Source organism: Schistocerca serialis, chromosome 12 (genome assembly GCF_023864345.2).
Source record: "Schistocerca serialis cubense isolate TAMUIC-IGC-003099 chromosome 12, iqSchSeri2.2, whole genome shotgun sequence".
Taxonomy (NCBI): Eukaryota; Metazoa; Arthropoda; class Insecta; order Orthoptera; family Acrididae; genus Schistocerca; species Schistocerca serialis.
The window spans coordinates 2,418,731-3,572,163 of record NC_064649.1 but is presented as its reverse complement, the minus strand read 5'-3'; the positions used below and the strand labels follow the sequence as shown (position 1 = coordinate 3,572,163).

The following is a 1,153,433-nucleotide window of genomic DNA, read 5'->3' as shown; positions in this document are numbered from 1 at the left end:
AATGTTTGGCCCGTTTTAGGAGAAACGAAGAAGATTTTTTGCACCAATTTGTCACCACAGATGAAACTCGGGTGCACTACTATACCCCAGAGACAAAACAACAGTCAAAGCAGTGGAAACATGCTGATTCTGCGCCACCAAAGAAAGCACTTCCTTTGGCAGAAAAGGTCATGGCATCAGTTTTATGGGATGCAAAGGGGATTCTGTTCCTAGATTATACCCCCCCCCCCCCCCCTCGTGGCAAACAATTACTCAAGAATACTATGCTAACCTCCTGGACCAATTGCAACAAAAGATCCACAAAAAAAGGCCAGGTTTAGCAAGGAAGAAAGACATTTTCCATCAAGACAGTGCATGCCCACACACGAGTACTATCGCTATGGCAAAATTAGATGAACTAAGGTACGAATCGTTGCAACACCCGCCTTGTTTACCTGATATGGCTCCTTCAGATGAAGAATTGATAGCCAGAGTTGACAACTATTTTGCAGGCCTGGAGGAAACTTATTTTCGAGATGGGATCAAGGCGCTGGAACATTGGTGGACCAAGTGCATTAATCTATAAGGAGACTACAATGAAAAATTAAAAAAAGTTTCAGTGATGTAAGTATTTTTGTTCTATTCCCTTCGGGGAACTTTTTAAGCCACCCTTATAGAAAAGGTATATTGGCGCGAATGGAGCTACTTTTTTGAAGGTGACTAGTTGTCAAGCAATTGTATTTGTACAGGCATTGGTTTTATAAATAAGTCAGAATAGCCCTCGTACTACTCTTCCATTTACAGCCACATTGGTTGTCTATTTAGTGCATCAGAGGCACTTTGTGCCATTTTTATACTCCTATTTATTTCTCTAGCTTTTCATCCAGCTCATGCATTAAACATGAAAATTCATCTACTGTTACTATAACTTTATTGTTAATCTCTTTCATCATATTTTTTAGTTATATGTTACTGTAGGCTTATTGTTATCAACTTTTGAGCGTATAAAGAGACAGAATGGTTTCGTCAATATTACTTTTGGAAGATGAAATTCCAGTAGTTGTACCCCAGGACGACACAACCCATCTGTTCTGAGGATGGGGTGACGTTTTGGTGGGTTGGGAAAATGCAAATATTGTACAGCAGTGTGTGAAGAAACCGAAAAGTTACGCAACATTTTTCGCAAAAAACTCTGGCATTTACAATGCTGTCGCTACTTTTGCTTTTAGTTGGCGAATGACAAATCGGAAGAATGTAAAAGTAAATGATTCACATTTGAAATGATCTCATTATAGAGATTTTGAAACAAAGAACACTACATTTGTTCCGAAACACATGAAATGTTCCAGTCACAAACCGAGTGAGAGAAAGTCGCAACTTTGGGAACACCACATTTCCTCAAGGTTCAGCTGGCGGAGCCACTCAGCAGCTGGTGTCAAACAGATGCGGCATACTTTTTCGCGGACGTATGCGTCATACGTCATCGTTACGAACTGGAAGTCTCCCGTGCAGCTTCTGACTACTTTTTCTGGCCACAGTCACCTACAAAAGGTTGTTCCTGTAAATTACAAACTTTTGCAGTGAATTACTGATCGAACCGATTGCTCGAGCAAAAATGTAAAGGAATTTTCGTCTGCAAAGCAACTGTACTTCCTGCAGGTAATGTTCTCGTATCCGTCACACTCACTTACATACACTGATGAGCCAAATATTATGCCCACCACGAGTTTAAATGCCACCTGGTGGCCCTGCTGGCTTCTGTCACGGTAAGGAAAGTATTTATTTCGAACAGAGACTAAGGGCGTATCGATCTAGCTACGATTCGTGCCCTGTGGCGAAATACACCTACGTGAATGACATTGACAAGTGGCAGATAGTTACGGTCCGGCACTCGGCAGTGAATGTCTCAGAAATTGCGAAGCTGGTCTGCCGTTCACATGATACTGTTGTGAGCAGTGGTCGAAGGGTGGAAGAACTGCGAATAGGCGGCAAGGTGTCGGTTATCGTGCCTCGTCAAAGGATGCAGAGGTCGGAAATTTGCCCGGTCTGTAAAACGCGAAAGACACCGACGTGCAGCAGATCTGTTGACAGAATATAGTGCCGATGCAGGCACAGATGTTTTGGAGCACACCGTTCGGCACACATTGTCGAACGTGGGCTCTCGAGCAGACGACCCTCCTGCCTCCCATTTTCCTATGTTGATGTCAACTTTATTGCGAAACAGCTGCATCCCTTCAAACGTGTCTTCCCCGAAGACAACAGCATCTGCCAGTAGGATAACTGTCTGTGCCACAAAACAGAATTTTGCTACAGTGGTTTGAGGAGCATGATCGTGAACTCACTCTGATGCCTCAGTCACCATTTCTCCTGATCTGGACCTGCTGGAACACATCTGGGACACTATTTGATGCCAGGTCTACACCAACAAACCACTGGCCAATAATTAACAGGAATTGCACAACCTGTGCATGGAAATCTGGTTCCATGTATTTCCATAAATCTACTGTAGGATTGTCGAACACTGCCAGTCCCCCTCCCCCCAGGCTTTCCCCGCCCCCACTACACGCACACACACACACACGCACACAAAACACAGGTGATGAACTTCATCAACACCAGCAATTTGAAGTTCTCTTTGAGAACTTATCATAGTTAACAAACTTCAGTAGATGCTCTCGAAAGACAAACCTGGTGTGAAGTGCGTCCAGAAGTTTGTCGACAATTGTAACTTCACGAGAGTGACGGTCTCTCTACAGCTGTGTCTGGTGCAGATGATGAAATCCCGTTCATGGTAGCAAGGTAGCAGGCATAAGCAGTCTTGAAGAAATATACTAGCCAATGGAAGCTGATGAATGGACATGGGACTCACTGTAAATTAAAATTATTCAGCGTGTTTACCAATGTCCAGTTCTAAGGCTAAAGTGTCACATTAGCTCGAGACATAGAATGCACATTTTAGGGTGTCATCTTTGTCACTTATCTAGGTGCTCTTTCGTCCAGTGATAATTATATGAGTCAGTGTTATGAGAGTAAGGGTAGAGCCCATTTTGCATACCAAGACATAAAAAAAAAAGATACATTTATTTACAATGAGTGATTACATATGGATCCAATGCAAATCATGACGGAACAGAATATAAACAACATAAAAGGATTTCAAGCAAATATTTGTGAATCTGCAAGAGAAGCAGAAGGTTGTGGTACATATCATCACAAATAACAAGGACCTACACAAACAAGAGACGTATAGTTAAAATTTGTCACACCACGGAGAACAAGTTAAAACATCTGCAGAGGATGATGGATGTTATGCGGTACTCAAGAGAAACTGAAAATAAGACAGCAGCAAACCCCCCCCCCCCCCCCTCCCAGAAGGAAGAAATGAGCGTCAAGGTGACAGGACTACACGTAGACTGACTTTGCCAAGGTGCATATCTGGGGATGGAAGAACAGAAACAGAGATGCGTAATTGCAGGTGCCGAGCCGCAGGATGAGAGCCTCCGTCCCTGATATCCTCCCTGCAGCATTGCCATCTTCCTAACTTGTGTAACATCTTTACCAAATTGTGACATTTCCAGACCATTATTCCTTGCCCGAGGTTTCTGATGCTGCAGTCGTACCCACTGTAAAACATGACACGTCCATCCACCCGTTACTATCTCCGCTGTCCCCGCCACTCGTAAATCCTACAATATCGAAGGCAGGGCAACTTGTAAAACCACCGTCTCGTGTGTGCTACACAGTGTTTTGTATATGTGTGACCACCAGTAAACTGTCCAAGTGCACAAATGGCTGTAGAAGAACTGTTCGTCTCAAGGCACCCGTCACGGTTGCACGATGTAAGGGACTCGAGGACCGACTGCAGCTACATCCCCCGATACTAGCTTCCCTCAACTTTGGAGGCGAGAACTCTTCCTCTGACATTTCCACCCACCCCCCTCTCCCATTGACATTCTTCTGGACTGAATCTCTTGTTACAGTCCTCCCAACTGTTTTCGTTGGTAGAACTTATCTACTCGAGTACTTCCTTTTTACTTTCATCCTCCCTTCTACCAGCCCACCCTCTTACTTTTCCTTGTGGTTCCCCCATTTCCTCTTCCACTTTCCTCCTAGTTTGTAACTGCGCTGCTTATTCAGTTTCTCTCTCTATTAATTCATCTTTACTTCTCTCACTGTCTATCTGTTATCTCTAGACCAAAGCTATGCTCGTCTACATTCTCCGCAATGACTGGTCGATTCGTCTCCACCTGGCATCTCAGTGACCGGCCTCTCCTTTGCTGTTCCTCATTCCTTGGTCAGGAAGGGTCTCACAGTTCCTAGTAGTAGTTCTTTCTACCTTCACGCGTGCCTGTCAGAAGTGCTCGGAATTTCACCATCTGAATAATTCTGCTCTCACAATTTTGACGATTTATTTGCACTGAGAGATGAATTTTCATTAAATTGAGTAAATATGATATTGAATGTGCCGTTGGAATGACATTGTATACAGGTAACTGAGTGTACTAAGTGCAGAAAAAAGATGAGGAAGTTATCTCACAGAAGTTGATACAGGCGGTTAATACAGGGACGTTTGTGGTGGGAATTTCAACAGTCCTTTTTAACATGAAAGATTTACTTTGGCATAGGACAAAAATAGAGGAAGGGCTACAGCATATTAGACAAAATACTGGCAACAGTAACTTCATTCTTCAAGAGCTGCAAGATCACCAAAGATATCTGTACAGATACGAGCTTCATATAGGTAAGGCTTACTGGCCAATGATCATCTTCAGTGTGGATGCATTCACATTCCCTGAACTCTTACGCGATTTGGTAGCTTGGCTACCACAAATGATGAGTACGGTGGGCAGGGGCACTACAAATGTAGTGTGTGGATAGAAAGTTGGAAGTGTGGGTCTCACGGGGAGTGTGCCAGAGATAAGTCCCTGCAGTCACACTATCGTCTGTGTCCTCGGTGGCTCAGTCGGTTAGAGCGTCTGCCATGCAAGTAGGAGGTCCCTGGTTCGAGTCCCGATCGGGGCACACATTTTTCAACTGTCCCCATTTACATTTATCAACACCTGTAAGCAGCGAAAGGTCTAGATTTCATTATAACTTCATTCATTGAGAGCTGCAAGATCACCAATGACATCTGTATAGATATCAGCTTCATATCAATTAACAAATAATCTCAATAGTATTGTGTCTCACTGTTTAGAGGCACAAAACGTGTGGGTGTTTTCACCTCCTTACTAAATGCAAATAAGTAGGAGGCTGAGTTGATAGGAGCTGAAGCAGTCCAGGTTGCAATAATATGCGGTACGGCACACTGTTAGAGAGAAGGATTATTATTCAAGAAATACAGGGTTATTACAAATGATTGAAGCAATTTCACAGCTCTACAATAACTTTATTATTTGAGATATTTTCACAATGCTTTGAACACACATTCAAAAACTCAAAAAGTTTTTTTAGGCATTCACAAATGTTCGATATGTGCCCCTTTAGTGATTCGGCAGACATCAAGCCGATAATCAAGTTCCTCCCACACTCGGCGCAGCATGTCCCCATCAATGAGTTCGAAAGCATCGTTGATGCGAGCTCGCAGTTCTGGCACGTTTCTTGGTAGAGGAGGTTTAAACACTGAATCTTTCACATAACCCCACAGAAAGAAATCACATGGGGTTAAGTCGGGAGAGCGTGGAGGCCATGACATGAATTGCTGATCATGATCTCCACCACTACCGATCCATCGGTTTTCCAATCTCCTGTTTAAGAAATGCCCAACATCATGATGGAAGTGCGGTGGAGCACCATCCTGTTGAAAGATGAAGTCGGCGCTGTCAGTCTCCAGTTGTGGCATGAGCCAATTTTCCAGCATGTCCAGATACACGTGTCCTGTAACGTTTTTTTCGCAGAAGAAAAAGGGGCCGTAAACTTTAAACCGTGAGATTGTGCAAAACACGTTAACTTTTGGTGAATTGCGAATTTGCTGCACGAATGCGTGAGGATTCTCTACCGCCCAGATTCGCACATTGCGTCTGTTCACTTCATCATTAAGAAAAAATGTTGCTTCATCACTGAAAACAAGTTTCGGACTGAACGCATCCTCTTCCATGAGCTGTTGCAACCGCACCGAAAATTCAAAGCGTTTGACTTTGTCATCGGGTGTCAGGGCTTGTAGCAATTGTAAACGGTAAGGCTTCTGCTTTAGCCTTTTCCGTAAGCTTTTCCAAACCGTCGGCTGTGGTACGTTTAGCTCCCTGCTTGCTTTATTCATCGACTTCGCGGGCTACGCGTGAAACTTGCCCTCACGCGTTCAACCGTTTCTTCGCTCACTGCAGGCCGACCCGTTGATTTCCCCTTACAGAGACATCCAGAAGCTTTAAACTGCGCATAACATCCAACAGTTGGTGGATCTTTGTTGAACTTGGTCCTGAAGTGTCGTTGCACTGTTATGACTGACTGATGTGAGTGCATTTCAAGCACGACATACGCTTTCTCGGCTCCTGTCGCCATTTTGTCTCACTGCGCTCTTGAGCACTCTGGCGGCAGAAACCTGAAGTGCAGCTACAGCCGAACAAAACTTTATGAATTTTTCTACATATCTGTAGTGTGTCGTGACCATATGTCAATGAATGGAGCTACAGTGAATTTGTGAAATCGCTTCAATCATTTGTAATAGCCCTGTACATAGTACAATGAAATTACTTATCTTCAGTAGTTAGTAGGACTGCAGCTGCGGCTATGAACTGACAATCTCGTAACATGGAATACCGTGAACTAATACAACATATTCTCAGGGACTACGCCTGATGGGCCCTCCTCAGAGAATCAATGCAAACTTTACACAACTGGCTGAGGGCCGATTATGAAAGTGCGTCTGACTAGGTTGAAATCTAAATAAGAAGTGAACGTGGTGCACTCCAGTTCTGTCGAGCTGCACAGCCCGCTAGAGTGCGCTGTGCTCAGCAGACGATGCACTGCTAACCTTGTGCGAAGGAGGCCGCAGTAACTGCAAAAGTGACCTGTGGGCACAACCTTGAAGCAATTCAGCCGGGGAGTAAGTACTACACGGCTGGGAGCGGTAGGACGACAAAAAGGCCCAAAGAGAATGCGTAGCGTGCAACTTAGTCATCTATGATTTGAACGTTCGTACGAACCATTCAGCCTCGCCGTTCGACTTCGGGTGGAACGGGGCGGAAGTCAGATGGCGAATGTCATTGGCAGCACAAAATGTTTCAAATTCCTTGGAGACAAACTGGGAGCCATTGTCGGAGACAAGCACTTCCGGCAGACCCTCCAGGCAGAAAATCCACTTCAACATTTGAATGGTACTCACCGAGGTAGTGGAAACCGTCGGGACAACCAAGGGGATGTTGCTGTAAGCATTGATAACAATCAACCAGTGGGCGTCCCAGAACAGACTCGCTAAATCAACACAGAGATGCTGCCAAGGTGCATTAGGAGTCAGCCACGCAAAGAACTGTTGGCGGGGAGCAGATTAAAGCTCCGCGCAAGACTGACAAGTTGTGAGCAAATCTTCAATGTTGCGATCAATACCAATCCAGGTGCAATGACGTCGAGCGAGCTGTGTTGTCCACACAATACCCCAGTGACCAACATGAAGAAGGTGGAGAATTTCCAACTGCAAAGAACGAGGTACCACAACAATGGATTGATCATTTTCCGTTCGGAGTAATACAACACCGTGGTGAACTGACAGATTATGGCATTGTGCAAAATAACGCTGAATCAAGGGTCAGGAATTTGTGAAGCAGACGGCGGCCATTGCGTACGGATGTACTGCAAAACTAGGCGTAGAGAAGCGTCGGTGGAGGTCACGGAAGCAATACGTCGGAAGTCAACCGGAAAACCATCGGCAAACTCTGCGTCTTGCGACTCAGCGTAGAGACACGACACTTCAGAGGAGTCAAAGGCGTCGTCCGGACCAATAGGAAGACGAGACAACGTGCTGGCATTGCCATGTTGAGCCGTAGGCCGGTACAAACTTTCATAATTGTAGTCGGACAGAAACACTGCCCAACGTTGCAATTTCTGCGCCGTACCGGCGGGAACGGGCTTGGACAGGTGGAACAACGATGTCAAAGGCTTGTGGTCGGTAGCCAGATAGAACTTTCGACTGTACAAAAAATCGTGGAACTTGGCAACTCCATAGACAATAGCTAGAGCTTCCTTTTCTATCTGAGAGTAGTTTTGTTGCGCCGAATTGAGAAATTTGGAGGTAAATGCGATCGGGTGATTGACCGAATGTACACGGTGTGAGACAACCACACCGATGCTGTGCGAAGACGCATTGACAGCCAAAACCACAGGCCGCGAGGGATCAAAAGGAACCAAACATCGATCACTGAGCAACGCAGATTTGAGCTGGCGGAAAGCAGCGTCACAATCCGGAGACCACACAAAAGGCACATTCTTACGCCGGAGGCAATGCAAAGGCGCTGCTATCTGAGCGGCGTTATGAATGAAGCGAATATAATAAGTAATTTTTCCCAACACAGATTGGAGTTCCTTCAGGTTCGTAGGTGCCGGCAAGTCTCTGATCACACGGAGATGTGACGGGGAGGGATGGATACCCCGTCCATTAATCACATGGCCTAAGTATTCTATCTCAGTCCGAAAAACTTGCAATTGCTCTTGTTACATTTGAGACCAGCCTGTGAAAGGACACTAAACAAAGTTTTCAAGTTCTGCAAATGTTTTTCAGGGGTGCAACCCAACACTACAATATCATCTAGATAATTAGAGCACCCTGGAACCGTAGCACACAATTGCTGCAAATATGACTGAAAAATAGCTGGAGCCGAATCACAACCGAAAGGAAGTCGGCGAAACTTGAACAGTTCCAAGTGAGTGTTTATGACAAAGTAGCGCTGCAACGAGTCATCGAGCGGAATCTGGAAGTACACGTCTCTCAAATCAATCATAGAAAAGTACTTACCTGCACCCATCTTATCAAATATGTTCTCAGAGCGCGGCAAAGGAAAAGTAGCAACAACAGTCTGGGGATTCACTATATACTTAAAATCTGTAGAAATGCGGAGTCAACCATTAGGTTTCTTAACACACACTATCGGTGACGCCCAGGGTGAGGCAGACACGGGTTCCAGGACTCCAACGTCTGTCAAATGCACGAGTTCTGCAACTACTGCGTCGCGTTGCACATGCGGGACCGGGCGAGAGCGCCAGTACACAGGTATAGCATCGTCTCTAACTCCAACATGCGCAGCGAAATTAGAAGCGCAGCCCAAGCCTTCGGAGAAAAGTTCACTAAACGACGCACAAAGGGAGTCAACACTGTCATTATGGTCACTAGCTGAGACGGACAGGACATTGTCTTGCACCGAGAGGCCAAAAAGTTCAAATGCATCCAGCCTGAAAATGTTTGTAGCATCACGTGATTGAACATCGTGGAAAGTCACTGTTCTGGTGGTGGCACCGTACGTAGCCTGTACACTACACACCGAGCAATGAAATTTCTTGTCCTGTGAAAGCAGTTGGCTCGGAAAGCGATCGGTGGTGAGCCAAGCAATGCGTATGTGATTCAATAAAGAAACCGAAGCACCAGTATCTAACTGCAAACGCACAGCACATCCAGCAATGCGGAGACTCACAAATAGTTTGCGTGCACCGCGCTCAATGCGATTGAGACTGTCTGAAGAGGTCTGGCTAGGCACCTGACTGGTGGGAGACGCACGTGGTGTAGGAGCCTGTTCGAATTACGCGAACCTGACAAGTATGTGGGGTGAGAGTTCCGTGTAGAACACATGGCTTGAACGTGACCTGTTTTGTTACAGAAAAAACACTGAGCTCTACAGGAAGGGCACTTGTCCCGGGCATGAGCACTAAAACACTTAGGGCAAGATTTGAGTCTAGGCGCGGTAGTATGGTGAGTAAATTGTTTACGCACCTGCTTGCAGTGCGGCGGAGCCGGCCGTGGCAAAGCGGAGTGCGCGGGCCTGTTGTCAGAAGCACTAAGCACGCACACGCTTGACGTTGCGTCGAACGCGGAATTCGCCCTGTCCGACGTGTCCCGGCGATCCAGCAAATCTAACACTTCTTGCAAAGTAGGGTTCTTACATTTGAGGATCTGTTCCCGGAGGCGATGATCCGTCACATTTTGCGCGATAGTGTCTCTGACCGTTACATCTCCATAGGACAGCCCGCAGACACACTGGAAGTCACAGTCGGACGTAAGCCCTTGCAAGTCTGCAATCCACGAGCGGTTAGTCTGACCAGATTCACACCGCGGGCAAAAAAACTTATAATGCACAGCGACGACATTGACACTGTCCTTGTAATGTGCGTCCAACTTGCGGAGCATGTCGTCATACAACTGTTCTTCCGGGTGGGAGGTGGGGAAGAGTTTCACTGACACGCGATAACAGTTCCACACCAGTGTGGGCAATAAGGAAAGGCAGCCGCGCATTACCTGCAATTTTGCATCCCAACATTCCGTGCCAGGGTTGAAGCGTCGGAATGGCGGTGCTGGTGTTGGTGGTGGGGGTGCCAGCGACGGCGGCGTGTTTGCTTGCACTAGTCCTTGCATCGCTGTGAGCAACTGCGTCATCTGTTGCGTCTGAAATTGTAAAAGCTCAGGCAGCGAAGGTTGTTCTCTTTGCGAAGCCATGGTGCAACAAACGGGAAGCAAGCAAATCCGTGAAGTGGGTAGCAACTACCGTACCGCAGACGAGGGCAAACCAGAAAAGTGAGCAAGCAAGTGTCCGCAGGGCGAAAGCACGTCGCCAACCTAGGCGAAACTCAGGCCCCGCCCCCTTCGCCCCCTCACACACACACACACACACACACACACACACACACACACACAGACACACTCACACACACTTTATTTCTTTATCTGACTCACTCATTTGGTTTTGTTTTCCCACCTGGCTATCTTAAAGTCGGAGTCAACATTCCTCCACATGTAAAAGAGACTTAGAACTTTTGAAAGTGGAAGGACTTATATTACTCATCATGTGTCTCGGGCATACAATTTTATAATATGATACACTGTATCATATTTTACTGTATATTGTAGAATGACAGAGGTATTTATTAATAATTCCTGTTAATTATTTACCGACCCTATTCTGTGTTCTCAAAATAATCTTGGACTGTGTACTACATATTGTTTGAGGTGTAAGCTTTAATGGAATTTTTAAATACCTAGGCTTTACTTGTCTCTCCTGTCTCTTGGGCAGTTTCAGTTTCTGGTAGAAAACAGAGGATCTCTCCAAATTTTGGGTCATAATTGCTGCTGTGGCACGGTGTGTCTTTCGCATCCTCGATATTACTAAATGTGAGCCATTTGTGAGATTTAGGTGAAAATTTAGTATCAGATAATAGTGAGGAACTCTAGCAGACATAACACTTTGCAGAGGATATAAATTTTGTATGTAGTGTACAGCTTGCACTTGGTAAGTCTGAGCTCTTACTGTGTGTTCAGTAACAAACACTGTTGCGTTTCTGTAAATGTGTCTTTGTGAAACTGTAGTTAGTGTGTTTAAATCAGCTGTAATTCCCATTGTGACCTGCATGCTCCACATCCATCCACGTGATTCAACGTGATTTTTATTTTTCGGAGCTTACATTGAAGATACTGTGTTTTAGCACTTCCGAAGCCACACTATCTGAATTGACCGTGAGCAATTATAATTAAGTTTGTCACTGATATGGGCAATATTTTGTCCAGGTGTCTTTGTAGTATTGTATTGACGTTTGTCACAACACTGTAAGCTGTATTAAAAAATGTGGTGACATCTTTGTGTGTGTGTTTAGTAGCTGTAGAAAGTCGTATTCTCAAATCTTGAAGGTACTAATTGCCGACTCTTCATATAATGTGGCATACACAGGCAATCTATTTTTCTCATGCGATTTTTCTTCATATCAGATTTCCTGTCTGACACATTTTGTGTTGTAGACGCCGAGTATACACCGCGCGGACATCGGCAGAGAAGGAAATTCCCCAGCAGCTAATTCCCCGGCAGCTAATTCGTTGCTGACTGCGTCGTATAGCATTCTGAGCAGCCAGGAAACCACATTTTCTTCACATTCGGATACCCCGAGCCCGAGGGAATAGTCCTCGTGAACTCGACTGCAGTGATGCTGATGTATTGGAAGTAAACTACTAACCTAAGACAACACATCCTCATTTTTTTTTTAAGTTTAATATACAATATATGTCACATCACTAAGTTCTTCGTGTGGAATTTTCTTTTTTATGTGATTTAATGATTTGTGCTCGGAGACAACTTTAACATTGTAGTATGCCAGTGTGCATCACGTATATTGGGGAGGGGGTGGAGGTGGGGGGAATGCTAACATCAGCATTATCTCAGTATTCAAACAGTGCATCCATACTGTTTCGCACTTTGACCTTTCATTGAGCTATTAAAATGTAATGTTTCATTTGAGATGTTTTAGTGATATGTGTGTGTTGAATCGTCTTTAAGATTTTAGAGTAAAGACGTATTTGAAACAAACTACTGAACTCAGTGTGCAGACAAGGCATCTACGCATTGTTCAAGTTTAGCATATTGTATGTATTACTTCATTAATTTATTCACATGCAGTTCCCCATATGATATGTGGGCTGAGTCCGCATTTAAGTTGTAGTATGCAGGTGTGTGACCTTACTAACATTCTTCATGTGAATTTTCCAGTGTATATTTGTTAGTGAAATGTGACCTGAGGCAACTTAAATATTTTGATTTTGACTGGTGTATGTGTTTGAAACAAGCTGCTATCCTGTGTTCAAACTATACACCAACTGCTGTCACATGTATTATATGTGCCACCTTACTAAGTTTTAGGGTTAAGATCTTTATAGTAATTTTTTACCACTCATTGATAGCAACAAACTGGATGACGTCCAAGTGTTAAGATTATTGTGTAACGGATTATTTTTCCGAGGTTTATTTGTAGCTTTTAAAGTAGGAACATAGTATTATAAACATGTATCGGGTTAGTTTTTTTTATGACTTGTGTTAATAGTATTGTCATCTTTATTTGCATGCAAAATCATTTTTAAGTCCTTAGATAACTCCAAAAAGCAGATAATACTTGCCAGACACTACATTCACATAGCATTTATTTTCAGCTGTTTTAACTGGTTTTGTTTGCTTGTTTGTCATGGGTGATCTGCGAATAGATAGATCGTGTTGGCTACATATTTCATTGATCGTTTATACTAATTGCTCAGACACTCAAATTTCTCGAGTAGGATTATATGTGTATCGCCACTCGAGTGTAACGTGTTTTATGTTTTTCCTTTCAGCATCCGACTGTAAAAAGAAAACAATTGTATACAGAGGTCTCAGATTATAATTAGGGTCTAATCAGAAAATAATCAAGTACCTCTGTGAATGGAAACATTTCCGTCCCCTTTGTGGTGTGAAGCTAATGTTCAAAAATACTTAACAGTGAATCAGTGCAATGTAATTCACAGATCTGAGTAAATTTGCAGTTCATACTATTTGCTTTTACGCATTTCGTTGGACATCTCCACGGCTTCTTCTGCCTGCAATGGAACAATGAATTATTTTGGCCTCCAGTAACATGGTGTGTCTTGTAAGTGTTACATAACTGTAACTACTAGCTGTAGTATATGTGCCTTCTAATGGAGAAATGGGGTACACTCAAAACAAATGTAGCACTTAAGGACGCATCATTTTCATTTTCCTCAACTCACGCAGGCTCGGTTCACTGCTGGAATCTTATTTTCAGTTCTTCAGGTGGCTGAATACCGTGAAATGGCATCGCTAGATCCTTATTTAAAAGGAAGTTTTTTATTGCCTTTCTGAAAAATGGCACACTTACTGGGTGACGTCTGTAAAGCACTACAGCTCTTAAGAGTTAAAATAACTGGATGGATAGAATTCCTGGTTGAGTGTTGCATAAAACTATACAACACTTACATAGGTCTACAAGCTATTACGGCTTTTGTTTATAAAAGAAAAATTTTCTAAGTTGTAAGACTGCACAACATTCTTCTTCAACTTCTTCTTAAGATCTATGTTTAAAGCTATTTTTGGGTTCTTCTACAGAATTAGTTGTAAATAAGAATGCAATATCTAAATGGATTCCTTCCCTACACTACTGGATGCTAGAATTCAGCCAGTGAAACAAGTGCTTTACAGACATCACCCAGTAAGTGTGCCATTTTTCAGAAAGGCAATAGAAAACTTCCTTTTATATAAGGATGTAGCGATGCCATTTGATGGTATTCAGCCACCTCAAGAACTGAGAATTAAGATTCCAGCAGCGAACCGAGCCTGCGTGAGTTGAGGAAAATGAAAATGATGCGTCCTTACAGTGCTACATTTGTTTTGAGTGTACCCCATTTCTCCATTAGAAGGCACATGTACTGCCATTTCAGTCAACCTGTACCAGTTTGTTACTTGTCACAGTCTGTTACAGCTTCGCTAGTCTCACAAGTGTCGTTTTTCATTTTACTTATCACTTGCATTTTCCTAGGGACTGACTGCATCGACACTTCCATTTTTTCTTTGTCTATTCAGTGTATCATGTAATTTCTGTAGGAACACATTATGTATGTGATTCATTTGACGAATTTATATATCTATCAGCCATTTCAATATTTCAAAATATTGACTCTTATTTTTTGTGTTAGCATTTATATTATTGTATTTACGATATACAATCTTTTGTCTCAGTTATGACTGTGACTGATGACATTTACGTTTTGAGAATTATCTGCTGCTTTGTGAGTAAAAAAAAGTAATCTGTGTATTAGGTGATAACACACGCACATACTTACAAAGGCTGATAGAAGTACAGCACTTTTCAGTTTTGTTTTATGTCATAATTGTATTATTACAACAAATCAATTTACAAACTTGATAACAAATATGCAATGCTTTGGAAAACGTATTTGTTGTTTAACTTTGTGTACTTTTATATTCAAATACAATACATATTTTAAAAGTATGCTAAATTTTGTTTTTAACACAGTTGTAAGTGGTTACACAAATGCAATAATGGAATGTTTTTGTGTTGAAGGTAAGTGCCAGAATAGGTCAAACACCATAAAAAAAGAGAAGCTTTTATAAATCACATACCCAGTAGTGAAGCTGGCAGAGTGCTTCAGGGAAAGTGGAGAATGTAGTGCAAAAGCTTTCCTGGTATTGTTGTGGTAAAACTCACCAACTGTGGGCTGAAAGACTCAGGTGTTTAGAATGAGTGACAAGGCCGAGGATCTGTGTGCTGTTATACTATGCGTCATGAGCAGTGATGTAACTCACTTAATTTTGAGGAATTCTCTAATATTTCTGATGATAAACAGACCTGAATTTATCAGAAATGTAACTGGGCACATAGACTGAAAACCCAACAAAAACCATCTATTTTTTTCAGTTTGAGGCACTATTAAGCGCTCATAGACTTGAAAGCCAAAGTAATTCCATTTAGCTATTTTTAAGTCAGTTATTCAATGAAATGTAATTTTGAACAGGAAGAAATAAATCCGTCCCACTGTCGGTTGTAGATAGAATTGGAAATGCTACTAAAATCCAGTAACGATAGGAAAATCACAGCACATCGTAACTTATTAACTGGTCTAGCTGAAGCTGTATTGGGTAGTGCTTGTCAGAAGAGGTACAGTATCCCAAAACTGATTAGATTGGGTTTGACAAAAGACCCTGTGTTGGGCAACAAGTGCATTCAAAATTCCTTCTGTCTTGCAAAACTCTCGTTTCCTCACTTGAGTTTACTTTCATTATGCGGTTAGTCTATTTAAAATGATCGCTTCATATCGTATTTAGGTGAGTTTTGTATGCAACGGTAATTTCGCAGATGATGATGTGGTTAAAGTGAAACAGAAAGGACTGGAAATGCTACTACAATCCAGTAAGGATAGGAAAATTGCAGCATAACGTATGTTATTACATGGTCTGGCTGAAGCTGAACTACGTATTGCTTGTCCAGGGCGTATACGACCCGGGACAACCGGGAGATCCGGGAAACACCTAGGAATTTTTTCATCCGGGAGAAAACCGGGAAAAACTCGGAAATTGTTTAGAATTCCGGGAAGTTTTCATTGTTGTAGTTTTCAGTTAAATTTTTGTGATTTTGGCTGGTAAGAACCGATACTCTAACAAAGGATATAACTGTATCCCGCTACTACAGAATAATTCTGCAGCAACAAACCATGAATGAGAGAAAAAAAGAAAACAGAAATGAAATTTAAGTTGCAAAGGAAATGCGGCATATACAACAACAAAACACAGTGTTCAGACAAGCATCTGCCAACAGCAAAGTGTGTCAAAGGCTTTAGAAAGACTATGCAATGCTTCATAACAACAGATTGCCTCCGATGAGCGTGACGTGACAACTGTTTGAATTAGATTCGTTTCAGCAGTTATGGGCGGGCTCCTGGGCTCGTGCAGTTGCTTCTGGTTACAGAAGTGTGGCTAGGTGCCAGTATCTAGTGTTGTCCCAGTTTGGAAACATCGTAGATCCGGAGCTGATGCACAGAGCAGTCTGAGTTGCGGCGGGGAGGTGGATCGTCTCCACGTGACCTGTGTTTACGTTCAGTGATTTTGTTGTTTTGTCTACGTTTATTGCTCTCACGTTAAATGGAAACAAAACGGATTTTTGTGCCCGGGAGCTAGCAAATAAATTAAAATACGTTCGCATAATTACGGAAGACTGAAATATGTTATTAGCTTCAGATTTTATTTCCACCTTTCTGACAGTCAAGCATTAATCGCCTCGCAGAACAGTGAAGTTATTTTTGTCAGTTTGCTAAAGAGATTGGGCTTTTATTAAATCTTTTCTGCTGAGGCAGTCAGTTTATTTGAAACAAAGTGTTTAATTTCACAGTGTTGGCTAGTTTCAACAGTTCGCTGCATTTGAAGTGCACGCATGGCATTATGCCATAATAAAGAACCAAACACGAGATAATACAGTACTGGTACTCCGAGAAAACTTGCATCCGAATCTGGACATACTAATGTGCACATTAAGCCGAATTATGCATTTCAGTTTGGTTCACGAGATTCCGATGCTCTTGAAGTATCCTCTGATGTGTTGTTTCTTTTATGTCATAATGTAAGATCTTTTAATGTTTTACACGTAGGAACATCGGGTTTCCTGCACCATCATAGCTGCGCAAGCGCGGTGACGCCTGTTATCTTGCGCTCTCTGGCAAGTGCTGAAACGAAGCTATTTCTAACACGTCGCGGGAAAATGTTGCGATTGGTGTTTTGAAAAGCGTTACATTCAAAGTAAATTTCCGTTTATGCAAGATGAACTACGTGCGGAGAATGTACGATGAATTCCTTAAATCGCAAAGCGTTTGACACTCGTTTAAAAATCAACTCTTTGAGGACGACCATTTAGAAGAATTTCGAGCCCAGAAGATCAGACATTTACATTGTTATTAAAAATTTACTGGCACACTTGTGTGATGTATCTTAAAGTGTAACATGTGCAAAAAAGATCAACATTATATGTGGCAGCTTAGTTTCTCTTCCAGCTTATTAATCTTCTTACATGAATGCTATGTATATTAATTTAAACCATTAATTTTCCTTGTTTGTGTGTTCGCGCTACTTAAGAGTGATCTTGTTTTTGACTGACTGCATCATGTGTCCTATGCTGTTATCAGCTGGTGAGATTACGTGACATGAGCTACGACTGGCTTACAAAAGTGCATCGCAATCTCGATTTCAATGCTTCGGAAAGTGACATGCGGTGTTTGTTGGAATTCAGATTTATACCTTCGTAATACGAAAATATGCAGGTTACGTGTTGCTGCACATCAAAGGTCTTTCAAAACATGTTTCTCCCCCGAGTTTCGTTTTCTAAAGTGTCGGGAAATGTTACGTCGGTGTATAAAACCGTAAACATTCAAAGGATTGATGAGTTTTCCAGTGCCGAAGAAGAGCATACTGTTACTGAATACAGAAAAAGTATATTTTCACCCGGCAGAAAGTGTATTTTTAACCGGGAAATCCAGGAAAACTCCGGGAATTTTTTTTCCTTGTCCATGTATACACCCTGTTGTCAGAAGAGGTACAACATATCAAAACTCATTAGATTGGCTTTGGCAAAAGACCCTGGACCGTAAATGTTGACTCTTCATTCGTCCAAGGAGGCATTTGATTTTATAAACACTGCTTTTATTGTGATGAGGAAATTGATGCTCATTAGGAGAAACTTTGCAGGCTTCCCTATGCAAAGGGAAATATTGTTCATAATGTAATGAAACTTGAATTAAGAGACGCAGTTACTGGGGTTGCCGAAAGGCGAGGTGATGACTCAGCTCACGGAGCATCGGAACATACGTGTGGTGAGGACATTTGTGTTAAAGATGCTGAGTACCACAGGTGTTGTCAGAGTGATTTTTACCAGCCAATCAGGGGTGGAGGAAAACAAGGAAGTCCTGGATCCCCACAGTGACAGATGAAGCAATGGAAATGATTTCTTCCTAAATCGAACAATCACACGAGCATTAGTTTACCTTGCAGGAGTTAAAAGACCAAATCACAAAATGGCTGGAAGGCAGATGTAAGGACCGTAAAAACTCGACTCTTCCGGAAGTATGGCAAAGAAATAATGATTGTTGGCAGACATAAAAAGAGCACAGAAGTGTGTTTCAAAAGTAAAGGCCCTACCGTACTGTAATAGTTTCTATCACAGCAAGCTATCAGATCCATGTGAAGAGTGTGTGAGCACTGCTAGATATATGCTTCTTGAGGACATCCTTTCACAGGTCTACGATACACTGCAATCCTCCGCAATTGGTTCCTGTCAGATGTCCAGTCAGTGATCTCTGAATCATTGCTCCATTTCTTTGAGTCGTTGATTTTGAGAAACAAATGAGGAAGTCTAGATATATGGAAAAAATGTGAGTTGCTTTGTCACATGCAGTGATTTCTACAGTAAGGCTACGGTCATTTCTGTTGTCACTATTGGTTGACCTCAGTACATTCATGTACAAAAGATTTGGATCGAGACTTATTACTGTACAGGATGGGCGTATGGGCAGGCGGTGGGCGTTGTGGAATAATAGGGTAATTTTTAGAGAAATGCCATTTATTGGCTAAAGCATGTTGAACGGGGCTACATAGGCCTAGGGAGGTGAGGGTGAGCCAGCTTATAATTTGGCGAACATTGTACGCGAAGCTACCGAAAGTTGTTGTCTGCAAAACTAAGTCCACAGTGCCGCAGCACCGGGAGAAGCGGGAGATGTTCAATGCTACAGGGCGCGCATCCGACTCGCGGGTGAGGCAAGAATACAAGAGAGCGAGCCCGGCGACGGGCGGCCGGTTATGTTCGACGCACGACGTGGCTTCCTCCGCCCTGATTGGTCAGGACCGAGCAAACCGTGCGGGCGACATGGAACTTTCCAGAGCGTTGCCTGCTAAGCAACACCTGGGGTGGCGTTACCTCGTCAGCACATGAGAGAGGCGCGTGATCGAGGTGCCCTTCCTCGGTGCTGACTTCCTGTTACTAGACCGTCGGACGAAAGAATTTACAGGCAGCTAACACTGCCGACCGTGGCTTGGCCGCAATGGAAAAATGAAGTTACCGTTTGGAGGCTCATATAATAAAGCAAAATCTCCTACAGTCTGGCTCATCCTCTACATTACCGACACTGTTAGTGCAATTGGATTCACAGCTCCAAGGTATGTAAGCATGCCTATTTGAGTCATCCCCAATTGCACGACATGAGCATTCTAACGTGACCAGTGAAGGATTCATTCATTTCATCTTTGGTAACATATGCACTATTGACAGGTTGAATACTTTGCATTCCGTGGGGGGAGTCATGATAGTCACTCCCCATACAACAACTGTGGTGTCTGACAGCAGCATTGATGGGGTAAGAAGACGTTCAGCTTCTGAATTTTTCTCTACAGTTCGTGTACCTCAGCTGATAACCTATCTAAAAACAAATGATGTTGACTTAAACAGTATTATTATAAGGGATCTCAACATTGACGACCCTGAATGCTTAAAGGTTGAGGTTTTCGGGCGCTAAACAGCGTGGTCATCAGCGCTGAATGCTTAAAGGTGTCACTCTCTGGAGGTGAGATTCTGCAGCTTTGTGGAAAGTGAAAGAAATTCACTGACATAATGCCACCCCAAAACAGCAGGGAACCTCCACCTTGTGCACTTGCTGGGCATTGTGTCTAAGGCCTGACCGAGTTGTCTCCAAACACCTTTCCAATTATTGTCTGGATGAAGGCATATGCAATACTCATCGATAAAGAGCAGTCCAGTCGGCATGTTGCAAGGCCCATCTGTACCGTGCTGCATGGTGTCACGGTTGCAGAGATGGACGTCGGGAGTGAAGTTGTGCACAGTTTGAGTCGTAACACGACGGCCTGTGGCTGCACGAAAAGCATTATTCAACATCGTGGCACTGCTGTCAAAGTTCCTCCGAGCCATAATTCGTAGGTAGCGGTCATCTACTGTAGTAGTAGCCCTTGGGCAACCTGAGTGGGGCATGTCGTCGACATTTCCTGTCTCTCTGTATCTCCTCCATGTCCAAACGACATCGCTTTGTTTACTCTGTGACGCCTGGTACACTTCCCATGTTTTGAGAGCCCTTCCTGGCACAAAGTAACAATGTGGACATGATCGAACCATGGTATTAACTGCCCAGGCATGGTAGAAATACAGACAACATGAGCCGTGTACCCCCTCCTGGTGGAATGACTGGGACTGATCAGCTGTTGGACCCCCTCTGTCTAAGAGGCTCTGCCCATGCAGGGTTGTTTACATTTTTGGGTGGGTTTAGTGACATCTCTGAACAGTCAAAGGGACTGTGTCAGTGATACAATATCCACTGTTGACGTCTATCTTCAGTTCTGGGAACTGGGGTGATCCAAAACATTTATTTTTTTTAAATCTGTGTAGCTAAAGTGTCCATACAGCTTACAACTGAAGCGACAAAGTATGTCTGCCTGAAAATGTAGAATCTTGAGGGATGAAATTCAAGAGTATTGATTTTTCAATCACTTTGGAATGGTATGAGCTGGTTGAGGTTGTGGAGGATGGAAAAGACAGGTGTGAGCTTGAATAGGCATGTGACAATGTTTGCTACAAATTTGAAGAGTGCTTCATTACACATTTATACAAATCCAAATACTTATTGGCAAACAAAAGCTGAATTAAGCCAAAATGGATAGTGTTAAAAAAAATAATAAATTTTGGTATTTTATAACATCAGTGAAGAAATGAAACTCATCTCCCCAGTTGCAGAATGGCACCGAAATGGAGAATGGCGGTGAGTAGTATGAACACTTCTCCTCGTTGCTCTTATTGAAATGTTACTTGCTTTGTGTTACCTGTTCATCTGAGATCATGTAGTCACCACATATTAAGCATCAAATCTAGACGTAATTCTCATTCTTTCCAGGTGCGTATCGAACTGTCACGTCCGTTTCAGGCACTGGAAATTGTAAACAGCATTCATAAGTGATCACCAACACTTCTGATATTGTTTAATTTGTTTATTAGCCTATTAGCACCAGAATTAATTTTTTTTCAATTTTTTGTGTATGTTTGATTTTTTATCACTTAAGGCTAATTAAATTAATTAAATGCTCTGTAAGAATAATTATCAAATTTTTAATTTTCAAAATAAATGCCATTGCCATATGGCAACACTAGGAGCTTAGAGGAGCTAATACTCCACATTTTCATAAGCACTCAATTTGTAGGGTGTCCCATTTATCTTGACCACCATAAATAGCTGTTTGTCCAGATGCAAATTACAAAATGTTTCAAGCAAATGTTCTTTAGCTGTCAGGGGGACATCAGTCAGCATGATTGCCTTCATTGTAACTTGGTCTTTTTCCAAAATATGAACAGCGGTATGACTTTTTAAAATGGCACCCTGTATTTTTTATTCGGTAAGTCATTTCTTCTCCTAAAGACCTATTCAGAAATGTGTCATAGTGTGCCATTCGCTGAAACACAACATTATTAATTACATAACACAACATTGACATTCACACTCCCAGTGCATAGTGCAGGTCGTCGGGGTAATGGAACACATCCTCGTGCTGACGTTGACAGAGGACAAATTTAAACATAAGTAGAATGCAGACCTGCCATTGTCAACCATCGTCAGTTGAAGAGTTGTGTGAGTAGAATGTACACCCACGAAGAGTTGTTAGAAAAGCTACTCATCTATAGGGAATGTAAGTTAACAGAACAGTAATTGCGATACTGTTTTCGTATTCCTTTTAAATACTGTTCTGTAGAGTAGGCATACAGTAAAGGCTGTCCTTCCTACAAACTGCATCTACATAACGTTTCGTTTATTGTTGTTGAAGGTAGACGAAATGCTATGCAGGCAGTGAAACTGTACAGAGATCGATATCCTGATAAAAATCCACCTTCCCGTTGGATGTTTTCTCGTCTTGTTGTGACGCTTCAGGTAACGAGAAGTTTCAACCTACTACAACACAGTCATTTCACTCGCACAGACGAAGCTGCCGAAGTTACTGTTCTCGCTTTCGTTGCTATGAATCCACATGTGAGCACACGACAACTTGAACACGAGATTGGCAATCCTAAAACCGATGTACATCGTATTCTTACGCGTCACTGGTTCCATCCTTACCCTGTACACCTACATCAAGAATTGCATGGGAATGATTTCCATGATCGTGTACAGTTCTGTCAGTGGGCACAGCAGCAAATCCTTGCCAACCCGAACTTCTTCTCCAATGTTCTATTTACAGATGAATGCTCCTTCTCAAACAAAGGACAGGTAAATACAAGGAACGTGCATTATTGGCCCAGCGACAACCCACGATGGCTTAGACAGGTGGAATGTCAGCATCAATGGAGAGTTAACATCTGGTGTGGGATGCTTAGTACTACAATTACTGGCCCTTATTTTATCAATGGTAGCCTAAATGGCACAGCGTATGCCAACTTTGTCAGACGAATTCTTCCTCCTCTTCTGGATGAAATGCCACTAAGAACCAGAATGCTTATGTGGTATCAGTACGATGGATGTCCAGCACAGAATGCCTTTTGTGCACGTCGTGTTCTGAACCGAAGGTGTCCTGCCAGATGGATTGGTCGAGGAGGAACAGTTACTTGGGCTACTAGGTCTCCTGATTTAAATATGAACTTTTTTCTTTGGGGATGCGTTAAAGATGTTGTCTATCACGATATTACAACAACTCCAGAGGACATGAAGGAACGTATCGTGCTTGCCTGTAATTTTCTTCAACAGGCAACACTGGAAGCAGTAAGTAATTCTTTCATTCAACGAGTACACCAGTGTAATGGTGTCCAGGTCCACCATTTTGAGCACCTTTGAATGTTCTACTCCTGGGCAATGGTACAGGAGAATCAAAGTCAATTTTGTGTTACTTTTTACTTAGTTTTCATTTGTTTTCGGACAACTCCAGCAAGTGGACGAGTTTGTGATCCTGGGCTCGAAGTCAGTGTTGTGTTATGTAATAATAAATGTGTTTCAGTGAATGGTACACTGTGATACATTTCTGAATAGGTCTTTAGCAGAGGATTTTACAAATCACTTACTGGTGTTAAATATGTCATCTTCTTGATAATTTATGATCTCAGCTGTTAAGGGTCAACGCAGAAGTCAGACTTCCCAATAATGAAAGAATGGGCATCAGTTATGTCACAACCACTTCAATGGCAGAACCTTCACTTTTCCCTGATCCAGCTTCACATTCTGTTCTACCAACCCCTTCCTGTCAAAGACAATGAAATGGAACAATGAGTGAGAAGCAGGATCACCACAGTGGATAAACGGAACATATTTTGACATTGAATCCTATGCTTCATTTCCTAAAGCTGATCATTCAAAATATAAAAGTATGTCTGCTTTGGAGATTTCAGAAGCATTTATTTGACGAGGAGGTAACTGAATATTTACTTGATGCAGCAACACATTATGCCTTATTTATTAACTATCCAGATTCAAATATAACAGGTGATGAGATTAAATGAGTCATTTGGATTTTTTTTATTAATGGGTACAATATTATGCCATGTAAACGACATTGTTGTTGTTGTGGTCTTCAGTCCTGAGACTGGTTTAATGCAGCTCTCTATGCTAATCTACCTGTGCAAGCTTCTTCATCTCCCAGTACCTACATCCTTCTGAATCTGTTTAGTGTATTCATCTCTTGGTCTCCCTCTACGATTTTTACCCTCCACACTGCCCTCCAATACTAAATTGGTGATCCCTTAATGCCTCTGAATATGTCCTACCAACCGATCCCTTCTTCTAGTCAAGTTGTGCCACAAATTTCTCTTCTCCCCAATTCTATTCAATACCTCCTCATTAGTTATGTGATCTACCCATCTAATCTTCAGCATTCTTCTGTAGCACCACATTACATTTAAATCTATACTCGATGTTAACAAATTTCTCTTCTTCGGAAACACTTTCCTTACCATTGCCATTCTACATTTTATATACTCTCTACTTCAACCATCATGAGCTATTTTGCTCCACAAATAGCAAAACTCATTTACTACTTTAAGCATCTCATTTCCTAATCTAATTCCCGCAGCATCACCCGATTTTATTCGACTACATTCCATTATCCTCGTTTTGCTTTTGTTGATGTTCATCTTCTATCCTCCTTTCAAGACACTGTTCATTCCGTTCAGCTGCTCTTCCAGGTCCTTTGCTGTCTCTGACAGAATTACAATGTCATCGACGAACCTCAAGGTTTTTATTTCTTCTCCATGGATTTTAATACCTTCTCTGAATTTTTCTTTAGTTTCTTTTACTACTTGTTCAATATACATGTTGAATAACATCGGGGAGAGGCTACAACCCTGTCTCACTCCCTTCCCAACAACTGCTTCCCTTTCATGCCCCTCGACTCTTATAACTGCCATCTGGTTTCTCTACAAATTGTAAATAGCCTTTCGCTCCCTGTATTTTACCCCTGCCACCTCCAGAATTTTAAAAAGAGTATTCCAATCAACATTGTCAAAAGCTTTCTCTAAGTCTACAAATGCTAGAAACGTAGGTTTGCCTTTCCTTAATCTATTCTCTAAGATAAGTCGTAGGGCCAGTATTGCCTCACGTGTTACAACATTTCTACGGAATCCAAACTGATCTTCCCCGAGGTCAGCTTCTACCACATTTTCCATTCATCTGTAAAGAATTCATGTTAGTATTTTGCATCCGTGACTTATTAAACTGATTGTTCATTAATTTTCACATCTATCAACACCTACTTTCTTTGGGGTTGGAATTATATATATATATATATATATATATATATATATATATATATATATATATAAGTGAATATTAAACTAAAATAAATTATTGTATATATATGTGTGTGTGTGTCTATATATATACAATAATTTATTTTAGTTTAATATTAATATTCACTTAAAGAATATAAACACTTGTCAATCAAGAAAGATTTCAGTTTCCGTATTTCGCCTGTCTCATACATCTTGCTCACCAGATGGTAGAGTTTTGTCAGGGCTGGCCCTCCCAAGGCTATCAGTAGTTCTAATGGAATGTTGTCTACTCCGGGGGCCTTGTTTCGACTTAGATCTTTCAGTGCTCTGTCAAACTCTTCACGCAGTATTGTATCTCCCATTTCATCTTCTACATCCTTTTCCATTTCCATAATATTGTCCTAAAGTACATCGCCCTTGTATAGACCCTCTATATACTCCTTCCACCTTTCTGCTTTCCCTTCTTTGCTTAGAACTGGGTTTTCATCTGAGTTCTTGATATTCATGCAAGTGGTTCTTTTTTCTCCCAAGGTCTTTTTAATTTTCCTGTGGGCAGTATCTATCTTACCCCTAGTGAGAAAAGCCTCTACATAGTTACATTTGTCCTCTAGCCATCCCTGCCTAGCCATTTTGGACTTCCTGTCTGTCTCATTTTTGAGACGTTTGTATTCCTTTTAGCCTTCTTCATTTACTGCATCATTTACTGCATTTTTGTATTTTCTCCTTTCATCAATTAAATTCAATATCTTTCTGTTACCCAAGGATTTCTATTAGCCCTCGTCTTTTTACGTACTTGATCAAAAATGGTTCAAATGGCTCTGAGCACTATGGGACTTATCATGTGAGGTCATCAGTCGCCTAGAACTTAGAACTACTTAAACCTAACTAACCTAAGGACATCACACACATCCATGCCCGAGGCAGGATTCGAACCTGCGACCTAGCGGTCGCGCGTTCCAGACTGTAGCGCCTAGAACCGCTCGACCATCCCGGCCGGCTCGTACTTGATCCTCTGCTGCTTTCACTATTTCATCTCTTAAAGCTACCCATTCTTCTTCTACTGTATTTCTTTTCCTAATGCTCTCCCTGAAACTCTGTACAACCTCTGGATCTTTCAATTTATCCAGGTCCCATCTCCTTAAATTCCCACGTTCGTGCAGTTTCTTCAGTTTTGATCTACAGTTCATAACCAATAGATTTTGGCCCGAGTCCACATCTGCCCCTGGAAATGTCTTACAGTTTAAAACCTGGTTACTAAATCTCTGTCTTACCATTATATAATCGATCTGACACCTTCTAGTATCGCCAGGCTTCTTCCATGTATACAACCTTCTTTTATGATTCTTGAACCTAGTGTTAGCTACGATTAAGTTATGCTCTGTGCAAAATTCTATCAGACGACTTCCTCTTTCATTTCTTATCCCCAATCCATATTCACCTACTATGTTTCCTTCTCTTCCTTTTCCTACTATCTAATTCCAGCCACTCATGACTATTAAATTTTCGTCTCCCTTCACTATCTTAATAATTTCTTTTATCTCGTCATACATTTCTTCAATTTCTTCGTCATCTGCAGAGCTAGTTGGCAAATAACAATACGAATCAAGATAGACGTAACGGAAATTGAATAGCGTATTTGCCCATATTGGTTACGGTAGAGAGATCGATCTTTCGGTCCTGTTTGTATATTTATATACAGGGCTGTTACAAATGATTGAAGCGATTTCATAAATTCACTGTAGCTCCATTCATTGACATATGGCCACGACACACTACAGATACGTAGAAAAACTCAAAAAGTTTTGTTCGGCTGAAGCCGCACTTCAGGTTTCTGCCGTCAGAGCGCTCGAGAGCGCAGTGAGACAAAATGGCGACAGGAGCCGAGAAAGCGTATGTCGTGCTTGAAATGCACTCACATCAGACAGTCATAACAGTGCAACGACACTTCAGGACGAAGTTCAACAAAGATCCACCAACTGCTAACTCCATTCGGCGATGGTATGCGCAGTTTAAAGCTTCTGGATGCCTCTGTAAGGGGAAATCAACGGGTCGGCCTGCAGTGAGCGAAGAAACGGTTGAACGCGTGCGGGCAAGTTTCACGCGTGGCTCATGCCACAACTGGAGACCGACAGCGCCGACTTCATCTTTCAACAGGATGGTGCTCCACCACACTTCAATCATGATGTTCGGCATTTCTTAAACAGGAGATTGGAAAACCGATGGATCGGTCGTGGTGGAGATCATGATCAGCAATTCATGTCATGGCCTCCACGCTCTCCCGACTTAACCCCATGTGATTTCCTTCTGTGGGGTTATATGAAAGATTCAGTGTTTAAACCACCTCTACCAAAAAACGTGCCAGAACTGCGAGCTCACATCAACGATGCTTTCGAACTCATTGATGGGGACATGCTGCGCCGAGTGTGGGAGGAACTTGATTATCGGCTTCATGTCTGCTGAATCACTAAGGGGCACATATCGAACATTTGTGAATGCCTTAAAAAACTTTTTGAGTTTTTGTATGTGTATGCAAAGCATTGTGAAAATATCTCAAAGAATAAAGTTATTGTAGAGCTGTGAAATCGCTTCAATCATTTGTAATAACCCTGTACAGGGTGTTACAAAAAGGTACGGCCTAACTTTCAGGAAACATTCCTCACACACAAAGAAAGAAAAGATGTTATGTGGACATGTGTCCGGAAACGCTTAATTTCCAAGTTGGAGCTCATTTTAGTTTCGTTGGTATGTACTGCTCAATGGAGCACGTTATCATGATTTCATACGGGATACTCTACTTGTGCTGCTAGAACATGTGCCTTTACAAGTACGACACAACATGTGGATCATGGAGCTCCTGCACATTTCAGTCGAAGTGTTCGTACGCTTCTCAACAACAGATTCGGTGACCGATGGATTGGTAGAGGCGGACCAATTCCGTGGCCTCCACGCTCTCCTGACCTCAACCCTCTTGACTTTCATTTATGGGGGCATTTGAAAGCTCTTGTCTACGCAACCCCGGTATCAAATGCAGAGACTCTTCGTGCTCGTATTGTGGACGGCTGTGATACAATACGCCATTCTCCAGGGCTGCATCAGCGCATCACGGATTCAATGCGAAGGAGGGCGGATGCATGTATCCTCGCTAACAGACACTTGGAACATTTCCTGTAACAAAGTGTTTGAAGTCACGCTGGTACGTTCTGTTGCTGTGTGTTTCCATTCCATGATTAATGTGATTTGAAGTGAAGTAATAAAATGAGTTCTAACATGGAAAGTAAGCTTTTCCGGACACTTGTCCACATAACATATTTTCTTTCTTTGTGTGTGAGGAATGTTTCCTGAAAGTTTGGCCATACCTTTTTGTAACACCCTGTATAATATTGCATGAATAAAGGCTGGGCGAGTGTAAAGCTATCGTTAAAAACGCATGCCGTGCGATTTGTTACGATTTGGTCGGTCATAATAATAATAACGTGCTTTTGAATACAATTAAAATATAACGGCAATACCTCTTTAGTGTTATTGGAAATAATGTGTAGTAAATTAATGAGTAAGGTAGCCGATCCTATAAGAAGAGCTAAAATTGGGCATATTGAGGTGTTTTGCTTTATATCGAAAGAACCGATGACACGGCGTCATTTTTTCGTTTACTCTTAGAAAAAAAACAAGTACAGAAGTGCTAATTGTGCGTTGTGAAAAAATATAGGGGCGAGTTTTAAATAACTAAGGTATACGATCAGAGTAACAAAAGGACATTTGTGATACTTGAGTTTCTCCCAGCGTATTTGATAATCAAAATATCCACGGGTGTATTGACGGTCTACAGTGTCCAACGAGCACTCCAAATATCCACGGCTGTACTGCCGGTCTACAGTGTCCAACGGGCACTCAAAATATCCACGGGTGTACTGCTGGTCTACAGTGCCCGTTGGGAACTGTAGACCGGCAGTACACCCGTGGATATTTTGATTAAACGAACATTTAGTTACACGAAATCGCGGATAGCGAAGTGTGGTCATTAAACTGAGTACATCTACGGGGCGGTCATTTCCGGGATAAATCTATACGCATCTCTCGAGGGACGCGGTATTGAGACCTTTTTTTAATTATATCGCGGAGAGCGGGCTCCAATTTATGAAAAGGAGAAAAACGTTAACTTTAACGCGAACTCTTAATAATGGAGGATCGGAAAGAAAAGTGTGTAATTGTCTTACGCCTAACAAACATTCGTGGAGGGCAGTGGCTAAACTAGAAGAGTCAGTTACAAAATACTGTATCATTATCATTGACTGTTGGTGTCGAGCAACCAATTCTGTACATCAAAGGGTTTCGATGGAACTTGGGAGTTAGGCTTCAGACGCTCGCATATACTCCACATCAGAGTGTGAATGAGTGGTGAATGCGAAATAAAACTGTGAACAAATTTACGTTAAATAAAACAGAAGACAGTTTGGTCGAATCTGTTATTATTCCATAAACTTTAACATTTCTTATCGTTGTACGAAGCCTGTATAGACGATCTTTATCACAATTTGTTTCGAAGGGATCTCGTTACGAGTTAAGTTTTGGAGACCTGGTCAAGAGGGGGTAGTTGGTAGATCCTAACTACTGCAGCTGTTCTGGAATCAGGTGCTACCGTGACCGTTGTGTGTTGTCAATGACTCAAGGTTACCATCTCTAATGCTCTAAGATCGACGCGCCTTTCCACTTGGTATAACGGCGACACGCCGACGACAAAGCAAGATGCGGTAGGGGGGGGGGGGGGGCATATGTTCATTTAAGAGATGTTGTTGTTGTTGTGGTGGTCTTCAGTCCTGAGACTGGTTCCTGTGCAAGCTTCTTCATCTCCCAGTACCTACTGCAATCTACATCCTTCTGAATCTGCTTAGTGTATTCATCTCTTGGTCTCCCTGTACGATTTTTACCCTCGACGCTGCCCTCCAATGCTAAATTTGTGATCCCTTGATGCTGTAGTGTTTCCTTTCCTCGGGGTTCTGCCGTGAAAATACAAAATAGAAAATCTGATTGGGTTTTAAATTTTGATGGAATAAGTTACGGATAAGGCGGACTTCGTATTATTGTTTGAGACAGTGCTGTAATTTGACCGTGCATCGCAGACCGGGTCGGCAACACTACACAAAGCGACTGTACGGAAATAGCGTCAGAAACTAGTTGAAATTTACTTTATAATCTTGTTAGAAACACAGTACTAACTACAATATAGTCTTCATGCCTGTCGTCCTAGTTGTCTTGTAGGACGACCCGTCTTTCACTTTTCTCTGTCTGTTGAAAACTTCTTCAAGTTGTCACTGTCAGGATCAATTTACAAATTCGGCGATAACCATTTCGAATCACTATTGAAACAACGTCGTTTCGTAATATAACTTTAATTTCCACCCAAGAGCATATTTAACACAGCGCCGAAAAATACACGTCTTTCGTATGAAGACAAGAGAGAGAGTGTGTGGAATCAATTAGTTGTTAAAAACAAACATATACGCAAAAGTAAAAAAAAAAGATCAAAATTATTTATAAAAATCGTCGCAGGCGCAGTGCTCTTCCGCATGCACGATCGTAAATCATATCTTTGTATTGGCGGAGACGCGATAGTCAAAGTACCATTACAATGCCTCAGAACATGTCCTACCAACCGGTCCCTAGTTCTTGTCAAATTGTGCCACAAACCCCTCCCCAATTCTAGTCAATACCTCCTCATTAGTTATGTGATCTACCCATCTAATCTTCAGCATTCTTCTGTAGCACCACATACGCAAAAGTAAAAAAAAAAGATCAAAATTATTTATAAAAATCGTCGCTGGCGCAGTGCTCTTCCGCATGCACGATCGTAAATCATATCTTTGTATTGGCGGAGACGCGATAGTCAAAGTACCATTACAATGCCTCAGAACATGTCCTACCAACCGGTCCCTAGTTCTTGTCAAATTGTGCCACAAACCCCTCCCCAATTCTAGTCAATACCTCCTCATTAGTTATGTGATCTACCCATCTAATCTTCAGCATTCTTCTGTAGCACCACATTTAGAAAGCTTCTATTCTCTTCTTGTCCAAACTAGTTATCGTCCATGTTTCACTTCCATACATGGCTACACTCCATACAAATGCTTTCAGAAACGACTTCCTGACACTTAAATCTATACTCGATGTTAACAAATTTCTCTTCTTCAGAAACGCTTTCCTTGCCATTGCCAGTTTACATTTTATATCTTCCCTCCTTCGATCATCATCAGTTGTTTTGCTCCCCAAATAGCAAAACTCCTTTACTACTTTAAGTGTCCCATTTCCTAATCTAATTCCCTCAGCATCACCCGATTTAATTCGACTACATTTCATTATCTTCGTTTTGCTTTTGTTGATGTTCATCTTATATCATCCTTCCGTTCAACTGCTCTTCCAAGTCCTTTGCTGTCTCTGACAGAATTACAATGTCATCGGCGAACCTCAAGGTTTTTATTTCTTCTCCATGGATTTTAATACCTACTCCGAATTTTTCTTTTGTTTCCCTTACTGCTTCCTCAATATACCGATTGAATAACATCGGGGAGAGGCTACAACCCTGTCTCACTCCCTTCCCAACCACTGGTTCCCTTTCATGTCCCTCGACTTTTAAAACTGCCATCTGGTTTTTGTACAAGTTGTAAACGGCCTTTTGCTCCCTCTATTTTACCCCTGCCACCTTCAGAATTTGCAAGAGAGTATTCCAGTCAACATTGTCAAAAGGTTTCTCTAAGTGTACAAATGCTAGAATCGTAGGTTTGCCTTTCCTTAATCTTTCTTCTAAGATAAGTTGTAAGGTCAGTATTGCCTCACGTGTTCCAATATTTCTACGGAATTCAAACTGATCTTCCCCGAGGTCGGCTTCTACCAGTTCTTCCATTAGTCTGTAAAGAATTCGTGTTAGTATTTTGCAGCTGTGACTTATTAAACTGATAGTTGGGTAATTTTCACATCTGTCAACACCTGCTTTCATTGGGATTGGATTATTATATTCTTCTTGAAATCTGAGGGTATTTCGCCTGTCTCATACATCTTGCTCACTAGATGGTAGTGTTTTGTCAGGACTGGCTCTCCCAAGGCCGTCAGTGGTTCTAATGGAATGTTGTCTACTCCTGGGGCCTTGTTTCGACTTAGATCTTTCAGTGCTCTGTCAAACTCTTTACGCAGTATCGTATCTCCCATTTCATCCTCTTCTACATCCTCTTCCATTTCCATAATATTGTCCTCAAGCACTTCGCCCTCTATATACTACTTCCACCTTTCAGCTTTCCCGTCTTTGCTTAGAACTGGGTTTCCATCTGAGCTCTTGATATTCATACAAGTGGTTCTCTTTTCTCCAAAGGTCTCTTTAATTTTCCTGTAGGCAGTATCTATCTTACCCCTAGTGAGATAAGCCTCTATATCCTTACATTTGTCCTCTAGCCACCCCTGCTTAGCCATTTTGCACTCCCTGTCCATCTCATTTTTGAGACGTTTGTATTCCTTTTTGCCTGCGTCATTTACTGCATATTTATATTTTCTCCTTTCATCAATTAAATTCAATATTTCTTGTGTTACCCAAGGATTTCTACTAGCCCTTCTTTTTACCTACTTGATCCTCTGCTGCCTCCACTACTTCATCCCTCAGAGATATCCATTCTTCTTCTACTGTATTTCTTTCCCCCATTCCTGTCAATTGCTCCCTTATGCTCTCCCTGAAACTGTGTACAACCTCTGGTTCTTTCAATTTATCCAGGTCCCATCTCCTTAAATTCCCACCTTTGTGCAGTTTCTTCAGTTTAATCTACAGTTCATAACCAATAGATTTTGGTCCGAGTCCACATCTGTCCCGGGAAATGTCTTACAGTTTAAAACCTGGTTCCTAAATCTCTGTCATACCATTATATAATCGATCTGACACCTTCTAGTATCTCCAGGCTTGTTCCATGTATACAACTTTCTTTTATGATTCTTGAGCCAAGTGTTTGCTATGATTAAGTTATGCTCTGTGCAAAATTCTACCAGACAGCTTCCTCTTTCATTTCTTCCCCCCAATCCATATTCACCTACTATGTTTCCTTCTCTTCCTTTTCCTACTATCGAATTCCAGTCTCCCATGACTGTTATATTTTCGTCTCCTTTCACTACCTTAATAATTTCTTTTATCTCATCATACATTTCTTCAATTTCTTCATCATCTGCAGAGGTAGTTGGCATATAGACTTGTACTACTGTAGTAGGCATGAGCTTCGTGTCTATCTTGGCCACAATAATGCGTTCACTATGCTGTTTGTAGTAGCTTACCCGCATTCCTATTTTCCTATTCATTACGAAACCTACTCCTGCATTACCGGTATTTGATTTTGTATTTATAACTCTGTATTCACCTGACCAAAAGTCTTGTTCCTCCTGCCACCGAGCTTCACTAATTCCCACTATATGTAACTTTAACCTATCCATTTCCCTTTTTAAATTTTCTAACCTACCTGCCCGATTAATGGATCTGACATTCCACACTCCGATCCGTAGAACGCCAGTTTTCTTTCTCCTGATAACGATGAATAACAAACATTGTCGGAGTGTTACGGCTCCAAAGCTGTCGAAGTGCAGCCTCGCTGCTTACAGTTCGTTGTTGTCATGCTGGGATCTCAATAATACCATGGCATTCTGTTCCACTTGCATTTCATTCATCTATATATTGTGACATACATTCCTTAGCTGTTGTCTGCTGTCACTGTAGTGAACAACATACAAACTCACAGAGTATTATACAATATTTGCAATTGGATTCGAGAGATCCTTTCAGATAGTATGTTGTTCTTAACAGAACAGAATGTAAAGATAATTTCAGCAGTACTCAAGGGAACACAGCTCGATTATTACTGTTTACACAGTGTATAGATAATCTAGGAGCGATGTCATAAGCTCACTTAGGCTGTTTCCAGAAGACTCTGTTGTCAATGCCAGAAGACTGTAGTAAAATGCTAGTAGACCTGCAAAGGTTTGGAAATTGGTGTAGTTGATACCGAACATAAATAAATGTAATTTATAGTTGCTACTCACCACACAACGGAGATGCTGTCCGCTGAATGGTCAGTGTGACAGACTGCCATCCTCAAGGACCCGGGTTCGATTCCCGGTTTGGTCGGAGATGTTCCCTGCTCAGGGACTGGGTGTTGTGTTGTTTTCATCATCATTTCATCCCCATCTGGCGCGCAGGTCGCCCAGTGTGGTGTCGAATGTAGTAAGACCTGCACCGAGGCGGCCGGACCTGCCCCGGAAGGTTCCTCCCGGCCAATGACGCCAAACGCTCATTTCCATTTCCGTGGAGCTGCTGAGTCACAGATAGGTACAACAAAAAGAGTGACGGAATGTGGGCTTTCAACCGACAAAGACTTTACGGGAGATAGACGAACATCCACACACTCATACAAATACAACTCACACATACACGACCACAGTTTCTGGCAGCTGAAGCCCGACTGTGAGCAGCAACAAGTGACGGGAGAGGCAACCGCGTGGTGTGTGTACGGAGGAGGCTGAAGTGGGGAGGGGGAGGATAGCAGTGTAGGGGTGGCAGACGGTAAGGTGCTGTTTGTAGGAGCGAGCAGGAAGGAGTTGGGTAGCCAGGTGCAGTCGGAAAGTTCGACAGAGGGCAGAAGAGAGGGGGTAGCCGAAAAGGAGAGAAGCATAAAGACTGGGTGTGTTGTGGAACAGAGGGCTCTGTAGCACTGGAATGGGAATAGGGAAGGCGCTAGGTGAGTAAGGAAAATGAATAACAAAGGTTGGGGCCAGGAGGGTTGATGGAACATAAGATATGTTGCAGAGAGAGTTCCCACTGGCAGAATTCAGAAAACCTGGTGGTACAGACTGTTAAGCAGTCATCGAAATCGATGTTACGTTGGGTGGTCCAGCTGTTTGATGCAGACAGGCAACTTGTTGGTTTCATGCCCACGTATAATGCAACACAGTGGTTGCAGGTTCACTTGTAGATCACATGACTGGTTTCAGTTGTAGCCCTGCCTTTGATGAGATAGGTGAAGTTTGTGACTAGACTGGAGTAGGTGTTGGTGGGAGGATGTGTGGGACATGTCTTACATCTAGATCTACTACAGTGATATGAGACAACGGGTTGGGAGTAGGCCTTGTGTAGAGATGGGCAAGGATATTGTATAGGTTCGGTGGGCAGCAGAATACCACTGGGAGGGGTGGGGAGGATAGTGGGTAGGAAATTTCTCATTTCAGGGCACAACGAGAGGTAGTCGAAATCCTGGTGGAGAATTTAATTTAGTCGCGTCCGTCCTGCGTGGTACTGAGTAACGAGGGGAATCCTCCTCTGTGACCTGACAGTGGGACTTCGGGAGATGGTGGGTGATTGGAAAGAAGATAAGGCATGGGAGTTCTGTTTTTGTTCAAAGTTGGGAGGGTAATTACAGTCTGTTAAAGTCTCAGTGGGACCCTCAGTATATTTCGAGATGGACTGCTCGTCACTACAGATGCGACAGCCACGGGTGTCTAGGCTGTTTCGAAGAGACTTCTTGGTATGGAATGGGAGTCAACAGTCGAAGTGAAGGTGTTGTTAGTGAGTGGTTGGTGGGGCTAATATGGACAGAGGTACTGATGTAGACATCTTTGAGGTGGAAGTCAACATTGAGGAAGGTTGATTGTTGGGTTGAGTATGACCGAGTGAAGCGAATGGGGGAGAAGGCATCAAGGTCCTGGAGGAATGTGGACAGGATGTCCTCGCCCTTGAAACAGATCATGAAGATGTCATCAGTGCATGTGAACCAGGTGAAGGGTTTGAGATTTTGGGTGTTTATGATGGATTCCTCTAGGTAGCTCACGAAGAAGTTGACACAGAATGGTGCCACACGGGTGCCCCTAGACATACCTTGGATTTGCTTATAAGTAATGCTTTCAAAAAATTAATTGTGGGTGAGGATATAGCTGGTCATGGGGACTAGGCAGGAGGGTATTGGTTTGGGACACTTTGGGCAGTGGGAAAGGTGGTGTTCAATAGTGGTAAGCAATGGGCATTGTGGATGTTAAACATCTACATCCATACTCTGCAAGCCACCTGACGGTGTGTGGCGGAGGGTACCTTGAGTACCTCTATCGGTTCTCCCTTCTATTCCAGTCTCGTATTGTTCGTGGAAAGAAGGATTGTCGGTATGCCTCTGTGTGGACTCTAATCTCTCTAATTTTATCCTCATGGCCTCTTCGCGAGATATACGTAGGAGGGAGCAATATACTGTTTACTTCCTCGGTGAAGGCATGTTCTCGAAACTTCAACAAAAGCCCGTACCGAGCTACTGAGCGTCTCTCTTGCAGAGTCTTCCACTGGAGTTTATCATCTCCGTGTCGCTTTCGCGATTACTAAATGATCCTGTAACGAAGCGCGCTGCTCTCTGTTGGATCTTCTCTATCTCTTCTATCAACCCTATCTGGTACGGATCCCACACTGCTGAGCAGTATTCAAGCATTGGGCGAACAAGCGTACTGTAACCTACTTCCTTTGTTTTCGGATTGCATTTCCTTAGGATTCTCCCAATGAATCTCAGTCTGGCATCTGCGTTACCGACGATCAACTTTATATAATCATTCCGTTTTGAATCACTCCTAATGCGTACTCCCAGATAATTTATGGAATTAACTGCTTCCAGTTGCTGACCTGCTATATTGTAGCTAAATGATAAGGGATCGTTCTTTCTATGTATTTGTAGCACATTACACTTGTCTACATTGAGATTCAATTGCCATTCCATGCACCATGCGTCAATTCGCTGCAGATCCTCCTGCATTTCAGTACAAATGGTTGAAATGGCTCTGAGCACTATGGGACTCAACTTCTGAGGTCATTAGTCCCCTAGAACTTAGAACTAGTTAAACCTAACTAACCTAAGAACCTCACACACATCCATGCCCGAGGCAGGATTGGAACCTGCGACCGTAGCGGTCTCGCGGTTCCAGACTGCAGCGCCTAGAACCGCAAGGCCTCTTCAGCCGGCATTTCAGTACAATTTTCCATTGTTACAACCTCTCGATATACCACAGCATCATCCGCAAAAAGCCTCAGTGAACTTCCGATGTCATCCAAAAGGTCATTTATGTGTATTGTGAATAGCAACGGTCCAACGACACTCCTTTGCGGCACACCTGAAATCACTCTTACTTCGGAAGACTTCTCTCTATTGAGAATGACATGCTGCGTTCTGTTATCTAGGAACTCTTCAATCCAATCACACAATTGGTCTGATATTCCATATGCTCTTACTTTGTTCATTAAACGACTGTGGGGAACTGTATCGAACGCCTTGTGGAAGTCAAGAAACACGGCATATACCTGGGAACCCGTGTCTATGGCCCTCCAAGTCTCGTGGACGAATAGCGCGAGCTGGGTTTCACACGATCGTCTTTTTTGAAACCCATGCTGATTCCTACAGAGTAGATTTCTAGTCTCCAGAAAAGTTATTATACTCGAACATAATACGTGTTTCAAAATTCTACAACTGATAGACGTTAGAGATATAGGTCTATAGTTCGACGTCCCTTCTTGAAAACGGGGATGACCTGTGCCCTTTTCCAATCCTTTGGAACGCTACGCTCTTCTAGAGACCAACGGTACACCGCTGCAAGAAGGGGGGCAAGTTCCTTCGCGTACTCTGTGTAAAATCGAACTGGTATCCCATCAGGTCCAGCGGCCTTTCCTCTTTTGAGCGATTTTTATCCCTCTGTCGTCTATTTCGATATCTACCATTTTTTCATCTGTGCGGCAATCTGGAGAAGGAACTACAGTGCAGTGTTCCTCTGTGAAACAGCTTTGGAAAATGACATTAGTATTTCTGCCTTAAGTCTGTCATCCTCTGTTTCAGTACCATTTTGGTCACAGAGTGTCTGGACATTTTGTTTTGATACACCTACCGCTTTTGACGTAAGACCAAAATTTCTTAGGATTTTCTGCCAAGTCAGTACCTAGAACATTACTTTCGAATTCATTGAACGCTTCTCGCATATCCCTCGTTACATTACATTTCGCTTCGCGTAATTTTTGTTTGTCTGCAAGGCTTTGGCTATGTTTATGTTTGCTGTGAAGTTCCCTTTGCTTCCGCAGCAGTTTTCTAACTCGGTTGTTGTACCACGGTGGCTCTTTTCCATCTCTTACGATCTTGCTTGGCACATACTCATCTAACGCATATTGTATATTGAACTTTGTCCACTGATCCTCAACACTATCTGTACTCGAGACAAAACTTTTGTGTTGAGCCGTCAGGTACTCTGAAATCTGCTTTTTGTCACTTTTGCTAAACAGAAAAATCTTCCTACCTTTTTTTAATATTTCTATTTACGGCTGAAACCATCGATGCAGTAACCGCTTTATGATCGCTGATTCCCTGTTCTGCGTTAACTGTTTCAAATAGTTCTGGTCTGTTTGTCACCAGAAGGTCTATTATGCTATCGCCACGAGGCGGTTCTCTGTTTAACTGCTCAAGGTAGTTTTCAAATAAAGCACTCAAAAAAATTTCACTGGATTCTTTGTCCCTGCCACTCGTTATGGATGTTTGAGTCTCCCAGTCTATATTAGTATATGTTAGTGTAAAGGGAGGTGGCATCCATTGTGACAAGCAGGGAACCGTGTGGTAAGAAACTGTGGAGAATTGATGGAAGGAAGGGTTGGTATCTTTTATATAGGAGGGTGTCTGCAGGTAATAGCCTGAAAGCATTGGTCTATGAGAGCAGAGATTCAGTGGGGGCATAGTAACCGGCCACAATGGGACGTCCTGGGTGGTCGGATTTATGGATTTTAGGAAGCCTGTAGAGGGTAGGAGTTCGAGGAGTGGTAGAGGTGAGGAGAGAATTGGACTCTGGGGTGAGATTCTTGGATGGACCTAAGGATTTGAAGAGAGGTCACTGTGGCAAGATTTATAGGTGGATGAATCGGACAGCTGACAGAGTCCTTCTGCCAGGAAATCCCTGCAGTTCTCAGTGAGGCCTCCACAGACGATCTATAGTGACGAGCAGTCCCTCTCAAAATACACTGAGAGTCTCACTCAGGCCTTCACAGACTGTAATTACCCTTCCAACTTTGTACAAAAACAGGTCTCCTGTGCCCTAGCTTTCCAGTCACCCACCACCTCCCAAAGTCCCACCATCCAGTCACAGACGAGCATTCCCCTCATGAATCAACTGCCAGGGTTTTGACTACCTCTCATCATGCCACGGAGACATGTGCTACCCACTATCCTTCCCACCCCTTCCGCAGTAGCATTCCTCTGCCCCCTGAACCTACACAATATCTTTGTCCGAGCCTACACAGCCCCTGCTCGCAACCCCTCGTCTCGTGGCTCGTATCCCTGTAACAGAACTAGATGCGAGGTCTGTCCCACATATCCTCCCACCACCAGTACCACCTACACCAATCTGGTCACAAACATCACCTATCCCATCAAAGGCAGGGCTATTTGTGAAACCAGTCATGTGATCTACAAGTTAAGCTGCAAACACTGTGCTTCATTCTATGTGGGCATGACAGCCAATAAGCTGTATGTCCTCATGAATGGCCACTGACAGTCTGGGACCAAGAAACAGCTGGACCACCCTGTTGTTGAGCACACCACCCAACACGACATTCTTCATTTCAATGCTTCACAGCCTGTGCCATCTGGATCCTTCCCACCAACACAAGCTTTTCTGAACTGCAATGGCGGGAACTCTCCCTGCAATACATCCTATGTTCCCGTAACCCTCCTGGCCTCAATCTTCATTAGTCATTGCCCTTACTCATCTAGCCCATTCCCTGCTCCCATACCGGCACTGTACAGTCCTATGTTCCACCACCACACCCTGTGTTTTTACTCCTCTATTTTTCCTCTACTCTCCCTCCCCTGTCCTCGGTCTAGCCTCCTAACTGCCATACCCTCTCTCCACCTCATTTTTGGTCGCTCCCAAAAGCAGCACTTCACGGTCCCCCACCCCTGTCCCCCTATCTCCCCCCACCCTGCCCTCCTCCTTACCCACACCACCTGGTTACCTCTCCCATCATGCAATGCTGCTAGCAGTCTGGCTTCAGCTGCCAATGTGAGTTGCGTTTGTGTGTGTGTGTGTGTATGTTCATCTATTTTTGACAAAGATCTTGTTGGCCGAAAGCTCACTTCTGACAGTCTTTCTGTTGTGCCTGTCTGCGACTCAGATTCTCAGTTATATGGTAACAATTATCCTGTTCATAACACTGTAACATTCCATCCTGGATTTTCCATTGTTTAATAAATGTAATTTATTGCACACAAATAGGTGAAGAGACCCATTACAGTTGTATTATGCTATCAATGTAAACAATCACAACTGTTAAAAAGACCTAGGAATAACTGTCCAGAGTGACCTAAACTGGAATGGCCACATGAAATCGACAGAAAGAAAAGTAGATGCTAGGTTGAGAGGTTGGTCAAGAGAATCTTTTAAGTGTTGTAGAGGAAATAGGATCCAGCTATTCATTAGAAAATGTAAGGCAGTAAATGGAAGAGGCAGTACCTACGCAATTTGATAAAATTGAAATTCAATCCATCTCTCCTACTGAAATTAGGAAAATAACAAATTCACTCAAAAGCTCACATGGAATTGATGGCATTTCCAACACAGTACTAAAACCTTGTTCCCAACAAATGAGTAGGATTCTCAGCCTCATATGTAGTAGCTCACTGAAACAGGACATTTTTCCACATAGACTGAAATAAGTTATTGTTAAACCATTGTATAAAAAAGGGGATAGATCTGATGCTAACAACTACCGCCCAATCTCACTTGTGACAGCTTTATCCAAAGTTCTTGAAAAAGTAATGCATTCGAGAGTAGCATCACATATTTGTAAGAATGAGGTACCAACAAAATGTCAATTTGGTTTTCAGAAAGGCTTTTCAACAGAAAATGTTATATATGCTTTCACTGATCAAATATTAAATGCATTGAATAACTGAACACCAACCATTGGGATATTTTGTGATCTCTAAAAGGCATTTGATTGTATGAATCTCGAAATTCTTCTAGAGAAGCTTAAGTATTGTAGTATGAGTGGGACAGTGCACAAATGGTTTAATTCATACTTAACTGGAAGAATGCAGAAGTTTGAAATTAGCAGTACAGATAGTCTGTAAAAAATTAGCAGAGTCCTTTAACTGGGGAGGTATCAAGAATGGTGTCCCACAGGGTTCAGTCTTGGTTCCTTATTGTTTTTAATATATATTAACGACTTGCCACTCTATATTCATGAAGTTGCAAAGCCAGTTCATGTTGCTGATGATACAAGTATACTAATTACACCCAAGAATCAGCTGAGGAAATTGCAAATAATGTTTTTCAGAAAATTATTAAGTGGTCCTCTGCAAATGGACTCTCACTAAATTTTGAGAAAACACGGTTTATACAATTCTGTACAGTAAATGGCATAACACCATTGATAAATATAGACTATCAACGGAAATCTATTGCTAAGGCAGAATATTCAAAATTTCTGGGTGTGTACATTGATGAGAAATTGAACTGGAAGAACACATCGATGATCTACTGAAATGGTTAGGTTCAGCTACTTATTCTATTAGGGATATTGCAAATTTTGGTGATGAAAGTATCAGTAAATTAGTCTACTATGCCTATTTCCATTCACTGCTTTCGTATTTTGGGGCTATTCATCATTAAGAGAGGAAGTATTCATTGCACAAAAGCATTTAATCAGAATAATTGCTGGAGCCCACCCAAGATCATATTGAAGACATTTATTTAAGGAACTCGGGATACTCGCAGTACCTTCAGAATACATATATTCTCTTATGAAATTTGTTATTAATAACCCATCCCAATTCGAAAATATCAGCAAAGTGCATAACTACAGCACTAGAAGAAAGGATGATATTCAGTATTCTGGATTAAATCTCACTTTGGCACAGAAAGGGGTGAATTATGCTGCCACAAAAATCTTTGGTCATTTGCCAAATAGTATTAAAAGTCTGACGGATAGCCAACCGACATTTAAAAGCAAATTAAAAGAATTTCTGAATGACAAGTCCTTCTACTCAATAGATGAATTCTTAAATATGAAATAGTAACTATTAAAAAATATTTAATTAATTAATTAATTATCTTGTGTAAAAAAACTTATTTTAAAGTGATACATTTCACATCATTTCGAAATGTCGTACTCATGATCTATGGAACAAGGATTTATGAACGTATGTACGTATCTTAAGAAAATATAATTCACAAAAATCTTTGGTCATTTGTCAAATAGTATTAAAAGTCTGACAGATAGCCAACCAACATTTAAAAGCAAATTAAAAGAATTTCTGAATGACAACTCCTTCTACTCAATAGATGAATTCTTAAATATGAAATAGTAACTATTAAAAATATTTAATTAATTAATTAATTATCTTGTGTAAAAACTTATTTTAAAGTGATACATTTCACATCATTTAGAAATGTCGTACTCATGATCTATGGAACAAGGATTTATGAACGTATGTACGTATCTTAAGAAAATATAATTCACAAAAATCTTTGGTCATTTGTCAAATAGTATTAAAAGTCTGACAGATAGCCAACCAACATTTAAAAGCAAATTAAAAGAATTTCTGAATGACAACTCCTTCTACTCAATAGATGAATTCTTAAATATGAAATAGTAACTATTAAAAATATTTAATTAATTAATTAATTATCTTGTGTAAAAAAACTTATTTTAAAGTGATACATTTCACATCATTTCGAAATGTCGTACTCATGATCTATGGAACAAGGATTTATGAACGTATGTACGTATCTTAAGAAAATATAATTCATAAAAATCTTTGGTCATTTGTCAAATAGTATTAAAAGTCTGACGGATAGCCAACCGACATTTAAAAGCAAATTAAAAGAATTTCTGAATGACAAGTCCTTCTACTCAATAGATGAATTCTTAAATATGAAATAGTAACTATTAAAAATATTTAATTAATTAATTAATTATCTTGTGTAAAAACTTATTTTAAAGTGATACATTTCACATCATTTAGAAATGTCGTACTCATGATCTATGGAACAAGGATTTATGAACGTATGTACGTATCTTAAGAAAATATAATTCACAAAAATCTTTGGTCATTTGTCAAATAGTATTAAAAGTCTGACGGATAGCCAACCGACATTTAAAAGCAAATTAAAAGAATTTCTGAATGACAAGTCCTTCTACTCAATAGATGAATTCTTAAATATGAAATAGTAACTATTAAAAATATTTAATTAATTAATTAATTATCTTGTGTAAAAACTTATTTTAAAGTGATACATTTCACATCATTTAGAAATGTCGTACTCATGATCTATGGAACAAGGATTTATGAACGTATGTACGTATCTTAAGAAAATATAATTCACAAAAATCTTTGGTCATTTGTCAAATAGTATTAAAAGTCTGACGGATAGCCAACCGACATTTAAAAGCAAATTAAAAGAATTTCTGAATGACAAGTCCTTCTACTCAATAGATGAATTCTTAAATATGAAATAGTAACTATTAAAAATATTTAATTAATTAATTAATTATCTTGTGTAAAAACTTATTTTAAAGTGATACATTTCACATCATTTAGAAATGTCGTACTCATGATCTATGGAACAAGGATTTATGAACGTATGTACGTATCTTAAGAAAATATAATTCACAAAAATCTTTGGTCATTTGTCAAATAGTATTAAAAGTCTGACGGATAGCCAACCGACATTTAAAAGCAAATTAAAAGAATTTCTGAATGACAAGTCCTTCTACTCAATAGATGAATTCTTAAATATGAAATAGTAACTATTAAAAATATTTAATTAATTAATTAATTATCTTGTGTAAAAACTTATTTTAAAGTGATACATTTCACATCATTTAGAAATGTCGTACTCATGATCTATGGAACAAGGATTTATGAACGTATGTACGTATCTTAAGAAAATATAATTCACAAAAATCTTTGGTCATTTGTCAAATAGTATTAAAAGTCTGACGGATAGCCAACCGACATTTAAAAGCAAATTAAAAGAATTTCTGAATGATAAGTCCTTCTACTCAATAGATGAATTCTTAAATATGAAATAGTAACTATTAAAAATATTTAATTAATTAATTAATTATCTTGTGTAAAAACTTATTTTAAAGTGATACATTTCACATCATTTAGAAATGTCGTACTCATGATCTATGGAACAAGGATTTATGAACGTATGTACGTATCTTAAGAAAATATAATTCACAAAAATCTTTGGTCATTTGTCAAATAGTATTAAAAGTCTGACGGATAGCCAACCGACATTTAAAAGCAAATTAAAAGAATTTCTGAATGACAAGTCCTTCTACTCAATAGATGAATTCTTAAATATGAAATAGTAACTATTAAAAATATTTAATTAATTAATTAATTATCTTGTGTAAAAAAACTTATTTTAAAGTGATACATTTCACATCATTTCGAAATGTCGTACTCATGATCTATGGAACAAGGATTTATGAACGTATGTACGTATCTTAAGAAAATATAATTCATAAAAATCTTTGGTCATTTGTCAAATAGTATTAAAAGTCTGACAGATAGCCAACCAACATTTAAAAGCAAATTAAAAGAATATCTGAATGACAACTCCTTCTACTCAATAGATGAATTCTTAGATATGAAGTAGTAACTATTAAAAAATATTTAATTAATTAATTAATTATCTTGTGTAAAAAAACTTATGTTAAAGTGATACATACCACATCATTACGAAATGTCGTATTCATGATCATTGGAACAAGGATTAATGAATGTATCTTAAGGAAATATAATTAATCCACGTAAGAAGCGAAATACGAAGTAGTCATATCACTGATTCTTCAGCATAATGATCATCAATATGGTAGCCTTACAATGTTGGATCAATGGAGGATAGAGAGAGAGAGAGAGATGTATATATAAAAAAAAATGAGTGTCGCACTCCATCGCGGGATGGTTTGTGTAGTGTCGGCAGACTTGCCAACACTACGCACACTAATTGAAAGAGGCGGCCAAGAAGCACGCGCTAACTCACGAAGGATGGAGTGAGGTCTGAAACAGGATAAGTAATGAATGCTATAAAGAAAAGTACGTAGCTTCTGGAATACTTCACTTTAATCCATCCTTTGTATACATCGTTCTTGATGAGACATGCTTCATACGATACAAGTGAGACTCTATAGTTTCAGACAATATACTGCTAATGGCGCCTTGCTAGGTCGTAGCCATTGACTTAGCTGAAGGCTATTCTAACTATCTGCTCTGCAAATGAGCGAGGCTTCGTCAGTGTGCATCGCAAGCTACGTCGTCCGTACAACTGGGGCGAGTGCTAGTACGTCTCTCTAGACCTGCCGTGTGGTGGCGCTCGGTCTGCGATTACTGACAGTGGCGACACGCGGGTCCGACATGTACTAATGGACCGCGGCCGATTTAAAGCTACCATCTAGCAAGTGTGGTGTCTGGCGGTGACACCACAGTTTGGTTAAAGCGAGAGTGTCATGGAAATGCTCTTCAAAGTGCAGTCGCGGGCACTTCGACGTACAATCTGTGGATAGGATTTGGCAACATATTACGTCGTCCCACATAGTCCAGCGACATGGCAGAGACGAGAAACCGGAATAATAATTATTTTGTTCTCATTAGGCCGTTACAGCTATATAAAATGCCAGATACACAGTGCAGTACAATTCATAATTCAGAAGTACAATACGTTGGCCAGAACGTAACAATTTTATATTACAATTTAAAAATTCCTTTATATTGTAGAATGGGTGGGTAGTTAACTACTCATGGAGTGTTGGTCCGAATGCTTGTTCGGATAGATCTTGTAAAGTTTGTGGAAGTTTAATAATTAGTTTGTGATCCCTGTCTCTTGTTTCTTATATTCTAACAAAGCGCGGTTTCTTTGGGTTTTGCTTCCGGTAACTTCTTTCTGTAAATTGAAACACGGTATATATGTAAGCTTACCCTCATTATATTTTGCTCACGGAACAAAGCTTTAAAGCGAAACTATTTAGAAGAAATATCGGAATGTTGTGAAAAGTGGCAGTTGACCTTAAATAACGAAAAGTGTGAGGTCATCCGCATGAGTGCTAAAAGGAACGCGTTAAACTTCGGTTACACGATAAATCAGTCTAATCTAAAAGCCGTAAATTCAACTAAATACCTAGGTATTACAATTACGAACAATTTAAATTGGAAGGAACACATAGAAAATGTTGTGGGGAAGGCTAACCAAAGACTGCGTTTCATTGGCAGGACACTCAGAAAATGTAACAGACCTACTAAGGAGACTGCCTACACTACGCTTGTCCGTCCACTTTTAGAATACTGTTGCGCAGTGTGGGATCCTTACCAGACAGGACTGACTGAGTACGTCGAAAAAGTTCAAACAAAGGCAGCACGTTTTGTCTTATCGCGAAATATGGGGGAGAGTGTCACAGAAATGATACAGGATTTGGGATGGACATCATTAAAATAAAGGCGTTTTTCGTTGCCACGGAGTCTTCTCACGAAATTCCAATCACCAACTTTCTCCTCCGAATGCGAAAATATTTTGTTGACTCCGACTTGCATAGAGAGGAACGATCACAAAGATAAAATAAGGGAAATCAGAGCTCGTACGGAAAGATATAGGTGTTCCTTCTTTCCGCGCACTATACGAGATTGGAATAATAGAGAATTGTGAAGGTGGTTCGATGAACCCTCTGCCAGGCACTTAAATGTGATTTGCAGAGTATCCATGTAGATGTAGATTTGTGCTTTATATGAAGACCCAGTAATTATGATAATGGATAAAATGCCATGCACACAAGCGTTTCTTCATAGAATAACAATATATGATATTATGCTTCGGAAAAATGAGATGTTCTTATCATACGTATATTTCAGGTACACAGTCCATAAGTTGCTTTAACAAATCTAGACAATTTGTCACTAATAAATTTTATATCCCGATGGCACGATAGTGTATAATCTAAATACACTCCCAAAAGCTTTGTGTAGCGTGGATCAACTGAGGGAAGCTCGTAAAAACAATCTGCCGAGTTTTGCTTTCATTCAGCAGGATCCCATTGCCTCCACAATACGATGAATGCCGGTCACCTGCACATTTAGAATTCACCGATCGCCTGTGGCAAACCCCCTTCCGCTGGAACGGCCAGCTTCTGAGGCGGTAGCACAGTCTGACGTGCCCGCCAAGCGACATTTCTGAATACGATATCGGACGAGTTTCCTAAGGTTGCCGGGAGGTATGAAACGATACGTTGTACGACAGTTTACTTACGTTTCTCGTGGAACGTACAGTTATTTACTGAAGTATGTCGTTTTTCGGTAAACACCAGAATACCAGATTTTTTGGCAGAAAGACGTCGTATGTCCTCCCAACGACGCGAAGTTTTGGTCGCTCTTAATTCGATCCAAATAAGTGAATGTTGAACGTAGTATACTGGCACGGAATATAATACCTACCTTATTTAACGCCGGTATAACACTACCATATTTGTTTGACAAAGAAATATGATCACATATTCGTCAAATTTCTTTGACCAAGATCTTTGACGCGGCGCTTAAAAGGGGCTGTCATATTTTTCGTCAGATTTCAAGATGGCGAACAACAGCTTGTTACTAACGTACCAAATACGCCAAAACATCTGTAGGTGAAGGGAAAACGACATAGATATGATAATAAAACGTCAAAAACTGTTTCCCAACACAGATCAAACTAATTTACGATTTTCGGTACATTTGAGTAACAAACGGAAAGAATCTTCAACATATTCACTTTTAAAACGAAAGTTATTACATTTACAAAAATATTCGTGTATTAGAAAGTCGAGTGATGTGTGGGAATGGACGAATCATTAAAGTACGAAAACAATTTTTGGCTGTCAAGGGAAGTGCCTGTCGTAATAAGAACAGAGAAAACAGAAATATGTGCTTCTCGTGCATGAAATGTCTGTTTATAGTCTCTCGTTTTCAGTGAGTAAGCTGCAGATATACTCATGTTCGTTAATAAAGCACGGAACGTGAAAATGTAACTATTTCGTTAATTAAGTAGAAAAATAATTAAAACGAAACGTTATTTTTACGATACGTGTGGCTCACTGCTTTGTCACCGCCTGGATCGCTAGCGTCGCTCCAGCTGTCAAACTGTAAGAGCTTTCGTACCAGAAAGTGTCGCGACTGCGGCGGCAGAGAGAAATTGGACGGTGGCCAGTCCACCAGGGGGGACGGCGCAAAGGCCGCGGGAGCAAAACAGGCTGTGCGGATGGAGCGACGGGGCCGATGCAGTGACAAATGAGGTACCGTACTGTATCGTGTCTGCGCTCTTAATTTGGGTGAGGCCTGTAAATTCCTGCATAGTTCGAATCTGAAGCCGACTGCGGGCGAAATTAGCTACGTGGCGCCCTGCACCTTCGACCCTTTGAAACTGACAGAGTGGTGTGAGCAGGAGAAGGGGAGTAATTTCACATGAGTACTTGTCTGTGGCATTTATTTGGCCGATACTTCGACTTTGTGATGTGTAACGAATTTGTTTGATAGATCGTGTTTGGCTGTTTGCATCTGAACTGGTTCGTCACACGAATGCAGGCCCTCGGATATTCGTTGTTATTCTGTGATAGTTACTTACGCGTTGTCCTTTGAATAAGCGTTCACCAAAAGTGTTCCCCTAGTTCAAGGAAGAGAGAGCCAGACTGAACCGATTTTTCGTTTATTGAAGAAATACTAACATGCAATTGAACTTGTTACATTTTGGATAAGTGGGAGTGACATTAAGATCGAACTGAATTTCGTGTTTGATCACATTATTTGTTCTCTGGATTAGCTGTCCCTTCAAAAAGACTGAGAAATTACGAAGAAAAATGTATTATCCTTATCTCCAGAAAATTTTGAAGATTGCTCTCATTGAGATGGCACGTTAACGTTTTTTTTTTTTTTTTTTTTTTTGTCATCAGTCTACTGACTGGTTTGATGCGGCCCGCCACGAATTCCTTTCCTGTGCTAACCTCTTCATCTCATAGTAGCACTTGCAACCTACGTCCTCAATTATTTGCTTGACGTATTCCAATCTCTGTCTTCCTCTACAGTTTTTGCCCTCTACAGCTCTCTCTAGTACCATGGAAGTCATTCCCTCATGTCTTAGCAGATGTCCTATCATCCTATCCCTTCTCCTTATCAGTGTTTTCCACATATTTCTTTCCTCTCCGATTCTGCGTAGAACCTCCTCATTCCTTACCTTATCAGTCCACCTAATTTAGTAGACTTCTCTTGGCCAGAAATGCCTTTTTTGCCATAGCGAGTCTGCTTTTGATGTCCTCCTTGCTCCGTCCGTCATTGATTATTTTACTGCCTAGGTAGCAGAATTCCTTAACTTCATTGCCTTCGTGACCATCAATCCTGACGTTAAGTTTCTCGCTGTTCTCATTTCTACTTCTTCTCATTACCTTCGTCTTTCTCCGATTTACTCTCAAACCATACTGTGTACTCATTAGACTGTTCATTCCGTTCAGCAGATCATTTAATTCTTCTTCACTTTCAATCAGAATAGCAATGACATCAGCGAATCGTATCATTGATATCCTTCCACCTTGTATTATAATTCCACTCCTGAACCTTTCTTGTATTTCCATCATTGCGTCCTCGATGTACAGATTGAAGGGTAGGGGTGAAAGGCTACAGCCTTGCCTTACACCCTTCTTAATACGAGCACTTCGTTCTTGATCGTCCACTCTTATTATTCCCTCTTGGTTGTTGTACATATTGTATATGACCCGTCTCTCCCTATAGCTTACCCCTACTTTTTTCAGAATCTCGAACAGCTTGCACCATTTTATATTGTCGAACGCTTTTTCCAGGTCGACAAATCCTATGAAAGTGTCCTGATTTTTCTTTAGCCTTGCTTCCATTATTAGCCGTAACGTCAGAATTGCCTCTCTCGTCCCTTTACTTTTCCTAAAGCCAAACTGATCGTCACCTAGCGCATTCTCAATTTTCTTTTCCATTCTTCTGTATATTATTCTTGTAAGCAGCTTCGATGCATGAGCTGTTAAGATGATTGTGCGATAATTCTCGAACTTGTCAGCTCTTGCCGTCTTCGGAATTGTGTGGATTATGCTTTTCCGAAAGTCAGATGGTATGTCGCCAGACTCATATATTCTACACACCAACGTGAATAGTCGTTTTGTTGTCACTTCCCCCAATGATTTTAGAAATTCTGATGGAATGTTATCTATCCCTTCTGCCTTATTTGACCGTAAGTCCTCCAAAGTTCTTTTAAATTCCGATTCTAATACTGGATCCCCCATCTCTTCCAAAACGACTCCTGTTTCTTCTTCTATCACATCAGACAAATCTTCACCCTCATAGAGGCCTTCAATGTATTCTTTCCACCTATCTGCTCTCTCCTCTGCATTTAACAGTGGAATTCCCGTTGCACTCTTAATGTTACCACCGTTGCTTTTAATGTCACCAAAGGTTGTTTTGACTTTCCTGTATGCTGAGTCTGTCCTTCCGACAATCATATCTTTTTAGATGTCTTCACATTTTTCCTGCAGCCATTTCGTCTTAGCTTCCCTGCACTTCCTATTTATTTCATTCCTCAGCGACTTGTATTTCTGTATTCCTGATTTTCCCGGAACATGTTTGTACTTCCTCCTTTCATCAATCAACTGAAGTATTTCTTCTGTTACGCATGGTTTCTTCGCAGCTAACTTCTTTGTACCTATGTTTTCCTTCCCAACTTCTGTGATGGCCATTTTTAGAGATGTCCATTCCTCTTCAACTGTACTGCCTACTGCGCTATTCCTTATTGCTGTATCTATAGCGTTAGAGAACTTCAAACGTATCTCGTCATTCCTTAGTACTTCCGTATCCCACTTCTTTGCGTATTGATTCTTCCTGACTAATGTCTTGAACTTCAGCCTACTCTTCATCACTACTATATTGTGATCTGAGTCTATATCTGCTCCTGGGTACGCCTTACAGTCCAGTATCTGATTTCGGAATCTCTGTCTGACCATGATGTAATCTAATTGAAATCTTCCCGTATCTCCCGGCCTTTTCCAAGTATACCTCCTCCTCTTGTGATTCTTGAACAGGGTATTCGCTATTACTAGCTGAAACTTGTTACAGAACTCAATTAGTGTTTCTCCTCTTTCATTCCTTGTCCCAAGCCCATATTCTCCTGTAACCTTTTCTTCTACTCCTTCCCCTACCACTGCATTCCAGTCGCCCATGACTATTAGATTTTCGTCCCCCTTTACATACTGCATTACCCTTTCAATATCCTCATACACTTTCTCTATCTGTTCATCTTCAGCTTGCGACGTCGGAATGTATACCTGAAGTATCGTTGTCGGTGTTGGTCTGCTGTCGATTCTGATTAGAACAACCCGGTCACTGAACTGTTCACAGTAACACACCCGCTGCCCTACCTTCCTATTCATAACGAATGCTACACCTGTTATACCATTTTCTTCTGCTGTTGATATTACCCGATACTCATCTGACCAGAAATCCTTGTCTTCCTTCCACTTCACTTCACTGACCCCTACTATATCTAGATTGAGCCTTTGCCTTTCCCTTTGCAGATTTTCTAGTTTCCCTACCACGTTCAAGCTTCTGACATTCCACGCCCCGACTCGTAGAACGTTATCCTTTCGTTGATTATTCAATCTTTTTCTCATGGTAACCTCCCCCTTGGCAGTCCCCTCCCGGAGATCCGAATGGGGGACTATTCCGGAATCTTTTGCCAATGGCGAGATCATCATGACACTTCTTCAATTACAGGCCACATGTCCTGTGGATACACGTTACGTGTCTTTAATGCAGTGGTTTCCATTGCCTTCTGCATCCTCATGTCGTTGATCATTGCTGATTCTTCCGCCTTTAGGGGCAATTTCCCACCCCTAGGACAAGAGAGTGCCCTGAACCTCTATCCGCTCCTCCGCCCTCTTTGACAAGGCCGTTGGCAGAATGAGGCTGACTTCTTATGCCGGAAGTCTTCGGCCGCCAATGCTAAGTGTGTGGTATTAAAAGAATTGTTTTGTGAGTTTTGTCAAAAGTATTCCTTCCGAAGAAATGTGCAGAATGAGTCCAACTATGTATCTTCCCAGTCCGCCACGCCATTCTTTGAAGTAATTTCCTAATTATTTTGTCTACAAGCCAAATCATAACTTAACCGAGTGGCGTAGATGCGTGAATAATTATCTTTTCAACATCGAGGTCATTACTACCATAAAGAAAGGTTATGTCATCTGTATATAGTATTCGACTGGACTAAATAAATGACGGCAAGTCGTTTACCATTATTATGAACAGGAAACGGCCAAGTACATATCGCTGTGTAGCACATATCTTAACTTCTTCTACACTGGGCATTTCTTTTCCAACACAGGCAACTTGCTAACGGTTCTGTAGCTAGGAGAGTAATAGAGTTTAACGCTGTTATCTCTAAAGCTGTAGAAACGAATTTTTTTTAGCATTTCTCTATGCTCCTCACAGTCACAAAAACTGACTCGAGCAAAGTCTTTATCCTCAAATACTCGAAGAAAGTATTTGACTACAAAATTTGTGGCGTCAGCAGTTGACAGATTTTTCTTAACACCATGTTTTGTTTCTTTAATTTTTCTTACATTTTGAAATTAATTGGATAACTATCGGTAAATTTTACATTCCAGCACTTAAGAAAAAACGGAGGCTATCGAAACTGACCTGAAAATGATTTTCTCCTTTTTTATATGCTGTAATTATCCTAAGCAGTAGCTTATTAGAAAAATATCGCTCGGATATATTGTTCTTTATCAATAATTTAAGCGTTACATAATAAAATACGAGTATATTACTTTCTTCAATAGGTTACAAGCCACGACATATACAATGACGGAAAAAAATCGCAACATAAAAAAATAATTTATTATGGTAATGAAATTTGAGAATACATTTGTCTAGGTGACATATTTAAATGATTAACATTGCAAGATCACGAGTTAATGTAAGTGCGACATAAGCGTATGTATATGTGAAATGCTGGTACCCTAATAACTGGCGTGATGGCCAGAATGTTGTCTGGAAACGTGCGTGCATTGTGTTGTAGGCAGGTGCCAGATACCAGTTTGAGCGATGGAGATCCATACCTGTTGCACTCGGTCGGTCTGTACTGGAACGGTTATTACTGGTTGTGGATAATGCTGAAGTTGTCGTCCGATGGTGTCCCAAGTGTGCTGGGTTGGAGACGGATCTGGTAATGGCCGAGACAACATATCTACCTTTTTATAACATGTTGAGTTACAACAACGGTATGTGGGCGAGCGCTATCGTGTTGGAAAACATCCCCTGCAATGCTGTTCATGAGTGGCTGCACAACAGGTCGAACCACTATATTTGCAGTCCTGTTATACGAAACTGCACTCCAGGTGTAGTGCAGCTCCAGTGTGTCTGGCACGCAGATTGGTGGGCTACAAGCCCTCGACTGGCCTTCCCATTACCACCAGTCGACCATCACCGGCACTGTGGCGGAAGCATCTTCCATCAGGAAACAAAAGATACCTACAAAGAGCCCTCCAACAAGCTCTCACTTGACCCCACTGAAGTCGCAAGCGGCGGTGGTTGGTGGTCGATGGAATGTACGCTACAGGGCGTCTGGCTCGGAGCTGTCCTCGAAGTGACCGATTTCTAGCAGTTCGTGGTGCCACTGTGGTGCCAACTGCTGCTCGAATTGCTGCTGCGGAAACAATACGACGCACCAGAGCTACGCGCCGAATACGATGGTCTTTCCTCTCGTTAGTGCCACGTGGCCTTCTTGCGACCGTACATTCTCGTGACCACGGCTGTCAGCAGTCGCTTACAGTGGCTACATATCTGCCAAGTCTTTCTGTATTACTGCAGAAGGAACATCCAGCTTCTCGCAACCCTATTCCACGACCTCGTTCAAACTCGGTGAGGTGGTTGATAATGGCGTCTTTGTCGGGATAAAGGCATTCTTGACTAAAGTGGGCGTCATTTACGACGGCGGCCGAGTTTAGGTTCGTTCTGCGCATCTGATGTCACAAAACACAGTCAGCCAATGAACAGAGAACGACGTTGCCAGATCTCGTCTGCAGTGCAGAGCACGGACGAGTGCCTTCAGTTTTAGAAATGTTCAGTCATAAATAAAGTAATTGAACAAACGCAATGTCTTGAGAGCAGACTCTTTTATAGAAAGTTTGGAAAAAGCATTCTTTATACCAATTGCTTCATATTCTATTAATTAACTAAACCAAACAAGCAATAAGCCTCCTAATTCCGGCGATAGCAAGGAAATGTGTTTGAATCATTCTCACTAACCGCTTTTTCGCAATAAAGAACAGCGGTAATTGTTTATTTCCTATTGTACTTCGACGAAACGTGAGCAATTCATAGTCATACCAACAGTGTTTGTAGGTATTTTGCGTGATATTTTAAAGTGCGCCGTGAGGACTATTAAATGACGAGCTGCGTTAGCGTAATGGTTAAAATGTTTGGCTGTGAAGCGAAAGGTTCTGAGTTCAAACTTTGTTCGGGGCTCAATATTTTCTTTATTTAAAAACAATATTGAAGTGTCTTACTTCATGAATTTTATTCGTTAGAAAGTAATTTCTTGAAATTTCTAGTGGCAACTAAAATCGACCATACGGAAAGTATACGCGATGAACTTTTACCTCTGCAAAGTATTCCAAATTTCGTGCAATGGTTTAGTACATCTTGTGCTGCACAATAACGGCGTTGAACATCGAAACAAAATCAAGTCATTTAAGGGGGAAGGTATCAGTCAAGAAGATGAATAAAAATCAAATTTTTGGGCCAAATAGTTTTTGTGAAATCGAATGATAAAGTGTGTCAAAGCAGTCGAAACACCATGTATATGTCTGCACAGGCGAGCAGTGCAGTGATGAGAAAATCGCGCACAGCGCGGAATGCGGCGAGCACGTCTCTGTAGCAGCGAAAGGGTTAATGCGGCCGTGGTGGCTTTACTACATGAACTGCGCGCTCCCCCCTAAACGTACGTTTGCGAACTATACTGTACTATGGCGCTGCTTCTCTTGGCACGTACAACTGGCAACGCAGCACTCTCCCGCGTCTGGGCGGGCATGCGCGAACCGCCAAGATAAAAGAATTGAACTATAACACCAACTCTCCACCCCCAGTCTCTAAAGGTAACAAACGCTCACGACCGTTACATTGTGTGTTTAAAGAAAACCTGATTTTCATTCTCACAGTGGCCTCACTTGCGCCACGTTTACGTCACTGGCGCGAAATCTGAATAGACGTAATGCTTGTGGTGTAGAAATACGCCTACCAACTTTTGTTTATGTCGTGCAACTCCTTGTCGGTGTGTGATTTTTTTTCCGCCGGTGTACATTTACACTGTCTAACGGCTTCAACCGCTTTACTATCCTTAGGACAGAACGAGGATATTCGTGTATTTGTCGATGATCTACAAACTTAAAAAAAAAAAAGTGATATCAAGTTCGGTAATAGTATTTCTTACTTCTTCCAATATTTCAATAAATTGTTGGAGTAGGTACTAATTTAGTGGATTCGATCATCTTTAACCACACTGTTTATTAGTTTTCATTCAGTTTTGAATGAGACAGCAGAGACAGAAAGCACCAACACGAAAATGGCATGCAACCAGCTAGTCGTCCGTGTGGCGCCGGTTGAATGTGGCGTTATCGTACCACCGCTTCACTCATAACTGGGACTCGCGAGGAGGTTGCTAAAGAATCTATGTAACGACTTCGAAACATTGAACTGTAATGCAGTGAAAGAAGGTATCAAACATCAATTCACCCATAAACGCTGACACGCATAACAGCAATTAATACGATAATGTGACATGACACACACACATCGATGCCCCTTCATCAGTTGAATGCTGCCGACTAAGCTTTAGTACCAAATGCTCAAATGGCTCTGAGCACTATGGGACTTAACATCTGACGTCATCAGTCCCCTAGACTCAGAACTACTTAAACCTAACTAACCTAAGGACACCACACACATCCATGCCCGAGGCAGGATTCGAACCTGCGACCGTAGCAGTGGCGCGGTTCCGGACTGAAGCGCCTAGAACCGCTCGGCCACACCGGCGGGCTTAGTACCGATTGCTTCTCACATCATACGTCCAGAAAGTAAGAGCGTGATAAACCAGGAAACAACTTTTTAGAAATTAGAGAACTGCTGACTGTGTGAGTGTTTGCACCGAAGTGTTTTAGTGTATATGACAACTGTGTTGTATTGTGGCCATCAGAATTCACATTCTCTGCTAATATCCTAAAGAGGGAGTTAAGATATTGGCAGACGAGGTGAATTCTGACGGACATGATACAACACAGTTGTCATACATACTAAAACACTTGGCTGATTCTCCCCTATAATTTAGCGAACACATCACTTGGATGTACACTACCTGACAAAAGGAGCGAAGCACCCGGAAGACGCGATCAGGATGTCAGTGTAAATTCGTACGCGAGCACACCGTTGGCGGGCCTGTAGGTGATTAAAGGTGCAGTTGTCAGTGACAGGAACAGTGGCCATTTACTTTGTTCTGTTTAGTGTTGTTATCGGGCACGGAAGGGTGTAGTATAAAGGGCGCGATTAGCGTCTGCTGTCGAGTGATCATTGTGAAGAAGACGGAAATGTCGTGTAGTGGTGTGAGACGGCGTTATCAACACCTGACACAGTCCGAAAGGAGTCTCTGTTTGGTCGGCTGGTCGAATCGTGCAGTATCCAGCGTTGGGACGTGAGGTGGGCAGGGTACTCGTCTCCGAGCTTCCGGTCGGGGGCAGGACCTGCCGGCGCGTCGCAGCCCCTCCACGTCTGATTAGCAGCGAGACTGGGGAGCTGCCGTCCCGTGACTGGGTGGCGCAGACTGCAGGGTCGGGGTGGTGTCATTACCAGGAAGCGTCAACTGCTGCCCAACGGCGTCGCATTGAGTTCGCTGGATGGCCGTCACAATCACAGCCGACTGGTTCGACGGCAACCTGGCGAGAGGATTCGTTCTCGCAGAGGCACAACGGCACTGCTCGTGGCGCCTGGCGGCCGTAGCTTGAGGTCGCGGCTGACTGACGTCACGAACCTAGCCTACGAGTACAGTGTTTCTTTTGAACAGGATGACGCTCGTCCACACACGTCACATGCCTCTGTGAACTGTCTGAGTGACGCTGAGGAACTATCCCCAGATTTGTCCCCGGTAGATCGTGTGAGGAACCAGCTCGGACATCAACCCTGTCCAAGTGCTAGTATGTGGGGTGTCGAATACTTTTACTATTTGTTGTTGTGGTCTTCAGTCCAAAGACTAGGTTGATGCAGAGTAACTACAACAACCTAATCCTTCTGAATCTGCTTACCGCATTCATCTCTTGGCCTCCCTCTTCTATTTGTACTCCCCACGCTTCCCTCCGTTACTAAACTGGTGATCCCTTGATGCCTCGGAATGTGTCCTATCAACCAATCTTTTCTTCTAGTCAGGTTGTGCCACGAATTTCTTCTCCCCCCAGTTCTACTCAGTACCTCCTCATTAGTTACGTGATCTACCCACCTAATCTTCAGCATTCTTCTGTAGCACCACATTTCGAAAGCTTCTATTCTCTTCTTGTCTAAACAGTTTATCGTCCATGTTTCACTTCCATACATGGATAGATACAAATGCTTTCAGAAAGGACTTCCTGACACTTAAATCTGCACTCTATGTTAACAAATTTCTCTTCTTGAGAAACGCTTTTCTTGCCATTGTCAGTCTACATGTTATATCCTCCCTATTTCGATGACCATAAGTTATTTTGCTTCCCAAATAGCAAAACTCATTTATTAGTTTAAGTGTCTCATTTTGTAATCTAATTCCCTCAGCATGACCTGATTTAATTCGACTACATTCCATTATCCTCCTCTTGCTTTTGTTGATGTTCACCTTATATCATCTCTTCACGACACTGACCATTCCGTCCAATTGCTCTTCTAAGTCCTTTGCTGTTTATTATGTATGTATTTCAAAATTAAAGATCTGTTACCTGAAGTTTTAAAACTGGTCATATATCTTACTATTTTCGTTTGTCATGTTTTTTGTAGTTTTTTGTTTCGTTTTTAAGTGCAACATTTGACACACATGTTTAAAATTACAATAATTTGAGGCTGAAATATAAATAAAATCTGTTGTTTTAAGAATAACGTAAAAAGATGATACGATAGAGGAAAGATTTGTTAGTGCCATCACCAATTGTGATGGGCTGTGAATTCGTCGGAATGGTTTCTTCGAGCTGTTGACCACTAGTCACTACAAAAAAGTTTAGTTAGTTGCAGAGAATTAGCACTGCTAATCTATGCATTAACATTAGGTATTCATCCGTTTACAGCATTGGGTGCTCTCTTGGCTATATTGCCAACACCGTACACTACATTTACGCTAGTATTCGCTATCCTTAACTATTATTTGACTGATATGTATAATTTGTCAGTGCGTTTTGGCACGCTATATCTGATTCATAATTCTAGGTGTTACCTTTCCTGTGACAGCCCGTCTTCGTCCTATTCCTGTTGCTCTTCAGTGTCACTGTGGGTGTGCTCTCCAACCTCAGGAGACTGTTGTTGCGTTGCGTATAGGAGTCTTGTTATGTTGTGTCCGCAGGTACTCTACGTGTGTTGTTTCTGAAACATTGTTTGTTAATGAATCTACTTGTGTCCATTGTTCTTCGCCTCTTATTGGTGTGTGTATATGTACTCTACGTGATAAAGTATCCGGACACCCCCAAAATATGTGCATTGTGCTGCCACCTACTGCGAGGCACTCCATATCAGCGACCTCAGTAGCCATTAGGCATTGTGAGAGGGCATAATGGGGCGTTCCGTGGAAGTCACGGACTTTGAACGTGGTCAGGTGATTGGGTGTCACTTGTGTCATACGTCTGTACGTGAGATTTCCACACTTCTAAACATCCCTCGGTCCACTGTTTCCGATGTGATAGTGAAGTGGAAACACGAAGGGGCACGTATAGCATAAAAGCGTGCAGGCCGACCTCGTCTGTTAACTGACAGAGACCGCCGACAGTTTAAGAGGGTCGTAATGTGTAATAGACAGACATCTATCCAGACCACCACAGAGGAATTCCATACTGCATCAGGGTCCACCTCAAGTACTGCGACAGTTAGGAGGTGAGAAAACTTGAATTTCATGGTCGAGCGGTTGCTCATAAGCCACATATCACGCCGGTTAATTCCAAACGACGCCTCGCTTAGTGTAAGGAGCGTAAACATTGGTCGATTGAACAGTGGAAAACGTTGTGTGAAGTGACGAGTCACGGTACACAAAGTGGCGACCCTATGGCATGGTGTGGGTATGACGAATGCCCCGTGAACGTCATCTGCCAGCGTGTGTACTGCCAACAGTAAAACTCGGAGGCGGTGGTGTTATGGTGTGGTCGTGTTTTCATGGAGGGGTCTTGTACCCCTTGTTGCTTTGCGTAGCACTATCACAGCACAGGCCTACACTGATGTTTTAAGCACCTTCTTTCTTCACATTGCTGAAGAGCTATTGGGGGATGGGGATTGCATCTTTCGACACGATCGAGCACCTGTTCATAATGCTCGGTCTATGGCGGAGTGGTTACACGACAATAACAGTCCTGTAATGGACTGGCCTGCTCAGAGTCCTGACCTGATTCTATAGAACACCTTTGGGATGTTTTGGAACGCCGACTTCGTGCCAGGCCTCTCCGATCGACATCGATACCTCTCCTCAGCGTAGCACTCCGTGAAGAATGGGCTGCCATCCCCCAAGAAACCTTCCAGCACCTGATTGAACGTATGTCTGCGAGAGTGGAAGCTGTCGTGAAGGGTGGGCCAATACCATATTGAATTTCAGCATTACCGATGGAGGGCGCCACGAACTTGTAAGTCATTTTCAGCCAGGTGTCCGGATACTTTTGATCACATAGTGTAAGTCTGTTTCTGTGTAGTCTAAGTGTAGTGTATGTCTCCTCGCGTATTTCCTGCAGAAGAAGACAGTGCGTTCTGGGGAGCCTTCCTTCCTGCGTGTGCTCGCAGGTGTCTGTCCCACTTTAAGTGCGTGGGATGAGGTCCGTGTCCGGTTAAGAGATGTGCCATACCGCGGCTGGGGTCGACGTGTTTCATTCTCAACTGCTCCCTCATGTCAGGGACGAAGACGTGCAGTCTATGTCCCTTATCACTTACATCCCACTCACCTTCCCATTTACTCAAACGCCAACTTTTAATGTGACGTATCGTCTGTATCGGCACAACAGTTACTGTGTATGTAGTCTCTCCATCTTTAACCAGTACCTTGCAGGTGTGTATTTGATCGTGATACCTATGGGGCATATTCCGAGCACCACAAACAGTGCATCCACTGAGGTGGTGCGGAAGGCTCCAGGTAGTCTACGTCTGACTGATGCTTGGTTGGTGACCAGGTTCAGTCTGGGTGCCCACGAGGTAGCTGCGAAGGTGAGTACAGGTAGTCTGTATTATTTCGAATTTAGCCTCACCAGTTTATGTAGTATTTTTTCTGCGTTACCTGTTGTTAGCCTTGTGTGTTCGCGGAAATGCAATTTCGCATCAATGTACGCCAAGATAATGTGTAACATGTGCTCGTTTGATGTTTGTGTCCCGTATTTTGCCGCCCGCAGTGGCCGAGCGGTTCTAGGCGCTTCAGTCTGGAACCGCGTGACCGCTACGGTCGCAGGTTCGAATCCTGCCTCGGACATGGATGTGTGTGATGTGCTTATGTTAGTTAGGTTTAAGTAGTTCTGAGCTCTAGGGGGCTGATGACCTCAGATGTTAAGTCCCATAGTGCTCAGAGCAATTTGTCCCGTATTTTAACTGAATGTTTCCTTTGGAGTAATCCTTTCAGTAGTATGTGTGTTGTTTTGTTTTTGGCTGTCCCGAGTTTGTTGTGGTGACAAGACTGTGTAATTGTTTGTAGTGTTCGACTGCCTTCCTCTTCCAGCTGGGCTCTGCTGGTTGCCGCGACTACAAGCGGTAGTTCACCTACGTAGGCGACAATTCCGCCTCACCTCTCGTCCCATCTAGAAGATATGGGAGGGGTTCGATGGAGCCGCCATCGATCCTTGAGGGCAGCCCTCGGTAATTCTTTTAATTACTTTCCGGCTGTTCATCTGCCATTTGAAAACTCGGTCTTTACAGTAGTCTAAGCAACTGTTGTTGTTCGGTAGCTTCAGATGTTTAACGTTTGACGCATTGCCGGCTGTTCTCCACCGATTCAGAACCTGTGCTCTGAGTGGCTAGAGCAAGGTCATCGGCATATAAGGGGCTCTGCTGCGGGTGCTGTGGGCTGGTCGCTCGTGCATATACCGAACACAACTGGAGCCGGTACACTCCCCCACGGGAGGCCCGTTTCTCTGTAATACCCATCGGCTACGCTGTTCTCGGAAGTCGAAGAAGAACCCGCGATTCTGCAGAAGAGTGACGATGAGTGTAGTTAGGATAAAATGCTTGCCGAGGCTGTACACCGTGGCTAACTGCAGCTCGTGACTGACTCTGCTCAAATACCGCCCCTGTCACCTTACCAGCTTCAAACACATCTTCGATAAAGTCCATGAGATTTAGTAACTGTCTGGTGCAGTTTGATAAAGAATAAAAGAATGTACAGGGTGCCCGGAAATTCTCTTTACAAATATCTAGGACTTGAAGAGGTCACTGAATACATAATATTTGATTTGGAGTCAAAGTCCGGAAACGTACCGTTTCCGTGTTGCAACCATTTCAAAACATGTTGGTAATGCGACCACTTTTACAAGTAATTCATTACGCGTGACCCAGTACATCACTTGTTCTACAATTAGACACATTAGTAACCAAAGAAACAAAAAGAAAACTTTGTCAATTTTCACAAACACCGTTGTCTGCACTACGGCCTCTCTTGATCCATTGTGGATGTAGGACTGCGGCTGGTCAAATATTTAACAAAGAATTTGTAAATAGTTGCAGTCAAGTCTTCGAAGGAAGCACTTGAGAGTTCACGACGTCCAAAAACACATGGCACCACCGTGTCAATATCGATAAGTTTTGAGAGGTGCATATGGGGCCTGAAGATGGCATAAAGAGTAGCCGAAACTGGTAGCGAAAATAAAGTAAAATAACTTCTCAATTTGCAGGGCTCTTTCTTTCTGAAATCTTCCAATTCGAGTGTGCGGCGTCTCCTCGGAGCAGCACTGCTACCCTTCCTAGAAGGCATTGTGTAATTGTGGCGAAAAGGATATGCGATGGAACCGGACTTTGTGGAAAACGGTCTCGATAAACGCGACGAACAGCTCTTCCGTTACCGTGAACTTCGTCAAAGAGAAGGATCGTGTCGCTGTATTCTGCAAATGTGTACTCAGTTATCTTGCTCTAACACTCACAGACACGTGAATGAGGTTCAGAGCAGGCAAGATAGATAGCACAGGTGTCAAATGACATCAGCCATTCCGACATAATCACCCACACCATGACTACGATTTTGCATACCTACCTGGAAAACAGGTTTTCCAACGGCTGTAACACGGAAATGGTATTGTCTATTCATTCCCCTCTACTGGTGCTGTAAGTTTGTAACGGGAACTTCCAAACACCCTGTGTAACGATTCGGGATAATTCAGCAGATATTAAAGTGTGGGGCTTCCTTACAAAAAATTGAGTGAGAAATTAAAATTCGTAAAAGAGGACAAGAAGAGTAATCATTTGCCCCACTAATTCTCTAGAAAGAAAGGAAGGCAAAAATAAAAGACAATATAAAATCAAAAGTAGCCGGTCGGTGTGGCCGAGCGGTTCTAGGCGCTGCATTCTAGAACCGCGCGACCGCTACGGTCGCAGGTTCGAATCCTGCCTCGGGCATGGATGTGTGTGCTGTCCTTAGGTTAGTTAGGTTTAAGTAGTTCTAGGGGACTGATGTTAAGTCCCATAGTGCTCAGAGCCATTTGTACCATTTGTCAGAAATAAAACGTTTATAATCTAAAAGCACCTTGCGGAAGTGGCTACGACAATGTATGAAGGGCTTATTTCAGTAGTGGTACAAGCCCATTTTTGTTCCTTCTAGATACAGAGTCCTAAAGTTAAATGAGCGCTGAAAAATCTGCAGTTGAGATACCACAAATATTCAACTTGAATATTTGAGCGCTTGCAGATTTTTGAGCGCATTAGCTTTAGGACTCTGTATCTCAGAACGAACAAAAATGGACTAGTACCACTATTGAAATAAGCCCATCATATGTAGCTGATGATGGTTGAAGTAGAGAGGATATAAAATGTAGACTGGCAATGGCAAGGAAAGCGTTTCTGAAGAAGAGAAATTTGTTAACATCGAGTATAGATTTAAGTGTCAGGAAGTCGTTTCTGAAAGTATTTGTGTGGAGCGTAGCCATGTATGGAAGTGAAACATGGACGATAACTAGTTTGGACAAGGAGAGAATAGAAGCTCTCGAAATGTGGTGCTGCAGAAGAATGCTGAAGATTAGATGGGTAGATCACATAACTAATGAGGAGGTATTGAACAAGATTTGGGGAGAAGAGAAGTTTGTGGCACAACTTGGCTAGAAGAAGGGATCGGTTGGTAGGGCATGTTCTGGGGCATCAAGCGATCACCAGTTTAGTATTGGAGGGCAGCGTGGAGGATAAAAACCGTAGAGGGAGACCAAGAGATGAACACACTGAACAGATTCAGAAGGATGTACGTTGCAGTAGGTACTGGGAGATGAAGAAGCTTGCACAGGATAGAGTAGCATGGAGAGCTGCATCAAACCAGTCTCAGGACTGAAGACCACAACAACAACACATGTAGCTCTGAGAGATGGTTAAGTCTTAAAAACCATAATATACAGTAAAATATACACTCCTGGAAATGGAAAAAAGAACACATTGACACCGGTGTGTCAGACCCACCATACTTGCTCCGGACACTGCGAGAGGGCTGTACAAGCAATGATCACACGCACGGCACAGCGGACACACCAGGAAACGCGGTGTTGGCCGTCGAATGGCGCTAGCTGCGCAGCATTTGTGCACCGCCGCCGTCAGTGTCAGCCAGTTTGCCGTGGCATACGGAGCTCCATCGCAGTCTTTAACACTGGTAGCATGCCGCGACAGCGTGGACGTGAACCGTATGTGCAGTTGACGGACTTTGAGCGAGGGCGTATAGTGGGCATGCGGGAGGCCGGGTGGACGTACCGCCGAATTGCTCAACACGTGGGGCGTGAGGTCTCCACAGTACATCGATGTTGTCGCCAGTGGTCGGCGGAAGGTGCACGTGCCCGTCGACCTGGGACCGGACCGCAGCGACGCACGGATGCACGCCAAGACCGTAGGATCCTACGCAGTGCCGTAGGGGACCGCACCGCCACTTCCCAGCAAATTAGGGACACTGTTGCTCCTGGGGTATCGGCGAGGACCATTCGCAACCGTCTCCATGAAGCTGGGCTACGGTCCCGCACACCGTTAGGCCGTCTTCCGCTCACGCCCCAACATCGTGCAGCCCGCCTCCAGTGGTGTCGCGACAGGCGTGAATGGAGGGACGAATGGAGACGTGTCGTCTTCAGCGATGAGAGTCGCTTCTGCCTTGGTGCCAATGATGGTCGTATGCGTGTTTGGCGCCGTGCAGGTGAGCGCCACAATCAGGACTGCATACGACCGAGGCACACAGGGCCAACACCCGGCATCATGGTGTGGGGAGCGATCTCCTACACTGGCCGTACACCACTGGTGATCGTCGAGGGGACACTGAATAGTGCACGGTACATCCAAACCGTCATCGAACCCATCGTTCTACCATTCCTAGACCGGCAAGGGAACTTGCTGTTCCAACAGGACAATGCACGTCCGCATGTATCCCGTGCCACCCAACGTGCTCTAGAAGGTGTAAGTCAACTACCCTGGCCAGCAAGATCTCCGGATCTGTCCCCCATTGAGCATGTTTGGGACTGGATGAAGCGTCGTCTCACGCGGTCTGCACGTCCAGCACGAACGCTGGTCCAACTGAGGCGCCAGGCGGAAATGGCATGGCAAGCCGTTCCACAGGACTACATCCAGCATCTCTACGATCGTCTCCATGGGAGAATAGCAGCCTGCATTGCTGCGAAAGGTGGATATACACTGTACTAGTGCCGACATTGTGCATGCTCTGTTGCCTGTGTCTATGTGCCTGTGGTTCTGTCAGTGTGATCATGTGATGTATCTGACCCCAGGAATGTGTCAATAAAGTTTCCCCTTCCTGGGACAGTGAATTCACGGTGTTCTTATTTCAATTTCCAGGAGTGTACAATAACACAACCGTTTACGTTAGCTTGACACATTGATGCTCCACCTTATACAGCGTGTATGGCACAAATGGGGACTTAACAAGTATCTGGGAGCGCTACATACGCGAACAGGGCTAGTTGCGCGAAGTGCTTTTTGACTGTAAACTTTCATTTCTGACAAACCTTTGCATAATGCCGCTACGTTTCATCCACTAATATGACAACTTGGCACGAGGCTCCAAGTCACAATGAACACGTTTTGTAACCAAATTTTTTGAAGACCGGGTGTTGATGGAATAATTTGTCAAAACTAATTGTGGAAAATAAAGAAATATCTATGCGATCTTGGATATAGAGAGTCTATTGCCAATAACAGCTACAAAACGAGAGCCTAGGCAGTCTGTAAGAGCGATATGAAGACTAGATTTGTAACGAATCCGAAACTCGTAACGGTAGATTTGGATATGTATTTCTAAACCATGGTCGTCGCGGGTCACTGTTTTGCATTATAAACCTTATAAGTAACAGTAGTAGAGCCCCGGTTCTCACGATGTCTGCTTCCGGAAAGATAGCGATAAAATGTACAGTCACAGTAAAAAAAATAGGAACACCGAGGAGGGGTTGTGCGACGTAAACGGAAGTTGCTAAGCGTTTGCTAGGTGTCTTTCTACACCTGAAAGATGGTGTCTATTCAGATTTTGCGCCAGTCGTATAAGAGTGCCGCTATGAGGATGGGAATCAGGTTTGCTTTGAATACAGGCTGTGACGTACGTGAGCGTCGGTTACCTTCGGCATTGAACGTGATGTTAGTCAAGAATGCCTTTATGCGACAAAGGCGCCATTGTCGCCACCTCATCGAGTTTGAGGGAGGTCGTGTAATACGGCTACGAGAAGCTGGATGTTCGTTCTGCGATGCTGAAGAAAGATTTGGCAGGAACGTAAGCACTGGTGGCAGCGGATGCCAGTGGAATGTAGGGTCGCAAGAAGACCGGGTTCCTGGCGGCGACGTGGCACTGCCAGAGGGAAGGCCGTCGTGTTCGGCGTGTGGCTCTGGCGCGTCTTACTGCGTCTGCAGCAACAGCTGGCACCACAGTGACACAACGGACTGTTACACATCGGTTACATCTAGGACAGCTCCGTGCCAGACGCCCCGTAGCGTGCGTTCCACTGACCCCCAAACCAGCGGCGTTTGCGCCGTCAGTAGTGTCAAGCGAGAGGGTATCGGAGGGCACGTTGGAGTTGTCTGTTTTCTGGTGACAGCTGGATCTGCCTGAGGGACGGTGGTGGCCGTGTGTTGGTTAGGACCCCAGTTGAGAGCCTGCAACTAGCCTGTCTGCGTGTTAGACACGCTGGGCCGCCGGCACAGGGACCGTGCATCCGAACGTTGAGCGCGCCCAGTTTCTGACGTCATAGCGTGGAAGAGCACGTTCGGGAGTCTTTCCGAACGTGCAGAGCAATATGTGGCATGTCAGATATTCTGGGCGTGCGTCTCAGCGTCGACTAATGAGGTGGCACAACGCCACCTACGTCACACGCACGCCGTCTCCCTTCAGTACAGAATTGTGAGGCGCCATATTGGCATTCATTTCAAGCCCATATGTATATATGCCGTTTCTGAACAGCAGCAAATTGAGAATGACTTGAAAACCCGTTGTTAGTTGTGTGATTCGTTCCAATAAAATAATGAGAAAGATCATATTCGTGGTAAAAGAATTGTTGTAACCTGCGTATTACGAGAGTAGGCTATTTGAAGGCAGCGGCACAATGAAGAACCACCCAAACCGCATTGTTCTTGGTAGAATTTGTTATAATTAAATTTCAATTAGTAACATAATTATCTGCGATTAACGTCCTTAGCAAGGGGTAAGACAATATGGTTTAGCCCAGGCAGGGAGTTGTTGGTTTAACGAAATGAGTAGCGTCTCTGTCCACAAATGAGTTTTTGTTGGGGCGGTGGTTCCCGCCTTAACACTTCAAAATTTTTTCCCCAACATTTGCGTTTTTATTAGGTTCTGATACTTTATTATTAGTTTAATATAAGTATATGTTATAATATTTGATGTTATGTAAATATAAATTCACCATTTTTGAGGGGTGACTTTGTTCGATTGGCTTAATCTACAGGACAGCTTGCGCTACTTGTATAAAGATATTTTGCTCCTTTTTCTTTTACGCTTCGTAATTCACATGTTGCAAAGATTCTGCTACTGGGTAGGAAAAGTGATCAAGCAAGACTGACCTTGGGGTTTTACTAAAATGTGGGAATGATGAAATAATGTTTACCTTATGCGGAGAAGTATTCCAAATTTGTACCGCGCTGTTTATAATGCAACTTTCATAAGCCTGTGTCCTTATTGATTGGACATGGTACTTTCCTTTTCGTGGACGATGGAGGAAATGTGTGTTTTAATAGAGCTAACGTGGGAATTTTAAGCGCGCCCGTTGAGTAAACAGTGTGATTTACGAACTAGAAACATCCCTCAACTGCCGCTGGAGTGCGTTTCCGATAGCGTATTCCACGTTGGGACCCACGTATCGTGTGCACGAGTCGCATCGTTCCTGAGCGTTCAGCAGCACGTTGAACTCGGCACGCTCAACGTTAACGTTCGACAGCACGGTCCGTGTGCCGACGGCTTTACGCTCTGAAGTGTGGTTTCGTATGACAGCTGGACGCACCCTGACTGCAAATTCGTACGGCAGTCTGGTGCTTCGACCTGCTGTGCTCCCTTCATGAACAGCATTTCAGGACTTGTTTTCCGTCAACATAACGCTCGCCTGCATACCGCTTATGTAACAGAAGATGCTGCACCGACTGTGGACGCGTTGCCTCGCCCTTCTCGGTCACCAGACCTGACGTACGGGACATCAAATGGTTCAAATGGCTCTGAGCACTATGGGACTTAACATCTGAGGTCATCAGTCCCCTAGAACTTAGAACTACTTAAACCTAACTAACCTAAGCACATCACATTCACATGCCCGAGGCAGGATTCGAACCTGCGACCGTAGCAGTCGCTCGGTTCCGGACTGAAGCGCCTAGAACCGCTCGGCCACCGCAGCCGCCTACGGGACATCGCCGGCGTCATTGACAGCCAACATTAGCCGCCCCTGTGCTGACCTACCATCCCACAAAATGACATCCGGCACCTGTACAACACATGCTTGTATTCAACGTTCTGGCGATTGCAGCGGTTCCTAATATATCAGAATTTCACATTTGCAATAGCTTATATCGCGCTTTTTGCAGTGTTAATCACTCGAATATGTTACCTCGACAAATGTATAGCTGAAATATCATTACTCTTCGTTAATAAATTTTTGGCGCTGAGATTTTTTCCCCTGTAGTGTATTTTTGAGGGAAGGTGGCCGTGACCCAAATTACACCCCCTTCTCCTCCATCCCCGCTCTCGTGCTGTGGGGCGGTAGGTGTGGGAGCCGCCGCCAGGTGTCTCTGCGGCCGCAGCAACAGGTCTGGCCTGTGTCTGGGATCGATGCCGCCGCCGCCGCCGCCGCCGCCGCAGCTGTGGTTATTTATAGACCAGGGCGGGGCGCGCCCGCCAGACCCGGGAAACCAACCAGCCAACCGTGCGGCCAGGCATCACTCACTCCTGGGCAGCTCTCCGCTCCAACCTGGACCACCGGCCCCACCGCCAACTCAGTCAGCGGGAACGGTCGCCCCGTTTGAAGACGCACTGTCCGCGGCGCTCCGGCGTCGCGGCGCACGGTGCGAATTCTGCAAGTGGCCAGAGCTGCCTAAGTCTGGGTTTCTGATTTCAGTCGTACGGCCGTATTTTCTGTCGTGTCTCATTTCAGAGATGCAGAACACGAGAAGATCCCGACTATCCGGCTCACCGATTATCCGTGCGTAGTTCGGTGGTTTTTGAAAAAATAAAAAGAACTCCATAATATTTTTGCCTCTTTCCCGACCTGCTCACAGCCGGCATTGTTAGGAACGGACGTGGGCTGAAACCTCCTGACAGATGAAAACTGTGTGCCGGAGCGAGACTCGAACTCGGGACCTTTGCCTTTCGCGGGCAAGTGCTCTACCGTCTGAGCTACCCAAGCGCGACTCACGACCCGTCCTCACAGCTTCATTCTGCAAACATCCCCCAGGCTGTGGCTAAGCCATGTCTCTGCAATATCCTTTCTTCCAGGAGTGCTAGTTCTGCAAGGTTCGCAGGAGAGCTTCTGTGAAGTTTGGAAGGTAGGAGACGAGGTGCTGGCAGAATTGAAGCTGTGAGGACGGGTCGTGAGTCGTGCTTGGGTAGCTCAGATGGTAGAGCACGTGCGCGCGAAAGGCAAAGGTCCCGAGTTCGAGTCTCGGTCCGACACACAGTTTTAATCTGCCAGGAGGCTTCACATCAGCGCACACTCCGCTGCAGAGTGAAAATCTCATTCTGAACTTGGTTTGCAGGGGTGGCCGGACATGCCTTCCCCCCTGTCGTCAACCCTTCATCCTCCCCCTCCCCTGCCCCCTTCCTGTGGTGGAACTTGGGTACCCTAAAAGTGTGCGTGTAGTGTTATTCGTGTGAAATATTTCAAAATGTTTGACAATCGTGTACCCGAGGCGGGAACTTGGGTACCAGTACAGCAGTAACCAATTCGGGTGTGACAGACCGCGTAAAACTCGCAGCCAGGCTGTGCAGCACGCCAACCGTCGTCGTTATTCCGGCCGACGTATCTCCCCCTGCCGAGAGGGGCGTGCTAACACGCGTGGCTATCCATACTGCTAAGCGTCAAATATTGTGTTGAAGCGTAAGTTCGTAGCGTTTTTTCACAGTCTGGGGAGTCTGGTAGGTAGCCCAAGTGTTTAAACTCAGAATAGTGGTCCTGGAGCCACTCTGTAGCAATTGTGGACGTGTAGGGTTTCGCATTGTCCTGGTGGAATTGCCCAAGTCCGTCGGAATGCACAGTGGACACGAATAGATGCAGATGATCAGACAGGATGCTTACCTACGTGTCACATGTCAGTCGCATCTAGACCTATCAGGAGTCCCATATCACTTCAACTGCATACGCCCCACACCATCACAGAGCCTCCAATTTCGTTCTATTGGCTCTGAGCACTATGGGACTTAACAGCTGAGGTAATCAGTCCCCTAGTACTTAGAACTACTTAAACCTAACTAACCTAAGGACATCAAACACACACATGCCCGAGGCAGGATTCGACCCTGCCACCGTAGCGGTCGCGCGGTTCCAGACTGAAGCGCCTAGAACCACTCGGCCACATCGGCCGGCGCGCATTTTTATCCAGAAATGAAGTTCCTTCAAGGTTGCTCGATAGAGAGCGGAAAACGTTAAGTCGAATGTTCTCATTTTGAGATAACTGAAGGGCGACATGTTTAATTAACAAAGACCATTCAACAGCCGCGATCGGGTAAAATATTTTTTTTATATATATTTAAGACAACCGGTTTAATAGACTACGCTCTCGTATACAGGTCTTAAAATCTTGTACTGTAAAAGATGTTCATTTTACGCTGACATCCCGCACAAGATGTCAAGTGGACAAAAGTAGTACATTATAAAAAGTTTGTCACCGCTAACATATTTAAAGACATGAAGCACCTAGTGCAAGGGCTATGTCCATATACATATTGCTCACAGTTGCTTATCGCATCATATAAACACTGTACACAATAGCGTAACTGTGACGTCCAGCATATGTAAACAGTTGGGCTGTTGCGTACCGTGTATGTATGATACAATGAGCAATATGTGTATGGACATAGCCTGTCGCACAAGGTGATTTAGCGATGACAAACCGTTTATTATGTGCTATTTTTATCCACTTGACATCTTGTGCACGAGGTCGGCGTAAAAGATTTTAAGAACTGAAGATGACAGCATAGTCTGTTGAAACCCATTGTCTTAAACATAAAAAAATTATGCGATTTTGGCTGTTTTTAACAGTTTGGGAAAGATTAAAATCTGAGGACGCAAGATCTGGTGACTAAGGTGGATACGGAATGACTTCCGTGCTCAACTCCTTTATAGTGTTTTTGTCAGTCTAGCGGTTCTGGGCGCTTCAGTCCGGAACCGCGCTGCTGCTACGGTCGCAGGTTCGAATCCTGCCTCGAGCATGGATGTGTGTGATGTTCTTAGGTTAGTTAGGTTTGAGTAGTTCTAAATCTAGATGACCTCAGATGTTGAGTCCCATAGTGCTCAGAGCCATGTGAACCATTTTTTTCTGTCTGGCAGAATGCGGGCGGTCGTTATCAAAAAAAAAAAAAAAAAAAAAAAAAAAAAAAAAAAAAAAAAAAAAAAAAAAAAAAAAAAAAGGTTCAAATGGCTCTGAGCACTATGGGACTTAACTTCTGAGGCCATCAGTCCCCAGATCTTAGAACTACTTAAACCTAACTAACCTAAGGACATCACACACATCCATGCCCGAGGCAGGATTCGAACCTGCGACCGTAGCGGTCGCGCAGCTCCGGACTGTAGCGCCTAGAACCGCTCGGCCACTCCGGCCGGCGGTCGTTATCGTGGAGTAGCATCCCTTCACGCAGTCTTCTTAATCACTGTACTCGGACTGCGTCTGTAAGACGGCTCAGTTTTTGACAATAGATGTGAGCAAAGATGGTTACGTGCAGGGGAAGCAATTCTTAGTACACCACACTGTCTCCGTTCCACCCGATGCATAGGAAAGGAATGGGGGCTGCTGTTGTCGAACCAAATGATGACGAGCAAGCAGAGACGCACACAGGACCACCCGCTGATTTTTGTCATTTTCAGGTACACCTTTCGGTGCCCATAGACCCGATTTTTCAATCTTCCCCATTGCACGCAAATGTCGGACGACGGTGGAATGGTCGCCGTTCATCAACCTGCCAGTTCTCGAGTGCAGGGACACGGATCATTGTGTATTAATGCGTTTAAACGACCTTCATCAAACACCTACGGTCTTTCTGAATGTGGAGAGTCACTAATATCCAAACGATCATCCTTCAAGCGAGAAAACCATTTTGCTGCCGTGCTCTTTGCAATATCACCGTCCCCACGCACACGTTTCCGGCTGCCTCGGCTGCTGTCACCCCCCCCCCCCCCCCCCCCTACTGAACTCAAGCAGAAGAATAGAAGAATGTGCCGGAAATGTTCCAGTTTCTCCACTCGGCACTCCATTTTCTAGCGCTCGCAGTTACATTCCAAATGACTACAGGTGTATATAAACTCAAATACCAAACGTGAACTACAAATAAAAAATGACAATTGATAAATAAAGCCATAGCAACCGGAATGCCAACATGCAAAAGAACGCTGCGAACTTATGCATCAACCTAATATTTTATTACGATTATAACTAATATCTACGTCAGAATACGAATTTATGGTTGTGAAAGCGTAGACGGCTGAAACATCCGCGAGTGATCCAGACACCGACGCCCATGAGACCGTATCTGAGTCACCAGAAAATGAGAACCGTATTTGGAAAAAAACGGGTGAAAAACGGAAAAAAGCGGGTGAGAATGGGAAAAAAGTGGACAGTTATTTACCGAAAGTGAAATGAAAGTAAGTGTCACTTAATGCATTGCGTTTAAGTCTAATTTCGTAATCAACCTGTCAGTTTCCGGCGAATGATGCAGGAGGGGTTCAAACTTGGCACACGGCATGTTTTGTAAACACGTGTGTACTCTGTAGTGTCCGTGTTTTTTAGGTTATACGTGCAGTCTCGGATCCGCGTTAACTCTGACGATCGCAAGTTTGCTGTGATGGTACCGTATCGTGTTTGATACGTATCGGCATTAATACGACAAAAATATGGTACACGTAACCCTAAAAATATTCAGAACTTACGTAACACGTCGAGACAGCCATCACATTGCAGAATGTGAGCAGGCCAGCGGTTTAAACGGGCGAAACCTCACTAGTGCCGCACACAGCGTTACGTAACGATGCGCGGGCACGTGTATCGGATATTTTACGGCCGTGCACCTACGTTACGCTTACCTGGTTCGCCTCCTGCTGCCACCGTCAAATCAACGTAATCCCGTAATGTTCATCGGGTGTTCACTCAAAGATGGCCACACATGTCTGGCAAAGCGTCACGTACATACATTTTGCCACAAAGTATTTCGCACTCTGGGCATCCGCAGCTGTTAAAAGGCACGAAGTTAAGACAAAGTCCGCTAACACCTGGTAAGATTGTTGTTTTATTGAAACACAACCCGTTTCGCGGCCTAAAACCGAGTGATCACGTTCAACCTAGGCAGTAGAGAGTAATATAAACATCGTCTCAACTTTGTGGATATTAAAATTATTAAAGGCAATATCTAACATATGCTCACAATGTCGAAAGCACGTAGGTGTACCCATCGCTCCTAATCGAGGTATATTACTTCGCGAATACTGTGTACATTACCGTGGCGAAAGATGGCTGAAAAGACGTGATCCATTAATGTTATAAAAACTGCTCGTGGGTAGCTCATCAAGTTATAGAGTTATGTTTTTAAAAAATGCCTGCATCTAAAAGCAGTAAAAGTCCGCCCCTCGTGGTCTCGCGGTAGCGTTCTCGCTTCCCGAGCACGGGGTCCCGGGTTCGATTCCCGGCGGGGTCAGGAATTTTTCCTGCCTCGAGATGACTGGGTGTTATTGTGTCGTCTTCATCATTATCATTCATCCCCATTACGGTCGGAGGAAGGCAATGGCAAACCACCTCCACTAGGACGTTGCCTAGTAAGGCGGCGCGGTTCTCCCGCGTCGCTCCCCTACGCTCTGTAAAGAAGTATGGGAATCATCATCATCAAAAGAAGTAAAAATATTTCCCTATCACTTTCTTAGCCGTTTGTGCGAGCCGCTTCTACCCTCCCTGCCGTCACGCCGGTAAGTCACGTTAGCAGAGACAATAATTGTGGCCGATCGGATCTTTTAAATGCTCGTAGTATTATCTCACTATAAAATATTTTTTCATCTCTTTTTATGAAATCACAGATTTGTCACAATACGTTCGCCAAAATAAAGAAGACAATATTCACTGAATAAAATATCTTGCATTGCGCCTCTCCGTTTAATTATTTTTTCTATAAGGTGAGATTTGAAAAGTGTTAATTGTTGTTGCAGATTGCCTTTAAAAATCGTAATGAAATAACTTCTATACTTTTTAATTGACCACAATAATGAAGTTAATATTCAATATTATTATTTGCCGGCTAAGCTCAGTTATATTGCGTTTGGAATATTACGAATTACAGTTTTAACGTAAGGCGGAGAGAGGCATAGGGTTCGCAGTGGCCTGCGCAGACGTTGTTTAGCATCTGTAGTAGTACTAACTGCAGGAGAAATACTTCACTCTTATATTAGTTAATGCTTTTATTGACTGTATAAAGCAACAGTCTTTACTGTTCAAAAAATATTGTAGCTGCCAAGTCTAAAGTTGGGCCTTAAGTCAAAATTCACTAATAAAATTTCCAGGAATTGTACTGCTCACCTTGTCTGCTGTTGTTGCCGTTCTGGTCTTCAGTCCTGAGACTGGTTTGATGCAACTCTCCATGCTACTCTATCCTGTGCAAGCTTCTTCATCTCCCAGTACCTACTGCAACCTACATCTTTCTGAATCTGTTTAGTGTATTCCTCTCTTCCTCTCCCTCTACGATTTTTACCCTCCGCGCTGCCCTCCAATACTAAATTGGTGATCCCTTGATGGCTCGGAATATGCCCTACCAACCGATCCCTTCTTCTAGTCAAGTTGTGCCACAAACTCCTCTTCTCCCCAATTCTATTCAATACCTCCTCAATAATAATGTGATCTACCCATCTAATCTTCAGCATTCTTCTGTAGCACCACGTTTAGAAAGCTTCTATTCACTTCTTGTCCAAACTATTTATCGTCCACGTTTCAATTCCATACATGGCTACACTCCATACAAATATTTTCAGAAACGACTTCCTGACACTTAAATCTATACTCGATGTTAACAAATTTCTCTTCTTCAGAAACGCTTTCCTTGCAATTGCCAGTCTACATTTTATATCCTCTCTACTTCGACCATCATCAGTTATTTTGTTCCCCAAATAGCAAAACTCATTTACTACTTTAAGCGTCTCATTTCCTAATCTAATTCCCTCAGCATCACCCGACTTAATTCGACTACATTCCATTATTCTCGTTTTGCTTTTGTTGATATTCATCTTATATCGTCCTTTAAAGACACGGTCCAATCTGTTCAGCTGCTCTTCCAGATCCTTTGCTGTCTCTGACAGAATTACAATGTCATCGGCGAACCCCAAAGTTTTTATTTCTTCTCCATGGATTTTAATTTCATCTCCGAATTTTTCTTTTGTTTCCTTTACTGCTTGCTCAATATACAGATTGAACAACATCGGGGATAGGCTACAACTGTGTCTCACTCCCTTCCCAACCACTGGTTCCCTTTCATGGCCCTCGACTCTTATAATTGCCATCTGCTTTCTGTACAAATTGTAAATAGCCTTGCGCTCCTTCTGTTTACCCCTGCCACCTTCCGAATTTGCAAGAGAGTATTCCAGTCAACATTGTAAAAAGCTTTGTCTGAGTCTACAAATGCTAGAAACGTAGGTTTGCCTTTCCTTAATCTATTTTCTAAGATAAGTCGTAGGCTCAGTATTGCCTCACATGTTCCAACATTTCTACGGAATCCAAACTGATCTTCGCCGAGGTCGGCTTCTACCAGTTTTTCCATTCGTCTGTAAAGAATTCGTGTTAGTATTTTGCAGCCGCGGCTTATTAAACTGATAGTTTGGTAATTTTCATATCTGTCAACACCTGCTTTCTTTGGAATTGGAATTATTATATTCTTCTTGAAGTCTGAGGGTATTTCGCCTGTCTCATACATCTTGCTTACAAGATGGTAAAGTTTTGTTAGGCCTGGCTCTCCCAAGGCTGTGAGTAGTTCTAATGGAATGTTGTCTACTCCTGGGGCCTTGTTTCGACTTAGGTCTTTCAGTGCTCTATCAAATTCTTCACGCAGTACCAAATCTCCTATTTCACCTTCATCTACATACTCTGCCATTTCCATAATATTGTCCTCAAGAACATCGCCATAGTATAGACCCTCTACACAGGGTGTTACAAAAAGGTACGCCCAAACTTTCAGGAAACATTCCTCACACATAAAGAAAGAAAATATGTTATGTGGACATGTGTACGGAAACGCTTACTTTCCATGTTAGAGCTCATTTTATTACTTCTCTTCAAATCACATTGATCATGGAATGGAAACACACAGCAACAGAACGTACCAGCGTGACTTCAAACACTTTGTAACAGGAAATGTTCAAAATGTCCTCCGTTAGCGAGGATACGTGCATCCACCCTCTGTCGCATGGAATCCCTAATGCGGTGATGCAGCCGTGGAGAATGGCGTATTGTATCACAGCCGTCCACAATACGAGCACGAAGAGTCTGTACATTTGGTACCGGGGTTGCATAGACAAGAGCTTTCAAATGCCCCCATAAATGAAAGTCAACAGGGTTGAGGTCAGGAGAACGTGGAGGCCATGGAATTGGTCCGCCTCTACCAATCCATCGGTCACCGAATCTGTTGTTGAGAAGCGTACGAACACTTCGACTGAAATGTGCAGGAGCTCCAAACTGCATGAACCACATGTTGTGTCGTACTTGTAAAGGCACATGTTCTAGCAGCACAGGTAGAGTATCCCGTATGAAATCATGATAACGTGCTCCATTGAGCGTAGGAACTACAGTACATACTGACGAAACTAAAATGAGCGCTAACATGGAAATTAAGCGTTTCCGGACACATGTCTACATAACATCTTTTCTTTATTTGTGTGTGACGAATGTTTCCTGAAAGTTTGGCCGTACCTTTTTGTAACACCCACCTTTCTGCTTTCCCTTCTTTGCTTAGAACTGGGTTTCCATCTGAGCTCTTAATATTCATACAAGTGGTTCTCTTTTCTCCAAAGGTCTCTTTAATTTTCCTGTAGGCAGTATCTATCTTACCCCTAGTGATATATGCCTCTACATCATTACATTTGTGTTCTAGCCATTCCTGCTTAGCCATTTTGCACTTCCTGTCGATCTCATTTTTGAGACGTTTGTATTCCTTTTTGCCTGCTTCATGTACTGCATATTTATATTTTCTCCTTTCATCAATTAAATTCAACATTTCTTCTGTTACCCAAGGATTTCTACTAGCCCTTCTTTTTACCTACTTGATCCTCTGCTGCCTTCACTACTTCATCCCTGAGAGATATCCATTCTTCTTCTACTGTATTTCTTTCCCCCATTCTTGTCAATTGTTCTCTTATGCTCTCCCTGAATCTCTGTACAACCTCTGGTTCTTTCAGTTTATCCAGGTCCCATCTCCTTAAATTCCCACCTTTTTGCAGTTTCTTCAGTTTTATTCTACAGTTCGTAAGCAATAGATTGTGGTCAGAGTCTACATCTACCCATGGAAATGTCTTACAATTTAAAACCTGGTTCCTGGATCTCTGTCATACCATTATATAATCTATCTGACACCTTCTAGTGTGGTGTCACCGCCAGACACCACACTTGCTAGGTGGTAGCCTTTAAATCGGCCGCGGTCCGTTAGTATACGTCGGACCAGCGTGTCGCCACTGTCAGTGATTGCAGACCGAGCGCCACCACACGGCAGGTCTAGAGAGACTTACTAGCACTCGCCCCAGTTGTACAGCCGACTTTGCTAGCGAAGCTACACTGACCAATACGCTCTCATTTGCCGAGACGATAGTTAGCATAGCCTTCAGCTACGTCATTTGGTACGACCTAGCAAGGCGCCATAGCATTTGATAATTAATATTGTGAAGCTTGTACAGTAACCAGAGATGTTCACCAATTGTGGATTAAAGTTAAGTATTACAGCAACTGCGTCCGTTTTCTACGTTCTCATTTCCTTGTAATGTTCCAGACCTCACGCCAATCTGCGTGAGCTTAAAAGCGTGCATTTCGGCCTCCTTTAGCAACACTACATTTTGGCGACGAGGATGGGATGGGTCTTCTTCTTTATACTTGCTTAATTTACTTGTGTCATGGCTTCGCCACAATCTCCAGATGTACTGTCCGAATTTTATCGCTTGCAGAATCAGCAGACGCAGGCGTTATTGGATGCCCTTGGACAGCTCGTCCAGGGTCAACGTGCAATGCAAAACGATGCGGCCGCCGCCGCTCCACCGCTCCCGCAGCCACAACACGCAGTTGCACCACCTTTTCGTCCTTTTGATGCGGCACTGGAAAGCTGGACGGAGTGGTCACGTCAATTTGGATTCCATCTCGCCGCCTACAGAATTCAAGGTAACGAGCGGCAGCCTTTTTTGTTAGCATCCGTCGGGGTGCACACGTACCGAGTGATAGTGAAATTATTTCCCCGACGCGACATAGCAACTCTGTCCTACGACGAAATTTTGTCTGCATTAGATTCACATTTCAAAGAATTAGTCAATGTAGTTGCCAAACGGTATACATTCTTTCGTACCAAACGTATGGCCGGTCAAACTAATCGGGAGTGGGTTGCAACTTTGCAAGGCCTTACTAGGGATTGTGCTTTTGAGTGTGAATGTGGACTCCGTTATTCAGATACTATAGTGCGTGATGCAATTGCACAGAACGTTTCTGATGTTCGTATAAGGGAACAGATTTTGAAACTAGTCAGTCCCTCCCTTCAACTAGTGATAGACATATTGGATCGGCAAGACACACTTGACTTTGCTCAGGAATCATTTGCAACTTCGCCAGCCGTGTGTCACGTTAACCGGCCCGCCGGGCGAGCTGCACGGAACAGTAAACAGCCCTCGCGCCCGTCCACGCAGCTGCCGCCATGCCCACCGCTACGTGTGCCACGCCAGCCAGCAAATGCAGTGCTAAAATCACGCCCGCGGTGTGCTACTAGACATTCGCGTGAGAATTGCCCGTCACGCCAAGCTATTTGCTTTTTCTGTAATAGAAAAGGACATGTTCAAAGTGTTTGCCAGAAAAAGCTCAGATCGGACACTAACAACCATTCCAGGCCCTTTGTTTTGCGCCAGAATCGGAGTCGAACCAAGAAAGGCTCGTGAACCTTTGTCCATGGAAATTCATGTAGTTAATTCCACTCCGCCCAGTGCCACTCTCTCTAACAGTGACTGTGTTTGTCCCACAAATAGTGTGCGTCGTCATCGACGAAAATCCCGTCAAGTCGCAAGTGATTTTGTACCAGTGTCAGTTCACGTTGCACGAGACAGTCGCTCTTGTCGTCAGCAGGACAATAAACTTTTTGTAGATTTGGACATTCATGGCAACGTGATCCCATTCCAGCTCGATACCGGAGCTGCAGTTTCATTAATCAATAAAGACACGTACAAACAACTAGGCACACCTCCGTTGCGTGCTGCAAATGTTAAGTTCACTAGCTATTCCGGTCAGAATATCCCTGCGTTAGGACAGTGCAGTCTTCTTGCAACATACAAGGGACAAACAAAACTTGTGTCATTTTACGTCCTTCGTTCTCTTCTGCAGTGAACTTGTTTGGTTTGGATTTGTTTCAGTTGTTTAACTTGTCTATAGTAAATCAGGTCCTACCAGTGAACCAGACTGTGCCTTCAGCCAGTGTTTCTCGTCTATGTGAAGAATTTGCAGACATTTTCGTGCCGGGCCTTGGTTGCGCTAAGAACTATAAAGCACATTTGGAACAGAAAGTCAACACGCAACCGAAATTTTTCAGAGCGCGCAATGTTCTCCGCGCATTGCGTGATGAGGTCGCAAGCACCTTACACGATTTGGAATCACAAGGTGTGATTGAATGTGTGCAGGATTCTCTCTGGGCATCACCCTTAGTAATTTTGCCAAAACCTTCCGGAAAATTGAGACTTTGTGTGGACTTCAAGGCAACGGTGAATCCACAACTGGTGATTGCAACTTTTCCTTTACCCCGCCCGGAAGATCTTTTTGACAAACTGTGCCCGGGTAAATATTTTTCGAAGTTGGACCTAGCAGATGCGTACTTGCAAATACCAGTGGACGACGAATCCCAGCGCGTTTGGTGGTTAACACACATCTTGGTTTGTATCGATTCAAAAGACTGGCATTTGGGTGTGCATCCGCCCCTGCATTGTTTCAGCAATATCTGCAAACTGTTTGTGCGTCGGTCCCTACTGCAACAAACTATCTGGACGACGGAATGCGAACGCGCCTTTCGCCAGTTGAAATCGGCGTTGCTGTCAAATACTTGCCTTACGCCATTCGATCCCCGGAAACCCCTTTTGTTGATGGTAGATGCATCGGATTTCTGGATTGGTGCTGTGCTTGCGCACAAAGATGGGTCACACGATCGCCCTATTGCCTTTGCGTCCAAATTGCTCTCGTCTGCCCAAAGAAATTATTCACAGATCGAGAAAGAAGCATTGGCTCTCGTATTTGGTGTTACAAAGTTTCATGATTTCTCGTATGGTCGTCACTTTACCATCATCACAGACCACAAACCTTTGACATCGCTTTTTCATCCGAACAAGCCTGTACCTCCACGTACAGCGCAGAAATTCATTCGCTGGTCTAGTTTCCTCTCGCAGTACCGCTACGATATCTTGTATCGGTCCACTGCTAAGCACGGAAACGCCGAAGCGTTGTCCCGCTTTCCTGTTGCTGAGGATAGGGCATTCGATTCCTCTGAACTTGCTTGCATGTTCATTGATGCGGAAACCGATGACGTGGTCGAATCGTTTCCGATTGATTTTCGTCGTGTAGCTACAGCCACAGCTGCTGACCCTGTCTGTGCTACCGTTCTGCGTTTTGTTGCTACGCAATGGCCCTTGTCAAAGTCACGGATCGAGGATCCGTTGGTTCGCCGAATATTTGCTCACAAGGAGAGACTTTTTGTTCGACGTGGTGTTTTGCTGTTGCGTTCTGATAATGATCAGTCCAGGGTCGTGGTCCCACGTTCGTTACAGTTCTCTGTCTTGTCCATTATAATTATCCGGGCTGTTATGCCGTGGTCGGTTGACGAATTCTGTGTCGATTCCCAACGTTTCGTCTCCGACTGCGGGAGACAATGGCCCACAATTCATGTCCGCAGAATTTCAGTCCTTCTGCAAGGCCAATGGTATTCAACATCTGACATCCGCGCCGTTTTCGCCTCAGTCAAACGGTGCCGCTGAAAGATTGGTCCGGACTTTCAAGTCACAGATGTTGAAGCTGAAAGAGTCGCATTCTCGGGAGGACGCGTTATTGCTCTTTTTGTCCTCATATCGCTCTCAGCCCCGAGATGGTCGCTCGCCGGCTGAGTTGCTCCACGGTCGTCCTCATCGAACCTTGATGTCTTTGCTGCATCCGCCGCATCTGGTTCCTGTGCAGCGGCAGACGCCTGCTTTTGCTCCAGGCGACGTTGTATACTATCGCAACTATCGCGGTTCACGGTGTTGGCTCGCAGGGCGCATTCTTCGCTGCCTTGGCCGCGCTATGTATTTGGTTTTGGGGGCCTCTGGTGAGGTGCGTCGGCATCTCAATCAGCTGCGCCTCTGTCGTCGCACGGGTTCTGCCGCTCCCCGTCTGCTTTCAGCGACGGTGCCGTCCGGTCAGCGCCCTGGGGACCCATCTACTGGCTCGCCTCATCCCCAGGTGTCACCGACGCTGCCTTCCATGGACCTCGTGCCCGCTCCGGACCAGATGTCGTCTTGGCCCGTCGGCTGTCCCACCCCGATGGAGGTCGAATCTTCGGCCCCTCCTGTCTCTTTACGGGCGCATACACCGCATGTTGGCGAGCACCCTGGACTAGGTTTTCAGGCATTTCCTAGCTCCCCTCGGACCGAATGGCCGGGTGCGGGTGGCACCGCCTCGCCTGTTGTTAGGCTCCCCACCTCGTCGCATACGTCAACATGGGGTCCTCCCCACGGTGGGCGGAAGCCTTATAACACAACCGTTCGCCGATTTGCGGGGGAGGAATGTGGTGTCACTGCCAGACACCACACTTGCTAGGTGGTAGCCTTTAAATCGGCCGCGGTCCGTTAGTATACGTCGGACCCGCGTGTCGCCACTGTCAGTGATTGCAGACCGAGCGCCACCACACGGCAGGTCTAGAGAGACTTACTAGCACTCGCCCCAGTTGTACAGCCGACTTTGCTAGCGAAGCTACACTGACCAATACGCTCTCATTTGCCGAGACGATAGTTAGCGTAGCCTTCAGCTACGTCATTTGCTACGACCTAGCAAGGCGCCATAGCATTTGATAATTAATATTGTGAAGCTTGTACAGTAACGAGAGATGTTCAGCAATTATGGGTTAAAGTTAAGTATTACAGCAACTGCGTCCGTTTTCTATGTTCTCATTTCCTTATAATGTTCCAGACCTCACGCCAATCTGCGTGACCTTAAAAGCGTGCATTTCGGCCTCCTTTAACACCACTACATCTAGTATCTCCAGGGTTCTTCCATGTATACAACCTTCTTTCATGATTCTTGAACCAAGTCTTAGCTATGATTAAGTTATGCTCTGTGCAAAATTCTACCAGGCGGCTTCCTCTTTCATTTCTTCCCCCCAATCCATATTCGCCTACTACGTTTCCTTCTCTCCCTTTTCCTATTATCGAATTCCAGTCACCCATGACTATTAAATTTTCGGCTCCCTTCACTATCTGAATAATTTCTTTTATCTCATCATACATTTCATCAATCTCTTCGTCATCTGCGGAGCTAGTTGGCATATAAACTTGTACTACTGTAGTAGGCGTTGGCTTCGTATCTATCTTTGCCACAATAATGCGTTCACTATGCTGTTGGTAGTAGCTTACCCGCATTCCTATTTTCCTATTCATCACTAAAGTTACTCCTGCATTAGCTCTATTTGATTTTGTATTTATAACCCTGTATTCACCTGACCATAAGTCTTATTCCTCCTGCCACCGAACTTCACTAATTTCCTTATTTAAATTTTCTAACCTACCTGCCCGATTAAGGGATCTGACATTCCACGCTCCGATCCGTAGAACGTCAGTTTTCTTTCTCCTGATAACGACGTCCTCTTGAGTAGTCCCCGCCCGGAGATCCGAATGGGGGACTATTTTACCTCCGGAATATTGTACACAAGAGGACGCCATCATCATTTAACCATACAGCAAAGCTGCATGCCCTCGGGAGAAATTACGGCTGTAGTTTCCCCTTGCTTTCAGCCGTTCGCTGTACCAGCACAGCAAGGCTGTTTTGGTTAATATAACAGGGCCAGATCAGTCAATCATCCAGACTGTTGCCCCTGCAACTACTGAAAAGGCTGCTGCCCCTCTTCAGGAACCACACGTTTGTCTGGCCTCTCAACAGATACCCCTCCGTTGTGGTTGCACCTATGGTACGGCCATCTGTATCGCTGAGGCAAGCAAGCCTCTCCACCAACGGCAAGGTCCATGGTTCATGATTCCATATTAATATAACAAAATCTAAGTCAAGTGAAGTAAAACAAGACATCCTAAGTGATAACAGATGCTTCCACATGTTTAAGAAATTGTTGGCCTCTAAGTAATTAAATAGACAACTGAAACTTCAAATTTGTAAGGTCATGATCAGGCCAGTTGTAATCTATGGATGTGAATCATAGACACTAACGAGTGCTGATGAGCAGCAGTTCACGATATTTGAAAGCAAATTTCTACCGAAGATCTAAGGGGCAATTCAGTATAACTGGGTTCTAGAGATAAAATGAACAGTGAGCAGGAGGAGGAGGAGATTAGTGTTTAACGTCCCGTCAACAACGAGGGCATTTGGACGGAGCACTAGCTCGGCTTTTATTGAAGGATGAGGAAGGAAATCGGCCGTGCCCTTTCAACGGAACTATCCCAGCGTTTGCGCGAAGCGATTTAGGGAAATCAGTGAAAACCTAAATCAGGATGACTGGGCGCAGGTTTGAACCATCGTCCTTCTGAGTGCGAGTCCAGTGAGCTAACCACTGCGCCACTTCACTCGGTAAAATGAACACTGAGCTTGAGCAGCTAACACTAGGAGCTGACACTGCAGGAAAAATAAAAGTAAGAGAATAGCCTCCTGGGCTGGACACGTCCATAGAGTGGACACTGGACAAACAAGTAAAACGGTTTTTGAATGGAGGCCAGCTGGAAGAAGAGAGAGGCCGGCCTTGGTGGCCGAGCGGTTCTAGGCATTTCAGTCCGAAACCGCGCGACTCCTGCGGTCACAGGTTTCAATCCTGCCGCAGGCCACTCAGCAGTTCACATCCCAAGCACCTTACGGCGCAACACCAGCTGCTGATCGCGAGCCTTGAAGCCGATTTCCAAAGCTGGGGCGTCGATCGCCCCTTTGGCCAGCCTGTCGACATGTTCGTTCCCCGGGATGCCAACGTGACTTGGCGTCCAAATAAAAACCACCGAACGACCAGAGCGGGTAAAGGCGGAAACAGACTCCTGAATAGAGGACACCAGAGGAGAAGAGGTATAGCAGCGGTCGATGGCCTGGAGGCTGCTCAGGGAGTCACTGCAGATGACGATGGACGTACCTGAACAGGAACGCATATGTTCAAGAGCGCGCAATATGGCCACCAGCTCTGCAGTAAAAATACTGCAGCCAGCCGGCAAGGAGCGCTGTTCAACATGGGCAGTGTGAGCAAAAGCGTAGGCAGTGCGACCATCAACCAGGGAACCATCAGTGTAGACAGTCTCACAGCCAGAAAAGGAGGCGAGGAGCGCAAGAAAACGGCGACGGAGGGTCACAGGCGGAACCGAGGCCTTGGGTCCCTGTGCCAAGTCCAGACGGACGGACGGCCGGCGCAAACACCAGGGAGGTGTAGGTGCACGGACCCGGAAGGGAGGCAGAAGAGGGAACAACCCCAGTTCCGACAGCAGGGACTGGACGCGGACAGCTATGGAAAGCCCAGACCTAGGTCGCTGTTTGGGCAGATGGAGGACCATGGCAGGGAAAAGCAGGCGACGATTGGGATAGCCCGGCGAGCAATGCACGTGGACAGCATAGTCGGCGAGCAGTCGATGGCGGCGAATCCGCAGCGGGGGAACCCCGGCCTCCACAAGGAGACTATCCACGGGGCTCGTATTAAAAGCGCCAGTTGCAAGCCGAACCCCACAGTGGTGTATGGGGTCTAACAACTTCAACACTGAGGGTGATGCAGACCCATAGGCCAGGCTCCCATAATCAAGCCTGGACTGCACAAGGTCTCTGTATAATCGCAACAGCATGCAGCGATCCGCACTCCAAGAGGTGTGGCTGAGGCAGCGGAGTGTGTTGAGGTGCCGCCAGCACTTTTGCTTCAGCTGAGTAATATGAGGAACCCATGTGAGCCGGGCATCAAAGACGAGTCCTAAGAAGCGGCAAGTGTCCGCCACGTCAAGCAGGTGGCCGTCGAAGTAAAGTTCAGGATGAGGGTGGACCGTCTGACGCCTGCAGAAGTGCATAACTCGAGTCTTGGCTGCAGAGAACTGAAAACCATGAGTCAGAGGCCATGATGCTGCCTTGCGAACGGCTACTTGCAGCCTGCGTTCGGCGACTCCCGTAATAGTGGAGCTAAATGAGATGCAGAAGTCGTTGGCATACAAAGAAGGAGACACCGACGACCCCATGGCTGCAGCCAGACCATTAATGGCCACTAGAAATAAGGAGACGCTCAACACCGAGCCCTGCGGGACCCCATTTTCCTGTATATAAGATGAACTAGAGGCGGCACACACTTGCACCTGGAAAGAGCAGACAATAAAAAGGTTTGAAGAAAAGCCGGGAGCTGACCACGAAGACCCCACTCATGCAACGTAGCAAGGATGTGATGCCTCCATGTGGTGCCATACGCCTTCCGCAGATCAAAAAAGACAGCAACGAGATGCTGACGTCGGGCAATGGCCGTACGGATAGCAGATTCCAGCCGCACCAAATTGTCCGCTGGAGACCGGTCCCGATGGAAGCCACCCTGGGATGGAGCGAGGAGACCGCGCGACTCAAGGACCCAACACAAACACCGCCCCACCATACATTCGAGCAATTTGCACAGAACATTCGTGAGGGTAATGGGACAATAGCTGTCCACCGCCAGCGGGTCCACACCGGGCTTCAAGATGGGGACAATAAGACCCTCTCGCCATTGCGACGGGAACACGCCCTCACTCCAAATGCGGTTAAAGATGGTGAGGATGTGTCTCTAGCAGTCCCTGGAGAGATGCTTCAGCATCTGTGCGTGGATGCAGTCTGGTCTTGGTGCCGTATCAGGGCTGTCGGCGAGGGCAGCGAGCCCTCTCGCTGAAAGGAGCATTGTATTTTTCAGAACGACGCGTGTGGAATGGTAACGGCGTCTGCTCGGCTTGCTCCTTTAGAGAGCGAAAGGCGGGGGGATAAGTTGCATTCACAGAGCACTGAGCAAAGTGCGCAGCAAGGTGTTCAGCAATGGTGGCAGCGTCCGTGCAGACAGCGCCGTCCAAGGAGATCCAAGGGACACCCATAGGGGTCTGGTATCCATAAATCCGCCGGATCCGGGACCACACGAGCGAGGGGGAGACACGGGAGCCCAAGGATGAGACGTACCTCTCCCAGCACTCCTGCTTACGCCGTGCGATAAGGCGACGGGCCAAGGCACGGAGCCTCCTAAAGGCGATGAGGGTCTCTAGAGACGGGTGCCGCCTATGACGCTGGAGAGCCCGCCTATGGTCGCAAATAGCCTCAGCAATCTCCGGCGACCACCAGGGGACAGCCTTCCTCCGAGGGAGTCCAGAAGAGCGGGGGATGGCAGCCTCGGCCGCCGAAATGATTGACGTGGTTAAGACAGGGACCACCTCGTCAATGTCACCCTGTGGGGGAGACTCAATGGTTGCAGCGGAAGTAAAAGCCGGCCAGTCAGCCCTGTGGAGAGCCCAGCGGGGCAGGCGCCCAGAAGAATGACACTGGGGCAGTGACAAATAGATGGGAAAATGGTCACTACCAAACAGGTCAGGATGCACTCTCCAGTGGAGGGATGGGACAAGTCCGGGGCTGCAAAGAGAGAGATCGATGGCAGAGAACGAGCCGTGGGCCACACTGAAATGTGTGGGAGCACCGGTGTTCAAGAGGCTAAGGTCGAGCTGAGGCAACAAATGCTCCACGGTACGACCGCGGTCATCAGAGACAGTCCCACCCCATAGAGGGTTGTGGGCATTGAAATCGCCCAGCAACAAGAAAGGTGGCGGCAATTGGGTTATCAGTGCAGCCAGGACAGGCAGCGCGACATCACCATCCAGTGGAAGGTAAAGACTGCAGACGGTAATAGCCCGCGTCGTCCACACCCTAACAGCGACAGCCTCTAAAGCTGTTTGTAGAGGGACAGACTCGCTGTGAAGAGAGTTAAGAACATAGAGGCAGACGCCACCAGACACCCTTTCATAAGCTGCTCGGTTCCTATAATAACCCCGATAGCCACGGAGGGTGGGGGTTCGCATTGCTGGAAACCAAGTTTCCTGCAGAGCAATGCAAAGGGAAGGATGAAGGCTGATAAGTTGGCGGAGCTCAGCTAGATGGTGGAAGAAACCGCTGCAGTTCCACTGGAGGATGGTATTGGCCATGGATGGGAAAGGCGTGAAGGAACTGGGGAGGCAGATTACACCTCCGGGGCCCCTGCTGCAACTGAGTCACCACCTGTACAACAGCCATCCATTGCGTCCGAGGGACTGGCGAGATCCAGGTCCTCTGCGGACGCCAGAATCTCCACCTCATATTCGGACGCAGAGTGAGAAGGTTGCGGTGGGACAGGTGCCACCACAATGTCAGTATGCTTGGGAGCCTTTTTCTTGGTCTGCTTTGCGCGCTGTGCCTTAGGTGGTTCTGGCTGGGAGGGCCGCACCGGGTCAGTCTCAGGGACTGAAGACGACCGCGACGCACTACGACCAGCGACCGGTGGTTGTTTCAGATACTTGCGGTTGTCTACTGTGCCACTGGTCGGAACTTGTGAGTGGAGGTCCCCAAGGGACCCCTTCCTTGCGAGAGTAGCCGAAGAAGTCTTACGCTTCTCCGGCTGGGAAGGGGGAACTGATGTCCCCGATGGTTGGGGGGGTGTTGCTCCTGAAGTACATGTAGCAGGAGCAACAGTGGGCTTAGTGCCCCCCACCATCAAGGGGGCAGGTGTGGGACTTCGACTCTGAGAGCTGACTGGAGCGGATGGAACTGTAGCAGGAGTGACAGTTGCGGCATAAGAAGCTGTCATGCGCACTGTATGAAGCCAATCATATTTCCGCTTCGCCTCACTGTACGTCAGGCAGTCGAGAGTCTTGATTTCCATGATCTTCCGCTCCTTCTGCAGAATCGGACAGTCTGGCGAGCAAGGTGGATGGTGCGCACCACAGTTCACACAGATTGGAGGCGGGGCACAGGGATGATCAGGATGGGATGGTCGACCGCAATCGCGACAGACGAGGTCGGAAGCACAGCGTGAAGACATATGGCCGAACTTCCAACACTTGAAGCACCACATCGGGGGAGGGATATATGGCTTGACATCACAACGGTACACCATCACCTTGACCTTCTCAGGTAACGTGTCACCCTCGAAGACCAAGATGAAGGAACCGGTGGCAACTTGACGATCCCTCGGACCTCGGTGGACGCGCCGGACGAAATGGACACCTCGGCGCTCCAAATTGGCGCGCAGCTCGTCATCGGACTGTAAAAGGAGATCCCTGTGGAAGATAATGCCCTGGACCATATTCAGACTTTTATGGGGCGTGATAGTGACGGAGACATCCCCCAGCTTAGTACAAGCGAGCAAGGCCCGCGACTGGGCGGAGGATGCCGTTTTTATCAACACCGATCCGGACTGCATCTTGGACAAGCCCTCCACCTCCCCAAATTTGTCCTCTAAATGCTCTACAAAGAATTGAGGCTTCACGGATATAAAAGATTCCCCATCAGCTCTGGTACAGACAAGATATCTGGGCGAATACGTCTCACTTTCATTCAATGCCTTTCGTTCCTCCCATGGTGTGGCGAGGGAGGGGAACGATTTGGGGTTATAAACGTTACCTTTAAAATGGGCCCTCGAACGCTTAGAGACTGCTGGTGGCTGGCCACCAGCAAGAGAAGATGTGCCACGCTTCATTGCGTGTCATCCACCCCGATGCCACCTACTCCGACCAAGGGCTCTCCCCACGGGCGCCACCCAGCCGCAGCAATAGCCACCTGGCAGGATGGCCATTGCCGGGAGTCCTGATGCCCCAGGGAGATGGGCATCTACTCCTTGGCATACGTGGGGAGTTAACGGCGCAGGCATCAGTAGAGCGATCCCTGTGTTGTCAGGGGGCTACAACCGACAGGGTACATGGCGGCCCCACCACAACGGACTGGCGACCGTGCTGGATCTTAGGTGCAAAAATGTCCAAGGTCGTCGTCGCAGTTAAAAGCAACACTGCAGAGTGCAGCGTGGTAATCGCACCCAGGGACGCATCCTCGCCCAAGCGATGGAAAACGAGCGGGACACCATTGCAACGACGAAAAAGCCGGCTAAAGGTCCCAATGCACGACGGATACAGTGCACCATGTAAGGCGCCCTTCCCCAATTGGCTCGCTCTTCGGAATAATTTAGAAAGATGGAGGTCAAACCCGAGAGGGGACCATCACATAAGGCCGAAACATTTGAGACTCCTTTTAGTCGCCTCTTACGACAGGCAGGAATACCGCAGGCCTATTCTAACCCCCGAACCCGCAGGGGGGTGGGGGGGGGGGTTAGTTAGGTTTCAGTAGTTCTAAGTTCTTGGGGACTGATAACCTCAGATGTTGAGTCCGATAGTGCTCAGAGCCATTTGAACCATTTTTGAAGAAGACAGAGAGGAAAACCACGAAAGTGGTGGAAGAAGATTTGATGAAGTCTGTCAAATTTAGAAGATAGGAGAACTGTGCTGGAGGTGGTAGAATAGGGTAGACTTGTTGAAGAGGCTATTAAGACCCATTCTGGGTTGTAACACCATGAGAAGAAGATCCTGTGTGCTACAGATGGTGCACACATTCAAGGAATCCATCCTCTTGAATGTGTGCACCATCTGTAGCTCTTCTGTCTGCTGTTCTGAAAAAGAAACAACATAATTCAAAATCGTTGCAGGTCGTGCGCCTTTTGCGCGGTTACTTTAAATTCATATTTGCCGCGTAATGGCGGCGGCTGCAGCTCGTCAGCGATGGTGCTTGAACAACTGAAAATCACAAATGCTAAAAAGTCTCAATGACTTTGACATGGGAGGGTATTTATAGTACTTAAATAGTTTCAACAAATGCTCTATAATCACGTATTGAAATATTTCGCACATTTACACACACACACACACACACACACACACACACACACACGTGATGGTCAACACTCAGGGATTTGGCAGGAATGATCATTCTAAACAAAAAGTTAACATGGGTTCTAAACCGCATACCTTAAGAGCCATGAACAATTCTTGATCTTCGATACTGTGTAATGAATCTTTTCTACTGCAAGTAGTTTGGTTTCAGTGTTTTGGGAAGTGGTAGTATGGACCAAAACAAGAAGAAAATGTCCGGTAAACATTTGCTCTAAAATGCATACCTTAAAAGTTGTGAGCTCTTGGTCTTTGGAAGTGTTTCAAAGTAGCTAAGATGAACATTTAGACCATAGGTTTACTGGACATTTTTTTTCTTGTTTTGGTCAATACTACCACTTTTCAAAATATGGAAAGAATTACTCAAGCAAATACAGTTCTACCATTAATATCAAAAGCAAATAGGAGAGAGAGCGGAATCTGTGATGTCGGTCTTTTTTTAATAACGAAAAATTAGCATGACCTCAGATATTATAATAATGTAACTCTAAGATACATCTTTTTTATTTTAACATGTAGCTATTCTTTGATGATTATATTAATTACAAGAATCAATTTTTTATAAATACATATTCCGTTTTCAGTACACAATGATTCTTAGCGTTTTGTGAATGTTTGTTAGGAAAAGGTTTACGGTATTGTTTATTATTGATCGTTCGTAAGGGGATGTTCACTTCACCGTGAGCGATGGATGCACCTATGACCTACCAACATCGTGAGCACACAGGGTGTTTCAAAAAGGATGACCTGATTTCAAAACTCTTTATTGATGAATACCTGCTAAAACGTGGGATGGATTGCAAAAGCCGCACAAAGTCTTAACGTTTTAACTGTGGTATTACAAAAAGTCTGAATGTCCGCCAGCAGCAGCAGGAAATACACCTGGACGATAGCTAAAGTAGTCATGAACCTTAAAAAGTGTCTGCTTTTACCGAAGTTACGCCGGGTGTTACCCTGTTCTTCACTTCTTCTATGTCACGAGGTAAAGGCGACATGACCACAGTTTCCTTCACATATCTTCACAAGAAAACATCGCATGAGGTGGTGTCCGGTGATCTTGGAGGCCAAGAATGCAGAGCAGTGTCTCCTGATTCCGCGCGCCCAATCCGGCGTCGAGTCTCCTTTGACGCTGCAGAATTGTTTTTTCGGACAACTCCAGCACGAGTCCGATGACTTCATTTTGCAACAGTGTGGAGCTCCAGCACACTGCCACGACACTCATCAACCACACTCTCTGGACAGGGCGCACAGGACCCTCACACACTGGCCCCGCATTGTTGGCCTCCAGGATTGCCACACATGTGAAGGAAAGCGTGTCCATCTCCCCTTTACCTCGTGACATAGTAGGAGTGAAGAACAGAATAACAGCTGCCGTAACTTCTGTAAGAGCAGATGCATTGTGTAAAGTTTATGAAGAATTTAGCTACAGTCTGGATGTTGTTTGTGGTGCTGCTAATGGTCACACAGGGCATTTGTAATGCCACAGCTAACAACTTTAACATCTTGCTAGTGTTTTGCCATCATGTGTTAGTACGTTTTTATTAATAAATAGCCGGCCGCGGTGGCCGAGCGGTTCTAGGCGCCTCAGTCCGGAACCGCGCGACTGCTACGGTCGCAGGTTCGAATCCTGCCTCGGGCATGGATGTGTGTGATGTCCTTAGGTTAGGTTTAAGTAGTTCTAAGTTCTAGGGGACTGATGACCTGAGATGTTAAGTCCCATAGTGCTCAGAGCCATTTGAACCATTTTTTATTAATAAATATGGAGTTTTGAAGTCGGGTCATTCTATGGAAACGCCGTGTGTTTTAGATATTGCTTTTATTAATTGTAATATCCACGAAGTTGAGACGATGTGTATTACTGATTAGCATTTAGGTTGCATCTGACGATGCGGCTTTAGGTCGTGAAACTGATTGTGTCCCTATAAAAGAACGATTTTACCAGCTGTTGTCGGAATTCTTCTCAACATGAACTACATTCTAGCAGTAAGATAGAGTCAGTTGCACGGTTTACAGCTGATCTGATCACAGTGGACGTAAATACTGTGGCGTAGAAAACTTGAGAGCCAAAGTGACTTTTGCATGACGTGTCACTGAAAAGTAACATAGCCGGATGAAGTTTGACCCGTAACCGCTACAGCACAAGGCACAAGGCGACTGAAAGAAGTACCCAATGAGACGAACAGAAAGCACACTTTTATTGGAAGACAATAGTCGCACCGAGTTCACGGCGATTCGCTGTGGTCCCCTGGACGTGACGAAAGGCGGGGCACGGCCGTCTTTATCATGACGGACGGGTGGGGGGGGGGGGGGGGGGGGAGGGGGGTGGCGCGGCTCACAGCGGCTGTTCGGCCCCCACAGCGCAGACCACGCGTGCTCGACGGGGTGTAAGTCGGGGGAGCGGGCGGCCAGAGACCTATCCTTTCCCCGAGTATTCGCTCGTTCCAAGACTTCCCCCACCTGCCCGATTGGACGCGGCCGCGCACCGTCACCCGTAATCGTGAAAGCAGAGAGGTCTGCACCAGACGGCGAAGGAGTGCAGTCTCTCAATGACGTGAGTGTACCGTGCTCAGAGATTTGCAGGCCAGTCCGGCCATTTGTCATTTGTACCCAGGTAATTAATGTAGAGAGCTTTCCGACGTGATTATGGCCGCACGATGACAACTAACAGACTCTTGACTGCGGAATGGTAGCTCGACCACACGCACGGGACATTGTGTTCCGGCGTAACATGAAGCCTGGAACGACACAGCAGAGGGGGGCTGGGAGGCGGCGTCAGCCAACAGGCAACAGCACGCCGACCGAGACGGCACCACGACAGGAGCGAGTCGAAAGTGCTTGGACACCTTCATAAGTTGGAAGATTAAAGGGAAAATTGAAATGTGATGATGGGAACATAGGTTTGACGTGGGGCCGCAACTTTTGGAGTTAATGTTATTCATGGCCGCCATCTTGAAATCCGCCATTTTGGATTCAAGTCCTTATATGGCAAGGGGGGTGTATGACACATCAAATAACACTCGCTTGAGCTCTGGGATTTAGTGGTGTAATTTCTTTTTGTCTGTCTTGTACAGTTTAGAGGTTATTAATATTCAAATTTGGAAACACATGTTGTACAGTCGTGGACACAACGAGCGAGACCCCTCGCCTTTTCGTTATGCTGATCCGCACAGCTTTAAAGTCTGCTACACAGCATAACGGGCAAGGAGAATAAGTGTTACCAACGTACTATGCACAGGCGTGAAATTGAAAAACCATCCGAACTATGTCACACTGTTTTCAATCATGTGCAAGACTATATTAAAGCTGATTAGTGTGATAAACACAACACGTAAATATGAGATATAAATGAAAGAAGAAAAGCTAATTCGTATGAACTGTACTAATAAAAATGAATTTCAGCTTATCGAGACAACGTAAGTGCTCTAGTAATACAAAGTACCCCAGATCGTTACGAATTAGCATAATAACATGCTCATTCGGCCGCGAAACGGTCTGTGTCAACGTTCAGACCAGTCATACTGTAGTACCGTTGCTGACCTACCATGAAAGTGTGCAAATTTAGCAATGCGTGAAGATTCATAACGAAATTCAGTTAAAAATCATTCAGTGACACAAGTCATTTCAGTTATTGACAGAAGAGGGAAAAGTAGGAGGTAACAAGTATGAAATTCTACGAGAGTTTCGTATTGACATCCACAGGGCGCAGGTACAGAACAAAGGTAGCAATGAAACGTATTGATTTTTTTAAAATTGCTTTACTGATAGTCTAAGAGTGAGACGGCAGAGAAATAGTCCGAAGTTGGTTCGATGAACACTTTGCCAGGCACGTAAGTCTGTATGGCAAAGAAATCCTGTAGATGTAGTCAAGTAGGTGTAACAACGAAATTATGTTGTAATTGCGACATATGAGTTACATTTGATTTGAACATCGAAGTTGTTTGCTGTTTATTTATTTTTTGTTCATTATTTACAGCCATAGACAAACACCTAGGTGCGTTAAATTGATACTGAAATAAAGTGTCATGCATGGACCAATAATAATAAATTCTTAACTACTTGTTGTAGTACAGCAGTATCTGAAAGCGTCTTCAGAAGTGGATATCGCATACGACGTTCCTAGGATGTTTATAAGTGGCTATTGCAGAAGACGTCGAACAAAATTTGAATGTAGCTTCGTAAAAGTCCCGTCATCAAACGATCTGAGTTGCTGACGAATACAGTTTATCCTCCATAGACGGTATATATCATCATTATCATCAATATACATGAGGTGAAAAGGGTTCGTCGGGTGCGGTGGCCGAGCGGCTGTTTTTTTTTTCCATCCTGTTCGTTGTGTTTGGTTGTCGCGGACGTCAGAAGACACCCGTTAAAGTTCGTTTGCTGATCCTTACACTCAGTTTTTTTTATTACAGAGGCCAATCAGCTCTCTGACCGGACACGCTGAGTTACCGTGCCGGCGTTCTAGGCGCTTCAGTCACGAACCGCGCGGCTGCTTCCGTCGCAGGTTAGAATCCTACAACAGGCATGGATGTGTGTGACGTCCTTAAGTCAGGTGGGTTTAAGTAGTTGTAGGTTTAGTGGACTGATGACTTAAACAGTTTGTTCGCATAGTTCATAGAGCCATTTTTTGACCTTTCGCGTAAATTTTCTTTACATAAACCGCCGTATCTTTAGATTGCGTTGACATAGAAGCTCACTTTTTTACACCGCCAAGGGACCATATACCGCAGAAAGTATGATACATTTCCGCTTATTATGTCTACCCGAACTCGAGGTAAACAGGTTTTAAGGGTTGGGTAGACAGATAGACGGTCAAGAAAGTGAGACTAGTAGGGTTCCATTTTTACCGATTTAGGTGATGAAAATAGCTACGACAGTTACTGAAGATGCGGGCCGCATAAATAATTACCCCTGCTCTTTATTCGAAATGTTCTGGTTGCAGTCGATACATCAGCATATTACTCGTAGCTACGCTTTCGATCCAAATCACGTTTACAGGAATGCAAATAAAATCCATTTGCCTATACACGTCGTAATTCAGATCCCAGTATTAATGCCACCGCGTTTTAGAGGTGCGAGCATTCTATTGCTAGCTAGCTTAAGAAACACTTCGGCTAATGAACGTTTTCTAGCTGTGGCGAGTCTAATGGAGGATTCGAAACATCCTAGCGCAGAATTATCCTACTAAATTTATTCGCTGATAATCGTCAAAGCTCTATGCAACAGAAACTGCAGATCATGTTGCCATTTTCATTGCGAAATTGCCGACTTGTTCATATCTGGGGTAATAATAGAGGGCTATTTGCCTGGGTTGTCTACTAGCGCAGTGAAAGGTGTTTGATACTGCAAGGGAGGTCTAGTTTGTTTTCGGTTCTATTTTCGATGCAGGCAGATAGACTATCAGTAAAGCAATTTTAAGAAGTTATCGGGCCCCCAATACGTTTTATTGCTACCTTTATCCTGTACCGGCGCCCTGTGGATGTCAATATGAATTGACTTAAGTGTGGCACTGAATGATTTTTAACTGAATTTCGTTACGAATCTTCACGCTTTGCTAAATTTGCACACTTTCATGGTAGGTCAGCAACGGTACTACAGTATGAGTGGTCTGAACGGTGGCACAGACCGTTTCGCGGCCGAATGCGCATGTTATTTTGCTAATTCGTAACGATCTGGGGTACTTTGTATTGCTAAAACAGTTATGTTATCTCGATAAGCTGAAATTCCTTTTTAGTAGTACAGTTCATACGAAATAGCGTTTCTTCTTTCATTTATATCTCATATTTACGTGTTGTGTTTAACACACTAATCAGCTTTAATATAGTCTTACACATGATTGAAAACAGTGTGACATAGTTCGGATGGTTTTTCAATTTCACACCCGTGCATAGTATGTTGGTAGCATTTCGTCTCCTTGCCTTATTGCTGTGTAGCAGACTTAAAAGCTGTGAGGATCAGCATAACGAAAAGGCGAGGGTTCTCGCTCTCTTTGTCCACGACTGTACGTGTTGCGCATCCCGTGCGATGCACAGCTGGAGTCGGCGCAACCACTCCGACTGCACACGGGGGAGAGAGTGTCTCCTGCAGTTTGGTCGCAGGCGTGTTGTGTGCGTTCCTACAGGTGTCTCAAATCACGGATGCTCTCAGCATACACTATCTGCTTGTCACTATAGATAAAAATGAAGGGGCGTTAAGTCAGCGGATCTGGGCGTCCACTCCACGGGACCACTTCCCTGGCAGTTGTTGCTCCAACCATTCACGGACACCGATGCCATTGTGTGGAGGGGCTCCATCGTGCTGAAACTAAGATGGGGAAAATGCCGTCAGCATTCGGTGTGGAAGGGAACACAAGGTCCTGTAGCAACATCAGATACTGTGGTGCAGTTAAGGTGCTGTAAATGAAAAATGGCCCAGTGATGCGAGTGTCCCATATGCCACGCCACACCATCACCTTCGCTGGACTATGTTCTCGAATTGGGGCAACGCAGTTGGGATTTGCGTCACTCCAGTATCGACAATTAGGTCGATTAACCTCTCCGTTCAAAGTGAAATACGGCTCGTCGCTGAACAGTATGCCCTTGCCAAACGAAGTCTCCAGTTCGTGTTGTTCAGTAGCCCGCAGGCAGAACTCCAAGCGGCGATGGGGGTCATCCTCGTTAAGTGGGTGTTGCATCTGCAGCTTGTAAGGATGCCGCTTACTGGTGTGCGATATCCGGACAACGGTGGTCTGGCTTACTCCACATGCTGGGGCCACACGACGGGTACTTCGTTTAGGAATTTTCACAAACGACGCAACAACTGCAGTTGCAGCTTCCTCATTGGTGACAGTCCTTGTTCGCCCACTACGTGACCTATCGTGAACAGAGCCCGTGTCCCGGAATTTGGTGATCACGCGAGCCACCGTCCGCCCACAACGTTAGATTTTTGCGATTTCGTCTTTCCTTTAGCCTTACGGTACGGTGATCAAGGAGCGCGTGGGTGCTTTAATGCCACTAGGTAGATCTTGGCCGTTACGACTTCGTGGAGGAGTCAATGTGGCCCGCGGGCTAAAAAGTTTGGAGACCCCTGCCTAATCCAATGGGACCGATGACCTCGCTGTTTGGTCCCTACCCCCAAATCAACCGAGCAATCTAGGTTGCCCGACACGAATCCTGTCGAACATTTATGGGACGTTATCGAGAGGTCGGCACGTGGAAAAAAATCCTGCAGCAGCAGCGCTTTCGTAATTACGGACGGCTGGAGAGGCAGTACGACTCACTAGTTCTGCAGGGCACTTGCAACGACGCGTTGAGTCCACGCCACGCCACGTCGCGTCGCTCCTCTACGCCGGGCAGTAGGGGGTGAGATGCGATGTTGGGGGGAGTACCGCGACTCTTGTCACCTCAGTCCAGAACCCGTGGCCGCCATATCTATGTGCGAACAAACAGCCGTCTCACATATACGTCTACGTCTGCAATCTGCGAAGGACTGTGAAATGCATCGCCGAGGGTGCATCACACCGTACCGTTTGTTAGGATCTTCTCCCTTTCCAGTCACGTATGCAGCGCGGGTTCAAATGTCTCTGTGCTTGGTGTAAGTACTCTGATGACCGCTACGGGACAGATGTGTACGTGGTTGCAGTGCATTCCCAGTGCCATCCTTTACGTCCGGTGTTAATCGCCAGCCTCCAGCAGCAGCCGCCGCACACTCGGTGCCCTACTGAGGCGCGGCCGGCCGCCACACACACGGCGGGACGCACCTGGCCGCAGAGTGCGAGCGGTGCCTCAACAACGTGTACTTTTAATATTTTCAACTTTTCTCGGCCCTGTCAGCAACTGTATAAACATTAATTTTAACATAACGGCAGCCTCAGTTGCAATGTTTACCTAGATTTACGTAGGTTTCAGTTGGGATAACCCAACCTTCTTCAGAATAAAAGGAACTACGATTTGCCCATATTGGACTACGTCAAAAACTAAAAACTATAATATAGTAATGCATCGTCATATAACTTATCTGCGAAAAAAAAATACGACGATGTAGTACTATAAAAATGGTTCAAATGGCTCTAAGCACTATGGGGCTAAACTGCTGTGGTCATCAGTCCCCTAGAACTTGGAACTACTTAAACCTAACTAACCTAAGGACATCACACACATCCATGCCCCAGGCAGGATTCGAACCTGCGACCGTAGCGGTCGCGCGGTTCCAGACTGAAGCGCCTAGAACCGCTCGGCCACTCCGGCCGGCCGTAGTACTGTATTACAGTTTTTAATTTTTGACGTTCTCCAATATGGACAAATCGTAGTTCCTTTTATTCTGAAGAAGGTTAGGTTATCCCAACTGAAACATAGGTAAATCTAGGTGAACATTGCAACTGAGGCTGTTGTTAGTTTAAAACAACGTGGACTGCCCGTGGGCCTACACCGCATCTGGCCACAGCGGCACGACGTGCAGTCCGACGCCGCGCCGCCACTGCTCAGCGTCCAACTCCGTCGACCGTACCGCGCGCCAGAGAGATGTTTGGAATTTAATGCAAGACACTGCGCAAAGCGTGCCACTCACAGATTTCATGCCACTTGCTGTGCTCCATTTGATGGGCAAACATTGGCGGCGAAAACTTCTCCCATCACCAGGATTCGAAAGGGCTACCTCCTGTTCGCGAGCCACCACACCCTCGCACAGCCACGTGCTAGTGAGCTGGGTTTTGAGCGAGATAAGCAACTAGAGCAGTCCCCTCACACTGTTAGGTTTACCCGGACACCGTTTTCTAATCACCACAAGTCTCGCAAATAGCTAGCAGCTTTCATCTTTCTGGTTGGTTGTTTGGGGGAAGAGACCAAACAGCGAGGTCATCGGTCTCATCGGATTAGGGAAGGTAGGGGGAAGAAAGTCGGCGGTGCTCTTTCAAAGGAACCATCCCGCCATTTCCCTGGAGCGATTTAGGGAAATCACGGAAAACGTTGATCAGGATTGCCGGACGCGGGATTGAACCGTCGTCCATCTGAATGCGAGTCCAGTGTGCTAGCCACTGCGCCACCTCGCTCTGTCATCTTTCTGGAGCACCGTATAAATTCACATCTGTCACTCAGGATTTGTATGCGCCGATACCCAGCAACTTGTAGGCAATTCTGTACATACAAAAGTGGCCAGGTGCGAGCAGCACGCGCGCACTCAGTGTTCCGTACAAACTTAATTACGTACATACAAACGGTTCATCCATGTCGGGAACAGACAGTCTTGACAATTTTCAAGCGTTACCGACACTGATACCAGCGACATATCGCTCCCAGGCATTCCAAGATGTTCGGCAAGTTTTAATTTCAATAATATAACTGCGACATAAAGTCATGCAAGAGGCAACCGATTATTACAGAGTATAGTAATCAGCAGTTCCCCATTCTGGCTGACTGGTCGCTGTGGTGAAAGTCAGACAGGCTGGTTGTAATACACTCCTGGAAATGGAAAAAAGAACACATTGACACCGGTGTGTCAGACCCACCATACTTGCTCCGGACACTGCGAGAGGGCTGTACAAGCAATGATCACACGCACGGCACAGCGGACACACCAGGAAACGCGGTGTTGGCCGTCGAATGGCGCTAGCTGCGCAGCATTTGTGCACCGCCGCCGTCAGTGTCAGCCAGTTTGCCGTGGCATACGGAGCTCCATCGCAGTCTTTAACACTGGTAGCATGCCGCGACAGCGTGGACGTGAACCGTATGTGCAGTTGACGGACTTTGAGCGAGGGCGTATAGTGGGCATGCGGGAGGCCGGGTGGACGTACCGCCGAATTGCTCAACACGTGGGGCGTGAGGTCTCCACAGTATATCGATGCTGTCGCCAGTGGTCGGCGGAAGGTGCACGTGCCCGTCGACCTGCGACCGGACCGCAGCGACGCACGGATGCACGCCAAGACCGTAGGATCCTACGCAGTGCCGTAGGGGACCGCACCGCCACTTCCCAGCAAATTAGGGACACTGTTGCTCCTGGGGTATCGGCGAGGACCATTCGCAACCGTCTCCATGAAGCTGGGCTACGGTCCCGCACACCGTTAGGCCGTCTTCCGCTCACGCCCCAACATCGTGCAGCCCGCCTCCAGTGGTGTCGCGACAGGCATGAATGGAGGGACGAATGGAGACGTGTCGTCTTCAGCGATGAGAGTCGCTTCTGCCTTGGTGCCAATGATGGTCGTATGCGTGTTTGGCGCCGTGCAGGTGAGCGCCACAATCAGGACTGCACACGACCGAGGCACACAGGGCCAACACCCGGCATCATGGTGTGGGGAGCGATCTCCTACACTGGCCGTACACCACTGGTGATCGTCGAGGGGACACTGAATAGTGCACGGTACATCCAAACCGTCATCGAACCCATCGTTCTACCATTCCTAGACCGGCAAGGGAACTTGCTGTTCCAACAGGACAATGCACGTCCGCATGTATCCCGTGCCACCCAACGTGCTCTAGAAGGTGTAAGTCAACTACCCTGGCCAGCAAGATCTCCGGATCTGTCCCCCATTGAGCATGTTTGGGACTGGATGAAGCGTCGTCTCACGCGGTCTGCACGTCCAGCACGAACGCTGGTCCAACTGAGGCGCCAGGTGGAAATGGCATGGCAAGCCGTTCCACAGGACTACATCCAGCATCTCTACGATCGTCTCCATGGGAGAATAGCAGCCTGCATTGCTGCGAAAGGTGGATATACACTGTACTAGTGCCGACATTGTGCATGCTCTGTTGCCTGTGTCTATGTGCCTGTGGTTCTGTCAGTGTGATCATGTGATGTATCTGACCCTAGGAAAATGTCAATAAAGTTTCCCCTTCCTGGGACAATGAATTCACGGTGTTCTTATTTCAATTTCCAGGAGTGTAGTTTATTCGCCTGCAAGAAGCTCTTCATAGGAGCAGTAGAGAAGGCAGCAGTGGCAAGACGATGTAATGTGGTGTGAGGTACCGATGACAGGTGGTTTGCTCGGGACGGGTACCGCGAGAAAGACCGCCCTAATTGTGCTCCTTCTCGGCGATTGGCTGCTGTGTTCGGTAGGTGCGCGCCAAAATGGTAATCTTATGTTATTAATATCGGACAAACTAATCAGCGTATTTACGTGCATTTCAAATTACAGCATCTCTTAATAGCGTGGTATCATTAAATTATTTCACAAGTATTAATAACAGCAGAATAATCAACAACTGCTAAGCGAAAAGGCAGACGAGGGATTTCGGTGATGTTCGGATGGTGGGTTAAGTAGTTCGGCTGTAAGATCAGAGGTAGTTTTCGCAGCGTCACAGGACACACGTGTTGTCTGCCGCAGTCGGTGTCGAGACTTTATTAGCAGTATATGGTTATATGGATAGTAATTACGGAAAGACGCAGTTTATTATTTTCCTGGAGAACGGGAATTATTTGTGACTCTAAAGTCGACTGCAATTCCGCATTTTTTCTTGTCCTGCCAATAGAAAGCTAATGGCACTCCATATAAACTATCTATACCCGGATCCCGTTCCATCTAGTGCCAGGTCTGGGTCGTTACTATGGAGTTGTGGCAGTGACAGTTTCAGAGGGTGGCAGTGACGCCCCTCCTGTCGCCACCCTGTACCCCCCGGGACAGAAGCAGTTTATGCCAGCTGCCTGCGTCTAGCGTAAACCGTGAAAGAGTGCGGACGTGTCACAAATGTCTGCGAGCCGTGTAACTGCGGCGGGACAGGCGGACCAGCCCGGGATTCACCTTGTGGGATGTGGAAAACCGCCTAAAAACCTCATCTAGGCTGGCCGTAACAGCGGTCCTTCGTCGTTAATCCGCCGGGCAGATTCGATCCTGGGCTGGCGCGCCTACCTGAGACCAGGAAGCAGTGCTTCAGCGCTCTCGGCTAACCTCGCGGGAATATAAACAAACCAATTGGAAATTTATTTATTCACATATCAGTTCCTCGCTAAAAGTTTCTTACAGCCTTGAGGTAACGGACTGGCGACCTAGGGGCTGCTTTTTGCGCAGAGGAGATCAACTACTGTAGAAGACTGCAGGTTGGTGAACATTTATTAGAACTTATGCATTCCACTGAAGGCAGTGGAAACAAATAAGCACTTCGCCCGTACTGAAATCTTAGTACAAATGAGATCAGCGACACGAACCCTGTGGTAACACAGAGGAGGTGTGAAGGACAGAAATTTTCGAGGGAAAGTGTTTATCATACGCACGTATGTAATACATATCCCTGTCCCTCTCTAACTCTCTCTCTCTTTACTTGCCGTATAATCTGCGAAAATTTGTGTCACATACAACTTAAAACGGTATATCTACGTGCAGTAATCGGTCCTGCCTATCTGATTATGGATAAATTCCAAAACTCGTCATATGAGTAGTACAGTCACTCCTTGCTTGACGTCTGACTTTTACCACCCCGGCCGATCGGCCCCAGAGAACTTGGTTCCATTCACCAGACAACAACCGGCCGTAGTGGCCGAGCGGTTCTAGGCGCTTCAGTTTGGGACCGCGCGATTGCTACGGTCGCAGGTTCGAATCCTGCCTCGGGCATGGATGTGTGTGATGTCCTTAGGTTAGTTAGATTTAAGTAGGTCTAAGTTCTAGGGGACTGATGATGTTAACTCCCATAGTGCTCAGAGCCATTTGAACCATTATACCATCACGAACCCGTCAGCCTCAACGCAGAGCTACTGATGGTTTTAATTTCAAGTTAGTCGTCGGTTAGCGAATGACGAAAGAAATTTTTTTTTTTCATGTGATGTAATTACAAATTAACAGTCTCTGGATTTTTCTCCTTTACCTGTACTGTGAAACCATCATTGTACATCAACGCTGCGCGGGATTAGCCGAGCGGTCTATGGCGCTGCAGTCATGGACTGTGCGGCTGGTCCCGACGGAGGTTCGAGTCCTCCCTCGGGCCTGGGTGTGTGTGTTTGTCCTTAGGTTAGTTAAGGTTAAGTAGTGTGTAAGCTTAGGGACTGATGACCTTAGCAGTTAAGTCCCATAAGATTTCACACACATTTGAACATTTGAACATCAACGGGAAGAGCCCAATCGGTTTTGATCAGTGAGTTAGCATGCGTCAAAGTATGTGACGTAAACGGCCATATCTTTTGGTTACGTTGACTAGAAGTTTACATTTATTACACCGTCAAGGACCTAAAGACCTTAATATGTGACCTAAATGTCACTTGATACATTTACCCCTCCTTGAGAAAAAATTTTTGACAATCAGACGGACATGCAGACAGAGAGTTAGACAGCAAATGACATCTTTTTCGCCTGATATAATTACAGATGCACAGTTTTAGAATTTTTTCCTCGGTTCTGCTGTGAAACTTTGGTTCTTGGCAAATTTCATGTATCTAGGCCAATAGAAGTAGCATATAAGTTGTGATGAATTAGTTTGCGAGTGTTAAAATATGTGACGTAAGTGTCTGTATCTTTTGATTTATTGACTTAGGAGTTCAGTACGTGACATAAATTTCTATGTGATACAACAAAATGATGCTATACGGGTTCCGTTATAGACTGAAGCACGGAACGCTGAAAATGGAGCTATTATCTGTTTCCTGCATGTTCACATTATTTTCACTGTTCTCATACACGTAACTGCGTTGGAGAGCACTGAGAAAGAAAGAATCATACAAAGCTTTTACTGCATTTTTTCTTTGTCATCGGTCTTCTGACTGGTTTGATTCTTCTCGCCACAAATTCCTCTCCTGTGTCGACTTCATCATCTCAGCGTAGCACATGCAACCTACGTCCTCAATTACTTGCTGGATGTATTCCGACTCTGTCTTGAGTTTTTGCCCTCTACAGCTCCCTCTAATACCGTGGAAGTCATTCCGTCATGTCTTAACAGATGTCCTATCATCCTGTCCCTTCTCCTTGTCAGTGTTTTCAACATATTCCTTTCCTCTCTGATTATCCGCAGAACCTCTTCATTCCTTACCACCTAATTTTCAACATTCGTCTTTAGCCCCACATCTCAAATGCTTCGATTCTCTTCTGTTCCAGTTTCCCCACAGTCCATGTTTCACTACCATACAATGCTGTACTCCAGACGTACATTCTCAGAAATTTGTTCCTCAAATTGAGGCCGATATTTGATATTAGTAGACTTCTCCTGGCCAGGAATGTCCTTTTTGCTATTGCTAGTCCGCTTTTGATGTCCTCCTTGCTCCGCCCGTCATTGGTTATTTTACTTCCTAGGTATCAGAATCCCGTAACTTCATCTACTTCGTGACCATCAATCCTGATTTTACGTTTCTCGGTGTTCTCATTTCTGCTACTTCTCATTACTTTCGTCTTTCTTCGATTTACTCTCAGTCCATACTCTGTACTCATTAGACTGTTCATTCCATTCAGTAGATCATGTAATTCTTCTTCACTTTCACTCAAGATAGCAATGACATCAGCGAATCGTATCATTGATATCTTTTCACCTTGAATTTTAAGTCCACTCCTGAACCTTTCTTTTATTTCCATCCTTGCTTCAAAAATGGTTCAAATGGCTCTGAGCACTATGGGACTTAACTTCTGAGGTCATCAATCCCCTAGAACTACTTAAACCTAAGTAACCTAAGGACATCACACACATCCATGCGCGAGGCAGGATTCGAACCTACGACCGTAGCGGTCGCGCGGTTCCAGAGTGTAGCGCCTAGAGCCGCTCGGTCACTTCGGCCGGCCATCCTTGCGTCCTCTAAATATAGATTGTACAGTAGGGGCGAAAGGCTACATCCTTGTCTTTCACCCTTTGTAACACGAGCACTTTGTTCTTGGTCGTCCACTTTTATTATTCCCTCTTGGCTCTTGTACATATTGTATATAACCCGTCGGTCCCTATAGCTTAGCTCTACTTTTTCCAGAATTTCGAACATCTTGCATCATTTTACATTGTCGAACGCTTTTTCCAGGTCAACGACTCCTACGAATGTGTCTCGATTTTTCTTCAGTCTTGCTTTCATTATTAACCGCAACGTCAGAATAGTCTCTCTCGTGCCTCTACCTTTCCTAAAGCCAAACTGATCGGCATTAGCAAAACAAAAACAAGGAAGATCCTGTAGAGAGCGCTTCGCGTCTGTACAACAGATAGCTCGACAGCAAAGTGTTCCTGGAAGTGGTAAAGGAAAGATGAAGGGAAAATGTTGTAGGGTTCCGTCGGCAGCTAGATCATTAGAGACACAGCACAAGCTCGAATTAGGGGAGGAGGGTTAAAAACTCGGTCGTGCCCTTTCGAAGGTACCATCCAGGCATTTGCCTGCAGCGATTTCGGGAAATCACGGAAGACCTTAAGCCGGGTTGAACCGTCGTCCTCTCTGGTGCGAGTCCAGTTTGCTGCTGGCCGCTCCCCCGGCTAGAGGAGGACAGCACAGGGCGCCAACCACGAGGGATCCGCCCGCCGACCAGGCTTACACTCACGGCCACCGCGGTCCACTGTTGTCGAACGGGTCCTCCGGGAAGTCGAGATCAGAAATGAAAACCTCCACGAGCCGACCTTTCCAACAGGAAACTTGTTAAACATCGGAACTTTAACAAAACAAAATCCCGAGGCTCAAAGCCGGTTGCACGATCCAGAACGGAGTGAAAACAGGTGCGACAGTGTTGGGTGCTTGCGGAACTCTGGAGGAAAAGCTCTGTCCAAATAAAGCGGCCCGCAGCTGGTCGCGAGGAAAGAGCAAAAATAGAGAGAGGCGTGCAGTCTGACTGGAAGATTGGTAACCTGATGATGGCGTTGAAAAGGCGAGATACGTACCGAAATTTGTGTGTGGAGCACGACACGCAGCGGGGGTGGGGACTGTAAACAGGGAGACAAACGACGACGGCGCGCCGTATATCGAGGCTATGCGCGGCCGCAGGGCCGCCAACTTTACGAGCGCGCCTGGCCTAGCGGGTATCGATCGCTGGCGAGTGGCGGGTCGACCGGCGCCCGCCTGGCGCCTGCGGCGGTGGCGGCGTCTGGGGGCGGCGTCTGGGGGCGGCGCGGCGCCCGCTGCCAACCTGGACACCTGTGGACAGCCTCTTTATATACTTCAAGTGATCCAAAGGAGTTTGCCACTTCATCTAACTGGGGTGAAATTACATTAGGTGTTCCACAAGGTTCGACCGTGGGTCCCCTGCTGTTCTTGATATATGTGAATGACCTCCCATCTTATGTGAAACAAGATGCTGAACTGACACTGTTTGCTGACGATACATGCACAATTATTAATCCAGTAATAGAAAGTCCGATATAAAATTATACAATTAAGGTCTTTGGAAAAGTTATTAATTGGTTTTCTGCGAATGGGCTTGCTCTGAACTTTGAAAAAACACAGTACATCCAATTTTCTGCTGCAAAAAGTATAATTCCTTCAATAAACATAACACATCAAAAGAAGTCAGTAGCCAGGGTAGAGGATACTAAGTTTTTGGGTGTACATATAGATGGGAATCTTAATTGGAAAATTATATTTTGGATCTCCTAAAGCGACTAGGTTCAGCAACTTTTGTAATCAGAATAATTGCCAATTTTGATGATGTAGAAATTAGTAAGCTAACATACTTTGCATGCTTCCACTCTCTGATGTCATACGGAATAATATTCCGGGGCAACTCAACACTTACGCAAAAGGTATTCACTGCTCAAAAGAAAATAGTTAGAATAATGTGTGGGGTTCATAGTCGCACATCTTGTAGGCATCTGTTTAAAAGGTTAGGAATACTTACAGCTGCTTCACAGTACATTTACATAGTAATGAATTTTTTTCTCAACAACATGGACCAGTTTAAAATCAACAGCGACATTCATGATTACAATACCAGAAAACAGAAAGACCTATACTATCCTTCACTTAACCTATCTTTGGCACAGAAAGGGGTAAAATATACTGTTATAAAACTTTTTGATAAATTACCAGATGAAATAAAATGTCTGACAGAAAGCAGTAATAGTTTCAAAAACAAATTGAAACCATACCTCTTTGACAACTCCTTCTATACCATAGATGGATTCTTGAATATGAGTAAATAAACCTATAAATATAATATACGCATTTTGTGCCATTTAAAGGACTAGGGTAAACAATAGAAATATTTAGGTATAACACTATAATGTAAAAAAAACTTCTCTCCTGTGCGCATTTCTTCTGCATTTGACACGTTCCACAACATAACGGTTTTCTGTGCTCTTGATCAATGGAACACGTAACTAACTAACTAACACAACTGATGCACGGTGCAGGGCAGAGGGTGCCTCCTGCCGACGTTACCGGCTCCCTGCCTACATCCACATATACGTGAGATACTCCGCAAACCGCAGTGCGGTGCGTGGCAGAGGGTAATTAACACGATGCCACGTGTCACGGTTTCTCCGCATTCCAATGTCGTGCAGACAGCACAGAAAGCAGGAGTGCTCGAGTGCCTCGGCGCCTGCTGTGGGGGAGACAGGGGCGGATATACGCGGATTTCTTTCCGAAATTTTTAAATTTCTTCCGTACATTCATCGTTTTTAACATTGTTTGGTTTTGTAACACGGTGGTTAAAGTACGTGGGTGGTTTGTCAACTCTCGCAAATTTCTATGAAAGAATGGAACATTTTTGTTGCCCCTTCACGGTTGGTAAGCTTGATTAGTCCAAGGATCACATAAAGAATTTCAATAATCTACAGCTTGCAATTCATTATTGACAACCGTCTAAATTGGTCAGTGTGTCGAATGCGATTGAAAATGGAGTTTCGTGCTGTAATTAAACATTTTCATTTGAAGGGTAGGACTGTCGCAACAAAATTGGTTGAACTTCACGCGTACTCTGCACCATCATTGAAGATCGTTTACTTTTGTATTAATGAATTTAAACGCTGTACGACAAGCACCAAAGACTAGGCGTGCTCCAGCCGTCCAACTGAGGCGACTACGTACGAAACCATTATTAAAATCGACGATATGCTAATGCAAGACCACCGAATAAAAATGTGGGAGATTACCAAGACTGTACGTATCTCAACTGAACGAGTGCACAATATCCCGCACAGAGAACTGGCTATGAAGAAGCTAAGCTGTGTGCGAGGTGGGTGCCGCGACTGCTCACAGTCGACTAAAAGCGTATCCGGCATGACATTTGACACAGTGTCTGATGACGTTTAGCAGCAATCTGCAAGTGTTTTGTCACTGTTGATGAAACCTGCATCCATAATTATGGCAGTCAAAACAGTGGACAAAGGCTGATGAAAAGTGCAACCAAAAAGGCAAAGACCATTTTGTCAGCTGGTAAGGTGATGGCTACTGTTTCTTTTGAGATTCCTCATAGATTACTTGGGAAAAGTCGGAACCATAACTGGACCGTATTATGCTTCGTTGCTGGATCGTCTGAAACTTGGGTTGACTGGAAAAAGACCGAGCTTGGCATTCAAAAAAGTGCTCTTTCACCCAGAAAATGAACCATCTCATACATGAGCGACAACAACGGCCAAAGCGCATGGACTGGACTTTGCACTGCGAGGAGATTAACAAAAGTGTGCACTGAGTGATGCTCTAGCATTGAAAGACAGCCGTGAGCATGCATTCCTGTGGCAATGGGTTGTATAAAGTTAAGTAAATCTTTTGATCATTGTTGTAATATTTCGTATGTTGTACTTCCACTCCAGCTCCTCCAAGAGCAATGAAACAACACACAATTATACTTGGCGATTGTAGTTTCGTGAGGTTGTAATATAACCTGGTATCATTTGACCATGGCACAGAACCGGCTGGTCTGGCCGAGCGGTTCTAAACGCTTCAGTCTGGAACCGCGCGATCGCTACGGTCACAGGTTCGAATCCTGCCTCGGGCATGGATGTGCGTGGTGTCCTTAGGTTATTTGGGTTTAAGTAGTTCTAAGTTTTTGGGGACTGATGACCTCAGATGTTAAGTCCCATAGTGCTCAGAGCCATTTGAACCATTTTTTGAACAATGGCACAGACTGCCGTATGCAGGACGTAGTAATATGGATCACTAGTGTAAAGAAACGACTGAAAGAGCTGGAATGAAATAAGTGGCCATGTCTTGATGGAATCCCGATTCGGTTTCACAGAGAGTATTCTTCAGCATTGGCCCCTTACTTAGCTTGCATTTAGCGTGAATCCATCTCCCAGCGCAAACTCCCTAGTGACTGGAAAAAAGCACAGGTGTCTCCTGTACATAAGAAGGGTAAAAGAACTGACCCGCAAAATTACAGACCAATATCTTTAACACAGGTTTCCTGCAGAATCGTTGATAATATTCTGAGTTTGAATATAATAAATTTCAAGCTCTTTCCTCACGTTATAGACTGCGAACTATGGATGAGGGGCGGCAGGCAGATTCCGCACTCCTGGATTTCCGTAAAGCATTCGACACGGGGCCACACTGCCTATTACTAACGAAGGTACAAGCATACGGAATATGTACACAGGTATGTTAGTGCCTCGAAGGTGTCGTCACTGAGTGACTGTAGCGGGATAGTAGATGACTTAGACAAAAACTTAGACAAAATTTCTAGTTGGTGTGTTGAATGGCAGCTGCCCTAAATGCAGAAAAATGTAAGTTAATGCGGATGAATGAGAAGAACAGACCCGTAATGTTCGAGTGCAGCATTAGTAGGGCCGTGCTTTTGGAGATTGCGACAGTGAAGGCAAACGGTCTACTACGTTTCATTGGAAGAATTGTGGGAAAGGGTGGTTCATTTGTAAAGGAGACCACATACATGGCACTGGTGTGACCTATTCTTGAGTACTGGTAGAGTGTTTGGGATCCGCACCTGGTCCGATTAAAGGAAGACATCAAAGCAGTTCGGATGCAGGCTGTTACCGGTAAGTTCGAACAACATGTACGTTTACAGAGATGCTTTGGGAACTCAAAAGGGAATCCTTGGAGGGAAGGTGACTTTCTCTTCGAGGAAGATTACCGAGAAAGTTTAGAGAACCGGCGTCTGAATCTGACTGCCGAACGATTCTACAGCCGCCAACGAACATTTCGCGTAATGAACGGCGAAGATGAGATAAGAGAGATGAGGGCTCGTTACGGGGCACACGGACAGTCGTTTTTCCCTCACTCCATCACCAAGTAGGACAAGAAAGGAAATGGCTAGTAGTGGTACAGGACATTACTCTGGCTTGCGGAGGATGTATGTGGGTGTAGGTCTAGAGTTCCGATTCAACATTACATTTGAGAGTGCAAAATAATGTTATGTAGGCTCTAGTAGATTGCGTAAACACGTCCCGGATACGGGGCGGGTTCGTGCGCCAGCTGGCGGACGTTTACGCCTACCGCAGAACACAATAATGGTTAAAAGAGCATACTTTAAAATTTACAAAATATGTGTTTTAGGCAGTAACCTACATTAAATAATTACTTTAACCGATTAACATGGTAAAACAAAAAATATTATTGGCTGTTAACAAATGTCTTCGCAAACTTCCGTCTGTCAGCATAATGTAGCCTTCATAGATGTCTGAATCTGAATTAAAGGCCTATTCATCATAAAGACTTTCATTTCCATTGTGCAGGGTCGTATATCAACCGGTTTTGAATTATTTCGGAATAATAACAGTCACGGTTGCAAAGGTATTTAATATAAATGACGCTTTTCATCCATTTCGGGCACCATCAGATTCTCCATAAAAACAAGACACAAATCTGTTGCAAACAAACAGAGGGTCCTATGTTGTAGGACTACGCAGGTAAAATAAAATAAAAGTATTAGAGACTTATACAAAAGTTGCTGGATGTGTAACCCATCCGTCCTAAAAACACATAAAATACGCTAAAGCTTCAAAGAAACTAATAGACACGGTTATTCAAATAAAGGGATATGTAAACAGGGAGCATATGATGCTGCGGTGGATAACGCATATACACTCCTGGAAATTGAAATAAGAACACCGTGAATTCATTGTCCCAGGAAGGGGAAACTTTATTGACACATTCCTGGGGTCAGATACATCACATGATCACACTGACAGAACCACAGGCACATAGACACAGGCAACAGAGCATGCACAATGTCGGCACTAGTACAGTGTATACCCAACTTTCGCAGCAATGCAGGCTGCTATTCTCCCATGGAGACGATCGTAGAGATGCTGGATGTAGTCCTGTGGAACGGCTTGCCATGCCATTTCCACCTGGCGCCTCAGTTGGACCAGCGTTCGTGCTGGACGTGCAGACCGCGTGAGACGACGCTTCATCCAGTCCCAAACATGCTCAATGGGGGACAGATCCGAAGATCTTGCTGGCCAGGGTAGTTGACTTACACCTTCTAGAGCACGTTGGGTGGCACGGGATACATGCGGACCCTGTGTGCCTCGGTCGTATGCAGTCCTGATTGTGGCGCTCACCTGCACGGCGCCAAACACGCATACGACCATCATTGGCACCAAGGCAGAAGCAACTCTCATCGCTGAAGACGACACGTCTCCATTCGTCCCTCCATTCACGCCTGTCGCGACACCACTGGAGGCGGGCTGCACGATGTTGGGACGTGAGCGGAAGACGGCCTAACGGTGTGCGGCACCGTAGCCCAGCATCATGGAGACGGTTGCGAATGGTCCTCGCCGATACCCCAGGAGCAACAGTGTCCCTAATTTGCTGGGAATTGGCGGTGCGGTCCCCTACGGCACTGCGTAGGATCCTACGGTCTTGGCGTGCATCCGTGCGTCGCTGCGGTCCGGTCCCAGGTCGACGGGCACGTGCACCTTCCGCCGACCACTGGCGACAACATCGATGTACTGTGGAGACCTCACGCCCCACGTGTTGAGCAATTCGGCGGTACGTCCACCCGGCCTCCCGCATGCCCACTATACGCCCTCGCTCAAAGTCCGTCAACTGCACATACGGTTCACGTCCACGCTGTCGCGGCATGCTACCAGTGTTAAAGACTGCGATGGAGCTCCGTATGCCACGGCAAACTGGCTGACACTGACGGCGGCGGTGCACAAATGCTGCGCAGCTAGCGCCATTCGACGGCCAACACCGCGGTTCCTGGTGTGTCCGCTGTGCCGTGCGTGTGATCATTGCTTGTACAGCCCTCTCGCAGTGTCCGGAGCAAGTATGGTGGGTCTGACACACCGGTGTCAATGTGTTCTTTTTTCCATTTCCAGGAGTGTATAAGACAATAAGTGTCTGGCGCAGCTGTTACATCGCTTACTGCTGCTACAGTGGCAGGTTATCAAGATTTAAGTGAGTTTGAACCCGGGGACACAGTGTCTCCGAGGTAGCGATGAAGCGGAGATTTTCCCGTAAGACCATTTCACGACTGTACCGTGAATATCAGGAATCCGGTAAAAAATCAAATCTCCGACGTCGGTGCGGCCGGAAAAAGATCCTGCAAGAACGGGACCAACAACAACAGAATCGTTCAGCGTGACAGAAGTGGAACCCTTCCGCAAATTTCTGCAGATTTCAATGCTGTGCCATCAACAACGTCGCGTGCGAACCGTTCAACGAAACATCGTCGATATGGGTTTTCTGTGCCGAAGGTCCACTGATGTGCCCTTGATAACTGCACGACACAAAGCTTTACAGCTCGCCTGGGCCCTTCAACACCGACGCTGGACTGTTGATGACTGAAAACATGTTGCCTGGTCGGACGAGTATCGTTTCAAATTAAACTGGGCGGATGAATACGGTTATGGAGACAAACTCATGAATCCGTGGACCCTGCGACTGTTCAAGCTGGTGGAGGCACTGCAATGCTGCGGGGCGCGTGCAGTTGGAGTGATATGGGGCTCCTGATACGACTAGATACGACTCTGACAGGTGACACGTACGTAAGCATCCTGTCTGACCACCTCCATCCATTCATGTCCATTGTGCATTCCGACGGACTTCGGCAATTGCAGCAGGACAATGTGGCACTCCACACATCCAGAATCGCTACAGAGTGGTTGCTGAGTTTAAACACTTTCGCTGGCCACCAAACTCCACAAACATGAACACTGTTGAGCATATGTGGGTTGCCTTGCAACGTGGAAGAGATCTTCGCCCCCTCGTACTCTTACGGATTTATGGACAGCGCTGCAGGATTCATGGTGTGAATTCCCTCCAGCACTACGTCAGACATAAGTCGAGCCCATGCCACATAGTGTTGTTGTCCTTCTGTGGCTCGCCGGGGCCCTACACGATATGAGGCAGGTGTACCAGTTGCTTTGGCTCCTCATTGTAGTAAGTGGGCCTAGGTGGGCCAGTATATCAACAGGAACGTACAAGAAGGTGGCGGAGAAATTTCAACGATTGTCGCATCTTACGTTAAGCAGATCAGCTGACTCCGCCATAGCAGTAAAAAATAGGGCCACGCTTACAAAGTGAAGGCGGTATCAGCCGCACACAGCACAGAGTATACAAATGCTGTTGTGACAGACCAGGACGCAAAAGACGCCACGGATAGCGCGGCAACAGGTAGGTGTCCACGCGGTGCGCGTGGCCGGCGACTCGGCTACAGTCCACGCCCTCTGTTGCCATCTCCATCAACAGCAGTTGCGTTTTGTCAAATGTATGGTGCACCGCATTACTAACGTACTGCTCAATCAGTGCTCCTCAGAAAAGAATTGGGCAATTTGAAATACATTGCTGAAGGCAAGGCACACAGTCCTGCAGTTGTTGATAAACTACACTGCCGCAAAAAATTAGTGCACCTGGAAAGACGGTGTCGATTCGATGGCGGCGTGCGCTACGTGGGGATAGCGGATTTACTGACACTGGTTTCATCGTCGTTGGCCGGCCAGTGTGGCCGAGCGGTTCTAGGCGCTACAGTCTGGAACCGCGCGACCGCTCCGGTCGCAGGTTCGAATCCTGCCTCGGGCATGGGTGTGTGTGATGTCCTTAGGTTAGTTAGGTTTAAGTCTAGGGGACTGATGACCTCAGATGTTGAGTCCCATAGTGCTCAGAGCCATTTGAACCATTTTTCAGCGTCGTTGTCCAGCAGGTAGGGTAGTGGCAGAGCTACCAGAGCGCCATCTGTTGTCGCGTATGTGAGTAGAAATGCATAAGATGAACGTTTAGGAAAGCAACCTAACGTCAGCCAGGACGCTCAGAAGCAGGAGAGGTTGCGTTTATGTGGTAAGGGACACTGGAGCTACGTGAGCAGCTACGGCAGAATGTTCTGGGAGGACGACCGGACACGGGAGACGCGCGTGATCGCGGGGTATTGCGTGAGACGAGCCGCTGCTGTTGCTGGGAGATTCCTTCGACAGTTGCCTCAGACGCTGGACCTGTGCTACTCTGCCCTCGGGACGGGACTTGGCTGCACAGGGCACATGCATGATTGCTCAACTTAATTCAGTGTGTTGGTGCCTCTTAGGGTTCGACAGTGGTCCTATCCTACCTCGTGTTTCGTCTCAGTTATTTCATCAGAAGTATACGTCCTTTATCCCACCGAGTTCTCTTATCTGCAAATAATTTCCAGCTTGTTTTCCAGCACCAGGACTTCGAGTTGGACGAGCCACCTCATTACTGGATTTACCGTCTAGCTCCCATCCTGATCCGCTCTCAGGAAACTACAGACGCGACGCTGTGTCTACTCTTTAGTGGGGAATGCTCACGGCGAGATGGCTCAGTGTGGTGGAAACGTGTGAAGTATGGAGTCAACCGTACCACGGAGTCGCACTCGTGCTTCCCACAGTCAAGCGAACAAGTTCGAAAAGTGTCAAATTGTGGCACTCCGCGTGACGGGATTGTGCTGTCGGAGAACTGACACAAGTCTGAGATGCTGTGTCAGTTGTGTATCAGGGGTCAGGCGGACATCCTCACACCCGTAGACGACATTCTGGACGTCCACTCAGCAAAGACGGCCACCAGGATGGTCGTATTGTAAGGGCAGCGGTGTTCAGGCAGCACAGCACGCGTCGACACGGACTGTTGCTAAGCAGTGGTCGGCAGTCGTGGCCCGCACACCTCCAGCCCGTCGTTCACCCACGCCACGCCACAGCATCGGCGTGCACGGCACGACCGGTGCCCTCAGGGGGTCGCTTCAGAGATGCAACGCTGCGTCCTGGTCCTCAGCGATGAAGGCAGATTCTGTCTGCAGGCAAGTGGTGGGCGTTAGCGCGTATGACGTGGACCTGGCGAGTGCTGTCCTGTAGCGCTTTCGTCCTACACATGCTGGCCCCATCCCAGGCGTTACGGTTTGGGGTGCGATAAGCTACGACTGCGGTTCAGCTTCGGTGTTTCTGGAGGGGACGCTAACCAGCGCTCGGTACGTGCGGAATGTTGTTGGACCTATTCTTTTGTCGTTCTTGCAACAGGATGGTGATGTGTTGTTCCAACAAGATAATGTTCCCCCACACAGTGCCAGTAAAACCCAACGTGGCCTGCAGCTTCCCTGGTTGTCCAGACTTGTCTGGAACAGAGCACGCCTGGGATGAGAAGTGACTCGTGCGGCTCGTCAACCGACAGCTCCTACAGGGCTGAGTGGACAGGCTGAGCCACCTGTACGATCGACTGGTCGCCAGAGTGAGCGCCCGCGTCGCCGCCCGTGCAGGCCACACCAAGTACTGGTGTGGGTGTTCTAGCATGGCTCGGTCCCTGCTACCTCTGAAGCGCTTGTCCTACTGATCTGTAAATGTAATCATTTAGTGTACTCCATATGCAGTGTTTCAGCAATTAATCTTGAGTGAACTGGAAACATGTAAAAGGGTGTGCTAATTCCCCCCCCCCCCACCCCAGAGGCGCACACAGAGAAGAGACACCAGTAGCTGAGCACAGGGGTCTCCCCGTCTCGCTGCTTTCGAGGTCCAAATCTGGGAGGATACCGTTGACGGTGGACGCGTCTCGTGTTCTGGTTAAGCTTTTGCTAAACCAGGATTTACGTGTTGTTTTCACTACTGTTGATAACCGTCAGCATAATTATATAATGAAAGGCCCCATAAATATTTGTATTACCGTGTGGTGATTGTGAAGTGTCATACATCGGCCAGACGGCAGAATGTTTAAGACCAGTTCACTGAGCACGTGCCACATTAAACGGAATTTCGCGTTTGCTGAGCTTCTTGAAGTCAAGCACGCACCTGTCTCCTCCACTGGAAAACTTGAGGAACTACACCTTTCTCGGAAGGGAGGAAAGGTGAATCTTCTCGAGGAACTGGAAATTGTCATACATAACTGTGTTGTGGAATATTACTGTATCTCATTGCTGCCCTGTCAGAACCCCTCGAAGAGCATTAAAGATAAACACCAGTCCTAATTGTCCAATGTGAATAACTAAATAATTGTTTCAAATGCAGTCATTTCGACATAAAGAGCAAAATGTAAAGTGACCTTTTTCCAAATTACATACAAAAATAACCACTATTTCAGTATACATATAATTCGAAAACGCTGCTTTACTGAAACCGTATGTGTAAAAGCCACCATGTGCATTTTGAATGTGCCAAAAGCATTTAACATTGTTCTTATGTGAGAAACACAATATAAATGTGAAATTAATACTGTAACTAATCGAAAGAAATCGAGCACATGGTCAGGATGTACCAGTAAACTTATGATTATAAAATTACTACAGCAAATAAATAGAACATATAAATAAAGCACGTTAATTGAATCTCCGATATATGTTAGCGCTAAAATTCAGGCACTAGTTGATTTGTTATAAACAAATTTAGAAATTTAATTGTTACCTGTAACATAATTGGTCAGAAAATGCTACATTAATTCGTAACTAAGTTGAAAATAGGTTCACCTTGTTCAGCACTGAGACTGTAAAGTTTTAGCAATGTGTATCTCATATTCTGTTTAACTTCTAATTGTGATTTTACATAAAACTGTAGTTTTCATTGTATGTAATTGTTAACAAAAGTATAAATAGAGGTCGCGCAGGCGCCTCTTGGGGGCACTCGTTTTTAGGCTAGGGTTGCGATCACATGTGTTGCAGGCTCACTCGTTTGTTGACTTTTGTGGCGTGAACTCTGTGTCGTTTGATGTCAACTTTTGTGTACACGTGCTGTAACCGGTACAGTTCACCAGGCTCCGACACCAGACTCCTAGAAATATATTGGTATTAAAACTGCACTGTACTTTGGAATTTATTTGGGAGTCTTCCGCAATCATTTTCATAGGCTGCACAGCGACGAGGCATGAAGCCAGGAATTTTACAAAACCCCGAGAACTAAATGACTCTCAATGTTGGTAGAATTGACGTGGAAACAGCAGCGCATCGACTGCGCATTTCACTCAAAACATTTGCAACGGAGAGGTGGATCAGCTGGACTATCTAATCGACAACGACGCGGTGGTGGAAAACAAACCTCAGTTGATAACAACAAGTCGCTGTGCTATCAGCTGATTAGCAGAAAACAAATATAGTAGAGTACAATGGCACCATCGTTTGGAATGTTGCTGCAATGATACCTTTTATTATATACTGTAGAGCCAAAGAAACTGGTACAGCTCCCTAATACCGTGTAAGGTCCCCACGAGCACGCAGAAGTGCCGCAACACGACTTGGCATCCACTAGACTAAAGATCTAAGGTAGTGCTGGAGGGAACTGACACCATGAATCCTGCAGGGCGTCCATACAGCCGTAAGAGTAAGGCGGCGTGAAGATCCCTTCTGAACAGCACGTTGCAAGGCATCCCAGATAACTCAATAATGCTCATGTCTGTGGAGTTAGGTGGCCAGCGGAAGTGTTTAAACTCAGACGAATGTTCCTGGAGCCACTTTGTAGAAATTCTGCACGTGTGGGGGGTCGCATTGTCCTGCTGGAATTCCCCCAGGTCCGTTGGAATGTAGAATGGACGCGAATGGATTCAGGTGATCAGACAGGATGCTTACGTACGTGTCAGCTGTCAGAGTCGTATCTAGACGTATCAGGGGTCCAATATCATTAGAACTGCACACGCCCCATGCCATTACAGGTCCTCCACCAGCTTCAACAGTCCTCTGCTGACATGTAGCATCCATGGATTCGTGAGGTTTTCTCCGTACTCGTACACGTCCATCCGCTCAATAAAATTTGAAACGGGACTCGTCCGACCAGGCAACATGTTTCCAGTCATCAACAGGTGTCGTTGTTGACGGGCCCCGGCGAGGCGTAAAGCTTTCTGTCATGCAGTCATCAAGGGTACACGAATGGACCCTAGGCTCCGAGAGCCCATATCGACGATTCGTGAAATGGTTTGCATGCTCATACTAGGCCTGTTTTTCGAATAAGTACCGTTTTGAAATTAAAAAAAGACGTGCTAAGATATCTCAATAATTTTATTTTTACATGAAAGCCTCTACCTTAATCTACTTTTCTGCATAATTTTCGTCAATATTGAGGCACTTGTCATAACGTTGTACCAGTTTTTTAATACACTCCTCGTAGAAGTCTGCCGCCTGACTTGTTAACCAGTGCATCACAACTGCTTTGACTTCGTCATCGTCTTGAAGACGCTGACCGCCCAGGTGTTTCTCAAAGTGCAGGAACAGATGGTAGTCACTGGGCGCAACATCGGGGCTGTACGGAGGATGATCTAGAGTTTCCCATCGAAAAGATGTGATGAGACCTTTGGTCTGATTCGCCACATGCGGACGGGCATTGTCTTGCAGCAAAACGATGCCCTTGCTCAACTTCAGTGGACTGTTGCTTTGATTCTGGTGTGACGTAGGCCACCGATGTTTCATCGCCCGTAACAATTTGGCTTAATAAATCATCACCGTCGTTGTGGTACCGCTCGAGGAAAGTCAATGCACTGCCTAAACGTTTGGTTTTGTGCACATACGTCAACATTATCGGTACCCAACGTGAGAACAATTTTCGGTAATTCAAGTGCTCGGTCACAATGCCATACAAAACTCAACGAGAAACATTAGGAAAGTCATCTCGCAAGGAGGAAATCGTAAAGTGTCTGTTTTCTCTCACCTTATTGTCCACTTCCTGTACCAAACTTTCATTAACGACCGAAGGACGCCCACTCTGTTGTTCATCATGCACAATTGTGCGGCCATCTTTAAATGCTCTCACCCACTTTCTTGCCTTTACATCACTCATAATTTCTCCGTAAACTGCACAGAACCCACTATGAATATCGATCGCTTTTAGGCCTTTGGCACTAAGAAATCTTATAACAGCCCGTACTTCACAGTCGACGGGACTCACGATTATCGGAGGCATCTTAAACATTCAATACACAACGTAAATAACGAAGAGTGAGACTGTAATGGCGTCAGTGCGTAGATTAAGGTACAGGCTTTCATGTAAAAATAAAATTAGTGAGATATCTTAGCACGTCTTTTTTAAATTTCAAAACGGTACTTACTTAAAAAACACGCCTCGTACTTTTTGATGAAATCTGTAGGAATTTGCGAAAGTTGCACTAGTGTCACGCTGAACGATTCTCTTCAGTCGTCGTCGGTCCCGCTCTTGCAGGATCCTTTTCCGGCCGCAGCGGTGTCGGAGATTTGATCTTTCACCGGATTCCCGATATTCACGGTGCACTCATGAAATGGTCGCACGGGAAAATCACCGCTTCATCGCTACCTCGGAGGTGCTGTGTCCCATCGCTCGAGCGGCGGCTATAACACCACGCTCAAACTCACTTAAATCTTGATAATCTGCCATTGTAGTAGCAATAACCGATCTAACTGCGCCAGACTTTCCCGCCGTATTCTCCCTGTTTGCATACGTCTGTATTTGAATACGCATGCCTACACCAGTTTCTTTGGCGCTTCGGTGTATGTCGACAGCATTATTTTTTATCTTACTCGTTTTGTTATGAGGGTCTTTTTAATGGCCTCACTTTATCGCAGATGGGTTTACTTTCTATGTTCCATAGTTTATATTTCATTATTCTAGTGACAAAAAAAAATAGGTCTCTAGTTTTCAATCTTTACGACTGCGCCTGGTCCTGATGCTTTGATGTGTGGAGCTGTTGATCTCGAATGCGTATGCTGCGCGTACACTTTAACATTTAGTTATTTTACTCTGCGCGGCCGTTTGGTGACGTGTTTCGATATTTTTCATCTCACTATGTTACCTTTCTCTCCGCTCTATGTAGGGCTACCCTATTGAATGTTTGATTTCACTTGATTGCAATGGTTTGCATATGTGCGACTTAATTTATTCGTATTGTGTAGTTTTTATTTTTTTTATTTCGTAAACTTGCCTCGCGTCCGTCGTGTGCGCCACGTGGACACCCCTTGCCGCACTGCGCTCCGCTCTGTCGTAGCAGTGTTTTGTTTGCGCGCCAGGCGGACATTTATGACCGTGTGCGGCTCATAACCGCGTTATGCTGCTATGGAAGGGTCAGGTGGTACGCTTAACGTAGCATGCGACAATTTCTGAAATTTCTCCACAAACTTCTTATACCTGTACGTTTGCTGGATATGGATGTAAACGTGGACCGCCGTGGCTGCTGCCGCCCCCTGGGCCGGCATTCCGCCGCTGGCTCTCCGGACGCCGCACTCGCTTCGTCGCCGCGTACGCCGATCCCAGCAGCGCCGGGCGTAATTAAATTTTTGTGACGCCCAGATGCCGGCATCCCTTTTGCCGCGGCTGTTTCGCGGGTCGCCTGTAGTCTCCACCGCAGGGGCTCTCTCTCGCGTGAGGCAACATCCTGGCGTTATTGGGACGGTCAGTTCCGGTTTCCGTTACGTGCGCCTTTGTAGCCGTCGAATGCAGCTTTTCTCCGCAATGTAATAAAAATACCACCTTCGGTTTTTTTATGCAGGACGAAATCGTACTATGTCAATTAAAAGTGAGTTCCCGGTATTGTGGTGGTGTGGCAATAAATCCACCTCTGAGAAAAAACAGACGGCGCGGAAGGTTATAATCACCATGTTCAGAAACGAGGGTGTAGTGATAAAAAATAGATGGCGCGGAAGGTTATAATCACCATGTGCAGAAACGAGGCTGTAGTGATAACACTCGAAGGAGATGAGAGAAGAGTATTAGTTGAGAGGGGAATTAGAGAAATTTGTACAGTTCCCTCCATGTTATTCGATTTGTACGTTGAGCACGTAAAATCATATTAGTACCGAGAGATAATACCAACGAGCTACCTGCAATACGACGGACACGCGAAACCAGTATTAGTGAAGCGAATGGAAGATCTGGATTTGTTGGAAGTGTTCTGAGAAGTGGAGTCATCTCTAAAGGAAATCGCACACAAGACGCTCTGCAGCAGCTAATCAAAAGTATCCGGACAACTAGTACTGAGCGCACATTAGCGCAGCGTGTGGGCGGCCTTCGGCTTGATGACGGGCCGAACGCTGCTCGAGATACTTTCAGTCAGGTGCCCGAGTGTCTGCGGGGGCGCGTTCTTCCAGGAGATCCGAAACCAGAGAAGGTAGTGATGTCGAACGCCGGGGTACGGAGCGAAGTTCGAAGTTGTCGTAAAGGCGTTCCACTGGGTAGAGGCTGCCGCTCTGGGCAGGCCAGTGCATTTCAGGAGTGCTGTTGTCCGCAACCCATTGCCGCTAATGCCGCTTTATGACAGCGTGCATTGTCTTGCTGATACAGTCGTCGTCATTAGTCGATTTTACGCAGTACAAAATGTTGTAAGATAATTTCGTATCGGTCTGCATTTACCACTTTCTTAACGAGAATAAGGGACCACGTACTAACCCCGAAAAGGATCCCTATACGGAAACAAAATCTCGTCTGTGCTTCGCTGCTGCGACTACGTTCTCCAGGCGTTGGAGAGACGCAAGCCCTTGCACTGGACTGGCGGAGGATGTAGCTCGGTCCACCAGTCCAAATCACAGTCGTCCGCTGCCTCTCTCTTTACACCACTCCAAGCGTCGCTTAGCATCCACTACAGAAACATATGGCTCCTCCACGACTGTACCCCATTGTTTTCACTCCGTACCTGCGGTCGACGTGCTGTCTGGGCTGCTGGTGGCCCTTTGGGAGTCTCCGCCAATCTCGTGTGACTTTTTACACTCACTTTCTACAATCCTGACGATTCCTGTCTGACAGTTCGTGAAGTCTGCCAGGTCTCGGTTTAGATGCGGTCGTTCCTTCTCGTTTCCACTTCACAGTCACAGGTTAGGGGAAGCAGTGGAAGCGTTGAAATGTCCGCGATGGAGTTTCTACGCAGGTGACATCCAATGACTGGTCGGCTTTGGAAGTCCCCTCTGCCATTTGCTGCTCCTCTACTGAAAACGCAACACTGACCGCGTCTTTTTGTACTGGCGGGGTCCACCTCTGGCGACATGCAGCGATTACGTAGCGGTGTCTGCGTACTTCAGACCACACAGCGTACGTTGCAGAACGTGTAGCAGCAACGACAGCAGCTGTCGAATGAATTGAGACGGGCGCTGTAAGAGGATGGGAAATTGCACACGAAAGCGAAACACGAGTGTTTCGGGAACGTAAATGGAAGGTAAGGCGCAGCTCTCGCGAAGCCCTATTAGGTAACTTTAGGGAAGCTAGCGCGGAGAGCAGCGTCAGAGCAGTTTCCGGACTGGCGTTGACAACACGTCACATCGTTCGGCTGGAGTAGGCGACGTGAGGAAGGCGTACGGGCGCAGTCGCTGTGTGCGCCGGTACAGTGGCACAGAAAAGCTGCGAGGAGCGTTCCATAGGTAATGCAAGATGGTGTTTATCCTGGAAGTAGGTTGGTCTTATTTAGGATTGCAGTACAGCATATTATTCCCCACTCTTGTGGCTACAAAAATCTTTTTCTCAATACAATCTCCGTTGAGTGCGACGCCCTTGCGCCACCTTCGTGGGACGGCCTGTACGTCCGCACTCTGCCCCTCTGCTGGTCGACGTCTGCTGCGTCAGTCGCCTCCCCGTCGCCCGCGTACTGCTTCCCGCGGAGTGCAGCCTGCGTTGGGCCAGGCAGATGGGAGTCGGAAGGTGCGAGATCCGGACAGACGGGGGGGCGGGTGAAGGAGAAGAGACCAGTGGAGACTTGTGACCTCCTCTCCGGTGCACAGGCTTGTGTGACGTGTTGCCTTGTCACTGTAACGTCTGGTTTGTTTCCATCCTCCCGGCGACGAATACGCTGAAGTTGTTGCTTCACTTTCCTGAGGGCGGCACAATACACTTGAGATTCGATCGTTGCACCATAATGGAGGAGAGGGCGTGCAGTAAAGTGGCATAAACTCCGCCGCATTGAACGAAGATTATGTTGAAAAATAGGGTCTTGTAGCCGAGAGAGTGGGGACTAATATGCTGTATTGCAATCCTGAATAATACCGATCTACTACCAGGATAAGCAATGTCTTGCATTGCTTATCGAACGCTCCTCGTAGCTACCGCATCTAACTTTTACTTCGGAGGAGAGGTGATGTGGCGGCACTCCACCGATCGTTGTTTTATTTCCGGTTCGAAGTGACGAACACGAGCTTCATCTCGTGTGACGATGTTCGACAACAAACTGTCACGGTCAGCGTCGTAACGTGCAGGCAGTGCGTACAGCCGCTCCTCCTTCGTTGCTCTTCGTGGTCTTCTGTTAGGCGGCGGGGAACGCAGCGGGCGCACACCTCACAGTACCCCAGCTGGTGGACGAGTGTGTCGGGAGTACCAACAGAGACGCCCACTCGAACAGCGAGCTGTCTGTGGTGCGCCGCTCACCTCGAACGAGACTGTCCGCACGTCCCAACACTGCAGGAGCCGCAGTTCCGTGCGGCCGACCGGCACGCGGGACACGGGACATGTTTGCGCGACCTTGTACTGATGACGACAGACGCCTCGCCCAACGAATCGCCGTCCTTTTGTTCCCTGCCAGGTCTCCGTAGACATTCTGCAAGCGACTACGAAAATCTGCGAGTCTCTGGTTTCCCGCCGAAAGAAACCCAGCGTCCGCTCTGTGTTTGGAACGCACCTCCGCTACAGACTGCGTTTAGCGGCGCCACCTATGGGAACTTCATGAAACTACAGGGGCTGAAGCAGATGTCAGACTCAGATCCATAGGAAGAATCCTAAGGAAATGCAATCCGAAAACAAAGGAAGTAGGTTACAGTACGCTTGTTCGCCCACTGCTTGAATACTGCTCAGTGGTGTGGGATCCGTACCAGATAGGGTTGATAGAAGAGATAGAGAAGATTCAACGGAGAGCAGCGCGCTTCGTTACAGGATCATTTAGTAATCGCGAAAGCGTTACGGAAATGATAGGTAAACTCCAGTGGAAGGCTCTGCAGGAGAGACGCTCAGTAGCTCGGTACGGGCTTTTGTTGAAGTTTCGAGAACATACCTTCACCGAGGAGTCAAGCAGTATATTGGTCCCTCCTACGTATATCTCGCGAAGAGACCATGAGGATAAAATCAGAGAGATTAGAGCCCACACAGAGGCATACCGACAATCCTTCTTTCCACAAACAATACGAGACTGGGATAAAAGGGAGAACCGATAGAGGTACTCAAGGTACCCTCCGCCACACACCGTCAGGTGGCTTGCGGCGTATGGATGTAGATGTAGATGTAGATTCCACCATGTCCCACAGCAAACTCCGCATTTTTTAAACCGAAACTGACCGAGAAAAAAGAAGTGTTACATTACATATTGAACGCCCTTCGTAAAACTTGAAAAGAAGTTCACTCACATTATGTATCTCTGTAGCAGTGTGTGTGTGTGTGTGTGTGTGTGTTAATACGATAGGATATGAAATCCGTTCCGTCACACAGTACACATTTGTCTCGTATGTTATCGCTGTCAGATCTTAGACAGTGACAATTCTTGATGACGTCTGACGTAATTGTCAAGTAGTGCAAAGAATTGACAGGTCAAAGATTCTACATTACCTGTCTTTCCTTATTTCTAATGCGTTCATATACATATAAAATACAGCCTTTTGACAGTCAGTATATTAAGGTACAATGTATGAAGGTATAAAATTTCAAAGTAATCCAACAAACCATGTCAAACTAGACAATTTTAACTGCAAGTTGCAGAAAGACTCCGAACCAAACTTATTCGGCTAAAGCACTGTTGAAATTTTGCCTATACATCTTATTCCCTAACTCTGTTTGTTCATTACGTATGGTGTGGTGTAAGAAGAATGGTGGTGTTCGTATTAATGTCATTAGTAGAATACTAGCACTCTCTTAAGTGATCACTGAATCCTGAGGGATTGGTTTTACTAACATTAATATGTTCGCTGGGTCCCGTTTTGAAGTTTCTCCCTGTTTGTCCAACGTTAAATTTATCACATTCGTATATTTTATATGCAACTGACATGTTATATTTTTCGTTCTTCTCTGTATTCTGTATAACATGTGGTATTACGTTCTTCTCTGTGATGAAGCCAATCTACAGCCTAGTTATTCGAAACAAAGGGCTTAATGACTTGTGTGTAAAACTTTCCAATTTGACGTGATATGTCGCATTATTTTGCAGTTTCATACACACATCAAAAAAAATTTTGCATCACCTCGGTTCCCAGAGTTCCGTAACCTGTACAGAAAATTGGAATAGAGGTCAACATAAACATCACTCCCGCCTTTATTGCTTATCAAAACCACAAATTGCATGTTGTACTACGATATAGCAAGACCTCCACAGGTGGTGGTCCAGGCTGCTGTACATGCCGGTACCTCCAATACCCAGTAGCACGTCCTCCTGCATTGATGCAGGCCTGTATTAGTCCTCGCATACTATCCACAAGTTCATCAAGGCACTTTTGGTCCAGATCGTCAGGCATGTTTGACAAGGTTCATGTCCGAAGAACATGCTGGCCACTCTAGTCGAGTGAAGTTCTTATCCTCAAGGGAGCCATTCACAAGATGTGGGCACGAATCGTCGTCCATGAAGACGAATGCCTCGCCAATACGCTGCCGATACGGTTGCACTACCGTCGGAGGATGGCACTCACGTATCGTGCAGCCGTTACGTCGCCTTTCGTGTCCAGCAGCGGCGTACGTCGGCCCCACGTAATGCCACCCCAAAACAGCGGGAAACCTCGACCTTGCTGCACTCGCTGGATAGTGTGTCTAGGGAGTTCAGCCTGACCGGGTTCCCTCCAAACACGTCTCCGACGATTGTCTGGTTGAAGGCATATGCGACACTCGTCGGTGAAGAGAACGTGATGCCAGTCCTGAGCGGTCTGATCGGCAAGTTGTTTGGCCCATCTGTACCGCGCTGCACGGTGTCGTGGTTGCAAAGATGGACCTCGCCGTGGACGTCGGGAGTGAAGTCGCGCACCATGCAGCCTATTGCGCACAGTTTGAGTCAAACACGACCTCCTGTGGCTGCACGAAAAGCATTATTCAACACGGTGGCGCTGTTGTCAGGGTTCCTCCGAGCCATAATGTACAGGTAGCGGTCATCCGCTGCAGTAGTAGCCCTTGGGGGGCCTGAGCGACGCGTGTCATCGACAGTTCCTGTCTCTCTGTATCTCCTCCGTGTCCGAACAACACCACTTTGGTTCGCTCTGAAACTCCTGGACGCTTTCCTTGTTGAGAGCCATTCTTGGCACAAAGTAACAATGTGGACGCGATCGAACCGCGGCATTGACCGTCTAGCACGGTTGAACTACAAACAACACGAGCCGTGTACCTCCTTCCTGGTGGTATGACTGGAAGTGATCGGCTGTCGGACCCCGTCCGTCTAAAAGGCGCTGCCCATGCAGGGTTGTTTACATCTTTGGGCGGGCGTAGTGACATCTCTGAACAGTCAAAGGAACTGTGTCTGTGGTACAGTATCCACAGTCAATGCCTATCTTCAGGAGTTCTGGGAACCGGGTTAATGCAAAACTCTTTTTGAAGTGTGTAGTTTTAGTAGCGAATCCAGCGACTGCTAAATGTGTATGGTAACTGGGTGTACATCCTAATGTCCTTCATCCCCCCCCTCCCGTGTCTGCCCATCTCCTCCACCTCTTCCCCCTCACCGTCCATGTCCTCCTCTCCTCTCTCTGTCCACCTCCAACCCCGTCCCTCAGCTGTTCCCCCTGTCACTCTCCACTTCTTCCTGTCCCCTATTTCTATATGCATTCCCTCTCCCCACACACTCGGTCGATTTCCTGTCTCCCACTCTCTCTGATCTTGTTTATTGTTATTGCCAACGAATGCTTGAGGAATTGAAGTCGCACAAAATGAATGGTATATGGTTTGTGAGAGAAACCTCTCGAGGTGCTGGATCTGTGAGGATAGAAGCCTCAGCGACAGTATTTCGCATAGTTTTAATTTGTGGCAGGCTAAGATTGCAAAGATTTGATCGATTCAGCTTCTTTTTGTTATTGTAATCGTAATAAAATAAGCCATAAGCAGAGTTTTTTTTAATTAAAAGCGACCCCAAGAAAGAAAAGAAAAGTGTGCACAGTTGTGTACTCAGTTTTTGTTTAAAATTATACTCTGTATATCAGCGCACACTCCGCTGCAGAGTGAAAATCTCATTCTGGAAACATCCCCCAGGCTGTGGCTAAGCCATGTCTCGGCAATATCCTTTCTTGGCGGAATTGAAGCTGTGAGGACGGGGCGTGAGTCGTGCTTGGGTAGCTCAGATGGTAGAGCACTTGCTCGCGAAAGGCAAAGGTTCCGAGTTCGAGTCTCGGTCCGGCACACAGTTTTAATCTGCAAGGAAGTTTCATATCAGCGCACACTCCGCTGCAGAGTGAAAATCTCATTCTGGAAACATCCCCCAGGCTGTGGCTAAGCCATGTCTCCGCAATATCCTTTCTTAGCGGAATTGAAGCTGTGAGGACGGGGCGTGAGTCGTGCTTGGGTAGCTCAGATGGTAGAGCACTTGCTCGCGAAAGGCAAAGGTTCCGAGTTCGAGTCTCGGTCCGGCACACAGTTTTAAACTGCAAGGAAGTTTCATATCAGCGCACACTCCGCTGCAGAGTGAAAATCTCATTCTGGCACATAGAAAATGTTATGCGGAAGGCTAACCATAGATTTCCCCGGCAGGACACTTAGAAAATGTAACAGGTCTACCTACTAAGGAGAGTGCCTACGCTACGTTTGTCCGTCCTCTTTTAGAATACTACTGCGCTGTATGGGATCCTTACCGAATTGAATTGACGGAGTACATCGAGAAACTTCAAGGAAGGGCAGCGCGTTTTGTATTACCACTGACATAATACACGATGTGGGATGGACATTATTAAAATAAAGGCGTTTTTCGTTGCGGAGGAATCTTCTCACGAAATTTCAGTCACCAGCTTTCTCCACCGAAAGCGAAAATATTTTGTTGTCGCCGACCTACATAAGGGGGACTTGATCACCATAATAAAATAAGGGAAATCAGAGCTCGCACGGAAAGATACAGGTGTTCCTTTTTTCCGCGTGGTATACGATTTGGGTTGGGGTTGTTTTCGGGGAGGAGACGAGACAGCGAGGTCTTCGGTCTCATCGGATTAGGGAGGGAAGTCGGCCGTGCTCTTTGAAAGGAACCATCTTGGCATTTGCCTGGAACGATTTAGGGAAACCTAAATGAGGATGGCCGGACGCGGGACTGAACCGTCGTCCTCCCGAATGCGAGTCCAGTGTGCCGGCCACTGCGCCACCTCGCTCGGTGCGGCATACGAGGTTGGAATAATAGAGAATTGTGACGCTGGTTCGAAGAACCCTCTGCTAGGCACTTAAATGTGATTTGCAGAGTATCCATCTAGATGTAGTTGTCCCAATTTTGTTGTGCCTCCTCCCATTTTTAATCTTTTAAAGCAAATGAAGCATCGTACCTCATTGCTACCGCACTTCTTAAAATACTTCTACGAACTAGGGATGGTACCATTCTGGCGTACAACGGGTGTCTGAAGATGAGTGCGAGGAACTGCCGTACGAGTCCCGCACGCTGCGTGCACGCGCACGTACAAACCGTCTGACACGCCACGCCGCACGGCAGCACGCACAATCTGCAGTGCTTCGCCGAGTCTCGTGTCACGTATTTGTTACCAGTTTCTAATTGTAGGCATTGCTGTTAAAATAGTGGCGATCGCTATTCCCAGTGTCTATAATACTCCAGTAGTTCAAAAGAATGGAAGTTTTAGGAATGAACGTTACTCATATTTAAAAATATTTTATTTAAAAACTAAAAATTTCAGCACTGCTGCTGTGGCACGTTAATATGCCACTTTTCTTATCCTGTTATTACTACATATATCTACATCTACGTACATAGTTACTCTGAAATTCACAATTAAGCGCCTGGCAGAGGGTTTATCGAACCCTCTATTTCTGTACCGGTCGACTCTCGAACAGCGCGCTGGAAAAAACGAACACTTAAATATTTCCGTGGGAGCTTTGATTTATTATTTATTACGGTGATCATTTCTCGCTATGTAGGTGGGCGTCGACAAAAAATTTTTACACTCTGTGAAGATAGTTGGTGATTGGGATCTTTGGTGTGACGTCACATACAGTGGAGTGCTGTTAAAATCGCTCGCCGATACTTCATAAAGTTTTAGATTTCCGATACTTTTTTAAAAAGTTTATTGATGTTAATATTTACTGTAAAACTAAGTTATTAGTGGACTTTCATTCATCTCAATCTTTGTTTTTGTGTGATTGGTTCGAGTGGTCTGTTATTCGTGAGTGTGCTTCCGTCGTTCATCGAAGTCGCATCGGTGTGTTTACATTTCGCGACGTGCGGTTGCAGCTGTAGCGGTTCTAAAGGTAAGTGCTGACAAAGTTGTATTCGAATATTAAATTTAGTAGTTTTCAGTCGTTAATCCAAATATTAGCGGTGTGTAGTTGCAGTTGCAGCTGTTGCGGTTCTCAAGTTCTGACAAAGTTGTTTGATTACTGTTACTCGGTTATTAAATTTAGTAGTTTTCAACGGTGTCTCGTACTGTTTCTGGAGAAATGAGGCTTTAATAAACTTTCGGAAACTTAGCCCACTGTATTTTTTTAGAGTTGTGCGTTGAAGTCATTTATGAATTTAGTACAGAGCAGTTGCCAGCTGACGTTTCTTATTGTCTGAAGTGAAATATTTCAGCAAAATTTTCATTCACTGTGTTTAATTTCATCGAGTGTTCCAATCATCGCTTGAATTTTTGGTTTTAGATAAGAAATTGTATGAAGTTTTCGTGGTATTGGTATTAGTTGTGATTTAGTAATATTAATAAAAGTAGATGATGATGGCGTCCTCTTGGGTAAAATATTCCGGAGGTAAAATAGTCCCCCATTCGGATCTCCGGGCGGGGACTACTCAGGAGGATGTCGTTATCAGGAGAAAGAAAACTGGCGTTCTACGGATCGGAGCGTGGAATGTCAGATCCCTTAATCGGGCAGGTAGGTTAGAAAATTTAAAAAGGGAAATGGATAGGTTGAAGTTAGATATAGTGGGAATTAGTGAAGTTCGGTGGCAGGAGGAACAAGACTTCTGGTCAGGTGACTACAGGGTTATAAACACAAAATCAAATAGGGGTAATGCAGGAGTAGGTTTAATAATGAATAGGGAAATAGGAATGCGGGTAAGCTACTACAAACAGCATAGTGAACGCATTATTGTGGCCAAGATAGATACGAAGCCCACACCTACTACAGTAGTACAAGTTTATATGCCAACTAGCTCTGCAGATGACGAAGAAATTGAAGAAATGTATGATGAAATAAAAGAAATTATTCAGATTGTGAAGGGAGACGAAAATTTAATAGTCATGGGTGACTGGAATTCGAGTGTAGGAAAAGGGAGAGAAGGAAACATAGTAGGTGAATATGGATTGGGGGACAGAAATGAAAGAGGAAGCCGCCTGGTAGAATTTTGCACAGAGCACAACATAATCATAACTAACACTTGGTTTAAGAATCATGAAAGAAGGTTGTATACATGGAAGAACCCTGGAGATACTAAAAGGTATCAGATAGATTATATAATGGTAAGACAGAGATTTAGGAACCAGGTTTTAAATTGTAAGACATTTCCAGGGGCAGATGTGGACTCTGACCACAATCTATTGGTTATGACCTGTAGATTAAAACTGAAGAAACTGCAAAAAGGTGGGAATTTAAGGAGATGGGACCTGGATAAACTAAAAGAACCAGAGGTTGTACAGAGATTCAGGGAGAGCATAAGGGAGCAATTGACAGGAATGGGGGAAATAAATACAGTAGAAGAAGAATGGGTAGCTTTGAGGGATGAAGTAGTGAAGGCAGCAGAGGATCAAGTAGGTATAAAGACGAGGGCTAGTAGAAATCCGTGGGTAACACAAGAAATATTGAATTTAATTGATGAAAGGAGAAAATATAAAAATGCAGTAAGTGAAACAGGCAAAAAGGAATACAAACGTCTCAAAAATGAGATCGACAGGAAGTGCAAAATGGCTAAGCAGGGATGGCTAGAGGACAAATGTAAGGATGTAGAGGCCTATCTCACTAGGGGTAAGATAGATACCGCCTACAGGAAAATTAAAGAGACCCTTGGAGATAAGAGAACGACTTGTATGAATATCAAGAGCTCAGATGGAAACCCAGTTCTAAGCAAAGAAGGGAAAGCAGAAAGGTGGAAGGAGTATATAGAGGGTCTATACAAGGGCGATGTACTTGAGGACAATATTATGGAAATGGAAGAGGATGTAGATGAAGATGAAATGGGAGATATGATACTGCGTGAAGAGTTTGACAGAGCACTGAAAGACCTGAGTCGAAACAAGGCCCCAGGAGTAGACAATATTCCATTGGAACTACTGACGGCCGTGGGAGAGCCAGTCCTGACAAATCTCTACCATCTGGTGAGCAAGATGTATGAAACAGGCGAAATACCCTCAGACTTCATGAAGAATATAATAATTCCAATCCCAAAGAAAGCAGGTGTTGACAGATGTGAAAATTACCGAACTATCAGCTTAATAAGTCACAGCTGCAAAATACTAACACGAATTATTTACAGACGAATGGAAAAACTAGTAGAAGCCAACCTCGGGGAAGATCAGTTTGGATTCCGTAGAAACACTGGAACACGTGAGGCAATACTGACCTTACGACTTATCTTAGAAGAAAGATTAAGGAAAGGCAAACCTACGTATCTAGCATTTGTAGACCTAGAGAAAGCTTTTGACAATGTTGACTGGAATACTCTCTTTCAAATTCTAAAGGTGGCAGGGGTAAAATACAGGGAGCGAAAGGCTATTTACAATTTGTACAGAAACCAGATGGCAGTTATAAGAGTCGAGGGACATGAAAGGAAAGCAGTGGTTGGGAAGGGAGTAAGACAGGGTTGTAGCCTCTCCCCGATGTTGTTCAATCTGTATATTGAGCAAGCAGTAAAGGAAACAAAAGAAAAATTCGGAGTAGGTATAAAAATTCATGGAGAAGAAGTAAAAACTTTGAGGTTCGCCGATGACATTGTAATTCTGTCAGAGACAGCAAAGGACTTGGAAGAGCAGTTGAATGGAATGGACAGTGTCTTGAAAGGAGGATATAAGATGAACATCAACAAAAGCAAAACAAGGATAATGGAATGTAGTCTAATTAAGTCGGGTGATGCTGAGGGAATTAGATTAGGAAATGAGGCATTTAAAGTAGTAAAGGAGTTTTGCTATTTGGGGAGCAAAATAACTGATGATGGTCGAAGTAGAGAGGATATAAAATGTAGGCTGGCAATGGCAAGGAAAGCGTTTCTGAAGAAGAGAAATTTGTTAACATCCAGTATAGATTTAAGTGTCAGGAAGTCATTTCTGAAAGTATTCGTATGGAGTGTAGCCATGTATGGAAGTGAAACATGGACGATAAATAGTTTGGACAAGAAGAGAATAGAAGCTTTCGAAATGTGGTGCTACAGAAGAATGATGAAGATTAGATGGGTAGATCACATAACTAATGAGGAAGTATTGAATAGGATTGGGGAGAAGAGAAGTTTGTGGCACAACTTGACCAGAAGAAGGGATCGGTTGGTAGGACATGTTCTGAGGCATCAAGGGATCACCAATTTAGTATTGGAGGGCAGCGTGGAGGGTAAAAATCGTAGAGGGAGACCAAGAGATGAATACACTAAGCAGATTCAGAAGGATGTAGGTTGCAGTAGGTACTGGGAGATGAAAAAGCTTGCACAGGATAGAGTAGCATGGAGAGCTGCATCAAACCAGTCTCAGGACTGAAGAAATGCCAAGAAAGGAAGGAAAATATATTTGCTTAACAAGAGTGATAGGGCACAAATCGCAGAATATCTGAGTGACCACCATCAAACGTTCATTTCTGAGGAAGAGGATGTGGAACAAAAATGGAGAAAATTCAGAAACATCGTCCAGTACGCCTTAGATAAGTTCGTACCGACTAAGGTCCAAAGCGAGGGGAAAGATCCACCGTGGTATAACAATCATGTACGAAAGGTACTACGGAAACAAAGAAAGCTTCATCATAGGTTTAAGAGTAGTCGAATCATAGCTGATAAGGAAAAGCTGAACGAAGCGAAAAAGAGCGTAAAGAGAGCAATGAGAGAAGCATTCAACGAATTCGAACATAAAACATTGGCAAACAATCTAAACAAGAACCCTAAAAAGTTTTGGTCATATGTAAAATCGGTAAGCGGATCTAAATCCCCTATTCAGTCGCTCGTTGACCACGATGGAATCGAAACAGAGGACGACCGAAGAAAGGCAGAAATACTGAATTCAGTGTTCCGAAACTGTTTCACTGCGGAAAATCGTAACACGGTCCCTGACTTCAGACGTCGCACGGACGCCAAAATGGAAAATATTGAAATAAACGATATTGGAATTGAAAAACAACTGCTATCACTTAGTAGCGGAAAAGCATCCGGACCAGACGAGATACCCTTAAGATTCTACAGTGATTATGCTAAAGAACTTGCCCCCTTTCTATCAGCAATTTATCGTAGATCGCTGGAAGAACGTAAAGTACCTAGCGACTGGAAGAAAGCGCAGGTCGTTCCCATTTTCAAGAAGGGTCATAAATCAGATGCGAATAATTATAGGCCTATTTCGCTTACGTCAATCTGTTGTAGAATAATGGAACATGTTTTGTGTTCTCGTATTATGACGTTCTTAGATAATACAAATCTCCTTCATCATAACCAACATGGATTCCGCAAACAGAGATCATGTTAAACTCAGCTCGCCCTATTTGCCCAAGAAATTCACAGTGCCGTAGACACTGGCGAGCAGATTGATGCCGTATTCCTGGACTTCAGGAAGGCATTTGATACGGTTCCGCACTTACGTTTAGTGAAAAAAATACGAGCTTACGGAATATCGGACCAGGTTTGTGATTGGATTCAGGATTTCCTAGAAGAAAGAACACAACATGTCATTCTTAACGGTTCAAAATCTGCAGATGTAGAGGTAATTTCGGGAGTACCGCAGGGAAGCGTGATAGGACCTTTATTGTTTACAATATACATAAATGACTTAGTTGACAACATCGGTAGCTCCGTGAGGCTATTTGCAGATGACACGGTTGTCTACAAGAAAGTAGCAACATCAGAAGACTCGTACGTACTCCAGGAGGACCTGCAGAGGATTAATGCATGGTGCGACAGCTGGCAGCTTTCCCCAAACGTAGATAAATGTAATATAATGCGCATACATAGGGGCAGAAATCCATTCCAGCACGATTATGCCATAGGTGGTAAATCATTGGAAGCGGTAACGACCGTAAAATACTTAGGAGTTACTATCCGGAGCGATCTGAAGTGGAATGATCACATAAAACAAATAGTGGGAAAAGCAGGCGCCAGGTTGAGATTCATAGGAAGAATTCTAAGAAAATGTGACTCATCGACGAAAGAAGTAGCTTACAAAACGCTTGTTCGTCCGATTCTTGAGTATTGCTCATCAGTATGGGACCCTTACCAGGTTGGATTAATAGAAGAGATAGACATGATCCAGCGAAAAGCAGCGCGATTCGTCATGGGGACATTTAGTCAGCGCGAGAGCGTTACGGAGATGCTGAACAAGCTCCAGTGGCGGACACTTCAAGAAAGGCGTTACGCAATACGGAGAGGTTTATTATCGAAATTACGAGAGAGCACATTCCGGGAAGAGATGGGCAACATATTACTACCGCCCACATATATCTCGCGTAATGATCACAACGAAAAGATCCGAGAAATTAGAGCAAATACGGAGACTTACAAGCAGTCGTTCTTTCCACGCACAATTCGTGAATGGAACAGGGAAGGGGGGATCAGATAGTGGTACAATAAGTACCCACCGCCACACACCGTAAGGTGGCTCGCGGAGTATAGATGTAGATGTAGATGTAGACCACAACAACAACAACAATAAAAGTAGTTGTTTTCTTAGCATAGAGCGAAACTCAGGATCACAACTGCCAGTTCTTTAAATAGTTTTGCTGTTGTAATTGAACTTGGGTCACTTAGACGTTTAGTTTTTTCAGTAACTGTTAACATTTTACCATGAGTGAGAAGTGCTGGCTTTGTCGTAGATTTGTCAGTAGCGGTTTACGGTGAGAGATTTGTTCATTCATTGGGGGGGGGGGGGGGGAGGGATGCATTTGGGAAGGCATTGCGAATCCTAGCGAGATCCTCTAGAAATGCAGAATTTATGGCAGAAATAAGTTGGCAGAGGAACAGGAGCATAAGATTTGTGCCCTTGAGGTGCAGTTACAAGACGCAAAGGAGGAACTAGAAAGGTTGAGGAGGCATCTAGGAGGAGACAGTTGTACTTTGCGTATAAGATACAGATTTTACCAAATGTCAGAGTTGAGTGAACATGAGTCTTTGTAGCTTCAGGTGGTGGAAACATGCAGCAGTCCTCAGCAGTTAAGGCTCCTAAGTCAGTTGAAAACTGTAACAGAAAGAAGAAGGTTCCCCTGCTAGGTAGTTCGCACAGTAGAGGTGTGGGCCAGCAGTTGCAGGAAGTGTTGGGGAGTGAGTGCCAGGGCACCAGCATTGTGAAGCCTAATGCAGGGTTGGCTCAGGTGACATAGGGGAGCTATGTAGGAATTTTACGGAGGAGGATCAGGTGGTGGTAGTGGGTGGAGCAGGGAACAGCCTTGATGGGGACGGGGAATATGATGTAGGTGCATTTGGTGCAACTGTTACAGCGTCATGATCGGCTGTTAAGCGCGTTAACACGGGGCTGGGCAGGGCGCTGATGGCAGAGGACGTGGGTCACATCTCTGGGGTGCCAGCTGAGTCTGTCAGTAGATCGGGTTTCACTGGGCATGGCCTGAACCTCAATAGGTATGGCAAGGGGAGGCTGGCAAAACTTATAGGTGACAGCGTAGTTGGCGGTGGTGGGAAAAATTCCTGTAGTAGTTAGTGTTAGAGCTGCACCTTTTTTAGATTGAAGTCAGCTGGTAGGTACCCCTGCTTAACGGGGGGTAGGACGTCAAACGGGCCGTCTTGGAGCAGGAGAGACACCACAGGACATTTTAATTTCCACTGTCTATACTTCTGCGAATAACACGGGGCTGGGCAGGGCGCTGATGGCAGAGGACGTGGGTCACATCTCTGGGGTGCCAGCTGAGTCTGTCAGTAGATCGGGTTTCACTGGGCATGGCCTGAACCTCAATAGGTATGGCAAGGGGAGGCTGGCAAAACTTATAGGTGACAGCGTAGTTGGCGGTGGTGGGAAAAATTCCTGTAGTAGTGTTAGAGCTGCACCTTTTTTAGATTGAAGTCAGCTGGTAGGTACCCCTGCTTAACGGGGGGTAGGACGTCAAACGGGCCGTCTTGGAGCAGGAGAGACACCACAGGACATTTTAATTTCCACTGTCTATACTTCTGCGAATAAATTCATAAAACTTTGTCAGCATGACCAGGAAGGATTCAGGTTTCACAATCATAGCAGTGGAAGTTCAAAAACATAACAAATTTTTTTTTATGTGTGAAAGGTCATAATTTTTTCACTTCTATTGGCTGCGTTTGTTGCTATAGGTACACGTTTCTTCATAAGTAAGAGAGATTCTTCGATGAATTTTGCACAGCATACAAACCATACTTACAGGTGTATGAAACTCTAGAAATCATTTAATTTATGAAAAAATGAATGTGCTGTTATATTTTAAACTTCATGTTTACAAAAAACTCAATTTTTACCACAGTTTTTAATAGATCTGAAAAATTCTAGAGTTTCATACACCTGTAAGTATGGTTTGTATGCTGTGCAAAATTCATTGAAGAATCTCCCTTACTTATGAAGAAAAGTGTACCTATAGCAACAAATGCAGCCAATGGTAAGTGAAAAAAGGTGAAATACAAATGTGAAAAAATAAGTTATTTTCTTATATTTTTGAACTTCCACCACTATAAGTGTAAATACTGAATCCTTTCTGGTCATTCTGACAAAGTTTTATGAATTTATTTTTAAAAGTATAGACAGTGTAAACTAAAATGTCCTGTGGTGTCTCTCCTGCTCCAAGTCGTCCCATTTGACGTCCTACTCCCCCCCCCCCCCTTAAAGAAAGTCTCTCTAACAAAGCAGTCACGTTCAGAGGAGGTCAGGTATCAAAGTAGCCAAAGAATTAGCGTATCTCATCAAAATATAAAAGGCATTAGAGATAAAATTAGTGAACTGCTTATAGATGTTGACTCTGACATTAGTTGTGTATCAGAGGACCACTTAAATAACTTGACAATTCAGAGGCTTCATTTACCAAGATACAGATTAGATGGTTCTTTTTCAAGCAGTTCCTTGCATGGTGGGGGACGATCCATGTTCGTAAAATAAACAGTATTCCATTTGATTCCGTAGACGTATCACAGCACTGCAATGAACAGGGATTTGCATCTGTTGGAGGGACAGTTACATTTAGTGAAACTACACTTTTGATTGTTATTGTTTACAGGTCCACTGACTTCAAAGCATTTCTGCTCAAGCTAGAGGGGATTCTTGATTCACTTTATAGGAAGTACCAAAAATCTGTTATATGTGGTGTCCTCAATATTAAGGATGTTAGAACATCTCCTGAATTCGTATGATCTGATACAGATCGTGTTTTCTTTTTCAACAAGAGTTCAGGGAAACAGTAGCACAGGTGTATATAATATTTTTATTCATTCTTCATTACTAGATGGACATTGTTAGTAAAAGGGTGAATGGCCTTTCAGACCACGATCCACAAATTTTAACACTAAAATGTGTTTGTACTCAAACAAATGTTATATATAGTTACAAATTACGTATAAAAGCTAATACTACGGCAATAGAGTTTTTTAAACCTCGTTAAGGAACAAGAATGGTAGGATGTTAAGAGTGCCAATACCATAAGTGACAAATATAAACCTTTCTTTAACACATTTCTCATGCTCTTTGAAATTTACTTTCCATTAGAACCTTCTAAACAGGGTACTAGCAGTAAAAGGCAGCCTGGGCGGCTGACTAATGGCTAAGAATATCATGTAGAACAAAGAGGGCGTTACATCAAAATGTTAGAGGTAGTCACAACCAAGCTGCAGTAACCCATTACAAACAGTACTGTAAGGTGCTTAAAATGTTATTACGAAGGCAAAGAATATGTGGTACGCAAATAGAATAGCTAATTCACAGGATAAAATTAAAACCATATGGTCAGTTGTCAAGGAAATGTCTGGTCAGCAGCCCAAGGTCCACGATATACAGCCAGTTCGTAATAAAAATATTTCTCTTTCTGATGAAATTAATCTCGGGTGAACAGCCTACCGTGCAAAGGACACAATATTTCGGCAATCGACCTTGTTGCTATCATCAAAAGAAACATATTTCTGTTTCTGATAAGTCAGATATACGTACAGTATTTGACAATCATTTCCTGAGCATTGCTGGTGAATTAAATAAAAACTTTGTTTCCACAGGGAATCGTATAACTCTCTTCGAAAATGTGTTTCCGAGAGTGACTGAAATACTCCTGTGTGATACAGACAAGGGGGAGATTGAGTTAATAATTAAGTCACTGAAGACCAAGGACTCTCATGAGTATGATGGAGTGCCTAGCACAATATTAAAGTACTGTGCTGCACATGTTAGCCCTTTATTTAGCCATATTGGTAATTTTTCATTTAGGAATGATCAGATTCCTGAACGATTAAAGTACTCAGTAGTAAAGCCGCTTTATAAAAAGGGAAAAAGGGATAGTGTAGACAATTTTAGACCCATTTATATGCCATTGGCATTTGCTAAAGTTTCCTAAAAGGCTGTGTATGTAAGGATAACTGATCATTTTATTTCACATAATTTGCTATCAAATGTACAGTTCGGTTTTAGAAGTCGTTCAACAACTGAAAATCACCCATGCGGGTCTGGGGGTAAGAATAGGCCCCAGGTATTCCTGCCTGTCGTAAGAGGCGACTAAAAGGGGTATCTCATGTTTCGGCCTTTATTTAATGGTCCCTTGTAGAGTTTGACCTCCATTTTTCAAAATTTTCCCCAATATCGAACCAACTGGGGAAGAATGCCTTACATGGTGCATGGTGTCCGTCGTGCATTGAGATCTTCATCCCACTTTCTCGTCGTCCCGCCCATTCTCCATCTCTTGGGCGAAGACACCTTCCTGGGTGCGTTTTTCACCATGCACTGTGCAGTGTCACTGTCTGTGCTTCGACGACCGTGCACTTCTTTGTACCTCATATCCAGCATGGTAGCCAGTCCGTTGTGGTGGGGCCGCCATGCGCCCTGTTGGTTGTAGCCCCCTGACCACACACGGATCGCTCTGCTGATGCCTGCGCCGTTAACTCCCCACGTATGCCAAGGAGTAGATGCCCATCTCCCTGGGGCATCGGGACTCTCGGCAGTGGCCATCCTGCCAGGTGGCCCTTGCTGTGGCTGGGTGGCGCCCGTGGGGAGGGCCCTGGTCGGAGTGGGTGGCATCAGGGAGGATGACACGCCATGAAGCGTAGTGCATCATCTCTTGCTGGTGGTCCGCAGCCAGCAGTCTCTAAGAGGTCAAAGTTTAGCTTTAATGCTAAGAAATATGACCCCAAGTCGTTCCCCTCCCTGGCCACACCATGGGAGGAACGCTAGGCTAAGAATGGCGGTGAAGCTTATTCGCCCCGGTACCTCGTATGTACGAGAGTTGATGGGGACTCCTTTGTCTATATGAAGCCTCAGTTTTACGTTGAGCATTTGAAGGACAAGTGTGAGGAGTTGGAGGGCTTGTCCAAAATGCGCTCTGGGTCAGTTTTGATAAAAACAGCATCCTCTGACCAGTCACAGGCATTACTCGCTTGTGGCAAGATGGGGGATGTTTCTGTTACCATCACCCCTCGTAAGAGCTTAAATATGGTCCAGGGTATTACGTTCCACAGGGACCTTCTTTTGCAGTCTGACGACGAGCTACGCGCCAATTTAGAGCGGCGAGGTATTCATTTCGTATGGCGCGTCTTTCGTGGTCCGAGCGATAACCAGGTTGCCATTGGTGCCTTCATCTTGGCCTTCGCGGGTGATACATTGCCCGAGAAGGTCAAGGTGATGGTCTACTACTGTGACGTGAAGCCCTATATCCATCCCCCGATGCGGTGCTTTAAGTGCTGGAAGTTCAGCCATATATCTTCCCGCTATACTTCCAGCCCCACCTGTCAAATTGTGGACGTCCATCGCATCCCAATACTCCATGCGCCCTGCCTCCCATCTGTGTCAACTGCAGAGAGCATCATCCACCTTGCTCGCCAGACTGCAGGATTTTACAGAAAGAGAGGAAAATCATGCAATATAAGACCCCGGACCGACTCACCTACACTGAGGCTAAGAGGAAATTTGAGCACCTACATCCTGTGGCTATGACCTCCTCAAACGCTGCCGCTACGAGGTTTTCGCCCCATCAGTTCCTCGAATTCCTGTCGCTTCTCAGAACCAGAAGACTACACCTGCCCTCTTGATGGTGGGAGGCACTTCCTTCCCTGTTGCTCCCGCACCACCTACTTTGGGAGCAATACCCCTTCCCCCCCCCCTCCCCAACCATTGGGGATTTCAGTCCTATTTCTGAGCTAGAGAAGCGTAAGGCTCCTTTGGCTCCTCTCGCTAGTAAGGGGTCCCTTGGGTCACTCCCTTCCCAGGTTTCTGCTTATGGGAAAGATGACACCCGCCAGAGGCTGAAGAGCCCAAAAGAAGCTGGTCGTAGGGCTTAACGCTCATCCTCAGTCCTGGAGACTGATTCAGTGAAGTCCTCCCACCAGAGAAACCCAAGGAACAGCGTGAGAAATCCAAAAAGAGTTCGGGGCCTGGATCTCGCTGGACCCTCAGACACAATGGATATAGACTGCTCAGGCAAAAAGTCGGTGGAAGCAGGTGACCCTGAGGCGTAAACTGCCTCACTGAATGTTCCATGCCTTTCCAGTCTCACGATGATGTCATCCTCAAGTGGAATTGCGGCGGTTTTTTTTTCCACCGCCTGGCTGAGCTAAGGCAACTGTTAAGCTTTACATTTGCTTTCTGCATTGCCCTCCAGGAAACCGGCTTCCTGACAATGCAGCCCCCTGCCCTCTGTGGCTATAAGGAATATTACAGGAATCATAGCGACTATAATCGAGTGTCAGGTGGAATTTTCGTTTATGTCCTTAGTGAAACTGTGCCCCTTCAAACCCCTCTTGAAGCTGTGACTGTCAGAACACGGACGACACAGGAAATACCTGTCTCAAATGTATATCTTCCTCCAGATGGTGCAGTACCCCTGAATGTATTAGCTGCGCTGATTTATCGACTCCCTAAACCTTTCCTACTTTTGGGAGATTTTAACGCCCATAACTCCTTGTGTGGTGACATCGTGCTTACTAGCCGAGGCAAATACGTCGAAACTTTACTGCCTCAGTTCTACATGTGCCTCTTAAATGCTGGGGCCACCACACATTTCACTGTGGCTCGAGGTAGATACTCGGCCATTGATTTATCAATTTGCAGCTCAGGACTTTTCCCATCTATCTACTGGAGACCACATGACGACCTTTGTGGAAGTGACCACTTCCCCATCTTCCGCAAAGTAAGGCTCAAGGCGGCCTGCCCCATAAGGGCTTTAAACAAGGCGGACTGGGAAACTTTCACCTTTGATGCCACCGTTGACTCTGCCCCACATGGTAACACCGATGTGATGGTTGAGCAGGTGACTACCACAACCATTTCTGCGGCAGAAAACGCGATCCCTCTCCTTTTAGAGTGCCCCTGGCGAAAGACAGTCCCTTGGCGGTCGCCGGAAGTTGCTGAGACAATTAGAGAGCGTCAGCGAGCTCTACAGTGACATAAGCGACACACTTCCCTAGAGCATCAGATAGCCTTTAAGCCATCTGATAGCCCGGCAGAAACCCGTCTGCTGTGGATAGCTATCGTCCCATCAGCCTCACCAACGTTGTTCGTAAGCTGGTGGAATGTATGGTGTGATGGTGATTGTGTTGGGTCCTGGAGTCACGTGGCCTACTGGCTCCATGTCAGGGTGGCTTCTGCCAGGGTCACTCTACCACTGATAATCTGGTGCCCCTTGAGTCTGCCATCTGAACAGCCTTTTCCAGACGCCAACACTTCGTTGTCGTCTTTCCGTCTTTTTGATACACGCAAAGCATATGACACCACCTGGCGACATCATTTCCTTGCCACATTATACGGGGGAGGGGGGGGGGGGAATGTCTGCGAGGCCCTCCCGATTTTTATCCAAAATTTCCTATCGCTCTGTATTTTCCGTGTCCGAGTTGGTGCCTGTCACAGTTCCCCCATATCCAGGAGAATGGGGTCTTGCAGGGCTCTGTATTGAGTGGCCATTAACGGTGTAGCAGTAGCTGAAAGGCCGTCTGTCTCACCCTCTGTGTATGCGGACGGCTTCTGCATTTCGTACTGCTCCACCAGTACTGGTGTTGCAGAGCGCCGCCTACAGGGAGCCATCCCTAAGGCGCAGCCATGGGCTCTCGCCTATGGCTTCCAGTTTTCGTCCGCTAATTCGTGTATCATGCACTTCTGTCGGCGTCGTACCGTTCATCCAGAACTTTACCTTCATGACTATCCACTCACTGTAGTGGAGACAAATCGATTCTTACTACTGGTGTTCGACGCTCGATTGACTTGGCTGCCTCACCTTCGTCAGCTTAAGCGGAAGCGCCGGCAGCACCTCAATGCCCTCCGCTGCCTGAGCAACACCAACTGGGGTGTAGATCGCTCTACGCTGCTGCAGCTCTGCAGAGCCCTTGTTCAATCTGGCCTTGACTATGGGAGTGTGGTTTATGGTTCGGCGGCGCCCTCAGCGTTTGCGTGTACTCGACCCAGTGCACCACTGTGGCGTTTCCCTAGCGACGGGAGCTTTTAGAACGAGTCTGGAGGCTGGAGTCCCTCCATTGCAGATCCGACATGCACAACTGCTCGCCAGTTACGTTGCACACATTCGTAGTTCTTCTGAGCATCCGAATTACCTTTCTCCGCCCTTGGGAGTCCATCTCCCACATTGGCGGCCCAGTCAGGGCTAACGATTGCGGTTCGCGTGTGATCCCTTCTGACTGAACTGGATTCCTTCCCTGTACCACCTCCCATCCAGGTCCGTCCGCATACACCTTTATGGTGTACACCTAGGCCGCAGATTCGTCTGGAACTTCCGCATGACCCTAAGGACTCAGCTACTGTCGCTCTCTGCTGTCACTTCCTCTCGATTCTTGACGTGTTCCGGGCCTCTGTAGTGGTTTCCACCTATGACTCGCTGGCTGATGGTCATGTCGGCTTCGCCTACTTCCACAGAGGCCATTTTGAACAGCATTCCTCGCCCGATGGCTGCAGTGTACTCACTGCCGAGCTGGTGGCCATGTCTCTTGCGCTTCAGTATATCTGTTCATGCCCTTCTCCTGTACACTGACTCCTTGAGCATCTTACAAGCTATCGACCAGTGTTACCCTCGCCATCCTTTGGTAGCGTCCATGCAGGAGTCCATCTATGCGCTGGAGCGGTCCTGTCTTTCAGTGGTGTTTGAGTGGACCCCAGGAAACGTCAGCATCCCAGGCAACGAACTTACCGACAGGCTGGCCAAACAGGTACGCAGAAACGCTTCTGGAGATGGGCATCTCCAAAACTGACCTGCGTTCTCACTTACGCCTTAGGGTTTTCCGGCTTTGGGAGACATAATGGCATAACAATACACACAACAAACTGTGTGTCATTAAGGGGGCTACGAATGTGTGGAAATCTTCCATGTGAGCCTCTCGGCGCAGGGAACCAGCTGTCCGCTGCTGGCTCCACACTGGCCACGGTTTGGCGACCTACGGCTATGCCCTGCGCCTTGACGTACAACCTGAGTGTCGATGTGGCACCCAGTTGACAGTGGCCCATATTCTGATACACTGTCCCACTCTGACTGCCCTCTGACGAAATATTGGGTTACCGAAATCTATACCGCTGATTTTTTTTCTGACAAAGCCTCATCGGCTTATTTAGTTTCACGTTTTATTCGTGAGGGTGAGTTTTATCATTTGATCTAAGTTGTAGCGCATGTCCTTTGTCCTTCTGTGTCCTCCACCTTATTGCTTCTAGGGTGCAGGTTTTAATGTGTTGCAGAGTGTGGCTCAAAAATGGTTCAAATGACTCTGAGCACTATGGAACTTCTGAGGTCATCAGTCCCCTAGAACTTAGAACTACTTAAACCTAACTAACCTAAGGACATCACACACATCCATGCCCGAGGCAGGATTCGAACCTGTGACCGTTGCGATCGCGCGGCTCCAGACTGTAGCGCCTAGAACCGCTCGGGCAACCCGGCCGGCCCAGAGTGGGGCTGCTTCTTTTTTATCATCGTGGTCAGCCAGCCATGGTAATCTGCTTTGTTGTTTTAATCTCTTCATCCCGTTTCTTGTTTTTTTGTGGTTTTCTTGTTCCCTTCTGTCCATTTACAAGTTTGTTGCCCTTCATTGTTCTTGTGATTTTTTCCTTTCATTCCGTTTTGAGTTGTCAGTCTCGTTTGTTTTATTCTCACACTTGCGGCATTGTTTTATTCGGAACAAGGGACTGATGACCTCGTAGTTAGTCTTTTAATCCATCCATTCAACCGACCAACAACTGAAAATGCTATATTCTCTTTTCCCTATGAGGTACTGCATGGATTAAACAAAAGTTTCTAACGCTAGGTATCTTTTTTGATTTAAGGAAGTCGTTTGAGTGTGTAGATCACTAAATATTGCTCCATAAGTTGGAGCATTATACAAGACGGCGAGTAGCTCACAATTGCTTCAGCAGAAGGTCATTTTTCACAGTGTTAAGAATGACTATGATGTGGTGTGTGAGCGGGGCAGGATTAAGTGGGGGGTGCCCCAGGGATCAGTGATGGGGCCACTCGTATTCTTTATTTATATAAATGATACGTCTTGTAGTATTACGGGTAATTCTGAAATGTTTCTGTTTGCTGATGACACTAGTTTGGCAGTAAAGGATGTTGCGTGCAACACTGGCTCTGTTTCAAATAGCGCAGTACATGACATAAGTTCATGCTTTGTAGAAAATAAACAAACGCTAAATCCCAGTAAGACCAAGTTTTTACAGTTTCTAACACACAATTAAAAAAAACCTGACGTTTTAATTTCACATAATGGTTCTATGATTAGTGGAACTGTTCGAATTTCCAGGTGTTCAGATATATAGTAAACTGTCATGGAAAGGCCACATTCAAGATTTTGTTCAAAGGTTTAATGCTGACATTTTTACAATTCTAACAGTATCTGAAGTAAGTAGTTTATTTTGCTTATTTTCATTCGTTTATGACGTACAGTATCACGTTTTGGGGTAACTCTTCCCATTCTCAAAGGATATTTGTGACTTCATTTCGGTCGCACTTCCTTGACTTGTGCAAAAACGTGTGCAGCATAGTGCTCCATCCATTTTCAGTAAACTACCACAAGAATTTAAAACTCATAGCAGTAAACCACGCACTTTAAAATCCAAACTGAAGAGTTTACTCATGGGTCACTCCTATTCTGTCGAGCAGTTCCTTGAAAAATTAAGATGATTGCTGAGTTATAGTGTTGATTGCGTTTACATAAAGTTATGGCTTGTCTTTTTTTGGGTTCATAAACATTTTGTAGTATCTATTATTACTTTTGTGTTGCAATTTCAGGCACTGACACGTTTCATGACCTTGGAGATTTGCCCCTCAATTTGGTCCTATGGAACTAGACGTCTAAAGTAAATAAATAAGTAAATAAATAAAAAATTGAGATTTCGTGAACATATCTCGCTTCAACGATAAACGCGTTTGTTTCAGTGACTGCCATTCATTTCGTACATCATATCCGTCGCTCTCTCCCTCCTCCTTCGTGACTCAACCAAACGATGTGCCCTTCTTCAGACTCCTTGGAAGTCCTCCTTCAGCCAAAATGACGCAGATCTCACACCGCACAGCAATACGTCACGTCAGGGTGGACAAACGTAGTGTAACCAGTCTCTCTAGTAAACTTGTTGCACTTTCTAAGTGTTCTGCCAATAAATCACAGCCTTCGGTTTGCTTTCGACACATTATTACGTATGTGATCATTCCAATGTAAGTTATTCGTAATTGTAATCCCTAAGTATTTAGTTGAGTTTGCAGCCTTTAGATTAATGGAATTCGTCAAGAGTGAAATTTAACTGGTTTCTTTTAGTTCTCATGTGCATGACTTTACACTTTTCATCACTTAGAGTCAATTGCCACTTTTGGCACATCACAGTTATTTTGAAACTTCCTGGCAGATTAAAACTGTGTGCCCGACCGAGACACGAACTCGGGACCTTTGCGTTTCGCGGGCAAGTGCTCTACCTTTCTTTCAGGAGTGCTAGTTTTGCAAGGTTCGCAGGAGAGCTTCTGTAAAGTTTGGAAGGTAGGAGACGAGATACTGGCACAAGAAAAGCTGTGAGTACCGGGCGTGAGTCGTGCTTCGGTAGCTCAGTTGGTAGAGCACTTGCCCGCGGAAGGCAAAGGTCGCGAGTTCGAGTCTCGGTCGGGCACACAGTTTTAATCTGCCAGGAAGCTTCATATCAGCGCACACTCCGCTGCAGAGTGAAAATCTCATTCTGGCACAGTTATTTTGTCTGATTCGTTTTGTAATTGGTTTTGATCATTTGATGACTTTACAAGATGGTAAATACACACACCAAATTAAAGTTTTTTCCTCCTGCAGGTCTGGTGGTTAGATTAGACCTGATGTATTCCTGCCTGTCGTAAGAGGCGACTGAAGGGACTCTTACACGTTTCAGCCTTTATGTGATGGTCCCCTGTAGGGTTTGACCTCAATTTTTCAAAATTTTCTAGAAGAGCGACCCAACTGGGGAAGAGCGCCTTATATGGTGCATAATGTCCATCATGCACTGAGACCTCTCACATCCTCTGCCCACTTGGATCTGCACTTCCACTCATTCTCCAGCTGTTGGGCGGGGTCACCCTCCTGGGTGCGTTTTCCTCCACCCTCTGTGCAGCATCGCTGTCTGCGCTGTCGACGAGAATGGACTTCTCAACCTGATATCCAGCACGGCAGCCAGTCCGTTGTGGTGGGGCGGCCACGTACCCTGTCGGTTGTAGCCCCCTGACCACACAGGGATCGCTCTGCTGATGCCTGCGCCGTTAACTCCCCACATATACCGAGGAGTAGATGCCCATCTCCCTGGGGCATCGGGACTCCCGGCAGTGGCGGCCGTGATACGGGGCCCCTGGTCAGAGTGGGTGACATCAGGGTGGAAGCCATGAAGCGTAATACATCATCTCTTGCTGGTGGTCAACCACCATGGGAGGAACTCCAGGCTAAGGATGGCAGCGAAGCATATTCACCCCAGTACCTCGTATATATGAGAGTTGATGAGGAATCTTTCTTGGCAATGAAACCTCAGTTTTTTGTGGAGCATTTAGAGGACAAGTTTGGTGAGGTGGAGGGTTTGTCCAAAATGCGGTCAGGATCGGTCTCATTCAAAACAGCATCCTCTTCCCAGTCATGGTCACTACTCGCCATTGACAAGCTGGGAGAGGTTTCTGTTTCCATCATGCCCCATAAGAGCTTAAATATGGTCCAGGATATGATATTCCACAGGGACCTTCTTTTGCAGTCAGACGATAAGCTGTGCGGCAATTTAGAGTGGCGAGGTGGACATATCGTTTGGTGTGTCCACCGGGTTCTGAGGGATAATCAGGGTGCCACCGGTGCCTTCATGTGATGTAAAGCCCTATATCCCTCCCAATACAGTGCTTTAAGTTCGGCCATGTGTCTTCCCACTGTTCTTCCAGCCGACCACTACGGTCGCCGGTTCGAATCCTGCCTCGGGCATGGATCTTGTGATGTCCTTAGGTTGGTTAGGTTTAAGTAGTTCTAAGTTCTAGGCGACTGATGACCTCAGCAGTTAAGTCCCATAGTGCTCAGAGCCATTTTTTTTTTTTTTTTTGTTCTTCCAGCGTCATCTGTCGGGATTGCAGAGAGCAACATTGGCCTTGCTCATTAGACTACATGATTCTCCAGAAAGAAAGAGAAATAATGGAACACAAGACCCTGAACCGATTGACCTACACTGAGACAGAGAAAGTATGAGAAGCTACATCCTGTGCATATGACGTCAACCTACGCCGCCGCTACGACAACGGTCCTACTATCTTCCGTTGTGCCGCGTACAGTTAGCCCTCAGAGCAGTCGGACTCCACCTGCCCCCTTGATAGTGGGGGCTCTTCCCGTCCTGTTGCTTCTGCACAAACTACTTCAGGAGCAACACCCTCCCAACCATCAGGGACGTCACTCCCCACTTCTCAGCCGGAGAAGTGTAAGTCTTCTTCGGCTCCTCTCGCCAGGAGGGGATCCGTTGGGCCCCTCCCTTCCCAGGTTCCTACCAGTGGCAAAGCTGACACCTGCCAGTGGCTGAAGCGGCCACAGATAGCTGGTCGTAAGGTTTCACGGTCCTCCTCAGTCCCTGAGACTGAATCAGTGAAACCTTCCCAGCCAGACAAATTTAAGGAGCAGCAACAGAAACCTGAAAAGAAAAAGACCCCCAAGAACCAAGGCACTGAGGTGGCACCATCACCACCACTACCTACAAGCTCTGAGGATGAGGATGAGGTGGAGAGTCTGGCGTCCGCTGAGGATCTAGATCTCGCTGGTGCCTCAGAGACAGTGGACAGGTACTCATCTGGCAGCAGGTGACCCTGAGGCGTAGACTGCCTCATTGAGTGTTGCATGCCTTCCCAGTCTCACGATCACGTCATCCTCCAGTGGAATTTCGGCGGTTTTTTCCACCGCCTTGCTGAGCTACAGCAACTGTTAACTTTACCCTTGCTTTCTGCATTGCCCTCCAGGAAACATGGTTGCCGGCAATGTGGACCCCTGCCCTCCATGGCTATAGGGATATTACAGGAACTGTAGCGACTATAACAGAGTGTCAGGTGGAGTTTGCGTCTATGTTGTGAACTCAGTATGTAGTGAACCTGTGCCCCTTCAAACTTCTCTTGAATTAGTGGCTGTCAGGATAGGCAGGAAATAACTGTGTGCAATGTACATCTTCCTCTAGTTGGTGTAGTATCCCTGAATGTATTAACTGTTCTGATCGATCAACTCCCTAAACCTTTCCTACTTCCCTTGTGGGCTTGCAGAGTCCTTATTGGCCGAGGCAGATATGTCCAAAATTCACTGCCACAACTCGACCTCCGCCTCTTAAATACAGGTGGCCCCCACACATTTCAGTGTGGTACACGGCACATATTCGGCCATTGATCTCTTGGATTGCAGTCTTGGCCTTCTCCCATCTATCCACTGGAGACAACATGACGACCTGTGTGGTAGTGACCACTTCCTCATCTTCCCTGGCGTCGTGTCTGCGGACTCCTACCAGATGGGCTTTAAACAAGGCAGACTGGGAAGGCTTCAGCTCTGCTGTCACCGCTGAATCGCCCCCACATGGTGCCATCGATGTTGCCGTTGAGCAGGTCACTGGAACGTACGTTTCTGCGGCGGAAAACGCGATCCCTCGTTCTTTAGGGTGCCCCTGGCGAAAGACAGCCCCTTGGTGGTCGCCGTAAGTCGCTGACGCAATTAAAGAGCGTCGGTGAGCTCTACAGCGACATAAGCCACACCCTTCCCTAGAGCACCTAATAGGCTACAGGCGGTTCCGTGCCCGCGTTCGCCAGCTTATAAAAATACGGAAACGGGAGAGGTACGAGTCGACGATTGGGTACCATACGTCACCTTCCCAAATCTGGACGCAGATCAGACGTAATTTTCGTTACCAGGCCCGATCAGGTGTCCCTGGCGTTACCATCAGTGGCGTGCTATGTACCGACGCAAACGCGAGTTCTGAACACTTTGCCGAGCACTCTGCTCGAGCCTCTGTGTCGTAGAACTACCCCCAGCCTTTCGCACCCTCAAACAGCGGATGGAAAGGAAAGTTCTCTCGTTTATTACAAGGCACAGTGAACCGTATAACGCTCCATTTCATTCTGCTGCCCAGATCCGGAGAAAACCCGCTTGATGTGGATAGCTACCGGCCCATCAGCCTCACTAACTTTCTATGTAAGTTGTTGGAACGTACGGTGTATCAGCGGTTTGGTTGGGTCGGGTCCTGGAGTCACATGGCCTCCTGGCTCCATGTCAGGGCGGCTTCCACCAGGGTGGCTCTACCATCTTGTGTCCCTCGAGTTCCATCCTTTCTGACATATGTGAAGCATACGACACGACCTCGTGACATCATATCCTCGCCATATTGTATGAATGGGGTCTCCAGGGCCCTCTCGCGATTTTTATCCGAAACTTCCGGTCACTCTGTACTTTGCATGTCCAAGTCGGTGCCTCTCATGGTTTCCCCGTATGCAGGGCTCCGTATTGAGTGTCTCTCCATGGTCCAGCAGCAGTTGTAGGGCCGTTGGTCTTACCTTCTCTGTATGCGGATGATTCCTGCATTTCGTACTGCCCCTCCAGTACTGGTGTTGCTGTGTGGCACCTACAGGGCGCCATTCAAAGGGGATCTATGCCGAATCTCCATTGACGAGTATGACATACTGGACCAACAGTGCCTTGATGAACTTGTGGATAGCATGCCACGACGAATACAGGCATGCATCAGTGCAAGAGGACGTGCTACAGGGTATTAGAGATGCCAGTGTGTACCATCTCTGAAGGTCTCGCTGTGTGGTGATATAACACGCAATGTGTGGTTTTCATGAGCAATGAAACGGGCGGAAATGATGTTTTTCTGTACAGGTTCCGGCACCCTCGGAACCGAGATGATGAAAAACTTTTTTTGATGTGTGTAATTGCATCGTCTGCAAATTATCATTGAGGGCTGCTCAGATTATCTCCTAAGCAGTTTTTCTGGATCAGGGACAGGAGAGGGCCTGTAATACGGCCTTGGGGAGCGCCAGATGTTAGTTCTGTTCTACGCGAAGACTTTCCGTCAATTATTACGAACTGTAACCTTTCTGAAGAGGTTTGGAATTTAGTCACACAACTGAAACGATAGTCCATGGTCACGGAATTTCGTTGGGGGTCTCTTGTGAGGAGCTGTGTAGCAGCAGGACTCCTGGAAGTCTAGGTGTGCGACTCGTGGAGGATACGGCGGACGATGCGCAGCGGCCAGAGGCCAGTTGTCGCCCAAAGCGCTGGGCGACTCCGTCCGTTTGGTCGGAAGCGGAGGCCGGTGAGTGTCTGCCACCTTTCGGCCGCTCAGCCATGACAGAATCGAGACGCGGCCTGCAATCTTTCCCAAACGATCTTACAGAAATTATTCTGTAAAAAAAATTTATTTTTGCTTTATTCGTAGCGTCATATGTCAAGTGCTTGGTGATTTGCCCATCATTTCTTTGACGATCATAGTTACTGATATTTATGTGAAATTAAGAAACTGTGCGAAATTCGGAAAAGTGCGCAATGAAAAATAGAGAACGCTATGACTTTGCGTTTGATGCACATTACACCATATGTTATTGCGTTGGCAATTTAGGTAATCTATTGAATTTTCCTCTAGACTTGGGTAGAGGTATCTATCTGTCACCAGTCTCGAGAAACCTGATCTGATGTAGCACACAAATTTGTGATCGCACCGCACCAGCGATAAAGCACAATCCAGAGCTAATAGAGAACATAATGACTGATACAGGGATTAGTGATCACAAGGTAGTTGCAGCTAGGCTCAATACCGTTTCTTCCAAATCCACCAGAAACAAACGCAAAATAATTTTATTTAAAAAAGCGGATAAAGTGTCAGTACAAGCCTTCCTAAGAGACAATCTCCATTCCTTCCGAACTGACTATGCAAATGTAGACGAGATGTGGCTCAAATTCAAAGATATAGTAGCAACAGCAATTGAGAGATTCATACCTCATAACTTGGTAAGAGATGGAACTGATCCACCATGGTACACAAAACAGGTCCGAACGCCTCCACCGACCTGCAGAGGCCCCGCTGCTTCCGCGGCGCGACGCGTCGCCGCTACCAGTGCCGGGGATGTCAGGTAGCTGACCGTAAGGTTCTGGCAGACTAGTGCATTGCACAGTATATAGTACAGCCAAGGGTAGTGCTAAGCAATAAAAGGAAGTCTTGCCGAGACTGACACATTCAATTCGCTCCGAATGAATTTTCGCCAAAAACTACGTGACAAAGGATGAGGGAGTCTGCTGAAGAACGTATACCGAAGCACTGTGCGCTGCTTTGAGGAGTGCAACTGCAGACTGGCCAGGGAGCGCCGGTTACTTTTGTCCGCATCAGCATGCCGGCTGTGCCTTCACAGTGAGAGCGGAAATGCTTACCTCACTTGTCACACTTCTCGAGAGATCAGGTCAGGTCAGCTGTCCTGCAACAGTCGTCACACCAACGACACAAGGTGACGTAGCTCTCAAGGAGTAATCGCTAAATAATTGTCACTAAAATTCTTCTTGGTTTGTGACCTCATTATGCAAAACTTCCCACGTTTCGGTCGTTGTTGCAAGTGACCTTCTTCGGGGTGTTTTTGTTTACTGCTAAATGAGAAAAGTTTGTTTCTTATATACTTGCAGACATGGCTGTCATACAGTTGTGATAGGCTGTTAAGGATGATCGGGAGGGATGGTAGAAGTTCTTTATTTTTATTTTACCGATCAAAACGTCGGATTTCCACCAATGAAAAGAAATAATAAAAATGCCAATAAAAAACTTCTAACATCCCTCCCCTTCATCCGTAACAGCCTATCAGAATTGGATGACAGCCACGTCTGCAGGTATATAAGAAACAAGGTTTTGTCATTCAGCAGTAAACAAAAATACTCTGAAGGAGGTCACTTGCAACAGTGACCAAAACGTCAGAAGTTTTACATAATGACAACGAGGTCACAAACCCAGAAGAATTTCACTCACTGTCACAATGGCCGCGAATGCTTACGTTTATAATCAGTATATAATTGTTTGATTTCGTTTGTAACAGTTCTTACAGCAGACAATGGCACATGTACACGATAAGTTCCACTGTTCATTGGTTTAATTTGTACTTTACGAACCTATGTTACAGCTGGTGAGTCCCGAATATATTGAAAAGTTTGGGGGCTTATTTCGACCCTTCTGCGTAATTTCCGCTCGTGTTTTGGAAGGCAAGCAACTCTGTCGCAATACGTAAGACTTCCACACCGTCGAGCGCCGACTAACTGACACGTCCCGGGCACAAATACTCCGCCATTCTCTGCCTCGCACTTTGGCGCGCCATACTGACACCACAGCGTCACTGCTGCACAAACTGTGAGCTTGTGAGCAGGCCGCCTCCCCGGAGAGTCTCCCTGTCTGCGCCTGAACCCGCTGCGGGGCGGGTTCCCGAGCGAAGGGCCAGGGTTCGATTCCTGGCTGGGTAGGACATTTGTTCCGGACGAGGCCTTGGCGCTGTGTTTACCTTACGATCGTATCGTCATAATTGAGACTGTTGTCTGGACACGTCCCAAAAGCAAAAAAAAAAAAAAGCCGCACGGTGGCGCCTCCCTCCCGTGACTGTCTGGCAGAGATGGCGGTTGTCGCCGAAACAAACGGTTTTTCGCTGCTTCGGTTCTTTTAACTAGACTGTTAAAACCGCTCAAAATAACCAGTTTCTGAAATAACTGATTTCCTTTTTTTGTCGCTGTTACTCCCTGTAATGAAAGTGGACATAGAGAAAAAGACTGAAAATTTGTAATGAAGGTGATGCAGTAGGAGAACACGATGAATACGAGGCTGAGACTGCATCAGAGGTCGCTCTCACCGACTCCAGCCAGTCGCCAACTGGTGACTCGCCTGCATCGTCTCTTTTGGACGGTATCAGTTTCTCACCCAGAAGTAGCCGTAAAGATAATAGCACAGTTACTTCCCCAAGCCTATGGAACGTCAATAAAATTGTAGAGGTATCAGTGAAGTGTATTTTTTCTTCCAAATATCACTGTGGATGTTTCTTCTCCTTATACGACGTCACATCAATATTCGTGAAAGGTAGTAGGAGTAATCCACTAAATTACAGGCCCATATAATTAACGTCGATATGCTGCAGGATTTTCTAACATACATTGTGTTCGAACATTATGAATTACCTCGAAGAAAACGGTCTGTTGACACAAAGCCAACAAGGATTTAGAAAACACTGTCCTTGTGAAACATAACTAGCTCTTCACTCGCATGATGAGTGTTATTGACAAGATGTCAAGTTGATTACGTACTCGCGACTTCCGGAAGGCTTTTGACACTGTGCCACACAAGCGGCTTGTACTGAAATTGTGTCCTTAAGGAATATCGTCTCAATTATGTGACTGGATTCGTGATTTTCTGTCAGAGGGGTCACAGTTCACAGTAACTGACGGAAAGTCATCGAGTAAAACAGAAGTGATTTCTGGCGTTCCCCAAAGTAGTGTTATAGGCCCTGTGCTGTTCCTTACCTACACAAACGATTTGGGAAACTATGTGAGCAGCCGTCTTGGGTTGTTTGCAGATGACTAGTAAAGTCATCTGAGCTCAAAACAAACTGCGAAACGATTTAGAAAATATAGATGTATGGTGGAAAAATTGGCAATTGATTCTAAATAACGAAAAGTGTGAGGTGATCCACATGAGTGTTAAAAGGAATCTGTTAAACTTCGGTTACAAGATAAGTCAGTCAAATCTAAAGGCCGTAAATCCAACTAATTACCTACGAATTACAAGTACGAACAACTTAAATTGGAAGGAACACACAGAAAATGTTATACGGAATGCTAACCGTACACTGTGTTGGCAGGACACTTAGAAAATGTAACACACCTACTAAGGTGACTGCCTACACTACGCTTGTCCGTCCTCTTTTAGAATAGTGCTGCGCTATATGGGATCCTTACCGAACTGAATTGACAGAGTACATCGAAAAAGTTCAAAGAAGGGCAGCGCATTTTGTATTATCGCAAAATAGGGGAGAGAACGTCACTGGCATAATACACGATTTGGGTTGGACATTATTAAAATATTTGCGGAGGAATCTTCTCACGCAATATCACCAGCTTTCTCCATCGAAAGCGAATATATTTTGTTGACGCCCACCTGCATAGAGAGACATGATCAACATGATAAAATAAGGGAAATCAGAGATCGCACGGAAAGATATAGGTGTTCGTTTTTTCCGCGCGGTATACGATTTGGGTTGGGGTTGTTTTGGGGGAGCAGACGAGACTGCAAGGTCATCGGTCGCATCGGATTAGGGAAGGAAGTCGGCCGGGCTCTTTGAAGGGAACCATCCTGGTATTTGCCTGGAGCGATTTAGGGAAATCACGGAAAACCTAAATCAGGATGGCCGGACGCCGGATTGAACCGTCGTCCTCCCGAATGCGAGTCCAGCGTGATAACCACTGCGACACCTCGCTCGGTGCGTATACGAGGTTGGAATAATAGAGAATTGTGAAGCTGGTTCGAAGAACCCTCTGCCAGGCACTTATATGTGATTTGCAGAGTATCCATCTAGATGTAGTTGTAGATGTCGCAATTTTCTAGTGCCTCCTCCAGTTTTTAATCTTTTAAAGTATCATACTTGATTGATACCGCAATTCTTAAAATACTTTGACGAACTAGGGCGTTCAACAAGTGTCTCAAGGTGACTGCGAGGAACTGCCGTACACGTACACACAAACCTTCTGACACGCCACGCCGCACGGCAACAGGTACAGTATTGCATCTACAGTGCTTTGCCGATTCTCGTGTCACGTATTTCTTTCCAGTTTCTAACTGTAGGCATTGCCATTAAAATAGTGGCCATCGCTTTTCCCATTGTCTACAATACTCAAGTACTTCAAAAGAATGAAAGTTTTACGAATGAACGTATTCATTTTTAAAAATATTTTATTTAAAAACCAAAAATTTCAGCACTGCTGCTGCGGCACATGAACGTGCCACTTTTCTTATCCGATTATTACTACATATGTCTACTATATAAGAAACTATCAGCCGCGATTGCGGGTATGAAACCAACCTTTACCTAGGTTTCAGCCCAAATAATTGAGCCTTCTTCAGAAGATATGCCTGAACCTATAATTTGTTTAAGAGGGCAAGGTCTAGAAATAAAACTAAAACAGCCTGGATAGGCTGAATTTCTAGACAATGCCCTCATAGACAAATTACAGGTTCAGGCATATCTTCTGAAGAAGGCTCAATTATTTGGGCTGAAATTAAGGTGGTTTCATTACCGCAATCGTGGGTGATAGTTTCTTATGTATTAGATTATCACGATTGCTGGCTGTGCTGCAATGTTGAAAGTACAAAAACATATACCTACATCTACGTACATAGTTACTCTGCAATTTCCAATTAAGTGCCTGGCAAAGGGTTTATCGAACCCTCTATTTCTCTACCGTTCCACTCTGGAAAAAACGAACCCTTGGATATTTCCGTGCGAGCTTTGATTTCTCTTGCTTTATTACGGTGATCATTTCTCGCTATGCAGATGGACGCCAACAAAAAAAATTTTACACTCTGGGCAGATAGTTGGTGATTGGTATCTTTGGTGTGACGTCACATACAGTGGACTGCTGTTCAAATCGCTCGCCGATATTTCATGAAGTTTTAGATTTCCGATACTTATTTTAAAGTTTATTGATGCTAATATTTGCTCTAAAACTAGTTTATTAGTGGATTTTCATTCATCTCAATCTTTGTTTTTGTGTTATTGGTTCGAGTGGCCTGTTATTCGTGAGTGTGCTTCCGTCGTTCATCGAAGTCGCATCGGTGTGTTTACATTTCGAGGCGTGCGGTTGCAGCTGTAGCGGTTCTAAAGGTAAGTGCTGACAAAGTTGTATTCGAATATTAAATTTAGTAGTTTTCAGTCGTTCATCCAAATATTAGCGGTGTGTTTACATTTCACGGCGTGCAGTTGCAGCTGTTGCGGTTCTCAAGTTCTGACAAAGTTGTTTGATTACTGTTATTCGCTTATTAAATTTAGTAGTTTTCAACGGTGTCTCGTACTGTTTCTGGGGAAATAAGGGTTTAATAAACTTTCGGAAACTTAGCCCACTGTATTTTTTAGAGTTGTGCGTTGAAGCCGTTCATGAAATTTAGTACAGCAGCTTTCAGCTGACATTTCTTATTGTTTGCAGTGAAATATTTCAGTAAAATTTTCATTCACTGTGTTTAATTTCTTTGAGTGTTCCAATCGTCGCTTGAATTTTTGGTTTTCGATAAGAAATTGTATGAAGTTTTCGTGGTATTGGTATTAGTTGTGGTTTAATGATATTAATAGAAGTAATTGTTTTCTTAGCCTAGAGGAAAATTCAGGATCACTACTGCCAGTTCTTTAAATAGTTTTGCTGTTGTAATTGAACTTGGGTAACGTAGACGTTTAGTTTTTTCAGTAACTGTTAACATTTTACCATCAGTGAGAACTGCTGGCTTTGTCGAAGATTTGTGAGTAGCGGTTTACGGTGAGAGATTTGTTCATTCATTTGTGGGGGAGGGGGGGGGGGGAATGCATTTGGGAAGCCATTGCGAATCCTAGCAAGATCTCATAGAAATGCAGAATTTATAGCAGAAATAAGTTGGCAGAGGAACAGCAGCATAAGATTTGTGCCCTTCAGGTGCAGTTACAAGACGCAAAGGAGGAACTAGAAAGGTTGAAGAGGCAGTTGGTAAGAAGGCAGCTAGGAGGAGACAGCTGTACTTATTTTATCAAATGCCAGAGTTGAGTGGACATCAGTCTGTTGTAGGTTTAGGTGTTGGGAACATGCAGCAGTCCTCAGCAGTTAGGGCTCCTAAGTCAGTTGAAAATTGTAACAGAGTGAAGGAGACTCTGCTGCTAGGTAGTTCACATGGAAGAGGTGTGGGCCAACGGTTGCCGGAGTGAGTACCAGGTCAACAGCATTGTGAAGCCTAGTGCAGTGTTGGCTCAGGTGACTGACAGCATAGGGAAGTTGTGTAGGAAGGAGGATCAGGTAGTGATAGTGGGTGGAGCAGGGAGCAGTCTTGATAGGGACCGGGAGTATGATGTAGGTGGTGACCTGGTGGCACTAATATGCATTTCGTGCAACTGTTTCAGCGTCATGATCGGCCTCACCTTAATGTGGCTGTTAAGCGTGTTACCACGGGGATGGGGAGGGCGCTGATGGCGAAGGCATGGGTCACGTCTCAGTGGTGCCTATCAGTAGATCGATTTTCACTAGGCGTGGCCTGCACCTCAGTAGGTATGGCAAGGGGAGGCTGGCTAAGCTTATAGGTGACAGCGTAGTGGGCAGTGGTGGTAAAAATTCCTGTAGTAGTTGGTGTTAGAGCTGCCCCTTTTTTAGATTGAAGTCAGCTGGTAGGTATACCTGCTTAAAGGAAGTCCCTCTAACCAAGGGCTCACCTTCAGAGGACGGAATGTTTTCCAAGTAGAGAAGGATTTAGCATACTTCATCAAAATATAAGACTTATTAGAGATAAAATTAGTGCTTATAGATGTTGACTCTGACATTATTTGTGTATCGGAGCATCACTTAAATAATTTCATAATTTGACAATTCAGAGGCTTCCTTTAACAGCATACAGATTAGCTGGCTGTTTTTCAAGGAGTTCCTTGTGGAGTGGGGCAGTAGCCAGATTCGTAAAAAAAAAAAAGGAACAACAACAGTATTCCATTTTGAGTCCGTAGACGTACGAGGGCACTGCAATGAACAGGGATTTGAATGTGGTGGAGGAGCAGTTACATTTAGTGAAACTGCACTTCCGATTGTTGTTGTTTATAGGTCCACTGATTTCAGAGCATTTCTGCTCAAGTGAGACAGGGTTCTTGGTTCACTTTATAGGAATTACCAAAAATCATTTATATGTGCTGACCTCAATATTAAGGATATTAGAAAATCACCTGAATTCATATGATCTGATGCACACCGTGTTCTTTTTTTTTTTTTTTTTTTTTTTTTTTTCAACAAGGGTGCAGGGGAACAGTAGCACAGCTGTACATAATATTTATATTCATTCTTCATTACTAGACGGACATGGTTAGTAAAAGAGACAATGGCCTTTCAGACCATGATGCACAAATTTTAACACTAAAAGGTTTTTGTACTCAATCAAATGTTATATATAGTTACAAATTACGTAGGAAACCTAATCCAACGGCAACAGAGTTTTTTAAACCTCGTTAAGGAACAAGAGTGGTAGGATGTTAAGAGTACCAATAACATAGGTGACAAACATAAACCTTTCTTTAACACATTTCTCGTGCTCTATGAAATTTGCTTTCCATTAGAACCTTCTAAACATGGCAGTAGCAGTAAAAGGCAGCGTGGGTGGCCGACTAATGGCTGAGGATATCATGTAGATCAAAGTGGGAATTACATCAAAACGTTAGAAGTAGTCACAATCAAGCTACAGTACCCCATTACAAACAGTACTGTAAGGTTCTTAAAAATGTTATTACGAAGGCAAAGAGTATGTGGTACGCTAGTAGAATAGGTAATTCACAGGATAAAATTAAAGCCATATGGTCAGTTGTGAAGGAAGTGTCTGGTCAGCAGCACAAGGTCGACGATATAAAGTCAGTTCGCAGTAAAAATATTTCAGTTTCTGACGAAATAAATATCGTGTGAACAGACTGGTGTGAGTGTACAAAACACACAATGTTTCGGCAATCGACCTTGTTGCCATCATCAGAAGATTGACATTTCTGTTTCTGATAAGTCACATATACGTACAATATTTGACAATCATTTCCAGACCATTACCGGTGAATTAATAAAAACTTTGTTTCCATAGGGAATCGTATAACTCTCTTCGAAAATGTGTTTCCGAGACTGTCTGAAATACTCCTGTGTGATACAGACAAGGGGGGATTGAGTTAATAATTAAGTCACTGAAGACCAAGGACTCTCATGGGTATGATGGAGTGCCTAGCACAATATTAAAGTACTGTGCTGCACATGTTAGCCCCTTATTTAGCCATATTGTTAATTTTTCATTTAGGAATGATCAGTTTCCTGAACGATTAAAGTACTCAGTAGTAAAGCCGCTTTATAAAAAGGGAGAAAGGGATAGTGTAGACAATTTTAGACCCATTTCTATGCCATTGGCATTTGCTAAAGTTTCCGAAAAGGCTGTGTATGTAAGGATAACTGATCATTTTATTTCACATAATTTGCTATGAAATGTACAGTTCGGTTTTAGAAGTCGTTTAACAACTGCTAGGCTTTGACCTCCATTTTTCAAAATTTTCCCGAAGATCGAGCCAATTACGGAAGAACGCCTTACATGGTGCATTGAGATCTTCATCCCACTTTCTCGTCGTCGCATTGCAGTCCCGCCCATTCTCCATCTCTTGGGCGAAGACACCTTCCTGGGTGCGTTTTCCATCACGCACTGTGCAGTGTCACTGTCTGTGCTTCGATGACCGTGCACTTGTTTGTACCTCATATCCAGCACGGTAGCCAGTCCGTTGTGGTGGGGCCGCCATGTACCCTCTTGGTTGTAGCCCCCTGACAACACAGGGATCGCTCTGCTGATGCCTGCGCCGTTAACTCCCCACGTATGCCCCCTGGGGCATCGAGATTCCCGGCAGTGGCCATCCTGCCAGGTGGCCCTTGCTGTGGCTGGGTGGCGCCCGTGGGGAGGGCCCTGGTCGGAGTGGATGGCATCAGGCCGAATGACATGCAATGGAGGTTAGTGCATCATCCCTTGCTGGTGGTCCACTGTCAGCAGTCTCTAAGAGGGCAAAGTCTGATTTTAATGCTAAGAAATATGACCACAAGTCGTTGCCCTCCCTGGCCACACCATGGAAGGAACGCCAGGCTAAGGATGGGAGTGAAGCTTATTTGCACTGGCACCTCGTATGTACGAGAGTTGATGGGGAATCTTTCACACCCATAAAGCCTCAGTTTTTTGAGGCGCATTTGGAGGGCAAGTTTTGGCAGTTGGAGGGCTTGTCCGAAATGCGCTCTGGGACAATTTTGATAAAAACAGCATCCTCTGCCCAGTCACAGGCAGTACTCGCTTGTGGCAAGATGGGGGATGTTTCTGTTACCATCACCCCTCGTAAGAGCTTAAATATGGTCCAGGGTATTACGTTCCACAGGGACCTTCTTTTGCAGTCTGACGACGAGCTATGCGCCAATTTAGAGCGGCGAGGTATTCATTTCGTATGGCGCGTCCATCGTGGTCTGAGTGATAACCAGGTTGCCATTGGTACCTTCATCTTGGCCTTCGTGGGTGTCACATTGCCCGAGAAGGTCAAGGTGATGGTCTACTACTGTGACGTGAAGCCATATATCCATCCCCCGATGCGGTGCTTTAAGTGCTGGAAGTTCAGCCATATATCTTCCCGCTATACTTCCAGCCCCACCTGTCAAATTGTGGACGTCCATCGCATCCCAATACTCCATGCGCCCTGCCTCCCATCTGTGTCAATTGCTCGCCAGACTGCAGGATTTTACAGAAAGAGAGGAAAATCATGCAATATAAGACCCCAGACCGACTCACCTACACTGAGGCTAAGAGGAAATTTGAGCACCTACATCCTGTGGCTGTGACCTCCTCAAACGCTGCCTCTACGAGAACAGTTTTCGCCCCATCAGTTCCTCGAATTCCTGTCGCTTCTCAGAACCAGAAGACTGCACCTGCCCTCATGATGGTGAGAGGCACTTCCTTCCCCGTTGCTCCCGCACCACCTACTTTGGGAGCAACACCCCTTCCCCCCCCCCCCCCCCCAACCATTGGGGATTTCAGTCCCATTTCTGAGCTAGAGAAGCGTAAGGCTCCTTTGGCTCCTCTCGCTAGGAAGGGGTCGCTTGGGTCACTCCCTTCCCAGGTTTCTGCTTATGGGAAAGGTGACACCCGCCAGAGGATGAAGAGCCCAAAAGAAGCTGGTCGTAGGGCTTAACGCTCATCCTTAGTCCTGGAGACTGATTCAGTGAAGTCCTCCCACCAGAGAAACCCAAGGAACAGCGTGAGAAATCCAAAAAGAGTTCGGGACCTGGATCACGCTGGACCCTCAGACACAATGGATATAGACTGCTCAGGCAAAAAGTCGGTGGAAGCCGGTGACCCTGAGGCGTAAACTGCCTCACTGAATGTTCCATGCCTTTCCAGTCTCACGATGATGTTAGCCGCAAGTGGAATTGCGGCGGTTTTTTTTCCACCGCCTGGCTGAGCTAAGGCAACTGTTAAGCTTTACATTTGCTTTCTGCATTGCCCTCCAGGAAACCGGCTTCCTGGCAATGCAGCCCCCTGCCCTCTGTGGCTATAAGGAATATTACAGGAATCGTAGCGACTATAATCGAGTGTCAGGTGGAATTTTCGTTTATGTCCTTAGTGAAACTGTGCCCCTTCAAACCCCTCTTGAAGCTGTGACTGTCAGAACACGGACGACACAGGAAATACCTGTCTCAAATGTATATCTTCCTCCAGATGGTGCAGTACCCCTGAATGTATTAGCTGCACTGATTTATGGACTCCCTAAACCTTTCCTACTTTTGGGAGATTTTAACGCCCATAACTCCTTGTGTGGTGACATCGTGCTTACTGGCCAAGGCAAATACGTCGAAACTTTACTGCCTCAGTTCTACATGTGCCTCTTAAATGCTGGGGCCACCACACGTTTCACTGAGGCTCGAGGTAGTTACTCGGCCATTGATTTATCAATTTGCAGCTCAGGACTTCTCCCATCTATCCACTGGAGGCCACATGACGACCTTTGTGGTAGTGACCACTTCCCCATCTTCCCCAACGTAAGGCCCAAGGCGGCCTGCCCATATGGGCTTTAAACAAGGCGGACTGGGAAACTTTCACCTTTGATGCCACCGTTGACTCTGCCCCACATGGTAACACCGATGTGATGGTTGAGCAGGTGACTACCACAACCATTTCTGCGGCAGAAAACGCGATCCCTCTCCTTTTAGAGTGCCCCTGGCGAAAGACAGTCCCTTGGCGGTCACCGGAAGTTGCTGAGACAATTACAGAGCGTCAGCGAGCTCTACAGTGACATAAGCGACACACTTCCCTAGAGCATCAGATAGCCTTTAAGCCATCTGATAGCCCGGCAGAAACCCGTCTGCTGTGGATAGCTATCGGCCCATCAGCCTCACCAACGTTGTTCGTAAGCTGGTTGAATGTATGGTGTGATGGTGATTGTGTTGGGTCCTGGAGTCACGTGGGCTTCTGGCTCCATGTCAGGGTGGCTTCTGCCAGGGTCACTCTACCACTGATAATCTGGTGCCCCTTGAGTCTGACATCCGAACAGCCTTTTCCAGACGCCAACACTTCGTTGTCGTCTTTCCGTCTTTTTGATCCACGCAAAGCATATGACACCACCTGGCGACATCATTTCCTTGCCACATTATACGGGGGAGGAGGGGGGGGGAATGTCTGCGAGGCCCACTCCCGATTTTTATCCAAAATTTCCTATCGCTCTGTATTTTCCGTGTCCGAGTTGGTGCCTGTCACAGTTCCCCCATATCCAGGAGAATGGGGTCTTGCAGGGCTCTGTATTGAGTGGCCATTAACGATGTAGCAGTAGCGGACGGCTTCTGCATTTCGTACTGCTCCACCAGTACTGGTGTTGCAGAGCGCCGCCTACAGGGAGCCATCCATAAGGCGCAGCCATGGGCTCTCGCCTATGGCTTCCAGTTTTCGTCCGCTAATTCGTGTATCATGCACTTCTGTCGGCGTCGTACCGTTCATCCAGAACTTTACCTTCATGACTATCCACTCACTGTAGTGGAGACAAATCGATTCTTACTACTGGTGTTCGACGCCCGATTGACTTGGCTGCCTCACCTTCGTCAGCTTAAGCGGAAGCGCCGGCAGCACCTCAATGCCCTCCGCTGCCTGAGCAACACCAGCTGGGGTGGAGATCGCTAAACACTGCTGCAGCTATACAAATCCCTTGTTCAATCTGGCCTTGACTATGGGAGTGTGGTTTATGGTTCGGCGGCGCCCTCAGCGTTTGCGTGTACTCGACCCAGTGCACCACTGTGGCGTTTCCCTAGCGACGGGAGCTTTTAGAACGAGTCTGGAGGCTGGAGTCCCTCCATTGCAGATCCGACATGCACAACTGCTCGCCAGTTACGTTGCACACATTCGTAGTTCTTCTGAGCATCCGAATTACCTTTCTCCGCCCAGTCAGGGCTAACGATTGCGGTTCGCGTGTGATCCCTTCTGACTGAACTGGATTCCTTCCCTGTACCACCTCCCATCCAGGTCCGTCCGCATACACCTTTATGGTGTACACCTAGGCCGCAGATTCGTCTGGAACTTCCGCATGACCCTAAGGACTCAGCTACTGTCGCTCTCTGCTGTCACTTCCTCTCGATTCTTGACGTGTTCCGGGCCTCTGTAGTGGTTTCCACCTATGACTCGCTGGCTGATGGTCATGTCGGCTTCGCCTACTTCCACAGAGGCCATTTTGAACAGCATTCCTCGCCCGATGGCTGCAGTGTACTCACTGCCGAGCTGGTGGCCATGTCTCTTGCGCTTCAGTATATCTGTTCATGCCCTTCTCCTGTACACTGACTCCTTGAGCATCTTACAAGCTATCGACCAGTGTTACCCTCGCCATCCTTTGGTAGCGTCCATGCAGGAGTCCATCTATGCGCTGGAGCGGTCCTGTCTTTCAGTGGTGTTTGAGTGGACCCCAGGAAACGTCAGCATCCCAGGCAACGAACTTACCGACAGGCTGGCCAAACAGGTACGCAGAAACGCTTCTGGAGATGGGCATCTCCAAAACTGACCTGCGTTCTCACTTACGCCTTAGGGTTTTCCGGCTTTGGGAGACATAATGGCATAACAATACACACAACAAACTGTGTGTCATTAAGGGGGCTACGAATGTGTGGAAATCTTCCATGTGAGCCTCTCGGCGCAGGGAACCAGCTGTCCGCTGCTGGCTCCACACTGGCCACGGTTTGGCGACCTACGGCTACGTCCTGCGCCTTGACGTCCAACCTGAGTGTCGATGTGGCACCCGGTTGACAGTGGGCCATATTCTGATACACTGTCCCACTTTGACTGCCCTGTGACGAAATATTGGGTTACCGAAATCTATACCGCTGATTTTTTTCTGACAAAGCCTCATCGGCTTATTTAGTTTCACGTTTTATTCGTGAGGGTGGGTTTTATCATTTGATCTAAGTTGTAGCGCATGTCCTTTGTCCCTCTGTGTCCTCCACCTAGGGTGCAGGTTTTAATGTGTTGCAGAGTGTGGCTCAAAAATGGTTCAAATGACTCTGAGCACTATGGAACTTCCGAGGTCATCAGTCCCCTAGAACTTAGAACTACTTAAACCTAACTAACCTAAGGACATCACACACATCCATGCCCGAGGCAGGATTCGAACCTGCGACCGTTGCGATCGCGCGGCTCCAGACTGTAGCGCCTAGAACCGCTCGGGCAACCCGGCCGGCCCAGAGTGTGGCTTCTCCTTTTTTATCATCGTGGTCAGCCAGCCATGGTAATCTGCTTTGTTGTTTTAATCTCTTCATCCCGTTTCTTGTTTTTTTTTTGTGGTTTTCTTGTTCCCTTCTGTCCATTTACAAGTTTGTTGCCCTTCATCGTTCTTGTGATTTTTTTCCTTTCATTCCGTTTTGAGTTGTCAGTCTCGTTTGTTTTATTCTCACACTTGCGGCATTGTTTTATTCGGAACAAGGGACTGATGACCTCTATTTAGTCTTTTAATCCATTCATTCAACCGACCAACAACGGAAAATGCTATATTCTCTTTTCCCTGTGAGGTATTGCATGGATTAAACAAAAGTTTCTAACGCTAGGTATCTTTTTTGATTTAAGGAAGTCGTTTGAGTGTGTAGATCACTAAATATTGCTCCATAAGTTGGAGCATTTTGCAAGACGGCGAGTAGCTCACAATTGCTTCACCTCTTACTTTAACAACAGACAGCAGAAGGTCATTTTTCACAGTGTTAAGAATGACTATGATGTGGTGTGTGAGCGGGGCAGGATTAAGTGGGGGAGTGCCCCAGGGATCAGTGATGGAGCCACTCGTATTCTTTATTTATATAAATGATACGTCTTGTAGTATTACGGGTAATTCTGAAATGTTTCTGTTTGCTGATGACACTAGTTTGGCAGTAAAGGATGTTGCGTGCAACACTGGCTCTGTTTCAAATAGCGCAGTACATGACATAAGTTCATGCTTTGTAGAAAATAAACAAACGCTAAATCCCAGTAAGACCAAGTTTTTACAGTTTCTAACACACAATTAAAAAAACCTGACGTTTTAATTTCACATAATGGTTCTATGATTAGTGGAACTGTTCGAATTTCCAGGTGTTCAGATAGATAGTAAACTGTCATGGAAAGGCCACATTCAAGATTTTGTTCAAAGGTGTAATGCTGACATTTTTACAATTCTAACAGTATCTGAAGTAAGTAGTTTATTTTGCTTATTTTCATTCGTTTATGACGTACAGTATCACGTTTTGGGGTAACTCTTCCCATTCTCAAAGGATATTTGTGACTTCATTTCGGTCGCACTTCCTTGACTTGTGCAAAAACGTGTGCAGCATAGTGCTCCATCCATTTTCAGTAAACTACCACAAGAATTTAAAACTCATAGCAGTAAACCACGCACTTTAAAATCCAAACTGAAGAGTTTACTCATGGGTCACTCCTATTCTGTCGAGCAGTTCCTTGAAAAATTAAGATGATTGCTGAGTTATAGTGTTGATTGCGTTTACATAAAGTTATGGCTTGTCTTTTTTTGGGTTCATAAACATTTTGTAGTATCTATTATTACTTTTGTGTTGCAATTTCAGGCACTGACACGTTTCATGACCTTGGAGATTTGCTCCTCAATTTGGTCCTATGGAACTAGACGTCTAAAATAAATAAGTAAATAAATAAAAAATTGAGATTTCGTGAACATATCTCGCTTCAACGATAAACGCGTTTGTTTCAGTGACTGCCATTCATTTCGTACATCATATCCGTCGCACTCTCCCTCCTCCTTCGTGACTCAACCAAACGGTCTGCCCTTCTTCAGACTCCTTGGAAGTCCTCCTTCAGCCTAAATGACGCAGATCTCACACCGCACAGCAATACGTCACGTCAGGGTGGACAAACGTAGTGTAACCAGTCTCTCTAGTAAACTTGTTGCACTTTCTAAGTGTTCTGCCACTAAATCACAGCCTTCGGTTTGCTTTCGACACATTATTACGTATGTGATCATTCCAATGTAAGTTATTCGTAATTGTAATCCCTAAGTATTTAGTTGAGTTTGCAGCCTTTAGATTAATGGAATTCGTCAAGAGTGAAATTTAACTGGTTTCTTTTAGTTCTCATGTGCCTGACTTTACACTTTTCATCATTTAGAGTCAATTGCCACTTTTGGCACATCACAGATATTTTGTCTGATTCGTTTTGTAATTGGTTTTGATCATTTGATGACTTTACAAGATGGTAAATACACACATCAAATTAAAGTTTTTTCCCCCTGCGGGTCTGGTAGTTAGAATAGACCTGATGTATTCCTGCCTGTCGTAAGAGGCGACTGAAAGGACTCTTACACGTTTCAGCCTTTATGTGATGGTCCCCTGTAGGGTTTGACCTCCATTCTTCAAAATTTTCTAGAAGAGCGACCCAACTGGGGAAGGGCGCCTTATATGGTGCACAGTGTCCATCATGCGCCGAGACCTCTCACATCCTCCGCCGACGTAGATCTGCACTTCCACTTATTCTCCAGCTGTTGGGCGGGGTCACCCTCCTGGGTGCGTTTTCCTCCACCCTCTGTGCAGCATCGCTGTCTGCGCTGTCGACGAGAATGGACTTCTCAACCTGATATCCAGCACGGCAGCCAGTCCGTTGTGGTGGGGCGGCCACGTACCCTGCTGGTTGTAGCCCCCTGACCACACAGGGATCGCTCTGCTGATGCCTGCGCTGTTAACTCCCCACGTATACCAAGGAGTAGATGCCCGTCACCCTGGGGCATCGGGACTCCCGGCAGTGGCCATCCTGCCAGGTGGCCTTTGCTGCGGCTGAGTGGCGGCCGTGATTCGGGGCCCCTGGTCAGAGTGGGTGACATCAGGGTGGATGACACGCCACGAAGCGTAATACATCATCTCTTGCTGGTGGTCAACCACCATGGGAGGAACTCCAGGCTAAGAATGGCAGCGAAGCATATTCACCCAGTACCTCGTATATGTGAGAGTTGATGAGGAATCTTTCTTGGCAATGAAACCTCAGTTTTTTGTGGAGCATTTAGAGGACAAGTTTGGGGAGGTGGAGGGCTTGTCCAAAATGCGGTCAGGATCGGTCTCATTCAAAACAGCTTCCTCTTCCCAGTCGTGGTCACTACTCGCCATTGACAAGCTGGGGGATGTTTCTGTTTCCATCATGCCCCATAAGAGCTTAAATATGGTCCAGGGTATGATATTCCACAGGGACCTTCTTTTGCAGTCAGACGATGAGCTGCGCGGCAATTTAGAGTGGCGAGGTGTACATTTCGTCTGGCATGTCCACCGGCTTCTGAGGGATAACCAGGGTGCCACTGGTGCCTTCATCTTGGCCTTCGAGGGTTACTTTGCACGAGAAGGTCAAGGTGATGGTCTACTGCTGTGATGTAAAGCCCAATACAGTGCTTTAAGTTCGGCCATGTGTCTTCCCACTGTTCTTCCAGCCGACCGCTATGGTCACAGGTTCGAATCCTGCCTCGGGCATGGATCCATGTGATGTCCTTAGGTTGGTTAGGTTTAAGTAGTTCTAAGTTCTAGGCGACTGATGACCTCAGCAGTTAAGTCGCATAGTGCTCAGAGCCTTTTTTTTCATTTTTATTTTTGGTTCTTCCAGCGTCTGTCGGGATTGCGGAAGTCCTTCTCATCCCAATACTCCCTGTGTCCCGCCTCACATCTGTGTCCACTGCAGAGAGCAACATTGGCCTTGCTCACTAGACTACATGATTCTCCAGAAAGAAGCAGAAATAATGGAACACAAGACCCTGAACCGATTGACCTACACTGAGACAGAGAAAGTATGAGAAGCTACATCCTGTGCATATGACGTCAACCTACGCCGCCGCTACGACAACGGTCCTACTATCTTCCGTTGCGCCGCGTACAGTTAGCCCTCAGAGCAGTCGGACTCCACCTGCCCCCTTGATAGTGGGGGCTCTTCCCGTCCTGTTGCTTCTGCACAAACTACTTCAGGAGCAACACCCTCCCAACCATCAGGGACGTCACTCCCCACTTCTCAGCCGGAGAAGTGTAAGTCTTCTTCGGCTCCTCTCGCCAGGAGGGGATCCGTTGGGCCCCTCCCTTCCCAGGTTCCTACCAGTGGCAAAGCTGACACCTGCCAGTGGCTGAAGCGGCCACAGATAGCTGGTCGTAAGGTTTCACGGTCCTCCTCAGTCCCTGAGACTGAATCAGTGAAACCTTCCCAGCCAGACAAATTTAAGGAGCAGCAACAGAAACCTGAAAAGAAAAAGACCCCCAAGAACCAAGGCACTGAGGTGGCACCATCACCACCACTACCTACAAGCTCTGAGGATGAGGATGAGGTGGAGAGTCTGGCGTCCGCTGAGGATCTAGATCTCGCTGGTGCCTCAGAGACAGTGGACAGGTACTCATCTGGCAGCAGGTGACCCTGAGGCGTAGACTGCCTCATTGAGTGTTGCATGCCTTCCCAGTCTCACGATCACGTCATCCTCCAGTGGAATTTCGGCGGTTTTTTCCACCGCCTTGCTGAGCTACAGCAACTGTTAACTTTACCCTTGCTTTCTGCATTGCCCTCCAGGAAACATGGTTGCCGGCAATGTGGACCCCTGCCCTCCATGGCTATAGGGATATTACAGGAACTGTAGCGACTATAACAGAGTGTCAGGTGGAGTTTGCGTCTATGTTGTGAACTCAGTATGTAGTGAACCTGTGCCCCTTCAAACTTCTCTTGAATTAGTGGCTGTCAGGATAGGCAGGAAATAACTGTGTGCAATGTACATCTTCCTCTAGTTGGTGTAGTATCCCTGAATGTATTAACTGTTCTGATCGATCAACTCCCTAAACCTTTCCTACTTCCCTTGTGGGCTTGCAGAGTCCTTATTGGCCGAGGCAGATATGTCCAAAATTCACTGCCACAACTCGACCTCCGCCTCTTAAATACAGGTGGCCCCCACACATTTCAGTGTGGTACACGGCACATATTCGGCCATTGATCTCTTGGATTGCAGTCTTGGCCTTCTCCCATCTATCCACTGGAGACAACATGACGACCTGTGTGGTAGTGACCACTTCCTCATCTTCCCTGGCGTCGTGTCTGCGGACTCCTACCAGATGGGCTTTAAACAAGGCAGACTGGGAAGGCTTCAGCTCTGCTGTCACCGCTGAATCGCCCCCACATGGTGCCATCGATGTTGCCGTTGAGCAGGTCACTGGAACGTACGTTTCTGCGGCGGAAAACGCGATCCCTCGTTCTTTAGGGTGCCCCTGGCGAAAGACAGCCCCTTGGTGGTCGCCGTAAGTCGCTGACGCAATTAAAGAGCGTCGGTGAGCTCTACAGCGACATAAGCCACACCCTTCCCTAGAGCACCTAATAGGCTACAGGCGGTTCCGTGCCCGCGTTCGCCAGCTTATAAAAATACGGAAACGGGAGAGGTACGAGTCGACGATTGGGTACCATACGTCACCTTCCCAAATCTGGACGCAGATCAGACGTAATTTTCGTTACCAGGCCCGATCAGGTGTCCCTGGCGTTACCATCAGTGGCGTGCTATGTACCGACGCAAACGCGAGTTCTGAACACTTTGCCGAGCACTCTGCTCGAGCCTCTGTGTCGTAGAACTACCCCCAGCCTTTCGCACCCTCAAACAGCGGATGGAAAGGAAAGTTCTCTCGTTTATTACAAGGCACAGTGAACCGTATAACGCTCCATTTCATTCTGCTGCCCAGATCCGGAGAAAACCCGCTTGATGTGGATAGCTACCGGCCCATCAGCCTCACTAACTTTCTATGTAAGTTGTTGGAACGTACGGTGTATCAGCGGTTTGGTTGGGTCGGGTCCTGGAGTCACATGGCCTCCTGGCTCCATGTCAGGGCGGCTTCCACCAGGGTGGCTCTACCATCTTGTGTCCCTCGAGTTCCATCCTTTCTGACATATGTGAAGCATACGACACGACCTCGTGACATCATATCCTCGCCATATTGTATGAATGGGGTCTCCAGGGCCCTCTCGCGATTTTTATCCGAAACTTCCGGTCACTCTGTACTTTGCATGTCCAAGTCGGTGCCTCTCATGGTTTCCCCGTATGCAGGGCTCCGTATTGAGTGTCTCTCCATGGTCCAGCAGCAGTTGTAGGGCCGTTGGTCTTACCTTCTCTGTATGCGGATGATTCCTGCATTTCGTACTGCCCCTCCAGTACTGGTGTTGCTGTGTGGCACCTACAGGGCGCCATTCAAAGGGGATCTATGCCGAATCTCCATTGACGAGTATGACATACTGGACCAACAGTGCCTTGATGAACTTGTGGATAGCATGCCACGACGAATACAGGCATGCATCAGTGCAAGAGGACGTGCTACAGGGTATTAGAGATGCCAGTGTGTACCATCTCTGAAGGTCTCGCTGTGTGGTGATATAACACGCAATGTGTGGTTTTCATGAGCAATGAAACGGGCGGAAATGATGTTTTTCTGTACAGGTTCCGGCACCCTCGGAACCGAGATGATGAAAAACTTTTTTTGATGTGTGTAATTGCATCGTCTGCAAATTATCATTGAGGGCTGCTCAGATTATCTCCTAAGCAGTTTTTCTGGATCAGGGACAGGAGAGGGCCTGTAATACGGCCTTGGGGAGCGCCAGATGTTAGTTCTGTTCTACGCGAAGACTTTCCGTCAATTATTACGAACTGTAACCTTTCTGAAGAGGTTTGGAATTTAGTCACACAACTGAAACGATAGTCCATGGTCACGGAATTTCGTTGGGGGTCTCTTGTGAGGAGCTGTGTAGCAGCAGGACTCCTGGAAGTCTAGGTGTGCGACTCGTGGAGGATACGGCGGACGATGCGCAGCGGCCAGAGGCCAGTTGTCGCCCAAAGCGCTGGGCGACTCCGTCCGTTTGGTCGGAAGCGGAGGCCGGTGAGTGTCTGCCACCTTTCGGCCGCTCAGCCATGACAGAATCGAGACGCGGCCTGCAATCTTTCCCAAACGATCTTACAGAAATTATTCTGTAAAAAAAATTTATTTTTGCTTTATTCGTAGCGTCATATGTCAGGTTCTTGGTGATTTGCCCATCATTTCTTTGACTATGATAGTTACTGATATTTATGTGAAATTAAGAAACTGTGCGAAATTCGGAAAAGTGCGCAATGAAAAATAGAGAACGCTGTGACGTTGCCTTTGGTGCACATTACACCATATGTTATTGCGTTTGCATTTTAGGTAATGTATTGAATTTTCCTCTAGACTTGGGTAGAGGTATCTATCTGTCACCAGTCTCGAGAAACCTGATCTGATGTAGCACACAAATTTGTGATCGCACCGCACCAGCGATAAAGCACAATCCAGAGCTAATAGAGGACATAATGACTGATACAGGGATTAGTGATCACAAGGTCGTTGTAGCTAGGCTCAATACCGTTTCTTCCAAATCCACCAGAAACAAACGCAAAATAATTTTATTTAAAAAAGCGGATAAAGTGTCAGTACAAGCCTTCCTAAGAGACAATCTCCATTCCTTCCGAACTGACTATGCAAATGTAGACGAGATGTGGCCCAAATTCAAAGATATAGTAGCAACAGCAATTGAGAGATTCATACCTCATAAATTGGTAAGAGATGGAACTGATCCACCATGGTACACAAAACAGGTCCGAACGCTGTTGCAGAGGCAACGGAGAAGGCATGCGAAGTTCAGAAGAACGCGAAATCCCGAAGATTGGCTAAAAGTTACAGAAGCGCGAAATTTGGCACGGACTTCAATGCGAGATGCCTTTAATAGGTTCCACAACGAAACATTGTCTCGAAATTTGGTAGAAAATCCGAAGAAATTCTGGTCGTATGTAAAGTACACAAGCGGCAAGACGCAGTCAATACCTTCGCTGCGCAGTGTCGATGGTACTGTTACCGACGACTGTGCCGCTAAAGCGGGGTTATTGAACGCAAGTTTTCCGAAATTCCTTCACCAGGGAAGACGAATGGAATATTCCAGAATTTGAAAAACGAACAGCTGCTAGCATGAGTTTCTTAGAAGTATATACTTTAGGGGTTGCGAAGCAACTCAAATCGCTTGATACGGGCAAGTCTTCAGGTCCAGATTGTATATCGATTAGGTTCCTTTCATATTACGCTAATACAATAGTTCCCTACCTAGCAATCATATACAACCGCTCGCTCACCGATAGATCTGTACCCACAGATTGGAAAATTGCGCAGGTCGCACCAGTGTTTAAGAAGGGTAGTAGTAGGAGTAATCCATCGAACTACAGACCTATATCATTGACGTCAGTTTGCAGTAGGGTTTTGGAGCATATACTGTATTCAAACATAATGAATCGCCTCGAAGGGAACGATCTATTGATATGTAATCAGCACGGTTTCAGAAAACATCGTTCTTTTGCAGCGCAGCTAGCTCTTTATTCGCACGAACTAATGGCCGCTATCGACAGGGGATCTCAAGTTGATTCCGTATTTCTAGATTTCCGGAACGCTTTTGACATCGTTCCTCACAAGCGACTTCTAATCAAGCTGCGGGCCTATGGGGTATCGTCTCAGTTGTGCGACTGGATTCGTGATTTCCTGCCAGGAAGGTCGCAGTTCGTAGTAATAGACGGCAAATCATCGAGTAAAACTGAAGTGATATCAGGTGTTCCCCAGGGAAGCGTCCTGGTACCTCTGCTGTTCCTGATCTATGTAAATGACCTGGGTGACAATCTGAGCAGTTCTCTTAGGTTCTTCGCAGATGATGCTGTAATTTACCCTCTAGTAAGGCCATCCGAAGACCAGTATCAGTTGCAAAGCGATTTAGAAAAGATTGCTGTATGGTGTAGCAGGTGGCAGTTGACGCTAAATAACGAAAAGTGGGAGGTTATCCACACGAGTTCCAAAAGAAATGCGTTGGAATTCGATTACTCGATAAATAGTACAATTCTCAAGGCTGTCAATTCAACTAAGTACCTGGGTGTAAAAATTACGAACAACTTCAGTTGGAAAGACCACATAGATAATATTGTGGGGAAGGCGAGCCAAAGGTTGCGTTTCATTGGCAGGACACTTAGAAGATGCAACAAGCCCACTAAAGAGACACACTACACTCGTTCGTCCTCTGTTAGAATATTACTGCGTGGTGTGGGATCGTTACCAGGTGGGAGTGACGGAGGACATCGAAAGGGTGTAAATAAGGGCAGCTCGTTTTGTATTATCGCGTAATAGGGGAGAGAGTGTGGTAGATATGATAGGCGAGTTGGGATGGAAGTCATTAAAGCAAAGACGTTTTTCGTCGCGGCGAGATCTATTTACGAAATTTCAGTCACCAACTTTCTCTTCCGAATGCGAAAATATTTTGTTGAGCCCAACCTACATAGGTAGGAATGATCATCAATATAAAATAAGAGAAATCAGAGCTCGAACAGAAAGGTTTAGGTGTTCGTTTTTCCCGCGCGCCGTTCGGTATTGGAATGGTAGGGAGATAGTATGATTGTGGTTCGATGAACCCTCTGCCAAGCACTTAAATGTGAATTATAGAGTAATCATGTAGATGTAGATATGTGCACAACATTTCTCATATTTGATAAACGGTTTGAGATATGGAAGGGAGATTTTGGGAAATGGTAGCATGCAAATGCGACAGTTTATTACCGCATCATTATTATGTAAAAGTTCATTATCTACCGTGTTATTTCAATAACTACAGACTTCTTCGGTGAAAAAATGTAATTTTTGAGGGCCAGAGGAAGATGATGAAACGAGAAATGCTACAGGTTTTGGTGCAATATATGTTTTTTGTACCGAGGATGTGCTTTTTCATAAGCTACTGACTTCGCATTTCCCCACTTCCTCACTCAATAAACCACTGTTTCAGAATTTTCTCGCAGTTGTGTCTACACAACATTTTAGTGAGGTGAGACCATGTAACTCTGCTGTGTTTTGGAAAAGAAGCAAATCTTGACATGGCAGCCGCAGACACGTGTATGTCTCACTCAAAATTCGCCACGCATGACGCTTCTCTGAAAGTACAAATGGTTAACAAGCCGGGCTAAAATAAATCGCTGCATTATCGGCGGGATTCTTTTTAGATAATGACGAAAGCAAAGGTGACAGTAGAGCAAATGTGCACGTGGAGGGGCTGCAGTTAATGTTTACAAAAGATCTGAGCTCAGGCTTCTGTTTACGATGGCACCTCCCCCCCCCCCCACCCCCCCACCTCCCTGAACAATGCCCCACCACTGCCGCTTTGCCCAGCCGACTGCCCATCTCGCGGCCACGGCATTTTGCGCGCACTATACGGAATAAATTTGACATCCCCCGTCGATAGCAGGCATTACGTCGTGAGAATAACGAGCAAATTGTGTTTCACAAGAACGATATTTTTTGAATCCTTATTGTCTGGTTGTCAATAAATCAGTTTCTTCGAGATAATTCATAATGTTTGAAGACAGAATATTTTTCAAAATCCTATTGGAAGTGAGCAGTATGGGTCTCTACTTCAGCAGATTACGCATGATTGCTTTGTTGGGTACTGGTGTGAGTTGTGCAACTTTCCAGTTTTTGGGAACCGATCTCCCGACGAGCGAGTGGTTATATGTGATTGTTATTGTGCCAGCAGACTTAGAACGGAATTTTTAAAGAAAGCCACTATAACCGATAGCGAATGAAAACAGAAATATACCGGTTATTGGGAACTAAAATACCGGTGTCTGTTTTAATCGACCTCTCGAGCCCTGAGCTGGCAGAACTTGGGATCGTCAGCTGTCGGCCCGCGCCTAACCCGCCCCCTGCTGCGGATGACCGGCGCCTCACCGATATGCGGCAGGACTTCCACCGACCGCCGCGTCTGCCGCTCCGTTCTCTGGAGAACCACAGACCGCGGGGGAAGGGCCGCGCTCTGCGTGACTCGTCCACGGCGAGAAGTAGCGCTGGGCTGGAATCGCTCGTCCGACGTAGCCTCGCCACAGTCAGCGAAGGCGATCACTCTGCATAAGCGTTCTTAGCTGCGACCTGGGAGGCAGTACGTTATAAGATCTACATCTTTACTCTCCAAGACAAGGTGTGTGGCGGAGGGTACTTTGTCTCTCACAATCACTTCTCCCCCCCCCCCCCCACCTGCCACCACTCCGCCCCCCATTCCAGTTCCAGCTGTGAATGGGTCGCGAGAAGAACGAGAGCTGGTGAGCCTCCGTGTGGGGCAGAATCTTTCTAATTTTATCTTTGTGGTCTTTTCGCGAGGTACTGATAAGAGGAAGCATTAAATTTGTTGACTCTTCTAGGAGAGTACACTCGCGGAATTTTAACAGTGATGCGGAAAGCCTCTCTTGCAGCGTCTGTCGCTCAGTTTTCGCGCTTACTAAGTGAACTTGTAACGAAACGCACCGCTCTTCTTTGGAGATTCTCTGTTTCTCCTGTCATTCCTATCTGGTACGGATCTTGTACTGAACAGCAGTATTAAAGCGCCGGTCGAAAGAGGGTTTTTAGATCTACCTCTTTTGCCGTTGGACTACACTTACCGAGGAGTCTGCCGTCGAGTCTCAGCGTCACGGACCGAGCGAGGTGGTGCAGTGGTCAGCACACTGGACCAGCGCTGGGAAGGACGGCGGTTTCCCGAGACTTCCCCGGCAACGCTTGAGGAAAGTGCCGCGGTGTTTCCTTTGAGAGACCACTGCCGCTTTCCTTCCCCATCGTTCCCTAATCCGAACTTCTACCCCGACTCCGATAACCACGCTCTGGACGGGACGTTAAACACTAACCTCACCCTCCTGCTCTTCCATCCGTCTTATCTGCGGTTACTTTTATGCACACTGAAGAGCCAAAGAAACTGGTACTGCCGTGCGTGTTCAAATACAGAGATACGCTAGCGAGCAGAAGACGGCGCTGCGGTCGGCAACCCCTATATAAGACAACAAGTGTCTGGCGCAGTTGCTAGGTCGGTTACTGCTGCTACAATTGCAGGTTATCGAGAGTTGAGTGAGTTTAAACGTGGTGTTATAGTCGGCGCACGTCGAGGGGGCACAGCATCTGCGAGGTAACGATAAAGCGGGGATTTTCCCATACGACCATCCCACGAGTGTGGCATCCGGTAAAACATCAAATCTCCGACATCGCTGCGGCCGGAGAAAGATCCTGCAAGTACGGGACCAACTACGACTGAAGAGAATCGTTCAAAGTGACGGAAGTGGAAGCCTTCCGCATATTGCTGCAGATTTCAATGCTGGGCCGTCAGCAACGGTCAGCGTGCGAACCATTCAGCGAAACATCATCGATGTGGGCTTTCGGAGCCGAAGCCCCACTAGTGTACCCTGGATGACTGGAAATATGTTACCTGGTCGGACGAGTCTCGTTTCAAATTGTATCGAGCGGATGGGGGTGTACGAGTATGGAAACGACGTCACGAATCCATGGACCCTGCATGTCAGCAGGGGACTGTTCGAGCTGGTGGAGTCTCTGTAGAGGTGTGGGGCGTGTGCAGTTGGAGTGATGTGGGACCCCTGATACGCCTACGTACTGAGCCGGTACGGCTCGCTATTTAATTTTTGTTTTGTTTTTAAGATCACCAGTCTTCCCAGTATTCGCCGCGATGTCAATATCGAGACCGGTTTGGAGTCTCTGGTCCCCACATGTCTTTGGCGGGTTGGCTTTCCGCGCGCCGCGAGGCGACAGAACAAGGAAGGAGGGGGTTTCTGGGGGGATGAGCTGTGGACTGTGCGCGAGGAGCGACGTCGGTGTCGGGGGGCGAGGCCGCTTGGCCGGTGGGCCCTGCTGGAACAGTGGGTCGGGGACGGAACGCCGTGGGTTCGAAGATCCCAGTGTGGAGGGCCGGTGTGGTCCCGATGGCGGTCGTCGTGTGGTCATTCCAGGGCTGAGAATGATTTCTTGGTACTGACCTTGGATTCCGAGCAAGAATTAACGGCAAGTTTGGTGTACGAGGTGAACATAAGAATTATAAAAAGGTGCTCGTTTGTGGCGCGTATATCAGACTTGAGTGGCGTTCGCTTTGCTTCGGTACTGCAGTCTCCAGTTAGAGCGCTGCTTGGGGGGAGAGCGTTGGTATTGGCATTGTCATCTACACTGCTGGCCATTAAAATTGCTACAACAAGAAGAAATGCAGATGATAAACAGGTATTCATTGGACAAATATATTATACTAGAACTGACATGTGATTACATTTTCACGCTATTTCGTTGCATACATCCTGAGAAATCAGTACCCAGAACAACCACCTCTGGCCGTAATAACGGCCTTGATACGCCTGGGAATTGACTCAAACAGAGCTTGGATGGCGTGTACAGGTACAGCTGCCCATGCAGCTTCAACACGATAGCACAGTTCATCATGAGTAGTGACTGGCCTATAGTGACGAGCCAGTTGCTCGGCCGCCATTGACCAGACGTTTTCAAATGGTGAGAGATCTGGAGAATGTGCTGGCCAGGGCAGCAGTCGAACAGTTTCTGTATCCAGAAAGGCCCGTACAAGATCTGCAACAAGCGGTCGTGCATTATCCTGCTGAAATGTAGGGTTTCGCGGGGATCGAATGAAGGATAGAGCCACGGGTCGTAACACATCTGAAATGTAACGTCCACTGTTCGAAGTGCCGTCAGTGCTAACAAGAGGTGACCGAGACGTGTAACCAATGGCACCCCATACCATCACGTCGGGTGATACGCCAGTATGGCGATGACGAATACACGCTTCGAATGTGCGTTCACCGCGATGTCGCTAAACACGGATGCGACCATCATGATGCTGTAAACAGAACCTGGATTCATCCGAAAAAATGACTTTTGCCATTCGTGCACCCAGGTTCCTCGTTAGTACACCATCGCATGTGCTCCTGTCTGCGATGCAACGTCAAGGGTAACCGCAGCCATGGTCTCCGAGCTTGTAGTCCGTGCTGCTGCAAACGTCGTCCAACTGTTCGTCCAGATGGTCGTTGTCCTTCAAACGTCCCCATCTGTTGACTCAGGGATCGAGACGTGTCTTCTCGATCCGTTACAGCCATGCGGATAAAACGCCTATCATCTCAACTGCTAGTGACACGAGGCCATTGGGATCCAGCCCGGCGTTCCGTATTACCCTCCCGAACCCACCGATTGCATATTCTGCTAACAGTCGTTGGATCTCGACCAACGCGAGCAGCAATGTCGCGATACGATAAACCGCAATCGCGATAGGCTACAATCCGACCTTTATCAAAGTCGGAAACGTGATGGTAGGCATTTCTCGTCCTTACACGAGGCATCACAACGACGTTTCTCCAGGCAACGCCGGTCATCTGCTGTTTGTGTATGAGAAATCGGTTGGAAACTTTTCGCATGTCAGCACGCTGTAGGTGTCGCCACCGGCGCCAACCTTGTGTGAATGCTCTGAAAAGCTAATCATTTGCGTATCACAGCACCTTCTTCCTGTCGGTTAAATTTCGCGTCTGTAGCATGTCTTATCCGTGGTGTTGCAATTTTAATGGGCAGTAGTGTACTTAGCTGCTTTAAGGCAAATGACTGTTTGGATCGAAGTTGGATCCGAGTGAGGGACTGAATCATTGCTTGTCTTACTAAGAAACCTAAGAAGGCCCACAGCGTGTTAAACTCTGTTAGCTGAAATCATGACGAGTAATTTGGCACTCTGGTAGTGTCCATGAGTGAACATTTGAGGTACTGTTAAGTGTTTGTAGTAAGGGAAAGATTGGCTGTGGAGCTTTTCAGTCGGGCGGTTATGAATCGAGTTAATTGCAGTCCTCTTTTTATGGTTTTTTTACAGTTCAACTTGTCGTGGTGAAATTGCCGATAGTATTTTCGTAGCTTAGCTTGGGACGTCAGTTTGTGGTTTGGTGTGGCCCTCCCGAATATTTTCTTATTGCCTTTGCTGAGGTTGCCTTGAAACAGTTTTTGATTTGTCTCTTGTCTGCCCCACGGTACTGCTCTTTGGTGCGGTGCGGTGTTCAGTAGTACCGGATCTACTCGCAAGGCCGTTTTAAGATTTGCGAGCCGCATCCATATCAACGAATATCCCAGTGTTGTGGATTGGCAGGAGAGCCAACCCAGGAATACTAGAGGAAGCCGAAAGGCACGCGTTTTAGCTCACGCAGGCTGGCGTGAGGTCTGGAACAGGAAAGGGAAATTAGACTTTAGAAAAACGGACGTAGCTGGTGGAATACTTAACTTTAATCCATTAATGGTGAACGTCGGTCTGACGGTACATGCATCACAAGATCAATAGCAACTGATAATGCCGCCTTGCTAGGTCGTAGCAAATGACGTAGCTGAAGGCTATGCTAAAATGTCTCTGCAAATGAGAGCGTATGTAGGTAGTGAACCATCGCTAGCAAGGTCGGCTGTACATCTGGGGCGAGTGCTAGTAAGTCTCTCTAGACCTGCCGTGTGGCGGCGCTCGTTCTGCAATCATTGATAGTGGCGCCACGTGCGTCCGACGTATACTAACGGACCGCGGCCGATTTAAAGGCTGCCACCTAGCAAGTGTGGTGTCTGGCGGTGACACCACATTCCTCCCCCGCAAATCGGCGTACGGTCGTGTGATAAGGCTTCCGCCCACCGTGGGGAGGACCCCATGTTGACGTATGCGGCGAGGTGGGGAGCCTAGCAACAGGCGAGGCTGTGCCACCCGCACCCTGCCATTGGGTCCGAGGGGATCTAGGAAACGCCTGAAAACCTAGTCCAGGGTGCACGCCAACATGCGGTGTATGCGCCCGTAAAGAGACAGGAGGGGCCGAAGATTCGACCTCCATCGGGCCGGGGTACCCGACGGGCGAAGACGACATATGGTCCGGAGCGGGCAAGAGGTCCATGTCGGAGGACAACGTCACGGGAAGCGATCGGCAGCGCGTGACCCAGGGAGGCGCCAGGCGGTTGCAGCGACGCGTCCACTGTGGGCGCTGCCGGCGGTAGAACAGGCGGCGGCGGCGGTGGCGGCGGCGCGTCGCCATAGGGCAAAATAGAAGGCAGCGTCGGTAACACCTGGGGCTGAGGCGAGCCAGTAGATGGGTCCCCAGGGCGCTGACCGGACGGCACCGTCACTGAAAGCAGACGGCGAGCGGCAGATCCCATGCAACGACAGAGGCGCAGCTGGTTGAGATGCCGACGCACCTCACTAGAGGCCCCCAAAACCAGATACATAGCGCGTCCGAGGCAGCGAAGAATGCGCCCTGCGAGCCAATGCCGTGAAAGGAACCTGATGCGGCGGATGTAGCAAAGACATCAAGGTTCGATGATGACGACCGTGGAGCAACTCAGCCATCGAGAGACCATCTCGGGGCTGAGAGCGGTACGAGGACAAAAAGAGCAATAACGCGTCCTCCCGAAAATGCGACTATTTTAACGTCGTTCAGCGGCACCGTTTGACTGTGGCGAAAACGGCGCGGACGTCAGATGTTGAATACCATTGGCCTTGCAGAATGACTCAAATTCTGCAGAGATTAATTGTGGGCCATTGTCGGAAACAACAGTCTGTGGAAGACCTTCAGTGCAAAAGATAGCAGATAACGCTTGGATGGTGGCAGATGACGACGTAGAAGACATCTGGACAACAAAAGGAAAATTACTGAATGAATCTACCATAACCAACCATCGAGCATTCCAGAATGGACCAGCAAAACCGATGTGCAAGCGTTGCCAAGTGGAAGTGGCTTTTGGCCACGCAAAGAATTTCCGCGGCGGTGCTGATTGTTGTTCGGCACACACCATGCAAGAAGAGCACATATTCGCAATCGCGGCATCGATTCCGAACCAAGTACAGTGCTGACGAGCAAGTTGTTTCGTTCTCACTATACCGCAATGTCCTTGGTGGAGAAGCTGTAAGACAGAGGACTAACGAACGTGGTACCACGACCCTGGACTGATCATTATCAGAACGCAACAGCAAAACACCACGTCGAACAAAAAGTCTCTTCATGTGAGCAAAAAATCGGCGAACCAACTGACAAGGGCCATTGCGTAGCAACAAAACGCAGAACGGTAGCAAGGACAGGGTCAGCAGCTGTGGCTGTAGCTACACGACGAAAATCAATCGGAAACGATTCGACCACGTCATCGGTTTCCGCATCAATGAACATGCAAGCAAGTTCGGAGGAATCGAATGCCCTATCCTCAGCAACAGGCAAACGGGACAACGCATCGGCGTTTCCGTGCTTAGCAGTAGACCGATACAAGATATCGTAGCGGTACTGCAAGAGGAAAATAGACCAGCGAATGAATTTCTGCGCTATACGTGGAGGTACAGGCTTGTTCGGATGAAAAAGCGATGTCAAAGGTTTGTGGTCTGTGATGATGGTAAAGTGACGACCATACGAGAAATCATGAAACTTTGTAACACCAAATACGAGAGCCAATGCTTCTTTCTCGATCTGTGAATAATTTCTTTGGGCAGACGAGAGCAATTTGGACGCAAAGGCAATAGGGCGATCGTGCGATCCATCTTTGTGCGCAAGCACAGCACCAATCCCGAAATCCGATGCATCCACCATCAACAAAAGGGGTTTCTGGGGATCGAATGGCGTAAGGCAAATACTGGAAAGCAACGCCGATTTCAACTGGCGAAAGGCGCGTTCGCATTCCGTCGTCCAGACGAACGGAACACCTTTACGGCGTAAGCGATGAAGCGGAGCTGAAGTGGAAGAGGCGTGCGGCACATAGTTATGATAATAGTTGATTTTTCCCAGCACACCCTGTAGCTGCTTCAAATTCTGCGGCGAAGGCAAGTCTTGAATGGCACGGAGGTGCTCGGGACTGGGATGTGTGCCTTGGACATTGAGTACATGTCCCAGGTAGGGTAAGTCACGAGCAAAAAACACATTTGTCCTTCCACAAGCGAAGACCATTTTGTCGCAAGACCTGAAATAATGTTCTGAGATTGGCTAAATGTTCTTCTTCCGTCTTTCCGGAGATCACAATATCGTCCAGATAGTTTGCTGCAGTAGGGACCGACGCACAAACAGTTTGTAGATATTGCTGAAACAATGCAGGGGCAGATGCACACCCGAATGGCAGTCGTTTGAATCGATACAAACTAACATGCATGTTAACCACGAAAACGCGCTGGGATTCTTCGTCCACCGGTATTTGCAAGTACGCATCTGCTAGGTCCAACTTCGAAAAATATTTACCTGGGCACAGTTAGTCAAAAAGATCTTCCGGGTGGGGTAAAGGAAAAGTTGCAATCACTAGTTGTGGATTCACTGTTGCCTTGAAGTCCACACAAAGTCTCAATTTTCCCAAAGGTTTTGGCAAAACGTTCAATTACACCTTGTGATTCCAAATCGTGTAATGTTTTTGCTACCTCATCACGCAATGCGTGGGGAACTTTGCACGCTCTGAAAAATTTCGGTTGCGCGTTGACTTTCAGTTCCAAATGTGCTTTATAGTTCTTAGCGCAACCAAGGCCCGGTGCAAAAATGTCTGCAAATTCTTCAGAAAGACGAGAAACACTGTCTGAAGGCACAGTCTGGTTCACTGATAAGACCTGATTTACTATAGACAAGTTAAACAACTGAAATAAATCGAATCCAAATAAGTTCACTGCAGAAGAAGAATGAAGGACGTAAAATAACACAAGTTTTGTTTGTCCCTTGTATGTTGCAAGAAGGCTGCACTGTCCTAACACAGGGATTTCTTGACCGGAATAACTACTTAACAAATGCGGCACACAACGGAGGTGTGCCCAGCTATTTGTACGTGTCTTGATTGATCAATGAAACTGCAGCTCCGGTATCGAGTTGGAATGGTATCACTTTGCCGTTAATGTACAAATCTACAAAAAGTTTATTGTCCTGCTGACGACAAGAGTGACTGTCTCGTGCAATGTGAACTGACACTGGTACCGAAGCACTTGCGACTTGACGGGATTTCCGACGATGTCGACGCACACTATTTGTGGGATGAACACAGTCACTGTTAGAGAGAGTGGCACTGAGCGGAGTGGAATGAACTACATGAATTTCCATGGGCGCAGTTTCACGAGCCTGAGTGTCCTTGGTTCGAATTCGGCGTGAGGCAAAGGGCCTGAAATGGTTGTGAGTGTCCGATTTGAGCTTTTTCTGGCAAACACTCTGAACATGTCCTTTTTTATTACACAAAAAGCAAATAGCCTGGCGTGACGGGCAATTCTCATGCGAATGTCTAGTAGCACACCGCGGGCATGATTTTAGCACTGCATTTGCTTGCCTGCGCGGCACACGTGGCTGAGAGCCTGGCGGCAGCTGCGCAGCCGGGCGCGAGGGCTGTTTACTGCTCCGTGCAGCTCGCCCGGCGGACCGGTTAACGTGACACACGGCTGGTGAAGTTTCAAATGATTCCTGAGCAAAGTCAAGTGTGTCCTGCCGATCCAATATGTCTATCACTTGTTGAAGGGATGGATTGACTAGTTTCAAAATCTGTTCCCTTATACGAACATCAAAAACGTTCTGTGCAAGTATCTGAATAAGGGAGTCCACATTAACACGCAAAAGCACAATCCCTAGTAAGGCCTTGCAAGGTTGCAACCCACTCCCGATTAGTCTGACCTGCCGTACGTTTTGTACGAAACAAGGTATACCGTTTGGAAACTACATTGACTGATTCTTTGAAATATGCATGTAATGCAGACAATATTTCGTCGTAGGACAGTCCCCCTACGACGCGTCGGGGAAATAATTTCACTATCACACGGTACGTGGTCACCCCGATGGAGGAAAGGAGAAAATGCTGCCGCTCATTACCTTGAATTGTGTAGGTGGCGAGATGGAATCCAAATTGGCGTGATCACTCCGTCCAGCTTTCCAGTGCAGCATCAAAAGGACGAAAAGTTGGTGCAACTGCGTGTTGTGGCTGTGGTAGCGGTGGAGCGGCGGCTGCCGCATCGTTTTGCATTGCAAGTTGACCCTGGACGAGCTGTCCAAGGGCATCCAGCAAGGCCTGCGTCTGCTGGTTCTGTAAGCGATAAAATTCGGACAGTACATCTGGAGATTGTGGCGAAGCCATGACACAAGTAAATCAGGGCAATATCGATACGAACGCGGATTGGCCTCGTCGCCAAATGTTGTGGATTGTCAGGAGAGCCAACCCCGGAATACTAGAGGAAGCCGAAAGGCACGTGTTTTAGCTCTCGCAGGCTGGCGTGGGGTCTGGAACAGGAAAGGGAAATTAGACTTTAGAAAAACGGACGTAGCTGGTGGAATACTTAACTTTAATCCATTAATGGTGAACGTCAGTCTGACGGTACATGCATCACAAGATCAATAGCAACTGATAATGGCGCCTTGCTAGGTCATAGCAAATGACGTAGCTGAAGGCTATGCTAACTATCGTCTCGGCAAATGAGAGCGTATTTTGTTAGTGAACCATCGCTAGCAAAGTCGGTTGTACAACTGGGGCGAGTGCTAGGAAGTCTCTCTAGACCTGGCGTGTGGCGGCGCTCGGTCTGCAATCACCGATAGTGGCGACACGCGGGTCCGACATATACTAACGGACCGCGGCCGATTTAAAGGCTACTACCTAGCAAGTGTGGTGTCTGGTGGTGACACCACATGCAGTATGCAATTTGTGTGAGTTGGTTGCGCCCTGTTAACGTTTTGTACATTGTGGAAAATCTTTCCCCTGCCGCATGTGATCATGAAGGAGAGCAAGGTGCACAACAGCTCATGACCACGAAGAAATCAAAAGATATGTATTGTATATTTTTTAACGGATGTAACCACTGAGCCTGAGTTGATTTGTGTGCTTTTTATTTATTTTGAAAGGTAAAGATTTACATATCTCGTTAATTATAACATCTATGCTTAATTATTTGTCATAGTTCGATGGGTGTAGTATGCATCACATGTAGGGAGGTTTATGGTATAAAGTGTTTAAAAGGAAAGAAAATATTTTGTGATACGGTGCGCATCGTAGGGGCTACGGGGCTTGAGTGTGCGTTGATAGTAATCAGACTGTATTGCATTTGCCGGCCGGAGTGGCCGAGCAGTTCTAGGTGGTACAGTCTGGAATCGCGCGGCCGCTGCGGTCACAGGTTCGAATCCTGCCTCGAGCATGGATGTGTGTGATGTCCTTAGGTTAGTTAGGTTTAAATAGTTCTGTTCTAGGGGTCTGATGACCACAGCAGTTAAGTCCCTTAGTGCTCAGAGCCATTTTTTTTGTGTTACATTTAAGTTGTTGTTTTAATTAAAATTTTGTGATCAAGATTTTATTGCCTTTAGTGTTCACAGGTGATGTGTAGGAAAATTTTAGTATTGCCATCTGGCGTTAGAATCTTTTATTTAATGTCGCATTATGCAGTTAGTATTTTTTCCTTTGCTTAAAAGGGGATTTTGTGTTTTAAGCGTTGTAAATTGATTCTGAGAGCTGTTCTTTGATCTGTTAAAATAATACTTCAGGAACTTTCATTGCCCGCATCTCGTGGTCGTGCGGTAGCGTTGTCGCTTCCCACGCCCGGGTTCCCGGGTTCGATTCCCGGTGGGGTCAGGGATTTTCTCTGCCTCGTGATGGCTGGGTGTTGTGTGTTGTCCTTAGGTTAGTTAGGTTTAATTAGTTCTAAGTTCTAGGGGACTGATGACCATAGATGTTAAGTCCCATAGTGCTCAGAGCCATTTTTGAACTTTCATTAAGAAACTATACTGAGGGTCTTGCCGTTCAGGATAACGAATGTTCACTTGGTATTTTAAAATCAAGTTAATAAAGTTGTAAAATTTTAAAGGTAAAAAAAGATTTTATTAGAGAAACATGCCTGCCCGTAGTCCCCACAACTTCCACGTATTCAAAGTATTGGCCTTCGGGCGTTGTCTGGTGTTTTCCCAGCTGACACCTGCAGAGCCACGTCAGATACGTCCCTGACAGGTGACACCTGCCTAAGCATCCTGTCTGATCGCATTCGTGTCCATTGTGCATTCCGACGGACTTGGGCAATTCCGGCAGGACAATGCGACAGTCCACACTTCCAGAATTACTACAGAGTGGCTCCAGAAACACTGTTCTGAGTTTAAACACTTCCGCCGGCTATCATACTCACCAGACAAGAGCATTCTTGAGCATATCTGGGGTGCCCTGCAATGTGCTGTTCAGAAGAGATCTACGCGTCCTCGTACTCTTACTGATTTATGGGAGCCCTGCAGGATTCATGGTGTCGGTTCCCTCCAGCACTGCTTCAGACATCAGTCGAGTCCACGCGTCGTATTGCGGTACTTGTGCGTGCTCGCGGGGCCCCTACATAATATTAAGCAGGTGTGCCAGTTGCTTTGTCTCTTCAGTGTGTTTTTCCGCTTTAGATGGCTCCATGGATCGATACTCGCAGTTACTTTACGGATGTGACTGCTTCCAGCGATTGTTCTGGGATGGTGTAGGCACACTTTAATGGATCTCTCTGCTCAGTAGACGCAATAGGTTGAACTTGTTTACGTTGAGTCTCGACTGCCATCTCCTGCCTGAAGCGCCGATCGTCTGTAGGCCTTTGTCCATTTCAATTATTCAAAATGACAGTCACAATCGCATTATTTATTTTGCCGCCAACCGGCTTCAACCCGCGATGGGGTCATCTTCAGGGCAATTTACACTATGCATAGTACCAACCGTGCACAGGCAGGGTGACGACTCCAGCGAGCGACCAAATGGTGTAAATTGCCCTGAAGATGACCCCATCGCGGGTTGAAGCCGGTTGGCGGCAAAATAAATAATGCGATTGTGACTGTCATTTTGAATAATTGATTATAAGTAAATTAATCGCTGTTTATCTCCATACAACTATGTTGTCTAAAAATTCCTCCATTTCGCTACAATTATTTGGTGTCGCGACTCCTCTGTACACAACAGCATCATCCGCGAAAAGCCTCATGGAGTTTCCCGACGCCATCCACTGTGCTATCTACGTATAATGTGAAACGTAATGGTCAAAAAAAAAAAAAAAAAAAAAAAAACACTGAGGGAGCTCGGAAGTTACTTTCACGTGTGAAGACTCCTCTCCGCCGAGACTGACGTACTGTGTTCTCTTTCCCAGGAGTTCAATCATTAGTTAACCCTGGAAATTAAGTGACCAGACTATTTTCCAATTTACAGACGCGGATCGGAAATGAAAGATCGCAGTCATGTACGAAGTCCTCCTTGGTATCCACTGGATTCACTACCGAAACAGGTTCGGAGTGCTCGTGAATCCGCACATACTGCAAAAATATACGTACGAATGTATGTGTGTGTACGAGAGTGTATGTATGTTCCACATTTCCTCGTAAGCCACTGGATCGCTTTGAACCAAACTCTGTACACACATCACTCACTGTCAGGCAAGAAATGCAGTTAGGGTCGGAGTTCATGAGGTATGACGTCATAAACACGGAAAACTGCCGCATTGTGCATGGCATTTAAATTTATTGCTTCTTTTCTACTAACTTTGTACGCAATACATACTGCAGACAGCTTGTACGCATACCGCTTAGGAAAAGGCCGCAACATGCATGCTGTGTTAGTGCCTTCATTCTTTACTAATGCGACACTCCCACAGTGGAGTCAACTTGAGGTAATCCCCGACACGTGGCACCTCGTCTTCTGCACTTACAGACGAAAGCATCTGAGTGGTAGAAAACTCTAGCTTGTTAGAAGAGTCTCAACAAACAAAAGTGCTGCTGTTAACGGAGCAGATGGCTGCAGTGAGAGCAGTGAAAGATCGGGGCTGGTCCAGGACATACGAGCTCTGCGCTGTGAAAATACTGTAGTGCAGAAGTCGACAGAACGAGGAAACCTGTAGCCGGACGAGGCAAGCGGTCTGCGTTAGGAGCCACAGCGGAGTGACCTGTAATCGGAGGGTTGACCAGCTGGCAAAAGAGTCAGTTCCTTACGAGTGGATTCCGATTGCTCGCGAAAATTACTCTTCGCCCAACTGCACGAAAGCTGGTTGAAAATTAGCTCAACAGCCAGCTCGCCTGCGCGTGAGGGCCTAACGTCGGCATCGGACTGTTGGTAGCACTGCTGTCGTCAGTCACTTTCTCAGAGTGCCGTGCTGCGCCGTGCCGTGTGTTCCAGCTGCTGCTGCTGCTGCTGCTGTCCGTACGCGACTAGTGAGTCACAAGTGAATTGTAACGTGGAGCATCTGATAGGTGAAAGAGGCCACAAACTGATCGCTGTTGGAAGAAATAAATTCCAGAAAGACAGAGTAACACAACGTGGAATACCGAGCAGGTGCACAGGGAAAACACGTAAGTCACATATTTACTTAAACGATTCTTCAATCCGTATTCTATTTACTAATGACGTCAGTCGTGACCGTTCAGCCTTCGATAACTTTAACAGACATATAACTTACAATAGGGCAAAGCGGAAGGCTACTACTGAATAATGCGAGACAAGTGTCAAATTCCAGAATGAGATTTTCACTCTGCAGCGGAGTGTGCGCTGATATGAAACTTCCTGGCAGATTAAAACTGTGTGCCCGACCGCACGAGAGCTTCTGTAAAGTTTGGAAGGTAGGAGACGAGGTACTGGCAGAAGTAAAGCTGTGAGTACCGGGCGTGAGTCGTGCTTCGGTAGCTCAGTTGGTAGAGCACTTGCCCGCGAAAGGCAAAGGTCCCGAGTTCGAGTCTCGGTCGGGCACACAGTTTTAATCTGCCAGGAAGTTTCAAGTGTCAAATTAATTCTTAAACAAGTTGCCTCCAATGGACTCCATACTTCTAGTCAAGGTGTTAGCAACAGTAAAAAATGTTTGTCCGGTCAGAAAGTCTGTTTGGCTGCCGTTACCAAAAACGTTAAACGACGTTCATGGTCTTTTGCAGGAAATGACTAATTAAACTGTGAAAAAAGAAGAAAACGCTTTTCATCATCGTCTCTAAAATCGTGTTCCGTTCAACTGAAAGTAATTTAGGACCGCTTTGTGATAATGACAGAATTGTTGTTGACGGTACTTTCGACTGCTGCTACAATTTTTTTATCAGTTATTTTCAACTGACGTTTCAAACACTGATCAATACATACTCTTAGTATATTATTCGTTTGAAATTTTTTGGAACACTGCTCCAGGCAGAACAACGATCTTTATAATATTATAACTCTATTCAGTACATAGAGTCGTCTATTGTTAAACTGCTTAACGTAAAAGCGATCACGACCGTGTGTAGTTATTTTATTTGTTGCCTAACAAAACAGCAGTCACGTACGAAAAATTATTAACTGAAATTGTAAAAGCTTGAGACGATACGAACATTAAGCTTCAACCGTCATCATTGTCTGATTTCGAAGTAGCTGTACACAGATCAGCTACTCGAGTGTGAGCGAGCGTTTCCACCGGTAGAAGGATGCGGGTAGGCGTCGCTTGACGCAAGCCTAGTGGAGGGGAACTGAGCCGTCAGGGCTGTCTTCCGATTATAAACAAACACAGGTGTAGGTAAATAGTTGCTCTAGGCGTCTGGTTTGGCTTTCCCCCTGCTGACGAATTTGGGGTATATTTATTGCAAATTTAATAAGCCTTAAATGTGAAAGTGTTTTGCTGATTGTTTGCAACGAATTTAATAGACTCAGAATGTGGGTTTACGCGCGAAATTTAGGCTTCCTCTGTTATAAAGAACAGTCAGCGTGTAAGTAGCGTGAATAAAAGGACGCCTAGTGCAAGAAGCATGAAGCGCCCTTTGAATGTATCCTGATAGCGCGCACTTTGAATAAGAAAATGCTACTTGACACTGAAATCAATATAAAAGATAGGGTCGCCACCAACTCTAGCCACACGACAAAGAAGAAGTAGCACTGAGTCGGAAAATTACTTAATTTATTAATAAGAAAAACTCACAAAAGAACATTCATTGTAAAGTCATTGATAAAGAATGGGATGTAGTTATTAATATGATCCAGGCATTCTTCCCGTGAATCAAATATTGAGTAAAGTAAATAGGTCGTGAACACCATGCGTAAGTGCAGCCTGCAGCAAGATTCGTGAAAACACGATCTATTCCAGAGCATTTGTTTCAGATAAAAAAAGGGACACTAATCACTACACCTGTGCACATGGAAACGCTATAGGTGGGCCAACAAGGAAAACTACAAGGTAAATGGCGAAGGTAACGGCGACGTAACATCGGTACACAAGATAAGATTGAAGGCAAAATTATTTATTCCTTAAAACATTGATGTAGTGCATCTATAGACTGCTGTTGCGTGCTAACTATGTACAATTGCTTGTGAAATACTATACATTTCATAACAGACTCGCGTGCCCACTCGGTCCGCGGAGACAATTTCTATGGACCGTGGCCAAATTTTAATCACATGAGACAAAGAAAATTCACAAATACACAAAAATTACCAAGATCAGGAAAAGATTGGAAGCATACACACACAGTTGTAGGCACATAAACATTCACACTGAACCGAGGGCACTTCAACATATGCAACTCCTTTGTGCTGCGTTCCTCTCACGGATCAAAGTCAAGACTACATTGGGAATCAAACTGAAAGTCTACAAAAGCCTTGCATTCCCTGCTGCAACCCAGCAAGTAAATCTTTATAAGACGAAATTCGAGACCAAAAGCTAAAAGCTCCCCTCTCTATGTGACAACGCGCCACGCGGTCAGTCCAACTCACCCTTCTTCAACTGGAGCACAGCGGTGTACGCTTCCCGTACCGGCGGCAGACTGCCTCCCGCTTCTCCAGCCTCTTCCACGCTCCGCGTGGACCGGAAAACCCCAGGATGCCATTTCCGCCACCAACCTAACGCAGGTGGATTTCTCTCAAGTAGCGGAAACCTCTTTGCCGACTTGACCACTACGAGAGTTGGCAATGAAAGATGGCTACAGGACCCTTTCAAGCGCTTGTGAGGCATTTCACAGGGCTTTCGGCCCTGTGTCCAGACCCCGCATCCCCATCCAAAGCATTCTGTGGACGCTACCTTTGAAATTCGGACGACCACCTACATTAAAATGGGATCTTAAGTCGCTGAAAATTTGAAGGGGGAGTGTTGCAGTGCTCACTCAGCCTGTGTTCTCCTCCGCGCGCAGTTGACTGGATTCCCAAACTGACTGCAAGCTGTCTATTTCGAAAAGTAAAAGCGGCCGCAGCTGAGCAAGAACAGGGAAAATTTTGGATGTGCGTGCATTCTGTATCAGCCGTTTCTAATAGACAACATGTCGGTATCAAAGCTCCCATATGAAGAATTTTATACCTGCCGGCATGAAGAATGGCGACTGATAGGCGATGTGGAACACGTCGAAACTCCTTCGGTGAAGGCACTAAAGGGATATTTCCAGAATGAGATTTTCACTCTGCAGCGGAGTGTGCGCTGGTATGAAACTTCCTGGCAGATTAAAACTGTGTGCCGGACCGAGACTCGAACTCGGGACCTTTGCCTTTCGCGGGCAAGTGCTCTGCCATCTGCGCTACCCAAGCACGACTCACGCCCCGTCCTCACAGCTTTACTTCTGCCAGTATCTCGTCTCCTAACGTAGGAAATACGAAGCTGCGATGCGGCAGTTGAATTAATTACGTCTCCGGTACCCACAGGAGATTATTTCTCGTTACAGTGAGAACAAGGCGTAAAATATTGCAGGTGACATTAAATTTACGTCGTAAAACAATTTATTTTGACAGTAATTTATGAACTCTTGAACATGACGACAGTAAGCAACTGTAGAATTATGGATACGATGGGACTCATACAGCGAACCAGTTGCACGTCGGAAGTTTATCCAGGTGTCTACGTATGTTTCGACAGATATAAACTCGTCTTCCTCAGAAGAAGTAATAGCACGTTTTACATATTGCATGAAAATGATGCATAAAAATGCTATGGCACAGCCATAAGGCTTACTTAACGATAAACATGATCCATGTAAAATCTAAAGCTACGTGTATCACACACAGAAACAGACAACTCCGAGCTGTTATTCCTTCTTCTGAAGACGACAGGTTCGTATCTGTCGGAACCCAGGTAAAGGTTTGAATAAATTTCTGACGTACAAGTGGTTGGCTATATAATAGCCACTGTATGAAGTAAATTATCTTACGGCTACAAACCTTGTGTGTTGTTACTCTATACCGTTTTAATGTGTGTTTAATATAGGCTGTGTTTCAACATGTATTAATGCCTGTTGAATATTGTAACTGCTTTACTTGTCTTTTCTGGTGAATTGATCGTAAAAACTTAATAATACTTTTATTGCACCCGAAATGCCGTACTAGTACAAAATGCTTATGTATAAAATTCTCGTGTCACAGTGTTAGTTGCCATACTCCTCCGAAACGGCCCTATCGATTCTGATGAAATTTGACATGTATATTCGGTACGTCTGGGAATCGGTCGTAACCTGTTTTTCATACCCTTAACTGATAAGTGTGGTCCACCCAAAAATTGTTTTTCTTATTTTTTGGAAAGAACTTTTTATTTTTTTATGATGTGGCATTAAAAAATACAACCCTAAATTTTCACCCTTCTACCACCAACCCCTTATTTTTTAATAGCGATTTTAGTAATTTACTAATTTTCAACCCCGGTCGATAGCTGATCAATTATCACTTGATCAGTTATCTCCGCCAGGTGTCTACCGGTGACAGCCCTTCACTATTCGATAGATAGGTAATTGAAGAAAACGTACCAAAAGAAACGACTCGAATATCCCTCTTTGAATCGACGTAACTAGACCGAGAAGTTTAGCTAGGTAGCACTCGTCACTCGCCAAACCGACATTTAGTCCTAGCGCACACGCATCGGCTTTTATCGTACTTAAAAATATTGTACTATCTAATTCTTTTAGTGGAGCAAATAGGTTCCTATGCTCTCCTTTGTTCCTCTAAAAGAATTTAATCGTACAATATTTTTACTTACGATAAAAATCGAAGCGTGTGAGCTTGGCCTTATACATAATGCTGGCGAACACGTTTCGACACGAAATTGCCTCTGTCTGTATGCTCGTGGACGAGCCGTGTATCGGCTGCAATTGTTAAATCCGCGCGATATACCGTAGAAACGCCAGAACTAATAGTGGTCGATACTGCCGGAGTTACCCCTAAGCCTTTCCTCACTCCCTACACACTTTTCGGCCATTATTATTGTTTGTGTCACGAGCTCCCGCCAACAACGGCTATTGTGTTACACGCATACATTATTCTTATAGACTAGAGATAATTTATATGGCAAAACAACGTTTGCCGGGTCAGATATAACATATAAAGACTTTCAGAGGCGGAAAGGTGTTCGCCGTGTATAGCTAGTATAATTATAATATTGCTTTGGCCCATAAGTTCAAAAAAACGGTTCAAATGGCTCTGAGCACTATGGGACTTAACAAAATGGCTCTGAGCACTATGGGACTCAACTGCTGAGGTCATTAGTCCCCTAGAACTTAGAACTAGTTAAACCTAACTAACCTAAGGACATCACAAACATCCATGCCCGAGGCAGGATTCGAACCTGCGGCCGTAGCGGTCTCGCGGTTCCAGACTGCAGCGCCAGAACCGCGCGGCCACTTCGGCCGGCATGGGACTTAACATCTGAGGTCATCAGTCACCTAGACTTAGAACTACTTAAACCTAACTAACCTAAGGACATCACACACATCCATGCCCGAGGCAGGATTCTAACCTGCGACCGTAGCAGCAGCGCGGCTCCAGACTGGAGCGCCTAGAACCGCACGGCCACCGCGGCCGGCCCCATAGGTTCACGCCGTTTGTCAGTGTACACGAGAACTGGCAAATGCGGTGAAGTACGATCATTCCACGGTCATTGGACGTTTCCATGCAGTGGGGAAGGTTAAAAAATGGGGCGTATGGGTACCGCACGCTCTAAGCCGAAATCACAAAAATCAGCTGGTGGTGGTTACACGTGCATCTCTGCTTGCTCGTCGTCAGTTGGTTCGTGAACGACACCGACCACTGCTATCCTCTATGTTCACTCGTGACGAGAAACCGCCTCTTTATGCTGATATAAAGTAAAATAAAGGAACGGTTGAGCCCAAACAGAGCCGCAACTCCCCGTACAAACACCTGCGCGCATACACAAAGTATAAAGTTATGCATCTGGTGCGACGGTGTGGTGTGCTACGAATTGCTTCCCTGAGGTGTAACCATCAGTGGAAACATTTGTCAACAACGGAATCTAAGGACAATGGTCAGGACGACTGCGAGGAATGGCCGCCCGCCCGCATTCTGTCGGACTGGCGGAGAGCGCTGTATAGGAGTTGGGTTGGGAAGTCTCTCCGCACCCACCTTATTCACCTTTCCCGCTCTCTATCCATCACCCTTCAAGGAACTGCCTTTCCGGATGCAAATGCGCTCTGAGCAAAGCTAGACCAGTTTTTCACCTCAAATCTACTTGAGTTCTACAGTTGCGGAATCGAAAAGTTACCCCAGCTTTGGCAGACTTATAAATAGTGAGGGAGAATATATTATTGACTAAAGTCTCTGTTGTATGTGTGTGTTGCGTTTATTAAACTTATGTTGTTGTTTTTGGGGAAGAGACCAAACTGCGAGGTCATCGGCCTCGTCGGATTAGGGAAGGACGGGGTAGGTAGTCAGCCGCGCCCTTTCAAAGGCACCATCCCGGCATTTGCATGGAGCGATTTAGGGAAATCACGGAAAACCTAAATCAGGATGGCCGGACATGAGATTGAACCGTCGTCCTCTAGAATACGAGTCCATGTTAAACCTATGGAAGAACGTTCCGAAGTTATGCACCAAACCAATAATAGAAGAAATTAAAAGCTTACCTGCATAACGGACAATGTCGATGATCGACATCTGCGCAAAATACTTCCAAATTAATTCGTTGGCCGTGAATTTCCTGACACTGGCTGCACTGGGTATTGATCTCCTACCCAGTAGTGACACATGAAACTATGGGCCCCACCGGGACTAGAATCCGGATTCCGCCCCCCTTATAGCGAGCTATCGCGGTAACTGCTTCAGCTATTCCTGCGCGCTCAGCGGACCCACGCGAACTTCCGTGTGCTTCACTGTCCACGTCCTTATACCGTAGTGCACTAAAGTCCTCACCCAATGCTCGCAACATTACTTGGATTCGAGAATGGCGGCGACCTCAATGTTCCAACGATGCGGAGAGCCAGAGCGGTGCTAGGTCACGGTGTGGGGAGCCACTATGACGTCATAACGGGCACGTCACGCACGTCCTGCGTCCTCCCTTGCTGCCTCTCGTGTGACAGTGTGTCGGGGGGCCGTGTTCCAACAGCACAACGGTGGCCAGCGCGTCGCACCTGTCGCCATGAAGTGTGGGCGAGACGTCGAGGCACTCGCGTCGCCTGTGCCCAGATGTGTCTGCGACGCGAAGCGAGTGGTACCAGCAGGGGACGCCAACCCCTCCCCCTCCCCCCTTCCCCGTTGCCGGTAGCCAGGATGCAGAGTAAGAGTTTCACAACAGCTGAAAGTGTGGGCCAGGTCGCCCCAGGAGCGGGTGCGAGGGCTCTGCGACGCCCCTCCCAACCGAATCAGTGGATGCGTCCAGGCCAGGAGGAGTGACTGACTGCGACCTATTACTGGCAACTGGGCTCGCACTGTCAGTTTCTTTGCAACCTTGACTCCATTTCGGAAGTTTAATTCTATCAAAAATATGTCAATGAATGCCTGGGCGAAGTTATCGTGCAGTCGTGAGTAGCATGACGCATCTCCTAGTGTGCGTGCTTTTGTATAAAAGCACCCGGATGACATGATAGATTATTAGTAATTCATTTCTGGGGATAATTCGTATTTTGTTTTATTAAAGTTAAATTTGGCCTCGTAAATACACAATTTTCTTTATAAAGTCTTTCTGTGACTCCACTGGCTGACTTAGGAACTAGCGCGGGAATAGGAGTGCTCGAGATTACGTGATCGGCTGCCTGGCTCATCGGCCAATAGCGATTAAGAATGTTCCGCGTTTTTAGAAGTGCTTCATGAGACGGTTCTGCGTACCTGCGAGACTACGGAAACCACCGTACAATGCAGATCAATGCTCAACCGCGCTAAACATATATGTGCTAATATGGAGGAAATGTTGCATTTTATCGGTTCTCGTTTCGTAATTATAAAGCGACTACATTTTCGTACATTTTAGTGTAAGTATGCAATGTTTCGGTCGAGAAGTTTGCAAGTTACCTGCGTGCGAACTTTCTTATCGTACTACAAACTCCGCATCGCGTGTTTCGTGAACATCGCGAGGCAGTACGGCGAGTAGCTGTTTCTAGGAAGCCCCACTGCATGACGTTACGTAGCAACTCGCCGACAGCTGTGGGCCAGTGGCTGCAGACAGCGTTAAAGTCACTCGCGTCGCAGTGGTGAACTTCTGGTGTCGAGAGCTTGTAGTGAAACTCTTTAACTTACGTCAGCGTTTGTTCACATTAAATACGGACTCGACAGGATTTTGGAGGCAATGAACCCTAATTAGTTGAGATCTTCAAGCAAACAACCTTCTGTCCATTGGTTCGGTGACAACGCTAGTTCCGTCAGTGTCAGGTCAAGTCACCACACACTACCGTTTTTCGATCGTGTATCGGAATATGTTGGCAGAAAGTTAAAAAAGACAAATGTCTGTCTTGTGTTGTTTATTCCAAGAAATGTTGGTAGTAGTTACAGACATAATTAAAAGGACCCTGGCGTTTATGAGATTGCCTGCAATGGGTACTCCTAGAAATTTTTAGGTCAGACTGGGCGCAATTGTAATATACGCATTAGACAACACATAAGCTTCCCCGTATCACCTACCTCAGCTCATCTAAAACAATGAAAAGAATTTGCGTATTATATTTAGCAAGACGAAAGCAAATGTTTCAAATGTTTTGGAAGAAATACATATAACAAAGGCATTAAAGAGAGCCCCAGAGGCAACATTGAATAATCAAACTGAACTGCAACGCTACAATATCATATCGAATTTTGACTGAGTTCTCGCCGGGAGCTATTAGGATGATTTTCAAGTTGATTTAGATAGTGTATAACGCTCAGAAACTACTCCTTTGCTAATTTGTGATACTGAGGTACTAATGTAACGCATATTTACTTTATATGACAATAAACTAGGGATTTCCTTAAAGTTATGTAATATGGTTCCCAGGCTTGGGTTGCTTTACTGATAACTATTTCCTCCTTGTAGCTGTTCGTATGTGTGTGGTCCCCCCCCCCCCCCCACCACTCTTCGGCACGTCGGCCTTGCGCCTTCCACTGTACTGCTGGCCCCCACAGGCTGCTTACGCTACATCGGCCTGTTAGCAATACGGGCAAGTACGCCCACCACACGGCATTTTAACTTTCATTTGCACTGGTTTCGTACAGGTGGTGTGTACCAGATCTTATAGAGTCGTACAGAGTGTTATTTGGTAAGCCATTTTCTTGATTTCTTCCATTCTCGACATTTTCGGTTCTATATTAGAGGTCTTTTTTCGATGATATTTCCCGTGTGCCTATAGTACTTTCCCTAGACACTAGCTGATTTTTAAGTATTTTATCCCCGTTCACAGTAGTGTCTTGTTCATTATTGGTTTTTCCCTCGCTTTTTTGCAGGCTTGGCTCATTCAGCAGTCACGATTTGTACATTTTGAAAATTTTATTATATGGTTTGCCTGTTAGCGTGGATAACTCTGCCAAAGCTGGGACTCCGTGATTGTCCACACCTACATTATGGAAACATAACCGCTGCGAGTACTTGTCGTTGTTTTCTGGTGAATGCCAACACTACGGTTTTGTGTTAATACCATTTCATAAATTTGCTACAGTGATTTCTATTCTTGACAAATAATCCTGAAGATGAAACTTCCTGGCGGAATAAAACTGTGTGCCCGACCGAGACTTGAACTCGGGGCCTTTGCCTTTCGTGGGCAAGTGCTCTACCAACTGAGCTACCGAAGCACGACTCACGCCCGGTCCTCACAGCTTTACTTCTGCCAGTACCTCGTCTCCTACCTTCCAAACTTTACAGAAGCCTGGAGATGGGTCTGCACTGACGGCAAACCGGTATTTGCGAATAGAGCACCTTCATATTGCTCTGCGGCTTTTGGAAACACTTCACCGCTCTTGACTTTTTAATTTGTTGTAATTTTATGATAATTTGAGTGTTGAGTGCTGTCGCTGTTGTTCACAGTTTGCAAGCAAGTTCTTCAGAATCCCGAACGCCTGGTGCGGACTTACAGAGCGCTGCTTTCGAGCGCGAGGTGTGCGGCCTGTGCTGGGCAGGTGTTCAGCCGGCTTCAGCTGAGTCTGCGTGAGTGAAAGGTACGGGCGGGAAGAAGTCTACTGAGTGGGATGGACTGAACTGTTAGGCGTGGGGAGTCACAGCACGCCTCGCCGAGGTGTACGTACTGCAGACAGGGTGTGTTGCCAACACTGGCGCCAGGGATCGGGGCTGCGCGTTCCAATCTCAGCTGACCGCCGCCACCACGGCACAGCGAAGAGATTCTCCCTGAGGATTGCTTGCTCTGTATCCTGGAGTAGCAGTGCTGAGTGTGTACGGGAACTGGATGTCTGTCACAGTCTCCTCCTGCCCCCCCTCCCCTCTACCTCTGTCCATCGTCTTCTCCCACTCCACACTCTCTATCCATCTCCTCCTCCCTCATCTCTCTGTTAGTATCCTCCTCCCCCTTCTATATACTGATGTTCTCCCCCTCTATCTGCCCATCTCCTCTGCCCCTCTCTCTGACCGAACCTTCATTGGGAATAGAAGTCAAATGAGTGGGTAAATCAGCTGAAATCGTCTCCGGCTGGTCGATCTGTGAGGATAATAGCTTTGATGTCAGTATTTCACGTGGCTTTAATCTACGAACAGGCAAGACTATAAAGTTAGCCATGTGACTGTACCTGATGATTTCTGCTGGTCACTGCCCTTCCAAAAAGCAAACCAGCTGCGTCTTGTGAGGTAACGGGCGAGTTGTGGCGCCCTGGAAATATTCCAAGTTCGGAGTTGGCCAAAGCGAGAGGGGTCCTGCCGCGTGGCAGGGAGTTCCGTGGGGACGCTGTGTCGGTGAAGGAGAACACACCAGGAGTGCCAAAGATGGCGGACTTTGTGAAACCATCATGGCAGACATTTCACAATTCATATAGAAATTAATAATAGCCAGATGAATCATGATACCTCAAAAACCAACATGTCCATTACCATTATTTGCATGCCCATTCTGATGATGTAATCAGATTTTCAATATCTTTAATAGTTTAAAGTTTAGTATCTGACTGTAAATTATACAAGTAACACCGAGCAACGGATTTCCAAAATATAAACGGCTGATCCGATTTCGTCGATCGATGTGTCTTTGGAAAGCTATTAGTGTAAACCTAAATTGGTATACATTACAGGCATCTAACTTGAATAGTACATGAGTTATTGGAGGTCAAAGTGACAGATTACTATCGATCACGTCAGGCCATAAGTACTCCACAGTTACACAAAAAACGGCAGCAGCATGCTTAAAAATATATTTATTCATCTATGTCTTTGTTTATATTCGATGTATACTATTCATGAAGAAATTGGTTAAATATTTACTGTGTTTTAGAAAGCACAAAGATATTAGGCTATTGGCCTACCTTTCGTTGCTATTGCTTTGATATATGTTTATTTCATTTGTTTATGTATTTAATAATGTGTGGTAGAGCGTGTTTGTGGCCCAGACATGGGAATATTTATTTAATTTCAAGTTATTTAAATGTAAATCCAGTATTTAGAATGTTTCCTTATGTTTATGTGGGTGTGTTGGCTTGAAGACATGGAGCGAGCACCCTAGCCAGGCACAGCGCTCGTGAGTGGGGAGACTGCACGGAAGTGTGGGAAGAGTTCGGGAGTACGGGAGAGGACAAAGGAGAGTCCGGGACAGCGCGGTGCGACGGACAGTCAGTCGGCGGAGAGGCTTGGTCAGTGGAGCAGTGTCCCCCCAGGGGGTCCACAACTCTTTTGTGGACACGTGCGTAGCGAGCACGGGACCCCGAGCTAATGTGGCCCTCCTTCCTTTTCCGGGCTGCATACCTTCCATTCCCTTTCCGCATCCCTCCCCGTCCCCCATCTTCGCCCCCCCCCCTCACCTCTGTCTCTTTCCTTCCTTTCTCCCCCTCTGGGAGTATGGTTTGTGCCTACGTCCGGAGACGGACGCTCGAAACTGTTCCAAATTCCTTGCTCTTACACTTGCCAGTCCTCGTCCTGCCTCTGTCCTTCTCTTTTCCTTCCCTCTTCTCCTTGCCCTTTTCTCCGCTACGGCGTTTGAGACCCCCTCTTCTTTCCTTTCCCTTTCTCTTCTTTCCTCCCTGTGCGTGTCTGAAGGCCGACCCACGCACTTCCATGCGTAGCCGGTGACGGGGTAACGCGTAATTCCCCGCCCCGGGTAGACAGGTAGGACACGTACGTACCCCCTGGTAACGGCCAGGCCCAGGGAGGGGTGATTACCCGAGCTGATACCTTCCGAAAGTGCCGATTGGTCCCTCCGTCCGTTTGTCGGGAGGTGTGACCTGAGGTGTGAACAATCACCTAAGGCGGGTGTGCCCTCGGTGAGGGCCCCCACAAGGGAGGAGCGCGCCATCGGAGACGCCGGTAATCATGGGGGATTCTTCCGCAATGGTTTCCTCACCTTCCACTATGTCTGCTCACAAACGTAAGTTCACCGAGTCTCAGCCACAGACTGTTCTTCCATCGTTGCCACAGTTCCTTGTTGTTTCTCGGTCTGACGAAGGTCACGACTTTTCCACGGTCAACCCTTTCATTATACAGAAAGGTGTCGACGCAGTTGCGGGCCCTGTAAAGTCTTGTTCCAGATTACGGAACGGCACCCTGTTGTTCGAAACACACAGTGCCCTCCAGGCTCAAAAATTGCTGCGTACTTCTCTGCTCCACACCTTCCCTGTCCGGGTGGAACCGCACCGTACCTTAAATTCCTCGCGTGGAGTCGTTTATACGCGCTCCCTCGATGGATTGTCTGACGAAGAAATTCAGCATTACCTGTCTGACCAGGGCGTCACAGCTGTTCATCGGGTTATGAAAAGGGTTGATTCGAACATCATTCCAACCCGCACTGTCTTCTTGACATTTGACAAAGTTCAACTCCCATCAAAAATCAAAGCAGGCTATGAGATAATTTCCGTTCGCCCTTATGTCCCAAACCCTACGCGTTGCTATCGATGTCAGCGGTTCAATCATACCAGCCAGTCCTGTTCCAATCCGGCCAACTGTGTTACTTGTGGCAAGGATGCCCATGAGGGTGCTTGTCCACCTCCATCCCCTCGCTGCATCAACTGTATGGGTGACCACGCTGCCTCCTCTCGAGATTGCCCCGTTTTTAAGGATGAAAAGCTGATCCAGGAAATAAGAGTGAAGGAAAAGGTGTCGACCTTTGCTGCTCGAAAGTTACTCGCCAGTCGACAGCCCACCGTGCCTCAGAAAGGTAAATACAGCGCTGTCCTTGCTTCTCCTCGACCAACAAAGGAGGCGGCCACGCAGACTTGCGACTTCACCTTTAGTACCACGGTCGTCAGATCGGCCAGCGCAAAGATCGCCCGTTCAACCTCACCCCTTTCGCCTGCCCACTCTATGGCTCACCCTTCGTCGGGTTCTGTTAAATCCCGAGCCCAAAAGTCAGACGCGAAGTCTTCGAAAAAAGAGCATTCTCGTGAAGAGTTTTTACGTACCGCAACTTCACAACCATCGGTTCCTCCTTCATCTAAACATCATACTTCTAAGAAGGCTACAAAGAAACACAGTTCCTCTCCTTCTCCGCCAAGGCGTGTCCCATCTACAGCACCACCTGGCGGAAATCGCCCTCGGCCATCTTCTGTGCCGCCGAGGCGCACTGCTGGTGGCCGGTCAACTGGCCGATCGTTGGTGGCAGGAGCTGCTCCTGACCAACCTATGGATCAGGATCTTCTGCCTTCGACTGAATGCAATTCCATGCTGTCGGTCGCAAGCTCTGAGCAGTCGTTGAGTTGACAGCACCCTTGGTCACGTTCCTCCATTTTCTGTTCACCCTATGTCCATTATCCACTGGAATATCCGCGGCATTCGCGCCAATCGGGAGGAATTGTCGATCCTCTTACGATCCTACTCGCCGGTCATCTTCTGTCTTCAGGAAACAAAGCTGCGTCCCCATGACCGCTTTGTTCTCCCTCATTTTCAGTCCGTCCGATATGACCTCCCCTCTGTTGAAGGCACTCCAGCCCATGGAGGACTCATGATTCTGCTCCATGATACTCTCCATTATCACCCAATCCCCTTAAACACTTCCTTCCAAGCTGTTGCCGTCCGTCTTTCCCTTTCTGGATACACGTTCTCTCTTTGTACGGTATACATTCCATCGTCTACACCAATGGCACGAGCTGATCTCCTTCATCTTCTTGATCAGCTTCCACCCCCCTATTTGCTGGTTGGGGACTTCAATGCCCACCACCCGCTTTGGGGATCTCCACATCCTTGTCCACGTGGCTCACTATTGCTAGACGTCTTCCACCAAGCGGATCTAGTCTGCCTCAACACTGGGGTCCCCACATTTTTATCTGCCTCCACGGCAAATTTATCTCATTTGGACCTTGCGGTCGGTACTGTTCCGCTAGCTCGGCGCTTCGAATGGTTCGCCCTTGATGATACACACTCGAGTGACCACTTTCCATGTGTTCTTCGACTGCAGCCTCAACTGCCATATATGCGCCCGCGACGCTGGAAGTTTGCCCAAGCCGATTGGACACTTTTTTCGTCTCTAGCGACATTCGATGACCGTCGCTTTCCCAGCGTCGACGATGAGGTCACACATTTTACCGACGTTATTCTCACAGCTGCGGAACGTTCAATACCACGCACCTCCGACTTGCCCCGGCGCCCTCCAGTTCCTTGGTGGAACGAGGCATGCCGTGACGCAATACGTGAGCGGCGACGTGCTCTTCGCATTTTCCGTCACCATCCAACTTTGGCCAACTGTATCCGATATAAGCAGCTCCGTGCGAGATGCCGTCGCGTCATCCGCGATAGCAAGAAGGCAAGCTGGAAATACTTTATTAGCTCATTTAACACCTTCACTCCCTCCTCGGAAGTTTGGAGTCGGCTTCGACGGTTCTCAGGCGCGCCTAGTTTCTCCCCGGTCTCTGGGCTCACTGTCGCGCATGATACCTTAGTGGACCCCGTCGCAATTTCTAACTCATTGGGTCAGCACTTTGCTGAGATTTCGAGCTCTTCAAATTACCCACCAGCGTTTCTCCCGAAGAAACGTGCAGCAGAAGTGCGACATCTTGCTTTCTCCTCTCACAATCGCGAAAGCTACAATACTGTTTTCTCCATGCGCGAACTCCAACATGCACTCTCTTCTTCTCGCTCCTCCGCCCCAGGACCGGATGGTATCCATGTCCAAATGTTGCTGCATTTATCAACCCATAGCCTGCGTTACCTCCTTCGCCTTTATAATCGAATTTGGACCGACAGTACCTTTCCCAGGCGATGGCGGGAAGCTATTGTCGTTCCCGTTCCGAAACCTGGAAAGGACAAACATCTCCCCTCTAGCTATCGCCCCATTTCTATCACGAGTAGTGTCTGTAAGGTTTTGGAGCGTATGGTGAATTACCGTTTAGCTTGGTGGCTGGAGTCCCGCAGTCTTTTAACACCAGCCCAATGCGGATTCCGAAAGCATCGTTCTGCCGTTGACCATCTTGTTGCTCTCTCCACTTATATCATGAACAATTTTCTCCGGAAACGCCAAACGGTAGCAATATTTTTTGATCTGGAGAGAGCATACGATACCTGTTGGAGGACAGGCATTCTCCGCACACTGTTCTCTTGGGGCTTTCGAGGCCGGCTGCCCCTTTTTCTTCGCGAATTTATGGCAGAGCGCACATTTAGGGTGCGGGTGAACACTACTCTCTCCCGTACTTTCTCCCAAGAAAACGGGGTACCCCAGGGCTCCGTGCTGAGTGTTGTACTGTTTGCCATCGCCATTAATCCAATTATGGATTGTCTCCTTCCTGATGTCTCGGGCTCCCTCTTTGTGGACGATTTTGCGATCTACTACAGCTCTCAACGGACCAGCCTTCTTGAAAGACGTCTTCAAGGATGTCTCGATCGCCTCCACTCGTGGAGCATCGAAACCGGCTTCCGTTTCTCGCCCAGTAAGACCGTTTGTGTAAATTTTTGGCGACGTAAGGAGTTTCTTCCGCCCTCCTTACATCTAGGTCCTGTCAACCTTCCGTTTTCCGACGTCGCTAAATTCTTGGGTCTTCTGTTTGACAGAAAACTGTGCTGGTCCTCCCACGTTTCCTATCTTTCGGCTCGCTGTCTGCGTTCGCTTAACGCCCTCCGTGTCCTGAATGGTACCTCTTGGGGAGCGGACCGAGTGGTCCTTCTCCGCCTCTATCGCGCCTTAGTGCGCTCGAAATTGGATTATGGAAGCATAGTCTACTCCTCTGCTCGGCCGTCTATTCTTCGGCGTCTCGACTCTATCCACCACCGTGGATTACGTTTAGTATCTGGAGCTTTTTACACCAGCCCTGTGGAAAGCCTTTATGCTGAGACTGCTGAACCTCCGCTGTCCAATCGGCGGGCAGTCCTTCTGAGTCGTTATGCTAGCCATCTGTCTTCCATGCCTGCTAATCCAGCGCATGACCTTTTTTTCGACGCCTCCTTTGATGTCGGGTATGCAGGCCGCTCCTCCTCCCTACTACCCCCTGGAGTCCGCTTCCGTCAACTGCTCCATTCTCTTTCCTTCCGCTTTCCTAAAACCTTCTTGACAACTTGGGGTACAGCACCGCCTTGGCTCCGTCCCCGGATCAACTTGCTCAGAGTCCTATGTCAATTTCCCAAGGATGGTACCCCTACACTTGTTTACCGTCGGGCATTTGCTGCTCTATGTGCACAAATGACGGAAGCCACATTTATTTACACCGACGGCTCGAAAACATCGTTAGGTGTAGGGAGTGCCTATATTGTTGGCGACACCCCAAATAACTTTCGGCTTCCCGACCAGTGTTCGGTTTATACTGCGGAGCTTTACGCTGTTCTCCAGGCTGTCCACTACATCCGCCGCCATCAGCGGATACAGTACGTAATCTGCTCAGATTCTCTCAGCTCTCTCCTAAGTCTCCAAGCTGTTTACCCTGTGCACCCTCTGGTCCACCGGATTCAGGACTGTCTGCGCTTGCTCCACCTGGGGGGCGTCTCAGTGGCGTTCCTCTGGCTCCCGGGACACGCTGGTATCTGTGGAAATGAGGCGGCCGATATAGCGGCCAAGGCTGCCGTCTCTCTTCCTCGGCCAGCTATTCAGTCTCTTCCGTTTACCGATCTACGGAGCGTTTTATGTCGCCAAGCTGCTCATTTATGGCATGCGCATTGGTCAACACTTCCCCACAATAAATTGCGGGAAGTGAAAGCCCTTCCTTGCGCTTGGACCTCTTCCTCCCGAACGCGTCGTCGGGAGGAGGTAATTTTAGCTCGACTCCGGATAGGGCACTGTCTTTTTAGTCATCGACATCTTTTAAGCGGTGATCCTCCCCCACTCTGTCCCCACTGCTCTCAGCTGTGGACGGTCAGACACCTTTTAATTGACTGCCCCTATTTTAATCCGTTACGCTCCCGTCTACAGCTATCGCCTGATCTATCGTCGATTTTAGCAGATGACACGCGCTCAGCTGACCGCGTTCTACAGTTTATTAGTGACAGTGAAATGACGTCAGTCATTTGAAGCTTTTTTTTGGGGGACAACCAACCCCTTTCTATAGTGGATTTTTAAGCATTCCTTCTGCCTTTAGTTTCTCAAATTTTATGACTTTGTTCCCATTGCTGCTGATTTTAAATTTCGTTTTTTTCCTGTTTTCTATGTCACGGGCTGGGCGCTAATGACCATAGAAGTTTTGCGCCCTAAAACCACAAACAAAAAAAAAAAAAGTGGAGCAGTGTGCATGTGGTCGCGTAGGACAGAAAGATTTCAGAGTGCCGACCTGCGCTCTTATGTGATTTCCGTGGCTTCTGCAGTGAAGACGCAGTGTGCGTTCAGAAGTGAACATCTTGCGAGCTATGTTGTTGTTCATAACTAATTACGTAAAGTATGAATCTATTGTTTCCCTGTTATTTAAATTATATTTTATTTAATTGCTGGATCATCGACACCAATACGTGTTCTGCAGAAATATACCGCATTCTCAAAAGTACTCCTACTATCGTACTCATCATTTAAGGTCGTTAAGATAGTACCTGCAGACTTTATTTAATTGCAACCTTTCATTTATAAATTTATATGTTACATTCATAATTCGCAATTGCCGAGTGACAGAAACCTTCAACTTTGCGATTCATGTGTGTATTGTTATCGTATACTGTAGACTCAGCAGTATTTGGCCTCTAATGCGGCAACTACGTATCCCAGCCCCTAGACAACGAAACCAGCCAAAACTTTTAATATTGCAGCTCTGAGTGGGAGAGTACGAAGGTGAGGACCGTCACAACACCTCATTTCGTTTATGTTTGAAAGCCCGCAGTCTTTACCTGCGGATGCTCGTAGTTTAGGTACTTGGGCTATCCACATCTCTGAAAAGAATAGCTCGATGTAGTCACAGTCTGCTTCCGTGCCCCACAGCTGATTCGGTGCAAATACCAACCTGTAGCTGTGGTCCTGCAGTCCGTGCATTGGCTAGGATTACGATTTAATAAACTACACAGAAATACAAAATGAAGTTAAATGAATAATTTAATAGAAGGGTTCTATCCTGAAGCGTATAACTTCTGTAGACGACGAAGAAATGTTGAATAATGTTTATTCACGGGAAGTGATCCTACGATATTCACTTAAAATACACACAGAAAATACCCCTATCAAACGCAGTAAAGTTACTTTGAGAGCGTTACCAGCATGGTAGTAAATTCCCCAGACTAAATAATTATCAAACATACGCCGAAACTAAGTCCATTTCGCAAACACAACACACGAAATATTCACCGGCTGAAAACAGTTCACAGTTCAACACGATGATTCACAAAATAACACACCCGAGGCGAAGAATAGTAACCCGTACTCTGTCCTTAGTTCCGTAAATCGAGCGGCAAAAGCCGGAGTCGTGCTCTGGGTCACATTCAGACCTCTCGAAATACAGGGTCCCTTCAGAAGTCAAGAGTCGTCCAGCGTCCAGAAACAACCACCTACACAGCGGAATCGCGCACATCACTCCAGACAAGTGTGACTTCTTCGAGGCCTCGTCTAAAGGTGTCCAGAGCAGCTCCAAGCCTCCACTCGACTCGAGCCGTGTTCCGCCACAGTCCAGCTCTCACTGGCTGAGCGCCGTCCCCACTCAAAATACGCCCATCTCTACCTCTACAGACACCATCTGATTCAACATGACCACTGGCCTGAGCAAACTAATATATTACAACAATATTTAAATTAAAGAAATGTTATACGCATTCGCTTGCATACAGATCGTTTACAAATATAAGTAATAGTTGGTTCATAAATAAATAAATCCTTATTTTTGCGCAAGTGCGCTGTCGTTAAATGACTGCAGTCCATCCCTAAATGTTATTTAAGCAATTATTTATCCCGTCTTCATAGAGGCGTCTTTCGGTTCTCTTTTGAGCTGTGGTGACCACCAAAACCTGCCACTGACCACTTCTCAACTGTCACAGTATTTTGATAGCACTTGAAACCAACATTTAAATAAAGTCACTAGGAAAATAATAAACTATGCATTAAATAAAGACAAAATATCAGGTATCGTGCTCTATTCGTTAGCTGCGTAAATGTGAAGAATACGATGTTCTGGCCAACATTTGCACTACGAAAAACATATAACAGACGTCGTAACTCAATAAATAAAATAGATACATATACTTAGCTTTCAGGAACGATAGCTGCAGTGCAATGATGTCATCAAAGATATTGTATGTTGAAATCGCATGAAGCGATTAAAAGTTGTTGATTCAGCGGTTGATGGTGAAAGTATTTAGTCTCTGCAAATTAAAAACTTTTGTTGTTTTAAAGATGCTGAAATATTGCTGTGTCACTGGATGTGCCTCATTTTTCTGGGATGGCAGACGTAAACAGATTTGCATTACTATTTGACATGAGTTATTGTAGACTGTCAAACAGCCGTAACTTGGCTATATTTATCCGACACTCTGCCACTTCCTGGAGCATACTCAGCACAGAGGCAGTGCGAGCCGTCCAGGTGGCCAGCCAGCCCTGTGTGGGAGGTTCAGCCGCCTCCAGCGACCCGCTCGTTCTGCTCCGCTGCACGTACCTGGCTAGCCGCGGGCGTCCAGCCAGCTCTCCGGGCGGGCACCGCTCCTCAGCCCTCCAGCCTTCATTCGTGCATCACACTCACCTCGTAGTAGTTCCGGGCGGCCGCTTAGCTCGCCTCGACACGCCGAACGTTATAAACACAACTTCCCCGTTTTCTGTTAAAAATGACCGCGAAAAGGAAAAGAAAATCGCACATTTTCGCAGCACAGCTTAGAATGTCCTTTCGCACAGCTGGTTCAACGGAAAGTATTCATTGTACACCGTGTCCGTATCTCGAGTGCTTTAGGCTGCGTGTTATCTGTCACTCAGTGAGTCAGTCAGTTGGTCGAGAAGGCATCCATCCAATCGAACCTTTCTTTGAATTTGTGTGGACTGAAACAAAATATGTTCAGTAAAACCACGAATTCAAAAAAATGAAATAATGGGAATTCACTGTTTTGAGAAAAATTTGTTGGTGTTTTTATCGCGTCCGTCGCAACGCTTGGTGAGGAACGATATTCTTTGGCAAACTGCCTATTGGCTTCTGTCTCGGGTTCTTCGGCCGACGTTCATCTAATGATTTTTCTGACGTTTCGCCAGCACGAGTGGCTGGCATTGCCAAAGCTTCACCCTCCATTGCCGGTGGTGAACTGCAGGCGAGCTCGCGGCCGCAGACTATAATGTATGTACCTGGCGCGCCAACGTCCGAGGGCTTCTCCGTGGTCATTTCCGGTGCGGTTCTCCTCTTGCTACCTGCAGCACGGGAAGCCAGGATCCGTTTACCTTAAGGCTTTCTTGTTTCTTATTGAAGCAGTTAACTTAGCCAAGCAAATGTTGCAAACCCTCTGCTATTCTGCTCTCTACTAATGATTTCGGGGACAGTGTGAATAGCTCTAGACGCTGTCTTTTACCTTCTAGCAAATTCATCACAAGATCAATACGAATAACAAAATGATTTGCACAACACATCTGTATGGTACGAAAAGAGCAAACTGAGCCCGGACAATACAAAGCGTGAGGTCTTCCACATTAGTACTAAAATTAAATTGACTTAAACTTCAGGTACACGACAAGTAAATCAATTTCAAAGGTCCAAGCTGCCAAAGTTGGCCGTCATGTTGCGTGAGGTGTGTGTGTGTGTGTGTGTGTGTGTGTGTGTGTGTGTGTGTGTGTGTGTGTGTGTGTGTGTGTTTTTTTTTTTTTTTCCTTTCGTCATGTAGTCTGTGACCAAACGCTAATGTGTGATGTCTTTTAGTTGTGCCTGTCTGCAACCTAACGTGTGTAACCTTTACGGTAAGTAGCAATCTGTCTTTTTGTTACACTGTTGTACAATTTTAAAGCTTGTCGATTCAAGTAAATATCTACCGGTTGCAACTCCAAATAATGGAACCAGCAAACAGGCAATGTTTTGGGGAAAGCAAACCAAAGGCTCAGATTTCTAGAGAGAAAAATGCAACAGGTCTACTAAAGAGACTGTCTCTACCCTACGTTTGTCCGCCCTTTTGCGGAGTACTGCTGTGCGGTGTGCGATGCGCATTAGATACCACTGGCAGAGGACATCGAAAAAGTTCAAAGAAGGGCAACTCGTTCTTTATTATCACGAAATGGGTGTGGTGTGTGTGTATATATATATATATATAATCTCCTATTAACGTGTGCGTTGTCAAATGGAATGTGAATGTGGGATTTTATTATTTTATTGAATTTATATTTTATTTTTCATTTGATTTTGGTTTCACTGCAAAGATATGCGAAGGCACGGATCGCTCTTAATTTTACTGACACAAAAAATGTAGCGTCGGATCCTGTACAATTATTGAAGTTGCGTAGACGAATCCGTGCTCAGAAACAATCATTTAGGCTATATACACACACAAAAGTATTTTACCATTTTCAATACTTAAGGGTCTACATGTGATTTAATTACGTCTTAGTGCAGGCCATGTCTGTGTCCTATTGAATAAATTGTTAAGTACTTTGACAATGTCAGTTTCCTATAGATGGTGAATGAAAGGAATAACATCGCTGATTTACAGCGTCGCCTGTGGAAAGAACGGGATGATAATTACGATAATCTGAAATTGCCGCTTAACGGCGGCCAGTTGTCGCCGTCCAGCGATGTTCAGCTTGTTTCCGGCGCGGCGTCTGAAATTCTTTTAAAAATAATGGGACAGGCAAACCGGATATGTGGTGCAGGTTACAGTGAAAATTAACAACAGCAATACTTCCGACGTATATTCGAGTTATTGCTCAAATAGTAAAACATGTACGCACCTTATTAAGCAGATTGCGCACCAAGGCGTGCTATCCGAACTAGACAAAGCAAACGAGAGTCTGGCGCTTTTTGTTTCACGCTGATACCAAAAAGAACACACATAATAATAATAATAATAATAATAATAATAATAATAATAATAATAATAATAATAATAAACCCCGTGGAGGCCCGGGAAAAGAATCGGCCTCCGGTATGTTCTGCCAGTCGTAAAAGGCGACGAAAAGAACAAACCACTAATAGGGCTAACCCCCCTTTTAGTGTGATTACTTGGTTCAGGACAGAACTAAAGAAGCCTCGGACAAGCACCGTCATGGTCGGGGACGACGCTTGAACCCTATGCCCGCCCACAATGGAAACGACACTGCTAGCCAAATGGAAAATGATTTAAACCCAAATAGAGGTGTTTTGCAGGATATGCTTCCTGCAACCACCCTAGAAGGAAAACAAAGACAGAGGATGAGATGGTCAGATGAAGTTAACCGACACCTCATGTTCTGTTATTACCAAGCAACAAACCTAGGAACCAACACAACTGGATACAGATCACAAGTATACACAACATTTATTACCAGATACCCAGAATTAAAATTTTTAACAGAACAACGACTATCTGATCAGATCCGTGTAGTAATAAAAAATAACAGGATACCCCAGTCAGAATTAGAAAACATCAAACAACAAGTACGACAAATACTGGAACAAAATTATGTGCAATCAGAAGAAGAAGAAAATACAGTAATGGACTCAAACATCCCAGAGCAAACAAACAAAGAACAAAACGCGTCAATTACACAGTCAGAGGAAAACGAAATCTTAAGACAGCCACCAGAACAAGCACAAATAGAACACGAAGTGACACACATATTAGATATAGACGAGAAATTTCAGCTAACATATATAGAATACAAAGACACAAATACAGACATTAGACCAATCTTGCATAGACCACCAAATAACCCACAAGTCGAAACAACAATAAAAACTATCAACACAATCATACACAACAAAATAAATGAAAATACAACTATGGAAGAGTTACAACTACTGGTTTATGTAGGAGCACTCACTACACTAAATATACACACTAGGCAGAGATCAGAACCAACCAATACACAGAAGAAACCCACAAAACCAGCATGGCAACATAGGCTACAGATCAGAATAGAAAAACTGAGAAAAGACATCGGACAGCTAACACAATTTATAAGAAATGAAATATCAGACAAAAAACGAAAAAGGTTGGGTAAAATCTCACAACAAGAAGCAATAGAGCAATTACATGAAAAGAAGCAGAAATTACAAGCATTGGCCAAACGACTTAGAAGATACAAAAAAGTGAAAATAGAAGGAAACAAAACCAAACATTCAAAACAAACCAAAAGAAATTTTACCAAACAATAGATTACACACACATTAAAATAGACAATCCACCAAACATAACAGACATGGAACACTTCTGGAGCAACATATGGTCAAACCCGGTACAACATAACAGGCATGCACGGTGGATACAAGCAGAAACAGACACATACAAGATGATACCACAAATGCCTGAAGTGATAATTTTGCAACATGAAGTCATCCGAGCAATTAATTCTACGCACAATTGGAAAGCCCCTGGAAATGATGAAATAGCAAATTTCTGGCTAAAGAAGTTCACCTCAACACATTCACATCTAACTAAATTATTTAACAGTTACATTGCAGACCCATACATATTCCCTGATACACTTACACATGGAATAACTTATCTGAAACCTAAAGATCAAGCAGACACAGCAAACCCAGCTAAATATCGCCCCATAACATGCCTACCAACAATCTACAAAATATTAACTTCAGTCATTAAACAGAAATTAATGACACATACAACACAGAACAAAATTATAAATGAAGAACAAAAAGGCTGCTGCAAAGGAGCACGAGGATGTAAAGAGCAACTGATAATAGATGCAGAGGTGACATATCAAGCTAAAACTAAACAAAGGTCGCTACACTATGCATACATTGACTACCAAAAAGCTTTTGATAGTGTACCCCGCTCATGGTTACTACAAATATTGGAAATATACAAAGTAGATCCTAAATTGATACAGTTCTTAAACATAGTAATGAAAAACTGGAAAACCACACTTAATATACAAACAAATTCAGATAATATCACATCACAGCCAATACAGATTCAGCGTGGAATATACCAAGGAGATTCATTAAGTCCTTTCTGGTTCTGCCTTGCTCTGAACCCACTATCCAACATGCTAAATAATACAAATTATGGTTACAATATTACTGGAACATACCCACACAAAATCACACATTTGCTATACATGGATGATCTAAAACTACTGGCAGCAACAAATCAACAACTCAACCAATTACTAAAGATAACAGAAGTATTCCGCAATAATATAAATATGGCTTTTGGAACAGACAAATGTAAGAAAAATAGCATAGTCAAGGGAAAACACACTAAACAAGAAGATTACATATTGGATAACCAGTGACTCCATAGAAGCGATGGAAAAAACAGATGCCTATAAATATCTAGGATACAGACAAAAAATAGGAATAGATAATACAAATATTAAAGAAGAACTAAAAGAAAAATATAGACAAAGACTAACAAAAATACTGAAAACAGAATTGACAGCAAGAAACAAGACAAAAGCTATAAATACTTATGCTATACCAATATTGACCGACTCATTTGGAGTAGTGAAATGGAGTAACACAGACCTAGAAGCACTCAATACACTTACACGATCACAATGCCACAAATATAGAATACATCACATACATTCAGCAACAGAAAGATTCACATTAAGCAGAAAGGAAGGAGGAAGGGGATTTATCGACATAAAAAAGCTACATTATGGACAGGTAGACAATTTAAGAAAATTCTTTCTAGAACGAGCAGAAACAAGCAAAATACACAAGACAATCACTCATATAAATACATCGGCTACACCACTGCAATTTCATAACCACTTCTACAACCCTTTAGATCACATAACATCAACAGATACGAAGAAAGTAAATTGGAAAAAGAAAACACTTCATGGCAAGCACCCGTATCATCTAACACAGCCACACCTCGATCAAGACGCATCCAACACATGGCTAAGAAAAGGCAATATATACAGTGAGACAGAAGGATTCATGATTGCAATACAGGATCAAACAATAAACACCAGGTATTACAGCAAGCATATTATTAAAGATCCCAATACCACAACGGATAAATGCAGACTTTGTAAACAACAAATAGAAACAGATCACATCACAAGCGGATGTACAATACTAGCAAATACAGAATACCCCAGAAGACATGACAATGTCGCAAAAATAATACATCAACAGCTTGCCTTACAACATAAACTTTTAAAACAACACGTTCCTAGATACAAGTATACACCACAAAATGTACTGGAGAATGATGAATACAAATTATACTGGAACAGAACCATTATAACAGATAAAACAACGCCACATAACAAACCTGACATCATACTCACCAATAAAAAGAAGAAATTAACACAGCTAATCGAAATATCCATACCCAATACAACAAATATACAAAAGAAAACAGGAGAAAAAATTGAAAAATACATCCAACTGGCTGAGGAAGTCAAAGACATGTGGCATCAGGATAAAGTTGACATCATACCAATTATACTATCAACTACAGGAGTCATACCACACAATATCCACCAGTACATCAATGCAATACAGCTACATCCAAACATATATATACAACTACAGAAATCCGTAATTATTGATACATGTTCAATTACCCGAAAGTTCCTAAATGCAATATAACACATACCGTACAGTTAAAAGGAAGTGACGCTTGATCAAGGTCCGCGTCAGTCCATTTTTAACCGGACTTAACGTCTGAGAAAGTGAAGATAATAATAATAATAATAATAATAATAATAATAATAATAATAATAATAATACGTTACAGATAAGTTTTTCTTTTAATCGCATTATTCCTTGACTTTCCGTAGAGTTTCTTTTACATACGCCAAGTATAATTGCTTAATATCGTGAAAAAATATTTAATAATTTATAGTTCTCCTAATCTGGACCATGGGACGTCATATAGGAGAGATAGTATCTCAGAGGTGATACGAGAGTTATGGTCGCAATCATTAAAAAAGAGGCATTAGTTGCTGCGGCAAGATCTTTTCACGAAATTTTATTTAAAAAATTTCTTCTCCTAACACTAAAATATTTTGCTGACTCTCGCCTGCGTGGGGTATAACGACCATTGTAATGAAACGAGAGGAATCAGAGGACGCACAGACAGAGTTAGGCGTTTGTTTTTCCCACGCGCTATTCGAGAGTGGAACAGTAGAGAAACAGTGTGATAGTGGTTTTGTCAACCCTTCGCCAAACATTCGGATGCGAGTCGCAGAGTAGTTGTGTGAATGTAGATGTGTAGATGTAGATGGGGCGAAACACTACGACCAGCTGCTTAGCCGTTTGACTACGGCCGGGACGCACTGTGTGTCCCACGATAGGTTAGCAGAGAACCAGTTGAAATTTGATGCGTGTTAATTGCTACGTATCTGTGTCGCACAGGTAAATGGAAGTGTGATAATGGTTATCAGAATTCTTACAATTACAGACAGGACCTGTAGGTTGTGCTGTTCCCAGGTCTCGTTTTTAACCCTCGTCGCCGTATTGTCACGTCGAATCAGTGGGCGCCTGTTGACGCTCGCCACATCATCACAAACAGAGCCCATACTGAGCACCTGTAGTGTGAGTGACAACTCTGGAGAGACGCTCCGTCCACTGCTGTGTGGGAGTGTTTTCTGTACACCTTGAAGGTTTTGCGCAGCCGCCTTCTGAAACTCGGGAGTTCTACATCTACATCTATACTCCGCGAGCCACCTTACGGTGTGTGGCGGAGGGTACTTATTGTACCACTATCTGATCCCCCCTTCCCTGTTCCATTCACGAATTGTGCGTGGGAAGAACGACTGCTTGTAAGTCTCCGTATTTGCTCTAATTTCTCGGATCTTTTCGTTGTGATCATTACGCGAGATATATGTGGGCGGTAGTAATATGTTGCCCATTTCTTCCCGGAATGTGCTCTCTCGTAATTTCGATAATAAACCTCTCCGTATTGCGTAACGCCTTTCTTGAAGTGTCCGCCACTGGAGCTTGTTCAGCATCTCCGTAACGCTCTCGCGCTGACTAAATGTCCCCATGACGAATCGCGCTGCTTTTCGCTGGATCATGTCTCTCTCTTCTATTAATCCAACCTGGTAAGAGTCCCATACTGATGAGCAATACTCAAGAATCGGACGAACAAGCGTTTTGTAAGCTACTTCTTTCGTCGATGAGTCACATTTTCTTAGAATTCTTCCTATGAATCTCAACCTGGCGCCTGCTTTTCCCACTATTTGTTTTATGTGATCATTCCACTTCAGATCGCTCCGGATAGTAACTCCTAAGTATTTTACGGTCGTTACCGCTTCCAATGATTTACCACCTATGGCATAATCGTACTGGAATGGATTTCTGCCCCTATGTATGCGCATTATATTACATTTATCTACGTTTAGGGAAAGCTGCCAGCTGTCGCACCATGCATTAATCCTCTGCAGGTCCTCCTGGAGTACGTACGAGTCTTCTGATGTTGCTACTTTCTTGTAGACAACCGTGTCATCTGCAAATAGCCTCACGGAGCTACCGATGTTGTCAACTAAGTCATTTATGTATATTGTAAACAATAAAGGTCCTATCACGCTTCCCTGCGGTACTCCCGAAATTACCTCTACCTCTGCAGATTTTGAACCGTTAAGAATGACATGTTGTGTTCTTTCTTCTAGGAAATCCTGAATCCAATCACAAACCTGGTCCGATATTCCGTAAGCTCGTATTTTTTTCACTAAACGTAAGTGCGGAACCGTATCAAATGCCTTCCTGAAGTCCAGGAATACGGCTTCAATCTGCTCGCCAGTGTCTACGGCACTGTGAATTTCTTGGGCAAATAGGGCGAGCTGAGTTTCACATGATCTCTGTTTGCGGAATCCATGTTGGTTATGATGAAGGAGATTTGTATTATCTAAGAACGTCATAATACGAGAACACAAAACATGTTCCATTATTCTACAACAGATTGACGTAAGCGAAATAGGCCTATAATTATTCGCATCTGATTTATGACCCTTCTTGAAAATGGGAACGATCTGCGCTTTCTTCCAGTCGCTAGGTACTTTACGTTCTTCCAGCGATCTACGATAAATTGCTGATAGAAAGGGGGCAAGTCCTTTAGCATAATCACTGTAGAATCTTAAGGGTATCTCGTCTGGTCCGGATGCTTTTCCGCTACTAAGTGATAGCAGTTGTTTTTCAATTCCGATATCGTTTATTTCAATATTTTCCATTTTGGCGTCCGTGCGACGGCTGAAGTCAGGGACCGTGTTACGATTTTCCGCAGTGAAACAGTTTCGGAACACTGAATTCAGTATTTCTGCCTTTCTTCGGTCGTCCTCTGTTTCGGTGCCATCGTGGTCAACGAGTGACTGAATAGGGGATTTAGATCCGCTTACCGATTTTACATATGACCAAAACTTTTTAGGGTTCTTGTTTAGATTGTTTGCCAATGCTTTATGTTCGAATTCGTTGAATGCTTCTCTCATTGCTCTCTTTACACTCTTTTTCGCTTCGTTCAGCTTTTCCTTATCAGCTATGATTCGACTACTCTTAAACCTATGATGAAGCTTTCTTTGTTTCCGTAGTACCTTTCGTACATGATTGTTATACCACGGTGGATCTTTCCCCTCGCTTTGGACCTTAGTCGGTACGAACTTATCTAAGGCGTACTGGACGATGTTTCTGAATTTTTTCCATTTTTGTTCCACATCCTCTTCCTCAGAAATGAACGTTTGATGGTGGTCACTCAGATATTCTGCGATTTGTGCCCTATCACTCTTGTTAAGCAAATATATTTTCCTTCCTTTCTTGGCATTTCTTATTACACTTGTAGTCATTGATGCAACCACTGACTTATGATCACTGATACCCTCTTCTACATTCACGGAGTCGAAAAGTTCCGGTCTATTTGTTGCTATGAGGTCTAAAACGTTAGCTTCACGAGTTGGTTCTCTAACTATCTGCTCGAAGTAATTCTCGGACAAGGCAGTCAGGATAATGTCACAAGAGTCTCTGTCCCTGGCTCCAGTTCTGATTGTGTGACTATCCCATTCTATACCTGGTAGATTGAAGTCTCCCCCTATTACAATAGTATGATCACGAAACTTCTTCACGACGTTCTGCAGGTTCTCTCTGAGGCGCTCAACTACTACGGTTGCTGATGCAGGTGGTCTATAGAAGCATCCGACTATCATATCTGACCCACCTTTGATACTTAAATTAACCCAGATTATTTCACATTCGCATTCGCTAATAACTTCACTGGATATTATTGAATTCTTTACTGCTATAAATACTCCTCCACCATTGGCGTTTATCCTATCCTTGCGGTATATATTCCATTCTGTGTCTAGGATTTCGTTACTGTTCACTTCCGATTTTAACCAACTTTCCGTTCCTAATACTATATGCGCACTATTTCCTTCAATAAGAGATACTAATTCAGGAACCTTGCCCTGGATACTCCTGCAGTTTACCAATATTACGTTAACTTTTCCTGTTTTTGGTCTCTGAGGCCGGACGTTCTTTATCAACGATGATAATGTCCTCTCTGGTAAGCCGTCAGGTATTTTATCGTTTCGCCCAAGGGGGGGGGGGGGGGGTCCCTCTAACCTAAAAAACCCCCGTGTGCACGCCACACGTACTCTGCTACCCTAGTAGCTGCTTCCGGTGTGTAGTGCACGCGTGACCTGTCTAGGGGGGCCCTACAGGTCTCCACCCAATAACGGAGGTCGATGAATTTGCAACCATTATAGTCGCAGAGTCGTCTGAGCCTCTGGTTTAGACCCTCCACACGGCTCCAAACCAGAGGACCGCGATCGACTCTGGGCACTATGCTGCAGATATTAAGCTCAGCTTGCACTCCGCGTGCGATGCTGGTTGTCTTCACCAAATCAGCCAGCCGCCGGAAGGAACCAAGGATGGCCTCAGAACCCAAGCGGCAGGCGTCATTCGTTCCGACATGTGCTACTATCTGCAGCCGGTCACACCCAGTGCGTTCGATAGCTGCCGGAAGGGCCTCCTCCACATTACGGACGAGACCCCCCGGCAAGCACACCGAGTGCACACTGGCATTCTTCCCCGACCTACCCGCTATTTTCCTGAGGGGCTCCATAACCCGCCTGTTGGAGCTCCCTATAACTAATAGGCCCGCCCTCTGTGACTGTCGGGACCTTGCCGGAGAATCGGCCACTGGCCCAACAGGCGAGGCATCCTGTGGTGGCTCGGAAACGATGTCATCACCACTAGGAAGCACCCCGTACCTGTTGGAAAGGGGTAAGGCAGCTGCCACGCGGCCAGATCCCACCTTCGCCTTTCGGCCAGGCACGCGCGAGCCCACCACTGTCCGCCATTCACCCTGGAGTGATGGCTGACCGGTAAGATGCTCACTGCCGGAAGACGCAGCGACATCAGGGGTTCCATGTGATTCCAAGGCCACCGAAGTAGGCATAGGTCTCACCACAGTTGCCCCAACGCCACTACGAGCCGACGCCTGAGCCTCGAGCTCGATGAGCCTAACAGACAAAGCCTCCACCTGCCCCCGAAGAGTGGCCAATTCTCCTTGCGTCCGCTCACACCAACCACAGTCCCTACACATGACTATGTTTACCCTACTCTATACGGTGACAAATTCCCAAGATAATCTTCTGATGAGCTACTCTGATAATCAAGAAACACTCACTGAAATACGAGACGCGAAAACTACGCTAGGTTTTCCCAGAAAAACTATTTAAAAGCTAAGCGCAGCAAATAAGTACAAAAACGCTTTATACAAACAGTACTCGCTGCTGCTGGTGCTCTCGCTCTGGCTGTCACAAGACAACTGCTGATTCAAGTGACTAGTGGCTAACGGCCGCGAAACAAACAAAAGACGGTTTTAGGGCGCTTTCTGTTCTAAACGATCAAGAAAACACTAAGAAATCTAACACGAAAACTACGTAAAGTTTTATCAAGAACTGTTAGTTACTATGCAGAGAAGATAAACACAAATAGAATCCCTTCCTTAGTGGAAGGTCGTAAACAAAATGCAAAATAAACGCTTTATACAAACAGTACTCGCTGCTGCTGGTGCTCTCGCTCTGGCTGTCACAAGACAACTGCTGATTCAAGTGACTAGTGGCTAACGGCCGCGAAACAAACAAAAGACGGTTGTAGGGCGCTTTCTGTTCTAAACGATCAAGAAAACACTAAGAAATCTAACACGAAAACTACGTAAAGTTTTATCAAGAACTGTTAGTTACTATGCAGAGAAGATAAACACAAATAGAATCCCTTCCTTAGTGGAAGGTCGTAAACAAAATGCAAAATAAACGCTTTATACAAACAGTACTCGCTGCTGCTGGTGCTCTCGCTCTGGCTGTCACAAGTTAGTTATGGATATCCCTGTATGTTCTACCTCCCAACCCTACACACACACACACACACACACACACACACACACACACACACACACACACACACACACACACACCCGCGCGCGCGCGCGCGCGCGCGCACACACACACACACACACACACGCACGCGCGCATATCCCACCCGAAACCCCCATGGAAAACGAGATGGCGTGAAGTTTATTCCTTTCCTATTGCAAGTCTGATTAAGACATTAATGAAAATAACCGTACTTTAATGTTTTTTTGAAATAAAATTCGTAGTCAAAGGATTAATAGTGTAATGAACCTAACTACGGAACACAGTACGGCAGCGGTTGTTTGTGGCAAGGGGTCGCTAATTCCCTGATAGGTTCCCAGAGGCGCGTGCCATCGGATGGTCGAGCACGGGACACGCAATTCCCGTAAATTGGGCGCCGGAGGCTGTGAGCGCCACAACCTGTGTCCTGTTCTGTTCAGATCAGGCGGGCCTGGTATGCGGGACGTCGCCAGTCCACTGCAGCAGCATTCCGGTCTTGCGGCAGGGACAGCCGGAAGACGCCATCGCCTTCAGGGAAGCCATTAAGCGTGACGGGATGCAGGTGGTCCGTAATAATGTTCACGTAATGCAGAACCGCCACGGCGCCTTCGCATTACCACCACAGGGCCGATGCCAACCCAGGTGAATGTTTCCCACAGGATGATGATATGTTGTTGTTTTGGTATTCAGTCCAGAGACTGGTTTGATGCAGCTCTCAATGCTACTCTATCCTGTGCAAGCCTCTTCATCTCCCAGTACCTACTGCAACCTACATCCTTCTGAATCTGCTTAGTGTATTCATCTCTTGGTCTCCCTCTACGATTTTTACCCTCCACGCTGCCCTCCAATTCTAAATTGGTGATCCCTTGATGCCACAGAATATGTCCTACCAACCGATCCCTTCTTTTACTCAGGTTGTGCCACAAACTTCTCTTCTCCCCAATCCTATTCAATATCTCCTCATTAGTTATGTGATCTACCCATCTAATCTTCGACATTCTTCTGTAGCACCATATTTCGAAAGCTTCTATTCTCTTCTTGTCCAAACTATTTATCGTCCATGTTTCACTTCCATACATGGCTACACTCCATACAAATACTTTCAGAAACGACGTCCTGACACTTAAATCTATACTCGATGTTAACAAATTTCGCTTCTTCAGAAACGCTTTCCTTGCCATTGCCAGTCTACATTTTATATCCTCTCTACTTCGACCATCATCAGTTATTTTGCTCCCTAAATAGCAAAACTCTTTTACTACTTTAAGTGTCTCATTTCCTAACCTATTTCCCTCAGCATCACCCGACTTAATTTGACTACATTCCATTATCCTCGTTTTGCTTTTGTTGATGTTCATCTTATACCCTCATTTCAAGACACTGTCCATTCCGTTCAACTGCTCTTTGCTGTCTCTGACGGAATTACCATGTCATCGGCGAACCCCAAAGTTTTTATTTCTTCTCCATAGATTTTAATACCTACTCCGAATTTTTCTTTTGTTTCCTTTACTGCTTGCTCAATATAAAGACTGAATAACATCGGGGACAGGCTACAACCCTGTCCCACTCCCTTCCCAACCATTGCTTCCATTTCATACCCCTCGACTGCCATCTGGTTTCTGTACAAATTGTAAATAGCCTTTCGCTCCCTGTATTTTACCCCTGCCACCTTCAGAATTTGAGAGTATTCCAGTCAACATTGTCAAAAGCTTTCTCTAAGTCTACAAATGCTAGAAACGTAGGTTTGCCTTTCCTTATCTTGCTTCTAAGATAAGTCGTAGGGTCAGTATTGCCTCACTTGTTCCAATATTTCTACGGAATCCAAACTGATCTTCACTGAGGTCGGCTTCTGCTAGTTTTTCCATTCGTAGGATGATGATAATAAAAAGCAATACAGAGATGCAACTCACTGAGGAACGAAGTAAACACGAAGTGCAGGGAAGCTAAGACGAAATGACTGCATGTAAAATGCGAGGAAATCGTAAAAAAAGGTGACTGTCGGTAAGACTAAGCATATAGAAAAGTCAAAAGAACATTCGGTGAAGCTAAAAGCAAGGGGGGTAACATTAAAAGCGGAACGGGAATTTCACTGTTAAATGCAGGAGGAGAGAGCGGATAGGTGGAAACAGTACATTGAATGGTTATATGAGGGGCAGGATTTGTCTGATGACGTGATACGAGAAGAAACAGGAGTCGATAGGCAAGAGATGGGGTATTTAGTATTAGAATCAGAATTTAAAAGAGCTTTGGAAGACTTAAGATCAGACAATGCAGAAGGGATACATAACGTTCCATGCGAATATCTAAAATCATTGGAGGGGGGGGGGGTACCACAAGCAAAACTATTGTTCACGTTTGTATGTAAAATGTATGAGACTGGCGATATACCGTCAGACTTGCGGAAAAACATCCACACAATTCCGAAGACTGCAAGAGCCGACAAGTGCCAGAATTATGGCACATCCAGTTTAACAGCACATGGTTGCAAAATATTGACAAGAATAATGTACAGAGGAATGGAAAATAAAACTGAGGCTCTGTTTGGTGACGACCAGTTTGGCTTCAGGAAAGGTAAAGGAAAGGCAGCAGGGAGGCTGTTCTGATACTCGAAGTAAGACTGAAGAAAAGCCAAGACATGATCATAGGGTCCGTCCACCTGGAAAAAGCATTCGACAATGTAAAATGCTGCGAAATGTTCGAAATTCTAAGGAGGATAGTGGTAAGATATAGAGAGAGGCGGGTACTATACCATATGTACTACAATCAGGAGTGAATAAAACGATTGACCGACCAAGAACGAAGTGCTCGGATTAAAAGTAAGTAAGACAAGGATGTACTCTTCAGTCACCCCCTACTGTTCAATCTGTACATCGAAGAGCCAGTGAAGAAAATAAAAGAAAGATTCAAAAGTGGAATTAAGAAACAAGGTGAAAGTATATCAGTCATACGTGTGGCTGATAACATTTCTATACTGGGTGAAAGTGAAGAAGAATTACAAGGTCTCCCGAATGAAACGAACAAGCTCATGAGTGCAGAATATGGACTGAGAGCAAATCGAAAAAGATGAAAGTGATGAGAAGTAGCGGAAGTGAGGACTGAGAAAAACTTAACATCAGGACTGAAAGTCACGAAGCAGATGAAGTTAAGGAATCATGCTAATAAGTGTAGAATATGGACTGAGTGCAAATCGAAGAAAGATGAAAGTGATGAGAAGTAGCGGAAGTAGAAACTGCGAGAAATTTAACATCAAGACTGACTGTCACAAAGTAGATGAAATTAAGGAATCATGCTACCTACGCAGCAAAATTACTCGTGCCGGAGCAAAGAGGACATCGAAAGTAGACTAGCACTGCAAAAAAAAGGGGCTTTCCTGGTCAACAAGGGCGTTCCCGGCCAAGAAAATTCTACTACTAGCTAACGTAGGCGTTAATTTGAGAAGGAAATTTCCGAGAATGTGCGTTTGGAGCACAGCATTGTATGGTAGCGAAACGTGGACTGTGGGGAAGCCGGAACAGAAGAGAATCGAAGCATTTGAGACATGCTGCTACAGATGAATGTTGGAAATTAGGTGAGGTAAGGAATGTGGAGTTTCTGATCAGAATCGGCGAGGAAAGAAACATGTGGAAAATACTGACAAGGAGGTGGGATAGGATGATAGAACACGTGTTAAGGTATTATTAAATGACTTTTATCGTGAAAGTCATTTAATGAGGTAGCTGTGGAGGATAAAAACGTAGAGGAAGACAGAGATTGAAATACATCCAGCAAATAATGAGGACGTAGGTTGCAAGTGAAGAGGAATTTGTGGCGCGCCGCTTCAAACCAGTCAGAAGAGTGATTGAAAAAAAAAAGTATTATTATCCGAACCAGCCTCTGTCCGTGCCTGAGAGAACACTTCGAGCAGCCATTTGCCTGGTTGATGGCGTACCCAAACACCACCATGGAGCTGATGTAACAAGGGACGTGATTCATCCAGCCGGGCGCCCGTTACCTTCCCACTGCATTCGACGATTGTGTTTCTACTGCAACCGTAGGTGTCGATATCGTCGGATCAAAATGGGGACAGGTGTAGGGGTCTACCGTTACGGCGCCCCACGACCGCCAGCACGCACGAACCGTGTGCTCAGAAACACTCGTTCCTGCACCAGCGCTGTGCTTTCCCCTCAGGTCTGCCACAGATGGCAGCCTGTCCCGCTTTAGGGTCTCCGACCTGCACCTTCTGTGACGATGCGTGGGCGTCCACAGCACTGTGTACCTCGCACGTGGTCCCACCATCATTCGAGCGCTTTCCACTGGCGACCACGACAGCGGCCGACCTGCCCCGCCGAGTTGCTCCCTCCCAGGCACCGGTTCCGTAACCATCTGTCCTCTGTCAAAGTTGCGTACGTCAGTGTATTCGCCCATTTGGGACCCGTGTCGTCGGTACAGTGGTTCCCCACGAGTCTTATGCAGGCTGCTACAGGTATAAGCGCGGATACTTTTATTAGTGGCTGTGAGGACATTGTGGTGAACTACATTACACCAGTATTTACGTTACTTGCAACCTAATAATTAGAGCTGTTACAAGTCGTATGTTTTTAGGTTGGTTAATACCTCCACATACATGTGACAAGAGAAAGCCATTAATGGTTGTTTACCTCTGGGTAACAGGTCACGTGTGGATGCAAAACGGTTAGTCTACACTGATGATGAGGACGACGATGATGATGATGATGATGATGTTTGCTTTGTGGGGCGCTAAACTGCACGGTCATCAGCGCCCGTACAAAGTCGCAATTTTTCTACAGTCCAATTTTTTCACAGTTCAATTGAGGCACTGTCACGAATGATGATGATGATGATGATGATGATGATGATGACAGCACACCCAGTCTCCGGGCAGAGAAAATCCCCTAGCCGACCGGGAATCGAACCCGGGACGCCGTGATCCAGAGGCAGCAACTCTAGCCACTAGACCACGAGCTGCGGACCGACAGGCGTAGTCCACTTAGAGATGCAGTGCGACCGTGCAGAAAACTTCAGGTCGTGAAGTTTTTGACGTGCCTCGGGGAAGATCGTTCGATGCAGGGAAAGAAAAACCGAAAAACTGATGTGTGTAGACATTAAGGTACCGCATATAAAAGAATCTGAACTTGTATCCAATACATCCCGTGTACAGTCCTTAACGCGTCAAAAGTGTGTCCAGCGGCACCGTGTGGCATCCAGTCTGGTGGTGGGCGGTAGGCGGGACGTTTTCGCTCATCAGTGAATCCAGACGGGGATTTCCCTAATTCCTGTGGGCGTAGCGCTGCCAGTGGTCAGTCGTGGGTAGTCCACGCAGGCACAAGTGTCTTCCAGACGTGACTCAACTGATCGCTTGTTGAGTTGAGTTTTGACCGCTGTCTTAGACGTATAATGAGGGTAGTGGAATGAAAAGAATAACGAAGGAAAAGACCATTGTGGCTTAAGAAGTGGACTCTAAATAAGTTACCAGAACCGCATTGAACAGAAAAGGCAGACATATATAGCCAGGTGATATCAAGGAGAGCAGTTCGATTGCCTTCCTGAATGCGTTTCACTTCTGATTTGCCAGTAAGATACTAAACAGTCCGTGCAGAGACAAAGCCCGCGCTACTTTATGCTATTAAGGCTCGGGAGATTCCACAAACGATCTGAAACTTCTATATTCTGTTCAGAAACACACAGTCAGTAAACCCACGGTCCATACCCCTGAAGCCATCGGAAAGCTACTTACACAGTTCATAGAGATAAGGTAAATATTATGTGGTTTTCGCTAGGAAGTTATTTACTGTTGCAATTCTGTTTATTTAAGATTTTATTATAGGAATTGAGATTTTTGTAAAAGTTATGTTACAAGCGAAACTACAGAAACGTTGTATCATAATCAAAACACCTGTAATGCTCTCATTAGTGTTGACAACTCATGTTCGTCTAGAGATTACATCAACGCACAGGATCCGACACACATGAAGGTATACTTGTTGGTAGTGACTTAATACGTGTGGGAGGGTAGTTGCTGATCTAACTGAGTACTAATGTTGTCTTGCAGTCTCTACACCTGCCAATTGCCTCCGTGGATCGTTGCTAAATGTTCATTTGCCGGATCCGAAAGATTTCTTATGTAAATGTTTTCTGTGCTGGTGCTGGCTTTGTAGTGTATTTTCTTCATGTCCTGTCTTTGACTACGATTCAGCTTGTTAAAGTTTGCAGTCTACCGCAAGCACTTTTCTTACATCTTTGTTTCTGCAACGTTCCATACTTGCATCATACAACTTCGTTTAACCTGAATACTAATTCAACGAAGCGCAAAATTTCACTCTATCGTTATTTCATACTCCGTCATGGCGGAGGAAAACTGGTGACAGATAGTCAAACAGCAGCCACGCATTCCTGCGACGTCACAGTATGAATATTAATGTTAACAGTAACCCGAGACTTCTTGTAGATGATGCAGTTATCTACAACAAAATGTAGTCTGAAAGATACTGCACAAATATTCAGACAGACACTGATAACATTTCAAAGGGTTTAATGATGGCAGCTTGCTTTAAATATTCAGAAACGTTAGATTCTGTACTTCACAAGAGAGAACAACATACTATCGTATCAATATAATATCTGTGAGTCAAAGCTGGAAAGTTCGCTAAGGGTCGATACAAAATGATATCAAAATCATAGCACATGCAGTGTAGTGGGACGAAATTAAACGTCACCCATCCACCAAGTCAGCCCAGTTTGCAGGTGACTATAAGTTTAATTTAGTTTTTGTTTATGTGTTTTCTTATTATTTGTAATAAATGTGAATTATCTAAAAGTTTGTATTTTTTTATGTGTTTCATGTACGGAGAGATCGGCGCAACGAACGGGGACAGCATCTTCGTTGCCGCGACCATAGAGGAAATTGCTGGCCGCTATACGTCGCGGGTCGACAGCCAAGGAGCAACAGAAGATCCTGGAACCGAGTTGTTGCGTCGTGTTTCTAAAAATTAAAAATGAATTTTTATACTCTTTTTTGTACAACAATGACGTCATAATGAGCTTAGTCTTATTGAAATGTTAGTCACTGTCTGTCAACGCTCAAGTTCACATCTGTATGTGTAGGAAGCTAATAAAATAGTGTATGCTACTAAAGTTGAAACACGTTTCTTGAAGATTTATTTATGAAGAGTTATGTGAACGGATTAATAATATATTTGACAAGATTATTGATTCAGACAGCGTTGGCCGAAACTTTGAATCTAAAAGGTTTATTTAATGTGTGATTCTGATATCGATTAGGTCAAGATAACGTGTGTCGATATAATTTTCTGAGGAGAAACAAACGAAATTTAAATTCGAAAAAAGTTACGAAAACCAATTGGCCCAAGTGATGTAATTCTTTGCACACGACTCAACGGATGTTTTCCAGTTTCGTTCAAGAACCATCCTATGACAATTTAAAAAGAATATGAATCATTTTTGAAGTGGGTTGTAACTGACGTAGGTGACGAAGTCTGCACATGGTCATACATATATCAAACGAAAAGCTAATACGTCGTTACACCACAGCAGGTGATATCCAACATATGGCAAGGACTAACTAAAGACGTAGGAATGGAAATACGCTTAACAGAAAGAGAGAAAAATGAAAAAAAAGAACAAAAACACGGAAGATGCAACTTCCAATGGAAAAAATTAGTGAAGAAGGAAATATCAAGAATGCAATTTCGGACAAAATAGAAAATTTGTAAATTTTGTTATTGTGTATCGGACGCAATTAGAACTTGGCAAATACCTGCGAAAGCAAAGAGGATAATGTAGAAGTCATATTGTCTTTTAATTATGACCTGTGTTGTTATCTTCACTCCAGAGACTGGTTTGATGCAGCTCTCCATGCTACTCTATCCTGCGAAAGTCCCATCATCTCCGAGTAACTTCTGCAACCGACATCCTTCTGAATCTGCTTACTGTATTCATCTCTTGGTCTCCCTCTACTTTTCCCTCCAGTACTAAACTGGTGATCCCTTGATGCCTCGGAATGTGTCCAACGAAACTATCCATTCTTTAGTCAGATTTTCTTCCCAATACTATTCAATATCTCCTCATTAGTTACGAGATCTACTCATCTAATCTTCAGCCTTCTGTAGCACCACATTTCGAACGCTTCGATTCTCTTGTTGCCTAAACTGTTTATTGTCCGTGTTTTACCTCCATACATTGCTACACTCCATACAAATACTTTCAGGAAAGACGTCCTGACACTTAAATCTATACTCGATGCTAACAAATTTCTCTTCTTCAGAAACGCTTTTCTTGCCATTCCGGTCTACTTCCACCACCATCAGTAATTTTTCTTCCCAAATAGCAAAACTCAACTACTAGATTAAGTGTATCATTTCCTAATCTGATTCCCTCACCATCATCTGATTTAGCTCGACCACATTCCATATCTTCGTTCTGATTCTGTTGATGTTCATCTTGTATCCTCCTTTCAGGACACTGTCCATTCCGTTCAACTGCTCTTCCAAGTCTTTTGCTGTCTTTGACAGAATTACGATGTCATCGGCAAACCTCAAAGATTTTATTTCTTCTCCCTGGACTTTAATTCCTACTTCAAATTTTTCTTTCGTTTCCTTTACTGCTAGTCAGTGTACATTGAATAACGCCGGCAATAGGCTACAGCCCCGTCTCACTCCCTTCAAAACCACTGCTTCCCTTTCCTGCTCCTGGACTCTTATAACTGCAGTCTGGATCAAAAAATGGTTCAAATGGCTCTGAGCACTATGCGACTTCTGAGGTCATCAGTCCCCTAGAACTTAGAACTAGTTAAACCTAAATAACCTAAGGACATTACACCCATCCATGCCCGAGGCAGGATTCGAACCTGAAACCGTAGCGCTCGCGCGGTTCCAGACTGTAGCGCCTAGAACCGCTCGGCCACTCCAGCCGGAAACTGCAGTCTGGCTTCTGTACAAATTATAAATAGCCTTTCGATCTTTATGTTTTACCCCTGCCACCTTTAAAATTTAAGAGAGAATATTCCAGTCCACATTGTCAAAAGCTTACCCTAAGTCTACAAATGCCATAAACGCAAGTTTGCCTTTCCTTGACCTATCTTCTACGAGATATCGTAGGGGCAGTATTGCCACGCTTGTTCCCACATTCTCCGGACTACTCCAAACTGATCTTCCCGAGGTCGGCTTCTACAAATTTTTCCATTCTTCCATAAGGAATCATGTTAGTATTTTGCAACCGTGACTTATTAAGGTGATAGTTTGGTAATTTTCACACCTGTCACCACTTTCTTTCTTTGGGGTTGGAATTATTATATTCTTCTTGAAGTCTGAGGGTATTTCGCCTGTCTCATACATCTTGCTCACGAGATGGAAGTTTTTTTTTTTAATCATGACTGTCTTTCCCAAGGCTATCAGTAGCTCTAACCGAATGTTGTCTACTCCCGGGGCCTTGTTTTGACTTAAATATTTGAATGCTTTGTCAAATTCTTCACCAGTACCGTAACTCCCATCTGATCTTCATTAACGTCATCTTCCATTTCCATAATATTGTCCTCAAGTACATCACCCTTGTACAGACCCTCTACGTACTCTTTCCACCTTTCTGCTTCCCCTTCTTTGCTTAGAACTGGGTTTCCATCTCAGCTCTTGATATTCATACAGGTGGTTCTCTTTTCTCCAAAGGTCTCTTTAATTTTCCTGTAGGCGGCATCTATTTTACCCTTACATTTGTCCTCTAGTCATTCCTGGTTAACTATTTTGCACTTCCTGTCAATCTCATTTTTTAAACTTTTGTATTCTTTTGTATTCCATTTCGCCTCTTTCACTGACTGCATTTTTATATTTTCTCCTTCCATCAATTCAATTCAATTCTTGTGTTACCCGTGGATTTCTACTACCCCTCTTCTTTTTACCTACTCGATGCTCTGCTGCCTTCACTATTTCGTCTCTCAAATCTACGCATTCTTCTTCTACTATATTTCTTTCCCTTGTTCCTGCTTCCCTAATGCTCCCTCTGAAACACTCTACAATTTCTGGTTCTTTCACCGAGCGGGGTGGCGCAGTGGTTAGCACACTGCACTCGCATTCGGGAGGACGACGGTTCAATCCCGTCTCCAGCCATTCTGATTTAGGTTTTCCGTGATTTCCCTAAATCGTTTCAGGCAAATGCCGCGATGGTTCCTTTGAAAGGGCACGGCCGATTTCGTTCCCAATCCTTCCCTAACCCGAGCTTGCGCTCCGTCTCTAATGACCTCGTTGTCGACGGGACGTGAAACACTAACCACCACCACCACCACCACCACCACCACCACCACCTGGTTCTTTCATTTTATTGTGGCCGCATCTCCATAAATTGATACCTTTTTGCAGTTTCTTCAGTTTTGATCCGCAATTCGCAACCAATAAATTGTGGTCAGGGTCCGCAGATGTTCCCGATTTGAATTCTAGAATACTTGTTGTGTCTTCTGTGATGGAGTGAACGTTTTATTACGATAAGTGGGTTCGACCTGGGTCGTCCTGAGATCTCTACTTGTAATGAGGTATGGATGAACGATTAATCAGAGAGCGACAGTAACAGAGTGAAGTTGTTTGCTGACTGCGGAGAACCGGACGTTTCCTCGGCCCGGGCAGCTTTAAACAGCAGCGGCCTTGTGGGTTACGTAAGGCCATCGACCGGCAGGACAGGAGGCCTCGGCGTGTGGCGTGGCGGGCTGCCGCAGCCGGGCATCGATCCAGGGCTACTCCAGTCCAGGCCGGTCTAGCCGCGCCTCAGACGGCGTCTCGACTCTGCGAGGGGCGAGCGAGGACTGGAGGACTGGGGGACTGAGGGACTGCACCACCAGGGAGCACGCACAGCCAAAGCGGAGAGTGCGAGCGCAACACGAGGGATCTGTCCCACACCGACACTCTAAAGAAAGGAGGAATTATCCGGATAATCACTATATGTGATGTACATTACTGGCCATTAAAATTGCTACACCAAGAAGAAATGCAGATGGTAAACGGGTATTCATTGGACAAACGTATTACACTAGAAATGACATGTGATTACATTTTCACGCAATTTGGGTGCATAGATCATCAGAAATCAGTACCCAGAACAACCACCTCTGGCCGTAATTTTTGATACGCCTGGGCATTGAGTCAGACAGCTTGGATGGCGTGTACAGGTACAGCTGCCCATGCAGCTTCAACACGATACCACAGTTCATCAAGAGTAGTGACTGGCGTATTGTGACGAGCCAGTTGCTCGGCCACCATTCACTAGACGTTTTCAATTGGTGAGAGATCTGGAGAATGTGCTGGCCAGGGCAGCAGTCCAACATTTTCTGTATCCAGAAAGGCCCGTACAGGACCTGCAACATGCGGTCGTGCATTATCCTGCTGAAATGTAGGGTTTCGCAGGGATCGAATGAAGGGTAGAGCCACGAGTCGTAACACATCTGAAATGTAACGTCCACCGTTCAAAGTGCCGTAAATGCGAACAAGAGGTGACCCAGACGTGTAACCGATGGCACCCCATACCATCACGTCGGGTGATACGCGAGTATGGGATGACGAATACACGCTTCCAATGTGTGTTCACCGCTATGTCGCCAAACACGGATGCGACCATCATGATGCTGTAAACAGAACTTGGATTCACCCGAAAACATGACGTTTTGCCATTCGTGCACCCAGGTTCGTCGTCGAGTACACCATCGCAGGCGCTCCTGTATGTGATGCAGCGTCAAGGGTAAACGCAGCCGTGGTCTCCGAGCTGATAGTCCATGCTGCTGCAAACGTCGTCGAACTGTTCGTGCACATGGTTGTAGTCTTGCAAACGTCCCCATCTGTTGACTCAGGGTTCGAGACGTGGCTGCACGATCCGTTACAGCCATGCGGATAAGATGCCTGTCATCTCGACTGCTAGTGATACGAGGCCGTTGGGATCCAGCACGGCGTTCCGTATTACCCTCCTGAACCCATCGGTTCCATATTCTGCTAACAGTCATTGGATCTCGACCGACGCGAGCAGCAATGTCGCGATACGATAAACCGCAATCGCGATAGGTTACAATCCGACCTTTATCAAAGTCGGAAACTTGATGGTACGCATTTCTCCTCCTTACATGAGACATCACAACAAAGTTTCACGAGGCAACGCCGGTCAACTGCTGTTTGTGTAGGAGAAATCGGTTGGAAACTTTCCTCATGTCAGCACGTTGTAGATGTCGCCACCGGCGCCAGCCTTGTGTGAATGCTCTGGAAAGCTAATCATTTGCATAACACAGCATCTTCTTCCTGTCGGTTAAATTTCGCGTCTGTAGCTCGTCATCTTCGTGGTGTAGCAATTTTAATGGCCTAGTAGTTTACATCTGCAGACAAATAAACGACTACAATTTCAGAAAAATTGGATGATTTATTCGAAGCTTGAGGAACTGAGCAAGTCAGTAGCGCGTATATCCGCCTCTGGCCATTCTTCGGCTTGCCATCGATTGATGGAGTTTTTGGATGTCTTCCTGAGGGATGTCGTGCGAGATTATGTCCACCTGGTGCGTTAGACACTCAAAATACCGAGCTGGTTGGAGGGCCTTGCCCATAGTGCCAGAGACATTCTCAACTGGGGAGAGTCCCCGTGACCTTTCTGCCCACGGTAAGGTTTTGCAGGCACGAAGCAGTGAACTCTCAGCGCAGGCCGGTGTGCATCATGTTGCTGAAATATAAGCCCAGGACGGCTGGTCGTGAAGCGGGGCAACGAAATGCTGTGCTGTAAGGTTGCCGCGGAGTGACGACCAAACGGCTCTCGCTACGAAGTGCAGCTCTCCATGTGGCGGCCAGCAGTGACGCTGGTCTCCCACGAATGCCTTTGGCGCCTCCCTACACGCCTTTCCTGATCGTCGGGGCTCAATCCGAAGCGGGGCTCACCGCTGAAGACAGTCCTACTTCAGTTAGTGAGATAACAGGCCGATGTTATTCAATCTGTACATTGAGCAGGCAGTAAAGGGAAGAAAAGAAAAATTTGAAGTGGGAATTAAAGCCTATGGAGGAGAAGTAATTACTTTGAGGATTGCCGATGACACTATAAGTCTGTTCGAGGCAGCAAAGGACTTGGAAGAGCAGTTGAACGGAATGGACAGGAGGATATAAGATGAATATCAACAAGGATAATGGAGCATAGTCGAATTAAATCAGGTGAGGCTGGAAGAATTAGACTACGAAACGAGTCAAAGTAGTGGATGAGTTTTGCTATTTGTGAAGCAAAATGACTCATGATGGCCAAAGTAGAGAACATATAAAACGTAGGCTGGCAGTGGTGTTTCTGAAAAAGAGAGATTTGTGAACATGGAGTACAGATTCAATGGGCGGGAAGTCTCTTCCGAAAGTATTTGCATGGAGTGTAGCGATCTATGGAAGCGAAACATCGACGATAAACAATTTAGACAAGAAGAGAATCGAAGCTTTCGAAATGCGGTACTACAGAAGAGTGCCGAAGATTAGATGGGTAGATATAAGTAATGAGGAGGTATTGAATAGGATTGGGGAGAAGAGGAGTTGGTGGCACAACCTGACCAGAAGAAGTGATCGGTTGGTAGGACACGTCCTGAGGCATCAAGTGATCAGCACTGGAAGGAAGCGTGGGGGGTAAAGATCGTAGAGGGAGACCAAGAGGTGAATACAGTAAGCAGATTCTGAAGGCTGTAGGTTCAAGTAGCTACTCGGAGATTAAGAAACTTGCACAGGATAGAGTAGCATGGAGCGCTGCATCGAACGAGTCTTCGTACTATATAAGACCGGAACAAGAAACCTCGCTGAGGCAGTCGCTGGCGCCCCGTCCTGCTGGACCCACACACGACCGAGCAGTGGAACAAACCAGTCGTGTAATGTGGCGAGGCACGCAGCACTGTCAAAGAAATGTGGGCCTACCGACTGGGTTGCAGAAAATGCAGCCCGGATCATGAGGCGTGTTGGGATGTTTTCGAGTTGTTCTTAAAAATGTGAGAGTTGTTTACTGCAGTGCACGTTTTCCTCCCTCTTGCGCTGCGGCATATTGCATGTTCGTTCGAAAAAACAGACACTTTTTCCGCCTTGGAGGAAGCGTTGTAAAGACATCGAGCATTCGCCCAGAAGCTTGAAGGCGTTTCTGCACACCATTATCACTCACTCCGTTTACAAACGAAAATTTCAATGTATTTAAGTTTAAACCTTTCTTGATACATTTTTATAATGTCGAATATCGCGCTCCAGATGTACGTGACCACGGGTTGTTTTGGCGAACGTTCGACATACGCTGCAGCCTGCACACTCCCTCGCAGTCGTGTTGGTGGTCGTCGTGAGCGAGGTTTATCTATAATGCAGTCAACTGCAAACGGCTTTGCCTTCCACCGTAAAGCTGTTTCTGAAACCTTAGAGTGAAATCATTCTGAATATGTCGCATTGACATTTCTGTACGAGCCGTCCGTGAACCAACATGCTCAGTACGATCCGTTCCTCCGTGGCGCAAGTGGACTCCACTTCGACGTAAATCAGCACCTGCAACAATGAGAAACAGCAATCCGTTATCAGCTCTGTAATAAATAATCGGATTTCATTGTCACTCTATAAAAAACTCCAGTGTCTCACATACCTTTCGACTGGAGAAAGAAATTTTTTGTTTGCTTTCCGTCAATATTCTCTCTTTCTTCTCCTCGAGGTAATGGATAAGCTAGTCCGCACCACCGTATTTTGAGGTTCGGATTTTTTACTTTATCACATCTGGTACACAGACGTGGGCGTGTCTCTCTGCTTTGCGTCAGCTCTGCTGGACAGCTAGCAGGCGGAGACAGCTGAATGTGGGACCGCGCCACGGGCAACATTCCGTATGTGAGCGCCTAAGCGGTAGGAAAGGATACTACACGAGAAAAAGGAAAATAAAAACCTTACATAAAATACGGAACTAAAGGGGAAGAGTTATTTTGCAGTCAGGGGAGTGGTAATGTATTAGGTTGGTGCACAAATTTGTAGCATTTTTGTTTTGCATGTTGGCATTCCGGTTGCTATGGGTTTATTTTACGATTTCCGTTTTTATCTGTAATTGACTGCTACTATCTGAGATTGCATATCGTCATTTTGTGATTTGGAGACAGCGGGCAGAGCTGTTGGTGTTAGAAAATGGAGTGCCAAGTGGAGGAACTGGAACATTTCAGACACAGCCTTCTGTCTGAGGGTCACCAGCGGAGGCGGCCGGCAACGTGTGAGGGGACAGAGCCACCCGACACAGCACGGCGAGAGAACGGCCTTCTCGTTTCGTGAAGCATTGCTTTCACGTTAGTGGCTCTCCACGATTAAGGAATAACTTCGGGGTTGGACGGTGGTCGTCTAGACGCATTAATCCACAATGTTCCACGTTAGTCTACTCAAGTCCTGCCAAATGTGATGAACTGTGACCATTGCACCATCGTGCACATTCGCATGCAGTGATGAATGTTCAAAAATCGCCTTTATGGGTAGCGCCTGTTCTAGGCCAAAATCACGAAACTGAGCGACTGGCTACACGTACATCTATGCTTGTTCGTCATCAATTGGCTGGTGAAGATCGATCATTCCTATCCTGTAACGTTACTGGTGACAGGAAATGGTGTGTCTATGCCATCATAAGGAAGAGAAAGGAATTAAAGTTAAAAGGGAGGTCAGCGTTGGGCGTAATATTGATGGTTCATTGATAGCAAAATCGATTTTCAATCACATAGTGATATCTTCAGTGCTGTGGTGTACAAATTAAACTCATAGGCGCTGGTATCAAGTTATTATCAGTAACCAAAACTGAGAAACGATCGTTTTTCAGTTTTGGTTACTGATAATAACTTGATACCAGCGCCTATGAGTTTAATTTGTACACCACAGCACTGAAGATATCACTATGTGATTGAAAATCGATTTTGCTATCAATAAATCATCAATATTACGCCCAACGCTGACCTCCCTTTTAATTTAAGAGATATGGTCGTTGTGCACACAGGACTCAATGCAGTCGCCAATCAAGAGAAAGGAACGGTTGAGCCCAAACAAAGCAGCAACTCCTCGAACAAAGACCTGCGGGCATCGAGAAAAGTCAGTGTTACACATCTGGTGGAACAGCGGCCGTCTGCTGTACTGTTCTGTAATGTAAACTGCTTCCTCGCGGTGTAACCACATCATTTACTGTCGACAACTGCAGTCCGAGAGTAACGACCAGGAGACTGTGCGAAGCGATGCTAGTCCACAATAACGCACGCACGTATTCTGCTACACTCACAAACAACACTGTACAACGAAATAATCAGCAACCCGCTGCATAAAAGTAATTTAGCTTCTTAACCGGTTTCGGGCACTCAGTGCCCTTCTTGAGAGGCTTATACCTATCACATTATTTGCGAGTGTCAACAATAAGACGCATACAGCAAAGTACCGTGGTCCCGCGGTCCATAGCCCCTGTACAAAAATGGTATACCGTTGTTGACACTCGCAAATAATGCAATTTTTGGTATAATCTTCCGAATAAGGGCACCAAGTGCCCGAAACCGGCCATGAAATTAAATTTCTTATATGCCACTGATTGCTGATTATTTCGTTACATACTACAGTTGCTGAGCATGGATCGAGTACTAAATAATGCTACACAGCAGCTGGGCTGGGAAGTCATTCCGCACCCACCTAATCCACCTGATGTTGCGCTCTCGGATTTTAGCCTTATCAGCTCTCTACGGAACGACTTTCAAGGAACTTCGTTTCCGGACGAAAATGCGCTCCGAAAGTGGCTCTAGGAGTTCTTCGCCTCAAAACCACGCGATTTGTACAGTCGCGGAATCGTAAAGTAATCCCAGCGCTCACACACTGTTGTAAATAGCGAAGGAGAATACATTATTGATGACAAAAGTCTCTTTTCTGTGTATCTGTTGTGTTAATTAAACTTACACAAAAACGCTACGAACTTGCGCGCCAACCTAACATTAGAAGTGGCAGACGGTACAAGGGAGGCGTTGTGCATCACGGAGAGATTTAATGCGGAGACTATGACTGCATTCCGGCAGGAGTCAGCCGACCAACACATTACTTCGTGCCAGAAACGTCTCGCGAAATCACCACGAGGAGAAAACAACAGATGTTATACCGATTTTTGCGGACAGTCGATCTTGCCACACGCCATTCGCAAATGAATCAAGGGGGAGGGGGGGGGGGGGACATGTAGATATCGGTAGCAGAAATGCCCTCCGCCACACACCGGAATTACGCCTGCGTAGTGAAGATCTAAATGTAGGTATAGGTATAGATAACATGTCATCAAACAAAGCAAAGAGCACTGGCTAGAAAATAAAACGTACACGAAAGAAAAGTTTTAGTAGAGAACTTGCGCCCAAGATATTTAAAACCACCTCTGCTGCCGTTCCCTGGATACGTTAAACACCCGTCGTCAGCCTTATATGGAATGTGTTCGACACACACGAGCAAAATTCCAGGCTCTCAGGCGAAAGTGTTTCGTACGCAATTTGCTTTGTAGACTGACTGCACTTCCCCAGTGTCTTGCCAATAAACCCAAGTCTCAGCTGAACCTGTGTGACCGCTCCACTTCTTGTCCCTGCCAAGTGTAACACCCAGGTGCTCGTACGAGCTTACAGACTTACAGTCATGGGATACGAAATTTCCTTTTGAAAAGTCCACAATTTTGCATTTCTGTTCATTTTGCCTCACTCTGAAATGTTATGGAGGTGTGACCGGGTATTTGTGCTGATTTTGTAAGCCGGGATTTTGTTACAGGTATCTCCATCATCAGGAGAAAGTCTGCTAGTATTGATACTGTATCGTAGTTCACTAATGCGCAGCACGGAGGAGGAGCGCACGCCACGCCGGAAATTCGTCGTACTGCTGCCCACGCTGCACACTCCCTGCGAATTCAAAACAGTGACAAAGTTCGTCCCATGTGCCGAACGACTGTAATTTCGATAATTAGAGCGTCTAGCTGACTTCCCTGATGTGTGACTTTTCAGGATGTGATGTGATACCAGCTTGCGTTGGGTTTCGTGTCACTTGGTTGGCGGTAATCGATTGTGGTCGGCATGGAGAAGTTACATAGATGGCTGTTCAGTGGTGTACGCCTGTAATGTATACGCGCCTGCATCGGGCGTCCTCACTGAACTCCGCCCTTGGGGCGCGCACCCCGCACAGGACGGCCGCCTCGCTGGCGAGCGGCACAGACTCCGAAAGCGTCCACCGTACGAAATCCAACTCGCGCTTTTCTCACGTGACATCCTCTGTCACCAATCGAGGCAGTGAGGTAGGTGCAGTATTTCTACGCTATTTATCAAAAGTACGAGGGTATGGGGTATCGAGCGAAATATTTGACTGGACTTTCCTTGGCAGGGAGTACGCGGCGGATTACCTCGCCGCACTGTCCCAATTGTTCGTCTCAGATCCCGCATGCATTCCTGCGGTTTTTAACGCGATGCTTGTCTGTAAGCACTGACAACTGTACGCAAACGCCGCTGCTGTCGGTCGTTAAGTGAAGGCCGTCAGCCACTGCGTTGGCCGTGGTGAGAGGCAGTGCGTGAGATGCGGTACTATCGGCGCGCTCCTGGCACTGTGGACCTCGGAATATTGAATTCCCTAACGATTTCTGAAATGCAACGCCCCGTGCATGTAGCTCCAAGTATGACACTGCGTTCAAAGTGTGTTAATTCGCGTCGTATGGCCATACCCAAGTCGGACGACACCTTTTCACATGAATCACCTGTGCAAGCCTCTCCATCTCGGACTAGCTACTGCAGCCTGCATCCCTCTCAATCTGCTTACTGTGTTCATCCCTTTTTGTCCCTCTACTACGGTTTGCACCCCTCCCCCCCCTCATCCTTCCCGCTTCCTTCAAGTACTGGTTGGTTCAAATGGCTCTGAGCACTATAATACTCAACGTCTGAGGTCATCAGTCCCCTAGAACTTACAACTACTTAAACCTAACTAACCTAAGGACATCACACACATCCACGCCCAAGGCAGGATTCGATCCTGCGACCGTAGCGGCCACGCTGTTCCAAACTGAAGCACCTAGAACCGCAAGGCCACACCGGCCGTCCCTTCCAGTACTAGGTGGCCTTGTTGCCTCAGAACGTGTCCTACCAACCGACCCTTTCTTCTATTCAGGTTGTACCACAAATTTCTCCCCAATCCTATTCAGTACCTCCTTATCAGTAACGTCATCTACCCATCTACTCATGAGGATTATTCTGTAGCACCACATTTCAAAAGCTTCTATTCTCTTCTTGTCTAAATTGTTTATCATCCATGTTTCACTTCCGTACATGGCTACACTCCATACAACCACTTTCAGAAAGAACTTTCTCACACTTAAATCTATACTCGATGCCAGGAAATTTCTCTTTTTCAGAAATGCTTTTCTTGTCATTGCCAGTCTACATTTTCTATCCTACCTACTTCGGGCATCATTAGTTATTTTGCATCCCAGTAGCAAATCTCACCTACTACTTTGTTTCATTTCCTAATCTCTCAACATCACCCGATTTAATTCGACTATATTTCACTATCCGCGTTTTGCTTTTTGTTGATGTTCATCTTATATGCTTCTTTCACTGTCCATTCCGTTCAATTGTTCTTCCAAGTCCTTTGCCGTCTCTGATAGAATTAAAATGTCATCGGCAGACCTCAAAGTTTTTATTTCTTCTCCATGGATTTTAATACCTACTCCGAATTTTTCTTTCGTTTCCTTTACTGCTTGCTCAATATACAGATTGAATAACATCAGGGATAGGCTACAAACCTGTCTCGTTCTCTCCTCAACCACTGCTTCCATTTCGTCCCCTGGACTCTTATAAAATTTGTAAATTTGTGGTAAGACCTTATGGGACCAAGCCGCTTAGGTCATCGGTCCCTAAGCTCGCACACTACTTAATATAACTTAAACTAACCTAGGTTATGGACAACACACACACATACACCGATGCCCGAGATAAATGCCTTCCGCTCCTTGTGTTTTACCCCTGCCACCTTCATAATTTGAAAGAGACCATTCCAGTCAATGTTGTCAAAAGCTTTATCTAAGTCTACACTTCTTATACATCATTTCTTATACATCAGAAATGATGTTTATGTTACTCGGTTTAATTAATCAGTTGTTTGCAATTTCATTGATGTCTTATTTGGACTTCAGTGGTAGTGTGAGTGGTAATGTCCTATATTCTCGTAATCTCCGTGCAGTTATCATGGCAGTCATTAAGTGGCATTTCCATCTGGTGAATGCTTCTGCTGCCCGACGTCCCGCTCCTAAGGTTGCCATAGGCTCAAATTCCAAAAGAAATTTCAGCCCTCGCAGTAGGACGTGCGAAAGTTGTCCGTGCAATGTCACCACTCGAGACTGGAGTGTGGTAGTATTATCAGTCCAAGAAAATCCTGGAAGAGGAGGAAGACGTCTGGTGATCAAAATTTCTCCCAGCAAAGTCCTCATCCTGCTCAGGATCGTGGACTTTCGACCACAGTACAGCCGTCCGATGGGCAAGACGGCGCGATTGGCATTCACATCACCACCTGAAAAAAAAATATCGTAGTTACCGTTTCATATTAAACAACGATGTATTTTTCCAGCCGCGCGGTCTCTGGTGTCCTGTCACTGTTCGCGCAGCTCCTCCCGTCGGAGGTTCGAGTCTTCCCTTGGGCATGGGTGTGTGTGTTGTCCTTAACGTAAGTTAATGGTTCTAAGCACTATGGGACTTAACATCTGAGGTCATCAGTCCCCTAGAACTTAGAACTACTTAAACCTAACCAACCGAAGGACATCACACACATCCATGCCCGAGGCAGGATTCGAACGTGCGACCGTAGCAGCAATGCGGTTCCGGACTGAAGCGCCCAGAACTGCGCGGCCACAACTGCCGGATAGCGTAAGTTAGTTTACCTTACATTAAGTAGTGTGTAAGCTTAGGGACCGATGCCCTCAGCAGTTTGGTCCCATAAGATCTTACCGCAAAAATATATAAAATGTATTTTTCCATACTCTTGTTATACAGCAATAATTAGCGTTCGCGTTTAAGTCACTTGGACTTACTCCTTCATTAAGTTTCACAATTTGAAAAGCTCACTAAATGGCCGACTTCCAACAATAGACTCCATTAGCGTCATTCGGACTTCAGTACACGTCCCTCTAGTCCGATGATTAACACCCGAGTGTGTCTATTTCGTTTCCGCCGTGGCCTACTTGCGAAGTTTAGAGAAAACCAGTGCGTGCCACAGACCGCATAGCTCGTCTATCGCGAGGTGGCGCAGTGGTTGGACACTGGACTCGCATTCGGGAGGACGACGGTTCAATCCCGCGTCCGGCCATCCTCATTTAGGTTTTCCGTCATTTCCCTAAATCACTCCAGGCAAATGCCGGGATGGTTCCTCTGAAAGGGCACGGCCGACCTCCTTCCCCATCCTTCCCTAATCCGATGAGACCGATGACCTCGCTGTCTGGTCTGCTTCCCTACAACAACCATCGTCTCTCGCAGGCACAAATCACAGACTGTCCCTTTCCTTTTCTCTTCTCTAATTACACTGCGTTACGTGACTGTGAGAGAGACGCACCAGTTCTTCTAGACAAAGACTGCACAACCTGGGCTGACAGGCCGAACAGTCGGGCAACTTCGATGACGGGTGCGTCTTCGAGCAGCTAGTTTTTTTTAAATGCGCCGTCACAACACACACGTTCGCTGGTGAAACTCGTCATAAATAATCCATCACACTCTGAGGAGAACAGTGATGTCCACACTTACATTATTAGAGGGAAAAAGAGCTTCGTTATACATTATCAAAGCTGTCAGCGAGTCAGAAAGGGGTTGAATACGCAGAAGGAAAAATTTTTGATCTTTCGCCCAATAATATAAAATGTGTGACAGGTAGATTTTAAATCTAATTTTTAAAATCAGTTTTCCTGGACAATGCCTTCTATTTCGCCGATGAATTGTTGCTTAAAACCAGGCAGCCAAAAGAAACTTTGTTTCTATTTCCGTGAGTAAGACTAAAAAGAGGTGTTCATTAATGCTGTACATACACTGCACAGTGACTCGTTCCACTTCATTTCGATAAAAGATCATCTACGGAACATGTAACTAAGTAACTAAAAGTACACTACTGGCAATTAAAATTGCTACATCACTAAGATGACGTACTACAGACGCGAAATTTAACCTTCAGGAAGAGGAGGAGGAGGAGATTACTGTTTAACGTCCCGTCGACAACGAGGTCATTAGAGACGGAGCGCAAGCTAGGATGAGGGAAGGATGGGGAAGGAAGTCGGCCGTGCCCTTTCAAAGGAACCATCCCGGCATTTGCCTGAAGCGATTTAGGGAAATCACGGAAAACCTAAATCAGGATGGCCGGAGACGGGATTGATAACCTTCAGGAAGAAGATGCTGTGATATGCAAATCATTAGCATTTCAGAGAATTCACACAAGGTTGGCACCGGTGGCGACACCTACAACGTGTTCATACAAGAAAAGTTTCCAACCGATTTCTCATACACAAACAGCAGATGACCGGCGTTGCCTGGTGAAACGTTGTTGTGATGCTTTGTGTAAGGAGGAGAAATGCGTACCATCACGTTTCCGACTTTGATAAAGGTCGGATTGTAGCCTATCGCAATTGTGGTTTATCGGATCGTGACATTGCTGCTCGCGTTGGTCGAGATCCAATGACTGTTAGCAGAATATGGAATCGGTGGCTTCAGGATGGTAATACGGAACGCCGTGCTGGATCCCAACGACCTGGTATCACTAGCACTCGAGATGACAGGCATCTTATCCGCATGGCTGTAACGGATCGTGCAGCCACGTCGCGATCCCTGAGTCAACAGATGGGGACGTTTGCAAGACAACAACCTTCTGCACGAACAGTTCGACGACGTTTGCAGCAGCATGGACTATCAGCTAGGAGACCATGGCTGCGTTTACCCTTGACGCTGCGTCACAGACAGAAGCGCGTGCGATGGTGTACTCAACGACGAACCTGGGTGCACGAATGGCAAAACGTCATTTTTTCGGATGAATCCAGGTTCTGTTTACAGCATCATGATGGTCGCATCCGTGTTTGGCGAAATCGCGGTGAACGCACATTGGAAGCGTGTATTCGTCCTCGCCATACTGGCGTATCATCCGGCGTGATGGTATGGGGTGCCATTGGTTAGACGTCTCAGTCACCTCTTGTTCGCATTGACGGCACTTTGAACAGTGGACGTTACATTTCAGGTGTGTTACGACCCGTGGCTCTACCCTTCATTCGATCCGTGCGAAACCCTACATTTCAGCAGGATAATGCATAACCGCATGTTGCAGGTCCTGTGCGGGCCTTTCTGGATACAGAAAATGTTCGACTACTGCCCTGGCCAGCACATTCTTCAGATCTCTCACCAATTGAAAACGTCTGGTCAACGGTGGCCGAGCAACTGGCTCGTCACAATACGCCAGTCATTACTCTTGATGAACTGTGGCAGCTGTACCTGTACACGCCATCCAAGCTCTGTTTGACTCAATGCCCAGGAGTATCAAGGCCGTTATCACGGCCAGATGTGGTTGTTCTGGGTACTGATTTCTCAGGATCTATGCACCCAAATTGCGTGAAAGTGTAATCACATGTCAGTTCTAGCATAATCTATTTGTCCCGTTTATCATCTGCATTACTTCTTGGTGCAGCAATTTTAATGGCTAGTAGCGTGTGTGTGGCTATGGTCACGTCCAAGAGCGACAGTAAGTTTCTGTGGCACGTCTTGCTTCGCTAGTTGCAGACGAGCGTCAGATACATAGACAGTGCTTCGCTGCCGTGACGTACGTCATTACATGACCGCTGGTGCCGGCTGCACTGCGATCCAAATCTGTGAGCGCGCCCTTCCGAGGTGGCCCCTGAGGTCGGCAGGTGGGGGGTGTGGGGCTCGGGGAGGGCAGAAGTGCCCCCAGCCCCTCGGCTGCCCCAGACAGGGACGGCGCCGCCGCTGCGGACCCGGCTGGCTGGCGCAGCAGTGACGTCACCCCGTGTCGAATCGTTACCCGCGTGACGTCACGAGGCCGGCAGCGCCGCAGTGCGGTGACGTCACTGCCGGGAGCGCAACAGCGGCCAACCTTCACTGTCGCTATCACTATAGTGCACTAGCGCGGCGGGTTGTGGGCTGTAGCGTAGCGTAGTGTAGCGTACTTTAGTGTAGTAGTGTGTAGCTGGCTCTGCCCACACGTTAGGCGACTCTACCTGCGTGAAGTGGGTCGCTCGACACTCTTATCTTACGGGGGGCAGGGAAAGGTCGGGAAGAGGAGGGGTGGAGGAGACAAGAGCGACTAGGAGAGATCTGGGCTGACAAGTTTTTAGCAGTACTAAGAAAAATCGTAACACGCGTTACTAGGTCTCGGGATTCCTATTCCGCGTGATGGCTATCCGACTGCAGTTGAAATAGAGGACACGAACGCCAAACGAGCACGTTACGAACTGTCATGTGATACACATAGATGCGAAACTGCATTTCCACCAACTAACAGACAAAGCAGGAAAAGTACTACAAAAATTGGTGAGGCTAACTTGAACACAGTACAGACGGACATACCACTGTGCGCAGGTAGCACGTGGACATAGCAGACTGAACCTGGTCACCGGCAAAGCATCAGCCAGTGTCCTACAGAGGCTGTGGTGCTCGGAATATACGCCACAGATATCAAGCTGCAAGGCACGGGGAGACCAAGTAAGGCAGGCACAGCAACTGGTGTACCGGTGCAGGAGGCACGTCGCCTTAAGAGTTGGCGTTTGGATGGACGGCAACGTTTGTGGGACGTCGACTGCGCGACCTCCTCTCTGACGTAAGGGAGCGGCTGAAAATGAAACGTACCGATCCCAGGTGCGGTGTGGTACATTTCTTAACAGGACACACACCTTATCCCACGCAGTTGAACTGCGTGAGTCTCAGACACTGACCTACACGCACACGCGGGAGAGAAGGTTCCCAGAACACAGTGTCGTCTTCTGCGGGAAAAACGCGAACAATAGACATACACTATACTTAGACTACACAGAAACAGACGTACATATACACACAGGAATAAGAGGCAAAGAACAATGGGGACAACTAAATGCATTAACAAACAGTATTTTTTTTAAAGAACCAATACCTGAAGAGTATTTGTGGACCCGTCATAAGAGACATGACTATATGAAGGGTACAAGTCCATTTTTGTTCATTTTGAGATACAGAGTCCTAAAGTTAAATGAGCGCTGAAAAATCTGCAGTTTCTTTCTCTTTGTTTGGATAATTAATTTCAGAAGCATTATAGGCAGAAAAGTGGAGATAATCGACTTGTACCACTATTGAAATAAGCCCTTCATATGCACTGCAACAACAGTCTCCAGAGGGTGAACAGTGACAGCGAAAGCAGAGACACTGAAGAGGAACAGGAAGAAGATGGGATGTAGAAGACACATGGAACTATGCATCAGACAAAACATGCTAAAATGCGTTGACAAATTGTACATATGGTTCAAATGGCTCTGAGCACTATGCGACTTAACTTCTGAGGTCATCAGTCGCCTAGAACTTAGAACTAATTAAACCTAACTAACCTAAGGACATCACACACATCCACGCCCGAGGCAGGATTCGAACCTGCGACCGTAGGGGACGCTCGGTTCCAGACTGTAGCGCCTAGAACCGCACGGCCACTCCGGCCGCCAAATTGTACATATCAGTCCAATAATAGTTAATAGCGAATTCTAGAATAAACGTAATGTAAGCTGCTGGCATTATAGCCAAGAAAGAATTGAGTTTAGCAATACCGTTTCTCTACTACCAACTATGAACTATTTTGTTGTGACTGGCAGTGAACAGCCCTAAGAAACAGTTTCGAGGTATTTACCGTTAGTCAGAATTTGTGATGGCAGTAACAAATCAATCGTCTATAGTATCATATTTTTACACTCTTCTTAAAACAACAAAATATTTATATATCAACCTCAAAATATTATTTTTTAAAAAGCAGGCTGTTCTGTGTCAAATAATGTACCTAAAGTAAAAAAAAACATACGAAGAAGATGACAAGCGAAAACTGAATATCTGCATGTTTTAAAATATCAGGTAATAGGTCTTTAAATTTGTAGTAAATAAGTAGCGGACTGCAGTTAGAGTTTGGGCCCCCGTCTCGTCACCAGTGCTTCCTTCCTGCCGTGAAACAGCCGGTCAGGGGGTGGTCTCTGCTGCTGCCAAAATTTTAGTTTTACGGAATTCCATTTCGGCCTTGATCCGTCAAAACCGTCGTTGATAAAAAAAATGTCGTACAATCAAAATCACACGTCTCCAACAACGGGAAACAAGGCTAAAGTATCAGAAAATCTGTGAAAATATTCTTGTAAAGCTGCCAACGACTTGTTACGATTATGTAAGACAGAACAAAAAAAAAAAAAAAGAATCCCACTAAATATACCGCAAAAAGTACTGCAGTATGTTAAGCAAAAGTATAGAAAGCAAACACTGTCTTACATAAAGTGGAATATGAGCATGCTAAAAGTTGGTAAACAGTCGTCTTCTGTGAAACTGCCTGTCAGATTAGAGTTGTATGTGGGCCGGAACTTGAGCCTGGGACTTCAGCGCCTAGAGGCAAGTGCTCCACCAGCTGAGCTACCCATCCTGACAGTACCTCGTCTCCTACCTTCCAAACTTCACACAACATTGCGGTACTGACCGACACTCCAGGAAGCGAGGATACTGCGGAGGGAGACGGCTTGGCCACAGCCTGGGCGATGGTTTCCGGAATGACTTTCCACTTGCTGCCGGTGTCCCCCGCAGCCTTTGTAGCTGCAGTGCGTCAGCCTCCCCAAGGAATGCAGGAGAACTCGTGTGGCACCGGCGGGAGTAGCGGCTAGCTCAGCTGGCAAGCCCATGCCTGCTACAGGCGAAAGTCCCAGCCCCGAGTCCCGCAACGGCAGGCAGTTTTAAGCCGCTGCCAGGCTGCTTCAGATCAGTGCACACACTGCCGCAGAGAGAAAATTCGTTCTCGAATAATCTTGTTTAATTGAACGACGGTAACTATAGTGCGTCCATGTAATACAGCTACCAAAATGCCAGAAAACGACATATGTCTCTAAGAATCCTGATATGTTCTAAAAAAGTGTAAAAGAGTTGCTACGTGTGATTATCTGAAAACGAACGAAACTCATCTAGCTTGAAGGGGAAACCAGGTGGTACTATGGTTGGCCCGCTAGATGGCTCTGCCATAGGTCAAACGGATATCAACTGCGTTTTTTAAAACAGGAACTCCCATTTTCTATTACATATTCGTGTAGTACGTAAAGAAATATGAATGCTTTAGTTGGACCACTTTTTTCGTTTTGTGATAGATGGCGCTGCAATAGTCACAAACGTATTAAGTACGTGGTATCACGTAACATTCCGCCAGTGCAGACTGTATTTGCCTCGCGATACATTACCCGTGTTAAAATGGACCGTTTACCAATTGCGGAAAAGGTAGATATCGTGTTTGTGTGTGGCCATTGTGATCAAAATGCCCAACGGGCGTGTGCTATGTATGCTGCTCGGTATCCTCGACGACACCATCCAAGTGTCCGGACCGTTCGCCGGATGGTTACGTTATTTCAGGAACCAGAAAGTGTTCAGCCACGTGTGAAAAGTCAACCACGACCTGCAACAAGTGATGATGCACAAGTAGGTGTTTTAGCTGCTGTCGGGGCTAATCCGCACACCAGTAACGGACAAATCGGGCGAGAATCTGGAATCTCAAAAACGTCGGTGTTGAGAATGATACATCAACATCGATTGCACCCGTACCATATTTCTATGCACCAGGAATTGCATGGCGACGACTTTGAACGTCGTGTACAGTTCTGCCACTGGCCACAAGAGAAATTACGGGACGATGACAGATTTTTTGCACGCGTTCTATTTAGTGACGAAGCGTCATTCACCAACAGCGGCAACGTAAACCGGCATAATATACACTATTGGGCAACGGAAAATCCACGATGGCTGCGACAAGTGGAACCTCAGCGACGTTGGCGGGTTAATGTATGGTGCGGCATTATGGGAGGAAGGATAATTGGCCCCCATTTTATCGATGGCAATATAAATGGTGCATTGTATGCTGTTTCCTACGTAATGTTCTACCGATGTTACTACAAGTTGTTTCACTGCACGACAGAATGGCGATGTACTTCCAACATGATAAATGTCCGGCACATAGCTCGCGTGCGGTTGAGGCGGTGTTGAATAGCATATTTCATGACAGCTGGATTGGTCGTCGTAGCACCATACCGTGGCCCGCACGTTCACCGGATCTGAAGTCCCCGGATTTCTTTCTGTGGCGAAAGTTGAAGGATATTTGATATCGTGATCCACCGACAACGCCTGACAACATGTGTCAGCGCATTATCAATGCATGTGCGAACATTACGTAAGGCGGAATACTCGCTGTTGAGAGGAATGTCGTTACACGTATTGCCAAATGCACTGAGGTTGACGAACATCATTTTGAGCATTTATTGCATTTTTGTGGTATTTACAGGTAATCTCGCTGTAACAGCATGCGTTCTCAGAAATGATAAGTTCACAAAGGTACATGTATCACATTGGATCAACCGAAATAAAATGTTCAAACGTACCTACGTGCTGTATTTTAATTAAAAAAACCTTCTTCTTACCAACTGTTTTTCTAAAATTGTGAGCCATATGTTTGTGGCTATTACAGCGCCATCTATCACAAAGTGAAAAAGTGGTCCAAGTAAAACATTCATATTCCTTTACATACTACACGAATATGTAATAAAAAATGGGGGTTCCTATTTTAAAAAACGCAGTTGTTATCCATTTGACCTATGGCAGCGTCATGTAGCCGGCCAATCATAGCGCCATCTGGTTTCCCCCTTCAAGCTAGACAAGTTTCGTTCGATGTAGTCTTTTCGTTTGACGCTTATTTCGTGAGACATTTGGCCCGGTCACTATCAATGGACCACCCGATATATATATATATATATATATATATATATATATATATATATATATATATATATATATATATATATGGTGTTACAAAAAGGTACGGCCAAACTTTCAGGAAACATTCCTCACACACAAAGAAAGAAAATATGTTATGTGGACATGTGCCCGGAAACGCTTACTTTCCATGTTAGAGCTCATTTTATTACTTCTCTTCAAATCACATTAATCGTGGAATGGAAACACACAGCAACAGAAGGTACCAGCGTGACTTCAAACACTTTGTTACAGGAAATGTTCAAAATGTCCTTCGTTAGCGAGGATACGTGCATCTTCCCTCCGTCGCATGGGATCCCTGATGCGCTGATGCAGCCCTGGAGAATGGCGTATTGTATCACATCCGTCCACACTACGAGCACGAAGAGTCTCTACATTTGGTACCGGGGTTGCGTAGACAAGAGCTTTCAAATGCTCCCATAAATGAAAGTCAAGAGGGTTGAGGTCAGGAGAGCGTGGAGGCCATGGAATTGGTCCGCCTCTACCAATCCATCGGTCACCGAATCTGTTGTTGAGAAGCGTACGAACACTTCGACTGAAATGTGCAGGAGCTCCATCGTGCATGAACCACATGCTGTGTTGTACTTGTAAAGGCACATGTTCTAGCAGCAAGGCGCTTCAGTCCGGCACCGCGCGACTGCTACGGTCGCAGGTTCGAATCCTGCCGTGGGTATGGATGTGTGTGATATCCTTAGGTTAGTTAGATTTAAGTAGTTCTAAGTTCTAGGGGACTGATGACCTCAGATGTTAAGTCCCATAGTGCTCAGATCCATTTGAACCATTTCTAGCAGCACAGGTAGAGTATCCCGTATGAAATCATGGCGGTGAATCGAGGGAGTACAGTACATACTGACGAAACTAAAATGAGCTCTAACATGGAAATTAAGCGTTTCCGTACACATGTCCACATAACATCTTTTCTTTATTTGTGTGTGAGGAATGTTTCCTGAAAGTTTGTCCGTGCCTTTTTGTTACAATCTGTATATATAAAGGGTGGTCAGAAAATGTGTGAAATGCTTGTAGGGATGTTACAGGGCAGGTTGTACTTAGACATAAATGTTAAGAAATAAATCCGATACGTTGCTCCGTTTCTGAGTTATTTAGCACAGAATTTAGCCAATCGGGGCGTCGCGCGCTCGCATTCAAGCGGCCTGCCAGGGGCGGTGTTGCCCAAGGAGTGCTTTGTCTCGTTAGCTGGAACTTGAATTTACGCGCGCGACTATCCGATTGGCTAACTTCAATGCTAAATAACTCGGAAACGGCGCAACGTATCTTATTTCTTTTGTAACATTCATATCTCAGTACAACCTGCCCTGCAACATCCCTACAAGCGTTTCAGACTTTCTCTGACCATATATATATATATATATATATATATATATATATATATATATATATATATATATGTATGTATGTATATATTGTGTGTGTGCGTGTAATGTTTGAATTTTCTCACGCTGCGAAATTAGAAGGAGCGCTCTGTTTTACTTGGTAAAAACTTTCTTTATTTTCAAACAACCGATTTCGACAGACTTCTGTCATATTCAGGTCCTCAAAAGTTTGTGTTATTAAACGCGCTCATTTTGAGGTGGATCTCACTCGACGTTGTCTACATGACAATTTGGCGTGAGGTTGCGAGGTGCCGGGGCTAGCAGTGTATTTAACACTAAATTCTTCTAGAATCTGCATATGTAAATGATGCTCTTACCCCCTCCCCCTCCCCCTATTCTAACTCCGACTTTTGCTGTTGCTCATGATTTAAAAAGAAACGCGAACTGACTTTAATCGACCCTGCAAGTGGATTAGAAAAGAGTTTGCCACCTGCAATAATTTAATTTGATAAATAAGATAAATAAAGGAAAGTTTCATTAATGTAGTGAGAAATGATAGGGTTGCTCTACCGATTAACAGAATGAAAGTTCTGTCCAAAATAACAAATGATTTATTATGACTAAACTCAAAATAATAAACAAAAACACATGAAACATTTACAATACATCAAATTGGCTCAAATTGGATACTCAAATAAATGCTGTGAAGGTGAAGTTGTCCCTAAACTAGATTGTGACATTTATGACGAAGTGGTATGTGGAGCCAATTCCTTGCAAATCAAATCTTAAGAGAGACACACAGCCAACCCAACATTAATTGCTGCTACATTAGTGAGAACTCAGACAATGAACATCCAAGACAGATCAAAGTTAGAAAAGACAAACAGGCGCGCTCTGCTGAGCTCGGATTATCACCTAGCAAAATTGCCTGCTTTGCCGGTGCTGCGGATGTACATTACCAAGCTGTCTTCTTAACTGCACGGACACGATCTGGCGTACCGGAGGCGATGGCTGGTTGCTTCGACGTCCCGTCGTGGTGATGATTATGTCGCGAGTATAGCCCGAAACAAATTATCCTGGTCTGGTTGTTCCAGACTAAAGACTTCCTAGCAATACAAATGCGCCTCTGAGGGAGACGAAGAAGGCTCGCCACACAATCACTGACGGTACAGTGATTGATTTTAACAAGTGAAGTCACACAGTATTTCCATACAGTCAACTTTACCCAAAACTGCTCAAGACAGACAACATAGGCCGCTTGTACGCAGAACGCTCAAATGCCAACTGTACTCGGAAAGTTACGTTGAAGTCGAAACTTCATCAACTTTGTCAAACAGTTACAATTAAATAAAAGTATATTAGACAGCCAACGGAAGGCAGGCTGTCCAGACCAGCGAGAACACAGAACATTGCCGCGCGCACAACAGTGGCCGTGGTTAAACGTTCCAATCACCAACTCGAAAACTGGAGGAAAATTCCACTCTATTGCCGAAGCACTACCATTCCACCAATGGAGATTCTTGGCGCCAATTTCTGCGCCGATTTTGCTACGTCACGGAGCTATGCCCTGAGCAAGCCAATCGCAGTTACGATTTTTCAGAAAATGCGGGAATTTGCCCGCCAAGACTGCCTGGAAACTCAAGTCATTCCCACGCCTCGCTGGTAGCTCGCCAGAAAGTGTTTTCGCTAAGTTTCTGCGAAGTAACGGAATCTCTAGCCCAGCCGCTCCTTCAGGCCCCTGCGGGCGTGTCTCCGCCGCTATTGTGACAATGTCGGCGTCTGGAGCGCATTCACTCGACTCCCTCACACCCGTCGGCTTAACCCTTTCAAGATCAGCAGAGCCCGCCTGTCACCGGACCACCCGGGTGACGAGAGACGCTGCGTGGGAAGTCCACGTGTGAAGGAATAACAACTTTTCACCGCATGCAATTAGAGAGGAAAATCGAATTACTCAAAGTAAGATAGAAGTATGAGAGGAGGCTTCTGCCTCTTCTCAAGGTTCACCTCAAAATGAACTCGTTTTATAACACAAACTTTTGAGCACTTGAAGACGACAAAAACTGTCGGAATCGATTGTTTGCAAATAAAAATAATATTTGTGACCTTATGTTTAGAAAGTTTTTACCTACTGTATGTATATGTGTGGCGGAGGGGTGAGGTGGGGTCTGAGGGTCCTGCAAGATGCGGACTTGAGGGGGCGGGTCAGTCTGTTAGGCTGACGCATTGAGATGATTTACCTGTACAACTCTGCATTGCGTGCAGCTGATCTTCCAAAATTAACGAATCTAAAGGCCTGTAGAGACAGTGTAGTGTCGACTAAACGATGTAAGGCTGGAGGCGACAAAACGAGAAAAAAATGCTATCCTGTGTTTGCACTATGATTTAACTACAGTTGGATCCAGTGGTCTCATACAAATAACTGGGAGTATGTAGGGATATGGAATTGCTTGGTCGCATAGGCTCAGTCGCAGGCAAAGCATGTGAGGGGCCAGCACTCGTTGATGAGCTATTAGGAAAATAGTAAGTCTAATAAACGAGATTGCTTACAAAACACTCGTCCGAACCATATTGCTAAACTGTGTAAGACTCGTATCACACAGCTGTTTAGTTGGGGATATTGAATGTGAACAGAGAATGGCAAGACCAGTTGTCACAGCTTTCTATTACCTACAGAGGAGAACCACTGACACGCTGAAGAAACTTGGTTGTGAGGCGCTTAGCCGGCCGTGATGACCGAGCGGTTCTAGGCGCTACAGTCTGGAACTGCGCGACCGCTACGGTCACAGGTTCGAATCCTGCGTCGGGCATGGATGTGTGTGGTGTCCTTAGGTTCGTTAGGTTTAAGTAGTTCTAAGTTCTAGGGGACTGATGACCTCAGATGTTAAGTCCCATAGTGCTCAGAGCCATTTGAACCATTTTTTGAGAGGCGCTTACAGATAAACATGTGCTGTGTGGCGGAAGTCTACTCGCAAAGTTTTGACAAGTAATACATTGTCCGTCCACGCCAGTCTGGCAGCCCATGTTCGACGACGACGTACGGAAGCCGCCCACAGTCGGCAGGTGGCAGCACCAGCAGTGGAGAGTACACAAAGCGTGTGGACGGGACGCGGGAAACAACGCAATCGCTGTCGTATAATGCGGAGCGATTTATCTGACGAGCAAAAGGGCATGGCCTTTGGCTTTGGGGTCAAGGGTGGAAGAATTTCCGAAACGGCTAAATTTGAAAACAGTTCGCGTGTCGTCGCTGTTGAAGCATAGCGTGCGTGGCTGTATGGCGCTATCCAGTACCGGGGCTGAGGCAGCTGTGGTTCACCTCGGGCCACAGATTACAGACAGGGTGGACGGCGGCGGCGGCGGCGGCGTGTGCAGGCGACGCCGTCTAGTAATTAACAACAACCACACTCACAACAATCATAACAGAGGTACTATTTGGCAAAAAGCTAAACATTTGTCTGGAACCGTAAGTTTTTCAAAGTTATATTTCGCAAAATAGTTGCTTTTTTTCTCGCTCTTTCTTTCGCTATTCGTCATTGAAGTGGTAAATGTGTAGTTTCCGTGAAGCTGTTAAAACTCAGGTCGTGTAAAATATCTTGGTAACGTGATCAATGCGGCTTTTGTTATTGGAAAGAGAATAAAGGACAGATGAATTTGGAATATGAGACTATTCCGTTATGGATTTTTCTGGAAACCGTGGCTGCGTATTCAGTATAGATGCAGATAACCGTTCAAAATGGTTCAAATGACTCTGAGCACTATGGGACTTAGCTGCTGAGGTCATCAGTCCCCTAGAACTACTTAAACCTAAGTAACTTAAGGACATCACACACATCCATGCCCGAGGCAGGATTCGAATCTGCGACCGCAGCGGTCGCGCGGCTCCAGACTGTAGTGCCTAGAACCGCTCGGCCAGATAACCGTGACCCGTCACCCAAAATGGTTGTGGAGGCTTTTCAGGCTGATGTAGAGGTGGGCCATGCAGAAGCCATACGCTGACTTCGGTGTGTCTGTGGCAGTGTGGGCCGTCCAGCAGCTGCCACCCACCCACCTACCAGCTAACACTGTGATTGCCTGCTTGCCCCAGGTGAACCACTTTGCACACTAACATAACTACTGGGTGTCACTCCAAGTCCACCAGGCACCGAAGCGGCAAAGAAACTGGTACAGGCATGCGTGTTCAAATACAGAGCCGCGCGGGGTTAGCCGAGCGGTCTGGGGCGCTGCAGTCATGGACTGTGCGGCTGGTCCCGGCGGAGGTTCGAGTCCTCCCTCGGGCATGGGTGTGTGTGTTTGTCCCTAGGATAATTTAGGTTAAGTAGTGTGTAAGCTAAGGGGCAGATGACCTTAGCAGTTAAGTCCCATAAGATTTCACACACATTTTTCAAATACAGAGATATGTGAACAGGCAGGATACGGTGCTGCTTGCGACAGCGCCTATATAAGACAACAACTGTCTGGCGCAGATGTTAGATCGGTTACCGTAGTTACAACGGCAGGTTGTCAGCATTTGAGTCTGAACGTGGTGTTTCAGCCGGCGCGCGAGTGATGGGACACAGCATCTCCGAGTAGCGATGAAGTGGGAATTTTCACGAGTGTACCGTGAGGGCTAGTAGAAATCCTTGGGTAACAGAGGAAATATTGAATTTAATTGATGAAAGGAGAAAATATAAAACCACAGTAAATGAAGCAGGCAAAGAGGAATACAAACGTCTCAAAAATGAGATCGACAGGAAGCGCAAAATGGCTAAGCAAGGATGGCTAGAGGACAAATGTAAGGATGTAGAGGCTTATCTCACTAGGGTTAAGATAGATACTGCCTACAGGAAAATTAAACAGACCTTTGGAGATAAGAGAACCACTTGTACGAACATCAGGAGCTCAGATGGCAACCCAGTTCTAAGCAAAGAAGGGAAAGCAGAAAGGTGGAAGGAGTATATAGAGGGTCTACACAAGGGCGATGTACTTGAGGACAATATTATGGAAATGGGAGAGTATGTAGATGAAGATGAAATGGGAGATATGATAATGCGTGAAGATTTGACAGAGCACTGAAAGACCTGAGTGGGAACAAGGCCCCCGGAGTAGACAACATTCCATTGGAACTACTGACGGCCTTGGGAGAGCCAGTCCTGTCAAAACTCTACCATCTGGTGAGCAAGAAGAATATAATAATTCCAATCCCAAAGAAAGCAGGTGTTGACAGATGTGAAAATTACCCAACAATCAGTTTAATAAGCCACAGCTGCAAAATACTAACGCGAATTCTTTATAGATGAATGGAAAAACTAGTAGAAGCCAACCTCGGGGAAGATCAGTTTGGATTCCGTAGAAACACTGGAACACGTGATGCAATACTGACCTTACGACTTATCTTAGAAGAAAGATTAAGGAAAGGCAAACCTACGTTTCTAGCATTTGTAGACTTAAAGAAAGCTTTTGAAAATGTTGACTGGAATACTCTCTTTCAAATTCTAAAGGTGGCAGGGGTAAAATACAGGGAGCGAAAGGCTATTTACAATTTGCACAGAAACCAGATGGCAGTTATAAGAGTCGAGGGGCCCGAACGGGAAGCAGTGGTTGGAAAGGGAGTGAGACAGGGATATAGCCTCTCCCCGATGTTATTCAATCTGTATATTGAGCAAGCAGTAAAGGAAACGAAAGAAAAATTCGGAGTAGGTATTAAAATCCATGGAGAAGAAATAAAAACTTTGAGGTTCGCCGATGACATTGTAATTCTGTCAGACACAGCAAAGGACTTGGAAAAACAGTTGAACGGAATGGACAGTGTCTTGAAAAGAGGGTATAAGATGAACATCAACAAAAGCAAAACTAGGATAATGGAATGTAGTCGAATTAAATTGGGGGATGCTGAGGGAATTAGATTAGGAAATGAGACGCTTAAAGCAGTAAATGAGTTTTGCTATTTGGGGAGCAAAATAACTGATGATGGTCTAAGTAGAGAGGATATAAAATGTAGACTGGCAATGGCAAGGAAAGCGTTTCTGAAGAAGAGAAATTTGTTAACATCGAGTATAGATTTAAGTGTCAGGAAGTCATTTCTGAAAGTATTTGTATGGAGTGTAGCCATGTATGGAAGTGAAACATGGACGATAAATAGTTTGGACAAGAAGAGAATAGAAGCTTTCGAAATGTGGTGCTACAGAAGAATGCTGAAGATTAGATGGGTAGATCACATAACTAATGAGGAAGTATTGAATAGGATTGGGGAGAAGAGAAGTTTGTGGCACAACTTGACCAGAAGAAGGGATCGGTTGGTAGGACATGTTCTGAGGCATCAAGGGATCACCAATTTAGTATTGGGGGGCAGCGTGGAGGGTAAAAATCGTAGAGGGAGACCAAGAGATGAATACACTAAGCAGATTCAGAAGGATGTAGGCTGCAGAAGGTACTGGGAGATGAAGAAGCTTGCACAGGATAGAGTAGCATGGAGAGCTGCATCAAACCAGTCTCAGGACTGAAGACCACAACAACAACAACAACCGTGACTATCTAGAGTCCAGTACAACATCAAACCTCCGACAGCCCTGCGGCCGGAAAAAGATCCTGCAAGAACGGGACCAACAATAACTGAACACAATTGTTCAATGTGAGAGAGTGCAACACTTCAGCAAATTGCTGCAGATTCCAATGCTGGGCCATCAACAAGTGTCGGCGTGCTAACCATTCGACGAAACATCATCGATATGGGCTTTCGCAGGCGAAGGCCCACTCTTGTATCCTCGATGACTGCACGGCACAAAGCCTTACGCTTCGCCTGGGCCCGTCAACACTGACACTGGACTCTTGATGACTGGAAAACAAATTATATCGACTGAATGGACGTATAAGGCTATAGAGACAGCCTCTTGAATGAATGGACCCTGCTATAAGAGGGGTACTGTTCAAGCTGGTGGCCGGCCGCTCTGGCCGAGCGGTTCTAGGCGCTTCAGTCCGGAACCGCGCGACTGCTGCAGCCGCAGGTTCGAATCCTGCCTCGGGCATGGATGTGTGTGATGTCCTTAGGTTAGTTAGGTTTAAGTAGTTCTAAGTTCTAGGGGACTGATGACCTCAGATGTTAAGTCCCATAGTTCTCAGAGCCATTTTTTTTTTCAAACTGGTGGAGGCTCTGTAATGGTGTAGGGCGTGTGCGATTGGTGTGATGTCGGAGCTTGATACTTCTACATACGACTCTGACAGATGACACGTACCTAAGCACCCTCTCTGATCACCTGCACATATTCGTTGTCATTGCACATTCCGACGGACTTTGGCAATTTCAGCAGGACAATGCGAAAGCCCACAAGTCCAGAATTGTCACAGTCTGTCTCCAAGAACAATCTTTTGGGTTTCAACAGTTCCGCTGGCCTCCGAACTCCACAGACATGACGATTATTGAGCATATCTGGGATGCCTTGCAATATGCTGTGCATACACTTACGGATTTATGGACAGCCCTACAGGATTCATGGTGGCATTTCATCCCCAGCACTACTTCAGACATTAGTCGAGTCCGTGCCACGTCGTGTTGCAGCACTTCTGCGCGTTCGCGGGAACCTACACGATATTAGGCAGGTGTACCAGTTTCTAAGGCTCTTTAATGTAGATAACCGTTCTAAAATCGAGAGAAATATTGCGTCTGCTTTTTGCGAAATATACTAGGTACCTCGCTATGATTATCTTTCCATTACAGTGTTCGTGAAAACAATATTACCTGTTTAATTTTTTAGTTCAGTTCTAGATTCTGCTTCACTAACAAAAATAGCACAAAATTTTAATGAATTCCAAATACAGATTTGCTGTGTGACCTGACATTTAATAATAATGTCTGTTTTTAATGATGTAGTTTTCGGCGTAAGTCACACATTATAAAATCTGGAGTAGTTGATTAATTACCGATTTTCAGACTCTGGTTAGAAAGGGCGTAACACAGAAGCGGAGTGTTTCGGCCCTCCTGTACAATCTTTAGATGAGGGAAGTGACTGCGGAAATAAAAGAAAGCTTCGGGACTGCGATCAAAATTCTGGATGAAAAGATGTCGATGGTGAGAATCGCTGGTGACATCTGCTATGCACGGTGAAAGTGAGTGTTTTCATTTCCGCCACACCTTTTTCGATGTTCAGGCAGGCTGAATAGTAGCTGAGAGAGGTTCCGTCCTTACTATCTTAACACCTTTCCTAGTCCGAGAACTTCTCCCTGCGTCTCCCGTTTTCATCCTTCCCTTTTGGTTTCAGCAGATAATAACCGCATCACCCTAGAGGTCACACGTGTTTCTCTTATATTTTCGAACATCTTGCATCACTTTGTTAGCAAACGATTTTTCTAGGTTCAAAAGTCCTGTAAACGATCCTTGATTTTTCTGCAGTCTTGCTCCCAGTTATAAATCGCAACGGCAGAACTGCCTCTCCCGCGCCGTTACCTTACCTGAAGCCAGACTGACCGCCTGCTAACACACGGCCACTTTCCTTTTCCATACGTCTGTAAACCATTCTCGGCAGCAACTTGTAGCTTTTATTTACCTTCGCTATTTTCTGGTTACTGTGGACGATAGTTTTCGGAAACTTTGGTGGTATGTTTCTTGCCCTGTAGATTTAACACAATAACGTAAATAATCGTTTGGGTGGCAGTAATAACAGAAATCCGGAAAGATTGTCGTGTACCCGTCCTGCCTGGTTCTCTCCATTTACCTACTACATGTACATGTACATGTGCATGTGTACTCTGGAAAGTGAAGACTTAGGGTCTGCGGCGGAGGGAACTCTCTGCCCCTTTCAGTTCCAGTCGCCTATTGTTCACGGGGAGAGCGATTGCTGGTAAGGCCATGTGTGGCCTTTAATCTCATTTTACCTTCGCGCTCTTTTCGCGAGATATGCGCGTTGCAGGAAGCAATGTACGGGTTGAGTCTTCTAGCAACGTACGCTCTCGGGAAGTCTCTCATGCAACGCCCGCCACTGGTGCTGGCTGAGAATCTCTGTGACTCTTTCGCCCTCACTAAATGAAGCAGTCACGAAGCGCGCTGCTCTTCTTTGGACCTTCTCTATTTCCTCTGTCAATTCTATCTGGAGCGGGCCTCCAACTGGCAAGCAGTATTCAAGTATTGGTCAAATAAGAGGTTTTGTAATCTGTCTCCTTTTCGGATCTGACCCACCTGCGATTACTTTTATGTGGCCATTCGACTTAGTAACCGGGCTTTCTGCCTATGTACGCGCAGTACGTCACATTTGTTTATGTAGAGGGCCAACTGCCACTCCCTGCACGACCCGCCTGTCCTCTGCATGTCTTCCTGCTCTTCACCACGATTTTCCAGCGTCGCTACTTCCCTGTACACGTCATCATCATCATCATCATCCGCGAAAAGCCTCCTGGAGCATCCCGAAGTTATGCCTTTGGCCTCTGGCATATATTACTAGCTCACCCGACAGACGTTGTCCTGTCCACATTTCAATAATTTTGTTTTGGAAAGTTTTGCTGTCGTACGTCCGACCTTTCTATCTGCACAGTGAGTGTACTAATGTGTGCAAACTTAGCTTACCACTTAGCGCACAAATGGACAAAACATCTGAACTGCCCTCTCAAGCCCAGGGCCTCAGACAGACATTTTAAATAAATATGACCCTGGCCCTGTAAGACAGCTAACATCAGGTGCGGATCGTAACAAAAATCATTAGAAATGCCACTGTCACGTACCTAGAATGCATGAATTAATAAAAGTGAAAGTTTGGTGTCTATTCTAGAAAGACAAAACAGCTTTTCCCTTTTTATTCTACATATAATTTACCAAGTGTTGCTTTCAGGGGTCAAGTGATAACCAACAATCATGTTCAATTACATTTGATGCTCAATAACAAAGTATTTAAGTCTTGGACATATTGAACTAACGATTATTAAAATCGTTCTCTCTATGTATGGAAATTTTTTTATGACAGGAAAGAATGATTGTTTAAAATCCTCATCAGCTCATTTAAATGTACATTGTCGTAGCTGGTTAATGCACTCAGTTGGTGGAGAATAAATTTATTTTCTGAACCAATGAAAAAAAGAAAACTCTCATGTGCTCAATGTGAGGGTAGGTTAGTATCCTAGATTTCGATATTCAATGTCCAAATCGTACGCAAGTTGGCGTGAGCAAAATCTAGACTCAACATTTACTGTGGCCTAATGCGCTATCGTACTTCACCAAGCGGCATCTGCAATGGCATTGTCTCTGTGCTGCATCTGAAACGCTAATTCCCTACTCTGACCTGTACTGAATTCACTCAGTTGCAACTTTCCTGCGTTTTTTAGAACGTTAATCTTTCCCTAGTCGAAATAATGACTACTGCACACCCGCTGCGGGTTGGAGCGACCTGCACAATTTCTTTACCCGCAAAAATTCCTGCAGGAATAATTAACTACCGCTTTGCTATCTGTCGCCACGACACGTGAAGCGTATCGTCCTCACCTTGCAGGAAGCAAACTCTGAACGTCTTCGCTTGTTTCCACACACGTGTGCGGTCCGCCCCGAGACGAGAGGGAGAGAAAGAGAGAGAGAGAGAGAGAGAGAGAGAGAGAGAGAGAGAAATTTTAGGTCTCAGAGTGCTTTTATGTAACGGACATCTTCCCATCGCGTCGCGTCTCCGTCGCCAAGTATGGCTTCAGCCAATCACCGTCTCACTAGAGTTGGATACATTTTTATTTTTATTGCTGGGTTGCAGCCTAGCCCTGTTAATGATGTGCAGCCACTTACCCTCGGTCCCAGCCGTATCTACGTAAAAGGAATAATGTATTGTTCTGGCCTTATCCCTTTCTGCGCTGAAGTTCGCCGTTCTCTTGCTAAAAGGAGTTTTACATCGTTTACCACCTGCTCGGTTCATCTCCGAAATGCGTTTCACTTTAACTAGTTTGTTCATGCCAGTCCATATATTGGTAGATATTGTTTTGTTAGTTTTCGGTACATAAGATTAACTACAATTGCCTTCTGTTGATATAATGTAATTATTATTTTCTGAGGATCGCATACTGTATCGTTCTGTCGTTATGGATAAAGCTCGTGTAAGGTCCGTAAAATCGGGACGCCTTACATTGTAAATTCGCGTAAAGCTACTAGAAATACGGAAACAAAGTAAAAATGAGAAAGAAATGTTTATCTGAATGATTATGGTATATATTAACGGCTGTGGCCGCGGATATGCTGTTTGAGTAGTAGTACATTCAGAAGTGCAACAATGGGAAATTTTATCTTCGGGGCAAACATAGAATAATGATAATAAACGTGAGACGGAAAGCGAAAAGGGGCCTCTTGTGGAAAATGTTGGATTTTGGGTTACTGTAATTTTTACGTTCACCGTTAAATTCCGAACAGTTTGAAAAAAAAATAGATTTTTATCCTTAAATTTGAATAAGTAATGACAGGGTGAATGTATGTCATTGAAACGAGATGTTTTGGGATAATGCGTTTTAATGTTTCACTTTATTGCCATTGTTTATCTGGAAATAACTAAGAAACAATTTCTGCATATAAATTACCCTTGGTGCAGGGTTTTTTTTAAAGTTAACATCACATTTCATGTGGTTAACTCCTTCAGACGTATAGCACCTTGCAATCCACGTAAATTTCAAATCGAATAAATTGGCCCCGCATTGAGAGAAATTAGTGAACCCTGTGGTGCATTCTTTTGGCAAAGTATTTGTTTTTTCCCCTACATTATGGCTGACTGCAAAATTAGCAACATCTACAGGCATTAATGACTCTGATATAAAAAGGGGCCATTTGTCTTGTTGTAATCACAAGATATTCTTCTTGTATACAAAAGTACTCTGAGCTCTTTAGAATTTAGAGATGCTATTTTGCGAAGCGTTGCATGCACATGTGCGATATATTAAAAAAGGGCCTCTGCTGGGGCCAGAGTCATTTCTCCACAACTGCAGGAGGTCTGTTGTCACAAGACCGACGTCAATTGCTTTTAATGATGTTATTGACTCCCGTTGGGTTCGAGCAAGCCTGAAATCGATATAGACATGTACAGAACGAAGCAAATTAATGGAACACACAAAAAACTAAAATAAATGCTTTAGACATCGGACGTTTTTACTTGTACTGAAAATTTTACTTCTCAGACAAGAGTTTCCTTTTCGCTTCCTGTCTCACTTGTGATGATGATAATGTTGTTGTCCAGTAATCATGTTGTGTGGAAGTGTAGAATGATGTGATTTTGTTGCAATCACTGTGAAAGTGGGCATGAAATTGTCACCAACCACATTTGTTGCGCGAATTGAAGTCATCTGATAGCAACTGTTGTACTTCTGGATTTGTGTTGGGAAATGTGCGGAAAATGTTCGTGTTCCAGGAGGCAACGAGCCTAATGGTTCTCGTTGTGCGACGAACGGCGCCAGTTTGACTTTGCCACCTGCGCAGCGAAATCCAGGGGTTGCATTTCTGCATTCGTCTGCACTGTAATCAATTGTCACAGCATAGCGGAATGCGTATTCGAAGCAACATTTGTTCGCCTTCTTGCACGATTATTCAAATTAATACTCCCGCTGTTGGTCTCTACTGACAGATGACGTCTCGTTCCGTGCACATCGTCTTCGTTTGGGTTTTCTCTTTCTGCTGCTGTACGTGCTGGTGAAAGTCGATTCCCGTTCGATTTCATTTCGCTCTTCGCGTTTCTCTGTAGTTCGGTTGGATTGAAAATTCGCGTGGTTTGCAGCACTCCACTTCTGAGGTCATCAGTCCCCTAGAACTTAGAACTACTTAAACCTAACTAACCTAAGGACATCACACACATCCATGCCCGAGGCAGGATTCGAACCTGCGACCGTAGCGGTCTCGCGGTTCCAGACTGTAGCGCCTAGAACCGCTCGGCCACAGCGGCCGGCACTGAGAGTTCTGCGACCTAAGTTGCTCCGTCTTATTGGCAGCGTTGCAGTACGATTAAACTGTGTCGGATCTGTTCAACTGTGGCGACTGCAACGCAGTCTCCGATACGTACAGTCAGAAGTCACCTGAAAATGGAGAACTGATTCACTTTGTTGTTAGTGTATAGCCGTTTGTCACTTCAAAACTCACGGTATTTCGCAGGCAAATCTGTAAATTTATTATTAGAGATAAATTCGTGAAATGACTCGATGAACTAATAACACAATAATTGAAAATAAACGGCTGAATCACGTTTTCGTTACCGCGTAACCGTTTCGCTTGATTCACAATTTGACAATGAGCTCTTCAACTACATTTGCGTACGCAGTAACGAGTTACACCGGAATTGGAATAGAAATAAAACAACTACATTTGTCGAAGAGATTGGGAATCAATACAAAAGTAAAAAGAAATGTACATTTATTTTTAATTAGGCTGGAATGTGTTTTTTTGCTAGATTTTTATCCACATCTCCCAGATTTTGTTCCAGTTGAAAACATTCAGTTGAGATATTTCCATCAAGGGAGCGTAACGAACCAAAAAAGAAAAAAAAAAGAAAAAGAAAAGAAATATGTCGTTCCTATCGTGAGTTACGATCGAGAACGCGTATAAAAATTATAATCTTTTCACTCTGACCTAATATTCCGACTTTTGTTCGTAGCTATCCCGAATTTTTTTCCTGAAAAGTGTTCCAGGACCATAACGAAAAAAACAACAAAAGAACTACGCGTACCCATCTCTCGAATCGTGAGTTACGGGCTTGAGTTCGTAGAAAAATCCCATAGGCAAGTTTTCACGGGTTTCCCAATTTTCCTGGCAACTTTTCGAATGTTTCTTTTCCTAAAGACCTTATTCGGGCTATTACAAACATTTTTCAAAAAAATTGTCAGATCTGTGTAGCCGTTCTCAAATGATGCGCTTACCAGCTTACCAGGGAGCGCCATTTAATTTTGATCCATACAGGTGACAAGTAATGGTCGTGTACCATACCACCTACCTGATGTCACTGTTGCCTCTACAGCCGTTGAGGGGGACACGGCTTGTGTTGTTTGCTGGGAACTGAGCTGCTCGCTCGTTAACACTGCCGGTCAACGAACTGCCTGTCACACACTGACTGGTCGAGGTCCTCTAGGTGGTCAGTAAGTGTTTCTTCGCCTCTTTCCAGTGAGTTGCTTTCAGCTGCTGTGGCTACGTCGTCGCCGCAGCTGAACTTCACAGAAGCAGAGGTGAGTACGGTTATGTCGCTGGTGTAAAAATTAAGTAACAGCGGACGCAGCGGCGGACCCTGTGGCACATCATTCTGTACGGTATGGGATTTACTGGCGGTTTCTCTAATTTTAACTTCAAAAGAGCGGCTTTTAAGCGCGTTTTCCGTTAGTGCTGCGCTGTTTGAGCTCGGAACCGTTTGATTTGCACATTTATCCGTCCGCGTTGTACCCCGCGGCAGACGCCCACCGCACCATCAGACCGCGACCCGCAGAAGCAAAAGCAAACAAGTGTGTGGCAGACACCAAAGCGCTCGAATTAAATAAATATTTATTCGTTCTCGTTTTGCATCTCAAAGTTCGTTTCATTTCCCACAGCACTGGGAAACCGCGCGAGCTCCAGTTTTATGCATTACCTGCTTACGTTTCCACGTACATCTCGCGAAGTGCGCGATAGTGGGTGCTTTCGGCGCCGCGTTGTGAAGTGCCTGCCTACAACTGTCAGTTACGACGTGCCGCGAGGGCAACCCGACGCTACCCTGTGGCCCTGAGAGGCACGCTATGAATCTGGCCAGCTCTAGACCGCTTACAACAAGAAACTGCGCTACGGTCTTGTTCTTCCTATCTTCCCACAATTTCTTCATGCGCTGACTCATGGTCTGCATTTGGCATTATCCTCCGAGGTTGTGGTTTTTGTCACAGGGTAGGAATTTTCGATGTACTGATGTGCCTGAAACTTGCCCTGTCCCGCGTGGTCTCTTGTGTAACATTAGCTCTGCTCAAATCCCATCTTGACTCTTCCAGCCATCCTGTGGAGATTATTCTTAGTTTGGAAATGAAACGGAAAATTTTCTTGATTAGCCGATTCTCATTCATACCGTGAATATGACCGTAAAACTTGAATCTCCTGTTCCTTACTCTGTCTCTGATTGCGTCTGTATTTCTGTACAAATATTTAATTTTCCACTTCATTAAGCTGTTACCTTTGTTGTTTTGTTTTTCAGTATTCCCCTTTGCTTTCCACTTCTTTTTTTCGGTGTAAGGCATTCAGATCCGTACAGTGCTTCCAGTTTAATTACTGTTGGGTTGTGTCTAATTTCTGCGTGGAGCGACGGCAATTTTCGTTATATGCTTTTTGCGTGCATTTGTACGCTGATTCCATTTTCTTTCATTTTCCCCTCACTTCTTGTGTTATCTCACCTGTCTGATTGTGTCTATTCTCCCAGATATTTACATTTTGAAACTCTTTCAATACCTCTGTTGTTTATATATATATATATTCTGTTGTGCTTATGTAAATGCATTCCGTTTTGTTCAAAAATGGTTCATGTGGCTCTGGGCACTATGGGACTTGACATCTAAAGTCATCAGTCCCCTAGAACTTAGAACTACTTAAACCTAACTAACCTAAGGACATCACACACATCCATGCCTGAGGCAGGATTCGAACCTGCGACCGTAGCGGTCACGCGGTTCCAGACTGAAGAGCCTAGAACCGCACGGCCACACCAGCCGGCTTAACTCTTGAACAAATATCACAGAAACCAATCGAAGATAAGAAGCTTATCCGAGAAAATGTCGTACCAGGTACGTAGAAATAGACGAAGCTGGCTTATTTGTCCTGCTAACTTATTAAGCACATTCTTAATTGATTTCTGCTGTTAGCTTCTTTCTTCCTTTACAGATGGTTTGCTCTCTCTTTTCGCTGGTCATAATGCACTTTTTTAGTGTCAGTAATATAATAAAAGCATATTTACCTAGCTAAACAGCAGAAGATTCCACGCCGCTCCTGTTTTCTCAACTCTGAACTCACAAGTTAAGAAATTGTTCCTATCAGCAGACTAACAGCAGGTCACAGGGTACTAATGGTCAAATCTGATACGTGTCCCACACAGATGAACAGTATTCTAGGACGGACCGCACTTTTTTTTTTTTTTTGGTCAATCTCCTTTGTAGACTGAGTGCACTTCGCCTGTCTTTTACCAATAAACCAAAGTCTACCATCTGATTTACCCACAACTCAACCTGTGCGATCATTCATTTTCATGTCCTCACAAACTGTTACACCAAAGTATTTGTACGAATTGACCTATTCCACCTGTGACTCATTGATATTCTAGTCATACGACACGAGATTTTTTCGGTTTGTGAAGAGGACAGTTTTTCTGTGCATTTCAAACCAAGTTGCAAACCTTTGCACCACTTTGAAATCTTATCGAGATCTATTTGTCCAGCTTTAATTTCAGACAGGACTCCATGGTAGATAATTTCTTCACCTGCAAAAACTCTGAAGATATTATTCCCTTCTAGATCGTTAATGTAGAACATGAACAGCAAGGGTCCCAACACTCTTCCCTGGGAGGAAGCCCGAAGTTTGTTTTACATCTGAAGTTGACTCTCCATCCAAGTTACCTAGTTGTCTTCTCCTTACCAGAATAATCCGAAATCCTGTTACAAACTTCAGTTGATACTCCATACAGTCTGACTTTTGACAATAAGCATAGCTGTGGTAGTGCGTCAAATGTTTTTCGGAAATCGAGAAATGCTGCACCTACCACACTACCTTGATTCATGGCTTTCACTAGATCACGTGATAGAAGTTTACCATGGGTTTACCATGATCAATGTTTTCGAAATCTGTGCTGGTTTCGGCATGTAGGAGGTCATTTCGATCAAGATACCTCCTTACTTTATAGTTCAGAATACGTTCTAAGGTTCTACCATAAATCGATGCCACGGGGGTTGGACGGTAGTTTCGGGGACCACTTCTGCTCCCCTTCTTGTAGACAGGCGTGACCCGAGCTCTTCTCAATCTAATGGACTTTTTAACGTTTGTAAGGTAGATTGTAGTTAAAAGAGGCTAACTTGGCCGCATATTCAGCATAGTAGCTGACAGGGATTCCATCGGACCTAGGAGATTTGTTCAATTTTGTCGATTTCAGCTTTTTCTCAACACCACTGACACTCATCTCTATCACTCATCTTTGCAGCGGTGAAATAATTAAATTGGCACAATAGTTTTGGATTTTCCTTTGCAAAGGAACATTTGAAAATGCACTTCAGCACTTGTGCTTGTGTTTGCTACCCTCAGTTTCAAATTCTTTCTTAGACGTGATAGTGGGACACTAACTTTGGTACCACTTACAGCATTACGTAGGACCCGAAGTTCTTTGGCATTGTCCAGATGTCCAGAGATGCTTCGATGACCTTCAGCTACGGCGGTCGCTGAAAGCTACACGCATTGCCCCTTGACAACCAAACTCGTTCCCTTCAGCATCTCTCTGTCTCTAGTATTATACTTTGCTTTGCCTATCAGGTAGTTACAGTTACAGTCCGGCTACTTACTGAGTTGCAGTGTGGGCTGTAATTATCGCATGGCAGCAAAAATTGGCAGATATGCTAACACGTTAATTCGGAACCTATTTACGCCGGAAAAAAAACAGTTGCGGCTGTAGCCACCAGGTGCAAATCTGGCGCTTAACACTGTTTGACGGTATGACATCCACGATGTCGTTTGACAAGCCATAACGTTTATGAACAGTGTGGCTATGTCCGCCCCAGTAGCTGAGTGGTCAGCGTGACGGATTGCCGTCCTCTGGGCCCGGGTTCGATTCCCGGCTGGGTCGGAGATTTTCTCCGCTCAGGGACTGGGTGTTGTGTTGTGTTCATCATCATTTCATCCCCATCCGGCGTGCAGGTCGCCCAATGTGGCGCCGAATGTAATAAGACCTGCGATATGGCGGCCGGACCTGCCCCGCGAGGGGCCTCCCGGCCAATGACGCCACACGCTCATCATCATCATCAGTGTGGCTATCTAGAAGGGAGACCGTGCGGAGTTAGTGAAAGTGTTTTATGTGGACCGCAGCACTGAGAGAGTATCGCCGAGTGAAAGATGTGGGGAGAGGTCCGCTGTCGTTAAAAGGTTCGAAGATGATAATAATGAAATTCGAAAAACGTGGGTGAGCTTGGCGCCCTATTTTACACTGGTACCGGTACAAGATCTAGAGAGACGGTGCACCAACTGAAACCTCGTGATCCGCACCAACGTTTCGAATTTGATCATCGGTTTCTGGCGGCGGTCGAAGTTGATGACATGTAGCGGGGCAATATCCTATTGAGTGACGTGGTACGTTTTACACTACAGAGTACAGTGAACACACAGAGCCACTGAATGTGGGGTGCCACTAACCCGCGTGTTTTCACGCAGAGCCATTGCACTCGCAGTAACCGAGCGAGGTGGCGCAGTGGTAAGACACTGGACTCGCATTCGGGAGGACGACGGTTCAATCCCGCGTCCGGCCATCCTGATTTAGGTTTTCCGTGATTTCCCTAAATCACTCCAGGCAAATGCCGGGATGGTTCCTGTGAAAGGGCACGGCCGACTTCCTTCCCTAATCCGATGAGACCGATGACCACGCTGTCTGGTCTCCTTCCCCAAAACCAACCAACCACTCGCAGTATGTGATTCGGTGGTGTGGATCCATGGATCCGCAAACACCCTCATCCTTGGTCCGTTTTTTTTTTTTTTGTTTTTTTTTTTTTTTTTTTTTTTTTTGTTGAACCGAATATATCTAGAGTACCTTCAGGGCTGCACGTTATCGAGACCACCTCGTGCGCCGTGCGATTCCTGCTTTGGAAAAGCGCAGTGAGACGTGGGTACTTACTGGAAATAAGGAAAACGTGGAAGGTATGACAATTGTAACTTTCTTTTCACACAACCTGCTTATTTAACAATATATAATCAGAATTTTTTTTACAAAATTAATAAATTTGTGAAATGAATAAACTTTTTCAAAAGAAATCAGAGTAAAAACAACATGGCAATAATTACAAGATTAGCGACCAGCAGACCGGCCGTTATCGGGTGAAACAGCGGTGTTTACCACCGAGCTGGACACAGTCCGTCTTATTAAATCCCCTTCTGCAACACGCGAAAACTACATGAGTATCATTGACGACAAGAGTGATTCAATTACTCAGAACAGATGGCGTAACTGGTGGAAACTATGTCGGAAGGTTCGGAGTTAAGATGCGAACCTGTGCTTAAAAATGGTTCAAATGGGTCTAAGTACTAAGACGTAGAACTACTTAAACCTAACTAACCTAAGGACAACACTCACATCCATGTCCGAGGCAGGATTCGAACCTGCGACCGTAGCAGTAGCGCGTTTCCAGACTGAAGCGCCTAGAACCGCTCGGCCACAAGGGCCGGCCAACCTGTGCTTAAAGCTTAAACAGATTGTCATAATTGTTTCCTGATGATAAGGTTTACTTCAAAGCAACCAACCTCTTAATTTCAATCACCAACCGAGGTGCGACTGGATCCCAACCCGTCCCTTTTGACAAACTTATTCTGACTTAAGCCCTGGTGACAGTTGGCTGTTAATATTTCAAAAGTGAAACTGATCGTCAGTTATGAAGACTGCTCTGAAGGAACGTTTTAAAACATTACGTGTGATTACTTATTACAAGAGAACTAACTCGGCGGAACCACAAGATACACTAATAGTGATCCGGACTTCAAAGACAGCAACGCACAGTGTAGTGGTTAATAAAGAAGAAAAATAGATAAGGAAAGAAAAAGGTTGAAAATGTGGGAAGAAATGGTGAATAAAAAGGGGGTTTTAAATTCGTAAATGACCGTGAAAAAGGGAAAGAATGAAATGCAAATCGGACTTCGTATTACAGAAAAGCTATCGGACTTCGTGATTCGGAAAAGCTATTGTTAGGGTGGTCCTTGTGGCGTTTTTGAGCAAAAGTTAAACCAATTTCCACTACAAAAATTATTTGAAAGAGGACCGAGACTAACAAAATGTAACTGACAGGAGGAAATGGCGTAGATAAGAGTTCATCCTTTACCAGGTTAAATGTGTTCTTTCGTGCGGCGTCCAGGTCTTCAAAAATCTCCAACTTCATTTCTGCGTGAAAAGTCTGCTCCAAAATCTTGCAATAAGTGTCATTGTCCAGCAATTTCTAATGTATACAAAAACCGTCTTGATATTAAATGCAATTTATTTTACGTTGCTTCCCTCCTCCAAATGTCATAACAACTTCCACAATATGCCTACAATGAATTAGTTTTTTCGTCTTAATCAGATCACGTCTGCATTAAGCTTCTGCTCTCGAGAGAGAATAAAGAAACGGATAGAAAACAAAAAAGAGTTACTCTCTGCCGTCGAGCGCTCATAGCGCGGCGAAATTCAAAGTCCCGCTACAACAGCTTAGTACAACAGGTTGTTCAGATTGTAACTAATGCAATTGCAATCAAGGAATTGAACCGGTTAACATCTAAATCTAACCACAAGACCCCTGTTGGTTTAACGGGAGCCTGTGCCCTGTGCAATTGTTCCGACTGATTCATCAGAACATTAGTGGTCGGGTATAAACCAGAAAGGAAAGGCAATATAATGGCGGGACAAATTTTTAAACGACAACCAGTGTCTTAGTACGATACTACGTTCTATATTTACGACCAAGGAGCCGACCGAGTAAAACTCCGACGGTCGGGTACAAACCAGGCAATAATTAGGAGTGCAGTGGCACCAGTCACCACGAGGCTTACAGAATGTTACTCCCCTTTGTCGGCAAGCAGTTCCGCGGACCCACGGTGCGTCCCGGCGGGTGCTGAGTGGTGCCGATGAAAGCCAGAGCAGATGACGTAACTGGTGGAAACTGTACGTCGGAAGGTTCGGAGTTAAGATGCGAACCTGTGCATAAAAAATGGTTCAAATGGCTCTAAGCCAGGCCACGAGCGGTCGTCCGACACGAGTGTTGCCAACCAACCGACGTGATTGCGGCCGGCTGTTGGTTGTCGGCGCTGACCCCGGTGAAGCACTCCCGCATCTCTACGCTGCGCAGGCCCTCCTTGCGCAGCTCGTGGCTTCGGCCGCTCGGTCCTCGTGTCCGCCTTTGTCGTGTCGCTACCGCCAATCCCCAAACTTGGTGTCTCCTGTCGGGCCAGCGAAAAGACCTTCTAAGGCACAACCCAAAGACACAAACTCTTACTCATAGATATTAGCAATGGCGCCGCAAGAGGGATAGTCGATACTACCCTTGAGCTAGTGGCGCCAGACAGGTCTACTAATCGGATGGCGCCACGGCTCGCGCAGCTGTATGGAGACCACTGTTTCCGTGCAAGATGGGGCAACACGTCGTGTCGCATTGAGTAGACCTATCCGGTTACTGGGCGTGCACGAACGTGTTAGCTCCACAGGTTTCTCAGATGCGTGGCCTGGAAGATCACGTCATCTGAACAGATGTGACTCGTGGCTCTGGGGATATGTAAGAGAACGCGTTTCCCAGGAACACGTCCGGCCTCTACCTGATCTGGAGGCCAGTAAACTGGAACACGTTGCTCAGATTCCACCGGACATGCTGCCAGCAAGTGCTGATCACGCTGAACGGATGCAACATATCCTCGATATGTCTGGTGCTTACACTGAGCCGGCCGGGGTGGCCGAGCGCTTCGAGGCGCTACAGTGTGGAACCGCGAGACCGCTACGGTCGCACATTCGAATCTTGCCTCGGGCATGGATGTGTGTGATGTCCTTACGTTAGTTAGGTTTAAGTAGTTCTAAGTTCTAGGGGACTGATGACCTTAGAAGTTGAGTCCCAAAGTGCTCAGAGCCAGCTTATACTGAACAACTTGGGTGAGGGACAGTTAATAACAAAAATCAACATTATGCCTTTTCTATCCACGTCCCGTTCCTAATACTTTAAATATGGAAACATTTCCACACGTCTCTCTTGCATTCACAGCGCCAGATTTGCAACCGGTGGGCAAAATTGGAACTAATTTCTTCCAGCGTAAATCGGTTTCGTACTAACGCATTAGCATTTCTACAAAGCTTCGATACGATACGATAATTATAGCCCACACTGGACCTCTGTCAGTAGCTGCAGTTTAATAATTACCACCAGCCGGTGTCATGCAGTATTCCCTGTTTCCTTAGGAGTCTCTTTACAACGAGTGTATACTATGGACGGTCTCTCCCACCATTAATTGATCTCCTGAGCACATATGTCAGGAGCATGGTCAACCATTCTTCTAAACATGAGCCATTTTCGTCTACATGCCAGTCTCCAGAGCTAGATGTTACGGGACCCCTACTGAGATGCGACACTACCGGCTCTTCATTTAATCTGCTAATAATAAAGGCCCTTCTACTTCTTTTGTCACCGTTTATAATTTAGTAATGGGCTCCTTTGGAGAATCGGCAATTCAAGTTGACTGCAGAACGATTCTACTGCGAGTATGGACCACACAGGTAAGATATCCCTTTGGACTCTTTCCTGTGCCGAGAGATGTGCAGTCTTGTTTACAATACCCTGCGGAATCAGAAGAGGAGCTGGTTGCCCCGATAACGGCAACTGGACTGGGAATTAAGGACACTCCCACAGACTTTGGGCATAGACAGAAGATGGTCGACCGGTGCCACCTCAGTTTATAAGTTGATGAAGGCATTTTTGAACCACTAATTTAAGTAACTGTGTTGCGCTAATGTTACTGTGTCTTGGTTATAAAAAACAAAAACTTGCTCGTCTTATATTTTGTCCTCAAAGGAAAGCCCATTAGAAAAAAATGTTTTCACTGCGCAGGCAACCTCCGAGAGTTTGTTGCTTTAGTTATTTTACATCCAGAGAAAATTCTCTCTGCCGGTTTAAAAAATGCTCGTGCGAAAATATGACATTGGAGACAAATACCTATTTCGGCGTGTCTTATAATCTCTACACCTGGATACGTTCTCTGCTAGGCATCGTACGGAGGGTACCCTGTATGTACCACGACTAGGCATTTCCTTCCTGTTCCACTCGCAAACAGAGGTAGGGAGAAACATCTGACTGTATGCCTCCGCATGAGCCCTCATTTCTCGTACATCTTCGCGGTCCTTACGCGCAGTACAATCGTTCTGCAGTCAACTTCAAATGCCGGTTCTCTGCTCCTCGAAAAGAACGTCGCCTTCCCTCCAGGGATTCCCATTTGAGTTCCCAAAGAATCTCAGTAACACTTGCTTCTCGTTCGAACCTAACGGTAACAAATGTAGCAGCCAGTCTCTGAATCGCTTCGATGTCCTTCAATCTGACGTGGTGCAAATCCCAGTAATGGATGGCACTATTGTCCTGTACACGGTCTCCTTTACAGATGAACCACACTCTCTTAGAATTCCCCCAACGAGAAGAAGTCCGCGGTTCGCTTTCCCTGCCGCAGTCCCTACATGCTCATTCCATTTAATTGCATTGCAACTTTAAGGCCCACGCACTTAATACACAAGACTGGGCCAAACAGCTTTGTTTTTCTCACTCATCTGCATTACTTAACAGTTTTGTTCTTTGAGAGCTAGCTGCCATGCATCACACTAACTGGAAATGTTGTCTCAATCGTCTTGTCCGTACATATGTTCCTACAATCACTCGACGACGACAGCAGAGTTCGTCGATTTAAATAATTTTCACCCTGTGTAATAAAACGGTTAGCAGCTAACTTGGGAGATTCAGTTCAGGATGTCATATTACGTCTTTCGTGCTGCAGGCCCAGCTACACAAAAAAGTATTGATGGCAGAGGAACACTCTGGCGGTGGTTGCGTCAGCCCCCTGCCGGGCACTCGAGTGTGACGAACTGCGGAGTAGACAGGAGCGGTCTTGTCCATCTCAGGCGGTGAGCGGCTGTTGACCCGTGTGGAGAGCGAGCGGCCAGCGCGGCCCACATCTGGCAACAACAGCAGCACGGCCTCTCTCTCTCTCTCTCTCTCTCTCTCTCTCTCTCTCTCCAGATATGCTGCGGCCAGCACAGTGGCGCCTCTCGCACAACCCTCCCACCTCCTCCGCGCAGACCGCCAGCCGCGCAGCGCAGATCCTACTGCGATGTGCCCTCTGCCGTGTTGCAGGACGCGCAAGCCCATAGTTCTCCCACCTCAGCAGCGTCCCTAACCAGCAGCCTCTCTCGCCAGCCCTCCCACTGCTTCGATGCAACCGCGCCGCGAAGTCCTCTGCTGCGAGGTCGTAATTCACCGCAGCGTAGCTCTTACCCCTAACGCCTAGATTATTTCCTGGTTCTATTACAATCTCTGTCTTCCCCTGCAGTTTTCACCCTGCATGGCTTCCTCTAGAATCATGGAGGTTGTTCCCTGAAGTCTTCACCCGTGTTCCATCATCCTGTCCTTCCTTTTCCCTTCCTCCACGATTCTGCTGTGACAACCTCTTCATTAACTATTTCATCAGCCCACCTAATTTTCAGCATGCTTCTGTAACACCACATCTCAACCCTACAATTCTCTTCTCTTCCACCTGTAAGGAGTACTGATCTCTGATTCTGTGACCTAGCGATATTGTACTCTTAATTTGCCGCTGCGTTCTGGAATTTTCCGAGTCGAGCCCGCTTTCTCTCTGGAATAGCGCTTCACAATCTGTGTCCCGCAGGAAGTGAATGAGTGCTCCGTGAAAAACTAGTAAGAACGGGGAGTTTTTTTCGATATTTTTTCTTAGTGTTATGATTTCTGTGTTATTAGTTACGATTTAAAGTTGAAGTAATCACACTCAGTTTAAATACTGCGGGGAAATCATACAAGAAAACCATCTGAAAAAATCTGCAAACGAAGATCGCCGTCAAAAAATGACAACTGCATTCAGATTAACACAAAAATTTATAATAAAAAATCAGTTACTAAATTCAGTAAACTTGGGCGTTACAGCTCTGTAATCAAACCTGAATGTCTTTATGGACCAGAAACTATAATTTTAAATAGAAAGAGGGACATTGAAGAAATTCAAAAGAAAGAAAGAAAAATTGTTAGGAAAATATTACCTCCCAAAATTACTGATGGAGAAAATTATAAGCTGAGAGGTAATAAGGAAATGGAAGAATACATGATGACATGAGAAAACGAAGACTTACATTTTATGCGCACACTAAAAGAATGGCACGCACTAGATTGATAAAACAAACGGCAGAATTCTACGAAAACAGAAGTAAGGCTGAAACTGAGCCAATTAAATGGGTCGCTGCTATTAAGGAGGATCTTAAAGTAGGAGATATAACTCACACAGACGTTACAAACAGAAAAACAGTGAGGCAAAAGATATTTGCTTGGAAACTTGGTCAGAGAGTAATTAGAAGGCGGACTGGAAAACCGTGGTCTGATGAAAGGAAGAGACCTCACTCTGAAAGGACGAAACAAATTTGGGCAAAAAGGAAGGCCAACAGTCAATAGCTATATTGTACCGCACGTGGTCCTATTGGGGCTATACCTGAATAGTAATGGATAATACAAGTATTTTCATTTTTTAAATAAGATAGTTTTATTAACCTTCAATATAAACAAGGTGTTCTATCAAAGTATCAGGATTCTCAGTGTTCCGTCAGAGGGACAGTTTGGAAAGCCCTGTTATGAAGGGAGAAATGCCTCGCTTTATAGTACTCCCAGAAAATAACAGACGTCTTTGTCAAATTCGCCCTTGTCCAGCCGTGGATTTTTCAAACAAGGCCAAACACGTACAAAGTTTTCCAGTTTAACCTCACTTTGAAGCAGACGACGTTCGTGTTCGTAGGTATTTTGACAGTAGTGAGAATGACCACAACTGCAGACGAAGCATTCCTGGCTATGACTTTCGCGCTATGTTTGAAGAAGAAGACACTGGCCCAGGGAACAGTTTAAAATGAGAAATATACTCACGAAAACCTGTCAAAGGAAATGTTACACTAGAAACCTAATGATTACCTCTATTTTTGCGGATAGGCAGTGAGGCTTTTAGTACCTTGTTCAGAGTTACTTCGCCCCCCTCGCATTACTTGGTCCCTAACGACAGTCCTTTAAAATACGGCAACGTGTAGATATATATGACGTCTGAGCAAGAACCAGAGAATGTAGATTTTTTTTTTTCATTTCATTTCACTACCGTTTGTATGTTAAGTATAGAATACTGATTCTCTTCTGAACCTCTTCCTGTGGAACATACGGCTGGGAAAGACGTGATACCTCTACCAATTTGGTAATTGCCAGTGCTGTTTTGTTTTTATCCTTGATCACAGTTTCCTCAGTTGGGAAAACTCACGATACAGTTTGGTATATTGTAATAAAAAACGATTTCTTCCTAAAAATGTGCGGCAAAACATCGACACAAACAACATCCGTCATCTTGTCAAATTTTGCTCGATACTTGACAAACACTTTGTAACACCCCACCCGTCACTTATCTGGTTTTGGCGTGTGTTCACCCCAGCTAATTGACTAACAGATCAACACAGAGTGCAAAACTGCCGCAATATCGGATAACACAAAGGCAGTAATAAGGCCCTGTGACTCCTCATTGAACTACGGTGGCAGTGTTGACATTAATTGATTCAGAATTGATCCCTTTTAATTAAAAAGGGGTGCACATTGATGTTATATCCAGCTATTGAACACCAGATAATGTTGAACATAAAATTAATTAAGAAAGTGACTTGGGATTTCAACTGCTTGATTGAAAACAGATGTAGTCGATTAGCACAAATTTATTTTAACTCACGACCTTCGATCATCACATTACATGACTCTCCTAACAGGCAGTGGGAATAAATTGCGTTTACTTGGAGTAAAACGCGATAAATCAAAAGTAATTCCTATCGACTGACCCATGCGTAATGCGAAGTGCGAGAAGAATTCTACAATACACGGCCCATGAAACCCTCGTGGAAACTTTGCCGACGTGATCCAACAAATTAATCAGTGGCCGGAGCGGGCGCAATATCATCGAATGCAGCGTGGCGGGGCGGCGTCGTTGTGCGGACGTCGGCCGGCCTCGTGCTGCTGCAAGGCTGCGCTCGTCTATTCACTCCCAGCTATCTTGCTCAGTACATAGCTGAACGAAAACTTTCTATCTCCAAGCTCTATCGTTCCGTTTGCTAAGTCCTAAACTGCAGAGATACTCACTCTTTCCCAGGCAAGCTGAATAAAGAACGCCACGTCCGCACTCTAGGCAAGCTGAGAACGGAAGACCTCTACGGAGACTTCTCACAGTCCGCTCTTCGCCTCGGTTTCCCCTCCAGCAAAATCACTTACGCCAATTGCAGCGCGAGTCACGTTAATTATGCGTCGCTTCCCAGCGCCGACCAGTGCCTGCTCTGGGAAGTGAACAAATTCCCATGAAATTTCCCTTCCTCTCGACTTCTGCTGTTTAGCTCCCCCCAGGCCACCCATCAAGGTTAGCATCTGCATAAAACACCATTTTTTCCGAAATTCTCCCACGAGAGCACTTCAAATTCCTCGGTCCTACGTTCCCATTGCAGGCCGGCGTATTGCGTTCTGTCGCTCTTTACCTGATTTACTTCAGACTCTGCGTGAATTCAGCGTGAAGTTGCTATAGTCACGAACACGCATATTTTGACCTCTGTTGACCGCTCCAGTGTAGCTTTCTCACATGTTTCACTGAAAACGGGACGATGGACATTTATCAATAGGCGTACTAGTTCTCCGTCTGCTTCCCGGTACACCACCCCCTCACTGTCACTCATCTTAAGGCGGCTGGAGGCCGCGCCGCATTACCGCTTTCTCAGAGTTTGAGCCGCCCTGAGCTGCCTATTGTCGCTTCCCTTCGCCGCTCCCCAGCCGCGCGCCGCAGTCAACTCTGAATACCTGGGATGAACTGGCCTCCAGTAAATCGACGTGTTTCCACATAGTTTTGACGTCACGTGAATTACTTTAAAACCATCACCCGACATTAATTATTCCAATATGTCCATACTATACCCTCTACAAGATGCATTGTGCCTTGACAGTCATTTTTGTTCAGCCCTACTGTTCGCTGAACGTGAGTTAGGTGATCTTCAGTGACTTCATGTAAGGGTCATAGTTCTTGCCGTCTTACAACTTCAAACAGCTCTTTCCACGATCAAATATCTGGCAAACGTGGTAAAGTGTGACAAAGTTTTTGCTGGTGTGCGGGGGCTTACAACTTCAGTGTGCAGAAGAGCCGCCGAGCTTCGGCACGGAGCGGCCGCCCATACACAGACAATGAAGATTCTGCTGGAAAGTGTAATTATGAGTAGAAAAGTGATATCGGGTCGTAGGAGAAAAGTGTTGGAGCGAACAACAATATGGGAATTGTGGGTCCACCTTGATGCAAAACAGTTTCGTTATTTATTTATTTTTTTGTTTATTCATTTATTCCCAACCTAGATTCAGCGAGAAATATTGCCATCATCAGTAGATCTTTAATTATTATTTAACAGACGTCACAACATAGTTTTTAAGACTCCTGTCTCTGTTTCCGGCATAGTTTCTGTGTTTTTCTGTTGCCTTTTCTCTCGGCATAGATCATGTCATCTGCAAGTTTGTTGGACGGCTTGCAGCCACTTTTGTACATACAAAAACAGAACTTTCGCACATCATTTTTGAATTATGAACGGAGTACGAAAGTTTTCTTCTGTGTATAAAAGTAGCTGCAAGCCTTCCAACAAATTTGAAGATGACGTGGTCCATGCAGAGGGAGATGCCATAGAAAAACACAGAAAATATGCCGCATACGGCGCTGCGGTCGGCAATGCCCGTGTAAGACAGATAAGACAGCAAGTGTCTGGCGCAGTTAGTAGCCCGATTACCGCTGCTGTAACGGAAGGTCACCGAGATGTGAGCGAGTCGTGATGCGGTGTTACAGTCGGCGCACGAGTGATAGGAGACAGCATCTCTGGGGTAGCGATGAAGCGGGGATTTTCCCGTATGACCATTTCACCAATGTACAGTGAATATCAGGAATCCGGCACAAGATCAAATATCCGACATAGATGCGGCCGGAAAAAATCCTGCCAGAACGGGACCAACGACGACTGAAGAGAATCGTTCAGCGTGACGGAAGTGCAACCCTTCGGTAAATTGCTGCAGATTTCCGTGCTGGGCCACCGACAAATGTCGGCGTGCGAACCATTCAACGAAACATCAACGATGTGGGCTTTTGGAGCTGAAGGGCCACTCGTGTGCCCTCGATGACTGCACGACACAAGCTTTACGCGTCGCTTGGGCCCGTCAACACTGACTTTGGACTGACTGGAAACATGTTGCCTTGTCGGACGAGTATCGTTTCAAATTGTATCGAGCGGATGGACGTACAGGTATGGAGACAACCTCATGAATCCATGGACGCTGGATGTCAGCAGGGGACTGTTTAAGCTGGTGGAGGCTCTGTAATGGTGTGAGAGGCGTGCAGCTGGAGTGATATGGGACACCTGATGCGTCTAGATACGACTCCGATAGATGACACGTACGTAAGCATCCTGTCTGATCGCTGCATCCATTTGTGCCCACTGTGCATTCCAGCAGGACAGTGCGACACCCCACACGTCCAGAATTGCTGCAGAGTGGCTCCAGTAACACTCTTCTGAGTTTAAACACTTCCGCTGGCCGCCAAACTCCCCAGACATGAACATTATTGAGTATATCTGGGATGCCTTGGGACGTGCTGTTCAGAAGAGATCTCCATCCCCCGTACTAGGGAAATGTGTTACGTACCTAAATGACAAAAAAACAAAATGATTGGGTTTGTAACTGAACAAGTTTAATATCTGAAACACGTAAGAGACGCGTACTCGTATTAGATACACAGACAGGATTGTTTCGAAACGAAGCGTGTTGTTTTTGTAAAGTTCCGATAGCCGCAAAAATTAACGGGAATGAAACGAAAAAGAGGAGCTTTACACAGTCCGTGATCTACATCCATACAGTCTCGTTCTGCAGAAATACAGCACATTGCTAGAAATTTCTATCTGAAACTGGTAGCTCATATTTGCTACCAGTAGAATACTTTCTGTGAGGAATTTCCGTCTTTGCCTGTCCTGTCTGCTAATAATGCGAGCCTTTTACATTGGTAATTTGGGTGAAATGAGCGACTGGCCTCCTCCTTTTCCGGTTTATATTTCCGTCTATATGCTGTTTTTTAGAACTCTTTTTGCGTGGGAAAAGCGGCAACACCTAGGCGATTAAGGATTTCTTTTCCGAAGTTTACGGTTTCATTTTGGTTCACTATTGTGTCAACGCATTAAAATATTTTTGCTTCCCCTGGTATATTCAGTATTCGCAGTTTCATTTTTTTTAAGTAGATCAGTTGTATTAGTAAAGCATTTTCGACTTGTATTACTTGTTCGATGAGCCGTTCCTCTGTCTATACCGCCTCCCACAAGTCGTCACTTAAAAACGATTTCGCTGCGTGCTGATCACTGCCGTATGTCCCGTACCCAAGTTCTGTTCTAGAACATTCGAAAACAATCGTTAACCTTGTAGAATATTCGTAAACATTCACATGTCAATCACAATTTTATCAATTCCGTGTTTCAGTTCAAGATAGTTATAATTGCCGTTAATGTACGAGCGGCGTTCAATAATTAATGAAACAATTTCTTTTCTGAAAGCGGGTTCGGTTTATTCATGTTTCCAATACACCATACTATTCCCCACTCTTTTGGCTAGAAACCCCATTTTACAATGTAATCTCTACTCACTGTAATAGCCTTACGCCAGCTTACCGGCAGGACCTGTGTGTCAGCATGCTACCACCATACTGGTCGACGTCGGAGCCAACGTCTCGCTGCACCAACAACCTCCCCATCGTGAAGTACTGCTTCCCGCGGAGTCCACCCTTCATTGGGCCAAGCAGACGGAAATGGAAAGATGCGAGATCTGGGCTGCAGGCTGGGTGAGGAAGAACAGTGCAGTGAAGTTCTATGAGCTGGTGTCGGGTGCACAGGCAGACTCGTGTGAGGTCTTGCGTTGCTGGAGAAGTTCATTTGAATTTTTGTGGCGGCGAACAGGCTGAAGTCGTTCCTCCAGTTTCCTGAGTTGATGTTGCACTGTGAGGGAGGACGTCAGACAGAATAAACCCTTGTGAGTTCTGGGAGACCGTCACCTTGAGTTTACCGTCTGAGGCTGCGGCTTTGAACCTTTTCTTCGGAGGAGAGGTGGTGTGCCGCCACTCAGTGGACTGCTATTATGCTTTCGGTTCCAAGTCATCAACCTGTGATTCATCACCTGTGACGACGTTCGACAAAAGGTTCTCGCGACCAGCCTCGTAGCGCCCAGGCAGTGCCGCACAGCCGGTCCTTCGTTGCTGTTTGCGGTCTTCTGTTAGGGGGCGAGGAACGCAGCGTGTACTCGCCTCTGAGTGCCCCAACTTGTGGACGAGTGTGTCGCAGTACCAGTTGAGCAGCGAGGGGCTTGACTGCGATGCGTGCATAACTTCAAATGAGAGTGTCCGCACGTTCCAGCGTTTAAGGTGTCAGAGCTGTATGCGGCCGACCGGCAGGCGGGAGACCGGACAGGTGCCACCTTGTTACGATGAAGACGGACGCCTCGCCCAACGACTCACCGTGCTTTTGTTACCTGTCAGTCTACATATTCCTATGAATATCTGCGAGCCTCCGGTCCCCCCCCCCCCCCCCACCAAATAAAGTGAATGTCACCGCACTGCTCGGAAGGCACGTCCGCCGTTAGAGACGGCATTTTGAAGGCTACGTATAGTGACATCTGCCGGAACTCCACGAAACTGTAGGCACTGACGCGGGACTATTGGACGGTGATACACAACAAATTCAGCATTTTCCCGATCGATATGGGCCCACAAAAACTATTGACCTCACTACTGGACGTCTCTGGTAGACCCACACAGCTCAAGACCCGCTTTCCTACGCCCTGCACTGTGTGCTGTGCGCTGCGGCTGCGGGCTCCACCACGAGGCCTTCCCCAGCGTGGCACCGCAGCGCACCGTGGCCTGTGGCCGCACACCAGCTCTGGCCGTCGGAAGAAACGGCGGTGAGCGCGCCGCTCCGCGGGGCGGTCCTCACTAGCGTAGATAAGGCCTGTGTTACACTATCAAATTTCTTTGTCCTATATCTTTGTTAAAGATATTTGATAGTGTAATAGGGACTTTGTCAAATGTCGTCCAATATTTGATCAAATCTAGGGCCTCGCTGTATATTTGATCAAAGAAACCGCTTGTCTTCTGTTCACTGCAATGTGACATGTTACCAAATGGAGCGCTATCATCGCTGCAGCGTTCTGTCGTCTGCAGTGTTTTTATAACCATTGCCGGTAAATACAATTGGTGTGTGCCGACAACTACAAAATTAATAGAGATGTCTGAAGCTGATGAGGCGCTTTACAACGTGAGGCATCCTGAATACAAAAATAGATTAAGAAGATTGGAGACCTGACCTGACCTGACCTAACCTGACCCTCTCCTGTAGCAAGGAATCGGACTGTTACAGTGAGCCTGTCTTCTGCAGATGTAGCAGTTCTTAAGTGAATATTGTGCTTTGTGATATGAGGATACACTTCATTGAGCACATACAGAAATGTATGCTCATCCATTCTTAAGTAATTGATGTACGACTTGACGTCTTCCACTGTAAGCTCACGTAACAAGTTTTGTTGAATGCTTTTATCGTGTCGTCGTAAAACCCAGGGCTTCACCCAGATTAGATTAGTTTTTCGTTCCATACATCCGTGCTGAGGAGATCCTCGTGGATGTGGAACATGTCGATTTTTTAAGCTGAAATAACAATACTAATAGTATGAATAAATACAATACATCACTTGTTTCTATTAAAAATTTCGCCAATGGAGTAGAAGGAGTTGGCCAGTAGTAAGTCTTCCAGGCTCCTTTTAAACTGATCTTTATTTCTAACTAAATTTTTTATGTTTCCTGGCAAATTATTGAAGATGAGTGTTCCTGAGTAGTGGACCCCTTTTTGAACTAAAGTAAGTGCTTTTAAGTCCTTGTGCAGATCATTTTTGTTCCTGGTATTGTATGTATGAACTGAGTTGTTTGTTGGAAAAAGAGATATATTATTTACGACAAATTTCATTAAGAAGTAAATATACTGAGAGGCAGTAGTTAGTATACCCAGTTTTTTGAAGAGGTTTCTGCAGGACGTCCGTGAATTTACTCCACAAATAATACGTATTACACGCTTTTCGACCTTGAAAACTTTTGTTTGACTTCAAGATTTACCCCAAAATATTATCCCGTATGACATTATGGAATGAAAGTATGCAAGCTTTTTCATTTTTATGTTGCCTATGTCACTACTGTGGTCATCTTCAAACCATTGAGTAGGAACCCCTTTCTGTTGTGATTCTCCAACAGAAAGGGGTTCCTACTCAATGGTCTGAAGATGACCACAGTAGTGGTCGAAACCGGTCACCTTGTAAAATAAATCGTGATCAAGACTGTTGTGATTCTCCAACAGAAAGGGGTTCCTACTCAATGGTCTGAAGATGACCACAGTAGTGGTCGAAACCGGTCACCTTGTAAAATAAATCGTGATCAAGACTGTTGTGATTCTCCAACAGAAAGGGGTTCCTACTCAATGGTCTGAAGATGACCACAGTAGTGGTCGAAACCGGTCACCTTGTAAAATAAATCGTGATCAAGACTGTTGTGATTCTCCAACAGAAAGGGGTTCCTACTCAATGGTCTGAAGATGACCACAGTAGTGGTCGAAACCGGTCACCTTGTAAAATAAATCGTGATCAAGACTGTTGTGATTCTCCAACAGAAAGGGGTTCCTACTCAATGGTCTGAAGATGACCACAGTAGTGGTCGAAACCGGTCACCTTGTAAAATAAATCGTGATCAAGACTGTTGTGATTCTCCAACAGAAAGGGGTTCCTACTCAATGGTCTGAAGATGACCACAGTAGTGGTCGAAACCGGTCACCTTGTAAAATAAATCGTGATCAAGACTGTTGTGATTCTCCAACAGAAAGGGGTTCCTACTCAATGGTCTGAAGATGACCACAGTAGTGGTCGAAACCGGTCACCTTGTAAAATAAATCGTGATCAAGACTGTTGTGATTCTCCAACAGAAAGGGGTTCCTACTCAATGGTCTGAAGATGACCACAGTAGTGGTCGAAACCGGTCACTTTGTAAAATAAATCGTGATCAAGACTGTTGTGATTCTCCAACAGAAAGGGATTCCTACTCAATGGTCTGAAGATGACCACAGTAGTGGTCGAAACCGGTCACCTTGTAAAATAAATCGTGATCAAGACTGTTGTGATTCTCCAACAGAAAGGGGTTCCTACTCAATGGTCTGAAGATGACCACAGTAGTGGTCGAAAGCGGTCACCTTGTAAAATAAATCGTGATCAAGACTGTTGTGATTCTCCAACAGAAAGGGGTTCCTACTCAATGGTCTGAAGATGACCACAGTAGTGGTCGAAACCGGTTACCTTGTAAAATAAATCGTGATCAAGACTGTTGTGATTCTCCAACAGAAAGGGGTTCCTACTCAATGGTCTGAAGATGACCACAGTAGTGGTCGAAACTGGTCACCTTGTAAAATAAATCGTGATCAAGACTGTTGTGATTCTCCAACAGAAAGGGGTTCCTACTCAATGGTCTGAAGATGACCACAGTAGTGGTCGAAACCGGTAACCTTGTAAAATAAATCGTGATCAAGACTGTTGTGATTCTCCAACAGAAAGGGGTTCCTACTCAATGGTCTGAAGATGACCACAGTAGTGGTCGAAACCGGTCACCTTGTAAAATAAATCGTGATCAAGACTGTTGTGATTCTCCAACAGAAAGGGGTTCCTACTCAATGGTCTGAAGATGACCACAGTAGTGGTCGAAACCGGTCACCTTGTAAAATAAATCGTGATCAAGACTGTTGTGATTCTCCAACAGAAAGGGGTTCCTACTCAATGGTCTGAAGATGACCACAGTAGTGGTCGAAAGCGGTCACCTTGTAAAATAAATCGTGATCAAGACTGTTGTGATTCTCCAACAAAAAGGGGTTCCTACTCAATGGTCTGAAGATGACCACAGTAGTGGTCGAAACTGGTCACCTTGTAAAATAAATCGTGATCAAGACTGTTGTGATTCTCCAACAGAAAGGGGTTCCTACTCAATGGTCTGAAGATGACCACAGTAGTGGTCGAAAGCGGTCACCTTGTAAAATAAATCGTGATCAAGACTGTTGTGATTCTCCAACAGAAAGGGGTTCCTACTCAATGGTCTGAAGATGACCACAGTAGTGGTCGAAACCGGTCACCTTGTAAAATAAATCGTGATCAAGACTGTTGTGATTCTCCAACAGAAAGGGGTTCCTACTCAATGGTCTGAAGATGACCACAGTAGTGGTCGAAACCGGTCACCTTGTAAAATAAATCGTGATCAAGACTGTTGTGATTCTCCAACAGAAAGGGGTTCCTACTCAATGGTCTGAAGATGACCACAGTAGTGGTCGAAACCGGTCACCTTGTAAAATAAATCGTGATCAAGACTGTTGTGATTCTCCAACAGAAAGGGGTTCCTACTCAATGGTCTGAAGATGACCACAGTAGTGGTCGAAACCGGTCACCTTGTAAAATAAATCGTGATCAAGACTGTTGTGATTCTCCAACAGAAAGGGGTTCCTACTCAATGGTCTGAAGATGACCACAGTAGTGGTCGAAACCGGTCACCTTGTAAAATAAATCGTGATCAAGACTGTTGTGATTCTCCAACAGAAAGGGGTTCCTACTCAATGGTCTGAAGATGACCACAGTAGTGGTCGAAACCAGTCACCTTGTAAAATAAATCGTGATCAAGACTGTTGTGATTCTCCAACAGAAAGGGGTTCCTACTCAATGGTCTGAAGATGACCACAGTAGTGGTCGAAACCGGTCACCTTGTAAAATAAATCGTGATCAAGACTGTTGTGATTCTCCAACAGAAAGGGGTTCCTACTCAATGGTCTGAAGATGACCACAGTAGTGGTCGAAACCGGTCACCTTGTAAAATAAATCGTGATCAAGACTGTTGTGATTCTCCAACAGAAAGGGGTTCCTACTCAATGGTCTGAAGATGACCACAGTAGTGGTCGAAACCGGTCACCTTGTAAAATAAATCGTGATCTAGACTGTTGTGATTCTCCAACAGAAAGGGGTTCCTACTCAATGGTCTGAAGATGACCACAGTAGTGGTCGAAACCGGTCACCTTGTAAAATAAATCGTGATCAAGACTGTTGTGATTCTCCAACAGAAAGGGGTTCCTACTCAATGGTCTGAAGATGACCACAGTAGTGGTCGAAACCGGTCACCTTGTAAAATAAATCGTGATCAAGACTGTTGTGATTCTCCAACAGAAAGGGGTTCCTACTCAATGGTCTGAAGATGACCACAGTAGTGGTCGAAACCGGTCACCTTGTAAAATAAATCGTGATCAAGACTGTTGTGATTCTCCAACAGAAAGGGGTTCCTACTCAATGGTCTGAAGATGACCACAGTAGTGGTCGAAACCGGTCACCTTGTAAAATAAATCGTGATCAAGACTGTTGTGATTCTCCAACAGAAAGGGGTTCCTACTCAATGGTCTGAAGATGACCACAGTAGTGGTCGAAACCGGTCACCTTGTAAAATAAATCGTGATCAAGACTGTTGTGATTCTCCAACAGAAACGGGTTCCTACTCAATGGTCTGAAGATGACCACAGTAGTGGTCGAAACCGGTCACCTTGTAAAATAAATCGTGATCAAGACTGTTTTTAATAGTAATTAAATACAGATTTGTTAAGGCCTTTCTGCAGTTCTGTGGTGTGCTCCTCCCAACTGAATTTATTATCAAGTTGTAATCCCAGGACTTTTAAGACTGTCAACCTCATATGTATGGTTCAATCCCCCCCCCCCCCCCCCCACTTCTTTTCCGCATGTGCACACAATCCAATTGGAGTACGTAGAACTGCGCGGTTAATAACAAGTTGTTGTCAGCCATCTTGAACTTTGACGAAAAATTTGATGACAGTGTAATACCCCTTGTAGCGCTACGTGAAAGATCTTTGTCAAATATATTGGGCGGAATATTGGATCACATCTTTGATCAAATCTTTGACAGAGAAATTTGATAGTGTAATACCGGCCTAAGTTCGGTCGGCGTAGCTGCGTGTGCGTGGCCGATATGCCGAAGCTGCGCCCAGCGAAACCCGTGACCGCGCGACAACCTGCGCCCAGTACGCCTGCAGACGGCACGCCCACTGCGTCACGGCCTGTCCGCAGAGTCCTCGTCCGTCCCGGCGGATCACCGCTCGGTACGACTGTGGCTTTCGTAATATTCGGCTGGTGCGCGTCGTGTTTCTCTGCTGCCGTGCGGTCGATGCGGAAGTGGCGCAGAGTGGAGGCGGACAGCTGCCTGGCCGCTGTCAGGGTTAGCTGCTTGTCTCACAGAGAGCGCCCAGGCAGGCGCAACTGCGGCGTGGCGCCGTTCGAAGCGGAATTCAGCGTGCTGCCGAGCAACGTCTTAAGACCCAAGCTCGTAGGCTGCTCGGCTGAAACCACAACCATGTTAGAGCTCCCGATGACGCTCCCATCAAGGTACCTCACTTTCTGAATTCTCACCTCAAATCTTATTTTTTGGAGCATACTGTGCCTTTTCAAAATGTTCAAATATGTGTGAAATCTTATGGGAACGAACTGCTGAGGTTATCAGTCACTAACCTTACCACGGTACCCGTGGTCTAGGGGTAGCGTCTTTGATTCATAATCAAAACGTCTTCGGTCCCGGGTTCGATCCCCGCCACTGCCTAAATTTTGATAAATAATCAGCATTGCCGGCCGAAGAATTTCGGCATAAGAAGTCAGCCTCATTCTGCCAACGGCCTTGTCAAAGAGGGCGGAGGAGCGGATAGAGGTTCAGGGCACTCTCTTGTCCTAGGGGTGGGAAATTGCCCCTAAAGGCGGAAGAATCAGCAATGATCTACGACATGGGGATGCAGAAGGCAATGGAAACCACTGCATTAAAGACACGTAAGAAGAAGTGTCATGATGATCTCTCCATTGGCAAAAGATTCCGGAATAGTCCCCCATTCGGATCTCCGGGAGGGGACTGCCAAGGGGGAGGTTACCATGAGAAAAAGATTGAATAATCAACGAAAGGATAACGTTCTACGAGTCGGGGCGTGGAATGTCAGAAGCTTGAACGTGGTAGGGAAACTAGAAAATCTGAAAAGGGAAATGCAAAGGCTCAATCTAGATATACTAGGGGTCAGTGAAGTGAAGTGGAAGGAAGACAAGGATTTCTGGTCAGATGAGTATCGGGTAATATCAACAGCAGCAGAAAATGGTATAACAGGTGTAGGGTTCGTTATGAATAGGTAGGGCAGAGGGTGTGTTAATGTGAACAGTTCAGTGACCGGGTTGTTCTAATCAGAATCGACAGCAGACCAACACCGACAACGATAGTTCAGGTATACATGCCGACGTCGCAAGCTGAAGATGAACAGATAGAGAAAGTGTATGAGGATATTGAAAGGGTAATGCAGTATGTAAAGGGGGAAGAAAATCTAATAGTCATGGGCGACTGGAATGCAGTTGTAGGGCAAGGAGTAGAAGAAAAGGTTACAGGAGAATATGGGCTTGGGACAAGGAATGAATGAGGAGAAAGACTAATTGAGTTCTGTAACAAGTTTCAGCTAGTAATAGCGAAATCCCTGTTCAATAATCACAAGAGGAGGAGGTATACTTGGAAAAGGCTGGGAGATACGGGAAGATTTCGATTAGATTACATCATGGTCAGACAGAGATTCCGAAATCAGATACTGGATTGTAAGGCGTACCCAGGAGCAGATATAGACTCAGATCACAATATAGTAGTGATGAAGAGTAGGCTGAAGTTCAAGACATTAGTCAGTAAGAATCAATACGCAAAGAAGTGGAATACGGAAGTACTAAGGAATGACGAGATACGTTTGAAGTTCTCTAACGCTATAGATACAGCAATAAGGAATAGCGCAGTAGGCAGTACAGTTGAAGAGGAATGGACATCTCTAAAAAGGGCCATCACAGAAGTTGGGAACGAAAACATAGGTACAAAGAATTTAGCTGCGAAGAAACCACGCGTAACAGAAGAAATACTTCAGTTGATTGATGAAAGGAGGAAGTACAAACATGTTCCGGGAAAATCAGGAATACAGAAATACAAGTCTCTGAGGAATGAAAAAAATAGGAAGTGCAGGGAAGCTAAGACGAAATGGCTGCAGGAAAAATGTGAAGACATCGAAAAAGATATGATTGTCGGAAGGACAGACTCAGCATACAGGAAAGTCAATACAACCTTTAGTGACATTAAAAGCAACGGTGGTAACATTAAGAGTGCAACGGGAATTCCACTGTTAAATGCAGAGGAGAGAGCAGATAGGTGGAAAGAATACACTGAAGGCCTCTATGAGGGTGAAGATTTGTCTGATGTGATAGAAGAAGAAACAGGAGTCGATTTAGAAGAGATAGGGGATCCAGTATTAGAATCGGAATTTAAAAGAGCTTTGGAGGACATACGGTCAAATAAGCCAGAAGGGATAGATAACATTCCATCAGAATTTCTAAAATCATTGCGGGGAAGTGGCAACAAAACGACTATTCACATTGGTGTGTAGAATATATGAGTCTGGCGACATACCATCTGACTTTCGGAAAAGCATCATCCACACAATTCCGAAGACGGCAAGAGCTGACAAGTGCGAGAATTATCGCACAATCAGCTTAACAGCTCATGCATTGAAGCTGCTTACAAGAATAATATACAGAAGAATGGAAAAGAAAATTGAGAATGCGCTAGGTGACGATCAGTTTGGCTTTGGGAAAAGTAAAGGGACGAGAGAGGCAATTCTGACGTTACGGCTAATGATGGAAGCAAGGCTAAAGAAAAATCAAGACACTTTCATAGGATTTGTCGACCTGGAAAAAGCATTCCACAATATAAAATGGTGCAAGCTGTTCGAGATTCTGAAAAAAGTAGGGGTAAGCTATAGGGAGATACGGGTCATATACAATACGTACAACAACCAAGAGGGAATAATAAGAGTGGACGATCAAGAACGAAGTGCTCGTATTAAGAAGGGTGTAAGACAAGGCTGTAGCCTTTCGCCCCTACTCTTCAATCTGTACATCGAGGAAGCAATGATGGAAATAAAAGAAAGGTTCAGGAGTGGAATTAAAATACAAGATGAAAGGATATCAATGATACGATTCGCTGATGACATTGCTATCCTGAGTGAAAGTGAAGAAGAATTAAATGATCTGCTGAACGGAATGAACAGTCTAATGAGTACACAGTATAGTTTGAGAGTAAATCGGAGAAAGACGAAGGTAATGAGAAGTAGTAGAAATGAGAACAGCGAGAAACTTAACATCAGGATTGATGGTCACGAAGTCAGTGAAGTTAACGAATTCTGCTACCTAGGCAGTAAAATAACCAATGACAGACGGAGCAAGGAAGACATCAAAAGCAGACTCGCTATGGGAAAAAAGGCATTTCTGGCCAAGAGAAGTGTACTAATGTCAAATACCGGCCTTAATTTGAGGAAGAAATTTCTGAGGATGTACGTCTGGAGTACAGTATTGTATGGTAGTGAAACATGGACTGTGGGAAAACCGGAACAGAAGAGAATCGAAGCATTTGAGATGTGGTACTATAGACGAATGTTGAAAATTTGGTGGACTGATAAGGTAAGGAATGAGGAAGTTCTACGCAGAATGGGAGAGGAATGTAATTTGTGGAAAACACTGATAAGGAGAAGGGACGGGATGATAGGACATCTGCTAAGACATGATGGAATGACTTCCATGGTGCTAGAAGGAGCTGTAGAGGGCAAAAACTGTAGAGGAAGACAGAGATTGGAATACGTCAAGCAAATAATTGAGGACATAGGTTGCAAGTGCTACTCTGAGATGAAGAGATTAGCACAGGAAAGGAATTCGTGGGGGGCCGTATCAAACCAGTCAGTAGACTGATGACCAAAAAAAAAAAAAAAAACTTACACACTACTTAACCCAAATTATCCTAGGCACAAACAGACACACCCATGCCCGAGGGAGGACTCGAACCTCCGCCGGGACCAGCCGCACAGGCCATGACTGCAGCGCCTCAGACCGCTCGGCTAATCCTGCGCGGCTGTGTGCCCTTTGAAGGGGTACGTTCCTTAATGTGTAATTTTATACTGCGCATTCTCTTCTACTTGACACTACCGACACTGATACGGACTATCGTAATTCCAAAGAAAAATTGTTTTAATTTGCGATGTTGACGTTCTGCAGTGACACGTAGCGCCAGCAGCGGCTGGAGCGGCTAAGTGCAGCGCACGTATCGTACGTACGTCGAGTATCCCGGCCCATTAGCTAGTATTGCAACGGAACTTGGCTACGTCACGTGTACCATATCCTGATCCATGATTATAGACCATATTTTGTACTACGTATCTTTGACAAGAGCAAGTCCCAAAATTTTTAAATTCCGTGTTTGTTAGTTGCTTTTTATGCTTTCTGTTGCAGTTTCTGAAGATCCACTTACAAATAAATATTCTTTAATTGTGTCAAACAGGAGTAAAATTATGATCACTTCAGATAATAAAAAATGTGAGACAACGTTGCTCGAGTATGTGCCGTGCTTTTGACGAGGAGTTGTCGCATAGTAAAACGCCACATGAGAGACCGCCCCAGTGTCAGACACAACATCCTTATACGTCAAGAAGTGCGAGCACGTAATCGACCGGGGAACGTTGTGGAACATGGTGGTTTTGGTGGTCCAGTGTTACGGTGTAAGCAGAGATAATGTTGGACGGGCGTACAGCAGACCTCCGAATCTTAGAACGCGGCACACTGAGCGGTAAAGGCGAGTACTCGTTCCCTACGGCGGTGCATCCGGCCCTGACTTCACTCTTATGGGTGGCAATGCGCGACCACATCGAACGCACCGCACGGAGTAGTTCTCGGAACGAGAGGATATTCGCCGGACGGACTGGCCCGCCCGTACCTCAAGAAGCATCAAGCACGCGAGGGACGCGCTGGCGAGGCGTGGGCCAGCCTACTCAGGGGCTGCGCGGGCGCCGATGGCCGTCCAGGGGCGGAGGACAGCTGCGCTCGTGCAGGCCTGCTCCGAACGGACCTCGCGGTCAGCGTGGCAGCGCGGCGCAGGGCGCGCACTGCCGTGTGTGCTGGCGTCGCCTCCTGTTAACGACAAAGTCCCGTCTCTTGTTCAAATACCTAAGGAACCAAACTGCTGAGGTCATCGGTCCCTACACGACCACACTACTTAAACTAACTTACGCTAAGGACAACACACACACACACACACACACACACACACACGAGGGAGGGTGAGCCGAGCGGACTTTGACGTGGCGCCTCAAACCGCGCGACCACTCCACGCGCCCACCTTTTGTAACGTCTAGAGGACCATCATAAATAGCGCTGACTTCAGTGGAATTATTCTCCTTAAATAAGTGTGTTTTTCTGTTACCTTCTCCAGTATAACGATGATGATGATGATGATGATGATGATGTCTCGTACTCCGAGGAGCGTAGGTGACGACGATGCGAGAGACCCGCACCGCTGTACTAGGCAAGGTCGTAGCGGAGATGGTTTTCCATTGCGTTCCTCCGTAATGGGGATGAATGATGATGATGATGATGATGAAGACAACACAACACAACAACAGCCAGTCATCTCGAGGCAGAAAAATCGCTGACCCCGCCGGTAATCAAACCTGGGACCCCGGGCGCGGGAAGACCACGAGCTGCGGATATCAGTTGGTCCAAGCTCCACCTTTGTTACTCGACGGTGGCACATCACGTGAAGCTACGCTCAGTCTTAACTTCCGTGCACAATTGCGTCTCGTAGGTGCTGTCCACCTCTGCTCAACACCTGGGCATTCGGAATTACGTCTATGCCCCCGTCTCTGCTGCCTTCAATTTGTATTACGATACTCTACTGACCTAAAGAGCTGACACGAATTCATAAACACGATCGACACTGTTTCGCAAAATATTATGTCCTAATGTTACCGAAATATCAATTTTATAAGTCACCGTTGTAAAACACTAACAGGAAGACGGCCGCGCGCAGCGGACGAGCCGTACGGTTTCCCGTGTCGACCCGAACACGTCGCCTGTGCACGCGGCTGATGCCCTGGACTGGACGCTGGATCGGCGGCCGTGCCAGACAGGGAGTGGTCCAGGGTCGGCGGGTGCAGTGCCTGGAACGCGACCCGCCACACAGGCGGCAGGCGGCAGGCGTGCTGCGACCTGCTGTGTGTCGGGGGGCGACCACACACGCCCACCTGGGCTGAGACGGGGCCAGCGGCGGTGACGGTGGAAGGCGCCGCGGCAGCTGTGCGGTACGCGGCCACCACTGCACCATCTCCCTGGTCCACGTGTTCCCCCGACGGCGGCAGCGGCAGCTTCCAGAAGGACAGCCGCCCCTGTCTCGAGCCCGGCGTCGTCGTTTCAAGTCGATGATTCTCAACTCACATTGTAGTCTTTCACACCATATTCGCTTGCTCCGAACCGGATGCAACACGTGTAGGATGCTACTGGGAGCCACTTTCGCAAATCACAAACCAGCTAATCTCTTCAGAGACATCACGTTTCCGCCAGTGACTGCCACCACTGCAATTTCGGCCTTAGGCCATTACCAAGTGCAGATGATTTGCCTTTAAGCCATGTCTACTTTATACAAGCTGACACATTTATAGGTCGTTGACACTTGCTGTTATATACATCGGCAGCATTATGAATGTATATAGCGGCCGGCCGGAGTGGCCGAGCGGTTCTAGGTGCTACAGTGTGCAACTGCGTGACCGCTACGGTCGCAGGTTCGGATCCTGCCTCGGGCATGGATGTGTGTGATGTCCTTACGTTAGTTAGGTTTAAGTAGTTCTAAGTACTAGTGGACTGATGACCTCAGACGTTAAGTCCCATAGTGGTCAGAGCCATTTGAACCCATTTCACGAATGTATATAACATCAAATGACAAAAACATATAAATGTGTCAGCTTGTATAAAGTAGGCATGGCTTAAAGGCAAAACATCTGCACTTGGTAATGGCCTAAGGCCGAAATTGCAATAGTGGAAATAAAAACTTTAACATGATGTATTCCAAGAAATTTCCCATGACTGTAAATCCCAGTAATGAAACGTTAATTAACAAACCAGCTACTTGCCTATATTAACATACGTAGTCTCAGAAGTACTGTGAAGTGCATGGCAAAGTGTGCTTCCTGATGTGGGAGTTGTTACGGTTTTCTGTGCGCTGCATCAGGGGTGTGGACCGCGCGAAGGGTGACTGCTCGAACGCCTCTGTAGGTGCCGTCATCTTACCTCCGTTCTTGTTAAGAGTGCTAGTGGTACAGAGTTACGGTATATTCGTATGCTAAGCACTTAAAGTTACTTCTAGAAACTCTGTAAGTAAGCTTTAGCGGGGCTAACTGACGTCTGTCTGTCCAAGCTCTGTCTCTGTTCAGCAACACAGCCCGACAGGATCCAAAGAAACCTGTGACCATTCGTGCTGCCCTTCTCTGTAATCGTTCAGTACTCCTCGTCAGCCCGATCTGGTACGGGTCCCGCACATATGAGCAATATTCTACGATGACCCAAACGAGTGTGTTGCAAGCGATCTGCTTTCTAGACTGTCCGTTGTTCCCGGAGTCCTGACAACGAAGCCAAGTCTACCGTCTGATTTACCACCCACTGAGCCTATGTGGTCGTCCCTTTCTGTATCTCCACTGATCCTCACATCGAGCTACATTTCTGTTGACGGATTCCAATTTTCACTCGTTGATATTGCAATAACAGTCTTTTGCGTTTTCTGAAGAGCACAGATCCACATTCCAGAACATTGCAGGCAATTTGTAAATCTCTGCAATAGTTTCTAATCTAATCAACATATGGGTGATTATTTGAACAGCTTTTTCGGGAAGTGCATCGTTACTGATAACAGCATCATATGCGCAGAATCTGAGGCTAATATTAATATTTTCTGCCACCTCATTAGTCAACTCACGCAAATATACGGCCCGGGGTTGACAATTTATGGGTGTATCAAACGAAACAGTCGCACAGGCTGGGTAGGAGGTAAAGCAGGTAGCAGACTCCGGTTCCTATTATACTGGAGAGAATGCAGTCAGATTCGTTAACAGGCACTCGTGCTACCCTCGTAAAATATTCCTCGGTGTGTGGGACCTGCACCATCTAGGACTGACACGACGTATTAACTGTACACAAAGCATTGCAGCCCATTTTGTTTCCTAAATAACAACTTTGTGAAACTTTGAGCTTTGCTGATGACAACGTTAATCTTCAGACACAGCAAAGGACTTGGAAGAGCAGCTGAACGGAATGGACGATATCTTGAGAGGACTATGTAAGATGAACATCAACAAAAGAAAAACGAGGATAAAGCAATGTTGTCGAATCAAATCAGGTGATGCTAAGGGAATTACACTCCTGGAAATTGAAATAAGAACACCGTGAATTCATTGTCCCAGGAAGGGGAAACTTTATTGACACATTCCTGGGGTCAGATACATCACATGATCACACTGACAGAACCACAGGCACATAGACACAGGCAACAGAGCATGCACAATGTCGGCACTAGTACAGTGTATATCCACCTTTCGCAGCAATGCAGGCCGCTATTCTCCCATGGAGACGATCGTAGAGATGCTGGATGTAGTCCTGTGGAACGGCTTGCCATGCCATTTCCACCTGGCGCCTCAGTTGGACCAGCGTTCGTGCTGGACGTGCAGACCGCGTGAGACGACGCTTCATCCAGTCCCAAACATGCTCAATGGGGGACAGATCCGGAGATCTTGCTGGCCAGGGTAGTTGACTTACACCTTCTAGAGCACGTTGGGTGACACGGGATACATGCGGACGTGCATTGTCCTGTTGGAACAGCAAGTTCCCTTGCCGGTCTAGGAATGGTAGAACGATGGGTTCGATGACGGTTTGGATGTACCGTGCACTATTCAGTGTCCCCTCGACGATCACCAGTGGTGTACGGCCAGTGTAGGAGATCGCTCCCCACACCATGATGCCGGGTGTTGGCCCTGTATGCCTCGGTCGTATGCAGTCCTGATTGTGGCGCTCACCTGCACGGCGCCAAACACGCATACGACCATCATTGGCACCAAGGCAGAAGCGACTCTCATCGCTGAAGACGACACGTCTCCATTCGTCCCTCCATTCACGCCTGTCGCGACACCACTGGAGGCGGGCTGCACGATGTTGGGGCGTGAGCGGAAGACGGCCTAACGGTGTGCGGGACCGTAGCCCAGCTTCATGGAGACGGTTGCGAATGGTCCTCGCCGATACCCCAGGAGCAACAGTGTCCCTAATTTGCTGGGAAGTGGCGGTGCGGTCCCCTACGGCACTGCGTAGGATCCTACGGTCTTGGCGTGCATCCGTGCGTCGCTGCGTTCCGGTCCCAGGTCGACGGGCACGTGCACCTTCCGCCGACCACTGGCGACAACATCGATGTACTGTGGAGACCTCACGCCCCACGTGTTGAGCAATTCGGCGGTACGTCCACCCGGCCTCCCGCATGCCCACTATACGCCCTCGCTCAAAGTCCGTCAACTGCACATACGGTTCACGTCCACGCTGTCGCGGCATACTTCCAGTGTTAAAGACTTTTTTTTTTTTTTATTTTTTCACTTGCTGCTCTTTATTTATTTGTTAAAGACTGCGATGGAGCTCCGTATGCCACGGCAAACTGGCTGACACTGACGGCGGCGGTGCACAAATGCTGCGCAGCTAGCGCCATTCGACGGCCAACACCGCGGTTTCTGGTGTGTCCGCTGTGCCGTGCGTGTGATCATTGCTTGTACAGCCCTCTCGCAGTGTCTGGAGCAAGTATGGTGGGTCTGACACACCGGTGTCAATGTGTTCTTTTTTCCATTTCCAGGAGTGTAGATTAGGAAATGAGACACTGAAATTAGTAGATGAGTTAGGTATTTGCGCAGCTCCAAGTAGAGAGAGTATAAAATGTAGGCTCGGAATGGCAAGGAAACCGTATCTGAAGAAGAGAAACTTGTTGACATCGAGTATACATTTGTCATGAACTCTTTTCTGAAAGTTTTTGTATGAAGTGTAGTCATGGATGGAACTGAAAAATGGACGATAAGGAGTTTGGACAAGAACAGAATAGATGCTTTTGAAATGTGGTGCTGCAGAAGAATGTTGAAGATTAGATGGGTAGATCACATAACTGATGAGGAGGTATTGAATAGGATTGGGGAGAAGAGGAGTTTGTGGCACAACTTGACAAGAAGAAGGCATCAGTTGATAGAACACATTCTGAGGCATCAACGGATCGCCAGTTTACTACTGGGGAGAAGCGTGGGCGGTAAAAATCGTAGAGAGACACCAAGAGATGAATATAAGCAGATTCATGTAGGTTGAAGCAGTTACTCGGAGGTGAAGAAGCTTGCACAAGACAGAGAAGCATGGAGAGCTGCATCAAACCAGTCTTCAGGCTGAACACAACAACAGAGCGAAGCATCACCGAGACGCTGAAAATCTTTAAACTTCCAGGCAGATTAAAACTGTGTGCTGGACCGAGACTCGAACTCGGGACCTTTGCCTCTCGCGGGCAAGTGCTCTACCAACAGAGCTACCCAAGCACGACTCACACTCCGTCCTCAAAGCATTACGTGTGGCAGTGTCTCGTCTCCTACCTTCATATCAGCGCACACTCCGCTGCAGAGTGAAAATTTCAGTGCTGAAAATCTCGACCTATTCCACGAAAGCCTACTTACTTGGGAATGTAATTGCATTTCAGTTGTTGAACTCTCTGATGATGTCTCCGGCGTTGGAAGATGAAACGCCAGGCAGAGAACTGTGTCTCGAACCTCGCACGGCCTTTTGTCCATACATAAAATATGAGCAGTAAAGCAAATACGGGCTGCGGAAGTCTGCAGTCTACGATCTACTTGCAAAGTTTCATCAGCCAGTATTGATTGAAGAATCTCTCGGTCCTAGTGCTGCCTCCTTACGATCGCTCCTGCAGCGAACGCTACAGCTAGATTAATTACGGCTCCATCCGTACGCGAACGGGACGGTAGGAGCGACTAATACGTGAAGTACCCCCTGCCGTGCACTTTCCGCTGCCTGCACGGTATAGAGGCAGAGCCTACAGCCGGGGTCTGGGCTGAGCCGAGCCGAGCTGCGCTGAGTCAGCCACTGGCGAGCCTAGACGCCCGCTGGTCGATGGCTGGCAATCGATAGCGCGCCAGGTCGACCGACTTTGCGAGGTCGCAGCAGGAGCACCGCCTTAGCCGCGAACGCTCTCCGGCTGCGGGCGGACGCCACGTCACGGGCCAGCAAGGGCAGCCACAGAGGTCGCCAGTGCCTGCCAGTCTATCGTCGGGCCATAGCCGCTCTTTGAGTACTGGCTGTGCAGAAAGCCACAGTTAGGTTGGTCGCTACTGCTGTGCCAGTTTGTCCAGTCCAGTGTTCTCCTGACCTACACACACTGGAGGTTTTATTTAAATCAGGATCCAGAAACAGCAGCCGCCCGCACTGTTCAGGTGCTCTCCGGAGGCCCGTCAAGTGTGCCGGCAGCCAGAATAGTAGGCCGTACACGTCAGTTCATGTGTGCGTGACATAACTGAAGGAGGGCTCACAAGCTGAGGGAAGGCTGGTGCTTCAGCGGGCAGTAACTGGAATCACGTTCGTGGTAAATGAATCTGCCACCGTTGTAAAATACTTTCATTGACCAAAGTGTTGCACGACAGAGGTCGCTGTGCATTACTACGGTTTCGTGGTCTTAGCCCCATCATCAGGTATATGTGAATTGTAGCAACAGTAGGACTTCATAGCCATGCTGAAACAGATATTAGGCAAATGTGTGCCGTACGCGGACCGTCAAAGAACATCCCAAATTGTTGCTCCAAAGAATCCCAGGTCGTGACTGAAAGTAGTAGTTCTCTGCAATCACAAGTTACGTCGCTATTTGACAGTCCACGTACGGTAGATGTTTGCCCGTACTATTACTAGATTTCACTCACTCCGGATGATGGGGCTAAGACCCCTAAACCGTACTAATGTATAGGAACTTCGCTCATGCAAGACTTCGGTGAATTAAAGTATTCTATCATAGTGGGGGTTTGTTTACAATGACAACAGTTGCGGATGTCCCAGAAATAAATACGTTAATTGTAATTATCGTATTGCTTGGGAATGGTGATAACTAGTCAGCTGGTTGCACAATGGATGCACGAATGTACGACAGGCACTGGGACACGAGGTCATCCTTGCTCCCACTCAGGTGATGGTACTAGTCCTGTTGCCGCGCTGTGTCGTTAGCTGATGGTATCCCTCTCTCCCTCTCCCTCCCTCTCTCCCCCTCTCCCCCACCCCCCACCCCCACCCTCTCTCTCTCTCTCTCTCTCTCTCTCTCTCTCTCTCTCTCTCTCTCTCTCTCTCTCTCTCTCTCTGTCACAGGCTCGCCTCATTGCGTAAGGCTTTTATTTAGCAACACTGTCAAAATCCTAAACAACTACCTTTTTCAATGCGGAGAGCACTGAGATACGCAAGAGGAGAGTCTGTGGGGTCCTGGAAGGCACCGACCTGGATATGGAGCCACGCCGGCTCCAGTACCGCGGCCAAATGCGTGACGTCTTCCGGTTGAGGATCCACGGCGTGAATAGCGCGATCGAGACGGTCCCTCAGATTGTCGACTGAGATTAAATGCGGGGGTGGCCAGGGTGGTATGGTGGACTCACCCTGGTGCTGTACGAGCCACGCACGTATCCTGCGAGCTGTGTGACACGCTGCATTGTCCTGCTGGTAGATGACACCGTGTCGAGGAAAAACAAACTGCATTATGGACGGAGATGGCCCCTCTGGCCTTCCAGAATGTCTAGATGAGCCAGGTAATGCTACGGAAGCCGTTCCTGGCCCTTGACACCACAGTGTGTTTGCTTTGAGACGCTTCACGCCGGGCACGCGAATGGCCATCTACTGACGGAGCATAAAGCGTGATCCTACGAGAAGGCCACGTGCCGCCAGTCAGTGGCGTCCGCCTGCTGCGCTGGCGTGCAGACTGCGGTCGCAGTCGGCGTGGGCGCACCAGCGAGGCGCCAGCCGCGGAGCGACGTCCGCTGAAGGCTCGTTCAGGAGGCACTGCTGGCTGCCCCTCGGTTCATCTGGCCGGTCAGTTACCGAACACCTGCTAGACTACTCGGTCGTTCATCCCCGGCAGATGCAGCCCGCACCACGGCTTACCCGGCGCCAGTTGCGGACACCGCCGTTTCGCCACGCACGGTATACTTAAACCACGGCGGTGCGCGAACGCTTTACATACTTGGTAGGTTCGGAAGTGATTCCACCCTCGGCCCGAAAGGCTAGCCTATGACCGTGCCCTTTAGGAGGTCAGATAAACGGCTCAGTTTCTGCCCTACGACAACGACTGGTTTTCCGTGTCCCCCCCCCCCCCACCCCCCACCCACTACGGCACCTTTGTATGCCCTCCACTGCTAGTGCTGCCACCTGCCATGTGTGAGTGGTTCGTGCATGTTGTCATCGAACGTCGCGTTCATGCGACCGGATCGTGTACGATTTCCCTGTCCGAGCGGTGTGTGCTGCGTGTACAGGCTGAGCACTAGTGAAACCGACAAGCTGCGGGGACGGGTTCCTGGGCGGAAATGGGGCTGGAAGGCCACGTGAGCTCGGGTGTCCGGGAATGCATCGTTGTCTCGGTAGACGGCGCTGACGAACGGAAGTTCCCCTGACCGCGTGTCGTGCGTTCCTCGTGTGTTGCAGGCCGCGTCGTCCTGCACTCAGCCGACACAGTGTTTGTGTGCGATCCAGCAGATCGAAGCGCTCGAGAACCGGCAGGGCTGCACCAAAACAGGTACCCTCACAGACGCTAACCACATCACACAATATTTCAAGCCGTTTTTGGCCGTTTCTCTGATCGTGGTTACTTTCAGACGGACTAGCGTGCAGAGAGACGGCGGATTGCGCATACAGGACCGGGTTCTACAAGTTATTGAGACGAACACTAGTACAAGCTCCAGGCAAATGCCCCAATAACAAGGTGTAAGCGAGAGCATCCTGCATGACAGCCGCTGCTACCCCTGTCCCCTGTCACCTGGAACCAGTGCAAGGATTGTCAGCAGCGGACTCCCCTCTACGGGAAGCATTTTGTCGGTGCTTTTTGCCATAGACCACCACAGTTATGGGATTTCTGTCATCAGTCCTTCTCACCGACGAAACAACCTTTATCGGAACTGGCATCATCAATCTGTATAACCGTTGTATGTGGGCTGCAGACACGGCACGTGGTCAGGGGAAATTTTATTCGTCCGCGCCATCTACTCTGGCAACGGTGCATTTCCGGACATATGTTCATAGGTGCTCTTTTCCTCCATTTCATCTCAGGAATCCGTCCCTGAAATTTGTCGGTTTTATTAGTTTTCACCATGTCTACAACTACGTGATCACTCTGCTATTCACAATGCCTGGCAGAGGGTTCAATGAACCACTTTCGCCGGCCCGAGTGGCAGAGTGGTTCTAGACGCTGCAGTCTGGAGCCGAGCGACCGCTACGTTCGCAGGTTCGAATCCTGCCTCGGCCATGGATGTGTGTGATGTCCTTAGGTTAGTTAGGTTTAAGTAGTACTAAGTTATAGGGGACTGATGACCTCAGAAGTTAAGTCGCATACTGCTCAGAGCCATCTGAACCATTTTTTTGAACTGCCTTCAAGCTGTCTCTCTACCGTTCCACTGCTGAACGGTATGCGGGAAAAACGAGCACTTAAATTTTTCTGTGCGAGTCCTGATTTCCCTTGTTTTATCGTGATGATCATTTCTCCCTATGTAGGTGGCTACCAACAGAATGTTTTCCCAATCGGAGGAGAAAATGGTGATTGAAATTTCATGAGAAGATCCCGTCGCAACGAAAAACGACTTTGTTCTAATGATTGCCACTCCAATTCACGTATCATGTCTGTGACAGTATCTCGCCTATTTCGCCATAATACAAAACGAGCTGCCCTTCCTTGTACTTTGTCGATGTCATCCGTCAGTCCCACCTAATGCGGATCCCACACCGCACAGCAATACTCCAGAATACGGCGGACAAGCGTGGTACAAGCAGTCTCTTTGGCAGACATGTTTCACCTTCTAAGTGTTCTGCCAATGAATCGCAGCCTTTGGTTTGCTCTACCCACAATATTATCTATGTGATCGTTCCAATTTAGGTTATTTGTAATTGTAATCCCTAAGTATTTAGTTGCATTTACAGCCTTCAGATTTGTCTGCCTTATCGCATAATCGAAATTTAGCTGATTTCTTTTAGTATTCATGTGAATAACTTCACACTTTTCCTTATTCAGGGTCAATTGCCACTTTTCGCACCATACAAATATCTTATCTAAATCATTTTGCAATTCGTTTTGATCATCTGATGACTTTACAAGACGCTAAATGACAGAATCGTCTGAAAACAATCTAAGACAGCTACTCAGATTGTCTCCTGTGTCGTTAATGTAGATCAGGAGCAATAGAGGGCGTTTAATACTTCCCTGGGCAACGCCCGATATTACTTCAGTTTTACTCGATGACTTTCCGTCTACTACTACGAACTGTGACCTTTCTGACAGGAAATCACGAATACAGTCGCACAACTGAGGCGATACTCCGTAGGCAGGCAGTTTGGTTAGAAGACGCTTGTAAAGAATGATGTCGAAAGCCTTCTGGAAATCTAAAAATATGGAATCAATTTGACATCCCCTGTCGACAGCACTTATTACTTCATGAGTATAAAGAGCTAGTTGAGTTTCACAAGAATGATATTTTCTGAATCCATGCTCACTATGTGTCAATAATTCGTTTTCTTCGAGGTACTTCATAATGTTCGAATACAGTATTCTTGTATAAACGTTCTGTCAAGTAGGCTCCCATTGCCACCTGTTTCATTGCAAGTTAAACAGCTAACTCGTGTGCTTTATTTGTGCCGCCTGTAAAAATCCCAGTTTATGTCGTCTGTTGGAGTCTGATGGCGACTCTCAGCTGTTAAGTGCTGTGAGCTACCTCTGTGTCCTGAACTGAGCAGCCAGAAGCGACGGGAAGGGCTACCCCTGTCTCGACACGCGCCGCGTGACGTCGCAGGGCAGAAGCTAAACGCTGACCTCGCCGATGCAAGACTCGCGGCTCACCGCGCATCGGGGATTCCACGACAGTTCGGCAGAGTCTGGGCTGAGTCTTCAGTATCGCAGAGAGAATGTCTGCGCGTCCTTCAAACGCCGTGTTTTGTACGACCAGAAACGTGGAGCTCCTATATTACACGCTGAATCGTACGCCATGTTTTCACCAACTCTGAGGATTCGGGCATATTTACCTTGTCGGTAGTTAATCTATTCACGCAACATTTTACAATATTTCTTATGAAATACTTGGTATTGGGTGTACGAAGTGTGCCGTACACTAATTAATGTGTGTAGAGGTACTTAGAATGCCCCTTTTTCATGTAACAGAAATCTGAAAAGTATTATTACACGGCTGTAGAAATGTAGGCTCGGAACTTGCGTGGTAGTTTGCAGTTATTAAATGGAATGAGGTAAGAACTCCGTATCGAAGTCTTCAAATATGGGTGCTGTGCACTAAGAACCTCTGCCTGTTTATTAGTTTTTACCCGTATATAAGTCCTTGGAGAACTGATGTTTATTTTTTAATCGTAATTACGTACTTCGAGAATTGCGGCATTTTTATTTTACAGTGAGGGCAGGGAGTATAGTTTCATACTACGGTCAAATGAATTTTTATTAAAAGGACTCACAGGTTTTGCATATATTTTAGACATCTCGTTTAGAAAATTTTCGATTAACAGTGCATTAGTTACAGAGAAATAAGCATTCTCATATGTGTATGCAAGAAGCAAACAGGAGCCGGCCGGAGTGGCCGAGCGGTTCTAGGCGCTTCGGTCTGGAACCGCGCGACTGCTACGGTCGCAGGTTAGAATCCTGCCTCGGGCATGGATGTGTGTGATGTCCTTAGGTTGGTTAGGTTTAAGTGGTTCTAGGGGACTGATGACCCCAGATGTTAAGTCCCATAGTGCTCAGAGCCACTTGAACTTTTTTTTTTTAAGCAACCAGGATGTTCATTGACTATCGACGTGGAATATTAACAAGCCACAGCAGTGGCATTATTGAAAACGTGATCCTGGTGATTACGTACCTAATATCGGCTTCTCATAGCGTGACATTAACCACTATGGAAACTGAAAGGTTTTATCGCTATAAACCACCCCGAAATTGCACAGTGCATGAAATCAACCCTAGAAGTATGTTCATGTAGGCCTCCTATCCAGAACTAAAATTTAATGTTATTTTTTGTTTATTAGATTAAATTAGTTCTTACCCAGTAGAGAGATCTGAGTAACTAGCCTTCTACACACAAACTTTAAATTCTGTGTATCTTGAAATCACGCTGTTGTTAAAGCTCTTCGTCATTAACACAAAAATAAGACAAAATTTGTTACTTGTTGAGCTGTGGTAGAAACTTTTTTCACTGAAGATTATGTTATTTGTCCAGCTTCTCACAATGACAAATCCACTAGAAAGATATCGTAATTATCACTTGCCCTACCGTATCAATACAGGGTGAATGACCTAAAACATCCAGCGCAGATATTGCGGAAATGGAAAAGTGCTACCGATGTGCGGTTTTCACAGAATGGATTGGTATTCAGGGGCTCGTATTTTTACTCAACAAACCCACTGTAATAGCTCTTAGAAAGTATATTTTTGTGTGGAAACGTACACTTTTTAAACGGAACGTTGGCTACTGACATTAAGAAACTTAACGTAGGATGAATTAAAATGTCAGTGTTGGTTGTTGCAGGTATCTGGCGCGAGTCGTTAGCGATATATCGTATTTTGAGAAGTTTCCACACCGATGCTTGTACAATACATGCGGTAGTACAAACTATAGAACAACAGAAATGCATATTGTGGTTATGTGGATTCTGACCTGTAACGAGACAACTGGCCATCACAGGTCGTGTTCATAATGGCCACCGGCAGCGGCAACACAAGATTCCGGTCTGATGTGGAAACAACTTCTGCAGACCTGCGAGCACTTCAGTGGAAATGTCAGAGCAGGCTGAGCAGTACGTCGTTGCATACCATTGGCTGTAGTTTCTGTTTCCTTGGAGACAGCGTCAGCCACCTTTCTCAACAGAAGAAAATCTACAGGCGTCAAATCCGGGGTCCTGTGCGTGCGATTCAGCGACTTGCAAACAATTCGTGAAGACACACTGTCTTACTTCCTGCACTATGAGCTGGAGAGCCACCATGTCGCTACCACAAGTTCTTCCTAGTGTGCAGAAGAACATTTTTCTAGCATATGTGGGAGATAGTTTTCATAATGGTTTCCATGCAGCTCTTGATGGAGAGAGATGTGACAGGCTCGGAACCTATGTGGACGCCGGATGCGTGGGACGCTTGCCTGACTCGCGCCACTTCCTCGTGGGATTGCGAGGGAGCTGACGTGCGGATCGACTGCAACAGCAGCAAGAACATTAATTTCCCCCTCCTCTGTCGTTAATTGTTTCCTTGTTTTAGGCTTTCTAGATATCACCCTACCACTTTCACGTAACTGGTCGAAGAGGCTGATAAATAGTTGCCGAGTTGGTTGACGTCTATTGGGATATATTGCGGCATACACCGTACAAGAACGAACTGCATCCTTCCTGCATTCTCCACACACCACGAGCATGTCGGCTTTTCCTGCGTTGGTAAATCGCATCGTCCACCCACCACCTGCTGCTTGGACTATCGGACAGTGTCTGACTAGCAAGTCGCGATGCACTCGAGGAACAATCGAGCACGCTGTACGCAAACATAACAGATCGTATGTAGGAACTACGCAGACTGAGTGCCACAAACAAGTGTCGGTGCGAAAACTTGTCACAACACGATATCTCGTAAACTACTCGCAGCAGAACTCTGCAACAAACATCACTGACATTGTAATTTACCCTACTTTTAGTTCGATGATGTCAACAGGCATTGTTCAATTTAAAAAGTGTATGTCTTCACAAAAAATGCACTTTCCAAGTATTATTAGGTAACAGTACAGCCCAAAACTCCCAATCCATTCTGTGAAAATTGCAAATCGGTAGCACTTTCCGGTTCCGCAATAGTTGCGTTCTAAGTTTTAGGTGATTCAGCATGTATAAGAAATGGGGTTGAACATTATTCAGTTTGAGTATGTTGTTGTTGTTGTTGTTGTTGCTGTTGTTGTTGTTGTCTTCAGTCCTGAGACTGGTTTGATGCAGCTCTCCATGCTACTCTATCCTGTGCAAGCTTTTTCATCTCCCAGTACCTACTGCAACCCCCTATTGCCCCTATTGCAGCTGTGACTTATTAAACTGATAGTTCGGTAATTTTCACATCTGTCAACACCTGCTTTCTTTGGGATTGGAATTATTATATTCTTCTTGAAGTCTGAGGGTATTTCGCCTGTTTCATACATCTTGCTCACCAGATGGTAGAGTTTTGTCAGGACTGGCTCTCCCAAGGCCGTCAGTAATGATGTTCAACCCCATTTCTTATACATGCTGAATCACCTAAAACTTAGAACGCAGCTATTGCGGAACTGGAAAGTGCTACCGATGTGCAATTTTCACAGAATGGATTGGGAGTTTTGGGCTGTATTGTTATCTAATAATACTTGGAAAGTGCATTTTTTGTGACGTATGTATGTTTGTGATAATGCCGTATACACACATGACAATAAACGTCCATTACTTCGCCAGTTGCAAAATGCAGCTGCCACGCGGCGCAGAGTGGCCGTGTGTCTTTACTCACACCGCGACTGGCGGAATGATCTCCCATCTGAGAAGAGGGAAGTAGTTCGCGAAGTGACAGCGCCCTCTCGCGGCTGGTACCACAAATGGTGGGTCGATGTTACGCTCGGGCAGTCTCCTAGCGGAGGCGAGAAGTCGGTGCTGCATGGTGACCGTCGTCTAGGCGGGAGTGGGTAGGAACTCAGTGGCCGGCGCGGCTGTCGTGCGGCGCCCTGGGATGCGTGTCGTTGCGTGCCAGACGTGAGCGACACGGCGGGGACACAGTAGTGTCACCTCTGGGCCGCACAGCCGTAATTTGGACAGCACAGCTTAGACGTGTACTTAGTCAAAGCTGGTGGCTACGCCCTCTACTCGATTGCCTTCGTGGCATTGTCTTTCAACAGGGTAACACAAGACGGCACGTTGGCTGTGCTGCCCTAATGCAGCGCGGTACAGGTGCCGTTGTCCAGCACACTGTGCACACGTCCCGCCCGCTGGACACGCGCGGTCGCGGCCTACCGACACACTGGCGCGCCAACACCCTCCAGAAACTGCGACACAGCTGAAGCGGCGTGGGGCGGCGTCTGCCTCGACGCCCACCGAGGTTACAGCTGTCGCTCCTGAAAGAGGTGGCAACTGTGTGCACCCTAAAATATCACATGAAATTTTAATAAATCGCGATATTCGACAACTTTTGCAGTCCATCACCCACTTCCATTTAGTTTATGTACTGACGACCTAGTAAAGAAACGGAAAGATAAAATACAGTTGTGAACTAAAATAGATCCAGCGTACCATTAAATACTGTTACATTCTGATGAATAGATAGTAATACAGGTAACAGAAGATAATTCACAAAGAGAAATATATAGACTGACCCAAAACACTGTACACTACAATTTAACTACACTACCGGCCATTAAAATTGCTACAGCAAGAAGAAATGCAGATGATAAACGGGTATTCATTGGACAAATATATTATACTAGAACTGACACGTGATTACATTTTCACGCAGTTCGGTGCATAGATCCTGAGAAATCAGTACCCAGAACAACCACCTCTGGCCGTAATAACGGCCTTGATACGCCTGGGCATTGAGTCAAACGTAGCTTGGATGGCGTATACAGGTACAGCTGCCCATGCAGCTTCAACACGATACGACAGTTCATCGAGAGTAGTGACTGGCGTATTGTGACAAGCCAGTTCTTCGGCCACCATTGACCATACGTTTTCAATTGGTGTGAGAGCTGGAGAATGCGCTGGCCAGGGCAGCAGTCGAACATTTTCAGTATCCACAAAGGCCCGTACAGGACCTGGAACATGCGGTGATGCATTATCCTGCTGAAATACATGGTTTTGAAGGGATCGAATGAAGGGTAGAGCCAGGGGTCGTAACACATCTGAAATGTAACGTCCACTGTTCAAAGTGCCGTCAATGCGGTGACCGAGACGTGTAACCAATGGCACCCCATACCATCACGCTGGGAGATATGCCAGTATGGCGATGACCAATACACGGTTCCTATGTGCGTTCACCGCGATGTCACCAAACACGGATGCGACCGTCATGATACTGTAAACAGAACCTAGATTCATCCGAAAAAATGAATTTTTGCCATTCGTACACCCAGGTTCGTCGTTGAGTACACCATCGCAGGCGCTCGTGTCTGTGATGCAGCATCAAGGGTAACCGCAGCCGTGGTCTCCGAGGTGATAGTCCGTGCTGCTGCAAACGTCGTCGAACTGTTCGTGCAGATGGTTGTCGTCTTGCAAACGTCCCCATCTGTTGACTCAGGGATCGAGACGTGGCTGCACGATCCGTTACAGCCATGCGGACTGCTACTGATACGAGGCCGTTGGGATCCAGCACGGCGTTCCGCATTACCCTCCTGAACGCACTGATTCCATATTCTGCTAACAGTCATTGGATTTCGACAAACGCGAGCAGCAATGTCGCGATACGATAAACCGCAATCGCGATAGGCTACAATCCGACCTTTATCAATGTCGGAAACGAGATGGTACGCATTTCCCCTCCTTACACGAGACATCGCAACAACGTTTCACCAGGCAACGCCGGTCAACTGCTGTTTGTGTATGAGAAATCGGTTGGAAACTTTCCTCATGTCAGCACGTTGTAGGTGTCGCTACCGGCCTCAACCTTGTGTGAATGCTCTGAAAAGCTAACCATTTGCATATCACAGCAGCTTCTTCCTGTCGGTAAAATTTCGCGTCTGTAGCACGTCATCTTCGTGGTGTAGCAATTTTAATTGCCAGTAGTGTACGTATATCGGCATGTAAGACAAGATAGTAGCTTTCATGAGAAGGAATACAGTCAGATCGAAAATGATAATAATTGAGGAAATTTTACAAGTATCCTATTCTAGTTATCTAGGATCTGTCATCAGTTTTAACTATGACAAGGCCATTGATAAGATAGTTGGTAAATATCAAGCTTTGTTCGGAACAATTCGAAGGAAAATTGGAAGAAAAACAAGAAAAGAAACAAAAACGAAATTCTGTTAAGATTTTGCTGTACCTGTTGTATATGGTTCCGAATCGTGGACAATAACAAAAAAGAAAAATCTCGTATTGTAAGTAGGCTGTTTAGGTTTTCTTATTGGTAACGCCACGTAGCGCTCTGTATGAAAATCACTGGCTGTGCTGTGTGCAGTCTGTGGCTGGTTTGCATTGTTGTCTGCCATTGTAGTGTTGGGCAGCTGGATGTTAACAGTGCATAGCGTTCGGCAGTTGGAGGTGAGCCGCCGGCAGTGGTGGATGTGGGGAGAGAGATGGCGGAGTTTTGAAATTTGCAATACGTTGTGGTGCACCACTTTAATTACATAGATATTAGGATGTGATTATACATTTCCCTTACCTGCATTGTTGTCTTTAGTGTAATATTTTTTTCTGCTTGAGCTATGTCATGTTTAGATATAAGTTATTTCATGTGCTGCTGCTGTTTGCCAGGCATAATGTTACTGAATTTGACTTTGTATTACGCTTTTAAGCCAGTTTACTACTGATTTATTTTACTTGTTTGCTGTACAGTGCCTTATATTAGTTGTAATATTGCAATTGCTTTGCCAATTTGAATTTTTTGTCATTGATGTTGGTGTTAATTGTTTTGTGCTGCTGCATTGCCTCGTCCCTTAGTTTAGCATCTGAGCTCAGTAGATTTAAGTTAGCTTAAGAGGGGGTAGACTATATAAGAGAATGAGTTATGACGAATTGGAAGAAATGCATTGAGAAGCTATAAGAAATTGGTTTGGCCAAAAAAGTAGTGTACAGTGGAGAAAAACTATTTTTGAAAGAGGATATGAACAAAAAATTAGGGTTTAGAGACAACAAGTTTAGGTAGGATTTTCTTGGAAATAAATGATGTAAGATAATGGAAAATAAATAATGATGTAAGAAATATGTGAACATATAAATACAGAAAGCATGCTTGGATAGGATGTTTTGGTGGAAACAAATGTTGAAATAAGACGAAAGATCTATGGAATGAAGTTTTGGGTTGGACTGCAGTACCAAATGTTACACTGAAAACAAACCCTGTCCTTTCCATTGTGTTATCCCCCTATGTGTTTGTGTACTCTTGTATATTTCTGTTTTTCCTGTCTTTATGTGTTTAGCTAATAAGAGTTATGTTGTAGAATTTTTCTAATATTATGTTATTTTCTTTGTAAATATGTTTAGACATTTATTCTGTTTTGTTTTAATGCTCAAGTGTGAAGTTGATGTTTCGAAAGCTATTCTGATCTTTTATGTATGTACTCATGTCATAATTCCTGTAACACTAATGTATATGTTATTTCGATTCTTTTGTAAAGCCTGTACTACAAATGTTATCTGTATTATTATGTTTTCAATCATGTTTTCTGTATCTTTGTAATTGTATTCTCATGTTATAAAATTGTAATTGACACCAGTTCATCAAAAAAAATTAACTTGTAAGTTACATTTCACTGCACACGTTTCTGTTGGTCATAGTATATGGACAATATGTGAGAAGTAGGGACTGTTAGTGTTTGCACGTGTGTTAATAATTCAGCAAGGGACTGGATAACAGCATTGCTGGTTCTAAGAACAATGCCAAAAACTTTGTGAGTGCACAAGTGGTGGTTATGGACTTGCTATATTATCTACGAGACTCTTCAATGGTGATTGTGCACCTGCACAGTCACAACAGATGGCTGCTGGCCATCTCTACAAGGACTACAGTGGGTCTGCATCTTTGATGACCCACCAATACCATTATTTCTACAAGGAATACAGTGGGTCTACACCTTTGCTGACTCACCAGTACCATTATTTCTACAAGGAATACAGTGGGTCTACACCTTTGCTGACTCACCAATACCATACTCTCTACCAGGACTACAGTGGGTCAGCTCTGTGATGACCTACCTACCAATATTCTTCAAAACGTGGAATGACTCTGCTGTGGGTTTGCTCTGTTGTGGCCCATTACCTGTCTGCATGTCAAGAGTCAGCACTGTCTTTCCGTTGGAAGGACAACACTACTTCTTCAAGACTGCATGGAAATCCATTACTTCTGTGTGCATTTTCTTTTACTGCTCAGACTTTGAGAAAAACACTGCAATTTTACTGTGATGAATGATCAGGACTGTCTTTATGGACTGCGAGAAAATTTTAGCTTTTGACCAACATTGTATCAATAAGTGTGTGCATTTGATATCTCTGTTATTGTAATTATGAAAAATTTTAACCATCATTATTGGCCACTGCCCAAAACAATTTGTAAAATTTTTTGTCGGGAGTATGGGGGCTATGTAAGTAGGCTGTTTAGGTTTTCTTATTGGTAACGCCACGTAGCGCTCTGTATGAAAATCACTGGCTGTGCTGTGTGCAGTCTGTGGCTGGTTTGCATTGTTGTCTGCCATTGTAGTGTTGGGCAGCTGGATGTTAACAGTGCATAGCGTTCGGCAGTTGGAGGTGAGCCGCCAGCAGTGGTAGATGTGTGGAGAGAGATGGCGGAGTTTTGAAATTTGCAATACTGGATACCATGAACTGCTATATACATTATGACTTTTGAACACTATTGAGGTAAATACATTGTTTGTTCTCTATTAAAATCTTTCATTTGCTAACTATGCCTATTAGTAGTTAGTGCCTTCCGTAGTTTGAATCTTTTATTTAGCTGGCAGTAGTGGCGCTCGCTGTATTGCTGTAGCTTGAGTAACGAAGATTTTTGTGAGGTAAGTGATTTGAGAAAGGTATAGGTTAATGTTAGTCAGGGCCATTCTTTTGTGGGGATTTTTGAAAGTCAGATTGCGTTGCGCTAAAAATATTGTGTGTCAGTTTAAGCACAGTCATGTATAAATTTTTCTAAGGGGACGTTTCATAGTATATAGGCATCAGAGACGATGTCCATGAGATACGTAAGGTACTGCAGTAAAATGTATAGAGTAAGGAGTGAAACAACAAAATCAGATTTAAAAATGATTTCCGAAATGACAAGATAGGAGAGAATAGAAAGAAGTCGGAGGATTATCTTGATAGAATTTTAGAGAACAGATTGCTAAAAAAAAGTAATGAACTGTCGGGCGATTAGCAGGAGAGAAGGTAAGAGGTGATGGATGGATGGGTGGGTGGCTGGATGGATGAATGGATGAATGGATGAATGGATGAATGAATGAATGAATGAATGAATGATGGAGGCCGGAACACGTGATCTTATCCATGGAAGGGAATGACTATGATACATGTAAACATTGTTCTGAGTATGGTGAAGAGCACATTGTAGCGATATCAAGCAGTTCTGTTCGCAATTCATACGAGTGCGAAGCGAAAGGGAAAGTTGGCACCCGTATGCGCCAGTGGGCGCCCCAGTCTGTCTCGGAGAGTTCTCATAGTGCCTGCGAGCGTGATGGTCGCACTGTCTCGAGTTGTCTCCGTGCAGCCAACAGATCTACATCGACTTTCCTCAAAAGAATCCCGCCAATGGTCACCGTTACCGCTTTTGGGCTGTGCCGACCTGTCACTCTCCTTCAGTATCTGCTCCATAAAGTCTCCGGATGCAGGACGAATTTAAGGAGCCGTCAAAAAGTTGCCGTTCGAGGACGTCGCTGCAGCGTATCTGCAAACCACCGCAACTCCGATGCGGGTCTGTAAGCACCGACGTGTACGCGAGGGATTCGCGAGATATTCGTATCTCTCCGACGTGCATGCGGTAAATGCGGAAACGTCAGCTACGGTGGAGTTATTACCAAATGCCTCCAAACAAACCGTCGTGGTGCTGTTCTCTTCAACAAACACCGTTGGACATCCGTCGGAGGGTGAGGAATGCTGCGGCGCAGCACGTCTGTCGTTAAGTGACCGCGCTGGCTGCTTCACGACGACGCGCCTCCCCGTATCGCCAAAGTCGTAACGCAGGAGCTGCGCCAACTCGCGTGGGAGCCGCGATCTCCCCGCACACGATTACCACGCCCTCGGTCCCAGAACGCCCACAGGGCTCAAACTGACACTTCTTTGTTTTTAAGTGATACCTGTGTTTCACAGAATGATTTTATAAGTTTTATTCATTTGGAATCTACTTTCATTTTACCGAAGAACAGCTCATTTTGCACAACTGATTGTTTTGTTGCAGATTTTACCTTCAACACCCGAAGCTGTCATATTGAACCCTTTAACATAATGTTACAATATTCTTTATTGGTATGCCTTACGAGTATGTCATGCACTCTTCAACTTCAGCTATTTTACTTTGTAATGCAATAATTAACTTCTGTTCCTATTGTTGTGGTATGAAGGGATAACAGTAGATTCAGATTATCTTTGTTCGTCATTCCCTTCCAGAAATTAGTGTTGCAAAGGTGACAGTGAGGCGAAGGTTGAAATGTATCGAACACATTTACGTAAAGTTGAGATACTTTCAGACTCACAAAAAGTTCTACAGAATGAGCAGAAATAGATACCACGAAATTGTCAGATTTTTGAGGTTCGACGAGAAGTCTAAACGCTGTCTACGTTTACAAACTGATGAATTTGCATTCATCTCCGCTCTATGTAGAAAATTTGTAAAGAAACTGCGCCATGTGTTACAAACCCGGATCTGACCTAACTATAGGTGAGCAGCTGTTGCTGAGTATAGACGAAGGTGCTGATCAGCTCTAGGTGTTGATAGCAAAGTGTATTCTCGATGCTTTCCCTTATCTTGTTGTACGTGTGACACCAGCCCAGGATAAAAAGGGTGTCGTATTATGTAGCGATGTGTCTTATGCAGCCATTTGTACCCAAAGGCAGAAACGCCATAACAGACAATTACTTTACCTCCCTGAAACTTACGAAGAAATTGAAATAAAAGTCAACCTCCATCGTAGCAGCAGTAAACAGAGCAAGGAGGCTAACACCACGTGCTGTTGAGTCTTCGAACGCTCCTCTGCATTCGACAGAAATTTTAAAATGTGATGTTTCCTGGACTATCAAGCAAAGAAAGTAAAAAATGTGCTAGCGAGGAATTCGCTTCACCGGAGTGGTACTACGAATATAAATGAGGAAACACTCCAGAAACTGTAGGCTATTACAACAAGACAAATTTTGGGGTTGTCATACTAGACAAAATGGCCAGGCTGTATTCAGTGAGGGCCTCCTCAAGATGATGGCCAGTACACTTCTTCTACGATATTCTTGACCCGATGGTGGTAATACTATCCAGGGCTGTTGCTGGGAAGAGGATAAAGAGAGACATTATATTCGGTAACCTGCTGGGGAACTACGCTCTATGTGAAGAATCGTTCGCCGAGTGGAATTGCAGACGTTCATGAAAAGAATGGAAATGAGGACGAAATAGCACATAAATATCATGAAAGTCGAATCCTTAAATTGTGGAAGCGTAATAAACACTAATGGCAAGTGTGTTGCTTGTAAGAAGATGGTTTGTGGAAAGTGCTCGCAGAAAACTGAATTCAGAAGTGTCAACTGTGTAGAAGTATGAGCTAGCTAAAATTGCTGTAGAAGCGAATAATTGAATTTTTTATCAGTTTAAAAATAAGTAAACCTCCTCAATTGCTCAGTCTTCATCGGGTTTTACGGATTTCAGGGAACTTTATTTTTTGGTAACTGGTATTATTCGTGTTGTGTTGCATCTTACAATTCTGTCTCTTGAATCCAAACAAGTAATAGGTTCAAATGGCTCTGAGCACTATGGGACATCAACATCTGAGGTCATCAGTTCCCTAGAACTTAGAACTACTTAAACCTAACTAACCTAAGGAGATCACACACATCCATGCCTGAGGCAGGATTCGATCCTGCGACCATAGCAGTCACGCGGTTCCGGACTGAAGTGCCTAGAACCGCACGGCCACCGCGGCCGGCCAAGTAATAGGAAATCATTAAAATATAATAATAACGGCATACAATTCTGAAATAATAATTCAGAACACTAATGTTATACAGGCTGTTCGAAAATTCCTGTTACAAACTTCTAGGATTTGCAGAGGGGATTGAGTATATAATATTCTGAACAGGAGCCCGTGTCCTGGAGCGCACCGTTCCCGTGCTGATGTCGTTTGTAAACACGTCTGCCAGGATAGCCATGCTGGGGGATGGTTACGTCGTATCGGCCGATGCCAAATGACGTCCATCCTATCTCTCTGACCTGGTTCGAGTCTCCTTCACGTGTGTGTAAATGTTGGAGAAACATGGTTGAGTACACGCTTGCGGAATACACCGACACGATCCTTCTGTATTTTTGAGCTCACGGTAACAGAAGAGATCGTTCTCCACAACGCCCGACTCCATCGCGTACACCCTTTCCGCCACCATTACGCAACGGGTTCGACAAAGGGTGCCTTCACCATCAGCAGGCGTGGCTCTGGTGCTCCAAACAAACCCGAACTGGAAGAGGCCGTTCCGCTTCACGTTGAAGAGAACCCGCCAACGGGTGCACAACAATTTCTTTGGCTGTTAACGAGTGGAAGTGTAAAACAACTGATGCACTGGGTCACGCCTAATCAGTTACTTCTAAAAGTGGTCGCGTTGCGAACGTGTTTTGAAATGGTTGTAGCACGGAAACGGTACGTTTCCGGACATGGTTCCGATTCAAAGTATTATATACTCACTGCCGTCTACAAATCCTACAAGTCTGTAACGGGAATTTTCGAGCACCGTGTATAGTTGGCGTCAAAATGACTCCACTGGGGTTTAGACAGCGAATGGAAAGGCTGGGTGTGGTGTTGAGAAAGGCCTCGAAGGGCCGGCGGTTCGTTTCGGACGAGGAAGTGCTGCAGCGAGTTGCGGAGTTCTCCACACGGCTGGACTCGGTGTTCTTAGCAGACGGGTGTCTGCAGCCTGGTGCGTCCATAGGGTGACTGCCAAGATGCTCACGGCGAGTTCGCCCGATTGGGATACCGATTTCTGACACTACGGCCTTCCAACGGAAACTTTTTGATCGCCCCTCATACTCAACGGCGCAATGGCGTGCGATTTGGTTTGCAGGCGCATCGCACTCTGCCAGCAGCCTCCCAACGACTGCTGAGGTTCTGTTCGCCTTCGCAGGTTTTACGTCTTTGTCCTCGTGCTCATCCCACTAAATCCGTGGAGTGGCGCGTCCAAGACGTTTAGCACAAATGCTGTAATCAGAAGCTAACTACTTTTTTGAATTCGTCACGCGCCTTCTCTTACGTTTACCGACATTTAAAGAGCGCCGTCAGTAATTACACCGAGTGAAACTAGTCCACATCTTCCTACTGTCCTCCGAGATTGTCCCCTGGCGAAACTTTCTTCCACACGACAGTGTCGTCAGCGAAGATGCGTGGATGAATACCTCTGCAGGATGAATCCGACACGTAGTGGAGTTAACGCTTTCAGACGTTACGAGCGGAAGTCGTGGGAAAAATGAAGCTATGTAATAAATTTTTTTTTTTATGTTGCAGGTAGATTGCGTGTCTGCGCCCCGTCACACATTCAGATCCCCGAGGCACAGGTCACGCAGAAACCGAAATAAAACTGCGCAGCCCATTCGTAACACAGGTAGTCGGGCGGCGGTTCACTTTCTGCATATCTACATCAACATACATACTCCGAAATCCACCATACGGTGCGTGGCGGAGGGTACCTCGTACCACAACTAGCATCTTCTCTCCCTGTTCCATTCCCAAACAGAACGAGGGAAAAATTACTGCCTATTTGCCTCTTTAGGAGCCCTAATCTCTCTTACCTGTGTGGTCTTTCCGCGAAATATAAGTTGGCGTCAGTAAAATTGCACTACAGTCAGCCTCAGTTGCTGGTTCTCTAAATTTCCTCAGTAGCGATTCACGGAAAGAACGCCTCCTTTCCTCCAGAGACTCCCACCCGAGTTCCTGAAGCAGTTCCGTAACACTCGCGTGACGGTCAAACCTACCATTACAAATCTAGCAGCCCGCCTCTGAATTGCTTCTATGTCCTCCCTCAATCCGACCTGATAGGGATCCCAAGAGCTCGAGCAGTACTCAAGAATCAGGCAACCACACTGCGAAAGCAATGCTGTGTCGGTAGAACAGCTCGCTTTCGTGTGGCGCGGTGCTTGGGTGGCGTACCGCTTCCAGTCTGAGCGGCTGTACCGTCGTGAGAGAGCGAGCGATGGAGGTCTGTGGCCACAGCACCAGCGCCGCCGAGAAACGCAGACACCCACCGAGATGCCGAGTGTTGCTGGCGACTTCCGTGCACTGGTGCTGACAGACTCTGCCCGTAAGGGGCTAACCGTTTCACCAGCGTTAGCCGAATTTTTTAAAGTTATATTTTTTATTAGGGATAACTTTTTATTCAAAGAGACTAGAATTTTCTCAGGTACGGGCATTTTATTATTAGTTTTGGACTCGTCAAACTCTACAACGGACGGCCGTGGCTGCACCTATGGTGCGCATCATAATGAGAAGAAAGGAACTACAGTTTCACTTAGCACTATTCACTTAAGTACAAAATACCTACAATTTGTGAGAAGAGCAAGCCGTTAATAAAAGAATACGTTCATGTTATTGTACCACGACTGATGACGCACTGGCAGCCGCCCGGGTGTTTTGCACTGTCTGTCGCGTTTATACTAGAGACCACGCACATGACTTCTGCTCCTGCGGGTTGTGGTGGGTCAGTCGGTAAATAAACTAAACACACTTCGCACGACGGGTAGTGCAACACAGTTTGTTCTCAAAGCAGTTTGTTTTTATTTACTATTCCAAAACACCGTATTATGCCCCACTCTTTCGGCTGCAAAACCTTATTTTTCAACATAATCTCCGTTCAGTGCGACAGCTTACTGGAGGGCGTACATGATGACAACATGTTACCACTCTGCTGGTCGGAGCCGCCAACGTCCTGCCGTATCAACAGTCTCCCTGCCACACACATAGCGCTTCCCGCTGAGTACATCCTTCATCGGGCCAAAGAGATTGTCCTTCGTTGCTCTTCGTTGTCTTCTGTTAGGAGGCCAGGAATATTTAAGCGCCCCAACTGGTGAACGAGTGTGTCGGGAATACCAACAGAACCGTCCAACTGTGGAGTGAGCCTGTTTGACTGAGATCCGTCGAGCACGTCGAATGAGAGTGTCCGCACGTTCCAACGTTCCAGCAGTGGCAGCTGTGTCCGGCTGGCCAGCGCGCGGGAAATCGGACAGGTTTGCGCGACCCTGTTGTGATGATGGCGTACGTCTCGCCCAACGACTCAGCGTGCATTCCTTCACTGCCAGGTCTTCGCAGACGCTCTGCAAGCGCCTACACGGATATCTGCGACGCTCTGCTCTTCCGCCGAAGAAACTCAATGAAGGCTCTCTGCTCGGAACGCTCCAAGGCTACGTATAGAGTCATCACCTATGAGGACATCGTGAAACTACACAGGCTAAATCGGGAGTATTCGACTATGTCCCACAAGAAATTCTGCATTTTTTAATCGAAACTGGCACAGAAGAAAGTGTGTTGAATTATTTATTGAACGGCCCTCGCATTAGCTCGGAACCATACTTTTTACTCAGTAAATACACTTGGCTCTGAAGCAAACTTTCTACCCTGTCGGCAAGAAGGAGGAGACAACGTGTAGAACTCTAATCTAAAAACATTTCGAAAGTTCTTTTCCACGTCTTTTCTCCGAAGAGACAGGATTAGCATTTAGAGGCGCACGTTCAGGCGTAACGTTATTTGTGCCACTGTATTAGCACTGAAGGAGTCTTATTGTAAGAAAGGAAAAACGAGTAATAAAAAATGATGTGAACGTATTCGAAAACCTTCTGGTCTTTCCTTGCTCGTACTGCACTGCGGGAATCCCCTGAGGACGTCACAGCGGGCTGTCCGTAGGAGACACGCGGCCACAGCGCGCGCTGCTAGTCTGTGCCCTCAAATGCACCTGCGGGTGGTGCGTACGTGTAGAAAGGTCCCCGGTGCCTCACTCTCTTTCTGTCAGACAGTGTCCGTATGTGAGGGGCCGTGCTGTGGCGGTCAGGGGGACACGAAGCTGAGCTACAGGGCAGGTCCGGACTGCCGCGGCTCAGGGGGAGGGAGCTGGGCTGTTCTGAGCAGGGCAGAGGCTGGCCGTGTCGTACGCAGTGTGGCCGGTCTGGCCATCTGTGTGTGTGTGTGTGTGTGTGTGTGTGTGTGTGTGTGTGTGGCTGCGCCCCAGTGCTCTGCTGAGCCGAGGTCGCCGGCACCCTCCCCCGCCAGGCAATCAATACATACCGCCGCACACCGCCACGCCGCCTGCTGCCTACCAGGACAGCTGGCCAAGGAGAGCCGAGTGTAGGAGCTGCCGCCACAGGGCAGGTGCACCGCTCAGAAAATGACGACTTAGCTCGTCACAAAACACCGTCACGCGCCCTACTCACAGACCGACCAACCGACCCACACAATTTACGTGCAGCGTACGCACATCCCGAGCAACTTCACTCAGCGATTGCAGCGCCGCCCTGTTCGAATCGCTATTTGCGAATTGTTTCTAGGACATTCATTGGGGTTAGTTTCGAAGAGATGCTGCTGAAGCGAAAACTGTGAATTGCCTTGACTGTTTTGGATGTTACAACGCCAAGAAAAACCGAGAGAAAGCTGTGGGCAAAGAAAGACATTAACTCACGTTCTGTTACTTCAGGAAATGGGAAACGGCCGATTTTCACATTATCTTAGAATGGAGTAAGTATGCTCTTCGGAGCTCTTGAATATACTGAAACAATTTCATAATATGTATCAAACATTTATGACACTATTCATTGTATCAGATTGCCCTACAACGTTTCTACTGTAGGACAGTACATACCTTCTTCAATTCTCTTTTATAAGCCGTTCGCATATTATCTAATTTATGAGTCAGGGTCAGAGCTGTGGCGCCTGGATTGAATTCATTACAGATTTTCAACGAAGATGTGAATGCTGCATTTCTTGCTTTCTCGTCACTATTTCGTTACAACTAATATAACAAAGGCATTTCCTATTCCAATAATGCTGTCGTTTTAAGATGATCACCCTCGGAATCTGTGGTGTTTGCCATTTAGCTGTTGTGACAGTAATTTCCTGCGCACAGACAGCTGGCAACGTCAGTGAGGCAGTTTCTCACAGACCAGTTTCTTGCGGACCACGACCTGTGCCCTCTTAATGATGGCTCCCCTACTCATTTCAGTGCCGGCCACGGTACCTTTTCTGCCATCGATCTTTCTCTTTCTTCTCCCCCTCTCCTCCCTTCATTACACTGGTCGCCACACGACGGCCTTTGTGATAGTGACCATTTCCCGTCGATTATCTCACTCCCTTCCCGCTCCCCGATGGCCAGGTTACCTCGTTGGTCTTTCCACCACGCCGATTGGCCTCTATACACTGCGCAGGTCGAGTTTTCTCCCTCTTTGTCGGGTTGTATTGATGACGTCCTACGTGACGTGTCTGACGCGATTGTTCGCGCTGCTAGCCTTGCTGTCCCGCGCTCATCTGGACAATTTCGTCGTCGGCAAGTCCCGTGGTGGAGTACGGCCATTGCCATTGCCATCCGTGATCGCCGTCGAGCTTTGCAACACTTTAAGAGGCACCCATCTGTAGCCAGCCTTTCTACCTTTAAGAGCCTTCGCGCTAAAGCCCGTTATTTAATCAAACGGAGCAAGCGGATATGTTGGGAACGATTCGTTTCTTCCCTTGGTTCCACTGTCCCTCTGTCACGGGTATGGGCTACACTTCGCTCTCTCCAAGGTTGCCATCGGCAGTCCACCCTCCCAGGCCTTCACCTCCCAGATGGCATTTGTACGGACCCATTAGTTCTCGCAGAACATCTTGCGACCCATTTTGCAGTGGCATCAGCGTCGGCCTCCTATCCGGCTGCTTTCCTTCACCAGAAACAGCGGGCTGAAGCTCTCACCTTATGTTTCACCACTTGTGAGTCAGAATCTTACAACGAACCTTTTACTGAGTGGGAATTTCTTTCTGCTCTATCTTCTTCTCATGATATGGCCCCTAGCCCAGACTCCATTCATAACCAACTGCTTCAACATCTCAGTGCTCCACAACGGCAACATCATCTTCGGGTGTTTAACCGTATCTGCCTCCAGGGTGACTTCCCTTCTCAGTGGAGGGATAGCATTGTGGTTCCTGTCCTTAAGCCTGGTAAGAACCGCCTATTTGTTGACAGCTATCGGCCAATTAGTTTGACCAATGTTGTTTGTAAGTTACTTGAACGGATGGTAGCCCGTCGGCTCAATTGGGTCCTCGAATCTCGGAATCTGTTGTCCCCTTACCAGTGTGGCTTTCGAGAGGGACGGTCTCCAATCGATCATTTACTTCGCTTGGAATCCGCAGTTCGGCAGGCTTTTTCCCAGCGCCGCCATTTGCTTGCAGAGATTTTGATCTTCGCAAGGCCTATGACACGGTCTGGCGCCATCACATCTTACTTGCCCTTCATCATGTCTCTACGTGTTTGTTGCGCAGTATTTGTTTCGCCCGTGACGTCATCGTACCAGAGTCGGGGCCGAGGAGATGTAGAGGGCCTGTGGCGTACGTCACAGCACGTAACACTACAAGTCTTAGAGAGCTGCAGCGACCGTCTCCACCGCTTTAATACCTCGCAGATGCGCGGTGAAATACACTCACGCTGTCGATGACATAGGACGAAGTTAAGGAGGTTATTGGGTACTTTTCTGTTGACATTCTGATTTCCTGCCTGTATGGCGGAAAAGCAACTAATGTGACGTCACAAGTTCGTTGCGGGGGCCCGACGAGTGCAGACGCATCTGCGCGATGGCTGCGGATTAGCTTCGCGCAAAGCATCGAAGCGCGTTTAGCTGAAACATCGATTCTGGTGCGACTGTGGCGGGCTTGCGCAGCGGTACAAGGACCCAACATGAGACTCAAAAATTTTCGTCGCAATGCAAGTTAAAATCGGTACTACGTTGAAAATTACAAAATAATGAAAGCTGTGGTCTCTTTCTTTCGAGTGGTCACTCTCGTGGCTGGCTTGATGCGGCCGCCGCGAATTCCTGTGCTTACATCTTCATCTCAGAGTATCACTTGCTACCAACATCCTCAATTATTTGCTGGATGTATTGCAGCATCTATCTACATCTACAGTTATTACCTTCTAGAGCACCCTCCAGTACCATGGAAGTTGGTCTCTGATATCTTAACACGTGCCCTACCATTCTGTCCCTTCTTCTCAGTGTTTTTCACATATTCCTTTCCTCGCCTATTGTGCAGAGGATCTCCTCATTCCTCACCTTATCAGTCCACCATGTTCTCAACATTCTTCTGTAGCACCGCATCTGAAATGCTTCGATTCTCTTATTGTTTTCCCCTGGTCCGTGACTCACTTCTGTACCGGTTATTTTGCTGCCTAGGTATCAGAATTCCTTAAGTTCGTCCACTTCGTGATCCCCAGTTGTGATATTAAGTTTATCGCTGTTGTCATTTCTTCCACTGCTTTCGATTTCCTTTGATTTACTCTGTCCTATTCTGTACTGATTAGCCTGATCATTCCTCTCAACAGATCCTGTAGTTCTTCATCACTTTCGGTGAGGATGGCATCAGCGAATCTTATCATTAAACTGACTCAACTCTTGAACTTTCTTTTATATCCGTCATTGCTTCTTCAATTATAGATTGAACAACGGGGGTTAAAGACTCCATCCCTGCCTTACACCCTGTATAATCCGAGCAATTCCTTCTTGATCTCTTAGCCTTATTGTTCCCCCTTGGCCCGTGTACAGTACAGTGAATGAAGACTTTTATGATTTAATTTAGCTTGGGTACCCGGCTTCACTCAGGGAGCTGATATGAGATTGTGTCGTAGTGTAGCCATATGAGAGTGTGTGAGTGAGACATTCCTCGATTTTTCCATTCGTTTGTGTACATCTATTATATAACGGGATCAAATATGTGATATTTTGAGATTACTTCAATGAATCTCATTTGTTTTTGTCAGTAAACTCGGGCTATTATTTCGTGTCAGTGCATGGGCGCTTCTCTGTATCTCAGTTGATTGATTTCTGGCCACAAGAAGTTCCATGTGAATGTTATGAAGAGGTCAGATCGTCCATATTTTCTTACGTAGGTCATGGAACCTTAAGTGTATTCGTGCATCTCTCGGACTTCCTACATATGATGAGGGTAAGATTACCATTGCTACAGTGCCATCAATGTTTTCGTCATTTATGACTGCGTCTCAAAGGTGAATGTATTTTTCCGTGCGTAGTTTCTTCTGATTAACTTTTATTTAAAGCATCCGTCCCGCTTCTATACATATCTTCTATACATATCTACCAGGAATTGTTGGAATAAACGGCGAGTGTTGAGAATGTGATTTTATGATTCATTGTCCCTGATCATTAAGCGGCAAGCAAAGAACTCCTTGGAATGGAAGTGACTTTGTTTCTACTCTTATTTCAGGTTGAATTTGTTTCACAATAAAATGATATCCGTCGTCGCAGTGCAGAAGTAGTAGTGGGTATTGGAGGGCATCATATGAACGGTGTGTCTCTGCTATGCCTTGTAGTCCTTCTCTTCTTCGTTGTACAATTATGTCACGGCTTGAGTTTTCATTGTCCACATTTACGATGGCGACTTCGTCTACCTGGCCTGCATTAAATCGACGTTTGTGTTCTCCAGGTGCTGTTCTGTCGGCTCGAATTATAACTTTATAGTCATCAGAAATCATTCGTTCTAGTACTGTTGTTGGCCGCGGTGGCCGAGCGGTTCTAGGCGCTTCAGTCCGGAACCGCGCTGCTGCTACAGTCGCAGGTTCGAATCCTGCCTCGGGCATGCCTGTGTGTGATGTCCTTAGGTTAGTTAGGTTTAATTAGCTCTAAGTGTAGGGGACTGATGACCTCAGATGTTAAGTCCCATAGTGCTCAGAGCCATTTGAACTAGTACTGTTCTAAATACGTGAATCAGTTGATTGTATTCGTGTAATATCCTGTGTAAATCTCGCACTTCTTCCCGTCTCAATCCACTGATATTTGTGCATCTTTGATCTATTTGTATGTCTTCATTTCCGATGAAATACATTTACAGAAATTTATGGTCTTAGTTGGGTAGTGGTAGTAATGATCCCATGTCGTGATAAATGTGCCCTTGGATGAAGAAAACATAATCGATTTCATCTCTGTTAGTGTTATTCGAAGTGACATCGAAAGAAGTCATTTGGAAACAGGCGTTATGCGCTTTTATATATTTTGAAGAAATTGTTTTGATTCTAGACTTTCCCCGGTCATGTAACGTAAAAATTCCTGCGGAGATGCTTCCAGTGGAGGTAATCGAATTTTTTCATTCATGCAACAGAATCCTGGTGTTTCTCTACTAAATTTATTCCCGTTGCGAAATTGGTTCAAATGGTTCAAATGGCTCTGAGCACTATGGGACTTAACATCTATGGTCATCAGTCCCCTAGAACTTAGAACTACTTAAACCTAACTAACCTAAGGACAGCACACAACACCCAGCCATCACGAGGCAGAGAAAATCCCTGACCCCGCCGGGAATCGAACCCGGGCGTGGGAAGCGAGAACGCTACCGCACGACCACGAGATGCGGGCGCGAAATTGGTATATGTTATCCATTTTTCCGATTACAGCGTGTTTACGTTTGTTATATTCTTTGTTCGGGTCGTCGTGCAATGCTTCATTTGTTAGGTTGTACTTTCTTATCCGCGCTTCTCGTAGGTTGGTATTTTCATGGCTGGTTTGAGTTCGCAGTCTTTTATATAAAATTGTTTCGTAATTCTTATGTCGGTTCATTTCGTTGTTCTTCGGTTTCTCTCCTTCTCACTGTGGTTATTCTCATTCGTTGGGACCTTAAACGTGCTTCGCGTTCTTCGTCTGTTTCGTTTTTTTGCTGTTCTTTTCGTTTCCGCCGTTTTGCTTCAGAACTGGCAAGATGTCCTCCTCTTTTATGTTCGGACATACACACTTTTCTCAGTGTATTTTCGATCTTTATTAAGTCATGTATCATTTCACTATTAGTTTTTATTCACTCACAGCATTACTTTTTCGGTTCCTCCCTTCGTCACTGATAAGAAACTGAGGTTCGAATCCACTACGGATCTTGCTTTATACACTCCTATCAATGGGTAGCCCCACCAGGGTCAGAACATACCAAAAAGGCCTCAAATGGTCCACAATGTTGGAGAACATTCCAAAACGTTCGAGTGTGTTCTGGAATGATCCACAATGCTCTGTGATGTTCCCGAACATTTTGAAATCTTACCGAATGTTCCAGACTATTTCCGAACATTCCAGGATATTACTGGACATTCCAGAACATCGCAGATCATCGTAGAACATCCAGACCACTCTGGAATATTGTGGAATGCTCTGGAATACTCTGGAATCTTCTGGAACGTTCTCGAATGTTCTAGAAATTTCTAGAGGGCGGAACTTCAAAAACACGCCCTCCAGATAAAAACTGGAACATTCTTCATGGATTGGGGACAGAGAGTTACGACATGTAATGTTATGTGTGCCTCGCTGCTTCTTTTTTTAACTAATTTGTGCCTGATTGTATTCTGAGAAGCTCAGTAATGTATGTAAATACCGTAAATGTAAATGTGATTCAGAAAGTACTTGAAACGCAGCTGGACAGCAAGAAACTCTTTAGCGCGCAATCCCTGCAACGATAGAGAATCTTTTAGTATGGACTCTAAAAAAAAAAAAAAAAAAAAAAAAAAAATTTATTAAAAAAAGGAAGAGAACTGTTAATCTGTATCTTGTGGAAAGAGGACGTGTTTTTAGGCCGTCGCTCAGAACCTATTGTTACATTTAATGAAAATTGATATTTTAGTGATAAAACCGAGTAAAGTATGTGTAAGAGTTGCCAAAACTTTATGTATACAAATTTTCTGGACGTGAAGAATAGAAATATCTTGTTTTTGGAAAAGGAGGTAAACTTCATTGTCATCGTCGTCTATCAATCGACAGAATTGTAAGTGTGCAAATGTCACTAAAATACAGGAAAATAAATGCATTCTCTATAGTTTTCATTCAATAAGTAACACCCTCTCATAATTTCTTAATTACAGTAATTGGATTATGTTCTTGTACAATGCTATGGTGCTGAACTCCACTGACCAAGTTTGATGCAGCAGGACGTGTAGTTTGAAGGAAGTTTGTGTGCCAAGCAATCTCGTTTCCTGACGAAAAGCAGATTGCTGTTTTATCTTATTTACTTACAACAATGGTCCCTTAGGTATGAAAAGCTACGAAAACTTGGGCTCAAGGCTATCCGCAATACGGCCAAGTAACTAACAAACACAGTTGTATTTTAAACCTTAAAGAACGATAACTTCCTCCAAATTGTAATACGTCACCAACTGGTGCAGAAGCTCATCATTGAAGGAGGCAGCAACCAAAATTAAGGTAACAGTTACGATTAAAGTAAAAATCTCAATCAAAAATCTCTCTCTCCCTCTCTCTCTCTCTGGACACATATATAAGCATATTATAAAAAAAAAAGTCATTTTATACACACCATATCACTCCCCTGATCTTACCGGGACTCGTTCCTGAGTTCTAGCAGCACGCATATTGTACAGATACTTTTATAATACATATTGATTGCCCGTCTTTTCCTATAGGTTACCCCTATTTTTCTCATTATTTCGAACATTTTGCACCATTTCACATTGTTGAGCGCTTTTTGTAGGTCAACAAATCCTATCAACGTGTCGTGATTTTTCTTTACTCCTGCTTCCAATATCAGCTGCGACGTCCGAAACACCACTCTGGTGCCTCTACCTTTCCTAAAGCCAACTTGATCGTCATCTAACAGATCCTCAATTTTCTTTTCCATTTTTGTGTACAGTGTTCTTGTCGGCAAGTTGCAAGCGTGAGCTGTTAAGTTGGTTATGTGATAATTTTCGCACTTGCCGCCTCCTGCAATCTTCGGAATTGCGTGAATGATGTTTTCCCCAAAATGTGATGGTATATCGCCTGTCTCATACATTCTACACATCAACGCGAATGATCGTTCTTCTTTTAACTTCTCCCAACGATTTTTGGAAATCTGATGGAATGTTATCAGTCCCTGCTGCCTTATTTGATCTTACGTCTTCCAAAGCTCTTTTGAATTCTGATACTGGATCCCCTCCCTCTTCTGTTTGTTCTTCTATCACGTCATCAGACAAATTGTCCTCCTCATAGAGTTCTTCAGCTTACTGTTTCCACCTGTCCGTTCTCTCCTCTGCGTTCAGCAGTGAAATTCCCGTTGCACTCTTAATGTTAACACCCCCTGCTTTCAATTTCGCCGAAGGTTGTTTACGCTCTTCTATGTCCGGAGTCAGTCCTTCGGGTCAACCATTTATTTTTCGGTTTCGTCACGTTTGTCATGTATCCATTTCGTCTTAACTTACCTGCACTTCCTGTTTGTCATTCATAAGTGACTAGTGTTAGTATGTTGCTAAATTTCTTCTGTTTGCCACGGTTTCTTCGCAGTTAGCTTCCTTGTGCATATGTTCTTCTTTCCAACTTCAGTGATTGCCATTTCTTCTTTTTTTTTTTTTTTTTTTTTTTTTTTTAAAGATGTCGATTGGCCTGTACTGAGCTGTCCACTGCGTCAGTACGTACAGCCTCGGAGGAACTTGAAGTGTCTCTTGATCCCTTAATACTTCCGTGTCCCGCGTCCTTACGCACTGATTCTTCCTGAGTACTCGCTTAAACCTCATCCCACTCAGTCGTGTGATATGATTCGTAAATGTGTTCTAAATTGTAGAAAACGCATGCCAGAGCAACGATTGTCCCGAAAGCAATACAAAAAGTCTAAAAAGTTCAGCGCCGAGTGAATGCGACGGTGACGGCGACGGCAACGGCAACGGCAGCGTCGGAACGGAAGTGAGGAAACTGGCGCAGAGCTATTACGTAGCTGAGGGGTCGAGCGTACGAGCGCTCGTTCCGATGTCGAGCCGACTGCAGCTGGCCTGGTGCACGGCTGTGGTGCTGCTTCGGTCGGCTGCCTGCTCTATGGAGGACGCCACCGCTGATGGCGGTACTCCACTACAGGTCGTCTGTCGGTGCGTTTCTTCGGCTTCGTGAGCGCACAGGCGCTCCCTACAAGCGACAAGCACCTACTGTGCAGCCATTGTACTAGTATACTGTGTATCCGTATTGAGCAGATTGGTAATTGAATTACAGACAGATACGAAACAGTTACTATGATTTTTATCCTTACGTTTCCACGAAAAATCTACGGCGCGGAATGTGTGTGTGTGTGTGTGTGTGTGTGTGTGTGTGTGTGTGTGTGTGTGTGTATTTTGTATTGCTATTTCAACAGGGGGTAGGGGAAGTGGATGCTTGCAGCCGATAAAACCGCTCTCCAGACAAGGGTTCCCGATTTGACAAACTGTTAATGTATGCCACAGATGAAGATCAATTTCTTTTTCCAAAACATACATTGACGAACAGATTTTTCAAACTTTTTAAATGATTTTGTCCAAGAGTTAAATTTTAATCTCTGACGATGTGAAGATATAATGATGACGACGCTGACGCGGGAAAATGGTCATCGAGATAAAGTGACGAGTACTACAGTGAGGCCCTGTGAACATCAGCTGAGAGAGGTTCGTGTTACTGACAGGAGGCTGGCGGGTGTCGGCGGTCGTCGGTTGCAGCTCCGGCGGAAGAGGATGAGGCAGTGACGGAGGTGTATCCGAGGTGGAATGCGGGTGGAGTACCGCAGCAAAGTGCCTCGATCGGTGATCACTGGGTGGGATGTTGGGGGATTGTTGTATTGGATCCGGAGATGCTGCAAGAAGAGAAAAGGGCGAGCGAAGTGTATGAGGTGGTATACCATGCGAGTTGGGAAAGGCAGGCGAACGTGGAAGGCGAGGCGGAATCAGTGGTTTTACAGCATTTCCAGGGCTTTGTAGCACTCAGGATATTGGCGGATGAGGGATTAATGGGATAATGGCAGGAGGATGGGCAGCCCAGGAGCGGTCTTTTAGTGGCTGTAAGCCGTTTCGGTCTTTGTGCCGGGTGGCAAGGTGGTCTGCACTCCACACCGATTTTATGTCCAGGGTTATTCCCAAATACTTAAACTGTATTACTGACAGTAGTGACTTCGTTGTAGATGCAGAGGTGGAAATCTTGATGCCGGAAAGCGGAGTCGTCCGAACAAAGATCGTGGCCCGCCTTTCCCGTGAATTCCTGCTTGAAGTTGCCACGAGCAGGAGATACAAGTGGCACGTAACGGAAGCACGTCGGGGGGGGGGGGGGGGGGGGGGGGGGGAGTGAGGTACGTAGCCACGTGTGGGCTGAGGCGGAGCCGCTGGTAGAAGAGAGTCCGCAGCGACACAGGGACGCACTGCGCCGGTTCACCACGCTCCGTCTGTGCACCTGTCTCAATAATAAGCACCGCACGAGCACAATGCGCAACAAAATTAAAGGATCACTTTGCGGAGGCCCTGTAAATCCGTCTCACTGCCGCGCATAAGTTGGGAATTTGGCTCAAAGGCGCCCCCAGCCTTCCTCTGTAATGGTGCAAAGCAGTGGCGCCGTGGGGCTCCGTGGCTCTTCAGACTACGATGTGTCGACACGTGCGAAAAAAACAAAAAGCCCGTTGCTCGAAACTTCATGTCAGCTGTAAGGTGGGTTTGTGATGTCATGTTGGCACCAAATTTCACCACAGTTCTACTCAACGCCAGGATGGACGTGTCACACTATACAAACGTCATCACTCCTCCCTCCGACCCGCTTTTTTTTCCTTTTTTTTCTCTTTTTGACGCCTCTGCTACTGATGTCAGAACCGCGACTCCGGCGTTGAAATCACACGATTTTCTTACCGGTGGCCGAGTGACAGATTTCAAACCGTCGATACGAAAAGGCCTCTGCGAGCGGCATAAAGGGCGTCGATGGAACCAGCCCCTTCCCTGGGGCATTGATTCCCAGACATTTATCTTTGGAAAACGGCAGTTGGCAGTACGACGAGCAACAGAATTCCGTTCTTGACAAATCTATCCACTGCTGCCAGCCGTGAGGCTTTCCGCCCTACTCTAAGGACGTCGCGGGGCTACAACCACACTGAACGTCGTCTCAGCCCTTTGAAGTGTGGGGCGAGACCAGTGTTTGCTGTACCATACAGGGTGCAACCAGTAGGGACCACTCAAAGCAATTCGACGAAACTTGAACGTGATCGGAAGCAGAAAAGTGTTTTTACGCTTTCTCATCCCTTCTTTCATACAGGCTGAACATAAGTGCAACCGACAAACTGCAGGTACAAATTCCTGACTGAAAATGTAGGAAAAAATATCCTACGAACATGTGTCCGAAAATGATCCGCAGTCGCGGTAGATGGCGCAGGCGAATGAAAATTCCTCTGACCACGTGCCGTGTTTTCCTCCTGTGACCGACGCAACGTACTCTAAGCAGCAGAGTTGTCCGGTATTCGTGTCGGGAACAAGCGGAGATGGTGTTCGCTTGCGGCCAAGCAGGTGGAAACGGTCGAGAGCCAGAACCTAAGCCTTCACACGTGATGTACGCACATTCCGCCGCCTCTTTGGACATTCGTCTCTCTGAGAGGACCCATGATCTCTGAAACGCCCAAAAAGGGCTTCAAATGTTGTGTGGTGTGGCTCGTGTCTGTGGGGGAACTTGTTTCCGTACAGCCGTGCTGCCCCTACACCGTTTCCACCTGCTTGGCCGCACACAAAACACCATCTCGGCTTCTTCCTGACACGAATACCGAACCACCCTGCTGCTTTACAGTAGGCTGCGTCGGTCACACAGCCTGCAACACACGAGGAACGCCGGGCACGTGGTCAGGGGAACTTTCAGTTGTCAGCGCCATCTACCGTGGCAATCGATTCATTTCCGGACACATGTTTATTGGACTTTTTCCTTCATTTACAGTGAGGAAACCTGCCTTGCAGTTTGTCGGTTGTATTGTTTATTCTGTACATGAAGGGATGTACGTGTATGGGCGGTCCAGATAACGAACCGTTGCAGCGTTAGGAAAATGGTCGTAGAGTATTTCTTTTCGCTAACTCTCGAGTAAGTCAGCGTGCAAGCAGTATGACTGAGAGGAGACCAGGAGATCAGCACTGTGGTCCAGTCAGTAGCTCCGGGTGCGGCGCAATTGTGCTGACGGCGAGGGAGTGTCGGCGCAAGGACTGACCGACGTAACGTTGGGTTGGGTTGTTTTGGGGCAGGAGACCACACAGCGAGGTCATCGGTCTCATCAGATTAAGAAAGGAGGTAGACTGTGCCCTTTCGAAGGAACCATCCCGGCATTTGCCTGGAACTATTTAGGGAAATCACGGAGAACCTAAATCAGGATGGCCGGACACGGGATTGAACCGTCGTCCTCCCGAATACGAGTCTAGTGTGCTAGACTTAACGTAAATGCAGGGCGGCGACAAGAGAGTGGAAACGCGGAAAGACAATGTATTGTCCTGCCTAACTCGGTGCAGGAAAACCGTTGGCATTCAAAACAGCTTCCAGTCGCCTCGGAATGGTCAGGTACAGGTTCCGTGCGGTTTTCAAGGGAATCCCTCCTGCAAAATAGCCGTAAATTCAGTTAACGACGATGCAGGTCGGCAGCGATCACGCGCCCATCGCCGTAAAGTTGAAGACAAAAGATGCTCAACAGCAGTGAGACGCGGCGACTGTGGTGGGGGCAGGCGCGACAGTTCGTCCTCGTGCTCACAAATCCGGTCCTGGACGATGTGAGCTGTGGGAACACGGCGCCCCGACGTCCCGGGCCACTGCGGGACAAACACTGTAGCGTGGGCTGGACCTGATCAGCGAAAGTGGACCCACAGTGCTTGGCGGCAGTGCGAGCTCGCAGAGCACCCGTGGGGCCCGTGGAACACCGCGGTGCGGCCGCCCAAACCGCAACACAACCCGCGGCACGTTTCAGTCTTGGGGCGCAAACTCGGCCACAGAGACGAAGTAGCTTGAAACCAGAATCATCCGACCAACTGGCTTCCTTCCACCTTTCCACATTCGAGTTCTTACGGGTCCGGCACCACACTTTCCTGTCGAAGGACATTCACATCACTGTTGACCGGTTTCGAAAATCCAGCTCCCCCTGCGATTCCCTGCTTCCGGAGCTCCCTACGTGTTGTTTCGGTGCTGACAGTGTTCGCGCGTTTCTGCAGTGACTCTGCAGCTGCCGTCGGCTTACCTTTCCTCGTGACCCCCTTCCCTGGCGGCCTACGACAGTCACTCAGACACACTTCCGTCCGCGTCGTGACTTGGCGGATAATGTTTCGCCGCTTTCCGTAGATCTGCACCTATTCGATATGGTGTCTCAGGAAACAGGTGGGTTATGTTGGTGACGGAAGCACCCACCAATACGAGCACCAACAATCAGTCGACGTTCTAATTCACACAGCTCCGACATAATGCGACCTCTGCCACACAGAACGCTGTTCTCACCGCGACTTCCCCGCCGGAGTTTCGAGTTCTCCCTCCGGCCTGTGTGTGTGTGTGTGTGTGTGTGTGTGTGTGTGTGTGTGTGTGTGTGTGTTGTCTTTAGCGTAAGTCAGTTCAAGTTCGATTAAGTAGTGTGTGAGCTTAGGGACCGATGACCTCAGCAGTTTGGTCCCATAGGATCTTACCACAAATTTCCAATTTTGACCGCGCCTGATACTTGCCACGCATCGACGACTCCGCACAGCCGCCGCACAGCAGCCAGACCTGCGGGCCCGACCAGCGCCAGCGTCTGTACACACCCGTGCACTCCCCACGGTGTTTCTGCCCAACGCCTTGCAAGCCACAGGGACAGCACGGACTCCCGCGACAGTTGGCAAACGTCGGTTGCGAACACAGGGCCTTGCCATTTCTTTAACGCTATTTCTCGCTGTCGTCTTTAAATTTGCTGCCTTTACCGCCTATAAGCACGACAAGAGTACTGTACCAGAACACACAAGAACGTCGAGGCAATGCCAAAACGTTTACGAAAATTGTGGTCACGGTAAAACGTTTATGTGAACCAAAACCTGCATATAGTAATTCGAAAATGTATAAAAGGTTCTAAAAGTATTTCCATTTGAACCAGAGTTCGTCCAGTGTCTCAAGGCAGTGTATGTAGCTGGCTGGACCTTTAGTTTCCTAAACCACGAAAGGTTTCTTGCGACAATGTTGGAAAGGGAGATACAATTCAGATTCTGTCTGAAAAATCCCTGTCTACATCCAACACAATTTTTTTTTTTTTCTTACTTGTACCAAATTGAATATAATCGTAATGTGACAACTCCCAACACTACAATAAGGAGAGGATCGCGTCCCTTCTTTGGTTTCGTTGTCAACACACTATGTACAAATGTACACTACTGGCCATTAAAACTGCTACACCAAGAACAAATGCAGGTGATAAACGGGTATTCATTGGACAAATATATTATACTAGAACTGACATGTGATTACATTTTCAAGGAATTTGGGTGCATAGATCCTGAGAAATCAGTATCCAGGACAACCACCTCTGGCCGTAATAACGGCCTTGATAAGCCTGGGCATTGAGTCAAACGGATGGCTTGTATAGGTACAGCTGCCGATGCAGTTTCAACACGATACCACAGTCCATGAAGAGTAGTGACTGGCGTATTGTGACGAGCCAGTTGCTCGGCCACCATTGACCAGACGTCTTCAATTGGTGAGAGATCTGGAGAATGTGCTGGCCAGGGCAGCAGTCGAACATTTTCTGTATCCAGAAAGGCCCGTACAGGACCTGCAACATGCGATCGTGCATTATCCTGCTGAAATGTAGGGTTTCGCAGGGATCGAATGAAGGGTAGAGCCACGGGTCGTAACACAGCTGTTCAAAGTGCCCTCATTGCGAACAAGAGGTGACCTACACGTGTAACCAATGGCACCCCATACCATCACGCCGGGTGATACGCCAGTATGGCGATGACGAATACACGCTTCCAATGTGCGTTCACCGCGATGTCGCCAAACACGGATGCGACCATCATCATGCTGTAAACAGAACCTGGATTCATCCGAAAAAATGACGTTTTGCCATTGGTGCACCTAGGTTCGTCGTTCAGTACACCATCGCAGGCGCTCCTGTCTCTGATGTAACCGCAGCCGTGGTCTCCGAACTGATAGTCCGTGCTGCTGCAAACGTCGTCGAACTGTTCGTGCAGATAGTTGTTGTCTTGCAAACGTCCCCATCTGTTGACTCAGGGATCGAGACGTGGCTGCACGATCCGTTACAGCCGTGCGGATAAGCTGCCTGTAATCTCGACTGCTAGCGATACGAGGCCGTTGGCATCCAGCACAGCGTTCCGTATTACCCTCCTGAACCCGCCGATTCCATATTCTGCTAACAGTCATTGAATCTCGACCAACGCGAGCAGCAATGTCGCGATACGATAAACCACAATCGCGATAGGCTCAATCCAACCTTTATCAAAGTCGGAAACGTGATGGTACGCATTTCTCCTCCTTACACGAGACATCACAACAACGTTTCACCAGGATACGCCGGTCAACTGCTGTTTGTGTATGAGAAATCACTTGAAAACTCTCGTCATGTCAGCACGTTGTAGGTGGCGGTACCGGCGCCAGCCTTGTGTGAATGCTCTGGAAAGCTAATCATTTGCATATTCAGGATCTTCGTCCTGTCGGTTAAATTTCGCGTCTGTAGCACATCGTTGTGGTGTAGCAGTTTTGCCAGCCGCGGTGGTCTCGCGGTTCTAGGCCCGCAGTCCGGAACCGCGCGACTGCTACGGTCGCAGGTTCGAATCCTGCCTCGGGCATGGATGTGTGTGATGTCCTTAGGTTAGTTAGGTTTAAGTAGTTGTAAGTTCTAGGGGACTGATGACCTCAGATGTTAAGTCCCATAGTGCTCAGAGCCATTTGAACCATTTTGTAGCAGTTTTAATGACAAGTAGTGTAGTTTCTGACGGTCACGTCTTCTCGAAGGACTTCGTGAAACGCTGTGCACACTGCATGATTCGTTAGTTATTTTCTAAATAACAACACAGGAGCACTGGAATATTTCTGTATTAACAATTGTTAGACGAATGCTTCAATGAGGGTACACTTTATGCTATTACATTTGTAGTGGACGTGCAAGCAGGATCTTAGACACAGTAAAGGTCTGTTGTGAAAAGGATCCCTTAGGAGTCAGCGATGGGTCACCATCAGTCGAATTCGTCGTCAGGGCCCCCTGTTTACCCCGAGAGCAGGCTGAGTGCCTCGGACATTCGCCACTGCCCGCTCTCATTTCTGAACTCCGCTGTCACAGGGCGTCAGCGAGTACAGGACAGTCGAATGTGTGTAACGCAGTCGGCTGAGCCTTCGCTTTCCCCTTCGACATTGACCGATCCCGTATTGTACGCTCCGACTGGCAGAATTTTACCCTTTCGCCCGCAAAACTCGTCGCCACGTCGTTCTTAATAATCCCCTCCAAGACATCCGAAAAGGGGATTAATGTAGATCTTTTACTAGTGGCCATATGTCCTGTGGATACACGTTACGTGTCCTTGGATTGGCTTCTACATCTTGGCGCCGTCGATCATCGCCGTTTCTCCAGTTTGCCACCGCAGGGGGGAGAGGAGGGGATTGCCGCGAACCTGTGCCCTTGTCAAAACGAGGCTGCTGACAAGTCTTTGGCCGCCATTTCTCATCATCATTTTTATTCAAAAATACCTGCACTAGGCCACGTGTCGCCGAGCCTCAGTCCTATTCAAATGGAAAACGAAGAAAAGACGAACCACACGTTTCTGATACGCATGGGAATTGAATATGAGTCCTAGACTTCTTCTCTCCCCTGTCCGTGTCCATCTCCTGCTGCCGAATCTCCCCCTCTGTCTGTCCACCACCTCCTCGCCCTCCTCTAACCACACGCTCATTCCCCCTCTCTGTGTCCATTTCCTCCTTTCCGTTTTCTGTGTCCACTTACTCCCACCTCTGTCCCACCAATCTTCGCTTCCCGTCTCTGACTTTCAACCTTGTTTGTTGTTGTTGTTGTTGTTGTTGTTGTTGGCAATTCAGGTTCTGTAGTAGTACTCTAATCATAAAACAAGAAGACACAACTTTCCTGTTTGCTAGCAACATTTCGCTATTACGTATTTTATATATATTTATAAATGACATATATTAAAAAATATACATCATATATGTGTCGAAAGTTTATTACAATAACGTGTAAAAATTTGAAGTGAATTGGTCGATTAATTTTTTAGGTTTTTGGTAAGAATGTATCTCGTCTCTACATTACATATACAGTGTGAGTCACCTAACGTTACCGCTGGATATATTTCGTAAACCACATCAAATACTGACGAACCGATTCCACAGACCGAACGTGAGGAGAGGGGCTAGTGTAATTGTTTAATACAAACCATACAAAAATGCACGGAAGTATGTTTTTTAACACAAACCTACCTTTTTTTAAATAGAACCACGTTAGTTTTGTTAGCACATCTGAACATATAAACCAATACGTAATCAGTGCCGTTTGTTGCATTGTAAAATGTTAATTACATCCGGAGACATTGTAACCTAAAGTTGACGCTTGAAACCTCCGACGTTCAGTTGCGTGTTGTAACAAACACGGGCCACGGTCGGCGAGCAGCATCTGCAGGGACATGTTTACGATGACAACCGTGTTTACGAGTGTGGCTGTAGTGCACTGTTGTGGTTTGGTCTAGTTGTCGCAGTGTCCGCATGTAGCGCTTGCTGCTATTGTTATTCTGCATTCGTCTCCGCACGCAGACCAACTGTAGTACACCGTGTTACCAGACGTCTGTGATAGTGTAGTGTTGTAGGAACTGTGACCATGGTGTATTCGAACTCTGAAAAGGCGGAGATGATACTCATCTATGGCGAGTGTCGACGAAATGCAGCTGAAGCCTGCAGGGTGTATGCAGAACGGTACCCGGACAGAGAGCATCCAACGTGCTGCACATTGCAAAACATCTACCGCCAACTGTATGCAACAGGTATGGTCGTAGCACGCAAACGGGCCCGTAACAGGCCCATCACAGGAGAAGCGGGTGCAGTTGGTGTGTTAGCTGCTGTTGCCATGAACCCACACATGAGTACACGGGACATTGCGAGAGCCGGTGGACTGAGTCAAAGTAGTGACATGCGCATACTGCATCGTCATCGCTTTCACCCGTTTCATGTGTCGCTACATCAGCAATTACATGGTGATGACTTTAATCATCGAGTGCAATTCTGTCAATGGGCGTTAACAGAGAATGCGTTGCAGTTCTACCTGTTTACCGATGAAGCGGGTTTCACAAACCTCGGGGCAGTGAATCTACGGAACATGCATTACTGGTCCGTGGACAATCCTCGCTGGCTCGGACAGGTAGAGCGACAGCGACCGTGGACTGTAAATGTATGGTGCAGAATCATTGGCGACCACCTCACTGGTCATTGCAGGGGCCCAAACAGCTGCAACATACATCGCGTTTCTACAGAATGATCTGCCAACGTTGCTCTAAAATGTCCCACTGGAAACGCGTCGACGTATGTGATATCAGTATGATGGTGCACCTGCACATTCCGCAATTAACACTAGGCTGACCCTTGACAGGATGTTCGACGGGCGTTTCATAGGACGTGGAGGACGCATAAATTGGCCAGCCCGTTCTCCTGATCTTACACCTCTGGACTTCTTTCTGTGGGGTACGTTAAAGCATAATGTGTACCGTGATGTGCCTACAACTCCAGAGGATATGAAACAACGTATTGTGGCAGCCTGCGGCGACATTACACCAGATGTACTGCGGCGTGTACGACATTCATTACGCCAGAGATTGCAATTGTGTGCAGCAAATGATGGTCACCACATTGAACATCTATTGGCCTGACATGTCGGGACACACTCTATTCCACTCCGTAATTGAAAACAGAAACCACGTGTGTACGTGTACCTCACCCCTCATGGTAATGTACATGTGCGTCAGTGAAAAAGACCAATAAAAAGGTGTTAGCATCTGGACGTAATGTGCTGTTCCAGTCTCTTCTGTACCTAAGGTCCATCACCGTTCCCTTTGGATCTCTACGTAATTCGGTGCACTCCGATACACACCACCGAACAGCGGAGGAGTGGTACTCAAGCGTCAACTTAAGGTTACAATATCTCCGGATGTAATTAACATTTTACAATGCAACAAACGGCACTGATTACGTATTTGTTTATATGTTCAGATATGCTAACAAAACTAACGGGGTTCCATTTTTAAAAAAAACGTAGGTTTGTGTTAAAAACATACTTCCGTGCATTTTTTTATGGTTTGTATTAACCAATTACACTAGCTCCTCTCCTCACGTTCGGTCTGTGGAATCGATTCGTCAGTATTTGATGTGGTTTACGAAATATATCCAGCGGTTATGTTAGGTGACTCACCCTGTATATATTTATGTATTACATATACTAAAAATACATAGCGTATGTCTAAATATACGTTAAAATAGAGTGTGATATTTTTAAGAAAATTGGTAAAGAGCTTTTCGAGATTTTTCGTAATAACATTTCCCGTTGATGTAGTACATGTTTCTTTCTATATCAAATACGTTGCAAAAATAGGTACATAAAAATGCGCAGATTCGAATGCAACGTTGCAACAAAAAGTTTCAAAGCAATGGATTAACAACTTTCGGAGATGTACGATTCTGAACGAACAAACACATTCCTTTTTTTATTTATATAGATTTAAGCAGTGACTGGGATCGAAGCCAATATGTTTAGATTAGTAGTAGAAGACGCTGTTTCCTCTTTTAATGAATGTTTATGGAGAACTGCTTGTTAAGTCTTATTTTGCAGAAATACGTTGAACTTAGTGTGTCGTGAAGGCTCAGTATCAACGTGCCTCAGACTCGATTCCCAGTCGCTCCTACTACTTTTGTGTGTGAAGGGGAACGACACACCGGTAACGACGAACAATGCTTGTCATGTCATTTAACATGGAACATGGATAACAGGAATTCCAGTACACGATATTATTCCTAACACTTTTGGCTATAGACACCTATTTTTCAACACTGTCTCCTTCAGTGCGCAGCCTTACGCCACGTTAGTGAGAGCGCCTATATTCCCACATGGCTCAACGCTGCTGGTCGAAGTCAAGGTCTTGCTTCATCCGTAACCTCCCAATCATCCACGTACAGCTCCCAGCGGAGTCCGTTTTCCATTGCGCGAAGCAGGTGGAAGTCAGAAGGTGGGAGGTCCGGCCTGTGGTGTAAATACCTTGGAGTACCTCGACTGGCTGAGTGGGTCAGCACTGCCTAAACTGTCCGAAAAAAGGTGTCGCTTACTTACTGTACACCCGTCATACATTTCCAACCATTTTCTTAAACCTCAACTTTACAAGTACAGGACAGCGCTTGCCACATAATCCGACACTGCATTCAGCGAGTTCACTAAGGGCACTGGCGAATAACACATGCTGTTTCCTCTTTTAATGAATGTTTATGGAAACTGTTGAAATCTTATGTTTGCAGGTTGAACACGATATTTCCTTTAGTGCATTCGTTACGATGTATCCGCCGACGAAGGCCAATGATGAGATCTTAACAGGTTTAAGCTGTCTGTCTGGAAACAATACGAAATTTTTTATGAACACGCTAAGTTTACAATTTCCAATTTAGAAGTTATTGGTTCTTGATTATTACTTAAAAGGGATTTATCTAGGGAAAATGTAAATTTCACTTTCCTAGGATACTAATAGTATATTATTCTAATACTGGTAGGAGCATAAGAGAATGACTGTTATACACACAAAAACTTTCATTTCGTAGCACGCGTAGCAGCTAGTATTTTAACAACATGAGTAACCGCAATCTCACACTGTTTTTCGTTCCAATGTGAGGTGGTGATGTTTCCATATGCGATTTTTCCATACTGAAACTGCTGTTTCGTCTGTGTCTACTGGAATTACATGGAGAGGGTAATTTGGAAATATGCTGCAAAATCTACCTGTTTTCAGAATCTTTCTTTTGAAACCGTTTTATAATCTGCGTTCGTGAAATGTTGAATGCAAACTGCTGATGAAATAGGTGCCGTATTTGGTACCGAGATTTTTCGAGAAATCAGTCGTAAACACGTAGGCTTTTTCTCAGGTCATTAACCGGCAACTCGTGATAACGTACGCCTCCAGTTTTTCCTTTTGACTCCCACGGAGCGGGACACGGCAGTAAGGTATCTGTAAGAAGCAGTGAGTGTATTTCGGATTATTATATATCGCTGAAACGTAGTATCGGCGTACTTTTAGCACAAATATTCAACACAATGAGCAACACAGACAACAGTAGCGCGAATGCTAACAGTTCAGCAGTATTTGGAACGACATATCCTTTCGTTAAAAGGTGGCCGTGATTAGAGGCTAATCTGCAAACACAAAAAATGCAGCACATCATATATTGTATAGTCACTACTGACAGCCTACACGTCCACTTGTAATTCTGACGCTAACTATTCCAGGGTCCAGGAATGCCTGCGGAACTGTCAGTGTGCGGGGTGAAGTACGGGAAAAATTCAAACGCCACCGACACGCCCACGCTCATATTATCTCGCAAAGTGCCGCGGCAGCTGGAGCGCACTGGCGGCCTGTGGGTTACCGAAGTGTTTATTTACTGACAGTAGAGTCTGTGGCGGGAGGCTGAATGTGTTGCGGTGCGGCCGAATCGTCCAGGGGAACCACGTAGTTCGTATCTGGTGGCTATACTCGTAAATTAATGTGCAGAGGTCCCGTGTGGGCTGTGGTTATCGTATGGCAGCCAAACTTGATAGACGTTCTAATGCGTTAATGCGGAACCCATTTCCGCTGGAAAAAAATTAATTCCAATTTTGGCCGTCAGGTGCAAGTTTGGCGCTGTGAATGGAAGAAAGACGTATACAAATGTTTCCATATGTACTGGATTAAGGCTGGGACATGGCCAGAAAAAAAAGTGAGAAAGGAATAATGTCGATATTATTAACCCTCACTTACACAGTTTCTCCAAAATACTGACGAGATACTGTACGGCGCCAGATTTACACCTCGTGGCCGAAATAGGAAATAATCTTTTTTCCAGCGTTAATTGGTTCCGTATTAACACATTAGAACATTTACCGAATTCCGCTCCCGTACGAAAGTTGCAGCACACGTCGGACCTCTGTCAGTATCTGCAGTTCTCTTACAAGCACTCGGTATCCAGTGGAATTTAATTCGTGACGACAGCGAACCAGGGCCTGTGAAGCCTGGCATCTCAGCTCGTGTTTTCCTCGGTTCGTGGAATTTGGGGAGGCGTGGCAAATGCAAGTGTTCGGCGGTGGCTTGACAAAAGCGGAAAGGCGAGAGGCTTCCCACCGGAAAATCTCGCGGGGAGGGGTCGCGCGAGGAAGCTGCTTTGAGTATCTCTTGAGTCAGTGTGCTAGATATATGAGCGAACCACGTCACATCCTGAGAGGTCTGAACACAGCCCACAGGTCGTCGCGAAGACGGAAGCAGAAAAGCGAGGCCGCGGCCACGTTCCCGCGGACAGCGTCGGAATCGAGCTGCATCTGTGCATCCAGGTATCTTTCCGCCGACTGGCGGTTTCATAACAGGGAATACGACGAATGCTGGATTAGAAAATTTAACGGTGCCGTCACGGTACATATATATTCTCTAATGAAATTCGTCGTAAATAATCAGCCACAGTTTGAGAAGAATCGTGATGTACATAGCTACAAGATTAAGGGGAAAAATGACCTTTATTACCCATTGTCAAAGCTTTCAGTGGTTCAGAAAGGAGTTCAATATGCGGCAACAAAAATTTTTGATCATTTACTCAATAACATAAAATGACTGAAGTGCAGCGAAGCAATTTTTGAATCTAAAATAAAATAATTTCTCCTGGACAACTGCTTCTATACCATTGACGAATGTCTATTTAAAAGCCGGCCACGGTGGCCGAGCGGTTCTAGGCGCTTCAGTCCGGAACCGCGCGCCTGCTACGGTCGCAGGTTCGCATCCTGCCTCGGGCATGGATGTATGTGATGTCCTTTGGTTTAAGTAGTTTCTAAGTCTAGGGGACTGATGACCTCAGATGTTGAGTCATTTTTTTCTATTTAAAAACTGGTAGCTAGTAAAAAATAACTGTTTGCTTGCTGCTGTATACTGTCAGACATAGTTGTCAAATTTGGAAACAAAGTAAGTGTCTCTAAAATGAGAAGAATTCTAGAAAAATGGTAAACTGTGTTTAATCCAGTACACTTTTCAGTTACGATACAATTCCAGCGGGGTAGGGGTCCCACACCCACGCGCTAGCAACACCTGCTGCGGGCAGTGTGTCTGACACCGGGCGTCGGGGCGTAGACAGAACCGGAAAATTGGTAGGGCTAAGGCGAAACAGACAGACAGAGACTCTGCATTTAGGAAAAGACGGCAACAGCGTGGCAGCCCAGGAGAAGAACAGGAAACGTTAATTAAACCGAAAATTTAAAAAAATGTCTCGAACGTAGGCAGAAACGACTTACGGGAACAGCGCAGCCGCGGTCAGCGGACCTGTCCTCGAGTCGTTCTGTGCTGCTGGCTGCGAGTGGGATGTGCTGACGATAGTAGTGGCGAGCGCAGGCTTCCTTTTTATGTCGCAGAAATTTCGCCGCTGTCAGGGCTGTGGCAGTTTATTGTATCACACTCCTTAAATCAGTTGTATGAACTGTGCACCTCTCAAATTCCCGGACGAATGCTTTCCGGATTATACGAGGGCTATCCACAAAGTACATTACGTTTTGGAATTAAAAATAAATAAAGTACTGGAAATTTTTTTATTATATACAGATGAAAGCCACACTTAAATACTACTTTTCTACATAGTTGCCATTTAAATTAAGGCACTTATCGTAGCGATGGACGAGCTTGGAAATTCCTTCGTCGTAAAATTCGGACGCCTGGTCCTTCAACCACGTGGTTACCTCTTCTTGAAGCTGTGCGTCGTCATCAAAACGCTGCATAGCCAACCACCTTTTCATTGCTGGGAATAAGTGGAAGTCGCTCGGTGCCAGGTCGGGACTGTACGGCGGATGAGGAAACAACTGCCACTTAAAAGATTCGAGAACTTCACGAGCGGCATTTGCCGTGTGGGCCCGGGCGTTGCCGTGAATCAGCAAGATCTTTGAGCCCAACTTTCCCTTGCGCTTGTTTTGTATTGCTTTTCTGAGGTTGTGCAGAGTTTGGCAATACCTTTGAGAGTTAATTGTAGTGCCTCTTTCCAGGAAATCCACAAAAATCGTATTTGTACCGGGTTACTGATTAACCACGTGGTTGAAGGCGCAGGCGGCCGAATTTTACGACGAAGGAATTTCCAAGCTCGTTCATCGCTACGATAAGTGCCTTAATTTAAGCGGCAACTATGTAGAAAAGTAGCATTTAAGTGTGGCTTTCATCTGTATACAATAAAAAAATTTCCAATACTTTATTTATTTTTAATTCCAAAACGTAATGTACTTTGTCGATAGCCCTCGTATATTTCTCTTATATTAAAATTTATTCAGCATTATGCTAAAGCGTCGTACTAATTGCTGCCGCAAAGAATTGTTGCTGTTATTACTTCAAAATACTTCACATATTTTCGTGCTTCTGCCTCTTCTTTGTTTCGTACTGTCCACGCCTGGAGCGCGTTGTTCCAGCCGGGCCTTGCCTTTCCCTCGCGCCCTGACTCTTAACTTCAGCTCAGTGTTCCCGCGTTTGCTTTCTGTGCCACTGCTTCAGCACACGTTCCTCCAGGTTTTAATTTTGGCTTTTCTTGCTGTCTATTCCTCAACGGAATGCCTTTATGGATATCCTCCTCCCCCCCCCCCCCTACTGCTGTTTCCTCTGCTTCCTGCAGGTCTCTTCCTACTGCGCTGAGCCCCTTCTCGTCGGTTTTCCTGCTGAGGAAGTGGCGGAAGACTCGACTGCTCAACCCTGTGGCAATCATATGGTTAATGTGGGCATAGAAAACAATATTCCTCGTACAGGTGGTGTCTGTGATGTTCTGTACACGAGTTCGTTCTTGTGTCGTCTCATGAGTCCTCACTTTCTTGTCTTATATACACAGACTGAAGCGACCAATGAAAAATTTGTGTCATGGTCGGGATTCGAACCCGTGTCTCCTGTTCACTATGCAGTTCCGCTAACCACTACGCCAGCCTGGCACAACTACGTCGACCACCCTCGCGCTGTCCTTCTCAATCCAGATTACCATTCACACCTCGGCCCACTTGATATTCCCCCTAAACTCCAACAACATCGCAGACTTCCTCCAACTTCATGGGAATAGTACCTCAACATCGATCGAAACAGAGGAACTCCGAGCATACGTGCCTTAATCAAAGGGAACTGTATGGTTTTCAAAAAGAAGAATGACTTTGAGGTGTATTTCCAAGCACGGAACGAACGAACTTATTAACACGCAGCAAAATAAATGATGGCAAAAATAGAGAAGATATCAAATGTAGACTGTTAACAGCAAGAACAACGTTTCTGAAAGAGAGAAATTTGTTGGCAAACGTATATTTATGTGTTACGTAGTCTTATCTCGATTTTAGAGAGAATCCTTGTAGGGAAGTGGAACGTGGATGGTAAGAACTTTGGAAAGTAAGAAAATAGAAGGTTCTGAAACGTGATGCTAGAGAACACTGCTGGAGATTAGATGAGTGGATCGAATAACTAATTAGGTGATGCTAAATCGAACTGGCTGGAGAGTGTGGTGTGGGGAGAAATTTATGGCGCAACTTGACTAAAAGAAGTGACTGCTTGACAGGGCTCTTCCTGAAGCATCTGACAGCTGTCACGATTTGGTTACGGAAAGAATTGCAGGGGTGGGGCAACTGCAGAAGTGATGAGAAGTTTGAAAATGGGTGTGGGCTGTGGTAGTTACGCAGAAATGAGGAAGCTTGCGCGGGATAGAGGGGTGTTGAATTGAAGACCACAGCAGCAGCAACAACAACAACAACAAATGTCTATTGCACAGCATACAGCATACTCCAGTCTGGCAATTGTCAAGTCGCTGGATTCACTCTCGTTGGTTGTAACTTTTTTTACTTTTGTTTAAATTCTGTATTTATTAGCAAGTGGGAATGCTAATCATCAGTATTGAAGATTACTTTTTATAAAGAATAATTATTTCGCGTGGCTCAGTGGCGTGGTGCAGGCCATTCCATAGAATGCCACATCGGCGGCCCGCGTAGTCCTACCCTACGTCTACATCGATGCTCCGCAAGCTGCTGTACGGTACGTGGTGGAGGGTACTCTGTACCACTGCTAATCTTCTTCTTTCCCGCTCCTCTCGCAAACAGAGCGACGCAAAAACTACTGTCTGTATGCCTCCGTATGAGCCGTAATTTCTCGTATCTTATCTTCGTGGTCCTTGCGCGGAATGTATGTTGGTCGCAGTAGACTCATTCGGCAGTCATCTTCAAATGCCGGTTCCCTAAATATTCTCAACATTGTTTCTCGAAAAGAACGTCGCCTTCCCTCCAGGGAAGTTCCCGAAGCATCTCCGTAACACTTGCTTCTTGTTCGAACCTACTGGCAATGCATGTAGCAGCCGGCCTTTGAGCTGCTTCCATGTCTTCCTTCAATCCGACCTGGTAGGGATCCCAAACACTCTAGCAGTACTAAAGAATAGGTCGCACCAGCATCCTATATGCTGCCTCTTTTACAGGTGAGCCATTGTTTCCTAAAATTCTCCCAGTAAAACAAAGTCGAACATTCGCCTTCCCTAGCGCAGTTTTCACATGAGCGTTCCAACATCATTCCCAGATATTTAAATGACTTGACTGTGTCAAGCAGAACACTGGTAACGTTGTATCCAAGCATTACAGATTTGATCTTCCTACTCATCCGCGTTAACTTACATTTATCCACATTTAGGGCTAGCTGCCATTAATCACACAACTGGAACTTGTCCAAGTCGGCTTGTATCTTCCTGGAGTCACTCAACTTCGAGACCTTACCGTACACCACGGCATCATCAGCTAACAACAGCAGATTGTGTCCAGCCTGTCAGCCAAATTATTTATGTATACAGAGAACAACAGCTTTCCCTGGGGCGCACCTGAGACGATACCCTTGTCTCTGATGAACACTCGGCATCGACGACGACATACTGGGTTCTATTACTTAAGAAGCCTTCGAGACGCTCATATGTCTGAGAACTTATTCCATATGCTCGTACCTTCGTTGACACCGTGTCAAATGCTTTCCGGAAATATAGGAATATGGAGTCTGCTTATGGCCCATCATCCAGAGTTCACGGTGTACCGTGTCAGAAAACGGCAAGTTTCGCGCGAGTGGTACTTTCGAAAACCATGCTGATTCGCTCGCATAAGGTTTTCAAGAAAGTTTAATTTACTCGAACTGAGAGTATGTTCAAGGATTCTGCAGCAAACAGAAGTTAGGGATTATGGACCGTAATTTTGCGGGTACGTTATTTTAGCCGTCTTATGTACTGGAGTCACCTGAGCTTTTCTCCAGTCGCCTGGGACTTTGTGCTGGGCGAGAGATTCACGATGAAAGCAAGCCAGGTAAGCGGCTAACGCCGTGGAGTACTCTTTTAAAACCGAACTGGGATTCCATCCGGACCTGGAGATTTATTTGCGTCAAAATCCTTCAGTCGTCTCTCTACATCAGATACGCTTATTACTGTGACGTCCGTACGGGAGTCTGTCCGATGGTCAAATGACGGAACATCTGTACGGGTCTCCTGTGTGGACGATTTCTTGAACGTGAAATTTAAAACTTCAGCTTTCGTTCTGCTGTCTTCAGCTGCCACATCAGACTGGTCCATAAGGACGCTTTCGACCCTATTAGCGATTTTACATTCGACTAGAATTTTCTGAGGTTTCCTGCCAGATCTTTTTGCTAAGGTGTAAGGGTGGTAGTTGTTGTACGCTTCGAGCATAGATCTTTTCACAGACGAACGACTCTCCACTAATCTTCGCCTGTCGTCATTTATGCGTTCCGTTTGCTTCCATGCATTCGCCTACCCCAGTTACACATCCACAGAAGAGGGACCTCCAATCTAATGTGCAATCCGATACAAATATCTCTTCCGGAGGCTCCTCACATCGTTGAGAGGGGAAGGCTGAAGGCTGGGTCAAAACGAGGGCTGAAAAATCTATGGTCCGACCCGGATACGATCAACTGACCTTTTGTTTCCAAGCAAGCGCTTTACCACAACACCAGAAGGTACGTCACTCTTAATAAAAATAACGTAATTTTATTTGTAATTGGTGGTCGTAGAAAAATTAATTACAGATTGATATAGACATGCGAAATGCTTTCTTGTTAAACGAAACAAAATGTATATGAATGTACAAAACTTGAGGACGGAAGTAACTTCCGCATGATGATTTCTGCCAAGTAAAACAGCTCGATGAGACTTGGGCTGTACGTAGAAAGAACGCACTCATGAGCACACGTGAACAGGAAACACCCGCAGTGGCAAACAGGTGGTTCACTCTCGCCTACAATAACAAAGCAGTCCACAGAACAGGCAACATACTCCAGAAACAAGGGCTGCAAATAGCCTACAGGACGGACAAGTCAACACAGAGAAAACTAAGGACAACCAATAGAAGCACAGACAAACACAACACATCTGGTATTTACCAACTAACATGCCAGGATTGCAAAGTAGCTTATATAGGACAGACAAGCAGGAAATTGAATACCAGATACACAGAACACAGAAGAGCGTTAAAAAGTAACAGCTATCATTCTACATTTGCTGAACACGTCATGGACCAGAAACATAACGCAATAAACATCAATACTTATTTGAAAAATTCTCAAATGCAACAACAGCCTCCCACAAAAACTAATAATTGACGAAAATTATCAGATACAAAAAGCCATACAGGAAGGCAAACAAGTGATAAATGAATACACAGCTCTCTTGATCGGCGACTCCACGGAGTGCTGTGTGCGCAACGACCATGTATGTTAAATTAAAGGGAAGGTCAGCGTTGGTCGTAATATTGATGTTTATTAATAGCAGAATCGATCACATAGTGATCATCTCCGGTGCTGTACACATTAAACTCACGCACTGGTATCAAGCTATCAATGACCAAAACTGAGAAGCGATCACAATCAGAATCAATCATTGTGATCGCTTCTCAGTTTTGGTTATTGATAGCTTGATACCAGTGCGTGAGTTTAATGTGTACAGCACCGGAGATGATCACTATGTGATCCTAAATTGTTTCTCCTATTAATAAACATCAATATTACGACCAACGCTGACTTTCCTTTCAATTTAACACAGCTCTCTGCAATGGAACTCTGTTCTCTGCCCTCAAAGAATTATTATACAAGACCAACCTATAGAGCTGTCACCCCCACCCTTCCTCCACACACACACACACACACACACACACACACACACACACACACACACACACACACACACAATATATATATATATTTCAGGCATAGAAATAACAAGTTTTCAAATCGTAATTTCGCTTAAACAATTTATCTACTTTAAGGTATAAGTGGTTGCAGATGACAAACTGTGGAACAAACGGTCACTGTAGAAACACAACACATCAGAAAAACCACACCATATGGTAAAAAGGTATGAATTCGTAATTTATGTGTTTTTTCAAATATCTGTAATTACGATTTAAAAACTAATAGCTACATGTGTACAAACAGTAAAGAACACTCTTTATCTTTAGCAGATGAAAAACAAAAGCTCACTGAAGATGCTGCAACTGCAGAGAAACATGTTTGGGTTAAAAAACAAAACTGTGTTTAGCTAAAGGCGGACCCTATCCAAAAACATACGTATTGTTAAAGCAAACACGGAAAAAAGAGCTTCAACCCCAAGATGATTATAGAAAGAACTGCTACAGGATACTACAGGAGGTAACTGAAAGAAATAGGCAGTGGGGCAAAGAGAAGTGGCGCTTCTGTTCAGTGACGATAATTACAATGAACGTGATTCGTGGTGGTTCCCTGGACGTTGCAGACGATGCGTCGCAGGGGGGGGGGGGGGCTCCGGGGGTCCCCCGCCTGCTGCCCACCACTGGACGGGCTGGAGGCCGTCTCCCCCACAAGTGCTGGGGTGGCGGGCAGGCCAGTCCACTCGGCGAATATCCGCTCGTTCCGAGAGCTGCGCCACCTGCGGTGTTCAGTGCGCTCGCGCACTCTCACTCCTAAAAGTGTCAGGGCCCGAGGCACCCCTGAAAAGACGCACCTGAGGAAAGAGTAGTGTGTCACGGTAACGCTGACCGCCGAGTGTACCGTGCTGAAAGATTTGGCGGTCATACACCGTGCAACATTGTTTCCCCACCCACAACACCTTTACCAACAAAACAGTCATGTTAGACAATCCTAGACATATAGCGAGAGGTGGGAAACATAATGTTCCTAAGAACATTGTCGATATGAAGGGTATGTACAAATACCAGGTGATCAAAAAGTCAGTATAAATTTGAAAACATAATAAACCACGGAATAATGTAGAGAGGTAAAAATTGACACACATGCTTGGAATGACATGGGGTTTTATTAGACGCCAGACGCGTGAAAGACGTATTGCGCGTGTCGTTTGGTGGTGATCGTGTGCTCAGCCGCCACTTTCGTCATGCTTGGCCTCCCAGGTCCCCAGACCTCTGTCCTGCCATTATTGGCTTTGGGGTTATCTGAAGTCGCAAGTGTATCGTGATCGACCGACATCTCTAGGGATGCTGAAGGACAACATCCGACGCCAATGCCTCACCGTAACTCCGGGCATGCTTTGAAGTGCAGTTCACAACATTATTCCTCGACTACAGCTACTGTTGAGGAATGATGGTGGACATATTGAGCATTTCCTGTAAAGAACATCATCTTTGCTTTGTCTTACTTTGTTACGCTAATTATTGCTATTCTGATCAGATGAAGTGCCATCTGTCGGACATTTTTTGATTTTTTGTATTTTTGTGTGTCTAATAAAACCCCATGTCATTCCAAGCATGTGTGTCAATTTGTACCTCTCTATCTACATTATTCCGTGATTTATTCAGTTTTCAAATTTATACTGAGTTTTTGATCACCCGGTAGGTGTGCATTACTTGTCAGTATGTGTATGAGGGCAAACCCACAAGTAGAAAGCTAGCTTATTAAGAGAACTCCGATGTTTAACTGCGAGCCACAACCGATTTAGAAGGCAACATTGCTTATTCTCTGTCCATCTGCATTCTGGTGAGCCGTCCTTCATTGCGTCGAATGACGTCCAGAATCGAGAGATTCTATCTTAAAACGTTTTCTAAACTTAATTAAGCATTCACACACGCTAGTGCACTAATGAACAATTTGGAAGTATGTGTCTCGGTCTGTTTCCTTTCTCACGGTACGGAAGTGCTGCAGGTCCACAGAGGAGAGGCCTGTTCTCATATTTTCCGCTCTACAGAAAATCTGACAAGTACTGATGTCCTTTGAGGGACTGTTATCAGATGAAATTCGTGCTACATTTCGAAAGGTCAGGCCGAAATTCTCCCTGGAACAAACACTGGCAACTAAGTTTCAGTGAATATAAATGTAACACCTAGACACTTCACAAGACATAAGAATACGTTAGCCTTTAGCTAGTGAGTCAGTAACGCAACGCAGATTCGTGGAAGTTAGAATGTGTTAGAATGTCGGATAGGTCGACTTGTAGGCGAAACAGATAGGACACTGAATAAATTCTTAACTGCCAAGATCGCTACCGTCATTTATTCACATAGATGACTGGTTTCGGTAATTGTCGTCTTCGGGTCTGCAAAAAGTGAAACTGAAAATTGTAGGATACAGCTATTAACATAACAGCGCACACAATTTGTTGTGAATGACACTTCGCAATTTTTCAGAAACACAACTTTTATTGAGGTAAGTTCACAAGATAGATGACTGAACAACAAACGAAAAGGTAACAATAACGATGCTAGTAAAAGTCTCCAAATTTAGGCAAACAAAAGTTCACTTCTAATTTTCCACAAAGGTTCGTGGTTACACACACACACACACACACACACACACACACACACACACACACACACAGTAAGAGTCCAATTCAGATACAAAGACGTAATCTTCAGCTGTCGAAGTACACGAGGACGGCATCCGGAGCGAACTGAACTTCAGGGCTGGTTCTAGCTCCTAAATAGCTGTCTCGAGCCAGTCAGGTTTTGGCGTAGTGATACTTCCTGCATGCCGTGGCTCGAGCTCCCCCTGCAGGAAGTAGTGCTCGGAATGTCTGTTTCCACTATCTTGTATGTAAGTAGCAGGTGTTTACCATCGTGCTTTTGGTACGCCTTATCCATAGACAACGCCGTCCTCTGTGGTGTAATATGAGTTGCCGGCGCTCAGGGGCTACCTTGGCTCCGGCATAACGCAATTAGTACAAAAATTACAGTACATGGAATAAAAACATCATTACAGAATCTCCTGCGTGAGTACAGTAAGTGGTGCTGGACAGTGTATGTCGGTGTTGACATCGCGAGCTACTCCACAGGTCGTCATGTCGATGTAAAAATAACAGCAGTGCACACATATTTTACTGCGCCGATTACAGGTGCTCACATTCGTGATCCTTTATAACTGGTTGTTCCTAGCGAAGACATTCTTAGTGATACGTAAGTACATCAGACGGCGCAGTGGCAGTACGAATCGATTCTATCATCTCACATGAGACTAAGGCGTGGATATACTATTTCATATAATTACATATGCCTAATTATTATTAGAACCTACAGCCAGGACAATATTACACATTTAAAAAAAACTGTCTGTAAAATCCGTCTTTCGACGTGTAGGTGAGCTGATGAAATTCCGTGTGATAGAGTAGTACATGACACGTCAAACATTGGAAGAGAATTCACCTTACATCAGGTGACAAGATCACACCTAGACGTCGGATTGGATCTCACCTACACGTTGAATGACAGATTGTCATACAGAAGCGTGTCTAAACAGCGTATTTGTTAACCAACTGTTAAAATTATTGTAGCCCCCATGTTGTCTTCTTCCTGTAATTTTTGCCTCTGTTTCCGAGTAATTCTGGATGCAATAAAATTGATCAAGATGATATCATTAGATAAACACTATGGCACATTGATGATGGCCAAAACCATGCATGATATAATTCCAAATCAACAATTTGTTGTTTTTTTCCATTTGGTTGTACTGTGAAATCTAGATTCTTTCGAAATTTCATGATTCTAGGTCAACGAGACGGACCCCTGTAGGTTTTGACGAGTGAGTTTGTATCAAAATCTGTGGCACATGTGGCCGAAGCTTTTGATTGGATTGACTCAGAAAGCTTCAATGTTTTTCGTCATAAATGGACGTAGAACTAAGTATGTGACAAATTTCAACTCGATGCGTCTACTTCATCTTGAGTAAAACGATTTTCAACAGTGGGACAGACAGAGTGATGGTACTGGAGCTGAGGTGTGAAACCCTAGCATCGTCTCACGTGGGAAACAACTCGTGTTGTCGCCACTCGTAGGAGTGCCACGAACAACGCAATTAAAAATGCTCACCTTTGCGCGTGATGGTGGTCGTGCGTTTGAAGGCCACTTTCGCATGTTTTTATTGAATAACTCGAAAACAACGTTTCCCGACACAAAATTAAACTACTGAAAATTTCCTTCAATGAGGTCCTATTTCTCCCTCTCCCTCTCCCTCTCTCTCTCTCTCTCTCTCTCTCTCTCTCTCTCTCTCTCTCTCTCTCTCTCTCTCTCCCTCTCTCTCCCCCCCCCCTCCCTCCCTCCCTCTCTCTCCCCCCTCCCCACCCTAGGACCAACAGCTCGCGCATCGCCAACGAAGGAAAACTGAAACTGGGGAGCATGGCGTATGCGCTGTAGCTTGGATGGTTTTTATGGTTTTTGTAGGCCAATTCGAGGTAGTTTCCCGAATTGATGGAGCACAAGTATCCTGTACCAAATTGTTCATCTCGGCTTGCCCTGCGCCACTGTGGTACGTTTCAAACAGAAACCCTTTGTATCCTGTGCAGTACGTAGACAACCGTCACCTGGCGGTGGTCTGAAATGAGATGGGAGCAAGGCATCAGGCAGAGCTCCCAGGAGCAAAGCAGCCGCCGGCCTTGGGGGTGTGGCCACGGTGACGGCCGTACTGTGGACGTGGCGAGGTGCGGGCGGGCGGGCTGGGTATGCGAAAACTGACCGAATAAAAAAAAAGTAAAAAAAACGAGACATAAAGGCGGCTTTTCATGTCGCATTGCGAATTTGTTTAAAAACATGACACCATTGGCACGACTAATGTTACCAAACTACTTTTTATACGTACTTAACAACCAGAAAGCAACAGGGTGTGGTGCTTAATTCAGACAGTGTAAGAAAGGTAGAAAATTTTCGAGAAAATCACAAAGAGACACCCAAAGGGTTCAATTTTGGGGGCATTCCTATTCCTTATACAGGGTGTTACAAAAAGGTTTGAGGAAACATTCCTCACACACAAAGAAAGAAAATATGTTATGTGGACATGTGTCCGGAAACGCTTACTTTCCATGTTAGAGCTCATTTTGCTACTTCTCTTCAAATCACATTAATCATGGAATGGAAACACACAGCAACAGAACGTACCAGCGTGACTTCAAACACTTTGCTACAGGAAATGTTCAAAATGTCCTCCGTTAGCGAGGATACATGCATCCACCCTCCGTCGCTGATGCAGCCCTGGAGAATGGCGTATTGTATCACAGCCGTCCACAATACGAGCACGAAGAGTCTCTACATTTGGTACCGGGGTTGCGTAGACAAGAGCTTTCAAATGCCCCCATAAATGAAAGTCAAGAGGGTTGAGGTCAGGAGAGCGTGGAGGCCACGGAATTGGTCCGCCTCTAACAATCCATCGGTCACCGAATCTGTTGTTGAGAAGCGTACGAACACTTCGACTGAAATGTGCAGGAGCTCCATCGTGCACGAACCACATGTTGTGTCGTACTTGTAAAGGCACATGTTCTAGCAGCACAGGTAGAGTGTCCCGTACGAAATCATGATAACGTGCTCCATCGAGCGTAGGTGGAAGAACATGGGGCCCAATCAAGACATCACCAACAATGCCTGCCCAAACGTTGACAGAAACTCTGTGTTGATGACGTGATTGTACAATTGGGTGCGGATTCTCGTCAGCTCACACATGTTGATTGTGAAAATTGACAATTTGATCACGTTGGAATGAAGCATCATCCATAAAGAGAACATTTGCACTGAAATGAGGATTGACGCATTGTTGGATGAACCATTCGCAGAAGTGTACCCGTGGAGGCCAATCAGCTGCTGATAGTGCCTGCACACGCTGTACATGGTACGGAAACAACTGGTTCTCCCGTAGCACTCTCCATACAGTGACGTGGTCAACGTTATCTTGTACAGCAGCAACTTCTCTGACGCCGACATTAGGGTTATCGTCAACTGCACGAAGAATTGCCTCGTCCATTGGAGGTGTCCTCGTCGTTCTAGGTCTTCCCCAGTCGCGAGTCATAGGCTGGAATGTTCCGTGCTCCCTAAGACGCCGATCAATTGCTTCGAACGTCTTCCTGTCGGGACACCTTTGTTCTGGAAATCTGTCTCGATACAAAGGTACCGCGCCACGGCTATTGCCCCGTGCTAATCCGTACATCAAATGGGCATCTGCCAACTCCGCATTTGTAAACATTGCACTGACTGCAAAACCACGTTCGTGATGAACACTAACCTGTTGATGCTACGTACTGATGTGCTTCATGCTAGTACTGTAGAGCAACGAGTCGCATGTCAACACAAGCACCGAAGTCAACATTACCTTCCTTCAATTGGGCCAACTGGCGGTGAATCGAGGAAGTACAGTACATACTGACGAAACTAAAATGAGCTCTAACATGGAAATTAAGCGTTTCCGGACACATGTCCACATAACATCTATTCTTTATTTGTGTGTGAGGAATGTTTCTTGAAAGTTCGGCCGTACCTTTTTGTAACACCCTGTATATGTAAATTACCTTCCAATAAACATTCAACAAACAACACTCATACTTCTTGCAGATTATACTACAATTATAACAAATCCCTTTAGAGAGAAAGCAAGAGAGAACTTGGTAAATGGTATATCCAAAGAATAATTAAGTTGTCCTCTTAAAATCGACTCTCCCTAAATACTGAAAAATAAACACATCCAGTCCCGTACAACATAGTCATACCAACAGGTGACGTAGCACATTAGCAGCAGTCAGTAAGTATGGCAGAATACTCCAAATTTTTGGGTGTAAATATTGTTGAAAACTTGAACTGCATGAAGCATTTTACTAAGCTTCTCAAACAATGAAGTTCACATACTTTTGCTCTTCGTATAATTGCTAATCTTAGAAGGAAACATATTTGGCATATTTCCACTCAATAATGTCTTACGAAATAATTTATTGGGGTAACTCATCACTTAAAAAAAAAAGTATTGATTGCAAAGAAGTGAACAGTAGAAATAATACGTGTTCAGCCACGGACGTCATGTACGTACCTCTGAAAGGAGCTAGGCACCTCAGCTGTGCCCTCACAGTCCCTCATAAATAACCCACCACACTTTGGTAAGAACAGTGATGTACATACCTACAGCTCTAGAGGGAAAAATCTCTCAGTGGCTCACAAAGGTGTTCAATATGCAGCAACAAAAATTTTTGACCATTTGCTCAGTAACAAAAAATTACTGTCAGGTAGCGAAGCAAGGTTTAAATTTAATTAAAAATAATTTCTCCTGAGAAACTTCTGTTCCATTGACGAATTTCCATTTAAAAACTAGTAGCTAGTAAAAACAATTAACTGTAGATGTATGAGTGGGACTAATGCGTTCATTAATGTTAACACTCAGCATGTATATATATCGTGTAAACTGACTCTCTTCACATTACATAGAGAAAAGAAGAATGGTTCAAATGATCTATGGAGCATGTAACTAAGTAACTAACTAACTAACGAGGGGCCTACAGCGAACAACTTTTTCAGATCTGTCATAGATACAATTGAATACAATGGATATCCCAGGTTTCATATAGGGACAAACAGGGAGAGCATTTAAGACTACTTTTTCTGAGAATTGGTCAACAAAGACGGTTAATAGGTTGGACGACGGTTAACAGGTTGGACAAGTGAACTTTTGCAGCACGTCTTTAAGACGAAAGACACACGCTTCCTCCACCATCTATATTTAATATGGAAATTTTCCACATAGTTGACAATCAATAAAAAATGGATCGCTTAGAAAACCTTGAACTATACAAACATTCCCACCTGAATTCTAAAGGTTTCCTGAACGACGATTAGATTCCGTTGAAAAATAGATAAGATTTCAATTATTTAGGATCGTCAGTGAACTAGAAATAACACTGAACCAGTTGCAAAATACTTAAATCTTGACCACGGTTTCGACGGTTTGAAAACCGCCGTCTTCAGATGTTGTACGTATTAACGAGATGTCAACATTGTGTGTGGAAGAAAGTAACAGACAATAAGCAGAATTACAGGAAGTATTTAAAAAGAATTGTTGGTGAAGCACACTCGCGTAGAATCGCATTACCTCCAGCCAATGTCGGAGTCGTTGACTCTCATCGGTTAATCACCATTTAAAATACATTTTTATATAAAAGTCTCTCGAGGGCTTTGTCCTAAAACTTTTTTTAAAATATCACGTTTGACGCTGGGTAAAACAAACTATAGTATGCCACTTGGAAGATTTATATAAAACTGACATTTAAATACATCTCGTGACATGGGATTCTATAGAGCGTAAACATGTCAGGTACAGAGCCAGAGCAGAGGCGCAGGCCTCGAGTCACCTCTGGCAGGGGCCGCTCCTGCGTAGCTGCAGTGGGCAGCGTCAACGTGTGTGGCTTCACCAGTACGTGTTAACAACAGAACTAGCGTATTAACTAAACAGTTAAAAAGAGGGAGAGGAGAGAGTACAAAATTATATGGCGTATATACAACCTGCAGGCTCGAGTGAACAGAGCAAGCCGGCCGGGGTGGCCGAGCGGTTCTAGGCGCTACAGTCTGGAACCGCGTGACCGCTACGGTCGCAGGTTCGAATCCTGCCTCGGGCATGGATATGTGTGATGTCCTTAGTTAGGTTTAATTAGTTCTAAGTTCTTAGAAGTTAAGTCCCATAGTGCTCAGAGCCATTTGAACAGAGCAGACTCTTTACAAAGTGTACTAAATCGCACGAGAAGCACCTGTGCGTGAATACGCAACCGTATAAAGCATGAGCAGCAGATCAAAATAGCTGCAGTGAACACCACCATTGTACCACACCCCCAACATTAGACCCCAGTCATGCTGGAATACCGTAAAAGGACGCACCGTAGCAGAGAAACTGAAAATGTTAAGACAAATGGAAATTGCGAAAAGACAAGGGGAAGTAGGAGGGGGCAGATCATCACTTGTAAAGCATCGCGCAAAGGGAAGTAATCTTCCTGATAAAGCATGCTATACGAGCAAATGCACTGAAGAGGGAATGCTATAAAATAACAAGTAAAATAATAATCGGAACCTCACTATGAAGTGTATATGCCCAAAAATCACGACTCCCACATCAGCTATAGGTAATGTGCTTCTACATTGGTACGCTTTGCTAAAAAATTTTTGTAAACGTAGATTGTAATTTTGTTTATTGTGATGTTACTATCTTTGTTCCACACACAATGTTGTAATCTTGTTAACAGGTACAACACCTTCTGAAGAAGACGGTTTTCAAACCGTCTAAACCATGATAAGTGTTTGATAAGCCTGTATTTTGCAATTGAACCTCTTGTATGCACAGTTTGTGAAGTGTAGCCATGTTCAAAATATGAATAGCATGTGTTACAATATGACGTACACTATCCATAAGTAAGTACTAATGTTGCCAATAAGTGCAGGAGTATATGGCATACTTTCCATATTACATGTTTGCTAGTTAGGATGGATTGGGTTGTTTGGGGGAAGAGACCAAACTGCGAGGTCATCGGTCTCACTGGATTAGGGATGGACGGGGAAGGAAGTCGGTCGTGCCCTTTCGAAGGAACCATCCCAGCGTTTGCCTGGAGCGATTTAGGGAAATCACAGAAAATCGAAATCAGGATGGCTGGACGGGGGATTGAACCGTCGTCCTCCCGAATGCAAGTCCAATGTGCTAACCACTGCGCCACCTCGCTCGGTCTTGCCATATTACATACATTTTTATGTGGTCTCTTCTGGTCACACTTAAATTGCAGTAGTTAAATGTGCACTAGTGTCTCCTGTTGCACTCATGTATTTTACTCATATTCTACACACCGTGTGTCTCGTTTTATTGTCTCGATCTCGAGATTCGCATGCCGTAGGGAGGGGCAATGGGCCAGCCAGCCGACTCTCGGCCGTTGTCGATTTTCCGACTTTGGAGCCGCCAGCGTTCACTCAGGCAGCTCTTCGTTCGGTCTCACGAGGCTGTGTGCACCCTGTTCCAGTCCTCTCATCATGGAGAAACCCTGGCCGTACCAGGAATCTAACCCGGATTCTCCCCACACGCTGACCACTGAGCAATGGAAGCAGACACAGCCTCGATCTACTGTACATGAGCTGGAATGAGATTTTCACTCTGCAGCGGAGTGTGCGCTGATATGAAACTTCCTGGCAGATTAAAACTGTGTGCCGGACCGAGACTCGAACTCGGGACCTTTGCCTTTCGCGGGCAAGTGCTCTACCAACTGAGCTACCGAAGCACGACTCACGCCCGGTACTCACAGCTTTACTTCTGACAGTACCTCGTCTCCTACCTTCCAAACTTTACAGAAGCTCTCCTGCGAACCTGCCAGAAGTAGCCCGCATCTCGTGGTCGTGCGGTAGCGTTCTCGCTTCCCACGCCCGGGTTCCCGGGTTCGATTCCCGGCGGGGTCAGGAATTTTCTCTGCCTCGTGATGGCTGGGTGTTGTGTGCTGTCCTTAGGTTAGTTAGGTTTAAGTAGTTCTAAGTTCTAGGGGACTGATGACCATAGATGTTAAGTCCCATAGTGCTCAGAACCATTTTTTTTTTTTTTTGGCAGAAATAAAGCTGTGAGTACCGGGCGTGAGTCGTGCTTCGGTAGCTCAGTTGGTAGAACACTTGCCCGCGAAAGGGAAAGGCTCCGAGTTCGAGTCTCGGTCGGGCGCACAGTTTTAATCTGCCAGGAAGTTTCTGTACATGAGATGTTTGACTCCCACGTGCTGACGTGCTAAGATGTTAAAATTAACGCAATTGTTAGAATACGTTATCTGCTTACAAGTATTTCGCAGTTAGGTTTTAATTAACTCTTACGTGAGCCATATGCACGACACGCTTTTCACATTTGAAGGCAGTTCGTAAACATGCACACTTCTGCCCGTATGCACCTGACTCACCTCGTGCTGTGTTTATGCGAAGTCGCTTCCAGCTTCTCCAGCTCCGTTTCCAGGCTACTGGAAAGTACAACGAACTGCCACTACACCGTCGGCCCGTGGCGTCACCACCTTTCAATAAATAAAATTCTATACCAGGCTTTTGTTAGCTCTTTTAACCTAAAACTGTATATTGACACTTTCAGTTGAGCCTTATTGCCTGTCGTGGAACCTCCTTTTCGTGTCCTTCGAAAACAAATTTTTGCTGCTAGCGCAGCTACCTGGCTCTGTATGTTTAACCCGTGACTGGTACACCTTAGTCCTGGGCACCCGAGAGAAATTTATTTTTTCCAGCACTCCAATGTTTGCAGCAGCGCTCCTGTGTACTCTCCCAGCATTCAGTTGGCTACCAGCCCACAGCATTGTCGCAGGTGTCTCTTTGCCAGTTTTGTATCTATGAAATCACACAGCTCCCAAGGACCCAGTTGTATCTGCAGTGAAAGTTTTTTCCTTGCAATATTTTGGATTTATTGTATCAGATTTCATAAAAATGAGTGAGGAAGACATTGTCGATACTCAGAACGAACCAGTGGACAGTGATATTGATGATATAAGCGGAAGTGACAACGAAAAAACTAGTGATGATGACAGCAATGAGGGGCAATCTACAGGTAATTATATCTGTAGGGGGAATAGATTCAAATGGTCAACAACAGCCAGCATACGTGGAAGAACCCCACAAAGCAATATCATCTCTCCAATTCATCTTCCTGGAATACGTGGCCCAGCTAGACAGGTAAACAAAAAGACATCTCTAGCATTTTGGTAACTACTTTTCACTGAGGAAATTATTGCAGTGGTAGTACTAGAACCAATGAAAATATTATATCATTGCCACCTGACTCTAAACGAAATTCTTTTTCAAAAGTAACGAACAAAGTGGAAATAAAGACCCTTATGGGTCTTTGTTATTTCTGGGGAGCCTTCAAATCAAACAATGAAGATTTGGATGGTTTATACGCTACAAATGGCACTGGTAGACCAATCTGTAGAGCAACTAGGCCCTTGAAACGTCTATTATTTTTATTGCGTTCTCTTCATTTTGATGATTCAGCAACCCGTGATGCCAGAAAACTCAGAGATAAACTGTACCATATCTGTTGGCTATTGAATTCATTTTTTAAAGCTTGCCAAGAAAACTATTTAATTGGAGAATATGTCACCGTGGACGAAATGCTGCTAGGATTCCGTGGCAGACCTGCCTTCAGGCTGTACATTACTTCCTTGCCAAGGAAATATGGAATAAAAATATTCATCCTGGCTGATGCCAAAATGCATTACTGTTTGAATGAATGTCGAAATTTATAGTGGAAAATCAACTGTAACCACCCCACAGCGTATGCTAATTCCAGCAGCAGTTGTCATGCGGTTGGTTGAACCAATTAGAGGAAGCCACAGAAATGTGACTGGAGACAACTGGTTCTCAAGTGTAGAAATTCGATTTGACTTATATTGGCACTATAAGAAAAAAATGTTGTGTGACGAGGGCCTCCCGTCGGGTAGACCGTTCGCCGGGTGCAGGTCTTTCGATTTGACGCCACTTCAGCGAATTGCTCGTCGATGACGTTGAAATGATGTGGGGGGGAGGGGGGACGGGGGGAGGGGAAGGGGAAGGGGGAGGGGGAGGGGGAGGGCGGAGGGGGAGGGGGGATCGGGTGGAGAAGTGGGGGCGACTGTCGCGTATCCTATCAGACCGACATGGCAGCAAGAAAGGTTCGTTGGTCGGTTGGCCAACGCGCCTACAGCCTACACACGTCCAATTTATTTGTCGGCCAGTCAGTTGGTACGTGTCTGGGGGGGGGGGGGGAGGGGGTGTACCTCAAAGGAGTTAAACCGCCCTGCATAGAGCCAACAGACCGACCGACCAACTAACTGGCAGACTAATCGACCGACCGACCAACCAGCAAACGAACCAACAGATCGACAGACAGACAGACAGACCGACCGACCGACAGACCGACCGACCGACCGACCAACCAACAGGCCGACATTTTACGGCAGCCTGTACATGTCCCTACCGACTGCTCTCAGCGATTACCGTTGTTGTGATTTGTTCATGTTCGTCGAGATGTCGCTAGGTTTTACACGGAGACAAACAAAAACGGCCGTTTAGCTTGGCTCTTTTGGATGTAAGAAGTAAAAAAGAAAAACAGATAAGAATAAAAAAAGCCGAGAGAAAGCTGTGGGCAAAGAAGTGGCTATAGTGAGGAAAGAAATTCACCCACGATCTGTTTCTTCAGCAGTTAGGGGCCAACGATTTTCGTATTTATCTAAGAATGGATGAATCATTCATTTTTGAGCTACTTAATATCATGAAACCGTTCTTAACGAAACAGAATCGGTTCATGAGAGAGGCTATAAGCTGCGACGACAGGTTGTTGGCTACATTACGGTTTCTAGTGGAGAGGACACCAGTGCTGTAGTATCCCCACGATTATTAACTAAAATAATTCCTGAAGTCCGCAGTGTGATTTATAGTTGCCTGAAGAAATGAATCGCCGTAAAGCAAAATAAGTAAAACAACACATTCACGTAAACTTTATTAATTTGTTTATGTATATGGCCTAAAAGATGCCTCTGTTCGTTTAAGAAACTGATTCAAATTCGAAGAAGAAAAACTACACATGGTGCTGAAGCACATTATCTAATAAATATACATAACAAATGAAACATTTAGCAACTGTTATTATTCTAAAAGAATTCCACACTTCTCTCTTCATAGCAGAGGGCTTGGGTGTAGGCTTGACTTTTTTCATTTGTAACAATGAAATATAGTAGTAGTAGTAGTAGTAGTAGTAGTAGTAGTAGAGGGGTTTTGTGGGCGCACGACAGCAAGGTCTTCAGCGCCCGTTCAGTAACATAGTGACGCGGATGTCAAGAAAAAAACTCAGAACAGGAATAGAAAACGGGACATAAAACACGGGTAACAATCGTTGAAAAATATGTGCCCACCCACACCGAAGCGTGGGATGAAGCAGGGTGTCAGCAGTAAAACATGGACAACACAGGAAGAAAATGATAGAGGGAGCTAAAACAATGAAGCAGATGGAAGTGGCTGGCTGGCCGCAAGGAAAAAAGGGGAGGAGTAAGCCACTCTGCAATACACTAAAACCTCCAGCCTAAAAGTTTAGGCCAGAGTCCAGACACATCACAAAACTTTAAAACCCTAGACACACACGTCTCATCGTTAGCTAAACCACAGGGCAGATCCCCAGCAACTTGTGCTTCTGTTGCATCACGGTAATGAAATATATATATTTTATGAATTAACATCCATTGAATATCGATATTTCGGTTCTTAGATTTCATCTCCGGTGAGTATGGAGAAGGTAGGAGGGCTTTTATTCTCTCTATGTGTGGGTGGGGGGAGGGGGTGTCGTCTATCCTGCCAGCCCGACACACCGGCAAGGAAAGTTTGTCGGTCGGTAGGTCAGAACGCCTACACACCTCCAGTTTGTCGGTCGGTTGGTTGCTGAGTGTTTAGGGTCCTTAATTTATAAGTCTGTAATTACAGTTACCACACACACTATGTACATTTTGCGATATGTCATGTTAGTATGGTTTATTAACGAAGCTGTCCTATTTTTTCGATTCTTCACTAGTGCGTATCAGAAAATTTTATGTAAATGTTTTAATATTTTTTAACTTAATTTTTTTAGGATTTCGTAATTGACCGCACCTAATTTGACGTCCATATGTCCATGTTATTAGCTAGTACCGAGTAAATTTTTTGTAACAATCCTCTTGTTCTTTCACACACATTTATGACCACGTCCCAATGGTTTGTACCCGCCTCACACGCGCCTGTGCTGTGGTGTTCACCTCGGAGGTAAGCCGGTTCGAATCCTGGTGTCGCTCCCAGTGTTTGACCGGCAAGGGGATGAGAGGTGGTGGTGGCGGTGGTGCAGAGTTCCTGATCGCCAGTCTTCTGACTCGTGGGTTAAATTCCGAACCTCTCCGCAGTGTCTCGTGAAATGTGCGCATGTGGCACAGCCGGTCGTGCGTGATCTCTCCGCCGGGTGCGGGCGTTAGCTAAGGCTACACGGGAGGTCGTTTTAATGAAACTGTTGTGCGATAAATAACGCGATATGACATGGCTACGCTGTACGGAAATAAACTCGCTCTGTGGAAGGACAGACGCTTTCTCGAGGTCCCACCGCAGACGGATTTCCTTGCGTGAGAAGACGCGACTGTCGGGGGTTGCTCTGCATCCACCTTACTACCCAACCCGACAGTTAACAATGTAATCTGATGTCAGTGAAGCGCTTAGAATGGAGGTTGAAAAGTGCAAATGTTTATAAGATGTTCGCGACACTGATTATAAAAATAGTTATAAGAAACAAGATGCATGGCGTAGTGTGTGTTAAACATTTGTCGGAGATAGATGAGGAAATGGGGAGCAGAAGAAAAAAATCAAATAGGTCGGCATTTGAGGCGTTATTTATTATAATTCGTAAAACAGTATAGCGATAACAACTCCATAAGCGCGTTGATGCTACTTACTTTCATTAAATCCTAAGAGGCTGTTATGATGTACGTTTGACAAGTAATTAGGTGCACAGTGAAAACAATACAGACAGTTTTAAGGTTGTCAGTTACATCTCATTTTGTGTAGAATGTAACCCAATCCCTGAATCTATATGCAGTCATTCCGCCACGGAAGTAACCCATGACTCGAAGTGAAATACACTGCAAAATTTTCTCGTACGTCGATTGCCCCACGATTTCCTGCAGTTCCTCGAGGTGATACACTTTCGAAAGACTACAGTAAGGTGTCTGTCAACTCGAATCCAACCCTTTTCCTGACGAAGTTGTGTAACGAAAAACATGTCACAATTATGGAATCCGCAAACTCAGCTCGAGCGTCAAGTGGACAGCGAGAATGTGCTACTTACATGCCACTACTCCAAACTCGCAAATCCTCAGGTCTGCTGAGCCGATAATTGAAGATTTATTTTTCCGAATGTTAGAATTTTTCTTGGACAGGCTACTGGAAAGATGGTGGAGTAGTAACAATTTTGGCACATTTATAAAAGTGAGCGCTGGCCGCACCATATATTGTCATAAGCTGATAACATCGCAAAACTAAGAGGGGGGTTCTCTAACGTTGTCCAAGCTAGCCGTAATAACCCGACCAATCACAATTACCAGTAAGAAGGTCATGGGCACCGTATTTACTTTTGTGATTCTGCTACTAGGCGTACAATCGTTGATTCTTACTACAGTGTATTTACTTTTCTTACACTACTTTCGATATGATCTGCCTGAAGTGAAGATTGCTTTCTTATTGGTAAACTGCTGTTGTATAACGTGTTGTAGTTCTGGGGTTCCAGCGTTCCATTTGCGTTGTCCTTTGTTTGCCGGTTCCTGTGGATTAATAGGATAGAATACTGCTGTTCGACAACAGCAGACAATGAAACTTCTTGGCAGATTGAAACTGTGTGCCGGGCCGAGACTCGAACTCAGGACCTTTGCCTTTCGAGGGCAGGTGCTATATAGAGCCAGGAAGTTTCATATCAGCGCACACTTCGCTGCAGAGTGAAAATCTCATTCTCGAATAGCAGACGATATTAAGAGACTAATATATAATTTTTCCTAGTGATTGGGAATTTTGTGACAAGGAGACGAGAAGCACTGGAGACCAAAGTAAGCTTATTGGTTTTTTAAAGCATTGCACACGTACGTTCAAGCAATGCTGTATGCTGTCCCTATTTTCAGTGCTGAAGTGAAGAACATAAGGAACAGTCTTCAAGATGACGCAAGCTAAATACAAACTCCGACCACTTCGGGACACTCGATGAAGTTTTCTTTTTGTGTCTTCCGACTGGTTTGATGCGGCCCTCCACGAGTTCCTCTCCTGTGCCAACCTCTTCATCTGAGAGTAGCACTTGCAACCTCTAATACTTGCTGGATGTATTCCAGTTTCTGTCTTCCTTGACAATTTGTTAGCTCTACAGCTCCCTCTAGTACCATAGAAGTCATTCCGTCATCTCTTAACAGATTATGGCCGAGCAGTTCTAGGCGCTTCAGTCTGGAACCGTGCGACCGCTACGGTAGCAGGTTCGAATCCTGCCGCGGGCATGGATGTGTGTGATGTCCTTAGGTTAGTTAGGTTTAAGTAGTTCTAAGTTCTAGGGGACTGATGACCTCAGATGTTAAGTCCCATAGTGCTCAGAGCCATTTCTTAACAGATAACCTACAATCTTGTCCCTTCTCCTTATCAGTGTTTTCCGCATATTCCTTTCCTCTCCGATTCGGCGCAGAACCTCCTCATTCCTTACCTTATCTCGATGAAGTAGGAAGAATCGAACATCTGGGCAACATTTTGAAATTCTGGTGTTTATTGTCGCAATTGTAAACGCTGTGTCTGCATTACCGGGATGGTGCCGCCACCTAACATGTTTCAATCATGGAATCCGCAAACTGGAAGGCGCTCTCGCACTTCCAAATAATATTTACTCTACACGCGGACAGGTGACGTGCGCAGATTTCATCCCAGGGGCGGCAGTGGGCCGGGAATGGCACCCGCTCACCAGCTGCCACTGTCCACCCCCGGTAGCTGAGTGGTCAACGCAAGAGAATGTCAATCATAGGGGCCCGGGTTCGATTCCCGGCAGGGTCGGAGATTTTCTCCGCGCAGGGACTGGTTGTTGTGTTGTCATAATCATCATCATTTCATTCCCATCGACACGCAAGTCGCCGAAGTGGCGTCAAATCCAAAGACGTGGACCCAGCGAACGGTCTACCCGAAGGGAGACCCTAGTCACACGACATTTACATTTTTACCAACTGCCACTTACGTCACTGCAACTCATGTAACAACGCCGACAATGTAAAGAAAATGAATAACAAGAAAAAGAATAATCGACATTACATATCTCACAATTTTGTAGGCAGACTGTGAAATTTACATTTTTCAGAGCATTTTCTATTTCGGCGTACAACGCAGGGCATATCCGGCGTTTGAGAGCAGCCTTTCCAAAGCTGACGCCGTGGCTCCACAGCTCAAGAACTGAAGCGCTGTTTTTTCCGTAGTTTTCAATAAGCAGTACCGATGATGTGATTCCATACTTGGCTCTTGTTTGAGGCCTAGAAGTCAGTCTTTCAGGTAATTACTGAATTGTCATGGTAGTCCCGTTTCTCTCCCAGTTCGCAAATTATTCGTTTCTTTATGCTGTTTTATAATTCTCGCTCCATAAATCAAATCGATGTGTCGCCGATCTGCACCTGCAATAGTTTCAACAACTGCAAGCAGATGCTCGATGGTTTTGATTTCCTTCAAGTATGGTAAAACATGGTTAAAGTGTACGTCCTTGAATGTGGAACCGAGCAATGTAGATATGAATAACAGGTTAAGACATACAGTTAATAGTAAGGGTGCAAAGTATAAATACGACATTTTCTAAAAAAATTGCTCTATTTTTTTCCCAAATTGACGGCGAAGTGTGATTCTGAACTAGAATCACACAGGACCAGAAACTCTACAGACAGTAAATACTTAGTTTTGGCTTAGATTCCACCGACAAACGTTCGTCAGTGGAACGCGGTTGTTTAGATGCGAGGAGCCTTTGTCCCCAGTGGGTGTTTCCTGAACAGTCCGTCCCGTTTGTTTCGCCGGCCGGAGTGGTCGTGCGGTTCTAGGCGCTACAGCCTGGAGCCGAGCGACCGCTACGGTCGCAGGTTCGAATCCTGCCTCGGGCATGGATGTCTGTGATGTCCTTAGGTTAGTTAGGTTTAATTAGTTCTAAGTTCTAGGCGACTGATGACCTCAGAAGTTAAGTCGCGTAAACCTGCCAGGGGTGGGAGGCAGGCCTAGCGTCTCACAGCGGAGCAACGCAGGAAGCGTGCGCCGCCTGTAACTTGACGATCACGGGAGATGCTTGTGAGAAGGCTACTTCCCGATCTAAAGAAAATAAAACAGTGAATATATTGGAAGAGCTGTTCGACACACATCTTTGAAAGTTGCACACATGTTGCACTGATGTCATTGCGACACATTTTCAGAAAAAAGTATCTTTCAAATAGCGAAAAGATTACGACAGCGCTGACGAGTATCCTTTTGTTTGCTTGGGACGCAGGAGGCAGGAGGTCGGTACTTCGCGTCTAACTGCTGCGCCACTGTCTGGGGCGAGGCGGTTTCTCTCCTCCACTCTCCTACAGCAACTTCAGCTCACAGTCCTGCGTTTTGAGCTTTTCGTGCAGAAATTTCAGTTCACCTGCCGTGCCCTTGCCTCTTCGTTGATGGATACTGGTACAGCCGATGAGAATTAGCGTTCGAGGAACACCGACTAGCATTTACCAAGCAAAGGCCACGTAACTCAAGAAAATATCGGGCGTTTGCGAGTCTAGCTTTTTGCATAAAATTTTCAATGCGATAGGTTCCGCAACTGCGATGAATATTTTGAATGATTTCTTGAAGCCTTCAGCTGCCTATTTCTTTATTTGCTGTACGATTGTACAATTTGGGTCTTAGGCCATTTTCAAGTAGTGTATGGATGATTTTTTGGTAACAGATTATGTCATATTATGACAACATGTTTTCCTCATAAATTAGTTCGAGGTGGTCACGCTATTTTAGGTGCTCCTACCAAAAAATCATCCATACAATACTTGAAAATGGTCTAAGGCTGAAATTGTACAATTGTACAGGAAATAAAGAAAATGGCAGCTGAAGGTTTGAAGAAATCATTCCAAAAAATTTGCATAAAAGTTCAAAGTGTCAATTAATCAGGCTTTATTGGCTCCGAATAAATACTAAATGAGTATAAAGTCGATATTTACTGCACACACTACTATCATTGCAAGTATGTTACTGTTCGACTACAAGTCTCCACACGTAAAGCAGCCAGAATTCTGCCAGCCCGTCGCCAGTACGTTCCGCGCTCCACGCCCTACACACTGACCCGCAGCTGTTCGCGGGCTGCCACGAGAAGTCGTTCAGTGGCCTTCTTCAAAAGAAGTGCTCGCGTCCATGTCTTTAACTTAAGCAAATATATGCTAAGCGAACTTACCAAATTACGAAACCAATTTAAATAAAAAAAAGTCCAAATTTCCCGCCGACCTCTGTGGCCGAGCGGTTCTAGGCGCTTCAGTCCCGAACCGCGCTGCTGCTGCGGTCGCAGGTTCGAATCCTGCCTCGGGCATGGATGTGTGTGATGTCCTTGGGTTTGTAACACCATAGCTTAGACACTACATACCTTTTGTTGATTCATTTAGCTTTCTATTTTGTTCGGCACCCCATCGTCGAACTTCTGTAATTAGTGTATGATTAATTCGATACTGTAATGAAGTATAATATCTGTAATGATATGTTTTGTCTTTCTTACATGATCTCTTTGGTTATCTTTGAGGATGAATAATTTTGTTTAAATAATTTTTTTATAGAAATGTAAATATGTGCAAAGGTTCTGTTTTATTTAAAATGTTTGTTTGCTGTTATGTAAACTGCTGACCTTCACTTAGGGTTCTTAGTTATTTTGTATGTAAAAGGTGTTGTGGTTCCCCTCGGGAACGGAACTGTGCAGCGCGCGCAAATTGTGGTTGGCCTAGGTAGAAAAGGTGGAACTAAGAGTCAGTCGGGGACGAGCTACCAAACTATCAACTGCTCATGTAAAAGTTGTGTACTTTGCTGGTTCCGAGAGAGGCTTTTTCTGACACTTTCCAATGCCTCGGATGGATGGATGAAAAGCTGCAATTATTATGAAATTGGTATCTACCATCGCCACCAAGAAATGACAGAGTCCAGCAACTCTACCTGCAAATCCACCTACCAACATGCACTCGCCACCACATTGCGCAATCACTGTAATGGAATACCATAATAATGTCCAGTGAAGGATCAGCTTATTACATGTGTTAGTGTGCTCAAATATAAGGTAATTTATAACTGAATTTATGTACCTACCTTGATTTTTTTCCTTATCATAACACCTCTCACGTTCCTTTCCGTTTGAACTAAAGTGATTACCGAGTGTCCTTATTGAAAGAACATTAAAGCCCAATGGCCGGCCACTGGTGGCCGAGCGGTTCTGGCGTTACAGTCTGGAACCGCGCGACCGCTACGGTCGCAGGTTCGAATCCTGCCTCGGGCATGGATGTGTGTGTTGTCCTTAGGTTAGTTAGGTTTAACTAGTTCTAAGTTCTAGGGGACTTATGACCCCAGCAGTTGAGTCCCATAGTGCTCAGAGCCATTTGAACCATTAAAGCCCAATGTTTTACTAATTAATGCCTCTTGAACATAGTAAAAAGAAAGTTACAGTTAATGTGGCAAGAGAATGAGTTAAAGTAAATGATTCTTGCTGAAAATAATTTTCCTATTAAAAGTGCTTATTAATATGTTGTTGCCAACTTCAAAATTAAAAGTTCTTAAGACTGAGGTTTATAAAGTTTTGCTTAGTAAATGATCACATTGCTGCCTGTTGTAAATCGCAAAAGGTGAGTCATTATCTTACAAATATGTTAATTTTGTGTCTCACTGTAGTAAAAGTGGAAAACTGCAATAGTGGAAAGTTATATACTCATGCTTGCGAAGCACTTGTTTCTTTTGGGTATTGAAAGTGCATATTAGTAGTGTAATAGGATCCACACGTTATCCTTTATGCTCACGATAAATAACAATTAATAGAAAGACCACTATCTATGAAAACAATAATTTTTTTTATTCAAAAGCCAGTGAGAAGTAACCTGTTAGTTAATTCCAATTACCTTTCATTCTAAATAGAATAGTATTTAGTTGAGAGAGACTTAACCTGTGATCAGTTCATAATTTTGCAGTGAACTACTGAAAGGTGGCTACACTGTGCCACTGCGCCAGAGATTGCGCCAAAGAGTACTATTAAGCCGCCTCCACAGTGCGTGTCGAGAGTTCGTAGCAGTCAGTGCTAGTAGAGAGTTCATGGCAGTCAGTGCTAGTAGAGAGCTCTTAGAGGACAGTGTGTGTTAAGAGTTCGTACCGAGATGTGCTAGTGGGCACTGCTTGTCGTGAAGTCGGAGTAAGATGTAATAGTGGAGAGTGTTGTTCCATGTTTTATGCAGTTATTTGATGGGAGAGATAGCAGATGTTATTGTAATGAGTGCATTTCGTCAATATATATGAAGGTAAAAATTACAATGTTCTTTTATTAATTGTGTGTCTGAAATAATGCGTCACTACAGGTTCAGTCAACAAAGCATCTGGCTTGTGTTCTTGTATTAGAGTGAATTCTGTTTTCTTGCGTAATTATAGTTTTTCTAAATTTCTTTTGTCACGTCAGCATAGTGGATATTTAAAAAATTCTTGTCTTGTTGGAAAAGAACCGTGCCAGATGTGGACGTTGAGTCACACCCCCACATACAGAACAGTTACATTTGTGCTTGGATTTTGTAGGTTTTATAGTTGCTGGGGACTTAATTAATTAACTGTGTTTACGAAAATTTTCTTACATTGTTTGTTGCAGTCAGATTGCGTAATAATACTAGTCAGGGCCAGCCGATTACGAGACATTGCGTAATCAGACATACAGCTATCAAAATCATTTTCATTGCATTTAATTAAGCCCCCATGCACGTGGCGACCGCTGCTTCGGATCGTCCCTTGGATTCTTCTGATTGTGAAAATTGTAGACTGTAGTATTGTTGTAGTAATTTGTAGTTTAGTAATTGTGGTCTATTTTGCATGTGTAGATTTGGTAATTGTCATTCTTCTAATGGTATTTTTTTTCTCAGAATTAAATTTGTTGTCTTGTCAACGGTTTGACAATTTAGTGCAATTATTTCAATTGTTCGATTGATCGTGTTTGAGGGAAACATCTAGTGTGAATAGTATTGTTGGAGATAAAGAGTCACGGTGTGTAATTTTCGTACAGTGACGAATCTTTCGTATATTTTGTAAATGATTACGCGATCAATGAAAAAGGCAAAAATGATGAATAGTGAGAATAACGAAATTGTTGACATGGCGAACTCGCCAACAGAGGAAAACAGTATGATGAATAATGTAGTGGAAAACAATTTAATAAGCAGGGAAAATAGTCCGGAAACAGTTCAAAATGTTTCAAAATCGAAAAATTCTCAGATTGCGTGGTTAACGACAGAAGAAATGGAGCAGTTAATGAGTGCAATATTAGATTTGGGATCAGAGTTACGATCTGAATTAAAAACAGTGGGATCTGAATTAAAAACAATTAGAACTGAGATGCAAGCAATGACAACACGGTTTTGCTCAAAAATAGGAACAATTGAAAAAGAAATAGGAACAACTAAAACCGAGATGAAAGCAGTGGGATCACAGTTACGATCTGAATTAGAAACTGATAGGGGAACAATGGAAACTCGGTTACGCTCACGAAGAGGGACAGGTTTCAAAAATACGAATGATGAATCAAAGAAAGAAATTAGAGAAGAAGTACAACCGATTTTAAATTCTCACAATAATAGTTTAATTTCAACAGAAATCAGACAAGAGGAACAGGACAGAGAACGGGAAGAAAGAGATCGCGTGATAGTACAGAAATTTTCAGAGTTAAATTTACAACGTGCACAAGACAAGGAAGAAATAATTGAAAGAATCGAGGAATCCGTACCAAATGACAGAATAAATAACTTAACGCAACAGTGTGAACACTTAACTACCAAATGTGACAATACTGAAACCCGAGTCGCGACACTTACGGAAGACGTAAATAAACAGAAAGAACAATTAGGTGACTTATCGGAAAGAGTTGAGGAAATTTCAGATAAATTGACAAATCTTAGTTTACCTGGGGACAGAGATTCGGATGATACAGCTCCATTACCATTTGCAGAAACCGAAGAATACCAGAACATAAATAAGCATGTTGAAAATCAGGGAAAATTTAATGAACGCGTGAAAAGGGAATTTGAGGCATTACGAAAGCAAGTCAAGCAGATCGAAGGGGAAATTGTAAGAAAAGATAGCAGAAGAAATTTGGAATCACAGGTAGCAGAAGGGTTTGAAGAAAATAATTTGTTTCATTTACGGGATGCAACAAGAGAGCGCCAGGCGCGCGAACTTTACAATAATCGACATTCGGACTGGGACAGACGCGGTAGGTCTTTGTCGCCACGAGGCGAAAACTTTGACTATAAACACTTTTTGACTGTCCGGAAATTTAAGATCTTCCGCAATTCTAAGAATGACATACATCCATGTGCATGGCTAGATCAATTTATGTACGCACTTCCACCAAATTGGCCACTAAGTCACAAACTAGAATTCATGTGTGGATATTTAGAAAACGAACCGGCGACGAGGATGCGCGCACTCATTAGAGATTGCAATAATTTAAATGATTTTTATCATGCATTTCTATCGGCATATTGGTCCGAAAACACACAAGACAGAGTCAAACATAGTCTGATTATGCAGCGTAATTTTAAACAGTCTGAGTTCCGCACGCCGGCAGAGTACTTTGAAGACATGATTCGAAAGAATCAGTTCCTGTCCAACCCTTATAGCCCGACTGAATTAATTCGCATTTGTTTAACTAAGTTGCCACAATCCATAAGACAAATTGCTTTGGCCGGAAGATGTAAAGATGACATTGAGACTTTTAAGACTTTGTTGCAAGAACTGGAGTATGACAACGACGACGGGACCTCTTGTAACTTTTTCAGTAACAGTAATTACAATAGACTTTCAGAGAAAAGTGATAGTGGTCGGAACGGACGTTATAGCGGTAATTTTGAGAATGACAGGCGTAACAGACACGACAATAGATACCAGCCCTATGACAATAACAGACGTTCTAACAGAAATTACACAGACAACTATAACAACGGTAATTCGTATCGGAATGATCAATCATACGGAAACAGTAATCGGTATTATCAAGACAGAAATTATTCAAACAGTAATAGAAATTCTTACTACAGAAACAATCAGGGTAGTAGATACAACAGTAATTCCAGAAGTGACAGTCGAAATTACACAAGGAGTAGTTATGCAGACAGACAGGAAAACAGAAATTTTAATAACAGACACAGCCAAGAATTTGCATCCAACAGACAGGAGGGACCTAATTGGCATCCTCCACGTGACAGAACTTCAGAGAGGCAAGTGCGAATCGTAGAAATTGATCCGCGAAATGACGCGAATACTCAAAGACGTGACGCAAACAATCGACAATGACTTGCAGATTCGGCTTCTGGCAGCAACATAGACGGTTCAGAAAGTAATGACACTACGACTTTACACTACATACGCCTGGAAGACATGAGAGACATTTTGTTAGATGAAAAGGAAAATAATGTAGACGCATTTTTACATCCTGTTATTGAAGTATGTGTGGGTAAGAATAAGTTCACTGCAGTTTTAGATTCTGGGAGCCCATTGAATGTCATTAGTGAATCAGTTTTTCGTATATGTGAAAGAACTATTGCCTGTCCTGTGTTACCTATTTCTAAAACTACAATTCGAGGTGCGATTTCTGGAAAAAGTGTGGAGGTCAGACAACAGACCAATTTAAATTTCATTTGTCAAGGATACGAATTTTCTGCCAATTTTATTATTGTTCCATTACTCAGTACACAAATTATATTAGGTATGGAGTTTCTTAACGCACATAAGGCAATTTTGAACTTTAAAGAAGGAAGTGTAAATTTGACTGTTGCTGGAATGCCGAAATGTTTAAAATTTTTCGAGTGTTTAACAAGATCTGAGTCAGATACAAAATGTTTAAGGTTTCTTACTTCTGATGTTTTCGTTGAGCATTATGACGACAATGTGTTTATTCATGATAATGACAATAGATACAGAGACGCGGTGGATGATATAATTAATGGCGAAGAATTAATTAATGAAAAGGTTAAGAAAGCTGAAGTGCCAGATGACGTTGCAAGAGAAGAGCTGCACCACATTTTGACTTCACATGCTACAGTGTTTAGTCATCACACAGGAACTATACAAGGCTTACAATATTTATTTAAAGTAAAAGAACACACACCATTTCGCGGGAAAACGTACGCTATTCCTTTGGCTTACAGAGACAAGGTTAAGAATGAACTTCAGTACATGTTAGATCAGGGCATTATTGAGCCTGCAGTCAGTCCTTATACTAGCCCATTACACGTTGTTCTTAAAAAGGATGGATCAATTCGTCTGGTTCTGGATTCCAGACAGATAAATAATATCATTATTCCTGAAACTGACCGCCCACAAAATTTAGATGAACTTCTTCAACATTTCCATGGAATTAAAGTTTTGTCCACGATTGACATGCGCGCAAGTTTTTGGCAAATAGAACTCCACCCTGATTGTAGAAAATATACTGCCTTTTTAGCCTTTGGTAACTGTTACCAGTTTCGGAAATTACCGTTTGGACTTACTGTATCTTCAGCAGCATTCATTCGTAGTCTAAATGAAATTTTACCTGTTTATCTTCGTGACAACATTACTTCATATGTTGACGACATTCTTATTGCTAAACGTTCTTGGAGTGAGCACAACAAAATTTTGGATTCATTATTACGTATCTTTGCAAAAGTTGGCATGACAGTGAACTTGGAAAAATCTGAATTTGGTCGTTCACAGGTGAAATTTCTCGGCCACATTATTTCTACAGAAGGTATTCTTCCTGATCCAGAAAAATTAGATGCTATTCGTAATTATGCTGTTCCTACTACAAAACGTGATGTTCGTAGTTTCCTTGGTGTCTGTAATTTTCTTAGACGCTTTGTTAGATTGGACGATTTGGCCACACCTCGTTTATGTGAACTATCCGGAAAGAAATCTAATTGGTGTTGGGATGAGGAAGCTCAGTCAGAATTTGAACAGCTACGTGATGCTTTAGTTGCTGCTCCACTTCTTTCACATCCGGATTTATCAAAAGAATTTTGTTTGGCGACGGACTCATCATACAAGGGCCTAGGTGCACATTTATTTCAAGAGATAGAAGAAAACGGCGTTGTAGTACAGAAGACTATTGCATTTGGAAGTCGTGTTCTTTCTAAATCCGAAAAGAATTATTCGATTACGGAACTTGAAGCTTTGGCTGTTGTTTGGGCTTTTACAAAATTTCGGACATTTTTGTTTGGCAGACATACTAAGGTTTACACCGATCATCGAGCTCTGGAATTTCTTATGTCAACAAAATTAACTCACGGCAGATTGTCACGATGGGCGTTGTACCTACAGGAATTTGACTTTAGTATTGTTTACATACAGGGTTCTTCTAATATTGTTGCCGATGCTTTATCACGTGCACCTATAGGTTTGAAACGAAGTGCTGAAGAGGACTGCAAAGAAAACAATTATTGTTTGATGTATATTCAAGGTGTTGCGTTTGAGAACTTTATTTCGTCTTCGCTCCAGGACATCGCTAAGGAGCAAAATAAGGATCCAATCTGGAAGGACATTAAGGAGAAGCGGAGGAGAAAGGAAAGCGTAGCGATTAGACAGCATTATTTAGTCCGCAATGACATTCTTTTTAAACGAAAATCGGTCGACAACTCCGTTTGGTTAGTTTGTATTCCTGATGAGTGGGTCAATAAATTGATTTGGTATACGCATCTCAGTTATGCACACTTTGGTCCCCGAAAATGCTTTCACAAATTACGAGAAAATTGTTACTTCAGTAATATGGAAAAACGTATTCGATCTGTTCTTGCCAAATGTAAATTATGTCAAATGGCTAAGCCTCCAACGATTTCTCACAGAGCACCGTTGTTTCCCATCATTCCAGCGAAATTAAAGGAGATGGCTGCAGTCGATTTGTTTGGTCCAGTGGTTCGTTCTACTAATGGTTTTGCGTACATTTTCGTAGCAGTGGAACTGACATCAAAATATGTGTGTTTTACACCTTTGCGCAAAGCAACAGCTCGTTCAGTATCCAACGCTTTTATCAAACATTTTCTTAAAGAAGTTGGTCATGTTGACAAGGTTATATCAGATAATGGATCACAGTTTCGCTCTAAAATTTGGCTTCGTACTCTACAGCGTCGTAAAATTAAACCAATTTTCATTTCACTTTTTCACCCTCAATCTAACGCTTCAGAGAGATGGATGAAGGAAATCAATAAATTGTGTCGTCTTTATTGTCATCAGAGTCACAGAACTTGGGATCAGTATCTTCATATTTTTCAAAACATTCTGAATGAACTCCCTAATGATTCAACTTCTTTACCGCCTCTATTGATATTAAAAAATAAAGCACCGACAAATCGCATTTCTGAAATCGTTCCTTTTCCGCCTTCACGGAAACTGCGGCATTCTGAAGTTGTTAACCTGGCTCTACGAAATATTGCGTCTGCGGCTGCAAGAAGAGAGAAATCAGCTAAACGTCCTGGTCGTTTAAAAATCTTGTCAGTTGGTCAAAAGGTATTAATTAAGTCTCATCGTTTGTCTCACAAAGGAAAAGGCTTGTGTCGCAAATTTTTTCTGCTTTATAACGGCCCATACAGAATTCGCAAAATTATTCATGATAACACTGTTGAAGTAGAAACTCTTAAATCACGACGCTCTAAAGGAATACATCATATATCTAACGTAAAAATTTTTGTGGAATAACATACTTTAGAGAAACTAACAGCTACATGTAAACACGCGGAGAGTACAAGGATACCGCGCTGTGTTTTGGCGGCGGCACATACTCAAAGCAACAGTCAAGTCTGCGCGCCGCACAAGGCAGTCGTTGACCGCGAACAATAGCTTCCTACGTCACGCGCCCACAGCTGATCGAGCGCTCAGTGCGAATGCACTGACAGCCGTAAACAAATACACAGTCTAAATTTCTCCGACTAAATTCTGTATAAAGCTATAAGGATTTGTTGAATTGTGTTATTAACATTCAGTATTTTGCAGGATACGGTTGTATAAAGTATTTAAGAACTTCAGGTAAATTCTGTGCGTGTCCGACGTTAAGACGACCTGCTATCGAGAAAATTTCAGGAAGAATGTAATTTCGAAGAAGAAACTAATAAACTAAAAAAGGTAACTGTTAATTGAGTTCATTTTTCAGGTAACATATTTCCACTTAGGTACGTACTTTAGACGTAATTTGCTGCTCGCGATTACGTGATTCATACTTTGTGCTAATTTTATGTTCTATGAATTTACGTGTGAAGCGACGCGCTTGCGCACAATTACTGATTTTGACAATTATTGATTAATGAACAGGGTTGTGACTTGTATATGATTATGCATCGCTTGGCTGCACTGCTATTTCACTGATGTCATATTTTTTAATTATGTGCCTGCTGTGCTTATTTATTTAAATTATAATTGTCACCTGATTAGTTGTGCTGATATGTATGTAAGTTATACTTTGTGATTTATCTGCTTGCGCCTTCATGTTTACTTATTAAGATGACATATGAACATTTATTTGCTTATGCTGATATGATGCTAATGACCTGTTTATTACGTAAGGTATATGTTTACTGCTATGCGTATGGATTGCATATTTATACATTTCTGTTTTGTTGTCATAACTACTCTTCAATTTAGAATATAGCAATGCTGATGTACAGTGTACGAACATAGAGTTTAGGTTACACTGTGGTATTAATTATAGATTGTTCGCTTGGCCTCGTTGTAGGAATTGTGCTGCATCCACTTGTTGACATTCTGTTCTCTACTGGTATATTTACTCGCTATTGCAAGTTTTGCTTACGCTCAGTGCCTTATATTTTTAAGATAAGAAAATTCACTGCTATAATTCGACGAACGACATTAGTGCAAGAAAGTCATAGAAGTCACATGAGCTGAGGTTTCATGGAAGCTATATAATTTATGCTAATAAGAAGGAGGCTGACGACATGACATACCAAAAATAGGTTTAGACCATTGACAATTATTACACTCCATTTTTCGTGAGCAATTGAAATAGGAAGTGACACTTGACACAAGAAATAATCCACATGTTTGCTTCTGCTATGATTCTTGAAGTGGTGTACACACTGTGAAATATTATGATCATTCACACTCCGTAATCGTACTTAATTACTGAGAGCTATTCGAACTAAGTCTGTTAGAGGTCAGGTATGCATTTCTTTTATTTAATGATGGACAAGGAACCAAAATGTATCTTATAATTTATAATGAGTAGAAAATTTGGGTCAGATGGATTACACAGAGGTTGTGTGTGGACACTGTGTCTTCGGATTGTATGGGATGCTGAATTGAAGTTGCATTAGGATTTTATCTGTACTTGTTCGAGGAGACTGACTAGAGGAAAGAGTTGTGTTGGAAGTGAGATGATATTGGCAATAAGGTTTACATTTATCGACGTATTATTGAGGTATAGAGATTATATGAAGTTGATGATTATTGGAGTTTTTGTGGACGAGAGGTAAGGTAAATGATGTTGATGATAAGAGTTATATGTATCGACGTATTGAAGAAGTATTAGTGATGTATTGAGATTGTGTGAAGCTGATGATTATTGGAGTTTTGGTGGATAAGAGGTAAAGTAAGTGAGGAGCATATTTTTTTTGTTGGTCTTATGGAACAAGGAGGATGAAGATACCAGACTAGAACACTAAAATAGAAGGAAGATAGTCTATACACACACTTTGTTAAATCACTAAGCAGTATATACTTTTTTTTGAAGAGAGGAAGTATTTGCATATCTTGGCTCACTGACAGTTGTTCAGCAACAGTACATTTGATCTGGCTTGGCAAACATTGGTCTTGACATGATGACTATGACGTTGACTTAACTATTATTGACTGTTATACATTGCTGCCACTACTACTTGATACACATGATGAACATCAGATTTTGACAGAATTGCATTTACACAGTTAACACTATTCAATTACACAGTAGTACTTAATGTGGATGAAAGATGAGTGAGTGTGTTTTGTGTGTTTTCCTTTCCTAATCCTACCCACCTATTTCCTAAATATTATTTTATTTGTTTGTTGTGGCTTGCACTGACACCCATAAATATTATAGGTTTACTGATATTTGAGTATTTGTAATAGTTAATATGACAATTATCTGACATCATTTGAGTGTTTGTTATGATTTGTATGTTTAGTGTAAAAGCATTTGTATGTGCATTCAAACTATTGTTCATGCCTGAACTATCTGATCAGTGATAGTGAATATTATGGACTGTTACTTGCACTTTTTCTACATGATTGGTGCCACTAGGACATGTTTAATTTCTGCTGATGAACTGTGTGATCAGTGATAGTGAATATTATGGACTGTTACTTGTACTTTTTCTACATAATTGGTGCCACTAGGACATGTTTAATTTCTGCTGATGAACTGTGTGATCAGTGATAGTGAATATTATGGACTGTTACTTGTACTTTTTCTACATAATTGGTGCCACTAGGACATGTTTAATTTCTGCTGATGAACTGTGTGATCAGTGATAGTGAATATTATGGACTGTTACTTGTACTTTTTCTACATAATTGGTGCCACTAGGACATGTTTAATTTCTGCTGATGAACTGTGTGATCAGTGATAGTGAATATTATGGACTGTTACTTGTACTTTTTCTACATAATTGGTGCCACTAGGACATGTTTAATTTCTGCTGATGAACTGTGTGATCAGTGATAGTGAATATTATGGACTGTTACTTGTACTTTTTCTACATGATTGGTGCCACTAGGACATGTTTAATTTCTGCTGATGAACTGTGTGATCAGTGATAGTGAATATTATGGACTGTTACTTGTACTTTTTCTACATAATTGGTGCCACTAGGACATGTTTAATTTGTGCTTATATACTCTGATGAACAGTGTGATCAGTGATAGTGAATATCATGGACCGCTCTCTGGACCTGCTCAACATTGCTAGGTACAACTGATGGACTACTTGTATGGAAATGAAGTCACTTGTTGCTGTCTGCACCTACTCAACATTGCTGGGTGCCACTGTTAGAACTGTTTCTACTGAAATGATGTCACTTGCCGGTGTCTGCACCTACTCAACATAGCTGGGTGCCACTAATGGAACTGCTTCTACTGAAATGAAGTAACTTGTTGGTGTCTGCACCTGCTCAACATTACTGGGTGCTCAGATGAAGCTACTTCTACTGAAATGATGTCACTTGCCGGTGTCTGCACCTACTCAACATAGCTGGGTGCCACTAATGGAACTGCTTCTACTGAAATGAAGTCACTTGTTGGTGTCTGCACCTGCTCAACATTACTGGGTGCTCAGATGAAGCTACTTCTATGGAAATGATGTCACTTGCCGGTGTCTGCACCTACTCAACATTGCTGGGTGCCACTGATGGACTGCTTCTACTGAACTAATGTGTGTACCTCTTCAACTTTACTGGGTGCCACAGATGGAACTGCTTCTACTGAAATGATGTCACTTGTTGGTGTCTGCACCTGCTCAACATTGCTGGGTGCAACTGATGGACTGTTTTTACTGAAATGGTATCACTTGTTGGTGTCTGCACCTGCTCTCAACATTGCTGGGTGCAACTGGTGAACTGCTTTTACTGAAATGAAGTCACTTGTTGGCGTCTGCACCTGCTTAACATTGCTGGGTGCATCTGATGGATTGCTTCTACTGAACTAATGTGACTTGTTGCTGGGTGTACCTGCTAAACTTTACTGGGTGCAACTGATGGACTGCTTTTACTGAAAAGATGTTACCTGTTGGTGTTCTTTTTTGTATAAACTAATCATTGAAAGCATTTTATGTGAACATTTGTATAAACTGATTTTTTGTATATTGTGTAAACTATTATGTAAAGTCACATGTATGAAGAGAAGTTGTATTGCCTACTGTATTTTATATATTAGGTTAGTAAAAGGTCAGTGCAAAGCCAAAATTTTTAACTAATTATGTGATATTTAGGTATTAATATTTTCTTTTATTTTTGTCTGTATTTTTCTGGACGAATTTGGTGGTATTTTCACCACCAATGCTGGCAAAAATACCATCAAATTCTGGCCTGTGGAGGAGGGGCATATGAAAGGTGGCTACACTGTGCCACTGCGCCAGAGATTGCGCCAAAGAGTACTATTAAGCCGCCTTCACAGTGCGTGTCGAGAGTTCGTAGCAGTCAGTGCTAGTAGAGAGTTCATGGCAGTCAGTGCTAGTAGAGAGCTCTTAGAGGACAGTGTGTGTTAAGAGTTCGTACCGAGATGTGCTAGTGGGCACTGCTTGTCGTGAAGTCGGAGTAAGATGTAATAGTGGAGAGTGTTGTTCCATGTTTTATGCAGTTATTTGATGGGAGAGATAGCAGATGTTATTGTAATGAGTGCATTTCGTCAATATATATGAAGGTAAAAATTACAATGTTCTTTTATTAATTGTGTGTCTGAAATAATGCGTCACTACAGGTTCAGTCAACAAAGCATCTGGCTTGTGTTCTTGTATTAGAGTGAATTCTGTTTTCTTGCGTAATTATAGTTTTTCTAAATTTCTTTTGTCACGTCAGCATAGTGGATATTTAAAAAATTCTTGTCTTGTTGGAAAAGAACCGTGCCAGATGTGGACGTTGAGTCACACTCCCACATACAGAACAGTTACATTTGTGCTTGGATTTTGTAGGTTTTATAGTTGCTGGGGACTTAATTAATTAACTGTGTTTACGAAAATTTTCTTACATTGTTTGTTGCAGTCAGATTGCGTAATAATACTAGTCAGGGCCAGCCGATTACGAGACATTGCGTAATCAGACATACAGCTATCAAAATCATTTTCATTGCATTTAATTAAGCCCCCATGCACTACATTTACAATTTTATGTCAGCTAGGAAAATGTGTGAAAAGTAATACTGAACCTATACCCAATTTAAGATTCTACAGTGAATATTAATGGTAATGTTACAAAGACCATTCAGTTTGAATAAGCCCTGAAAGTAATAGTGTGTATTGTTATCTGTTATTTTTATGCCAGTAGTTTGTTCTGATCTGTTAACTCCAACCTTAACCTGAACACACTGTATTCAGGTGCCAGAGTTCATTGCACTCACGTGTGGCAAAGTATTGGTTGTGTTTGTCCGTTGAAGTTACTCATACCTATTTTCTTAAACAAGAATGTTAAGCATTCTCTTGGCTAATTAGGCTGACGACCGTTTTCTTTATTCTTTAGACAGTGTAGCTAGGTAAAATATTATTTGTTACTGTTTGAATATTTACGTAATTCTAACTTTCACTTCCGATAAGCCACCTCCGTTAGGTACAACACGGTCAATATGACAAAATTCCTCTCAGAGGGTAACACTGCTCTGCTTCTTCATACTATAATCACTTGAATAAGAATAATGTCGTTATACGAACTGCCTTCGGCTTTGACGTTATGGTATAGTAGTAGAAGGCGGTAGTGTTACAGGATGATTAGGTTTAAGTAGTTCTGAGTCTAGGGGACTGGTGACCTCAGATGTTAAGTCCCATTGTGGTTAGAGCCATTTGAACCACTTGAACCAAATTACCCCCGGAAGTAGAATGTTAATGCAGTTAATTGCTAACTGTCCTCCTGGCTGCTTTTACACAAAAGCACGTTCACTGGACATAAGTCGCTTGACTTCCGCGACTGCGCGAGACTACCCCCCCCCCCCTCTCTCTCTCTCTCTCTCTCTCTCTCTCTCTCTCTCTCTCTCTCTCTCTCTCTCCCCACAACACACACAACAAATCATAATTAATCAATAATTTTGAAATCATCACTTTTACGTCAGAAAACTATTGCAATGAAAATTTGATATAACAGTTTCATTGAACTCATATATTTGTTCGTAGTTTTTAGATGACATTATAAGTAAATGCATTAAAATCCCTAACTCTGTTTTGTCTTAAAAGAAAAATTCATATGTCGCGATCACCACACTCGACAGTCCGTTCTCAATTCACAAAATACACCCTTGTCTGCTGTTCTAAACCACTATATTGCGCTCCACTTGATCGCTTTCGAACCGCTACATACATACCGGGTGATCAAAAAGTCAGTATAAATTTGAAAACTGAAAAAATCACGGAATAATGTTGATAGAGAGGTAAAAATTGACACACATGCTTGGAATGACATGGGGTTTTATTAGAACCAAAAAATACAAAAGTTCCAAAAAATTACCGACAGATGGCGCTTCATCTGATCAGAATAGCAATAATTAGTATAAGAAAGTAAGACAAAGCAAAGATGATGTTCTTTACAGGAAATGCTCAACATGTCCACCATCATTCCTTAACAATAGTTGTAGTCGAGGAATAATGTTGTGAACAGCACGGTAACGCATGTCCGGAGTTATGGTGAGGCATTGGCGTCGGATGTTGTCTTTCAGCATCCCCAGAGATGTCGGTCGATCACGATACACTTGCGACTTCAGGTAACCCCAAAGCCAATAATCGCACGGACTGAGGTCTGGGGACCTGGGAGGCCAAGCATGACGAAAGTGGCGGCTGAGCACACGATCATCACCAAACGACGCGCACAAGAGATCTTTCACGCGTCTAGCAATATGGGGCTGTTTTTATTTTTTTGTTCTAATAAAACTCCATGTCATTCCAAGCATGTGTGTCAATTTTTACCTCTCTATCTACGTTATACTATGGTTTATTAAGTTTTCAAATTTATACTGACTTTTTGATCACCCGGTACTTGTCCCCCAACGTGGCTACGAACCCACTACTAACGCCAGATTCGCGCCACGTCCGGCTCTTAACGTCCCTCAAAATCAACTCCCTTGTCATCAAAGATGGCCGCCCTATCCACCCTCGAAACGACTGCTTAACTGAAACGAATGTTTGATAAAAATTACGAATACTCTAAAACTAAACACAAAAACATATATGATATAATGAAAAATATGGACATTTTCCGGGCAGTAACAATTTAAAGTCGAATTTTTTGTATCTGCCACCGAATCCTCACAAATGTTCTTGTGGCGTGATTTTGCTTTTCCCGGAGTTTTTTTATACTAAACATAAATAAACAAATAAAAACACATCCTTAATTACTCATTTACCTCTTTAAACTTCGGAATGCTGTCGCTAGTTTCGTCTCTTTGAATTTATTTATTACCAAAAACACAGTTGCTCTCAGCGAATCCCATATTCCGACTTCTCATTAAAAATTGGTACATGTTTTGCTTAATCGGCTATAATTGCTCATTGCAGCTCTAGTAGCAGCATCCGTAGACGCTTTCTTTATATTAATCGGTCAAGGAATTGCCGAGATATTAGCTTTTGAACTTTCGTAAATTTACAATTTTTTAAGACGACAGTAACTTTGAAACTTTAACATATTTTTGTGGCACGTCTAGATAATTTAGTTTCACATATTTCTCTCTCCACGAGTGCCAACTCGCACCTCCGTCTCACTCTTAGTTCTGTTTTTATCAATGTTTCTCTTGCATATAAATTTCTCCAAGCGCGCCAGCACGGCCGTATGCACCCTGCCAAGCGTCCACTCGAGTTCTTCCGACGCCGCGCAGACGCCGGCCGCTCGCCACGGCCCAGTAGCCACGTGCTCTGCTGCGGGAAACTCCAGCCACAGCTTACACGCTAACAAGACGTAGATTATACATCGATGGCACGATGGTTTATTGACTTAGGTTTCGATGTTGAAACATCAATGTTTGACCTCCTGACACCAATATTTTGTAACTGTCGAATATCAGCCAACTTCTCTAACTGAATCATAAGCATCTTTGATATCTACGAAGGTCACTTCGGAATCTTTACTTAGTTGTTTCAGGTAATTGTTGTTGTTGTTGTGGAAGCCATTGGCATCATTGCTAGTTTAAAAGTGGGGGACTTGACAAGTTGTAATTATTGGGTGGGGGTGGGCGTGCAGGTGCGGGTCGCGGCAAAGACAGAAACATGCCGTCTCCCCCTTCCCCCGTCTCGTGCAGAACCAAACCGCGGAGCCTGCTTAACGCGCTGCCCCGTGTGGCGTGGTGCGACGCGAGCGACTGTCCCCTGCAGGCGTCGGGAACGCAGCCCGCACCACAGGGGCGTCATGAAAATTGCAGGCCAATATGAGGCCAGGCGCGCGCCGTCTCCTGAATAATAACGGCGAACGCCGCGCGCGTCTATGTGGGACACGGGGCTACCCAACACCCCAGATCCTCGACGGCACGCGCGCACCGCAGTTCCTTCCTTCCTTCCTCTTTATTCTCACTGCGGCCGCACTCGTGTCCTATTTGGCAAACGGCACCTTCTACATCTACGTATTACAGTTGTGGCAGGGCAGAGGCGACTGTTGCAGCGCGCTAAACTTCTGAGAGAGACACTGGTAGCCATCTTGTCACGGCGTACAGTGGAAACACGCTGCTGGCCTTTTAAACAACAGCACAGTGAGGGCGATATGTGACAAACCCAAAACTGACGTCAAGTGTACGGCTACTATACGCTTCGGTGTGCAGATGACTAGCATTCGTCGCAACGGCTCAAATCAGGCAGTATGTGCGCTGAAGCACCAGAGAAACTGGTGTAGGCATGCGTATTCAAATACAGCGATATCTAAACATGCAGAATACGGCACTGCAGCCGACAACACCTATATAAGACTACAAGTGTCTGGCGCAGTTGATAGATCGGTTACTGCTGCTAGAATGGCAGGTCATAAAGATTTAAGCGAGTTTGAACGTCGTGTTATAGACGGCGCACAAGCGATGGGACACAGCATCTCCGAGGCAGCGATGAAGTGGGGATTTTCCCGTACGACCATTTCACGAGTGTACCGTGTCAGAAATCCGGTACAGCATCAAATCTCTGACATCGCTGCGGCCGGAAAAAGACCCTGCAAGAACGGAACCAACGACGACTGAAGAGAGTCGTTCAGCGTAACAGAGGTGTAACCCTTCTTCAGATTGTGCTGATTTCAATGCTGCGGCATCAGTAAGAGTTAGCGTGCGAACCATTCAACGAAACGTCATCGATATGGGCTTTCAGAGCTGAAGGCGCACTCGTGTACCCTTGACGACGACACAAAGCCTGAGCTCGTCAGCTCCGTTGATGATTGGAAACATATTGCTTGGACGGACGAGTCTCAATTATATCAAGCGGACGGACGTGTACAGTTATGGAAAGAAGCTCATGAATCCATGGACCCTGCATGTCAGCTGGGGACTGTTCAAGCTAGTGAAGGCTCTGTAATGGTGTGGGGTATTTGCAGTTGGCGTGATATGGGACCCATGATACGTCTAGGTACGACTCTGACAGGTGACACGTACGTTAGCATCCTGTCTGATCACCTGCATCCATTCATGTCCACTGTGCCTTCCGACGGAATTGGGCAATTCCAGCAGGACAATGCGACACCCCACACGTCCCGAATTGCTACGGAGTGTCTACAGGAACGCCATTCTGAATTTAAACACTTCCAACGGCCACCGAACTCCACAGACATGAACATTATTGAGCATACTTGGGATGCCTTGCAATGTGCTGTAGCGTGTAGTAGACCTACATTTCGGTTTGAGGTCTGTTGCATGTCGCGTTGATGATGTGGTTTTAAATGCCAACAGCGTATTTCTTCTGTACACCGGGACTAGTTGGTTCCCAGTATGTCTCACTTAAGTAATAAATTATAACGTCATGCCTCACGGGGTACTTTCACAGGATGAACAGCGGTAAAGTAGTAAGTGGTAAACATTCTTCCATCCATCATTTTGTACGAATTGTAAGCTATAAAGAAGTTCGTAAAACTTTGAAATTGTGTGTAAAATTATTGTTCTCAAATACTGGACGGATAACTTCGCGAGTCACTGGCTACGCTTCTTTTTCACCCCCACCGGTTCTTACACGAAATTGTCGCCTGATAATAAGGTATATGAGGTACGACAATAATGTGATTGATGTAAAAAAAAGTTGCTTACCGTTTTAGTCAAGTTTAGTGTTGTCTCCTTCAAAGTAGTTTCCTTCTGATTGCACACACTTTTTCCAGCGCTTCTGCCATTGACGGTAACATTTCTGGAACTCATCTTCTGTAATATCCTCCAAGACCCTCGTCACGGCTTTTTGAACATCTTGTGTTATTTGAAAATGGTGTCCCTTGACCACCGTATTGACTCTTGGAAATAGAAAAAAGTCGGACGGAGCGATATATGGAGAATAAGGTGGCTGTTGTAGTACTGAAATTTGTTTTGAGGTTAAAAATTGTTGTACTGACAGAGCAGTATAGCATGGCGCATTATCGTGATGCAGAATCCAATTATCAGCAATGTTGGCAGAGACACGAAGAACTCTTTTACGAAGTCTTTCTAAAATTTCTTTGTAGTAATATTGGTTAACTCTTTGTCTTCGGTCAGATCGTACGAGTTCTCGCACCCTGTCCAAGTTGACATCCGTCTGTGAGGTTGATGGTCGTCCACTGCGGTCTTCATCTTCAACATTCGTTCTGCCTTCACTAAACATTTTATGCCAACGGAAAACTTAAGCTCTTGACACAACCTCCTCTCCAAAAGCCTTCTGAAGCTTACCGTGAGGTGTCGTCGCGTTTTCGCCCAATTTAACGCAAAAAGAAATGGCATACCGTTTCGCAATATTATGCGGTTCCGTTTCCGTGACGAGAGACACAAACACGTGTTAACGTATTGCAGCACAACTCACGACTGAGCAGTTGCATCGATGTGCCGCTTGGACTAGAAGCAGCGTATAGACCGAGGTCAAAGATATTGTGCCTACGCAAGCTTGCAGGGTTGCCACCTCTTGCAAAGAAAATCAGTCTCATTACTTTATTGTCGAAATTTGGTAAAAATCGGTCTAGTGGTTTAGGAAGAGGAGATAAGCACTCACCCTTCATTCGTCCAGATCCAGTATTTGAGAATGAGAGCACGTAGCGACTCGCAGCAAACTTTATTCACACAAAGGTAATTTCACACTTTTACGAATTTCTTTCTCGCTCACTACAAAATGACGAAAGGAAAAATTTTTATCGCTTCTACTCTTCCCCCGTTCATGCAGTAAAAGTACTCTATGAAGCATGACGTTATAAATTATTGCTTCTTTGCTGCTGACTGTATTCGCCACCCGTTTCATAGGCGGTACGCACGTCTACCACTGAATGCACGGGCAAAATTATATCACTGTACAACCCGCAGTGCAGGAGGTATGGCGTCATAAGCAATGAGATGCGTGAAAATCTGATGCGCCAGGCATAATGTTTAAATTTATTACTTCTCTGCTACTACATCAATTCGCAGCACGTTTTCCAGACGGTATCAACCTACAAAATTCTGTGATTGTACGACGCACAGTTCAGGATACGTGACGTCACAGACACTAAGCAGACGCCAAACGCTGCGTGGACGCACAGCTGAAAACAAACGCCTGCTCAACGCCGTGTCTCCGCGCTAGTTCTGTATGCAGGGTGTTTGGTAATTGTAACACCTCGAAAACTACACAAGGGATCCAAACAATTCACATTCAAAATTTGTTCGTCTCGGAGGGGGCGTTAAATGATAATAAACTCGATCGCCCACCCCACTCCTTTGTGTGTGTGTTTAGGGGGGCGGGGAGCTTTGGAATATTAAATAGGAATCCCCTTTTTTTATTGCAGAATCGGATTCTAGGAGAAAAATACATCAATTTTATCTGAAACATTTTCTTCGTTTGGCGATAGATGTCATCTGTAAGTTTCAAAATGCTGTCCAATGACACTTGAATTAGCCCACCACTTTGACGCTACGAGGGTAGAACAGGCAATTATTTCATAACTTTTAGTGGCAAACCACGTTCCCAACGCGGTATTCCTCCGACAAAACGAGAAGGGGAACTACTCGACGCGCAGCTGTGGCCTTGTAGCAAAATACGAGGGCTGTCCAGAAAGTAAGTTACGATCGGTCGCGAAATGGAAACGACTATGAAAATCCGATAAAGCTTTGCAAAGATGTGTTGGGCAGTGTCTCTAGTATGACTCTAGGTAGAATTATGTCACTCTTTTCGTTCCTGAGCTCTTAGTGAGCGCGTAAAGGTGTTATAGAAAGTAGTCTCTCCCGCCAAGTACGAGGGCCTGGTGAGAATTTTCCCCTGAAGCTATGCAACCAACATTATATAACTGTCGTGTGGTTTCTTCTTCAAGACAGTTCTCAGCCTCATTCTGCAGGAGCGATGAAGATGTTCCTGCATCGTTTCAATTGTAAATGTTTGGTTACCCACAATACAGCCCGTAATTGTCTCCCACTGAGTTTCATCTCTGCTCAGACGAACCGCTGGCTATGAAGACAACATTTTGCCACAGACAACGAGCTTTAGGCCAGCGTAGAGAATTGGAGGAAAGCACTGGCGGCTGCCTTCTATGATGAGGGTATTGGAAAGTTGGTACAACGCTACGACGAATGTCTGAGTCAGAACGGCGACTACGTAGAGAAGTAGCTGAAAGGTGTAGCTAACTGTTACAAATGAAACATTTCTGATTTTCACTGTGATTTTCATTTCGCGATCAATCGTAACTTACTTTCTGGACAGCCCTCGTATGAGACACGACTCACCACAACAGGCAGCGTGGTCCCACTAAAAGATATGAAATAATTGTCTGGCCCACCCTCGCACTGAGGAGGTGGGAGGGTAATTAAAATGTAATTGGATAACATTTCGATTTTCTACCCATCTTGAATTTTCCGATAACAGTCACATCTGTTGCATAACGAAAAAAAATATTCAGTGAAAACTTACGTATTTTTCCGTAGAATACAAATCTGCAATAAAAATGGGGGTTTGCACTTAAAGTATCAAAGTTTCCCCCTCCGCCCCCCCCCCTCCCCCTCAGACAGGGGGGCTAAGTTTGGTGTCATTGGATGTCCCCCTCCGAGACGAACGAATTTTAACTATAAATATTTCGGATACAATGTGTTTTTTTTTCCAGATATTGCAGTGTCTTCAGTTAAGCTGAACACCCTGATTACGGAACGGATTCTTCATCCACAGTTTCGCATCTGAACGTCGGTTGCTTAGGCTGGCGTTATTCCTTCTGTATAGGGGACAAGTGCCTGCGACCCCATGCCGGAATTCTGCAGCTGCAAGACCACTCCCTGTGGAGACTACTGTTTACCAGTCCACACTGTTGATGCTGGCGTTGGTAGAAATGCTGCGGCTGCTATGCGAATGGTGGAATCGATCGGTTCAGCAGTGCCATGCACGATGTAAACGATTCCACGCGACTAGCGCCCGAGAGGATAGAAAAATTTCAAATTTGTGTGAATTTCTAAGGGATGAAACTGCTTAGGTCATCGGTCCCTAGAATTACACTCTACTTAAACTAACTTATGCTAAGAACAACAGACACCCCCATGCCCGACGGAGGACTCGAACCTCCGGCGGGAGGTGCCGCGCGGTCTGTGACATGACGCCTCGAACCGCGGGGCCACTCCGCGCGGCGAGAGGATGTACATGCTGTTCTCACGGCCGTGTGGGAACGGACGGCCAGGTCACACGGCCCCTGGGTTTGTCTCCAGCGAGGCAAGTGGTCTACATTTATCTTTATAAACGGTCCATTATGTAAAGGGTCGACGATTTATGGTTCGTGAAGATTGTGAATATTTTAGCTAATAAGTTTTTCTTTACCACTGAACTACATGCTATGGTTTTTGTTTGTGTTTGATGGGCGACGCAGGAGGAGTCGGCGACAGCGGCGGTGTTCGGCGAGGCCGGTGCGCCGTCGCAGCGGCTGGACGCGTTCGCCTCGTGGTGGACGGCCTCAGGGACGAAGGAGGTGGCCGGCAGTTTCAGATACCTGCTGTGCCGGGTTTTGAGAAATAAAACATGAAATAATGAACTGTAAATTTGATTTGTATAGAATCAGTGTGCATAAGTCTGTACTACGAACTGGAACTGTACAGTCAGAAAAAAAATTGTGACATGTTTTAAAATTTATCTGAAGATTTTGAGTTGAATTTTGTGTAAGTGTATCTACTGGATACCTAGCTGAATTTTCTAAAAGAGTGTGATTAACTTCAAGCTTCATTGTTTGAAGTGCAGTTGAAGCAGTTGCTAACAACAGTTCTTCCAAGTTTAATTTCACGGAAGCTGGCATTTACAAAACTACAATAACGGAGATTGAGTCTGTCTGAATTAACTTGGACTAATAAGAAGTGCATAATCTTTAAATGTACAGGTAGGAAAAGCTTCGGCTGTGCACTTATTTAAATATGTTGAAGTGGACAGTTAAATTTTGGAGCAGATTTTAGTACACTGTAAGAGACCCAACATTGCAGAACCTCTGGTGAATTCGAGTTACGTGAATTTACACGCAAGCCGAGGTGAACGTATTGCTATAGATCTCAGGATCCAAATAGATGCTAGTACCTAGTAATTAGCCCGCCCGGCTAGCCGCGCGGTCTAAGGCGCTGCTTCCGAGCGGGAAGGCGTGCCGGTCCCCGGCACGAATCCGCCCGGCAGATTAGTGTCGAGGTCCGGTGTGCCGGCCAGCCTGTGGATGGTGTTTAGGCGGTTTTCCATCTGCTTCGGCGAATGCGGGCCGGTTCCCCTTATTCCGTCTCAGTTACACTATGTCGGCGATTGCTGCGCAAACACTGTCTCCACGTACGCGTACACCATAATTACTCTACCACGCAATCATTTGGGGTTACACTCGTCTGGTGTGAGGCGTTCCCTGTAGGGAGGGGAGGGAGGTGGTGGTCGTGTGGGGACCGAACAGCACAATAACCGTGGGTTCGGTGTGGGGCGGCGGTGGGGTGGGTGGACTGCTGTCGCCTGTTGAGTGGTTGTGAACCACTGAAGGCTATGGCGGGACGAAGCCTCTCCGTCGTTTCTAGGTCCCCCGTTCAACACACGCACACACGCACACACGCACACACACACACACACACACACACACAAACACACACATACACACACACACATACACACACACACACACACCTACTAATTAAAGAGGGAGTTAGTTATTTCATCGGTTCGGTTACATCTACACATAATTTGAGATTAACTTAAGATACGAAAAGTTATTAAGCTTTGTCGCGAATGCGGCACATTGAGGTATCGGCTGCTGAAGTGGCTGCTGGTGGCGATGGCACCAAGGACTTGGCAACATCACTACGACAGCGAACTCAATTGAAACTAAAGACTGATTTTTCTCGTCACTGTACACTGTGAACTGCCCGCAGTTAATCTCCGAAACGCCAAGAACCTGGCTACACTGACGGACATCTTCGTATGCTGGTGGCTTACGTTCTTAGTAGGTATATCGAGCTTGTATCGCTAGAGGCAGCCACGTTATGTAAACTCACAACGCACTTGTCCTAACGAGGAAGGTTGTGACATTGCAATCACCCAACTAAACTCAGTGACGTTTTTCTCACATTCCATTTCTAACAAGTTATACAGAGAGATATTTTTGTATCCTAGTGTTACCCTAAAAACATACAAAAGCTGAAAATAACTAACTTGTCATGGGCGGGTTTACATTTACGTTCTATCTCCTCCTCTCTCTTTCCTGTTCCTTCCTAATCAAATAATATTCAGTTCAGTTCTTCCAACTTCTTTAACTTACCTCTTCTTAAGTTTCTAAAAGGGCATTTTTATTCGCCATTAACTGTAGCAAACTTTTTCACAATTGTAATTTCGATCCTAAGACGAATACTACGTCCTCTACTGTGGACGAGTATGTCTTAACTTGGACTCACGTCACAGATTACAATCCACCGACGCATACACATGTCATCGCCGTGTGTCAGCCTTACAGTTGTGCGCACACGTCGGTGGATTTTAATGTGTGGCGTCTGCTGAACCACAATGTCGCGCAGTACAGCAGGAGGGAATCGCCTTAAGGTCGAAATTCCACTGCGAGAATGGAAGTTTTATAGAGGCAACGGCGAACAAAAATTTCTTTTTGGAAACTTAAGGTTAGTTAGAGATTATTTGATTAGCAAGGAAACAGGAAAGAGAGAGGATAGGATAGAAGGTGTAAGATCCGACGACCTGTGTTATTCCAGATGCAAAGCCTTGCACAGAAAACCGTTGCCTCTACCTGGCCCCTACCGATTTTTAATCTTAGAGACAGGCTGGCTGTAGCAAAGCAACTCCGAATCAACGTACAGGCGCTTCCTTAAGGCTGCCCGACAATATTTTCTATTCTACTCTGTTTTAATGTAATCTCTCTATTGTTCTATACGTTTGGTTAGTGTATTCCATTTATATATGATTGTAAAGGTATAGGTCTAGGGACCCTATGTAAATATTTTTCCTTTGTTTTATTAATAACACTTGGGAACAAATGTCAATGCACTCAATAATACCTGTATCTCAACACAAATGTTTCAGTATTCAAGGGTGACAAAAATATGAAATCACCAAAAGCACGATACATTACTCACGCCTGGTACAGTGTAAGAAAACTGTTGGCACTCAAAACGGCTTCCAGTCTTCGTGGATTCGATAGATAAAGATCCTGTAAGGTTCCTAGATGTCACTCTAGGCGGGTGTAAAATGAATGTGCGGAACGAAAAAACTGAATGCGACATTGAAGATTTGGCCCTCTCTGATTACCCCCTGAAGCAGCTCTTAAGATCTCTTATGGTGATACCTCCTCCTTCTTGTTCTTTCACATATAAATTACAACATAAACATACATTAATGATTAAGGGAACTAGTAACTATATAATGATAAATGCTGTTTCTCCTTATACATTTATTGTAGATTTAAAGCCCCTTTATATTTTACAATCGTTTATATATCAATGTCCAATGACACAAATGAATTTCCTAACTAATGTCAGTGATCAATTGCCCAAATCTGCGCCTTTTTATGGCAACGCGATCTAATGAAAATAACCCGAGATGCCTGCATCACCTTCGTACCAAACACTAGAAGACACTACTTTCAAAGATGATCTATAGTGATGTGCAACCTCAGTGGAAATAAAATTTACGTGATCACAGTTGTTTAGCTGTATAGCCCTGATAAGCCGAGGCAATTAGCGATATCATTGTATGTACTGCGTCCGGTGCGTCGGAGTGATTGTCCTCGTACATGTCTGCGACGACGGAAGAACTCCAGCCACAAAATAAAAAAAAAACCTCATTCAAACGCTAGGACGGCAGAAGACGGTCGTCTGTCTAGTATAATCTAATACTGTCTTCTCCTCTCTGGCCGGCCGAAGTGGCCGTGCGGTTAAAGGCGCTGCAGTCTGGAACCGCAAGACCGCTACGGTCGCAGGTTCGAATCCTGCCTCGCGCATGGATGTTTGTGATGTCCTTAAGTTAGTTAGGTTTAACTAGTTCTAAGTTCTAGGGGACTAATGATCTCAGCAGTTGAGTCCCATAGTGCTCAGAGCCATTTGAACCATTTTCTCCTCTCTGTGTTCTACGGACGAGAAACGCGAACTCCCAGCTACAAGGACGGAGTTCAGGTAACGTCTCAACGTGAGTATTGGCAGAAGAAGTGCTCTCAGTCACTGAACGCTGCGTACTCAACGACGACTTCCAACGTGGAGGCGAAGTCCAGAATCGTATAAGTTCGCAACAGTACAGTGCCTAACCGTTGTAACTATAAAACCTCCTGAGAGCAAAGACAGCAAGTCTGTCTGTACCAACAAAAGCTGATACTGAGCGACCGTCAAACACGGTCGCTCGAAACGGAAGACGTCTTCTCTGCACCGCTGGCCTCCCTGCAAGGCTCGGCTCCCCTCCCTCGTAACTAGGAAGGCGAATCATATTCTCGAAACCACGGAATATTCTCCCTCTCTACAGGTTCTTCCGAACGCCGACAGGCTATATTTTAGTCTTTTGTCGTCCAGTGCGGAAAGTTTGCGAGGGAATACCTATACTCATACAGTGGTACGCTTCTCAGAGCGAAAATCCTAGGAAATAACCCAGCCTGCGATTTCCGAGGTAACGCTTCCTCGTTCCTCTCTGCTGCGTCCAAGATATTCAGAGTTTCCGAAGCACTATCCAGTTATCCTTCCGGCCCGACTACACCACCGGCCGGCCGCCGCTGTATTGTGCTTCCGCGCTCAGGTGCCCATTCCGCTCGTCTTGGCACTTCCTGTGTGAAGCAGGACCAACACACCAATTCGGGTATCTCCACCCAGGGCTTCAGTTACTCCGGCCGTTTCATTTCCACTGGCGTTCCAACCTTTACTAGTATTGCAATCATTCATTACGCCGTTTTCATAATAAAGACACTCCGTCACCTTTCATGTAATAAGCTTTAACAACTACAGGGCTATTATAAATGATTGAAGCGATTTCATAAATTCACTGTAGCTACATTTATTGACATATGGTCACGACACACTACAGATTCGTAGAAAAACTCATAAAGTTTTGTTCGGCTGAAGCCGCACTTCAGGTTTCTGCCGTCAGAGCGCTCGAGAGCGCAGTGAGACAAAATGGCGACAGGAGCCGAGAAAGCGTATGTCGTGCAGTCATAACAGTGCAACGACACTTCAGGACGAAGTTCAACAAAGATCCACCGACTGCTAACTCCATTCGGCGATGGTATGCGCAGTTTAAAGCTTCTGGATGCCTCTGTAATGGGATATCAACGGGTCGGCCTGCAGTGAGCGAAGAAACGGTTGAACGCGTGCGGGCAAGTTTCACGCGTAGCCCGCGGATGTCGACGAATAAAGCAAGCAGGGAGCTAAACGTACCACAGGATGGTGCTCCACTGCACTTCCATCATGATGTTCGGCATTTCTTAAACAGGAGATTGGAAAACCGATGGATCGGTCGTGGTGGATATCATGATCAGCAATTCATGTCATGGCCTCCACGCTCTCCCGACTTAACCCCATGCGATTTCTTTCTGTGGGGTTATGTGAAAGATTCAGTGTTTAAACCTCCTCTACCAAGAAACGTGCCAGAACTGCGAGCTCGCATCAACGATGCTTTCGAAGTCATTGATGGGGACATGCTGCGCCGAGTGAGGGAGGAACTTGATTATCGGCTTGATGTCTGCCGAATCACTAAAGGGGCACATATCGAACATTTGTGAATGCCTAAAAAAAACTTTTTGAGTTTTTGTATGTGTGTGCAAAACATTGTGAAAATATCTCAAATAATAAAGTTATTGTAGAGCTGTGATATCGCTTCAATCATTTGTAATAACCCTGTATTTACAAGGTGTACGTGACAATGTCAGCCTTCTTTAAATATTCATATGTACGGTATACAACCTATCAAATGATAGCTAATTGCAATTGTAAATCGCGGGAAAGTATGTAGCTGAGTGCTTGTAAGGTGCGAAATTATAGCCACCTTACAAGGTTTTCAAGCGAATCTCACACCACTATTCCTAGGAAGGTGTGTCAAGTTAAAGCGATGATGCCACGGGCGGATAATGACCACGCACCCTCATCTCGAAACGTAGAGCACAAAGACTCGATATGACTGAGAGATACCAGGCAAGATGCGACAGTCCACGTTCGTCTTCCTCGAGGAATCGGCCTGCGTGGACAGGGGGCGGCGCCGCCTCGGAACACAACACCACCACTGGGGAACAGACGCTGGACTGCGAGGTGGAGCTGGTCGGTCAGCCGGGCCGCTCACAGAGAACTCGGCAGTGGCGCGGACTTGCAGAGTACCCACGGCGCCCGTCGATGATTACGCTACTGGAGGCCAAATCATCAGCGAACCGTCCCCGCATTTCAGGCTTGGGACCGTAAACTCGTCCAGAAGACGGAAACAGGGCGAAACAAGACTCATCCGACCAAATGACATTTTTCCGTTGCTCCATAATACAGGTTTCATGGCTTCGATACCACATTTACCCGTTACAAGCATTTGCATCACTGATGAGGGACTTTCGAACTCCAGTTCGCCTCAGAATTCCGTACACGTGTTGTCATGGCACTGACAGAGGCCGCGGGCCTGTACGTATCGTTGCTGCAAGAGAGGCCGTTTTCGACTATCGAAGCTGAACTATCGAGAGTAGGGTCGATGACGAGAGGACTCCGAGTGTTGACGTGGTGGCACGGCTGCTGAGTTGGTTTTGCGTTTGTGTAGAGGCGCCGATGAAACATTCAAATAAATCTCTGATACACGTTATCAACGAGAACCGCGAAAAGACTTTCACTAGCTGTGACATCGTCGCGAATAAAACAGTGACCCGTATATACAGTAAGTTTCCTTTAATTTACGTCTGTGGTCACAATGTACTGCAGCCATACTGGCATGCCCCTATGGCTGCAGTACACTAGGACTTTCTTTTTATGAAACAGATCTGATGGTCATTATAGACCGAGACCGGTAATCTCTTAACAAAAAGTTTCTGACCGCAGACGTAAATTAAAGGAAAGTTATCGCGAAAAGATTCTCATTAATACACTTTTAATAACTTTTCTCATGTCTTCACCATACTTTTATTTTTGAAATGCAGTAGGGAACTGGTGTCGAGTGGAAAGGCACTCAGCCATAATGAATTTATCAACGTTTCTAAAAACACTAATGAATTCATTTTAAAAAAGCAAAAATCCAAGAATAACATTAACAAATTAGCTCCAGAACTGAAAAAAACTAAATTTCAAAAACACAACTGATAGCAAACACCTCAAAACGGCAACAGTATAAAATCACTTCCTTTTAGTGAAGAATATTGAATGAAGTAAAAATACATTTACATTACAAACACCAAAACATATGATCAAATGAATATGTCACAAATATCAACCGTCGACTATTGCTAGTAATTACCAAGACGTGATTGCCTTCGAAGCAGCCAAAACGACTGACAAGTGTGGTTCAAGTTTATGACGATAGGGGCGGCTGCAGAGGCAACGCCACTAGCAATAACTCCTCGCTCTCTGCTAACATAGGACTGTGGTTGCCGCTACCACAGTACTAGAAACATTCGTTAAAAATTTGTACCATGGTACACAGGCATCTTTAACTAAACCGCAGTTAATAACAGATACAACCACCTCTCCTGTAACACAGAGGCAACTCGTTAATTATTTAGGAAAAACTAAACATACTAGAAATGCAGAAACATACGAAAGTTACGCAGGAAACTCTGACTTCACTACTGAGGCATAAAATGTTCCTTTTCTTTTTTTTTTGTTTTTAGTAGATGCAAATAATTTGGTAAACAGCTACAAATTGGTTCAAATGGCTCTGAGCACTACGGGACTTAACATCTGTGGTGATCAGTCCCCTAGAACTTACAACTACTTAAACCTAACTAACCTAAGAACATCCCACACATCCACGCCCGAGGCAGGATTCGAACCTGCGACCGTAGCGGTCACACGCTTCCAGACTGAAGCGCTTAGAAGCGGCCGGCCTAAACAGCTACAGCTTGTAATAGTAGCCACCAGGTGGCTATAGACATGCCTAAGAAATAAGGTGGATAGAGTAAACATTTTTCACTCTCTATAAAGTACAATTCGTAAATCAGAAGAATTACATGTGCATTCAATTCTAGAGTGCCGCAACGCCCAGTGTTTGACCGGTCACGGCTCGCCTGTTGACGGGGGGACCGAGCCGCTCGCGTCCGGCCCCACACGCCTCGGCTCGGCCACGTACTCGCCCCATGTCTGTTGTCCGGATTCCGGTCACCGCTGACGTCTCACCTCGCTTCGCCCCGGCTCGCTGCACTGTACTGTACAAATATCTCTCTCTCTCTCTCTCTCTCTCTCTCTCTCTCTCTCTCTCTCACACACACACACACACACACACACACACACACACACACATTTATTATTTAGCGTATGGCTAATACAGACATATCACGAAATTAAATTACTTATACATATGTACATATTGACACACAAGAAACTTAAGATTGTCTTTATAACTGAATATCCAGCCCTTCAATCCAGTGCACTGCATCTGGAGTTGCTAGCAGGAAGTCCTCTTTGGCGCCGTGATAGGCTCGAATCCTGCATTCACTGACAATGTGGTGAACAGTCTGGTATGGAGCCCCGCAGTCACAGGCTGGATCAGGCAGCTTCTTCCACTTAAAGAGAGCATCCCTGCATCGCCCATGGCTGGTACGGATTCTGTTGAGAGTAGTCCAGGTCTTGCGTGATAAGTCGAATCCACTTGGAAGTTTAGCACCTGAGAAGATGTTATGCAGGTGCACATCTGTCATTGCTTCCCACCGACCTTTCCATTCTTCAAGAGGTTTGAAATTCTTAGCAACCATGTCAGCAGCGTCACACAGAGTTGGATGGCGTGATTTCAGTCTCTTGCGATTTCAAAGTGGCAGGTCGCAATGCACGGGTTGGTTAGAATTCCTGGAGATCTTGTGGAATTCTCTCATAAGGGCAGTACATCTGCGTAGATCAGGAGGCATTATACCGGTTAACAGTGGAAGCCAATAAACTGGAGTAGATCTGATTGCGCCAGATATTATGCGCACTGTCGTATTTAGCTGGCTATCAACAAGCCTTGTGTGATGACTGTTCATCCAAACAGGTACACAATACTCAGCACTTGAGTACATCAAGCCCAGAGCTGAAGTTCGCAGGGTGGTTGCTGAAGATCTCCAGGTAGTTCCGCACAGCTTATGGATGTTGTTTCGAGTCCTCAGCTTTTGAGCTAAGTTAAGAAGGTGTTGTTTGAAGCATAGTGTACGATCCAGGATGACACCAAGATATTTTGGGTTCCAATTATGACGAAGAATTCTGCCTTTGAAACTTACTCCCAGTTTTACGTTCGCCAACCGGTTATTTAGATGGAAGCAACACAGTTCTGTTCTACTCACATTGGGTTCGAGTCTCCAGATTTTGAAGTAATTATCTAATGCAGACAGGTCATTCGCTAGAATCTTTTCTGTTGTCTTCATTTCCTGGTGTTTTACGGCTAGAGCCAGGTCATCGGCATAGCAGTATTTTCTGGACGAAGTATCAGGTAGATCAGATAGATATAGGTTGAACAGTAAGGGTGAGAGAACTGATCCTTGAGGCAATCCGTTGTTCAGCTTCCTCTCCTTACTTATGTTGCTTCCAGTGATTACCTGGAACTTCCCATCACTTAGCATGCTGTTAATCAGTCGAGCCATTGTTCTGCAGGGTATGATGCGGAGAAATTTGTAGATAAGGCCTTCCCTCCACACAGTGTCGAAGGCGGCAGTTAGATCAACAAATGCCACAGATGTTTTCTGCTTCATTTGGTATCCTGACTCTATGAAGGATGTGAGAGACAATACTTGGTCGCAGCAACTACGCCCTGGTCTGAAGCCTGCCTGATCAACTCATTCTGTTATATATTAGCCTTTCAAAAAGCTTGTAGCAGCAGGTGAGTAGGGAAATGGGGCGATACTTTTCTACCTTGTTGCTGGGTTTGCCAGGTTTCAGAACAGATATTATCTTCGCCTTTTTAATCTGATGGAAGTTGAGCAGTCAGCAGGATGTCAGTGAATAATTCTGCCATCCATTTCTTAGCTTTTCCTCCCATATGGATCAGGAATTCTGGATGGATACCATCGAATCCAGGTGCCTTAAGAGGTTTGAGGTCCTTCAGTCCAGAGTCAGTGTCTGAAACTGTGAAGAGATGGGTATACTCAGATGAGGGAGATGCCTTCTTTTTCAGGTCACGAAGCTGTCGTCTGATATGTCTTGTATGTTTCTTGTCAGGAGGTACTCTTGAGGTAGTAATGATGTGGGAAGCAGTTTGGTCTGGTGTTACTTCGGAATTTTTTCTGCATGCTGGTGCACTTCTTCCCAGTTTTCTCAGGAAACTCCATGCTTTCCTGCTCGAGTGGGTAAAGTACATATTTTCGACTGTTTCTGCCCATTTCTGCCTCCGAGACATGTCCAAGCTGGACAAGAGTTCCGTAGCTATCTCTGGGTCACCACTTTGCTGGAAGTGTTGGTACAGTGTTTCACTTTCATCATTCCATCCTGGAACATATTCTTTTCGGTATCCTCTTGGCATACACTTTTTAGCTGTTGCTGTTACTACACCAATGAAGTTATTATGTGATGGAGGTATGCATCGAATGGTCTTATCCAGTTCCGTTGAAAACTTCATCCAGTCAGCTTTCTGGAAATTCCATCGAGCATGCGGAGTTGATCGTATGACAGGAACAGTTCAGCCAGTTTGTATTATTACAGGTCTGTGTTGGCTGTGAGGAAAGGCATCTATCACTTTCCTTGTGGTGTTGATGGGAAAACCAGTTTCGTTGCAGCTAACAAAGCATAAGTCAGAATTTGAATCCTTGTCCCAAGCAGCTGACCTGAAAGTGCCTTCATCTTTGGCATCAAACACTAGATGAAGATTATTCTCTTCGATCCATTCTGCAAGCATGCTCCCATTTTCATCATTTTGAGAGTACTTCCAAAGTTCATGATGACTATTGAAGTCTCCTATGTAAATTGCGGGATGTTCTGCTGTGTGTAGGACAAAATCGGGCCATGTTGTTTTGGGTGGTTTGTAAACATTTGTAATAGTAATGCCGTGCAATTGTATGACAACTGTATGTATATCTGCCTCCACACTTACAGAAATCAGTGAAGCTTCGTTTATGTTGTTACGGACATACGTAGCAATTCCATACACCTCGTGGTAAGTTATCCCAAGTGCAGAATATCCAGGAATTCGACCTCGGCTTCGGAATATTTCTTCGCTGGAAACACGAGTTTCTTGAATGGCGACGACATCGATATTGTTGTCCAGCAAAAATTTTGACAGGTAGTCACACTTTGCCCTGCTAATGCTTTCGGTATTCAGATGAAGGAGTCTGATAGTTGGTCCAATGTTCCTTGTTAATAAGCTCTGAAAAGAACTGTTTCTGCTATTTAGTTGATATGTCATTGCCAGGAGAACCTATGGATAGTCTGGCTGCCTGTAATCACTGTTGCTCAATTAGCACCACCCAGGAGGCACGTGTAGGGTATTTTAAGGTTAAACCTACGGACGTGAGCAACACCACACACACACACACACACACACACACACACACACACACACACACACACACAATGTATTTATCTCTGTCTCTCTGTCTCTCTGTCTCTCTGTCGTTTCCAAGAACGGGTACGTAACACAGCTAAATTCATAAAGCATTTGGAAAGTAAAATGATATTTCAATGCAATCGCGGATAGAAGACGAGTCTCATTTCCAAACAGAAGATATATTTTTCCTTTCATTAATAGGAAACATTAAACAAGTGCTGTCCCTGTAATCTAGAACACAACCATCTTCATAAAGAAAGCATACAAAGAACATTACACATTTACAGACGTAACTTGCCATACTTTTCACTTGTTTGCAACAGAAACAAAATTATAGTTATTGTTGATCAGCAGTAAATCATTAACACGTTCCGGATTTAACTGGTTGCGGCGATTTGTTAGTAACATGCCGGCTTTACTAAAGCATTTTTCATTAGGTGCGCTTGTTGCTGGGATACATAAAATACGTCTTGCAACTGCATCCAGGCCTGGCGGATCTGTTTCATGTCTGATCCACCACTTTAAGATGTCATTATCATCATCTCCAGGGTGCATTAAAATGTAGAGATCTACTTCATCTGCTGCGGATGATCTGCTATTCCTCCATTCCTTGAAACGATCTCTCTTTCTGGGTGGTGATGGCACAGTACTTGAAGGATCTGCGATAATAAACAAAACAGGCAAGTAATACAGAACTGATGTGGAAATCATCGAAAGGTTCCCGTAAAAACGAGGTGTTTTACTTTATTGGGATATTATACGAATTATAACATTCCCCTTTCTCTATAATACACTATACACTAACTATGCAGTTCTAGGCGCTACAGTCTCGGGCATGGGTGTGTGTGATGTCCTTAGGTTAGTTAGGTTTAAGTAGTTCCAAGTTCTAGGAGACTGATGACCTCAGAAGTTAAGTCCCATAGTGCTCAGAGCCATTTGAACCATTTGAACCACTAACTATGCAAAAACGGTTATGTTAACGATTGCATGTTGTACCTGAATAAGTAGCAAACGCTTGTCGCACATTGCTAGGAATTTCCTACTTTTCATTTATTTCAAGCATATTAAGATCGCGGAAAGACGGCCAAAGAAACGTAGCAATTTTATGCCTGGAAGTGATCACAATCTTCTCACAAACAAAAGTGAAGGCTCGATTTTTAATTCTTTTGTACCTCTCGTTAAAAAATACATATCTGTTAGTAGACATCAGTTACGCTAGTTAATTATAAATCTATCGCGTATCATAATGAGACAGTGCATTTAACTGTAATAATTACTCACCTGACAGTCAGTGTCATTGACACTACAAATTTGTTGCAGTTTGTGAAACCAAAGAAAAACTAACTGGATTGTCGGTTCTTTTTCGCCTTCTAATTCATCTGTGGCCTCTTTAAATGGTCTCAGAAAAGGCGCAGTTTTTCCTGCAAGGTCATTATGATATCCTTGGAATCTGTAAGCGGAGTTCTTTTCCGTCAGCAAAGCAGCAACTTCGTTATACTAAGTGTGTAAGGATTCCAGTATAGTGTACAAGCTGTTCCAGCGTGTGCAGACGACGATTTCAAAGACCAGCAGAGGCCACTTTTCTTAATGTGCCTTAAAATGCATTTTGCACAATTTATTGTTGATGCGATGTTCGGGGAATGATTGAACAAGAAGTTATCTTCATTCAAAGTATGGCTAAGTGCTGTGTTTATACAATGAGCAGCACAAGGAATCCTTCCGTGATTTTCCAAAGCCTTTATTACATTGGCACCCTGGTCGGAGACAAAAACAGAACTGTGCAACATGTCCGGCGAAATGTCACAATCAGCTAACCTCTCTTCAATTTGTTTCATAATATTTACTCCCGTCTTCTTAACGTCCGGGAATTTTTTTTTGTAAATAATTGTTCACAAGACACCAATCTGTGTTAATTTAATTTGTTGTAAGCGCCAAATAGTGAAGCTGATTATGTGAATCAGTCCACATATCAACTGTCGCAGCACATGTCTTATTAGTAAGTTCCGCAATAACAGAAGGCATTATACTGTTTCGTATTGCGTCAGCTTGTTCTTTGACATGTCTGCTTATAGTAGAGGGATGTGGAGTGACATCTGCCACGTTAGCTTCTCCATAATGCTCACCTAGATGTATTAATTCTTGGCCTAGGTTTCTGAAACCTTCACCGGAAACAGAATTAAAAGGTCTCATATCTTTAGCACAGATAGCAACACACTTTATTGTAATACTATTTTTTATTACTGCCAGTATTCCTGAAGGAGCTGTATTTTTGTGAGGTTTCTTGCAACTGTGTTTCTTTAAATGAGTGGTTCTCGACTGGAAACAAAATAATGTGGAGCAGTTTATGCCCGATACGTAGCCAGTAGACGCACTGTTTTCGTCTACAACCAACAGAAATGCACTCCATACTTGGCTTTTTATACCTTCCACTTTGTTCAGTGTGTAAACATTGGTTTCAGTGTCTTACCGCACTGGCTTTCTCGTGCTGCATGATTACAGAGAGAGACACGCCTCAAACGAGAAGCCCGTACTGGCTGCAGTCTCACACGGATAATGACACGTGTAATATGTTTGAAGTTACGTGCTACGTTTCCGGTTACGGCTTCTATGCTCGGTCACTAGGACTCTTGTGGGCAGCCTATCCAGTTAAGGTGTGCTCACCCCATCTCGTATTTTGTGCTCGATTACTCGGTCATGCAGAACTCTATTCTATATCCTTAGATTCTAAAGTCAGTTTGAAATAGTGACAGCCACAAGCCCACACACATTAGCAGTAGTAGCAGGCAAAGCCTTCAGAAGTAGCACGTATATATATATATATATATAACTAACAACGGGCAACCAAGATACGGAGTCAAAATGGCCACTACGCGACACCGAGTGACGTGCACTCTAATCGGACGCTCAACGTGATTCCTCACAAAATCCAGCGCCCATTGACAAAGGCTCGCTTACAGAGGGCCGAGAGAAGGATGTAACGAAGACTACTCGCAGTCGGAAATCCACGTGTATGATCCGGCGGACGCCACCGCGTCCAGTACTTGCAAAGGTCAGACCGGACTCCAACCCGGCACCGTAACGGACACAAACTTTACTAGCAGAGGACCACGCCGAATGCTGTGCGTCCTGCGGACGTGGCCTTTAACGAGCCACGTTCACGGCTGCGACCGACACTCGGCCCCGCCTGTCCCCAACACCGCGCCGCCTCACTCGCGCTCCTCGCCGCCCCTGTCACACTCTCCTCTCCTCTCCTCTCCTCTCCTCTCCTCTCCTCTCCTCTCCTCTCCTCTCCTCTCCTCTCCTCTCCTCTCCTCTCCTCTCCTCTCCTCTCCTCTCCTCTCCTCTCCTCTCCTCTCCTCTCCTCTCCTCTCCTCTCCTCTCCTCTCCTCTCCTCTCCTCTCCTCTCCTCTCCTCTCCTCTCCTCTCCTCTCCTCTCCTCTCCTCTCCTCTCCTCTCCTCTCCTCTCCTCTCCTCTCCTCTCCTCTCCTCTCCTCTCCTCTCCTCTCCTCTCCTCTCCTCTCCTCTCCTCTCCTCTCCTCTCCTCTCCTCTCCTCTCTTCTCTTCTCTTCTCTTCTCTTCTCTTCTCTTCTCTTCTCTTCTCTTCTCTTCTCTTCTCTTCTCTTCTCTTCTCTTCTCTTCTCTTCTCTTCTCTTCTCTTCTCTTCTCTTCTCCTCTCCTCTTCTCCAGGTCGCCGCAGCTCTCAACTCCCTTCTCCTCCGACAGAAAGGCTCCGTGCGCTCTTGCGGCCAGAGGGATTCCAAACCCGCGGGAATTACGTGAAATTAAACGCGGGTGCACTGCGGAATTTTTCTACAACCTTACACATTTGGACTTTCCGTCCTTTTCAAAGGCAGTGTTATGTCAGTCACATAAACTGCAGTTTGCACTTGTTTCGTTATCGAGAATGTTGACACGATATAAAGTATCTACTCGTTTTACATGACGGAAAGTGGAAAAGTGTAAGGTTGTTGAAGCCCGCCCGGTTAGCCGAGCCGTCTATCGCACGGCTTTCCGGAGCGGGAAGGAGCGCCTGGTCCCCGCGGCACGAATCCGCCCGGCGGACTTGTGTCGAGGTCCGGCGAGCCGGCCAGCCTGTGGATGGATTTTAGGCGGTTTTCCAGGTGTCCGGACATTTGCCACAGTTTTACCTGCTCCGAAGAGTTGGGTCCCTTGTCCTCCCCTCCCCCCCCCCCCCTCCTCCTCCTCCTCCTCCTCCTCCTCCTCAACGGCCCGCCCAGTTTGCTTTCGAAGTTCCTAACGTGACCATCAGTATGGAAGATATTACAACGAACAAGGGCAGACATCCTGCTCATTACAAAGGTTACGCGTATCTTAAACAGAGGGGAATCTAAAGAAGGTGTTGTTACATGGATGTGTTTACCCCGAAAAGCGGATCATTGCAAGGGAAAGCTGCTTTCGAGGAACGCAGAAGTGTTGAGTGTATTAGAACATCTCTGTGGACCACCTGACGATGCAGTTCTGAAAGTGAGAAGCAAGTGGAAAGGGCGGAGAGAAGGTCTCGAGAAGAAACTACACAGTTATCGGAGATATACGCGAATGAAATGGGAAATCTACATAATACAGTTCGTGACTTTGTTACAGTGATGCCTAATTCAGAATCTATGAAGAGAACTAGCAGTAGCATACAAAACTTGGGGTTTGAAGATTAATTACCAAAAAACAGAATACTTGACTAATGATTCAGATGAGCTATACATTGAAGGAAAGAAAATCAAAAAGATAAACACTTTCTGTTATTTGGGATCCATTTTAGAAATCGAGGGAAAATCAGACTCAGAAATCAATAAAATTAGTAGCGGACGGAGGGTCATTGGGATGCTTAACTCAGTCTTATGGAGCAGGAATGTAATGAGCAGAACTAAAAAATGAATATACAAATCCATATTAGAGAGTGTGGTTCTGTATGGAACAGAGACCTGGACAATTAACATGAAGCACATTAAAAAATTACAAGCTCTAGAGATGGACTTTTGGAGAAGATCGGCAAGAATCTCCAGGAAAGAAAAGATAAGGAACACCGAAGTAATAAGGAGAATGGAAATAAAAGAAAGAATATATGACGTAATGGATAGGAAGAAATTACAGTGGTACGGGCATGTACGACGAATGGAGGAAGCCAGAATACCAAAATTGATACTGGATTGGGAACCGGAGGGGAGAAGAAGAAGAGGACGACCTGTGACCACCTGGTTCCAAAATGTACAGCACACAATGAGGAGAATGGGCGCAGAGGAAGAGGACACGCAAGATCGAAACACCTGGAGAAATATTTTGAGACTATAGTTTAAGAACGTTTATTGTTTGTATTATAATTTCTAAGTAAATTATTATGTTGGAGATAAGCCTCTGTAATGAGGAAAAGCTCAAAATAAAAAATGAAGAGAACCATGCGTCGTCGACGGAGCCAAGAGCGGGAGAACCAACAATAGCCTAAGAACTCTTATGAAATTGATCTTCATGAAGATCTATTAAAAATGGGAGATGGCAGTAGTTTTCTTCTGGAAGGCGATCGATTAGAGGCGAGCATAATGATTTTTAGTGGAAGCAAAGGAAAAGAAATTTTAAAAACATGTGGCCATTTTTTTATGGATGGAACATTTAAGAGATGCAGCAAGCAGTTTGTACAGACCTTCACCAGACACGTAGACTTAGGAGGCCCGATTAAAGAAACAAACATTCTTCCTATTGTATTTGCACTGCTCCCTAATAAGAAGAAAGACACGTATGTTCGTCTGTTTCGTCTGATAAAACAGGCAGTGTCTGAGTGGTGTCCTAAACAGGTAAAGGTGGACTTTGAGGCAGCTGCGATATCGGCCATTCGTCAAGCTTTTCCCACAACTGAAATATATGGATTCAATTTCCATATGAAGAAGAGTTTATGGAGAAGAATTAAAGTTCTCGGTCTAACAGAGGAGTACCGCTAGAACGAGGATTTAAGACTTCACGTCAGCGTGTGTGTAGCGCTGGCAGTTGTAAAACCGGTGGACGTAGCCAATGGATGGATTGAGATTCATGCAGAAGTTCCTGATAACGGAAGGTTCTCTCATTTTCTTGACTACTTTGTGGATAACTGGCTAGAGAATGAGGATATAGCAATAGAAATGTGGGACTGTTACGGAAAAAGGCGCCGAACGACGAATGCTGTTGAAGGGTGGCAAAACAAAATAAATAGTATTATTGGAAACCCTCACCCTAGAATCAACTATTTGGTGGAGTGCTTGAAAAAGGAAGCAGAGCTCACAAACTGCATGTACATGAAATTGGAAATGAATCTTGAAGGTAAGAAGAGGAAGAATAAGTACTTGGAGCTGGACGAAAGGATAGAGAGAATCGTAAAGAATTATGAAGAGACTGGCAACATTAGGCCTTGCTTGAAAACCACTGCCCATATTCAGAAACTGGACTAAAATAAGTTAAAAATAATGTATTAAAAGCTACGAGGACCACTGAGTCCTCGCAGATTACTGAGATAAAATTATTAAAACATTGAAGCAGCATTATCGGAGCTAATATTAAGTTGTAATTGTAAATAGAGTGTACATTAGTTCAGAGTGTTTAGGCTGATTTTACACACGCCAGAATGGTAGATGGTCATTTATCATTTTCACGGTCCAAAGCCTGTGCAAAGTGTGATGCGAATCAGCCTTTAATGTAAAAATTAAAAAGTGTTTGAAGCCTCACAAAAGTATCCCTATTGTTGTCACGTTAAGATAACTTTTTTTCTACCTTCCAATATTATGGCCATACTATTAAATAATTGTGAGTTCTAAAATAATTTTCTGAAGCTTCAGAATCGCTACTATCACCTAATATATCATGGTTTGTTAAACTGATAGTATACGCTTTTGTGAAAGAAAATGGGAACTTAACCTTTGAATTGAACCTAAAATTGACATCCCAAAACTGATCTGATCCTAAGGTTGAGAATTTTGGCACCTCAAATATTTTTTATTTAAGTTTAGCTGCAAACATTTATAGTAGATGTAAACCTACTTACGTACATTTAAATATAGTCCTTTAAAAATTAAAATTTCTTACTAAATTGTTGATTATCTTTAAACAGGTCAGAAAAGCAAGGACCTTACCACTGAAAATTAGTTGTTACTAAAGAACATCAGAATCAAATGTATTAGACCTACTTTTCTTATACATTAGAGACTTTTTGAAAAGATATTTGATCATTTCCACTGTCACTGACAGTGTAATTTCAGTTGCTTTGCAACACCAGGGATATCTACTCCTAAATTATGTTTCCAGCTGTTCTCATTTAGAATTCTGGAATATTTACTTCGTCTTCTTTGGTGAAGGAGTTTCGGAAAATGCATTTACTAACTCCACTTTAGTGGCTCTGTCTACAGTAACATTACCGTCGCTGTCGCGCAGTAAAGGTACTTACTGAGCCTTTCCGCTGGTTTACTTAACATGGGACCAGTATCTCTTTGGATTTTCCGCCACATTCCTAGAGCGAGTTTCGTTGTGGAAGCTATTAAATGCATCTCGCATTGAAATCCGCACCAAATTTCGAGCCTCAGTAAAACTTCACCAATCTTGGAGATTTTGCGTTCGTCTAAATTATACGTGCCTTTTGCGGTGCTCCTGCAACAGCTTTCTGTCGTGTTTTGTGTACCATGGGGGATCAGTTCCGTCTCTTATTAATTATTTTGGTATGAATATCTCGAGTGCTGTTGATACTATTTCTTTGAACTTAAGCCACATATGGTCTTAATTTACATAGTTTGGAAGGATTGGAGACTACCTCTTGGAAAGACGTCACCCGAATGTTTAGCTGCTTTTATAAATAGATATATTTCGCGTTTAGTTTTGGTGAATTTTTTTTTTTTTTACGGAAGTGAGCCTCGCTACGACTTCGTGTTCACTAATCCCTGTATCCGTCGTGATGCTCAGAGTTATTTGTGGCTAAGAGTTCAAGTGTGTTTTCGTAACCATTTTCAAATGGTTCAAATGGCTCTGAGCACTATGGGACTTAACATCTGTGGTCATCAGTCCCCTAGAACTTAGAACTACTTAAACCTAACTAACCTATGGACATCACACACATCCATGCCCGAGGCAGGATTCGAACCTGCGACCGTAGCAGTCGCACGGTTCCGGACTGAGCGCCTAGAACCGCGAGACCACCGCCGCCGGCGTAACCATTTACAATTTGAATGGCCTCGTCAACTAATTGTTAAAAATAATTTTAAAAAAACGTTTAGAACAATTACGGAAGTTGTTTTCTGTTTACAATAGGGTATGAAAATGTATTTTTCTCGGTCCGCAGCTCGTGGTCGTGCGGTAGCGTTCTCGCTTCCCGCGCCCGGGTTCCCGGTTTCGATTCCCGGCGGGGTCAGGGATTTTCTCTGCCTCGTGATGACTGGGAGTTGTGTGATGTCCTTAGGTTAGTTAGGTTTAAGTAGTTCTAACTTCTACGGGACTGATGACCATAGATGTTAAGTCCCACAGTGCTCAGAGCCATTTTATATTTTTGTCAACATGCGGAAGGTAGATTGAAGTGACTGTCAACTATAATTGTATGAGTAGGGTACCTATTTGTGATGAGACTCAAGTTTTCCTTTCTTTGAACTGTTCAGCAAGTGTTTCATGTGAGACAGTGGGTCGGTAAAAGGAGCCAGTTATTAATTTATTCCGGTTGTCGAATATAACCTCTGCCCATAGTAAGTCACAGGAACTATCTGCTTCAAAATCGATTGTGAGCTTACATTATTTTTCCTTAAGTTGTCCTTCTTGTTTCTGTTGTAGTGCAGATAATTACAATTACGGCTTTTCCCTCCAGAACCCAAGATACTTTCTCTGTGACCCTGTGAATACCAGAGCTAAACAATGTAGAAGAACAATATACGTTACAAGCGTAACATTCTGTATTACTTCATTTCCTTATTTGTAACATTTTAAAATTGTAAGTCGACTTTAGATGACATGTCAATCATAGATGTTCTTATCTCTATTTAGTGAACGCACTTTGTCATGTTTTGAACATTGTCCCGCTACACTTCATTAACTAATGTTTTTAGAGAGTAAATTAATATGGAGTACGTTGTTCTTCTTTCCAAACATTCACAAACCCATTTATTGTTTCCCTATTGTCTTTTGGGTATGCAGTTGTACTAATTAAAGTAGGCACAAATGCAGTGATCAGAAAGAAATGACTAGCGTACATTCGCATTCTCGTGTCATCGTGAAAGGAAGCTACCGTATAGACAGAGGAATCTATATTTATACTTGGCAGAACTAATTACATACTGACATAATCGTCGGTATTGCTTTCGTTTCCCAAAAGTTATAAATATTTCGATTTCGGAAAAGAAGCTCTGTATTTGGCCAAGATGTCGAAGAAGAAGGTCCCTTACGTACTGGTTGTATTGAGTAAGATGTGGAGACGGCGGCTTGAAAGCGGACAGAGGTAGTGCGGGGAAGGGCGTCCCTTACCTGAGGGATCGCTACTCGAGCTACCTGGCGAAGGGGAAAGTGTGGCAAATGTCCGGCATTCGTTTTCCATCTGCCTCGGTGAATGCGGGCCGGTTCCCCTTATTCCGCCTCAGTTACACTATTTGGCGATTGCTGCGCAAATACTTTCTGCACGTACGCGTACACCACCATTACTCTACCACGCAAACGTAGCGGTTACACTCGTCTGGTGTGAGACGTTCCCTGGGGGGATCCATCGGGGTCCGAACCGCACAATAACCCTGGAAGAGTGGTTCGGTGTGGGGCGGCGGAGGGGTGAAGTGGACTGCGGTAGTCGTCGTGGGGTTGTGGACCACTGCGGCTGCGGCGGGGACGGAGCCTCTCCGTCGTTTCAATGCTCCCGGTTAACATACAATGTTGTTGAAAAATAAAACTACGGTCAAGACGTAAGAAAAGTAATTAAAGGTGCATCCAAATGCCCACGTCGGCTGAGAGCATTCTCGTGCAAATTACGAGCGTCAACTGTGCTCCGTGCTTTAATTCGTGGAGGAAGCGAGACAGTTCTCGTGTGTACAACGGACGCGGTACGGTGGGCGACTAGCGAAGCAAGGCGCGCGTACACGGCGTGGAAAGGCGTCTGCTCCGACGGGAGAGAGCCTCCAGCTGGACTGGAGCGGAGATGCGAAGCCGAGCAGGCGGCTGTGCTCCGCGGACGCGCCGCTGCTGCTCGCTTCAGGTCGCGCCCTCCGCTCTCCCACCACGCCGTGCAGCTCGCGCCGACGCCTGCGACAGCGCGGGGGTCTCGCACTCCGCCACCTGCAGTACGTGTGTAACCCGACCACCTGCAGTACGTGTGTAACCCGAGCGCCAACACTGTTTTCAGCGGCGAATCGGCAAACCGTAACTCATCGCCGCCTCACTGTCTCCGAATCCTGCAGCGAGGCGGAGACTCTGGAAAACGGGCTGGCCGACAGGACGGCGCTCTTAGTTACCACAGTCCAGTACTGTTTCCTCTTTAAAGTAAAATGCTACCGCAGTTGTAATATTGTTTAGATCGACGGCATTGTCGCTGCACACGACCGACATATTAATGTACTGCTTGCCTCCCCCCCCCCCCCCCTCCCTCTCCTGCAATTATTTTATTAGTGTGTGAAATAGTGTTCATATTCTCCCACACTCATTCAGTGCATTCGCCAAGTTTTGGCCGATTCTGATTTGTCACAAAAGAAGTAAATGACTTCCTTCAGTGGCCAAATTTGCGAACCGCCGTTACACGATGTGCGTGGCGGGTGAAGCTGTCAGGAAAGCGATTTTCTCTGATTGGCCTAGAACTGTAGCCCGCACTACATACGAATCTGACAGCAGATGTCCATGTGGAAGGGGTTTGCCTTGCGTAAATCTCTAACGGAGTTGCATGGGTTTCGCGCGTTAATGTATTGTGAGTAACTCGAGAGAATTTCTCCCTGCGTGCGTACTTATTCTTCACCAACATTAAATATATGAGCGTAATGTTGCAAAGCGATACGAAATGGGACGAGCTTGTAGGGAAGAGCCGGTCGGTGTGGCCGAGAGGTTCTAGGCGCTTCAGTCTGGAACCGCGCTGCTGCTACGGTCGCAGGTTCAAATCCTGCCTCGGGCATGGCTGTGTGTGATGTCCTTAGCTTAGTTAGGTTTAAGTAATTCTAAGTTCTAGGGGACTGATGACCTCAGATGTTAATTCTCATAGTGTCCAGAGCCATTTGAACCAATTTTTGTAGGCAAGATGAATAGTCCACTTCGGCTTATTGGGAGAATTTTAAGGAAGTGTGGTCCATTTCTGAAGGAGACAGCATCTACGACACTAGTGGGACCCATTCTTGAGTGTTGCTCGAATGTTTCGAATCCGCAACACATCAAATTAAAGGAATCTATGGAAGCAATTCAGAGCCGCGCTGCTAGGTTTGTCAGCGGTAGGCTCCAATCATACACACGTTTTACGGAGATTCTTCGTGAACTCAAATGATAATCCGTAGAGGGAAGACAAGATTCTTTCCGAGGAACACTGTTGAGAAAATTTGGAGAACCAGCATTGGAAGTTGACTGCAGAACGATTCTGCTGCTGCCAACATACATTTCGCGTCAGGACCACGAAGATAAGATACGAGAAATTAGGGCTGACACGGAGGCATGTAGACAGTCGTTTTTCGGCTCGCCCTGTTTGCGAGTGGAACACGAAAGGAAATGACAAGTAGTCGTACGGGGTACCCTCCGCCGCGCACCGCACTGTGGGCTGAGCTGTGCCTGAGTAGATGCAGATGCAGATGCAGATATGCTAGTGCTCGTGCAGGATCACAAGAACCGTGCATCCCATGGTCAACTGTACGGGAAGTTTTGCGGTTTACGTTACAGAGGTACCGGTATCGGACTCAGGCGGTGCAGCAGCTGAAACCTCGTCATGGGCGGCAACGTTCTGAATTATGAATAATCGGCGATCACGTCACTATCTGCGCAACTGAGACTGAAGAAGTCTGTTTGTCGTGTTAATAAAAGCAATTGAAAATGGTTCAAATGGCTCAGAGCACTATGGGAGCACTTAACATCTGAGGTCACCAGTCCCCTAGGACTCAGAACTACTTACACCTAACTAGCCTAAGGACATCACACACATCCATATCCGAGGCAGGATTCGAACCTGCGACCGTAGCGGTCGCGCGGTTCCAGACTGAAGCGCCTAGAACCGCTCGGCCACACAAGCCGGCAAACCCATTTCCAAAGGCTACAAGCAGATAAAAGCGTATTATGTAGATACAGGCAGCAGATGACTTCTTTCTATTTTTATTGCCTCTTACACTATGGATGAACTGTTGTGCTGTTTTTAATTTATTACTATAAGTTCCTTGCTATTGTGTTATTTCATAGAAGTAGTAGACAAATCTTTAATCTCTTAAGCCAAATGAAGCATTCTACTTCATTACTGTGTCGCTTCGGAAAAGTACTTTCAGACTAGAGCTGCGTGCCATTGCGCAACACAACGGATGTCCGCCGACGACAGAGAGGAACTACGGTGGTGTGGACCAGGTGGTGTGGACCAGGTGGTGTGGACCAGGTGGTGTGGACCAAGTGGTGTGGACCAGGTCCCGCACTCTGCCCGCACCTCGAGCCACGACGCACGGCACTGCTGCACCGGTTCTTATGCCACGTGCCACTTGCTTGTTCCCGTTGACATAGTCATTAAAACAGCACAGATCACTTTTCTCGTTTACTGAAATAAAGCAATATTTCAAACGAATGCAAATTCTACGGATAAAACTTACTCCTTTTTTAAGAGAGATTAATTTAAAAATGAAAAATTGTAGTGCTGGGTTATGGCTAATTGATACTTCGGTCTTTTTACTCGGTTATTAGTAAAAAACAAAAAAACACCTGTTACAACCGAGACCACACAGATACAGAAAAATTCGGGCTACTCAAAACTAAAACACCGGTATCGGCTTCAACCAGTATCTATATTAATCGGTCGCGACGCATGTGGGGCGAGTTGAGGCGTCCCCCCTCCCCCGCTTTCCCCCACGCGTCTTCTCGTCACAGCCAGCCAGCCAGCCCTGTGGCTCTCTTTGTGTACGCCTCTCAGTGCGACACAGTAGACGGTGTTTCATTTTCTCACTAGGGAGCGGTAGCTAATTTGCCGACCGATCTTCCCTCTTTTTTGATTGACAATCAAACAAATGTGGTACAACTTTTAACGTTTTTTGAACTGTTCAACTTGTTCACTACAATTTTTATGAGCATGCCTGTAATGGGTTACTAGGATGGCTGGCGCACCTGTCTTTTTGGTAAGTGATCAGCGAGCGTCAGATTGCTGTGAATCTGTTTCAGTTTTCCTCTTGTCTCCCGTACTTCTGCTTGACATCACAACACTTTTAACGCTGTTCTCCACGACCGGACGTAGTGTCACGGGTGAGAGTGGGTGGGAGTTTGTATGAATTTCTTGCATTTTCTCCATTTTAACCGCGACCGTTTCTGTTTATTTCGTAAGGCCGCTGACAAACTCCTCCACACACACACACACACACACACACACACACACACACACACTCGCGCGCGCATGCACACACACAGTACTGCAGACATCTACCGGCTACCTGCAAACAAAAAAAAAAGAATAATTGCGTACGTTATGTTATTGTAGGTGATAATTACATTCAAGAGCCAAAGGAACTGGTACACGTGCCTCATACCGCGTAGGGCCCCCGCGAGCACGCAGAAGTGTTCAACACGACGTGGCATGGACTCGACTAATGTCTGGAGCAGTGCTGGACGGAACTGACACCATGAATTCTGCAGGGCTGTCTATAAATCCGTAAGAGTACGAAGGGGTGGAGATCTCTTCTGAACAGCACGCTGTAAGGCGTCCCAGATACGCTTCATAATGTCCACGTCTGGGGAGTTTGGTGGCCAGCGGAAGTGTTTAAACTCAGAAGAGTGTTCGAGGAGTCACTCTGCACCAATTATGGATGTGTGGGGTGTCGCATTGTCCTGCTGGAATTGCCCACGTCCGTGGGAGTGCACAATGCACGTGACTGGATGCAGGTGATCAGACAGGATGCTTACGTGCACGTCACCTGTCAGAGTCGTATCGAGACGTGTTAGGCGTCCCATATCTGTCCAAATGCACGCGCCCCACGCCATTGTAGAGCTTCCACTATCTTGAACAGTCCCGTGCTGACATGCAGGGTCCGTGTGTTGACAAGATTGTCTCCACACCCGTAAACGTTCATCCGCTCCATGTAATTTGAAACGAGACTCGTCCGACCAGGGAAGACGTTTCCAGTCACCAACAAACAGTCCAGTATCTGTGTTGACGGGCCCAGGCGGGGCTTAAAGCTTGGTGCCGTGCAGTCATCGAGGGTACACGAGGGGCCGGGGATGTTTCGTTGAATGGTTCGCACGCTGATACTTGCTGATGGCCCAGCACTGATATCTGCGTAAATGTGCGGAAGGATTGCACTTCTACCACGTTGAAAGTTTCTCTTCAGTCGTCGTTGGTCCCGTTCTTGCAGGATTCTTTTCCGGCAGCAGCGATGTCGAAGACTTGGTGTTTTACCGGATTCCTGATATTCACTGTACGTTTGTGACATAGTCGTACGGGAAATCCCCACTTCACCGCTACCTCATGCGCCGACTGTAGCACGACGTTCAAAGTCAGTTAAGTCACGATAACCTGCCATTGTGGCAGCAGTAACCGATGTAACAACTGCGCCAGACACTTGTTGTCTTATATAGGCTTTGCCGACCGCAGCGCCGTGTTCTGCTCGTTTACATATGTCGGTATTTGAATAGGCGGGCCCACACCAGTTTCTTTGGCGCTTCAGTGTATAGACTTTAACGGCTAGACGTGCTAATGCGAGTCGTCCATGTTGACCTTTGAGACAGCCGCGGTCGGCCAGACAGCCACTGTGTCTGCACGGCATGTGTAGGTGTTGGTAGGTAGGTGTGTGGAGAGCCTGTATACAGAGAGAGTGGTCGTAGGTGAAGTTGTCCGTGATTGGTTGATCAGCTTTGGCGCCATTTTTCTGCCAAACGTCTGTCGCGCTTCCTATGTTCGCTATGCTTTTGAGTTGCATTGAAGTTCAGAGGACTTTTGGAAACGATTAAAAGGTATTTGGATTATTGAGAGACTTGTTATGCGTTGTGCATGCATGTTCGATTTAGTTGTATATCGTTTTTAGTACGTAATTAGCGTTTGCGATCTTAAATACGAGTTGTAATAGTGAAGCGTTTTGTGATGAAGTCGGTAAGCCTACATGTTTGAAACAAACATGTTAGTAATTGTACAGTATTGTTTTTGACATCTGTAATTCCTTCTGCAGACGTTCGTAAACGATGCGAGGTTATGCTGCATTTGGTTGTTCCAATAGAGGCGAAGGTGGATTTCGCGTGTCGGCGTTTCCACGCAATGAAGAAAGACGAAAGCAGCGGCAGTCACAGTCAACAGGGCTGACATAAATCAAACAGGAGCCTCGTGGAAACCAAACAAGTACTCTTATCTATGCGAAGTAAGTCGTTTTTGCTACATATAAAACTGTTGACGCAGGAAAGTTGTAGGCACGTTTTCCTCAGTTGTCGTGGTTGTTGAAACATTATTCGTAGTGAATAATTGTAGGTACTCTCGAAGACAGTTTTTAATAGGTCTACTTACTGTGGGGTGGAAGGGATACTGTAGTTTTCTTGTTATATTTGGTCGTTATTACAGTAGCCTACATTTAACATTATAACATTACCTGATTTTTGAAATCTTTTTCGTTTGTTATCTACGAGAGGTACTCACAATATATATATATATATATATATATATATATATATATATATATATATATATATATATATATATATATATGAAAGAAAGCTGTAAGCAGTTGTTTACTTGAGACATGCAAAAAGTTTGAAAACGTGACAAGGAGTACTCAGACGTCTCAAACTTTTTGCATGTCACAATTAAACAACCGCTTACGACTTTCATTCATCTGACGTAATACAGGTACGTTTAACGTTATGCACTTCCGATACAAAACAAATGCTATACACTATATTTTTTATTTACGTTACTTTCATTGCAATATGTCTAGTAAACGAACTTTAAAGCAGATAAATGCAAGTAACGAATAATTTTTAGAGCCACTGTATCAAATTTTTCTGTGCTGTACATAGTAGGCTACTAGGAGTATTTATAGCTGTAAAGAAAGGCATTTAACGAATGATTTCGCCACGTTGTCTTGTGCTTTTGATTCGCTGAGTGTGTACTCCACTGCCGGCCAGTGTGGCCGAGCGGTTCTAGGCGCTACAGTCCGGCCGCGCGACCTCTACGGTCGGAGGTTCGAATCCTGCCTCGGGCATGGATGTGTGTGATGTCCTTAGGCTAGTTAGATTGAAGTAGTTCTAAGCCATTTGAACCATTTTTGTACTCCACTACTCCAGACCAGACCATTCAGAAGTCCCGCCCGCAGTTTGGCAGAAAAATGGCCGCCGTATCGTCCGGTTGGCCGCTCTCTCCCTATGCAGGCTCTCTAGGGGTGTGTGTGTGTGTGTTCGCGCCCCCTGCCCGCGCCGCGCTGCACGCCTTCTCCCGCCTGCCGCCCCCTGCTGCTGCTGACGCCGCCGCCAGCACCTGTTGACACAGGCAGCGGCCAGCCAGGCGGCAGCACGCGTCCACGCCGACGAGCCCACAGACTATCGCGCCATCTCCAAAAGTGGCGCAAGCCTTTTCTCATTTTCAGACGGCATTTATTAACCGTGGAACCTAAAAGCCCTGCCCACTAAATACCACCGCTCACTATTTTCGTTATCCTGCCTATCATATGAGCACGCTAGAGTAAAGCTTTGTCCCGCTGAGGGCACACGGCACTCACGCTGTGTGTGGCGCCATCCCTGCCAACTGGAAACGGCCCGGCCTCACTTCGGATGCTTCGGGTACCCCACGTCCAGCTGAATCCCTTTTGCTGACGATCACACCTCTCAGAACAGCCAAATTGTGAGGACGCTGCGTGCTAGTTTCACCCGCTGCTCCAACCAGCCCCAGACATGCAGCTGGCCGAGGTTCTGGCGGCTACCCGAGTCCACCCAAAACACAAACGTACGCGTGGTAGGGCGGTACTCGCGAGGGCCAGTCGCCCTCCCTCCCACGGACACCTTGCTCGTAAAATAGCGCAGTTCAGCTAGGAGTTTACAGTTGGATAGCACGCACAATCAAGTTTATGACCGGAAGATCACGTGACCGGAAGTTCGGCCATCTTGGTTATTTAGAGTACAAAAGGAGCATGACAGCCGCAACCGATCAGTCTTCTGTGGGAGTTCAAAGTGTCAACATGGATTGCTCCCAAGTGCTTCACATGCCTCAGCTATTACGGAGGAGGAGACCAACAGACGAATGCTTTGGTTTATGGTTACTACTGCAGAACGACTACAGTCTTGTTTCTGACAATGGCAACGTAAATTACGCCGAAGATGGTACTTTCCTTAGCTCCTGTTACAGGGTCGTTTGCGATAACATTGTGGTAGTTAAAATCTGTGATCGAGGGGACTATCAGGAGCAGCTAGAGAAGGGGTGATCTGTAATGCTGAAGGACGAGATGTGTGGCTCATTTAACTATTATCTGCGTAATAAATTCTCCAACTTCTTCGCGGCAAGACATGGTGTCAAGAAAAAGCTGCCATTTCTTCTACATGGAAACGGCAGTGTGGCAGCATGAGGAATATTGGAACAAATCGTCAACGAAGCACTGGAAACCATTTCGAAGAAATATAAAAACCCTGTGTCTATACCATATAAAGCGAAATTAGGCGATGTTAAATTGAATGTTCTAATGGCAGAGATGTTTGGAATATTGCAGCTGTTAATTGTAGACGATTATTACCTTTCTGAATTAGACATTGTAACGTCTCCTTAGAAAAATTGTAAATGACTGTGCTGATAAACCTCTTGCATTATGTACTCGGCCATTTCTCTCTCTACTTATTCTGATCATCACTAAACTGAGACACATTCTTTTTTTTTTTTTTTTTTTTTTTTTTTGCGCTACGCAATCTCTCTTTCAATAATCTCTACAAAAGAATGCCCCTGACTAACAATAAATTCTTCATGAATCACTTACCTCACAAAAATCTTGTTTACTCGAACTACTGCAATACAGCAAATATTGCCAGATAAATGAAAGATTATAACTACTGAAAGCACTAACTACTGACAGACATAGCAGATGAAAGATTTTGATAGAGAACAAACAATGTATTTACCTTAATAGTGTTAAAAAGTCATTATATATATAATCAGTTCATGACATCCAGTCTTACAAAAATGGTTCAAATGGCTCTGAGCGCTATGGGACTTAACATCTGTGGTCATCAGCCCCCTAGAACTTAGAACTATTTAAACCTAACTAACCTAAGGACATCACACACATCCATGCCCGGGGCAAGATTCGAACCTGAGACCGTGGCAGTCGCGCGGTTCCGGACTGAAGCGCCTAGAACCGCTCGGCCACGGTGTCTTCTCCAGTCTTACAAATTTCCTTTTCCTGAGGGAAACACATCCATAGATTCCGAGACCACCGAGAGAGGCACTGGGCGGCGCTCACGTCAGCCCCGTGACGGTGACGACGTCGGTTTGAGGGGCGCTCGGCACTGCGGCCGTCAGCACCCGCACAAGGTCCACATCTTCTTTCCATTTCCCGTTTCGGCACTTCCCGAAAGATGACGAGATGATGAGGACAACACAGTCCCCTGGCGGACAAAATCCCCGACCCGGCCGGGAATTGAACCCGGGACCTCGTGATCCAGTGGCAGCAGCGCTAGCCACTAGACCTTGAGCTGCCGACTGCCCGTGACACTGTAGGTCTTGCCACTGCCAGCAGCCGTCTACGGCGGGGAGCGAGCAAGTATTTCAGACGCGTTTAATGACTCCTAACTGCTCGTTTAATTGCATGCGAGCTCTCTATAACACAGGAGAAAGGTGAGACCTTCAGCAGGTACATGTTCGTTGGCGTACAGATTTCCCGTGGGTCCAAGACGAAGCTGAGCGGACAAGGCGGCTAGTGTGACGTCACGCATTGGTTGCGCGGCCCGTATTAGAGATGGGCAAAGTCGTTCATCGTTGGCACTCGTTGACTGGTGATCGCTCTTTTTTGGGAACCGTTCATTTTCACTCGTTCACCGTTCATTGTTCTTGGTATATGATTCTTATGAAAAATTGAAAATTAGTAGCATAGGTGACTGAAGATGGTGGCGCGCCGGGGGGGGGGGGGGGGGGGGTCACTTAACTCCCCGCTGGAGTACAGTGTTTTTATTCATAACAGAATTCTCACACACTTGTAATTTTCGTGGTTCTGCAAAACCCCTCGTTTAGCCAACTGTAGCGTTACGTGGCTGATAACAGTGAAACAATATGAGATGGCGCACGAAAAACCGGCCGCGAGTACAGACTGCTCGCCATTTACGCTCGGTTTGTTGACCGCTACGAGCAGAAACATGTAATAATTAGGCAGTCAAGAAATAACAAATAAGGTAATGCGAACAACTTCAGATCGGTAGATGACGATTGGTAAGCGACAATGAGCAGTCTAGTACTCGGGGCCGATTTTTGGAGCGCCACCCTGTAGCACTGAAATGATATTGTATTCTCTTTAAAAAATGTGGCACCATACACTCGATTACGAAGCGCGGGCTTCATTCGGTTGTAGGTCTGTCTGGTTTCCATAATAATGAACACGCTCTTTTACCTTGGATGGAAAAAAACGGAAATTGGCCACTCGACTGTGCCGTGCTGACTTCCTTTGCATGTGTAATAACAAACAATCTTCCCTTTTTACAAGTATTTCTTCTGCTGTTTATAGAAATAGTGAAGTAAGCTGAAACGCTGTTTTGTTACCTGAAAATATGTATGTATGACATACCACATAATTTTAATGTACTTTACGTAATTATAAAATACATTTTAATTGCCGGTCGTGGACGCTGAATAGAATACGAAAAGAACCAGAAGTTCAGAGTTCAAAAAATGTTTGAAACAGATCTAGAATGAGCGAATGAAAGAACAACAACTCGATACTGAACTAAGTATGAGCAGTCGGCAGTGGAACTGCGACCAGTGGCTACGCGAAGGAGGACGAGTCCGGCCGAGCGAGACCGAGACAGGCGGGAACGGGACCGGCCGTTTCCCGTTCCAAGTAGAACGCCGCGATTCAAGTGAACTATTGAAGATCGTTTCTTAGAATTCGTTCCTCGCTCGTTCCGTTCATCTTGGTGAACCGTTCCTTTGGACCCGTTAGTTCTCGAGCGACACGTCTCTAACCCCTATTTCTCTCTGGCCCCGACAAACTCCCGCACTGTGGAGGCCAGCAGCTTCATTAGCTTCGCGTCGGAGAAAGTCTGCTCTTTTGCTCTGACCGAAAAACGTCGTCTGTATACCGTTCTTACGTACAATTCTGCTAATGTGGTCAGCAAGCCTACAAAATAATCGTAATCTATCAGAGTGAGAAGCTGTTTCCTCGTCCTTATTAGAGTAATTAATCACGATACATCATTCTGAAGACCCGTCTACAAACGGACCATTGTGGATTGGCCTTCGTCGTGTTCGTTAGGGAATGGAACACTAATGAAGGTAGGCACATAGAGACAGAGTGTTGAGAACTGCGTTATTCATTTTACCCAAACAGCCCCACTTCTTCAGCATAAGCGGGGAAAACTCCGTTTTATAAGTGAACCTCACAGTGCGCTTCGATATTGTTCACAAGTGTTAAACCCTGCCTAGTCGTCGAATATGGGGCGTCGAGGAAACCTGCTTTCTCAGATCGCTAGACAAATCGTATTAATGAGTTTTAGATTACAATACTTAACTTTGCGTTACACAGGTGTGTCTCAAGCAAAGGGTCACCTACGAAATAAACAAGCTTCTTCAGTATGTACAATTCCTAAGTCGCCGCTACACGAGTGCCTGTTGTCGATCCTGCTGCTCAACTGGCCGCAACCAGTCGGGGGCGGCGCTCGTGTCCTCTTCGCATAGAGGAGAGGCCGCTGCTGTCGCGTTGTCGTCCTGGAAAGGGGTCGGTCAGCGCGCGATTGGCTGACGTCTCCTCACAGCCGGCGCTTGACTTTACTGAGGAAGATCGCAGCAGAAGAACCTGACACGGCCTAACACCCTACAAGATTTTATCAGTTATTATTGGTTTCTCCATCAAGCTTACTGCAGTTAACATTTTTGTAAGCAGTACAGTGTCGGTTAGGTTTATCAATCTCAGATAGAACTGATGTTTTCCGTTAGACTGGGAGTAATTTGTGGCTGTATAGACGTTTATCTAGCTTTCAGGTTTGCAGTCTTTTCTCTGTGGGTTTCTCATTTTCTCTACCACTGTATATATACGATGTTCAACCTTGCTAACAAGTTGGGAGAATAAAGCAGTATTAATAGGAACTTCCGTAACATTGAGTTGTGCTCTGTATAGCTGCCCTTTCGGGGTTTGCTTTTTGGCAGAAACAGACTCGATTTCGTTGTTCCACCAAATTTTCTGAGCTACCCTGTTCTTTTTTTAGCACTGGAAAACAGTTTTTTAACCTATACAGTAATATATTTAGGCACAATATTATTTGATCTCCAAGCGTGCTCAAAAGGGGCTTCTAATCGTGTGCCTATGGACTATCGTCTCAGTTGTCCGACTGGATTCGTGATTTCCTGTCAGAAATGCCACAGTTCGTAGAACTTGACGGAAAGTCATCGAAGAAGTACTGTCTGGCGTTCCCCAAGGAAGTGTTGTAGGCCGTCTGCTGTACCTGTTCTACATAAGATGGTCTACATCTTCAGCCTGTTAGATTGTTTGTAGCTGATGCTGTCATTTACCGTCTTCTAAATTCATCAAATGATTAAAACGAATTGCAACGCGAATTAGACAACATATCTGTGTTACGTGATCTACACATCTAATCTTCAGCATTCTTCTCTACCAATACATTTCAAAAGCATCATTTTATTCTTGTCGAAAATGTTTATCGTCCATGTTTCACATCTATACATGGCTACACGGACGATAAACAGTTTAGAAAAGAAGAGGATAGAAGCTATCGCCCATGTTTCACATCTCTACATGGCTACACCCCCACATCAACCATGGACCTTGCCGTTGGTGGGTGGGGAGGCTTGCGTGCCTCAGCGATACAGATGGCCGTACCGTAGGTGCAACCACAACGGAGGGGTATCTGTTGAGAGGCCAGACAAACACGTGGTTCCTGAAGAGGGGCAGCAGCCTTTTCAGTAGTTGCAGGGGCAACAGTCTGGATGATTGACAGGTCTGGCCTTGTAACATTAATCAAAACGGCCTTGCTGTGCTGGTACTGCGAACGGCTGAAAGCAAGGGGAAACTACAGCCGTAACTTTTCCCGAGGGCATGCAGCGTATGGTTAAATGATGATGGGGTCATCTTGGGTAAAATATTCCGGAGGTGAAATAGTCCCCCATTCCGATCTCCGGGCGGGAACTACTCAGGAGGACGTCGTTATTAGGAGAAAGAAAACTGGCGTCTACGGATCCGAGCGTGGAATGTCAGATCCCTTAATCGGGCAGGTAGGTCAGAAAATTTAAAAAGGGAAATGGATAGGTTAACGTTAGATATAGTGGGAATTAGTGAAGTTCGGTGGCAGGAGGAACAAGACTTTTGGTCAAGTGAATACAGGGTTATAAATACAAAATCAAATAGGGGTAATGCAGGAGTAGATTTAATAATGAATAGGAAAATAGGAATGCGGGTAAGTTACTACAAACAGCATAGTGAACGCATTATTGCGGCCAAGATAGACACGAAGCCAACGCCTACCACACTAGTACAATTTTATATGCCAACTAGCCCCGCAGATGACGAAGAGATTGAAGAAATGTATGATGAGATAAAAGAAATTATTCAGGTAGTCAAGGGAGACGAAAATTTAACAGTCATGGGTGACTGGAATTCAAGAGTAGGAAAAGGGAGAGAAGGAAACGTAGTAGGTGAATACGGAATGGGGGTAAGAAATGAAAGAGGAAGCCGCCAGATAGAATTTTGCACCGAGCATAATTTAATCATAGTTAACACTTGGTTCAAGAATCATAAGAGGAGGTTGTATAGATGGAAGAAGCCTGGAGATACTGGGAGGTATCAGATAGATTATATAATGGTAAGACAGAGATTTAGGAACCAGGTTTTAAATTGTAAGACATTTCCAGGGGCAGATGAGAACCCTGACCACAATCTATTGGTTATGAACTGCAGATTGAAACTGAAGAAACTGCAAAAAAGGGGGAATTTAAGGAGATGGAACCTGGATAAACTGAAAGAACCAAGAGTTGTAGAGAGTTTCAGGAAGAGCGTTAGGGAACGATTGACAGGAATGGGGGAAAGAAATACAGAAGAAAGGAATCGGTAGCTTTGAGGAATGAAATAGTGACGGCGGCAGAGGATCAAGTAGGTAAAAAGACGAGGGCTAGAAGAAATCCTTGGGTAACAGAATGTATTGAATTTAATTGATGAAAGGAGAAAATATAAAAATGCAGTAAATGAAGCAGGCAAAAAGGAATACAAACGTCTCAAAATGAGATTGACAGAAAGTGCAAAATGGCTAAGCATGGATGGCTAGAGGACAAACGTAAAGATGTAGAGGCATATATCACTAGGGGTAAGATAGATACTGCCTACAGGAAAATTAAACAGACCTTTGGAGAAAAGAGAACCACTTGTATGAATATAAAGAGCTCAGATGGAAACCCAGTTTTAAGCAAAGAAGGGAAAGCAGAAAGGTGGAAGGAGTATATAGAGGGTCTGTACAAGGGCGATGTACTTGAGGACAATATTATGGAAATGGAAGAGGATGTAGATGAAGATGAAATGGGAGATACGATACTGCGTGAAGCGTTTGACAGAGCACTGAAAGATATAAGTGGAAACAAAGCCCCGGGAGTAGACAGCACTACTGATAAAAAATGGTTCAAATGGCTCTGAGCAGGGACTTAACGTCTGAGGTCATCAATCTCCTAGAGCTTAGAACTACTTAAACCTAACTAACCTAAGGACATCACATACATCCATGCCCGAGGCAGGATTCGAACCTGCGACCGTAGCGGTCGCGCGGTTCCAGACTGAAGCGTCTAGAACCGCTCGGCCACTCCGGCCGGCACAACTGCTGATAGCCTTGGGAGAGCCTGTCCTGACAAAACTCTACCATCTGGTGAGCAATATGTATGAGACAGGCGAAATACCCTCAGACTTCAATCCCAAAGAAAGCAGGTGTTGATAGGTGTGAAAATTACCGAAATATCATTTTAATTAATCACGGCTGCAAAATACTAACGCTAATTCTTTACAGACGAATGGAAAAACTGGTAAAGCCGACCTCGGGGAAGATCAGTTTGGATTCCATAGAACTGTTGGAACACATGAGACAGTACTGACCCTACGACTTATCTTAGAAGATAGATTAAGGAAAAGCAAACCTACTTTTCTAGCATTTGTAGACGTAGATAAAGCTTTTGACAATGTTGACTGGAATACTCTCTTTCAAATTTTGAAGGTGGCAGGGGTAAAATACAGGGAGCGAAACGCTATTTACAATTTGTACAGAAACAGGATGGCAGTTATAAGAGTGGAGGGGCATGAAAGGGAAGGGAGTGAGACAGGGTTGTAGCCTGTCCCCAATGTTACTGAATCTGTATATTGAGCAAGCAATAAAGGAAACAAAAGAAAATTTTTGAGTAGGAATTAAACTCCATGGAGAAGTAATAAAAAATTTGAGGTTCACCAGTGACATTATAATTCTATCAGAGACAGCAAAGGACCTGGAAGAGCAGTTGAACGGAATAGACAGTGTCTTGAAAGGAGGATATAAGATGGACATCAACAAAACCAAACCGAGGACAATGGAATGTAGAGGAATTAAGTCGGGTGATGCTGAGGGAATTAGATAAGGAAATGAGACACTTAAAGTAGTAAAGGAGTTTTGCTATTTGGAGGGCAAAATAACTGATTTTGGTCGAAGTAGAGAGGATATAAAATGTAGACTGGCAATGGCAAGGAAAGCGTTTCTGAAGAGGATAAAGTTTGATAACTTCGAGTATAGATTTAAGTGTCAGAAAGTCGTTTCTGGAAGTATTTGTATGGAGTGCAGCCATGTATGGAAGTGGAACATGGACGATAAAAAGTTTAGACAAGGAGAAAATGGGAGCTTTCGAAATGTGGTGCTACAGAAGAATGCTGAAGATTAGATGGGTAGATCACATAAGTAATGAGGAGGTACTGAACAGAATTGGGGAGAAGAGAAATTTGTGGCACAACTTGGCTAGAAGAAGGGATCGGTTGATAGGACGTGTTCTGAGGCATCGGGGGGTCACCAATTTAGTATTGGTGGGCAGCGTACAGGGTAAAAATTGTAGAGGGAGACCAAGAGATGAATACACTGAGCAGATTCAGATGGATGTAGGTTGCAGTAGGTACTGGGTGATGAAGAAGCTTGCACAGGATAGAGTAGCATGGAGAGCTGCATCAAACCGGTCTCTGGACTGAGGGCTACAACAGTAACAGCAACAGCTGCTTCGGAAGATGGCCATATAAACATGTACAAGATTTTCCCGTCAATGAAAACACCCGTGAAAGTCTGCAGACTTACAGAAAAAAATTGTTCTTGTTGTTTTTGGTGTCCTGAAGACTGGTCTGACGCAGCTGTCCATGTCAGGCTGTTCGTCTCTCTACTGTAGCCTGCACACAGCTCTTGCTGTCTTCGGTCCTCTGTCTGCCCCTGTAGTCTGTAACTCTGCCCTCCTCTCCAAAACTCGGTCTACCAATCCAATCTTTAGCATTCTTCCATAGCATCACATTTCGAAAGGTTGTATTCTCTTCTTGTCTGAAATGCTCACCATTCAGGTTTCACTTCCTGAGTAATACCTTCAGTCAATACTTCCCAACTTTTAAGTTTATATTGAATGTTCACTAATTCCTCGTATTCCTATAGCCACTCTGCATTTCATATCCTCACTGCTTTGACCATCACCAGCATATTGCTTCAGGTCACCGCGTACAGTTGTTTGGTTCTGGACCGTTAGAGTCACAAGTTACGTTTCTTTCTTGATGTGATATATTGCCAGGTTTCCAAAAAGAAAGTGTGTATTTACTGAGGAAATTAAACCCGAACTTCCATTTCTGAAGCTGGAACAGCAAAGCGAGAAATTGTTTTGAACATTTGTATACACGTGATAACATTAAAAGAATACAGTATTTGTTCGATTAGTAAAGCACGGTAATTTGATGTATTTTTAGTGTGGGTCATACCAAATAAACGCTATGATGAATGCAGTTGTAGTATAAACATAAATCTACTGTGCCGAGAGAGTATTAACCGAAGTTTCCACAATAGTCAATTCATTTGAAGATGTAATTTGAGTCCCATATTGCGATTTTGGAACTCTGGTTATCATAAAATAGATAATCACACGAGAATTTCACTTTCGTGGGACACGGAAAATCTACAGAGATTTTCTAACGCCGCGGAAATCGCAGAAGGCCGTACTCGTCCCTACAACGCGACTTCGCAAATCCTGCTTTCTAACGTCGGTTTCCAACCGATTAAAATCGGACAACAGATTCGGCATGTTGACGCGCAAAACATTTGAAGGCGGAATCTAGCGTTTAATTTTGCCGTTGGCGCTGCTGCCCTATGTTTTACTACACCTCTACGAGTGTGCCGTGTCCCGCCTAGAAATTGCCCGTCAACAATCACGCCGGTGAGGGGAAAAAAGAAAAAGAAAAAGTAACGGAACGTTGGCAGCCGTGCGGTGAGCGGAGCGGAGCGCAGCGCAGCGCCTCTGGCGGCGGCTGCGCGCACTAGCGCGACCTCGAGAGGCCGCCAAGCCGCGGGGCGCAGAGACGAGTCCAGTCTGCAGCGGACGGCGGCCGGCGAAGGTGTGTGGGCGCGCGAGCAAGTCACAGAGTAGCGGATAGGGTTAGGTAGGGCGAGTGCTGAGGGGTAGTCAGGCAGGGAGAGAGTGCGCGCCGGCGATGGAGGGCCCGAGGCTGACCGCGCTGCTGCTGCTGCTGCTGCTGCTGACGCTGGCCGCTGACAGAGCCAGCGCCAAGGGCGAGAAGTCGCTCGAGTACAAGATACGCGACGACCCGGACCTCTCACAGGTAAACACGGCCACACTCTGGCGCACTCCCGCTTCTGTAGCGGCCGGCAGCGTCTCCGTGTGCGCTGTAATTAGGGTAATCGTATGCCTTCACTGACCGCACGAGATCCACCTACATGTATACTCCGCGAACCACAGCACAGTGCATGGCGGACGATACATCTTATGTCACTATTAACATCGAGTTTCGTTCTGACTCCATACGTATGTTCAGCGAGGAAAATGATACCGTACGTCTCTGTGCACATCTTAATGTCTCATCTTTTTCTCACGCTTCCTACGCGAGGTATACGAAGCGGAGCAAAGTTTCGCGTTCTGCTCCAAATGGGCCAACCGGGATCGACCGACCGCCGTGCCATCCTGTGCCAGTGCCGTCATTTGGATGCGGCTCTGCCGGTCGTTGTCGCTGAGCGCTGAGCGCAGCCCCTTCCCGCCAGCAAAAATGTCCCTGGCAGTGCCGGGAATTGAACTCGAAACCTCCGAATGCTAGCCAGGCACGCTGACCACTGAGGTCCGTAGGCGGACCGACATACGCGAAGCTGCCAGCATAATGTTCGCGCGGTCTCCTTCGAATACAACTTCTCTAAATTTAACCAACGGCGTTCCGCGAGATGGTCTTACTTCCAGTAACGTTCTCCGACCACCTCTGCCACACCTCCGTTTTGGGTATACAGCTACCTTGCGGCCTTGTAACCGCTGTGACAGCTACTGGATACGGACTCCATCACTGGAACAGTACTCTAGAATTGCTCGCACTAACATCTTGCACGCATTTTCTTTCACTAACGCATCGCATTTTCCCAGAGTTCATCCGACACATATAACACTTCCAATCTTCAACGTGGATATTCATTTTTCTTGACAGTCTTCTGTCACGCCACTTCTCAGTATTCCGCTAAACAGATGATGTGATATTTAGGGATCTGTGATGTGTACCTAGATTCTTCAAGTAATATCGGTACTGAAACTTTGTAAGTAGGCTCTAAATAATGAATCCATTTTGAGAACCGCTGTCGGATCTCAGTTTTATTATCCAAGAGTGCAACCATGTGTGCGTATATATAACATTACTTCCAATGTCAGGCGTTCACCATTTTCAAATTGCCCTCTGTTTTAACTGACATTCGAACGAATTACGTGGGACTTTTAATTATTTTTTTTTAAGAAAAATGAGACAGCTACATATTCCTGTGTAGTTACATTGCCTTTTCTATTGAATTCCTTGGGTATTAATTGACAGTATCAGAACATTTGACCGTTGTTCGACTTCCTTCAAGGATGTTTGATGGTGCGGGCGACCATGCGTGAGGTGGAGAAAGAGTGAATGTAGTAATGTAAAACTTTTTCCCTCTTGTTATCTAACACTGCTAAGACTGTACGTATTTTTAACGACATTCGTTCCTGCTAATTTTCGTAAGGGCGATCATGACGTCAAGGTTGAGTGCCCTCACCCGATATACACACACACACACACACACGTCTCATCTTCAGTGGTCTGCTGCGTCAGACCCTCTGCGGCAGGTTAATCCAACACGTCGCCTTCTTCTCGTTTCATAGTGGCAGTGCTTGGCAGACTCGGGTCAGTCACACGAGTGGGATACCACAGGGAAAGCGAAATGTGCAAATTATACAGTACAATAAAAATCAGCAACATTCACAAATCAGCAACATTTTTGACGTGTACACTTCTTAGTGGAGGCTCTCTGATAACAAACTGAAGCCCTCGTGATGAAGTCTTTCCGAAGTTTGCATTACCATCGCAAGACGGACTTTATTATCACGTTTTCCAAATACGTCACCATAACTTCCACCTATCAACTTATACGTTTGCTATTTGGTTCAAATGGCTCTGAGCACTATGGGACTCAACTTCTAAGGTCATCAGTCCCCTAGAACTTAGAACTACTTAAACCTAACCAACCTAAGGACATCACACACATCCATGCCCGAGGCAGGATTCGAAGCTGCGACCGTAGCGGTCACGCGGTTCCAGATGTAGCGCCTAGAACCGCACGGCCACCCCGGCCGGCGTTTGCTATTTCCTGGAAGTCTAACTTGGTACGCGTTCGACACACTTGAGCAATATTCTATTACGGGTCGCACCAGTGCTTTGTCAGGAACGCTATTTGTAGACTGTATGTCCCCAGTACTCTACCAGTGAAGCTGTACCTGTACCTATAACCGAACCTGTACGATTGTTCCGTTTCGTATCTCCACAAAGTGTTACACCCAGGTATTTGTGTGAACTGGCCGATTCCAACTGAGACGCGCTCGTGGTATAGTCATAAGGTACTACGCAGTTTGAGTTTTGTGAAATGGACAGTTTTAGATTGCTGAACATTTGAAGCTGTTTGGCATCACTTTCACAATCTCATTCAGAGATGCGTGGATAGTTGCGTACTTCTTTTCTAGTAGTATTCCATTAGAGACAGACACATCATCTGCGTAAACGCCGACGTTGCTATTAGTATTGTTTGCAACGCCATCACCGTGCAGCATGTATAAGAGGGGTCCCAACAGACTTCCCTGAGGCTCGACTGTTGATACTTCTACATCTGTCGACTGCTCTTCATCCAAACTAACTTGTTGTGTCCTCCGTACCAAGAAATCCTCAATTCAGACGCAGTTTTCGTATCCGCGCTGTTATAGGCAGGTATTTTTGAGTTGCCCTGTTCCAGATGAAGATTGTCATCTTTCGGTTGTATCAGGTGGTTTTCATATCCATATGGCATCGATGTCTCAGCTGCTGTCACAGTACTCTACTACAAGTCTGCTCCATTGATGTTGGTGGAGCAATTGTAGGAGTGAAACATTTGCTGTATACCACTGACATAGGTTTAGAATGGTATGAAAAAAGCATGTGTTCCATGTAACATATCTTCTGACCCAACTGTCAACACAGCTGTCAAGTAACCTCATTACGAAATCAACTTTCGTAATTCGACGACTTCACAAATAACTGCTCCAGCAAAAATTTAACACCTACTGTAGCTCCACACCGGAGGAGCAAACGTGTCCAGTATTGTGACAGCAACTGAGACAAAGACGCCACGTGGATATCGAGACCACCTGACGTAACCTGGAGACGTCAATCGCGCCGAAACACGCTTCTCGTGCTAAACAGTACAGTCCAATGCTGCAGCGTCTTCATCTCACGGCATAAAGGAAAAGTTCCAGGCCTTCTGTTTTTACAACGTTGGTTTTTTCTGCACTTTTTTTAGGAACACCACGATTATTGTGTCAGACAAGTGGAACGTATGACTTTATCCTGGATGGAGATAATATCCAGTTTTCTACTGGCACTAAAGTAAGTACTGTAATTCTTGTTTTCTGAACAACTAACTTTCCGACATAATCACAAAGTATTTCGATAAGAATTATGTGCCTCGGTTGCAGACAGTAAGGCGGTGTTCACTGCAACCACTCAAGAAATCAGTCGGTTGATATCATAATTGACACGGGTGGGCCAAACCGGAATTTCGTGTTCAAATAGTGTGAGACTACAGCAAAGTGAACTGTTTCGAAAACGAGCACTCCAATAGCGAGTGACTGAGTTGCTGGCGTCTCCTCTCACGCCTAAAGCAACCCCCGGTGCGCCCCAAGGCACTGTGCTAGGACCGCTGCTGCTGGACACTGTTACTTAGGTTTTCCGAAGCGGCTGGAGCTCTGTATCGGGTAATACTCTGCGATAACAGTTGCCGTAATGTCGAGTTGCACATCGGCGGTCTGTAGGGCTGTAGCAGCTGGGGAAGTGGACCGCGCAAACCTTCTCGCCTTCCGCTTTTCGGACACTTCTGCGAAAAGTTTCCGCGCCGACATTAATGGAGGTTACATCACTCCACTCGTATTTTCATAAGCTCTCGATCGGTATGAAAAAAGTTTATGTTTCCATTTAGCAGAAGCTATATTTCCTTCAATAGCTCGGCTGGTGGAAGACTTAAGAGGATTAGACAAAAGTCAAAATTACAGCCCAATCTGCGTGGTATCATTTGCCGGAAACCGCATTTCGACATCTTGAACCGTTCACGAAATGAATGAATGCGCCTGACGGTGCATGACGGAGAGAGGAAGAAACGGACTTCTTATCTTATTTTGACGATCCGTGCGGGAGATAAGCCGTGGAGGCGCCACGTTCGCGGTGCAGCCTCTCTGGAATAAAGTTTCAAAAGCCAGCCACCGAGAGGTGCTCGCAAGCACGCCGTTTCGTTCAAGTTCCCTCAACATGTCTGTTACACTTTCGTGTTTGTGTGCCGGTTAATCAATTATTTCTACTCTGGACAGTGTTGTGAGGACTGCGACTATTAACAAAAAAAATACGTAATTGTGCGTCAGTCAGAAAGTCTTACTTCATCCACTTTACGCTTCGAAGGTTAACTGCCGTCATCGGATAGAAAGGATCTTTCACATGCTTACCATTGACAGCCGTGCAAAAAACGCTTTGTGGATGAAAGACCACTTTCTGACTGACGCATACTTACACACTTTCATACGGACCGTACCTGCCTGTTACGGTCCTATGATCACGTATCTCAATCCATTCGATTCGTGCTTCCACGCCTGTTTGATGAGGACCCCAAACACTGGAACAGTATTCTAGAGTTGGCCGGCTTCTACGTTGTATCCTTCGCAAAAGCACTGCTCTTTTCCGGGACGCTTTCAACAAATCCAGGTCGCCCATTCGCCTTTCCCAATACTGATTTTTCACGCGATATTCCCGTTTGATATACTATACATTATTGCCTGATGTGCAAAAAAGTGATGGACTGTATAAGTTGTTCACCAATCCTGGCAGACACGTAATTGACGGTCAACAGCCACCCGGCTAAAGGCTACCTCCGAAGTGGTGTTCAGTGAGGAATACAGCAGTAAACTGCTTGTCCTCCTCGTGGGGACAGCAGAGACGAGGTTAGACTAAGTACAGGCGCACACAGGCATCGCTCCTTACGTAAAGAAGCCATAATAAATGGGACAGTGTGAAGCGCCCTCTACCGTGCACCATACAGCGGTTTGCACAGTATGTCTGAAGGTGTAGACGAATTGCAGTTGTATGCTAGAAACGAGAAAGGTAAGGAAAACAGGTAGGTGGAAGCAAGGCGTGAGCAGAATGAAAGAGGTAATGTCTGTTTTCATTAATTTCCTCTTGCACTTACTTTCCTTTCTGTGTCGCCCCCCACTCACTCCGCTACTTGCATTCTGCTGTTGTCCTGCTTTCCGCTTACCCAAACCTCGTTTTCACATCCCTAGTAATCGTATACTTATTTCGAGCAACTAGTACTGTCTAATGGAAACTGTGACTGAATATTACACAAAGTAAACCAGAACACGTGTTATTAAACCTCCACCGAGCGTTCCGGGCACTTTCACTGCCACCCTCAGTGCTCCCCACTTGAAATTTTTGCTTACTGCAGCCGGTCGTCTGCTTTGCCGTTACATCTTAGCTGTCATCTACGCCGTGGCACATTACACTGTCAAAAATAGCACAGTTGCTTTATACTGCATCCGCAGAGTCGCATACTGAATGGTATTAACGTACAAACACCTCGCATTACTGACTGTATTAGCGAAGACGAACTGTCCATAGATTGTGCAAACTGAACTCGAAATCGTCCGTCAGAGTTTTTCCGCGTATTTTGTTACGAGGGGCCCGTCATCTCCAGTAACTCGTCACAAAGCACTCGCATTTCGTTGTTTCCTTGCCCCCATTAATGCCGCCGGACGGTGTGTGGCGGAGGGTGCGTGTGGTGCCAGTGCGAATGACGCGTGGCTGGAACGACTCACGGTAGTCCGAGTTTTTCGTTGCGCTCATTTCCGGAGACGTATGTGGGAGCAAGCAGCAACACGAATCCCCACTGTTCCTGTAACATAATCTCGTAAAAACCTACTCCAAACTGTATTACAATTGAGTTTAGATTTAAATCTAATAATCGGGCAACTTTAATTTACGTAAATCGCATACTGAGCAATTCTTTCTTTGGAGGAAACTTTATAAGAAGAAGTGCGGCCAAGAGATGAAATTATTTGTCTTTAATTTACCGTAATCTGTTTCCATAAAAGTCATGAATAATTAATTGTGCTATTGATTCCGTTCACTTAATCTCTGAAAACAGCTACGGCCCACAGTTAGGTAATTTCAAAGTTTTTTGTAATTGACCACGAAAAGAGGAAAAGTATTCCCTTCGGAAAACATAATCCGGAAATAATATCATACGTCGTAAAATGAATGTGACTGGAATTTCTGCGGAAGTAACAATTTAATTGGAATCAAAACAAAACTGGCGCATATAAAGATCGGGGACAAAACAAAAAGCTTCCGTATTTAAGCATTCTGATTCAGTTAGGTACTTTACTAATAATAAGTCACAGTTGCAAAATACTAACGCGAATTCTTTACAGGCGAATGGAAAAACTGGTAGAAGCCGACCTCGGCGAAGATCAGTTTGGATCCCGCAGAAATGTTGGAACACGTGAGGCAATACTGACCCTACGACTTATCTTAGAAGAAACATTAAGGAAAGGCAAACCTACATTTCTAGCATTTGTAGACTTAGAGAAAGCTTTTGACAATGTTGAGTGGAATACTCTCTTTCAAATTCTGAAGGTGGCAGGGGTAAAATACAGGGAAGGAAAGGCTATTTACAATTTGTACAGAAACCAGACGGCAGTTATAAGAGTCGAGGGGCATGAAAGGGAAGCAGCGGTTGGGAAGGGAGTGAGACAGGGTTGTAGCCTCTCCCCGATGTTATTCAATCTGTATATTGAGCAAGCAGTAAAGGAAACAAAAGAAAAATTCGGAGTAGGTATTAAAGTCCATGGAGAAGAAATAAATACTTTGAGGTTCACCGATGACATTGTAATTCTGGAAAGGACTTGGAAGAGAAGCTGAACGGAATGGACAGTGTCTTGAAAGGAGGGTATAACATGAACATCAACAAAAGCAAAACGAGGATAATGGAATGTAGTCGAATTAAGTCGGGTGATGCTGAGGGAATTAGATTAGGAAATGACACACTTCAAGTAGTAAAGGAGTTTTGCTATTTGGGGAGCAAAATAACTGATGATGGTCGAAGTAGAGAGGATATAAAATGTAGACTGGCAATGGCAAGGAAAGCGTTTCTGAAGAAGAGAAATTTGTTAACATCGAGTATATATTTAAGTGTCAGGAAGTCGTTTCTGAAAGTATTTGTATGGAGTGTAGCCATGTATGGAAGTGGAACATGGACGATAAATAGTTTAGACAAGAAGAGAATAGAAGCTTTCGAAATGTGGTGCTACAGAAGAATGCTGAAGATTAGATGGGTAGATCACATAACTAATGAGGAGGTGTTGAATAGGATTGGGGAGAAGAGGAGTTTGTGGCACAACTTGACTAGAAGAAGGGATCGGTTGGTAGAACATGTTCTGAGGCATCAAGGGATCACCATTTTCGTAATGGAGGGCAGCGTAGAGGGTAAAAATCGTAGAGGGAGACCAAGAGATGAATACACCAAGCAGATTCAGAAGGATGTAGGTTGCAGTAGGTACTGGGAGATGAAGAAGCTTGCAGAGGATAGAGTACATGGAGAGCTGCATCAAACCAGTCTCAGGACTGAAGACCACAACAACAACTTTACTATCGTTTGCACTGAAAGGACGGTTAAATGACGTAATCTCTACACAGAAAATATTTTTAACATCTTTTAAATGTGAAACATCTGTTTCACAGATTCACTTTATGAAGTCATTCAGAGACACGAAGAAGTCTTAAAAGTATATACAACAGTTTAATAATAAGATATTGTCTTGTGTGAAAGAGATTTGTCTATTTTTTTATCTCATTAATGTTTGTAGATGGCTCAAATGGCTCTGAGCACTATGGGACTCAACTGCTGAGGTCATTAGTCCCCTAGAACTTAGAACTAGATAAACCTAACTAACCTAAGGACATCACACACATCCATGCCCGAGGCAGGATTCGAACCTGCGACCGTAGCGGTCTCGCGGTTCCAGACTGCAGCGCCAGAACCGCGCGGCCACTTCGGCCGGCAATGTTTGTAGAGTTCATGAATCGCTTCCTAACATAGATATTCAGAAAAAATGGAAGTTAAATATCACTTCAAACAAACGCACTAGTCACTGTCCTCTGATACACGTGGCTCCTGACACGCGGGACATTCTCTGAGCGCGACTCTGGTGTCACTCTCTCTCTCCCTGACTCTCAACAGCAGACCCCCCCCCTGCCCCTGCCCCACCATGATGAACATCGCCTCCCTTGTAGCGCCTGCCACTGCAGTTGGTTGAACATCTCATACCAGGAGAAGGGGCCCGCTCCTCACTCGGCCTTCTCCATCCCGTCCACCAGCCGCACTTGGCAGAGGTCGCGGGCTGATGAACAAGAGCCACGATGCAGTCGTGCCAGTGTTTTGTAAAACACTTTTTTTTTCGTGGGTTAATACATTTTTGTTTAAGATTCTTCCAGTGAATCTCAACCTGGTATTTACATTTGTCACTACTTCTTTTATGAGGCCGCTGGACGTTTGTTTGGCCCGGATGATTATTCCTAGGCATTTTGCGGTAATTCCTGTTCCCAGTCGTGAATTGCCAGCCAGTACTGTAATCGATCAATAACTGATCTCCTGGCCTGTTGATGGGCATGACGTCACATCAGTTCACGTTCAGGCTCGTTCACCTGCCAGTGTGTGCACGAGCCATCTGTCCTCATGGAGCCGCGCTCGGTAGCCACGCGGTTTGAGGCGCCTTGTCACGGTTCGCGTGCCTCCCCCCGTCGAAGGTTTGAGTCCTCCCTCGTGATGGGTGTGTGTGTGTGTGTTGTCCTTAGGGTAAGTTAGTTCAAGTTAGCTTAAGTAGTGTGTAAGCCTAGGGACCGATAACGTCAGCAATTTTGTCCCATAGGAACTTAACACCAAATTTCCTCATGGAGTTTTCCGCGCTATCCACTAGATGAGATATGTGTGCCTCAAACAGTAACGACCCTGTAACATCACTCCTGGGAGTACGTTTGCAGACGAGAGTTGTTGCCTTCCTCTCAATTTCACTGTTGTGGTGAGATTTTGACAGAAACGAAGGTAACCCGGGTATTAAGCCGAATAAATCGTATTTGTACCACTAATCTCTAACGAGGCACCGGAGATCACGGTTAGCTTGTATTAAATACTCGCAAAAGACGCCAGAACAACATTCGGAACTTTCTTGGTGTTTTTGAGGTCGACCATATACAGATAAGTACAGGCAGTGGACCCTATGTCAAATAACACTGAATAGTTGCATGAGGACCTTAACAGCGTTATATAGCAAGTCAAAGAAAAAGAAAACGTGGACCAATTCTTTTTTGTCTCACAGTTTTTTCGTGAATATTCCATCTTCGTATGTCCAAAGAAATTTGTGTTACAGTGGCACTAACAACCAGTAAACTCACAACTGTTTAAAGAATGAAACTCCCATGTACGAAACAGCTTCAAAATTGTGGTTACTTAACGAATGAGATAATGTGTTAAATATTTTACTTTAAGCACGTAAGCGAGAAAAGGTCGAGAGAAGATTTGAAATTATGTTTAAAGTGTTTTGGAAGTTGCCAACTGCTCTTGTTCTCAAACACTGGGCGAATAAACTGTAGTTTGGGTACTTTTGCGCCTCGTGATCTTCGGTCCTCAAGATGTTTTAAACTTTTAACATAAGGTTAGATTCTTAATGAGCAGATTGTGATGGCATTTTAAATTTCAAAATTCGGTCAGTAATAATATGCAATACTAGCTTACCGTCCCTTGCTTCGCTCGCGTTCGTGTAGTGATAACAACAAAATTATTTTCGTAAACATATGTTAGACCTACTGAAAAGTTAATGTACCAGAGAGTCGTTTATTTTTCTGTGCAGTTCTGATAAAGCCAATCTGTCGTGGTGACTGTTAATTAGCTTTCTGTGATTTCGTTCACAAATTGCAACGCTTTCCAAACTTTTCACGCTAATTAAGCCCATAGAAGCACTTCCGACCAGAAAGCGATTCTCGCAGCTGGAGTGGGAGGTTTCTGTTAATCTCGCCTCTTTAGTTCTTGTGGTGAAATTTCCATACAAACTTTCATCCCCTATCTCACTCTTAAGGGTGGAATTTCGAAAAATCCGTTCGTGAACGATGCTTCAAATGGTTCAAATGGCTCTGAGCACTATGGGACTCAACTACTTAGGTCATAAGTCCCCTAGAACTTAGAACTACTTAAACCTAACTAACCTAAGGACATCACACACACCCATGCCCGAGGCAGGATTCGAACCTGCGACCGTAGCAGTCCTGCGGTTCCGGACTGCAGCGCCAGAACCGCTAGACCACCGCGGCCGGCGAACGATGCTTACAATATAAGATCAACACCCTTCTCGAATCTGAGGTTTCTGTCCCTGGGCTTGGCGATCGGTGAATCCGTCAGGAAACTTCCTTTCACATATAGAGATTGACAACCAGATTTTTGTTGCGCCTGAAAGCCGTCAGATAGGCAGTCTGCAGTTGCCACTAAAAATATTATCTCTGCCACTTTTATTCTGGCACGTACGAGTTGCGTTTGATGTGACACGCGGAAATGTTCTCAATATTTCGTTTCTAACCTTTTTTTTAGCAAATTCTCTTTATAATATTACAACACGAATTGTGCTTTCTACGAGATACAAGTTCCCACGTGAAGTACGCTGTTACGAGTTCTATTATTTTATTACTAAATGCCATTTTAGTGTTGAATTTTCACTTTTACAGTAATAACCTTTGTTTTAGTATCTGAAAGTTTCATATCAAATATTACGAGAAGTCGTAGTAAACATACACTATCTTTTTTTGCACAGAGTTGTAATATATATAAAAACCAGGATCTAGATCCTGGTTTTTATTAAATCTTTTGTCTACACCTACATGATTACTCAGCAGTTCGCACTTAAGTGCCTGGCAGACGGTTCGTCGAAGTACTTTCACGTTATTTCTCTGCCGTTGCACTCCCGAAGAGGGCGAGGAAAAGATGGACATTTTTTTTCTGTGCGAGCGCTGATTTCTTATTTTATTACGATCATTTCTCCTTATGTAGGTGGGCGGCAACAAAATATTTTCGCATTCGCAGGAGAACGTAGGAGACTGAAAATTCGTGGGAAGATCTCGCTGCGACGAAAACCGCCGTTCTTTTAATGATTGCCACCCGAACTCACGTATCACGTCCGTGACACTCTCTCCCCTATTCCGCGATAATACAAAACGAGCTGCCCTTCTTTGAACTTTTTCGATGTCCAATGTGGTATGGATCCCAGATCGTGCAACAGTGCTGAAGAAGAGGACGGACAATCGTAGTACAGGCAGTGTCTTTTAGTAGACCTGTAATGTGTTTAGGCCTTAGATCACAAGTTTCGCGGCACTGAAGACCTATCTTCAGATGACATCCGTATAACTGTGAATCATGGAAGAGTAAAAGATTGTATAAAATATGCTGTAACATCAAGAAATCGAAAAAAAAAAATCTTTTGAAAACATGTGAAATAGAGAAAAATGTACTCGCGTAACTTTCATAAGGACTAAGTAGCCGCCGGCTGGAGTGGCCGTGCGGCTCTAGGCGCTACAGTCTGGAACCGAGCGACAGCTACGGTCGCAGGCTCGAATCCTGCCTCAGGCATGGATGTGTGTGATGTCCTTAGGTTAGTTAGGTTTAAGTAGTTCTAAGTTCTAGGGGACTGATGACCTCAAAAATTAAGTCGCATAGTGCTCAGAGCCATTTGAACTAAGTAGGCCGGAACATGGAACCCAGCATTCGTTACCAGACAGAACCACTAAACCGCTAAACAGCAGTACGTCAATGAATCAAAATGAGCCGGACGTCGGGATCAGAGTACAAAAAGGTCGGCGCAGCCTAAACAAGTTACATCACGCTAGGCGTGAAGATACGTAAAACGTAAGACGAAGATACGTAAAACGCCGTATAAAGGCATGATGTGCGGTGGGGGGGGGGGGGGGGGGAGGGGGGGGGAGAAACAGGCAGCTAAGTGCCGCAATAGCTCCAAAGACGCTGGACAGCGTTTGCCAAGCATGAGGCATGTTAGCGGAAAACGGGAGACACGACTCAAACAAACACGTGCCACAGCTTTCCGCCGTGTCTTTCCCCGGCTCGCTGCGTGTGTTCTGTCGTACGCCGTTGCTTCGTGCTGCTGAGTCGCTGACACTCTGTCCCTCGCTGCCGCCTCCCAGCTGGCGGTGGTCAGCCACGCTACGACGAAGCTCCAGCCTCCAGCCCGGCGGTGCGCGAGCCGCACGACGCCCTTTGGCGCCCTTAGTGCGGCCCTTGCAGGAAGTACGGGGCGCTTGAAACTCCGTGGCCCGCGCACAGAAGCAGCATTGCGAGGGTGTGCACAACGTGTATTATTCGCTTCCAGCCGCGCCGCTTTTGCTGTTTGTGACGATGTCTGCGAAAATGGGTTGTGCTTTCGAAGTAAAGCGCCTGAGATAATTTTTAACGCGACAATGTACAAGCAAAGCGAAGCACCTGAAGGAATATCTGTTGCGTTTAACGGCCTGGAATAGTTCCTTCTGAAGTGTGGAAAACAGCTCAGACAGGGTGACGGAAAATAATTATGTTTTAACTAACCGAGAGGACAAAAGTCAAGGGTTTAGAAAATATCGTTCCTGTGAAACACAACTAGCTGTTTATCTACACGAAGTGTTGAGTGCAGTTGACAAGGAATTTCAGATCGATTCCATATTTCTGAATTTCCGGAAGGCTTTCGACACTGTACAACACAAGCGGCTCGTAGTGAAATTGCGTGCTCATGGAATATCGTCTCAGTTATGTGACTGGATCTGGGATTTCTTGTGAGAGAGGTCACAGTTCGTAGTAACTGACGGAAAGTCATCGAGTAAAACAGAAGTGATTTCAGGCGTTCTCGAAGCTACTGTTATAGGCCCTTTGCTGTTCCTTATCTATGTAAACAATTTGGGAGGTAATCCGAGCAACCGTCTTCGGTTGTGTGCAAATGACGCTGTCATTTATCGACTGATTAAGTCATCAGAAGTTGAAGACAAACTGTAATACGATTTAGAAAAAATATCTGAATAATGCGAAAAGTGGCAGTTGACCATAAATAACGAAAACTTGGAGGTCATCCACATGAGTGCTAAAAGGATCTCGTTAAACTTCTGTTACAAAATTGGAAGGAACACATAGGAAATGTTGTGGGGAAGACTAACCAAAGACTGTCTTTTATTGGCAGGACAGTAAGAAAATGTAACAGACCTACTAAGGAGACTGCCTACACTATGCTTGTCCGTTCTCTTTTAGAATACTGCTGCGCGGTGAGAGATCCTTACCAGATAGGACTGACGGAGTAAATCGAAGAAGTTCAAAGAAAGGCAGCACGTTTTGTATTATCGCGAAATATGGGAGAGTGTGTCACAGAAATGATACAGGTTTTGGGCTGGAAATCATTAAAAGAAATGCGTTTTTCGTTGCGACGGAATCTGTTCACGAAATTACAATCACCAACTTTCTCCTCAGAATGCGACCCGGGTTCGATTCCCGGAGGGGTCAGGGATTTTCTCTGCCTCGTGATGACTGGGTGTTGTGGGATGTCCTTAGGTTAGTTAGGTTTAAGTAGTTCTAAGTTCTAGGGGCTGATAACCATAGATGTTAAGTCCCATGGTGCTCAGAGCCATTTGAACCATTCAGAATGCGAAAATATTTTGTTGAGACCGACTTACATAAGGAAGAACGTTCACCGCGATGAAATAAGAGAAATCAGAGCTCGTACGGAAAGATACAGGTGTTCATTCTTTCTGCGCGCTGTACGAGATTGGAATAATAGAGAATTGTGAAGTTGGTTCGATGAACTCTCTGCCAGGCACTTGAATGTGATTTGCAGAGTATCCATGTAGAGGGGACGCCTCCTAGTATCGTGTCGCACCTGCTTTAGTGCAGCAACTCGACTCAGAGTCGCTGGGAGTCCCTTGCGGAAATACTGCCCGTGCAGCCGTCCGTAATTGCGAAAGTATTGCCGGTGCAGGATTCTGTACACGAACTGACCTCTCCATTACGTCCCATAAATGTTCGATGGGATTCGTGTCGGGCGATGTCAGTGCTCAAACCATTTACTCAAATTGTCTAGAATGTTCTGTGGCCACGTGACATGGGGCAATGTCACCCACAAAAATTCCATCGTTGTTCGCGAACGTGAACTCGATGGGTACCTGTGAATGGTCCCCAAGTAGTCGAACTCCGGGGTAATTATTTTCAGTGAGAGATCCATGTAAACGCAACCCACAACGTACGCAGCCACAACCGACTTGCACTGGACAAGCTGGGTCCACGGCGTCGTGGGGTCTCCGCCACACTCCAACCCTGCCATCAGCTCTCATCGACTGAAATCGGAACTGACCCGACCAGACCACGGTTTTCCAGTCGTCTGGGGTCCAAACGATACGGCCACGAGCCAAGGAGAGGCGCTGCAGGCGATGTCTGTGCCGTTAGCAGAGGCTCTCGCGTCGGTCGCCTGCTGCCACAGCCCACTAACGCCAAATTTCGCCGCGCTGTCCTAACGGATACAATGGTCGTACGTCCCACACTGATTTCTGCAATATTTCGCGCAGTGTTGCTCGTCTGTTAACACTGACAACTCTATGCAGACGCCGTTGCTCTCGGTCATTAATTCACTGCGTTGTCCTAAATTTTCGTATTCTCGGCACACTCGTGAGTCTGTGGACCTCGGAATATTGAATTAACTAACGATTTCCGAAGTGCAATGTCCCATTTGCCTATCTCCAATTACGACTCCGCGTTCAGAGCCTGTTAATTTCCGCCGTAGGGCCATTAATCACGTCGGAAACCTTTTCACACGAGTCACGCGAATACAAACGAGACCTCCGCCAGTGCACTGCCGTTTTGCCGTCTGTATGTGTGCATGTTGCTATCCCACGACCTTGTCAGCTCAGCGCAGCAGGGGATTATTTGGGAAGCGATTTGACAAGAATCCGAAATAAGTGAAACAGACGACGTGAGTGACAAAGAAATATAAGCTTTGTAATAACACTTGAAGGTAAGCGACGATACGACAGGTTTTCTGCTTTCTATTTTTACATGGTTATCTGTTGTGTCTTTATCTTTAGGCGACTGCTCCGAAGAGACGAGATCTTCCTTTACAAATGGACACACAATCGCGGCCACAAAAACATTTATTTTGATTGCAATCAGTTCCGGACAGTTTTTGACCATCCTCGTTGGTAGGCGGTGGGATGGCGTGTGGCAACTCCACTGATGTCACGCCGCCACGACCATTTTTTTGTCATCAGTCTACTGACTGGTTTGATGCGGCCCGCCACGAAATCCTTTCCTGTGCTAAACTCTTCATCTCAGAGTAGCACTTGCAACCTACGTCCTCAATTATTTGCCTGACGTATTCCAATCTCTGTCTTCCTCTACAGTTTTTGCCCTCTACAGCTCCCTCTAGTACCATGGAAGTCATTCCCTCATGTCTTAGCAGATGTCCTATCATCCTGTCCCTTCTCCTTATCAGTGTTTTCCACACATTCCTTTCCTCTCCGATTCTGCGTAGAACCTCCTCATCCCTTACCTTATCAGTCCACCTAATTTTCAACATACGTCTGTAGCACCATATCTCAAATGCTTCGATTCTCTCCTGTTCCGATTTTGCCAGAGTCCATGTTTCACTACCATACAATGCTGTACTCCAGACGTACATCCTCAGAAACTTCTTCCTCAAATTGAGGTCGATATTAGTAGACTTCTCTTGGCCAGGGATGTCGTTTTTGCGAGTTCAAGTCTACTTCTGATGTCCTCCTTGCTCCTTCCGTCATTGGTTAGTTTAGAGCCTAGGTAGCAGAATTCCTTAACTTCAACTACTTCGAGACCATCAATGTTGATAAGTTTCTCGCTGTTCTGATTTCTGCTACTTCTCATTACTTCCGTCTTTCTTCGAGTTACTCTCATTTCATATTTTGTACTCATTAGACTGTTCATTCCGTTCTGCAGAACTTCTAATTCTTCTTCACTTTCATTCAGGATAGCAATGTTATCAGCGAATCGTATCATTGATACCCTCTCACCTTGAATTTTAATTCCACTCCTGAACCTTTCTTTTATTTGCATCATTGCTTGTTCGATGTAGAGATTGAACAGTAGGGGGAAGGACTACATCCTTGTCTTACACCCTTTTTAATCCGAGCACTTTGTTCTTCATGGTCCACTCTTATTATTCCCTCTTCATTAAATCAGATTAGATTAGATTCAGTTTTAGTTCCATAGACTCAAAAAAGGAAATCTTTCTCGTGGGTGTGGAACATGTCAGCAAGTATAATATAATAACATAAAAGATTTAAATGTAGTACTTACTAGCCTGATCATTTGTTAGGAGATCGTCGCAATAGGTGAAAACAATTGCACATATTGTATATTACCCGTCTGCCCCTATAGCATACTCCTATTTTTATCAGAATTTCGAACATCTTGCACCGTTTTACATTCTCGAACGCTTTTTCCCCAGGTCGACAAATCCTATGAAAGTGTCTTGATTTTTCTTTAGTATTGCTTCCATCATCAACCGGAACGTCAGAATTACCTCTCTGGTGCCTTTACCTTTTCTAAGCCTACCATCGTGATGTGACGGTCTGAAGATGTTCAAAAACTGACCGAACTCGGTTACCATCAAAATAAATGTTTTTGCGGTCGAGACCGTTTCTGTCTATTCTTAAAAGTACTTTTAGCCAGACCAGTGTTGTCCACGAGAAATGTTCTCAAAAAGTGTAAAAGATAGTTTTTAACACCTAGAACCGCATTCATGACTCACAATCAGCCGCAAGAATTAGTGTTTCCTGTTCTTTTCGTATTCGGTTCTACGTATTCATGCTAACAATCGTTTCGCCTCGTGAGAAGTCGTATTATTGATAAGAAGATGGAACCGTGCCTAAAGTTAACGACATCCGTCACTCTTTGTTATGAATCAGTTTTTTGCTTACCTTTTATTAATATACAGTACTTTTATTAATGTATAATATCGTTCTTACGTATGATATCAAGTTTTATTCGACGTACCTATAGTTTAACTAGGACCTAAAACTGTAAATAATGTTTACTAACAAGGGAACCTCCCCATCGCACCCCCCTCAGATTTAGTTATAAGTTGGCACAGTGGATAGGCCTTGATAAACTGAACACAGATCAATTGAGAAAACAGGAAGAAGTTGTGTGGAACTGTGAAAAAATAAGCAAAATAAACAAACTGAGTAGTCCATGGACCACATAGGCAACATCATGACAATGTGAGCGCAGGAGCGGCGTGGTCCAGTGGTAACGTGAGCAGCTGCAGAACGAGAAGTCCCTGGTTCAAGTCTTCCCTCGAGTGAATAGTTTACTTTCTTTATTTTTGCATAGTTATTATCTGTCCGTTCGTTCACTGACGTCTCTGTTCACTGTAATAAGTTTAGTGTCTTTGTTTTGCGACCGCATCGCAAAACCGTGCGATTAGTAGACGAAAGGACGTGCCTCTCCAATGGGAACCGAAAACATTTACTCGCAAGGTCATAGGTCAACCGATTCCTCCACAGGAAAACATGTCTGATATATTCTACACTGCTGGAAATGGAAAAAAGAACACATTGACACCGGTGTGTCAGACCCACCATACTTGCTCCGGACACTGCGAGAGGGCTGTACAAGCAATGATCACACGCACGGCACAGCGGACACACCAGGAACCGCGGTGTTGGCCGTCGAATGGCGCTAGCTGCGCAGCATTTGTGCACCGCCGCCGTCAGTGTCAGCCAGTTTGCCGTGGCATACGGAGCTCCATCGCAGTCTTTAACACTGGTAGCATGCCGCGACAGCGTGGACGTGAACCGTATGTGCAGTTGATGGAGTTTGAGCGAGGGCGTATAGTGGGCATGCGGGAGGCCGGGTGGACGTACCGTCGAATTGCTCAACACGTGGGGTGTGAGGTCTCCACAGTACATCGATGTTGTCGCCAGTGGTCGGCGGAAGGTGCACGTGCCCGTCGACCTGGGGCCGGACCGCAGCGACGCACGGATGCGCGCCAAGACCGTAGGATCCTACGCAGTGCCGTAGGGGACCGCACCGTCACTTCCCAGCAAATTAGGGACACTGTTGCTCCTGGGGTATCGGCGAGGACCATTCGCAACCGTCTCCATGAAGCTGGGCCACGGTCCCGCACACCGTTAGGCCGTCTTCCGCTCACACCCCAACATCGTGCAGCCCGCCTCCAGTGGTGTCGCGACAGGCGTGAATGGAGGGACGAATGGAGACGTGCCGTCTTCAGCGATGAGAGTCGCTTCTGCCTTGGTGCCAATGATGGTCGTATGCGTGTTTGGCGCCGTGCAGGTGAGTGCCACAATCAGGACTGCATACGACCGAGGCACACAGGGCCAACACCCGGCATCATGGTGTGGGGAGCGATCTCCTACACTGGCCGTACACCACTGGTGATCGTCGAGGGGACACTGAATAGTGCACGGTACATCCAAACCGTCATCGAACCCATCGTTCTACCATTCCTAGACCGGCAAGGTAACTTGCTGTTCCAACAGGACAATGCACGTCCGCATGTATCCCGTGCCACCCAACGTGCTCTAGACGGTGTAAGTCAACTACCCTGACCAGCAAGATCTCCGGATCTGTCCCCCATTGAGCATGTTTGGGACTGGATGAAGCGTCGTCTCACGCGGTCTGCACGTCCAGCACGAACGCTGGTCCAACTGAGGCGCCAGGTGGAAATGGCATGGCAAGCCGTTCCACAGGACTACATCCAGCATCTCTACGATCGTCTCCATGGGAGAATAGCAGCCTGCATTGCTGCGAAAGGTGGATATACACTGTACTAGTGCCGACATTGTGCATGCTCTGTTGCCTGTGTCTATGTGCCTGTGGTTCTGTCAGTGTGATCATGTGATGTATCTGACCCCAGGAATGTGTCAATAAAGTTTCCCCTTCCTGGGACAATGAATTCACGGTGTTCTTATTTCAATTTCCAGGAGTGTATATGACACTGGTGACGGCATGTGCGTCACATGACAGGAATATGTTGTCGACCCACCTAACTTGTACACTTGGCGAATGGGTACAAAGATTCTTCTACCCTGCCCGATTTAGGTTTTCTTGTGGATGTGATAATCACTCCCAAAAAAGTGATGAAAACATAAGAGTTTGTCAGAATGGACAGTGTCGTGAAAGGAGGATATGAGATGAACATCAGCACAAACTAAACAAAGATGATGAAATGTAGTGGAATTAATTCAGGTGATGCAAATAGATTCGGAAATGAGACACTTAAAGTGGTAGATGAGTTTTGCTGTTAGGGCAGCAAAATAACTGGCGATGGCCGAAGTATAGAGGATATAAAATGTAGATTGCCAATGCCAAGAAAAGCGCTCCTAAAGAAGAGAAATTTGTTAACATCGGTGTAGATCTAAGTGTAAGGAAGTCTTTTCTTAAGGTATTTCTCTGCAGTGTAGCCATAAACACTGCGTAACACATAGGGAGCAGCAGTGTTAAAAAGAAAAAATTAAAATTTTCACTCGATGGGAGATTTGAACTAAGGACCTTTCGTTCCGCAGCTGCTCACGTTACCACGAGACCACAGCGCTCCTGCGTTCCTAATGTCCTTGATACTGCATATCTTCCCATGAACTACTCAGTTTGTATATTTTGCCTATTTTTTCACAGTTCCACACAACTTCTTCCTGTTTTCTCAATTGATCTGTGTTCAGTTTTTCAAGGCCTATCCACTGTGCCAACTTATAACTAAATCTGAGGGGGGTGCGATTTGGAGGTTCTCTTGTAAGTTAATTTTAGGAGGAGTTGTGGAATGAAACAAATGAAGTGTCCAGTACTGAGAAAGGTGTGCTCAGATGGTTTGGGCACACAGTGGATGGACGAGAGGAGACAGGCGAAACAAGAGTACAAGACGAGTGTTGACGGGAGAGGTGGGAGGGGTAGATCTCAGCGAAACTACCTCACTGACTATGAGGCATCTGTGCAGTTGAAGTTTAAAAAATGTGTCCCCCCAAAAGACATTTTACTCGTCGTACCGTCAGTGTTCGGCTGATGTTCGCCGGTCACCGCCCCCCCTGCGGGTTCGGGGGTTAGAATAGGCCCGCGGTATTCCTGCCTGTCGTAAGAGGCGACTCAAAGGAGTCTCCAACGTTTCGGCCTTATGTGATGGTCCCCTCTCGGGTTTGACCTCCATCTTTCTAAATTATTCCGAAGAGCGAGCCATTTGGGGAAGGGCACCTTACGTGGTGCACTGTATCCTTCGTGCAATTAGACCTATAGCCGTCTTTCTCGTCGTTGCAATGGTGTCCCGCTCGTTTTCGATCTCTTGGGCGATTACCACGCTGCACTCTGCAGTGTTTCTTTTAACTGTGACGACGACCTTGGCCATTTTTGCACCTAAGATCCAGCACGGTAGCCAGTCCGTTGTGGTGGGGCCGCCATGTACCCTCTTGGTTGTAGCCCCCTGACAACACAGGGATCGCTCTACTGATGCCTGCGCCGTTCACTCCCCACGTATGCCAAGGAGTAGATGCCCATCTCCCTGGGGCATCAGGACTCCCGGCAATGGCCATCCTGCCAGGTGGCCTTTGCTGTGGCTGGGTGGCGCCCGTGGGGAGGGCCCTTGGTCGGAGTAGGTGGCATCAGGGCGGATGACCCGCAATGAAGCGTGGTACATCATCTCTCGCTGGCGGCCAGCCGCCAGCAGTCTCTAAGCGTTCTCGGGCTCACTTTAATGCTGAAAAGTACAATCCGAAAACGTTCCCCTCTCTGGCCACGCCGTGGGAGGAACGTAAATCTCAGGATGGCAGTAGCACTTATTCGCCCCGATTCTTAGTTTGTACGAGAGCTGATGGGGAGTCTTTTCTCTCAACAAAGCCTCAGTTCTTCGTCGAGCATTTAGAGGACAAGTTTGGGGAGGTGGAGGGCTTGTCAAAAATGCGCTCTGGATCGGTCCTGATCCAAACGGCATCCTCTGCCCAGTCACGACGGTTACTTGCTTGTGACAAGTTGGGGGATGTTGCTGTTACGATCACACCGCATAAGAGTTTAAATATGGTCCAGGGAGTTATTTACCATAAGGACCTTCTTTTGCAGTCTGATGACGAGCTGCGCGCCAACTTAGAGCGCAGAGGTGTACATTTCGTCCGGCGCGTTCATCGGGGTCCGAAGGAAAATCAGATAGCTACCGGTGCCTTCATCTTGGCCTTCGAGGGTGATACGTTACCGGAAAAGGTCAAGGTGATGGTCTACCGATGTGACGTCAGGCCCTATATTCCTCCCCCGATGCGGTGCTTCAAGTGCTGGAAGTTTGGCCATATGTCTTCCCGCTGCACTTCCAGCCTCACATGTCGAGATTGCGGACGCCCGTCTCATCCCGATACTCCATGTGCCCCGCCTCCCATCTGTGTCAACTGCGGGGAGCACCATTCGCCTTGCTCGCCAGACTGCAGCATCTTCCAGAAAGAACGCAAAATCATGGAATATAAGACCCTGGACCGACTGACTTATACTGAGGCCAAGCGGAAATACGACCGATTACATCCCGTGCGAATGACGTCATCCTACGCAGCCGCTACAACACCTGTGCTCGCCCCATCAGTTTCACGACTTGCAGCCAGCTCGATAACCAGTAAGACTCCTCCTGCCCCCTTGCCAGTGGGGGGCTCTACCCACCGGGTTGCTCCTGCGCCACCTACCTCAGGGGCAACACCATCCCCCCCATCAGGGACGTCCGTCCCTGCTTCTAAGCCGGAGAAGTGTCCAACTTCTTCGGCTTCTCACGCTCGCAAGGGGTCCCTCGGGTCCCTCCCTTCCCAGGTTTCTACCAGTGGGAAGGCTGACGACCGCCAGTGGCGTAAGTGCCCGCAATCAGCTGGTCGACGGGCTTCACGATCCTCCTCAGTCCCGGAGACTGAATCGGTGAAGCCCTCCCAGCCAGTTAAACCCAAGGAGCAGCGTGAGAAATCAAAGAAGAAGAGCTCTAAGCCCAAGGAACTCGCGGTGGCAGCCACCCCACCGCCACCTTCCAGCTCTGCGTCTGAGGATGAGGTGGAGATCCTGGCGTCCGCTGAGGACCTAGAACTCGCCGGTCCCTCAGACGCCATGGATAACACTAGCACGGGTGCTCAATCAGAGGCAGCAGGTGACCCAGCGGCGTAATCTGCCTTCCCCATCCCGTCACGCCTTTCTCAGCCATGGACAATACCATCCTCCAGTGGAACTGCAGCGGTTTCTTCCACCATCTTGCTGAGCTCCGCCAACTTATCAGCCTTCGCCCTTTCTTCTGCATTGCTCTCCAGGAAACTTGGTTTCCAGCGATGCGAACCCCCGCCCTCCGTGGCTATCGGGGTTATTACAAGAACCGGGCAGCTTATGAAAGGGTGTCTGGTGGCGTCTGCATATATGTCCTTCACACTCTGCACAGCGAGTCTGTCCCTCTCCAGACGCCTTTAGAGGCTGTCGCTGTACGCGTGTGGACGCCACAGGCTGTTACCGTCTGCAGTCTTTACATTCCACCGGATGGTGATGTCTCGCAGCATGTCCTGGCTGCACTGGTCGCCCAATTGCCGCCACCTTTCTTGCTATTGGGCGACTTCAACGCTCATAACCCTCTGTGGGGTGGGTCAGTGGCAACAGGTCGAGGCGCCATCGTTGAGCATTTATTGTCGCTGCTCGATCTCTCGCTGTTAAATGATGGCGCCTTCACACACTTCAGTGTGGCGCATGGCACCTACTCCGCCATTGACCTTTCAGTCTGTAGCCATAGCCTCTTACCGTCTGTCCAATGGAGTGTGCATGACGACCTGTGTGGTAGTGACCATTTTCCGATCTTTTTGTCACTCCCACAGCGCCACTCTTCTGGGCGCCCTAGCAGATGGGCTATGAATAAGGCTGACTGGGACTTGTTCTCCTCCACTGCCGCTTTTGAGCCTCTCTCTACCGATGACATTGATGCGGTGGTTCAATCGGTCACCACCGGCATCGTTACCGCCGCCGAATCTGCCATTCCCCATTCCTGTGGGTCCCCTCGGCGGAAGGCTGTGCCTTGGTGGTCGCCTGAGATCGCTGAAGCGATTAAAGATCGCCGGCGGGCGCTCCAGCGTCACAAGCGACACCCCTCCCTCGACCACCTTATCGCCTTCAAACGGCTGCGTGCGCGGGCCCGCCTCCTTATCCGCCAAGGCAAGAAGGAGTGCTGGGAGCGGTATGTGTCCACCATTGGCCTCCATGTCACTCCCTCGCAGGTCTGGGCCAAGATTCGACGCGTCTACGGCTATCGGCCACCTGCCAGCGTCCCTGCGCTCTCACTGAATGGAGCAGTTTGTACTGCCTCCGACGTCATTGCCAATCGCTTAGCAGCGCATTTTGCTATGAGTTCCGCTTCTGCAAATTACCCCCAGGCCTTCCGCTCCATTAAAGAGCGGATGGAACGTCGGAGCCTTTCGTTTCGCACCAACCACCCAGAATCTTACAATGCTCCATTTAGTGAGTGGGAATTTCGCAGTGCCCTCGCTGCTTGCCCTGATACCGCTCCTGGGCCAGATGGCATCCACTGTCAGATGCTGAAACACCTTTCAGTGGACTGCCAGCGGCGCCTTCTCGATCTTTACAACCGTCTTTGGGTCGAGGGGGAGTTTCCGTCGCAATGGCGGGAAGGCATTGTCATCCCCGTTTTGAAACCTGGAAAGAACCCTCTGGAGGTGGACAGCTACCGTCCCATTAGCCTCACCAACGTTCTTTGCAAGTTGCTTGAACGGATGGTGAGCCGGCGCTTGCATTGGGTACTGGAGTCTCGGGGCCTTCTGGCTCCGTCTCAGGGTGGGTTCCGTAAAGGCCGCTCCGCCGCCGACAATCTGGTGAGCCTGGAGTCGGCCATCCGTACTGCCTTTTCCCGCCATCAGCACCTGGTCGCTGTCTTTTTCGACATGCGGAAGGCGTACGATACGACGTGGCGTCATCACATTCTTTCTACGCTCCATGGATGGGGTCTTCGGGGTCCTCTGCCGATTTTTATCCGCAATTTTCTGTCGTGTCGTACCTTCCGCGTGCAAGTCGCGGCCTCGTATAGTTCCTCCCACGTCCAGGAGAACGGTGTGCCACAGGGCTCTGTTTTAAGTGTGTGTCTGTTTTTAATAGCCATTAACGGGCTTGCTGCGGCCGTGGGAAATTCTGTCTCCGCTTCCCTGTATGCTGACGACTTCTGCCTTTATTACAGCTCTACTGGCATTGCAGCTGTTGAACGTCAGCTACAGGGCGCTATCCGTAAGGCGCAGTCTTGGGCTGTAGCGCATGGGTTTCAGTTTTCGGCAGCCAAGACCTGCGTTATGCATTTCTGCCGGTGCCGAACAGTCCATCCTGAGCCGCGGCTTTATCTTGCCGACGAACTCCTTGCTGTGGTGGAGACCCACAGGTTTTTGGGGGTGGTTTTCGATGCCCGGTTGACTTGGCTGCCTCATATCCGGCAGCTCAAACAGACGTGTTGGCGGCATCTCAATGCACTGCGATGTTTGAGCCACACCCGCTGGGGAGCCGACCGCTCTACCCTGTTACGGCTCTACCAGGCGTTAATCCAGTCCCGTCTGGATTATGGGTGCCTGGCATATGGCTCAGCATCCCCGTCTGCGTTGCGGATGCTGGACCCTATTCTCCACAGCGGGATACGCCTTGCCACTGGTGCTTTCCGCACCAGCCCTGTGGACAGCTTACTCGTGGAGGCAGGTGTCCCTCCCCTGCGGTTCCGACGCCAACGTTTGCTGGCCACTTATGCTGCCCATGTTCTCAGCTCGCCCGGGCATCCAAATTATCGTCTCCTGTTCCCGCGATCGGTCGTCCATCTGCCAGATCGTCGGCCCCGGTCTGGTTGTACAATAGCGGTCCGCGTCAAAGAGCTTCTCTCTGGGCTTCAGGTTTTCACTGTTCCACCTACTTTCCGGGCTACTTTGCATACACCCCCATGGTGTGTTCGTCGCCCTTGCCTTCGGCTGGACCTGGCACAGGGCCCGAAGGACTCAGTCCCTCCAGAGGCCTTCCGCCGCCGCTTTTATTCTATCCTGGCCACGTATCAGGGCTCTGGTGTTGTCTACACTGACGGTTCGATGGTTGCTGGTCGTGTCGGGTATGCGCTCACTCTAGGGGACCGTTCCGAACAACGTTCCTTGCAGGATGGCTGCAGCGTTTACACTGCTGAATTGGTCGCCATCTTTCGTGCCCTAGAGTATATCCGCTCCTGCTCAGGTGAGTCCTTCGTTATCTGTAGCGATTCCCTGAGCGGTTTACGAGCTCTCGACCAGTGTTTCCCTCGTTCTCGTCTGGTGATGGCTATCCACGAGTCTCTGCATACTCTTGCCTGTTGCGGCCGCTCTGTGGTCTTTGTGTGGACCCCCGGTCATGTCGGTATCTCGGGTAACGAACATGTTGACCGCCTGGCGAAAGAGGCCACCAGCAAGCCATCTCTGGACCTTGGCCTCCCAGAGACTGATTTGCGGGCAGTCTTCCGCCGCAAAATCTTGGCACTATGGGACGATGAATGGCGCGAACTGACAATGTCCAATAAACTCCGTGCTGTCAAGGAGACGACGGCTGTGTGGCGGTCATCCATGCGAGCCAACCGCAGGGACTCTGTCGTCCTTTGTCGGCTCCGCATTGGCCACTCCCGGCTAACACACGGTTATTTACTGCGCCGGGAGGACCCTCCTCTATGTCGCTGTGGGGCAGCTTTGACAGTGGCCCACATTTTGCTGGCCTGCCCCCTTTTAGCTGTGGTCAGGCAGACATTTGCGCTGCCTGCTACGCTCCCTGCCCTTTTAACAGACGACTCCACTATGGCTGACTTAGTTTTACGTTTTATTCGGGCAGGGGGATTTTATCATTTACTCTGAGTGTTTATGTTTTATTTTATTATTTTGTATTGATTCTGGCCTTTGGCCTATGGTTTTACACTGATTTTTTAATGTGTTTCTACGTGGTTGGCCTTTCCCTTTTTCTGTCTATGGTCGGCCAACCACTGTCACACTCTGTGTGGTTTTAGTTCGTTTTGTCTTGTCCTTGTCTCCGTTTCTCTTGTTTTGTATCGTCTGTGATGTCTTCTGTTCCTTGTTTTTATTCTCTGTGGGTGTTCTTTGTCTTTGGAAAAAGGGACCGATGACCATGGCAGTTTGGTCCCTTTAATCCCCCCAAACCAACCAACCAACCAACCGGTCACCGCTGCAGCCAGCCTGTCTGGCAGGTGGTGCTGCGTGCCGCGCATCGCCGGCTCTGAACCGCGTGCGGCGCGGGAGGAAGCGGCGGCGCGTATTGGGGACAGCCGGCCATTAAGGCCGCGCCGCGCCGCGCCGCGCAGCGCCTCGTAGCAGCTACCAGCTACCAGCTACCAGGCACCAGCTGCCAGCCACCACTGCGCACGAGTGAGCGCGTCTCCGCTGCAGTGCGCGCGTGACGTCACTGACGAAATCTCGGCGCTAGTGGTGGCTATGACCGAACGGAAACGCCCGATTCACTCGGATATTCGAAAACAATCGACGCATTCGGTTATAGTTTTGCGCAACGGTTGAGTTAATCAGCCAGTCTGTGGGAGCAACTGAATGAAGACAATCGTCCAGTTGATCGTGTGGTGTCACCGCCAGACACCACACTTGCTAGGTGGTAGCTTAAATCGGCCGCGGTCCATTTAGTACATGTCGGACCCGCGTGTCGCCACTGTGTAATCGCAGACCTAGCGCCACCACCAAGGCAGGTCTCGTGATACGAGAGAGCACTCGCCCCAGTTGTACGAGAACCTAGCTACCGACCAGATGTACGAAGCCTTTCTTTCTCATTAGCCGAGAGACAGAATAGCCATCAGCTAAGTTAATGGCTACGAACTAGCAAGGCGCCATTAGCCATACAGTGATTGTAATTAAAGTCTCCTGTGTATCGTCAAGATCGATGTACCACAATGATATTAAAGATAAGTATTAATACAGCTACGTACTTTTCTTAATAACATTAATTACGTAGCCTGTTCCAGTACTTCACGCCCGTCTGCGTTAGTCTAGCGTGCATTTTCAGCCATCTCAACTTCACGGTGTCGGCCCAGCTACCGACACAACAGATCGGATTACTCATTCATTCTTTTGACTGCAACCAATCTGTGGGAGCAGCGGAATGAAAACGGTCGAGTAAGTCGGCTGTGGTTTTACTTCATATGGTTCAAATGTCTCTGAGCGCTATGGGACTTTACTTCTGAGGTCATCAGTCCCCTAGAACTTAAAACTAATTAAACCTAACCTAACCCAAGGACATCACACACATCCATGCCCGAGGCAGAATTCGAACCTGCGACCGTAGCAGCAGCGCGGTTCCAGACTGAAGCGCCTACAACCGCTCGGCCACAGCGGCCGGCAGTTTTACTTGCCGCTTGGAGTATTACTCAACTATTTTTTCGACTAAAAGCAGTCTATGGGAGCAATTGGAACACTGTTGCAAAAGGCGGCCGGAGTGGCCGAGCGGTTCTAGGCGCTTCAGTCTGCAACCGCGCGACCGCTACGGCCGCAGGTTCGAATCCTGCCTCGGGCATGGATGTGTGTGATGTCCTTAGGTTAGTAGGTTTAATTAGTTCAAAGTTCTAGGCGACTGATGACCTCAGAAGTTAAGTCGCATAGTGCTCAGAGCCATTTGAACCATTTTGAACTATTGCAAAAACAACGAAACAAACACGCCAAAATGTAAACAAACGCAAAATCCCCAAGATTGGCGATCCTTTACAGAAGCTCGAAACTTAGCGCGGAGTTAAATGCGAGACGCCTATAACAGTATCCACAACGAAACTTTGTCTCGAAACCTGGCAGAAAATGGAAAGACATTGTGGTCGTATGTAAAGTATGTTAGCGTCAAAAAACAATGCATGCCTTCTCTGAGCCATAAAAATGGATATACTATCGAAGACCGTGCTGCCAAAGCAGATTTACGAAACACAGCCTTCCGAAATGCCTTCACAAAAGAAGACGAAGTAAATATTCCAGAATTCGAATCGGGAACAGATGCCAACATGAGTAACGTAGAAGTAAATATCCTCGGAGCACTGAGGCAACTCAAATTACTTAATAAAAGCAAGTCTTCTGGTCCAGACTGTATACCAATTAGGTTCCTTTCGGAGTATTCAGATGCATTAGCTCCATACTTAACAATCATACACAATCTTTCGCTCGACGAAATATATGTACCCAAAGACTGGAAAGTTGCACAGGTCACACCAATATTCAAGAAAGGCAGTAGGAGTAATCCAGTAAATTACAGGCCCATACCGTTAATGTCGATATGGAGCAGGATTTTAGAACATATACTGTGTTAGAACATTATGAATTACCTGGAAGGAAACGGTCTATTCACACACTTTCAACACGGGTTTAGAAAACATCGTTCCTGTGAAACACAACTAGGTATTTATTAACATGAAGTGTTGAGTGCTAGTGACAAGGGATTTCAGATCGATTCCGTATTTATGGATTTCCGGAAGGCTTTCGACACTGTACCACACAAGGGGCTCGTAGTGAAATTGCGTGCTTATGGAATATCGTCTCAGTTATGTGACTGGATCTGTGATTTCGTGTCAGAAAGGTCACAGTCCGTAGTAATTGACGGAAAGTCAGCGAGCAAAACGGAAGTGTTTTCTGGCGTTCCCCAAGGTAGTGTTATAGGCCCTTTGCTGTTCATTATCTATGTAAACGATTTAGAAGGCAATCTGAGCAGCCGTCTTCGGTTGTTTGCGGATGACGCTGTCGTTTATCGACTTATAAAGTCATCAGAAGATCAAAACAAACTGCAAAACGATTTAGAAAAATAACCAGCGGAAAGGCTCATTAAGCGACGAGGAGCAGGAGGAGGGGGGGGGGGGAGAGAGACAAGGGGCTCAGCCCTTCGGAGCAGGTAAAATCGTGGCAAATGTCTGCACACCGGTATAACAGGCAATGTCTGGTTTTCATGAGCAATAAATAGGGCGGAAATGCTTTTGATCTGTGTTCCAATTTCCTGTAAAGGTTCCGGAACTCTGTGAACCGAGGTGATGGAAAACTTTTTTTGATATGTGTGTGTAAAGATGATGTGAGTTTGCCGGACTTTGAGGATGTTATTATAACGCTATCTACTCATCGAAGTCTTTTTTTTTTAATTTTTACACTTGGTCCAAATGAGCCAGTGATCTCTTGCAAACATTTTCTCAGAATAAAGTGGTAAATGAATGACATAATAAATGCCGATAATTTGCACAGTCATAGTAAATCTGTTCCAGAATGTCGTGTGAATGAAAACAAAGTATCGGCGGCGAGTTTCGATAAAAGAAGTAGTACATCGTTTTAGAGGTTTCCGATTCACTCAAGGTTTGTTATTGCAACAGTGCGCATGGAGTATATGAAATGATCAGATTTATAACATCAAAAGCAGAAACGGCTCTGGGGAAGCAGGTGTGGAGCCACGTTAGTACGTGGTGCAGCCTCTGCAGGCGGAAATGTAGACGGTGAGTCCGTCATCCGGTCCATCGTACAGGCGGGGAGTGGGGCTGTCCTCGGAGGCGTTGCTCGGCCTGTTCACGTGGTTGCGCGAGAGTCGTTCGCTGACGTACCGCACGAGTCACTTCTCTTCCCGTCGTATCCCACACGTGCTCGACTGAAGACAAATACGGAGATCGTGCTGGGCAGAGAAGTTGCTGCACGTCTTGCGGATCACGTCGAGATTCACTGGCTGTGTGTGCGCCAGCGTTATCCTGTTGGAAGAACTCATCACTTTCTTGCAGGAACGGAAAGAGAGCGGCTCTAGCAACATTTTGCCCGTAGCGAGCGCCGGTCAGCGTCCCCTCCCCCTCCTTAAACGACAGTGGTAGCTTATCGCAGCCCAGAACATGAAGCGTGCGGGGTGCGGCCAGTGTGTGTCGGATGAACGCACGCTACGAGGCACTCGCCGTGTCCACGTTGTAAGCGCAAGCGGCCGTCACTGGTGTGCAGGCAGGATCTGCTTTCATCGCTGAAGACCACGGTGCGCCGTTCCACGTTCCAGGTGATCCTCTGACGTCACGCCGATACAGTGACGTGAGTGGAATGCGGGCTGGAGGTGTGCGTGCCCGCAGTCCCACCGCTGATAGCTGGTCCGCAGCAGTTGGTGTCGACGCGCCTGGGCCCGCAGGCCCTCTTACCTGTGCTGTGGCAGCTGAACGCCGCTGCGCTCACGACACGGCCATCCCAGCGGACGTTTGTGCCGCGTGGGCGTGCCGAAGCCCGTCCACAGCTGGCGTGACCGCCGACACCAGCACCGCTGCACAACAGCCGCAGCGCGTCCTGGTTGTGTGGCAGTTCTCCGAAAGGACTTTCCCACAACTCGGGAGGCCATTCAGAGTCGCTCAGTGTGCTGCAGTGAGCGCGAGGCCGCCTCCGCGCCACGTTTGCCTGCTCGCTTCGCACGTTGGCACCGCACCAGCCTTCCAGCTGCGTGCGTCCCCATTAAAGCTGGCGCCCTGGCAGCCGTGCCACTACGCTCTCTGTTGGCGGACGACTTGAGACCATTGTCAGTGCGTCTAGTATCCCCAGGTGGCATATGCCGTCCTCGCATCAAAATCTTTCCGTGTACTTTTTTTTTTTTTTATTCTGGCAGTGTATTTTGAAGTGGTGGTCGTTCCCTACACATCCTGTCAGTCTGTATCAAATCGGTGAGGGGAGTTTGTACGGTCTTCTTCTTACGTGTAAAGATGCCATAAATGCAGGTTTGCCTTTCTTCAAGAAAAGTCATAGGGTGAGTAATGTCTCGCGTGAACTGCATCAAAATGAGACCAAAAAGGCGGGATCGATTGCTGTGACATCCTGAGGCATAAGTGGTGGGGATGGGGGGGGTGGGGGGGGGGGATGGCGGTGGTACTACACGTGCCGTCCACCGTGCAACCTTCAGTAGTTTGAGGAGTGTGGGTGTGGGTGTGGGGTGGGGTGGGGTGGGGGCCACAGCCTGGATCGGTCGCCACCGATGCCGCGGTCACACGGGATCGATCTCCGGACACGGCGAAGAGTAATTCTGTAGCTGCGGCTGCAGTCCCAATCAGCGGAGCCTCGCTTACCGCTGGCGGGAGGAAGGAAGGAAGCGGGCGGAACAGAACAGAACAGGACAGAACAGGACGGAACTGAACAATGGCGGGATGCCGGGCGCTGCGCTCGGGGAGTGAATGGAGCGCCGCGCTGAATGAGAGTCAAAAGCTGGCAGGCGGGCTGCCGGGCTGTTCCCGTAATGACGGCGAGGGAGCGGGGCAGGCTGCTGGCTGAAGGTGTTCTAAGGGGCCGCAGCGTGGCGCTCCGCGGTTAGTGTCTCCACCCATCCAGTAAATACTGCCTGTCCCTTCACACTAATACCTGGAGCCGAAATTCCGGCGCAGCTCCAGGCTCATATGGGGCTCTGTCCCTAAATGAAGTCGGCCTCTTCCAGACAAATAAATTAAGACCGCCCACTTCTGACTTGGATACTCTCTTCAAAATTATGAGGGTGTTGTTGTTGTCGTTGTTATTGCCGTTGTTGTGGTCTTCAGTCCAGAGACTGATTTGAATGCAGCTCTCCATGCTACTTTATCCTTTCTCCGAATAACTACTCTAACCGACATCCTTCTGAATCTGCTTAGTGTATTCATCTCTTGGTCTCCCTCTACGACTTTTACCCTCCACACTGCCCTCCAATACTAAACTGGCGATCCCTTCATGCCCCAGAACGTGTCCTACCAACCGATCCTTCTTCTAGACAAGTAGTGCCACAAATTCCTCTTCTCCCCAATTCTATTCAGTACCTCCTCATTAGTCACGTGATTTACCCATCTAATCGTCAGCATTCTTCCGTTTCATCACTTCGAAAGCTTCTATTCTTATCTTCTCTAAACTACAGGTTGTCCGAAAAGTCTTTCCCTCATTACATAAATTGATAACTCAGGCTAGAAGTAAAATACAAATATGAAACTGGTGTCTAATTGTTTACAAACTATTAAAGTTTTTTTCACATCAGTAAACTTCGACATGAGCACCCTTGGTAGCACGTAGCACATCTAGGCGATATTCAATCTCCGTCCACACATTAGTAAACATCACTGGAGAGATCGATTCAACGACTGTGGTTATCCGTTGCCGCAGGGTTTCGAGATCTGGTACACGTGTTCGGTAGACCTTGTCCTTGACATAACCCCATAAAAAGAAGTCAGGAGAGCGTGGAGGCCAGACCGTTGGCCCGTCACGACCAATCCATCGCCCAGGATAGGTTATATCGAGATAGGCACGGACGTATATGCTACGTGCTACCAACGGTGCTCATGTGGAAGTTTACTGATGTGTGAAGAAACTTTGATAGTTTCTAAACAATTAGACACCAGTTTCATATTTGAATCTTACTTCTAGCATGAGTTATCAATTTATGTAATCAAGGAAAGACTTTTCGGACACCCTGTATTTATCGTCCATGTCTCACTTCCATACATACCTACACTCCATACAAATACTTTCAGGGAGGACTTCCTGTCACTTAAATCTATACTCGATGTTAATAAACCTCTCTTGTTCAGAAACTCTTTCCTTGCCATAGCCAGTGTACGTTTCATATCTTTCTACATCGGCCATCATCAGTTATTTTTCTTCCCAGATAGCAAAACTCCGTTACTACTTTAAGTGCCTCATTTCCTAATCTAATTCCCTCACCCTCACTTGATTCAATTCGACTACATTCCATTGTCATCGTTTTGCTTTTGTTCGTGTTCATCTTATATCCTGCTTTCAAGACACTGCCCATTGAGAGTAACAGGGGTAAAATACTGAGAGCGAAATGCTATTTACAACTTATAAGGAAAGCGGGTTGCAGCTGTAAGAGGAGCATGAAAGGGAAGCAGTGATTGAGAACTGAGACCAGGCTCTGGCCTATCGCCGACGTTATTCAGTCTGTACACTGAGCAAGCAGTAAATGAAACAAAAGAAAGATTTGGAGGAGGAATTATTCAGGGACACGAAGTAAAAAGTTTGAGGTTTGCCGATGACGTACTAATTCTGTCAGAGACAGCGAGGACTTGGAAGACCAATTGAACGGAATGGACAGTGTCGTGAAAGGAGGATATGAGATGAACATCAGCACAAACTAAACAAAGATGATGAAATGTAGTGGAATTAATTGAGGTGATGCAAATAGATTAGGAAATGAGACACTTAAAGTGGTAGATGAGTTTTGCTGTTAGGGCAGCAAAATAACTGGCGATGGCCGAAGTATAGAGGATATAAAATGTAGATTGCCAATGCCAAGAAAAGCGCTCCTAAAGAAGAGAAATTTGTTAACATCGGTGTAGATCTAAGTGTAAGGAAGTCTTTTCTGAAGGTATTTCTCTGCAGTGTAGCCATAAACACTGCGTAACACATAGGGAGCAGCAATGTTAGAAAGACGCGAAGCAAAGGTAGCAAGAATCGTCATTATATTCATAAAAGCAGATCATTTATTTAGTTTAAATGCGAACATTTGACGGTAGTCTTTACCATGACTGTTATTATATCGAAGGAAACAAGCTTATGTTACCAGTCACTGTTCATTTATATCCACAACCCTTTTCGAAGGTTTAAACCTCCATCATCTTTCAAATTTGTTAGCGCGACACGAGTGAGTGTGTGTGTGTGTGTGTGTGTGTGTGTGTGTGTGTGTGTGTGTGTGACATGTTGCAATTTTAACTTGTGCCACTGTCTCCAGTGCTCACACGCTCCTTTCTCTGTTGTAACGCATCACATGTAAACTGTCATATTTCCGGACACCATCTTTGTTTACAAGATGTGATAGTCTACATGTGATGTGACAGAGAACGGAGCCTGTGACTACTGGAGACAGTGCCACAAGTTACCCCGAAATCGCAACATAACACACTCGGACAGCACACAACTCGTAGGTTTTTGTTTTTTCTTTTTTCTTTTCATCATTCTTCTAACTGGTTTGATGGGGCCCGCCACGAATTCCTTTCCTGTGCTAACCTCTTCATCTCAGAGCAGCACCAGCAAGCTACGCCGCCAATTATTTGCCGGATGTATTCCAATCTCTTTCTTCCTGTACAGTTTTTGCCCCCTACAGTTCCCTCTAGTACCATAGAAGTGATTCCCTGATGTCTTAACAGATGTCCTATCATCCTGTCCCTTCTCCTTGTCAGCGTTTTCCATATATTCCTTTCCTCTCCGATACTGCGCAGAACCTCCTCATTCCCTACCTTATCAGTCCACCTAATTTTCAACATTCGTCTGCAGCACCACATCTCAAATGCTTCGATTCTCTTCTGATCCAGTTTTCCCACAGTCCATGTCTGACTACGATACAATGCTGTGCTCCAAACGTACATTCTAAGAAATATCTTCCTCAAATTTAGGCCTATGTTTGATACTCGTAGACATCTGCTGGACAGGAATGCCCTTTCTGCCAGTGATAGTCTGCTTTTGATGTCCTCCTTACTCCGTCCGTCATTGGTTACTTTGCTGCCTACTACTTCGTGACCATCAGTCTTGATGTAGAGCTTCTTTCTGTTCTCATTTCTGCTACTTGCAATTACTTTCGTCTTTCTTTCATTTACTCTCAGTCCGTATTCTGCGCTCATGAGACTGTTCATTCCATTCAGCACATCATGCACTACTTCTTCACTTTCACTCAAGATAGCAATGTCATCAGCGAATCGTATCATTGAGACACTTTCACCTTGAATTTATCTCGTACTAACACATGTGAAACCACCAGATGATGGAAGTTTAAACCTTGGAAACGCGTTGTGCAGATAAATAAACAGTGACTGGTAACCCATGTAAGAGATACGGACATCCCGTGCGCCGGTAACAAGGGAAAGGTGTTTGTCATCGACTAGAAGTCAGTTCGGGTGTGCCGCGGGGCAGTGTGTTGGGACCCTTTCCCTTAGCAATGTACAGTGAGTAGTACGACGTATAAGGGTTTCGTTTCTACCGTCCGATGCACGGGACCCAAGAAATGAGGGAATCCGCTGATGCTGGTGACATTTGGCCGAAACATGTACGGATGAGGAAATAAAAAACTGTTTGTTAAAGGCAGACTCATTTTCAGAACTTAATTTGTTTGTGTGTGTCTCGGAAACTGGGGGCGGCGTCCATTTGAGCTTAGTTCGTGGACAGAAGATAGGGAGGAATACGCGGGACGCAGTTGGTGCAGCCATTGTGGGTGCGACGTTACCGTAGCAACAGATGCAGCTAGCTGCAGAGGCAGAACGGTAGACTGGTGACCGGCTGTGCTGCAGTAAGTAAAGGTGTCGGGCGGCGCAGAAGCCGCGGCGGGCAGCCACGCGCGTTCCACGGCCGTTATGTTGCGGCCGCGCGCCAGCCAATGGCGGGAAGCCGCGCCCGTGACGTCACGCACAGGTAGTCGTCAAGGTCGCAGCAGCGGTGTTTACGCTGCAGCTCGGGACAGCGACAGCGGCGGCTTAGCAGCCGTGTGCAGTGCGGGCTGGGGAAGGGAGAAACCCGTACCGGATAACCGGTATTATTTCGAACTTCTTTGCTCTCGCTTATGACAGAAATAAAACGTTTTAAAAGACGAGTAGTGTTTATTCTTAAAATTTCTAAAGCTTTAAAACAATGGGTCATTATAAAACGTAAGAAAAGTGGTCTGTGATATTTTAATAGCAACACCTGAAATAAGGACCGGCACAGCGTTGCTCTTACGTTCTCCAAAATAATGTTGAAATGCTTCAAACATATGCTTGCCTTTCTTTACTGTCTGTTCTACCAAAGTCATATAATAATAAAATAAAAGTACGTAACGATCAACAGTATGCATGGATCTTTTTGTTCATTTATTACATTATTAGAGTATTTTTATGTTGTAATCACTGACATCAGTTAAACTCTCTCTTGTTGTACTATACATGGTCTACAAACATCAAAGTTGCTACGCCAAAGTGTGTAGAAGGCGTTACAAGCAGTGTTATCAACTCTAAGAAAAACCCGAGTCGCTAGATTCAATATCAAAAGTTGCTAGAAAGTCGCTAAAACTGATTTTACTAGAGGTATACTGAAATTTTCGTGCTGTGAATGGTGCAATAAGACAGTGGGAGGGGGGGGGGTAATAAAATATTAATAAAAATTGTCTCATACGTGAAACTTCCTGGCAGATTAAAACTGTGTTCCCAACCGAGACTCGAACTCGGGACCTTTGCCTTTCGCGGCCAAGTGCTCTACCATCTGAGCTACCGAAGCACGACTCACGGCCGGTCCTCACAGTTTTACTTCTGCCAGTATCTCGTCTCCTACCTTCCAAACTTTACAGAAGCTCCCCTGCGAACCTTGCAGAACTAGCACTCCTGAAAGAAAGGATACTGCGGAGATATGGCTTAGCCACAGCCTGGGGGATGTTTCCAGAATGAGATTTTCACTCTGCAGCGGAGTGTGCGCTGATATGAAACTTCCTGTGGCTAAGTCATGTCTGCGCAGTATCCTTTCTTTCAGGAGTGCTAGTTCTGCAAGGTTCGCAGGAGAGCTTCTGTAAAGTTTGGAAGGTAGGAGACGAGATACTGGCAGAAGTAAAGCTGTGAGGACGGGGCGTGAGTCGTACTTCGGTAGCTCAGATGGTAGAGCACTTGCCCGCGAAAGGCAAAGGTCCCGAGTTCGAGTCTCTGTCGGGCACACAGTTTTAATCTGCCAGGATGTTTCATATCAGCGCACACTCCGCTGCAGAGTGAAAATCTCATTCTGTCTCATACGTAATTGCTATATTGTCTTAATTAAATGACACATCGCTTGCAACAACAGACATATACAATACACTAACGTTTAATTAAACATGTTATCATAATTGACGCAACACATAAATTGTTGTCTCAATCACAGTAGTCAAATATACTAGAAATATACGACTATATTTGTAACAAAAGAAAGCAAGAACTCAAATTAGGTTACAAAATATATACATACCGGTATGTGAGCTATTCATCGTCTTCACTCAGAAGATAAAATAATTCTTCTGTTTCGTGCTCTGACAGAACTGTAGTTGATGTAGAGGGTTGAACATCGCTCAAAAGATGATGTTGCAGTTCGACTGGTTTTGTCGCAAAAGAGTAACTTGTTCGTTCCAATAAGCTCCAACACGTATGACTGTATGTCAAAAGATGCACAATCTTTATTTTGTTTCTTCAGCTGGTCTCTCAATATGATCAAAGCATTAATTGTCTTTAACGATAATCTGTTACGTTGTTTAGTTTTTATAATGTTCATAGAACTGAATATTCTTTCCACTTCTGCATTTGAATGCGTTAGGCATAGAACAGTCATTGCTAGCTGTGAAATCAAAGAAAAAGGATTCTCCCCCGCGGCATTTTTATACTGCACAACCTCACTCCAAAATCGAACAGTGTCAGTAGCGTTATTCCACCTAATGAAGTTGATATTATGCCATTCTTGCAGAATACCGTCTACGAAACCGCCATTAAAACCCAATTCTTTGGCTACATCCGCTGCAGCATTATTTTTATTCACTTTTAATGTTTCTTCAACATTCAGCATTGACATTTTTTTCAGGATCGTAGCGTTACTTGGCAGTCTTTGTTGCATTTCTTCTATGAGTTTCAGACTAAACTGAACGCATCTCTTCTTCAAATAAACTTTATTTTCTTCAGACAAACTTGATTCAGACAATTTCTGTTCAAACATAAAGCCAAGGTTCGGATTTGCGTACATACATTCGCTTGGAATTCGTGTTGTCAACAAATCAACAGTTGGAAAAACTATGTTTTGTGCGAGTGACTGCATGATAAATACAAGTGTATCTAGTAATTTAGTGGGGTCACTGTCTTCTCCTTCAAAAGCTTTTATTGCTATTTGTACGTCTTTTAAAGCATGTTTAAGGTAAAACATGTAGAGATGATTTGAGTCGTAACAATACATCTTGTACAAAAGATCGGCAGTGTAACAATTGTCTTGAACCATGCCAAGTGAAAAATGTAGCTTTAGTTCTTCCCACTGCTCCAGAATTCTTCCCATTGCTGGTTCATTTGAAAGCCAACGTGTTGCACGGACCTTCAAAAATTTTAGTGGCTGTTTTCCACAATTTATTGTGTCATAAACCTTTTTATATTCCTCTTATCTTTTGGGTGAAATGGAGAACCAATCGTAGGTTTCCCGTACAAGAAACTCTATGTTTCTAGGTATGGTATTCACTGAGGCGTGCGAAACTGCAAGCTGAAGAGAGTGACAAATGCAACGGATCAATACCAAATGCTTCAAACCATATTCTCTCTTGAGTTGTTCGAAAAACCCATTGTTTATTCCAACCATTGCAGAAGCATTATCTGTGCCAATTCCTACCATATTAGCGATTGGAAGTTTGAGATCTTTCAAAGAATTCACAAGAACAGCAGCCAGATTTCTTGCATCTGCAGTTTCTACTAGAGAAAGTTTGAGAAATGCTGATCTAAGGGTTTGGTTGTTTACACTATAGTACCATATAACGATACCTAGCATTTTAGATATTGATACATCTGTGGATTCATCTATCAGTACACTGCATTTTTGGTTACCTATATCTTCAACCAATGATTGTGTAAAATATGGAGCCAAAACTTCAGTTATAGTGTTAGTGCACTTTGTACGATGCAATTGCATGTTTTTAGCGCACTCATCACCGAAAAACACCTTTTGCACAGTATTCCTAAATGATCTACAGCTAAAATAGAACAATGTTCAGCAATAAATAAAGAAAGGGCGCCTTCCGCTCTGCTTGCTATTCTAACTGTAGTTTTCGGTACAATTTTCACAGGTAAGGTGGTTTGTGTTTTTTTAAATCGATTTTTTGTTTATGCTTAATAGTTTTCGGATGCTTTCTAATATCAAACAATTTAGCATAAAACTCTGTTGCACATACTTGACATCTTGCCTTGGATAAGTCTCCAACGACTGGTTTGAGCCACCCATTGAATTGAGGTTCTGCTTCCCACGCATCCCGATATTTTTGAGCGTACTGCTTCTTCTTCTTCTGCGGTAAATCCATTATGTAAGCCACCACAACATAAGTTTCACCAATTTATAATCACTGAAAATACATTAAAACTCAGGCGAACTAGAGGTCATGAAACAATCTACTCACTCGGTAACTCGATATCAGTCCTATTGTTCATTGTTTAAGAAGTAATAATGTCTGAGATACCCCCACCGAATTGTTCTTGCGTTACCACTGTGCATGTGGTAATAATTTGACTGCGAGTTAACATTTCGAAAAATTAGAGGTAGCTGGACAGAAATGTATTTTAATATACTTAATATTACGGTTTTTTTTGTCAATTCGAAAAATAAAGGGAGTTCAAAAGTTGAAGAATTATAGATCGATACGCTATCGACGATTAGATTAGATTAGATTAGTTTTCGTTCCTTAGATCCGTGCTGAGGAGATCCTCGTGGATGTGGAACATCAACGATAACAGGCTAGTGGGTAATGAATAATGAACTGTCGTATAGTCAAGGTTTTCTTACTCTGTAGGCAATTCCCACATTCAGATTTACTAAATGCTGAACAATGCTACATGATCTGCTAAGAACTTAATTGAACTTAGTAAATCTAGAACAAAGTCAGTGTAGTACCCATTCTATAGTTAAAATCTTACTTTTGTTAATGAAAATACTGGCCCAAAGTAGTTTTGATTTGTACTTCAAAAGTCGTCAGTACTCCAAAAGTCGCCAGATAAGTCGCTAAATAATTTTTGTCGCTAAAAAGTTTTTGTTTTTTGCTTTTGTCGCTAAGACGAAGGCAAAAGTCGCCATTTCTAGCGACAAAGTCGCTAAATTGGCAACACTGGTTACAAGGCAACAAGATCGATACATTGATAGTGAAGTCGAACCAAGCTTTGTTTTGGTCGCCATCTTGTTCCTGTTGCATAGTGGTGGTGGTCGTAAGCAATAGAGTTGTGTGTTTATAAGTGTTAGTTTACAAATTAGTAAACGTTGTGCAATAACATGCAGTCAGCCACAGCAGGGGACGCGAATGAATCCGCCACAAGCAGACAGCCGTTTCAGGTGAGCAATGCGATTTGTCATTTTCGCTTTTCTGTGTTACCGGAAGAGCAAGATTTTCGTTAAATAGTTTTGTATTGACATCTTTGCCTCCAGATGTGGTTATGTGCGAAGGAAGTTCCAGTATTAAATAATTTGAGCAAGTTAACAAAATCGGTTGTGTGTGGTACTAGCCCTCTGGAAGTTCTATTCATAAATTTTAACGGTGAAAGTTACTTAGTGGACACCCCCTCCCTTGTACTTTTCTCAGTTTATAAACGATGTATGTAAATAATGTAAATGAAACTATTCGCCACAGACTTACTCACAGTTTGATAAATCAGAATTTACCTTGCATTTTAATTTTTATGACAAAAGATGCGTTAATATTGCAAATTGCGTTAAATAAGACGCTGCAGATGAATCTATTACCACAATCTTTATTTGGCATTGACGTTGGTTGTCTTCGCTAACTCGCAAAAATGTGACGCCTCCAACCTATCCTAGACATCGGGCTACGCTGCAGATCAGTCTGTCACGACAGCCAAGATTTTTGTGTGTGTGTGTGTGTGTGTGTGGGGGGGGGGGGGGGATGGGGACAATACCACACAGTAGCCAATTTTGTCAGTTTCGGTATGTGTAATATATGCGTTATTAAACTGGAAGTTAGGATGGATGCAGATTACGTGTTTTTGACACACATTAACGGCTACACCATCGTAGCCGTCACCTCTGTCTTTGCAATATTAGTTGAGTCGTCTGTAAGTAAACTGGAGAGCGAGCACGGCTCGTGGTGGGGAAGTGGGCCATTCCCCGGAAAACCTCTCACCCGCCGCACAGGTTGACTAACAGCGAGTTTCCCTTCTGTCAGCGGGTCGCAGCCTGGGGCGGTTCAGACACTTGTGTTGACGTGCGTTCCCCCCGTTATATTGCTCAGTAGCGACTGTACTCCGTATTTTATTAACACGCGCAGTGGCTAACGAACACTCTAGGCTGTGTCTGAGTGCTGCGTTGCGAGTCATTAAACGTGCGCTGCTTGTGTTGTGAAACTTTACGAGGGAAGAGCGGGCAGGCACTGCAGTGTAGTGACGTGGTCGTGCACAAGGCAGACTTCTCGTTACTGGGCGGTTCGTAGGAACAAGTCCCTTCTCGCTTAGGAGTTCTGTACCCAATGTACCGGCTGACGGGCCACAGTCTGTCTCCGACAACCTGCTCCTTTAATGCTTTTATATACTGCCGTCAAACCCGGCACTGCTCCGCATTTGCTAAATATGTACGTAATTTTGGATATATGCCCTAATCTCCTACTCCTACACCTCCCCCCCCCCCCCCTCTCTCTCTCTCTCTCTCTCTCTCTCTCTCTCTCTCTCTCTCTCTCTCTCTCTCTCACTCACTCACACACACACACACACACACACACACACACACACACACACACACACACACACACACGCCGTCACTTTGAGTCATTACGACCGAAACCTTTATTGGGAAATAAAATCACTCAAAATGAGTGGGGTAAATCGGTTAACGTAAGGACTTCAGAACACGTCTCTCCAGCTGCTAGTAGCCTCAGTGAAGGTATTTCTCACCGTTTCAATCTGTGAACGGGTAGGAAAGCAAAGTTTCGTGTAAATCAGATTCCATAGTAGTTTTCTAATAACAACTCGAAAGCAATAAATACAACACTCCTCTTTCCTGTTAAACCTGACTACGAAGTAGAAAACAGACCACCACTCAGTCGTGTATTCAAAATCATGTGTGGAAGAAACAATTTGTTTCTTCTTTATCGTCGCCTTGTTCCCACGTCACTTAGGGACGGCGTTGCGCTTCTGGATCCTTCTCCTCCATAGTACTCTATCCATTGCCTCTTCCTTCTTCCATCCTTTCTCCCTTAGGTCCCCGGAAATCTTATCCTTCCACCTCATCTTCGGTCTTGCTCTCCTTCTCGCTCCTTCAATCCTTATATCTTCAACTCTGTTTCCGATATACTCTTCCCCTTTTCTCTGCAAGTGTCCGTACCACCTTAATCTCCTCTCTTGTATCTTTTTCCCATGGGTCCCACTTTCACAAAATTTGTTCGCTCCTCTAACAATTTGTTTAATGGTTTACATGCCCTGATACCTAGTCAAAGTTGACTGCCAGGGAAAAAGGAACGAAACCGCATATGCTCACAGCATAGCATTTTCTTTCTTGCAACCTCTTTTAACAGAAAATCTGTACATGGTTGTTTAAAAAAAATATATAGCATATGTCTGTCTGAATGTTTCTTAGAGCATCGTGTAAAAATGTTAATTAAATCATTTATAGAGCAGCCTTTGCCTGTCGGGACGTGTAGAGTATGGTGCAAAACTGTGAATAAATCAGTTGACTTTTGCAGAATTTGGCTGGTAAAGTTTCTCCTTCACGTCTCCGTATACGAAAGGAAATATCCTGACTCACTGGCTCGTCGTAGCCCAGCCCAAACTGCTCAGGATAGAAACTTCCAATTTGCAGGAGGTCTTGATTTTATACTGTAGGCGTCGTATAAGAAGCGATTTTTTTGAAATTCCACCCCAAAGGAATGAATTAGGGGATAAATAAAAAAAATGGCGTGTGACGAGGGCCTCCCGTCGGGTAGACCGTTCGCCTGGTGCAGATCTTTCGATTTGACGCCACTTCGGCGACTTGCGCGTCGATGGGGATGAAATGATGACGATTAGGACAACACAACACCCAGTCCCTGAGCGGAGAAAATCTCCGACCCAGCCGGGAATCGAACCCGGGCCCTTAGGATTGACAGTCTGCCGCGCTGACCACTCAGCTACCGGGGGCGGACAATTAGGGGATGAATGGTTTTTTGAAAACACGTCGCTGCTCAGGCAGTTTTGAAACTAGAATTATAAAAATTAGTATTTCATTTCTGGGACACAAATAACGGGACATGCGTGTCAGCGTTTTTGGAAATTTAACTCCTGTGGGCGGTGCAATAGTGGCTGATTTTCTGTTTAAGTAAATCAGTATTAAAAGTTACTAAGCATTTTAAAGCAACATCCCCTGTGGGAGTGAAATAGCGGCTGAAAGTTTTTTGTTTAAATAAATCATTATCATTTTAAACAACAACAAATAAGATATACGTGTTTCAGTAGTTTTGAAAATTCAGCCCAAAGGGACTGAAACAGTGTACGGTATGATGAAATGTTTTGTGAAGATTTGACATTAGAAAAACATTTTTAAAGTTAAATGTACGAAATTTTGAATCTGGCTTCGTGGTTAGAAGTAAAAAAATTACTTGTTACAGGCTTTTTTTGGAAATTCAATGCTGAAGGGGGTGAAATAGCGGTTTAGGCCTACTGATTCATAACGTATCATCAGCCGGCCCAAATCGCTGGAAATTTGGAGAGGGTGTCGATCTCACACCGAAGGCGTCGTTTAGAAACGGCTTCTTCGAAACCCTAACGGTAAGGTGGTGAAGCAGGAGACGAAAGGTTATTATCGCAGTTTTGAAGGTAGAACTACGAAACTTGGTATTATTTCGTTTCTCGGTCCAAGAAATTAAACCACTAAGGGGTGCGGGGGGGGGGGGGGGGGGGATGGGTAAAATAATGAGAGAAAGTGTATTTTGAAAATAAATCATTATTAAATAAATACTAAAACATTTTTAAAGATACATCTGAGGAAATAGGTTTTTAATTTGTCAGTTACAAATTTAAAAAATGATGTTCCAGTGTATTTGAAAATTCAACCCCAAGAGGACATGATAGAGGATGAAAATATTTAAGAGAATATGTCATATTAAAACATATTTGAGGGAAAATGTATGAAAACTGGTATTCTAAAGAAATATGTTAGAAGGATGAAAGTTTTTATGGAAATATCACCACAAGAACTGAAAACTCTTGATTAACAAAGACCTCCGACTCCAGCTAGCACAACCGCTTTTTGGTCACATTTACATTCGGAGAAGACAATGCTTTTATGGCCTTAATTAGCGTGAATAGTGTAGAACGTGTTACTCTTTGTGAACAACATTAAAATTAGGTAAAAAAAAATCCCTGCAGAGCGGGGCAAGCAACGTGCGCTAAGCTAATAGAGTGTGTGTGTGTGTGTGTGTGTGTGTGTGTGTGTGTGTGTGTGTGTGTGTGTGTGTGTGAGGGTGTGTGGGTGTGGGGGGGGGGGGTCCAGCCCGTGCAGACCCTAAGCGGAAACTTTGTCTTATTTTCGATTTACACGTTTCTTACACTGCATACGAAACCGAAATAATGCTGGATATATTGTTTTTAATTAATGTTTTCCTAAAAGGCATGAAAAAGAAAGGCTAAAGAAACTTTTGGATTTGCAAATAAATTTCCATGAAGTGATTGAGAGGCGTTCACAAGAACTTCGTGTATAAAATAATTTTTTAAATAATAAAGTTGATGATTTACACGTGCCGGGGCGATATTCATCGTAAAAACGGGTGAAACAGTAATTTTCTCGCCGTCTTGCACACGCCGCTGCTTTACCATTATGTGATTGTTTTAAAATTTATGTACGAAAAGCGTTTACACGCATAAAACGTTATCTCTTATCGCTGTTTGGCAGCAAACCAAGCGAAACGCTGTTGTTGAGGATGGCTGGTGACGTACAGTGGAATGTATTTTGACGCAGCATTCTCAGAATGCGAGTTCTTATCCTACCTCGGGCAGTAAGACCAGTTTCGACGCATTTTGATCAAACTCTGTAACAAAAGATAAAAAAAATAGACACCGCAGGATTGCGTTAGCTGGTTGAGGGTTGCTCGAAGGCCGGAAGAAACTAACAGGGTACGAAGTGCTGTGCGTTTAACTACACTCCACTCGTCGGAAGGTTTCTGCAGAGCGCTCGTGGACGCTCAAAGTACGGTCCTTTCTCGGAAACTGATTTCTTTGCTGTGCCTTTCCGTTTCGTGCCTTTTATGAAAATATTAATAAATATACTGAGCATATTCCGGTTTATTTGCAGTGTAAGTAACTAAGAAGTTGAAAATGAAAAAAAAAGAAAAAAAATCTCATCTGGAGACTCGTCGGATTACCTTTGTGAATCCACGCCTGCTTCAGAGTTACGCCAACATGAATGACTCACTCCTCGCCCTTACCCGTGGCAGAAGTTCTATTTTTTTCTTTTTTCTTTTTTTTTACCGCTTGGCAGCCTGGAGCTCCGACTCCTGTGAGTTTAATTTCTGGGCAGGCCCTGCATACACTGCGCAATGGATTTGAACGGAATGGGTAGACGACCAGCAGGAGCCGTCCCTTTTGCGAGTTGCACGTATTGCTACGCACACAGTTTTCGCGTAATATTTGAGGCGTGATGAACCTTTGCTGTAGTTGTGTGGGAGGTTGGGTTTCACGTAACTGGGGCGGCAGTTCGGTTCGACTGAGGCGACCAGACGTCCCGTATTAGCGGGGACAGTCCGTTTTTCTTCTTCTTCTTCTTCTTCTTCTTCTTCTTCTTATTTTGAGTCTGTCTGTCTTCTGGCAATGCGATCGGCATAAATCGCCGTTGAGTATAGTTCTCAGAGATTCAGCATGTCCTTTTTTGCATCATTTTGATGAAAAATTTATAGATACTTACAAATGAGAAAGGGAAGCGCTGTTCGAATTACGGGTCTACAATATGTACACACAGCCGAAAGCGTGAGGAGACTCGCTTGGAAAAGCAGAATTGCTGTCGACAGTGAAACTCTGTCGGCCTGCGCTGTCTGCTAACAAATCGTAATCGTTCGTGTTTGTTGTGAAGGCCGCCAACGATAGCGAATACGGTAAGCGCGTATGTTAGAGTGCGAGTGAAGGCTTTGGTAGAAGTCGGTATTGTTTTCTGCATCAGTGAAATAACAAAATACAGTGAACATTTATGAACTACATAACCCTTGACATAAATAATAAGTCACCGCGGAAGAAGTAGTGTGTTGTGTATACTGAAAACGGTTCAAATGCCTCTGAGCACTATGGGACTTAACATCTGAGGTCATCAGTCCCTTAGAACTTAGAACTACTTAAACCTAACTTACCTAAGGACATCACACACATCCATGCCCGAGGCAGGATTCGAACCTGCGACCGTAGCGGCCACGCGGGTCCAAACTGAAGCGCTTAGAACCGCACGGCCACACCGACCGGCAATGACGTATGTAGCGAACTGTAAGGACGTAAAAATATTCGCGTAGGTTTAATCCTACTGAGGGGAATAAAGTTAAAATATTTATCTCAAATCTTTGCCTGCAAACTTGAGAAATGGTGGCTAAATTTTTAGCGAGTGCTTCAAAATTAACAAGTTGGAAGAAAAAAAAAAAGATTCGCTCTTTGTGCAGATAATACGAACTGTGATTTTGGTGGTATATCTAAAGACGTTTAAGTCGTAACTTAACTAGGGTTCGGTGTTCTGCTCATAAAATCCACAATACTATCCAGATGGCTTCTGGTGTCCTTCCTGTTGACGTTGAAGGCATTGTTTATATAGTGTTCTTATTTCTGTTTGTGTACTGTAAGAGTTGGAAGTCTTAAAAAATTTTGTAAATTTGTAGACAGTAGTACAAGCAAGCTTTGGGCTATAGCAGAACAAGGTGGCCTGGGCGGCTGTATGGAGTACAGTACAGTACAGTACAGTACAGCTGTGGTACAGTAAGGTACGGGGTGTGCTCGTCCACGTCACTCGCTGCTGGCTGGGCTGTCGCTGATGTGAGGAGAGGCCGCGGTTAGCCGGCTAGGCGAGCGAATACAGGCGCGTTAAGCGCCCCCCTTCCTTCCTTCCCCCTCCCCAGCCGTACTTCACTCACAGCGGCCGCGGCTGCTGCTGCTGCTGTTATTATTTACGGTGCTCGCTAATTACACACAGCCAGGTGACGGACCGCCGGTCCCCTGTCCAAGCAGCCAATTACGTCGAGTGCCCTACCTAGCTCCCCTGTGATCGTACTCCCACGGGCTACGGTGGCGCCAGCAAACCGATCCCTAGCGACGCCGTCGTCGACGGGACGTTAAGCCCTGGCCTCTCACCCTCTGTCTCACACCCTCCCCCTCACACCCACCGCCTCCCGCTGCCCCTCCCCATCCCCCTCCCCCTCCCCTTCCCCTTCCCCTTCCGCCTACAGCCACCACCAACGCGTGACAACTGCGCATGCGCCACATTCCACTCTGTTTCCCTACATCCAATGGGTTGTACCCTTCTTCTAAACTTTTTCCTCTTAATTATAAAAGAAATTTAAAAAAAATAAAAAATGCACCTAACAGTTGATTGTGATTTTCTGCGCCGTTATCTTGCCAACGCTTCATAAAATCCCACGCATGTTGTTTCGTTACGCTACGAAGTCTCCGATTGGCGCCGAAAAAACTATAAGATTTTATTTTAAAAAAAAATAGATGTGACAGTTTGGCAGCTACAAACGTTAAAAGTCACTGGCGCTTGTCAGAAAATTGACGCATTGTTCGCTGCAACTTAGCGAAAGCCGAAGATTCACGTATATTTTCTCGTTCTCAATACTGTACGCCCCATGACCATTTCAGTAATTCCTGTATTAACCCCGTTTACAAGTTCTGATAACGCCGAAGATCTTTGCTCTGGAGCAGAAAAAACATTAAGTATATGGTGCCCTTTACCTTTAATACTTTTACTTACTCTTTCTGCAGCACCATCAGTGTATGCTCGTTATTTTTTGGGTACACGATCATAATAATCGCCCGAATAGATCGCCAAACTGCAATGTAGTCACTGACAGGTCGCTTGATTATGCGAAACAACTTGTTCCCCTTCTGCCAGCAGTTTATAGAAGACCGCTGGGGCAACGCAGGGTACCTAGCGACTGGAAAACAGCGGAGGTCATTCCCGTTTTCAACAAAGATTGTAAAAATAGATGCTCGCAGTTATGGGCATGTATCAGTATGATATTTCATGCCCCAGCATGGATTGGGCAGAGAGACATCCTGCGACACTCAGCTCTCTCTCTGTTCCTCCAGGAGACCCACAGCGCAGTGGACAGCGGCGCTCAGGCTGGTGCCGCCGTCTTCCTGGACTCCAGGCAGGCGTCTGACACCGTCCCGCACCGCCGTTTAGCGAAAGAAAATACCAGGTTAACCAGAATCGGAGCAGACTTGCGACTGGATTCAAGACTCCCCTGCAGATGGAACTCAATACGTCGCTCTTAACGGAATGAAATCGACACACGTAAAACCAATTTCCGGAGTTCCCGAAGAAAGTGCGACAGGACCGTTACTGTTTACAGTGTGTGTAAAATGATCTGGTAGAAGGCGCTGGTAGCTCCTCAAGACTGTTCGCAGACGATGCGGTTGTCTATGAGAAAGCAGCAAAGCCAAGAGACGTATCGATCTGTAGAGCGACCCGCAGAGAATTGGTGAATGGTGCAGGCTCCGGCAGTCGATTCTGAGCGTAAAGAATGTTGACCTATTGCGCGTACTTAGGAAAAGAAATTCACTACTGTACAGGTACACTGTCGGTGACAAATTGCAGGAAAAAGAATCTACAGTACGATATCTAGGAGTAACAATCCAGAGCGGTGGAATGACTACGTAAAACAAATAGTAGGAAAAGCAGGTACCAGACTCAGATTCTTCGGCAGAATGTAAAGGATATGTAGTTCATCGACGAAAGAAGTGGCTTGTAAGGCGCTTGTTCCGCCCGATTCTTGAGTACCGTTCATCTATCTGGGATCTCCTGGTAGGGGAGATGGAGGAGATCCAACGGAGAGCGGCGAGTTTCGTCGCGGGTCCGTGTAGCCGGCGCCACAACGCTACGGAGACGCCAAACTGGGCTGGCAGGCGTTACAAGAGAGTCGGTGTCCATCCCGGATGGATTTACTGTTGACATTTCGAGAAAACGCTGTCCGGTAAGAGTCGGACAATATATCTCTCCATCCATCTCGCGAAATGATCACGGAGAGAAAGGTAGATAAATTAGAGCCAACACAGAGGCTTACGGACAACAATTCGTGCCATACGGCATTCACGCGTGATTAGTGGAACCAGAAGAACCAGGTTTACGGGTTGTTGATGTAGGTCTGATGGCGGAATAAACCGTAGTAGCACCTGGGTAATAACGCGCACCGGCTAGAACTAATTTTCTTTTTGGCGTTTCCGCAAAGAGGGAGACAGCTGAACGTGCAGAGGGCAATAAATACCTTTCCCATCATGTCGATCTCTACTTTTCCTATGCCTAGGCGGGAGAATGACGAGATATTACAATATACCGGGTGATCAAAAAGTCAGTATAAATTTAAAAACTGAATAAATCACGGAATAATGTAGATAGAGAGGTAAAAATTGACACCTTGGAAGGACATCGGGTTTTATTACAACAAAAAAAAATACAAAAGTTCAGAAAATGTGCGACAGATGGCACTTTATCTGATCAGAATAGCAATAATTAGCATAACAAAGTAAGACAAATCAAAGATGATGATCTTTACAGGAAATGCTCAATACGTCCACCATCATTCCTCAACAATAATACAATAGGAATGATGTTGTGAACAGCACTGTAAAGCATGTCGGGAGTTACGGTGAGGCATGGCGTCGGATGTTGTCTTTCAGCATCCCTAGAGATGTCGGTCGATCACGATACACTTGCGACTTCAGGTATCCCCAAAGCCAATAATGGCACGGACTGAGGTCTGGGGACCTGGGAGGCCAAGCATGACGAAAGTGGCGGCTGAGCACACGATCCCCACCAAACGACGCGCGCAAGAGATCTTTCACGCGTCTAGCAATATGGTGTGGAGCGCCATCCTACATAAACATCGTACGTTCCAGCAGGTGTTTATCAGCCAGGCTGGGGATGATGCGATTCTGTAACATATCGGCGTACCTCTCACCCGTCACGGTAGCAGTTTTGCTGTCCATCGCCATCAGTCGGACATTTTGTGACCTTTGTTCTTTTTTGGTTCTAATAAAACCCCATGTCCTTCCAAGCATGCGTGTCAATTTTTACCTCTCTATCTACATTATGGTTTATTGCGTTTTCAAATTTATACTGACCTTTTGATCACCCGGTATTAGAGTGACATCTGTCATGCGTCAGGGCCTAGGTATATACTAATATCATTGATTTTTCAACTTCGAAACACAGAACGGTTCTTTAAAACACATTAAACTTAATGTTTTACCTGGTGACCAGTTTGTGAATATATATGTAAAGAGACTGGATTGATAAGGCCCGCCACGAATTCCTCTCCTGTGCCAACCTCTTCATCTCAGAGTAGCACTTGTAACCTACGTCTTCAATTATTTGCTTAACGTATTCCAATCTCTGTCTTCCTCTACAGTTTTTGCCCTCTACAGCTCCCTCTAGTACCATGGAAGTCATTCACTCTTGTCTTAACAGATGTCCCATCATCCTGTCCCTTCTCCTTGTCAGTGTTTTCCACATATTCCTTTCCTCTCCGATTCTGCGTAGAACCTCCTCATTCTTTACCTTATCAGTCCACCTAATTTTCAACATTCGTCTATAGCACCACATCTCAAATGCTTCGATTCTCTTCTGTTCCGGTTTTCCCACAGTCCACGTTTCACTACCATACAATGCTGTACTCCAGACGTACATCCTCAGAAATTTCTTCCTCAAATTAAGGCCGGTATTTGATATTATTAGACTTCTCTTGGTCAGAAATGCCTTTCTTGCCATAGCGAGTCTGCTTTTGATGTCTTCCTTGCTCCGTCCGTCATTGGTTATTTTACTGCCTAGGTATCAGAATTCCTTAACGTCATTCACTTCGTGACCATCAATCCTGATGTTAAGTTTCTCGCTGTTCTCATTTCTACTACTTCTCATTACCTTCGTCTTTCTCCGATTTACTCTCAAACCATACTGTGTACTCATTAGACTGTTCATTCCGTTCAGCAGATCATTTAATTCTTCTTCACTTTCACTCAGGATAGCAACGTCATCAGCGAATCGTATCATTGATATCCTTTCACCTTGTATTTTAATTTCACTCCTGAACCTTTCTTTTATTTCCATCATTGCTTCCTCGATGTACAGATTGAAGAGTAGGGGCGAAAGGCTACAGCCTTGTCTTACACCCTTCTTAATACGAGCACTTCGTTCTTGATCGTCCACTCTTATTATTCCCTCTTGGTTGTTGTACATATTGTATATGACCCGTCTCTCCGTATAGCTTACCCCTACTTCTTTCAGAATCTCGAACAGCTTGCACCATTTTATATTGTCGAACGCTTTTTCCAGGTCGACAAATCCTATGAAAGTGTCTTGATTTTTCTTTAGCCTTGCTTCCATTATTAGCCGTAACGTCAGAATTGCCTCTCTCATTCCTTTACTTTTCCTAAAACCAAACTGATCGTCACCTAGCGCAATTCTCAATTTTCTTTTCCATTCTTCTGTATAGTATTCTTGTAAGCAGCTTCGATGCATCAGCTGTTAAGCTGATTGTGCGATAATTCTCGCACTTGTCAGCTCTTGCCGTCTTCGGAATTGTGTGGATGATGCTTTTCCGAAAGTCAGATGGTATATCTACAGACTCATATATTCTACACACCAACGTGAATATTCGTTTTGTTGCCACTTCACCCAATGATTTTAGAAATTCTGATGGAATGTTATCTATCCCTTCTGCCTTATTTGACCGTAAGTCCTCCAAAGCTCTTTTAAATTCCGATTCTCTACCATCTGAGCTACCCGAGCACGACTCACGCCCCGTCCTCACAGCTTTACTTCTGCCAGTACCTCGTCTGCTACCTTGCAAACTTTACAGAAGCTCTCCTGCGAACGTTGCCGGTGAAAGGCAAAGGTCCCCAGTTCGAGTCTCGGTCCGGCACACAGTTTTAATCTGCCAGGAAGTTTCTTATACGAACACCTTATCTGCCAAGATCGCAGTTCTTTCTAACTTCAGTTGCCATTTTCAAATCACTCTAGGACAAGCAGCGGCGCTTCAACGATCATGAAACGTGGATATTTTGTCTGAATCGACAATAATGTCACTCACAGTAATGGTAATTGTCGTTAATATGAGTAACACACGTATCACTTAAGACGAATTGTCTACCTTTACCATTACTATCGGTGACATTATTAAGAAAAAGTGTCTGTCTACAGTAGTCGTCGTGACGTCACTGCTTGTACTAGTGTGATTTGAAAACAACTCAAATTTGCCGAACCTACTCATCGTTCTACAAAAATTGCTATCTTGGCAAATAAAGCGATCCTGTAAAATTTCAGCAGCTACGATCAGAGACCGCCCACTACAAGACTCTGTAAGGTAATAGAAATACAGAAAACGATGCCTGTGATAAAGTTATTAACAGATTTTGCACAAAAGTACTTGCTTTAAACACGAAATACAGGCATATTCAGTACATTTATGTACCGTCAAAAATACATCGCCTCCTATTAACACAGTGAAAAAAGGTAGCAATTCCTCAAGTAGAAGGGTGTGCCAGTGATAAAAAGCTTAAAAACAAAGGTGGTAGATATGCTAAAACGTTTGGGTTCTGTTAGTTTCGGTACGGGGTAGTTGCCAGCTGTTAATACATGGAAATGGAAAAGCCATAATATGTTATACATTCACTGATATTAAATAGGACAGTATTCTGCGGTAACTATCAAAGTATTGGCACTAAGGGAAGTAATGAAGATTATGTGTGGGGTTCACTCAAGTGCGTTTTGCAGGCTGGCTGCGTGTTTAGGTGATTTGGAATGGCCTTCTCACCGCACCCTCACTGTGTATCTCGTTCTATGCTGACATCTCTTGCCAACAACCGATTGCAGGTTGAAACTGACGTACAAGGCGTGGAAAAATATGTAGAAACACCAAAAATTCAACACGTTACCGTGCGTGATAACGGTGTAGGGGAACCCGTCGGCATTCAAAACAGCTTGCAGACAGGACGGGTAAATACGGGGATCTTCAACATCGCCCTTCCTGCAGAGTAGTGGTAACTTGAGGTAACCACGCTGGAAGCGGTCCGTGCTCACGCACCCTTCTCTTCAAAGTAGACCCCAAACATCCAACAATATTTAAATACGTCGACTGTGGTGCCCACGGGGGGTGGAACAATTCGTCATCGCGACGGGAGTCCTGCACGATGCGAGCTGTGTGAACAGGCGGCAGTCGCTTCGGAACACAGCATCAGTATCGGGAAACAAGTTTTGTTCGCAATCCCACCGACCTGATCAGCCAAATTCGTCACATAATCCGCGGCACATTGCTGCAGTGCGCGGTATCCGTGGGCCCACGGAAGAGCACGATACGACTGTCCAGATCGTCAGCGAACCCCCGCCTGTTTGTCTCTTGTCAAGTACACTCGGCCAGATGTTGGGAACGGTGAGCAACAAGAGTCATCCGACGAAATGGCTCTCTTCCATTGCAGCATAGTCCAGGCCTGTAACGGGCATCACTGACGAGTGTTCCCGGAATGCCATCCTGCCCTGCTGTTCCCCGCTTACGGGGCTCCCCTCGTGTTCTGCCAGCGTTCGTGAGTGCGATTCTCACTTCCGCAGTGCCTTTTGCAGCATCTGTCCTCCCACTTCGCCACAGCCCTCTTCAACTACCGCTTGTCACGATCGCTCAGCACACACACACACACACTGTCGCCCACGGACGGTTCTCTTCCTCTTTCCCCGCGCGCTGTACGGATCTTCGTTGCGGTGCCTCCTGAGACGCCAAACACCTGGGGCTGCCTCGGCTGCGGAACCACGCACCGTACGAGCGTCAGTTTGCCCGCCTTCGCATTCTCCTGGCTCTGACACGACGCACTCACAAATGCACAGAACGCCGTTCTGACCACGAGTGAGGACATCGAGCTGGTGCAGTTCGTGATGAAACACATCAGGGCCACCTGCAGGCCTGGCTACCACCTGCATTTGTGTACCAGCACACATTCCTAGCTGTGTTTTCGTATTCTATTTCTTCAACTCCTGTGGATATTCTCTGCTCTTACAATTTGTAGCTACTGGTCCTATTGGTATTAATGTTTTTCACCTAATTCAGAGTTGAGTCGCAGAACACAACATTTCTCGACTTAAAATACGACCGAACAGTGCACCATTTGTTACGTTATTTACGTTAGTTAGGCCCCTCGGCCTGGAGCTAAGCTCTGATACGCTTGAGACTGCGAAGCTTTCACAGTGTAATCTGCGCCAGAAATTCTGTAAGCACTTCCGACGTTACCTCAGGGACACCATTCCCGAATGTCTGATTGGAAGAGGGGGAGCAGAAGATGAACTCCATCGCCGGTGGCCTCCCAGGTCTTCACACCTCACACTTTGTGACTTTTATCTGTAGGGGTAACATGAAAGAGCGCTTTTTTAATCCCCCCTATGCCTGACAGTCTGCGACATCGCATTGTTGAAGCTGTGAATTCGATAAAGAGTGGGGAGCTGCTTCGTGTGTGACAGGAAATGAGCCACCGTTTTGATGTCTGTCGGTGCTCACATTGAATGCATAAAAATCTGAACTTGTCTCTTTACGCAAACGTCGGAATTGTGTTTCTATCTTTCGTGGTTTGGAAGCAATAAATGTTTGAAATCTGTTCCTCATTTTGGAATAGCCCTGTATATTCGTACGAGTCGGAAAGTAAGCAGCATTCGAGTGTGTGGTTGTTCCGAGAGCAAAAGTTCTTCGATGTCGCAGAGCCCCTTTTACGAAAATGACGGCTCGTTTCTCTCGTTGCCCTCGACACGTGACTGTAACCGCTTCGGAGTGCCGGTGCTGGACGAGCGACACGTACCAAATGGCTGCCCGCAACTCGTCGACGACGGCAGCTGAGGCGGCCAGAGGAGTGCCGCGTCGTTCTGCACGACGTAATGCAGACGCCTCGGGCAGCTCGTCGTTTGACGGAGGAAAGCAGGGAGTGTGAGTGGCTCAGGTTTCCCTCATTCACGCCATCTGCCGCGTAACTGCTTTATGTTTCGTGTCAAACAAAAAGTGCGCAAATAGTGACTTTCGTCACTTCGAGTCGCTGTCGAGTCCTTCAAGGATCACGTTTTTGGCAGAGTGGCGAAAAAAGCGTTTCCATAATTGGTTCCATGGCACGCAAAACCGCATAAATTTTGAAGGCGCATATTTTGAGAAGTAAGAAAACGAGGTGTATAAAAAGATGCTTCTGCTGCATTGCTTTTTCAAAAAATGTAGCGACAGGGGTGCGGCTGCAGCGACACACCACCTCGCAGGTGACGTCAGCGAGAAGACAGGCCGCGGCGCGCGAGTGGCCCGGTGGCTCGGCTCACCACGCAAAACACGTTCGTGGGCCTGTTGACTCGCAGCCGGTCGTGTACCAACTAGCCACAACTGCACCTTCTGCTATTATCAAGTTGTACTGATTAACAGTACAACAACAAAATTTAAGAAATGTTCAAATGTGAGTGAAATCTTATGGGACTGAACTGCTGAGGTCATCAGTCCCTAAGCTTACACAAGCTAAATTATCCTAAGGACAAACACACACACACCCATGCCCGAGGGAGGACTCGAACCTCCTTCTGGGACCAGCCACACAGTCCATGACTGCAGCGCCTTAGACCAATAGCCGATATAAACAGATATAAATTGTATAACAGCTTTTTTGTAGCGTTTACTTTCTTCTGCTTAACAGTCCTCATTTCATACAAGTAGTCGTGTCTTATTCAACTGATAACCATTTTGGCACGATTTCAATTTTGTTGCACCCCAGTACAGCCGTAACAAATTATAGGTAGACCTATGGACTTCCGATCGTTGTACGATTAACAACAGTAACACTCCACAATACCGGATTCCACTACAAGATGCAATTCTCGCTTTTACCTACACACCTACATAATAGTTACTCTATTGGCCATTAAAATTGCTACACCACGAAGATGACGTGCTACAGACGCGAAATTTAACCGACAGGAAGAAGATGCTGTGATATGCAGATGATTAGCTTTTCAGAGCATTCACACAAGGTTGGCGCCGGTGGCGACACCTACAACGTGCTGACATGAGGAAAGTTTCCAACCGATTTCTCATACATAAACAGTAGTTGACCGGCGTTGCCTGGTGAAACGTTGTTGTGATGCCTCGTGTACGGAGGAGAAATGCGTACCATCACGTTTCCGACTTTGATAAAGGTCGGATTGTAGCCTCTCGCGATTGCGGTTTATCGTATCGCGACATTGCTGCTCGCGTTGGTCGAGATCCAATGACTGTTAGAATATGGAATCGGTGGGTTCAGGAGGGTAATACGGAACGCCGTGCTGGATCCCGACGGCCTCGTATCACTAGCAGTCGAGTTGACAGGCATCTTATCCGCACGGCTGTAACGGATCGTGCAGCCACGTCTTGATCCCCGAGTCAACGGATGGGGACGTTTGCAAGACAACCACCATCTGCACGAACAGTTCGACGACGTTTGCAGGAGCACGGACTATCAGATCGGAGACTATGGCTGCGGTCACCCTTGACGCTGCATCACAGACAGGAGCGCCTGCGATGGTGTACTCAGCGACGAACCTGGGTGCACGAATGGCAAAACGTCACTTTTTCGGATGAATCCACGTTGAGTTCAGCATCATGATGGTCGCATCCGTGTTTGGCGACATCGCGGTGAACGCACATTGGAAGCGTGTATTCGTCATCGCCATACTGGTGTATCACCCGGCGTGATGGTATCGGGTGCCATTGGTTACACGTCTCGGTCACCTGTTGTTCGCATTGAGGGCACTTTGAACAGTGGACGTTAGATTTCAGATGTGTTACGACCCGTGGTTCTACCTTTCATTCGATCCCTGCCAAATCTTACATTTCCGCAGGATAATGCACGACCGCATGTTGCAGGCCCTGTACGGGCTTTTCTGGATACAGAAAATGTTCGACTGCTACTCTGGGCAGCAGATTCTCCAGATCTCTCACCAATTGAAAACGTCTGGTCAATGGTGGCCGAGCAACTGGCTCGTCACAATTCGCCAGTCACTACTCTTGATGAACTGCGGCAGCTGTACCTGTACACGCCATCCAAGCTCTGACTCAATGCCCAGGCGTGTCAAGGCCGTTATTACGGCCAGAGGTGGTTGTTCTGGGTACTGATTTCTCAGGATCTATGCACCCAAATTGCGAGAAAATGTAATCATATGTCAGTTTTAGTATACTATATTTGTCCAATGAATACCCGTTTATCATCTGTATTTCTTCTTGCTGTAGCATTTGTAATGGGCAGTAGTGTAAGAGGTGCAGAAACGTGGTTTGTCTGCTGAGTGTGCGAGCGACTTAGGGGCCGCGGCTTGTCTTTCTCGTGGGCCTCGGGCCTCTGTCTCCGCCGGCCGCGTTCGGGAGATAAGAGCCGGCTGCGTGTTAAGTTATCTGCAGCCGACCACTGCGAGAACCCTCAGCCCTCAGCCTCGCCCTTACACCTTATCTTTACCTTTGCCATTGTCCAGGAACGGCACGGCCCGGGAAGTCTCGGGAGATATGGTGGCCGAGACTGCTACGGCCGCTTCGCCGTCTGCGGTCGAAGTGCGCGGCGGGCGAGTTGTGCAGGCTGTGCTGGTAGGCCGGCCAGGGGTGAGTGGCTGAGGGTGCTGAAGCTGACCACTGCACCAGCCCACTGCCAGCGCCAAACCGTCTCGTTCACACGCGACGCAGCAGGGATGTGAGACACAGTAGCTGCCCGATGACGTCGTCCTTGACTTCAGGATCGCGATCGCCACAGTCCCGCACCGCAGGCTTAGCAACAGAATACGTTCGTACCGAATCTCAGACCAGCTGTGTCACTGGGCACAGCTCAGGAGGTCGTCGCTTCCAGCAGGGGTTTCAGCTGACTGTGAACATAAACTAGTTTACCGTATTGCACATGAATTGACGGAAATACTAGTTATTACATCTTTTCACGATTACGAAATCATTACTGGATGTAGTTACTTACACTCACAGAATAGCACGTAGTAGGCGTACGAGTAAATGAAAACGACCAAATAACAAAGTACTCGCAGGGAACACAGATGCTTTGGTGGTACACCCAGGATGGATGTAGCTTACAAAACACAGTCTACAGAACCATCGTTAACAGATATATATGGAAGATGCAAAGAAGAGCAGCCCATTTCGTACTCGGTTGGTTTATTAAGCGCTAGACCGTTACGGGCATGCTGAAGTAACTCCTCTACCAGAAAGACAAGAGAGGTTTAGTGTTCAGAGTCCGTACTTTGCAACTTGCACGTACGTCCCGCGAAATGACCAACACGAGGAGACTGGAGAAGTTGGATCCTTACCGAGACTCTTGCTAGAGAATCCTTGAACATATTCTCAGTTCCAATATAATAAATTTTATTGATTACACGAAGCTTACGTCCACGAATCGAGGGGGGGGGGGGGGGGGGGCAGAAACTTAAGTCAGCGGAATAGGAGTCAAATTAACGAACAAAATAAACTCTCCCGTTTGCGAGAAAAACTTTTTCCTAGCTAATTTATGTGCCTCTTAGCGAGTAAAAGGTCTGACTGGAGCGTCGGCGTAGTGGCAAGCGTCACTTACAACTACTTAAACCTCACTAAGCTAAGGACATCACACACATCCATGCCCGAGGCAGGATTCGAACCTGCGACCGTAGCAGCATCGCGGTTCCGGACTGAAGCACCTAGAACCGCTCGGCCACAGCGGCCGGACTACCTCTGTCCGCTAAGGGTTACTACACGAATATTTTCCAGTGTATATTGAAATAAGGTTGTCCTTATTCGTCTACTAATTGTATGTCTGGTGAATGAATTACAAACAAAGAAAAAGAAAATTATTTAAAACTGTTTTCGGTTAAATTCCTGTAGTGTATCTTAATTCATAATCACTTGCAAGCGTCATTTTTCGGAAAAGTGATCCGTTATACGTGGATGCGCGCGCGCGCGCGCGCGCGCGCGCGCACACACACACACACACACACACACACACACACACACACACACACACACACACACACACTCTGCACTGACTGACGCACTACTGACTGGAAATGGAGGAAAGAAGGTCGAATGAACACGTGTCCCGAAATGGAAGGGCTGCATGGAACACCACATCGTCCCGGAACGCAGTACAGGGCTGCATCGTGTCCACACCACAACAGACGTTCAGGGTGGCCTTCATGGGAATGCAGAGGATAGGGATGGTAGCGATTGTCATGCAAGACGCACATAACCGCACTTTGGCTCACGCCGTGTTGGCGGGCCACTTGCCTGCAGCTTGTACCGGGTTCGTCCCAGGGTCCTGTCGAACCCAGTCCCCCACATCTGGTGTACGCACAGTCCGCCGCGTCCCTGCAAGTTCGTCTGTCTGAAGGGACCCGTGGTAACACCCACGCCCAAAAAGGGCTTCAGATGTTGTGCGACGTGGTCTGCGTCTGTGAGGGTACGTGTTTTGATTCAGCTGTGCTGCCTCTCGACCGTTTCCATCTTCTTGGCCGTACGCAAACACCACCTCAGCTTGTTCCCGCCACGACTACCTGGCCATTCTGCTGCTTACAGGCGCTGCGTCAATCTCACACTCCGCAACACAAAAAGAAGATAAAGCACATAGACAGAGGATCTTTAATTCCTCAGCGCCATCTACCTTGGCAACGAGGCGTTTCCGGACACGTGGTTATAGCATCATTTATCCTTCGTTTTCAGTCACGAATCCGTCCCTGCAGTTTGTCGGCTTTATTAATGATTACGCTGTGTAATAAATATCACACTTGTTGTTAAATACAGTTGTAATTTCACAACTAATACAACGCCCTTGTACCCCTTAACTTGGTAAGAAACATTCGTGCAGTAACATGCTACGGACATGGGTAGGTAAATGAAAAAATAAAATAAGAATAACAATGGAATTTGGAACACGGGACGCAGAAGTGAGAGGCCGTGATCCTAGCCCCTAAGCTGCGAGCTGGGCTTGAAACGTCCCCTTACAAAAATTAATGAATTACTGTTCTGGTAAACCCCTTACGTTATTTGATTTTCAAACAGCTGAGCAAAACTGAACGTGCACAGACATTTCTCTCTTTACTTATTCCGATCATCACTAAACTGATACACAATATCTTTAGCGCAACGCAATCTGACTTTCAATAATCCCTACAAAAGAATGGCCCTGACTAACAATAACCTATACCTTTCATGAATCACTTACCTCACAAAAATCTTCGTAACTCGAACTACTGCAATACAGCGAGCGCCAATACTGCCCGCTAAATAAAAGATTCAAACTACTGGAAGGCACTAACTACTGATAGGCGTAGTTAGCAAATGAAAGATTTTGATAGAGAACAAACAATGTATTTACCTTAATAATGTTCAAAAGTCATAATATGACATCCAGTCTTACAAATTTACTCTCTCTGATGGACACACGTTCAGATCATCCGCTCTCAAAACTCCGCCATCTCAGTCCCCACACCCACCACTGCTGGCGGCTCACCTCCAACTGCGCAACGCTACGCGCTGTTCACATCCAACTGCCCAACGATACAATAGCGAATATTCCAACAATGCCACCCAGCCACAGACTGCACACAGCACAGCCAGTGATTTTAATACAGAGCGCTACGTGCCGTTACCAATATAAAAACCTAAACAGCCTACCTACAGGCTGACCTTTCTGCCCCCTAAAAGGCACCTAAACGTTATTTAGAGACGGTCCGGTATCTACGGGTAGGCCGAGACACGTGTCGCCTTGTTTTGACCCCTCTCCCACTCAGGGAAGTTTCTGACAAATCGTGTTATGGCACTTGCCGTGCTCTCCTAAGTTTGAATAGTTTCCAAGTTGTGCCACTGTACGAGTGCGCTGCATGAAATGTGAAATTATAATAAATAAACGTCCGGATGACTCTTCGAGTGGTCATTTCTTCCCGAGAGTAAATATCGCCGGTGCACGCTACTGCGACACGTAGGATTATGTCGGGCATAAGCCGCAGAAGAGCACTCAGAGGCCGGTGGTCCGAGTTTGCCGAATGGATCGCCGCGCCTTCCTAATAAGACCTGCCATTTGTTTTGGGGGGTTATTGTGTTGTGGTGCTTGTTATCACTGGTTGTGGAGAGTGTAGCGGGCCTCCATTATGATAAAAGCCGCGCAGCGCGTAATCTGTTTCCGCTAGCGCGTAATCGGATCTGATGGAACGTCTGGTACTCGGCGGGGGGGAGAGGGGAAGGGTGGGGAGAGAGGGGGAGGGGGTAACACCGGCGCGGCGAAAAGGCCGGCCAACTCCTCACGGAAAACGGCAACAAACAGGGGAAACACGCAGGGGATGGAGAGGGGCGGGGGCGGTTGGAACAGTTGTGTAGAGAGAGAGAGAGAGAGAGAGAGAGAGAGAGAGAGAGAGAGAGAGATATTTCTCCGGAGCCACGGGCTCTTCTCGCAGATACGACGAAGGCACGCCAAGAATTTGTGTCCTGTCCAGCTGTGTAGCACAGCGAGCTGCACTCTGTCGTTGTTTTACAGGCCGCAAGAGACTCGTAGTCGAATTTTGTGTCGGTCCTAGGGAACACCAAGACGACGTACTCTCTTTCCGATCCCCACCCATTAAAATTATTTACAGTATTTTTACAAGATTGCCAATGTGTATTTAGTATTCTCTTCACTTAAAACTTACGGGCTGATAGGCCGTGGTCGAAGTATAAAACTCTCTCCCGACGTTTGGTCTCCGACTGCGGGAGGCGTCCTCGGAGGTAAAGCGGCGAACTGAGGTGACAAAAGTCACGGGATAATTCAGTTATCGTGTCGCCCTCCTTGTCCTCGGCGTAGTCCTGCAACTCTACTCGGCACGGACTCGACAAGTCAGTGGAAGTCCCCAGCAGGAATACTGAGTCACGTTGGCCGTATAGCCGTCCACAGTTGTGCACGAACTGACCTCTCTATTATCCCCCATAAATGCTCGACGGGATTCATGTTTGGCGTTACGTGTGCCTGTGTCATTCGCTCGAATTGCCTAGAATGTTCTTAAAACCAGTGGCCCAGTGAAACGGAGGATGTCATGTTCCATCATTGTTCGGGAACATGAAGTCCATGAGTGACTGCAGATGGTCTCCAGGTAGCCGAACATAGCCTCTAGTCAATGATAGGTTTCATTGGACCAGAGGTCCCAGTTCGTTCCATGTAAACACAGCCCACGCCATTATGGAGCCGCCACCAGCTTGGACAGTGCCTTGTTGACACCTTAGGTCCACATGGCTTCGTGAGTTCTGCTCCATACTCGACTCTTATGGGCTGAAATCGGGACCAGGCCCCGGTTTTCCGGTGGTCTAAACAACAACACATGTCGTCACGAGCCCGGTAGAGGCGCTGCAGGCGATGCCGCTGTGTTAGCAGAGGCACTCGCGTCGGCCGTCTGCTGCCACAGCCGTTTAACTCCAAATTTCGCCACACTGACGTAACGGATACGTTCGTTACGTCTCACACTGACTCCTGCACACAGTGTTCCTTCTCTGTTAGCACTGACAACTCTCTGTGGAAACGCCGCTGGTGTCGGTCGTTTAGTGAAGGGCGTCCGCCACTGCTTTGCCCGTGGTGAGAGCTAATGCCTGAAATGTCGTATTCTCACCACTGTCTTGACACTGTGCATCTCGGAATACTGAATTTCCTGACGCTTTCGGAAATGGAATGTCCTATGCCTCGAACTTCCAGCACCATTCGGCTTAATTCCCGTTGTGCGGACATAATGACGTCGGAAGTCTTTCCTTATGAATCAGCTGAGTACAAATGACGTCTCCGCCAGCGCGCTGCCCTTTTATGCCCCGTGTACGCCATACTGTCGCCTACTGCTGTCCCATGACTTTCTTCACTTAAGTGGAATTTCCTAGGTTGTGACGTTTTCTTGTTCACTGCAATTTTTGTGTGCGATTTTAAATTGACGACAATTTGGAGTAATTTAAGCTTTTCAAAACTCCCATTAGTCTTAATTACTGACTTCTTTTCTCGTCGAAATTAAGAAAAATAATCTGAGAAACCAGTGGTCGTGGTACTCTCCGTCTTACCGAAGATTTTTTACTAATTAAACATTTGCCGGCCGGTGTGGCCGAGCGGTTCTGGGCGCTTCAGTCTGGAGCCACCCTACCGCAGGTTCGAATCCTGCCTCGGGCATAGATATGTGTAACGTCCTACCGAAAGCCGCCTGCTCTGGGCGACGCTGGACTCCTGCAACGCTCTCTCGAGTGACTCCGCCACACCGTGACCCAGGGAGTTAACTCTCTGAATGGCGAGCGGACTGCCCGGCTCGTGCATCGGCAGTTCCGCAAACTCCCGGAGAAACCGACTGGAAGGTGCCCACGAATTCCCGTGGCTGAAGCGACATGCACATCAAGTGGCGGCAGTCGTGTGCTCCCCGTATCTCGTCGCGACACGGGGCAGGCAGGCGCACTGAGGTCAGTCACGGGCGGCTCCGTTCGCTCGCTTTGACAGGCAGCCTCTTCCGTGCCGCTGTGCTGGAACACAACGTGCGAACACACGCAGCTGTTACGGTGCCTGTAAAGGTCAATGACGATTCCGAAAGTTGCTGCGTTCTCTGGTGTGATAGCGTGTGTCGCAAGCAGCGAGGTAGAACGAGACTTTACCTCTACTGGCTGTACCGGCCGCTCGAAAATAGCCTGTGGCGATGTCGACGCTGCACTGCCGGGGTGAGTCAGTGTGGGAAGTTTCCGTCGTGCCGGCCGTCGCCGCCGCTCTGCCACTTGCCGCAGTGTGCGGGAACTCACGTCTCGTCTCGGCAAATATCTAGCGCTTCCGATGGTTCATCTGTCCCTAATACAGGGTGTTCAGTAAGGAACTGTGCCGCCCGCCTGGTTACTGGTTAGCCGTCCGGTCTAACGCGCGGCTTTCCGGAGCGGGAAGGAGCGCCTGGTCCCCGCGGCACGGATCCGCCCGGCGGACTTGAGTCGAGGTCCGGTGAGCCGGCCAATCTGTGGATGGCATTTAGGCGGTTTTCCATCTTCCTCAGCTACACTATGTCGGCGACTGCTGCGCAAACAAGTTCTTCACTTACGCGTACACCACCATTACTCTACCACGCAAACATAGGGGTTACACTCGTCTGATGTGAGACGTTCCCTGGGGGGGCCGAACCGCACAATAACCCTGAAAGAGTGGTGGGGCGACGGAGGGGTGAAGTGGACTGCGGTAGTCGTCGTGGGGTTGTGGACCACTGAGGCTGCGGCGGGGACGGAGCCTCTCCGTCGTTTCAATGCCCCCGGTTAACATACGAGTAAATGCTTTTTATTCAGTCTCTGATCACAATATCAATTCTTTAGACGATGAGCGGTTTCAGACCATAACGACCATCTTCAGATCTTTTTTACAGCATGTCCTAAAGTGATAAGGCTACAATGTCATCGTCAAAACATATGAGCACAGCATCGTCACATGGATCTAAAATAAGGTGTAGAATAGGCCACATCGTCCACATAGTGGCTTGAGCCAGTTGCAATAATGACTACGTGGACGATGTGGCCTATTCTGCACCTTATTTTAGATCCATGTGACGATGCTGTGCTCATATGTTTTGACGATGACATTGTAAACTTATCACTTTAGGACATGCTGTAAAAAAGATCTGAAGATGGTCGTTACGGTCTGAAACCGCTCATCGCCTAATGAATTGATATTGTGATCAGAGACTGGAATAAAAAATATTTGACGGTATTGGATCACTGTTTGTGTACGAGATTATGTCGCAGTTGGTGACAATACAAGTAACTATGCAGTTCATAACTTGCCGTATTATAGTCATGGAATTTATAAAAGATGCTCGAAGTGATCCTTTTGAACTTGAAGACACAGTTGCACAAGTTTCTGCACGTTCTCGAAGACGTCGTGCAGAACATATCGGGAGTGATGTTCCGGTTCTGATGTGCCAGTGCAGCTTTGAAGTTGTTGTACGGTGTGCGGATTGCCTTCATAGGCCTCTCCCTCCAACGTACCCGGTAGGAAGTAATCCGGTGGAGCCAGATCGGCTGACGCGGACCTTTATAAAGTTCACCGCCTTGTGGGCGGTATGTGCAGTCGCTCCCTTCTGTTGGATCCAGGCATTCTCAATTTCGTCCAGATTCGGTTCACCTAGGAAGGGCTCCACAATGCAGGTGCAGTACCGTTCTGCATTTATGGTGTCCTGAAAGAAGATCGGCCCAATGACGCTTTTACGAGTCACGGCGCACCAAACACCAACCTTTTGATTATGCAGTGGGGGCACCTTACATTCGTGCGGATTCTCCGTAGTCCACACACGACTGTTCCGGCTATTCACGTAACCGGAGAGGTGGAACCGTGCGTCAGCCGTGGAAAACGTTGCGTCAAGAATCCCCTCAGCATTCTCCTGCGGGAAGGACAGAAACCAGTTGCAAAAGTTCACACGCGCCGGGCGATCGCTGTCCCTCAGTTGTTGCACGACCGACATTTTGTACGGGTACGTGGACAGTGACTTCCGAAGAATGTTGTGAGCGGAACCCACGCACACGCGGGCCTTCTGAGCTGGTCGTCTGGCCTATTTCTTTGGACTCTGCAGCATCGTGTTTTGCTCCTGCGGCCACCTTCTCTTCCGATGTGGCTGTGGAAGCCCTGCCTTATTTTGGAGCATTGCGAACGCTTCCGGCCTTTCCAAACTCGGAGGTGAGGTTCCGTACAGCAGTGCGGTTCGGCACCTTCGCTCCTGGGAAGTTTGCTGCTACGGCTGCTCAGGTAAACTGGTCTCCATTGCGGAACACGTGCTCCACAGGAAACTCTCTTCTCGAATCGTGAGGATGATGACCTGGATCACAATGACGTCACACAAGACGTTGGTCTTCAGTCAAACCGGACCCGCGAACAAATACAAATAGCTGGTCACATATGCCTCGAATATATTGAACAAGGGTAGTTGTTGCATGCCTCTTAGTGGTGTTTGGGGGCACGTGACGCAGTGAGGAAAGACTGTAAGTGCAGGAGAGACGAATGGGCAGTGGTTATAGCGAAGATACGGGACGCAAATGTGGAAATTCACTGATGTAAGTGGTTTTGACAATGGATGCATTATTGTGGCGCTGCATCTGGAAACGAGAATCTCTGAAAAAGGCGGAGCTGGTCGCCCGTTGGCGTACCGCTGACGTGAGCCGCTGTGGAAAGTGGTGGAAGGTCAGTGAAGTAACGACTAGGCCGTATGGTACTGGGCGACTACGTCTCACCACAAAATGTGGATGTATACTTGTACCAGTCGCTGAGCAGGGACACTAAGAATGTAGTGTGTGGACATGCAAGGTGAGAATGTGGGTCTCGCGTGAGGCGTGAGCGAGATAGTCCCTGCAGTCGCGCTATCCTGTGTCCGCGGGGGGCTCAGATGGATAGGCCGTCTGCCATGTAAGCAGAAGATCCCGGGTTCGAGTTCCGGTCGGGGCACACATTTTCACCTGTCCCCGTTGATATTTATGAACGCCCGTCAGCAGCTGAAGGTATTAATATGTAATTCTAATTTCACAAAATGTGGAGGTCGGAGGATCCCCCGCTGTGTAATCCAGGATAGGCGGCAGGCCTGACGACTCAGTACAGTGCTGGTCCAGGCGCCAGTGTTTCGGATCAGACCGTTCACAGGCCGCTGTTGGACGTGGAGCTGCACGCCACGCAGTCCCTACGTGCTCCTGTGTCAGCGCGACGATGTCGTCAGTTATGACTGCAGTGGGCGCAGCGTCACTGAGTTTCCACCGTATGTGGACAGAAACGTGTCGCCTGCCGGATGGATCGCACTTCTTGTTACACCTGGTCGGTGGCCGCACCACGCCACAGATGCAGGCCACTGAGGGCAGGATTATGCTGTGGCATACACTCAGCTGGGCTTCCGTGGTCTCTGTGGTGGTAATCGAAGGCACCATGGCGTCCGTGACGGCGACGACATCTTCCAGCAGCGTAACTGTCCACCTTGCTAGGTCAGAACCGCGCTGCAGTGGTTTGAGCGGCATTACAGTGAACTCCGTTTGATGTCTTGACCGGGAGATATGCCTCATCTGTACCCGTTGGCAACAGCCAGCTGCGTGCCCGTAAACCACCGTCCCTTAATGTCCGGGAATTGCTTGACGTGTGCGTGGACCTCTGGTGCCATGTATTTCTGGAATCCTGTCGAGGATTTGTAGAATCAGTAACAAGCAGATTCTCTGTTTGTGGAAAGTGGAACAACACGCTATTAAACAGGTGCTCATAATGTTATGGCTCAACGGTGTATGTTACAGTCTCTTGAGTAAGATCATAGTCGGGCAAATCAGTAGAAAATGTATTCGACAACAAACTGAAACATATACAAACGTCATGTACGAACAAAAGAAAAATGCAGTTACAGTTAATAATACGTCCAGTCAGCCGCAGCATCGATTATTGCTTGGCATCTCCTAGGCATGTTTACAACAAAATTGTCCGCGTATTCACGTGGAAGACACCTGCAAACGCGCCGAATGTGCGTCGGCAGCTGGTTTAAGAATGAATTTTGCTGGCACGTGACGCAATGTTAGCAATGGCTTTCCCGCAAAAAGGTTAATAATCATTTTTTTTCACTTTTGGAGTCACTTCACCCATTGCGCCTCATTCTTCGAAGTAATCCACTTTTTAACCTTTTACAGCCCAAATTTTATGTTGCATTAGAAAAATAACATAAAACATTATTTTTGACTTAAATTCTACTAACACATGAAACAGGATTTAAGTTTTTTTCAGTTACTTTAATTTTTTCAGTTACTTTAATTTTTTCAGTTACTTTAATTTTTTCAGTTACTTTAATTTTTTCAGTTACTTTAATTTTTTCAGTTACTTTAATTTTTTCAGTTACTTTAATTTTTTCAGTTACTTTAATTTTTTCAGTTACTTTAATTTTTTCAGTTACTTTAATTTTTTCAGTTACTTCAATTTTTTTCTAGTGCGTCCATATGGATCCAGTACTCATTATCGTGTTGGTGGTACCATCTAGCGATGTAGTTTACACACTAGAATGCATTGGTGCCATGTGGAGCCAGTGGGGTTTCGTGAGTGTTGCAGAAATATGTAAAACTTTTAATGGTTCCAAGTGGAGCCATTGGACTGGAAAGGTTAAGCAATTTACAGCGTGTTACGCAATTTCGCGCAAATATATACGGTGACATGACTCATTTTCGGACCTTTGCCATCTCAAAACGCGACGGGTAAGCTGCTCACGTGTCTCTTCTTGTCTATCTCGACCAATAATTTAAAGCAGACTAACGCTTTATGGACGTTGCACGGAGGACAAAGGTTTCCTCTAATGGGCAGTGAAAGAACTAAGGCGGTATCTTCCACCATCTGTGTGTAGCGCCGACGACGCCCTTACTTAACAGGCTGTTTGTTGATCTCTACTATGTCCTTCACACATCAGTTATTTAACGAATCGCCGTCCGCTGTGACCAAGCGGTTCTACGTACTTCAGTCCGGAACTGCGCTGCTGCTGCGGTCGCAGGTTCGATTCCTGCCCCGGGTATGGATGTGTGTGATGTCCTCAGGTTAGTTAGTTTTAAGTGGTTCCGTCTCGGGGAATGATGACCTCAGATGTTAAGTCCCTTGGTGCTTAAAGCTATTTCAACCATTTAACGAATCCCTGGATCTGACAATATTTGTGTTGTTTTTGCTATGGGGAAACGGGCTTCTTTGTCCATTTGTAAGTTTTTTCTCTCTCTCTCTCTCTCTCTCTCTCTCTCTCTCTCTCTCTCTCTCTCTCTCTCTCTCTCTCCCTCTCCCTCTCCCTCTCCCTCTCCCTCTCCCTCTCCCTCTTTCTCTTGTGTGTGTGTGTGTGTGTGTGTGTGTGTGTGTGTGTGTGTGTGTGTGTGTGTGTGTGTGTGTTAGTGAGTGAGTGAGTGAGTGAGTGAGTGTGGTAATTTCCTTGCTGAATGCGACCCTGACCGTGTTGTTTGGTTTACAGGTAAGCGAGAAGCGAGATGGCGGGCGCGTGCTCCTGTGCTAGCAGTCTCGACCTGGTGAGTAGCAGAGCCTACTCTAAGCATGAACGTTACCTTGCTGAGAGAAAGCAGGCTTCTTTCAGAGAAGCGGCAGGGATTCTCAGAAGAAGAAAGAACAGAGCTCCCGGTGAAGCCTCACTCAGACACGTCTGGCAAACCGCAGACGCGCCTGGGCGGGCCTCATCGCTGCGATTGTTGACAAGGCGGAAGCTTGTGCTACGGCCAACCGATTGTGTTCGTACACGAAATGCATTCGCAGTCGCGAGTATCGAAAACCGCGAGCTGCATGGCGGAATGACGACGGTGGAACATTTGCGCCAGACAGGGGCTCGAACGGGGACTCCCCGCTTATCGCAAGCGGTCGCCTTACCGTTAGGCGACCCGAGCACGGCGCACGGCCAGACACGTTCAGCCATGTGTCTGTAGCCTGCAGTCGCGCATTGATTACGTACAGGGGGGGGGGGGGGGCAAATAAGGAGGCCCGGAAAACAGAGTTCCAGGATCACAACAGACGAAAGGAAGTACAGTACTAACCTGCCTGCTGAACGTGAGTACCGTTCAGCTCTTGGCACTTTTGGGCCCTGGTCAGCAAGCTGCTGAAGGCGGATCGGACGCTTGGAATGGCTGCAGGCTCATCCGAAATGCGCTGTTCCAGTTCTTGAGGCCTATGAGGGTTATTGCGATACACCGTAGACTTAAGGATCCCCCACACGAAGTAATCGCCCACTGACAGATCGGGTGACGTGGGTGGCCAGCTATGGGCTGCGACCAGACTCACCTCTGCTAGCAACTCTGTCAGCCGTCAAGACTGTGTAAGTGTGCACCAAGGTTCGCCTCGTCCCTTAATGCTGCCACAAATTCACGTCCAATCGTATCCACTGGTCCGGGCCACTTTCATTCGCCCCACCCCGTGTATTCCCGTACAGGGGAGGCCCTTGAAAGTCGCTTGCCCGTTGTGGGCGGATAAATAAGATGTCGCAGTGCCTGTGGTGTTTCGGATTACGATGCAGTGTTGCATCGGACGTGAATACGTGTCCGAGGGGTAAGCTCGCGTGAAGCGGGAGACGTGGGTTCGAGACCCGGCCAGACACAAATTTTCACTGTCCTCATCCCATTCTACAGCTGATGGTTGTCAATATTCGCTACAGCAAGTCCATTCATGTGTTTCATAACGGCTGTAGTTGCCGCATCGTAATTCCTGATGGCACAACCACTGTAAAGTCGGATTCTGCTCGTATCTGGTGGGTCTCTTCTGCAGAGCCTGAAATGAAAGATTCCGGAACTATTTTGGGCTCAGTACTCGCCTGCCTCCAGCCCTCCCTGCACCCCCCCCCACCCCCCCCCCCCCCGTTTTGGGCACAACTACTTCTAAAATTCGTGAAGCGGAATCGGCTCAAAATTGACACGATCGACAGGTAAGTTAGAACCGAGCACTTTATCATCATCAAATATGTGGTCCGCAATCGCATAATTTGCTTCTTCTTCTTCCGTATCCGGATGCACCAATTAGATCTTCCCTTCCCAGTACCTAGCAACGTAGTTTGCTTTGTCATTGACTTTCAAAATATCATCTTTAGTGCATGTTATACATATATCTGGGCAAATCAATAGGTGGTGCAAGTCCTGTATTGCTCCGCATTCACACCTATCGCTATCACTGTAACCCCATTTAAATAGGTTTGATTTGCACCCAGTTACTCCAGTGCGCAGCCGGTTTAATGACCTCCAAGTTGTAAAAGGTAGTGTAAATCCTGCCGATCCCTCCTCAAGTAGTTCCATTGTGGAGTGTGGCACCATTTCTTCCCAGAGAGACAGCCGCCTTGCGACGGGCTTGGTGGCGAGCTCTTCAGCAGTTTCAATGAAACTCCTGCGGGATTTCAGCCGGACACGTCGTTTTCGGTGCTTATGCATTAGGTGACGAGGATCATTCTTTTGTTTTGATCTTTCCATCTCGGCGGCTACTTGTCTGCGGATTGTGGGTGGTGCTATGCCTATGATGGGATAAATGACGTCTGTGGGAGTTGGTTTGAGGTATTTACAGATAAGCCTTCAATATCGCGGGAAGTTGTCACTAGTGAGGGTCTTGATAACGGCCTTTTTTGAGTCTCTTCGGACAGTTGTTTTGTCATCTTCGGTTTTGGTGCTCCGGTGTTTGCAGGATTGGCCGACTGGGTCGTTTCCAGGGGACGCCCGATTGCTTGTTGTTCGAGTGGTGAACGCAGTCTCCGTGGAGGCTCCTGCAGTGTCCCCCTCGAGGAAAGAAACCGCTACGACCGCCGCCTATGTGGCCGTTGTCAAGTTAACGCTGGTCAGCGGAAGCGCGTCTGCTGTGGCTGCAGAGAACAGAACCTCTCACACCTATTCTGCATTTTCATTATCTGTATTTTTTTTTTCCGTATCGGAACTGGTGGCACTAGGAAGGTTAATAATTAATGAGGCAAAGTAACAAGGCAGCCGAATAAATTTCTCAGATAACTTCAATGACTAAGGATGCTGGTTACTGTAAAATGCCTTTTTGACTCAGTTTGTTTAAAAGTCCCCACTTTCCTTCGAACAATTACATGGATGGTACTTGCCATATAAAGATTGAAGCAAATGCCCTTATGGCGTCAGGAATATCTAATAATGCAATCCCCGAAGATTTGGCGGAAAACGAACTTGGTTTACGTTTCAAAATAGTTGTTGTTCGGGAATTAATTTTAATGCGTACCACGCATAGAACAAAATCGCCCGAAAAATCTGTGCTGAAAGCTGATCACGACTTACGACATGGATGTCGTCGTTGCGTGCGCGCGGCTGTGCGGTGCCCGCTGCTTTCCCAGAAGCACATCGCTGTTTTGAAACCTGCGCGGTAGGCTGTCTTTCGACCCTGGTTGATTCCCAGTAGTATTACCTGAAATTCTTTTCGTGCAACAAGGCTAAAAATGTTAACTCTTTACTAATCCAAGACATTCGACAAACTGGTTTGCCTACTCTGTTGTTATTGCTTGCTGGTTATCTTACTAACCCTTCTGTTCCTTAGACTGCTTTTAACAGTGTTTACTCCGTGGCAGTCGTAGCGGTTTCTTTCCTCGCTTTCTACGAAAGTATGCGTTTGCGGACCCTGTATTTGATGATGGAAAGTGTTCAGCTGTCAGTTACGTATCGTGACGATTACCTGACATTGTGAGCTGTATCGCAGGTCTCCCCCTTGGAAGCAAGATACGGTGGTACGGAATGTGTCCACGTATACGACGTGCCTCAATAAAGTAATGAGACTGATGTGAAAAAAATGCTGCTTACCGTTTTAGTCAAGTCTAGTGTTAGGTAACATTTCTGGAACTCATCTTCTGTAATATCCTCCAAAACCCTCGTCATAGCTTTTTGGACATCCTGTGTTGTTTGAAAATTGTGTTCCTTGACCGCCGTTTTGATTCTTGGAAATAGAAAAAATTCGCACGGAGCGATATCTGGTGAATAAGGTGGCTGTGCTAGTACTGAAATTTGTTTTTAGGTTAAAAATTGCTGTACTGACAGAGCAGTATGGGATGGCGCATTATAGTGATGCAGAATCCAATTATCAGCAATGTTGGCACGGACACGAAGAACTCTTTTACGAAGTCTCTCTAAAATTTCTTTGTAGTAATATTGGTTAACTGTTTGTTCAGGAGGCACCCACTCTTTACGAACAATTCCCTTGGAATCAAAGAAGCACACAAGCATGTATTTCACTTTTGACTTTGACATGCGAGCTTTTTTTGGTCTGGGTGATCCCTTTGAGCACCATTGCGAAATTTCGCGTTTTGTCTCTGGATCGTACTGAAAAAACACTTTCATCACCAGTGATAACACTGCTCAACAATCCTGGATTGATTTCCGTTTGCTCTAACAGATCGGCTGCCACATTTTTCTGTGTTCCTCGCTGTTGTGGTGTGAGATCTTTGGGGACGATTTTTGCGCAAATCTTTCTCATACGAAGATATTCAGTTATTATTAGACGAACCGTTTCTCGATTGATGTTCAGTTCTTCTGCAATCATTTTCACGGATCATCTTCGAGCAGATCGTACGAGTTCACACACCCTGGCCAAGTTGACATCCGTCCGTCAGGTTGATGGTCGTCCACTGCGGTCTTCGTCTTCAATATTCGTTCTGCCTTCACTAAACATTTTATGCCAACGAAAAACTTGAGCTCTTGACGTAACCTCCTCTCCAAAAGCCTTCCGAAGCTTACCGTAAGTTGTCGTCGCGTTTTCACCCAATTTAACGCAAAAAGAAATGGCATAACGTTGCGGAATATTATGCGGTTCCAATTCCGTGACGTGAGACACAAACACGTGTTAACTTATTACAGCACAACTCACGACTTAGCAGTTGCATCGATGTGCCGCTTGGACTAGAAGCAGTTTACAGACCAAGGTCAAAGATATTGTGCCTACGCAAGCCTGCAGGGTTGCCACATCGTGCAAAGAAAATCAGTCTCATTGCTTTATTCTCGCACCTCGTATGTCAGCCACTCGCTGACTGTACTACAAACGGAAGAGACTGCGTTTCTGTACTGGACGGCTAGTGTTCCAAAGAAACCAGAGTAACATCGGGTGCGCCGCTAGCAACCGTAATGGAACCTCTGGCCTTAAAAATAAATAAATCGGTCATCAGAGAGAATTAGCAGGATGTAGCGTTATTCGCCGCGTTGGCGAAGTACCGTCGTTGGACGGTCGTAAGGAAATGCGGATGCGCGTCGATGAAATTTTCGCAACATAGTGCGTGTAACAGATGAAAACAAAAACCGTTGGCATTTGAGACGGTTCGGTGGCGTAGAGTAGTCGGAAGAGTTCCACGAAAGGGCGTTGCGTCTGTTAAAGGGAACGCCGTGCGGGACGCGCTACTGGGTCACGGAGTGAATTCAGAGACGCCAGGTCGTCAGAGGTCGGTGTTGTCCAAGTGGAACAGCGACAGAGGGAAGCTAAATGCGAACCCACGGCAGGAGGCCGACGTAAATGGGGTACGAGGTGATTCGGAAAGAAAGAACGGGCTTTATTACTGAGAAACTGTGAAAGATAGAAACACACTGCACATGTCACTGGTTACAGGAAGGTTCGTAGTTTTCTGTTTGCGCAGACACTATACCGTACACTCGACATGAGTACCGACCGGAGCTCGAGAAACATCGAAACGACAATCCATTTGACTCCACACAGGAATCAGCACGTCACTGTATTGAATGGACAGCTTCAGCAATTCGATTTCTGACCTGTTGAAGAGTGTCTGCCGTAGAGGGGACAAAGAGTCTGTCATTTACGTGTCCCCACAGAAGGAAATTGCAAGGTGTGAGGTCTGGTGACTCGAACAATGAACAAGATCTTGTTGTCCACCGTTTCCAATCCAACGTCTTGGGGTGGCGTTGTTAAGATATGGCCGCACCTCAGGGTGAAGGCGAGGCGCGGCGCAGTCATGCATAAAAGTGGATCACTGGAATCTTCGTGGAGTTCAGGCAACAACCAATTTTGCAGCATGCACTTTGGAGGACGACGGCAAGCTTTTGTGTCCACCAAATTTTTACGTTGAGGCGCTTTACTTTACCCGATGGACGAAACGTCGATTCGTCCGAAAAGATGAGGCTTCCGGAAAAAGGGCCCTCTGCCGTACCGTGGAAAACTGAAATGCAAAATTGGTTGGTTGATTTTGGGAGGGGACGTTGTGTTTTTTATTTATTTATTTTAATTTTTATTTTTTTTTACGTCCGGGGTCGCGTTCCCCGCTTAACTCCCCCTACCCTCGGCAGGTCCTGTTGCTATTCCGGCGTCGCTGTCTCCCTGCAGAGAACGCGCATCGGCCGCGGATAGCCTCGCCGAGGCTCCAGCGCTGCCCGCTGCATCATTAACACGTGCTGTAAACAACAGCGGCCCTGCAACACTCGCCTGCACCACTCTGCAAATTGTAAACATTTTTTTTTATTTGTAGACGCAATCACATTCTTATGACACAGTTCAAATGTTCAAATGTGTGTGAAATCTTATGGGACTTAACTGCTAAGGTCACCAGTCCCTAAGCTTACACACGACTTAACCTAAATTATCCTAAGGACAAACACACACACACCCATGCCCGAGGGAGGACCCGAACCTCCGCCGGGACCAGCCGCACAGTCCGTGACTGTAGCGCCTTAGACCGCTCGGCTAATCCCGCGCGGCATATGACACAGTCATAACCGGTTTCGGCCATACAAAGACCACCTTCGTATTCTAAAGCAACACAAAAGAAAATTTAGAATCTGAAGATGGTCATTGAATGGCCGAAACGGGTTATGATTATTTCATAAGAATGTGATTGCGTCTACAAATAAACAAAAAAATTTTACAAAATAATCAATCACTCACTCCATTGACAAAATGTCGTTTTATCCAAAAACTGTGCAAATTATATTTACCTTTGTCTATTTTTTTACATTAAGAGGGATGTGCTGAGTTGTACCTGTAACGAAGTTCTGTCTCTAGTCACAAATTTGGTCCGATATTCCGTAAGCTCTTCTGCCACACAAGCGGACAGTTTAGGGCATGACGAGGCGGTTCTGCTTCGTACCATCACATATACACGTAATACTGTCGCCGCATTTCCTCGGTAAGTTGAAGAAGCTAACTGTGCGACTAAGCAACGCCCTGGTCCCTGCCGGTGCAGCTTCTTTGCTTACCAGAGTGCCGCCCACGTGGAAGCTGACCTGCTGCACTTCCCCGGCAAGCCGCCACCTCTGCTGCTGCTGCTGCTGCTGCCACGCGCGGCCTGCTCAACACGTGTCGACCGACAACGAACGACTGTCGCACGACGCCTGCAGCTGGGAAAACAGACCACTTATAACCGATACCCGTATTTTAGTTCTGAATAACCGGCATTTTTCGGTATATACTTGGCCTCGGTTATATCGGGTGCGATTGATGTTTTTACTAGTAGAAAAAACCAAAAATCCATTAGCCACAGCAACAGCGCCAAAATTTTTGGTTTTAAATAAATTTTTATTCGACAAATTTCCATTGCTTTTTAATATCGCTTTATAACAGAACATGGGAAAAGCGATCAGTCGTATTTTAATAACAATACCGACAGAAACGAGCAAGAAATGCATGCCACGGAAGCACATACAGCGTCGCTCAGGCAGTACTGTACCTGTCACCACGTGGCGTCGCCTGTTGGATGGTACGCGTGTGCGTGAAGAGCACAAGACTTGCCGCAGCTGGCCTGCGTGCTAGCATCTCGTTGTCATCGGACAACAGTTGGTCACAGAACGACACCGTCCCAGATCTGGAAGTATTTCACGAAGTGTGACACATTGAGGTACAGAGCTCCATTTGCTTTAAAAGATTACAAACGGGCGGAGCCACAGCAGACTTGCGATGTCATAGGGGAGAAAACTTAAAGCTTAACAATTACTTTGTAGTTAACGATAAAAATAGAAAGTAGGTGATCTCGTGCCCCTGTCTGGATAACACCCCTTTATTTGCTTCTGGGCCTTAAAAACGGACAAATTAAGATGAGAAATGAAGTCCAACTTCAGTGTTCACCCTTTCGTGATGCTCAGGAACGTACTGGTATGCTCGTCGATTACAACATGATTTTTGAGCAGAGTTTCAAAAAAGTTAGTCAGTAGGAGAATACTGATGGTTTTTTTTTTGTGATATTCAAGAAGTTACCACTTTTCGAGGAAAGGGGCGAACCGGTGGACCGACTAAGTTTTCTTTTACTTGCCTATTTAACCTAATATTTTGATTCTCTGTACTTTGGAACTGAGGCAATCAAACATTTTCAATCTTCGTTCCGATTTCTATGTTTATTATTGGAAACAACAAGAATAAGAAACCTATAATAGTTACTTTCAGAAACCGGTTTCATTTCCACCTAAACTGCCATTGTAAGAGAACCGATATAACCGAAACGGATTGTTTCAGCGTCCTTAACGAGACCTGCCCTGGCGTGACTCAGTCGCGTAGTTGGGCGCCGAAGCTGACACGCGCGTCACACGTCGCAGGCGTACAGCTGAGACAACCAATAGAGACTGCGCTGTCTTGTAGGGCCAACGAGTGACTGCACAGTGCAGACTGACACCCGTGGCGTCGGCTCATGCTTCGGGCCATCACGTATGGCTGGAACGCCTGCTCTATGCCGCCACACACAACCCTCTTAACACTACAACGCTTCCAGAACAAAGCTTTCCTGATCATTTCACGTGATAGCAGAAACGTCCCAAGCACACACGTACGGAAGCTACTGAACCAACTCCAAGACCTCCTTAATAGATACTATTTTTTGGCTATAAACCTATGTGTATGCTTGTGTAACGGACCACATAATTGGTGGATTGTCTTAGGACGACAGACTTCATATGACAATGCTTATGCTGTCACTACAAATACACAGTGTGTGGCAGTTCCGTTAGGACTGTATTTATGAAAAATAATAGTCATGGATTATTTTCACACAATCTGTATATTTATTGAAAATGGTTTCTCCCTGAATCGATACACAGCTGAAATCGTTTTAAAAGTATTTTGAAACAGTCATTGTAATAATGAAATAATGGAGGCATTAAGAATGATATTGATTAGATTAGCACTTTTGAAGCGTTCTTTGGTATTATAAGTAGTCGAAGGGATAATCAAAGAGGAGAGGATTGAAATGAAAGAGACAATGGCTGCTAAGAAAGAAGAGAATTTCAATAGAGAACACCGTAGAGAGAGGGGGTGGGGGATGGGTGGCCGGTGAGAGGAGCTGCAAGCAGAGGTGGCTGTTGTGGCCGAGTACCTGTCTCCTGAAGACCGAAAGGATTTCAGTTTCCCTCTACCATCTGGTGAGAAAGATGTATGAAACAGGCGAAATACCCTCAGACTTCAAGAACAATATAATAATTCCAATCCCAAAGAAAGCAGGTGTTGACAGATGTGAAAATTACCAATCAATCAGTTTAATAAGGCACAGCTGCAAAATACTAACACGAATTCTTTACAGACGACTGGAAAAACTATTAGAAGCCGACCTCGGGGAAGATCAGTTTGGATTCCGTAGAAATACTGGAACACGTGAGACAATACTGACCTTACGACTTATCTTAGAAGAAAGATTAAGGAAAGGCAAACCTACGTTTCTAGCATCTGTAGACTTAGAGAAAGCTTTTGACAATGTTGACTGGAATATTCTCTTTCAAATTCTGAAGGTGGCAGGGGTAAAATACAGGGAGCGAAAGGCTATTTACAATTTGTACAGAAACCAGATGGCAGTTATAAGAATCGAGGGGCATGAACGGGAAGCAGTTGTTGGGAACGGAGTAAGACAGGGTTGTAGCCTCTCCCCGATGTTATTCAGTCTGTATATTGAGCAAGCAGTAAAGGAAACAAAAGAAAAATTCGGAGTAGCTATTAAAATCCACGGAGAAGAAATAAAAACTTTGAGATTCGCCGATGACATTGTAATTCTGTCAGAGACAGCAAAGGACTTGGAAGAGCAGTTGAATGGAATGGATAGCGTCTTGAAAGGAGGATATAAGATGAACATCAACAACAGCAAAACGAGGATCATGGAATGTAGTCTAATTAAGTTGGGTAATCCTGAGGGAATTAGATTAGGAAATGAGACACTTAAAGTAGTAAAGGAGTTTTGCTATTTGGGGAGCAAAATAACTGATGATGGTCGAAGTAGAGAGGATATAAAATGTAGACTGGCAATGGCTAGGAAAGCTTTTCTGAAGAAGTTTGTTAACATCGAGTGTAGATTTAAGTGTGAGGAAGTCATTTCTGAAAGTATTTTTATGCAGTGTAGCCATGTATGGAAGTGAAACATGGACGATGAATAGTTTAGACAAGAAGAGAATAGAAGCTTTCGAAATGAGGTGCTACAGAAGAATGCTGAAGATTTGATGGGTAGATCACATAACTAATGAGGAGGTATTGAATAGGATTGGGGAGAAGAGGAGTTTGTGGCACAACTTGACTAGAAGAAGGGATCGGTTGGTAGGACATGTCCTGAGGCATCAAGGGATCACCAATTTAGTATTGGAGGGCAGCGTGGAGGGTAAAAATCGTAGAGGGAGACCAAGAGATGAATACACTAAGCAGATTCAGAAGGTTGTAGGTTGCAGTAAGTACTGGGAGATGAAGAAGCTTGCACAGGATAGAGTAGCATGGAGAGCTGCATCAAACCAGTCACAGGACCACAACAATAACAATAATATCTTGAGGATGATTGTCCCAAAGTTGTGTTCCTGATACAGAAAATGATAGAGATCCTGGCGGTAGTGTGTAGTGGTAAAGGGAAGATTCTTACTTCGTTGAGAACGAGTGTTTCTGCTGTGTTTTCTGTTCATACAGTAACGTGAGGGTTGAGGATACATAGAAAACAGTCCAATGATTGGGAAGACGACGCAGGGTACGACAATCTCTGAGCTTATCTGCACGTAGCCATGATAATTGTTCATAAGCAGGAGTGATATGGTCGAAATGTGTACACATTCATAAAGGGTAAGTGAATTATTTTACGAAGAATCACAGAAATCGCCCCACCGGCTCATACAACGTTTAGGCCAAGAGCTCGCTGAAATCTCTCAGAAAACACCAAAATTTACCTTTAGGCGCCACTTAGGGAGAAACAGCAAAGAGAAACGTTTACATTAAGTAGACACGTCTCGAATCCCCACTTTCTTGAAGCTGCAGGCGCTGTATAAACTCTGCCGGGCAGAGCCCAGCGGCGCTTCAGAATTCAAAACCCGAACCATCGCTTCGTTGTCGTGGACGCCACGTCGATCCGATGCGCAGCACTGTGCGTCTGTCACTCCACTCCTGCGTGGACTGGTCTGGATGGATCGCAGCCAAGGTCGCGCGCCGCCGCCGCCGTCGCAGACATACCACCTGTGCTGGGCCGGCTCCCCCCCCCCCCCCCCCCTCACACAGTTCCATGTCCCACCAGCACTCAGTGACTCAGTGTGCCCCGCTCCTCCTCCCCCCCCCCCCCAAAAAAAAAACAGTTGAAGACTCCTCCGCACCACGGACATACATAGTGTGCCATGCCGCCGCGGAAAGCGCGCGCGATGTGAAATGGCAGTAAAATTTACTCCACCATTGGTTTGGTTTCACGTGCATGGATCACTTGTACGATTAATCGTAATGACGCGGAACGAGTCAGTGTTTACTGGTGGTGACACCGTAATGTGAGCGACCGTGGCGACATTGGGTGACCGTGTAAGAGGGTACAGTACGACTTACTTAGAATTTCCATTTGGTGTGATGGGGGAAATTTACTCTAAATCTACAAAAATGTAACCTAATGAAGATCCCGTAACGTTCCAGTACTGAAGTTGTGCTTGACAGTCATGCCGATTAAATGTCTAGGCGATATGAAATGGAATGAGCACTTACGGGCCGTAGTAGGGATGGCAAATGATAGATTTCCGTTTATTGGCAGAATTATAGGGAAGCTATCTCGTCTGTTAAGGAGACAGATGTAGAACGGTCCTCCGACCCATTCGTGAGTAATGGTGGATTGCTTGGCAACCCCACCAGATCGGATTAATGGAGGACATAGAATCAGTTCGAAGGCGGGCTGCTAGATAGGTTACCTGTAGATCCCAACACAAACATGTTTCGCAGATGTTTCGGGAACTGAAATGGGAAACCCTGGAGGGAAGGCGACGTTCCTTTTCAGAAACAATGCTGATAAAATGTAGAGAACCGGCTTTTGAAGCTGACTGCAGAAAGATTCTATTACCGCCAAGACAGATTTCGCGTAAGAACCACGAACATAAGATACGATGGATTACACCTCATACGAGGGCATTAGACAGTCGTTTTTGCCTCACTCTGTTTGCGAGTGAAAGAGGAGAGTTAATGGCTAGTAGTGGTACAGAGCGATGTAGACGGCATTTGGTAGTTACTCGACTCGCTACACCACGCCCCTCTGTTAGACGTGGAACGTGTTCAGTTTGCCTCGCTGCTGTCGCGATGTCGCTTCTCCTTGCTCATACGAGGTGCGACAATAAAGTAATGAGACTGATGTGAAAAAACTGTTCCCTACCGTTTTAGTCAAGTGTTGTCTCCTTCAAAGCAGTTCCCTTGTCATTGTAAACTCTCTTCCTAGCGCTTCTGCCATTGATAGTAACATTTCTGGAACTCATCTTCTGAAATATCCTCCAAGACCCTCGTTACAGCTTTCTGGACATCTTGTGTTGTTTGAAAATGGCGTCCCTTGACCGCCGTTTTTGACCCTTGGAAATAGAAAAAACTCGCACGGAGCGATATCTGGTGAATAAGGTGGTACTGAAATTTGTTTTGAAGTTAAAAATTGCTGCACTGACAGTTATTATTGGACGAACCGTTTGTCTATTGATGCTCAGTTCTTCTGCAATCATTTTCATGGATTATCTTCGATCAGATCGCACGAATTCACGAACCCTGGCCAAGTTGACATACGTCTGTGAGGTGGATGGTCGTTCACTGCGGTCTTCATCTTCAACATTCGTTCTGCCTTCACTAAACATTTTATGCCAACGAAAAACTTGAGCTCTTGACATAACCTCCTCTCCAAAAGCCTTCTGAAGCTTACCGTAAGTTGTCGTCGCGTTTTCACGCAATTTAACGGAACAAGAAGTGGCATACCGTTGCGCAACATTATGCGTTTGTATTTCCGTGACGAGAGACACAAGCACGTGTTAACTTATCACAGCACAACTCACGACTTAGCAGTTGCATCGATGTGCCGCTTGGACTACAAGCAGATTATAGCTCAAGGTCGAAGATATTGTGCCTACGCAAGCCTGCAGGGTTGCGACATCTTCCAAAGAAAGTCAGTCTCATTACTTTATAGTCGCACCTCGTAGACATCGCGAGAAACCGAGGAGGTCGTGCGGTAGCGTTCTCGCTTCCGGCGCCCGGGTTCCCGGGTTCGATTCCCGCCGGGGTCAGGGATTTTCTCTGCCTCGTGATGACTGGGTGTTGTGTGATGTCCTTAGGTTAGTTAGGTTTAAGTAGTTGTAAGTTGTAGGGGACTGATGACCTCAGATGTTAAGTCCCATAGTGCTCAGAGCCATTTGAACCATTTTTTGAACCGAGGAGCAGTCAGTCTGGTAATGGAGGGAGCGGTAGAGGGAGAGTGTCTAATGAGGGTGAGCGGATTCAGACAGACGTGGGCTGCGCTATTATGCAGAGAGTGGCACAGGGTATGGTGGCACGTAGAGCAGCATCGGACCCGTCTCCCGCTATCAAAACGACAACAACGGTGGCGACCCTAAACTCCTCCATCTTCTGGCTCACAGCCACCCCCGGCAGCACCGGCGACGCGATCCCAGCTGGGCTCCCAGGCTCGCAGGCGGACGCTGTGTTAGTTGCGCCACACGGCCAGCTGGTCAGCCGCACACCTGCACAGAGCGTGACTTCCGGCGCTGCCCTATCCCGGCCAGCCGCATTGCTGCTGGCTACGTGTTGGTCGCCCTCTTCCATCTGTGACAATAATTAGCCTCAGGAGCGCTCCACCGCATCGTAATGGCCTCCGGGCTGTACAGCGACACTCAGGGTCGGACGAAGCGTTCTCCCTGGACGACTTCAGCGCTTATTGGTTGGTCTCTGTGCTGTCGCCTCAGATGCGAACACGAGACGAGACTAAGCACAGTCCGCACACAAGCATTTAACCTGTCATTCTTCAAGCATTCCATACGCGAGCAGAAATCAGGACGACAGTACCCTCTGCCATATCGACCGAAATGTAGAGACAGGTACCTAGGACGTCGCCAGTGCAGTGAGAAATTTGCAGTTCAAAGAGAAGGATATTTCGTCGCACCGTAACCAGTGTCAACGCTGCTGGACAGAAGTGATGTCAGTAGAGCTGTCAGGATCGTCTGCTGTATTTTCATTCGTTATCTCCTTTACGCTACTCTCGCCAGTAGGTCTGCAAGTACGATCGGACCAACATAAAAATCAGGAGTGTTAATACAGGGAGTTTCTTACTTACTCCTTGGCGCTACATCCCGTGTAGCGCCCTGGACTCGCGGACGATTTCCGCCCACTCTTCTCTGCTGGTTGCTTTGGCTCTCCATGTTCTAACTCCCATTCTCCTCAATTCGTGCTCCACGTTGTCTAGCCATCTGGTCCTCCGCCCGTCCCTTGTACGGCGCACACCTGGTTTTCCATTGAAAACTTTCTTGAATGTGCTCCTCTCCACCATTCTTTCTACACGTCCCAACCAACGTAGTCTATTACCATCTATTTCTGTCACGATATCTGGTTTGTTGTACAACTCTCTCATCTTGTTATTACTTATGATTCCCCAAAAAACCCTAATGCACTGGCCCGAAGATTTTCCTAAGTATCTTCCATTCCCATCTCTGCAACAACTCTTAATTTTGCGTCACTGTCCAAGCCTCCGAACCATACGTCAGCACAGGTCTCAGTACTCTATGATACACTGTCACCTTGAGATTCCTACCGAGGCTTCTTGTTTTAAATACTTTAATCAGTGCGAACTAGCTCCTGTTACCAGCTCTAATCCTCACCTCTATTTCTTCGCTACATCACTATTCTCAGTTACCAGTGACCCACGATATTTTGAGCTCTCACAGCGTTCAAATTCTTTCCCGTTCAGAACCATGCTTGTTTCTCCTTCACTGTACCTTTTCCTAGATGTTAACATATACTTTGTCTTTGATTGATTAACTGTCAGTCCACTCTCCGCTCCATATCTTCCTAATTTCTCAAGCTTTTCTTCCAGGTCCTGTTTCCTCATCGATAACAAATCAATATCATCTGCACATGCAAGAGCCTACGTCACTCTGTTAAACAGTGTTTCCCAGTATTATTGCTTTCTGTCTTACACATTACCCTCTCCATGACGACGTTAAACAGGATAGTGGAGAGCACATCACCCTGCCGCAGTCCTTGGTTAACTTCAAATGCCTTTCATAAAGTGCTGTCAACCTTAACTTTACATACTGTTCTTCTCAAAGTCATTTGGACGTGTCTTATTAGTTTGTTAGGTACTCCTGCGTCTTGCATTGCCTTCCCTTTTGATACTATCGTAAGCTTATTTGAAATCAATGAATAGCTAGTGGAGATCTATGTTGTAACATTTTTCAAGGCTCTGTCTGATGGTAAAAAATTGGTCTATAGTGGCTCTATTAGTTCTGAAACCACACTGGTAGTCTAGGAGACTACCAGTGTGGTTTCAGAACTAAGAACTTGTACATAGGTACTTAGTCGCCCCTCCCCCCCTTCCCCATCAGTTTTTCTAATACTTTATTTACTATACAGAGCAGTACAATTCCTCTACAATTCGCAAATCAGCTTTATCACGTTTCTTGTGTATAGGGCAGAGTATAGCTGTATTCCACTGTTGCGGCATATTCTCTTTCCGACATATTTCCACTATAATCTCGTGCAAAACGGTTATTAGTTTTTCTTCTCCATGTTTTATCATTTCTGCTGTAATATTGTCTCCTCCTGAAGCTTTATCGTTTTTAATTGTCTTGATACTAGCTTTAACTTCTTCCAGTGTAGCTTCCTCGACAGTTTCCTGGTAATCTTCATATCTGTTTACTTCTTGCTCCACATCATCTACCATAGCGGCATCTATCAATAGTCCAGTAAAATACTCCTCCCATCTGTCTTTTCCTCCAATCAGATTTCCTTCCTTTTCTTTTCAGAAAACTGCTCAGGATTGGAATCGTTTCTTTATATCTTTCACCAGCACATGGAATTTCCTTGTTTCCTGAGCAGTCTTTCTCTCTTCTAATTCATCAATCCACCGTTCCTGTATGCAGTTTCTCTTCCTATTTGAGCACTGAAGTCCCCCATAAGCACCTTAACATGGTGCTTTGCCAACCTTGCTATTTCCTGTTCCAGTTGCAACTTCTGTTGGAGGATACGTACATATGAAGGATATACACTATGTGATCAAAAATATCCGGACACCTCCCAAAATATACGTTTTTCATATTAGGTGCACTGTGCTGCCACCTACTGCCAGGTACTCTATATCAGCGACCTCGGTAGTCATTAGACATCGTGAGACAGCAGAAAAGGGCTCTCCGCGGAACTCACGGACTTCGAACGTGGTCAGATGGTTGGGTGTCACTTATGTCATACGTCTGTACGTGGAATTTGCACACTCCTATACATCCCTACGTCTGTTGTTTCCGATGTGATAGAGTGGAAATGTGAAGGGACTCGTACAGCACAAAAGCGTACAGGCCGACCTCGTCTGTTGACTGACAGACACCGCCGACAGTTGAAGAGGGTCTTTATGTGTAATAGACAGGCATCTATCCAGACCGTCGCACAGGAATTCAATACTGCATCAGGATCCACCTCAAGTACTATGACAGTTAGGAGGGAGGTAAGAAAACTTGAATTTCATGGTCGACCGGCTGCTCATAAGCCACACATCACGCTGGTAAATGCCAAACGACACTTCGCTTGGTGTAAGGAGCGTAAACATTGGACGACTGAACAGTGGAGAAACGTCGTGAGAAGTGACGAACCACGGTACACAATGTGGCGATCCGATGGCAGGGTGTGGGTGTGGCGAATGCCCGGTAAATGTTATCTGGCAGTGTGTGTAGTGCTCGACGGGCTGAAGTGGGACGTGAAATTTATGGAAATCAACTTTGAACTTAGTCGTTTGCCTTTGATTAACACCTCCCCTGAATACCTGTTTGGTCACATTCTGACCAGTGTATGTCTGTAATCAGTAACATTTGAACACGTTACGGCCAATCTTTTTATTTTAATCGGACTATACGACCACTTCGAAAAACATTTACTACTACTGCTAAAAGAGAGTTATGGTCGTCAAAAGGACAAAAAGATATTCTCGAAAATGTAGAACAGGTAAAACAGAATTCAGTTTGAGTATGCAGTAAAACGTGTGTGTTTGGGGGCATCAACTGCCAACTCGACTCAACAGTGCCGGCCGGTGTGGCCGGTTCTAGGCGCTTCAGTCTGGAAACGCGCAGCCGCTACGGTCGGAGGTTTGACTCCTGCCTCGGGCATGGATGTGTGTGATGTCCTTAGGTTAGTTAGGTTTAAGTAGTTCTAAGTTCTAGGGGACTGACGACCCATAGTGATCAGGGTCATTTGAACCAGTTTTGACTCAACAGTTACACACACACACACACACACACACACACACACACACACACACACACACACAGAGAGAGAGAGAGAGAGAGAGAGAGAGAGAGAGAGAGAGAGAGAGAGAGAGAGAGAGAGAGTAATACCTCCCCTAAGTCGGTTAAAGTAATGTTGCCTAGATAGATTATTTGCTCACTGACGGGACGTATTAAAAGAGCTGCAGCGGGAGAGGAAGCGACTTGGAATATTTTTATAATAAGATGTTGCCGAACAAAGTTGCCACTGTAGGTGATTCTGCGCGTATTACCGTTTCTTTTTATGTTGTGTTGAGAACACAGGCGCGCAATTCACTGTTTGATGGTAATATGTTGGCTGATGTGCGACCGAATGAAACTGCTGTACAGTGCAAGAGGAAATACATCGCACTGCACGGCAGCAAAACGATCGGACTTGCAACGTGAGGCAAACGAGACTGCAGGCCGTAAAATGAATGAAGTTATTGACCACACAACAGCACGCGGGTGGCGCGTAGTCGTCACATCACCGTACCAATGCTGCACAGCTGAAAGGCGAGGCTGAAACGTAAATTGGAGTCGCACAAATAATAATCGGTACAGGAGAGATATATGAGATAAATGTAAGCTCACAGTCCACTAAAACTTTCGGTTATTATTAGCAATTGACTTAAGAGTAACAAAGATGGACGGCTCCTTTTAAGACAGAAGATAGGAGAAGAAAGAAAGACGAGCCTGAAGAACTCGGACATCTGTCGTTAGAGAGAGAGAGAGAGAGAGAGAGAGAGAGAGAGAGAGAGAGAGAGAGAGAGAGAGAGATGAATGAAACAACGGCTAAGATACATACGTGATGCTCTCGTAACCGAATAGATAAAAATTAACACGCAGAATTGCTGGGCGAGAGATGCCGCTATGAGGGGAAAAAGAGAAAACGACGCCTTCGGTTTTCGTGTGGTGTGCATATAAAATGACAGAGAGGCTATAAAACAACAAACACTGTAAATGGAATGATTTCAACAGCGTCGAATTAGAATCATGAAATGAGCGTTCCGACAGCGGCATTAAAGACATGTCGCTCCGGATGGAACCTCAGAACTATGCTGATGGTGCGCCGCCTGCCGAGGAGGGAAGGAAGACCAGGGTCTATGGTCTAACGTGTCATCGACATCCAGGTCATTAGAAGCGGGGAAGGAGCTCGGAATGTCTCAATGTTGGGGAAGTGAATTCCCTCTCCCCATTCAAAGGAACCATTCTGGCCTCTGGTTGGAGCGATTTGGGGGGAAATCGCGAAAAACCTAAATCAGACTGTCCGGACGCGGATTTGAACTGTCGTCCTGCCGAATGCGAGTCCAGCGCGCCGACCACCGCCTCAGCCACCTCGCCGTGTGTATCAGTCGGGCATCAGCAGAGCTGGACGAGGTGGGCGCAGGACTCCGAAAGAACTTCAGTAAAATCCCTGTGAGCAGCGGAAGCCGGCTGCTCCGGCTGGTCGCTTCACACACCGTGGTGTCGCTGTACGCCAGTAACGTGACCGACCGGTCACGCACTAGTCAGAAGTGGCGGTTGTACGCGGCAGAGGGTCCCTCCAGTGGTTGGTGTCACACAGCAGGTGCCTGTGCAGCGGCTCGTCACGACGCAGCTGACGGGGGTCGTCCTGAGAGGGCGTGGCGGAGGGTACTCCGTGTACCATTGTTACTGCCCACCCTCTTCTCTTTTCTGTCGCAGTCGCGAATGAACACCCCGTGGGGGCTTCAATTTCTATAATTTTACCTTCACGAACTTTTCGCGAGATATTCGTAGGTCCAAGCAATGTATTGTCTGACTCTTCCACGAATGTACGCTCTCGGGACGTGATGCGGAACGCCTCTCTTGCGTCGCCTGCCACTGCACTTGGCTGAGCATCTCCGAGACTCTTTGGCGCTTACTGAATGAATCTGTGACAGAACGCGCTGCCCTTCTTTGGATTGTCTCTGTTCCCTCTATCACTGCCGTGTGACGCAGAACCTAGACTGACGAGCAGTGTTCAAGTATTGTAAGCCGCCTGCTTGTGGGTGGACTACGTTTCCAGAAGACTCCTCCTGTGAATCTGTCTGGCGCCTCCTATACCTGCGACTAACTGTTTACGTTGTCCTTGCGCTTCAAATCGCTTCGTACGTATACTCCTTGATATTTATGAATGTGACTGCATTCAGGGACTGTTCTGCTGTCTTTTTACAGCAGAACAATGGATCTTTCTGCTGCCGGTGCGCCCGAGCGGCTCTAGGCGCTTCAGTCTGGAACCGCGTGACCGCAACGGTCGCAGGTTCGAATCCTGCCTCGGGCATGGATGTGTGTGATGTCCTTAGGTTAGTTAGGTTTAAGTAGTTCTAAGTCCTAGGGGACTGATGACCTCAGATGTTAAGTCCCATAATGCTCAGAGCCATTTGAACCATTTTTTTTTCTCTCTTGTTAATGATCAGCACGTTACATTTGTTTAAGGGGAATTGGAACGCCCTATCCCTATAATGTTAAATTTAGTGACTTGGCTTCCTGTATTTCTGGAACTTTTACATGACATTAAACTGTATGTTCTGAGTCTACTGAGCTACAATAACAGCAGTTCAGCCACTCCTTTCGGAAATACAATTTTTTAATTATACGGTTAAAATTTGGTGTAATTTTTTGTACGTTATCCTAAATAATTTTAATTATACATAACATTATGTTCTTCTTTCAGTTCAGTACTCAGGATATGTATGTTATTACTCCCTGAAAATTTGAGTACTCTACACGAAGTGATTTCTTAGAATTAGGGAAAAATGCAACAGATAATGTAAATTTTTCAGGAACGGCTTTTAAAGTTTCATAAGACTGTAACTTTATATATGCTTAATTTTTTAGGTTTAGTCACCATACCGTATATCATCCTCTTGATCTTTCTCCAAGTTTTTTCTACTTTCTGGTCTCCTTAGTGGCCAACTGTGCTGCATACTCCGCTTTATCAATGCGAACCTCGTCCATCCGTTCAAGTTCTCTGATGCAGTTCGGTCCAGGATTAATTCCCGTATGCCGTAGCACTTTCACCCTACAATGTTGCCATCATTAAAAGCAATAACATCATCACTGACCCCCACTTTAGTGTCTTCATTCCAACAAAAACATTTTTTGGTAAGCGAGTCCATACAAGATTATTGAACGACTCTTGGCGGCCGGGCGCAGGGGCCTCGCGGCGTAGGGCGGCATGTCCTCCCTTGTGTGTGTGTGTGTGTGTGTGTGTGTGTGTGTGTGTGTGTGTGTGTGTTGTTCTAAGCATAAGGACACATTTGAACATTTTGAGTCTGACCATGGAGACACTTCTTCATTAATGTAGGATTTGCCAGATCTCTGTAAATAGATTTTATGTTATCCGTGACTGCTGCTGAGATGCAATGTTTATGGCTGTGTGAACTGTTTGAGTACTGGGCATTGCGGTAATTGCACCATGAATCTCGTCCAGGAGGGCAAAGGTGGTGTACTGGTTTTTCATCAGTTGACAGTTCTTCCGTTTTGAGAAATGAAAACTTTTTTTACAGCATAAATTGAAGAAGCTACCAAAGCAAGTACATTCGTGTGTAACAAACCTCGTTTCTGAAATACCATGTCTGGAAAATAAGCTGTACGCAGTGTGCTGTCACAGCTTTTTCAACATACCTAATTAAAATATCTAAACATTCAGTAGTATTGTAGTTATTTATTTTACTTATATTTGTTTCATGCTCTGAATTGTTATTTTACGTTTTACATTCAGACGTGTCTTCCACTACCTGAAATAACAATGGTAGAAAAAATTCCAATCACAATAATAATGTGTAAGGAAATGCTTAAAACCTAACGTTAACAAAACATAGAATTCAGCTGGATTTGTATAATTGTAATGGGTGATCTTATAAATAGACCGATTTGTATCAGGCATATTTCAGCACATTGGTAAGCCTTGGCATACAGAATTTATTATTTAGTAGTGACTGCAGCTTGATTGTGTCATTTCTCCTCAAGAGGAGATTGACACTGTAATCACTGAACAGAAGTAGATCTGGAAGTCTTCTCACCAAGTTCTTCCAGCATGGAAAGTAGTGCACGGCCCATAGCCGTAACTGCAGCGTCGAGCCCTTTGGGATCACCAGAGGAGCAGGTTCTTTGCCCTCAGACACGATGCTCTAAACGGTTCTTTCATACTGACCAGGAGGTGGCGCTGAAATCTAGCAATAATACAGATATTTCCTCCTCACTGGGAAAGAAAACCTCTTTCTAATATCTTTTGACCTAATAAGACTTTTCTTGTCAGATTTCGTTAGTGTCACAACGACATTTGGGTTTCAAAGAGAGATACTCGAATTCTCAGTCAAAACTCACCATTACTTTCTTTTAAAACTATGAGTAGGCGGGTGGTTAGTGTGGAAAAAAAGTTTTGAACGTCGTACCCGAGGAGAAGGAAGATCCGGAGATTCTAAAAGGCTCGCCGGCACAGCTGCAGCCGTGGTACATACAGGGGTTTCGATGTCGGAAGAACTTTGTGAGAATACTTTCACATCTACTACTGTTCAGTGATTAGGGGGTCAAACTCCACTTGAGGAACAACACAGTCAAACTAGGTTCACTAGCACATAATCTGTTCTCTTCGCCGAGACTTACGAATATACTGAAATATGCCTGATACAAACCAAGATGCTTAGAGGATAACCCGTTGCAATTTTAAATTCTGCAGAATTTTGTTTTACATTGGCTTCTCCGTGGAGTATATTACACGAAGAAATATCGTTCATTTTATGTGCATGGTGTGAAAAAATAGTATGTCTTAAGCATTTCCTTACAGATTATCATTATTGTAATTATTTTCTATCACAATAATGAGTTAATTGTTATTTACAATTAACAAAAAAATGGTTCAAATGGCTCTGAGCACTATGGGACTCAACTGCTGAGGTCATTAGTCCCCTAGAACTTAGAACTAGTTAAACCTAACTAACGTAAGGACATCACAAACATCCATGCCCGAGGCAGGATTCGAACCTGCGACCGTAGCGGTCTTGCGGTTCCAGACTGCAGCGCCTTTAACCGCACGGCCACTTCGGCCGGCTACAATTAACAGAATACACGTATGTGAAATGGTAAACTAAAAAGAAAAAAATAGCAACTTCATCTACATACATATACCGCAATCCACCATACGGTGCGTGGCGCAGGGTACCACGTACCACAACTATCATCTTCTCTTCCTGTTCCACTCCCAAACACAACGAGGGAAAAATGACTGCCTATATGCCTCTGTACGAGCCCTAATCTCTCTTATCTTTGTGGTCTTTCCGCGAAATGTAAGTTTGCGTCAGTAAAACTGTACTGCAGTCAGCCTCAAATCCTGGTTCTCTAAATTGCCTCAGTAGCGATTCACGAAAAGAACGCCTCCTTTCCTCCAGAGACTCCCACCCGAGTTCCTGAAGCATTTCCGTAACACTCGCGTGATGATCAAACCTACCAGTAACAAATCTAGCAGCCCGCCTCTGAATTGCTTCTATGTCCTCCCTCAATCCGACCTGATAGGGATCCCAAACGCTCGAGCAGTACTCAAGAATAGGTGGTATTAGTGTTTTATAAGCGGTCTCCTTTACATATGAACCACATCGTCCCAAAATTCTACCAATGAACCGAAGACGACTATCCGCCTTCCCCACAACTGCCATTACATGCTTGTCCCACTTCATAACGCTCTGCAATGTTACGCCCAAATATTTAGTCGACACGACGGTGTCAAGCGCTACACCACTAATGGAGTATTCGAACATTACAGGATTATTTTACCTATTCATCTCTATTAATTTACATTTACCTATATTTAGAGTTAGCTGCCGTTCTTTACACCAATCATAAATCCTGTCCAAGTCATCTTGTGTCCTCCTACAGTCACTCAACGACGACACCTTCCCGTACACCACAGCATCATCAGCAAACAGCCGCACATTGCTATCCACCCTATCCAAAAGACCATTTATGTAGATAGAAAACAACAGCGCACCTACCACACTTCCCTGGGGCACTCCAGATGATACCCTCACCTCCGATGACCATCGAGGACAACGAATGTAACACGAACACGTAAAATAACAATTTAGAACATAAAACAAATATAAGTAAAATAAATAAATGGAGATAAAATAGAAGAAATAAAGAAACATTATATTGCAACTTAAATGACGCTGCATAATAAATGTGTCAGGTTACCATTCAGACAGCTGGGTATTCACGTAACCCTCCGCCTTGTTTCAGGTAAGCAGACGCCAGCTACCTTCCGCCCTGGCACACAGAGAGAGTGGCACAGCCGACCCCACCACCCCACCTGGCGGTAAGCGCTTCAGGTCCTCCCCTCTCACATCCCTCACCAGTGACGATTTTTATCTGCCCGGTTCTCGAACATGAACCACGCGTCTTTCAGGAAAAGTAATGTTATTGTAGCTGCATTACTCGGACAGTACACCCCGAACGACATTTTGGATTTCAGAACTCGTGGTAATGACATTTATACATCTGACCACGGAATTTTACGCGCAGTAAATTAAAACCTTTCACCTGGCGGTGTCTTTTGTGACAGCAGTGAAACTGCGTAAGCAACAATATTTGTAAAAGCGAGAATTTACAGAATCAGTCTTGTTGCTAGCAAAAGGCAAATATAGTACAGGGGTCACTTTTTAAATTTTTATAAACCACCAGTAAGTGCTACCATTGGCACTACTATTATTTTATAAGTGGTTATTTTTTAATGGAGGAACAACGACACTTCATAAAACTAAATAAGTAGTTTCTCAACAGTGAGTGTTTGGGGGAAAAATATTATTAAAAATTGAAACTATCACACGAAAATTTTCGTTGCATGACTTTTAGCTGTTTTCCTTAAATGTATAACTCCACAATAATACGTCGAACTTAAACAATTGACAAATTCATTAAACAGACGTAACATACACTAGCACGTCAGCAAACCAAATACGGAGAACGAGAACTCCTTTGAATCAGAGGGCTGCAGGATTTATAAAGAGAATCCATAACAAGTTTGCGTCCCCGTCAGATCGAATATCACTGCTCTCGTTTAGATTAGCAAAGACTATACAATCACAAATGCACATGCGTCTACCAACAATGACAACGGGAAAAAACCAGGAAAAACCGAACAATTTCGGGAAAGACTAAAAAAATGAGACATCAAAAATATCAAAACACCACATAAAACTACTCATAGGTGACCTCATCTGACAGACCGACAGGGAAGAGAAATACAAGGCAACAGTAGGAAATTTTCCTACACACAAACCCACCAGTAACAATGAAGAAAAACTCAACTTCTGCAGGCAATTCAACGTAAATCTAATGTCAGCATTTTTTCAGAAAATCAACAAGAAGAAAGGCTCATATCAACTGGATCATGTGGCAATAACCACAAAAATAAATAAATAAAGAAGACATGAATCTACGGATCAGAAGACTAGGTAAACTATTTTTAACAGAAATCAAAACCAGATTTCAACTTAAAACATTAGACACCAAAAAAAGTCAATGGAAACGACACAAAATTTTTGGCAGAACAGAAACGAATCAATAAACAGTTCGCAAAAAGAAGATGGGAAATTGGGATAAGACCAGAGAAGTAGTGATAGAAACGGTGAAAGAACTAGAATAACCACTAAGAAGGAAACATACATGACGAAGAAACAGACTGCACATTAACAGCTTGGATAAATGGAACTCCTTCCAACGACAAAGACAACTAGCAAAAAATTACAAAAACCTTGTCAACTGCGAGGGACCAGCACGACGACTAATTTTCAGACTGACTCAAAAGGAAATTCCACCTTGAGAGCCACCGTCACTACATCAAACTGAACAAGACATGGTCCAGCTGGATAACTACACAGCGTCACGTGAAGATGGGATATTGGCTGAGTTCTGGAAACGGCGGGAAACTGGGCGGGAAACTGGCTGCTGAAACCATTTGTGAAGGTATTAAAGATGCTGGGCGCAAAAAAGAATACCAGAAACACTGGAAACAAGCCATAATCCATCCGCTGCATAAGAAGGGCGGCACGGCAACCATCTGTTACCGAGGCGTATCTCTATTTGTAGTCACTACAAAATTCTATTCGAAGCTCTACTGAATAAGACAGAAGACCAAGCAGAACACCCAGTAGGTACCAAGTGGGACACAGAAAAACAATAGATAGACCACAGACTAAATTCTTAACTGGAAAACAATCCTCAGGATCAGTACAATGCAGAACCTTAACACAGTCGTTACTTTCGATGATAAAAGAAAGTCAACTCTAACAGCCCACTCCTTTTCTCTTTCGCCAGACATTGGCAGAAACGCCGGAGAGTGCGTAGGCGTCTATAGAATAAATGACTGGGGTAAGGAGTGGACCCTTATCCTATGACAGAGCACAACGGTGTTTAAGCTGTACACAAATTGGTTTTAATGCGGATGTTAAGACAGTTGTTAAGATAACGCATTTCGTCCTGAGTAATCAAAAAACTCTAAACACAACAATATCAAATTTCTTACCAGAAGTTTCTTTACAAAATTATTCTTACTACTACGTCGTGAAATTGGCCAATATTACGACAAATCATCCGATTCCAGTTCTAAGTTCGGTTCTATGTAGGATGACAATCAAGTCTACAGAGGATGGTTAGTTTTTTGTGACAAGCTGGACAAAAGGTTACTCAAGGTTGCTCGAGTTCACAGTAGACGTCTCTGCTCGCAGTATTTACCTTGGCTGCTCTGAGCTGTCGGCTGCATGTCTGCTCTCGTCCTCTGAAATTCCTATAAAAGGGAATCAAAACCTTTGCTACTCCTTTCATCAGAAACTCTCCTATGTTTCTCGTTAGGCGAGAAAACGTGTACTCGTCCCTAGTCTTGAACTACGGCGTAATACAGGCGCATGGCTGGAGCAGCATGCAGACTACAATGCCTTCTCAGTTCTCGCAGCAACTATTTACTATGTGGCTGGTTTCTTTCCTGTGCTACACCTAATATCGAGCAGAATGTCAGCCGCAGTGTACACACAAAATTCCTCCTCTGCGTCGCACAGAGCATTATGAACCCCATTCTGCACTTGACGCCAGTTCAGAGGAGGGTCCCCAAAATTTTCGGTCTCTTCTCTCTCGTAGCAAAACTGTCCCCCACCTTTCGTGCTCCACGTGACGGCTTTTTCCAACTAATAGCAGCATTCCTCTTATTTTGTGAAAACACTCTCTGCCATTCGCAAAAGGTCCTACCATTAAACTGCATCGAAATTTCGGCACTTTACTCCTTCCTAGTTCGTGTCAGCCAGTCGGTCATTATGTGCCAGCTCCAGACGTCTAAAAGTTTCACGTGTACCTCACGAGCATACCACGTGCAGTTCACGAGATCGACTGCGTCACTCGTTTGTTCGTATCCATCTGGAAATTCCCCAGTGCAGTTTTATAAGGATTCTTTCCATACGACTCCGGTGGCCTGCTACTTGCCCTACTGGAAGAGTCACCTGGCCCGTTCGTTGTTTCTCGCTGCCGGTCGCTTTTAAGAGCTTTCCATTGTGCTCTGCCCGTGATGCGCCCAGAATGTCGCCCCTCACATTTGTTTCCCAAACGAAACTTTTCCTCCAGCAGCTTGTTTCACCTCTTGTTCATTGACATGCAGGATATATTTTCGGTGTGTTAATACCGTCGATTGTCATCCCTTTGCATTGCATATTATTCATTTTTACAAGAAAATCTGTTCATTTTCGCCGAAGTATGTTAGGTGACGTATTCATCCTTCCCGTTACGATATATAAAAACTCTGATGTAATGTGTGATATTGACCTTTATTTAATCTGCCTCCTTACACAATGACAAAACAAGCAGACAATTAGTTGAACGAGCATTCTCAAATACAAGTTCAAAGTTAAATTCCAAGGAGAAATTTCTGAACCCTTCAGAATTAACACGGGCTCTCACCGATTCTCTTCAGTCTGGTCATAGTCAAGGTCATATCGGAGTGGGATAAAGAACTACAATAGAAAAACATCTAACGAAACCATCTACTCATAGGACAAGGAAGAGGAAGATTTGAGGCACAATGCCTTCGTATTGTTGATGATTCTACAGTCATTTCTAAGGACAAAACAGTTGCAAATATAATAATAGAAACATTTCACGAAATTGCAGCTAAAGTCGGATTACAAGTATCGTAGAGGAAAATGGAATACATTGAACATAAATACAACAGAGAAAAATATGTGCAAAACACCACACGGAAACATCAAAAAAATAAATTTATTTGCGAGAATGGATACAATCAAATGGGTTAGGCAATACCACAAGTAAAGAAAGATCGAGTAAAATGGAATTAGCATACAAACTCAGTCCAAACTGATACACTGATCCAGGCAAAAATTAAATACTACACAATAGTAATTGAACCGGATGCACTATGGGGATATGAGTGCGTAACACTGAATAAAGAAGAACAAGAAAAATTGAAAAGAAAGAAGAGAAAATATTTAGAAAAATTTTAGTACCACAAAAGAACAAAATCACTGTTGCACGAAGAGAAGAATTGAAGATCTATACAGAAACATAGAAACAATCATAGCCGGCCGTTGTGGACGAGCGGTTCTAGGCGCTTCGGTCCGAAACAGCGATGCTGCTACGGTCGCTGATTCGAATCCTGCCTCGGGCGTGGGTGTGTGTGACGTCCCTAGGTTAGTTCGGTTTAAGTACTTCTAAGTCTAGGGGAATGATGACAGATGTTAAGTCCCATAGTGCTCAGAGCCATTTGAACCATTTTGAAACAACCATAAACACAATGAGAAAGAGAAGATTAACGTTTTACAGTCACATTTACAGAATGAATGACGATAGAGTAAGGAAATAAATTTTTATTTCGTTTCCTAATAAAAAGTCACCACATGATGGCTGGAAGAGACAAGAAGGGCCTTGGGAAAACTTGACGTCACAGAAGACTCCGTGCAAGACAGTGAAAATTTCAGGCTGCTCGTCAGTGCTGTAAAGTTTTCTGTCCAAAAACAAAAACTGTAGCCTAGGAGAGCAGTGTCCATTGAACAGAGGGAGGCAATCAGCCAACGCGTGAAGTAGTTTTGAGAAGATAAGAAGAAAAAGATTGCACCCGAGTATTAGGTTCTAAGCGGTCTTAACCAGTCAAATTCTGTAGTAAAAGAGACAAAAATACGCCGAATGGCTTCGTTCGACTTTTTGGAAATCAGGCACCTCCACAAAAGACGATTGGTTTCCTGAATTTCGCCGAGGTCGTGATGCCGTCAGCACTGAATGTATTGAAGGTCGACCAAAATCAGTTGTTCCGAAAAACACCGATACAGTAAATTGGGCTTTGCATGAAGGTTTAGCGGTTCCCGATGAATTCCTCAAGCTTACACACTAGCTCAAAAGCAGGATATTGTCAAATGTTATATGGAAATGCTAAAGAATTCAATCGAGGAAATTCAGGATTCGTATACAGTATCGTAACAAGAGAGGAATTCATATGGGCCGGAAATAATAGTAGCAGTCAACTGGTTGGGTCTTCCAGTACGCAAGGGAAACAACTGAAGTGGTTCGCTCGCGAGCCACTTAGAAGAAAGCGGCGTGCCTTTGGTTGCACAGCACATGTCGCGACCATTCATTCAGTCGGGAGCTCACACTCTGTAGACGGAATGAGTCATGGCTTCAGCGTCACACATGTTCGCGCGTTGAGTCAGCCGCCGTCTCAAGCTGACAGTGAGTGGCGAGTGAGTAGTTGAATTGAGAGCGAATATTACATTCATTACTATAAATTAAAGCGTAGCTTTGTAATCCACCAAACGAGAGAGCCTTTCGCGATAAGAGTAATTAAGGACAGCATGATTTTCGGCTTCTTATATGACGTAACTTTTGACATACATAAATTTACTTGAAATGAGTATATAAGATGAATATCAACAAAAGCAAAACGAGGATAATGGGGTGTAGTCGAATTAAATCAGGTAATTCTGAGGGAATAAGATTAGGAAATGAGACACTTAAAGTAGCTGATGAGTTTTGCTATTTGAGGAGCAAAATAACTGATGATGGTCGAAGTAGAGAGGATATAAAATGTAGACTGGCAATGGCAAGAAAAGCGTGTCTGAAGAAGAGAAATTTGTTAACATCGAGTATAGATTTAAGTGTCAAAAAGTCGTTTCTGAAAGTATTTGTATGGAGTGTAGCGATGTATGGATGTGAAACATGGTCTATAAATTGTTTATACAAGAAGAAAATAGAATCTTTCGAAATATGGTGCTACAGAAGAATGGTGAAGATCAGATGGGTAGATGACGTAACTAATGAGGAAGTACTGAATAGAATTGGGGAGAAGAGAGATTTGTGGCACATCTTGACTAGAAGAAGGGATCGATTGGTAGGACATGGTAGATATGAGGCATGAGGGATCACCACTTTAGTATTGGAGGGCAGCGTGGAGGGTAAAAATCGTAGAGGGAGACCAAGAGATGAATACACTAAAGAGATTTAGAAGGATGTAGGTTGCAGTGGGTATTAGGAGATGAAGACGCTTGGACAGGGTAGAGTAGCATGGAGAACTTCATCAAACCAGTATCTGGACTGAAGACCACAATAATAACAACAACAAATTTACTTCCAGAATTGAGAACATTGATGAGTCATTTCATGACATGTTAATGTGTTTTTTTGTGATATGATCAGTTAAGCAGAATTACGTTAACTGGTATTTATTGCAATTGTGAATAACGGAGTCCGTATGGGGAAAGGAAGTCTTTTGTGCGGCTCTGATGTGGGTCACATACACGAAGGGGGGAGGGGGGGGGGGAATGAGAACTGTGCACCGGTACAAAGGTGAGGATAATTTGTTTTATCTGTGTTTCTGCAATATGTTGCATGGTAAATTCGTTTAAAGCAATACTGGAACTAGATTGGTCCGAAGCAGGAGAACACCAGATTGTGTGGGTCATAATCTAAAGGTGATTGGCCACTTTGGGATTCGGCGAATGAGAAGAGAGATACTTCACTTGAGCTAGAACAATCGTAGATGGAGTTTACGGAAGTTTCAGAACTTTTTTCTGTGCGAAGTCGAAATTTCGTTCAAAGGACAAAAATTCTGCGTCGCGTATTGTGCAGTCGTAAACGAGAACTTTCCAAGTCCAAACTGCTGATTTGCAAACCATATGATTGAGCATCCCACGTATAAAACATCGTGTTTCATTTTCAGTGTAGGGTCCTGTTGAAAATCTTAAACAGATTACCAAAGCGTGACTGTAAGTATGAATGGATTAGAACAGACTTTGTTGTGTTTCTTGCTTTTATGCTGAGAACTGTATAATACTACTGACAGTGAAGGATATTTTTTTTTATAGAAAATTGACAATCTAATGGAATTAACATTTGATGACTTCCGCTCATCCGGTATTGTAGTCAGTATTTGAATTATTTTGCACCCTACGGCATGCGTCTAGAGCGGCAAAGTTTTTTTTACTGCTTTCTCAGCTAAAAGACACCACTCGCCGCTTTAGACGGCCGTGGTGAGTGCCTTCCGGTGTCAGCAGCGGGCAGAACAGCAGACAGCAAACGGCGCAGGTTGCTTCAGGGGGTCGGCGGACAGTCAATGCCGGTCGGTGTACGGCTACCGTTCTGCTCCGAGTCGCCGATGAAATCGGAAACAGCAACCGGATACTTCGCGCACCATTCATCATAACAGTGGCAGGTCTCCCAGCACGCCAAGCAGCTCATCATTTAACGGCGACAAACACGGAAACTGACGTCTCATTTGCTCGCATTCACCTGATTTGTCGCGTAACGGCTTCGCATTCTTCTCTTACGTCACACGAAGATCGTTCGGACAGTCTGCGGAGCTGCTGATTCCTTGCAAAACCGTGTCTTTGTGACATAGATGTCAAAGTGGAAAACTAAGTAGGGGAAAATTTTTAGAAAAAATGAAATGACTTGAACACCAAAAACAATTTTTTTTTCTTTCAATATGTTCAATACAAAGGCGGTGCTTATATTAGTGAAGGAAACAGTATGGGAAGTTACGCAACTTATATAAGACGGTCCGTTTGTTTGTTTGTAATTCAAACAAATCAATAATTGCAATGCCGGCCGCTGAGGCCGAGCGGTTCTAGGCGCTTCAGTCCGGAACCGCGCTGGTGCTACGGTCGCAGGTTCGTATCCTACCTCGGGCACGGATGTGTGTGATGTCCTTAGGTTAATTAGGTTTAAGTAGTTGTAAGTCTAGGGGATTGATTACCTCAGATGTTAAGTCCCATAGTGCTCAGAGCCATTTGAACCGTTTTAAAGCTGGAGTTTTACAGATTATCGACCTTGATGAGTGTTAGGACAGGCTCTTCTCCATATTATTATTATTATTTTTTAGATGATGCACTTTCCTCTTATTTTAGACGGATGCCACCGCCACGCGCCTTACCCGTAACCGGCAAAGCAGCGGCAGTGGCCATAACTCCTCCCCTTACCACAGCTGGACTCCACCAGTGTGCCGATGTGAGACGCGCTTCCCTGTCATAGCGCGTTGAGACTCCATGCATGTAGAGCTGTTTAGTGCCAGACAAGTAGTTTTTAAATTTCACTGCGCGCCACTTGCAGCACGTTTCAACGGGTCAGTTCGTACAAATGCTTTGGTGTAAAAATTTGTGGGGATCTGAAGTGGATTACATAGCTGAGTCGTAGGTACACCAGGAAGCATACTTCGCATGCTGAGCAAATGGAGGCAGTGTACAAGTGCGATTGGTTACAAAACACTCGTGCGAACCACTAGTCTCAAGTCTGTAGGAGTAGCGGGTAGTAGGTACGGCTACCCTGGGACACTGTGCACAGGAGAAAAGTAACGTGAGGAAAGTAACGAGACGGACAACACGGCGAGCGATCTGGCAACGCTGCGTGTTCATCTTTGCCAGATGCTCAGGCCGACTTTCAGCTCCTTACAGCAATAAGTGGTTTCCGAGAGCGCCGTCGGCGAAGTTGTGTTCTTGTATCTTACGAAAATGGAACAGCGGAATTTAGAGCAACGTTATGCCAACATGTTTCGTGTTAAACTTTGGGAATCTTTGAATCAGACCCTTGAAAAGTTGAAACTGGCCTATGGCGGATATGCCCTATCAAGAGCACAAGCTTTTTGCTGGCGCAAGTCATTTGTGGAAAACCGAGAACACTCTGAGGACGTACCACGCTCAGCGAGACCTGCGGCTTCAAAAACCGACGGAAATATCAAATGTTTGCGTCCTACTGCGAGAGCAGACCGGCATCTAACAATAAGGATGATGGGTGACCTGTTAAACTTACACTTTCACTGGACATCAAATTTTCACCGAAATTTTGCGCATGCAGAAGTTTTGTGCCAAAATGGTGCTGAAGAACCTCACAACAGAGCAGATGGGCAATCGAAGTAACGCGTGCGTTGATCATCTTGAGGGGGCTGCCATTGACCAGGAAAGTTTGACTCGTCTAGCCCCACGTGGCGAGTCCTGCACCTCTGAGTACGATCCTGAGACAAAACGGCAAAAGCGAGCAGCGGCGCACTGGGACACCTCCTCGAACGAAAAAAGCTCGAATGAGTAACTCAAAGATCAAGACGATGCTGATTTGCTTTTCTCACAGTAGAGGTATCGTCGGTAAATAAATTGTTCCCCCAGGAGAGCCTCAGACTGTCGACCAAGCGTTGTACGAAGACGTCCTCGAAAGGCTGAGGAAGGGGGCGAATCTGGTCACATAGCACACTGCAGACAAGTCGACGCTGGATCACGACAGCGCTCTGTGTCACACGGCCGCTTCCTTCACGAAATGCTGGACCTCAAAAGGCATTCCTGTTTTTCCACAGCCCCTTGTTCACCTGATCTGACTTTTTTCCTTTGAAAAAAATCTTAAAAGGACATCACTTTGGGACTCAGGAGAAGATTCGAAAGTATGTGACCGAGTTGTTAAAGGGCCCTACCGTTTGAGGCCTTTCAGCGCCCCTACCAACACTGGTAACGACGACTCCGCTGGTGTACAGCTGCCGAAGGGGGCAGTACTGTTGTTTGGAAAAAAAAAAACTTTGGTAGATAAGAAAATCAGTCGCATTACTTTTCTCACATACCGCGTGTACAGAGAAGGGCAGCACGAATTGTGACGGGTTAGTCTGACACGCAGACGTTGGGAGAACTTCACTGGCAAACTCTTGAAGACCGGAGCACGTTCAGGAAGTTCAAAGAACCAGCATTGACAGAGGTGGGTACTACAGCCTTCTCTGTATCTCTGTTCCTTGCACTAATCGCAGTCCGCACAGAGGAATTTAAGCAATCATTGTCTTCGCGCTTAATATGCGTGTGGAATGGGAATAATCGCTAATAACTGGTACAATGGTAAGTACCCTCTACCATGCACTTCTTTGGCAGTGCTTGACCAGAGTACATGACGTGTCGATGTAGGACGCTGCAGCCTTGTGAAAGACTTGCCCTGCCCGTCGCGTGTCCTGGAGTCGTCCAGTCCCTCCCCCCCTTCCCTGGTGTGTGTGCTTGCCCGCAAGGTGGTGCGACTGCGGATCGGGGTCAGAGTGGCGCGATCAATGCGCTGGCGCCAGCCGGGGTGCCGGCGCCAGTGCTGGCTGCCGGCTGCTGGCGCCAGTCGTCCCGCGGGGCTCCGTCCGCGGACCTAAACCAGCCGGTCGACCTGTCTCGGCTTTCTTAACGCGAGTAGTAGCCCACGGAAACTGAACAACAAACTGCAAAAGTATGAAGGCTTTCACGACCGGATGACATATCTTCTGGTAAACCTTCCGGGATGTAAGGTCGTGGTCCATGAAACTCTTCAGCTCCTAACGTTTCGTCCAGAGCTGCGCTGGACATCTTCAGAGGGGTGTTTCAGAGGAGAAACACCCCTCTGAAGATGTCCAGCGCAGCTCTGGACGAAACGTTAGGAGCTGAAGAGTTTCATGGACCACGACCTTACATCCCGGAAGGTTTACCAGAAGAAACTGCAAAAGCTAACTCCACTTCGTTATCAACTCTTCTCCTCCAGTACCACCACCCGTTGTCTACGGGTAGCGTCTTTGATTAGCACTCGAAACGATCTCGGTCTCGCGTTAGATCCACGCCACTCCTTAAATTTTGAATAAAAATCATCAGCAATGGCGGCCGAAGACGTCCGGCGTAAGAAGCCACCCTCGTGCTGCCAACGGCCTTTCCGAAGAGGGCGGAGGAGCGGACAGAGGTTCAAGGCACTCTTGCACCAGATGTGAGAAACCGCCCCTAAAACGGAAGAATCAGCAATGAATACGAGGCCAGGAGGATGGAGAAGGCAATGAAATCAGTGCATGAAAGACACATAATGTGTGTCCACACGATATGTGGCCTATAATTCAATAGTATCAAGATATCTCCATTGATAAAAGATTCGAACTAGTCCCACAGGAGGGGACTGCCAAGGGGAGGTGACCTTGAAAAAAGCATGAACAACTAACGAAAGGATAACGTTCTAGTATTTGGGGGGTCGGATGCCACAAGCTTGAACGTGATAGGGAAACTAGAAAATCTGAAAAGGGAAATGCCATGGCTTAATCTAGAAATACTGGGCGTCACAGAAGAGAAATGGAAATGAGACAAGCATTTCTGGTCAGAAAAGTATAGGGTAATATTAACAACAGCCGAAAATGTAATAATGGGGGTAGGATTCGCGATGAATAGGAAGATAGGGCAGACAGTGAGTTACTGAACAGTTCAGTAACTAGGTTATTCTCATCAGAATCGACAGCAACCAACACCGACAGTCATCATTCACAAGTAATTACCGACGTCGTAAGCCGATAATGTGGAGGGAGGGAGAGAGAGAGAGAGAGAGAGAGAGAGAGAGAGAGAGAGACGATATTGAACGGGTAATTCAGTACGTTGGTAGATGAAAATGTAGTAGTCATGGCGAATTGGAATGCGGTTGTACGGGAAGGAGTAGAAGAAAGGGTTACTGAGAATGTGGGATTGGGACAAGGAGTGAGAGGAGGAAGACTAATGTAGTTCTGGATTAAATTTCAGCTATTAATAGAGAAAGAACCACAAGAGGAGGTGGTATACTTGGAAAAGGCCTGGACATATAGGAAGATTTTAGTTACTTCACATCATACTCAGGCAGAGAGCCGGCCGGAGTGGCCGTGGGGTTCTAGGCGCTACAGTCTGGAACCGAGCGACCGCTACGGTCGCAGGTATGAATCCTGCCTCGGGCATGGATGTGTGTGATGTCCTTAGGTTAGTTAGCTTTAAGTAGCTCTAAGTTCTAGGGGACTGATGACCTCAGCAGTTAAGTCCCATAGTGCTCAGAGCCATTTGAACCATTTTGAACCGTAATCTGATACTGATGGGACAATATGTCACTTATTAGTTCGGAACAAGCAGTTTCTTGAGAGCGTGGTCTTCGACAGAACTACGGTAATGCGGAAGGCGTCCTACCGGCGACTGAATATCTACATCCCGTTCTCAGAGTAGTGAAACATCGTAGCTTTTTGCACAACTTCGTTGTCTGCAACTCTGTTCGTGGTTAGGGAGGGTTCCGTGCCTCAGTCGCTGAAAACGGAAGCGTTACAGGCTTGTTATTCTGTCTGTCTGTCTGTCTGTCTGTGACGAGTCCTTTTTCTCAGGAAGGCGTAGAAGTATCAAGTTGAAATTTATCACATACTAAGGTCTATGCTCCCTTTGCTGTATAAGAAAATTGCAGTTTCTATGTCAATGCAATCAAGAGATACCGCCATTCACGTCACATATTGTAATATTCACAAACTCACTGATCAGAACGTATAGGGTACTTCCCGTTGATGTACAGTTATGAAATTTGGCAAGAAGCAAGGTTTCACAGACAAATGAAAGACCGAAAACTGTCAATTTGTAATTGTATCGCACGAACAAATTTCTTTTGTCATTTTTTATCCAACGTCAAACTTGAAATTAAAACAATCAGTAAATACGCATTGAAGCTGACTGGGTCGCGATGGTAAAAGTCAAACATCAGCCAAGGAATGACTCTTTTGCTCTCATGATGCGTTTTGGAATCTATCCATGAACAGATATGCAGGAGCGATTACTGCAGGTAGATAGGAGATTTCAAGTTGCAAGTCAGACAGACATCCGCAGACTTCACTTTAGTCAGCCTGATTGCAGAACTACTCGATATTGTAGCAAAGGTCGCCTGCCTGCTGCTTAAGTTTTTGCCACATTTGTGTTACTGAAATAAAAACATTCTAGAAAGTATCGAAGTCCCTGTGACCGTTATCTTGCCAGTATCAGTCTTGATAATGGGGAAAAATGGTCGGGGTTCTCGATTCCGAGAATGGGTGAAGTGTCTGTGTACGTAATCGAGTCTGTACTGGACCCTCGGTGGGCGAGCGGTACTCGTACCTGGACAGTTTTTATGTAGATCATATTTACCTATGAAATAACTATTGCAACATTACAAACAGTATCGAAATGATTTGAGTGTCTATATAGACAGTATTAAGTGATTCTGAGTATGAACTAACAAAATTAAAACTGGCATTACTTCTGGTGGTGATGGTGATGATAAATAATAATAACAGCGCGATATAAAAAAAAAAAACAATTTATAGGTGCAAATAATGGCTCTGAGCACTATGGGACTTAAAATCTATGGTCACCAGTCCCCTAGAACTTAGAACTACTTAACCCTAATTAACCTAAGGACATCACACAACACCCAGTCATCACGAGGCAGAGTTATAGGTGCACAAGATGGATGTTTTGTGATGTGACGAGTTCCGGGGGAAGGAAATTTGAGGGGACTGCGTCAGCTAAAATTACTGTGAAAAAGGGTAAGATCTGGTTACAAAGAACGATGTACAAGGATAACGAGTGCGTAGAGGAACAATGGTAGTCATTATTGTTGCTTTAGCAGACGTGTCATTACCTGTCTTACGAAGCTGGAGCTGTTATTCAGTTCTCTAATACAATGAGGGAGGTTATTCCAGAGTAGGGTTCCCGCTGTCGAGAAAGTCTTTGAGAAAGTGGCTTGAACGATAGAGTGGGACAGAAAGGATTTTGCATTATTGGGAGCGGGTGTTTCTGCTACGTTGTTCAGACAAGAGCGTCAAGGTCGAGGAAAGATACGGGGCACAATTGTACGTTGATAGTGTAGAAATCTCCGCCCTTGTCTGCACGCAGCTAGGATAGCTGTACATATGATGGTGAAATGTGATCAGAGAGTCGAAGACGTCCGTTCGTAACCAGTTCAAGGCGCTGAGAACTTTCCTCAGGAAGATCTTGCAGGATAACATCGCCGTAATCGATAGTTGGAAGTGTTTGCACAAGTATCTTTTTCAGGTCAAGAGAGAACTTTTTACTCCAGTCGCTCGTGATTGTCCTGTAGCGCCACGATTCTAAAGCTTGTGTGCTCTGTTCCTGCGTAAAATACTTAACAGCCACGGTTCCCTACCGTACAAGGCTACACTCCCTACAAATAGGCTACAGTCACAAAAAAAAAACCTGCAAACATTTCAATCTATATTCGGTGTTGAACAAATTTCTCTTTTTCTGAAACGCTATTTATGTCCTCCCAACTTTGGCCACCATCAGTTAAAACCCAAACAGCAAAACTGGTATACTACTTTCAATGTCTCATTTCCTAACCCAGTTACGTCAGCACTGCCTGATGTACTTGAACTATATTCTGTTACCCTGTTTTACTTTTGTTGTTGTTGTTCATTTTGTATCCCCTTTTCGAGGCATTATCCATTCTATTCTAAATTCGCTGTCTGCCAGACTTACACTATCATGGGCAGACCTCAATGTCTTCATTTCTTCTTCATTTTTACCGCCTTTTCCAACATTGTCTCCGATTTGCTATATTACATGACCAATGTACCGATTGAATAATATAGGAGACAAGCTACAACCCTATTTCACTCCCTACTCAACCACTACTTCCCTTTCATGCGTCTCGAGTCTTACAACTGCCATCTGGATCCTGCACATGTTGTAAATAACCTTTCGCTCCGTGAATTTTATTCGTGCTACGTTCAGAATTGCAAAGAGTGTATTCCAGTCGACAGCGTCAAAAGCTTTCTCTAATTGTACAAATTCTATAACCGTAGGGTTACATTTCTTTAACGTAACTTGTGAGGTAGTTCGTAGAGTCAGAATTGCCTCTTGTGTTGACACACCTCTGTGGAATCCAAACTGCTCTTCGCCGATCTGCGCTTCTACCAATTTTATCCATTCGTGTGTAAATAATTCTGGTCAGTATTTTACAACCGTGACTTATTAAACTGAAACTTCGGTAATGTTCACATCTGTCAGCACTTGCCTTCTTTGGAATTGGCAATTATTACATTGTCCTTGAAAGTCTGTGGATATTCCGCCTTCTTCGTACACCTCGCACACCTGATGTCGTGGCTGACTCTCCCAAGGGTCTCAGTAGGCCCTGAAACTACGAGAAAGAACCTTTAAAGTGAAAGAAAAAACTGAACAATAAAAAGCAGTCTGCTCGATGGTGCACAGCTGTGGCAGGGAGGCCTCGTGTTGACGTCACTCCCTCCCTGGCTCGCTACCCGCCGGCTTGTGGAGGGAGGCGCTACCTCAGCAGAGTTCCCAGCCAGCGGAAAGAGTGCGGAATGGTAATTCCGTGGTCGTGCAGTCGAGTCACTAGGGAACTTCCGTTATTTTCAACTTCTTCGTTACTGACTCAGCAAGTGAACGGAAATAATGATCAGCATGTTGCACGGAGTATTTATTAATATCTTCAGAAACGGTATGAAAAGGAGACACAGACGAAAATTTGGGATTGGAAAAAAAAATTCAAAAAGGATAGTACATAGAGCGTCCACAACGGCTGTGCTGGTAAATTTCCAAGAACAGATTGTAATTGAAGCGCACGCCCCGTCGTAGGCTCGAGTCCTCCCTCGGGCATGGGTGTGTGTGTGTCGTCCATAGTGTAAGTGAAAGTTAGGTTAAGTGGTGTGTAAGCCTAGGGACCTATGACCTAAGCAGTTTGGTCCCATAAGATCTTACCACAAATTTACTTCGCCTTCCGCTAGTTTCATTTTTCACCTTGGTGCAAGTGGAAACTGCCAAACTGCGCGATGACAGGGCACTTTTTATGAATGTAAATCAAGTTTGATTTTCTACAGAAACTTTAAAACTATGTACGAGAGCTTCGTGAAAAGTACGTCTCCGAATTTTTTGTGTGAAAATCCTTAAAGCTTTTTAAGTAAAACATCTGCGTATGTGTTCTTCATGTCTGCTTACACTCTAAGACAAAAGAAAGACGCACCGCGAGAGCATTATTCTAATGGGACGGAAATCGGTAGATATGATGTGCATATACAGACAAACAAATGAACGAAATAGGATTAACCCCGCCTGTTCCTCAGACGTAGGTGATGTATTAATCACGTACAATTCATGTTCCTGGGAGATATAGTCTCGCCTTTATCTACTATAATGATGAAGGCTGAAGCAATGAATCAAAATTTCTGTCAGCGCCGGGATTCGAACGTCGTGTCTCCAGCTTTTTAGGCAGGTGCGCTTATCGGTATGCCACTTTATCTACGACAAAGATCAGATTCGGCATGTTTCGGAAACATTATCTGCGTATGATTAATGTACCACCCGGTACAGATAGGAGTAACCCCATTTCGTTCGTTGATAAGTGGCTATTCCAGTACTGGATAACCTGTGCAAGACAGAGAAATGATTACAATTTCAGAAAAATTGAGTAATTTAGTCGAGAGAAAGATGTTCACAAATTCAGCAAAGTGTTGGTCCACCTCTGTCCCTCATGCAGGCTGTTACTCGGCTTGGCACTGACTGATGGCCTTGTTGCATGTCCTCCTGAGAGATATCGTGCCAAATTCTGTCCGGTTGCCGCGTTAAATGGTCAAAATCCCGAGCTGGTCAGAGATCCCTGCCCACAGTGCTACAGACTTGTTCAGTTGCGGAGTGATCCAGCGACCTTATGGCCGAGGTAGTGCGTGAGAAGCACGAAGACAAGCATTAGAAAGTTTCACCGTGGCGGGCGTTGTTTCGCTGAAATGTAAGCCAAGGATGGCCTGCCGTGAAGAGGCGTAGGACATCGTCGACGTACGCCTGCATTTTAAGGGTGCCGGGGATGACCACCAAAGCGGCCCTCGAGGCGCCCCACAGACCAGCACTCGTGGTTGTCGGGTCGTACGGCAGACGGCAGTCAGGCCGGTGTACCACCAGTGCCAGGGGACGTCGCCAGACACCACGTCTTCGGCTTGCAATCTCTTAGACTGGAGCAGAATTGTCTTGAGTGATGATTCCTGCTCCGAACTCAGCCCCGATAAGCAGCAAAGACATGTCTCGAGACGCCCCACACAGCTGTGGGATACCAGCCTGAGTGTCGTCCGCAATACGGGCCGACAACCAGTAGTGGTGGTCTAGGGCGTCATTTCACTACATGGCAGGTCTCCTTTGGTTGTCATCCGCCGCACCTTTACAACACAGCGGTTATTGCTGTAGTCTCCAGCCCGAAGACTGGTTTGATGCAGCTCTCCATGGTACTCTATCCCGTGTGAGCTTCATCATATCCGAATAACTACTGCAGACCACATCCTTCTGAATCTCCTTACTGTATTCACCTCCTGGTCTCCCTCTACGATTTTTATCCTCCACGCTTCCCTCCAGTACTAAAATGTTGACCCTCGATGTCCCAGAAAGTATTCCATTAACCGATCCCTTCTTCTAACCAGGTTGTGTCCCAAATTTCTTTTCTCGCCAGTTGTATTCAGTACCTCGTCATTAGTTACGTGATTTAGTCATCAGATCTTCAGCATTCTTCTGTAACGCCACATATCAAAATCTTCTATTTCGTTCTTGTCTAAATTGTTTATAGTCATTGTTTCACCTCCATAAATGGCTACGCTCCACACAAATACTTCAACAAAAGACTACCTCACACTTAAATCTATTAATAAATTTCTCTTCGTCAGAAACGCTTTTCTCGCCATTGCCAGTCTCCATTTTATATCCTCTCTACTTCGTCCGTCACCAGTTATTTTGCTGCCCTAATATCCTAACTCATCTACTATTTCAAGGGACTCATTTCCTAGTCTAATTCTCTTAATACCACCTGATTTAATTTACCTACATTTCATTCCTTGTTTTGCTTTAGCTCATCTTCCTCTTACATCCCCCTTTCAAGACACTGTCCATTCCGTTCAACTGCTCTTCCGAGTCCTTTGCTGTCTCTGACGGAATTACAATGTTATCAGCAAACCTCAAGGTTTTTGTTTCTTTTCCCCGAACTTTAATACGCTTTTCAATTTTTCTTTGGTTTACTTTGCTGCCTGCTCAAAGTACAGAATGAATAACATCGGCGATAGGCCGCAACCCTCGGTCACTCCCTTCTCAACCACTGCTTCCCTTTGGTGCCCCTCGATTCCTACAGCTGCCATCTGGTTGTAAACAGGCTTTCGCTCCCTGTATTTTATCCTTGCTACCTTTAGATTTTCACCAAGCGTATTCCAGTCAGCATGGTCAAAACCTTTCTCTATGTCTACAGATGCTATAAATGTAAGTTTGTCTTTCCTTAACCTGTCTTCTAAGGTAAGTATTGCCTCGCGTGTTCTACACTTCTCTGGAATCCAAACTAATCTTCCCCAAGGTCGACTTCTATCAGTTTTTCCATTATTTTGTAAAGAATTAGTATTGGAATTTTGCAACTATGCCTTACTAAACTGATAGTTTGGTAGTTTTCACACCTGTCAGCAACTGCTTTCTTTCAAATTGGAATTATTACATTCTTCTTGACGTCTGAGAGTGTCTCGCCTGTACCATATATCTTGCACACCAGGTAGAAATGTTTTGCCGTGGTCGCTCTCCCAAGGCTGTCAGTAGGTATGACGGAATATCGCCTACTCCCGGGCTCTTGTTTCGAGTTAGACCTTTGAGAGCACTGTCACATTCTCTCAGTATCATACCTGCCATCTCATCTTCAACTGCTTCCGCTTCCCTTTCTATAATATTGCTTTCATCTTCCTTGTATAGATCTTCTTTATACTCCTTTCACCTTTCCCTTCTTTGCTTAGGACTGGATTTTCACCTGACGTTTTGACATTCGTAGAAGCCGACCTCGGGGAAGATCAGTTTGGATTCCGTAGAAATACTGGAACACGTGAGGCAATACTGACCTTACGACTTATCTTAGAAGAAAGATTAAGGAAAGGCAAACCTACGTTTCTAGCATTTGTAGACTTAGAGAAAGCTTTTGACAATGTTGACTGGAATACTCTCTCTCAAATTCTAAAGGTGGCAGGGGTAAAATACAGGGAGCGAAAGGCTATTTATAATTTGTACAGAAACCAGTTGGCAGTTATAAAAGTCGAGGGACATGAAAGGGAAGCAGTGGTTGGGAAGGGAGTAAGACAGGGTTGTAGCCTCTGCCCGATGTTGTTCAATCTGTATACTGAGCAAGCAGTAAAGGAAACAAAAGAAAAATTCGGAGTAGGTATTAAAATCCATGGAGAAGAAATAAAAACTCTGAGGTTCGCCGATGACATTGTAATTCTGTGAGACAGCAAAGGACTTGGAAGAGCAGTTGAACGGAATGGATGGTGTCTTGAAGGGAGGATACAAGATGAACATCAACAAAAGCAAAACGAGGATCATGGAATGTAGTCTAATTAAGTCGGGTGATGCTGAGGGAATTAGATTAGGAAATGAAGTACTTAAAGTAGTAAAGGAGTTTTGCTATTTGGGGAGCAAAATAACTGATGATGGTCGAAGTAGAGAGGATATAAAATGTAGACTGGCAATGGCAAGGAAAGCGTTTCTGAAGAAGAGAAATTTGTTAACATCCAGTATTGATTTAAGTGTCAGGAAGTCATTTCTGAAAGTATTCGTATGGAGTGTAGCCATGTATGGAAGTGAAACATGGACTGTAAATAGTTTGGACAAGAAGAGAATGGAAGCTTTCGAAATGTGGTGCTACAGAAGAATGCTGAAGATTAGATGGGTAGATCACATAACTAATGAGGAAGTATTGAATAGGATTAGGGAGAAGAGAAGTTCGTGGCACAACTTGACCAGAAGAAGGGATAGGTTGGTAGGACATGTTCTGAGGCATCAAGGGATCACAAATTTAGCATTGGAGGGCAGCGTGGAGGGTAAAAATCGTAGAGGGGGACCAAGAGATGAATACACTAAGCAGATTCAGAAGGATGTAGGTTGCAGTAGGTAGTGGGAGATGAAGAAGCTTGCACAGGATAGAGTAGGATGGAGAGCTGCATCAAACCAGTGTCAGGACTGAAGACAATAACTACAACAACATTCCTTTTCGCCTGCCTTGTTTCCTGTAGTTCATGAGTTCTCCGTTAGTCAGTTAAATTCATCATCTCTCTTGGGTTATCCAAGGATTTGTACTAAACCTTGTCTTCTTACCTGTTTGAACGTCTCTTAACTTTTCTATTCCACCTCTTGAAGGTACCCTTCCATCTTCTACTGTATACCTTTCCTCTGTTCTAGTCAACTGTTACCTAACGCTCCCTCTGAAACTCTCAGAAACCCCTCGTTCTTTCAACTTATTCAGGTCCCCTCTCCTTATTTTCCTACCCTTTTGCAATTTCTTTAGTTTTTAATCTACAGTTCATAAGCAATGAATTGTGGTGAGAGTCCACATCTGGAAATGTCTTCCAGTTTAAAATCTGGTTCCTAAATCTCTATCTAACAGTTATATAACTAATCTGAAACATTTCGGTTCTCGACGTCTCTTCCCTACGTATACTAACTTTTTTTATGTTATTTAAACCACGTGTTAGCGATGATTATGGTCTGAGGAAAATTCTACCAGGTGGCTTCCTTTTGCATTCCTTTCTCCCAGTTCATACTCACCTTCTCTTCCTTTACCTAGATCCGCATCACAATTAAATTTTCGTCTCCTTTAGCTACCTGGATAATTTTTTTTAATCTCATCATAAACTTCTTCAATCTGTTCATCGGCGGAGCTTGTTGGCATGTATACTTGTACTACAGTGGCAGACGTGGGCTTTGTATCTGTCGTGGCTACGTTAACGCGTTCACCATGCTGTTCATAGCAGGATACCCACATTCCTATTTTCTGGTTCATTATTAAACGGACTGCACTCCTATTTGATTTTGTGTTTATAAGCCCATATTCATCCGACCAGATGTCTTGTTCCTGCTGCCGCCGAACTTGACTAATTCCCACTACGTCCAACTTCAACCTATCCATATCCTTCTTTAAATTTTCCAGCATAGCTGCCTGATTAAGGGATGTAGCATTCCACCCTCCGATCCGTAGAACGCCAGTTTTGTTTCTCCTGATGACAAGATCCTCTTGTGTAGTCCCCGCCCGGAGATCCGAATGGGGGACTATTTTACCTTCGGAATATTTTACTCACGAGGACACATCGTTTAACGATACAATGGACGTACATGCCCTCGGGAAAAGTTACGGCTGTAGTCTCCAGTTCGCAGTACCAGCACAGCAAGGCCGTTTTGTTTAATGTTACAAGGCCAGATCAGTCAATCATCCAGACTGTTGCCCCTGCAACTACTGAAAAGGCTGCTGCCCCTCTTCGGGAACCACACATTTGCCTGGCGTCTCAACAGATACCCCTCCGTTGTGGTTGCACCTACGGTACGGCTGTCTGTATCGCCTCCTCACCAACGGCATGGTCCATGGTTCACGGGGGATAGCCACCGGGCAGTCGTCCGCCATACGACGCCCAGAAGCTATCGTGTGCGGTGCCATTCCTTTTCCCAGCAGGATCCCTTTGGTCTTCATTTGCGGCATCCTTGTAACACAGAGGTTTTGTTGTTGTGGTCTTTTGTCCGAAGAATGGTTTGATGTAGCTCTCCATGCTACTCTTAATCTGTGCAAGCCTTTACACCTTGGGATAACTACTGCAACCTACATTGTTGTGAATGTGCTTTCACGGTACTTGGACGATATTCTACCCCCCCGTTTTGTAGCCCTTCGTGGCAAGCCGTCCTGGGCTCTGTTTTCAGCAAGGTAATTCCCGCCCGCACACAGCGGGACTTTCTGCTGCTTGCCAAACTTTACCTTGGCGAACAGGGTTGCCGGCTCTCTTCCCGGGCCCTACGACCAGCTCGGGATTGTGACGAAGTATCGCTCCAATTGGATAGAATTTGGCGCGATATCTCTCAGGATGATGTCCAAGAATTGTATCAATCAATGCCTAGCCGAGTAACTGCTTGCATAAGTGGCTTTATTGCTTTCGTCAATTTGTGAATTTCAGTTGAATAAACGATCTAATTTTTGTGAAACTGTAATGATTGGTTTCCGATTTCCGTCGCATTTGGATAAATCCTTCGTGGTACGTTATTTTTCTTGTTTTTTTTCTCTCTCTCTCGGAGTGTATTTATTTCTCAATATTGTCATCCTGGGATGGAATACATTTCTCCCAACGAGAGACCAGTTTGTCGATACAATTACTGTAGAGTCTCTCACTTTGTTGAAAGAGCAACCACGTCACCTGCGGTTGCACTACTTCATCAGATTGAAAGTCAAGTCGTCGAGGCTGTTCTTTTAAGGTGTGGAAACAGATGAAAATCGGATGGAGCAAAGTTGGAACTGTGTGGAGGACGAGCGGCGGCGGCGGCAGCGAGGCGTCGGGCTGGTGCAGGCGCCGCGGCGCTGCGTGTGAGGTCCGGCGGTGTCGTGCTGCAGGAGGCGGAGGGAGCTCCGCGTGTGTGGAGGAACCCCATCGAATTCGAAACTCGCGCCGACAGAGTTACGTCACAGACCGCCGAGTTACAAAGTACAATTTGGAGCCCTGCAGCGGCAAAGGGCTGTAACATGTAGATGCCAAGAATAAAGAAGTAGAATTTTAATGACGTTTGTTTTATTTTTAAAGTTTTAAAAGTTTTCACATGAAACAGGAAACGTTCCAAGCACAGAACGTTTGAAGCGTTTACTACCCTTGACAGAAGTCTGCATGGTGCCTGTTGTATTCAGGCGTTCTTAATCGTAAAATTGCAGCGTTTACAACGTGTGCAAAATGCCTAGAAAATCACCTCCCCGTTTTTAGTATGAATATCATCGCAGGTCGTTAAACCCGTCAATTGTGAAATGATAAAATATTGAAATTTTATGTACGAAGCTCTCGTGTACGAGTTACAAAACCTTTGTTGGAAATTTATTTGCTATCCCACATTTCGGTTTGCCTTTCCCTTCCACGCTTTTTATGAAAGTATTAATAAATAAAGTGTACTGGAATAACCACACGCTCCGCAACGGAGGAGAAGAAGAAGAAGAAGAAGAAGAAGAAGAAGAACACGAGACGAGAGGAGGCGGTGAGGAGACGTCGGCCGGCAGCCCGCTGATCAGGACCACTCCGCGCCTGGAGCGGCCTCTGGAAGGGGTGAACGCGAGCGCCGACCGCACACTGCTGGAGTATCGGCACGGCCTGGAAGAAACAGCTGCGAGAACAGTTATCACTGATCCACCAACTGCGTGTGTGTCAAACTTGCATCAAGACGTCTATAGCAACGACTATGATTTACGTTGCATGTCGCCCATCGCTTGCGACAACATTGTGAACACTAGTTAAGTATTGTCACTGTGCTTTATTGAAATAAAACTAATAATTTTATTTGCTTGAATTGTTGTACAGCATTCTGGGAACGCAGCATACTTTAGGCACCCTACACGACACAAGTGGGCAGGTTCCCACATAAAGTATATTGAGCATTATTTCGGTTTATCTGCAATGTAAGTAACGTAAATATTTGGGAGTAAAAAAGCTTTCTGCAACGGGACTGCACTCCACAACCCTCTGATTACCGTTACCTACTCTTACCGTTATTCTAAGCACTGCATACAACTGAAGATCTTGTTTAGGCACTGGTCGACAGCATGTAGGAATTTCACAAAGTGCATTACGCTATGCTGCTATCACAGGCAGCACAGTGTTACATATTTTGTAAGACACCGCCTACAAGTTACGCTAGCATGACTGCATCATTCGTCGCCCGGTTGTATTTTTTCCCCCTTCTACGTGGCTGTTCGTCTATTCCTGTCGGTTTCATATCTGGCCGAGCCTCGCATCCACCGTACATAATGTGAGATGACGAAGCAGCGCCATCTCCTCGGTGAGCTGGCCACCCACGCGGTCGACCGCTGCCGCCCTCTCGTTGCGACGTGGAGAGATGCGCTGGAACTCTCCGCGGCTCCAGGACACGGCGGAACGCCTGCGGTCGCGACGCAGCCTGGCCCACAACGGACCCTGTAATCGGCCGGCCGCTTCTCTTTATTTTATGCGAGCACGCGTTCCAGCGCTTTCGCCCGTCTCCAGCTTGCGTCACACGTATAGATCTTCGTCGGCGTAACTTTTTGTTCAGTGCATACTGAAGGCTGCAGCTGCCCTGTGCAAAATAACATTACGCCCAGCTCTTCTGGATTATCCATTTACGTTTAATTATTTTCCTTATGTTCCAGAGGATTAATTTATTCAGTTTAATCAGTTTGCAGGGACCTCAGCAGTCTTTAACCCACTATCGTCGCCAAAGAAATTGCATAGTGATGGTGGCCTTGTAAGCTGAAAACTGATTAACCAGAATAAATTAATCCTGTGCAAAATAACCAATACTGTGTTTTCCATTTGTACTTGTGTCGTTCTACCAAGAGCCGACAGAAGAACCACTTAACATGTTTCATTACTATTTAGCCACGCTTGCTTTTGTTCTGTAATTTGTGTCTCCATTTTCCGCCGTTCCACGCACAGTACAAGCACTGTACCGTTAACATCTTCCAGACAGTTGTAACTCATATGGGACGATAAATTGCAAGGTTGTTGCTCCATTAGCACTCTTACAGACTATAGCCGTTAGTTTCTGTAGTGCGAAGGTGTACCGGCATTTGTAGCGTCGGCCAGAAAGCCACACCCTAAGTTTTTATGGACGAATTTTTGGGAAAAAAAGTGCGGCTTATATTCGAACCAGTACGATATAACGGAGGTAAGACCAACTATCCATCGCTGTGGTACACCTGTTGCGATTAGCCCTCACTGTGGACATATCGTTTCGTCGCGTACACTTCCGTAACTGTAGACACCAGGCGTACTTTTCGTTACGCAGTGCAGAGTCCAGAATAACGTGTAAAAGTCTAAAGGATCCTGTGTTGTTAAGGACTCGCTAGTTTTGTGCGTACGTGACGGTATATAGCTCGCGGGCTGGGGACGCAGAATCCTTGCTTTCTCCAGTCGCAGCACCGCCAAACTCCTCTCTCCAGAGCTGCGGGATGACGATAATGGCGGCGCTAGAGAGAGAGAGAGAGAGAGAGAGAGAGAGAGAGAGAGAGAGAGAGAGAGATCCCTGGAACAGTCGTTTATAATTGCTGCAGCGATTGGTGGGTGTGGTTGGAGGGGTAGAGGGGGGGGGGGGGGAGTTGGGAGGTAGGGGGCCGCTAAACTCCGCGGCGACTGGAACTCTGCTAACGACGCGCCCGGAGCTCCAGTCCGCCGCCCTGGACTCCAGGCGGGAGCCCCGTGCCGTGTGCAGCAGTGCTGGCAGAGTGCTACCAACTCGCAGGAAGCCGCCGTTCTGGCCCAGTATTGGCCGGCACAGAACGGCAGAGAGAGAGATAGAGAGAGAGAGAGAGACAGAGAGAGAGAGAGAGTGGTGTCGCCAACTACACACCACCCCAACCCAGGACCACTGCGGTATATACCCAGAGGTGAGGCTGACCCTGGCCTACAGCGGACACTGCAGCGAATATTCTGCCGTACAACAGTAGGTTCTGCCGTTCACAGCTCCCCAGGAACGACACAGACCTCCTGTTTAACCGAGCCACCTACTCGTACCTTTTATTGCGGTACTGCATACTCCAAGGAGAACTTGAACGACATAACTTATGCGGAAACTGATCAAAGACGAACACTTGAATTTCTGTTACATTTTAACAAATTTCTCATTTCCAAAAAGTTTTCCTTGCTATAGACAGTCTGGATTCTTTTACCGTCTATAATTCGGGCATCGTCAGTCACTTTCCTGTGGTTGGTCGATTGCTTGATTTGTGTGAGGGGACCCAACAGCGAGGTCATCAGTCCCTCAGGAAGGCAGGAATGGGTTGCAATTGTGGACGAGGCAGTGATCAATTACTGTTGGCTACTTTATTTTTGAATCGCGTACATTTTATTGGGAAACAACTACAAATAAAAGATGACAACAAATTAAGAAGTGTTCCACGGCTGAAGTTCTTAACAACAAATTCAAAACTATTTCTCGGCTGAAGGCCCCAATAGCAATAATTTAATAAGTGCTTCACGGATAGAGGCCTGAATTTTAAAAAATCATCAAATCTGACCAAGCCGAGGGGGAAGGGGAGGGGGGCGCAGATGTTACTCTAATGATCGACCTGGAAAAGTCCCTCAAAACTTCGCAAGCGATGAGACAGGCAGCCAAGAGTTGCATTCACTTCACGAGATGGTAGCTCAGACTAGTGGCAGTTTAAACGCGGGACCAATGAACCTGCCTAACGTCTGATGACCAGTCCAACGATGGAATAACATACCCAAGCCGGAACCGGCATTCAGCACTACGTCTTCGGACTCCGGTGTTTAGAGCATCTGGAACCAGAAAGGAAGAGTACTACCAGAGAAGGCAAAAAAATACACCACATAGCCCACAAATGTAGGAAGCTGTCGAACTACACGCCTTACCGTACAGCAGCGGTATGGCGAGGAAAAGTACACTGCCGTAACATTCACTAAGCTCCAGGGCAGGTAACTGGGGCGTTAGCGGCCACTAGGCACGAAAAAGTACCACTGGTTGAACTTCACGAATAATAACACATAGAATGCAGCAATTAATAATAGGAAGTGGTGGAAGGCTAATTAGGTTCGCCCTCCCCGAACGCTCCACTCGATGCTCTTCGCCTCGGCGACACTGCGAGCAGCAACACGCCAGCAAATCGCGAGACCTCACGATGGTGGAGATTTAACTCCTTGAATTAAGGCCCACTCAATTTAAGCTTCCTGGGTTCGGTTGTGCCCCTCGCGACTACAGCCCCTCCATCGGGCAGTGCACGCGTGCTGCTCGTCCGCCCCCAAACGAACTGCTGACTCGCACGACACTGAAACACCACAATGGTCGCCTCAAGGATAGTATCACCGTTACTAGATATCGATAACCGCCGCTGCTGCCACTAGCGGACAGACAACGCTTGCAAACGGAGTGCCGCCGATGAAGACAAGAAGAAGACGAGAGCCGTAACCATACCAAGTAAACGATGCCAACCTAGCAGCGGCACCAGTGCGAGCCGCAGCACAGCTCAGCCCCGAAGGATGAGGAAAGGAAGTCGGCCTTTCCTTTGAAAGCAATCATCCCGGCATTTCCCTGAAGCGATTTAGGGAAATTACAGAAAACCTAAATAAGGATGGCAGGACGCGGTTTGAACCCTCGTGCAGAGTGTCAAACACTGTGCTGGCTCGCTCTGTGCAAAATTCGTACCCCCTCCGGGACGGAACTGCTGCAGTAACTGCAACTTGTAAGGCTTCGTAAGTAGGCGACTTATCAGAGAATACGCCAAGCGGTTCTTTGAGGAGGGTGAAGTTCCGGGCTTGCTCGTGTTACGGACTTCTGAGCTCGGTATACTTTCCTGTGCAAATAGCAGAACTCATCTACTGATTTTTAGTGTCTCGTTTCGCAATTTAATTCTCATGCCATTTCCTGGTTTAATTAATTTAAACCCTGTTCCCTTAGTTTTACGTGTCTCGGTGCTCTTCTTACGTCATCTCAAGACACTTTGCATTCCGTCGAGCTGCTCCTCGAAGACCTGCCCCGCCTCCGACACAACTAGAGTGTCATCGGCAAACCGGGAAGTCCTCATTTCTTCTCCCCAATAATTCCTTTTCGAAAGTTCTCCACAGCTTCCTCAAGACAGACATGGAATTACATCGGGGGTACGCTAGACACCTGTCTCACTCCCCCGTGAAGCACTGCTCCCCTTCCGTGTTATGGGCTACTTCCAGTCTGGCATCCGCAGAACCTTTCGCTCCCTGTATTTTACCCCTGCTGCCTTCATAATTGTAAAGTGTTTAGGACATTGTGAAGCGCTTTCTATAAAAGTGGATGCGCTATGAAGGTAGCTTTCTCCTTGCTTAACCTGTCTTCTAAGATGGGTATCTCCCGATCGCAGCTCCACCCCTGTCAGATTTAGTGGTAAGACGGCCGAGTGGGTGGTCCGTCAGAAACTGAACACAGATGAAGCATGAAAAAAGGAAGAAGGCGTACTGGACCGTGAAAGAAGAAGGAACATAGAAACAGTAAACGCTGCAACCACGTTATCTGCAAGACCGATCGAATTTGCATAGCCACGGCGTCGTGGTCACGTGCTTATGGTGTGGGGCTCACAAGGGGAAGCTCCGTTTTCAGTCTCCCTCGTGGCCCATATATATATACAGGGTGATCAAAAAGTCAGTATAAATTTGAAAACTGAAAAAAATCACGGAATAATGTAGACAGAAAGGTACAAATTGACACACATGCTTGGAATGACATGGGGTTTTACTAGAAACAAATAATACAGAAGTTCAAAAAATGTCCGACAGATGGCGCTTCATCTGATCAGAATAGCAATAATTAGCATAACAAAGTAAAAGCAAAGACGATGATCTTTACAGGAAATGCTCAATATGTCCACCATCATTCCTCAACAATAGCTGTAGTCGAGGAATAATGTTGTGAACAGCACTGTAAAGCATGTCCGGAGTTATGGTGAGGCACTGGCGCCGGATGTTGTCTTTCAGCATCCCTAGAGATGTCGGTCGATCACGATGCACTTGTGACTTCACGTAACCCCAAAGCCAATAATCGCACGGACTGAGGTATGGGGACCTGGGAGGTCAAGCATGACGAAAGTGGCGGCTGAGCACACGATCATCACCAAACGACGCGCCCAAAAGATCTTTCACTCGTCTAGCAATATGGGGTGCTACTAATAAAACCCCATGTCATTCTAAACATGTGTGTCTATTTTTACCTCTCTATCTACATTATTCCGTGGTTTATTAAGTTTTCAAATTTATACTGACTTTTTGATCACCCAGTATATATTTACACAATTCGTCCGGTCTTTGACGTGCATGTTCGCTGAATTCGAATTTGTGTCTGTGTGGTAGTGTAACGTCTGTGTGCAACAGCGAGGCGTAAGGAAGGGACCTCCCGACGTACTTACATCGTATTTCTTACGCACAAGTACCACATGTTGTCGCCCTTGCGTTCCGTTTTGTAAGTTCTGACTCTTCAGTCCCTTCGTTGTAACATACTTCAGTCTATGCGGCATCTTTCTTTCTTTCACTATTCATCGCATTTACTTGCGACGGCAATGTATTCTTATCACATGAGTCATACGCTGTAACCAATATATAGTATGACAGTTGCCAGTTGGCAAGAACAGAGACGTCAATAACCGGACAGAAAGTTTATAATTTTCTGGAAACAAAATGGGCCACGAGGGACGTTTCAGGTTTGCAGTGCAACCCCGCGACCACGCAAGTACGACGCCGTGCTTCTTACGAGTCACTCGGGGGTTGCGCGTGTTGAGCCTGAGCTTGGACGGTTCGCAGTTCCTGTTTCGCTTCTCTTTTGACAGTTCGGTACACCTCATTCCTGTTGTCATGCCTGATTTGCGTTCAGTTTTTGACGGGCTATCCACAGGGTCATCTTACCACTAAATCTGAGGGAGGGGGGGGGGGGGGGGGGACGCGGAGTTGACCCTGTGACGTAAGTCGCGTAGGGTCGCTGATGCCTAGCGTGTTCCTACATTCAAAGCTGATTCTCTCCTCGGTCGGTTCGTACCATTTTTTTCTGCAAATTATTAGTGTCACTATTGCCAAGAATGGCCGATAGTTAGTATTCACACGTATGTACAGCTGCCTTCCATCGAATTGCATTTGTTGTATTTTTGCGAAACTCGACTGTATTTCGTCTGCTTCACACATCCGTTGTGCACAACGTGCAATATTTTCGTTATCACCGCCTCTCCCGAGTATCGCAAAAATTCTGATGGAATGTCGCCTGCTCGAGGGACCTTGTTTCGGCTTAGGTCCTTCAGTACTTAACTATAAAAAAAATGGAAGGCCTTCAGACTGCTGACTGCCTAGAGAACGGTATCATCGACCATGTATAGGGCAGGCGTGAAGTACAGATGAGGTGGTCGTACTGTATGGCGTTGTGGTTCGCGTTTAGGATGTGATCCTCTCCTTCCGATTACGAACACACGTGCACACCTTATAGCTTTGCGTAGTGCGTACGGTAGAGGAAGACTTCGCAGACGAAGAGTGTATCAGTACGATGACACACCCCGTCATTGAGCGGTATCTCTGAGGCAGTGGTTTCGAGGCAGTTAAATTTCTCAAACGGACTGAACTGCACAGAATCCTGACTTCGATCCGGTGGAACTCCTTTCGGATGAATGACAACTTGGACTGTACTCCACACCCCAGCACCCTGTGTCACCATCTGCTCCGGTTTCGGCTCTTGAGGAAGAACAGCCTGGAATTCCCCCACACACCGACAGACACCCCACTGAAAGTGGAGTTCAAGCCGTCATAAAGGCGACAGGTCGTCACTGCCCATATTAATGGCCACTAATACATTTATTTAATCGATGGCACCATTTCCAGTGATTGTTCAGGAATCGTCTAATGATGCAATGGCTAATCTTTCCAACTGGATGTTTTATTTAGGATAAACTGTGAGCCGGTGCACCATAAATCGATTGTGTGCATTTCCAAACCGTTTTCTAGCGTTGCAACTTATCTGTATACAAAAACGTCATCCACACACAGACTCACCGAGATTCCGATGTTATTCCCTAGGTGGCATAATTTTTTTTATAACACTCCCTCCGGCTACTCCTGAATTTACATTTACGTCTGAAAATTCGGATCTTTTACGAATGACATGCTGTCTTCACTTTTCAGGGATCTGATGATACACTGGACGCTCGTATTTTGTTCGTAAGAACTTATCTGACGCCTTGAGGAAGTCGTGTATTACTTCGTTTCGGATTCAAATGTCTTAGGCGTGTTTTCTCTAGGCACTTTGTGGTTAGCTGACTGATGTAGTGTTTGTATTTGGTAGCAATAGACGTGTGCAAACTTGGAATACAGGGGAGGGTGGCAGACGGCTCAGTTTTGTCCCGTATGGACACCGCAGCGTGTGTTGTCCCGGTGGACGGGGTCGGCCCAGCCCGGCGCAATCGACTGACAGCCACCGTGACACACACACACACACACACACACACACACACACACACACACACACACACACACACACACCAACGTAACCGCGAGGTGGCGGCTGCGTTTCGTCTCCCGTATCCCACCCTCAGCCATCTGTTCCTCCAGCCCTCTACAGAGCTTCTGTGTAATGTCAACCGCCGCGCTCCCCACTCAATTGCAAATTGATGTTTCAGCAACGCTCTCCGTATAACTTTTCAATTGACGCCTTACCTAGGCGGCTATGGTTCACGCGTAAGCAGTAAACAAACCTCCCGTGCACATAAAAACTCCGTTTTACAAAAAGCTGTACGCTGATGCAGAAAGTATGGATTACGTAATTTCTGAAATTTATTAGAAGTGAAGGTTACGTCCAATCCATCCTTTAGTTGCTCAGTAACGATGATAAGCGCATTCATGTCGCATGTGATTATGAGCTGGATGAAACGATTTCTTTTTTTTTTGTTCGAAATGACTTCAGATAAAATTATAAACCGTCCTCCAAAATCTACAAGGCACAAAGCTGCACGTATGTAACATAACGGCCGGCCGGAGTGGCAAAGGGTTCTAGGCGCTACAGTCTGGAACCGCGCGACCGCTACGGCCTCAGGTTCGAATCCTGCCTCGGGCATGGATGTGTGCGATGTCCTTAGGTTAGTTAGGTTTAAGTAGTTCTAAGTTCTAGGGGAGTGATGACCTCAGGAGTTGAGTCCCACAGTGCTCAGAGACTTTTTTTGACATAAAGAGCTCACACAATATGACATCCAAGTTCACAAGTTAGCAGCTCGTCAGTGAGTGTGGGGAGACGTCGAAGTAGATGCAGCGGTGGGCAGAGCTCACCACATTCCACTTGATGCTACAAGCTGTCAAACAAAAGCAGAAGCCGTCGGAAAAATCAGATCCAAGTACTAGATACCTGCCTTTACTCGTATGCAAATAAGAAACAAATTTCAACAAAGTAGCTACAAAAATGACAATGAACAAACTGACATCATCCATTTTGTACAGACGACTGTCAGATGACATATTATCCAGAACCTACAAAGTGGTGAGAGGAATCTTACTGCCCTGAATTTCGTGTGTGCTTGCCAGGGAGGAGAAATGTAGACAAAAAGGAGATCGTTTAAAATCTGCTGCCATCTGTTGAACGCAGTCCAGTAAAACATCCAAATTAATACCAGCGACTGACGTCTCAAACTGGCTTTGTGTTTGGTAGAATATAAGTAGCTTATCTTTTCTAAGAGAGTGAAACAGACAGAATTCTGTGGAAACGTTTCAACGTGGCCAGTGAATTTTGACTAATAGAAATAGACGTGGAATACAGGAAAAATAAATTAATTTGAATGAAATAGACGTTTCTGTATGAATCAATAGAAAATAGTGTATGCAACCTCAGTACTCAGTAATAACTACAAAACAACAAAACAAATTGTTTCTTTTCTTCTCTTTAATTAACTAAAATCATAATTGCAGGACAGATTATAGTAATTTTTTCAGTTTCCCATCATGCTTTAGTTGCTTCAAAATTCGTGGGGATAAGGTCCTTCTTTGCAACTAAATCTAAGGCAGTTTATTTTTTGTCATACGCAATTCGCTTCTTTTACAGTGGCCTGTAATATATCTGTCTGTGTGTGTGTGTGTGTGTGTGTGTGTGTGTGTGTGTGTGTGTGTGTGTGTGTGTGTGCGCGCGCGCGTATGGGGACAGGCAGGGGATTTCATTAATTGTTTACTGAGGTTATGTTTCCTTTTCAATTCGATATTGTTTAAAGGGCTAACATAGTGAGTTATTGCTTATGTAGATTTGGTCTCTAATTACTTCGTTTTTCATTTCAAGGGCTCTTTGGATATGAAAGTTTTCCTGTAATCTCAGGCGTTTTTTTTTTAATGAGGTACTGACCAAAGGTAGAATGGGTGATTTTGATATTTCCAGCTTCTACCTTTGCTGAACAAATGATAAAACATGGACTTGAACCATGCGACATGGAACAAGACATGAATATTACACTACACACTGGAAACGGACACACATGTGCAAGTGAAGTGTTGTAAAAAGTTGGGGCTGCAGGACCACACGCAAGGACCAGCATCGCTGGAAATCGTGAGTGGCACCAAACGATAGTTTGACCTCACAATACTTGTGCTGCAAAAGTTGTTTCTAACCTGAAATGGAAGCGTAAAAAACGAGAAAACTGCTACAAAATGCATTGAAAAGTATATTACACAACACTGAAGACGCTTCATAGATAAAAGAAGCGAAGCGCGTATGGCAGAAAACAAACGGCTACCTTCGATTTATTTGCGTGTGCGTCCATGAGATACAATTACGTTGTAGGTTTTCATGACAGTTGGCTTGCTGGTGTTCGCAGATATCACGCCAGTCAGACGACCTCCCTGTTGCCAGAAATTTCATTTCCTCATACCATTACCATGTTTTCTGCATCTGTTGTTTCCCGTGAAATCATTAATAATTTCTCATAAGCCGCAAGAGACAGCGTATGGCGTATGTCGTCCTTTTCTCTCAACAATTCGAGAACCTACGTTTTTTTTCCTTTTTTTACAGTTAAAGTACCAAGACAGGAACAAATGCTTAATCGTTCTTCGACGTTTTGGCTTTTTGAAATCGAATTTCCAGACGAAAATACTGACATAAGTGTCGATGGTGTAATGGTGCTTTAACATTGGAGGACTGAGAGTATAGTATTGTTTAGAAGTGCTAAACGTGAGGATATCCTTTATGTAGTGGGGCTGTCAGCAGAGGTGCGGGCACGACGGCCTCAAGGCGGACGTTTCCGAACGGCTGTTGTGTCCCCAGGCCTGGTGGTACAGCCCTCGCTGGCTGCCGTCTGGCACAAGCGACGCATCAGCCGTCGCGTGACGTCACGGCGGACGCGCGTGCGTGCTTGCGTGCGTGTGTGCGCGTGTGTCCGGGTCCCGGCCGGCAGCCGCCTGAGAGGCTCCTCTGGACGAGGCCTGCCTCCCTCCCTCCCTCCCGCCCTCCGTCTCCAGCAGGCAGCACACTATAAAGTACACGAATGCTCGGTCCCAGTTACTGAAACGGTCGCGGGGTCGGAACTGCGTCAGTTGTCGAAACGTGGCCGGCCGTGGGCTGCACGCCCCGGCCATTGTGAAATGGTATGTGACGGCTGCGTCCGTGACAGGGCGATCTAATACATTGTGTTCAAAAATAAGGGGCGTCAAGAGCGTCGTTGAAATTTTCTCGGGCTATCAGCCGTCGTTCTGCGGTAGCGTTTCGACGAGTTTCCTACTCGTCATCTTCAGGCAAACAATGAATATGCGGAATTTTTTTCGGGTTATCAGTCGAGTCAAGGCGTCGTTGTGCGACAACAAAAATGGTTCAAATGGCTCTGAGCACTATGGGACGTAACATCTGAGGTCATCAGTCCCCTATAACTTAGTACTACTTAAACCTAACTAAGGACATCACACACATCCCTGCCCGAGACAGGATTCGAACCTGCGACCGTAGCGGTTGCGCGGTTCCACACTAAAGCGCCTAGAACCGCTCGGCCACACTGGCCGACTCTGCGACAACGTTCCGACAAGTTTCCTACTCGTCATCTTCAGACGAAGACTGAATATGACGCGTAGGAAATTGTCGAAACTTTTCCGTAGATCGATGCTGATAACCCGAGAAAACTTCAGCGAGAAGATTCGCCGAAAAAGCCCGCATTCCCTGAAAGAGCGCGCTGGTTACTGGTGAGGGGGGGGGGGGGGCGTCTAGTGTGTGTCTTTTCAGTAGCGGTTATACTGTGCCGATGCCTGTACTGTCTGTAGTCTCAGCTTTGTAATCGGGGATGTCAACACGCTGGGAAGACGTATCCGCGAATTTTATTGGTATTGCTTTTCGGACATACATTGGATTTCTTTTTTCAATGTATTGGGTTTTGGGACCTGCGCATACAGTCATTTCACTAATGTAATGTCAGTTATGACGACAGAAACCCAAGGACAACGCCCAGTCCCTGAGCGGAGAAAGTCTTAAACCCTGCATTTCGTTACCACTGCAATGACATCGCATTCCCTGTCAGCACGTGAAGTCTCATTTGGTTCCTCCCTCCCCTCGTGGTTGCTTCGATTTTTTGTGAGGCCTGCACTATAACATATTTATGAAGAAATGAATTACTACGAACCTCATTGTTAAAGGTCATTTTAACAGAGAAAAGGTTACAAAGTAGTCGTGATGAAACTGAGGTGTGAACTAGATAATAAGTGTCAAGTGAATTGTGTCGTTAACAGTTGTGGCTGTTGTATGTCGCGGGAAATTGAGAGAGAGAGAGGCAGGGATTAATGAAGAGGATGAGAATGTATTACCCCAAAAGAAATTCTAAAATTTACGTAAAGGCAGGTTCAGGATCTCCAATAAGCGCAAAAGTCTAAAAAGCCTAACTTCGTAGTGTTACAGCATTCTGAAGCTAAGTATCCTTTCAGACGAGTGTGTAAGTGTGTGTCGACTGTCGCAGCATTCTCACTGTGTGGGTTACACATCGCGAAAAACCAGTCTGAAAGGGACTACCGGCTCTTTACTTGTACGGGAGCCTGCGTGTAGTTGGCTCGATCCTGCCGTCCAGGGCAGACGCGACGCAGATTCCGTGGGAGATGTCGCGACATCACACACTGGCAGCCAACGTCTGCCATTTCAGTTGCCCCAAACATCACTTCCTGGTACAAGTGCTTCGATCAAAGTTGTCAAGTAGTGCTATTTGCGGGTGTACTAATCATTCCGATTATAGTGTAAACTGTAAAGCAATCACAGTAATTTCATTCATAAGTAGGCTTCTTCAAATGATAATTTATTTTACGTATGTGAATGTGGATGCCGTGTTTGCTTTCACTGTAACGGCTTTTTCTGTCGTTTAGATTTCCTATGAGCCCGCCCAACTTTAAAAACTCTCTGAACGTTGCGAGAATGAAAGATTCGGAGCCGACCAAATATGGCAGAATATGAGCTCAGCATTATCGGGAGGAAGATAAAGAGCGAAGATCCGTTTCGTCAGTCTGGATTACGAAAGCAGCCATCTCACGTAATATGTTTCGCTTCTCGGTTAAAATACTGTGACTGAAAAGTAGGGTACCTGCTGCCTCATTGTACTTTCCTCAGCCACATTAAAAATTTTCCTTAAATTTTTGACATGCGAACATATCCGTGCTTTTTTTTTTTTTTTTTCGTGCAACTCACCTCTTACTCCCACAAGCTGCCTCGCTCACACCAACTAGTTCCTCGCCCCCAGTTGCCCTTCCTCAATCCGTGATTCAGCACAACTCGTTGTCGCTATCTCTTTGTGTCTCTTCGTGTCTCTGTCTGTCATTGTCTCCTGTGTTACAGCCACAGTCCGCTTCGGTGTGTCCTCCTACTGCATTCTTCTCTCGCTGTCCCACTGCTACTATCTCATTCTCTCCTTCCTATTGCTACTGTCTCTTCTCCCTGTCACTATCTCTCTCTTTCTTGTTGTCACTGTCATGTATTGTCTCTCTCATTAGCACTTGCTCTCATCCACTTCCTCTTTTTCTCTATTTCCTCTCCCACTGGCGCTGTCTTCTTCACTCTTTCCCTTGCACTGTTTTGTCACTCTCAACTGTGCTCCACTGCCACTGTGTCCCTCGCTTTCTGTCAAACTGCCATTGTATTCTTCGCTCTTTCCATAACACAACCACAACCACTGTCTACTGTCTTCCATTATTTATTACTTTACCATCTCTTTCTCATTGCCACTATCTTCTTCTCTCTAAGCATAAAAAAGCGCGAATATGTTCGCATGCCAAAATTTTTGGGAGCATCGTTAAAGGTGCTGAGGAATTTAGAATGAGCCAGTTGGCACCCCACTTTACAGTCAGTCTTCTAAGCAGGAGAATATTCGTCTTTTTTTGGTGCTCCAGTAGCATTTTTTCGCGGGTTCCCTGGTGGGGCAGGACAAGCAATTAATAAGAAACGAAATGTGTAGGTCAGTAAAATGTACGTAGTTCACTTATGTGAAATTGAGATAGTTGCAAAACTAATTTTACATCTCAGACAGGATTTTGCGCGAAAAAAAAGGTGCAGTACTAGAACGTCGGCTTCCCATAGGATAATGACTTTACACCATAGTTCTCCGTTAGTTTATAAATGACTTTTTCGCCTCAGGCCGTATTTTTACGCGTACAAGTAAGGTAACTTCGAACTTCTGTATTTCGGAAATGGATATCCGAGTCGTAGGAATATACCGTAGAAGTTATGGCCATTTGCTATGCATAGCCGTCTCTGAATCGGCTGGTGACTGTGAAAATATAATACAAAGAAAGCCTTTTCGTGGGGCTTCCTGAGGACTCGCCCATGAACTAACGGTGGCTCCGTAAGTCCCATCAGGCCCACCGTAGGCCGCATCAAGTCAAGTGCAAAAGGAAACAAGCAATTTGCTTCATTTGCGTGAGCAGGGGAAAGCGTGATTCATACTTCGGCCCTGTAGTATAGGATAGCGACACTAAGACTCTCCTTCTGATCCTTCAAATGGTCTCTAGCCCATCAGCTACCCAAAACATCTGACCCTACATTCCCAGTACCAATAGAACCCGAGGTATGAGCACCGGAAAATTCCGTTTTTATTCGTGGCGTTTTGGAACATTTTAGGTAGCGCATGCTGTCACGTACATACCGATTCAAGACCAGAAAAACGCCTGAAACGCCATCCCGAAGTCGTGTTGTTCACGAAAGCACTTTTAACATTTTCTGTTTAAAACCTCTGAGCGCGCGCACGACAGGAACTAAGAAGCAGTCGTAAAGAGTAGTGCTGCTAACGTTTTGGGCCATGCACCAGGGCGGCGGCGGCTCCCAAGCAGGGTGCAGCGTTAAGCCGGACCGTGCATCCGTGCATCCGAGCGTTGAGCGTGCCCGGTTTCTGACGTCATAGCGTGGAAGAGCACGCTCGGGAGTCTTTCCGAACGTGCAGAGCAATATTTGGGATGTCAGATATTCTGGGCGTGCGTCTCAGCTTTGACCAATGAGGTGGCACAACGTCACCTACGTCACACGCACGCCGTCTCCCTTCAGTACAGAGTTGTGAGACGCCATATTGTCATTCGTTACAAGTCTATACGTATGTATGCCGTTTCTGAGCACCAGTAAACTGAGAATCACTGGAAAACCCGTTGTTAGCTGTGTGATTCGTTACAATAAAATAATGAGAAACATCGTATTCATGGCAAAAGAATTATTGTAATGAGTGTATTATGAGAGTAGGCTATTAGAAGTTAGCGACACACTGAAGATCCACCCAAAACGCATTGTTCGTCGTACAATTTGTTATAATTAAATTTCAATTAATAACATAATTATCTACGATTAACGTTTTTAGCAAGGGGTAACACAATGTTTTTAAGGAGCAGCAGCCTCTTGCTGGTTTAGCGTAATGAGCAACGTCTTTGCCTGGAGACGAATTATTGGTAGGGCAGTGGTTCGCGTCGTCATACTCCTAAACATTTTTTTTCTTAAAATTCGCGTTTTTATTTAGTTCTCACACATTATGATTAGTTTAATATAATTATATGCTGTAATATTTGATGTTATGTAAATATAAGTTCACCTGTTTTTGAGGGGTGACTTTGTTGGATTGGCTTAATCTACAGGACAGCTTGCGCTACTTGTATAAAGATATTCTGCTCCTTTTTCTTTTACGCTTCGTAATTCACATATTGCAAAGATTCTGCTACTGGGTAAGAACAGCGATCAAGTAAGACTGACCTTGGGGTTTCACTAAAGTGTGGGAATGATGAAATAATGTATATCTTATGCGGAGAAGTATTCCAAATTTGTACCGGACTGTTCGTAATGGAACTTTTATAAGCCTGTGTCCTTATTGATTGGACATGGTACTTTCCTTTTCGTGGACGATGGAAGAAATGTGCGTTTTAATAGAGCTAACGTGGGAATTTTACGCGCGCCGCTTGAGTAAACTGTGATTTACGAACTAGAAACATCCCTCAAACTGCCGCTGGAGTGCGTTGCGATCGCGTATACCACGTTGGGGCCCACGTACCGTGTGCACAAGTCGCATCGTGCCTGAGCGTTCAGCAGCACGCTGAACTTGGCACGTTCAACGTTAACGTTCGACAGCACGGTCCGTGTGCCGACGGCTTAAGGTGTGTCCGGAGCCCCCCCCCCCCCCCCCCCCTCCTCCACCATACCCTCAGTGGCGCAGAGACAGCAGCAGCGGCTACCACAGCTGGCTTTTGTGAGTCGCCTTTGTAGAGAGCGGGGCTGCTGGAGTGACCGGCGGCACGGACCACTGGCTCCGACAGGTGTCCTCAGCTGACGTAGGGGGGGGGGGGGGGACGGATGTTGCGCCCAATTGCGTCGGCCATCAGCCAGTTCCGGCACGCTGCGGCGGACGCACGGCCAGAGCGCGCAAGCCGCCGTACTAAATACACCGGCAGCAGGGGCGGCGGAGTTGGTGTTGGCAGCAGTGCCAGAGGTTTCATTCATGTCATTGGACATACGTACATACATACATTCACGTACTTGACAGGCATGTGGTCGGCCGTGGCCTTATACTGGGAACCATCCCGGCATTTACAAGAAGTAATTTAGAAAACCACGGAAAACCTAAATAAGGACGGCCCTGATGAAAATAGGAGCCACCACCTTCCTGAATACAAAGCCAGTCCGTTTACAACAATGTTACCTCATCCAGTCCATCCATTACCCATAGCAAAAGCTGAGTCAGCACCCCTCCATAATTCTTCATTTGTATGGCCATGAATGAGATGTTGAGTACAGAAAGAGAGCAGTTTCTTAGTATTTATATGGCGTGGCTCTGCGGTCTTGTGCAGTAGCTGTGGCAGAACAACACAAGTGCAGACACTGGTCAGGTTGTGTTCAAAATGACCACTGGCAGTACGCCCTTCCAGTCTGGTGTGGAACGACTGCTGGCATTTCAGCAGAGATGTCCGAGCAGGCTGCGGTGACAGGTCGTTGCACATCATTGCCTTGTAGGCAGCGTCTTTCAGCTCCACACACAGGAGGTCTACAGGAGCCAAATTTGGGGAACGGGCCGGCCAAGGTACAAACCACTCCAACGACCTGCAAACAGTTCGTGAAGACGTGCAGAAGTATTTGGTGCAATATGGGCTGGACAGCCATCAAGCTGGTACCACAGGTTCCTCCTAGTCTGCAGAGGAACCTCTTCTAGCATCCGTGGAAGGTGGTCTGTTAGGAGGTTGTGATACTTGTGTGCGTTCAGTGTTCCGCCTATGAAAAACGGGCCTATCAGCTGACTGTTCACTGCCCCACAGCACACGTGTACACTCCGTGGACGCTGGCGTTCCACCTGACGAAGCCAACGTGTATTGTCGACAAACAAATAGTGCATGTTTCGGCGGTGTACCTGGCCATGACTGATAAATGTGGTGTAGTCTCACCACTAAACAAGATACGCGACACATGTGCAGCATCCTCTCTTAATGGCCGTGCACAGACGGAGAGAGATGTGATACGAATGGAACCTATGTCGATGGAGAGAGCTCAGGACACTTGCCTGACTCGAGGGACTGTATCGTTAAAAAGATGGTGCGGCAGCTGACGCACGCATCAACTGCAACAGCAGCAGCAGCAACATTACTTTCTTGTCTCTTCTGTCGTCACTTGTTTCCTTCTGTTACGTCGTCTAGGTGTTATTCTATCACTTGCACGTATCTGGTTGAAGAGGTTGATTAATGACTGCGGAGACGGTTGCTGTCTATTGGGATATCTTGCCGCATATAGCGTAGAAACTGCATTTTCCTACACTCTCCATACACCGTGAGGTGGTCGGCATTTTCTGCGTTACTGAATCCCACCGTTCCCCTACCACCTACTGCTTGGATCCTCACACACAAAGTGACCGACAACTTGCGATGCAGTCAAGGAGCGCACAAGCACGCTGTGAGCAATCATAACAACCTCGTGGCTGGCAACTACGAGGGCTGAATGGCACAAACAAGTGTCGGTGTGGAAACTTTTCAAAATCCAGTACCTGGTAAACGACTCGCACCAGAGCTCTGCAACAAACACCACTGGAATTTTAATTTCCTCTTCTTTTAGTCTGTAAATGCCTGTAGGCATTGTTCAATTTTCAAAGTGTATATTTGCACAAAAAATACACTTCGTAAGGGAACAATACGAGCTCATAACTACCAGTGCATACTGTGAAAACCACACTTCAATAGCTCTTTCCATTTCCGTAAGTTTTGCAGCTCAAGTTTTCCGATGTATGCAATGAAGTTTCCCGTGATTGTATGTTTACGAAAATATACCTAAGACACTGCCTGACTAAAACGGATTTCTGTGAAATCGGTTTATCGTCTTCTCGTTATAAGTAGAACGAAATTTTACAAAGTTACTAGCTATGCGCAAATGGGTAGCAAAGTTCATTTTGTGGAGTAGTATGCACTTACAGAATGAAATTTTCGCTGTGCAGCGGAGTGTGCGCTGATTTTGAAACTTCCTGGCAGATTAAAACTGTCTGAAAATTTTACTTCCGCCAGTACCTCGTCTCCTACCTTTAATCTGCCAGGAAGTTCCAATATCAGCGCACACTCCGCTGCGGAGTGAAAATTTCATTCTGGAAACATCTCCCAGGCTTCCAGTAGTTTCGCAGGAGAACTTTTGTGAAATTTGGAAGGTAGGAGACGAGGTACTAGCGGAAGTAAAATTGTGAGGACGGATCGTGAGTCGTGCTTGGGTAGCTCAGTTGGTAGAGCACTTGCCCGCGAAAGACAAAGGTCCCGAGTTCGAGTCTCGGTCCGTCACAGTTTTAATACTATCCACTTTGCAGTTTTTACTTTACGGTCGATGGTCTCCCATTAACGTTTGAAGATGTAATATAAAACTAGCAACCGCGTGATCACAGGAACTTACATGTTCCTCTGTCTAATCCGTATTTTCCAGAGCGAAAGCATATTTCAATTAAAGTTTACCAGAAAGGAGGACAAACAGTTATGGAAATAATGACTATTAAAACTCATATAAAAAGAGCGTCGCTCGCGTGCCTTCCATGCATTAATCAGTTTTTGGTCACGGCATAAACTTATGATCTCGTGTGTCATGACCAGGTACCACTCCACCACGATAATATTACTGCACTTGGTCTCCCGTTGCCTTTATCGGACATGCGCAGTGACGTTGCAGTCACGTTGTCTGTCTTAATCACTGTGGAAGTCCGGATAGCTTCAAGAGCAAGATGTCTGGACGTGAAAGCATCAGAGCCGGTTCTGATCGGCTTGAAGGGCACACCTGAACAAGCGAGCCTTCCGAAGTGCCCTCGCTCCTAGGCGCTCGCCTAATTAATACCAGAGAAGGACACAATGCTATGAAATAAGATATCAAGTTACTCGACGTTACACCCCATAAAACTACCAGGAACTTGGCGCAATCGTTCATTGCCCCCAGGTTATGGAAACCGAACTACACTGTGTTGTTACTGTCCGCACCACACGTTCATGTTCTACAGATGCCTTTATGAGAATAGCTAACGGAAGACTTTTCTGCTGCCGATTTATATCTTATTACGTGTTCCCCAGTTTGGTGCTACTGGGAAGTTTATCGCACGCCTCACTTCTGGTACTCCTCACCCTGTCACGCTCAAATTCGACCCCTGAACACTTTCTGTTCTTCGCATCATTGCTTCCTCGATGTGCAGATGATTCAGCAGTAGCGGAGAAATACTGCGAGCCGGCGTCGCGCGCTTCTCAACCGTCCGCTCAAGGTGTGTGGAAGACCAGCCTCCCGCCGTATTTGTCTTAGGGTAGCGCAGGTCGTATTCCCAGCCAGCGTGTCCTCCTGGCCCGCTACGCTCACAGTACAGGAGCGGTCGCCTGCTCCGTCGTACGTGTACTACCCGGGTGGGACTCCACCCCACCGGCTTGTTCACGTCCTTCCAGTCCACCTTCGTTGTCGGTCTTCCACTCTTGTTGTGTCCCTATTGTTTCTTGTTGTACATATTGCATACTCTTCGTCATTCCCCATCTACCTACTTTTTCCCTGTCTTTCCGTCTTCCTTTCCATATGTCTCTCTCGTTATTTCTCTATTTATCTGTTATATATTGTGTTCTCATAATTTTCCTCTGATTTGCACAGTAAATTGCTTTTCCTTTGTTTCTCCCTTACTCTCCTAGCACATTTTTCTCTCTCTGTTTCCCTCCTTTCTCTCTCTTTGTGTCTCTATTTACCTGTGTCAGGACATTGTTTTTCTGTACTTTGTACTGATTATCTGACTTCATTGTTTTCCTTTCTCTCTACCTCTCTCACTCTTATTTTCTCGATATGTTTCATTGAGTTTCTTAATCCCCCCACCTCTCTCTCTCTCTCTCTCTCTCTCTCGTCTGTCTAGACCCGCAGTAGCTGGAGTATCTGGCAGAGCCAGACGCCACACACAACGTGTCCAGTAATTACTGTCCGCCTCTTGTTATTCCGCCGTGTCGCCTCTGCGTCCTCTCCGTCTGTGTGGCCGCTCTAATTAAAACTGCAGACCGCCTGACGGCCGCCGGACAAATCGCAGCTCCGCCTCCACCTCCGCCTCTACCCACCCACGCAGCCACCTGCCTTTTGACGTCAACCCCCCTCCAGCCCCCCCGCGGCCCCACTACGCTGTTGACGACTTCCTCCGCCTGCTTTCAAAAGGAAGCCCCATACGGCGGACTCGACATTCTGCCACCGCCTCCAATATCGATGCCTCGCTAAACAGGTGAAAAAACATCTCTGCAAATATCGACCAGCCTGTGTTGAAAGCCACACTCGCGTCTAGTACGGCACGCGCCTTTTACACACGACGGCTCTCAAATAAAAAAAATAACGGTACAAAATATTTACTTATAAAACTGTTTTTTGCAGTTTTACAACCGCCCGAATCGATTCCTGAAAAACGTTTCCCGCCGTGGTCTTGGTACTTCAAAAACTTGGTTTCGGGATAATTCGACAGCTTCGTGAGGCAGTGAAAAATCTATTTCCACAATTTTTTTTCTACATTATAAGGGAACAAGAACAACTCGTTAGCTGATAAAGCAGGGGAATACGGACAGCGAAGCGTTAAGTTGATAAACAGTTTCTGGTATTGCTCAGCAACAATACTTTTTGAATAAACACATCGCCATTTGACTGTATTGTAAGTTGTTTAATTACAATCCAGATTCCGGTCTTTTATGCCATTTTCAAGTAATTGCTAAAAACAAAAACTGCGTTAAGTATACGTAATTATACACATAATCATACACTAATTTACATTCATTGTTTAAGACATTCTACATCTTTTCAAATTTTACGTGGTCTTACTGTCTGCTATTTTTGCTTTTAGCAATCACTTAAAAAATGCCATAAAAGCCAGAAACCTGGGTCGTAATTAAATAAACAATAATACAGTCAAATGGTGTTTATTCATTTAAAAACTTTAAGTCGATGTTTTCCTCCGTCAGACAGTCACCTGCTGCGACGTGTCGTTTCACGCAGCTGCCACTGCCGCGATGAAGAATTGTGCCAAGTTTTTTGTTGTTTGATCGATTTTGCCGGCCGATATGGCCGAGCGCTTATAGGCGCTTCAGTCCGGAATCACGCGGCTGCTACTGTCGCAGGTTCGAATCCTGCCTCGGACATGGATGTGTGTGCTGTCCTTAGGTTAGTTAGGTTTCAGTACTTCCAAGTCTAGGGGACTGATGACCTCAGATGTTAAGTCCCATAGTGCTTAGTCATCGATACCTTGTCGCAAATAAATTGTTCTATATCATTGAGTATTAACTGTTCGTTGATCCTCCAAATCAATAGTCGCGGTATGTGTGTGCCAAAGAAAGGAACAAATTATCATTTCCTTGGAAGTGCTTCACGAACCAACCGCTTTTCACGATCGTGGCTCATCTTAGAGCACCGAAACGGTTGGTGGATGACTGCTTGGTTTCCGGCGCATACGAATATACCGGAGTTTCGTTTCCTGTTCGATGTGCGGATTCACTAAAAATTATTGATTCGTTTTGGAAGCTCGATATTTTCCGAAGTATTACAGGTACAAATATGATTGATGCACGAATAGAACAGTGAAATCACCGAGTTGACGTTTTCCACCCTACAAAGATTTTTTTGAAATAGATTTTCATTGCCTCACGAAGCTGATGAAACGTCCCCAAAGCAAGTTTTTGACGTACCCAGACCACAGCTCTTTCTCTACGACTGTCCCTCTGGTCACACTTCTGGCTTCCAGGTGGTAGTGAAGTTGGTTCTCCCCGTACCTGATGCAGCAACATCCTGTCAGTGGTCTTCACATCGGCGCTGATTATTTTTGTTAGGCGTTTCCTCTGTTCTTCGCCGCAGAGGTACGAAAGCACGGTCCTTAATGCACACACAGACGAAAAAGCCACAAGCCGTACGGTCAAGGTACCTGGGGGGACGAGGGAGCAGAGGCCACATCACCACCACCACTACGGCCAATCCAGCGATGGACTTGTTGGACATTTCGGTAGCGACGAACATCGAGGCTCCAGTGGGGGAGGCGGGTGGTTCCGTTTTGCTGCAAGCTGACATTTTTGGGATCACATACAGTGATAATCAATAATACAGGCGCATGGAAGCTGAAGTAATACTATCGAGTATTAAATTTAAGGTATTCATCAATTTTGTGAGAAGTTAGACTCTGGGCTTGTTAAAGGATATTTTGCGGTACTTTGATGTAACTGTAGGGGCTCTAAATTTTTACTCTGTGCAGTATACTTTACAAGAGTTCGCGTTACACATTGTTAATATTTTTAGTTAAATTTGTCCGTTCCAGTCAGGTATTGCATGTAAATTACTCTATTAACAGTTATACTAGACAGTCCTGCCAGTAGCTGGAAGCAGTTAGGTATATTGCTACAGTATGGTATGAATACCCCCACCCGTCGCTCTCCCCCCCCCCCCCCCCCCCCCCTCGTAACCTTATTTGTTGACGTACCCATCTCTAGCGTAGGCCGAGGTGTGTGGGTTAAGTAGGAAGATGATAACTTGAGTTGCCAAGCCAACGAGTGAGACTACCAAATAAAGCTGTGCTAACAGACTGATCAGTAGCGTAGTCCGATGTCTTATGTTCGCCGCATATTTAACGGACCTTTCGTTAAAAAAATTAAAACTGCAACCTAAATTCAGGTTACATGGGTTATGTACACTCCTGGAAATGGAAAAAAGAACACATTGACACCGGTGTGTCAGACCCACCATATTTGCTCCGGACACTGCGAGAGGGCTGTACAAGCAATGATCACACGCACGGCACAGCGGACACACCAGGAACCGCGGTGTTGGCCGTCGAATGGCGCTAGCTGCGCAGCATTTGTGCACCGCCGCCGTCAGTGTCAGCCAGTTTGCCGTGGCATACGGAGCTCCATCGCAGTCTTTAACACTGGTAGCATGCCGCGACAGCGTGGACGTGAACCGTATGTGCAGTTGACGGACTTTGAGCGAGGGCGTATAGTGGGCATGCGGGAGGCCGGGTGGACGTACCGCCGAATTGCTCAACACGTGGGGCGTGAGGTCTCAACAGTACATCGATGTTGTCGCCAGTGGTCGGCGGAAGGTGCACGTGCCCGTCGACCTGGGACCGGACCGCAGCGACGCACGGATGCACGCCAAGACCGTAGGATCCTACGCAGTGCCGTAGGGGACCGCACCGCCACTTCCCAGCAAATTAGGGACACTGTTGCTCCTGGGGTATCGCCGAGGACCATTCGCAACCGTCTCCATGAAGCTGGGCTACGGTCCTGCACACCGTTAGGCCGTCTTCCGCTCACGCCCCAACATCGTGCAGCCCGCCTCCAGTGGTGTCGCTACAGGCGTGAATGGAGGGACGAATGGAGACGTGTCGTCTTCAGCGATGAGAGTCGCTTCTGCCTTGGTGCCAATGATGGTCGTATGCGTGTTTGGCGCCGTGCAGGTGAGCGCCACAATCAGGACTGCATACGACCGAGGCACACAGGGCCAACACCCGGCATCATGGTGTGGGGAGCGATCTCCTACACTGGCCGTACACCACTGGTGATCGTCGAGGGGACACTGAATAGTGCACGGTACATCCAAACCGTCATCGAACCCATCGTTCTACCATTCCTAGACCGGCAAGGGAACTTGCTGTTCCAACAGGACAATGCACGTCCGCATGTATCCCGTGCCACCCAACGTGCTGTAGAAGGTGTAAGTCAACTACCCTGGCCAGCAAGATCTCCGGATCTGTCCCCCATTGAGCATGTTTGGGACTGGATGAAGCGTCGTCTCACGCGGTCTGCACGTCCAGCACGAACGCTGGTCCAACTGAGGAGCCAGGTGGAAATGGCATGGCAAGCCGTTCCACAGGACTACATCCAGCATCTCTACGATCGTCTCCATGGGAGAATAGCAGCCTGCATTGCTGCGAAAGGTGGATATACACTGTACTAGTGCCGACATTGTGCATGCTCTGTTGCCTGTGTCTATGTGCCTGTGGTTCTGTCAGTGTGATCATGTGACGTATCTGACCCCAGGAATGTGTCAATAAAGTTTCCCCTTCCTGGGACAATGAATTCACGGTGTTCTTATTTCAATTTCCAGGAGTGTATTAAATACTGGACAAGTCTCCGGGCAGTATTTTGGTGCATACTACGAATATATGCCGTATATAAACAGAATCCAATACCTAACTTTCTGACAAATGCGGTACAATGACGACGATTATATCTCGTTCTGCAGTGTGAGTGTAATGGCCACTTTCTTTGCAGGTATCCGCAGTACAATCACTCTCTCCGTTTTGTTACATCCTGTGTTTATTCTTTGTTGATGCCGTGAGTTCAGCCTGTATCTTCCTCCGTGGTCATGGACAGTGCGGTAATAATCAACGTTCTTTTTGACGTACATTACTAGTTAGTAGACGTACTGCCGTGGTGTAGCTAATAAACTCCCTCATGTATTGAACTGATATTTACAAGGAGGGCGATTAATATTCGCCTCGTAGCCCTTTTCCATAGCCCGAAAACTGTGCTTTTATTTCACAAAATAACTCTTGGATATATGTGTATGTTTAAAAAACTAAAAGGTGAAAAGACAATGATGGCAGAACGGTAATGGCATAAAATGCTAAAGATGTTTTGTTTACAAGTATGTCCTTCTGTTCAAACCGCTTTAACTGAGAATCGTTGTTCTTTGCTATAAATTTTGTGTTTGTTTTGAAATCTTTGGACGTTCTACTTGCAGTTGTCTCACTTTCTCTTTTGAATCTGATATTCATGGTATTTTTCTTTATGTCTAGTGTAATTGTACTGGTTATTGACAAACTGTGGAATCTCTGCATGGTTTCGTTTCCTCTTTCTGAGTGAGTTCTCTCTTTTTATCAGTGACTACAATGTTCTTGTCATCAGCAAAGATAATTTTTCGCTGTGGCTAACACCACTTGGTGACTGATATATACGGGCATATCAGATACAGCTTTGGTGCTACCCAGAATAACTCTGATATTAATGTATTGTGGTTACGTCTTGACCCAATTTGCGATTTGTGTTACCACTACTGTTTGTGCTACGTATATTCCGTACCCATCTACATGACTACTCTGCGAATCACACTTAAGTGCCTGGCAGAGGGTTCATCGGACGACCTTCACAATAATTCTGTTATTCCACTCTCGAAGAGCGCGCGGAAAAAACGGACACCTGTATCTTTCCGTGCGAGCTCTAATTTCCCTTTTTTTTTTTCAGATGTTCAAATGTGTGTGTGAATTCCTAAGGTACCAAACTGCTTAGGTCATCGGTCCCTAGACTTACACACTACTTAAACTAGCTTATGTTAAGAACAAAACACACACACACACACACACACACACACACACACACACACACACACACACACACAAAGACCGAGGGAGGACTCGAACCTCCGGCGGGAGCCATATTTTATTACGATGATCGTTTTTCTCTGTGTAGTTTGGCGTCAAAGATATTTCCACATTCGAAGGACGAGGTTGGTGATTCAAATTTCGTGAGAAGATCCCGCCGCTTTTAGTTTAATGAATTCTACCTCAAATTCTGTATCATGTATGTAATACTGTCTCCTCTAATTATGGATAATACAAAACGTGCTGTCCTCCATTGAACTTGCTCGATGAACTCCGTGGATTCTGTCATGTAAGCTGTACCCAGAAGAACGGATAAGCGTACTATAGGCAGCCTCTTTATTAGATCTGTTGCGGCCTGTGTTATGCGAGTAAACGCAGTCTTTGGTTAGCCTTCCCCACAGCATTTCCTGCGTGTTCCTTCCAATTTAAGTTGTTCGTGATTGTAATTCCTAGATGTTTAGTAGACTTTAAGACCTTTAGAATTGGTTGATTTATCGTGTAACTGAAGTTTAACGGATTCCTTTTAGCACTCAATTGGGTGATTTCATATATTTCATTATTTGGAGTCAGTTGCTAATTTTCGTACCGTACAGTATCTAAATCGATTTTCAATTTTTTTTTTGTGTGTAGATTTTACTAGACGATAACGACAGCATCACCTGCAAGCGATATAAGACGGCTGCTCAGGTTGTCTGCTAAATCGCTTATATACACAGGGAACAGGAAAGGACTTATGACACTGCCTTGGAGAATGCGAGAAATCACTTCAGTTTTACTGGATGACTTTGCGTCAGTAACTACCAACTGTGACATGTGAGAGGAAGCCTCGAATCCAGTCGTATAACTGAGACGATATTCCACGAGCACGCAATTTCATTACAAGCCACCTGTTAGCTACGGTGTCAGAAGCCTTCTGGAAACCCAGAAGTACGAAACCAATTTTAAATCGCTTGTCAATGGCGCTCACTTCTTGTGAGTGAAGAGCTACTTGTGTTTCACAAGACCATGATTCCTAAACCCGTGTTGACTGTGTGTCGATAGAGCTTTCTCTTCGAGGTAACTGGTAATGTTGGAATACAGTATATGTTCCAAAATCCTGCTGCATATCGACGTTAATCATATGGGCCTATAGTTTAGTGGATTACTCGTATTATATTTCTTGAATATTGTTACGACACGTGCAACTTCCCAGTCATTAGGTACCGGTCCTGCGTCGCGCGAGCAGCTGTATGTGATTGTTAGGTATGGATCTATTGCGTCAGCATACTCCGAAAGGAACCTAACTGGTCTACAATCTGGACCGCGAGACTTGTTTTTATTGACCTAAATTGCTTCATTACTCCGAAGATACCAATCGTTAGGTACAGCTCCGATTCCTAATGACTGTAGTTTATTGTGGCATGTAATAGCAAGTATGCCTCTAATACATCCGTTCTTGTCAAGAGCAACACTCATAATTTTGCAAATCTATTCTGCACGTCTGCCACTCCAGAATGCAAGTTGTGATGCAGTTAGTGTGTTTTTGTTAAAATGATTGATTGGAAAGAAATAGTTGTTCAGGGGAGTCGGCAGCTCTGTAGTATGTTGCCTGCAACCGAATTTCAATGGCAACATATCAAATACTGACACTCTCTTCTCACTACATGCCCTCATACATGTCACGAAGGAACCTATTGCATATTGTGAACTGCATATACTAAACTTTTTTTCCCGAAGGATATTGACAGTGAATTAACTGATAACCATTCTTAATGTCAACGAAAAGTTAATTAGCAGCTTCACATCGAAGAACAAATGACCGATTACTTATATGCCAAACTTTTAAAAATGTCATTCTTAGTGTGACGTGACGGCCGTTAGCCGTGTTGTTATCAGTCCAGAGACTGGTTTGATGCGGTTCTGCATGCTTCTGTATCCTGTGCAGGCCTCTGCATGCTGCACATTAGTGGAGCACAGAACTACTGCACCTGACAAGTGAGAGCGCTTCGGTCAGTTTTGTCTTGAGGAGTCAGTGCGGGATTGATCCTGCGCGCGCGACTCGGCAGAGGCCACTGACAGCGCGATGCGTTCTCCTCAGTCAGGGCTGTACTCGTCCACTGTAGCTTCAACGCGTATTTCGGCACCCGCCCGCCAAGTGTAATGACATCGTGGCTGAGTAGTAACTACCCCAACCTGCGTCCATATCGAACTACTTACTGCAGTTATCGCTTTGTCGCCCTCTACAGTTTTACCTCCCCCCCCCCCCCCCCACACACACACACCTACACACACACACACACACACACCTACACACACACACACACCTACACACACACACACACACACACACATACACATCTACCTACCCCTGTTATCAAATTCACGATTTCTTCACGGCTCGGGATGTACTTTATGAAGCGACTCTCTCTTTGTGTCAAATTGTGCCATTAATTTCTTTTCTTCTGAATTCCATTCAGTACCACTTCATTAATTACTCGATCCACCCATCTGACGTTGCGGATTCTACTGCACCACTAGATTTCAGAAGATTCTTGTGCGAACGTTTCACTTCGGTACAAACCACATTCCAGGCAGCCACCTTGACGGAAAGGTTCCAAACACATTTATATTAGATTTTAGTAAACTTAGGTTCTTCAGAATTGCCTTTCTTGCTATTGCGTCCGCGCGATGTGCATTCACGTGACAAAACTCGTGGGATAGCGAGATGACGTATGCAGATGGCGGTAGCATCGTGTAAACAAGGTGCAATGGCGGATTTTTTGGTTTTTAGGGCGCACAAGTACAGTGGTCGTTAGCGCCCAGACTAAGTTATGAATGCACCGCGAGGCACAAGGTTAAAACAGCAACTAAAAGGTACAACACTATAAAAGTCACATTAACAGGCAAGGGATTAAAAGAAAACAACATAATCAAATGTCCTTAGACAGGTTTGTCAAGTGGATAAAACGAAGAACGCGGGCTGCTGCTCCTGGGTCATCCGCTAAAATGTCATCCTAAGTACATGGCAGGCCAAGATACTCGGACAGGACGTTAAAATGTGGCGGACCGTCAGCAACTGCCCACACGGGCAGAACGGCGCCGGCGCAGCCGTCAGCGGATGGCGGTGGCTGAACCGGCAGTGTCCAACCCGTAACCGGGCCAAAACGACCTCCTCCCGCCGAGAAGGGCGTGAAGAGGTCGTCCGAGCCGTGGGGAGAGGTTTCGAGGCCCGAGGCTTGTTTTCAGTATGTATCAGCATTTGGGTACAGTTGTCAGTGTTGGCAGACAGGCAACACAGCTGGAAATAAACCGTAGAAATCAATGTGGGACGTACGACGAACGTATTCATTTGGACAGTGCGGCCAAATGTGGCGTTAACAGGCTGTGACGGCGGACAATGGGCGCCAGTGCCAGCGCTGGCTGGCAACACGACGTCGCCCCCACTGTGCCACCTAGGCTCCTCACCTAGACGAGTGAAGAACGGTGATCCCCGACTTCAGTTGATGAGAGCTGATGGTAGGCTTCGAGCGTGGCGCAGACCCCACGAAGCAATGGACGCCACTGTGGAAGCTGGTCGTGGCTTCATTACGGTGCGGTCTGTGTTTACATGGTATTGGCTGGCTGCGTGGTCCAACTAACACGATCATTGACGGAAAATGGTTATGCTCGGCTACTTGGAAACCGTTTGCAGCCATTCAACCGTGGACTTGTTATGGACAGTGTTCCTTGTCATAGCGCACAGTTGCTTGCGATCGGTTTCAAGATCATTCTGGACAATTCGAGCGCATGATTTGGCAACCAAGATCACCCGGCATGAATCCCATCGAACATGTATGGACATAATCGAGATGTCAGTCTCTACACAAACGACTGCACTGGCAACATTTCCGCAGCTGTTGTTGTTGTTGTTGTTGTTGTTGTGGTGATCTTCAGTCCTAGGACTGGTTTGCTGCAACCCTCCATGCTACTCTATCCTGTGCAAGCTCATCACACAGCACCTACTGCAGCCTACATCCTTCTGAATCTGCTTAGTGTATTCATCTCTTGGTCTCCCTCTACGATTTTTCCTCTCGACGCTGCCCTCCAGTACTAAACTGGTGATCCCTCGATGCCTCAGAACATGTGTCCTACCAACCGATCCCTTCTTCTGGTCAAGTTGTGCCACAAACTCCTCTTCTCCTGCGGTAGCGTTCTCGCTTCCCACGCCCGGGTTCCCGGGTTCGATTCCCGGCTGGGTCAGGGATTTTCTCTGCCTCGTGATGACTGGGTGTTGTGTGTTGACCTTAGGTTAGTTAGGTTTAAGTAGTTCTAAGTTCTAGGGGCTGATGACCATAGATGTTAAGTCCCTTAGTGCTCAGAGCCATTTGAACCATTTTTTTCCTCTTCTCCCCACTTCTATTCAATACATCCTCATTAGTTATATGATCTACCCATCTAATCTTCAGCATTCTTCTGTAGCACCACATTTCCAAAGCTATTCTCTTCTTGTCCAAACTATTTATCGTCCATGTTTCACTTCCATACATGGCTACACTCCATACAAGTACTTTCACGACTTCCTGACACTTAAATCTATACTCGATGTTAACAAATTCCTCTTCTTCACAAACGCTTTCCTTGCCATTGCTATCCTCTCTACTTCGACCATCATCAGTTATTCTGCTCCCCCAATACCAAAACTCATTTACTACTTTAAGTGTCTTATTTCCTAATGTAATTCCCTCAGCATCACCCGACTTAATTCGACTACATTCCATTATCGTTTTGCTTTTGTTGATGTTCATCTTATATCCTCCTTTCAAGAGACTGTCCATTCCGTTCAACTGCTCTTCCAAATCCTTTGCCGTCTCTCACAGAATTACAATGTCATCGGCGAAATTCAAAGTTTTTATTTCTTCTCCGTGGATTTTAATACCTACTCCGAACTTTTCTTTTGTTTCCTTTACTGCTTGGTCAATATACAGATTGAATAGCATCGGGGAGAGGCTACAACCCTGTCGCACTCCCTTCCCAACCGCTGCTTCCCTTTCGTGCCCCTCGACTCTTATAACTGCCATCTAGTTTCTGTACAAATTGTAAATAGCGTTTCGCTCCCTGTATTTTATCCGTGCCACCTTCAGAATTTGAAAGGCAGTTATGGACGGCTATAGGGGCAGCATGGTTCAGTATTTCTGCAAGGGACTTGTAATGAGTTGTTGAGTCCATGCAAAGTACACTTGCTCCACTACTCCGTGCGAAAGGAGGTCCCACACTCTGTTAGGAGGTATCTCGTGTCTTACGTCACCTCATTGTATCCTCTCTACTACAGCCATAATCAGTCAGTTTTGCTGCACCAATAGGAAATCCAATCTATTATTTTGTTTTCTTTCTTGTTTATTATTCTGCTACCCAATTGTCTCAGCATCATCTCATTTAATTCGACTTCAATCCGTCCTCTGATAATCTCTCTTCGTGGCATCGTCCATCGCACTCACCCGCTCATGCAAGTCGTCCGGCGCCTGGCTGAAGCGCAGGATGTGCTCGCCAAAACCGTGCAGTCTTAAATCGTGCCCCCTGAGCCGTGTGCTTCCTGGAGGCCCGCTGCTTCCGGCGGCGGCTTCGCTGAGGCGCGCAGGGTCTACAGAGCAGCCCCGGCCCCGGCCTGCCTCATCAGCCTCGTTGGCGCGAGTTGACCCCTGGGGGAGCCGCTCTCCTCTCCTCTCCTCTCCTCGCCTCTAATGGCCGCAATTAGCCGCTGCAGCTGCGGCCGCCCGCGCGCCGGCCCGGGTTCGTCTCCAGGGGCCGGCGACGCACAAAGACGGCTCTGCTCGTACTGGCGGCCTGGCCTGCGTGCAGCGGCGTCTCACAGGGCGGCCCAACTGCTGAAGATGGCACTGCACGGCGGACAAGAAACGCTTTCAGACGTAGTGTCAGCAGCCAGCTCGTGTGGTCAACACTTGAACGACTTTCTAAACTGCTTGTATCTAAATACTTTTATGCCACTTACGGTACTTATCATAACACTATAATTTCCTGCATTCTCCGAACCATCGGATGGTGCGCAGAGAAGGAAGCTTCTCGTTAAGTCTCCCTGCTGCTGCTGCTGCTGCTGCTGCTGGTGTTGTTGCTGCTGCTGCTGTTGCTGTTGTTGTTGCTGCTGCTGCTGCTGCTGCTGTTGTTGTTGTTGTTGTTTCTGCTGCTGCTGTTGCTGCTGTTTCTGCTGCTGCTGTTGTTGTTGTTGTTGTTGTTGTTGTTGCTGCTGCTGTTGTTGCTGTTACTGCTGTTGCTGTTGGTCTTCACTGGTTGATGCAGCTCTCCACGCTGCTTTATCCTCTGCACGACTACTGCGACCTTCATCCACTCCTTCCTGCTTACTGTACTCCACCCCTGCTTTCCATCGACAATTTTAACTCTTTCCCCCTCCCCCCTTCCTTTCGTTACCAAACTGACAAAACCTTCAGTCCTAAAAATGTGCCCTTTCGATCGGGCCCTCCTTTTAACCAAGGTATTCCACGATTTTTTTTCTGCCAAATTAATCAGTGCTACCTCATTTAATTCGTGTCCTTCCATTAACCTTCCATTTATTGTTGACATTCATGTTTATAATATGTTCTGAAGACAATATCAATATTTGTTGCGTTTATCCTGTTTTCATTCATCCGACACAAGGCTACGTAGACGATTAACTTCTGCTTTTGATACTTTCTGAACATTATGGTAATTCTCATCATTACTTCAAATATTTGAACCATGTATATTTTGGAGTAGTATTCTGTCAGTAATTCGTCTTTAAAGTTTCTCTGTCCTCTCGAGCTTATATAGAGTGGTACCTATTTATAACTACGAGTATTTCAAAAAGTAAACAACTCATCGTACTTCTATTTCCACTTAATACATTATTAGTGTCTACCATTTGGTTATTAAGTTACATTTCAACATACGCACCCGCATTTTCCACACAAACCTTGAATCTTTTAGAATCAAAATCCACGGCTTTGCTTAGTATCTCAGCTGTTTTTATTATAGACTGTTATTATCCTTTTTTTTAACTTGTAGACTTGTTTCTTAGGTCAACCCCAAACGAAGAAGTCGCATGACGTCAGATGAGCGCTGCATGCAGGCCATTCTGTCGGTCCCAGGCGGCCAATCGGTCTGACAGGGAAATTGTCATCAGGCCGTTATCTCACCGGAGTTGCTTAGTGGGGCTGAACTCCGTCTTGCGCAAACAGCGCTTCCCTTCCAATTTCCGATCCTTGAATCACAGCTCGTATGTACGTTGGCTGCATCTCCAAGTATGCTGCACTATTCATGACGTCGCGTAGCACAAATGGGCCAATGACACTGACTGATTTCATCCCACACCAGACGTTTACCTTTGGTCTTGCTTGCACTTTTTTTTACCAGTCGTTACATTTGGATCAAAATTTGACCAACAGTGAGAATTGTGACGTTTCACAAAACCTCTGACGTGAAATACCGCTTCATCAGACCGCAGGATATTGTCGTAAACATCGGGATAGTTAGCTCCGCAACGCCGTATAACCTCGCAAAATTCCACTCTCCTCATCGAACAATTGTTGCGCGTTGTGTGGCCTCCAAGGTCAAAAAAATAGCTCAGTTTTTAACGGTGTCATAGACGCGTGACGTGACAACCCCGTTTCCCCAGCAACTTGTCTCGTTGAGTTTGAAGGGCTGTGTTAAAAGATGTGCTGAACAACATACAGATTGGTTGTCGATTTACGTCTTTGACACAACCACTTTTCACCTAATTTCCTATGACGGTTTTCTGCGATCTTTGTTAAGGTTAAGAGTTTCATTCCTACCTCTCTCTTGCCTCCAACATCTCTGCACCTGCGCTGCCGAACTTCATACCTGGTGCCATTTTTTAGTTGTAATTCGATCGACCTTTGAAATCATAAATTGTAATCATCGTATTAATCAACGTTGTTACACACGAGCAAGAACTGATGCTACTTTCTAGGAGAATCAGAATTAAAAATTGACATTTTTGTAAGATTCCTGTACTTGATCGATAAGCATTCAGAGGGATATAAACATATGATACCATTGTGGTGTAATGTTTTTAGTCTTTATTTCAAGATACGCATTTCTTATGGGTGCTTTTAAGCAACCTGTATGTTCTATTTTACTAATTCTGGTATGTATTGCAGACTTGTCTAGTATATTCTGCTGTTAGTTATTTAAACTAACTAAATATTATTATTGTAGTAATGATTACAACGTGTGCAGAAGGTTCTGCGAATGGTGACGGCCCTACGACACTGCCTAGCGGCGGTGAACAGCGTGTTGCGAGTTGTAGAGGCTGGCGCACGAGACGCAGCACGTTTTCAGTCGTTCACTCGGCTAAGATCCACAGTACATGTGCCCGCGCCATCCTCGTCGTCTAATTGCTGACACACACAGTGTGCCACTCAGTTCAGTACGTAACGCTGGCCGCTGCGGGCAGTTCGACACTGGACTCGCATTCGGGAGGACGACGGTTCAATCCCGCGTCCGGCCATCCTGATTTAGGTTTTCCGTGATTTCCCTAAATCGCTTCAGGCAAATGCCGGGATGTTTCCTTTCAAAGGGCACGGCCGACTTCCTTCCCCGTCCTTCCCTAATCCGATGAGACCGATGACCTCGCTGTCTGGTCTCCTTCCCCAAAGCAACCAACCAACTACGGGCAGTGCAGGAGACGTGTGTGTGTCCAGAGCGTTACCACGGTCTCTCCCGTGTTGTAGACACGAGGACAACAGCCGCGGGTTCACTGATCAGTGTAAAAACTAAGTCACCTCAAATCACAGTTTGAACGCCCGGAAATTTACGAGTTCGCCTAGCTCCGCAATCAAACGTACAGCGATCTGACGGTCGCCGTTCCAGACTGTTTCAAACCTCTCGTGCACCAATGCATAGGGCTGTGAAATAGGATTTGAAGTTTCATCTTTACAATTTGTAAGTGGCTCAATCGTTAGGGCCTGGAAACGAAGCGAGTAGCCGCAGTTACCAGACAGAGTTGACCAAGAAAACAAATATTGGCTTTCCAGTAATGGCAGTGTGTGTAGAGTAGTTGCCTATATCTAATATCGGTGCAAATGTGCGAAAAGTCTCACAGTAGCCAAATGAAAATGCGCTGCTGGCCGTGGGGCCAGCCTCTACCTGCACCATGAAGTGCTGAAGCCATTCGCGAACTTCGCCATACTCGCTGAGCTCGCCTTCTCGTCTCGCCAAGCGGCAGTCCGGGACTGTATCGATTAATTCTGAGGGTACTAATTTCAGTGTCCTCATTTTTGCATCATGATACACTTGAAGAGCGGCAATAACAGGGTTTTCTTTTTCTTTCCAGGTAAGATGGTCGACGTGCTACAGAATTTCTCCAGCGCTGGATACTCGGCGGTGAGTAGCGTTCTCTGGTGGCCGTCTGTCGGTTGCTGCTCTGAGGCTAAGCAGACTTTGATGTGAGCCGGCATGTGGTTTACATGTGAGTAATCCCCGGCAGGTTGATACGGCGCACTGCAGTAAAAATCTCTTAACACAGCACCGGCATGGAAGTGGGTCGCTATTTTCTCCACCTCGTCAGGCAGTCGTGAAAAAGCCGCAGGTCACAGGCCGGCGGAATTGCAGATATCCCCCCCCCCCCCCTACAAGTGCGAACCTCCATGGTAATACCGCCTTGGCGCTAGAGCGAGAAGACGAACTTGATCGTGTTCGACTTGATCTCAACGGTAGAAAACGAGGGCGAAGAATGTGTTCCAACTAAAACATTCATATTTCTTTACGTACTACACGAATATGTAATAAAAACTGGGGATTCCTATTTTAAAAAAACACAGTTGATATCCGTTTGACCTATGGCAGCACCATCTAGCGGGTCAACCATAGCGCCATCTGGTTTCCCCCTTCAAGCTAGACGAGTTCCGTTCTTTGTAGTTTTTTCGTTTGATGCTTATTTCGTGACATATTTGACTTGGTCACTATCAATGGACCACCCTTTATATTACCCTAGTCAACTGTGTAACACAGGAATTAGCTTAAAGATTATCGTTCTGGGGTAGCTTATTGAAAATGAATGGAGCCTGCACACATTTCTGCACAGGAGTCAAAAAGGCACTATCCAAATGTTGACCAGCATTCAGTTTTTGAACAAGATGTTGAACATGGGCTTTTCGTGACAACTTACTATGTATTTGAAGATAAAGAAATTTGAACTGTTCACACTCACTAATCATATCCCCATTCTGAGTAATTAAAACGTCAGTTTTAGTTTCATTGTGTGTTGGGAACTGTAAAAACTGAGTCTTACTGTGATTTAACATTAATTTATTTTATACAGGCTATCAATTTATCTCTTAACCCGCGCGGTATATGGTACATCGGCTTTGCTGCACTCAACATCTTTAACTGCCAACCTAACGTCGTCACGAAACGGAAACACTTTGGAATCAACTGTCATATTAGAATACATACCTTTTAAATCCGTCAATGCTGTACTACTTGGATAGGTTACTATTATGTACTTTCGTAGAACCCACAGACGTAACACACCGGGGACATTGTTAAACTTTTTTACACGTTTTAGCCATAAATTTTAATGGGCGTGATTATTTTTTGTACTGGCTCTTATCGTCCCATGCTTCCACCTACACATCCACCCACTGAGGCTTAATGCCAGGCTTTCTATCGGCAACAGTGTGTGACGGATTATCATTTTAGACTTACGACTGAACTGTGAGACATCGTAGCTTCCCGATAGTTTGATTAATATTTCAAAAATTTCAGTTTTGTAGTTATTGCACACTTGAGAAATATTTTTTAAAAATTTATAAAAAGTTTTCCTCCTTTTTATAAAATTCTGTTCTGGAAAACTGAGCAACAGTGGATCACCTGAGGGTGCACCTGTAACGGCAGTGTCCCCAGTGAGGAACTACAGAACAGCTAACCGGCCTCAAGAGTCTTGATTCACCGTGAATCTCGTAAGTTCGCAAGACTTTCCTTAGTAAGAAACGGTTCGAACGTTCTTAAATATTAGCAATACATAAAGCTCCATCACAAACACCCCTAAGTCGCCTATGTGACGTCAGATAGAAAGAATTGCACCCGGCTCCCAAACAACCCCAAACAGGGTCTTCCGGCTAACAATGGCACACGACCAAACGTCAGTTCAGTTCGGGGGTGCTAGAGCAGAGACTTCACACCCTTCGCCCGCCCCCCCCCCCCTCTCTCTCGTCGTAAATAGTGTCAGGGCGCTCTTGTTCCTTCCAGTAGGGATAGGGGCGGTGGACCTGCTTACCTGTTGCGTTAGGGAGGCCTCACGCCACACTTTCTTTGTTTACGTGAACCGTCAGGAGGTACCCAAGGAGGACAAAACTTCCTCCATCTCAGATAATTTCTTAATTATTTGAAAGTGGTGGGATGATACGTGTACTGAAAGCGCGAACATAAATTCCTCTTCCTGAGGTCCATGATGACGTGGCTAGCCGGTTTCAAATTCTTTAAACTGATCGCGAAATGAGCCTAGCAATTTATACGCATTCTGATGTAATAGAAATTTTTCTAAGGTAGACCTGTTCAGGTCTCATTCCTCGATCAGTTCTTAAAATTGTCGTTTGCTATTCATGCTCCGTTTTCCACATTTATCCAAGAACAGAGGCGTGCCAAAGCCTTCTTTCTAAATGATCTGAAGCGGAAGGCCACGAATTCCTCTCCTCTTCGTCTCAGAACAGTACCTGCACCCCATGTGGTCAGTAACTTGATGGATTAGTAATAAAAAAAAGTGTAGATCAGTCTTGACCGCATAAAAGCGCACATTTATTCGTAATTGACAACTTAGGAATAAAAGTCTTTTTATGTGGTCAAGTCCGTACTATGTAATATTGTATTACCAGTTCATTGCGATCGCTGCTGTGCCCAATATTTTTACAAACATTATTTCTCTTATGTATTCTGAACTGTGTTCCTCACAGCTTTTACCCCCTACAATTCCCTCCAGTACCACGGAAGTTATTCGCGTTGTCTTAAGACGTGCGCTGCCATGCTGCACCTTCTTGTCAAGTTTTTCACGTATTCCTATCCTCTCCGATTCTGAGGACAAATTCCTCATTTACCTCTCCACCTAGCTCTCACCATATCTCAATCGTTTCGGTTGTCTCCTCTCCCGGTTGCCGCACAGTCCACGATTCACGTGTGTACAGTTGTCTGTTCCAGACGTACGTTCTCGGGAACTTGGCCCTCAAATGAAGGCCGGTGTTTTACACCAGTACTCTCATTTTACCCCGGCCTGTGCAGTCTGCGTCTTTCATTTGTGAAAGTAGCACAGTTGCTCCACCTTCTCTACAGTGTGATTCGACATTTTGATATCTTTGGTGCCATTGTCATTTCTGCTACTCCTCATTACTTTCGTCTTTCTTCGATTTCCTCTCAATCCACACTGTGTTCTCATTAGACTCTTCATTCAGGTCCTGCAGTCCTTCCCCGCTTTCACTGCTGATGCCGTCTTGTCACTGGAACCCCTTCACCCTGAATTTTAACCCCCCTCCTGAACGCTTCCGGAACGTCGTAACAGAGCAGCGATTGCCGGAGCCAGGGGGGAGGGTCTGTTTATCGGTATATTCAGAGCCGTACACCTTCCGGCTTCCGCTGTAGCGTGGCTCGCGTCAACAAATGCCGTGGCAGCCGACCCACTGATTTACGGCTGTTTTCCACGAGTGTTTGTTTGCCACTCACTGTTTGTAAATCCCATTTCTCCGGCTGGCAGTACTGTTGCGTATGACTAGCCCAGCAGAATGATTGCTGAAATGCGTACGTGTCCGCCGTAATGATGCTGATTCTGTCTTCTACGTGCACTCGCAGATTCGTCACTCATTACTGGTTGTCTTAATCTTGTAAGTAGGTTCTCGAGAGACAATAGCCGTCTCACAGTGAAACAACCTCTCTTCCTTGAAATGTACCTTCGACCATTCGCGATGCCCTTAGTTGTAAACGTTCAGTATGCTCATTGGTTAAAAACAATCTTGGTTGCAATTTTAGTTTTTTTTTATTTTTCTATTTTTCAACGACGCGGTTCGCCTTATTTAGGCATCTTCAGGTTATGCAGATCTTAGTGCCTCTCGCGTCCATCTAGAAAAGATAACCTGAAGATGCCTAAAAAAGGCGAAACGCGTCGTTGAAAAATAAATTTAAAAAAAAAACTAAAATTGCAACCAAGACTGTTTTTAACCAATGCTGTTAAGCACTGGTTTGCTGTATGCCACATATGGATTCAGTATGCTTGTTCGACCTATGTGGCATGGGTTTCACACACTTGACCAATATTCTAAGAATGCTGGAATCTCGTTTCTAGAGAGTTCGAACTTTCGCAGTACTCTGCGAACGTTCCGAAGTCCGTCACCTGCTTTCTCTGCGATTGAGAATATGTGATTCTACAGGCTTATATCCGTGCAAATTGTTACACCCAGCTATGTGCAACATTTGATTCATTTCCAATTTTAACTTATTACTATAGTACTCGCAGGATATTAAGTTTTTCCGTTTTATGAAGAGCACACTTTTCATGTTTCTGATCACTTCAATCAAGCAACATAAGCCCTACTTTGAAATTTTGTTAAAATGAGTCGAAATATTTTTGAAGCTTATTTGAGGTAACTGTATCATTGGCGAAAAGTTGGAGATTACTGTTAATATGGTCGCCCAACTCATTAATATATAGCGTGTTCCGAAACTATTCCATCAGTTTAATGCAGTAGGTAGAGAACATCAAAACACTTGTAGTTACCCTTCCTTAAAGTCAGTACCGCCATTAGACTTTCTTATCTGCAGTGTTACATTTACACGGTCATGATTTCGGCATTACAATGCCATTAACAGGTGTTTTAATGTTATACAGTGCCTGAGATGGCATACTGTCTATTCTAAATACGGCACTATGCCATCTTAGGCACTGTATAACATTAAAACACTTGATAATGGCATTGTAAAGCCGAAATCATGATCGTGTAAATGTAACACCGCAAATAAAAAACAGTCTAAAGGCGGTACTGACTTTAAAGAAATATATTAAGACTGTGCTCCTCCCACATTATGAAAAAAAAATTACATGTAGCTACGGAACGTACGGATCCTGGCGGTGGTTTCTGACGCCAGGTATGATTCCCACAGGGGGCGGTCCAGCGCGCCGACTACAGCAGTGGCCGTCCCAGGAAGTGCTGGGGTGCGAGGCAGCTCGCCCGTACTATTGTAGTAGGCCTACGTCGTCGGACCGTTGACTGTTGTGGCCGTTCCAAGATTCCTGGCACGTCCACAGCGCTAGCAGCGGTGATGACAGTTCTAGCGACGAGGTTTCGTACCCACGCTGCTCTGTACGCCTCCCAGAGGAAGAAATCCGGCCAGGTTGTGGTCAGGTGAGGTGTGTGGCCGGGGCGCAGCCACAGATAAACCTCCACCGATCCGTGGATTGCCGACAGCAGCGCTGAAATGGGCCGGAAGTACACCATCCTCCGTCACTTCTGGCGACACACGTTCCACCAAGATGCGGTATCTCCGTCCGCTGAGGCAGAGTGAAAGAATGTATGTTCCAGTCAACTTAAAGCCGAAAACACCGGCTCACGCATTAATACTGAAACGCCGTTCATCAGCACGAGGCCGAGTACCTCGTGGATCCACATGTGCCGAAACATGCGAATTGTGGATGCTGAAACAGCCATCACGTGTAAACAAAACCTCGTCACTGTATAGGACCTCGGCCGGAAATAGAGGATGCAGGCAGGGCAGTCTGGTGTAAAAACTAGAATGAAGCTCCTGATCACGTAACACCTTCGACGCAAGGCAATGTCTGACGCTAAGGAAGTGAACAGTATGTCGCGTACTTGTATATGGAGTGTTTTCGACGTGTCGTAGGATCTCTTCTCCCATTTCGGGAGTTCACACCGTTGTATTCCTACCTGCATCATGCATATTTGCAGGGAAAGTGTCTGTTGCACGTAGCAGCGGCTGTGTAACCTGCGGCTGGGAAAGCGCTGTCGATACTCCCTAACTGCAGTACGCCCAGTTGCATTCACACACTGGTGTACCAGATGCACGTCAGCCATTTCGGCATACCTAAACAGCTCCGTGTTTACTGTTGTTGTCACAGGTCTGTAACGATTGCGACTGAGTAGGTGTGTCTACTGGGGATGCAGCGTTGCTGCCACAAGACGGTGATGTTTCCTGGCCGACCTCAGAGCCAACCATCCGTACAGAGAGCAGTTTTGAAAGTCGGTACACGTTTCCAGTGAGCGTCACCGACTCAACAGCGCATGTCAACACCTCAAACAAAATCTTCCCTAACATTACACAAACCATATGTTCCTTGTCCAAAAATGTTTGTTTTCATGTTCTCTTACCCACGTACTAATTTGAAGAAATGCTTTCGGAACGCCCTGTATGACATGTACAGCATGCGCAGCAGTTTTGCCAACATCTTTCTGCTGTACGCCTAAAGCCACTTTTTCTGTCGATGACATTGTTTGCGAGGTAAGCACGTTGCGTCCTCCCTACCACGAAATCTCTGGTCGATCGTAATACGGTACCTCCGTTCAATGATCGCCCGACGTCGAAGGACCCTTGCTGTACAAACTCAAATAAAATCATTGCTGAAGAGTGCAGAGATGTACGAACCTCGTGGTGCGTGTACATTCTGCAGATATGGCGCGAAACAACTTGTTTACCTTCCAGCAACAAATAATCTAGTTGTTGTTGTTGTTGTTGTTGTTGTGGTCTTCAGTCCTGAGACTGGTTTGATGCAGCTCTCCATGCTACCCTATCCTGTGCAAGCTTCTTCATCTCCCAGTACCTACTGCAACCTACATCCTTCTGAATCTGCTTAGTGTATTCATCTCTTGGTCTCCCTCTACGATTTTTACCCTCCACGCTGCCCTCCAATACTAAATTGGTGATCCCTTGATGCCTCAGAACATGTCCTACCAACCGATCCCTTCTTCTGGTCAAGTTGTGCCACAAACTCCTCTTCTCCTCAATCCTATTCAGTACCTCCTCATTAGTTACGTGATCTACCCATCTAATCTTCAGCATTCTTCTGTAGCACCACATTTCGAAAGCTTCTATTCTCTTCTTGTCCAAACTATTTATCGTCCATGTTTCACTTCCATACATGGCTACACTCCATACAAATACTTTCAGAAATGACTTCCTGACACTTAAATCAATACTGGATGTTAACAAATTTCTCTTCTTCAGAAACGCTTTCCTTGCCGTTGCCAGCCTACATTTTATATCCTCTCTACTTCGACCATTATCAGTTATTTTGCTCCCCAAATAGCAAAACTCCTTTACTACTTTAAGTGCCTCATTTCCTAATCTAATTCCCTCAGCATCACCCGACTTAATTCGACTACATTCCATTATCGTCGTTTCGCTTTTGTTGATGTTCATCTTATATCCTCCTTTCAACACACTGTCCATTCCGTTCAACTGCTCTTCCAAGTCCTTTGCTGTCTCTGACAGAATTACAATGTCATCGGCGAAATTCAAAGTTTTTATTTCTTCTCCATGGATTTTAATACCTACTCCGAATTTTTCTTTTGTTTCCTTTACTGTTTCTTCAATATACAGATTGAATAACATTGGGGAGAAGCTACAACCCTGCCTCACTCCCTTCCCAGCCACTGCTTCCCTTTCATGCCCCTCGACTCTTATAACTGCCATCTGGTTTCTTTACAAATTGTAAATAGCCTTTCGCTCCCTGTATTTCACCCCTGCCACCTTTAGAATTTGAAAGAGATTATTCCAGTTAACATTGTCAAAAGCTTTCTCTAAGTCTACAAATGCTAGAAACGTAGGTTTGCCTTTTCTTAATCTAGCTTCTAAGATGAGTCGTAGGGTCGGTATTGCCTCACGTGTTCCAACATTTCTACGGAATCCAGTCTGATCTTCCCCGAGGTCGGCTTCTACTAGTTTTTCCATCGTCTGTAAAGAATTCGCATTAGTATTCTGGAGTGTATTATTTAGTGTATATTGAATATTAATGGCCTTTCCTTTGCGATGTTGTGGTCTTCGGTGCGAAGGATGTTTTTATGCAGATCTCCACGCTACTCTGTCCTGTGCAGCCCACATCCGTCCAGCCTGCTTCATCTACTCCTACTGTCCGCACCACCTTAGTCTGCTCTCTTGCATCTTTTTCCCCATGGGTCCCACTTTCAGAGCTCCTCTAACAAATTCATTTCTAATCCTGTCCTTCCTTGTTACCCCACACATCCACCTCAGCATCCTCATTTCCGCCACTTCCATTTTCCTTTACTGTGATTGGCCACGTCTCTGCCCCGTATATCATAGCAGGCCTTACCACCGACTTGTACACTTTCCCTTCCAACCCAATGCTCACCTTATTGTCACACAACACTCCACTCATTTGCCTCCAGTTGCTCCAACCGCAATTTATTCGGTGTTGTACCTCGCTTTCCAGGCCTCCGTCCCTCTGTATGTACGACCCCAGGTATTTAAATTTGCAGACCGATTTCAGCTCATCATCCTGGATCTTGCAAGACCTCACCTGAACATCCTTCAGTGCTAAATATTCTGACTTTGTCCAGCTAATTTTCATCCCTCTTTCTTCTAGTGCCTTCCTCCAATCCTCCAGCTTTTCCTCAAGTCTGTCGATGCTCTGCCCACAAAGAACCACATCATCCGCAAACATCATATTCCACGGCGCTTCCTTCTTCACATCTTTCACCAGCGCATCCATAATCAGGTCAAAGAGGTATGGACTAAGCGCAGACCCTTGATGTAACCTTACTTTTACTGGAAACTCCTTTGTCATGCCCACACTACTTCTCAACTGTGTCATTGCTCCTCTGTACATTTCCTTCACTATTCTCACATACTTCTCTGCCACGCACTGCTCTCTCATGCTTCTCCATATTTCGTCGCTTGGGACTCTGTCATATGCTTTCTCCAAATCAATTAAAGCCATATGTAGCTCCCCGTGTCTCTCCACTATCCGCCTTAAGGCATGTTTTGCATCAGTCGTTCCTCTTCCAGACACGAACCCAAACTGTTCTTCTCACACCACAGTCTCCTTGCGTAATCTTGCTTCTATAACTCTTTCCCAAATTTTCATCGTGTGTGCCATCAGTTTAATACCTCTATAGTTACTGCAGTCCTGCACATCACCTTTCCCCTTAAATATTGGGATCAGTACGCTAGTAACTGAATGTGTAATATTAATGTAATGTAAATCACCTTTTCAGTTTTTTTTCAGTATGTATTTCGTATGGTAGGACCAACCGAGCTTCTAGTCGATATGAAAGCCAAGTTAGACATTGTGATTAGAAGTATACAGAGATTCCCGTGGTATGTGCAATACGCGAGTAGATGAGGCGGATTCGCCAGTAAGGAGAAGGGAGAGTTGTGTTGTCGGCAGAAAGCAGTGATAGGAGAATGGGTGGGCCATGGAGAGCTCAAACGTGGGATGTCACAGTCACCGAGTAACAAACCCACCAGGGACATTGAGGCCTTTTTCGAATGCCGCTCAGGTCGACTGTTCGTGAGGTGGTTGTGAAGTAGAAACTTGAAGGAAGAACTACCGCTCAACCGAGATCAGGCAGACATGACGTACTGACAGACAGGGACCGGTGGTTGTGAAGGACTCGCACGGTATCAGTGTAAGGAATCAGTCGTGAGTTCCAAAGTGCAACCAGCAGTTGAGTTGAGACAGCACGCGCAGGGAGTCGGGAAGAGCTGAGCAGCTCCTCGTGGGCCATGCGTTTCTGTAGTGCTGGACGACGCCGCTGGACAGTGGACGGCTGGAAACTGGCTGGAGTGGTGGACCGACCTATACTGTGGGCCGACCCAGTGGAAGGGTTTGCAGTCAGCGAATACCTGGAGAATATTTGGTGCGGCCGAGTGTAGTGCCAGCAGTGAAGTACGGAGCGGGTGGTGCTTGTTTTTCGTGGGTAGGCCGTGGTTCCCTTATTGAGCTTAAAAGCTGAATGCTGAACGATGTGAACACATTTTACAGTAGTGGGTACTGCATTCCGTGGAGCAATTGTCCGAAGACGGCGGGTTTTTGTGTCAGCGGGACAGTGCATCGTGTCATAGAGCAGAGGCAGTGATCTGTGGACAGTAGCGTTCTTGGCCTGGCCTGGCCTGCCTAGTCCCTTCCTGAACCCTGTCGAAGACATTTGGTGTGAGTGACAGCGTCCTCTTCGCTGCAGACCTTAGCGTCTCACACCGTTAGCGTTCCTGGTTTTGGTTCTTGAGGAAGAAAGGGCTGCCGTTCCCCCACACACATTGGTGTACCCCTGTGAAAGTGTCCAGAGCACAGTTACAGGCGTCATAAAGGCGAAGGGTGGTCACACCCTTTATTAGTGTCCCCTAATAAGTGTCCTTTGGCCACAAACTGTGTGTGACAACTCTTGCTACTGGCAGGTTGGCTACGTTGGCCCACGACGTACAGAGCGCTGTGGAGAAAGGTTCCGCGCTGCCACTGCACTCGACAAAATAGTAGCTTCCGAGGCTGTACGTCTGATATGACTTGTGATGCGATCCGCCTCTAATTCCTCTCCTGCGCCAACCTCGTCATCACTTGGAACCAGCGTCCTCAGTTATTTGCTGGATGCGCATAAAAAGTTCTCGGTTTACTTGCCGCGTCAAATTTGGATAACATCCCAAGCTTTCGATGACTACCTCCGTCATCTTCGTCAGGGACGTTATCCAAATTTGACGCGGCAAGTAAACCGAGAACTTTTTATGCAAGGACTCCGTCGCGAAAGACTTCGCAGTCATATTTGCTGGATGTGTTCCGATCTCGTTCTTCCTCTACACCTCCCTATAGTGGCGTAATGTCTTAGTGTGTATCCTATCATACTGTCCCTTCTCCTGGTCAGTGCTTCCCTCCCATACATCACTTTCGTCGCTGATTCTTCGGAGAACGTCGCCGCACCCTGTTCCTCAGCCTTGCAACGTCACAAGTGCCTCTCCGGTGTGTTTACCACTCGCAAAGCTAGACTGATTGTCATGTGACACATCCTCAATTTTCTTTTCCATTCGTCTGTATATAATTGATTTCAGCATCTCGGATGCACGAGCTGCTCAGGTGATTGTGCGATAATTCTCGCACTTGTCAGCTCTTGGGTTACTCGGAATTATGTGGATAATTTTTTTGCAAACGTCTGAAGGTGTACCGCCAGTCTCACAGATTCTGCACGTCAGCGTGAATAGTCGTCGTGTTGCCACTACCCCCCCCTCTCCCCCCCCCCCCCTCCCACACACACGTGATTATATTGTGCGGCACTCTAATCTTCAAGCCGTCTACTATTAGTCTGTGCAGCGGTTACTCTGGTAAATTCACAGCCAGTTTATGACCCCTTCCACATTTAGACATTTTTCTAGATACAGCTTCTAATGTCCTCGCCTTGGATCGATGTTAATAAGCCCCTGTGTACGCGCGACGTGAATGGAAATGGTTCAAATAGCTCTGAGCACTATGGGACTTAACTGCTGATGTCATCAGTCCCCTAGAACTTAGTACTACTTAAACCTAACTAACCTAAGGACATCACACACATCCATGCCCGAGGCAGGGTTCGAACCTGCGACCGTAGCGGTCGCGCGGTTCCAGACTGTAGCGCCTAGAACCGCTCGGCCACTTCGGCCGGTGTGAATGGAAACTCAGCGACAACGAAGTGAGCAGTGGTGCATGTCGCCGACTGTATGAAACCGCGTCACATCGGCGCACAACGTTACGTATAAAAGCTGCGCGCTGGACACGTCGTGCGTGCTGCGACCAAGTGAAGCGGAGCGAGCCGAGGTGGGGCTGTTAGGGCCAGTCGGAAGTGACGCATCAGCCGGCGATGCGTGCAGCCGGCGGACACACATACACACACATTACAGAAGCAATTGTGGAGCACAATGAATCATTCTGGAAACAATACCTCGACACTGTGGCTTCTACGTTTCCCCGCAACTTCTGTTCGTCCACAGATGCAAAACTACTTGTTATGTCTGGTTTGTATGAGAAATGTAGAGGACGAAACATGAATGACAATTAACACTTGTAATTTCTGATACAAGAATTGTTGCAGAAGAGGGTACTTACATTAAAATTTCGATCGAGAATTTGATTAATAATTCACGTAAATTCGCGGCATAATTTCGCGATAGTTAAAATGATTAGAGTTCGACTAGTCATATGAGTATGCCGCTAACTGGAGTTGTACCTTACGGGTTTCGGTACGATTATTATATCTCACTTTCAAGTACTTATGAGCTTAACTAAGATTGCGGACCGTTAATTTCAGAAGCCTTGTCTCTCGCGAGCACGCCAGAACGCGCCAGATACGACACTTGCGTGACGGCACCTCCCGGCAGATTTCCGTTTGAAACAACTGTCGTGTAAGGCCCTCTAAAGGAAGTCCACCCGTAGACGTTTGCTCATACGTCTTCACTACCACAGGAAAGCAGACTCACCCCCTCTAACACGGCGGTGCTGTCCCTGCTGTCCGCCACTTGTGTTGGCGTCAGCACTGCGTTTGGAATATCTGACGACAACACGTGCAAATATCCATGTAAGGGGTTACAACACACGTATTTCAATGGATCTTTGTCCAGACGATATGTCGGTAACATCGATATTTTGCAGTGATGTGAAAGACAAAATTCAAATTTACTTTCTTTTTAATATTGAAATATTAACAATAGGCTTTTTTTGCTTTGAAGTTGTTAAAGAAATATTGAGTATTTTGAGTTGTGTATTTTCGTAACCTCGTCTGACTCAAAAGTAAGTCTGGAAGAAATGCTTGAAATGTAATACTTGCAGTCTTTTTTGTTTTTGCTGTTCGCTGATTGTTGTATGTTTATATCAGTGATTTCGAAGCGTGAAGGCAAAAGAGGCCTCTCAAAAGTGACCTGTGGAAGCATTTTAAATCAATGTACAATAGATGCGCATTTGTTGTGGGAAGGTACTCAAAGCTGCACTGATAGCACCACAGACTTAAAAGATCACTCAAGTCCCAGCATCCGCAAACTTTTGATCCGGGGCGGACGGCTATACGGTGTCGTTGAGGAAAAATGCGTCAAAATGAAACTCCCATTGTGTTGCTACAGAAAGCAAAGCGGGCCTCTCACTCCCACTGCTAGTCCAACAACTGCTTCCACTTTGTCGGCGAGGAAGCATGGCAGGTGCTGTGAAAAATGTTGCGGTACTTGCAGGAGGAGAAAAATGACAAGTAAATGAAACTATTTTATTTCACATGTGCAAAGATTGTGAACTATTTTATACTGAGGAGAAAGAAGGTTTCATCAGTCTTACAACAGTATTATTAAAATAATGTATATCAAAATTTGGTTTTCCTCATTTTTTTTTAAATTCAGAACAGCCACTCCTCACTGTTAATAATACGTGCAATCATAAGTTATAATTTGAATTTTAAACCTAAATTTTTCGTTCCGATGTATCAAATTAGCGTTTTTTCTTCCGATTAGTTGTTGATATGGATATTTACTACTGCAGTTTTCGATTGTATCGGATATTGACACTTACCTACGGATTACCCATCCGGAATCGGCACCCAGTGGAAGGGAAGACTGCCTACGGAACTCCAACGGGGCAAAGGTAATGAAAGGACGGCTGCGACGCGATTCGCCCTCGTTTCAGCTCAGATTTCTCACGAGTCTCTCGCAATGCCTATCACGTACGGTGTCAGGACGTTAGCACAGCATTACACGCCGGGTGTCGGTGTTCCAGAACGGTAGGAGTACGTACACCCGATCGTGGGCCTTAACGCCAGTACACAAATCGGAATGGTTCGCGACCCGCCACACTCGTGCTCCAGGACCTGGACGCCAGACGTCGGCCGGTACGTTCCAGTCTGCAGCAGGCGCTACGAGTGCCGCGCACAAGTTCCCCCTCGCACGTAATTCTGTCCGCGCAAGCTGTAGCCACACGTAATTCTCTTATCATTGAGCCAAGCGGATGCTGTTTCCCACACTTCATTCAGTTGCTCCACATACGTACTTACTCTTCTCAGTCAGGTTTCGCGTCTCCTGTAACATGTAAAAGTGTTAAATGGTCCACTCAATGGCTAAATAACCTATGTAGCGGGAGGCAGTAGCTGATTTCTCTTTTTTTCCTATCCTTCTTAATTAGGCATCAAATGGCTAGTTCTTGTAAGGGTACTGTAGTAATCGTTTCTACTTCGATGTCTTCCACTAATGCTAAAACAAATATTTAATACTAACGTGAATCAGGTTTTTCCGCTGTAAATTAAGAAAATCTGACTGCAGTAAAATTTTGAACACTACTTTTTGTGTCACTGTAGGCTTGTACCATGGGGAGCAAAGAGAGGATGCTGTTGGCGACCGGTATCCTCTAACTGTAACGCAACTGCACTCGTGTATTAACGGCGTTCCTTACTTATCAGAACAGAAAATTACTTACCTCTTCTATAATAGTCCATGGTAGCCCCACTGCTGGTGAAGTACAAGTCCCGCTATGTACACTGCTCTGGTCGCTACTTGCTGGCTGACTCCGAGCTGACTGCGACTCCCACTGGGCTGCGACTGACGACTCGACTCGGTGACTCACTGGATGACTGACTGGCTGGCCCTGTGGTCCGCGCCGGCGACCTGAATGAATGCTGCTGGTGGAGAGGGTGCTGGCGGCGCGTCTCTCGCCAGTTTGGCCTATCGATCATCTCGCAGCCTCTTTGCCGATCGGAGTGCTGACGACAGCTTCCGCCATCATACTGTCTGTATACTGGCTGTTTCACAATTCATTTTACACACATCTAGAGGCAGCAGAGAAGACTTAGTAGACAAAGTTTCACATAGGAAACCACGACCAAAAACAGTTCGTTTTCATGTTACGAGTAAAACAAGATGTGCAGATTTCACTCCTCTTTACTGTGTTTTTACAATAGTGTATCTGTGCAGTAAGTTTGCAAGAACTCTGTCCAACATGCGTGGTGTATGGTAAATCACTTCTGCCGCAGACATCATCCATCCAACCAGATCTTCCTCCTACTTGACAGGGGTCTCTTAAAATAGACTCTTAATGTGGTCCCACAAGAAAAAGTCCAGAGGGCTTAAATCTGGGGGTCTAGGTGGCCAAGGCTGTGGTCTACATCGACTGATCCACTTGCCCTCGCAGATGATGATGATGATGATGATGATGATGATGATGATGATGATGATGATGATGATGATTTTCGGCTTGTCGGGGCGCTCAACGGCGTGGTTATCAGCGCCCGTACAAATTCCCAATCTTTGCACTGTCCAGTCTCGCCTTTTTCCTGAATGATGATGAAATGATGAGGCCCCTCGGGCGGAGAAAATTCCCGACCCGGCCGGGAATCAAACCTGGGAGTCTGTGATCCAGAGGTAGCAACGCTAGCCAGTAGACCACGAGCTGTGAACTGTCCCCGTAGACTGCCTTCAGATTGTTTCGGACGCGAACTGCAAAATACACTGTCATCATCATGCTGAAACCCCTAATTCGTGCCGTATGTCCAGTGGCATAGCTTCCAAAAACTCCGCCAGCACTTTTTGTGCCCGACACCTGTTAGGTGGAGAGGAAGGATGAAGGGTCCAACAACACGACCTCCACATACAACCGCCCAGGCGTTGATGTCGAAGGTGTGCTGAAATCTGAGTGTACACGTGGCTTTGTAGTGGTTTCCTTGACCCCAGATGTGGCTATTTCGAGCGTTCAAAATACCTTTCCTATTGAAATACGCTTCGCGTGTGAAAAAATTCGCCTTGCAAACTGAGGAAAATCCTGACTCACTGTATGTAAATGTATGCTGTAAATTCCCGGTACTCTCAGGCCAAGATTATCTTTCACGGGTCGCAACATTTCCTTAATCTTCCTGGGTGGCCGGAAGACTGGTCCGATTCCCTGCCGGCTCAGGACTCTGCCGATCTTGCTGGTCGTTGCACCGCAGAATGGTAGCCGCGCGATGTGTTGGTCTTCTTGATCTGTTCGAACAGCGTCCTTTCTTGGTTTCTTCGCCAGAGTAGATCTGATATCACGATCAGAATAACCATTTTTTATGAATCAGGCCAGTCTTCCTTGCGAGGGTGGCAAAAGTTATGTGGGCCAGTCTATAAGAACTGTCGCCGATCGCAGTGTGGAACATCAGCGTCACCTGAAATACAGGTATCATCAGCGGTGGCTGAGCACAGTTTGTTAAATAAACATAAGATTTTATTCGATGAAACAAGACTACTTGCTCACGCTTCTAACTATTGGGACTCTGTCATCAGGGAAGCAGTTGAAATTAGACTCTGTGAAAATAATTTCAACAGAGATTCCGGTTATGCACTTAGCAATGCAGGGAAGCGCGCAGTTGATGAAGAAAGAGCGCAGAGGCAGACTTCTCACATTCCTCGCAAGTTCTCCGCCTGTTGCGATGGACGGCGCTGCAAGCAACGCTGGATAAAGCGCGCAAACAGAATCTATGGACGTAGAGGCCGCCACCTCGGTACGCGCCGGTTTCACCGTGACGTCATCCAGCCAATGAGAAGCCGGCCACTGCTTATAAAAGCGGAAGCCTCACCGGTCCACGACCGTCAGTTTTACCCCTGACGAAGATGACGGAGGTAGTCATCGAAAGCTTGGGATTTTATCCAAATTCGACGCGGCAAGTAAACCGAGAACTTTTTATGCATGAAAATTGTTATTTAACTTATCAGTCACAAGTAAAATTATTCGCATTTGAGGTCTTTCACTTCCCTGTTAGATATAAAGAAATCTGTATTAAGGGATGAAAGTTCCTATGGAAATACAATAAGAACGCAAAAGTCTTGGTTAAGAAAAGTCGTGGACGCCAGCTACCAGAATCGTTTATTGGATAGAAGTACGTTGGGAGTGGGCCGTGCTTTGATGGACGTAATTAGCGCGAAAAGTTTTAGGTGTTGCAATTTGTGAACAGCATAAAAATTCAATTAAAGGGAAACAAAACATCTGTGTAGACCATACAGTGTAGGCGAGCGAAGCAGTGGGCGCTTAGCTAGTTATTGTAATACAACTCACTTCGCCATCGTAGAAACGTTACGAAATACATTTTTTGCGAGTATTATATGGCGCATATTAACTGTGTAAACGCGAACTGTGTGTCCACACACTACCTGGCCCGCGACCCACATCGGAACGGCACGTTCACCCGCCTTCGTTTGCGCAGTCCGCCAGAATTATTGTTGGCCGTATCTGCCATTGTATCAACTACAGAATTAAATGATACGATTAATATGATAACCCCTGTTCTTGTAGCATTAAAAATAGATCTGTTGTGAATCCAGCAAGTTCTTTTGTGGCAGAGGAAGCTATAAAGCAGAGAACGTGTGAGGTAGTTTGAAATACTGGATGGAGGAGCTGGTCTAAGTTGGGCTGTGACAGCGCGCCCTGAGTCGTGCTCGGCCAGCTCAGCTGGTTAGAGCTCTACTTGCCAAAGGCAGTGATCCCAGACTCGAGTCAGTTCTGATCTGCCAAGAAGTATCAAACCATTGTGGGAAGTTCAAGGAATTAGGCTGTTTGACGCTCAAGCTTCACATTCTGAACGCTCACCGTGATTTTCGGCAATGAGGAAAGAGGTGGGTGCTTGTATGAAGACACGAGAGCAATGAACAGGGAGGGCGTGGTACAGGCGCCTGGCTTCTATGGCCCCTGTATGGGGTCTCACCAGGACGTTCAACGGGCACTGCCCTACCAGCGAGGGAGTTGCTTTACATACTCCGAGGCAGTGTTTGTACCTCAGTAAGCCTTTGTTCATATTGAGAACGTACTTTTCATTCCAATTACGTGTCTCGCTAAAAACTGTGAGGAAACTGTGACAATAATGTACGTGATAAAAGAGAAAAGCGTAAGTGAGATAGAGATTCCACCCCCCGACAAAACACGAGGCTTAAACTATTAGCCAGCAAAAAGTAGTGGACAAATACTTTTTCGTCGGCCTGTATAATGTTAAGGAGGAGGGAAGAAAGATTTCACGTTAGGCGAACTACCGACATGGCAGCAAACTGCATGTGGCTCCTGTTTCCCTTTTCGATGGCAGTTGTGAGGGTGCCTCTGGGAGGGAGGGGGGGGGAGAGAGGGAGGGTGAGGCTGTTGTGTTCTGGAACCGTGGCTACCGGTGCTTGTGGGGGTGGCGGCTGCTGAGTCAGGGCGGGAGGGAGGGGGGGGGGTGGCACACCCCACCACGGACTGGAGGTACTCCAACAGGAACTGTAATCCCTTCATTTTCACGACCTAAACTCGTGGTAATTATTTTATTCTTTGTCAGACACAATAGCGAAATTTATTTATGACGGTATCTTCAGAAACTCTAATAGGATCACTAACAGTGGCTGTCGAGATAAAGAACCACCTAGCTATCACAGGTCAGCAGTTATGACTTCATAAACACTCAGATACGTCAGAAACTGCCCCATCGTGCATGAGGTTTTAATACATTTATTCCTTACTACTAAGGCACTCCTACAGTCGAATCAACTTAAGGAAGTCCCTGACACCTCACCTGGCAGCGCTCTCGACAGCTGCAGGCGAAAATAGCAGCCGTCTATAGAGGTAGGTGCGAAGAGGCTTTGCCGCAGACACGTTTACAAAATCGCTCTGTAGACACGCGAAGCAGCTGCCCTCAGCGTACAGGAACTGTCCGGGGAATACGTTTCTTAGTGTGGATACTGCAGGCTACTTATACAGATGTACATCGAAAGGGTGCAAAAAAGGGCAGCTCGTTTTGTATTACCACGTAATAGGGGAGAGAGTGTGGCATATATGATGCGCGAGTTGGGATGGAAGTCATTAAAGCATAAAGCGGCGAAATCTATTTACGAAATTTCAGTCACCAACTTTCTCTTCCGCATGCGAAAATATTTTGTTGAGCCCAGCCTACATAGGTAGGAATGATCATCAAAATAAAATAAGAGAAATCAGAGCTCGAACAGAAAGTTTTAGGTGTTCGTTTTTCCCGCGCGCTGTTCGGGACTGGAATGTCGTATTAAAATACACTATTAGACACACTAAGAGTCGATATTTCTGGCAGAGCCTACTGCTTCGTTCAAGTCAAGATGGTGTACTAAGTAATGAAACAAAGCTGTAGGTCTGCCAGAAATATCGACTCTTAGACAGTGTGTTTAAGAGTGTATTTTAATACGACTGTATGCCATCTAAGGCAATTTATAACACTTAAAACACTTGATAATGGCACTTTGAAGCCGAAAACATCATTGTGTAAGTGTAAACGGAACACTTTAAATAAAGAACAGTTTAATGGCGGTACTGACTTTAAAAGCATTATAACATTCTTCATTGAGTATGGTATATTTTGAAACGACAGACTGTGCATCATAAAATAACATGAAAACAAACAAAAACTTTTTATAAGGTGACAGTGGATAATGAGTTTTCATATTACGGCAGAGTATGTGTCATAAAAAAGGAAAAGCAGGATGTAAAGGTTAAAGCGAACTAGAAGCAGTACTATATGCTTATGTAACAGGGTATACAGTAGAAGCTCTTGTCGAGCATTGGTGGCACTCGTGACATCCTGCAGGCAGCAGGGTATTTGCGCTGGCGATCGTCTGCCTGGCAGCTAAGGAGCGTTTCCGGCGGACGAGCACCCTCAGAGTGCAGGTGGTCACCAGGTAAATTACATCGATGGTTGGTTGGTTGGTTGATTTGGGGGAGGGGACAAGCAGCGAGGTCTTCTGTCCCATCTGATTTGGGAAGGATGGGGAAGCCGGTCGTGCCGTTTCAAAGCAACCTTCCCGGCATTTGCCTGACGCGATGTAAGAAAATGCCGGAAAACCTGAATGAGGCTGGCCGGACGCGGGTTTGAACCGTCGTCCTCCCGAACGTGTCGATTTCTGTGTCGGCGCCACTATCTCCGCGCCCAGTTTTCGTACATCCACCTCGAGCAGAGCGGGCCGGACCTGCCAGCCGCATCCGACTTCACGCCCACGCTCCCATCATACCTAGATACATGTCTAGGAGGAGGAGTAAGGCCACACACAAAGGAAGAGGCCAGTTGGAACCGCTGCAACCGAGTGAAGCTCGTTTTGAACAAGTGTCTGCTCTGTTGTTCCATTCATCAAAGTAACTTGTCTGCAGAACCCCAGATTTTGTGAACATCGGATACTGAAAGATTAACGAATCTAAAGAATCCTGAAGAAACAATGCAGTCTCACAATTACGGCCAACAGATCCACAAGAATCGTGAGTAACGTGTTTTTTGGCGAAGAGCTAAACATTTTCCTGTCACGATATACAGCCATTGGGCAAACACGGCGACAAGTGCGTGCGTGCCTGAACACAAACGCAGACGCTGGAAAAGCCCGCGGGCTGCGCTGCTCTGTCTGGCCGCGAGTGCCACCCGTCCAGCGTCCTCTGTGCGTTCCACGTGTCACTCTCTGCCAGTACAGTGTTCCCAGTGGTCACGCGAGTGTATTTTGTCGGGCCTAAGTGTTCGAACGTGGGCAAATTGATATTATATTTTAACCAAAGTTCAGTCTTGATCACAACACTTACGTCTCAATAACATAGATGACCGGTTTCGGTTATATTTATGTAACCATCTTCAGACCCATGGCTCCCTTGGAGGATGGTAGGCGGAGCTCTCTTCAGCTGCTACGAAGTCATCTGATCAGTTAAAATATAATAATCTATTGATCACTGTATTCCAGAAATGTTTACCAAAATTGTACAAATTGATATTGCTCGTGCGGTGGTGAAGGTGGTGTGGTAGGGGATCTCCATAAGCAGGGAACTGCAGGGCCAGCTGGGATTCCAAAACCACTCGTCGGTGATTCAGATGTTTGCTACAGGAAAGTCTGATGCCAAAGCCGTAAAAGCTGGGCTATGGAAGAATGCTATTTGGTCGGATGCGTCTCGTTTCAGACTGTTCCTAGTTTCTAACTTTTGGACGAGTTAACGTCCCAAGAGTGAAACATGGTGGGGGTTCGTATGACTTGGACAGCCATATTGCGGAATTCCATGCACCCCAAGGCTACTTTGCACGGTCGCACTATTGCGAAGGATCATGTCGACAGTTCTATCTGAACAAGTCCTTACCGTGATGCGATGTTTATTACCCAGTTGTGACGGTGTAAGACTACAGGCTCCCTGTTCACACGACTTGCATCGTCCAGCACTGGTTTCGCGAGCACCAGGCCAGTTTTTCGCAACTCCCCTGTCCATCACATTCAGCAGATGTCACCATTACTACAGACTTTGTGGACTGCTTTCCAAAGGAGAGTGCGTGATCAGCATCCACCTCCATAACCGTTACCTCAGTTTGGCACAATTTTGCAGGAAGAATATTATAAGATTTCCTAGAAAACGATGTACGAGCTGTATTTATCCATTCCGAGGCGACTTGAAACTTAAGAACGCCAACAGGCTTCGTACATCATATTAACCACGATGACGTCCCGTGTTTTCTTCCATATTTCTGTCCAAACCCAGCGTGTTACGACGTGAAGTGCTCATAGCGCAACATTTCGCATAATGGAAGTGCCGCGTTGTCATAATTCTTCCCCCATGCGCCACTGAAGGCCGAATACGTAGTTTCAGCAGTGTGCATACATTTGACAAGACCAACAGCCGGACAGCCTGAATGACTTTCGACGTGCCCACACTGCATTTGCGGAGCATTAAAAGCCGTAGCGACCACATCATTCAGATGTTGCACACAAGCGGTTCCCCTTCTTCAGTCATCAGCCTTCTGATTGGACACGACCCGCCACGAATTCCTCTCCAGTGCCAAACTTTTCATCTCGGAGCAGCTCTTTCACCCTACATTTTCAGTTATATGCCGGATGTGCTCCAATGTCTGTCTTACTCTACAGTTTTTATCCTCTACAGCTCCCTCTAGTAACAAAGAAGTTATTCCCCGATGTGTTAACAGACGTCCTATCATCCTGTCCCGTCTTCCATATTGGGCTATTTTGCTGCCTCTGTAGAGAAATCCTTAACTTCGTCATCTTCAGTCCTGATGTGATGTTAAATTTCTCGCCGTTCTCATTCCTGTTACTTCTCATTATTTTCGCCACTCTTCGATTTACTCCCAATCCATGTTGATTCCATTCAACAGATCCTGTAATTGTGTGTATGATGTTCTTCCGAAAGTCTGATGGTATGTGACCAGACTCATACATGCTATACACCAATGTCGACAGTCATTCACTTCCTCCAATGATTTCAGAAATTGCGATGGAATATTTTCTCTCTCTGGATGACGTCGTAAGCTCCATGAGGCTTTTCGTGGGTCATGCTGTTCTGTACAGGGAAGTCTCATCAACTTATTTCACAAATCAGTCTAATCTTCCGCCGTGTCCTGCAGTACCACGGTTCTCGCCGTACGAGGGAAATATCTCCAGAAGTGACCCAGCTTCTAATTTATAGTACGTGCTAACAAATCCCTCTTTTTAGTAAACGGTTTTCTTGCTGTTGTCAGTCTGCGTTTCATATACTGCGTAGTAAAGCACCTAGGGGGATAGCGCAGCGGCTAACACACTCGACTCGCGTTCCGGAGAACGACGGTTCGAACACGCGTCCAGCCACCCTGGTTTAGATTTTCCGTGATGTCCCTAAATCGCCTAAGTGAAAACGTCCTCTAGGTAGACCGTCGTCAGTTATTTTGCTGACCAAACAGCAGCGCTCTTCTGCGATTAAAGTATCGCTTTGCAGACTCATTCTATAGGCGCCACATGATTTGTTTCGACTGCGTTCCATTACCCTCGTTTTCCTTCTGCTGGTGTACTTTTCAGGACACTATCAATTCCATTCAACTCATATTCCAAATCCTTTGCCGTCACTCACAGAATTACAGTGTCATCGGCAAACATTGAGGTTTTAATTTCTTCTCCTCTAGCTGCTACTGTGTTTACAAATCTCTCCGTGCTTGTTCGATCTGCAGGCAGGACATCATGAGTAGTAGACTGCAACCCTACCTCGCTCCCTTCTCAACCACTGTTTCTCTCTTATGTCCCTCAACTCTTATCACTCCAATCTGGTTTCTTGTCAAGTTACGAGAGACCTTTCGCTCCCTGTGTTGTATCGCTGCTAGCTTCAGACTTTCTAAGAGTGTACTCCAGTCAACACACTGAAAAGCTACGTTGACCGTACGAGTCATCTTACGGGGTAGGTTAAAGAAAGGGGGACCTACTTTTAAAGCACTTGTAGACTTTAAGGACGCTTTTGACAATGTTCACTGGAATACACTATGTGAAATTCTGAAGGTAGCTGAGGTAAAATACAGGGAGCGAAAGGTTATTTACTATTTGACAAGAAACGAAACTGGACTTAGGAGGGAACTCGAAAGAATGGTTTGCACATTATTGCGTCATACCATGTAAGTTTCATTGAATGCTGCACCGCAGTTGAACGTGACGGAACAGTTTCACAAAGTTTCCGTGAAGGACGATCGAATCGTTGTAGCAGTCGTCCAATAAGTTCCTCGAGTTTATTCCTTCTTTGCTCACGGAACCGTTCGAGAACCTCGTCGGTGGAAAATCTGTCTTTCCCCCAAATACTCTTTCAGCTGGATGAGAAGGTTCGAGTGGCTCGGTGGAAGATCGGGACTGTATGCCGTATACTTCGCAGCCTGTCATCAATGATGTAGAAGCAGAGCGTGCGCCGTGCGGAGCGCTGCATTGCCGTGCGGGGAGAACAATGCCTTCCCGCTTAATTTGCGCGCCTCTTGTTCTTCACGGTGACAAACCGTACGCCTTTGTCTGTAGGTGGCAGTGGTAGCGGATCGTGATGTCGGGTTCAGCAGACGATGTCGGGCGGCAGGGTGAGCACTGCCTACTGAGGGTGGGCGTGTGCCGAGCAGCGGCGGCCACCCCCGCCCGCATCAGCCACGTCCGTGCCGCCCCGGTCAATCTGCTGGCGCCGTTTCACTGCTGCTGGACGATCGCTTCCGTATACCGCCAGCATTTCACGGAGAATGTCAGATTTACACGTTTGGCCCAGAAGAATCGTACAGTACAGTGTACTTCAGCTTTGGAGTATGCCTGCAGTTGCCGCGCCATTTCAGTCGCACGCTGTGTGGTGCGCCTGTTATCCGCACCGCTGGCAGAACTGCATCTACAGCAAACCTGGAAGAAGTATGTACTCTGTTCTCAGAATGCTACCCTCTCGAAGCGCAACGGTCTCAGTGTGGGACGTCACATTTAATTTACTTTCTGAAGTTGCTGCGTATCTGAGCCGAAAGACAGGAATGGGAAGCCACGGCTGAGAAGGCAGTGTGAGGGCGTTGTTGTTGCCATTTAGCCTGTACTGTGAGCAACCGCAGAAGGAAACCGAGGAGAAATTTGGAAACGAAATTAGAGTTAAGGCAGGGGAGAAAACTTTCACGTTTGCTGATGACGTAGTAATTCTGCCAGACAGTAAAAAAGCTGGAAGGACTGTCGAACAGAATGGACAATCTTGAAAGGAGGGTGTAAAACGAACGTCAACAAAAGCAAAACAAGACGGGTAATGGAATGAAGTCGTAGTGAGTGTGCCTACTGTGAATGAGGTGGTGAGTATGTTACCTTTCGGTTGATGACTAGTCGTCTGGAGCGTAGCCTTGCACGGAAATGAAGCAGTTCACACAAATACGCGACAGATGGCTTTGAAATGTGATCCTCCAGAAGGATTGTGAAGACTAGATGCACAGATAGCGTAATTAATCAGAAGCGGAGGAACGAATTTATTGGCTTGGTTCAAATGGCCCTGAGCACTATGGGAATTAACTTCTGAGGTCATCAGTCCCCTAGAACTTAGAACTACTTAAACCTAGCTAACCTAAGGACACCACACACACCCATGCCCGAGGCAGGATTCGAACCTGCAACCGTAGCGGTCGCACGGTTCCAGAGTGTAGCGTCTAGAACCGCACGCCCACCCCGGTCGGCACGAATTTATTGCGCAGCTTAAGTAAAACAAGGTGTCGGTTGGTTGGACAAGTGCTCTTGCATCAAGAAATTGTCAGTTTCATGATGGGGAATGTGTGAGCGGTAAAAATTGTACACACACCAGTGGATGAATGTAGTAAGCACATTGAAAAGCAAGAGGCTTGCATAGAGAGGCTTGCATAGAGAGCTGCATCAAACCAGTCTTTGGACTGAAGACCACAACAATAACAACACAGGTACAAACGTGCATAATGTTGGCAAGCGTCTAGACACACCAGATGTGCGGCATGAAGTTGGCGAAGGATCTCGCGGCGAGTAACGGCGTACGGCGTGTGGCAGCCGTACTGTGTTAATCAGGCGCCGTTGAGGTGGGCGGAAACTCAAACCGTCTGCTCTCGGGCCGCAAGCACGCACAAGAGTTCCTTGTTTCATTTCCGCGCGTGCGCGCGATCGCCATAAAACACTCTTATTACTTTCCCCTTCCCCTTCCTCCCTACCGAAGCCTGGGGGGGGGGGGGGGGCGTCGTGCGTTTGAAAACTCGAATTTCACTTTTCGCTCCCCCAGGCGGGCCGTGCGTTTCTGTCTGGCGTTCGTTCCATTGTTCTGGGAATGCCATCTGCGTGTTAGAAAAAGATAAAAGAGCAGTAATGCGGTATTAAAGAGAAACACGGGCGGCGCGCCCCCGCGCGCTCGTGTGTGAGGGGAGCGGAATGTATTACCGCGGGGGCGGTGGGGCCCACGCCGGGGGCTGCGGCGGCGGTAATTTGCGACGTAATGGAAGCAAAACAGCGGCAGGTGTGGCCGCCCCGCCGGAACTGACCCCACGCACCCCTCGGCAGTCGGCAGTCCACCCCCACCCCCGTGTTGCCCTGTCCGGATACAACACGCCGCTCCCCAGCGGGAAGCACAATTAACTGCGCCACAGACTCCGGCGACAAAACTGCGCGGGATGTTCGGCGAGGCTCTGTGACTGTTTTGGTGCAAAGTAAACATAACGTCCGGTGGCTCGCTTGAGAGTAAGAGTGCTGGGGGCCTAATTATCGTTTGAACGTCCGTCCCTATATTTCACAAACCACCTTCTGATGTGTGGCGGGGCTACGTCCGGCAACAATATCTTTTGCCTCCTTGTCCCGTTCGCGAATGGGGCAGAGGATCGGCGATTATCGATAAACTTTCCTTATGTAACGAAAACGTTCTCAACGGCTGTTTATTTCCGTGGTAGTCGGCTTGTCATAGGAAGAACATCTTGAGACCAGTACATACCTCTAGAATTAACAACGTAGGTGAAATACGTTACAGGTATTGTAAGTAGGCTGTTTAGGTTCTTATATTGGTAACGCCACCGCCACCGCCACGTAGCGCTCTGTATGAAAATCACTGGCTGTGCTGTGTGCAGTCTGTGGAAAGGTGTCGTGCATAAACTCACCAGTGACTCATGGATCCAATATGTCGGTGCTAAAAACTAAACTCCGCCCGAACAGGCCATGGAGGCGCAACGGTACCGACCGGCCGCCGTGTCATCCTGAGCCCACAGGCGTCATTGGATGTGAGGATATGGAGGGGCGTGTGGTCAGCACACCGCTCTCCCGGCCGTATGTCAGTTTACGAGACCGGAGCCGCTACTTCTCAATCGAGTAGCTCCTCAGTTTGCCTCACAAGGGCTGAGTGCAGCTCGCTTGCCGACAGTGCTCCGCAGACCGGATGGTCACCCATCCGAGTGCCAGCCCAGCCCGACAGCGCTTGACTTCGCTGATGTGCCGGGAACCGGTGATACCACTCGGCAGGTGCCGGCAGTTATAAAGAGAAGGCTCCACCCAGAGTTCCGCTTGTAAAGCAACGAGTGAGCAGTAACATTCACAAATAGCGGCTGTTCTTACAAAAATCGCATGTTGTACATGCAAACATAACACAGTGTTCCATATAATCTGCAAATATACACGGTGTTACGGGTATAAAAGCAGGTGTTTGTACTGATCACTAAAAACAGTGCAGTGAACAGCGTCACATCAGTGTTTACTTCACGTGCAGACTAATAATTGTAACTGTAAGAAGTAGTAGTAGCAGTATGTTTTTAGATTGGTTAGTACCTCCGAGTACATGTTGAAAGAGCAAGCTATTAGTGCTTATTTCCCCCTGGGCAGCACATCAGGTGTTGAAGTGTGGATGCAAAACAGTCAGTCTATACTGGCAGCCGTGTTCTACTCAGTGCTGCAATTACGACCAGTCAGGAAACATCACGTGGTAAGGGTTGTGAGATGTTTGCGGTAAGACTGTTACATACAGAGACAAAACAACACACTGAAGGAGCACATACTGACTTCTAAATGATCACAATATCTGCACTTACATTCCTAAGAACGTATATTTAAGACACTGAGGAGGCTGTAAGGACTTAAAAGGCCGTTAGTAGCGGCCAGATTATAACAACATTGCCCTCTGCGTGCAGCAGATGGAACTATCACACCGCGTATATCTTTCCAAAGAATGTAATGTAGGTAGCCAGCCGCGTCCAGCTCCACATATCTTTGCTTGGCTCTTTGTATCGCCTGTACTACATTCTTTGGCAACACACACACAATCTAGTAGTTCAATGTAATCCACGCAGAGGGCAGTCTCGTTATATTCTAGCCGCTACTCATGACCTTGTAAGTTTTTTAATGTGCTTCTCAATATTTTAAATGATTTTGGGGACTATATCTAACTCTGTGTTATGTTTGCATATACAGTAAGAGAATTCCGTAACTGTACGGACGCTGTTTGTAGATCTTACTGTTCGTTGGTTGCCCTACCAACCGGATGTGCAACGGTGGGCGGGTGTTCTCTCTTTGTAACTGGTAGCATCTGCGTGTTGCTACCTAGCAGCTGCCGACCGGTACCTCATAGCTCCGCATGTCACCAGTCGGTATGTACTCACTATATTTTGTAACGACCCTTGCTTACGTAATACTTTATAAGGCGAATAGCTGTTGTATTTCGCCTACTTTGTGAATTTCAAAGTTAAGTACTAGTCTCAAGCTGGTCTTCCTATAACTGGTACTGGTTAGCCATTTTTTGTTAAATTACGAAAGGAGATCGCTGTTGTCTGAATTATGACGTCAAAATTTACTTTCGTATTACATTTAAATTTTGATTTTGTCGTGAAAGTCATTTGCGGCGACTTACCTGGGAGGAATTAATGACTGGCTCGTGTTGCAACGTCAGCTCTCGGGATTTCGATAGTAAGCATTTCCGAGACGCGGAAGGCCTCTCTTGCAGCCTCTGCCATTCGAGTTTGTTAAGCATCTCCGTGACGGTCTCGCACCGAGTAAACGACCCCGTGGCGAAACGCGGTGCTGTTGGTTGCATCTTCTCCACGTTGTATTAATACAATTTTATAACGGTCCCATATTGATGAACAATACTCAGGTATCGGTCGAATAACGCCCTTGTAAGCCACTTCCTTCGTGGATGAGTTACATATCCTTAAGATTCTTCTAATAAATTTGTCTGTCATCTGCTTTTCCTACTATTTGTTTTACGTGGTCATTCCAGTTAAGGTCACTATGGAAAGCTATTGCTAGATGTTTTACGGTAGACACCATTTCCATCAATTTTTCTGCAATAGTGTAATGGAATAGCTGCGGATCTCTTCTGATATTCGTGCGCAGTATGTTACTCGTTTGCGATCTGGGTCAGCTGCGCGTTCTCACTACCTCAGGAAGCAGGATCATCCGCGAAGTTCTCGGGAACCATGCCACGTCATGCACGACATCGTTTGTGTATATTTTGAACAGTAACGGCGCTGTCACACTGCGGTTTGTTGTCCAGATTCCCTTTGTTCCTGCGCAAATGTGCTGCACTTCACGGCACAAAACATAGCGACCGTGGAAGATGGCGTGGTCTCCTGACCTTCATTTCTTCCCGCTTCACCATCATATTCTGCGTATCAAGACGTTTCATTCGAGCCCAAACTCGATAGGGTAGAGTCAATTTTACATATTTCCATTTAATCGATATGCAAATCCAATAAGTAAATCGCAAGTGGGCACCGAGATTAAAAACTCGAGGCTGGCATAGACAAACATTCAAGACACGACGGCCGCCGAAGCGTTTGTTCGGCGGAGGCAACCGGCCCGCTGTAAAGTCCGCAGGAGGGTGAGTTAGCTCGCAGCTGTGCTGGTGGCCTGACCACCTACACACCAAAACAGTTTTTGCCAGAGAAGAGGGACATTGGCCTGCACCCGCGCACTGACAACCGGAGTTTCTGTCAGTCGGTCGTGGCGGAGTGCTACAGTGAGTGGCGACTGAGATCAAAAGAACCGACGACAGCCTGTCAGCTTCTCCCCACTAAACGGGGAGAGGGTCAGTCACCCGTTCACCCTCTGTGCCTGGGCCGCGCTGGCATCCGTCTTCGTCAGGGACTGGTTCACTACTCAATGATGTCCACACACACTATAAAAACCGATCTGTGTTTGTGCGTGTGCATTGATGTTTTGCACACCTGCTTCTAAACCAGTGGATCGATTTCAACCAAACTCGGTACAAATGTCCCCTACGGTCAGGCAGCAACCGCAGTGGCGGTAAGAACCACCTACCTCTCATAGTTCAGGAGGTTTGACGTCATGAACACTGAGATACGTGAAAAAATGTCGCACCATTCATACAAATATTTATTTTTTAGTACTAACAGGATACTGCAGTCGAGTCGACTTTTGGAAATGCCTGAAGCCTGTCAGCCGCTTAGACAGCTTTCAACTGCGAAACACAAACGGCTGCGGGCGAAACCGATAGCCGTCTGTAGGGCTTTGAAGTGGCATCGCCATAGAGACGTTCACGAAATCGCGTTTTAGACACGCGAAGCAATTTGCAGTTACAGATTTGTACATTATCCATTATTCTTTATACAACTGTCTCATAATTTCAAAGGCGTTTCCACGAATACGTGAAAAAAACTTTTTCGGTATTACACTAGGAAAAAAGAGTTCATTCTTTATTTTCGTTCCTAAAAGAAAATTGGCGAAATACCTCCCTGCCCCACCGATAGTGCCATGTTTGTCAGGTGGTAATAAATCAAAGGAGAAAGCTACAGTAAGGAAAGGCCTTCCGTGAACTTAAACATAAAAATATGATCCGAACCAAAAGAAACATGAATTCAGATAGCCCTGTCGCACAATTGAACTTGCCTAATCGGAGTTACCGGCGATTTGACAACCTGCCTTCCTTCCATAGTCGAGATATTACACCTGAGAGACACACCAAGACGTTCAATGAAAGCAGTGAAGTGTGGAGAATGAGAGAGAGAGATCATGGCAAGAATTGATCCTCAAAAGTGAGAACTCCAAGCCGCGGGACTTGAGATACGCCAGCAGAAATGCAGACGGCACGCTGAAGCTCGCTGCCTCACTGGTGACAGACGCCCGGTGCTGAATGTGGTCGATGCATTCGCCGCGACTGTAAGGTAAGCAGGTGCTAGCGGCTGTCAGCCGTCCGTCGTGTAGTGCGTACACTGAGTGCGAGGCAGCCGCCTCCTCAAGTTCCAGCGGCCGCGTGCTTTCAGGAGGTGCGGTACGCTTCCGCGGTAGGCGAAGGGGTGCTGCCTGACGTAACTTCGGCCTCGAACTGCTGGAGCGGATCGACCGTTTGAGGTTCGGATTACTGGGCCCGTTCGGAAATCAGTTCTTCGGATGAACTCGTAGACATTTGCTGTGGCAGCGTGCCCTCTAGCCGGGTTCGAAACTGAAGCCTCCGACTGTAAGAAGGTTCGACATCTCGAGTGGTTACAGTATTAACTGAACGGTGGGTGGGGGGAAGTGTTTAGCCCCCTCCAGCCAACAGTCCGCGTGGGAGGCGTGACGTCGGCTCTGCCTGTCACCGAGAGAAAACTACTTTTGATACTCAAACTGATTCATTTAATTAGCGAGCTTTTTAATTACACAGTTAATAGGTTCGTGCTTGGTACAAATAAACTCGTCATCTCGTCATCATATCGAATCTGTAATCGGATTTTCAGTATTAGTTTTATTTCGTTCGCTCTGTTTCTTTTTTCTTTTTTTTTAGCACCAGCAAGGGCAATCGCCACATGCTGTCTCTGTCCACGGAAAGTGTGCGGGTTACACAAAGTAACATCGGGTGTCCCCTAAGGAACCGTGATCAGCCACATAGCGTTCTCAGTACACCTAAGCGATGCGTCACACAGGATCAGCAGCACTATGAGGCTGCTGACGATGACTCTTTGGCGGACGAAGCCATTGTGGTTTGGCGATCGTTATCAGATGCCGAAATATTTGAACAAAATTTCCTCAAGGCGTACTGCGTGACAGCTGTTTTTGAACGCGTGTAAATGCAAGACTACGTGTCTAAGAAAGAGAAAGCACATTCCAAGATTAGCTGTAGTACATCTCGAGTATGTCTCACTGTACAACTATTTAGGTTTAATGCTGGGAAGCGACGTCCGTAATAAAAATACTGGGGAAAATGAGACGAAAATTGGTCGTAGGGTTTCAGTGACGTGCAGTAATACTCAAAACAAAATGCAATAGAAACCATACCGTGCACAATTCCAGCGTCTTGTTCCAATGGCTGGAGTCATTACCACAACAGCAGCCATCGGACAACTCCAGAGACGCGCTCTTCACAGGTCGGTGTATCCCATTCAAAAGTATTAACAGGTCGACGTCACACATTTAAAAGTGTAAGAGAAACTTAAATGTGAGTACCTAGAAGGAAGATATACAGCTCTCGCGAAACCGTGTTGAATAAACTTACAGAACATGTCTTCGAGAAGGACTGAGCGACCATCCCGCTATTAACGTATGATATATTGGCTAGAGATCGTGACATGAATATCAAAGAGTTTAGGCCCTTACACTTTCGCCCCACTCAGTACCTGAACGGGATAGGAAAGAACCAGTAAAGCCCTGATTCTTTAAAGAATCGAATTCCCATGTATGAATAAGTTTGAAACGTTTGATTACTACGCAAAAGAGTTAAATGTTTTACTTTTAACGTGTCAGCGAGGAAAAAGTTTGGGAAAGGTTTGTTGGAAAATAAAGTCCCGGTATTTGCACGCCGTTCGTTACGCTGCCCCCCCCCCCCACTCCCTCCCCCCTCACACACAGTTTCTAGTTGCAATATGTCTTATTGTGTTAAGCGGTTACCATAAGGTTGTACCTGTTAATAAGTAGACTCTGACAGCATTTTAAATTTTCAAATTAACTCAGTAACCAAGCGAAATATTGGAAATGAAATTGTTGTCCTCCTGGTCGCTGTTAGATACGCAATTTGCGACTCGAACTGGGTTGCGGGACAGCGGTCTAGTAATATCTCTCTCCCTAGTCCTAGTGCATTGTAGCTTCTGCCAGGCACTGCACAACAGCTTGCGGAACATGTAATCTCTGTACACATGGATGTAGGTGTAGGTGTTCGGTAAATGACTGTAGTCAGAGGGAATCCAGATACCGAAGTAAATGCGGCTCTTTGAAGTGGAGTGTTACGTTTCGTTTAAAGTGAACCGGCTGGTTCTGAAAAGACGAGTACACTGGTACATGGCTTGTCGATGTTGGTGTTGAAACTTTTGTCATGAGTGGCTGAGAAACGAGTAAGGAATTGAGAAGCAGCGGTGTAGTCCTCCTCCGCTGCTGTATGTCGCGGAACCAATGATCGAAATTAGAAGAAAACCGCAAGTAAAGTACAGCAATGATTAAAATGTCTTTTGACGTTCGTCTCTTCTGTGGAAGTGAAGAAGAATTACACGAGTGGAGCAACGGAATGAACAGCCTGATGGGCACAAGATGCCGACAGTGTACTCCGAGTAAATAGAAGAAAGATGAACCTCTTGAGTATCTGCAGAAGCGAGACTGCCGACGTTACTAGTCAAAGTACACGAAATGAAAGAATTTTTCCACCTTGGACGCAAAATTACGCGTGACGGTCAGAAATAGTAGACTAGCACAGGCAAAGAGGACTCTCCTACCAGAAAGTGAGTTGGCAAGCGTAACAAAAAATTTCTGAGAATGCACGTGCGGAGAACAGCGTTGCATGGCTGTGAATCTTGCGCTCCGGACAAACTGAAGAAGACAGAGAACCGAAACGTTTCACGTGTGCTCCTTTAATATGTTGTTGAAGATTAGGTGACCTGACAAGGAATGAACAGGCGAAGTGCGAAGTTATGGAAAGCGCCGACACGGAGAAGAGACGGACAGGACGATGGGAAATGTCGAGGCATGAGGCATTAACCTCTGCTCCATGATTAGAGCCGTTGGTTTGAAAGAGGGTGTATTATTTTTTGACATATTTCATTAACGATTACAAATATTGTGAAGCAGTAGCTGCTATCCCTAAAGGGTGTCGATTCTTAAGGAAAATCTGGAATTATCAGGGAATTGTTTTTTAGCTGGAAAAATGAGAGAAATCTCGGGGAATTTTATGTTTTTAAAGTAGCAATGGAATTTGTTATTGAGCTTCATAAATCACATATTTTAAAATACTCTATATTTGAAAGTGTGTTGATTGACCATTAGTACACATAAATAAGACACGTCAAAAAACTGTGGTTTAACTGCAGCCGAGAGGGGAGAAAAGTCGTTGTCGTTACTATGAGACGATCACTCCCCCCCCTCTCTCTCTCTCTCTCTCTCTCTCTCTCTCTCTCTCTCTCTCTCTCTCTCTCTCTCTCTCCGGTCACCGTTAATTTCTCAGGTTTTCTTATGACATCATCATCTTCCCCGTATACGGAATACCCACTTTTTTTTAATTTTAGTCCAGCTTTGAGTAGCCATCATGCCCTAGTTCCTTGAGAAGGATTTTGCAGTACTTTGTTGTGTTGACATCACAAACGATTCGTATTACACGGCTTTGGACTCTGAAGACATTACTAATTAGAGTTGTTGAGTTTGGCTAGGCTGAAGCACCCCCTAGATGGTCAATAAATTGCACAATTTTTTCTGAAGCGCTATAATATTGAAGACCTAGTAGTCAGAGTGAGAGGCTAGGAAATAATATTAGGAACATCGAAAACTTGAGAAATATTTTGCGCTGCTCTGGAACATTGTGCCGTCTGTGGGCAGTGTTGACAACATCCTTGCCGATCTTTCGGGTGCTACAGATTGTGAATATCAATGTGTCCACTGTTCGTTTCCTTGTGGTGTTCAAAATGAGTTCAAAATAAGACGAAAGAGCACTATGATTGGAATGCATCGAAATGTATAAATAATTGCCGGGATTGTGGAATGTTAGGTCAGATGTGTTAAAAAGAGAATTGTTCTTGGTGAATAGTACGATGTGTTCCTCAGGAAACACGATGAAGTCCCACGAATGACGATGTTTTAAAAAAATTAACTAATGCAAGATTGTGAATAAAAGTATGTATAGTTATTTGTGTGTATATACTTTACCTACCCGAATATAATAGTTTAATGCTCGTATTATTGCATGACACGAGACGTGTCCGTAACTGTGTCTCAAGTACTTGAAGGTGAAACAGCACTTCTGGATTTAAAGTGTTCTAAAGAATTGCAAGTAGTATGGGTTCGTATCATAATAGATGAACGCTGACTTGGTGGAATTACGTCTCTCGTTTTAGTATTTTGGTTCTTGTTCAAGCGGGCATGGGCATCAGCAGAATTTTACCGCGGGGGTAGGGGTACGCTTACAGTACTCTCAAACATAACTATTTTGAGTGTGAATGAGTTGGTCAGTTTTGAGACTTACCTTGCCACAGTACGTAAATTTTAAAGTTGACACAAAAAATGTTACATACCGGAGAACTGATGGTTATCCACTTAATATTTTTTAGGCGTACTTTACTTCAATAGTCAAAACGACGAACGATTTTACAGCAGTTGCTAAAGGCATAGGTAGTATCGTCTCGCCGCTGTCAGCCTCGTAGTGGTACATTTCGCTAAACGAGAGGCTTAGTGCAATCATCGGAAATCGACGCTGGAGGTGTACAAGAATTTTGTAGTGAATAAAAACACCGCACTCCCTGTTCCAAGGGCGGGGGACGACAAGTGTGTATGTACTTGCCGGCCGGAGTGGCTGAGCGGTTCTAGGCGCTACAGTCTGGAACCGCGCGACCGCTACGGTCGCTGGTTCGAATCCTGCCTCGAGCATGGATGTGTGTGATGTCCTTAGGTTAGTTAGGTTTAAGTAGTTCTAAGTTGTAGGGGACTTATGACCACAGCAGTTAAGTCCCTTAGTGCTCAGAGCTATTTGAATCATTTGTGTATGTACGGGGATGCCTGTCTATGTTGACGACCATTTGTAGTCACGTATCAGATTTTGGACTATCAACAGACAGAAAGTTATGATAATCTTTTGTTTTCCGTTTCTTTTTGCTGAACTTCAATTCTCTGAACAAGTATTCGCGAGTGATCTTTGACGCTCCTCGATCCAATGTTTCGTGCAACTTTTTTTCCGTTGCAACGAAGTCGAACAATTACCACAGCAGCAGCAGCGTGTTTATCGTCCAGTATTCCGAACCACAGCATTACTGGGCAGCCTAGGGAGAACGCCAGTGATATTGCACGGTGTGGCTGTGCAGTATTATTGACCGTCTAGGGACCGTTTAAGCGACGCAACGGCTGTCTATGCAGTGCCGGCTGTATAACATAACACCCTGGGTTGGGTTCCCGGAGACACACAGACAGACAGACAGACAGACAGACACGCAGCGTTGCGGACGGCCGGTTGGGTTCTGCAGCCTTCCAGTCGGGCCCCAGAGGCGGCGGCCCGCTGCTGCGTGACGTCACGCCAGGCAGTCCAGCTGAAGTACTCCCTGCCGACCAGCTGGGCTGGTGCAGCTGTCCGGGAGTTATCTGTTTTGCAGCGTAACGCTTCACAGCCCTCTGCAACGCGCCACGGCTCCCAAAGCACGCAGTAGTTCTGTCTCCATTCACGCGGCAAGTGGTTGGTTGAGGACAGCGCGATAAAAACTCTTTCAGTCATTATCACTAGCTAGCTTATTACTTGGCATTACCCTGTTTTCTCGACGTTCTCTTTTACAGCAAAAGTAGTCAAATATTTCCCCTCCCCCCCCCCCCCCACACACACACACAGAGCGAGCGAGAGAAAGAGAGAGAGAGAGAGAGAGAGAGAGAGAGAGAGAGAGAGAGAGAGAGAGAGAACGACGCACCACGAAGAGTTATCGGAGTGCTACGGAAATCAAGACAAATGATGTAAAGGCAAACAAATGACTGGAATTACGAAAAAAAATGGATAATTTATTCACGAGAAAGAGGTTCGCAAATTGAGGAACTCAGTAGCGCGTTGGCCCACCTCTGGGCCTTATCGTCGTGTCCCGAGAAGGAGTGAAACTGACACGAGTTGGATTCAGGCGTCTTACCTCGATCGGTCTTCTCGAAGAGTAGAAGTAGGCGCGTGGAGCTTCTACAATTCTGACAGCTAGAAGGAGCAAGGTAATGGTAAGGTGCAGGATACGGAGTAGGGTAGAATTCATAAGAGCGCTTACAGTTTGATAACTGAGAATGAAACTTGAAACTTCCTGGCAGATTAAAACTGTATGCCCGACCGAGACTCGAACTCGGGACCTTTGTCTTTCGCGTGCAAGTGCTCTACCAACTGAGCTACCGAAGCACGACTCACGCCCGGTACTCACAGCTTTACTTCTGCCAGTACCTGGTCCCCTACCTTCCAAACTGAGAATCCCTACTGGCACTATCTTGCACTACTTTCTGTCAGTTGAATCTCTTAGTCTGGCCCACTTCTGCCGCAGAATGACACGGAGCTTGCGTTGTTACACTCAGCAGATCTCGACTGACTATAGCGTCCTCCTGACCCCCTGTTTATACTACCCCCGTGCGTCACGGAAAGCTTCTAGAATTTTCTATCCCTCCTCCCTGGGGGCTGACCACGTACTCGGTATATTTCCATCATCGCGTACTTTGATCCCTGTTATGCGTTCGGCTACAGCGTCCAGCTAGTCACGTAACGCTATTCGTCTCCTGGTTGCGCTTCGTCGGCGCTGGCCCGTATCGTCGACAAATACTGTCGCAATTCTTCCGTACCGGAGTGTACGCCTAGCTGCCTCTCCCGCTGAATAAGTCCTAACACATTCAATTTGTACTCGTCGCTGATTGAGATTCGCAACATTATGCAAGCAGTTATCCGTCTTGGCACTGATCGCCGGCCGCTGTGGCCGGGCGGTTCTAGGCGCTTCAGTCCGGAACCACGCGGCTGCTACGGTCGCAGGTTCGAATCCTGCCTCGGGCACGGATGTGTGTGATGTCCTTAGGTTATAAAGGGTTTTCAGAAATTACTGCAACCAGTCGCCTTTTATGTAGATGTATTTTATTTAACCATGACCGGTTTCGAGCTGCCTAGCAACTCATCATCAGATGGTATATACATTTAGTGCTTTTTTGTACCCATTGTGTGGGTGGTTGAGTATCTGTGGCTAGACAGAAACGAGAACAAATAATCGCTACATGTGGTACAGTAACACGAAATATTTACAGCATAATTTATGTTTAACGTATAAGAACAAATAATCACTACATGTGGTACAGTTACACGAAATATTTACAGTTTAATTTACGTTTTGAGGTGTTACTTACAGATAAATCTTTCTGCAGGTATATATATATCTCTTTTAGGACGTATTTTTGAAACCATTGTGTCTTGTTTTTCACAATTTCACAAGTTAAAACTTTCACTAGATGTATATTACTTTTATGAGGCACTGTTGGAAACATATATCTTGTTTTTCGTAAACATCGCTGAACACACTTAGCCACAGATACGAATACAGGATTTACACATTATAAACAAGCCAAAGATTGCAATATAACTACAGTATCAAAGATTTCAAGTTGACCAGAGGCATTATTAGTCATCACACACACTGACAAGAGATTTGTCTTTATTACATAGAAAATAAATGTAAATTAGCTTAAACTAGTAAAATGTTTATTTATAAATTAACTGTGCAATTTTAACAGGTATATAAAAAAAACTAGATTTTTTACATTATATTTCAGTTACATTTAAGATAATTGGTATTGAGAGTATTATGACAGCTAATTTCTTGCTCCTTCCATTGGCTGATCTTGGCATATGATGTCTGGGATGAGAGGTTGATGGTTAACTTGAAATAATAAGTGATGCTGATACTTGAAAGGGTGTGGAAAAGGAGTTGGCGGTGGGGGGGGGGGGGGGTTGGGGGGGGGTGTATAGGAAAAAGGAGAGGGGGGGGGGTGTTGAGAGGGTGATGTGGAGAGAGAAGAGGGGGGGGCATTTTGTTTCTGAATGACTGTTTAGTTTTTTAAGTTCAAAGAATCCTTAAAATTCTGAAAGAAGGAGTTATTCGCCAATTCTGTCTGCTCATTTAAAATGGTATGTGGGGAATTATGTTTGTGGGTAAAAATCTCTAATTGTTCGAGAAGATCCATCTTGAATCCCTTGTCTACAGTGTGTAGGATTTGAAGGTTAGTTTTAATGTCTGTTATGGAATGTTTATTATCTGCTAGATGGGTAGCAAAAGTGGATCTATTTAAGTTGTTTAGGCGAAGTGCATCAGTGTGCTCTTTGTATCGGATCTCAAAATTTCTACCTGTTTGCCCTATGTAGTAGCAGGAGCAGCTGTCACATCTTAATTTATATATACCAGATTTTTGGTAGGGTGTGCTGGCTCTTTTGGTGTTGTGGACTATTTTGTTCTGTATTTTGTTGTTAGTGTGAAACCTTATTTTGACATTATGTGGTTTGAATAGCTTAGCAAGTTTGTATGAGATATTGCCGAGAAACGGCATACAAACGAATTTGGTTTCTTCTGCTACTGAGGTCTGGCTTACTGGTTTTGCTTTGTTAGATATAATGTTTTTATCTAATTTTTCAATTATGCTTGGGTCATAAGCATTGTTTGATGCTATTGTTTTTAATATATTGATTTCATTAATTTTTGCAGTAGGATCAGCTTGAATCTTGTTGATACGGTTAAGTGCTGATTTGAAAAAAGCTAGTTTATGCTGATTTGGGTGGCATGATGTATTGTTTATTATGACATCTGAAGTGGTGGGTTTCCTATATATCTGAAATTTATGTTTGTTGTTGTGTTATGTTTAGGTCAAGAAAATAGATACCTTTTTGGGTTTGGTGTTCTACTGTGAACTGTATTTTGGGGTGAACATTATTAAGTTTACCAGCTAAGGCCTCAATTTCAGTGGCTGTCCCATCATATAATATCAGGGTGTCATCAACATATCGTTTATAATAAATGATTTTGTCTGTTTCTATTGGGTTTGCTTTAAAGAATTTAATTTCGAGATCATTAATGTAGATGTCAGCAAGAAGGCCAGCTAGACTACTGCCCATTGCTAGACCATCATGTTGAATATATATTTTGTTGTTGAAGGTGAAGTAATTGTGGGACAGCACTAATTCAAGTAAATCCATCAGCTCACAGATTTCCATGTCACTTAACTTTTTATGTTGTAATAAGTTATTTTTTATTATTCGAAGTGTGTCTATTATAGGTATGTTTGTGTACAGGTTGATAATATCAAGGGATGCAAAGTTAGCTGCATTGGGAATGGAAATTTCTCTGATACTGTCAATCAAATCATAGGTGTTTTTTATGGAATAATTGGTTGGGAATGTATAATATTTCTTGAGTATTTCATGCAGTTTTTTAGTCACTTTGTACCCTGGGCTATTTATGGAATTCACAATCGGGCGTATCGGGTGTCCATCTTTATGAATTTTAGGTTGTGATCTAAGCTTTGGTGCTGTAGGGTTCATTATAACACATTGTTTGGCTTCAATGGATGTCAGCAGAAAGTTACAATTTTTTAACATGTCTTTTATTTTAGCTTGGTATTTGGGAGTGGGGTCAGATTTCAACTCAGTTATGTTATTATTCTTGAAAAATTCTAGGGTTTTCTTAATGTAATCAGACTCGTACATTATCACGGCTGTGCTGCCTTTGTCAGATTTAACAAGGGCACTACTGTTTGTTAGCTTTTTGTTAATTTGTTTCAGTGTTGCAGATTCATCATGTTTATTACTGTGGAGCCTTTGTGCATCTATGGTTTTCTTTATTATTTTGTTTGCATCATGGGCTAGAGCATTTTGATCATTCTGATCTAGTTTTGATGCTATACATGCTATTTTGGTGTTAGTTATTAGGTCTTTAACACTGTTGTAATCAAGTTTTGTGGCAATATTATGTTTAAGTCCCTTATTTAACAAATTTAATTCTGTGCTATTGAAATTAATGCTTGTTGTGTTAACTAATCTCTCAAAGAATTTATGTTGCACGGGAGGGCATTCATTTGGTGGAATGGGGGATTTTTTGGCAATCAGGAGTGAGAGCTTTTCTTTTTGTTTATGTGCGATTTTCAACATCTCTTTATTCACATTTAGTTGGGTTAGATCTAAGAAATTCGTGATTTGGCTTAGAGTGAGGTAGTTGCTTAACTCTAAGTGCAGCATGTAGATGTCCCTGTTTAACAAGTCTTTTCGTTTGTAATGTGATCATGATGCAAACAAAATAATAAAGAAAACCATAGATGCACAAAGGCTCCACAGTAATAAACATGATGAATCTGCAACACTGAAACAAATTAACAAAAAGCTAACAAACAGTAGTGCCCTTGTTGTTAAATCTGACAAAGGCAGCACAGCCGTGATAATGTACGAGTCTGATTACATTAAGAAAACCCTAGAATTTTTCAAGAATAATAACATAACTGAGTTGAAATCTGACCCCACTCCCAAATACCAAGCTAAAATAAAAGACATGTTAAAAAATTGTAACTTTCTGCTGACATCCATTGAAGCCAAACAATGTGTTATAATGAACCCTACAGCACCAAAGCTTAGATCACAACCTAAAATTCATAAAGATGGACACCCGATACGCCCGATTGTGAATTCCATAAATAGCCCAGGGTACAAAGTGACTAAAAAACTGCATGAAATACTCAAGAAATATTATACATTCCCAACCAATTATTCCATAAAAAACACCTATGATTTGATTGACAGTATCAGAGAAATTTCCATTCCCAATGCAGCTAACTTTGCATCCCTTGATATTATCAACCTGTACACAAACATACCTATAATAGACACACTTCGAATAATAAAAAATAACTTATTACAACATAAAAAGTTAAGTGACATGGAAATCTGTGAGCTGATGGATTTACTTGAATTAGTGCTGTCCCACAATTACTTCACCTTCAACAACAAAATATATATTCAACATGATGGTCTAGCAATGGGCAGTAGTCTAGCTGGCCTTCTTGCTGACATCTACATTAATGATCTCGAAATTAAATTCTTTAAAGCAAACCCAATAGAAACAGACAAAATCATTTATTATAAACGATATGTTGATGACACCCTGATATTATATGATGGGACAGCCACTGAAATTGAGGCCTTAGCTGGTAAACTTAATAATGTTCACCCCAAAATACAGTTCACAGTAGAACACCAAACCCAAAAAGGTATCTATTTTCTTGACCTAAACATAACACAACAACAAACATAAATTTCAGATATATAGGAAACCCACCACTTCAGATGTCATAATAAACAATACATCATGCCACCCAAATCAGCATAAACTAGCTTTTTTCAAATCAGCACTTAACCGTATCAACAAGATTCAAGCTGATCCTACTGCAAAAATTAATGAAATCAATATATTAAAAACAATAGCATCAAACAATGCTTATGACCCAAGTATAATTGAAAAATTAGATAAAAACATTATATCTAACAAAGCAAAACCAGTAAGCCAGACCTCAGTAGCAGAAGAAACCAAATTCGTTTGTATGCCGTTTCTCGGCAATATCTCATACAAACTTGCTAAGCTATTCAAACCACATAATGTCAAAATAAGTTTTCACACTAACAACAAAATACAGAACAAAATAGTCCACAACACCAAAAGAGCCAGCACACCCTACCAAAAATCTGGTATATATAAATTAAGATGTGACAGCTGCTCCTGCTACTACATAGGGCAAACAGGTAGAAATTTTGAGATCCGATACAAAGAGCACACTGATGCACTTCGCCTAAACAACTTAAATAGATCCACTTTTGCTACGCATCTAGCAGATAATAAACATTCCATAACAGACATTAAAACTAACCTTCAAATCCTACACACTGTAGACAAGGGATTCAAGATGGATCTTCTCGAACAATTAGAGATTTTTACCCACAAACATAATTCCCCACATACCATTTTAAATGAGCAGACAGAATTGGCGAATAACTCCTTCTTTCAGAATTTTAAGGGTTCTTTGAACTTAAAAAACTAAACAGTCATTCAGAAACAAAATGCCCCCCCCCCTCTTCTCTCTCCACATCACCCTCTCAACACCCCCCCCCCTCTCCTTTTTCCTATACACCCCCCCCCAACCCCCCCCCCCCCCACCGCCAACTCCTTTTCCACACCCTTTCAAGTATCAGCATCACTTATTATTTCAAGTTAACCATCAACCTCTCATCCCAGACATCATATGCCAAGATCAGCCAATGGAAGGAGCAAGAAATTAGCTGTCATAATACTCTCAATACCAATTATCTTAAATGTAACTGAAATATAATGTAAAAAATCTAGTTTTTTTTATATACCTGTTAAAATTGCACAGTTAATTTATAAATAAACATTTTACTAGTTTAAGCTAATTTACATTTATTTTCTATGTAATAAAGACAAATCTCTTGTCAGTGTGTGTGATGACTAATAATGCCTCTGGTCAACTTGAAATCTTTGATACTGTAGTTATATTGCAATCTTTGGCTTGTTTATAATGTGTAAATCCTGTATTCGTATCTGTGGCTAAGTGTGTTCAGCGATGTTTACGAAAAACAAGATATATGTTTCCAACAGTGCCTCATAAAAGTAATATACATCTAGTGAAAGTTTTAACTTGTGAAATTGTGAAAAACAAGACACAATGGTTTCAAAAATACGTCCTAAAAGAGATATATATATACCTGCAGAAAGATTTATCTGTAAGTAACACCTCAAAACGTAAATTAAACTGTAAATATTTCGTGTAACTGTACCACATGTAGTGATTATTTGTTCTTATACGTTAAACATAAATTATGCTGTAAATATTTCGTGTTACTGTACCACATGTAGCGATTATTTGTTCTCGTTTCTGTCTAGCCACAGATACTCAACCACCCACACAATGGGTACAAAAAAGCACTAAATGTATATACCATCTGATGATGAGTTGCTAGGCAGCTCGAAACCGGTCATGGTTAAATAAAATACATCTACATAAAAGGCGACTGGTTGCAGTAATTTCTGAAAACCTTTTCACACCACAGTCGCAGTGTTCCACATCCACAATGGATAAAAGTCCTTAGGTTAGTTAGGTTTAAGTAGTTCTAAGTTCTAGGGACTCACGACCTCAGATGTTAAGTCCCATAGTGCTCAGAGCCATTTGAACCACTTGGCTCTGACCGACAGATTTGTTGGGTATTCTCCTGAGGTACAGAGTGCCAAATTCTGTCCAATTGACGCGTTGGATTGTCAAAATATCGAACTGGATGGAGGGCCCTGCCCAGAATATTCCAGATGTTCTCGATCTGCGAGAGATACCGCGACCTTGCTGGCCAAGGCACGGTTTGGCAAGCACGAAGAAAAGCAGTAGAAAGTGTCGCCGTGCGAGGGTGGAGATTACCGTGCTGAAATGTAAGCCAGGAGGGGCACAAGTCGAGCCGTAGAGTACCGTGGATGTACCACTGCGTGGCGTAAGGGGCCACGGGTGGCGACCAAAGCGGTCCTGCTGTGCAATGAAGTACTGCAGCAGCCCAGATCGTCACCCCTGGTTGTGGGGCAGGTAAGTCGTGCTGATACCCCACCTTTGCCCAGGGCGTCTTTGCTGTTCGTCAGGGATCAATTCGTAGCGTGCATCATCACCGGAGACAGTTCTAGACGAATCGACGATATTTCAGGCTGCATATCCCGACACCACTGCAAACGGGCCTGTTGCTGTCCAGAGGTCTACGGATGTCGATGCGAGGGGCGCCGTGAGCTCAGCCGCCTACGAGTCCTCCTTGTGGTCACTGTAGCACCAGTTGCACTTCGGATCTATGGTAACGATGAATCTGTGCTTGTGAGTGCCTCTCTGACGATCGCTGGGTCCCCTCGTTCCGTCGTCTCTCTAGGCCGACCGCTTCCATCCTGACAGTGTGGTCGGCCGTGGTTCACCCACGCCTGCCACCATCATCGAACAGTGGCATCGCCCCCATTTAAATGTCGAACGATTCACCGATTACTCCAACCGGCATCTTTGAGCCCAACTTAACGTACTCTCTAAAATGTTCACATCTGCGTATATTGTTCAGGCGCTTGTCGGCGAGGCGTATTAATGTCCAGCAGAGTACACACCTGGTATCGACATGTTCCCTGTATACTATCATTTCCAGGTGTACACTGAAACTGCGCTGCGACGTCACACATTCATCCATAGGTCGGTTAAGTTAACAATTTTGCATTTTCCGGCGATACCTGTACGAACAGTCCGCAGCTCGTGGTCGTGCGGTAGCGTTCTCGCTTCCCCTTCCCGGGTTCGATTCCCGGCGGGGTCAGGGATTTTCTCTGCCTCGTGGTGACTGGGTGTTGTGTGATGTCCTTAGGTTAGTTAGGTTTAAGTAGTTCTAAGTTCTAGGGAACTGATGACCATAGATGTTAAGTCCCATAGTGCTCACAGTCATTTGACCATTTTTTGTATGAATATGAATTTCTGACCAATTTGCATAAGTCCTTAGTGGTGCGTCGTATACTTTCAAAAGTATACGTTTTCTTTGTTGTTGTAATCTGCAGTCCAAAGATTGATTTGATGCACTTCTGCAAACTACATCTATTTGACTTGCATAACATATTGAAGCCTTGGTCTCCCTCTACAACTTTTATCTCCCACGCTTCTCTCCACTAGCTAATTGACGATTCTGTAATGCTTCTAGACGGGTCGTCTTTTGCTAAAGTTGCGCCATAAATTTCTTTTTTCTCCAATTCGGTTCAGTGTCTCCCCATCACTTACTCCATCTGCCAATCTAATCCCAAACATCCTTCTGTAACACCACGTCACAAAGGTTTCTGTTCCCTTTTTGTCTGAACTGTTTATCGTCCACGCTTCACTTCAATATAGTTTTAGACTCGGAACCAATACCTTCAGAAAAGACTTCCTAACAGTTAAATTTACATTAGACGAGCGAACCTGCCAAAACCTCGCTAAATATCTGTGGTAACCCTCTCTCCGTCCATATTCCCTTAATGCCCCCCCCCCTCTCTCTCTCTCTCTCTCTCTCTCTCTCTCTCTCTGTGTGTGTGTGTGTGTGTGTGTGTGTGTGTGTGTGTGTGTGTGTGTCCTCTTACCTTCTTACTTACTGTCTGTGACGTTACGTTTTGCTTACTGTTTTTGCGAACGAAACCTTTATTGAGAACTGAAGTCCTTAAAATGAACTGGTAAACCGGTTGGGTGTCCTGTTGAAACTAAATACGAAAAAGAATACGAAACCGCACAGTTTCACAGCGTAACAGTCTACAGTGTTATCTGTATCGCAGTTGATTTCGATGGGAAACTACGCCATTGTTTTTTAAAGAAATATGTATCGTGTCCATCTGAATGTTTGTTACAGTATTCTATAAAAATTCGAAGTAAATCAGTCAAGACCTTTTCGAGATATTTGCAAACAACGTTAAACAACCACTTGCTTTATATAGCATTGCAGACGTTAGCAAATTCCTCTTTTGTTCCTAGAGTAGAAGAATGAAGAAAATCGAAGATTGGCGGAGTGTAAGTTCCCCTTGTTAGAGATCATTGTTCACACATTAGACCGTTCTTTCCAGTCGACAGCTCCTGCAGTTCCTTCTCACTTTGACTCAGGATGGAGAATCTTATAACTCATGTCCCTTCAGCTTGCACTCCTGAACGTTTTTCCTGTCTTTGTTTGCGTCATTTAGAGACTGAATACGAGGGCGAATGACTGCATCACTGTCTTACACCCTTTCTTTTCTAATCAGCGCACTTCGTTCGTCGTCTTCCATTTTTAGTATTCTCCCTTGTTTGTCGTATGTATTGTACATTACCTGTCTTTCCATACAGCTCGGGCCCCTACGTATCTCTTCCTGAGTATATCGACCGTCTTGCAGCATTTTCGTCTGTCGGACGCCTTTTCTAAGTAAATTGTTCTTAAGTCTTACTTCCACTATCATATGCAACGATACAACTGCCTCTCTGGGGCATATATCCATCATAAAGGCAAATTTATCGTCACCTAACACATCCTCAGTTTTCTCTTTCTGCTCCCATCAGTCCATTAAAACTGCGACATGCAAGGTGATTCCCAAGTGATGATAGAATCATCAAGCGACGGTGCTGGAGTGTATATGTATGAGATTGAGGTACAGGACCCCAGTCTGGAAACGACAGAGTAGGAAGGTACGGGCGAAGGCCTACTCAAGTTCCGCCTCAGCCCCGCGCAGCGCTCAAACTGACATCCCCCAACTTCCGGACCCTGACCGTGGCGTGCAGGATTCACGCTGAATACTCCACAATACCCTCAGGTAATTTCTCCTGTTGATGGATTACTAACGGCCCACTGAACTTGATGTCAGAGAGACCGAAAATCCCGAGTCTGCGGCACAGCAGTAATGAGTTCCATTTACCTGCACAAGTTTCACAAACTGCTGCATTTCAAAACGGCGTCCCCCACCGTCAGTGCAGGCATGGCATCATGCCGTTCAACACCGAAGAGCCAAAGAAGCTGGTACACGTACCTAATATCGTGTAAGGCCCCCGCGAACACGCAGAAGTGCCGCAACACGACGTGACACGGTCTGGAACAATGTCTGAAGAAATGCTGGAGGGAACTGACACCTTGAATCCTGCAGAGCTGTCCATAAATCCGTAAGAGTACGAGGCGGTGGAGATCTCTTCTGAACAGCACGTTGCAAGGCATCCCAGATACGCTCAATAGTTTTCATGTCTCGGGAGTTTGGTGGCCAGCGGAAGTGTTTACGCTCGGAAGAGGATTCCTGGAGCCACTCTGTTGCAATTCTGGACGTGTGTAGGGTATCGCATAGTTCTGCTGGAACTGCCCAAGTCAGTCGGAAAGCACAATGACCATGAATGGATGCAGTTGATCAGACAGGACGCTTACGTACGTGTTTCCTGTCGTAGTCGTATGTAGATGCACCATGGGTTCCATATCACTGCGACTGCACACGCCCCACACCATTACAGACCTAGCTACCGACGACTGCAGCGGGTTGGTCCCGTAAGACCTTACCACAAAGTTCCTACCGTTACAGACCTCCGGCAGCTTGAACAGTCCCCTGCTGACATGCAGGGTCCACGGATACATGAGGTTGTCTCCATACCCTTACATCCGCTCGATACAAATAGGTGCGAGAGTCGTCCGGTCAGGCAACTTGTTTCCAGCCATCAACAGACCAATGTCGGTGTTGACGGGCCCACGCGAGGCGTAAAGCTTTGTGTTGTGCAGTCATCAAGGGTACACAAGTGGATCTTCGGCTCCGAAAGCCCATACCCATGATGTTTCGTTGAATGGTTCACACGCTGACACTTGTTGATGGCCCAGCAACTTCCGGAACGGTTGCACTTCTGTCACGTTCAACGACTCTCCTCAGTCGTCGTCGGTCCTGTTCTTGCAGGATCTTTTTCCGGCCTCAGCGATGTCGGAGATTTGATGTTTTACCGAATTTCTGATATTCACGTTACACTGGTGAAACGGTCGTACTGGAAAACCCGCACTTCGTCGCCACCTCGAGGATGCCGTGTCCCATCGCTCGTACGTCGACTATAGCACCACGTCCAAACTCACTTAAATCTTGATAACCTTCCATTGTAGCAGCAGCAACCTATTTAACAAATGCGCCAGCCACTTGTTGCCTTGTATAGGCGTTTCCGACCGCAGCGCCATATTCTGCCTCTTTGCATATCTGTGTAATGGAATACGCATGCCTTTACCAGTTCCTTTGGCGTTTCAGCGCAATATCCGCGGTGTCGTTTGGACAGCGAGAATTGTTGCCAGGAGATGGTCTCGGCTGTTGTTTCGTACACCGACCTTTCCGATGGCCCCACGAGAAGAAATTAGGTGGGGTGAGATCAGCTGAACACGGGACCTCCTCAGCCCATCCACTTTTCAGGGAATATCTGGTCCAGGTGTTCGCGAAACCTCACAGTGAAGTGCGGTTCTAATCATGCTGGAACCTGTAAGTGGGACAAGTGCCACGAACCTGGGTAGCTCGTCTCTGATAGATGCTGTGCTCGTTTAAGTGGGGGAGGAATGAGAAGCGGGTTGAGATTGTTATCATTGACTATGGTTGCTCACACGTTGGACAATCTATGTCGATGACTCTTCACAGCTGAAGCGCGATCATTCTCACCGACCCAAACATGACTGTCACGATCACGAAGCATTCCATCCTCGGTGAAACAGGCTCGATCCGTCAAAAGCACATTCGCAGGAAAGTGTGAAGCTGCAACAACCATTGAGTGACCACGACGCGAGGTCTGACGTAGGTACGAGTCATAGCGAGCACCTTCTGTGGATGGCTGGGTGTTAGCAGTACTACCCGCAGTGCTCGGCACACACAGTACCCTGCGAGAAATTCTCTTCACGTGCCGATGGCAAGGCGCCTCATCCACTCCAGCAAGCAGTGCGTCTTCTAAGTCGGGCGTCCGTGTAGTTCGTCTTCTCCGTCGGTCGTTGTAATTTGGTGGTAGCTGCCCTGTTCCGCGTCGTCTTTGGAATGGTGTCTCAAACGAGGTGTGAGCCGGATGTCTCCTACGCAGATATTTCGTCATCCACAACCATTCCGCTTCTCTGCTACTTCCCTTTGCTTGCCCTCACAGGAAAATCGTGTCATCGGGTACAACTCCACTCGGTTACGGCTAATCCAACTTGTAAACTCAAGACCGGAGCCTACTACAGTACAGTCGTTGTACAAGAGGATTGTCCAGGGTCCGCAGTTCGTGGTCGTGCGGTAGCGTTCTCGCTTCCCGCGCCCGGGTTCCCGGGTTCGATTCCCGGCGGGGTCAGGGATTTTCTCCGCCTCGTGATGACTGGGTGTTGTGTGATGGCCTTAGGTTAGTTAGGTTTAAGTAGTTCTAAGTTCTAGGGGACTGATGACCATAGATGTTAAGTCCCATAGTGCTCAGAGCCATTTGAACCATTTGATTGGCCATGTGAGCGGAGAACACGCCACCTGCATTGATTGATTTGTCACCCCCATGTCTTAACCTAAATGCTCAACGGTACAGTACAGTACAGTACAAGTATTCCGCTCTCAGAGGTACCAGAACGATTCTCGCTTTTAGCTTACCTGAAATTGATACGTTCATCATTCTCGGGGTCATCATTATCAGTCAGTCACTCACCACATAGTGTGTTTGTTTTTTAACTTGAGACAACTACCTGGAAAACACGTAACTAGTGTTCTGGGTGAAAATTTAATATTAGTCAAATTAATGTTGGTGTCTGTGTTACAACTGGTCAACGCCTAACCACTCCTCCTGCATGGGCAGGGTCAGTTTTGTGTTTTGGAATGGGAACCCTCCATATTTATTGCGTATTCAGTTTCTACTCCAAAAAGTAACTGCAGTTTGCCCAAACCATTGTTTAAGGTTCGTGGCAGATTGCGCTGTAAAGACAAATACCAAGTGTGCCTGATTTTGCAAAAAAAATGGTTCAAATAGGTCTGAGCACTATGGGACTTAACATCTGAGGTCATCAGTCCCCTAGAACTTAGAACTACTTAAACCTAACTAAGGACATCACACACATCCATGCCCGAGGCAGGATTCGAACGTGCGACCGTAGCGGTTGCGCGGTTCAGGAGTGAAGCGCCTAGAACCGCTCGGCCACAGCGGCCGGCCCTGTTTTTGCAGTTAAGAACCGATGACATATTTCTTTCTTCATTTCGTTTACGATGTAAACCATTGCGTTCTAACTGTTGATATTGATATTCAGACTTTACTTGAGTGTTCCAAATGTGATTGTACAGTGCATGTAACACGGGTAGAGGTTGACATTTATGACATGCAAGCTGCTTGTGTGCTCACGTAATTTCCTGCTCCCTAAGGTGTTGACTGTGGAGAACCTCCCGAACCGTCGGGGTGCTCGAGGCCGGTGGCCGCCGTCGAACCCCGCCATCAGGGTAACTGATTTCGGTGTGTGTCTCCATCCGACCGTCCAATTCTCCCGCCGGGCGGCTAGTGATGGAATACAAACCACAACCACTGTAAAGAGGTATTATGTCCGTGAAGCTATAGTGACAGGCGCACCTGCCGTGGATTCTCAGCGAAACCAAGCACACCAGTGGTGAGAGGCAAGGGAATCACCCATATAAAGCATCCCGGTGGAAGCAGGAAACTATTACATTGACGCCGTTGTTCCTGCACGACGTTAAACGTAGTTTTCAACCAGGAAGTGAAACGGCTTGCTGTATTGTACTGTAGAATCAAACCTGCACCACTAAAGCAAATTTCGAACATAAATATTAACCGTTAGAAAACTAGGGTTTACCTTTACATGGTGAATGATATGTAGAATGATAGGCGTCGGAATTGCAAAAAACAAGCACACGTGATATTTGTCGATTTGTTGCCATCTTCTACTGATGAAAAACAATAGTTTGAGTGAACTGTACTATTTTTTGGTGTAGAATCCGGATATGCGATGAAAATGGGGGAGTCCTACTTGAAAATACAAAGTGACCCCGCCCACGCAGGAAGAGTGGTTAGGCGTTGACCAGTTGTAGGGCAGACAGATGTCCCCTTTACTGGAAATAGCTTTCCACCTAGAACACACAATGCGTCGTTTGCCAGATATTTACTTGTCTCGAGTTAAAAAATTACCCTGTATACGCGAGGACTAGTGCGTCGCCGTGAAAGACGACGCCTGCCACGAAGGTAGGCAGGCCGCCCGCACAGCTGCGGCGCGAGGCGGGCAGCCTAACGACGTCCCCTGGGGCGGCCACGTGGACCCGCTCTGGCCACGCCTCTGGTAGGCCACCCCTCAACTGCCGGGCTTCCACCCTATGTGATGCGATAACGCAGTCTGCAGCTAGAGGGTTGTATCGGCAGCTACTCTGCGGGTGAAAGCCCGGCATATCGGCTGCAACAGGCCGGCTACTCCGCCTGTAAGAGACCGATACATCGCCGGTAATAGGCTCACTGCTGCGCGGATTAAAAGCTCGCGCTGATGTGTGTGTGCGCGCGCGCGCCGCTGTTTCTGCGGATATCTTCAGAAAGTAACATTCTGCGTCTCAGTCAAGAGGGCGGTGTCACAACTAGGAATTTCGTGTGTTGCCTTACATGCGATTTATAAGAAGAATTATTACTGCTTTACGTTAATACTGTTAACGCGTCTAGAACAGAATCCCAATACGTTTGCTTAACTTGACAGTGTCCTGGGAACGGTAAGAGAGTTGTCGAGTTGGACAAAGCCTAAACATGGTGACCTCCGTAGTTTCGCTCGCAATCACAGGTACATGCTGCTTTTCTCGTGCAAGTAGCGGCCTTACGCCTGAGTCATTGACGTAACAGGTACGTTAGGCAGCTAGGCAAAGCTCCACAAGACTACACGGTGTGGCGTGTAAGGTGCTCTATCCATTGTAATCTTCGCTCTGTGCTCGCGCAACTTTTTGTGTGTCATAAAGGACACCAACAATATTCGGTATAAAATCAGTGAATGTATGTTTATTTTATTTAGGTTGAGTTCACTGAACAATACTGCCAGCAGCTCAATGCAAATACAAGTAGTGGAAATGACACCATGTAACATATTAAGCTGCTGTTGAGTTTATTATTTACTGTGCGGCCGGTTTCCGTCAAAGACGACTATGCATCACAGATGTTTTGCTAACAGCTAGAGTTACATAAACAAATCAAAGAAAAACTGTCAACAACAAAATGTTTATAAATAATGTTTAGTCGTGCGTAGAGTAGATGCACGACTAAACACTTTGAACCATCAATCTTCTGCGTTCCTCTACAAACTCCTCTCGTGCGGCAGCCTCTTCATCTCAGAGCAGGACTTGCAACCAGCGTCCCCTGTTATTTGCTGGACGCATTCCAATCTCTGTCTTCCTCTAGAGTTTTTGCCCTCTGTAGCTTCCTCTAGTACCATGGAAGTCATTCTCGGATGTCTTGATGTCCTAAAAGACGTCGTATAATCCTGTCCCTTCTCCTTGTCAGTGTGTCAGTGTTTTCAACATTCGTCAGTAGTAGCACATCTCGAATGTTTTAGAATTTCTTCTGTTACGGTTTTCTCACAGTCCATGTTTCACTATCATACAATGCCGTGTTCCCATCGCACATTCTTACAAGGGAACCTCCCCATCGCACCCCCCTCGGATTTAGTTATAAGTTGGCACAGTGGATAGGCCTTGAAAAACTGAACACAGATCAATCGAGAAAACAGGAAGAAGTTGTGTGCAACTATGAAAAAAATAAGCAAAATATACAAACAGAGTAGTCCATGCGCAAGATAGGCAACATCAAGGATAGTGTGAGCTCAGGAGCGCCGTGGTCCTGTGGTTAGCGTGAGCAGCTGCGGAACGAGAGGTCCTTGGTTCAAGTCTTCCCTCGAGTGAAAAGTTTAATTTTTTATTTTCAGACAATTATTATCCGTCCGTCCGTCCGTCCGTCCGATGCGAGGTAACTGCGCCGTAGTATGGGGAAGCTACACCTAAACAAACATCGAAACACACGACGTCAGTCGACTACAGCGCACGGAAGAGAGAGTATTCCTGCTAACGAGGCTCTCTGGCTGGTAGTTGACTGTTCGCTACTTTGGACGAGAGATCATTAAATACGTGAGATGTATTCCGTGGTCATTATGAATCCAGCAAATATAGCTCGCGACTTCAATAACAAGGTCAATGAATATTTTCCGAACTGTAAGAAATCGGAAAGTTCCTTAAGGAATCGGACGATTCTCGAACATTTGTATGATTATTTCCTACATTTGTTGATAAACAGTACGTGTGGTGATGACGATACCTTGCTGATTCCTGCGGGGCTGTATGTACCAGATGATGAGATTATTGACGATCCGTACGAAGAACACGAAGAGGAAATACTGCGACTTCAATCTTATGGTATTTCTTTAGGTTACATGAAGGAAATGCTCCACTACAGGTTACTGTCCAAAGCAATTAAAAGACGCAAATATAGATTATGGAGTGAAGTAACAAATAAATTTAAGAAATTTAAAGGGATGGAGGGAAAAAGCGCAATTGAATATTGCATAGAAGTCGTGGAACGAGGTGGAACCCGAAGACAGAAGTTCAGTGAACGAGAAAACCATGTATACCGACAATTTATTAAAGCCACAAATGAATTAAGTGCAGTGCATGATACAGATCTACAGATTTGGGGATTGCATTACGCTAAACAAATAGGCCTGGATTTCAACGCTTCGTCTCATTGGCTTGTCACGTTCAAAAGAAAATACAAAATTACAAGCAGGAAGATTGCGAATAAACTGGAAGACCTTTTTAGAGTGTTCCAAGACGTTTGTTACAGAAACTAACGTCAGATTCCAACACTATGAAGACGCATATATTATCAACACAGATCAGTCCGGTTTTAACTGTGAAATGAAATCGACCCGCACGTTATAGTCAGTTGGAGAAGGCGACACGGAATGTACTGTAGACCAGCTGCATGCCACTTCACATAGTTATACCATACAATATGCTCTGAACAAAGCAGGATTTCTTTTACCTACATTTTATTTATGTTTGCAGGAAAAAATGGTGTATTTGGACCGCAAGTTCAGCAACAGGTGAGTTGGGAACTTGCGCAAACGCCGAATGTCATTGTGAATTGATGTGCGACAGGAAAAATGGAGAAAAGACTAGTGAAAGACTTTCATGAACGTGTGATTGCTCCTTACGTGGACAAAGATTTTGCCTTACTCCTTGACAGCTATACAGGACAGAAGGATCAGGCATTGTACAATTTTAGTGTGGGAGTAGATGTGATTACCATTCCTCCAGGTTGTACACCTCTTGTGCAACCGTTAGATGTGTTTGGTTTTCGGCAAGTGAAATACTTTGTGAAAAGACTCTATGATTTTGCGAAGCTGCACAGATGCACAGAGCAGTATTGTTTACGTGATCGTGTGTCAATTATCAAAGTTCAGGCACTCACACATAATCAACTTCGCTCTCCAAAATTCCAGGACATGTTCAGATTTGCTTCGACATATGCAGGATTTGACGGTCTACACACGGAAAAATTTGAAAACGTTAAAAACATATGTTTTGACAGAGTACAGGGAAAACTGTGCGACTGTGAAACTGTTGCATTCGTTTGTTGCAGTTTATGTAACAAACTCTTATGTTTTCATCACTTTTTTGGGAGTGATTATCACATCCACAAGAAAACCTAAATCGGGCAAGGTAGAAGAATCTTTTTACCCATTCGCCAAGTGTACAAGTTAGGTGTGCCGACAACATATTCCTGTTATGTGACGCACATGCCGTCACCAGTGTCGTATAGAATACATCAGACGTGTTTTCCTGTGGAGGAATCGGTTAACCTATGACCTTGCGATCAAATGTTTTCGGTTCCGATTGTAGAGACACGCCCTTTCGTCTACTAATCGCACGGTTTTGCGGTGCGGTAGCAAAACACAGACACTAAACTTATTACAGTGAACAGAGACGTCAATGAACAAACGGACAGATCATAACTTTGCGAAAATAAACAAAGTAAACTATTCACTCGAAGGAAGACTTGAACCAAGGACCTCTCGTTCCGCAGCTGCTCACGCTAACCACAGGACCATTGCGCTCCTGAGCTCACACTATCCTTGATGTTGCCTATCTTGCTCATGGGCTACTCTGTCTGTATATTTTGCTTATTTTTTTCATAGTTCCACACAACTTCTTCCTGTTTTCTCGATTGATTTGTGTTCAGTTTTTCAAGGCCTATCCACTGTGCCAACTTATAACTAAATCTGAGGGGGGTGCGATGGGGAGGTTCCCTTGTTAGAAATTTCTTCCTCAAATTAAGGCCTTTGTTGATTTGGTACTAGTAGACTTCTCTAGACCAGGAATGCCCTTTCTGTCAGTGCTAGTCTGCTTTTCACGTCATCCTTGCTTTGTCTGTTGTTTGTTATTTTGCTGCCTAGACAGCAGAATTCATTAACTTCGTCTACTTCGTGATCACCAGTCCTGATAAATTTCTCACTGTTCTCATTTCGGCTGCTTCTCGTTACCTTCGTCTTTATACGATTGACTCTCACTCCACATTCTGCCCTCATCCGACTGTTCAGTCCGTTGAACACATGCTGTAATTCTTCTTCCCTTAGCAGCCATCAGCGAATTTCATTATTGATCTCCTTCCTCCTTAATTTTAATCCTACTCTTGAAACTTTGTTTTATTTGCGTTCTTTCTTCGATATACAGATCGAACAGTTTGGGCGAAAGACGTCATCCCTGTCTTACGCCCTTTTTAATCCGAGCACTTAGTTCTTGAACTCTGACTCTCACTGTTCCCTCTTGGTTGTTCTACATTTTTAACATTACCCGTTTTTCCCTAGAGCTTACCCTTATTATTCTCAGAGTTTCGGACATCTTGTACCATTCTACATTGTGGAACGCTTTTTCGAGGTCGGCAAATCCTGTGAACGTGTCTCGATTTTTCTTTAGTTTCGCTTCCATTATCAACGGCAACGTCAGAACTGCCCCTCTGGTGCCTTTACGTTTCCCAAAGCCAAACTGATCGTCATCTAGCACATCTTCAATTTTATTTTCCATTATTCTGTATATTATTCTTGTCAGCAACTTGGATGCATGAGCTGTTGAGTTGACTGCGCAGTAATTCTTGTACTTGTCGACTCTTGCAATCTTCCGAATTGTGTCAGTGATGTTTTTCCGAACGTCGGTGGTACATCGCCAGTCTCATACATTCTATACACCAGAGTGAATAATCGTTTCGTTGCCACTTGTCCCATAATTTTAGAAATTTCGATGGAATGTTATCTGTCTCTTCTGCCTTATTTCATCTTAAGTCTTCCGATCCTGTTTTAAATTCTGATTCTAATACCGGCTCCTCTATCTCTTCTTTTGTCGACTCCTGTCGCTTCATCAGACAAGGCCTCTTCTTCATAGACGTCCTCCACGTACTCTTTCCGCCTATCCGCTCTCTCCTCTGCGTTTAACTGTGGAATTCCCTTTGCACTCTTAATGTTACCGGCCTTGCTTTTAATTTCACCGAATGTCGCTTCGACTTTCCTTTGTGCCGAGTCCGTCATTCTGATAATCGTTTCCTTTCGATTTCTTCACATTTTTCACGCTGTCATTTCGCCTTTGTTTTGCTGCACTTGGTATTTATTTCGTTGTTAAGAGACTTTGAAATTCTGTATGCTCGAATTTCCCTAAACACTTTTATGCTTCATTGTTTCGTTGATCAACTGAAGTATTCCAATTGTTATCCATGGTTCCTTTGCAGTTGTCTTCCTTGTGCCTACAGTTTCCTGTGGCTGCCATTTTTAGAGGTGCCCATTCCTCTTCAACTGAACTGCCTACAGAGCTATTGCTTATGCCAGTATCTGTAGGCTCACCGGTGTGGCCGAGCGGTTCTAGGCGCTACAGTATGGAACCGCGCGACCACTACGGTCGCAGGTTCGAATTCTGCCTCGGGCATGGATGCGTGTGATGTCCTTAGGTTAGTTACGTTTAAGTGATTCTAAGTTCTAGGGGACTGATGATCTCAGATGTTAAGTCTCGTAGTGCTCAGAGCCATTTGAACCAATTTTTGTAGGCTCAGAGAACTTGAAGCGTATCTCTTCATTGCTTAGTACCTGTGCGCATAGTGATTCTTCCTGACTAATCTCTTAAACTTCCGCCAACTCTTCATAGTTACTAAATTATGATCTGAATCTATATCTGCTCACGGGTATGCTTGCAATCCAGTATCTGATTTCGGAATCGCTGCCAGGATGTAATGTAAGTGAAATCTTCTCGTATTTCCCGGCCTTTCCAAAGTCTACCACCTGCTCTTGCGGTTCCTGACCAGAGGATTTGCTATTACTGACATTTCTTGCAGAACTGGATTATTCTTTCTCCTCTCTCGTTCCTGTTACTTAAGCCCGTATTCTGCCGTAACCCTTTCCTCTACTGGCTTAGCTACAACAGCATTCCAATATCCGATGACTGTTAGATTTTCCTTCCCGTGTACGTACTGAATTACCCTTTCAAATCCTCATATACACTTACTGTCCTTTCGTCTTCTGCTTCTTACGCCGGCATTTATACCTGAACTATCGTTCACGGTGTTAGCTTGCTGTCTATTCTGATGAGAACAACGCTATCACTGAACCGTTCACAGTAACTTACTCTCTGTCCTACCTTTCTATTCATGACGAATCCTGCTCCTCTTATTCCATTTTCTGCTGCTGTTGATATTGCCCTGTACTAGTTTGACCAGGAATCTTTGTCTTATTTCCGTTTCTCGTTACAGACGCCCACTTTATGCAGATTAAGCCATAGCATTTACGTTTTCAGATTTTCTCGCTTTCTTACGACATTCAAACTTCTGACATTCCACGCCCCCCTCCCCCCTTTCACCTCGTAGGACGTTATCTTTCCCTAGGTTACTCGATCTTTCTCTCGAAGTCACGTCTCCCTTGGCTGTTTCCTCCCGGAGATCGAAGTGGGAGACTAGTCTGGAATTTTTTGAAATGGCGAGATGATCATGATACTTTTTTCAGTTCGAGGCCACACGTGCTGTGGATAAACACAGTGGTTTCCACTGCCTTCTGCATCCTCATGCCATTTGTGATCATTGGTAATTCTTCCACTCTTAGGAGCAGTTTCCCACCCCTAGGACAAGAGAGTGCCCTGAACCTCTGTCCGCTCCTCCGCCCTCTTTGACAAGGCCGTTGGCAGAACGAGGGTGACTTCTTATGCCGGAAGTCTTGGCCAGCAATTGCTGATGATTTTCATTCAAAATTTAAGAAGTGACTGGGTTCGAACACGAGCCCGAGGTCCCAATGTTGCTAGTCAGAGACCACGTGTGCCTTATACATACGTTATTTATAAATATTAAATTTTTTAATGTCTGTCTGTACATAACTCTTCCTATTAACAGAAGTCTGTGACTGGATAGTGGTCCTTCACGGAAACCGGTCGCACAATAAAGAATAAATTGGAAAGCAGAATAAAGTGTGACACACTACCATATCTACTATTTATGGAGGCTGTGTAACATAATCAAAATATAAATACTTTGAAGAAAGACTTAATTTTTTTACACTGTCAGTAAAGGTACATTACCTACAGATGATTAGACAAAACAGGAAAAAGAATTCGACAGAGATTGGGATCCAAAGGTGGACATGAGACTGTTTACGCAGTCACACGTAGTACACGAAATTTCGTACACAAACAATCCTATCCAATATAAAATTAAAAAAAAGGACTTTGAATATTTAAGTAACTTAGTGATGCAATATAAAGGGTGTCGACTTCCTACAAGTTGACAAGATTTTGTAGTAAATTGTTTTGGTTCGCTTCGAAGAAGTTGCAGGAAAACAGTGATTTACATCTTCTTTTATTATGACAGTCGGAGAAAGGTTTATCCCTGATGGGGGAAGAAGCTGAAGGATGGTCGGTGCGATTTGGCGTCCTTTTGGCCTGCAAGCTCGGATCACGACTGCTGTTAAGCCATTCGTGTAGCCATCGTTCCCCTGCTGCTCGGTCCCAACGTCGAAAATCAGTGGTTGAAACAAAGTAAAAGGCGAGGAGTTCGACTGCAGTTCAGCGTGGCAGAATATCGGTGACAGGACTCACTGATCGCAGTACTGTAGTCAGTGAAACTGAAGAACTGCGTGACTTGTTGAAGGGTGTCAAGTCTGATGAACACACACTATAGCTGGGAAGCAAACGGAAGACAAATGGCAATAATGAGGAGTAGCAGAAATCACAACAGCAAATAATTTAGCATCAGAATTGGAGACCACAAAGTAGAGTGAACGAATTCTTCTACGAGGGGCGTGCGAAAAGTGATGTAAGCAATTTCTTTTCTCGGCCTCTTTCGATCGACAAACTGCGGGACACCGTACAATGTTCCCACTTCAGTTTCTATAGTTTCATGAAGTTCCGATAGGCGTCGGTGCTATGCGTACAAAATGGAATGTTATGTGGTATCTGTTCTTTCGGACATAACCGAATTTTGATCCTGCAGCCACTATGACGCAAAAGACACAAATAAATTAAACACATTACCTGCCACTGGGCACTGATTTACAACACGATTCGGCACAAATTTTCAACTATCCCCGTTGATACAAACCAATGCCCACTGGCAGATAATGTCATTGTTTTCAGCCTTTGGTCAAAATGTCGTCTGTAACGGAGATGCGTTCCAAGCACACAGCTGTCACTGAGTTTCTTTTGGGGGGAAAACCAGAGCGTGTTAGATTTTCATAGGCGCTTGCAGAATGTCTTCCGAGTTGGGCGATGTGTCTGTCGTCACAGCAACGACGTCGCTCGAACCTGTGCCATCTCCCCGCGTGCCGATCGGCCGCACGCAGCTGCACCTCCTGTCTTGTCGCGGCGTGCTGACATTCGAGGTGATCACAGACAACTCGCTGTTCGCAGTGCCGACACACTCGTTCACCAGCTGGGCTACTCGGAGGTGTGTGTGTGTGTGTGTGTGTGTGTGTGTGTGTGTGTGTGTGTGTGTGTGTGTGCGCCCGCTGGGTTGTAAAGAGCAACGAAGGACCGCCAATGAGGAATTGCTTTTGCGTTAGGGGCTGATCGTGACAAATTTTTGTGCAACATGGGTTCATCACTTGGAACCTGGAACAAACGGCAATCCGTGGGCAGGCGCCAACCGTCTCTCCTCCGAAGACGACGTTGAAAGCCGCACCGTCAGCCGGCCAAGTCATGGCGAACGACTTCTGGGACTCTATTCTGTCTGATGTCCTCCTCCATGGTGAGACGATCATCTCTCAAGTGTACTGCGCCACCCTCAGGAAATTGAAGAAACGGCATCAGCGTCTTGGGCTCCAGAAAAACGCAAACTAATTTCTGCTTCTCCGTCAGAACACAAGGCCTGACAGAAGTCTGTGCACCCGAGAGGTGCTCACAAAACTTCATTGGACTGTTCTTCCTCGTCCACCCTACAGCCCGGATCTCGCACCTTCCGACTTCCATGTGTCTGGCCCGATCAAAGATACACTCAGTGGGAAGCGGTAAGTGGATGATGTGAAGGCTATTGATTCAGCAACACGTTGGCTCTGACGTCGACCAGTAGAGGCCACCCAGTAAGGTAGTGTGGGGCCAGCGCACTGGACGGTGATTATACTGCAAAAAAGAGTGCGGAATAAAATGGTGTATTGCAATTCTGAATAAAACCAACCTGCTTTCAGAAAATGTGTTGCCTTACTTACTGAACGACCCCTCGTACGTTGGGAGCAAAGCGAAGGTCGACAGATTAAGCGAGGAGGAAATGAAAAGCGGACCAGCAGAGGCAAAGAGGACATTGCTGGCCAAGAGAAGTGTGCTGGGCTCAAACATAGGTCTTAATTTGAGGAAGAAAACTTCTCAGAATGTAGCTTTGCAGCACCGCATTGTACGGCGGTGAGTCATGGGCTGTGGGAAACCGGAACAGATGAAAATCGGAGATGAGGTGCTACAGAAGGACCCTGCAAATTAGGTGGGGTGCTAGGATAAGAAATGAAAGGCGTTTCTGCAGGCTCGGCGAGGGTAGGAACATTTTGAAAATAGTGTCAAAATTGAGGGACGGGATGATACGGCATCTTCTAAGACATCAGAGAATAATCTCTGCCGTACAAGAGGGAGGTGTAGCGGGTAAAAACCGTAGAGGGGGAGAGAGGTTGGAACACATCCGACAAGTAACTCAGGACGTGTGTTGCAAGTGCTACTCTGGGATGAAAAGGGTGGCCTGGGAGTGGAATTCGTGGCGGGCCGCATCAAAACAGTCAGAAGAGAGATGATTAAAAAAAATCTCTTGAGTATTGAGGGTGCTATGTCACGTAATATTCTGTTTCCCACCCCCCCCCCCCCCCCCACCAGATCAACTTTGAGTTACGCAATGCGTTTAGCTAAGTAGAATGTTTGAAATCTTCTTATTACTGCGGTATGATGCCTGATTTTTGCTGCTACAGCGCCTGATTATCTATCGTAGATGATCGTGTAGAGTCGATCGCGGTGGCAGTATTACGGGCTCCGTGTTTTGATTTCATAGACAGCTGCTGTCGTGGCGCGAGGAGCCTAGACAAACCTCGTTAGACGGCGGAGTTGTGCGCCGCCTCTGTGGCGCCCTTCGCCATGAAATACGCCGCTCTGGGACCCTGGGGGGAGCCCCCTCGCCCTTTAAGGGCGGCAGCCACCCCTGGAGCAACAAGTCCGCCTCCGCCGCCCCTACGAGTCACGGGGACGGCAGTCTTCCTGCCTCACAAAGTAACGTGGCGCCCGCTGCGTGCGTCCTGGGGGCGCAGTGCTGCGCGGCTGCCCGCCCCCCTCCCACTGTGCTCGCTACACAGCGTGGCACAGCAGGCAGTGTTTCTGCGCCGCGGGTGCGGGTAAAGTTCTTCATAATGAACGCATGGGAACTAGCTTAGCCGTCCGGTGCTTCTCGAGTGTACACTGTGTGGGAAGCACACGTGTTTTGTTGTACACGGTATAACATTTAAACGTGGCATCTAATCCGTCATTGGTGGCGATTAGTTTGCATAGTAATTAGAACAAAATTTGTTCTATAATCATATATTAGGCGCACTAAAATTAATACTGTTGAACAGTCGCTCCTTTTTCTATGCTGTTCTGACTAAGTCTATTTCTCGTGGTGACTGTTAATAGCTTTACTGTGATTTGGTTCACAAATTGCATCACCTAAAAATTGACACTAGTTAAGGCCATAGAAGTATGGTCTTTTTCGAATGTACTTAGGACGAAAAGGCCATTCTGTTAGTTGGAGTCTGAGTTTTTTGTTAGTCAGCCGGCCGGGATGGCCGAGCGGTTCTAGGAGCTACAGTGTGGAAGCGCGCGACCGCTACGGTCGCAGGTCCGAATCCTGCCTCGGGCATGGATGTTTGTGGTGTCCTTAGGTTAGTTAGGTTTAAGTAGTTCTAAGTTCTAGGGGACTGATGACCTCAGAAATTAAGTCCCATAGTGCTCATAGCCATTGGAACCATTTTTTTTTGTTAGTCCTTTTTGAGTTCTTGTGGTGGTATTCCCATATAAACTTTCATCCCTTAATACGTTTTTTTTTTATAAATTTCCAACCGAGAAGTCAAATACAAATTTACGTAGATTTACCTTTAAAAATGCTTCCGTAAAGAAATACTTTCATAAAATGTTTCACCTCCCTTGGGGGTTCAATTGAGAACGCTCGTAGTACGCCTGACTCTGAGATGAAAAGTTTGACACAGGAGAGGAATTCGTGGCGGGCTGCATCAAACCAGTCAGAAGACTGATGACTCAAAAAAAAGCTGTCATTGCGAAATAGAGTGAAACATGTACTTTTTTATTTCAGACTGAGAAGACAAATACGAATTCTCATACATTTAGCCTTACAAATTCTTCAGTAGTTCTTTAATCATCATTTATTGTCAAAAAAACACTTTCACCCAGTATTTCACACGCTTAATGGTTGGATTTCGAAAAATGCTGAAACAAGTAATTTTTTTTTTTATTTCTGACCGAGAAACGAAGCACCAGTCGTAGCTTCAAAATTACGCTAGCTAGCGACATATTTTCAAAAAAACCTTTCATCGCCCGTTTCACTCCCGTAGGACAGATATTTCGAAGACCACCACCTCAAACGTTGCCTACAGTATTGACATCAACAGTCTCTACAAATTTCAAGTTTCTACGCTTAGCGGTTTGTGATGGGCGATGGCGACTCACTGAACCAGTCGGGACACTTTCTCTTCTGTATACCTAGATTTATTTCTGAAGAGGCAAACCAGGAAGCAAAATTCTCAGTAAATAGTGCGCATGTGTGGGTTGCGCGAAGCGCCTAGCTCTTCCAGTTACGCAGTAGAGGAGATAACGCGGCAAGTGGAAAAACACAGCGGCAGGGCTCCACTACTTTCGCAATACTCGGAAGAAGGGAAAGGGAGGCTGCCTTTGGGCCATACCGCTCAGCGGGTTGTCACGGGACCGACACAAGGTTTTCCACGTGACTCGTGTTCTCTACTTTCCATTGTGAGTATCGCAGTAACGGACACTGTGTCTTGCAGGATTTTCTGCCCCCGTTTCGTCTTATGACATTTTCTTTGGTCACCATGTGGTGCGACTTTTTTTGGTTTTTTTAATGCATCTTGGACTTTTGTATTTGGTCAGTTATTAGCTGCAGTGAAATACGCGGTGCAAATTAGACCATACGAGATATGCTTTCCTGCCCAGCCTTCAGCTGTGGAATCGAACATCCCCTTTCGTGTAGTGACCGTTCATGACGGAATCCCACGATCAAAGGTGTGATGTCACCGCCAGACACCACACTTGCTAGGTGGTAGCCTTTAAATCGGCCGCGGTCCATTAGTATACGTAGGACCCGCGTGTCGCCACTGTCAGTGACTGCAGACCGAGCGCCACCACGCGGCAGGTCTAGAGAGACGTCCTAGCACTCGCCCCAGTTGTACAGCCGACTTTGCTAGGAAAGGTTCACTGACAAATACGCTCTCACTTGCCGAGACGATAGTTAGCGTAGCCTTCAGCTACGTCATTTGCTACGACCTAGCAAGGCGCCATTATCAATAGATATTTAACTTGTGATGCCTGTACCGTCAGACCGATGTTCTCCAATTGTGGATTAAAGTTAAGTATTCCAGGAACTACGTTCTTTTCTTTATAGGATAATTACTTTACCTTGTTCCAGACCTCACGCCAATGTGCGTGAGCTTAAAAGCGTGCATTTCAGCCTCCTCTAGCAACACAGTGTTAGCTCTTCTGCCAACACGGTGTTGGCTCTTCTGCCAACACTACAAAAGGTCATTTTGTTTCTTGCGGGGTGCACCACCTACGCTCTGCCCCCCCCCCCCCCCCGCCCTCTCTCTCTCTCTCTCTCTCTCTCTCTCTCTCTCTCTCTCCCTCTCTCTCTCTCTCTCTCTCAGACACACACACACACACACACACACACACACACACACACACACACACACGCGCGCGCGCGCGACACTTTCTGAACTTGCCAACCTGTTTCCTACAAAACACAGAACACAGTTAAGATTGCGAGTGCCGCATCTGAAGTTTCTGCAGTTTGTGCTGTTGACATGGAAACTCTGCTATTGCTGCAGGATTTGTCTTTTCCTAGTGTTAAAACAGTCCGTTTAGAGTGTTTCATTGAAAGCAGGTACACCTTTAAGAGCTGAGACCAAGTGACCAAAAGTATGTGGACACTATCAAGTACAGCGGAATTGGTCACCAGATGTGACGAGAGGCGGACCCGCGAGTATAAAAAGGAGGCGACGAGGGCACTGTGCGGCTCTGTGAGGCGGGGGCAGTGACTCGGAACGTGCGCCAGTCTCTGGAGTGACAAACCCGTGGGGGCCTCCAGTGTTCCTCAGCTGCTGGAGACCAGGCCGCCCTCGCGTAGTGGCGGGCAGGGACCGCCGCCGTTGCGGGGCGCGGCTGTGACGTCAGCAGAGAGGAACCACCCGTGCATTCCTTCGTGGTGCCGGCTGTCCAGGCAACCCACAGTGGCTGTGCGTAGCCAGCTGGGGGTGCAGCGGTAGAGCAGCTCATCGTGAGCGACACGTTTCTGTAGTGAGTGCTGAGCGACGCTTGGGGTGGTGTAAAGAGCCAACACAGAACACAGCATTGCTGGAGACCAATGACTTGACGTGATGGACCACCGTGCACCCCGTGGCAGCGCAGCGGAAGGGCTCTGAGACCGGCGAGCGTCTGCAGGGCGTCACCTGCCGCCGTGTGGAGTGCGGACGAGCTGGCGTCTTACCGCACGGCGTGTTTGCCGCGGTCTGGCTGCGCTCCACTTACTGCGTTTACGAATGCGCTAAATGGCGCAGGATGCGGAGACACTTTACAGCAGTGTCAGGGAGACGGTGACTGACTCTGCCAGCATGGCTGACTGGCACCCCCGTCGTAAAACAGCGTCTCGCAGGTGACGACATTCGTGGAGTGGATTCGCCTGCCCAGAGTCACGGCGTGAGCGCAGAACAACTCCCACGGTAGTCAAACACCCTCCAGTCGACTAGTTTCCGACCTTATTTTATTTCGCAACCAGTGTCAGCGTTTTACTACGCCGTCTTGTGGCTCCTGACCGGCGTGTATGAAAATTCTTCCTCGGTTGTGTTCAAACCACGGGCGAGCAATACTGGTATCAGAAGATTCCTAGTTTCTATGGCTATCACTTCAGCCGTCATGTACTGGTACCAGTGTGGCTGGCCCCTGTTTTGACCAAAACCGAGGTAGAATTTTCATACACGCCGGTCAGGGGCCACAAGATGGCGTAGTAAAACGCTGAAACTGGTTGCCAAATAAAATAAGGCTGGAGGGTGTTTAATCTGACGTCCTGTATCGAACAGTCGAGTCCCGCAACCATCTCTAAAAAGATCGTGATACAGAGAGACACCTCTGATAGCGGTCAGAACGTGGACTTCGCTCCACACGAGTACCTTCTCTGGTCTCGGCTCTCGAGGAAGAGCAGGCTGCCATTCGTCCAGACACACTCAGACACCTCACTGCAAGTGTCCCCCCAGCATAACTGAAGCTGCCATGAAGACGTAAACGCCGGCCGCGGTGGCCGAGCCGTTCTAGGCGCTTCATTCTGGAACCGCGCGACTACTACGGTCGCAGGTTCGAATCCTGTCTCGGGCATGGATGTGTGTGATGTCCTTGGGTTTAAGTAGTTCTAAGTCTATGGAACTGATGACCTCAGATGTTAAGTCCCGTAGTGCTCAGAGCCATTTGAACCAAGACGTAAACTGGACACACCCTCTACTTCTGTTGAGAAGCAGCAGTTCGGATATTTTAGACAGTTTGTTATGAGAGATAAAAAGATTTGCGCGACGACAAAAGTTTTTCTTTTAAGACTTTTGCAAGTAAGTCATCGGTAGTAGGTCTGCATCCCTAAAGAATTGCATCACAATCGATATTAACAAAGTTCGTCTTTTTTCAGGGACGCTTTTCGTCCTATTTGCACTCTGAATTTTTTATGTCCTGTACTTCTCATTTCTCTTCCCGACTAGAAAAAACTCATCGACTGGTTCTGGAGTCACATTTCGTGACGTAATTTCCTCGGCGTGGCCTCGCATTCCATTAGCCTCGTTTCAGTTTTATTGCTGTTCATCTCACAAACCTGTTTTGAGGACCCCCGTCCATTCCGTTGGAGTACTCTTCCGAGTCGCGTGGTGTGTGTGGCGGGTTTGCAGTGCACCAGGGTGCAGAGACGCCGGGTAGACGCGAGTCGGCCGCCACTGCCCGCCGTCGCCGCAGACCGCTGCTCGGTGAGCGCCGCGGCTGCTTACGGCGCAGACGGGCGTCGCCGGGCGAGGCGGGCCGCCGCCATGCGTCCGCCACATCAAACGGCGCCGCCGCCGCCGCCGCCCGCGGGCGCTTATCGCGTCAGTTGGGGGCGGATTCTGCCCCCGACAGGCCTGCCGCCCCCGACTAATTACCTCTCCCCCGCGCTGCTCCTGCACTATGGGCGCGTCTCGCTCTTCTAACCCCCCCCCCCCCCTCACCCCCCCTCTCTCATCTCGTACAAAACTCAGCTGGGCACCGTCTCGAGCATTGCGCCAGCAGACGGCCCGCCTTCTCGTACTCCATTAAAATGTCACGCACAGTTAGTGCCTTCTCAAGGAGACATTAAATAAAGAATTCGGAGGAAGATTATCTAGTCGGTCCCCCGATCTGACAACAGAGATGCGTGTACAAGGTGACACGTGATGGAGTGCCGCTGCACATGCACGCCACTTTCCTGGAGGAGGTACACGGCGCGTGTCGTGTGCAGCCGCAGTTGTAATGTGCTAGCGCTACGGTCTGCTCGATGCGATGTCTCCCGCTGCGGCCGGACCTTACCGTCAGATAGTATTCCTCCACCGTGTAATGCTAATGGGGCGCACGGACGCGCACGAACTCAGCAGCACAGTAACTGAGACTGTTTCTCAGATGCCGGCCGTTGTGGCCGAGCGGTTGTAGGCGCTTCAGTCAGCAAACCGCGCGACTGCTACGGTCGCAGGTTCGAATCCTGCCTCGCGCATGGATGTGTGTGATGTCCTTAGGTTAGTTAGGTTTAAGTAGTTCTAAGTTCTGGGGGACTAATGACCTCAGATGTTAAGTCCCATAGTGCTCAGAGCCATTTTGTTTCTCAGATGAAAAGTTCGAACCTGGCTAAGTCACGTCAGATTGTCATCAGTGTTTAGAATCTGTCCAGCTTATGTAAACAGAAATGATAATTAAATCAAGACCCTACGGTGTCGAGAGGCGTCGATATACATCAACAGGGACAGTTGAAAATGTGTGCCCCGACCGGGACTCGAACCCACCATCTGCTGCTCACATGGCAGACGCTGAGACACCGAGTGCACAGTTGATAGTCCGACTGCAGGGACTCATTAATGTCCACGCACTACATTCGTAGTGCCCCTGCTCATTACTCGCGGCAGGCAATCTTAGCGAGTCATGTAAGAGTTCGGGCAATACGTGTGCATCCGGCACAGAATAGGAAGGCCAATGGCCGGTCAGCCTTAACTTTCGGTGTATGAAGATGGTATCTGTTCTTTCGGACATGTCCGAAAGAACACATACCACCTTCATATATGCAAACAGATGTCCTGCTTTGTCACGTGACGTAACAAGCATCTGCAGCGATACAAACATCGACGTGGCCATTTGCATTCCCGCGCATCATGTTTTCATATATTTTAGTTATGAAAAACTGTTTATAACGTACTGGTTTTTATTCACATGACAACGTAGTGTGAGGTCCAACGTAAAATAAAAAGATTTTTTACGATCTGAACATGACAACAGAGTCTGTCCAAACCGGTAGTTTAAAATAGAGAAATATTTATGCCATCATGGCTGTTACCTGCTTTTAGCAAGTAAAACAGGTCTTTCCTTCGGCCTTCTCAAAATGAGAGATTTCGGTCACGGCAGGTTACGTTGTAGTGCATAGATTGTTTCACCGGAGATGACGACGTGGCACGTCGTTCCCGGTGCTGAAATGCGACTTGAGGAGTGCGTCCGTCAGCGCGGCGAAACGTCTTCTTCACGAACCGTGGGGCACCCCTCCGAATATCAGTGTCGATGGCCTCGGCGTGGTGGGGGGGGTGAGTGGGAAGAGACGGAGCCATCCCACGTGCTTTACGTAACGATAAGCGTCTTGTATCTGGTATAGAATTCAACATTCAGAAATTACTGTGCTGCAAAAAAAAAAAAAAAAAAAAAAAAAAAAAAAAAAAAAAAAAAAAAAAAAAAAAAAAAAAAAAAAAGCAGCTTACATATTTTATGACAAGTTCAATAAAGTAAGATAACAAGTAGCTGCATATTGCTAGAAGGGTGGGAGAGAGAGAGAGAGAGAGAGAGAGAGAGAGAGAGAGCCCCCATGGTACTCACGTGACTTGTCTGGCCGCAGCCACCGTAAAAACGGGGCGTGTGAGGCGCCGGCGCGGGAAGAAGTAGACACGGATGTGGGCATATCTAATGCGGGCAAGCTTTCGTGGTTGGTTGTAACCGTGTAGACTTCCCATTAATCGTGCGGTGTAGGACCACATCGCAATAGTGGATGTTTGGCAGAGCGAGTGAAGGTGTAAGTTTGTTTTTCACAAGCTTTTGGAGCGTCTCTCGAGAGTTCTAGAGGGAACAGGGGTAAGAAGGCAGTATTTTCTAACTAGGTGAGGTGCTCATCCAAAGCTACGTACAACTTCTTCATTGTTCTCTGATACGGTATTGAAATGTAGCTGAGAAGAATAGGGGCAGGTGCGCGCGAAATTCGCAACCAGTTAATATCTGATGGGATACTAAAATTAGTAAGGGCTTGGCAGCAACAATTTCAACTCCCATGTTTGGCGTCCATTGCAACACTGAAGAGAGATGGTCGCTGCTTTCAAGTTTTGATGCCTTTCATTTGGGTAAAACTGGAACTCATCGGAATAGAAATGTTATTTGTAGGAGGACTGGCCCGACGAGATGTCACAACAGACAACACGAACGTTGCCGTGCGGTGCATTCCTGATACCAAGTGTGGAGGCGATCTGCATTGTGCGGCAACTGAAGAAAACTTGACGAGCCGAAATCGGTGAAGAAGCGTTTTACTGGACGACCCGTTTCCACAGAGCTGTACTGTCGGCATCGGACCTCACGCTTATGCTCGCATAAGATCCGACGATAGGAGCTCCGCTCTGCCGAAACAGGTCAGCTAGTAAAACGATTCTTTACCGATTTCGGCTCGTGAAGTTCTCTTCAGTTACCTTACGTTTCCGTGCGTTTGTCTTCTGAAGTAGCTTTGGAAGCGGTACATGGCACTGTGTAGGAACAGGTCAGGGTATACGGGACTCAGTGTGACGGCGGGGGGAAGGCATTCCTAACGTGTTCGTCGTGATTAACGCTCTGCGAATACTTGTGGGAAACGTGTGGAGTCGATCCGGAGACATCTCCGTGCGGCTCATTTTCTTCTTCTGTGCGACTGGGACGTGTCATTAACGTTGCGCCTTCTAAACCTTTCGCCGGCCGGAGTCGCCGTGCGGTTCTGGGCGCTACAGTCTGGAGCCGAGCGACTGCTACGTTCGCAGGTTCGAATCCTGCCTTGGGCATGGATGTTTGTGGTGTCCTTAGGTTAGTTAGGTTTAAGTAGTTCTAAGTTCTAGGGGACTGATGACCTCAGAAGTTAAGTCGCATAGTGCTCAGAGCCATTTTTTTTTGTAAACCTTTCTGTTACGCCTGCTTATATTTCTGAGCTACATCTAACTAGGTCTGTACAATTGTGTTCAAACCACATAGTCTGACCAGTAATGAATATGTTGTACGGCCAAGTTAGTTTCTATATCTGTGTTTTACTTAATCGCGAAACACATAATGGAAGATAGTATTTGGTCAGCTGGAGCACTTCAGTATATACATCATGTATGAAGTTCTGGAAAATGAAGACATGACCGCCAAGCTACAATATGACTTCATTTGTTCGGTGACTCGTTTCGATAACATTCTGCTCTGGGCGACCTGTTCAATAACACGGTTACTGCAGTTCCTCTGTTGTTCTGAATACGATGTCTGAAGGAACAGGCACTGCGGCGAGTAGAGCCGTTACGAAACACGTGAAATGTATTTGCAATTGCGAATACGGCCAACCATCAGTTGTGGATTGGAATGACGACAGTGGAAACTTGTGCCGGACCGGGACTCGAACCCCCATTACCCGCTTATGGCGAGCGGCCGCCTCACCACCTCACTGTCGGACACAAACTTCCGTATGTCGTCCAGAGGAAACTTCGCACCGTGCTTCTGAGCAACACAGGTACTCCAGTATCACAATTATCCGCCGATACCGGGCCAGGCACGTTCGAGTATAATGTGTCACTTGTGCGCGAATATGCGTAATGGACGTACGTCTAGAGGCTGTAGGCGCACGGTTAACGGCATGTGGAGCTTTGGGTGTGGCCGTGAGTCTTGCACGGATAGCCGAATGGTGAGGCTGCCGCTCGCGATAAGCGGGAAATGGGGGCTCGAGTCCTGGTCCGGCACAAGTTTCCACTGTCGTCGTTCCATTCTACAGCTGATGCTTGGCCGTATTCGCAACTGCGAATACATTTAACCAAATTTTAAACATGGCTGAAGGAGCAACTGTTGAAAATCTTCACGGTAAATGATAATAGCCAAACAGGCTACGTACTGATGATATGCCGTGTTCGCATCGACCTTCTCTTCATAATTGTGCTGTACAGATAGAGGTGATATTTTAACTACTGACGACGCCTTTGGCACTGCAGGATGTGATTTTAGTGTATTTTTGCCTCTGATAAAGGTATATTTAGATATACCGAAACCGTGGTGAAGGATTTCAATTCATTTAATGTTAAATAACTTGTTAATTGGTACGTATGTGTGGTAAAATCTTGTCTAAGAACCAGAGTGCATCATGGCTCATGTAGAACATAGAAGACGTAATGAACACCCGATAACGCAAGGAATGGGGAGAACAGGAACAGGGACAGGGAGATAAATTTGTTCCGTGCCGTCTGTTGCATGGATGATCTGTAAGCAAGTGAGCTGCTGCTATTATAACGGTGTTCTGTGAAGACGTCGCCTTTGGTAAGAGGGTACCGAAAACAAAACACCTGCAGTGAAAATAACACGAGGCAGAAACATACTGGCAAGAAAGTAGCCGTACCCTCAGGCCGGCCATGGGTTTCTGAAGCTGTCCTAGCGGCCTGCCGTAATCCGTGCTGACCGCCACCATACCCACTGGTGCATAAACTGAGCTAGGGTAACGGATTTTATAATGTCTATTAATTTCGCTGTGTGGGGTTAATATAAGAAACCCATTTTGGATACGAGATATGAACTGCGGACTTACACTTGGGTTCTCCCGTTTGCAGGTAAGACGAGCTGCCGCCGAGCCCCGCCTCGCTGCTCCACCGCCCGCTGCCAGCAGGACGCACGCAGGTGACAGTGTCGGAGACCGGTCCCACTGAGGACCTCTCCCCTTCTCGCTAATCTGCATTGATGAGCCAAAACATGATCACCACCTGCTTAATAGCTTGTTTGTCCGCCTGTGGAAGACAATACCTCACTGACTCTGCGTATCAGCGATCTGACAGTTTCCGACAGTTTGTTGGTAGGTTTGTGCAGGTATGTGCCATTAGATGTCTACGCACAGGTCATGTAATTCGCGTAAATACAGGACCGCTGATTTGCGTGTGCCTTGTTGGCGTCCGATAGCGACCCAGATGGGTTCTGTAGGATTTACATCAGGCGAATTTGGTCGCCGAGACATCAGCGTGACTTCACTGTAATGCTCCTCAAACCGTTGCAGCACCGTTGTGGCTCCGAGACGCGGACAAGATGGCATCAAGCTTGAAGGGATGCAGGCGGTTCACAGCAGTCAGCGTGTCTCCGATTTCTACCACAGGTCCCCTGCAAACGCACGAGACTGTCTCCCTCTGCATAATACTGCTCCCACCAGGCTGCGACCGTGGCGCGCTGCGCGTTTCAAGTGCCGCTTTTCATCTCGATGACGACCTTTCTGGAGACGACCAGCGAACTGCTGTAGCAAAAATGTGAACCACCCGAAGAGCCGATCGTACCGTGCACACTGCGATCGTAACTGACGATGTCGTTCGGCCAACGTGTAAACACATAGGGGTGGTCTGCTGCGTAGCTCCACGTTCAAAAATGCACGATGTACGATGTGCTCCGGAACACTTTTGCGTCCACTAACATTGTGCTGTTTCCGCAGAGATGCCACGGGTCACCATCTGTCGTGCTTTACAGAGCAGGCAAGTCTCCGAACCCCGCGTTCTGTGGAGAGTCGTGGACGCCCGACCATTTAGCGGCTAGTGGTAGTTTCACTGTAGCTCAGCGTGTTCGGTCAGTGGGTTAGCTGCCCTCTGTAATAAAAAAACTGAGTTAATCGATCAACAACGAACTTAAACGCATGTCTTACGACGTCCGCCCCGACCAGATGCAACGATCAAAAGCGAACAAAATGAGATTAAAAAAAAAGTGGTAGTTTCACTATCCTTCTACCTCTTTCCGTAGATGGTCACGACAGTAGCAGGCGAACATTTGACCAGCTTCGCCGTTTTCGAGAAACTCGTTCACAGGCTCTGCCTAATAGTAATGTGCCCTTTCTCAAACTCGCTTGCCTCGATGTATTTCCCCATTTGCGGCCCATATCTTGGGCAGCTGATGCCCCGTGTGTGTACGTACTGTGGCCGCTTCACGTGCCCGCAACGCCACGGGCCGGCATCCAGCTGGCCGGCCGTAATGCTTGGGGTGATGAGTCCGTGCCGCAAGTACACTACCTGACGCCCACGAGACACTGTCAAAACTCTTGCACGTACACACGGTCGGCGGGTATCTAAATGATTAGCGTTGCAATCGTGTGTGATACGTAGAACGGCCACCAGCGTCTATTACTGCTGTTCATATTTAGTTTCATTAGCAAACTCCGCGTAACGTTTATGCGACTAATTCGCGCCATATCTAACGTTTGTCCAACCAATTCAACAGCAGCAGCAGCAGCTAAAGTTTATTTTTACTAAGAATGAATGTAATAAAAAGGAGTTTACATGCGTCCTGTTAGCTACTAAATAACTTTTCAGAAGGGATTTCATTAAGTAAGTCTATTTAAAACTTCAGAATCATCATGAACAAGTATTAACAATGTCAATGACAAATGACGTAAGCCTCAATAATCGCTGAGTGCCGGATTAACAAATTATTTCAATTCCAAACTTAGATTAACATTAAGTAACTACAGCATATTATTTAGGTGTGCAGAATAATAATAATAATAATTATTATTATTATTTGGAGGATAACGAGGCTTCTTTCACTGACAAGCAAAACATGGAATTATTGCAGACTCGGACTAACACTCACGAGCGTAACACTGCCATTGCGCTCTTGCGCTGTGCTTGCGGTTTTTACCTTTAATTCCATCTTCAAGCGTAGTTGAACCATCTGAATCTCTCCTGGCTATATAGATCAGACCAGGCCTCGAGTGAGGTAACATCTGCCAACACCGACGTGAGGGCACCGTGACACGTCTTCTGTCTCCGAGCTCTCGACCAACACTACTACTTCCACTCTCGCAGGCAGACCTCGTCTCACTACATTGCTTGGAATCGCGCTCCCATGTTTCACCCTCAGATTGTAACTATCGACATGTGAGTGCTTACACAATGCAAAGAATAGCGTCAAGTTGGCTACATTGTTTTATGTAATGGAGAGTTGTCACACTCCTTACAACCGAGGTGAGAAAGGTCATGGAATAGTGATACACACATATACAGATGGCGGTAGCATAGGGTATACGACGTCTAAAAGGCACTGCATCGACGGAGCTGTCACTTGTGCCCAGCTGATTCATGTGAAAAGTTGTACGACGTGAGTATGGACGTATGAGGGGAACTAACAGACCAAGAACGCGGAATGCTGGTTGGAGGTAGACTCACGGGACATTACAATTGGGGGAATCGTTGGGGAATTAAATATTCCGAGATTCACAGTGCCAAGAGTGTGCGGAGAATACCACATTTCAGGCATTACCTGCCTCCGGTGAGAAGAGAGGCAGCGGCCGACCACCTCCACTTAACGACAGAGACCAGTGGCGTTTGTGTACAGTCACCAGTACTAACAGACAACCAGTGCTACGTGAATTTGAAGCTTATGGCAGCAGACCAACGACAGAGAGCCTTTCCTAACAGCACGTCATCGCCTGCAGCGTTTCTGCTCGACTCCCGACCGTATCGGTTGGACCCTGGACAGCTGGAAAACAGTGGCCTGGGCAGAAGAGTCCCGATTTCAGTTGGTAAGAGCTGACGGTAGGGTTCGACTGTGGCGCAGATCCCTCGAAGCCACGGACCCAATTGTCAGCGAGGCACTGTGCAGTCTGGTGGTGGCTCCATGATGGTGCGGGCTGCGTTTACATCGAATTTCTGGGTCCTCTGGTCCAACTGAACCGATCATTGACTGGAAATGGGTGTGTTCGGCTACTTGGCGACCATCTGAACCAGTGGCTGTCTTCAACGATGGAATTTTTGGGAATTTTTGTGGATGATAATGGCCATGTCACAAGGCTACCACTGTTCGCGACTAGTTTGTAGGACATCGTGGCAGGTTCGAAGGAATGGTTGGGCTATGCAGATCGCCCGACATGACTCCATCGAAGATTCATGGGTCAGTTCGTGCACAAACTCCTGCACCGACAACAGTTTCGCAATTGTGGACAGCTGTAGAGGGCAGGAAGGCTCAGTATTTCTGCAAGAGACCTGGAGCGAATTTTTGAATCTGTGCCGAGTCGGGCTGCTGCACTATGCCGGGCAACAGGAGGTCCGACGCTGTATGAAGAGGCGTCCCGAGACTTTGGTCACCTCAGTGTGTAAGGAGGCGTGAACAGCGTCAGGTGCTGAGTGGGAGATACGGAGGCGTCAGAGGTTGTGTTGTACTACCCGACAGACTGTAAGAGGGACGTCATTGAGTGCCTCAATTTGGTCACCTGGTCGATTTGTGCAGTACTGCGATTTGTGGACCATTCGCCTGTCGCGCTGCATTGGCGTGAGCACGGGCGTACTCCTCGTGAAGGTAAAGGCAGTGCTGTCGTGACCATGGACCGTGGACCACTGGGGAATGGCATCGCATTGCGAACTGTGGGCGATTATGGGGCGGCGTGGTCAGAGGTGCCGGCCGTCCAGTGTTTCGAAGAGGCACAGCCGTGTTACTCCTGGGGTGACGGCCGGTGGCGACTGGGGGAGGCGTCATCAAACTTCACTCCGTAAGAGCCAATACTGACATTGTTAGGCGGCACAGGGGCAGCATAGGAACAGGGGAAAGCGGGGGCGGAGGGAGGGGTGTGTGTGTGTGTAAAGTCGACACTCAAAAAGAAATTCAGTTGTTGTCACCAAAGCATGGTTATTGATGGAAGCCAACCAGTGACACATTTTTCATCTACGTATAAGGCAACGCGAAAAATATTTATAAGTAGAAAATAATATAATCCAACTACATGCATTCTTCTGAAGGCTGCATATAGTGAGTTAATTTTCCGTAAGACTGTGGCCAGCGCGTTCGCTACAGGAAGCCGTGTTTGTTTTTCTGATGTGAGGACACGTTTCACAAGCGTCTTCACTTCCCAGTTCCTAAAAGAATACCGACCTGCTGCCTCAGACCGTTCTCAGTGGGACTATTTTATTAGGCCAAATATAAGAGGAAGGAAACCGTTTGAAATAATATGACTTAATTCGCTGGTCATAGCGGCTCAGTTCGAAGCGGGACTGATCACTGAAGGCAATTGTACTCCCGGTGCGATTCCAGACGGAAGGCGCGTCTGAAGACGTCCCAGACAGTGACAGCGTAGCAAGCAACGTGACTGTCCACCGCCATATGAGCCGACAACTAGGCGTCTGGGGTGTCATAAGCCCCTTTGGTAGTCATTCGCGACACCCGTACAGCACAGACGTACGTCGACGATATTCTAAGTGCCATGTTGTTGCCCTTCATGGCAGACCGTCAGGGGCTTATCTGCGCACCTTCAGGCGGCGACAGTCTTCGTGCGTGGCAAACGCTACGTAGACCGGCAGGGGCGCCGGATCTCTCCCCAGTTGGGACCGTTTGGAACATTATGGGAGGGGCGGTCGAACCATCTCAGGATTCTGACGATCTAACGTTGCACTCGGACAGAATTTGGCACGATATCCCTCAGGAGGAAACCCAACAACTCTAGCAATCAGTACCATCCGGATAACTGCTTGGATAAGGGCGTGAGGTGGACCAACGCGCTATTGACTCGCCCAATTTGACTCTTTCTCTCCGTACGAAAACATCGTGGCGGGCCTCAGTTTGACGATCACTGGATTGACTGAATTCTGACGGCACAGCAATAAGTCACGTACGTCCTGCGTCTTGGCGTGTGACCTGTCTCGCGACGGTATTGTTGTGCCGTTCTTCGACGGGACAGTGCTGTCCACGCGTGCCGCTGTCTCCTTGATATTGAGAAACTCCCTTGGCCATCGAGATCCTCACCTCTGTCCCGCATACAACACGAATGATACCACCTCGGACCTCAAATGCGTGCCGGTACCAGTAAACAGGAAATTAGCGACCGGGTACAAAAGTTGTGCACCAGCTGGTGGCCTCACATGCCGACGACACGACGGGCTCGTGGCGGCCTGCCCAACCGAGAGCACACAGCCAGCCAGGCCAAGGTGGTGGTGCGACGTGGCCTCACACTGCACTATTCTCTGTAAATTTGAATCTATTTCGAAATTACTGGAACGACGTCAGATACCCTGTCGAGCCGTGACGTTTCATTTGGTTTCCTGCTGCCCTGTTCAGCGCTTCACTTTTTCGACTGGCAGTGTATTGTTACACCACGGTCGCCGACTCTGGGGTTCTGAGGGCCGCCAGTCAGGCAGTCGGTTGTTGGCTGCGTTGCTGAGCAGTCGTGGAACAGCCTGTGGAGCGCAGGGGGAGAGAGAATTACGCAGGACGGCCAACTGTCAAATGTGATTCGGCAGAGACTAAATTCAGAAGCGACAGTCACCAGCTACCGCTACCGCTGCTGCTGCTGCTGCTGCTGTTGCTTGCTTGCGCGTACGCGAGTATCTGTTGTGTTTGAATAACGGAAGATCTTAGTGAAATTTCACTATTGATACGGGATGGTTAGTTCGTTGTTCAAAAGAGAGCAAGTAATGTGTAGAAACATTTCCGCTACCAGTCACAATAAAAGATTATTTATTCGTCACGCGGCCGTTTTCGGGCTTGTGCCCATCCTCAGGTGTTTATACATTTGTGTACGTGTTTATATTGCAAGAGATCATACTACAGATACAAAAAAAAAAATAAAAGAACTTTCTTCGAATTTATACAGTGATCTCCAGCAGTATAAACATTTACATGAATGTATAAACACCTGAGGATGGGCACAAGCCTGAAACTGATCGTGTGACGAGTAAACAATCTCTTACTGCGACTGGTAGCGGAAAGTTTTGTACACCATACAAAGGAACAGTCACGGAGTTCAACAACATCCACTATGGGTAAGATTCACTTCAAATAAGTAATGCTATCAATTCACACAGCATACACTCAGAAATTATAGATTTTATCGCTCCTTTACAATTTTTAGTGATCAATTTTCTCGCAGAGAAATATTTCTTATAAATGGTAATTTCTGTGAAGATGATTGTAGTAGTCAGAGAAGGAGTTTCATTTTTGCAGAACACTTTCTTAGAGGTCAGTTTTCTTTCAATCACTTCGGAATAACGTACTTGACCAGCATCTCACCACGCAAGTTGTTGACATTTTCTGATTGTCTGTGTCGCGGAGTTGCACTATACGGAACAAAGCGTGTGGTGGTTATAACAGCCACACCCCTTCGCACTGCTCTGTATTGGGTTCTCTTAGCTATTCAGCCTGCTGCTGCATATTTTATGTTCGTCACTTCGAACAGTGCAGAGTTTCGGCCGGTTACATCACACTCAGGACACTGCGTTCAGCATTACATTTCAAAATTAATTATGAGGTCAGTTTAGGCAAACAGATTTGTTTATACACGCAGTGCAGTGTTATATTTCCGTGTGTACTGTTCAATGTTTGGAAATTTCTTGACTCACTTTGCGGACATAATTTCACAGGGTATTTTAGGAGGAACATTTTGGTTATATATTGTTTCAAAATTAGTTTGGTAATTTTATGTAGTACTTTTATCCTGTTAACTTGTGCGCTGGAACTGCTGGTCACGCACTGTGACTTCACGCAGTGTAACACTGCACGGTACAGCAGAAAATTACACAGCATCGCTTATTAGTTTAATTTTCTAATTAAATGGCGTTCGTACAGTTTGAGGTTTGGCGACTCGTTCATCAGACACCGTTTCCTGGTTCCGCTTGGTCCAGTTTCAGCTCACAGAATTAAGACTCTGAGGAGTTAGCACAGCAGGTGCGCTGCCTGCCCTCTGTGCTGTGCTCCAACCGCAGCGTCAAGGGAAATCGGCAACTCGTCTCAGCGCCCAGGAGTTCCCACCATTTTGTTGCTTTTGCCGTTCCCCTGCGTCCGTGCTCCAATTTAGTCTTTATTTCCTAGCGGTGGTGGTAAAACTTGTTCAGACGAACCGCAAGCTGTTTGGCTAAAGGGGAAATGGTGAAGGCCATATCTCCATGTACATTACTACTCTGCCATTCACACTCAAATGGCTGGCAGAGGGTTTTTCGAACCACCTACAGAACGTCTCTTTACCGTTCCACTTTCTTAACGGCGCGTGGGAAAAAATTAACAGTTAAACCTTTCTGGAAAAGCTATGACGGCCACTTCTTCCTGCTTGGGTGGCCGCCAACATATCATCACTCTCACAGGAGAAAGTAACTGATCGATATTTCTTGAAAAGATCTCGCCTTTCTTTTAATGACTGCCACCCAGACTGGCACATCAAGTCCATGACACTCCCTCCGCTGTTTCGTCAGAATACTGGACGAGTTGCCGTTCTTCGACTTTCCCGATGTATTCCGTGAGTCGTGTCTGGTAAGGATCCCATACAGCACTCTCAACAGAGGACGAAGCAGCAGTGTAGGTAGCGAGGTGTGTCTCCTCAGTAGGCCTGTTACGTCTCCTGAGTGTTCTGTCAATAAAACGTGGTGTTTCGTTTGCCTTTCCCAGAAGACTACCGATGTTACCGTTCCAATTTAAGTTATTCCTAATTCTAATTGAAAAGTATTTACTCGAATTGACTGCGTTTAGATTTGTGTGATTTATCCTTTATTTAACGTGTTCCTTTTCGTACTCATACGGATGAACTGACGCTTTTCATTATTCACGGTCACTTACAATTTTTCGCACTGTACAGATAGCTTGTCTAAACCATTTTGCAACTGATTTTGGTGATCCGGCGAGTTGGTTGGACGGCGAATGACAAATCATATGCGAGCAATCCAAGAGGACTGCTCAGATTATCCCGTGACTCGTGTACGTAGATCAGGAACAGCACAGCTCCTGTAACACTTCCTTGGGGAACGCCAGATACTACTTCTGTAATACTCGATGATTTTCCGTCGACTACTACGAACTCTCACCTTTCTGACAGGAAGTCTCGAATCTAGTCGCATAGCTGAAGCCATCCTACATAGGCACGCAGTTTCATCACAAGTCACTTGTGACGAACGGTGTCAAAAGTCTTCTGGAAATCTAGACATGCAGAATCAATTTGAGATCCCCTGCCGATAGCACCCATTACTTTGTGCGAAAAAACCAAGAGCCAGTTGTGTTTCACAAGCATGATATTTTGTGAATCCGCCCTGACTCTTTGTCAATACACCACCACCTCCGAGGTGACACGCTGTGAAGAAGAAATCCGCGGACATACTAAGCCGTGCTGAGCTTAAAACTTTTTTCGGGTGTTTTGTGTGAACGAGTTTGCTTGCCTCGCGTCACAACAGGATGTGTTTTCCATTCTGTGGGAGTACTTACTTATTTAAGCAGATTATGCACGCGGCCTCAACTCGTGAGCTCCAGACAGCTGCAGTTATGCAAGACTTAACACTGCGGCTTTGTTTTGTGTAAGGCTGCAGCCCAGCTGTGTGCGGTTTCCAGTTTCCTGTCGCGTCCTCAGTCACCGTTCGTGACCAAACGGTCAGTACGCCCAGCTGCGCGGTAATACAGTAACTGTTACTTTAAATCACGGGAATTCGGCTCCGCCTATTATGTAGATTTTTCGATTTGCCATGGAGGTTTCGGCATATTTGCGTCGTTATCAGTCAGTACTTTCCATCAGATAAATGAATGACAAACATGTTTTGAGCAATAAATATCGGTACAGAAATTTGACCTACAAAAACTATATATCACTGTTATTATTACTTTATTTTATATAATGTTTGCTTGGGTGGACCCTTTTCTGCGTTATTATATGCTTTATCATGAATCAGGAAATATTTTTGTGCAGTAGATCAGGTAATTGGCAAAAGTAGGCACAGTGAATGAATTATTGAAAGCAAAATAACCTATGAAAATGCTAGATAGGGGGCCATGAGAAGCAGCCTAGGACAGGCAGAAAAAAAGCATCCCTCCTCAAAAGCAGTCTATTGGTATCAAACATCGGCCTAATTCGATAAAGAAATTTCTCACAATTTACACGTGGAGCAAAGCACAGTATGGTAGCGAATCATAGACTTTGCGAAAACGGTAAAAGAAGGGAATCGGAGCTTTAGACATGTGGTGTTACAGCGGGAGCCTGGAAACGAAGCAACCTGATAAGAACTGAGGTTTTAGGGAGAATCGATGAGGTAAGAAATGTGTGGGTAACATTGACAAGAAGAAGGGAAGGAGGTAGTAGGATATGTGTTAAGAGATCAGGGATTAACTTCCACGGTAGTTGAGGGAGCTGCCGAGGGTAAAAACTGTAGTGGAAGGCGGAGATTGGAATACAACACTGGCTGTAGTTGTATATCTGACACGAAGAGGTTGGCACAGGGAGGAACTGGTGACAGGCAGCGGCAAACTAGTCTGGAGGAGACTGGCTCTCGACGAACACACGTGCGAGTACAAATCATTGGAGTGTCAGTGTGGGACATACTCAGTTTTACTGCTAATTACAACCACAAATGAAATAGTTTGGCACCAGGTATGTTCGTACCTGACCGAGAAATATTTAAATGGACAGTCTTGTCCCGAAAATCCATTCTTCCGTTTTTTTTGTGAGGTAAACAAGTCAGTAAGACTCAGGTATGCTGTGACTCATATTGTTTACTGTGAAGGGCAGTGCTGCTGCACAGTATGGGGTCCCTATTATAGCGTCGCTATTCTCATGAGAGTTGTGAAGCTGTAGTCACCGGTGTAGTTGACGTACTAGTAAAATGTTTTCATGACGGTGAAAAACTTTAGTTGCAGATACTTTCCGGTTGCGAAAGGGAGCCGCGGAGTGCAATGTCTACGTAGGCGCAGCGAGGCCTAAATAAGCTCGTGCGACGTGCATTTCGGCAGTAGAGTGGAGGGGTTTTCGCCGCCGTCGGATCAGACAGGCCGTCTGTCAGAGCGGCTATAAGCTAATTTGTTGCTTTATCCCCCCTGCTGCTTACCTGTGGGGATTCCCCTAGCGACTCACCTGACGCGCGACACGGGTCGATAGTCGCGCGACGTCGACTGCCGGCCTCCGGCCCGGAAGTCGGGAGACACGGGACAGGGGGAAGGCTGAGGAGTGGGGCGTTTGTCCGTCCACGTGTGCGGGGGCGCCGCGTGCAGCAAAAGTGTCGCCGTAGCGGTGCGGCGGCGCTGTTTCCAGTAAGGCGCCAGCTGGGGACATGACTGTTGTCATTCACGTTGTGGTGCAGCTGATGCAAGGATCGGATAAAATAAAGCGCCCGTGTTGCATTTGGAACTGGAGTTTACCACAAATAACGCGGTGACGTCAAACGAATACCCGTAAATGAATAGCCGTACGTACAACACTCCCGGAGAATGAAAGCTAATGTCGAGTACTTGTACAGCTGTGCCTCGAACTTTATTAAAAAGTTCGATACTCACATTAAAGATGCAGTCCTGCCTCAAATAAAGCTAGAAGTGACAGTTGGATACTTGACATCTGGCGATTACAACTCTCCTCTGTTCAAGAGAGGAAGCCTGTACTGTAGTTCCTTCTCCAGATTGTCCCACAGATGACAAAGTGGTAGATATCGAAATAGACGACAGAGGGATAGAGAAACAATTAAAATCGCTCAAAAGAGGAAAGGCCGCTGGGTGGACCTGATGGGATACCAGTTCGATTTTACACAGAGTCCGCGAAGGAACTTGCCCCCCCCCCCCTTCTTGCAGCAGTGTACTGTAGGTCTCTAGAAGAGCGTAGCGTTCCAAAGGATTGGAAAAGGGCACAGGTCATCCCCGTTTTGAAGAAGGGACGTCGAACAGATGTGCAGAACTATAGACCTATATCTCTAACGTCGATTAGTTGTAGAATTTTGGAACATGTATTATGTTCGAGTACAATGACTTTTCTGGAGAGTAGAAATCTACTCTGTAGGAATCAGCACGGGTTTCGAAAAAGACGATCGTGTGAAACCCAGCTCGCGCTATTCGTCCACGAGACAGAGGGCCATAGACATGGGTTCCCAGGTAAATGTCGTGTGTCAAGGCATTCGATACAGTTCCCCACAGTCGTTTAGTGAACAAAGTAAGAGAATATGGACTATCAGACCAATCGTGTGATTGGATTGAAGAGTTCCTAGATAACAGAACGCAGCATGTCATTCTCAATGGAGAGAAGCCTTCCGAAGTAAGAGTGATTTCAGGTGTGCCGCAAGCGAGTGTCGTAGGACCGTTGCTATTCACAATATACATAAATAACCTTGTGGATGACATCGGAAGTTCACTGAGACTTTTTGCAGATGATACTGTGGTGTATCGAGAGGTTGTAACAATGGAAAACTGTACTGAAATGCAGGAGAATCTGCAGCGAATTGACGCATGGTGCAGGGAATGGCAATTGAATCTCAATGTAGACAAGTGTCATGTGCTGCGAATACGTAGAAAGGAAGATCCTTTATCATTTAGCTACAAAATAGCAGGTCAGCAACTGGAAGCAGTTAATTCCATAAATTATCTGGGAGTAGGCATTAGGAGTATTTAAAATTGAATGACCATATAAAATTAATCGTCAGTAAAGCAGATGGCAGACTGAGTTCCATTGGAAGAATCCTAAGGAAATGCAGTCCGAAAACAAAGGGAGTAGGTTACAGTACACTTGTTCGCCCACTGCTTGAATACTGCTCAGCAGTGTGGGATCCGTACCAGACAGGGTTGATAGAAGAGATAGAGTAGATCCAAAGGAGAGCAGCGTGCTTCGTTACAGGATCATTTAGTAATCGCGAAAGCGTTACGGAGATGATAGATAAACTCCAGTGGAAGACTCTGCAAGAGAGATGCTCAGTAGCTCGGTACGGGCTTTTGTTGAAGTTTCGAGAACATACCTTCACCGAGGAGTCAAGCTGTATATTGCTACCTCCTACGTATATCTCGCGAAGAGACCATGAGGATAAAATCAGAGAGATTAGAGCCCACACAGAGGCATACTGACAATCCTTCTTTCCACTAACAATACAAGACTGGAATAGAAGGGAGAACTGATAGAGGTACTCAGGGTACGCTCCGCCACACACGGTCAGGTGGCTTGCGGAGTATGGATGTAGATGTTGTCAGAAGTACGATTTCGAAGTTTTTGTGTAGTATCTTGGATGACATTCGCGATGACCCAAATACTGATTTAAAAGTAATATGTTTCACTCGCACAACCCAAATACTCCGAAATATTAAACTTATTCCATAGCGAATTTTGGAGCTATGTGCGAGTGCACAAAAAGGCACTGTAAAATAGACTGATCAACCAGAATATTATGGCGACCTACCTAGTAGCCGTTATTTTCATCTTCTGCACGCATAATAGCGACGCGTCGTGGCACGGAAGCAACGAGGTCTTGTTGGCACCACATCTGCGCAGACGAGACACACAATTCCCGTAGATTCCGGCGACGGGTGGCGATGAGTTGTGCGCCGCGATCAGCCACACCGCAGGTGTATTCGATCGGGTTGAGACCCGGCGAGTTGGGAGGCCACCACATCCACTGGAACTCGCCACTGTGCTCCTCGAACCACCCCGTCTCGCCCCTGGACGTGTCACATGGCGCATTACCTTGCCGAAAAATGCCGCTGCCATTAGGGAAGACGATCGCCGTGAAGGGGTGTCCGTGGATTGCAACCAGTGTACGATACTGCTTACCTTGCAAGAGCTGCACTGGATGACAGCGTGAATGTTCCGCAGAGGATAATGGAGCCGCTGCTAGCCTGTCCCCGTCCCGCAGTACAGGTGTCGAGGAGCTGTTCCCCTGGAAGACGACGGATTCGCGTCCTCCCACCGACACGACGAACGAGGGTGCCGGGATTCGTCAGATACTGGAACGCCCTTCCACTGCGCCGACGTCCAGTGCCGATGGTCACGTGCCCATTTCAGTCGTAGCTGCCGATGTCGTGGTGTTAACGTTGGTGCTTGACCGGATGTTCTGCTGCGGAGGCCCGTCGTTAGGAGTATGTCGGTGCTCTGTGTGTTCAGACACACTTGTAGTCTGCCCAGCACTGAAGTCTGACGCTAGTTCCGCCGCAGTTCGCCACCCGCCCTGCCTTACCAGTCTGCCCAGCCTACGACATCGGACATCTGTAATGGGTGGTGGTCGACCAGCCCCACGGCGTCTAGCGCAGTTCCCGACATCCTTGTGCGGCGCCTCCGGGCCATCACAGTCTGCCCTCCGTGATGCCGGCCGCGGTGGCCGAGCGCTTCTAGGCGCTTCAGTCTGGAACCGCGCGACCGCTGCGGTCGCAGGTTCGAATCCTGCCTCGGGCATGGATGTGTGTGATGTCCTTAGGTTGGTTAGGTTTAAGTAGTTCTAAGTGTAGGGGACTGATGACGTCAGATGTTAAGTCCCATACTGCTTAGAGCGATTTCTTTGCGCGAGAGAATGTGATGCATGGATCCGACAAATTGCTGCTAGTGTGGCACGAAGTGTTTCGGCAGTTCAACGCGTGTGTGCCGAATAGTTGACGGAAGGCCGTAGAACCCGACGAGATGGGTGAGGTGGCACAGACACCCCCCACCCCCCCTGGGAAGACGGACGTCTCATCCGAATGGCTCTGTCGCAACAGTGTGACAGGGGCGACAGTCCGTCGGCGTTCGTCAAGGCCCTGGTTACGTGCTCGTCCACTTCTCCGCCTGTCTTTGCAGAAACATGCTGGACAGCAGTGGACGGCGTCACTTGCGACAGCAACGGCATCAGTGTTTTCGGACGAATCCCGGTTCTGTTTTTCTGAAAATGATGGCCGCAGTTTGATTCGCCGCCGATAGGGGGAGCGGCATCACAGCAACTGCATTCGCACAAGACGTGCAGCGCTAACTGAAGGCCTCGTGATGTGGGGTGCTGCTGCTGGGCACAGCGACAAAGCACAGCTGGTGCGTGTCCAGGGCGCTGTGGTCACTGTGACCTGCGCGAGTGACGTCCTGCGGCCCGCAGCCACAGCGTTACTACGCACCACCCCAGCAAGACATTTTTCAGCAAGACAATGCATGAGCTCGTGTTGCTGCACGAATAAGTGTCCTCTTAGTTCAGAGGATGTGAGCCTTTTGCCCTGGTCCGCTTGGCGTTGGAGCTTGTGTGTCTGTGTGTGTGTGTGTGTGTGTGTGTGTGTGTGTGTGTGTGTGTGTGTGTGAGAGAGAGAGAGAGAGAGAGAGAGAGAGAGAGAGAGAGAGAGAGAGAGAGAGAGAGCGCAGTTTCATAAGTGCGCTACACTAACACCTCTTACTTTCACGATTCCTTATCAACGTTGCGTACAAAATAGAATAAAATTCACCTCCGATCGCGAAACTACAGTCCATTCACTTTCGGCAATCACATTCACGAATTCGCAGTTATGGCGAAAACAGGGTCACACGTAGTGGACAGTTTGAAAGTCTCCACGGCGACAGTTACTGTTTTATCGCAAGTGGCAGCCCATTAAGTTGCAAACAAGATAACTTTGTTAAGGTACATTAGTTCGTACAATTCATTTGGATGCCACCAGTTCGATTCTCGCAACTGCAATGACGGCCCATTCGCGTGTACATTGTCACTGCTGTATAGAGATCTCAACGAAGCTCGGAGACTCATACAGTCTAACATTCCCTTTCGCGACGTCCGCGTAGGCGCTTGCTTGTGACGCGTGTTCGTGTCCCGCACACGACCGCACCCCGTGCCACGCACCGCCTCTCGCTGTTCCACAGCCACTGTCGGTATCGCTGCCACGCAACGGTTTACACGACCCTGCTGAGCATTGTGTTTGTATTACTCGGTGCATTCATGAGAGGCATTCCAACTTTTGCATACTCAATTAATAAGAGATGGGTGCAGCGATATAAATAATACGAGTCACATTTCATACTGCACAACATGCGAAAAATCGTCTAGACTAGTAAAGATACACGCATTCGGGAGGACGACGGTTCAAACCTGCGTCCGGCCATCCTCATTTAGGTTTTCCGTGATTTCCCTAAATCGCTCCAGGCAAATGCCGGGATGGTTCCTAATCTGATGAGACCGACGACCTCGCTGTCTGGTCTCCTCCTCCAGACCAGCCAGCCATTAAAGACACACGTATAGAGCGAAAGAAAGCAAAAACAGGAAGTGAACATTTATCTCTCGTCCCTACAGCATCTTCGCAATGCATACATAAACTTCTGAGTATGGAACCCTTAACAGTTGCAGGCTGAGAAGTGTCGCGGTGTAATATTTGCAGTCAGGCGGTGCGTCGTTTCTTCGTCTTGCGTGCGGCGTTTGCTTCACTCACTCGCTTTGAGTCTTAAATCACTGTTTGGATGTGGGCTGACGTACACTCAGGTCTGTTCATCGTTTCGACTTACCTCTGTTGTTCGAGTGTCGTCTGACTGGATTAAAACTGCTCTCTTCACTCGGTTCCGAATTTGTATCCTTCTGTCTCCACCGAAGACGGAAACGAAGTGCTTAAGTGACTTACAAAACTTTCGTGTCTGCATTCCTCCACTTGTCAACTTTCCCTTTTGTTTGCAACAATTTTTTTGTTTTTCGGGTTTTTACCACCATTTCTTTCTTCAGATTTTGCGTTCACACACTGCTATTGTGTTGAAGGTAACCAGCATTTTACGCGACTTTTGCTGTACAAATAATTGCCAACATTACGCATATAAAAGTCAATAACTGAACACATTTTTTGCACATTTTGATTCATTGATGTGTTACGGGATAATATTCTGGAGTAACTACTCATTTTGGCAAAAGTGGGGGCTTCAGAAACGTAAGTTTTGGAGGCATCTCTGTAAGCAGCCGCGAATATCGTGACCCGACAGTACAGTGATTCACGTACGTAATTTGTTAGCAACAATCCAGATGCGTTTGAGAGTGACTGAGACATCTACAACTATTACACTTGAAGGAAAAAATGGTTGTTGATCACCGTTTGATGAATCTAACATTGACACAGGAGGAGGAGAAATGTGCAGCTTCAAAACTCTCGCAGATCTACCCATGGAAATTAAAATAAGTGCAGATGGCAGAAGCGTTTCCAAATTCGCATTAAGGATGTTTCTGTTTAAGAAATCCTTTTCTGCTACTGCGGGATTCTTGACTACAAATAGTCACTTTTACAGAAAGAAAACCTGTAAATGATCAGCATATCGTCACAGAAATAATTTTCTTTTAAAATTCTGTTCTACGTTTTTCTCCTGTAACACGTTCCACATTATAACCGTTTACCGTGAATGTGATGTATGGCACAAGAAAATGATCGCGTCACATATTCCCGACGTACTGTCAGTGGAAAGGCGACCAACAGAATACCGTACTGAGGAAGTTTCTGCTTCAGTCTGGGGTTGCAGTTTAATATTTCGCCTACTGACTACCGGGTTTCGGCATACAGTGCCATCCTCAGGCCGTCCCCTGGCACGCAGTCTTCATGCTGACTTCCAGAGTGTGTGTGTGTGTCAGTGTTGGTGGCAGTACCTAACACGCCTACTCGGGAACTCAGCGTAAAGACTGCGTGCCAGGGTTGCACTGCGTACCGCAACCAGTAGGCAAAATAAATAAACTGCGACTACAGAGCCGGACAGAAACTTTGTGAAGTAAGTAAGTAACAAAACACGAGGAGATGACGTGCAGACGCCGAGCTGGTCAGCTGAAAGGCTTCTGCCTACACGACACTCCCCGCTTACAGTCTGACTGACGCTCTACAAAAACCCTCTCGGAAGCGGCGTCGTGGACAGGAAAACGTTGCAGGAGTGGGCGACGCGGTGACAGCGCAGTCTGGCGGCGATATTAATGGCCTGTCGGGCGTCGGAGCGAGACAAAGCGAGCCTGTCGCGTCCCTCCTGATGACGCCTCTATTAAGTCCGCCCGGAACGCTGACCGGGCTGCTTGCGCCGTCTTCCGCGCTTCTGGGAACCCCGTATTCAGCACACGTCAGCCGCTGATAGGAACACGTCACGTTCTGAGAACTTCGTAGAACGCGGCGCTCTGAAGAAACGTGTCGATCGCCTTACCCCGTCGAACCGACTTTGTCCTCACCCTGGAATATCACGCTAGACACCCGAGTACTCTATTGTAGCAGGCGCGGCTCGCCAGCAGTACACGCAGAGTTTGACGGATCGTGTACAAGGCGCTTAATTGTTACCATATGACTGAGACTCAAACTTGTCCAGTATTTAGACAGGGTCGGTTACCTGTGAGTTAGGAAAGTCAGATGTCGTACAGGTAATTCTGAAAACCATCAAAAAGTTCAGTGCTATTTTTCACAAAGAGCTGTCGCTACTTTCTAGTGACTGTAAACGACAAATCTGAACAACATCAAACTAATTAATTTGATGATTTTATTAGAACCTAGGTTCGCAGTAGCTCAGTATTTTTTTTGTAATGGTCCCATAGCACTTGCAAATATCAGTTTTTATTTCGTGTACTGTCGCACAATTTCGGACTTGGGCCATTTTCAAGTACTCAAATACATTAGTTGACTGTCCGAACATCAAAATTTGCGGTAGGAAATGTTTCTAAACTGGTGTCTTGCGCGTGTAATGTCCGCACGGTGTTGTCGGAGGAATGGTCAATATTGAGGAATATGACAGGAACGCTCGTTTGGAGAAAAAAAAAAAACTTCATAACTATGCATGCCCTATTCCGAATGGTTCCCGGCCCGCATCTCGTGGTCGTGCGGTAGCGTTCTCGCTTCCCACGCCCGGGTTCCCGGGATCGATTCCCGGCGGGGTCAGGGATTTTCTCTGCCTCGTGATGGCTGGGTGTTGTGTGATGTCCTTAGGTTAGTTAGGTTTAAGTAGTTCTAAGTTCTAGGGGACTGATGACCATAGATGTTAAGTCCCATAGTGCTCAGAGCCATTTGAATGGTTCCCGAGAGAAAAAAACATTTGACATAGGTTTTAATGAGTGAAAACATTGCTTGGGTTTAATTGACGACGCTACCTGTTTGACGGCTTGCAGCCGCATCTTCAGGTGCCATCTCCATACTTAAGGTTTGAAATTTAAACAGTATTGGAACATTGTGCTAGTACTTAAAGATTATTTGAAGACTTGCCCTCGCAATAATTATTACACTAATCCATCTCAGGCGAACCCAACGTTCCTAGTCATGTTATTGCCGTTCAGAGGAATTGCCGATATCCATACGGACGAAGACTCTTGGGGAGGAATGTGGTCCACGTAGCCTTCTCTAATAATCTTTCCGGGTATATCTTACCGGTATACTGCTCATTCATTGCATGTACAAGTATCCATAAAAAAAGGAAACAGTGCTGAAGGCTGAAACCGATTTCAAAGACGTAGCTCATTGTAGTAACGTTACTGCGGGCTGTACGCGTGAGTAAGAGCGCCGGCTCGCTCCCCTAACCGTGTAGGCGATCAGTTTGAAGAAATACTATGATGCTTCAAGTGCAACTGACTGTTCCACGTATTCAGTAACACTGTCCTTTCTGTGTCTGAAAATTTGCGCTTCCTCCAGTAGATTCAAAACTTGGCCATTTTTTTTCTTTTCTGTGGAGGATTGCAGGGTTTTTCGCAACGCTTGTGGCATTATGCACCTCTTCGCTTAGCTGTGGATACTCTGCGTATAAAATTGTTTGTAACATACGTTTGTTTTTGGACTAGTGGCGCGGACGTATGTCCCTTACCCACCCAACCTCTCTGACGTTGCAAGAAAAAAATATTTGTTCCGTAAACAGCTCACCTTACATCTCGTCTCTGAGAAGTGTACACTTGGTCCAGCGATGCTCCAACTTTAAAAAAAAAAAAAAATGAAAAACAGGTTCAGTCAAACTTTTCAAAATACTCATTAACTGCAACTATCGCTTCCCCATTTGATGAATTTTTTTTCCAAACAAACCAAAGTTTCTGGTTAGGGGACAGGAAGAACTCGCTTGGGGCTAAGTCTGGCGAATGCGCTGGATGAGCAACCACTTCAGAGCCAAATTCAAGCTTTTTTCCCTATTGTTGTCGCTGATGTGTGCGATGGTGCTTTGTCCTGGTGAAGGGGAGCACCAACCATGGTCTTTTCTCAGTCGACGCAAGTTTCAAAAGGTCCAACAGTGGATCGTAGGAGAGTCTAATTGTGGTTCTGTCTTTTCGCACGTTATTCCTTTGGAGTCCCCTAAAACAACAGTGGCCTTCACCTTACCAGCTGACAAAATGCTTTTCGACTCCTTTGTCCACTGTTTTGACTGCCATTTTGACTCTGGTGTCTACTTGAAGGACTCAGGTTCCATCTACAGTCACAAATCGATGCAAAAAGGCTTGCGCATTGCGGTTGTTTGGGTCGACTTTGAGCAATCGCGGCACCCACCTCTCACACAGCTTCTTCGTGGCCGGTTCTCCGTGCAGGGTAATTTACGAACTTCAGTTGAGACGACTACAGTCTCAGCAGCCTCAGGAAGTTTTATTCGGCGGTCTTGCGTTGCCACATCAAGGATTTTGTCGATGGTTTCCTCTGTGGTGACCTGGGTTGCGCGCTTCGGCCTCAGTGGTCGTCCGACCACGTGTAAATCCAAAAGCAAGTGGTCTTACGCGACGGGGCCGTGTGGAGGGTGGAGTCGACAACCGGGAGGTGGCGCAGTGGTTCGCACACTGGACTCGGATTCGGGAGGACGACGGTTGAAACCCGCGTCCGGCCATCCACATTTAGGTTCTCCGAGATTTCCCTAACGTCGCTCCAAGCAAATGCCGGGACGGTTCCTTCGAATTGGCACGGCCGACTCCTCCCCCCCCCCCCCCCATCCTTCCCTAATCCGCTGAGACCGATGATGTCCCCTCTCCCACATCAGCGCTACTCGGCGACTGCCGGCCAGTGGATGAACTGGTGAAGGGACGCGCCGCTGGCGCCGCCCACTCAACACGAGCCGGCCACGTGGCGTCGCCCAACCCGTCTGCCTGTTCCGGTCCGAAGGCTTTTTTTTTTTGAAAGTACGTCGTTGTTGAAGAACTACTAAAGCATTTTTAAAGCTAAGTCTGTGAACATTGGTATATGACTTCTCGGTTAGAAATAAAAAAAAAAATTACGTGTTTCAGTGTTTCTAGAAATTCAGGCCTAAGGCAGTGTAATAAGAGATGAAAAATTTCAAGAAAATACTTCCTTACATTGAAAAAATTTTAAACCTAAAATGTATGAAAATTCATACTTCCTTTTACAGTTTAATATAAAGAAATATTCGTTGGAGGATGAAAGTTGCTATGAAAATATCTTCACAGGAACGCAAAAGGCATGACTAACAAGATCTGTTGACTCCAGCTCCCAGAATCGCTTTTTGGTCACAAGTACATTCGAATAACACCATGCTTGTATGGCCTTAATTAGCGTGAATAGCTTACATTGTGATGCATTTTGCGAAAAACATAAAAATTCGATTAAAGAAAAACAAATCAAACGAAAGTCTCTGCAGGGCATACAGTCTACACGAGCGAAGCAGCGGGCGCTAAGCGAGTTTCATTACTATCTGTGATGTTAAAGTTGTTAGGTAACTGTGGTATGTATGAAATCGAGGTCCGAGGTAAGAGGGGGTCTAAAGGTCCTTAAAGTGTAGTGACGCGTTATGAGTCTTTCTACAGAAAAAAATAGTCGGTGTTTGCCATTTTAAACAAATTGCGGCAGGCGTCACTTTTGCTGCGAGGCGAGGTTGTGCGGGACACACTTCGGACACCCTTCGCTGACAACATTCTGTTTCATGTCTCCAACACTCGATTCAGAACAGTCGCTCGGTCGCGATTTGTGACACCACAGCCGAACCCCTACCGCTGATAACTTCCTGGTGACGAGTGACGGTCCAATGCGCACAAGCTGATTACAGTTGTCAGTTCAAGCTGCCGCGTACACCACGATTACAGTCGGTATCGGAACGTTTCCGAAGGGCGACGTATAACTAGAGTTACTCGACATGTCTGAATGTTGTCCTCTGAGATTAGACGTACGGAAGACGGCGCGACGTCAGTGTGGCAGGCAGAGTGCTGGAGAAGTTACTGCTGTGTGGCGGCGCGGTACTGGAGAGCCACGCCCCGACAACCACTTTCAGAATTTCCGTGAGTTGCAGAAGGCGAAAGCCGCGGCAGGGAAAGAAATACGCTGTGTTCTTTCGAATCTGACGCTCCCGGCATTTGGCTTAAGCAATTTAGGCAAACGGCCGCGAAGCTAAATCAGGACGTCCTGTCGCGGCCTCCAGGGTGCGGGCGGTGGCCGGCACGCCCCCTCGTTTAGACGTCGGGGGTGGCGGCGCGCCGCGGGTCCTCGCCGGTATCGACGGCCTCCAGCGCCGCCGCCCCCGTGGCGCCGCCGCCGCCGCCGCCTCCGCCGCCCCTGTTTGCGTGTCCGGCGCCGGGCAGGCGGCTGGCGGTACCAGACACCGGGCGCCAGGCGCCGCCGGATCAATAGGCGCCGCCCCGGCCCGCGGCTGCACAGCCCCAGGTGCCCTTTCTCGAAATACTGACCACCAGCCAACCCGGCGACTCTTCAAACACTCCAACTGCCATTCATAAAATATCTTCAAACTTCTCATTACTCGACATGTGAGTTAATGCATTAAATATCTGACATTAAACATGTAAGCGAGAGCAAGTTCAGAAAAGCCTTGAAACTGTACTTAAAGTACGTTGGTGAATGTAGGCTGGGCAATTTGTGCACCATTGTAAGGAAGCGCTACTTTTTCACGTATCTCAATGTTCATGATGTCATCTCTTCTGAACTGTCTGCCTTACAATGATATAACTTAGTGGTAGGGAAGTGAGTCGGGACCCTTCTTGTTCGTGCCGTTGTATATTAACGGCGTTCCAGGCAGTATTGCTTCAAATGGCTCTGAGCACTATGCGACTTAACATCTGAGGTCATCAGTCTCCTAGACGTAGAACTACTTAAGCTTACGTAAGCTAAGTACAACACACACATCCATGCCCGAGGCAGGATTCGAACCTGTTCCAGAATGTAGCGCCTAGAACCGCTTGGCCATTCCGGCCGCCGCAGGCAGTATTAACAGTAACGCCAGACATCTGCCAGGTGTGGAGCTGCCTGTGATGAAATGTCTTCTCATAAAAGCTGCAGAGATACGCAACGAGATGTTGAAGATTTCACAGTAGTGCAAAGATTGAGAGCTAGCTTCATGTATAAAATTGTATTCTTCACAAAAAAGGAAACAATATTGTATCTTATGACAACGAGTTGAGTTGGATCCGGTGAGTTGTTAGACGCCTGGATGTGAAATTTGTAGAGAAAAATCAATATAGGTGTGATATAATCACGAAGCAGTTGTGCGAACACGTTGAAAAATGTGTCTAGTGTGCAAAATGTTGAATAGGTCGCTGGGGGAAAAGTCATTGACTGAATGGAAAGTAAGTTCATCAGTCCAGTACTACGCGTTTCGACATTTGCCATCATCAGGTATGCTGGAACTTCAACTAACCTCTGGACATAATAGTTACACGTTGTGGTCCTTTCCCATGCTTGTTACCACTACAGCATGTGCAGTAGTTGCTTGAGGTTCCAGGATGTCTCATGATGGCAGACGTCGAAACGCGCAATACTGGATTACTGAAGTTATTTTCCATTCAGTCAATGACTTTTTCCCCCCAGGAACCTAGTCAGCAGTTTGGAGACTACAAACAGCTCGTAGAGATATGAAATCAACGGCAAGATGGATGCAGTCGTGGGCAAGGCATATGACAGAGTTGGGTTTATTGGTAGAGTAGTAGGGAAATGCAGTCAGTCGTGCGACGCGTTCTACAAAACTGCTGAAGCGTGTGCGACCCGCACCAAATGGAAGACACAGAGGATATTCCACGTATGCAGAAGGGCAGCGCGAGTTGTGAAAGGTTTGTCTGGCCCACGGGAGAAAGCAAGCATGACAGACGCCGGCTATCTCGGCAAACTCCGCTTACAGAACGTCAGGTACCCGCAACAAGCCCTCAGTAGAGTTTGCCGCCGCAGCGGCGCGTGGAGACCCCAGGTGTGTGTCGGCGCTGCCGCTGCCGCGGCCGCTGTCGGCTTTCCGGGGGGGGGGGGGGGGGGGGGGGGGGGGCGGCTGGGCTGCCGCGTGGTCTGCGCAGCGCGCTGTCTGCACACACACGCAGTGGAGCGGCCGGCTGCAGCTGTAGCTGTTGCTTCACGTTAGTTTAGTGCGGCCTCAGAGGTATACAAAGACATTTGCTGATATTTCGCTACCTGCTAAGGCTTAAAACTGTATTTGTCCAACACTGTACACACGATCCGAAACATTTCTGTGTACGTTGGTACAGTTCAATGTGGGCACCGTTTGTTACTCGAAACAGTACCCCACTTGTCGCCACAGGGCACTTGCTATCCAACTTCTCTTTGCGAAATGTGGTAAAATCTGCCTGCACGACAGTGGGGTGGGGCACCGTCCTGATGGGAGAGGATGTGTGGAGGCATCTCTCTGGAACAACGTGGCGAGATAGGTGCGTGCGTGTATCGAGCGACCCTGCGCTGTTCGTGAAGTGGTGAGGATGACATCTTGCAGGGAGTCGCTGTCGATTGTGTTTTCCCCCAACAACGTGAAATTTCGAATTCTTTCGTTATGAGGATTTATTTCTGTACATGCGTAGCTCAGACACCCCGACTGTTTTACGGCGACCGGACCGAATCAGGAACTGAGTTGCTTACTCGAGAGGAGTAGTGCAGGCGTGTCAAGGCTAATGTAGCTCTGCTGAAAATCAACTTCAGCCATTGTAGGGCCGTTTCGTATGAACTTAAATATTCTAAATACTGCGTCTGGTACAAACGTCTGATTCCAAGAATCTTTTCTCGCCACTTAGTGTCTGTTATTCGAGTATTTACGTGGAGAATTGAGGAGTTCGATACGGTGCGTGTAAGTTAGACAGGCGGTCAGGAAGTAAGCTGCGAGTAAAGCTACCCGCCGATACCATCGAGATCAAGTGTCCGACGCCCACCCAACACGACAGCGAACTGGAAAAAGTATTCGAGAACCGAGCGCAATCTAAAACCAGCGTGCCGCCTTACAGCAACTACTACTAAATGCGGATTCTAGGAACGTACTACAATCCCATAAGTAGCACTCTGTTCGGGAGCACAAAACACCACCACCAGACGAATTACATTCCGCGTGAGGAATCTAAGCAGCCGTACTTCGTCGTCTCCATACGCGAATGGAGCCGCGAGAAATCTTTATAAGTCGAACAGTGAATATTACTCTGTTCCATGCTCTTCACAGTACTTTGCGCAGTATGGCTGTAGATGTAGATCCGGTTTCAGAACTGATTTGCCGCAGTATAAGCAGTGATCTAGTGCTTGCAAAGTGCCACGGTGCGGTACGAAACTCGTGGCAGAACGCTGCGTAAGTGTAGCGACCGCCTAGAGGTCTCGCTTTCACCGTATTTCTTCAATATAAAGATTCGTATAGGTCTAGATGTTTTCATTTTCACCCCGTGTGCTCTTTATTGTTATTCACGTGCTTCGAGTAATAAATAACTCTCGAAACTTCCTGGCAGATTAAAACTGTGTGCTGGACCGAGACTCAAACTCGGGACCTTTGCCTTGCGTTGCCAAGTGCAAGACCCTTCTTGTGAGTACGTAATACGTTCCACGCAGCACCAGGCGATGCCATTGTCGTCGTGTCTGGAGCCAGGTCGTGCCGTGCATCTCCACACGAGGTGTCGGCGGTCGATGTGAGGCGCCATCTTCAAGGTGACTGTGTGATCCGGCTGCAGACCCGACAAGAACGTTATGAGTGAGAACTTCTGTCGGCGAATGTAACAACGTGGGGTGTGCGCTCCGCTTGTGAGCGGATTCCGTAGCAGATTAAAACTGCGTTCTGCAGCGTGGCGGAATCTGGTGATTCCCCGCTAGCGTGCGGCTGTGCCGTCACCGCAGTTCTAGGAGTGCGGGGATCCGAGGTACGCGCGAGGCGATGGCGGCCGGCTAGCTCAGAGGGTGAGGGCGTAGTCCATTGAGCACGGAGGCCATGCCGGGTGCGCGGTTCGCAGGCAGGTCCGCGGATGAGGCGCGTATCGACAGCCATTGTCCGCGCGTGCTGCTCGTCTCGCCTCGTCAAGTCGCCGCGGGCTCTCGCGTCCTCGCCGATAATCGATGCGCGCCCACCGCCGCCACCCACTCATCTCACCTCACACCGGGTCCGGCCCTGAGAGCAGCAGGCGGCACCAGGGACGACGGCCGTTGCTGAACCAAACAGCTGCTTTTCGGTTATATCGTTTCCTAGCTTTCTGAAATAACCGATTTTCGGTTTTTTATTCCTGTTACTGCCTGTAGAAATGGAACGACCGTTGAAAAAGTTGACTGTCTCAGCTTCAAGACAAATACAACCGAAATATTGAATGAAATAGGGAAATAAATAAAAAGTGTCCACCGTTTGCTGCATTTCTCGAAAAGTTATAAATGGTTGAATAGTACAGAAAATCACCAGCACTCTACTAGTGATACTGATTGTTTGAGACTCTGATGAAGAACCGTGCTGCAGTCGGGGACCGTACCACTGTTTGGGCATTACAAGAAGTCAGTGCTGAAGGGTGAAAACCGAGACTGAAGAACTGTGTCAGCCGTTTTCGAGGGCTACAAGCAGATACGTAGTCACAGGCTGCAGAAGAGCTACTTCCTTTTTTCACTGAGTACTCTGAATCAATTGTTAAGTTTTTAATCCATTACTGTGCTGACATAATTTCGTTCCTCTCTTATTAGTTCACAGAAATGGTACACAAATCTTTAACCTGGTAAAGCAAATGAAGCATCGTACTTCTTTGCTACGCCACTTCGTGAAAATATTTCGACACAGTGTAGGCGCCATTCTGCAGTACAGCGGATGCCCGGAGAGGACAGCCAGAAACTGCCGTACGGACCACGCGCGCCTCTAGGCCGAGACTCACGGCGGCGGCAGGGACATCGTTGTCTCAGCAGTGTGTGCTACCACTTCTTATGCCACGAGTTCGTCGCTCGTTTCGGCATTGTTATTAAAATAGCGCTGATCGCTTTTTCCGTTTTCTGTACTAACATAACATTTCAAACCACTGCATATTTTCCGGATAAAAATTACTGCTTTTTATCGGTAATCGGTACTATGGTTTTCTTACTCGGTTTTTAGTAAAAGGTAAAAAAAAAACACCCGTTATAGTCGGGGTCAAACAAATACCGAAAAATACTGGTTTTTCAGAACTAAAATACCGGTATCGATTTTAACACATTCCGAGGAACCACTAGGCAGCAGAGGTGATGTAGCCGGCCGGAGGTCGTAGAGGTTGAAGGCGGAGCCAGCTGCGCTCACGATAACTGCATCCATACACGGGCAGTTGTTCTTCCATCCAAGTCACCGCCTCTACTGGTTGCTGTCTGGCTAGCGGCGGGTAACCCGCATGTACAGCCACAGCACGGTGCGTAGCGGAGGGTGCCTTGTACCGCTACCGGTCATTCCTTTTCCATTTCCACACGTTCCCGTACGAGCAATGTCTGTCTCTCTCTCTCTCTCTCTCTCTCTCTCTCTCTCTCTCTCTCTCTCTCTCTCTCCCCCCCTCTCTCACCCCCCTCCCTCTCACTCTCCCCTGTTCGCGGGCTCTTGGCGGCGGTAGAATCGCCGTGCATTCATCCGCAGATGCCGGCAGGTTCCCTAAGTTTTGCGAGAGAACTGAATTTACGGGCCATTTCCGCAACAGCTGCTTGCCGATCACACCTGGCAGCACTCGTCTCAGTAACCGCTGGCGGGGGTTCCAGACACGAGAACTCAAATCAGGCGTGCTCTTCTAGATTACAAGTAACCGATCCTAAGAATTCCTCTCTTATTGTTTCTAAGCACGGCGCGAATATAGGTGAATACCCATGCTGTATACCGATTCTTCATTCCCTCCCTCGAATTTATTCAGTCTTTCCTTATACTAGTTTAGGTACAGAAACATGCATCTCCTTTGTGTCGATGCAATATTTTGAGATCTATTTCTTCCGGTTATATGAAAGGAAATGTCATTCTTCCACGATGTTCAGGACGGTACAATGGCGGGAACACGTACAGGTCAGCTGAAAATGCCTGATTGTCGGTCACAAGTCGGAATTTTGTGTAGTAACTTTCACGTGACGGTGATACTGGTTTTGGCGAATGTTACCTAAACATTCTGTGCACCCAATATGCATGCCACTTTCCTCATTATTACTTTTCTTTCTTATTTTATTTTGCATTAGTGTAGTGTCTGTAAGGTTCGATGCTGTGGTCATTCGGACATGCATGCAAAAATCTTTACACACACACACACAGTCAAATACACACACTGCCCTAATGAATTTCGTGCCAAAAGCAAACGAACCTCACGAGGAAACTAAATAAGTCCATGTGCGAGAATCACGTAATTTTGTGAGGAGTACTGGAAGCACACGCTCACTGACTGGGACATACTGACGTGTCCGTGAAGCCTGCTGGGACATGCGAGCGACCAAGGCGGCGGCTCGAGTAAACCAGGAAATCCTGGTTCGAGTGCCAGTACAGCACAAACTTTCGTTCGTCTGCAGTGCATCGTAAAGCTCTCGTGCTTGCCGCATTTCCGGTCTTCGAATATATTTCAATACCTTAATTTGTTTGCAGTTCCGTTGAAAAGATTGTCACCGGTGAAGGCTGATACCGGCTACCTAAAGTTACTGGTGCAACGGGTTTTCCAATTAGCGGTTTCCAAGATTCATTCCAAATAACCTAAGTTGGAACGATCACATAGGTAATGCTGTCGGTGGAGCAAAGAAAAGACTGCGATTCATTGGCAGAACACTTAAAAGGTGCAACACGTCTACAAAAGAGACTGCTTACACTACGCTTGTCCGCCATATTCTGTGCACTGTGGGATCCGCATCAGGTGGACTGACGAATGACATCGAAAAAGTACAAAGAAGGGCAGCTCGTTTTGCATTATTGCCAAATAGGGGACATAGTGCCACAGACATGAAACGTGAATTGGAGCGGCAATCAATAAAACAAAGGCGTTTCTCGTTGCGACGAGATCTTCTCATGAAATTTCAATCACCAGTTTTCTCCTCCGATTTCGAAAACATTATGTTGGCACCCACCTGCACAGGGAGAAATGATCATTACGATAAAATAAGAGAAATGAGGGCTCGCACAGAAAAATGTAAGTGCTCGTTTTTCCCGCGTGCCCGTTCGGTAGTGGAACGGTAGAGAGGCAGCTTGAAGGTGGTTCATTGAATCCCCTGCCAGGCACTTTATTGTGAACAGCAGAGTAATCACGTAGATGTAGATCTCCAATAGTTAGTACATTACTGATTGGTGTGTTGCTACCTTTTGCGTCTTGGGAAGGCATGATGAGTTGTGTGTATTAACATTTGTTTTAGTTGGCATCCTTGAAATTTTTGAAGGCAAGTTTATCATTATGTTTGACGCTACTTAGAGTAACAAAGCTGACTGCCTTTCCCAGTCCATATTTGTATGCGACGTCAACGTTGTTAGGAATGTCACTGGAGGGTGCACTGGACTTGCTGCGTATTGTCCCAGTCAGTGGAAGAGACTATCTCATGTACGTAACTTTGCTGAAAGTGCAATTGTTTCGTGCGTGGGAGGCATACTGCTTAAGACTGCAAGGAAAGTTCCTCGCCTGAGATCTCAGAGCAGAATTGATAACACGACATTTCTAAAACATCTAAATCTAATTCATTTCGCATCGTATCGTACGCTAAATCAGCGGCTCCAAAAGACGTACACTGCCGTCCAGATCTGTCATTTGACAGAGAGCGACGTCTTCTACGCAGACGCCAGTGACACGGCTCTCTCTCTCTCTCTCTCTCTCTCTCTCTCTCTCTCTCTGCGTGTGCGTGTGTGTGTGTTACTTGCTTTGTTTCCGTAGGAAATAGAGACTTTAAAAGTGTTACGACTTGAATGTTGAGAAAATTAATAAAAATTGACGTTTCCCGAAGGTTATACGTACCAAACTGAGTGCAGTACGAAGCTGTGGAGACATCCGAGCGAGAGATTTATCTATTTGTGTATTTTTATTTTGTTTTTGAATCGTGAGCGTCGCCGTTGGTTTGTTGCGGCCCACCACGAGGTCCTCTCCTGTTCCAACTTCCTCACCTTGACCGTTTGTCGGATGTACCTCTGTCTTCCCCTCTACGTCTCCCTATAGTACCGTTCCAGTCCCTTCCTGCCGTCTTAATGCGTGCCCTATCTTGCTATCAGTGCTCTCGACGTCTTCTCCTCCCCGTCCACTCTACGGAGAACCTCCTCACTTCTTACGAGCCGATCTTCGGCATCAGCGTGCAACACGTCATCTCAAATGCGTCGGTTCCGCTCTTCACCGGTTTTTCCCAGTACATGATTTACTTCAGTACGTTTCCAAAAACTTGTGCCTCAAATTAAGAATTTCTCTTGGCCAGACCTTGCCGTCTTCACTTGCGCTATTCTGCTGCTTGCGCATCCCCTTGCGTCGTCCTTTATTTTGTTGTAGAGGCAGCAGAATCCCTCACTTCGTCGCCAACATTGTTGGTGCGGTTATCGACAATCTGGGTCGTATTACGCCTCAAAAAAAATGTTCAAATGTGTGTGAAATCTTATGGGACTTAACTGCTAAGGTCATCAGTCCCTAAGCTTACACACTGCTTAATCTAAATTATCCTAAGGACAAACAGAGACACACACACACACACACACACACACACACACACACCACACACACACACACACACACACACACACACACCACACACACACACACACACACACACACACACACACACACACACACACACACCCATGCCCGAGGGAGGACTCGAACCTCCGCCGGGATCAGCCACACAGTCCATGACTGCAGCGACCTACACCGCTCGGCTAATCCCGCGCGGCATTACGCCTCATTTCTTTTGTTTCTCTTCTTGGTAATCAACAAAACAAAGTACTTCATGTATTGAGTAGTTTTTTCGAGAAATGGCCGCACCAATTTCAAACTGTTTAGTCGAAATTTGATCCATTTCAAAAAATAAAAAAATAAGGTCTGTCCGTACATATTAAACTGAGGGTATTTTTGACAACCTTTCACACCATATAAATGTATACCACATGTGCATTTCAGCTATTATAAGTGGTTTTTATCGGAAACAGACTTGAAAGCAGTTTAGTATCACCACGGGTAGCGGAGCGCTTTGGCGTCTCCGCGTGCAGGCAGTGCTTCACTTTCAGTACTCCTGACCTCTGACCTTAGGTGCCGGCTGATTTAACTAAGACTTCGTGCCGATACAGAGAAGTTTCTCCGTGGAAAGTAGCTCTTCGTCAGCACGGGCTGAGAACCCTCTAGTATCCTGTACAAGTCTACAGTTTGCGTAGTGATTTTTCTTTCCGTCTCGGCGTCGCTTTTCTTCCTCTTCGCAGTTCTCGTGCAGTCCTGTTGTACGAGTGTCCCCGCTGGCAGGAGTCCCGCGATCGATATCTGGCGGCGCCCTTTCTGCTCGCGTGACGCCGCGGACGCCGCCGGGTATTAACGCTCCAGCTAGCCGGCCCGCTCTGGACGGCTGAATTATTCATTGCCCTGCCCGGGGGTCTATTTCCGGCCGGGCGCGGAATACTGCGTGCGTTTTCGTTATATCCGGGGAAATCCGTCCACGCCTCTCTCTCTCTCTCTCTCTCTCTCTCTCTCTCTCTCTCTCTCTCTCTCTGACTGTGTGTGTCGCTTCACGGACCGGTGCACACCCAGCGCTCGTCCTCCATGCACGTCGCTCCAGTTGACTGGTTCTCCAGGCCGTCCACCCCTGGAGGAGACGGTGCTCAGTTGTGTGGGACGGGTCAAGCCAGCCGTCCGTCCATCCGCTGTGAAATTGTGCGTCCGCTGCGCCATATGTGGCGCTAGAGGCCAGGCCAGGGAACGGCGGCACCGAAATGGGTAGCGGCCACAGAGCATAGGAGGATACTTCTGTGCTCTGCAGTAGCGGCCTGACTGCGGAAACGAAGACGCGCAAGCCACGGTTGTTTTTTTTTATCCTATTAATGTTTCTCCAAATATTAGCGTTTAAAATTCATATACTTCTGCTGGCTTTCGAACCATGATGTCCGTGTGCCTCAAATACGAGGGACGTTCAGTAAGTATTGTAACGCACTTTTTTCCTTGCCCAATTTTGGTTGAAAACAGTGCGGAATTTGTAGTGGGCTATCGTGGAGTATTCCCACTTGCCCGCTGTAGTTCCGGCAGGTGAGGCGCTGTGCGTAGCCTTCAAAATTGCCACGGAGGTGCGTTCCAAGAGCTGAGACTCCAGCTTCTTTTGGCGGAAAACCAAAGCAGCGCAGATCTTCATAGGCCCTTGCAGAACGTCTGCGGTCACTTCGCAGTGAACAAAAGCACGGTGAGTCGTTGCGCGTGGCGCCTGTCACCATAGCAGCAAGACCTGTCTGAACTGCCGCGTGCCGACCGGCTACACACAGCTGTGTTGGAACGTGCGGACACTCTCGTGGCAGTTCATCAACGAATCCCAAACAAACCCGCCGCGGCACAGCCGCTAGTGCTGACACACTAGTCCACCAGCTGCGTCCCTACTGGGTACCTCACCGCCTTCCATCCGTTTGCCCCAATGAAGGATGCTCTCCACGGGAAGCAGTACGTGGAAGACGGGGCGGTTACTGACGCAGCGAGACGTCGTCGTCTCGCGTCGATCAGCGGAGTGGCGCCACGAGGGCGTGCGCAAGCTGCCAGTACAGTGCTGTAAGGTCCTTGCATTGGACAGAGATGATGCTGAAAAATATAGTTTTGTACCCAAAAGAGTGGGGAGTAATATGGTGTATTGGAGTACTGAATAAAACGCACTGACTTTGAGAAAAGAAGTCTTGAATAACTCATTTATCGCCCCTCGTACATTAGTTTTGGATACATTCGATAGCTTCTTATCTTGATGAAAATTTATGTCGATCCATTTTTATTTTACACAAGGCAACAAAGAGAAGTCGTTAGGCGTTAAATCAGGCGAATGCTGACGGCGAGACGTTAATTGGGTGTTTCTCCCTCCCAGTAGAGAACGGGCAGCCGCTCTCGGCCGCCTGTCGCGACTTCTCGCACGGCCTGTGTCAGACAAACTGCCCCGTCGTGTACCACAGAGCGCCTACCATTGTTCCATAAAGCAGCAGTCGCCGCATGTCAGGCGTAACCGAAGAAGTAAGCGACCATTTTCTCGGAAACGATTCACGAGTGAACCATTTCTGTTTCTTTTCCGTTCGTATTACAACACTCGAACAGTCGACAGCTGCTTAGCTTCCGATGCGTACGAATGTATCAAAGTTTCGGCTTAGGATAAGCTTGCAGCTATAGTGAGGGAAAAGGCATTAGCCTGGGAAACTAGACGGCTTATAAACTCGCTATATTTACATCAAAAAGCGTCAGTGAAAGTGACGGGAGAAAGTATAAATTGGATAAAATTAAGGAGAGAAGTAAGACAGGGCTACTGTGTCTCGCCCGTATCCTTTTCAGTCTATACTTAGAAAATATGATTCACCACTGCCCTCTAGATGACATTGCGTTAAAAACTGGAGGATGAAGATGGCGGTATTTGACGTGTGCGGACGAAACGGTCCTCCTAGCAAAAGGTGGATACTAATGATGCTAAAGGAAAAACTTATGGAATGAAAATCAGTACAAATAAAAACTAATTGTGCCAGGAGGAAATAAAAAGGTAAAGATAATGCTGAGAGGAGCAGTATTATTACAGCGCGGAAGCGCTCTAACAAGTATGTCCGAAAAGGTCGCGCGCACAATCGGGGTTTGCGTGGGCCCTGGCGCTCGGTTCCTATTTGAGTTACGCACATTGGGTAAAAAGTTTGTAGCTTAGCCCGGACCAGGGGCCGTCAGTATAGCAGTTCCAAAGTCTATCTTACTCTAGCTACGTCACAGGATCTTAAGCAAGGTTTGAACGACGAACCAGAGCAGCCGCCCACGAAAACTGTGCGAATCCATCAATTCCTTTTGCAAAGCGTTTTAATTGGACTGAAACTAATGCTCAGCCAACGGCACCATTTGTATGTGCGCCGTTCGGATTCTATATGCAAAGACACATCTGGAAGGTTTTTGAAGCACGCCGCTTCTGTACTTTGTCCTTGTACGAATCGGTGCAAACTCGGCACGAAGGTAGATAAATGGGTAAAATCAAAACTAAACTTTTTAATCGAAAATCTTCATTCCGTACATGCGGTGGTTGAAAGAGGAGCTAAATGTTGCACGCAAAAATTCGTTCTTCGGTGAATGAGGAGAAATGGTTTCAAGTGTATCACATATATTAAAAACGCATTCTTACGACAAAACCGCCGTCTCGATTTCAGGAATATAGCGTCTTTCTAATTTTACGTTCAAAAAATGCGTTTTTCTTTGTGGGTTTCGAAGCGCGTGTGTCCTGTGTTTCAGACTTTTCCGAATCGGTGCACATTTTGTAAGAAGATAGAAAAATATATGTAATTCAAGGTTTGTTGTTGTACCCACGATACAAACAACATGGTTCGAACCGGATCTTTTGTCGCCCGAGTCAAGGAAAATCTACACCGGTTGCCAAGCTATGGCGGTCTAAAGTCAAAATCGCGATAGAGCAAAATTCGGGAACTAGAATCAAAAATGATAGTATTATAGCAGAAGAAAGGTGAATATGTCGTGGGCAGAGTTAGGGATGTAAAACAAGGGAATAAGGTTTCCTACTTATCTGGCATCTTCAGACGCATTTAAATCAAAGCATCTGACCATATTTGCGCTTCTTTACGAGTTAACCCTACTTCCCCAGCGCAGTGAGCTCTCTTAGCTGCGAGCTGTTGGCACACCTGCATCCTGCTATTTGTAGGTTAAAGACCCTGATTCTGTGCCAAAATCCAGATGATTTGGAAGCATAGTAAACAATATATGTCATATGGCTGAAGAGCATAGGTCTAATTGAACAAGACGTTTATCTGCGTGGGATAAAATTTCTGTGGTTGGATTTGTTCCTGGGGGAAAACAATTTTTTGATTATTGTGTTGGAGGGAGAGTGATTTTTGCCCCCCAAGGGGAGCATTTTTCCTCAAGACGGACCGCTTGTTACATGTACGGTGAAGGATTTAAGAACAGACACAAGTTTACGTATGCGCTTCTACCGAGTGGGATGCACCTATAGTAGGAAGTATCCCAGAGTAGGGAGGCACGCATCCTAAACTGTAATGACACGGTGCGTCATGTTTCACGACATGGCATGTGTCATGTTACTTTACGCGATGCTCTATATTACGTGACATGGGCATTAATACTAACAAGTAAGTAAGCGCAAATGTGTCGAAATGTTTTGATTTCAATGCCTTTTAAGGGGCTCCGGAAAAGCTCAAAATCATGAAAAGTTCAATTTTTACTTTTTTGCGTTTTCTGAATCTGCAGACTATTACCTTTTAATAGATATATAATTTATTCAATTCCGAAGACTACAACTATTTTTAAATTTTTTTTGAAATGTGTTCTACATGGGCGTGACCCACTGTGGCGCTGTTAAACTGCTGTCAAACGGTGTTATTATTAACGTCCGTGTTCATCAGGTACATTTTAGTGATGTGAGATAAAGTATGTGTTGTGGCTAACCTGTGATGGTTCAATATATATATCGCTGGTGTGATTGTCGATTGTTTCATGTTTATTTACTCTGTCGTTATCTCGAAAACATTCGTAATTAATTCTGTTTCTTGAGTCTCTGTTTTGTTGAAGTATAATAATGAGTAAAAGTAAAGTTATTAGAAATCCTCTGAAGGCTTTTAAGAAAAGGAGAAATGTTGGAAAGCCAAAGGTATGTGTTATTACTGTAAACAATAAAGACGATAACCAAGTGAGTGAACCTAACCTCTCAAGTACACCTGCCCATAGCAGTCAAAGTGGGAAAGAAAATACTTCACAGAAGCAGCTTGGTTCAATGAGTGAAAACTATGAATGTTTTATGGGCGAATCGGATGTGAATGAAATATTTGATATGTCGGTTCTCAAAGGAATAGTTTCAAACTGTGTAAGATGTATTCATTGTAGTGAAGCTGGTCTGGAACTCTCCATAATAAAGCACGTAGGACTTGCTAGTGAAATACAACTGAAATGTGATAAGTGTTCATACATGACCACCTTTTGGAACAGTGTTGCAGTAACTGCAACTGAAGAAAATGATAGCAAAATCTACGAACACAACAACGAGCGATGCTTGCTTTAGACAAGGAACGCCTTCGGGCTGCAGACAGGGCTGTAAAGAGTCTAGAAATACAAGCAAGAGTAAACAGGAGGAGGAACAAGAGGAAGCTGGAGGAGGAGTTTGCAGAGGATGAAGATAATCCATCCTATGGACCTGGAATGCACTAAAAAGTTAATCCAATCTTTGTCGCTCGATTCCCAAAACTTTTATTTTCTCATACTAATTACATGTTTTCTAAGGATCTTCCAAACATATTTGTTTCAAACTTTCATTAAATGTTACGCAGTACCTTCTGCATAATTTAACACAGCCTTTTTCCAAAATACTGTATATTTTTGAATATATAAATAAAAAATTGCAAAAAATGTTGTGAATTTTCATAACAATTGAAAAAAAATCATCTATAATAACTGAACTAAAATTTTGTAAAAGCCCTGTGTTAAGTTGTAGCCCATATTCCAATAAATAATCTGTAAAAAGTTCAACTTCCTACCTCAAATACTTTGTGAGGAAAGATGTAATTTATAAGCGTTATTTTAACATTGCAAGTATAGGGCGTTCTGGAGCCCCTTAAGGAGTCAGAAAAGCCCGAAAGTTAGTTTCCTTCTTGTACATCCGTAATTCTGTCCTTTTTTTGTACTTTGATGACATTTTTCATTTTGGTGTGTTTATTGTTCGGTTCCATTCTTCAGAGCCGTTGTTAGTGCGATGGCGCAGTTCCGCACATGTCTTGCTGTATGCTCGTCATCCAGTCACTGGGCCACAAGATAGTGGTAGAAGTCTTGAAGCTTTTGATTTTCATGCAAGGTGTCCTGAATAAGCAGCGAAACATAATCGGGCATTTCGAGAGGAAAATGTGCTGGAGCAGAAGACATTCTCATATCTCTTTATTTGCCTTACAGACAGGAACAAGGCCGCAGCGCTGAAGCTGTATCCGTGAAAGACAGTTGCAACGCGCACTTCCTGTTTCAGGATACAAACTTGATGATGACTGGACGAAGCTCGTCCGTCGTGAGGGACGCAGGGTTCCATCCAGGCACCTTGGATTTAATAGCTCAAAAAAAAAGAACGATCGTATGTTTTTTACTTTTTGTTCGGTAAAAAAGCTTAGACAGTTGGAATATTGATTGTTTTCTCGAAAGCACTTCTAAGATCACCGTGAAGTATAGACAACTGTCCAAACTGCTTGCTCTAACTCTTGAACGTGCCGTCCGCGAAGAATGATTCACAGATCAATAAACTTGATTTTCCCTTTTTGCTGGCAAACAGCAGTATTCTGTCGTTCTATTCTCTTTTGTGACTAGTGAGTAAAAATTTGCTGCCGTCCTTCATCGGCAAATAATTTTCCTGAAAGAATACTGCCTCACTATCGACAGGGCCTCGTGTAAGTTTCATATGTTTTCGCCTAATGCGATGCTGTTATTGTTTCGCACTTCTGTGTGACGGTGACGATATTACTTACTCGTAGCATCGACTGAACAGCTGCGCTACTGCTTCAGCGTAAACTGATGAAATCATAGTATTTGTTTCTTTTGCAAGCCTTTTTTAATTTTTTTTTCACTTGCAGAATGTTTTCCCACTTCATTTCCTCCTTTATCTGGAACACAAACATACGCAGACTTGCCTAAAAGTATGGTATTTTTAGTGGTCTAGTTTTGCACTTACTCTTTCCATGTAGTCCACAAAATACTGATGGCTGGTGTAAAGCGGTAAAGGCTTCCGGGCGACCTCGCTCTCGACAACACGGAACGCTACTCGCCGGTCAGAGGTGACCTGCAGCGCCGGACTCAGGGAGAAAGCCGCGCGCCACGGCGCAGACGCTCCAGTCTGTCCACAAACTGGCGCGCCGTAGCAGCCGCTGGGCTTAGCAGGTACCAGCTGGCCGGCCGGTGCGCCCCACTTCTGGAACACCCTGTTCCGAGTCACTACTGTGCGTGAAGTGCCGTAGGCTCCGTGGAAATGTGGACACATTCCGCCTCCGTGCAGCTGCCACAAAGTCGTCTCCAGGCCGGAGAAACGTTCATTGGCGCTGGAAGCCGCAGACCGGCCATGGCGTCCAAGCAGCACTGAAGGCGACCCCAAACACGGGGCCAGCAGTGACGCGACGTACGGAGACTCCTCTGTAACCTGTACTCAAGTCTCCGCCATGTTTTCCCCAAACAATAGGGTACTTGTTTACGTGTTTGTCATGAAGCGTGTGGAGATTACTAATTACATGTACTGAACAATTCGTCGTAAATGTGGATGATTGCTCAGTTCTGAACTGCAATAGCCATTGTAAAAGTGGCTGCCTTGTGTTTAGATTTCCAAGCGACCGCGAACGAAAAAAAAGGCCATAAACTGCCGCAAAGACAACTGGGAGACCTAAGAACTGGCGCTCAATTGTGTGTTGTAAGTGTGTGTTAATGAAAGTAGTTGTAAATATGAAAGCAGTTTATACAATTGCGTTTCTTCTCCCAGAAGAAAGCTATACTGAAGCAGTCTGTTTCAAAATGTTTCGGTTCCTGAGATATTTTCACAACTGCCAAAGTGGAGAGGAATGTTTTTTGTATTCATATGTCGTTATCGTAAAGCTACATACAAAAACGGAATTATACTTAATCGGATTTCTTACATAGCTACGGTAGGTCGACTGATAATTCAGATACTTTCTACACCGGACTGGTCATTGTCAAGGAATATGTACAAGTAACATAACCTTCAAAGAGTAAAGTTACGACCACAGCTCAAGAAACAAATTTTTGGATAAATGTACATAAACGTACTTCTAGGGTTGAGTTCATGCATGTTAGAATTCTAGAAGCTTCAGAGTGATATGACCTTCCAATTTTCGCTATCGTTAGATTAAAGCTGTGAGGAGCGGAAGTTCGGTGTTTAATCCACAAGATTAAATTTTCATTCCCGAATGAGAGCACTTGCCCGCGAAAGGCAAAGGTCCCGAGTTCGAGTCTCGGTCCGGCACACTGTTGTGGCATATTAATATTGGACCTCCTTGATAGGCGGCCGGAGCGGTTCTAGGCGCTTCAGTCCGGAACCGCGCTGCTGCTGCGGTCGCAGGTTCGAATCGTGCCTCGGGCGTCGATGTGTGTGGTGTCCTTAGGTTAGTTCGATTCAAATAGTTCGAAGTTCTAGGGGACTGATGACCTCTGAAGTTAAGTCTCATAGTGCTCAGGGCCATTAGAACCATTTGGACCTTGATACTCAGTCAAGATCCTACTCGCTGTCTGCATCAACATGTGTGAATACTGATTTCTGTCTAGCTAATGTGTTGTTAACGGAAAGTTTGCTAAAAACTTGTGTAAAGTAGTTACGAAACCCGTAAAAGAAAAGACAACTGAAAAATTATGTAAAGAAAATTCTGAAGAAAGGAATAAATGTTTTTAAAAATGTTTGTCCCATAGAACGTGATAGTCCAGTATAAATGTCATTTTGGAAAACATTAGAGAAAAGTTCGAACTGTAGCGATAGGTACTCTAAAGAGAATGTGTTATTGTGGTATTTTAGGGTCCAGACTGGTGTGGTTATTTCATGTTGGTCAAGAAGCACGCAAGTTCTGAGCCTACATACCTTTAGCCGTGTATTACATTTCAGTTTTTCTGTTGGATGAAAAGGACATCCTAAATATATCTACACACATTACACTGTTCTGTACTCTTCGTACATACGAGATACTTTGTGAGAAATATTGTGAAAAGTTGCGTGAATACGTTAACCGCTAAGAAGGTAGACAGTGGCGAAGCCTCAGAGATGGGCAAAACGTGGCGGACGACTCAGCCTGTTGTGTAGGAGCTCTGTGTCACACACAGCTGCCAAGTGACGTACAGCCGCTGGCGTGCGTACAGGCGCACCCTGCCGAGTGTTGTGCGGTTCAGCGGTCGCAGGCCGGCCCCAGCGTGACGCGAGGCGGTGACGTGCTGTGCTGTACTGGCCTGTAGTGTCCAGAGACAAACAGCTGGGCCAGGGGCGCTCGGTTTCTCTTCTGGTGGCTGGCTGCTGTTTGTAATGGCAGCGCACGGCAGGGCAGGGCACAGATTGGGGTGGCGTTCCTCTGCTGCTGCCGCCGCCGCCCCCTACATCTCTCTCCGAGTTCCAAAGTCCTGCGGGGAATTCCCGGCGCGGCAGTCCGCCCTTGCGTGGGCGTGGGGGGAGTCCCCCGGCTTTGAGCTGCCTTTGCCTGAGCCTCGCCTTTGCCGCTGCCTCCGGCCGGGCCTCCCCAGGAATTCCTTATCTCCTGGCCTGGCCCGGCCGCCCCCGCCTCTGGAATTCTGGCTGCTCTGCCGTGTTCCCGTCTCTCACAGCCTTCACGCCTGATCCACCGTTTCCCCCCGACAGGGGCAGCCAGGTCCGCCTCCGTATCGTACTCTTAACTTGTTAATCGCCTCGCAAAACTTGCTGCAAAATTATGCGGAGTTTGGCTGGTAAGGTCTCTCGCTTCCCTTTGCCACCTGTAGCGGCGTCTGGCGCTGCGCTTGGCAGCTGGACAAGTGTGTGTGTGTGTGTGTGTGTGTGTGTGTGTGTGTGTGTGTGTGTAGTAGGGAACACTACGTGGTGGGTCTCTCTGCCATGCGGTCCTCTTTCAGTGCGGTCTTCTTTCTCGTGGTCGGGGTGCTCCATACCACGACCGTGGGCGACCTTATTCCTCTTGGCTTCGTCTCCTGGCTGGCTGATGTCCCGCTACCTCGAGCTAGTGAGCGGCGAACACGTCTTCAACTGTAATCTGCTCTATTCTTTCAGCTATTTACGTCCATTGTGAAGACACAGCCACTTATGAATAACTCACAACTTAAAATACACCATTCAGTTTGTCTGACGACACCGAACTCAGCTTGCCTAGCACACAGGACCTGTATCCGCCTATCCTGATTTAGGTTTTCCGTGATTTCAGTAAATCGCTTACGGCACGTGCCGGGATGGTTCCTTCAAGAGGACACGGCCGATTTCGTACTCTACATCTACATGGATACTCTGCAAATCACATTCAAGAACCTGGCAGAGGGTTCATCCGACCGCCTTCTCAATTCTCTATAATTTCAATCTCGTATAGCGCGCGGAAAGAATGAACACCTGTGTCTTTCCGTACGAGCTCTGATTTCCCTTATTTTATCGTCGTGATCGTTCCTCCCTAAGTAAGTCGGCATCAACAAACTATTTTCGTATTCGGAGGAGAAAGTTGCTGATTGGAATGTCGTGAGAACATTCCGTCGCAACGAAAAACGCCTTTCTTTTAAGGATTTCGAGCCCAAATCCTGTATCATTTCTGTGACAGTCTCTCCCACATTTCGCGATAATACAAAACGTGCCGCCTTTCTTTGAACTTTTTCGATGTACTCCGTCACTCTTGTCTCGTAAGGATCGCACTCCGCGCAGCAGTATTCTGATAGAGGACGGACAAGCGTAGTGTAGGCAGTCTCCTTAGTAGGTCTGTTACATTTTCTAAGCGTCCTACCAATAAAACGCAGCCTTTGTTTAGCCTTCCCCACAACATTTTCTGTGTGTTGCTTGCAATTTAAGTTGTTCGTAATTGTAATACCTAGGTATATAGTTGAATTTACGGCTTTTTGAGTAGACTGATTTATCGTGTAACGCGTCCCTTTTAGCACTCATGTGGATGACCTCACACTTTTCGTTATTTAGGGTCAACTGCCACTTTTCGCACCGTTGAGATATTTTTTTCTAAGTCGTTTTGCAGTTTGTTTTGATCTTGTGATGTTTATTAGACGATAAACGACAGCGTTATCTGCAAACAACTTAAGACGGCTGCTCAGATTGTCTCCCAAATGGTTTTTATAGATAAGGAACAGCAAAGGGCCTATAACACTACGTTGGGGAACGCCTGAAATCACTTCTGTTTTACTCGGTGACTTTCCGTCAGTTACTACGAACTGTGACCCCTCTGACAGAAAGTCGCAAATCCAGTCACATAACTGAGCCGATATTCCATAAGCGCGCAATTTCACTACGAGCCGCTTTTGTGGTACAGTGTCGAAAGCCTTCCGCAATCCGAGTTGTGGTCCATCTCTTTAATGTCGCTGTGAACGGGACGTTAAACGCTGATTTCCTGCCGATGTTCCTCCGAACAGATTTACAGTCTCCATCTGCGTTGAGCGTTTACGCTGCGGTATGATCTGTTTTCTCTGGGGTGTTCGTGACATCTTGAAGGGTCGTCACAAAGGCATAAAGGTTGACGCTGCCGCTGTCACGTCGCTGCGCTTCGCCCCTGCTGGGTTACGTCGCCATCTGCACACATCACAGACCGGCTGGCGGACTGTGCGTTTTCCACACTACGTAAAACGTTTCTAAAGCCAAGACCGTCTTTCGCCAGCATAAACGATTTCAGTGGTACACGGGTCATTATAACGAATAACGCCACGTCACACTACATTGCAGAATGTGAGTTGAGATGTTTAGTCGGTGCAGTGATGTCACGCAGCAAAGTCCCGGCTTCGAGGTTTTGCACAGCCCTGTGAGCGAACGCCCCTGACTCGTCCAGTTAGGCCGACACCGGCGCGCCACCCACCAGCTTCCTCCTTGGCCGGTGATCCAGGCTGCGAATGAAGCCCGACCAGCATTCCAGCAGAACACTCTGATACGGATTACTCTGTGATACATTCGTGTGTGGACAAGTTGCGGGAGAGGAATGTATGTTCGCTGGAGACACCCGTACCTCACGGTAGCTCGCGTTCTGGCTCTGCTCGGCTGACGCGTAATGAGATTCCCTCGTCCCACGCAACTGTCCCCCAAAAGAATCCGCGTGTACATTTTAATAAATTCCTGGACGCGGAATGCCGCATTAACCACATATTTCGTGGCATTGTAATTTTGGCTGGAATTCGCTGCGCGGAGCGGGCGTTCCGTCCGCTTTTCACCCCCACGCCATCGGCCGCAGAGCGCGGCTTTTTTAAGGAGCGGCTGCTGGGGCGCTGCTGACCGTAAACTGACGAGGACCGGTCTGCAGCGTGCGGACTGCGGCGGCAGCTGCACTGCGTGTGCGGGGGCCGTGCCGTGCCGTGCTCTGCTGTTCTGTTGCCGACCCAGCTGCTGGCCACAGCGGCACGGGGCCGAAGCTCTGGCGGAAGTGGCGTACGAGCTTCCGTGTATTCTGTAAGCACTCAGTGTTCTGTGTACAAAGCAAAATGTGAAATACAGGACACTGGAGGATTTGTCCGCAAATCAAATTACAAAAGCTCTAGCTTTTTCTTCTTTTTTTTTTTTCTTAACTAGTACTTCAGTTACATCAAACTTTATGCAAAGAGAAATAGCTATTCTAATGGGTACCGCCGGTATTGGTGACCTGATTATTTCGTCAGGCCCCGGCGACGCCTTTCAAATGGTTCCTGTACGAATCTCGCACAGCAAAACCTACGCTGACAGAACCATGACCTCGTAGCAAATGGCGGAGATATTTAGAGGGTGCCCGCTCAGTTCTCTGTCTCGTAATATGATTTGTTGCTGCTGACGAGATCATCATCATCATGTAGATTGTGCAGACAAGTTAAGAATTACTACATCCACTGTTGTCATGTTCTAGAGCGTCGGTACATAGAAAACGGGAAACAACACACACAGGTTTTCAGATACATACGACCTTCGTAGAGATGGTAATTCAATATTGCTTCCTTATTGTCGACGTCTTGAAACTTGACGATAAGAAGTACGAGATCCTGGCAATGTCGCACACAATGAAAGGCTATCTGTAAACGTTGCATGCAAAGAAAATTAACACTTGGGGTTACTATATTAAAGTGATGATTCAATTCAGAAGGCAAACATGATTTAGTTTACTGGCAGAAGTAAAGCTGTAAGGACGGGGCGTGAGTCCTGCTTGGGTAGCTCAGTTGGTACAGCGCTTGCCCGCGAAAGGCAAAGGTCCCGAGTTCGAGTCTCGGTCGGGCACACAGTCTTAATCTACCAGGAAGTTTCATATCAGCGCACACTCCGCTGTAGAGTGAAAATTTCATTCTACAAACATTTATATTTACAACACACACAAAAAAAGAAACAAAGACAGGTCTAATTAAAACTAAACAGATTATTTTCGAATATCGTAAACAAGTAACAGGTGGTTTAAGAACACAATGGACAAGGATCCTGGGTGGCAAAGGTAAGTCAAACACACTGGCCCTAAAAATGTGGATAACGCTCTCGGTGTTAATCTGACGCTGAGGACACTTTGACTTGTCCAGTCTACCTCAGGCTATGTCGGTGCAGCTGCGATTGCGGTTTGTACGCCTAGACAAGGCCGGAGCAGCAGACTTTACCCTGCTTGCTTCGTGCAGCGATGTAACCTGCAGCTGGCGAGGCGTAAGGCGGCAACTGTGAGTCGATCGCGCCGACGAAAGAAATGAAAAATCCGACGATGTGGCGGTCGAGCAGGCGGATCGCAACTTACTCCCTACTAGAGCCCTGAAATCACCGAAGACCTCAGTGTGTGACACACCCGTTCACTGGTCGTACCAAGGACTAGTTCGGCTCACTTATACGGCAGAGTGCACAAGGATGCCAAACGTAGAGACTGGTAAACCAAATCGCATAAGTGTGCCCTCGGAAAACTGTCGATACAGTGAAAACTTCACCACAGGCTCTCCGGTCTAACTTCCCGCAAGCTGAGTCAGTTTCAGGACAGGTCCCAAGTACCAGCCACACCTGCCAGAGCTTCGACGGGAAATTGCTTCCAGACCGAAGTGCCGAGCTCGAGAGCCTCGCAGCTCCCCCAGATAGAAACAATTTCCGTTTTTCGGCACACTATACGAACAACAAAGCCTTCCATTTCGACTTGAGCCAACCACAGAGCTTTAGAGGCGCTAAATTTCCCCTCCTACACGCCAGCACAAACTCACGACGAACCGGCGCAAGAGTTAAGAGACCTACATCTCTGGAAAAAAAAAAGAAAGCGACAATTACAGCCATTTTTAAGATTCGCGGTGGCAGCAGATGTTTTCCCCCCGAAATCTCGTCGCTTCCCACGGCAGCAAGCGAACAGATACAATCTTACAGATCTTTATCGTAACTGCCTGTGCCTTGAAGCAAGTTAGTCCTACCTGTGTGGTGTAATAAAGATTTATATATCTAAACGTTTCCCAGACGCCAGCGCTTCCTTTACGACCAAGGCGGCCGATGGAAGTGGGTCAGCGGCCCATGTGGAGTGTTCGGCGAACACGAAAACTTGTAAACTTTTATTAGGCGTAGCGGGGTTCGCAATGCCCTGTTTACAACCCCAGTGTGTAGACGCGTCCCTTCAGTCCGTCGCCCGAAGCCCAGCTTTCGGCTGGCGCCGATGCAGGTAAAGCGGACATTGTCCTGCTGGAAAGCCGTCTCGACTAGGGGGTGCTCTGTCGGCACCTTTGCGACCGTGGGGCAGTCCGGCAAGGTCAACTAAGGGATGTCTCGCCGCCGCTTGCGTTCAACTTCAAAAGTGCCGTTTCTAAGAACCAATCACCATAAACATTCCTCATGCTTCTATCTCAATCAACGTCCGCTCAGGCTGTTAACCTCTGGGGTCACGCACCGGTTGCGAAACGGCGGAACAACAATATTCATTTCAAACAAAATATTTACGAAAAAGAGGTGAGAGAGTGACTTGTTCTCCAAATATTTATGAAAATTCTTTGAGAGAGAAAGTAGGCCGGCTGGAGTGGCCGTGCGGGTCTAGGTGCTGCAGTCTGGAGCCGAGCGACCGCTACGGTCGCAGGTTCGAATCCTGCCTCGGGCATGGATGTGTGTGATGGCCTTAGGTTAGTTAGGTTTAAGTAGTTCTAAATCCTAGGGGACTGATGACCTCAGGAGTCAAGTCACATAGTGCTCAGAGCGATTTGAACCATAAGAGAAACTTGTCCTCTCTCAGCCTCCAGCTGGCCGAGAATAATGTCTCATTGCTTTTGCACTCACATGGAATGCCTCATCCCCTACAAAAAAACTGGGCAAAAGAATGTCAGAACTGGGCATTTTGCACTGAGATGGAAAGATACGAGGGCTATCCACATACTTGTGACGTATGAAATAAAAAATTGACAGTATAGAAAAACAAATTATTACATACATTTCGAACCTATACTCTTCAGCTATTTTTCTACATGGTCAACATACAAATTCAGGCACTTACGGCACCATGACAGAACCTTTTCAGTACCGTACCTGTAGAAATCTGCCGCTTGCGACTGGATATTGGAAACCCGCGTAGCACAAAAATTGCAGTAACCGTGATTGTGCGCCGCAGTTTCGAGCACCAAACTGCGTAAAATTTGGGGAATATGTTACGAAAGTTCCGCAATGGTGAAACGACGATTTTCACGAATTTAGTCGTCGATTTTTGTCACGGGTTCGTCAGTCGCAAGACTAGTCCTGGTAACGCTGCGCGTGTTCAGGGGGCCACCTGCCGCCCAGTACTGATGCGAGGTGAGGCTCCGGCGGCTCCAGCCAGCCTGAGGGCTGAGGGCTGAGGGCGCAGGGCCGGCCGGCCGACCGGCGGGGGTGGAGAGAGAGCGGCCAACTGGACGATACGGCGCCCATTTTTCTGCCAAACTGCGGGCGGGACGTTTGAATGGCCAGTAGTGGAGTAGTGGAGTACACACTCACCGAATCAAAAGCACAAGACAATACGGCGAAATCATTCCTTAAATGCCTTTGTTTATAAGAATTATGTCTTATAATAATTTTCACACAGCCAATTTACAGGTCTGTTTTCAAATTTAACTATGTATATTGCAAGTTGTTTTATATGTAGTAAAAAGCAAAAACGACTTACTTCGCATAGATAAGAGTACTTGTCTGGTTTCCACGAGGCTCCTGTTTGATTTATGTCAGCCCTGTTGACTGCGACTGCCCGCTGCTTTCGTCTTTCTTCATTGCGCGGAAGCGCTGACATGCGAAATCCACCTTCGCCTCTATTGGAACAACCAAACGCAACACAACCTGGCATCGTTTACGAACGTCTGCAGAAGGAATTACAGATGTCTAAAACAATACTGTACAATTACTAACGTGTTTACTTGAAACATGTAGGCCTACCGACTTCATCACAAAACGCTTCATTATTTCAACTCGTATTTAAGATCGCAAACGCTAATTACGTACTAAAAACGATATACAACTAAATCGAACAAGCATGCACAACACATAACAAGTCTATCAATAATTCAAATACCTTTTAATCGTTTCCAAAAGTCCTCTGAACTTCAACTCAAAAGCACGGCGAACATAGGAAGCGGGAGAGTCGTGTGGTGCCATTTTTCTGCCAAAGCTAATCAACCAATAACGGGCAACTTCACCTATGGCCCCTCTCTCCCTATACAGGCTGTCTAGGCAAGGGGCGAGTTGAGCGCCGCCGGAAATAATGGGGGGGGGGGGAGGGAGGGATACCAAAGCTGCGAGTCTGGTTCAAATGGCTCTGAGCACTATGGGACTTAACATCTGTGGTCATCAGTCCCCTAGAACTTAGAACTACTTAAACCTAACTAACCTAAGGACATGACACACATCCATGCCCGAGGCAGGATTCGAACCTGCGACCGTAGTAGTCGCGCGCTGCGAGTCTGGACGGGTGTGTGTGTGTGTGTGTGTGGCGTGGCGGCCGTGCAGGAGACGCGGCGCACGTCTGGCAGTGGACGAGCTGAAAGGCGGCCTCTCACAACTGTCCGGGAGTCTGTAACAACATACAATAAAGTTTTGGAGCAAAGCGAGGCGATACAGGGACTCAACAACATTTTCAGTGTCGTTAAAATTGCAGAAGTTGACACTTGGCACTCAGTAAATATTTGCACAGTGACCCTATGAATTCACAACTTTTAAACGCTTTCTGCAATTTCAGCAAGCGGTATCTCAGATGATAGCACTGCACGGTAGCTGTCATCCCTGAGAGCCACTCATCTGTGTCTCTCTCGTATTTCTCGATTTATTAAATTTGTTACATCTCTTCAGTATGCAAATGTTCGGCGGAACATCGTATCCTCCGCAGTTACAAACTAAATCAATGCAATATAAATACTTCACTTTTTGCCCTACTTTTGTATTTATTTAATGAAAAGTTTACTATTTTGCCAGCAACTTTATTTAAATATTAATTACAAGTGATAATACAAAATCGTGGTAATTCAAGAAGTGGTCAGTCACGTTTGTTAGCTGAAGCAAATTTTGTAAAAGAGTGCCAAAGGACGCTTGTGGCAAGTACAGCTACAGAATTGCTTAAGCCACATTTAACGACACTCCCTTGCCATTTATCACGAGCGCACTCGCGCAATAACTGTAGCTCATTTACTTATGGTCAAACCTATACTTTATTTGTTGCGAACGATCTGTGTGACACAATGTTTATAATATCACTTTATATAGATACTGTTACAGTGTATTAGTTTAGAGTGAGAAGTGGTCAAGATGAATCAAATCATGTGTGTAGAACTTAAGAACGATATACAGGGTATACATAAAGTCCGGGAACACTTTGAAACCACCCCTTAGAAAAATTTATGAATGATTGTGCTGGTAAACCCCTTACGTTATTTAATTTTCAAACAGCTGAGCAAAACTGAACGTACTCAGACATTTCTCTCTTATTCTGATCATCACTAAACTGACACACAGTATTTTTAGGGGAAAGGAATCTAACTTTCAATAATCCCTACAAAAGAATGGCCCTGACTAACAATAACCTATACCTTTCATGAATCACTTACCTCACAAAAATCTTCGTTACTCGAACTACTGCAATAAAGCGAGCGCCAATGCTGCCAGCTAAATAAAAGATTCTAAGTACTGATGCCACAAACTACTGACAGGCATAGTTAGCAAATGAAACATTTTTATAGAGAACAATCAATGTATTTACCTTAATAGTGTTCAAAAGTCATAATATACATATATATATATATATATATATATATCTCAGTTCATGACATCCAGTCTTACAAATTTACTGTGTCTGATGGACACACGTCCAGATCATCTGCTCTCAAAACTCCGCCATCTCTCTCCCCACATCCACCACTGCTGGCGGCTCACCTCCAACTGCGCAACGCTACGCGCTGTTCACATCCAGCTGCCCAACACTACAATAGCAAAATATTCCAACAATGCAAACCAGCCACAGACTGCACACAGGACAGTCAATGATTTTCATACAGAGCGGTACGTGGCGTTACCAACATAAAAACCTAAACAGCCTTCTTACAACTTTCAATTTTTTATTGCACAAGAACCCAACATTGTGCAGATATCATACATATGACACTTAGAAGAGAAACGCTGAGAGGTTTTTCTTTTTTTTCTTTTAATGTATACCGCCACAGTGTAGTTTGGTAATTTGCCGCAGTGAGCGCTAGTCGCAACGCGGCGTGCTACAGAAGGGGACAGCTGTTTCATGAAACGGCCTCCCCGATCTGCAGATCTCACTCCTTGTGACATTCTTCTGTTGGGACACATTAAAGATCTGGTGTATATACTGCCCCCTACCTCGTGATGTAGCAGAGCTCCGGGAGAGAATACGGGGAGCGAGGCTGCCACAGTCGACGATGCCGTGCTGGGACGGGTATGCCAAGAATTCCATTACCGTGTTCACGTCTGCCTGGTCACTCATTGTTCGCATATGGAATGTTTGTAAAAAAAAGTTTCACAGTTCGAAATGCAATATGCATGACATCTGTACAATGTTTAGTTCTTGTGCAATAAATAATTGAGAGATGGACGTACAGTAAAGGTACCTATCAAAAAACACTATAGAAAGGAAAGGTAACTGCGTGTAAGATATGGCCATTGGTTGACATGCCAAGGTTTCTTGGCACAGTGGACCATGAGGCAGAGTGCCTAATTGTGCACACACACACACACACACACACACACACACACACACACACACACACACACGCACGCACGCGCCACAGGATGTGCTCCTGTGCGAACAAAGTACGCGAAAGCTTTAAAAATATTTTCCACTAGCATTGAAACATACCTGATCCAATGGATGAGGACCGCCGACATTGGCGCTGCCAGTCCGCCCCCAGTAGGGGGAAGATGCAAGAAGCGGTTAAGTAAGTAGGAGGGACGAGTGGCGCGTGCCGTAATGTTTCATCCTGAGTGTAGAGTGCGAACGCTGAAGTCTGACTTGCTGGACGTCGTGCCGGTGACGTACTGAGGGAGACGTCGGCAGTTGCTGCGTTTCGCAGCGTGCCGACCCATCATCAGGAGGCAGCAAAACCTGGCCTGCGTTTGGTTACAGCGGCGCGGCGCGTGCGATACTGCACGGGGCAGCGCGGCGCTGTTTTTGCTGCAGCAGGCCAGGCCGCACTGGAGCTGCGGTTTTTGCCGCCGCCCTCTGCTGCGGGCACGCGCACGCCTCTCTCTCTCTCTCTCTCTCTCTCTCTCTCTCTCTCTCTCTCTCTGCGCCCACTTCCTCTCCCGCCAATGACCCCCCCACCTCCTCCTCTGCTACCACAGCTCAACAACGCACGACACCGCGACAGCTGCCCGGGGTCCTCAAATTTGCGGCCCCCCCCCCACCCCCCCCCCCCCCCCCCACCCCTTACATTTGCGCCTGCCGCCGGTGGCCTGCTGGTTCTTTTTAGCGTCTCTGCTTCTAGTTTGTGGGGTACCCAGGTTCGATTACCGGCCGCGTCGGAGATCTGCTCTCGTCGATTGCGTCCTTGTACTATCGCAGCCACTGCACCCAGTCTTCATCACGAAGATGCCAGAGTCGCCGGAACAGAGGCTATCAGAGAGACTCGCGCAACAGGCGGCCGAACAACCCGTGCAAGTAATGCGGGACGATCACTTCGTTTTGCGCCCTGTGAGATTTGTGTCGAGAAAAGGTTCAGCAATTTTCCCGGCAGTTGGGTCAGCGGCTCCTGTGTGGTACTGTACTTTACAATAAAGACCGGAGAGGAGCACTGGAGGTGCTGGAACAACAACTGTAATGCCAAACTCTACAGTCAGGGGTGATTGTGATTTGTTATATTACATGTCTGTCGCAGTCACAAAACTTTTACTTATGAGTCGACCTTCGTAATCTGCAATGGAAAATGTAAAACCCAAATTACAGACATGGAATTTAAAAACGCTCTTCTACCTCACAAAGCATACTTTACAGCGAACATAAAATGCGACCCTTAGGTGTTCATCACCATATGGCAGATGTTAATGGGCGTAAGATCCAGAGTGATACTACGTAAAAGACCAGGAGAGAGATCACGTGTACAGGTGACGGAAGCTGTACGCCGCTGGTTCGGCACTTTGGTAACAGAATCGTACCTTCGCCTGCGTACCGCATCGTGTCTTTAAGTTACTTAGAGAAACACAGCGGCCGATGGCAGCGACCTGTTGTATAGCTTCAGCTAGGCCAAGACACATTCTGGTTTACAGGCACCGTTCGTGTAGAACAACAGACGTTCGGTGAATCGCTAACGCAGCTGAACGAAAAAGTATTACTGGATTTCCTCAGGTTATCATCAATCCCGCCTGAGTTATTAAAGTTCAAACAGTGTAAGCTCCATTGTGGAATACCCTGTACTTTTTTTATACCCATTCCTGTGCTGTGTACACATACTCCGGTCACAAAATTGCTCTCCGACCCTGCGAGTAGGATGGAATCGATGCGCTTTGAGACAAAACATTTCAGCGTTTATACATCCCTTTTCATCTAATTACTATGGCGTGTGCTTCTCTTCGCTTAAATAAAGCGAATGAGTGATTCTCGGACAGTCCGCCATCCCAGCGCAGGCGGTCGCTTCGGCAACGTTGCCCGACGTTTTAAAAAGCAGGCAGTCGCGTGACAGCCCAGTTAGGATTGAAACTGCGCTGGAATATCGGTCGTGGGAGCTGCGAGCCGGCGGCCGAACTCGCAGTTTCCGAATTTTCGATATATTGGAGTGTTCACGTGACCGACCGGAAGCCGTTCTGAGAAGCAGGTTTATCGGAACGCAGGGCTTTGGAGAGCCCGCTGTGGCGTTTCCATCAGATACGGCTCTTTGCTGTCCGTGCATTTCCATTGCGTTTATTCGTTGAGGCGAGTAATTTGGAAATGCCGTTGCCGGTGTCGGTGTAGCGGTATACAGCAGAGCAGCGGTGGCCGGCGCGACATGTGACCCGCCTGCTGTGCGTGGGAGTGGAACGTAGTGTAGTGTGCAGTACCGGACAGCCAACCACGTGAACGTAAGCCTGTGAAAAATGTTGCCTGCTTAGAAACCCTAAGCTCAGGGAGGGTGTCGTCAATCACGAAAGGGCGCCCTGGCGACCTACAGAGTCAGTGAGGTTCCCCTACCACTGTCGTTTTATGCAACCCGCAGTGTTTCATAAAGCACACGCGAGAGTTTCATATTCTCTGACTCGCTATGCGCAAACTATTACTCAGACAGAAAAAAATGAGCACCATCTTTCTGTAGGAAACGTAATGTAGCTAAATTTTGCGCTGGGTTAATTTTTCAGTGGAGGCCAGGGTTTGGACTCATTCAGAAAAAAAACATACAAAAGTGACCTCGTAACGCAGCTCCACCAGGACACTCATCCCTCACCAGTGAGGATTACCGCTACCAGTGTGTCGGTCGTGGCGCTGCCTCCGACACGAAATATTCCCGATATTCGACCTTATTGGTTCGCCTTTTACGCCACCAGCACAGCCGGCTACGACGACGTAATTGTTTATTTCATGTTGTTCAAATTCACAAAACTTTTAAGTAAAATTTTCACAAAATTCAGTTTTACATTTCGTAAGTGCTCGACTAAGGTGGTTACGCAATAAGGCGAGTAAATAAAGGCAAAATAAGGTTGAATGTGGGGAATAATTCGTGAAGTCTCAAATATTTGTACATTGGTAGGAGGGAAAGCCATGAGGAACATACTAGAAAACCCGAGCGATTGGGGCTGAGTGTGGCAGTTGGGAATGCGTTTGAAGGTCATTTGTGTACTACTTCTTAACAACAATAACTCGAAAACAACTGAAATAAAACTGCGCGTCCTAAGTGGTAACAGATGCTTCCAGACGTTGAAGAAATTGTTGGCCTCTAGGTTATTAAAAAGGTAGCTGAAGCTGCGACTGTATAAGATCATGATCAGGCTAGTTGTAACCGTGGATGCGAAACATGGACGCTAATTGATCAGCGGCAGCTCAAGATATATGAACGCAGACTGCTGCGCAAGATCTGTGGGCAGTTCACTATAATAATTATTTCTGGAGATGTAGGACAAATTGTGAGCTGGACCGCCTCAGACAAGCTGCCGACACCGTAAGAATTATAAAAATTGGAAGAATAACCCGGCTTGGATATGTCCTCAGGATGGGTACTGGAAGAATGACTAAAAAGATTTCTGGATGGACGTCAACCGCAAGAAGACCGAGAGGAAGGCCACGAAAACGGTGCATAGATGATGTGGAAGAAGATGTAAAATCTCTGAGTCGACAGCTTCATCTACATCATACTCCACAAGCCACCTAAAGGTGTGTGGCGGATCCCTCCAACCCTGTTCCACTCGCGAATAGTGCGTGGGGCAACTGATTGTCGCTAAGCCTCTGTATTCGCTGTGAGTTCTCAAATTTTTTCCTCGTGGTCGATACGCGAGATGTATGTGGGGATGGGGGAGGGCGTAAGTAATAAATTTTCCGACTCATCCTGAAAATTGCTGTCCCCAAATTTCAATAGTAACTCTCTCCGTGATGCATAAAGCCTCTCTTGTGACGTCTGCCAGTGCAGTTTGTTCACCATCTCCGTAACGGTCTCTCGCCAGCTAAACGATCCCGTGACGAAACGCGCCGCTCTTCACTGGATCTTCTCTGTCTCCTCCAACATTCCTACCAGGTACCAAATGCCGGGATGTTTCCTTTCAAAGGGCACGGCCGACTTCCTTCCCCGTCCTTCCCTAATCGGATGAGACCGATGACCTCACTGTCTGGTCTCCTTCCCCAAACCAACCAACCAACCTACCAGGTACGGATCCCATATAGCCGAATAGTACTCAAGAATGGGGCGTTCAAGCGCCTTATAAGCCACTTCTTTCGTGGATGAGTTACATTTCCTTAAGATTCTTGCGATGAATCCGAATCTGGTGTCTGCTTTTCCCAATATCTGTTTTATGCGCTCATTTCGCTTAAGGTCGCTCTGGATAGTTACGCCTATTGCGGCAGACGCTGTCTCCGGCTGTTTGTCATCAATAGTGTAGCTGTATATTAGTGGATTTCTTTTGCTATGCATGCGCAATATGTTACATTGATTTACTTTCAGGGTCAAATGCCAGAGTCTGCACCATTCATCATTTCTCTGCAGGTCGTTCTACAAATTCTTACTATCTTCTGGCGTCCCTACTTTCGTGTAGAGAACTGCATCGCCTGCGAATAGCCTTAAAGAGCATCCGACGCTTCCTACTAGATCATTTATGCATATTGTAAACAGCAAAAGCTTTGTCACACTTCGCTGTGGTACTGCGGGTATTACCTTTAGATGTGTCCATTTAGTCCGGTTCTGAATTTACGTACAGTAAAGTCAGACGAAGAAGTACGCATGTTATTTTGGTGATAGGATGATTCCAGCTGTGTATATTTTGTGGTTGGCCGCCAACGATAAACTGCTTCAACAGTAGGGACAAGGCTAAAGAAAACTGTAAATAATACGTGTGTTCCGCGTTAAATACGGTGGAATACCTGCTTGGGGAACCAAAGCCGTCCTCGTGCATGTTTAGAAAATCGCGACAGGTCACGGGACCCGCGTGCTCTGTACCACTACTGGTCATTACCTTTCCTGGTTCACTCGCAAATACAGTGAGCAAACACGACTGTCTGTATGCCTCCGTATCAGCACTAAGCTCTCGTGTCTTATCTTCGTGGTCCTTAGGTAAAATTTGCGTTGGCGGCAGTTGAATCGTTCGGCATTCAGCTTGAAATGCCGTTTCTCTAAATTTTCTCAATAGTGTTTCACGAAAAAAACATCGCCTTCGCAACAGTGTGTCCCACTTGAGTTCCCGAAGCACCTCCGTAAACACTTGCGTGTCGGTCGAACCTGCCGGTAACAAATCTAGCTGCCCGTCTCTGAATTTTCGATGTTTTCCTTCAATCCCATCTGGTACGGATCCCAAACACTCTAACAGTTCTTAAGAATAGGTGGCATTACCGTCCCTTATGCGGTCTTCTTTACAGACGAACCACATTTTCGTAAAATTCGCCCAACAAATGTATGCCGACCAGTTGCCTTCCCTACCATAGTTTTCAGATGCTCGTTCCGCCTCATATCGCTTTCCAGCATTGCGCCCAGATATTCAAACGTCTTGACACCAGTAATACTGTATCCGAACATTACGGGTTTCTTCTTACTACTGATCCGCATAACACAGCCTAAATTTTTCCACATCTGCCATTCATCACACCAACTACAAATTTTGTCCGAGTCCTGTCATGTCTTCCTACAGTCAGTACACCAAGGCATCAGCAGCAAACAACCGCAGACTGCTGCCCGCCCTGTCCGCCAAATCATTTGTGTGTACACAGAACATCGCCGCTCCGCCCTCCGGCCTTCCCGACAGACAGTACTCTTCTCTCTGATGAACACTCGCCATCGTGGACAACTCACTGCGTTCTGTTACTTAAAGAAGCCTTCGATCCACTCACAGAACTGGAATTTACTCCATATGCGCGTACCTTTGTTAAGTCTGCAGCGGGGCACCGTGTCAAATGCTTTCCGAAAAAATCTGGGGCCACAGCATTTACGAAAAGACTATGTAATATCAGTATGGCCTTATTGTAAAGTTATTTTTACAATGCCATTTAGCCTGAAAATGAGATTTAACCCTCGAAACATGTCGCTAAATAAATAATACAATAGCTGACAAAGTTTGTGACTGGTAACGGTAATTTAAAACAAAAAAAACCTTTACATATTTCTTGAGACAGTCACTGTCGAAAAAGTCAAAATGGCTATAAATTCTATTGAATGTACCTGTTGCCCTTTATCCACGGTTCGCAGTATATGATGTGAGAAGACGGCGAGCTAAGTTTCGCACAAGCGATGCTTCCTGAATTCGTGCTTATCAGTGGACAATAGCTTTTCCGTCTCAATGAAATTTACTGTATTCGAACTGAGAACATGATAAAAAATTCCGCAGCAAATCGATGTTACGGATATTGGACTGTAATTTTGCGGGTTCGTTCTTTTACCCTTCTTATACACAGGAGTCGTGTACACTTTTCGCAGTTACTTGCGACTTTGTGCTGGGCGACACACAGTGCAATCTACGTAACAGAGTAAAGCCGTACAGAAGTCTCTGTAAAATCGAATAGGTGCTGGCAACAGATCTGAGATCCAATAAACGGAGACGGAGCAGTTATTATTGTTACACCATGTAAGCGTATTAACAGCGCTACATTCCACTCGTAAGGAAACCTCTGACTGTTACAACACAAACCATTAAATGTGTATGTTCGTAAATACGAGGAAAATACTGAATGTTTTTAGAACACCATGGTTCTAAAAGCAAATGAAATTTGTTTGTATTTGAGAGCTCCTTTCTCATGTTTCGCGAGTTGAATTCCTTGTAGTTTATTCCATTTGTTGTAATATTATAATTATCATCATTTCAAGATTTTATGCGCATTAAAAATGTATGTGACTAGACAAAATTTCCGATTTACCGGTTTTTACGATTTTGAATCGTAACCGATGCCTACAAGATGTGAATATCAGATTAAAAATGCATTTGCCGAATAAGTCCCCGACTAAAGCTACCATTTATAACTGCTACAGGAATTTAAAAGACATCGATTTTTTTCACAGTGATGAATTTTGCGAAGGACGCCCACTGGTATGAGTCAAGTGCAAAACATTTTATGTCAACAGGCAGACATGAGGAAACTTTGCGTCGGTGGCATTCCCATAAGGTGACTCTCGATCAAAAGCAAGACTTTTATTGGTGCAGAAAAACTCTAAGGTGGCAGTTAAAATTTGCTTTGGAGCCGCGTTACCGGTGAAAAATCTTGCATTTATTGATATGATCATGAAAAGAAAAGTTGTTCGTCTCAGTGGGTCTTCTGATCAGTGGCTGAGTCCAGAAGAGCCCAACAAATTCACTGTGCAGGTAAGAACATGGTTGCTAGTATTTTCTTGAAACAGGCGATATTGTTACTATTGCATTACGCTGTTGCCGATTTTTATACAAATGTGTGGTTGCGGCAAATCTTTGGAAAATTTCAGGGAAAAAACTTCCACCACGACTGCGGATTATCGCATAGCGCAAAACTAACAGCTGAGCATCTACAAGCAGTAAGAATTAGAGTCAGCATCAGGGGCCCTCCACCATAAAAACTGCCGTGACCTAGCAGTTTGTGATGTCTTTTAATTTTCAGAAATTAAAGATAAATGGAATCACTTTTCCATCATCAGATGAAGTGGAACTTTAAAAAAACCTGGTTTGTAAAGTGACACGGGAAGAGTGATACCATTGCTTTAAGGACAGTTTTCATCGAATGCTAAAAGTGTTGATGTTAAATGAGAATATTTTGAAAACCAGTAAGATGATTAAAAATTTTTAAAACTAGTTTTTGTTTGGTCTTTAAAAAGTTTCGCTGTCACCCTCGTATTGGCTGTATGACGCAACTAAATTGTATGAAAACAGGAAGAAGCAAGAGTTTTGAGAAGTGTGTGGAGTGTGACGTGAAGTGTGGCTGGAGACTAGGTGGCCTTGCAGCAGCTGGATACTGAGGATGGGAGAAAGGAGCGAACCGGCCGTCACGTTTTAATGAGCGCCGGGCATTCAGGTCCTTCCCACAGGAGACGAGTCCACCTTTTGGACGTTTTCCGGTGGTGCTGTGATCTTCCGTAACGATGCGGAAGCACAAATAACTCAGTATGGCCGAACACCAACTTCGCCGACAAAACTTGGGACGTTCTTCGTCGATATTTTCCTCCGGCGCTCTTCGCAGGGTAGTTTCGCTTGTTCTGTCTTCCCTGTCCCAATTTATCTTTGTATCTGTATTTCACTGAAATGATCTGCACAGCAGCGCAAATTTCGTCGGTATGTGTTGTGTAGGGTAAGGACGCCAAATTCCGCGATATTTCAGCGAGTGTAGCGCAGTGTTCATAAACGAAAAAAAGGTCGTTTAAATAACAACTCAGGAACAGCGTTCTAGAATATTACGTTTCGTAAATATAGTGAAGAGGTGTAGAAATGAATTATCTGAGAATGCCTCCTAAACGCGTGACAAGATTTATAAATCCGAGGTAGTGGTATATAAATTCCACGAATGCTATCCTAATACCGTGAGACCAAATCAGTAAAGATAAAGGCCACTTTCTGTTATTAAATTTTGAATTACTACACTGTGATAATATTACTACTACTACTACTACTACTACTACTACTACTACTACTACATTGTGAACGAGGCTTAAGTGACACAATCCACAGAAATTTATTTCACCTAGCGGAACACATATGTTATAGTCTATACGACAAAAGAAAAATATACAAAAAGTGAAAAAGAAAGCAAGTAAATACACTAATGAAAAAAAGAATCGGTAACACTTAACGGAAGTCGTGCAACATAAACGAAAGTTGGTAGACTCTTTCTACATCTGAAAGGTGATTTCTATTCAGATTTTTGCGCCAACGCCTGAGAACAAAGTGTCTACGGATGCGGGTAGTAGAGCTGCATCGAGCAGTCGTTGCCGATTTTGCTTAATGAGAGGTCGAAATACGGGATTCGACTGAGGGAAACTGTGTTTTCGGAAATAAATAAATTTAAAGAGAGGAAACTAGCGGCAGCATTCTAAAGTTTAAAGAGGTAGATGAGTAATTAAGCATGTATTTTTGTTTGTTTATTTATGTGTAGTATCAAACATCCGGGAATAGCAAAATCAGGCCACAAGATCATTATTTGTGAAAAAACTCTGGCAGATACAAAAAAAAAAATTGGATTTTAAATTATTGCCCAGAAAATTTCCATATTTTTCAATATATCATATCGGATTTTGTGTTTAGTTTTAGAATATTCGTAATTTTTGTGAAACACTGTTTTGAGTTAGGCAGTCGTTTCGTAGGGCGGCCACCTTTGAGGAGAGTTGGTTCCGTGCGACGCCAAGAGCCGGACGTACCGCGCATCTGGGGGTAGTAGTGGGTTGTTAGCCACGTTCGAAAACTATCGAGTGGAGCGCAATATAGTGGTTTAGGAGAGCAGAGAAGAGTGTATTTTGTGAACTGTGAACAGACTGTCGAGTGCCATGATCGTGATATATGAATTTTACAGTGAAGTGTTGTAGCATCAGTTGTCAAAAGCGACCATTACGTAAAAAGCCCCTCACACTGCATTTTAAGTGTTTAGTGAATATATTGAAAACAGAAATAAACTACTTGTTCTAATTATTAATCAATGTGAGTAACTCAGTATTTTAGATTTCACCTCAATACCTGCCTGCATTGTCTTTTTACATTTTATTTCAGCTTATAAATAGAGTTTACGACAGGTGTGAGGTGGCTCGCTATGACGAAAAATGTAGCGAAACACTGAGACCAGCCACATCTCAATCTGAGTGTAACACATGTATGTGCCACAGCACGTGGGGGCTCGAGCCAAACTGTTCAAACCTCAGTGTGTAGTCACCCAGTACCGTCGTACCCGAAAACAACTCAAGAATACGTCGTAGTAGCGTCCTGTCTGCAGTCTCCTACACAGGTGAAACACAAATTTCCTATATTCTCCCAATAAACCGAAGTGGACCATTCGTCTTCCCTACCAGCAACCTGTCAGGCTCGTTCCGTTCCATACCGCTTTGCAACGTTACGGGCAGATAGTTAAACTACGTGGCTGTGTCAAGCGACACACTAGTAATGTTGTATCCGAACAGTAGGCGTTCGGTTTTCCTCTTCTTCCGCACTAACACACCATTTATCAGACCAACTGGAAATTATGTCGTCTTGTATCCTCCTTCAGTTACTCGGCCCATCCTGTCCGCCTAACCATTCACGTGTACAGAGAATAACAGCGGTCCTAACATTCCTGACCACACCCCAGTCTCTGACGAACACTCGCCGTCGAGGACAACGCACTGCCTTCTGCCACGTAACAGGTGTTCGAGCCACTCACATACCTGGGAATCTAAACCATAGGCTCGCACCTTCGTTAGTAGTCAGCAGTGGGGAACCAGAAATGTAGAAACATGGACTCTGCCTGTTGGCCTTCATTCGTAGTTCGAAGTACATGAAGTGAGCGAAGGAGAAGCCGAGTCTGACATGAACGATGCCTTCTAAAACTGTGCCCATTCGTGGACATAAACTTTTAGGCCTCAAGGGAATTTATTATAGTCGACTAAGAATATGTTCAGGTATTCTGCGGCAAACCGATGTTAAGGATACCAGTCTGTCACTTTGCGAGTCGTTTCTCTTAAGCTCCTCATGTACTGGAGTCACCTGCGCGTATTTCCAGTCGCGTGGAACTTTCCGCTGGGCGAGAGAACTGCGATAAATGCAAGCTAGCTAAGTGGCCAGTGCCGTAGAGCACTCTTTGTTAAACCAGCTGAGATTCCACCTGGACCTGGCCACGTATTTCTTTTCAACTCTTCCCCTTGTTTCTCTAGCTCATTACTACTTCAACCTTTTGGGCGAGATCAAACTGTAAAATGTGACAAGCTTTGTTATAAGTTTCGTTTCATTTACGTCTATGGTCACAAACTTTTTGTTAATAGATTACCAGTTTCGGTCTGTAATGACCGTCATCAGATCTGTTTTATTAAAACAAATCCCTAATGTACTGCAGCCATAGTGGCGTCGTCAAATGCTAAATGCAGAATCAGCACCAGCTTTCTGCATTTAACATTCCACGACGCCACTACGGCTGCAGTGCATTAGGTCTTTGTTTTTATAAAACACATCTGATGACGGTCATTATAGACCGAAACCGGTAATCTGTTAACAAAAAGTTTGTGACCATAGACGTGAATTAAAGGACGCTTACTGTATATACGGGTCATTGTTTTATCCGCGAGTGTCGCAGCTTGTGAAGGTTTTATCTAGCCCTAGATATGTTGTGAGACGAAATTTTCTTTTTGGTTGCAGGTAAGGAGGTGCCGTTGCGGTACCCTATGCGGAAGGTGATCCTTAGCGGGTAACGTATCAGCGTCTGCATCTAAACTTTGCAACCAGCGGAGCGGTGCGTGGCGGAGGGAACTACTGTCACAGTCTCGCTGTCGCCGCTCCGTATGAGCTGACTGCTTTAACTTTGTCTTCGTCATGTGACGAGACGTCAGTAGGAGGGGGGACGAGTGCTTCGCAAACAGCAGAACGTCGTAGAAGGGCGCCAGCAAAGTGACTTAGGCTCAGATAAACGCATCCTTCGGCATACCGAGTAATGCAGCACATTCCATTTTGCACGAACATTTCTCTGAAACTGAAAACCAGGCTCGTGTTCGCTGGTGTAGGGAAGTGCTCCTGAAAATTCTACGGAGGAAATGGAAAAATATCCAAATACAACATTGCAACAGGTTACAAAACCCGGCTGTATTCGTACGAACCAGAAACTGAGCAGCAGTGAGTTGTCTTCTTGTTCAAAGATAAGCGCAAACGGAAAAACAGCGCTTCGTTTGCGAAGTGCATCCAACGGAATTAATGCTCGTTCCCTTAATTACACTGGACATGTTGCGACAGTTACTGCTGAGCGATATGCAGCTACTTTGCGACAAGTCACGGGTGAAATCAGGTCGAACAATCGTAAACGAAGCTTCGTTCTCCCCCGTGACAGTGGCAGGTGTCATTCAGCGCTTCCAGCAGTTCACTGTTTGACGGAGAGAGACGTGGAATTAACACTTAGCTGCCAGCGCTAGCCTCATTCACCCCATAACGACCTCTCTTTGTCCCCTTACGTCAAACAAAATACGGCTGCACATTGGTTTTCATCAGCTCAAAAGAACATGCCCGATGTTCCCAGAGCATTTATTATTGAGCGGCGAACAGCTGAGTGGAAAAAAAACTTTCAAGAACTGCTTCTAAAACGTGCAGAAGTGTGTATATTTTAAAGGAGGCAATTGTGAGAAACAGTAAAATGATTTTTTTAAAAAAAGTAGTTTGGTGCATCGTTCACAGCTACTGTGCGCTAGGTGCTGCTGTCTCTTAACTAGGCAGCTGGCATTCTTGTTGTGTGTACACGGAACAGGGATGCGGCGTCTAGGGCGTTGAATTACTCTGCTGCGTACACAACAAGCTGGTCGCGTATTGGCTTGAACGTGAGGCACAGATACACCACTCGTCCACTCCCTTAAGCAAGTGACTGCACAGCTTATGTCAGAGAAATGAGATAACCTTTCCCTGGGCGGTATTACTAAACATGTAGGCTTTTCTGCTTGCTTTTCTAGACCTTCGTACGTCGCTGTCCATTATCCCTAAAACTTAATCGCTATTAGTGGTCCCAATGGCTATTTGATTTATGCTTAGAAGGTAATCATATTTTGTTTGCTGTAGCATGTAATAATGTCTGTATTTGCAAAGAAAAAATGAAGAGACATTCCGCCTTAAGCAATATAGAGTGCCGGGGAAAAAATGCAACGCTGTGAAGGACTGTCTTGAGCGGCATTACAGTGCAGTATGTGTTGGTGATTGGTCTGTCACGGTAGTCGGCGATCAGATGGCGCTCAAGAGGCCCGTCTGTGCGCCACCCTGTCTTGAGTGTGTAGGGAGCGTCAGTTAAGAGGTGAGCAGTGTCTGCTGTACGCATTCTGGGCTGCAACGATGCCGCACCGACGAGCGCGAACGCCTGTGGAATAACTTCAACCACCCGAATGGGTCGCATTGTGCGGCTGTCGGGAGTTGCAGGGGCGTATCGAAGGACGTGTTGAGCACAGTGTGTCGGTGGCGTGTCGCAGCTTCCGGCTGTGGTCCGCGGAACATTCCATACCTGCAGACCGGGTCCTCGACGTCCGCGCAGTACACACGCTCGTCAAGGTCAACGCACAGTGCGAGCAGCGGTGGCCGACCGGCGAAACCCCGGCCACATGTAGCGCCTGCCTGCCTTGTCGTCAGGGGGGCCACCAGTTGCAGCTCGCCGTCACATCTGCTGTTTGTGCAGCGCAAAGGAATACACGGCGCAGGCTGTTATCCCCGCGCTACTGCCGGTTCTCCGACACGAGGGCGGCGTGCTTTTCCAACACGACAATCCACGTCTACATACCAGCTGCTGCGACGCACCGCTCACCGCTCTCTTCCTGATATGCAAGCACTGCGCTAGCCAGCAACATCACCACATCCCTCTCCGCCTGAACACCTGTGGGACATAGAAACTGCAACAAGCATTCTCGAACTGCAATAAAAGGTGCGAGATGCCTGGGGCACTCTATCGCGGGATCGTGTTCGCCTAATAACATAATAATAATTATAAAGGATGGGGCCCATCCACGCCCACACCAACGTGGTTGCCAAACCAAAAGTTCTACTGTCACCTTCGTACAACGTGTTACTTTTTGAATCAGGACTCACATGATGCGGGCTGTGATGTTATCCGTGCGTCTGGGTGAGATTACTCATTTACATGGTCTATCAGATCATAGAAAGTGGTCGAAAGCGATTGTAAAGGCAGAGGAAAAAAGGGCCAAGGCAATAGCCAAGCGAAAAAAAGCTCTGCGACAGTAGGACGTGTAGTAGGGGCAGATCCCGGCGGAGGTTCGAGTCCTCCCTCTGGCCTGAGTGTGTGTGTGTGTGTGTGTTTGTCCCTAGGATAATTTAGGTTAAGTAGTGTGTAAGCTTAGGCACTGATGACCTTAGCAGTTAAGTCCCATAACACTTCACACACATTTGAACATTTTGGTAAGGGCAGTAGCGGCTTGCTGGCTGCGACAGAGCATGCAGGGTGAGGTAAAGTTAGTGTGAGGTATCTTGATGGTGTTCGCCACCCCTGTGACCGTTCAAATACGACAATATAAGCCTGCGTTGGCAACAGAGACTGGGCGAGGGGGGGGGGGGGGGGGGGAGGCACCACTGTGTGCTGATGCGATTGTATCAGGACGTTTTAGTGTGAGGTGTATGTGTTTCGCGTTGTAATGCTGCAGTGATGAGCTAGCTGTTTGTCACAACCCGTCCCTGAGGATGTTGCCATCCTTCTTTTGCCGCAATGTAGTTGCAGAGAACAGTCTTGTCGGATGCTGCCTATGCGCTAACAGTGATGACGCAAGGAAGAACGGTGCGTTCGCTCCGCCGCTTGGTAATGACGACTGAGAAGAGGTCGGACCAGCTGTAAGTATTCACAGCTGGCAGTAGTAACGGCTGGGCCCCCTCTCCTGCACGGGAAGCGTGCGGCAGTGTTATTTCTTGACATACGCGCGTCGCCCTGGTGCAGTATAACCACTGGGCAGGCACAGTCAGTCGCCGTGCAGGGAGGTCAGCGTAACGAGGAGGCGATGCTGCGTACCAACCACAGTGAACCGCGCAGGACGGTGCATAGTTGCTCTGTGCACGCAGCTATGGCCGACACAAGTGAGCATTCGGTCAGATTTCAATCAGCAGTTCTCATATGTTCTTAAATACAAATATTGTGGAGTGAGTCTGGACCTACGAAGTCATTTCCCGACACGAGCTTGTTGTGAATATTTACGGGGCGCTGGATGACGATCGAATGACTAATTTAATTACTTTTGAATACTTTATGGGAATGACAGTGATCAATGTGTTACAAATATTTACTATTTTTGTCTTGATCACGATTTATTTACTAAGGTGACCGGTTTCGACCACTACTGTGGTCATCTTCAGACCACTGAGTAGGAACCTCTTTCTCCGTTCTGCTGGAGAAAGAGGTTCCTACTCAATGGTCTGAAGATGACCACAGTAGTCGTCGAAACCGGTCACCTTAGTAAATAAATCGTGGTAAAGAATGACTAAATGGTCAGTGTTCACCTCTGAAAATCTTCGTGCTGAAATTTATTCTCGAGCAGTCGTTTATTTAACGAGCACCATTGGCGGAGTACGAAGGGCAAGTGAGTTAGAGGAACCAGCCCGATATTCGCACTCCCCTCAAGCGATTCGGGCGAACATGAAGCTGTGTGGGCGCCGTTGCAACTGCTCTTACGCGCGACGCAAGTTTCGCAAAGCGAAGCCCGAATGTCGGTTAATCGTTTCTTGCCGCCGTGTTTGCATCTTAAGGCCTGAGAAGATTTTGCTAGTCAAGTGAAATGTCGGTTTTCCGATCTATGTTGTTCTACACACATGACCTCTGGAAAGCAGCGGTCGCACTTCCCGACTTAGTCAGCTTCTCTTCAGTTACGCCGGTAACCGTCTCGGCCAGTACGACGTTTCTTGTGCTCCTCCCATGCAACACCCACTCACTCCATCCAAGAAGACTCGACCTCTTATTTTTAATAATGGAACATGGCAAACCGAACAGAAACGGAATATCCTGCAACTACATCCGCGTTGTCGAATGTTCGAATGACCAACGAAAAGAGGTTTACGAAAACTGAATATGCGACGCTCTCGTAAATGCAGTGAAGTGATGTGTCCAGTGTCTTACAGTGAATGCCTTACCCGGCTGTCTCGGTTGTTCTGTTATATCGGGAAGCGTAAAAGAGGTAGAGTTCTAATAGACCTCTCAAAAATAAAGCTACGAATTTAAATTTCGTTTGTTTGCTCATGTGCGTGTCTGAAGAGTTTAAACATGTCTGTGAGGCAGGAATCCTACAAGGATATGACAGGTACAAAACAGCCAGCTTGTTTCGTCAGAATTTACTTGTATCAGATTTCGACACCAACTATGTGTGTTTTTATCAGAAAATCCACAATTACCTAAAAGGATTATAAACGAGCATTAACATAGAGAAAACCTAAGGAATAAACAGCTTTTGTTGCGAACAGATTTATAACAAGACGGTACTCACATGTAGTAACTCACGAACAAATTTAAGAGCAGTAGTGCTCGCGACACATGGAAATACTGCCTTAAGAAGCTGACGTTAAAAGCACATAAAAGTAATACGATGTTGTAGTGTCTGCGTTACATGTCCGAGTAAATACTGCATCGTACTTCTGACCAACACATGCACTGCAGTGTCGTATTGCACGCCACCTGCGTATGGAAAAACAAATAACGCAGTAGAGGAGTATGAGGGAACACACAGTATAACTCACAGTTTTTGATGTAACAATAAATTATATCGTAAAATTACATAATGAAAATGTAGTATTGATATCCGAAACAAAATTTACTATCGTGTATATTATAAATTTTTTTCACCAGTGACGTAATGGACTTGAGGGGAACCCAGACGTACGCCGGCCGGTGTGGCCGAACGGTTCTAAGCGCTACAGTCTCGAACCGCGCGACCGCTACGGGCATGGATGTGTGTGATGTCCTTAGGTTAGTTAGGTTTAAGTAGTTGTAAGTTCTAGGCGACTGATGACCTCAGATGTTAAGTCCCATAGTGCTCAGGGCCATTTGGACCAACCCAGACGTACAGTTATTTACTTATACTAAGTTACTCCTCATAGCCTATAGTTACATGTGATAGGGCTTTTGCCACACGAGACGTTCCTCGGCAATAGTTGGACGACATATATCGTGTGTGGTACTTTTATCCTGTGTGTACGTACTGACTGTGGCCGTTACTGATGTTGGCGACATTGTTTGTAACCGCAGTAAACGTTCCTGCGCACGTCGGGCAGCCCCTCCTTCAGCACGACAACGCAGGACCACACACACAGGAGAGCTGCGGCACCCGCGATAATCCTACGCATCGGGTTCACTGCCATCGATCGTCGACCACACCGTCTCGACTTGGCCCCGACCGAGTGTCATCTGATTCCAGAACTTAATGCACACGTTGCTGGGCTCCCCTTTCATACTGGTGAGGCGGTGCAACCAGAGGCGACTTTCGGCTCCTTCGACAAAGTGAGACATTCTACAGTGACGGTGTCAAACTGCTCTCTCGTTGGGAGAACTGTTTTAACAGCCAGGGTGACTGTGTAGGGAAATAAGTAGACACGAAGAGTAAAGAATGTAGAATGTTGATAAAGTTTACTTTACTTAAAAAGCTTTAAGGGTTTCCAGTTAAAAGACTCGGAAGCGTGACTTTTCAGCTCGCCCTCGTATCTTAACTGTCATGAAGTGTCGACTGCTGTCATTGAATGCGGAACGTGCAAGTTATCAGGTTTAGATCGTATTTTGAAAAAAAAAAAAAAAGGCGAAGTTAAAGACTATAAGAATTTAAGTGTAATGCTTTATCCGAAACAAAATTTATCAGTCTATTTAGTGAAGAATTACAGCAACTAGACAAGTTACTAATATAATATATCTCAGTGCAATGACAGTTTCCTTTTCGATTGAATACATGAAAATGTTTAGCATGTTATCGGTTTTCAAGTACTTTTCGTGGCACATTTTTTAAAATGCAAGCACTTACTGCTGGGATTTCTTCAAGCAGAATATACAACTTAAGCGGTTACATAGTGACGTTATTAACACGTCGACAAAAAAATTAAATAATGTGTTTTCAATTTTTGTAGCAGTTCTTCACATGACAAGTGAAATGATTCGTAAATTACAATAGTAAAATATTCCATTATTAAACTGGAAAAATTACACTATTTTTGTCGTTCTTCTGACTGGGTTTAGTAAGTAGCACATTTGTATTGCAGCTAGGAGAATAAAATACTTGCCATTTTCTCTACTTTCAGTAAAAGCTGTTAAGTATCTCTGGAATTACGTTAAGTGAAAACGTATCGTTTCTTATTTTAGTATTTACCACTGGAATTGATTCAGTAATTTATTTATGTTACAGAGAAATAAGTATGTAGTACTCGTGTGGATTTATTTTTAAAATTACCAAGAGAACAAGACAAGGCACTAATACGTATATGGGGGACGGCGTGCGCCGAATGGTGAATTATGTCGCTTGTGTTGTGAAACTTTCTCGAACCGGCCGTGCAGCTACCGACGCTGCAGGTGAGTACCTGCTGGCGAGCAAACCAGAAATTGTAGCTGTGTTTTTCCGACGTGATAAGCAGCTCTCGCAAAGCGTCCCACATGTACAACGTGGAGCAGGTCGCTGTCGCCATAGAGAGCAACCGCTGGCTGCAGCGGAAGCAGGCAGGAAACGACACGGGCGGTAAAGTGCCGTGATGTGACGTGACGTGACGGCTGGCGGCGGAAGAGGCTGACAATGCAGTGGTGCAGTGTGGTGGTGTGGTGTGGTGTGGTGTGCTGTGCTGTGGTGGTGGTGAGGTGTCGTGCCGAGCGCTGGGTCGCTGCCGGCCTGCCTGGCGCGTAATTGGTTCGGCCTTGGTTCAATTGAAGCCAGAGAGAGAGAGAGAGAGAGAGCCAGCTCCACTCAGTGCAGGCTCAAAGCCGTGCGGGCAGCGGTGTAGGCGAGGCGCGGATTCCACAAAGAGAGAGAGAGAGAGCTGGCCGTTTGTGCGTGTACATGCTATAACCTGACGCCTATCCCAGTGGAACTGCTCCTAGTTACTGAGAAGCAGCTTTCCGTGAGCCGGCACAGTCAGTACGGCCCAAATGGAAAGCAGCTGGCCCTTTGTTTACACGAAGTGACGCGTGCTGCCAACAGAGCGCTCTGCTCCCGTATTGTCCTCAGTGGCGGCTACAGCCGCTGCCTCTACATCCAGGGGTCCCTGGTTCTGCCTGCCAGCTTCCCACCGGGTCGGACATTTCCTTCAGTCGGGGAGTGCGTGTCTGTGTAACTGTCATCATTTCCATCTAAGCGCGGGCCGCCGAAATGGCGTCAAATACAGACGCGCCCGAACTTCCCCAGACAATAGTGCCGCAAAATCGCTTTGCACACAGCCCCTTCTCAGCAAACTGCGCATCGTCTGACGGCTGTGCGATTCGATCTGGAATTCCGTTTGGTAGATAACTGTTCGTATGGACTGGCAGGAAGTGATGTAGTGAAACGGATATGTATCTGTGATTCCCCAACGAAGCTATGCAGGCTCTCTCCTGTCCCGGATTCTGTCGTAGTGCGATGTATAAAACGTCCTCAACTACATGTTGTTCAGATACGTAATTTTGGACGTCTATTCAGTGGTATTCATCCTAAGAAAAGAAAAAAGACGCACCACGAAGCAGTTATCAGAATAGGTCGGAAATGGGTAGATGCGAAGTACGTGTACACACAAATATATGATTACAATTTCAGAAAAAAGGGATGTTGTTGAAGATAAGGAGCTTCATAAATTGAGGAAGCCAATAACGCGTTGGTCCACGCTGGCCCTTACGTAAGCAGCTCTACCGTATCTTCCTTCGCCGCCGGCGTTGTCGTGGTTACCGTGAGGCACCGTTATACTAAGAGGAAAGGCCTGTCGATCTTAGAGCGTGAGATATGATGACCTTAAGCCATAGACAACACACAACGGTCACGGTAGCACCTGATTCCAGAATAGCTGCAGTAGTTAAGATCTACGAACTATCCCCTGTTGACCAGGCCCCCAAAACTTAACTCGTAACGAGATCCCTTCAAAGCAAATTGTCATAACGATCGTCTATAAAGGCTTCGTACAACGAGAATAAATGTTACGGTTTATGGAATAATAACAGATACGACCAAACTGTCTTGTCTCTTCTGCTTTATTTAACATAACTTCGTTCACAGTTTCATTTCGCATTCACCACTCATTCACCGAAACCCTTTGATGAACAGTTTTGGTTGCTTAAGACCAACAGTCAATGATAATGATACAGCTATTCTCCTTTTTATAAATTGAAGCCCGCTCTCAGTGATATAATTTAAAAAAAACCGGTCTCAATACCGCGTGCCTCGTGAGACGCGAATAGACTTATCCTGGAATTGACCGCCCTGTAGGTGTACTCAATTTAATGACCACACTTCACTGTCGGCTATTTCGCGTAACTGAATGTCCATTTGTTAATCTGATTATACACTGTAGCTATTTAAAATTCGCCCCTATATTTTTCACAACGCACAATTAGCACTTCGTTACTTGTTTTCTTTTTTTTTTTTCTTCTAAGAGTAAACGGAAAAAAAAGACGCCGTATCATCGGCTTAGTCGATATAAAGCAAAACACCTTAATATGCCCAATTTTACCTCTTCTTATAGGATCGGCAACCTTACTCATTAATTTATTACATATTATTTCCAATAACGCTAAACAGGTATCGCCGTTATATTTTAATTGTACTCAAAAGCATGTTACTGCTATTATGACCGACCAAATCGTAACAAATCGCGCGGCGTGCGTTTTTAACGATAACTTTACGCTATTCAAGTTCCGTTACAGCTATCTTGACTCGTAATGTTACAGAGTTGTTGGATGTCCTCATGAGGGATATCGCGGCAAATTGTGTCCGATTGGCGCGTCAGTTCGTCAAAATCCCGAGCTGGGTAAAGGGCAGTACCCACAATGCCCGAAGCGTCCACAATTGGGGAGGGATCCGGCTACCTGGCTGGCCGAGGTGGCGGCCGGAAAGCCCGAACAGTACCAGCAGAAACTCTCGTCGTGTGCGGGCGGGCATTATCTTGGTGGAATGTAGTCCAGGGTGGCTTGCCATCGAGGGAAACATAATGGAGCGTACAATATCTCCCTGCCGTAAAAGTGCAGCGGATGACAACCAAAGGGACCCCAGACGGTGAGTCAGGGTGGGCGGCAGTCACTTTGTCAGCCCATCGCTGTCCACGGTGTTTAGAGACACGTCGTTGTGAGTCGGGGCAGGACCCGTGTCTGGAGACAGTCCTACTGCAGTCAGTGAGGTTCCGGGCCGAAGATGCGTCTGGAGGCGTTTCCGGGCAGTGCTCACTGCTGCCTGCCACACAGCCCGACAGCTGAGTGACGCTCTGGGCCGCTGTTCCGGTTACTTCATTTCGCAGCTGCACCCCTGTAGTTGTGATCCCTGGCACTTTTAAAGCACTGCGGTACGTCGAAGATATTTTCGATCCCTTTTGTTGGCTTTCATTTGAAGGCATCCTGGGCTTACATCTGGGCTGGACAATGTCCGCCCGCAGGTGCTGAGATTTTCTACTGTTTGTATTCGTGCTCGCCAAGCCATACTTTGGACACAAAGGTCGCCGGATCAACTGAGGACGTGCGGTGCATTGTGGTCAGAGCCCTGCAACCAGCCCGGGACTTTGACGATCTGACGCCGCAGTTGGACGGAATTGGGCACGATATCCGTCAGAACGACGTCCAACCTCTCTGTCAATCCAAACGATGCCAAATAACTGCTTGCGTAAGGGCCAGACGTACACCAACGAGTTATTTGTTGGCTTGCTGAGTTTATGAAGCTCTTTCTCTTCAATAAATCGTCAATATTTTCTGAAATCAAAATCATACACTTCTGTCACATCTGCCGATTTCAGTCACATTGTGACAAGTCCTTCGTGGTGCTTCGTATCCTTTTCGTCTCAGAGTGTATCTGGATGCTGTCTGGAAAGTTTGCGGTGAATAGATCCAGTAGCTGTAATAAATTAAAACGTCATTCTTGCTGATTCCGTTATTTTGTGGAACTATGAGCGAGAAAAAGTTTCCAAATCTTTTGAATAATGTGGAAAGTTTCTTGGTAGTCAGCTACTGACTGAACGTAGTCTCGGTGATTTCTGCGGCATGAGGTGGGCTGTCTCAAGACACACACACTGTTTCCAACATTAATACTTGCCTTCCTGTGTTTAACCTCCAAAATAAGATTATACCCGTTAATGACTAGGCTACGGAAGCTTTTTAAATTTTTAATTTTGGTCGATAATGCAACACCTTTTATCTGGCCAATTTCGGCTGAAAAAGTGCTGAATCTGTTGTCCGATATTGTGGAATATTCTCGCTTCAGCCTCTGCTGTTACACGAACCTGCGATAGGTGGTGGCGCTAAACGTAGTGTTCAGTACGGCGTCAGTAACGGAGATGCTGCGATTGACTTAGTTTTGACGGAAAACGAGAACATCGCAGATATCCGTAGGCGCTTGCAGAATGCCTACAGCGAGCTGGCAGTGAACAAAAGCGCGGTTAGTCGTCGGCGAGGCTTGTGTGACCGCCTCCCTTGCGCCGGCCGGCCGCACGCAGCCACAGCCGTGGCTCCTGCACAGAAGTGCCGACCAGCCTCCCCCTCTCCTCCGTGACAGCGCAAGGCCTGACACGAGGCGCACAGAGCTTCACTGGGCTGTCCCTCCTCGTCCAGCCTGCAGCACGGATGTCGCGCCTCCCGGCTTGCATCTGTTCTGGCGAAGGAAGGATGCACTCCGCGGGAAGCTGTACGTGGGGAGGTTACTGATCTGGTGGCCCGACGTCGACCAGTAGGGTGGCACCGTGCGGGCGTACAGGCCCTGCCAGTGAGGCGGGATTGTGTTGAAAGATAGAGTTTTGTGGCAAAGAGAGTGGGCAATAATATGGTGTATTGGAACTCGCAATAAAACAAACGTGCTTTCAGAAGAAAAATGTGTTCATCGCTTACTGAATGCTCCTCGTACATGAAACGTCGAAAATGATAACACTGGAAGGCATTAGCTACTGGATGACTGTTTATCCGTATATTTACAGTGATAGGATCAGCGTTCAGCTTTTCCTTCAGTTTGCTTTATTTATTGTTGGTCAGGGCCATTCTTTTGTAAGAATTATTGAAAATCAGATTGCGTTGCGTTTAAAAATATTGTGTCAATTTAGTGATGATCAGAATAAGTAAAGAGAGAAACGTCTGACTACGTTCAGTTTTGCTCAGCTGTTTGAAAATCAAATAACGTAAGATTTTTTTTCCAGCACAGTAATTCTTTACATACAAATGGGAATTTTCCAACTCCTCCACAGACGCCTCGTGCAGCTCGCAGCGTAGTCCACCACATCGTAGCAGCGGCCTTGTAACACTCCATCCGAGGACTCCGGAAATTACATCTGTCGATTCTGTTCCTTTAACAGCGACGTTTTGGGCTGTGTCCGCAAGGCAGTCGTGAGTCATCCAGTGGCAAACCTCTTCTGACTCTCGGCAGTCACGTATTCTGTGTTCGTTAAAAGTCGAGGAGCTGCTGGGGCCTTCTGAAACGTCGTGGACCAACAGTGTGCGCCGAGTTTTTATGCGACAGCCCCGTCTGCGGAATGCCTCCTCCGTCTCGCCCTAGGGATGGCGAAAAACCGATACACGTACTTTTCTTCTGAATAAACGATATTTTTCGTTATTTAGTTGGCCCCGGTTGCAACAGATATTTGTTATTTTTTACTAATAAGCAAATAAATAAACAGAAATATCAGTTAGCCACAGTGGGATTGCGAAAACCTTTCGCTTTTTAAATAAATCTTGTTTAAAAAGGGAGTAATTTTTATTCGTAAAATTTTCATTCGTTCATTCGTTTGAAATATTGCGGTATTGTAGAAAATGGGAAAAGCGATCAGTGCTGTTTCAATAATAATACCGGCGGCAACGAGCAGCAGACACGCGGCATAAGAATTGTTACACCACTGCTCAGACAGTAACGCCCCTGTGGTTTGAGGTACGTCAGTGCACGAGCAGCGTGCGAGACTTGCCCCCCACCCCGTCTGTACGGTAGGCACTTCCTCGCTCACCTTGCCGGACACCCGCTGTCCTGCAGGATGGCAGCAACCCTAGGCTGCTAATACTTTTACCACACGTAGCAATGAAGTACAGTGCTTAGTTGCTTTAAAAGGTTAAAGATTTGTGTGCCATTTCTATCAAATAATAAAAGAGGAAGGAAATTATGGTAACACCAATAAACTAAAAACTTTAAAACAATTAATTCACAGTGTGCAATAAAAATACAAAATAGCTGAGCTGCTGCCTGTGTATACGTAACATGCCCTTATCTGCTTGTAACCCTTGAAAATGGACAAATTAAATGGCCCAAATGGCTCTGAGCACTATGGGACTTTACATCTGTGGTCATCAGTCCCCTAGAACTTAGAACTACTTAAGCCTAATTAACCTAAGGACATCACACACATCCATGTCCGAGGCAGGATTCGAACCTGCGACCGTAGCAGTTGCGCGGCTCCGGACTGAGCGCCTAAAACCGCGAGACCACCGCGGCTGGCTGGATAAATTAAAGCAAAAAAATAGAGTTCTTCTGTCTCAGTTTTCACCCTCTAGCACTAACAGTTGGTAATGCCCAGAGAGTGGTATTGACCACGACTGCATCATTATCTTTGAAGATAGTTTAAAAAAAAATTAGTCAATCAACGACTTATCGCTTCTCGAGAAACGCAGTGAACGCTTTTCTTTTATTTGCCTATTTAATTTTTTTGATTCGGTGTATCTTAAAACTGAGAGACTTGAAGTTTGTCAATTTTTGTTCGATTTCTGCGTTTATTACATACAGTAGTAGGAATGAAAAACCGAAAATCGGTTATTTCAGAAACCGATTATTTTGAGCATTTTTAATTCAGGTTAAAGTGGCTTGGAACAGACCACGTCTGGTTCAGATCACACTCCTTTCATGCTGACTCAACTGAGTTTTTTTCCGGCGCGCGGAGTAGCCGTGCGGTCTCAGGCGCATCGCCACGGTTCGTGCGGCTCCCCCGTCGGAGGTTAGTGTGTGTGTGTGTTTTGTCCTTAACGTAAGTTAGTTAAAGTTAGATTAAGTAGTGCCGACTGATGATGAACTCTGCAGTTTGGTCCCATAGGAACTTATCACAAATGTCCAAAAATTTCAATTTTTTGCCCTATTTGACTAATATGTTACTTTGATCCTTTGTTCGCAATTTCACTACCGGCGACTGACAAAACAGCAAGCTCTATGCAAAGGACTACTCTTGACTTAGTTTCCGTGCCGATGAAGGTAGAGGAGTTCATGGTTGGTTAGGCACTGTATTTGTGTGAACACGAGAGCTCAGTGAGTGTAATTACGGTTCCATATCATTCCTTTGTTTCTAGGCGTAGTCGCTCCTCTCCCCCTTGCGCCTCGCGACATTTGCTGTGCGATCCACGGCCAGTTGTGTTTGTAACTGCGGCCAATTGCGCCCGCATTTAAGAACGGTATCCCAACAGCGGCTGCTGCCCGCACAACACTCTGCCGGTAATCCCGCGGCAGCGGTCGGCGCCGGCGCCACAAACTCGCAGAACACAAAGTGCGCCGTGCCGGACCTTCCACCGCGGGCTGTCACCACTCTGGCAGATTACTGCTACGTCTGGGTCCACATCCCCGCACTTCAACCACCGCCAGGGGCGTCGCACAGTGTGTTTGCCTTTCTACCACACGTCAGGGCCACGACGACGACGATACTGCTTAAACGCCTCTGTTGTGCCGTTTAAATGTGCTAGTGCTCCCTTTGCAGTCCTGTGTCGGCAGTATATTGCGGCTGGAGAATATTTCTAGGTTTCTCACTCAGTACAGGTTCTCGAGCCGGCCGGGATGGCCGTGCGGTTCTAGGCGCTACAGTCTGGAACCGAGCGACCGCTACGGTCGCAGGTTCGAATCCTGCCTCGGGCATGGATGTGTGTGATGTGCTTAGGTTAGTTAGGTTTAAGTAGTTCTAAGTTCTAGGGGACTGATGACCTCAGAAGTTAAGTCGCATAGTGCTCAGAGCCATTTGAACCAAGTTCTCGAAACTCTGTAAACAGTGTTACGGCACAGAATAATAAGTGGTAGGAAATATTTCTTATTAAAACTCGTTAACTTTGCTGCAGACAAAATACAGTCGTGCCAGAGACAAGAGACGGAAGCAGGAATCGAACCGGTACGTAGTAAGTGGGTCAGGTCCGCCACACGTTACGGTCCAGTATGCCGAGTCAGCATGTCCATTAATCAGAGGAGACTGCGACGGGAAACCAAAGGGAGCGAGACAAGCACATCCGTTAGTCTCTCTCTCTCTCGTTCTCTACAGAAGAACGTTGTGTGCAGTTGACAGTCTAGATAAAACATTGACGTGAAGGGCATGAAAGGGGGGGGTGCACTGGCGGAGCTCTCACCTCACCTGAGCTCAGGTTTCCCACTTGATTGTGGCCGCACGCCGGGAACTGAGACTTCGAACGCGGAATGGTGGTTGCAGCTACACGCATGGGACATTAATTTCGGAAATCTTTAGGGAATTCACTATTCACAGATCCACAGTGTCAAGAGTGGGCCGAGAATACAAAGTTTGAGGCGTTACCTCTCACCACGGACAACGCATTGGCCGACGGCGTCCACTTAACAACCGAGAGCAGCACCAGTTAGAGTTTTCAGCGCTAGTAGAAATGGCCGCAGAAATCAGTCTGGGACGTACGACAAACGTATCCGTCAGCACAGTAAGACGACAGCTGGCGTTAATGGGCTATGGCAGCAGACGACCGGCGCGAGTGCCTTTGTCAACGGCGCGACGTCGCCTCCAGCGCCCCTCCTAGGCTCGTACGGACCGCAGACGACTGGAAAACCGTGGCCTCGTCACACGAGTCCAGCCTGGTTTCTGTTGGTAAGAGCTGCTGGTAGGATTCCAATGTGGTGCAGACACCTCCAAGTCACGGACCCAGGTTGTCAACAAGGCACTGCGCAAGCTGATGGTGGCTTCATAATGGTGTGGGCTGCGTTCACAGGCAATAAACTGGATTCTCTGGTCCAATTGAACCGACCAATGCCGGGAAATGGTTATGTTCGGCTTTTTGGAGACCATTTGGAGCCATTCATGGACGTCTTCTTCCCAAACAACGATGGCATTCTTATGGATGGCATTGTGCCATGTCACCAGGAAACTTTTGTTCGCGATCGGTCTGAACAGTGTTCCGGACACTTCGACTTGGGCACAGTATTTCTGCAGGGGACTTCCAGCGAGTTGTTGACTCCTCGCCACGTCGAGTTGCTCCACTCGCCGGGCAAAAGCGGGTCCGACACGACATCAGGTGGTGTCCCGCGGCTTTTCTCACCTCCGAGACCAGCAGAATGAGGACGACCATGCGGTCATAACGAGCCCAGCGTCGCGCCATAGCCTCGCGCTAGCTCCCTTTAAAAGCACTCGTGTCTCAGCTGTCATCAAGAGTTCAGTATCGTAATTCCGTAATACGATACTGTTGTGAATCTGTGTCCTAGATGCTCCAGCAGTCTGTAAACTAGCTGAAGATGTACTCTATACATGATGGTCTTCACCTGGTGAACTTCATGTTGCTCAGCTCCAACCGTCCACTGTTTGGCCTCTGTAGCAGTCTTTCACCTTATTCGTGGCGTCTGTGTTCAAGCGATCCCCACTTCAGTTTTCCATCATCTTTGTAACGCCGAAACAAGACCTGATACCACTGTTTATATAGGTTGAACATCCCCTGTTAGTCCCATTAAGTATGTGATGCACATACTTGATCAGTATTCTAGGATTGGTCAGAGAAGTCTCTTGGCAGCCACGTATGTGGAATGACTGCGTTATCCTAGTATCTTACCAGTGAACCCAAATCTGCCACTGCCTTACCCACGCGTGAGCCTATGTCATCGTCCCAGCTACAGACTGTTAGACGCAGGTATCTGTGTTGCCGATTTCAGTTGTGACTAGTTGATGTCGTAGTTACAGGCAACTACGTATTTTAGTTTTCTAGTGTGCAGAATTATACATTCCTGGACACTTTAAGCAAGTTGTCAAACTTGGGACGACTTTCAAATCTCGTCATGTTCTGGCTGATTATCTTTACGGCTGTTTTAAGAAAGTGCTCGACAACAGATCACTTCCTCCTATGCGAAAACTCTGAGGTCGCTGTTGATATTGTCTTCCAGGTTATTGATACACAACGTGAGCACCAAGGATCCCAAAGCATTGGGTATCATTAAAGGCACTTCTGCTTGTATGGATGGCTCCCCGGCTAAGATGGCGTGCTGTGTGTTTGCTTTTAAAAAATCCGTATCCGGTCACAAATTTCGGGAGGCACGCCATATAAGCTTAACTGCATTGGCCCTAGGGAATATTGTCTCATTTTTCGAATGGGACAAAAGGCGCGTTTGCACGGGCAATGAAAACTTGCAGACGCACCCCTTCACAACCGCTCATATCATCTGACTTGCAAGTGGAGACATCCTGCTGGGATGCTCAAACATTTGGTTCAAGGCTTTTTATTTGACACCCCGTTGTTAATTTGCGTGTGGATAGTGATAAAATGATGACAAGGACAACACACTCTCTCAGTTCCGAGTGGACAAGATCTGATCCGGCAGAGAATCGAACCCAGGATCCCGTGAATGCGGGTCGGCAGTGCTGACCACAGGACCGCGAGCTCTTGACGCCTAGCAGTTCTCTTATGACCGTTAATGGCGCCTGTACTGGACCAAAATTCAGACTTTCACAAAGGATCAAATATCGTTAAATTGACGCAGAAAGGAAATAAATGATTTGTAGTTGCTTGTAGCGCAACATTCTTAATATTTGTGTGTGTGCGCGATAATGCAGCCGGCCTCACGTGTGTTCCTGGTACCCTCGCAGCCGCGCCAAAACCCTCCGACGTTCTGCACATAAATAGATGATGTGTGTCTGTCGTGCAGCATTTAAAGGGCGCCCTCATTGAGAGACTTCGAATGTCTCAGAAGCTGCAAAATACGCTCGACGCTCAGCGGTTTAAATGCGAGCAGTACGTGACTGATAGCAGCGCGTAAGTATGCGTTAAACAGGTTGAGGGCTAAGTGAGCATTGCATCCATCAAGTTGAATCGTGTTATGCAGAACATATCAAACAAAAAAAGCATTTTCAGTAATATAACCCAGTTTCAAAGTCAAACTGTAAATTGCTTTTTCGAAGAGTAATTACTCTATTGTTCCATATTTTGCGTTATATTCTTCAAATCAATAAGTACCTTGTACTACACACTTTTCCTAAAGTAGCCTGTGTTATCATCAGCGTTAAAGCTCTCTCTATTCCGAATTCCATCAAAATCGCTTCACCGGTTTAGCCGTAAAAGCGTAACAAATGGAGTTACTTTCACATTTACAATATTAGTGTGGATTGACAATACTAGTAGCATCGTTAGTATTTTTACCGTTAGTTTCGAGTTAGTAACATTGTTCCAAACAGTTGATAACTTAGCTCAAGTCTCAGATCATGTTAATTAAGTGATTAAAATTCTTCTGGGTATTATGCCGCGTCATTGCTAAAAACTAACAACAATAATAAACTGAAGCCGACGTTTCGGTCGAACTGCAACGGCCTTCCTCAGGGCACGATTGGTTTTGCATGGGGATAGGTGCTTCTATTTATTACAGACTACCTATGTCTGACGTCACTGTTGTAAAACTTTTAAGTGGCCCTGTAATATGATTAAAAGTTTTACAACAGTGACGTGAGACATGGGTAGTCTGTAGTAAATGGAAGCACCTATCCCCATGCAAAACCAATCGTGCCCTGAGGAAGGCCGTTGCAGTTCGGCCGGAAGGTCAGTTTTAGTTTATTATTGTTGTTAGTTTTCAGCAATGACGCGGCATAATACCCAGAAGAATTTTAATCAGTATGACACTGACCGCGGAAGCCTACGTTCTTATATCATGTCAATTATATTTGCTATTATTTCATCACTACCTTATTCAAGTTATTCTGTTCTTTTAAGTAATGCTGATGTACACATTGTTGTTTGTGTAGTTGCTGGTCCGGTGTAACAGAGGGCCCGAAGCCTGAAGCCCGCAGGTGAAGCAAATAAAACTAAAATTTTCTTATCCAACATTTTTGACATGTGCGTTCTCTCTTCGCTAACGTTTGTGTGTGGTCTCGACCTGAAATCCGCACGACTACGTTCACTCTCCCGCCGACTACTTTCTAATGGACGCCATCTCGGAAGCGGTGGCATTAGAGGTTTCGAGCGCGCTCGTGGAAACATTTGCTGCCGGCCTCGGCCGTCGGTGTCGGGGGACGGGAGCGGAGGGTGTGGGGGTGTGGGGGGAGGCGCCAGTTTTGATTGCCTGTGCCGGCGGGCCGCTCATCGCGCCAATCACGCCGCCAGATGGCAGCAGTGGGGAGGGGTTGGCGGCCCTGTCTGTTTACAGGGCGCGCGGCGGGGCGCCCGCTCCGGGGGGGAACCCCCGCCGCGACAATTAGTCTCGCCCGGCGTTTAGTGGCAATTACACGGCGCGCCGCTGGCTGGCGGCAGATTCAGCACAGGGCGGCCGCCGGGGGCTTGTGTCGCGTCGCGTTGCGTGATGTGGCGAGCCGGTAGACTAGGCCGGACCTGTGCTAGCTAGACCACGACCGTTATATATGCCGGGCCGTCAGGCGTCAGCAGTAACAGCGGGGCTCGTGGCCCCAGGAGGTACCGTGGGGGCGGCGTCCCGAGCCCGGCATTACTCCCAGTAGCCGACCGCCGACATTTCCGGTTCCTAGCTACAGAAGGAACAGTCACAAGGCATCGCAGCCTATCGCAGATACGCGTACATGTCATCGAAATAGATTTGTGGCAGGGCTTTCGAACATATACTGTGCTCCAACGCTCTGAAACACCGCAGAGAAACCGCTCTATTGATATACAATGAAGCCACGAGTGGCCTACCGGGACCATCCGACCGCCGTGTCATCCTCAAGGAGGATGCGGATAGGAGGGGCGTGGGGTCAGCACACCGCTCTCCCGGTCGTAATGGTGGTATTCTTGACCGAAGCCGCTACTATTCGGTCGAGTAGCTCCTCAATTGGCATCACGAGGCTGAGTGCACCCCGAAAAATGGAAACAGTGCATGGAGGCCTGGATGGCCACCCATCCAAGTGCCGACCACGCCCGACAGCTCTTTAGTTCGGTGATCTCACGGGAACCGGTGTATCCACTGCGGCAAGACCGTTGCCGATATACACTGAAGTACCAAAGAAACTGGCATAGCCATGCGCATTCAAATGCAGATATACGTAAAGAGGCGGAATACGGCGCTCCGGTCGCCAACGCCTATATGAGACGACAAGTGTCTGGCAAAGTTGTTGGGTCGGTTACTGCTGCTGCGATGGCATGTTATTTGAGATTTAAGTTTGAACGTGGTGTTATATTGGGCGCAAGAGCGATGGGACACAGCCTCTCCGAGGTAGTGATGAAATGGGGTTTTTCTCGTACGACCGTTTCACGAGTGTACCGTGAATATCAAGAATCCGGTAAAACATCAAATATCCCACATCGCTGCAGCCGGAAAAAGATCCTGCAAAAATGGGACCAACGACGAGCGAAGAGAATAGTTCAACGTGACAGAAGTGCAACCCTTCCGCATATTGCTGCAGATTTCAACAAGAGTCAGCATGCCAACTAGTCGACGAAACATCACCGATATGGGTTTTCGGAGCCGAAAGCTCAGTCGTGTACCCTTGATGACTCCACGACACTACGCTTTGGCTAGGCCTGTCAACACCGACACTGGGCTGTTGGTGACTGGAGACATGTTGGCTGCTCGGACGAGTCTCGTTCCAAATTGTATGGAGGAGATGGACGCGCACGGGTGCGGAGACAACCTCATGAATCCGTGGACGCTGGATGTCATCAGGGGACTGTTCAAGCTCGTGGAGGCTCTGTAATGGTGTGGGACGTGTGCAGTTGGAGTGATATGGAACCCTTGATACGTCTAGGTACGACTCTGACAGGTGACACGTACGTAAGCATCCTGTCTGACCACCTGCATCCATTCGTGTCCACTGTGCATTCCGACGGACTTGGAAAATTCCAGCAGGACACTGCAACACCCCACACGTCTAGAATTGCTACAGAGTGGCTGCAGGAACACTTCCACTGGCCACCAAAATCCCTAGACACGAAGATTATTGAGCATATCTGGGATGCCTTGCAACGTGGTGTTCAGAAGAGATCTCCACCATCTCGTACTTTTACTGATTTATGGACAGCCCTGCAGGATTCATGGTGTCAGTTTTCTCCAGCTCTACTTCAGGCATTAGTCGCCTCCATGCCACGTCGTGTTGAGGCACTCCTGCGTGCTCCCGGGGGACCTACACGATATAAGGCAGCTGTACCAGTTTCTTTGGCTTATCAGTGTGTAACCGACAGGAATTCAGGAAATAGAGTTCTCGTGAAACGCAAGTAGCTGTTTACTGATGCGTAGCAGTGAGTGGTACTGACAGGGAATCTCAAATTGATTGCATATTTGTAGATTTCAAGAAGACTTTTCACAGCATTCATCGCGTGAGATTTCTAATCAAATTGGTTGCCTGCAGAGTATCGTCTCAGTGGCGCGACTGGGTTCGTGATTTAGTGTCAGAAACGACGCGGTCTGCAGTAGCTTACGGGAAGTCACCTAGGAAACAGGAGTATTGTCTGGGACTTCCCAAGAAAGTGCTAGAGGTGCTGTGCTGTTACAACTCTACGGCCGACGATGTGAGCTGCTTTCTTAGACTGTTTGCAGATGATGCTGCCATTTACCTTAAAGTTATCAAAATACGAAAACCAATTGAAAACTGATTTAGAGAAGATATCTGTATGGTACGGGAAATGGTAAGCGACTTTAAATATGAAATGTGTGAAGTGATCCTTATGAGTAATAAACCATTCTGTGCTAAATTGCGGTTACTAGATAAATCTCACAAATTTAAAGGGCTGTCCGTTTAATTAAATTTTAGCGATTACAATTACGAATAACTTAAACTGGAAGGATCACTTTGACAATGGGGGGGGGGGGGGGGGGAGCAAACCAAAGACTGTGATGAGGTGGCAGAACACTTAGAAAATGTAAGACGCTTACTAAAGAGACTGCTTACACTACGCTTGTCCGTCCTCTGTTGGCGTACTGCTGCGCGGTGTGGATTCCGAAGCAGACAGGGTTGACGGAGGTCATCGAAAAAGAGAAGGGCAGCTATATTTGCAACATCGCGACATACGGCGAATAGTTTGAAGGTTATTGCGTGTGGACCGTCTGCCGAAAAATCGCGAGTTATGATGTAGTACTAGAAGTCTGAACCGTTGATGGTCCGATTTTCACTTTCCTACGAGGTTACACTCCGGACAGAGAAGTTTTCCTAGCATTTAATTTCATATTCGATGTTACAAATACTCATTTTGAGAAATGCTTTTCTTGCTGATACCTGTTTGCATTTTATATTCCCTTCACTTCTCCCATTGTCAGTTATTTTGCTGCCCAAGCGGCAAAAACTCGTGTGCTATTTGTATGTCTGATTATTTAACGTAATTCCTCGGCCTCTCACGATTCAGTTTCATTACATTTCATTAGTGTTCACCTTATAATTACTTTGCAAGGCAATATGCATTCCGTTCAACTGCTCCACTAACTCGCTAACCGTTTCTGACATAATTAAAATGTAATTCGCCAATGTCGAAGTTATTATTTCCCTCGGTAATTTTTTTCTTCAAATTCCAAATCTGTCTTTGGTTTGTTTAACTGCTTGCCCGATGTACAGAGTGAATAACGTCGGGGATAGACTACAAACCCGTGTCACTGACTTCTCAACCATTGCTTCCTTTTCATCTACTTCGAATTTTACAGCTGGCGTCTGGTTCGTGTAAAAGTTGTGGATTACCTTTCGCTGGCAGAGTTTTATCCGCGGTGTCCTCGTAACTGCAAACAGCGTGATGCTGCGGACATTGTGAGACTCTCTCTCTGAGCCCGTGTAAATGCACACAGTTCCCGCTGCCTGACCATCTGCGACGCACTGCTGGCTGCAGAACTGCCAGGCGCTGCGCTGTGGAGAACATCAGCGTTCCGCCTGTAACCCTCCCGGCTAGCTGTATGTCCTCCTCACCTCCTCATTTTCATCACTTCCAGGATCGCCTCTGTCGTTCCACTGATCGTATGTGCCCTGCAAAATGCGCGTGTTTCGCAACGTTCCAGTAACTCGCACTGCTGCTGAGGATTCTGTCGGCGACGGGCGCCGTCTCCATGCGTCACTCCTCTGTCAGTTGTGGGCCGCGCAGTGTCCTGGTAAGGTCCAGGGCCCAGCAGCTTCTCAAAACGTCTCAATCGCTGCCAGTCATTGCTCTCTTGACTAAGTTCAACGACTTACAAACGCCATGTCCATGTCCATAGCTGAAGCCAGCTTGTTCCTTCCACCGACAAAATTGCAACTTATTTTTCTGTGTTGTTGTCGTTGTTGTTGTTGTTAGGAACTTAACTGAAAATTAGCCATCTTGCCCGCCTCTTGTCAAAATTGTCTCCATCCGTGACATTCCGTTTAAAGTTTCCTTTTGTAATACTTTGGGTTCAGCTGTGGTCACATCCATTAAATCTTCTTTCAACGTACATCGAATGGTCTTACACACTTGCGAATTTTAGTACTGAAATACGTTTTAGAAAGCCATTAGACACGATGTGTGTAGTCTTATGGGACTTGACTCAGTCCCTAAGCTTACACACTACTTAACCTAAATTATCCTAAGGACAAACACACACACACCCATGCCCGAGGGATCAGCCGCACAGTACACGAGATTTCTAACAGTCGACCGATACGTGAACTGTACGTCATTTCCTTACACTTTTTTTTTTTATATAGTATCACGAACGCTACCAAAATGTGTCAGTACGCAACAGAAGTAAAGGTTGCGCCGGGAATGGGGGCAATAGGGAGTATTTTTGACGCCGGCCACTCGTGGCGTAGGACAGCCTTCGGCTCCAAAAGTGAGGGAACGTATAGTTAGTTCACTAATTAGCCTGCTGAGTAAGATATACGGTTCGTTGTTGCCGAGCAGTTAGATTTTGCGAATTCAACCTTCATTTCCGTCTTTCTTTTTTCTATAAAACAAAAGTGTTTCTGTGCGAGTGAAACGGAGGAAATTGACAACTTCCTGGACAGGCCGTTCAACACACAGTCGCTTCGTGTACATCTTAAAAACACAGTTACGGTGCAAGTATTGTTGGGTGTTTTCACGGAGCCGAAAACCAGTTGTTGAAACAGAAATCCGGCACCCAGAACCGCATTTTCAGCATCGACGCTGGAGTGTTCGCGGGACGAGCTAGTAGCGGAACTGGAAATCAGCTTACGGTAGGTTAAAAACTGGGTCTGGGAGCCGTGTGCCAGTGTAGTGCGTGGAAGCCAGGAGGGTAAGGGTAATAAGGTGGTCATTAGTGGCACTGTGTGACGTAACTGCCCTTTCGCCAGCCCTCGCCACGGCCCCCCTGGAACTCCCCGGCCAGACGCCCCTCTCTCACAGATTGAGTGATCACGTGACGTGAGCCACCCCATTATACCCAGACCGGTTCCTCCACCCCCCCTCTTTACGGTGCTCGCCCACGGCGAGAAGTTCCGCCGCCTGGTCGTCATGCGGATTTACCGGGCTGATACATTACAGCGACGCGCCGTTTGGTGTGACGGTTGTTCGCCCAGGAGACGCCGCGTCCAAACAGGATTCGCAGCTGCGGAGCCGGCCGGCCGAGGATAAAGTTTTGACAAACGATCTGACTGAAAACTCTGAGACCTTTCTGTCCTACATAAAGCCAGGTAGCGGTTACAAGTCATCTGTTCGGTCTCTCCGTGACTCACTCTAAAACGGAAGGTCGCAGAGGGAAGGCCGAAATACTGGAATTCGGGTTCCTAAATTGTCGCACCGTGCAGGTTCGTGATACGGTTCCTGTTCTAAATCGTCGCAAGAATGCCGAAATTGCGGACACAGAGATAAGTGATCGCAGAATAGAAAAGCATCTAAAATCGCTTAGTACTGCAATGGCTCCTGGACCAGATGAGATACCGGTAAGATTCTACGGAAATTACGTGGAGACACTTCCTGCCTTTGTAGTTCTTTATCAGTCAAGCAAAGAAGGGTACCTAGCTATGGGAAAAAAAGCACAGGTAATTCCTGTTTCCAAGAAATGCTGTGGAAGAGTCTCTCGTAACTGCAGGCCTACGTCGCTGACGTCAGCCTGTCGTACAGTTGTGCACCGTGTTCTGTGACGACGCACTATGACGTTCCTCGAGAGCAAACATCTCCTCTGTTAAAACGAACGTCCAATTCGTAAAGAGAGAATTTGCCAAAGACAGTTTGCCCTGATCTGGACCCGAGACACTCCTAGGTAAAGGCGAACAGGTTCCTTGACTTCGATGTTTCTCGATTTCAGGAGTGCATTCGATGCACTGGCGGTCTGGCGGTTACTGGAAAAAAAATTACCGGCTTACCAGATTTGTGACTACATTCAGGACTTCCGTGCAGACAGAAGTCGACACACGGCGGTTAAGCGTATTTTCTGGAGTGTTACACTACAGTACGTGTTAAGTCGTGTAGAGGATACTGTTGCAGTCTCGACGCCGCCTTTGTCTGTAGGAAGGCTGCAACGCCACGGGACAGGAACGAACACCTGCACCGGATCGATAATCGGCAGCCGACCTTGACCGCAAATAACTGTGACGCATCCTGCATACTAAACAGGCCTTCCAGTCCACTCGTTATGGACTGTACTGTTGGCGGCACACCACTGCGAGCAGCAGCCACCGTAGAAGACCTGGGGGGCTAACCGTCCGGGCAGACCTAAAGAGGAATCACCGTCTGAAAGAAATAGTACTATGGTCGGCTGTGGTTTAATGAGACAATTTTTAAGGAAATGAAAATTCGTCCACGAAAGAGGAGCCAAGCAAAACTCTTATCCGACCGATTCTTGGGTATTGTTCACAAGTCAGAGAACTTCCATCAAGTACGATTAATACAAGAGAATCTCCAACGAAGAGCGGCGTGTTTCGTCGCGGGATGTTTGAGTCGGCATTGCGGGCATGCTCAACGAGATCCAGTGCAGTGCCAGGCGCTACGAGAGGGGCGTCCTGCTCATCGAACAGACTTAGTGCTGCGGTTCCGACAGCAAACGTTCCGGGAAGCGTCACACAGCACATTAGTTCGCCATACACGCGTTCGCGAAATGACCACAGATACGAAATTTAAGTAATTAGAACTGATACGAAAGTTTATCAACAAATGTCTTTCGACCCGTCATTCGTGAATGGAATAGGATCACAAATATTCCCCGCCGCACACCAGAGGTAGCTCACTGAATACAGGTGTAAATGGTACACAGTGTTCGTCCATCATGGGACTCGTCAAACCTGTTGTTACGGTTCCGTACCGCCGTCAGTAGAAACGGAAACCTTAAAGTTTCACTTTGTTGTCCGTCCGTCCATATGTTAAGACCTTTTTTCCTTCACAATGGGTAAACGGTTCAAAATGGTTCAAATGGCGTTGAGCACTATGGGACTTAACTTCTGAGGTTATCAGTTCCCTAGACGTAGAACTACTTAAACCTAACTAAACTAAGGACATCACACACATCCATTCCCGAGGCAGGATTCGAACCTGCGACCGCAGAGGTCGTGCGGTTCCAGACTGTAGCGCCTAGAACCGCTCGGCCACTCCGCCCGGTCGGGTAAACGGAGCAAGCTTCAAACTTTTGTCACATATGAAGGCTAGCGGTCCCATGCCGGTCTAAAACGTAAGCTTTCAAGTCAATGCAATCAAGAGATACGGCTTTTTATGTCACATATTTTGATACTGGAATGAGGAAATTTAGCAAGTACAAGTGAAGGAAAAAATGCGAAACTTGTTAACGTGTATTTACATCATAGGAAAAATATTTTTTGTCACTTTTTCACTGATGTTTAAGTTTTGATTCAGCTGAGTTAGACGTTAATGGGTAACGGTTTTAAAAAAGGTTTAAGTTATTGGTATTGCTGATTAGGTTAGCATGTTAATGTAACTCCAGAGTTGGTAAAATAAGTGTGACATTGTAATAACATGTACGGAATTACACAAATTTGAACCTGAAACCAAAACATTGTCGAAAGTCTTGCAATCTTGAGGATCGATATCTTGCTAGTGACGATAACAGGTAAAAATCGTGAAGATTCCCGATTCTCGGGATGAACGAACAGTCTGTATACATAACTAAGTTTGTTCGGAACATTCAGTGAGCGAGTCCTCTCGCATTTGGCCACTTTTTTTTCCGTCTGCAGACTTTTGACACAGCCTCTAGTAGGTCAGATAAACACTCCGATATCGATTCTAGAACTGGGGTCTCAACTCCAGGAATCGCTTTGTGGCTCCCTGTAAACGTTGCGCCGCAATGCAATCTTCATCGGGTTGGCAGGTTGCTACGTGCTTCTTAAAATGCTGTTTAATTTGGACCAAGAGCCTTTTTTCAATTAAAGAAGGAACACATACTGACCGAAGGGGGGACTTATTAATTTTATTTGCTTGCTTGAAGAGAGACACTCTTTATCAGATGGGATGAGGTAGAAGAGCAATAGGGCGATGGGACTGCACTCCGGCATCCTCCCTGCAGTGGACTGAGTACTGCAGCCACTACACGCGTGTGGCACGGGGCGGCAGTGCGATTCTTTGTGGCAAAACATCCTAATTGAACGCAGATTGACCGTGAAGTTCTGGCGACATGTGGGCCTGATTTAGTGTCGCGTCCAACCGTAGTGAAATGGTTGCGGCAGTTTGATCAGAGCCGCGTCGACGTATGTGATGCTGATCTGGGAGGAAGGTGACGGACGACGACCACAGAGGGTAACGACCAGGGAAATGGGGAAGAGGTTTCCCATTCATGATGAGACCGTTCACACATCAGTTCCCGAACGGCCCCGTCAACAAGGAGCGGAATTCTAACATTAAGGAGGAACGCTCCGGCAATTGTTCACAGCGACGTGACGATTATGGTCTCATGTTTGTGTGTCAGTTTGAACTGTAGTCCAGCATTCAGTAAAAGTACGTTTGGCTGACATAATAATGTCCAACACACTTTTCGAAGACCCTGATATGTAACGTTGTACTTAGTGCTGATTTTATACATCTTTTCATAAAATCAAAATCTAGGCAACCAATTTTAAGTCCACTTTTGACAATTGGAGATGAACCATCTCTGTTCAACGAGAAACAATCATTATTCGCAGTTGGGCTTGTTTTTATGCAGGCTAAATGGACTACTCCATTACGTCGCATTAACTTGAATTTTTCTTCATTCGTTCGCATATCTTGTTCGTCACTTAAGTCAAGCTCCATAGTTTCACTTTGCTGACAACTCAGTAACTTCTGTTACGCGAAATATATCTCTGAGAGTACCGCACGTGTTAAGATATATTGACTGAAGCAAACGTTACGTTTCTGCTAAACAGTACCCTATTTGTGAGTGTCGTGAATCTCTTGGCCATAGTTCTCGATTACGCGGTATTACTTGTTCAACGACTTTTGCTTTTGCTTTTGCTGTCTTTAGACAGCGATTGTACACAAAATGAGAGCTTTACTGATACACACTTTTGACGGGCTGTAGAGAAAGAGACACATCGTCGTTCCTTTCCCTTTCCCTTCTTCTTCGTTATCGTGGTGCCATTATTGTGGCAATGTTCTTATGGAATGCTATTGTTCATGCAGTAATTTATATGTAAGAGTAATAACCATTGAACGGGTGATCGACAGAGAATTATGGAAATCGCCGTCATCTTAACTGCTCCGTTGTTTCTGGATCGTGTGTGCCGCAGCTTTTGCGGCCTTGTCATTTCCATTATGTGAGTTTATTGCGCGACCTTTGATCACAAGTATCCCTCGGATGTAAGACCAGATTTGAGACACGGTTCTACAGGTGGAACTATGAATTCACGATTCAACGACACCACGTGTCTGACAAGTAAGAGTTGCGCTGAGGTCAGTGCTGTACAATTTTTCTCGGGTCGCAATTTTTCATGGACTATCTTGTACAACTTTCCATTGACCTTGGGTGGTAGAACGGTCCTATGCAAATTCCTCCAGACAATGTTCAACTTAATATGATGATTTTTTTGCCGCTCTTCGTTAAAAAATCATAGGTGTATTGCAAATACACTTCTCGGGTTTGCCGCCGGATCGTATTGTGGAATTACGACAGTATTTCATCGATGCAACTGCTCGACATCTGCAGGTGGTGGTAGTTGCTGCAGTCTCCGCTGCAAGACGCGGCTGATGAAAATCGACGGACGGCATCGATATTCATCAGCCCAGGAGCAGGGAAGACGCTCGCAGTTGGAAGAAAGCAGTACTCGTGTTGCCCCCCGCCGGGAGCCGCAGAAAAGTCTTCCGTGCGTGCGCTGTGGGCAGTGACTTTGCTGCCGGACGCTCGTCTCGTTAAAACCTGAATTAAATCTCAGCACTGCGCTGCATCGAACCGTGAATCGCAAGTTCTTGTTTTCCCAGTTCTGATTTAATGGCAGTCATTGCCGGATTGCAGGCGGCGCATAGTTGAAAACATGCATCCCTGTCGCTAAGATTGTCCGCCTTACAGATACGTATTCGTACGGTCGTTTTCCTGCTAGCTTTTCGTCGGTTAAGGTGTTGCCCGCGTTACCTGTACGGTAGGTGGGCTGCGTACGTATCAGGCGTTACCTCGTAACAGTCGCTTTATTTACGTATGCGACCAATATTTTATTAGATTCCCCTGAAAATTGGAAACGGTGATCCGGCTACAAACTGAGTGAGAATATATGAAGGGCGGCATAACTTAGAGAACATTTTTGTTCTAGATAGTAATAGTCCTATCTGCTATTTAAAACTAAACGCTATTGACAGCAAAACTGAAACTGTTAATGTTTAATTCAGATTTTATTTGGAAAATTGTTGATTTGTAACGTGAAACAGAGCGATGTTGTAGAATAAGCAAAGAAAACAGTACAGATTTAACATACAGCGCTAGAAAACGCAGTACCCTCAACAAAAAGATGAAAAAACAAAGAACCGCAAAACAGGAAAGTCTTGCCCTTCATCATAATGAAGGGGGTTATATTGAGTACAAAATAACAATAATAATTACATATAATTTATGTTTGTGCATGTAAAAAGTAGTTGCTTTGGTTATGTAGAAGCGCATAAGTTACGCGATCTAAAAATTTTTATTATGTACAAAGTGCAATTTATATTCTGTAAGGATATAAAATACACAGTTGACTAATATTGAAAGATATGTGGGCTAATCATATGCAAAACAGACAGAGCAGTAAGAGAAGTGGTCGGCTCACAGTTGCTCTCTTACACATTCATCTGTGTTTCTTCCCCTGCCAGTAATACCGGTGCGATTTACGTCATTTATGCAGTGTACCAAAACTACGGTTCAGTTTCCCAAATGATCTGATGGACTATAGAAGTTTGACAAGTTATTTGACCGCTTGCAGGTGGTGTCCGTGACCCGGGCAGCCTGCACTCTAACCACCACGACAGACCGCACTGACGTTAGCCGCTCCTTTCGTTTGCCCTTTCTTATTTGTTTCCCATATCGTGGCACACCAGCCGGCCAGGCGTATCGGTAGCGAGTCGATTTACGGCCCCGGCGGCGATGACGTCACGGCGTCGCGACGCCCTGAACGCCGCGCCCGGCCAGGCGAGACGCGGCGGCCTAATTGGCGTCGGCGGGCGTGGCCGCAGTTACCGCCGCCCATTAGCAGGGGGCTGGGCGGCGCCTCCGACCGGCGAGGTCGGCCGCAGTCTGCCAGTCACTCACTCACACGGCCACCAGCCGCGCAATTGTGTGCCTGCGCGGGCTTCCAACTCTGCGTTTTTTCGTCTTTAAGATTACTCACTTTTGAGCTCCTCGTTTCAGATCTTACTTTTTTGTGAATGAGAAGTTGTCAGCGGGCACTGTTTTGCGACAATAGAATTTAAAAATAGTGCGATCCGCAGCATAACTTTAGAACCGGTTGAAAACGAATACTACGTATGGTATAAAATAAAATACGTTTAACGTTATGGAAACTTGATATTAGACACCTAAAAGTATGGAATGGCTTTCCCTTTAGTGTCACAGACTATACCAACGTAGTCTCGGTGCCACATAGAAAAAATATATACCGCTGTATTGTTATCGTGAAATAAACGATGACTTACTTAGTAGCGTAGTGTATGTTAGAATAGGCTATAACAGCACCGTCTAAACACACTTCAGTCCAAAATTACTAGAAACAAAGAAAAAATTGACTTCGAAGGCAGGCTGACAGTGCGTTGAAGAGGTTTCTCTAGTCAAATGGTGGCAGCTATTGGAAACTGGCAGATACGAAAGTGGCGCACTGAAAGCACATGGTGTAAAGCACGGGTAAACAACGGCGGTCCACGTGCAGAAATTCGTCGGAGAGTGAGCGAGGCGGTGCAGTACTTTGCAACGGTAGTTTTTAAGAAAGGTGTTGTCAAACGTCGTGAGTAAAAAAATAATGCACGGGACGGGTAAATAAACGAGAGCGTCTGAAGGTGCGTTGAACTTAAAATGAATGTACTTCCCAAAACGCTTGTTTCGAGGGATAATTTGTTGGGGTGGCGTTTCAGGAGTTGGGTGCCATTGATATTCGGTGCTCTGCCCCACAAACGTTGACATCGCGGTTTCTGCAGTTCTTATTTTACGCCTTAAAATCGCTGCTGTGGCGTCACGCGACGGGTTGGCCCGCCAGCTTAAACGTGCTCATCACGCCCGGAGGACACCAGAAGTTGCCCATGTGTGCTCTAAAGTGTACGCTGCAATCAGCGAGTTTACTTCGGTCCCTCAACTGGGAGAAAAAGAAAATTGTATGTACCATATACATCAGATAGAAGCGAGATGGTTAAAATTTAAAGTCTTGCATGCACTCCATTTTCATACTACTGTTGTTGTTGTTGTTGTTGTTGTTGTTGTTGTCTTCAGTCCTGAGACTGGTTTGATGCAGCTCTCCATGCTACTCTATCCTGTGCAAGTTTCTTCATCTCCCAGTACCTACTGCATCCTACATCCTTCTGAATCTGCTTAGTGTATTCATCTCTTGGTCTCCCTCTACGATTTTTACCCTCCACGCTCCCCTCCAGTACTAAATTCGTGATCCCTTGATGCCTCAGAACGTGTCCTACCAACCGGTCCCTGACAAAATTTAGAGAACCAGCATTTGAAGCTGATTACAGACCGGTTCTACTGCTGCCAGCGTACAGGGTTACAATTATTGAATTATATGAAAATAAAAATTAGTTGCAAACTACGGTGTACGCACACTTAAGTCGACATTTAAACGTCACTGCAGGTATTCGGATTTAGGTTACGACATGTTAGATATGCCTGCCGTAATTGGCGATGATGTGGCATAAATAGCGAAATTGTGCGTGACCCGCTGAAGTGTCGGAAGATCGATGCTGTCGATGACCTGAATGGCTGTTTTCAGCTCAGCAATGCGTTTGGGGTTATTGCTATACAACTTGTCTTTAGTACAGCCCCACAAAAAGGAGTCGCATGTGTTCAGATCTGGAGAATATGGCGGCCAATCGAGGCCTCTGGGTAGCCCAGAGCCAGAATGCGGTCCCCAAAGCACTCTTCCTGTTTCGATGGGGGTCGAGCTCCGTCTTGCATGAACCACATCTTGTCGAAATCAGATTCACCTTCGGTAACGGGGACGAAATCATCTTCCGAAACGTTGACGTACCGTTCGGTGGTCACCGTGCCATCGAGGTATATCGCACAGGTTACTCCGTGACTGGACGCTACACACCTCACAGTCACCCGTGGAGGGTGGAGAGATTTCTCATCGTGAAATGCGGATTCTCCGTCCCCCAAATGCGCCAGTTTCGCTTATGGACGAACCCATCCAAATGAAAGTTGGCTTCGCCACTAAACCATACCATACTGTGCGTACTAATTCCGATCATGCCCCTCGGGCAACCATGCACTGTGTACGTCCTAACGCAAACCGTTCAGTAGTTATGGCGCGCGGGGTAGCCGCACGGTCTAGGGCGCCTTGCCGTGGTTACCGTCCCCTCCCGTCCCGTCGGAGTTTCGAGTCCTCTCTCGGGGATGTGTGTGTGTGTGTGTGTGTGTGTGTGTGTGTGTGTGTGTGAGTGTGTGTGTGTGTGTGTGTGTGTGTGTGTGTGTGTTTTGTCCTTAACGTAAGTTAGATTAAGTAGTGCGCAAGCAATGACCTGAGTAGTATGGTCCCATAAGAAGTCAGCAGAAGTTATAACGATTTTATTTCATGTAGTTCTATAATTGTCACCGTGTACATTACGTTTAAGGACCACGAAGGTAAGATATGAGAAATGACGGCTGCTGCGGATTAATATAGATAGTCGTTTTTCGCTCACTATTTGAGGGGTAAGGGAATGACTGATTCTCTGGTACGGGGGACACTCTTGCACTCTCTGTACGGTGGGTTGCGAAGTATTTATGTAAAAAAAAAGCATTTTCATCTTTAAATAATTTAGATATGCGACGAGAATGCACAGACATAGGTTTAACAGTGAAAAATATCCCTGACATATGAGTACTTGCAGAAACTTCTGCTTACATTACAATAAATTTTTCCACGTGCAGTTCAATCACGCGCAGCGAAATTTTCTAAAATAGTAGCCTATGAACGTAATGCAGGACCAACACGAGAAACAGCTACAGTAAGCCGGGCTTGACCAGCTTTTACCTCAACATCAGTGAGTGCGAAATCAATACGGCTGCCACGAAACAGTGGTGGACCGTGTAGTACATCAGTAATGTTGGCAGCATCAGCATCCATATTGCAGGCAGTCCCTACATGTAAAACAGTCTTGTAAATAGCAGGATGCCAAATGATGTGTGTGGCGTCGAGGTGTCTCGGTGAATGGGTAACAGCGGCAGCGCCGAGTTGCGCAGCAAAGCGTCTAGTGGACCGACTGCAGATATGGATGTCGATACTGCTGACACGCTACGTGATCCATCAGTGTGTCGCGGCGCGGCCGTATTGATTTTGCATAGAGTCGTGGTGAAGCGCCGGCTGGTCAAACCTCGAAACTTCCTGGCAGGTTAAAACTGTGTGCCACAACGAGGCTCGAACTCGGCACCTTCGGCTTCGCGGGCAAGTGCTCCACCGACTGAGCTACCCGAGCACGACCCGTGGCCATCGCTCACAGCTTTAATTCCGCCAGTACCTCGTCTCCCAGCAACCAAACTTCCAGTGAAGTTTTAATCTTTTAGTTTACGGTTCCGCGAGAAGGATATTAAGAGCGCTGAATGCAGGCGGAGAAGCTGGTCAAACGTTGGTCGCCGTAGCTACTTTTCGCGTTGATTCCGCATTACGTCCATTGGTTAGTAGTTTGGAAAATTTACCTTTACGTGATTTAATTGCATGTCTAACATTTATGCTAACGCGAGCTGCCGTTTCTAGACTGTGACCGTTTAACGTCTCACTCCGCTCCTGACGAATGTGCGCCTGATGCGGAGCAGTTTAAGTACGCAGATCCCTAACACGCACCTAAGTGCAGCCGTCACGGAGCCTGAGGCCGGTGTGGACACCGCAGCCGCTGACCAGGGGCGGCGCTGCACGGCGCCACGAACTGCTCCGACCTCTCACGTCACGCATCCAGCCCGCTGCGAGGGCATTCAGTTCAGCGCCGATTGGGTTCGGTTGTTTTGGGGAAGGAGACCAGACAGCGAGGTCATCTGTCTCAGCGGATAAGGGAACGACGGGGAAGGAAGTCGGCCGTGCCGTTTCAAAGAAACTATCCCGGAATTTGCCTGGACCGATTTAGGGAAATCACGGAAAACCTATCCGGCGGAAGTGACCGTGCGATGCTAGGCGCTTCAGTCTGGAACCGCGAGACCGCTACGGTCGCAGGTTCGAATCCTGCCTCGGGCATGGATGTGTGTGATGTCCTTTAGGTTAGTTAGGTTTAAGTAGTTCTACGTCTAGGGGACTGATGACGTCACATGTTAAGTCCCTTAGCACTTAGAGCCATTTGAACCATTTTTGAACGGAAAACCTAAATCAAGATGGCCGGACGCGGGATTGAACCGTCGTTCTCCTGAATGCGAGTCAGGAGCGCCGATTCCCAGCCGCGGTACTGCTCGTCGTCTTCTGCATCCACAAACACTGCCGGAGGTGAGACGAGTCCTAAGTGATCGGGAATCCATCGCGCGACGTTTCGATTCATTTGGTTCAGCTCTTCGGAGCGCTAGCAATTCAGCGTTCCCTTCAGCCCTTGCCTGCGCCCTCGAGTATTTCGTACCTCCTCGTCCTGGCTTCGGTGCTCCTAATATCCTTCTCGCGAACCGTAAACGAGAAGATTAAATACTTCATTCTTCAAATATAAACAATCCCTCTCCCTTTTCAAACGACCCAAAATCTTCAAAACAAATCATTCAAGCACGTCTGGAAAAAAATTTAACTTATGCGAAATTGGTGGTCTCGTGAAACACCGAAACTTTTCAAAAGCGAAGCTTTTCGTGCCAAATTATTTAAAAGAATTTCACTCATCTTGGCAACCGTCTTAAACGACAGGCACTAATCAAGAATTATCGCTTCTTAACGGTAAACTAAGAGAAAAATTTCCAAGAAATGTTTGGTATTATGGACTCCTCCGAAGATTTTGCTGCTCTTCCAAATGTTCAAATGGCTCTGAGCGCTATGGGACTTAACTTCTGAGGTCATCAGTCCCCTAGAACTTAGAACTACTTAAACCTAACTAACCTAAGGACATCACACACATCCATGCCCGAGGCAGGATTCGAACCTGCGAGCGTAGCGGTCTCGCGGTTGCAGACTGCAGCGCCTAGAGCCGCTCGGCCGCTCTTCCATTATATATTTGTACCTACTCGTCTACACTCACATTCTTTGCCTTTTTCGCAAAGTATGGGAACTGGACTATAATCTAACCGTAGCTGCTGTTCTCAGTTTCAGGGAAAAACATTAGTGTCTGCCACAAGTACATATTTGTTTTGCTGCAGTCTCTGTAATCCTAATAAACCTTCCGAGATTTTTTTTTTCTACTCGAGTTCCGTATTTCGAATCGGTGTGTGCAGATTAGGGTGTGTACCAGTGTGTCGGCGGTAGGGCAGTAGTTTAATGTAATCTGGTGCAGTTTTTTGCCTTTGGAGACTCTTAGTTTACAGCGCCATAAAGTACGTTTAATTGGAGTACGGGGTTGTCGGTATCTTTGCAGACATCGCTGGGTACTTCAGTAAGAGGCTCCGCAGTACGGTGGGCGGTGGGGTCGTTGACCCCGGCCGCACCCCGCTCCGCCCTCATTACTCCGGACGCCTCGTTATCGGGGATCGTTTACAGTGGCTGCACCGCATTCGATACTCCGAAAATAACTGCGGCTGCGATGGAAGGCGACAATCGTTAAAATTAAATTGAGCCAGCTGCCAGACGCTGATCGTGGTACGGTGCCAGTTAGAACGTTCACGTTGATCTGGCGAGGCTAAAATGGCGTCTGGGACCACCGAGGTGGCAGGCAGTTTTCGCGGGCGAAAAGGTCGGATGCACTGCTCTGCACTGCACAGCATAGGTAAAGGAGAACTGTTCGGAAAAACATGTCGCAACGTCAACAGTGTCAAAGTCGGAGAATAAACCAAAGGAGACTTTTCTTTCGAAATGCTTGTTTGTCTTCAGACAGTGATGATGCATGATATGTGGAATTCGCCGCTTATTGTTAAGATTTTGTGACATACGCAGACACAGCGGCGGGGTAGGACGAAATAACTGCCAGGCGGACACGACTGCGGCTGAAGTACATCCAAAGCTGGCGAAGGGCCTGCGTCATCGCGTTGCTCGTAAAGAAGCACTAGTCTGGGTGCAAAAATAAACTGGGCGGTTCGATTGTTCCTGTGTACAAAACTCGACAAAATTCGTGTGAAAGTTGCATAATTTGTGCGATGGAAATAAATTCAACGTGCGTTTTTTATGGCGTTGAACATATGTCATTCTGATTATCTTGTGTCTTCGCGCATTACTCCGATTTTCGAGAAAGCGGCTAACCTACGGTCCCGCCTAGTGCATATAGACGAGATTCTACTGGGCGGACATCGTATACGGGAAGGCGTCAAAGTCGACCTCTTACACAACATAACGCTCAGAGCCAGAGTTACTGGAAAAGCGGTGGTGTGGTGTGGTGTGGTGTAGTGTAGTGTAGTGTAGTGTAGTGTAGTGTAGTGGACACCAGCTCGGAATGTTGGGAGCCCGCTGGACAGAGTAGAGGCGCAGTTGCCGCTCTACAAACACGAGCTGTCGTGTGTTCAACTCTTTAAGTGCGGCCACGACCAGCAATGTACTATCACGACTGCCTGAGTGCTTCAGAGACAACCCGTTTAGCACCATTTTGATAGCTCATACTGCACACTCGTTTGAAAATGATTTCACGGGCGAAACTGTGGGCGACAGACTCTGTGCTGGAATCTTATCTTCGGTACATTCGTTTACGTATTTAACAGAGACATGCAAAGACGCACAGCGAACGAAACCGCGGACGTCATGTACACCATGTGACGCCTAGAAGGACGCGCGGTGCCGACCAACCGCCGGGCCACACTCTGCCGTCAGCCACATCTCCCCACCGTTGTCGGGCTCCCAGCTGCTACTTTGCGTTCAAGTAGCTCCCCAGTTGGCCACACGTTCAGTCCTACCACCGAGGGGAAAAAAGAATTGCAAGGAATACCAGAAATTGAACGCGAATACTCCGAATGACTGTGGATGGCAGCTGATCTCCCAGTTACGGAAGAGGACACTAACATTAGTACTGCTTCGTACGTGAAACCCGCGGACTCACGCACTACGTTTCGATTTGACTTAAGACGTAAACAAGACAGCGACAAATGATTAACGAATTTCGATTATCGTCTTCCGGAAGTTCGCCGTCGTCCGTGTAGGAGATACGCACCTGCAAAATAGGACAAATCTGTTCGGAAAAGCCGGCGTTTCGCGTAGTCCCAGGTCTAGAGAATAATGTAGCAGACCTAGCTGTACAAGTTTGAGCGCGAATTAATCGAGTCTACTGTCCTTGCGATGTGTGTCGCAGTAGTTGGAGGACAAGACAACTCCTATCTCCCCCCCCCCCCTCCCCCCACTCACACTCTGTGGTCCCGTAATAGGCTGTAGGCGGGTCGGCACGCAGGGCAGCTACACACAGTAGCTGTAACTTACATTCTTGCGGCGGCGCTGGATAAGTTATCTCGCGCGCAAGTTTGCAGCGAGCGAGCGATCCAAGTTTCAAACACACACACACACACACACACACACACACACACACACACACACACACACACACACACCCTCGGCTCTCCCCAGAGGCTGGCGTGACTGGCCCAGCCCTCGCACGGTTGCCCGCGGCGCACACGAAGCGCGCGCTTTATTTGATTTTCCTGCCGCTCCTCTTTCTCTCTGTTTTCAGGCAAAACCTGATTCGGGGCACAATCTTCTCCCAGAGGCGTCCATTTCCGGCGCCAGAACATGACCCCCTCTGCTCGAGGGAATGCGTGTTCCTCTAAAGCGACGCGCAGTGGTCCGGAAAGCAGTGGTGGCCCGTCCAGAGACTGCCAGGTTCCCATTATTGTTCCTGCAGGTGGGAAAATTGGCAGTCCGAATCCATTTCTACGCCCCCTCGGCGACCTCCACACTTCAAACACACCTGCCGCTGCTCGCACTGGACGCCAGCTGCCTTGTTTACTTTACACGACTGACTTCATACTTAGCACCAGATTTTACTGAGTGGTGGTAGTCAAATTTTCGCTGGAAGAGCGCCCATGAAAAACGAGTGATTCTAGGACAGGGAAACTGTGTAAGAACGTGCGGTAGATAAATAGCGAATAAAGCAGTCAAAGAAACACATTTTAGTTTCCACATTACAGCGTGACATTTGTTAACTGCGCACCACGCACCTGGCTCAGTGTACAGGTGCCGGACTACAAATCCGTAGGTCTGTCGTTCGACCCCAGGCAGTGCCAGGACTTCCTCCGTCACACTACGCATCTGTCTCGCAGCTATTTACTGAAGAATTAACTTGGCGCACGGCACTTCGCTCACTTAGAGTTTACGGCCTGCACACATTATTATTGTTTTGTTTCTCTTCAATCAAATTTGTATGTTGCTACGCCATAGCTCGTCTACAAATCAAAACACTTTGCTAACCGTGTAAAACCAAAGAGTAATTTTTGCACTTCTAGATTCAAAATAGCGTTAATAGAGGCATATTTTCAAGAAATCCTGTCATGCTGTTAGAGGCGGAATTTCGTAAAATCCCTCCTCAGAAGACGCGTACAATATAAGGTGGACACCGTACCAAGTTTCTGTCCTCAGCGGCTTGGGCTGTGAGGCAGTGAGTCAGTGAACCAGTTAGCACGCTTCCTTTTATACGCGGAGAGACGGAAAGTATCAAGTTGTTTGCAGCGCACGGTAAACTCCAGATGCCGTTTAACTCGGCTGCGAGATCGGATCACAGCACTGCGGTGTTGAGAGCAGCCTTTGGTTTGAAGCCATCTTTAGCTCACACCCTGTCGTAAGCTCCAGACTGCGTGGGCGTGCTGGTCCGGTCTGTGAGGGAACATTTCGCCATACTGTGAGGAGGGTTTTCCTGAACGTGGCGGTACGACTGCCGGTTGCGCCCCGTTAGCCGACGCCTCGTGACCCTCAGGTGGAGGTGTTGTCGGCACGCAGAACTCGAGTCGCAGGGCCCCTCTTGAACGGTGTGCGGGCGTTACTCGCCCCCGTGAGCCAGGTGGTTCGAAGCCAGGAGGCGAAAGAGACCCCGACCGCCGTACCAGTACGTGGTCGGCTAGGGGTGGAGGGGTTCTCGATAGCAGCAGCAGCTGGTCATCTGCAGCCCTCTGAGGAGAGCAGCGCCCGCTAGCTTTGGCTTTGTTAAAAAAAAACTAGCTTAGCTCCCGCTGCTTTGCTGCCGTAGAGGGGGGGAGGGGGGCGGGGGTTGATTTGGGGTGAAGAGACCAGACAGCGTGGTCATCGGTCTCATCGGAATAGCGAACGACGGCGAAGGAAATCGGCCGTGTAATTTCAAAACAACCATCCCGGCATTTTCCTGAAGCAATTTAGAGAAATCACAAAAAAATAAATCAGTTTGGCCGGACACAGGATCGAACCATCGTCCTCCAGAATGCGAATCCAGTGTTTGCTCCCGTAGATTGTGGGGCTGCACATTTTTGTTTCTTTTTTTTTCTTTTCTTTTTTCCTTTAATCGAATTCTATGTTGAAACTTCCTGCGCAGGAGAGCTTCTGTAAAGTTTGGAAAGTAGGAGACGAGGTACTGGCAGAAGTAAAGCTGTGAGGACGGGGCGTGAGTCGTGTTCGGGTAGCTCAGTTCGTAGAGCACTTGCCCGCGAAAGGCAAAGGTCCCGAGTTCGAGTCCCGGCCCGGCACACAGTTTTAATCTGCCAGGAAGTTTCACATCAGCGCACACTCCGCTGCAGAATGAAAATCTCATTCTGGAATTCTATGTTGTTCACAAATTGCACCACCTTCCAAACTTTTCACGCTAATTAAGTCCACGCATGCTCGTTTTTTTTTCCCAAAATAAATGCAAGCAAAAAGCGGTTCTGGTAGTTGTAGTCCGACGTCTTCATTAGACCTGCCTTTTTGCGTCCATGTGGTGATATTCCCATAAAAACTTTCATCCTCTAACACACATTTCTTTAAAAGTCAATTACTAGTTTTCATAGATTTAGCTTTAAATTTATTTTAATATAACTAAATATTCTCGTACCAAAAATAACTTGAACATGTTTCTATTTATTCAACACCGAGAAGCCAAATTCAAATGTTTATAGATTTAGTTTTAAAAATGCTTTCGTAATGAAGTATCTTCATAAAACATTTCATCCGTATTCACCCCCTTAGTGGTTGAATTTCCCAAAACACTGAAACAAGTATTTTTTTTATTTGTAACCAATTTTCATACACGTAGCTTTAAAAATACTTTAATACTTATTTAATAATGATTTATTTTCAGAAAACATTCACCGACTATTTCACCCCATAGCGGTTAAATTTCCAAAAATGCTAAAACACGTTCCACTTTATATGTGAACGAGAAAACGAATACCAATTTACGCCGCCTTACATTTAAAATTACCTTAACAGCGACGTATTTTCAAAAACTCTTTCATCTTTTACACCTTAAGGATGTGATTTCGAAATATCCCTTCTCAGACGACGCCTACAACGTAAGATCGGAGTCCTCTCCAAATGTAAAGTTTCTATCCTTAACGGTTTGGACTGGGCGATGGTGAATCGTTGAGTGAGTGAGTGAGTGAGTCAGTCAGTCAGTCCGGACGTTGGCTTCTATGGACAGCGACAACGTTTACCGCTGTCAGTGAAGTAAATTAAACTAGTGCCGCGTGTTGTCGAAATTAGACCGACTGTGTCGATGTTACAACCAGGTGGGCGACGATACGTAGAGGTCATTGGACCCCATCTGTGATTTAAAAAAAAAGTCGTGTATCTTATTTAAAGTGATACACTCCACTTAAAAGCGTCTCTGAAATTCTACTTCAGCATTCATTGTAGCAAATGCTACGTTGTAGCTATCGGTATTATTGAAATAATTCTTTGATTTCTCTTCAAGAGTTCAGTCATTTGAAGCGAGTCCTTGATAAAATGCGCTGGAAACATAAAATTTATGTTCATGGCGGAAAACAACTTTCTCCATTAGGAAAACTCCAATTTGAACGCCGTTGCATCGCGTAAAGTAACGCCAGATGGAAATGGTTTTCATTACAAAATGTGCACTAGAAGTTCATCAAACTGCAATTACGTATCTGTTTTTTTTCTGTTTTTTGGAATTACGTGCACTGCACGTCCACAAGTATTTTTCAAAACAACAATACAATTATCACATTATTGTTTATACAAGAATTCTCAACTCTCTCTTTGTCTTCCAGTCCGACTCCTTAGCGTTCTTCTTCGAGAAAAGTACAGTTTTCGTACAATGAGGGAAGCCTTAGATGTTGAAAACCAAGACACTGAAATTAGGAACTTGGTTAAAATTTTGTGGTAACGGCGGCTAGCTCCAGAAAGTAATCAAGCAAACGACTCCAGTAAACAACGTTATGTACAATCTGTTTTGACTCCAAAAGCTCCGTTACTACGCTGTTTTGTTTTCCACTGCTGACATTATCAACAGCCCAGCAGTCGCGCATTCTAGCTGCCAGGCATGCGCGTCCTAACAATTAACGAACATCTGCTACATCTAAACGTGATCGTCTGTAGAATGCGGTTTCGCGAAGTGTTGTTACTTCCGTGTGCCATTTCTATCATGGCACCTTATCGTTACATGGGGCAGAAGTTGGTGACACTGCGCGAGACAAACTTTTCTCGTGTGTGTGTGTGTGTGTGTGTGTGTGTGTGTGTGTGCACGCCTATTCCATCCATCTTTGTTGACGGCTACGGACACGCGAATTTTTATATGCAACTGTATGGCAAAGTACGTTTCGAGATACACGTTTCATTGGCCTCCTTGTATTAATAATACTAAAAATCGGTATTTCAGTTTTCGGTGTTTAGTTACTGATAGTATGATAGTGAAAACAAGAAGAATCCGGTACCGGCAACGGCAAATGTTTTACGAAACAAACTGCTCGCTAGTTACGCGTCTCTCTGTGCCTCCCACAGCCTCGGCCAGCCGGCGTGGCCGAGCGGCGGTTCTAGGCGCTGCAGTCTGGAGCCGCGTGTGCAGTCCGGCCACGTGTTTCCAGATCTTCCCGTTTCCCTGGAGCATCGCGCTGCCGCCCTCCATCACTCTGCTTGCAGCGTCAGTCTGGTCCCTCTCTGCACAAGATGTGCCCTAGTTGTTGCCCTGGTGGTATCTGGTCCGTACAATAACTCTGGACTTAGAACTGCCTTATACGCCTTTCTCCTAGACTCTGACACTAGTATTTTTGTGGCGGAAGTTTCCAGACGTCCTTTTCCAACTCCTCCTCTCAGCTTAAATTTCGAAGCCTATTTGAGAATCCGAACTTCCGTTACTTGCCTTAGCTGAAGCGACGTATTGGACCGATCTGTCATCTTCAGGCTGTGCCCGCCCATTCATTACGGCTGCGCCACCTTCCGCGCCTCCCTTCTGCTGATTTCCAGCCCCCTGCCCTCCAGTGGCCGCCTCCAGCCCTCCAGACTGAACCGCACACCGTTCCTGCTGAACATCGTAGTCTACCGTGCGGGGCTAGGTTGCGGTTTCCTTCCGTCGCGGCGTCCACAACGTAACGGGAGAGGCAGGGCCTGGCTGCTGGGTCGCCATGCCTACACTGCGTCCCGAACCTGTGAGCGTATTTCTTCACACAATGTTTCACCTGAAGCTGGCGGAGTGCCAAGGTAGCATTTGTTGTTCCTTTTCGTGGCATAAATCCAAACTGTTGCTCGCCTGCTGATGTTTCGCCCCTGGGCCTTCTGCGACTTCCTGACAGTGCGACGTTAGTTTCACGCTTCCACAACCTCCACGACTGCGCTGCCCGCCCACTCTGCCATACAGACCTCATCCCCGTCAGGTCTGCTCCTACCGAACCACGGCCTAACTCTAACACTCCTCCAGCTAATTATAACGAAATAGCTAGTATATTTTTGAGTTCCAGGCATTAGTTAGTTATCAGAAGATACGAATCAGTGACACCAGCAACAACTCACCCGTGAAGAAATACTTTCGAATACGTGTGTAAGTGGGGCTTACTCCGCTGAAATATTTCACGGAGGAGAGGCATTTATTTCTGTTATTGTCTGTCCTTATTATGGTACACGCATTCCGTGACACGTAACAATTTTCCATGGGGTCTAATAACAGTACAAACACCCTTCGCTCCACTTTCTAATACACTAATGTTTTTGTAATAGTACACTCCTGGAAATTGAAATAAGAACACCGTGAATTCATTGTCCCAGGAAGGGGAAACTTTATTGACACATTCCTGGGGTCAGATACATCACATGATCACACTGACAGAACCACAGGCACATAGACACAGGCAACAGAGCATGCACAATGTCGGCACTAGTACAGTGTATATCCACCTTTCGCAGCAATGCAGGCTGCTATTCTCCCATGGAGACGATCGTAGAGATGCTGGATGCAGTCCTGTGGAACGGCTTGCCATGCCATTTCCACCTGGCGCCTCAGTTGGACCAGCGTTCGTGCTGGACGTGCAGACCGCGTGAGACGACGCTTCATCCAGTCCCAAACATGCTCAATGGGGGACAGATCCGGAGATCTTGCTGGCCAGGGTAGTTGACTTACACCTTCTAGAGCACGTTGGGTGGCACGGGATACATGCGGACGTGCATTGTCCTGTTGGAACAGCAAGTTCCCTTGCCGGTCTAGGAATGGTAGAACGATGGGTTCGATGACGGTTTGGATGTACCGTGCACTATTCAGTGTCCCCTCGACGATCACCAGTGGTGTACGGCCAGTGTAGGACATCGCTCCCCACACCATGATGCCGGGTGTTGGCCCTGTGTGCCTCGGTCGTATGCAGTCCTGATTGTGGCGCTCACCTGCACGGCGCCAAACACGCATACGACCATCATTGGCACCAAGGCAGAAGCGACTCTCATCGCTGAAGACGACACGTCTCCATTCGTCCCTCCATTCACGCCTGTCGCGACACCACTGGAGGCGGGCTGCACGATGTTGGGGCGTGAGCGGAAGACGGCCTAACTGTGTGCGGGACCGTAGCCCAGCTTCATGGAGACGGTTGCGAATGGTCCTCGCCGATACCCCAGGAGCAACAGTGTCCCTAATTTGCTGGGAAGTGGCGGTGCGGTCCCCTACGGCACTGCGTAGGATCCTACGGTCTTGGCGTGCATCCGTGCGTCGCTGCGGTCCGGTCCCAGGTCGACGGGCACGTGCACCTTCCGCCGACCACTGGCGACAACATCGATGTACTGTGGAGACCTCACGCCCCACGTGTTGAGCAATTCGGCGGTACGTCCACCCGGCCTCCCGCATGCCCACTATACGCCCTCGCTCAAAGTCCGTCAACTGCACATACGGTTCACGTCCACGCTGTCGCGGCATGCTACCAGTGTTAAAGACTGCGATGGAGCTCCGTATGCCACGGCAAACTGGCTGACACTGACGGCGGCGGTGCACAAATGCTGCGCAGCTAGCGCCATTCGACGGCCAACACCGCGGTTCCTGGTGTGTCCGCTGTGCCGTGCGTGTGATCATTGCTTGTACAGCCGTCTCGCAGTGTCCGGAGCAAGTATGGTGGGTCTGACACACCGGTGTCAATGTGTTCTTTTTTCCATTTCCAGGAGTATAATTCCTTTTGCTTCAAAAGCGAATGAGTTTAAGATTTTGCCGTTCTGGCTCAGACGTGGCAACAATTGCGACGTGGGAACAATTGCGGAACTGGTTTCTTCAGTGTAGGGGAAAAAGTTTATAGCTTTTGGCGTTTCATCGTCGCGCCAGTGTGGTTTTCTTTCAGCTACAGTTGCGGTGGCTTATTTGATACGTTAAAAAAATATGGGTACTGCATTCCGTACAAGTCTAGTGCTTTCCACAACTGCTTATTTTACTGTGCGCGTAGTGACGAAAACTTCACTTTTTGAGTCGATACAGGCGCCGTCTTTGTACAAAAGGTCAATTATTTTATTTTTTAAAGAAAACATTTTTCACCGGGGGTATTTGTACGTTGCAGGAGAATCGTAAATAAGCTTTCATGTACTGTACGGTTTCATACTCCCACGGTACTTCGGAAACTGAAGAGAGAAAAGCATTGTCATTTTCTATTTCGCGTTGATCCTTACGGCGCTACATACGCTGACTATTGTAGAAGTTATGTTACAAATCAATACAAACAATGCTATTCGCGCCCACCCGATATCGTATTGAGAAGTATAGCTTTCTGTCCGCTTGGAGCTCTGCTGTCGCAGTGTGTTAGAATGTGGCTCAACATAGGACACTATAAACCTCTGTATTTCATCGCGCCCAGTTATTTTATAACAAAGAAAACCACTAAACTATTACAAAAATGGCTCTGAGCACTATGGGACTTAACTTCTGAGGTCAGCAGTCCCCCTAGACCTTAGAACTACTTAAACCTAACTAACCTAAGAACATTAGACACATCCATGCCCGAGGCAGGATTCGAACCTGCGAGCGTAGCGGTCGCGCGGTTCCGGACTGAAGCGCCTAGAACCGCTCGGCCACACCTGCCGGCAAACTATTACACTTCTGGCAAACGACAGACAACCGATTCAAACGAAGTAGCTTTCGAAGCCCTCCATTACTACTACCACCACAACAGGCACACGTTTAACTTAGTTACTGGATCTGAGTGTCCCATGTTCTGCAAACAGCCGTTTTTTCTTCGTTTAAACCCAAACAAATTTCGACGCCTCTGTGCCATCATCAGTGGGTATACCACATTACTGGATATTGGTAACTTGTCGGATACAATTCTATAATGATACTGTGAGCTTGGTTGACTACTTAACGAATCACTTTACCTACAAACGCGATTTCGTTGTGCGAAAATATTTCGCAACTTCATTTTACGATTACTTACAGTTAATTACAAACTACCAGTATCCAATAATGTAGAGAGGATCGTATACAGCCCAGAAATGTAGCAAAATTGGGTAATTTCAACAACAGACAAAATTGTGATGCCAGAAAGGCGCCGAAATATGTTTGGGCTTTTGTTTGCATAACAGGCGGACTTAATACCTAGTAATTTTGTCTGCAAACATAACTACTGCTAGAGCTTCAAAACCAACCGATCAATTCAGATTGATTTACGGTATGGTGTCGCCCAATTTACGAATGTACACTCCCTGACAGAAAAGTAAGCGGCTAGCAAAGAAGAGGGAGCGAAATCAAAGCTCACGTGTTGAGACGTTGTCGCTAAAAGCCATCGATATTTTTAATTGCAGCAACAGCCGGCTCATTCGTCGCTGACTAAATCATGACGACGACGACAAAATTTTGCAGATCAATTGGCAACAGTCACTTTCTGGAGGCGATTGACTGTCAAAAGTTGAAAGAATCGAGTAGAGGCGTTGTTGGGGAGATAGACCTTTCTGAAAAAAAATCACACTCCCAAAATCTTCAGATGTTATGTCCATTGTTACACGATATACAGTTTTCTTGAACACTCGCCGTATTTAGCCATTTTCACAACTGCTATTGCTTTAGCGATGACAAATTTTAAGAGAACATTGAAACAACTCAGTAGCGTCAGACTGTATTGGGCTTATGTAATGAAGTGTTGGTACCCTAGTTTGATAGACTAGTTGTTATTTTCGAACAGCTATTGTTTTAATAAAACACTGTATAACCAGTATGCTGTGTCAACAGCGAGATCAGAAAACATGACCGACACATCTGCATACTGTACATGCCAATTACGTTAATAGCAGCGTTCCGCGTTCTGTTTGTTTGTTGCTGTTAGCGTAATTGCGTTGTCTATTGTTTATCGCTGTTAATAGTAATTGCAGGGCACCGCGGAGAGAGCAGCTGTTTGTTGTGTACGATAATTTGACGCTCAGGTATCAAACATTAATGATGATGCACAAAGAGGCCAACGTGTTCATAATTTAATTGCACCATAGTTGCTGTATTCGTGGCAGGCAATATTGACAGATGCTTCCATAGTGTTAGAAGTCGAAATTAATTAGTAAAAAAAAGCTGGACTCGTCAATTTGTTCGTAAATGACAGATTAAATTTCATATAAAAGTGAGTTTCTCATATAGAAAGAAAACCATAACACCTAGAATTAGTTGTGTCACATAAACGAAAGCTGGTAGGCGTCTTTCTACATCTGAAAGATGACGTTTATTCAAATTTCGCGCTAGTGGCACCAATATGCGGATGCAAATCAGGTTTGCTTTAAATACACGCTATCACGGTCGTGAGCGTCCGTTACCTTTCAGATTGGACGTGATGAGTCGATGTTAGTCAAGAATGCCTTTAAGGCGACAAAGGAGTCATTATCAACAGCTGACTGAGTTCGAACGAGCTCGTGTAATGGGGCTGCTGCGATCCTGCAGATTTTCTCGGACTGTAGCCACTGTACACGGTAGCTGGCAGCGGCGGTCGCGAGAATGTACGGTGGCAAGAAGACCGGGCTCCAGACACACACGTGTCACTACCAAGAGGAAAGACCATCGTGTTCGGCGTGTGGCTCTGGCGCGTCGTACTGCATCAGCTTGAGTAGCAATTGGAGCCACAGTGACGCCCGGGACGGCCGAGCGGTTCTAGGCGCTACAGTCTGGAACCGCGCGACCGCTACGGTCGCAGGTTCGAATCCTGCCTTGGGCATAGATGTGTGTGCTGTCCCTAGGTTAGTTAGGTTTAAGTAGTTGTAAGTTCTAAGGGAGTGATGACCTCAGAAGTTAAGTCCCATAGTGCTCAGAGCCATTTTTGGAGCCACAGTGACGCAACGAACTGTTACGGATCTATTACTTGGAGGACAGCTACGAGCCACGGACTTTGTAGCGTGCATTCCACCGATCCCAAACAACAACCACTTGCGACTTCAGTCGCATAAAGCGAGAGCTGGTTGGAGGGCAGGGTGGAGGTGTGTTGTGTTTTATGATGACAGCTGGTTCTGCCTCGGTGCCAGCGATGGCCGCGTGTCTGTTAGAAGGTGGCCAGCTGAGGGCCTGCGTGCTGCACACACTGGACGTTCACCTGGAGCTACGGTCCGGTGTGCGACTTCGTGTGACAGCAGGAACACCGTCGCGGTTGTCCCACACACCCTGACTTCCAAATTCTATGTCAGTCTGGCGATCTGACCTGTTGTGCTGCCATCCGTAAGCAGCGCTCGACGGGGTGTCTTGCAACACGATAACACACGTCCACATATCGCTGTTTTAACCCAACATGCTCTACATAGAATGTAGATATTGTTGTGGTATCAGACGCCAAATATGGCGTGAAGATACCAAATGTAGTGGGGTGGGTGCCAGGAGATGCCGTATTTAAACTTGGCGAAAACTTTCCAAATGATTTATTTGCCTCCACTTCAGTGCTCCGTTCGCCTCGGTCGGCGTCACAGGCCCCACAACGCTGAGGAAGCACCCCAGCGGCCTGTGCGACGCGACGCTGTGTCGTGCCGGTCTTGTTCGCCAGCTGCAGAGTTCCGATTACGTCAGGATGGCTGCGCCAGCAGCCGACTCAGTGGCCACTGTCCTCAACGCCTCCACGCTGCTCTGCTTGGAGACGTAGGCCGGCCCCGATGCTGCAGAGAATGCGGCGGCAATGTCTGCCCGCAATCTGGCGTCAGACTCTGCGGCCCTCACCTCGAAAGTCACCGGCATGTGTCGGGAGCCGAGACGACTGCCCGCGGTAGCTAGCCGACTAGAGTGGCCCGCCCTGGCTGGCTGCGGACCCCGCGTCGGCCTCAGAGGGTCGAACCGACGACCCGCCGTGGGCTGGGACACCGTCGCCCCATCTGTTGCTGAGTGTAGCCCGGCGGTGTGACACGCCCTGACAACCAGCAGAGCTGCCACACTTAAACGAATCTCGTTGGAAAACGGCACTTATTTATAGTCAGCTGTGCGCCTCTGTTTTGGCAAGTGCGCCGGTTCGCGTCGTGTTTGCGTAACACTTAGGCCGGCCAGTGACCCCCTTCTGCCTGTGGCTTGCGCCACGGAAACTGCTGTGTGCGCCCACTCCGGCAGTTCTGCGCCCCTGCGGCCTCTATTTGCGTACGCAACTGCTGGTACGCGTAAGCTACTGCAATCTGGCCAGCACCTGGCTGTAACTCGTGCTCGGAATATCGCACAAAACTAACCTTTCCCTATCCTAAATGGTGGTGCCGCTACAATATGTTACCTTTGGCTGCTGCATCATCAGATGTGTTTCCAGTCGTGAACATGTGGAACATCAATGGAGGACAACTGCAGCATCATTGACAACCAGAATTAACTGCCCCTGTATTAACCAACCGAGAGAAACGCGCACGGAACTCCGTCCCGCAAACTGACGTCCTCGGGCACCTGTGTAACGTAATGCGTGCACGTCTGCATGCTTGAATTTAACATTCTGGCAGTTACATCGGTTATTAATGTGCCACCATTTCACATTTGCAATGGCTTATCGCGTGCTTACATTAACCTGTGAACTTCCAATATTAATGACTTCCCAAAATTGGATTATCTACATTATTTTCCATATTGCAAAATTTAAAGTATCTCCTTATATGATAAATGTCAGGCTGCAAGTGGAAAGATCCAGAGTTCTACCCTCGATCGGCGTTAGGATCACATCTCTTACTTATTGCTTCTTATTTTTCTGACAGTGGTTTCTTTTAAAAGTAATCGTGTGTGTTTCGGTGTGTTACTGTCCGTAATAGAGTGCCAAACTACGGACTCAAAGGTCGCAGGTCCGATCTGCGGCCAGTCGTACGATTTTCACCTGTTTCTTTAGACTTCTTTAATCCCTGCAGTATTTGTTGATGTGACAGGCGTCGAACTGCAGTGCAGTCCGTGCTGCTGCTCGTATAAGTGGTGACGATCTGCAGCATCTACAGTAGCAGACCGACCTCCCAGTCGATGGCAGCTTTACTTTCTCTTCGTGTCCACTTCAGTACAGGGACTGAACCTGCTCACCTGAAGGGCTTACTTTCTTGTTCTCCCAAAGTCTTCTCAGCTTCTCCCCGAAGTTTCTCTCCCGCTCTTCCGTACACGCTGTGTTGGTTCCAGTTCTCATTTTCTCTGCGTATCTGTTATTCTTGACAAGTGTTCAGAATCCACTCATGTGCTGTACCGTGTCACCCGTCCGGCCACAGTTCCGATCAAGCTCTGTTTCACTTTGAAGCGGCCAGTTGTTAAGTATCACTGAGAAGGTGACAAGACAGGAGCCGGCCGGAGTGGCCGAACGGTTCTAGGCGCTACAGTCTGGAACCGCGCGACCGCTACGGTCGCAGGTTCGAATCCTGCCTCGGGCATGTATGTATGTGTGTCATGTCCTTACGTTAGTTAGGTTTAAGTAGTTCTAAGTTCTACGCGACTGATGATGACCTCAGAAGTTAGGTCCTATAGTGGTGTGAGCCATCGGTGAGCTTGACACCGCTGGTTCTGAGAATGTGGTCGCAGACAGAAGACAAACCACGTCTCGCTGACGCTTCTGTTGGGTGGTTTCACTCGCGCTGTGTTACCATTTAAACTTTTTTTAGGCCTTACTTCATGTTTTTTTCTGAACGCCAGTAGCCTGTGTGTGTGTGTGTGTGTGTGTGTGTGTGTGTGTGTTGGTAGCCGCTTCCCCCGCCGCCCCATGTCGTGCCACTTATCAGCTATCTATCTATCTGTCTGGCTGTCTGTCTATCGTCTGGCCGCCTCTCCCCTAGGGCAGGCCGGGCCCCCATCACACACACACACACACACACACACACACACACACACACACACACAGCTTGTTTCGACTGTTGCGATAGCATCTTCATTCCCCCGTTAATCAGGCCATTTTTCAGAATTACGGCGATCAGAGTCGCGCCGGCTGCCTCCGGGAGCCGCGATGTCTATCTGGCCGTGACGTCATGGGGGGCTGCCTGCCCCCATTATAACGTCGCGTCGCTTCGCTACCGATCCCCGCCCCACCGTACCACGTCACACAACTGGCCACAGCTGAACGGATACACGCAGCTCGCGGCGTTTTGTACAGGCTGTGAATGAGCCACCAGTATGGCTAAACCGTAGCTTGGGCACAGTAGGTATTCTCTTTGATTCAAGAGCAGCATTTGATTGTGTGGAGCGTGCAGTACCTTATGCAAAAAAAATGGTTCAAATGGCTCTGAGCACTATGGGACTTAACATCTGAGGTCATCAGTCCCCTAGAACCTAACCAACCGAAGGACATCGCACACATCCATGCCCGAGGCAGGATACGAACCTGCGACCGTAGCGGTCGCGCGGTTCCAGACTGTAGCCCCTAGAACCGCTCGGTCACCCCGGCCGGCTACCTTATGCAGATTGAAACATTATGGAATTAGGAGAAAGGTCCGTCAATGGTTCACTTGGTACGTGGAAAGTAGAAAGCAGGAGATTGTTGTGTGATGTCAACAAATAGTGAAGAGGTTTGAATCTGATGAGGGTCATGTAAAGTGGTGAGGTCCACGGGGTTCTTTCTGCGTCCGTTGCAGTTTTCGATAAACAGGATGTTCGGAAATTACCGTTAGAAACTTGTAAGACTTTTGGAGAGGAGTGAGTACATAATATTCTTAATAGGAACCTGTGCCAGGAAACGTTATTCAACGGCGCTGCAGAGCGTTGAAGCTATATGCGGCGGCGCCTGAATATGTACGAGGGTCAGACAGATCTGGGGGAAAAAACTTCTGGTAGGGCAGCTTTGCTACTTTTATCGCTTTAAACTGGCATCATTGGGATGAGCCCTAATCAGCTCAAGTATCAACATTGTTTCGCGTATAACCTCAAAAATACAGTCCGCTTGAAACGTCCACATTGGTTGAACAACGTTCTGTTGTTCGTTTTTTACTTGCTGAAGGCGAGAAACCAGTGAATATATACTGTAGAATGCCTGAAGTCTATCGTGAAGGTTGTATGAATCGCTACTCAGTGGCTGACGAACTCCGTTCTGGCCGACCAGTTGCAGTTTCAACTCCCTCACTCAAAAGTCGAATTGATGACATTATTCGTGCCGACCGCCGTGTGACTGGAAATGATAGTTGATATGGTTCAAGTTAGTACTGGCATAGTTCGAAACATTATCTGTAACAAGCTGAAGTAACATGCGCAAGATGGGTCCCAAAGGAGTTGACGCGGTTACACAAGGAAACAAGGTTGAGTGTGCACACAGCTAAAGGAACATTATGAAAGAGAAGGTGAGCACTTTCTCAACAAAATTTTAACTTGTCATGAAACTGGGTTTCACTATTATGAACCAGAACCAAAAAGACAAAGCATGGAGTGGAAGCACACGGACTCATATGTCAAGAAAAAAATTCAAAACCTAAGCATCAGCAGGAAAAGTCATGTTGACGTTGTTTTGGGATGCTGAAGGTCCAGTTTATTCTGATTATGTCGAATAGCAGCGTACAATGAACAGCAACAAGTACTCGGTTTTGCTTTTAAAAAACGTGAAGCCAGCCATGAGAGTTCTTTGCAGCCGGAATAAAAAAGCTTGTAGATCGTTGGAACAAGTGCATAAATGTCCAAGGCGATTATGTTGAAAAGTAGAAATATTACTGTTTTGAAAAATAAACGCTTTTTTCTCCAGACCAATCTGTCTCTTTAATCATTGAATGACCCTCGTATGTATGTAGAGGGCGTCCGTGATGATGATGAAAATTTCTACGATGGTGGAGAAGGATAAATGTATAAATTTGAGATGAAGGGTCACTGTACCGGAAACGAACCAGTCAAAAGTTGCAGACGAAAACCGTTCTGATACTTCCGACAGACAGTGGAATACATCTGGCGGTACCGTTGCTGCTAAGGCTGTAGGACAGACAGCGTTCAGAGGTGGTAGTACGGACCAGAATAAGGGAAAAAATGCAGTAAACGTGGGCTCTGAAATGCATGCCCGAGGAGTTGTGGGCATATGTTCATCTTCGCTACTGTGAAACACATCTGTACTGAACAAATACATGTAAGTTTATAAACGCGAAGAAATTAAATCGTAATGAATAAATAACTGTAGCTACATTCACATGTACGAAGATTGCAAGTGGAGAGAGAATGAGAGAACGAGAAAATAAGCAATTGAAACAATTAATTCGCTGATTAGATTGACGTGACAAAGGAATAAAAATAAATAAAATACTTTAAACTACTTAACTGAACGAAAATAACGATGAGTCATTTCGACAAAAATTAAAAAATTAAACATCTCAACGCACATATGAGATTCGAACCCGAACCTTTCTCGTGTGAAGACCGGACTATAACCCTTACTCTATGGCAAGAATCTGATTGATCTCACTACTTAGTAAGCTGTAGAAATATCACGTGAAATTCCGAATTATTATTATTATTATTATTATTATTATTATTATTATTGTTTTGTTGCAAATGAGGGCCCCGGCAGAGCGAATGGCTGCAATGTATGATACCTGTAATCTTAACCTATATCTCACCATATAAATGGTTTCAAGATGTCGACCTGACCGCTGGGGACCTCTCCTTGTGAGTGACGCAGAAAGCGCGTTGCTCGAGTGAAGTTACGACCCGACAGCCGGCAGGGCTCTTCTCTTTTCAGGACAGAACCAGCAGAGTTAATTCCTCAGCATCTCTCACTTCCAGTCATAAGGCGGAATGTCTGGAGGAGCTGAGTCAGTGCAGATTCAGCGTCCGTCGTGCGATCCCAGTACCCACTGCAAGTCGTTTTGAGAGAGTGCAGATATCGCTGTGATGCATTTTTCATTCCTGTCGCTTGTGAGTATATGTTGCGTAGTTACTTTCCCCACTTTGTTTATCTCTTATGTTGCCCCTCGTTAAATATCGTATCATTAATTGTTAGTGAGACTGAGCTGCTTTAAGCTTCATCAAAACGCTGGCTCGTTCTTCTCTTCCTTCCCCTGGTATTTATAATTCCGTGCACTCAGTCGGACAGTAACTACGCCTCGCCGAATGGCGCGTTAACAGTGTACCCAGATGTGAGCATTTGAGTGAGGACGTGTAGTCGTGCTCTAAGAAGTCGGTTCAACTAATCGGCGTCCGCCCCCGGTAGCTGAGTGGTCAGAGCGACAGAACGTCAATCCTAAGGGCCCGGGTTCGATTCCCGGCTGGGTCGGAGACTTTCTCCGCTCAGGGACTGGGTGTTGTGTTGTCCTAATCGTCATCATTTCATCCCCACCGACGCGCAAGTCGCCGAAGTGGCGTCAAATCGGAAGACTTGCACCCGGCGAACGGTCTACCCGACGGGAGGCCCTAGTCACACGACATTTACATTTAACTAATCGGCGAATCGTTCGACATTTCAATATGAGCGATACCAGTATTCGATGACGTTGGCAGCGATGTGGAGTACATTCGGTCTGGAATCCCACTGACTGGAGTAGAATTGTCTTGACCGATTCGAAGTTAGCCCCCATGAGCAGCGAAGACGTGTCTCGAGATGGCGCGGGCACTGACGGGATACAAAACTGATTGCCGCCTACCATGCACCCCGACAACCAGGAGTGATGACCTGGGATGTCATTTCCTTTCATAGAAGGAACCCTTTGGTTGCCATACGTGGCACCATTACAGCGATATGTCGACGATATTCTACGCCACGTTTCCTTGTCCTCCATGGCAAGCCATCCTGGGCTTACCTGTTAGCAAGATAACGCCCTCTCGCACGCGGCGAGAGTTTCTACTGCTTGTCTTCATGCTTACGAAACCCTACCTCAACCAGCAAGTTCACGGAGCCTGTTCACAATTGGGAACGTTTGGAGCATTACGGGCAGCGCCCTCCAACCAGCTCGGCATTTTGACGATCCGACGCGGCAGTTGGAACAGAATTTGACTACTGTATCCTTCAGGAGGACGTCAATCAATGCCAAGGCGAATAGTTGCTTGCGTAAGGATCAGAGGTGGACCATCGCGCTACTGACTTGCTCAATTTGTAAAGCTCTTTCTTTAGGGAAAAAAATCACTCAATTTTCTGAAACTGTGATCATTTCTTTGTTAGTAACGTACGTCACCTCTACAGATTTCCATCCCATTCTGACAGTTCATTCCTAGTGCGTCTTTTTTGTATCCAGAAGTGCGTGCCGTGCAGTTCCGTTCCTACCTTATTCTTTTTTTTTTTTTTTTTTTTTTTTTTTTTTTTTTGTAGTTGATTCAGAAAAATTTAGTAATTATGTTAACACGTGCATTTCCAAGTAAAGATTTAGCGAACCACAGATTGTATGGAAATTATTTGCGTATATTTGCAGCTGCATTTTCTTCTTTATGGAGAAGGAAACAGCGAACATCAAGTTCGCTTCCTGATCTGCTTTATCATAGATTAGACGAGGAACAAGGCGACAGGCGCCATTGTAGTACTTAGGAAGGATTCAGATGATTGTTGTTGGACACACATAAAGTAAATGATACAAAGATGATCAAACGAGAAAACGTAACTCGACGAAGATAACATCTGATGCAAGATCTAATTGTTTAGTTCATATTTTGGAGCTACTGTATCAGTGACACGTCTGCATAGCTGCTAGCGTCGGTACGCCGCTTCCGGGATTCAGGGATTCGGTCGGATTAACGACGAGGGCTGGTAAGGCGGACAGCCTGGATGCGGTTTTTAGGCGGTTTCCCACTAGGTGAACGCCGGGCTGGCACCCACGGCGAAAGAATTTATGCCCTGGTAACGACATGTTGCCAGTTTTGCGGCGAAATTGCGCTGCAGCGTCACACAAGCATGCATCGGCCGTCGCCAAAGTTCACAATTCTGCGTTTTCCATCGATAGGCCTCCTGTGTGAATACCAATTGTGAACAATTTTGCTTATCTGCTTCGTGGTGCGTCGTTTGTTTCTTGGAGACTAATATCATTTATGCTAATGCGTGTTTTGAGCTTTCACGAATGAGCGGTTGGTGTAATATATATCTCAATCACCATTTAGCACATCGTTATGCATTACGCGACTAGAAGATGGGTGAAAGCCCTAAACACGTATTGGCATGAACAGAGATTCACCAAGAAAATGACTGGTTGTTGTGTTTCTTAAAATAATGTAATCTACATCCACGGAGCTCGACAACCAATATAAAAAATGAATTATCATCTTTTATTTATTAAATTAAGTGTTGCTCATTACTATTTCTGGAATGTAATATGTTGGCGTCCAAGATAATTTTCATTTATTTATTTATTTCCCTTTTGAAATACCTAGTGGCTACCCCACGCAGTAGGTACTTGTTGGTGGAGTGAAAGCTGCGCTGGCGACTCCAGTCCGTCGCACACACGTGTCGCGTTTGCCGGCGAGGCGCCACGTGTCCGCTGCGTAGCGTAGGCCGGCATTAGTCGGCCGTCCTCTCCTCTCCTATCCTATCCTTTTAAGCGCCCGCCGCCCCCGCTCCGTATAAGCTGCTGTAGGGTGGAGGGAGGGTAATTTGGATGGCCGGGTCACGCCGGACGAAACAGCAGAGCGCCGCACAGTGGCGGCTGACGTCATCTCCCGCCTGGCTGGCTGGAGGAGGGGGACCGGGGGATGATTTATAGCCTGCGGCCGTCTGCTCGTCACACACGCACACACACACACACACGCCTTTTTTCGGAAGGTTACTCTGCAGCCCAAATGAACACACCCTCTCCGCCTCCCCCTCCTTCCCTCCAGGTCGATTTATCGAGGCCTGCCATCGCGCGCCGTTCCACCGGAAGTTGGCATTCAGAGTGACAGAGTGCGCTCTCTCTCTCTCTCTCTCTCTCTCTCTCTCTCTCTCTCTCGTGTGTGTGTGTGTGTGTGTGTGTGTGTGTGTGTGTGTGTGTGTCCTGTGCACGCGTCGTTAAACTCCACCGAGTACAGAGCTAGGGTGTCCCGGCGTCCCACGGTGAGGGCTCACCTGTCTGTATAAACTCGTTTCGGTGACAAATGCACAGGCCCGCGCCGGTACAAAGAGTGCAACTGTTTTGCTCCAGAAGCTACAATAACATCTGTCTTTTAATGCCGTAGACATGAAGCTTACGGAGAGTGAACAACAATACGTCGACGCCAAAAACACACATTACGAGGCGTAATCCGTGTGTAGGAAAACCGTAGCCATTCGAAACAGCTTCCAGTCGTTTTGGAATCCATAAATACAGATGACGTATGCTTCTCGAGGGAATGTTGTTCAGCTAACGATGTTAGAGGTCGATAGCGATCACTCACCCTTCTCTCCAAAGTAGACCGCAAAGGCTGAATAACACTGAGATCTGGTGTGTTCAGGGGAGGACGGTACACCTGGTCTCGTGCTCACAAAACCAGCTGTGCGGGCAGGGGGCCCTGTCTTGGAATACACCATCACCACTGAGGGGGGTGGGGGGGACAAACACTGTACCATGCGATGGACCTGGTCAGCCAGAAATGGTGACGTAATCCTTGCCAGTAATGCGGCCTCCAGGGTAACCGTGGGGGCCGTGGAGTAGCACGAGACATGACTGTCTGTATCATCACCGAACGCTCGCCATATTTCACTCTAGTCGGCAGCAGTGTTAAACAAGAAATTATGTTTCTCCATTGTGCATAGTCCACGTTTTATGCCTTCGGCGCCACGTTTTCCTCTACTGGCGTCTGAATCACTGAGTGGCTTTGCAATTCCCTCCTCCTGTAGATGCCTCCCTGTTGCGTTGGTGGACAGGATTTGCAAAGTGCGACATCCATTTCTGCAGTGGTTTTCGCAGCCGACGTCCTCTTCTTTTTCGCCACAATCCTCTTCAGCGACCGTTCATCAGGATCTCTCGACAGACACTTTTTTCAGCCTTCTCACTTGGTGGGTGGAGTTTTCCGCTTTCGATGTTTGCGTTATAAATCTCCGAGGATGGGGAGCCACTTGAAACACCGAACATTTCGGCTAGCTTGGTTGCAGAACCGACCACAACACTGGCACGAACGGTTTGCCCTCGTTCGAATTCACTGGGCGAGAGTTGGACGAAAGCGTAACGAACGTAAACGTTACCGCGGTGTCTGCATTCTGGCCAAAGGGAACAGTGGTGTACGTAATTAGGAGAAGATGAAATGTGCGTGATTGCTCCACAGTAAGGTTGTGTTTTACCACTAAGAGGGCTACATGGTGCTGCAAGCAAAATTTTTGCTCAGGTCTCCGTGAAATAACGTGTGTGACAAAAGAAAAGAAAGTTTGAAAACAAAGTGGAAAAAGTTTCTCCTCGACAACTACACCCATCCCGTAAAAGTTGTATTATTGTAGTGTGTAAGAGATGGTGGGTTGGAGTACTGACTCACATAAGTATAGTTGAAAATAAAACCTTATAAATGTTCACCATGCAGCGGTATTTAAAAATTAATTTGCGATGTGAATGTAAAATGATTCGTTCCACGTCGATACGATTTGCCGTGCAAAATGATCCAGGGAACACAGAAGTAACTGAGAACACAGCCACGTACTTTGCAACCAAGTTCCTTTGAGGGATAGATTTATGTAGACACACATCCCTTTTACAACAGCCGTCACAGCCGCTGCTGACGACATAGCAGTGTGGGCTGAAAGTGATACGGAACTGTAGTTGAGCTGGCTGCTGGGTGTAATACGCACATTAATGAGAAGGAAACTGACACAGTGGTGTGTGAGTAGGAGTCGATGGCCGGGGGACAGAGGGAGAATGGTGACCAATGGCTCAGTGTCAAACTTTCGCAGCAAGACCTTCAAGAGGAAGCAGGATTTTGCTATCTACGTGGTAGCAGCAGCACACAGAGACAAGGAACATATATTAAAAACGTAGTATGTAGTAGGTAGGATTCCAAAAGGCAGAACTGCTGTCTGTCTGAGAGGAAACGTGCGAACATTGATATCGGAAAAACACCCGTGGATTGGTATGTTTGGAGAGTAGAGAAGACATGATACCAGTACTGACGTTGCACTAGCCGGCGGCACCAGACCAGTCTTCAGACTGTATTTTTGTTAAATCACACACACACACACACACACACACACACACATTCGTCAGCTGCGCTCTGTTTGTCGAGCGTATTAATGTTTGCAGGAAGCGCAGCGACTTGCAGTACTTTCCGCTTGTCGTATTGAACTTGGTAGAATGCAAGACAACGTCCGCAGCACAGAGGCCGGCAGTGGGAGGTGAGGTGTTGTGTGGCCAGGTTGAGCCGGCTGTGCCGTTCACAACCCGGCGTGTACCAGGCGGAGTGCAGTCGGTGTGAGGGGAGGCGGGTCGCTGGCCCTGCTGGAGCGCGCACACTCGCTCGTAGCTGTGTCGCAGGGCGTGATGTAGGGGCAGGATCTGGAGGCTGTAGTTGCTTTCCGGTCGTTTTCATGGACGTGTTCTGGTGATGCGAAAACTCCTCCCTAGTCGCCGTCATGAGTGCACACTGACCCACGTGTCTTGGTGAAACTTTAGCAGAAACATTCGTGGAAACAATGACGTAAGTACGTATACTGCAGTAGTAGTTATAAGTCTTTCGGTACTTCGTGAACGGACGTTATGAAGTGATCGTCTCTAGAAGTAAAACAAGGGTGACGGAATGTAGTCGAATTAAATCACGCGATGCTGAGGGAATGAGATTAGGTAGGCATCATCATTTCAGGGATTAGGGCCTACGACTTCAGTCCACCTTTGTCCCGACGTCGTGGGTGTCTCTGGCCGATAGGTTTGTGTGGCACTGTCGGTGTAACCGTCTTGCTGGAGATAAAAGGTGCCCAAATAATAAATAACCAAATCAATCAAAGTGCAAGTCTTCACGAATATTAATCTTGAACAAAGTAACTGAAATAAAAGGTGTTGAAGTTTGGCGGGTCTAACTCAGATTGTTAAAAAAGAAAGGAATGTTGACCGGAACTTAACTTCTTTCCATTGGTTCGCCGCAGTTGGTTCTTCCCGTAGATTTCTTAAGTGACGGCGGGCGAGAGAGCACGTCACGGTTCTCCAGCAACGTGGAGGGTCAAAAAGTGATTCGGCTGTACTCAGAACTATGAGTGTCGTTCATTTGTTGACTTGGTTTTAACTCGCCCAGTGCAGCTCAGAATCTCACACTGTACTAGCCTCCTCGCGGGCTTTCTCGCGGCTCTCACACACTGATTAGGCAAAACACATTACGACCAGCTACTCGATAGCGTGGCGGTCCTCCCTAGGAAGGCAACACAGCGGCAGTTCTGCTCGACTTGGACTCGGCCGGTCCTCGTCGGGTATCTGGAGGCTCCATCTGCTACCACACGTGTTACGCACAGCTCACGCACAGCCAAATTACGGACAGGTGGTTTCTCGGCGGTGACGTGGCACGCGATAGCGTCCCAAATACGTCCAGATTTGGCAAAGTCGGTAGCAGAGACATCGACGTGAGTCCACTGTAATACGCTTCCAGACAGCCCGTCTCGTGCCTCCAGCCGCTTCCCACAGACGCCGGCGACGTCAGCACGGCAACAGCCGACCAGCTTCGCCCTTTCCGGTGTCACCGTTTCCAGGGCCGGACCGTAACAACGTATTCTTTGCCAAAGTCGCTTATGCCAGTAGATCTGGCTGTTTGCTTCCCGTATCGTCTCTACGATGATTCCCCACTCCCCCCTGCTCTCCTTAACCCGTAACGCCACCGGGCGGCATTTAATCTCGCTGCGGGCAGAGCTCGTAATGTTTTGGCTCTTCACTCTGTACATTCGCTCACCGTTGGAACATTGCTACATATAGTAATTTCGTTAATTACAATCACATAAGGTGTTCAAATTTACACAAAATGTTATCATGCGCTAGTTACAATTGAAATACACGAAATAAGATACGTCAAATATGTATTCTTCGTTTTGATGAAAAGTTACGGTAAATGATTCAAATAAACAGTGCTGATTACATTTTTTCAAACTACGTTATCCCATGTAGTTTTGCCTTGCTTCAAATAAGAGTGCATTATTTTTAGTGTAGAAGGAATTTCAGTATGTAACCAATAGCCCCGATAAACACTTTGTTTACATTCTCATTTCCGTTTCGTATTGTGAACTACAGTAATTGTGAAGTAATTAGGCGTCGGTATGGTAAACAATAGTGTAGCAACTGGAAGACAGGAAAAAACTAGTACAAGAAGTTGACAGTGTGACAGTTGTTACAGGTTTCGAACATTATAACATACACTATATTTGGTATATTTTTTATCCAGTTATACAACTGTTTTGCAAACGAACAGTGCTAACTTCAACTAAACGAGTCGACGACACATGTTCCTACCAACACATGTATGTACCACGTAGACAAGAAGTTGCTGAAAATCACATCGCAGAACTCAAATGGCGTAACTACGTTATGGGTCCTGTCTAATGACATAACAGTTAATCGAGCGATCTGAATCATCTTCGAAATCGTATAAATAATGAGCTGTTCTTTTCCAGTGCCACTTTCGTAACCCTTGTATTGCCCATTCTTTCAACAGGGTGCCCACCGAAGGAAACCCCTATTTCAAAATTCAGTATGTCGCAAACCTAGGTTCACAGACGAGTGCAACAAAAGATATGTTGGTGGTGAACGCAGTAAGCATTTTGTATAAAAGTCACAGAAGTTTCGCTATAGTTGTAAAAGCTGCTAACAACTGGGGCTGTACGCTATGCAATTCGTACAGTCAGCAGCGTGCGTGATCAGACTCGGCCTGTGTAGGCGTCCTCTGCAGCCTCTTCGAAATGTCCGCTACTCGCAGTACGGAGGTGGCGCGAAGGAAGGACGAAGCTCGCCGCCACGCCCTGTTCTGTCTCAGCACACAGGTCGCCGGTTAGAGGTCGTGCAGCGTGGTGTGCCCCACAGAAAGTACTCACTACCAGTTATATGGGCCACTCCACCTGCGCCCCAGAAAATTTGCAGTAATTCAGCGCTGTAACTCTGTTCACGAGGTATTCGTCGAGAAAGCGAGACAGCTGTGGGAGCTTTTGATGTGGTCTGGCCCCCAACTTTTGTACGAACCACTTGGTCGATACTGCAACGCTGTGCGGCGGCAAATTGTTCCAGAACTGCAGTGTCACGTCCACTGGTGATCGTTTCTCGCATAAACAACGACCAGCAATGCCTCTGCTGCGTACCGCAGCCCAAACAGTAACTTTGGGAGAAGGCAGTGGTCTCCCTTCGCACACGCGAGGATTTTGGGATCCCCAAAATCTCGAGTTTTGTTTATTCACGACTGCATTCAGGTGGAAGCGCGCTTCGTCTCTGAAGCAGATGAAGCCAATATCAAATCCTTCGTTATCATTTACTGTGAGAATCTGGTCTGCAAAGTTGCACACCTCGTACGGGTGTGGTGTAGTGGCTTCGGGTTTTGAATGGAAACGTGCGTAGACTTTTTCTCAGTGCTCCTCTGTGGTGGAACGCTCCAAAGCAGTCTCTGATGTAATTTCCGTGACGGATTTCCTCGGGTTCTGGTGAATAATTCCATAACCCGTGGCGACACTCGTTTGCCTGGTACCAACATTCCCGCCTACGTCATCAGCCACGCTAGCTGTCCGTCTGAATTTGACGAAAAGCTTGCGAACGTTTGTGGCATAGGGTCCTTTTGCAACATCAAACCGCGTTTGAGAACTGCGCCTTGTTGCCCTAGCACTGTGTTCTGACTTGGCGGTATTCCACAACCGGAAAATCACGCTGTTTGGTGCACCTTCGGTACGCCGACCCCCACTCACGTCTCAGCGGTGAAACTGATCGCGGTGTACAATGTCATCTGTCAGCAGGCTTCGAAGTATTGCGAAACTTCTGTATGAAATTCTCACAGCTTTCACAACAAACTTACCCTTCATTGCACTCGTCTATTGATATTAGCTTTCGAGATAATTCATTTTGAAATGTAAGACTGGACACCCTGTAAATGCCCTTCCCACTTATTTGTGTGTTCCTCCATTTCACCTCGTATTGCAAATATTTCTAACTGATTGCGTATATGCTGGTGCCTTACTTTATCGAAGCGTGTCTGTCCCAGCGGCGCGCTGCGGCTCGCACACGCCTGCGCTCTTCCCGCCTCAGCGGCCACGCTTCACCGCCGCTCGCGTCGTCTCCTGTGCCGCTCAGCGACTGTTCCCAGTGTCCTCAGAACGGCGTGCGGACATTTGCCACTGTTTTCCCTGCTCCGAAGGGTTGGGCCCCTGTCTCCCCCTGCCCCTCCTCCTCCTCATCGCTGTCGCGCAGTAGAGGTACTGATTGAGCCTTTCCGCTGGTTTCCTTAACATAGGACCAGAACCTTTTTGGATTTTCTGCCACATTTTTAGAGAGACTTTCGTTGTGGAAACTATGAAATGCATCTCGCATTGATATCCGCACGAAATTTCGATCCTCAGTAAAACTTCGCCAGTCTTGGAGATTTTGCGTTCGTCTAAATTATACGTGCCTTTTTCGGTGCTCCTGCAGCGGTTTTCTGTCGTGTTTTGTGTACCATGGGGGATCATTTCCGTCTCTTATTATTTGGTATGAATCTCTCGAGTGCTGTTGATACTGTTTCTTTAAACTTAAGCCACATATGGTCTTCACTTACATAGTTTGGAAGGATTGGAGACTATCTCTTAGAAAGACCTCAACCGAATTTTTAGCTTCTTTTTTAAATAGATATATTTCGCGTTTAGTTTTGGTGAGTTTCTTTGTTACGGAAGTGAGCCTCTTTACGCCTGCGTGTTCACCAATCCCTGGATCCGTCGTGACGCTCAGGATTATTTGTGGCCAAGAGGTCGAGTGTGTTTTCGTAACCATTTACAATTTCAGTGGCCTCGTGAACTAATTGTTCAAAATGATTTTTAAAAAAGCAATTAGAACAATTAGGGAACTTGTTTTCTATCTACAATAGGGTCTGAAAACGTATTTTTGTCAACATACGGAAGGTAGATTGAAGTCACTGCCAACTATAATTGTATGTGTAACGTACCTATTTGTTATGAGACTCAAGTTTTCTTTGAACTGTTCAGCAACTGTTTCATCTGAGAGCGGGGGTCGGTAAAAGGAGCCAGTTATTAATTTATTTCGGTTGTCGAATATAACCTCTGCCCATACTAAGTCACAGGAACTATCTGCGTCAATGTCGCTTGTGAACTCAAACGTACATTGCATTATTTTTCCTTAATTTGTGCTTCTTGTTTCTGTTGTAGTGCAGATCATTACAATTACGGCTTTCCCCTCCAAGGCCTAGGATGCGTTCTCTGTGACCCTGTAAATACCAGAACTAAACAATGTAGGACAACAACGTACGTTACAAGCATAGCATTCTCTATTACTTCATTTCCTTATTTCTAACACTTTAAAATTGTACGTCGACTTTAGATGACATGTCAATCATAGATGTTCTTATGTCTATTTAGTGAATGCACTTTGTCGTGTTTTGAACATTCGAAGAAACCCATTTTGACAGTTACGTATCGATTCTATTTACACGTTCAATAGCTAGGGCTTGAAGAGATGAACTTTTTGGCACTTCATTTACATAGCCAGAAGCAGATGTTTGTGAAATATTTCAATTTTTTGTCAGACCACTCATTGTTTCTTCAGTACCCCTATTTCATTAAAGCAATTTTTTTTCTTTTTGTTGAGAAAATATACTTCACAGTGGTCACTTTGACAGCCTATTTGCCCATTTCTCCCCCCTCGTTTCGATATGAAAATTAGGATAAAAATTCTATTAGTAATTTCTAGCGATTTGCGTTCGCTCCGCCACTGGACCAAAAAGTACAAGTAAATACCGTAGGATTGTGACACGGGGAGTGAGGCGGTGCCCGGATGCCTGTCTGAGAGAGCGAGGCCGCTGCCTGGGGCTGCTCAGCGCCGTGTCCCGCAGGGCCGCGTGTTGGGACCGCCGGAAGCTTCTCCTCTCCCTGTCCCCCTTCCCTTCCTGTCCCCCAGCCGGCTTTTGTTGTAACCTGAGCCCTGAATGCGCGCCCCCGCCGTACCTGTGGAGCTACCTGCCCGTCTGCCGGCTGTTGCGTCCCAAACCTGTCCAGCAGGCCCACCTCGCCCACGCACACGCACAGCCGCTATCAGCTTCCAACGCCGGAAGTAGGAGCTCCAGGCGTGCCCTAGCGTGTAAACCGACGACGGCGTCTCTAGTGTTCGCAGTATATCTAAAAATATTCAGCAGGGAGCATCAGAGCCACTGTGAAGTTACTCGGTGAAAATACCGTCACTGCGCTACCGCGGTTGGTTGGTTGGTTGGTTGGTTGGTTGGTTTGGGGAAGGAGACCACACAGCGAGGTCATCCGTCTCATCGGATTAGGGAAGGACGGGGAAGGAAGTCGGCCGTGCCCTTTCAGAGGAACCATCCCAGCATTTGCCTGGAGTGATTTAGGGAAATCACGGGAAACCTAAATCAGGATGGCCGGACGCGGGATTGAACCGCCGTCCTCCCGAATGCGAGTCCAGTGTGATAGCCACTGCGCCACCTCGCTCGGTGGGCTACCGTAACGAACTGCAGGAGCACTGGGACTGACCTATCACTTGCTGCAACGAGTCCTTAACTTCGATTTGCTTGGAAGCAGCTGTCCATCTCTAAATAAAAGTGCGTATAGAAAGGGCGTACGGCCCGCAGTGAATCCAATTCTTGTAATTTTCTTTTACTTTTTCACTCCTTTTTCATTCCCCCTCAGAAAGGAGAGGGCTGCTCCTTTCAGAACTTAGCCGTTTCCAGAATCCGTTGTTGTAAGCGTATCACTTAAATAAAGTGAATGTCTGTAAAAAGAGTGATGTGCACAGCAGTGCACGGTTGTAATCTGTTCCAGAAAGCAGCTCGCGAAAGTGCGATTTTTGAGCGGGTATGTCGAGTTCCATTGATCACAGAGATGAGTGGTTTAAATGTTTTGACTAGCCGTTGGCGTAACGACGGTTAGTGTATCCGTCGGAAGAACGAGTGTACTGTGCTGTCCTGCAGTACAGGATCAAAAGTCAAACATTACCCACTTCCTGCTGCCAGGCACATTGAGGAAACATGTTGTTTCTTCTGCAGTGGCTGTTGTCTAGGATGAACCTTAGGCAGCTTCTAAAAGCACCACTTGTCCTTGTAGCGGTTCCTGAGGTGGTACCAAAAGTACCAGCTGTGGGGATGACCACTTCTGTCATTCCTGTCCATTTCATATTGTCGAAACTTATAATATACACTGTATTCTTAAGGTCATATTCTCGCGGAATTTTCAAACTTTTTTCCGTATCCTTATGTATTACCGAGAACTGAGAGGTTCGAAGTTACCGTAATTGCGCACGTAAAATATGCACATAATATCAGGTACGAGGCGTAATTGTGGTTATAAATGACGTAAACTACACATGGGTAGGATTATCGCAAGACTTGCGACGTCCCAAAGTATTTCTTAGTCAGCATTTCTTCAGCCGTAAAACTTTGATGCGCTGTCTCCCTGTATAGAATCGGTCTATCACACCTATTAGATATGCCTGTAGTGCATACTGCAGTGTCAAAGAAGTGGTCTAAAAATAACCTCATCATTCCTAAAAAGAGCTTAAAAACTACCCAAAAATATGTAAAACTACACAGGCTGCAATTTCAGCAAAATATTTCTAATCAAATATTGCGATCGATAGCCAAAGTTTCCAAATAACTAATGTATATAAAGCAAACGTTTTTGTCATAACCTTGCGCTAACCCTCTATTATGCACACTTATTTGTTGTTTGTGTGTGCACAAATATGTAAAATGTAACGAAGTATATTAATAAACTGCCAAAACCTTACTGACCTATAGAATTCACTTTATACAAGCAGCACACCCAGCTGCAGCAGAGAAAAAAAGCAACCAGCTGAAAGATGCTCCTGTCGAAACACGAGAAAGGCAAATGACAGAAGAGTAGGCAAGAGGTCCTTCAATCCTCATTCCGCCTTAGTCACCAAAAATTTTGGCACACCATCGTGTCCGCGCTTTTGTTGTTGTGCCGAGACACACACACACAGACACACACACACACACACACACACACACACACACACACACACACACACACACACAGAGAGAGAGAGAGAAAGAAGATCTTCATGCTCAGTGCCTGTAAAAGAGAAGTCTGGACCCTCCCAGACCTGTGAACTTTAATACGTAGGTATAGGGGGGTGGGGGAGGGGGCGCGTTTTGGACTGAAATTGTAAACTCGGGGGTGTGGGCAAAAAACTAAATTGGATCCCCAGAGTTGTAGGCTCTCAAACCTTCAGTATTTGAAACGAATCTCACGGCATCAATACTGTTGCCAGTTGGCAACCCGGTTTTAACGATGTTCCGATGTCGAAGACCCAAGAGAAAGTGTACTCGTATGCCACAGTTTATATTAGGTATAGTTGATAAAGAGTAGAAAACAAAGTGGCGGGGCAAGGGGGTCGGAGAGTGGCTGAACAACGGAGCGACCTGTCGCCCGTTAATTGACTGGCGGAAATCAGAACGACGAACCGGAATTACTCCATAAACTCATTTCCGACGACTCCTGCGTCCTACCACAAAATTTTACTGTCGATACGACATAAAATGCAGAGGGGGGAAAAATACGTCACTGGAACAGACAGTCGGAGACAAGAGATTGGGTGTAATTTTGAGATCAATCGAATGCTTGTAGTGCTCCAACATCGGCAAACCCAATTACAAAATCTGTTGTTGGAACTTCTGAAGAAATTATATCTGACCTGCAGTTGTATGCTCTGGTAATACCGTAATTTTTTTAAAGTTTTGTGATAATTTGGTGTGGGCTGACATGTATTTGGGAGTTATTGAGTGTATATGGCGAGGCGTACTGTGTTTTCAAATGAGTACAGCAGGCAATACGACAGTGATTCCTCAATTGGCCGATTTAACATAAATATAACGACCACCGCTGCATAGGCGTATTAAAATTGTTTTGTGTTCATACTTTTTGGAAAACTCAAACAGCTGGCTGTTAGGCACAAGGACGTAATGAAAACGTAAACAGTGGACTCGACCGGCGTGTGGGCGGTGCTTGAGGCTCTCTCTCTCTCTCTCTCTCTCTCTCTCTCTCTCTCTCTCTCTCTCAACATCTGAATGGCGCAAACAGTCAGACCGCCAGTTCTCGACCTCACACGGTCAGTACGTACTGACAGTACCGAGAACACCTTTTAGGCCGTCGCTACTGCTCGCCAGTTCTTGGAAGAACGACACACCAGTGCGCGCTCTCGGACGTAACAGCGTTTCTAGTGTGACGCCACGTTGCCGTCCTCAGACGAGCCGTCGTCACTAAATACAGGGTGTATCAAAAAGAATCATCCGATTTGGCACGTCTCTATTTCTGAAACTGATAAACATATACAATGAATTTTGTTTTTTCATGAACGGGAAACTTAAAAAGTTTTTTATTCATACCTTTTCATAGGAGTTAAAAATGGCCCCCTTGAGATGCGCGGCATATATCAGTGCGGTATTCAGATTGTTCCCATGGTGCAGCGAGCGTGTCCTGAGTTACAGCTTCCGCAGCTGCCGTTATCCGGTGACTCACTTCATTCATTGCTGTTGGTAATAGAGGCACATAAGCACAGCCTCTTATAAAACCCCACAAGAAATAGTCAGCTCCGGCGACGTTAGAGGCCAGTAACGTAATGTTGAATATTTGGTCCAGTGCGACCGACCCATCGTTCAGTAATGTTTTGATTTAAAAATCCCCGCACTTGCAGATTCCAGTGTGGCGGTGCCCCATCTTGTTGGCAAATGAAGTCGTTCGAATCAGTCCCCAGCTGTGGGAAAAGAAAGTTCTGAGGCGTATCGAGATATGTGCTTTCTTGTAACAGTGTTCTCGGCAAAGAAAAATTGACCATAAACCCCTTCCCGTGAAACTGCATAGAACACATTAAATTTTGGAGGGTACGTATCATGTTGTACAACTTCATGTGGTTGTTCCGTATCCCATATACTGACATTATGATGGTTCACCTTTCCGTTTAAATCCAATGTTGTCTGGTCACTAAACATCTTGCCAAGGACGAAATTACAGAACTCCACACGTCGTTGTTTGTCACTTTCACGAAGAGCTTGCGGTAGCAGAATTTCGGATGGTTTCGTGTGTGAACGTCGACACTACACACGCCGGACGGACATCGGGGGGCACGCTGCACGGCGAACGGATTTCTGCGGACTCCTTGTGAAACTGTGGCGGATGCGTGTCAGACACTGGGGGACGGCCCGGCGATTTGCTTTTACACCAGTAACCTGTTTCTCGGAATTGTTCGTGCCATCGTCTAATGCCCTGTGCTGTGGGAGGGTCTACACCATACCTGTACGAAAGTCACACCGAACACTGCGCAAAATTTAGTACACAAAACACTTTCTGTTGTATGACACCGTTCTTACCAGAACTGCAGTGGACGCACACTGCTACTATCTAGCGGGAACCACGTAAAACTCGTGAGTTTGCTCTTTCCGACAGTACCTTGTTCACGCACATATCTCAGATAACATAATAGTTACGATTTCTTTTAAAATCGGATGATTGTTTTTGACAATACCCTGTATAATGAACTCCAGACAACGAAATACGGTAGTAGGCGCAGGAGGAGGTAACTGTAACAGTGTCAAGAACGTCACTTCAGCCGCTACCATACGCGCAAAACTTTCACCGTATGTGGCTCCGTCTGCGGGAGACGAGGCAAGTGTGGAAGTCTGCAGTGTTATCAGGGAGTACGCATCGCAGCAGGCGTCGAACGAAATCACAGGCTCGCTGCTGGGATCGTAGCAGAACGACGTGGCTGGCTTTGTGCGCGAACCCTCGCTAGAAGGGCGCGAAATCCCGCTGCGCAGTCTGAGGCAACTCTTTAGACGGAAGAGGGCTGTGGCGTCGGTTAGGCTGCCGCCCACGTATGCGTCACGTGAGAGTCAGATTACGGCAAGTACACAGGCACGTAGACAGCCGCTTTTGTTTCGCTCCATGCGTGCAAATGGAACAGGACAGGAAATCGGTAGTAGGGGTTCAAAGCGACCTCGGCTGTACGCTGCTCAGTGACCTGCGGATTACGTGTGCAGACGCGTTATCGTGGCGTGTGCGTGTGAGCTCGACGGTGTTCTCCTCTCTGTTCCAGGTGAGCTCCGCTGCTCTGGAGGCTGCTGGCTCCAGCGCTGATGGGTGGCGCCACAGGTGGTGAGTGGCAGACTTGTGTGTTAGCGTTTTACCTAGTGTGTGCGCACCGTGCTGTAAATGTGTCGCACCCGGAGGCTCCCTCTCTCTGATACTTACGGCGCAGCTGTAAGCCTGCGGCGGAGTTGCGACTGCGCGCCAGACCGGAAGCTGACCTGAGCTGAGAGCTGCCCGCCCACGACTAGCGCCACCTGTGCACTCGGCTCAGCTCCATTACCGCCAGCGGCCTGTATCCGTGTCCGCATCCCGGTACTGAAATCAGCAAACGTACTGCGTCCTGCACCGAACTGGACCACTTTACTGTAGTCGTACCTCGGTCTGTCTCTGTAATATTTACACAAAATGTGTACGCAGTTGCAAATACGAACAACCGAGAGCTGTAGAAGGCAATGACGACACTGAAAATCACTGCCGGATCGGGAGTTGAACCCGGAGTTCCCGCCTTAAACCGCTTCGACCATCCGCGCACGTCTCACGGCCAGACCCAGACCCTGACACGTCGCAGCCTCCACCCGTACACACATCGTGTACTTCCCGTTCAGGGGAGGAGATTTTTCTCTTGGTAGTTCAGAAAGGGTCTTCTCAGCTTCCGGCTCCTCTCAGTCAAGTTGTGCCACACACGATTCTCCTCCACAGGTCGAATCACTACAAACCACCTCAGTAGCTACGCTATCTCCACATGTAGTCTTCAGCATTCTTCTAATAGCATCACATTTCAAAAACTTTTACTCTCTGCTTCTCAGAATTACTATAAGTTTTCGTAGGACTTGCGTATATGACAATACTATAAACAAATCACCCATAGGAAGTAATTTCGTGATGTTTTTTTCTTAATCTACTGCGACCACACATGTTGAGGGGCAACACGACACGTCGGCATGTAGCCTCAAGGGACATCGTTGTTATTGACGTAGGTGCACCTATCATGAAATGACGTTACACTTGTCAAGAAACTGCGTACTCATATCACGAAATTACTTACCAATGTCTGCACTACTTGAGCAGCAATCGAAATTCCACATATACTTACGACATAAAAATTGCTACATTGCTATCTGCACTTGATGCCACTAATGTGAGTAGCTGGATGCAGTGTTTTCGTATTACTTAAAAAATGGTTCAAATGGCTCTGAGCACTATGGGACTTAACATGTGAGGTCATCAGTCCCCTCGACGTAGAACTGCTTAAACCTAACCAACCCAAGGACATCACACACATCCGGGCCCGAGGCAGGATTCGAACCTGCGACCGTAGCGGTCGCGCGGTTCTAGACTGAAGCGCCTAGAACCGCTCGGCCACACTGGCCGGCCATATTACTTAAAAAATGTTGTAAATGTAAATCTATAACAAATACGCAGCCCTTTACTTTACTTGCCGAAAATATTTGCTAATAAATTTATTTACGTCTGACGTCTACAAATTTCTCTCTTGCAGGAAAGCTTTCTTTTTGTCACTCGGCATTTTCTGTCTTCTTTACTTCTGCCATCGTCAGTTTAGTGCCGGTGTGTCGAGAGGCATTTGCTGCTTTCGGTGTCTAATTTCTATCTATTTCCTCAGCATCGCCCGATTTAATTCGACTCCAATCCATAAGCGACGTTTTACGTTCGTTAATATTATTGTGACGACTTCTTTCCGAGACACTATTCATTCCGTTCAGCTGATCTTCCAGATTGTTTTGCTGCCTTTTACTGAACTACAATGTCAGCAGCAGACCTCAAAGTTCTTTATTACTCACAGTTCAATCTTAATTCCATTTACTCATTTCTAGTCGCTTTTACCAACCACTTGCACTATGCACAGAGCATAGTACATGTGGAAAACATGCGCTGATAGTATGACTAGCCGTACCTGTTTTAAGACATTTCATAATATACACTGAAGAGGAAAAGAAAGTGGTGTAGGCATGCATATTCCAATACAGAGATACGTAGAGAGGGAGAAGACGGCGATGCGGTCGGCAACGCCTGTGTAACGCATTTGTTAGATCGGTTACTGCTGCCTCAATGGCAGGTTATCAAGATTTGGCTGAGTTTGAACGTGGCCTTATTGTGGGCGCACGAGTGATGGGGGACAACATCTCCGAGGTAGCGATGAAGTGGGGATTTTCTCGTACGACCGTTTCACGAATGTACCGTGAATATCAGGAAGCCGGTAAAACTTGAAATCTCCGACATCGTCTGCGGCCGGAAAAAATCTTGTAAGAACGGGACCAACAACGACTGAAAATCGTTCAACGTGGTAGAAGTATATCCCTTCCACAAACTGCTGCAGATTTCAGTGCAGGGCCATCAACAAATGCCATCGTGCGAACCATTCAGCGAAACATTATCGATATGGGCTTCCGGAGCCGAAGGCCCACTCGTGTACCCTCGATGACTGCACTACAGAAAGGTTTAGAGATTTCCTTCCGCGTGCGTCGACTGTCATAACTGAACAAACAGCTACTACGCAGAACGGTCGTGGAGCAACGCGTTCGCGAAAGACTGCCGGCTGTACACAGAGGCGACGGAAGTCGTGCTGTACCTCCTAATGTGGTGTAGGACCTACTCCTGCCCGGCGTACGGCAGCAACTCGACACGACATGGACCCAACAACTCTTTGCAAGTCCCCTGCAGAAATACTGAGCCATCCTACCTCTATGGTCTTCTGTAATATAGTTGAAATCTGTGAATGGCTGCAAATGGTCTCGAAGTAGCCGAACATAATCATTTCCCGCCAATGACTTGTTGGGTTGGACGAGAGGACCCAGTCCATTCCACGTAAACAGAGACCATACCATTATGGAAGCACCGCCAGCTTGCACAGTGCCTCGCTGACAACTTGCGTGCACGGCTTCGTGGGATGTGCGCCACACTCTGTGCCATCAGCTCTTACCAACCGAAATCGGGACTCGTCTGACGAGGCCACGGTTTTCCAGTCGCCTAGACTGCAGGTGATGCCGTGGTTTAGCGAAGGCACCCGCGTCGATCTTCTGCTGCCGTAGCTCTACGCAAACGCCGCTGCTATCGAAAAATGTTCAAATGTGTGTGAAATCTTATGGGGCTTAACTCCTAAGGTCATCAGTCCCTAAGCTTACACACTACTTAACCTAAATTATCCTAAGGACAAACACACACACACACACACACACACACACACACACACACACACACACACACACACCCACACCCATGTCCGAGGAACCTCCGCCAGTGCCTAAAATTTGGTATTCTCGGCACAGTCTTCACACAGTGGATCTCGGAATGTTGAATCCCCCAACGTCTTCGGAAATGGGATCTCCCATTCGTCTAATTCCAAGAACTATTCCACATTCAAAGTTAATTAATCCTCGTCGTGGTTCAAATGGCTCTGAGCACTATGCGACTTAACTGCTGAGGTTATCAGTCGCCTAGAACTTAGAACTAATTAAACCTAACTAACCTAAGGACATCACACACATCCATGCCCGAGGCAGGATTCGAACCTGCGACCGTAGCAGCCCCGCGGTTCCGGACTGAGCGCCTAGAACCGCTAGACCACCGCGGCCGGCAATCCTCGTCGTGCGACTATGACGACGTCGCAAGTGAATCACTTGAGAACAAATCACAGCTCCGCCAATGCACTGCCCCTCCATTCCCTGTGTATGCGATATGTATATATCGCTATCCCGTGGTTTTAGTCACGCCAGTGTGTGAGAGAGAGCGCGTGTTCCGTCACGCAGGTTGCCAATACGAAGTTGGTACGAAACGCCGGAGTTGTTGATGACGTCTTCCACGCTTGTGGGAATTCCGTACGGGCAGCTACTGTCCTCTGCGGACTGCGCGGACGGCGGCAGAACCGGTGGCCGTGACGTCAGAGCGTGCGCCGTGTTACAGCCGCTACTTGCCCTTTCATCCTCCTCCTCTGCTGCTGCTGCTGTGTTTACCCTCCGGGCCGTGTGTGATGCTAATCAGGCGGATAAAAACCCCGGCGTGCGCGGCCGGCCGTGTCGCGTAGCGCATTGTACAGTGCTGGGGGGGAGGGGGAGGGGAGCTGACCCCGGGGCTGTAATCTAATGGCCCGCGTCCGCCCGTGGCTGTGCTGCTCCGGCTTTGTGCGTGCCGTGCCGTGCCCGGGATTAAGGCGCCCCCACGTGCCGCCCGCCTCGTGTTGTGACAGACACGCCGCTGACGTCACACGCCCACGGCCGCAGCCGCAGGCCGGCGTCTTGTCACAGACACGCGTGCTGGGGGAGACGTGGCGGTGGTGAAGTACCAGACCGCGGAACCCGGCCAGTCTTAGGTTATCTGTGACTGCCTTGTGCATGTGCTACAATGCCGGTTGTGTCAGTTGCTATGTAGAAACGTGAGCTGCCAGCCAGCACGTATAGTAGAATACACGGTAGAGATCCCTGGGTGTGTGCACAGTAAGCAGCAAGTCGCGCTGCTGACGTCACAGTGAACCCACAGGCGCTCAGTTGCTCCCAATTGCCGATACCGTATTGTGTGTTCATTGCGTTAACGAACGAAGATGGGGTTACTAGAATTAAATTTTCACTCTGCAGCGGGGAGTGAAAATTTCATTCTAGAAACCCCCAGGCTGTGGCTAAGCCATGTCTCCACAATATCCTTTCTTTCAGGAGTCCTAGTTTTGCAAGGTTCGCAGGAGAATTTCTGTGAAGTTTGGAAGGTAGGAGACGAGGTACTGGCGGAATTAAAGCTGTGAGGACGGGGCGTGAGTTGTGCTTGGGTAACTCAGTTGGTAGAGCACTTGCCCGTGAAAGGCAGAGGTCCCGAGTTCGAGTCTCTGTCCGGCACACACGTTCAATCTGCCAGGAAGTTTTGAAGATGGGGATACTTATGACAGTGTGAACTTTTTACTCATCACTGGCGATTGAGTACAGAGTTACGCCATAACTATGAATGTATTCAGAGATGTTTCAGACCGAGTTTGTAAGTGAAAAATAATGGTTTGCTGCGCGTCCTACAAACAGTGAGACGAAAAGAAAAGCTGCAAATGCTTGTAAACTTGCAAATTCGTTTTCAATTGGAAAAACTCGTCTCTCCTCAATACATTTTACTACTTCCGATTATGAAAGAGATTTGAAAAGTGAACTGTTGAATATTTCACCGAAACGCAAATTAAGAGTGATCTGTTCCAACTCTGAACCTACGAACCTTCGGTGCTGATTTCGGCCGTAGTAATGAGTCTAATACTGAAATATTCGGGCACAAAAATGAATCTATCGCAAAGAAACAGAATATATTAGAAAATAATGAAGGTATTACTAGTAGAGAAAACGTGAACTGTGAAAACAAAGTGCGACAATGCGTGCTTATGCCAACAGTTACAAATTTTGAACATAGAAATGAAAGACTGCTGGCTTACAATATCGTCTTTCTTGAGGTACTGCTGAGTCACTAAAATTAAAACATGTTGAAAAAGTGATTGAGGGCTCTTTTTCTGATTGTGAACAACAGGTGGTCATCTGAAAATATTGCAAAGGTTGCGATCTATGTTGCCTATTTTACAAAGCGTTATCTTTGTTCAGAACTTCGCTGTAATGTGTTTCATAACGACACACACTTTCTTCAGAACGAAAACTATCAAGAAGAAAAAAAAATGCAGTGTTAGTAAGCAAACTGAGAAAAGACAAAAACTGAAAAAATGAAAGAAGTTGTAACTTTCCAGAATAGAAAAATAAAATCTTTTAATGCAGTTAATGTGTTTGAAATGACAATACAGGGGATTTCACCGTGCTACAGATCTGGTCTAAGCTTACGTAAGCCTCTTCCTCCACAAAATAAAAGCAGTGCCTTCCGAGATATTGAAACACGTTGAAGTCCTTTGGATGCTTTACACTAGCAGTTCAGCGACCGTAGAAAAAATAGCCTAATGTAAACCTTAATAATAATAATAATAATAATAATATAATAATGATGTTGTTGTTGTGGTCCTCAGTCCTGAGACTGTTTTGATGCCGCTCTCCAAGCTAGTCTATCCTGTGCAAGCTTCTTCGCCTCCCAGTACCTACTGCAACCTACATCCTTCTGAATCTGCTTACTGTATTCATCTTGGCCTCCCTCTACGGTTTTTACCCTCCACGCTGGCCTCCAATGCTAAATTTATGATCCCTTGATGCCTCAGAACATGTCCTAACAACCGATCCCTTCTTCTAGTAAAGTTGTGCCACAAAGCTCCTCTTCTCCCCAATTCTATTCAGTACCTCATTAGTTATGTGATCTACCCATCTAATCTTCAGCATTCTTCTGTAGCACCACATTTCGAAAGCTACTATTCTCTTCTTGTCTAAACTATTTATCGTCCACGTTTGACTTCCATACAAATACTTTCAGAAACGACTTCCTGACACTTAAATATATAGTCGATGTTAACAAATTTCTCTTCTTCAGAAACGCTTTCCTTGCCATTGCCAGTCTACATTTTATATGCTCTCTACTTCGTCCATCATCAGTTATTTTGCTCCCCAAATAGTAAAACTCCTTTACTACTTTAAGTGTCTCGTTTCCTAATCTAATTCCCTAACCATCATCTGATTTAGTTAGACCACATTCCATTATCCTCGTTTTGCTTTTGTTGATGTTCATCTTATATCTTCCCTTCAAGACACTGTCCATTCCGTTTAACTGCTCTTCCAAGTCCTTTGCTGTCTCTGACAGAATTACAATGTCATCGGCGAACCTCAAAGTTTTTATTTCTTCTCCATGGATTTTAATACCTACCCCAATTTTTTCTTTTGTTTCCTTTACTGCTTGCTCAATATACAGATTAAATATCATCGGGGATAGGCTACAACCCTCTCACACTCCCTTCCCAACCACTGCTTCCCTTTCATGTCCCTCGACTCTTATAACTGCCATCTGGTTTCTGTGCAATTTGTAAATAGCCTTTCGCTCTCTGTATTTTACCCCTGCCACCTTCAGAATTTGAAAGAGAGTATTCCAGTCAACATTGTCAGAAGCTTTCTCTAAGTCTATAAATGCTAGAAACGTAGGTTTGCCTTTCCTTCAATAATAATAATGATGATAATAATAATAGTAAGACACTAAAAGTGGAAAATGTCGATTACATTTATACCTGCATGCGAGTTAAATGTGTGCACATCTTGGACGTGTAAGCTTGAGACCCAGTGCAAGATGGCGAGAGGGTTCACAAGGATGTGACCGCTGACCTGCGCATGACGGTAAGGTGTACTACAGTATCGCTGCCAGTCAGTACGTTGTGGTGTCGCGTGTCGATGCTGCCCCACAGGTAGCGTTGCACTGGTGGCGGAACGGCAAGCCTCCACTGGACGTCGGCAGGGGTGTGACGTGTGGTGTGTGGGACCCGGTGGAGCGCGCGCGCTGACCCACGACGCCGGTGGCTCCGTGGGAGGGGCGCCCTCTGCCGCTCAGAGCTCCGTGCTTTCCTGTGGTGACAGCTGCCACAACACTCTGTACACCATCTCTCCCTACCATTGTGTATGAAGTCGTAAACAAGACGTCTCAAGTATTTATTGATTGCCGGACTAGTGGCAAACTCGGGTGTGGGTAGATCAAATTGGTAACACCTTATCTTATGCAGGGTTTCACAGGACCGGGAAGTCCAGTAAACGCTGCCTTGCACTAAGCGCTACGAGCACTTGTTCATCCTCCCTGCTGTGCAACGCGCCTCCTCTGATGAACGAGTGCGCGTAGCTTTTAAAGTTTGCATTTTAGAGCAAATCTTTACCTGACACTTCGTTCTCGATATTCCATTCTTATGTTTCTTCTTTTTCTTCATGCATATTGTATATTAACCGTTTTTCCATATAGCTTAGTCCTATTTCTGCGTGAATTTTAAACGTCTCCGACAATTTTACATTGTCGAGTGTTTTTTCCAGGTGGGCAACTCCTATGAAGGTGTCTCAATTTTGCTTAAGTCTCGCTTCTAGTATCAAGCAAAACGTCAGAATTGCCTCTCTGGTGGCTTACCTTCCCTAAAGCCGACCTTAACGTTTCTTTTATTTCCATCACCGTACGAACAGTTTCGGGCAGCAACGACCATCTCCAGATCTGCAGCAAAACATGGGAACAGCAAAACAACTACATCTTAAAACAATTAAATGTGCCAAATGAAAAGTACTATTTCCGTACGTGTGGAAAACATGCGCTCATAATATGACGAGCCGTACCTGTTTTAAAACATTTCATAATATACACTGAAGCGCCGAAGAAAGTGGTATAGGCGTGTGTATTCAAATACAGAGATAGGTAGACAGGCAGAATACGGCGCTGCGGTCGCCAATGCTTGTATAAGACAACAAGTTTCTGTCCCATTTGTTAGATCGGTTACTGCTGCTACAATGCAGGTTATCAAGATTTGAGTGAGTTTGAACGTGCTCTTATAGTGGGCGCGCGACTGATGGGACACAGCTTCTCTGAGGTAATGATGAAGCGGAGATTTTCCCGTACTACCATTTCACGAATGTACCGTGAATATCTATAATCCGCTAAAACATCAAATCTCCGACATCGTCTGCGGCCGGAAAAAATTTTGCAAGAACGGAACCAACGACGACTGAAGAGAATCGTTCAGCGTGAGAGAAGTGCACCCCTTCCGCAAATTGCTGCAGATTTGAGTGCTGGGCCATCAACAAGTGTCATCGTGCGAACCATTCAACGAAACATCATCGATATGGGCTTTCGGAGCCGAAGGCCCACTCGTGTACCCTGCATGACTGCACTGCACAAAGGTTTACGCATCGCCTGTGAATGTAAACATGTTGCCTCGTCGGACGAGTCTCGTTTCAAATTGTATCGATTGGATGGAAGTTTACTGGTATGGAGACAACTTCAAGAACGCATGGACTCTGCATATCAGCGGGGGACTGTTCAAGCTGGCGGAGGCTCTGTAATGGTGTGGGACATGGGTGTTTTGAATGATATGGGACTCCTGATACGTCTAGCGACTCTATGAAGTGTCAAATACGTAAGCATTCTCTCTCATCACCTGCATCCATTCGTGTCCATTGTGCATTCCCATGGACTTGAGCAATTCCAGCAGGACAATGCGACGCTCCACGCGTCCAGAATTGCTACAGAGTGGCTGCAGGAACAAGACATGAACATTGCTGAGCATATATGGGATGCCTCGCAACGTGCTGTTCACAAGAGATCTCCCTACCCTCGTATTGTTACGAATTTATGGACTGTGGTGCTGGATTGAAGGTGTCAGTTCCCTCCAGGACTATTTCAGACACATGTTGAGTCCATGACACGTCGTGTTGCGGCACTTCTGCGTGCTCGCGGGGCCCTACACGATATTAGGCAGCTGTACCAGTTTCTTTGTCTCTTGCCATAGAGGCGAGGTGAAAAAATAGACAGGAAATGATCTTAGCATTATCGCACATGTTTAAAATGTGGTGTCGACTAGGTCACAGTGCTGGCGGACTCACCTTGCTAACAAGGCTGCTGTGCTGTGGTACAGTAGCCAGTAGACGTTGCTACTCTAAGTCTACACATATTCGTCAGCTATGGAATTGAACAGAATACAATAAAGTGAAGAATGTAACTGATAAAATCTATAGTGGACTCATTACGGGCTAAGTTAGTACAGTGATAGACGCTGACATCAAAGAGGTTAATGCTTAACTTCGTTAATTACCTAGACCTTACCACTAAGGAAAGTGACAAACAAACATTTTAGATTGTGAGAGAACCTGGATGTACAGTTATTGTCATGACGACCAGCTCACGTCGTGCAGGTCAGGGGGTCACCGCCTCTCTCGTTGACCTTAGGTTCAGAGTGAAATACGTGAGGAAGTCAGTATTTTAAAGCGAACTGCAAAAGCCGTTTTATTTTCGTTAATCATGGTATGCAGCTGTGCAATATGTTGAAGAAACAAAAAAATAAAGAGCATGCAAACGCACACTCACCCGGGAAACAGAACTAATGCAGATAGAGTGAAAGTATTCTGACATTTGAACGGCTAATAGAGAGATGTTTCAGACATCCTGAGGTGAGGTGTGATTTTGAAGTTAACAGCAGCCTACAGCGTCTTGTGGAAGACAAGCTGTGAAGTACATATCGCAAATTTGATGGCTCTGTGGTGTCCAGGACTGATCATAATAATTGTGCTAAGTATTCTGTCGGCCAAAGCGGCAAGGTTACAGGGAGCACTGAGAATGGTAAGCGCAAAAGGACCCTGCTCTACATTTGTCGGGATAGCTGGAAATGTAGAAACCCGAAAAAAAAAACAGCAAGAGTAGTCTCAATGGTCAGACAGATTTTCTAGCTGACGCCTACTTTCCTTTGTTCGACAGAGCATCAGAGTAATGAGTGAAGGCGTCTCGTTTGTACGTCCTGCCCTTTCTGTACCTAGCATATTTGGTTCATTTTCTTACGTCGATCGTAATTCTCTGGCGTCCGATTGTTCCTTTTCTGTTTATACGCTGTTGCGATAGGTTAAATATATTTTGATACGGGCGGTCCCTGTAGTGGCTATTGCGCAGATTTAGATCTTCTCTTTCAACGTAGGCAACAATTAAAACCATTCGCCATTTATTGGCCGTGTTGTGCAGCGCAGTGTCAGGTGAGGCTCTCAGGAGGAATTGAGTACCGGTGTCCCGGCGCTTTCTGCTGAGGTACGCAGAAGGCGGTTGTCACTTGTGGACGCTGTCTTGGACCAGGCACACGCAAAAAATGGTTCAAATGGCTCTGAGCACTATGCGACGTAACTACTGAGGTCATCAGTCGCTTAGAACTAATTAAACCTAACTAACCTAAGGGCATCACACACATCCATGCCCGAGGCGGGATTCGAACCTGCGACCGTAGCAAGGCACACGCAGTGCGACACGTTAATGCAGTGCAAGTTGCAAGGGTGGCGGTCTGTTTGATCGGAAAGGATGGACTTTCGGTCGTGCAGGTGGCAGTGCCTCTCCGTCTGCCACCCATAGGTTGTGTAGGCAGGTCAGCACACGAGGCGGGGTGGGCGAGGTCGGCGACCCATCAGAGCCCCACGCGGAGACAGGTATACGTGGTGGCCGCCTCTGCGTTGCGGCGTCGTGCGGCGTCCGCCCTAACCGTACCTTAAATACAAATACGTGCCTTCCTAAAACAGACGAAGCCCCAAATTACTCGGCCACTAAACAGCAGCTTTGATGTTGAGCATTCAAAAATGCAAATTCCTGGTAGATTGTGTTCAGGACGGAGACCTTTCCTTTTCGAGAGCACAATTGACGACCCGTCCGCACAGCTTCACTTCCGCCAGACCTCATCTCCTAAGTTCCAAACTTCACGGAAGTTCTCCTGCGAATCTTGCAAGACCAGCACCTCTGGAAACGTCCCACTAGGCTGTGCCTGAGCCATTTCTCCACAGTATCCATCCTTCGAAGAATGCTACTTTTGCAAGTTTCGCAGGAGAACTTTTGTGAAGTTTGGGCGTTAGGAGACGAGGTACTGGCGGAAATGAAGCTGTGAGGACGATAGCTCAGTCGGTAGAGCACTTTCCCGCGAAAGCCAAAGGTCTCGAATTCGAGTCCCGGTCTGGAAGACGGTTTTAATATGCCAGGATGTTTCACAGCAGCGCACATTCCTCTGCAGAGTGAAAATCTCATTCTGGGTTCAAAAACGCCTTTTCTTCGATATTTGAGCTCTGCCAGACGCGACCTACTGAAAACGTTTACATGAAAGTAATTGGGTTCTGTAAACAGCAACGAATCACATTTCTTCCAAGAATCTTCGAACAGTCCGGGCAACAAGTATTCCAAACGCAATCAGCCATTCTACTTTCGTCTTATGCTAGGTACAAGTTGGTAAACTGTTATAAAAACATTGCATAGGTGGTCGTGTTGCATCAACACGATCGTGGTGCCAACTGTAAAGTGAACGAAACCTTCCTTCAAGGGGAGACGTTGTAGCGAGACAGACGCTGTGTCGTTTGAGAGATACAGGGGCGGGCGAGTGTGCCGGGACTCAGCCCCAGTTCACTGCTAGAAGCGACTCTGCGAGATGCCGGGGCTAGCAGTCTATGTAATACTACATTCTTCTCTAATCTTCATATGGAAATGATGCTCTAACCCCCACCCCCCACCCCTTTTCTAACTCCTACTTTTGCTGTTGCACATGGATTAAGAAGAAACGCGAACTGACTGTAATCGACCCTGCAAGTGGAGTAGAAAAGAGTTTGGCACCTGCAATAATTTAACTGGATAGAAGTTAAGGAAAGTTTCATTAACTTAGTGGGAAATGAAAGGGTTGCTCTACCGATTAACAGAATGAAAGTTCTGTCCAAAATAACAATTTCATTCATTATGACTACACTCGAAATAAGAAACAAAACACATGAAACATTTACAATACATCAAATTGGATACTCAAGTGAATGCTGTGAAGGTGAAGTTGTCCATAAACTTGATTGTGACATTTATGACGGAGTGGTATGCGGAGCCAATTCCTTGCAATTCAACTCTTAAGAGAAACACACAGCCAACCCAACATTAATTGCTGCTACAGTACTGAGAAGTCAGACAATGATCACCCAAGACAGAACAAAGTTAGAAAAGACGAACAGGCGCGCTCTGCTGAGCTCTGATTATCACCTAGGGAAATTCCCTAAGCTGCCGCTGCTGCGGACATACATTACCAAGCTGTCTTCTTAATTGCAAGATCGTGTTGATCTGGCGTACCGGAGGCGATGGCTGGTTGCTTCGACGTCCCGTCGTGGTGATGATAACGTCGCGAGTATAGCCCGAAACAAATTATCCTGGCCTGGTTGTTCCAGACTAAAGACTTCCTAGCAAAAATGCGCCTCTGAGGGAGACGAAGAAGGCTCACCACACAATCACTGACTGTACAGTGACTGATTGTAACAAGCGAAGTCACACTGTAACTCCGATACAGTCAACTTTAGCCAAAACTGCTCAAGACAGACAACATAGGCCGCTTTTACGCAGAACGCTCAAATGCCAACTGTACTCGGAAAGTTACGTTGAAGTCGAAACTTCAACAACTTCGTAAAACAGTTACAATTAAATAAAAGTATATTAGACAGCCAACGGAAGGCAGGCTGTCCAGACCAGCGAGAGCTCAGTCTTGTAACCTACTCCGACCAAAAAGCGTGAGCTGACCACCACAAGAGCACCCGTACAAACCGAACACAGAACATTCCTGCCCCCACGACAGTGGCCGTGGTTAAACGTTCCAATCAGCAACTCGAAAACCGGCGGAGAATTCCACTCTATTGCCCTAAGCACTACCATTCCACCAATGGAGATTCTTGGCGCCAATTTCTGCGCCGATTTTGCTACGTCACGGAGCTATGCCCTGAGCAAGCCAATCACAGTTACGATTTTGAAGAAAACGCGGGAATTTGCCCAGCAAGACTGCCCTCGCCTCGCTGGTAGCCCGCCAGAAAGTGTTTTCACTAAGTTTCTGCGAAGTAACGGAATCTCCAGCCCAAGCCGCCCCTTCTGTCCCCTCTGGTCGTGTCGCCGCCGCTCTTATGACAACGTCGGCGTCTGGACAGCATCCACTCGACTCCCTCACACCCGTCGGCTTAACCCGTTCAAGAGCAGCGGTGCCCGCCTGTCACCGGACTACCAGGGTGACGAGAGACGCTGCGTGGGAAGTCCGCATGTGAAGGAATAGCAACTTTTCACCGCACTATGAGACTTAACATCTGAGGTCATCAGTCCCCTAACTAACCTAAGGACATCAGACACATTAATGCCCGAGGGAAGATTCGAACCTGCGACCGTAGTGGTCGCGCGGTTCCAGACTGAAGCGTCTAGAACCGCTCGGCCACTCCGGCCGGCTACATGCATGTAAAAATTAAGATTATTCTAAATTAATTCATAACTAGGTTATTAAATAGTGTGTGTCCTAGAAAGCGGCCGTTTAGAGGCTCCTGCCGTGTGCGTAAGGCGGATGATAGCAGGTGTTCCCTTGGCCGTCCGCTACGCCACATACACTGTAAAATACAGCCCGAGGGCAAGGCGAGCCTTCACTTCGCACCCAGCCACTGTAACATCCGCGGCTGTCAAACGCCGGATTACGCGCTGCCTCGGATGACGTCAGAGACGGGCTGTTACAAAACACTGATTTTCAGTAAATTGATAGAGAACTCGCGAGGAGTGTACACCTTCCTGGATCGCTTAGATTTTCGCTACAGTAACTGTTAGTGTGCGGTCAGTGGTATTTACAAATCCGCGTGACAAGTGGTGACTGTTATTTTCCACTTTTGTGGCGAGCATTGAATTTGAATTTGAGTAACGAGGGCGAAAAACTATTTGGTAGGAACTTACCGTAGAGGACGCCTATGAACTGCTCGTAGTGCTGTTTAGGATAGATCCATTTACTGTCGATATGAACATAATGAATTTCACATTGTTGCGCGTGTGAAACTTTACGAAACTCTAACTCTTCATTTGTAATCATAGTCCTGATTCCTTTAGGGAAATAGAGAATAGAAACATTTCTTTGAATAGGCTGGACAGGAATGTGGACTTGCAGGCAGGGAACTATGGTCAGTATGTTCGCCATCGCTTTCTGGCCGACCACAAAAATAATTTCCAGGCTCTCGTAAAAAAGACGGGGAACAACTATTGTAGTCGTACCCGCCGCCCCACAACGTTCGACCGGTCCTCACCTTTCGGAACTCAACCAAGAAGGTTAAGAGACATCGACAAATGTCGGAACTGGGTTGGTGCGCGAAATAGAGGCGTGACGGAGGAGGGAGAAAGCGGCGAGGTCACCGTCTCCCGTCGACGCGCCCCGCGTAGCTGCTGGCGTCCCCTAGTCCGGGGGGGTTCCCCTGATCGAGTAATCGACGATCGGCCAGTAGCGGGCTCCGGGGTCGCGGGCCTCGATCCTCATTGGCTGCCGGGCGAGCGTCTCCACCCCACAGCTGGAGTGCGATTGGTTGACGGCTGATGGCTGGGGTGCTCTGCAGACACCGCGGGTCCGCTGCAAACAGTTCGGCGAGTCCCCGGAGCCGTAGTGTGGCCTGGTAGGAAAGATCGCTGCCCGAATGAGCACCGCGTATCCACCCGTGTGCGCCGGTCCGAGTTGAGAACAACAGCCGACACACACGACTAGCTCGTTGAGAACAGGGCAGTCACATTGACAGTCACTCGCTGTCTCTAGTTAGCCAGTAATTTGTTGCGTTCGTTTTGATTAATCACACGTTACTGGTGTTTTTAACGTGATATCGGTACTGTACCGTAAACATCAGCACGTACAGTACCTTACTCTCAGTAGCATACATCTGTCACAATAGTACCGTGCTGTTTAGGATTGATTCATTTACTAACAATATGAACATAATGAATTTCACATTGTTGTGCGTGTAAAACTTTACGAAATATATGTGTCAATTCGAGCTGTAAATCTTCATTTATAATCATAGTCCTGATTCCTTTAGGCAAATAGAGAGTAGAAACATTTCTTTCAGTGGGCTGGACAAGAATGTGAACTTGCAGGCTGTGAACTATGGTCAGTATGTTCTCCATCGCTTTCTGGCCGACCACAAAAATAATTTCCAGGCTCTTGTAAAAAAGACGGCGAACTGTTACTGTAATCGTACCCGCCGACAAGTTTAGCTGAAGTATATTCGGGGGTCACAACTATTGGCGCAGAGACGAGTTCCAGTGAAACGCGGTGCCAGTCCGTCTGTTGATTCACCTCACCTGCAGCCCACCAGGTCTCCGTTTAATTCCACTACATTCCGTCACCCTCCACTGAGTTTCAAAAAATGGTTCAAATGGCTCTGAGCACTATGCGACTTAACTTCTGAGGTCATCAGTCGCATAGAACTTCGAACTAATTAAACCTAACTAACATAAAGACATCACACACATGCATGCCCGAGGCAGGATTCGAACCTGCGACCGTAGCGGTCACGCGGTGCCAGACTGAAGCGCCTAGAACCACTCGGCCACACGGTCGGCCCACTGAGTTTCATTGACGTTCATCCTATTAGGTTGGTGCATAAGTTTGTAGCGTTTACGTTTCGCAGGTTGGTATTCCGGTTGCTATGAGTTTACGTATTGTCATTTGCAGTCAGTAGATGGAACAGTGGAGCCAGAGAATGGAGTTCCAAGCGGAGAAATCGGAACATTTCCGACATATTCTCGTGTTTGAATTGAGTAGAGGGGTGAGAGCAGCAGAGGCAGTCAGAAATATTTGCGCAGTGCATGGGGATGACGCCACTGGGCAGAGAGCCTGCCAAGGAAGTAGTTTTCTCGTTTTGAGGAGGATGGTTTTGACGTCAGTGACTCTCCACGTTCAGTGTTTATACGTATCGTTTAAACGCATTAATCCACAACAATCCAAGTTTGTGCACTCGAGAACTGGCAGGTGTGACTGTGACCATTTAACCTTCACGCTTCTGAACAACACGGATCATTCCTATTCTGTATGGTTGTTGGTAACGAGAAATGGTGTCTTTATGCTGACGTAAGGAAAGGAGAGGAATGGTTGAGCCCGAACAAAGCGGCAGCTCCCAGTACTGACAGCCCTGCGCGCATCCACGAAGGATAACGTTTAAGTACGTGGTGCAACAGCGGTGGTGTGTCGTACTGCGAATTGCTTCCCGGAGGCATAACCGTCACTGCGGGCGTTTATTGTCAACAACTGAGCAGTCAAAGAACAACGACCAGGGAGACTGCGTGAAGCGATAGTACTCTACAATAACCCCCGACCGCATTCTGCTACACTCACAAAAAGCATTACACAGCAGTTGCTTTGAGACGACATTCCGCCCCCACCTTATTCGCCTCATCTCGCGCCCTCAGATTTTCATCTTTTCTGCTCTCTATCGAGCAACCTCCAAGGAATTTCGTTTCCTGATGAAAATGCACTCCGGACATGGCTCGACGAATTCTTCGCCTCAGAACCACGTGACTTTCACAGTCGCGGAATCGAAAAGTTTCTCCAATGTTGGCAGACTGTAGTAAATAGTGAAGGAGAATATGTTCTTGATGAATAAAAGTCTCTGTTACGTGTATCTGTTCTTTCCGTTAAAATTAATAATTTTATCTTGAAATTCTTCCATTTGGTCCGTGTTTGCATAGAAAAACAACAACATCAGAAATTGAGTCCGCCTTGATGCAAAGCACCTTGTTATTTCTTTACTTATTTATTTTGCCCCGCGACAAAAATCACCATCATGCAGAAAATAGCATAATTATGCTATTGTCTGCATGTTTTATATTTAAAAAAAGCCAACTGATGATGGTGATATTTGTCTGCGAAACTAGTGTGGAAAAAAAATAAGTAAACAAATAACAAGGTGCTTTGCATCAAGGCGGACTCAATTTCTGATGTTGTTGTTTTTTTTATGGATAGCACTATGAACTTCTGCAGCGACACAGTGTATAACCTCAAAAATGGCTCTGAGCACTATGCGACTTAACTTCTGAGGTCATCAGTCGCCCAGAACTGCCTCGGGCATGGATGTGTGTGATGTCTTTATGTTAGGTTCAATTAGTTGTAACTAATTTATGTTAGTTAGGTTCAATTAGTTGTAACCTAACTAACATAAAGACATCACACACATCCATGCCCGGGGCAGGATTCGAACCTGCGAACGTAGCGGTCACGCGGTTCCAGACTAAAACGCCTAGAACCGCACGGCCACTCCGGCCGGCTGTATAACCTCTTTCCAATACAGTATCCATTCGGTTCGGCTGCTGTTTCAAGTCTTTCGCCACCTCTGCCAGAATTACGTTTTCATGCTCGAAACTCAGTTTTTATTTCTTCTCCTTGAACGTTAATTGCCTTTCCAGATTTGTATTTAATTTCCTTCAGTGCTTTCTCAGTGTACGGATCTAGTAACACCGTAAATAGGGATTAATCCTCTGTCGCTCCCTTCTCAACGACTGCTTTCCTGTCATGTCCTTCGAATCTTATAACGCTGTCTGGTTTCCAAATACGTTTGGTTCGCTCGGCTTTATCCCTGCAGCCTCCGGAATTCCCAAGTGTGTGTGTTACAGTCAACATTGTCACAAGCGTTCTGTAAATCTAAAAATTCTATAAACGTATATTTGTCTTTCTCCAGTCCATTTTGTAAGATAATCCTCACTTGTTGCTACGTTTCTCAGGAACCCAAACATATTTTCTCTGAAAGCAGCCTCTACGGGCCTTTTCATCTCTCTATTAACTCCCTGTTTTGCTACGTCCGCCAGCCTTGTCCTCAACCGAGGGTTGTGCTTCCGTCTCAGTAACTCTAATTACAATGTTTACAGTTGTTGCTGTACGGCTGTAGTTACGCCTGTCTCTCGCTCGGAGAAACGTTTGTAGCGTCTCGTTATTTCGCCACCTCCGGCGTTGGAAAAGTCGAGATCGACAAAATTAGAATGAGTTTTATTGCTCCCTGGACGTTCACCTGTCTTCACAAGACGATGCAGAGATATAAGTTAATTCTCGCAGGTCCTCGTCACTAACAAGGCGCAGTAACGGTTTTTCCGACATGACACATAAGCGACACCATTGCAGTTTGGCGATCTGTTTCACCCATTATTATGATCACGTATTAAAAAATAATATGCATGTTCAGCACGGTGTTGCAGAAAGGATGAATAAAAATCTTAAATGTAATCTTACATTTTCCTTTTTTTCTACTTAATTAATCAAAAGACCTTCTATGCTCCAGTGCCGAAATCTTCATTACCAAGACTGGTAAACGAGATTAACTCAAAAATTGCTGAAATTGTTGAGTGACAATACACGCTGAGTGTGCCAGGCACTCGGTGACTACCTCTGCCGCCACTTTTCTGGCGTCCGCCGCTCGTGGTCTCGCGGTAGCGTTCTCGCTTCCCGAGCGCGGGGTCCCGGGTTCGATTCCCGGCGGGGTCAGGGATTTTCACCTGCCTCGAGATGACTGGGTGTTTGTGTTGTCCTCATCATTTCATCATCATCCAGGAAAGTGGCGAAATTGGACTGAGCAAAGATTGGATAATTGTACGGGCGCTGATAACCACGCCGTTGAGAGCCCCACAACCCCAACATCATCATCATCATCATCACCATCACTTTTCTGGCCTCCAGGATCGGTTTCCGGCAATAGTCTACGGGCAGAGGTCGTTCACCTTTCACCTAGCCCTGCCCCGTCCACCAGCAGAGAACCTAAAGCACAGAGCTCAACTCTCTCGCCCCCTTTTTTTTAATTTATACGTTTGACAGCTGCACTGGACGCTTGGGTTGTTAGAGATCGCACGCTCAAAATACACGCTCTGCACCTGCTGGGAGCTCTTGCTGACGGAGTGAACCGCCTCTCCAGGTGTCGCTCGGCCCTCCTTACAGGAGCCGCGTGCATCCAGCAGCTTTTAGCAACATTTGCAACTAAAATAAATGCAGGTGCAGTCGTGCAGTTAATCCGCCCTCCTCAAGCACCCCTAGTACTGCACACACACGTTCTGGCCCAGAGGTCTAGGCTATACGACGTACAGTACCTGTCGTCCTCAGTCAGCGCTCTCTCCAGTTCCTGCGTTCCAGCCCTTCCTAACTCCGCCCTCTTCCAGTAACCTTTCGTCCAGTAACAACCAAATGGCCTCATCCGTCCTCAGCAAACCACTGTGAAGTGCGTGGCAGAGGGCACGTCCCACTACACCAGTTATTAACGCTTCTTGTCGTTCCATTCACGTACGCAGCGCGGGAACAGTTATGTGCCTAAACGCTTCTGTGCCCGCTCTAGTTAACCCAGCCTGTAACAGCGAATTGAGAAATCGAGAGAAGTGAACTTCAGGCCAACATCATAGAAAGCGAAGAAGAACTACACGAAGATGAAGTAGGTACGATACTGCGAGAAGAATTTGAGAGAGCACTGAAAGATGAAAGTCGGACCTAGCCACTTGTAGTAGACGACATTCCGTCACGACTATTGACATCATTGGGAGGAGTAGCATTGACAAAACTCTTCCATCTGGTATGCGAGATGTATGAGACAGGCGAAATATCCTCAGACATTCAAGAAGAATGTAATAATTCCAGTTAGAAACAAGGCATGTACTGACCGATGTGAATATTAGCCTACTATCACTTCATTATTCACGGTTACAAAAAAAACTGAGACGAGTTTTTTAGAGAAGAATCGAAAAACTTCTAGAAGCCAACCTCGTGGAAGATCAGTTTGGATTTCGGAGAACGCGAGGCAATATTGACCCTGTGACTTGCCTTAGAAAATGCGTTAAAAAACGCTAACATACCTTTATACCTTACATAATTTATAGAAAGCTTTAGACAATTTTGACGGGGACTCTGTTAAATTCTGAAGGTAGCAGGGTTAAAATAAACGGAGCAGAAGCTTATTCACAACACGTAGAGAAACCAGACGGCAGTTACGAGGGTGCCGAGCTCGAAAGGGAAGCAGCGGGTGAGATGGGAGTGAGGCACGGCTGTAGCCTATCCCGATGTTATTCAGTCTGTACAATGAGAAAGCTGAAGAGGAAACCAAAGAAATATTTGGAGTAGGAATTAAGGTTCAGCGTGAAGAAATAATAAAACTTTGAGGTTTGCCAGTGACATTGTTTCTCTGTAAGAAACAGCAAAGGACTTGGAGCAGCAGTAGGAGGAGATTCCACATCTACATCCGTACTCCGCAAGCCACCTGACGGTGCGTGGCGGAGGGTACTTCGAGTACCTCTATCGGTTCTCCCTTCTATTCCAGTCTCGTATTGTTCGTTGAAAGAAAGATTGTCGGTATGCCTCTGTGTGGGCTCTAATCTCTCTGATTTTATCCTCATGGTCTCTTCGCGAGATATACGTAGGAGGGAGCAATATACTGCTTGACTCCTCGGTGAAGGTATGTTCTCGAAACTTCAATAAAAGCCCGTACCGAGCTACTGAGCGTCTCTCTTGCAGAGTCTTCCACTGGAGTTTATCATCTCCGTAACGCTTTCGCGATTACTAAATGATCCTGTAACGAAGCGCGCTGCTCTCCTTTGGATCTACTCTATCTCTTCTATCAACCCTATCTGGTACGGATCCCACACCGGTGAGCAGTATTCAATCAGTGGGCGAACAAGTGTACTGTAACCTACTTCCTTTGTTTTCGGACTGCATTTCCTTAGGATTCTTCCAATGGATCTCAGTCTGCCATCTGCTTTACTGACGATTAATTTTATATGGTCATTCCATTTTAAATCACTCCTAATGCCTACTCCCAGATAATTTATGGAATTAACTGCTTCCAGTTGCTGACCTGCTATATTGCAGCTAAATGCTAAAGGATCTTCCTTTCTATGTATTCGCAGCACATGACACTTGTCTACATTGAGATTCAATTGCTGTTCCCTGCACCATGTGTCAATTCGTTGCACATCCTCCTGCATTTCAGTACAATTTTCCATTGTTACAACCTCTCGATATACTACAGCATTATCCGCAAAAAGCCTCAGTGAACTTCCGATGTTATCCACAAGGTCATTTATGTATATTGTGAATAGCAACGGTCCTACGACACTCCCTTGCGGCACACCTGAAATCACTCTTACTTCGGAAGACTTCTCTCCATTGAGAATGACATGCTGCGTTCTGTTATCTAGGAACTCTTCAATCCAATCACACAATTGGTCTGATAGTCCATATGCTCTTACTTTGTTCTTTAAGCGACTGTGGGGAACTGTATCGAACGCCTTGCGGAAGTCAAGAAACACGGCATCTGCCTGGGAACCCGTGTCTATGGCCCTCTCAGTCTCGTGGACGAATATCGCGAGCTGGGTTTCACACGATCGTCTTTTTCGAAACTCATCCTGATTCCTATAGAGTAGATTTCTAGTCTCCAGAAAAGTCATTACACGCGAACATAATACGTTAGGGATATAGGTCTATAGTTCTGTACATCTGTTCGACGTCCCTTCTTGGAAATGGGGATGACCTGTGCCCTTTTCCAATCCTTTGGAACACCACGCTCTTCTAGAGACCTCCGGTACACCGCTGCAAGAAAGGTGATTTAACGTACCGTCGATAACGACGTCATTAGAGACGGAGCACGTGCTCAGTTAGGGAAGCAGCGATCGCGACATTTATCTCAAGCGAATCAGGGAAATCACGGAAAACCTAAATCAGGGTGGCCAGGCGCGGGTTTGAACCGTCGTCCTCCCAAACGCGAGTCCAGCATAAGGTGAGTACCAATAAAAGCAAAACCAGGGTAATGGAAGGTAATCCAGTTAAATCAGACCATTGTGAAGCGATTACATTAGGGAATTACACAATGAGTTTCGCTATTTGGACAGCAAAATAAATGATGACACTCAGAGGAGGGAGAATATCAAATTCAGGAAGGAAAGAGTTACTGAAAAGTGAAAGTTGTAACATCCAGTAAAAATTTAGGTATCGGAAAGTATTTTTGTGAACGTATTTGTCTGGAGTGTAGGCTTGTGAAACGTGGACGATGAACAGTTTAGAAAAGAAGAGAACATAGGCTTTTGAAATGTGGTGGTTCGGAAGAACGCTAAAGATCAGTTGTGTGTGTCACGTGACGAATGAGAAGCTACTGAACAGAGGTGGGGAGAAACGAAATTTGTGGCATAGCTTGACTAAAGGAAGGGATTGCTTGATAGGACACATTCTGAGGCATCAATCGATCTTGAGAAAGATAATGGACAGAAGTGTGGGGGTAAAGTTTTAGAGGGCGACCAGGTGAAACTGTTGTAGATTGCAGTAGGTGCTCGGAGATGGAGCGGCTCGCCCAGGATAGAGCAGCGTCGAGAGCTGCATCAGACCAGCCTCTGGACTAAAACTTCCTGGCAGATTAAGACTGTGTGTGGGACCGAGACTCGAACTCGGGACCTTCACCTTCCGCGGGCAAGTGGCTTACCAGCCGAGGTACCCGAGCACGACTCACGACCCGTCCTTACTGCTCGACTTCCGCCAGTACCTCGTCTGCTGCTGGCTGTGAGGACGGGTTGTGAGTCGTGCTTGGGTAGCTCAGCTGGTAGGCCTCTTGCCCGCGGAAGGTGAAGGTCCCGAGTTCGAGTCTCGGTCCCACACACAGTCTTAATCTGCCAGGAAGTTTCATATCAGCGCACACTCCGCTGCAGAGTGGAAATTCCATTCCAGTCTGGAGTTACGATCGCGACAACAACAACAACAACAACAACAACATGAGAGTGATCTGTTGGGGGTTGTTGTATATTCCTGTATCCCTCACAAAATAGCGGTTCTTCAAAGTTTGTCAATAGGCTTTGCCGGGATAGTTTGCGTGTCTGCCTTTAGGCGTTTCCCATATCACGTTTTCTAGGATCTGTGACAGCCTCCAGTAAGTAAAACAAACCTGTGATCATTCGTGCTCACATTCTTTCTTTACGTTCAAAAACCGCTGTCAGTCTTACTTGGGACGGCTTCCACAGACTTCAGTAAGATTCTACGACGTGCCGCGCGAATGTTTTGTAGACTGGCTGTCCTTGCCCAGTGCGCTACCAACAAATGGAAGTCTGGCAGCTGCTTTACTTAAAACTGATTCTTTGCGTTCATCAACCAGTCGTGACAGTCCAGTTTTTGTACGATTTGACCGATTCCAATTTTGTCTCAATGATATTGTAGCCAGAGGATACTACGTTTCTTCATTTTGTGAAATGCACAAGTCTACATTTCCGGACGTTTAACGTAAGTTCACAACTGATGCAGCACTTTGAAATCCTATCAAAATCTGGTCGAGCATTTGTGGAGCTTTCGTCATACAATACGTCGTCATATATAGCTGCAGCGTCTGCAAGTCCACTAGAGTACAAGATGACCGGCGTTGGTCCCAACACACTTCACTGGTGCACGCCTCACGTTTCTTCTACGTGTGTTGTACGGCAAGTTGAAAACAGAGAGGTGACAGAGAGGGGGCGATATGTATACGTGCGTACGATAAACTCGGAAATTTCTCTCCTTCATACCTTCTCTGTATTACCACAGGTGATGTGTCAGTTACGTCATTTGTACTGAGGCTGCAGTACATGCGAGGTGCCTGTTTGCTTCACTGCCCTGAGTGGAATGCATAAGTTCTAACAAATGTTCGCCAGCCTGAAGTCTTCTACAATTGTTGTCCCCTGTGCATAAAACAACACGTAGGTCGTGAAACCGAAATTGAGAGATGTTTTAATTCGAAACGCAAGTAAATACACTGATATTTGTAACAGAAGATTATCATTTTGGCGCGCAACTACCGAACGCAGCAGCCAATCGCGGAAGAGGAGCACAATTTAGGCGGTCTTTCTCCCTAAACCCGTCCCGAACAAACCACCTGTCATCGGTACCTCACACCACATAACGTCCTCTTCCCAATGCTGCCTTCTCTACTTGTTGTAGCCGAATGTGATGGCTGTAAAACCAAAAATATTGCAGTCGATTATGCGTTTCTGCTTTTGGTCGTCTGTCAGTGCGATATTGACACGAATCTCTTTATTTTTCTTTGCGAATATATGCACTTCTGCGTCTAAATGATCCTTTCGCTCAGTGGGAAGAGTGCGTCGTTAAACGCGGACAAGTTGTTCTGGCGACAGTACAGGAGTGTCGCGCATTATGCATGAGAGGCGCGTCGCCAGCCGGGGCGAGTTAACTGCAGTGGCGGGAGGGCGGCCGCCTGGGGAGGTGTAAAGAGGGAGCGAGGACAACTGCCCGCGATTGGCCAGATAGGGCCGTGAATTTCCATTAGGAAAATTGGATCGCCACTTTGGCCGCCGGCGGCGGATTTTCCAGCTGCGCGCACACCACCCTCCGCCACCGACCAACCCTTCCGGCCCCGACCCTTCCCGCCCTTCCGCCGACACGTGTGGGCCTGCCCTGCGCCCTGTGTAAACCCGGCGCCCTGCCGTCTGCTGACCTGCAGTGTCTGCCGACACAAACTTCCTGACCGTCAGAGTTTGTTTACAGGCGCCGTGTAAGTAGGCAATAGCGTCACGGTTCGAGGCATTCATCTCATCTCTATGAGATACAACCAACCGCGTATGTTGATGTCGATCATATAACTATGGGCCCTCGGAATATGGAGGAACTGACACGCTGTACCACAAGGTTCTATTTTTGGTTCCCTGCTAATCGAGAGATACATAAAAGAGCTTGCAGTTGCAATTCCGCCAATACCTCATCTCCACATTCAGAGGAGGTGAGGCACTGGCGGAAGCGTAGTAGGACGAGTCGTGACTCGCGTCTGGGCAGCTGAGGCGCTTCAGCACTTGCCAGCGAAGGGCTGTGGTCCCAGGGTCGAGTGGCGGTCCCGCACACGGTTCTAATCTACCAGCAAGTTTCATTGCTGCTCCGCTTGCACCTGTGCTGTTACCGAAAGCTCCAACGAAGCGACACTAAGTCTGTTCTAGGTCACTTCATCGTTTGCGTTTCACATACGACGTAAATAATGTGCAGTACAAAATCCATGAGAATGTCAACAGCTCTCTGGAATATATATAGACGCACGAATTGCAGTGCTTATCACACTGAAAAGCGCAACATGTTAATGCGTCTCAGTATTATGCGAAATTAAGGTAGATTTGATGGAAGAAGTAAATTACAAACATTTGATTAATTGCAAAATAGTTAAGGCTTTCGTGGCCACTTGTTGACAAACTGCTTGTTGGCTTCTGTGTCGGGTTCTTCGGCCTCCGCTCGTCTGATGATTTTCATGACGTTTCGCCAGCAAGAGTGGCTGGCATTGTCGAAACTTCACCCTGCATTGCTGGTATTGGACTGCAGCCGAGCTCGCGGCCGCACACTCTATGGACCTGGCGCGCCAACGTCCGGGATGCTTCTCCGCGGTCATGTCCGGTGCGGTTCTACTCTTTCTACCTGCAGCACGGGAAGCCAGGATCCGTTTATCTTGAGGCTTTCCTCTTTCTTGTTAAAGCTATTCCCGTTTTTTTGTTTTTTTCTTCTTTTTTAATACCTTCTCTGAACAAGCGGGCGGGTGTGATAGTTCTCTACAGCCAGAACATCCGTCCGGCGCGAATTATTTGCACTATGTGAGAACAGTTGATGATGACTTGAGTTTGTTTCAAGTAAGGAAAGAAAAATTGTGCAGAAAAATTCACAAAACCGCCTTCCACAGTTTCGATGTAAGCTGCGCGAGCCGTGCTAAGGCGCCCCAGACCACGCAGCTAGCCCGCGCGGCGAGTGTGCAGTAGTGGTTGGATGGCGCTGCATGTGGAACTTGTATAATTCAGCAGCGACGTTGTGTGGGCTTGTAGTTTTTGCTATGATTATCACGTCTGATGGAATAGTATTTTAAAGTGCCACCAATACCTACAATTCGACATCGAAACACATCGAGAAAGCTTTTTATACCTGGGATTCAGAGTCGTGTAGAACTTCATAAAAGACATATTTACGGCAGTGACTGTAACACTTTCTTTACTTCACGATTGCAATTTCGGCCTTACGCCATTATCAAATGAAGATCTTAAGGCTATTAGGCCATGTCAACCGTAAATGAGCTGCAGTATAAATGTGTTAGCTCGTTTTAGATTGACATGGCCCAATAGGCATAACATCTTCACTCGATAATGGCCTAAGGCCGAAATTGCAATCGTGAAATAAAGAAAGTATTACAGTCACTGGCGTAAATATGATGTCTTTTATAAACATTGAGAAAGAATACCGTACAAGGAATTAGACCGATTACTGCGGCAGTTTGCGAACGGTTCGAGCGCTCTGGTTGGAGTAAACCAGCTCGAACGGCTGATGTGTCACCTGCCGAACAGTTGTAATCGGGAAACACGGATTTGTCGGAAGGGTTGCCGCGCAGAAGCGACGCATCCCCGAACAGAAATTATCTACGAGACGCCGGCGCGACCGATTCCAGAGTGCTGTTGGAGTATTTCGCGTCCTGCGTGCAACTATCTCTAAGACAGGCGCTGTTAGGGTAGCAAGACTGACAGCTGCCGAGACGCCACGGCGACAGGGAGGCACGAGTGCGGTGGGGTTTGGCCGCAGAGATCGAGCAGCCAGGTGAGAGAGACAGGTGTCACGTGAAGTGTGTGTGTGTGTGTGTGTGTGTGTGTGTGTGCGTGCGTGCGAGGCCTTTGTGCGCGGCGTAATGTGCCCGCGCAGCTGGCAAATCGCAGTGTGTGTCTGTGTGTGTATGTGGGGGAGGGGGGTGTAGTGTAGTGTAGCGTGGTCCGCTCTGCGCTTTGACGTGACCCGCCGCCTGGGTCGTTGCTCTCTCACTGCCGCGGAAAAAAAAGGGCGCGGTCCGCCCCCACACCCAGCGGGGTTACGCTGCGGTCGTTAGCGGGGGCGGGCGTTCACACACACACACACACACACACACACACACACACACACACACACACAGAGAGAGAGAGAGAGAGAGAGAGAGAGAGAGAGAGAGAGAGAGCAGGTGTTCCAGTAGCTGTCTCCTCTCTCCCTTGACACCCAACATCCACCTAGGCATTTGATTCATTTTCAAGCTTATGACGCATGTCTACAACTCATCCCCGTGGGTCTACCAAGCAGCAAATATTGCTCTTCGTGTGCAAAGGGAAATACTTTTTCTTCGTTTTTTTTTTTTTCATTATGCATTTGAGCGCCAATCACACAAGTGACGTCGTTGTCGGCTTTGACTTCTTACCAAGTCGTCATCAGATGATATGTTCGAGGAGAAAGGGAAGGGATGCTAAAACAGTGCGCAAATAAATTGTTACAAAATGAAACCAGCGTGTAGACACAAGTTGAAACGTCTTCCCGTGTACCAAACCGCAGCATGTTTATGTCAGAAGTGCCGCCAGTGTGTAGTCGGTGAGGCGGCAGCTGTACTGCCACACTGAGCTCGTGTTCTCACTGGAGGCCGCAGCAGCAGAGAGAGGGGTAACCTGTTTCTGGATTAACTCTGCGAGTCGACGCGTGAGACGCCCTGCTACGTGCTGTGTGCGCGCGCTGCTGTCGCCCATTTCGTCCGTGAGAGCTGAGAGCTGCACGAGGCAGGACTGCGGCTTCAGCCGGACACGCCGGCCGGGCTTCCGACGGCGGCGGCCGAGCAAAGGCAGCACCAGAGTCCGCCCTCCCCCGCTCTTGTCCGGCTTCTCAGCTCAACTGTGGCGCCCTCTGAGCTAACGTCGCGAAACCGCTCGGGCTAGGAGAGTAAGCAGGAATAAAGAGACGCACCGTAAAGACGTATAGCAACCAGTGCCATCCGGGGAGTCTGCCTCCCGCGTGTTTACTCGTTGGCGGAACGAGCGGAAGACACGGTGTGTGACAAAACACGGTACGCGCAGAGCGGGCGAGGAGCAGTGCTGCAGTGTGTGCGGTGCGTCCTCCCCTCCCCTCCCCTCCCTTCCCCTCCCCTCCCCTCTCCCTGCTCGCCCGACGCTGGACAGCTTATTTCAAATCACAGCGTAAGTAAGAACTGTATTAGGAGTTACTTAAATTGGCAGAATGTTACTTTGCAGTTCCAACTCGTAATGTCAATGCTGAAACGCTGTTCTCTTCCTTAAACATCCAGTGGACAAAATTATGCCGGCAAGAGTTCCACGAAATGGTTTCCAACGAAAATAACGTTCCTGGTGGAGCGGGTTGAAATCGGAAGCCTAATACCTAACTACAGATTATTAGTATTTCTTTATGAGCCCACTTCAGATGATTGAAGGTCTTGTATATCCTTCTCTTTCACGCCCCCTCAGAACAGATAATTATTTGTTTAATTGAAAACCTCAGCTGCCGACAGGTGTTGTTGATATACCTCGATGGGGAGTAACGAATGGATTTGCAAATATCTGTTAGGTACATTACATATGTAGAATTGTCAACAGTTTGCAATGTGCGTCTCACGGAAAACGTGCAAGTCCCTGCAGTCACGCTATTCATCTGTGTCTTCGGTGGCGCAGGTGGATAGAGCGTCTGCCATATAAGCAGGAGGTCCCGGTCGGGGCACACATTTTCAGCTGTCCCCATGGAGAATTATTTGTTCGATGAGAAACATTTGCGTGCCCATATACCGCAGCAGCTGTTGGAGTCACTTAAATTTGTATCTCCGTCTTACGCTTACTGCAATTTAGTTAAAGAGAGTTTTACAGCAGACGTGTTTCCCTTTTATTTACAAAGCATCTTTGTGGTTATTTTGCGAATTGGACACCCATGTTTGTACATTTTTGTTTTAGGTTAAAAACAGAAGTGTTCGTAATTCTGCCTATTCCACACAATCTCCAAAACACTGTTTCTTCCCTCTTTCTTAGCAAATTCTGACGTATAAAGACATCGTCTCACTTATAGACAGTAGCTTTTGCCTTTCTGGAGTCTTTCTTACGCTGCATTTGCTTTATGTACACTTAAATTCATATCTGAAAATCGAACTAAAGCTAAATGTTGCATTTTTTCAATTTATTTTCGCACAAAATGATCTTGGGAAGAAGAGTGAGCAATTAACAACACTCAACACTTAGTTGCTGTGATAATTTGCTAATTCAAGAGTGTTTACCTAATTTTTAGTTCCAGCACGTTTAAGGTTGAAACGTCCCCTTAGACAAATTAATGAATTACTGTGCTGACAAAACCTCCTACATTATTTGATTTTCAAACAGCTGAGCAGAACTGAACGTACTCAGACGTTTCGCTCTTTACCTATTCTGATCAACACTAAACTGACAGCCAGTATGTTTAGCGCAACGCAATCTGACTTTCAATAATCCCTACAAGAGAATGGCCCTGACTAACATTAACCATACATTTCACAAATCAGTTACCTCACAAAAATCTTCGTTACTCGAATTACTGCAATACAGCGATCGCCACTACTGCCAGCTAAATAAAAGATTCTAACTACTGAAGGCACAGTTAGCAAATGAAAGATTTTGATGGAGCACAAACAATGTATTTTCCTTGATAAAGTTCAAAATTCATAATATATATATATATATATATATATATATATATATATATATGTCTTCAAAAACAGCCACGGTCTCCAATATGTCATCATATGACAATTGCAGTAAGTTTGTAATACTGGATATCATGAACTGGATATATATATATATATATATATATATATATATATATATATCCAGTTCATGATATCCAGTATTACAAACTTACTGCAATTGTCATATGATGACATATTGGAGACCGTGGCTGTTTTTGAAGACAAATGTTGATCGTGTTAGGACAGCAACCAGCCACAAATTTACTTTGAGTTCCTTTATTCAAAGGAAACCGTTACCGGTTTCGAATCGTTGCGATTCATCATCAGACGGTTTACACGCTTTCTTTCTACATTTGGTGTGTTTTTTACAGATTAATCTGTAAAAAACACACCAAATGTAGAAAGAAAGCGTGTAAACCGTCTGATGATGAATCGCAACGATTCGAAACCGGTAACGGTTTCCTTTGAATAAAGGAACTCAAAGTAAATTTGTGGCTGGTTGCTGTCCTAACACGATCAACATTTGTCTACAAACTTACTCTTTCTGATGGACACACGTGCAGATCGTCCGCTCTCAAAATTCCGCCATCTCTCTCCCCACATCCACCACTGCTGGCGGCTCACCTCCAACTGCACAACGCTACGCGCTGTTAACATCCAGCTGCCCAACACTACGATAGCAATATTGCAACAATGCAGACCAACCACAGCCTTCACAGAGCACAGTGAGTGATTTTCATATAGAGCGCTACGTGGCGTTACCAACATAAAACCGAGCGAGGTGGCGCAGTGGTTAGACACTGGACTCTCATTCGGGAGGACGACGGTTCAATCCCGCGTCCGGCCATCCTGATTTAGGTTTTCCGTGATTTCCCTAAATCGCTCCAGGCAAATGCCGGGATGGTTCCTTTCAAAGGGCACGGCCGAATTCCTTCCCCGTCCCTAATCCGATGAGACCGATGACCTCGCTGTCTGGTCTCCTTCCCCAAAACAAACAACCAACCAACAACCAACATAAAAACGTAAACAGCCTACTTACAAGGTTGATCTCGCAAAACACTGAGTGTAATTGTTTCTTAATGAAAATATAATGTGGTGTGTGGCTTTCCTATTTCTGCACCCTACTCGCAGTGGATTGAGTGGCGGCTCTGGAAAAATTCCGACCTGACCTGGAAAATTTCCACTTCTGCGGCTACCAATAAACGTGCGAGCGCCGGCCGTTGTGGCCGTGCGGTTCTAGGCGCTTCAGTCTGGAACCGCGCGACCGCTGCGGTCGCAGGTTCGAATCCTGCCTCGGGCATGGATGTTTGTGATGTCCTTACATTAGTTAGGTTTAAGTAGTTCTAAGATCTAGGGGACTGATGACCACAGATGTTAAGTCCCATAGTGCTCAGAGCCATTTGGACCTTTTTTGAAAATGTGCGAGCAACAAATTCATCCTAACTAATAGTCAGGGTTCCCATTTCGTTGCCTTCACCGAAAAACACCGTTAAAACAATACAAAATTAAACACAAACGAAGCAGTGAATACTACTACATAAAGAGAAATCATTGTTTAACGTTGTTGTTTAAAATCTGGAAATGTACTTGACCGATTTACTTGGAGTTTTTACACAATACTCTCATGGACATTCAGACACATTTAATCTAGGTGCAGTCTTTAATACTCCTCCATACTATAAAACAGCTGTACGTCTGTATGTGTGTACGTATGTTTGTATATATATATGTATGTGTTCCACAACTCCTCCTAAAGAAATGGATCGATTTCAAGGAGACATGGTAGGCACATCACCCACTGCCACAGTGGCGCTTGCAGCAGGTACGAGACTGTCCACCTCTCTCAGTGGAAGAGTGGATGCCTGGTGTTGAGTGAGGGTGACTCGTCGTCACGCTGCGAGCTCTCCGCAGCAACACTCGTGGCGCGTCACGGCCAACAACAGGTGGGCGACAGCGCGGCCGCTGGAGGCAGGCGTACTGCAGAGCTGAGGTACGCGTCGCAGTGCGGTTCTCGTGGGCCGAACGTCCAAACTGCGGCCCAATTCCGGCGGCCTAGGGACCGAACACAGTGTGACGTGCGGCCGTACTGAGGCGGCGCCGGCAGTCTCGCGAAGGCGTGGCTGGTAGTGACCGGGAAGCAAGGCGGCGGGCGTCCACCACAGTGATACAGTCCAGCTGTTCTCCGACGGCTCCGTGACCAGCTGGTCGATTCGTATTGTCCAGAAGTTGAACGACTTGTAGAACGCTCCAACAGGGCTTTGGTAACTGCGTATCATGTATCCGTGTAGTGCAGCGTTCAATAAAAGTCAGTTGCTCTGCCGCAATAGCGTACAAGTTTGTAGTCCCCTCGCAGATGTTTGTCAGAAGGGCACAGATACATCGACATCCACACCACACTCCGCAAGCCATCGAATCGTGTATGGCGGAGGGTACTTCGGTACCACGATGTGATCCCTCCAACCCTGTTCCACTCGCGAATAGTGCGTGGGGACAATGCTTGTCGGTAAGGCTGTGTAATGGCTCTAATTCCTCGAATTATCTCCTCGTGGTCAATACGCGAGATGGATGTTGTCAGACTCCTGGAAAGTGCTGTCCCGAAATTTCAATAGTAACTCTCCCCGTGATGCGCAACGCCTCTGTTGTGACGTCTGCCAGTGGAGTTTGTTCACCGTCTACGTGACGCTCTCTCGCCAGCTACACGATCCCGTGACGAAACGCACCATTCTTCCTTGGATCTTCTCTGTCTCCTCCAACATTCCTACCAGATACGGATCCGAGATAGACGAACAGTACTCAAGCGCCTTATAAGCCACTTCTTTCGTGGATGAGTTACATTTCCTTAAGATTCTTCCGATGAATCGTAGTGTGGTGTCTGCTTTTCCCACTGTCTGTTTTATGTGGTCATTTCACTTAAGGTTACCCGAGATATTTTACGGCAGACGCAGTTTCCAGATATTTGTCATCAATAGCGCAGCTGCACGGTAGTGGATTTCTTTTCCTATGCATGCGCATTTATTTACGTTCAGGGTCAAATGCCAGAGTCTGCACCATTCTTCAGTTCTCTGCAGGTCGTTCTGCCTGCCAATTCTTACTGTCTTCTGGCGTTCCTGATTTGGTATAGGCATCTGCATCATCTCCGACTAGCCTTAAAGAGCATGCGACGCTCTCTACTAGATCATTTACATATATTGTAAACTGTCCTGTCACACTTCCCTGTGGTACTGCGGGTATTACCTTTACATCTGACGGTTTTGTTCGGTTAAGAGCGAATAGTTGAGTTTTGTCTGCCAGAAAGTCTTTAATCCAGTCGCGAGTCTGCTCCGATTCTGGTTAACCAGGTATTTTCTTTCGCTAAACGGCGGTGCGGCACGGTGTCAGACGCCTGCCTGGAGTCAAGGAAGACGACGGCACCAGCCTGACCGCCGCCGTCCACTGCGCTGTGGGTCTCCTGGAGGAACAGAGAGAGAGCTGAGTGTCGCAGGATCTCTGTTTGAGGAATCCGTGTTGATTTTTGTAGAGGAGATGTTCATTTTCCAGAAGCGTCATAATTCTTGAGCATAATACGTGTTCCATAATTCTATAACAGATTGAGGTCACCGATATAGGTCTATAATTGTGTGGATCTGTCTTACAGTTTATCGTAAGGGGGGGGGGGGACCACATTAGTACAAGGCTGTTTGACACTGATTTCTTGGGATTATTTTGGGTGGGAAGAATTAATTAGAATTTAATCAAATTGTTACATCATTTCATTCATATTTCGAACAGTTTTTATGAATTTTTATGAATAATTTCTGGCAAAAATAACAAAGTTACGCTGTGATGTCCGCTGAAGGTTCTGAGTATAGTTCTGCAATTGCTTGCAGTGTAACCATTCCGATTGTCATCTGAAAACAAAAAGGTTTTGATTTTAGGTTAATAACTTACTTTGTAAGAATATGAACCTCAATACAGGCGAAAATAATGAAAATTAAAAAATTTTCAGGCGTTGGAACAATTTACTTCGATTTTCACGATTTTTACTCTAATTATGCAAAAAAAATAGCCTTAAAATATTATATCATCTGACAAGTTGGTTCATATAATTCGTAATTTTATAAAGAATCATACTATCAATTTTCATAATTATCTGTTCTATACTTTTTGAGATAGGCTGTACGCAAATGTGATAAGTCATTTCGAGATAAACGCGTTTGAAAAATAAATTCTCGGAAACTATACAAATTCAACGAAGTAAACAATAATGTAAAGTGCCTACCGACTAATCTGCGATTGCAGCACCATATATAGTAATCCTTCGTTCGCCGGCCGGAGTGGCCGAGCGGTTCTAGGCGCTTCACCCTGGAACCGCGCGAGACCGCTACGGTAGCAGGTTCGAATCCTGCCTCGGGCATGAATGTGTGTGATGTCCTTAGGTTTGTTAGGTTTAACTAGTTCTAAGTTCTAGGGCACTGATGCCCTCAGATGTTGAGTCCCATAGTGCTCAGAGCCATTTGAACCATTCTTTTTACTAAGCTTAGGCAAAGTAACAGCTGTAATGAAAATCATGTAATTGCTAATTAAGCTTAGATAAATTTTTGCCTTGCAGACAACACAAACACACAGAAATAAGAAAGCACAAATAATGTACCCATTATGCCCTGTATTAAGCGCACAACACCCACAACGTATTTAATATAAGTAAGATACAAATACAGGTCTGGACACACATACTATTAAATATATATTTTGTATGCTACCTCGAATGTGGCAGAGTCGATTATTTTCCGAGCCCTCACGACCGAGGTAGCTAAGCGGTGGAATCTCTAATACAAATCTATGTACTTTCCCCTTATCTTTTATTTCTCCCTCTTAAATGCAAGAATATTGTCATTCTAAAAAAATTCCTAATTTGTAATATGTCATAAAGTTATGTCATAACCTCTTCTCTGTCGTCTTGAATTCCTGTCTTCTATACTTCAATCGTTACTTTTAAGATTTTCGTTTCGTTAATGTTTCAAGTCTGTAAGTATTTAAAGCTGCAATATTGTTAAACCTCATTAAAAATACGGAGTATCAAATAAGTTTCAGATTCTAGACATGTGTAATTTCATATTGTAAAAATACGAATTTCTTAGTAAAAAGGTCGGGGGTCATTTCTAAATCTCAGCAGCTTTAAAAAATGAGAAGCAACAGACTACTGAGCTGGAGCAATGTGGACAACTTCCGCCGTTCCGTCCTCCTACAGACCGATGTATTCCCGTGCACGTCAGCTACGAGTCGAAGGCTGGACAAAGTTATAATTTTACGTTAACAGCGACGGTAAATGTAAATGTAAATGTCGTGTGACTAGGGCCTCCCGTCGGGTAGACCGTTCGCCGGGTGCAAGTCTTTCAATTTCACGCCACTTCGGCGACTTGCGCGTCGATGGGGATGAAATGATGATGATTAGGACAATGCAACGCCCAGTCCCTGAGAGGAGAAAATCTCCGACCCAGCCGGGAATCGAACCCAAGCCCTAAGGATTGACATTCTGTCGCATTCGGTCTACCGAGGCGGAAAAGAGCGACGGTAATATATTCTAACTGTAGTAATTACTCAATTTATAATCAGCTACATACCATAATATAGGGGGAGCATAATAGGAGGACCTCGGCTGGGCGGAAGCAATGGGAGGCGAAGCCGCCCGGCAGACTTCCGCACAGAGCATCATTTACTCATTGGAAGAATTTGCTTTATGGACCACGAAAGGAGATTGCATACTAGGAAGAGACCTGGAGACTGTGGCATGTTTCGTAAGTAAGTGTAGACCGAGGTAGTTCTTCCTGGCAGCTTTGATCAGCTGAGGTGGTTCCCGCGACACGTGTACCTAGTGTCTGCATTTAATAAGCGACAAGTTGTGGTCACATTACACGCTGCACCCGGAAGTGCTTTGCAGTTTGAAATTTGGTCTCGAAATCTGTCTTACGATACCGTAATCTGTTTGAAACAGAGTTGCGCTCTACCAAAGCTACGGTCACGTACTCTTGGTACACTACATAAATAACGTGGTAGAGAAAGAAACACAAACGGATGTGTGACGGAGAAACCTCAAGCCGAAGAATTCTCTCTTTTTTTCTGCACGCAAGTAGAGCCGAATATCATTCAGTGTTGGTTCACTGGATATCTTATATATTTACGGAACATAAAGTGTATTTTATAACTAATAAAACTAATTAAAACCTTGAACTTCTGTGCTTTTATGCAGACAAAGCAATTAGTTTCGATGTAATTACAGTTTACATGCACAAACATAATGTATATACATAATTGCTGTTATTTTGTACTCAATAGAACGTTCATCATCATGATCAAGCGCAAGAGCTACCTATTACGACTAAGAAGTCCGAAAGTTGTGTATGAATAACAGAAATATGTTTTCTAAAAATTCGACGACGTATTCAAGCGAGGTTCGTTGTGCTCTTTTTAAACTTTTTGTTGAGGAACTCGCTGTATGATAAATCTGTATTGTTTTCCCCCTCTGTTTCAAGCTACAAATCAAAAATTTTCGAATGAAACCTGAATTAAACATAGAGAGTTTCAATTTTGCTATAATACTGTTTACTATAAAGTATCAGACAGGGGGGTAACTACGTAGAACAGAAGTGATCCGTAGATGATGCAGCCCTTCATATGTCCCCACTCGCTTTCTAGGCGGTTCACCGCTTCCGGTTTTTAGGGGGGGACTAGTAAGACGGTGATCGCATACGCAAAGAAACCGATCGTTATGAGGCAACGCCTGGTAGGTGTAATCGAGGAAAGGAGGAAATGTAAAAAGTGCGGTAACTGAAGTACGTAAAAGAGAATGCAGGCTACTAAATACGAGACTGACAGTAAGTGCAAAATGGCAGACCAGGAATGGACGGACGATAAATGCATAAATGCGAGGCTGTGGCATCGTGCACGACTGGGGAGGGGGTGGGAGGGGGGGGGGGGGTAATTCAGGACCTTTGGAGAAAAGAGAAGCAGCTGTGAGGATTTACGGGCTCTGATGACAAGCAGGCACTGAACGAAGAAGGGAAAGGTGAGCTGTGGAAGGACTCCACAGAGAGGAAACCGACTGGAACTCCTTTCTGGGAGGCGACGCTTCCTGAGAACTTTTGAGATCCTCGGGAGAGCAAGTCGTGACAGCACTGTGCAAGAAGTGAGACAGGCGAAATACCCTAGACTTCAGTAAGAAAGTATTAACTGTGTTTCCAAAGAAAGCAGTTGCTGACAGGAGTGAATATTACCGAACCATCAGTTCAATAAGTCATGATTGAAAAAAAAAAAAAAAAAAAAAAAAACTGACTGGAATTTTTACAGAATTACGGACAAACTGGTAAAAGGCGATTTCGGGAATCAGTTTGGGTTTCTAGGAAATGTAGGAACACGGGAGGCATTACTGACTCTACGACTTATCTTGGAAGATAAGTTTAAGAAACGCAAACGTAATTTACCAGTAGTCTTATTCCGGTGTTCGAATTAATATTTTTGAAAGTAAACGTGTTTTTATTTTTGGAGAAATAACTTTTGATCTTTGCAGGCTTTCTTGTACGTTCCTTCTTTATGTTTTCTACTTCCCAGACAACATGTCAACCTCTTCGAGAGTTTCTTACCCTGCTGCCACACCACAGCCACATACAGAGGGGGCTGAAACCCCTCGCTGCGCCTTCCACATTAAACGTGGGTGGTGAGGTGGACAACCCTGCCCCCCTCTCCCCCCCCCCACCCCCCACCCACCCACCCCTGCCGCTACTCCAGCCAGTTTACTTCGCGTAATGAGAATGTGAGTTACCCTTTCATCCCTGTAGTCGATGCTGCGCATTGCCACAGTACAGTGCGTCTCCAGATTCTGCGCCTTGCCTGCAAGTCTCACCCCTGTCTGTTAATAACCGCAGTGCCTGAAGTGGTTTAAGGAACGCCGCCGATGTTTCTGCCGACTGAAAAGTCTTCCTGTCCTAACCTGCAGGCTGATTCAGAAAGACTCACAACACTCCACCTGCTACACGAATGAAAATTAACTCTCGGGCTGCATTTTAACTTACAAATGTATCTACAAAGTTTGTATCGTATTTTGCAAGAACGTATTTTATTTTTCGTTTTTGTTTACTCTTTACAATGACGTATAGAAGCAAAGATTTCATTTAGTTTCGACAGATGTTTTTATCAGACCCTGCTCCGGACCTGTGACAAGTATCCACACTATAACATTTTTAATTCGCTTACGTTCATTGATTCATACTGTCTACAACTCAGTACAAATATAAAGCTATGTACACAGGGAAATCACAATGTAAATACTTTGAACAATGATTTAAATTATTATACAATTTCCATATTTGTTTAGTACTTGTAAATCTTGACCTACCAATTGAGCACAAAGTAGAATATTAAAAAGACAACTCGAGAGAAGCCTACAGCTACAGATTAAGAGTGATTATCCGATATATGACCAGAACCTCCTTTGTTACGGAGTAGTACGATTTTCACACATATCTCTTATTAGTGACCACAGATAACCGTAACAGTAATTTGTAGTTGTCAGTTCGGATGGAGGTTTTTACACTGGGCCAACAATGATCCCTAGGGCAGATAGGGTCCTACACTACCATGGAAGAGGAAAGATCAAAGTGAAACATAGTTTAAGCTAATCATTCGATAATCAAGCTTCATTATTGAAAGTTATAAACAAGTAATCATAATGTAATAATGCTTGAAACTGTGCAAAGAATTCGTCATGCAAATACACGTTACATTTGCCGCACTATTTGACAGCTTTATTTTTACGAAGTGCACATCTTTTTATGAGCTGACCAGTGAGAATAATAAGTTCAGCTAAATGTTTTCTTACAGTATCAAGTTAGGCGTTTTCATTTGTCGCTGTGGCCCTAGCTGAGTTTTTGCATTTCTGGAAACCTGCCCTATGCCCAGTACTACCCGACTGGCACATGTGTTGTGCGGGTCAGCCTGTGTCAGGTCGCACCAAGGTCGTTTTCGACCGCTTGGGCGTATCTGCGTTAAGCAGGCACAGGCACAGGCACAACACAAAATTTCATACGCGCACGTAACATTCTCGTAGAAAACAAAAGACGAAGTTCATGACATAATAAACAGGAGCACTTGTCGGAAGCGACACGTTCATGTTACAACGTTTTACAGTAAGCGGCTTTGCTGCAATTCGAAGAAACTGCAAGAGTACAGCAAGTGGTTGATATCTGCTTCTTTGTTCTGACAGCCGCAGAAATTTTTACCCTTAATGCCTAGACGACGCAAGTGGCAAGGAGCTGCACCATGGCTGGCACACATTCCTACCAATGTGGTTACCACCTTGCTGCTCGCTTGAAGTTTTCGGAACCTGTGTCGTTACTGGCAGGATCGCAGTTTGGTGTTGACCTTTATATGTGAAAGGGGGTGATCCTCTGCTCATTCTTCCTCATCCATAACTGGGAGTCTGGGAATGGCAGACTGACGTTGGTTACAGGGCCAGAAACTCTGGCTGCCCCCACAAGATGATCGAACTTCTCATAGTAGTCCAGTACACATACCTCTTCCTTTATTTCGTATGACCTCCTGTACGGTATTTGAATGTTCATTTTATTCTTCCACTTGGAATTTTCAATAGAATGCAGTACGCTTTCTGAGTCTTATACTACCATCAAGTTCTGGAGTCCCATATCACGACCAATTTTGAATGTGTATAGAATCGCTATCGTCTCCGCGGTGAAACTGAACTATATGGAGCCAGACGTAATTGCTTGGAATATTTCACCTAGGGGGCCAGAAATGCATATTGTTCAGCTCAAGTATCTGTATGTCGAGAGTCACCAGCGTACAAAAGATCGAAATGGGGCCAATAAAGAGTAGTAAAGTTTGCATTGATTGTGCTACAGCTATGTTTCATAGAAATATAATAGCGAATATGGACGTTTTCAAATCATATAGGGGAGCCTTCAGTAAGTAATGCAACACATTTCGTTGTTGGCCCTTTCCGGTCGAGAAATGTGGAATTTGCTGAGGGAAATCATGGAATATTCTCGCTTCAGCCTCTGTAGTTTCATTAAGCTCCGATTGGTGGCGGAGCTATACGTACACTTCAAAATGGCGTCTGTAACGGAGGGGACTTCCAAGTGCGTCACAGATCGTAGGCGCTTCCAGAATGTATACGGAATGCTGACAGTGAACAAAAGCTCGGCGATTCGTTGAGCGACGGGTCTGTCATCATCGCAACGAGGTCGCGTAAACCTGTCCCATCTCTCGCGGACGGCTGACCACACACAGCTGTGACTCCTGCGGTGTTGGAACGTGCGGACACTCTCATTTCAGGTGATGGACGGATCACAGACAAGCACCTCGCTGCTCTACTTGACGCCTCTGTTGGTACAGCTGACCCACTCGTTCACCACTTACAGGTTTACGCGCGAGGGATTCCTCGCCGCCTAACACAAGACCATAAAGAGTAAGGAAGGACTATCTGTGCAGTGAAGGATGCACTCCACCAGAAGCACTACGTGGATGATGGGACACTTATTTATGCAGAAAGACGTTGGCTCCGACGTGACCAGTGTAGTGATACCATGCAGGCACTCCCACAAGGTGGCGCAATTCCGTCGCATTGAGGGAGATCATGTTGGAAAATAGGGTTTCTTAGCCAAAAGAGTGGGAAATAGTGTGGTATATTGGAAGTCTGAAAAAAAAAACCTTTTAGAAAAAAGCGTTGCGCTACTTACTGAAAGCTCCTCGTATGAATGGTGTCCCAAATAGGGTTATGTACCAATGTGTTTGAATTTAGTGCGCTATGGCGCGCACTGAATCAGACTCGTCCACAACATTTCCGAGCGAGTCTGGAGTTTCAGTGCTTTTACTGTGCTTGCTGTGCAGCGTCGCAGGTCAGCCAAAGCTGTTTCCAGGGAAAGCAGGTAGGCGGAGTCTTTCAGGAATTTCCTACCAGGAGACCAGTGGCGCACTGCGATCGGTCGATCGCTCAACCAGTTCACTGTTAGGAAACACTCTCAGTTGCAGTAGTCCTCCGTCCTGTTGAGAAATGAAACTTTCGGCTCGTTTTCCCAGTTGTGGAAACAACCAGATCTCCGACACGTGCGGCTGCTTGCGCCAGAGAGACACCGCCACGTGATCCTACTCTGCTTTGTCAGATAGTTCTTGTGGAACACCCTGTAATCGTGTGTGTTCGCGTCGTGTGTCATGATACTAGACTGACTGTACAGCAAGTTTCAGGACTTTTTCACTCTTGCTGTGTTCGAAAACGTAACACTTATAGTCGTTCCATGATCTGGTGGAACTCGTCCGGTGCCATAAACTTCATTCATGACCCTGTATGGATCATCACCTTTCCATTTGTAGCCCTCCCTTCACATTAGTGCGTAGCTTTGTTAAAATTCTTACATACATATTGTTCTTAATACTCCTAATTTCTTCTGAGCGCTATTAACATTTGCACCCTCACGACTTATTTTCTCCCTTAGCCACTCCCCTGTTTAGTCTGTGACCGTTGTGCTTCTGTTGGTGTGGGCTCCCTAGAGTGAGCGCTCGCTGGTCAGCATGCCGTACCCACCTAACCCCAGGGTTTCCTCATCCATCCTTACTTCGTTTTTCTACATTTCCAGCAATTTTGTACGTTTACTGTTCTCTTCCATGATTTCAGCATTTACATAGTTTCTTATTTGGTCTATCCTCCATGTACCCTTCTTCAACTTCCAAGACTTCCAGTGGTTCACTTTCATAAAGATGCATACTTTTGCCATTGACAGGCAGTATCTTATTGTGCACGGCTGCCTCATTTCTGCACTTCTTTGAATGCAAGTGCCCTTGCTGCTGCATTTACACCTCTGCCGAGGCCGTTGGATCGATATTCTATATAATCACCCGATAAACGCTCCGGATCGACCAGTGTAGTCTGTCTTTGATCCTCTCAACTTGTTTTGTCCTAATGTTTCAGTTGCTTTCTTCCCCCCCCCCCCCCCCCCCTCTTTTCTTTTATCTGAATTATATGCAAAAAAAAGTCTCTTTGATGTATGAAAATGATTCGTAGAAGTAGGTTAGTTTCGACGCCCTAAAACAGTGAAGTTGTGCAGTTTCATTTCGGACGTGAAGTCTAATTATATACTATCGCCGTTTCGAATCGCAACAATGTGTTTCCAGTTCCACTGCGGTAGTTACTCATAGTGCCCTCGTTTGATCCTCGAGAAGCCACGTCACGCGCAACGATACGTAAATTAACTGTTCTGCACACAGGCTAAATTTCGTGCTGATGGAACAACATAGAGTACGGCGATTGTACCTCGCATTGCGACGGCCGAATGTGCTGCGGGAGTTAGTGCTTGCTTTCGCTTTCCGCTACGAGCGCCGGGCGATGCGCACTGTGCGATAGCGGCCCGCCTTCGGATCCCGCGGTGTGGAAACTGCCGATAAGCCCGCCGGGTTTGTCCGCCGCCGTTTCGTGCGCCGCGGAGCGTGGCGTGTGGGCGCCTGCCGGCTATACTGACCCGCGGAACCGCTGTGGCGTGTCGGCTGCCTGCACGCGAGGGGCCGGCCGGCTTATGCTGCCGTAGTAATTCCCCGGGCAGATCCTATCAGCGGCCGCCGCTCCCTCTGACCGCATTCTCGGTAACGCAGAGACCCACAAGGCGGCGCCGTCGCTAGTATCGTAAAAAAAGTTTAAAATTGGCACTCTCGTGCAGATATTCCTTGCACAAAATCTACATAACGATGAGAAGAAAAGATTGTCCCCGACTTTCATCGTTCTTGTCACGAATAACAGTTATTCGCTGTTTCTACACAAATATCTAGACAGATCTCGATTCTATCTGAAAACAATGCCGAGATTGCCGCCTCGCTCTTTAAATGTTAAGAAATATAAAAATTGTGCACGTCATTAAACGCAGAACGCCTATGACTACAGTACCATTTTCTATCCGTAGGCTGAAAACTACGGTGACTGCAAGTAGTTCCCACTCTACCAGGTATTACGGTTGCTTCCAGTCTCACTGATGTATAATGAATGACTAGATGAGCATCTCTGTGCCCGCTGTAATTAATCTGATATTACATGAAACGATATGGTTCTACAGATCTTTTCAGATCTCAGACATCTGTTATTAATCCAGTTATGCCTCGGTTTCAGGCAGGATTCCCCATTCAGTCGCCGCTGAGGTGCTGTTCCAATATATTTGAAGATGCTCTGCAACTCAGGTGACTTGTGTAGTTTCCGGATAGTACGAATATACACAAATGTGGCCTCTTGTTAGGATGTTGCATACGGATTTCGCATTTCCTCAAGATGTTAAGTCCCATAATGCTCAGAGCCATTTGAACCATTTGTGCGCGGATTCGTTATCCGCGTTTTCCTGTATACGCGATTTTGTTTTTAATTATGTGCTGCCATGTGTTAAAAGTACACGAAAGCTGTAAAGCGTCAGCGCAACTTAACGCGCAGATCTTGTGTCGCGAATGTCGAGACGTGAACCGTCGGTTGATATGAGTAGAGCTGTATTTAAAATGTCAGGTTGAAGGAGAGGAGAAGAAGCATGTATGAAAGTCGTATTTCTTAGAAACGGAGAACTCTGGATCGGTGTCAGAAAAGTGAGCTTATGTTCACATTCAGTATACTTTGAGACTTTTTGAATCCACCGTGAGAACTGTTCGTAACGACGCGGAATCGTATGAAAAAGTGCTCACTCTTCAACTGACTAGTGATCAGATCTCGCTCGGACGCAATGGAAAGAATGGAGAATGTGCTAAGGCGTTGTATTGAGTGCAACAAGCGACAGCGCATGTCTCTCTGTTGAGTTATTGTTCGAGCTAAAGCCGTGAGCTCGCATGCAGATTTAACGAAAGAAGAGGGCCGTTCTCGCCCACCTCAGACTGGTTTGATGGCTCCAGGCTTTCACAACATTATAGTGACGAGGGAGGAAGCTGCGGCCTACGGAGAACTGTGGTACACAAAGGCTCTCTGCGAAGCGCGTTTCCAACGCGGATGAAACGAGCTTATCTTGGAAAACAATGTAGAGCCGCGTGTTCATTTCCACTGAAGAAAAAAGAGCGCTGGGATTTAAGGCTTCCAAGGACCGACGTACGATTCCTTTCGGAGGAAATGCTGCAGGGGATTGCAAATCAAAATCTACAGTTCTCAAAAGCGCAGGGCACTGAGGAGTTGCTATATTAGCACACTGCCAGTTTATTGGAGATTTAATGATGTTTTACTTTGTTATTGTGTGTTTGTGCTATATTTTTGAGTCTAAATTTTGCGTTAAAATGCGTTTCATTAAGATGAGGATGTTTCGGTAATAATACTAAGAAAACTAGAACCTAACCCCATATTTTACACATAAAATGACTCTCAATTTACGGGAATTCGGTACGCGCGGTGATTCGGTGGAAGACAATCATCGCGTATAGCGAGACATACATGTACTTCAGCGTTCGGCGGAACACAGCGCATATTTTCAAAAGTGTGCAGAAAAAACACAGGCGGTGGTCAGTTTGTTTGCTTCGTCGTAGGTGACTACAGAAATTGTGTGTAGTGCTGGATGGAGCGCCATACGCCTTTCCGGTCCCCTGTGACCTCGCGACCTGAGCTGAACCGCGACTCAGTCTCTCGCCGGTGCCCTTCGATCGCGTCCCGCATTGCGTCGATGGTTTCGGGCTGACAGTAGCCTTTGATCGACCTTCACGAAATCCACCGCCGACGGAGGCACGACCGCGACAAATACTCTGCAAACCGGCCACAAGCGTTTGTTTCACCGAAACTGAGCGACGACGAAAAGTTGAACGAAGCTGTTGGCGCATTCGTTGCAAACAGACTGTAACCGCGTAAGTAACGAGCAGCCCTTAGTGTCTCGCCATAACAATTTTTTATCTTAAATATCTTTGTGACTAATGCCCTTTTGGCGTATTTATTATTTTATAAATTACATATAAGTACTGCCACTCATTCACGATGATTCTGTGGCTATAGTCTGTATCATATGTTTTTATTCATGATTCTGAGACCATGTTAAAGACCATTCTGTGATATAAATTCTGAGGAAGACACTCCTAGCAGTGTTGAAAACCGGTTTTAATTTGTTAAAAAAAGTGATCGAGGGCTGTTTTCTTTCAATTGTAACTATTCACGGTCTCTGAACGTGCAGCCATGTACAAAATTTAGCGATTCGTGTTAAGCTTTTCCCAAATCCGTTAAAACATCATCGCACGAAAACGTTCAGCTGAACTATGTGCCGGGTAAGTGGATTGAGGACGGAAAAGATGCGCCGTGGTTTAACAACGAAATTAGGAAAATGCTCAGGAAGCAAAAGCTGTTGCACTGCCGGTTCAAACACAAACGACGGAAAGCAGAGCTTTGTACAGATTCGTGCAGCTGTAAAAACACAGATGCGCGAAGCATACAGAAACTATATCACCGTGATCCGTAGCAAAAGATGTTGCCGAGAAAATGCTGGTGCTACGTAAAATCGCTAAGCGAGTCTAATGCTTCTATGCAGTCAGTCGTTGACGAATCTGGTGTGGCAGTAGGAGACACTGAAAGGAAAGTGAAGGTTTTAAATTTTGCGCCTAGGAAATTGTTCACACAGGACAATTGTACAAACATACCGTCGTTTAACTGTCGCACACATTCCCGTATGGAATAGGTAGCCATATATGCATCCCTAGCATGGAGAAACAACGGAAAGTTTTGAAATCACATAAATCACCAGGTCCGGATGGAATCCCAGTTCTATTTTAGAAAGAGTACTCCACGTCGTCGGCCCCTCATCTGGCTTGCGTTTATCGCGAATCCCTCGCCCAGCGCAAAGTGCCAGGCGACTGGAGAAAAGCGCAGGCGACTCGTCTGTATGACAAGGTCAAAAGAACGGACGCGCCGAATTACAGGTCAGTGTCCTCACCAACGGTTTGCTGCAGCGTTGTTGAAGATTTCCTCAGAATAAATTTCCTGGAGACCTAAAAGCTTGTGACCACGAATCTGCACAGTTTTTAGAAAGCATCGCTGGTGCGAAACACAGCTTGCCCCTTTTCTCACACGATATACTGAGAACTATGAATGAAGGGCAACAGGCAATTTCCATATTTCTAGATTTCCGGAAAGCATTTCACACGGTGCGCCATTTCAGGTTGTTAAACGGTGTAGGAGTAAACTGGTTCCCCGATATGTGATTGTCTCGAAGACTAATTAAGTAACAGAACCCAGCACGTTTTCCCCGACGGCGAGTGTTCGTCAGTAGAGCCCAGGGAAGTGTGACGGGACCGCTGCGATCCTCTGTATACGTAAATGATTTGGCGGCAACCTGTGTTTGTTTACCCGATGATGCTGTGGTGTACGGTAAAGTGTCGAACTTGAGTGACTTTAGGGGGATACAGGGTGACTTGGACAGAATTTGTAGTCGGTTTGATGAATGGTACCTGGCTGTAAGTGTAGAAAAATATACGTTAATGCGAATGAGTAGGAGAAACCGACTCTTAATTTTCGGATAGCAGTGTCAGTAGAGCCCTGCTTGGCACTGTCACATCATTTAAATATCTGGGCGTAACGTGGCGAGGCGATATGAGCGAGCGTGTGAGAATTGTAGGCGCAAGGTGAATGGTACATGGTACACCTCGGTTTAGTGGGAGAATTTTAGGAAAGAGTGATTCACCTGTAAAGGTGTGTCGGCATATTGGACGCTGGTGCGATCTATTCTTGAGTACCGCTCAAGCGTTTGGGATCCGGACCAGATCTGACTGAAGGGAGATATCGAAGCAATTCAGAGACAGGCCGCTACATTTGTTAGCGGTAGTGTCGATCGACGGGCAAGCATTGTGGAAATGCTTCCGGAACTGAAATGGAAATCCCTGGTGGGAAGAAGACTGATAAAGGTAAGAGAACCGGCGTTTTTGAAGCTGACTGCAGAAAGACTCTACTGCCGTCAGCATACGTTTCGTGTAACCACAACGAAGATACGAGCAATTGGAGGTCATATGGAGGCGTATACACGGTCTCGTTGTTCCGTCGCTCTGTTTGCGAGGAAACAGGTTAACCGCGCCGCACACGGCGCGGCGGCTTGCCGATTATTTATGCAGAGATTGTCTTTTTTTTGCGCCAGGAGCACTGCTTCTTTGAACGCTCACCTTGGAGTTACTGCTCGGTCAGTTTCTGAGTTGCCATTGCCTACAACAAGTGACGAGGCTCGAATGAGTAGCGCCACGAAGCGGCCTTTTATAAAGGCGCTGGTGACGCGCGTGCCGTCGGGGCGGGCCGCAGCTCCTCCAGCTCCAGCGGGCTGTTGCGACACGGCGCGCGCCGCACCACAGCACACTGCTATCCTCTCCAGTGGTCGGCACAAAGCCGCCATTGACGGCTCGCATCGCTCGCTTCCGGCCGCCGCTGCTGACGTCACCCCCCGCCTCCCTCCTCTGCTCCTCTCCCACGTCGGCGCCGCGCGAGCAGTGTGTGGCAGAGGGTGCTTACCGTGAGGCGGTATCGTTCTCTCTCCCCCGACCCTGCCCCCCTCCCAATCCCCTCAGCCCCCTATAAATAACTGTAAAATTTTATTTTGTTGGGGTCTGCACCGCACCTCAGAGAGTTTTGAGAATGAAAACACGGTCCAAGTAGGCTGTAATTTATCCATTATCCGTGAAACTGGCCAACTTCAACCGTGGGTCACTTTCAGGCACCTGACCGGTGTATTAGAATGTGAAATGAAGCGTCAAGCTTAAAGCGTATGCTTGAAAATGGACCACGATTGAAGTTCGTCAGCCGGCCGCGGTGGTTTAGTGGTTCTAGGCGCGCAGTCCGGAACCGCGAGGCTGCTACGGTCGCAGGTTCGAATCCTGCCTCGGGCATGGATGTGTGTGATGTCCTTTAGGTTAGTTAGGTTTAAGTAGTTCTAAGTCTAGGGGACTGATGACCTCAGATGTTAAGTCCCATAGTGCTCAGAGCCATTTGAACCATTTTTTACTGTGCAGGAATCGGCTTTGCTGTGGGGTGTCAACATGAACTCTGTTGAATCTGCATTAAGCGGTAACAGAAAAAAAAGAATTACCAGGAAAAGTTAGCCGCAAGGGCACTCCAGGCCAGATCCGGTTTCCGAGAAACTGACGAAATCAAATAAGCGTGACTACAAGCGAACATTTAACAAAGAAGTGAATAATAGCGTAAGTTATTATGTGGGTACAAAGTAAGTGTTGTATAGCTAGAGAAGGCCGAAATGCACGCGTTAAACTCAAGCAGGCTGGCGTGAGGTCTGAAACAGGATACGGAATGAATGCTATAAAGAAAAGTACGTAGCTGCTGGAATACTTAACTTTAATCCATCATTTGTATACATCGCTCTTGACGATACAAGTGAGACTCTGTAGATACATGCAATGTAATGCTAATGGCGCCTTGCTAGGTCGTAGCCATTGACTTAGCTGAAGGCTATTCTAACTATCTGTTCTGCACAGGAGCGAGGCTTCGACAGTGTTGCATCGCTAGCTAAGTCGTCCGTACAACTGGGGCGAGTGCTAGTACGTCTCTCTAGACCTACCGTGTGGCGGTGCTCGGTCTGCAATTACTGACAGTGGCGACATGCGGGTCCGTCGTATACTACCGGACCGCGGCCGATTTAAAAGCTACCACCTAGCAAGTGTGGTGTCTGGCGGTGACACCACAGTAAGAATATCTGATTTTCATCCCAGAAGTTAGTTATTTAGCTAATACATAATCTTGTACATTTGTCCGAAAAATAAAAAAAAGCACGGAAACTCCTACTTAGACCAAAATACGAAACGAACAGTAAGGAAAGCTTAAACATTATTTCGTTCTTGCCATAATATGTACTTAATGACATAAAAAACAACAAAGTTCCATAAAAACAATTCTTCCTTTTTTTAGACAAGTTATGATTATAATAACAATAATAATAATAATATTATTTCCTTCACTTTCTCAGACGTTAAGTCCGGTTAAAAATGGAGTGACACGGACCTTGATCAAGCGTCACTTCCTTTTAACTGTACGGTATGTGTTATATTGCATTTAGGAACTTTCGGGTAATTGAACATGTATCAATAATTACGGATTTCTGTAGTTGTATATATATGTTTGGATGTAGCTGTATTGCATTGATGTACTGGTGGATATTGTGTGGTATGACTCCTGTAGTTGATAGTATAATTGGTATGATGTCAACTTTATCCTGATGCCACATGCCCTTGACTTCCTCAGCCAGTTGGATGTATTTTTCAATATTTTCTCCTGTTTTCTTTTGTATATTTGTTGTATTGGGTATAGATATTTCGATTAGTTGTGTTAATTTCTTCTTTTTATTGGTGAGTATGATGTCAGGTTTGTTATGTGGCGTTGTTTTATCTGTTATAATGGTTCTGTTCCAGTATAATTTGTATTCATCATTCTCCAGTACATTTTGTGGTGTATACTTGTATGTAGGAACGTGTTGTTTTAAAAGTTTATGTTGTAAGGCAAGCTGTTGATGTATTATTTTTGCGACATTGTCATGTCTTCTGGGGTATTCTGTATTTGCTAGTATTGTACATCCGCTTGTGATGTGATCTACTGTTTCTATTTGTTGTTTACAAAGTCTGCATTTATCCGTTGTGGTATTGGGATCTTTAATAATATGCTTGCTGTAATACTTGGTGTTTATTGTTTGATCCTGTATTGCAATCATGAATCCTTCTGTCTCACTGTATATATTGCCTTTTCTTAGCCATGTGTTGGATGCGTCTTGATCGATGTGTGGCTGTGTTAGATGATACGGGTGCTTGCCATGTAGTGTTTTCTTTTTCCAATTTACTTTCTTCATGTCTGTTGATGTTATGTGATCTAAAGGGTTGTAGAAGTGGTTATGAAATTGCAGTGGTGTAGCCGATGTATTTATATGAGTGATTGCCTTGTGTATTTTGCTAGTTTCTGCTCGTTCTAGAAAGAATTTTCTTAAATTGTCTACCTGTCCATAATGTAGGTTTTTATGTCGATAAATCCCCTTCCTCCTTCCTTTCTGCTTAATGTGAATCTTTCTGTTGCTGAATGTATGTGATGTATTCTATATTTGTGGCATTGTGATCGTGTAAGTGTATTGAGTGCTTCTATGTCTGTGTTACTCCATTTCACTACTCCAAATGAGTAGGTCAATATTGGTATGGCATAGGTATTTATAGCTTTTGTCTTGTTTCTTGCTGCCAATTCTGTTTTCAGTATTTTTGTTTGTCTTTGTCTATATTTTTCTTTTAGTTCTTCTTTGATATTTGTATTATCTATTCCTATTTTTTGCCTGTATCCTAGATATTTATAGGCATCCGTTTTTTCCATCGCTTCTATGCAGTCGCTGTGGTTATCCAATATGTAATCTTCTTGTTTAGTATGTTTTCCCTTGACTATGCTATTTTTCTTACATTTGTCTGTTCCAAAAGCCATACTTATATCATTGCTGAATCCTTCTGTTATCTTTAGTAATTGGTTGAGTTGTTGATTTGTTCCTGCCAGTAGTTTTAGATCATCCATGTATAGCAAATGTGTGATTTTGTGTGGGTATGTTCCAGTAATATTGTATCCATAATTTGTATTATTTAGCATGTTGGATAGTGGGTTCAGAGCAAGGCAGAACCAGAAAGGACTTAATGAGTCTCCTTGGTATATTCCACGCTTAATCTGTATTGGCTGTGATGTGATATTATTTGAATTTGTTTGGATATTAAGTGTGGTTTTCCAATTTTTCATTACTATGTTTAGGAACTGTATCAATTTAGGATCTACTTTGTATATTTCCAATATTTGTAGTAACCATGAGTAGGGTACACTATCAAAAGCTTTTTGGTAATCAATGTATGCATAGTGTAGCGACCTTTGTTTAGTTTTAGCTTGATATGTCACCTCTGCATCTATTATCAGTTGCTCTTTACATCCTCGTGCTCCTTTGCAACAGCCTTTTTGTTCTTCATTTATAATTTTGTTCTGTGTTGTATGTGTCATTAATTTCTGTTTAATGACTGAAGTTAATATTTTGTATATTGTTGGTAGGCATGTTATGGGGCGATATTTAGCTGGGTTCGCTGTGTCTGCTTGATCTTTAGGTTTCAGATATGTTATTCCATGTGTAAGTGTATCAGGGAATGTGTATGGGTCTGCAATGTAACTGTTAAATAATTTAGTTAGATGTGAATGTGTTGAGGTGAACTTCTTTAACCAGAAATTTGCTATTTTATCATTTCCAGGGGCTTTCCAATTGTGAGTAGAATTAATTGCTTGGGTGACTTCATGTTGCAAAATTATCACTTCAGGCATTTGTGGTATCATCTTGTATGTGTCTGTTTCTGCTTGTATCCACTGTGCATGCCTGTTATGTTGTACTGGGTTTGACCATACGTTGCCCCAGAAGTGTTCCATGTCTGTTATGTTTGGTGGATTGTTTATTTTAATGTGTGTGTTATCTATTGTCTGGTAAAATTTCTTTTGGTTTGTGTTGAATGTTTGGTTTTGTTTCCTTCTATTTTCACTTTTTTTGTATCTTCTGAGTCGTTTGGCTAATGCTTGTAATTTCTGCTTCTTTTCGTCTAATTGCTCTGTCGCTTCTTGTTGTGAGATTTTACCTAACCTTTTTCGTTTTTTTCCGAGATTTCATTTCTTATAAATTGTGTTAGCTGTCCGATGTCTTTTCTCAGTTTTTCTATTTTGATCTGTAGCCTGTTTTGCCATGCTGGTTTTGTGGGTTTCTTCTGTGTGTTGGTTGGTTCTGATCTCTGCCTAGTGTGTATATTTAGTGTAGTGAGTGCTCCTATATAAACCAGTAGTTGTAACTCTTCCATAGTTGTGTTTTCATTTATTTTGTTGTGTATGATTGTGTTGATAGTTTTTATTGTTGTTTCGACTTGTGGGTTATTTGGTGGTCTACGCAAGAATGGTCTAATGTCTGTATTTGTGTCTTTGTATTCTATATATGTTAGCTGAAATTTTTCTTGTATATCTAACATCTGTGTCACTTCGTGTTCTATTTGTGCTTGTTCTGGTGGCTGTCTTAAGATTTCGTTTATTATTATTATTATTATTATTATTATTACTATTATTATTGACAGTGGCTGAAGTTGTATAAATATGTTGTTGAACATAAGTGTTATATAGCGGATGCTATTAACCTCGGATTCTGATATTTATCTGAATTTACAAATTTGTGAACGCCCAGAATGTATACTTGCGAGCCGCTACTGCGCCCATGTATCAGACTATAGTAACCTATGAAATGTAGCTCGTTCCACGTAGGCCGTCAAATGCGTTAAAAGCAACAAAACACACATCTCTAACGGAATGACGTCCGCCACGGCAAGAGGCATGGATTCCGAAAACACCGATCGTCTTAAACCCAATTCGCACTTTTCGCACGTGAGATACTGAAAGTTGTGGCTCAAGACAGACAGGCGGCTGTAATGTTTCGCCCTAAAGCTCTTTCCTCCTCAACTCAATTACGTACCTCTTCATTAATTACCCTACCTACCCATCTAAGGTGCAGCATTCTTCTGTAGCATCGTGCTACTTCTACGACTACATCTACGTTCCGCATGGCACCTTGCGGCGTGTGGCGGAGAGTACTTTGTCTACCACTGTGGCTTCTCCCACTTCCTGTTCCGGGAAGAAAGCCTCCTTGTGGGCTCTGGATCTGTCTAATGTTATCTTGGCGATGTTTCCGCGAGATGTTCGAACGAGGAAAGACTTCTAGGAGCGAGTGCTCTAGAAATTTTAACAGCAGGCAGTAGCGTGATGCAGCGCCTGCCACTGCAGGTAGCTGAGCATTTCCGTAAAGCTTCCGCGCTGACTAAATGAACCTGTAACGAAATGCGCTGTCCTCCTTTGGATCTCTTCTGTTTTCTCTGTCGATCCCACGTGGTTCGGATGCGAGACTGACCAGCAGTATTCATATATTGGTCGAACAAGTGTTTCGAACTCACTTCTTCCTTGGGTGAACTACGTTGCCTTAAGATTCTCCGGATTGAATCTCAGCCTCTTACCAGTTTCTGATACACCTGTTGGTACGTGGGTCATTCTACTTTAGGTCGCTCCGGACGGCTACTGCTAGGTATTTTAGAATATTAAAGCATACCTTCCGCTGTTTGTGGACAGCGTTCTACATTTTTTTACGTTGAGAGTCAGTTACCCGTCCCTGTAGCAGTCACACATCCTCTGCAGGTGCTCGTACAGGTCGCTAGGATTTTCTAACGTTCCAACTTTGCTGTATACGGCTGCACCATCCTCAGACGGACGACTTCGTGCGACATAGTAATTTTACAAAACCTCATCGGCAGTTTTGTAAAGGCCTCGTCGCTACTGCCGTGGAGGCCGAGTTTGTGAGTTCGTGAAACGGCCTCTGGTGCAGCAGACGGCTAAGACAATTTCTCCCTGCCACTATTACACAGCTATGCCCCAGGGTGAGGTAACAGGGTAGGAGAGCGAAGCTTCTACAACACTCCAACAATTTAGTAACAAAGTCACACATATGAGTGAAAAGGGTTGACTTATCTTCGTAACTTGTCGAATAGTGAAGTCTGCAACACTGCATGTAAGACATCATAAAAGGCCCTCAATGCCTAAGTCTAAATAATCGTAGGTAAACTTCACAGCACATAGCAAGTGCAATCAGAACTACTGTCTGCTCACTTCTAAGAGTTCACCAAACGACGTTCCCTGTTTAAGTCAACCCTGGAAATGATGTATATCCATGCGGGCGAGAGCTGATCTATCTTCCGAGTCACTGGCGGATTAAAAAAAAAAAATCTGTATTCACAATACATTATAATTATACAAATGTAACCCACCACCTTAACGATTAGTGGGTCCTAAGTGTTACAATGTTGTTATTTGCAGCTAGTTACATTTTTACTTCTGAACTACACACAGTACAGGGTAATGGGCAAACTTAAGTTCTATGTTAAGCTATAGACACTAATACCTATTTATAGCTAATCTCAACTGCCTGCACGGTTAAGTCCCATAAAATTTCACACACATCTGAACATTTTCTTTCAACTGCCACAGGTGTGTCAGTGTGGATACAAACCTACTGCAGTGCTTTTCTCATCGAGCTAATCCCGATGAGCGTGTCCCTGACACTAGGCAGGCCAAAACTACTACTCCCTGCAGGCTCCTATTCCGGTCTCTATTTCTAAATCCTACTAACTACTAAGCAAGCTACGTCAAGTCCGGTGCGTGGCATTGTTGTGTAGTTAATGTACGCCACTGCCCCTAGCCCTGCACGTGGCGGATTCCAACTTACAAGTCGACCTGTGCACGCACAGGCGGTACGGGATTAGGGTACTAGGACACGTTCAGTGGTTGGTTCTAGTCGCGAAAGTCTCTCAGGTATGCAGTCAGAACTTTTCGTGAGACCTCATTTGCGATGTTGTTCAGAGTTTCGAAAGTGTCTTCGTGTCTTAATAAGTCGTATGTGTTGTTGTTTGGAAGTTGTCGTCTTAATGTAGCTGCTACATCATCGAAAAGGGGGCACTCGTGAACCACGTGGTCGGGAGTACCCTGCACTGAGGTGTAGCCCTTTTCCCAAACCGACATAGATATGTCGGGTAGGGCCCATGACCAGTGAGAAAGTGTGTTAGACCCCGGTTTGGTTCGAAATACCTCATGCCTAACCTTTCTTTAACATTTGGTAAGAATCCGAAGGTTCTTCTGCCAGATTCATCCATTTCCCAAGATTCCTGCCATAAGTCCTCACCCCTTCTCCGTAACTGTCCCTTGTCCCTTGCCAAAGCTCCCAGTATATTCTCTATTTTCATGTCATTCCCTTTTTTAGTCGAGTACCATGCTGGTTGTTCCCGCATTTTGATATATCACTAATAGGGCACTTCCTGGGGATGTTCTGTAAGCCCCGACAGAAGTAAACAGCATCTTCCTCTGTACTCGTCCCACTGCCATGGCAGGCACCACCCTTGTGAGCCTGTGCGCCCAGACTCCCGATCCGTAACCCACTATCGAAGTTAGATTGGCGGATTGTACACGGCCGGCGATTGGCCGAGACGAAGTCGATATCTTCATCCTCAGCATTGCCCGTGGCGCAAGTGGCGAGTCCCTCTATCGCACTGGACCACCAGCACCAGCTCGCATCTTTCAGCCTGTGGTGCTTTTGCCCCCGCTGTGTCTTGTTCGGACGACACAGCAAGAAATTTGCTCACCAGATGCAGTGGACAGTTCCGGCCCAGAAAAATTCTTCACGCGCTCTTTGTCGCAGCACTCAGAAGTGAGTGTCTCGTATCAGGCCTACTGCCCAAGGGAGTCTTCTTGTATGTCGCGGGGCTGCTGATGGGTTCAGTAAGAGAATCTGAGAACTCGGCAGCGGCAAATAGTTTCACTGAATCTTGCGGCGGCTCAGATGAAGCGAAGTATTTCCGCGACACGCGTGTGGCTGTAGAGCAGAAATGATTCAAATGGCTCTGAGCACCATGGGACTTAACTTGTGATGTCATCAGTCCTCTAGAACTTAGAACTACTTAAACCTAACTAACCTAAAGACATCACACACACCCATGCCCGAGACAGGATTCGAACCTGCGACCGTAGCGGTCTCGCGGTTCTAGACTGTAGCGCCTAGAACCGCTCGGCCACTCCGGCCGGCTGTAGAGTTGTAGTCGCTCGCTCACTCGTTCGCGGGCAGCTGGCTGCTACGCCACAGTCTGCGGCGAATGTGGGACAGCCGCAAGCGGCACCGATCGACCGACCAGTCAGTCAGTCAGTCAGTCAGTCAGTCGAGGCAGCCAGAGTCAGTCAGTCAGTCAGTCAGTCAGTCAGTGCAGGCAGCCGGCACTCCACCCCGCCCCGGCTGACGGAGCCGACTCCTCGCGGCAGCTGCGGATTTAAATGCTCGCAAAATTAAAGCCAGACGGCAGAAGGCTGGCGCGCCTTTCACGCTCCTCATCGCCGGCAGCGGAATTGGATATCGACCCGGCAGGCAGGCAGGCAGGCAGGCTGGCTGCGCTGGCCTGGACTGGACTGGACTGGACTGGACTGGCCTCCAGAAGGGAACCCGACCGCCAAGTCCGCCCTACACTGTACACCGTCTCTGCCGCCTGCTAGCCAGCCGCGGCACGCCCACAGTACACCGTCTCTCAACCCTCTGCCGCACCCTCCACGAGTAGCTTCATTTTATTCGTCCTCATAAACCACTTTCTTCATGACAACAATGCAACATACAGAATTACATGTACGTGACTTTTCACGACACTCTACACTACTCGCCATTACAATTGCTACACCACGAAGATGACGTGCTACAGACGCGAAATTTAACCGTCAGGAAGAAGGTGCTGTGATACGCAAATGATTAGCTTTTCAGAGCATTCACACAAGGTTGGCGCCGGTGGCGACACCTATAACGTGCTGACATAAGGAAAGCTTCCAACCGATTTCTCATACGCAAACAGCAGTTGACCGGCGTTGCCTGGTGAAACGTTGTTGTGATGCCTCGTGTAAGGAGGAGAAATGCGTACCATCTCGTTTCCGACTTTGATAAAGGTCGGATTGTAACCTATCGCGAATGCGGTTTATCGTATCGCGACATTGCTGCTCGCGTTGGTCGAGATCCGATGACTGTTAGCAGAATGTGCAATCGGTGGGTTCAGGAGGGTAATACGGAACTCCGTGCTAGATCCCAACGGCCTCGTATCACTAGCAGTCGAGATGACAGGCATCTTATCAGCATGGCTCTAACGGATCGTGCAGCCACGTCTCGATCCCTGAATCAACAGATGGAGACGTTTGCAAGACAACAACCATGTCCACGAATAGTTCGACGACGTTTGCAGCAGCACGGACCATTAGCTTGGAGACCGTGGCTGCGTTTACCCTTGATGCTGCATCACAGAGCGCCTGCGATGGTGTACTCAACGGCGAACCTGGGTGCACGTATGGCAAAACGTCATTTTTTTCGGGTGAATCCAGGTTCTGTTTACAGCATCGTGATGGTCGCATTCGTGTTTGGCGATATCGCGGTGAACGCACATTGGAAGCGTGTATTCGTCATCGCCATACTGGCGTATCACCCGGCGTGATGGTATGGGGTGCCATTGGTTACACGTCTCGGTCACCTGTTGTTCGCATTGACGGCACTTTGAACAGAGGACGTTACATTTCAGATGTGTTACGACCCATGGCTCTACCCTTCATTCGATCCCTGCGAAACCCTACATTTCAGCAGGATAATGCACGACCGCATGTTGCAGGTCCTGTACGAGCCTTTCTGAATACAGAAAATGTTCGACTGCTGTCCTGTCCAGCACATTCTCCAGATCTCTAACCGATTGAAAACGTCTGGTCAATGTTGGCCGAGCAACTGGCTCGTCACAATACGCCACTCACTATTCTTGATGAACTGTGGTATCGTGTTGAAACTGCACGGGCAGCTGTATCTGTACACGCCATCCGAGCTCTGACTCAATGCCCAGGCGTATCAAGGCCGTTATTACGGCCAGAGCTGGTTGTTGTGGGTACTGATTTCTCAGGATCTATGCACCCAAATTGCAGTAAAATGTAATCACATGTCAGTTCTAGTATAATATATTTGTCCGATGAATACCCGTTTATCATTTGCATTTCTTCTTGGTGTAGCAATTTTAATGGCCAATATTGTATTTATTTTTCCTTTTTTACCTTAAATTTTCTTCTCCTGTTGTGCACGGCAAGTTCACAGTGTCTGTAATAATATTTTTTTTCTTACCTTCATTTCTTTCTACTGCTACAACTCTAACAACATTCAGATGCGTACTTATGTGTTACTCTACATGCACTGGTGTGGCTGTAAATAAAGTGCGGCTACTTACACAGGTCCAGTCTTGGGCCGTAATTATGGTATGGCAGCGGAACTCGGTAGATATTCTAATGCGTTAATGCGGGACCAATTTATTCTGGATAAAAAATTAGTTCCTATCTTGGCCACTACGTGCAAATCTGGCGCTGTGAATGCAAGAAAGACGCGTAGAAATGTTTCCGTATATGGAATGGATTAGGAACAAGATGTCGGCAGGAAAGGTGAACCAAGTGAAAAAGGCACAAAGCTTCTTTTTGTTATTAACCGTCGCTTACTCAGTCGTTCCGTATGAGCGCCGGACACGTCGACGAGGTGCTGTACGGCGCCAGATTTGCACCTTGTGGCCAAAATTGCAACTAATATTTTTTTTTTCCCAGAGTAAATATTTTCCGCATTACCGCTTTCCCACATCTACAAATTATCGCTGCCATGCGGTAATTACAGCCCACAGAGGACCTCCATGAGTATGTGCATTTTACTTATAACCACAAAGTACTTTACTTATAGCATCATTCTCCAACAACTCTCGGATCTTCCTTTATTGTGGCACAAAAATAACCTTTGGTTTTCGTTATTTCAGATATCTTTACTAATTGTACACTTAACTTTATACCTAGTGCTATTAGTACTGCTACGGCAGCATGTACTACTACTGCTGCTGCTGCTGCGGCTACAATAACAGAGAATATAATTGTTACTGTAGAAGATCTGTATTTACTACACCGACCTTCATTTTCCTTCAGGAAATGCTGCTCCAACCGAAAGTTATGCTACTTATTCTAGTACTTCTACGATCACACGTCATAACCCTCAGTCACTGTCCGCTGCAGAATAGTTCAATAATATCTTGTTGAGTCAGAGTGCTTTGGACATCACAGATTTTTCCCGTTCGCCCTAGCTACTCTTGCGTCATCTTCCTCCACTCTTTCGTAGACCTATTGGACTTCAACATCGTTTCCTGGGGACGTGTAGAGGCCTCAACTCGTAACTGCTGTGGTGCCTATTGATTACACTTATGCCTTACGTTTTCTGGTACATTGGCTACAAGATTTGAGATATCGGTCCTCTTTTATTATAACTATGTGGTAAAAATAAATTTGTAGGCCTCGACAGCCGGTGTACTTTTGGATAAAACAGTTTTAGATAAAATAGTTTTGGATAAGATAAAATAGTTTTGGATACTGAACCGTGTCATCGTAACTGCTAAAACAGCTAAATTGCCGACGTTTCGACCGACTTGCTGTGGTTCTCTTCAGGACCGGGTGAACTGCTCTGAAGAGGACAGCAGCAAGTCGGTGGAAACGTTAGCACTTTAGCTGTTGCAGTAGTTACAATGACATGGCTCAATGCCCAAAATTATTCTATCCAAAATGTGTTTAACAGTTTTCCCCCTCAAAGTCTGCCTAGCAGTCCATGCTATATCTTCAGCTGGAGGACGATATCATATCACGTGATTCGGTGTGCCGATTTTGCTACACTCACAATTGGTCTTTGCACTCTTAATCAATTCTATTCAGATATGCACTCGTGGGTTACGGACAACGTCCGGACTAGTCGACACACACCCGCTCCTTTTGGGTCAAAATGTGTTGTCTGAAGCCTTTCGTTTACACGAGGAACAATTTGAAACGCTCTACTTCCTGTGTCTGAGGCATTCCATCTGTGCTGCGATTCTGGAAATACTGAAAAGAAGCAACTGATCTGCAACAACAGCTTAGGACCAATTGCGAGCCGCGCTACCTGATAGTAGCAAAAACTAGATTAGCGATAAAACTAATTCTAAAATTGTTGAGCGCGTCATAAGCAAAGTGAGAGAATTACATCATCATCTTACGCGTGAGACGTGTCAAGTCTATGATAAAGACGTGTATTATAAAAGAAATAAAAGTTGAAACTGAACCAGTAGAATCAGATGGCTGCCGAGTTACCACTGTGATGGCCGTTTTCGAAGGCGCTATTTCAGGTGAAGCTTTGGACCCTGTGATATGTCAAACAGGTGGAAGATTACACGACAGAAATATTTTCGTATTCATCTGAGCGCATCTGTATCCCTACTCGTAGCGTAGTGTATCAGAAAGTTGACCCGTTTCTTGTGGAGACACCGCCACTGGTCTTGAGTCCGGGGAACGGCCTGGACGCCTGCCCACGCTGCCTGTGCTGTGCAAGTCTCTTCGCCTCTGCAAACTACCGCAGCCGTCCCGGACCTGTACGGTAGCAGGTTCGAATCCTGCCTCGGGCATGGATGTGTGTGATGTCCTTAGTTTAGTTAGGTTTAAGTAGTTCTAAGTTCTAGGGGACTGATGACCTCAGAAGTTAAGTCCCATAGTGCTCAGAACCATTTGAACCTCCCGGACCTGCTTACCGGCATCAAGCGCTGCTACCCTGCAATTACCCCCCCCCCCCACCCCCCCACCCCCCACCCGCCCGCATCTCGTGGTCGTGCGGTAGCGTTCTCGCTTCCCACGCCCGGGTTCCCGGGTTCGATTCCCGGCGGGGTCAGAGATTTTCTCTGCCTCGTGATGGCTTGGTGTTGTGTGATGTCCTTAGGTTAGTTAGGTTTAAGTAGTTCTAAGTTCTAGGGGACTGATGACCATAGATGTTAAGTCCCATAGTGCTCAGAGCCATTTGAACCCCCCCCCCCCCCACCCCCCCCCCCCCCCTCCCCACACACACACACATACATATACATTCACACTCCCTTCCTTGATGCCTCAGGACGTGTCCTGTCAAGTGATCCGTCCTATAAGGCAAGTTCTTCCAGAAATTTCTTTTTTCACTAGTTCGATTCAGCTCCTTTTCATTAGTTACTGGGCTGTCCGCTTCATCTTCAGCAGTCTCCTGTGTTACCACATCTGAAATGCTTCTGTTCTCTTCTTATTTGGGTACCTGTGGATAATGGAGTCCCAGGTTCGATTCCCGGCCGGGTCGGGGACTTTCTCTGCCCGGGGGCTGTATTGTCATCATCTCATCGTCATTCGTAAAGCGGTGAGATTGGAAACGGGAAAATGGGGAACTTGTATGGACTCTGATGACCTCGATGTTGAGTGCCACGCAAACCATCATCATCATCATCATCATCATCATCATCATCTTCTGGTTTGAACTGCTTATAGTTCGCATTTCCCTTCCATACGGGGCTACCTTCCGTATGATTACCGTCACAGAAGTCTTCCTAACACTTAAATCTATATCCGATGTTAAGAGGCTTATCTTCCTCAGAAATGCTTGTCTTCCCATTATGATATATATATATCCTCTCTACTTCAGCCATCATCAGTTATTTTGCTGCCCAAGTAAGAAAGCTTGTCATCTTCTTCCAGTGTCTCATCTGCCAAGCTAATTCCCTCTGCACTGCGTGATTTAATTCGGCTATTTCCGCTCGTCTTATTCTCGTCGATATTCGCGTTGTATCCTCTTTTTCAGCACGCTGTGAGGGCGCAGGAAGCTGTGGTCTCTGTACAGTGCTTGATGCCGAGGTCGGGACGTGGGAGTGCGGTTAGGTTGTACGTTCAATCGCGTCAGCGATGTAGCGTTGCCTGTAAATACGTTTATTATGAGGATTCGTACAATGAAAATAGCCTCTGCGTTGGTCGGTTGGCGGATTCGGGGGAGGGCCTCTCCTCTGCGCCTGCAGCTGGTGCGGCGTCGTGCGGGATGCCGACACGGGGGTCTGCAGGCGTTGTTCGCCCAGCGGGGCAGCCGGCGCCGACTGGCGGTAGCCGTGGACGAGTAGAGCGCGCACAGGGCAGCAAGTGTGCGCCCACAGCGCACGGCGTGGGTGACCGGCAGCTCGCGGCTCACCCGCCATTGGCCCCCAGCGGGATGCTCAGCCAGTGGCAGCAGAGTGGGCGGTACCGGCGTCAGTTCAAGTCACCACAGGAATATCAGACATCTCTTCATGCGGCAGTAGAAACATGGATCCGCTGTAAGGTACAAGTCTGGCACACTGTACTGGATAAAGCGGAACAGAATGTGTGCCCCACAAGTCCTGCCTGGTACTCGTGCGGGTCGGCTCGCACCGACGACGATATCGACCTGGCTTTGCATGTCTACCCTCGTTGTAGATAAGCTTTGGCTGTTCGGTAGGAGGCGAAAATTAAAAGTACCGGGAGCGTCCTCTTTTGCATTTAATTTATTCGCGCTAACAGTTTCGGTGTTGCATTACACCATCTTCAGGCCCCTTGAGCAACGTAACCTGGGACGACGTCAATCTCGTGTGCGGTCATAACGGGAGCCAATAGTAAATAGCTGGTGTGGACAGATCTGCGGCTTACAAGCCACTATTACTCCGTTCATAAACGACACACTTGTCGGGAGGTGAACGGAGCAATAGTGTCCTGTAAGCCGGAGATCTGTCCACACCAGCTATTTACTATTGGCTCCTGTTACGAGTGCACTCGAGATTTGATTCTTCCCGATTTACGTTGTCGATAGCCCTGACGATGGTGTAATGAAACATGGGAACTGGTTGCGTTAACAAAGTAAACGCAAAAGAGGCGGCTGCGGGTGTTTTCATTTTCGTTTTATCGATGTGTGGCGACGAGCGAACTCAGCCCCGTTTTCTAAGCTTGTCAGCACCTCACATCGCACTGCGGCCTACCGAGCGAGGTGGTCCAGTGGTCGCCACGCTGGACTCGCATTCGGGAGGACGTCGGTTCAGACCCGTCTCGAGCCATCCTAATTCAGGTATTCCGTGATTTCCCTAAATCGTTTCATGCAAATGCCGGGATGGTTCCTTTCGAAGGACACAGGCGATTTCCTCCCCAATGCTTCCCTTAATCCGGGCTTGTGCTCCGTCTCTAAAGATCTCGTTGTCCTCCAGTGCAGCCCCGCACACTCGCCGCTACGACGACTCGCCGCGCTGCCAGTGACGTCACGGTGCAGCGCGACACTCCAGCAGAGCTGCGTTCCGACCGGACTGCGCCGCCGCATTCGCGCCTGTCTGGACTCTTCCTTCGCGGTCACCAGGGAGGCGCCCACACCAAGATTTTATGTTCACCCTGGATTTCTGGTTCCGTTGCAACAGCGCCATCCCTTCTGGCCAACTGCTCTTCCAAGTCCCTTACCGTCTCTGACAGAACTACGATATCATCAGCAAACCTCAAAGTTTCTATTTCTTCTCCCTGAACTTTAATTCATACTCCACATTTTCCTTTCGTTTTCTTCAGGTCTTGCTCAATGCACACGTTGAATAACACCTTGTATAGCCTACAACCCTGTCTCACTCCTTTCTTAACTACTGGTGTTCTTTTATGCCCTTTTATATATATCGTATGGTTCCTGTACAAACTGTAAATACCTTTTCGTGCCCTATATTCAAATTCCAAATACCGCAAAAAAAAAAAAAAAATTACGAACGATATGCATTGAAGGCAGAAGAACAAGTAATTAAAAGTTTGTTCCGGTTAATTGCACATGAGCATAAATGTTTATTCCACAGTGAGAAAATATAAATTCCTCACTACAAGAAAAGAGCCCCTGTGTGTATAGCGCACAGTGTTTGCCTGGCTTTGGGGCCGGGCGGAGTCCTCGGGAGCTCACCGCCGCCTGTCCCCCTCCCCAGTGCAGCCACGCCGCCTCCACTCCACTCCACTCCACTCTGGCTCGGCAGATAATCGGCGCGCCTGAAATATTCAGCGCCGCCCTGTGTAGCCGGGATTAAAAACGGGCCCCCTGGCTGGCTGGCCCTTAGCCCTCAGCCCTCAGCGCCGGGCCGTCAAAGGCAGCCACCGCCGCGCAGCAGCCACCCAGCCGGCCGGCCGGGCCGCCCTTATACAGCGGCGGGCGCCCCGCCGCAGTTCTCGAGGCGCCGCACCCAACACGCCCCTGCTGCTCGCGTCCAGACTCCACGTCGCATACCGCTCTGACACCCGCATCTTGACGCGCGACTTTCGACTTATCATCGTTTGATAGCGACTGACAGTAACCGCTTCCTTCGCGCTACTGAAAGGCACACCGCAAACCCTTCCACGAAGCCATCGTCACGCTCGTGCTGCGACATTAGGATGGAACACTGGCACCGGTTGAGTTGCAAATTGCAAAAAAATTGTTCGTTTATTTAAAGATTTACTTTTGGAATACACAGTAAATCACAAGACTTCATCACATCTCTCCTTCGAGCATGTCAGCAAAACACTTTTCAGTCTCGAAATTTAACACTTCCCTCCTCCGCACACTGTGCAGCAAGTACACTGCCAGATAAAAAAGCTAAGCAGACGCGAGGGGGAGGAGCGAACGAAATAAGATTTGGCGTGTTGAGAGGGCGCGCGATGATGCCTCACTGATTACGGAATCGGCTCAAATGCAGAGAGAACGTGACAGCGGCAGCCTCTGCCCTCTGATTCTGTTGGCGACCAGTGGTGCCCTCTGCTGAAGTAGGCCGGCTGGCCCTCGACACCAGAGTGGGACACGTGCGGCGGCAGCTCTGTCCCAGAAACTTCCGGGCACGTCCTGGAAACACTCCCCGGGCTCCGCCGTATCCTTTCTTCCAGGAATGCCAGACCTGCAAGTTTCGTGGCACTCTGTGAAGTCTCGAAGGTAAGAGGGTGCTTCCCTGCTTATGGAATACCGTCTCAGTTATGAGACTGGATTTGTGATTTCCTGTCAGAGAGGTCACAGTTCGTAGTAACTGACGGAAAGTCATCGAGTAAAACAGAAGTGATTTCAGGCGTTCCCCAAGGTACTGTTATAGGCCCTTTCCTGTTCCTTATCTATATAAACGATTTGGGAGACAATCTAAGCAGCCGTCTCCGCTTGTTTGCAGATGACGCTGTCGTTTGTCGACTAATAAAGTCATCAGAAGATCAAAACAGAACGCAAAACGATTTACAAAAAATATCTGAATGGTGCGAACGAAACGTGGCAGTTGACCCTAAATAACGAAAAGTGTGAGGTCATCCACATGAGTGCTTTACACGATAAATCAGTCTAATCTAAAAGCCGTAAATTCAACTATATACCTAGGTATTACAATTACGAACAACTTAAATTGCAAGGAAGACACAGAAAATGTTGTGGGGAAGGCTAACCAAACACTGCGTTTTATTGGCAGCACACTTAGAAAATGTAACAGACCTACTAACGAGACTTCCAACACTACACTTGTCCGTCCTCTTTTACAATACTGCTGCGCGGTGTGGAATTCTTACCGGATAGGACTGACGGAGTACACCGAAAAAGTCCAAAGAATGGAAGCACGTTTTTTATTATCGCGAAATGTGGGAGAGACTGTCACAGAAATGATACAGAATTTGGGCTGGAAATCATTAAAAGAAAGGCGTTTTTCGTTGCGACGGAACGTTCTCACGAAATTCCAATCACCAACTTTCTCCTCCGAATGCGAAAACATTTTGTTGACACCGACCTACAAAGGGAGGAACGATGACGACGATAAAATTAGGGAAATCAGAGCTCGTACGGAAAGATATAGGTGTTCATTCTTTCTGCGCGCTATACGAGATTGGAATAATAGGAAATTGTGAAGGTGGTTCGACGAACCCTCTGCCAGGCACTAAAATGCGATTTGCAGAGTATCCATGTAGATGTCGATGTAGAGGAGGCAGTGGCGGAAGCGAAGCTGCAATGACGGGTCGTGAGTCGGGTTGCTCAGACTGTACAGCAGTCGCCCACGAAAGGCAAACGTCCCGGTGTCTAGCACGGCAGTCAGTTTCCCTCTGGTCCTCGATGCCACGGCTGCTGCTGCTCTTGTTCCACCACGGGCAGATGTGGCGATGCTGCCGACCACGGGAGCACCGCGACGTCACGCACAGTCACACGTGTCATATGTGGACGGGTAGTGTGCTGTTGGAAAATGGCATCGCGGTGCTGTCGCACGAGAGAAGCCAGCGCGTCGGCGACGAGCCGCTGCGCTGTCAGAGTCCGCTCTGCCACAACCGGCGGTCGGCTCCCCACACCGTGGCGGCTGGAGCGGCGCTGCACGTGCTGCACTGCACTCCACTGCGCCCCGCCTCAGGCCGCTGCCACGCGGCGTTCGCAGAACCGCCACTCGTCACCGAACACGGTGCGACGCGATTCAGCAGCAGTCTACATCTACATCTATACTCCGCGAGCCACCTTACGGTGTGTGGCGGATGGTACTTATTGTACCACTATCTGATCCCCCCTTCCCTGTTCCATTCACGAATTGTGCGTGGGAAGAACGACTGCTTGTAAGTCTCCGTATTTGCTCTAATTTCTCGGATCTTTTCGTTGTGATCATTACGCGAGATATATGTGGGCGGTAGTAATATGTTGCCCATCTCTTCCCGGAATGTGCTCTCTCGTAATTTCGATAATAAACCTCTCCGTATTGCGTAACGCCTTTCTTGAAGTGTCCGCCACTGGAGCTTGTTCAGCATCTCCGTAACGCTCTCGCGCTGACTAAATGTCCCCATGACGAATCGCGCTGCTTTTCGCTGGATCATGTCTATCTCTTCTATTAATCCAACCTGGTAAGGGTCCCATACTGATGAGCAATACTCAAGAATCGGACGAACAAGCGTTTTGTAAGCTACTTCTTTCGTCGATGAGTCACATTTTCTTAGAATTCTTCCTATGAATCTCAACCTGGCGCCTGCTTTTCCCACTATTTGTTTTATGTGATCATTCCACTTCAGATCGCTCCGGATAGTAACTCCTAAGTATTTTACGGTCGTTACCGCTTCCAATGATTTACCACCTATGGCATAATCGTACTGGAATGGATTTCTGCCCCTATGTATGCGCATTATATTACATTTATCTACGTTTAGGGAAAGCTGCCAGCTGTCGCACCATGCATTAATCCTCTGCAGGTCCTCCTGGAGTACGTACGAGTCTTCTGATGTTGCTACTTTCTTGTAGACAACCGTGTCATCTGCAAATAGCCTCACTGAGCTACCGATGTTGTCAACTAAGTCATTTATGTATATTGTAAACAATAAAGGTCCTATCACGCTTCCCTGCGGTACTCCCGAAATTACCTCTACATCTGCAGATTTTGAACCGTTAAGAATGACATGTTGTGTTCTTTCTTCTAGGAAATCCTGAATCCAATCACAAACCTGGTCCGATATTCCGTAAGCTCGTATTTTTTTCACTAAACGTAAGTGCGGAACCGTATCAAATGCCCTCCTGAAGTCCAGGAATACGGCATCAATCTGCTCGCCAGTGTCTACGGCACTGTGAATTTCTTGGGCAAATAGGGCGAGCTGAGTTTCACATGATCTCTGTTTGCGGAATCCATGTTGGTTATGATGAAGGAGATTTGTATTATCTAAGAACGTCATAATACGAGAACACAAAACATGTTCCATTATTCTACAACAGATTGACGTAAGCGAAATAGGCCTATAATTATTCGCATCTGATTTATGACCCTTCTTGAAAATGGGAACGACCTGCGCTTTCTTCCAGTCGCTAGGTACTTTACGTTCTTCCAGCGATCTACGATAAATTGCTGATAGAAAGGGGGCAAGTTCTTTAGCATAATCACTGTAGAATCTTAAGGGTATCTCGTCTGGTCCGGATGCTTTTCCGCTACTAAGTGATAGCAGTTGTTTTTCAATTCCGATATCGTTTATTTCAATATTTTCCATTTTGGCGTCCGTGCGACGGCTGAAGTCAGGGACCGCGTTACGATTTTCCGCAGTGAAACAGTTTCGGAACACTGAATTCAGTATTTCTGCCTTTCTTCGGTCGTCCTCTGTTTCGGTGCCATCGTGGTCAACGAGTGACTGAATAGGGGATTTAGATCCGCTTACCGATTTTACATATGACCAAAACTTTTTAGGGTTCTTGTTTAGATTGTTTGCCAATGTTTTATGTTCGAATTCGTTGAATGCTTCTCTCATTGCTCTCTTTACGCTCTTTTTCGCTTCGTTCAGCTTTTCCTTATCAGCTATGATTCGACTACTCTTAAACCTATGATGAAGCTTTCTTTGTTTCCGTAGTACCTTTCGTACATGATTGTTATACCACGGTGGATCTTTCCCCTCGCTTTGGACCTTAGTCGGTACGAACTTATCTAAGGCGTACTGGACGATGTTTCTGAATTTTTTCCATTTTTGTTCCACATCCTCTTCCTCAGAAATGAACGTTTGATGGTGGTCACTCAGATATTCTGCGATTTGTGCCCTATCACTCTTGTTAAGCAAATATATTTTCCTTCCTTTCTTGGCATTTCTTATTACACTTGTAGTCATTGATGCAACCACTGACTTATGATCACTGATACCCTCTTCTACATTCACGGAGTCGAAAAGTTCCGGCCTATTTGTTGCTATGAGGTCTAAAACGTTAGCTTCACGAGTTGGTTCTCTAACTATCTGCTCGAAGTAATTCTCGGACAAGGCAGTCAGGATAATGTCACAAGAGTCTCTGTCCCTGGCTCCAGTTCTGATTGTGTGACTATCCCATTCTATACCTGGTAGATTGAAGTCTCCCCCTATTACAATAGTATGATCACGAAACTTCTTCACGACGTTCTGCAGGTTCTCTCTGAGGCGCTCAACTACTACGGTTGCTGATGCAGGTGGTCTATAGAAGCATCCGACTATCATATCTGACCCACCTTTGATACTTAACCCAGATTATTTCACATTCGCATTCGCTAATAACTTCACTGGATATTATTGAATTCTTTACTGCTATAAATACTCCTCCACCATTGGCGTTTATCCTATCCTTGCGGTATATATTCCATTCTGTGTCTAGGATTCCGTTACTGTTCACTTCCGGTTTTAACCAACTTTCCGTTCCTAATACTATATGCGCACTATTTCCTTCAATAAGAGATACTAATTCAGGAACCTTGCCCTGGATACTCCTGCAGTTTACCAATATTACGTTGACTTTTCCTGTTTTTGGTCTCTGAGGACGGACGTTCTTTATCAACGATGATAATGTCCTCTCTGGTAAGCCGTCAGGTATTTTATCGTTTCGCCCAAGGGGGGGTCCCTCTAACCTAAAAAACCCCCGTGTGCACGCCACACATACTCTGCTACCCTAGTAGCTGCTTCCGGTGTGTAGTGCAGTCCGTGCCTCCCGGGCGCGGTACTGCTCCAGACGCAGCCACGCGTGTTGTCCTGACACGTGCTGCCGCCTGCTCCCTATTCCGGCTGTTGCCAAACTCTGGAACGTTGTCCTCCGACGTGACGCGCACCGGATCCTGGATGACCAGCGAGGCTGCCCTCGCCTCGGGGTCTCCCGTGCAGCCCGACACCCGACACCCAACACCCGGCCACTGTCACACACACACACACACACACACACACACACACACACACACACACACACACACACACAGTGAAGTCTCTTTCAAACTCTGTGAGGTGCTGATAACGCTGCCCCACACGAGTGCCCTACACGGCGGTCACCCGGCGCCTATCGCTGTTCTCGCCCCCTTATACGCCCTACCGGTCCTGGTGACAACGCTAAAGCCGTCGGCACACGGACCGTGCTGTCGAACGTTAACGTCGAGCGTGCCAAGTTCAACGTGCTGCTGAGCGCTCAGGCACGATGCGACTTGTGCATACGGTACGTGGGTCCCAACGTGGAATACGCGATCGTAACGCACTCAAGTGACAGTTGAGGGATGTTTCTAGTTCGTAAATTACACTGTTTACTCAACGGGCGCGCTTAAAATTGCCAAGTTAGCTCTAATAAAACACACATTTCCTCCATCGTCCACGAAAAGGAAAGTACCATGTCCAATTCATAAGAACACAGGCTTATAAAAGTTTCATTACAAACAGTGCGGTACAAATTTGGAATACTTCTCCGCATAAGATATACATTATTTCATCATTCCCACATTTTAGTAAAACCCCAAGGTCAGCCTTGCTTGATCACTGTTCCTACCCAGTAGGAGAATCTTTGCAACATGTGAATTACGAAGCGTAAAAGAAAAAGGAGCAAAATATCTTTATACAAGTAGCGCAAGCTGTCCTGTAGATTAAGCCAATCGAACAAAGTCACCCCTAAGAAAAAGGTAAACTTATATATACATAACTTATATTAAACTAATAATAAAGTATCAGAACACAATAAAAACTCGAATTTTAGGAAACATTTGGGGAGTGTCAAGACGTGAACCACCGCCCCTCCAAAGACTCATTATCGGGCAGTGACGCTATTCATTACGCTAAACCAACAAGAGACAAGTTATACTTGCCTAGCTAAAAACGTTAATCGTAGATAATTATGTTACTAATTGAAATTTAATTATAATAAACTGTACGAAGAACAATGGGTTTTGGTTGGATCTTCAGTGTGTCGCTGCCTTGAAATAGCCTACTCTCATAATACGCTCATTACAATAATTCTTTTGCCATGAATACGATGTTTCTCATTATTTCATTGGAACGAATCACACAGCTAACAACGGGTTTCCCAGTGATTCTCAATTTGCTGGTGCTCAGAAACGGCATTATACATACAGGCTTGAAATGAATACCAATATGGCATCTCACAACTCTGTACTGAAGGGAGACGGCGTGCGTGTGACGTAGGTGGCGTTGTGCCATCTCATTGGTCAACGCTGAGACGCACGCTCAGAATATCTGCCATGCCAGATACTGCTCTGCACGTTCGGAAAGACTCCCGAGCGTGCTATTCCACGCTATGTCAGAAACCCGGCACGCTCAACGCTCGGATGCACGGTCCGTGTGCCGACGGCTTAAGCCATTCTGGTGGCCATTCTGCCCGTCACACGGAAGTACAAGTCTCAATCACTTACATACCGGTACACACACACACTACACGGCGCGTACGTGTACAGAATTGGGCCGACGTCCGACGGTGTTTTATGGGTGGGTGCTCCACTTTTTGGCCATCGCCCACTTAGATGCACCAGCTCTGAGGCGAAAACCGCCGCCTTGTCGTCCTGCTTGTTTCCAGTGAGCGCCGAATGGAAAAGCGGCGCACGTCACGTCCTGGGCCGTTTGCATCTGGTCGGCAGTCTGGAGCTCCAGAGCTCCAGAGATGTGCAGATGTCGGCACCGCGAAGCCGCTCTACCTGGTTCCTGTCCAGTGGCAACTCAGACAGCGTGCGACAGCTCCTAACTTGTTAAGTTCTGCCGATGATACGCCAAGAGTGCGAGGCGCAGTCGCAGCCACTGCCTGACGAAAACACGGCGGGAACGCCGAGTAAGCGGGGCGTCTTTCGGGAGGAACGGCAAGTGTTCTAGGAGAGGCTCATTCGAGTAGACCTCACAGATGCCGTTAAGCAAAGGAAAATCATCAAGTTCAGAATTGATTTTTATAAATTGCCACTTCGATTTCAGTGCAAAATTTTGAACTGTCATGTCAGCACCACGCGCAGGTCTTTCGACGTCATCTTGCCTTTTTTTATGAGGGCAACACTACTTTTTCTCGGTAGAATTCGGCTTTCAACCATCCGCACTGGCAAAAAAAAAAAAATCACGCGCAGAGAGGACGACTGATCAAATTCCCGTACTACCGTCCACATTCAGCTTTACTGTGATTTCCCTAAGTCGCTCCACGCAAATACCGGGCTGGTTCCTTTGAAAGGACATGGCCAATTTCCTTCTCCGTGCTTTCGTAATCCGAGGTTGTGAACCGCCTCCAAAGACCTCCCTGCCGACGGGGGTTAAACTCTAATATTCGTTCCTCCCTTCTGATGCGACTAGAAGCTCGTTTGCAAGAAAGCCCGGATAACGGAGCCCTGTAAGACTATGCAGCAACACAACACTACAGCTTGTCTGTCACACCGCGGCACATATTTGCAGGTAATGGATCGATGAACGGAAAATTCAGTTACCGCTCTCTTGGAAATACTTACAAATAACAATATATCCACTTCACCTGGAATCAGCTCGTAATTTCTTTCTATATTACCCTCCTTGTGCAAAGTATACAGATAACCAGTTTTTTCCGAGCTTCAGTCGCGAGTTTAAATGAAAGCGGAAGACAGGTATGGTACGAGAAGCAACAAACACCCTCTGCCACGCTCTTCACATTGAGTGGCAGTTGGCGATATATATTTAGGGGATTATCGGACACAGAGAGATGAGACGAAATTACCGGCACTTCGGTTCGCTCATGACAAAAAAGAGAAGCTTCATAAAATTTTAGCGGGATTTTTACATCCGCGCGTCTCGTACTGAGAGATTATTATTGAATAGCCAACGGAGCCTTTGACAGCGCTTTCGCATTTATTAGCGATATATGTCGCAGTTTTATATCCATAGATTCTCGCGCATTACGACCAGAACGACACACACACACACACACACACACACACACACACACACACACACACACACACACACACACACACACACACATATTGACGGCGGAAGCACGGCGGAGTTAGTTAACGCAGCTCTGCCACGGGGCGAAATGGCGCGTCCACTTTTAATGTCTGCCAGCCTCCATTATTTACGAGAGGTACCGCTCTGGAATACGCACAGCTGTGTTACGCACGTTCACGCGCCGTGCATGGGACACTACCGGTACAGAAGGCCAGCACTCACTTCACACTTCCTGAAGAAACATAATCAGCTGTAAGCACGACACAACACCTTGCGAATACACAGGCGCATACCTGTTACTGGAATCCAGTGAAAACACACGAATTAGTCCCGCAGTCACCGTTGAATCTCGTCGCCTGCGGCATAGGTCTTCTGCGTACGCGCTACAGTGAAATCCGTGGCTGAGGGCACTTCCCACTGAAGCAATAAGTAGGGATTCCTCACTCCCCATTCGCTTACGGAGCTGGTCAAGAACGACTGCACGCATTCCTCTGTGGGACGTGTGACTGGTGTGGCCTTGTCTTCGCAGTCCCCACGACAGTGGTAGGTTGTACAGTAAATGAAAGTGTGGTATGAGAAACAGCACCCTCTGCCACGCTCTTCAACCTCGCTGGCAGTTGCCGGTATATATTTATATACCTATGTATGTAGGCTGTTGCGGGTTAATTGCTGTCTGTTTTAAAGCGTCTCTAGTAGATTTGTTTCGGCATCCTCGTGGCATTCTCCCGTGGGTCCAACAAACCTCTAGCCATTCGTGGTGCCTTTCTTCGGTTCCCTTCGGTGTCGCTCATTAGTCCCGTTTTGCAAAGAATCCACACACTTCAGCAGCATTCCTACATGGGTTACGCGAGTATTCTGAAAACTGTCCATTTCCTAAGCTGATTGCATTTTCCAGTATCCTGCCAACCAACATAAGTCTGCGATATGCCGTATGTAAGGAAGATACTGAAACTTCGACTAAAATAAATAACGGGTAGAGAGTTCTGTATCTTTGGTGCAACGTGTAGCCACTTAAAATTCTTCTAATACATTTCATTATTGCTTCTTAACTTGCAAAACTTTCGCACCTGCATCTGTGTGATCATTTCATTTCGGATCGTCACAGCTAGGTACTTGTGTTCCGTGAAAGATTACAAATGTGACTCACCGATACACCGAACTGTGTTCCTGCACTTCTTCAAAGTGTAGAATTTCACAATTCTGAATATTTAAAACAACTTTTCAATTTTTGCTAAACTTTGAAATCATTCCTCCGCTGACTCTGTTCCCTCCTACAGCACCTCGTGTGAAAAGAACTAGATGGGTCAGTAAAATCTTGATACATTACCCACGTGAAACTGAAATAAACCAAAACAAATTTTACACTTAACACCGGATTTTACCTGCGCAGAAATTTTCCATCTGCTTCAGTACCACAAAAGGGGTTCCCAGAACCCTTCTGATGCTAACGGAGACACTTCTCCGTATTACGTCCCTTTATAAGCAGCATTTTCACCTCGCAATGGATTTCACGTGCGTATTTTGTGTGTACAAGAGGAGTGACTTTCAACCTCTGTTTCTCGGGAACGAATAAACAAATCAAGGAAATTTTCGGCGTTGTTCGCCATCGGGATCTTAGGAACACATCGTAAAAATTTCAGTCATTTGCTGTGCATAGCCGGCTTGGGGTCCACGGCTATTGATTGGTACTGAAAAAACCATTTTCCTGGGGTGTTTCTTGATGGCGGATAAATATTTTTGAAAACGGGACGATAGAGCCTCTAGAAGAATATATCAACAAAATTTGAGCAATTTGTTGCAGTTAGTTGTTGAGATACCTGCTGCTTCCCATGAGCTAGATGGTGCCTCCGTAAGACCATTAACGCGCGTATTACACCACATCTCGTACAAAAAGAACCAACCCAATTGCTCCACTATTTACCTAAACTGCAAGAAGTGTGTAATATTACAAAGTTTGACCCTGTACTTCAGGACAGTTACAGTAAGAAAACCTTTCTGTTGGGTACAGAAATCCTTCCTAACCCAAGGGCTATTCAAAAATCTTGACCATACATCCCTTTCGCCGTCTCAACTCGAGTTATGAGCCCCGGTAGAAAAAAAATCTCGGTTTTGTGCGCGGCGCTTTGGCAGTCCTCGTATACAGGACTTCACCGCCAGGAGGCGTGCTCGCCAGCGCTGCTAGAGACCTCTGGCAGAGAAGCCCCGCACTACCAACGCCTGAATAGATAAGGGACTACTAGAGACATCTAGCAGCCAGGTGGTGGAAGCTCAAGACGGTACGAAAACTGAACGACTCAATTTTCTAGTTGCTGTTATCTATTTCTTAATTTACACCAATATTACAGAACAACTTGACATGGAAAGCGAGTGTCTTTTACCAACATGTTTGCATATTGTACCGACACACATTTTGCCATTTTTCATACGTTCAGTATGCACGTAACTAGTCTTCATAGATTATAATAGAGTTGTTTGTGAATTATTGTCACACCCAAAGATGGCAGGTAATAAGACAGAACTAGTAATGTGGTGGTTTATGCTAATTGGTGGCCATCTAGACCTAATATATTGCCAGAATCTTTATAAGATCGCATTTTGCATTTTAGGCTAGGTCTTCAAATATTTTCTCATATGTATTACCATTGCAAGCACTGCCACTGAAATATCAACATTTTGCTATAAAACCTAGTAATAATAAGTAAATATTATATGGTATAGAAATAGCTGACACAGATTTGTTTAATATTGAGCGCTAACTGTAAGAAAATTGTGAGTGTATGGTATTTTATAATAAAACTGAGCAACCTAAATATATTGTCATCTTGCATTATATATATATTTAAAGATTGAGTGTAATTAATATATATATACTTTAAATTTCGGCATAGGCAGAATTCAAGGGAAAAAAGTCATGCATTGATTTCGTAAAAATGTACATCTTATTTGCGACAGCATAATCAGGCTGTGGTTTGTAGTTTGCGTGTGAACACCACGTGGGATCCGAAGCACGGATCCCACGGGGGTTCCCGGCATGCTCCACATGGCCGGGCGGAGGTGGAGGCTAGTGCAGAGAAATCTGAAAATTCCAGCGCCGGCCGGGGATAGAACCCCGGCCCGGCTGGGGCGAATAGCCCCAGCCGAGGCGCCGGAACGTTCAGACCCTCTGACCACTAGACCACCGAGGACCCCGGCCGTGTGTGGCTTGGAGCCGGTGGTCGTGGCGCTTTCCGCGTCTGTGTTTACACGGGACACCGGCAGAGTGACGTAGTCCGGTCTAGCCAGCAGGTGTGTTTACCGGGCTTGCACCCGCCGGCGGGCAATGTTTGCTCAAGTCCCACCTCGTAATTTACAAATTGCAGCTGATAGTAGGCACATTGTTAAAGTAGTGTTAACACAGCCCGTCATATTGTTGATACGTTCGCCAAGGTAAAACTTTCAATAATTTGAGTGGAAATGGATGTGCTGAGGTTTTCTTGGAACATCTTTGAAGCACTGGGAGGGGAGGTAAAGGCGTGGTGTGGTGTGAGGTGTCGTGGCATCTACCATATAGTTACGTGTCAGTCACGTAGTTCATTTATCAAAGTACGTCAATTCATTCTAACGTTAAATCGATTTATCGACTGGCTCAACTCGCGTGACGCTGCATAACGTGTTTCCGCAGGTTTGCGCTGAAGTTCCGCAATGAATGCTGCGGTTGTGGAGTGTGCGGGACAGAAGTTGCGTAGGATTCCTGCTGTTGGGAGCTAAGCAGAGAGAAGGAATTGTGCGGATTAACGTACATCATCTTAAGGTTTGTGATCCGTCAACCATTATATCCTGTAGCACAGAGATGCGCCATCACAACTTGAGCAAGTTCTTGATCAAAGTTGTTGTCTAACGATGTGACGTTAGATTAAAAAACGCGTCGATGCTTGAAGCACTCAGACAAATGCGGCGGCGTATCTGTGAATTACTCATCAGGGTTGTGGCTGCTAAGTTCGTTCCTGATACGTTTACTTTCCTTTAATATACCGGTATCGTTACAACGAAGAAATAAAATACGCATAGTAAAGCATATCAGCACGCGCAAATGTGATCGGAACGGTTCCGTTTTTAGTCCTCGGTATTTCGCAGTCGTTTCTCTGCTAGACTAAGCTACTGACATGCAAGTATTAAGAACAATATAATGTATATTTTTCTGATAGTTCAGAACTTAAATACAGTAATAATTACACGATTCTGCATCATTGATACAGTAGTCGAGATATTCGTGTGTGAGCTATTATCAAACAACGATATTGCCAATGCTTCACCCTTGAGTCTGGTGCCTGAACGGGTGGTACTGTTCGTTGCACGTGTGGTATCTTTGAGGAGGATAGAGTTTTCGCAGTAAAAGATTCCGCCACGAGAATGCCGCAGTGTCACTACAGACATAGTATAGAAAGTTCTGCCTCGATAATAAACATGGCTGTTGCGTATTCCATGCTGAGCACTGAGTGTTCAACGAAAGCCAGTCTTCTTCTCGGCTGTTCGTGCCGTCTCTACAGTTTCCGTGTCCCTCCAATTTCTTATTCTTGGCGGCCAAGTGAGACGGAGTACCGAATACATTTCGCCACTCGCCATCTTTCCTTCTCCCTCATGCAATTCGTGTCCGCCTCGGACGCAGTCAGCAGTATGTGTCATCTATATCGTACTCCACCTGCCACCGAACGGTGTGTGGCGGAGAGTAGTTTTATTACCAGAAACTGATGTCAACTTCCCTGTTTGATGAGCGAATGGCGCTTAGGAAGAATGATTATAGGTAAGCCTCTGTATTAGCTCTAATTTCACGGATTTTGTTGTCGTGGTCATTTCGCGAGATGCATGTGAGAGAAAGTAGTATGGTATCAGATTCTTCCCCAAAAGTGCTCTCTCGAACTTCCGATAGTAAACGTCTTAGTGACGTACGTCACTTTTGTTCCAAAGACTGCTTCTGTGACTCTCTCGCGCCAAATAAACGATATCGACACTAAACGCGCCTTTCTTCGTTGGATCTTCTCTGTCTCTTCTATCATTCCTCACTGGTAAGGATCCCAGATCGATGAGCAGTACTCAAGAATCGGCTTTGATGTATACACTACTAAATTTACGCGTTAGAGTCCCTAGCAATAAGTGATAGCATTGCTTGTCTACTGCTAGTTTTTGTGAACTAAAGTTGTTCCACAATTTGGGTGTTTAAGTGAAGCTTTGATCTCTCTTCTTAAAATGATACTTTGCAACCTAATATTGGTTACCTGCTTCTAAATGATCAGTTTTTAGCTGCTTACGGCAACAGTCGCAATTTGAACTGTTTGTCGTAATAGACTCTGGGAACTCTATAAGTTTTTTTGTTGCTGATGATTGTTGACGTTCAGTTAAAAGCCAGTGCTCTATATGAGCAGCAGACGGGGTATTTCACCTCGCTTCCCTGATGGAAACAGATCTACTGTAGCGCAATGGACTCGAAACAGCGGCCAAAAGACCAATGACGGGGCGGTTGTTCTTTTATTGTCGGGGCACAAAGTTTCAAATACCGGCTCCATGGCCATTGTTCGGTCTTCACAGCTGAGCTCTTTGCCCTCTACCAGGCTGTTCTTTACATCTGCCGCCACCGACATTCTGCTTATGTCATCTGCTCCGATTCCCTGAGCGCCATCCAGAGCCTCAGTGATCTAAATCCGGTTCACCCTTTCGTGCACCGGATCCAACGCTCTCTTCAGCAGCTGGTGGACGACGGTTCTCCGGTTAGCTTTATGTAGGTTCTTGGCCATGTCGGTATCCCTGGGAACGAAGCTGCAGATGCCGCGGCCAAGGCTGCGGTCCTCCAGCCTCGGACAGCTTCTTGTTGTGTCCCTTCGTCAGATTGTAGCAGGGTCACTTGTCGGCGCATTTTATCGCTGTGGCATGCCGATTGGGCTGCACTTACGGACAACAAGCTTCGAGCCTTGAAACCTCTCCCCGCGGCTTGGACGTCCTCTTCACGCCCCTCTCGGCGGGAGGAGGTAGTTTTGGCCCGGTTACGAATTGGACACTGCCGGTTCAGCCATCGACATCTGCTGACGGCTGCGCCGGCGCCGTTCTGCCCATGTGGGTAATTGCTGACGGTCCGCCACATTTTAACGTCCTGTCCGGATTTTACTACACTGCGTCTTGATCTTGGCCTGCCATGTACTCTCGATGCCATTTTAGCGGATCACCCAGCTGCAGCTGCTCGCGTTCTTCGGTTTATCAAATTGACCAACCTGTCTAAGGACATTTGATTATGCTGTTTTTTTTAATCCTATGCCTGTCGATCTTTTATCGTGTTTTCCCTTTTAGTTGCTGTTTTAAACTTGTGCCTCGCGGTGCATTCCTAACGTAGTCTGGGCGCTAATCACCGTTGAAGATGTGCGCCCTAAAACCACAAAAAAAAACAAAAAAAAAGAGGCCGTGGCAATTCCAGAGTGCTCCTTTGGAGCACAAAGTAGGCGAATATGCTTCTGTTTAAAAGTATGACTGGAAAGTGGGTCACCAGCCGCCTCATTCTACCTTCCTCTGTACTTTTACAAATTTCTCCAAAACTTTTCGCATGCGAACATACTTGTGCTTTTTTATGCTGAGACGGAAGGCAGTGAGGCGAAATACTGGGAGATAGTGGTCGTGGTACAACAAAGGGTAGGAGAGAATAGCAGTACGACAGAAAGACTGGCAGTGGAGCATAGCTGATAATGACAGAACAGTACTAGCAAAAGAGTTAGGGAGACAGTGCCGGTGGGAGAGGAAGAGAAAGTGGAAGTCGGTGGGAGAAGAATAAGGGAAGAAGAAAGTGCAAGTGCATGAGAGCCAGTGACAGTGAAAGAGCGAATCAATAACAGTGACAGCGAGAAACAGAGAGATAGTGGTAGTGAGAAGAGACAGCAGTAAGAGAGAGAGAGGATTGTGTAGTAGTAGGACAGAGCAAAGGGACTGTGCCTGTGGCATAGGAGGTAATGACAGTGAGTTGGGCTGACTGAGTGGGTGAGAGTGGGTGGGTACGAGCGACTTACAGCGATGGGCTAGTGGGTGTGAGCAAGTTACAGTCAGGGCAGCATTTGGCAGGGAGAGGCTTGTTAGGAAGAGCTCGAGTATGTTCACACTCCAGAATTTTTAAAGGCGCAGTGAGGCAGCCTGTACCCCACTTGTCAGCCAGAGTCTTTTAACAAAGAGGCGCATATTCGCCTTTTTTGAGCACCATTTGATTTTTCCCTACTGCAGCAGCCCATGTCACTCCTGTGAAAAGATCTCGTTGGGTCAGTATAATTTTGATTGTTTACCTACGTGAAACTTAAAAAGCGCTAAACTAATTTTTGACCGAAGAATGTCTTTTACCTGCACAGAAATTATGCGTGCGCTTCAGTACAACTTGAGGTTCCCAGAACCCTTCTGATGCTAACAGAGACACTAAAAACCGTAATTCTCCTTATTAAGACACCTTAAACAATACGTTTTCGCCTCACGTCGTATTTTATGTGCGCATAAGAAGTGTAAATTTGAACCACTGTTTCTCGGAAACGAATAAAGAAATCAGCAAAATTTTCAGTGTTGTTCGCGGTCGGGATCTTACGAATACATTCTAAAAATCTCAGGCATTTTCTGTGCACAGCCGGGTTGGAGTTCGCGGCTGTTTTTTGGTACTGAAAAAAAAACATTTTCCTGGGGTGTTCAAGATGGCGGATGAAGAGTTTTGAAAACAGGAAGATGGTACATCTAGAAGAATATATCGTTGAAATTGCTCAAATTTGTTGCAGTTAGTTGTTTAGATACCTGCTGCTGGCAGCGAAAAACGCCTCCTATGAGTTACGTTGTGTCTCCATAAGCCCTTTAAGGCGCATCTCATAAAAAAAAGGAGCGAACCGATTTGCTCCACTATTTGCCTAATGTGGTAGAAGTGTGTAACATTCAAGCTTTGACATTGTACTTCAGGACATTTACAGTAAGACGACATTTTTGTTGGATATACAAAAGGTCTCTTGCACAAGGCCTATTGAAAACACTTGGCTGTACAACTCGAGTTATGGGTGCCGGTTTTGTGCGCGGCGGTTTGGCATAGTCCTCGTATACAGGCCTTTGCCACCAGGAGGCGTGCTCGCCGGCGCAGCTAGAGACCTCTGGCAGGGAAGCCCCGCACCACCACTACGGACACCTGAGTAGATGAGGGACTAGTAGAGACATCTAGCAGACAGGTGGTGGAAACTCAACACGGTACGAAAACTGAAAGACTTAATTTTCTGGTTGCTGTTATGTATTTCTAAATTCACACGAATGTTACAGAACAACTTGAAATGACACGGAAATTGGGTGTGTTTTACCAACATGTTTGAATATTGTACCGACACACATTGTACCACTTTTCATTACGTTCAATATGCATGTAACTAGTCTTCATAATTTATGACGGAGCTGTTTGTGGATTATTGTCATCCAAAGATGGCACTTAATAAGACAGAACCAGTAATGTGGTGGTTTATACTAATTAGTGACGATTTCGACTTAATATATTGTCTGAACCTATATCCCATATTCCATTTCAGGTTAGGGCTTAAAATATTTTATCATTATATATTTTAATCATTGTAAGCACTACCACTCAAATTACAATAAAAGAGAAGTAGCTGAAATAATTTGTTTAATATTGTGTGCTAACAGTAAGAAATTAATGACTGTTGGTATTTTATGATAATACTGAGCACCGTAAATATTTTTTCATCTTGTAAGATGAAAAATAAATTTATATTTGATATAATAAGTATTTAAATTTCGCACAGAGATTTTAAAGAAAAAGTGTCATGCATTGATTTCGTAAAAATGTACATCTTATTTGTGACAGCATAATCAGGCTGTGGTTTGCGTGTGAACACCACGTGGGATCCGAAGCACGGACCCCACGGGGGTTCCCGGCATGCTCCACATGCCCGGGCGGAGGTGGAGGCCAGGGCAGAGAAATCTGAAAATTCCAGCGCCGGCCGGGGATAGAACCCCGGCCCGGCTGGGGCGAATAGCCCCAGACGAGGCGCCGGAACGTTCAGACCCTCTGACCACTAGACCACCGAGGACCCCAGCCGTGTGTGGCTTGGAGCCGGTGGTCGTGGCGCTTTCCGCGTCTGTGTTTACACGGGACACCGGCAGAGTGACGTAGTCCGGTCTAGGCAGCAGGTGTGTGTGTGTGTGTGTTTACCAACTCTTGCACCGGCCGGCGGGCAAGCGCTAGGACTCAATGTTTCTCTGCTCAAGTCCCACCTCGTAATTTACAGTTGATAGTGGCCACGTTGTAAAAGTAGTGTTAACCCAGCCCGTCATATTCTTGATACGTTCGGCAAGGTACAACTTTCCACTCAAATTATTGAAATGGGTGTGGTGAAGTTTTCTTGGAGCATATTCGCAGCACTGGGAGGGCAGGTAAAGGCGCGGTGCGATGTGAAGTTTCGTGGCATCTTCCATATAGTTACCTGTCAGTCACGTAGTTCATTTATCAATCTAAGTCAATTCGCTGTAACGTTAAATCCGTTGGACGTGCTACACTTCTTAAAATATATCAAGTGTTGCATTGTGTACTTGTGAATATATTTAACGGAATCGTTGATAGATTCACTGGTTTTGTAAGAACATTGCTTATGTGAACGAAAATCTCTTCACAAGTCTTCGTCTTCATTATTTGCCGGTTACGCACTCTTGGTTGAAATTATTGATCTTTCCACCTCATCGCGGAGTGAATCAACATGAATTTTGGTATTGCGTCGTCTTCCAGTCTTGTGTGGTGGTTTTTTTGAGCTGGTCCTGTATTCCTCAGTCACGTCATTCAAACTTTTGGCTCCAAGTTCTCCTATGATGTGTGCTCTCTTCGTGCTGTCGGATAATTTGTACCTAACTTCTTTTGATTGAGGCTTTCACGTATTCCATTTCCGTTATAGTCAGAGATATTTTACTACAAAGTTGTCCTCCCTTTGTTGAAGCGCTGTTGCTGTGTAGCCTGGCGTAGTAATGTTTCCATTCTTTTTCTTGGTGTCGACCAGTGTTAAAGATTTTAAATGTAATTTGCGGTAACTCCTCTAGTCGAACCGCCGTTGTCAGATTTTACACCTGTCAGTATTGACATGTTCACTGAAGGGATTGGAAACCGTACCTCTCTTCGTCTTCATTAACATCACTTTCTGTTGTTAAGAGACATGAAATTAGATGGAAGTTACTTCCGTACAAGCCGTGGACCGTTTGAACCTGCAAATAAGATAAGTAAACATCGACATTTGGAGTTTAGGAAAATTTAACTTTCGTTTTTCATGATTGGCATATGGTGCTATGATGTCCATGTCCGTTTTAATACGAAATGACGCTCGATCTGTTTGCATTGATGTGGAATAGTATTTCTCTGTCTCTGGCAGATGTGTCAAGTTAAACATCAACTCACGTATCAATATGTACGGTCGCTTCGCAGTGTACAAAACTTCTAAGTGAATGCAATGTAAAGCTACGGCTATTTATGTCACACACAAACTAACTCGTCACAATCTACGCGGCACTTTCCGTTGACCTAGAATGATGATATTCGGCGAGAAACGAGGTTTGTACAATAAAAGAAGAAAATCCGAAAATTGTCAAGTTGTATTTTTATCATACGACAAAACTTTTTTTTCTGCTGTTTGGTATACGACTGTTTGTCCGTTCGGACCCGTTTTTCCTCAGAAACGAGTCAGGGTATCAAATTGAAATTTATATCACATGGTCCCTTGGCGGTGTGAAAAATGTAAGCTTTAAAGTTCGTGCTGCCAAAAGATACGGCCATTTAAGCCATACATTTTGACACTCGCGAACTCATTCATCAAAACCGACAGGGTATTTCCCGATCACCTGCAATCATAAAATTCGGTAAGGTGTGAGAGTACGAGTAAATTTTTGTCATTGTCGAAAGTGTTGGAGTTCCCGTGACCGATATCTTGACGGTAGCGATATCGACAGCAGCTGAGATTCGCCATTGTAGGGATGGCTGAACTGTGTGTACGGAGTCCCCGGTGGGCTTTTCCCACTCACAGTTATTCCATATTTTTTTTCCTTTCGTGCCAGTAGGAACGGCAGGTCGAAGCGTCGTTCGCAGCGTACCTGAGCCTGACGCTCGCTCCTTTGCAGCAGCCGCTATCTGGAGCGTTCCAGGCCATTTCTCCAGCAGATCTCGCCGCGTCAGGCGTTCACTTTCTGCCCAGCCGAGCGCTCAGTCACGGAACAACGGCCCACCGGCTGCCGAGCGATAGCGTCCACACCCCCCTCTCCCCCCGCGCTGCCTCCGGCTCCTAACATAGGAGGGGGCTGTGTGAGGCCTGCGAGCTTCCCACTTGTAACACTGCACTCCTGTAACACGGCCTAACAGCAGGAGACACGGTTGGGTCTCAGTGTAGCTCCATACACGTACCCACACTGTCAGTAAAATCGTTAGAGCTTGAGTTCTGTGACAGGTGGAACGACCACCAGACCTGACGATGTATGAGACAGCGTCAGATGTTGAGTGAGCACTGTGAAGGACACGCAGATGCTGGTTGGTAAACCTCCGTGTAAGCGCATCTCTCTAACTTTTCGTTCGCGGTCTCTGTCCTAGATAGAGTTGGGAGTAAGCGAAACGTCGGTTAACTCTTCTAGGGGCGTGCGCTTCAGGTCTTTCGACCGCAAACTACAGCTGTACGAAGAACGCCTCTCTTGGCTCATTTGAGCATCTCCGCGGTTGTTCCGCAGTTTCGAAACGAACGCTCCATTATTCGCAGAGACTCAGTTGTGAGGACCAATTAGGGATAAAAGGTCACGCGGGTGGGTGGCGTGACCTTTTTAGGCCGTACGCTCCCCTGTCGCCGGTCATTGGCCGCTGCGTGACGTCACACGGAGCATGCGCAGATTTGCTGCTGCTGCGTGGGCGCCTCACCGCGAAACAGGCGACCCCTAGCCGCCTGCAGCCCGGCGCGCGCCCGTGCAATGTGGGCTGCAGCGCCGTAGGCGGAATTTCCAGTTTGTGGCCAGCGAAATGTACGTGTGAGAAGAGCAACGTTGGCCTCTTCTCGATATGTTGCAGGGTTACGCTGTACCGTTTGTTCGACAAAGTGATGCGGTTGGATTGTTGGAAGAATAGATGAAGAGTGCCAAGGTCAAACGTTCTAAGTGCTAAAGCTCAAATTTTTCAGGCGAATCGAAAAACAATGTATATCATGCTGCTCACCGGATCACTGCCAAAAAATACACTCTTAAGACGAAAAGACGACACGCAACGAAGCAATCATCACAATGGAACGGAAATCAGTAGATGAGATATACTTGTGTAGACAAACGAATGGTTAGAATTTCAGAAAAACTGGATGATTTAGTCGAGAGAAAGAGCGTCACTAATTGAGCAAGTCAGTAACGTGCTGGTCCACTTCTTTCGCTTATGCGAGCGGTTATTCGGCCTGGCACTGATCGTTGGATGCCCTCCTGATACATATAGTGCCAAATTCTGTCAAACTGTCACTTTAGATCGTCAAAATCCCGAGGGGCACAGCCCCGAATCCTTCCGAAACCAGGCAGGGAAGCGGGTAACAGGACCAAATCATCCCAAACTGACACACAGTATGTTGTATTACAGACTATATTATATCTCTGCCACGTTACTTATCTCCTTCCCCTACCCCTCCCATGTTTTAAACAACATATATTGACTCACTTATGCAAATTTTGCGCGTGCCTTAGTCGCTGGGGCTGTGCCGGCTGGACTTTATCTCAATTAGATAAAAGATAAAACTTTTTAAACACACAATACATGTGAAAAATTTTTACGTCTTCTACTGTAACGATATGCTTTCCTTTACCTGCTTGGAGTATTCAGAACTTTTAGGACGGCTACGGGAGGATTCTGTCCCATCGTTTTTGAGACCCTTGCGGGCTTGGGAGGATTCGGTACCATTTTTCTGAAAGCGGGAGGATTCGGCGCTGTGCCCATCCCGAGCTGGTTGGAGGGCCCCGCCCATAATTCTCCAAATGGTCTCAGTCAAGGAGAGATCCGGCAACCAAGGTAGGGTTCGGGAAGCAAGCAGTAGAAACTCTCGTCATCTGCGGACGGGCATTAACTTGCTGAAGTGTAAGTCCAGGCTGGCTGCTTTGGAGGCCGTAGAATGTCGTCGACGCACCGCTGTGCCGTACAGCTAAGCTGCCGCGGATGACAACGAAGTGGGTCCCGCTGTGAAGAGAAATGGCGCGTCAGAGCGTGACGCCCGGTTGTCGACGACAGATCCCACCGCTGTCCGGGGCGCCTCCAGACGCTTCTTTGCCAGCCGTGGGGGTCTCAGTTCGAATCGGAACTCATTACTGGAGACAGCTCTACTCCACGTTCCGTGGGTTTCATTCACCACCGGCGCACCGTGCCGGGAGCAGCGAGGTAGCAGTATGTTGAAAGTATATTAGGTCATAAAAGTTGGCCGCTCTTACAACGGTGGGCGACTTCGAGAAGAGCTCACCCATCCGCACCTCACAGCGACAGACCCCACTATTGTAGCCGTGCTTCCGTAGCGTCGGAATAAACAGAGCAGCTGCGAAGGTTCAACGCAACAGATACTCTCTAAAAAGCGAGCCACCACCCCTCCCCCGTATTGAACGACCTCTACCGTCCCTATGCCCCACCCGCATGCAAATTTTTTTTACTCCTTTCTCGTTTACTATTCACATCTTCTCGCTCCCCCCACACATTTTTCCGCTTTGCTCACTTGTCTGGGGACATCAAACGCGCGTATTTTTTTTCCGTTTACCTTCTTATATGGAGCAGCTTACAAAACAGAGCGAGTCGGAGACAGAGACGGAAACGAAATAAAAACTATGTATTGCCGTTTCTGCCCTCCCGCAGCGAGGAGGCGTGTTCGCTAGGGGAACGACGTTCCGTGTGAACTCTAGAGAGGAGTGTCGCGGAGGGCGCTGCGGGCTTAAAGGCCGCAGCTGAAAGGATTCCGGGACTACGGGCCGTCCTGGCGCGTCTCGCTCTCTCTCTCTCTGCCGGGTCGTTTTCCGCGCGGCTTGCCACGACACACACACACACACACACACACACACACACACACACAAACGCGCGAGTGGCAGATTGACGGATGAGAGTAGGAGGAGAAGAAGACACAAAAAGAGAGGGATACCAGAAGGAAGGCTACAAAAGTTGCCGGAGTGCGCGCCAGAGATCAAAGTCCCGCCCGGGGTTTCGGCGCTCGCGCCGCTGAACAGGGCGTAACGAACCGCCCCTAATGGTCCCCTAAGAGGTGGTGTGGTGGGGGCGCGCACACTGCGGCGCTGCCACGGAAAGGACAACTCGTGACGTCACTGGGACGACCTGCAGCACGGGTTAGGTCGAGGGGGGAAAAAAGAAAAACCACTCCACTCTTGTGATCACTGCCGAGTCCGCATCGTCACGGCTTGCCCCTAGCACAGATCTCGGCCACCCGGTACGTACCTCGGGGCCGCTACTGCTGACGCTGTATGCCAGACGTGGGCAGTCGTTTTTAGACCCCCGAGTTTGATTCGCGTCCCCACTTAAACTCACGTGGCGTCTTGTCACCTGACGGTACAGTAGCGCTCTTTGCACATAGTCAGAACTACAGTGCCCGTGTTGGTGGGCTAATGCGCTCATATAACGGGCAACCCTTTTCCGTCATTTTATGTTCACACGATCTTCAAATATTTACATCTAGTTACGCTTCAAGATCATTGTTTGTTGACTACGACGTGTAAAGTAGGTGTATTAAAATTTCTGTTGCAAAAGTCTGCGATGCCACTTGTAAAGAAATGTTCACGACACGTAAGTAAATGTAAACATATCAAGATCGGATGCTAGGCATCTTGAAAATAAACACCCATAAAAGCAACTGCTTTCAGCTAATCGAATATAGGCTCTTAATTACCTTCAGTTTCAAAAAGTGCAGAGTTCTAACGCGTCCAAAACGGACACGAAATATTTAGTAACGTTAATACGAGAAGGAGAGAAACGAAATACGGCAGTGAGATAGGCAATCGCGATAGCAAAAGCAGTTACAAGTAACTTAGCGATTTGTCGGCATGTCATTCGAGGGTTTGAAATTTAGTGTGTTGATATCCGCAAACACTAGTAGCGAGCTTTTTTTTTAAATATTGATGCAAAAATACTTGTGATGAATGATCGCGTGCCTACGCGTTGTTCCTGTATCATTAAAAAGCGCTCCCTCTTCAGGCCACAAGTGCCCCATCGGGACCATCCGACCGCCGTGTCATCCTCAGTGCAGGATGCGAATAGGAGGGGCATGTGGTCAGCACACCGCTCTCCCAGTCTCCGTGATGGTTTTCTTTGACCGGAGCCGCTACTATTCGGTCGAGTAGCCCCTCAATTGGCATCACGAGGCTGAGTGCACCCCGAAAAATGGCAACAGCGCATGGCGGGCTGGATGGTCACCCATCCAAGTGCCAACCACGCCCGACATCGCTTAACTTCGGTGATCTCACGGGAACCGGTGTATCCATTGCGGCAAGGCCGTTGCCTCCTGTATCATTACATAAAGTAATTTTCCCTGATCTGCATTATGAGGAGCAAATCCGACGCGAGCCGAGCGTCGGCGGAAATATTCGAAAATGCGTCCCGATTAGAGCACAGTCGCGCTGTCATCTACACGAGGCACGCGGTCCGAGGCGTCTTGTCACGGTCCGCGCGGGTCCCCCCGTCGGAGGTGCTGCCTCGGGCGTGGGTGTGTGTGTGTCTCGTCCTTAGCGTAAGTTAGTTTAAGTAGTGCGTAAGCCTAGAGAGCATTGATCCTCAGTAGTTTGGTCCCATGGGGACTGCACGGATGTGACGCCGCCTTAGCGTTGCAGCGGATGCTGACGGTCGCCACAGTCTGCCGGCTGACACACTGTACCTGAACAGGCGTCTCATCAGGTGATGGTCTCCCATGCACCGAGTGCTTTCCGTCCACAAGTGTCTGAAGGCGAGCAGCCACGCAGAGCCGGCTGGGGCTGGGGGCTGGGGGCTGGGGGCTGGGGGCTGGGGGCTGGGGGCTGGGGGTTGGGGGTTGGGGCTGTGGCTGGGGAGCACACCAGCGCACTGCAGTCGTTACTGACTCAGTCGTACGCGCCATAGAAAGTGTGTTAGTGGTAACACGCATCGAGACTCACGTTTACTGGAAGCGGCAGTGTGACTCAGACACGACTGATGTCGCTCACCAGACCCTGGCTCGACCAACTCTCCAGTTTTCTTCGTCAGACTGGGGCTCCGCGTTAACGGAAGAGAGAGACCACCCGATCAAAAGTATCCGAACGCCTGTTGAACTCTGCTGGGAGCAGTTTGAGTGAGGTGTCTCAATGTTCAGTGGAGGAACGGCAGCGCGTTGTTCCTCGAGAGCCGAAAACCGGAGAAGGTATTAATGTTGGATCCTGCGGTCTAGGGCGAATCCGACGTTCCAGCTCACCACAAAGGTCGTCCATTGCGTTGTGGTCGGGCCACTTTATTTCGGGGATGTTATTGTTCACAAAGCATTGCCTTACATATCTTGCTTTATGACAGTCTGATTTTCGCATCTTTTGGCAACGTGGACATCGGTTTCAGAGGGACGAGAGAGTGCAACAGTGGCTGCGACTGCGGATCTGTCAGCGACCGACCGCGTGCTGCGAAGCGGGAAAATGTCGTCTCTTCTCCCAGAGGGATAAATGTAACGCGTGTGGTGATTACCTTTGAGTGGAAGCATTCCGTGGTCCTGTAGTTGCAGGTGTTCAGTTTTCGTAATTCCGTCAGCATCGCCCCTTTTAATTTGGCTAAATTCCATTAATTACGTTTTAGTTTTGTTTTCGAGACGTTATTTAGCCTGTTCAAGAGATCTTCCGAGTCGTTTGCCGACTCTCAGAGAAATGAAGCGTCATCCGCAAATGTCTTAAGTTGAAACCCCCCCTCCCCCTCCTATGACCTTTGGCTGCATTTCCAAATGTCTCCTTGCCTTGCCTTACTTTACTGCACGCCCAGTGTACAGGTTACATCCGTGTCGCTCCCTTCTCAACCACTGCTTCTTTTCAGTGCCCTCTGAATCTTGTAGCAGTACTCTGATTTCTGTCCCACTGTGGACAATCTTTCTGTCTACATTTTCCCTGCTTCCTTCATATCTTCAGACAGTGCCTTCTATCCGGCGTACTGTAATCTGCAAATGCTATAAATACAAGTTTGCACTTTGTGGACCGTCTCCACTTAAGTAATTCGTTGGATCAGCATTGCGCGTGAGAACAAAATACGACGAAGTAGTTGACGCAGGTAGGAGGTACGGCGAGTGGCTGCAGCGTCAGTAACTTGCCAGTAGAGTGTGCTCGGCGCCTGACCCAGCAGAGCCACGAGGGGGCGTGGCCCGCGCCTTTTAGGGCCGCCCCCACCAGCTCCCCCCGGCCATCCCGAGACGGGCTTAATTAGTTCGCCTAATTGCGGCACAAACATTTGCCCTGCCCTGCGACGCTCGTTAAAAGTTAATACCAGAGCCGCCGCCTTGCCTTCATTACGGTCGCGCGTCGCCGGGACGCGGTCTGCGGTCACACGTGCGGGAAAGTAGCCCGTCCTAAGAGGGAGGCGGGCGGCGGGCGGCGACTGCACGACACGTCACAGAGGTGTCTGCACGCGGCCCTAACCACTACGGCTGCTGTGCTTCGTTCGTCCTGGGGATAAACCTGATGCGAATGAAGACAGCAGCCGCAGCATACGTACAATGGTCTTGTCACGCTCTTGGAAATTGGCACAACTTCTGTATTAGGCATTCTGTTACTGTGTCGTCGTAAGTGATTCTTTAAGATATGAGGGGCAAGTAATGCAACCCGTTTCCTTTCTGAAAGCAGCGTGGTTTTATTCAGTATTCCAATAAACTGTATTTTTCTCCTCTTCTATGGGTACAAAACCCCTTTTTTTTTTCAAACGGGTTAGTACGAGGATCATCCCGCACCTGTGGCTTTAATTCAGCCGGTCAGTAAACGCTGTTTTCAATATCGCGCTAGCCTTATTACGTTCCAGAGCGAAATAAAAAGGGTTGCCGTGCCGTCGATTCAGTCGCAACAGTATTGCCAGCTGTCCGGTAAAATTCATAAAAGTCCGCCTTTCTGGTGACGAAGTACAGAAGGCACAACTAAGGCCCGATCCAAGCTAGGCGGCCGCGGTGACCGACCGGTTCTAGGCGCTACAGTCTGGAACCGGGAGATCGCTACGCTCGCAGGTTCGAATCCTGCCTCGGGCATGGATGTGTGTGATGTCTTTAGGTTGGTTAGGTTTAAGTAGTTCTAAGTTCTAGGCGATTGATGACCTCAGAAGTTAAGTCGCATAGTGCTCAGAGCCATTTGAACCATGCTAATGGTGTGCGAAGACTCAGGAGGTGTAAGGATGTGTAGAGGTATCAACCGATGCCAGTGTTTCGTCTGTGCGGTCAGTTGTTGTTGTCCGTCCGCCGAACGAGCCATCGCCACGCCACGCGCGGACAGAACAAAAGGCAGGGCGTGGCGGTCGGCGCTCTCCGACCTATCCGTGTTGAGACACGCAGCTGCGAACGGGAATCCCTCTATGCTGCACCATCGCAACTGCATTTTTTTCTGTAAGTTATCGAAAATCTCTTCGTTTTCCGTCCTAGAAGAACAGATATTTTTCTTTTTTGTTCGACGATGAACTTTTCGTTGATTTTGACGTACTCCTATCTTACGAAGTAGACTGACCAATTAAGAAAACTGAGCATTTAGTTTCTATCATAACGTCCAATTATAAGGCTTTTTACTGAGACTTTTTTTTTAAATTTAAGCACATCTCAGGTTGATCTCGCGAAAAACTGACTATAATTATTAGTAAACGATTGAGAACACTCAAGTGAGGGACTGATGACCTCAGAAGTTAAGTCCCATAGTGCTCAGAGCCAGCCACACTCAAGTGATACTATTTCTATTTAAAATACGTAGTTAGGCTTTGAGGGCAAAATGTCGGTCGCTGAATACAGGGCTGAGAGCGGCCTTTTTGTTTCTGGGGAGGAGGACGGTTCAAACCCGCGTGCGGCCATCCAGATATAGATTTTCCGCGATTTCGCTAAGGCTTAAGGCAAATGCGAGGGTGGTTCCCTTGAAAGAGAAGGACCGACTTCCTCCCCCGTCCTTCTCTAACCAGATGGGACCGATGAGCTCGCTGTTTGGTCCCCTTCCTAAAATCGACCAGTCTGTTTCTCCACCTGGCAACCGTTGTCGCACCACAGTGAAAAGTTTCGCCCGTTGCCGGAACGTTTCTCCTCGCACCTGGCTGGCAGTCCCGGGTCGTCCGCGCGGCAGGTCAGCCTCGCACGCTGACTTGCGTTGGGTGGGCAGGGAGGCTGCGGTAGATGCAGGTGCCGGGGCCGGCTGCCGGCGGTGTGCGAGTGCAAATGGATCCCCGACCAGCCCCAAGAGCTGGGGGACACGCGAGGCCCAGAACAGCCTGCCGCCTGCACCTGTTGATCCGCCGTCTGGCGCATTCCAGCGCTGGAGGCTCCAGGGGGACACTCGGCCAGCAGCTGCCGCTACCTCTGGAGGGGAGGCAGCCCCCGTAGCGTTGCTGTTGTTTTGCTAAACACTTGCTCTTCTCCCACGTCTTTACTCCGCGAGGCACTGCGCGCCGCTTGCCGTTCCAAACGCCTACGGAGCGTCAGAAGAATCGCCGCTTACGCGCCTCTGCGCCCACTCAGACCAGCCTCCTCTCCGTGGTCCCAGCGCCAGCGATGCAGACGCCGTCCCAAGAGGAATGGTCAGTATTTGGGGATCTTCGTCTACGTGGATTCACAGCCTTTAGATTTGTGTGTGTCATCGTCTAGACGAAATGTAGCGTACATCTTTTAGTAGTCATGTGGACGACTTCACACTTCACATTCTTTACATCCAATTGCCGCTTTTCACACCATACAGACATCTCGTTTAAATCATTTTTCTATTCGTTTTGATCACCTGATGATTTACTAGGCGGTAAATAATAGCTCCGTCTGCAAATAGTCTAACGCTGTCTGTGTGTACATCAGCAACATCAGAGCGCCCCTAACATTTCTTCGGGGAGCGGCAGACGTTACGTTTTGCTCGATAACTTTCCGCCAGTTATCATGAACTCTGACCTTCGTGTCAGGAAATTGCGAATCCAGTTTCACAATTGAGACATTACTCCATAGGCACGCAATTTGATATGGAGTCGCTTGTGAGGAAGGCGTCAAAACCCCTCACGAAATCTAAAAATAGCGCTCATTGCTTCGTGAGAACATAGAGCTAGTTGTGTTTCGCAAGAACGATATTTTCTGAACTCGTGTTGGCTGTTTGTCAGTTTCGTTTTGGCTCTGAACACGATAGGACTTAACTGCTGAGGTCATCAGTCCCCTAGAACTTAGAACTACTTAAACCTAACCAACCTAAAGACATCACACACATCCATGCCCGAGGCAGGATTCGAACCTGCGACCGTAGCGCCTAGAACCGCTCGGCCACCCCGGCCGGCTGATTAGTTTTCTTCGAGGTAACACATAAGGTTCGAACACAGCATATGTTCCAAAGTACTACTGCAAATCGACGTTAATGATATGCGTCTGTAATACAGCGGATTACTCCTGTTTCCTTCCTTGGGTAATGGTGTGAATTGTACAACTTTCCAGTCTCCGAGTACGGCTCTTTCTACCAGCGACCGGTTATATATGATTGCCAGGTATAGACCTATTGTATCAGCATATTGTGAAAGAAATGTGCCTGCTATATCAGTCTTCACTGGAGGTTTTGACTTTATCGATAAGCTACTTCGCTTCATCGAGTACATCTACTTATAAGTTAGTCACGTTGGCAGCTGCTCTTGATTCTAATTCTGCAATATTCTCTTCGTTCTCATCGGTGAAGGAATTTTGGAAAACTATTTAGTAGCTCTGCTTTAGTGGCACTATCATCAAGAACATTGACTGCGTCCTGACGCTGCTCTACGTCCGACCAGAAGATCGGTGGGTATTCTGTCAGATTACGACACAAAGTTTCACTATGGAAAGTATTAAAAAAGCATCGCGCTAAATTTGGAGTTTCTGTAAAACTTCCGCCGGGCAACGGCCGTGCTGCAGTGGATACACCGGTTCCCGTGAGATCACCGAAGTTAAGCGCTGTTGGGCGTGGCCGGCACTTGGATGGGAGACCGCTATGCACTGTTGCCATTTTTCGGGGTGCACTCAGCCTAGTGATGCCAATTGAGGAGCTACTCGACCGAATAGTAGCGGCTTCGGTCAAGAATACCATCATAACGACCGGGAGAGCGGTGTGCTGACCCCACGCCCCTCCTATCCACAGCCTCAGCTGAGGATGACACGCCGCTCGGATGGTCCCGGTGGGCCACTCGTGGCCTGAAGACGGAGTGCTTGCGGAACTTCGACAGTCTTGGGGGTTTCGCGTTCTTTCAAATTTGGCATGCTTTCTTCACTGCTTCTGCAGCAGTGTTGCGACCTATTCTGTGTGCCATCTCTTATTAATTTAGTTACTATATATTCCTCTCGATACTGTTTCTTTGAATTTAAACCCTTCTGTGTCCTGCGCATACATAGTCAGATTGCAGGGAGTGGAGACTGTGTCTCAGAAAGGTATCAAGTGAAGGATGTTACGATATTCTGTCTCATTGTAGCGAGCGTAGGTTACTAACCCCTGTATCCTTCATGATGCTGCCTATTTGCTCAGGATTGTTTGTTACTAACAGGTCAAATACATTTTCGCAACCATTCACCCGTGGATTGGGCTCCTGAACTAATTGTTTAAAATAATTTTCAGAGCAAACATTCAGTACGATTTCGGATGTTTACCCCACCACTGAATTTAAACACGTATTATCACCAACATACTGAGAGTAGATTGAAGTCAGCACCAACTATAATTTTAGGAGTGGAGTATCTATTTGAGTTGATAATCAAGTTTTCTTTGAACTGTTCAGCAGCTTAGTCGGGGGTTGGTAAAAGGAACCAATTAGTAAAATATAACCTCTACCCTTAATAACTCAGGGTGACTGTGTAAACACTTGTGTCTCACTACGATGTAAACTACTTGTGGCAGCAGTGAGCACTCCACCACAAACTGTTCTTAATGTATCCTTCCTGAACACAGTTATGTCCTTCCTATGACACGAACGATGATTCGAAACAGGAAAGTCTATGGAATGCGGGCTCTAAAATACACATCTTAACAGATATGCGCGTTTGTTCAAAAGAAGAGATGTGTTTGACAATGTCGAAGATGAACAAGTGTTCGTCCCTCTTAAAGTATGCGCTTTAGAGGCCACGTTTGTTGCAGTTTTCTTGCTTGGAAGATCGATGCTGTCATATCCTTGAAAACTGACCATCCTTTCTGGGACACCCTGTGGGGAAGGCTGCAGTATATTCCTAGATTCGTGATTCAGAGCCGGTTGCTGAAAGTTCGTACGAGGACCATTCCGAAAGTACGGTCCGACCAGTCGCGAAATGGAAACCACTGTGAGAATCAAAAAGGTCTTATTTCCAGCTACTTGTCTTAAGTCGCCGCTCCGACTTACAAATTTGTCCCAGACTTGTACCACATTCCCAGTACTCTCATCACAGAAACCAGCCGCCTTTGCTTTCCGCCAGTTCTCTACGCTTGTCTGCTGTGTCAAAAAGTCTTCGTCATAGCCAGGGGTTCGTGTGCTCAGAGATAGGGGCATCCAGTTACGGGCTGTATTACGGGTGATCAAACACTTCCCCTGGAAAACGCTGCAGGAGCATCTTCAGTGCTCCTGCAGAGTGCGGCCTAGAAGGAACTGCATGACAGTTGTGTTGTGTGGGCTGCATGACATCAGGCGATATCTCTCAGCGGGGATTCGTACTTGGCGGCGGACAGTATTTTGTGTGCTCACTGTGCGGTCAGTACTGAAAAGAGCGACGGGACGCGATCGTCGGGCGTTCTAAAGGCACTGCCCGACTCCTCTCTGCAAGGCTTTATCGGATTCTCACTGTGGTTTCCATTTCGCGCCCGATCGGACCTTACTTTCCGAATAGCGCTCGTAAACAGGCTTTCGTGGGGTAGTTGTCATTCATCATGACGCGTCTGCCAGTTGTTTTTCCCCTCATCATTTCAGTGACTTTCTCCTGTGGGCCAAAGAAACCCGTGATCGTTAGAGCTACCATTCTTTGTGCGCGTTCAGTGTGTCCCCATTAGTCGTATTTGGTATCAGTTAGAAGCAGTTGAGCAATATTGTGGGGTTGGTTACAACCAGGTATTTGTACGAATTGACTCATTCCAGTTTCTGCTCACAGAAATTATAGTGACAGAATACTACGATTTTTATTTGAGCTGGAGGAAACGTGATACAAACAGAAATCGTATGCGTATAGCGGAAGAGTGTAAGTCATGCATGCGAACTTGCATAGCTTGTGGCGTGTCATAGAGAGAGAGAGAGAGAGGGAGAGAGGGAGAGAGGGAGAGAGGGAGAGATAGAGGGAGAGATAGAGGGAGAGATAGAGGGAGAGATAGAGGGAGAGATAGAGGGAGAGATAGAGGGAGAGATAGAGGGAGAGATAGAGGGAGAGATAGAGGGAGAGATAGAGGGAGAGATAGAGGGAGAGATAGAGGGAGAGATAGAGGGACTGGTGTCTGCTAAGACACACCAGGTAGCCGATTCGTCGTCTGTTCAGATCAGAGCCTATCTTATAGTAGCTGCTCATTAAAACTACAACACTGCAAAGGATAGCAAGTGGCGAAATGTTACTTTGTTGTGCGTGTACAGTATGGCGGGGAGGGGACTGAACAGGCTACAGAGCTGCCACGTCTGGTGGCAATAACAGACAATAGGTCTAATCGAGTCGATGTACGCTCAGATGTCGTTGATTGACGCTTCAACTCTGTGCCAGGGCTCTCCAGCAGCAGTGACTGGCGAGAGCGGGTGGGAAGGGGAACACTCCAACACTGTATCGAGGTAGGCCAGGGCAATTCGGGAAACGTGTGGATTTGCGTTATTGTGTTGGAAGTGAGGCACCTCGGAAGTAAGGCACAGCAACCGCCATTAACTCGTCAGTAGTGTAACGCCTGTTGTCTAAATTACTGGCTATATGAACCACATGTGGCTGTTTGCTGAGTAGCCAAAGGCACCCACCGCCCCCCCCCCCCCCCACATCATCACGGCATGTGTTGAGCCCGTGTGATAACGACAGTTGCAGTCTGGAGACTTGAGACTTGAGCTTTCCTGGGGGCTCCGACACGCCGACAGCACCGCTGTCGTTCCGCCCCTCCCCCTCCCCCTCCCCGCTGCCAGGTGGCGGTAAGCCGTGCCGACCGTCGCCGCAGCCTCCGCGTGCGTGGATACTCGTGTCGCTGGCAACGAGCTCACACGAGGCGCGTGGTGTGGTTGGACGATCCTGCACAGCGTGTGTCTGGTTTCTGGGACGCTAGGCACGCGGCATCGCGCGCCGTCCTCCCGAAGTCATCGATTCCACTTATTCACGACGATTGCGGCATCCCCAGTGACGCGAGCAGTGAACCGTAGCCCCGCCGCTGCAGACTTGCGACGCGTTTCTCCTTACTATACGACGCCCGCGGCCGCGGCCGCCAGCCGCGCAGCAGAGCGCCGCGGGTTGCCGCGCTGTCCAGGCGGCCGCAGCTCGTCCTGCCCGCCACGGCGCTAGCTCGCCTCGCCTCGCCTCGCCACTTTCCAGTCTTCGTCCGCCGGGCGGCTGTATGACGCTGCCTGCTTGCTGACCAGTCAGTCTGAGAGTCCCAGTTCGAGTTTGACATCGACAGTAACTAAGTGCCACCCGTCAGAGCGCACCGCGCGCCAGTCGGAAGCGAGAAATCGATAGTGTAGCAGATATCGACTCAACCTGCGGCAGTGTTCCCTTACTGTGACAGACCGCATTCTCAACTGTACGTACGGGAACTGTTGTCCTCTAGTCCAGTTTCTCATCAGATCAGGGGCCATTTTTCGGCTGCATTCATTCAGAGGCTGTCTAGTTGCTGCTCAGAACTTTACGTCGGGGTGTAGTCTCCATGTCAGTAATAAAATTCTGTTCCTCTTGGTTACCTGGGCTCGTATCACCCACATCACGGGATAGTAAACAAACAACATGCTAATGCCATTTCTGAATCAGACACCCGCTGCGTAATCTTTCCTTATACACTCTAAAAGACAAACGAAAATGCACTACGGAGGAATTATCGGGATGGGGCGGAAATCGAAAGATGCAATCGTTTGTTTGTCCGCACACGTAGATTACAATTTCAGAAAGAAATGGGTGACCTGAATGAGATTTTCACTCTGCAGCGGAGTGTGCGCTGATAAGAAACTTCCTGACAGATTAAAACTCGAACTCGGGACCTTTGCCTTTCGCGGGCAAGTGCTCTACCGACAGAGCTACCCAAGCACGACTCACGCCCCGTCCTCACAGCTTCAATTCTGCAAGTACCTCATCTCCTACCTTCAAACTTCACAGAAGCTTTCCTGCGAACCTTGCATAACTAGCACTCGTGGAAGATAGGATATTGCGGAGGCGTGGCCTAGCCACAGCCTAGGGGATGTTTCCAGAATTCTTTACTGGATGACCTGTTCAAGAGAGAGAACTTGACAAATTGAGCAAGTCAATAATGCGTTGGTCCACCTCTGGCCTCGTTATTGGGTGCAGAGCTGTTGGATCTCCTCCTGAGGGATATCGGGTCGAATTTTGTCCAGTTGGCGCGTCAGATCCCCAAAATCCCGTGCTGCTCGGGAGGGGGGGGGGGGGGGGCTGGGAAGTATTACCTACGTGCAGCGTTAGTTCAGGATGGCTTGCATGAAGGGGAGCGAAAGAGAGCATAGGATATCGCCAGCGTACCGCTGTTCTGTAGCGGCGCCGCGGATGACAACCGAGCGGGTCCTGCTATGTGGTGGAAGGCCACTCGTGGCAGGCGACACTCAGCCGTGTCCGGCGCGTCCCCAGGGCCACGTCTCCGGCTTGCAGCAGAACAGTCTTCAGTCTTCAGTGCTGCGTCCATATTGGAACTGAACCCTGTTGACCAGAAAAGATACCAACCAGACTGTCGCCCGCGATACGTCCCGATGACCGGGAGTGATGGTCTGGACCGCGATTTCACTACACAGCAGGACCCATTTGATTGTCATCCGCCGCACCTTTACAGCGAGCGGTATCTCGACATTGTTTCGTGTTCCGTTTTGTTGCCCTTCGTGGGAAGGCAAACAAGATAATGGCCGCCTGCACACGGCGAGACTTTCTACTGCTTGCCTTCGTGCTTAACGAACTTTCTCTCGGCCACAGTTTGTTGCACGTTTGGAGCATTGCGGACAGGGCTGCAGAACCAGCTCGAGCCAATTGGACAGAATCTGGCACGGTGTCCTTCAGGAGGACAATCAACGAATCTATCAATCGCTGCTAAGCGAAAAACCTGCTTGCATATGGGCCAGAGGTGAACCAAAGCATCACTGACTTGCACAATTTGTAAGCGCTTTTTCTCGAATAGATGATGGAATTTTTTTGAAGTCGTGATCATTTGTTTGTCAGTACATGTGCGTCACACCTATCGTATTCAGTTCCATTCGGATGACTGCTTCGTGGTGCGTCACTTGTTTTGGTCTTAGTGTGTATATATATATATATATATATATATATATATATATATATATATATATATGCTGAAATGCTAATCGTCTGTATGTCGGAGCGCGTAGCACAGCGAGTCGTGTCCAGTGCGACGTTTTTTGCTGTTCTAATGAACGGGCGCATAGCTGCCGGCTGTGTGGGAGAACGCCGTCCAGAACGGCCCCTCTGTTTCCTGCGCCGTGCTCGAGCAGAGTGGCGACGTCCCGGCGTGGCGCCCTGCGCCGAGGTCCACGGATCGATACCTGGGGCGGCCCTCCTTAGCGCGGCAGGCGCGCTGCGGCGCAAAGGAAGCAGCCGCTCGTGTCGTGACTCGGAGGAATGAACGAGTTCATACGGTGCCGAAAATGTACGACGGCTACCCTTAGTTCTGACCGTCACCTTGAAAAAAGAATAAAGTCGCCCAGTTATTTTGACGTGAAAACGTTTCTCCGGTCCCTTGTGTGACAAAATACCGTCAGATTTTAATCTCTAATAACTGCGATACTGGTAATGCGTAAACAGTGGTCGAGCCCGTAACGGATGTATCGTACTGTACCCCACCACGATACTACTGTACTCAGCGACGCGTGGTAAACGTGTTGTATAGCGGCGGCCGAGGAAGACGCGTCGCACTGTAAGTGATCTAAAGACGCCGCGTCCTCGTCAAGTACCACGATAAAAACTCACGAGAAGCCGACCTAAACGCACACGCTGCCAGGTGCAATTATGTTGTGCTCGTACAGCCTTTGTTTCGCTCGTGAAGTCATCGTACGAGTGTAGGCGCGTCTGAGTGACTGTAACAAATTTAGTTTTGCGTAAAGTTATAAATTGGTGTAGCGTGGAAACCCGTTTAGGTATGATATCGGTTGGGGTCTCATCATGAAGAAGTTGTTGCGACCCAGAGAGAGAAAATAAAAATATTGGACGCAATATAAGCGAGAATCTTGATTGAATTGGAAATAACAAAGTATGCCTCTTTTTTTTCCGGTCTTCTGATTGGTTTGATGCGGCCCGCCACGAATTGCTCTCCTGTGGCAACCTCTTAACTTGCTACCTACGTCCTCATTTATTTTCTGAATGTATTACAATCCCTGTTTTTGTTTACAGCTCCCTCTAGTACCATGCAAGTTATTCCCTGATATCTTAATATACGACCTACCATCTAGTCCCTTCTTCTTGGCAATGTTTTCCACACACTGCTTTCCTTGCCCATTCTGCGGGGAAACTCGTCACTCCGTACCTTATCAGTCCACCGAATGTTCAACATTCGTCTGTAGCATGACATTTTACATTCTTCGAGTCTCTTGTGTTCCGCTTTTTACCACAGTCCATGTTTCACTACCATACCGCGCAATGCTGCGCTGCAGACCTACATTCTCAGAAATTTCTTATCTAAATTAGGCCTAATGTTTGATACTAACAGACGTGTCTTGCCCAGGAATACCGTTTTTGCCAGTGCTGGTCTGCTTCTTATGTCCTCTTTTCTCCGTCCGTCATGAGTTATTTTACTTCCTAATTTCGTCTCCTTCGCGATCATCAATATAGATGTCATTTCTATTACTTCTCATTACTTTCGTCTTTCTTCGATTTGCTCTGGCCCTTTCTGTACCCATTAAACTGTTCGATCCGTTCACCAGATCGTATAATTCTTCTTCACTTTTACTGAGGATAGCAATGTCATAAGCAAATCTTATCACTGATGCACCACCATGTTGAATTTTAACCCCACTCTTAACTCTCTCTCTCTCTTTTATTTCCGTCATTGCTTCTTCAATGTATGATTGAGCAGTAGCGGCGAAAAAACAAATGATCAATGGAATCTACTAGAGAACTAAAATATCTGTGGAGAAGTCTTAGCACATTTAAAAGCCTTCGTGTTTAACTACTCCGCATACACTAAACATATGGTTACGTCATATGCAGTCAGCAACAGACAAGTGCAAACTCATTTCTGGTACTACGAGAAGGCGCTAAGGTAGCAACCCGTCTAACATTTACATATATGAATGACAACTTCCACAAAAATTAAAATTAAATATTGCAGTGTCATATTACAGTTGTTCAAACAACTAATTGCGCTGTTAAAGACATATGTGCAATACTTAAAAGCAAGACAGATGTCGTTGCCTGTCTAAAATAATAATAATAATAATAATAATTCGGCATATACTTATGACTAACATTTACATTAGTTAATGAACGCATCCTTCATTTACAGTCACTTAAAATATATGTACAAACACGTGTGATAAACTGTAAAATGATTACATATGTGAAACAACAAAATAAGCAACACCATATTACAATTGTTCATACATCTAAACATGAATATTAGGGCGTAGTCTTTTGGCGAAGCTGGGTGGCATTGCTTACAAAAAAATAATTATAGCTTAGCTGTGGCACGAACGGTTATAATGATATTCAGACGTGGCTCACGTTATTTTACTTACAGTGCATTAAATAAAGCAAATAACCAATCACGTTTAACCATAACACAGGTGTACATTTTCTAATAATGAATAAACACAAATGTTTCCGTACATGGTGTAACTTACATGTGTAAATTTAAATAAAAGAGGAGTAAATGATGGGAAACGAAACAGTTCATTAAGAGAAGACTGCTGCTTTTATCGAAGAAAGTTCAACCACGCATACGATTACCAACTTTTTCTTGCCACTTTCTTCATTTAGCTGCACAAACAGGTGCGAAAATCCTAAAATATCATCATGCTTAAGAATTTGTAGTGTAACTTTACTACTTTTCCAAAAAAAGGCACTGAATCCCATAAAATACTGAAGTAAGATTGAACAAGATGACTTTTTTGCTCCAGTCTATAAAAAGAATAACTGAGCAGTGGAAAAGTCTGGTAAAACTTTTCAATAGGAACGCTTTAAACAAAATAAACAACTCTCACTTGAGTATAGTATACTTACCATAGCAAGTGTATTCCTTCACAAAGAAGAGCCAGTGATTCATAAACTTCACAGCGTCGTAAATACCTTATTTAGGGATAGATCTATGAAACCCTCTGAAGTACTTACTTCTGGTTGCGTGCTGGAATTGAAATTGTGAAAAAATAAATATCAGAAAGAAGATATTGTCATTTGTGTAGGCACTAGAAGCTATATTCGTCATACCAGATTTGAAAAATCTGTTGTTGCAAAACTTTATGAAGATATAACAAGTCTCTTCGTCAACTAATATAGTCACATCAAAGAAAAACTTCGTATAGCTGATTTCTTCTTAAAAAATGTTATAAATGTTGGATCTAGGAAAAATAAATTGTTATCATCGGTTGCAAAGCTGAACTATTTCCTGCCGTTCTGAGTCAATACGGAAAAAACAGTAGAATTGGAATTTTCGAGATATCAGTTTGATGACCTTCCACTTAACCTGCTTTTTTTTGTAAAATTTGCAGTTGTTTTTATTTCAGGAAAACCTTCTTTGTGCCGGAAAGTGCCAGGTGAAAGGTCTAAACCAGGACCCGTCTCTATATTTCACGTGTGATTACTGGCGGCTGCTTCTCAAGCTTGGTAGCTGTGCACATCGTATTAATCTCGTAACTACATACTGTCAGCTATTCCATCTTACATGTAAGCAGAGTGTCGATTAATTACACTACTTGAAAATGTTGCGCGCACCCTTGTGCATCTTCTGAGGGTCACCCAACATTGATAGTTTTCGTCGTCGAACAACGTTGCAAAACCCAACTCATAAACCGTTTAGTATTCTCAACGTACGCTGCCTGACAAAAAAATGAAGCACATACAAAACATGGCGGGCGCTATCTTCCAAGTTCTTTGTAAATTTGACCCGACTTTGTAATCGCTTTGAAGACAGTACATAGAGGTCCTAATGTGCTTCCTCGGAACACGCCCAACGTCAGTTTCGCTTTTGTCGAACGTGTTCCGACCAGTGTAACGTACCGGGTTGTGTAACTATAACATTCTTCGGGCCATTGCAGACGTGTGTGGTCACTGTATTTGCTACAGTCTCCTGCGCCGTTCGGAACTGTGGTGCGCGAGTGCAGTCCTCTTCTGTATACAGTACAGTACAGCTCAGCACAGAGTACACGGCAGGCTGTGTGTGGGTTTCGGCCCGGCGCCGTTAGTAGGTCACCGCCGCAGCCTGGTATCGATCCCGGGACTCTGGCTGCCAGTGCCTGCGGGCGGAAGCGCGCAGTGCTGCCGCCTGTCGGCCGCCAAATCGGCGAGAACATAGGGAAAAGAATGTGTGTGTCACTGCGGTACAGGGAGCTCTCCAGGCAGACCGGGGACAACCCCGCGCCGCCCAGCTGTGTTGTGACAGCTCCTGTCAGAGCAGACTCGCTGCAGGGACCGACAGTTGACGCTGGACGTGAATAAAACTAACGAGTTGGTCATAAATAGGCCAAGACATTGGCTAGTGTTCGATTACAGTACACCATGGGCGGCAAGTCACTGTAGACAGTAACTATCGTAAAATACACAGGAATACTTCTCCAAAGCGAAGTGGAAGTGCAATCACCCATAAAAGAGGTAGGAGCAAAGGCAAGTGCTAGTCCGTGAGTCACCTTAGGAAAATGCAGTTCACCGATTAAAGTATAACAGGTAAAGAATATCCAAATAGGAGCGGCGCGTTTCGTCACGGGATCGTTTGTTTAGTCGGCGGGGCGCCACGCACGGCTCTGCTGATCAAATTCGGAGAGTCTACGTTCCAGTGAGAGGCTTGCAACACCCTGCTTCCGCGCCGAAACCTCTGGCGAAATGAGCGAGGACTGAAAATTAGGGTGGATGCGGAAGTTAGCCGTCAGTCGTTGTACCCTCGTCCCGTTCTCCAATGGAGCAGGTAAGGGGCAAAATGGTATTTGTGCCTCAAGTACCCTCCACCACACACCGTCAGATGGCGTGAGGAGTATCCACCTACCAACTTAGGTGTATTGGGGGTTGGGGGGTTGCCTGCATGAGTGAAAATTAAATGATTCTGCAGGAATTTCATAAATTTACACTGCTGTTTTCTCATTTGTATCCCAAATTTAAGTCGCTATTCCATAGTAAACAAATTAATCAATGTGCTGAGACGATTAACTTGTAAAATATCGAAATGGTTTTTTTTTCTTATTTGCGCTCGAAGACTTACTTCGCAGAAAACTTAACTCTTTTTCCGACAAAGTCTCCGTTGTTTGAATCGTGAAATCAGTGTCATTCTTACAAAGACTGAGAAATCGCATACACCCACGCGCAACAGAAATTGTGCTAAGCAATACCGTGTTTTGTATTTGGTAACAAGAATGTGAGCCACTCTGGAGACGGATTTCAGAACACATTATTCAGTCTCTATATGCGACAGTAAATGTGACCTCGCGCTGTAACGTGGCACAAAATCCACGCATTCGTAACAACATATTCCGTCCTTCAGAAATCTTTGCTGTGATATGACACTAATTCCGTGAGGGTTTTTATTCCGTTTACAGGAATAGATTGCGAAGGTCGTCACTTCCGTTCTCCATGCCAGTCTGTACCGCTAAACGGACCTCATACTTCCATCGTCTACGGTTCCAGTTGTAGGTTGGCTTTCAGGAGCAACAAAAAGTTTACTTTCAATATTTTGCATACTTATTGGTCGAATTTAAAATGCTGTCAAAACTTAGTCACTAAGTTCTATAATCTTACGTCAGAAGTTTGACAGAGTGAGACAAATATAACTGTTAGAAACTGATAGTCTTGAGTCCTAGCACGGAAATTGCCCAGGCCATATTTATCCAGTGACTGAGAACAAGACCACTTGCCAACATCTGACTAACTGCACACGGACACGGCACGCAGATCAGGAGGTGCGGGAAAATCCAGCTTTCGCTTAAAACGGAGTGCAGATTACCCGCTCTGTACTCATCCATAATGAAAGCAGGTAACGACTTCCAGCAAACTTTATAAAAATAATTTCGAACCTTTTCTTCTCTTGCATGCTTAACGTCAAACATTTAACAGATAAAGTCGTTTGTAAAATAATCATACGTTTGAAGGTGTTCTATAAACTGGAATTCAATTTTTTTTTTTTTTTTTTTTTTTAGTCGTGAGTTTACTGGTTGTGGACCAAAAGCGTAAATAATCGCGAACCCATAATGGATTCTTTTTATTTTAAAGGAAAAATATTCTCTGCATTTTATATCCAGTTCTCCTACAAGTTTAAAAGTGAAAACTCGTAAATCTGTTCGAACTGATAAATATGATCGATGTGTCGAATAAGGTGTGACTGAAACTAGACTTTTTCATAAAAAAAGTAGAAGACGTTAGTCGAATGCAACACAGGTCGTCCTCGTGGCCGAAGCGGAAACAGAACAGCCCTGCCGCCTGCAGCCTCTGTGCGACATCACAACCTAAAGTATTAAAATGTGTGAGAGTTCCTAAGGGACCAAACTGCTGGCGCCATCGTAAACTAACATGCTAAGAACAATACACGCACACACCCATGCCCGAGGGAGGACTCGAACCTCCGGCGGGAGGGGCTGCGCAATCCGTGACATGGCCCCCAAACAGCGAGCGGAAGTATTGCTATGGCGCGCGTGAACTAATGGTTATGTTTAAGAGAAGCGTGTCCCTTGTAGCGTTAGAGGGAAGGACCGGATTGTCGGACTTTGTCTGGCGATGCCGCTAGCGCGTAAGCCCTTCTAGGTCTGTCAGCGACGCAGTTGGACCTCGTTTCCTTCGCGCAATTTACGGCATGTCCCATGAGGAAAAAGTCCGGTGAATGTGGACTCTCCAGCGCATACCTTAAGAGCTGTGAGCACTTCTTCGTCTTCGCTACTGTGAGAGACATGTCTTCTAATGGAAGCTCTTTGATTTCCATATTTAGGGAGGAGGTTACGTGCACGAAAACAAGGAAAACTTGTCCAGGAAACGTGGGTTCTAAAATGCGTACCTTACGGCCTATGAGCACTTTCTCAGTGGAAGAAGTGTGTTCCACAATAGCGGAGACAACCGAGTGTTCATAGCTGTTAAGGTATGCCTTTCAGAGCCGACGTTTACTGGGCATTTTTTTGCTTCGAATGATCTTTCCTGTCGTACCTCCGGCAACTGGCCATTCCTCCTGGTAAACCCTGTGCGCTTTGTAGCTTACATACGAGCAGTGAGGTTGGGACGCCCCCTCAGTTTCCACCACCAGTCACCGTCATCCTCAGGTAACTTTTATTATAGTGTAACAGAAGTAGCTTAGCGATCATGTGAAGTCTTAATAATATCCACAGGTGGCTAGGAGCTTGCTAAGTGCTTTGTGATCGTGAAGAGAGTCACTCCTTGGAGAACCGTAACTTACAGTAACAACCATTTTCAGAATGTTAATGTATTCAATAGAGACCTCGTCAAACACGTGGCTATTTTGACAAGCATGTCCTTTGTTGTTAGCAATATTTGTGATTTTTCAAAAATAACGCCAGTACTAGAACAGTGAAGTGAGAGATTTCAGACGTTCAACATTAATACAGAGAGGAGTGAAATATATGTGCTCAGATGCATACAACAGTTTCCAGAGCATAATACATGTCTTTTTGCCAACAGTGGGGGAATTTAACAGTGAGTACACGAACTTCCTACTGACCCATTTTTACTGTTCTGCTTAACACCTTCATAGTGATTGTTAAATGTTTTTATAACTTAACTTTACAAGTTTTGCAATCGTAAAACACAATACAGTGTAAATTGTATGCCAGATCTTAGTTCTGCGTGTGTGTGCCGGCAGTTCTACTCGTGGCTGGAGCACAACGAGGTGGCCAATAGCACGCTGCAGCTGCGCCAGGTCACCGTCTTCGCGCCCACCAACCTCGCCTTCCAGAACTACAAGGCGCGCGACGGCGACGAGAACATCATCCTCTACCACATGAGTGAGTACGGCCGCAGCTCCGTGCGTACCCCTCTGCCACATCCTCAGCCTCCACTGCGTGAATGAGTACATCGTGACACGTTTTGAGTGTACCACAGTACGATCCTCAACAACATGAGCCTCACCCCATGCCACATCACTTCTTCCCTAGAGGCGGCAGCCCTCTTCATCTGCTGGCATTTTTGTGGTCGAAGCATCCCGTGCAGTAGGATGTTGAGGTTCGGAGTGGCAGAATTTTGCTTCTCATCACGATCCCCGCTACATTTTATATACCGCAGTGCCTAGCGACGTGACGCAGCCCTCGACGTCGGTAAACAGTTCATTCTTCCCCCGAGCTAGTCGCGGAACGGGGGATCAGTCAGTGTTACCAGAAGGTCCCTCCGCCGGAGTATGGCGTCGACGTCCCACGTATTGACTTCTCCCTGTTCCGTTAGCGCTAGCAGAACGAGTGCTCCGACGCGTCAGCGTTGTCGCTGGCCCGACCTCGCATTCGCCATCCCTACGGGACTCATACGTAGCGGCCTGCTGTGTGTTACCACATTTCCCACTTACGTAGGCTTCGGCGTGGCAGTCGGGGTCTGTTCCAAACGTCAACCGGTCCACGCTTTTCAGTATTCGCCTGACGCCTTTGCGTGGGCGAAACAAACCTGTGGCCACCCGTGCTGCTCTTCTTTCTATACGTCCACTATATTCTAGGATTAAGTGCCCGCCTATGCACTACCGCTGTAGTTGTGCGACGGGATTCGTCATTTCCCGTCAGAAAGGTCACAGCATGCAGTAACCGGCGGAAAATTCTACAGTAAGACAGAAGTGCTGCCCTGCGTTTCCCCAAGGAAATGTTACAGGCCCTCTCCTGTTCCTGATCTACGTAAAGAATTTAAGAGACAATGTGAGCAGCCCTGTTACATCGTTTGCAGATGTTGCTGTCTTTTACCGTGTAGTGAAGTCATCAGAAGATGAAAACCAATTCCAAAATGACGTAGATAGCGATATCTATATGATACGAAATCTGGCAGTTGTCTCATTCACATGAGTACGAAAAGAAGTCCGTCAAGTTTCGGTTATACGACAAATCACACAAATTTAAAGGCTGTCAGTTCGACTGGGGAATTAGAGTTGCGGACATCTGCAATTGGAACGATCGCATAGATAATGTTGTGGGGAAATCGAACCAAAGACTGCGATTTGTTGGCAGAACATACAACAGTAGTGTTAAAGGGACTGCTTGGCCCCCTCTTCTGGAGTATTGCTTACCGGACAGGACTGACGGAGGACTTGGAAAGAAGGGCAGCTCATTTTGTGCTCTCGGGATATAGAGGAGAGAGTGCCACGGATCTGGTAAACCGTCGTTAAAACAGAGGCGCTATTCGTTAGTCCGATGTTTTCACGAAATTTCGATCATCAGCTTTCTCCTCTGAATTCGAAAATATTTTATTATTACCAACCTACGTAGGAAGAAATAATGATCGTAATGAAATAAATCAGAGCTCGTACAGAAAGATTTAAGTGTTCATGTTTCCCACGCGCCGATAGAGTGTGGAAAGGCGGAGAAATAGTGTAAGGGTGGTTCGAAGAACCCTCTGCCAGGCGCCCAAGTCTGAATTGGCGGGTGCTCTTGTCGCACGAGTCACCAGTAACCGGCTTCCTGGCAGTACGTGCTCAGTACTGTACCAGTGGACGGAGGTTGCCACCCGGTCGTTCCATGTGATATCTTAGGTGTAACTGTTGGTATGAATTGGCCCGCTCCAAGTGTGACACGTCGATGTAGTAGTAATAGGATACTCTGCACTTTTTTCGCATTTTGCGGTAGCTCCGAACATTTAGAGCACTTTGCCAATCTTTCCATCACCTCGATTATTTGCCCAGCTTTCTTCACACAGTACTTTATCGTAGGTAACTGCATCATCTGCAAAAGGTCTCACATTTCTATCAAGGACCCCAACACACTTCCCTGGGCCACGCCTGACGTTACCCTCTCGAACGCAACTCACAGCACCTCCCCCCCCCCCCCTACAGAAAAACCCTAGACTCGCGCGCGTCTTCTCTCTGTTACTCTGTACGACACGACTTGTATTTTCTCTGGTCAGCGACGGTCTGGCGCTAACAGTTGACCCCGCCTACCCCTCACCGTCCAAATGTGTGGTACGTGCAGGGCCTGGCCGGAGATCAAAGTAATACAAGTTTCAGCTCCAGATGGCCAGGCGTTTGGAAAAAGAAAACCAGCGTATCTGGCGCGAGAGGCATCAGCCGTTAATATTAGCAAAGTATTGTGCAGGCTGCGGAAAGAGCACAGAAAGGTAATCCGACGGTCGTGGCATCTAGACCGTCTACAATATGTATTTCTTTCATTTTGAGATTTACGTTATTTACGCTGCAAATGTTACGAAATAATGCTCAGTATATTGTGTTTATTAATATATTTTTTTAAAGCTAGAAAAGGAGAGGCAAAAGGAAAATTTGAGATCGTGTATGAATTTTCAGGAGGGGATTGAAAGGACCACACGACAACTTTGTGTATAAAATTAGATACTTTCATTATTTTACAGTTGATGTCTTACACGTTCAGGGGGAAGCAGTAATAGTCTTGGCAATTTCCTCACGCTACGAGCGACGCAATTTTACGATTACATGATTGCATTAACGTTGCTGTAGAAAAACACTTGGTTTACATTCGTGCAAGGTTCTCGCTCACCGCATAGCAGACTAAGCGTTACACATCATGGCGCCGATAGCTGGAATGTGGAGTGTGTTCTGGGGTAGGCAGTGTTCTCCGCATGTGGTTTCTTTCTCTCACCCGATGGACCGATTTTACACGCACTGCGAGCCTTTTGAGCGGCTGGAGCTGGATGAAAATTAAGCTGACGCTTCAATTACAGCCCTATTGCGGCAAGTTATTTGCAAAGTCCTTGTGGACGCTGTAAGTACGAGGATAATCCCAAAAGTAAGGTCTCCTATTTCTTATAAGTACATAGACATGTTTATTACTGCAATGGTTTACAGCTTGAACATTTAGCTATTTTTCGACGTAATCATCATATCTGTTGCATTTTTTGTAGACGCTGTGGCAGTTTTCATATGCCCATGTAATACCAGCTCACTGCCATGCTGTTCAGAAAGTTATGAACCTCTTCTTTCACCCTATAGTCTTGACTTGGCGCCCAGTGACGATCACCTGTTACCTAGCTTAACAGAACATTTGGCCGGAAAGCGATTCAGCTCCAACGGGGAGGTGAAAGAAGAGGTTCGTAACTTTCTGAATAGCATGGCGGCAAGCTGGTATGACATGGGCATACAAAAACTACCACAGCGTCTACAAAAATACATCGAGAGAAATGGTGATTATGTCGAAAAATAGCTGAATGTTCAAGCCATAAACTGATGTAAACCATTGTAGAAATAAACAGGTCTATGTACGTATAAAAAAAATAGGAGACCTTACTTTCGGGACTACCATCGTACAATCCTTTCTTGGATTTTTTTTATCCAACATTTGCCTTTGGCATACCTTTCCACGACTTCTGTGCAAATATTAATAAATACAATGTATTCACCATTATTTCAGTATCTTTCCTGTGTAAATAACATAAAAATTGATGATAAAAAGCGGCTTCCTCACAGCGTTTCGACCCCCTTAAGCTCTCCGCTACCGTTCTGTACTTTTTCCGCTGCGCCAACCTTGGTTTGGCAGTTAGGCTAACATTAATGACTTATGCGTCGTCAGACCCGCGTCAGAAATGCTGTTTTTAGAGTTTCGTACTTCAGTTCAACATTAGAGGATCACTTCATCCTCCATTTGTTAAAAACCCTGTTTCTCAGCAACTGATTGGCGTATCAAGTTGAAATTTACGTCATATAGTAACATCTATGGTGCCCCGTCGATATAAAAAAAATCAATCCAATCAAAAGACACAGCAATTTACGTCACATGTTTTGATGTTCAGAAACCTGTTGTGTACTTTGTGTATGGTAGTATATTTATGACAATTCTGGTGCAAAGGGCATATTTTTCCATCTTCTCAGATTTAAAAACACGATTTTAGTCATGTAGCTTTTCCCCATTTAAAAATTATCTATGATTCTCATTTAAGTAAAATTTATTATTAAATACTGAAGTTAAAAAATGCAAAAATTTATTGGAATTCAATAACATGAACTAATTTATCCTTATTTTGTTTTTTACCTTGATAAATAAATATTATTCAAAAGTTTTTTCCAATTTATCATCTACTAAATATATTTTAGTATAATAATGTGGAAGTGTAATTTTGTATGTCATCTAAGAGTAATAAAACTTTTTCTCCATATTTAGTTACAATATTTCAAAAGCCAAAATTTTGGTAAGACATACTATTAAACTCCAATAATTTAGTGAACACTTGTACCAAACCAGTATTATAACTGCTTAGTAACTGGATTTTCAATGCTGACATTCATGCTCATTTTGTTTTGCTTTTATTTATATAGAAAAAATTTAGATTTTCAAATTTGGATATGAAAAGAAACATGTATCAAATGATCTAATTTTTGAAAATCGAATTTTTTCAGTTTTTATGTTCTCTATCTTTCTGAAAATATTTCAAAAGAAAATGAAGAAATCAGGCTAACACTTTTATAACTTTTTAAAAAATTTTCAATTCAAATCTGTTGTAAATTATTAAGTTAAATTCTTTTTACCATACATAATTATACATACAGTTGTATAATTTGGTATATTTAATTAAAAAATGCACATAATATAATTTTTGTTTTTAGAGTAGTTAAAAGATTCATTCTTCAAGTCAGATTCATGACATAGATAGGATAATTTCCAATAAAATTGAGTGGGATTATATTTACATCGTTATTTAATTGTTGTTCTTTTTAAAAGTTTACAGTGCTTTTCAGATTTTAAAAAGTTGTTCGGCAATAAGGAATTCATAATTCTTGAGCAGAAACTTCATTCCTTCCATAGATATTTTGCAATTTAACATGACTAAATAAAGAAGAATCATTTAACTGATAATTTTCGGATAAATGTGGAAAACAATGAAAATAAAGCATACCAAATTCGACAGAATTATAATAATTAGTAATACTTAGTTCAAACTTTCGTTTTCCATTTCATCCAGCAAATTCAATAGTTTGCAGTAAAAAGACAGAAACTGGAATGTTTGGATTTTCCAGTGTTTCTTGTTCTAGTTCAAGTGAATATTCTGGGTCATACTTAACAACAGCAACAGGAAATTCCACGCATTTTACAACAATTTCACCTTCTTTTGGAAGTCTAATGCCATCATTACTATTAGTCCATTGGGACCGGTGACCATAGCAGTCTGGTCCCTTTCATCCCACAAACCAACCAACCAACTACTAGTCCATCGAAGAATAGAACCTTCCTGATCTTTTCTTGAACTCTAAGTAAAAAATACTTTTAAATCTCCTTCCCAAAATTATTTTTTTAAATACTTAAAAGATCCACCAAGATAATTATAGTGTATAAATTACTTCATTGTGTTTGTTTTTAACATTATCACTGTTAAGAACATTTCCTTCCATAGTTAATTCATTTTATACAGATGAAGTTAATTGAATGAGAGTTGCTGAAGCAATCAATGGATGTTCTACTCTACATAAAATTAGATTTACCATAATATGCTGAAAAATCTGTGTGAACAACATCAAATGCCGTATAAAGCTATGAACAATTAGGATGAATCTAGCCATCACCAATATTAAATTCTGTTTCTTCATTAGGAAGATTTAAATTATCTTTTGTTTTCTCATTATTAGGTAATGAGTAAAATTGATAACTCTCAACTTTGCTTATGATTTATTAAGGAAAAATGTATTAATTCATTTTTGAATTATTGTTACACTAGCACCACTGAAGTCAATCAAATTATCACTTTTTATCAGTGAAAGGAATTCCTAAGTTTTGAATAGTATCAAAAATTGGAATATTTATAGGATAATTTGGCCCATAAATTATCGGTCCTCCAAATTCAGCATTTGGTTAAAATGACGAAATAATTTTCATAGAGAAACTAATATTATCATCATGTTTAACACACACTCCATCAGCTAAATTAAAATTAATATTTATAGCTTCAAATGGAATAACTTTATAACATTATTAGCAATTGCTTTTTCATTAGCTTCCATAATTTGATTATTAAAGCCTAAAATTTAGCCAGTAGAATCTTCTTTATCTACAAATAATTTAATGTCACTCTGTTTAAAATTTTAATCTTCTTTAATGCCTATATAACATTCTTTTGATTGAAAATTTACTCAAACTGTATTGTCCAACAGGAATTTCTATTGTTAGTATGTAATTTATTACTTTTCGTTGGATAAAAACCACCCAGTGCAACATATTTCTTTTATTAGAACAGTTATACTTTTTCAGAACAGATGAACTATCAGTTAATTGAAATAATCTACTCATTTTTACTAATAAATACAAGACACATTATGAAACAAAAACAAGAACTCCTGAAAATAGTAAAAAATAAACACGGTAAACATTTAACAAATTCTATTCAATGTTCAATAACAGGGCCAAGTGGTTGTCGAAAACAACTTAATGATTGATAATTATATTCAGGCATCAGGATGGTTAAATTGGAAAAAAATTTTCATTTGTACATTTATTCTAAAAGTTTAAATCAACTAAAATATCAAGAATTTATAAAGAGGTGTGAAAAATTGAGGATAAAGTTAATTAAAACAATTACTATTGTTATTGAATATAGTTCAGTTGTATTTTTTGACGATTGCATTCCTGAAAATCACGATATACACTCCTGGAAACGGAAAAAAGAACACATTGACACCGGTGTGTCAGACCCACCATACTTGCTCCGGACACTGCGAGAGGGCTGTACAAGCAATGATCACACGCACGGCACAGCGGACACACCAGGAACCGCGGTGTTGGCCGTCGAATGGCGCTAGCTGCGCAGCATTTGTGCACCGCCGCCGTCAGTGTCAGCCAGTTTGCCGTGGCATACGGAGCTCCATCGAAGTCTTTAACACTGGTAGTATGTCGCGACAGCGTGGACGTGAACCGTATGTGCAGTTGACGAACTTTGAGCGAAGGCGTATAGTGGGCATGCGGGAGGCCGGGTGGACGTACCGCCGAATTGCTCAACACGTGGGGCGTGAGGTCTCCACAGGACATCGATGTTGTCGCCAGTGGTTGGCGGATGTGCCCGTCGACCTGGGACCGGACCGCAGCGACGCACGGATGCACGCCAAGACCGTAGGATCCTACGCAGTGCCGTAGGGGACCGCACCGCCACTTCCCAGCAAATTAGGGACACTGTTGCTCCTGGGGTATCGGCGAGGACCATTCGCAACCGTCTCCATGAAGCTGGGCTACGGTCCCGCACACCGTTAGGCCGTCTTCCGCTCACGCCCCAACATCGTACAGCCCGCCTCCAGTGATGTCGCGACAGGCGTGAATGGAGGGAAGAATGGAGACCTGTCGTCTTCAGCAATGAGAGTCGCTTCTGCCTTGGTGCCAATGATGGTCGTATGCGTGTTTGGCGCCGTGCAGGTGAGCGCCACAATCAGGACTGCATACGACCGAGGCACACAGGGCCAACACCCGGCATCATGGTGTGGGGAGCGATCTCCTACACTGGCTGTACACCACTGGTGATCGTCGAGGGGACACTGAATAGTGCACGGTACATCCAAACCGTCATCGAACCCATCGTTCTACCATTCCTAGACCGGCAAGGGAACTTGCTGTTCCAACAGGACAATGCACGTCCGCATGTATCCCGTGCCACCCAACGTGCTCTAGAAGGTGTAAGTCAACTACCCTGGCCAGCAAGATCTCCGGATCTGTCCCCCATTGAGCATGTTTGGGACTGGATGAAGCGTCGTCTCACGTGGTCTGCACGTCCAGCACGAACGCTGGTCCAACTGAGGCGCCAAGTGGAAATGGCATGGCAAGCCGTTCCACAGGACTACATCCAGCATCTCTACGATCGTCTCCATGGGAGAATAGCAGCCTGCATTGCTGCGAAAGGTGGATATACACTGTACTAGTGCCGACATTGTGCATGCTCTGTTGGCTGTGTCTCTGTGCCTGTGGTTCTGTCAGTGTGATCATGTGATGCATCTGACCACAGGAATGTGTCAATAAAGTTTCCCCTTCCTGGGACAATGAATTCACGGTGTTCTTATTTCAACTTCCAGGAGTGTAGTTTAATATTTTGCTACAGGTAGACTTAAAGGAAGTGATTTTTTTACTTAGCTCAAAACCTATTCAAAAATACCAAAGCAATTATAAGAGGTAGACTTAATTATTTAAATATTTTCAGACAAGATGATGCAAATTTAAATCATATTTATCATGAATTTGTTAGAGTTGATTTAAAATTAGCCAATTTGAACGAATTGTGTAGTAAATGTTGGAATACAGTTTTATAACAATAAGTATGACAAAAAAAATTAATAAAGGTAAATACAGAGAAAATGTTGAACATGAAACAACGAATGTAAAATAAAAATACTTACTGTATATTATTGTTGATAAATATGACCCACAAGTTAGTAATAATCCAAATTAAAATAATTATTTTATTAAAACAACTGTAGAAGAATGTTTTCCTAGTTCTTCAGAACGAAATCACTTGAAAAAGTTGGGGAAGATTTAAAAAAATATAAAGAATAACAACAAGAAATTAAAACAATTTTATTACATTCAACTGTATAAAATTCTTGTTTAAATGCCTGAGTTAACTTCATTTTTCTGTATTGTTTTATATTATTATCTAAACAATTTTTTAAGTTCTGGAGATCATTTCTCTTCTTTATTACCAACTTCATAAGCATATATTTTCGATCTTAAACTAAAATACTCTAACATAATCTTTCCACAATTTGCATCTTTGATTTTTCCCTAAAAACTTTATTGTGGAATTCCATAAATATTAGCTTTTGAATAATCACTTGTGTCAAATATCTACAGTTGTTACATCATAAATAAATGAAGCTGTTTCTATATAATATAAAATCAATATTTTCACCCTGTTGTGGTTCTGTAACATTATAATGAAAATTGCGTATTTTAATTTTCAGAATATCTGGAATAGTCGCTTGTTTAATTTTTTTCGTGTGAAGTAAAAATAGATTTTTCTGAAATTACAGTAGCATGTTCATAATATGGTTTTGAAATACATTTCACATATTTTCTGGAACTGTTATTATTTTAATATGTCTTACCAAATACTGAATTATTCGAGAATTGCTAGAAATCTTTTTTGGCTTTAGGTCTCCTTTCTGTATTAAAATCAGTTTACCTTTTTCAACCAATCTGATTGTTCAAATGATAAGATTCTATCAATTTTTGTTAATTTTAAGCAAAGATTAAAACATTGTCTAAGATTTCTATAATGTTAAACACATATTCATTTAGTATTAATTAATATCCTGTTTCTGGTGCTAATCATAAATCCCTGTGTAATTCTTTTGGATCTTTAAAATATAATTTATTAATAATAAATTTGTTGCAGCCAAACTGGCCATTTGGTGCGTGAAGCACAGCAATTATTCTACAGAATTTCACCAGTGATTCTGTTCTCAACTTACAGATTAACACATGTTGTCTCTCACACTGCACATATACAGCTTGTGCTGGGCTCATGAAACCTGTGGGTGTTGCACAGTTTGTGGTGAAATCCATGCATGGAGGGTCGTGTCACTTCGTACCCTCCTTGCATCCATTAACAGTTTGTCATGGCGTCTGTAACATAGAAATCTTTCCATCTCATGTAGTTCCATCAATAAGTCCTGGTAGGCTGTCGTTGCTGATAGTAAGTGTCTCAGTCGCATCTCTTCTGTGAAGAAGGGCTCTCTGGCCAATTCATACACAAGTCACGAGAGTGTGTATTTGGACAGACATGGCACCCTTTTTAAGTAAGTAGCCATAAGTTTCCCAAATTTTTCGAGATCTGTCTTCCTCAGATGAATCCATATGTTTTCCAATCAGTAAATTGCAACGGGTTCAACTCTAAGATCAAACAGACAAAGTGCTGTTTCCAGGGAGAGTTTGCCTATCGACTTCATATCATATATGGCTCTCGTTGCGCCACTGGCTCCACAGTTTATGTGGTGTGTGAATACTGTTCCCTGTGACTGAAGGATAACGCCTAGGCACGTGAAACTGGTGACTGACACTAGCGTTGTCTCTCCAACATAGAAGGTGCCAGATCTTACTTCTCTTCGTTCAAGGATAGGTTGTTTTTTCGTGCCCAGTACACTAACTAGTTGAAGGTTTCCTGTAGATCATCCTCAGAAACTGAGGTTAATGCCATGTCGTCTGCATACATGAGTAGATTTACAGTCTTGGGTTTTATTGTGTCAATAGTGTCTGCTGTAGAGTAAGGGGTCAGTGGGTCACCTTGCAACATTCCAACTGTTTGCTGTATCAGGTTTGTCTTAACTATACCATCATGTAGTTCCACCCAGTCATTAGTGACAAGATCTCTAATATAATTGCGTAGGCTTCTGCGGCCATAGTCAGTCGATACAGAAGTTTTCTGGGTTTGGTACTGCATCATAATGTAAAAACTACTGCTGCTGGAGAAAGATCCAGAAGAAGGCCGCCGCAATTGTGGCCGAAACGTTGGTTTTTTTTTCTCCAGCAGCAGTAGTTCTTACATTATGAAGCGGTACCAAACTCAGAAAACTTCTATGTCAAAGATCTCTAATGATTGGCAACAGGTAATATCTTGGACCTTGGCCAGTTTCCAGTATCTTCATTAGAATAAATCTATTGATTGTGTCGAACACATTGGTGGAGTCTATGAAAATTGCTTGAAGCTTTTCCCCCTCGTTCCGCCAAGGTCATTTCTATATCGGTTTGGAGACAGTGTTCATCTTGGATCATTGACCTATCACATCTGAGACCGAACTGTGAATTGGGAGTTTCTTATTAATGATATCTCTAAGACGCATGCACAGTAGTGTTGTAAAGATTTATTATCATCTAGTATTATTTTAAGAATTAAAACATATTGGTTCTAACCGTCTGAAATTGCTAAATGGTAAAAATTGAGGCCCTGCCCAAACATATGAAACATTTATGTCTAAATATGCTATATAATTTTATTGTTTTCTGGTTAAAATTTGTTCATGTATTAATAATTTGATCTAGCATATCTTTTAATGCATTGAGAAATTCCAGCTCGAATTCTTTTTTCCGGAAATAAAAATCATATCATAATCGTCTGATAAATGTAATTCAATTTTTGTCATTTATAAAATAAAATCTGTAGATGCACCAGGTGCTAGAAAATACCAAGATACTTTGAGTTTATAAGATTTAATACATTTACCTTGTAGTGTTTCCTTTCCTCGGGTTTCTGCCGTGAAAGCACAAAATAGAAAATGTGATTGGGTTTTGAATTTTGATGGAAAAAGTTATAGATAAGGCGGACTTTGTATTACTGATTGAGATAGGGCTGTAATTTGACCGGGAATGGCAGACTGGGCTGTAAGGGAATAGCATCAGAAATAAGTTGAAATTTACCTCATAATTCTGTCAGAAAAGTAGTCTCTATTATAATATATTGTTTGTGGTTGCATCTAGAATACTTCTTGATTTTCTTGTAGGATGTCCCTTTTTTATTGTACGCTGGTCCTCTTGTTCTCTGTCTGATGAAAATCTCTTGAAGCTCTCACTGTCTGGACTAATTTATAAATTTGGCGATAACCATTGCCAATCACAACTGAAATAACTTGAAGACGCCGTGTGTTCGTTTCATAATGTAGTTTTAATTTCCACTTGAAATCATTCTTTAATATCACGCTTTGAACATATGAAGAAAAGATAACAAGAGAGTAATGAACTAGTTGTTAAAACAAGCACCTACGCAAAAGAAAAAAAGTTGAAAATTACTTATGAAAATCTGTCGCTGGCGCAGCGCTCTTCTGCATGTGCAATCGTAAATCACATCTTTGCTCTGGCGGAGGTGTGGTAGTCAAAGTACCATTACAATCTCTAAAATTAAAACATAGTAAATCCTGTGTAACCACCTAATTTTTAGTATTGAATTATCCCCATACTGTTTATGCACAATTATATAATCTTCATCAGAAATATTTCCTTTATTAAGCCTTGAATAGAAACATTCTTTTTTTACACAATTTTTCTTCAGAATCCATATTTTTTGTTAGGGCATAGTCCTTTTTAATTATTAAATCCACTTGTCCATCTTTAACATATTTTGCTGTTTCTCTAAATTGTTCCTTTGTAAGATTAGGAGACAAGTTTTTCAACAATTGAAGCCATAGATTCAAATGTGTCCCAAAAATCTTAATGTTAACCCATCTTAAACCTCTCTACTAAAAGAACTATATTTTTCATCATTATTTGGAACAGAATTAATATGTTTTCGATCTATTACTAATTTTTGAATAAACAAATGAAAATCGAATTTGTTAAATTATGAATATAAATATAGGAAATTAAGATTACAATCTTTGTGAGTACTTCTCTGATATTTTCCTGTTAAAAATGACAATGATTTCTTACATTTTTCTGAAATAAAACAAGTTTTTGAATTTTTAAAATGTATTTTGTCTTCGTTTGTCATTATTATTGGTACATTTTGATCATATGTTTTAGCAATTTCTCTACATTCTTGTTTTTAACATTTCAGTGAACTTTTTTTTACCGAATCTTTGCCAGTACACATATTAGGTTTGTTTAAAATGTTTTTGATTTTATTATTACAAGGTTTTTCATGGTTTGTTTGAGAAGGTTAACATCATTGAAAAGACATTTGCAATTTGAAAAGGTACTCAAAATGAGTACTACAGGCATATCTGTTTTTACTTCTTCATAATAGTTTTAATGATTGTCTAATTTTGTATGTGAATGAAAATGTCTAAAATGTGTATCACAAGGATAAAATTTTGATTTGTTGTTTGTGAGTTAATTAAGCCAGATAAATCTTTTATCCAACAGTAATGGGAATTATTTTGTGCTTCAATTGAAAGATTAACATGTTTTTCTTCTTTATTTTTTTTTATGTGGGAAAGAGGGTATATAATAAGTTCTTCGTCAGAAGTGTAAACATTAATGGAAATATTTAACATGTTATCAAATATTGGGATATCAGTTGAATGAAAGGGAAAAATTAATTTTCTGTTTTTCTAATTCTAATGCAATATTTTGATGTTTGCAAATCTTTCTACATCACAAGCTACTCGATATAAAGCTGTTTTTATTGAATAAAGATAAAATGCTGTAGTTAACGAAAAAAATGTTATCTTAAATCCTTTTCGTAAATCGATACAAAAAGAACCAGGAATTGGATTTTGTCTATTAATGTGTCATTCCAAGTTATTTATATAAAATAAACATCAATGTTTTTTTTTAAATTTCTTCCATTTCAGAGAATAGTTTATTTAGTTTTGATAATAATCTTCTAAATTAGTTGCTTCATTACTTCTTTTAGAATGAAATTTATTTTTATATAAAAATTCTTGGGGTTCAACAGTATTAATTTCATAAGTATTCGCCTCGATTTAGGGGTTTTTCTATTAATTCGTTCTAAAAAATCAATATCATATAGAAAATTGAAACCAATGTTTTTGTCTCCAACACACAGAATGCTCGCTCCACACTTGAACTTGTCATGTTTGCGACTAGTGCTGACTATTGGCAAATCACCAAATCATGCTGTGGTGGTGTACATGAAAAAAAAAACTTCCAGTGTTTCTTGAAAATGACATATATATATGATATTCGTATAATGTTGGCTTCTTTTGCAATAAATAATTGTAAGTGTTCTTGGACATGACCTTGGAGAACTTATTTATAAATAAGAAATTTTGAAAGGAAATTATGGTTTTGTTCATGGACAAATTTATGAGTGGGAGAAATGACGAAACTTAAATCTTGTATTTCAATCTGAGAATTATGTAAAAGTGTGCTCTTCGCGCCAAAACTGTAATAAATATACTGCTGCTTTCACCTTGAATCATGTAATTTGGCAAGAAGGAAGGTTCAACATTAAAAGTAAAGGGGCAGAAAACCCTGGAATGATATAATTACAAATTAATCACAATATTAGTGTGATGTTAAGTGTGTCTGAAGACTCCTACACTTTACTGAGAAAAAGAAGTATCAAGTTCAAATGTAGTATCTACAGTCTCTTGGCAGTGTAAAAAATTCAGTGTTCTAAGTCAACGCAATGAGTCATTTTTATCACATATTTTGGTACTTGTAAACTCATCAAAATCTGTACATGAACACTCTGATACCCAAATGCTCAGTGTGCGAGTCATACTTGACACCTCCTGGATGAATTTTTATCTAAATATTCGACCAACCGGGGCTCTCAGTTCTGTCACTTTCATTTCTGGCCTAGCCCTGCACGTGAAATCAGCAATGAGGAATTGGCGGCTGGGCTGCAGGCTGTGAGATGAAATGCTCACCACTTCTCACTGCCTGCCGCCAACTTTTCGACTGCTCACCAAACTCTTGCACACCCCGCCCCTTTACTTGTCGACAATACAGCCAGCAGGCTGAAAAGACGCTAAAGAGCAGCTGCACAACTTTGCCTTAGCTAGCCAGATGTAATGTAATGAGGAAATTCTTCTTCTCGCATCTCCCTCTGCCTTTTTCATTTTGACCTTCGTCCATTGTTACCAATACTGTTTTAAAACTCTTAGTCATTCAGTCTTCAGACACACAGAAATGAAAATTTTCTTTGTATTGTCATGCAGTTTCGGTCTTAAAAGCCATTTTCAAGCACCTGCACACATTTGGTGACTCTACCATCACCAGCTCCTGTGAAGGGTAGTACTGACACATGCAAAACCACTGTCCACTCATAGCACATGACTAGCATGTTATTTAGGTTTAACATGCATGATACAGTGCAGTGATAAGTCTGCTCTCTGTACATTTTAACTTTACATATGTAAAGCCTAGCAGGCAAGATAGTAGCATATGTATTGTGTTTCTGGACCAAAGAGAAGCTTTATAAAAATTCCCTAATGTAAAACGAGCTTTTAGGTTTATTATTATTATTGATAAATACAAAATCAAATAAGGGTAATGCAGGAGTAGGTTTAATAATGAATAGGAAAATAGGAGTGCAGGTTAGCTACTGCAAACAGCATAGTGAACGCATTATTGTGGCCAAGATAGACACAAAGCCCATGCCTACTGCAGTAGTACAAGTTTATATGCCAACTAGCTCTGCAGATGATGAAGAAATTGATGAAATGTATGACGAGATAAAAGAAATTATTCAGGTAGTGAAGGGAGACGAAAATTTAATAGTCATGGGTGAACGGAATTCGTAAGTAGGAAAAGGGAGAGAAGGAAACATAGTAGGTGAATATGGATTGGGGGGAAGAAATGAAAGAGGAAGCCGCCTTGTAGAATTTTGCGCAGGGCATAACTTAATCATAGCTAACACTTGGTTCAAGAATCATGAAAGAAGGTTGTATACATGGAAGAATCCTGGAGATAGTAAAAGGTATCAGATAGATTACATAATGGTAAGACAGAGATTTAGGAACCAGGTTTTAAACTGTAAGACATTTCCAGGGGCAGATGTGGATTCTGACCACAATCTATTGGTTATGAACTGCAGATTGAAACGGAAGAAACTGAAAAAAGGCGGGAATTTAAGGAGATGGGACCAGGATAAACAGAAAGAACCAGAGGTTGTAGAGAGTTTCAGGGAGAGCATAAGGGAGCAATTGACAGGAATGGGGGAAAGAAATACAGTAGAAGAAGAATGGGTAGCTCTGAGGGATGAAGTAGTGAAGGCAGCGGAGGATCAAGTAGGTAAAAAGACGAGGGTTAAAAGAAATCCTTGGGTAACAGAAGAAATATTGAATTTAATTGATGAAAGAAAAAAATATAAAAATGCAGTAAATGAAGCAGGCAAAAAGGAATACAAGCGTCTCAAAAATGATATCGACAGGAAGTGCAAAATGGCTAAGCAGGGATGGCTAGAGGACAAATGTAAGGATGTAGAGGCTTGTCTCACTAGGGGTAAGATAGATACTGCCTACAGGAAAATTAAAGAGGCCTTTGGAGAGAAGAGAACCACTTGTATGAATATCAAGAGCTCAGATGGCAACCCAGTTCTAAGCAAAGAAAGGAAGGCAGAAAGGTGGAAGGAGTATATAGAGGGTTTATACAAGGGCGATGTAGTTGAGGACAATATTATGGCAATGGAAGGGGATGTAGATGAAGATGAAATGGGAGATAAGATACTGTGTGAAGAGTTTGACAGAGCACTGAAAGACCTGAGTCGAAACAAGGCCCTGGGAGTAGACAACATTCCATTAGAACTACTGATGGCCTTGGGAGAGCCAGTCATGACAAAACTCTACCATCTGGTGAGCAAGATGTATTAGACAGGCGAAATACCCACAGACTTCAAGAAGAATATAATAATTCCAATCCCAAAGAAAGCAGGTGTTGACAGTTGTGAAAATTACCGAACTATCAGTTTAATAAGTCACAGCTGCAAAATACTAACACGAATTCTTTACAGACGAATGGAAAAACTGGTAGAAGCGGAACTCGGGGAGGATCAGTTTGGATTCCGTAAAAATGTTGGAACACGTGAGGCAATACTAACCTTACGACTTACCTTAGAAGAAAGATTAAGAAAAGGCAAACCTACGTTTCTAGCATTTGTAGACTTAGAGAAAGCTTTTGACAATGTTGACTGGAATAATCTCTTTCAAATTCTGAAGGTGGCAGGGGTAAAATACATGGAGCGAAAGGCTATTTACAATTTGTACAGAAACCAGATGGCAGTTATAAGAGTCGAGGGACATGAAAGGGAAGCAGTGGTTGGAAAAGGAGTGAGACAGGATTGTAGCCTCTCCCCGATATTATTCAATCTGTATGTTGAGCAAGCAGTAAAGGAAACAAAAGAAAAATTCGGAGTAGGTATTAAAATCCATGGAGAAGAAGTAAAAACTTTGAGGTTTGCCGAGGACATTGTAATTCTGTCAGAGACAGCAAAGGACTTGGAAGAGCAGTTGAACGGAATGGACAGTGTCTTGAAAGGAGGATATAAGACAGACAGCAATAAAAGCAAAACGAGGATAATGGAATGTAGTCGAATTAAGTCGGGTGATGCTGAGGGAATTAGATTAGGAAATGAGACAAAGTAGTAAAGGAGTTTTGCTATTTGGGGAGCAAAATAACTGAGGATGGTCGAAGTAGAGAGGATATAAAATGTAGAATGGCAATGGCAAGGAAAGTGTTTCTGAAGAAGAGAAATTTGTTAACATCGAGTATAGATTTACGTGTCAGGAAGTCGTTTCTGAAAGTATTTGTATGGAGTGTACCCATGTAGTGAAGTGAAACATGGACGATAACCAGTTTGGACAAGAAGAGAATAGAAGCTTTCGAAATGTGGTGCTACAGAAGAATGCTGAAGATAAGGTGGGTAGATCACGTAACTAATGAGGAGGTATTGAATAGGATTGGGGAGAAGAGAAGTTTGTGGCACAGTTTGACTAGAAGAAGGGATCGGTTGGTAGGACATGTTTTGAGGCATCGAGGGATCACAAATTTAGCATTGGAGGGCAGCGTGGAGGGTAAAAATCGTAGAGGGAGACCAAGAGATGAATACACTAAGCAGATTCAGAAGGATGTAGGTTGCAGTAGGTACTGGGAGATGAAGAAGCTTGCACAGGATAGAGTAGCATGGAGAGCTGCATCAAACCAGTCTCAGGACTGAAGACCACAACAACAACAAACACCCTCATTTAGAAATTGATCTATATCTGTGAACGAAATTTTCATTTTTTTTAAATTTAATGTAATAAATATTTCTCTTTATATATCAGTGGTTGAATTTTTAATTAAAATGTATGTCAATCATAATTGTTTTAATTTTTTAAAATGCAAAGTTTTTCCATATAAATAAAAACAAAATATACTCGAAAGCTGAGCTATTTCAAAATTTAGGAAATTATTATAAAGGGAAATGTGGATTACGTTATGCTGATTCAGAAGATTGGTGTAATGAAATTGGTTATTCAAATGCAACTGAACCAAATCTATAGGAATTTATTGATTATTGTAATGAAAGAAATGAGATCTATGATATCAAAGAACTTTGAAAAATGATAAAATTATTCTGAACTAAATAAAAAATTAATCGCTCTTATTCGCAATATTAATAATAACGAATTGAATAATAAATATTCGAAGAAACTTCATGAAATCTCTAAATCGAAATCTTCGCAACATTTTTTTAAACTTAATAAACAACACTGAATCGATAGTATCAATAGATGTGAGGTTAAGAGTAATAACATCGATAATGGGGATCATTTTCAAATGTTTCTAGTACAGTAATATCATGCAATTAAACAAAGAAACTACCAGAAAAATTTACCTGGTTTCAAATTTCCAGAAAATTACTTTTTAAAATCAACTAAAAGAATACATAAGCTTTTCCTTTTAAAACAAATATAATTACTTACGAAATTAATAACATTTTTGAACCACAAGAATCTTTTAATCAGATGAAAGTAGTAGTAATCACTAAATTTAAGAGCCATCAATTCAAACATGAAATTGTAATCTCATTTCAAAAGACAAGAATTTAATTTTAAAACAAGTAATGTTTTATTAAGAACAACTAATTTAGAAGATTAATATCAAAAAGTCAACAAATGAACTATTAACAGAAATTGAAGAAATGCAAATGAAAAAAATCTGATTGGTCTTTATTTTATATAAATAGTTTTGAATTAAGTTTCAACAGACACAATCCAATTCTTTCTTATATCAGTTCACCAAAAGAAATAAAAAAAGCTATAATTAATGTTAAAAATGTGGGTCAAAAGTGTTTTCATTATTCAACACAGTCACCTTTATAGCCAGCAAATGATGATGTAGAAGAGTTGAAATTATAACAAATGGGATTAGAATTAGATGAAATGTTAGAAAAACAGTAAATTAATTTTCGTGTTTAATTACCTGAGTTACCAGAATTAGAAAAGGTCAAACATTTAAAATAATGTTTATGCATAACTTCATTACCATCCAAAAAATAAACAGGAGAAACGTTACTCTTCTTTTAATTTGGAAAGGAACTAATTCCGATTTGTTTGGAATAAAGATGTGTCCAGATTAATTAAATCCCAAACACAAATCGAAAATTCATCCTTGTGACACACGTTTAAGAAGTTTTTATTCATATGAAAAATAAGGCAATTACGAAAACGATTGCAAAGAACATAAAGAAGTACAAATCGATATGCTTGTACATGGTGAAAAAATTGAAATATTTCATTACGGGTGTGTTTTGTAATTTATGCAGGTTTTGGATGACTTTTAAAACAATGTTAACACTTGTCAATTCTGAAGAAGGCCTATATTAAAAAACAATCACCATTTTCATTTAGCTATGTAAATAATCTAATGGTGACTATAAAAATCTTGTTACAGGTACAGGTAAAGATGCAGCAAAAATATTCATTGAAATATTAGAACAAAAATCTAGAGTAACTGCCTAAATATATATTCGAAACATACAAATGATGAGACAAAAAAAAATTACTGTTGGCGAAAAAAAGTAAGAGAGATGTCCATCATTTTAGGGGAAAATATCATGAACGTCTTCACAAAGACTGAATCTTAAATATGAAAACCCTAATTTTATTTCAGTTTATATTCATAATTTAGCAAATTACAACGTTCATTTGCATAAGAATATATTAATGTTATTTCAAAAGTCTGTTTCAGTCAGTAAAAAGGTTGAAGATGGATTAACATTAAGTTTTTTTTTTTTTTTGTATATGGCCTCAAGTATTCATAAATTATCTTACTAAAGAACTGTTTAGAGAAACAGCAACAATTTTAAAGGGTTTTAAATTTAATAATTAAAAAGGTCTTACATGAAACAAAAATGTTTCTACTCGAGACTTAATAAAATATTTGTGATAAAGATTATATTCTTGCAAAATAAGTAAAGAAAAGATTTCATTTTAAAAAATTTTTAGAGATATATGTATAAAAACTTACGAACTCAATGTATTTTGGTATTTTCCAGCACTTGGTATAACTTGAAATTCTGTTAAAAAATCACAAAAATTTAATTGGGTTTTTGGACGATTATTACATGATTTTATTTCGTGAAGAAGGTAATCAAATAATAAATACAGAGAAACCATCAAATTATACAGCATATTTAAAAGGCAAATTATTATAACGGTTGGGCAATGTCTTAATTTTTACCATTAAACATTTTTGAGTGGTTAGAACCAAAATATTTTAGATCCAAAAAAATTACATGTAAGAATTTACCAGGAGGAGGAAATAAATTACTAACAACGTTAAATATAAACATTTTTTCCTTATAATTATACAAATCTTGAACAATGTTTAAAAATTAACAAAACTTCATACAATAGTATCTTATTACAGCTAGATAGGTTAAAATGCAGCTCACAAATTTGAAAATGATTTCTATGAGGTAATCAATATTTCAGTATTTGGAAAATACTAAATAGAAATAGACATAATACTGAAAAAAACTAGATCAATATGTAAAATATATATTTCAAAACCAAATTATGAACATAGTACTGTATTTTAGAAAAATGTGGTCACAGTTCATATGAAAAAACTATAGCAAAGTAAACCAATTTATATTGGAATGAGTATTCTAGACATAACGTAATGCCACGAAAATATTGACACAGATTAGTTTACTTGTTATTAAGAACAGAAGGTCTGGTTTTTTTTCATAAAGATATGAAATCGATGATAAACGAATTTGACAAAAGTGATTACTGAAATGATAATATTTATGGAATTCCACAGTAAACAAGGAAGTTTTATGAAAAGAAAAACCATGGAAACATTGTTAGTTTAAGATCAAAAATGTATACTTATAAAGTTGGTGATATAGAAGTGGAAAAAAACTTCTAAAGGACTAAAAAAAGTGAAATTAGTTTTTATTATGAAAATTGTATATATATATATATATATATTATATATTATATATTATATATTATATATTATATATTATATATTATATATTATATATTATATATTATATATTATATATTATATTAAAAGACTGAATACATTGCCGTTATAAATTTCACTCAAAAAAAAAAGGATGATACCAATAATTTGTCATATGAATTAAAATGTTGCATAGAAGATTAACTAAAACAAATAATGGCACTTTTTTTTGGCCTTCAGATATACTCTACAAACAAATTTTTCCAGAACCTTTTTTATATATATAGTTATTCATAATTTTTGGTTATTTATGAATTTCTTGTTTGCTCAATGGATAAATCATTTTATTTTCTCTTCCCATTTATGTAGATGACTATATTTTTTTTAAGAATTCCAAAAAAGTCTTAAAATTTTAAGACATGTATAAAAATGGAGTTCTCTTCAGATCTAAAATGTAACAAACTGATATAGCGCATTTAAAAAGTTTAAATAATTATTGATGAAACTAATAATGCATGGTTTAAAGCCCAAGATGTGGCTGAACTGTTAAGAATATTAAAAAAGTTGACAAAGCCTTGAGCATTTTCATAATTAAGATAGTCTTACTTTTCTAATGTAACTGCCACACTCAACTGGACATATTGAAAGGCAATGAAAAATCGACTGTTTTCAGCAATGATGGAGGTCTTTATAATTAGAGAAGAAAGAAAGTGAAGTAATTTGACCATTACAATTATTTGGTAATATTTTTTAAGGATATAATTTGGGAAAGAAGTTACTAGTTCTTTTTTTGTTTTTACTTTGAGTTCAAGAAAAAGATCAGGATGATTCTGTTCTTTGACAGTCTACTAATAATGATAATAGCACACTTCCAAAAGAAGGTAAAATTTGTGATCTTGTTATATATACAGAAAATGAAAAAAATCCAATTTCTTTCTTGGAACTACAAACTACCGAATTTTTCTGGTTTAAATAGAAAAATTTTTTTACAAGATAACCCTAATTAATCTAATTTCTGTTAAATTTAGCATACCTTACTTTATTTTCGTTGTCTTCTAAACTAAATATATTTTTTTAAACGAGTTGAATGAATCTTTTTATTTGGTTGTGTTAGATTACAAAAATCTATGTCAAAATTGCAAGAAACAAAGGTTTTTTTTTTTTTTTTTGCTCAACGATTGTGGAGTCTACATTTCCCTCTCTCCACCTTTTTAATAGCTTACAGTGGTTTTAGAGATTTTTTTTATCCAAAAAATTTAGGTTTTAAAAAATTTAGTTTATATAGAAAAAGACAAGATGAGCATGAACAACTTCATTTAAAAATCTAGTAATGGTTATGCAGAGGTGAATATCTTACATTTCAAATGTTGAAGTTTTTATAACTAAACATGGTGCAAATGTTTTATTACTTTTAGATGATAAATATAAAAACTACTCTTTGACATTGTTGCACTAAAATTATTATTTTTTTTCATTACAGAAAATTATTCTTGTCAATGAATAAATTTTAAATCAATGAAAATGTTATTTGTGGATACACACAAATTTTTAAATGGGAAGTCAACAGAACTGTAGTCTTGCTTTATATTAAGGAATTTTTTAAAAAATATTCTCTTTTGTCCAGAAACCCCCATAGTATACTACTCAAACTATATATCCTCAGACTTCAGGAACAAAGTAACAATTCCGACTTCAAAGACAGCAAGTGCTGAGAGGTGTGGATATTACCAAACATTCAGTGTAATTAGTTATTGTTACAAAATACGGACACGAATTATTTACAGAAGAGTGGGAAATGGGTAGAAGCCGGCTTCGGAGAAGGTCAGTTTGGTGAAAAATTACGAACACTTGAGTCAATACTGACTGTACGACATGCCTCACAATACAGCTTAAAGAAAAAACCTGGCTTTATAGGAATTGTAGACTTAGAGAAAGCTTTTGGCGATGTTGACTGCAATACACACATTGAAATTTTGGAGTAAAGTCACTGAGCAAAAGGTCTTACACACCTCATGTAGAAACCAGAGTGCACCTACCACAGTTGAACTACTTGGAAGGGAAGCAGTGAGACAGTGTTGTACACTACCCTCAAAATACTCAAGTCAGCAAGAAATTTGGAAAAATGAATTCGGTTTCAGGGAGAAGAAATTAAAACTTTCAGGTTTGTCAACAGCGTTGCAAGTCTATCAGACACAGTAAAGGACTTGGAAGAGCAGTTGAGTAGCATGGATAGTGTCTTGAAAAGCAGATGATATAAAGGCAAGTTTGCCTTTCTGTAAACTATATTGTGAGACATATTGTGGAGTCAGTATTGACTTGTGTGTTCCCGCCTTTCTTTTTTTTTTTTTGTAGAATCCGAACTGATCTTCCCCAAAATCGGCTTCTGCTAGTTTTTCAACTCTTCTGTAAATAATTTGTGTCAGTGTTTTGCAACAATGGCTTATTATTTAAATGTTTTTTCTGACTCTACAATACTGAAGCCATAGTCACAGTACATAAATTTTTTTTCTGTAGCAAGTAGGGGTTATTTTACTAGTTTCAACGAACTATGTCATCATTTTCAAATGTAAAACATCAGTTGTACATTATATAAATATTCAACTGCTGTTTTACATTTGAAAATGACTATGTAGGTCGTTGAAACCAGTAATGTAACTGTGGTGACACCACACTTGCTAGGTGGTAGCTTTAAATCGGCCGCGGTCCATTAGTACATGTCGGACCCGCGTGTCGCCACTGTCAGTGATCGCAGACCGAGCGCCACCACACGGCAGGTCTCGAGAGACTTACTAGCACTTGCCCCAGTTGTACGGACGACTTAGCTAGCGATGCAACACTGACGAAGCCTCGCTTATTTGCAGAGAAGATAGAATAGCCTTCAGCTAAGTCAATGGCTGCTACCTAGCAAGGCGCCATTAACAGTTGATATTTTTTATACCGTACCGTCAAGAACGATGTATACAAATGATGGATTAAAGTTAAGTATTCCAGCAGCTACGCACTTTTCTTTATAGCATTCATTCCGTATCCTGTTTCAGACCTCACGCCAGCCTGCGTGAGTTTAACGCGTGCATTTCGGCCTCCTCTCTCAATTAGTGTGCGTAGTGTTGGCTAACTGCCAACACTACAAAGGTAACCCCTTCTTTTTAAAGAAAAAATTTATGTACAGTGACTTTGGCTTCACTATCGTAGTGTCCAGTAAACATTTAGGTTGGATTTTGGCCACACTGCTTTCGCCAATTATATCGGAATATAGAATGACTTATTACACTGATAGTTCGGTAAAACTCACACCTGTCAGCACCTGCTTTCTTTTTAATTGAAATTAAGAATAATATCAGCATCAACAAGGGCAGTGGCATGTATTCTAATTAAATCAGACGATGCTCTGAAGATTAGATTAGGAAATGACACACTAAAAGCAGTAGATTACTTGCTATTCAGACAGCAAAATAAGTGATGTTGGTCAAATCAAACATGACCTAAATTACAGACTGTGTATAGAGTATTTTCTGATGCTATTTTTGCGGAATGTAGCATCGTATGGAAGTGAAACGCGCACTATAAGCAGTCCAGAGAAGAACAGAACAGGAACTACTGAGATGTATTACTATAATAGAGTGCTGAAGACTAAATGGGTTGATCACATAACCAATGAGATGGTACCGGGTCAAACGGTGGAGACAAATTTATGGCACAACGTAGCAGAAATTATTTAAAAGCAGTCTTGATCGCAGCCGATGTTAACTTCTCACCGTTGTCGGCCTTTTCATTATGGGCCATCTTCATCAGAGTTTGCTCCATCTGTATGGTGGCGATGGCGCCTATTCATTGGGAGCTCCAAGTTGTAGTGCAGTCAACTTAGGAAAATTAATGTCTTTTTTCTGCACAGTCCCGTGTGTAATTAATTTGGAAAAAAATCAGGGGGGGGGGGGGGGACACAATGTTGCTGAATGCGAGGGGTAATTTATACATTTGAATATAATGAAATTAGCTTCAAACCTTGCTTTTAATAAACAATGTGTGGCTTTTAGAGTTATTCCAAAATATGCAGCAGCAATGTTAAATACGAAATCTCAGCCTAGCAATGTTGTATGTACAATGGAAAAGCAGTAACCTCTGTATGAAGCATGAAATTAGAGTCGCTTGTAAGTTTTAAATGTATAAATTACACCTCGTATTGAGCAGCATGATGTCCCTACTGTTCTTTCTTTTTCAATTTACTTAGTATAATTGACGACAAAATTATTAACACACGGGAATGTGAAAAAATGACATAAAAGGAAATTTAATAAGTTGACTGCACTACAATCTGGAGCTCTCGATGAATAGGCGGCATCATACAGATGGTGAAAACTCTGATGATGGCCCATAATTAAAAGACCGAAAACGGTCAGAAGTCAACATCGGCTGCGATCACGACTGCTTTTAAATAATTTCCTCATAAGATCGCTGTTGTGCGACGATGTTATATAAAACTAACAACGTAGCTGAAAGTAGAGACTGATTGCAGCGACACATTCTGAGGCATCAAAGAACTGTCATTCTATAGTAGGGGGGAAATGTGTGGCTAAACATTGTAGAGGGAGACCAGGGCCTAGACACAGTGACGTGGGCTGCGGCAGTCACGCACAGGACGGAGTGGCGCGGAGAGCTGAAGGCCACAGCACCAACAGTGACTACCCTAAACAAGAAAAGAAAACTTAAATCGCCCCAGCCTCCTTTAAACAATGTAAACAAAATATAGTTTTCTTTCGTATTACCAGACCAACCTTCAATTAATTCTCCCTTTCGCCAGACATCATAAATGTGTCATGGCAGACTTTTTCATTTACTCCCATATTTAAATGTAGTCGTATAAGAGGTCGTTCGTTCCAATCCGTTGTCAGTTGAGAAATTAGAAGTTTGAGTTATCATATCATTTCTTATTGCGACGCGGGCAGTCTGTTAAAACAATGGCGCCATCGGAAGCATATTGTCGATTCATGGATTTCAGACGGCGCTGTCCTGGTAGCAACACTTTCTACTTCGCCGTTAATCGATATTGTTATCGTGAGTTACTGTTATTTACCGCATTTACCTTCCCCCCCCCCCCCCTTTTTATGGGAATCATATATGACTTGTTTTGAAACTAAAGTTATTGGCATCAGAAACGGTGTTTGGGCGCTGAAGCACCAGAATTTGAAGAATGCCCAAGAGACTGTGAAGCCCGTGACTTGAATGCACCGTTGGGAAAGTAACACCTTTACATGACCTATGCAGGAGTACAATTTACGTGTAGTGCGGCATACAACATAATGCACAAAATTACGGGAACATGCTAGAATGCAGAAACACTTAAAATTAAAGCTTTATCTTTACGTTACGCAGCAGGCAAATATGGAACTTCTGTTTGCTGCAATTCTGCCCATTCTAAAGCGGTTGGGTATCGCTCTTAATGATTCATTTAGTGGATTTCAGAGATACGTACCGCGCGACTTAAACTCTGTCGTTTAGCTGGAATTGTCCCTGCAGCCATCATACGTGAGGCAACTGCTTGTAGGGGAAGGGGCGAGGTATCTACCTCCCATGAATTCCCGTTAAATGCTCACCATGCTCTTCCTTCAAGACTGGCGTCCGGGAACAGTTTCATGTGGGCAACACTGCACAACAAACGTGATCGCTATTAGCTTCGTGGAGGATGAGTTCCGAACACCATAGGCAAATGTAGCTGCTGATTTTACTGAAGAACTTCTCGTGGGGAATACTCTGAACAGGCTCGGAACTGAGGTCATGACGTCAAAAGACAGTTTGCAGCAATGAGGTTATCCCACATTATCAACTCTTAGTGAGTGTGTTCAACAAACTCCGAAGATGGATGCAAGCTCTGAAGCCATAATTATCAAATACCGGGATAAAAGATGCTTAGATTGTCGCTTTTGTTAGAACATTCTAATGTGTTCTTCAGGTTCAAAATTAGCATTTTTCGTAAGTGGCCATGATGCTGGAATTCGACAAATTATACCAATGTAGTCTACATCCTACAAGATGTACTAATGTCTTTAAATTTTAAATTAGCAATTAGTTAGTTACGTATTCCATAGGTCATTTAAACGATTCTTTTATCGAAGTGTGGAACGAGTCAGTTTACACGATGTGGCTACAGGATTAGAGTTTACATTAATGAATACATTTTTTTAGTCGTACTCACGCAACTATACTTAAAAATATTCGTAATAAATGTACCAGTGTATAAATAAAAATTCTTCCATGCAATACGAGGAGTTGTTCAGGCAAATGATTTGAGGTTAGATTCAAAATTTCCTTTGCTGCCCATCAGACATTTTATGTTATTGGATAAACGATCGAAGATTTTTGTTGCTGCTTACTGAACTCTTTTTCTGAGCCACTGACTGATAAAGATCGTTTTACACTGTACTGTTTTGAATATGGACGTCACTGTTATTCTAAACATTGATGCATTATTAATGACGAATTACGTTAGCGAATATATAGGTTGTGACTTTGCAACTAAAACCGCAAATTTCTTGAACACATTACGACCACGGCTGAGGACCACATATAATTGCTACTGCCCGCTTTCGTGCAATCAGTACTTCCTTTCCAAGTGACGAGTTACCCCAGAAAATTGCTCCACAACTGTCTCCCATCCGTGTACTACATTAATTGTTGGTACGACTCTGTTGTACTGGAATAAGTGTAGTGTGTTTTCGCAAAATGTGGGGATAATCCAATATCAGAGAACAACTAGATAATTGAAACTTCCTGGCAGATTAAAACTGTGTGCCCGACCGAGACTCGAACTCGGGACCTTTGCCTTTCGCGGGCAAGTGCTCTACCAACTGAGCTACCGAAGCACGACTCACGGCCGGTACTCACAGCTTTGCCGGCCGGAGTGGCCGAGCGGTTAAAGGCGCTACAGTCTGGAATCGCACGACCGCTACGTCGAAGGTTCGAATCCTGCCTCGGGCATGGATGTGTGTGATGTCCTTAGGTTAGTTAGGTTTAAGTAGTTCTAAGTTCTAGGGGACTTATGACCACAGCAGTTGAGTCCCATAGTGCTCAGAGCCATTTGAACCATTTGAACTCACAGCTTTACTTCTGCCAGTACCTCGTCTCCTACCTTCCAAACTTTACAGAAGCTCTCCTGCGAACCTTGCAGAACTAGCACTCCTGAAAGAAAGGATACTGCGGAGACATGGCTTAGCGACAGCCTGGGGGATGTTTCCAGAATGAGATTTTCACTCTGCAGCGGAGTGTGCGCTGATATGAAACTTCCTGGCAGATTAAAACAGTTTTAATCTGCCAGGAAGTTTCATATCAGCGCACACTCCGCTGCAGAGTGAAAATCTCAGTCTGGAACTAGATAATTCTTTGAAAAACGTCATTAACAATTTGTTCTGTTGGTTTCTCGCTAATTGAATTTGTAACACTAGTATTGCCTGCAAAGGTACCAAGTCTGCTTGTCGAATGGTAAGTGGAAAGCATAAGAATGGATCCAAAACTGAACAGTGTGGCACTCCCTTTGAGATTCCTCCCCAGTCACTAAAATTTTGTATCCTCCAAACATTCTTTGAATTGTTCAGCACAAGGTTTTGCTTTCTGCCAGTTAAATGTATCAGCATTCTCATTTTGTTTTTTAGTGGTGTCGCTCACGGATCTTGTACGTAAAGGTGGGTGGTTTTCGAAGAGTAAATAAAAGGTGCTAAGCAGTGGTTGTATCCTCCGACGGATAAAAGTGTCGAGGCTTTCGCCTCGGGATCTGGGGCAGACGTGGGTGTGTTGTTTTAGTGACGTTTCGCCAGCCACAGCGCTGACGCGCCTGCCTGCTTGCTTTGCTGTGCCCGCAGCGAACCTGGCGCACTCGCTGGACCAGCTGGGCCACAAGGTGCTGTCCGAGCTGGACGGCAACCCGCCGCTGTGGATCACCCGGCGGCGCGACACCATCTTCGTGAACAACGCGCGCGTCCTGGCCGAGCGCTCCAACTACGAGGCGGTGAACCGGCACGGCAAGAAGCAGGTGCTGCACGTCGTCGACTCGGTGCTCGAGCCCGTCTGGTCCACGTCCGGCCAGCTCTACAACCCGGACGCCTTCCAGTTCCTCAACCAGTCCGAGAACCTCGACCTGGGCCTGCACCGCGTCCGGTCAGTCTCTCCACTCACAACATTTGCCAAAAACTGTAGGTAATAGGACGAGGCTACACGGAGGGAAACAGATCGCAGCACGAAAAAACATAATTAATGTAGAGTAATGAAATTCCGAGAACACATTTCTGTAAGTAACATATTCCAGTCGTCAACACTACAAGATCATAGGTTGTTGTTGTTGTGGTCCTTCAGACCTGAGACTGGTTTGATGCAGTTCTCCACGCTACTCTATCCTGTGCAAGATTCATCTCCCAGTACTTACTGCAACCTACATACTTCTGAATCTCTTTAGTTTATTCCTCTCTTGGTCTCCCTGTACGATTTTTACCCTCCAACACTAAATTGGTGATCCTTTGATGCCTCAGAACATGTCCTACCAACCGATCCCTTCTTCTGGTCAAGTTGTGCCACAAACTCCTCCCCAATTCTAGTCAGTATCTCCTCAGTAGTTATGTGATATACAGATCTATTCTTCTGTAGCACCACATTTCGAAAGCTTCTATTCTCTTCTTGTCCAAACTATTTATCGTCCATGTTTCACTTCCATACATGGCTACACTCCATACAAATACTTCCAGAAACGACTTCCTGACACTTAAATAAATACTCGATGTTAACAAATTTGTCTTCTTCAGAAACGCTTTCCTTGCCATTGCCAGTCTACATTTCATACCCTCTCTACTTCGACCATCATCAGTTATTTTGCTCCCCAAATAGCAAAACTCCTTTACTACTTTAAGTGTCCCATTTCCTAATCTAATACCCTCAGATCACCCGACTTAACTCGACTACATTCCATTATCCTCGTTTTGCTTTTGTTGATGTTCATCTTATATCCTCCTTTCAAGACACGGTCCATTCCGTTCAACTGCTCTTCCAAGTCCTTTGCTGTCTCTGATAGAATTACAATGTCATCGGCGAACCTCAAAGTTTTTATTTCTTCTCCGTGGATTTTAATACCTACTCCGAATTTTTCTTTTGTTTCCTTTACTGTTTGTTCAATATAAAGATTCAATAACATGGGGGATAGGCTACAACACTGTCTCACTCCCTTCCCAACCACTGCTTCCCTTACGTGCCCCTCGACTCCTATAACTGCCATCTGGTTTCTGTACAAACTGTAAATAGCCTTTCGCTCCCTGTATTTTACCCCTGCCATCTTTAGAATTTGAAAGAGGGTATTCCAGTCAACATTGTCAAAAGCTTTCTCCAAGTCTACAAATGCTAGAAACGTAGGTTTGCCTTTTCTTAATCTATTTTCTAAGATAAGTCGTAGGGTCACTATCGCCTCATGTGTTCCAACATTTCTACGGAATCCAAACTGATCTTCCCCTACGTCTGCTTCTACCAGTTTTCCCATTTGTCTGTAAAGAATTCGTGTTAGTATTTTACAGCCGTGACTTATTAAACTGACAGTTCGGTAATTTTCACATCTGTCAACACCTGCTTTCTTTGGGATTGGAATTGTTATATTCTTCTTGAAGTCTGAGGCTAAATCGCCTGTCTCATACATCTTGCTCACCAGATGGTAGAGTTTTGTCAGGACTGTGGCTCTCCCACGGCCGTCAGTAGCTCTAATGGAATGTTGTCTACTCCCGGGGCTTTGTTTCGACCTAGGTTTTTCAGTACTCTGTCAAACTCTTCACGCAGTATCGTATCTCCCATTTCATCTTCATCTACATCCTCTTCCATTTCCATAATATTGTCCTCAAGCACATCGCCCTTGTATAGACCCTCTATATACTCCTTCCACCTTTCTGCTTTCCCTTCTTTGCTTAGAACTGGGTTTCCATCAAAGCTCTTGATATTCATGCAAGTGGTTCGCTTTTCTCCAAAGGTCTGTTTAATTTTCCTGTAGGCAACATCTGTCTTATCCCTAGTGAGATAAGCCTCTATATCCTTACATATGTCCTCTAGAATCCCTTCTTAGCCATTTTGCACTTCGTGTCGATCTCATTTTGAGACGTTTGTTTTCCATTTTGCCTGCTTCATTTACTGCATTTTTATATTTTCTCCTTTCATCAATTAAATTCAATATCTCTTCTGTTGCCCAAGCATTTCTATTAGCCCTCCCTATTTTAGTATACAATCTTATTTTATGATTCTTGAACCAAGTGTTTGCTATGATTAAGTTATGCTCTGTGCAAAAATTCTACCAGGCGGCTTCCTTTTTTTTCCTACTATCGAATTCCAGTCACCCGTGACTATTAAATTTTCGCCTCCCTTCACTATCTGAATAATTTCTTCTATATCTTCGTCATCTGCGGAGCTAGTTGGCATATAAACTTGTACTACCGTGGTAGGCGTGGGCTTCGTGTCTTGGCCACAATAATAGGTTAATGTCAGCACGAGGAAAGCCATTGCAAATGTGAAATGCTGGTGTATTAACAAGCAGTACATCCGCCAGGGTATTGAATGCAAGCACGCAAACGCGCATGAATTGTGTTGTGCGGGTGCCGGATGTAGTTCCGTGCCTGTTGCAGCCGATCAGTCAATGCCGTTTGTGGATGACGCTGGAGTTGTCGTCCGACCAAGTCCCATTTGTGCTGCACTGGAGACAGCAGCGAGACAGGGCGACGTGTCGACAGTCTGTGGAGCTTGCTGCGTTACAACATCGGTATATGGACGAGCGTTATCCTGTTGGAAAGCACCGCATGTGTGGCATCACCCACACCGAGTTACAGATTTGCGGTCTGTCGTACGAAATCGCAACCCACACTCGCTCCAGACGCTCCAGTGTGTGCAGCACGCAGACATGGTGCTGGCCTCCTCGTGAGCAACAGGCAGCTGGTCCTGGGTCTGTGCCATCGTCAGACCTCCAGTGAGCTCTCGCGTGACACCACGGAAGTCGGAAATGTCGGTGGTTTGGGGTCAGTGAAACACACTCTAGAGGGCGTCTCGCTCGGAGCTGTCCTCGAAGTAACCGATTTGTAACGGTTCGCTGTGTCACTATGGTGCCAACTGCTGCAGATGCAGTACGACACGCCAGAGCCGTACGCTGAACACGATGGTCTTCCCTCTGGTTGGTGCCACGTGGCCGTACATTCTCGCGATCACCAGTGCCAGCAACCGTGTACAGTGGCTCCGTTCCTGCCAAGTCCTTCTGTAGTACCGCAGCTCCTTGTGGTGGTGGTGGTGGGTAGTGTTTAGCGTCCCGTCGACAACGAGGTCATTAGAGACGGAGCGCAAGCTCGGGTTAGGGAAGGATTGGGAAGGAAATCGGCCGTGCCCTTTCAAAGGAACCATCCCGGCACTTGCCTGAAACGATTTAGGGAAATCACGGAAAACTTAAATCAGGATGGCCGGAGACGGGATTGAACCGTCGTCCTCCCGAATGCGAGTCCAGTGTGCTAACCACTGCGCCACCTCGCTCGGTACAGCTCCTTGTAGCTGCATTACACATCATTCAAACTCAGTGCGGTATTCGTAATGGTGTCTCTATCGCCTTATAGGCATTATCGACCAACACCAACTCAGCGCGCGCACGCTCACGACCGTTACAGCGTGTATTCAAATCAAACCTGATTTGCATCATCATAGTGACGCTAATGGCGCCACTGTCGTACGAAATCTGGATAGGCGTCATCTTTCAGATGGAGAAACACGTCTACGAACTTCCAGAACCTTCGTGGTGTTGCGATTTGTTTTCCGTCGGTGTATTTCGTGCGCGCCTAGCCTCAGTTTCGAATACGCGTCGTCTGTTTGTAAAAGGAGGCGGGGCAGCCTGTCGTGTGAGGCTGGTTGTCGTCGCCAGTGTTCAGGCCGGCTCCCAGCAGCAGCTTTCCCGACCAACCGGCGGCGCCTCAAATCTCCGTCCGTGATGACTGTGCTTTCAAGTCCGTGGCAGAGATTACTTTCTACGAGACCGTCTATTTGTGGCGGCTCATGGGCCTGAACACTGGAAAATCGCCTTCCCTTCCCAATTAATGTACACTTACCTAGCGTTCCTAACGACAGCCGCCGCCCACCACTACCACTACTACTACTACTACTACTAATAATAATAATAATTAATAATGGCATTTTAGATAGGGCGTCTGATCGTTGTTACTCGTAAAACAAGCTAACTCGATGGTTATTCTTCTTCCCGAATCTTTCGATATATCATCCTACGATGTGTGTCTGCTTTCAAGTACTGGCTTTTCAACTGAGGTACAAGCAAGAGCTGCGATCCTAAAATATGGTTCAAATGGCTCTGAGCACTATGGGACTCAACATCTTTGGTCATCAGTCCCCTAGAACTTAGAACTAATTAAACCTAACTAACCTAAGGACATCACACACATCCATGCCCGAGGCAGGATTCGAACCTGCGACCGTAGCGGTCGCGCGGTTCGACTGAAACGCCTAGAACCGCTCGGCCACTCCGGCCGGCCTGCCATCCTAGGCCACACTGTTCTTCAGATACGTTTTTACACGTTCCAGACAAAAAAAAAAAAAAACACCTCCTTTCAGCTGAAACATTTGTTGCAGAAATGTCAGGAATTACATAAAATAGTTTAGAAACTTCTGAAAGAATTCAGTCCGTTTCATTCTTCTTATAACACCTCCCAAACTGACAGACTCAAATGATGCTTTATGCTGGAAAGAAAAATAGTCTCCAGTTGTACACATAACAGCGAGCTATTCGCCGGCGCACTACAAGGAATCCAAATTGGGTAGCATCGCCTAATTTATGAAAGAGGAGTTGATCAACATGTGAAAGTCTTATTTCCAGCTGTGTTATAATATTTTCCGGTACCTGGAAGTACACATGGTTGTATTGTGACATCAATGGATTCCCAACGCATTCGTCCCTCATTTCATCTCAATTCGTGGAAGCTTCAGGCAGCAGATTAGTCGAGCGTTTTATGAAATTTAAAAAGTCGATCCATTTAGCTTCATTTCTTAAGTTCTTCGCGTAAGCTAGGCCTTCTGACGCAGCACAGTTGCAAAACTCCGCATCACTGTTTTTTTTTTCCTGAAGATAGTTGAAATGCCTTTTACTCTTCGAAAACATGCTTTGAAAAACAGAGAGAAGATAGTCAAAGTCTGGGAGGCTATTTTTGAAACCACAGACTTCTGTTGTAGCCGTTGCACTGGAGACTTGACCGCCGACTATTTCATTTAAAACTTCAATTATCCCCCGACGGTTTTCATAGTTACCCGATATTACCTTGGCGTTTCAGTTCCATCTCGTGTCGCTGTTGGAACGAATGCGTTTAGCAGCAATTCTGTCGACAGTTGTACGTTTGAAAGTCCGCTGGAAGGAAACATTTCCGTAGTCCTGAACGTATTATTTATTAGTAACACTATTGCAGCTTTTAACAACCCTACCACAACAAAGGTCAGAATTTAATAACGATTGTGGTGTTGCTCACGCTGCTAAATACTGCATTTTCGGGCGCCAACAGTCATATTAAGTGGCAGGTGTCATTAGATCACAGTTAATAGTCATTTCATGTAATAATGAAAAAACTAGGCACTCATCTTTTTGTGTTTCCCACGCTGGTCTCGTAAAATCTTGGCTCAATCGTTGAAAATCTAGGTGATTATGATTCCAAGCTCGGATGCAAAGAGGCCTAGGATTTATTCTGCTATATTCAAAAGTTATGTAGATGCGCTTCACAAACCATTATTGGAGATTAAACCTTTCAAAGTTAGCACAATAGTGATGTAAAAAAGTAATCAGCACTCCAAATTTAAGTTACACTTCCTTTTAATTGCAATATCACGTAACACACAAAACTTCACATTTTATGCGTCTTTCCAACACTTGACTTTCTCAAGGTCCGACTCTCTAACAACTATCGCTTACGTGCCCAAAAATCAGAGTTACAAGTACGTCAAAGATCATAGTGACAAAAGAAAGAATGCACATAAGAATAATATCATTGCAATATAAACATATCGATGTATCACAAATGAAATCAAATCTGAATGTTGTCTCAGAAATATGTTAAGTAGTTAACAGAAATAAAGTAGAATATTACTGGTATCGAGAGGTTCAGGTGAGGTACCAGAATGATTACGTAATTGAAGTACCATTACAAGCTACAGCACTGCTAAGGCTGAGGGTCTAACGTTCAGGACTACGAAAATTAGAGCAGTGATATCAGTTATTGTTAAAAAGCAACGTATTAGAACAACAGTTTTACCAGCCGACATTATGAATAAAGAGGGGATTTAGCAGTCGTCTCATGGGTAGCATTTATTTCATTGCAAAAAAGCTGATCATCAGGTGGACCATCTCTCTTTTAAAAAGTAGCGAGCAATGTGGTGCAAGAAAATTAATGTCTGACCTTAAAACTGAATTGGAATACGGACTGTTTCATAATTGTTTGAGGAATTGTGCAGGCTCCAAAATTTCCAAGGACGACACCTGTTTTAGGAGAGCTGTATCTCCATTAAAAAGTTTGAATGTAGCAGCTCACTTATTTCTCCTCGAGCAACAACTTTTTTTCGTTTGTTTTTGCTGTCGCATTTCACATGGACCCATATACATTGCCGCCCACGATGAACCTATTGTCATGAGCTCAGTCTCCATATTCCTCTCAATGCGCCAATATTGTTAGACACAAGAAATCGCCGAACCGAACCTCCGACCCGGGGTCCACACTGTGGAGGTGGGTCCCGAACCCCCCCAGTCGCTTCGTCGCCCGTGCACACTAAGCACATTCCGGCCGACCAAACTAAAGTGCACGCTAAGCACATTCCGGCCGACCAAACTGTCCGTTGTCGTTCGTTGGCCGTGTGGTGCGTGACAGTAGCCTTCCTGCCAGATTTTAATAATTGCACCAAAAACTAACTGGCTGCTTAGTACTTTTTCCAGCAGTCAAATTTTTCTGCTGTACTCTTCACGATTCTGTTGGTAATATACAAGAAACAACGTGCTTTTTCATCATTATTTAATGCAGATGTAATGTTACGCAACACTTTCTTCATGCTAAAGCCAACAAATATGGCAAGAGCTTTAGAACAAAAGCAAACAACTCTCTTGCAGTGTAATACAACATAGTTGTTTCTCTCGCTTCATAGCTTCCAAGGTCGCTTATCTCTGCAATATTTCACCCACAAAGTCCTCTCTGACACAGCTCTTTCTTCTTCTTCTTCTTCTTCTTTAGTTGGAAGCCATCTCAGGTCGCCAGTGTACTCTCAGACAGCATACGTGCCCGCACAACATCAATCGTTTTGCTTCGGTCTTATCCATTATAGAGGAGCTGTTGTTCGTTCTCGTAGGCGTGTCTTCATTTTTAAATCTATCCAGTAGTTCCAACCGACATCGACACCTCCGAGATCCCATCTCCGTTGTCTGTTAAGGTCTTTATAATTGTTTCAGTTATGTCCCATGTTTCTACTGCATTCCTTGCCATATTTTCTGTAGTAGTTTTAGAAATCCCGGATTTTCTCTAAATGTAAAGGAAAAAATGTACAACTTCGTGTGACTCAATACCTGAAAATAAGGAATCTACATATGCTGGAGAAAATCCGTAAGCGAACTGTCTGTGTTTGAAAACAAGAAAATTCCGGAAGAACGAAAGAATTCATCCTGTATATGAAAGAGAAGCTCCCTTTACCAGCAACGAATACAGTTGATATCATTACTCGATGCCTAACAAACATTATTTATCGAGACTAGAAACGTATCTCTAAGGAATTACGGATTGTGCGAGGACTGATTTCTAAAGTAATAGATCAACAGTGGATAATATCATTTTATGAAACCTTATTGAAACGAAAGACAACCTTGACCCTTTTTCAGAAAGGAGTGACTCAGGCATGCATGTTTCCAGTGATTGTGCTACATTTAAATTAAAGAGTTAATTGAAAGAATGCCTGTTGCACAGTCCGTTCAGTTTTGTAGCAAAAATGAGTGCATATTTATGTAGTTGTAGAGCTGAGGTGTGTGCATATCTTGCACAGGGGGAAGGTTCAAAGTGACCCCCATTAGCAGCCAAACAACGTCGGTGCCGCTGAGCTGTGAGGTCTGGGGGCGACGGCGTTTATCCGTCATGCAGGTAAGGCTCTGACATCTCTGTCGTAGCGAGGTAGAGCGCCATCTTGTTGTCGGTATAATCTTTCATTTACAAACACCTCTCGATTGGCAGGTGAAATCGATGTTTGCAGTGTACGAAGCCTTACCTCAACAGCTGCGGAACCCCCAAAGAAGAACGGGCCAATCAAAGCGCGTGATGACAGACCACACCACACATTAACGTGTGGATTTTCGGGAGCCCATTACACACAGTTGTGTTACTGTAAAATTCAGTTTGAATTCCGCCTCGGCAGACCGTATAACCGTCCATCCTCGCAAAAAATGTGCCTTCAAACCACTCGCAGTACTCCACTGTTCGATCCGGGCCGTCCTCGTTCGTAGCGTGTAGCGATCTTGGAATGTACACTTTGCAATCTTCAGAATTCGTCATGTGCTGGGTCGGCTTACCCCGCTTTCACAGATTTTTGAGGTGACCTAGTAAAATGTTGCCACAGAGCAGCGCTGGAAGCTGGACTCCATGTTTTTGGCTGGACCTTCCCTTCCCTTTCGCACGTCCTGAACAGTACTGTCGACTTCAGATTTATCCCAGATACGATAAGACATTGCAATTGTTAGTGCCTGAGTTTCGTACACACTACGCCATTGCAGTTGTACCTCCATCATGTTTTCGTATTCCAGTACGGCTTTGTTGTTTGGGCAACACAATCTTACTTCTTCATTGCTACACTGTCTTCTACTGAAAAATGCGTGCCGAGATCTGCTCAGAAAACAGTAGACTACACTACCGTGCAAAATTGCGATTATTTGTCCTTTTTCCAAAGATATTACCTATAAAGAGGGTCTACATTTTTCTGGACCCCCCCCCCCCCCCACACACACACACACACATAACTTTATGAAACTGTAAATTGATTTTCAAATGTTAATACCATACTAATATGAATTTCTTGTGGTGTTCGGGTAAGTATTAATTCTGATTTCTTGTATTGTGTTCCTTATTTACTTTTGTGCGTTATGCTATACATTCTGCTAATTTTATTAACTCATCACTTACATAGGCTATTGTGCCGTTTTAAACTGAATGTTTTACTGTTTGTGATGTTGGAGTTAGCCGCGCAGGGTATCCGATCGGTCTGGGCGCTATGTCACGGTCCGCGCGGCTCCCCCTGTCGGAGGTTCGAGTCCTCCCTCGGGCATGGTTGTGTGTGTTGTCCTTACCGTTAGTTAGTTTAAGTAGAGTGTAAGCTTAGAGACCGGTGACCTCAGCAGTTTGGTCCCATAAGATCTTATCCCAAATTTCCAAAAAATTGATGTTGGAGTTAGTCCAAAATAAAAAGCGAGCACCACACATTGTTTGAAACAAACTCCAAGAGCAAAAAAACTGAGAAAAGAACTTCATGATGCTGTATGTAATATCTATGAACTTGAAAATGGCGTAATAGTTATATGTAACTCGTCACATGTCAATAAAGAAATAATAAAATCATTATGCAGAAGAAACTAATAACATACATGGTATGAGTATTATCATGAATCCACCATATTTACTCTGCCGTATCTATTATTGTAAATTTTATGAAGAATTCGTATTTATAAATATTGTAAAAAACACTCACTCGTTCCATTTCCACTTCAATACAGTTGAGATCTTGGGAACTTGTGTTGGGGAAGGTCTCACTTGCTCTGCTCCGCGCAAACTACTCTGACAATCAGGCAACTTCAGGTAAAACATTGTAGGCTGTTCTTAAATTCTGAAGTAAACACTATTTCGTTGTAATCAGTTCAGCACAGTCACAGCTGTGACTGTGCTGAACTCATTACAACGAAATACAACTAACTATCATAAACGTCAAGTCCCTATATAAAAGGGAGGGGGTGGGGGAGAATGCTGATAAAGGTGGATCTGCGATAAGTTAACTTTGACCAGCAATGTGGTAGATGTGACAAAGCAAACAAAAAGGTGACTAATTTCTTATCTTCGGTGATATCTCATAATATTACAAACATATAACACAGGCATTTCTGATAACAACAGTTTTCTGCTTTGGGGGGGAAGTTCGAGCCCCGACTATTGTGGCCAGTTAAAGTTGTTAAGAGAAACAGCTATGGGAAAGAAAACTAATTGAGTACTTGTGTTCAGATAATACGAATCGTATAACATATCTGGGAATTGTGATTCCGCCTTGATGCTAAACACTTCGTTATTTCTTTATGTATTTATTCCCCAAGCTCTGACATATGTTTCAATATTGGTGGATTAAAGAAAAAAGTAGATTATCACAAAAGTAAAGTAAAAAATAATGTTACCATTTTTCACCAAAATATTCTGGGATTGAAGAATAAAGTACATGAGCTCCTGGTTTGTTTAAATGACATTGAATCTGATAAAATAAAAGATATACTATGCCTGTCTGAGCATCACATCCTGCCTGATATGGAAAAGATAAATATCAGTGGTTATAAACTAGCTGCACATATGAGTAGAGAGAATAAGGTGAGAGGAGGAGTTGCCATATTTGTCAAAAGTTATCACTGTGTAGAGAGCTTAGATACAAAAAAGTTTTGTCTAGAGCAACATATAGAAGCATGTGCCTGTCAACTTAAACTGATGGAGGGCTCTTTTATAATTGCAACAGTATATAGGTCCCCTTCAGGAAACTTTCATTTATTCCTGCAAAACTTGGATGCCTTGTTGTGCTATCTGTCAGATAGGGGAAAGCAAATTATTATTTGTGGGGACTTCAATGTTGATTCACTGAAAGAGTGTAATAGGAAGAATGACCTGAAAGTCTTGCTCGGTTCTTTCACTTTGACATCTGTCATTAATTTTCCTACTCGGGTAGTAAAGGACAGCAGCACATTGATAGATAACACTTTTATAGACCAAGATAAATTTAAAAACATAAATTCTTGTCCTGTTGAGAATGGGCTTTCTGATCATGATGCTCAGCTAGTTACAGTATATGACATAACTCCATTCAGTAATTCAAAACTACCCTCCAAAGTTGTGCGTTCAATTAATGACTCAACAATTAGAAATTTCAGGGAAAATCTTCGGCAGTTAGACTGGGATGAGGTGTACAAGGAACCCAATGCTAATTTAAAATATAACTTATTTCATGATACACTTGCAAGAGAATTTGAAAACTGTTTCCCCAAGAAAGTAGTTAAATCTAATTATAAGAAACGATGCAAAAAAAACCTCGGCTGTACTAAAGGAATAAAAATATCTTGTAATCACAAAAGGGAACTGTATCTAACAACAAGAAAGAGTAATGACTCAGAAACAGCCAAATAGTATAAAAACTACTATGCTACATTTATTTAAAAGTCCAGAAGCATGTGCATCATGTCTGAGATTAATACCTCTGATAACAAAATCAAAACAATTTGGAATATTATTACAAGGGAGACAGGGCAACCAAAAGTACAGGATGATGGCATCACCATCAAAGCGAATGGAAACTTGATAAACGACAAGCCAGAAGTCGAAAACATTTTGAATAATCAGTTTTTAAATGTTGTAGAGAAAATAGGATCTAAATTTTCATTAGAAAAAGCAAGGCAGTTAATGGAAGAGGCCTCACCCACACCATTTGATACACTGAAATTCCAACCACCTCTCCTGCTGAAATTGGGAAGATGATAAACCCTCTCAAGAATAAAAGCTCACATGGAATTGATGGCATTTCCAGCAGGATAATAAAAGCTAGTTCCCAAGAAATAAGTGGGATTATTAGCCACGTATGTAATAGCTCTCTGAAGCAGGGTATTTTCCCAGATAGACTGACGTATGCCACTGTTAAACCACTGCACAAAAAAGGGGATACGTCTGATGTCAACAACTACCGCCCAATCTCTCTTCTGACTGCCTTATCCAAAATTAAAAATTCTTGAAAAAGTAATGTATTGTAGAGTAGCTTCACACCTTTGTAAAAATAAATTTTTAACAAAATGTCAGTTTAGTTTCCAGAAGAGTTTTTTAACGGAAAATGCTATATATACTTTCACTAATGAAATATTAAATGCTCTGAGTAAGCAGAAGTCACCCGTTGGGATATTTTGTGATCTATCAAAGGCTTTTGATTGTGTAAATCATGGAATACTTTTAGATAAGCTCAAGTACTGTGGTATGAATGGGACAGCGCTCAAATGGTTTAAATCATACCTAACTGGAAGAGTGCAGAAAGTTGAAATAAACAGTTCACATAATACGCAAAAAACTGGTGATTTCTCAAACTGGGGAACAATCAAGAATGGGGTGCCACAAGGTTCGGCCTTGGGTCTTCTGCTGTTCTTAATATATATTAGTGACTTGCCATTCTATATTCATGAAGATCCAGAGCTGGTACTTTTTGCCGATGATACTAGTATAGCTACCACACCCGACACACAAGAATTAACTGGTGAAGTTGTAAATGATGCTTTTCAGAAAATCATTAAGTGGTTCTCTGCAAATGGGCTCTCATTAAACTTTGACAAAACACAGTTCCACACAGCAAATGAAATGACTCCATTAATAAATATAGACTTCGATCACAAATCGGTAGCTAAAGTAGAATATTCAAAATTTCTAGGTGTATGCATTGATGAGGGGTTGAACTGGAAAAAACACACTGAGGATCTGCTGAAACATTTGAGTTCAGCTACTTATGCTATTAGGGTCATTGCAAATTTTGGCAGTATACATCTGAGTAAATTAGCTTACCATACCTATTTTCATTCTCTGCTTTCATATGGCATCATATTCTTGGGTAACTCATCATTGAGTAAAAGAGTGTTCATTGCACAAAAGCGTGTAATCAGAAAAACTGCTGGAGCTCATCCAAGATCATCCTGCAGACACTTATTTAAAGATCTAGAGATCTTCACAGTGACCTCACAGTATATGTATTCACTTATGAAATTTGTTATTAACAATCCAAATGAATTCAAAAGTAATAGCAGTGTACATGGCTGCAACACTAGGAGAAAGGATGATCTTCACTATTCAAAGTTAAATCTAACTTTGGCTCAGAAGGGGGTAAATTATGCTGCCACAAAAGTCTTTGGTCACTTACCTAATAGCATCAAAAGTCTGACAGATAGCCATATAGCACGTAAAAGAATTTCTTAATGGCAACTTCTTCTACTCATCAGATGAATTTTTTGGATATAATAAGTGGGTAATTTCCCCAACACCACAAAAAAAAAAAAAAATTAAGTATCATGTAATATTTTGTGCAATGTAATATCTTGTATAGACACCTTTTATTAACCTGACACGTTCCACATCATTACGAAGTGTCGTATTCATGATCTATGCAACAAGTACTAATCTAATCTAAACCAGTTAGTATTTGTTTTAACAGCCGCTCACGCAGTTGCAGATGACATGGTGTACGCTGAGAAAAACGGCAACAGAAAATATGCCACAAATAGTGACAACAAATCCTAAAAACATTCCATAATGTACAATAAATAAGGCAGTATTGAAAGTACGAGGGTTGGAACTTAAATAGTGGCAACTATTTATTCCCAACCGATACAAAAGAGTTAAATGTTTGCACCTGTTACTGACCTTCAAAGTAGTCACCAGCTTTGCGTAGAACTCGTTGCCAGCAATGTGGAAGGCGTAGTATACTGTTAGCAGAGCTTGTTCTGTTGATGGCCCACAGAAAACCATATTAAAAAAAAATTGTTATACAAACACAATAACTATGCTATTTTGTCCATGGTGTAGATGTAAAGAACCCACTGAAGATGGCGATATTTGTTGCTGAAACTAGTTTGGGGACTAAGTAAGTAAACAAATAACAAATTGTTTGCATCAAGGCAGACTCACAATTCCCACATTGTTGTTTTTCTACGCGAACACGGACCAAATGGAAGAGTTCCAAGCTAAAGTTGTTGCTTATAAGATGCTTCACACAAATAACATGACCAAGTTTCCTGCCTCTAGAACGGCGATCAGGGTGGAGACAAAAGGTGAAACTATCGTAGTTGACTTGATGTGCAACTATGACAAATTCAAATGTATCTAAATAGTGATTGTGCATGTTAAAAAAAATATAATGTCAATGGACACAAAGTGACTTGATTATGTCATTTTAACACATCAAAACCACCATACATAAACACTACTGGGTATACGAGAATTACGTTTATAGGGTATTTAGTAGGACGTTTATCACAGCTCAAACCCATTATACACAAACACTGTACAACAGAAGCATGAATTACAATTATAGAATATTCAGTAGCAGCTGAGTATTTCCATATAGTGCCACAAACAGCACATCACGGCCGACTATGAAACTGTTTAAACAGAAATACTGTACCCCACAACTATATTTGAAAGGAAATAAGTAAAGAAGCAGAAGAAAATGAGTAAGGTGTTGAGTGGAAGACAGGCATATTAATAAAAGACGGTCTGATATTATTTTAGCTCTAGGACTGAGTACTTCATCATATGCAGACAAAACTCTCACATATTCAAGCACATGGCCAATGTAGTCCCCTTTGCTCAGGCCCAAGTGCCCAGGCATGATGGTCTCTCTCTCTCTCTCTCTCTCTCTCTCTCTCTCTCTCTCTCTCTCTCTCTCTCTCTCTCTCTCCCCCTCTCCCTCCCTCCCTCCCTCCCTCCATTTGTATATATCTGACAAAGGACTTAGACCAATAGTTAAAATAAAATCTAGCAGTCTTTTTCTCAATGTGCCTATACGCCACTCAACATCTCTGTGAGATGAGTAGCAATCTATTCTTTAGTTATTGTGGTTGAGATGTGTGACAGATAATCTAATACAGTAGTTTTTCTTACTTTCACCGACACAGCAATGTTGCTGACAATTGTATGGTCCTTTACTTTGTGTTGTGTACAAATGTATTCATTTCCTTACAGATCATTCAGGCAACGAGTCTTCCAGAATCAGAAGCAAAACGATTTCAAGCTGGAGGGCAAGCACACTTTCTTCATTCCTGTGGATGAGGGTTTCAAGGTTGGTATCCTTTGTCATCTTTCAAATAATGTGGTAAACAGATTACGCGTCAACAGTAGTAGCAATTATTGTAAGAAAACTTTGCGTGATTTGTCGGTCAGATAGTGGAACTATCAATAATACTTTGTGGAATTAATATTTGTAAGTTAACACTGCCAAAATAAATGGGAGAAACAGTTGCTAAGTAAGGGAGTTGGAGGGATAAGAAAAGATTGACATAATATGGGAGAGTTGTTCACTCTTTGCTTCATTCCGTTCCAACCGACAGCTCAGGCCATGTATATCAATACAAACTTCCAGAAAGGCCTCCATCATTCACGCACATACATTTTCCACAATTTCCCAAAAAAATCATAAAAAAGTTCACCCACTAATAAAGTACAGTTCATAGTGTCCTATAGTATTTATTCTAGTCCAGCAGTGAATGTCTAGGGGAACCAATTCAGGTAATATTATGTAATACTTCCTTACATTGGTGAAATATGATTTTTTTGTTTAGTGTTTGTGTAATGTATCTAAAATAAACACTATCAAATCTGCCTCCCAATCTATACTTTTGAAGCAGAGACAAAATGAATCATTGTTAGCTCATTTCAACACAATTTTTCGACCGATTCCCTAGACTCATTTATTTTGGGTGAGTCATAAGATAATTTATTACTTTCAAGAACCTGTCAATTTTATGTAAGAACTGCATAAATACGAATTCACCAAGGATTTTATTGTCTATTTTGACAACAAACAATAATAAACTTATTTTGCATATTTTGAACAAAATGAATATGCTAAAAGCAACATACACAGTATCAGGAAATGTTGCAGAGAGGAGAAAAATCCTTTTAGAATGTGGTCCAGTCCAACCAGTGGTTTGTTAGGTGCCTTCAAGTTTTATATCCACATTCAGTATGACATCATGAAACACTTTCATGTCTTCTGATGAAGCAGCCGATTCTAAGTACCACATCGAATTGCAAAAACATTTGTCAGAAACTGTTGCACATAACATCACCAGAAGTAAAACAGCTGGAGGTACTTGTGTTAATTGTATTGAAAGGAGGACTGACTGGAGATACTGTAAAATTACAAGGAAAACCGTACTTATCTTCCAGAGCAAGATTTCAAGTGCTGCAGACAGAAACATTCAGAAGCAGAAAAAAAACCTACTTTCTTCCTCTAAATGCCACGTAACAGCAGTACTAGGCTAGTACCAGACAGCCATTCCGCCCTGTCATAATTCTCCAAATATTAAAGTTTCACTATTTAATAAGCATTTCAACACCGGAATGCAAATACTTGTCACCTTGCAAGAGTACGGGAACTTCCGGCATCACAAGTAAGCTTGCAGGTAAGCGCAACACACAGTTCACTGGCCACTTAGCTGTCGTTCCCATAGTCCTCCAAAAGGTGCATCACGGTATCACTGTTACTGACATTCAAGTAGGAGGAGGGGGAGAGAGAAAAAACCCTCACAAGAAAGAGGAATTTGCTCGTAATACCAAGTCAACTTCATAATTCTTACACTATCTGCCGGATAAAGTCTGCAATGCAGGAGCAAATGCATCAGACACCACCTACAGTAGTCTGCAGTAATCAGATTGGTGATTGACCAGCATCTCAACTATGTTGCAAATGGCTACCTTTACTCTGTCTATTATTTATATTCCACTGAGAACTTAACTTTACTGTATTTCTCAAATAGTCACTTTTTATTTAATCATTGTGACACATAACGGCTTATTAGATTGGTGAAAAAGCTTGTAAGATTTTTGTTTTGCATGCTGGTGTTATGGTGCCCTGCATATATTTAACAGTTGTTATTTGAGTTTACATGTAGTCATTTGGAGATAACAAATGGAGCTGAGGACACTAGAAAATGGAGTGCCAGTTGGAGAAATCTGAACATTTCTGACATCTTCTGTCAGAGTTCAATCGAGGGGTTACAGCAGCAGACGCAGCAGAAAACATTTGCGCCATGTACGGGGATAATAATATTGGACAGAGCATGGCAAGGAAATGGCTTTCTCATTTTGAGGAGGATCGTTTCGGTGTCGGTGACTCTCGAGATTCAGGAAGGCCTTCGGGGTTTAACGAAGATTGGTTAGACACATTAATTCACACCGAACCACATTGGCGTACTCGAAAACTGGCAAACATTTGCGTGCAGCGGGGAAGGTTCAAAAATTGGGTGTACAGGTACATCACGCTGTAAGCCAAAAACCATAAAAAATCAGCAGCTTACTACGTGTGCATGTCTGCTCTATCGTGACGAATTGGCTCAGTGAACAGCACCGACCATTCCTATCGTTATTGGTGACGAGAAATGGTGTCCTTATGCTAATCCCTAAGAGAAAGAAAGGAATGGTAGAGCATAAACAAAGCGGCAACTGCACATATCCGAGAAAGGTTACGTTATGCATCTTGTGGATCAGCAATGGTGCGGTCTATTACAAATTGCTTCCTCGAGGTGTAACTGGCGCTGGTGACATTTATTAACTGCAACTGAAACATCTTCGCAAATACCACCTGAGAGCGGTAACCGGGGAGACTGCGTGAAGTGACACTGCTCTGTGATAACGCCTGCCAGCATTCTGCTAGACTGATGAAAAACACTGTACAGGAGTTGGAAAGTCATTCTTCATTCTGCACCCATCTTATTCACCTGGTCTCATACCCTCAGATTTTGACCTTCACCCCTCTCTATCCGGCTGGCCGAGCAGTTCTCGGCATTTCAGCCTGGTACCACGCAACTGCTACAGTCGCAGGTTCGAATCCTGCCTCGCACGTGGATGTGTGTGATGTCCTTAAGTTAGGTTTAAGTAGTTCTAATTAAGTTCTAGGGGACTGATGACCTCCGATGTTAAGTCCCATAGTGCTCTGAGCCATTTTTTTTTAACTTCTCTATCCAAGAACCTTCCCAGAGGAAAATGTGCTCTGAAAGTGGCTCAGTGAGTTCTTTGCCTGAAAAACCCTCAATTTCTAAAGTCGCAGAATCGAAAAGCTATCCCAGCATTGGCAGACCAGTGTAAAGAGTGAAGGAGAATAATTTTGATGAATAAAGTCGGTGTTGTGTGTATCTGTTGTGTTTATAAAACTTATGGAAAATTGATACAAACTTATACGCCGAGGGATTTTTTTCTGTGCACCTTTATTGGCCCAATAATGAAACAGTCCTACTTCCAGTAGCTCTGTAGATATGCTCCTTACATTGTACGTTTTACTTTCTCCAGCCACTTCCTCGGCCTGAAAAAATTGACCAGAAGGTGATCGACGGTCACATTATTCCCAACCACGTGCTATTCACGAGTGCTACTCCACTCGACGAAGAGTACGAGACGTTGGCGTTCACCGACATGCTGCGCGTCGTCATCTCCTTCACCATGGAGTCTGACGGCAAGGCCCACAAGCGTAAGTATCGGCTACACACAGTTGGGCTCTCATTTCGATCTTTTCTGCCCTCGTGTCGGTTGGGGACAGCAGAGGACTCGCGTTACACTCACCAAACATCTGTTTCTTTTTAGTGACCGTCATAATTGTGTTTTTGTTCCAGTTAGCTCTCTGATGCATTTGTTTGTTTCGCTGTCTCTTCTATTTATTCCAACATGGTTCACTCCATGGTTGACTGATCAGCCCTCAGTTTTCACATCAAAAGCCCATAAGTCAGACTACTTAATACACTTATATTGTAAATTTTCCATTACAGACAAACCGGAAGTTTTGATTTGAAAAACTTATTTGCTGCACCAAAAGCAGAAGAGAACATTTTTATTCGTGCTGTCGACCCAATTGTCATCTTCAGCTGTCCTTGCTTTGAGGTTTTATCACTTTTTACTTTATCTCTGTCCCGTCTTTCATCTGTATATTTTTGTGTATCTGTTGATAGGAATGAATAATTAATCAAATCAATAGACCCACAAAAGAGGGGATCCTCCTGGGTGTGGAACATGTCAGATAAACACATTACAAAAATATAATTAGAAAAACTTGAGTGTCATTAAAATTAATGATCATCAGTCAATAAACAGTAAAACTATGTACATGAATTAAAATTAAACTTCTAATATTTACAGGTTTAATACTTACATCTGCTTTCATTAAATCCATCATTCACACAGTAGCTAGTTACTTGGTTGTTACAACCAAGTACAGTCAAAAGTTAAAGTATAATAAATTTTCATTAAAATGGTCTACTGCACTTGTTGAGAAATTCATGGGTGGAATAGGAGGTGGCCACCAAACATTCTTTTAAATCATGTTTAAATTGTGCCTTGCCTGAAACTGAACTCTTAATGGTTGCTGGTAAAATATTGAAAATATGTGTTGCTGAATACTGGACTCCTTTCTCGGCAAGAGTAAGTGATTTTAAATCTTTATGTATATTGTTCTTATTCCTAGTATTGATACTGTGTACTAAGCAGTTAGTTGGAAAAAGAGATCTATAATTCACAACAAACTTCATTAAGGAACAAATACACTGAGAAGCTGTGGTTAACATGCCCAATTCTTTGAATAGGTTTCGACTTGATGTTCTTGGATTTACATATTATGTGCGTCTGTACTCTAAAACTTCTTTTTTTTTTCTCAGTTTGTGGAGTTACCCCAAAATATGATACCATATGACATAAATATAAAAAACTGGCATATTTTGCTTATATCCACTCCATTATATCTCCTATGTCTGACATCATTCGCATTGCAAACACAGACTTGTTTAGGTGCTTTAGCTGTTCCTCCTGTTACCCGTTGCCACTTTCCACCTCTCTTTACCCTTCTCCCTCCTTAACCTGTTCAGATCTTCCCTAGCCTGCTCTAACTATGCCTGAGGGGCAGCAATTTTCCCCTCCTGTTCCACTATTTTCCTATCTCTACTGCACATCCTACAGAATCACTGACGAGTCTGATTCACTTCCCCATTTCCGAAGCCGCTACAGTTACCCCAATGGAAAAAAAACTACTGCAGCCATCACACCAAACCCTGGAGCTAACAATTCTATGGCTCGTCAGGCACTTTTCTCTCATGGTAAAAATCTTACTTTAGTGAGAATAAGTCAAATTAAATTACTGAAAAATAAGGAAACACGTTTACGAAAGATTAGGTCTAATCTCAATCGTATGTAAACAAACTTACTTTAGTGACAGTAAGTTAGATTACAGAATAAAAGAAGAAAAACACGTTTACAAAAATTAGGCCTATTTGTTTCTGTACAACATGTGAATAACCTTTTGTTCTCGGCATACTACCATATGTGCAAAGTTTCCAGATACCAGAGCTTAAAATTTACACTATGTTTCGCAAAATAAGAGTTAAACTACAAAGGGATATGCTTTTCTTAACTTCCTGGAATGGAACAGAACAATTAAATGAGATTCTATAAGTTTTACTGTGCTAAAATGTATTCAAGAATACGATTGTAACCCTACTTTATGTTCCTTTTGTGTTTTCTGGAATAATATGCAAAGAGAAGTGAAACCTTTAATAGTAAGCTTGCAAAACACACTAATACAGGTATTAAACTAGTTTCCTGAACTAAACTGAGTTTTATTACATTCTAAATCACTTACCTGTACAGCACCACAAAACTCGCACGTCTCGCCTGGTGCAGGCGAGCAGTAGGATGGGGTGTGTGACACACATAGCATCTTTCTTGCAGTGCATTGTTCTCGTCTTTGTAACTGATTAAACTATCAATTTAATTAATCATGTTTGCAGAATATTGACGCACATTAAGTGTAGAAAATAATTTGGATTCTGGAGAAATGCTGACTGTACTCTCTCTGTTTGGAGATACATTTGAAATTCTGGAAGTAGCAGGGACAAAATGCAGAGAGCAAAAGCTTATTCACAAGTTGTACAGAAACCAGACTACAGTCGTCTAAGGCAGAGGGTATGGAAGGGAAGCAGTAGTTGAGAAGGGAGTGAGTGAGAGAGAGACAGGGTTGTAGCACCTCCTGTTATTCTGCCTTAGGAACAAAATTTGAAAAGAAATTAAAGTTCAAGAAGTAGAATAAAAACTTGGAGGTTTGCTGGTGACATTGGAGTACTGTCAGAGACAGCAAAGGCAGTTGATTGAAATGGATAGAGTCTCGAAAACAGTTAAAAGATAAGCATTAGCGAAACTGATACAAGGTTAATGGAGTATAGTCAAGTAAGGTGACGCTGAGGGAATTAGAGTAGAAAATGAGACTATAAAAGCAGTAGACGAGTTTTACTATTTGGATGGCAAAATACCTGACGAAAGCTGAAGTAGAGAGGATGTAAAATGCAGACTGGTTATACCAGGTAAAACTTCTTTGGAAAAAAGAGACATTTGTTAACATGTAATTTAAATTTTAGGAAGTTTCTCCTGAAGATCTTTGTGTAGCAATTACTTGCTATTTTGTAGACAAAGTACAGTTAAAATGGCACATCCTGACAAAAGGAAGAGATTGGTTGATGGGACAGATCCTGAGGATTCAAAAGATTGTCACTTTGGTAACGGAAGTAAGTAAGTGCGTGGGTGGGGAGGAGCTTATGGCTAGAGTACAGGTAGCAGGTTAAAATGGATCTAGGTTGTAGTAGCCGGACAAAGACACCTCCACAGAGATGCATCAAACCATTACTGGCCACAGCAACAAACAAAAATGTGATGGAAATTTTAATTACCTTTCATACTGGTAACGATAGATTCTTTGCTACCTCTTTTGACTAAGCGCATGTATTGAACCACAAGACAAGACATTATACTCCATTGTGCTGTATTATGTATAAAATTTGTGCAGCATTAACAAATACTTTCTATAACCTCTATCAGTCACTGAAATATTTTCAGAAATCTTATTGAAATGATACAGGCAATAATTATATCACTATCATCATTTTATAGCTTGTACAATTTCTATGTATTCCATTTTACTGACAAGAGATGTATAATAATAGACATTTGCTACAAACATTGCTCCTCTTTAATAGGAAGTAGTTTGTTTCGAGGTTTTATCACTTTTTACTTCAGCTCCGTCCCATCGTCCATCTGTATATTTTTGTGTATCTGTGCAGAAGAATGGTGGTGTATGATACACCTAGCAATTACTTCCTAGTCTGATAGGAATAAACTATATGTCTTTTTTTTAGTATCTAATCATCAAATGTCACAATGTTCCTTTCGATGCTGCAGCGTACGTTAAAAGTAACACAGTTATCGGCGACGCGAACCACGCAACCGGTGCCGTCCTCGCCGAAATCGTGAAGGCGAACATCCCCGTCAAGAATGGCGTCGTGCACCTTATCCAGCGCCCACTCATGGTTGTAGACAATACGGTGAAGCAGTTTCTGGAGGTGAGTAGCCAGTGTGGGAGGGGGGGAATTGTGGAGGCGGTCAGTGGCATTCTCTCATTATGTGCACTCGCACAATCTCCTAAGCCGACGATGTTATATTACACTGTGGAAATAGACACACTCCTTTTGTATTAGTGTGGCTACATCCGGAAAATGTACGCAACAGGGATTTTTCTGTCCCAAAAAGACAGCTGATAACTGCCACCTGTAACCAGAAATAATGAATGGTTTGTGATGAGTTGCCAGTCAAAATTGTGAAATTAGAGCTTTTTCTTTAATGAATGTGAGTTTCTTTTCTTCAAATTTTCTAATAACCACTGCACATTTAACATTAATACCAAACGTGAGATTACATTGTACATTTTCCAAATACAAACTGTGACACACAAAGTATTTTAGCTCAAAATGTCCGCAATTGTGCTAACAGAAGTGTGCAATATGGTGAGACGTGTGTGTCATATTCTTGCCCTCCACAAGAAACACAAGTTTCCGAAAATAACTGGGAAGCTTCCGCACTCACAACATTAGACAGCTGGTTAATAGTTCGTCCTGTAAGTGCAGTGCAACTGTCTGGTGATGAATAAAATGTTTGAAGCTAGTAATGGCAAGAAACAAAGTGCATCTTACCTTACACAGCAGTACCCTCAAAGTGTCATAAACTGACAAAATAGCTTAAGCTAACACAAAAACTGGTGTAATAGTTAAATTATTAACACCCTGTTGCAGATATGTGTTAGTTCATAAACGTATAGTGTGAAAAACACTGCCTAAACATAAATTTTTATTTTTAAAGTGCAGAATTCTGACTGGCAGCAACAATTTATTATGTGCAAAACATGCATTAGTGAACTTATACAAACACAGTTGCAGAAATCGGCATACACAGTGTAGTCAAATGTGTTAAAAACACTGGCCGTGTAACACATCAAAGCTCCAATTCAAAACATAGTTTGGGTGAAGCACTGAAGAATTGTAAAATGCTTTTGCTTCTTCTGTGATGTACGTAGTGGGAGAACCCCACCAACAGTACAAATTGTGTACAGACCTTTTTTTCCCCAACTCCATTGTGGATAAAACATGGAGGGAAGATCACAAAGACATAAGAGCACACAGTGTGATGTAGAATGTGATACCATTCACTAATATTTCCCATCACTCTTGTGCCTCCCACATTATCAGTAGGGATATAGCAATACATACACTTGACAACAGTAATTGAACTTAAATAAAATGTTACATTTTACACTTAACAGCTGCTGAAGGTGGTCACCAGTAATGCCGCTGCACTAAAATCATTGTGCAAACTTGAGATGACGCCTACAGTCCAAAGTTTAGCAGAGAAATATTTAGATTCCCAGCTCCTATAAATACAGTCTCTCGTAAGATTAAATCCACCGTGTTATCTTTATGATAGAATTTGGTGACTTAAAGGGCACCCTCATGCTGTTTTCAACATATAGCGTATATAGTTCCCTACTATGTTGACAAACTTTGCCAGGAAAACACTGTAGTTCTAACAGGATATAGCCTCACGAGGGACTATTTATTTTTATAGGAGATAGGAATCTAAATATTTCTCTGCAAGAATTTCTACACATAGGCACAGCCAGGAGTCAACCCTTAGCTACAACAGTACTGATTAGCACTAGCAAAGATTGCATTGTGGTCTTCATACTTCTCCACGACATCAGGTTACAGGCTAAAGTCATCCATCAGAAATCAGGGTGTGACTTGTGCATAATGAGAGGATGCCTGTGTTGAATTTTGAGAGAAGTTTCAGCCATAAATATTCTATTATGTTGCCAATTTCTGCAATAAAATACAATACTGCTGTCACATTTGCTTCAGCATTCACCTTCTCAGCTAAGAGTAACAAAGTCTTAATTTGAGCTATTTCTCTTCCTGTACAAGAAAAGACTACTCTTAACAGAACAAAAGACAGTGACTATTCACATTAAAAATATTTTCCAAATCACTTGGTCACTTGTTTATGTACAATATACAGTGTGCATTTCTGTTTTACAGCTTTAACATTTGTGATCAGATAATGGAATTGGAAATTTACTGTTCACAGGAAAACAATGCATGAAAATGCTCATATCTGTTTTTAGTTGAATTCCTGAGTTTAATCAATTTTCTGTTATTTTATATGCCTCTCAAATGCACACAACAAGACTAGTTCATTTGAATTAATGTGTGCACGAATTATTCAGAACCTAATCAGTGCATAACATAAAAAAAACCTGTAGAACAGAATGCAATACATGACAATATTTTTCAGTTCAGGAATGGGATTGCTTGATATAAACTGTATGAAAAAGAAAGTCAAAAAAGCAGTTTAGATTTCAGTTCAGCAATTATAAGGAGCTGCTTTTTTGCAAACATGTGGAGATAATGTTTCAGTTCAGTGCTCTTTGGTATTTAGAAGCTAACGGAACCAAAATGCAGTAGATTTCTTTGTCACACTGATTATGAATTACAGATATAAAAGATGTCACACCAGGAAAATTATCTCTGCAGCAACCACATTTTTTGTGCATTACTTACTGTGAGTTTTGAGTTAGCTGAACGTCAGTCATATTTCGTGTCCTTTTGTGGCTTCGGGACCAATGGAAATGAACAGCTTTCTCATGCAATCCCATACCTGAAATGTGCAAAACCAACTTGTACTGAAATTTCTCTCCATTCCAGCACCACAGTACCATCAAATACTGTAACAATTTCATGCACAAACAACTAAATGATTCCTTTTCACTTTTTCTTTTCATATTTGGGTAACTTGACTATCTTCTGAAGTCATTCAAGGTAAAATAGTTTTCTTAGTTTCTTTCAGCATCTTTCTATAATACATGGTGTTCTGTTATTGCTTGGAGTTTTGTAATTAATAATGGACGTGTTTTTACTTGATGTAGTTTTCATTACTAATATCCTTATAACTGTTACTGTTGATGTTTATTTTTGCAACATTCTACAACATAATGTAATAACATATTTTGTATATGTTGAAAAGTAATGGTTAACTGCTGTGGTGGTGTGCGTAATTTAACACCAGCTGACATTTTTCCTCCTCCCTGTAAAATCTGGTGGAGGGTGGCTTCCAGAAGGCGACTCCTTGCCATCGAAAATTTTGATGCACAGAGTTTGTGGGTGTAAAGTCTCTCACCATTTGTAAGGGCTGTCAGTAATACAAGGAGGGGATGGGGACAAGGGGCCTCTTTCACAATTTTTCTAATTGCATGGTCACCCCCCTACCCAAAAAAAAAAAAAAAATTGGAAAAAAATAAATTTGCCCCTGTGTCATCACTGCAGCTTCAAAATGCAGTTAACATTATTTGGTTGTATATATTGTTGAAAATAAAAATATTGTATTTTGTTCAACAGAGCAAATGAATCTATCAACGAAATTCACCAACAGCTGTTTAATTGAGATGTTATTTTATTTTCACTACCAGTTTCAGCATGCCACTAGGCCATCTTCAGGCTCCTTGTGTAATAAGAGTATGGTTTTAGTGTATATCAAGGTGCACAAAGCAAGCTTTACAGAAAGCAATTGGTAATCATAAAAGTACAAAACGAATCTCTGTTACAATCGGAAGCTCCCCCAAATAAAACTTGTCAATTTTTTTCTTTATTTGAATATAAAAATCCTATATAATTGTTATATTGGATGATTATAATTAAAGTTAAACTTTCAAACTGCTGTAGAAATAACACCACTGCTCAGAATGACGTCAAATTGCAATGGAATATTATCGGAGAAGGGGGAAAACGTATGGCAGAAGAAAAATAAATAGTTACAAAATGTGGCAATAGATGGCACTGCAAGCATCATAATTTAACAGTGTTAGACTACAAATGACAAATGAATCACACAACAATGCCTAAGGTGTACATCTGACACTAAACAAGCTGTACTACTCAGTGTGCATGGGTGCACAGGTGTGATACTGTTAGTTACATAAGGCCACCCACCACATCGGATGGGAAAAATTAGTTTTTAATTGTCCTGAGGCCCAAAAACTGCATCAATCAAAATCAAATTGGATTATTAATTTCCATGTGACTGTACAATATGCTGTCCACCGTTTTCTGAAAAAGTTGAAATCGAGAAACAGCATGTTCCACAACTGATCAAAGTTTTCCATGGTCACGTTCAGAACGTGTTGCGCAATGCGTGCCTTCAGTGCACGTAAGTTCGCAATTGTAACACTGAACATGACATCTTTCAGATAGCCTCACAGCCTGGAGTTACACGGATTAAAATCAGGTGAGCAGGATGGCCGGGCCGTAGGGAAATGGTGGCCGATAATTCTAGCATTTCCAGAAAGGCACTTCAGCAGCTGCTTAACAGGATTTTCAATGTGTGGAAGTGCGCCATCTTACATAAAAATTATCCCATCGACACACCCGTGCTGTCGGAGAGCTGGAATGACGCGGTTGCGCAAATGACACTCGTAGCGCTTACCAGTGACGGTACAGTAGGTAACGGGATCGGAAGCTGTCTCTTTGAAAAAAATATAGCCCTGCGATAAATGGTGCCATAAACCTACACCACACGGTGACCTTTTCAGGACGAAGTGGTACTGGTCGATTTGCGTGTAGATTTTTTGTTGCCCATATTTGACAATTCTGTGTATTGATATATCTTGTCAGATGGAAGTGGGCTTTGTCTGTTCACAAAATCTTCCACGGCCAATCACTGTCCACTTCCATTCGAGCAAGAAATTCTAAAGCAAGGGTTTCTCTTGCTGGCAGGTCAACAAGAAGCAACTCGTGCACACAGGTAATTTTGAACGGATAGTAAAGAACGATGTTTTGTACGATTTTATGCACCGTGATCACGAGTATGTCCAATGTTCAGGTGATTTCTCCGTGCACTACAAGTTTGCACACCACCACTCATCTCCTCAAGCATTGCTGTGGCCACTGCTTCCACTGACATAGATCGAATCAATTCGTTTCCTCCCTCAACTGAGCACTGTTTTCATTTATGTATTCTGACACATACGGCACCATCTGTTGATCACTTTTCACACTGTTTTTTCTTCTTCTCCCGTAAGTTTTCTCCCTTCTCTGATAATATTCCATTGCAATTTGGTGTTATTTCTACAGCATTTTGAAAGTGCAACTTTAATTATAATCACCCTTTAGATGAGAAAACACCTAGTATATATGAGTACCTATTGTCATTTAAAGTAAAATGTCACTCTGTAATCAAAGTACAATAATGTGCATATATATGGCCTAGGTACTATGACAACTACTGATATAATTGGTTCTCACGGGCATCAAAAACGCAACTTGACGCAAAACCCAATGCCAGACAACATATTAAGAGAAAAACGGAATGTACAGAGCACGTGAAGAATAGCCACAAATATCTTTCCAGCCTACATTATACAACAAATGAAAATTAAAAGATATTATTTGGTGTCCTGTTGCTTAACAGATTGGCACTACCGTGGTGAAACAATTTAACAAGGCTCTCAAATCTGACTTAACTAAGGGGAGTCATCAAAGTTTTCAGCCGACAGTGTTGTACTATTTCCCTGAGAGTATTAAACATTACCCTAACAACCTATCTACAAAATGACAAGCCCATCTAAACAGTACCAGGCACTTAGCAAGCTGGGTTACGATAGGTAATACGGGTACGGAAAAAGCCGAAAGATAGGTGAATGAGCTAGACAAACGTAACATCAAAGACGAAGCCCGCTAAATAAGTAACGTACTTGCGTGCCAAACGGGCACTGATTCTGCACAAAATAGAGTTTACTAGCTGGAATCATATTATAAATGGCAGAAAGTGTCTGCTTGGGGCTAAAAATGTAACAGGCTAAAAAGTAGTATGCTGACGAACACACCAAATCACACCAGAAGGACCGGTAGAAAACTTCATTGTCCTAAGTATAAAAGTAACGTACAAGATAACAAAAAGAAACTGAAAACTTTGTCAGTAGTAAAAATGTGCTGCATACCAACAGATTACACTGCTATAAAGCGAGATACGAAGAGTTGCAGAGTTAAGCGAGATCTACGAGCTAATCCTGTACTCGCAGTAAGTTGACTTCTTGTATGCCACGGCCAAAGAAATCAATGTGTTACAGTAAAGTAGAAAGGATATTCATACTAAGAATTGTAGACAACAAAATTACAGGTGAAGAAAACTTTAGATTGTTGAAAACACAATGGTCATACACATAAAAACTTACATTAATACAGAGGTACACGAATATAGGTGGACAAAAGTAATACCTATAAACCAACGGAAACACCAAAGTAACAATACAAAATTTACTAAAGTCAGTCCCAGAAATGACATAATATGTAGACCCTATCTTGCCAAATTCATAATTGGTTATAATAGAGGGAAACATTCCACGTGGAAAAAATATATCTAAAAACAAAGATGATGCGACTTACCAAATGAAAGTGCTGGCAGGTCGACAGACACACAAACATACACACAAAATTCAAGCTTTCGCAACAAACTGTTGCCTCATCAGGAAAGAGGGAAGGAGAGGGAAAGACGAAAGGATGTGGGTTTTAAGGGAGAGGGTAAGGAGTCATTCCAATCCCGGGAGCGGAAAGACTTACCTTAGGGGGGAAAAAAGGACAGGTATACACTCACACACACACACATATCCATCCACACATATACAGACACAAGCAGATGTATTTAAAGACAAAGAGTTTAGCCCAAACTCTTTGTCTTTAAATACGTCTGCTTGTGTCTGTATATGTGTGGATGGATATGTGTGTGTGTGCGAGTGTATACCCGTCCTTTTTTCCTTTTTTCCCCCCTAAGGTAAGTCTTTCCGCTCCCGGGATTGGAATGACTCCTTACCCTCTCCCTTAAAACCCACATCCTTTCGTCTTTCCCTCTCCTTCCCTCTTTCCTGATGAGGCAACAGTTTGTTGCGAAAGCTTGAATTTTGTGTGTATGTTTGTGTGTCTGTCGACCTGCCAGCACTTTCATTTGGTAAGTCACATCATCTTTGTTTTTAGACAAATTCATAATTGGTTATTCAAGATAAATGATATCAGAAATTTAGTTATAATGACACAGAACACCCAAGGGGAATATGTAACATATCGAGTAGCTAACAAATTACATACCTCGCTCACAGAACCGGCTGTGCCACAGTAAAACTGCTAAATGCCTAGTATCAGCAAATATGCATCTTCAAAGGCATGACGGAAGCCTAAACAGTGACAGCAAGCTAGGTTTCCACAGTTAAAACCGTAGAACCACCGTGTCCTATGAAAATTCAGATACGGCAAGCATTTATACGACACACAGTCCCGCATCACTCACTGACGAAGACTATCACCTGAAGGACAAACTGTTTTCAAATTGAAAAGACGTGATCTGTTGACCTATATATGTAAAATCCAATGCAATAACCTATTCAACTCAGACTGAAAAGTCTAATATTTATAAGCAAACCAAAATTTTTTGTGCTAATCGTGCAATAAAAGAAACCCAAAAGTGATCCACTATTACTGAAATTGAATCGTGAAAAGCAGACTATCCTCAGACTATGGTAACACCTACTGTTGATACGTAAAAATTTAGAAGAGGACCAGTAAGAACAGCATTAACTCCTCAGCTGTCACATAATCCAGTTTAGTAGGAGCTAAGACAACAGTATTAACACGTGAAAAATCTAGGACAGACTGTAACAATACGAGAGAAGGAAAGTCACTACTCACCGTACAGTGGAGATGCCGAGTCGTGATAGGCACAATAAAAACACTCACACAACTGTAGGTTTCGGCCATCGGGGCCTTTGTCAGCAGTAGATGCACAATCGTGCAAGCGCAACTTGCACACATGTCTGCAGTCTCAGAGAACTGAAACCACACTGCGAGCAGCAGCACCGGTCCACGATAGGAGTGGTGAGTGGGGGGGAGGGATAGTACGGTGGGAGTGGCAGACAGTGAAGTGTTGCAGTTTAGATGGGAGGGCAGGAGAGAAGGGGGGAGGGGGTAAGTAGCGGAAAGGAGAGAAATAAAAATAAAAGACTGGGTGTGGCGGTGAAATGACTGCTGCGTACTGCTGGAATGGGAACGGGGAGGGGGCCGGATGGGTGAGGACAGTGGCTGACGAAGGTGGAGGCCGGGAGGGTTACCGGGAACGTAGGGTGTATTGCAGGGAAAGTTCCCACCTGCACAATTCAGAAAAGCTGGTGTCGGTGGGAAGGATCTGTACGGTACAGGCCGTAAAGCAGTCATTGCAATGAGGGGTATTGTGTTTGGCAGTGTGTTCAGCAACAGGGCGGTCCAATCGTTTTTTTGGCCACAGCTTGTCAGTTGTCGTGCCTACGTAGAATGCGGCACAGTGGTTGCAGCTTAGCTTGTAAATCACGTGACTGGTTTCACAGGTAGCCCTGCCTCTGATGGGATCTGTGATGTTAGTGACCGGACTGGAGTAGGTGGTGACGGGAGGCTGCACGACACAGGTCTTGCATCTAGTTATTTACAGGTGTACGAACCGTGAGGATTGGGAGCAGGGGTCGTGTAAGGATGGACGAGTATATTGTGTAGGTTCGGTGGACGGCGGAATACCACGGTAGGAGGGGTGGGAAGAATAGTGGGTAGGACATTTCTCATTTCGGGGTACGACGAGAGGTAATCGAAACCCTGACGGAGAATGTAATTCAGTTGCTCCAGTCCGACGGTACCGAGTTACGAGGAGAATGCTCCTCTGTGGCCGGACTGTGGGACTTTGGGAGGTGGTGGGAGACTGGAAAGATAAGGCACGGCAGATTTGTTTTTGTACGAGGACGAGAGGATAATTACGGTCAGTGAAGGCTTCGGTGAGACCCTCGGTATATTCTGAGAGGGACTGCTCGTCACTGCAGATGCGACGACTGCGGGTGGCTAGGCTGTACTGAAGGGACTTCTTGGTATTAAATTGGTGGCAGCTGTCAAAGTGGAGGTATTGCTGGTGGTTAGTAGGTTTGATATGGACAGAGGTACTGCTGTAGCCATCTCTGTGGTGGAGGTCAACATCTAGGAAGGTGACTTGTTGGGTTGAGTAAGACCAGGTGAAGCAGATGGGGGAGAAGTTGTTGAGGTTCTGGAGGAATGTGAATAAGGTGTCCTCACCTTCAATCCAGATAGCAAAGACGTCATCAGTGAATCTGAACCAGGTGAGGGGATTAGGATTCTGGGTTTTTAGGAAGGGTTCCTCTAGATAGCCCACGAATAGGTTAGCATAGGGTGGTGCCACACGGGTGTCCGTAGCCGTACCGCCGATTTGTTTGTAGGTAATGCCTTCAAAGGAGAAGTAATTGTGGGTGAGGATATAGTTGGTCACAGAAACTAGGAAGGAGGTTGTCGGTTTCGAATCCGTAGGGCGTCTGGAAGCTATGGTTGTGAGAGTCTTTTTATTGTGCCTGTCGTGACTCAGCATCTCCGCTGTATGGTGAGTAGGAACTTTCCTTCTCTCGTATTGGTATTAACACATGACACATCCAAATAGAATCATCACTGTGATGAGAAGTGCCAATTGTAATGTAAATACTATGTCACATATCTTACAATAAAATCGGTAGTGAATTGAATCAGTAAACATACAGTAACCGTTCTACAAAAAGACTATATCAAATTACACTTCATTAAGGAATCCCCTCTGTGTTAAGGTGTATATAACCATAAGATAGGTATGATACCTCAGCCTATCCATAATACACCAGTGAAGCAACATATGAACAAAGTTAATAAAATAACCCCTCTATCCAATTAGCCATACTCTATGGCATGCTTTATAGCGGTGTAATCTGTTGGTATGCAGCGCATTTTTATTACTGACAAAGTTTTTGGTTTTTTAGTTATCTTGTATGTTACTTTTATACTTAGGACAATGAAGTTTTCTACCGGTCCTTGTGGTGTGATTTGGTGTGTCCGTCAGCATACCACTTTTTAGCCGGTTACATTTCTAGACCCAGACAGACAAATTCTGCCATTTATAATATGATTCCAGCTAGTAAACTCTATTTTGCACAGAATCGGTGCCCCTTTGGTGTGCAAGTACATTACTTATTTAGCGGGCTTCGTCTTTGATGTTATGTTGGTCTCGCTCACTCACCTATTTTTTTAGCTTCTACCATAAAGAGTGCAGTGCAGGCAGAATCAGTTATTTGGCAGTGACAGACAGGAGTACGAGTGCCACAGTCAGCACCTTTGTGATTATAGGTAAAGACGGCGGTGTCACATCGTGCAAACAGATTGAAGTAGCAGAGTAACGAGCCAAAGGAGACGAGAGCTTTACTGTTAATGCGCTGCAGCACGAGAGCTACAGTTCACATTCTAACAAGACACACTACCAAACCGCTGACGGTGCTAGCAGACTCCGTGAAAATCAAAAATTGATCAGTAAGGATTACATTTTGGCCACTACCGACACTAGGTAGCAGACGACACTGTGTCTACAACTTTGAAAGTGAAAATGGCGTGCAGTGTTAACGGTCACCTAGATGCACGAAACAGTGCCGTCTGTGAGCTTAACTCCGTGGCAGCCATTGCCAGCTATTCCTGTCGGTCTCTCTAAAAGTCTTCTTAAAGTGCATGTATGACACGAAGGAGTGGGATTATTGAGTACAAGTTGCTCTTTGTAGCATCCTGGCCTGTGAAAAATGGAAGTCCAGCTTAGAGAAGATTCGCTGCATACAATAAAAGAAATGGATTGGTACTTGCTCACATTTTGTTTGTTTGCGCGCGCGCGAGAGAGAGAGAGAGAGAGAGAGAGAGAGAGAGAGAGAGAGAGAGAGAGAGAGAGAGGGAGGGAGCAAGCGAGCACTGCAAATTCGAATGCCGCTATCCTCACTGTATCTTGGCCAGTGTGTATAAGAATGAACTGGGAAACATTATTTTTTATGACTAAATGTCAACATCAGCTGGATAGAATTTGTTTTTAACATTTTATTGTGCCAGACTGATATAAGTCCACAGGCCCATCTTCAGTGGCACTCTATTGGTGTCATTATGTTGTATGTAGTCTTTAAGACACATACTACAAAAGTCCTGTGTGCATGTACAATAATAAGCGTATTATTATTATCGTTATCATTATTATTGTTATTTGTGCCCATTTCCAAGAATGTCCACAGAATAACTCCACCCATTGTTTTTAATAACATGAAGCATATGCTGCCAAACAAGTTTATACCATTGTTTTTAGTTAAAGTCTTAAAGACTCTCAATTCTACATAGTGATACTTCAGTGCACCATTGAAGATGGGTGGATGTACTTACACAATTTTCTTTGCAGCTGATGTTGACTTTGTATGAATTGCTGAGCACAGAGTATGTAAAATGGGTAAAAATGAATCTGGAACCAAATAAAGATTAAATGAATTCGTGTCTAGTCATATGGGGGGAGGGGGTGAATTGGGAGTATTAAATTGATAGAGACAAACAAAAGCCAACAGCAGAACGCACTTTTATCCAGTCAGCAACAGGGAAAGGGGTTGTCAAAGGACTGCACAAAAAAGTTACACAGGGCCCTGAGTTGATGGAATACTATTTCAAAATGACGGCAACAAGTAAGATTTGAAGTCTAGAATTTACACTGTCAGAAAGAGAGCTTTTGTTCTTGTGGATCAGTCTGCTGCCATTGGGTGAATAAGTAATGTTTGTCTGTTGGATTTCCCATATACAGTACCCTACAAACATTGACCATTGTTAATAAAATCTTCTCGGGTTGACAGCTGAGTCAGATTTCCAGTTGGAAAACAACACACCGACTCGGCTGTCAACCCGAGAAGATTTTATCATCGAGATTTGCCGAGAAAGTCTGCATTGTATCATTATACATTTCCTTTCATTTTTAGAATGTTGTCACACAATCACAGACCAGTCACACAACGTGGAAGCTTTTTTCCTCCGTTAATCATCCTTATCATTACATGCCAGCAACTGCCAGCTCATTTTCATTAGCCTTCTTATTTTTTCTTGTACTCCAGTCTGTTCTGTGACCCATTTGTTTGCCTTCACATTTCCAGTAGTTATTCTCGACCTTAGACTTTTATTGTGAAAAATATTTAAAAAGTTGGTGTCCGACTTCCTTAAGTAAAACCTGCCTACGCACACTCGATGTGGGCCTCCGAGCCGTGTGTACTCTTCTGTTTACTTATTTTCTATCTTTCACACGTTCTTTCACACCTGCATAACTGCTGCACCTCAATTGCGTCTGAACCCAGTTACCAGATTCCAGATTCGAGCCTCGGCTGCCCTCCATTGCCACGTTAACTTATCTTCGAGAGCTCGGGATGTACGCTATTAATGTCCGTCTCCTTTTAATCGAGTTGGGTCTTAAAGATCCTTTCTGTCCACTTCAGTATTTCAAAAGCTTGTATTCTGTCATTGCCTTAAAACAAATCTAATTTCAGTAACCCACCAGCAGGTACAATGCATTTGTAAAATACTCAGTTCTCATTTTATGTAGATCACCATTTTAAAAGAGGATCAGGTAAACACTTGAACTTTGAAGTCTGACTGTCACTCATTTTAAGTTGACATTTTTTTCCGTCAGAGAATAAGTTGCTAAAATTAGGTTACCTTTAAAGTTTTCCCAGTGCATCGGCAGATGGCTTGTTTTTGAGTCTCCGTCGATGTCTACGTAGTACGTCAGTTTGACACCAAAAACTCTAATCACCTTATTCGCACACAGTGGCAAATGTTCCACTACCACCAGTTACACATTTAGTGTTGTTCGATTCACGTGAACACTAAATAACTCTCACAATCACTGTCATCCATTTCACTATTGTAAATAAGCCGACATACGAAAGCTCAAAATCTTCACCTTCTCCGGCTTCACAGATAGAGATCGCGCATACCCCACCAGACGTTCAGGGTGACCTGTCGATATACGTGCCCCCGGTCGGCTAAGACGGATTCGGATTTTATCGAGACAAATTGTAGATTACGTACGACTTCCCTCTATACGGGGAGACGAGGTACAGAACGTTCGACATCACCGCGACCCGTACCGTCTCGCCGAAGTTACTGTCAGCCGAATCTGCAAAACGTAGCCTCGAAATGCTGTCGTTTCGATCTCTACTCACCGGCGGCCTTCGGCTTTCCGGAGAAGTGGCATTTAAGTCCTCACCCGGCCACTTCAGGCCGTACGCCGTTTCTCGAAAATATTTGCAGTGAATCCCGGAGTACGTCCTTCGAAAAGACCACTACCGATCGTTTATTTGCCCTTTCCTCGTGGGGGGCCGTCCCCGAGGGCCTCGTCAGTAGGACTCTGCCAGTGCTCGGCCCTCGTCTCTCGAGTCGTGCGGAAGGAGGAAGGGGAGGACTAACGACACCTTTAAAAAAGAGGCTCCGGACGGCAGCACACCGTAACGGCCACTTGCCGGGGTTACGGGGGAAAATGTTCTACACTTTTGAAAGTGAGAAAGGATAAAGTCTCAGTGGTGGCAAATCGTTCAAATGGACTTTCTGTCCTATTACCTGTAGCGCCTGTACTTCGGAATAATGGCTACAAAAGGTGTCGGTTACTGTGACAGGGGTGGCCCAATCCCGTGCCAGCAGGGAGTGGCTTCCTCGTCGTAATAGTAGCCCGTACACGGAACAGTACCTCGGAAAAGATTAGGGTGTAACCTGCAGTTGAAGCACAGTTTGCAGGGTGCCGGGAACTGTCAGAAGTGGACGACTAGTCACCGACGCGACGTAGGTGGGCACCGTCAATGTGTCGACCCCGTTTGGGAAGGTTGAAGAGCTGGTAGACTTAACAGAGGAGAAAAGTGCAAAAATGTTAGGGCTTTCATAAAGTCGAGCGGAAGAGGAGAGGACGCTCACTTTATTGACACGGTGGGCGAATGCCCAAGTGTGTGTGTGTGTTGGGGTTTATGGGCGCTCAACATCGAGGTCATCAGCGCCCTGACACACAGTAAAAGGAACGAATGTGGAGAGACCTAATAAAACTGAAAAACACACTCAAAGCAGGAAAAGAGGGAAAATACGACCTGAGAAGGTAAAACCTAAGGTAAGGGATAACATAGCGACAAGAATGACATAGGAAACCATCAGTGTCTGGCCACTTACATAAAATATGGGCGAGCTTGTCACACAGGAAACAAGTTAAAATCCCCTCCCTAAAATCTTTGTAAAAACATTCGACATGGCACAGAACTTTAAAACTTTAACCACATTCGTCCGAGTGTTGCTTAAAAGAGTTGGCAGGTCCGCTGGCAAGGCAGCCGCGGCCCGCTGGTCAGAAAATAAAACGCAATCCAATAAAACGTGGCGCACAGTGACCTGGACGCCGCAAGCACCACACATTGGAGGGTCCTCTCGCCGGAGCAGGAAGCCATGCGTCATAGGGCTGTGGCCTATTCGAAGCCGAGTGAGGAGAACCTCGTCCCGTCGATGGGGCTGAAAGGAAGTAGACCACACACGCGTTGTGGGCTTGACTAGACGGAGCTTATTGTCAGTCACGTCCAGCCACTCGTCCTCCCACCGACACATGACTCGGGAGCTCAACAGCGAGGTGAGTGCGTGCAAGGGGATAGCACACTGAGATACGTGTGGATCAAGACACGCTTCCTTGGCTGCGAGATCTGCCCCTTCATTCCCAGCAATGCCAACATGCCCCGGAACCCAGCAGAAAGCTACAACCTTCCCCAGTCGCTGTAGTCGGAGGAGGGCATCCTGGATGGTCTGGACTACTGTAACTGCCGGATACAAATGGTGCAATGATTGAAGGGCACTGAGGGAATCGGAACAGACAAGAAATTTAGGAGAGGAAGAATGTCTCATCTCCTCCAGCGCCCGCAAGATCGCAGACAATTCTGCATCAAAGACCGTGAAAGGCGGAGGCAGTCGGACCTTAAGGACACGATCCGGAAAAACAACGGAGCAGCCAACGGAATCCCCTTGTTTCGACCCATCCGTAAAAACCGCTACATAGTCGTGGTGCTCAGATAAAACAGCAGAAAATGCTGCATGAAAAACGGTGGCAGGAGTGCAACCCCTCTTGTACTGCAATAAATCTAAAATCACTCTGGGCCTCTTCAGTAACCAGGGTGGCAGGTGGTTAAAACCCTGGATTTGGGGTTGTACAGACTCCACACCAAGCGACTCTAGAACACGTTGCACACGGATCCCAAATGGCAACGTAGCCCGGGGACGGTGGGAAAAAAGGCGGTCCAGAGGTGGATGGGCAACAAGGCGGTGAGCAGGCGAGCTGGGAGCCGCAAGAAACTTACAAGCCTGGCGCACCAGAAGGAGCTGCCGCCGGATGGTAAGTGGCGGTTCGCCAGCCTCAGCACAGAGACTTGGTATGGGACTGGTCCGATAAGCACCCGTGGCCAGTCGAATCCCAGCATGGTGGACAGCGTCAAGGATCCGCAAATAAGACGGCCTCGCTGACCCATATACTGTGCACCCATAGTCCAGCCGCGAACGCACAAAAGCCCGATAAAACTGAAGGAGACGCGCCCTGTCCGCGCCCCAAGACCTGTGGCTGAGGCACTTGAGGATGTTGAGTGCCTTCAGGGATCTGGCTTTCAAGTCACGTAGGTGTGGCAGCCATGACAACCTGGAGTCAAAAATTAGTCCCAGAAACCGCACTGCGTCTCTAAAATGTAGGACAGCATCCCCCATATGCAAGGCAGGCAAAGTAAAAAGACGACGAGAACGATTAAAAGGAACACAAACACACTTATCGGCAGAAAACCGAAAACCTGTCTTTGCAGCCCATTCTTCTAACCGCCGCACTGTTAGCTGCAACTGACGGCTCACGGTTGCAACACTGGAGGAGGAACAGAAAACAGCAAAGTCGTCCACAAACAAGGAGCACTGTACTGGACTCCTCACTGTAGACGTTATACTGTTTATGGCTATGGCAAAGAGGGTAACGCTTAAAACACTGCCCTGGGGGACACCGTTCTCCTGCTCAAAGCGATCAGACAGTGTATTACCAACGCGGGTCCGAAAAAACCGCTGAGACAGGAAAGACCGAATGAAAATGGGGAGGCGGCCACGAAAGCCCCATTGATGCAGTTGTGCAAGAATACAGTGTCTCCAAGTAGTATCATATGCCTTGCTGATATCAAAGAAGATACCGATACAGTGATGCTGACGGAGGAAAGCCTGCTGAATAGCCGCCTCGAGGAGTGTCAGGTTGTCGACTGTGGACCGAAATTTTCGGAATCCACACTGAAAGCGGCTAAGGAGCTGCCTGGTCTCTAGCAGCCAGACCAGACGACGGTTAACCATTCGTTCCAGGGTCTTTCCGACACAGCTTGTCAAGGCAATACTACGATAACTACTGGGACATGTGCGGTCCTTGCCTGGTTTGAGGAGAGGGATGAGGATTGCCTCCCTCCACGAGGTGGGGAAAACTCCCGTCCGCCATATGAGATTAAAACATTCGAGGAGGATTTCCTTTGACGCCGCTGGCAGATGGCGAAGCATGGAGTACCGGATGCGGTCGTAACCTGGTGCGGTGTCAGAAGCCGCAGTAAGTGCCGATTCAAGTTCCCACATGGAGAAAGGGGAGTTGTAGGCCTCAGAATTGTTCGACCGAAAGTCCAGCTTCGCTCGTTCGACAGTCGCACGGTAGCGACGAAATGCTGGATCCTGGGTTGCAGTGGCAGTACTTTGTGCAAAATGCTCTGCCAGCGTCTGAGCAATGGCTCTGGATGTTGTTTGGAGGCATCCCTGGTTCAGGACTGCAGCTATTGGTAGACGGCTGCGTTTACCGGAAATCCTCCGGATGGCTTCCCATACTTTTGTGGAACAAGTGGAACGGTTGATGGAGTCCAGGAACTCCTGCCATGACCTTTTCTTGCTCTCTTTAATGACACGGCGTGCCCTGGCTCTCGCGATGCGAAAGGCGGTAAGATTGACTGCTGTTGGGCGGCATTTAAATCGGCGAAGAGCCGCACGCCTGTCCCGGATGGCTGAACGGCACTCATCCGTCCACCAAGGCACAAGGCGCCGCTTAGGAGGGCCAGAAGACTGTGGCATGGACAGGTCAGCAGCATGATGGATCACAAGTGTGATGTGATCCACCCATTCCTGTACGCTGTTGTGGCGTTCAAAGACAGCCAATCGAGTGAACAGAGGCCAGTTAGCCCTGCCAACCATCCACGATGGCGGCCTCTGCTCCAGCAATACACCATCCAGGAGATGAATGAGGATGGGGAAGTGATCGCTGGAATGAAGGTCGTCAATGACCTCCCAGTGAACAGAGTCGGTGAGGGTTGGAGAGCAGAAAGATAGGTCAATGGCTGAGAATGACCCTGTAGCAGTAGAGAAATGAGTCGGAGTACCTGTGTTGAGGATGCACAACACTTGAGATGTGAGGAGGCTCTCCAAAATTCGACCTCGAGCGCAAAGAGAAGTGGAGCCCCACAGGACATGATGGGCATTGAAGTCTCCCAGGAGGAGAAAGGGGCGTGGGAGTTGGTCGATAAGATCTGTGAGAGCGTCTAAGGTCATTGCATCCAGAGGGGGTAAATAAAGGGAGCAAACAGTAAGCCTTCGACGGGAATGAATTGCAACTGCAACTGCTTGCAGGTCAGTATCCAGGGGGAGAGCAGAGGAGTGGTGGTCATTAGTGACAAACACGGCGACTCCGCCTTTGGCTCTGTCTCCAGTCAGGTCATCTTTGCGATACAACGTATAGCCCCTGAGTACAGGAGCATCAGGGGGTTTTAGATGTGTTTCCTGTAAACACAAGCACAGGGGGCGTTGCCGTGCTAGGAGGTTCAGTTCCTCCACATGTGCCCGGAATCCATTCATGTTCCACTGTATAATGGGAGCCATCGATCAGGGTGGGAGGACCTTCAGTCGCACTTTCTGTCGGGGAGGAGAGGCCACAACAGGTGGAGGCTCAGTTTTGGGGCGAGATGATTGCCCCAGTCTGACATCAACCTCCATCGCCTCTGAAGAGGAGTCGAGAGAGACGTCAGAAAGAACGACATCAACATCAGCAGACTGTAGAACTTCAGTCTCCTTGAGCGGTCGAGTCTTCACCTTTGGTTTGGGCTTCGATTTTCTGGCCAGAGGTGGCAGTGGAGCCAAAACCTCAGAAGCAGTAGGGGGTGTAGCACCGCTGGGCATTGCACAAGACTGGACCTGGGAAGGGGCAGGAGGTTCCATAACGTCAGCGACCACGGCCCGGTCAGAAGGCCGGGGAGGAGCAGCAGGCTTCACAGGAACAGCAGCAGCACACGTACATTGACAAACGCAGGTGCTAGTGCTGACAGTAGCAACCTCCGTTTGTGTAGCGGCATCAGTTTTCAAGACTGGCTGTTTCAGAACGGAAGAAAAGGAAGCAGCGAACGTGGGCGGCTGCAGGGACTTGTAAATTTTCTTTGCCTCACCGTACGGGATGCGTTTGGTGGTTTTAAGTTCCTGGATCTTCCGTTCCTCAAGGAAAACTCTACATTCCCTACTCCACACAGGGTGATCCCCAGAGCAGTTGACACACTTGGGAGGAGAGGAGCAACCAACTCCCTCATGGGCGGCTTTACCACACTTCCCGCAAGTGGCTTCCCCTTTACAGCCGAGAGTAGTGTGTCCAAAGCGTTGGCACTTAAAACACCGCATGGGGTTGGGGTAATAAGGCCGTACACTGAGACGTAGGAAACCTGCCTTCACATACTCGGGCAATTTGGTGCTGTTAAACGTAAGGATGAACGAGTCAGATTTCAGGAGAGCACCATCCACCCGTTTCATAACGTGTTGCACGTCGACAATTCCTTCCCGGGACCATTCAGCCTTCAGTTCGTCTAGGGGAATATCAACGAGATCTCGGCAAGTCACAACACCCTTGCTGTAGTTCAAGGTGTTGTGAAATTCAGTCTCAATCGCAAACTCCCCGAGAAATTGTGCCTTCTGAAGGTTCTGGACTTGCTGGAAGCTAGATGTTTCAACCAACAAGGTGCCATTTCGCAAGCGCTTTACAGATTTTAATGTACCAGCAATACCTTCTAAGCCTTTCTGGATGTAAAATGGCGAAACTTTGTCGAAACTCCCATCTTTTCTTTTAATTATAAGAAACACATTCTGCGAAGCAGCATGCGCTCTGTTACTACTACTACCTGAATCAGGAGGACTGGCTACACGAGCCCTCTTGTGAGATTGGGTGTTAGAACCTACCAGCGGCCCACCCTTTCCGCTGGGGGGAGAAGAAGAAAAGTTCGAGGGTTCCATCTCGGTCCCACGAGCAGCTAGGGAACTAGGAGTCCACCTAGACAGAGCCCCGCATGCCTAGGTAAGCCTTATACAACTGAGGTGCGGCAGACTCCCCAGAGGTCGCCCGCTAACGACTGTTCCACCTCAACAGCCATGCATCTCATCGGCGCGCAGCACACCTTGAGATTGAGGGGTTTTTTATAGAGGTGTATTCCATCCTCGCGACCCGGGCGGTCAAGCCAAGATCCCCATTCCCTGAGACACACAACATTCCACCGCCGCGCCGCACGGTGGTCGTTGAAGTATGCTTAGAGGTTACGGTGACAGGGGACTGGCGGCGCTTACCAGTCCCCAGCTCAGGAACCCCGGGGTCGCCAAGCCCGTACCCAGCAAACGAATGCTGAGCCCCTGGGGGCGCGAATGCCCAAAAATTAAGTTCAATAAAACTACCGTGAACTGGTTGCAGACCGCGTACGGACCTCCATTACGATCACATTTCGCAACGACTGACATTTTTCGGCAAGATAATGTGCCGGGAGTGTGACGGAATGGTTAGAGGAACACGGTGGTGAGTTCTATCGATGTGATACGTATGCGATGCAATTGAATGTGTGTCACAGGTCGTTGCCCGCTTCCCCGGAATTTATGGAAATTGGGTGCCTTACGTAGCGCCGACTCCCTCTCGTGACTTACCGAGGCCTCACTGCTTCCGTGCCACAGTGCTTTATCACTGTTATCTGTGGTCAAGGACAAGTAATAGAATAGGGGGCTACTACCCAGAAAGGAAATAAGGGAACACTGAGCAATTCCTAGAGAAATAAGAGGATGAAATTACAGATGTGGAAGCAATAGTGATGGGTGACTTAAATGCACAGGCAGGAAATGAAAGACAAGACAAGAGAAGGAAGAGAGAATGGGTCTGCACGGATATGAGAAAAAGAATGAGAAAGGAGAGAAATTATCCAATTTTTCTGAAGAAAATGGTTTCATTATGGGCAACACATGATTTAGGAAGGAAAGTAGTCAAAAGATAAAACGATTTGGTCAGTGATAGAGAATGACAAAGACAGTTGTTAACCACTCTCTGGTGGAAAATTGAAATAGTATACAGTTAATCGGTGTAACTGCCCTCTCAGGAGAAGTTTTTTATAGAGACCATTAAGTAGTTGTGGCAAAAATGAGGATGAGTGAAAAAGAAGGAATCAAAGCAAAAAGGGGGAGAAAATAAATTGTGGAAAACGGAAGATACAAGAAAAGTTAGTTAAGCTAATAATTCCGAGAACTGAATGTGGAAAAGAAATGAAGTAAGTCCAGATAGGTGTCTGTGCGCATCTGTGGCAGAACAAATGTACAAAATAGCAATGTAAAGGGAATAGAAGTATGGCAGAGAGACTTAGAGCTAGACCTGGAAGAAGAGAAAAATATTACAAGGTTAGAAGTGGCACAGCAGTTAGAAGAATGGAAATGGAAAGGCAGCTGGAGCTATTGGGCTACAGTGGTTATATAGATTGCTAAAATGTGTACAGACTCAGAAATGTGTGCCTGAAGAATGCAGATAGCAGTGTTCAAGAAGGGAGACTGAAACGTACGTGATAACTGTCAGGAGATCAAATTGTATCACAAGTGCCAGAAATAATGGAGAGGATACCAGATTGGGCGGGGCGGGGGAGTGGAAGGTCAGTTAGAAGAAGAATAAAACTGCTGTAGACACGGTGGACCGACGTGGAGCCAATCTTTAGTATGAGACAGTTGATGGAAAGGAATCAGGAATGTGGAAAAGATTTGGTAAATAGATTTTTTGACTCAGTAGGAAATGATCATACGGGAGACCCAGTGTGGGGTTTTTCAGGTGACTGGTGCAGGTCTTTCTGTTTGATGGCTTTTCAGTGATGGTGGTGGTGAGATGAAATAACGATTAAGACAAAACAAACACCTAGTCTCCAGGTGAAGAAAATTTCAAACCTGTCCGAGACCCCACAATATAGAGGCAGCCTCTAGACAGTGAGCTGTGGGCTTTCGACTTATTGGAGGCGTGTCGTAGTGTCCCCAAAGAAAAGGCACGGGAAATACCGGAGAGAAGGGAGTTGGAACAACGGAAATTCTTTGAGCACCGTATGACAAAAGCTTCAGCTGTGGGCAGATCCCAAGTTGGAAGAACTGATCAGTTTAGGAGTATTCCAGGATCGAGATGACAAAGACTGGTATCACCGTTATTATTTACAACAGTGGTGGGTGGAATTGTGAACGAGGCAAAAGTTAACGGAGGTAGGAAGACGAAGTTACTGCTATTTGTCGCCTGTATTGGGCTGTTGTGGTCTGGTGTAGGGATGTATAAGAACTAATAAATATCTTAAATGAAAAAAATATGCGACAAAATGCAGTGTGAAGAAAAACGGTTTACGGTGGTAACTAGATGAGACAGAGAAGGTAAAGAAGAAATCAATATTATAGAATAGGACAACTTTAAATATTTAGGAAGTGGAATAATGCAGTGCGAGGAAGGAGGCAGAAATAAGCCACAGGGTACAGTAGAGTGAGACATTTCACCAGTGTGTGAGATGCTTAGTCTGGGGAGGGAGGTGCCACACCAGACGTATCAGTGTACGCTTTATAAACCTGGGCAGTAATGAGAAGAGAGGAGTGTAGAATCTGAGCCAGTGGAAGGAAATGCTCGAGGAGTATGTCGGCAAAAATGAGGAGACACACAGAGAGATGATGTGAAGAGAATTGGAGTAGAAAAGCTGAATGAGAAGAACTGGTTAGGCCACGTAAAGAGACTGGAAGAGTACCAAAACAAATGATGCTGGTCAACTTTGAGGGCAAGAGGGAGACTGAAAGCAAGATGGATAGACTCTGTCAAGATCAATTTAGGAAGGAATATGGATGGGAACAAAACAGTTATAGGAAAAGAATGGTGGAAAGACGGGGAAGTGTCCCAACCCAACCTGATGGCAGATAAAGGAGGAACGAAGACTGAGACAAAATAAATGTGGCTTCTCATATTACTCAGGGGATGTACGTTTTCAACTTTTCACGACATAATTCTGCTCAATTCTGGGCAAGCATCTGTCCGAATTCCTATTCTTCCACTGATGTTTCACCACCGTGTCATCTGGCCACCATCTGAGTGGACGTGACCTAGTGGATTATCAGTTTATATTCATCGTGGTGTATTAGTGCCTTATTTTTTCCATTTTGAACTGTGTCATTCTGCTACCACAAGTTTCACCGAAGCAGATGGACACAGTGTTAGCATTGTGCTCTAACACACTGCCAGAAGACACCGTATACAAAGTCGGCCACAAAAGTAGTGGGGAAAGTTCTGCAAACATCTCAACATAGCGATTACGGGAACTGAGTATCTCGTGACAGCATTCTCATACGAAATATTCCCGAAGTTCTCGGCATGTCGCATTAGAATTAAAATATAATCTCTGGCAGAATGACAGTAGTCAGTCATTTGTGATGAAGACAGTGGAGATTTTTTATTGTCAAAAGTTGCAGTTTTTATTCTAATTTTGTGTGTCAAGAAATCAGAGAACATTTTATACTTACTGTATATATTCAGTCAGCTGTGATGCCCACGACTACACATCAGCATTAGTTCCTTCCACTGCCCGACACATTCTCAGATGTGGAGATGCGGTTTTCCTCTAGGCCGTGCAGGAGCTCAGACACATTTGCCTCGCGGCAGAGACATCGACAGTGTTAATTAGTTGCACATTCCGTCGACCGTACTTCTGACTTCGCACTGTGATCTGGAACGACACAGTTTCACAATATAGCAATACATCTTCCAACCATTTACACGATTTCATAAGTCACAGAGACACGTGGGTTAAATTCTTTTCTTCAGTGGGTAGGCGGTCAAAATTTTTTATTTCTTAATGCATCACTCTTTTCTGTGTCAGACTGAGGTTGTGTGACGAATAGTACACCTGTACTAAATTGCCACAGCCTCGATGAGTTTTGATACACTGTAACGACACAGTTCTGAGTAGAGAGGCTCAGACTACTGTGCATTAATATGCCATTGCAAATAGCTCGTTCGCAGTCTCGTAGTGTGGTCGTATTTTCTGTGAGGCAGTTTTCTAATACAGTAATCTCAATGGAGAGCATTCGGCAGGAGTAAGCAAAAGATATTGTAGAAAAGTCCTTGGAAATATCCTTAGAAGTTTCTCATTGCTGTAGGTAATTTCCCCAGAACATATTTTCTGTAGCAAAAAGTATATTTCCTGTGCTGAAAATAGTGCAACATTGGTAACTGATTATGGGTACGAGACAAATATGTCATAAGGACCTTTCAAGGGGAATTAGAAAATGAAATTTCTCCTTTCATGTTTCTCAGAATTCTTAGAATAGAATCTTTAAGAACATGCTAATTGCATAAGTGAGGCAGAAGTGAGTCGCACCCGGAAAATTCTGTCGGCAAGTGAATGGCTTGCTGTGAAAGGTGAGGTTACCATTTTGAGTCACAGTTTTAATTTGCTACGAAATATCAAAATGGCACACACTTGACTGCAGAGTGAAACACTGTAAAAAATTACATATTATCAGTGGGGAATAAATGATTGACTAATTATTGTCTTTTATCTTCTTAACAAAAAATCACTTAAGACTTTTCGAAATGCAGTTACGAACAACTGGTGGTCATTGTCAAGGGGTCGGTTGAAACCGGGAACTACATTTTGGAACGTTTTATGATTATTATCACTAGAAAAAAAAAAGATCAAAAGGAAAAAGGTTCATCCTGAAGTTACACGGGTGTGATGAAAACCTCAGATGTTTTTGGCAGTCCCCCTGCTCTGTGCATCGTCTACAACTAAAGTTGTAACAGTTTCAATAGCAAGGACTCGACCTTTGCAAAGGAGCTGTAGATACCCAATTCGCACCTTGTGTGACCTGTAACCTGCTTAACTCACACTGTGTCCGTCTCACTGGACTGCTAAGGGACCAATCTTTTGACCTTGTACAGATGTGTGGGTTTAATATGGCACCTACAGGATAACTTGTATATATTATCATTATTATTTTATTTTTATTTTGCTGCTTTTTGCTGCAGTAGTAGAAATTAACAACAGAATTAACTAGTGTTTATCTGAGATAGCTCAGAGGTCCATAACCTTAGTTGTGACAGTCTTAATTTTTTTAGAGAGGTTTGTAATCTAATAATGCCTGCAGACAGTCTTGTGCATGCTGTCTAGATATTCGGGGAGGGCAGCGAACTAGTGATATGCGAGCCCACGACTGTCCGTACCCCGCTACAAAATCCATTGTGTTGCGAACGTTTACTCGAAACTCTGTTCTTGTGTTTCAACTATATTTGCATATGTTTCACAAACTTTATTTCTGAAGTCTTTTGATGCTTTAATAATCTATAAAGCTTGGGCCAGAAAGTAAATATTGATTTAAGATGTGTGTACTGATCTTGTAATACAGATATAAAAAGGTACAGGTGACTGCATTGTTCCCTTATATTTTCTTTAGAATCAGATGCCCAGTAAAGTTATTTTAAGTGATTCCAGCAGACGGCTTTTGTACATGACTTTTCCCACAGGAAATTCATTTCTTTTTGAAGCTGAGTGAACTTTCATAATAACTTTGCATGAATAAAAAGAAATTAGAAATTGAATAAAAAAAGTGCTTTTGCTGCTTGACAGGAAAGAAATTTAATTAAAAAGAGAGACCAATTTTCACAGATTAATATGTGGAATGTGTAAATAAGGACTGACTGGATATAAAGTTTACAGTGATTGACAAAGTCCATGTGATTGAGAAAAAAAAGGCAAAGTAATTTTAACATATTGCACTTGCACAGTCAGGATTTACAGAGAGCACAACATATGAAGATGGTTTGTTTGTTTGTGTGTGTGTGTGTGTGTGTGTGTGTGTGTGTGTGTGTGTGTGTGTGTGTGAGAGAGAGAGAGAGAGAGAGAGAGAGAGAGAGAGAGAGAGAGAGAGAGAGCGCATGTGTGAGAAAAAGGAAAAGGACTGTGTAGATCATTGCTTCAAAAGAAATGAATATTCCACATGGATTTTGTAATCATTTTGCTGATACGTACAATAGGGGTAGATGGCTACATTGAGCACAATGTCTGAGGGAATTCTGGACCTTTGGTTACTGACTGCATGCTCTAACAATTATCCCTCTGCTCAGAACAGAATGTACAGCTGCACTGTTCTGAGTAGAGACTCGTATTTGCTGACCTTAGACAGTAGAATGAGTTGCTTAGTTTGGTTTTGGAACTTCACAGTAGAGCTTTGTAAGTAGCCACGGGCACCCTGCATGCGTCATCTGTGTTTCTCACTAACTCTCAAGTTTCTTGTTGCTATTTCTGTCTCTTCCTGTCAGTTCCAGTAAAGTTTCGTTTGGGCCACTGCCATGCGAGGCGTAGCACAGGTATCGATCGGGCAGTCACTGTTTTTAACGACACTCGTTTAACGTAATGAAATGGCTGTGACTGTAATTTTTTGTGTTCTCCATTAGACTGGGCACCTGTGTGAAGTAAGATATCATGTCGTAATAATTCTTGTATTACACGTAATAAACTTCAGAGTACATCCACAATATTGTTGAAACGTATTTCATACTCATGTGCTAAAGTAAAGTGTAACTCTTTATTTATTTTATAAAGTATATTATGTGAACTATGTAGCATGCAGTGGCTCAACTTTAGCTTACAAGGATGCCAAACAGAACGGATGTACTGAGGTGGTGTAAGGGACCATAAATCAGCCCTGTTAGTAATCTCAGATGAGATAATGTTATGATTCAGTGTACAATGATTAAATGTTGTGCAACTAAATGAAATACTGTATATCTGTCTGGAAATAGATGCAGTCCACTTAATGTAGTTTGGTATGCCCTGTCTCCTTCTAGGTAATAACACAGATTACACCATTGAGCCAACTCGTATGAGGCCGATCTTGTATACGATTGGTGACTTTTGCTCTAAAATGAAGTAAACTGGCAGTACATTATCATCCTGGAATACAAATAATGGAAGAAGTACAAATAGCCACACACTGTATACAGCACGCAGTGCGGTATTTGAACTGTTGTGTTAAACCTATTAAATGTGATTGCTTAAAGAAGAAACAGCTCTGAAGCCAAACACGGTCAAACATTCTTCCAAAGGAACCACTATTATTTGTAGCAAATTCTCGTCCAAGGGATTATCAACCGATCTGTCGACACCCTCTCTGTAATGCGAAAACAGCAACTCGGAGTCGAAATGTGGAAAACGAACTTATCAAATGCAACAGCAGCAAATTGTAGGTTGTCAAATCTCTACAGGTAATGAAACTTAGTAATTTCCATGTTTCTTGCTGGCATGGGAAGTTGCTTTTCCTTTATACACTGAAGCTATTTAGTAACAAAGGCTTTGAAATGCCAGCGCGGACAAATTTCACTATCCATCCTGAGGTTACAACGAGAGAACCTATAACCACGAAGACACACTTGCAAGGATCTGTAGCTAAGAGTTGGTGGCCAACTGACCCAGCATGTTTCAGCACTAGCTTCCTCCTGCTTGATGTTTTTGCCTCTTCATGTTTTTCAAGGTATTCTGGTGTCATCACCAAAACTTCCTTTCGTCACACGGCAAAGCTGTCTTCAATCCGTATCAACTCTGAATAGAGGAAACAATGTTATCTGGCAGCAGCACGGCGTCTGACACTTTTTAACTTCAAATCATTGCAAAAAAGAAAAAAAAGGGGGTGGGGCTGGCGGCACCTTTTGGAGTGATCTTGAATGTGGTATACAATTAGAAGTGCAAGTAAAGTGAACAGGCACCATGCCAATTTACTCGATTGCAAAGATACCGTGGCTTAATTGGTGTTTTTCATATTTGTACTTACGTATTTTGAAAATACACAGTTTAATTGATGCACTATGTAAGATCTCTCTGAAATGTGTAATTTTTGGAACAATTTGCTGTGGAAAAATGCCAGGAAATGTGATATCAGTGAATAAAACTGTTAGTGGTCGGGTATTTTCATCTGTCGTTTCATCTGGGGGATAGTTCTTTATGTGAGAAGTGAATGGTTATTTTAAGGTTATGTGGAGGTCAGTCGTAAATAGATTCAAGATCCAATTTTGGAATAAAATAGCTATCAGTTTATAAAATTAGTAAACTGCTACTCTCAGATTTAAATTTTTTTCACAAGAAGAGGAAATACCATATTCTTGACATATTGCAGAAGTAATCTATTTCACCGGATGATGTTAAAACTGTCAACTTCAGCTTATTGTTTAATCAAAACTTCTGTGCCCTAGTGCTGACCATTCATTATCTGTGCAGTACCGTGCGAGTTGTTGCATATAATCCTTCTGTTATTTGAAGTTGGTGATACAGACCCGATTAACTTTTTCTTCTAAGGGCATTGGTTTGCTATGCTTTTTACTTCTTCTTGTTATATCTCGAGTACTTATAATTGTACTCTGTGACCCAAAAGAACTGACAGAGTTGCATATCCCTAGAAAAGACCAGGTAGAACTGTCACAAAATCAACAGGAATTTTTATCACAAATTTTTTTGCACTTTTATTGTGAAACAAAGACTTTTACGCTATACGCAAATGCAGATGAACATGTGTGGTTTGTTTTGATTCACAACTACTATTTCATTCTAAATGGTAGTCATCATACGTAACATAGACTCAGAGTATTTTAGATTGTATGAGATTTTCTCAATTCGGTCACTAATATTTAAAAGTATTTTGCTTGTATACTTGCTTAAAACACACATGTACCAAATGACATCTTTTTCTCAAGTCACCTTCAGAAATTTTGATTCTTAATGTATTTTGAGTAATCAAGTTTACAAATTGGTTTTGGATATAAAGTATCAGAAGATCTGCCTAAAAATAGTGTGTACCTATAGACTGAAGCATCTCCCAGATGTGCTGACCACTCCGGGACAGACTGCCCTATCACGACTCCCTCCTCAATCCAAATTCCCACTCACGCGTCAGCCTGCTCGCTATTCGTCACAGATGTTTGAGGCTCGAAAATGTCTCTGGAACCTTATTATTTCATTTGATTGAAGCACCCACATCTGGGTTTTGGGCCGTATCCCCCATTTAGTTTGGCGTCGAAGTGTTATTCTGATACGGTCGGAGAGCCTCTGCAGTCCTCTTACAGTTCGAGGGGAATATCTGTCCAGTGAGCAGGAGATGTGGGTTCGAATCTCATCCTCCGTACAAATTTTCATTCGCCACTTCAATCTGCGTACCGCAAGTCGTAAATGTTTGAGCCGTGAAAATGTCACTAGAACCGCATAGTTTCATTTGCCTGGAAGAAATTAACACTGTTTATGCTAGACAGTAGTTATATTTTCTGTGATAGATTATATTTCACAGATACAGCAAGCCATTTTTCGTCAAAGGTTGCTGGTGGTGTTCTGTTTTGTCACATAATTTCCAACCTCAACACACACACACACACACACACACACACACACACACACACACACACACACACACACACACACACACACACACCAGTACTTTGAATTCTGTGACGGATGCTATTGCAAAATTCAATTCCTCTAAATCTCCAGTGGAGTCATTCGGATAATTTCTCAAGTAATTAGGAAGGTTCATTTGTGTTTCTCTCTCACACACTGAATGACCTGGTGCATCAGTTCACGAAATCTATCGTGATTTGGTCCCCTGAAAGTTGGGTGCTTAGAAGTGGTGATCTACAATTTATTCTTCCTGTGGCACCGTGTATGGACGTGCACTTCTGTGGCACCAATTTTCTTCACGCTCTATTGTTATTTGTGGCTTCTCTGTTGTGACTGACAATTAACTTAAAGTTAGTTTCGTATTGTCTCTACGAACCAGACATGCACTGCAAATTTGTAGACCCACATTTCTCGACTGTGATTTTCATCTTATCGATCACTACAATACGTCATTATTACACCGTTAAGCAAAATGAATAATTGTAATTTCATCCTTTCAGCTCCTCAGTGTCAATTTGTTCGAAATCCGACCACGTCGGGTTACATACAAACTTCGTCATTTGTTGCTGAGCCTGTAAACCGACTTAGCGCCATTGTCGAACCTCGTGTGAACACATTTATGTTACAATTAATTGTGTCTTCTGTAGAGATGAATATTGTCGCCGAACATGTGTCCGATTGTAAAGTCGACAGTTTCAGCTAAGTTCAGATTCGTGTGAACTGCAGTTGATATGTGGTAGATGTTCATAAACGAGGTATGTGGAATAAATTATAGTTGGGAGCACGATGAAATTTGTTGCCACTCATCACCGAGTTCCCCTCTGGCCACACGGTTACCTCCACACTCTGTCTGCCTTTCTGAAATCGTCAAGTTAAATCCGAGTGTGACCTCAACCTGTGAATGTAAGATGGAAAAACTTTGGTCTTGTAGTCAGGTAAATATGGTATTCATACACCTCTGTGTATTCTTAAACAGTGTAAATGTCTTCAGTTCATGGGAAATATTTAAAAAAAAAAAAATACATAGGATTCATTTGAGAAAGTGCTTATAATGTATTTTTAACTCTGTCATGCCTTTTCCAGAGCTGGGGATTTCTTAGAGCCCTTTATGTTTTCAGTGCAGATAATGCTCATCAGTCATTCAAAAAAACTGAAGGAAGTGTAAAACTATAATGCCCTTATTGCAAAAATGAATCATTACCAGTCACTGATTTTCTTTCATTTTAGCGCAACAGAACACAATCGTACACATTGACAATTGGGCTGAAAACAAAAAGTTGCAGTGTAATAATTCTAAACTCTAAATAACATGAAGTTTTTACTAAAGCTAGATAATCGATGCTGAATATCAGAATATATGACTGTGCTACTACCAGATTAAATTCTGTCTCTTACTTGTTGTCAGCTGTTCTCTCCCCTCATTGTAGACTCGGTTAATACCAGAATTGTTCAATCAAAAATGTCTCGTGCAATTTCTGTCTCGTGCTCACTTGCTAAGAAGAAACAAATCACAAAAAGTACATTCTGATTTAAGATGTGCACAACCGTGCCTAATTTCTCTAATTTATATCTATGAAACTTCTGGCTACAAAATTTTGTATAAGAGTTTAGAATGAGTAAGTTTTGAGTGGAAATTAGCAACCACTCAGTTTCCTTAGTTTTTGAGGTGCAGCCATGAGTATGAGCAGGCAGTGATTAAAAAATGTTGTGCCCTCTGGGCCCAGGAAAATTTTATATTTACTGAATGTAATAACTGTTACGTTTCAGCAGTAATTAGTGTACTAACATGATTTAAAAGTCCTTGTGCAGTTTAGCAATGGGTATACATTGTTCAAACAAGTTGTGACCCCCCTTTGCTTCACTCTGCACACAGCCTTTGTCTAATTAGAAAAGCAGTAGCTTTTCTCGGGGTAACTAACTCTGTCATTCAGCCTTACCTCCCTCCCTCCACATTACATTTCAGAAAGAATTTAACTGAATTTCATTTATTTCTTCTATAGGAACTGTCATAGTTTTGGTAATTCAGATCATTTATCTAGCTTTAGATACTTTTGAAGGATTTTCCCCAAGAAATGTCTCTTACTCCATGTTATGGTGTGAATATTAAAATTCACTGCTCATTGCAGTTTCTTCACACTTAAGTAATCACACCACCAAGTTGATAGCAGTATAGAATAATCTTTATAACTTAGTACACCACCAATATGAGAGAGAGAGGGAAGTTTGGCATCCTTATTCATGAAGCTGCACTCTGTATATGGCCCTTGTCTCTTCTGTGTACTTTCATCTGAAATAGTCTACCCTGTAAATTAACTGCTGTTAAACAGATATTCTTCAAACGAGTATCCGTGCTTATCAATTTACATTTCTGTTCTCTTTTAAGTGTATGTTCACAGTCTTTTCAGAACAGCTTCTTTGTTTTGTAAAATACGAGAAAAATTTGTCTTATGCTGTAATGTGCTGTGTGGTGAGAATCAATGTCTGCCTTAAAAAGATGTTTCCTGTGTAAGTATTTCTGCAATGATTAAGAAAATAAAATGCTCAATTTTTTTTAGAACACCACATTCCAGCAACTGTGTATTTCAGTTAATTTTTTCTTAATTGTTACTATTTGATGCATATTATTATATTTACACTGTTTTTCAGTGTCAATTAATGTACTTCTTCCCTTGCTTTGCATGTGACGTCGTATTGCGGACTGCATGGTGTGAAAAAATAGGGTTTTGTAAGTATTGATTTTTTTTCATTTGTAAAATTGAATAGTGGCAGTCGCTTCAGAGATACTCGGAAGGCACTTTCCTGCCGACTGGGGGTCAAATGAGGCGTACGTTCCGTGTGGCTCCAGGCAATGTTTTCTGTCGAAGCAGAAACCGGTCGTCACAAATCTTTTTCGACGCAGTTAGTTTTGTAGACTTTACAATTCCCGTGTTTCCAGTGCCACATTCTGTAGTCTAGGCAGGTACAGTTTAACCACAACTCGGAGAATATTCTCCTGTGTTTGGCTGTCGACTATGAAAATCGTACTGACAGTGACCACACGTGCCTCCTACACCACCGCTCTGCGCTCTCCACACGTACGCGGGCTACAGTAACTACCGTGCTACTCTCCTTCGATATAAGTTTTGTACATTTTATTTGTGATACTGAAGCACTGTTATTGCTTCGATTTATAGTGTCCACCCTCGAGCGGTCGTGCCAATTTTCGTAACGCGATTAGACACGTGGCAAGATTTGTACACCTGTAAGGAATACCTGTCTTTATGTTACCTGGGTAAATGTGTGTCAGCAAAATCACAGTTTGATCTTAGTTTAATTAAACAGTGGCAAAATGAACTTATATTATATGAGCTAAATCACTATTTAATTAAACACTAATAAAACTAACTTTCACTGTCTGACTCTGGTACTGCATACAAGTTTAGCCCAACAGAATGAATGACTGGGAGCATTAAACAGTGCAGCTCCATCACCTCGTAGACAACTGTCTCGTCGTGGGACTGTGCTGGTAGGTCAGAATCTGGGGCATTTCCTCGCACAGATCTTAAAGTTTTTCTCACCGACCTCGTAAGACGACTGCTCACTCGGACGTACGACGACACCACTTATCACTGTGTTAGCTGAAATCACAGCAGGGCAGTAGGTACCGGCACGCAGTTGTGAAAAGACAGTGGAATGGTACGAGACACTGGGACTCCCAGCCGGCGCACTTTATAAGCGGGTGCACCCGCTCGAGGGTCAGTGACGGTCCAAATGTGGGGGCGTGCCCGGTGACAGGAGGTGTGCCTTCTGACCCCCCACCTCGCACCGTGTCCTGCAGCACAGGTAAACGTACTAGTTCTGTATCGTTTTGGAGGAAGCCGGAATGGATAGTGACTATTAGTGAGTCTTCACAGGGCCAGTTGTCACAAAATCTCAAAACTATTTTACCTCTATCCACTATTCTTGTAGTAATTGAAAAGCATCCAGTAGTGACGTACCTTCAATTCGCTCTGATTTCTCATTATACCAGTCACTGCCAGAAACTTCTAAAAATTTATACTCGCGTAAATCCAAATGTCAGCTGCCGGAAACCAAAAATAATATGTACAGAGGTCCTGGCAGATTGGAACTGTGTGCCAGACTGAGACTCGAACTCAGGAACTTTGCCTTTGGCAGACGAGTGCTCTACTGATTGAGCTACCTGAGCACGACTCACAGCTTTACCTCGTCTCCTACCTACCGGACTTAACTGCACACTCTACTGCGGAGTGAAAACTCACTCTGGGGTAATAAGTACAAATCACACAGCTGAGTATACTGGTAGTGGGTGCCTTTTATAGAGTGGTAGCGTTGCTATATTTTTGGTAATTGATAAACACAGTTTTTCAATAATTTTGAGTTTTATTTGGTAATAAATACTGCTTTATTCCCCCCTCCCCCAATACCCTTCCCATCATTGAAACTAATATGATTCTCCTTCACTCTCACTTACCATCTCAGATTGTAATCACATTTTTGCTCAAAGGTCTATCATTGTTTATATGGTTACAAATTTGACAGTAAATTCTTGAGCAAAAAGGATTGTGTTCTTGCTTGAGGAAGTGTCAAAGTATAGAAGAGAGACATGAGGCAAAGAAATTTTCTATGTAAGAACAAAATGAGTACATTGTCTGTCATACAATGATTCAAAAATACTAACACATCCAAAATTGCTTCTCTCTCTGTAAATGAGTCTCCATCCAGAAGAACAAGTTGCAATTTGCGTGTCAGATATTCTCAGTTTGGGTTTGTGACCAGACTGAGAATTTTTCGACAGGTAATACATAACACACTATCTCGAGCAGACAGTCGCATGTAGATACACAAGTAATTGCAGGTGTGTACGTAGGCGGTTACAGTTTATGTTAAATTGAAAGTCATTAAAAGCACAGACAAATAAGTACATATAAAATGGAAAATAAAATTCAACTTTTCATGATAACAGTGAAAAACTCACACAGGTAACTACCCTCAAATACCTTCGAAGCTATACTTTGGTGGACAGATGTAGTAAACTGGACGTGTAAGTGAGAATAGCCCAGCAAACAGAATCGGTTCTCAAAAAAGATACCTCGATTGTTATTTGTCACGGGTTCTCTCGATATATGTGGAAAGTGATATAAATAATTCAGCGAGTAGGATACCGTGGCGCCAGCACAGGGCTTACAACATATCACTTGAAAGCAACATCATCTGGCTTCTGGTACACAACTATTATAAATGCATGATTTTACCATCACAAGATGCAGGCTTACTAAAGAACCCATAGAATGTAAGCAAAAGAAAGACAGCTGTTCAAAACCGGAATAATACTGCAACTTCTCTGCTTTCACAAGAAAGAGAACAAAAGAAAAAAAAGGAACTGTAGACTCATCAGTAACCTCTCTATGATGTACAAAGCATTCATTAGAGTTATAAACAACCACATTGAAAAAAATATTGGATTTTGAATGAGCAGGCGAGCATGCTGAAAATCTTAGACCAGTGCAAAGTGTATGAATTACCACTTTCCCTGGGATTCAGTTTTACAGAAAGTTCTCGATTCAGTTTCAGCAAAATTGTTATCTCTTAGGAAACGAAGCACCGATGTAATCTGTGTTCGATTACTGAAGAAAACACGTGACAGTACTACAGCTACCGACATTAATTGATTGTGATTGAGGGCAATTCAGAATTTAAAATCAGGCGAGCAGATTCTACACAACCAAATCTACTCTCAGCAGACACAGAGAAGCTTTTCAGTCTAAAGTTGGGAAAACGGCAAAGAAATGCAGATTAACGGAATGTGTCCTAACTGCCATAATTTTGTTGATGATATTGTACAGGTTGCCTCTAATATTAAGCACTAATGGAAGATATTAGTAGAACTGGCTTAATAATAAGCCTTAAAGTCATTCAAAATTTATCTATGACTGACACATTAAAAAAGAGAAGAAAATAGTACTAATTAACAATGGAGTCATAACAGCAGATCATAAGGTTTAGAATGTAAGTCAGTTGAAGATGGAAGGACAAGAAAAGAAACAAACAGAAGAATAAATATGGCTCGGGACGATTTTGATGATCTAAACAGATTTTTCAAAATGAAGATTCCAATTCCTCTGAAATTTAAAGTTCACATTTGGTACATATATCACCAATTTGGACTTAGCGACAGTGAGATAAGAGGTCTAAAGTAAAAACGTGTTCAAAAAAAACAGTGAGTGGCTTGCACACAGTGGCGCGAGGTGGGTGTCGGAAATTACCGGGAGGGATGAACAAACGGGTCAGGGGGTGGCACAGGGTGAAGATGTAATTGTGACCAAAAAAAATATGGAGACATTTGGCAGATGCAGCCAGGCAAACAGGTGGTTTACACACCGACCGAGTTATTCGCCAGACTCCGAGATGCACTAAAATATCGAGACAGCGACATAATGGAATTGGGTAGGCAGTAGGTGGGTGACACGTGGAAGTGAATTGGTGTCTGAGACTGGGCCTCTGGCACTGACAGACGAAATTTTAGCCAGAGAAGTACACGCTGCACCGTTCCCTAAAGTCCGTAAACAAAAATTGCTACCTCGGCACACTGGTACAGTGTTTATTTAACCCAGAAAAGAGCTTTCTCATTGAGTTACTGTCTACAAATTTTGTTTAAAGGGAAAATAAACATTTTGGAGCTCTTAAACATAATGCGTCAATGGAATGATCCATTGCTTGACAAACCTGTCAAAAAAATAACACAAAGTTTTCTATGGAAGGTAAATACGTGACCTATATTAACAATGCAGAAAGTAAAAAAAATTACATTCCGAGAGGTTTCATGGACAGCACTCCATCTAGGCGAACACTTGAAAATGGGACAATTGCCGAAATGAGCTTGTCGTGAACTCGTGTAAAAACGACAAGAAATTTTGGAAATCCTTATCGTGTCATCCTACTGCACACAGAGTATATCTACAAGGAGTAGTTATAAAGTTTTAACTGTCACCTCAGAAAATAAAGCTACATAACGAATTGTTCATTCAGTCACTCACCGGCAGTGTCCGCAGTCCCGGTACATGTCGAAATCCCCACCCCACAGTACAACCACTAGAGGAACCGAAGCGAAATGCTACAGTCTGTCGATAAAGTGGTGTATTGTGCCAAATTCGTTTTTGGCAGTAGCAGAAATGTGGCAACTCTGTAAGGCCAACCCAAATGACTTCTTCAGTTCTCTGGATTGGCCCGACAAGGCCGGAACATTTCTGGTGTCGCCGAAAACAAATTATTGCACAATACGCTATCTAATCGTTGTGCCGTACCGTTTTGTTTTGTCTTCTCTAGTGGTGTGTCAGGGTGTGGGATTGAAAATGTACATCTGCAAACAGAGGGAAAAAACTAACTAACTAAATAATTAATATTTTAAATGTGATATTAAGACTTGACGGCTACATCTCACAGTTAATACTGTTGCCCCATTTAAAAGGAACTACGAGTCCGTAATCTTGCGACAAATAATAGGTGTCAAATGTTTGTATATAAATGGAAAGCCTACCTCGAGTTCGACTCATTTTGCTGTCTATAAAAATTCCTCACGATAGTTTAGATGTCCCTCTCGCTTTACAATTAGCCGTTACGTGATCGAGTGGCTCGGGTTGAGACTGTCCCACGAACCTGAAAAAATAAGGCAGGAAGGAAAACGGCAAGGAAAATCATTTTCACTACGTAATAAATCCTCTAACAATAATTGAACTGAAGTTGATGTCGGACAGTCAGTTATATTCTGACTGCTCAGCACTATTGGCGACAGAAAAACGAATCCAGATTACTGTGACAGAAAAATGAGTAGCCGAGAAGAAACAGTGTTTTTTCCTGAGCTATTTTTTCTTATCTCCTCCTGTGAAGCCATATCAAAATGCACCATCAACTGACAGGGAAAACTACTGTTCATAATGCTTTGTAACTGTGTTTGTTATATCACAAACCAGTTTCAGGCTTTTCGGATTATGGGGAGACTGATAACAGTCGCAGTTTCAGCAGAAATAGCGGCAGGACTGACTGGAACACTGTACGGCACTGCAGAAGTTACACTATTGTAAACGTCGATGTTATTGACGTTGTATGCCCAGTAGGGTTTTGAAAACGAGTATTTGTTTGAAAGATATACCTTAGTAATGTCGTGAGAGACAGAATTTTATAGTTGCAAATAATACATAAATTTAACTTTAAAAAAGGAAAACATTAAATTGTGTGTTCTGACAACTAAATTTTAGGAAAAACTCGGTTCCTAAAATTTACCTTTTTATGTCAATACAGTGTAGTATTCCACTCTCGTGATTAATTCTATTAAACACTTTCCCCGTAACACGTAGCACCCTATTTCACTCTGAAGGCTGCGTCGATCCACTGCGAGTCACTAAGAGCATTTTGGAGACACCTGGATCAATGACTGTTCAGCCGGTGCCCACAGCACACGGAGATCGGTCAGAGCTGCACTCGAGCTACAGATATCTCACCGAGTGACGACCCAAATGTGTTCAGTAGGATTGAAGTCAGGGAAAATACAGGGGCCACATGGCCGCTCGTGTATAAGGAATGTTCCTCAAACAATTCTGGTAATTTTGGGAGCAGTAGCGCGGTCCACTGTCCGGCCGACTTACACGATGACCGAGGTGCTGCAACCGAACACACTGATGTCTGATGAGAGACTAGGTTCGCCTACTGTTCGCCAGGGGGAGTTGAAGGCAGGGGTATAGGTAGCCCATTTTATCAGGTGTAAACAACCCGCACACAATAATGCCTGTACCATCTGGTGGGTGGGTCCTTTACTGTTTGACCTGCTCATTGAAGAAGCAAAGACAAAAACGTTCAGTAGTGGGTTCAATATTCGAGGTGCGAGGAAACTGGTGATCTTCACTGTTGCCGTTGCTATCTGCAGTGAAACTAAAGAAGAATTACAGGACCCGTCCAATGGGACGAACAGTATAGTGAGTGCGCATACTGTGGATCAGAGCAAGCCAAGGAGAGGTGATACTGATGAGGAGTACTGGTGACCACAAAGTAGTCAAAGTTAAGAATTCTGCTGCCACGGGAGCAAAGGCTGTATGACGAATGAAACGAGGAGCACGTAGGGAGCAGAATGACAAAATCAGAGACAGCATTCCTTGTCGAAAGAAGCCAACTAGTCCGTACATCACGACGTAAACATTGCTCTACATACTCTTCCGCATTTGCTATCACCTCGTCGGGTTTTATTTCCCGTACAGCTTCAGCCGCGTACAGTCGGGTACAGTAATAACCTTACGTTTTACACGGCAGTGAAGAGTTGCAGATAATAATGTGGAAGCTTATTTGTTTCTGATAGACATTCCACAACTGGTTGTTAATAATGATTCATTTAATATGTTTCGATTTGCTTTACTTTAACCCTTCTCACAGATAGGTATTTGAAAATGCTGGAATTATGAAGTTATCCGTGACAAAAATACTGAATTAAAGCATTTGGAAGCAGATGAACATTACACCTGCAGATAATTAATAAATTCGCCAAATGGCAGACAGATAATATAACTTTAAATCCCATTTAAATGTTACTGCTCTTTCTTCTGTTCTTTGCGCGCCCACTGTAGACATTACTACGCTCGTGCTAATCTCCGTGCCCCTCGGTACCCGGGGTGAGCGGAGTCGGCTCGGTAGGACCTGTAACCCACACCGAGGAGGCGCTTCTGACCCCACTCGCCCTCTGTGCGGCAGAACGCGAAAAGCCCGGTCCCTCTACGATTTCAGAAATGGAGCGTCCCACACGTAGAGCACACGGCTTATCTCGTCTGTCCTCCGCTTGACAGCACCGCTGAAACGAATTACAGAATTGCCTTACCTCACGTACTTGTGTACGATGATCTCGTGCAGAGTAGAATATAGTCTGGTGCCTGTTCTCGAACCTCGTGTAGGTCACTGTTTAAAACAATTAGACACACATCGCCGACCTCAAAATAGATTAATTCTTATACGGAGTCTTTCGTGAAAATAATGGCAGCATTTGTAAAAACAAAATAATATTATGAACTAAAACAGCACCCACTATTCACAACTTAACATAGCTCTTGAACGGAAAGGATGAAAGTAAACAGCCAAAAAAAATATTTGCCCACCTCCCTTGTGAATTACATATAGAAGTGGATAATGAAAGTACTTTTAAAAAAAACTGAAATCAGTTCTGCTTGACAGCTGCTTCTACCCTATCGATCAGTTTCCTGTATGAAGTTGGGTCGCGTTTATCACATTTTATTGCAGATTTAGATACATAAATCTAGTTATGTAGTGGGCTGCAAGTAGCAACGTTTTCACATAAGAAACGGAGTCTTATTTGTAAATCTCCTGACACGTTACACATTATAATGTGTTGTTGAGAAACTGATTGCGGAACGTGCCAAGAAACTACAGTAAACTGGCCAGCGTGAAGTCTGGGGGAAGGGGGGAGGTGGTCTTTACGCACTCACTGACATGTCAGTGATCTCGACTGTATAATGTCTCCCTTCGTCACACTCTCACTTCGTTTGAAGTTTATACTGTCAGTTCTCTAGTGATGGTACCCTAAAAATGACTGAATAGGTGTTTTGTTTTTGCCATTATCATCATATTCTGCAAAACACTATCAGAAATTTCAGTTTATCTGCCACCACATCTACTTGCATGTGTAATTTTTCTCACCAAATTTTATGTGTAGATTATTGCTATTCAATTTTTCTTACAATTTGTGATACTCTCACTCTGTTGTCATTGTGAGTGAGAGTCATCCTTCTAGTAGCTGGTGTCTGTAAATGATCTGCAGATTTCATTGCCTGGAGTGCTAGTAATAGTTGTAAACAGAGGCGATTGTGGCATCAGTCAACAAGTGTCTGGTATGTTGACACGTATTGGCTGACTGGGTTCACTAGTGTGAGCAGACGCGCAGGGCAGGAAATGCTCGTACATTTACCTCACTGAAGCCACTGCCAGTAGGAAAATTACTGAGTTTTTTTGTTATGACAGGGTCCAGAACTCCTGACTCTGCTTGAATTGGCATCAGATTTTTTTTCCGAGGGTCTCGTTTTGTACACGTAAACAAAAATCTTTGTCTTCTCGAACGTTATCAGATACGAATCGGCCAACAGTGTGGGTACCAGATCACTTATTATTGGCTTCAGAAATCTGCTAGCTGAAAATAAAAAGCTTCGTACAATCGCTTAATTCACACACACTCTTGTGTCTACACAAGTTGATACCTGCGTCTTTTTCATTATTATTCTTTTTTATGTAAGTAATGTTTTGGAAAATCTTTTGTTTCATTTTGTGTGGCAAATTTTTATGTCTTTACATTGAAGTCACCTAAAATTAAAAATATTTGTGAAATTACTATGAATTAGATTTTTGAAAATCCAGGAGAGAAAAAGGTGAGTGGGAGTTATTTAAAACTGTTTCTGGCCCTAGAGTGTGGACTTCTGGGCCCATTATTAATTAGTTTTTATCTGTCTCCCTCTGCCTGCTATATTTTTAATATGACACTCAACTGTCTGTCACTCACAGGCATTGACCTAAATGTGTATTTTGAGAAATTATTTGAATGTGTTAGTACATTTTTTAACTAAAACTACATATTGATAAAGTGTTATACCTCGTGTAAATCTACGAATAAAGTTGTTTAATGAAATTTATTGAGAAATAACTGATTACTGTTATCTTTTGGTGAATTCTACACAGAACATTTTTTTAATGAAAAATTTTTTTAAACTGATCTTTTTTCTGCTAGTGTAATTTTGATATTTTTGTCTTTTACTGTAATACATATTTTTGTGGTTGTCTTTTTTCATTATCTGATTATATGGTTGCAGTTGAATAATTTCCAGTAATTATTGTAGTTACTTACTGTGATAATTTTGCATGCACCCTATTTTGAGTTACTGCATGCTTACTTTTCTACAAATACTTGTTAATTTTTTTGTGTTTGTTTTTCAAAATCTGTTTCATTTTGATATGTCAATTCACTGATGACAGTATGTCCAGAGTGCTGAAAATACAGTTTTGTGGCATGGGAGTGATCGTTCACAGGCAGCTGGAATAAAGAATTTTGATTTGTGAGATGGATAGGAATCTGCCATCTTGCATATTAATTAATATCATTGAGTCATCTTGCATATTAATTAATATCATTGAGCATTCCTACAGCATAGCTGAAAGATTTAAGATTTTAAAAATACAGACGGAATTAGAAGTTTCAGTGTATTATGAAAGTAGTTGACACAGTAGACATTGGCAACAAACTGGTTGCTGTAAGAAGTTAAATCATTTCCTTTGTTATTCCATTTCATATCCTCATATCACCCCCTGTCATCCCAAATTTCCAGAGCTGTGGAGCGGAACAAATCCTCAACCAGCCACTGGAGAATAGGCTTTCACCAGATAAGGGCACAGAGAGTGACAACCAGTTGCTTCCTCAGTAGTTGCCCAGCTGCGCTTAATGGTATCAACATTTATGTGGAGTAATAAAATTCTATCCAAGGAAATCCTTTGTCAACAGAATAATAGATACTGTTACAATAGATACTGTTACAAAAGTGTAAAAGAATGGATGAAAGTTGCTGAATTAATTACAATGTATAATCAATGGTAGACGAGTGGTCAGCATGACAGAATGTCAATCCTAAGGGCCCGGGTTCGATTCCCAAACGGGTCGGAGATTTTCTCCACTCTGGGACCGGGTATCGTGTTGTCCTTATCGTCATTACATCCCCACCAACACGCAAGTCATCGAAGTGGCGTCAAATCGAAAGACTCGCAACCGGCGAACGGTCTACCTGGTGGGAGGCCCTAATCACGTGACATTTATTATTAATCTGATAGTGTCTAAGTAGATATGTTACACGAAGTACAAGAATCATTAGTCTGTGACTCACTGAAGGAAGTGTAAGAGGATAATCACCAGGTGGACGGTCAGAATACTATCCCCGACCGTTAACAACTCGCGTGCAAAGCAGAGGTTGTCAGCGTGCACCTGTGCCGTGGCACTCAGCTCGGAGGTAGTCAGTTCGAATCTCGGTGCCGGAAGAAATTTTTGCCGACAGTGTTTAGCCGGCAAGTAGAGGAGAGAGGACCTCACTCGCAAACTTTTGCACCGGTGCCCCGCATTAAAATTCAAACCTCTCCCCAGTGCCTCACAGAATGAGCTCGCGACACACTGTCGATAGATATCTGTCTGCCCGATGAGGATGTCGAGCCTGGCAGTCCCCTGGTGCATTCAGGGAGAGGAGTAGGCTGTATGCCAGCATTTGTTTACAAACTCTCCTTTCTATCGTCGGCATACAAACTAGACACGATACTACATTATGTACACACTCAATACATTCACCTTCATTTAGAAACACTACTAAACTTAAGCCTCTCCCATGCATTAATTGTTTAAATAACACGGGATGCACCCGAAGAATTCCGTTGACGGCTGCTGATATTTTGACAGACAAACACCCTACCTTTTTTTTGAGGTACCGGTACAGTGAAAGATTGTGGCGGATTTCAGGAAGAAAAAAAAGAAAAAAAAAGTGCACGCTAGAACATCTGTGCTGTTATTATACCGTAAGATGACCGGTATTGAGCTGGCAGTCTGTGACACCAGATTTTCTGGTATGTTGTGGGTGAGTGTGATGCTTATGTTACATATGCCGGTCCTCCTAAGGTTTGAAGGTTCCACAGTTGCACGGGATACGGCTGCCACCCACATTATGCAAACTGAGATCGTCCATCACTGATCCTAATCGTAGACGGTGATTTCTGCAGAGCGTGACCGATTCTCTCAGAAATGCTACCTGCACGAGGCAAAAAGGATGTAGGTGCCACCTCATTATTTTTGACACCCGACCGATTTGCTGACGGTCAGTAGTGCCGACCCGGACGGTGACGACTGTCGGTCCGGAGGTACAGGTCGGTTCGTGTCGGCTTCCCGTTAGTGACGTTGTATGCAGAGGAAGAATACCGTTCTGATTAGGCAGCCAAACCTACCTTTCAGGGTTAGCTGACTGTGCTGTGCAACTCGGCTTCAATTTTTACAATTTAATTTGTGTATTAGTTGATGAACTGCAGTGCTTAAAACAAGATTGGAATTCCAGTTCAGCTACATACATTTATGTTTCCTACAGTTTCTCCAAGTTATGATACAGAGTGAACTGGTTGTACAAGCTCAGTCATAAGCACAGCAAATTGCAGGCTAAGAGTGAAGTGTTGGATCCTGGGAAAGTGCAGTTGTGTTGAAAAGAGACTGTACAAAACACTCATATTGTGAATACTGCTCAAGCGTTTGGAATCTGTATCAGAGTGGACTAACAGGGTATATGGAGTGAACTGAAAGAATATTGTGCAAATGCTCACTTCCTCTTTTGACTGGTGAGAGAGTTTAAAGCTGCTTAGAAAATTCTAAGATCTGTTCAAAATTGGCTCTAAGCACTATGGGGCTTAACATCTGAGGTCATCAGTCCCCTAGACATAGAAGTATTCAAATCTGTGACCTCAGCAGGAGCGCAGTTCCAGACTGAAGTGCCTAGAACCACTCGGCCACAGCGGCCGACTCTAAGATCTGTCCTTATGCGTATTTCTTATATGAAGACTGTACCGAAAGAAAGGTTCCCATATTTTTTACAAATAGAAAACATTGCCTGTTGTCATTATTTTATACATTGTCGAAAATCTTACACTTTTGTCTATTTTTCAACATAGTCTCCATTTTTATTACTCACTTTTGAAGACAATGCTCCAGCTTTTGTGTTCCTAAGTCGAAGTAGTCTCGCACCGACCCATCGAGGAAATGTGTGACCCCTGCTCGGACTTCATCGTCGCTCTCGAAGCGATTGCCAACTAAGTGTTCCTTTAGCTCGGGGAACAGGTGGTAATCGCTGGGGGCTAAGTCTGGGTTGTAGGGGGGATGGGGCATAACAGTCCACCCAAATTTCTTGAAAAGCTCCCGTGTTTGACCAGCATCGTGGGGTCGAGCGGTGTTGTGAAGAAGCACTACTACCTCCTTCAGTCGTCTTCTGCAGTGACTCTGGATTGCTCGCCGGAGTTCGGTCAGTGTTTCACAATATCTGTCCAAGTTTATTGCCATCCCAGGTTGCACAAAATTGACGAGTAGTACCTCCCTTCCGATCCCAAAACCCAGTTGCCGTAACCTTTCCTGCCGACTGCATCTGTTTGAATTTCTTTGGTGGGTTTTGCCAGTGCAGATTGTGTGATACGCACTTTGTCAATTAAAACACTACACGCTTGTTAAGGCTGTTCCTCACCACTGTGGGTGGGCAGCTGCCACTTGCACTGGCACGCTGCAACAGCTGGGAGGCCGAGGGGCGAGGGGCGAGTGCCTGGACCAACCAAGGGAACTTTATAATGTGCCTTTTCATTTTACCAGGTCTACACACACACTGAAAAGCTGTGTAGTGATAGCCAGTATTTCAAAAAAAAAATTGTACTCAAGTCTTCACTTTATAGTGTAACATACTTTATAATGTGTGTCAAATCTCTGTATATTTTTGAAGAGTGGTTATTGATAACAAAATTATTACTGGACGTATTAAACAGCCGGTATGTGGTTCTCGGTGTCAAATGCATTCTTAAATGTTAAACGAGACAAAAATGCTTTATTGTCAGATGTCGTGACTTTTGAGATGGACTGTAGTTTCCTTTTCTGCTCCTTTCTTTGTCTACTTTCGTGTGACTGCACTGCAGTTAAGATAATCTCCCCCAACTCTCGAACAGCTTTTTCAGTTCGTTTGCCCGACCACTATATGAACAATGTTGTAAAACACATTTTTCCACACAATATATATGCCAAAAACTTTCACGTACATGCCACTATTGAATAATTCTTCAAAATGCATAAATTCCCGGGCATTTATGAATTTTGGGCATTTGCCCGAGCATTTATCTCGGGTATTTGTCCCGGGGATTTTACACCACTGGTTCAGCTACAGACACATTCACAATGTTGCACTGTAATGGAGTGAGCAGAGGAGGAGGAGGGAAGTAGTGGAAACCGTAGGAGGATGCTGAAGCAAATAGTGTGAAATAAAGGCAGGCGGAGGACAGAAGAGTGAAAGAGTAAAGGACAGAGAGGGTCGTGGTGACGAGAAAATTAATACCGAGAGTACGGACCCGGCAAGGAAGTATAGAGTTTTTCGAAGCCCTCTGACATTGATTTTAAAAACCGTATTCTTTACTTTTTTAAAGAAAAATAATACAGTTTAAAGAACTCGAAGCACAAGTAAAAACAGTGTAATTCCAGTTCGAGCGCGATGCCGTTCCAGTGACGGCACTTCTCGTTCGGGTATTGTCCGAGGTAGGTGGAAAAATTGTCCTCCGAATTTCCGAGTCCAAATATCTCGAGAGCTGTGGCTTCCAAAAGGACTACGATAATTAACTGTTTTTCAGAGAGAGTCGTACTGACCTTTTCGGTAGTCTTTAAAGAATAATCGGAAAGTGGAAGGTCCGGTGAGCCGATACACGTCCCCCGGCTACCGAGTACAGCATCCGGAAAAATATTCTTTTAAAAGTGTCACATTTTCTCTTTAGCTTTGGCACGGAACACCGTCCAGTCGAATCTGGACCCTATTTAATGCAGTCTCAATGCACCCACTATAATAAACCATTTGTATTGTCGTAAGCCGACACTGTGAGGTGACAGTCTCAGCCCAGTCCGATCCACTGCCGTACAGCTCACTACGTAACGGGTTCGAGGGATGTCCTGTCAGTTAGTTACCTAGTTACCGACTGTTTCTGGCAATTCTGTTTGTTTTTATCAGTGCTCTTCAGTCTGTGGACTAGTTTGACGCTAGTCCACACTGTGCAGATCTCTTAACCTCCGTGTAACTACTACGACCTCAATCGAATCGGGGCTAGTTTCGGCTCTACAATCCCTCCACTTCCCTCCGTTACCGAATTAACTATTCCTCGCCACATCGAGACCTGCCCCACTGGCCGATTCCTTCTTTTAGCCGGGTTGCTCCGTAAATTTCTTTTCAGTTCTGTTCCTCTTCATTAGTTACCCAATCTGTCCATCTAATCTCCCTAACTCTTTTTTAGTAGCACATTAGAAAAGCTTCTATTCTCTTCTCATCTGTGCTGTCTGTCACCCTCATCTCACTTCCATTCGAGGCTACATTCCAGACAAATACTTTCAGATAAGACTTACTAACAAATACATTTCTTTTTAGTATTAACATATTTCTCTGTACCGTAAATGCTTTTCTGCTCTTGCCATTCTGCATTTTGTATCTTCCCAACTTCTGCTATTGCCACTTATTTTGCTTCCCACATAACAAAACCCACGTACTGCTCCCAATGTCTCATTTCCTAATTTCCACAATATCGCCCGAGTTGTTTCGTCTTCACCCCATTGTCCTCATTTTACTATTGTCAATTTCATCTTATAACCTCTTTTCCGGACACTGTCTGCTCTACCGGACGGATCTTCCGAGTAATTTGCCATCTCGGACAGAGTTACAGTGTCAGTGGCAGACCTCCAAGTTTGTATTTCTTCTCCCTGAACTTTATCCTGTTTCCACACTTCTCCTCAGTTTGGTTTGCTGCGTGCTCGACCTACAGACTAGTACTGTGGGAAACGGGCTAAGTCCCCGTCTCTGTCACTGCCTCTCTGTCGCGGCCTTTGCCGGTACCGTAAGAGCGCGGGCAGGTTACGAGGTTCCGTGCATTTCTGTTACTCGAAACCTCTGTATACGGTCATTTCCTTCTGGCTCTAGTGCGACATTCGTAACGGAGAAAATTGACACTCTCCTCTGTGAGGTGGACAGAGAGAGAGTTCGTCACACTCCCGAATGGCAAAGTCTGGCATCTGCAGCCTGCTGTCTTGTGACTGCCTCACAATGTTATCTTTGTGTCAGATGCTATTTGCACAGTACTAAATTTGAAGGTAGTTTGGTGGCTCTCTTACCTGTCACGTCTCTTAAGCCGGTGCCTCATCTGCCGTAGCTCCGGCCTTGCTTACAACATTTTAAACTGTTAAGAAAAAAACAGCTCCCTAAATTACCACTGAGTCTTTTTTATATTTTTTCTACATCTTATTCAATCTGGAATACTTTGCCATGTCAGTTAATAAAATAATTTACAGTCAAATCTTTTTTTAACACTGCACGTGTTACTTACCCAGTTAAGAAGTCAAATATTGCTGTACATATACAGGCAGAAAAGCTTTTGTAAATAAATATTTGCTTCTTAAGATGCTATGTTTCTCGAGAGATTTCCATTGTTTTGTGTAGAATGGCACTCATTATTTGAATTTATACATTTGCTTAATAGAGAAACTGTACAAAATACAGTACTTTAAGTTTAATAACTTATGTAAATAAAAAAGTAACAGTAAGAAGTGCATTATATAAAAGTGTGACGTTCTGGAAGTAACAAACGAAATGTAAAAGTAGATAACAACAGATCTAAGTTAGTGTTGCAAGCAAGAGAACATTGCTCAGATTTTAAGATGCAAATATCACCGAGTCTGTATCGTTATGACAGTCTGTTTGATGCTCGTCGTTAGTCGACCCACATTTCTTGTCGTATGCTGGCTTTACCCTGGGTAGGATTTGCTCACTAAGAAAAGAGTATTTTAATTTTTGCAGTGAGATACAATTAAAAAGGTCCACAAATGTTTTCGTCTGAGCGAAACATCGGTGCAAAACAAAATTAAGACAGCAGGTATGGACTTGGTAAAGCATCTTAAAAGTTTAAAAATTGTAATCTAAAATATTCCTCCAAAATCCTAACAGAAACTATACAAAATACTGAGGGTGTGAATACAATAGCTACACCGCCTCCACTTCCAAAACAAATGAGTAGTAACCCATTACTACAGAAATACTCTGTCTCTCTGGAACTGACGTTATCAGCAAATTACATTTGCTGCACAATTGAATGTTCAGATACTGAGCTCGAGAACAGACTTCGGCAGCTAATCTCTTACGAGTTTGCCTTCCTCTAATATGGTAACATTTACGCCAGGTGAGGTAAAACAAGAGTTTTGAAAAGCGAACCAGCTACGGTGCTCTTAACTTTTCCTAGATAATTTAGAGTGAATGGTGAGATAACTCCTTTGAAGAAGTGAGCAATTCTCAATCCAATCCTTATCCAGATGTTAAAGTTCTCAATCTACAGTGGCCAAAATGGCAACAAGACAGTTAACTTTTGTTACTGAATAGCATGCTGAGTGCATATCTTGTCAAATATACAGGGTGTTTCAGAAGGTGTGGCCAATTATTCACACATGGAAAGTACAGGTCAAAAGTAGTTAAAAGCTAATGTTGTTGCACCCTTTGGCATAAATTCTCTCTAGGAAGGAAGTCTGCATTGTTGAGGGCATGCACTCGCCAGAGATGATACGGATAGAGTACTCACCGATGTAAAATCTGCCACACACTGCTACGACTCAGAACACACACTCGGGTAGCAATTCTCCTCGTCAAAGTACTCGAACGTTCGTGTACAGTGCCTAACACCCTTCCCTCAACATTGGAAATTACGGATCTGGGTCAGCTTTCTCATACACGGTGTACAAAACTCCCAGTTTATTTTAGATGCTGACGTAACAGGCTAAATGTGTGCCTGTCGGGCTGTCTGCAGAGAAGAAAAACTCCTTCATACAATTGTGCAGCTTCGAGGGCACTGCCATTCACTTTGTCGTACACAAATTGACGTATTCCTCATTGGTGTAACCTCTGTGCACAGTGCTTCACTTTCGTAACCGACTGTGAGGCTGGTATGGCACAGTACAGGGAGAGGGGGAGGGGGAGGGGGGGGGAGGATTTACGCATGCACAAACAAACAGATAGTCGATCCCAAACCTCAAGAACTGGCATAAATACGGCAGAACCCGGGGGCACGTACAGCTGGTTCCCAACTCAAATCAATGGTACACCTTGGCAACAGTTGATTTGTGGACCCATGTTTATTGGAGCTTTTTGGCTAATTTTGGCCTATACTTTCCATGTGTGAATTATTGACTATCACTTCTGAAACACCTTGTATACTAGGTTAGAAATTAATGGTAGTACTGTATGTGTTAAACCTCATAGGCTCCTCTTCTAACATGATAGGTCCTCATATTTATTTCTTGCAACAAACGCTAGAGCTACTACAAAATTTGTTGCTGTAAATTGTCAAAATACTTGTACCTGACTACTGACAGCAAAGTGAGAATGTTATACTGTCAGAAAGTAGAATCGGGCAGATATGGAAAGTTACATTTATGTGTGACCTGAAGGTGAGATGAAACTTTGTGTTTGAAACCTATATCATAAAATTTAAATTTTCATACTGCAACCATTAGAAGTCCCAGTTACAGATGTGACATGAAAAGAACAAGATTGTGTTTGGAAGAGCATGTGGTTACAAAGATACTGCGGTAATGGGAGTTCCAGTATGTAAATGGAAGACAAAAATTGGGATATCAGAAAATGTGTAATTATTGATCTCCACTTAAAGCAAGAGAAATTGTGTAACAGGTTGTTTCTTACAGGGTGAATGAGATGCCACAGTATACATTAAATTTGTGCCTGGGAGGCCTTGTGTTCAAATTCTCTCACAGCGGCTCTGCTGTCATTTTCTGTGTCCTGTAGGTGAACGCTGCAGTGACTGCCTTACTCGAGGATCACAACAAATGGATTTCGTCCAGTCACTGGCCTGTTGTTTCATATAAACCAATTTCCCATATCTGCCAGCAAAAGTCTATTCGCTACAACACCAAATTAGTGAAATAGAGAATCGTGTGGGTGGACTGGTTTACATTGCTGTCTGGCCATTTGCTCAGTTTTCAGAATGTTATTTAAATTATTATCTAGCTCAGATGATCAATTTGATGTGCCAGGTTTTGCATCCAGTCTCTTACTCGCCTTACTGTGTTTCTCATCCGGCAGCACCGTGCGTACCCTTACGCCGAATGTTATTTCGAGTGGAGAGTCACTTGAGAAAGGTAGAAGTAATTTCTGGTGTGTCGGGACCCCTCACCGTCTGTTAATGACGTGACAGATCCCAGACTTTTGTAGACAATCAATTATCTGCAATAAAGTACTGTCTGAAAAAATATGCACACACATTCGGTCAGATCTCGAAGAGGTGTAAAGATTTGCAACTTGCTTTAAATGTTCAGAAATGTAAAATTTTGCACTTCACAAAATGTAACAGTATAATATAGTGTGACTGCAATGTCAGTGAGTCATAAATGGAATCAGTAAACACATACATAAATCTGAGTGTAACAACTGAATACAATATGAAATGGAATGATTAATTAAGTTCAATTGTAAGTAAAGCAGGTAGTAGACTTCAGTTCATTGTAGGATTCTGGGCAAAATGACCTACAGAGGATTTACCTTACAAAATGCTCGTGCGAGCCATCCTAGAATATTGCTCGGGCCTGTGAGACCCGTACCGAATAGGATTAACTGGGGAACAGAGGCAGCACAAATGGGCACAGGTTTGCTTTACCTACTGGAGGACAAGACAGAGGCACCGAAAGACAGATTCTAACTGTGTCGTGAAAGCCTGCTCGCATTCCCCCCGCCCCCCTATGTATCGGACCCGAAGCCACTGCGAAGATGAGATTGGACTAACGACTAATTACTGCACACACAGAGCCGTTTGAACAGATGTTCTTCCCAAGTTCGTTACCCAAATGGAACAGAAAGAAATTGCTATTCACCAATACTTCCATTTCCTGAAAGAGAATAATATATTTTTGTTGTACCTGATGACACAAAACAGTGCCTATATAAATAAATTCAGACATATTGTGTTAAAACGTCCTCCTCAGTAACGGAACAGTCGACACAACCGATTGCCGTACGGAGGACCCGGATTCGACTTCCAGTACGTCAGAGATTTTTTTCTCCCAGTGAAAGGGCCGGGACGGTGTGTACTCTGCCTCGTGAGACTAATCGGTGGGCTACTCGACCGAGAAGTAGTGGATCGGAGGCCCGGGAAACGTAGACCGGAGTGCTGACCCCGTACTACATCACGTGGCAGAGGACGGCACGGTCCTCTGGGCCAAAGAGCGGAGTTGGTGCTTTTCTATCTCACTAGTTACAGCAGCGCAGCAGTTCAGAGACACAGTCTGTTATCGGGAAGAACTGTCTGTCCGAAACTGTTTCCCCGGTGTGCTCGCACCGGTAAAGGAGGAACACCGGGATCTTTCCTTCGCAGCAGCTCCTCTCCCGTCCCCGTCCACCTACGCCGACTCTCAATCTGCGACGGCCTCTCCGTCGATACGACACCGTTATCTCGCCTTTCCTTTTTTCCCTTCCGGCAGTCTCGTAAACCCGACTCCCGTCCCGTGAAAGCTAAATAACTGCTCAGCTTGGGTTACAGTCACAGAAGTCGGCTGTCGGCAGTCGCGTACGACCCCGCCCCGGGGCGCTGACGCTGTCCGGACCGCTCCTCACGTGTGCCATTTCGTCTTTCTGACTGTCCCGTAGGAAAAGGAGGACGGCCCCCTGTACAAGTTCTACCAGGTGATACTAGACGCGGGCGGCGACTTCATCAACCAGATCACCGAGATGAAGGACCTCACTCTCTTCGCGCCGTCTAACGCCGCCTGGTCGGAGACCACGGCCAACAACCTCCTCACCGACCGCAAGAAGTTCCGAGAGATCCTCAACCTGCACATCGTGGCCGAGAAGCTCAGCATAGAGAGCATCGTGGAGCAGAATGTCAAACAGGTACTGCCACACACCTGTCCGCTTGCTGCACCTCGATTCCAAAAATTAGGAAGTATTGGGCACTCTTTTTTGGCCTTAAATATCACTTCTGTCTTTGTGGGAACTTGAAGGGAGAAAGTATTTGACAGTTTGTGATCTGTTTATTGTAAGATGAGAATTATTTCTCTGTCACATTGTTGTAGTACGTCCACTGATTTCACAGCGAAAAATTGGTGAAGTCTTTGAGAGCTGTCAGTTGTGAACTGTCTTATTTGAGTAAGGTGCTAGTCTGCTGTCTGGTCACCTACCCTGCTGGAAACTGACATTCCAAAATTCTGTCCGCGAGTTAAACTGGGATGTAAAGAGTTACACAATTTTAAAAATATTTGCCACTTTGGTACCCTAATCCAATGGAAATTGCAGAGGACTTTACCAGTTTGATTTATTGAGCAAATTTGCACTTAAATAAGAATACCGTCCTGAAATTTGTTAAATTTGCAACAAAACAGACTGTAAATAGGGTTCTCGGGTGAGATGTCCGTTGTCACCGTGAAAACTCCGCAACGATTTGTCGTTACGACCGACCGACACCTTCGGGTTCGGCGAACACACGGCATTTGGCAGCGCGTTTGCCACACCTGAAGATGTCGGCCCATCGTGTGACGAAATATTGTGGAGTTTTCACGACGGTATACGACGTCTCACTTAAGAACCGTATTTATAACCGGTCCGTCGGGAAAGGCTCGAGTGACAAAACAGATTCTCCGGTCAGTACTTTACTTCGAAGGGTGTAACTCCCAGTACGACAGATGGCCACAAAAGCAAATAACGGCAGAGATTTTTTCTTCACAATGACTTTATTGTTTTGTAGCTATGAAGAAAGGACTGGTGGTTCTAAACTGTAAGAATATGGTGTGAACAGATGAAAATTAGGGCCTAATCTGTTCTACACTCCCACGGAGTTTGGAGGAAGCCGAAAGGCACGCGTTTAAGCTCACGCAGGCTGGCGTGAGGTCTGGAACAGGACAGGGAATTTAGACTTCAGAAAAAAGGTGGTACTTGGTGGAATACTTAACTTTAATCCATTAATGTTGAACGTAGCTCTTGTCTGTGCATTATTTACAATATCAATAGTAACTGAATAATGGCGCCTCGCTAGGTCGTAACAAATGACGTAGCTGAAGGCTATGCTAACTATCGTCTCGGCAAATGAGGGCGTATTTTGTCAGTGAACCATCGCTAGCAAAGTCGGCTGTACAACTGGGGCGAGTGCTAGGAAGTCTCTCTAGACCTGCCGTGTGGCGGCGCTCAGTATGCAATCACTGACAGTGGCGACACGCGGGTCCGACGTATACTAACGGACCGCGGCCGATTTAAAGGCTATCGCCTAGCAAGTGTGGTGTCTGGCGGTGACACCACAATCTATTTTGTGTTTTCGTACAGCGATGTCAAAAATTCACAGGGTAGTGATATGCACATATATAGATGAGAGTAGTATTTTGTACACCAGGCATAAAAGGAGGGTACATTGGTGGCGCTGTCATTTGTAGGCAGGTGATTCCGGCACCATTACGGCCACACGACAGGAATCAACAAACTTCGTATGCGGAGGTGGGACACTGCATTTTGGATATCATTAGGGAATTCAGTATTCTGAGATCTACAGTGTCAAGAGTACGCATACCAGATTTTACGGATTACCACGAACGACACAGTGGCCGAAAGCCTCCATTTAACGGCTGCAAGTTGCAGCATTCGTGTACACTTGTCAATGCTAAAAGACGAGCGACACTACGTGAATTAACCACAGAAATCGACTCGAGATGTACGACAAATGTACCCGTCGGGACAGTGCGGCAAAATTCGGCACCGACAGGTTTCGGTGGCAGGTGAGTGACGAGAGTGCCTCCGCCAGTGGCGCGGCGTCACCTGCGGCACCTCTCCCGGGCTCGTAACCGCCTCGCTCGGACCCCAGATGACCGGAAGACGGCAGCCCCGTCAGACGAGTCGCAATTTCGGTCGGTAAGGGCCGACAGTAGGGGTCGAGTGCGGCGCGTATCCGCGGACCCGCGGACCGAGTGGTCGACGAGCCACTCGGTCGGTGGCTCGGTAATGTTAAAGGCCGTGTGGAACGGACTCGACTTTCCGGTCCGACTGAACTTACTGTCCGGTCACTGACTGTAAATGCGATCGGTACGGAGAACATTTGGGAAGTCGGCCACCCATATCGCCGAAACGAATCCCGTCGATCATTTGAGGAACGTAATTGAGAGATTAGTTTGTGCACAAAATCCCGCACTAGCTACACGTCCACAATTGTAGACAGCTATAGAGACAGCACAGCACAATATTGTTACGGGGGACTTCCTGCAAACCGTCCAGCATCTGCAGCGTCGAGTTGGCGCACTGCGCCGGGTGAAAGGAAGTCGGACGCGACACTGGGAGGCAACCCGTCACTTTTCTCAGCTCAGTCTATTGTCCTTATTGGGAATTGTGTCTGTGAAGAGAGGTAATGACTAGATAGTCTTTGTATTTTAGCAAATACATTAGATTGGATACATAAAAGTGATACACGGTAACTGGAATAGGTAATTCATGAACAGCTTTGATATATATATATATATATATATATATATATATATATATATATATAAGTTAGCCACTTATCAGTGATAATTTACAAAATACTTTAAGTGTATCTGTTTTGTGGAAAAGCTCCTTCAACATTTCACACTTTGCAACACTTGCAGTACAAGTGAAGCACTTTTATTTACCCAGATACTGGAAATTTTAAGTTTCATAAGTTGATTTAAAACTAGAATTTTGATAAGGGTGTTTCAAAAATAATGTAGAACTTTTCAGTCCTATAGTTAAGTTTCTGACGTTTGAATACAACAAACGATGATATCAGATTCACACTTTAAATCGTGTTGATTGTCTTACGGCATTAATTTTTTGTCTGCCAATTATTATTATTAGTATTATTATTATTATTATTTCCTTCCTCAATGCACTGTTACTCAATTTCTAATGACCTTGTAGTCAACAGGATATAAATCCCTGTCTTTCTTCTTTTTACTAGTTTTAGCTCTGTGCTTTGTTACTGATATTGAAAAAAAGTTATTTACATAGTCAGATACAAAATATCAAATGTATCATTATGAGACACGTGCTGGGTATGTTATTTTAATTCTTTGTAGAAAATTCTTCACGAAAACCATAAATCAAAAATCCAAGTGAACCCCTTTCTTTACAGGGAGCTACATCTTAACACTCCTATTTCCCATTTGTTGATATTTTTAAAATTTCACACTGTTCTAAAACAACTATTTTTGGATGCACAATTTACATTGCTGACAAACAATAGGACAAAAAACAATAGGACCACGAAACCATTACACTTGAATTTGCCAATTTTGAATCAGAACTGGGTTACTATTTTTAAATACTAACATTACACAGTTAAAAAAAAAAAAAAAATTACAGTAGAGTGTCAGCTATCCGAACTTTGGTCAGAAGAACAATCGCTCAACTGAACTGTTACCCGCTCGTGCGTAACACAATAATACGTCCCAGTTGCTCAGTGTGCTAAAAGAGAATACTTACCACGAATGCGACAAAGAAGGAGAAGTCGAATCACGGACAGATCCGGGGCACCGAACGGCGAAATTGTCACCGATAAAGCTGACGCCGCCAGCACCTCGTTGACCGGTGGTCTATAAAATGGAGGTGAAAACGTAACAGCTGCTTCTCAAGCATTTTCACATTTAGAGGCTGCCTTGCAACAATTTGAAGCTCAAGATGACAGTGACCAGTGTGAAACATCTGTCCAGAAAAAAAGTGTGCGACTTACCTGTCCGTAAGCAGGTAGGCTCACTTAGAATGATCAAAATTAAGGATTTTCAAAATGTTAATTCTATATGTATTGCACGTGCAGAATGTATATCTATTTCATATTTTTTGTTTACTAGGCTGTACTACATACATTCCTACCGTGCTTGCCCTTTTTAATAGCAAAAGAGGTGTCATATTATTAAAAATATAACAACGAAAATCTGAGACGGAATAACGACAGTATTACGAAAAGGATAAGTTCCTACTCACCGTACGACGGAGACGTCGAGTCGCAGACGGGGACGACGAGAAGACTACTAAATACGTAAGCTTTTTGGCCAGAAGGCATGCTTTCGAGATAGACGACACGTGCAAATGCAGCTCACACGCACACGACTGCCGTCTCCGGCTGCCGGGGCCGGATCGCAAGGAACGACACGCGGCAAGAGAGGCAATCGGGGTGGTGGGGTAAGGAGAAGGACAGGGCGAGAGAGCAGGGTACAGGTGGGGGACGGTAAACTGTTACTCGTGGGAGCGTACGGGGACGAGGTGGAGAAGAGAGGATAGGGCAGCTAGGTGCACTCACGAGATTCGGTGCCGGGGAAGTGGAAGAGACTGCGAGGCCGCTCACGGAATAGGAGGCTGTCGAATAGGGACGGGTGGGTAAAGGACGGTGACTCAACGGAGGTTTACGGAACAGAGGCCGTACTGCAGGGAGAGTTCTCGCGTGTGCCATTGGGAAAACCTGGTGCAGGTAGGCGTCCAGACGGCACCGGCTGTGAAGCAGTCATTAAAATCGAGAATACTGTGCGTTCTCAGTAACTGGAGAGTCCAGCCGTTTCTCGGCCACCGTTCCTAGGTGGCCTTCCGTGCCGACAGACAGCTCGGCAGTTGCCGTACCCACGTAGAATGCGGCACAGCGGTAGCGACTCAGCTCGTAAATCGTGTGACTGCTTTCACAAGTAGCCCCACCTCTGGTGGGATAGGTGACACCCGGGACTGGACCGGAGTAGCCGGTGGCGAGAGGACGTACGGGACAGGTCTCGCATCTAGATCTATTACAGGGATACGAGCCGTGAGGCGAGGAGTTGGGAACGGGGGCTGTGTAGGTACGGATGAGGATATTGTGTAGGTGCGGTGGGCAGCAGAATACCAGTGTGGGAGGGGTGGGAAGAACAGTTGGTAGGACATTTTTCACTTCGGGGCCCGATGAGAGAGTGTCACAATCCTGGCGGAGAATGCGGTCGGGTGGTACCGAGTGGGGAGGGGTGGGACTTCGGGAGGTGGTGGCGACCGGAGCAATAACGCAGTGGAGATCTGTTTCTCCGGGAGGTCGGGAGGGTAATTTTGGTCTGCGGGAGCTCCGGTAAGGCCCTCGGTAGATTTCGAGAGGGACCGCTCGTCACTACAGGTGCGACGGCTGCGGCGGCTAGGCTATCTGCGAGAGACTTCTCGGTACGGGACGGGTGGCGACCGTCCGAGTGGAGGTATTGCCGGACGTCGGTAGGTTTTGATACGTACGGAGGTAACGGTGTAGCCGTCTCCGAGGTGGAGGTCGACGTCGAGGAATGGGGCTCGTCGGTTTGAGGACGACCCGGTGAACTGAATGGGGAGAAGGTGTTGAAGTTCTGGAGGAATGTAGATAGGGTCTCGTCACCCTCGATCCAGATCGTGAAGGTGCTGTCAGTGAATCTGAACCGGGTGAGGGATTTGGAATTCTGGGTGATGAAGAATTCCTCTAGACAGTCCACGAATAGGTCGGCACGGGATGGTACCGTGCGTGTGCCCGTTGCAGTTGTTAATTAAAAATGTATGTAGATTTTATGGGTACAATAAACGTCTACTGTACGATTATCCAAATAAATTATTTTACGAACATCTCGGGAAGCTAGTCTCAATTAAGGATATGAGCGGAATAATTAAATGTTCGTGGATGTGTTGAGCTGTGTTTGGGGGATTAGTCTCGAGTAAGGATTTACGAGTGGAACAATTAAATACTCGTAGATTCGTTGTGCTATCTTCTACATTGGCATTGTGGCGAAACCTCATAACTGAAATTGCATTTAATGTGGGGTTTGTGTTAGTGGCAGTTATAGGTATTTAAGATTGTAGACTTTCCTGTATTTGTTTGTTATGAACACATTCAAATAGGTTTATGTTAGTGTGAAATCACACGAATATTTGCACGAATTATACGTTTCTTCTTAGGATCTTTCCTACCGACATTCTCACCACGTCTTATGTAACGAGTGGTTTGTGTCTATCGCTAACGAATCTTTCTGCAACTGTGTGTGATTTTTGATTATCAAACCGAGCCCCACGTGGGGAAACATTATATTGTAGGCATGTGAGAGAGATGAATATTTCTGCCAGAGGCATCTGGACACACCAGTAAATGCAGTAGAAGGAAAGGAAACGGAACTCGAAGCAGTGCGTGCAGTAGCACACGTGGTTTGAGAAAAAGCTGGTGGCATCTCGTGTTAACAGATAGACCACATTATCACACGACAAGAACGTGATCTTCTTATTGTTAAAATTGACGATTGACTAAAGCCAACAGTACCATTAAAATCACCAATGATTTGACATACTCGTTTACAGTTACTGCAGTTCTTATATATTGACATATACGAAGGTGCATTCTCGGCATTTCTGATAGTCTTCGAAAAATGAATAGAACAAAATGAACAGTCGATTAAGTGACATGTGACCTGGAAACAAAATTAATAATAATGAGAATTGGGAAAATAATGACAGGCATTAACATCGGTGGGCAGTAGCACTGCAGCGACAAGACTCGACCGGGGGCTGTCCAAGTATTCAGGGGGAGTGTTCTACGATACAGTGAAAGACACACACAAGATCACATCACTTTTGCCTGGAATGATATTGGAGCTGTTTTAGCAAATTATTTTTTAAAAAACAAAAAGGGATTATTTTTTCTATTACCATGTATTTCCTGTTCTCCAGATATATTTCACCATTGATTCTTAACAGTAAACTTTTCATAACTTTAATTTTCAGAAGGATTGTTTCGTGCAGGTATGTATACTACCTTCTGTTTATTTCACATACCTCATACCTACCCTTCCCGTAATTCACACGTGCCAATTAAGATGACCTACTTTTCCTCTACATTTCTTAAAAGCTACCTCTCACCTTTATGTCCCGACTTGTAAAGACCGACTCAAATCTGCTTTCTGCATACAACAGCAATAAACTGTTTCCACAATATCTGTACTCCACTGCATTAGTGTAGCGCAGCTTGGCGCTTAAATAGGAGCTGCTCGACTTGGCGCGTTTAATTATTTTCCATTCTGACTACCCGGGTGAAGTGAGTTTGAAAAGAACTTACATTTCTCTAAAATTCTTCACTTTTGGTGCAGTGGTAGAATGACATTAATATGCTACATTATTTGCAATATTTTTGACACCTAAGTAAAAATAAGTAATGTAAAATGTACTCAGGTTTGAATAATATTTTTATCTGTCAATTAGAAATCCAAAGAATATGCTCACATTTGCAAAAAAAATTAGAAATTGTTGTACTGCTGACTTAGTTGTTACTTGAAGTATGAAATTACTCTTGTGTAATGTAATGTAGAGAAACTGTAATTTGTCACATGTTATAAGCATTTTTATGAATGGATAATTGTAGTGAGTGTGGTGAATGATGAAGCTGTGCTTCCTAAAGCAACACACACAAATACAGTCAACAGTCGCATCAGGAGTGACCGAACACCAGCATTTGTGAACGGTATCACTTTTTCTGGGGATGGACACAACATAAAATTTTAAATCGGTTACCGACGAATGAGTAAGTCAAATCCTTTAGTCACACATAGAAGTATTACGACTTCAGAACCCAAAGCACACGCTTAGAGCTACTTGGAAACTTAAGAATTTGTTTTGACAGCTATATGTGGTTGTTAACAATAAGTAGTACACGAAATCTACCTCACACTATTGTGACACACAGTTTTGATGGGTTACACGGAAATACAGTGTAATAGGCAGCCACTGTCAGTGTCAATGTTGCTGTTATACAAGGTGTTTATAAATGAATATCGGGGTTTTACTGCATTATAATATTTATTACATTAAACTTACAGTTATAAATGATATGTCAAATGAAAGAGCAAGTCAAACAGTTACGTTTGGCAGCAGTGTGCGTGCGCAGCGCGCAGCGTTTCTGCCACGATCCGCTAGACTCCACTGTACCCGAGCACTGGATAGACCGCAAGGGGTCCAATGACAGGGCTCGCTTTGCACGGACTCCACATTCACCCGACCTAACACCACGCGATTTTTTCCTTTGGGGCTTCATCGAGAATCGTGTGTATGTGCCTCTGCTAACAGCAGACCTCCCTAAATTAAGAAATTGGATTGAAGCAGCTGTTGCTACAATCACTGAACACACACTTATCAGCATTTGGGAAGAACTCGGCTATAGACTTGATGTGTGCCACGTGACAAATGGTGCTCACATTGAACATTTACAAGGTTCTTGGTAAAACTGTCTGATTGCTCTTTCATTTGACATATAATTTATAACTGTAAGTTTAATATAATAAATATTATAAAGTGTTGCAACCCTGATGTTCATTTATAAACATCCTGTAGAATTTTGTCATCTACGTGGCTTAAGATGTTACATACGTATCCTATCAGCACGAGATGGCAAAGTGAGGCATTAGAATTTTGATGAAATGAGTTCTGAGAACATTAAGGTGTTTTAAATTTCTACATCAGACAGTATACCGAATGTTTTAGTTGGTGTGACGGAATCACTGTAATTAAGTTCTCTGAAGTTCTACGTCTTATATTGGTACACTGCAAAAATTTAACACAGCTGCACCGAGTCATAAGATGTGCCATACGACAGTGCCGAGAAAACGTGTGCCGGCAGTCCCGGTGAGAGCTCACCACAGCGAGAGATGTTTCAGAATGCGAAGCGGGCAGAACTGAGCTTTTGGGTTAACGTGCCAGTGCCCCCTCGGTTCACTGACGGGCTGCACGCTTAGAAATTTCAAATTTGGAGTTTCAGTCTGGCGCATGACGTCGATTTCTGTTCCTGGTACGTGCCTTTGTAAGCCTGTGCTGTTTTTCTCGTGCACCCTCCACCAGTCTGCACTGCCTGACAAAAAAGTGAAGCAACCAGAAGGGGAGAAGGAAACTGAACGAAACTTCGTGGGTCGAGGCGGTACATCGTGTTATTTCAGCAATTACAAAATCGAGTCAAATTTATGAAGAACTTGCCAGTACGAGCCCACCTGTCGGTACGACATTCCGCCCCCTCCGTCGTGGGCGCAAACGCCGATTTCGCGGGGGAGGGTGCCGTAGAGCTGTCGCAACTTCTCCCGAATCGCACCAGCTCGAGACTACCGTAACCGATCCTAGGTATCCCAGATATTGGCACCGGAACAGTGTCGACGTCCGAGACGATCCCGTGCGTGACCCTTCGGGAACCGGTCCGGGGATTTTGCCCACTGCGGGAGTACCTCGACGCCGCGCAGACGGTCCTTAGACGTGCGTGCCACGTGTGGCCGAGCACAGTCCCGTCCGAATATCGCACCGTGGTACTGTCGCACGAGAGCCAGTGTACTTGTGTGATCAGGAAGCGTCAAAATTTTACAAGATTCCTGCATTGTGTCACGTAAATCACTTATATAGGGGAAGAACAGGAGGAGGCATAGCATTGTACCTTGCAGGACACTTTATTTAATACTTCCCCACTCTAAATTCAGTCTTGTTCCTGTTGTGTCATTTGCTAATGTGATGCTGTGTGGCTTCCTCTAAGCAAATGCAATGCCTTTAATCCCATACCATTTTTGCCTCCCCCAAGACAATGTTATGATCTACACAGTGAAACGCATGAACTCTTGTACCTTATATCAGTTTAACAGCTTCCTTAAATTAGCTTTTAATCCAAATTTCATTGCCTGCACTGTTTGGAGGGTAAGGCTGAAGCTCTGCGGGAATGCAGCTGCCCAATTCACACTGTCGGGGCTCCCTCCTCTGGCACAATCACATAAGGAGATCCTTTCCTCCTTTAAAACAAACGTGACAGCTTTTTGAAGGATGACTTTTGGTAAATATATTATAAGCGCAACAGAGAAGCTAGTCAGAGAGAAATTGCTCGGTAGTGTTTTTCTGTAAGGCTCGACACATCGCCTCAACTGGTGACTCGGATATCGGTGTCGAGGACAAGTCTCTGCCCAGTGCGTGGGGGTGGGGGTGAATGTTGAAGTAGTTTTCTAAAGGCAAAAAAAAGTATAATTGTCACGGACTGTATTCTCTGTGTTATTCTAAGAAGTACAGTGTTTGCATCTATCTTTATGTAGTTTCGAAATAAATGTTTACTTTTACTAAAAGAATTACAGAATTGTTTACTAAAAACTAAACTCATTATGGCTGCTCAAAGCTGTGTTTTGATTTTTAATGTGGTGGTGGTTGGAATGTTAATTAAATGTACCTAGAATGGTGAATGTACGGGAATGGCATGCGGAAAGGCACCGGCCCGGACGGTACCGACAGGCGGAGGGATGGAGGTTGAGAATGGAGGGATGGAGGTCGAGAATGGAGGGATGGGAGGGGAGGTCGTGTGGCTGAGATCTAGAAGGAGTGGACCACACTGCTCCTAGCAGAGTCTCTACTCTCTCTGCAGAGACAGTATAAGAATAGACCACATCCAACGTAATGGTACGGTACTGGTAAAGATGGAAAAATAAAGACATACTTTTTTGCATATTTGAGGCACATAAATTTCACGTGAAATATCTTTTTGAGTTAAACATATTGACAATTTTGCATATTGGCACATACTCATTAAGGGCTCATCAAAAAGTGCCCGGTATGTTTCTACAGTCCATTTTAACATCAAATTTATTTTTTAAAAGTGAACTGTGCCATTTGAACTTCAAAATAGTAGGACTTGACAGTCTTCAATAGTAAGACTGAATTACAAAATTGAATTTTGTCTCTGTCTTTTGATAAATTGATTGATCCATTGTCCAGAAGTCAAAGGTTAAAATTCACTTCTGTATTAGGAGATGTCGAGCAGCTGAGTACTGTTTACTGGGGAACTCGACTGAGGTAGAGAGCACCGACCGCCTACCGATGTACCTGCCAGATTCCTTCCTCGGACTCTTAATCGGCAGCAGTAGCTCTCTGTCCGAGAAGTAGATATCGACCTGCCCGTAGGAGCCCGGAAGGCCCCGGATACGAGATCCGAGCAGTGGCCGAAATGTTGAGTTGCTGAAAAGGTGAAGGAGGAAAACTCTGCAGTCTACATCAACCAAAAGATTTTCGTTCCACTGACAGTGAGCAGGCTCACAGGTCGACATTTGTCGCTCGTCGGAGGCATTCGTCGTTCTGTACTCCGTTCGAGTCCTCTGGCAGACGGTACGCAGCTGGCCTACGTCTTTCACTGCAGCAGCGAATTTTAAACTCGAGTCATTTGACACACCAAAAGATTGGCAAAAAATTAAAATTTTTAATCCAATCTTATTCTGTAATTTCTACTCAGGCCTGTGCAAAATAGTGATTCTGTTGAATTTGCCCAACTACTCTTTTGGATCCAGATGTACCATAGTTCCATTTGAAAGACAATAATTGATGTCAGTATTGTTACAGAAAATCAAAATGACGTGCCATTAGATTTTACAGCTAAAGTCTAAAAAGGGCCAGCCGTGCACTGTGCTCGCTCGCAACGTCTAGAAGACGACGGTAGTGCGTCTCCGTGTCGAGTGGAGGCAGCCCGTTAACAGATTTTAACTGGATACGTCTTTATACCTCTAAAATACAAATTAATCGAACTTTGGGAATGGCTTTTCGTCCACATCGGTCGTGTACCGAAGTTGACGTACATAACGAATGCGATTATTAAGCCTAGGATGCCGTGTCCGTTCTGTAGCACAGTACGAGATCTAGGTTCGGTCTGAAAGTGACAGTGAGGCCGAGAGTTGGTGAAGCTAGTGAAAGAGAATATAATATCTGCTCAGGGTAACAGTCTCATCTATACCACAACGCGAGGTCTGGGTACCGTACACATTTCTCGGTACGACACGGCCTACAAATAACTTGCGACGACTACCACAGAGGAAGTAGCCGAAAACTCCCGGTCGCGTACGAACCTCGCGTGACGAGAAATCTGTGAAGCATTTCTCTGAGAATGTCGCCACAAAAAACTAAGATCTCACAGTTTCGTCCCCACTAATACCGCTCTTTCATTTTGGTGAACTTAATGCCTTATCAGTTTTATTAGTCGAGATATATTCGAAGCCGCCTCTTTACCAATTTCGTTGTCATCTATTTGTTTGTTTGATTTCAGTAAATCTAATTCGAACTTTTCCCTTTTGGAACTGCCACCGTTTGTGCATCATCTGACTCACCGGAAGAGTGACAGAAAAACCAAATTTTAAGTGCATTTTTACTCCGTAATTTCTTGTCAGACCTGTGGAATACGCTTTTTGCCAAAGGCACCTCACTGAGAAACATTATTTTGGAGCCAAAAACTTCTTATTCATTTGTGGAGCGGATTTTTTCACTGTGGCTGAATGGAGTTGCAGAACTGACAGGAGACAAAAGACATCGTACAGCTTCAGACTGACGACATTTTGATATACACATATTTCAGGGCACTATTAACCTCAGTTGTGCCAATCGAGCTCCACGGCAACTGTGTTTGTGGAGCGAAAACACAGTACACACACACACCAGTCGTTATCTGATGATGAAATCAGATAACCAATATCTACAAAGCAACAAAAGATACTGTGCATGTAAAAGTTAGTCGCCTCAATCTATTTATGGGGAATACTCATACAGTTTTAATTATCACCTCCTGAAATTATCATTAAGCAACTAGTTTTATGTTTATTTGTAGGTTTGCATCAGCACCCGGGCACGTCAAATTCCGTGTGCCACACCGTAGCGTGCTGCTGGGGGAGCCATTTTCATTTTTATGTAGGCCCCACTATTCCAGTTTGGCTTTTCTAGGACACCAGAATTTCCCATTCCTGCAAACAAATAAGAAATCAGTTACGTAACAATTTTTTCGAGGTGATAAAACTCGACCACACCTCGTACCATTAGGCACGCTGTAGACTCACAGTGGATCGCGGTGCGAGAAAGTGGTCCACGCCTCCACTGCCACCGGCAGTGAATCAGTACAGCCTTTGAGTGCCTCGTACGTCTGAAAGGCTGCCTCTTTGTGTCGAGACACGGTATATTTAAATTTATTTTTGGAGGATTCACATCTGGCAGTAGTAGCAGAAAGACGAATTAAGTTTCAGTATCGACAGTGAAACTAAATGACATTCAGTGCAATTAATTTAAACGTGTCTGCATTAAAGGGACTGAAACTCGCTCCCGGTCGGGGAATGACATCTGCACACGACAGGATATTGTCGGCCGGTTTGTTCGCACGACTGTGCCGGTCGACGTCCGGGCCGGAGGCCAGTGCCGTGTCGTAGACGCTAACTGTGGCGGGTGCTGTGTGTACTGTTTCTTCTGTAGACTTGACGTGTAGATGTCGCCTGACGTAGTAAATTGCATAACTTTCTTTCTGTTTCACATCACTGTTGTTGCCTTTTGGAACAAACTGCCTACATTCCATGCTGCACCTGTGACTTGCGGAATGCATGTAGATCCGACAGGTATGTTTTGATTTTTGGAACTTTAATGCTACGTGTTTGTTGCTACTTCTCTTTACTTAACTACTTTTTTTCCTACCTCTTTTATCTTAGCTACTTTTTTCAAATTTGTTCTGTAGATTGGGACGTATATGGCTTTTCTCAGTTCTCACCTCTCCGCGTAACACGGGAGCAGCCGGCCAGTTCGTACTTCCGCCGTCTAATAAGAAGAGTCGGGACGACTGCTCGTTCGTGTCTGTCGTAATGGCTCCGGATTTTGTGTGCAAATAATTCCTCATTATTTGTGAAGGTGACTTCGTACGGTCACCTAAAAGTTTCGTTCGGACATTTCTCCGTGTTCAGAACTGTGCGAGTTTTCCGAAGCGCACCGTCTGAACTTCGCAGTTTGCACCTTCTGCAGTTCCCCCGAGTTGGTGGTGGCATAGTTTCTTTCCGTAACGAGGTCAGTCCGAACGAGCTATCGCTCAATCTCGAGTGGCTTCACAGTCGACACCGACAGGACGTTTCCCATAACCTTCCCTTTCTAGAACTAAGCTCCCACTGTGCAGACTGTAGCGGTTCAGGTCCGTGCAGTAGCACAGGTGGTTTCTCGTGTTCCTTCCTTCTGTCCATTTGAATGAGAAAACAACTGTGCCTCAGTGTCGAGTGCAGAGCGAGAGCTCGTTCTGTTCCGTCACCTGTTGTGCACTTCAGTCGTACGTGTGTGTCTACTTGCTCGACTCGGAAATTATCGTAACGAACAAACGGAGTGCAACTTACATTCGGCCATACACTTCACCGAGGAGTTTGTGCAGTCAGTTGTAAATTGCAGACTGTATTTGGTGAGAAATTGTCAATTCTCATTTCATCAGACGTCACTGCATTTTTAATATAATTTCTTCAAACCGTTGTTGAACTCGGCTATGTTTTCATTTACAGGTTTCGGCAATGCTTTTGCTGTATCGGTTAGTAAGCTCATTTTCAGACATTTTTAATTCCTCTTCACAACACCTCTTCATCATCTCTCTGCATATATAACTAGTAGATCACGCCTGATAATAAGAGCAGACTTCACTACCCGAGTACCTGTCAGAAATGCACCACCGAGGGACTGGGGCCGTGATACGGCAGACGGTCAGTGACGAGTGCACAGATGTGAAGTGCATTTAATGTGACTCGCAGCAGCTGCACCCCGTTACGTTGACGAGTGCAGTTACTTGTCGAACTAGCTAGAGGTAATAGTTTAAGCTGCCGAGTACGGTGACGGGAGACGCGAAACTGCGGACGGTCGCGGCGGCAGAGGCACGAGCTGGCCGACGTTCCAGGCGTCTTCCGGTGCACGTACCGTGTAGTTCGGTGTCTGGGTGTCGTAAGAGTAGAGGGCGGAGGTCAGGCACTTCACCCCAGCTGTTCCAGGTTCCGACGATGGCCGACCGTAAGAACCTCTACTTCAACGTCGTGCACGGCCCGGCGGGGAACAAGACGGTCACCGTCGAGGGCGGCGGTGTCAATGCCACCATTGTTCAGCCCAACATAGCCGCTACCAACGGTATGGTGCACATCATCAACAAGATACTGGGTGTCCCGTACACGACAGTCAAGGAGAAGCTCCGGACGGACCCCATGCTGAAGTAAGTAGCTACTGAGACGGTAAAAGCGTAGCATTTCTCGACTTAGTGAAGAATAGAAATTTGGGGAGCGACAACCGGAGCAAATCTCAGTAAGAGGTGTAAGAGTTGTCTGCGGTGCTAAATATAAGGAATCAGGCCTTGGCCCGTTTCCGAAACCCAGTTGCTGACGTAATAATCCTGTATATTTGAAATGTAGTACTTCTCGTTAAAAGACTACACCTCACATATATCTCGTATGCTTCAGAACAGTGTCGGAAATGAAGAAAAATTTTACATCAGCAGCCAGAGGAGAGTACTTTGTAAGAAGGATCCAATATGTAGGATGAAAATTAGCCAATGTACTGCCTAGTATGGTCCTGACTCTCCACACAGTGAAGCTTACAAAGTTCCTTCTGCAAAATCCTTTCTAAACATTAGAAAGGTGTCAAGTTGCAAGGAGAATAACGAATACCTTCGAAAAAATACATGAATAGCAGCATACCATTTATGTGCAATGTTATTAGATGTTAATCAGTGATTTATTGCAAGAATTGTAACCTTTGTTGTTTTTGTACATACACAGTAAATAATTTGGTACTGAATCAAGGGTTGTTTGGTCGATTAGGCTGCACGGTCTACCACTTCCTTTTTAATATGTATTTTTTACTTGCGCGTGTGCGTGCACACACACACTCACTCACTCACTCACACTCTCTCTCTCTCTCTCTCTCTCTCTCTCTCTCTCTCTATGACCTCATGAAACAGATAACATTGCATTGCAGTAACATTGTTTAACCACAGAGATACAATATCAAATTTGTTTCTTCAAATGAAACTATATGGATTTTTTGGTTTCAGAATAGTGTTTCTACACAAGTTGTTATGAGTCTTATTCATTCTGCACAAGGTCACATATAGTCAGCTAATTCTTAATTACTCATAAATCTTGTAGACATAAAAAGCTTAATAGGATATGACAATAAATATTTTATCTTCTTCTTCTTCTTCTTCTTCATCTTCGTCTTCTTCTTGTACGTGATCAGGCCCAGTGGACTGCACGCTGCTACAAGTTTCCTCCTCCATTGGATTCTGTCCGTTACTGCTGTCCACCATCTGTCCACATCTATTGATGCTCAGTTTAAATCTTCACGGAGGCCATCCCTCCGACGATTCTCGGGTCTACCTTTGGGGTCTCTTTCCTGCAGCTGTGAAATCCGGGCCACGTGGCCGGCCTACTGCATTCGTTTGGCTTTGACAGTTCCCACTACGTTCAGCTGCCGGTATAGTTCCTCGAGCTCTCGGTTGTGTCTTATCCTCCATTACCCCGTGTCTTCATCCAGAACTGGACCGAAGATCTTCCGAACCACTTTTCTCTCAAAAACTAGGGGCTTACGGAAGTCCTGTTTCTGGATGCTTCGTGTCTCACAGCCAGATAGAACGTGCCACTAGGTACTTAAATTCGTGCACTCTTTTGTAGGAGTGGTATCCCACTTGCAGTGATTGTAGATGATCAGCATTCTGACTTTGATCAGGCTTCATAACGAGGTACTCTGTCTCGGCTTTGTTTATGTTTAGCCCAAATTTGCTATCAGCCTCCGTTAGTGCTCTGGTCATTTGCCCTAACTCCTCTTCAGACCTAGAGAGTAAACAGATGTCGTCTGCATAGGCTAAGTATGCCAGTCTCTTTCCTTCGATTTCAATCCCTTCGTTCTCTCTGAAGGTCTCACGTACGATCTTCGTGAGGGCAAAGTTGAACAGGATAGCAGACGAATCATCTCCTTGTCCGAGTCCCGTCACAATTTCAAATTCCTCAGTTATGCGATATCCCATCTTCATATTTGCACGTGTTTCGCTCAGACAGGTCTTTATCAAATTGACGAGTTTCTCTGCCGTGCCAGACTCTCTTAAACAGCTGAGCTGATCCATATTGCCTGTATCAGTCAGTATATTCTTTCTGCAAGTTTCTCTCTTCCTGCCAGAATCATTCCAGATTCCATCTTCACCTGGACTCTTATTCTCCCCTGTAATTGGGTACTGGAAATCAAACTACAGTTCGGGTTCATCACAATTTAGCAGCTGTCGAAAGTACTCTTTCCACCTCTCAGCTGTATCGCTATCATTTGTCAGGATCTTATCGTGTGAATCTTTAACAAGTTTCTGCTTGGCCTGATGACCTTTGCAGAGGTTCGTCATCTTCAGAAACATTTCAGCAGTCTTTTGTCCTCTGAAATCTGTTTCTGCTGCAGTGATGATATACCTTATACAGGGTGTTACAAAAATGTACGGCCAAACTTTCAGGATACATTCCTCACACACAAATAAAGAAAAGATGCTATGTGGACATGTGTCCGGAAATGCTTAATTTCCATGTTAGAGCTCATTTTAGTTTCGTCCACCTACGCTCAATGGAGCACGTTATCATGATTTCATACGGGATACCCTACCTGTGCTGCTAGAACATGTGCCTTTACAAGTACGACACAACATGTGGTTCCTGCACGATGGAGCTCCTGCACATTTCAGTCGAAGTGTTTGTACGCTTCTCAACAACAGATTCGGTGACCGACGGATTGGTAGAGGCGGACCAATTCCATGGCATACGAAATGTAGAGACTCTACGTGCTCGTATTGTGGACGGCTGTGATACAATACGCCATTCTCCAGGGCTGCATCAACGCATCAGGGATTCCGTGCGACGGAGGGTGGATGCACGTATCCTCGCTAACAGAGGACATTTTGAACGTTTCCTGTAACAAAGTGTTTGAAGTCACGCTGGTACGTTCTGTTGCTGTGTGTTTCCATTCCGTGATTAATGTGATTTGAAGAGAAGTAATAAAATGAGCTCTAACATGGAAAGTAAGCGTTTCTGGACACATGTCCACATAACATATTTCCTTTCTTTGTGTGTGAGGAATGTTTCCTGAAAGTTTGGCCGTACCTTTTTGTAACACCCTGTATATTTCCTCTTTGCTCTTCTCAGAGTTGTTTGTGTAGACTTTCGGACCTTCTCAAATTGTACTGTGTCCTGTGCCAGATTTGTCCCCTAACGCCACTTGCTCCTAGCTTCCTTCCTCCTTTCCAGGGCATCTGCACATTCCTTTCCAAACCAGATCATCTTGCCCACTGTTTCCCATAAGTGTTTCCTTTGCTGTATCACTAACTGAGGTTTGTATGTTTCCCCACACAAATATTTTATCAACAGCATAAATTAACTGTACTTCTACATGTGTCAATTATCATTTCAGTGCACTCCGTTCAAATCTTCAGATAAGAAACACTCAATTAGTTGGGTACTTTCCATTAATTGGGTACTTTCCATATATGTGAGGCATTCTGTTGCCAAGAGAAACTCAAAATTTCAGAGACAATGGAAACAGATGAGAGATGTGAAAATGCATTGAAGTTCTTCACCAGCTGTGACTACGAAATCCACATAGACTACCATCTTTTTTTTGTCATCTCGAATACTATCCTACTCTTGTCATCTCATTTTCCATCGTATTAAATGTGGCAACATACCTATTATTTTAAGTATTGTTACTTTACAAAATTGTTAAGGCTTTCTCAACCACTTGTTGGCAAACTGTCTGCCTCGGGTTCTTTAGCCAGCTTCGGTCTGACGATTCTTCTGATATTTTGCCGACACGAGTGGCCGACACCGTCGAAGCTTCACCCTCCATTGCCGGCAGTGGACTGGAGTCGGGTTTGCCGTCGCAGCTGTACATACCTCTCACGCACGTCCGAGGGCTTTTCTGCAGTCATTTCCGGTGCAGTTCTCCTCTCGCTGTCTGCAGTGGTCCTTCGCTACAGCACAGGAATCCGAGATCCGTCCACCTCGAGGCCTTCTCCTTTCTCGTCAAAGCTTTTCTCACGTTTGTGTATTTCTATAGCTTCCCTACATAGACACTTGTGATAATTCTTCTCTACAGCAAGAACTTTCATCTGCAAATTTCACCGAGTGGTCGCCCTCACACAGTTTCTCCACCTGCCTCAAACCGCAGTGCCGCTTACACTCCCAGTGTCGACCAACTGTCCAGCCGCAGCACCTCGGACACGAGATGCAACACCCGGAAAGCGTCGTAAAGAGCAATGGGTACTCCACTAGTCGTATAAGAAGTGTAACAGAGTCAAACACTCGGAAAAAGAAATGTCAGGTACTGCCTCTGTGCCGTACGTTCCCCGACTGACATCGGTCACGTATTGCACAAACACGGCATAAAGACTATTTATAAACTGACGCAGAAAATTGAAGAGAGTCTCAGATCGGCAATGGAGAGAAAGGGCCTACTTGCAATGTCGGGACTACACTGATACCGTGCACGTGCAGGAGACTTTGTGTCGGAAAGACCAGACGATCGCTCGATACAGGGATCGGAGAACGTAAGCGGCACTACGTGGGGGGACAGGCGGAGAAACCGTGTGAGGCCGACCACTCGGTGAAATTTGCCGAGACAGAAGTTCTGGCTGTAGAGAAGAACTGTCGTGCCCACTCGTTCGGCGAAACTATAGAAATACACAAACGTGAGAATAGCCTCGACAAGAAAGAAGAAAACCTCAGGGAGAACGGATCCCAGAATTTTGTGCTGCAGTGAAGGACCGTTGCAGGTAGCGAGAGGAGAACCACACCGGAAATGACTGCGGTAAAGTCCTCAGGTGTCGGCATATGGGTACCTACAGTCCACAGCCACGAGCTCGACTGCACTCCGCCACTGGCAACGGAGGGTGAAGCTTCGACGAAGCCAGCCGATCGTACTGGCGAAAAGTCAGAAAAATCGTCAGACAATCGTCAGCCGAAGAATCCGAGACAGAAGTCGACAGGCAGTTCATCATTGTTACTTTAACTATTACGTGTGCATTTCATCCCAGAAACACAGCTTCTGGCATCAACTCGCGTGTTATCGAACTACAGTAACGTGCATACTGCTGGTAAAAAAAATTGTGTTTTTGTGGTGAAATAACACACTTGTGTGATAGTTAAAACAACAGAAGTGAACATTGAGCTAAATTCGTAGTCTTGCATTTCATTTAAAAATGTGTACATACTATTAAAATCTTATTCATAGCTGGTGTAAGGTTGTCTTAAAAAACTGATAACTGTATTTCAGTAAGACGTACCACCTCGGTGAGATGTCAGACTTCAACAAGATGCTGGACGAGAAGCACACCAAGTTCACATATTTTGTCCCCCGAGATTTGGCTTGGAAAAAGTTGGAGGTCCGCGACCCGTCAGCGCACCGCAAACTCTTCATGAAGGAATTTACCTACCAGGTGTGTACCCGTGTCCCACGCGGCACGTCACGACATTTAATCTTTCGACTGTGAAGGAATACGACAGGAGTCCGAGAGTTGCGTGCCGGGACAGGTACGCTCGGCAACGCAATTCGCACTAGAAAATATTTCGAGACTCGTGTTTGTCGCATATCTGCAGACGATTCCAGTGTTATTCTGTCGGCAGCACAACTGGCAGAAACTCACCAAACTTTCTCGTGTTACGTAAACCCCTTACGCAGTGTTTCAATGTACACAATTTTGTTGCCAGTTCACCATTAGCACTAACGGCACCTTCTTTCGGCATTTGACAACCTTCTTTACGCTCGACACAAACTGACAGAACACAGTCACCAGCTCGTAAGTCTCGAGTGGACACAGTACGGCCGGGACGAAAAATTGTACCAGGCGTCTGCCGTACACTCGTGACGGCCGGTGGCCATTTTCCGTTCGCGGACTGCCTCGCCGAGAAGTCGAAACTAATTGCGACACCGTTTGTGTGACCCGGGGCTCGATAGTACAATAACAGAATTTTGTCAACACGTCGGGTTTCAAACAACCCTTTTTAAAAGAACGAATTTTTTTTTTGTTTGTTTTTCCGTTTGCGTCTTAAGACACACTACTAATCAGAAATAAATTACCTGGTAAGAACTTGTACCACAAACATGTACAAATATGTAACAACTGCAATCAAATTTTTACGCCTTTCAATAAAAACACAAAAGATGTGAATATAAAAAGTTATAGTAAATTCAGAATTACTATCCTTTTTAAAAATATTGTAGTACTAAAAACAGAACTAATGTGGCAGCACTGTGAAATGTAGTGAGGCGTGTTGCCACCCGTTTGTAGAGTATTTGTATTTATTTTGCAGGTGAAACAGATCCTGGAGAGACACCTGGTGATCTCAGACCGGGTGTACACGATGGGTGCGCTCAAGAAGCTCGCCTCCAACACTTCGTCCGTGCTGCCCACCATGCGGGACCACCTCAGGCTGAGGGTTAGGGAGACCGAAAAGAGTAAGGACAACCAATTCTTTCAGCTGGCTAACATTTTTCTTAACATTCTTTGTGTCTTTTTCCAACATTCACTCCTGTAACAGATCCTCAGTATCTGCATACGATTTTCTCTTTTACCCCTCATCGTTCCTTGTGGTTCGATGTGCACGTGTGACTTTTCTGTGTTTTTAGTGTACCGTTACTAATTCCCCCTTTCTCGTTCACTTTGTAATCATCATTTTTCTACAGTCCTCTGTCGTTTGTAATCTTTTCGGTGTTCTGTAGTGAAAATTTCCCTCTTCGGTGAAGCGTTTTGACACTTCCCGTCAGGTTAAAACGGGGTCTCGTTCTAGGTATCTGGCCTACGCCGTCTGCCCGCGAAGTTCCGGGGCCAATTTTGATCCCGGCTTACCGGTCGCACCGGCACAGTAACTGCAGTGCCAGCTGGATACCGTAAATGACAGACGCGCATTCGGCCACCGAGTTGCGAGCGGGCAGTGTCGAGTAGACGACGTGCGACCGTAGTGCGCCGATGTCGTCACGTCGGGAGTCGCAGCTTCTCTAAATGGAGTGTTTGAGAATGTTTTGAAAAAGAAAAATGTGTGCGAGCAAAGTCCGTCACGAGCACACCTCGACTTTCGAACGCAGACGACGACGTGCAGACACCTTCTGCGATGTGATCCAAATGCACAGTGTGGACAATTATTTCTGAATAGAATTGTCACAGGTGACGAGAAACTGCGTTATCAATACGAACCTGCCAAAAAATGAGAAAGTACTGAAATTCGCACAAAGGGTCGACACTATTATGACGTAACTGACATTAAAGCCAGTACAGTAAAATTATTTAATTAGATAGATGAAAAATCTACTCACCGAGCGGCAGCAGGACACGCGCGTAAAAGACTGGTGCGATTGGCAAGTTTCTGGAGCCAGTGACTCCTCCTTCAGGCAGAAGGGTTGAAGGGGAAGGTAGAAGGAAGAAGGATAAAGGAAAAAGACAGGATGGGTCTAGGAAAAGGGGAGATTTTGAGAAAGTTACCCAGAACCGCGGGTTAGGGGAGACTTACCGTACAGGATGAGAAGGAAAGACAGACTGTTGTCCCGTACGGTAAGTCTCCCCTGACCCACAGTTCTGGGTGGCTTTCTCAAAATCTTCCCCTTCTCCTAGACCTATCCTGTCCTTTTCCTTCACCCTTCCTCCTTCCCCTTCAGCCGTTCTGACAACGAGGAGCCACTGGCACCAAAAGCTTGCCAATCACAACAGTCTTTTATGCGTGTCTTCTGCTGCCACTTGGCGAGTAGATTTTTTTATCCATCTAATTAAATAATTTTATCAATAATTGTTTGTTTTCATTGTTATTTAGAACCACTGTGATGCACTAACTGAACGTCCCGAAGAACGACTTTTCTGGCATTTCGATACGGTTGTACAAATGTTCTGTGCATTGTACTCAATTGTGGGAGGCTATGTAGAAAACTTGAGGCATTAAAATCACTTTCCATATTTTTTATTAAACTAGTCTCGAAACTTTTTGGACTGACAGGGGTGTTTTGGGCAGTGCTCTTACCTAATGAGCTGTGCAGCCCCCCCCCCCCCCCCTCTCCCCCCCCTGTCTCCTATCTTCCAAAATTCACAGCAGGCCTCGCAGATAGCTTGCTGGACAAGCACTCCTGGGAGATGGGATATCACAGAGTGACGGCTTAGTGATAGCCTAGGGGTCTGTTTCCAGGATGAAAACTTCCACTCTGTACTCGAGCCACGAACCCAAAAGTAAGCCTCGCACGGGATACGCCATTACGAACTGAGCCAATTTGACACGACACGGAATCCAACTTCAAAGCTTAAAGTGCCTCGAGATGTTTCTAAATGCCACTGACACTGCTACAGAGGGAAATATTTATTCTGGAAACAGTCCCCTAGACTCGTTAGTCATTTATTCACATATACTTTTCTGAGAAATCCTCGTCCGTCGAGGTACGGTGGAAAACTTCCGTGAAATTGGTGAGGTATGAGACGAGGTCGTGGTGGAAGTAACTCAGTGAGGGGTGAGTCACGAGTTGTGCTCGGATAGCTCAGTCGGTATAAGTATTGTACTGCTAACGAATGGTGAGGTTGCAGGCTCAAGTGCTGGTCCAGCATAAAGTTTTCAGCTGCCCTTCCCTGCCCTGCCACCCCCTCCTTCACCTCCCCCCACCTGCCACCCCCTCCTCCACCTCCACCTCCACCTCCACCCCCCCCCCCCCCCCCCCGCCCCCAAAGAAAAATTAACACTATTAGAAAAGCAACATTTTTATACAAATTTTATCATGTTTCAACTCTCTCAATAGCACAAGAAGAACTTGACTGTGTGACTTAATAATCTCAGAATTTTCTTCATTATTATATTCGTACAAAGTCTGTCAAAGAAATATTGAGCTAGAATAAGTACAGTATAAACAGTTAATGAGACAACAGTGCTATCGGTTCCTGGTGGAAGTTTTCCATAATGTCGTACTGTGGATGAGAACAACGGGTACAATGTCACTGGCAGCGCAAACCTACGATAAAGGTACAAGACAAATGATTCAGAAACCTTTCAAAGCAGTTCACTTTTTCTGAAAGAGACCACGAGAGTAGATGTCGACTTTTAAGGGCAACAGTTGACAAGAATTCACCAAAGTGGCGTACAAAATGGACTAGAGAATCGAAAAAATACAGCGCTCGACATATCGGGTAGAGCAGGGTGTACTCGGCACGAAATGCAATGCGAAAGTAATTCTGTGCCTGCTATTGCTACAGAAAAATTGGAATGTGATTTTCCTCACAATAATAATTAAGAAGTTATTTGATTAAAATTTTCACTGGCCGCTTATCAAAATGTGTTTTGCACTTGAGGTCTGACGTGTGATATTGGAAAGTAACCTTAAGACCCATTTCAATTGTGTGCACCCCCAGGTTTATCATATACTTATACACAGTTGTCCTCTAAATACCCTCCAACCCCACCCACTCCTCTGGAATTGGACAACGCACAAAAGTCGTGAAATTAATGATATTTATTGGAAGAACTAAATGCCCTGTACTGAAAGAATGAAACGAACATAATGAGACGAATCAGCATTGGAATAAATGTGAAATTTGGTGCTTTTTGAAATAAAGGTCAGTGCACAATTCAGTTTACTGGCAATTTTTATTTTTGTATAAAACATAAGAACGGAGGGTAATGCTTTCCACAATATGAGGTACGAAAATTGAAGTAGTGTCCAACCGAATGCCAGACTCCTTTCGAGATGTCAGACAGCGCCAATAATACTCGGCCTCTACGAGGAGCGCGTCAGCAAAAACCTCTAACGCAAGAGCTCCAGACTGCCCGAGTCGTGAATAGAGAAGTTCTCGTACATAAACACTGTGTGCCAGTGCTTATAACACGTCAGATAATTGTCACTAAAAATATAAAAAGCTTGTCAAAATGCATCTGGAAATAAATATTCATAGAAGTGAACGGCAGAAGGTTAACTTTGTAACAATTCGGTAACTCGTCGTAGAAATAATTTGACCGAAGGCAGGTCGTCGGCTGCCGGCAGTATTGTGTACTCTTCTCAGTTGGAGACTTGGACAGTTCTCTCTGTAACATCCTAGCATTAAGTGCAAATGTGTGATCATATAAATTTTTAGTTACTAGAAATGTTGCTGTGAGTGTATTTTGCCGTTTCCTGACTGTTCTGAGTTGACAGAGAATTTGTTTCGGCTTGTAGGTAAGCAGAACCAGTCGCGATACACGTCGGGTGAGTGGGCGAGAAGCCGGCTGCCTCTCTGTGTGTGTCTGCCCCTTGTGTGAAAATGTGCACCCGCAGCCGTTGTCGCTCGTAGATCCGACTGCTGCGGGTCGCTTAGCACCAGAAAGCTCCGCTTTGCACTGTCGTAGTTGTGGAGTGTGGAACTACTCGAATTTGTCTCGTTTGACGTAGTGTTTGTGTGTGACGTGTCTTGTGCTTATTGTACTGCTTTAAATCTTCCCTCAGAGAAATCACCTCTGCATCTCTTCCTTCTCTGACTGCCTAAAGAAAGGAAGAGCCACTCCATCTTTCACGTGTACAGATTTCACAGCTTTTCCTTCCAGGTGTAAAGATTTCACAGCTTTTGGCTTACATTAACCCTAATGCACGTGTGTGAGCACCGTCTGTCAGTTTCCTCTGCTGTACCTGTGTCGCATGTCAGTGTGTTTCATTTCCGCGACTGCCAAGCAAATTTGGAGCACCCTCTTTGCGATTTGATTATTTTGCTGGTGAGTTACACCTGTCAGGAATTCCTAGGTGTCTGAGAAAATGAAATTGTATAAAGTGCACGATATTTGAGCAGTGTTCTGTGCTGCTGATAGGTGCGTGTAAAAGTAAATACACATTCCCAGGAAATGTTTATAAGACTGACACACAACTGATGCCCGTCAGTGAACAGGAGAACAGCCCATCACAGAAAATTCCGGAAACCTCAATTACGACGCACCGCACGGCTGCCGTCACACGTCCGAGCGCGTGCGTCTCCCGTGTGCTCCGTCCGGAGTACTTCGTCATCTCGTTATGTCCGAATCGGTGAGAGGAGCAGATGTGTTTTGTGACCGGTCGAATGCGATGCGAAATGGTCCTCGCAATAAAATGGCACTTATCCGTTGCCGAGTGTTACGCGGAGCACAATTCGTGGGAAATGTTCACGGAACTGTTTGTGCCGGGAGACAGTTTGAGTCTGGAGGTGTTTCATCCGAGCCTCCGGCAAAGTCTACAGCACAAAACTTAGTGGCAAAATGGCACGAAATGGGCTCCGGAAAGGGACGAAGACATTGCTCGAGTGAAGGAAAGCCCCAAAACGGAGTCCGACAAAACCTCGGTGCCGTTCACACGCGCGAGAGGGAATTCGGAGATCTTCGTGTCCTAAAAAATTTACTGTTGTGCTCAACTTAAAGGATCAGTACAAACTTTCACATACTGAGCCCTGCCATTGGTTTCCAAGTGAAGTGGAATCGGGACTTTTGGATCCAGTTTTTTATTTCATCAGCTGTGATTCCGTTATAAAATCTGTACACAGAAAACTCGACATCTGTTAATACGTGTGACGTGTTTAAACGATACGGTAGAATCGGTCAAACAGATCGCGGCTTAAAATTTGAATTATGTAAATTTGAACACCTCGTCACAACCTCTTAATGTAAATGACAGTATATTAAAAACAAAAAATCCACAGCAAGATTAGTACTAACATGTGAAATGGGAACTTCTCTCTGATAATAACTGGACCCGTGCTGTATGGGATGTTTTATTTCAATTGTTCTGTACCACTACCCCACTATTTCCCCTTCGTCATATACACAAGTGTAAAAATTCCCATGCCCCTGGAAGAGGCTTCAGCAAGACATTAAACTACCGACTGTGTACAATACTATTCTACACACACCTCGTCGTCACTTTCGTATTTTGTGGAGATGTCTGACAGGTGTGGAATTTGCGTGGGATTCTTATTCGGGACATTGTACGAATTGGTTTGATACACCTCATTGAACACAAAAATACAAAGAAAGATTGAAAGTGTTGTGAACTTGTGCTTCTGTTCAGCTTTGGCCCAGTGCATGCAACCCTTCCTTGTCACAATTAGGCTGACGGTATGTCCAGAAAATGCTTTTTGTTTCATTCCACAATGTCACACCTTACAGCACTGTGGTTGTATGTGTGTTTTTGTAAACAGCACTGTATTAGATTATGAAGTGTAGTCTAAATATATATATAAGTGAGTTCTCCACTGGAACAAATTACAGGAACTGAGCAGGAAAAAAATTGTGAATATATCTTATATACTCTTACAGAATTTATTTTAGACGAGCAGATAATGCGTGATCTATTTCAGTGTATTAATTGAAAGGGATATTATGATATTTTTCAGTGATTTAATCCACAGTATGCACCCAAATGTCTAGAACTACACGAGTATAAATCTGTGCAGCACACATACCTGCACACCTTCCCTGACAGTATTTCGTCAGTTACCGAGTCTGTTGACACCAGCCACGTGCCACTGTGGCGTTGCCGTGGCGACGCTCACTTGCCGCACCGGTCGAGGATTGGCCAAATGGGCAGTGTACCCTCTGCACGGACTGAAAGCTCTCTCCGGTCACTCAGTCACTCGCACTTACGATCGTGTATTGAGTTGGAGAGTCACATTTTGTTCTGCATAAAATCAGTGCTTAATATTAATACACTTGCCAGTCCATTAAGAAGTTGGTGCATTGTGGTGTCTGAAATTCTCACTAGAAAACTATAGTGTGTGGGGGGGTGCGCATGCTTGTGCACGCGTGTCAACAGTAATGACATTTCTCCTGAAGGTACACAGTGTCTAGTAAGTTGCGAAGCAAATAATTTTGAAATTTGAGTTACTGTGTGCTTAAAATATTGTTTAATTTGTAACACACTCTGATTTAACAAAAAAAAGACCCCGCTTATTTGCAGAGTACTGAAGTTGCATGCAGAGACAATTTAAATGATAATTTTTAAGACTAATTCACTGCCAAGCTTTATCCTAATTAAGAACGAAGTCTTTCGTGATGGGACTGCCGTGTAAATTATTCTCGGAATTTTTTTCGCTTCACCAGTTCAGAGTAAAACCTCGAGCTTTAGACGATACCCACCGTCCTCTTCGTCGACAACAACTGACTGTCAAAATACCTGCTGTGGTGGCCACATATAGCCCAAAGACACCTTCCAGTCGCTCGGTAGTTGCAACGTGCTGCCCGAGACAGTACCAGAGTCAATGCTGGTGGCGCAACTGATCTTGCCGTAGTGTGAACATCGCAACAAATACCTCCGGATCTTTTCTGCATCGACAGCTCACTTTTGGGCCCCCAAAGATTATATCCACTGTCACAGTTGAAGGTTTTCTCACATATTCTTATTTATATGGCCTCTTCAGTTACACAATCGCAGTATATGGAAGCCTGGGACAAAACATTTGTTTCTTCCGACACTATTTTATGACGGTTTGTGAGGCTGTGCTCGGCAACTGCAGAGTTCTCCAGTTCTCGATTTATAATTTGTCACCGACGTTCTGCACAGTGGTCGGAAACGGCGCAGACGGACTGACCGATCCCAGGAATCCTGAGCCCGAGACTGTCCTAAACACGACGTAACATCTGCTTTATCTTCTCAGGAGGTCGGAAAATACATCCGATATCTCGCCTTCCCGGGACTCTCCGTATTTTCCCAGATGTAGTGCTGCAAAAGGGAAGGAATGCTGACGTTGGCTCGTCACGCAAACGTTTAGCATTTTCACACTTTCTTTTCTCAGATAACGTCGACTCGATATCACGTGACCCGTGGCCGTTATCTCAGCATTCGTGCTTCAGATACTTAATTTTGGAACGGAAGTGGTCCTCGTCAGGAAAGGTTTCTGCTCTGTGTACTAGGGCCTTTAAAGCTGTCCTCTTCTGGACCGGATGGAGAGGACTCTGGGCAGTGAGACGTAAATCGGCGTGCGTCAGCTTGCGGTACACCGAGTGGCCGAGGCATCCTTCCGACCCGACTTTCTTCGTATCGGGACGTCTAAAAACGGCAGCCTTTCTTCTTTCTCTGTGTCGATAGTGAACTGGATATCTGAGTGAATGCTTTTCATACGATCCTGGAAGTGCTCAAGAGCTTCTACCCCTGTGGCCAGACCATAAATGTGTTGGTGAAGATGAACAAAGAGGAGCCAAATTTATTGCACAATCATCAAAATGTTCAATAAAACCACACACATCCACATATCCTGTACACCGTCAAGACTGAGAAAGGAGAAAGGCTGCCATTTTCAGGTGTTCCGGTACGACGAGAATCGCCCCCTCGGCCACACAGTGTACCGCGAGCCGACGCACACCGATTTAAGTCTCAGTGCCCAGAGTTTTCACCGTCCGTGTCGAGAAGAGAGCAGCTTTACATATGTCGATACACAGGACGAAAACTGTTTCCGACAAGGACCACTTCTGTTCCGAAATTAATCATTCGAAGCACGTGTTCAGAAAGGTCGGCTACGAGTCACGGAATATCGAGTCGGGCTCTCAGAGTAAAGGAAATGTAAAAATGCCAGACTTTCACACGATGAGCCACCGAACGCCTTCCTCCCCTTTCACGGCACTACATCTGGCAAAAAAGGAAGAGTCCCGGGAAGACGAGGCATCGGACGCTTTTTGCGAGTGCCTAAGAAGATAAAGCAGATGCTACCGTCTGCTTAGGACAGTCTCAGCCTCAGGATTCCCGGGCTTCACAACACCGTGTTTGAGTGCAGAAGGAGTTACATCGGCTAGTCTGTCTGCAGCATTTCCAACCACTTTGCAGAACACCAGTGGCATATTAAAAATAGAGAATCGGAGAACTCTGCGATTGCCGAGCACAGACTCGCAAACGATCGTAAAACACTATTTGAAAAAACAAAAGCTTTTTCCCCGTCTTCCACATTTTGGGACTCTATAATTAAACAGGCTGTAGAAATAAGAACAACGTGTGAGAAACCCTTCATCTGTGACCGTTCGGAAACTGTCCTTGAGGCACCTAACACCACCGCGACAGCAATTTTGACAGTCAGTTGCTCCCGATGAAGTCGACTGTGGATATTGTCGAAAGCTCGATGTTTTACCCTGAACTGACGTTGCGAGAAGTCCGAGAGTGTTTCGTACGACTGTATCCTAATTACCGAAAATAAATGCTGACATATAACTGTACACGAAGGGTTACGACACACGAACACTTTTCATTACAGACTCCACTGAAGTAACCCGACGACCTATTTTTAACAACTTTTTTTATTACACTTTAAACAAAAGATAAAACATGACCAAAGTACTGCAAACGAGACACTGTGGTCGTACCTCCGTGGCGTTAGAAAATGATATTGATCAGAAGTAATTGTGCCTTTGTCTCTATTTAATTGTTAATGTTATTGATTTTAAAGTAATTAGTTCTCAAGTAAGTAGTTACTACTTATAACAGAATGCCTGTTATTAATATTGAATGTAAATGTAAACATAAAAGTAAAGTCCATCTACATGTCGTCCTCTGACAGTGGCACCGTCGAATGTAGTACGGACGCGGAAGGGGGGGGGCTTGGGTCGACACCCTGCTCTCCTGGCTATTGCCAGTTTTCGTCACCTGGAGCCACAACTACTCGGTCGAGTAGCCCCACAACTGGCATCACGAGGCTGAACGCACCCCAGTCTAGACCTCCCACCGAGGAAAGTCTGTGGCACTACAGGGAACCGACCACTCAGTTGTGGAGGTGTACGACGTGCCAGACGTAAATTAATATATTCTTATCAAAATCAGTATAAAAATCGAATTAGCAAAATTTGGTTAGGTGCTAGAGATTTTTAAAATTTATTTATATAAATATATTCTTAATATGGAAATTTAACAGGATAATGGGAGAGGTGTCTTTGCCCCAGCTAACAACAAATGAGAAAAATAATTATTTAGAACTAAACTGCTGTTAAAACAAAACAACATTCTTGAATTTTGAAAGAAAAAGTAAATTCACAGCCACCTAACTATGCGAATAAATGATTTCTTCTTTCCTCAGAAAAAATGAAAATGAGTGAGATATCTAGGAAAAAGGAAAAGTTTGTTGCACATTGAGTTTCATTTCTTACATCTCTGAAGTATGTACTGACAGCTATGTTGATTGTTATCTGTTCTATTACAATGAAGAGATCCTGTTTTAGTTTGGAGTTGTTCTACAATGCCGGAGTTTTTGTTGTACCTTACCTGAGGGCTCTTAAAAAAATGATGAAGAAGAAAAGAAAGTTAAATGAAGTTTTCCAAAACTTCTTGATGTAAATATAGATGTAACACAATGGGATAGTTCATCTCCAATCCTCTTACACTATAATCAGGGGCAAATGGAAAATTATCAAAACATAAAATATCAGCAGTAATACTGGCAAGAAAAAACAAAGTTTTCAAAGTAATTTGCTTGGCATTTGCTGGCAATTCTGCTATACTTTCAGAAAGTTTAACAAATGTGGTAGTGCAAGGCAAAGTCTGGAGATGCTAGGCACCAAAGCAGTTTTAACAGTCTCTATAGAACTAACTAAACGCTTAAAAAAATCTCCATAATTTTTAGTGGGAAGTATTATTTAATTAAAAAAAAAGGAAAACGTCAAATATTTGCGGACTGCGAATCATCAGTGACTCTCGTGCAAGTGGTTAGCTAGCATTAAAATATAAGCTCCGTGAACTAGTGATGTAGAAAATAAGAATTGGAATCAAAATACTGCCAAGCTCTTGGAATATAGGAAGCATAGCAGAAACACCTAGAAGAAATTTGGTCATTTGTATGGAATTGATAACAAGAGAATAACCAAACAGATCTCAGTCATTAAGATGCCGAGTTCAAGATGGATTTACAAAGAAGCAGCACAAGAGAAGGAACAACAGAGTGAAGCAGCATCAGAGGAAAAATGTTATGGATGAAAGGATTCCTAGCCAGGAAGGAAAAGGAAACAGGTTGTAAGTGGACCTATAAAAGGAAATAGGAACACAGTGAAAAGATGGGGACTAATTGACAGAAAGGGAAAAAAAACCAACCTTAAAGTGATACGCATTCTGCAAAAGGTCGCAATCGTCCTCTGAAACACGTTGTACTATAATACTAGAAAAAAGAATCTCAAGAGAAACAATTAATGCAATACAGATGACATATGCAGCTGATTCTTAATATACCAATATATACTCAAAATTTGGTGCCAACAGCAAAGCTAAGAAAATGAAGAATGAGTGAGTACAGAGCTAAACATAAGTTCCAGTATTTTCACAAAAAAGGGATTAACTTTAACTCAAGTAACAGAAATTGAGACCTGTGCTTAAAAAAAAAAAAGTCCCAAAAATCGGGAATAAATTGGAGATTTTTTAAAAAGTAAATACTAAATTCAGAAAGGTATATATGCTGAAAAGGTAAGAAATCAAAAATAATGTTCACAGAAGAAGGAAAAAGAGCAAAACAAGGAGCCCACACTGCAAACACAGCAGCATTTCGCAGAATTTGTCGAGATAAGCTGTTGCCACAGTATGTAAGATGAAAACATACTTCACTGTCACTAGTAAATTGCTCAATACGGCCGAGTATCCTACCACCCGACCTCCCCCGTCACAAAAGCTGCTCCTACGACCCGTAAGAAAAACGGTCAGTCAAATTTCACACCAGAAATCGTATTTGTTTTCTGTTGTTTTCACAGATGATCATTACAAGTGAAATACCTTCAGGTGCAAATTTAAACTCAAAATGTTTAGACGGTGTCACGAGAGAGCACACCGTGTCTTTACTCTGTGCTTCCTGCAGGTTACTACGTGGAGTGGCAGGGCGAGTGGATCCACATCTTCCGGCCAGACGTGGAGTGCACGAATGGCATCATACACGTAATGGATTACGTCTTCATGAAAGAGGGCGACATCGTCGTGGGCGGCCCGGACGGAGCCGGCCAGCAGGTCGCGTCGTTCGCGGTCGTCGCGTCCGCTCACCTCGTCGTGCTCGCCACCGTCCGGTGGTTGCTGCACTAGTGGGCACTCGGCAAGGTACGTACGACTCGAGAGAGTGTAGTGGGCTGAAAAAAAAAAAAATAGAAGACACTTACATTTTGTCACTTTGCTGAGTCAGCTATTTCACTGAACGGGTAACAAAATTGTTGAATGTTGTAATATCAGCAGCTTGACCCCTCTGAGGAATCTGAATGAGTCACTAATGAAATCTGAGTCAAAGAGTGTAATTTTTTGAAATTCAGCGTTCGAGTATGCCCACTTTAGTTCTCGTTTAAGAACCCAGATACAGGAAGCTACATCAGACTGTCGAAGTAATTCACATTGGAACGTCACGGAAAGAAACTGAAGAGAGGTTCTGCAGGCTTTAATCGCAGACCTTTATGTTAATGATCTGCCATTTTATTTGAAGCGGGAGATAGAATTAGTCCTTTTAGTTTACAACAAGTGTCATTTCAAACCCTGTATAATGGAACCATTATAAAATTTATTAAGTCGCAACAGTTACCTCGAAGGAAACTGCAAAGCGCCAGCTGGAATTAGGTATACGAGGCAACGTAAATTACAAATTTAATGCATTTCAACCTTTAATGGATGTCTCCCAGTGAATGTGAAGTACGGTGCCATTTGTGTGTAAAAGCAGTAGATATTAAGAAAGGATAACATAGCAGAAAGACGTGCGTATACAAAATGGACGGATAAGAACAGATGTGCAACTGCTTTCAAATTACAGAATATATAACTCTTTATTAAGAAGAATGGTATAGTCAGAAAGCTCACTTATAATGTCAGAGATTAGTAAATCTGAAAATTAAATCGAAACAGTCAGGAGCAGAATCAGAAGGGAAATGCAAAAGTCTGTCAGTGAACGAGATGATGTAGTAATTAAAGATAATACCAAATAGACCGTGACACCAAATAGATTGTAAGCCTCTTTAAGAATCACTTTGTAAACGTAACTAAAAAATTCTATACTGTCAGTTCGAAAGGAAAATCCTCGCCATATATGCGACAGTAGGTACCGCGAGCATTTAGTCGATTCAAAATTACTCCAAATTCTTCCAGGGAAATCGGAAAATTAATTAACTCTCTTAATTGAAAAAATCCTCACGAGGTTTGTAATGTTTTAAGCAAAATATAAAAGCACGTCCTCCCGATACGGCTACTATACTCGGCCATATATTTGAGGCACCACTTTCACGAGGTATCTTCTCGTACAGATTAGAGTACGTGCCGTTTAAGAAAGGGAGTAGAATAGATATCGAGAACTGTAAGCTCGTTTCAGTATTTACTCCCTTCTCAAAAGTCGTGGAAAAGATAACGTATTTAAAAATAGTCGAGCATATATGCAGTTATAATACTTAAATCGTACAGTGTAGGTTGTCTCAGCCAGTGTCTACATTTGTGGTTTAGTCGTGCGGTCATTAGGCCGTGCCGTAAGGCACGTTTCACCTCCTAACACCGGAGACACCGTCAGAGGCTCAACCGCTTATCAGAATCGAACGAGATCGGCAAGCAAAACTGCGTGTCGATCGGGTCGTGACGTCGTCAGACTGCTGCCACAGATCACCGAAATGCACCAGTGCATTTTATGGAGTTTTTCTCACGAGAGAGTTGGTACCTTTTGTTGAGGTTAGCACTGAAGCCCAAAATTTGTCTGCTTTCAGTCATCCTCCTCTTCTATTGAAGTTTTATATATCTAAACAGTGGAAACCCCAGATTGGAATATCAATAGTGTACGGAAAAGAGAGACACATATTTACTGTAAGAATGACACATTACGTTGCAGACAGGCACAGTTAAAAAGACACTTACACATTAACTTTCGGCCACAGACTTTGTCAGAAAAAAACACACACACACACACACACACACACACACACACACACACACACACACACACACACACACACACACACACACACACAAAAAAACCTGACCCCTAGTCTGGTTCAGGTTCACTGACGATATCTTCACTGTCTGTACTCACGGCCGAGACACCGTTCCTCCATTCCTTCACAGCCGCACACCTACTTGACCTGGTCCTCCTCACCCCTGCGTGCCACCTCCCTCCCGTCTCCACATTAAACGCACCGACCGCTGAGAGTAGCCGCACTTCGCACCGGAAACTCCTTCCCGTACACTGAGGCCACCCGATGATTGCGTATCACGGTGACAAAAACTCCCTCGCCTACTACGCCGAAGTTCTCGCCTAGACGTCCACGTACGGGCACTGTCCCCGAGAACCGGCCGCGGCGGAGTGCCCCCTCCGTCACCCACTACCGTCCCGGACCAGGACGACCGAACCGCACCCTCTGCCGGGGCTCCCATTACTTGTCGCCGTTCCCGAAATGGGGGGACGTCCTACCCCAAATTCTTCCCAACTCTAGTAAAGTGGCGTCCTGTCGCCCGCCCGACTTCCACGGTGTCGTACTCCGTCCCCGTGCCGCTTCCGGACGTACCCTCTCGCCACGAGAATCGTATCCCCGCGGGAGACCCGCATGCGACACCTGCCCGATCCGTCCGCCCCGCACTTCTTATTCCAGTCCCGTCACGAGCTTATCCTACCCCGTCAGATGACGGCCCGTCTGCCCTACGGCAGTTCCGCTGCGACCGCCGCACGGCTTTCGGTGCCGGTAAGACTGTCGACCGACCTTCCGCCGTCAGACTGTGGCCGAGAGCGAAGTAGACCACCCCGTGGCACAAATGCGGCCGAATGTAACGTGCTCGATTTCGGCAGCCGCTTCACTACCCGAGCCGCCCGGATCCTCCCCTCTGCCACCAGCTTTTCCGAACAACGCAGACGGGAGTTACCCGAAGTTGTACCGGCCTCGACCTACGGTAACCTACTGTCCCCACGCCCTCCACGTGACAGTTTCGACTGCCTCCGTCCTGTCACCTTCTCTGACGGTTCTCGTCTCCCCCCCCCCCCCCCCCCCCCCCCACCACCGATGCACTCACCACGCTCTTCTCCATTTTTGCTCCGTTACTCCACAACCTCTCGATGCTGCATTTTTTGGCATTCTAATCCCCGCACACTCCACCAGTCGTCGTCTTTCTGCCCGTCTGTACCACTATCTGTTCCCCTTCCCCTTCTCTGCCCCCTCCAGATTGCTGCTTGCATCCCACGTGATAGTCGCATACCAGCCTGAGATGCTGGAGTTGGCAGCCATACTTATGAGGTGTGCTTGTGTATGTGAATGGTGTGTGTGTGTGTGTGTGTGTGTGTGTGTGTGTGTGTGTGTGTTTACTGATGAAGGCTGTGGCTGAAAGCTCTACATAAGTGTCTTTTAAGTATGCCTGTCTGCAACTTAACATTTCTTCTTTACAGTAAGTAGCAATCTGTTTTTCCTACCCTGTTTAATACTATTTATACGTGTGTTCTTCTACTGCAACTCGGCGAGTACATTTTTTATCTATCCAAATAAAGGGTGTCCCACTCAAACCTCCCTGATTTCAAAGACCCGGGAAACAAAAGTACAGTAGATATGACAATGGAAAGTGCACCACATTGTAGATCATCTCAAAGAATTTATTTATTTATTAACAATACACCTCTACATGTGAACCATTTGTAGTACGAAGAATATCGAGTCTATATTCAGTTTCTTGCCAAGTTGTATGGAACATTTCCTCTGTTATTGTTGCAATCGCATTAGTGATACGATATCGCAACGTAGGAATATTGTCCACTTTGGTCGCGTGCTCGCAGTCTTTCACGAATCCCCGCACAAAGAAATGGAGTAGCATAATGTCGGGTGAACGCGGTAGCCGGGCAGTGGGTCCTCCGTGTCCGATCTGACGACTGGGAGATTTCCTATCTGGGAACTTGTGAACAGTCATCGACCGATGTGTCCAGATACACTGACCCATTCACTGTTTGTTCTGCAAAGACGAACCGTCCAACAGTCTCGTCTTGCATTTGCCCGCACCAGACGTTTAGTTTAGGGCTATCACGAACATGTTTGGTGACCTCGTCTGGATTTTGTGAACCCCAAATCAGAATATTATGCCTACGAACCCTTTCTGATAGATGACAGGTTGCCTCATCTGAGAATAAACATCTTTCCAGGAAGCTGGCATCCGTATCAATACGCTGCAGCATATCCGCAGCAATTTGTCGTCGGCGTGGTTTGTCGTTGGGCGTCACGTGTTGCAGAATTTGCACTTTGTAAGACACTGGTGAACTACACGATACAATGTCGATCTAGGTACATCGAGTTGCCTAGATGCTTGACGAAGTGACTTACGTGGGCTTCTGAAAAACGTCTGTCTGATGTCCTCCACTGTCTCTTCTGAAACTCCGTAATGTGCACCGCCAGAATGTTTCAGAACACTTGCTGTTGCCAGAAACTTCCTATATCATTCCTTAAATGTTTTCACATCAGGTGGATCACATTCATAGACACGACAATAATTTCTTTGCACAGTAATCGGCAATTTCGTTTCTGCGCACACTGCTGTGGAGTCGCCATTTTCACTTCGTGCGACCGTGCTGCACTCTGGCGACGGTACTTGGCACTTCTGATGCGGGAATATAAATTCTTTGAGACGGTCTACAACGTGGTGCATCTTTCATTGTCATAGGTACTGTGGTTTTCCTCTCCCAGGTCCTCGAAATCAGGGAGGTTCGAGTGGGACACCCCGTATGTTTATTTTCAAAAATAGATTATTTTCCTCGATTTAGGAAATAAATTAAATGCAGTGAAATGATATCAGTGCAAACTATTCAGATAAGCTGAATCTGAAAAGTAATGAATATGTTGTGACAGTTGAAAATGTGGCTCGATCCAATATATCCCGTCACAATTTGGTCAATTATGTAATTTAGAACAAGCAAAGGCCCTTTTACAGGGCTGTCCCATGTCACCGTCATTATTTAAAATCTATATAGATATTAGCCTTAGTACATGGTCTCGTAAATATAGTATGGGATTAGAAATAAGAGATGGAGTTTACCTACATCATTTGTTGTTTGCTGATGATCAAGTAGTCGTAGCACAAGATGGGGAGGATGCTAACTATATGTTCAATCAACTAGCAGTAGAACATAAAACTTGGGGTTTGAAGATTAATTACCAAAAAAACTGAGTACCCGAGTAATGATTCAGATGAGCTATACATTGAAGGAAAGAAAATCAAAAAGATAAAATACTTCCTGTTATTTGGGATCCATTTTAGAAATCGAGGGAAAATCAGAGTCAGAAATCAATAAAAGAATTAGTAGCAGACGGAGGGTCATTGGAATGCTTAACTCAGTCTTATGGAGCAGGAATGTAATGAGGAGAACTAAAAAATTAATATACAAATCCATATTAGAGAGTGCGGTTCTGTATGGAACGGAGACCTGGACAGTTAACATGAAGCACATTAAAAAATTACAAGCTCTAGAGATGGACTTTTGGAGAAGATTGGCAAGAATCTCCAGAAAAGAAAAGATAAGGAACACCAAAATAATAAGGAGAATGGAAATAAAAGAAAGAATATACGACGCAACGGATAGGAAGAAATTACAGTGGTACGGGCGTGTACGACGAATGGAGAAAACCAGAATACCAAAATTGATACTGGAGTGGGAACCGGAGAAGAAGAAGAGGGTGACCTATGACCACCTGGCTCCAAATTGTACAGCACATAATGAGGAGAATGGGCGCAGAGGAAGAGGACACACAAGATTGAAACACCTGGAGGGACGAATGGAGAAGACCAGAATACCAAAATTGATACTGGAGTGGGAACCGGAGAAGAAGAAGAGGGTGACCTATGACCACCTGGCTCCAAATTGTACAGCACATAATGAGGAGAATGGGCGCAGAGGAAGAGGACACACAAGATTGAAACACCTGGAGGGATATTTTGAAAATATAGTTTAAGAACATTTATTGCTTGTATTGTAATTTCCAAGTAAATTATTATGTTGGAGATAAGCCTCTGTAATGAGGAAAATCACAAAATAATAATAATAATCATCTAATTCTTTGACACTGAAGGCCTTGTACCCAGACCAGCCCACTCGGTCTTTGACTCGGCCTTAAACATTTTATTTTAATGTGAGGTACGCATTACCGTAATTACCCTACACGATCAGTTCTATATTTCAGAGGCCGCGTAGTGCCAACTGGGATCTCCTCGTTCCAGAGTAGAGACGCCGCCCGTTTCCGGCTCCGTGCCAGACGCAGACTGCCCGAGAACTGCGAAGTGAACAGTGTCACCGTGTCGGTGCGACGGGACGGGACGGGACCGCCGCCACAGAGACGGGCAGACGCAGCCGTCTGCGCGTGCCGAACTGACGGACTGCGTTCCGGCTTCTCGGGCACACTGTGGACTATTACGTGTCTAATTCGGTTGAATGTGTGACTTGTGTAAACTGTATTGTGTTCTCCTTAGAATTTCTGTCTACTGTTAGCCTGTCGTGTTGTGACTGTGAGACGATCCCACGTGACACACCGACAGAAGTTCACTCTCAGTTCCGGTCTGCTGCTCTCTCGAGTAGAGGACCCGTCGTCTCTTAATGCGACCTCAGATTTTTGGCATTCCTTTAATCTCCTTGTTAGGTAATCCTCAATATTTTATAGGCATAACAAATTTTCCAGTTCTGCATTCCATTCCTCATTCCTTACTAAATATATTCAGTCATACAAGCATTCCGTTTGGGGGTGTAACCTAACCTATTTATGGAGTTATTTTCTTTTTTCAATCTGTGTGTGTTCAAAAGTGTAATAATGGTATCTTATGCTGAAGTAGGCTCTGTTGCAGTGTACATCTAGTCCATTAAGAGACTTCAGTGTAAGGTCAGCTGAAACGCCATTTATTTGAAGTCAGGTCTGACACGTAGTGCGTAAAATCTACCACTGGATTCCTAAAAATCAGTAAAGGAAACCTATATGTATATGCAATCTTTGAATTGAGTGAAAACATGTGGCTTTGTTTTAAAGTTATGAACTAATTTTGTGTGCATTTCCTAAAAAGAACTGACAAAGAGTCATTTGAATTGATTTGTAGGTGTAAGTGTTCAGAGTATGCTTTAGATTTTATTTCGAAGATAAAGTCTATTGTCTCAGAGGTTATTTATCATTGTAGGCTAAGAAAACAGTGCTATGTAGACAAGAATAAAGTGATATTGTCAAAGCTGTGAGTAAGATTACTATAGCTGCCTCTTTGTAATGCTAAAGATGATAAATCAGATGGGAATTACTTTTTCATATCTCAAAAGTACAAGGGTTAGTGCTGCAGAATTAAATGTAATGCAAAGAATATTTTAGGCATAACTGTAACATATTTGTGCAGGATACACCTTGCTCAAAATATCGGATTCTGAGAGATTCACACGTTAACACATTTTAATAGCAGAAAAAGAATCTTTTTGTTAGTATTGTGATAGCCAATATTTGTGCATCTCGTAAATCTGGATTTCGTTCTAGAGACAATAAGAAGAAAATAAATACACCCTCAACTTAGCACACACTCCACGTACGGCACTAACCCACACCACTCTGTTACCCACGCCGTTTCCCTATCGCAATAGATTTAGTAAACACGTGCAGGGTATTGCGTCAAATTCTGACCCGTAGGAAGAGCGTCCTGCCAGAACGTAGCCGGGCAACTTCTGGTGACCAAAGTAGTCTGCGCGAATGTAACAGATGTTTTCCATAGAAAGCTTCAGATTTGGGCCTGGTTTTGCTGTAGAACGTGCACATATCATAGTGGCAGGATGCCCTAAAATGTTTTTAAACTCATTTTCTTATCCTCCCGGAGACCAATAACAATACAGGAGGATACCGGGAAGAGAGGTTTCCTCGAGCCGCGTCACGAGAGCTCGCGGCAACGACTTGCCCCGTCTGCAATTCTGTACTGGCAGGAAACTTCTTTCTCGTCGAGCTCGGGCATCCTTTTCTTTCGAGGTGCTGGTTAGCTAGTGATTACTTACTTTAAACTGCACACAGCCAAGTTTCCTCGAGTAGTCGAAGAAATTTTCACCTACCAGAAAACTGATCTGCCAAAATATGTGTTAAGTCTGTATCCCTGATAGATTGTAAATCTTTTAAAAATGCATAGTGAAAGGTTTAGAAAGAAGAAATAATTTTTGAGAACAAAGTACTCTCACTCTAATATACTTTATTTTAAGGAAGTGAATTGCAATTGTTAAATATAAAGTTTTATCTTTCACGATTACAACAGATACGGGTGAATAACTGTATCATTTAAAAGGATTACATCTTAACACTGGAGCCACATTGATATATTTTGAACTAACGCATATATGTACATTTGTAAATGCGTACTGTGTCCCAAAGTTTAATTTGCTCGGTGTTTACGGCACTAGAATGTCGGCGTGTTAGCACGTCAGTCTCCGTGTGCATTCTCCGAGCCTGTCGTGCGCTCTAATGCTCTGTGTTGTGGGTAGTAAGATGCGAGGCACTGCTGCCGTGCGTGTCGCGACTGAGCAAACGGTAACCCGTCTCCGTCTCCTTCCGACTGTTTCTTTGAGAAGAATTTCTGAGGCACACTCGTGGTATAGAATGTAAAGATTCTCTAACTCTATTTGTCAAACAGTTCATTTATTAAAACTCGGATTTTACATAATGCCGTAAGCAAGATCGTACTCGACGTGTACGAGAGAAACTATTTAAACAAATGCGAGTAAATAAGCTGCGTTCAAAAATAAAAAGGTTCAATTAATTTTTAGTAATACCGTTCCTGTACACATTATCATTACAATTTAAATATAAGCCCGAGATAAATGTGTCAGCAATAAGGGTGGCAGTTAATGAACAGAGCTATTAGAACCGGACTGTCATCACTATCCAAACTAATTATAGCCGAGCGACGTGGCTCCAGGTGCTAACTGGAAGCCAACATCTGAAGTATGAATACGTGGATACTTCAAAAATGTTTGCTCAGCTTCAGAAAATGTATTCATAAGTTTTAGAGTCAGGTTTACGAAAAATCTCGTGGGTTACTTTAAATAAATATTGTTTGCCAGTGGAGTTGTTATTTATGGACTTTGTGTGTGTATGTTAGTGTGACTTATAATTGTACACCAAAGTGATTAGTTCTGATTGTGAATCTCATTGTATGCTCTGATTAAGTACAAATTGTATGCCCAAATACAGCTTAGAAACTCTGACACAAAATTTAGCAATATTTATTTCATATTATTGATTAATTACTAGCAGTTTTAAAAAACTGTACTGTCAATAAAAATGTGGAAAAATTGTATCATAAAACTGTTGCTCTTCTGTATCAGGGGCAGAGAACCTCATTTTTGTGCAAGTCAATAAAAGTGTAATTGTAATTAAGCTTTCAAATCTGCTCTCAGTAATCATGAAGCTCGGTTGTGCTTACTGAAAGGCAACAACAAATGTATCTACTTACTGTAAGATCACAGTCGGGTCAGTGTTTGCTGCTGTTAATTTTTTTCCAGTAGCCCGGAGATGTCTGCTGTTGTGGTGACGGAAGCCGCAGACTGAAATGCGAGCTGTTTTTAATCTGCCAACTCGGACACTCGTGACGGTGGGCTCTGTGCTGTTTCACTGAGGGTCAGTTTGAGGTCACGTAACTTTACCTGTAACTGTGTAAACTAAAAATTAATGGACCAAAATAAAGTGAAACTTGACACACAAGCCAGACTTTGGAACGTTTATGGCAGACAGGGTCTTCTCCCCGACCCTTCTACCCCCCACGTACTTCCTACTCGTCACTGGCTGAGCTCTCGTGAAACTTGCACTGTGATAAGTTTCACACTTCTTTCCGCTCGTATGCTCACTAGACAAAACATTGATCACAAGGTATGTCAAAGAAAGAGTGATTTCAGATCCCTGCGCATCAGACAGCAATTACTATAATGGAATGCCGTTCGAGTACACCGAAATTTGTAGATCGTGCTCTAATTATACGGTAAGTAAAAATGTGGAGCAAACTGCACGAGAAAAGGGAGGTCTCGTGTAGGAAATCAGAAACATAGGTTATAACAATTTATTTGAGAATACGAAGGTATCCCAGATCGACTTAAGTTCAGGATACAGTGAATAAATAGGATTATACTATAATCTATGTAAGGCGCATTAATTTAATGGAAGTACTTAGGCAAAAAGGAAACGATGTTTTAGATCAAAGAGACAAAAAGGAAAGAAAATCTCAAAAGAGACGAGGCAACTATGGTATTGGAGGTAAGAGTTTCCAGTACCCATTAGTACTAAGACAGTAATATATGAGGACTGAAGAAAGCAATTTGTAAGTGTAAAAATGTTAATACGATAGTGGTCAACCCTCAGTGGAATACAAGTAATCAGGGTAGAGCTGCACTGGCCAGTCGACAGGCACATAAGGGAGATTGAAAAATTGTTCAGGTTTCAGTATTTTTCCTTCACATCTACCTTCATCTTACACGAAACAGATCTTTGGTTTATTTCATATCTTCTCTTTTGTAGACTCTAGGCAGCAGGTCACAACATTTTTGCTATGTTGCTGTTGCTCCAAACAATAGTTTACCCTTGTAGAACTTTTGGACTGGATGACTGTCAAGGTTCTCTCTCGGCAGCCACATATTAGGAACGAATTTACGCTATACTTAATATACACTATATTTACCTATACTTTTCATTAACATCCCCTACTTATCAGATATATTAATGCTTCCACAAACGAGATCAATATCAATTCCGAAATTCATTTAGCTCCCATTTTGACACGTATCGATTGTCGATATAACAATTCTGTGTAAAGTATTTTGTCCAGCCGAGTCACCGCAACTGCCGTCCCGTGCGGACAATTTGTGTCAACCTCCAATATGCCTCGTCACGTGCACATAAATTTTATGTTATTATTTTCTTACTACACGAATTACTTTTGTTGCAAGTGTCGAAAAGAGATAAGGATGCGCCTCAATCCCCCTGAAGTGGTACGTGTCGCCACGTACTCCCCAACTTAGACGAATGATCTCAATGTAGACATATCTGTGTGCCATACGTAATATAAATATTTGTACTCTTAAAAAGTCCTAGGATGTGAGTCACGAATCTTTCTGATATCTCTCCCTGCATACACTATGTGACCAAAAGTATCCGGACACCCCCAAAAATATACATTTTTCATATTGGGTGCATTTTGCTGCCACCTACTGCCAAGTACTCCATATCAGCGACCTCAGTAGTCATTAGACACTGTGAGAGAGTAGAATGGGGCGCTCTGCGGAACTCCCGGACTTGTGTCATACGTCTGTACGTGAGATTTCCACACTCCTAGATATCCCTAGGTCCACCGTTTCCAATGTAATTGTGGAGTGGAAGTGTGAAGGGTCACATACTGCCCAAAAGTGTACAGGCCGACCTCGTCTGTAGACTGACAGAGGCTGCCAACAGTAGGAGTGGGTCGTAATGTGTAATCGGCAGGCATCTATCCAGACCGTCACACTGGAACTCCAAACTGCATCAGGGTAAGCCACGCATCACGCCAGTAAATGCCAGACTACACCTCGCTCGGTGTAAGAGGTGTAAACATAGGACAATCGAACAGTGGAAAAACGTCATGTGGAGTGACGAATCACGGTACACAATGTGGGGATCCGATGGCAGGGTGTGGGTATAGCGAATGCAGGTGAACGTTACCTGCCAATGTGTGTAGTGCCAACAGTAGAATTCGGAGGTGGTGGTGTCCCGGTGTGGTCGTGTTTTTGTGGAGGGGGGCTCGCATCCCTTGTTATTTTGCACAGCACTATCACAGTGCAGGCCTACAATGGTGTTTTAAACACCTTCTTGCTGCCCACTGCTGAAGAATGATTCGGGGGACAGAAATTGCACCTTTCGACACGATCGAGTACCTGTTCGTGAGGCACGGCCTGTTGCGGAGTGGTTATACGACAATAACATCCCTGTAATGGACTGGCCTGTACGGAGTCCTGACCCGAATCCTATAGAACACCTTTGGGATGTTTCGGAGCGCCGACTTCGTGTGGGGCCTCACCGACCGACATCGATGCCTCTCCTCAGTGCAGCACTCCGTGAAGAATGGGCTGCCATTCCCTTAAAAACCTTCCAGCACCTGACGAAACGTATACCTTCGAGAGTGGAAGCTGTCGTCGAGGCTAAGGGAGGGCCGACGGCATATCGAATTGCCGCATTACCGACGGAGGGTGCCACAAACTTGTAAGTCATTTTCAGCCAGGTGTCCGGATACGTTTGATCAGATAGTGTACATTTGCCAGTAACGTAAACAGTGTGATAATGATTCTTTTGTCAACAACCACGTTATGTGTTTATTACTGATTCTACTTCTGGCAAAGATATTTGACACTAGTATTCTAATGTAATGACAGTATGTTGCGGTTAATGTACTTGACACATTGCTTGACTTGTAACAGACATTTATGGCAATCTCTTTGGTTTGTTAATTAGGACTTAGGACTTGTATAAATCGGAAATTAACTCAACAACAACTTTATAACTATTAGAGCAAGAGTTTGCAGGCACTTTCCTTCTAATACAAACTTCCGCAATCAAAAAAGATTGTACATATGTGCTATAGTTACAATATACAATCTTCACGATCACTGACTCGGGAGGTACGTGGCACAGGGGTTATCGTCGCAGATCGGCGTGCTGTGGTTTGCCCGTTCAAACCCGACCGTCGGCAGTTATTAGTTATTTAGTATTTATCACTTGTTTATATATAATGGGAAATTTGATATGTGTATAAATACTAGCATTCTGGAATATTCAGTGTTCGTACGAGTAGCTGCACAGACCGCCTAGAAGCTCAGTGTACCCACCTGCAACGAGCAATGGAAAGTATGTCTGACCAACTGACAGTGCTCGAAAAATAACTTCATTACTTGTGTATCAAATTACTAAGTAGTCTGCCTAAACACCTGCACGATAGTGCTAACTTCCCAAAGAAAGTCAAAGACCACCTGGTGGAAAAGGAATTTTAGTGTCAAAGAGTACTTACCACACTTAATTTCCTTATACAGTTGTATATAATCAGTGACATTAGAACATAAGCAAAATGGTTAGGAAATAACTTATAAGGACTGTTTTCTGTTTCTGATGTGTCCTGCAATACATACACACTTATTGTAAGCCCAGAGGATCAGGTGACAATTCAGTTCAAAATACACTTTCAGTTCTGCATGTTTTACTTCACTGACAACTCTGCCTCCAGATTTGCACTCGACTGTGGTTTCAATGCTGCCAGGTACTTCAAAACATCTACATCACCCTGGTTCCAACTAGGCAATATAAAAGTCACCGTCTACACGGAAGGTAAGCAGAATTCGAGCAGTACATTGTTTCCGAGGTGTATATATTCAGAAGGTCGACGGGTTCCGAGATGGCGAGAAGTCGGCCGCACGTCAGTGTTTCCTGGATACGCGCATCACCACCCAGTGAAATTGCCGAAAGAATTCCGGCGAGTCACCGAGTACAGTAGGTGGAAAGGTGTGACGTGTTTGTCAAACGTGTACTTTTCCTCGAACGGCAAAGCCTGCAGTGCTTCGGAAAAAGAAGACGAGTGAGAGGTTCGATCTGGGACAATTCCAACTGAAGCCAATAACTGGCAGCACGTCCACATAGTGAAAGAACAACTGAAGAACAGTGTCCGACACCTTGGAGAAACGACACGGTCGATAGACGGCATGTTTCGAGCCTGCGCCACATCGAGACTCCAAATATGATAGAAACTGCAGAGAGTCACACTCGATAGGAGTCAAAGGAGACACGTACTGAGCTCTTTTAGTAAAGGATTCAAGACAACAGAGGAGTAGTGCCAGTAAATTGACGAAATACGACAGTGTGTGGTTCCGGTGGCAGTTGCGGAAGCTCACTTCTCTCGTGTGTCAGATAGTGAGAGAAGAGATACGGCAGCCAGAACTGTCGGACACGAGGAATAGTAGCCGTGAACGTCAGTGCCGTACTTCGAGAAGTGATACAGAATGTTAAGCGAGAGGTGCAGATGTGTCAATCTTTAGCACTAAGCTCCATTACTAGTCGAACATTGCAGGAAGAATGGACTCTGCCAACTTGAACTAATGCCACAACTGTCAAAAGACAACCTAGCAATTGACCGACGTAGGTAAACCGAGTCCTCCACCGAAGACCAGCACGCCAGCGTGTTTCCGTTGTGGATGCCATCGGCACGTCGTATGCTACTGCAGAAAAAGATGGAAAGTTTTTGACAACTACTACACCACCACACATTATCCATCACGATGAGTCCATTTAAAATGGTCAACTTGGGACAGTTACAATTTATCTACGGTGCAAAGCCTTTCAGCGTATTCTGGACGAGTTCGCTCCCCTACACGCCGTGGGTGTTCCCGATCACTGCAAAGAGGTAGCAGTTGCTCACTCAGCTGGCGACCGCCTCTGGACGTGAGGCAGCTACAGACGCGTACCCTCCTCGGATGACAGTCACCGGCACGACCCGTCTGGGTGACGATCCGCTCGACGGTGACGACGTTTGGGTTGCGGGGCGCGCAACTGCGCAGTTATCGGCACCCGTACAAATTCCAAATCTTTGCTCAGTCCAATCTCGCCACTTTCACAAATGACGATGTAATGATGAGGACAACACAAACACCCAGTCATCTCGAGGCAGGTGAAAATCCCTGACCCCGCCGGGAATCGAACCCGGGACCCCGTGCTCGGGAACCGAAAATGCGACCGCGAGACCACGAGCTGCTGACGGTCTAATCGAGGGCTTCCTTTTCTTTAATGTCAGATGTTACCGTGTTCAGCTAAGGAATTTTCCACTATGCAAAAGTGATTGTGTTTAAAGTTGCAAACGGGAAATATGTCCACCTGACACGAATCTGCATTGCTAGAAGAACTATCAGTGACAGAAGACAGCCCTTTGAATTCGCTGTCTTAACAGAATGTAGTCTTAATAATACTCTCGGATGGGACTTCTTGCAGGCACAACAAGCAGTCATAGACTGTAGAAGATCAGAGCACCAGATCGATGAAGCCATTCCAATGAGCACACACAGTAGAGAATGCTCTGTGGGGTTGTTTGCCGTCAGTCATGTTATTACACCATCGTCAACAACATGAATTCCAGTCATCAATCGAAACGCTCAGTTGAACTGTGAAGCTATTGTCAATTACAAAAAGCTACTCTGCGTTACACAGAAAATCTACTTGCTGGCGACGGTTGTACGTACTGTAGGTGGTCGAGAAGAGTTTTGGATCGACAACTGACACGAGTGGCCAAAACTCGTCCCTAAAGGTATATTCGTAGGTGTAGGTAAACCAGTTCGGGAAGGGCAGTTCAGTGTCGGTGACGAATTGTTCCTCGTTACCAATAAAGACAATGCAAGACAGGAAGCTACTACCGAACTGCCAATACAGCCTGGCCTCACAGAGGAACGAGGTGGGTAAGTGATAGCTATTCTGTATAAATTTCCAGGTGCTCTCAGATTTGGAGTGGACATACCATGTGGCTCTTCATAAAACACCTTCTCGACAGTGGAGATTATGTACCAGTCGGTCAGTGATCGTATAAAATGTCGCCAGGTGAATGGTGGACAATTTGGGAAGGAGTGGAGAAGACGCTGCAAGAGGATGACATTGAAGTTTCTGAGCCACTGATCCTCTGATTTAGTCCTTTCGAAGAAGAAGAATGGCACATAGTGTTTTTCTGTCAACCTCTGACGACTGAACAGAATCACGAAGAAAGATTATCCATTGACGAGCACTGATTGCCACCCTAGACTGTTTGAAAGGAGCAAAGTATTTCTCAACTAAGGACATGCAGATAGGCTACTGGCAACTCACGGTTGAGGAAGGTGACTGAGAAAAAGACTTCATAATTCCTGATGGCCTCCACGAGTTCAAAGTCACGGCTTTTGAACTACGTAACACTCTAGCCACCTACCGATGTATGATGGTCAATAGCTTGTGCTGCCCCTGAGAAAAATTGACTCATCTTTTATCAGCACAAGATGTACGTAGACTCAAAATACGCGAAGTAGTTGGATAATAAATATATAAATCTTATTTGTTAAAAGGAATTCTGTTATATGTTATAGAGCACACGACAAAGCGGTGGACTTGGCTGCCGATCGCGGTACAACAGCGACCTGTCGTCTAAAGAAAAAAGAATACAGAAGGCCAAAGAACAGTTAATCATTTAAAACAACAATTATGTAAAAGAATAAGAATTTTAGTAGTATGTCCGAAGTATGTCTGAAGTAGACAGAGTTCGTCATTTGTTCACGGTTAGGACACCAATTCGGCATTTGACCCTTGATTAATATTATATCTTGCAGTAGGAGAATTTATGATCTAACTTACGTATTTACATTGATACGTAAAGAAAGGAAAATTAGCAAGATAATATTGGATTCTACCCTGATTGGAAAGTTTGAAATTTGTCATCACTTACGTAAGGCTCATGTTTTCCTTTAATTCTGAAGAAGACAAGTCTGTTTTCACTTAAGGTGAGTGAACAACCATATAAAGTTCGTTGTAAAAAAGGGAGTAATTCACGGTCGGAGATTGTTCTTATATTGATTGAAATGGGAAGTTTTGAAGCTAGATGCTTCCAAATGGTTTATAAAGTAAGGGCTGTCCTAGAAAGTTAAACACAGGTTCAGTGTAGTATCTGAAGTTAATTTCAAAATAAATTTTGTTTGGGTTGAAAAGTGACACAGGTGATTTTGGTTGAATTTTCGTTGTCTTCGGGGTAGTAGTTCTATATTGTAAAATACGCGAACCTATTAATTGATGAGGAAGTGACGACAAGCGTAAGTGAAGCCTCTGTCGTATATTGATTTATTTTGATGATAGGTGTCGGTATATGTATGGTATATTTGTTGGTGGTTGTGAATGCTAACCCCTGTGGAGAGTGTATACGATTGTGTGATTAAATTCTGGTCATTTCACCTAAAGAATTTATACTATTGTAATAGTTGTTCTTCCCATTTCATACCGAAATAAGCAATTGCGAGTTCAATAAGTGTGAGCACTTACGGTGATGACGTTACTATTGGACAGTAAGTAAAGTGAACAATTACCGGACATACTAAAAAAAAGTTCTTATTCTACATTGCTGGAAAAAGATATTTTAAAAAGGGTTAGTAACCGCGAATGTCCCAACACCTGAAGAGGTTGAGTCTTGTACATTATTTCATACAGGGACAAAAGTGGCGATGAAACTTAGTGATTTGTTTTTCTTTATTTTTGATTTATTATTCAATACCGAAAATGGGGACTTTTTTAAACCTTTTCCAGCAAAAGATTACATAACAACTGAAATTGTTGAAACATAAAAGACTGAAATTGTGTAACGTTCCTCAAGGACAATAAATTAACATTCATAGTTAAATTAAAATCAAATGGCTCAGAGCACTATGGGACTTAACTTCTAAGGTCTCAGTCCCCTAGAACTTAGAACTACTTAAACCTAACTAACCTAAGGACATCACATACATCCATGCCCGAGGCAGGATTCGAACCTGCGATCGTAGCGGTCGCGCGGTTCCAGACTGTAGCGCCTAGAACCGCTCGGCCACTCGGCCGGCTAAAATCAAAGTTCCACTGGTGTCCGAACTTATTGTGTAGTTAGTTAATACTACTTATATTCTTGTGTCAATGTCTCTGAGCATTTTAAATGCAGAAATAATAATACAAATACTTCTGAAGAGAAATATTTAGTAACGTTTTTCTCTAAAGTGAAAAGAAAAGCATAAGATTGAATTTTGACAGTTACGATATAAAGTTTAAGCTGTCAGAGTAGTTAACTGCCTCTGGTAGGAAAGATATATTTTATCACATCGATACAATACGCAAACAGTAGTCATTAGTCTATCAGATCAGCTGATCGCAAATAGGCGTTTTGTGTCGTTAATTTTCTAACATTCTGATGGAAATAACGATTTCTTTTAGTATCTAAAGAAATAGCTTTTTATATTAATCCTCTTCAAATACAGGGCACTGATATAGGATTGTTTTTTTATGACTTACAGATTGCAATACTCGGGTACGTAATATTTTGTGCATCTATGCACTGAGAGTCCCACTTGTATCTATATTGGCATTTATTTGAGCGGAAGTTATAAGTAGGGCAGTAATTTGTGATTTGCCGACTTGAAATTACAACGTTGTGAGTTTTAATTTGGGTGTCGAATTGAGGCGGAGCGGGAAATCTTCTGAAAAGAAAAAAACTATTTATCCAATGTGTCGGTGTCAGATTGATTTTGTTGCATATAACGTAGGCGTACAGGTTGCCTACTCTTTTCAACACTAACGGCCTAAATAAAACTGTGGTGTTACTGAAGGAAGTTGTTGTTACCAAAGTATAGGCCCGACGAAGATACATTAGTTTAGCGAATCCATCTCTAAAGATTGTAGTGTACTGAGAAGTTTTCTTATATATTGTGGATTGATTTACGATATTGATCTTGAGAGATCACAACTGTACATCAATATATTTTAACACCGCTAATCGTTTCTACTGATTCCTCAACTAAGAACGTATATTGTATTATGTTATGATTGTCTATTGACACTATTCTTTGAAAATGTGTTTGATTCGCTAGTCGGGTAGTGTTGTCCATTTATGGTGTTATACCCTGTCAGTATCTTCTCTTGATATCTTCACCGTAATCTTCAGATATGTCAGTCAGGCAACCACAGCTCAGAAGTGGTGTGCTGTTTTCCTCAGAATTGATGTTGTACTCTAAAGTGATTATCTATTGCCATTCTCTTTGGGATCTTCTGTTGAACACTAGCCGGTAATAAAGTTTCTTCAGGGTAGCAGTTCAAGCTTAAATGGATGCTGTGTCTTTACTGTCTGGATGACACACTTGATTGTTTTTATGACACTAGAAAAGCATTTAAGCCACACAACAACCGCAGGCGTCTATGGAAGTGCCTACTCGCAGTCAGAAATAAAAATCTTGTGGCTCCCAGTGCATACTGATGCAGAGAAAATAAGAGCACTGACAGATTTTCCGACTCCTCGGCAAATTCTGGTTGCGAGTAGTTTTTATCGGAATGTGCACGTAATACTGGTGATTCACAAAGGAATTCTGTTCTGAGACACATCACTTGCAAGAAATGCTGCAGGGAGGTGCCAAATTTTCCTGGAACGAGGTGTAACAAAGATATTTCCTCGTCCTCACACCATCTCGGGTCCTAGCAGCGAATGCCGAAACAGAACTTAGACACCGACACTAGCAGTTTTGGGATAGGTGCAGTACTAGTGAAAATTCAGGAAGGTGCTGAAAAGGTGATAGCTTATGTTTCCGGAGTACTCTCCAAGTCTGAGAAAGAGAGCCTCGGAGTTGTTTGGGACATCGACAAGTTTTGGCCACCTTTGTTTAACAAATCATTCACCACCGTGACTCAACACCAATCCCTGCCGGCCGACAAGCCAGAAGGTCGATCGACCGACACGGGCACTAGAGCTTCAGAGTACGACGCCACTGCGGTACACAGACACGAGGACACCAATTGCGTTTCGAGAAATTCTTTCGCAGAATACTGTAGCGTGGATCGAATCTCAGTGATAGCCGCATTAAATGACTGCTGCCGAACAGAGGGAGATGCTGCGCCGGTGACAGCTGTCGAAGTCTTAAAGGAGTAGGAATGGAGCATCGTATAAGAGGTTCTACAGTCCAGTGGGGTAGAAATAATTGTACATCGTCCCACTTAACGTATGGCCAGCTAGCACGAAGTATTTCCACCGTGTTCCAACATCCAGTCACTTTTAGGAACATCAGTAGAAGTGGTGGAGGGAATTCGAACTGTCGATAGACACTTATTCGGAAGAAAGTGCAGGTGACACGAAGTCACATTCGAGGTTCACGGTACCGTCGATATTTCAATAATTCACACCAATTATTTGTGTTAATGCTTCAGCAGACAAAATCGTTATCAGGTTAGCTCCCATTTTAACATTTCAGTACTGTCGATATAACAATTCTCGATACGTGTGCACGTACCTAGGGCACGATGCTAATCCAAAACATACTTATATCCACTTTCCTCCCGCAAAGTCCCAGAAATGGCCGTTCCGTGTGCCAAACTCGCATCCTCCCCCGAAGTGGCTCTCCACGTGTGTGAAACCGATGCACAGTAACTGTACGTTTATAGTGAGTGTATTATTTTACGTTATTATTTTTTATTAAATAAATGACTAGTTCCTCGCATCGTTCACTGTTAAGAAGATATACCGGGTGGGTACAAATAAATTGACAGAGTTCCGAGTGCTGTCGTTCGGGTTGTACGCACTGCTGGGACCCTGAAACGTCCTCTGTACGTTCGTCGATCAGTGTGCTCTTGGAATATGCAAAAGCATTAATAGTTCCTCTTTCTGCCACCAGGTGAAAATTGGTACCGTAAGCAGTCAGGATGTGATGTGGGTGAAGGAAAAGGGGAGGAATGATCGAGTACAGGATAACTGTGGTTCTGGCACAGTTATTACGATACAGTTACAACATCTGTCGAATATTGTCTCCCGATTCAGCAACACGCTGCATCTGTTACACAGTACGATCGACAGTTGCTCGCAGCGTATCCAGTGTCATCGGAAAGTTATTTCACTGTATGCTATCCTTCAGATCGGAAAGAGTCTGAATATATCTCCGAAAGACACAATCTTTCAGATATCCCCGTAACCGGAAGTCACACGGATTTAGGTCAGAGGATCTGGAAAGCCACACATCTCGAAATTGCCGAGAGACGGTGCGGTAATTACTGACGGTTTCTCGTAGCAGATCTCTCACCTGGCAACTGAGTTGTGTTGCCCTACTTCACACGAAAATAGTGGTCGTCAGAGTCGCATTCTTCCGACACTGGAATCACATGCTGCTCGAGGAGACACAACTGTACACCCGTGTCATCTCTTCAGAGAATGGCAGACCGAGAACGGAGGACCTTGTGAAACCACACTACACAGTCAAACAAATTGAGTGCAGTGGATCACCTGCGCAACATGTGGCAGAGTAAAACACCATTTGCAAAAGTTCTGCGCATTCCCGGCACTGTGCCCCGTCCATCCGCAGAATATTCCCTGGCCAAACGCCATCCATTTCCGTGTGTGGCAAAAAAATGAAGGACAAACTTAGGGCACTGTAGCCTATCTCGGGGCTTCGTTTGGTGCACATTGTGAATGTTTTAGAGATACCTGTAAAAGGCACCAGAAAATATTTCGAACTGTCGACAGCCGGAGAGGGAATCCCGCGACACGGCTGGAGCACTGGCTGCAGGATGTGAGGCACGTGCTGCGCTGCACAGCCTGCTGCAGCTGCAGCAACTTCTCCGACAAGTGCCACACGTACGGGCCACTTCCCTCTCACACAGACTCACCTGTCTCTTCAAATCTATTGCTAATATCCTTTAGACCATTTATTGACACGAGGCCTCTTCACAGCTGTTTCTATCAGCGATATTCCGACAGTGCGGCACTGCTTTCGGTTTCATTCTCACAAACATCTTTGCCGAACAGAGCACAGTATTTCTTCTCGACGGCCGGTGTGTTTCGTACAGAAAATTTCAACCTTTTTAACCCTACACACCGACATTCACGAAAGAAATCGACACGTGTCGCTAGGCGGCAGACGACGTACCGATATCGAAACGAGTAACATTTTACATTCTGGGTGCTACAGTGCCATATTTTCACCCAATGGCAGAAAGTGTTCTTTCTCCTCTTTTTTTTTCAGCATTCTCGGTGAGCGCACTGATTAACGAATATACCTAGGATGTTTCAGCAACCTGTGATGTACACAGGCCGTGCTGCAGCACTCGGAACAGAGTCAGTTTAATTATAATCACCTGGTACTTCGCTCCCCTGGAGTGGTGTCAATCACTACAGCTAATCAGAAACTTTAGTCCCACAGAGGCTTTAGCTGCCTAGTTTGAGCTCAGATCGTCCAGAGCCGCGTCACTGTAAGTATATCATTTGTTTCTTCCACACCGAACTCTATGTCTGCTTTCATAACAGAAGAGTGCTGTCTTTCCTTCCACATCAAAAAGTCATTCCCACACAGTGCAATCGCCCACCTGCAGGAACAAGTAGTCCCTCACCCAGAACACTGGACCTCACACGCACATCACTACCCCCAACCCCCACCCCTACGAATTGGCAGCATAAAAGCACCCCACCACCACCCAGTCCAGAACAGCTTACGACTATCCTCCGCACGGCTTCGAAGATTTGCATTGTGCACAGAAATGAGAGGCATCTTACGATACGTCCCACCCCTACCGAAGTGGTATTCCAGTGCCCGTTCAATCTACGACACGCCCCAGTCTATCGACATCCACTCGTGACCTGTAGTTTCTGCGGAAGACCCAGGTGCAGGACCTGTCCGATGAAACCACTCGGTGCCTCCCCCTCCAGTCCCACCGCAGGCTTGTCCTATCTCGTCACTGGCGAGGCCGCCTCGAAAGTGGTCGTGCCGAGCTCCGAGCTCTGCCGCAATTTCCGCACGGCATTTGACACGGGCGAGGCACGCGACGGGCCGTCCACTCGTACGAGTGGGCCGTACCGTCCGAAATGTTCCTCCACTCCCGACGCCGGCTTCTCGCGCGAGGCCGGAGTTGTCTTCACAGCACGTCCCCCGGTCACTCGATCCTGCCGGCCTCCCCCTCTGCCCCACACTTACCTCCCGCCTGCTCCGTGACGCTCGCCCTGCACCACACCGCCTTCCCTTTCCCTCTGTTCTATCTGTTCCTCTCAACCCACTGCCCCACATCATCGTGCACCGTGCACGACTCTGCCTTCCCACTTAGAACGAGCTGACAGGTGCCAGCCACACTGTCGGCCCAAGCGCCGCCCTCCACCGACACTCCCCCCCCCCCCCCCAGCTCCCCACCTCATTTCCCCGTCCCTCACCTACTCTACCCTACCCCCTCACACTGGCCAAGTTGCAGTACCAGTACAAGGTAGCCAGCTCAGACAGTGGAGCAGTACAAGAGAAAGAGAGAGAGAGAGAGAGAGAGAGAGAGAGAGAGAGAGCTATTTAAGTGCCTCAACTATTCAGAGTTACTACTTTTACTCCTTTGCTGATCTCCTGCCAAATTTCATAAAACATTATTTGAATGAAGAGGAGTATATTGATAAAAATACAATTAATAATTCGAGAGAGAAAAACAAAATGTAGCATGCCATCGAGTTATGATATTTCGGAAAGTTACATTGTAGAAATAATAAGCAGCTCCAGCTTCTGTTCACAGAGACATTAATAATCTAGGGCGTCCCTTTAAAACACATGGGGGGGGGGGGGGGGGGGGAGAACTAGAGTAGATATGATAATAAAAATCCACCATATGTTACAGCATCTCAAAGAATTATTTCATAATTGTCAGTGCACATTTACAGGTGAACCACTTGCAGTATGAAGAATACAGAGTCTGTATTAAATTTCTTGCCACATTCTTCGTACTGTGTTCTGTAGGAACATTGTCCATTGCATACCACGGCCCTACGAGAAGCAATCCGACGGGTCACGTCGGGGGAACGTGACGGCCAGACGACGGGTCGTCGACATCTGAGCCGGTGACTCGAGATTTCGTATCCGGGAACTCGAGAGCAGCTAACGACCGGTGGGGTAGAGCTCCGTCTCGTCGAGAGACGGTGGGGGGTCGCGAGTCTCGTATCTGAGGACATGCAAACTGCTCCGACGTGTCCAGATACAGACACTCGCTCACCGTGTCGTCTGCAAAGAAGAACGGTCCGACAATCCCGTCGTGCGTCACACGTTCAGTTCGGGGCTATCGCGAACACATTCGACAGTAGCGTGTCCAAAATCTGAATGCTATGCCAATCGCTTCTTCCCGATACGTGACAAGTTGCCTCATCTGAGAATAAACATCTTTTGAGATAGCTGGCATTCACGTCAATACACTGCGGCATACCTTTAGTAAACTGTTGCCGGCACGATGAGTCGTTCGGCATCAGATGTCGCAGAATTTGCGTGCCGATGTACTACACAGTGTAGTGTTGCTCGGGGCATATTAAGCTGCCCAGATGCCTGCCGAACTGACTTACAAGATTTTCTGAGAAACACTCGTTCTCTGTACTCTACTGCCTCTTTCGAAACAGTACGACGTGCACCGTCAGAATGTTGCCGAAGACTTCCAGTAAACAGAAACTCACAATACCTTCCCCTGTCTTCACGTCAGGTGAACCACATCTGTACAAAAAGCCGTGACAATTTCTCTGCAGAGCAATCTTTCTGCAAACAGGACCACGCACACATTTCACGGGCCGAATATGACGTACCACTTTGTTAAAGTGTCGTGTCACCCTCAAACGTATTTAGGACTGACAAATAACGATTCTATTGCTGAAGAAAATTTACTTATTGTGGTTCAGAAGGTGGGACATGTGTGTCGAGCTCGGGATTTCCCTGTACGTGCACATTAACTGAATGGCAAAGGGGACTGTGTTGCCTCCAGACGTGGCATTTGGCCACGCTCAGCATTCTCAATGTTTTCTCTGTGCGGCCTCCACAGGAGAAGACGGCTGAGACAGTGCGTGAAAACGTTAGTAGAGTCTGGTGCGAACAGTGACTGATTGCTGATACTGTATTTGGAGTACACTTGTCAAGCAGACAGAGAAGAATTTTCAACACTCAGCAGTACACGAAAAAGAAGAAGTACTCAACAATACGAGGCATACGAGGTATAACTTACCACGTGCCAGTTTGGTGAGGGAGGGAGGGGGTGGGGCAGAGGGATGTGGGAGGAGACAGAGAGAGAGAGAGAGACAGACAGAGAGAGAGAGAGAGAGAGACAGACAGAGAGAGAGAGAGAGAGAGAGAGAGAGAGAGAGAGAGAGATTTTCAAGTCAAGATGCAGGTAATGACAAAAAGGCATTTTGACGTTAGTAGCCCACTCTCCATTACCCGACAAAACTGTCACGGAGATATCCGGCAAATATTTCAGGGCCTCCAAGCCTTCTCAGACCGTAGGAGTTAATGATCATAAATACGAGGGCAGTTCAATAAGTAATGCAACATATTTTTTTCTGAAACAGGGGTTGTTTTATTCAGCATTGAAATACACCAGGTTATTCCCCAATCTTTTAGCTACACAACACTATTATTCAACGTAATCTCCATTCAATGCTACGGCCTTACACTACCTTGAAATGAGGGCCTGTATGCCTGCACGGTACCATTCCACTGGTCGATGTCGGAGCCAACGTCGTACTGCATCAATAACTTCTTCATCATCCGCGTAGTGCCTCCCACGGATTGCGTCCTTCATTGGGCCAAACATATGGAAATCCGACGGTGCGAGATCGAGGCTGTAGGGTGCATGAGGAAGAATAGTCCACTGAAATTTTGTGAGCTCCTCTCGGGTGCGAAGACTTGTGTGAGGTCTTGCGTTGTCATGAAGAAGGAGAAGTTCGTTCAGATTTTTGTGCCTACGAACACGCTGAAGTCGTTTCTTCAATTTCTGAAGAGTAGCGCAATACACTTCAGAGTTGATCGTTTGACCATGGGGAAGGACATCGAACAGAATAACCCCTTCAGCGTCCCAGAAGACTGTAACCATGACTTTACCGGCTGAGGGTATGGCTTTAAACTTTTTCTTGGTAGGGGAGAGGGTGTGGCGCCACTCCATTGATTGCCGTTTTGTTTCAGGTTCGAAGTGATGAACCCATGTTTCATCGCCTGTAACAATCTTTGACAAGAAATTGTCACCCTCAGCCACATGACGAGCAAGCAATTCCGCACAGATGGTTCTCCTTTGCTCTTTATGGTGTTCGGTTAGACAACGAGGGACCCAGCGGGAACAAACCTTTGAATATCCCAACTGGTGAACAATTGTGACAGCACTACCAACAGAGATGTCAAGTTGAGCACTGAGTTGTTTGATGGTGATCCGTCGATCATCTCGAACGAGTGTGTTCGCACGCTCCGCCACTGCAGGAGTCACAGCTGTGCACGGCCGGCCCGCACGCGGGAGATCAGACAGTCTTGCTTGACCTTGTGGCGATGATGACACACGCTTTGCCCAACGACTCACCGTGCTTTTGTCCACTGCCACATCACCGTAGACATTCTGCAAGCGCCTATGAATATCTGAGATGCCCTGGTTTGCCGCCAAAAGAAACTCGATCACTGCCCGTCGTTTGCAACGCACATCCGTTACAGACGCCATTTTAACAGCTCCGTACAGCGCTGCCACCTGTCGGAAGTCAATGAAACTATACGAGATGAAGCGGGAATGTTTGAAAATATTCCACAAGAAATTTCCGATTTTTTCAACCAAAATTGGCCGATAAAAAAAATGTGTTGCATTACTTATTGAACTGCCCTCGTACTATATAAATTTTTCCAATCCATATGTGGCACGAATCAGCAAACCATTGTTTAATAGTATTAGCTGAAAACAGTCTCGGTTGCAATTTTAGTTTTTTTTATTTATCAACTACGTGTTTCACCTTATTTAGGCATCTTCAGGCTGACCTCAATTTGGTATTTCTTAGGACAATCCTTTAGACAGTGTAGTTAAAAGGCACCGTGGTTTACATCGGGCCGACATCGCCTTCGTTAACCTCAGTAAATACTTTCTAGACGGACGTTAGTGACTCCGAGACCTGCACAGTGCGTACACGTTCACAGGAGCCCGAAGATACGTAAATAAGGTGAAACGCATAGTTGATAAATAAAAAAACTAAAACTGCAACCAAGACTGTTTTCAACTAATACGATCGTAAATACTGATTCTTCATTTGTTAATTGAATGAACCGCATTTTAATAGATACAAATATTAGTATGTAAAATGATAACAATAACAATAATAATAGCTACTAAAAGAGACACATCGAACATTCAGTGGCAGACCTTTGCAGCGTATTGGAATGTCACACCTAAACAATAGTCTCTAGTAGGGCCACAAAAATCTCGAGTGCAATGCAAAGTTGAATCTCAGTTTATGAATTCTATTTGTTTTCTGTTGTCTTAATGACATCTGTAAAAGTAGCTTCACTCGCTGACTTACACATATATACTTCTCGATAAGATCATCACTCGTATCGACAGGAAAAGTTCCAATTAATTTCTTAATTGTATCGCCATCATCCAATGTTGTATTTATATCGGAGGATAGATTCAAATGTTGAACAAATGTAGCTCGTTTCATCAGACCCGGAACCGATCTGAGAAACAATCTAGTCTATGATTGCGACAAAAACCTCTTTTTGAAACTGTTGTTCTTCAGTTCCGTGTGGGAATGAGCAGGTGCTCCACTGCACAGTCAGATTCGTCAAAGAAAAGCTTCTTTTTCATTCCTCTCTTTTTTGCAAGAAGTACCTCAGTTCTGATCTCAGTACCCATTTTTTTGGCTGTGCTTAAGAATTCAGGCCAGAGAGCTCTTACATAATTATTTATGGTGGCTGTAAGAGCTTTAATAATTTTCAGTTCAATATTTGACTGGAGACTCAAATTTGTTTCATTTATATGGTCTAAAATGTCTCTCCAAACATTCAAGATAATCAGTATTTCAAACTTGGAGAAATAACTGATCAGTCCATTTAGTTCTGCTATCCCATCATGAGACAAAATGCACTGACATTGTGTGTATTTTAAAGCTTCTATTACATCTGGTAACTTTTCTGCCTCAATTTTCGCACTCCCATCTCGTTACAGGCAGCCCACGAAGAGATCGACCACCAGTGTATTTTAATAACTTTTCTCAACTCTCTCAGCTTGCACTGATGAAATTGTGCAGCTGATTCAGATGCGTGAGGAATTCACCTACTGTTACATTATGTGTTGCAGCACATAATCCTACTAGGGTGAGAGTACAAGCTGCTAAAGGAGAAAATGTTGCCAGAGTAGAAATGTCTCTGATTTTTGCCTGCACACATTTTATTTTCACAGCCATATTTGAGTCATTATCAAAGCACCGACCACAACAATGCTGTAACTCAATTTCACGCTTGTTAAATATACCTCTGATAAATGCATCACCTGTCTTTTCTGCAAATGAAAGTGTTTCAGAAACCTCTCATGAATTTCCCATTTATTTTCCTTAATGTAAAAAAAACTATACTTAAAAAAATACTAAAAAACAGAGCTTCTTGTCTTTTTAAAATATTTTCTTTACTATTTTACTCCCACACAAAGAGTAAACCTCACACTGTTATGCAAGATAAATGGTGAACTCTCTTTCGTGCTTATCTTGGCAGCTTTCAACATTGATAGTACATTCTCTTAAAGAGGGGTCACATTTAGCCAGCAACTCAATTAAACCTGAGAAGTCAACATTATCTGTCTTTCATGTTCCACGAGGCTAAAAGATGGTAATATCTAGAAATCTTTTTAACAGCTTACGTAAAAAGTCTCTTTCTTTCTACTAAAGTTTCTGGATTGTGGAATGCACACTGCTACATACTAGGCTTTCACCGTAACACCTCCATGCTAAATAATTATTTTTATGCAGCAAACAGTTCTTGTGATCAACAAGGGGTTTTTGTGCAGTCATATCCTTCATCCAGTTTAGCTATCCTATATGTAAGATGCTTTTTGGGATCATTCTGAAATAATAAGCACGGCCAATAGAAGAGTTTTTTTCTGTCTGTGGGAGTGAAGGGACGAGACTACAAGGGCCATCGGTGCCCCCTTCACACTAAGAAATCTCTCTTTTCTTCAGATTTGTTGTTGGAGCTTTTGGCAAATTTTCTACTTTGTTTCTTTACAAACTGTTGAACTGTTCAAAAGCCAATATCTGAAACGCCCTTTCTAACAATTCTGACTTAAGCACATTTATAAAAAGGATATGGCAATTGCCCAGGATCTCCTTGATTCAATCAAAATCAGACTTTTGTTCGGTTACCTTTCATTCGTCAGGTGGCAAAATACCTACATCAGATGCAGTTAGTTTATATTTTTGCTCAGAACAAGTTTCTGCTTCTGCTCCCATTAAAGGATTACTAACAATCAACACTGAATTCTCTCTGGCAAACAGTAACTTATTTGTTTTTTATTTTCTCTAGCTCTTTCACAGATTTTACATTGCATTTACATTTTTCTAGTGTTTACCCACAGAATTCACAAAGATACCTCTTCAAGGACTTAGACATTTTAAATAAGCCTTCAAAATACATTTATTTGCTAATGAAATTCATCAGAAATAATCCATCACAATTTAAGAATCCCCCCCATGAACCATGGACCTTGCCGTTGGTGGGGAGGCTTGTGTGCCTCAGCGATACAGATAGCCGTACCGTAGGTGCAACCACAACGGAGGGGTATCTGTTGAGAGGCCAGACAAACGTGTGGCTCCTGAAGGGGGGCAGCAGCCTTTTCAGTAGTTGCAAGGGCAACAGTCTGGATGATTGACTGATCTGGCCTTGTAACATTAACCAAAACGGCCTTGCTGTGCTGGTACTGCGAATGGCTGAAAGCAAGGGGAAACTACAGCCGTAATTTTTCCCGAGGGCATGCAGCTTTACTGTATGATTACATGATGATGGCGTCCTCTTGGGTAAAATATTCCGGAGGTAAAATAGTCCCCCATTCGGATCTCCGGGCGGGGACTACTGAAGAGGACGTCGTTATCAGGAGAAAGAAAACTGGCGTTCTACGGATCGGAGCGTGGAATGTCAGATCCCTTAATCGGGCAGGTAGGTTAGAAAATTTAAAAAGGGAAATGGATAGTTTGAAGTTAGATATAGTGGGAATTAGTGAAGTTCGGTGGCAGGAGGAACAAGAGTTCTGGTCAGGTGACTACAGGGTTATAAACACAAAATCAAATAGAGGTAATGCAGGAGTAGGTTTGATAGTGAATAGGAAAATAGGAATGCGGGTAAGCTACTACAAACAGCATAGTGAACGCATTATTGTGGCCAAGATAGATACGAAGCCCACGCCTACTACAGTAGTACAAGTTTATATGCCAACTAGCTCTGCAGCTGACGAAGAATTTGAAGAAATGTATGATGAAATAAAAGAAATTATTCAGATTGTGAAGGGAGACGAAAATTTAATAGTCATGGGTGACTGGAATTCGAGTGTAGGAAAAGGGAGAGAAGGAAACATAGTAGGTGAATATGGATTGGGGGACAGAAATTAAAGAGGAAGCCGCCTGGTCGAATTTTGCACAGAGCACAACATAATCATAACTAACACTTGGTTTAAGAATCATGAAAGAATGTTGTATACATGGAAGAACCCTGGAGATACTAAAAGGTTTCAGATAGATTATATAATGGTAAGACAGAGATTTAGGAACCAGGTTTTAAATTGTAAGACATTTCCAGGGGCAGATGTGGACTCTGACCACAATCTATTGGTTATGACCTGTAGATTAAAACTGAAGAAACTGCAAAAAGGTGGGAATTTAAGGAGATGGGACCTGGATAAACTAAAAGAACCAGAGGTTGTACAGAGATTCAGGGAGAGCATAAGGGAGCAATTGACAGGAATGGGGGAAATAAATACAGTAGAAGAAGAATGGGTAGCTTTGAGGGATGAAGTAGTGAAGGCAGCAGAGGATCAAGTAGGTAAAAAGACGAGGGCTCGTAGAAATCCTTGGCTAACAGAAGAAATATTGAATTTAATTGATGAAAGGAGAAAATATAAAAATGCAGTAAGTGAAACAGGCAAAAAGGAATACAAACATCTCAAAAATGAGATCGACAGGAAGTGCAAAACGGCTAAGCAGGGATGGCTAGAGGACAAATGTAAGGATGCAGAGGCCTATCTCACTAGGGGTAAGATAGATACCGCCTACAGGAAAATTAAAGAGACCTTTGGAGATAAGAGAACAACTTGTATGAATATCAAGAGCTCAGATGGAAACCCAGTTCTAAGCAAAGAAGGGAAAGCAGAAAGGTGGAAGGAGTATATAGAAGGTCTATACAAGGGCAATGTACTTGAGGACAATATTATGGAAATGGAAGAGGATGTAGATGAAGATGAAATGGGAGATATGATACTGCGTGACGAGTTTGACAGAGCACTGAAAGACCAGAGTCGAAACAAGGCCCCTGGAGTAGACAATATTCCATTGGAACTACTGACGGCCGTTGGAGAGCCAGTCCTGACAAAACTCTACCATCTGGTGAGCAAGATGTATGAAACAGGCGAAATACCCTCAGACTTCAAGAAGAATATAATAATCCAATCCCAAAGAAAGCAGGTGTTGACAGATGTGAAAATTACCGAACTATCAGTTTAATAAGTCACGGCTGCAAAATACTAACGCAAATTCTTTACAGACGAATGGAAAAACTGGTAGAAGCCGACCTCGGGGAAGATCAGTTTGGATTCTGTAGAAACACTGGAACACGTGAGGCAATACTGACCTTACGACTTATTTTAGAAGAAAGATTAAGGAAAGGCAAACCTACGTTTCTAGCATTTGTAGACTTAGAGAAAGCTTTTGACAATGTTGACTGGAATACTCTCTTTCAAATTCTAAAGGTGGCAGGGGTAAAATACAGGGAGCGAAAGGCTATTTACAATTTGTACAGAAACCAGATGGCAGTTATAAGAGTCGAGGGACATGAAAGGGAAGCAGTTGTTGGGAAGGGAGTAAGACAGGGTTGTAGCCTCTCCCCGATGTTGTTCAATCTGTATATTGAGCAAGCAGTAAAGGAAACAAAAGAAAAATTCGGAGTAGGTATTAAAATTCATGGAGAAGAAATAAAAACTTTGAGGTTCGCCGATGACATTGTAATTCTGTCAGAGACAGCAAAGGACTTGCAAGAGCAGTTGAATGGAATGGACAGTGTCTTGAAAGGAGGATATAAGATGAACATCAACAAAAGCAAAACAAGGATAATGGAATGTAGTCTAATTAAGTCGGGTGATGCTGAGGGAATTAGATTAGGAAATGAGGCACTTAAAGTAGTAACGGAGTTTTGCTATTTGGGGAGCAAAATAACTGATGATGGTCGAAGTAGAGAGGATATAAAATGTAGGCTGGCAATGGCAAGGAAAGCGTTTCCGAAGAAGAGAAATTTGTTAACATCCAGTATTGATTTAAGTGTCAGGAAGTCATTTCTGAAAGTATTCGTATGGAGTGTAGCCATGTATGGAAGTGAAACATGGACGATAAATAGTTTGGACAAGAAGAGAATAGAAGCTTTCGAAATGTGGTGCTACAGAAGAATGCTGAAGATTAGATGGGTAGATCACATAACTAATGAGGAAGTATTGAATAGGATTGGGGAGAAGAGAAGTTTGTGGCACAACTTGACCAGAAGAAGGGATCGGTTGGTAGGACATGTTCTGAGGCATCAAGGGATCAACAATTTAGTATTGGAGGGCAGCGTGGAGGGTAAAAATCGTAGAGGGAGACCAAGAGATGAATACACTAAACAGATTCAGAAGGATGTAGGTTGCAGTAGGTACTGGGAGATGAAAAAGCTTGCACAGGATAGAGTAGCATGGAGAGCTGCATCAAACCAGTCTCAGGACTGAAGACCACAACAACAACAATTTAAGAATTGTGATGTTCATACCTACAACACTCGAGGAAAAATGATCTATCTGTCAGTGACTCAGAAAGGAGTTCAATATATAGCAAAAAAATCTCTGATCATTTGCCCAATAACATAAAATATACGATAGGTGGCAAAGCAAGTTTTAAATCTAACTTAAAACTATTTTTCCTGGACAACTCCTCCTACTCCACTGACGAATTTCTACTTAAAAAATGACAGTCACTAAAACAAAATGGAAATCTCATTTTTACGAGTAGGACAAAAAAAATAATGTTTCATTAATTTGTGAACACTAATCATGTGTACATATTCTGTAAACTGACTAATTCCACATCATTTTGATAAAAGAATCATTCAGATGATCTATGGAACACGTAACTAACCATTCCGACGTGTCTGTGAACCAGATTTATGTGCATAGCCCGACAGTAAATAAACGCGGATAGGGGCAAGTTAGGGAAATCACGGATAATGTATATCTGGAATTTTTCCCGAATTGTGTCACCAGTGTGTTTAAACTGCATCAAACGATCTTTAACATAACAATAAAATCGGACTGCCGACGACCTCCCCCTGACCCAGTCCTGGCTATCGGCAGGATTGTGTTCAGAACAATGGAGTCACCCAAAGTAAATAATCTGGAATAAATAAATGCCAAAGTAAAATAATTCTGGCTAAATAATGTGTTTAAGAAATTCACCAAGAATGTGGAATCTTGAAGAAGCCAATTACTTCTGGTAAAAAGTGATTTCAAGAGGGAAAACATTAAAGAGTTCAGCAAGTTAGTGCACAGAACAGGTGCTTCAAGTGACTTGTATATGCCGGCTATCTCAGCCCACGGTTATGAGGGTCGTTTTACTTTCACGTTTTCTCATTACTGTGTCCCATCGCACGAGCTCCAGTATGAATCGATCGATACTTGTACTTTTTAAGAGTCAAGCTTCTCCTCTCTTCCACCTTCTCGTGCAGTTTCTCACTCACAATGACCACTTTTTTCTTTTCATAACATATCTATAATTAGGTGACAAAAGTCACAGGATGCCTCGGACTTCCTGCCGGCCGGCACAGTTCGGCAACTCGACTGCGGAAATCCTGAGCCGGGCTGTCTCCACAGTGTGGTGGTTAATAAAAAAAGAAAAAGAGAAGAAAAGAAAAGGTTGAAAATGTGGGAAGAAATCGTGAATAAAAAGGGGTTTTTAAAATCGTTAATGACAGTGAAAAGGGGAAAGAATGAAATGAAAGTCGGACTTCGTATTACAGAAAAGTTGTCGGACTTCGTGATTCGGAAAAGCTATTGTTGGGGTGGTCCTTGTGGCGTTTCTGAGCAAAAGTCAAACCAATTTCCACTACAAAAATTATTTGAAAGAGAACAGAGAATGACAAAATGTGATTAACAGGGGGAAATGGCATAGATAAGAGTTCATTCTTTACCACGTTAACACGTCTTCTCTCGTGTGGCGTCCAGGTCTTGTTCTCCAAAAATTTCCTGTTTCATTTCCGCGTGAAAAGTCGTAGCTGCTCCGAAATTTTGCAATCGTCCAGGAATCACTAATTTATACAAATCAAAACCATCTCGGTATTGAATGCAATTTATGTTACGTTGATACTTCCATCCGCCGAATTTAATACCAATTTCCACAATACGTCTGCACATCAATGAGTTTTTTCGTCTTAATCCGACCACGACTAGCTAATAAGTAAGTTAAGCTTCCGCTCTCAGAGACAAACGCGGGTAGGAAAACAAAAAAGTTACAATTTTAGTACCTTCATTTTCTTATATATTTTCTCTGCCGTCGAGCGCTCGTACAGCTGCGACGGTATAATTTATATCTGAGGGAACGAGTGTAGCGCGGCGAAATTCAAAGTCCCGCTACAACAGCCGTCCACAATTGCAAAAATGTTGCCAGTGCAGGATTTTACGCAGGAGCTGACCTCTCGATTGCGTCCCACAAATGTTCGACGGGATTTTCGTATAGGGCAATATCGGTCACCGAACGATTCACTCCAATTGTCCAGAGTGTTTTTCAAGCCGGTCGCAAACAATTTTAGTCCTGTGGCGTGGCACATTATTATCCACAAAAATTCCATTGTTGTTTCGGAACACGAAGTTCGGGAATGGCTGCAAACGGTCGCCGAGCAGCCGAACGTAACCATTTCGTGTCGACGATCGGTTCAGTCCGATAAGAGGACCTAATCCTATAAACACGGCCCACGCCATTACGGAGCAATCGCCAGCTCGCACAGTGCCTCATTCACAACACGGATCCACAGTCTCGTGGAGCCCGCGCCACACTCGATCCGTACCGTCAGCTCTTACCGACTGGAATTGGGACTCGTCTGATCGTGCCAGGGTCGCTGCAGGCGATGTAATTCTGTTAGCAAAGGCAATCAATTTGGTCATCTGCTGCTACAGCCTGTTAACACTAAATTTTTCCGCGCTTATTTTACGTAGTGTTGCTCGTCTGTTAGCACTGACAACGCTATGCAGGCGCCATCTCTCTCCGTCGTCAACGGAAGGCTGTCGGCCAGTGCATTGTCCGCAGTGAGAACTGGTGCCCGAAATTTGGTATTCTCGGCACACACTCTGATCGCAGTGGATTTCTGAATATTGAATTTCCCGGTGATTTCGTACCATACATCTAACTCCAACTGCTGTTCCCATTCAAAGTTTGCTAATTCTCGTTGCGCGGCCATAATCACGTCGGAAACCTTTTCACTTCCTTCACTCGAGTACAAATGACAGCTTCGCCAATGCACTGCCATTTTATACGTTGTGTACACGACACTGCTGCCATCTGTATAACTGCATATCGCTATCCTATACTTTTGTCATCTTAGAGTATACATTTATATAAAGAAACGCTGTCATCAAAAATCTCAAAAAGCAGTTGAATTTATTTCAAATTTTTACACGATAGTTTAATAAATGTTTGTACAGACAAACACTATGTATAAAAACACACACACACACACACACACACACACTTATATCTAGACAAGAAGAGTTTCGTATTATACCGAAAATCTCGGAAAATTCTTGACTGATTTACTTCCAGTTTCTACATAGCATTCTAATAAACATACAGACGGGCACGGTACATAAATACATACAATGGAAGGCAAAAGTCGCAGGACAGCCATCTGCACACGAGGGCAGTGCATTGGTGAAGCTGTCATTTGTACTCGGGTGATTCGTGTAAAAAGATTTCGACACGATTATGGCCACACAATGAGAATCCACACTCTCTGAACGCAGAATGTATTTGGAGTTAGACGCACGGGAAATTCCATTTTGGATCTTACTAGGGAATCATTATTCCAATATCCACAGTGTCAAGATTGTGCAGAGAATACTACATTTCAGGCATCACCTCTCACCAAACACAACGCAGTGGCCAAAGGCGTTCGCTTGATGACTGAAAGCAGAGGCATTTGTGTATACAGTTAAAAGGTAACTAACACTATGACCAAAGTATCCGTTAGAACAATCCGGTGAAATTTTGTGTTAATGGGCTACGGCAGCAGAACACGGACGCGTGAGCCTCTCTGACAGATAGGCATCGGCTGCAGTGCCTCTCCTGGGCTCGTAACACCAATGGCCTGGTCAGATGAGAGTGTAGCGCAGATCTCACGAAGCTGTGGACTCCAGGCATTGTGCGAGGTGGTGGCGGCTCTATAAAGGTCTGGTCTCTGTTTGAGAAGACTGGGTCCTCTGTCTGTTCGGCGTCTTCGACACCATTCACAATCGTTCGTGCACATTCGTGTTCCCGTGACTTTTGTCACCTCAATGTGTATTGCCAAAATTCCTGGAAAGTTCTTGACCGAATTACTTCAAATTTTTACTGAGTGCTCTCACGAACATTCACAGGCGTAGGCTATACAGGGTGATTTACGAAGATATGCAGGAATCCTAATATGTTATTCTGCAAGTAAAACTAAAGAAAAAAAAGTTCATATAAACGACGTTCACAAATGTTAAGTTACGGCTAATAAAAGATTTTGCCTGAAATTTAGGAACTTCACTAATATGAAGCCATTGCAAAACTGTAAGAGGTTAAAGTAAAGCACAATTTCCATTTATTTTGTTGTTACTGGTCTGGTGAATCTAATAAAACATGTCCCAGACGTGTATTTGCAGTAGTTTTCCAGAACACCCAGAGAAGCAAAGATTATTATACATGTAAATTTGTTTACTTTCCATTGAGAATGTAGAAACGTTTATCTCACTGTAGGCAACTGTTGTGAGTTGTTTCAGTTGTTGCCTATCCTTGAAACAACTTCGTTTTCTGTATTGTTCAGTGAAACCACATAATAACAGTGTATTTAAGTGAAACCACGTAGTAAATGTTGTAGTTTGTAAATTATTTATGAAATAGGATGCCTTTCAAAGTTACATGAGACATGTTCTCTACCTGATGCTAATTATCAGAACGAACGCTCCATACGTTAAGACGATGAGGAGGACATTAGGGATGCACGGGTACCAGTACACCACGTCTCTCTCAACGGTTAGGCATTTCACACTCTAAGGTATGGCGTACACTCAAGTACAAGAATAACCTGTGTCCTTACCACAGACAAAAAGTGCATCATTTACATCTGGGAGATCCTGCCCTTCGATTGGAGTTGTGCAACTGGTTAAATACTAATCGGCAGTTACACAAATACACTCCTGGAAATTGAAATAAGAACACCGTGAATTCATTGTCCCAGGAAGGGGAAACTTTATTGACACATTCCTGGGGTCAGATACATCACATGATCACACTGACAGAACCACAGGCACATAGACACAGGCAACAGAGCATGCACAATGTCGGCACTAGTACAGTGTATATCTACCTTTCGCAGCAATGCAGGCTGCTATTCTCCCATGGAGACGATCGTAGAGATGCTGGATGCAGTCCTGTGGAACGGCTTGCCATGCCATTTCCACCTGGCGCCTCAGTTGGACCAGCGTTCGTGCTGGACGTGCAGACCGCGTGAGACGACGCTTCATCCAGTCCCAAACATGCTCAATGGGGGACAGATCCGGAGATCTTGCTGGCCAGGGTAGTTGACTTACACCTTCTAGAGCACGTTGGGTGGCACGGGATACATGCGGACGTGCATTGTCCTGTTGGAACAGCAAGTTCCCTTGCCGGTCTAGGAATGGTAGAACGATGGGTTCGATGACGGTTTGGATGTACCGTGCACTATTCAGTGTCCCCTCGACGATCACCAGTGGTGTACGGCCAGTGTAGGAGATCGCTCCCCACACCATGATGCCGGGTGTTGGCCCTGTGTGCCTCGGTCGTATGCAGTCCTGATTGTGGCGCTCACCTGCACGGCGCCAAACACGCATACGACCATCATTGGCACCAAGGCAGAAGCGACTCTCATCGCTGAAGACGACACGTCTCCATTCGTCCCTCCATTCACGCCTGTCGCGACACCACTGGAGGCGGGCTGCACGATGTTGGGGCGTGAGCGGAAGACGGCCTAACGGTGTGCGGGACCGTAGCCCAGCTTCATGGAGACGGTTGCGAATGGTCCTCGCCGATACCCCAGGAGCAACAGTGTCCCTAATTTGCTGGGAAGTGGCGGTGCGGTCCCCTACGGCACTGTGTAGGATCCTACGGTCTTGGCGTGCATCCGTGCGTCGCTGCGGTCCGGTCCCAGGTCGACGGGCACGTGCACCTTCCGCCGACCACTGGCGACAACATCGATGTACTGTGGAGACCTCACGCCCCACGTGTTGAGCAATTCGGCGGTACGTCCACCCGGCCTCCCGCATGCCCACTATACGCCCTCGCTCAAAGTCCGTCAGCTGCACATACGGTTCACGTCCACGCTGTCGCGGCATGCTACCAGTGTTAAAGACTGCGATGGAGCTCCGTATGCCACGGCAAACTGGCTGACACTGACGGCGGCGGTGCACAAATGCTGCGCAGCTAGCGCCATTCGACGGCCAACACCGCGGTTCCTGGTGTGTCCGCTGTGCCGTGCGTGTGATCATTGCTTGTACAGCCCTCTCGCAGTGTCCGGAGCAAGTATGGTGGGTCTGACACACCGGTGTCAATGTGTTCTTTTTTCCATTTCCAGGAGTGTACATTTTATTTACTGATGGGGCTCAATTTACATAACGAGCACGTACGGTCTGAAGCAAACCCACACGCAACAGTGTTACGCAATTTCCAGCAGTGATTTAGTATAAATGTGTGGTGTGATATAATCAACACACACTTTATTGGACCATTCATTTCCCAGGACGTCTAACTGGCAAGGCGTACTTGCAATTCCTTCAAGAAAAAAAAAATGCTCTGCTTGCTCAAAAAATGTTCCACTTGCTACACAAATGCATATGTATTTTCAACACGATGGCACGCCTCCACATTTCACCAATGCCGTTACAACACATTTAAATTAACATGAAATGGAATGGTCGTAGTGCTATACGTCTGTGGCCACCCAGATCGCCCTATTTAAAACTAGTGGATTTTTGTGTATGGGGATGGATGAAACACATAGTTTATGAGGACAAAGTCAATACACGTGAGGCATTACTTGTTCACATTATGAATGCAATAGACGAAATTAAGAACAACCCTGTGATGCTGAAACGAGCAGCAAAATCTGTTCGTACAAGTGCAGCTAAATGCATTGAACTTGTGAAATTGTATGTACACTGTACAACTTCCTTAACACTGGGCTTTGTTTTTCTTTTCGGTTTAACTTTAATTCACGTGTGCTACGGCATTAATAAAAGTAGATTATCTCACACATTCAAACAGTTTCCGTTAACGTTATTGCCATCATTTTTCCAAAATTAAATTATCTACAACTTCAGTTGATAACTTTCTGCAATTGCCTGGAATTTAAAAAATAAACTGGACTAAGTAGTTAATAAATTAAAAATCTTACGAAATTACTTCTTTCTTCTCTGGATGTTCTGCAAAACTACTGCAGATACACGTCTGGGGCATGTTTTATTAAATTCACCAGGCCAATAACAGCAAAATAAATGAAAATCGTACTTTACTTTAACGTTGTACACTTTTGCGATGGCTTCCTACTAGCGAAGTTCCTAAATTTCAGGCAAAATCTGATATTAGCCGTAACTTAACATTTGCGGACCTATGTTTATATGAACGTTTTTCTTTAGTTTTACTTGTAGAATAACATATTAAAATATTTGCATACCTTCGTGAATCACCCTTGTATAATTTTATAATATATAAATATGAGATATAAAGGGGAAATGTTGTTATGGTCCTATTGTCTGCAAAGGAGCGTAAGCGTAAGATATTGGGCAACTTAATTTGTAAGTAGGCCTATGCAGTCAAAGTGATGCCGTTAACATGACTTTGAAGATTTTCAAAACGTTCTTATCTCGCTTTTATATTTTCAGGAATTTTTTATGATATAGCTTAATTCCCATGTAGAAACTACAGTTTTGGCACAAGGATGCATTGATTTGGGTCACAAGTAAGTTTTTGTTTTGCCTGGTGAACTGACCACGAATATCAGAGGTTTTTTTTTTATTTTTTTTATTTTTTTTTTTTTTAGTTTGCAGTCCTTACCTTTGAGGAATATAATGGTATCAGTTATGTAGATACACGGTAAAGGAGAAACACCAGAAAACTTACAGAGAGCTTTACACGAGCCTCTAGATTTGCACACGAATGCGTGCATTAAACACAGGCAACTTTTCCCATTCATTTCTCCATGCTCTATAATGAACATGTTACTGGGCAAGTTAGGGACACCGAATATAACACAAATCTGGGATCTGAACCATCCTCCTCCCAAAGATGGAACCAGTGAAGAAATTTTTACTCTAAATTACATTAACAACAGACGGTTCTAAATGTTTTTCATCTGCTTAGGGAAGCATTTATGAGTCGTAAATTAACTACAGTTACTATACTCGAGGTCACTCCACTCGGCCTCGGCAAATGAGCGACCGCTATCCACTAAATGCTAGTTCTCTAAATTTTGTCAATAGTGTTCCTCGAAAAGAACATCGCCCTCACTCCAGGGATTCCCATATCGTCTCTTTAACACCTGCATGTTGACCGAACCTACCGGTAACAAATGTAGCAGTTCACTTCCGAGTTGTTTCAATTCTTTTTTTTATCTGACTTGGTACGGATCCCAAACATTTGAGCCGTACTCAAGAATAGGTACTATACGAGGTCTCCTTTACAGATGAAACACACATTCCTAAAATTCTCGCAATAAATCGAAACCGACTACTCATCTTCCCTATCACAGCCCCCACACGCTCATTCCACGTCACATCGTTTTGCGACGTTATGCCCAGATATTTAAATGATGCGACTGTGTCGAGCAGGAAACTACTAATGCTGTGCCCGAACATTGCAGGTTTGTTTTCCTATATTCACCTACATTTTTCTACATTTAGAGCCAGATGTCATTCATCAAACCCGCTAGACATTTTGTCTAAGTCATTACCGTACACCAGGGCCTCGTCAGCAAACAGCCACAGACTGCTGCCATATCACACTGCTCTGGGGCACTCCTCACGATACAACAGTGTAGTAAAACTTGCTCAAATCGGCAAGTGTATAATTCGGAAATCTGCCCACACCGTACAAGTATTTCAGTCCCGACGCATTCTGTGCACTTTTCTATGCTGATTTTTTTGTATTAAGCGGATCGTGCCTAACGCAGAAATGGAAAGCAACTCTTAGAACATACTTAATGATTCATTGTATAACGTGGAAAAGAGCCTGTACAGTACTTTTGTATTAGAGTTGATTAGTTATTCACGACTCTACAAGGACATTACTTTTAACACCTCTGTTAAGCAGCGCAAAACCGAGAAAAAGGGGTCCAGCGCAGCGTGGTGTTGACCTAAAACCGCGCTGCTCTGTGCGACAACGAATAAGTTAGGTTCGGTGTCAGTACACTACATCAAAGGAAACGGTCCGTTCGTCAGCTTTCTTGTTTTCCTCATTACGGACGCACGCTGGCGGTACAGGAACATATACCGACACTCTGCTGCAATGTGCGCAGTGAAAGAGGCGGGTATTGTTCCGCTAAACAATGGTTTTACCCGGCGAGGTCATTATTTTCTGCCAGTTTCAATTGACTAGTAGCATTTTAAGAGATACAGTGACACAATGTGGAACAAACAGTATGAGTCGTTAACACTTAATGAAAAGATTAATGTAATCGAGCCGAGTGAGAAAGATAAAACCCCCTCTGCGCAAAATAATGTTGCGTTTCTAATGGGGTAAAACACAAATTTATGAGACTTAAGAAACGAGGATAGGATTCGGGACGAATGGATGAAAGGAACAGACAGATGAAAAGAAAGGCGAAGAAGACCGGAAATGAAGAAATTAACGAAACAGCGTGGGAATTGTTCGTAAGTGTGCGGGTAGAAAAACTTACATTTATCTGGACCCGTGTTGCAGAGAGAGGCTCTGAAAGTCGCTATAGAGCTTGGAATTACAGAGTTTAAGGCATCCACAGGATGGCTGGACAGTTTCAAAGCTAGACATACCATCGTGTGGATGGAAGTGTGCGTGTGTGCACTAAAAGTGTAGCAACAGAATGGAAGACAATATTGCCCAACTTAATTGTGAATTATGACCCGAAAGATTTATTCAGTGCCAATGAAACGGGACCGTTTTATCGTGCGCTGCCTTCAAAATCGCTTGCAATTCTAGGTGAAAAGTGCATCGGCGGAAAATGTCCGAGGAAAGACTTACTGTACTACTGTGTGGGTACGTGTCAGGTGAAATGGAGAAGCCACTGGTGATCGGAAAGGCAGCAAAACCGCGTTGTTTCAAAAACAGACATGTAAGCTGATAGTCACATGGCGAAGCGATAAAAAGGCGTGGATGGTGAGTGGTGTTATGAAAGAATGGCTGGGCTCTTTCAATGCCAAAATAAAAAAGGAAAAATTGCCAAGTTCTCCTTTTCCTAGACAATGCAACCTGCCACCCGAAAGTAACGTTATCAAACACGAAATTGGCTCGATTCCCTCCAGTTTCAAATAGCCTCACACAACCCGTGCATCAGGGGGTTATTTACACATTCGAGTGTCATTATAAGCAAGTATGACGCAATTTCTTATTCCTAGTGTTGAAGAAGCCGAAAATGCTTTTGCTCATACACGGTCGGTTTCTGTCCTCAATGCAGTAAATTGGATTGGCTTGGCAGTAGAGGAAGTAAAACCCTAAACTGTCACCGAGTGCTTCAAAGGCGGAGTTTGGAGGTCAAGAACAAGACGCTTCTGTGGCCATCGAAGTTCGAGAAAATGCTGCGGCAATTGAATTAATGAAAATACGAAACATTTTGTGTAGTTCAGATGATTACATTCGAAGTGACGACCCTGTCAGCTCACTCCACCTTCACTTCAGCAACAGGTTCGATAGAAATCTGCAACACAGGGGATGATGAAGAAGAAACAAAGGAAGAAGAAGAAGAAGAAGAAGAAGAGCAAAATGATGTCCCTCGAAAAATTATGCCCGAAGAAGCCATTGCATGCATAAATGATGTTATGCAATTTGCAGCACACACAATTTCTCCCAACTTCTTGGAACTATTGTATCGTGCAAAAAATTGTCTAGGAAAAAAAGCAAATAAACATGAGAATAATATGTATGTACATGCAATGATAAACAAATTTCAAGTTCAATTAAAAATATAGAAATGCCACGTTATTTATCAGTTAGTGTAATAGTCCAACGTTCTGTTGACTAATATATAATAAATGAACATTACTGTACTTTAGTGAAGGTACACAAATACAGCATATGCATAATTGCAAATTCTTACTGTACTTTTGTGCATGATACCTGAAAAATTTTATGTAGCCCAGTGAGTTTTGTGTAATCCAGAAACTTGCCCAATTTGGAAAATTATTGTAGTTTCAGGCAATTCAATTTTGAGCAAGTTTTACTGTACTGACTTTGTAAAACATGAACTGTTTTAATATTAATTAACTTCATGTTTTTCAATGACATTTACGATATAATTGCTGTCCTGTTTCTACTACGGAAATAGTCAAATGTTGTGGGGAATCAATTCTTTTTTAATCTTTCAACTGGCTTTTGCAAATCCTTATCTCATTTTGTTCAGAAGATTTGAGCTCGTGGCAAATGAAAGGAATGTCTCGACAATAACGTCCCGTCAGAACCTTTTAGTTACAGAATCTTAAAAACGAAAAATAACACATTTTGTACAAATATAAATCTACTCACCTCGATATAACCGACAATTCTCCAACGGTGAGACTCGGGGCCTGCACTTTGTCACCTGTACCTGAACGGATATGTTCCCAGCTCGCTCATCAAATAACTACTGACACATTCCTCTCACGTAAGTGAAAAATTTTTTGCCGTATTTTCTCAGGTCGTTACAGAAAACTCTCAAACTGTCCTTACTTCTTCGTTCTGGCAGCAGAGTGAGGGCCCAATATTTTTTCATTTGCTGCACACTGGAAGCGAATAGCCCAGATTGTCCGCTAAACGGTCTCTACAGTCCGGTCGCTGCCACTAACCACAGTTGCCGGCGATCGATCGACAGTAAGGAAGAGAACGGAGAGACTGCCGGAGCAGCCGAGGAACGGCAGCTGTAAGAATACAAGAATATACAGAACTGCCTGCAGGCAGGGAAAGGCAGTGTTACATTACTGGTCTTCTGTCGCCTCTTATCTCAACTACATCAATGTTCACTCTGTGACGGCTACATTCTTTAAACAGTTCCTTAAATAATTCGAGTCAATACCATTGAAGTTGATGCATATTTATCACTCGTTACACTGGTGATAATAATGCTACTACAGATGATGGTAACCAACGACCAGTCATAATAATTCAGATGAGTGTTGCAGACTGACTGTACAAACCTAATGCACCAAAGGCTCAACCGTGACTAACTTTAACATAATCCGCAGTTTCTATTTAAAAACTGACATAGGAAGACTTTTAAGTAACTTTGCACTTTAAAGATATTACCGTGCATATTCAATTACGACATAAATGTCTGGAAAAATAGGAAATACATTATACACTTTGGAAAATGAAGTTTTTGTTTAACTATTGACCACACATTTTTCAAAGGGCAAAGACTGCTAAGAAATTACTGGTAACTCAAATTTTATATTTGAAAATTTTTTCATAACTAATATGTTATTTAAGTGAGAATATACATTTCTGGATACAGAAAAATTAGGACTTTGTTCAAGACAGTAACATTATATTTTTTAGAAGATTACATTTTAAGCTTTATACGGTCTTCAAATTTTAAAACAATGATAATGAGGGGTTTTCAAAAATTACACGACAATCTCAAGATAAGCAATTGTTAGTGAGATCAGATTTTTAAATGCACGAAGTTTTCCTGGATTGTAAATTTTTGATATTTTCTTACAGATAATGTTCCTACATGAACTACTTACACTCTGAATATAAACACTAGTGAAAAACAGCTTGGAAAAGAAACACTATACTTCAATTATATGTGGTAAATGTACCGAGAATATAAAAAAAAGAGAACGGACAGAAAAAGGTATTTATAATGGCTGTGGTTATACAGAGAGTGCAAATTAATCCATCTTGCTACATTTCAAAGGGTACATAATATCTTTTTTCAGTTTTTATGGAGAATATATAATGATAACTGGGCACCTATCACACAGAAACTTCAAAGAGTTGAAGGGTATTTAATCATCAACTTGGGACAACCTGATGCCACAACACTTAACAGCAGGTGTGAAGAATAGATTAAAACTGTGCTGGGAAAAATACAAGAAGAAAGTGAAAAGAAAGGTCTGACACCACACTTGAAGGAAACAAAACTTCTAGCTAAAACTTTCTCTACTAACCAAAATAGAAATTGTAGAAATTAGTCCTGAATATGTAATGAAACCCCCCCATGAACCATGCACCTTGCCGTTGGTGGGGAGGCTTGCGTGCCTCAGCGATACAGATAGCCGTACCGTAGGTGCCACCACAACGGAGGGGTATCTGTTGAGAGGCCAGACAAACGTGTGGTTCCTGAAGGGGGGCAGCAGCCTTTTCAGTAGTTGCAGGGGCAACAGTCTGGATGATTGACTGATCTGGCCTTGTAACACTAACCAAAACGGCCTTGCTGTGCTGGTACCACGAACAGCTGAAAGCGAGGGGAAACTACGGCCGAAATTTTTCCCGAGGGCATGCAGCTTTACTGTATGATTAAATGATGATGGTGTCCGCTTGGGTAAAATATTCCAGAGGTAAAATAGTCCCCCATTCGGATCTCCGGATGGGGACTACTCAAGAGGACGTCGTTATCAGGAGGAAGAAAACTGGCGTTCTACGAATCGGAGCGTGGAATGTCAGATCCCTTAATCGGGCAGGTAGGTTAGAAAATTTAAAAAGGGAAATGGATAGGTTGAAGTTAGATATAGTGGGAATTAGTGAAGTTCGGTGGCTGCAGGAACAAGACTTTTGGTCAGGTGAATACAGGGTTACAAATACAAAATCAAAAAGGGGTAATGCGGGAGTAGCTTTAATAATGAATAGGAAAATAGGAGTGCGGGTAAGCTACTACAAACAGCATAGTGAACGCATTATTGTGGCCAACATAGATATGAAGCCCACGCCTACCACAGTAGTACAAGCTCTGCAGATGATGAAGAAATTGATGAAATGTATGATGAGATAAAAGAACTTATTCAGGTAGTGAAGGAGGACGAAAATTTAATAGTCATGGGTAACTGGAATTCGATGGTAGGAAAAGGAAAGAGAAGGAAACTTAGTAGGCGAATATGGATTGGGGCTAAGAAATGAAAGAGGAAGCTGCGAGGTAGAATTTTGCACAGAGCATAAATTAATCATAGCTAACACTTGGTTCAAGAATCATGAAAGAAGGTTGTATACCTGGAAGAACACTGGAGATACCATATAATGGTAAGAAAGAGATTTAGGAACCAGGTTTTAAATTGTAAGACATTTCCAGGGGCAGATGTGGACTCTGACTACAATCTATTGGTTATGACCTGTGGATTAAAACTGAAGAAACTGCAAAAAGGTGGGAATTTAAGGAGATGGGACCTGGATAAACTGAAAGAACCAGAGGTTGTACAGAGTTTCAGGGAGAGCATAAGGGAACAACTGACAGGAATGGAGGAAAGAAATACAGTAGAAGAAGAATGGGTAACTTTGAGGGATGAAGTAGTGAAGGCAGCAGAGGATCAAGTAGGTAAAAAGACGAGGGCTAGTAGAAATCTTTGGGTAACAGAAGAGATACTGAATTTAATTGATGAAAGGAGAAAATACAAAAAATGCAGTAAATGAAGCAGGCAAAAAGGAATACAAATGTCTCATAAACGAGATCGACAGGAAGTGCAAAACTGCTAAGCAGGGATGGCTAGAGGACAAATGTAAGGATGAAGAGGCTTATCTCACGAGGGGTAAGATAGATACTGCCTACAGCAAAATTAAAGAGACCTCTGGAGAAAAGAGAACCACTTGCATGAATATCAAGAGCTCAGATGGAAACACAGTTCCAGCAAGGGAACCTTCCCATCGCCCCCCCCCCCCCCCCCCCCCCTCAGATTTAGTTATAAGTTGGCGCAATGGATAAGCCTTGAAAAACTGAACACAGATCAATCGAGGAAACAGGAAGATGATGTGTGGAACTATGAAAAAATAAGCAAAATATACAAACTGAATAGTCCATGCTCAACACAGGCAATATCAAGGACGGCGGGAGCTCAGGAGCGCCGTGGTCCCGTGGTTAGCGTGAGCAACTGCGGAACGAGAAGTCCTTGGTTCAAGTATTCCCTCGAGTGAAAAGTTTATTTTCTTTATTTTCGCAAAGTTATGATCTGTCCATTCGTTCATTGACATCTCTGTTCACTGTAATAAGTTTTGTGTCTGTGTTTTGCGACCACACCGCAAAACCGTGCGATTAGTAGACGAAAGTACGTGTGTCTCCAATGGGAACCGAAAACATTTGATCGCAAGGTCATAGGTCAACCGATTCCTCCACAGGAAAACACGTCTGATGTATTCTATACGACACTGGTGACGGCATGTGCGTCACATGACAGGAATATGTTGTCGACCCACCTAACTTGTACACTTGGCGAATGGGTAAAAAGATTCTTCCACCTTGCCAGATTTAGGTTTTCTTGTGGATGTGATAATCACTCCCAAAAAAGTGATGAAAACATGAGTGTTTGTCACATAAACTGCAACAAATGAATGCAACAGTTTCACAGTCGCATAGTTTTCCCTGTGCCCTGTCAAAACATATGTTTTTAACGTTTTCAAATTTTTCCGTGTGTAGACCGTCAAATCCTGCATATGTCAAAGCGAATCTGAACATGTCATGGAATCTTGGAGAGCGAAGTTGATTATGTGTCAGTGCCTGAACTTTGATAATTGTCTGAAAATAAAAAATTAAAATTTTCTCACGAGGGAAGACTTGAACCACGGACCTCTTGTTCGCAGGTGCTCACGCTAACCACGGGACCATGGCGCTCCTGATCTCAAACAGCCCTAATGTTGCCTATGTTACACATGGACTACTCAGTTTTTATATTTTGCTTTTTTTTTTCATAGTTCCATAAAACTTCTTCCCGCTTTCTCAATTGATCTGTGTTCAGTTTTTCAAGGCCTATCCACTGTGCCAACTTATAACTAGATCTGAGGGGGGTGCGATGGGGAGGTTTCCTTGTAAGCAAAGAAAGAAAAGCAGAAAGGTGGAAGGAGTATACAGAGGGTCTATACAGGGGCGATGTTCTTGAGGACAATATTATGGAAATGGAAGAGGATGTAGATGGAGATGAAATGGGAGATATGATACAGCGTGAAGAGTTTGACAGAGCACTGAAAGACCTGAGTCGAAACAAGGCCCCGGGAGTAGACAACATTCCATTAGAACTACTGACAGCCTTGGGAAGGCCAGTCCTGACAAAACTCTACCATCTGGTGAGCAAAATGTATGAGACAGGCGAAATACCCTCAGACTTCAAGAAGAATATAATAATTCCAATCCCAAAGAAAGCAGGTGTTGACAGATGTGAAAATTACCGAACTGTCAGTTTAATAAGTCACAGCTGCAAAATACTAACGCGAATTCTTTACAGACGAATGGAAAAACTGGTAGAAGCCGACCTCGGGGAAGTTCAGTTTGGATTCCGCAGAACTCTTAGAAGAAAGATTAAGGAAAGGCAAACCTACGTTTCTAGCATTTGTAGACTTAGAGAAAGGTTTTGACAATGTTGACTGGAATACTCTCTTCCAAATTCCAAAGGTGGCAGGGGTAAAATACAGGGAGCAAAAGGCTACTTACAATTTGTACAGAAACCAGATGGCAGTTATAAGAGTCGAGGGACATGAAAGGGAAGCAGTGGTTGGGAAGGGAGTAAGACAGGGTTGTAGCCTCTCCCCGATGTTATTCAATCTGTATATTGAGCAAGCAGTAAAGGAAACAAAAGAAAAATTCGGAGTGGGTATTAAAATCCATGGAAAGGAAATAAAAACTATGAGGTTCGCCGATGACATTGTAATTCTGTCAGAGGCAGCAAAGGACTTGGAAGAGCAGTTGAATGGAATGGACAGTGTCTTGAAAGGAGGATATATGATGAACATCAACAAAAGCAAAAAGAGGATAATGGAATGTAGTCGCATTAAGTCGGGTGATGCTGAGGGAATTACATTAGGAAATGAGACACTTAAAGTAGTACAGGAGTTTTGCTATTTGGGGAGCAATATAACTGATGATGGTCAAAGTAGAGAGGATATAAAATGTAGACTGGGAATGGCAAGGAAAGCGTTTCTGAAGAAGAGAAATTTGTTAACATCAAGTATAGATTTAAATGTCAGGAAGTCGTTTCTGAAAGTATTTGTATGGAGTGTAGCCATATATGGAAGTGAAACGTGGAAGATAAATAGTTTACACAAGAAGAAATAGAAGCTTTCAAAATGTGGTGCTACAGAAGAATGCTGAAGATTAGGTGGGTAGATCACATAACTAATGAGGAAGTATTGAATAGGATTGGGGAGAAGAGAAGTTTGTGGCACAACTTGACCAGAAGACGGGATCGGTTGGTAGGACATGTTCTGAGGCATCAAGGGATCACAAATTTAGCATTGGAGGGCAGCGTGTAGGGTAAAAATCGTAGTGGGAGACCAAGAGATGAATACACTAAGCAGATTCAGAAGGATGTAGGTTGCAGTAGGTACTGGGGGATGAAGAAGCTTGCACAGGATAGAGTAGCATGGAGAGCTGCATCAAACCAGTCTCAGGACTGAAGACCACAACAACAACAACAACAATGTTGTCTTTTTAACATACAAAGGCTGGAAGAATATTTTCTTAGAGATGCGAATTAGATGTAAAGTGCAATTTTAAGTAACATTTTCTACAGATTTACATTTACAAACCTCACTTCTTACCAGTTACCTTTCTTTCCTAACTCTTCATGTGCTTCACTATATTTCAATAGTTTGATGACCAATTGTAATTTTGTTGATTAACACACTCAAACTTAACAAGTCTGTTGCAAATTTTGCTTGCATTCCTACATATATTGCCCAACGTCTTAGTTATATGACAAATGGTAGTTTATTTTTATGTAAAATTTTATCTCAATAATAGAAAGTTGTGGTTAAGATTTCTTTTTTTCTCCTTTTTGATGGCTTAACAGTTGATGCAACTAGGCTCTAAAATGCTCTCAGATTGTGAGGGAGAGTACTTTTAGAAAACACACACACACACACACACACACACACACACTCACCTACTGATGGCAGCTTTTGAAAGTCATCTCAGACATTATTTCTACATAAATTTTGTGATATTTACCTTCAGGAGGCAACATGACAATATCCTGGCTTTTGGAACTATTAGTCCCTTCATCGTGGAAGAGTGAGGGAAGGAACAGCAGCTCACTCTTCACTCCAGCACAAGAGGGACTCGTGGGTAGTGGGGATGTAATTGACACAGATGTAGGGGAGGCACTGGAGAAAGTACAAACAAGCTGTGTCCAAAGATGACAGAAGGGCACAATGAGAACTAAGGATAGATTACTGCAAGTAAGATCTGAGACAGAATAAAGAGAAAGAGGCAAGGGAGAAGACAGTGACAGTAAAACAAAACACTGACAGTTACAATGTCTTCGTTTATACGGTGTCTGTAGCTTCACAGTACAATATACCTCTGACACGTAGGTAGACAGACACTGTCACTGACGACTACGGCAGTGGTAAACATTACAAAATAGATTCGCATTCTGCAACTATACACTAACGTCAGCTGTTTCTCTCGACAGGCAAAAATGACAATACAGCATTTGTCTCGCTATGCAGGAATCGCGAATTGTGTGAGCGTAAGGGTCGTGACTACGTAACGTACAGAAATTTGGACAAATCCCGAACATTTGCTCAGGTAACCGAAGTGGTCAACGTGACTGCTCACAATAAGCGGGAAATGCAGGTTCGAGTCTCAGTCGGGCACAAATTTTCGTGTATCGCAAATAGTGGATGTCGACGTATCACCGCAATGTGCGAATCTATTTTGTCACGAAAAAATAAAATTGATAAAGAAAATAAATGATACACAATAAATCTTCAAATAGCAAGATGTGAGAGTTCAGAACCAGTTATGGTTATGGGGATCCAAATGCCCCACAAGGTACAGAAGCAGCAGCAGCAGCGGGTACTCCACTCCTGGCAGAGTGCTGACTGACGGCTGTACACAGGCGCGCAACCCTGCCGTGTCCAATCGTGCACTTTAGTGGTAGTCACACCAGCATAGAACAGTATGATGTCAACACGAGTTAGTCATTGACAACATGCACAGTTTTGCTAGTTGCTCTGCCTTTGATATTACAGGATTTACCACAGGTGGAAAAGAGTGGGTGGCTGCTGTTGTTGCCGATGATGATGATATTATTTTAGGTGAAAGGCCCTCGACATCAAGCTCGTTAGCACCCTGACGAAAAGTCAGCGTGCCAATTTCACGGGTGGAGAAGAAGGTTGTCCCCACATGTCAAGCAGTTTATAATGCACTGAAGTCTGCCTCCCTTTCCCACCAATTTTGCGTCGAGGCCCGACAGTCCACACAATTTCACCACTCTCGTATCGTGAGAACCGGTATTGGCGAGGACGGTGGACAGATCTCCGTCGGGACTGAGGGCTGCCTCGACATCGGTACATAGGATACACTTTGCCAAAATATGCCGAACTGAAAGTGGCGCACCACGGAACCTCACAGAGTGGTGGATCCTCCCACGTGTAAAAGGGCCGCGCCTGACGCACAGCCCGGTAAGCGCAACCTCCTTCCGGCAGTGCGGCTCACGCGAAGTCCGCCGAGCACGTGTGACCAATTTGAGCGACCCCAGTTCGTTTTCTGTCACCTTTCACCGTTCGGTCTCCCACTGGCACGCGATACGCGTCAGAAAATGAGACGACCTCCTCGCCAACATTTCAATGCCACAGTAAGGAGTCGTGCGTGAGCTGAATCGACTGGCCTACATTCCGTAAAGCACTTGCAGTGCACCGGGCGAGTCGGAATATACGAGAAACCGCGTATACTGAGGTGTCTGCGAATCGTCTCCGGTGCCGCGATAGTGCCGTATAACTCCGCATCGTAATTTGTAAATTGTTCCGGAAGGTGCACTTTGAAAACCCTGTCGTGGAAAACGGCGGAACAACTGAGGACATTCTCTCACTGGGATTCGTCTCTATAAACAGTGATACAACTACGGTACATACTAAAAATGGAAGAAAACGAAATTGTAAAAATGTACTCCGGATTACAAGTTCTCTCTACAGCATCGAGCTCAAAATCACTCCGGGTCCCCGTAGACACCCAGGCGGCAACGCGTCCCGAACCCGACTGCGTATCCGGAGGTCCGATAGACCCAGATCCTCGAGACAGACAGTAACACGCACCCGGGACGGCTCAGTCGCGGGGCCGATTCCTGAACAGCTGTTTAAAGGTTTAATGTTGGGTCGGACCACAGCACTATATGCCAACCGCTGAGGTGACACGGAGAATTTTAGTGCCTGTCGAGCCGAGAGGATATGTCGCCAAAACTGGAGTTGCGGTTCACCGGCATCTGCAGACACACTCTTAACTGCGCCGGTCCGAAAGGCTCCAGTCGATACCCGAGTGCCCTCACGGTGGACGGCATCTGACATCTCGAGGCAGGAAGTACGGGCCGATCCTAGGCCACACTGCCACAATTTAAATGTGATCGAGTACCCTGTAGCGGGACTTTGAATTTCGCCCCACTACACTCGTTCCCTCAGATATAAATTATACCGTCGCAGCAGTACGAGCGCTCGACGGCAGAGAGAATACTAAACTTGTAACTCTTTTTTGTTTTCTATCCGTCTATTGTCCCTTGAGAGTCGAAGCTTAATTCAGACATAAAAACATATTAGCTAGTCTTGGTCTGATTAAGACAAAAAAACTTATTAATGTGTAGACGTATTGTGGAAGTTGTTATGAAATTCATAGGATGGAAGTAGCAACGTAAAATAAATTGCATTCAATATCGAGATAATTTTAATTTCTATAAATTAGCGATTCCTGAACGATTGTAAGATTTCAGAGCAGCTACTACTTTTCGTGCAGAAATAAAGTACGAGATTTTTGAAGACCTGGATGCCGCACGAAAGGAGACACGCTAACACGGTAAAGGATGAACTCTTATATCCACGCCATTTCCCACTGTTAATCACATTTTGTTATTCTCCGTTCTCCTACAAATAATTTTTTTAGTGGAAATTGGTTTGACTTTTGCTCAGAAACGCCACAAGGACCACTCAAACAATAGCTTTTCCATATCACGAAGTCCAATAACTTTTCTGGAATACGAAGTCAAATTTTAATTTCATTCTTTCCCTTTTTTCACGTTCATTAACGATTTTAAAACCCATTTTTTATTCACCATTTCTTCCCACATTTTCAACCTTTTCTTTTCTTCTCTACTCTTTTTCTTTTTTATTAACTACTACACTTGGCGACCGTGACAGGACAGATTGTCTGTCATCACTCGGTGCACTGCAAGCGCTTCACCGAATGTAGACCAGTCGATTCAGCTCACGCACGACTCCTTACTGTGGCATCGAAATGTTGGCGAGGAGGTCGTCTCATTTTCTGACGTGTATCACGCACCAGTGGGAGACCGAACAGTCGAAGGTGACAGTAAACAAACTGCGGTCACTCAAATTCGTCACAGGTGCTCGGCGGACTTGGCGTAAGCCTCACTGCCGGAAGGAGGTTCTGCTTACCGGGCTGTGCATCAGACGCGGCCCTTTAACACGTGGGAGGATCCACCACTCTGTGAGGTTCCGTGGCATGCCACTTTCAGTTCAGCATATTTTGGCACGCCTCCCTTTCCCACAAATTTTGCACCGAGGCCCGATAGTCCACACAATTTCACCACTCTCGTATTGTCGAAACCAGAGTATTGGCGAGGACGGCGGACAGATCTCTGTCGAGACTGAGGGCTGCCCTGACATCGGTACATAGGGGATACACTCTGCTGCACAGCTTGCCTCACGAGGCCCGAGTCCACCACACCGGATGGCACTGCTCGACAGACTGGACTGTCACCCGTCGAAGTGCTGGCCCGGACCGAGAGCACTTAACTTCGGTGACCTGACTGCGACCGGCAAGACCGTCGGCTCCCGAAAGGATCTGGGAAAGTAAAAATGGCGTAAAAATATCTGAGAAAACAAAAGAAGTGAGCCGAAAGGGGAGGCCGCGAGGTTTTCAGGTTTTTTCGCAGGTAACGGGATCGTCAGGAACACCTGCAAATGTCGAGATGCCCGAGAGCTGACGCTAGCCCTCTGCCGTACACTCTTCACGCTCGAGCACTACGAATGGAAGATTGATCCGATCAAATTAGGGTACAGCTTCAAGTCGAGCGCCTGGGTACTGGGTGACGAAGAAAACACCCACACAATTTATCATCCGTTTCTGTGTTTGACATCCACACAGGCACCTCGTATGTAAGAAATGGATCTACCTGCTTAGAAAGGCAGAAGCATTTCAACTCCTTGACAAACCCATTTCACTGTAACAAGTAACAGTTATACATTCCGTACATCAAATGAACGATTCTCTTATCAAAATTATGTGGAGCGATTCAGTTTCCACGATATCTATACAGAATTAGTGTTAATATTAATGAACAGACATCTTTTTAGTCCTGCTTGTACAACTGCACTTAAAAACAAGTCGTTTCTTTCCCAGCTGCCAGTTTTTAAGTAGAAAATTGTCAATGTAATAGAAGCCATTGTCCAGGAGAAATGATTTTTCAATTAGGTTTCAAATTTGTCAGACATTTTATGTTATTGACCAAATGATCAACAATTGTTGTTGCTGCATACTGAACTGCTCTGGGAGCCACTGACTGCTGTAATGCTGCATAAGGAAGGCCATTTTTCCCTCTAGTGTTGAAAAAAAAGGTCAGTACGCTTAGATGGAGTACCGATGTGTGTACTGAAACAATGCATAGAGATTATACAAGGTCCCTTAACAAATATAATAATTGAATTCTTCACATCAGGGATGTTTCCAGAGCAGTTTTTGCTTAAAAAAAAGTAATGCAAAAGACATAGAAAATTACCGGTCCATTTCCCTGATGTCACCATTCTCAAAAATAATAGAAGCAATTATGAAAGACAGATTAATGACTTCTCTGAGTAAATACAATCTTTTAAGCGAATCACAGCTTGGTTTCTTGAAGTGATAAAAATACAGAGTCAACCATAGTAGAATTCACAAAAATTGTACTTGATGCTCTCAATAAAGATGAGTGTGTCACAGGCATATTTTTGGATCATTCTAAGGCCTTCGATATAGTCGATCACAAGATTCTATTAAATAAATTAGAAGCATTTGGAATGAAAGGGGTAACTAATGACTGGTTTCGATCATACCTAGCAGATAGCGTACAAAGAGTAGAGACAACACATACTTCAAATAGATATAAACATTTAGTAAAACACTGATCGGGACCAAAATACATTAATATAGGGGTTCTGCAAGGTAGCATACTAGGACTGATATACATCAACGACTTTCCCAGTAGTGTCACTCGTGGTGAAAAAATTCTCTTCGCTGATGACAGCAATATTATAGTCATTGAGAAAACGAGAGAACTCCTTGCAGAGAAAGCAAATGAAACTCTCGAGGAAGTTTACTATTGATCAATAAGCAATATAGTGACATTGAACATAAAGAAAACTAATGCCATGAATTTTAGTCTGAAGAGGGAAAATGACAGTGTTAAATTAAATGTAGGTGGCACCTTTATAGACTATGTAACAAATGCAAAATTTCTAGGAATGAATATTGATTCTCAGTTGAAGTGGTGTGAACACACAAAGGTACTTGCAAACAGAATATCATTAGCATGTTATGCCCTTCGAGTCCTATCATCAGTGTGTAACATACAGTGTCTTTTAGTTACGTACTATTCATATGTACACTCAGTTCTCAGCTATGGCATTCTGTTTTGTGGAACAAATGCACAAAACATGAACACAATTTTCAAACTCCAGAAAAGAACCATACGAATAATAACCAAAAATAGTAGTCAAGCTCATTGTAAAGACCTGCTCAAAACACTGGGGACTTTAACTGCTCTGTGTGAATACATTTACCAGTCAGTTGTACACATCAAAAATAACATTGGTAATTACTGCACAAACAGCTCTGTACATGACCATGGAACAAGAGCTTGACTCAACTTACACTTACCAAGACAAAATAAACATAAAACTCAAAATAGTATTTTCTGCCAAGGAATAAAAATGTGCAATAAATTACCAAAAGAGATTAAAGAAATTGCAAAAATACCCTTATTTAAAAAGGCAGCTAAAAAGTACCTGTTATGCAATTCATTTTCTATATTGAAGGATTACTTAAATAAAACAGTAGGGGTTTGGTAAAAAAAAATTTTATACAAATAAATAATAATAATAATAATAATGATTATAAAACATCCAACATTTCACATAACACGTTCACACTATGTTTTTATCCTTTTTTTTTTTTTTTTCCTTTTCTACTAACCGCCAAGCTGTGATAGCACAATACTAATACCTCTTTCTCTTTCTCTTTCTGAGCTCAACATCTCACTCATTCTAGAGGGATGGCGACTCAGTTTTTCAGGATAGCAATTGGGAAGTTGTGGTACAGAAAATGGCCCAGAGATCACCAGTGTGTGTGTGTGTGTGTGTGTGTGTGTGTGTGAAGTGTTATGAAACAATGTGTACATAATGTTTGCAGTGTCTGACAATGAGATATAAGTGAACAGTGTGGCATTACATTATTTAATAAGTTATTTGTAAAAAAAGTATTGTATACCAGGAGGAAATCTACTGATTGTCTCTAACTAGAAGTCTATAAATGTATGCTTATACGATTGCGATTTAGCATATTTTAAATTGGTCTAAACTTGTAAATAGTTTGACACATTCTACATCCTAGTAAAAAGAGATCTACGGATGAATAAAGCAGCAGCAGCAGCTGCTGCTAGATTATTCGTGACAAATAAGTGAATAATATACTGTGATAGCACAGTTAAAATGCCTATTCCCTTAAAGATGTACCTACACGGTGTCTGTGGGTGTGAACACCACACATCATTCTTACTGCTCGCTTCTGTGCAATTGGTGCATTCTTTCCGAGTGACGAGTTACCCCAAAAAATTATTCTGTAAGATATTATTCAGTAGAAAAATGCAAAATATGTCAGCAAGCTGATTCATTTACTTCCAAGTTAGGAATTACACGAAGAATATTTCCAGAATGCTACGGGGTCAGACAGAGCCAGTGAAGAAACTGGATGCAAAAAATATTATAAAAGACAACCTGTACTTTAACGGAAATCAGTATCTTTCAGAATCTAGAACACACTCGAGCAAAGCAGAGGGGGTGTCAAGAGAAAATCTGAAAGCTCAAAATCTTTGTTTATTCATTTATTTTTCCACCAAGTATTTAATAAGACACAAAATCTGGTACACATTTAGAAAATGAGATCCCACCGTGTAGTGGAGGCGCCGCCGTCCCGTCCCTCGGGACGGTCGGGACGGACGGGTCCGAACACCGACCCGTCCGCAATGTGCGGCTATCGGAACTCGTAAAAAACAAAATACAGGTCTGTAAATAGATATATTATTTATCAAAACACACTGACAAGGTTACAGACACTGAACATTGAACAATGACACACAATCTGTGCTTATCAAAGGCTACAGCAATGTAATTTTTGTTTCATTTACATCCACAGTACGAAATAATAGACACACATGAAGAAGCTGACAGTAAGCTTACTACAAGAATATAAAGTTCTGTCAGTGACAGCACAGACACCTCACACAGACAGCTCACATAAAGTATACGTCAAAAATTACCCTGATTTTGCCATTTAGTTCTTACAATACGTGTACACATATATATGTATGTCAGTAGCACACAATATAAAAACAGTTTAGTTTCATAACATTTTGATAGTTCCTTTTAGAAAAATATATGACAGCTTTAATCTAACTTTATACACACTACTATCAAAATCACATCTCACGTCAAAAATGACGTCAGTCCTCTTAAAACTTTCACACTCTATATTGTACAGATCAAGTGAGAAGCATTCGGACCGCTTTACAGTACGAGGAGACGAGACGAGCTGCAGCACGCCAGCCGAACAGAAGAGATTCCGATACTGAATTACGTACGTGACAGAACGTGAGATCGACAACAGAGCAGTTTGAATCCAGAATTAAACAGTGTAGTTAATACAGTGACATTAGCTAAAATTTTGAAAACGATTAGAGGGAGAATTCAAACTACAACAACCTGCCGAGTTTTGCATATAAACTGTATGGTGTTGCTACAAATGATACAGCAACACAATTAGTTTTAGAAGTTACTTACAAATTGAGCGAATGTGGCTGCTACAGTTTTGTTTATGTCATAATTATCAGTGAAACAGAGGGGGACAAATCAGGCAGGTTAGCAAAACTCAACACCTGCAACTGGCACATGACTAGCTGAAGCAAAGGTCATTCTAGTGGTTCACGTGAGCACAGAGTGTCTGCCTACTGCACAAACACAGTTAACTAATACGATTGTTCACATAAGAATCAATTAACCATTTGCTAAATAGTTACATAAATAATCTAGGTTTGGGAATTTTGCATAATTTTACATAATGCTGCAGCAAATTTTTGGATCTATTTGTCTGAGCTTACCGAGAACAAACTATTTCCTTATTCAAAAATTAGTTATAACCATACAGACATTTAAATTCGTGCAGCACACTTAAAAAATATTTAAAACGAACGAGATTTGTAGGAACTGTAATGGCCATTCGACCTGTACAGTGTCTGAGCATCGATGTCGCATTAAAATTCCCGATTCAGAAAAATCGACTGTTGCCGAACACAGTGTTACAAATATGTTCGATTTGATATAAAATATCTTCTACACTTATCAGACTGGTGGCCGACATCGGGAATAACTCTGACATCGTCTGTAATTTTACTTTTGCACGGAACGGACTTTCAGTGTCGGGAGACTACAGAGAAATTTGCCGGGTCGGTGACGTTCCGACAGGAGCGACCGGGAACGCTGGCACTTACACGTCTCGCAGTGTGTTGACAGTCGGTGACGACTGAAACTGCCACCTAAAGGTGAGCTGTTATTCTAGTTCTACACAACAAGAATACTGAGAGTATCTTATACGAGTCAGATTTGTACTAAATGTCACATAAATTTGTGTAGCAATAAATGAATATCGTACGGGGTTTTTATATTGCTTAGTGTATATCATGTTGTGTTCCACTTCAGAAAAGACAACCACGAAGCAGTCGCTCGGTGTTTTGCACGCTACAGTATTTACTGACAGACATTGTCTGATACAGGATTTATATGAAGACACATTAGCTCCAATGGAAAATGGAGGGGGAGGGGCGTACTGTTATGCTGAGGAAACTGAAGGAGGAAGGTACAGCTGTGCCATCAATTTAAAGCTCATTAGAGATGGGACACCGACATTTATTACCTGTGTCAAAAAACACCTCACCTCAGCATTCGTGAAACTCGAGACAGAGAAATGACTCACAACCTCAAGCAGCACACCCACTTTTCCCAAGTACAAAGCAGATTGCTCAGTCACCACGCACTCTCGTTCTGCTTTCAGAATTTCACATTAATGACTGTATTTCAGTCCGTACCAGGTCTGTCTCGTTGGAATCGACACGCTCTTTCTCCAGAGGAACGGCACGTACTGAGGTCAAATACTCTGACCTGGCATCAGTCTGATTTGTAACTGTGGACGAAGCCCGACCGACAGGCATTACGTGCACTAAGCAAAAATAATAGTGCATCGAGAATGGTTAGCTTCTAGCCAAAATCTAGATCTGCACAATCAAATTTAAAAAGGACGACTGATAGTTGCGATCTACAATTTACAAGTCAATATAACAGTCGTCGAGTGCGACAGCTTTCCGAATGGAAGGTAACCTGATCATTTGTAATAGTATTCATATTTAGTCTCAGTTTCCTAAACAGCCCTTACGGGTCGTTTATTATGCTATCACTCAATAATTTCACAATACCTATTTTCTTTCCAAAAGTGCCCTGCATTCACAAATATTTTTTTGAAAGAAATTTCCACTATTTGGCTGTAAATTACTATTAATTTATTTCACACATCACGATTTCAGCTTTATAGCCGTGCTAGAGGGGAAGCTGATATGTCGCAAAATGTCCGAGACACCTAAATGACACGTCACCATCGAAACAGCTTATCTCTGGCCACACAGTCGCGTCATCGTATTACGGGATACGAGCGATGCGACCGGTTTATAAGACCGAGTTGGACATTTTGTGACGTTTAAACTTACACTCGAGAAAGGCTATAAGGCCAAAATCGTGATTATGTGAAATAAATTAATAGTAATTTACAATCAAATAGCAGAAGTTTCTTTCAAAACGTTCTATGTGACTGTGGTCCCTTATAATGGAAAAACTTAAAAATATAGTCCCTAATTACATTCACAACACTCAGTCTCACCTCTGACACTGTTTTTATTTCCTGACAGTGTTTCCACTGCCCCGATCAATGCCAAACACGACACGAGCACTTAGCTCCTTACCCATTATCACATCGAAGTAACTTCGACATTAGAGGCTCGAAAGTAAATTTGAGAAATAACTTGAAGCTCTACAAAAAATGAAAGATATCCGGTAACTGTGCGAAAATACGGCCTACACAGGGATAAAAGATCATCGTCATAAACTAAGGGAAACCAGAGTTCACACAGAAAGATACCGGTGTTCGTTTTTTCCGTGTGCTATTCGAGATTGGAATAATAGAGAATTATCTCGAAGGTGGTTCGATGAACCCTCTGCCGGGCACTCGAGTGCGATTAGCAGAGTGTCCGTGTGGATGTAGATTGTGAAAGTACAAATTTAACTATTAAAATAACTCAAAAGATTATAAATAACTTTTTGCGCATTTTCAAAGCAGGTGCAGTGTGCTTACACAATTTTAGACATATTCAAATAACGAATGAAAATGCAGCTGAAGAACATCTTTCACACTCGTGAAAGATCCCGTAAGTTATCTGAATACTCATTACATTCAGATTTTAGGCACATTTAAGTGATATGCTGCAAACTTCTCTTAAATACTGAGAAATATTTGACTCACAAAAAGATATGAAAACATTCCATTTTCATACTAAATTTATCTACTTATGTATGCAACCTTGAAAATTACGTCCTCTCCCCAGAAACAATGAAAAACTGTTCCAAGAGAAAGCTCGGCAACAATATATACGTAGCAAACTCCTTGTGTAGGCCTACATATAAATTATGCAAACTTGCAGTGTTTCACTACAACAACAGAAGCGAGTATAACAAATACAATAATGCACGTGCTAATTAATACTCAGATGCTTATCCTTTAGCACAGAGTGAATAATAATGTAATTAATCAGCAATACAGAAAAGGTAGCACCAACGTTCTACTAAAAAGTAAAATGTAAATTACATACCAAAACAATACTCTTAACACATACAGCACTGTTAATGTCACTGCTGATTGCAGATCCACTCTCAGCTTATACAGAGCACACAAAACAACTTCTGATGTTTCATTTGAACAACGTACACACTTCCTATAGCACAGTTTTGTTATGTGCGTAGGGGAAAGGCAGGACATAGGTATCCTATCTTATGTTGAAGATTCTGCCTGGTCGACACTTGCTAATTTAAAATGCTGTGCCTTTACAGGAAGAAAACGTGATGCGTATATTTTCTACTGAACTGCATTCTGTAAATATATAATACAGCAATTAATAAACAAGAAGCCAGAATGCCCATAAAATGCTCAATAACTTTGTGGGTTCGCAGAGAGATTGTCACAGGCTTAGAGACATTGTGTGTCCCCATAGTGCCTGACATCTAATATGTGACTATCTCTAACCACAGGTGTAATATAATCCGAAGTCGAATATCTCGAGGAACCCATAATTCTTCACGGTTAGCACTGAAAATGACGTTCTTTACTGGTCGAGTGTAAAGGCAAGCATTTTGCAATCCACTTGGTGCTCTACAGATTACTACTTCTGGCTGAACACAGATTTCTCTCAAAGAAGAAATACTATTTTAGTGAAAATACTTTTTTTCAGTACATTTGGAGAACAAGAACCGTATTCAGAAATATAAAAATTGTAAAGTTAGGTGAGTTATGAAAGACCGACACTTTTTGATTTCTGGAACAAACATTCACAGTAGTGCATGCAGTAAGAAAATAATAGAATTCATTATAGAAGTTGAGAGAAGTACAAAACAGCTCATAAAGTAACTTAGCAATTCTGATACGAATGGCATTTGCAAATAACTGTCCAACCAAAGTTTTTCACACTGGCCAGATAACTAAGCTATTATTTGTAACAATATAATGAAAAAGATAGCGCTCAGTGGAGTCGGCGGTGTTCCCCACATTCTCGTACGGCTGCGAGACGTGGAGTGCGGAGGCTAGAACGAGGTGCCACAGGATGTGGTGTCGGAGAAAGATGTTAGGAATACCGCAGACAGAAAGGAAAACTGATGCTTTCACTACAGAAGAACTTAGCATCACAAGAAACGTATCTTCCTGTGCCAGTTAAAGCTACTTCATGCTCCTTGGACACATTTTAGGAAGAAAGCGAATAATTTTTAAAGACCATATAGCAAGGCAATATTGAAGGTAGAATACCACAAAGAAGAATAACAAGTGAAGAAGACGTCTAGTCGAAGATACAGTTACACGAGAAATAAGGTCGTGACATTCTGCATTAAGTAAACCGGCTGATGATGATGATGATGATGATGACAGCCACTGCCACCACCAGGTGGATTTACATCAATCAGATGTGGATGATTTGTATGTGTAAATTTTGAGTTATCTGTGGCCCCATCTTTAATCGGTGACAGGCTGTTTTTCCAGTCGTATTCACACGGCGTGCACTTCCTATGAAAATCTCTATAAATAGGTCATCCGTCTCGAGCTGACTGTAATCTAATTAAAAAGAATTACTTCAGATGCATTTTGCTATTATTTATAAAGCACCTTCCATTGTTATTGGTGTTTCTTTAAACATTCTGCTCCTACCCTCCTTGCAAGCAGCGGTTGGTGTCGAAAGACTTCATTTCACATTTGCACTTGGCAGGTTTTGGCATTCTACAGTATTTCCTGTGCTGCATTATTTACATTTCACCGCCACATCGGCAGTGCGGAATGAGAAGCAGTTTATGAAAGTGAAGTGTAAACAAGGTAGTGCAGAAAATACAGCAGAATGCCAAAAACTTCTTAGTGCAGATGCGAAATGAAGGCTTTCGACACCAACCGCTGCTAGCAAGGAGGGAAGGAACCCAATTATTGAAGAAACACCAATAACAGTGGAAGATGCATTATAAATGAAAGCGAAACACGTCTGGTGTAATTCTTTTTAATTAGGTTGCAGTCAACTCGAGACAGATAACCTATATGACAGGTTTTAACAGCTGCTGCAGAAGATGGCCACGCAAACAGACGTATTCTATAAATATACTTTATAGAAAGAGTATCTAGTGTAAATACAACTGGAAAAGAAGCCTTTCACGACAGGAAGATGATGTTTCAGATTGCATAAAAGCTAAACATACAAATTGTCCGTTCTTCACTAAATGAAACAGGTCCACCAGATGACAGCTGTGTAATCCTCAGAAAGGCGCAATGGGAGAATAATAAATGTACACGGTATCAATAACTTGTGCTTGCAATTCAAACATAAAAATAATAAATTGTCAGATCTACTACAGTGAGAAGGACGGTGATACTTTGTGGCAGTAGGAAATCCTAAGAGTGAGACATTCAGTATCTACAACCACATCGACAAGGGCAGACAGAAGTGGGAGAATGTTACAGATAATACAGAGTGCAACTGTTACAAATCCCGTCACCTAAAATCGAGAAACAAAAGCTCACTCTTCACACTCCGACCCGACAAAATTGGCAGAGTGGAGAGCTCCGTACCTGAGGAACAGTCCCATTATACCTAAGTGAGACTACCGTTACAGATCGATTTGTGCAAATAAATTAGTGACAACGCCAATAAATACACCTCCGACAGACAGACGTCGGCACCGCACGAGAGGAATCTCTGCGGAGCTCGGGTCTTTCCTCTCCCTTCTCCTTCGGTTCAGAGCTCGTCACGTACGGCGGTCCTCAAGAACGACACGAACCCGTCCGCGGTTCTAGCACCCCGGTAGTCCCCGATTACGGAACCCGAGCGGAAGAGCTTCAGCGTAGGGAATCCCGGGACGTCGAAGCGGCCGCGCACAGTCGCCGCCGCCGAGGCGTCGATCGCCGCCACCGCCGCGCCCAGCTTCTCGTCGTGCGCGCGCTTTGCCGCCAGTGCGTAGTCCGCCTTCATGCTGCGACAGTGCCCGCACCCTGCGGGAAGGAGAAAGTTGCGGTCAGACACACCCGGCAGCTAAACCTCCAATCTCACCGAGGTACAGGCGACACCTGACGCGTAAAAATGACCTCAGGGCGACGGAAGCAGAGTGTGCGTCCACTGGACCGGGTTCGAGACACGGAACGACGGAAGATAACGGTGACTGCCATTTTATGCGAATTTGTGACTCGGCCGCAGTAACCGGCCACAGTTCAGATTTAATCACTACCTTAAAATTCAATGTCAGATGTCGCTCACAAAATTGCACGATAAATTGAACTGGGAGAAGCATTCTAAAGGACTATTCCTGCACATAAATAAATCTTTATTTACAGTTCTGATATTCTGAGATGCAATTGCACGATAAATTGAACTGGGAGAAGCATTCTACAGGACTATTTGTGCACATAAATAAATCTTTATTTGCAGTTCTGATATTCTGAGATGCAAATAAAACAGCTAGCACACTTCACTTACTTTCAGTCCGTAATACCATTCTCGGCAGTGCATCATTAAAAAAAGCTGAAGTTTTCAGACTAAAAGCACGTAATACGAATCATTTGTGTTGTTTGGCTCTTCAATCCAGGACCTGGCTCATTTGAAGGCTGTGCTCGAGCACAGTGGAGACTACGAGAAGCAGACTTGTCAGGCTACAGAGTTTGGGCTGTTCCCCAACCCGTCTCACATCAAAACACGACGTTCTCCAATCTTCGAGGGCGATACACCGTCGACACCGGTGACGTAATAGTGGCGGCGCCACCGAACTAGTCTGGGCAGTGGGAGCTGCGGAGGGCAACGTACGCGTCCCGTACGCCACGGAGGCCTACAGGGGTGACAGCCCGCAGTTTGTTTTCGGTGGGACTCGGCCACGGCGGCCGGACAGATCGCCGAATGTCGATTTTAGGATCCGGCAGTAAACCCGAGGAGACCGACAAAAATTAGTACGCGAGGAAAGCCCGAGCAGTCAAAACTCGGGTAACCCTCGGTGGTCGTGTCGTATATTGACGACCTGGCAGACGGTACTAATAGGCGAGGACTTCAGAAAGTAAGTCACACGTTCAGACCACTGCGCGACAAGCGTGGTGCACTGTCAGGAGGCAGTACTAGTTCTGAGTTTCCTGCAGACACGGTTGTGACGTAGTGTGGGTAACAAGTGAGTCACAGCAGGAGGGCGGAATGGCACAGCTACTGAAAATGTGTTCCAGAGTTGAAGTATGCGGGACAGTACAATTATCGAGTGCAACTCGTCTAAATTGCACGCAGATTCACTGTGAAATCCTGGCAGCGTATCAACCGAATGCAATTTTGCATCCAGAAGTAGTGCGACGGTGCCACTAATTTGACAGAGGTCGCGCAGATGGGGGCCGATGCCAGTCCGGAAGGGAGGCCGTCGACATCGACTGCAGAGGACCGAGTCTGGGTACCGAGGAAGAACACGCCGGGCCGAAGAGATTTTCCACAGACGAGGCATTCTCGTGACCGAGGAGTGGAATTCTGCAGCTGAGAAACTAAACGGCCGGCAGAAAGTTTGACCGATGTTAAGAGAGACTCGGTGACTACACTGAAAAACAGTGTCAGATGTCTGTGTCACTTTGATGTGTAACAAGGCATTCGACGTAAGTTACTTGGCCTGCCCTTATAATTTATAACTTGCATTTTTAAGTACCCTCACAGTAACCTCAGACTTTTTGCAGGTGACATAATAATCAATAACGAACTATTATCTGAGAAGTGCTGCAGAAGTACTCAATCAGATCTGGATAAGGTTTAAAAGTGGTGCAAAGACTGGTAACTTACTTTAAAAGTGCAGAAATGTAAAATTACGCACTTAGATGTAGCAACTTACGGCTACAATATCAGTGAGTTACAAGTCAATTCGATGACTTCGTGCAAGTGGCTGTGTAAAGCAATTTGTGAGGGTACAGAATAGAACGATCACACAGTTTTAGCTGTAGGTAACGCAGTTGGCAGACTCGGTCCCTTTGGTAGAATGCCGAAAGAATGAAGTCTGTCGCAAAGGACACCGGTTACAAAACAGTCGTGAACCTTCCCTCCGAATACTGCTGCGAGCTGTGCTGCAGGCAATGTGGAGTAGGGGGTTAGCTTTCTCCTCCGAGTGCAAAAATAGTTTGTCGACGCCGACCTACGTAGGAAGAAACGATCGTCGTAATAGAACTAAGGAAATCGTAGCGCACACGGGAAGGTATAGGTGTTTGTTTTTTCTGTGCACTGTTTGATAGTGGAATAATAAGAGGATTTTTGTGAAGGTGGTTTGACAATCCCTCTGCCAGGCACTTAACTGTGATTTGCAGAGTAGGCTAGGCACGTAGGTAGAAGTAGACGCAGTGTCACTGGCTGCTGTGCTGCAGGTCGTCAGTTCAAATCTGATCAGTAGCAGATATCTGTTATTTAGTATTTATCATTTTTGAAAGGTTTATAATGTTTGCATACACTGAAACATTTGACGTCTGTACAAATAGCAGCAGAAACTGTCCACAAAGCAGTTCTGTTCCGCATATATGTCAGTGTCTGTAATAAACATGCTGACAATCTAAGTGTGTCACTTCACTAATGCCAACAGTTTCGGATTTGGACTCAATCGTCATTGGGACACGAAAGTACGGCTCGAGAGTGAGAGACCGGTACCGAATAGGAGCGACAGGAGACACTGAATATACAAGCTCAGTCTAAATGATCGAGTTTCAAAGCACTGTTTATTGACAAGTATAAAATGTGGAAAGATGAGTGATACACGAAAATATAGATACACTCACCATTTTAAAAAGCCCGCCTCACAGCTCACACACAGGCTCGTCACTGTACCCTACAAGATGGTGGCAACGGAGAAGAAGAGTTTAGTGTGTCGGAATATGCAAAGTGTTTGTCGGTTGAGAGCGATCGGCACGCATTTGTATGCAAATACGGGAAAGCTGCACCTAGTCACTAGAGCATTTTGCATCGGTATTGCCAGTTGCACGATACCAGTTGTCTGTGAAAAAGGAAAAGAATGGAGTGACCGCCGTCTCAGAGGAAATTACGAAGTGCTCGCACGGCCCACAAAAATCGACAATACGTACAGACTGTAAATGGGGCATTCTGCAGAAAACACTTTGAAATGTTTTGCGGGGGCATTTGCATTTCGAACCCTACAGTTTGCAACTGCTACAACAATACTTAAGTCCAGAGGATTACGCTTGCTGACTGCAGTTTTGTACCCGAATGCAGCAAGTTACAGAAGACGATAACAACTACGTAGGGACGACGATATTCAGTGGCGAGCTGTCTCTGTACGTGTCGGGAAGTGTGAACCGTTACCGTGTGAGACTGTGAAATACAAAGTGAATCTCTTCTGCGCAATATCTGAGACAAAAGTGTACAGCCTATTTTTCTTCGCCAAAGCAGGCAGTGACAGGTTCTGTGTACACGACACGACACGACACGACAATGTTGCAGTTGTGGTCGTCACCACAACTGACTGCCGGTTCCTCAATTTTCATCTTTCAACAGAATGGGGCTCCATCTCACTGGAGCACACCTGTCTAAGCCTTTCTCGACAGAGAACTGCCACACCGCCAGACAGGACGTGCCAGTTCCTCCGTTGCCATGGCCACGGAGGTCGCCAGCTCTCGTGCCGCGCGATTTCTTCCCGTGGGGTTACGTCAATGAAAAAGTTCACGTACCCCCCGACGCCGACAACACTGCGAGAACTGCAGAGGTGCGTCACTGCCGCTGTGACAGACACCGACAGAATCGTGCTACCGAATGTACAGACGGTACCGGATTACCGATCGGACGTGTACCAGTTGACGGAGGTCGCTGGCACTGAACATTAGTAGAACGCAGCAGAGCCTTCGTTTCTGTATCTGTCATTTCACGTACCACCTGTCTTTGTACGTCACATACTTGCAAATAAACAGTGCTTTTCAACTCGGTGAATCATTCACGCTAACCCTGGATAAAAAGAAGGGCAGCAAGAATGGCCAGAAGTTTGTTGGAACCGTGGGAGAACATCACAGAAATGTCGAAAGCGGCACACACTCAGAGGGAGACACTCCAGTACCTGTATTAAATGCAGAATCTCGAGATATTCTTCCGCCTCACACACATCGCTCCCATAGGGACTCAGAAGACAAGATCACACTAACTACAGCATGCACAAAGGTGCTTGACTGGTCATTCTTTCCATATTTGGTATCTGGTTGGGGGGAGGAAGAACCACTAATGTGGTGCATATCCCCTGCCATGTACTTCACACTGGTTTTCAGAGTGTAGTTGTACCTGGAGATTCAGATGTATGAAGGGCAAATTTCTGTTGCTTTATTACAATCGCTAGTTCAGCTACAGAAGACACTAATACTTAGTGAAAAGGCCACTTAAATAATATTTATTTATTTATTTATTTATTCCATGTGATCTGATGGTACACAGTGTGTTGCAGATGTCGGAAAATATCATTTAACATTGTTAACATATATTAACATAGGCCTATAGTATCCTAATGTATTATATTGCTAAATGTTTTCAATTTAACACAAACTGCAAGATTACTGTTCTAAGTATTCATTTACAGAGTAAAAACAATGACACAACAAATATGACTTCACAGCTTTGCTAAATTTTATGTTGTCTTCGATGGACTTAATACTAGTGGGAAGATTGTTGAACAGTTGGAGGCCCGTGTGGAAAGCTCCCTTTTTACACAGTTGAGTGTTTGTACGTATAACATGCAGGTTTGCGTTTTTCCTGGTGTTGTGTTCATGTATTTCATTATTTTTTATGACTCTGGGGTCAGTTGGCACTATGTTGTTTCTGAAAAATTTTAGAGTCTCAAGAATGTAGAGGCAAGGCAGTGTAAGGATTTCCAACTTTCTGGAGATGGGTTTGCAGGAGTCTCTGGGTTTGCTCCCAGCAATAATCCTCATTGCTCTCTTCTGGATTCTGAATGTGCTCAGAGCAGTTGGAGAATTTCCTCAGAATATTACACCATATTTTAGGTGGGCTTGTATGTAAGCGTAGTATGCACTGGTTAATGTTTTCAGGCTAGTACATGTTTTCAGACACTCAATGTATAACAGCCAGTGCAAATCCTGGCATTTACCTTTCCTGTACATGAATTCCATTTCAGGTTATCTCGAACCCACAGACCCAGGAACTTGAAAACAGTGTCGGCATGTATTGACTGGTTATTTACAGTGACGAATGGCTGAGAGGAATTTGCATTTTGTGTTGTGTGGAAGTTGTCTTTTTGGTGTTGATTGTTAATCTATTGATTTTTGCCCAGTTGCTAAGTTGTTCAGTGGCCAAGTTCACAGCTTTTTGCACAGCCTCTGTATTCTCCCCTTTGAGGAGTACAGTTGTGTTATCAGCAAATAATATTGTTTTGTGTGCTTCAACATTCAGGCTCAAGTCATTAATATACAGGAGGAAAAGTTGAGGTCCCAATACTGAGCCCTGTGGTACACCTTGCTTAACAGTTTTATTACTTCATAGTATTTCGGTTATTGAGTTGCTTTGTCTATTAGTATATTTCATGCTGACACTCTGCATCCGACTGGTTAGGAATGTAGCAATCCAGTTGTTTGCAATTCCTCTGATACCATAGTGTTCTAATTTTTCCAGTAATATTTTGTGGTCAACAGTGTCAAAAGCCTTTGACAGATCCAGAAATATGCCTGTTATGGGTTGTTTTCTATCTAACAGTTCTAATAGCATATTTACGCAATCATATACTGCAGTTTCAGCAGATTTGTTGCTTCTGAACCCATGTTGAGCTAAACTTAGTAAATCGTTTCCCCCCCCCCCCCCCCCCCTCAATGAAGTCCATCATTTTTTTTGTACATTATTCTTTGAAAAACTTTAGAAAAGCAGGATGAGATTGAGATAGGCCTGTAGTTATTCATATCTTTATTATCATCTTTTTTGAAGACAGGAATTACTTTAGAAAGTTTCAGAGCTTCAGGGAAGATACCTGCCTGGAAAGAACAGTCACAGAGGTGAGTTAATGGTTCAGGAATTGCGTGTTCACAATTTTTTATTACAGCTGCTGGGAGACCATCAATTCCAGCTGAATATGAATTTTTTAACACTCTGAGGGCTTTTGCAACAACAAGTTTACGAGTTAGAAAGTGCTTTTTGTTTGGAGTATAGCCTCGTACGGACACCTAAGCGGACTGTAAACAGTGCTGAGAGAATGGAATAGAAGTTTCTGAAAATGGTGCTGCAGAAGGATGCTGGAGATAAGACAGACTGATCAGATAATTAAGGACAAGTTACTGATCTGAGTTAAGGAGAAAAGAGATTTATGACACTATCTGTCTAAAAGAAGGGATCAGTGGTAGGATACACCCGGGGGCATCGAGGAGTCAAAAATATGGGTGTGCGGGTGGGGATCGAGGCCCGATTAGGTCAGATGTACATTTTGTTCCACTCGATCCACAGTGAGGAGATCCTCTGGTGTGTGGAACACGTCGGAAAACAACGTGTGTTGTCGAATAGTGGACATCTTTCTGAACAGAAGTAAATGACTTTCTAAATCTTCCTGAAAGTTGTTTTCATTTCTAATAACGATTCCACGGACTGAGCTGACGGTTTACAAAAAGATATATTTTTAATGCCAAATTTCATTAAGGAATAAATATATTCAGAAGCAGTAGTTAGTACCCCCAGTCCCTTATACAGCCCTCTGCAGGATGTTCTCGAGTTCACACCACAAATAATTTGTACAGGGGCTCAGATAAGTTTAGCTCGGCTCGACGAGTTTTCTAAGAAAATAATCCTGTACGACACTGTGGAATAAAGCAAGCACAGTACACTGGGATTTTTATTTTTATATCACCTACATGTGACAACATTTGCATAGCACTCAGAAATTTGTTTAGGCACTTCAGCAGGTTCTCACTTCTGCCATAGTAGTAGTTCGTGAAATTGAGAGGAAAAACACAGTCCACCTGTGCTACACTCCTCCCAGTTAAATTTATTATCAAGCTGTAATCCCAAGAATGTTACGCTGTCAGCTTCTTCTATACACTCGTCATCACAATTTAGGCACCTGTCGGCAGCAAACCTTTAACCAGTTCTGAACTACATATAGTATATTTTTTCAAGGTTTAGCAACAGAAAATTGGCTACAAACCATTTACTAATGTCCACAAAAATTTTGTCAGTTGACTTTTCTAAGGCTGTATTCAATTTACTAATATGCCGATTACAGTTAGCAGGTTGCTCACGAGTCGGACTAGCACACAGAACTGCATCAAATGAGTCTCTGGCCCGATAACAGCAACAGCGATAGGAAACGAAGGAGGAGGGAGGGGTGCTAGGAGCAGGAGGAGGAGTAAGCACCCGAGCTTCAGCGTACAGAGCCATTTGTACTCACACGGGGCGTAGAAGAGCACGAGCGTGGGCGCAGGAGAGGCGACGGCAGCGTCGAAGTCCGCCTCGGTCAGCAGCCTGACGCGGTCGCCGCCCGGCAGTGCGGCCCACCCCTCCGCCTCCGCTCTCGCAGAAGTGCCGGCGTCCGCCGGAGAGTCTGCGCCGGCGCCCAGGGGGTCGCGCATGAAACGCACGAAGTGCTCCTCCTGCAACGGTGGGCCTCACCGGTTAAAACCTGCTGCGTACCGAGGGAGGTGGGAGAAGGGACCGAACTACAAGATCGTCGGCCCTCGTTCCTAATAAAACGGTGCCACAAGTGTGAGAATAAAACGGACAAAACATATAACACAAATCTGAAAGAAAGGAAAAGCCGCAAGAAGAACGAAGGGAAGGCAACGGACACTGAAAGTAACAACTGAGGACAAGAAAACAACAGAGAGACGCTACAGACAGAAGAGAGTAAAACGTGAAAGCAGATTACAGTGGCTGGCCAACCACGAGAATAAAAAGGGAAAGCCAACCACTCTGCAACACATGAAAACCTCCATCCTAAAAGCACTAGCGTGGAGGACACAGAGGGACAAAGGACGTGTGTTAAAACGTACATAGAAGTATAATACTCACTCTCACGGATAAAACGTAAAACTAAAGCTGCCGTGGAGGCACTGTCGCCCGACACCGAAGGCAGGGTGCCGGGAAAGTTAAAAGTCTGCCGCAGAGGGGCTAAAAGTTGGCAGCCCGGCAAGAGGTGGACGACTGCCATTTGGGAGGCACAGCGACACTGACGTGGGTCCTCACAATGGCGTGTGTAACCACGTGTTAGCCACATACGGCCAATGCAGAGCCGGCAGAGGACAACAGATTCCCTGCGAGAGGCCTACACGGAAGACTTCCACACATTCGTAGTCTCCTTAATGACACGTAGTTTGTTGTGGGTGCTGTTAAGCCATTCGTCTCCCAAAGCCAGAAAACCCTGCGGTGTAAGACAGAACGCAGCCCAGCTTCAGAGATGCCTATCTCCAGAAGCAGTTTCTGCGTCACTTGTTTGGCCGGCCTGTCTGCACGTTCATTGCCGGGGAATCCGACGTATCCTGGGGTCCACACAAACACCACAAAACGGCAGGACTGTTCCAGGGCACAGACGGACTCCCGAATGGACGCTACCAGAGGGTGGCGAGGGTAGCACTGGTCGAAACCTCGTAGGCTGCTCAATGAGTCAGTACACAAGAGAAATGACTCGCCAGGGCATGACCGGATGTACTTGTGAGCACGAGATATGGCCGCCAGCTCTGCAGTGAAAACACTGCAGCCAACTGGCGAGGTGTGCTGCTCGATATGTCCTCCACCGACATGTGCAAAGCCTACGTGACCTTCAGCCATCGAGCCGTCGGTGTAAACCACTTCAGAGCCACGGAACACGTCAAGAATTGAGAGGAAGTGACAGCAGAGAGTGGCGGGGTTAACGGAGTCCTCAGGGCCGTGCAAAAGGTCCAGACAAAGCTGTGGCCGAGGTGTACACCACGGAGGCGAACGTCGACAGACCCCGAGTAGAAGTGGTAAAGGGAAGGACTCCAGTTCGGAGAGAAGGGACCGCACGCGATCCGCAATCGTAAGCCCCAATCTGGGCCACAATGCGGGAGACGGAGCGCCGCAGGCAGGAGGAGGAGACGGTAATTCGGATGCTCAGGGTAAGTACGAATGTGTGCCGTGTAACTGGCGAGCAACCCCAATTGGTGTTGCCGAGGCAACGGAGGGCATCGAGATGCTGCCGGCACTTCCGCTTAAGCTGACGAAGATGAGGGAGCCGAGTCAATGGGGTGTCGAAAACCAGTCCTAAGAATCGATATGTCTCCACTACAGTGAGTGGATTGTCATTAAGGTAACGTGCAGGTTCCGGACGAACGCACGATGCCGACAGAAGTGCACGACACACCACTTTGCGACCGAAAATTGGAATCCGTGGGCTAGAGCCCACGACTGCGCCTTGTGGATGGCTCCCTGGTGGCGCCACTCAGCAACAACAGCACTGGAGCAGCAGTACGAATTGCAGAAGTCGTCTGCATACAGAGAAGGTGAGACGGAGGGCCCGGCAGCTGCTGCTAGACCGCTAATGGCCACTAAAAATACAGAGACACTCAATACAGAGCCCTGCGGGACTCCATTCTGCTGGATACGGATGGAACTATGGGAGTCACCAACCTAGACACGGAAAGTGCGGAACGACACAAAGTTTCGGATAAAAATCGGGAGAGGTCCCCGGAGACCCCACTCGTACAGTGTGGCAACGATACGATGTCGCCAAGTCGTGCCGTATGCTTTACCCGAGTCAAAAAAGACGGCAACCGGGTGTTACCGTCTGGAAACGGCTGTTCGGATGGCAGACACAATGGACACAAGATTACCAGTGGTAGAGTGACCCTTGCGGAAGTCGCCCTGATGTGGAGCCAGCATGCCACACGACTCCAGGGCCCAACCCAGCCGCCGACATACCGTAGCTCCAGCAGCTTACGAAGAACATTGGTGAGGCTGATGGGCCGATAGCTATCCACATCGAGCACGTTTCTACCGGGTTTGAGAACGGGAATGATGGTGCTCTCCCGTCATTGCAAGGGAAAGGTGCCTTCGCACCAGATCCAGTTGAAGATGACGAGAAGATGTCGTTTGTAGTCAGATGAGAGATGTTTAATCATCTGGCTGTGGATGCGATCGGGCCCAGGAGCTGTGTCGCGGCAATGTGCGAGGGCACTGAGGAGGTCACACTCGGCAAATGGGGCGTTATAGGATTCACAGCAGTGTGTAGGGAATGAGATGACATTCCCTTCCAGCCGCCATTTGAGTGTGCGAAAGGCTAGGGGGTAATTCTCCTATGTAGAGGCTCAAGCAAAGTGCTCGGCAATCGCGTTTGCGTTGGTACATAGCTCGCCATTTACGGCAACACCGAGGACAGCTGTTGGGGCCTGGTACCCGAAAAGACGTTTGATCTTTGTCCAGACTTGGGAAGGTGACGTATGGCACCCAATGGTGGAGACTTATCTCTCCCAACACTCCTCCTTCCGTCGTTCGATAAGGTAGCGAACACTGGCACGGTGCCGTTTAAAGGCTACGAGGTGCTCCAGGTAAGGGCGCCACTTATGCCGCTGTAGAGATCGCCGACACTCCGTGACTTCCGGCGACCACCGAGGGACTGCCTTACACCTCGGGCACCCTAAAGAGTGAAGGATCGCTTTTTCTGCTGCAGAAACAATTGTGCTAGTCAGTTGCTCAACCGTCACATCGATGTTACCGTGTGCGGGAGATTCAGCGGTGACAGGAGAGGTGAAAGTTCCCCAGGTCGCCTCGTTCAAAGCCCATCTGGGCACGCGTCTGTGCGCCTAATGCCGGAGCAGTGACAGGAAGATGGGGAAGTGGTCACTACCACACATGTTGTCATGTGCTCTCGAGTGGATAGATGGGACAAGTCCTGGGCTGCAAATTAATAAATCACATTTAAGAGGCAGAGGTCGAATTGCGACCGTAAAGTTTCGACGTCTCTGCCTCGGCCAGTAAGAACTCTGCCACCCCACAAGGCGTTGTGAGTGTTAAAATTTCCCAAAAATAGGGAAGGTTTAGGGAGTTAATCAGTGCAACCAGGGGTACTGCACCATCTGGAGGAAGATATACATTGCAGACAGTTATTTCCTATGTCGTCCTTATTCTGACAGCCACAGCCTCAAGAAGGGTTTGAAGGGGCACACGTTCACTACAGACCGAGTTTAGGACAAACGCGAACTCCACCTGACACTCTATTATAGTCGCTACGGTTCCTGTAATATCCCTTATAGCTGTGGAGGGCAGGGGTCTGCATTGCTGGGAACCAGGTTTCCTGGAGGGCAATGCAGATAGCAGGTGTAAAGCTTACACTTGCCGTAGCTCGGCTGGGTGGTGGAAAAAAACACCGCAATTCCACTGGAGGACGACATCGTGAGACTGGGAAGGCACGGAACATTCAATGAGGGTTTATGTCTCACACCGAGTCACGTGCTGCCACCGATTTATTGCCGGAGCAGTCTATATCCACTGTGCCTGAGGGTCTGGCGAGATCTACGTCCTCGGCGGACGCCAAAATCTCCACCCCGTCCTCAGCCGCAGAGCTTCTAGGTAGTAGTGGTGTGGGTGGCACTGCAATTTCTTAGGTCTCAGAGGTTTTCTTCTCGGATTTCTCTCGCTGCTCCTCGGGTTTCCCTGGTTGCGAGGACTTCAGTGGTTCAGTCTCCGGGACTGAGGATGAGCGTGAAGCCCTAGGGCCAGCTGCTTTTGGGATCTTCAGCCACTGGGAGAAACCACGGAAGGGAGTGACCCAAGGGATCCCTTCCTAGCGAGAGAAGTCGAAGAAGACTTACGCTTCTCCGTCTTAGAAGTGGGGACGGATGTCCCCGATGATTGGAGGGGGGGGGGGGGGGGGGTTTCTCCCAAAGTAGGTGGTGCAGGAGCAACAGGGAGGGAAACGCCCCCACAATCAAGGGGGCAGGTGTAGCCTTCCGGCTCTTAGAGGTGACCTGGGTTGGCAGAGCTGACGGTGCCAGAACTGTTGTAGCGATAGCGTAAGACAATGTCATACGCACAGGCACAGGATGCAGGCACTCAAATTTTCTCTTAGCCTCAGTGTAGGTCAGTCTGTCCAAGGTCTTGTATTCCACAATTTTCCTTTCTTTCTGGAGAATCCTGCAGTCACGTGAGCAAGGCGATGGTGCTCTCAGCATTTGACAGAGATGGAAGGTGGGGCACACGGAGTATCGGGACGTGACTGGCGTCCGCAATCTCGGCACGTGACACTGGATGTACAGTGGGAAGACGTACGGCCGAACTTCCGGCACTTAAAGCACCGCATCACGTTAGGGATATAGGACTATAGGGCTTTACATCACACCGGTACACCATCACCTGGACCTTCTCGGGCAATGTATCACCCTCAAAGGACAAGATGAAGGAACCGGTGGCAATCTGATTATCCTTCGGACCCCAGTGGACACGCCAGACGAAATGTACACCTTGCCCCCTCTAAATTGGCGCGTAGCTCATCGTCGGACTGCAAAAGAAAGCCTCTGAGAAATATGATACACTGGACCATATTTAAGCTCTTATGGGGCGTCACGGTTACAGAAACATCCCCCAGCTTCTCACAAGTGAGGAACTCCCGTGACTGGGCAGAGGATGCTGTTTTCATCAAGACTGACCCAGATCTCATTTTCGACAAGCCCTCCACCTCCCCGAACTCGTCCTCCAAATGCTCAACAAAAAACTGAGGCTTCATCGTCACGAAAGACTCCCCGTCAGCTCTCGAACATACGAGGTACCGGAGCGAATAAGATCCGCTGCCATCGTTAGCCTGACGTTCCTCCCACAGTGTGGCAAGGGAAAGGGAACGATTTGGGAATGTAATTCTGTGCGTCGAATTGAGCTCGTGATCACTTAGAGACTGCCGGTGTTTCACCACCGGCAAGAGATGACGGACTACGCTCATCGCGTGTAATCCGCCCCGATGCCACCCACTCTGACCAGGGGCCCTCCCCACGGGCGCCACCCAGCCGCAGCGAAGGCCACCTGGCAGGACGGCCACTGCCGGGAGTCCCGATGCCCCAGGGTGACGGGCGCCTACCCCTCGACATATGTGGGGAGTTAACGGCGCAGGCATCAGCAGAGCGATCCCCGTGTGGACACAGTGCACCTCGTAAGGTGCCCTTCCCCAATTGGCTCACTCTTCGGGAAAATTTTGAAGAATGGAGGTCAAACCCTACAGGGGACCATCACTTAAAGGCCGAAACGTTTGAAACTCCTTTTAGTCGCCTCGTACGACAGGCGGGAATACCTCGGGCCTATTCTAACCCCCGGACCTGCAGGGGGGCGTACCGAGCTGGACGCGTCCCTTAAAGCAGTGTCGAAGTGGCACCTCTGCAGTACCGTGTCGAGTACTACCCACCGTTCACAAATCGAAGTGCGATCACGAGTGATACGTTACTGGATCCGTGCACTGCTTTTCGTTATCACCGAATCGTGTGAGCTCGAAACACACTTTTCCTACACGGGCCGTAATATTCCAGGTTCTGGTGAAATACTGAAGGTTATTTACACTGACTTCTTGGCGTTTGTCTTCCCATTTTCCACTTTGGCCAATTATGCTTAACTTATGTACACTAGTAGCTGTGTATGTAGAAAGGAGCGTGTAACAGTGAGATGGAACAAGATCTTCCTCAGTTTTATCAGTAATAATTCTGATTAAAGTTAGTGGACCGATTGGAAACTCCCATATCTAAAAAGTTATAAAAGTGCTTCATCCGCAAGTCGTTTACTAGTGTCGACTGAGCCGTGGTAAAAATTTGCTGTTTTGAAGAGCGCACCGCAGCGCGTAGTGTGAAGAAGTCTCCCTCCGTTTCTGGCGGTGGCGCCGCTGTGGCAATCGCAGCTTTGGTGTCTCCCTCTGGTGGAAAAGGGGGAAAGGTTGCCTGTTCACGTGTATTTAAGGGGCACTATGAGCTCGCCAGTGGTGAGTCTGGAGTCAGTACGGATCTGTCTCTCGTCCGCATTTGTAAGGCAGTTAGTGTCTGTCTGTCGGAGTGCTAGTACGCGTGTCGTTTGGATCAACCTTTAAAGCCAGCAAAATGAGAGTCTTCCCACTCCGCCAGTAAGAGAACTCGGCGAGTGGTCGCCCACTGGTCAGATCGATCGGTCGGTCAGTCGCGCACTGAGACACGAGGTGACTTGTCGGTCTCGAGCGTCGGCGCATGTGAGGTCGCCCTGTCAGTCCAGTAGGCCGCAGCGTATAGCGAGGGGTAGTGACTTCGTGGTCGACCCGAGAGCAACAGGAGCCAAACCACGACATCAGCCTGGTCGGTACGAGCTCTGACACCCTGGTGTAACTGGTTCTCTGAGCGCTCCTGGTCCCCTTCAGTTACCATCTTGTGGAGCTCGGCTCGGTCCTTTCCTGGTGCAGGGATGTCGCTTAGCCAATGGACGTGTTTCCTCTGCACGGTTGGGTCCGAGCCAGTATTTCCGCCGTCATGTGTCTGGAAGTGAGTGGGAGACGCACCAGCAGTGCAGTCGCGACGGAGCAGCAGTCGCGAACAGAACAGCGGGCAGTCGGTCGGTCGGTCGGTCGGTGCGGACCAAGAAAGACGGGAGATCGGCGCGCCTTCCTGCGTCCGTTGAAGCGGCTGGCAGCGGACGGTTCAGGAGAGCGATTTGGGGGTGCTGCGCCAGATCTTCTCCAGAAATCGCAGTCTATTAGAAGTTAAGTGACTGGTGATATGTTGTTTCATTTACTTGTTTTCTTGGTCAGTCTCTTGTCCCCAGCTTGCTCGTCTGTCTCTCGTCCGCATTTGTTAGGCAGTTAGTGTCTGTCTGTCTGCTGTAAGTTAGTAGCTGCCACTGTCATGTTTGTCGGATTCTCTGTTAACGAGTTTATTCCTTGAAGAGTAACGGCCGAATTCCTGAAATATATTTTTATCTTGCCTATTATCTTGAGAGGCGGTATATGTGTAATGTAGAGCATGTTTGGCCAACCTTGTATATTTTATGTAAGACTGCATTTCATGGGTTTTTATTTAAATGGTCATTTTAGTATATAAAGTCGCCACCCTTCCACCGTAAGAATTTTTTTTTAAAATCAAGTTGCACTTTTGGTGGCAAGTTAATCTTTTAATGTTAGTATTTTGTACCATTTCCATCCCTCCTATGGGATGCATAGTTTATGTGCTTGTGTGAGTTGTTAAAATTTTTAGTTTAAAGTAATCTGGTGTGTTGCAGATTTGCACCAGTGTAGTCTTTCAGAGGCTGTTATGAGCGGTCGTGACTACGGCCGTGTCAAAAGGGAGTGGCAAGGTTCTCAGTCCGAAAGCTCATACACTCAAAAATTTGTTTCTTTCTGCCTCTGAATAAATTGTAGCTTGATATTTAGAGGGTGCTTTCTGATTATAATTTTAAATCTGTTTCTTAAAAAAAAAAAAAAAAAAAAAAAAAAAAAAAAAAAAAAAAAAAAAAAAAAGAGCTTTTAGGAATAAAATTCCGATTTGATAAAAGCAATTTCATTTTGATTTCATCAGTTACTCCCTGGCAACTACTTCCACGCTCACATAGTGTGAGTAAATGTGTTAACGTTCTTGATGAATCGCTAGTAAATAAAATAAATTTTAAGAATAGTCTTTGAAATCAAATCCACAGTTCATCGACCCTCACAACAGTTGTGGAAGGAAAGAGATACTGCCATAAACTATATTAAAACATAGAGTGAAGAACAACTATTGACTGTACAGGGCAGACAGTAGGCCAGTTAGGTGTCCTCATCTCGACCCACTTCCACTCCCCCCCCCCCCCCCCCCCCCCCCCCCCCGTCAGAGTGTGGTGAAATGTCACCAGCAGAGACCCAGTCGGTGAAAAAATCCTCAAGAATGTGGATACGACAGTAGTATTTGTTATTTTCGATCATTTTTAAGTTGGCCCTGTCCCACCCTACTCCCGAAAGACACCCGAGGGCGAAGCGGCGTCGGAACGATCGATAGTCGGCACATTGTCACCAGAAATGATGTATTTCACATTGATGTTAGTCATTTTTGGTTATTTCTAACTGTAACTCACATCACAGCCCCCTAAAAATCTTTAATGGTGCTATGTGTGTCTTACCACACCAACATACTTTTCCAGATAGTAAATTTTACATTCTGAATATTACGCAGTCACTCAGATTAATAAGTCACAGTTCTGAGACACTGACACGTATAATTTACAGACAAATGGATAAACGGAAAGTCAGTTTGCATTCTGGAGATATGTAGGAACACAGGAGGCAATACTGCCGTACAATTTATCTTAGATTATGGAATGAAGAAGCCATACTTGTGTTTAAAGCAACTGTAGATACGGAGAAATCAAAATTCTGAAGGTAGCAGGGATAAAATAGATGGAGCGAAAGGTTGTCTGTAACTTTTACAAGAACCACACTCCTGTTTCAGCAGTCGAAGGGATAAAAACTTCGAAGTTCAATTATGACACTGTAATTCTGTTGGAGATTGAAACAAATTTTGGACATACGTTGAATGGAATGTAGAGTGTCATAAAATGAACACAAACAAAAGTGGACTAAGCATAATGTAATGTAGCTGAATTAAATAAGATCATGCCGAAGGAATTAAATTAGACAATAATAGTAGTTCTCTTATTTAAGCAGCAAGATAACTGACTGCCAGAGTTCTGCTCAGATGTTTCTGGTTTCTTTGAGGGAATTCGCTCTGAGCTTCTTCCTTAACACTGCGATGACATTGTCTCCCCCTGATGCTGTATTGTTTTTGAGTCTAAAAATGTGTGTCTGGATTTTTTCTCGTATCTCGGTGAATGAAGGTGAGATTTTCTCGAGAGAATCTAGAACAGTGTTCAAAGCAGTTGAGAATGTCAGAGAAGTACTTTAACAATTCCTCACTGTTTTCCTAATTGGTGAGAGGGAATTTTTTTATCTGGTTTTCTGAAGCAATAATTTTGGGCCATCACTTCACTTCATGGATCTTTCCTGTGGAAGTCCTATAAAAGTGCCTCAGGTTGTAATATGAAACTTTTCTTAAATGAAATCTCGATTTGCCTGAAGGTTTTTGCTACTTATCTTCTCATTCTCTAGAAGATTTTTTTAACTTCAGAAAGGTATGTTTTCATTCATGCAGTGCTCTCTCACATTCTGAATCGCACTTTGTGTGTGTGTGTGTGTGTGTGTGTGTGTGTGTGTGTGTGTGTGTGTGGGTTGGGGCAGGCGGGCAGTGTGCTTTTTTAAGGGCATCAAATCTTTGATCTTTGTCATGATTCTGCTGTGAAACTTATGCCAAGTGTCTGCCTGCTCTTTACCTCTTGCCTCTTTGCAATTAGTTTCTATGATCTTTTTTGTGTCTAAATTTCAGTATGTTTCAAATACAAATCTTATGCTAAATTTGCCTCAACAAAGTCTTGGATATTGTATTTCTTTCTGTAGAAAAAAGGAGACAGTAGTACAAACCATATACGCTGACGAGCCAGAACATCACGACCACAGACCTACCTGCCCAGGCGACAGCAGCATCATCTGGACAGGAACGACTGCTGGTCAGACATACACACAGTGCGTGTGGTATAGAATTTTCTCATTATGAGAGTACTGAAGGGAATCTGTTTTAATTGTTAAAAACCATTCAAAAGCCACGATTGTACAAAATACTTTTTATTCGAGTCAGCCGGTTTCGACAGTCATCTTCAGGTCTTTTGATTTTTTTGTAGTAAAACATGTTCATTTCATGCTGAACCTCATGCACAACATGTCAAGTGGATGAAAACTCGGCACATTTAGCAACGACAAATGTTTCTAATGTGCTGAGTTTTACCCACTGACACTTTGCGCACGAGGTTCAGCATAAAATGAACACGCTTTTTTTAAAAAAAAAAAAAGTGTAGGATGGGGAAAGCGCACGATCCATCCGAGTTCGACCGAGGGCAAAATGAGACGGCTCGGAGGCTCGGCACGAGCATTTCAAAAACTGCACAACTTGTGAGGTGTTTGAGGAGTGCTGTGGTGAATGTCTTCAACATGTGGCGAAACCAAAGTGAAACCACTGTACGTCCATCTCATCAGAGATCCCGTAAAGTGAAACCGTGTCCAGATGTCACGGGTTCGGGTTGCCACACCTCGTTACGCGTGTCGGAAATCGTAGGATGGACAGACTGGTAAAGCAGAAGAGGCAGCAAACTGTGCCAGACCTAGCATCGGACTTTAATGCCGGGCAGAGTACGAGTGTGTCCGAAAACACACTGTGCCGAACACTCCTAATAATTCCCCGCGTCTCGTGGCCGAGAGTGTGACGGAACGGTTCGAGAACTCGGTGTCAAATTCCAACTGGCGCACTGGCTCCCCAACCCGTCAGATCCGAACCCGATCAAACACGTCTGGGACGTAATTGATTGTGGCGTCAGAGCTCGTCACTCCCGTCCTGGAAATTTACGAGAATTATGTGACTCGTGTTGTGCCGACTCTCTCCAGTGACCTACTGAGGTCTCACATCTTCCACGTCACAGTGTGTTGCTGCTTTTATCTCTGTCAAAGGTGAACGTACTGGCTATTAGGGAGGCGGCCATCACGTTCTGGCCGATCAGGGTACACGGGGGAAATGTGGAAAATATGTCTCGGTGGCTTCAAATGTGCGATTACGATTTTAAGGAGGTCTAGGTGAAATGGCGTGTTCTGAGGCAACTATCTTATTCTGCGCGTAGGCCACTCGAACGTTACGAGAGAATATCATAGAAGAAAAATTTGAAAAAATTATTAGAACGGCTGTGCAGCCCGTATTCTAGACGTACCGTCCGCTCGCCCCCGTAGTCCTTGGTCTCCTTGTTGAAGTAGTGGAAGTACTTGACGGTGGGGTAGCCCTTCACCTCAAAGGCGCCGCACACTGCGCCGAACTTCGTGCAGTCGACGGCCGCGAACTCCACCTTGGGGTCGTCGCGGAACCGGGCCGCGGCCTGGACGAACTCCGGCTTGGCCCTCTTGCAGTGGCCGCACCCTGAATGCGGGAGAAATGCACACGTACCGGTCACTCTCGACTGTCCGAGCGGCATTTAGAAGGAAATTCAAACTCGTCGTATCCAAAATCTCGAACTGTAGACCCCACCGACTAGAAGCCAGTCGAGTAGAGCGAGACCTGAGGAACGGAGTAAATGTTTTTCTGCCCGACCGGAACTTACACGGTGTATATTGAGAAACCGATGGACCTTCAGTATGTCAGAAAGTTTCATCATATTTCTCTATGTTGTACATATTTTATGGGTTGTACTGAGAATTGCTTTTTTATAATTCTTTCATTTGCTCCAACAATTTCTCTCCGTATTCACCAATTTGACGTTTTATCGGTTCACCTTTTAGGCCGAACTGCCGTATAAACAGAAATAGGAAATGGAACTGCTATTGTTTTACGAAATATAATTTTAGTATTTTCATCACCTTAGCTATTAATGTTCTGTTTACAGTTCCAAAAATACATTGGAATTATACAAGGTTTTTGGTTCAAATGGCTCTGAGCACTACGGGACTTAACTTCTGAGGTCGTCAGTCCCCTAAAACTTACAACTACTTAAACCTAACTAACCTAAGGACATCACACACATCCACGCCCAAGGCAGCATTCGAACCTGCGACCGAAGCGCACAAGGTTTTTAATCTGAATCTTTATCTTTTAGATAACTCACGCAATTTCTAATACAGGTAAAACTTGTTTTATTATCTTGTGATAAATGACAACGTTTTATCTTTCAAATAATGGAATATTCAGGATGGAATAATGACAATATTATGAAAAGGATAGATTGTTACTCAGCATACAGTGAAGACGATGAGTTGCAGACGAGCACAGCGAGGAGACTGTTAAACAAGAGAGCTTTCAACCAAATGGCCTCCTTCTGAATAGACAATATACACCCACACACATTCATGAAAACACAACTCGCGCGCACACACACACACACACACACACACACACACACACACACACACACACACACACGTGACCACTGCCTCTGGCTGCCAAGACCAGGCTACTAGCAACTGTGCACGACTAGAAATGCAATCGGGGTGGTGAGGGTAAGCAATAGGAGGGGGAGGGATAGCAGGGTAGGGGACAGTAAAGAGCATACAGAGACGGGGTGGGGAGAGGGCGAGCAGCTAGGTGCAGTCGCGCATGCAGGGGGGGGAGGGGGGGGGGGGGGCAACAACAGATGAGAGAAGTAAAATGACTTTGGGTGCACTGGTGGAACAGAAGACTGTGTAGTGCTGGAGTGGGCACAGGAAAGGAAATAGGTAGGTCAAGGATAGTGACCTGACAAAGGTAGAGGCCAGAGGGGTTACGGGAATGTAGGATATATTGCAGGGAGAGTTCCCACCCGTGCAATTCCGAAAAGCCGGTGTCGGCAGGAGGGATGCGGGCGGTACGACCCACGAAGCGGTCACCGAAATAGAGGACGTCGCGTCGGGCAGCGTGCTCCACGAGCGAGCGGTCCGGCCATTTCTCGGCCGCAGTTTGTCGGCGGGCATTCGCGCGGACGGGCAGCTCGTCAGCTGTCGTGCCCGCACAGGACGCAGCACGGCGGTCGCAGCTCGGCTTGTAGATCGCGTGACCGGTTTCACAGTTATCGCCGGCCGTGACGGGACGGGCAACATCAGTGACTGGACCAGAGTAGGGATACGGGCCGCGAAGCGAGGGAGCGGGGACCGAGGAAGGACTGTCGAGGAGGGTACCGCGCAAGTTGGGTGGGCGGTAGAATACACTGTGGGAGGGGTGGGAAGGGTAGTGGGTAGGCACGAAGAGAGGCAGGCGAAACACCGGTGGAGAAAGCGGTTCGGCCGCTCCGCACCCGGGTGGGACCGATTTGGGAGGGGAATGCTCCTCTGTGGGCAGACGGCTAGACTTTGGGAGGCAGTGGGCGACCGAAGAGATAACGCGAGGGAGAGCTGTTTTGTACGAGGTAGCGAGGATAATTACAGTCTGTGAAGACCTCAGCGATAACCTCCACACATTTCCAGAGGGACTGCCCGTCACTACAGATGCGGCAGCTACGAGTGGCTAGGCTGTACGGAAGAGACGGAGTGGGTGGCAGCTGTCGAAGTGGAGGTCTCGCTTTCGGTCGGCAGGTTCGATACGGACGGAGGTACCGACGTAGCCGTCACCGAGGTGGCTGTCGACGTCGAGGAAGGTGCCCCGTTCGGTCGAGGAACGGGGAGAAGGTGTCGAGGTTCTGGAGGAATGCGTACGGGGTGTCCTCATCCTCGATCCGGATCACGTAGGTGACACTGACGAATCTGAAGCGGGTGAGAGGTTTGGGATTCTGGGTTCCACTAGACGGCCCACAAATAGCCCGGATCGAGACGGTGCCGTGTCGGTGCCCACTGCTGTACCTCGGGTTTGTTTGTAGGTAATGCCCTCACAGGAAAAGTAACTGTGGGTGAGGATATAGTCGGTCGTGGTGACCGGAAAGGAGGAAGTAGGTTTGTAATCTATTGGGCACCGGTCGGGGTAGTGTTCAATAGTGTCGAGGCCACAAGCATTAGGGATGTCAGTGTAAAGGGAGGTGGCGTCCCTAGTCGTGAGCAGGACACAGTACGGCAAAGGAACGGGAAGTGTCAGTGGCGGTAATGGTCTGTGTCTTATATAGGAGGGAAGGTTGTAGGTAATAGGATGTAGGTACCGGTCTACGAAAGTAGAGATTCTCTCGGTGAAGGCACAGTAACCGGCCGTGACGGGGCATCCTGGGTGGTCGGATTTATGGAGTTAAGTAAGCATGTAGAAGGCGGGATCGAGGGGAGTGGTAGGGGTGTGGAGGGAGACTCTGGGGAGAGCTTCTGGCACGGGCCTAAGGACGGGAGATCCTGTCGGATTTCTGGAATGGGGCCACCGAGACGGAGTTTGTAGACGGACAAATCTGACAGCCGGTGGAGTCATTTTGTCAGGTAATTCCTGTGGCTCGAAACAACAGTGGCGGATCATTTGTCGGTAGGTAGGATTATTAGGTCGGGATTAGTTTTTAGATAGTGGATGTATGTTTCACAACACTAAATGCCATTATTTTTGTTTTACCAGAAAAGATTTTCATACGCTGTTCCTTTCAAAGTGATCTAAGCTTGTAGACAGTGGTTTGCAGTTTACTTCATTAACCTTCATGTATAATTTGTGTGTCAAAAGCAAGTTAACAAGAATTAAAGACTACACGAGTGTGTGTGTGTGCTTTGTGTGACGCTTTTGCACGAGGGTGAACCAACAATTTACAGTTACTCAAGAGATCACCAATTTAAATATTAATGTGGTCACAGACTAACCCCCATTTAATGCTCCAATTTATGTGGATTTTATGGGATATTTTTGAGCCAATTTTTACTTTTATTGTCTGTGCTATGGCTAGGGTATACTATCTTTTTTATGCTCCAGAAAATTAGTCTATCTATCCAAACAAACACCACAGTGGAGTGTATAACTGCTGTACGGGGTTTAATTAATTATTATACTCTATTCTTTTTCCTGTCAGTTGTCTTGGACTGGCCTTCCTATAATTGTCTGCTCCTCAGAAAGAAGTGCTTAATCTATTACTGGTACTAATATGCCAGACAGACTGAACAGCAAACACGTTGAAACTTGAGGAATAGTCATTATCCTTATACACTACGGATATGCTTGTCAACATCTGTTCTCTTATTAAAAGATAGAATTCCTTCAATAGAAGAAGAATACGCTAAATCGACTTCACTGCAAACACAGTTTAGACTGCATACGACCGAAGCAGTGCCTCGATAAACAAAGTGTCGCTATTTCTCTGTCACAGGTGATCATCACAGTGGCCACTACAGAACTATCTGGTATTTGATTAGTGCGCAACTGGTTTTTGATCTCTATCTGCGTGCACCCTCCCCCCACCCTACCCCCTTTTCAACTCGCCCAATCAGCTCGGTTGTGGTGAGGGAGCACGAGCAGTCTACTACAGCTGTTTCGCCACACTCTGCCGGAGGCGAGAAAGTTGCAGCTCTCACACAGCCCCACACTCTGTGACGCTGTGACGTGCGAGGGACAGTGGGGGACAGATCTGAGTGGGGGACAGATCTGAGTGTGGGACAGTTCTGAGTGTGGGCTCAAACCGGCCAACACTAACTGAATGTCTGAAGCAAAGTCATATTTCAGAACTACCAACGAAATAAATCCTTACAAATTACGGGTTTCTGTCATGCAGTCATAATCAGGTGCCGTGTGATCGGATGACTGAAAGTAGTACTTAATAAGGATTTATTTCGTCACTAGCACTCGGCAGTTTTGGAATATGACTTTTTTTTTTTTTTTTTTTTTTCAAATATATGCTAGCTGTGGGGCACCATTTTCAAAAGATATACTGGCAGAATATAGTCGGTAAGCACACAAATTTGCAGCTTCAGTCTCATTTCATTTGTGTTACCTCCGCGAGAAAAAAAAATGCACTCAGCAATTTGGCCTTCAGTCTGAAAAATGGTCTGATGCAGGTTGCCCTTAACTACTGCAACCTACACCCATTTGGAACTTCTTAGTGTATTCGTGCCTTCGAGTGTCTATAATTTTTACACCCCACACGTCCCTCCATTTCCAAAATGACGACTCCTCGATGCCTCGAGGTGCGTCCAATCGGCCGATTCCTTTTTTCAGTCAAGTAGTGCCATAAAGTGCTTCTTTCTCCAGATTGACTCACAAGGGATACCTCGAGTGTGAGGTCCCGAAAGGTCAGCGACCCATGCGGCATTCGGTGCCCCACGTATTGTCTACGACACAGCCACAATATTGGTTGTTAATGTCGACAGGGGACGGGACTGGAGCTATCTGACTGTGAGAACAGCTGTGCAGGATTGTCAAACTGCTCAGTCGACGAGTAACTCACGACAGTGATACAGCACTACTGTTCTCGAAGCAAAGCTGGGCAACGACAGCGATAAACGAAGCGAACGGTGCATTATATCTACAAAAACAGTTGCCGAAGTTGACACTCGGTCGGAAAGGAACCCGAGGAACTTCACAGAGCGAGACAGAAGGGGCAGATGAAATATTAGCATTTCTGCAAGGTAAGTCCGTGGAACGTGGGGTGTCGTTTACACTCTATTGTGCAGACAATGTATATGAGGAATACAAAGATGACAATACGTGCTTAACGAGTGAAAGTGATAACGAAACAGGTGTCGAGCCACGTAGTTCGTCATCATTCTCAGATTTCACGTACATTTGCAGCAATACGACCGTGTAGTGCATAAGAAAAACTACGGATATTCAGAGGAGGACAAGGCACACTTGTTATAAAAACTGGTATTTGCACGGTTTGAGGACGCTCGGCGCAATTTAGAGGACGGCAGGAAAATGCACGCGTATAAAGGTACTAAAGTTTGCAAGCTTTCAGAACTAATGGCTCCTTCTTCTTGACAAGGGTTGAAGGGAGAGGAAGACGGGTGAAGGAAGAGAACTGTTGAGATTTAGGAAAAGAGGTAGCATTCAAAACAGACACCTGCACCCACAGGTCAGGGTGAAGCAAAGCAAGCGGTGTATCGTGTGGGAGAGACAGAGGCGAGCGAGTGTGCCGGGACTTACCCCAGTTCACTGCTAGTAGCGCCAAGCACCTTAACGTGTCTGCGCATAGCGAGCAACTATTGCACTGCAATTAAGTATGAAATTATAAATCAAAATTTATGTTCAAAACTTTGTTTAAATATAGTTCAGAGTAATAATGTTCCAAATATCAAGTCTTTATGTTCTAGACTTAACACTTTACGTAAAAATGCAGTTTTAAGAGAAAAATAAGTGGCGCTAAATAATGAAGCTAGAAAGCCAGAATTTGGTTAGAAGGTGCAGTTAGAGCTCATAAATAAGTGGTGAAGGTTTCCAAAAGCACGTAACAAAAATTAACACCAGAATCCACGTTTTTAGGAAAAATCAGGGGCACTAAATATTGGACTTAGAAACATGAAAATTTGTTTTATGATTCAGTTCAACCCAAAAATAATAACTGAAAGACCACGTTAAGCTACTCTTACAGTTTTTGGGTAATTAAGTACACACCAATTTTGTAACTAAAATGTACCCAATTGTTGTAGATTAAGAACCTATAATTTTAATGATAGAGAATTTTGGTTAAAATGGATGATAAAACATAGTAAATGATAGAGTTAATCAAATTTGAGAGTTGCAGTATTAACAACTGCTGACATAAGTCCTAGTGATGATATGGTTCAGAGGTAATGATCTACCTTTAGTTCCACTATAAAAATTGTAGAAGGCAAAGTTTCATTCTAGCGAGCTGAAACTTTTTTGGTGATTTCAAACAACTTAACTGAATAAAAATAAAAATTAAGAAGTTTCTGAAGTAATTTGTAAATATATTATTAAAGATTATGTGCCCGAGATAGCGATCATTCGGATGCTGCTGCAGTATGCAGATAGCTGTAGACAGTCACAGAGGGCGGGCCTATTAGTTATAGGGAGCTCCAACGTTAGGCGGGTTATGGAGCCCCTCAGGAAAATAGCGGGTAGGTCGGGGAAGAATGCCAGTGTGCACTCGGTGTGCTTGCCGGGGGGTCTCGTCCGTAATGTGGAGGAGGCCCTTCCGGCAGCTATTGAACGCACTGGGTGTGACCGGCTGCAGATAGTAGCACATGTCGGAACGAATGACGCCTGCCGCTTGGGTTCTGAGGCCATCCTTGGTTCCTTCCGGCGGCTGGCTGATTTGGTGAAGACAACCAGCATCGCACGCGGAGTGCAAGCTGAGCTTAATATCTGCAGCATAGTGCCCAGAGTCGATCGCGGTCCTCTGGTTTGGAGCCGTGTGGAGGGTCTAAACCAGAGGCTCAGACGACTCTGCGACTATAATGGTTGCAAATTCATCGACCTCCGTTATTGGGTAGAGAACTGTAGGGCCCCCCTAGACAGGTCAGGCGTGCACTACACACCGGAAGCAGCTACTAGGGTAGCAGAGTACGTGTGGCGTGCACACGGGGGTTTTTTTAGGTTAGAGGGACCCCCCCTTGGGCGAAACGATAAAATACCTGACGGCTTACCAGAGAGGACATTATCATCGTTGATAAAGAACGTCCGTCCTCAGAGACCAAAAACAGGAAAAGTCAACGTAATATTGGTAAACTGCAGGAGTATCCAGGGCAAGGTTCCTGAATTAGTATCTCTTATTGAAGGAAATAGTGCGCATATAGTATTAGGAACGGAAAGTTGGTTAAAACCGGAAGTGAACAGTAACGAAATCCTAGACACAGAATGGAATATATACCGCAAGGATAGGATAAACGCCAATGGTGGAGGAGTATTTATAGCAGTAAAGAATTCAATAATATCCAGTGAAGTTATTAGCGAATGCGAATGTGAAATAATCTGGGTTAAGTTAAGTATCAAAGGTGGGTCAGATATGATAGTCGGATGCTTCTATAGACCACCTGCATCAGCAACCGTAGTAGTTGAGCGCCTCAGAGAGAACCTGCAGAACGTCGTGAAGAAGTTTCGTGATCATACTATTGTAATAGGGGGAGACTTCAATCTACCAGGTATAGAATGGGATAGTCACACAATCAGAACTGGAGCCAGGGACAGAGAATCTTGTGACATTATCCTGACTGCCTTGTCCGAGAATTACTTCGAGCAGATAGTTAGAGAACCAACTCGTGAAGCTAACGTTTTAGACCTCATAGCAACAAATAGACCGGAACTTTTCGACTCCGTGAATGTAGAAGAGGGTATCAGTGATCATAAGTCAGTGGTTGCATCAATGACTACAAGTGTAATAAGAAATGCCAAGAAAGGAAGGAAAATATATTTGCTTAACAAGAGTGATAGGACACAAATCGCAGAATATCTGAGTGACCACCATCAAACGTTCATTTCTGAGGAAGAGGATGTGGAACAAAAATGGAAAAAATTCAGAAACATCGTCCAGTACGCCTTAGATAAGTTCGTACCGACTAAGGTCCAAAGCGAGGGGAAAGATCCACCGTGGTATAACAATCATGTACGAAAGGTACTACGGAAACAAAGAAAGCTTCATCATAGGTTTAAGAGTAGTCGAATCATAGCTGATAAGGAAAAGCTGAACGAAGCGAAAAAGAGCGTAAAGAGAGCAATGAGAGAAGCATTCAACGAATTCGAACACAAAACATTGGCAAACAATTTAAACAAGAACCCTAAAAAGTTTTGGTCATATGTAAAATCGGTAAGCGGATCTAAATCCCCTATTCAGTCACTCGTTGACCACGATGGCACCGAAACAGAGGACGACCGAAGAAAGGCAGAAATACTGAATTCAGTGTTCCGAAACTGTTTCACTGCGGAAAATCTTAACACGGTCCCTGACTTCAGCCGTCGTACGGACGCCAAAATGGAAAATATTGAAATAAACGATATCGGAATTGAAAAACAACTGCTATCACTTAGTAGCGGAAAAGCATCCGGACCAGACGAGATACCCTTAAGATTCTACAGTGATTATGCTAAAGAACTTGCCCCCTTTCTATCAGCAATTTATCGTAGATCGCTGGAAGAACGTAAAGTACCTAGCGACTGGAAGAAAGCGCAGGTCGTTCCCATTTTCAAGAAGGGTCATAAATCAGATGCGAATAATTATAGGCCTATTTCGCTTACGTCAATCTGTTATAGAATAATGGAACATGTTTTGTGTTCTCGTATTATGACGTTCTTAGATAATACAAATCTCCTTCATCATAACCAACATGGATTCCGCAAACAGAGATCATGTGAAACTCAGCTCGCCCTATTTGCCCAAGAAATTCACAGTGCCGTAGACACTGGCGAGCAGATTGATGCCGTATTCCTGGACTTCAGGAAGGCATTTGATACGGTTCCGCACTTACGTTTAGTGAAAAAAATACGAGCTTACGGAATATCGGACCAGGTTTGTGATTGGATTCAGGATTTCCTAGAAGAAAGAACACAACATGTCATTCTTAACGGTTCAAAATCTGCAGATGTAGAGGTAATTTCGGGAGTACCGCAGGGAAGCGTGATAGGACCTTTATTGTTTACAATATACATAAATGACTTAGTTGACAACATCGGTAGCTCCGTGAGGCTATTTGCAGATGACACGGTTGTCTACAAGAAAGTAGCAACACCAGAAGACTCGTACGTACTCCAGGAGGACCTGCAGAGGATTAATGCATGGTGCGACAGCTGGCAGCTTTCCCTAAACGTAGATAAATGTAATATAATGCGCATACATAGGGGCAGAAATCCATTCCAGTACGATTATGCCATAGGTGGTAAATCATTGGAAGCGGTAACGACCGTAAAATACTTAGGAGTTACTATCCGGAGCGATCTGAAGTGGAATGATCACATAAAACAAATAGTGGGAAAAGCAGGCGCCAGGTTGAGATTCATAGGAAGAATTCTAAGAAAATGTGACTCATCGACGAAAGAAGTAGCTTACAAACGCTTGTTCGTCCGATTCTTGAGTATTGCTCATCAGTATGGGACCCTTACCAGGTTGGATTAATAGAAGAGATAGACATGATCCAGCGAAAAGCAGCGCGATTCGTCATGGGGACATTTAGTCAGCGCGAGAGCGTTACGGAGATGCTGAACAAGCTCCAGTGGCGGACACTTCAAGAAAGGCGTTACGCAATACGGAGAGGTTTATTATCGAAATTACGAGAGAGCACATTCCGGGAAGAGATGGGCAACATATTACTACCGCCCACATATATCTCGCGTAATGATCACAACGAAAAGATCCGAGAAATTAGAGCAAATACGGAGACTTACAAGCAGTCGTTCTTCCCACGCACAATTCGTGAATGGAACAGGGAAGGGGGGATCAGATAGTGGTACAATAAGTACCCTCCGCCACACACCGTAAGGTGGCTCGCGGAGTATAGATGTAGATGTAGAACAGACCTTCCACCAGTCATCTGCTCCGGCACCTATATGAGTACAGCTCGAGAGGCAGTAGAGGACTTCACTTTGGATTCAGCTACTCTACGATCCACGTCTGTTAAACGTCCGATCGCGCTCTGCCCCGGATGACGTCAGAGCCGAACTGTGACAATGGGCGTATTTTCCGGTAAAAACGGATAGTGAACTTGCGAGGACTGTACACTGTCCCGGATCGCTTCAAATTCGCCAAAGTAACTGTCAGTGTGCCGTCCGTGTGAATTACAATTCCACGTGGCAAGTGGTGACTTTATTTCCACGTTTATGGTGAGCATTAATTTTGAACATTTATTGCAAACTTTCATCGAATAATTTTAGTCAGGGCAATAGACCATCTCGTAGGAACGCACCGTAGAGGTCGCCTCTGAACTGCTAAATGTGCTGTTAGAATAGAAAGACTCATTTTCAATTGAACATAGTGAATTTCCTAGTGTTTTACGTGAGAAACTTTATGCAATATAATTTTTAACTGAAACTATATACCTTTATTTAAATCACAGATGAGAAGTAAATACTGATTGTTGGGGACTGAACTGGACAAGATTTTAAAATGGAATTAAAGGTGCAAGATGGGGTAATTTGCTAGACAGCGATTACTACCAAAACATCTTGCACGAGTTATTAAGAGTAGAAACCTACGTGCTTTGTACGTCACGAAGGTGGTAGAGGGTTAACGAAAAATAGTCGGGTCGGAAAATGAGAGATACAGAAACTGAAACGGGGTGAAGAAAGGAATAGTTACTGAGAATAAATATTGAGGTCTAAGAAATTAACGTAAATTAAGACTAGGTGGCAGGGTGAGAACTGAAGACACGTTCCCCCATAGTACTGAGAAAATGGTGTATGGGGGAAGAATACAGATGCCACATGTGGCGAAGCAGGCACCGAGGTCACGACTGTCATGTTGCGGAGCACGCTCTCCGTCAGGATGTTGTGTGCTGCCAGTGTAAGCCGTGCCCCCACGCCCATTCATCCCGACTGATAACTCGGTAGTTGTCGTGCCGACGTAAGAGGCCGAACAGTGTTTACGTAACAGCTGGTATATGAAGTGTGGTTCCACGATCCACAAACCCAGTCACCCAGGCCGTCCCGTACTTGCTGGCTTCAAATAACCCATCAAACATATCTGCCTTAGTCGATTAACACGTGCAACCCACAGTACAGAGATTTCCCTCCTATATTAAAGAAACCGACCACTTCTTAAATCGGCTGAAATACTTGTCTGTTCCACTCCCACCACAAAGCTCACTCGTCTCCACTCGTACTACCTCCCTCTATACAGACATCGCCCTCGTACGCGGTCTGTTCGTTGCTCGACATTTTCTCAGTCGGCACCTACCCGATTCCACACCTGTGGCATTCACCTTAATCAACTTTACACTTACCGACAACTACTTTACTTTTGAGGGGCAGACATGGGGCAGACATACAAACTGATCAGGGGCACAGCCACAGAGACCAGGATGGCTCTTTCCTACATCAACCTTTCCTCGGGTCACTCGGATGGGGTTTTCTGAGGACCGGCTGCCATCAGCTCCCACCTTGTTTTAGATACACTGAGGAAATCTTTACCAGGTAAAATGCCTGGACTCTTCCAATTAAATTTCACACGGTCCTATTCTGAATTCACTGCCACTTTCCTTGACATTTAGCTCATTCTCACTGAAGGTCAGCTACACACACTTCTGTCTCACATAATACTTAATAACAAACAAGAGTATTTACTACCTTTCCAAGTCAACATTCCCTCCCATACGGCCTTGACGTTTGAGGCAAAAGTATCTGTTCAGATGCAGACTACAGCAAAACATCTACATCTGCAGGGTTACGTCGCAAATCACGGTTAAGTGCCTGACAGAGGATTCGTTGAACCACCTTCACAATAGTTCAAAATTGAATGCCGCTGTCTTCCTACGTGAAGTCCGATTTCCCTTATTTTATTACGGTGATAGTTTGTCCCTACGTAGGTCGGCATAAACAAAATATGTTAGCATTCGGAGGAGAAAATTGGTGACTGATATTTGGCGAGAAGATTTCACCACAGCAAATATTGCCTTCGTTTTAATGCTGTCCACTTCAAATACCGTATCACGTACGTGACACTCTTTCCCCCATTTCTCGATAATACTAAACGTGCTGCCCTCCTTTGAACTTTCTCTATATGTACTCCACTAATCGTACTTTGTAAACATCCCACACTATGCAGCAGTACCCCAAAAGAGGACAGACAAGCACAATGTAGGCAGTCTCTCCAGTAGATCTGTTACCTCTTCTAAGTGTTTTGCCAATGAAATGCAGTCTCTCGTCTCACAACATTTTCACCGTATTCGCACCTCGGTCTTCCCTGGACGTAATTACCCCACCAGCGTAGTTTGGAAGCAGATTTTCTGGGCCGTCACATCTAATCCCGGTACTGCTGATCCGTCCAAAAAAAACAACTGAGGACTGCACCACCTGTCACTCAGAATTACTCTGGTCCCGAATGTATTAATCAGCTACATTGACTAGGCACTGACTTCCAAAAATCGTGTTCCGAAACGAGGTCCATTCTGTCTGACATTTTGTCCGCCACACTTCGAAATAGCTTTCTGTCGCCCTCCCAATCTCTTCGATTCCTTGGGTGGCTCCTACCCGTGTGACTGTTCCCACTCTGAGATTTGTCCTGTGCACCCTCCTACCACCACCTATATAGTAGACTTGTAACTGGCAAAACACGTACTACCATAGGGAGAGCCACGTGTGAAACGACAAGTCACATACCAGCTGTTACGTAAACACCATTTGGCCTCGTACGTCGGCACGACTACCACCGAGTTACGAATTGAGATGAATGGAGAGGGGCACTTGGCGTACAATGGCAACACACAATATCCTGCTGCAGAGCACGCTCTAGGACATGACGTCGTGCCCGTTTCACCACACGTAGCATCTGGGTTCTTCCCCCAGACGTAATTTTCTCAGTACTCGGGGGGGGGGGGGGGGGGGGGGGAACAAGTCCTCAGTTCTCACGAGCCACCTAGCCTTAATTTACGCTAATTTCTTTGGTTTCAGCATTTACTCACAACTTTCATCACCCCCTTTTAGTTTTCCCTATATCTCATTTCCGAACCTGACTATTTTTCGTTACCCCCCTATCGACCTCGTGACATTAAAAGCACTCAGTTTTCTGCTCTTATTAACTCGTGCACGATGTTTCGGCAGTAATCTCTGTCTTGCGAATCACCGTATCTTCCACCTTTAAGTTCCCATTATTCAAATCTTGTCCAGTTCAGTCCCCAACTATAAGTTTTTCCTTCTCAACACTTGCATTGTGTCTCTTTTTTTGAACTCTACCTCTTTTTCTAAATCTCACCAGTTCTCTTCCTTCACCAGTCTTCCTTCACCTTGAATCCTTTTGCCAGAAGAAGGAGCCATTAGCTCTAAAAGCTTGCAAACTTCAGTACCTTTATACGAGTGTGTTCTGCTGCCACTTGCAGAGTAGATCGTTTATTTATCCAGCTACATTACATTTTCAAAACTTGACTCTTTTTATTGACATATTAGCCCACTCATTTCTCTGTGTTCTGATCCACTGTTCAACAGTCATCGTATTGTCGTCACCGTCATCGTGTCTCCCACCCAAAAATGTTGTACGATTGTTGGACACGGCCTGATGAACTGATGAGTCACCAATTTGTTAAGTAGGGTGTAAAACCTGTAGAGGGAGCTTTAGGCTTGAATACAGCAAGCAGTTACGACATGAAGAGGCTTGCACAGGATAGAGTTCTGCCGAGAGCTGCATCAAACCAGTCTTCAGATTGAAGACAACAGCAACTACTGAGACGACAACAACAACAACAATCTGTTCCTGTATAAAAAATATAACCAATAATGTAGTCAAACACATATTATCTTGTTTATACCTGAGATTTCATTTTTCTGCGCAAGATATAAACGACAAATTTATTTATCTTCGTCAGATGTTACAATCAATCATCTGAAAAGTACTTCCGTCACTGTGGAACTGCCACACCAGCTGGCCTCTCAGAAAACAGAAATCGAACAAATTCAGAGATGTGCCACTAGGACCGTAACTGATCGGTACAGCCCACCCGGAAGTGTAACGTAAACGCTTGGCGAACTGAAACGGAAATCCGCAGAACAACATCGGTACAGGTATCACGAAATTTAGAGAATACATATTCTAAGATGACGTGACAATTCTGCTCCCCGTTAAATATCTCACACGAGAGTCGTGAGAATGAGCTGACAGAGATTAGAGCACATACTGGGGCAGATACGCAATCATTTCTCCCTCACTCAATACGTGAACGAACGAGGCAGAAAACTGATATCGGTCGGAAGTATCCTCTGCCGTGCACTGCACGTTGCCTCGTAGGATGTAAGTGCGGATGTCGTCGCTGCTTCCCGACGTGGCTGTGACAAATCCGAGTATCAGACACTGCCGCCACGGCGGGCAGATTCCCTGCGACGCCACGGGCAGACGAGGATACTCACAAGGTGCGTAGAACATGACGAGGACGTGCTTCTTCTTGCGCAGGAAGGGCTTGAAGGTCTCCTCCGTGAGGTGCACCACGTCCTGGCCCTCCTCCTCACTCCACGGCTTCTCCGGGGGCGGCGGCGGTGGAGGTTCCTTCGGGTCCCGCATGAACTCCGTCAGACGGTCGGCATCCCGCAGCGTCCCGACGTCGTACGCCAGTGCACCGTCGCGGAAGTACTTGAGCGTCGGGTAGCCCCTGATGTCATAACGCGTCGCTATCGCCTGTTCCTTCGTGGCATCTAGAGCTGCCAGCACTCCTGGAATCTGAAACGGCAGAAACGGCGACCACGACTCGCCGTGAGGTACTGTACGTGGGCTCACAGACTCGATTACGTAACAAAATGGTGAAAAAACTATGTAACATGAACACGTCTACTGCAGTGAAGGAAACGGAAAGCACCGCGACACGATGCCTCGGCGGAACACTACCGCTCTTATTCTCCAGTCTTTCCGTGCCCGTGTGATACGTCCGTTAAAATTTCATCCTTAAGTGAGCTTATTTTCGGTACAGAGAAAAGTCAGCCCTACATATGAGGAACAGTGTGAGTGAACAATGGTGACCAGGTGGAGGAAAAAAAAAAAAGTGATGTCACATTAGTGCAACTTTTCGGGCAGAGATGCCAAGACGGCACTGCTCGAGGACCGGAGCATCCGGCTAACTGCCCCCTTTATGCCTTTGAGAAAGGTCAAACTGTCAGCACGAGGGAACGGGAGTCACAGAGAGAGGGTGCACAATCGGTCAGACGTAGTGTGACGACTGCAGAGTGCGTGACGGGCTCGGGACGAGAGTGTGACGAGAAAGGTAGGCACAGCTCCTTCCGGAAGCAGCACACCACCACCTGTGGATCGTAGGACCGTTCGACCAGGTCTGCATAGTAGACAGATCAGAATTGCTGAAATCCAGGTGGAAGTTACAGGTGAAGTGTCACCGATACTGTACCGCAGACGAGATAGACTCGCACGGTGTACGGCCAGAGTGAACTGCGACACGGAGTGGCAGTCAGTGGTGCTCGACAGTGAGTGTCCCTTCTGTCTCTCGGAGTGAGATTGACGGCAACGTACGTTTACAGGACCTGCCGAAAGGGCACAGGAAGTGGCAATTCTCGATATCTGTACCGCTCCGACTCGTCGAAACGTGACACGGGGAACTATTTGATACGCCGACGGGATCAATTTGGAAACTGTCGAAGCTGAACGCTCGATACATCTCGCTGTCATACCTTTAGTAACGAGGGTAGCAAATCTCGTATCCCAGTAGGGTACTGCAAGCCCCCACACTGTAAACACACCGACGAATGTAAGGATTGTCCACCGGTCTCTCCAGTCCCCTCGTCTGTCACCCCCCACCGGCAATCACGTTTATTTCCAGCTAGAGTGTATTCGTGTTGTGTCGTGAGGAGTCCACTTTCGACCGGCAGGTGCACGTCTGAATGGGTTACGAGCAGAGCACGGTAAGGCAATCCCCCACTCGTGGCGGTCGGACGCGGTCGACAGAAACCTCGATGACGAGTGCGTCCGCTCCGACATTTCCTCGCACTCCCCGAGACTGGGCCAGCGTCACATTCGAATGCCCCACAAATCTGGATATTTCACAATTCCACCAGCTGCAAAAAGCAGACCCTCAACGAAATCACTTTAAAATGTCACGTGGCGATAACACTGTGTCAAACGAGTAAGCGGCACCTCCGTGTCCTTCGCAGTGATCGATCGACGTCTGACACTGTCGGTGCCCCTTATAAATCCTACCTGCAAGTATAATCATTTAAGTGCCTGCCATTGTGCATACGTGTACAGAGGTACACTGACATCCGAACACATCCTCCGTGTGCTTCATTTTGTCATGCAGTGTACAAATCAACTTAGTTGCACGATGCAGAAACCTGGATTTCTCTCTCTACGTCTATGATGGGGTGGGCGGGTTAGTGAGGGAGGGGGAGGGTGGACGGTTGCACGCACCTACACAAATCTGAAAGACAACTAGTCCAAAAGCTCCATCTCATTCAGATACCTACTGACGACGCAGTACCTCCACTATCAGAGTGTCCTACTTGTTACCTTTACCCTCACATTATTTATGTTCCGCCAAGGACCTTCTATTAGCATATTAAATGGCATTTCGAGAATTCAATTTAAATAAAACTGCACCTTATGTAACCACGGAAAAACATCAAAAGGTCATAAAAGAAACATATGTATACACAAACTGAGCATACTGTTACAACAGAAGTGTAACACAAAACTCTCAGGGCTGATGTCCACCAGTGTCATATGCAAACAATATTCTACAGCACGTCTGGTACTATGAGGAAGTTTTAATCCCACTTCGACTGCAGTACTTGTCGACTAGATCGGAACGTAAAAAAATACTTTCCTCCAGTATTACCTTCTGCGCCTTCAGCGTCTCGGCAGCTTTCTCGTACTCGGGCTTCATTTTCTTGCAGTGCCCACACCACGGTGCGTAGAACATCACCAACACAGATGGCTCTTCCTGCAAGATACCGTAACATTCACTTTTACTGTCCTACCCACCGTCTCAGTTCAACGGTTACATACATTTCTAATCGAGAATGTATCCCACACACGAAAAAATTGAACACGGTCGACCACATTATAATGCCACTGGTTTCACCTTCACACACACGTGATATAGAACTAATGGAGAATACGAGGCGAGTCACAAACAACGAAAAATATTCTGAGGAGCTGACGCCGCAACGTTGCACGTGTCGAGAACTGCCGGGCTTTTCTGCCGTTTCAAAAATTGGGGAAAAAATTAGCCATTTAATGAAACACCGAAGACCCTTGCGGTCTGGGCACGTTACTCTGCCACATTACACGGAGACCGAAGTTACGATTTCTGTCGGCCGACACCGAGAAGACACGAGTCACAACTCCGTTCGTCACAGACTACGAAGTATCGTATAAGAACTCGCGAAACGCACACTCCGACAGTACGGCCCCGCGTCACTACGGGTATGAAACGTTAACGGGAAGCTCGACAGACACAGACTACTGCAGAGTGTGAGAGCCTCGGGCAGTGTTTTGCACTCTCTCTTCACAGGTTTCGATGCCACACGGGGTTACTTACAAGTTCGATTCACAAAACTTCTCGGCGGGTTAAAACTGTGTGTCATACTGGCACTCGGACCGAAAATTTCGCCTTTCCCGGGCAACGCTCGTAACAGACGAGTTATCCGAGCACGGCCCGCAGCTTCCCTTCTGCCCCTACCTTTCCCCGGGCTGTGGTTAAAACGTTTCTCTGCAGTACCGTTTTCTACAGGAGTACTAGTACCGGAAGATATGTGGGAGGTCCCGTGTGGAGCTGGTGGACAGTAGTGGAGAGGTCCTGTCAGAATCGGAGCTACGAGGGCGGGTCCCGAGTTCTGCCGAGATACCTCAGTCGGTAGTGCACTCGCAAACAAAAAAGCGAAATTTCCGGGTTTGAGTTCCAGTCTGGTGCACAGTTTTAATTTACCAGAAAGCTTCAAATTGGAGCACATTCCACTGCAGAGTGAAAGATACAATGGGGTCTTCAGTTTGTATTTCTCAAATTTATAAAATTTGGTTGTATAGCCATTTATACACAGAGGAACAAGGGAAAAAAGATTTTATGTCTGTAGCTCAATATGCAATGTATTCTTATTTACGTGCAGTGAAGGCTTTTAGTTTCGTGCAAGTATAGTAATACCTAACTGATTTATTGCTTTCAGATACGTGACCTCTTTTGTGGAAGAACACTTGCAGCAAAAATATCCAAGTCTCGACAGAACAGTTGCGATGTATCACGAAAATGAAACGAGTAATAAAATAAATACTACCAGGAGATAAAAGCACAAAATCCCCTACTGTAGGTGAAGTGAATGCAGTGATAATAGAGTAACATCCAATGTTAGCCGATGAAACCACGTTACATAAGTATGTCCTATATAGTCAGATCTAGTTTGCGTCACGTGAGTGTAGGGGCGTCAAAACCAGTAGTGACCCGTGATGTCATATCAACTTGAGATTTTTTTTTATGCATGTCATTCACTTCTAAATTTTACTGATTATTTACAGACTAAAGAATTTAATTACGTACAACATTTAATAGGTAATGAGTTTTAATGAGATAGATATAAATATGTTTTGACATAGCAAATCACCTTGTCGTATTATGCACGATATGTTTTCTCGTTGTAAGAACAAAAACTTCCGTGTTGCTCGAGTGGGCGATCGAGTAGTCGTCATTTTGCTCGAGCGCGCAATCGAGTAGTCATCGAGTGCGGATTTGCTGTAACTTTCGTGAATGGGCATAGAATTGTAAATTTACAACCCGCAGTTGATTTAAAAATTATTCTAGGTAACCACAGCCCGACTTTGGTGGAAAGAAATTGCGACCAAATTCTCAAATATCGGTACGGAGTTTATGATACGCGGCTGGATATTGGGCGTTATCGCCACGTGTGTTATTCAGTAACATTAACTGCAATTTACTTAGCTTGATAATTACTATCAAAGACTTATATGAGCGGCATAGTAACCGTCTCGATGCTTAAAGCAAGCGAGAAGCGATTTACTGTCAGGATATGACAAATATTGATCATTGCAGAGTCAGCTTGTTGATACATTGCTTACCAACTCATAAACGGACAGTGATAGAATTATTGAAATGACCTTTTAAGTATTAATGACCACTACACACACATCAGAAAGTAACTACTCTAACTGGGAAACAGAACAATTATTGTTTGCCATCACTCTCTTATTTTGAGAATAAATGAGCTGTAAGTGTTTCTGTGTATTTTGATACACGACAGCATACAAGACGAGCCAATTTGACAGAACACTAACCTCGAGCAAAGAATCAAATGTCTCGGTGGTGAGGTGAGTGACAGAGGTATCAGTTTCGGCCCAGGGAATCTCCTTCGGTTTTTCTGGAGGTTTCTCGGGGTTCCGGATGAACCTTACAAGTGCATCCTTCTTGTTCTCTCCCTCGTATACCATCTTCTGGCTTCCATTTCTGTGGAAAAACGAAAATGATGCAACAATGTAACTGAAGCACTGCTGCACTATTATTGCAGTAATTTACTGTAAATCGACAAGAAATGCAATGACACACACAGAATTTCCAACTTCTAGAATTATTAGTCAATTTGTGACGAGAGTGAGCCAGCAGTCGAAAATGTTTCCTAATTGTGCTCAGAGTTTGTCGGAAGTGACTAAGTGCTCCGATTCTCAAATGCCGCACAATTAAAATTTAGGTATTAGCACACCGTGAGTTACGCTGCCTCGGGACAGATCGGTCGGCTTCGGGGGAGGGGACCAATCGGCAAGGTCACGGGTTCCGTCAGATTAGGAAAGGACGGGGAAGGAAATCGGCTGTGCCCTTTCAAAGGAACCGTCCCGGCATATGCCTGAAGTGATTTAGGGAAATCGCAGAAAACCTAAATCGGGACGGCCACACGTGGGTTTGAACAGTTGTCCTCTCGAATACGAGTCACAGTGTACGAACCACTGCGCCACCTCACTCAGTCTCGAGACAGACACACAGCTTCTAACTGTAATATTCGTCGTATCGTTTAAAACTTTAAATGTAAGATAATGGCAGCCTTTTCAATTTGGTCGCTAAACACGCAAAATTTTGAAAATCAAATTTGTGTTGCACCTCGACGCTGTTAGACAGGCAAACTGAAACTTGCACCAGGTTCTGGAATAATTGCTCAGTAACGGAGAGCTGCCAAACTGAGCATCTAACGAGGTACAAATCCGTTACACGTGTAAACGACAGCGTTTATCTTACGCATGCCAGACTAAACGTTACCCATCTACGGAAGACAATACAGTAATAGCATTCAGTGCCATCTTCAACCTTCACCGTGACTGCAATTTGGTAAGGAATGTCCGGCCTCACGCTAACAGTAACCGGTAACCCGAACGAGTGGGTCTGAGCCGCGGTACAAAAACCACCCACACGTATTATATACTCCAGACATTGCAGATTAAATGCCTCATCGAACTGCCGGTGCATTCGACGCCTCGCACCGTTCGATAAGAGCCAAAACTGCGACTCATTTAGTCACACCGCTATTTCCGTGCAGCAACGGCCTCGTTTCTGTACAATTTGGCTCACCGAAAACGTGAAGTTTTACACGGCACTGGACCGTTACCTTTTGTGAGGTACTGAACTTTGAATGTCTGCACGTGCAGTTCCGTTTGCAACCTTCACTCCGGAAATGACAGAGACGACAACCATTTCTGTCGGGTCAGAAACAAATTGTCTCTGGTAGAGTGTGACAGTCATCTCTGGTTCGGATCTTTTTACAACAGCCCCCAGTATGCCGCATTACGTGGCTGCGAGTGTATCCCCGTGGACTCCGTGTCGATAGACCGACAAATCGGACAACTTAATTCGAGGTACACTCGTGAACGCTTCCAAACACCGTAGCATCTTTCTGTCATTCTGTCACGTCTCCAGTACCTATTCTACACAACCGACCGGAACCACTTCGCTTGCCACGACTTAAGATCACACGACCAATTGCAGCAGTTCTACAGTCGAGCCCCGTGGTGAAGCGTGTGCTCAGAAACCGAAAGTTCAAACAACCGAATCGTGATCAGACAGAGTTTTTTACTCTGCCTTTTAACCTAGAATTCACCTCTCGACAGTATGGAGGTCTACCAGAAATAACGTGCGGTTCGGATTTCACATTAAACTGCAGATCTACTTCCTGACCAATTAACTGGGGTATGTCAGGGGCGAGCGATTCACAAAGTGGCATCCCGACGGAAGACTAGCATCCGGCCATCGAGCCACGCGAAATAATTATTATAGTGGTCCTCAGCAATCTGTAGCACTAAAGAGATAGTAGTGTGCCCTTTTAAGAGGTGACTAACATTTTGTCCAGTGAGTTCATATAAAGAATGGAATAGAGGGACTTTTCTTTCTCTCCATAATCATAAATGATTCTGCTCTACAGCACGGCACAGTCAGGTATACAATTTTTTGTGAAGAGGGAATACACTCGTACGAGGACGACTTACGGAATTTTGGTCGTGCCCAATAAAATGAGTACCTCGTACCCTTCTAAAAGCCGAGGAACAACGTTTTCAGAGACAGGTTTCTAATTTATTCAGGAGCATACCAAATCACTAACCCCCTTGTGGGTACTTTCTTTGGGAAACTTCTACACCTCAGTAAGTGTTGACAACAAGTAATTTTTTTGTTTTTCCATGTCTAGTTGTTCCTAATGAAATACTGTGTGCCACTGTAAGCTGCACAGTCAGCGTTGCCACTCTACTGTAGCGTGTGCCTCTGGACGTTGCCGAGTTTCTCAGTCAAACCTTTCAGTGGTACCCTGTCTGACAGACCGGCCACTCTGCACACGAACCTACTGCACATGCCGGCACTCTCACAAAATTGCAGCACTGGCATATGTACGGTCTTTGCAATTTTCGAGGCCTTTAACTAGGTTACTTGCCGAGTGGTAGTTATAACACTGTACAAAGGAAAGAACCCTCACTTACAGTTCAGGATATTTCCCAACTTTTGGGGCTCTGCAGGATTTGCTTCACAAAACCACACATTACATTCTGAAAGCTTCTCTATTAGAACTGTTCTTCGCACAACGAATAACGGAGAGCGCAAAATTTTTGTCGTAACTGCACTCGGTTCCGAAGTTTGTCGACAGCTGTCTTTCGCTGTTACCACTCGGTGGTGTACATTAAATTTGCCTTTTACTTAGACAAAAACTGTGCCACACCTGTAGCGTAAGATAAGGTAACTGAGAGCGAGATAATAGTCACTATCTAAACGAGAAGTATATTATAGAAGACAATTAAATTTTTACTAAATATACGACTAATTTTCAAACATTAATAATATAGAAATTACAATTGATGTACATATAGTGTGAAAATTTACCAGTATTTCTAGGGTCACACAAACACGCTCAATCTTAACTGTTTTGCTACTACAGAAGTGCTCTCCGCATTCCGTGCTGAGCGCAGCTTCGTCGTAGCCGTAATGCTCGTCAAATGCTCCTACCTAAGCTGGGAGCTGCATTCCAGCCACTATAAAATACTTATCGTCCAATTTTAAGAAAACTATTATGTGAAAAAAATTGACTTTTGCATATCTTACAGTCCGATATCTTCACTTGATAGAAAACTGTATTTCTTTTTGTTATTTGTCATAGTTATTGGGCTGCATCCAGTTAAGTAAAACAGTGCACAAGATTTTAAAGAGTTTGAAGAGGTAAAAATGCAGTGCAAAAACTTTTCGTACGGTTCATTTTAGGCCAGACACTGATATTTATGAAGTGTAATTAAGATACCAAAATTTTATTTCAACTGAGAACAGAATGATATGTCATTTTGTTCTCAAGTGCAGCAGAAGGTAGCGCGATGTGTCCACTTCTGTCCCTGCACGACGCGAATCGAGTGGTCTTATGTTGTAACTGCAGCTCCCCGTGCTCCTCTAGCTCGTGCGAGCTTCCCCGTCTCCGAAAAACTACTGCGACCTACATCATTCTCGACCTATTTGCTGTATTCGTCTCTCGGTCTCTCTACGATTTTTACCTCCCGCACTTCCTTCCGGTACTAAATTGACGATCCCTCGACATCTCGGAAAGTGTCCTATCGACCGATCCGTTCTTCTGGTCTGGTTGTGCCACAAATTCCTCGTCTTCCCGACAAATTCCTCTTGTCCCCAATTCCATTCGGTACCTCTCATTAGTTGCACAATCAATCCGTCTAATCTTCAGTACTCTTCTGTGGCACCACATTTCAAAAGCTTCAATTCTCTCTTTGTCTAAACTGTTTACTGTTCACGTTTCACTTCCACACATGGCTACATTACAGCCAAATACCTTCAGAAAAGACCTCCTAGTACTTAAATCTATAACAAATGTCTCTTCTTCAGAAACTATTTTCTTGCCATTGCCAGCCTACATTTTATATCCTCTCTACTTCAGCCATTATCGGTTACTCTGCTGCCCGAATAGCGAAACACACCAACTACTTTTAAGTGTCTCACTTCCTAGTCTAATTCCCTTAGCACCACCTGATTTAATTCTACTACATTCCATTATCCTCACTTTGCTTCGGTCGAATTTTTTTTTTACGTCTGTCCTTCGAGAGAGACACTGTCCGTGCCATTCGACTGCTCTTCCGAGTACTTTGCTGTCTCGGACAGAATTACAATAATGTCGGCAAACCTCAAAGTTTTTATTTCTGCTCCTTGGACTTTAATTCCTTCTCCAAATTTTTCTTTTGTTTCCTTTACTGCTTTTTCAGTATACATATTGAATGACATTGGGGATAGGCTACAATCCTGTCTCACTCCCTTCTCAACTACTGATTCCCTTTCTTTCATGCCCCTCAACTCATACAACTGCCATCTGGTTGTTTCTGTACAAGTTGTAAATAGCCTTTTCCTCCTTGTATTTTAGCTGTGCTACCTTCAGAATTTCAAAGCTTTCTCTAAGTCCACAAATGCTACGAACATACGTTTATCTTTCCTTAACATATCTTCTGACGGGAAGTCGTAGGGTGAGTACTGCCTCACATGTTCCTGCATTTCTCCAGAATCCAAAATATTTTCTCCGAGGTGGGCTTCTACCAGTTTTTTCATTCTTCTATAGAGAATTCGTGTTAGTATTTGCGGCCGTGACTTATCAAACTGATTGATTTTCACACCTGTCAGGACTTGGTTTCTTTGGAATTGGAATTATTACATTCTTCTTTAAATCTGAGGGTATTTCACCTGTCTCGTACATCTCACACACCGAATAAGAGTTTTGTCATGGCTGGCTCTACCGAGGCTATCAGTATATACGGTGGAATATCGTCTACTCCTGGGGCCTTGTTTTGACCTACATCTTTCAGAGCTTTGTCAAATTCTTCTCATCTTCATCTGTGTCCACTTTCCTTTGTATAATATTGCTGTCACATTGATCTCCCTTATATAGACCCTCCATATACTACTCCTACCTTTCAGCTTTCCCTCCTTTGGTTAGGACTGGTTTACCATCTGAGGTCTTGACGTTCATACAGCTGCTTCTCTTTTCCCCAACGACCTCTTTGATTTTCCTGCAGGCAGTATTTATCTTTCCCAGAGTGAAGTATGCTTCTAAAGCCTTACCTTTGTCCTCGAGCCATTCCTGCTTAGCAATTTTGCACTTCTTGTCAATCTCTATTTTTTAAACGTTTATCTTCCCTATCACCTGCTTCATTTGACGGATTTTTAAATTTTCTCCTTTCATCAATTAAATTCAATATCTCTTGTATTATCCAAGGATTCGTACTTGGCCTTGTCTTTTTACCTATTTGATCCACTGCTGCCTTCACTATTTCATCTCTTCTACTGTGTTTCTTTCACCTGTTCTAGTCAACCGTTATGTAACGCTCCCTCTGAAGCCCTCAACAACCTCTGGTTCTTTCATCTTATCCAGGTCCCATCTTAATTTCCTACTTTTTTCCAATTTCTTCAATTTTAATCTGTAATTCATAACCACTAAATTGTGGTCGGAGTCCACATTTGTTCCTGGAAAAACCTTACAATTTAAAATCTGGTTCCTAAATCTCCGTCTAATCTTGATACAATCATCCTGAAACCTTCCGGTGTGCGTAGGTCTCTTGCAAGTATACAACCTTCTTTGATGATTCTTAAACTAAGTCTTAGCAATGATTAAATTATGCTCTGTGCAAAATCCTACCGGGTGGCTTCCTCTTGCAATCCTTTCTCCCAGTCCATATTGACCTACTATTTTTCGTTCTCTTACTATCAAATTCCAGTCACCCGTCACGATAAAATTTTCATCTCCTTTAACTATCTAAATAATTTCTTTTATCTTCAATCTCCTCATCTTACGTGGAGCTAGCTGACAAGTAAACTTGTACTACTGTGGTAATCACGGAACTGATGAAGCAGTTACTACGTTGGAAAATCTTTAAAAATTCAGTTTCACAACACGTCAGCAAAAGATGACTAATCACTGTATAATTGGTTCACTACAATTGCAATCACACAACTGTTGTGTCAGGAACAAAACTGTGACAGTGAGAAAGTGCTTATTGTCAAAGAATGAGTGGAGCACGTCTAATCAGTAGTTGTAGTAGAAGGAAGATGGTTAGTTAAATCGGAAGAAAAATTCACACAAGAAAAAAATAAACAAACAGAGTCTGTAACGCAAGACGAAGAAGAAGAAGAAGAAGAAGAAACAATAAAATACTGAGGTAGAATTTCTGCTCAGTACTTACCTTCAAGAGGCAAAGTGCTCAGTAAAGTTGGCACACACATTTGAAAGCACATCTTTGGTGTGTATTAGTTTCTTTCCCAGGGAAGAAAGAGGGACAGGCTAGAAAGGACAGGGTAGGTCACTCAGACCCAGAGATGAAAGCGACACACCTTACGTTGGGCGCAGGGGTGACAAAAGATCAATAATAAAAATAAACATTATCTTTTTTGTTAAACAGCACAGAGCGTTGTTTTTGTGTATTTTGGGAGGTAGAGTGGGTCATATCAGGGGGAGTAAGTTCTACGAAGGCAGTCGCGAGTCCTCGAGCATCTCGAGGGCCCTAGTGCTCCGAGCATTTTCCGAGAGTCCAGACGGAAGGAAGAGTTTCGTACGCCGAGGTTGCGGCGCTCGTGCCACAGTGCAGTTTACGATTTGTCGTACTGTACGTAACGTATCTGCTGCTGTAGTTACGTGAGCCAGTAAAAGAGACAGGTTACAGCTCCCGACAGACCACCGCGCCGACCGGACCCGGAGTGAGGTAAAGCTCTGACAGCAGGCAACCTCTGCCCCCGTGTGACAGCCGATCGGAAGGAGTCCCGTATCAGATTTGGCCCCGACACGTGTAACAGTCGGTGTTAATATTTAATGTACGATTGATTAAAACACTAATCTGACAATACCTGTAATGACGTGTTAATCATTACAATATCATTTATTAAGCACTGACTCACAAAAGTTAACAGAACAATCAGACCTCCATTACAGATACCGGCGGTACGAGCTGAACTGCAGAGGAAGTGTCTCCCGAACTGGCAGGTGGAGAGCAGTCGGTCACAGTCACGTACTCATCTCGGAGAAGTCACCGGATATCTCGGAGAAGTCACCGGACGACCTCCGCAATGTGAACACGTACCGATTGTGAACGTTTATTTTCATTTAATTTGAGTGATTTATAGTACAATTTTGCCTCAGAAATGCTAGTTTTGACTTAAGAGACAAGAAAGTAATTGTAGCAGATTAATATTTAATATCTGTGGTGCTCGAGGTATTATAACTGTACTCTACAATCGTCACAGTGATTTATGGGTTTAGACTGGTTCACACACAGGGTCGGTTGCATTATACTGATCAGTTTTTCCTTGTTTTACTCAGAAGAATAAATACAGTGGCATCACATTTTCTTAATGACTCAGAATATTACTGCAGTGCATAGTAGCAATCCCAAAAGGCACATTGAATTTTAACGATCAAAATAGTACATCAGAAGCTGTGACTTTCGGAAAAGAAATCTAACAGAGACAACGAAACTGTTACAGGACGAAGGAGGTAAGAGGGCCCCTATCGAGTAACGGGTGACACACTGAGTGCAGAGTGCTAGGATTTACTCAAACAGTTTACCTGACACAGCTCTCCACATCAAACTTCACGTAAGCGGAAACTTACGGTGTCGCATATTTAGATGCGGTAACCTAGCCGAACAGTTAGCGTCACTGCCCGGTGTGTGAAAGAATTCGAGTTCATTTCACAGTGTCACCACAGATTTTTTTAGGAGGTACGAAAGTCTCAAATGGAGTCCACTCGGCCTCGTGAAGTCAGACGAGGAGTTGCTCAAATAGAGAAGCCACACCACTGTCGGGATTCATCTGCAGGCAGTAACGGCCAGAGAGACTGGCGACACACTCGCCACACGTCCCACAGTCGTCTACTGCTCTCACCTCGTAAGCTGCAGTCGGCCAGTCGGAACGTGCCCGAGTCCTAATCTGCGAGTGGCGTTTACGTTTAACGTGTCGCAGCAGGAAGATCTCACGTCGGTAAATTAAATTTCATTTATTTTCGAGAGGGGGAAATGCATGGACGAGTGACACAGTAGAGGAGTTACTGTCAACCGAAAGGACTACGACAGAGCAGTGTGCCGTCAGGTCACAGGTACCTCGAGTGAAATTCGGAAGGAACGAAGATTAGCATTTTAACGTCCCGTCAACAACGAGGTCTCGGAAATGGAGAACTAGCTCGAAAATGGAAAGGTGAGGAAGGAAATTGACTGTGCTCTTTCAGAGTAACCAACTAGGCACCTGCCTAAAGCAATTTACGGAATTCACGGAAAACTTAAGTCGGGACAGGCAGAATGTAATTCGAACCGTCGCCCTCCCGAATGCACCTACGGTGTGCTAATTACTGCACCACCTAACTCGGTCAGTACAATTATTAGTTTCTTCGGTATTTTTCGGGAAGGATTGAGAGGCAATGCTGAAAGTGAAGACTCCCTGCAACATATAATGTGACAGAGTTTTTGATCGTACGTCACCTGTGCCACTCGAGCAACACGAGGTAAATATTCTGTCTCTCAGAGGCGAGCGTCGGCCAGCTGTATTGTCTCACTGTAACGGCACAGTTACAAAAGGAGAAAAAACGAGGGCGGCAGGGGAGGAACGGACACGACCGTCCCGAGAATCGCGACGCGCGTTACCGACTCACTCGAAGTAGATGACGGTGGGGAAGCCGGTGATGTTGTACTTCTGACGGAGGACCGCGTTCTCCGGGCGGTTGACGTCCACGGCCGCCAGCGTGGCGACGCCCCTGAGCTCCGACGCGGCCGCCGCGTAGTCCGGCTTCAGCTGCTTGCAGAAGCCGCACCAGGGGGCGTAGAACAGCACCAGCATCTGCCGCGGGCCGTCCCTACGCTGCAGCACCTTCTGGAGAGCCTGTGAGACACGGCACGGTTCTCCTAGTCTGCCCTTCCGGAACACAGGCGACCTAACAGCTCAAATAAAATGTGCGTCAAAATATTGTCACAAGGGGTATTCAAAAAGTAACTGTCACCTACTAATATTTAAATATTAAATACCGATTGTCCCAATTACGACCGTCCCAAAAACGAAATTATCATCTTCCGTACTCGACCTTACCTCTTTTTCTGCCAGTCAATCACTGCCAAAAATCCAATCCACAGTCAAAGAGTCAGGAATCAAAACCAACACGTCAAAATGTCTGTTTAAATTCTTGCACCTAATGAGCGCCCGTATAGTAACAGCGTAACTTCTGTGCCCAGCTGCTGTAATGATATGTAAACTACTGACAGGGAAAATAGGTACCTCTCCTATTTCATCAATCTGTTCATACAAACTTTTGGAGATCACTACAGTATCACTACCAGAATCTAAAATTGCCGTCATTTTCTGACTTACACTAAGTTCAGTCACCAGATTCGACACTTCATCTACACGTGTGTATCTTCTGTCAGTAGTTCAGCACTAATATCTTTAGTTTCATGTTTAATTGTTTGTATTCTCCTGTTTGACCCATTAGATTGTGTGGGTCTCGTCCAAAACTACTTCTAGTTTACCAGGCATTGCACGCATCTCCGAGTGGTGAACGATCCCGAACTCTTCCGCTGTCTACTGTCTGCCGGTTACGCCTACCAAAACCATTTTCTCTCCTCTCACTGTTTCAAATTTGGTCATCACTATGCCGGTAATTCCTCCACGCAGGTCACTGTGTTGCTGGTGATTGCCGTGTTATTGGCCCCACAACTGATATTTGTAATTATCTTGCCTGATTTCTTGGAAATTGTTGATTATGATGAGCCAAATTTCACTCTGATCCCCTCAGCATTCATTCACAATAAGTCATCAAACGTTCACAATGCTAACTTTATTTACTTTCCACAGCAAACGCATTATCAAAACTACGATCAAATTGTCATCACCAACCCGATCATCACGATAACGATTGCCCCCCCCCCCCCCCCAGTATTTTTGAAGAAAGTCACACATCGACCCCTCCCGCACGGCAAATAATTTCTCTTTTGTCCTTCTTTTTCATGTGAGAACACTTATTGACACCATCAGAGACATCACCATATCCAATTCAGCAAACTTTGCAGGCTTCAACATAGTCTACATGTCCACCGACGTACCTATAATACACACGCTTCGAATAATAAAAAATAACTTAATGCGTCCAAAAAAGCTAAGTAATGTAGAAACCTATGAGCTAATGGGGCTGCTTGAGTTAGTGCTATCGCACAATTACTTTATCTTCAACAACAAAATATATATTCAAATGTTGGTCTAGCAATGGGCAGTTAGCCCTCTTGCTGACATGTACTTCAATGACTTAGAAATCAAATTCTTTAAAGCAGACCAAATAGGAAAGGAAAAACGCATTTATTATAAACACTAAATTGCTATATGATGGGACAGCCACTGATGTTGACACCTCAGCTGATAACTTAATAATGTTCATCCAAAAATACAGTTTACAGTACAACATCAAACTCAACATGGAATCAACTTTCTTGACCTAAATATAATACACCACAACAATAAACATAAATTTCAAATATATAGGACACCTACCATATCAGATGTCATAATTAACAATACATCACGCCACTCAAATCAGCATAAACTAGCATTCTTTAAATCAGCACTCAACCAAATAAACAAAATTCAAGCTGAACCTACTATAAAAATCAATGAAATAAGTATTTTAAAAACAATATCATCAAACAATATTTATGATGCAACCATAATTGATACACTGGATGTCAAAATGAAATCAGATAAAACAATACGAACAAGCCAGCCCTCAGCAGCAGAAGAAACCAAATAAGTCTGTATGTCCTTTCACGATAACATGTCGTACAAACTCGCTAAGCTGTTCGAACCACACAATGTTAAAATAAGTTTTCACACAAACAACAGAATACAAAACAAAATAGTCCACATTACTACGAGAGCCATCACACCCTTTCACAAATCTGGCATACATAAATTAAGGTGTGATAGGTGCTCCTGCTACTACATAGGGCAAACTCCATCTAAACAACTTAAGTAGGTCAAAGTTTGCCGCCCATCTCACAGAAAATAAACATTCCGTTACAGACAAAAAACCAACCTCTGTATCCTACACGCTGTAGTCGAGGGAATAATGATGGATCTTCTTGAACAATTAGAGATTTTTCATCCACAAACCTAAATCACCATACACCATTTTAAATGAACAGACAGAATTAGCAAATAACCCCTTCTTTCAGAATTTTAAAGACTCTTTAAACTTGAAGAACTAAACTGTCGTCATCCACAAACTCTCTCTCTCTCTCTCTCTCTCTCTCTCTCTCTCTCTCTCTCTCTCTCTCTCCCTCCAACCCACCCCCACTCTCACAGTCTCTCTCCCTCTCTCCTCTCATTCAAACCCCCCCCCCCCCCTTATTAATTGTAAATTAACCACTAACCTGATAACCTCAGAATTGTATGGCCACTTCAACCAATATATCACGGAAGAAAATAGCTGTTAAAAATAATCCTAACACCAGTACTCTTAACTGTAATAGAAATATCATCTAAAAATGTAGTTTCATACATCTTGTAAATTGCACATATTAATTTTCAGCTCAATTATTACTAATTTAAGTTAATTTGGCATCTATATTTCCTGTAAGTAAGATATAACCCTCACCAGTGTGTGTTAACCAACAACTTGTCTGGTTCAACACGAGATATTTGAGCCTGTAGTTTAATCACACTCTCCGGTTTTTAAAACACGGAAGTTGGTGCCTGTGGCAAAGTCTGTTAATTGTAGTGTGTAAAAGCAATTAAAACACAAATACTGTTTTCCAATGTGCTACACATAACAAATATATACCTGCAGCATCTACTATCCGTAAGTAACACCTTTCAAGTAGAACTTATACTGTAAATATTTCGTGAAAGTGTACCACGTGTAGCACTTACTTGCTGTTGTTTTCTATCTTGCCTCAGATACATAACAAGCCTCACAAACCTACAACAAAAAAGGCACTGTACGTGTATATGTACCATCTGATGAGGAGCTACTAGGGAACTAAAACTGATCACAGTTTACTGAAATACATCTATTAAAAAGGCAAGTGGTTGTGGTAATTACTGAAAACCTTTCCATAATCCACATTATTTGCACCTCCCTTATACTGTCAGTGCCTTAATAACTAGTATACAATATTATGAAAAGGACAGATTGCTACTCACCATATACTGGAAGTGCCGAGTTGCAGACAGGCACAACAAAATGACTGCTAAACAGGTAAGCTTTCAGTCAAAAATCCACCCCCCCCCCCCCCCCCCCCCCCACAAACACACGCACACAGAGAAATGTGACTCCCACACACACAACCACTTGCCACTGTCTCTGACTGCCAAGGAAGTCTGATCTCGGCAGGCAGGCACAGTGGGTATGAGAGTTGCGCGTGTGTGTGTGTGTGTGTGTGTGTGTGTGTGTGTGTAGGGAAGGATGGGAAAGGAAGTCAGCCGTGCACTTTCAAAGGGACCATCCCAGCATTTGCCTGAAGCAATTTGGGGAAATCACACCTATCATTTTCATAATACACCACATATCGGCAACTTAAATAATCTACAAGTGCTCTAATAACATTTCACACGTGGCAGTGCTGATAGTTAACATATTAACTCTGTTCTTTCAAAGTTAGACAACAACTGAAAAATACTGACCGAAGTGCAACTGCACAGGAGTTCACCCATCGATTACCGGATGCGAGAACAACAACTCTACAGCTTAACTGCAAAACCAGAAGTGACTTTAGATCCTTACATCTCGAGTACTCGCTACAGATTAAGACCTAAGAACTATATAGCTTAACAGCTCTACAACGAATGACTCACTGAATGAACAAACTGAACGACACAGTGCCCATATCGAATACTTGCCACAGACCGATTCGGAACGGCACACATCAAATCTCAACTACACAGTAGTTGTGGCTTCGTGCATGAAATCTATATAAAGATGTGCGTAGTTTAGAAGTAACAAAATGGTAAAATACGAGGTAAATAGATCTTCAATAATATTATAAAAAAACAGAAAATTAAGTAATACATATACACTTTATACAATGAAGTAATTTGGTTTAATTTATAAGCAGTACAATCAAGAAATGGCAACAAACTTAGGTCGGTTAGTCAGTTTAAAAGAGGGAGAGGAAGGAACCAAATTGCGAGGTCATCGGTCTCTTATTCCCGGTAAAATAATTACACGAGGGAAAGAAGAAAAGAAATGAGTCGTACAGCACAATAACAGGAGAAAGGAAAAACCAGAAGAATGACAGAAAGACAACCAGCACTACCGTGGACAAAACAGGAAAAGAAAACCACAGAGAGAAGCAAGAATCAGGTAGAAGGGGTAAAAACAAGAGAGCAGACGACTGTGGCTGGCCGACCACGAGAATAAAAGGGAAAAGCCGGCCTGTCCGCGACACATTAAAACATCCATCCTAAAAGCATTAGAGTGGAGAAGACAAAGGGACAGAGGACACGGGCTAAAACTCGTATAGAACGGTAAAACCCACTGTCACGTATAAAATGTAAAGCTAAATTAGTTGTTAATGGCAAAGAGTCCAGAAACAGGGCAGCCAAAGAAGGGCCGCTCACCAAGATATGCGCCACTGTCAGCTGGACACCACACCGACACCGAGGTGGGTCATCGCAGCGCAGGAGGTAGCCGTGTGTCACCCAGGCGTGGCCAATGCAGAACCGACAGGGAACCACAGAGTCCTCGCAAGAGGCCCGCACGGAGGACTGCCACACATTTGTAGTCTCCTTAATGACACGAAGTTTGTCTTGTGTGAAGAAGTTACAGCATTCCGTCTCCCAAAGCTGAAAACCCTTGCGGAGCAGTACCGAACGCAGGTCAGTCGCACAGAAGCCGATCCCCGTAAGCAGTTTCCACGTAGCCTTTTCGGCCAGCCTGTCGGCTACTTCGTCGCCTGGGATTCTGACGTGACCTGGGGCCCAGACAAACACGTCCAAACCACTGGACCGTTGCAGGACACAGATGGACTCCCGGACGGTCACTACCAAAGGATGACGAGGGTAGCAACAGTCGATAGCTCGTAGGCTGCTCGAGGTGTCAGTACACAGAAGAAACGACTCCACGGGGCACGAACAGATGTGCTCAATTGCACGAGATACAGCCACCACCTCAGCAGTGAAAACACTGCAGCCACCGAGCAAAGAATGCCGTTCGGTACGTCCTCCACGAATAAACGCAAAGCCGACACGAGCGTCGGCCGCCGAGCTGTCGGTGTAAACCACTTCTTCGCGGCCTCGGTACAGGTCGAGAATCGAGGGGAAGTAGCAGTGGAGAGCCGCGTGGTTAACCGAGTCCTCAGGGACACGTGAAAGGTCCAGGCGAAGCTGTGGCCTAGGTATACACGACGGAGGTGTACGTGAACGGACCTCGAGTATAGGTGGTAAAGGCAAGGACTCCAGCTCGGAAAGAACGGATCGGACACGAACTGCAACCGGAAGCCCCGATCTGGGCTGACGGTGTGGGAGACGAACAGCCGTGGGTGGGAAAAGGAGACGGTAATTCAGATGTGCGGGAGAACTACAGACCTAAGAAACTTAACTGGCCACTAGTTGTGCACGCCTAGCCTGCAATGGGGGGACTCCGGCCTCCACTAGGACGCCAGTCATCGGACTCGTCCTAAAAGCTCCCGTCACTACGCGAATGCCACAGTGGTGCACCGGGTGGAGTAAACGCAATGCAGAGGGTGCTGCCGAACCGTAAACCAGACCCCACAGTTAATACGGGATCGAACAAGGGTTCTGTAGAGCTGCAGCAGCGTAGAACGATCTGCACACCAGTCGGTGTTGCTCAGGCGGCAGAGGGCACCGAGGTGCTGCCATCACTTCCACTTAAGCTGACGAAGGTGAGGAAGCTGAGTCAATCGGGCATCAAAAATCAGTCCTAAGCATCAATACGTCTCCACTACAGTGAGTGGATCGTCATTAAGGTAAAGTTCCGGTTCCAGACGAACGCCGACAGAAGTGCATAACACACGACTTTGCGGCTGAAAACTGGAAACTGTGGGCTAGAGCCCACGACTGTGCCTCGTGGACGGCTCCCTGTAGGCGCTGCTCAGCAGCACCGGTACTGGTGTAGCAATACGAAATGCAGAAGTCATCTGCATACAGAGAGGGTGAGACGGACTGCCCGAGAGCTGCTGCTAGACCATTAATGGCCACTAAAAATAGAGGCACTCAATACAGAGCCCTGCGGGACCCCATTCTCCCGGATATGGGGGGGAACTACGGGAGGCACCTACTCGGCACGGAAAGTAGAGAGCGACAGGAAATTCTGGATAAATATCGGGGGCGGGCCTCAGAGACCCCACTCGTATAATGTGGCAATTATATGTCACCAGACGGCAACCAGGTCTCGGCATCTGGAAAAGGCTGTTCGGATGGCAGACTCGAGGGACACAAGATTATCAGTGGTAGAGTGACCCAGGAGGAAGCCGACCTGACATGCAGCCAGTAGACCACGTGACTCCAGGACCCGACCCGACAGCTGTCCACATCGAGCGGGTTTTTACCGGGTTTGAGCACTGTAACGACGGTGCTCTTCCGCCACTGCTACGGAAATACACCATCGCACCAGATCCGGTTGTAGATGATGAGGAGATGTCGCTTGTAGTCAGATGAGAGATGTTTAATCGTCTTACTGCGGATCCGATCTGGCCCGAGAGCTGTGTCGGGGCAGTGTTCGAGGGCACTGCGGAGCTCCGACTCTGTACTGTGTAGTACTTAGGTACCATTTTATGAGAGAGAAGTTTCAAAGTGCACTGTGTATTAGAAAACCCACCATTTTCTGGAAACTCAAATTCTCTAAATGAATTATTTCACAAGTTAACGTGTCACTCTACGTAAGTTATGAGTGCTGATCTAGAAGTAAGGTTCCCCCCCATTTTTACAAAGAGAGAACATTGTTTACTCTCATAGAAAGTTACATCATTGGAAAGAAGAAACTGAGCTCTATTTTTTCTACACAACTCCCACGTTTTCCTACACATTTTTGTAGACGATGCTCTAATTTCTGTATCCCCAGGTCATAGAACTCTGCTGCCAACCCGCCGAGGATGTGTTTCACCACTCCTTTGACTCGATCGTCGCTCCGAATGAATTAGCCACTCGAGTGCTCCTTTAACTTTGGGAACAAGTGATAATCACTGAGCACGAGGTCCGGAGTGTAAAGTGTGTGGACCACGACAGTCCAATCAAAATTTGTCAAAGTTCCCGGGTTGGCAGGAAACGTGAGGACGGACATTTCGCGAACCGGCGTTACACCTTCTGTCAGTTGTCCTCTCCGACAGTTACGGATAGCTTGCCTGCATTTTCGTAGTATTGCACAATAAGTGTCCGATTCGATCGATGTCTCAGGTTCCACGAAATCTTATCACCAGTATCCCCTTACGATCCCATAACACAGTGGCCACGACTGTCAGAAGAAGGAGATTGTCGGAACCCCGAGTGACGCCACTGTCTGAACTTTTCTTTCGTTTTGGGAGTGAAATTAAACACCCACGTATCGTATCCCGTTACAACGGAGTCCGACAATCTTTCCTTATCTCCTCGACACTTTTGAAGAAACTGGCAAGCACAGTGAAGACATTTCTCCTAGTGTTCTGCAGTCGGCACGTGCAGTACCCATCGAGTGCAACAACTTTTCCATCAAAGCTCTTTCACCTGTACCGTAATAACTCTAGGAATCCGAGGAACAAATTCACAGACGGTAATCCACCCGTTTGGAAGCACTCCGTGTCGGACCATCTCGATAAGCAACTCCGGAAATGAAGCTCTTCTACTCCGTACTTCATCGTGGACCACCTTCCGACCGTCACTAAACTCTCTGCGCCATTTTCAGACGTGTCAAACAGATGTACACTCTTAGCCATACAATTGTTCTGACTGACGAATATCCGCTGGTGGTTTCATTTTCACGTGCAAAAACCGAATCACGGAACAAATCTCGTACTTGACGTGAGGAAAAATGGTCACCTCCCTCCACTGCGGACAGCTGCCCAGCCAGTACCGAGCAGTGCAGCGAAGCACGGCCGCGCGGAATCGCGAGTTGGGGAACAGCTGCGCACAGCAGTTTTGACAGATTTCAACTCTTTGGGAACCTTACTTCTGGATTAAGCCTTGTGTACAGGGTGAGTCCGTGATTATGTTGCAGATTTTCAGGTGTGACGGAGAAGAATAATGATCAGTTTGAGGTAAGGGTCCCTGATCAACTTTTAGAGGTGGTAGTACAGACCAAAAACAAGAAAAGGTCTAGTAAATACGGGCTCTAAAATGCGTAAATCTTCAACACTGTGAAACTAATCTCTCCTACATTTGAGGGTACTTAATGAGAGTAGCTGTATGGGAAGTTTGTTGGAAAAGTAAAGAGAGACTGACTTAATAAACCAGGTCTGCAAACAAATGGTAATGAGATGGGGAGCTATTAATATCAATGGGGGCTACTCTGGGAAGAAGGTAGAGCTGGCAGAGGCTGCAAGTAAGATGGGGCTGGACGTTTTAGCTGTTAGTGACATTCGGGTAAGGGGTGAGAAAGAAGAGGAAGTGGGAGAATACAAGGTCTACCTGTCAGGAGTCAAAGCAGGAATAGCACAATGGGATGTAGGGCTTTACATCAGGAAAGAAATGGAACCCAGCATAGTTGCAATAAGGTATGTAAACGAACGACTGATGTGGATAGATCTGACAGTGTCTAGCAAGAAAATTAGAATTGTGTCAGTATATTCGAATTGTGAAGGGACAGATCAAGATAAGATGGATAGTTTTTATGATGCACTCAGTGATGTAGTTGGTAGAGTAAAGGACAAGGACAGTGTCCTGCTCACGGGTGATTTTAATGCCAGGATTGGAAATCGAACAGAAAGGTATGAAAAGGTTTTGGGTAAATTTGGAGAGGATATGGAGGCCAACAGGAACGGGAAACAACTCTTGGATTTCTGTGCCAGTATGGGCTTAGTAATCACAAACTCCTTTTTTAAACATAAGAACATTCACCGGTATACTTGGGAAGGCAGGGGAACCAGATCTGTCATTGACTATATAACAACAGATCAGGAATTCAGGAAGGCTGTGAGGGACACACGTGTATTCAGGGGATTCTTTGATGACACTGATCATTATTTAATCTGCAGTGAAATTGGGATTGTGAGGCCGAAAGTGCAGGAGGGCAGGTCCATATGTAGGAGGATAAGAGTGGAGAAACTTCAGGATAAGGAAATCAGGCACAAGTACATAACAGCGATCTCAGAAAGGTACCAGTTAGTTGAATGTAGTCAATTACAGTCATTGGAAAAGGAATGGACAAGGTACAGGGACACAGTACTAGAAGTGGCTAAAGAATGTCTTGGAACAGTAGTGTGTAAAGGTAGGATGAAGCAAACAGCTTGGTGGAATGACACAGTCAAGACAGCCTGTAAAAGGAAAAAGAAGGCGTATAAAAAATGGCTACATACTAGAACTCAGGTAGACAGAGAAAGTTATGTTGAAGAAGGAAACAAAGCCAAACAGATAATTGCAGCATCCAAGAAGAAATATTGGGAAGACTTTGGAAACAGGTTGGAGACTATGGGTCAAGCTGCTGGAAAACCATTCTGGAGTGTAATTAGCAGTCTTCGAAAGAAGGAAATGACAAGTATTTTGGACAGGTCAGGAAAACTGCTGGTGAATCCTGTGGATGCCTTGGGCAGATGGAGGGAATACTCTGAAGAGTTGCTCAATGTAGGTGAAAATACGACCAGTAATGTTTCAGATTTCGAGGTAGAATGGGATAGGAATGATGATGGAAATAGGATCACATTTGAGGAAGTGTAGAAAATGGTCAATAGATTGCATTGCAATAAAGCAGCTTGGGTGGATGAAATTAAGTCGGAACTCATCAAATACAGTGGAATGTCAGGTCTTAAATGGCTACACAGGGTAATTGAAATGGCCTGGGAGTCGGGACAGGTTCCATCAGATTGGACAAAAAGCAGTAATCACACCAATCTTTAAAAATGGAAACAGAAAAGATTGTAACAACTACAGAGGTATTTCTTTAATCAGCGTTGTGGGTAAAATCTTCACAGGTATTGTCGAAAGGAAAATGCGAGTATTAGTTAAGGACCAATTGGATGAAAATCAGCGTGGGTTTAGGCCTCTTAGAGGTTGTCAGGATCAGATCTTTAGCTTACGGCAAATAATGGAGAAGTGTTACGAGTGGAACAGGGAATTGTATCTATGCTTTATAGATCTAGAAAAGGCATATGACCGGGTTCCTAGGAGGAAGTTATTGTCTGTTCTACAAGATTATGGAATAGGAGGCAAAATTTTGCAAGCAATTAAAAGTCTTTACATGGACAGTCAGGCAGCAGTTAGAGCTGACGGTAAATTGAGTTCACGGTTCAGAGTAGTTTCATGGGTAAGACAAGGCTGCAACCTGTCTCCGCTGTTGTTCATATTATTTATGGATCATATGTTGAAAACAATAGACTGGCTGGGTGAGATTAAGATATGTGAACACAAAATAAACAGTCTCGCATATGCGGATGACTTAGTTGTGATGGCAATTTCGATTGAAAGTTTGCAAAGTAATATTTCAGAGCTAGATCAGAAATGTAAGGACTATGGTATGAAGATTAGCATCTCCAAAACAAAAGTAATGTCAGTGGGAAAGAAATATAAACGGATTGAGTGCCAAATAAGAGGAACAAAGTTAGAACAGGTGGACGGTTTCAAGTACTTAGGATGCATATTCTCACAGGATGGCAACATACTGAAAGAACAGTGAGCACTAAGCTACGATCTACTCTCTTCTGCAAGAAGGAAGTCAGTACCGAGACTAAGTTATCTGTGCACCGTTCAATCTTTCGACCAACTTTGTTGTACGGGAGCGAAAGCTGCGTGGATTCAGGTTACCTTATCGACAAGGTTGAGGTTACGGACATGAAAGTAGCTAGGATGATTGCAGGTACTAGTAGATGGGAACAATGGCAGGAGGGTGTCCACAATGAGGAAATCAAAGAAAAACTGGGAATGAACTCCATAGATGTAGCAGTCAGGGCGAACAGGCTTAGATGGTGGTGTCATGTTACATGCATGGGAGAAGCAAGGTTACCCAAGAGACTCATGGGTTCAGCAGTAGAGGGTAGGAGGAGTCGGGGGAGACCAAGGAGAAGGTACCTGGATTCGGTTAAGAATGATTTTGAAGTAATAGGCCTAACATCGGAAGAGGCACCAATGTTAGCACTGAATAGGGAATCATGGAGGAATTTTATAAGGGGAGCTATGCTCCAGACTGAACGCTGAAAGGCATAATCAGTCTTAAATGATGATGATGATGATGATCTTCACTGTTTCTGCAACAATGTTCTGACCAGTTTTGCATAGCACAGGGTATCAGTACCATCTCTTAATCAATTTATTTGGCATATATCTCTCGAGTGCCATCAATACTATCTTCTAATACGATCGACATCTGCTCTTCGCTTACACAGTCAGCCTGGACGGAGTTAAGAATTTCTCTTAGGAAGGTGTCAAGTGAACTCTCGAGGCAAATTTTTATCGGCTCGTTTTAAACAGACGTACTTTGTGTTTATTTTTGGTGTGTTTCGGTGTTACGGTATTTGGTCTCACTTCAAAAACCTCGGGTCACTAAGCAATGTATCTGTCACAATTCTCCCTTCTTGCTCAGGATTATTTAATGCTAAGAGGCCCAGTATGCAATCATTCACACTTTGAGTAGGCTCCTGAACTATTTTTCAAAATGTTTTTCTGAGAAAGCATTCGAGTAAATTTTGGATAATGTTTTATGCCTACCGCCAGCTTTAAACGTGTATTTTTGACAACGTATTGGGGATAGATTGAAATCACCTCCAACTTCAATTGTTGGAGTGGAGTATCTATTTGACATGACTCAAGTTTTCTTTGAACTGTTCAACAACTGTATCATCTGAGTCAGGGGTTTGGTAAAAGGAATCAATTATTAATTTATTGTAGTTGTCAACAGCCTCTCCCTGTGCTAAATCGCTGGAATCACCTACTTCAATTTCACCACAAGGTAAACTATTTCTGACAGCAATGAACACTCTACCACCACAGATAGGGCCTTCGTAAAAATTTCAGCTGAACTTATTTCCAGCTTTAGCCAGCTTTCTGTACCTATAACTATTTGAGCTTCAGTGCTTTCTATTAGCACTTTGAGCTCTGGTTCTTTCTTGATGTAAGTACAACAAGTTTCAACTACAATAGCAACTGTTGCTAGGTCTACTTTCCTGTGTTTGTGCACCCTTTTAGACTGGAGCCCATTCTGTGGTTTCTGAAACCACCCAGTCCCCTCCCCCTCCACCCCACAGCCCTCACTACCCATCTAGCCACTTCCTTTGTGTAGTCGACTCCTCACCTACTGAGCAGGACCCGCAAACCCGTCACCCGTCGATGTTAGTCTCGGAATCTGCAGTCTACGAGGTGGCAGAACTTCCACAATCCGTACCGTACTGTGCACCTAATGCTGGAGCTCCCACTTGCCAGTAAACCGAACCGCCGTCAAAGCCGAGATCTTTCCTACAGAACAGGATAAGCGGCTGACCCTGGCTCGGGGGACTCTGTCGACCACAGATAGTACTCGAAACCTGTCCGTCACGAGAAGCAGGGAGGCCCTCCGATCGGCCCTTCGGAAAGTATTTCACTGCCCGCCACACCACGGGACGAACTCTGGCTCGACTCCAGGTGAGGGATCGTACTCGATGCGGGCAGTACCCGGGCGGCCACAGTAGTGGACCGACTGGGGAAGACGTGGGACGTTCCGGATGTCCCTCCCACCTTCACGTCCGGCCTGCAGCTGCGAGCGGAGGGTCACCGACTCGGCTCGCGTTCGAACACCGCGGCCACTACAGTACCTGTCTGTACTAAATATGACAAAAATATATTTCAGACAGTAAATAAACATTAAACCGTGCCTGATAAATAGACGAATACAGACAGAATTAGTGTCTTTAAACTAAGGAGCACAGAGGAAATATAAAATAAGTTACTTCTTATGAGAAGCAGTATCAAACTCACTGATGAAAGCATTTTCCTCTGATGTGCACTGCAGTAACAAAGCATACTTTCATTCAATGACGGATGGAGCACTGACAATACCAATGTCAGATGAACAGTTACACACACACTGAAATATGTGGCTACAAGGAAAGATTGTAGCTCCACTCTAGTAGAGAGATTATTCAGTAAAAAGGTTCGGCTGAGACAAGCCAAAAAACAATGGTGAAATTACACTTTCAAAAATTACAGCCAAAGAAAAAGACGTGTGTCAATTTTCAGTATGTTGGAAACATTTCAGATAAAATATGCTAAATCTTTAAGGGAACTAATGTTTCCATCGTATTTCAGATAGAAAACAATATCAATACTTTATTAAAGAACATGTCAGATAGAAAACCACTAATTCGAGATGCCAGGGTGTACAGAATTGCTTGTGACCAATGTGAAAAATTCTACACAGGTCAAACTGGTAGGCAGTTGAGAATACTTCCGGCAGTCCAGTATCTCTGCTCTAAGCACGCTGAGCATACAAGTACCCTACAGGTCGACCCCATAGGAATTTAAGATAACTGCATAAACTTAATAAAAGAAATTACATGGAACTATCAAAAGGAACAGAAGTATTTTGCCACCTGCAAATTATACCAACAAGCCATCTTAAATGAGCAGAAAGGGTTTAAAAATAAAAGTTTTCTGGAGAAATTCATAGATGTTCTACAACTCAATGTGACCACCTAAATTGGCTAAGATGGTTTTTCTGGTAATATAAAGAATGCTTGACTATATGTGGACCCTCCCTAGCACGTATCTCTTTATATGACTGACCTGTACTGATAGTTTATAAATCTAACGAATGATATTGTACTGTACTATGTCTCAATACATGTTGGGAACTGGCCTTTGTAAAAGTTGTATCATTAAGATGAATGTGGTATGCACACCCATTTATATTTTCAGTTTATTTCTTCTGACGAGTAGTTAATGAGGGCATTTTAAATTGAAAACTTTTAACTGCATTTAACAATGCAATACTAGCATTTTTAAAAACTAATAAGAGAATTAAAAATATAATATGTTATCTAGTACTGACAACTGTACAATTTATGTAAAAGGTTACACTGATTTCTCGTACATCACTTTCTAAAGTTAATCAAGTCATTAGTAGTGTAATGAATTTCAGCTTCTACTATATTGCAACTCATAATGTATTTTTAAACTAGTTCCATAGTGCGCAGGGTATTTGTGCATCTATGTTTGATTATCTATTTGAGCAAAAACTACATACACATGAAAGCAAATGTATGTCTCCTTTGATTGGCAAAAGAGTAATTGGGAAGTTCTCTCTCTAAGTAGTTAGTAGTAGTAATGAGACTCGTTTTTACAGCAATGTACATAACTAATATTGCAGTACATTACATACTTTCACCTATTTCCATAGCGTGCAGATAATCGGGACTCCTATACTTCATAATTTTCTACAGCAAACATCACATACACGTGAAAGTACATGCTTCTCTCCATAAATTAGCAAAAGATAATTAGGAAGTTGTGTCTCATACATCTGATGACTATGTCAGGTTAGACTAATAATCTCAGTGTGCATCTACAATAGCATTGCACTAGACTATCATTCCTCAGTTACTGTATTTGTTTTCTGAAATGAAGCCTCACCTACTAGAACACTAATGGTGCCATGGGTTGCCTGAGGTCTAGGTTTGTGAGCTAGTAAAGTGCTGCATGGACAATACATGTTCTTATATAAAAACTTCTTGGACTACCAAGTCACAAAGAGAATTTGATGAGACAGAGAGAATAGAGCCGAGGAGCAGGAGGAAGGGGGGGGGGGTGTTATGGTTTGACTGTAAAATTTGAAATTAAATAATTTATGTGAGTTCAATGTACATAAATTTTACAAACATGATATTTGCTAATGCTTATTTAGTTTTGTATGCAAAAGTGACACAATTTTTTGGGTATAATGTGTCCTTGTCACCGCAACTAATAGACGCATCTTAATTTAAATGTTTACCCATTTCATATGTGATCAAAGAAACAAAACAGTAGATACGGTGGCAACGCACAACTATAACCTGATGTCCTTTGATGAATGTGTAATATTTTCTTCTTTTAGTATTATAAGTTTATCTATGGACTGTTTTTGGCACGTGCACTACGTACAGATGAAATAGTATCCTCTCATACGGATCCTGTTTGTACTGGGCTTGTGACGGTTGTTTGATGTTATGGTTAAGTGTGTACGAGCACATACTACCAGACTTCATTAAATAGTGGAGATGCTGAGTCACTCATAGGCAAAACAAAAAGACTGTCACACAGTCAGCTTTCGGCCATTGTTTATTGTGTGACAGTCTTTTTGTTGTGGCTATCTGTAACTCAGCATCTCCACTATATGGTGAGTAACTACTATCCTTTCTGCATTATTGCTACATTCCATACCAGCTTTTGCACTGTTTGATATTACCACACTACAACAGTAGAAACTCAATGAAACAATTATTGTGATAATTTGTCACTTTTCATACTTGTTGCTATATTTGGCATATAAGTATTTTTGACCAATTGATGTGCATTATGTGTATCCAATGCTTCAACTTTTTTTGCACCTGCTTTCATGTGTAAAACTGTAGAAAATCACAAACTTGTATGTCTTGTACTTTCAGTATCTCCTAGGAAGATTGTCGCCCATACCAAAACCAGTAGATAATTACTATTAAAAACAGTCTTGATCACAATTTATTTTATAAGGTGACCGGTTTCGACCACTGCTGTGGTCATCTTCAGACCATTGAGTGGAAACCCCTTTCTGTTGGAGAATCACAAGGAAATTGATACATTAAAACAGATAGCAGTTGCTAACAATTATAATTCCCATCAAGTTGATCTGTTATATATAAAAAAAAAAAAAAAAAAAAAAAAAAAAAAAAAAAAAAAAATGATGCCGTTATAAATTCCAAGAAGAGATTTACACAAATGACATACATGGGACCTATCTCAGATAAAATAAATAAATTATTTAAGAACACAAGCGTGGCAATAGCATTTAAAACTAATAACCCCCTACAGATGAAACTGAAACACACAATTGGAGACTCAAATAGATACCAAAAGTCAGGTGTTTATAAAATAATATGTAATGACTGTGAGAAACAGTATATTGGCCAAACTGGCCGAAACTTTTTAACACGTTTCAGAGAACATACTACTGGTGCTGCACGTATCAAATCAATATTCGGTCAACATCTTGATGAATACAATCATTCTGAGGGTTGCATTTCTAGGAATTTGAAAATATTACATACTGTGCCAAAAGGACCACTGCTAAATACCTTAGAAGAAATTGAAATTTTTTCACTTCACAAAAGTAATCCATTATCTGTTTTAAACGAACAACTTCAGTTCAAAGACAAACATTTCTTTGAGCTTTTCGATGATCTGCTTTAGAATGTCTACTCTTCTGTATTTGTTTTAAAAAAAAAAAAAAAAAAAAAAGGTCTTTCTAATTATTAAGACTTTTAGCAAATAATTTTATCTTTACATTGTAATTGTA

At 45.1% G+C, this 1,153,433-nt stretch overlaps 2 protein-coding genes and 1 pseudogene across 9 annotated transcripts in view; 1 reads left to right on the top strand and 2 right to left on the bottom strand.

The window, feature by feature from the left end:
* The first annotated feature begins 431,183 nt into the window (after nt 1-431,183).
* On the top strand, nt 431,184-1,034,634 carry LOC126428074 (fasciclin-1). Of its 8 annotated transcripts, none has more exons than XM_050089958.1 (14): nt 431,184-431,423; nt 889,289-889,430; nt 918,254-918,548; nt 933,407-933,503; nt 936,731-936,908; nt 940,652-940,812; nt 991,922-992,164; nt 999,002-999,019; nt 1,007,029-1,007,243; nt 1,012,328-1,012,490; nt 1,013,365-1,013,509; nt 1,017,227-1,017,256; nt 1,024,818-1,025,050; nt 1,031,150-1,034,634. In XM_050089958.1, the coding sequence occupies exons 1-13, from the start codon at nt 431,295-431,297 to the stop codon at nt 1,025,033-1,025,035; spliced, it is 2,034 nt and encodes a 677-aa protein (XP_049945915.1). In that variant the 5' UTR covers nt 431,184-431,294; the 3' UTR covers nt 1,025,036-1,025,050; nt 1,031,150-1,034,634. The 8 variants fall into 8 exon arrangements, with proteins under 8 accessions (XP_049945915.1, XP_049945914.1, XP_049945916.1 ...); XM_050089957.1 differs by having other exon boundaries at nt 1,031,113-1,034,634; XM_050089959.1 differs by having other exon boundaries at nt 1,031,100-1,034,634.
* Nucleotides 870,400-870,517, bottom strand: LOC126428642 (5S ribosomal RNA; annotated as a pseudogene).
* Nucleotides 1,034,635-1,082,364: 47,730 nt separating the features above from the next.
* The window catches only part of LOC126428076 (protein disulfide-isomerase A5), a 139,998-nt gene continuing 68,929 nt past the window's right edge, over nt 1,082,365-1,153,433 (bottom strand). Inside the window, exons 4-10 of the mRNA XM_050089965.1 lie at nt 1,136,466-1,136,692; nt 1,127,605-1,127,773; nt 1,125,158-1,125,262; nt 1,122,732-1,123,038; nt 1,108,099-1,108,301; nt 1,096,766-1,096,967; nt 1,082,365-1,089,386 (exon numbers count right to left, since the gene is read on the bottom strand). Of these exons, the coding sequence (XP_049945922.1) occupies nt 1,089,133-1,089,386; nt 1,096,766-1,096,967; nt 1,108,099-1,108,301; nt 1,122,732-1,123,038; nt 1,125,158-1,125,262; nt 1,127,605-1,127,773; nt 1,136,466-1,136,692 (1,467 nt within the window). The 3' untranslated portion in view covers nt 1,082,365-1,089,132. The remainder of the gene's footprint in view (nt 1,089,387-1,096,765; nt 1,096,968-1,108,098; nt 1,108,302-1,122,731; nt 1,123,039-1,125,157; nt 1,125,263-1,127,604; nt 1,127,774-1,136,465; nt 1,136,693-1,153,433) is intronic.

Excerpts from the sequence above, each read along its gene's own strand:
- LOC126428074 (XM_050089958.1), top strand. The coding sequence starts at position 431,295 with ATGGAGGGCCCGAGGCTGACCGCGCTGCTGCTGCTGCTGCTGCTGCTG. Across the intron at positions 1,013,510-1,017,226 it reads GGTTAGGGAGACCGAAAAGA|GTAAGCAGAACCAGTCGCGA; the intron begins GTAAGGACAACC and ends TTCGGCTTGTAG. Across the intron at positions 1,017,257-1,024,817 it reads CCAGTCGCGATACACGTCGG|GTTACTACGTGGAGTGGCAG; the intron begins GTGAGTGGGCGA and ends TGCTTCCTGCAG.